At 39.1% G+C, this 1,126,465-nt stretch overlaps 19 protein-coding genes and 3 pseudogenes across 25 annotated transcripts; 15 read left to right on the top strand and 7 right to left on the bottom strand.

Moving 5' to 3' along the window:
• Positions 1-10,810: 10,810 nt before the first annotated feature.
• LOC127630857 (CCAAT/enhancer-binding protein beta-like) lies at positions 10,811-12,368 on the bottom strand (annotated as a pseudogene).
• Positions 12,369-14,475: 2,107 nt separating this feature from the next.
• On the top strand, positions 14,476-21,788 carry LOC127630759 (plasmanylethanolamine desaturase-like). Its single transcript, XM_052108512.1, has 6 exons — positions 14,476-14,622; positions 16,849-16,968; positions 17,237-17,328; positions 17,736-17,880; positions 17,996-18,208; positions 18,649-21,788. The coding sequence occupies exons 1-6, from the start codon at positions 14,487-14,489 to the stop codon at positions 18,768-18,770; spliced, it is 828 nt and encodes a 275-aa protein (XP_051964472.1). The 5' UTR covers positions 14,476-14,486; the 3' UTR covers positions 18,771-21,788.
• An 8,934-nt stretch (positions 21,789-30,722) lies between these two features.
• LOC127630558 (solute carrier family 52, riboflavin transporter, member 3-A-like) lies at positions 30,723-45,318 on the top strand (annotated as a pseudogene).
• Positions 45,319-68,792: 23,474 nt separating this feature from the next.
• Positions 68,793-74,395, top strand: LOC127630446 (transcriptional repressor scratch 1-like). The gene is made up of 2 exons (XM_052107970.1): positions 68,793-69,309; positions 73,234-74,395. Exons 1-2 carry the CDS (start codon positions 69,150-69,152, stop codon positions 74,022-74,024), a joined length of 951 nt encoding a protein of 316 aa, XP_051963930.1. The 5' UTR covers positions 68,793-69,149; the 3' UTR covers positions 74,025-74,395.
• A 21,505-nt stretch (positions 74,396-95,900) lies between these two features.
• Positions 95,901-97,581, top strand: LOC127630447 (transcription factor 15-like). The gene is made up of 2 exons (XM_052107972.1): positions 95,901-96,613; positions 97,216-97,581. The coding sequence occupies exons 1-2, from the start codon at positions 96,128-96,130 to the stop codon at positions 97,279-97,281; spliced, it is 552 nt and encodes a 183-aa protein (XP_051963932.1). The 5' UTR covers positions 95,901-96,127; the 3' UTR covers positions 97,282-97,581.
• A 10,113-nt stretch (positions 97,582-107,694) lies between these two features.
• LOC127631163 (uncharacterized) lies at positions 107,695-116,510 on the top strand. Its single transcript, XM_052109173.1, has 5 exons — positions 107,695-107,820; positions 113,400-113,566; positions 113,883-114,075; positions 115,069-115,211; positions 116,024-116,510. Exons 1-5 carry the CDS (start codon positions 107,799-107,801, stop codon positions 116,105-116,107), a joined length of 609 nt encoding a protein of 202 aa, XP_051965133.1. The 5' UTR covers positions 107,695-107,798; the 3' UTR covers positions 116,108-116,510.
• Positions 116,511-132,479: 15,969 nt separating this feature from the next.
• Positions 132,480-137,392, top strand: LOC127631206 (uncharacterized). Its single transcript, XM_052109251.1, has 5 exons — positions 132,480-132,731; positions 132,876-133,006; positions 135,637-135,844; positions 136,735-136,913; positions 137,046-137,392. Exons 1-5 carry the CDS (start codon positions 132,704-132,706, stop codon positions 137,100-137,102), a joined length of 603 nt encoding a protein of 200 aa, XP_051965211.1. The 5' UTR covers positions 132,480-132,703; the 3' UTR covers positions 137,103-137,392.
• A 9,207-nt stretch (positions 137,393-146,599) lies between these two features.
• Positions 146,600-147,601, bottom strand: LOC127630557 (melanocortin receptor 3-like). Its single transcript, XM_052108193.1, has one exon. The coding sequence runs from the start codon at positions 147,599-147,601 to the stop codon at positions 146,600-146,602; it is 1,002 nt and encodes a 333-aa protein (XP_051964153.1).
• A 12,065-nt stretch (positions 147,602-159,666) lies between these two features.
• On the top strand, positions 159,667-181,830 carry LOC127631348 (Na(+)/dicarboxylate cotransporter 3-like). Its single transcript, XM_052109463.1, has 13 exons — positions 159,667-159,905; positions 161,717-161,982; positions 162,765-162,928; positions 163,900-163,963; positions 164,277-164,456; positions 171,315-171,440; positions 171,540-171,632; positions 171,904-172,008; positions 173,967-174,064; positions 175,878-175,990; positions 177,935-178,096; positions 179,727-179,864; positions 180,401-181,830. Exons 1-13 carry the CDS (start codon positions 159,798-159,800, stop codon positions 180,575-180,577), a joined length of 1,794 nt encoding a protein of 597 aa, XP_051965423.1. The 5' UTR covers positions 159,667-159,797; the 3' UTR covers positions 180,578-181,830.
• Positions 181,831-185,397: 3,567 nt separating this feature from the next.
• On the top strand, positions 185,398-188,030 carry LOC127630555 (osteoclast stimulatory transmembrane protein-like). Its single transcript, XM_052108192.1, has 3 exons — positions 185,398-185,432; positions 185,651-186,650; positions 186,740-188,030. Exons 1-3 carry the CDS (start codon positions 185,398-185,400, stop codon positions 187,127-187,129), a joined length of 1,425 nt encoding a protein of 474 aa, XP_051964152.1. The 3' UTR covers positions 187,130-188,030.
• A 9,654-nt stretch (positions 188,031-197,684) lies between these two features.
• Positions 197,685-316,174, top strand: LOC127630441 (serine-rich coiled-coil domain-containing protein 1-like). Its single transcript, XM_052107960.1, has 10 exons — positions 197,685-197,829; positions 199,713-200,858; positions 205,921-206,105; positions 216,781-216,871; positions 217,553-217,667; positions 241,216-241,357; positions 248,476-248,553; positions 253,867-253,950; positions 258,792-258,869; positions 310,714-316,174. The coding sequence occupies exons 2-10, from the start codon at positions 199,739-199,741 to the stop codon at positions 311,224-311,226; spliced, it is 2,406 nt and encodes an 801-aa protein (XP_051963920.1). The 5' UTR covers positions 197,685-197,829; positions 199,713-199,738; the 3' UTR covers positions 311,227-316,174.
• Positions 316,175-329,012: 12,838 nt separating this feature from the next.
• On the top strand, positions 329,013-889,237 carry LOC127630454 (glutamate receptor ionotropic, delta-2-like). Of its 2 annotated transcripts, none has more exons than XM_052107985.1 (16): positions 329,013-329,749; positions 391,818-391,973; positions 621,578-621,862; positions 640,421-640,626; positions 679,561-679,614; positions 687,123-687,296; positions 691,627-691,788; positions 696,652-696,771; positions 749,415-749,516; positions 771,282-771,479; positions 781,886-782,198; positions 841,832-841,970; positions 847,465-847,660; positions 868,191-868,357; positions 880,983-881,223; positions 886,936-889,237. In XM_052107985.1, exons 1-16 carry the CDS (start codon positions 329,662-329,664, stop codon positions 887,362-887,364), a joined length of 3,030 nt encoding a protein of 1,009 aa, XP_051963945.1. In that variant the 5' UTR covers positions 329,013-329,661; the 3' UTR covers positions 887,365-889,237. The 2 variants fall into 2 exon arrangements, with proteins under 2 accessions (XP_051963945.1, XP_051963946.1); XM_052107986.1 differs by lacking the exon at positions 886,936-889,237 and adding an exon at positions 884,829-884,873.
• Positions 889,238-893,869: 4,632 nt separating this feature from the next.
• Positions 893,870-895,310, top strand: LOC127630554 (transcription factor ATOH1-like). The gene has a single exon (XM_052108191.1). It carries the CDS (start codon positions 893,870-893,872, stop codon positions 894,794-894,796), a length of 927 nt encoding a protein of 308 aa, XP_051964151.1. The 3' UTR covers positions 894,797-895,310.
• Positions 895,311-957,463: 62,153 nt separating this feature from the next.
• On the bottom strand, positions 957,464-960,442 carry LOC127630748 (macrophage-expressed gene 1 protein-like). The gene is made up of 2 exons (XM_052108492.1): positions 959,879-960,442; positions 957,464-959,459 (listed from the first exon to the last, which is right to left on the bottom strand). Exons 1-2 carry the CDS (start codon positions 960,326-960,328, stop codon positions 957,768-957,770), a joined length of 2,142 nt encoding a protein of 713 aa, XP_051964452.1. The 5' UTR covers positions 960,329-960,442; the 3' UTR covers positions 957,464-957,767.
• A 6,381-nt stretch (positions 960,443-966,823) lies between these two features.
• On the bottom strand, positions 966,824-970,979 carry LOC127630747 (macrophage-expressed gene 1 protein-like). The gene is made up of 2 exons (XM_052108490.1): positions 970,505-970,979; positions 966,824-970,066 (listed from the first exon to the last, which is right to left on the bottom strand). The coding sequence occupies exons 1-2, from the start codon at positions 970,952-970,954 to the stop codon at positions 968,357-968,359; spliced, it is 2,160 nt and encodes a 719-aa protein (XP_051964450.1). The 5' UTR covers positions 970,955-970,979; the 3' UTR covers positions 966,824-968,356.
• A 561-nt stretch (positions 970,980-971,540) lies between these two features.
• Positions 971,541-974,075, top strand: LOC127630754 (uncharacterized). The gene is made up of 2 exons (XM_052108504.1): positions 971,541-971,976; positions 972,507-974,075. Exon 2 carries the CDS (start codon positions 972,689-972,691, stop codon positions 973,535-973,537), a length of 849 nt encoding a protein of 282 aa, XP_051964464.1. The 5' UTR covers positions 971,541-971,976; positions 972,507-972,688; the 3' UTR covers positions 973,538-974,075.
• Positions 974,076-981,483: 7,408 nt separating this feature from the next.
• On the bottom strand, positions 981,484-982,126 carry LOC127630756 (histone H1.5-like). The gene has a single exon (XM_052108506.1). It carries the CDS (start codon positions 982,054-982,056, stop codon positions 981,559-981,561), a length of 498 nt encoding a protein of 165 aa, XP_051964466.1. The 5' UTR covers positions 982,057-982,126; the 3' UTR covers positions 981,484-981,558.
• A 3,670-nt stretch (positions 982,127-985,796) lies between these two features.
• On the top strand, positions 985,797-994,112 carry LOC127630755 (tetraspanin-36-like). The gene is made up of 7 exons (XM_052108505.1): positions 985,797-985,991; positions 987,883-988,074; positions 989,318-989,392; positions 989,494-989,589; positions 989,685-989,834; positions 991,729-991,812; positions 991,977-994,112. The coding sequence occupies exons 1-7, from the start codon at positions 985,932-985,934 to the stop codon at positions 992,049-992,051; spliced, it is 732 nt and encodes a 243-aa protein (XP_051964465.1). The 5' UTR covers positions 985,797-985,931; the 3' UTR covers positions 992,052-994,112.
• A 713-nt stretch (positions 994,113-994,825) lies between these two features.
• LOC127630749 (mitogen-activated protein kinase 4-like) lies at positions 994,826-1,014,985 on the top strand. Of its 3 annotated transcripts, none has more exons than XM_052108494.1 (7): positions 994,826-995,200; positions 998,297-998,369; positions 1,000,648-1,001,228; positions 1,008,125-1,008,269; positions 1,008,577-1,008,738; positions 1,010,699-1,010,900; positions 1,013,218-1,014,985. In XM_052108494.1, exons 3-7 carry the CDS (start codon positions 1,000,686-1,000,688, stop codon positions 1,014,197-1,014,199), a joined length of 2,034 nt encoding a protein of 677 aa, XP_051964454.1. In that variant the 5' UTR covers positions 994,826-995,200; positions 998,297-998,369; positions 1,000,648-1,000,685; the 3' UTR covers positions 1,014,200-1,014,985. The 3 variants fall into 3 exon arrangements, with proteins under 3 accessions (XP_051964454.1, XP_051964453.1, XP_051964455.1); XM_052108493.1 differs by lacking the exon at positions 994,826-995,200 and adding an exon at positions 995,778-995,915; XM_052108495.1 differs by lacking the exons at positions 994,826-995,200; positions 998,297-998,369 and adding an exon at positions 995,787-995,915.
• A 4,046-nt stretch (positions 1,014,986-1,019,031) lies between these two features.
• On the bottom strand, positions 1,019,032-1,072,042 carry LOC127630750 (sodium-dependent phosphate transporter 2-like). Of its 3 annotated transcripts, none has more exons than XM_052108497.1 (11): positions 1,071,553-1,072,042; positions 1,047,392-1,047,937; positions 1,046,201-1,046,341; positions 1,045,492-1,045,577; positions 1,043,694-1,043,790; positions 1,043,349-1,043,468; positions 1,039,208-1,039,417; positions 1,038,177-1,038,777; positions 1,033,479-1,033,664; positions 1,024,781-1,024,865; positions 1,019,032-1,019,250 (listed from the first exon to the last, which is right to left on the bottom strand). In XM_052108497.1, exons 2-11 carry the CDS (start codon positions 1,047,678-1,047,680, stop codon positions 1,019,086-1,019,088), a joined length of 1,980 nt encoding a protein of 659 aa, XP_051964457.1. In that variant the 5' UTR covers positions 1,047,681-1,047,937; positions 1,071,553-1,072,042; the 3' UTR covers positions 1,019,032-1,019,085. The 3 variants fall into 3 exon arrangements, with proteins under 3 accessions (XP_051964457.1, XP_051964456.1, XP_051964458.1); XM_052108496.1 differs by lacking the exon at positions 1,024,781-1,024,865 and adding an exon at positions 1,026,757-1,026,841 and having other exon boundaries at positions 1,071,553-1,072,039; XM_052108498.1 differs by lacking the exon at positions 1,024,781-1,024,865 and having other exon boundaries at positions 1,071,553-1,072,041.
• A 5,488-nt stretch (positions 1,072,043-1,077,530) lies between these two features.
• On the top strand, positions 1,077,531-1,088,447 carry LOC127630753 (17-beta-hydroxysteroid dehydrogenase type 3-like). 2 transcript variants are annotated; one of them, XM_052108502.1, is made up of 11 exons: positions 1,077,531-1,077,751; positions 1,082,959-1,083,005; positions 1,083,603-1,083,678; positions 1,083,760-1,083,867; positions 1,084,034-1,084,101; positions 1,084,405-1,084,449; positions 1,084,591-1,084,625; positions 1,084,745-1,084,826; positions 1,085,423-1,085,488; positions 1,085,799-1,085,948; positions 1,086,089-1,088,447. In XM_052108502.1, exons 1-11 carry the CDS (start codon positions 1,077,601-1,077,603, stop codon positions 1,086,182-1,086,184), a joined length of 924 nt encoding a protein of 307 aa, XP_051964462.1. In that variant the 5' UTR covers positions 1,077,531-1,077,600; the 3' UTR covers positions 1,086,185-1,088,447. The 2 variants fall into 2 exon arrangements, with proteins under 2 accessions (XP_051964462.1, XP_051964463.1); XM_052108503.1 differs by lacking the exon at positions 1,083,760-1,083,867.
• Positions 1,088,448-1,096,181: 7,734 nt separating this feature from the next.
• Positions 1,096,182-1,108,597, bottom strand: LOC127630553 (DNA excision repair protein ERCC-6-like 2; annotated as a pseudogene).
• Positions 1,108,598-1,126,465: the final 17,868 nt, after the last annotated feature.

Below are 1,126,465 nucleotides of genomic sequence, written 5' to 3'. Positions count from 1 at the left end.
TTTCTGAGCCACTAGCACCATCAAACTGAATTGCAAATATAAGCATTGTTTTCAATCGGCTTTCTGAATACACTCTTCATCTGCCATAGTTCTAAATAACAGATCGTACAGACACAGACACAAGCCAATGTTGTTGTGTCAGGCTGGACGGGTTGCTCAACACAAACAGATAAATGTTGAAAGTGCAGCAGTGTTTACAGTTTTAAGTGAAATAAAACTAAACATGGTTGACATACATGTTTTTGCATATTAACCTGGGATAGGGGAAATATTTGAACATCAAAAAAATAACAAATATCAGTATTTGGGTGAGAAACAGATACATTTGTAAGTCCTTTTCACTATCAATCTCAATTTTCACATTCTTCTTGTTTGCATTCTTCATGCATATTGCCACCTACTGGGCAGGGAGGAGAAGTCATATTAAAAAAGGACTTACATATTGATCTGTTTCTCACCGACACCTATATAATTATATTTATGAAGATATAGATTTAACCACTGGAGTCTTATGGATTATTTTATTCTGCTTTTATATGCTTTTTTGAGCTTCACATTTTTTGGCACCCATTCACTTGCATAGTGAGGACCTTCAGGGCTGAAATATTCTTCTAAAAATCTTTGTGTTCAGCAGAAGAAATAAAGTCATTCACATCTGGGATGGCAGTACAGTGAGTAAATAATGAGATCATTTTCATTTTTGGGTGAACAAAATACCTCTAAGTATTACACTTGGGCAGTAACACATCCTACACAGTTTTTGCTACAGACGATATATCAAATCGTGCAGCTTGTTTAGATGAAAAGGTTCTATTACTTTTCAAAGCACCATTCAGAATGTTTTTTTCTTTTTTACCTAGCATTGAAAACTAGTAAAAACAAACCCATAAACAAAGCAAACAACCTCATAGCAACATTCTAAAAAATCACTCAGAATGTTTATACTGTAGCAATGTACTTCCTCATGGCAATAGTTTGTTTGCATTGGGATGGCAAGTTTTGCATTGGCAAGCACTACTCACATTTTCTTCAGAAAATGTAAAACTCGAGTTTCATTTCCAATTGATTTCAATGCATTTTGTAATGCGATTCTCTGGATGAAGAAAACTATTACTTGTCATTATTTGTTCCAAAGCAACTAAAAGTACTCCTGGAGCAATCATCACATTGATAGGGTGATATGATTATCTCAGTGGCCCTACCTGGCAAAGCTTTAACCATAAACAATTACCACTTCCCAGGTGGTGGTAGCCTAGTGGTTAAGGGTAATTGTTTGGGTTGAGTTATTTTATAAATCATAATTTCAATATTAGTATTCAGCACTAGTATTATGACATGATGTTAATGGCTCATTAAAGGGGGGCAGTTCTAACACCTGAATGGGTGGCCAGTGATGGCCAAAGTGGCATTATCATTCTGACCAGTGTTCTGTTCGGTTGTGTTGCAAGAACAGGAAAGCTGTCAATTACTCAACCCTTTCCTGCATGATGCGAGCGGTTCGACCAAGCAACGTGGCGGTCGACATGAGGCACTGCGCAAGCGTGAGAAGGAGAATAGCAGAAGTGCAACAGATGTCGAAATATGGGCCAGTGTTCTACGGGGTCATGGCTCCACCCCTTACGGCCATTGTGGATGCCTGAGTTCCCGGCAGCTGTGTCGCAAGGAACCCGGATGTACACTACCAGCGTCATCTAATTGAGCCTAGGAGAAACAGAAGGAGACAAAAAGATAGAGAAACAGGGAAGTGGTGAATGAATGAATGGTTTTACATTTGGTACACTACGGCACTTTCAAATTGCTGACCTCATTCACACCCACCAAAACACTTCACCATTCCATGGAGTACCACAATGATTCTATCCTCACCTTTTCTTTATTTCTCCTCATAAACACTTTATAAACATGGTATAACTGGACTCTTGATATGCCTCATTCAGATCATTCAGATCCTTGTGTGTCTGGACACCATAGACTGTAGGCCTACCTGGGATATTCCAGAGCCTGTTTATGTATCCTCGGATTAAAGCGTCCCAAATGAAGCACTATACATTATGCACTTAAAATATACAGAACTCTATGCATGTAATGTATGCATTTTCAGTGTACTATCATCCCAAATGGAACACTTAACACATTTTTACTTACAAAAGAATTCAGTTTCACAGCCAATGAAAGGGACGTTTCAAACGCATTCGGTGTGTCGCTGCTAGCTGTAGCGCATTAGCCATCCTCAGGTCAACATTTGTACATACATATTCACACAATGTAGGATGATGGTGAAGCATATAATTTTTACATTTGTAAGGCAACATTCTCCATTATTTACAACTGTTTTGTCAGATCAGCAATACAGCTAGGTAACTCCACCCCTTATACTTCAAGTCGTGAGCACTGAGTGCATAAAGTATCCAACATTCCACACTTCGTCTTGATGTGAAGAAATGCATCATCCGGGTACTTGTAGTACACTTCTTTTTGTAGCATTTTCAGTGTGAACATACTACTCACACTTACACTTCAAAATAATGTAGAATGGTGCAGAAGATTACAGTTTGGGAGGTACCGGAACTCTCAAGAGGAGTCTTTTGGCCATTTCTCAATCGAAAATGTGTTCTTTTTTAGTTTCATACACGCCAGACCGACAAACATCATCTTGATGTTGACTTCTTGGAAAGGTGCCTGCAATTCGTTGCCTATAAATGTGTCTTGGAGGGATAGTTCACAATTGAAAGTCTGGCCTTGTTTTTTTTTTGTGAAAATGGTGGTGATAATATTTAACCATGTCATTTTGGTATGAGGACAGTATGAGTTGGACTCTTTCAAAATGTTGCAGCACATTCTTAGAGGCCCAAGTAGACTGTTTGAGCAATGCGCACCAGCCGAAAGACATTTTCTTTTAAAATGTGTTTTCAGTGAAAAGGTCATTTCAGGGAAGTGAGAGGATAACCACACAAAAAATATACAAGAGGAACACGAGGTCTGGTGTTTTTTTTTTTAATTGATTTAGACATTTCAGACAAGTTCTACGGTGATTGTTAAGAAACAGAAAATGACCAAATTTGACGTATGCAAAACAAATGAAACATAATGTTAGAGTGCGTGGGATGAGGGCATGAGAATCTAGTGTAGGCTGTATCTGGATATTAGTATCAGCAGGTCGGCCGGAGGCGTGACGCAACGAATCGTTTACTGACTTACGCAACACTATTTACGGGAAAAATCCTGCATGAAAGCGGGAGGGGCATTGCTCTCTAGTAAAAGGGGAAAAGAAACTTGTAATCCTGATGTTGGAAACTCCTGTGAGAGACCACTGGTCCTCAGGGTACCGGAACAAGATATAAGGTATATGAACCCAGCGACCGGAACCAAAGCTGCGGGAGTCTGTCATCAGATTAAACGCACCAAGTCTAAATGATGCTAAATAACAACTTTGAATAAATGCGCCGAGTAGCGCCTCCCAAAAAATATGTATTTGGGTTGGAGATCTTCTGAATCTGTTGAAAATCATGTTTTGAAAGATGTACTCGATGAAGAAATTAATAGTAAATTACAATTTAAAGGAACATTCCGGGTTCAATCAATCAACAGTATTTATGGCATAATGTTGTTTACCACAAAAAAATATTTAGACTCATCCCTCCTTTTTTTTTTTAAGAAAAAAAGTAAAAGTATGGGTTACAGTGAGGCACTCACAACGGAAGTGAAAGGAGCCAATCCATAAACATTAATATTTCAAAAGTAGAGCCACCAAATGTAAACAATATACATGTTAACATGATTTTATTGTGATAAAATCACTTAACATTTTCTGTGTGAAGTTATATCCAACTTTAAAACTTCATTGCCTTGACGATGTAAATCCGTAAAACCTAAAACAACCTTAAACACTGCAATTAAATAACTTTACATCTTAAATTATACACAAGTTTTAACAGAACAATTAATGTAAGTTCTTTTATAAAATTATAAGCTTCACATTTCTGCATTGATCTTGGATCTTGTTCTTCGCTCAGCGAGACATCTACCTGCTTCCCTCAGCATAAATATATATATATAGTAATATAAACTCATAAAAGAGCAGAACGTGTGTACACGTCTTTTTAAAGAAATCGTAACGCAAGTGTTCCTTTGAGTGACACATCACTCCGTCAGACCAAAATGAGAGCTGCGTTCGGTGTCTGGGCCACCCACGCTGAAGCAGCTCTCATGGGGGCAAACTGCCCTCACTGTGAGGACATGAGTCTCAAGACGCTCCGCTCAAGGGACGCCCTCGTTCTGAGGGACGATTCCGCCTCCCACGCCCTCCCGACCGCTTCCTCTGTGTTAAGTCTCGAAGGACCACATGAGGATGCACGGCGAGGCTGTGAGGTGGAACTGGAAGAACCCGAGGAGTATTTCACGCTGGTGCAAGCCCCATGAGCCCCTCAATCTTCCCACGCAGCATCTTCGCCAGTGCAGTACGCACGTGACGACCTCTGGCCCTCAATGAATGAGCACGCCAGCATCGGAGAATGTTCCATAGATGATGTTGCAGCCCCTCCCTCCAGCAAGGATGAGGAGCGTGCACTGGCCATTGATACGAGTTATTTCGTGTCATTACGCGGGCAGTCAAGGAGCCCGGCCTTGAGTGGTCAGTTCCTGTCGATCCAGAATTGTTGTCTGACTGAATGATTCCTGCATACGGTCCGCCGTCAAATGACAATGGTTTGGAAAGCAGTGTCGTTCTTCCCTGAGGTTCACACGGAGCTTACTGCTTATGGGATATTTCAGCATCTTTGTACTGTCGTGCAAATAGCGCTGTCAGACCCCAGAGGGAAGAATCCCCCTGGAAGTAGCATTTATAGGAATCTAGAGCTCATGCCTTTTTTATTATGTTTCGATTTGTCTGTCCCCGCTATTCTTGCTGAGAACAAGTCAGTTTTTGTTGCAATGCTTCCTATGCATTATTTAGAATAGTGTGCGTACCTCGTAGCGGTTGTTCGGCATGCAGTGAAAGCTGAAAAAGCGGTTTCTTTCTCTCCAACCAAACTCACTTGCCTTGATAACTGCGGGTGATTGGTGTCTATTGTTAGATCACTCTATCCTTTACGCCAGAGGTGCCCACACTTTTTTGTGTGATGATCTACTTTTAAATGACCAACTCAATAAGATCTACCAACTAAAAAAAACAGTTTAATTTAAAATAAGAAAATGCTTGTTGGGACTACTGCATGTATCCCTAAATGGAATTAATCTTCTAATTAATAAAAAAATATATAATAATGTTCAATGTTGATATCATTCAGTTTTAAAACTAAACCCAAAACACCTACAGCACAATAGATTACAATAGCCAGGGCAATTACCTTATTCTGATGACGAGTAAATATTGACCAAGCAAGGTTTTGTTTATTCAGTTGCCATGACAACTAGGTTTGCGCATACGCGCCTTCCAAGGACTTCTGAGAACAGAGTGCGAAATTGCGATGCTAGTGCCCGGATTAGGCCAAACTGTCTGATTCCATTCAGTTTTGCCTAATCCGGGCAGTAGTATCGCAATTTCGCGCTATGTTCTCAGAAGTCCTTGGAAGGCATGTATGCGCAAACCTAGTTGTCATGGCAACTGAATAAACAAAACCTCGCCTGGTCAATATTTACTCGTCAAGTGCAAGTCAGACAGAAACTAAAAGATGGAAAGACATAATATTTATTTTTATTAAAATTTAGCGAAAGTACATTTAAATTTTGTGCGATCTACCAGCATTGCCTTTGCGATCGACTGGTAGATCGCGATCAATGTATTGGGCACCCCTGCTTTACACTATTAGTGCTGTACACGGATGCGTGACACGATCTGCGTGCCCGTTATCCACGCAACTGATGTGTTATAAATGGCAGCTAACCTCAACATGTTGTGAAACTCGGTGCCCACCTGTATATTACGCAATCGCATGGCGACTATTACTGAGCATTTCTCAGTGTGTTAAAAAAAACGGTAGTGTGTGATTATACATTCCGGTTCACGACGCGGCTGCCTCGCTTGATCAGCGTTCTATCGTCCACGTTACAGTGCAGGACACGCCCATTCTGCGCTCCGAGGTAGTAAATCTCCTCGCAGTGGGGTTGTTTCTCTCTGTGTCAGAGATTATTTTCTCATTTTTTCAAAATGCAGAAAGACGGTGGCCTCCGGCCTATCTGCACCTGTGACATTTGAATTGAGTTCTGTTCATAATGGTCACATACAAACAATTCTTTCTCTTATATTTGTATGTTCATTAACCATACCTTAGTGTACTTGTTAACTTTGGCTCAGGCCATTCTTGAGAAATTGCCTTGCTTCCCCATTTCACACACTGTGCACAACCGCTTCGCAATGGTCAGCGGCACACTGTCACAATTAGTGTCAAATATAAAGCGCCCACTATCCCATTATATTAATGTGTGGCGGGCACTTACAGGCATGTCAGATTTGGTGCTAAAAATTATCGAACATGGGTATTCGATCCAATTAGCAAATTCACAATCTCCTCACAAAAGATGCGATAGAGGTTGTTCCGAGCTGCCACAAAAGGTTTTACAGATTTTATCCTTTCTTTCTGAAGAAAGACGGCAGGCTACGGCTGATCCTAGATCTGAGACGCTTGAAATGTGCGCTGGCAAAATGTCCATTCAAGATGTAAATTTTTTCATATCCAAATTATACCGTGCCACAGGCTGTTCTTGAGAATTGCATTTGAAGGGAAGACATATCAATTCAAAGTCCTTCCCACTGGATTGTCTGTGGCATCTTGCACCTTCACGAAATGTGTCAATGTGGCACTCGCTCCTTTGAAGATGAATGGCATGCGCATTCTAAATTACTTTGACAATTGTCTTTAATGTCAATCAGTGTCAACTGGCCGAAAAGCACACTTCCCCCCAGCCACCAAATCTCTTTTCTGGGGGCTCGACTCGACTCCATGAACATGCGTGTGCACCTCAATAGCAAGTGCCAGACCATTCACCAGTGTCTGTCTCAGTACAAACTGGGAAAAACATTTCCTCAGAAGTCTTTTCAGAAAATTCTGTTTTTTATTGTGGCAGCACCCGCAGTCATAACGTTGGGTCTTTTAAACTTAAGACCTCTACAGTGCTGGCTCAAACACCATGTACCGAGTCACTCCTGATGTCAGGGTCGCATGGGCGTCACCATGACTTTCCGTTGCCTGGCTTCTCTAGCAGCATGGACAGCTTCAAACCTTTATCAGCAAGGTGGGTAAGGTTTTCAGATTAAAAGTGGTGATTACGGATGCGATCAACACAGGTTGGGGTGCACTGTGTGGCACCTGGCTTTCGGCACTTGGATGGGTACGAAACGAGCGTGGTACATCAACTGCTTGGAAATGCTAGCTGTTTTCTTAGCGGTGTAAGCTTTCCAAAGTTTTCGACATAGTGAATCATTATGTTATAATTCGTTCAGACAATATGTCAGTGGTAGCGTACATAAATCGCCAGTGTGGCACTCGATCACTACCACCTCCTTGTGTGTTGTGCGCACAATCTCCTCTCCCTGCGCGTGACATAACCCGGGCCGTTTGAACTGGGGAGTGGACATGCTGTCATGCCAGGTGCCGATGGCAGGGGAATAGAGACTTCATCCTCAAATGGTTAAGAGCATTTGGGAACTATTCGGCAAAGTGGAAGTCAACCTATTTGCCTACGCAGAGACAGCCCACTGCCGTCTTTGGTACTCCATGTCCCAAGCCCTGCTGGGAGTGGATACCTTGGCCCACAAGTGGCCAACAATTAGCAAATATGCGTTTTCCACTATACATCTCCTCTACGCTGTCAGCAGCAAAGTCTGAGAGGACAAGGAAACGGTTCTGTTAGTTGTGCCAAAATGGCCCAACCAATCATAGTTTCATGAAATGATGGAGATATTAGGTGGCCCTCCATAGAAAATACTGCTGAGGAGGGATCTGCTCTCTCAAAAATATGTACAATTTAGCACCGCCAGCCAGAGCTGTGGAACCTACACGTATGGCCCCTGAACGGAGCACAGCGAACCAACCAGAATTGCCTCATTCTTTAATAAACAACATTTTGCAGGCTAGAACACCATCTAGGAGATGGCATGTGTTTGCGGGTTGGTGCTCTTTATGCAGCAAAGTCTCAGTGAATTGCCCCATAATGAAGATTCTTACATTCCTTCAAGAGCGGTTGGATGCAGGTCTTACTCCATCAATGCTTAAGGTTTATGTAGCAAACATCTCGGCATTTCACATCCCAGAGGCTGGCTCATCTATAGGCAGACAGGATCTAATCATAAATTTCCTTGCGGGAGTGAGGCGCTTGAACCCCCCTCACCCTGCTATGCTTCCGACATGGGATTTTAATCTGGTACTCACGAGCCCCCTGTTCACTGAACACTGCGCAATGTCAAAGGCATCTGTCTAGCTTATGTTTACATGTAAAAAACTATTAAAAAACAGTGCAGAAGGACGTAAAATGTGTTCGGTTTCAACAGCCACTAAATTGGTTGCACTAAAATTCATTGTTACATGCAGAATCAGTGTTTTACATGCATAATTATGGTTGTGATAAGCACAAGAGAGAGAGCACAGTAAGGCCTATTCCCAATATTTTACCTTTACAAAGGAATTAAAGAACTAATTGACTCATTGACTCTCAATTTGTTAATATTTTGAAATGTATAATGTAATTGTAATTTTTTTTTAATTCAGTGCATTTATATAGTGTATGAAATGTTGTTTGTTAGTTCTGTGTCTCATAAATATTCACAAAGCAGGTGAATTGTTAAGTCTGGTTGAGTTGGACTAAGTTGTATTTAACAAGAGACGATCTAACACAGAAGTCAGTTATAGCAAGCACACATGCATGCACAGATGGAGAAGGAAGTTGGAAGTATTGAGCAACACAAATCCTCCACCACTATATGATGGTGTAATGAAATACACTGTTCAAAACAACACCCTGTTCCTCCTTAACCAATCTCTTTCTCACCGTTATACAGGTTCCCCTTCAAACATCAAACAAAATGTCAATCTTGACATAGAAAACTGCGACTATGGTGCAATCATCATTTAGGCTCGTTCATTACTAAATTTGAGGGCATTTCATCAAGAAAGATAATTAGTTTAATCACAATCAATGTTTATACACTAAATACTGTGTGAATTTATGCAGATATGCACACTAATTAAATGGTGGAACCATTCCGGTAGATTCAAACAATCCAAATTTGAACAAGGAGAATCTAAGGTAGAGTATTAAGGTGCTTGTAATTACAAAAACACATTTGTATTTATATATTGTTTGTTTACTGAATATACTGTGTATGTCAGTAACTTTTTGGAGGCTTTCTTTGAAAAAGATGTTATTGATTTTCTGTCGTCTGCTGTCTCTGGCATGAGAACTCAAAGCAGACAGGCCTCAGTCCTGCAAGATTTATTCTAGAAGTTTCAGCAGCAGATCACAAATTTGAACTACCCACTGATACCTTAACTAAACTAACTCTCTCTCTTTTTGTCCCCTCTCTCTTTTCTTCTTGCTCTCCCACCTTCTATTATCATGGTGATGAGCTGTTCCTTGTCTACCTGTTGGTTACTCTCCTCCCTGACTGACAGGTCATTCAACCTGTCCATCAGGTTCCATTTCCTCCTTTAGGACTAAGGCAGGAATGGTCACACCTCAAGAGTTTACCTTTAACCTACATACTTAGATCCCAGCAATAAATCTCTTGTAAAAAAAAAAAAAAGTACATTAAACAGGTTTACCATCTCTTTGTTGTGAATGAGTTGGTGATGTGTTTATGTGCTTATAGTTCTGTGTGTGATGAGGTGATTTTTTATCAATTGTATCAGATCCATCTTAGAGGTATTTATAGACCATATAATAAGTCAGTTGGCATGTCTTTTAAGCAGGTTTTCAATTCTAAATAGGTGTTTCATTTCTCATAAGAAACATAAATTTATAATCATGTACTGTAGAAAGATAGACCTGTAGAGAGATAAAGGTTTGTGTGATGTGGGCGATTTCCCATTGTATTTGTTATATTCACTATATAGTGCTTACAACCTCCTATTAGACATTAATAACTCATTTAATTTACTGTAAAGAAGAGATGGTGAGTCTAGCCTTTAGGCCTCAGGTCAAATTAGCATTTTAAACAAGCATCGCAATTGAATTGAAGCCCACCATTTGTTGATTTAAAGGTCTCGATTAAACCTACCTCATTTTGATCTTTCATCATTTCCCTTATCTAAATCCTGATATTAACTCTAATGAAACAATTTCACTGCTTACACTCCTACAACCTGCATGCCAAGTCCATATTTTAATACTTAGTTTTCTCTGTGATGTCCTCACCATCACATGCTTTTTGTTCAGTGATAAGACACCAGTCTGTTAGGTGTGTTTATTTGTATGTGTTTGTTTGTTTTGTGGGGCTAGTAAGTTCAATGTTTATCTAGCCTTGAACCAGAGTCTATGACGGATCACTGAACTCTTTGGATTGTGGACCCTGCCTGTGTATTTTAGATAATTGTATCTCTGTACTGAGGTGACACATGAACACAGATCTCAAAAGATCTCCAATATATCAGTCAAGAAACCAGATTCAGATAAATAACTGTAAACAGTTTGTGTGCATTTAAATAATTTAGTATGGGCAGTTTGTATCTGTCCTGCGATTCATATTTGCTTAAAATAAACTAATAAAGCGAAACCAGGAGTAAACTGCAGAATGGAAACTAAATCTCAGCTGCTGTGGGTGGGCGTGTGTGTGTGTGTGTGTGTGTGTGTGTGTGAAAATGATGCAAGTAATCCTGCACTCAAAGGTGTGCTTATGATATGTTTACTATGACAGCAGTAATAAAATACACACAGGTTCCCATACAGTAAAAATCATTTAATTCAATAAAATAGTATATAGCAGTAGACCAGTTTTACCTTTGACATCTTTACAAAACCACTTCACTGCGTTACCAATACTGTTACAATGAGTTGCATCATATCTCTGCAGTAAAACTCTTCCCGTGACAACCACTGCCCTAGATATGGCGAAATGAATTTAAATAACAGAATATTAAACAGTAGATATCTCACTTAAGAATCCATACAAAAATACTTTACAGACGAAATACATTACAGGGTTTCCAAATTACCGAGCACACAGTGGGGATATTGCGCAATCCAGGCGCACAGCCCACTTTCATGTCTTTTCTTTCTCGGTTTCGCGTTTTCGAACAGAAAAAAAAAACAGCAATCCCCTTTTCTAAATTCTGCACTCTTTGAAGTCAATTGATAGTCCGTGAATCAATACATGTTCCGAGTACCATGGAGTCCCGTCAGCACTGGCCGGTGGCGGAGAGCAGGTTCCGTAGCGTCGCCAGCTCACGGGACAGCTGTTCTACGCGCTTCTGTAACCGGTCGTTCTCCGCCGCCAGTTCCAGCACTTTGTGTTGCGTCTCTTGGTTGCGCATTTTGGCTTTGTCTCTGCTTTTGCGCACTGCAAGATTGTTCCTCTCCCGCCGCTGTTTGTACTCGTCGCTATTTTTCTCCGGCCTCTTCTTCCCTTTGCCTCCGGAGGCCATTTTGCCGCCCGGCTGAGATGATCTTCCCTTACCTGGCGGCGCAGGTGTACCTGGTGGACTCGAGCAGGAGGAGGAAGCGGTGGAAATATTGCCTAGGCTCTCGCTCGGAGCGTTCTGGTACTGCAGATACGAGCGCATGTCAAACCCCCAGAACCATCCATTTGCTTGTCTTCGCTGAGATCGTGTCGCCAGTTACTTTTGGCAAAACTGCCCAGAAAGTCCGGGCTGAAGACTGCGTCGATTCGCGTCTCCTGTAGCTCAGAATAAGCCAGTTGGCTCGGGTCGCGTTCGGTCAGAGAAATGTAGTTCTTGTAGTTTTGCAACGCTGCCAGTCTCTTGCTCTTGTTTTCCACTGCGAGAAAGTCGCTGTAGATTCCCACAGCGCGTTGCCGGGTTTCGTCTTGGTTGGCCAGATGCTGGTACTGAGAGTCCAAATAGATACTGAAGTCTATTGCTTTCTCGTGCTCAGAGATGTCATTAAGCTTCGTCATGGAGCCGTTAGTGGGCTGCTTGCATACGCTGGCGCTGACCGGACTGTTGCTGGTGTTCGCACTGTGGAAGGCGAGGTAGTCCCCCTCGTAAAAACCGGCCACTTCCATGGATCTTAACACCCGCCGGATTGCGGCAGATCAGGGTTTCACCGCCCTGATAACTTGAGGTCGCGAGCGCAAATGGAAAAAACAGCAGCGCAGACTTCAGGCAAAAATGATCTGGATGACTTTTGTCTCGTATGTGGGTAAGAGGTTACCTTCCCAGCGATCGCTGGAGAGCTGAAGTCAGTTCCCATGTCTCGGATTGGGGTGTTTATAAGAGTGTGAGAGGGGGCGTTGACTCTGGTATGTGACGCGTTTTTCTGGTTTGACCGCAGACACTGGCAGGACTCAAAACTACGGCTATTGAACACATCGTTCAAGTGCGTAACAGAAGAAAATAAATACAGTATAAATAGACAAACATGTGCGGAGTTTAGGCTTCTTAAGAAACACCTTTTTGAAGGTGAGTTTAAGACACTTTCTCTTGAGGTTTAGATTAGATAAACGCGTTAAAAGGTAAAAATAGGGTCAGATTTTTAGAAGAACATCTCAGCTCTGTTGATCTATATACAATGCTAGTGAATGGTGACCAAAATTTTAAAGCTCCAAAAAGCACATAAAGAAAACATATATCCATTTAATCCACAAATTTCCAGTGGTTTAATCCATATCTTCTGATATGCTCCAATAGATTATAAGAACAGACCAAAGTTTGACTCCTATCTCACAATACATCTTGATATCTGCAGTCTCCTTGGCGCTCATGATCTGAAACTGATTACACTTCCTAGCGCTATTTAGCTCTCTGCACATGTGTCGAGTGCTAAGAAGTGATATCAAGCTTGAAATCATGATTGTGCCTAGAGACTGCAATAGTCTCTGTTCTCACCCAACAGCGATTGCACCTTTTCAGAAGACATAGAACACAGCAGGAGTATTATGGATTACTTTTATGCTGCCTTTGTGTTTTTTTGGAGCGTCAAAGTTTTGGTCACCATTCACTTGCATTGTATGAACATACAGAGCTGAGATTTTCTTTTTGTGTTCTTTAGAAGAAATAAAGTCATACACATCTGAGATGACTTGATGATGAATAAATGATGAGAGAATTTGTATTTTTCTGAACTATTCCTTTAACAGCACCATTGCCAAGGGCTTATCGTCAAGCTCACTGAAAGACGGTCCACAATATTTATTCGCACATCAAAGTTAGAACCAGGTTTATTCGCATATATTATGAGCATACTCTTCTTTGTCCTCCCCCACGAAAAAAATCAATTTAATAATCGTCGGGCTGCAGGCGATGGCTGTTGTATTAAACTCGCCTTGAGCATTCTCAATGTTGTGGATTGTCTGCCTTCTGGCGGCTATAAGATGACATTACAAGAGCTGCTTTACTGAGGAACTTTTCTAACGTTTGTCTTATTCTGTGCCTAAACATCTAGCTGAGCAAGAACGGACTCACTAAGCGGACATCCAATATCATTTTTTTCCTTCACATTTGTGCACTGACTATTTTATTGTGTAAATGCTATATCTGTTATTAGTGTGCAATGCCTCTTTTACGCTGCTACTAGTCTAAGCATGCAGCTTTATCTAATAAACGATAAAAGGAGACAATAACCCTTGACCATCCTGCGAAGTGCATTGATCAAGGACACATTCAATGATGATAATAGTTTTATGGTTTGCAGGTATCGAACCAGCAACCTTCCGATTATTATCTGGACCATGTTGCAAGTAAAATAAGAGAACCCAGTGACAATACCCTTACAATTATAACCACACACATTCCCGTTTAAACCTACTTTTACACTCATATATTTCTACTTCAATGTAACATTGCTCTACTACCATAACTTTGTATTTATTTACTGATGCTAAGCGTGACTTGTAGCCTATATACCTGCTCTTTGTACTGCACTGTGGTTTCTGTTGGCTTCTGTGTTTCACCTCCACTCTTTAGGCTTTTTAAGTAACTTTAAACATGACACGATGAAAATGTAGACACTATTTAGGCCATATATAGACCTATCATCAAAATGGTATTTGTGAGATATACAGAGAGAACTGTAAACAACAAACAACGATCAGGATCCACACGAACCTTCAATCGCAATTTTACAATAAATACATTCGAATTTACACCACCGTCAGTGTAGCCTGTTTTCTCATTGGTTGCATCAGGGTGGGGCCAACATACCTTCTTTATAATTGGTCTATCAACCTGTTACGAAAATACAATCTAATTGATGATTGGCTGAATGCTGAAGCGGAACGAGCGCGATTGGTGGAGGGAGCAGACGCTGAACAGGGCGGACCATGGAGTGGAGTTCAGATGCGGAATTAACGCATGCGCTGTACCGGAACCGGACTGAACATGGCGAGCACCGAGAGGAAAAACAGGGCTTCGGAAAACTTTCCAACACCAGAAGCAACTGTATCTGAGCAGCCGGGCGCGAGATGGGGTCCACAGCACGCCGGCGCTCGAGAACTCGCGGAATTGTACTCGCCAGGTGAGAATGAAAATCTGATTTGGTGTTTCTTGTCTCCGCCCGCCTCTGCCAACACCGAGGAATCCCCTGCCAGCAACGAGTCTCGCAGTACAGCCTCAGACAGCACGGTCACAGATATCTACCAACCGCCCCCAGGTCCAGAGTTGTCGGTTTATGAAGTGAACTCATCAGAGCGGCTGTAGCTCAAGTCTGTAGTCTGTGCGAGTGTAAAGACGTCGTGGTTATTTTTATTTTAGTGTATAGGGACAGACTAATGAACACTGCAAGTGATGTTACAGTGAGTTTAAATGAGTCATTAGATGAGTCAAACACAATTGTCTTCTCATAATGTGTTCAGAATAGATTTTATAAGACCATTTGTGAGCTCTCTTTGGGTCCGAAGAGTTTTCATTCTGGTACTGATGCATTCTTAATTTTGATACGATTTATGAGTTAAATAGTTGTAACCGCCAGACACTGACAATAGATCAACATTGATTTTATAATGCCTCCTACATAGATTAATTAACAAAACATTGAAGGACAATGTCAGATTGGCTCGATGGATGTGCCTTTACCTTAATAGGAATGGCGGAACACACAGTGTTAAAGCTGAACAACAACAACAACAACAACAACAACTTTTATTTCTCATTTGTTCTTAACCTTTCCAGACCCTGAAGGACATCACTTTTCTCTGGTTTTAAAGTGATCTAATGGATATTCATTGGATTTACTGCCTTTAACATGCTGTTTTTGTATTGACATTTAACTTGGTGTCTCTTTGGAAGCATGATTCTTATTTGAAGCTAATATCTGAGCTGTTCACTGAAAGATACATTTTTTTAAATAATCTTTCACCGTCGTTCTTTGTTGTAATCGTTTATTAAAACATTTCTCAATGTTACCTTGTTGTTACTACCTATCACATTCAAAACCTCTGTCCATTATAACTGAGATCAGAAATAGCTATTAATATATTTTTCAAAAAGTGAATTTTCTTATAAATTATCATTAATGTGTTTGTTATTGATGAAATAAAGCATGGTCGTATTTTATGTGTCCCTGCATAACTCGGGTCTGAAAGGGTTCAAAAAAATAAAATAAGTAAAGCCCAAGTTTGTTAAACTCTTAATTCGACTGTGTGCAGTAAATTAAGCAGATGTTCTGTAGGAGGAACTCCATCTGTTTAAGAAGGGAACAGCTTACATTTGTCATTGTGTGGAGGGCAAACGTATCATTGCATATATTGTATCAACACATGATCTGAGAATGGGGCGGAAACGTAAACAAAACAGCACAGAAAGTGGAGCAGTGTGAGGGTGTGGAATAAGTGTCTAAGATTTTATTTGTGTGGCTATGGGTGGGGTGCTTTGTTTTAGTGTTGAGTGGAGATCAACAGATGTGGGATTCTGGGTAGCAAGGGTTTCTGAAGTGCCATCGAAACTGACATCAATGTCCTCTGATACTCTGGTGCTGTTTACATTAACCATGGCAATAGAGGGAGTCTTAAGGCTCTCAGTATTTGATCAGATCATCTCTGATTGATTGGGTCTCCCTGGAACAAACACAGCATTATTTCTGGATTCAGACATGGCATTTTTCATTGTTGTGTCAACTGTGTTGTGAATCATGTCATTTGGTCACTTCTGATTCGTTCTATGAAGCTGTTCTGCTCTGAATTCAGGGCAAAGGTGACACACAATGGTCGCTGTGTAAGGAAACAATGTGACTGTGAGAGCGTTGCTTTGATACTGACCCACCACATGCTCCATTTACATTTTTCTAAGACTGTTTGACTTCTGAATCGCTCAACTGTTTCTACCCTAACATTCAACTGTTAGCAGTTAATGTGATAGTCGCAGTTATTTATGTTGCTGTTCTGTTGATTTAACTTTGCCAGTTGTTACCTTTTATATATAAATTTTAGTCAAGTTTTAATATGTTGTTCTGCTCTAGCTGCTTTAGAATTTGACTTCAAACTGACTTGCCTTTAGCCTAATGGTTAAGTCATGCTCACAGAAACGGTCATTCTGTAAAGTCCAGGAACTCTATTGTTCCTGAAATCAACATTGTACCTTGGATCAAGGCAATTTTTCTTAGGTTGCTCATGAGACACCGTGTCCCTCCAGTCAGTGTACTGTAAGTCACTTGGGATGAAAAGATGTTAGAAATTTTGCAACTCTTTGCAACTCATGAAATTTTACCAAAGACTGCTCTTAACATTTTTTACATTCTTTCTCGCAGGAAAAAGATGTCAGGAATGGATCAGTGTGTTACTTTGCTTTACCCTCATGGCCTTCAACTTCTGTTACCTGGTAACATACTTCCACCTGGGACACTCCTGGTACATCCTCTTTAGCATCGGTTGGTACCACAAACAAACCCACACAAACACATCAATGCTTAATTGAGTACAGGTAGACACAACAAACAAGTTAAAGTACATCTCCTGAATTCTCAGTATTTAAAAGTCCTGGATTCAAACTTGCTCGAAGATGTTTCTTTCTTTATGTCTTTTAAACTAGCATGTAGCAGAACATTTTGTTAAATAATATTTTTTTCTGGAACTGAAGTGGATTTTGTTTTTTGGTAGATTTGTGTAGCTTTTGCTGTGTGTTTTGTGTTTGTGCAGTGGCAGGAATCCTGACTGCTGACTTTGCCTCTGGTCTGGTCCACTGGGGTGCTGACACATGGGGATCAGTAGATCTGCCCATCTTTGGGAAGGTACAGGGGTGAAACTCCATTATTTTTCTATTCTAAATGTTACTTCAGAGTCTGCATAGCTGGATACATATGTGGTCTTCAGAGTTATTTACACTTGGTAAACAAACATACGTTTAAAATCTACAGAGTCCATTGGACTATGAGTTTAGTTTATTTTATTTTACAACATGGAAATTGGAGTGCATTGGTGAAAAAGCATGAAACAGACACGTCTACAAAAAATGTTCTAAAGAATAAAATATCACAATTCCAGTTTTGTTGCACATCTGTATATTGGCGTACAGATTACATCACACAATAGTAACTGGCTATTTGACAACTACACTATAATTTTCTCAACCACTCTGCAGTTGTATTAGCAGTCATGTTTCTTAAAAATCTATTTCTCCTCGTTTGTTCGTCATCAGGCCTTCATTCGGCCATTTCGAGAGCACCACATCGATCCAACAGCTATAACGCGCCATGATTTCATAGAGACAAATGGTGATAATTGTATGTTAACCATCATCCCTCTGGCTAACATGGCAGCAAACTTCATGATGCTCTCACCAGGTAAGACATCAGTCATGTTATCTGTTCCACAGAGAAACAAACAATGAATCAGGAATGCAATTTCTGACTCGGCATCTCACATCGCTCTCTGCACTCTTTCTCAATCTCTGTCCAGCGGAGATCTACAGGAACTACCCGTGGTACTGTTACGTCTTTTCTCTAGCCATTTTTGTTACATTGACCAATCAGATCCACAAATGGTCGCACACATATTTTGGGCTCCCAATCTGGGTGACGTTTCTTCAGGACTGTCACATCATATTACCACGGAAACACCACAGAGTTCACCACGTTTCACCTCATGAAACCTACTTCTGCATTACCACAGGTATTCGTGCATATAGAATCTCTGATAATGTCTGTTAACGTTAGTTCTCTCCATGTGTTTATTACTTTCTTGCGTTTAAGTCACCATCCAATCCTTCCTTGATTACGTAGAGGGAATAATGCAAGTTTTTTTTTGTCTGGCAACACTTCTGTCACATACTGTCAGCAAATATGTGTACATTTCATTTAAGCAAAACCCTTTCTTTTTAAACGATTTAAATACACAGACCAGACAAACCTGCACGCACAAATGAAAATGTATCTTTACACACTCCTATCTTTCAAATGCTCTGTCTGAGTTTCTCTAGTGTGTAGGCACATTTATTGAATTTTCACTATGTTACTACAGACCCTTGGATTTCAGCATATTCTGTCATGAAAACAACCAAGTTCATTGTGTATTTTGCATATATGTATATGGCTATATGTTTGTTTGTGCAGGCTGGTTGAACTATCCTCTAGAGAAATTGGGATTCTGGAGGAACCTAGAAGATCTCATCCAGAGCGTGACAGGAGAGAAACCCAGATCAGATGACCTTAGATGGGCCCAAAAAACCAAATAATCTTCCTCCGCCACTGACCCACTTCCCCTACCTCAGAGCTGATAATAGGAGAACAATCTTTTTTTTCTCCATCTATAGAGAATTATGGAAAGTGTAATGGAAAGATATCATAGCCCAAATTTGAAAGCCATCAGCTCTTAGAAACAGAATTGACAAAGCAATTGAAAGCAATATTTCACCCTGCTCATCCTTTCTGGGTGCAAAGCATCCAAATCCTTGTTGAAAACTTGAGACTTCTGTGGATTGTTTAAAACTCCTTAAAGTGCAAAAAAACAAAAACAAACGAAAATTCAAAAGGTCAATACTTGAACTATGTGGGCTCTTTTCTGGACATTTTCTTCTCATCTTTCACCTGCTCTCAAAGCTTTGCTGACTAGCTGGTCTCTGACTAGCTGGCCTCTGCACTCTTGGGTTTAGCCATTGGGACTGATCTTTTTTGCTCTCACCCTCCTCTTGTTTGGGGGTAAACGTAGTGAACTAATGGCATTTCAGCTCTTTGCCACAGGGGGCTGAAAACCTGTGTCTTTATCAGTTGCTTGTGTCCAACTGGACAGCAGCATCATATGCAGTCTTCAGAATGCCTTAAAAGATGATTCACAGGAAAGAAGCTTGCTTTGCCTCATTACACTTAAACAGATCTTTTCATTATTAATCATTTTCTTTTTAAGCACATTTGCAAATTCAGAGGTGCTGTAAGCAGTCAGCTCATTACCAAGATGCGTTGTTAGAAGTATTACCTGGTAGGTCAATTTTTAAGCCATTAGTGTTTGTGTGAGTGAGCCATGAGAGCAACGTTAATGTTCATGCTGCTTGATAGTTACATTTAAATAATGAAACCCAATGATATGCAGAAAAGGCCTCTGTGATATCACATGTATACATTTTGTATTAACTTCACCTTAGGAAAAGTAGATGCGAATGACAAGCTGATTGACACTAATTCACTCTACTGCTGGGTTTTAGGTTTGCATACATTGTTACATAACATATGCCCTGTGTAGTTGGCTTGAGGCAAGACATTTAACTTTCAGTTAAACGCTAGCATGTTAAAGGGGTAGTTCACCCAAAAATGAAAATTCTATATTGATCATAAAAAAATTAGAATTCTAGAATTAGTCACCATTCACTTTCATTTTATGCAAAATATTATGCAATGAAAGTGAGTGATTGCTGATGCCAACATTCTGCCTAACCTTTCCTTAAGTTAGTCATACAGGTTTAGAACAATATAAGGGTGAGTAAATGATGACAGATTTTGCAATTTTTAATAATAGTTTGAAATGCTAGAGGCAGTTATTGAAAAAGTCAGACCTTTCACCTACTAACTGCTTAAAATTAATTAACACATTTTTCATTATAAAGCTATAATGACAATGGACTAGCAAAAGGCTATTTTACTTGATTAATCATATTTTTCAGTTATAAGAATAAAGTATGTGGTTACCATTGTAACACAATTCTTTTATAAAGAGTGAGGAGGAAATGAGTGAGGCTCTGCACTTTGAGAACATGGTTGTGCCATTTAAATGTTTTTTTTTTTTTTTTTTACAGTTTTGAATTGGTTACTTTGTTTCTTACAGAATGTTATATGATTAAATGTTACACTGTGTGTACACCAAATTATTTTATCAGTGAAACATTTTCTGATCTTATCCCCCAAAGCTGTAAAAAACAAATAAAAAACCCTCCAAAAAAACAACTAAAGCTAGAGTTTATTAGGCTCTCTGCTTGTGTGCATTTTCATGCCAAAAATGGAAAACCCTGTTACTGTCCGCAGCAATGTGGTGATTTGTTTCAATAAGTCAATGATAGGTCAGTATGGTGATAGGGAATGTTTAGATACGTAGGTCAGCTCCTCAGAAGGTTAGAGAAAGTGTTTTAGAGAGCATATTCTTTTGTCAGAGTTGATTAACTGTTACAATGTAGTCAGCCAGAACTGTTAAAAAAAGAACACGAGAACATGAAGAGTTTTGAGTTAATTCATAATGTGTCATGTGTTGTTATTTTCTTTTCCTAATTCAGGAAGCTTTCTTCAGTGGAATATTGTAGTATTTTTGACAGTTGACTAACAGCTTATATATTTCTATGCTAATATGAGATGCCAAATATATTTTTGCTCAGCTAATAATAGATCTGTTGTGGTGTGTTTGGTGATAAGACTCTCCTGGAAATTTTCACTGTACAGCGAACTGGAGCTTAAACCGATTACTTTGATTTTGCAGACTGTTTAATTTTTTTCCAAAGGGTTCCATTTAATTCTGATTGTTACATTCGTTTTATTTTGACATCATTATTTTCTCCTACATTCTACACGTGTGGAGGATCATATGTTTCATATCTTTACATAAATGTGTTGAAAATGTGATACACTGATAATGGACTTCACCAGCTTTAACACATTTTTGAGCTTTCCTAATTGTTTAAAATGCTGTAAGGGGTGGGACAACCTTTGTGATGTGATAAAGCAGTGAACCATTGTGTTCTTCAGTTATGGACAAAAATGTTTGCCAAACTCTAGCCAATGGATATAAAGCCCATAAAAATTATGATTTTGCTTAAGAAATGTTAGATCTTTGTGCAATGTGTAAGGAAGACTGATTTTGTTGTTATTGGGCGATTGTATTATTGAATATGCAAGTTTAGAGTGCTAAAGTTAATTTCTCTGAGAATCCTTCCTTTCCATGCACAGTACAGCAACATATAACTGCCCATGTGGATGTGAGGATATTGAACTAATCACATTGTACTTGCTCAAAAATATTGTATTTTCCTTCAATAACAGACGAAGCCAATTCCTTTGAGTGAATGTGCTGCAGTTATTATTGGGTAATTTGATTGATGACCTTTGGCATTAACACTTGTTGCTGACTGTTTGTCCTTATAGATTTATTGGTAGAAGCTTTTTAAAAACACTGTCTCACATTGTGTAAACTCTGTTAAATTTTTATAGGATGGCTACTTGTGTGTGTGTGTGTGTGTGTGTATATATATATATATATATATATATATATATATATATATATATATACACACAAGTTTAAAATAATGCCTTAATGCCTTTTTTTGTTATCTCCAGTTTTTGGAAACTTTTATGTCATAATGGTCATATTTATTATGAAAGTAATAAAGAACTCACAAGATTGTGACCTGATTTGTGTTTATTATTTATTCTGCCTATTTTGGTTCAACTGACCACAAGATGACTGCAGTTTATGTATTGGTTAGTCTCTACTGAAGAGGAGGGCTAATCTGAAACGCCACCAAAAATATCAGATTGTGTACTTCGCATTCTTGTCATTGGGTCAAGTCAATTAAATTGTATTTGTATAGCGCCTTTCAGCACATCGTTTCAAAGCAGATTTACTGAAGATCAGGCATTAACAGAAGATAAAACTGTAATGTCTATGAGTCATCATTTTATAATTGGATAAAATAAGATTGTTAATCGTGTTTAAAAATAAGAAGTTAAATAATTTTATTTATAACCCCAGTGAGCAAGGCGACTGGCAAGGAACACAAGGAAAATAACCTTGGGAGAAACCAGACTCACTGTGGGGGCCAGTTCCCCTCTGGATAACATCATGAATATAATGTAAATATTACTTTTGTATAGTTAAAGTCATGGTTTAAAATCATTAAACTAAGTAAGTGTTAAGGGTCAGTGTTTAAACATAAATTTGGTATGAACAATAAGATTAATGACCAATGCCTTTGAAGTCCACATAGATGCAATTGTCCTTGTTAATTGGCTGATGAAGGCTTTTGTTGGCAATTGATAGTCTATGAATTCAATGAAATTGTTCAGCCATGACTTCCTGTTTCACAGAGGTATAAATATGAGGTAACACACAGGCCAAATTCCCTTAATCATCAATCACAGCGGATTACAATAAAGAAAATAGTCTTGATGTTGCTGAACTTCACAAAATGGGAAGTGGATATAAGAAAATAACCAAAGCATTGAAAATGCCCATTTCCACCATCAGAGCAATAATTGACAAGTTCCAATCAAATGGAGATCTTAAGAATCGGCCTGGAAAAGGACATGTGTCTATATTGTCTCCACGTACAATGAGGAGGAGGGTTTAAGTGGCCAAAGAATCTCCAAGAAACACAGCAGGAAAATTACAGAAATTAGTTGGGTCTTGGGGTCAGAAAGTCTAAAAAACAAATATCAGACATCATCTACATCACCACAAGTTGTTTGGGAGGGTTTCAAGAAAAAAAGCCACTGCTCTCATCCAACAACAAACTCAAGCATCTTCAGTTTGCCAGACACTACAGAAATTTAAAATGTGACTGTGTTCTATGGTCAGATGAAAAAAAAAAAAAGCTTTTTGACAGCAAACACCAGAGATGGCTTTGGCACACACAGAGATGAAGAAGTTCCCAACGCCCACGGTTAAATGTGGTGCTGGATCTTTAATGTTGTGGGGCTGTTTTTCTGCTTTTGAGTTCCTGGACATCTTGTTCAGATACATGGCATCACAAACTCTATCAAATACCAACAGATAAAAAAAATCTAAACCTGGCTGCCTCCACCAACATGGACCTCTGAATTTGAAGGATCTGGAGAGATTCTGTATGGAGGAATGGTCTCGGATCCCTTGCCAGATGTTCTCCAACCTCATTATAAGAGAAGACTCAGATCTGTTATCTTGGCAAAGGGAGGTTGCAAAAAGTATTGAATAATAGGGTGTCAATAATTATGGCCAATTCATTCTGGAGAAAAATATGTATTTAATAATGAGATATTTACCCCATTTCAGTTGTTTTACTTTAATTAAAGGTTCGATTTTTGTAAAAACTTTTAATGAAAGATCAAAAGGATAAACAATGCAGATTTTGTTTTTCACAGCCTTCTTTGCTCATATTTACCAAGGGTGCCAATATTTTTGGCCACAAATGTAACTGAATTTCAATGTAACTTAATGTTTCATGTTTCTTGGTTTTGAAATTATTTTGTTGGGTACCCACTACATGAAAAGGGAACACTAGGCCTACTCTATGATTTAATGATGTTTAGCTCATTTTTGCTCATATATATATAAATACATGATTCAATAAATCAATACATTTTTAAATTATAGAGCAGTCTTCAGGGTTCAGCTATCGCAATAACTGAATGACCTAGAAAAACATTTGTTTTGCCATAACCTGAAAACCAAACTGCTCTTTTTCCACTGTGCATATGAGCTGCATTTCATATGACCTACATTCTAATGTAAATCATTAGAAAGACAATTGCAGTTCAGTGTAGAATGTGATTTCATGTAACTAAGACAGATGCTTTAGGGCACTTGGAGTCTTAACGTCCCTGAACCTCATCAGCAGCTGATTGTTTTTTCCTCTCTATTGATGTCTGTCATTTAAACAAGATCTTATTCTTTCTCCTGACAATAAAATTGGTGTCATTTTTTAGAACTGTTATTGTGGTTGAACATCAAAGTTGCCTACAGAACAAAATCTGTGAAAAGTTGGTTAATCAAAAATTTGGTGTACAAGTTTGAACAATAAACTTATCGTTTGACCAAATTGTTTATTTAATTGAGTTGTTAATACTTGAAATAAATCTTCTTTATTTAGGTAAAAGTTCAAAACCCAGTATTATAATAGCTGTTAATCAGTAATGAGGGTTGCACTTTTAGGACACACCAAAGAAAGGCTCTATATATGTGAATGAGCTTTTAAGATCTTCACAAGCAATAGGTTGCGATTCTTTGTGATTTGTTAACTTGCTATTCTGAGTGAGTATAAAGATAAACAGGACCGCAAGTTTAATGTTTATAAAGATTTATAACTGTGTTCAAAGTGTTCTAATATAAATGCACTTATATAAAACATCCAGATCAATAATTTATGTTTATGTGGCTTTAAATGAAGACACAATTACTTTGGCTAAAACATTAATTGAAGTCTCTGTTAATAACATGTTATTCTTGAAGTCCGATATGAATGTTGAATAAGAAGAATGGTCCAAAAGAGTACAGGACATTCTGTCAGTAATTTCAATAATAAATAAAAAATGATACACATCATAGCGGAACAAACCGGCCTTTGAGTCAGAATCCTTTTTAAAACATTTTAGCATGCACTGAACTTTGCAGTGGCCCCCAAACGTATTCGGACACTTACGCAACACTACATTAATATCAAACCAAGTGGCATCTGCAAACAAATTGTGCTAGCTCTAACTTCCTTTTTTCACCATTTTTTGTAGTTACTCTTAAACAAGTGGCCTCAATGTTTTTTTAATGGCCATACAGATCTCCCTCTAGGTCCTAGCAGAGTAAACACATGTGTAGTTCATCATCGAATAAGTTCGTTCATCATTTGACAAACAGACAGTGTCCAAATCTTAAAATTATCTTAAAAGTGTCTACTGTTTTATCATTTAAAACCTTAAAAAAATACTTCTTATTAAATGTTTTGCTTGAAAGATTTATTTTCATTAAAATAAATGACACTTTTGTTATAGTTTGCAAAGACTTTCATTCTTTTTTAAATATGGCTTTTGGGCTGCTGTTTTAGTCTTAATGATCTATAATCGTATTAAACCAATGTCCTTAATATATAATCTTATTATATATTAAGGACATTGGTTTAATAGAGCAGGTGTTTTGAAAATATAATAATGGATCAGCTAAAAGGACTTTTTGTGTAACTTGGTCATATGACAGGAAAGTAACACACTTAATTAGAGAGGTTGAGCTTCAGAAGGGAAACAGACTATCCACTACACATGCTGAGGTTAAAACCATAAATCACTGTGGAAATTAAGCTGAGATTCAGAAGCTTATCAGCAACAACTGGATACTGGACCACTGAAATATTGTCTTTTCTATTGAGTACCTGTTCTACAGCACACTAATGTTGATACCAAGAGGAAAAGGGTGTTCTATCTGGTAACATACTATATTTGTTTAATACTCCACATTAACACATACAATTTCTATTTAAAAGCTCATACAATTATTTTGAGATGAACAGGAATTGGATATAGAGCTAAAATGTGAATATTACTGATTGAAAAACATGTGCCTGCAGCATTGTTATAATGCTGGAACAATTGTCAGTGTATATAAATCTTAATGGCTGCATATCTTGTCTTCTTTGACCAAAGTGTTCCTTAGACCTGCATGAGGAAGACAAATTCAGTTTCTTCACTTGCTTTAGCTTTTATACTTTGACTGAAGCCTATAAAGTGTGATCACCTGTGTCATAAATTTTTTTATGGAATTAGGAAGCCTGGTTATACAACAAAAACATGAACTATTGACTATAATTCACGTTTGTCATTGAAAACCCTGCTATATAAATAACTTTGATACAATTAGAAAGACCCCACAGCTGCAATACCCACACTGTAAAAAGTATGATGTGATAACTACTTTACTAATATTACGTGTATTTTTTTAAAGAACTTTTCAATCCTTGATTTTTAAAATTAAATCACATTAATTAAATCTATTTGTAATAAATGTTATTCCTCTAATGATATTAAGGTAATTTAGTGATTTTTATAAGCTTAAAAATGATAAACGTGCCATTTTATCACCTCTGTATAAAAACGTAACAGGAGTGCACACCAAGGTCGCCACACCTCTCTGTCCCAGGTGTCATTGCAACCCCCCCCCACTTCCGACGATATAAAAGTGCTGCTCGAAAATTTCTGTGTCACCATCGACTGATCGCTTGCCCCTAACTGGCCACCGCTTTGAAAACTCCTGGCTCTGCCCCTGGATGTAGTCCAAGTGTTATTATGACAAGCCTGCTCTAAAAGGAATAGTTTAGGTAGGTCTTTACAATGCAAGTTATAGGTGACCAACACTTTGAAGATTCTAAAAGCACAAAGACAGCCTAAAATTAATCCATTTGACTCCAGTAGTTCAATTAATATTTTAAGTAATCCAATCAGTTAGGGGTGAGAAAATACCAAAATATAACTCCTTTTTATATGAATCATGACATCAGCAGTCTCCTTGGCGATCATGAGCAAGTAGTTTTAGTCTGTTCTTACCCCAAACTGATTAGATAGCTTCAGAAGTATTTTTTAATGAATTTATCATATTTAAAAGGTATTAAAATACTGGATTAAATGGATTAAACCACTAGAGTTTTATGGATTACTTTTATGATGTTTTTATGCTTTTTTGAGCCTTGCATGATTTACTTGCTTTGTATGGACCTACAGAGGTGAGATCTGTGATTTGTTTGTGTTCTGCAGAAGAAAGAACATCTGGGAAGGCACATGTGTGAGTAAATTGTGAGAGAATATACATTTTTTGGGGAACTATTTCTTTAGTCTATAAAACATGTCCAAAAAGAACATTTAAAAAAGAACACATACACGATATAAAGCTGCTAGACATTAAAGACATGGTAACATCTCAAACCTTTAAATGTTTTCCAAAAACAAAAATGCCATACATGACTGCTAACTGGACTGGACTATACTCACACTAGCTGATAAACTAATAACATTCTCCAAGAACATGTATCTAAACAGATTTGTTTTTGTGGGGAAAAAAAAAATCTATTCTGGAATAAAACTTGGTAATAAACATACCAAGTTTTCTTGCTAAACAAATAACAGTTATGATTGCTCTAAGCTTGTATTTTTATTTTTTTACTTTAAGACATATCCCTCTATTCAGTGCATTCTGGACAAAAACCTGGTCCAGAAAAACAAAGAAAAGGCTTTGTTTGCAAAACACTTTTTTTTTTTTTTTTTTGTGATCAATATTTTATTTAAAGTTACCATATAACAAAAGCATATCAAGGCTCGCTGAACTATATACAGACAGATGCCATGAAAACAGTGAAAAATGCCATAAAAAAGGGGGGGGGATTACAGAGATAGGAAGATGTATGGTGTCAAAATCTCAGTTTATCTAACAGAATGTCCGCAATTTTTGTCCAGCTCTGAATAGTATTGTCCTTTGCACCGTTGACCTTGGCAGTGGTGCCTTCCAGCAATACAATGTCTCTGAAATAAGATAACCAAATTAAGGATGTTGGTATGGATGGCTCTATCCATAGCTTCAAAATAGTCTTTTGGCAGCCGTACTTGCTGACAGTAAGGTCCTTTTATGATGAGCATTCAACTGAAGAGCGGAGTTATCTAACAGTTGAAGTAGCAATGGGTAAAACTCTTAAAAATAAGTTTGTTTTTAAGTGCTTGCACTTTGGTGGATACACATCCATTTCTAATAATATCTTCTGAAAGGCCTCAAATGTATACATCAGTTGTTTGGGATTGCTGAGTTTTAGGGCATATGTGAATCCCAGAAGAATCGCACAGGCTTTAGCAACATTTTCAAACCCATGACTTGGACCCCCTCCAAGATGATGCTGAAGTCCTCCTGCTCACACTTTGTGCTGACAGCAATTTTCATTATGTGCTGCAGGAAATCTGGCTGAACATCTGCATTAGAGCACTAAAGAACACAAACACATAAGCATTTGATACTTCTCATGTTGCAAGTACTTCTAGCATGTCAGCATTTTAAAAAGTGATGCATGTATTTTTTTTATGCTAAAATACTCTTATACCTCATTTATTATTCCGAGACAACTATTAGCAAACCACATGTTGTCTGATTTCTCTGAAAAGTATAAACATTGTGACTCTTTGACTACATTCATAAAATCCATTCTGACTGGCTGTCTGTAATGCAACTCTTATGAGAAGGGGGTGCACAAAATTCAGTTCATCAGATAAGTTGTGTTAAAAGTCACCAGACTGTAACAATGAAAACCTAGTCAAAACAATTACTAGTGTATTGTGCCTATCACCTCCTTTTGTGTTTCACAGAGAGGCTGATTATTAAATGTTTAAATAGACAAAAGTACTAATGCATTTAATTTTTATTATTAGTTAGAAAATTATTAGTAGTACAGATTAACTTTCATAACAGTTTACAGTACAAATCAATTTATTAATACATGTATATATTTCCACATTTATACATTTCCAAATATCTTTCTGAATGCTAATGAGGGGGCTTGTTTTCTCCCTCAGACATTGCAATTGAGCTGAGTGCTCCAGAGTGAAGCTTGGAGGCCACACTGGCTTGTTGTTGACAAAAGAAAATGTGAGTCAACAGACTTGAAATATAGCCACAGATGGGTGTGGATGTAAATTGTAAAATAAATTAATGAGGAAATACATATTTGTGGAAATAAATTAATAAAATAATACATGATAAAAAATTTTTTTTACATTTATTTGGAAATGTTTTTATTTTTAATTTAGGCAGTTTTGCTCCTCCATAAAGCTTTTTCAGAGGTTGTGAAGCACGTCTTTTCATTCTCTAGTCTTGAACAACCACTTTCAACCAGGGGTTTTCAATTCTGCTCCTGGTGACCCACAGCTCTGCATAGTCCCCCTGATCTGACAGACCCAGATCAGGTCATGGAGCCTTTATTAACGAGCTGATGATTTAAAACATGTGCAGAGTTGTGTGTCCCCAAGAAGACCACTGGTTTACAGGCTACTTTTACCTTTTTTTTCATCATGGTATTTTATAGAAGACTAGATGTAATCTTTATCGGCACTGAAATGCACAGTCCAAAAAATTGGGGAAATACTGGGCTGACAGTAGCAGAAGTGGGAGTTAGCATTGAGGAGGAAAGATCAGCACCACTGATTATGAGACTGCAAGAATGAATGTTTCTCTCATTAGTTGTTGCAAGTTGCTCATGATAAAAAAGCACAGCAAATTAAGTTCTGTAACTCCATCGGAAGGCTACCCATAAAATCAAATTTTATTCTCGGGACGTCTGGTCACCCTAGTGTCACTTGAAAAAAATGTACAAAAACTGAGATAAAGCAAAAAGTGACCATTTGTTTAGTCTGATCATGTTGGTTTTCAAACTGTTTCTGAAACACATCTTGCTGTTTTTTTTTCCCATGTTACAATAACCATGGCATAACCATCCCCCATTTATATGCCATCTCCATGCGAATGGGTGAAGAAAAGGGGTAGCATTATAAAACAATCACCTTTTTTTCATCAGACCACCATATTTTCTCCACAAAACTGACATTTAGATGTCTCTCTTATTTTACACACATGATTCAACTAGCTCATCAGGACAGGCTTCCACATAAACTAAGAAAATAAAATAAGGGAACCATCCAAAATGTGCAATGTTAGTGGTGCACCAGATCTGGATTGAACACACCTGGTCAACCTTTAATGAGACAACTATGAAATAAAAAGAAATTATAAATTATTAAGGCTTACCTTTTAGCGTGTACACTTGTCGACCTGTCTATCAAAATGTAATCAAATCAGCAGCTGTTCACTTTCAAACGAATTGGTGTCCATAAATCAAAACAAAAACTGTACGACATTTTACCAAATAATAAGGCTGTATTCTCCCTATTTAATGAGTTGAATTGGTGCTTGAAAATTAAACCACAAAATTGCTAAAAATCTCCTAAAATAAAGTAGTTGTCTTCTCTCTTAAATGTTTCTTATAAGTTAAATGTCCCCAATATTCTTTATATAATGCAAAGCCATAATTTCAAATATGAAATATCCGTAATATTTATACATTTTATGTAAATTTTTTTAATAAAATTTACTTGACACATGAATCACTTTTTACAGCAGAATCTGCCCAAAGTTACTTTAATTATAGATTTAAAATCCTCTGGTAGTTAAAGAAATATTCCAGGTTCAATGCAAGTTAAGCTCAATCGACAGCATATGTGGCAAAATATTGATTACCAAAACAATTAAATTAAAAGTTTTTAATTTCAAGTTTTTGCCTTTAAACCCTCTAAACATTAGCCCCATTCACTTCCATAGTAAGTGTCTCATTGTAAAATGTATTTTTGTGGTAATCAACATTATGCCACAACTAATGTCAATTGAGCTTAACTTGTATTGAACCTGGAATATTCCCTCAACATCTCAGAAGATGACAATTTCGGGTGCGTACACTAAGGAAAGCTTATGACGCATGGGATTGCGAAAGGTCTTTTTGGAAGTGAAGTACCAAATGGAAGAGCCAGTTCAGTTTGAAAACATGCAGCAATCCAGTGGTTGAGATAGCAATGGCTACCTCTACAAAAATCTTTGTAGCTGGCAGAGCAACATTATGTTCACAATTATAGGTTGCATGGAGCAGCGTCACTATTGCAAACCCTTGCGTTTTCCCTCTCTGTCCTTCTGACGCACCAACCCTTTTGCAATGAAGTAGCTGCATTCTCTGACATATTGTAACTCTAGGCATCATTAGACATTTAATCTCAACGGATTTCACACTTGCCTGTCATTCAAATTTAAATTGCCAATACTTAGTTACTACTACTACTACAAAACTACCCTCTGCTTCTTTCAAAGGTGACTGGCTGTTGTCTCCAAGGGAAGAAGACTTCAAAACCAAGTCGAACTGGAGTGACGTCACACCAAAACTGATACTAAAGTGACAAAGAAAACATTTGGACATCTCTCAAACCAACACATTTGCTGTCTGTCATAGTCTTCAGTATGCCTCTGTACACCTATGCCTTGGCATGTGCTTTTGGTCTAGGCTCCCGGGTGGCCATTAATGGCTTGTGGGTGGAGCTTCCAATGATGCTGGAGGGCTGGGACTTACCCTCTTACCTCACAGTCATCATTCAGCTTGCCAACATCGGCGCTCTGCTGGTCACCCTGGCACACAAATTCTGTCCTGGGCGTCAATGTGAAAATCTGGTTATCTACACAGTCCTGTTAATCAGTGTTGTAGCCTGTGTTCTACTGGCTTTGTTTTGGAAGAACACCACAGTGTTCCTCGGTCAACGACGTAGCACAGCATTCTTTATCCTGACATTTTTTCTCGCATTAGTCGATTGCACCTCCTCTGTAACTTTCCTGCCATTTATGATGCAGCTTTCAGCCAAATACATCACCACATACTTCACATCGGAGAGGGGCTGAGTGGCCTGGTTCCAGGCCTAGTGGCACTGGTGCAGGGGGTCGGGATGACAAAATGTTTCAACATGTCACATACATCAGATAACCTTACAGATCCTGGATACACAATCTATGTAGTGCAGTATCTCCCTCCCAATTTCTCCACAGATATCTTTTTCTCCTTCCTGTAATGACAGCAATAAGTCTGGGTGCTTTCTTCATACTAAGTCATGTGCCTCGCACCTTTGAACTCTCCACTGAGAATCTTGCCCAGACTCAAATGCTGTGGCAACAGTCTGCAGAGGCTTGGAAGAACCAACAAGTCCAGAGAAAGAAGAAAAGAAGCAGACCAAAGTGTCAATCCTTGCATCACTGCACACTGGTTACCAGCTCACATTCATCTATTTCATGGTGGTGTGGGTGAACGGTGCAACAAATGGACTGTTGCCATCTGTGCAGACATTCTCCTGTATGCCCTATGGAAATATGGCCTATCATCTGTCAGCTGCCCTGCCGTCTGTGGCAATCCAGTAGCATGCATCATTGCCATGTTTTTCCCAAATCGGTAACCTCTCCTCTTTTCCTTGATTCCAGTTTAACCATCTTTCATTTATTTACCAGCTTTCACTGGTTTTTTAAGGATTGTTTATATAAGCTGCATTTTATGTAGTTTTAAGTAGAACAAGGCCTAGGGTGCCACTTGCTGGGAGAGGCCACCCCCCTCCCCTTCTTAAAGAATACCTTCAATTTGTATGATGAATTTACCAAAATTTAAGCCTTTTTCACTCGCAAATAATAAATTAAAATACTAAAAATCAACCAAAAAATTGTAAATCAAATATACTGACATGTCAATAACATAAAACGTCATTGGTTAGTGCTTCATGACATCATGATAAGTCAGCACTATTTTTTGTTGCAATCAACAGTAGTCCACAGATGCTGTCACTAGAGCTAAAGTTGTACTTAACACAGAATATTTATTTTCTCACATAAGGATGTTTGGAAGGTTCTGGCATGTGCTTCATAATAGCAGATTGACTAACAGGAAGTTTATGTGATTTTCTTCCAGCTCATTAGTATTTCTGGGTTCCATGTGTCTGCTGGGCTCTGGTTTTGTAGGCTACAATATGGCCATGGCTGCAATGAGTCCTTGCCCGTTACTCCAAGATACACCTGTAGGGGATGCTATTATAGTAAGTTACTGTACATAGTACTGTGTTCAGCCATTTTCTAGATAAATATTTTTTAAACGTTTGCCTGTTGTTGTTGCCATAAATATTAAAATCTAAATTCAATGGTACATTTACATAACATGTAAATAATACATGTAAGTGTTTAATTTATTATTGGGGTAAACCTAAAATCCAAACCCATTTGCAGAATAAATCTGGCTAATGAGATGAGAGATACCAGTGCTCTCAACACCTGTATATACTAATACCGTATACTAACGTATAATGTGGAATCATCACTTATTCAATATTGTGTATTAAATCCACACAAGATGCTGTTTGTCCTGTATTTCAGCATCTTACACCCAAACTGCTAAGAATGTTTAACAAACCGAGAGCATTGGACCTGAAATACAAACCTTTCGCTTGAGTTGTGTGAGATATCAGCTGTTCAGATGGCACACTTGACAAATGCGGCCAGGGGGAAGTTTAAAGACAATCGGCGCATATTTTCTGTTGTGTTTTCTGCCAGAAGCAGAAGATTTTTGTGAAACACACAGCATTCAAGTGCATGATAATTGTTTCTCACCATTGTGATGATAAAACACCCGGTAAATGCACATATTCATGACATTACATAAGTCAGTGTCTGTCAAGACTCCATTATAATGCATGGTTGCTTAAGACAGTACTAGGACTTGAACCAGGGCAATATCTAATGAAGTGAAACGTGGTAATGATTCTAGGGGCCCACATGTCCAACTGTATTTTTTTTATATGAAAGGGGCCAGGTCCAATATACCGGTGGGGGGCCCAGAATTCCATGCTTTGGCTCTTCTTGAACTAATATAGTTACCCAGGAAGGCCAAATAAGCGGTATATAGACCTACTATTTTTTTTTAACACATTAGTAATATATTTACAACCTGATGACCCTAATTTTAAACGGAAAGACGGTTTGTTGAACTTTAATTAACAGAAAAGACTTAAGCTTCATTTAAGTGAAGAAAAAAAATTCTTTCTATACTGATTGCAGCTTCATTATTTTGTCAAAAAGTAGTGTTTAATTAAAAATGAAAACTGATAGAAATGTGGTTCTTCCTAATCATATGAAAGCGGTTAACATTATGTGTTAGGGGCCATTCACACCGAATGCATTTTATGTCTTTCTGTTTTTTTGTTTTCCTATGTAAGTGTTAGGTGGACCCCTTTAACTGTTACACAGGGAAATAAAGTCCTCTATTTCGAGCTGGAATGTCACTATTTGGCTGGCAGAACGTTTGCAACCCTAAACATGACACGTCTAAACTTACCATCTAAAATATCATAAACTTACAAACATTTTACTTCAACAATGAATGAGAACCTAATTTGTCACAGAGAGCAATCCTCAAATCATTTTGTATTTATTACCTTGTTTCATGTTTTGTCGTGGGTGTTCTTCACTGATCTGTTGTCCTACGTAAAGGTGATGGTGGGTGTGATTCTGAGGGACCGGTATCACAGTGCACTCGTGTGGTGTGGAGCAGCAGTGCAAGCAGGCTCCTTGTTGGGCTCCGTCATTATGTTTTCTCTGATCAACATTTATCACCTCTTCCAGTCAGGGGATATCTGCAGGCATATTGTATTGTTATGATAGTTTCTACAGCATTCATTTGTGGTGTGAAGGACTCATATAGGAATAATCTACTCACACTGAGGCTGAGTGCAAAGAGTTAATGTAGACTCACTTTAGACTAGATTAATCTATTTAGTGTGCCAGGCCATCCTGAGAATAATGACGATATATGTGGCACTGATGTATGAAACATGCCTGTATTGTGTTTCGATTCTCATCCCTGTCATGCTATCATGAATTCACCATTTTTAAAACATTTCACTGTCACAAATATTTCTGGATAATTCTGGACCACATTTTCATCAAATCAGCAATAAAATCGGACAACATAGGTATCAGAAATTGTGCTTCTTTAATGCAAAAAAGTATTTTTCAGGCTGGTTCAGTTAATGCGCATGCACGTTCTCGAGTTATCTGACAGGCGAGGTCTCTTTAAAAAAGATGATCGGCTCTTTACCCTTAAGGCCTGACAGTTTATGTTTTCTACACCTGCCATATTGGGTGTTCCAATTTCTCCTTTTTATTTGAATCCATGTGGTCTGTCTTGGGGCTAAATAGACTCTGGTAATAATACCATACACATGAAAGTTACAGGGCTTTTAGGTTGGTCATGAAAGGAGTTGAAATATTGGATATAACTGTGTACACACAAAGTGTTTTATTTTTTTATTTTTATTTTTTTACCAAACTAGTATTTTGTAAACATGTATAATTATACTACTATATACTATATTAAGCCCATAGTACTTTTGGAACAGTGTGTATTTGAATGTAGACTGCCATTGTAATTGGAGTACTGTATGCACAATTGCTTTGCTTGTTTTTACTGGGGGGCAAGAAATTAATTTCTGTGGTAACTGGAAATTATGTCGCAGATGCTGTTGATTCGATCTTGAATTGAACCCGAAATGTTCTAAAAAAACAAAGAAAAAACAAAAACTGACACTGTCGTCAAACTTTATCACCACTAGATGACGCTCATTTGCTGTATATGTTTTGCTCACGGGACCGCAAAATTACAGCCTGAGGTTTTAAAAGTAAGCTGTATTGCTGACAGAAACATAAATATTATACTATGAAAGAAATAAATTCTAATGGTAATTACATTGTTTATAATGAGTGATATCAGCAAATTAAGTTTTATTTGTCATTTATTACTTGCCATTTAGTGAAAGATTTGATCGTTTTTCATCCAAAGCAATTTACAGTTCAGCGGTTGCAGAGACTACCTTGTAAACTCTCTTGTAGCAACCTGGGATTTAGTGTTCTGCTCGAGGGTACAAATTGTGATTAGGATCTCAGTAAATGCCCAAAGTAGAATAGCTGCAAGCAGGACCGTAGCTAGTGGGGTGAAAAGTGGCAATAACTTTCAGGGCCCACAGGTCCAGAAGGGCCCCACAACAAATTCTAAACAGTATGTTTTAATAGGAAAGGGGCCCAGAGCAATATACAGACAGGGGGCCCAGAATATCTTGCTACTTTCCTGGCTCTTATTGCTTTTATAAAACTTTTTATATATTAAGAATATTATGGACCTGTGTGAGAAATTATATTTTACATTAAGGGGGATATTTGCCCACTGGATTTGATTTACAGAGGAATTTTTTACTTTATGAATATGTTTTTAACCATTTACAACACAAGTAGTGGCTCATCCATTTTTGTTAATACTACTGTAAAATATGAATTTATTAAATTAATTAATACAAATTATTAAGCCTTAAAATCCTTACCTCTTCATAATGAAATCGACATTAATAGAATGTTTTGGGTTCAATACAAGTTAAGCTCAATCGATTTTATCACATTAAATCATGTATACACGCATATCCGTTATGTCTTGCAGCTATACTTTTGGAAAAATCTGTATTTTAACGTTCAAAGATTTCCCATCATTCACTTCCATTATAAGTGCCTCACTGTAAACCAGATTTATATTTATTTATTTTTTATAATTTGGAATGCCCAATTCCCACAACTTAGGAGGTCCTCGTGGTGGTATGGTTACTCTCCTCAATCCGGGTGACGGAGGACAAGTTTCTGTTGCCTCCGCTTCTGAGACAGTCTATCCGCACATATTATCATGCTCATTGTGCATGACAAAGCAGAGACTCTGCATGTGGAGGCTCATGCTACTCTCTGCGATCCACGCACAACTTACCACGCGCCCCATTGAGAACGTGAACCACTAATCGCGATCATGAGGAGGTTACCCAATGTGACTCTACCCTCCCTAGCAACTGGGCCAGTTTGGTTGCTTAGGAGACCTGGCTGGAGTCACTCAGCACACCCTGGATTCGAACTCGCGACTGGTGGTTGTCAGTGTTGATACTCGCTGAGCTATCCAGGCCCCAGATTTTAGCTTTTTTTTTAAAGGCAAGTCAAAATCAATTTTTATGGTAATCATTATTATGCCACAAATGCTGTCGATTGAGTTTAACTTGTGAAGTTTTCTTTAATTAATATGTTATGCCATAATACGTATAACTACGTCTACAATAAGAATAGATTTTACATTACAAGGCCATTTTTTTTCCCCCGGAAGTTTGAATTTTGGGAGCATTTTTGGCATAAATTTTGCCACAAGCCCCTTTTATTCGACCCTTTTTCGGACACAGTTTTTAATATATATTTATTTTATGAAGCAAATTTAACAAGTGCCATCATTCCTGTATCAAATATATTCCCTGTCATAAAAGAGTGTTGCTGTGGATAAAACAATCCATAATGGGTGCTGTAAAGTGATATGGTGAACAAGTGTTTCACATCATAGCCGTTACTATATTGTGGGCTATTACTTTATTGTTACTATAAGGGCCATAGCAAGGTCATCTGGCCCCCCTGACTGTATATTGCTCTGGGCCCCTTTCCTATTTTAAAATACAGTTTAGGATTTGTTGTGGGGCCCCATGGATCTTTGGGCCCCTAGAATCATTGCCATCGTTCACCCCACTAGCTACGGCCCTGGTTACTATATTGAATCACTACAGGTGAACATATTATCAGAAATACATTTACAGATGACTGAGGAGAGACAAAAAATGAGCAGTATTATTTCACTCAGCCCTTTCTCTCATGGGATTCAAGAGAAAGACAAAGAAGGGAGACACAGAGAGTAAAGGAGAGCGTGGTGTCAGCTGCTGACCCTGATTCTTGGGCACTCAGGAATGCTTGACTGATCCTAACAGGGTGTAAAATCCTAAAAGACCCCCATCCACCCACCCCACGCAAAGCCTGTAGGTCAGAGGTCAGGAGATCATGCAGATGCCCTCTTCTCACTGTAGTCAGCATCTCAGGGGAAACAAGGCATTTCCTGAAATCTTCACAATGAGACATCTGAGGATCATATAGGTCTGTCTGTGTGGCCTTTCAAATATTGACAATACAAAGTAATTAAATGTAAAGTAATATAAATTGGTCAGTAGTTTGGTTTCATCTTTGTGTGTGTTTTTTTTAAATATATATTTTTATAAGCATTTTCCTGTCTTTGCTGATCAGTTGTTGCAGATAATAGCTATTTTGATCAATTAATGCAGAAAGAGCCCCAATACACTGAGAACATGTTAACTAAAAATGTGCCTCATGTGGTAACATCTATATTAGCTATAAAAATATGATTTAACATAACTAAATCATCCTAAAAATCCATTATCGGTCTACTTCTGGACATTTGAACTAAGAATGTGTCTCCTTGAATTTCAGATTTTCACTTGTTTTTCATTTATATTCTTAAAACCCTCTGAACAACAGGCTGCTGCTGTTTCCAAAGATATTTTCAGATGCCCTTGTGTGTATCAAGGGAACCTTTACAAAACCACTGTCATCTGCTTCACTCCCCATTAGCTGTTCAAACACCCTTGTATGTGTCACTTTACAGTCTGAAGACACTCATGAACCACTGTCCTCTGTTAGTTTATCCATTTAAGGGCCCAATTGTTCTTGTGTGAAAAATGGGGTAGAAATAAGCAGAGTGCCTGGATAATTAGCTCAATTTCTTGGATCTCTCTTTTTTTGTCTGTCTCTGTCCCTTTGTGCTACCATGGTATTGACATGCAAAGTGTTTGGTGAGGAGAGTGTATGATTTTCTGGCTGAGTGTCAGATGGTCTTTCACTCTCCCAGCTGGTCCAAGAGCACGTAGCCACCTGGTTTCCTTATTTTCGGTCACGTGAGAGCTACAGAGTGTTGAGGGCTCTTTAAAAATCACTGCTGCGAGTTCCATCTGCTGTACTCTCCAAACTTCAACAACATCAACATGCCCTTAAGTCTCCCAAGCCATCAGCAGAGACTCCACTGAAACAGGCTTTGTGAATTGAAAAGTTACACACTGATGTCCTCCAACCAACTGAAAAATTAAATATTGACGATAAGTTAGAAACAATGTACAGTCAGTTTGTCAATATCACAAAATATGTCCTGACAGGGTGATTTTTATAATTAATATTTAGATAATTCTCAGTTCTTGTCAGAGGTGAAGTAATGATGTAAAACAAAAGTTTCCATTCCAGTGTTTTGAGGTAATATGTTACAAAATTCATCATTGTGAAACACTGGAGTCAGAGCATGATGAGTTTTTGGTGCTCTGAATAAACACGTCCTCTGGAGATGCATCAGCTGTTTTGTCTTCTACATTCAACTGTTTAAGCGTTATGGTAACACGATCATTGATGACGTTTTAATAAACTGCGCTCAGTCATTCACACTGTCTGACAGATGTAAAGGTTTCCTCCCCTTTATTGTACCAGAGAGGTTCAGCAAGGGTCAACTGAGTCCCCTTGGGATCCTTAAGTTGCTGATGGTGTGTGTTGGGACATATGGGGGCCATTTAGGATGTGAAACACTGTGAGGAAGTGAGAGCTTGTTAGTCTGTTTTATTGAGTTCATTATTTCCCACTGAATGTGTTTGAGTTTGTTGTGGACAGTACACGTTGGACGTCAGTAAATGTTTGTCTCCCTACCACTGTTCAAGATGCAGACATACTCCCTCAGTTTAAGTCTAGACTAAAGCTCATCTATTTAGCCAGGCATACACCTAATTTATCCTCCAACCCACAATTAGACTGCACTAGTTGGGTCTGCCGGAACCAGAAACCAGAAACATTGATCATGATTTATAACTCTGCAATAAATTGAATGGCATCTATGCTTATATTATTTTATTTGTTTCCCTGTCTCAACCTCGGGACTCCTATCCTGAGGTCACCAGAACCGGCTGGATCCAGCAGCATTCTTGCTTCGTGTTGGACTCCACTGCTACGTGTCGCTGAATGATGATGACTAAATGCAGCAGGTGCCAGCCAAACATCACTTCAGTCTATTATGATGGATTTCAGAGAATGAAATGATGCCAACTCCAACCATAAGACATGGGATACTTCATATGCCATTGTCTGAACCTTGGATTTAGGATGCACCACACTGAACCTCACCGAAATTACCGGCCAGGTTGAACTGCATTTCACATTCCTGATCTCTGCCTGCATCACCTCAGTCTATTGATGGACTACGATCTTGAAATGGAATGCATAGACTAACAATTGCCAAAAAAAGCCTTCATCAGCCAATTAACAAGGACAATTGCATCTATGTGGACTTCTGCAGTTAATCCAGGATGGACTTCAAAGACATTAGTCATTAATCTTACGGTTCAAACAAAATCGATGTTTAAAGACTGACCCTTAATACTTATTTAGATTAATACCATTTTAAACCATGACTTGCACTATACATAAGTAATATTGTCATTATATTCATAATGATAGCCAGAGGGGAACTGGCCCCCACAGTGAGTCTGGTTTCTCCCAAGGTTATTTTTCTCCATTAATCAACATCTTATGGAGTTTTGTGTTCCTTGAAACATTCGCCTTCAGCTTGCTCACTGGGGTTATTAATACAATTATTATTTAATTACTTATTTTTAAACATGATTAACAGTCTTATTTTATCTAATTACACAATGATGATTCATCAGCATTATAGACATTACAGTTTTATCGTCTGTTAATGCTGATCTCCTGTAAAGCTGCTTTGAAACGATGTGTGTTGTGAAAGGCGCTATACAAATAAAATTGACTTGACTTGACATTTCTGAGTAGCGAGGTTGTAGCTTCGCTAGTTTTTAAATCAAGTAGCTTTTCAGTAGCGAAGCTATATTTTTGATTTGGTAATGTCATAGCTTTGACAAAAGCTACACTGCTACATCATGCATGCACCTGGTGTTTACTATCCCCCTTTTTGAATTAGAACTGAAGATGTAAGACTCAAATGAATCGCTCTTCTGAGTTTTTTACATTAAATTGGCCAAATGTGATAGTAAAGCTGTCTGAATCGGTTTACAATTAAATCTGAATGACTCACAGCTGACGCTCATGCTGCTGAATCATTTGGTGCATGCTCTCACTTGGCAACATGCTCACGGAATATTTTAAAATATGGAAAATAAAGATAACTCTGGTTGCAGTGGATCTGCAATCAAATGATACCAAACCTGCAAATCCGTCCTGTCATTTGCCAGTGAAGGTCTTTATTAAGTTCAACACATGTACAGATTGTGAGTTACTACTGTACTACTATTTTATTTCTTTCATCACATTCCCAGTGGGTCAGAAGTTTACACACATTTTGTTAGTATTTGGTAGCATTGCCTTTAAATTGTTTAAATTGGGTCAGACTTTTTGGGAAGCCTTCCACAAGCTTCTCACAATAAGTTGCTGGAATTTTGGCCTCTTCCTCCAGACAGAACTAGTGTAACTGAGTCAGGGTTATAGGCCTCCTTGCTCGCACATGCTTTTTCAGTTCTGCCCACAAATTTTCTAACAGATTAAGGTCAGGGCTTTGAGATGACCACTCCAATACCTTGACTTTGTTGTCCTCAAGACATTTTGCCACAACTTTGGAGGTATACTTGGGGTCATTTCCATTTGAATGACCCATTTGCGACCTAGCTTCAACTGCCTGGCTGATGTCTTGAGATTTTGCTTCAATATATCCACATAAATGTACTTCCTCATGATGCCATCTATTTTGTGAAGTGCACCAGTCCCTCCTGCAGCAAAGCACCCCTACAACATGATGCTGCCATCTTCATGCTTCATGGCTGGGATGGTTTTCTTCAGCTCGCAAGCCTCTCCCTTTTCTTCCAAACATATCAATGGTCAATATGGCCAAACAGTTCAATTTTGTTTCATTAGACCAGAGGACATTTCTGCAAAAAGTAAAATCTTTGTTCCCATGTGCACTTGCAAACTGTAGTCTGGCGTTTTTTAAGGTGGGTTTGGAGCAGTGACTCCTTCCTTGCTGGGCAGCCTTTCAGGTTATGTTGATTTAGGACCTGTTTTACTGTGGATATAGATAATTGTCTACCTGTTTCCTCCAGCATCTTCACAAGGTCCTTTGCTGTTGTTCTGGGATTGATTTGCACTTTTCACAACAAACTACATGCATCTCTAGGAGAAAGAATGCATCTTGTCTCCTTCCTGAGCATTATGATGGCTGTGTGGTCCCATGGTGTTAATACTTGCATACAATTGTTTGTACAGATGAACGTGTTACTTTCAGGTGTTTGAATATTGCTCCCAAGGATACACTGGACTTGTGGAGTTCCACAATATTTTTCTGAGGTCTTGGCTGATTTCTTTTGATTTTCCCATGAGGTCAAGCAAAGAGGCACTGAGTTTGAATGTATGCCTTAAAATACATCCACAAGTGCATCAGAAGCTAATGGGCTAATTGTCTAAAGGCTTGAGATTATATTCTGGAATTTTTCAAGCTGCTTAAAGGTACAGTTAACTTAGTGTATGGAGACTTCTGACCCACTGGAATTGTGAAAAAGAACATTAAAAGTGAAACAATCTGTCTGTAAAAAATTGTTGGAAAAATTACGCAAAAAGTAGATGTTCTAAACGACTTGCCAAATCTATTGTTTGCTAAGTGGTTAAAAAATGAGTTTTAATGACTTTAATGACAACCTAAGCATTTATAAACTTCTGACTTCAACTATGTCTGTTTTTCTGTCTGTCTGTCTGTCTGCCTGCCTGCCTATCTCTCGTTCTACACTTTATTATGTATACATTTACACCTGCTTATTCATGCGATTATCTAATCAGCCAATCGTGTGGCAGCAGTGCAATGCATATGCAGATCAGGAGTTTCAGTTAATGTTCACACTAACCATCAGAATGGGGAAAATTTTATCTCAGTGATTTAGACCATGGCAGGAGTTTTGGTGCCAGATGGGCTTGCTTGAGTATTTCTGTAACTGCTGATCTCCTGTGATTTTCATGCACAACAGTATTTAGAAGTTACTCAGAATGTTGCCAAAAATAAAAAATGTCCAGTGAGCATAAATTCTGATGGGGTGACGTGGTGCGAGGAACGGCAACCAGTGGAGTTTTTGGTGCCCTTTAGCCGGTGGAGTTTTTGGTGCCCAACTAGGGTAAGATGGCTCTCCGTAGGGAGTAGTATATGTATAGGGTGCGACAGTACCGGTCAGTAGGCTAATACTACACTGAAGATGAATAATGCCAAGAAATGTACCCTTTATTCAGATGGTCCCTTACCACATCCTGTCTTTGCAGTTGACTACACAAGTCAGTGGGTGGAATCTTCAAGGTAATTAGAAGACTCTCTTCTCCCCTGCAGTGTTCTGGCGAACATCCCTCTGCCTCGACACTAGATGCTTTGCTGGTGAACGGGCCACTTCAGCATCCTGATTCCCCAAAGTGCTTCGGCAGGAGTTGTGTATCCTTATAAAGCAATTGTATATTACTGTGGCAGGGCGGAGGGCGGGGCCGAGTCGTGATCCTACACACCCGTTCCCGTATTTGGCTAATTATGCCTCTGTGAGGAATAAAGGTCGACTGCAGGGGATCGTGCGGGACAGAGAGATCGTTTACGGACATGTCCGTCATGTGTGTGTTTGTGTCTTCTTTTAAGTTTATCATTAAACCATTATTTATATTATCAAGCCGGTTCTCGCCTCCTCCTTTCCATTGATCACTTTACACTGGTGCCGAAAACCCGTGAAGGAGGAGGGATATGCCGTAGTAGAGTCCTCGCCACTACCGTCCACCCCAACGGAGCAGCCGGCCATCTGCCGGGGGACAAGGAGCCCAGCCTCCTGAAAGAGGATGATGGCCGCCGACCGCGAGGGGAGAAGGGGCTCCTAACCAACCGCCTGGAGCGTTCAGGGCCGCTGCCAGGGGCGGAGGAGTTACCTACCAGCCGCTGAAATGCAGCGGGGTTTAAGACCTCCGACCGCGAGCGGGGAGGGGCTCACTCCCGACCGCCTGGAGCAAGAGAACCGCTTCCAGGGGCGGGGGAGACCCCTTCTGTTCCCCGAGAACGCAGTGGGGTGTTCCGTCCACCAGGGGATGGAGGACTGCCTCTGATCTGCCCGGAGAGGCGCGGCTGTTGTCTGATAGAGGGTGGAGGAGTGGCCGAGGCACAAGCTGCGGCGTATCGGAGAACTGTTGAGTAAGTTTTTTTTTTTCATCTCTCTCTCCTCTCTCACTGTCGCTCTGCATTGGCCTTTTCCCTCTTTAAAATTTTACAGTTTTTTTGGGGGGTACTACACTGTTACAGGAAGTACCCTTGTCCCCTCCCTCGTCCAGGTAGATGGGGATGACCTGCCGGCAGACTATATGTAAAGCACGCCCTCCCCAGGAAAGGGGGGGGGGGTGTGTACGTCAGGCCGGGGGCTCCCCAGCCTGAGAGAACGAGGGAGGAATGTGGCAGGGCGGAAGGCGGGGCCCGGTCGTGATCCTTCACACTAGGGCTAATTATGCCTCAGTGAGGAATAAAGGTCGACTGCAGGGGATCGTGCGGGAGAGAGAGATTGTTAACGGACATGTCCGTCATGTGTGTGTTTGTGTCTTCTTTTAAGTTTATCATTAAACTATTATTTATATTGAAAAGCCGGTTCTCGCCTCCTCCTTTCCATTGATCCCTTTACAATTACATATTGTGTATATTTATATATATATATATATATATATATATATATATATATATATATATATATAATCTAAAAGAGTCGCTTACGTGCTTGTGTCTTCTTAAATATGTCATTCCATAAATGTCCATGTGCCAGAGGCACATCCCGCCATCAGATCAGCATAAGAGCTGCATTCTGTGTCTGGGCCTTGCCCACACACAGTCAACACTCAAGGAGACAGACTACTCTTACTACAAGGGCATGACTCAAGATGCTGCACTCGTGAATCACCCTTGTTCTGAAGGACGATTCAGCCTCCCGTGCCCTCCCACCCGCCTCTTCTGTGATACCCGTGGGATCACACGAGGAGGCATAGTGGGACCGTGACTTCGAGCAGGATGAATTTGAGGAGGACCTTGTGCCGGCACATGCCTCGCGAGCCCCTCAATCTTCATGCAACGCGTCTATGCCGATACATTATGTGCGTCTCTTTTAGTGGTTCTGATGCTGGGGATGATGAGGATGTCATGTCTCTTGCTGCACCAGGTGAGTGGCCAGTGGATGATGCTACCAGCCCTCCCCCAGCGAGGGTGAGGAGCGTGTATGCGCTATTGACAAGGAGATGCTTTGCGTCCTTTCAAGGGTGGTCAAAGAGCTCGATATTGAATGGTCTCCTCCAGAGAAACCTACACACTCGCACCTTGATGAATGGTTCCTGCAGTCTGGACACCTTTAAGCGACCGCGTCTCATAGATCTGCACCGTTCTTCCCTGAAGTTCATAATGAACTGTCACAATCCTGGTGCATGCCCAGGATTGCCCTGGTGCACGCCCATGCAGTGAATACATCCTCTCCAATGTGGATCAAGAAAACGGTTATGCCCAACAACCCCGCCTGATGAGGCAGTAGAGGCACACTAACGTCCGCACTGGCTGGAAGAGCATACCCTAGCAGCGGGCCAAACTGGTTCAGCACTCCATGTGATGACGGTGCTCCAAGTTTTTCAAGCTAAGCTCCTCAAACAAATGGACAAGCAAGACTATGATCCAAAGACATTCAAAGAGATCCGCACTATTACAGACTTAGCGCTGCAAGCCACGAAATTCACTGCACAGGCCATTGGCCAGTCAATGAGCAACCTGGTATTTTGGAATAGTCACATCTGGCTGACCCTCACGGAAATGTGTAAATCCGCTCTATTTGATGCTCCGGTGTCTTCAGCTGGCCTTTTCGGAGGCTCTGTGAATAGAATTGATGAGCGCTACATCACTACTCAACAACAATCACAGGCTATGAGACATCATATGCCAAAACGGAGCAGTACTTCATCACAACCGGCTTGCTCCCACTCTGTCTCAGTCCAGCACCTGGCTAAAAACCCCACACCAGCTGCCTCATCACCGGCAAATGTCGCCGCTGGTAAAGCCACGCAAGCTGTGGCCCAAACAACGGCAGCCGCCTCAGCGCAAGCCCTGCACCGATGGAATATGAAATAAATTAAATAAAGGGCTTTTGCACTTCAAAGCCTCACATTATGCACAACCACTTGTGAACTTATGTCATGAACATAAGAAATTGCCCTCTGTTCCGGTCCGTGGACATTTGGCAAGCTCTTACTGGCACTCTGACTGGGTGCTAAAAAACGATCAAACAAGATTATACAATCCAAATTGCATGTTGGCCACCCCATTTCAAGGGTGTTCTGTCTTCGAGCTGAACTACACAATCTTCTCACAAAGAACACGATAGAGGTTGCATCATATGAATGAATAACTCTGCTGTCCCGCTGTGCAAATGCATGGCAAATCCTTACGGGCATGTAAGAGCTGGTGTTTACAACTTTAGAGCACAATCTGCAGTCTGACCAAAACATATACCGGTGTTGCGTGCACAGACTGCGACACACACAGTGGATTTACAGCAATAAATTCCTCATTCTGGAGAAGGATGGCGGGCTTTGGCCCATTCTAGTTGAGACACTTAAATTGTGCGCTCTTGACGTTCAAAATGTTAACTTAGAAACAGATCTTATCGCACATCCGTCTGCGTCAATAGATCTGAAGGACACTTACTCCATGTACCAGTTGCACCCCATTACAGAGAGCTTTGTAGATTTGCATTCAAGGGAACTGCTTATCAATTTAAAGTCCTTCATTTCAGTCTGTCTCTCACTCCCAGCATGTTCATTTAATGTATTTATGCAGCGCTTGCCCCATTGAAAATGAACGTGTGAATGTGTGTGTTTTGAATTACCTCAATGATTGGTTATTACTAGTCAATCAGAGGCACTACTGAGCGAACAAAGAGACTTACTGCTTTGCCAAATGGAAAATCTGGTCTAATGTCAACTGGCGAAAAGCACAGTTCCCAGCCAGTAAATCGACTTTTGAGAATTTGTGCATGCACACCTCATGAACAAGCTTGTACAGACCATTCTTCGGTGTCTGTTTCAGTTCAAACTGAAAAAACATTGACGTAAATTTATTTTAATATGCATCGCGGTAACTTGCCACTGTCTGGCTACTCTAGCACCACTGACAGCGCCAGCCTTCTACCAACAGGTTGTTATGCTGGGTCAAGTTTTCAGAAAGAAATTGCTGACCACAAATGCATCCAACACAGTTTGGGGCATGGTGTGTAATGGATGCCCGACTTTTGACACCTGGAAACAGATGCGAAATGACCGTGACATGTGAACCGCCTAGGGCTATTGGCTTTCTAGATTTGAGTGCTTTTCATTCCAATATTGTAAATCACCACATTCTGGTTTGTTCAGACAACATAACAGTAGTGGCATAGATATGTCGCCATGACATGCTGGCTGACGTATGGCCGGTGAAATGCAAGTATGTGCTTCCCCTGGTGTGCCTCCTTCGTTTTGTTATCAGCAAAGTCTGAGTGAACATGGAAACAGTTTCATTATAAATAAACTCCCTTCTCAACTGGGTTCGTGAAGGGGTTAATTCATACTATATGACTATAGTTCATATATTCATTCTGAGTGCTCTCCTCTTGGGCCAACATGAGGGTCACTCCCTTGCGGCATACTCATGTCGGTCACCTATCCCACGGGACTGCAGCATCATGTATCCTTTCTGGAAGGTTATGTTGTGTAGTGTGTAGGGGCGGCTGTGTATGTGTGGTAGAGCAGGTCAGCTGCAAATCGCAGGGTTGGCTGTTCGATTCCCGGCCCACAATCTACATGCCGAAGTGTCCTTGGGCAAGACACTGAACCCAGGTTGCTCCCAAAGACAGGCTAGCGCCTTGCGTGGAAGCTCTGCTGCCATTGGTGTAACCTCTAAGGATAAAAAAAGAGCTATATAGGTGCAAACCATTTAGTGTGGCATGATGGGATGGGCACGCAATGTCAAGTGTACGTAAGGTAAAGTCTCGGTTACATACGTAACCTTGGTTCCCTGAGACGAAGGGAATGAGACATTGTGAACGCTGGCCTCACTACAAGACTCAGAGTTCCTCTAAGGTGTGAGCGATATACTCCTTGTCCCTCAGTCAGAAAATTCTGAGGAATGCTGCTTTTATAGCAGACAGCTTCGTGCTTAAAAAGGCGGGGCTCAAACACCATAGCCAATATTAGAATATAGCCGTTATTATAGAGCGGTTGTGTGGAAGGACAATGTCTCGTTCCCTTCGTCTCAGGGAACCAAGGTTACGTACATAACCGAGATGATTTTCTCAGCCTGCATCAGAGGAGGATTAGGACTAAGAAATTCCCCTTCAGGCTGCATGAATACTAATTAGTGCTGTGTTAGTAGGTGCGGATGACCTTGACGAAAAGCACATCTGGAGAATAGCGTATTAACTGTATTAGCATGAGCGTGGCACATTAATGCAACAGAACTTCAGTCAATCTGTGATTCCCACACAGCTACCTTCAGCAATCATCTATCATGTGAATTTGTTATAAAGACATTCTAAAGGTTAAAGAACACATTACTCCACAACAGATGGCTAACGTTGAGCTTTTTTTCTGAGCAGATTATTCAGAGTCCTCTCACAGTGTAGAGAATTCAGCTCAGGGTTGCTTTGTAGTCTTTTCCTGATTGTACTGATCAGGGGTTGTAAACAAACATGTTGTTGTGTGTAACACATATTTTGGCTCAAACCAGCATTTTAACTTAAAGGCATTTTCTGGGTTCAATACAAGTGTAGCCAAGTGGAGACATTTCATGAAATGTAACTGTTATCATAAATTGGACGTGGCCTCTTAAAGAACCAGAGATTTGGAACACCTGAGTTTTGCGAAAACTGCTTTTCTGCACTCTCTCATGTTAGAAAATGTGAGAGCATACGTTGGGCAAGAGAGCTCGCAGTTTTGTTCATCGTTTGATAATTCCTTGGGATGCATATGGATTGCATGTGTGGAGTTTGATCACATTTTCTACACATGTAAAGACTGGGTATGTTAACTTAGAATTAATTATATCTTATTAAATGATATAAAGCCCAGAGTGAATAAATGTAATACTTGTTATATGTTAAAATATGTGTAATGAGAATTTTATTGTTATAAATGTCCTTACAGTCTGGTTAGAAATGCATAAAATGCTTTGAGTGATTTAAGCATGGGTTAAAAGCATAGAATGCTGTGAATGATATGAGCATGTATTAAGGTGATGTATGCTGAAACATATGGGTAGGCTAATGCCCTGTTTGTATTTTTACATTAGCCTCTGCCCTATTTCATTGAACCATATTTATTTTTGTATTTCATTCCTGTTTTCCATTTGACATAAAATCCCCAAAATATATTTTTGTATCCTGTGTTGTTTCTTTACCAGCATTTGTTGCAAAATGTTGATAATCACAAAAAGTTATTTCGATTTGTCCTTCCTCCTCTTAAAAAAAAAAATATATATAAAAAGAAAATCTGGCTAACAGTGAGGCACTAACAATAAAAGTAAATGGGGTCAGTCCGTAAACAGAAAAAACTCACTGTTTCAAACGTATAGCCACAAGACTGAAGCAATATATTATACATGCTAACATGATTTTAGTATGCTCAAATTGCTTACTAACCTTTTTCTGAATAAAGATATATCCAAATGTAAAAATGTATTTCCATGACAACCTAATGCTGTAAACCCTAAACCTTAAAATGACTGTCAAAACGATGATTTAAAAAACTTAACAGCTCAAATAATACACAAGTTTTAACATAAGAATTCATGTAAGTGGTTTATAGAAAATTATAAGCCTCACATTTCTGCCTTTAAACCCTCCTAAAGTTGGCCCCAATCACTTCTGTTGTAAGTGCCTCACTGTAACCTCGTGTAACGTAATTCAATGGAAAGGAGGAGGCGAGAACCAGCTTGTCAATATAAATAATAAACTTAAACAAAAGACAACAACACACACGAAGGACATGTCCATAAACTATCAGTCTCGTCGCACCACCGTCTGCCATCGGCCTTGTCACGATTGAGCAGCAAGGCAGACGAGGAGATGCGGATCTAAACGCAGTTACACTTTATTAAATAAACAAGCAAGAAAAAAAACACAAAGGAAAACCCTCAATGGGGAAATAAACATAAAACTAGAAAACACAGGCAGGGAACACACACCAGGCTAACAACATTCAACGAACGACAAGGAGTGAACAAAAAGCAGGGCTTAAATACACAGTGAGTGATGACAGAATGAGACACAGGTGAAAACAATGAACAAAATGGCAGTGATGATGGCAGGTGGATTCTGGGAAGTGTAGTTCTAAACAATGACAAGTGAGACAGTGGAGCTAAACAAGGGACAAAAGTGAAAACTATGGAATGCAAAGGTGACAAAAATGGCAGACAGAGGGCAACAGTGAAACAAGACAAGGAATTCCTAACATAGCCCCCCCTCAAGGATCAGATTCCAGACGATCAAAGTAACATAAAACAAAACAAAAAATGTCCATGACTGGGGGGGAGCTTGAGGTGGGCAGACAGACCAAGGGGGCAACGAGGGGCAGACAGACAGTCCAGGGGGCAACGAGGGGCAGACAGACAGTCCAGGGGGCACAAAAAGCAGGCAGGAAGTCCAAGGGGCACAGATGGCAGGCAGGAAGTCCAAGGGGGCACAGATGGCAGGCAGGAAGTCCAAGGGGGCACAAAGGGCAAGGACAAGTTCAGGTGGTCAGGGAGCTGGCCACTGGGCAAGGACAGGTTTGGGGAACCTGGGAGGAGGCCACTGGACAGGGACTGGGTCAGGAGGCCTGGGCAGGAGGCCACAGGACAGGGACCGGGTCAGGAGGCCTGGGAGGAGGCCACAGGACAAGGACTGGGTCAGGAAGCCTGGGAGGAGGCCACTGGACAGGGACTGGGTCAGGAGGCCTGGGCAGGAGGCCACAGGACAAGGACTGGGTCAGGAAACCTGGGAGGAGGCCACTGGACAGGGACTGGGTCAGGAGGCCTGGGCAGGAGGCCACAGGACAGGGACCGGGTCAGGAGGCCTGGGAGGAGGCCACAGGACAGGGACCGGGTCAGGAGGCCTGGGAGGAGGCCACAGGACAGGGACAGGGTCAGGAGGTCTGGGAGGAGGCCACAGGTCAGGGACAGGGTCAGGACCCCTGGGAGGAGGCCCTAAAGGCGTGACCTGGAAGGCTCTGGCAGCGAGCCGAGGAGGCTCGGGAGGCGTGCAGGAGGCCTCAGCTGAGGAAGCTCAGGCAGGAGCTGAGGGAGGCTCTGGAGGATCAGGAGACCTCAGGGGCGGAGGCCGAGAGGAGGAACCATGGAAGGCTCAGGAGGCTCAGCGAGGAGGCTCTGGGAGGCAGGCCACAGGAGGCTAGGGAGACAGGGTCAGGTGGCCTCGGGAGGCAGAGCCAGCAGGAGGCTGAGACACAGGAGGCTCGGAGGTAGAGCCTGGGAGGCAGAACCAGGAGGCTCGGGAGGCAGAGCCAGGAGGCTGGGAGTCAGAGCAGGAGGCCTGGGAGGCAGAGCCACAGGAGGCTCGGGAGGCGAAGCCAGGAGGCTCGGAGGCGAGCAGGAGGCTCTGGGAGGCAGAGCCACGGAGGCTCAGGGAGGCAGGAGTGCAGAGACCCCTGGGAGGCAGAGCCCTAGGAGGCAGTGACCTGGAAGGCTCTGGAGGCAGAGCCGCAGGAGGCTCGGGAGGCAGAGCCAGGAGGCTCGGGAGGCAGAGCCGCAGGGAGGCTCAGCTGAGGGAGGCTCTGGAGGCGGAGCTGAGGGAGGCTCTGGAGGATCAGAGGCCTCAGGGGCGCGGGAGGCTCAGGAGGCAGAGGGAGGAGGAACCATGGAAGGCTCGGGAGGCTCAGCTGAGGGAGGCTCTGGAGGCGGAGCTGCAGGAGGCTCGGGAGGCGGAGCTGCAGGAGGCTCGGGAGGCTCAGCTGGAGGCGAGGAGGCTCTGGAGGCAGAGCTGAGGAGGCAGAGCTCTGGAGGCTGCAGGAGGCCTCAGGGAGGCGGAGCCGTGGGAGGCTCAGGAGGCAGAGCCGAGGAGGAGGAGGAGACCATGGAAAGCCTCGGAGCGGAGGCTCAGGAGGCAGAGCCGTGGGAGGCTCAGGGAGGCAGAGCCAGAGGGAGGCAGGCTCGAGGAGGCGGAGCCCTGGGAGGCTCGAGGCAGAGCCGCAGGAGCCCTGGGAGGCTCGGGAGAGGCGGAGCCGCTGGGAGGCTCGGGAGGCTCAGCTGAGAGAGGCTCTGGAGGCTCAGAGGCCTCAGGGCGGAGCCGGGAGGCTCAGGAGGCAGAGCTTGGGAGGAGGAACCATGGAAGGCTCGGGAGGCTCAGGGGGCAGAGCCGTGGGAGGCTCAGGAGGCAGAGCAGAGGGAGGCTCGAGAGGCGGAGCCCTGGGAGGCTCGAGAGGCGGAGCCCTGGGAGGCTCGAGAGACTTGAGAGATTGAGCCCTGGGAGGTGGAGCCCTAGGAGGCTTGGGAGGAGGATCCCTGGGTGGCTTGGGAGACTTGAGAGGCGGAGCCCTGGAAGGCTCAAGAGGAGCCCTGGAAGACTCGAGAGGCGGAGCTCTGGAAAGCTCGGGAGGCTCAGAAGGCGGAGCTCTGGAAAGCTCGGAAGGCGGAGCTCTGGGAAGCTTGGGAGGCTCGAGGGGCACAGGCTCTAGGACGGGCATGACCATAGGCGCTGGCTTTTGGTCAGTCCTGGCTATTGGCGTTGGCCCGGGAACGGTCGAGGCTACAGGCGCTGGCTCAGGGAGGGTCGAGTCTACAGGTGCTGGCTCAGGGACGGTCGAGTCTACAGGCGCTGGCTCAGGGACGGTCGAGGCGACAGGCGCTGGCTCAGGGACGGTCGAGGCGACAGGCGCTGGCTCAGGGACGGTCGAGGCGACAGGCGCTGGCTCAGGGACGGTCGAGGCGACAGGCGCTGGCTGGGTGACCGTGGTATGCGCTGGCTTGGGTTCGCTGACCGTGGCTGACGAGGGCTCTGGCTCTGGCTCGCTGACCGTAGCTGATGAGGGCTCTGGCTCGCAGACCGGGGCAGGCGAGGGCTCTGGCCCGCTGACCGTAGCTGACGAGGGCTCTGGCCCGCTGACCGGGGCAGGCGAGGGCTCTGACCTGCTGACCGGGGCAGGCGAGGGCTCTGGCTCGCAGACCGGGGCAGGCGAGGGCTCTGGCTCGCAGACCGTAGCTGACGAGGGTTCTGGCTCGCAGACCGTGGCAGGCGAGGGCTCTGGCTCGCTGGCCGTGGCAGGCGTGGGCTCTGGCTCGCTGGCCGTGGCAGGTGTGGGCTCTGGCTCGCTGGCCGTGGCAGGCGTGGGCTCTGGCTCGCTGGCCGTGGCAGGCACGGAAAGCCCAGTGGCGGAAACCGGGATCGAGAGAGGTGGTTCCCCGGCAGCGAGTACTCTCAAGACTAGATCCACATATTCCCTCCACGTGAGGTCTCCGGAGTTCAGCAATCCCCTCAGCTGGTACGTTGGTAGCCCGAGCTGGTAGATGGTTTTCAGGGATGTGTCGTCGAAGCCGGTGTGGATGGCAACAGCGGAAAAGAAGTGGGAGTACTCGCGGATGGTCAACTCCGCCTGGGTCAATTCCATCAGGTAAGCTGCTAGATCCATATTGGTTTGTTCGTTCTGTCACGATTGAGCAGCAAGGCAGACGAGGAGATGCGGATCTAAAGGCAGTTACACTTTATTAAATAAACAAGCAAGAAAAAAACACAAAGGAAAACCCTCAATGAGGAAATAAACATAAAACTAGAAAACACAGGCAGGGAACACACACCAGGCTAACAACATTCAACGAACGACAAGGAGTGAACAAAAAGCAGGGCTTAAATACACAGTGAGTGATGACAGAATGAGACACAGGTGAAAACAATGAACAAAATGGCAGTGATGATGGCAGGTGGATTCTGGGAAGTGTAGTTCTAAACAATGACAAGTGAGACAGTGGAGCTAAACAAGGGACAAAAGTGAAAACTATGGAATGCAAAGGTGACAAAAATGGCAGACAGAGGGCAACAGTGAAACAAGACAAGGAATTCCTAACAGGCCTTTATCCCTCTCGGAGGCTTAATTAGCCTAATAAGGGACCGGGTGTGTATAATCACAACCCGGCCTCGCCCTCCGCCCTGCCACACCTCGCTTTTTTTGTTCTTTTAATCATTTTTAAGGATTAAGTGATTCGGTCATTTTTGACTGGAATCACGTTTGCTGATTTAATAAAAAAGGGTTATTTGGGTAGGATTCAAAAAGACTAAGTGGTCATAAAAAAAGACATGTTTTATCTTTGCGGTCAAAATTGACCAACCATTGAAAATGAATGGGAAAGACCATAACACAGAGCAATTTATTTGATCTGTCAAATAGAATCAATAGATCAGCCATCAATGCTGAAAAAACATACACAGAAATGAAAGAGTGAGACTATAAAACATCCAGTGTGCAAAATATACTCTCTCTCTCTCTCTCTCTCTCCCTCTCACACACACACACACACACACACACAATTGGTTCGGCTATCCTTATGAGGACTCTCCATAGACATAATGATTTTTATACTGTACAAACTATAGATTCTATCCCCTAACCCTAACCCAACCCCTAAACATAACCTTAACAAAACACTTTCTGCATTTTTACATTGAAAAAACATTGCTTATTATGTTTTTTAAGTGATTTGATTTATGGGGACACTAGAAATGCCCTCATAAACCAAATTTATAGCATAATACCTTTGTAATTACCAGTTTGTAACCTAAAAAAAAGTCCTCGTAAACCACCCAAACCCACCCACACACACACACACAGGTTTGTTTGACTATATAAGTGAGGACATCTTATAGCAGGGGTAGGCAACCTTTTTCCCCAAGTAGTGCCATTTTTTATTTTCATGGTCAAATATTTTCCAACCCTCACACAAATTTGCTTATTTGATTACTGATCACGAAATTGTTTGGAATCTTAAATATTTCTTATATTATGTCATACATTTTTCAAAATCATGCAGAGGGGTAATCAGTAGCATGCATGCAGACTTCTTGAATCATATGAAGTTTTTCCTGTATTCCAATCTACATCTTGATGTAATCCTTCCTCATGATCATGCAGTGCGTTTTCATGAGCTGAATGGGAGGCTAAACACTATTAAAGTGTGACGAGACTAGCACTGCGCATGCAAGCCATTCGCGCATCACAAGCCAAACAATTATTTAGCCCTTTTCAGTGAATTGCCCCTGAAAAATCTTTATTTCCAGGTTTAATTTATATTTGAAATAGACTCAGATTTTTGAACCACACAATGTGGGTTTATGTTTTCTCGCTTCATATTTTCATGTAATTTTGAGTGTGACCATGGTTTAAGGAGGGTGTAACTGTATGTGAAATCTCAAGGAATAATTGTGGCGTTTTCCTTGTTGCATCACGTGTTGTTCTGAAAGAAAAAATAAACAAATGAAACATGGAATGTTGGCTGTCATCCGCACTGACTGACTGGAGCAAAGTTCGTGTTTACTTGTGTGATTAACCAAAAGTGAAGTGCTGCCGGTTCATGATGCCCAAATGGCTTGCATGCGCTGCATGTGTCTGTTGGGTATACTACAATCGTCACATTTTAACTTTTTGTTTAGCCTCCCATTCAGCTCATGAAATCACTGCGTGATCTTGAGGAAGGATTACATCAAGATGTAGATTGGAATATAGGTGAGGGATTTCATATGAATAAAACATTCTAATCCTCTCTCACCATTGCTGGCGTGCCAGTGATTACCCCTCCACGTGCCAATGCTGGCACGTTCCATAGGTTGTCAACCACTGTCTTATAGACAACCACTAATTTCATAGCAGGCTAATGATATTTTCTATCCCCTTACCCTACCCCTAAACCTAAAGGTAGATATAAATCAGTAGATATAAAGCTAAACATTATTTGGCTGATTTATTATTTATTTTTTACTTGTCAGGACCACCTAAAATGTTCTCACTAGTGGGGTTTCAACAATATGGTTACTGAGGACATTTAAAAAAAAAAATATTGCCACTCACAAATAGTGAAAACGGCATGCACGCACACAAACACACATGCTAAACACGTGGATACACTTTTAATTTTTTCCACCATGTTCTCCTTGTCCCCATGTGTCTCAAGAAACGTTTATAGTTCACTGCCTGATGTATTACTGTAATGAAGCTGATATATTATAAATGATCCAAAGCAAATAAACAGCACTTTGTTTTGTTAGAAAAACATTTGCCAAGAACAAAACTGTGAATTAAGGCCATTGACTTGACAATTGCCACCCACTGACCATCAAATACCTCAAGAGAGTGGTCATCTTCCACACTGGCTGTATGTTTCTGCCATTACAACTTTACACTACACACTCCTCATTTCAGGAAACTAAAGTTTTGCTCCATCTTTTACAGTAATGATCAATCTGTGTAGAATTAAATCCACTCTGAACGCCATGTCTTTATCTCTCCCTCTACCTCTTTCTCCAACTACCTCTCCTTCCATTCCCTCATCTATTCCTCTATCCATCTATCTACCCTGCAACCTTTCAATTCTCCCTCCATCCTTTATATTTCTCCTTCCATCTCCTCAAGCTGATTTATGATTTTTACCCAGGAAGGACACTGACTACTTTTACATAATGAAAGGATAGAGAGAGTGTCCATTTGGACTAGAGCCAGATGAACACTGTGAGCTCATCACTATGGTAACCTTCAGAGAGTTCCTCACCTTTCCAGAGTCACTTCTGCTGTCATAGAGTTTTATGACGTTCATCTTTCTCTTTCTTTCCTCTCTAAGTTTGCACTGTCAATTTGCAGGAAATTGAGAAGTTGCCATGAGAGCCCTGACCCCTGAACCACAGCAAGTGGCTGCAGAGTTGAATGTTGTGGAAGTATTTCATTTCCAATAATTACATTTGAAGTGTGTCATTTCTGCACCAATTATGTCCCCAAATGGAATATTGAACAAAAATTATGTTTTCAAACAGGTTCCCCAAACACTCCCCCAGTGTCTTTTATTATTAAGGGGTAAAATTAGCCTTTTTAGTTTAGATTTTAAGGGAAACATTTTTAACCATATGAGGGCAATTTGTTTAACCATATAAAATATAAACTCTGTCTCATTCGTTTATTTCAAATATTTAAATTAAATCAGTTCATTAGAACAAATTCTCCAGAGTGAGAATATATAAACTCTTACCCTTAAAATTAAATCAAATCATATTTAATAAGATAAAATGTACTATAATAGAATGTTCAGAACTACATCAAATGTTACAAATAAAAAACTAAATAATTTACAGGAGCATTTTCTGCCCCCCACACTTTGAATTTCTGGGACCCTTTTGTCACTTTTTGTGGCATGTTTGTCCTGAGCCCCCCGTAATTTCTTACCCTGCAAAACCAGGAAAGAATCACTATGGAATCCATCTAAAATACTTGAGATGTGACTCCACCCAATGTTTCTTATTTTTTTCTTATGTTACTTGTATTTTCTTTCTTATATAATATCTTCAAATTTTTTATTTTTTTATTTTCTGCATTGTAAGGGCAATAAATAAAGAACTACAAACAAAGAAAGAGAAGAAAAAAAGTAGAGGGATGCATTTCAGGACACTGACAATAGAGATAATTTTACATTCAGGCCAACATTTGCCTCCCGGCTTGATCTCTCTATGTCTCTGTTTCTCTCTTACTGAGCCGCTGCTGTTTATTCTACCTCACTGCTTTCTCTTTTCTCATGCCACAACACCCCTTTCTCCTCACCTGGAGCCACAAGTTGACAGCACATCAGACTCCCCCACAGGTTTTTCCAACTATGAGTCTTTCAATGAGTTTGAAGTTTTCAGTTGGACATGTTTTTATGCTGCGCTGGATGCTGCATTCACATGTTGCACAAGTCTAGGAGTGTTGTGTAACACAGACAGTTTTGACAACAGCTGTCATGTTCCACAAAGTCACCCTCAGCTGAAACATCTAAAATTTCAGTTTATGCAGTGGAATAAAAATCTTGTTAGAAGTGAACTCAACAGAAAGATGAATAAACATGATTAAGATGCTAAATACTGTTACTTTCAGTGCTGAAAGGCAATCAAGCTCATACATATTTATAAAAGTACATTTCGATTTTCATTTCAGAGAAAAAATAGAAGAGTGACCTTAACTGGATAAGGAGGAAAACTTGAGGGGAATGAACTAAACTTGTACTGAGAATATGCATGCATTTGAGTGTGTGTTTGAGATTGATCTGTGTGTAGAATGAAGTTATAGCAGAAGTTAATTGAAGGTTGAAGTCTGTGTTTTATAAAAAGAAAAAATAGGTTACACTGAAGAAAATATTTACCTATAAAAAGTGCTTTCTGTAGTAAAGTCTAAATAAACATATTTTATTCAAGACTAAAACATTATTTTACATCACTGAAGCAACCTGAATACATTAGGCTACACCAACCAAGATCAGGTAGAAATATCTTCTTAAGTTAACAATTGCATGTTGCATGTTTTATAGTATGCAGTACACTGAAAAAAAAAATGTTAACATAAAAATGTGATATCTAAATGAATTGGCAAAGTCAAAATATTATTTAATATCACTGAATCAACCTCACAGACAACATAAATGTAAGGGTTATTTATAACAAATTTATAAGGGTTAGATCATGTTAAATGGCTCCTAAGCAAGTGCAGGTTCCCACTTTTAACAGTGTAGTTACAGGTAGGTTTAGACTAGAGTGTGGGCTGGTTTATGGGTTGAAATTGAGATTAAGACATTTCCACACCCTTCAGACTGATTTTGAGTCACAAAAATATGTTTGTCATATTAACATTATGCCCAGTGACGTCTATGAATATAGAAGCTTTTTATGCAGAGTTCTGCACTGTGAAAAGTGTAACCGCTATTATGTAACAAGCTATTTCTACCTGATCTAAACCTTAAATAGTTTTGTTGGGGTAACCTAATGTATTCAGATTGATTCAGTGATTTTAATAAAAAACTTTCACTTGAATAAAACCATACATTTAGATGTTATCACGTATGAAGCATATTTTTTAGGTTTTAAACATTTTTTTCAGTATAGTTTTATTTTTTTAATTGAATGCCCAGGTAAATTAAAATGTCTGTTAAATGTTTTTCTGATTTAAAAATGAACATTACAATTTCTCTGATAAAATTTTGTGTGTGTGTGTGTGTGTGTGTGGGTTTGTGTGGTTTACGAGGAACTTTGTTTAGGTTATAAACTGGTAATTACAAGGGTATTATGCAATAAATGTGGTTTATGAGGACATTTCTAGTGTCCCCATAATTCAAATCGCTTAAAAAACATACTAAACTATGTTTTTTTTTAAATGTAAAAATGCAGAAGGTTTTTTGTGAGGTTTAGGTTTAGGGGTTGTGTTAGGTTTAGGGGATAGAATCTATAGTTTGTAAAGTATAAAAATCATTATGTCTATGGAAAGTCCTCATAATGATAGCCTCACCAACATATGCGTGTGTGTGTGTGTGTGTGTGTGTGTGTTTGTGTGTGTGCGTGTGCATTTGTGCATGTGTGTGTTCAGGGCTACACTGTACCTAGGCAGGGCTATTCATTTAGAAATGAGGCCATGGCCCAGCTGGTCTCAAGCGATTGGTCTTCTATTCACATACTGTTTCTGCAATACACTGCCCAAGGCCCCTGATATGCTCCCTTAGAAAGAAGTCACATATATGGACTCATAGACAAGGGCTGACCTTAATGTTTTAACAGAGGCAAATATAGAAAGAGGTTTTGAGATATTAGAATGGGCCAGACATGAGGGATTGACCTTCCCTTCACTCTGGAAAGCTTTTAAATACTTTTTTCTTTATGACAAAGTATAAATAATGGATTGTTGTTCTCCCTGTGTCAATTAATTCACAAACATGGAAATATGACTAATACAGCCTTCTAATGTGCTCCCGGATGGTGCAGTAATTAATCCCAGAGTCGGCCAAATCTGTGATGATTCCAGGGTCATAATCAGGTTCATAGGAGCTTGCACACATGTTCCAGTCCCTCAGTCACACATGTCAGTGCTGGGTGAAGAGAAGAGCACGCATACCTCTCAGAATACTGCCAAAAATGTGCTGTAAACATAAAAGCACCTAACCCATTAAATTACTAAGGAACATTCATAAAATCCCCACAAGCTAATGGATGCATTCATTTTCTGCACTGTGAGACACAGAATTTCAGGTCCAGTGGGAAGTATCCTTCAAAAGCAATATATTTTTGTCTTTCTTCCCCTTTCATGGGTGCTTAAAAGTAAAATATTTAAGTCAGACTGAAATACTGTCAATGATAAAGATCAGTTACAGTCATAAAAACAAGTATACAAACATACAGCAGTTTATTTTTATATATTTTAGCGTTTTTGAATTTTACATCCCCATCCGATGTATTTGCCCACCTATCTAGTGAGTTGCCCATCAATTTACCACTGGATTAAATTGTTTCAGCCACAGACCAGCACACCCACACGCAAACACATCAAGCGTTCAACATCAGGCAATCTGTGCAGTGTTTCTCATCCCCAAACCCCCCTCCCCATCTCCCTCTCTTTCCTCCTCTCTTACTACTCTTTGTTAGGTTCCAGCAGATGGATTTGGGAACAAAGCGTCCCCCCTTTTCCACCCTACCCCCATCACACACTCACTCAAACATAACCCACACTCATCACATATTCTGCAGGATGCTTCAATTCAGACCGATTTACTAGATAACAGCACCACTCTCGTTTGCCCTCTTACACCATCCTTCAATCTCTCTTCTCTCTGTCTGTCTGCCAAATTTCTATATAGCTCTGCACGTGTATGTGTTTGTGTGTGTGTGTTTGGAGTAGCAGGTGTATAGATTTCTGGGTTCAGTGGGTCAGTCTCCAATAAAATATAGAAGATTGAAGTCAATTTGCGCATTGACAAGCTGCAAAACAACATCACAAAACTGAGAGGATCAGAACCAACCCACCGGGTCTTTCACTCCAATTTCAATGTTTGTCATCCAGTTTGGAAATCAATACAGAAATTAAAACATACTGCCGCCATGTTTGCTGTGATTGTGAATGATTAATTACAAACTCTATAAATCTGGTGTAAATTTTGCACCTGGTTTAACATTCCATATGTCACTACTTGTATCCTGTGCATTATTATTGGCTGATATGTGATGCATAGAATCATCAGAGAACATACAAGAGTTTCACAAAACATGAATAATACAGTTAGTTAAAAGATTGTTTGGTGAAGTACAGAAAATGCATAATTCAAGCCATATAACTGCATGAGCAGAGAGCAAGAGAGAGCTAACGTAGATGAGAGATAAAAGGTTATATAGCATTTAGATATGTGATGCAATATGTATAACATGCATTAAAAATGTAATGAATATCTGTGTGATCAATATTAAAAATTGGGCATAGTGCGGTATCTAAATTGACTGGTATGAAACGGCATGTTACCACTTTTTACAGTGCATGATAAATTGCAGTAAAATGACTTTTGAAGTTAACATTGACAGATAAAAACAGGATGCTCTTCTAAAAAAAGGTACAAAATAGGACATTTGGCCTATGTGCGATATCAAGGATAGTTGAAGCTTCATTTGAATAATGTCTGCTATCTCTTGCTAGAGATGAAAATAACCTACTAAAATTAGCACTTAGTATTTTCAAGGTCAAAGCATAAGCATGTAATGTCACAGATTGATATATACAGACTGATGAATATGCCTTTGAATATGAATCATAATTTTGGATATACACATAGTATCCTATATTTATATTGCACATTCATCAAACTGAAATCAAATTTTCAGTACTTCCTAAGACCAAATCTGAATGCTTAATGTTAATTTGGCTTTCCATAGGATTCATTTGGTTATTATTAATAAATGTTTGATTTAACATTTGTAACTATGACTAATCTAAAAACCCTGTCCTCGCATAGAACCTTCCTCATCCTGAGGGAGTTCTGGAATGGGGAAAGTCATTCTGGATTATGGTGTGTGTCTGTAATCAAGGATGGATGCTCTCTTTGCAGACTGAAGGAGGGGATAAGAGCCCCCCAGACCTATCAGTTTTACAGTCAGTCCAGGTGAGGATTTGAGCTACTTCTGATAGTTACTTAGTCACTTGGAGGAATTTGTTATAAATTTAAATCATTAAGTTAACTCAATGAATAATAGTGAAAAAATAAATAATGTGCTATGAAAGAGTAAGGAAGTGTAATGAAATGGAGCATCTAGTAAGTGGGAAGTGGGAAGTGCAAGAGTGCCATCTAAACGAGCTATTTAGAGTTTGGGATTTGAATAGATCGTATTTAACTAAGAGGCCCATTAGTCATGCCATCAAGAGCTTCTGCCTGTTGCTTCTGACATGCATAAAGGCACCTGCATCCAACACCCCATGATTTAACTCCCCCACCCATCTCCAGAGTCCTGTTAAAATATTGAGCAGGTACTTAAGTGTAATTTGGCTGAGTGCAGGCATTGCTGAAGGGTCCTTCATTCTCTCAAGACGTTTTGAAGAGACGTAACTAACGGCATCAATTATATATGCTATTATTCGACATCTCAGACCAAACAGAGAAAAGAGCCGATTCAGCTTCATTTTTGTTTTTAATCAGGATGTCTGATTACAACGTTTTCACAACCGGGTGACAGGTCTCATGGCAAAAATAATTGTTCCATCATACTAGTTTACATTTTAAAGGAATAGTTCTCCCAAAAATGAAAATTCTATCATCATTTACTCACCCTCTTGTTGTTCCAAACTCACATGACTTCATTTCTTCCATAGAACACAAAAAATGATTTAAATAATATTTTACATCCAGTACAAGAATAATGGACTGACCAATACCGTGAAAGCAGTTCTTATTATTCAATGTTATTACACAAGTATAAACATATATTTTTGGCTCTTATAATCTTACATTTATATTTACTTTTATGCATTTGGCAGACGGTTTTATCCAAAGCAACTTACAGTGCACTTATTACAGGGACAATCCTCCCGGAGCAATCTGGAGTTAAGTGCCTTGCTCAAGGACACAATGGTGGTCGCTGTGGGGATCGAACCAGTGACCTTCTGATTAACAGTTATGTGCTTTAGCCCACTACGCCACCACCACTCATAAACCTGTAACTGCATGAAATATAATTTCTTATCACATATTACATTTAAGGAAATGCCATCAGATCCCAAATCCTCCAGTTCAGTTTTATCCTTTCTAATAGTTTTTCCCCCTGATTTCTCTCTTCATTATCTCAGCAGTCATAACACCTCAAATCTCCCCTGCAGAAAGTTTTATCGTAACAATTTTCCCCATTTTTTCTTTACAAACTATTTTTTAGATTAAACTAAAGTTCTAAAATACTAAAAACTTCAAAGTCTTTTTATACATAAAAATAACAAACACTATCATTTCAAAACACAAATCCCACCAACGTCAACACTCTAGAAAAATGGTGGAAAATTAAAATCTAAATTTTTTTTGGTCTCGAGATGCAGTCTAAGTTAATAAAGATCAACAACTCTATAACTCTAATAGCACTGACAGAGAATAATGATGGAGAGACAGAGAAAGGAGAGAGAGACAGAGAAAAAGTAATGGAGAGAAGGGAGAGAGAGAGAGAGAGAGAGAAAGAGGCAGAGAGAGGGAAGAGAAGGAGGGGTAATTATGTGGAAATGAACAGTTTCCCAGCATGCTTCTCTCCCTCAGCGATGCAGACAGGAGCCATTTGTCATCTTGCCCAAAATGGCATCTCTGGAGCCTGTTTTAGAGAGTGAGGGATTGCTGAAAAGTGGGACTCTGCCTTTCTTTAATATTCTCACAGCCCTGTACTTGCTTTCACTCCATACCTCCTCTATTTCTTCACCCCCAGCACTCTCTCACTCTCTCGCACACACTCTATTGGAACTGTAAGTTAAGTGATGCAAGACACTTGTTCAATCAATATGTCTACAAAATCTTTTAGAGGAACACTGTTTAGTACAAACAGTGCTCTCTACTGACCCTAGAGCTCTGACAGTGTTTGGTAAGTTACCCTAAAATTACAACTAATTACATCTTCTACAGTGTCATTAGATTACTGTACTAATAACTCTGTCTGAAAAGTAATTGCATTACTTATTACTAATTACATTCTAAAACCCTTATCAATCTCGACCAGATTAAAAATACAAGGATAGACATGAAATTGTTCATTAAATTCTTTCAAATAAATCATATAAAATCAAATAAATGATTCATGATCTGGCCAAAGAATTTAAGGGTGCTGCATTTAATTAGAAAACATAAATTTTATCATAAGACATTACATTTCGATTTTAAATTCACTATTGTTTTATCTAGAATTTTTCTATAGACTATACAGTATTTAACACAATTACATCAGAAGTAACTGTAATTAAATTACTGAAAAATGAAGAGTAATCCCATTCTTTACTTTTTCAATGAAAAAGTAATTTAATTACAGTTATGAATTACTTAGTAATGCATTACACCCAACACGGTCTATCAACAACAGCAGTGCCCAGAACACAGTGCGACAGAGATAATGTGATGTGATTAGAAGGTAAGGGCTTCCACAAGTGTAATTTATTTTTCAGTAGAGACCGTAATGGGTCTAAGGACAAAATACACTTCCTTTCAAATGCAAAGGCCTTCTGTAACCCACATTCAATTAAAACCACTCCTCCTGCACTTTCATGTTTTATTATTACCATTCACTGATTACTATATTAGAATATGTCAAAATCGTTGTTTTGCATCTATAAAGATTATTGTATCTTGTCACATCTGCAAGGAAAGTCTGTGGTAATCGATCAAACTTTCTCAGAAGGCAGTGGTAATAAACAAACAGCAGCATTAATCTCCGGTCTACATGTTACCAGAATCTCTGTGCTTTCAGAGTTCTATATTCAAGATGATGAAAGACAGAAGAAAGAGAAGAAAGGGTTTCTGAACACAGTGCTGAAATCCAGCTTTTACTGTGCATAAGGGAAAATTCATATGGGATACACTGATGGCAAAAAAACACAGGAAACCTTCAGCCTACAATATGAGCAAAAACAAATCTTGCCCCAGTTTATAATTGAGAAACATTAAAGAGAAGCGCAGCATTTGAGCAATTACAGGATCACTAGAGAATGACAGAAGTCAGGATATAAAGAATGAATATGATAGCGAGAGAGAAAGAGACCGCAATGAGAAGGAAAGAGTAGGAGAGAATATCCCAACATGGGTTTTGTGTTTCTGCTTTGAGCAGGGCATGAAGAAGCTTCCGGATAAATGAAACCACAGCGGAGGTAAAGAGAATCAGACACTTGGGATCTGAAACAGGAAGAATTCTAGAGAAAGTGATGGATGAGGAAGAGAAAGAGAGAGAGAGAGAGAGAGAGAGAGAGAGAAGAGAGAGAGAGGCAGAAAAAGTAGCCTCATCTGAGGATGAGATAGATGGAGAGACAGAGTAAATCCCCCCCAAACAATAATCACTGGATGAAACCCAAAGCCTTTCATATAGCACACAGCAGGCAGACCTGATCTGGCCCTCTGGCCCACAGGCTCTGGGGTGGGGGTGGTGAAGGGAACCGCCTGTCCTGGGGCAGTGACCAGATGCTCAAATGAAAGATTGGGATTTTTCCTCTTTGTTTGAGTGGGGTTAGGGGTTACACACACAACCTGTAACATTTCACTTGTTGATAATTACAGTGATTTTGGCCACTAGCTAAGCAGATTATAAAGACAGAAAAAAAAAACTAATTAATAAATGGACTAGTTATAAAATATAAAAATCTAAAATAGCTTTAAATTAAATAAAGAAATTACATATATATAAAGATTAATAATTTTAAATATTTATTGTTAATTTAATAATTTGACAATTATATATATATAAACTATGTAAATGTACAGTATTCATACATTTGTACAAATACTGTACACATACAGTTGAAGTCAGAAGTTTACATACACTTAGGTTGAAGTCATTACAACTCAATTTTAACCACACACAGATTTCATATTAGCAAACTATTGTTTAGCAAGTTGTTTAAGACATCTACTTTGTGCATGACATAAGTAATTTTTCCAACAATTGTTTACAGACAGACTGTTTCACTTTTAATTGACTATATCACAATTCCAGTCGGTTAACTGTGTTAACTGTGCCTTTAAGCAGCTTGGAAAATTCCAGAAAATGATGTCAAGCCTTAAAAAAATTTGCCAATTAGCTTCTGATAGGAGGTGTACTGAATAGGAGGTGTACCTGTGGATGTATTTTAAGACTTACTTTCAAACTAAGACCTCAGAAAAAAATTGTGTAGATCCCCACAAGTCTGGTTCATCCTTGGGAGAAATTTCCAAATGCCTGAAGGTACCATGTTCATCTGTATAAACAATAGTACACAAGTATAAACACCATGGGACCACACAGCCATCATACCGCTCAGGAAGGACAACAGCCAAGGAACTTGTGAAGAAGCTGGAGGAAACAGGTAGACAAGTATCTATATCCACAGTAAAACAGGTCCTATATCGACATATCTTGAAAAGCTGCTCAGCAAGGAAGAAGTCACTGCACCAGAAACGCCATAAAGAAGCCAGACTACAGTTTGCAAGTGCACATGGGGACAAAGATCTTACTTTTTGGAGAAATCTGGTTTGATGAAACAAATATTGAATTGTTTGGCCACAATGACCATCATTATGTTTGGAAGAAAAGGGTGAGGCTTGCAAGCTGAAGAACACCATCCCAACCCTGAAGCATGAAGATGGCAGCATCATGTTGTGGGGTGCTTTGCTGCAGGAGGGTCTGGTGCACTTCACAAAATAGATGGCATCATGAGGAAGTACATTTATGTGGATATATTGAAGCAACATCTCAAGACATCAGCCAGGAAGTTAAAGCTTGTAGCAAATGGGTCTTCCAAATGGATAATGACCCCAAGCATACCTCCAAAGATGTGGCAAAATGGCTTGAGGACAACAAAGTCAAGGTATTGGAGTGGCCATCCCAAAGCCCTGACCTCAATCTGATTGTGGGCAGAACTGAAAAATTGTGTGAGAGCAAGGAGGCCTACAAACCTGACTCGGTTACACCAGTTTTATCTGGAGGAAGGGGCCAAAATTGCAGCAACTTATTGTGAGAAGTTTGACCCAATTTAAACAATATAAAGGCAATGATACTAAATACTAACAAATTGTATGTAAACTTCTGACCCAATGGGAATGTGTTAAAAGGAATAAAAGCTGAAATATATAATTCTCTCTACTATTATTCTTACATCACATTCATAAAATAGTGTTCCTAACTGAACAAAGACAGGAAATGTTTTCTATTATGTGTCTGTTATGTGTCTATTAAATATCAAGAATTGTGAAAAATGTGATGTATTTAGCTAAGGTGTATGTACAATTCCGAATTCAACTGTATATACACATATAAAAATATATAAATGAAAATTCTATATATAAATATCATAAATATGCTTAAAGCATAAATTATAAAAAAAAACCATTGTAATTTTATATAAATATATATATATATATATTACATGAATTATTGAATTAATTAATGTAATAAAGTTGCAATAATGTACAAACGAACCCATATTTATGGACATAAACTTGCATTATATAGGCACAAAAAATATATATTAAAAAAAAATAAAATACTGAAAGAAAACACCAGTTGATATTTATGAGAATATGACTGAGCATGTGTGTGTTGTATTATAATCATTGTAGAGCACTGTCCAGAGAGAGAGAGAGAGAGAGAGAGAGAGAGAGAGAGAGAGAGAGAGAGAGAGAGAGAGAGAGAGAGAGAGAGAGAGAGAGAGAGAGAGAGAGAGAGAGAGAGAGAGAGAGAGAGAGAGAGAGAGAGTGTCGTGTGGTGTATTCAGACACTTCATTAAGTGAATTGAGGGCTGGATTTAGAGACTCCTTCTTGCTCTGCATGTGAACACAAAGACATAAAGAACATAAAGGATGCAGCAAGCAGGCAGATGCCAACATCATCCTGTCCAATGAAGTTCCATTCAGGAACACTGGCCTTCACCTTCCCTCATTGTACACACACTGCTTTGTGTGTGTGTGTGTGTGTGTGTGTGTGTGTGTGTGATGGCCTGTCTTTGGAATTTGCTGCAAAATTGTATGAACTCTTGTTCAAGGTTTATAACTGTTCAAGCAGGCACACTGTAAAACATTTTAAACCACTTAAGTTTAACTGCTGCCTTAAATGTAATTCAAAGTAAATTCAAAGTTAAAACCTTCTGTGATAAATGTATAATTTTTTTTGACAACTTGGAATTTAATTACTGATGAAAAGTCAAGCTAAAACTTGATTGAATAGAAATTACAGAAACTATCCATAAAGTTACGGTACAGTACATGGATGAAAACAAAGATGTAGTGATGAAAACAATTGTATGGTGCAAACAAAATGCACAGTAAGAGTAGGAATTATAATTGACTTTGCTGATATAGAAAGAGTGGGAAAGGAAGACAAAGAGACATATCGTTCATCATGCTGGTACAGCTTGCCAGTGTTTGATATGATTGTCAGTGAAACAGAAGGGACACAAGACGAAGCTGAACAGAGTGCACGCAGGTTGTTATATCAACTCAGTTTGAGATCTGTGTGTGACATTTCAGGCCTGTCCTTCTCTTTTTCTCTCTCACAGAATGGGGGGGAATGAGAAAAGGGGATAGTGTGTATCAGAGGGGGGTCTGTCTGTCTCTGTCTCTGTGTGTGTGAAGGCACAGACGGTTCAATGATAATGTGATGTGTGTCCCAAGGGATGTTTGATGGATTAATGCTGAGCAGTACCATTGCGATGTACCACCTGATCTCACTCCCACCGCCTCCCTCTATAAAACCTGCCTGACTGCTGATCTCAGCTAGTCTCACAGTCTCTCCTCTCTCTGTCTCTCTCTTTCTCTCTCTCCTCTCTCTCTCTTCCTCCTCTCAGCCGCCTCCACTGCAGGCAAGGAGCTATCCAGTGCTGAACAAGTGATTTTTTTTCTTTCTTTTTTCAGAGGCGTAAGCGTGTGTGTGTGTGTGTGTGTGTACAGTAGCAAGCACACACACAGTATTTTATCATCAGACATTTCTCTCTCCTCCTCTTCGTTTCCTTTTTCTACATTCACTCTTTTTCTTTCTGGGACGTAGAACATCTTTTTTTTAAATAATTTCGTTTGGGACAGCTAAAATATTTTCTCCAGGATTTTTTTTACCTCTTGGCTTTCTGTCTGCGGCCGATGTGAGGGATTTCTGGTGCGTCTGTGTGTGTGTGTGCGACCGTGTGAATCATGCCACGTTCATTTCTGGTGAAGAAAATCAAACTGGATGATTTTTCCTCATCTCCTGTGACAACATCTAATCATCATCACCATCATGATCTCGATGACTCCTTTACACGCTCTCGTTCCAATCCCGCGACGAACCTGGGTGTCCGGCTCTGCGAAAATGGTGAGTCTGAATGTCCAAGTGTGTCCCATATATTGTTTATATGAACCCAAACATACAGTATCTTTACTTGACGTCCTCAATGTCCAACCCTATTCCCAAAAGGTTACAACCCTCGTAAAAATACTTGCACTTTACCAAAACCATCATTTTGGTAATTGTAAGGTCAGAAGAATTCCGATTTGACGCTTTGTGTTTTGCACATTGAGTCCAACAGATGTTACATAAAGCTTGCCATTCTGTTGTCGCTTTAAGATTTACACTAATCCTTAAAAACCTCCATCCTTTCACCCCTAGCCCCCCTATCCTTGTATCCCACCATTGTGCCCCCCAGACTTTTGTTTGTTTTTGTTGTTTTTGATTCATGCGGACGAGTGGACGCAAATCAGGTCACGCAGAGAGATCAGCTTATGCGAATAAAGCTGTATGAAAGCACACGGGCAGAAGGTTGATACCAGTTTGTTTTCCAAGACAGCTAATGCTAACTCTAACACGCAGAGAGAGTCAGGCTAACCGCAAAGATGCTGGGGCTTTGTGGAGCTGATGTGTTTGTCCTTAGCAGCTACTGCCCTTGAGTTTCAGTACAACCCCCCCGCCCCACAGCATCGCTCCAACATACTCACTCTCTTTCTTTCACTCTCTTTCTCCTCCCCCCATCCTTATTTTTCTGCCTCATCTCACTATTTTTCTATTCCTCGCTCATGCTTCCAGGCACATGAATCTAAGTGGTGGTGGTGGGTTGTGGTGAGGTAGAATTTCAGCCATCATTAATGCCTCTGGAGACATCTGAGTACAGTACTGTACTGCTTCAAGGAGTAAGAGGGAGATGAAAAGAAAGAGGCCAATAAGGGGATGAAAATGCTTGAGGCAGCACTGACTTTGACACATGATGCAGCAGTGTGAAGGAAGCACACACAGGACAAATAGCATCAGCATCCCTAAATGGACTTGATGGGACAGGCTGAGCTAAAGTAAGCTAGTCTAGTAAATCTAAAGGGAATCCACAGAGCTCTGTGTCCTAACAGGCAGATTTCAGAAGCAGATGTGGGGCTCTCTCTACCCCACTACAGTACTTTTACACAAATAAGCGAGATAATGCAAGAGAGGTATCTTCACTCCTGTTACAAAAACACAGCAGGTGTTTGATATTTATCTGTTTTAGAGTCGTTGTAAGACTATATGAACTTTTAAGCTGTACTGTCCCTTTAAGAATTACATTTATGCTGATTTGGAATGCACTTGTTTTTTTCAGACTAAATAATAATAAAAGTAAGGCAATTTAACTTCGAAATGCATTCGATCTGAATATGATATGAAATGCATATGAATTAATTATATATATATTAACCGTGTCGTGTTGTTCCCTCGATTGATTTGAAGCCTATTTCCCAAACAGCTGCTGTAATTAGTGTGAAAGGCTGATAATATTGCTGCCTCGCGAAGGTCATGCGACAGGACCTCCGAAACAAAGGATGAACAACTCTGTCGTGTCAATGAGCTGAAGAGCTATTTCTACTGCTGAAAACACACACTTGCCATTTTATGGGCTTTTATTAGATTCATACCTAGACAGCATTACTGACAACACTAAAATACTGACTGACACTTGTTATACCCATTTTATTTTCCCTCATTAGGAAGCGCCGTTGAAATAATATAATAAGATCAAGATTTAACCCAGCATAAAAACATTTGTAAAATGTAAATTACCTTTCTCAGCAGTTTCAATGAATATAACATGAACTTCAAGTTACAATCACCTATTAAATGCAAAGAAATGTAGCCTATACTTATAAGAAATTACCACAGTAACCACAGTTTTAAAATACTATAGCAACTATATACTTTTAACTACAATTACTGTTACTACTGTGACATCATGCATTAAAGGCATTAACACATTAAACAGACTCATTTTGGATCTTCAGACAGTGTGTAAGGTACTTTTCTAAAATTATTTATTTATTTATTTATTTTCCAACTCCCACAGTTTTATTGTTGATTTTGACCGAAACAAAGGTTACCATGGTAATGGGATATTGTTGACATACAAATGACATATAGGTCTACTAATAGAGGCTACATACAGTATATGCATGTTAAGCCTTGCAGGTACTACTGCTCTCTGTGTTACATATTTTGCTGACAATTACATTATTTGCTCAGTCTTTTTCTCTCTCTCTTTCTTGCTCTGTTTTCTGTTCTGGCTTAAAAAGTACACTCCCATTAGTTTCTTCACCCTTACTGTTTTACCAGCCCTAACCTGAAGACATACTGCACTTTGTAATAAATGCCATGTGGCGTTCTCCTTTTAGCACACAGATTGAATTATTTTTTTTTTACAAAGACATAGCACCTTGGAAGGTATATGTCGGTGAAATTCAAATGGCGATAAATGGCACGTCTGGGCCCCACGGCTGCCAGAAATCCTTTTAGTGGTTCCTGAATGACCCTCAGGATGCATTAAGACTCGCTCTTCATGGTGAGAGGGCTCCATAATCAATTTAGAGAAGTTAGTAAGGAGTTTATTTGCTTCATTAGATAGAGAGGTAATAAGAGTTCCTGTTCTAGGGAATATGTCTTTATATTTGTAATATACTTTAGTGTTTGGAACTGGACTATTACATTTTTTTTTATTATTATTTTTAAATCTGGGAGCTTTTGTCTTCTAACAGAAGTGAAAGTGTTTTGTAAAGTTTAACGTAAAATAACGTTAAAAACTATTTATTTCTACTTTTAACAGATTGTGTTGCATAATGACTCCCACACACACACACACGAATGAAGTAAGGTATGGAAATAGGACTTCAAGCATACAGAACTGTACAAAATGAAATCTTTTTTATGCAGTATGACATGCTTGATAAAAGTGGAGGATCCAAAAACAAAGACTGTCGACTTCATGGATTCAGGGCTTTCACATTTGATGTGCTGAAAGCAGAAATGGTGTGATGCATTTTAGGAGGTTGTCATGGGAACAGGTGTACAGTCATTACACTTGTTGAGCTTCCTATTTTGTGTTTTTTTCAAATAACATATAGTAGTATCTGTAATCCTGACATTCTGTCTGTATAGTGTAGTCATTCTCTGTCTTTAATTGCTTTAATCCAGGTTATAAAGGTATACACTTGGACTTCAGTAATAAAGTAAAAGGTCAATGGCACAAGTTCAGACATGAATCTCTATGGCGTAAGTTAGGTTCTTTTAACTTGTTATCTGTTTGCTCGCTCACATGTGACATGTTAAGCCAATCAGTTTGCATGATGTAAACTGATTGGCCCTTTGACATGTAATCGGGTAGGCAAACAACTTGTGTCCTTTTCTTTGTCTAACATTTAAATAACTCTGTTTTGCTGATAAGCTGGTTTCACTGCAATGCCCTGTGAGAGTTTTTCTCTGAAATTCACCTCCACCCCAGCTTCAAATGTCTAGATCTGCTACATGGGGATTGTTTGTATGTCTAACTGTGCAGTAGCATGTCCTATATGCTTGATACTTGATGCTTGTCTTATGTTTGGTCTAATTGTTCAGCAACAGCATGTCCATGTAACGGGAGCCAGCTGGTACGTGATAGCTGTGCAGTCTGTGCAAACCTCACACCCCTGGCCTCAAGTGGCGCACTAGTGGCTGATGCTAGAGGATGTAGCCTTTATCCTCCTCATTAGCGAACCTGCCTCCCATGCCGGCTGACGCCGGTTCGAATCCCGCTCGGAGCGGGTCGAGCAGGGACGGTTACATGCACATGCTTAACTCAGTATAACTGTGTATATTCTAGCAGTAGCAAGTCTATCATATCTAGTCCACCAAGACCTATATCCTATCAATACTGTTTGTCACATCAACACAAGCGAAATCTTTCTAACTGTTGAGGCTAAAATGAGTTAAAACATGCACATGTGTAATTTTTCTGTTTCTATCCAACTGTAGGCTACATCAAGGATTACAACAGTTCCTCTGCATACAAGGGGGAGAATCAGGCTGACATGAAGCTGGGCTCTGGGTTGTCAGATCCGTTGTACTCCCCCGTCAGCAGTGGAGGAGGTGAGTACTGCCAACCTGACCTGGAGCATCCTGACAGCCCTCAGTCCGGTCTCATGGCCCGTGGATACTTCAGCAGTGAGAGCGAATCTCTGTCTGAGGGTTACACCATGGATGCATTCTTCATATCAGATGGCCGCTCGAGGAGGAAGGGAGAGGTTGCAGAAGCAAGGAAAGATACCACAGAAGAGAAGGCACCAGAAGGCCCCAACGAGGGCCCCAGACACACATGCAACGAGTGTGGAAAGACCTATGCCACATCCTCCAACCTGAGCAGACACAAGCAAACTCACCGCAGCATCGACAGCAAGATGGCACGCAAGTGTCCCACCTGCAACAAGGTTTATGTGTCCATGCCAGCTCTTGCCATGCATATCCTCACACATGACCTCAAGCACAAATGTCATGTGTGCAGTAAAGCTTTCAGTCGACCGTGGCTGCTGCAAGGGCACATGCGATCACATACGGGGGAAAAACCCTTCGCTTGTGCCCATTGCGGGAAAGCCTTCGCAGACCGATCCAACCTACGAGCGCACATGCAGACACATTCGGCCTTCAAGCACTACCGCTGCAAACGCTGCAATAAAACATTCGCGCTGAAGTCCTACCTGAACAAGCATTATGAGTCTGCCTGCTTCAAAGGCTCTGGAGATGAGGACGAGTCTGGTTCTGAGAATTAAGGACACCAGATGCAAAAAAAGATGAAGAGAAAGATGAAGAAGAGATCTTTGTTAACACTTAAAAATCCCTCAACCCCTTCACTAACCACTTCACAGTCAACCCACTCTCCCTTTTTAAGAAAGCAATATTTTCCACCAAGAAACAAACAAACCCAATCATATGAAGACAATAATGAATAGATGCTGGATTTTTTTCTTTGGTTAAAAAAGACACTCTTGTACAGACACTTAAAATTATGAGGCCTGGCATGCAATTTTTTATTAACATAATACTATTAATAATAATAATAATAATAATAATAATAATAATAATAATAATAATACTCATATTTAGATTCCTGATGTTTTATAGCAAATCATAAAAAATACATAAAAAGAACAGCAACAGGTTTGTGTTTTTTGAGAAATGAAAATCAATTTGTATTTTTATGCTGCTCTTTTATTTTCAATTATTTTGCAACTGCCAACATTAACTTTTTATGAAAACATGAAAAATGACAGTATTTGCAAAAAAAGAAAAAAAGAAAAAAGAAAATAACAAAAGAGAAAAAAAGATTGTTGACCTCTGAAAAAGTCAAACCTTTTGTTACAATTTGATATTTTATTTATAAGTATTATTTTTATATTTAAATCCCTGCAGTTTCTTGCTTCCATTTTTATTTATTTATTTATTGTGCCAATCATTTTCTGTAACTGCTGGTGTGTTAGCAGAGTAACCATCGGTCTGTTTACCATGGTAATCTTATGGAGGATACAGCACACAAGACTGAACATCTGAAAAACCTTTATTATGCTACGGACGACAGGGACTTTCAACAACATCATAGCAGATTTTTTAAACCTGCTCACTCTGCTGGTCTTCCTGCACAACTCACACTAAAACAGACTTCATGTGGTCCAACTGCCTGGAGCTTCACCCCTAGTCTTCCTGCTCCATGATTACCTCATCCAGAGGCAGGTATGGCATCTAACCTCTCCTCTGTTCAAGCTCTCCAAGCACCCATCACACGAACCTCATTTCTACCATTCCAGTATTATTGTTAAGTATTTATGTACTTATTTAAGCACTATTTTCATTTCTCTATTTATTAATGTGTATTTATTTATCTATTTATTTATTTATTTAGCTTGTTCTGGGTTATGGATTCTGAACTGCCATTGACCTTTTATGATGCTGCTCTTTAATAACTCTTTATATGCATGATTCAGCTGCAGAGTGATTTTAGTCTTTTTGGAGAGGAAAGGTATGCAGTGTTTGAAACAGAAGAATTCAGGTGATGATGATTTGTTTATTAGGCAATAATTCTTCATAGGTACAGCAGCTGTCCTATTAGCAGTCAATGTAGGGCAATAAACAAAAACACACTTAATATCTCCAAGGTCATTCTCTCCATTTCGTTGTTTCTAGAACTCCATTTCCTTCTGAGGCAAGCAGAGCATCTATATAATGTATGGTGTGTTTGACCCCACCCACATTTGTGTGATGTCACAAGTCATCTCATTATTTGAGAAATCTCCTTAATATCTACACACCAATAAAAACATGAATGACAAGTACAGCAAAATCAAATTATACTGATTCCTGTAAGATCAAATTGAACAGATAATATGAACTGTTCATAATTAAAATTTAAATGTCATTTAAATAATAGAATCAGCCGTAATAAGTCAACTTTGTGTACTAAAGACTTTAAGTAATTTATACAGCTTTTTTGTAACAGCAGAATGGATTGCACATCTACTTTTCATCAAAAACATAATAAAAAGCTATTATATCTCAGCAATAGCCAAGTTTTGAATGTAATTATAAAAGACAAACCCACTTCATGACATATTACATGCATTTGATTTTAGATTACTTTCCAAATAAATCCCATCATAAGCTGGAGCCGCCAGATGATGACATGAATATGACATATTCCCCCACACACACACACCACTGACCACTCAGAATGGATTATGCATGCCGACTGTGTTTGGGGTAAAAGGAGTGCTGAGTTTCAGGACAGAGATGAAACAAAATAGAGGCTTAAAAGCAGCATTGCTGGTAAAAACTGAGCATATGGCATCAGTGCGCTACTGCTTCATAATAAAGATATGAAAGGTGCTTGCAGATGAAAGGATGAGAAGCGCAATCCGATGATGTGATAGCGTAATCAGCTGTCTCTTTTCCTGTCTTTCCTATGAAGCAGAGACAAAGGCATTTACGAATAACAAAACTGTTAATTTAATATTATAGTTGTATAAAAGCAACATCACACTCACAATTGTGCTGTTGTACTGACTACAACAGTATAAATAGGTAAACAGTGGTTCACAGCCGTGCTGGTATTCATTACAACAGCACTCTTGCTTGTGTTACATTTCTGAAATCCAAATACTTTGATCACCATCATTAAGGAACGAGAACAGCTCATAATGCAAGAAAAAAGATTTTAAAGGCAAAGCCTCTTTACTCTCCATTTGGCATGATTCATACAAACACATTATATGAGCTTATACCACGGGTCTGTTGAATGCTTGATTCTGATTGGTTGACATACGTTCTAAGGTGTGCAATTATTTTTCAATTAAACACATGACTATTTCAGTTATTTCAAAGAGCCCTACAGGCTACCACAACAAAACAACCAATTAAAACAAAGACATCGGTTAAAGTAAATCAGCTTAGAACATCAAACAATGTCTAAAACATCCTACATATATATCAATTTCAGTTTAAATAATGTTGGTGCGGCTATCCTTATGAGGACTCTCCATAGACATAAAGATTTGTATACTGTCTATACCCTAACCCTACCCGTAAACCTAACCCACACAAAAAACTTTCTGCATTTTTAAATGAAAAAAAAACAACAGTTTAGTATGTTTTTAAGCGAAATTGTCCTCATAAACAACCCAAACACACACACACACACACACACACACACACACACACACACACACACACACACACACACACACATTGAGACTCAAGTCACGTCCAACAAATAGAGCTGCATCCCAGTAGTTTGATTAATACAGTTTCTATTATCCGAAATAAGTTTTAATGTTTCAATTTCGCCATAATCATCCTTACATAGCTATAGTGGAAAATAGCACCACGCTACCCTCCCCCTCTGTTTCGCTCTCACACAAACTCTCTTGGCAGCAAAGTCAGCACTCCCCCTCAACTCACTGCGATTGTAAACAGTTGTTTAGCAATAGAAAATATACATACAAGAATGGCGACACTCGCTGCTGCTGAGACTTAAAATTACACTTTGGCAATTTGAAGCAATGTTATTCCTGATGAGAGCCACTTTTAAATACGCAATTCAACTCGCAATCTTTCTCGGTTTCTCTCTTTTAATCTCTCGCTCACACACACATGCTCTCCCATGTTATTCCAATGCTGAGCTGCAGCTCATCCTCTGTTGCTAGTTCTAAAGTGATGTTTTTGAACTAGCAACGAAGGCTTGAGCTGTATCAAAGCTAGATACACTTGATAAATAAAACAGTTTCTATATTATCTGAAATATCTGTGGGAAACATCCCCCAGATACGCACACACTTACTCACGAGAGAAAAACAGAGCCGTCATGTCAGCCACACCTGCATTTCAGTAGGGTTGAAAAAAGTTGTTAAGGTTTACAACGAAAATGTCGACACTCGCTACTGCTGAGAAGTGCTTAAACTTACATTTTGCCTATTTTTAAGTGATGTTACTTCTGACGAGAGCTGTAACAAAAAGGTAATCCCATATGCAATCTCTCTCATTTTCTGAGTTTGTCTCTTTTGATCCCTCAAACCCAAACTCACACACAAACTCACAAACAAAACTCTCTCTCTCTCTCTCTCTCTCTCTCTCTCTCTCTCTCTCTCTCTCTCTCTCACACACACACACACACACACACAAACACAAGCACTACCTCATTATCCAGTAAGTCCTCGAGTAAAGAAGTGCAAGCCTCACTATCCTCACTATATTATGTTTAAAGGGACGTTTTCAAACTAGCAACAAAGGCTTGGACTGTATTAAAGCAAGACGCTGAATCTATGGCAAAAGAATGTAGTTCCTCTCATAAGAGCATTTTAGGGATGAAAACCAGAAAAAGTCTTGAGATAAAACTCTGAACAATGTCTTAAGATGTGGTAACCGTGGTATAAGCGGAGTAATTGACCCTGGGCCGTTTAATTGTTAAAAAAAAATTCCGCTGTGCATTGTGACCGCATTACCACCTCGGATGTGCATTATTTTTTAACAATTCAACGGTCTGTCGTCAATTAATCCTTACATATATTTCACATACTGTACATACTCACACACATGCACATGCAGCTCGTGTCAAAGTGAATGTTAGACTAGGTACAGCCAATAAAAAAGACTGGAAGTGTGCACTCTCTCTCTTCCCTAAGGGGTTAACAGGTGTTGGTGGACAGACAGTAGACAGAGAGCATAATTGAGTCTGTGTATGACCTTGTGAGGAAGCAGCAGCGGCCAAAGGCTCTTTCAGCGCTTTGCATGTTGTAAAAAGGACAGCACAATCTCTGTAATGGGCCAAAACCTGCTGGGAATAGATAATGAGTTTCTCCTCCCACTTTTCATCTGCTCTTCATCTCTTGTCCATGCATCCTGACCTCGTACATTGGTACGCGGTCTCTCATTCTGTGTCCGAGCCGAGTTCTGCATGCTATTTCGATCTCATCTTTTATGGACACCCATCCTCCTTTTCTTCCCAAATCATCTCCCACATTTCTGACATACCCCACACATAGAGAATCAAAAGACTGTTTGTTATGAACTGAATTTTTTTTCAAATTGGGATTTTTTCCATTGTAATTGTATCAAACATTTTGAAGGTTGTAAATTTAAGGAAATCTGAATTATGCAAAGCTTGCTGTAATGAAGATCAGCTCTATTAAAAGGCTATTCCAAAGGACTACCATCATCTCAATTTTCCACAAACGTGAGATAACTGAAGAGACAGAGAAAGTAAAAGCGTTGTTCCTAAAATAAGTGTAAATATGTGTGTGTATAGATTTAAGCAATAATGAGAAATCGCATGTGGGAAAAGCTTTGCTTATACTGTACCTTTTCTGAGCAGTTTAACCCTGGACAGGCTGAACAGGATCAGGGACTTCATTAGCTCATTACCTGCTGTAGCTACCAGCAATTTTAACAATGGTAATCATTCTCTCTGTTCACTAGGATCTATGATTCTTTGTCTCTCCCTCTTTCTCTCTCTGTTTTTTTCTTTTGTGGAAGTGCCCAGCCTGGCTGAACAATAACATGAAGTGCCAGAAAAATAAAGAGTTATTTCCATGACAAAAGCCTTCAGCATATGGTAGGCAACTCACAGCCCTCCATATGGTCCTTGAGAGATTTCAGATTGTCTCTCTTTTCCCCCCTTGCCTTGTCTTTCTATCTTCCTTTTTTGTCTAAAAACCTATAGATTTTTCCACTTCCGATGTTACTTTTTGCCTGTTATGAAGGTTAAAGCCAATAGTGATGATGTTTCTGAACAATAAAATCAATAGCACAAGCAGTCTGCTGCATCGATTCTTTTTTATTGGCTTAATTCATTTTATACATTAATTTATTTATCTTAAATATAGAGTAAGTATTTAAATGTACACATTGATATTATTTGAAAAGTCAACAACTTATAGATATAAAACCTGCAGACCCATATGTCATAAACACAAGCTATGTTCGAAATAGCATACTACTTTACTAATATGGCTGCAGAATATAAGCTATGTCCCAAATGACACACTATACACTATGCATTTACACTTTGCACCCAAATTCATGTATGAATTTTCAAAGTGTATAGTAGCTTCCAATTGTTTTTTTTTTTGTTTTTTTACTATATGGCAAGGGTGTCGCCAGGAATTAAAATAAATGTTGGCCCCAAATTTGTAGAATTTTCAGCCACAATTATTATTTTTTAAACTAAAATATCATTAACAACAGAAAGACGGCACATTCAAACAGTTCTTGCACACTTTCAGAAATCTGAATTTATTTCATCCTGGCCCACCCTTGGCTACGCCACTGCTATATGGATATTTACCATTTAATGGTTAAAGGAAGTGACATTATATGTTGCCGCTAGCTTTAGTGTGTAGCCAACCAAAGTTCAACACTTATGTTTCAAATAATGTACATATTCACAGATCATGGGTGATGGTAAAGCATTTTACTCACATTTTGACGGCGCTGCCTTCACAGAAGTTTGTTGCCACATTCACCAACATCACCACTTCTACTACGTATGGCAAGCGTGACTGTTAATGAAGTGTCCAACATTCCACACTCCATTATTTTGGTTAAAGAAGAACTGTACATCATCCGGGTACTTGCAGTACATTCCTTTTTTATTGCATTTTTAGCGTAAACATACTACTTGCCCTACTGACAATACAAAATGGTGCAGAATAGTGCTGAATAATGCAAATTGGGATGCAGCTATAGTATGTAGCAGTGTACAGTATTTCAATTTTTAGTATGCATAAAATACCTGAAAATACCTGCCAAAATGAGTAGAAACAGAGCTCACTGAATTGAATACTGCATCCAACAGCATAATACACGTGGCTTCCACTGCAAGTTTTGACATCCATTATTTCTGACAATTCTTTTTTTTTACTAAATTTGTAAGTTTCTAAATTTGGATTTGACTACTAATATATATGGCAGAAATAGTAGGAGTAGTTTGGTAGTATGCAATTCTGAATTTAGACATTATTGGATCAGGCTTCCAAGTGTTAAGGCATTTGACACAAAACGGAATTAAAAATGCTAAATTACTGTTTTTATAATATAATACAAACATACATAGGAAAACTTTCACATGTGTATTTAATGACAGTTTTACACCAGCCACTGAAACATTGTGAGGCCAAGTGTAGTGTACTCGCAAACTACTATTAAAAATGGTTATTGTCAAACGATGCCTATTGTTTCACTTATTTTAAAAACAATAGTGGGCAGTACACAGTGTATACTGCACAGTATTCAGTAAGTAGTAAGATAGTGTTCCATTCCACAGAGTCATGGATCAGAATAACTGAGGGACTCTTATTTGTGCCCCTCCCTGACAACACTCTCACATCTTAGCAATGGCAAAGGACCCTCTGTGAGATGCTGAACTCGGATCAGCTTTCCCCTGCATGCATCAAGATTATAACTATCACAAGGAGAACATAAAATCTGTTATCATGTCAGCAGCTAAAGTCTGAAACCTGATGCAGCATCTGTTCTGGTGCAGTTAAGCCAGTCTAAGTCATTAAATTTGAATGAAACATTGATTTTATGTTCCACTCGGGCCTTACCAGGATGCAGCACTCAAAGTTGAATGAGACTGATGCTGAAAGAGAGCAAGAGAAAAACTGTCATCACAACAGAAATGGGACTGGTTTCCAGGAAATAGGAAACCATAATGACCTTCAATGTCCTACAACTCTATTCAAAAAAGAAAAGGAGGAATTGGCTGTGATTTCTCTGATCAACTGATTTAACAAATGGCCATGCATGTGTTGTTATATTATTTTAGCAGTTACATAAAGTGATGCGTTTAAAAAATGTAATATGCGAGAAGTCTGACTGTCTTGATCCCAATAACTCTGTTCTTGGTTTAATACCTTGTTCAGGACCATAAAAACCTAGACATTGTGTATTCAGAATTGTGCTCGATCGATTTGGGCATTTCATTGACCGATTCTTAATTTCTTAATCATCCAACGACAAAATGCTAATAATTTTGTGGACAAATCCATACATTAAACTGAGGTAAAAAGTAATATACTTTATAATTTTTTTTACACAATATGGTGAATGTTTTATTTTAGCGAACATCCTACAGCCAGAGGCCTTGGTGGCACATCAAACAGACAGACACCAGAGCTCCATAGTGACTGAGCTTAGGAACAGATCAATAGATGCTTTATGGGTCAAGTTTTCACAGTCATATGGACATAAACTAGTCATGCAATTAAAAAAAATATATAAATATTTTTTTGTTGAATAAACTGTAAAATCTATCCAAAAAAGCAGGGTGTAAGTGGGGCTATGACATTAAGACTTAGAAACGTGGATTTAATGTCATTTGAAACAGTGCCACATATATATAATGCTCATATTTTCCTTCCTTTTCTCATGACAGATTATGATTCTGCGTCAGGTTAACTGGAATATCACTATGAATAAAGAGGTCAGTGTAACGTAAGTCTCAGTGTGTTGAAGCTCCATTCCCTTTATGGAACCATTCAATTTCATAAGAATCAATTATTAAACAACATCATCTGCAATATTGAACATGAAACTCTAAACCACTCAACTCTCATTGAAGAGCCCTGAAAACACGCTGTCCTACTAAGCTTTACCCTTTACTGGCACATGCCTCTCAGGTTTAACTTGTTAGCATTAATCCTACATGAGAATAATTAAAAGAACAAAAGGTGAAAAGAGAAGCACAAGGTTTCATTGCATTCTTGAGGTAACTGAGGTAACACAAACATTAATGTGATTGGACCCGTGTAGTCAACACACACTACTTGCTATATCATAGTGTGTGACTCTCTGTGTGTGTGTGTGTGTGTGTGTGTGTGTGCATATGCTCTGGAAATGCATAGTAGACTACAGTAGTTACTGATTACACTTGAAGAGATAAGAGCACCTAATCCTCCCTTGACTCTACCTCACTTGCAGATATGGAGGTGGGTGTGGAGGGCAGAAACTGACCAACACACAATGATCTAGGCTAGTTTAATGTTTCTTAATCCTACCCTAGAGACCCCTGAATGTTTCACAATTCAAAATTCTTTCTTATTTGAGACACCTAATACAACTCAAAACAACTCATTACATTGTTAGTTGGCTATTATCACCTGACATTGTGAGTGCGTAGCAGAGTTCAGAAAATTTCTGCTGTAGTGTATTATAAATAATGATTCATAGCTGGTCATGGATTATGATATTGTGTGCTGCACATATGGATGTGAGTTTGAACTTCACCTACTATATCCTTCACTTTTAAAACTCAACAGGTCTCTGACGTTTGCACGCCATCTGCTGGTACTTATAATTCACTGCATCTAGATCACACCTACTTCATCTCACTGTCTTTTGCAGAACACAATGATGATTTTTAGAAGAATATTTCAGCTCTTTAGGTCCATAAAATCCATATGACTCCAGTGGTTAACTACAAATCACCAGAAGCGATATTATATGTTTGGGTGAGAAACAGATCAATATTTAAGTCCTTTTTTCCCCCTCTTTTTTTTTTTTTTTACTATAAATCTCCACTTTCACTTCCACATTCTTTTTTGGGTCTACTGGGCAGGGAGAATTTCTAGAAAATGAGGACTTAAACAATGATCTGTTTCTCACCCATCCCTATCATATTTATTCTGAAGACATGGATTAAACCACTGGAGTCATATGGATTACTTTTATGCTGCCTTTATGTGCTTTTTTAGAGATTAAATGTTCTGTCCACCATTCACTTGCATGGTATGGACCAGCAGAGCTGAAATATTCTTCTAAAAATCTTCATTTACTGTATGTTCTACAGAAGAAAGAAAGTCATACTCATCTAGAATGGCTTGAGGGTAAATAAATTATGAAATAATTTTTGTGTGAGCTATCGCTTTAATTACATTGAATGTATATATGTATAGCAGTGGGGGATTATATAAAATTAATCTTAATGTAAATTGCATCTTGTAAAAAAAAATGGCAATGGGATTTAAGAAATGTATCCATAAAATATGTAAATATGTAAATATGCAACAATAAAAACATATGCAAATGTAAAGGAGAATGTGAATTTGTGTTATTAGTGAATATTAAAAAAAATGTGAATATAATTTTTAATTTAGAAATACTTGCTATATACATGGTATCAATGTAAATCCTGATTAGCGAGTTCACTACGTTTTTAGTGGTGTACTCATTATGGTGCAATGAGATAAAACGATTCAGATTATGGTATGTCCAATATATTATGCATTATTTTAGTGCACTCACCATATGGCTTTGAAAATATGGAGTTATATAAACTCAAAACAGACAGTACAGTTTGTCTTCTCTCAGAACAGAGAAAATGAACATCCCTTGCAAGCAGTGCCTCATTATCCAGACTCTGTCCTCTTCACTGAGTCTTCTCTATGTGCCAGCTTGACTGCTTGTGATGTTTTCTGTTGTTTGTGTGAAAACCCATCTGTCTGTTACAGCCTGCTTGGCAGTAGGTCCAAACGTCCCTTCTGCTCCTGTCAGAACAATCCGCGCACAGCATTTAGAGATCCAAATGTTCATTTTCCTTTCCATTAAAAATTCACAGAGCAAAATTTAAAACAAGGTGAGATTGGCTCCAATAAGTCTTACCTACAATAGATACATCATAAAGGAAGAGGGGTTTGATTGTGTTTGAGGAGGGATAGCTCAATAATGAAATTATCTCTAGCATTTGTATGCAGCAAATTGTTGTAAACTAGGCCTATAATTGAAAACAATTGTTCATTTTTGTTTCAATCTCATCTATTTTAGGGTGACCAGATGTCCCCGTTTTCTGCTGTGCACTGAAGAAGCACTACACGGATGCCTTTAACACTTCTGGACTGTCACCATGTCAACAACCATGTCTCCCACTGAAAACGTTTAAACACGCTCCTCCTGCTGGGCACCATGGGAGTTGTAGGCCCCTGGGCTTCAGCCCGTATAAGCCTGTGCGTTAATGTGCCCATGTCCATAGGAGATACATATGAGATAACTGATGGAAACAGTTAGGTGAAATAGTGTAATAATAATTATTATGCAATATAATAATATAATAAGTATTATACAATAATGAACAACTTTGTGTTATGACTACAAAGTTGAAAAATCCCTAACAATATGAGACATCTAAGGGGGGCAAAACCCCCTTCAGAAATTAATTTCAAGCCCTGATAAGAGTACATAGTGTAAGTGTTTCATATGATTTCAGTTGTAATGCTAAAGGAAATTCCTCTGCCAGTTTGTCAGCAAGCAAGTTAGTACAGCCCACCATCTCACTTTTTGGAAAGTACCAGGTAAACGTGAAGGAGAAGAGGTGAATAGAAGGAATTTTAGAAGAGAGTTAGAAGAGTGATGTAAAGAGTGTGACCAAGGGCAGGTGTCCCTGTGCTCTGGAGTCAGCTGCGATAGTTCCTATATTCAATCATTGTTTATATACATATGTTTGTTTAGTTCAATTTTATGCCAAAATGTAATCTACTGTATACAGTGTAGAAAAGAATGAACTCTAATGTAACAGAAGACAATTAAAAAAGATCAACTTTACCTCGATATCAGAATTTCATTGATATATTCAAAAGAGTTTGATATACCATAGTTCACATTACTACATTCATCAAAGGTCAAAATACATAACATCTGAATTGTCCTTCTTTTTTAATTCATAGAAAAGTAACATGAAAATTCAATGAAATATTTACGACTGAACTCGAAATATCCTGTTTTTCATTTCAGATATCTGGTCACTTTAATCTATCTTAACCCAGCAAACAGTATATAGCTATAGACTATTTATTTATTTGTCTCTAAATTGTTAATTAAGTAGTTCTGTTATAATTGTGTATGATAATTAGGGTATTTAATTTAATGTTTGACAGAGGTTAAAGGTGCACTCAGTAATTTTTGTGATGTCTAAGTGGCTTATATTAGCTTTCACTGACATCCAGTGGCTTGGATGCGGCAACATTCAAACTCAGTAATTTTCAGTTGCCAATGCCTTTGTTGAATTCACTATGCTTAGTAAAGCAGAATTAGTTAAAGGTGCTATATGTAATATTTGAATAGTACTAAATCATAAAATGACCATAATTTGTCATTATATAGTATGTTGTCACAAAGAATAAGAAAAATAGACCACGGATCATTCAAAACGTCAAACCTCCTGGGAATCACCAGTGGTAAAACAAAGAAACCCCAAACAGAGCAGAGTCTACAAGCAAAAAGGAAAGCAACAGAGTCCATAATAAAACCCAAATCAACATCAGCTTGGCTTTACAGAGGTGGTGACTTTTCTTACTCAACCCACTAATGGATTTGTTATCCTATGTAGGCTAACATGATCCAAGAATGATTTTACTTGGATACATTTCTGTAGAATGGAATTGTCATGTTGATGTTCCTGGAGAACGAGAATCATAGCTCTGACCAACTCCAAAAGACATAACCTGACATATTTGGTCCTACAGTGCAAAAATCGAATTAATTATGTGATGCTAGTCACAATGACTAAACAGATCTCCCTATGTCTGTCAGCTCTCAGCCTCGCCACAAGAAGGCAGTGTTATAACACTGATTATAGAGTCTCTATAATAGTCAGCTATTGGTCCTCTGTAAATATCCTTCAACTTTCAACACTGTGCCCTTGAGCAAGGCACTTAACCCTAGATTGCTCCATGAAGACTGTCTCTGTAAATTGAGTTGGTGCCATTGTATGGTTGAAAAATATGGATTTTATTATTATATTATAATTATATTATGTAATTATATTCTTTTAATACACATTGAAAAAAAAATATTGTTAGTTTTACTGAATCCTCCCTTGTTCATATAACTCAATATATGTAACCAGGTGAACTGAACTGTAAACTGTTAAATTAATTAAGTTGTTTCTATGCTTTCAAGCTTTACTTAATCTCTTTGTGTTGGGACAACATGCTTTTTTGTTTGTTTTGTTAACAGAAATTGGGCAGGGAATTTCTACAGAGCCCCTTAGTTTACAGGGCAGTTAAAAGTTTTTATAAGCACTTTACTATGATTTTACTTCAGTATCAATATTAACCTTGATATTCTTAGTAAAACCATAAGTATAATACAGAAAATGAAACTATATGGTAATACATTTTGTGGATATTATGGTTTTGCTACAACTACAACTACAACTAATTGTAATGGTAATATTTAAAAAGAGAATATAAAACTAGGTAAACATGGTATGCATAATAAGCTTTGGCTTCAGCCTATTCTGATTCAGACATTTGTAAAAATATAATGTTGTATGGATTGAACTATCAATCCAATAAATAAATAAATAGGAAAAAATGAAATACAAATTATACATTATACTGTATTAAAACCACAGTTTCTGCCAAATAAATAAATAATATATATATAAACATGTTTACTTACTTTTCATAGTAATACAATATTCCTAGTAAAACCATGGTTTCTGCCCCCACAAAAAAAGAAAAAAGACTACAATATTACTATAGAAAAATTATTTCCACCATAAACTATGGTTACTAAAGTTTACAATATTACACTAAAACCATAGTTAATGGTATTTGTATAGTAAAACCAATTTTATAACTATAGTAAACCATGGCAAATTTATTGTGAGGGAACGCAAAACTTCTTTCGAGGGAATGCACAAATATTGTGAGGAAACAAACTATTGAAAAAAAAAATCATGCCATATCCTCTAAGGGGCTTCACAGTGTTTTAATTCGTTTATGAGAGAAAATCTTAAAAAAGTGTTATGTGTCTTTGTTTAATGTTTTGTTGTGTTAAGATTTAGAAGAGTTTCTGTTATGTTGGACATTTAGGGTGTTACCACCATGGTGAAGAGTGGAGCATGAGGTTAGATTTGGGACCGGTACATGATGAGAATTCTTTAAATTGCTTGACTCATTGAGCAACTGGTATGCTAATCAAAGAATAATGTTTCCCATTTGCATACATTTAGTATGTTTTCATCTACTGTACTAGCGGGTTAATCACAGAAAGAGATTCATTTGAATTTGACATGTCTAATATAATTGGGTTTACTCAATTCAATTAGGTTTAACTAAAATTAGGTTCTACTTGAAGTATTTAAGTTGAGATTGCATGGTAGTTTTTGAATATTCAGTCTCATTCAGACTCTTTATGCCAGGGTTTCTTTTTAAACCTTTTGATGCCAAGTACCCCCAAATGTGATGCTCACTTTGTGAGGGACCCCATTCCTAAAATGTAAAGGCAGTATAAAGATAAACACTATGGCTGTTTTATATATATATATATATATATATATATATATATATATATATATATATATATATATATATATATATATATATATATATAAATAATTGTGGTTAATCTCATGATTAGCCTTTAGAAAGCTGGCCAATTTAAATATGTTAAGCAGCACTGATAGTGTCAGATTTGGTCAATGTTAAATTTGTAACTGTTAAAAATATATATTTTTTTTATATATTTCTCTGAAATTGTCTGCAAAGCCACTGGCACCCCCAGTTAGAAAATCCACGCTTTATGCCAAACCACAATATAAGCATCCATAAGATGACCACAGGCGTGTGCTGGTCTGGTGAATATTGAACTTGGCCATGCTACGTATGTGCTCTGAACCACAAGCCCTGAAAGTGGGTCACAAGAGAGGATTCTGATTTAAGATGGTAGTCTGGTAGCGTCTGATTCATACAAGTCTACCCCCCCCCCCATACTATGTCTAGTTCTGAGACACTTCTAATCCCCCACAATGATGCTTTTTCATCACTTGATCAGCACGTTTTAATTTAATAACAACAAACTGTTGATATGATATAATAAAGAGTTATTTAGTGTGAAAACAAAAATTATGCATGCTGAGCATTTAAAAAAATTTATTTGCAATTTTATATGCCAGTGGAAGGGCATGAGAATTGTCGAATGTTCTGAAGCTTATACATGAAGGCAGCAGGACACGTTGGGGGGTCATGTGTCATGAGAACTGGCCGGCGCTCTTCTCCTCTGCAGGCTAGAGAGAAGCTAAAATATGAATACACTCTCTCTGAGTTATTGCACTGCTATATATAGATAGATTTATGCTCACAGTCACACTATACTCTGATGTTGAGGAAATACAGTGAATCTGCTGATCTGAGAACAGTGTAGCAACCTGACTTGGAGAGTAGAGGATCAAACATAAAGTACTCAAACATTCATTTCTTCTCAGAGCTCTCAGCTGTTGTCTGGAGATCAGAGGACGACACTTCACATTTTGTTTCCTCCGTAACAGCACTTGACCTCCTTGTGACTCTTGACCTTAACGTAATATCCATATCCATAGGCCCCTCAGAGAGGTCTGCCTTCAACAACAAGCACTGCTTATTCTGAAACCCAGACTATTCTGCAGCATATATTGCTGGTGGCTGAGTGGATAATAGTAATACAATGGATGGGTGGATGGATGGACAGACAGATACATAGATAGGAGGAATTATGTCTTTACAGATGCATCCTTTGATCACAGAGGAAGGTACAGGCCTTTGATTGGTGATTACTACCTTGTAGATCACTGCTGGAAAATAACAAGGTCTCTCCATTGGCGATATATGAGTCCCTGGGGTGCTGGCCCTGATCTTGGCCTCGCTTTGGGGCCCCTCAGGAAGTAAAGAGGGGGGCCTTGGACCCTTAACGGAACAAACTTGCATGACTGTAAATTTCTGGCAAATGAATAGTCGCGTGTGAGAAGACTTCCTGTGGCTTCCTCACGGTGTGGAAAATATTTCTCCTCAGAAGTCTCCTGACACGCACAACCCTGACTGAGGAGACAGAAAGAAAGAGAGACAGTGACACACCCAATTTGGAAAGTGTGGGTTACTCTTGCTGTTTTTGGGAAATTAAGGAAGATGTAAGGTTGTCTCCTGTATCCCAAAGATTTTTCTTCTTAACTAAGTAGAGAGAGATGAGGAAAGACAGAGGGTGGGAGAAGAAACGGTTCCATGTACATTAGGGAACGTTTTACTTACTGATTAACAATATCTGGAAGTGTTTGAGTGTGTTCTTCAAAGGGTACGTTTTTGGGAGTATACATCCAAATGTTTTCGAGTGAATAGGACAGGCCACTGTGAGTGAATATCTTGGCTTAACAGGCACCTGTTAATGTCCACCGAATAAGTAATTCCATTACTTCATGCTTTTGAGAGATGTGAGAAATGATCTTTCACTCAGACGAATCCGCTCTGCCTTAGGATCAGGAAGACTCATAGACTTGGATCTAATCTAGACATTGAAGAAGAGTGCCCATTCTCTCATTAATGTGCATTAAATCCTGCCTGTGAGATTCAGAATGTGCAGTTATGGAGATTTTCATGGATCTTATTATGGTAGATAATAATAGCCATATATCAAATTCTATTGACTGATAATGCAATAATGTGTGTTCATCATGAGTTTATATTCACTAATTTGTCAAACAACTGTGTTTGCAGATGGGAAAGTCTTTGTTTTTTAAATTGCATTAGTGTATTTTCATTCAAATTGGAAAAACAGTTTCAGATATGTTTTCTAGTTCTGTACAAAAGTTAACTTTTGTGCTAGAAGAAGTGCCTTGGACTTTTCTTCTAATTTACATGATAGAAACCTACCCAAAAACACCTTCTGGGATTTTACTCCATGAGGTCCCTCCAGCAAATACCACTCCAAAATGTGTTACTCATATTTTCATTAGTTTGGTCTCATTGCTATGTCTTAGGAAATCATGCTAACACAGACACAGCATCAAGTAGGTACGATCCATGTGCAAAGTTTACTGAATCTGACGAATGAACATTGGCGACGATTTGCTCCATTCTCAGTTTTAATGTGTTAGTTAAGTGTGTGTGCGTTTGGTGCTCCCGCTGTATGGTCTTGTTTTGTATGTCAGAGTCAAAGACTTATGAAGCAATAGGACATGAATAGACTTCCTTTTCCTGTACAGCTTTTGGCAGGATCCTACCATTGACCCTTGCCTGCAGGGGTCAGTCAGCATTTTCCCGAATAGCGTCTGATTTCACACTGTGGCTCTGTGCGCTGTAAGAATCCCCTGATGACGGTGCAGTCCAGGGGGTTACATGATGACAAGAAAATGAGATATACTTGAACACACACACACATGAAATTTTAAACTATTAAATTGAAACTATTTCAGCATGCTTGTGTAGTGACACATACATGAATAATAGACTTCTCATCCCCACTGGATAGACACACAAAGGCCTGAAAACTCATTTGTCTTCTTCGCTTTCTCATGCATACACATCACCATCACATGTGGCCACAACATGCACAATATAAGTTATCAGTGAAAGACACACTGACCCAGGTCATGGCGTTGATGTATTTCAGCATATTAAATCCCCACAGCAATATAGGATACACTTTCCTTAGAAGTAAGTTTGAGTATAGTCTCTATTTGTGCAATGGCGTTGCCAATATTTATAGCTAATAACGTGAACAAATGCGTGTCTATATGACAGTAACTTATGAGCAGTAACTTATTGTTCAGTAACTTATGAACAATTAATGCACATGCTTTTATGGGCTGAAGCCCAGGGGTCTACAGCTTCCATATGTTTAAATGCTTTCAGAGGGAGATGTGGTTTTTGACATGGTCACAGATAGTCTGTAAGCATTGAAGTTGTCTGTGTAGTGTTTGTTCAATGCAAAGCAGTTGCACCACTAAGCCCCCCAACTTGAAGGGGGCCTCAGTCCATGGGCCCTGTTAATAAGCAGTGGAGTGTAGAATAAATCAAGTGGAGGGGGAGTTCCTATAAAGTTCTCATACAAAATAATATGGTCTTCCCCCTCTTCCCAAAACATATACACACCTGCTCCACTCACTCAAATACAAAAACCCTACAGCCTACCCAGTCCATCTCACTGTTTTCCCTTCTAAACAGGACTATTGGCTTGTCTCTTACATGATGTTATCAGTCCTGTAAATTTGTGTATTCAGCTGTACACTGACCTCAGTGACTCACTGCAACACACACACACACACACACACACGCGGCACACACACACACACACACACACACACACACACACACACACACACACACACACACACACACAAAATCATTGAATCTGTGCTTAATAAATTCTTAAGAATTTAACAGTATAATTTTGTTAAATCAGCACATGTATTAGCTGTCTCCCCTTGGATCTGATCAATATGAGCTTATCTGCTCTAATTGGTAATTGTTTGTAACACATATGCTAAGATTGCATTTAGCATTAGGGTCATTCTGTCTTTATTTATTATTGCCCCCTGGGCTTGTAAAAATGCCATGCAGGTGTCATAACAATGTCGTAGAGGTGTCATAGATGGTAGGAGGGGGGTTGTTGGTGCAGCTGAGGGAACAGAAAGTGCTGAGTTGAAGTGACATGTTTGCGAAAGCTGCTCGAAGTGAAATGTTGCGGGTAGTGGAATCACAGAGAAAATAAATTGGAAAGAGAAATAGGGTCTGGAAACCATTTGCCATTGTCTCACTTTCTTTTTTCTTAGATCATTCTAAACATCTGCCTCATGTTTATTTACTCAACACCCACTTCTGGCTATAAACAAACCATCTCTACATGAGTTCAGCCCCTGCAGAAGCTCATAGCCTCAAGCAGCACTTCTGTCCCAGGGCCAGGGCCGAAACCACAAAATATTTGTTGAGGGAGACAAGTACCCCCAATAATCAGATATGGCCAGATTAGTGATATCCTTGTTGCTGTTATGCTGCAATCCATTATGCACCACTGTCTAAGTGTCATTAATTGTTGCAGGAAAAACATAATGGTTTAAAAATGTATTTTTACCATGCTCAGTAATCTAACACCACCCGTCAATGTCATTTGAGATAACTAATCTAATCGATGAAGGCTAAGAAGCTAAGCGGGAACCTCTTGGATTATTCCAGCGCCATGCATCAGCAAGCAGTTCAGGTTAGTGTCATGTGAGACGTAACTAACTAAATTTGCAATATTTGCCAACTATTGTTTGATTGAAATGTTGTACCGACCGACAGTAAATTCCAAGTGTGCAAATCCATTTGGCGAAATTCTCCATTTTGAATTGAAAATATGTCCTGTACAGCACGTGATTCATGTGCCATTCATAATTGTGAATGTGAAAACATTAACTGAGTAGTTTTCAGCATATTAGGCTTAAGACAAAGAGTGAATGTGTGTATATAGCAAAGGAATTGAATGAATATGGTAATTTGGCAGGATTTTGAAAATTCAATTGACGTTGTCTAAAAAAAATGATCTAGAAAATGTTCTATCTTAAAGGACCAAAGAGGACCACTATATTTGTGACCCGCTAATGTTCAAGACATGGTTACAGCCTTGCCCATGGCCACAAACCAAACAGAGAAATGAACAAACACTGGCAGTGCAGTTGCAAGTAAGGCTAAAATCAAGTAAAGTAAGATGAGTCAAGTCAGTGAGTCTAGTACTGAGGTTAGGTAATGGAGCGCTAATAAAAGTACTTAACCATCCAAACAATTCTCTAAATTGTACTCGTACTTGTAATAGTTCACCCCAAAATTAAAAATTCTCTTATCATTTACTCACCCTCATGCCCTGATGTGTATGACTTTTTATCTACTTCTGAACACAAATTAAGATTTTTAGAAGAATATCTCAACTATGTAGGTCCAGACAATACAAGTCAAAAGGTTTCAAAACTTTGAAGCTCCAAAAGACACATAAAAGCAGCATAAAAGTAATCCAAATGACTCCAGTGGTTTCATTTTAGATTTATTATAGTTGTCTATGTCTCTGCATACAAAGTTACTTTAATTTCCTTTTATTATTATTACTTTTACTTGTTAGGTTGAGATATACACTTTGTGATGTAATAGTCTCTGAATCTGAGCTGGTGCTGTGCTTTTAGCTGTTGTTATGCATGTCCATATTTCCATAAAACATAATTGTTCCTATATATAGCACCATTTACAAGTTATGCATATGGCAACAAAGAGATATTAAGGAACAAATGAGGATGACCACATTGCTTAAGCACATAAATTGAGGTCAAAGATGAGAGGTCACAGGTTAGTGAGTTTGGTCACATCAGCCCATATGGTTGATTTAAGGTCTTGCATTCCTTTGCACTGAAACAGAAACTGAGTAAGAACATGGTCCTGTACTGGAAAGACACGATATTCTTACATGACAGGGCTAGTCATGAATTATGAGAGGAAGCAAAGCAAGAACATATTTACGAGTGTGACACAGAGAAATCAAATGCCGGAAATGTGTGAAACTATATGAAAGACAATAATTAAAATGAACATATCAAATTCTCTTTATTAAGAAAAGAAGGAGCTCCAACTAGTGTTCCATGACTCCATGTGTGTATGAGAGAAGAGAAGGCAAGAAAAACAAGGAGAAAGTGAGAAAAAGAAAGGGGACGATGGAGAGCGAGAGAGATAGAGAGAGAGGGAGAGAGAGGGAGATAGAGAGAGAGTGTGTGTGTGTGTGTGTGTGTGTGTGTGAGAGAGAGAGCGAGAGAGAGAGAGAGAGTGTGTGTGTGTGTGTATATATGAGAGAAGAGAAGGCAAGAAAAACAAGGAGAAAGTGAGTAAAAGAAAGGGGATGATGGAGAGAGAGAGAGAGAGAGAGAGAGAGAGAGAGAGAGAGAGAGTGTGTGTGTGTGTGTGTGTGTGAGAGAGAGAGAGAGACCCCCACTGTTGTTTATCGTGGCCCCTGTGCTCTTTGAGCCACTGAGAGAAAACAAACGCAGCAGGTCTAAAACTCGAATTGGCACTCCACTCTCTGTATTAATATGTCCTTCTGAACAATTAAAAATGTAATTATGTTTATAGGCTCGAATGACTTGAAGAGCAGATGAATATGGTCTTGTATTTATTTTTCAGAAATGCATTATGTTCAGAAAATCTTTGTGTAAATAAACTGTTAACAAGCCGATTTGTAGCATTAGGCTGTGTTTGCCAGTTTGTTTGTTTGAGTGTTAATTGTTGTGTCCAGTGTTGTTTTAAACGCCTCACTGTCAAATGGCCACGCAATGCAAGGCAATAAACTTTAGAGGATAATCTAAGTCATGAGCTAGGCTACTCGCAGGTGCATCTTCTCTCTTTCCAGACAGACACAGTAGCAAAATGAAGTGAAGTTTCATTTTACTCCATGTCCATGATCTCTTTTATAAGCAAGTGTTTTAATGACCTCCATTTTATGGACACATTTCATGTAATGAAATATTAAAGAAGCATGCTCAAAACTTTTTCGAGTTTTAGGATAATATTTATAAGTGTTGTTAAGTGTCATCAAATAGAATATAGCATATATATTACAGAGCCATATTTATGCACAGGCTTTCTGGGGCTTAACCCCGGGGCCTGCAACAGCAGAGGGCCCTGAACTCCTGTCGACGTTCTCGGGAGGGCGCGTATGTAAGCACTTTCTGCGGGAGATGCTGATGAAAACACAGAGAGTGTGCAATGGCTAAACCCATCCATGTAGATCTGAGTAACTGTAGACTTTGTTCGAACCAGTCTGGCCATTCTCTGATGACAGCAGTGCTGATGTATTGCCATATCGCACTCTTGCTCATGTGATATTGCTTTATATATATATATATATATATATATATATATATATATATATATATATATATATATATATATATATATATATATGCATATACTATACAAATATTGTCAACTGAAACAGCTATCTTTGATATTGGCACAAGGATTGTCAATGGGCTAAATAACAAATTGATGAATAAAATAATAAATTATGTTAAACAGCAACAGTAATACACAGGAGGAATAATAATAAACATTTATTGTAAATTAACGTGGCAATAGGAATTATGAATAGGTACAAAACACTACCATGTAGGCTATTAATTTGTTTGTTCATTTTGATTATATTTATAATGGGCACAATTTTCCTATTGCCTACTTTCCCTGGGTGTATTTTAATCTGTAAAATATTTTGTATATATATATTGTTTAAATATGATTTGTACGAATCTGAGAGACTTTGGTTGTTTGCATATGACTTACTGCTCCTCCCTGATCCTATAAGACTCTGCGCGCTCAACTCCTGGTTTAGCTGTTGGCGCATGACTGTATAAGGAGGCGTATCAAGAGGATCTTTACCATGATTTTGAATAACTGAGATGATCAACTCTTGAAACACACCAGATAACAGCACATCAAGGTTTTGCAATGCTGTCTTTGCGTGGCTAGTGCCTGACAACCAGTCATCATTTCATTTTGGATACTTTGGATACATTCTTCCCTGTCTCATTGAGCTCTTCTGATTTTAAATCAGAATCCAAGCAATTTCGGTGATGGCATTTGCGATGCTGCGTCCCCTTGCGACCCATCTAGTGTATCCGGATCTTGCCATGATGTCCGAGGATGAGGACAACCGCAGCGAGAGCGACGGCAGTTCGGAGCAAAGCTACGGCTGCTGCCCCAGTTCGGAGAAGCGGCGGAGGATGTCCCGCAAGTCCACGGTTAGCGGTGTGGTTATTGTAAAGCAACGGAACGCAGCAAACGCGCGGGAACGCGATAGGACGCAGAGCGTCAACACGGCTTTCACAGCGTTACGGACTCTTATTCCTACCGAGCCGGTGGACAGAAAGCTGTCAAAAATTGAGACTCTGCGCTTAGCGTCCAGTTACATCTCACATCTGGCCAATGTGCTCCTGATAGGGGACGGAGGAGAGGACGCACAGCCGTGTGTGAGCGCGGTGTACAGTGCGCCGGGGGAGAGCGGAGGAAAGCAGCCGCGCACTATCTGTACTTTCTGCCTCAGCAGCCAGAGGAAAGGGGTAAGCAATTCAGACTGATGCACACACAATATTGGTTAAATACCATACATGTGAGAAATAACCTAAGCCTACTCTTTAGAAGGAATTATAGGATGTTCAGATGATGGAATTAGAGGATGAGTTAAGCACATCAGAAAGTGTTTAAATTAAAATATAAAATATTATCAGTGTACTAGCCTTTTTGAAGAGATTATAGGACTATTTTATATTGAGGTTGAATTAAAATTTAGGAAGAAAAACTTAAAAGTAAAAAAGAAAATGTAAAAGCAGAGCTTGTTGATCAGTTTAGGGTTAAGTATGCCAAAGGATAGGAACATAATGTTAAACTAATCTAGCTATATTAGAAAATCTCCTCACAATATAGGTTTTTCCCTGACAAGTTTGCATTTAATGTCTTGATTGGGACCTAACCCCCTGCGGTCCATGAGTGCTCTAATTTATGTAAACTAAAATTGAATGTAATGTAGGTCTATGTGTATGGCCAGAAATGAATAGGCCTAGAGCATATACATTTTTTATTTTGCTGTTGTGTCTTTTGATCACTTTAAATCACACCTGCTGTTTTTGCCCATTGGCATGTGTGTGTGTGTGTGCCCTTGCAGATTAAGGACGGGAAGGACTGTCTCCGCATGCGGGGAATCACTTCACTGCGCGTGACACGCCGGTAGCCAGCAGCAACGCGTGATAAAACCGCAACTCAGGGAGCGCGAGAGGTGTGCGAGCCGCGCGAAGCTCCGGAGACTCCTCGCGAAACACGCGCGGGACGGAGATTTTCGGAAGCCTCGCCACTGAAACAGCTGTTGATTTTGACATGTTTCTTTCCCTATGTCTAATTTGTATATAGCTACGAACATTTAAAATGCTGTGCATACAATTTTCTTTTCTTCATTTTTTTTTATTTTTTTTTATAATAATAGAATTTATCGTTTTTTTTAATTTTTTTTTATTTTTACACAAATTGTGAGAACACGGCGAAATAAAATATATTTTTATCAGATCTCTCTCTTTCTCTCAGATTTGGGTGGATAACAGGTGACAAACTAATACAAATCAGCGATCACTCTTTAAGCATTATTTTTCCAATAAATCTCACAAATGGCTTCCAAATGTATAGGCTACAGAAAAACCAGACTATAAGTTGATCGGTGGCGAGTTTTCGTAATGGTCCTAAGAATGTAAAAAATGAATAAAACTACAGAATAGTCAATAAACAGGCTTAAAATTATTACATTTTAATAGCAATATAAAATAAGTGTTTGGTCGTAGTATATCAGCTACGGTTTGGCTAGTAATTCTTAGTGGATGATTTAATGTTTTTTTATATGATTCTAACCACACAGTAATCTTATGTTTCAAATTGCCCAAGTGGTGCAATTTGAAGTTTTAGGAGTACAGTGTAGCAGCTTCTGTTGGATGGTGATTCTCGTCAGGGCTTGTATCCTTTTCCCCACGGGTTAACAATCCAAACATGGTCAGGAAAATACACAGGCTAAAGGAACAGATCTGGGCTCATGGGATACAGGCAGGGCTTCTAAAATCTTGAATCAGAATAAAAAAAAATTATTGATCGTGTATTTGCATTAATATTTAACCTGTCTCTAAGGTTCATTTTGCACAGCACCTGTTTAGTAACTTCAGTGAAGGACAGAATTTAAAATCTCAAACTTTGCCTTGTTCATACACCTCTCTCTCTCTCTCTCTCTCTCTCTCTCTCTCTCTCTCTCTCTCTTTCACTATATGATTCTCCCTATGTGCTTCTGAGGTCTGGTATGTATTAGTCATGGTATATACCACCCTTTGGTCAGCATGGGGACCTGTCACAGCTGTGCATTTGTGAACAACATAAATTACCATTGCGGATGGGGGGGTTGGAGAGAAAAGAGGTCAAAGTTTAGGAGTCACAAACTCTAATGACGGTCATAGGTCACTGTACATAGATTTGTAGGTGTTATACAGACTTGTAGTCCAAAACATTTTTATTTATGCACTTGGAGGTGCTTTTATCCAAAGCTGTGCATACAAGGTAGAGGCCTTACATTTGATCAGAATGTGTTTTCCCACAAACTCCAAAAGCTTCAGAAATCCGAAATCACTCTAAATTAAATACATTTTTTTTTTTTTTTTTATTGTTTTCAATTCTAACATAGACAAAACACAAATTTAGGCCTATGTGTACATACATACATACATACATACATACATACATACATGTATAGCCTATATATATTTTTATTTGTTGAACATATTGATGAGTATGTCACACTGACCATTTCAGAAGTAAAAGGATTTGTTTAAGAATCCGTGATAAATTATGAGGAAAGTTATAGAAGAAGGAAACTTGAGATTAGGGTCATTTTATTTTAAAAGTTAATTTAAATTATAACAATAATTTACTTAGTATTTTTAACTGGTTCAGTACATTACAATGGTGCTTTGGCTTTGTCTTTATTCCCCTCGTCTAGTGTGTGTCTAGCAGTGTCATATGAGTGACTGATCTCGCACAGCCAAATGTACTGTAACATTGCAGTAATCGTTCACACACTGCTGTGAATTTAACATTTCACAGTAGATTCTGCAGTACTACCTTTGATATTGGACCATAAATTGGTTTTGATTAGATCTAATTTGGTTTTTCACCTGGCTGATTAGAAGCATTTCATAACAGAACCCAACAACCTCTGTCCTCTTTAGACTTAAATGTGACATTTGTTTACGAAACGGTTGCCTAGTGACACTTATCCCAAAAGGAAACTCCCTCCTCTAAGTTCTGGCAGGAAAATAGAATCTGCAGCCAGTATGGACACAGGCACGCACACACGAATGTATGCACACAAAGTTTGACAGACTTAGAGCAGACAGGTCAGTAGATGGTTGAGGAAGAGTTGAGGAAGACTCCCTGGTGCTTGTGTGTTCATGGAAACTGAGTTACAATTTAAGAATAGAGAAGAACTCTACCTCTCTTCCTTTTTCTCTCCATCTCTCACTCTCTTTCTGGTGTGTGTGGTTTTGGCTCATATGTCCGATGTGAGATGGCTCCCCTAGGCTTCTGTTCTGCAGGAAGTTGTCACGGACACACAGGAAAGCAAAACATGCATGTCCGACCCCACCTTGACTGTCTCAGCATGCCTCACACACACACACACACACACACACACACACACACACACACACACACACACACACACACACACACACACACACACACACACATGTTGTGTTTCCATGTTTTATGGGGACTTTCCATAGACATAATGGTTTTTATACTGTACAAACTTTATATTCTATCCCCTAAACCTAACCCTACCCCTAAACCTAACCCTCACAGAAAACTTTCTGCATTTTTACATTTTCAAAAAACATCATTTAGTATGATTTATAAGCTGTTTTCCTCATGGGGACCGACAAAATGTCCCCACAAGGTCAAAAATTTCGGGTTTTACTATCCTTATGGGGACATTTGGTCCCCACAAAGTGATAAATACACGCTCACACATACACACACACACACACACACACACACACACACACACACACACACACACACTTGTTGTGTTTCCATGTTTTATGGGGACTTTCCATAGACATAATGGTTTTTATACTGTACAAACTATATATTCTATCCCATGACCCTAACCCTATCCCTAAACCTAACCCTCACAGAAAACATTCGGCATTTTTACATTTTCAAAAAACATAATTTAGTATGATTTATAAGCTGTTTTCCTCATGGGGACAGACAAAATGTCCCCACAAGGTCAAACATTTCGGGTTTTACTATCCTTATGGGGACATTTGGTCCCCACAAAGTGATAAATACACGCTCACACACACACACACACACACACACACACACACACACACACACACACACACACACACACACACACACACACACACACACACACCACTGCTGCTGCTCCACCAGCCCAGCAGAATAATGTTTCCCAAACACCATATTTCACTCACATGGTTTTATCTGGGGAGGAAACAGAACACTGACCACCATGGTAATCACATTAATATTGTAATAAAAACAATTTGAGTATGTTTTTGAGCCCCTTTAACAGAAACAAGGATTTGTGCTTTATAAATAGGTTCACATGAGAAATAAAGTAGCACATACAGGTGCAGTGGTGTAGTGGTTTGAACATTTAGTGGTTGCTAAATGATTATATGTATAAATGTATAAATGTATAGTTATACTTAATAAGATAAAAAAAAAAAAAGTTATAGTCAGAAGTCCAGCACCATAAATAAATAATAATAATAATAAACAACTCAAATTTGTATGTAGTAATGAAACTGTATTCAGACATGCTTATTCAAACACATAAAATGCATGAATATTGTTCACGATCAATCAGTCAACCTGAATGCCATAAACACTAATGACGAAGCCAATGGTTTATTACAACTAAAAAAAAAAATAAACTTAGCTCAAGTTTTTCAACTTTCCAACCCCTAAAGTGATAGCTCGCCAATTAATGAAAATTCTGTCATCATTTACCCACCCTTATGCTTCGACTTTCTTCTGTGGAAATGTTAGGCTGAATGTTAGCCATCATTCATTTTTAATGCTTAATTTTTCAATACAATAAAAGTGAATGGTGACTGAGTCTAACGTTCTGCAAAACATCTACTTTTGCATTCCATAATAAAACTTTTTGGCTGTACTATCCCTTTAAGTTTTGTGGAGAAGGAAGGTGGAAGCATCACACATCTACAGTATAATGACTCACATTCTCAGTCTCCATCTCGCACACACACACACTTATTGTTTTTGTTCAATGCTCAGGAGTCTGGAAGCGGAATTCCCAGAGTTGGGAATTACGGGACAATGTAAACGCTCCACAGCTATCAGCGTGGAATGCTGTTGAGTAGAAGATGTGACCCTCCCAGACATTAACCATACAGAGGTGGTAAGCTAGGGGTGAGGGGTCAGTTTCCAAAAGAAAACAATCAAACAATAAGACACCTATACATCAGGAGGGGTGCAGAGAGTGAGATATTATCATCATCATTATGATCATCATCATCACCACCATCAAAGTATACTTAATAGGGACTATGTCAAAACTGGGTCACTGAAAGTAGCTCTCATCCAAAACACAGCAGACACAAACACAAAAAGTCCAGGGTCTGTGCCAGAATGCATTTCTTTAAAGAAGTCGTTCACTTGAGACTGAATTTTTTTCTGACTTATGACAATCAAACACATGTCTACCAAATCAATGAATGTAAATTGATTTAAAACAGAATCTAGATGCCATCTAATATCAGTGATACAATTCAAGTCAATCAAAAGAGAAATCCATCTCTGTTGAGTCTCGTATGACTTTCTTTCTTGTAAGGAACACAAAATGAGATGTTAGGTAGGATGTGAGCATCAGTCACCAGACTGACACCTCATTCGGTGTTCCACTAAAGAAACTATCCCTTTAAATCTCCTCAAATTATAACAAATGCATGCTAAGTGTCTATATATATTTTTTTTTAAATATATGAGCTGGGTGTTCCAGGTTTTATTTGTCTTTGCATATACATGAACTGTATTATACACAATATTAATTATGTTTATTACATCATTGACGTATGTGTTGTATGTGTATAAGTGCTTATTTGTTATTGTTTTCACATGGGAAAATCTCCCAGCTGTGGAGGCTTTGAGAGTCTGCTGTATATTGATGGAACATTTGGGGCGTTCCTCTGTGCGTGTGTGTATGTGTGTGTGTGTGTGTGTGTGCAGAGGTAACGATCATCTAGAGGAAATCCTCAATCAAATGCCAGAAAGAGTGTCTGAACAAGCTCACTGACAGAAACATGGGCCTTCACAAACACACACACAGCTGTGGCTGTTAACAACCTCAGGGACCTGCTGCCGTCTACACAAAACACAACCACACAGACACGCACGTCTACCATCAAATTTCTGTCATTTTGTTTTGCTTCATAAAGACGCCTCTCTGATACATGTTCCATCAGTTTTTATCAATGTATACATTTTTTAAATAATTATTTCCCCACTGATGTTAAGACGTTTAAAGGAATGTTCTGGATTCAATTTAAGTTAGCTCGATTGACAGTATTTGTGGTATAATGTTGACTAAATAATATTTCCAACTTGTCCATTGTTTATAAGAAATGTAATTAAATTGTGGTTACAGTAAGGCGCTTACAGCGTATGGGGCCAGTTCATAAATGTTTAAAATATGCACAAGATGTAAACTTTATGCATGTTAACATGATTTAACGGTGACAAAACTGCTTTGCCAGTGTGTGAAGTTATATCCCATGTTACAACTTTGTTGCCTCCTGTAAACCATGTAAGCATATTTATTTCAACACACTAAAATCACGTCAACATGCATACATTTTACATCAACAAACATGTCATTATGCATAATGTTTGTGGCCAGGGCCTAGCAAGGTATTCTGGGCCCCCTGACTGTACTGTATATTGCTGTGGGCCCCTTTCCTATTAAAAAAATACAGTTTAGAATTTGTTGTGGACCCAGTTGGACCTGTGGACCCCTAGAATCATTACTAGCTACGGCCCTGCTTGTGGCTATACATTTGAAGCAGTGTGCACTTTAATGTTTATGGACTGGGCCATTCACTTCCATTCTAAGTGGCTTGTGCGAACCATGATTTTTGAATTTTTATGAATGCTGTTAATTAAACTTAACTTGTATTGAACCCAGAACATTCCTTTAACCAAATTCAGTCAATTCAGTTCTTGTGCATCATTTTAAAATTTGCAGCAAGCCATATTGAAACATCTCATGTAAATCACCAACACCATTTTACCATAATTTCATTAAGATCAGCCAACTGCTGATGCTTCTTAATCAAACCTTGCATTGTTTAAATAGTATTTATGAGTATAAATAGTTTTCTGCATGCAGTGGAGTAGATATCTCAGATCATCAACATGAGCCAAATCTCTCCCTTCTTCACTCACTTCCCCCTGCTATAATCTCATTCATTGTGTCAGTTCATCCTGAGGTAGCCAAGGCATTGTTTAATCCAGATGGCATAATCACAACCCTCTCTCTCTCTCGCTTCCTCTTTCCATTCATGAGGTCTCCTATTAATATCCTGATGCCTAACTATCCTGTCAGCAAGAAAGACATAATCAAACAGTGTGAAAAATATGGAGGTCCAGAGAGGGAGAGAAGGAGAGGGGAAGAGGAGAGAAGTGGGGAATCCCCAACATGATGAACAACAGGATGGAAGAGAACATGTCTTACCGTACATTATGGGCAGGAGGAGCTTTGTCTCCAGAGTGAGAGAGAAGACGACAGAGTTCCTGAAGAAAAGCAAGTCTACCATCAACCACTTTCACAGACGCCTTATTTACTGCTGGGGTTTTACGGCACTGTGATTCAGCCATTTGTGACTGCAAATGGGATTCAAAGGAAAACAAAAACTTCAAAAGAGAGGGAGATGAGATCACAGAGTAAGAGAGTGAGAGAGAAAAAAAGGGGATGAAAAGAGTAGAGCTTTTTTGAAATATTTGTGAATACATTAGAACAGGTGTAGCTACTTTAAATCAGCCTTTAAGAACAAATAAGTATATGTAAAATGTGTTTAAAGAATACTTTCAATTACATTAAAGAGTTAATCTGTCTGACGATGACTATAACACTCTCCTGTTATTACTGTAACTTAACCACAACAGCAGCTCTTTTCCAGCAAAACAGAGAACAGACAGCACAAATCTACAACTTGCAAACCATTCATGCTTTCCATCTTACTCTGTGGTCTATAAGCACAGTTTCTAACCTGTCAGTAATTCCGTTACATCACATTGTGTTTACATCGGAAATTAGAATTGAAAACGTCAATTCATGCCTCCATGATGTCATCAGTTCAATACACACTACCAGAATAATTCTTATTATACTGTATTCTGCATGCTATTTCCCTTTTATTTAGAGCTTTTCATTTAGGTATTATGAGGATAATTTTGTCATTTTAAAACTTTCTAAATACATGCCCATTGTTGGGGATCAATGTCAATTTTCAGTCGCTGACTTAGCAGACCGCACATCATATCTGAAAGAGAATAGGTCAAACTTGCTAGTTTATAGCATTAAAACAAGTAAACAAAAGTCATAGTTATTTTGTGTATATTGTATATTATTTTTAATGTATACACTCATCTTATTTTGTATACTGTATATTGTATATTATTTTTAATGTATACAGTCTTCTTATTTTGTGTATACTGTATATTGTATATTATTTTTAATGTTTACAATCGTCTTATATTTTGTATACTGTATATTGTATATTATTTTTTATGTATACAATCGTCTTATTTTGTGTATACTGTATATTGTATATTATTTTTAATGTATACAATCGTCTTATATTTTGTATACTGTATATTGTATATAATTTTTTATGTATACAATCGTCTTATTTTGTGTATACTGTATATTGTATATTATTTTTAATGTATACAATCGTCTTATATTTTGTATACTGTATATTGTATATAATTTTTAATGTATACAGTCTTCTTATTTTGTGTATACTCTATATTACTTTTAATGTATACAGTCTTCTTATTTTGTGTATACTGTATATTGTATATAATTTTTAATGTATACAGTCTTCTTATTTTGTGTATACTCTATATTACTTTTAATGGATACAGTCTTCTTATTTTGCGTATACTCTATATTACTTTTAATGTATACAGTCTTCTTATTTTGCGTATACTGTATATTATTTTTAATGGATACAGTCTTCTTATTTTGTGTATACTGTATATTATTTTTAATGGATACAGTCTTCTTATTTTGCGTATACTGTATATTATTTTTAATGGATACAGTCTTCTTATTTTGCGTATACTCTATATTATTTTTAATGGATACAGTCTTCTTATTTTGCGTATACTCTATATTATTTTTAATGTATACAGTCTTCTTATTTTGTGTATACTGCATATTATTTTTAATGGATACAGTCTTCTTATTTTGCGTATACTGCATATTATTTTTAATGGATACAGTCTTCTTATTTTGCGTATACTGCATATTATTTTTAATGGATACAGTCTTCTTATTTTGCGTATACTGTATATTATTTTTAATGGATACAGTCTTCTTATTTTGCGTATACTCTATATTACTTTTAATGGATACAGTCTTCTTATTTTGCGTATACTCTATATTACTTTTAATGGATACAGTCTTCTTATTTTGCGTATACTCTATATTATTTTTAATGGATACAGTCTTCTTATTTTATGTATACTGTATATTATTTTTAATGGATACAGTCTTCTTATTTTATGTATACTGTATATTATTTTTAATGGATACAGTCTTCTTATTTTATGTATACTGTATATTATTTTTAATGGATACAGTCTTCTTATTTTATGTATACTCTATATTACTTTTAATGGATACAGTCTTCTTATTTTATGTATACTCTATATTACTTTTAATGGATACAGTCTTCTTATTTTATGTATACTCTATATTACTTTTAATGGATACAGTCTTCTTATTTTGCGTATACTGTATATTACTTTTAATGGATACAGTCTTCTTATTTTCATGTATACTGTATATTACTTTTAATGGATACAGTCTTCTTATTTTATGTATACTGTATATTATTTTTAATGGATACAGTCTTCTTATTTTATGTATACTGTATATTACTTTTAATGGATACAGTCTTCTTATTTTATGTATACTGTATATTATTTTTAATGGATACAGTCTTCTTATTTTATGTATACTGTATATTATTTTTAATGTATACAGTCTTCTTATTTTATGTATACTGCATATTATTTTTAATGTATACAGTCTTCTTATTTTATGTATACTGTATATTATTTTTAATGTATACAGTCTTCTTATTTTATGTATACTGCATATTATTTTTAATGTATACAGTCTTCTTATTTTGCGTATACTGTATATTATTTTTAATGTATACAGTCTTCTTATTTTGCGTATACTGCATATTATTTTTAATGTATACAGTCTTCTTATTTTGTGTATACTCTATATTATTTTTAATGTATACAGTCTTCTTATTTTGTGTATACTCTATATTATTTTTAATGTATACAGTCTTCTTATTTTGCGTATACTCTATATTACTTTTAATGAATGCAGTCTTCTTATTTTGTGTATACTGTATATTACTTTTAATGTATACAGTCTTCTTATTTTATGTATACTCTATATTACTTTTAATGAATGCAGTCTTCTTATTTTGTGTATACTGTATATTACTTTTAATGAATGCAGTCTTCTTATTTTGTGTATACTGTATATTACTTTTAATGTATACAGTCTTCTTATTTTGCGTATACTCTATATTACTTTTAATGAATGCAGTCTTCTTATTTTGTGTATACTGTATATTACTTTTAATGTATACAGTCTTCTTATTTTGCGTATACTCTATATTACTTTTAATGAATGCAGTCTTCTTATTTTGTGTATACTGTATATTACTTTTAATGTATACAGTCTTCTTATTTTATGTATACTCTATATTACTTTTAATGAATGCAGTCTTCTTATTTTGTGTATACTGTATATTACTTTTAATGTATACAGTCTTCTTATTTTGCGTATACTCTATATTACTTTTAATGAATGCAGTCTTCTTATTTTGTGTATACTGTATATTACTTTTAATGGATACAGTCTTCTTATTTTGTGTTTACTGTATATATACTGTATATTATTAGGTGTATATTGTGTATTGTGATGTGTAACAAGATGTGTAAATCTGTGTAATGTGTAAATCAGATGTTTATTGTAATTGTCAAGACTACGTTGCTTGGAACTTCACCGAAGACTTTCACCCACTTTTGCACTTGTGTATGGTTGAGTGACAATAAAGGGATTTGATTTAATTAGATTTTAGTCGTAAGGTCGTCACCGTACTCCCTTACATTTTGTACTGTAAAATAACTTTTCTTTATTCTGGGACACAATGTAACAGTCCCACTAGAGGTCAGAATAGAGACATGTTTAAGGAAGAGTCTCAGTTTTGTAAGTTTCAAATACTTGTCATACTTGTAGACTGATGAAATTTTTTTTATCAGTGAACTGTGTGTAGCTCAAGTGAGTGATATGAAACCACCTGTCTTAATAACTGATGCGGCCACATTTTTTACTTCTGTAAAGAACTGAGAATGAAAAATCATAGGACTTCAGGTAAGTGTATGAAACCTTAAACCTATATAAATGAAACCTAAAAGATACAAATCTTTAACTTTGTGAAGCCTGGTCAAGCTTATATTTATTTATTTAATTTCTTTATCTTAAAAACATAACTGATTATTTATTTATTTTTTTATGTAGAAAACATATCTGTGAGTTATCCAGGTGGGATCAGTTTATACATTCTTGTTTATAAAGGAGTTATCTGGTGTGTGCTGGTTTTGACTGCTTCCTGTGCATTTCATTTTAACTTTGTTGGTTCGTGTGGTAAAATAATGGCTGAGATAGAGCCAAATGAGTGGTAAAATACTTTAGTTAGTTCCCTTTTATGTTAAAAAGAGAATTGAGATTGATGCTGAAGTAGAGCTACTACTTTCTACTGTGAAAGTAACTAGATTACAAAATGACTGCTTATATTCAATCTTTTTTATTTTTTAGCAAGAAATGACAGTGAGTGAAGTTCAAGATGATTGGGAGACATTTTTCAGTTTTCTTTTAACATTTGTGTAACATAAAATATTTGTTTTATTGGGAAAAAATCACTCAAGCTTTACAAAGGTCTCAACTTATTGTAAAACTTATCATAGGCTATACATTTGTAAAAACATATACAGGTAGTGAATATATTGTGAAATTTGAGATTTATCTCTTTTACATTTCTTTTTCAAACTGTCAGTCTTTTGTACAAACTGTAGATTTGGGTCAGTGTATAATGTGTTAAATTATTTGATGTGTGATGTACATAAAATGCTCAAACTGGTTTCCCATTATTTTAACTTCAGGTAATACTTTTAAAGTCATACCTTTAAAAATGCTTTAAAATCCATAATTTATTTTATGAATATTAGTGACTAAACCACTATAACCAATATACTCTATATATTTTCATTTTCATTAAATAGCATGTTATATAGAAAATATATTAAGATTTCTAGAATACTGACATCTGATTCCAGACGTATACGCCTATATTGTCATCAGTGTTCAAATTGAGTCCAAACCCTTACATTGACTAACCATACCATCCCAATCTAGATACTCATGGCCACCACTTTAATCACATATTGATATTATTGTTATCACTGTATTACTTCCTTATAACAGGGCACCATAAGTTTACGTGACCACAAATACTCAAAGTTTACCTTATTCAGCTGAGCTTTTGTGCTGGAGATACCCAACATTTGAAACTGTTTCACTGTTGCACGGGCTGGACTGGCAATCTGGCATACCGGGAATTTTTTCGGTGGGCCGACGCAATTTGGGGCAGATCAGGGTCGAACTGGCCATTGGGAGAACCAAGCGGGCCGGTGGGTTGGCCACAAAATGGGCCGAATGGGGTGTGATAAGCTAAAATGAACCGCCGCATTATGCAGAAAAGGACAGCGTAACTTTTTTTTTTTTGCACCAAAACAGTCATGGTTTAATAATATATTTTAATTTTCCATCCTGTCTCTGGCCCTCTGTCTGAAACACCAAGTTTTAAGCTATCTGGTCCTTTAACTCTCCTGTTGTGTTTAAATCTGGGCAACAACTTTTATGTTTGGTGTTAAAATGATCCCAAATATTTTAAAATAAGACTAATTACTCAAATTCAAAAAGTTATTTGCTTTTATGTCATGCCTACTGACTGTGTCCCTTCTGACCAATCTTTTTATCCAAAGTATTAGGAGAAAACGTGGCATTTGATATTTATATGTTTATTTTATATTTATAATGACATGTCCGGTTTGCATAGGAAAATATTTTTTTATATCAGCAAAATCACAATTGTGTAAACAAACAATACTTTGTGCTGTTTGAAGGCTCAGTTTGTTGCATTAAGTAATCTATTTTTAGTCTTGTAAGAAAGGGCAAATTAATTCACTGTATGTTTAAATTATAACATTTATTATAGTTTAGGTCAATTTGACCCCGGTCAAAACAAACACAATTCCACAGATCCTCAACAACAAACACTCAAGAATAGACCACACAATAGATCAATGATCATCGATGTCAAATGTTCAGTCCTCTTCTGTGCTACTATGCACATAATGTACAGATTGTCTATATATGTCTGTGTATTGCATCTGAAAGCAACGCCTTTTGATTCATGGTTGTAAACACATTATTATTTTTTTCTTATAACCAGTTTTCTTCCTTCATACTATAAGAAAAAGCTTATTACTACTTATTTGCCATTTGTAAAATCATGTTTATTACATTTGAAAGCGATGCCTTTTTATTAATGGTTGTGAGAAAAACAGCCGTGATTATAAACACATTATTATGTTGTTTTTACAAATATTAGTTTTCTTCCTTTATTTTAGGAAAAGCAGTTGATATTAAACGTTCACAATTAGTCAAAAAGATCATTTTAAAGCTTAGAATCTGGACATTATAATGCATAAAGCTGATCCGAACAATTATTAAATAATGCTTTTAAAGACTATTCTGATTCAAACAAGCTAAAACTCAACACAATATGATAAGTAGATCTTGAAATATTCATCAAAGAGTGTACATGGAAAGACGATGCACAAAAGGGTTCTCAGCACACATTGTGTGTATAAACACACATCCACATATGTGCTCATCTAAAGGATTGGGATGCTCCTGAACACTATTTTTGTATTTTGTAATCTAATCCATTCATTTCCAATGGCCGGTCATTTTTGACCGGGAACACAAGTGTAACAAAGTGAAATAAAAACGAAATTTTTTTAAGAAAGTGGTCCATTGTGTGTGTGTGTGTTCAGATACCATATGTGAATGTCAAGGAATTTTATTCCACTTGGATTAAGTAAAAAAAAAAAAAGAAAAAGTATTCCGGGTCAAAATGACGGAACACAACATAAGGGTTAAGAGATGGCAAAGTTGCTATGGGGTCAATTTGATCCCAAACATAACAGGAGTGTGCAGCCCCTAAAATACAGTCATATTTGAAACTCAGTCAGAAGAAAATGAACAAGTTTCACATTACAATTTATAAAACTACATTTCAGGGTTAATACATAACATTCACCCAAAACATTTTATTTGAATGTGTCAAACTGTTTACTCAAGCACAGCAACTATCAAACAGTCATGACATTTGAAACATTCATGAATAAAACGGTTTTGCAGTCCAATAGTGTTTTAACTACCCCATCTTTCAATAACAGTTCCTTTGCAAAGCATGAATCATATTGTGAGTAGTTCACTAGCAATCCACGCTGATCTGAGCCGAAAACAAATACCATCCACACAGAAATGTTCTGAATGCGAAAATGTTATACAATCCATGGTGATGTTGGATGCTTCAACTGGCTTCAACAAGCCAAAGCAGAGATCTTCACATCTCACATCTTCCATGTTTGTTTACACACAGAATGGCATGTGTTTCTCCCAGTCAGTTGCAGCAGCAGAATGAGACGCGTTTTTAAAAGTTGTGCTTGTACCACTCTTAAAACTTGGCACACATCACCGGAAAGGCATCAGAATGATCAAAGATGCCCATCTAGTGCATGTTTACAAAAGATCAACAATTACAAATGGCATAGATAGCAAAAACAGTCCAGGACACCTTCAAAACAGCAAGAAATAGTACAGCTGTTCTAATTTGACATTGCATCTTTTAAAAGCAGCGCGAGACGCATGATAACGGTCAAAGCTGTTCATCTAATGCATGTTTAAGTAGAAAAACATTTAAATCCAGTTAGGCACATGAAGGTGTCCTGTGTAAGTCCCCTTAAAAAGTAGACAATTCTCCCATGACAGGCCCTCTCTCCTCTTCACCTGTGTGACTGAGCACCAGTGGGCAGGGTCAAGTATGCAATGATGAAAAATAGCAGTTAATTTCTTGCTGAAGAGGCAGTCATATGCAGATGTATTTGGTCTTTGTGATGTCACAAGTTCCACAAATTCCAAATGAGCCATTTTTTAAGCTTGGTTTTAATAAATGCTCCTTTTCTATTAAAGAGGATGTTTTGAGTTCTGAATCTTACAGTTTTTAATGACCTTTCATATGTCAAAAGATCATACGCGATAAAAGCGGCGATAAAAAAATGCTGGTAGCCATAAAAGCATGAGACCGTCTACCTCGTCTGAACTGAATAATTACTGACACTCTGACACATGCATCACTAGGGGAATCCCTACCAAAACTTCAAAGAATTATTTGATATATTAAAAGACAAGAGTAAGATTTTAAGCTCAATAACAGATGAATTTGTATAATTTAAATAGTCGTCACTGTGGCTGAGATACATGGTGTATGGTAAATAAATATGACAGCTCTAAGTGGTTCATTTCCATATGCCTTATTGAATTGCTTCTCTTATCACTATCGTTAATCAGCAAGGCTTGCTTAATAAAGGTATTGATGGAGGTCTGCTCGTCACAGGAGCAGCATAATAATTGGACATAGCATCCATGCAAGAACTTTACAACTGTTTTATTGCGCGCTAACGTGTAGTGTTGTATAAATATGGCCAGAACTACAGGCATACTGTATTAACTGCATGCATATTAAACATGCCTTGAACTAAAAACAACCTATAGTGACGGTTAAGTTTTAAAATAAAAGATTATTTAATGGTAGTAATTTAGAAGTACCAACAATATGCCAAAGAAGAATTATATTTTAGCATTGTTGTTAACATGGCTGGGTCTAGGGGGGATTTCCCCATTGCCCCCCTAGATTTTCCTTGTGCAATCCTGAAACTTCTGATGCCCCCTGGACTAACACTGAAACACTATCAAGGGGGACCATCCCAAGCAAAGTTATCAAGGAGGAGCACCTCACGATCCAACCTACAGATATACACTAAATGTTAAAATACATCCCCAAAGATCACATTCTAGTTTCTCCACTGATTGTGAGGTAAAAATTCAGATTCCCTCTGTATCACTCAGGCACCATCTGTAAGTTCCTTCAGAAAACAGAATGTAGAGCACTCGGGCATGTTTAGAAATTTCAGATGTAAACAATCTAATTTGGATTAATTAAGAAAACTGGGAAAGATAATGGACAATGTTGCGTTGTGTTAAGAAACAAATCTAGTTTTCTGTTTCTGGTATTCTAGTTTTGATAAAATACCACAGGGCCCAAAAGTTACATTATTTTGGCCTTATGGGAGGGTCCTTAAGTCATCAAGGGGGTCTGGAACCCACCAACTTCCCCTCAATATGAACACTCACCAGCGTTTCTGGTATGCTGATTTTAGGTGCCTCCTGAGAGCTTTATTTGTGCTAATTTTGGTTAGTGTAAAAATTAAAGATGAATAGGAATAACATGATTAGGTTGAAAAGTCATATTTTTCTGCATCAGAAAAGACTGTGAAAGCTTTAAATAGGCTTTTGAAAGGCTTTTGATTTAAAAGGCTGACATGTTCACACAAGGACCCTAATGTCCAAAAATTAGAGCATTTTATTATTGATGAGAACTTAGCAGATACACCATACTGACATATACAGTACATACAAAAGAATTTGGATGAAATGTTTTCTCATTTTGATAAACCTGATGTTTGTCGTTTAGAGGGACTTGGCAGAAAGTTATTTTAAGTTGTCATTTTTACTCAATATTTTGTGTTGCTTTCTGCTTTCAGCATTCCTGTTGTTTGTAACTGCAGCATTACACTGTGAGATAGTGGATAGCATTGATTCTGTTGAGGGAAAATGTAAAGATGAAATCATACTTCCCTGTAAAGCTACTAACCAAACAGACAATTACCGTTATGCCATTTGGAGGAAAAAGAACACACACGGAAGACAGGTATGTTGTTACTGACATGTTTTCGAAATAGATTTTGAAATAGACACAGAATTGTACTTCTAAAGATCAAATTTTTTTTACTCAAGGTTTAAAAAGTAATATGAAGGAAAGCATTCCTTCATAGCATATAAAGCATATAAAGTTATTAATTTAGAATTTCATGGTTAACCAGCAATGCATTTCCTTTGAAGAGTGAAAGCCCTGCACCTCAGTGGCAAGTCATTCAGGAAGTGTAACATTTGACCTGACTTCTGTCTGTCCACAGTAAACACAGCTACAAAATCCCCTTACACAACCATATCTTTCTTTTCTGTAGGACACTGCTATCATCAAGAAGAAAAATGGCATTATTACACACTATTACAACTCCACTTCTGTGTTTCTGAAATCGAAAGAGGCCCTGGAGTTACATAATGTGACGCCTTCAGATTCTGGATTGTATGAGTGCTTCCTGGCGGCAGATGTTGGGGGTCAAAATCAAGTATCTTTAATTAGGTTGAATATCTCAGGTAAATCAAGCGCCAACCAGCACTACAAACATCACTTTTATCCTGAACAACGAAAACGTCAAGCTTGTTACAATTTCGAATCTCACCTTCAGACATTGTCATGTATGTGTTTTAGAATATATATCTGAAAAGACTCCAATATGGCACCAGACTGATATGTCATTTAAATATGGACTTAGAGCGGCATTTTGTGGGTGCAGGGTAAAAGTAGCTATAGTTTCATTTCCTTTTGAGATTACGTTGGCAAAACAACTTCTACATCCCTTGTGCAGGGGCCACCAAGTTCACTAGAATTTCCTTATACACAGTAGTACCAGTACTTTTATTAAAGAAATGTCCCAAAGCAGTTGGAAAGCTAAACCCTTTTGAACAGCATTTATAATTTCAACCACCCTTTGTTAAAACATACTGTCCTCGAAAGACATGACAGCCAACCCAATGTCAGCACCAGCAATGGTTTCTGATTGGGTAGTTTTCTGATGGGCAAAAAACATTAAAGCTGCCCCTCACTCTTTTTTGCTGTTTACAGGACCCTGCATTTATGAAAAGTTTTATGAGTATTTTTGATGTTCAAATGTAGCTAATTTTAGACTTAGGGCCCTTGCATTAAAAAACTAGACACATTGCCACAAATAGAGCAGAATACAGATGTCACAAGATGCATCAAAGCGTCTAAAAATTCTGATGCTTCTACGTGAAGCACTGAAAAATCAGCAAGACGTGACTCAAAAGTTCTCCATATTCATCCAGATTCTGTTTACGGCCCCTTATGCTCAAGTCCACATACTGTAGTCTTACTTTGAAACAATCAGATATTTCTAGTATTATTATCATAATATTATCAAACTGTATTTCTTTCTAACTTCTTTCCGTGTATGTGTATGAATCTGTGTATCTTTACATGTTTGTGACAGAATGCCAAGCATGTTTTATGTGACCCCAGAAAACAAAGTACTAACAGGGTTAGTAATAATGTTTCTTTTACTTTTTTAGAATGTGTATATGTGAGAAGTGCGAGGACAGTTTATCCTACCACATCCTGTCCTGATGTAGTAGAATTTTCTGGTCAATGGGCTGTGCTCAGCCTGTCTCTCTTCAGCCTGGCCAAAATTATACTTTGCATTGTAGCTGTAGGGGTGAGTATAATGTTAATCAATCCAATCACTCATTCAAAAGACCTTTCCAAACTAAACAGACATGAAATAAAATTAGCATTGAGTACATTTTTAAAGGTCTGCACTTTTATAGTCCTATAAAAAAGCCTTCAGCCACAACCACAATCCTCCGTTATAGTTCTGATCCCAATTCAGAATATAATTGTGGTGGTCCTTTTACATCAACTGCATTAATGTTGATCTTACAAACCTAAATTATTTTTAAAAAGATTATTTTTTATTTGTACTTTTATTTTTTGTTGCATTTTATACCTCTAGAAACTATTGCACAACAGGAAACTTTGAGATAGCGAGAACCATAATAACACTCGTGAACAAGCTCTTCGCTTCAAATATATCCCCCATATGCTCACATTTCCTTTCACTTTTATGCCCACACACACCCACGCGTGCACTTCAACAATGGTTTTGCACGGCTCCTCTTATAACCGAAAATAATGCTTTTGTACTGCAAAAGTTTGCGATGGTTTTCTAGCAAACGTTGCAAAAACAAATAAAAAAGACTAACTGATACTACATTATATATGTCGTGATAAAGGAGCAAGTGTTGTGTGCACATCAGGTTAGTAATAAGGTTTCAGAATAAGCCCTGACTTTCAATTCCTTTATCACCTGACCATTAAGATGCTTTGACTAAACTGCAATTATGGAAAATCTTTTGAATTAATAAATTAATAAAAATTACAACCACAGTGTCTGATTGCTGAGAGGACAGTACATGGGAGAGTGTGTTTTGTATGGCTGAAGCCTGTCTAATAGCATTTCTTTTGCAGGTGTGTGATCAAGTCATATTTAGAAGAATAAGAAGAAAACAAGCTGTAGGGGAAGCAAGAGAGAAACAACGTCAAGTATTATAGACTGAACATCACACAAAGTTGATATAGAGACATTTTTAACATGCATAATTAGCCAAGCTAAAATAATGTATGACTTTGTTATTCTTAATTTCTATCAATATATATATAGCAATATATACATAGCAATATTAATTCATAAAATGTAAAGGGTTAAATAAAGATGGTTAACAATATAATCTATCTATCTATCTATTGTTTGCAATATACAGTATTTTCATTTAAAAATAAGTAAATCATCTTGGGGATGTATAAACTGAACAAAACTTTTTTTCCGTATTTTTATTTTTATTTAACAGGGACCGTGGACAGTTAAAGACTACCCCAGAATTAGCTACAGAGCTACATTTCATCTGTTGTCCCTGGGCAGAAAAAATAAATTACAAAGCATCATTAAAATAGTAGTCATTAAACAGCAGGCAAAAACATTACACCCAAAGTAAAAATACAGTACTAATCACAATAATAATTAACATTACATGATTAAATACATCAAATTTATTATTACAGATGACCAGATTACAAATTATTCAATGTTCGCAAATTTGGCTTGTCTTTAACCATATTTTCAGGTGTAATTGACTTGTGCTATAGTAGGACATTGTCTTATGTTAGTTGGTAACGTATTCCAAATATTGACTGCTCTTATTGCGAAAGCATAATGACCAAAGTCTGAGGCTCTGTATTGCACTTCACAATCTCATCTTAAGGAGGCTCTAGTTTGTCTTTTGTTTTCCAAGCACAATGACACAAATTCTTTCAAAGGTGGTGGAGCAAGTTTATTAATAACTGTGTACATAAGACAAAAAATATTAAATTTAACAAAGTTATACAAATGTAAAAAATTATACTTCTTAATTATATGACAATGATGATATGTATTTGTTTTTTTATCAAATATTTTTAGTGCTGTTTGTATAAACTGTGTAATGGTCTAAGAGTGTTTTTTCCTGCTTGTAACCAAGATGTGAAGAGAAATGAGAACAAAATTATCAAATGTAAAAATACTTTAGTAGCATCTATTGAAAGTTGATTCCGTATAAATTGAAAATGACTTATGTTAAATGTAACTACATTAATCATTTATTTTATATGCTTTTCAAATGTCAAATGTGCGTCTAAAATAATTCTAAAGTATTTAAAATCTGATACAATTTGTAATTTTTCACTATTAACTAAAATATCATGTTGCTAATGACTCGTCTGGGCTGCCACCTTCGGGTCTGCTCGGCCAGTCTGAGGCTGACGCGCGGATGTCCGCTATGCTTTCCCGGGCCGCCGTGAGCGCGAGGCTTGACTGGAAACTTCCGTCCCCCCTTCACAGCTACTCGATCGGCTCCTCGGGTAAGAGAGCCGCTCATAGTCATGCCCCAGTTTCTTTCTTCCCTGAAGTGCACGACGAGCTGATGTGGTCGTGGAGGGCCCCTTTTACTGCCCAGAACCGACCACTTCGCTTATCCGCTCTCACTACCCAGGATGGCGGGGCAGCCCATGGGTACACGGAGGTCCCCCAGGTGGACAGAGCGGTTGCGATCCACCTGTGTCACAAGAATGCCGGCGCCTGGCGAGACCGCACGGTACTCCCCACCAGAGCTTGTAGGATGACGTCATCACTGACCTCGAAAGCCTACAGCCTACTGCATGGCATGGCTCTCCTGAAGGTCCACCAAGCCAAGGCACTCAAAGATCTGCACCTGGGTAGTCCTGACCCCGACGTGCTGCAAGAACTGCGTTCTACCACCGACCTCCCTCTCAGAGCCACTAAGGTCACAGCATAGGCACTCAGGTGGACGATGGCAACCCTCGTGGTCCAGGAGGGACACCTCTGGATGAAAATGGTTGAGATGCGCGACATTGACAAAGCACGCTTTCTCAACGCCCCAGTCTCCCAGCTTGGACATCTGCAAAGCAACGGGCTGGGAAACACCCAATACCTTTGCCAAATTTTACAATCTCAGGGTTGAGTCAGTCTTGTCCCATGTTTTGTCAGGTCCGAGCCGGTAGAACTCGGTAATGCGGAACAACCGACCGGGTGTTCCGATTGCACACAGCGCACTTCACCAAGCTGATCCAGTGAGCCTTCTCTCCCAGGCTAGCCACTAAGCATCGCTTCCTGAATGTTCTCCTCCCTAGCCTTCTGGCCTGCGAATTTAGCAGAGCAATTCGCATCCAGACCCAATACGAGCCACAGGTGCTCTGTCCTGGGGTAGGGCTCCACGGGCTTAGTTCCCTCCTCAGACAACTCCCTGTGATGTATTTTCTGCTGTACGGTTCCCCTGTCGGTGGACCTGCGTCTCACTCGGGCAGTCCCACTGCCCCAAGTCACCGTTCTGTAGAGCTCCCCCCTCAGTATGCAGGACCTACCACCGCGCCGCTTCCACTTACGGCTTCACAACCATCATGGTGAAATTGCCACATGTTACCTCACCCTAGTCTGGGTAGGATGTCTGCGTGTGGCATGTGGCATGTGGCATTTTGAATGGGACAGTGTGTGGCATTTTGAATGTGACACCTTGTGTCACTTTATTCGACACAATGTTGAGTGAGCGACAGAAGGGGAACATCATGGTTACTGTCGAAACCTCCGTTCCTTGAGGGAGGGAACGAAACATTGTGTCCCTCCTGCCACAGCACTAGACCTACCACTGTAAACGGCTGTGCCTTATTCTCGGCTCCTCAGTGCAAAACCTGACTGACAGACGCACACAGGCATCCCTTCATACCCGTATGTCCGGGGGCGGGACATGCAAATTCTGTCTGCCAATTTCACATTGGCCTTTTCTCAAGTTCAGAGTTACGTGAGGCTCCCAAGGAAGACCTCTTGTGTCACTTCATTCGACACAACATCTCGTTCCCTTCCTCAGGGAACGGAGGTTACAAAAGTAACCATGACGTTCAGTGTGTCAAATGTCTTACGAAGATTAAGGAACACAGCACCTATATCTCCACCCTTATCTAATTTAACCTTACTTGCTCAATAAAATAAGAAACAGAAGAGTCCATTGAATGATGTTTACGAAACCCGAATTGCATGGGAAACAATTAATTTGTTTGTATATTAAGAAAATTTGTAAGTTGCTCTGTTACTGTCTTTTCTACTATCTTAGAAACTACTGATAGGATTGAAATAGGCCAATAGTTGAAAACATTGGTTGGTTCAACATCCTTGTAAACTGGGGTGATTACCCATGTTTTCCAGCAATTTGGAAATACACATTGTTTAATTGAGAGATTTACAAGATGGGTGATAGGATCTAAAAATATATCTTTATTATTTTTTAAGAAACTACAGTCTATGCCATCAGTGTATTTAGCATTAGAGTTTTTAAAGGATATTATGATGTTATAAATTGTATTCTCAGTAACTGTTGTTAAGTGAAATACAAGATGTGCCGGGTTGGGGAGAGTAATTTGTTTAATTCTCATTCCAAGTTATCAGACAGACTTTGAACTGAGTCAACAAAAGAGTTATAAAATATGTCTGCAATTTTATCTGATTTATCAGTTATTCTTACTTGAAAACGTAATTCTAGGCATCTATTACCTAATGTGAAATCTTTCTTAGTCAATTGATTTGTGGTTTGACATAATATTTTACTATTACCCTTGGCATCATTTAAAATATTAAGAAAAATGGTGCCTTGGTTTACCTTATTTCGTGGTTATTAAAAACAAGACTGTCCAGTCGTAAACCAGATTTAAAGCTGATTTTAAAGCAAAATCTCGCTTTTTCATAAGACTCCATATCTGGTCATTCATCCAAAGTAAATTGCTCTTTCTATGACTGTTTCCAACTTGTTTTACATATTTACTATTTATACTGTTAATTTTATCTATAAGAGTTTGATGTGCAGTTTCTAAATTATAAATAGATAAGAGTGGTGCCCAGTTAGTTTGTCTGTGCTCTTCTTCAAACACACTCATGTCTTTTTGTGGTATTCTATATGAGTATATAGACCTGCCAAAAGGTTAAAAGTGTATATAATTCTGTCTGATTTATTAGGTCTATTAAAGTTTGTGAAGTAGCAGTAATCCATGTTGGACCCTCAACAAATTGAGTGAAATCATATAATTTAGTTATTTTTTTCAGTGCCCTTCTTGTCTTTCTATCAGACCAATTAAGGTTAAAATCGCCAAGAACAATGCACTCTTTACTTGAGTCAACTTCTTTAAGCAAATTTCTAAAATGGTCATAAAATGAAATATCAGATGAGGGGGGTCTATAAACTCCCACAACAATGAAGGACATTTGCAAAGATAAGGTAATAGCTACAGCAATACATTCATTTTCGCTTGAGCATTCTAGATGAATTTACTTGCTTTTAAGATGATCTTTCATATAAATGAGAAGCCCACCACCCCTGCCATTTGTCCTGTCTTGCCTGAAATGATTGTACCCAGTCATTGCAAGTGCAGAGCTAGGAAATTACTTGGTCAACCATGTTTCAGATAAACAGAAAATACAGGTTTGAATCCACAAGTCGTTTTTCAAGTTGTTCATGTTTTGATGTCACACTTAGGATATTTAAATGTCCTCCCAATATGCCCTTTGGTTTAGCACCTCGATCCCAAATCACTTTGGAATGGTTTACTGTTTAAAAAAACAGTACTGTTTCTCCACAACCGATACATGGAGACAACAGTCACTCACCAACGGTATTCCAGGCAGCTCTCTAAGACACACAGGTAAATTTCCTCGATTGTAGTCTGTCTTGTCTTGATCACTGCTATCATCTGATGGTTGCAAAGCAACTCCAAGTGTAACACTTGGTCTCGATGAAGTATTGGATTGAGTTGGATATCCCCAGCAAGGAGGAACGTCGCCATCAGGTAAAGCAGGAACTTTCGCTGAGGCGTGACAATTTTTCACATGTTGAACTTCTTTGTGTAGTTGGCATTGTTGCTTTTCCGTTTTTTAAAACAACGGAATACGAGGTAAGCTATCTCAATGCATTGAGGTGACCTGGTGGTTGAAGCTCATTGCCACACACATCGCAGTGAGTAAACCAGCAGCGTTGTACCGACAGACAGAGAAGGGCAAACATATAGTCAAGTAGTAATGTTTTCTGCTTAAAGTTTATAAATACTAATCGATATTCCGACTTTCAAATGCCGATGAAGTTAGTAGAGACTGCAGCATATTTATTGATCGCATTAGACATGGAAAAAAACTCCTTAATTTAGTCCTGTCTGCAGCTCCTGCCAGACTGCCTCTCCATAAGAAATACAATATGTATCTTACCTAGCACTTTATTCTAACTAACTTGTTAACATACAAAACAAAAGGGTTAATAATGTGTTTATTTACATTAAAAAAGTATTTAATTATGTTTAAAAGGGTATTTAAATAACATTTTCAAAAAATCGTTCTTACGGTCTCACTGAAGAACAAATAAATGTAGTCCAAAACTGAAAAAGAGCATTATGTCTGTTTTTCCTTTTTACACGGTTTACTATCCTCCCATTAAATGAGGGTAATTTGAATGTGCTCACCCAAAAGTTACGTGTTCATTGTTTTGGAAAAGTGTGAAACTGAACTATGTTCAGAATTAAAAGATTAAACACGTTATACGTTATTCAAGGACCCGAAACTTTTTTTTTTTTTTTGCAGTTTAAAAAGTAATTGTAGGTTGTTTAAGGTTAGATGCATAGGGATTTTTGATTCTGATGGTATAAATTCACAAGCTTTGATGGTAGGTGTCAGACATCCGGTGCGCAGGGGCGTAGCACCAAATTTTGGGCCCTGGGTACAAACCATCTTGCTGGGCCCCCGTACCAAATATGTATGTATAGAAAACTGACTTCTAAGGGGCCCCCCCTGCCTCGGGCCCTGGGTACTCGGTACCCTTTACCCCCCCAGTCCGACGCCCCTGCCGGTGCGGCCAAATAATTGTCCACATTTACACGCAGTAATACTTGCAACCACGCAATTGCACAAATACTTAACCGCAATGCTCGAATTCTGCAGGCAACACCATACCTGCAATGATACGCAATTCCAGGAACAGAACCGAACGCTATCCTTGCATACCATGACGCGATGAGGGGGGAGTTCTCTTACGAGAGGTTCTCTCGTATTGCGTAAGCTAGCTTACGCTACGGGAAAGATTAATCTTTTCTGAGATATTGAAGCCAAAAAATTATCCTTAATTTCTGTATCCATTGTCAACGCAGTGCGGCAGCTGCAGACCTTGAGCGGGCTATCTATCTCGCCGAAGGCGGATGCGATCTCTGCGAGGAGCTGCCGATGTCGACCCTGCGGGCTCGACTCGAAACGCTCAGGACCGAAGCCGCCGCGCCGCCTTCCGTTCAGCCGCTCTCTAAGGCTGCCGGAAACAATGGTAGAAGCGATTGCCTCGCCGGAGCCCATCCCTCGAGCATCGCCTTCACCCTCCCCGCCCACCCGGGACGTGCAGTTGCCGCCGAGCGGCTGCTCTGCTGCCATCTCGGACGAAGAAGCGGAGGATAAGGGCTGTTCCATCATGGCTTCGGACAGCGAGGAGTGGTCAGGCTCACACGCCTCCTCCTCGGCCCAGGAATCCAGCAGGACCCGCGCCGGAGTCGAAGGGGAACTAACACGCCTCCTCACACAGGCCGCCGACCGCCTCGGGCTCGAGTGGTCACCGCCCCTTGAGCAGGCACCCAACAGACTTGACGGCTGCTTTCTACAGAGCCGCCGCCACGCAGCACCCGCTACCTGGGCCGCTCCCTTCCTGCCGGAACTCCACGCCGAGCTTTCCAAATTATGGAACACGCCTTTCTCGGCCAGGGTCCGATCCCACGTCTCCACCTCTCTTGCTCGGTGGACGGCGCCACTGAGAAGGGCTACGCTTCCATCCCTCCGGTCGAGGATGCGGTAGCAGCACACCTTTTGCCCGCCCTCCGCGAGATGGCGGTCTAAACCAGTGCTCCCGTCTAAGGCCTGCAGAACAACTTCCGCCTGTGTTGGCCGCGCCTATTCCGCCGCCGGCCAAGCTGCATCTGCTCTGCACTCTATGGCCGTCCTACAGATCCTCCAAGCGGACCTTCTGTGGGAGTGGGATGAGGAAAGTAGGCATCCAGAGGCGGTTGCAGACATACGGACTGCTACGGACCTCGCCCTCCGCGCAACCAAAGCTGCAGCCCAAGCTATAGGGAAGTGCATGGCCGCGCTGACTGTGACCGAGAGATGACAAATGCTTGCGCGCCCACAAATGCGTGCGCGCGCCCATTCTCTGGCCGCTCTGTCACACGACCAGCCCTATGTGTAGAAAATGTGCCCACAATCCAGTGTTCACTTCTGCACACAAGCACTGCATGTCTCGTGTCCCCACCAGAGCATGCTCACATAAAGCGGTTACGAACCGCTCGAGCGCTAGAGTCAATACATGCGCCCACGAATACGTGTGCTCGCCCATTCTCTGCCCGCTCTGTTACACGGCCAGCAAACATTCCTCTGTGTGTAAGTCCCGTGCCCATGACTATGCTTGCGCATCACGTAACAGATGTGACTCTTTCCCCATTCATTCCAATCGGAAGTCACTCACAAAACAGCCTGTTCATGCTGTCTGCGAGCAATCATGCATGAACACACTAAACGCAGCTCACACATTTTGTTCAGCTCTGTGTGCGGCAATCAGAGCGAATTGGCCATTCACCCTCTAGCGCTACGCTTCAAAGCGTGGGAAACTATTCCAGGGATATCCAAGTGGGTGTTAAGCACAATACAACAGGGCTATTTGCTACAGTTTGATTGCCGCCCTCCTCGCTTCAGAGCTGGCTCGAAACCACTGTGAACACGGAAGCAGCGTGCATGCTTCGCTCAGAAATAGCAAGCCTTCTGTGCAAAAGGGCCATAGAGAAAGTGCCACCCTCTCTGAGCGAGTCGGGGCTTTACAGCCGTTATTTTCTTGTTCCCAAGAAAGACGGCGGCCTCAGACCCATATTAGATCTCAGGGTTTTGAACAACTTGCTTGCAAAAAGACCGTTCAAAATGCTTACAATCAGGAAACTCCTCGCGCATGTGCGCCAGAGGGACTGGTTTATTTCTCTCGATCTGAAAGATGCATACTTTCAGATTCAGATAAATCCCCATCACAGGCCATTCTTGAGATTCGCCTTCGACGGCCAGGTTTATCAATACACCATCCTCCTGTTCGGCCTGTTCTTAGCACCCCGTACTTTCACGAAGTGCATGGATGCGGCGCTCGCACCCCTGTGGAGTCAGGGTTTGCAAATTTTGAACTATTTGGACGACTGGCTGATTATGGCACAGTCACATATGGAGCTTCTGTCTCACAGAGCAGTTCTCCTCAGCCATCTGAACAGTTTGGGTCTTGCAGTCAATTGGACCAAGAGCTCACTACAGCCCAGTCAGACAATTTCCTTCCTTGGAATAGAACTAGACTCCGTGGCAATGACGGCTCGCTTATCTACACAGCGTGCGCCGTGTTCAGCGACTAGCCGCATCTTTTCAGATGAACAGCCTCACGCCTCTGAAGAAATTCCAGAGAGTGCTAGGTTACATGGCCTCAGACGCAGCAGTACTTCAGCTGGGTTTACTGCACATGCGCCCGCTTCAGCATTGGCAAAAACACCCGCGCGTCTCGCCGGGCATGGGCCACAGGCCGCCAGCCCATCAAGGTGACTCAGACCTGTATATCAGCTCTGCAGCCCTGGACAGTGGCCGAATGGTATCAGCAGGGAGTGACAATGGGAGCTGTATCTCGCCGAAAAGTCATCTCAACAGACGCGTCCAACACGGGTTTGGGCGCGGTCTGCGAGGGCTCTCCGGTTTTCGGCCTATGGTCAGTTCAGGAAAAGCTCCTTCACATAAATTGTCTGGAAATGATAGGGGTCGAGTACGCGCTCGTGCGCTTTCTCCCGGTCATTCAGGGTCACCATGTCCTGGTCCATTCGACAACAGATCTGTGGTATCCTACCTAAACCGTCAGGGCGGGTCAGATCCAGGAACCTCTTCCATCTGACGCAAACGCATACTGAGTTGGTCCCAGTGCCACCTGCGCCGCTGAGGGCGACGCACGTGCCAGGCCACCTGAACGACGGCCCGACAGACTGTCCAGAGACAATATTCCCCAGGGAATGGTCCCTGCACGCTCAAACAGTCCAGACGCTATGGCACCTATTCGGCAGAGCAGAGATAGACCTCTTTGCGCCCAAAGAGAACTCTCACTGCCCAATATTTTTCTCGAAGCGAGGACGCCGCTGGCCCAGGACTGGCCCAGACGCCCGCTTTACGCCTTCCCTCCCGTCTCGCTATTGCCACAGGTAATGCAGAGGATCAGGGAAACGAGTCACTCGGTGCTCCTCATAGCCTCGCGTTGGGAGAATCAGACATGGTTCCCGGAGCTTACGCAGCTGTCACTGACAGCGCCGTGGCCCATCCCAGTGAGAGCAGATCTCCTCTCTCAAGCTCGCGGCACAATCTGGCATCCCCACCCAGAGCGCTGGGCACTGCATGCGTGGGTGATCAACGACTACCCGTCGCTCTGCCAGAAGGAGTAATAAACACCATCATACACGCTAGAGCCCCTTCCACGAGAAGACTCTATGCGTCAAAATGGTCTGTGTTCTCAAAATGGTGCACCGACAGAGACCTGGACCCGCGGACATGTGGGGTGTCGTCGCTGCTCGTATTCCTACAAGAGCTGCTGGATAAGGGCAGATCCCCATCCACGCTCAAAGTGTATGTGGCGGCCGTTGCGGCGTTCACTGAACCCCTGCACGGTCAGTCATGGGGTAAAAACGAGCTGGTCATCCGCTTCCTCAGGGGAGCTAGAAGGATGAACCCCCCGCGCCCCCCATCGGTTCCTATCTGGGATCTTTCTATAGTTCTCGAAGCTATGAAAGCCCCCCTTTCGAACCACTTCAGTCCGTGGATTTGAAATACCTTTCACTCAAAACCGTTTTTTAGACATCCCCCTCCACCTTTGTCAGATTTTACAATATGGAAGTGCCCGCTCTGCAGGCAAAACTACTAGCGGTTTAATACGCTACAGCTCCCCTGGTGAGCTGCACTGATGGGTCACATTCCACACAGACCGGCACCGGCGCTCTGTCGTTCCCTTCCCACTATGTGCTTATGTATTACACAATCAATGACCCGCATTCTTGCCGGCCAAATATTATTTCCCCACTCATAAGAGCTCCCCCGGGTCCCCCCTTAATTCCCTGGGGCTCATACAGTGGATGCTTGGCGCGCACGGCGTTGACAATGGGTTCCCGTAGCGTAAGCTAGCTTACGCAATTCGAGAGAACCTCTCGTAAGAGAACATATCGGTTACCTAACGTAACCTCGGTTCTCTCTAGATGAGGGAACGAATATTGCGTAGCCGGCCGTGCTCGCGCCACGAGCGACTTTTCGCTTCAGTCAATGAAAACCAGGGTTCCAGCCTACGAACTACGCTTATATGCACTCTAGTCACGCCCATTTTGGCGGGCTTTGATGCAGTGAGCGCGCGGACACCTCTCATTGGATGCGAGTTCACCCAAGCTCGTCTATAGGCTACAGCAGTTGCCGCAGAGCAACCTATGAGCTCGCTAGATAGCCCGCTCAAAGTCTGCAGCTGCCGCACTGCGTTGACAATGGATACAAAAATTAAGGATAATTTTTTGGCTTCAATATCTCAGAAAAGATGAATCTTTCCCGTAGCGTAAGCTAGCTTACGCAATACTCGTTCCCTCATCTAGAGAGAACCGAGGTTACGTTAGGTAACCGATATGTTTTCAAGTTATGCAGGCTATATCATATCTAGCATTTCCATCTCAATCGGTAAGCCATTTACATGTACTATATGATTAATATATCATGTACAAAACATTACATGCTATATAAGGGAGCGTTAATATACATAATTTCAAAATACATTGTGTGAATGTTATAGAGGGGGTAAGGATGTTGAATTTTTGTAGGGGTACACCACTGTAAAAAGTTTGGGAAGCACTGCTGTAGAGTAAATTATCGAATTATACTGTGTACCATTGCGTTTTAAAAAAATATTTAAAAATATTTTTACCTTTTTCGCATTTTACACCTCTAGAAACTATTGCACAACAGGAAACTGAGAGAACCATAATAACACTCGTGAACAAGCTCTTCGCTTCAAATATATACCCCGTTGCTCACATTTCCTCACACCTTTACGCCCACACACACCCACACGTGCTCCTCTTATAACCGAAAATAATGCTTTTGTACTGCAAAGGTTCGCGATGGTTTTGTAGCAAACGTTGCAAAAACAAATAAAAAAGACTAACTGATACTACATTATATATGTCGTGATAAAGGAGCAAGTGTTGTGTGCACATCAGGTTAGTAATAAGGTTTCAGAATAAGCCCTGACTTTCAATTCCTTTATCACCTGACCATTAAGATGCTTTGACTAAACTGCAATTACGGAAAATCTTTTGAATTAAGAAATTAATAAAAATTACAACCACAGTGTCTGATTGCTGAGAGGACAGTACATGGGAGAGTGTGTATTGTATGGCTGAAGCCTGTCTAATAGCATTTCTTTTGCAGGTGTGTGATCAAGTCATATTTAGAAGAATAAGAAGAAAACAATCCAACGCTCTAAACATTTAAAGGATCAATTGCACCATTAAGTTGGGCTGATGACATTTTTTATTTTCTGTATTTGTTATTCTTAATTTCTTTTTATAGATGGTTTATTCCTAGGGGAGAAGTAACTGTCCATAAAAGGGGTCTGTTTTACAGCTGTTGAGGGAAAGAGTTGCAGAAGGTTACTAATAAGTAGGTCTTTATTCTGGCTTTGCCAAAGCTGCACACTGTTACATTTGATATTTTTCCCTAAAGTTAACAATTTTACATCCTGTACATATTTTTGTTTTGGACTGTCATTTGAGTATTTTAGATAAAACAACAGACAGAACTGTTTTTAGACAACATGACAGACGATGGATTGCTCCTAAGGGGAAAATATAGCAATACTCCTACATATTTTATGTTTTAAACTCCTATCTATCTATCGATCTATCGATCGATCGATCGTATATATATTAAGATGGTTATTTATATATTTAGCTGTACTGTGTCAATAGGTAATATACATTTTAGACTCCCAAACATTACTTTTGCAAATGGAAAATATTAGAATAGAAGAACAGGGAGCCCTGCAACAGATTGCATGGCCCCACAGAGACCCCCACCAAACATTGTGTCAGTATGGGATTACATGATGAGACAGAAGCAACTAAGACAGCCTAAATATATAGAAGAACTGTGGAGAATTCTCCAAGAAGCTTTCAACATCATATCTGCCAACAACCAAGAAAAACTGTGTCCAGGTGTCCCTAGGAGAACTGGTGCTGTTTTGAAGGCAAAGTTGGTCACACCAAATATTTTTTTTTTTTTTTTTAATGTTTACTAGACTTTGGATGACGTTAATGGAAAAATGAAAATTATTATGGTATAAACTAATTATGGCATATTTTTTTTAAGGATTCCTCACTATGCAACCTTTTCCACAAGTGCCTAAATCTTTTGCACAGTACTGTGTGTGTGTATATATATATATAACATTAAAACCACCTATTGTGGACCTGTTGTGTAGACCCCCCTCCAAGCAGTTACAGAAATACTCAAACCAGCCCATCTGGCTCCAACAATCATGCCACAGTCCAAATCACTGAGATAACCCCCCCCATTCTGATGGCTGATTTGAACATTAAATGAATCTCCTGACCCGTATATGCTTGATTTTATGAACTCCACTGCTTCCACATGATTGGCTGATTAGATAATCGCATGGATGATTGTTGGTGCCAGATGGGCTGGTTTGAGTATTTCTGTAACTCTTGGGATTTTCACACACAACAGTCTAAAGTATTTACTCAGAATGGTGCCAAAAACATCCAGTGAGTGGCAGTTCTGTGGATGGAAATGAATTGTTGATGAGAGAGGTCAACAGAGAATGACCAGACAAATTCAAGCTGACAAAGTCTATGGTAGCTCAAATAACCGCTCTACAATTGTGGTGAGAAGAATAGTGTCTCAGAATGAAATTCTGAGATGCGAGTTGGCAATGTTTTGTCGGATATATACAGTCAGGTCCATAAATATTGGGACATTGACACAATTCTAATCTTTCTGGCTCCATACACCACCACAATGGATTTGAAATGAAATGAACAAGATGTGCTTTAACTGCAGACTTTCAGCTTTAATGTGAGGGTATTTACATCCAAATCAGGTGAACGGTGTAGGAATTACAACAGTTTGTATATGTGCCTCCCACTTTTTAAGGGACCAAAAGTAATGGGACAATTGGCTGCTCAGCTGTTCCATGGCCAGGTGTGTGTTATTCCCTCATTATCCCATTTACAAGGAGCAGATAAAAGGTCCAGAGTTCATTTCAAGTGTGCTATTTGCATTTGGAATCTGTTGCTGTCAACTCTCAATATGAGATCCAAAGAGCTGTCACTATCAGTGAAGCAAGCCATCATTAGGCTGAAAAATCAAAACAAACCCATCAGAGAGATAGCAAAAACATTAGGTGTGGCCAAATCAACTGTTTGGAACATCCTTAAAAAGAAAGAACGCACCGGTGAGCTCAGCAACACCAAAAGACCCACAACTGTGGTGGATGACCGAAGAATTATTTCCCTGGTGAAGAAAACACCCTTCACAACAGTTAACCAGATCAAGAACACTCTCCAGGAGGTAGGTGTATGTGTGTCAAAGTCAACAATCAAGAGAAGACTTCACCAGAGTGAATACAGAGGGTTCACCACAAGATGTAAACCATTGGTGAGCCTCAAAAACAGGAAGTTCAGATTAGAGTTTGCCAAACAACATCTAAAAAAGCCTTCACAGTTCTGGAACAACATCCTATGGACAGATGAGACAAAGATCAACTTGTACCAGAGTGATGGGAAGAGAAGAGTATGGAGAAGGAAATTACTGGTCATGATCCAAAGCATACCACCTCATCAGTGAAGCATGGTGATGGTAGTGTCATGGCGTGGGCATGTATGGCTGCCAATGGAACTGGTTCTCTTGTATTTATTGATGATGTGACCGCTGACAAAAGCAGCAGGATGAATTATTAAGTGTTTCGGGCAATATTATCTGATCATAGAAGTGGAATGTTATGCAATGGCCAAGTCAATCACCTGACCTGAATTCGATTGAGCATGCATTTCACTTGCTGAAGACAAAACTGAAGGGAAAATGCCCCAAGAACAAGCAGGAACTGAAGACAGTTGCAGTAGAGGCCTGGCAGAGCATCGCCAGGGATGAAACCCAGCGTCTGGTGATGTCTATGCGTTCCAGACTTCAGGATGTAATTGACTGCAAAGGATTTGCAACCAAGTATTAAAAAGTGAAAGTTTGATTTATGATTGTTAATCTGTCCCATTACTTATGGTCCCTTAAAAAGTGGGAGGCACATATACAAACTGTTGTAATTCCTACACCGTTCACCTGATTTGGATGTAAATACCCTCAAATTAAAGCTGAAAGTCTGTAGTTAAAGCACATCTTGTTCGTTTCATTTCAAATCCATTGTGGTGGTGTATAGAGCCAAAAAGATTAGAATTGTGTCGATGTCCCAATATTTATGGGCCTGAATGTATGTATGTATGTATATATATATATATATATGTGTGTGTGTGTTTATGCTAAAAAAATTTAAATTAAGCAATTTGCACAAATATTTTTGAGTGAATAAGACGCGATAAAATGTGCTCGCCCAAAAGTTGTGTGTTCATGTTTTGGAGAAGTTTGAAACTGAACTATGTTCAGAAAAGATTAAACAAGCGCTCCTCTGGAACTGGACCACTGATCGCTTGACGAGCGTCGATGCTGTTGCAGGTGTTGAATGTTGTTAAACTCACCGCTGAGTTTTACGCGGAGAGGGCCCAGTTGTTTACCGCCGAGATTTTATCCTACATAATTTGGAAGGTCAGATAAAATGATTGGCAGGCCGCATCAAATCACTGACTTACAATAAATAAAAACATTATATCGTACTGGGAGACTCTGAGAAGTGGTGGTACTCTGTAGAATAAATTATAGATGTGCAGGTACTGCTTACCAACCCACTTCAAGCACTGGATGTTTGCAGGCTGCGTTGTACAACTTTGTACATTGTTACTATGCAACTGTGTGAAAACGTAACTGAAAGAAGCAGGCGAATGTACGGAACAGATTTGATCCGACTGTCATTTAAATCGCTAACACCTTTTTGTGTTGGTTTTTTCCCCCCGCGAGAGTGGCCGTTTTTTTTTAACCTGTTTGTTTTGTTATGATTGTATGAAAACTATGACGAGATCGATCGCGTCATTGTTTCCTGGATTGCTGCAAAAGTGCAAGCAAATCGAAAAGTATACAAAACGAAGATCATGCTACAATTCTACATTATTATTTGTAAGTAGAAAATGCATTTAATCTTCCATGCACACTTTCATGTTTTGCATTAGGTTTTGCGAAAGGTCCCAGAAAGAAACAAACAACAACACGTAGATAGCCTACTAAACTGAAACTACAGAATGTAGGCTACTGTTAAGATCGTGATGCAACTGCATATTCGTCTCCAAAACAAAACAGCTGCTGTGCAGCATTTAGTAATTTCGCAATGCAGTCTCCAATAAATGCATCAAATTATATTATAATATCCTTCCTTCAGTCAATCTGATTCTCCTCTCATTATCATTAGAGGATCAGTATTATTCAGCAGGTGAGAATGGCTGTGCCTAAGCAATGGGTGGGGTTAAAATGACTCTACACACAGTACTGCTGTTTCTCTGGTGATACAATTTACATTTTGATATTGGTTGCAAAGAAATGCATAAAACAGAATTTCTAATCTTAAATGTTTAGTGAGAATTTTTTAGCATACAAAAAAACAACATGAAAATGTCTCAATTGTATCATGCATGTCAAGCATTTTTTTTTATTTCCACCAAACACTAAATCGTGTGTGTGTGTGTGTGTGTGTCAACTTGTACAAGCTGATGAAAACCTTTAGGAACATAGTTTGCTTGGATGTTCATAGGAAGTAGTTGAGTGTCTTTGATCTGAAATTTAAATAAGGTGCTATTTCGTTTGTTCACATACTATTAAAAAGGAAAAATATGAATTGCATTAAAATTATTAATCAAATGTATAATTTACAGCATTAACTTTGAATGATTTAAAATAAAATATTATTCAAATAAACAAAATAGTTAAGATTGTACTGTTAATTGCCTGGGTGTATGCAAGTGTAATCTTTTATTTGTTTATATTACTTGTTCATTGGTTAATCACATCCATGTATAGAAATGATGACAGTGTTGTTATTTAATACTTCCACTTTTTTTATTATTTACTAAATAAAGTATTTTAAAATTGACTGGTTTTTGAGTGCTGGAACAGGAAGGGAAAACTCAACCTTTTTGTTACTCCTCCCCAACCAACAATACTGAAAGTGTGTTTGTTCAATATGACTCAAATGAGAAGTTAGGGTTGACTGCAGTAATTCTCCAACCACTTATGCAACCCACACAAAGATTTTCCTCAGAAAATATGAATATAATGAGCAGTGGAAAAGAGCCAACTTTAGAGGAAGTGTGAGTGTCAGTTCATCATTTTCGAAGATGATGATGATACGTTTGAAAGTGTTGGGTAAGTAACCCTATTTTCTCTCTCTCTATTTTACATGCCACTTTTAGCTAATATACTTATTGTTTTGAAAATGCCATTTAAACTCTTAGACAAGATTATTCCTGTTTTTGAGCTATAATGTGTATATATATATTTTCTGTTTAGTGTTTACCCTTAGTGTAATAGTTGCTGAAGACAAGCCATTGTTAATCACAGCAGACTGCAGAGATCACATCATTTTGCCCTGTGCTGCCTTTAAAAACAGTCAAAGCTACACCTCTGTTACTTGGTACAAGGTGAGACATGACCCTCAAATCTCAGATGATCACTGCTGGAAAGCATGAGGTGCATGTCTATATATGAACATGCTGAATTTATGAAATATCTGTAGATGCTGATTTGTGGAACACCTCCTCAAATATTCATATATCCACATTGCTTGGCCAAAAGAGTTTTGTAGTTTGTGTCCTATTTCTGCTATATCAATCTGTTTTGCAGTGTCAAAGATGTCAAATATATCCTTATTAACGATGCACTCAGTAATATTTTCCTCATCAGTAAGGATTTACTCCAAAATAAACAAATTATTAATTATATGAATTATAAAAATATCATGAGCACTTGAATGAGATAAATGAGAATCTTGTCAGTAATCTTATAAAAGCGCATGGGGCCACCATGTTAGAATCACATGACCAGCCAAATACTACTGGCTTAATCTCAGTAACTGTCCTGTTATTGGACACTATCACACATTGATTTAATTAATGATGGCTGACTGTGAATAGTGAGTTTCTATAATGGCATCTGTAACTGAAAATATTTATTTTGATGATGTTGCATCTATGCCAGGTGTGAAAAAAAAAGGTTCTTTAGGCAAGAATTTAGTTTAGAATTTTAGAGTACCAAACAGCTTTTGCTTAATGCATCCTAAAGTCTTTAGTCTGTGTAGTCTCATGTGGTTCTGTGTTTATCCTATGTTGTTTTATGTAGCACTATGGTCCTTGAGGAACGTTTTCTCATTTCGCTATGTACTGTACTAACTGTATATGGTTGATTGACAATAAAAACCACTTGACTTGACTAAAAGTAATACATTTAAATAGTCCATGTGACAACAAAATAAGTACATTTCTTGGGTGGACATGGACATAGTGTTGTGTTGATCAGTTGATTTTAGCATAAGCATTGTGTGATTTTCAAATTGCGTATTAAGTTCCTGGATTTCAAAGAAAAAATGGGCAAGAAGTTTGATAACTTACTTCTAAAACACTGCATCAAGAATTTCAGGCTGATTCGAATATAAAACATGTTTTGCTGTTAAAGGGGTCCCGTCCCGTTGGATTGAGAGAGATTCTCATAATTTTGGTTTGATCCTCTTAACACATAAGGGTGTTTCTTCAACTTTGGGTAATTTCATGTCCTATGGGTTGATTTGTATTGAAACAAACAAATTTCAAGATTTTTCTTTTTGTTATATGAAGGCCATATTATAACATAATGGGACATTGGTTTTACTGTTTTTACTGGTTTTAGGTTTTTCCTGACCCAGACTTTCAACATTAAACTAAGAGAATGTATTGTAAAAATAAAAATGTTTACATGTCTGAACAAAAAGATTTAGTTTCAATATTTAGTGTGTGAATTATTGCGACCAATTTTTAATAAAATTACAGCTGTTCTACAGTTATGCCACCACACAAAATGATTTTAACCCTACTAAAGTATTTCTCTAAAAAGTTAGCGTACTTATTAAAGGGTAACTAAACCCTAAACCAACTTTTTTTAGTTAATGATCTGTAAGCATGGGGCTTTATTAGTAGGCCTACTGGTCATTGATTCAAGTAATTTTTTTGACATTTGTGTATAAAGTGTTTTAATTCTACAATATATGGTGTAAAAACATCAAAGTGCTGCCCTCTTCAGGTTGAACGGTGGCTACTGCAGTTGAATTTTCCTATTGGCTGTTGCGGTACTTCGTGACGTAAGCGGTGACAGCTGACGTAAGCAGGTTCCAGCTCACCATGCCAGATTCATGTACATGTGGTCTTGCAACCGTGTGAGGAATAATAATAACATAGAGTCTGACAGCAGCTGTCAATTAATCCGTCACTACGAGTCTCAGGTGCCCCCCCCAGCCCCGCACTCGGTTCGTTCCCTCTATCCCCGCCGGGGTCTGCCCACTTTTCCAGCATTTTCAAATATTTCTAGTGGGTGGAGTCAGACTCTGAGCAGGTGTTTAGTTACCCTTTAACTAAATCAAGAAAAGTGTCAGTGAAAAGTATGCTTAAGATGAAATATGAGACAAGAGATATTTGAAAAAGCAAAATCAAAGAAAGAAATCACTTGAGGGCAGAATCATTTTATGTGCCGTCATTTCCAACTAAACTGTAATTTTGTGAAAATATTATTTTGTTGTGCATATTTAGGATATGTCTAATGTTAACTATGAGATTATTCATAGCAAGACAAAGGAGTCTAATAAAAAAATTACAAAATAATACATTCCACCACAGAATTCCATTAAACACAAATACAGAATTTGAGATGTAGTGGAAATGACACTGTGGTGTGAATTTGCATGACTGAATTTGCATGAAAAAATAAAATTAAAAATAAAACAAATAAATGACATAAATCTCTTGAAATACATGTACATGCACTGTTGGACACTGTTAGTGAGCTTTAAAAAATAGTAAGTGTAGACATGTTTTACCAATACTTTCACAGTGCTTAAAGTCCCCAAATGTTTGTCCCCAGGCATGAATGTTAGAACTGGTTTTCGTAGTTTTAAGACCCTTTTTTTTCTATATATTTGAGTCGTGTTGCATGAGCAGAACTACTGTATTTACACATTTTTTTAATACATCATACAAACTTGTGCAGTGGCACATATTGACATGTATTTGTTTCTGTTTCTTTAAAGATCTACAATAAAACCTGTTCGTCAATCCTCATTCAGGAAAAATGTGTTGGCAAACAAACTAAGTACAACAATTCTGTGTCACTGGGTAAAAATGCATCTTTGATCTTAAGGAAAGTTTCACCTGCAAATGCTGGGACCTATAAGTGTTTCTTAAGAGCGAAGGTCGGAGGGATAAATAACCACTCTTTGCTCACCCTAAATATCTCAGGTATTATTTGTTTTGAGTAAGTAAAACAATTTACACTTGTTAATGATTTGCAACATTTAATTCAGCATGTTGTGATACTGCTATGAAATGGTAACACAATTGTGTTAAACTACACACCCATACACACAGAGGACAATACAAATGACCAACAACTGAATACTGTACATATGAAGTGATTCTTCACAATTTGCCCATTTCAGTTTGAAAAGGCTTTTCACTCAAAAAAAAATTGTCACCATTTATTTCATGTTGTTTTAAACCTGTTTGGCATTCTTTATGTGGAAAGAAGAATTTTGGGGACTGCTTTGGTTCGACTGCTTTGTCCTAATCCTGGTTTGTTTCCTCCCCCCCTTCCCCTTATCTGCATCAATAGCAGTTCACCACTGCAATGTCGGGCGATTGCGGTCATATCAGCAGCGAACTGTACTGGAGTTCACATGAACCCAGACCACCTTTTCAAATGTGATCAGTGTTTTCCGAACTTGGGTGCCCTTGTAAACCACACAAGCTTGGCAATCATTGTTCACAACATTCAAATGAACCTGGGTACATACCAAAAGGGCTAGTGTGAAAGCACACTGACAGCCTCAGTCCTCCTCATTCAATTATAGTGTGGGGGAAAAAAGCTGCAATGAAAGTAAATTGTGAATGAGGTCATTTCCTTTTGTGTTCCATAGAATAAAGAATGTACAGTCCCATAGGTTTGAAACAGCATGATGGTGACTAAATGATGACAGAATTTGCATTTACGGGTGAACTATCTCTTAAACAACATAAATATTTCAAACACAAACACAATATTCTTTAAGTTAAGTCGTCTGTGTACATTGTTTCCAAAACGGCATAGTTTTTTCTTTTTCTGCTCAGTAGCTCTGTGATTGTCTCCCTAGATTGTATGCCATCAGATTCACCGACCTTTGCCAGGGTTATAAACTTCACCAAGTTTATTAATGGGTCATCGAAGAACATTAGCATGACTCATGTGAATATGGATGCAGGGCTGTCAACCTTTTGGGCCTCTGTAGGACTGGCTTTGAGTAAAGTTCTCCTCAGTGCTGTGTGTATATGGGTATGTACCTCCTCTTGTGTAGCTGTCATATTCTAATGTGTGTGTGCGTGTGCACATGCGTGCGTGTGTGTATTTATTTCAATATTAAAATCTGTAGGAAGTCTATAGGTTTTGAAATGTTTCTTTCCACAGGTCTTTAAGGAGCTCAGAGAACTTAGGAAAAGGAGACAGACATCTTATTGTTTGTAATCACCATTGTTTGAAGTTGATTCATCACAACATTCATATGGACATTCCTTACAGGCAGAGGAAATTCTGCAAAACTTAGTATTAAAAACTATTGTTTGATTGAGTGATTTATTTTGTGAATATATTGATTTGTGAATTTGTGAATAATATGTTTTTTTTCTGTAATTCAGGAAACGTATCTTTACTTAATATCCTCTAAGAGTAAATGGATCCTAATACACTGTAAAATTATGCCATATTGACATTATTTGAGATGGCCAGGAAGATATTTTTTATTAATAAAAGTTTGATTGTGATTGTGTATGAGTGGATGTGAACGTGAGTTTTGATTTAGCTATTCATGGTGACAACATTTCTGAAGAAATCCTTATGATGACATCTAGATGAAAACAATGCCATAAAGAGGCCACATTATTAAGTAATAACATATCTAAGATATATACCAAGAGTTTATTTTTAATCAATAAATCTAGCCAGTAAAAGGGAAAGTAATATAATATAATAATTATGTCGTTCTAAACCTGTATGACTTTATTTCTTCATATCAACACAGTAGATGTAAGGCTCAGGTACACCACATTCCAAGTTCCGGGTCATCTCACACATGGTCGAGCGCTTAGCCTTACAGTAAACTCTTTTGACCCCTAGCAAATAAGAATGCATTCGAAGCCTGCCCACTATGACTACTTTGTGATACTCTTTTAGCACAAAGGCAGGCACATGCACCGTTGATGCGCGCAGACTGTATTGCTGATGAAATTTGCTTCATTCATATCGTGTGCATTCCTTACTACAATGCCGAAAGCTAATGTAGACTTTGGCCCTTTTAGCCTCAGTCACCATTCACGTAAAAAAGTGCAAAAGACAGGCGTTGGCCAGCAGATGGCAGTGAAATGAAGGGCATGTCGTTTATCCACTGGATGTTTTTATTTGATTTATTCGTATGACGTTAAACAATTTGTAAAAGCACAAGCCATCATTATTACATGGAAAGTTGTTATAAGTTAAAGTCCAAGTCAGCTAGATATTGCACTGTCTCAGGAGTTGCTTAATGTAGCGCTGGAAGACCACCAATAAAGCATGTTATTGGGCACTCATTTACTGTGTGATAAATTGTCTGGCAAGCTGCACCACAGTCACACGCTGGGGAATCTGCAGCTCCCCACATATACACGAGAGAGTCACAGCTTCCTTGGGTGGTTCGAAACTGGTTCAATATGACCCACTCATGCCACCTCAGTTCATAGCCTGGCACTCCAATTACTGGGTCAGGACAAAGGTGGCTATTTGCTTTATGACGTGCTTGTCCACACGATTCAATATCTCCCTCTTGTGTTCTTTAATTGTGGCGACAACATTGTTCAGAATTAAGATTTGCACTTTAGTATCTGCAACACTTGCCATGCAGCAATATGACAGGTTTGCAGAACTTCCTCAGAATCAGCAATTGAGTCAGTTCTATGGAGGTCAAACATGTGGAGGAACTTTGAGTTTCGTTTGATGTTTGCTTCTTCAGGTGAAACAACTTGTGGAAGCTTATTTTAGAGTGAAAAAAAAAGACAGAGACCTTGACTGCTGAAAGAGCTAGAGAGAAAGAGAGAGCAATACTATTAAAAAAATATCCTAAATCTTATTTAGTAATTTTATGGGTGGGGTCACACCACTGATGACGGCCCTGGTTCTATTGTAGTTGATGGGTTGATGCTCTTTAGGGACTATACAAGTGAGTGATCACATTCTGAGAGTGTCTCCCTAAAGTCCATATTCATTTAGCTGCATGGTGCCCCAAAGTGTACAGAAAAAAATTGTTCTTCTCAGATAATCTTTTCATTGCCCGTCGAGAAGCTCTCAGATCACTGTCATAGGATTTCTGTCATCTCTCATTAGTGGTGCTTGCAAAGCATCACTATTGTAATCTCACTTATTATTTGTATTTTTATTTTTATATCTCCGTACAAAACTTCGGCACCTAACTCGTCCCGCACCGTTTGGCGTAGACCCACGAATGAGGTGTCAAATCGAACGGCCTATTAAGGACACGTGTGCTATGACTTTTATAAGCGATCGGGGGTACGGTATTTGCCCCAGGGGCAAAAAAGCGGCCGAAAAATCCCATAGACTTAACATTGCGACAAAATTTGACGCATCACAGCTCCGAGCCAGGATTTCGCAGAAACGTGTCATTTGCTACATTTGAAGAGGCTGGCAGGCTCTGTAAGAGCATGCCTCAATATGGGGTAAAAGTTGCACCCCTGGGGGGGCAGGAGCTGCCCAAAGTTGCCCCCATTGACTTACAATGGTGTAGGACGGACCATGAAATAGGCATTTTGTATTGAACATAGCTCTGGATCACAGTGTCATAGAGACAAGGGGGCGGGCTCATTTTACTCAGATGACCAATCAGTCTCTCGGGATCATTGTGAAGCTATCAAGCCACGCCCTAACAACAATTTAAAGCACCTTAGCAACAAGTCCCATAGACTTCTAATGAAAGACATCAAAGGGATATCTCCGGATAGAAGTGTCATAGAAACACAAGGGTGGTCTCGTTTGACTCGGGGCAGCAAACAGCCAATCATGAATCACCTCAACACTTCCTAGCCCCTCCCTACCAACCATTGTCGAGCACCTTAGCAACCAAAATCCATAGAGGCATATCTTCCATTCTGAATGTCACAGAGGCATGGGAGTTGGTTTATATCATTCATACTGACAAGCAGCCTTTGAAGTTTCACGATTGGCAGCTGCCAAGCCACTCCCTAGCAACTAAACAGAGTACCCTAGCAACCGCTTAGCTATAACTATATCTCTGCACCAGAAAATCAGAGAGACTTCTGGGTTGATTTATTCCAATCAGGATGGCAAGGACACTTGATAAGTATCACTACGGTAACTGCCTAGCAACCACATGGGGTTACCCTAGCAACAGAGTAACAAATCACATATCTCTGCATCAGAAAAACGTACAGACTTCCGGGTTGACTTATTTCGCTCGGGATGGAAAGGAGCCATGTATTGTATTACCTTGGTAACTGCATAGCAACCACACGGTCTTACCCTAGCAACCGAGTAACAAATCACATATTTCTGCACCAGAAAATCGTACAGACTTCCGGGTTGATTTATTTACGACCGTGATTTTTGTTCTTTTCGAGTTACAGCATGCTGTTTGACGAGTTTTGCCACGGCAAGCACCACTCACATTTTCTTCAGGAAATGTACCCATCTAGTTTACTCTGTAATGCTGCTCATGTGTGCTCAAACCCCATGATGCTCCACCTGCTGTGCAATGGAGGTGGTATTTTGCGTGTTTCAGGTTTACCAAGATTATGGGGACAAAAATCTCCTCAAAATACACCAAAAATAGTTAAAAACAGCATTAAGGGAACATCCCAACCATCCCCATAATTTAAACAGCTAAGTAAACATAGCAAACTTTATTAAACGTTTTAATAAAACATTTTAAATACAGAAATCTTTGAGGGTTAGGTTGAGGGTAAGGGGAAGGGTTAGGGTTAGGATTAGGATATAGAAAATATCATTAACTCATTAAAGTATAAAAACAATCACGCCTATGGAGAGTCCTCGTGTGTGTGTGTGTGTGAGAGTTTTTGGAGGATTAAAGCCATTATAAATGCAAAACAACATAGTCATAATTCAGTTTTGTGCAATTATTGGCTCCTGTCATCTTTAGTCTTGCATTTGCTTTGGAGTTGTACCAAAACATAAAGGATGCATTTTACACAAGGTAGACTTCAACACATCATTAGCTGGGCTGTAACCTCAAAAGACACTTTGTGTGTGTGAATCAGATACAGTATGCACACACACATAAAATGATATTCGTTTTTCTGTTGTGATGTTGTCCAGTATCACAGTATGTTGTTACATGTTGTGATTACATAATGGTTGAAAGAAGTTTAATTTTTAGTGTACTAAGTGCTCTAACACTGCTTGTCAATGTCATTTGAAATGGCCAATCCAATCAAAGAAGGCATGGTGTGCATGGTGGTGGCATAGAGGGGCTAAAGCACATAACTGTTAATCAGAAGGTCGCTGGTTCGATCCCCACGGCCACCACAATTGTGACCTTGAGCAAGACACTTAACTCCAGATTGCAAGTCACTTTGGATAAAAGCGTCTGCCAAATGCATAAATGTAAATGTAAAGGCGGTACTGACCTTTCATAAAAGCTAAATGGGAATTGTTCAGCATGACACATCAGCAAGGTCAGCAGTTCAGGTTAAGAGTATCAGTGCCATGTCCCAGTGCAATTCTCTTGACATAGTTTAAGATAATGATTCATGAAAGTCAAAGTAGGAGAGATATCACACTCAGATTAGAACAAGAACATAGTAAGACTAGTGGCCTTGACTTGTGTTTTTAGGCTGTGGCAAAGACAGTGTCATATACTTTATATATATATTTTTAATGAAAATAATTGCAAATTGGCCTACTTTACAATACATTTGAGCTTTTCTATTGAGAGGATATTGGTCTTGGCAGACTAGATCTGCTACGCTGTTTCTGCAGAGCAAGTAGGGAGTCTTGCTACTGCTAGAAAATTCACAGTGTGGACATTGCCTTTTATTGATATAGTTATACTGTATGATTGTGAATATACCATGTGAACTTCAAAAGAACCATGTATCTTTTAAAACCAAAAAAAATGTAACTTTTTGAGTCTTCATCAAATTTAAAGCCTTTATTCCAAAAGATTTAGCATTCAGCACATTCATTATATTAAGGGCAAAATAGTACAATTACATTTGTGTGTACCTCAACACCTGTGACACCCCCAAGAGGTTCAAGACATGGTTACAGCATTGATCATCTGAATTATTGGATGCAGCCTGCTTTCCTTTCAAGACCCCAATAATTTAAGGGCCAGAGTGTTGGAAAGCGAGATCATTAATGATCTTTACACTGCATCATTTCATTTTCATACATTTCATGACAGTTCAGTCAACCCTGTTGTATCTTTTATTAATCGCCGAAAAGGAATAGGCTGAAGCAAAAGCTTATTATGCCTACCATTTTTAAGAGTCTATCTGGATGTATGATCAGTTATTTGAAGCACTACCCTCAGTGAACGGGCTCGGACCATACAAATAACCAGAGACAGAATGTTCTTGCTGTCACGATTCATTGTTGTCTGCCCTGTGTTTCTCCCTTGTCATCTGTCCCGGACTACACTTCCCATAATTCCCTGCCCTCATCAATGCCAACAGCACTTCATTGTTCTCGCCTGTGTGTCATTTTATCATTATCCTTTGTGTATTTAAGCCCTGTAGTTTGTTCATTCGTGGTCAGTTGTTAAATGTAATGTATGTTCTTGAATGTGTTCCTGACCGTGCCCTTCGTGGATGTTTTCACTTGTTTATATTTTGGTTTTCCCATCGTGGTTGTTTTATTTGTTCCCTGTGTCTTTTTGTTATTCACCGAGTTACCCTGTTCACCTTTTGTTTTTCCATTAAAGCTGCATTTAGATCCCACTCCTCATCTGCCTCGTTACACTTGCTCAGTTCTGATATTTGTTGTCTTATTTTTAATTCTGCCACTAAATGTTAACTCTTAGTATAGCTGCGTTAGCCCCTGATGGTAGATGTTGAAACCATACCATCTGGCTGCAAAAAGCATTCTTTCATTTCAGAAAAAGTAGTCATGTGTCCTGACAGAATAAAACTATTTTGCAAGCAAGATATAAGTTGAACATTTATGTTGTTATATTATAGTAGATGCTTTTCCTGTGTCCAGATGTTTGTGGGCTTTTAAAAGCACCACATTTACTTATAATAGATTGTGCATGCTCTTGTGGTGCCATCAGCCAATCTTTGTTGTCATGTGGTCATTTTCTTTGGTCCTTAAGTAATTATTCACATGGCATTTATGGATTAGGTGTATGTAAGTATGTATGTTTTCATACATACTGTACATACCTACCTAGCTGCTTAAATGAGTGCCCATAAGTATAATAATTCTGTGAGTCCTGTGCCAGCCAAGTCATTTCCATTGAGATGAATGATAAAGGATAGCTTTCTTCACAATACGCCTTCTTTGTTAAAAGTATCTTTTCTGTTTGTTTCTATATAAATTGTGAATTAAAGGGAAAGTCTCACATATTGTTTGTTGCTTGAGACATTTAAACAAATTGCATGTAGTTGAATAAATTGTCCTGTTGTAGCTGTTTTACTGCAGGTTGGCATCTTGAGTCAATTTATGTTATTAAACTTGAGGATCACTCATTCTCATCATAAGACTGTCCAGAAACTTTATGCAAAAATGATTGTGCCCTGTTCACCAGCAAAAGCTCACTTCTCTGAATATCTTTCTTGCCTTCAGCAACTGACATTTTGTATTCATGTGTTGGGACTCATTTTGCAAAAGATTTTTAAAGCCAGTTTATTCAAAATAGCCAGTTCAATCTATTCAGTCAGTATAATGAAATACTAGGCTTACCGTATATGGATCCACACTACATATGTACTATTCTGAAATTTCCCTTGATTTAGCAATGTTTCTTTCTAAAATGTGCTTGGGAAGCCCACAGCACAATGTGTAAACTCAGTGTTTACAATATTTCACAAGAATATCTGCTGCATGCAGAGAGGTAACCATTAACTGATCATTCATTGGGAGAAACTTTGACCACTTTTCTTACTTTATGATTCATCTTACTGTGTGTTAATTTAGGACTGTGCACACAGAACTCTGACTGACATGCAGTATTTAAAAACTTAAAGCAAACAAGTTTGTTTGTTTGGAGTCTGTGTGGTGAATTGTGAAAATGACTGAATATATTTATTGATAAAAACAGGCTTTGTATGCTGACTTAACACCAAAAAATAAATAAATAAATAAATAAAATAAAAATAATTATAATTTGCTACATGGCAAGAGTGGTTCAATTTTGAAAATTATCCATGCTTTAATGTTACACAGACCTTGACATCATTTTTTTTTTTTTTTTAATGAACCAGACAAGCTGAAAAACATAAGCATAGCTTGCTCATTATTCGTTATATGGCAGAACATCACAGCAATTAATTTTTTACATTTAAAGCCCTTTTTAACCAGAACAATACAAATAGGATAGTTACTGCAATTACTGAGTTTGAGGATAGCCTTTCCATTTGCTATTATTATCCTTGTTCATCCAAAGTTCACCTCATGTTTGCTACAGAGATAAAACATTTTAAGTCAGAATGTGAAAAACTATCACTAATCAAAGGATTTGTGGTCCTATTGCACACCTAATATCGCACATTCACACTCACAGACAAATATTTGTTTGTATTGTTTTTACTGTTACTGAGCTTATCATATTTTCTATGTCCACCACCCAACACAGACACATTCTCACAAATTTTGTGAGAATGTGAAAAAAAAGGAAATTAAGAATAGCTTTGATTGGTTAAATATTATATTTTACATTTCTGTTTTATTTTCCTTTTTATTTAATTAAATATAATATTTTACATTTATGTTTTCCTGAAGTGATAGATTACTTGTGCATGTAACAACCAATCAAGTGCTCAAACTACAGTTATAGCTCATGCGCTAAAAGTGCTAATACAGTTGTAAGCATAAAAGTTAACACCATTGTAGTGAGACTACAAAAAGTCAACTAAATAGACCACTTAGCGCACATAATGTGGTACTCTTTGGTTAATAGCATAGTTGGGAATGTCTTTTTTGTTGATTAAAATTGAAGTAGATGAATTTAGAAAAGATGTATCCAAAAGTTAACAGTGAGTCTGGAGTTAGTAACTGGGGGTACATTCCACCACTGAATATTTGAAATCTGAAACTTTTGACACTTTTCCACTGCATGTTACAGTTTGACTCGACTCGACTCGACTCTACTCACTTTACTTTTCTGAGCTTTCTTTTCCACTGCTGTTTATTGCCGCCTCAACGTGGGTGGGATTATAGGCTGATCGTCATAGTTGCGCCGCCTCTACTGTTGTGAAATTGTCTTAAACGTGACAAAAAACAATAACCAATAACACGACCGCTAGCTGTTAGCTAATAGCTCATTGTGCTGCATAATGCAGTTGTTACATGGTGATTTTACAAAAGTGTAACTAAATTGGCCTGGTTGTTTTAGAAGCAATCTTTCCAGTAGCTGGTCAACTAAATAAAGTGAAGCTTTCTAGCAGAGTATAGAGTTAACATACCATACAGATAACATACAGATTACCAGTCCAGCCCTGGCCGTTGCTGAGTCCAGGGCACTCTCCCTCCCATTGCTCGCCAGTCTAGATAGCATCCATTTTTTCTAACCACTTCCACTTCTCCTTTTTTATTTATTTATTTATTTATTTTTTACTTTTCCCTACACTGTTGGTAGGTCTGGTGGTAGCTGTGTGCAGCCAATAGCTGAGACACTTCCTGAAATACTTTTTGGTATCGTGTTGTTTCATTCATCGCTAAAGAGAGGAAAGTCTGCACCTTGTTTATTGACCACGGCGCGGTTTTGCGCACAGCCATTTCTTTTTACAATTCGAAAGTCGCGTGAACAAATGATACTGCTATCTCTGTAGCTAACTTTAAAACTAGAGGGTTGATGTCCCGTGTCGTAAATCCAGCGATGCTGGTAGTCACGATTCTCTCTGACCAATCAGTGATCTGCAGGATTTTAACATCACATTTAGTATGGTCTCGGTGCACTTGGAACCTCGAACGAGGTGGTACTAAAAAAAGTACCAGGTACCAGGTACTATCCACAATAGAAAACCCCCAAAAAGCGAGCAGAGTCGAGTCGAGTTGTACCGTGCAGTGGAAAAGCCCCATTTGACAGCAAACTGATCGACATAAGCTTACTTCAGCAGCTATGTGGAGTATGATGGCAGATTGTTACAAATGGATCTATGAATTTGATTCTGACTGGTCTGAGATAAGACAATGTTGACACCTGAGCGATGGATTGCCCTGCTAAAAAACAACGTAGACTAAAATGTATTTCAATGCTGATCCAGGCTTGTTTTTGCTGGTTGGTGTAGCTTTTGGACCAACATAGCCATTCTGTTCACGATGTAAACTTAGTTGGCAATGCAAGATGACCAGCATTGTTTTTCTGTTGAAACTGGTTTGCCAAGGAAGTCTTGCTGATAAGCTAGTCATGAAGACTTGTGGAACACCAGCATCCAGAGCTAGGGATCTGTTTTTACACACCATTATCAGACAGAATGGACAGAACACTGTTGTACCATAGATTCCTGAAATAAACTACTGACATCACTACACATAAATAACATTAAAAATACATAATTGATTTTCCATTTTCAGAAAGCACTGGGACACATTCCAACTGGCCTCCTGACTTTTTACACATAATAGCATCTGAGCTTTCAATTTCCTTAATAATGCTTTACAAGTTTCAAGTTTCTGCTTGTCATATTAGGTAAACTCTCCCTTACTGCGTCCAGATTTTTAAATCAGTCAGTCTTCCTTGTCTGCCTTTTTCTCTTTTTTTCCCTCAGTTTCCATTATCCTCAATTTTTGGTGAAGTGGAGTAGAGGCTGACAGCCAAAACAGCAGAGTATCTCCTTGAAGGTTTTCCTCATCTCCAGGCTGCGGCAGGCATAGATGAGAGGGTCGATCACAGAGTTGCACATAATGAGGACCAGGTATGTTGTGAAGTGGGACATGTAGCAGAGGCAGAGTGGGTGGTTTGGACAGGACACCAACAGGATAAGATGGAGGAAAAATGGTGCCCAACAGCACACAAACACCCCAAGCAGGATGGAGATAGTTACGGCTCCCTTCATGCAGCTTCTTTGACGTGGGGCAGGGTTGCCAGCAGCAGCTGCCGCTGGAGGCAAGGCGGCAATTCGCTGGACGTGAAGTCTGGCGAGTAAAAACATGTGTACGTAGAGAGTTGCCATGAGCACTAGCATTGCAAAGAACATTGTAATCAGACACACAATCACAGTCTTGCTCTCTGAGAAGACTATGAAGACAATCCCACAAACCACGCACACTAGCCAGATTGCAGCGATAGCTGCCAGTGCTCTTCGTACAGTTACTATGCTGTGGTAGCGTAAGGCGTAGAAAATTGTAACGTAGCGGTCAACGGCGATGGCCAGAAGGTTGCAGATGGATGCCACAAGTGAAATGCAGATCATCGAGTCAAAGACATTGTCCATCAAACGCACAAAATGATCACTGGCTACCAAAAGGCGACTGTTTAGTACTGCAATGACAATGGTCTCCAGAGAGTTTGAAACACTCACCAACATGTCGGCAGCAGCTAGACTGCACAGGAAAAAGTACATTGGAGAGTGAAGATTCTTATTTTTTACCACTGCTGAGATGACGAGGATGTTCTCCAATAGACTCACGATACCCAAGGTGAGAAAAACCTCCGCCTGGATCTGCACCTGCTCACACAGAGCCCCTGATGGATGATTTGCAGTACTGCCATTAGAAGACAGCAAAGACGTACTGTTTGCAGATTTCTGCCCTTGCAGGAATTGCAGGTATGAGTCGTTCATCAGAATTTGAAAAGATAAAGAGAGCAAAAAGAAATGAGGAGGAACAGAAAACAAGTGAGAAAAAGAGAGTGAAAATAGAGAGGAAACAAAAACAAAATAAATCAAGAATGAGAATTAAAAGACTAAGAAAACTGATTAAGATAATAATATATATATACTGATTAAGAATAATAATGGAAGGAGAGCTGCAGAGAGAGATGTAATTTAAGAATCAGATGAGGCAGTTTTGCAGATGTTTTCTTCCTGCTGCTGTAGAGATGCTCTGTGATTCAGGGGCTCAGAGCAAACGGTCTCTCTCACAGCCACTAACAGTACGTCAGTACATGCTGCCTCCCCCTGCTCTTTGCGTGCATTTGCTTAAGATTTGAAATGAATGCTGTGGGTTGATACACACACACACACACACACACACACACACACACACACACACACACACACACACACACACACACACACACACACTCAAAGGACATAGCAACTGGCCAGTCTGTCATTTTGTTGGTGTAAATTCAGAATTCATTCATTTTCAAAAGCTATCAATCAGCTTAAGCACTATCATATTTGTTTTACTTATGTTTATTCATGTTTATATGTTATTTTAATCATCAGATGAAAATGTCTACTTTGGTGGCCATATCTTTAAAGCCACTTTAACCACTAATGGGTGATTCCGTTGTTTGTTGTTCATGATTCTATATGACTGTCCTCTTTATATGTTATTGGGAATAGTATTTATGACTACATGAATCCAGTTTTTTATTTAAGCATGTGAAATGATGAAGAGAGCATGTTATGGCTTGTTGCCAAATAATTTTTAGCTGGGATTTAAAAAATAATTTAATATCACAACTTTGATATGCTACATCTATTTTTTATTCATTACTGCACAGTATATACAAGTCCCTAATCAGAGACAGCTCAAATGATGGTTCTAGCTCTGGCTTTGTGGTGAGTTTGAAATAGTCACTGACATACGTTGACATACGTGACATACACTGTGATAATGAAATGTCCTTGTTTGCAGAATTGATCTCTCTAAAGTATTCATAGTCATTTGCTACATGCAACCAATAAATATATTCCTTCTCTCGTATCACACATCTGTATCCAGGGCAACTTGTATGTTTTTCTTTATCACAAGCATTTAATTGTCGAACATTGAGCAAGGAATTATGTTGTGTTACAATTGCAATTACAATTGTGTACAACAGCCAAAAGTTATCCCCCATGAAAGTGTCTTTTAAAGATATGGCCCCAATAATGTGCATTTGCATGTAACACCAGAGAAGGATATGTTAATTTACAAAACCATGAATCTGCTTGTGTGACTGAATTGAGAGTGTGAATGAGTGTGTATTCTTTTGGGTGAGAGTGTGTGTATGGTTTTTGGGAGTCTACTTTGAAACTGTAGCTTTCCAATATACAACTGCTCATAATTTCAAGTAGTTAAAGCACAGGCTGATTTTGTACACTATCTTTTAAAAAGTAGTTAGCTACTCTGCATGCTAATAACTAAAAATTATTTAAAAAAAAATATTTTAATATAACTATCAGATTATATTACTTATTTCTGAAATCAGAACACTATTTTAATTGCTGAAAAAAATAACTCAACAAGGGTGACAACATTAAATTGAGCATGAATAGAAGTTATACTAAATATCCTACATCCTATACTAAATTGAACACTAAACATAAATAAATGTATACTAAATAAAGCTAATAAAACTAGAAAGCACCCAAATCAACCAAAAATAGCAACCAAACATTGTAGGAAACCGAAGAAAAGACGCAGGGACTTCTTTGCAGGGGCACAAGTGAATCAGTAAAACTGATTAATTAACATGAACAATTAGAACGAACCAATTCATGAAAATATATTGAAATTTACAACACTACAAATCAGTGAGTTGTCTATTTTAACCAGTTCATTTCCATGGACCACCTGAACGAATCAATACACTGAAATGTTTTGGTCTTCCCAATGCTCTATATGATACATAGAACAGAGTTTAGGTGAATGTGTTTGATTGCTGCCCTTGCTTGTGCAATGTCACAAAAAACACTTATAACCACCAAATAGATTTTGAATAACATATTTGACATATTTTCAAACTTGAATGTGGACTGCTTCCGGTATAAGCCACCTCCAGCTATTTCAGTGATAAAAAATATGAAATTAGGCTGCTTTATATTGTAGACCAGCAATGTCTAGACCGTAGGAACTATCAATAAATGACACTGACAGTCCTTGAAGGGTTGAAAACAGACTTACATCGGAGAAGCTATATACAAAAATTGTGACACTCTCTGATGCTGAGAAGTGCTTAAACTTAAATTTTGGCGATTTTGAAGTGATGATACTTCTGACGAGAACGGTAAACCAGAAAAGATAATCCCAGAAGCGATTCTCACTTTTGATCCCTCAAAAACAAACACACTCTGCACAAATGCACTACCTTATTACTCCAGTAAGTGCTCCAGTAAAGCAGTGCAAGCCTCTCTGTTGTTAGTTCTAAAGTGACATAGCAACGAAGGCTCGGACTGTATCAAAGCTAGATGAAGAATCAGTGGTGGAAGAGTGTAATTCCACTCACAAGAGAGTTTTAGGGACAAAAACCAAAAAATGGCTGGAGATAAAACCACGAACAATGTCTTAATGTATGGTAACTGTGGTATAAGCTGAATAATTGACTTCGGCCCATTAAATTATTGAAAAATAATGCACACCCGATGCAACATTTCCTTCTCAATTATTCTTCAATAACTCAACGGCCCGTTGTCAATTATTCCTTAATAGTAATTATATAATAAAGGTTAATGAAAGGTATAGATAGATTTCCAGTTGCTACATACACAGTACAATATGACTCACACAATTATCTGAAAGTAATTTCCATGACACAGAATTTACAAAGCTAACTCAGATGCAACAGGTGGGTGTTAATTTGACAGAATTTGAGGTCTATACAAAGTTTTCAGCGTACAGTATTTTTCTTGCATAAGAAGACTACCATTTTAACTTAAATTACATATAGACAGAGTTAACAGAGACAACTTGGCCATTTAGTTACTGTGTTTTCATGATCTGTCAATAACATAAAGATATGATGGTGGAAGAATGACCGGAGAGTATACAATCAAATATCACTGCCATTAGAAGCTCAGCAATCACAGCCACAGTCTGTTAAAAAGCATGGACACTTATGCATGAGTGATACATGCATCATCACCATGTATTTGTTTTCCTCAGACTCCTGAAAAGACTGTACAATGTAAATACCTATTCATCACTGCACATCTGTCAGAAAACATAGCAGTGGTGAGCAATGTAACCTTTAGTTGGCCATTCATGTCATAATCAAATCCCACTGACTTTCACTCTCTCTGACTCATGGATCACACAGTGTGTGATTTACCCCTCCTGGGGACATTTACACTTTAGAGTGGAATAGTTCATGCACAGTAGTCTTAAGGGACTTCTTCTATATTCACAGTGCCTTATAACAGTGCCATATAACAATCTATATTTTCTCTCAGCCAAAGACATGCTTGGCTTCATAACTTTTATATCAGTATTTTGGGATCATGGGTGCATTATGAATCTGCGTCCCTTGCTCGTAGGTGCTTATAAAATACACACCATTGAGTTTGTTTTTTTTTTTTACAGAGTATGGCAATTTGTTTTCTAAAATTACAAAGATTATTTTTCAGAATATTAGCTTTATTTTTTCCTTTGTTGCACTGCACAAGCTTTTTAAATTGCCACTGAGAAGTTGTCTGTCCTTGACTGTGGATTTTACACAGCCAAAGTGCACAATTTTTCCACAGAGGATGAGTTTAAATAAAATCACACACTGGAAGCAATAATGTAGAGATTTTGCTCTTATGGAAAGAAATGTGTACTTTCATTCACCAAAGTGGCATTCAACTGATCACAATGTATAATCAGGACATTAATAGAGTGAAAATTGACTATTAAAATGAGAAAAACTTTTTCAGAACTTATAAAATTACTTTGAAGTGTTCTCATCAAAAAATCCTCCATTTGCAGCTTTTTTTAAATGTCCTTTTTCTCCCCAATATGGAATACCCAATTCCCGATGGACTCTAAGTCCTCATGGTGGCGTAGTAACTCGTCCCAAACTGGGTGGCAGAGGACGAGTTGTGCATCTGAGACCGTCAACCCGTGCATCTTATCACGTGGCTTGTTGAGTGCGTTACCGTGGAGACATTCCACGCTATCCACGCACAACTCACCACACGCCCCACCGAGAGTGAACCACATTATAGCGACCACGAGAAGGTTACCCCATGTGACTCAACCCTCCCTTGCAACCGGGCCAATTTGATTGCTTAGGAGACCTGGCTGGAGTCACACAGCACGCCCTGGGTTTTGAACTTGTGAACTCCAGGGATGGTAGTCAGAATTTATTCCTCGATGTTTACAAGCAAAGTATGACAACTGTTTCACAAATCGCATGCTCGAAGCAGCGCGTGAGTCTGAGATCTACCCCATCAGGCCTTCAGAATTTCCACAGAATTCCTCAATACTGCAGTGAATAGGCATCAAAACTCAGATTGTCAGATTCATCAGCCAATAAGATTGAATTATTTGTTCTTGGGGGGTGTGGTCTTTAGGATACGTCCCAGTCCAGGCCTTCTTGCTGGCCTTGAGTGATGCAATCACGCTTTAAGTGATGTACGTAAATTGAAAGCAAAGCGCGTGAGATGCTGACGTCGGCTGTCATCACTGCTGTTATTGCCGTTGAGAAAGAGATCCTTATGGATTTAAAAACCTGAGATGTTCTGCATGGTAGTGAGATTGATTAATTAAACAGGAAAGGAGGATGGATTTTCACTTCAAGTAAATTGGTAAGTGCTTTTTGCATTGTTATAGCAACATCAGGAGTTTTCTAAGTGTAGATTAGGCTGCTTGTGCATTCAGTGTTGGATCAAGTATTGAAAAGTATCCGTGTACCCTGACATAACAAAATTTATTGCAACCAAAATTTTAATTGCAAATATTATTAGAGAGCTTTTTTTGGTATGAGACCTCCTTGGTTCTGGCTTTCAAAATGTAAATTAGTATTATAAGTGTAATGTATGATAGGAATACAGTGTCTTATTCATTGTGAAACTGTGTTTTCTTAATGGCATGAATCGAACTGAAGGCCTAGACTTAAAATGCACGGGCCACGAATGCTCAAACTAGACTCTGATATACTTATCCTCTTGTTTATTTGCACATATGGACTTCCACATCTCTTTCTGTCCTTGTTAGAACCAGTTGTCCTTTTGTCTTTGAAGACTGTAGTGTACACCTTTGTATGAAATCTTCAATTGTTTTGACAATTTCAAGCATTGTATAGCCTTCATTCATTAAAACAATGATTGAGTGATGAGTTTCTAGAGAAAGTTGTTTCTTTTTAGCCATTTCTGACCTAATATTGACCTTAAGACATGTCAGGTCTATTGCATACTATGGCAACTTAAAAACAAACACAAAGACAATGTTAAAGGAATAGTTCATCCAAAAATGAAAATTTGCAGTTACTTTACTCATCCTCAGGCCATCCAATATGTATCTTCATCAAAACAGAATTTAAGATTTTTAGAAGTATATAGAAAAGTATATAAGTATTGTTTTGTTTCTAAAAATAATCAATCATTTGGGTTTAGATTATTTATTTTTTTTGACTACTGGAGTCGTGTGGATTATTTTGATGCACCCTAAATATGCATTTTGCACCGTCAAAAATGGAGGACATTCACTTGAATTGTTTAAAGGAGAAGGTCTGAAATTCTAAAAACCTTAAATTCAGTTTTGATGAAGAAAGAAACTCAGATACATCTTGGATGGCCTGAGGGTGAGTAAATTATCAGCAAATTTTCATTTCCGGGTCAACTATTCCTTTAAGCTTTGTTTAGTGAACCAAATAGCTTTCAGCTGTGTTGGATATAATGGCAAGTGATTTTCTAGTACCCAATTAGCAGATTAGCATGATTACTCAAGGATAAAGTGTTGAAGTGATTGATGGCAGAAATGGGGCCTGTCAAAAGTGACTTTTTTCAAATAGTGATGGTGCTGTTTTTTACATCAGTAATGTCCTGACTATACTTTGTGATCAGTTGAATGCCACTTTGGTGAATTAAAATACCAATTTCTTTCCAAAACAGAAAAATCTGTACATTATTCCAAACTTTTGGACGCAAGTGTGTATGTATGTACTGTATATACAGTACAGTGCAAACGTTTTAAGCACTTGTGAAAAATGTTGCATAGTGAGGATGTCTTCAAAAATAATGGCATACATAGTTTTTATTTACCACTTAATGTCATACAAAGTCCAGTAAACTTAAAACATCTAAATCAATATTCTGTGTGAACACCTTTGCCTTTAAAAGAGCACCAACTCTCCTAGGTTCACCTGGACACAGTTTTTCTTGGTTGTTGGCAGATATGATGTTCAAAGCTTCTTGGAGAATTCCCCAGAGTTCTTCCATCTATTTAGGTCTCAATTGCTTCTGTCTCTTTATGTTATCTCAGACTGACAAGATGTTCGGTGGGGGGCTCTGTGGGGGACATGCAATCTGTTGCATAGCTCCCTGTTCTTCTATTCTAATCTTTTCTATTTGCAAAATTAATGTTTGGGAGTCCAATATATATATATAAGTGCTATATATATATATATATATATATATATATATATATATATATATATATACCTGCAATCATTCAGTGTTTTAATTAATTTTGGTCAGTGTGTATTTGAGGGGTGTTTTAACAACAATAGTGTTCAAAACAATGAATAAAGTGTTTGTTTTTTGTAATGGTAATGTTTTGAAACTTTTTTAAAGTTGTTAACTTCTTGAAATATGTGTGGGTGTGTGGGTCTCTCTCCATTATTAGTTAGTTCCATGACCCTGGCACACATGAACATTACAGAAATCAGCTCCAGAAAGACTGCAAATAGTCCTTTGAAAATAAAATCCTCTTGAGACATTGTTCTTACACTAATCGCCTTTCCTTTAACCCTTGCTATGGGTTCCCGGGTCAAAATGACCAACCAGTTTAAATGGTTTATGAATCTCACATAATCCATATATTTTCACAAAATATTGCATTAGATATTTTCTTTAACTTGACAGTTTTAGTAACTAGATCAGGTTTTGTACCTCTTTTTGGAATTCATTGACAATAGGCCTAAATTACCTGAGCTAATGCAACTAACATTAAAAACAAAAGATATATATATTTTATATATATATATATATATAAATATTTTATCCACATTAAGAACCATGCTAACAATTTTCTGTCCTGTTTATCACACTTCTTTGATGTAATGTTTAAGCAGAATCTTTTTTTAAAACTATTTTTTAAAACTAAAAATGGAAGAAAGTCACAGGTGTTCCTGGTGAGGTGTTCCTGGTCAAAATGACTGGACCATTTAATTGTATAATGTTTAAGATTTAATAATATAAATCTCTCATTATTAATATATTTTCACTAGATTTTACATTAGATCTTTTTGTTAACTTTGATTTCTAGAAATTAGAACAGGTTTTGCACTTCTTTTTGGAATACTATAATAGCATTATTTATTGATTATTTTGACTAAAATAAAATATTCACAACACACACATGCACACATACACACACGCATACCCCACATTGCCTTTGGATTGCCAGTTAACCTCTGCTGCATTGGCAAAAATCATAAAACAATTTCAGAGCTTTCCTAAAGGAAACCAAATGATGTGTGTGTTTGTGTATGTGTGTGGGTGTCTGTATAGTTTTGTGTATGAGTGTGTACACATGTCTTAGGACTTTATGTTGGCAAGTACACATACGCATATGTGCTCATCAGATGGTTGAACAGGCCCCTGAACAATCAGTTTTTTTTTCTTTTTTAACCTCATCCATTCATTCCTAATGGTGGGTCATTTCTGACCGGAAACACCACAAGTGTGTGTCTGCTCATGTCTGAACACACACACAAAATAAAAAAATAAATACAAATAGATCATCCTGGTCAAAATGACCAGATCACAACATAAGGGTTAAAGAAGTTTCAGAAGGCTAGCTGCAAATATGCTTGATTCAGTGCTTGATTTCACAGAGAAATCAATCGCTAAAGACGTAGTAACTGATTTCATAATGTTTTCAAAATATAACACTATGAACCATCCCATAATAAAATGTAAAATAACTTATTCACAAACTTTTTAGCATTTTAGCCATAACTGGGACAGCGGTCTGTAAAGGTGTCCGTTAATGCGCTACTGTATTAAGACCTAATACTGAAGGGAGGTACAGACAGTGTTGAAAATTTTGCCACTAGAGGGTGTAAGTGCAGTACATGGGGCAAAAAGTAATGTAATGTTTAAGGTTATTACATTTGAAAAACTTTCCATAAAAGATGCTGATACTTCACAGAGTCGAGATGACTCGTACAGTACCTCACCTAAGTATGTGACATGAAGCGATTGTCAGAGATGAGATAAGTTGACATCATTCATTATTCTGAGTTATGACAGCAACAATTGCACAAGTTCAGCCTTAACACTTAAATGGTTGTTGTTCTCCTCTGATCGCTTGTTTTGGCAGTTTTTACTTTTATAACAGGCAATTAGAACCATCATGGCACTGCCCAGTGGTTGCTCAGGAAAACTGTGGATAGAATTAAAAGAAAAGAAGTGCTTATTTAGACAAATTAGTCTTCTGAGCAATGGAGTTGGGTTTTTCTCAGAGTTTACAGGCAATTGGGCAAAAAAGTTCCAATAAAAGGATGCAACAGAGATCAGATTAATGGGGAGATATATGATAGATCCAGTTGATTAGTGACCACATGGAAGACTATAATATATAATGAAGAATCTCAAGAAAACTGAGAGAAATAGACAGTGGTACAATGAATGAGCTGCAAGCCACTAAACAAATGCACCATGGTTTAAAAACAATGGTGTTTGGAGATGATGGGTTACTTGTTACAGTATCAAACACTTTTATTTCCAGCCAGTGCTAAGAAGCCACACACAATAGCCAGAAAATAAGTAAATGATATAGAAAACCCTTCTTAATTGCTAATTAATTTATACATCAAATCTGTAATGTGAATTGCAGGCTTTGTACTCCATGATTGAATTGCCATCTAAGCTTTATGTGTGAAAATGTATCATCTAAGAATAAAAAACAACATCAATGAAACTACTGTTACAGAAAAGGCCACTTAAACAAAAAAACAAAACAAAAAACAAACAAAAAAAAAAAAACTTAAAACGTTAATCATGGTTGATTGTTTTAATCTATTGAATGCCTTAGTAAGAACTAGTAAAAAAAGACAAAATGTAGTTATACAAAAGCTAATGTGAGGAGTGAAACCAATATAGCTAATACATAAAGATGGTCAATAATCTATTCTGCAACTCAGAACATTGGTGATCAATTATTTATTTAGTTATAAAACCGAACTGAGTTGGAAGCACACATGATGCAAAAGCTAATTGTTAAAATAACTGCAGTGGACACTAAAGGGGCCAGAGAAAAGTATATAAACATATGGCTAATAAAGAAAGAAAACTTCTCGGCATCTCTCAGGGAATAACAGAATAGTTATAAAAAATCTATTTGTGTTTAAGAATATAACACTTATTCAGAAGCTTCTCTTTGCAATGCTAATGCTAAAAGTGACTATGGTTGTGGCGCGTGTGAAAGGATGCATACGTCATCGAGGCTGTCTCGTTTCAAAAAAGCGAGTAGGACACTTCGAATGCGACCTTCTTACATGGGAATTCGGAGGATGCATGAGGTGTATTCTTCTGGGGCACTCACAAAACACAATTCTTTGCTTCAATGGAAATGTCTAAAAAAATAAAATAACGCCAATTTGCCAGTAAATATGATGTTCAAACGCAAGGGATGTTAATTCCCAAGTTGAAGTGTGTCAGTAGACGGGTGTAGATAATATGTATAATTATATTAATATGTCATTAAAATAAAGTATTACACAAAAATTACACGTAGTACATCATTATAACTCTCCTAAAATTGACCTCATTTTTTCACTTGTCACTCAAAGCGCTCGTGCTTGTTAAAGAGTGCCGTGCTGCCATAGCAACCATGTTACGTTCCGTTTCCGTTTGTCATTTGTCCTACGAAGGCTGTCTTGTTTAAACGAGGCTTGTTTAAAAGAGGACACTTGGTATGCTGCAGCCTTCAAAGGACGCAACCTCCGGAAAACGCATCCTTCCAAACGAGACACAGATGTCAGCCTTGATGAACAATTATCTAGATTGCAAGGCAAGACAATGTAATCTTCTCTGTATTATTGAGGGAAGGATGCCACTGATTCACACTGCTACTTACTACGCAAAGACCAGAGACACATTAAAAGTATGAAAATGTGTCTATCAGGTAGGCCTACCTATGATCAGAATGATGTTCGAGACCCGGTTGCTTCAGCATAGATTGTAGGGAAGAAACGTAGTGAAAAGTGATTTTTGTTAACATACATTTTGCGTGTACAGTCAAGGCCGCAGACAGCTCGGCCAAGGACTGTCTGATGAACTGTACATTAGGGCCTATATGTTGCATGAAGATGGTGAGGTAAAAGCCCACTGGCTTGCCGCTTTGGAAATCCAGAATTGGTGTGCATAGATTTTTATCAAACAGTCCATAGGGAAACAAAGTTTTGTTAAGTATTTGCATTAATTTGATATCTTTGGCTATAGAACTGCAATAAGAGAGTTTTGGAAACCTGCAAGTGGCCTACCTCTGTCCTTTTTCTCCCCAAAAAACCTCGTGGTGGCGTAGTGACTTGCCTCAGTCTGGGTGGCGGAGGACGAATCTCAGTTGCCTCTGAGACCGTCAATGCATCCGTGTTGAGCGCGCTGGATTCAAACTCGTGACTCCATGTGTGGTAGTCAGCATCTTTACTCGCTGATCTACCCAGGCCCCAGTGGGTCTTTCGCACAAGTGTGAAATGGCAGAGTGGTGGTAGATACAATTTACAGCTAGGTGTAGTAGCAATGCAGAGGCAAAGTATGAAATGGCAGGGTTTTGAGTGGGGGAGACCAGGGCTAGTTGTAACATGGACAAGTTGTCACAAGGCATATATTTCAGCAACTACTGTACCTGTGAACATTTTGAGACAAACGTCCAATTATACAAATATTTTTTTTCTCTAGCAGGATTTGTAAGTTGGTTTGAAAGTGTTCTTAACCCTCTTAAATTATAATATTTTTTATGAATTCAATCCTGCAGAAATATCATCATATTTTTGCTATAGCTGTTGGGTAAACAATGAAACACCTTGCACCAAAAATAACTGGATCATTTTTGTGTTACATTAAACATTATTTCATGAATTTCACTTATAAAGAAAAAAAAAACATAGCTTATAATAAATAGGCTGTTTAATAACAGGTTCCATTGTGACAACAAGCGCTATTTGGGTATGTCATCAAAAATGGTCAATGTGTGTTCAATGAAGTGTATCTTATTTTGTACTTTTAATAATGATGGATATCAATTGCTTTTTGTACGTGAGACTATATCATATGTGCTTAACAGAAAATGACTTTCAAAAATAAAATTACCCTGTGAAATATTTACTGTGAGGATAATGTGTGTTTTGCCTACGATGCACTTTCTGATATAAGCAAGACACAAACTAAATAAAAAAAGGTTAAAACTATGCAGCCTACAAAATTATTTGAAATAAATAAATACATAAAATAAAACCCTCCACTACACAGTAACAGAGTAGCCTACTTCCTCAAAGTTAATACATTGTGTAATTTGGAAAACATTCTAATGAAACATCAGAGGTCATGGCATCATAACTCATCATCTCAAGATGAGTTGACCTGTGACACAATTCCAATATTATTGCTTTACAGACACTTCCCTAGTTAACGGAGTACACTTTTAATGCTTTCTCAAGTCTTCGTGAACCAGAAAACTTTGCTCTTCATCAAACTTGGCGATGAAGACCAACCCACGTTGTAGACTAAAGTCGAGGGGTCTGTAGAGTTACAGGGAGTTAACGAGTAAGCCAATAGTTAATCTTCTCCGCGGTGCTAAAATATAATAAAGCAAAAGTAACAAAGTTGGAGACAAAGCGCCGGTCTTCAGAGCCGCAGCGGTGTAAAGACAAGGAAGCCACAAGGAAACGCGTTTTGTGCCGCTATGGACTCTGCAAAGTTTTTCAGGAAACTCTGGTGCATGCGCCAACAGCTCATTCTGATCCTCGCGCCGCTGCTGTTGCTACCTGTGCTGTTCGTTGTGCCGCCAAAGGTAAAAAACAAAATATATACACACACTGCATGTTAAATTCACTCACGGACTATTATGGCTTTTTGAACTCCTTGAGCTTTCGAGGAAGCATATATGGGCAAATATTTGTTAAACCAACTTGGTTTTGCCCCGTGTAATGTTATCTGTCTGAGTCATCCTAAGAGAAATTCCAGATACGTTTTGTTTCATTAGTCTAGATATTTACACTCAAATATATTTTAGCCTATTTTTAAGATTTAGTACGCATTTAATTTTTTCCATATGTTCCATCAAATGTAGTTGTGTAATGCTTAGCAATTTTAAATTAATAAAACTTAAAATATTTAGTATTTATTTTTTCATTTTATTTAATTAAACATTACTCGATTCAATTTGTTGGAATTTTGTTATGAAATTGAAATGTTAATTATTGTATTGAGTGTACACTGACTATTTATACTGTATGATGCTAGGTTTAAATATGTAATTCCACTTTATGAATGCATGTCTTCTGTGATTTTTAATGGGGTCTGTAGTAAAATTAAAAAAAAAAAAATATATATATATATATATATATATATATATATATATATATATATATATATATATATATATATATATATATTAATTTTACTAATTTTTACTCCTTGCTCTCGTGAAAAGAATTTTCCTTCAGTAAGCAGGGCTGGACTGGTAATCTGGAATAGGCTACAAGCCATTTTCCCGGTGGGCCAACGCAATTTGGGGCCGATTATGGGCGGACTGGCCATCGGGAGAACCGAGCTGGCCGTTGGGTCGGCCGCGAAACTTGCTGAATGGGCCGTGATAAGCAAAACGGACCACAAAACGCTCCAATATTCAGAAAGTGACCCCCCCCCCCATATTCTACATTAGCTTAGCCCTTAAATGGATAGTAAATGATAGGGTGAGTAAACCCTATCATTTACTCACCCTCATGTTGTTCCAAACCTGTATGACTTACTGACTTTTGTGAAATGCAAAATAAGAGGTAGGCCTAATGAAGTATGTTAGCCTCAGTCAGCATTACATTTTCATTACTTCTTTTTTCCTCCAATGAGAATAGTGACTTATTCTTTTGTGTTGCACAATAAGGAAAGGTTTGGAACAACATGAGAGTGAGTACATTGTAATATAATTGTAATTTTTTTGGGTTAACTATCTCTTTAATATTTACATTTACATTTATTCATTTGGCAGACGCTTTTATCCAAAGCGACTTACAATAGAGGTAACCATAAGCGAATCATCTTAAGGAGACAGTGGTTGAAAAGGGCCATACTACAAAGTTTCATTATCATCAGAATAGTAAACAAAACAGATTTAAGTGCAACAAGAAATGTACATTTTGTTATTTTTCTTTTTGTGACCGGTTAAGTGCTTTTGGAAAAGATGTGTTTTTAGCCGTTTTTGAAGATAGAGAGCGAGTTAGCTTCCCGGATTGAGTTGGGAAGGTCATTCCACCACCGTGGTATGATTAAACTGAAAGTCTGGGAAAGTGTTTTGGTGCCTCTTTGTTTTGGTACGACAAGGCGACGTTCCTTAGCCGACCGCAGGCTTCTGGTGGGAACGTAGCTCTGCATAAATGTTTTTAGGTATGCCGGAGCAGACCCAGTGACTGTTTTGTATGCCAGCATCAGGGCCTTGAATTTAATACGTGCATGAACCGGCAGCCAGTGGAGAGAGACAAAGAGTGGTGTAACATGTGCTCTCTTAGGTTCATTAAAGACCAGACGTACACTTGTCATCCACTCAACCAAGCCTCTAGCCATTCATGCATTCACTTCTCTATCCTTCCTGTCTGTTTCTTTCAGGAGGGAAAATGTTTGTATGTAGTGTTGCTGATGGCATTGTACTGGTGCACTGAAGCGCTCCCACTGGCAGTGACTGCCATGCTTCCCGTGTGCCTCTTCCCCACTATGGGAATCCTACCTTCTAAGAAGGTATGTCCGCAGTATTTCCTTGAGACTAATTTCCTGTTCCTGAGCGGCTTAGTGATGGCATCTGCTATAGAGGAGTGGGGTCTCCATCGCCGCATTGCCCTGAAAGTGCTGAAGATTGTGGGAGTGAAACCGGCATGGTGAGAAGGTTCAAATTAAGAGGCTCTGTGTTTTAATTGTTCTTTTATAATAACAATTTTCATTTTATGATTCACAATAATCTTTATCTCCAAACTCAGGTGTTATCAATTGTAAGTAAGGGCATTGTGTGCATGCATTATCTATTTTAAACATTTTACAGCAGGTGTCTGGAGGTGCACATGTGCTGGTGGTAAAAAGATGCATGATGAAGTCGTCAATTCTGTCACTACAAAGTCAGCTTTCACATTTGAAAAATAAGTAACAAAACGGCTAATTTTTCTTTTATTCTGAAAAAAAAAAAAGGTTTTCTGCAGTGTATATTTAGAGCTTTGTTAGCCTAATTTTTATTTTTTTTATCATAAAATGAATCTGAGATTACCAACATATATTCCTAAACAAAAGGTTTATTTAGGGATAGTTCAGCAAAGAATGAAAATTGTCATTTTTTACTCACCCTCATGTTGTTTTAAACCTGTACGACTTTCTTTTCTCCATAGAACACAAAAGATGTTCAGCTGGATTTTAGCTTCACTTTTATTTTATGGAAAAAAGATACAATTAAATTTAATAGTGACTGAAGCTAACATTCTACCTAACATCTTACAACATAATCACTTAACAAAGTTACAGTAGGCTATGTCACTGATTTCTGTGTGTCAAAAATTACCATGTACATTTATTTTATATGGTCACATTATATTGGTATTTTAGCTTTATGAATGGTCAAATAGTTTCCTAGTTTTTGGTGGTTGTAACTGTCTTTTCGTTGTTTCCATTTCAGGCTGATTTTAGGGATGATGGTCACTTCCTCTTTTCTGTCAATGTGGTTGAGTAATACAGCCACAACAGCCATGATGCTTCCCATTGCTAATGCCATACTGGAAAGTCTGTTTGGGAATCTGGAGGGTTTAAAAGAGAACTGCAAGGTCAAGAGTGACCCAGAAGGTGGGTGCAATGAGAAAATGAAAGAGCTCTTAAAAGTGCACTCAGTTGGGGGCCTGGGTAGCTCAGCGAGTAAAGATGCTGACTACCACCACTGGAGTTCACAAGTTCAAATCCCAGTGCGTGCTGAGTGACTCCAGCCAGGTCTCCCAAGCAACCAAATTGTCCCGGTTGCAAGGAAGGGTAGAGTCACATGGGGTAACCTCCTCGTGATTGCTATAATGTGGTTCGCTCTCAGTGGGGCGCGTGGTGAGTTGTGCGTGGATCCCGCGGTGGATAGTGCATCCACACTCACTATGTCGCTGTGGTAACGCGCTCAACAAGCCACGTGATAAAATGCGTCGATTAACGGTCTCAGGCGTGGAAGCAACTTAGATTCGTCCTCCGCCACCTGGATTGAGTCGAGCCACTATGCCACCACGAGGACTTAGAGCGCATTTGGAATTCCAAATTGGGGAGAAAAGGGGAGAAATAAAAAAATTAAATAATAAATAAGTGCACTAAGTTATTTAGGGTTTGGCGATTAATTAATGAGTACAATTGTCCAATGTCAGGGTGGTTACGGAGTTTAAACGTAGTATTCGACATGTGATTCTAACATGGCAGCCCCCGTAAGGGGACCCTCTCCATGTTGAATGATTTTATACATATGTTGCAAAATAACTATTCATTTCTTTAGGAGTAAAAATGTATGAATGTGGAAGAAGTTACTGAGGGCGGCTTTAAGTTTCTCGTATTTGTTTTCAAAATCAACCTACACACATGAAAACATAATCTAATATACAAAATGAACTGAGAACTTTGAACTATTACTTTTTCCAAAGCAGCCAATGTTCAGTCAATATCAGTCAATATTCTTTTAATGTAAATATATTAAAATCTCAGACACACATCTATTAAAAGTAATGTTTATGTTTGATTCAGTAAAAAAATATTATTAAAAGAGGTATTTATAATATACATTTGCATTGCAGGTGATTCTCAGGTGAAGATGCACGTACTGCCTTCTGAAAAACAGATCTTGACAGCAGATGACAAGTGAGCATGCAGACTTCAACTGTGAATGATATAGTATAGTGTAATAATGTAATTATCTGAAGTACTTATTATAGTTTATTTTTATTGATGCACAATGACACTGTATACACATTTGATCAACATTATAATCTTATAGATTGTCATTGTAGATTAACTTGCAAAAGATGTCATTTTGAGACATCCAGGCATGCTGTCTAAACTCAAGTTCACTCTTAATTGTTAGAGCTCCATGTAAAAATATCATCCTTACAGCTTCTAAATGAAAACGTCCCATTCATTACTGAAAGTTTTTGCCCCTTCTGTAACCTCACAGGTCTGTCTGGACAGACAGATCAGAGAAAAATAATTTGGAAGTGATCAGAAAAGAGGCAGAACACCAGATAAAGGTTTGGAAAGGATTTCTGATCTGTATACCTTACGCTGCAAGCATTGGAGGAACTGCAACCCTCACCGGCACTGCCCCTAACCTGATCCTGGTGGGTCAGCTGAAGAGGTACTCACCCCAGACTATCCACAAACTCATTTACATGTCTAGATGATTTTAGTTCCTCTGTGAAAAGCAAAACCTCTATATAATATTTTAAAAATAATGTTGCACATTAAGTCAGTACACTTTAGAGACCTGCCAAGAACTTTGCTATGAAGAAAGGCAGTGTGAAAATTTCATAATCTCCTTGGCATCTCCCACTCTGCTGTTATGCTCCATCCTTACAAAAATGTACCATGTTTCTGCCAAATATACAGTATTAATTATTGTTGATTCTGTTAAACCATTACACATTAATATGGAATCATCTTCAAACAATGTAAGAAGATTTCTGTAATTTTGGTTTATTTATTACTTTCGTGACCATTCTTAAAATCTTCGTTAATGGGTATGACTCTTAAATGGCTCCTAAAAGTCCATGCTTTGTCATCAGTTACATCATTAGCAGCTTGATTACAGTCCCTGTGACAGGTGACACTGTTGTGCTGCATTTTCCCACATGCAGATGGCTTCTGTTATGAGTGTGTGGGAAGGAGGAGAAGGCAGACGGGAGGTGCGGATCCAATCGCGGCTTTTATTAACAAACAAATAATAACTATACAAACACAGGAAAAAAATAAAGGGGTCCAGAATGGGAAAATGAAACTAAAACACGGGAGAACATAGAGGGGCAAAAACATCCACTACGAAAAGGGAACCTCAAGCGAACATGAACAAAATATCAACATTCAACGATCGACAAAGGAAAGGGAAAACAGCGGGGTTTAAATAAACAGACACGATAATGACAAAATAACAAACCAATAACAAACCAAATAAAGGGCTCCACCTCTCGAGCCTCCTAGGGCTCCGCTCCTCAAGTCACTCAAGTCTTCTAGGGCTCCGCCCCTCAAGCCTCTCGAGCCTCCCAGGGCTCCGCCCCTCAAGCCTCTCGAGCCTTTCAGGGCTCCGCCTCTCGGGCCTTCCAGGGCTCCGCCTCTCAAGCCTCTCGAGCCTTCCAGGGCTCCGCCTCCAGAGCCTCTCGAGTCTTCCACGGCTCCGCCCCCCCGAGCCTCCTACGGCTCGGCCTCCCGAGCCTCCTGCTGCTCGGCCTCCAGAGCCTCCTGCTGCTTGGCCTCCAGAGCCTCCCTCTGCTCTGCCTCCTGAGCCTCCCACTGCTCCGCACCCTGAGCCTCCAGAGCCTTCCATAGTTCCGCCTCCCTTGGCTCCTCCTCCTGAGACTTCCTCGGCTCAGCCTCCTGAGCCTCGGGAGCCTTCCTCAGCTCCGCCTTCCTCGGCTCTGCCTCCTGAGCCTCGGGAGCCCCCCTCGGCTCCGCCTCCTGAGCCTCCCACGGCTCCGCCCCCTGAGCCTCCAGAGCCTTCCATAGTTCCGCCTCCCTCGGCTCCTCCTCCTGAGACTTCCTCGGCTCAGCCTCCTGAGCCTCCCGAGCCTTCCTCGGCTCTGCCTCCTGAGCCTCCCTCAGCTCCGCCTCCAGAACCTCCCTCGGCTCTGCCTCCTGAGCCTCCTTCAGCCCCACCTCCTGAGCCTCCCGAGCCTCTCCCGGCTCCGCCTCTTGAACCTCCCTCGGTTCTGCCTCCTGAGCCTCCTACGGCTCCGCCTCCAGAGCCTCCTTCAGTTCCACCTCCTGAGCCTCCTTCAGCCCCACCTCCTGAGCCTCCCGAGCCTCTCCCGGCTCCGCCTCTTGAACCTCCCTCGGTTCTGCCTCCTGAGCCTCCTACGGCTCCGCCTCCAGAGCCTCCTTCAGTTCCACCTCCTGAGCCTCCCCCGGCTCCACCTCCAGTGGCTCCCTCAGCTCAGCCTTCTGAGTCTTCTAAGCCATCGCCTCCCTCGGGTCCGCCTCCCGAGCCTCCCTCGGCGCCGGCTCCCCCAGTGGCCACTCCTCCTCCCAGGCCCCCTGAACCGGCCCGTGCCCTTTAGCCAGCTCCCGGGCCATCTAAACCGGCCTCTGTCCTGTGGCCACCTCCCAGGCTCCTGAACCGGCCCTTGCCTTGTGGCCAGCTCCTGGGCCACCCAAACCTGTCCCCATAGCGTGGCTGCCTCCTAGACCACCTACACCAGTCCCTACCCAGTGGATGCCCCCCAGGCCACCTCACCCTGGCCTCGTCTCACACCCCCATGGACTGCCTAATCGTCCCTTGTGCCTCCGTGGACTGCCTAATTGCCCCTTGTGCCTCCTTGGACTGTCTCTGTGTCCCTTGTGCCCCCTTTGGTCTGTCTGTTCTCCCCCAGTTCTAGCCCCTCTCTCCTTGAACATTTGGTTGTTTTTTTTATTCTTGTGTTTTTCAGGACCGTCTGGAATCCGGTCCTTTTGAGGGGGTTATGTTACGATCCTGTGTTTTCTGCCCCGTGTTCTCTGTTTCACTCGTCACTGCTCACGTTCCATGTCACGTTTTCCTTGTCCGCCCCGTGTTTCACTGTCTTTGTGTCAAAACTACATTTCCCATCTTTCCCGGCTCCCTCTGTCAGCACAGTGTTATTGTCCGCACCTGTTCGTGATTTTGTTATCACCGTGTCCTGTCTATTTTAACCCGCTTGTTTTCCCTTTCCTTTGTCGTTCGTTGAATTTTAATGTTATTGTTCATGTTCGCTGTTCCTGACTTCTTCTGATTCGTTCGCGGTTTCCTTGTCCTTTGTGGATGTTTTCCCAACCTGTGTTTGCCCTCAATGTTCTTCCGTGTTTAGTTTCTTTTCCCATCGTGGACCTTTCTTTTGTTCCTGTGTTTGTATCATTATTATTTGTCTGTTAATAAAGCTGCATTTGGATCCGCACCTCCCGTCTGCCTTCTCCTGCTTCCCGCACCCATTACAGGTTTAATCCATGTCTTTTGAAACGATTTGATAGGTGTGGGTGAGAAACAATCAATATTTTAGTTATTTTTTACTACACATTCTCCTCCCTGACCAGTGAATGGTGATATACACTAAGAATTTGAATTGCCAAAAACAAAAGTAGAATGTGAAATTCAAAGTGGTAAGATTTATAGTAAAAATCTGACTTAAATATTGATTTGTTTCTCACCCACACCTATCATATCACTTCTGAACACGTGGATTAAACCAATGGAGTTGTATGGTTTACTTTATGATTCCTTTGTGTGCTTTTTCAACCTTTTTTTGTTTTGTTCAGCATTCACTTGAATTGTTTGGACCTACAGAGTTGAGATATTCTTGAAATCTAAAAATAGTTCTTAGATGCACATTTATTATGGCATGAGGGTGAGTAAACAATGAGAACATTTCATTTTTGAGTGAACTATTCCTTTAATGGAAACAAATATCAAAGGCTAGAATATTTAGGGTTCGTTTCAAAGAACTGAAGCGATTTTAGCTTCAATTAATTGCTAATAAGAATAACATTTATTTTCTCAGTACCACTGGATGAAGTTTATTTGTCAGTCATCTAACTTTTTGCATTTTTAGATAATCTTTAAGACATTTATAAACTGTATTCTTCATGGCCACCATTGTTGACCAATGCGGACATTTGGTCACAATGTGGACAAAACATGACCCACGAACACATGCACACACAGAAAGAGAGAGTTCAAATTAGGTTCATTTTTAAGAGAGGGACCAACTGTTAAAATATTTGTTCTGCTTTTACTTGTTTGTGCATAGTCTGTGTAAACTCCAAAGCAGTCATTTCAAAGAAAAACTGGGGCATTTGAGGCAAAAGAAGTTGTTTAGTAAAGTAATTAGGTCACCATCAACAGGCCAAAAAGGAACATAATTTCCCTCATCCCAGGATTACCTCAGAGTTTAGCTGGCTGTATTACAACACTTTACCTAGCAAGCTGAGTAATTTTGGTTTCTGGAATAATTGTTTAAGTAGTTGTTAAATAAGAAGCAGACACATTTAATGAGAAGCTGCACCAAACCATAAACCTCTGAAATCATGGCACTTGGGAACACAAGATCTGCAATGCATCAATTGAATTTCACAAAATGATTTACATTTATATTTATGCTTTTGGCACACACTTGCTTAGCATAGTGATTTACAAAAATGTGCTAACAGTTATAACAAGTGACATCAGATAGAAAGAGAAGACCGTACTGCAGGGACGTTTTTAGAGTTTGAAGAGACTAGCGGCTTAGCCCAGACACAGACCCACCATACCCCAAGCGCAAAATACAGCTAAATGCATTACTGACAAATTGCATGTTTTAGAAGAATACTTTATTGCATTTCAATAACAACTCCTGTATCTACCTTTTTCTGTTACTGCACACCATACTCTTTGTCTTTCCTGGTGTCTCCATCATATTATACTAATTGTTGTCTGTCTCTGTGTCTTTCCTGGTGTCTCCATCTATTTTTTGTCTGCCTCTCTCTTTACTTGTGTTTCCATCATATTGTACTATTTGTTGTCTTTCTGTGTCTTTTCTAGTCTTAACCGTGTATTCAAGCCAATCAAAGAATTCAAACCACTTGTGTTGAAAGGGTCTCCAAAATCAGTAATGTTCTGACCAGTTGCCCCTGCCTGCTGCTCTAGTTCTTTAATTGGCCTGCTGTTCTCATCTGCCCTCTCTCTTGTCTCATCTGCAAAATAATGATGCAACATGTCAGTAGGTACTATACTGTATACTGATAGAATAATTTATTTTGCTGCTTCTTCTTTAAAGTTAAATGCAGAGCCTAATGAACAAAGTAAAATGTTTATGCTTTTGCATATTATGAAAACATTATTTTTAGTAATAACTTAATAAATACAATCACGCTGGTAACTGACTTTTCTAAAAGTGTCTGTATTTTCATTTATAATGTTCTTTATATAAATTACACAAAATACAAAGAAAATAATGATCAATAATACCTATAACTACCAGGCACGATCATTTTCTAATGTTGACTTCTAATGTTAATCTTTCCCATGGTTGATGGTTGCTTAGCAACCGTCATTATCTCTGTCAAAGAAACGTCGCTAACGGTCTCTAGTGCTATTGGTAATTTGCTCACAAATACAAATGGCTAGATTAAATTGGCTGATCAGTACAATGGTTGAATATAATAGAAGTGTCTGAACTGAATGAACTCTCTCAATTGGGTATTTTTTCAATTGAGACTGATTGCTGGACTGGTAATCTGGCATACCAGCATTTTCCCGGTGGGCCGACGCACTTTGGGGCCGTTCGGGGAGGACTGGCCATCGGGAGAACTGAGGGGTCCAGTGGGTCGGCCGCGAAATGGGCCTAATGCGCAGCGATAAGCTAAAATCAATCTTATTGAGTAATCTTAAAAGTAGCTGATGAGTCTAAATATGTTCATTAGCTACCATTCAGGTATAAAGCGAAAGAACTTCCTCAGTCTGAATTTAGAGCACCTACTGTGTGGAAAGATTGGATAGCTAGTAAAGCAGTGGATGCAGCTGATTGTCGTACTTGAACAAGACTACTGTACTGTATATGGTTTGATCACGACTTGCAAAGGATGAATTGTAAGCCACAAATATAGACAGCCAAAAAAGAAAGAAAAGATAAATACAAAAGCCATTAACTTAATTATGTTACTTAGTTTTTCCCATTAATTTATTTCTTAATTATTATTATTATTATTATTATTATTATTATTATTATTATCATTATTAGTTTGCTTTAATCCAGTGGTTGGATAAGTATGAACCCTGAGACCCCAGATTGAACTGAATTTATGCCTTTATGTTTGGGTTGCACACACAATTCTGTATGTCATAAAGAGGCCAAATATATCAGTGCTATGGTTCACTTGTGTAGCCACAACCTTTAGACATCGATCCTCTGTGAAAAAGCCATAAGTTTAGCCATACTACTCATTTTGAACCTTATTCAATGAGAGATTCCTGTTTGTGTGGAAAATGTGGCAATGATTTTCTTGTTTCTTAATTCAGCTGAGGTACAAATGTTTGTGATCCATAAATGCTTGGCATCATAATACACAACCAGTCAAAAGTTTTGACACAACTGACTGATTTATGTTTCTCATAATGTGAATATAATTGTCTTTACAAGAATAACATTTAAATAATAATAATACAAAAGTTTTCATTAATGAGTTGGATTAGTGAAGGAATAGCAGCAAGGCCTTCACCAATACTTTTGAAAAAGTACCCCACAATACCCCAAAGTTGTTTGAGTGATGTCATGAATGTTTCGAATGCCTTATTATTCCCACAATCTAGATAATTGTAATAATAAAGAATGAGTAGGTTTGTCTTAACTTTGGACTGGTAGTGTATCTGTGTTTTAGTCACAGAGGATACACAGCTCTCTATAGGTGCTGTCAGTTTGTGGAAACATTTTCTTCAGTAACTCATTTGGCTTTACGCTCAAATCATTTACCGAATCTCCTCACTAATGTCTAATTGGCAAAGACTTCTCGTCTCATAATGACTAGACAAAAATGACAAAAGTAGAGCTGAGGTCATAAAGGCTAGCTTTATGGTTTGTGTGATCACCAATACTTTTTCTGCTTTAAGACTTTTAAAGAAACCAGAATTAGATTGAATTAGAATGTAAAAATAATATGGCTCTGAATTAAAAGATTGCCCAAGTTACCCAGTCACCACGAAACAGCTGACACTGAATTATTACTCCTTTTGTTGCTTAGTAAAATCTTATTCAAAATATCAGTTTCAATGACTCAGAACTGCTTTATCTTAAAGCTGTGATAACACAGAAAAAAAGTGATGTACATTTTTTTTATGTAAATAATATGTATTTGTTGTAAGCAATAATACATCAGGTTCTACGCTTGAAACTTGTTACCTCAAAACTTGTTTTAAGGTAACTTTTATAATTTGATGAGAGATAAGAACTTAAAAAAGTAAGAAAAAATAAATGTATGTATGTTTTCAATGCAATGTCATGCATGTGTATGTCTGTAGCTACTTCCCTGAATGTGACCTCATCAATTTCGGCTCATGGTTTGTCTTCGCATTCCCGCTCATGCTACTCTTCCTTATCCTGGGCTGGATCTGGATTGCTTTCCTCTACGGGGGGCTCAATACACGGTACACACACACAATCTTAGCACACATTCTCATGCATTGGAAGATACTGTACATACATCCTCATGTATACATCTCATAAATGTGTTTGTTTGTACAAAGACTGTGTATAAGTAAACATGATGAACGTGCAGCTGCAGAAGCTAAAGCCAAAACTGTTATTGATGAAGACTACAAAAAACTGGGGCCAATAAAGTAAGCCATGGTACACTTTATCCTGTTTATCAACACACACACTTATTTTGTCAACTTCTTTCAATGTAAAAAGTGAAAATGTGCAGTTGTGAACTTAAAGATCTGTTTCTACTATATCTGATCTATCCCTAAAAAAAAAAAAAAAAGATCCTTTTTTTAAAGTAATTTTTTTAGGTTACCAGGCAAATCATTTTCTACAATGCTCTATTGTTCCTTTCCATCAGCAATTCTATTAAACTCATTTTTAATTCCTCTCCTTCAATCTTAATAGATTTGCAGAAGGATCCATCGCTTTCTTCTTCATTCTTTTTGCTATCCTTTTGTTCACCCGAGATCCAAAGTTTGTAAAAGGATGGTCCATTTTCTTCACCAAAGGGTAAGACATCTCAGTGACAGACAGGTAATGGGCAATGTTAAAGACATTGAGAACCCATTAATGTCCTGTCACATATCAAGTAAAAGTTCCTTGTTTTGGGTAATGCAATATGAGTCCAGTACCAAAACTGTCATACTGACAAACCATCAGATAATAAATCAATAAATAAATCTAAATAAACAGAATGTGAATATTTTGTTAAAGTCATATTTACATATTGTGAAACAAGCTCTTTTCAATCTTTGTTCTGTTATAAAGCTTCTTCATTTTGGCAACCTAATTTTCTTAAACAATTATCAGTATAATTTGTCTGTCTAACTTGAGTTGACTGCTTGTACAGTATTCTGCATTTGTATTTGAATGTTGGTTGCCATAATGTTTTTCATTATATAATATTAATGGTAAACATCATATTTCAAAAAGTATGCCTATATAATACAAAATGACAATTGCTTGTTAATTCACATTATTGCCAAAGGTCAAACGAGCAATACATTTTCAAAGAAATATCTGCTAATTTATACCTGTGGCATATGGAATTGTTATATACTTTGTGTTGAAAATGTATGCAATTAGCAGTGTTTAGATGAATTGTTTTTCATAGTGCCATTTCTATCAATGTCCCATTCCAAAATATATGGAAATTTTCATTTTTAAAAAATGTCAGTACATTATTACATTAAGATTTGAAGGATTTCACTTACAAGGAAGAAAATTAATTTGACATTTACATGTGTTAAAGAGAATCCAGCAATAGCCTCCGGTCCTCTCCACTCTTACTTTTCTTTTCTGTGGTCCATCACACTAATGCACAAAGACAGAGAGGTTCAAGAATATGGACCAGCTGACATGCTCTCCATAGAGCTGAACTTTCTGTATCTGCAGGATGTCAGATTACCTCAGGTCATGCCTGAGTTACCAAGATAAGCCCACAATTTAGAGAAAAGAAACGGAGAGAGCGAGAACATGATTCATTGGTAATCGACAAGATTTGAGGGTGATTCAGCTCCTGTAGATGAAAGGAACATGCTTAAAAGCATGCTGTCTTGGAACAGTATGAGATGATAAATTGGTTGCCAGGGTTGTGGCATTACATTGATTCAGTGCTACATATTAATGTACTTAATGTAAAACCAAGATTGCTTGTTGCATTGGTGTTAAAGATTTTTTAAATGCAAAATTTCATCAACTTTTTTCATTTTTCAAAGCACCTTTTATTTCACTGTAAATTATGTAAACAATGTATAAATAATTAAAGGTGACTTGTGTAATTTCAATGTTAAAACACTGTCCCCAATCCCAGCTTAAAAGGCATAGATTACCCAAAAGTAAATGTCATCATTCACTCAGTCTCATCCTGTTCCAAACCCCTATGAATTTTGTTCTTCCATGGAACACAAAAGGAGATGTTAATTAAAATGTTGGTCACCATTAACTTTCATTGAATGGAAAAAGATGTACTGAACCAACAGGGTGAGTGAAAGAGTCAGAATTCTCATTCTCGCTATCCTTTTAATATAAAAGGTAGTTGAGAAAACCTGCTTGTTAGCAATTTCCTTTGGCGATACTAGTGGTGCACTCTTTACTGTTAAATACACTATTTACTGTTAAATGATTTTTTCTAATTGTAAATTAAATGACAAATTGTTGATAACCAGTCAACTTGCTTATCAAATCTGGCACTTAGCTTTCAACCTTTCAACCAAATAGCTAGAGTGAATAATGCAACTTGATGTGTTCTCTGGGGCTTTACTCACTGCAAGAATTCCTAGCAAAACACTTTGTTTCAAAACAGAACAGCTAGTTCTATTTTTGTGTTAAGAGTTGAAGGTCACATGACATAGCATGTACTGTGGTCCACTTTGCTAATTAAAGCTTAAATTAGCAATGTGACTTGGTTTATACCTGTTTCTCTGTACATTGTGCGTTTATCGCTCTCTGCTTTGCTGTTTCTTCAGCTATGTATCTGATGCTGTTACTGGAGTCATTATCATCTCCACCCTCTTTTTCTTTCCGTCCCAGCGTCCATCTATCCACTGGTGGTTAGATTCGAGAGGTCAGTAAACAGTTCATTGATCTCTTGTTGTGTGTGGTCTTATGATAGTTGAGAATGAGCCATGGAGTATGAAATGAGCTAATAAACTTGAAATTGTGTGAAGACTGAAGAAATCAATATAATCTATGTGTTGGTGAGAAACGGGTCACATTCACATTCTTCTTCTTCTTTTGTTTTTGGTGATTCACATTCTACATGCATATCACCCCCTTCTGGGCAGGGAGAATGTGAATGAGACTTAAATATTGATCGGTTTCTCACCCACACCAACCATATCACTTCTGAAAATATGGATTAAAACACTGGAGTCGTATGGATTACTTTTATGATGCTTTTGTGTGCTTTATGTAGCGGCAAAACTTTGGCACCCATTCACTTGCATTGTTTGAACCTACATAGCTGAAATATTCTTCTAAATATCTTAATTTGTGTTCTGAAGAAAGAAAAAAGTCATGCACATGTGGGATGGCATGAGGGTGAGTAAATGATGAGAGAATTTTAAGTTTTAGGTGAACTATCCCTTTAAGTCTTAAAATAGGACATTTCATTAATGCATCCCCTGGCCTCTAATACATATATACTAATATTAGGCTAAAATATTGTAAAGTGGGAAGTTTTTTGTCATTTTATTTTGGCATACAAGAATGTTGTCAGTACACACTGTTACCTCAGTAACTTTCCAAATGTACAGTATATTATGGCAGCCGAATAGGTTTCTAGATCACGTGTGAATGTGGTTCATGTTGAATAAGATGAGGAATGTTAATGATTCAGATTAGTGTGTCTGAGAGCGATCCAGCAGAGAACACTAACTGTTGGGCTTCTGTGCAAAGACTATAATAATCTCACTACTATCGCACTACTAAAACTATTTTTAAATTCTACTTTCTTTGTTTGTAAGACCCTTTTATTTTGCTTCAAACTTGCACAAGCTACTCGTTTTACATCACATGTACCCCACAGAAACATTGTAATGGCAGTTTTCCATGTGTGTAAAGGGTAACATATGGTTTGAGTTATGTTGGTGTGTAGATCTCTTAATCTCTCTCGGTCACAAAAAACATCAGCTTTTCTGGAGTCCACATTTCCATTTTTGACATCAATCAAATGAATCAAAAGTCAGACTTTTTTCACCCCAAAAATTATGAATTTAAGAATAATTATTATTATTATTAAAAACAAAATGCTGAGCAAGCTGAGAATGGAATCAACTTCAACTGAGTGTATTGTTTTGTATTTATAAACATTTACATACAGATACTACGTGGTTCAAAAGTACACTTGTAAAAATGCTTCTATTTTTTTTATTTGATTCATTTAATAAATTGTTTTCATTACAAATAATATTTTCAGCATATACATCTAGTGCAGTCCATGAAGAGGAGATGTACTGCAGTACTTAATGCTGCTGGTGGACACACCAGAGTAAAATGTTTAAAAATTAACATGAATTTCTTAGTATTTGGTATATCCCAAGTTTAGTGTAATGATAGCACGCACTCAAGCTAGTATAGGCTCCACAAGTCAGGTGCAAAACCTGATGATTTGTGTTATCCATCATGATTTGAATGTGTTTCAAGGTAAATCTTGTATGATTTTTTAAAATGCAAAAAAAGATATTGAATATTAAAATGTTTTGATTTTCAATGTGAACAGATGTTTGAAATCACTGTTAACAACCTTGTATTTATTAACCTACTATCCAATCTTTCTCACACCTGAGATTTTTGCTTTATCAGCTGCAGAGACAGTCAGTCCTGTTAGAGGTGCTTGGGGTCATAATATATTTTAATTTCTATCTCTGCCTCTCCAGCTACAAATACTCCATATGTGCCCTTGTTGTCATGGAGAAAAGCTCAGGAGTGTGTGCCATGGAATATTATTTTGCTGCTGGGTGGTGGATTTGCAATGGCCAAAGGCTGTGAGGTACGTAATTATCTGCTGTTTCCCCTCTGGACTGAAATACAAGTTAAAACTGGTATGCATCAGAACCAAAGAGGTTGGCCTGGCTCTCACAGACCCAACACTCAACAGTACAGTATTTCATTATTATGTATAAATATACAGATATAGACAAAATTTCATATGTCAGCCATTTACCCTGGTGGCCAAAAGTTTGGAACAGATTTTGCTTTTATGAAATTGGTACTTTAATTCACCAAAGTGGCATTCAAATGATCCCAATGTATAGTCAGGACATTAATAACAAGAAAGATTACCATTACAATTGAAAATAAAATTGTAAACTACTTCAAAGAGTTCTCATTAAAAAATCCTCCACGTGCAGCAATGACAGCTTTGCATATCCTTGGCATTCTAGCTGTCAGTTTGTCCAGATACTTAGTTGACATTTCACCTCACGCTTCCTGTAGCACTTGCCATAGATGTGGCTGTCTTGTCGGGCACTTCTCACGCACCTTACAGTCTAGCTGATCCCACAAAAGCTCAATGTGGTTAAGATCCATAACATTCTTTCCAATTATCTGTTGTCCAATGTCTGTGTTTCTTTGCCCACTCTAACCTTTTCTTTCAGTTGTTCCTGCATCAAAAGTGGCTTTTTCTTTGCAATTCTTCCCATAAGGCCTGCACCCCTGAGTCTTCTCTTTGCTGTTGTACATGAAACTGGTGTTGAGCAGGTATAATTCAATGAGGCTGTCAGCTGAGGACATGTGAGGTGTCTATTTCTCAAACTAGAGACTCTGATGTACTTATCCTCTTGTTTAGTTGTACATCTGGTCTTCCAAATCTCTTTTGCCTTCCAAATCCTTCAGTATGATCATATTCCAGATCAAAACTTTTCGATTGAACAATATTATTTACTGCATTCAAAATGCTTGCACAAACAGTAGTCCACGTTCTGCGGTGGTGGAGATGGGATCTGTTCCTCCCATTTTATCATATATGGTGGTCTTGGTCATATAATTGTTAGATAATATTTGACCTCATATCTGTCACAGCAACAGCACTTTGGAAATTAAAAACCACGATTTGCGTAATTTCTTCGTAAAAATTCATACACACAAACAGCTGCTGGGGGTCAATTGTGTCTAATAGAGCAGATGTGATAATGGCGGTGACCAATGAAGTGTCATCATTTATGTAAAATTCTGTGTTTTTCCTGATGCAGCAATTTGGTGGAAATTTAAAGAAGCCCTAATCTCAAATAATCTGTGGAAAACAGGGTGTTTCAACCCCAAAAACAGCACTTTTTGGGCAGTTTCAGTGTAATTTGAGCAAAGTGCCCATAGACAGCAGTTCTTTTCTGGGCAACCAAAAGAACCAGGACAGGGCAGGGCAGAGTGTTTGTTTGTAAACAGTAACTTTATCTATATGAAAAGTGGAACCAGTGTTTTCTGAAATCATTACTTTTATGTAAATTTGGATAGTGCCTCATAAAATGCAGAGGGCGTATATCAGTGCTGCACAGAAAGTTTTCCTAGAACATTCTCGTGATGTGGTAGCAACTCTTCCACGGCCCAGTACTGGGTCGTGACACAGGGGTTGGGGACCTCTGGTCTAATCAATGAATCTGTTCATTTTAAGAAAGTTGCTTGTACTAAAAGGATTGTTTCGGTTCATGAAACTCAAATTTGATTGGCTGGATGGCTACTTAATCAGCCTAAAGTAACAAATCCTAGAGAATTCTGAAACATACTGTATTCCAAATCCCTTTGGAATCGTTATGGCTTTAGCTTGAACAAGTGCAGGGGACACATCCCCATGGCTGTTATGCACTTGTGTTTGTCTGACCAAAGCAAGACGGAAAGAGTATTCCACTAGGTGATGGGGTGCAGAAATTACACACTTAAGTGTTAAAACCCTGATGAGGATTCTTTGTAAAGTGATACATGTGTTTTTGTTTTGGAATAGGAGTCAGGGTTAGCAGTGTGGATAGGAAGCCACTTGGAGCCTCTCGCTCAGGTTCCTCCTGCTGTCGCAGTCATGCTTATCACAGCCTTCATTGCCTGCTTCACTGAGTTTGCCAGTAACACAGCCACCATCATTATCTTCCTTCCCGTCATTGCTGAACTGGTATGAACACATGCACAGCAGCATCACAGCTTGTGTTTTTAATGTTATATGTGAGCTCAGAGTAATAAATATGCCATGATATAAACTCACGTTCAACTGCTTTTAATTCCAGCAAACTTAATGTGTAAATGTTTGTATGACCATAAAAAGATTAAACAAGATTCAATATCAAAAGTATTGGTCAGTATCAGGTGTGGCCACCAGCTGCATTAAGTACTGCAGTACATCACCTCTTCATGGACTGCACCAGGTTTTCCAGTTCTTGCTGTGAGATGTTACTCAACACTTCCACCAAGGCATTTCCATGTTCCCGGACATTTCTGGGGGGAGTGGACCGAGCCCTCACCACAGGTGCATCAAAAGTAACAGTCAGTATCTGGTGTGTCCACCAGCAGCATTAAGTACTGCAGTACATCTCCTCTTCATGGACTGCACCAGGTTTTCCAGTTCTTGCTGTGAGATGTTACCCAACACTTCCACCAAGGCATTTCCATGTTCCCGGACATTTCTGAGGGAGTGGCCCTAGCCCTCACGCTACGATCCAACAGGTCTCAGATGTGCTCAAGTGATTGAGATCTGGGCTCTTTGCTGGCCATGGCAGAACACTGACATTCCTTTCTTGCAGAAAATCATGCACAGAACAAGCAGTTCTGTCATTTTCATACTGGAGGATCATATCAGAATGAGGCTGCAGGAAGGGTACCACATGAGGGAGGAGAATGTCTTTCCTTTAACGCACAGCGTTGAGATTGCCTGCAATAACATCAAGCTCAGTCTGAAGATGCTTTGACGCATCGCCCCAGACCATGACGGACCATCCGACTCTGAATCGATCCCACTCCAGAGTACAGACCTCTGTGTAACGTTCATTCCTTTGACAATAAACATGAGTCCGACCATCACCCCTGGTGAGACAAACCCTCAACTCATCAGTGAAGAGGACTTTTCGCAGTGCTGTCTGGTCCAGCGAAGATGGGTTTGTGCCCATAGGCGATGTTGTTGCCGGTGATGTCTGGTAAGGACCTGCCTTACAACAGGCCTACAAGCCCTCAGTCCAGCCTCTCTCAGCCAATTACTGGCAGTCTGAGCACCGATGGAGGGATTGTGCGTTCCTGATATAACTCGGGCATTTGTTGTTGCATCCTGTACCTGTCCCGCAGGTGTGATATTCGGATGTACTGATCCTGTGCAGGTGTCGTTACACTTGGTCTGCCACTGCAAGGACAATTTGCCGTCCTTCCTGTCTTAAGCGTCTCACAGTACGGACATTGCAATTTATTGCCCTGGCCACATCTGCAGTTATCAGTATCCTGAAAAATTTCTTTTTTTGCCGAGTTCGCTTTTATAATGTGAACAATTAAAACTAATTTAAACATGACACTGTAAAACGCTATAAGATGCAATTGATACCTTGTGATTCAATCTGAAATCTAAGCCTAAAAAATTACTTTTGTTGGTGTGACTGGCTAATATATTGATGTTGATTTTGTTGAATCATATTTTTGACTTAAATAAAACCAGCTGACACCAAACAGTAGTAAATGTTTCTCAAGAGGAAGCCATTACATTGAATTTAAAGCATTAAATCTAGTGCCTGTTTAAAGTCTTTGTTGATTTGTGTATATTTTAGGCCATCCGTGTGAAAGTCAATCCACTGTACTTCATGATCCCAGCAACAATGGGTTGCTCTTATGCTTTCATGCTTCCTGTGTCAACACCCCCCAACTCAATTGCCTTTGCTTCTGGACACTTGATGGTCAAAGATATGGTGAGAAGAGCAGCCAACCATAAAACATATGAAAAATCATTAATTCAGAGCTCACAGATGTTATTTCTTCCATTCCTTATAAATACAAGACACATAGTCAAGTGAGTGCACTCAGCAATATTTATGTTTGTGTTCGCTGACACCAATTGGCGTAGATGCAGCCATATGCGAAAACAGATGATGTAAGATGTCATTGTAAAAATTCACTATTCGTAGCCATCCATGATTAATTTATTCTGTGAGTGAATGTATCATTGGTATTATAGGGGGCTATTCAGATAAAGCAAGTTCAATTTGGCTGGACATGGCGGCACTCATGAATGTCCGCACACACTGTATATAGAATAAAACAACTTTTTCCCTAAAACTGATTTGACAAGTCTTTATCTCATGCAAGCATATTTTTAACATATTTGTTTAACAGAACTCTACTACAATTTCTTTGTTTAAACATTAAAAATAAATGCATAGTGTTGGGATTTCAAGGTAAAAAGACTGTTAATAAGATGCATGTTTGTCATGTTGGGGTTTCACAGGTGAAGACTGGGTTTGTGATGAACATCCTGGGAATTATGTGTGTGTGTCTGGCCATGAACACATGGGGTCTTCAAATGTTCGATCTACACATGTACCCTGATTGGGCAAGACCTTTAAATACTACCTCAGCAACTGTGCCTACAATTACCATACCAGCTATGAATATGACGCGCTAGAGAACACACACCTACGCACACACAAACCAGCATATGGCCATGTACACGGGGACTAAAAACGGTTTAAGGAACTAAAAAAAAAACTATTTTTTTTTTTTAGCAGAACGTAAGCGACAATGTGATTTTCAATTGTTCCAAATTGAAAACGTTATTTTTAAATGCTTGTAACCGGTTATAAATGGTCATGTAAAAATGTTCATGAAACCAAAGGCCAAAAGGTTTATCACAGTAATTTTTTGGAACTACACCACTTCATGTTGCCTGAATTTTTTTTAGATTTGAGCAACTATGTATAATTACCACATAAACTGTACATAAATGGCTATTTCAGATACAATGAAAACATTATTAGAGATAAAAAGTACATTTCTCAGTTGTTTCCAAGTCTTCACTGAATTATTGTTAAATATGATGAATTGATACAGTTTTGATGCTGCTGCATTTTGACTGTGAAGCAGATCTGTAATTAAAATGATTCATTACTGTTAATTAACTGTATGCTTGTTATAATTCTGTGCTGATTATTCCACCACACTGGGAAAAAATAACTTATTTTCACTTATTTTGGTGTGGCAAGTGGCTTATCCAGAACATGTTGTTGTTTCTCTTGCGAGATCTGCAACACTGTGATTGGTATTTCACCCACCCCTTAGGAGTACTGTCATTTTAAAAAGAACATTATTAACCATTCTTTTATTTTGTTCTAACCAGTTACCATTTGGAAATTAGGCTGCGGAATGTCTGAACCAGAACAAAAAAATACAGTTTTTTCTCAGAATAAACCGAAATGAAAAACGTTTTGTTTTTAGTCCCTTCATGTTCATGCATATGCACACACTATTCTTATGAAGTGAATAAAATCCATGTATATAAGACCAAGTGAAAGATACTTTCTGTCCAGATTCTGTACATACTGTAGATATAAGACTGAAACCAAATGGAAAATGAACTGACAAATTTACTGCTGTAGCTGGAGCAACATACTTTCATGACCTCACTTCCTGTTCAGCACTGCCCTCTTGTGCCTTGAAGGAAACTAAAGGGTGATGTTTAAGAAGTATATTAGGTTAATAAATGGAGTTTAAAGCTGGTCTTTAAATCTTAAAATCTTTTAAGGAATCCTAAGCATCTTTTTGTAGATTGTAAGATTTGTTAATCTCCAATATTTCCAAGTCAAATTTGTATCATCTTGTGTCTAATATCCATAAATCCTAATTAAAGGTTTGATCAACAAAACTACATTGAGTTATTGGCAAACTGCTAATTAGACCAAGTCATAGATTTAACATGCAGTTTTATAGTATATTACACTCGCACTCACACAAACACAGAACACAGACACACATTTCAAAGAACAACAAACACAAATCAAAAAGATCAGTCAGGTAAATAATCAATCCATACAAATGAGATATTATGTCATTGTTCCCAGTATAGAATAGTACAAATTCATTACAAAGGACTGTGGTAAAAATGAAAATGTACATACAGATAAAAAAAATTTAATAAAAAAAACAGCCAATATGCCTTTTTGTTTAGAATAAGAAGTGCATGTGTGTCCAAGTTCTATGAAAACCATTTGATTTGAAACCAGCAAGCACAGCACTGACATACGCTTTCATAACAGAGGCTAATGATGCCTGATGGTTTCACACTTCTGCACACTTCCCTTTTTCACATTTTTGGTATCTTTCTTTGAAGGTTTAATAAAGGAATTGGTGCTTTATCTGTCATGTCATGTGGTGTAAGTATGTTTGTAGATGTACAGTGTGACCTGTGTTTATGTCTCATGTGAATCTGAGCAACATTATGAGTCAGCGTGCATGTGTGTTCAGTGCCCAGCTCATAGTCATAGGATTGAGCATGTGTATATATATATATATGTGTGTGTGTGTGTGTGTGTGTGTGTTCAGTGCCCAGCTCAGTTTGGAGCTGACAATTTCTGCTGCGTTCAAGTTCAAAGGATTTTTTCAATATTTTAATTTTAAGATGAATCTAAGATCGTATTCAAGCCTCCGTTTAACCTACAGTAAGATGATGTACTTCAGAAAATCTCTCTCTCTGTTTTCTCCCAGGTATGCTCTGTCAATATTTTCTGGAATGAGAACGGACATATGATTCCAAGTAAATTGTTATGATTTAAATTTTGATTGTAACAGCACCATAGCTGAGAAGCAAATTATGAAGATTACGTAATAGAACACTTAATATTACAGTGTACATGTTTTTCCAAGTACTGAGTAATGGTAATGAACTACATGTATTTAGTGTGTCCTTTCACACATTTGTTGCAATTTATACATTACTATTGGTGTGTTCATTACTTTGACCTACAGTGTAATTATTTGGAATTACACATTGCTAGTATTGCTAAAGATATTGTGACATGTTATATTTGTAGCATAGACACTATAAAATATTTAACTGGTTTAGTTTTCAAATGCTTTGTATTTGAAATGAGCAATTTTGTTCATTAAGAAATGTAATTAGTTTACAACTTTTATCTTTTAAGTAGAGTTTTAAGATGCAGTTAACCATCAGAGTGACTTTCAAAAGTGCATTTGCTATTATACACTGTACACTGTAAGATTTGCACAGTTCAATTTCATAACATTTCATAGTAGGCTAAAATATATTTGAGTGTACTCACTCAGTTTTTACCATTGCACAGTAAAATTCCACATTTGAAATATAGTCATCTCAATGGGAATCTGGACAACTAGGAATTTCACCTGATTGACTTTCAGTGGTGAAAAAGTTACCTAGAGATACTCTTGAGGAGAGAACCTCTATTGCTCTACCACTGGAGAAAGTGTAACAGTCAACTGAGTTTTACGATAGTAAAACACAATAGAAATTAGGCAGCACAATTATTCGAATAAATGATTGACATCTGCTAGATCAACAATTACTGCTGCCACAATTATCTAATCATGGAAATTGTCAATTACAGCATTCCACTGAGGTCTAATCTCAATGCCTTTTTGTTTGTATGTTTTTGCATCAGCAGCAGAGGAGCATTAACAAATGACAGAGATGTCTGTAGCTCGATTTCTATGTATATATGTTTTTTAAATGTTAATAACAGTTTTGTTTTTAATTCTGCATAGAGGGGGTAATGGGAAGTTGACCATTTAGGCACCATCTTGATTTACTGAAGTTTTAAATAGCCATAAAGTATAAACCGTAAAACTGTTCTCGACTAGTTTTTTTTGGATGTGTGGTTTACATGAAAATTATGCCATGCAGATGCCCCAGACAAATTTTTTTTATTTAAATGTAAATTCTATTTTTCAAAATTGATCATTATCATTATCAAGGGAAGTAATCAACAATTATGATTTATCATAAATGTGCAACCCTAACACAAATGAATGGGTAGTTGTAAAATAAATCCTTCCTGTCTGTGACTTCTCTAATATTGTTTTTGTTTTTCAATTGTAAACTTCAAACATTTTGAAGATTAGCAGACAGGCAGACAATTCATTAAGTGATCAGCTGTTTCCTCACAAAAGCAGTTCATTCAGTGCACTTGCCGATATCCCATCACATTCAGCTTTTTTGTTTTTTGCCAACTTCGAGGCCTCCTCCAGGGGAGGGGCTCTGATTTACCAACACTGTTAACCCGAATAAGTATGTAGAACTCATTACATATTTTTTTTTAAATTAATACATTACAAGTTTAAGTACGCAGAACTGTCAGATTTTGATTTTGTTCTACTCGTGTTGATTTTTTTTTCTTATCTTGAAATATTGAGTAAGCCAACTCATGCATTTTAATGGTTCTTTAAATGAAATCTTTGGCTGAACTTAAAATTACCATGTAGGCTCAACTTAAATATGTCAAGTAGAGGGAAACTAGCTAGCTAATAATAGTTAGAACAAGCTAGTACAGTGAATGTTAGCATGCTTAATGCATGCTAATTGGATAAACCATGCTTTTATTTGCATAGTTTAACGCTTAAGACAGGTTCTGTGTGTTTACATGTGTCTGGGACAGGCTTGACAAACACAGACATTTAATGACACTTTTCAGTGTGTAAAGAAACAAAAACACGCACTGCTTTTCAGACAGCTGTGTCAAATCATAAAGACAGTCAAACACGTGGACAAGCTTTGTACATCTCTCTCCTGTCTGCTGCTGTCTCTTTTCCTTAAATACTTCTGCCTCCCCTCGCTGGAATAGCTCTGCCTAGACGCCACTAGGCTCCAAGTTGCTCACCACACATAGCAATTGCTCAACAAGTATATCAATATACTGTAGAACATTCTAATATTGTACCTGTCCTCAAGCTAAACTCAAGCTCCACTATTCACCATAATGCAAACTTTAACATGACAGAAACTATTCTAAACAACACAACAAAGCATTAAACCCTAACAAGTATAACCCTTTACATCCATCCTGCACAAAGACACAATATATAACACTTAATTTTAAAATGTTCTCTCCCTATTGAGTGCCATGTAAAGCATGTTGGGAAATAAAAATCCCCTTCCCAATTTCAGTTAAATTTAAGTTCCTGTTAATTTAAAGAGACAAATTCATTAAACTCAAAACGTTATACTATTCTGGTTTCATACGTTTTGTGAACTCAAAAGAAAAAGTTCAAAATATTCAAGGTTAATTTATTTGAACTAATTTGTGTGATTTAATTTTTCCCTACTCAAAATTAGGATTTACAGTGTACACGAATAGGGTTCAAGTTTGGTGAACATTCACACATAAATTGGCAGTGTTGACCAATAGGAAGTTGCTGGATTTGGCAGTGACCTCTGTGTGTGCAGTGCATTGTAGATAGCTACACTGAATATTCACAATGGACAAGGAAATCATTTTAATAGTGAGTTTAAAGTACAGCATATACAGTACAGTATATATGCTGCTTGACAAGTATTTTTTGCAGGTTTGGCATCTGCCAATGCCTTCTTCGCTTGTGAAATTTGGCTGTGCAGAGGCAATTGTTACTGAGCCCTTCAAAATTAGACATAGAGGATTTTCCTTCTAGTCTCTAAATCCTTTCCTGTACTCATTTACCACCTTTTCAATATTTATGTGTTTGTGTGTGATAGAGCGTCAGTAAGGAGCAGTATGGAGGTGCTCTGGTTGTGTTACTCCACTCCGACTCCTCAGAGTGCACATCAGCTACTCACTCTATTTACTCTCTGTTTCTTCATGGCTGTGATCACTGCCGCCCTACTTTTCCACTGGCTCACAGACTTTCTAAAATATGATATTCAGACAGCAAGTGTCGCAGCTGTTATCCATGCTACAGCTGTGTTCATCCTGTCATCTCTCATCCATCCATTCCGATGTGCCTTCACGTTGATCTTCCCAACATTGGGCACAAGACAGGGCCGTAAACTCCTCATGTCCACAGCTGTGATGATTGTTGTGCTTTATGTCCTTCCCAACATGGTTGCCAACATTTCAACTCTAACACATGTTGTGAAATGTGCATCAGAAAAGCTTACGCAAAGTCTCCTGAGCAGCTCAGAGCTCATCAACACCATAAAGGACAATATAGTCAAAACAGCCGAAGAGAGTGTGGAAGCGACTTTGGTGCACACACTGCGTGATTTTGATCACACTACAAATATTAATGTTTCAGAAGTGAAGGAACGGTTGAATTTCTTGAGTAAACAAGTGCAGGAGGATTTCTCTGAATTTAAAAGTCAAGTACAGGATTTAAAGCTGGTAACAAGCAGAATCTTTGCAGCCGTTTTTGTTCTGTATTTGTTCACAGAGTCTGTCATTTACCTCCGATCATATTTGACGTCTGTGAGATTTGACAACACATATATCACAGGTGGGCTGAGGAGCAAAGCGACCAGTAAAGGGATCACTGTTGAAGCAAAGGATGTGAAAAATGGGGTGAACTCCACCAGTTTCAGAATAACTAAAAGGGAAATTTGCAGATGTCTGGCTCCCTCGGTGGTGATAACTCTGTATCTACTGATGACAATTTTTCTGATAGTGCTGGACCACTTCTTGCACTCCTTAGTGAAATCAGGTGGCACTTGGATTTCCAACATACCATCAAGCAACGTCAGCATTAACATCCACTTCAAGGTAATCCATTCCACCAGTTTTCTGACATTTAGGAGACACATGATGACAAAGAATGACAATTATCTCTTCCATCTTCTGTTTTGTCACAGGTTGAAACTATGCTCCACATCTGTAAGCTTTTTAACTCAGACTGTCTGGTAGAACTGTTTAACTTCAACAAATCTTACACAGCCCTCATTCACTCAGATCCAAATGTGTGTGATGCCCAGCCCAGTAAGCTGAACCCAAGTGCAGTGACGGCGCTGGTTTTCCTGTATCTGCTCAGCTACACTATGCTGCTTCTGGAGGTGTATGCACGACGCCTTCGGAGGAAAGTTGCAGCTTCTTTCTTCCAGCAGCAGGAGGACAGAAGAATTGAATTCCTTATTCAAAAAATTCAAGCCAAGCAACAAACAAGACAAAATCAAGTTTTCTTTATAGAAACCAAACACCAGGATGAAGATACCAAGAAACAGATCTCCGGGATGGCAAGGGAATAAACTGATAAAATCATTGATGCAGAAATTCATCCTAAATATATCTGTGACATACAGTATCTGTACAGTCCGGGATCATGGGGTCTTTCAGGTTCCTGGGCACTGCAATCCCCAGAACCTGAAATTGAAGACCTTTTCAGACTCCATTGTGAAAAAGGCCCTTTGCCAGCTTAGAAAGTTCAACCAGCCACACGAGCTGCTGATTCAGTTCTTCTCAGCTTTTTTAAGGTCTGTCTTGTGCACTTCTAAAACTGTCCACCAAAATGGCTATAAAAAGACTGCACCAAACAGTCAGAACCGCTAAAAGGTTATTTGGTACACCCCTGCACTCCTCACATGATTAATACAACTCCTGACTGACATAATCACACAAGAAATCGACATGCTGTTTCCGAATGTTCAAATACCCTGAAATCAACCCCATTTTGCCTAATTACTGACAAGCGCCATTCCCCATTTCCCAAATTACTAGCAAGCACCATCTGCTATCAGACATTTATGCATCAGTTTATGATTGTGTTTACCTTTCCCTGTGGTGCTAGAGTGCATTTTGCAGGTAATATCTTAAACACACGTTCTAGTCTCATAAAAAACAGCAAGGAATCACGTTCATTTTGAGACACTGGTTCGGGTCTTGAGGAAACCAAGAAGTAATCATGTTCACATAAACAGTGATGAGCACAATGCAGAGGTTGCATTTTCCCTCTAAAATGACATTTTTACTCCATTGACGGATAGGTTTAGGGTTCTGGTCTAGGTTAGGGAGTATGGTTAATAAAATATGCATTCACGTGGACTGAACTACATCATTTATTACTAAAATTATTAGTTTTTTGTGCCACCCTACAGATATTTGACTTCAACAACCCTTTGAGCTTTGGCCACTGGGGGCAGTGGTTTCAAATTTCAGTAAACACAGACCAATTTCAGCAGCAGAACCTACAACCTCCTGTTGCTGAATTTACAGTGTGATCAGTCTGGAGAAAAAGGGCACGAAACATCTTCACAGACTCCACAGGCCACAACCTTTGTACTTCTGCCTTGTGGCGGGTGTTGCAAAGCACAGCAAACCAAAAAAATACATTTATGTATACAGCACAACCATTACAGTTTTATAATGATAATGATTTATTATAATTTAGCAATATTCTCTTATATTTCACAGCGATAAGGTCCCTAGTTTAAGTCCCGGGCCTTTCTGTGTGGAGTTTGCATGTTCTCCCGGTGTTCGTTTGGGTTTCCACCAGGTGCTCCGGTTTCCCCCCCAGTCAAATTGTTTTTATAATTTAGATATACATTTGTATATATATATATATATATATATATATATATATATATATATATATATATATATATATATGTACAGTATTGTATATGTAAACAGACAGTCCCCGTAAACAAAACAAATTCCTTGTGTTTAAGCACACACAAAACTCTTTCCGATTCTGAAAACTATACACATCTGTACTGCCATTACAAACATGATGTAAATATCAGACATAAATAATAAATGTGTCCTTTATATGTACATATCTGCACTAATACTTATTTTTATTAGGTAAGAGGGGTAGGTGGGGCTGGATTCATCATTATTGTTGGCTTCATCTGTGTGTTTGCCACAAAGCAACTGAACAGAAATTAACATCATACATAAAATGAAACCTTGTTTAAATGTGATTTGCATTTTATTTGGAAAGGTTTGTGAGATCTCCGAAGCAAAATAACAGACAGCAGAACCTGCTTTTGTCAGTTCAATTACTTTAGGGCTTTCTCCACTGGACAATGGAACATTCTTTCATTGGGGACTTAAGAAAAAAATATTGTCAGTGCCTTTAGAAAGTATTCAACCTCTTCTTCAATTAGCTTATTGGATCTTCAATACACACTGAAACATTTATTTGACTTGAATAAAAGCCTTCTAATTTTCCAAAATATTTAACCCTCAATGTATTTAAATTAATGCATTGAACATTTAGCATTTATATTTAACCATTGATGTTTGGTTATTGGACTCTTCATTTGAGATCAATTAAAATAAATTCACTAATTAACTTGCAATCCATCAGTAAATCAATAACCTATTACGCTTTAGATAAAATCTGAAGATCAGATTTGACCTTGTCAAACTAGGTTTCAATAATTTTTGGGACTTCTATGTCTACATCACAGTCTGTCCAATTCTAACATTATTTTGGTCTCTTGCATGTATAATTTCATATTTGCTTTATTCTTATTTATTTGCATAGCTATAAAATGACCATGCAATTTGAGTCATATGACGTATGACACGATAATGGATAAAAAGACCTCAGTGTTTGACAGGGTGAAAACAGCTTTCTGCTTTTAACTAAGAAGCAACAATCCATTAAGGAACCATGTTTGTGACATGTATCACAGTCCTTAGTCTAGTGGGAATGGCTGCTGGGAACACAACACTAATGGAAAGGAAATCAAAGGGTCTTACAGAACAGCAATCTTAAGACACAAACTCAAGCCTAAGTATGCAAGGAAGAGTAAAAGGTTTGGGTACAGCAATGTGGATTAAAGACTGTATATACATTTGAAGTCAGAAGTTTACATACACATTAGCCAAATACACTTAAACTCAAGTTTTTCCACAATTCCTGACATTTAATCGTAGAAAACATTCCCTGCTGTCAGTTAGGATCATTAGTCTTTTTACTTTTTATTATGGAATATTTTATAATGTAACCAAAATAAAATTACATCATAGGGTAACATCTAAATTTACTAGTTTTATTCAAGTAAAAAATTACAAAAATCAGCTCAGCAAATTAGATAACACCAACAAAAGTCATTTATATGGTTTAGATCAGGCTTGAAAGTAAATTTTATTCAGTGTTCACTGGCTGCCTTTTCAAACAACAAGAACTTTCAAGAACAAAACGTTTGATGTTTTTACAATTTTGCCAAACTGCCATTTGATGCCACTTCATAGCTTTGTATGGTACTGACCAGGCTCAACCCTGCTGAATTTCAGTGGGCAACAAGTCTAGAGCTACAGGGTGATATGGCTGCTGATATGGCTCTGCCACAGCAAACTTATAAACCTATTCTGCAAGCAACAGCACTATCACTGGTCTCATAGCAACTGCCTCTTTAAATTCACTGCATCACCATGCCTTTGTGATGCTAATAACCATTTTCAGGGATGAAAACCATTAGTCAGAGACCAAAAAAGAAAGAAAAAGAAAATCAAAAGGCAGTTATTGAAAAGCGTAACTATGAGCATTAAAATTTTTCGGAGAAAAGTCAGAGAGGTCAGATATCCTAAACATAATGGATGATAACTGAATATACATTGGAGACTAAAAACAGAGCAGAGAAGAAAAAAATATGGGCTACTTCATAAAAGATGGTGATTAAAATACATTTACCTGACCAAATTGACATCAATAATGGACTTTATTTTCTTTTAAATCTAATAGAGAATATGTGCTGATGGTTTCTCAGAATGTATTGCTCTGAGAGCTTTTACCAACCAGCTTTTCTGGCTTATGAATTACAGATCCATTTCCTCTATATTTCCAGGACACCATATTGTGGTGTACTGTATTGTTAGTGTTAAGAGACTCATACATATTTCAGAAATGCAATGCATTACATATATATACAAAAAAGAGGATTACTGAAACTGCATGAGAGTTTCACATTTATGATGACAAAGCATTGGACAACTCACTGTATAAAGAGAGGGGAAGCTTGTAAAGGAGCATATATTAAAGTGGAGTGGAATGATTCAGTCAGCCTCATACACACACAAGCTTTTCTCTCAATCTAAGCTTTTGAGTTTATCCAGTTTATATAATTAATGCTGCTGTGACATAGGTAGTGATGCAATCAGATTAAAAAGTACACAATTCATTCAGATCACTTTGAACCCCTAATAATTTTTTTTTTATTATTATTATATACCTTTCTAGATGTTCAGACACCATTCACATGAGCAGCATTTTGAACAATTTAATTATTATTCCTGAATTTACATTGTTTGTATTTCTTGTATATTAAACTTGTCTGCAAAATTTAGAAGTTTGATTCAAAATAGGCTAATTCCTTAGTGTCATTTAACTCAAAAGCAACTCTCTGGTCTGTGATATATGAGACATACAGTACATTTAAAAGTGTTCCACAAGGGTGCAGTAATATTTTATGTATGACACTTTCAGAACTAATTTTCACATGCTTAAAGGACTAGTTCATCCAAAAATGGGAATTCTCTCATCATTTACTCACCCTCTTGACATCCAAGATGTGCATAACTCTTTCATCTGCTGAACAAAAACAAAGATTTTTAGATAAATATTTCAGCTTTGTAAGTCCTCATAATGCAAGTGAATGGGTACCAAAGTTACCACATAAGTGCAGATCAATAATTAAATCCTGTTTTACTATCAATCTCCACTTTCACTTTCTTCTTCTTTTGTTTTTGGTGATTCACAATTATATATATATATATATAAAAAAACTATCATATTGCTTCTGAAGATAAAGACTTAATAAGTGGAGGCTCATAGATTGCTTTTATGCTGCCTTTATGTGCTTTTTTGAGCTTCAAATTCTTGGTACCCATTCATTTAAAGGGGTCATGAAATCGAAGATAACATTTTCCTTGATATTTAAATATAAGACGTTGTGGCAGGGCGGAAGGCGGGGCCGGGTCGTGATCCTACACACCCGGTCCCGTATTAGGCTAATTATGCCTCCGTGAGGGTTAAAGGTCGATTGCAGAGGATCGGGTGGGAGAGAGAGAGATCGTTAACGGACATGTCCGTCATGTGTGTGTTTGTGTCTTCTTTCACAAGAAGACACAAAGATCTGTCCCCCGGCAGATGGCCACGGCTGCTCCATTGGGGTGGATTGTAGTGGCGAGAACTCTACTACGGCGTATCCCTCCTCCTTCCCAGGTTTCGGCACCAGTGTCACGTGATCAATGGAAAGGAGGAGGCGAGAACTGGCTTGACGATATAAATGATGGTTTAATGATAAACTTAAAAGAAGACACAAACACACACATGACGGACATGTCCGTAAACGATCTCTCTCTCCCGCACGATCCTCTGCAGTCGACCTTTAACCCTCACGGAGGCATAATTAGCCTAATACGGGACCGGGTGTGTAGGATCATGTATTATGTCTAACTACTAAAAAGAACTCAAACCTTCCTCTGTAAAAAAAAAAAAAAAAAAAAAAGAGCATTTGTAGTTCTCACCTATTTAAAACATCTCATTTTGAAAACTGTATGTTCGTGACGTCACAAGACATTGTTATATTTACACGCCACACAAAATGTGTCAACATACCCTTGAACCTGCCCACTGGTCTTCAGTTCATAACGTAAACAGAGAGAGAGAGAGAGAGAGAGAGAGAGAGAGAGAGAGAGAGAGAGGCCTAGTGTGACCAACTATTTCTGAACACCAAAGGGGAACCATCTGGAATATTTAGATGTTTTTTTTTGTGAATATAACATGCATTACACAGACGTTTTTGACCATTGTCATGTTTTTCACAATGATTTTAAAGTGCACCAGTGTGTGTGCATCTTATTCATCTAGCAATGGACTGGGTATGTGGGAATATCAGCGTGGACTGCTTGTGAACCATTCATAATACAATACATGTGTTGCAAAAAAAACTGTTATTGAAGAAGAACGGGGCTGTTAAAAACACTTGGACATTACTGCAAAGTCACGAGTAAACAGTTTCATTCATGAATATTTCATATGTCTTGGCTGTTAGATAGTTATGGTGCTGGTGTGCTTGAGTGAACAGTGTAATATATACACATGCAATGTGTTGGAGGTGTGTTATGTGTAAACCCTGAAATTACATTTTACAATGTTGTGGAGAACTTGTTAATTCTCTTCCGATCGCGTTTCAAAATGGCTGAATTTGAGGGGCTGCACAATGTTAGCTATTCAGAACAGTGGATGTTTACATTGAAATTTAAAGCTATACTATGTAACTTTTTGTTAAAAAAATAACAAAATTTTATTAATGAGAAAGTGCAACAAAAAGCCATCTTCCAAACTATGTATTTACCCAATACACTTTGATAAACCTATAATAATGATTTATGTTTTAGAGCTGACAGGACAGATTTTTGCAGGAAATTGCATACATACACTGGTGGCCAAAAGATTGGAATGATGTACAGATTTTGCATTTGCCGTTTCGGAAGGAAATTGGTACTTTAATTCACCAAAGTGGCATTCAACTGATCACAAAGTACAGTCAGGACATTACTGATGTAAAAAACAGCACCATCACTATTTGAACAAAATCATTTTTGGTCAAATCTAGACAGGCCCCATTTCCAGCAGCCATCACCTTATCCTTGAGTAATCATGCTAAATTGCTAATTTGGTACTAAATAATCACTTGCCATTATATAAAACACAGTTGAAAGCTATTTGTTTCATTAAATTAAGCTTAACATTGTCTTTGTGTTTGTTTTTAAGTTGCCATAGTGTGCAATAGACTGGCATATCTTAAGGTCAATATTAGGTCACAAATGGCAAAAAAGAAACAACTTTCTCTAGAAACTCGTCAGTCAATCATTGTTTTAATGAATGAAGGCTATACAATGCCAAAGAAACTGAAGATTTCATACAAAGGTGTACACTACAGTCTTCAAAGACAAAGGACAACTGGTTCTAACAATGACAGAAAGAGATTTGGAAGGCCAGATGTACAACTAAACAAGAGGATAAGTACATCAGAGTCTCTAGTTTGAGAAATAGACACCTCACATGTCCTCAGCTGACAGCCTCATTGAATTATACCTGCTCAACACCAGTTTCATGTTCAACAGTAAAGAGAAGACTCAGGGGTACAGGCCTTATGGGAAGAATTGCAAAGAAAAGGCCACTTTTGATGCAGGAACAACTGAAAGAAAAGGTTAGAGTGGGCAAAGAAACACAGACATTGGACAACAGATAATTGGAAAGAATGTTATGGATCTTAACCACATTGAGCTTTTGTGGGATCAGCTAGACTGTAAGGTGCGTGAGAAGTGCCCGAAAAGACAGCCACATCTATGGCAAGTGCTACAGGAAGCGTGGGGTGAAATTTCACCCGAGTATCTGGACAAACTGACAGCTGGAATGCCAAGGGCAAAGCTGTCATTGCTGCACATGGAAGATTTTTTGATGAGAACTCTTTGAAGTTTTTTTTTCCCAATTGTAATAGTAATTTTTCATGTTATTAATGTCCTGACTATACATTATGATCAGTTGAATGTCACTTTGGTGAATAAAAGTACCAATTTATTTCCATAAGAGCAAAATCTGTACATCATTCCTAACTTCTGGCTGCCAGTATATGTTATTCGCCTGTGCGTGTTGACATCATATCCGTACACAGAGAAAATAAGTGTATGGTGTGGAAGTAGCATGAAGCTGAAGTAGCATGAAGCTGAAAGTTTGTTGTCACATCGAATGAGAAAAATTGACCATGGATCATTCAAAACGGCAAAATTTTCAAAAATTATATGACAAATTATAATTTCGTTATTTTACTAACCCAACTAATGACTCGTCGGCGCTTTATCAGTAGGTTGCACGACACGTGAAGCATTTTTTTTTAGCTTTCACTTAAGAAGAGTTGTGCACTTTTTATTTTAATATATCTCTTTACATAAATACTATTTTCCACTTAAAAACTATAAATTGCGTTATTTTACTATCCCAACTGACTCATCCGCGCTATCCAATAGGTTGCACGTAAGGGGCAAAAATATTTCTTCCACTTAAGAAGAGTTGTGCACTTTTAAGCACTTTTTATTTGAATATATCTCTTTACATAGATATTGTTTTTCTACTGAAAAACTATAATTTCGTTATTTTACTAGCCCAACTAATTAGTAGCCTACTCATCCGGGATTTTTAATATATTGCGCCTAAGGAAAAAAAAGTCGTCTTTGGGCAGCCTTCTTGCGAAGAGAGCAGCCACAGCCACGCTCACTGATGAGCAAAAGGTCGAGGCAGAAATGACCATGTACCTGCAGGAAATGGCCATTGATGGGGAAGAGGACCCGCTGACTTGGTGGAAAACGAACGACAAAAGGTTTCCGTTCATGGCAAGATTAGCACGGAAATATCTGTGCATATGTGCTACCAGTACTCCATCAGAGCGGGTCTTCAGCACAGCGGGTGGTGTAGTTACTCCAATCCGCAGCTTATTAAAACCAGATAAAGTGAATATGTTGGTATTTCTGGCCAGAAACATCGAAATTTAAACATGGTGAAAGATATTAGACTTCTTTACGCATTTTTCGCCATCCGTTGCGGAGCTATTCGATTTTGCATATTATTTTTTAAACGTTCATTTGTGTAGTTCATATGACCACTTTACAATATTTCAATAACATAATTTATTTTGTAGCCTGTGCTGAAGTTAATTGTGCTGCAAATTATAAGTGAAATGTTAATGCCGAGTTTCGGTCTGAGTGTTGTTCCGTTTTCTTGTTCTTCTATGTTTTAATAAATGTGTGTTATTCATATTCACCTTGTTTCTTTCATTTGATTTGACATTATGGATTTATGGCCAAGGAAATTTTTCTTTAAAAGTATTAACCAGACAATAGTTATTTGACGTTCGCTGGTCTGGGTTGATCTTAAACTGCCGCTTCAGTGTAAAGAGCATGTGACAATGAGCAAGATTTTCTGAGACACTACAACTACTAATAATTAATTAATAAAGGCTATTTTCTTGTAGCCTACAACATAAAATATTTTAATCTAAATGTACAGTGTAAGACATGTAAAAAAAAAAGACGAAGCTAACAATGTCAAGATCAATATTTGTGTAGCCTGCCTGACACGGTATATTCACAGACTAACACGTCACGTCTCTGGCATATACTACAGTATTTAAAATAGCATATATGCATTAGTTATATTCTCAATTTAATTTACAGAGCAATCCCTGCAAAGTTTTTAGGTTAACTATAGAAGAGACTAGGATTAGTGAGTCACACTAGCAAGACTCGCAAAAGGGGGCGTGGCATCACGATGGTGGCTCTACATCGTGATGTTGGTCAGCCATCACGATGGACGATGATATCGTCCATCGGCACAACCCTACTGCCTAACTTATGTATCATCATTTATTTCAAAACGTACATTTTTCCAATAAGTCAAAACAACAGCATAAGATATGGCACTTACCTACTCAGATTACATGTTTTTGGATATCCATCTTTTCCTTTCTTTTGTTATTTATTTGTCCATTTGCTCGAAGATGTCCTGTAACCATGTGTACACTTGAACCACATTCATCCACGCAGAGGAGAAGAGCCAAAGCACAACCAAAACAATAATGTTCTGCAAGATGCAGGCCGTTTTATTTTTTAACTGCTAGAGGGCCAAATGTTACATAGTGTAGCTTTGAAGGAGACACTGTTGCGGAAGAGGGCCAGAAATGATCATTTATTTCTAAATAAAAATAAATGATCATGACAGTTTTAGTGCAAAACACTTTACTGACATTGTCAGTGGACCTCAGGGAATAATACAATTATTTATTTATATATATATATATATATATATATATATATATATATATATATATATATATATATATAAAAGCATTTAATTATCCCTTTAAAAATCTTTGTGTTCAGCAGAAGTAAGAAAGTCACACACATCTGGGATGGCTTGAAGGTGGGTAATGGTGAGATTTTGGGTGAACTATTCCTTTAAAGCCTTTATGCTCATTACTCACAGACACTTCCACACATTAATGTGTAAAAGCCAGCCTACATCATTCTCTGAACAATGAGTAGTGCTTTTGATATGAGCAATGACTGAATAACCTTAACCTCCAGTGAAGCCTCAAATAGCACAAACATCAGCAGGTTCTGAAACTTGAGTTTTCCAAAAACACACACGCCACACTGCTAAATTTTATGAAAAGAGGGACATCGCGTGGAATTAAAAAGAATTACAGAATGATGGAAGGGACATTTTTAGTGCAATGAGTGAAGTTATGGATACGAGACGCTATGAGCGATGTTGTTTTTACACACCGTTAAACGTGACGTTTAAAAAGAAAAGTGTGAATTATAGAATTAACCTTTAAGTAATAGACTCGCTTAGTTAATAATTTAGATATTGTGCTCCAAAACGTACATTGAAAGTGGACCATTTTAATTGTATAAAAGTCCACTGACCTAGTTTTACCTCCTTGCTTACAGAGAAATCGTCTGACAACAAAATATTCCGGTTAAAACCACTTTTCACTGTATAGATTTGTTCATGGGGAGCATTTGATTTACTCCAGAGAATTAAGAAACAACTAATGAACAAAATCGCAAATTCCGGCTAGTAGAACATCATATCAACAATGACAAAAAAACAAAACAAAACATAAAAGCATCAGTAAACACCAGTCGTCTCACCTGTGTCAATCACAGAGCCACTGCACCTGTATGTGGTCACTGAGTGACGCTCAGGTGCCTTAGTTGCGTCACGCGCAGAGGCAGAAACACGGAAGAGAAGCGCGAGCACATTCCACGTCACTTGATGTGGATTTGCGCGAGCCATCCAGGAATCTGACATGACAATTTAACGCTTTGATGCGAATCTTGTCGGGTGTGATGCCACGATCATTTCACCTCCACGCTCAAGCTGACAGTGAACGGGATCGCAGCGGGTTGTGATAGGAGTATTCGGCTCTAGGTAATGTTTGTGCGTTTTTAGCTGTATTGCGGGCAGCGCGTGCTGCAGGCAGCGGTCTGTCACTGCTTTGACTGTCAATTCTGTGTTTATATACGCCGTCTGTCCTTCACAGTGGCAATACGAATGATATGAGTGCCACATATGATCAAATTCATGCGTTTCACAGTGGCTATGTCTCAAAACATGAAACTGTGTCTACCAACGTACCATTTTTTTTAAGCATCATAGGAGCGTTGCGAATTAGTTGATGCCCAATAATAATGTGCGCGCGCCAGTGATGCCCAAACATACTGTTTAGTGAGGCAGCTTACTTCGTTTTGATATACTGCCAGTGTGTGTTTTTTTTCTTTCTCGACAGCTTTGAGCTGTGGTTCGAGATAGATTAAACACGTAATAATGGGCTGCGTTTCGATTATTGGCCCTTTTCGCTTTGATTCCCTGATAATAACACTTGATAGTGCTTTGCTGTAGTGGTATTATTGCTTGCTTGGCATACTTCCCTCCCCACAGATTTAATGCCAGTTAAATTACTTGGATGTCAATTTGTGTAGATGTTTAACTAGCTTAAAACAGCTCTAAAATTCCCCACTTTCCAATTGTGGTACACCTGTCTTCCTCAAAGATCATTATAGGTTGCAAGACATTATTTATTTTAACATGCATAAAAGTTAAGCCTAAACAGTTGGTATGTTGTGTATTAGAATAAAATCATGATTATGATACATATGATTAAATATAAAATTATTATGTAATTAAAGTTCCATTAATTCAGAGTAATTTTTTGCCAAATAACCAAAACATGTTGTCTCAAGGAATGTAAATAAGGTGCTGTTAAGGGTGTATCTTCTGTCACATCAGGATTATGGGGTGTGTGTGTGTGTGTGTGTGTGTGTGTGTGTGTGTGTGTGTGTGTGTGTGTGTGTGTGTGTGTGTGTGTGTGTGTGTGTGTGTGTGCATTCTTTGTCTCTAAGTCAGTGAGAACAACTTCATTTTATTATTCTGGTAGGGCCTACAGTGTAATTTCATTTTGTAACAGTGTTGTCAGTAAGTCTGCACAGGGTGCTTAATATACTCTGTAATTAATTTAACTTTGAAACTGAAACAGAATTAATGTGTATTAGCCAAATAAATTGCACTTAAAAAGGAATTTGACTTGGTCTTGGTGACTTGGTTCACTCCAAGAACACAAAGTACCTAAATTATAGGCTACACACAAACAGAATATAAATGTACCAAATGCAATATATACCTTTGTTTGTCTTCGATATACACTGCATAATTTAATTTCAACCAACTGATCTCTGTTCAGGACACTCTGGGTTGTCAAAAAAGGGTTGAAATTTAGATGCACAGAGTCATGTGACAATTGTATTATTTTGTTGGGAGAAACGGCAACAAAACTGCATCTGGTAAGAAACCTCATTAAGTTTTCTATTGAAACCCGTTTGAGTCAAAAGACTAGAGTCTCTATTTTCATCCGAAATGCCATTTTAAACACAATGACCGCAGGCGAGGACTATAGGGCTATTTTCTCCTTAGAAATCCTTTATTTGCTGTGCCTTATTTCACAGAGAATCTATGGTTGCATTCAGAAGATGGAACATGTTGCTTTTAGATGCTTTATATGGAGTTAGGATGAAAATAAAGTGCATTTCAAACTTTTCTGAGACCAATGTACAATATATGATATACAAGCCAACATGCGCTGTATGCACTACAATACAATATACAACAGTCAGTGTACATACAGTACACATCTGTGGGGTGTGTAAAGGTGTAATGCTGCTCTCCTGGGTTTGTTTCCACTGTGAATCTAAATCACAAGGTCTGTTTATTCAGTTATTGTGTTGATACTGAACATGCCTTATTTGTTCCTGTTGCAGAGTGTCTGCTTTGTTGCTAAATTTTAATGGGCGAATCAGGGACACGTCGCTCCACCCTGGTCTCCAGGCTTCCCATCTTCAGACGGAGTGTGAGCAAGAGGCAGGACTCGCTCCCCTCCTCTCCCTCTTCTGGCTGTGTTGGCAATGGCGTCCACACTTCCTCTCCCTCCAGCACCAACTCCAGCTCCAGCAGCACAAGCAAACGGCGCAGCCTGTTCCGCACACCGTCCCTCAGCTTCCACAGCAAGCGGAACAGCGATCCCACCCAGCTCAACCTGGACAATCACAGTCAAGAGTCTGAGATGGTCTTCCGAGACAACAATTCGAAGACTCGACATTCATTCGGATTTGGAGGACACAAGAAGAAGATCATCCGGTCTCAAACGGAAGACCTTAAGAAGGCCTCCACTAATCACAGTGTGTTCATCAACTGCATCAGCTCTGGGACGAATGAAGGAGATGATTCAGGTTTCCTTGATGACGTGAGCAGCAAGAAGTCTTCTCGGCATAAGATGCAGCTGCTGCCCAAGTCCTTCTCAGCACATCAACGGTTTTCTAAGACATCAGCCAATGTCACTGAACAGGGTAAAGTTCAGGATTGTGCGAAAGAGCCTCCCAAAACTGGAACCCCAGGGTCCTGGCCTGGAGAGTTGGCTGAGAGTTCTCTACAGTCACCTATGATTTCTGAGGATCACACCACGGCAATCACACCATCTGATTTTGTTCCCGTCACCGAAGACTCCGTCTCAGAAGTGGATGCGTTGCCTGCACCCAGTCCAGCTGCTCCTCCAGAAAACTTCAGCCAAGCTGTTTCTACCTCACAGGTGTCCATCAACCCTGCCCAGTTCACCACAGAGAAACCTGTACTGCCAGATACCAGCCACACAGCCAACACAGAGTGCGAAACCACCACTGCCCATACAGTGCCAATAACGCTCCAGACAGTTCAAGAGCTGAACCCTAAACCTGATCAGTCAGAGGCCAGTGAGAATGAACAAGCTCCAGAACTTAATGAGAATAGCAGCTCCAATCCAGAGGCCCGTGAGAGGAGGTCAAGGAATGCTGTTCTTATTCAGCAGGCTGGAAAACTTTCTGGCTACAGCGAACTTGAGACGATGCCAAGTCACCTGAGAAAGCCACACACAGGTAATGTCAGTGTACCCAGTTACTGCGTTTTCTTTAGAGATTATTTACTGTTGTCAGAGGAACAAGTTTTGTAGGAAATAATTCACATGCAAGTTCTTTAGACAGAAACAATGACCAGGTTCTAATCTCTCATCTATAAACCAGTTCAACACTCACAAAATTACAATATCTCTTCTGAAGATTGCTAATACATGAAAAGCCATTTTGCATTATTAGACTACTTTGTCTTTATTCTGCACATATTAGGTGTCTTGCTTCTGACACACCTGATGTAATTCAATTTATAGTAGTACTTTATAAATGAGCTGATGAGTTGAACAAGGTGTGTTGGGTTAGGCTGACAACCAAAATGCATAGTGTTGAGTGACTGTTGTTTCTAGAAGGTATGCCTTGATCTGGTAGAGTCTGGCAAGAATTGCAGTTGCTGTTACTTTCTAAGGTGTGTCATAAAAGAGTTTAAACATTAACCGATCAGAATCAAGTATTCCAGAGAACTGAGTTAAGAAATTTTAAATAAACTGAGACTGGTGAAGAGATTTCAACCCAAAAATCAGATGCTTTTATTGCCAACATGGTCTTTTGACAGCCCGTAATAATTTGTATGAGATGTTGAAATTGTATGACTTTTAGACCCATAGAAACCAATCAATCAACATACTGAATTTTATATCGACATCATGCAGGCATCAAATTTTAGCCTGACTCCTATCCAATACTTTATTTTACGAGAGAAAACATATGCAAACAAATTTGATGTTTTTTCTTCTGTTGTACACAAGATATTTTAATTGTTAAGTCATGGTATAAGGTTTAGGGTTTGGGTATGTGTTCATACTTTTTGGTTAGGTTTGGGTTAGGGGTTAAACTAAGGAAAAGTCATTAGCACGTTTGTTCAGAACCTTGATGTTTCTCTTTCGACTATATTTTATGTGTTTAACAAATATATCACATTGTGGTATCTGTGATAAAAGCAACATTTTGGGCTTCCTGTATCCCAAACCTTAGTTTGATAATGGCTTAAACTGAGAATGAAACTGATTATCTTCACAGCTCTGGGGAATTAGTTTTCTTCGTTACCATTGTTATTTTTATAGATAAAAACAAACTACACAAAAAAAAAAGCTGTTTTTTTTTTTTTTACAATTTTGTAGAAGATTTTCCCACAACAGAAACAGTGTTCTCATGCGTCACTTTGACTGCATTTTGCTTATGACTTGTGTATTCCAATATTGCAAGAGCTTTCACTCCAGAATGCCTGTGGCTTAGAGGTTTATTGGAAACAAACCATGCTCCACTGTATTACATTTTCTCTCATGGTGACCCATGGATTCTCTTGCAGGAGAGAGTGAATTCTAGATATCTGTGGGTATTAATTTACAATTGTTGTTTTGCGTGATTTATTAAAGAAATTGTTCAGCCAAAAATTCTCTCATGCTAAATGCAGATGTGTATGACTTTAATTATTTTTCTGAACACAAAGATTTTTAAAAGAATATCTCAGCTCTGTTGGTCCATACAATGCAAGTGGATGGTGATCTGCACTTTAAAGCCCCATACACACATGCAGCGATTTTATCGCTTGATGTCGCTAGTCTCTGTACTGTAAAGGCACTTGTGGGTCTCTCTAACTTGTCCATGTCATTTGAAAATCAAATCACAAATGAGGCATTTTGCAAATAAAACTAAGATATCACTCTAATTTTACAATGACAATTTACAGTTTTCTTGTCCCCAAAAATGCACATTCTGCAGAGGAGAGTGTTGTTATATAACCTGCAGCAGTGCTAAATACATCATATCATTAGTAAGATGAATGATCTATCAATGTACAAATCAAACACTCTGACTGCCAACAGTTTATTTTCTATGTATTGTTTATATTATATCCATGCATGTGGTTCCAGATAAATCTAGCCTGCACTTGACTCTATTATCTCAAAGGAAATGGTTGCCATGAGCTCCACTGACACCATCGTCTCTCCTATTGGTTGTCCCTCCCAAAAGCCACTAATTATTTTAATAAAGTTAAACTTTTCTCAACCTTGTTGTGTCGCTTGCCATGCCCACATCTAGTCACCAGATATCGCTGCCACTTGTGTCACCGGAAGTCGCTGCATGTGTGTACGGGGCTTTAAGTTCCAAAAAACACAGATGTTCATAGTAAAAGTAATCCATATGACTCCAGTGGTTAAATTAATGTCTTCTAAAATGGTCTACTTGCTTTTGGGTAAGAAACAGATCAAGTCCTTCCAATGTGCATCTATGAGGGGACCCAGTTAACGCAGCCTCTTGCGTCAACGTAAGCGTGTTGGCATGTTCACACGAGAACTGACACAATGCAACTGAAAGTGCAGCTCAGTTTATTTACAGAATTACTTTTACTATGGCTGTCTGTGCTTTTTGGAACTTTTAAAGAGCTGATCACCATCCACTTGCATTGTATGGACCTACAGAGTTAAGATGTTCTTCTTGAGTCTTTGTTGGTGTTCTGCTGAAGAAGGAATATCATACACATCTGCTGAATGAGGGTGAGTAAATAATGAGAGCATTTTCATTTTTGGGTGAACTATCCCTTTAATATTTAAATAAACAAGTACACTTTGAGGTCTTTTATGTCAGAAATGGCCTGCTTATCTCCAAAAAGAGGATGAAGGTGTCTGAATGCTCCTCTAACTTTTAAGATGCAAGTCAAATTAATTGTTCTCATTATTCATGTTTGCAACATATTTATATTATTAACAATTTGGGCTTCACAAGCAGAGGCCATAGGCCAGATCATTTGGCCTAGTTCAAATTTGCTAGAATCTTTAGCTTGTGTGGGTTTTGCATATTGTTCTCTTTTGGCTATTTTTCTAGTGATCAGTACTTTGTATCATTCTAAGCATTATTTCTTGTGACTTTGAAGGTTTTGGGTTTTTATGGAAAATCAGTGTAATCTTTACACCTTTTTATAAAAAGTTATCTCAGTTGGGTCTTCGCTTCCAAGTATTTATGAGCAATACACTGGAACCAAAGTAGGCCTATGAGGCACCACTGAAGTTATTTAGCATTTGAGAATAGTTTAAGAGACAGGCAATGTTTTTCTTTTTTTTTTTTCTTTTTTAAATGTATGTAAATCTCATGCAGTGGATGATTTTTAGGTTGTGCCCAAGGTGTAACATTTCTAAGATACTGTCTTTGTGTACATAGCATCTTTGCCACATTTTATTTCCTTCAGCTTTTGACCTACAGCCTAATTTAAAGTCCGGCTGAGACTGGAAGTTACTGTAAACGATTGTTCATCAGCCAATAAAATAAAGCACTGAGTACACCCTGCAGCAAGGTGGTTTCCATATTTATTTTACCACTGTATTTGAATATTGTTTTCCATGAAACTACATTCCCAGTTCACATCTTGTGGGCCTTGTTGCCATTCAAAAGCATGCTCTTTTCTGTAACACTTTATAATAACTTTATCATTAAAGGGGTAGTTCATCCAAAGTGAAATTCTGTCATCATTAACTAATTATGTAGGCCATATTTGATGGCTCTAACTATGGATATTTTAAGCATTACATATATTTTTGACCTGTTAAGAATTATATACTGTGTATTTTAATCAAAAGTAATTATAATATCTCACTCTTTTCTGCGGCATTGTCCTTTCGTACTATGTAGAACTGCTTTATAATTCATTCATTGTCTTGGTGGGGGTAGGGTGTTATCTCCTTTATACAAATTTCTTCGTTTGGTCCTCCATTTTTTTTTGCAAAATTATATATTGTGGTGAGAGGTTTGGCCGACATAAAAAAAATGCATCTGCAGCATTAAAAAAAACTCCATGTCAACCGACCAGCAGTGATCTGAAGGAATCCGCAAGAGTTAATCAAGGCCAGTGTTTCCCAACCTTTTTTCAGTCAAGGCACTACTTTTGAGAATTTAAAAAATCTTGGTGCTCCCTAGTTGGGGAAAGGAGGGGACTAGTAATATAAAACATCTAAAAGTTTACAATAATCTTACCTAAATCTCACAAGGTACTACTTTCATCAATTCTTACCTCCTATAGTTTTATTCAGATGGAATGATTATTTTAGTGTACAACCTACTTTATAGCCCTTATCTTCAGTCAGTTGACATGCAATGAAGATGTTACTCCAAGACCATAGGAATTTCTCTCTTCTGTGAAACACGAAAGGAGATTTTAGGCTGATTGTTAGTCCCAGTCACTATTCAATTTCATGCATTCTGTTGTCCATACAATGAAGGTGAATGGTGACTGAGAGTTTTGCCTAACATCATCTTTTGAGTTCCACAGATGAAAGAAAATCATATGGGTCAGCTAAAACATAAAGTTGAGTAAGTGTTAACAGAATTTTCATTTTGGGTCAACTACCTTAAGTTGAATTTCAGTGGTATATAAAGTTGACAAAATGCACACAAAGAAATAACAGATCCTCAAAGAGGTGACGTCACTGCTACATTAATGATGATGTTGATTGGAAATAGATAATAATATGAACAATAAAGAGACAAGACAATGATATTTTGAATATTATGCATTTATTTTATTAATAATACAGTATGTATTTTATGTAAATCAGAAAATAGGTCTACTTATTATTAAAATGTCTGATTCACAAGTCAGAGAAATACCTATAGTCTATAAGTCAGATTGAGAAGAGACATGTATCAGGTGTATAACTGGATGAATAAGTCTGTTTTAAGAGTTTATTTTCACCCTGAAACAGTTCTGGTTGCATTATACACAAGTTTATGTGCAATGAACAAAAGGTAGTGAGGTTCCTCCATCATTTGATACACATTAAAGCTGACATAGGACACAATAAGCTATATATGTATAGCAGTAAATCACAACAACTGTAACTGTACATTTGAATTAATTGACTAAATAATTCAATGCATTTACATTACAGTTGATACCTAATTTAAATGTAATTATGTGATGCAATTAAATATGCATTTGAATGTGTAACATACATTAGATGTATAGTAATGTATAACATAGTTTCTGTTGATAAACTGTTGGCATGTCCATAATCAGTCTGTGGTGAATTCTTCCCAGTGTCCATGTGCAGCAGCGTAAGCCCGTACCATGAGGTGATGCGTATGGAGAGACGTCTACGGTCGGCCTCTGAAGGTGCAGGAGGACCCAGACTTCACCTCAGCCTCAGGGATCCTCACTGCATGGAGGGCAACAATTTATCCAAACAGAGAACCAGTTCCTCATCTTCCAAACTGTGTAGTCTGGTAAGAATATTGAACCTATAGACTATAAACCATAGTTCACCTCAAAATGAAAATGTTGTTATTTTTGCTTACTCTGATGCTAGACAGAACGCTAGGGACTAACAGCCTTAGTCGCCATTAAATTTGTTTTTTTCATTCAATAAAAGTGTATAGTGACTAAGGCTGTCAGTCTCTAACATCTCCTTTTGTGTCCTACAGAAAAAAGTCTGTAGAAAGGAACGATATAAGGGTGAGAAAATTAAACAATTAAAATTTTTGGGTGAAACAATCCTTTGAACTCATCTGATCAATAGACCAACCTGCTGTGTTTAAAGAGATAATTTTCATTTTTAGGTGAACTATCTCATTTTTTACTCACCCTCATGATGTCTCAGGTGTGTATGACTTTCTTTCAGCTCAGTAAGTCATTCAAATGCAAGTGAATGGAGATTTCTCTTTTAAAGCTTCAAAAATCACAGTCAGCATAAATGTCATCGGTATGACTCCAGCAGTTTAGCAGTCTTCTAAAGTGATAAGATCACTTTTAGTGTGAAGTACTTTTAAACTAAAAACCGTCACTCATATTGTATGTCAAGAGAGGGTGGAGTTCAAGCAGTTTCGTGTGACGTCTTCACATTGGAGACGTAATCTCATGTTCTCCACACGGTTGAGAGGATAAGCACACAAACACGCCATTGTGAGTAAAGAAACCAATAAATACAGATCTAAACCAACCAAGCTACTGTACTGTATTTCTCCTTCTCACTAGTAAACAGTACTGCTCTTACCGCTCTGGCGCCTGTGCATCAGTTCTCACGTATTTCAAATGCCAATGCAATTACATCACATGCGTACTGCTGCAGAACTAATGCATGATTTAGAGTTAAAAAAGTACATAAATATTTATATTTTTTGCACCAATAGCTATCGTGTCGCTTTAGAAGATATTCATTTAACAGCTAGAGTCGGATGGATGACGTTTATACTCGCTGTCTGATATTTGGAGCTTCAAAAGAGAAATCTCCATCTATTTTAAGAACCTACTGAGCTAAGATATTTTTCTTCAAATGTGTTCTGGTAAAGAAAGTCATATACACCTGGGATATCATGAGAGTGAGTATATAATGAGAGAATTTTCATTTTTGGGTGAACTATCACTTTAAGGTGGATCTGGTCAAAAATGAAATGCGAAGTCTTGCTGGGTTCCAGCATGTCTACAGAGGCAATGAGTGGTCACACTGAAATCAGCTTCTAACCTTGCATGACACTAGATTTTTTTCAACATTTAATCCGATATACATTTTATATGAGATGTTCATCAAATTCACATTTAAATAAATCTGACATGGTTGCGAAGGTTTTCATCCATGTAAGCGGCTGTCTTTGAAAACGTCTGGTGTAGACTTATTTTATTCTTTCACTGCATCCACTGATGGATTATATTGCCACCCAGCGATATAATCACAGTGCTTAATTAAAAAGACAAATCCTCTCACACCATTTTACCCAGCAGTTCAGCAGGGCTCAGTGGTCTCTTTCCATCTGCAGAAAGTTCCATTGCTTGAACTTAAGTATAGCTCTCTCTCACCCTATAGCTCTCTCTCATTCACACTTGGTAAATTCCAGAGGACATGAAGAAATATATGTACAGTAGGTCCTACATTTTTTTCATGTCCTATAGAGTTTATCAAGTTATTGTAGTTGCTGTAGAAGTTATTTTGTTACCACTTCAAATAAATACAGTATCAAAGATATTGTAGGGCTCATGAATGAATTAGAATGAATTAAGCTTGAATGAAATTTAAAGTACTGTGTGATCCCAACCCTTAAAGTCAGCAGGAAACCACATTCACAACCCATTTTACTGCCGTTATGTGGTGTATTTCCAAGTAAAAAATTTAATAAAAATGTTGGGTGGGAATTTATTTTATACTTTGGGAATTGACTGGATCAGCATTAGTGGGCATTACACACCAGAATGGAACCAGGTAGTTTGATGGGGCTGCAAAATAAGAAGGCTTTGTGATATTGGCTGAACAGGATAGTCGTGTTAAGTATAAACCTAAACCTAACCTAACCTAAAGTTATTAAAAAAAAAAAAAAAGTTTGTTGTATTTTAAAAAAAAATACAAAAATTCTAGAAACAATAGTGATTAAAGGGTCAGTTCACCCAAAAATTCTCTAATATTTTGCTCATACCATCCCAGATGTGTATGACTTTCTTTCTTCTGCTGAAAACAATCTCCATACAATATAAATTAATGTGTGCCAACATTTTGAAGCTCCAAAATCAAACGTGGGGTAGCGTATTTAGGGGTTTCAATGAAAGCTCGATAACTGGTTAGTTTAACGGTGTTGTGTTATGCTAATAGCTGTACTGTGTTTACAATATGGCGTTGGGAGGTTGCACATGCGCAGGACTTCCCGTGAACTTTCATCACCATAGCAACCAACACCAGTGATTTGTGATCTTGGTCAACACTAATGAAAACAGTTTCATTGATGCATATGAATGTTGCACAAATAAACAGTAATCAGTTAAAGTGCCCATATTCTCACGCTAATATATGTAGCGAATTTGGTATGATAAATGTACACTGCATGGGTTAAAGTGTTGTGTACATTACCATTATTTGTAAGGGAAACAGCATGTGTGAGCTAGGAATTAAACTGTCCTATTTCTACATTACTATGTAAGGAAATTTATAATGGAATCGGTCACGTTTGTCAACCGTTATAATTAATATAAATGACAAATAACTTAATTATTTGTGTGAATAAAATTCTCCACCATTAATATCTTAATACAACATCTCGTTGTATCAGCTCATAATTTCTACTGTAGGGAATTAGCTTTGATAAGAGAATTATGATTAATTCTCTTATTGGAGTAATATTATTTTCATGGCTTATTGACAATAAGACCAGCAGCAGAGGGAAGATATAGTCAGAGGAAAGAGAGTGAGTAAGAGGCGGGACATGTCTTTTAACTTCTTCTGGAGGTCCCTGCTCTCGAGTCTGGCTTAACCAATGAGAAAGGTGCAATTTCCAAGCGGGAAATGGTCCTTTGTTTGGAAGCTGACTCATTTGCATGATTGGGGTTAGTTTAAGCCCCTTTATGCTCTGATTAATATAGCAAGCATACAATGAATGCTGTCAGAATTATATATACCATTGCAGGGTGTCATTAATTTGGTAGGAAACATGATACTAAATAATTTTACATTAGCTTGTAGTCGTGTCATAAGTCATGCATAAAACAGTATACAGTACAAAAACACTTTATAAGACAGTAATGATCCTATACACAGTCTCCTGGGATATACATGTGAATTTATAGACAGTTTGTCTATAATTTATGAAGAAAAGTCTTTTGTTCTAGACTTTGATTCCATTTTTTATGGGGGAAAGATTGCTCTGGCATGCAGCTAACCTCCCCCACTTGGAATGTCACTGATGTCCACTAGTTGCTGGACCTTGTAAAGACAGTGTAAAGGCTTGATAATGATCAGTGGGAGAGCAGACATAACAGAGTCGGCTTGGGCCTACTTGGACCTTTGCTTGTTACAGTCTTGAGACATCTGTTGGCTTATTCTTTAAATAATGAATAATTGTGTTCTGATTGGTCCAAATCCTACAGTGGGCAAAATAAAAGTAATCCAGATGACTCTGGTGGTTAAATCCATATATTCTAAGGTGATTTGATAGGTGCGGGTGATAACAGATCAATATTTAAGTCCTTGAGTAAATTCTCCTCTATGCTCAATCAATTTCCACTTTCACTTTATCATTCTCCTTCTGTTTTTGGTGATTCACATCTATCTTGCATGTCACCCCCTAATGGGCAGGGAGAAGAATTTGTGACAAAAAATGACTTAAATATTCATCTGTTTCCCACCCACACCTATAATATTGTGTCTGAACAAATGGATTTAACCACTGCAGTCATATGGATTACTTTTATGCTCCCTTTTTATATAAATAAAATGCAGTGTGCAAGCTTATCTTTTGTTTTCTGGCTGCTTTGTGTTTTCTGGCACAAAAGCTGCTTTGTTTACCCGTTAAACTGTAATTAGTATAAGCAACATATAAACCTCAAAATTAAACATAGATATTATTATATGGTTACTATTACTAAAAGCAAGTTACCATATGGATACTACAGTAATGCTGCAGTATAACCATGGTTAATTGTATAAAAATGTGGTTACCATATGGTTACTACAGTTGTGGTTACTAGTTGTGGTTAATACAATATTACTACAGTAAATCCATGGAAAGTTTTCATAAGGATATCATTTATTAACGAGGATTAAAGATCATTATCATTGTTTTAACAACTCTGAATTTAAATAAACCTGTAAAAATTGTCACACAAGCCCATTATAATACATGTCACATCTAGGTTTGTCATTATTTGGTGTGAAGAACTCCAGATGCTGTTTTTCTGGAAAACTCAGGAAACCTCAGAAAAGCACTGCTCCCTATTTGAACGAGCGCTGTGACTGAAAGGGTGAGCGCTGTCTGACTGCTAGTGTATTTTAGCATTTTTGCGCATCAAGATGAGTAGAAGGAAAAAAAATTTCGGTGCCATGAAACTATTCGCATATAATATTTTTTTTCCACATCAAAGCTTATGAGATGCATTAATATTCATATCATCTAAATAATAATATCACTTTTTAAAACTTCAGAATCTATATTTTTATGTCAAAATTGATATTCTTGATTCCACATCAGTATCTGAAGTAGCGATACTTTAGTATCGATCTGCCCATCCCTACTTCACAGTTCTTCCTCAGTGTGTCTGGAACGTGCAGGGTGAGAAAATGACAAGTACACACATCTGAAGCTGAACTAACACAGGTACTCCACAGAAACAACTGATAATCTTGCTCGAAATGTTGTGTTTGTGCTTAGATTAAATCTCAACTGCATCTGGGAGAAACATTGTGCCAGTTTTTTTCCGTACTTTCTTTTTCTTTATGACTTTTTTGCAGTTTATTATCATTCAGTAACACACTGAGTGATTGATGTATGTCCTCCATGAAATCCTACAAGCTCTCCTAAAAATCCTAACAAGACAATGAAAGAATGAATGGACGAACACTGCAACAACAGCTGTGCTTACATGACAACGGAAGTAACGCCGTCATTTCACACCAAGCATCACGGGACGTAGGAAAAAGGTAGATGCATCAGCCCCCAGGAATGTGTATAAAGAAATTAAATAGGATTCATTTTGATTTCATGTTGACTAAAGGAATTTTGTTTTTGGTTCAATCCATAATGTGAAACAAAATGCACATATTTTGGCTAGCTTCCAACAAGATTTAAAGCATTTCTTTTGTTTCTGAATAATGTAGCCCGCAGCTTGAGGGCAAATTAATTGCACTTGTTTTCCACAAGCAAAGGAAACCTCCTCATCCTGTGTTATTGTTCTTTAATGCTTGCAAAGGTGCCACTGCTAATTTATCATCAGATCATGTGCCGTGCAAAATCTGTGAGTGAGGTTTGCCATAACTGTAGGCTGATTGGGGATTTCCACTTACATTATCCTGTTTGGCAGTTGTTCTCGGAAGAACCTATTTCCTAAAGGCAGCATGTCTTATCGAGGGCTTATCAACAGGAATCGGAAATCATAAGGAACTCGTGCTGCAGAATGTTTTGGGTGACACTTGGCCTGTTGTAGATTTGTCAAGATCCAGTTGTTGGTATGTTGTTGATCCAGTTTGATGCTGTGCCAGATACAGATGAGATATGTGAGCCCACATTCTAATTTCAGGATGAAACAGTTTTTTTAAGGAAAATCCTCTTCTCCTTGATCAAATTTGCTTAATATGCAGTGCAATCATGCTGTCGTCTATGGTTCAGAGAGAGGGCAGCTTTAGCATGGACAATCATTTGCAAGCACAATCCTGGATATGAGATCACACAAATAGCAACATTTGTCGAGCCATCGTCCATCTCTAAAAATTTGCAAACAATTAATTGTTGTCAAATTACGTTTGTGAACCAGCAGCCATATCACAAATTTGATGAAGTAACAGACAGATTTACTGAAGGCACTTATTTATCATTAATTTCCAAAGGTCGTGGCAAACATGTATTCCAGTCTTGTGATTTTTCCAGCATGGAAAAGTAATGGAAATTACTCTAAATCTAAAGTTTAGTATTAATATTATATAATAAGTTTAACTGCTAATATTAAATCTGTGGAGTGGTTAAATTTTTTTATTTTAATGACTTTTAGTGTGTGTAAATAAAAAATAAATGTCCTCTCACTTTCAACTGCTTTTATTTTCAGCAAACTTAACGTGTGTAAATATTTGAATGAACATAAAAAGATTAAACGACTAAGACATAAACAGAAGTTTCACCGACATGTGACTAACAGAAATGGAATGTTTCCCTTAAAAAAAAAAAAGTAACAGTCAGTATCTCCACCAAGGCACTTGCAAGTTCCTGGACATTTCTGGGGGGAATGGCCATAGCCCTCACTCTCCAATCCAACATGTCCCAGACATGCTCAATGGGATTGAGATCTGGGCTCTTCGCTGGACATGGCAGAACACTGACATTCCTGTCTTGCATGAAATCAACGCACAGTGTTGAGATTGCCTGTGATGAAAACAAGCTCTGTCCGATGATTCTTTGACACCGCCCCAGACCATGACGGACACTAAAATTTTTCTACGTGCGTTTTCATTTATTTCTCCACTGCTGTACGATCTTTTTAAACAGACCGCAGGAAAAGGGAAGTGTTCAATTGTCAAAGTTACAATTTGTAGTCGTGTTTTCTAAAGGAAAGTATGCCATTTGCTGGTTTGGGTATTCCTCAAAATTTGAGTATCTACATTAATTTCCCATTTCTGTAATCTTTGGCCAACATACTTGTGAGTCACCTAAGAATGTATTGAAAATTGGCTTTGCCTTCTGTAGCTCAATTTGCATCAATATGTTATTGGTTTGATAGAGCCTTAATTGTTTTTTGTTTGCAATCAACCTTCGTATTGTTTGAGCAGGAGGCTTTGGACTTGCTGTTGAATGAAACATTTGTCAGAAGCCAGTGTTGGTTAGCTTTATGTGCCTAAAGCCCTTGTGTTTCAATTATGAGGGAGCCTTCTTATTGAATCAAGTTATGCTTTGCTCAAAAGGTTGTGGTGGCCCAGCATTTCGTCTAGACTTCAAATGAGGCATTATTTGAAATGATTCGTTAATGTTATTTTGATTGTTTAATCGAAATTGTCTCTGCAGGTTCATTGCATGATTTAAAACCAGAACAATCCAGCAATACTGATAGAGACATAGGTTAGAATATGGTACTCGTCAAATCCATATCCCACTCTCCTATTTTCTTTCCACCATTTCCTTGTCATCTCAACACTTTTTCTAAAAAATAACCCAATTTTGCCATACAAAGCCCAAACTCAGTTTCTACATCAATGGTGGACCTAATTAAAATGGCTTCAAAGTTTTTTTGATTGTCCCACCAAATGTGGATTGCAAAATAATTTCTCACTTTTTTTCTTTTTTTTTTCTTTTCTCTTTCTCTGAATATCAGAATGTTTCATCTGTCACTGGACAGATCATAGTCTAAGAGATCTGATCTCAATTTAAATACCTGCATTTTGATTAAAATTTTGCCTTTTGTGATGTAGAATTGTGCAAATATGTTTTCTCAATCTTATTTGGCTTCTGTAAGCAGCGCAGATTGCTTCTAAATGTCTCATGTCTGAGGGTGGATCCTTACATATCCTACAAATGTGTTAACCTGTTATTTTTGTTCCTGAAATAGAGTGCTTCTATATGTTTATTTTCTCACATGGATGCGTTTCAAGCGATTACTGAAATACCAAAAGAGGAAAAGTTGTTTACATTGCGACTGAACAGTTTTAACCTTTTTGACAAGGGCCACAGGATACCTCATTTAATGAGTAAAGTATGTTTTCTCTCGATGTTGACATGAAAAGATCAGAAAAATTATTCGTAACGTCGAGAGGTAGAGAATGAGTCACACCAAATGTCAGCTCTCCGTCATCTCCTCAATCCCTTGGAAATAAGATCGAGAAAAAAGACCATCATCTCTTGCACTGACAGTTCATTTTTCTTTGAGGTCTAGTCATCTACAACTGTCTATAGTTTTGAAAATGTTATTGTTTTTTCATCTTTATTTAATTTTGTTTGCTGGTTTTAAATTACAATTCAGCTTTATTTTTTATTTTTGGAAAATATCTGTTTTTAGTGTTTAGTTTCAGTATAGTTCTAGTAGTCATGTCATTACTATTATTTGAATAGTGCTTTTTACAACGAACATTTTTTTCAATGCAGCTTGACTGAAAATCATGCCTTTTAATGTCTTAAAGCCCCTAGTGAACAGCTTTATAATTCTAGTTTTCTCTTGGCAGCACAAGTTGTTGCATCTGCCTGATGGCACACCCCACACTTGATCAGAAACGGCACTCTCAAAAAACAATACAATCAGAGTTTAAGTTCAAAGATTTATTTGTCAAATTCATAATGCAGTCCGCTGCAGTACATGCAGACAAAGAAATGCACTATTTGCCCTTGCTGCTACATTTAGCAGTAAATTGTATATACTATCTCCAGGGCTTTTATGATTCAGCAGCATGGACTGGATAAGTTTAGATATTCAGCACCAGAGATAAACTAGTTGCTGTACTTGGCAGCATTTAAGTTTGCTAAGTTCAAGGAATAGGATCTTTTGAATTATACTCAAAAGTTTTGTTTGAGGCCATTTGTATCCACTAAAGTAGACTTATATCCACAATGTTGTCTTTACAACATTTCATGAAGGCTGCAGCTCCTTTATTTGTTGTAAACACATTATTTGTTGCTACTGTACACCCTAGTTAAATATTGTGGTGCCAATGATTTCAGATTTTCCGGTCCCTAAATGTCACATGCAAAATGGGAACTGCTAATGATAATAACTTCGGTGACTATTAATTGTTAACGGATTGATTAAGAACATTAGCGTAATTATGCGCAAACACTACCTGTGTTTGGACCTTTATGTTTTACAAGGACGTTTATGAGTCATTACTTATTATACTGTTCCTCTTTTAATATATATAAATACGGTGTTTAAGCAGGTATCTTGCCCTTCATCAATACATGCTTAATAAGCTCATTACAATAGTGATACATTATATTCATTTTGTCATTTGGCATTGTAATATTTCACAGAGGAAAAGGCCACACCATTTCACATCCTGTAAGTCTTAATTTGGTGCCCAGTGACCCTTTAATTTCTTGCAAAGTCAAAGTCAAGGCACTTTTCTGTTCGGATGCACTATCCAGTTCTGTCTTGCTTAATTAGCCGCAGAGCTGGACTTTTCCATTTTAATGGGACATAAAAGCTGCACTTTTGCCGTTTTGTCCATTACATGCACTTTTAAATAAGATTATCCTTAAAAACTCATAGTAGAGCTCGTCTGAGTCTTTGTTAGCTTTTATTTTTTTGTCAAACCTGTGTGTGAGAATGGGCTAACTTGTTTTATTTATATTTCTCAAAAATGTATAAAGGGATATCTCTCCCAAAAATGAAAAGTCTGTCACTATCTGCTCACCCATACGGTGTTACAAACCCAAAAATTATTTATTTCTTCTGTAAAAAAAATACAAAATAAATTTTGTAGAATGTAAGCTTCAAGTCACCATTCACTTTCTTTTTATGAAAAGAAGATGCAATGAAACTGAATTGGCCTGCCATCTTTTTTTGTGTTCTATGGAAGAAAGAAAGTCATGATGGTTTGGAACAACAAAACGGTAAGTAAATGATATAATTTTAGCTTTTTGGTCAACTGTTCCTTTAAATCATAAAAGCTGTTTTTTCCATACTACACACAAGATGGCAGTACGACACTTTGAAGAGCATCAGCAAAAGGCTTGCAAAAGACATTTGGTTTGAGTGATATCCACATATCCTGCTCCTTGAACACACTGTGGAATTTTTAACACCTTATAGTTGGATGCGAAAAAAGGTTGCTGTGGAGGCGGTCTCTTTGAATCAAACTAAATCCTCTTTTGTCATCTCTGTTTAACAAGCTGACATTGAAACACAGCTGGAGGTTTGTGCTGAATTTAAGAAAGTCATTAGTCATCAGTACCTGGCAAATAAATGTTTTAAAGTGGTGCAGTATCTAACTAAATATTGTCACAAATTAGCAAAATAGCTATCTTTTAGAGTCTGACTACCTAGCAAATAATTCTGGGTGCAAAAGTTTGGGATCGCTTGTGAAAATGGAAAATGTGTCTAATTTTATTCACATTTTATTTTTCATTACAAATTATATTATCAGTATAACAATTTGATTGTAAATAACATTTTTCAGTTTTACATACATTTCAGAATTTCTTAGTATTTTGTTTGCCCTGCTTATCATTAATCATATGGTATGGACTTAACCTGATGATTCATGATCTAAAAATTTTCTTCTTCAATAGAAGCAAGGAATCCTAACCTCTCATATAAAGGAGTTATATGTCACAAATGTATTTATTTGATAAATAGTGAAGAATCTTAAATGGTTCATGTTTTTTGTTTTTCCTTTTTTTTTTAACATTATAGCACCTTTTGTTTTACTTATCAAGGTTTTCAGTGTGGACATTTGGCCCTTACTGTATGTGTTTGACCTTGATCCTTGCATGATAAAGGTTTTTTACTTTACAGGATGTTTTGAATCATTTTGGCTCTTCGGAGCTGGATGAAGATGACCTGATGCTGGATCTTGACCTCTTGGATGACCAGCGACCTCACCATGGTATGTTTTTACTAGATTCCAGCTACTCTCTCCTTTTACTTCAGACTCTCGAACACACGTCATGGCATTTGTCTCTAATTCATATTCATGTTGTTCAGTCTTGTTGTAGGAATTACACACTCTTTAAATGGCTGGATCGCTCGAAGAAATTATTTTTGCAGTAGATCATAAAAAGATGAGACCTACTTTCCTTTCCTGCTCTTTAGCCGGAAAGCTTTTAGATTTTAATACCTTGTAAAATGTTACCCCATAAATTTATGCACCCATACTATGTGTATTAGACATGCAGTCCTGTTAATTTTCCTAATATTCTGATCTATCAGGAGGATTTACATCAGCACATGCAATGCTACATGTTAACATGCACCAAAGACAACCCCTCTAGACACATAAACACTGCAGATGTCATTGCTGATATTCGCTAAAGCAGTTCTATTGCATGATAAATGTATAGCGTAGTGCCTTTGCTTGATAGTATTCAAAGACTTTGTTATGAACTTCCCCTGGAGATTGGATTTTAGACTCCAAGTTTTGTATGTATTGTAGTCATAGAACCTCATTAAATCATTTCATCACATATTAATGACATTCCCATTTCTTTGGTAGCATTGAAATCTCATTTGAAAGAAAATGAGAAAGCGGATAGTTTTGTGGTCACTTGGACTTTGTTTACTATTACAGCTTCACGGGAGGATTCCAGTCAGTCCCTTGCATCGTTTCTAAACCTGCTGCCCTCACCCATGGAGGCCCCCATGGAGCGGACCTCTGGAAGAGAGCCCAGGGAGCCCCCCCACAGGTATCGTTGCCTCTCCAGAGCTTCTCTATAAACCACTCGGTCACACTGCAACATGTTTTGACAGGGAGACTAATATAACATACACACTTCAATGACACAGTAAAGATGTTCACATTGTTGCAAACCACTCAATGGTTATCTAAGGCTAAATTCCCCATTCTGTTTGCAACCCATTTAACATTCGCAGTGTGACATATTTCTGTCTGAAAGTCTGCAGGATATTCTATGAGTAAATGTAGTGCAGAACTTGATTTTATACATTGGGAATTTATTTGATTGTAAAAAAATAGGCATTAAATACTAGAATGGAGTCTGATAACTGATGGAGAAGGGATGAAATGTGAGATTTGTGATGTCAATGGAAAATAAATAAATCTTCATAGGTGGAACAAGTATAGTGCACGATAAAGAATATACATTAAGTAAATGGGGTCAATTTTGTTTTCATATTGACTTTAACAATTAAAGATGAAGAGTGTCATTTCTCTGTAAGTTTAATTGTAAGAGTGTAATTTTTCAAAACAGCTTTGCTAAAATGTTGCCCTTTTTATTTAACAAACAAATGCAGTAGGTCTGCCCCCAACTGACGGCATTGGTTGCATCAGTGTTGTTGTGTCAGGCTGGACAGGTCGCTCAAAACAAACTTTTCAAGGAATTTTTGTAAAGCCACAGAGCCATCGTGTTTACAGTTTTCAAGAAAATTAACCTGAGAATGTCTTGCTTTTAGTTGTCCCTGCATATTCAGCTGGGATAAGAGAAACAATTTTTACACCAAAAAAGTTACACACTTCAGCTTTTAAAGGTTTTTAAACTTTTTTTTATTTTTTAAATGTATACACAAACTGCTGATAACTGTCATTAAATAATGAGAATGAAGTTGTCAGAACTGCTGGGTAGGGAAGTTATTCAATTCATATTTGTCCTAAATCATCTTAATTGTTAGTTAGGAAACATTTAGCACTTTAGCACTATGGTGAAATCTCTAATGTAATTACTTGTGTAATTTTCAATTAGTTCCTTGTAATGGGGGAAATCAGTATCACAGTTGGGTAAGTAAACCCATCAAAAGCCTTTCTAGAGAGGTTAAGTCTTTCACTGATAAGAAAAACATGAATGTTGTTTGCCTTCTAAATTTGCCAGTTAAGTTAAGTGTATTAGAATGGATTCAAAGTAATCTATGCGTTAGTTTGTGCAAGATGTTATACTGTATATAGACCAGTAATTCTCACTGGTTTTCCTTCCAAATTTTTGCTTTGGACATTGAGTGGAAAATCAACACAGTTGATAATAGAATAGTAAACAATAAGACCTTAAAGGGTGAGTCAGAGAAAATCACATAGTGTATGATTGGTACCAACACTGATTTCTTACCCTTCGAATGGGATTCCATCTAGTCGGAGGATATCAAACATGTTTGATATTTTTAAACCCGACTTTCCACGACTACTAGAGGAAATCTCGTAGTGTATGGTGCTGCGTGACTGAAATCTCAAGTCATACGGTGATCAGCCAAAAGGAATCGAGCATGCAGTGGCTACGAAGCTCATAAAATGGAAATTGCGCACAAACACTCAAGTGGAGTTTAACTTTTTGTAAGGTGCACTGGTTGTTTAGATCAGTTTTACTATCAGATATTAATATTTATTAATTATTAATTAAATTAAATAATAGAATTGAACTTTGACAAGAGAAAAATGATAGTAAGTGACTGATCAAGTCTCATAAAATTCTACCCTGAAGATTGAGAATCTTGATTAATAATCAAAAAGGGAAGAAGCTAATCAAATTATTGCCATACGAATCCAACAGTAATCTGGTTACAGTTGGCTTCTAACAACAACAATTTAACAATACTGAAGTAATACGGGAGTTCTTGACGTGGCAGAGGCTGGCTTACACAAATATTCAAACAAACAACTAGAAGTACTTCTTAACAAGATTTATTATAATCAAACAGCACTGAACTATACTATATGAATATAACACAAAAACATAACATGGAAATCCTAACTAAATTGTGGAGCTATATGCTTGTGTGTGTGGGTGTGGGGGTGGGGGTGGGTGTGACTAGATTCGGAAACAAAGACACAAAATAGCGGATTAAACTAAAAATGTAGGATCAGTTTCAACATTGAGAACTAGGTTCAAAATGGCGAACTGAATTCAAAATGGAAACCAGTTTCAAAATGGAGGATTAGATCATAAAGGGCGGAGCCAATGATTATTTGAATGTGTAGGGAAAGAAAGATGGCTGGATCAGATCCGGAGCAACGGAGCTAATGCCACGTGCGGGTGGTAATATGCAAATCGATGTATTTCTGTAATCGATGACGTCGATGAATCGTCCCTGCCCTACCGGCAAGTGTCTGATGCTTACTATTTTAAAATCTGTTTTTAAACCGATTTTAAAAGTTGTTGTTGTTGTGTAATCCAGCCTTTAGGTAGAATGTTAGGGATTCACATCCTCAGTTACAATTCACTGTCATTGTATGGAGTGAAAAAATGTAAATGGTGACTGAGGCCTAACAATCTCCTTACTTACTCATCATCATGTTGTTCCAAATGATGACACAAACTTCTTTTTGTGAGAACTATCCTTTTAAAATCAAACAATTACATTTTTGTGCAATTAATATTAATATGAAAAAAGTTAATTATCAATTTATCTTGGCAGCCAGTAACTCACATTGTGGTTTGTACACACCATGTTTGATGAACTTGTATTTATACCTCCTAATTATGGGCAATTAAGTAGTTGGTTGTATTTTATTATTTGCAGTTAGCAATGTTTTTTCACAGCTGTCATTGACCCTATCAACAAATATGTGACCCATTTTTAGGTTGTGACCTACCAATTGACAACCACTATATTGACATAAAAAAATGCTATTGAGGCTTCATAATTGTTTTAACAGAAGCACAACATTAGCCTTGCAACTCTGAGGGGAATAGACCAAATTAATGTATAGACTTGATTTGAGGCATTTTTGAAAAAATTAGTTCATGGACTAGCAAGTTACTTACAGCATTCAGATGCTAATGAACTTGCTAAGTTACTGATTTTGACTTCTGATTAATTGGATTTATATGGTTCTGTATACTTTTATTCAGTGGGTGCAAGTCCTATTTCCACCACTATATTGCATCTTGTTTCCTAAACAATCAAACTTTCACTGGATGGAGTGGCATAAGCATTCATCTCGCCAGTGGTTTGTACATTTAGATAATGTTCTCTTAAAAGCTGAAACTGAAAGTCTGCTCTGACGAGCGAGAGAGCGAGAGAGAGCGCAAATTATAGCATGGAAATTAGCCTAGAAAATGTAAAACATTTCCTGACCTTATAATTATTTGTACAGTTTTTAGAGCATGACCCCAAATTGACTGGGTTTATTTTGAAATTATTATAGGATGTACTCTAAACGTCTGCTTGTTAACTACATTGAATAAGTGATTAATAATTAATTATCCACACAAGTGGAAGGTTTGAAGTTTAAAATCAACAGTGTAATTATTACCTTGAATTTCAGCAAGGTTATGGAAATGACATAAACCTATATTGGAAAATAACATTTAATCATATATTTAGAGGATGCCCTAAAATAGACTGGGTTTATTTTAAAATTAATACAGAATATACTCTCAAACTGCTACATTTTAAAGGAATAGTTAACCCAAAAATATGATGACTTGCATTGTTTTTAGTGCTAAACAGCACAATTTCTTGTGTGAACACAAACGCTCATGAAGATGCAACGTCAATATTTGGACTGAAATTACTTATTGTTGGTTCTTTCTTGCCAAAATTCATCACAGGCCTTCAGAAGACTTGGAATATGAAGCTTGAGTCGCATTGATATCTTTCATGATACTTTTGGGTCTTAAAAGATTTGGGTCTTAAAAGTAAGCTGCTGTAAACAGCCATTGTATTTGAAAGATGGACCTGGATATCGCTCTTTTTTGTTCTTCATAAGAAAGAAAGTCCTATGGGTGTGAAATGACATGAGGGTGAGTAAATTATGATCGAATTTTCATTTTTGGGTGATCTATTCCTCTAACTGCATATAATGTGATTAATTGTTGATAATTAATTGTAAGGTTTTAAAGCAACACTGCAGTGCAAAACTAGAAATATTACCTTGAATTGCAGAAAGATAATGATAATTACATTTCCAAACATGTATTGAGATAATTAGAGCATTTCCCAAAATACACTGGGTTTATTTTGAAATCATTACTAATTTTAGGATACTCTAAAACTGCATGTTCACTACATGTTACAAGTAATTTAAATGTTTTTTTTTTTTTACACAAGTAGAGGCTTTAATATTTAAAACCAACACCTCAGTGCCAAAGAAAATATTACCTTGAATTGCAGAAAGGTTATGAGAATTACATTTCTAGACCTACACTGGGATATGACATTTTATTGTAAATTTGAGCTACCGAATGCCTCATAAAAGCCATGCTGCTTCCAGAACACGTATTTTCGCCTTGTCAGCAGGTGGTGATTGAATGACCTTGTCTTGATGTCTTTGACATAGTTTTGAATGAGATTTCTACTCCGTAGCCCCGCAAGTCAGTGTTATTTTGGTTTATGTTGCATCCGAAGAATCTCTTTATGCATTTTCTGAATTTATGGCACCCTGAGAATTTGTTCTGTTTTCATCAATGTTAATGATCTCACATCGTGTACTATGATACAAACTTGTGATCGACAAGGTTTATTCTTTTCATTGTCACCCTGGTTTACGCTATTTATTCAGCCATAACTGGTTTCATTATTAATTGTTTGTCACTTGGCATGGTGTAGTAGCAGTAGAGAGAACATTTAAAGTTCATCCAAAAGTGAAAATGTTTTTATTTTTTATTTACTCCCCCCCTCGTGTCATTTCAAACCTGTTTGCTGTTTTTTTTTCAGTGGAAGCAAGGCTAATTTCTCCATCTCTTTTAGTCTTTATCCATCTCTTTTCCATACAACAACAATTCATTGTTACCACAGCTGTCAAACTCCAAAAAGGAGTACAAATAAAGTATACCAAGTACGCTCTGTGTGAGAAGAAGACTGAAGTTGAAGTTGTTATCACTGCAGTTAATAGCAATTTTGCCTATTCGAACTGGAGCATCAACTTCGGTTACGACACATACAGTATGTGATAGCAAATGCTGTTTTTGCATCCATGACATTAAACCTGACGTCTGTGTTCCCTTTTTGAATCCGAATGTTGGTATGAAGTCAGTAAATAATGACTTAAATTTTAGGCTGTTCCACATACAAAACTATTGTATGTCTGAAGATTTGTGTCATCCCTGCTGAAAAAAGATACAGACAAACAAAAAAAATAATTATATTGCTGGTTACCAGCTTATGTTGTGTTTTGTTTACTGGTCGGCTTGTATGTGATGCTGGTTTTCCCACCAGGCTTTCAAACTATCTAAACCAGCTTCATCAGAAAGACCATGCCGGACCAAAAGGCTTCACCAGCTAGGTTTTGCTGGTAAAAAGCTTGGCTATGCTTTTCCACCAGCGAGACATGCAACAAATCCGTACTAACCATAATATATCAGCATGGGAATTGCATGTTGGATAAGCTGGTCTTTTATAGTAGGGATCTGAACTATTGTTATGGTGTGTTTTGTGCTTCATGGAGCTTGCTTGCTGTGGTCACAAAAAAAGAGCTACATAAAAGATTGTCCAAAAATTCTTATTTTGTGTTCCATATAAAACATAACCACAAACAGGTTTGCAATGACATGAGGGGTTCAATAATACGAGGGACTTTTCATTTTTGGGTGAACTGCTCCCCTAAATAAAACATGCTTTTCCTAGCAGGAGTAATAATCTACGTTACAAATTAATGAAAAAGTAAAGTAATTGGCTTTCTCTCATAATTGTGAAATTCATCACTCAGAAGGGCCGGGCAGAAGTGACGTGAAAGATACATGGGGTTGCGGTATAGTGTCATTATGGTGGGGAGGTGTCAGTTAGTATAGATGTCTTTAATGTACAGTGGCTGGGAGGCCTGTTTTCTGCTGTGAGTCAAGCTCAGCTAGAGTTGAGTATGCACTGTTTGACAGGATATAATCCTACACCCTGACTAAGTGACAAGGTATATTATCCCTAGGCAAAATCTGGGCTGTTGGTGTGGAAAATGCATCAACCATCAGCGAGACTGATGCACAGCAGCTCATGTTGTGTTTTTCTCACTTCGCCCATTTTACCGCTCTGAAGCAAGGCAGAAGGAAGTGTTTTGCTCTCTGAAGAGAGGCAGAATGATGAAGCTATAGGAGAGAGCTGAAGAAAGAGCCTCAGTCCAACTTAGCAGAGCTGCAAGACTGAAACAGCATAGAGGTTTATGATTGATTTTCTCTCATATGGCTTTCACACACAGAGAGAGAGAGAGAGAGAGTGCGTACTTTAAAATTGAAGGAAACTGAAATCCTGGACCATATCAATTGGGTATTTTTCCTTTTGCCATTTTGTGAGGAAAGTAATGGCTTTATTACAGTTGGATCTATTATAGAAAGGTCGTCTGAGGGTAAAAATCTAATTTTAAAACAATATCAAATTAAATTTCCTTGCTTTCCTGGATTTTCTTTAAATGTGCACACAGTCATTCTTTTTCATAGTTTTATTAAGAAATTAATAATACTTTTGAATAATATGAGTACAATGATGTACACAATTCAGTACATGAGATGAAGACTCCAGTCATATCAGTGGCCTAGAAAAAGCTGTTTTATTCTACAGGGACAAAATTAACTAATTATCATGTGACCTGCCATGTCTTTCAACAAAATCAAATTAATAATAGAAATAATAATAACAACAACAGTAATAAATGTATTTTATATATTGCTTTTCCAACATTCAAGGCACTTAAAAAAAAAAAAAAAAAAGTTATAATCTAAAAAATACAAGCAAACCAAACAATAAAGCAATAAACAACATGAAGTACATACATACAGTGTATGCATATGTGAATATGAATGAGATGAGGACTACAACAAGTGTGTGTGATTTGGAAAAAAAAGGTGTAATTATCTTAACCATAGACCTTATTGTACTCATAAATCCAAAACTGCCAATCTAAAAACCTATAGGAAATTCCAGAGGGACCCTTGGTAAATTCCGAGATGGCCTACAAATTGATGCCATAATTTTTAGGTGTCAAAATATTGTAAATTTGAAGATCACTAAGACAACTAGAGCAGTGTTTCCACACACTAGTGTGCCGTGGAAGATTGTCATGTGTGCCATGGAAAAAGATAAAATTCCACAAAATAAATTAAATGCATGAAAAAAGAAATAATAAAGGGATCCAAACTCCTCACCATTCAGAGAAATTTGCAATTTTGATAACATAATCGGTCACTTTTGTGATTGAGAAGAGCGATGATCATTGAAAAGGGTCTTTCACATGATTCACGTCAGCGCTGCAGAATACATTGATCTACACAAAACGCTTATTAATATAAAAATAAGAGTAACATGGAATGCCCAGTAGCCTACATAATTTTTATAGCAAACCTAAGCTTTTGGTCAAAATTGTAGACAAAAATGGCCAAAAGTCTCTGCTTCTATGCTCCAATTGCATCATTGATGGCTCAGATTCAGAGACTTCTGAGCATCATTCAGTTCAATTGAACAATTTAAGTTCATGTAATTTTAAAGATACAAGTTCATTACACTCAAAACAATAATACAGTTTAGGTTACTTCAAAGATTTCAGTTTTGTGAACTCAAAAGAAAGAGAAAGTTCTGAATGCTCTTCAAGGTTAATTTCTTTGAACTAATTTGTATTATTAATACTTCCCCTACTCAATACAATAAATTACTTTGAGCATTGGGTTTTAGGCATTAGGTTTACAGTGTTTGTTTTCCACCAAAGAAAGAAAGTCATATGAGTTTGGAGAGACATTGCATATATTAATGTCATAATGTTTGGGTGAACTCTATTCCTTTAACTCTTTCTGCAATGTACTCTGATGTAGGCATCTATTGACCAATAAGAATTTCAGAGAATCCAGTTGAGCTTTTGGAAATCCATCTTCCTGTATTCTGCTTGATTTCAAACAAACCTGGTTCTTTCCACTCCCTCAAAACAAATCTCATGCATTCCTACCTGTCAGATGTTCCATCAGAACCTTTTCTATCTGTAGGCTCCCTATGACTGTCACTTGCAACAAATGACTCTTCCAAACAAATACATATTTAATCAACCAGAAAGATTGCATTAATGTCAACGAACCGCCTGCAACCACTCCCATGTGCGCTCTGACATCATCTCTTATGCCCTACTACAAAAAATGAAGCTGCAAGGGATGACACGTGATGAACAAAATTAACACATTCAAACCTTTCAGATGTTTGGGGTTAAAGAGTTAGAAAGAAACAAGCAAACACAAATGATGTCACTGCTGAGGTTGCTGATCTTGGCCAGAAGCTAGTCATTGTAATAAAACGAGTCAAAATGTTTTGAGGAAGATGGTTAATGGCAGTGTGAAAACTGTTGACTTTTAAACACTACAATTGCTGCCAGAAATGCTTGCATTCATGAGTCTTTAGCAATTTGATGCAGTCTCTTAGGGTTTTGTCAAAATATATTGCTTCTATAAACAAGATGGCCAACATCAAGAAATATGAGCATAATGTCCAAGAGTCTTTACATTTTGAGTTCATGGTACTAGTTAGGAAATTAGTTTTTGACAAAGTCACTCAATATTACCTCAGAGCCAACAATATCAACAGTCAACCATATCTATCATACTGATGCTTTCCTTGATGAGGAATATTACATGGCAGCAGTAGCTTCTAGTAATGCTTATTAGTTTGAAGATGATGATAATTTGACCAGAGACAGTATAAGGGCGAGGAAATGGACCATTTCTAGGAAAATGAAAGGTAGAAATCACTGCGTAGACCATTTAAAGGATGTAAACGGTAACAAAGGAATAAGAAGGCTGGTCTGGGAGCACCTCCTGCATCATTACCGGATTCTTTAAAATAAGGCTCTCAGTTAACATACATTAAACATTTACATGATGTGACTTCTCTAGAGGTTGTGTTGTTACTGAGCATATACAAGAGAGAGGAGATTAAATGGTATTATACTGTAGATGCTCACTATTATTTCCACAGCTGAAAGAATATTGGATCGCACCAATTATAATCAATAAAGCTGTTCAATGAAGCTGTCTGTGTGACCCACGGACAAGGAAAGGATTTTTTTATTTTTTTTGTGTTCCTAATTTATAAATCGTTTTGGTTAAAGCGTCTGCTAAATTACTAAATGTAATAGTAAATGACTTGTGCAACTTCATTTATTATAATGTGAGCGATCTTCAGTCCCTTTTAGAGCTCTACCTATCAAACTTACATTTAATTGGCATAAATGACGTTCACTACTGCAGTACTGCAGGTATCCAGACACCTCACTTCACTGCTGTAGTTCATGCGTCCATTTGCAGTTGCTTTTTTTGAGATCTAAACACTTTAATTTCCATTTTTTCCAGACATCAAGGGAGCAACATGGTCCACATGGTCACGGAACAACATGGTCCATATTGCAATAATGATGTTTTATGATGATTGTTGTAATTAAGTATTTAAGGCACACAGTTAGGGATAGTACTGGCTGAAAAATGCAGGGCCCAGATGGCGTCACTCACATGTGAGTGGTAAGGAGGCGGTGGATGCGTCCGGGGGGGAAGGACATAAGTGGAATTTTTATCGACTAGGACACACTGGGATCTGTCGCCTGTGTACAATGTTTTGTCGCTGTGGATAATTAACCCATTATTGGACTACTGATGATGGCTTTTTTGGGGGGAGGGAGGGGATTGTCATATTATGATTGTTGATTTATTTTTCTCCCCAATTTGGGATGCCCAATTCCCAGTGTGCTTTTAAGTCCTTTGTTGTGACATAGTGACTCCATCTGGGTGGCAGAGGACGAATCTCAGTTGCCTCCGCGTCTGTGACTGGCAATCCACGCATTTTATCACGTGGCTTGTTGAGCGCGTTACCACAGAGACGTAGCGTGTGTGGAGGCCCACTCTATTCTTCACGACATTCGTGCACAACTCACCATGTGCCCCACGAGAGCAAGAACCACAAATTATAGCGACCACGATGAGGCTACCCCAAGTGACTCTACCCTCCTCCCTAGCAACCGGGCCAATTTGGTTGCTTAGGAGACCTGGTTGGAGTCACTCAGCACACCCAGGATTCAAACTCACAACTCCAGGGGTGGTAGTTATTGTCAATACTCGCTGAGCTACCCAGGCCCACCCAACATCACCACTATTTTAAAATTTAACTGAACTGTATCAATGCCAGGGCTGGACCATTAAACCCAATCTCTACGCTGCATGCCATCGGGCCAGAGCAATGCCAACAGGTGCACATACACACATCCATCCATACATTTTGTTAAGGTGTTGTATTGCATCACATAGGGACAGTTAAGTTTGCATGCTACCTGTGGAAGCCTGTTCAGAGTATTCCCAAGATAAACTTTTGTAGTGAGTTTGGTGGCAGGGTTCCATGTCGTAACATCATAAACGTTAGTAACGTAAATCATTACTATGAATGAAGTATGTATGAATGAATGGGGGTTACCGAGATAAAGCTTGTAGTATTCGACTGGTCACGTGATCTCTACGTGCCAGCCACTATGAGGTGACCTGCATCATGTAGAATAAAATGGCTATATGCTTCTAATATTATTGGAGTCCTCATCTCCATGTGAGTGTACATCATTTTAAACTTATTTTTAATAGTACTATTTGTTTCCTTTTCATGTAAACTTTAATGAGGTGAAAATGACTGAGTGCACCTTTTAAAACTTTGCCTCTCTCACACTTATCCGTGAATACTTTCTAACAGGATCCACTCTTTCTTTAAACTTGTTTTTGTTTAAAGCAGGCTCTCCACTCTCACGCGCAGTACACACGCCAACGGAGCCACGGTTACGGAATGCATACAGGTTAAATAGCTTAGAAATGACTCAACAGAAAAGGACAGAAGTCTTTAAAATCTCCATTACAATAATAAATGTACTAACAAGGACAGTGATTATTTCAATGTATTTATTATTTTATAATCTGAATATTTGCTCCTGGAAGCCAAGCAATCAAATCAATTGTTAAATTTAAAATACACAAGTGTTCAACTGTGATGGGGAACAGTGAAACATGGGAGGAGCTCTGCTCCTTTTGTGCCAAGTTAATATGTAATTAAAGAACAAAGGACCAGGGTTGCATAATGCTAAATATGAAGCTAACAGCTTGATGAGAACGGCGCTTAACTGTATTACAGAATGTCAATCTGTCATGTGCCAGTACGGAACGCCAGTATTCTGGCTCTCAGTGACCTTGAATAACACTGCCTCCAAATGAGAGCTCACGCAGGGGGGATGTCAACCCGCTAAGTAGGGGTCAAATGCAAAAAAGCCCTAAACTTGACGGCAGTGTTAGCAGTGCCATAATCGGATAATGGCCAGATGCAATGTGATAATGAATATTCTATAGTAGAATGATGCAGGGGACTTGATAATTAAAGTGGAATATGTACAGTAGGTGTGACTTTTGGTGTAAATAGTGAGACAAACCTGCAACAGCAGCAAAGTGAAAAGGCCCTGAGGTCAGCAGCTTTAAGGGGTATCTTGGGACAGGAGCATTTCCAAAGACATGATTAAAAACACCTTGCATCTACTATGGGTAAATAAACAGTGTGATGTTATAAATAATAGATAGGCTCTGTTCCAAAACCTAGTGAGGTTCTGACATAGGCAGGATTGTTGAAAGGCAACATAGGCATGCTCTCAACATGAAGGCTGTTCCTAAAGATAGGCATGTACAATATTTGTTTTCTTATTTTAGAGGATTGGGTCCTTAGCTTGGCAATATACTAACATCAATCTCTACTGAAATGAGTGTCATGGTTGACTAGTTATTCTCAGAAATGTCTTTGACTGTGTTAAGTATTATTATGGAGACCAATTGCAAAGTCTGTCAAAGATGCAGTGACACTGTCAAATTGTGATTGACGTTTGAATCTTAAAAATGACCAGATATATGGAGCCTCCAAGTAAATAACACCCCCAAACCCATACAGACACCACAATAATACTGATATATTTAGGAGATGGCATTTAACACCAGTGTCTGTGTTTCTAATGTGCCTAAGAATTGCCGGAGAGTGGCAAAATTGTGTTTCTGAATTGTTTTGAATGCCTCCGATAACTGACCTAAAGTAAATGCTTAGTCACTAGAGTTGTTAAGAAATGATAGATAATGACTGCTGTAATGCTCACTCTGATTTCCTTTTTAAATAATAAGTATTGTTTTTCATTAGGGCGGTCAACCACTTAAAGATTTTATCAAACAAATTTCAGGATATGCTGATTAATTGTATATCAATATTTGCCACCCATAAAGATAATTCCAAGACATTAGCCTACATTTTTGTGATAGACAATTGAAAATGTGGAGTTTAAAGTCAATATATTGATTGTTTTTTTTTTCCCTTATTGATTATAAGCCCATCATTGGCCTGCAATCCATTTTCAAATTGATTTTGTCTGTGGTACACTTAAGGACCATTCACACAGAACGCATTCTTGTATTCTGTTTGCAATATTTTAATTGTTTGTCTGTAAACGTCTTTGGTCATTGCTTAGAATCTCACACCAGAGCACCAGTATGCATCCTGTGTGTTCTTTACTGATACAGTGCTGATCTTGGTTGATGTGGTTTAGCGAGGCACATTGTCTGCAGACTCTCAAAAACTTTCCGTCTTCTTTAAGCTTAAATTGTTCTATAGGAAAATTCCTTATTACGGAATTTACATTCAGGTTAAAGGGGTATGATTAACTGCGTATTAATTTTTTCTCAATACATTGTTTCTCTAAGTAATTGCACTAGTCAACTTAAGCTGAAATACTTTAAGTTTTGTAATTCCTGTGTGCAGTGTTTTATTTTTTTTTTCATTTTGACAAACCTTACCTTGTCAGAAACCTGACCATGGACCTTGACATTACATTTTACATTAGAGAATATTGTTAAGTGCCATAGTCTTTTTTTGCAGGCAGAAACTAAAAATAAAATCTTTGCTGCTGGCTTTCTGTTCAGATATTGTGTTATACAGCTTCTATTACTTTAATGAGTATATTGAATGAGCACATCTTTCCCTATGCCTTGTCTCAGAGAACATCATGAATAAGTCAGAATCCGGTCTATGATTTCTAAGACATTTGGCAACATAAGCCATTTATGAAATCATTTGAAAAATTCCAAAGTAGAAACAATTGTATGTATCTGTGGAAGCAAGGGTGTGGTCGAGCGTTCGTCTGGGGAGAGAAGAAGCCGTAAGGGTTTTCACCTGAGATGAATTGCTGTTAATTGCTGTTTCTATGTTCGCAGTGAGCGACGGGGGAAATAAGGGGCCAGACCTCAGAGTGAGGGGAAGAGAGCCCAGCTGACAAGCTACTTGTCTGTTGGCCACTGCCGTTTCCATTAGAGAACCTTTTGAGTGATTTATCTGAAGCTACACCATTGCGCATTCAAGCGAACGTGTTTTTGTTAATAATTTACCTTTGAGTTGGATTTTCTGTCTTCCGCTTCCTCATTCCTTGAACTTGTTACACTGGTGCTGAAACCCAAGATTAGAAGAAGGATACATCGTCGCCACTGGAGTAAGTCTTCCAGTAACTTTCCAGCATCCAACAGGGCCAACACCAGGCCCTCGTGGATCTTCGAAGAGAGCAGCAACAGCGTTTTGAGGCACTCCTACGGGCCCAGGAGGAGAACCGGCTGGTGCAGCGGAGTTAGTAACCCAGGAGGGGGCAGCTGCCACGCCCCCAGAAGCAGCGCATTGTTTCTCTCCAAGATGGGGCCTCAAGATTATCCAGAGGCATATCTTTAGCTCTTTGAGCACACCACTGATGCACTTAAGTGACCACTGGAACAGTGGGTGGTCCATCTTCTGCCGCTGCTGATTGGGGATGCCACAGCTTACCGTCGCAGCTGGAGTTTATCTTGCAACTGGTAGGCCACAGCCCAGAACAACACCGCCAGCACTTCCACTCCTAGATGCTGAGCAAAGTTGGCCACCCATTTGCCTTTGCCCAGTAGCTCCGTGATGCCTGCTGGTGGTGGGTGCTGGCCAAGGAGGACATGCCGATGATGTTATCAACCTGGTGGTGCTGGAGCAGATGGTCTCCCGGTTGCTGAAGGGGATGGCCGAGTGGGTCCAGTGCCACTGACCGGCATTGCTGAACGAAGCAGTCCAGCTGGTGGAAGACCATATGGCAGCGTATCCGGGGGCCGGTGCACACACCCTTTCTCCCTCTAATGTCTTCTCCCCTGTTCTCATAATATTGTCCTCGTTTCACCCATCTGCTAATTTTGGGAACTAATTGGCTCGGTCCGGTTCTGTGTGGATTATAGGAAAGTTAACACTGTGTAAAATTTTATGCTTGTCCAATTCCTCATGTTGACGCTCCAATTACTCCACCTCATGAAGGATGACAACACCCGGATCACCTGTTGGTATCTGGCGCTCCAGCTGTTTAAGTTCGAGGGGGTGGGGTGGGGTGTTAGTGGTAGGCAGGCCGGACTGTTCCCCTGGCTTGAGTAGGGCAGTGGGGGTATTTGGAGGCAAGTGCGTGCTTGAGCGCTCGTCTGGGGAGAACGGAAGCGGTAAGGGTTCTCTTACGAGAGGTTCTGTCGTATTGCGTAAGCTAGCTACGCTACGGGAAAGATTAATCTTTTCTGAGATATTGAAGCCAAAAAATTATCCTTAATTTTTGTATCCATTGTCAACGCAGTGCGGCAACTGCAGACCTTGAGCGGGCTAGCTAGCGAGCTCATAGGTTGCTCTGCGGCAACTGCTACAGCCTATAGACGAGCTTGGGCGAACTCGCATCCAATGAGAGGCGTCCGCGCGCTCACTGCATCAAAGCCCGCCAAAATGGGCGTGACTTGAGTGCATATAAGCGTAGTTCGTAGGCTGGAACCCTGATTTTCATCTCTTCAGCGAAGCTCTTCGCATCGCTAACCTGGAAGCCGCATCGCCGTTCGAGGGGCATCAAGCAAGCGTGGACAGCGCTAGAAGAAGCCGGCCGTCTCGGCCACCTTCAGCCATCCTGCGAGCTGCGCCATCCGACGACGTATCCTTTTATTCAGCAAGCTAGTTCTCACGAACTATTCACAAAAGAGTACGAGCGTCTTTTTCAAGATGCCTCGCTCCACTTGCGCCTCATGTCGCGCCCTTCTCAGCACAGGAGACTGCCACATCATCTGCGCTCTCTGCCTGGGACTGGGGCACGCAGAGCTCGCCCTCACTGAGGGCGGATGCGATTTCTGCGAGGAGCTACCGATGTCGACCCTGCGGGCTCGACTCGAAAGCGCTCAAAGCAGAAACCGCCGCGCCCGCCTTACCTTCAGCCGCGCAGGAAGAAGCGCCGCTCACAAAGGCTGCCGGAAACTGTGGTTGAAGTGACTGCCTCGCCGGAGCTTCTCCCTCGAGCATCGCTTTCACCCTCCCCGCCCCCCCGGGACGCGCAGTTGCCACCGGGCGGCCGCACTGCTGCCATCTCGGATGACGAGGCGGAGGATAAGGGCCGCTGTTCCATCATGGCTTCGGACAGCGAGGAGTGGTCAGGCTCCCAAGCCGCCTCCTCAGCCTAGGAATCCAGCAGGACCCGCGCCGGAGTCGAAGGGGAGTTAACACGCCTCCTCACACAGGCCGTCGACCGCCTCGGGCTCGAGTGGTCACCGCCCCCTGAGCAGGCACCCAACAGACTCGACGGCTGCTTTCTTCAAAGCCATCGCCGCTCTACACCCGCGGCCCGGGCCGCTCCCTTCCTGCCGGAATTACACACGGAGCTTGCAAAGTCGTGGAACGCTCCTTTTTCAGCCAGGTCCCGTTCCCACGTCTCCACCTCTCTCGCGTCGGTGGACGGCGCCACTGAGAGAGGCTACTCCTCCATCCCCCCGGTCGAGGACTCGGTAGCAGCACACCTTTGTCCGCGCTCTGCGAGATGGCGTTCCAAGCCTGTGCTCCCGTCTAAGGCCTGCAGAGTGACTTCCGCCTATGTTGGCCGCGCCTATTCTGCCGCCGGCCAAGCCGCATCTGCTCTGCACTCAATGGCCGTTTTACAGATCCTACAAGCAGACCTTCTTCGGGAGTGGGATGAGAAAGGCAGGCACCCAGAGGCTGTTACTGATCTACGAAGCGCGACAGACCTCGCCCTTCGCGCTACCAAAGCTGCAGCCCAAGCTCTAGGGAAGTGCATGGCCTCGCTGAATGTGACCGAGAGACACTTATGGCTAACACTAGTCGACATGGGAGAAGCAGAGCGCTCCACGTTCCTCAACGCACCGCTCTCTCCGACCGGTCTCTTCGGCTCCGCGGTGAGTGGCATTGTTGACCGCTTCTCAGAAGTCCAGAAAGCCACCCAAGCCATGAACCTCTTCCTGCCACGTCGCGCTAGCTCCTCTGCAGGCCGCTCACGTGATCAGCCTCCTGCACGAGCCTCTTCACAGAGCCCAGTTCAACAAACTCAGACTTCTCAGCGTCGACAGGGCGGCCGCCCTCGATTGCGCTCAGACAGCCGCCGCAGACCGCCGCCCCCCCGCGGGCCTCGATCTAAGGTAACGCTGAAACCCGAGCAGCCGAAGTCTTCCTAACTGTGTTGAACAAACGACGGCTCAGACCCGCCGCGGCTGGACCACCGTCAAAGCTTCGCCCCCTGTCAGTCCCCTTCTCTCAGGCTACTGCAGTGGTGAATTTAGCAGCCAACAAGCCGGTGACACTGCCCGCTTGCCTGCACTCAAACGCCGTTTTCACGGCGACCCAAATAAATCTTGTAAAGAGCAAACATGTCTTATGTGTAGAAAATGTGCCCACAACCCAGTGTTCACCCCTACACACAAGCATAACACATCCCGTGCCCCTATCAGAGCATGCTCTCATAAAGCGGTTACGATCTGCTCGAGCGTCAGAGTCAATGAAGGCGCCCACAAATGTGTGCGCGCCCATTCTCTGGCTGCTCTGTCACACGACCAGCCCTATGTGTAGAAAATGTGCCCACAATCCAGTGTTCACCTCTACACACAAGCACTGCATGTCTCGTGTCCCCACCAGAGTACGCTCACATAAAGCGTTTACGAACCGCTCGAGCGCTAGAGTCAATAAATGCGCCCACGAATACGTGCGCGCGCCCATTCTCTGCCCGCTCTGTTACACGGCCAGCAAACATTCCTCTGTGTGTAAGTCCCGTGCCCATGACTATGCTTGCGCATCACGTAACAGATGTGACTCTTTCCCCATTCATTCCAATCGGGAAGTCACTCACAAAACAGCCTGTTCATGCTGTCTGCGAGCAATCATGCATAAACACACTAAACGCGCTCACACATTTTGTTCAGCGCTCTGTGTGCGGCAATCAGAGCGAATTGGCCATTCACCCTCTAGCGTTACGCTTCAAAGCATGGGAAGCTATTCCAGGGATATCCAAGTGGGTGTTAAGCACAATACAACAGGGCTATTTGCTACAGTTCGATCGCCGCCCTCCTCGCTTCAGAGCGCGGCTCGAAACCACTGTGAACACGGAAGCAGCGTGCATGCTTCGTTCAGAAATAGCAAGCCTTCTGTGCAAAAGGGCCATAGAGAAAGTGCCACCCTCTCTGAGCGAGTCGGGGCTTTACAGCCGTTATTTTCTTGTTCCCAAGAAAGACGGCGGCCTCAGACCCATATTAGATCTCAGGGTTTTGAACAAGGTGCTTGCAAAAAGACCGTTCAAAATGCTTACAATCAGGAAACTCCTCGCGCATGTGCGCCAGGGGACTGGTTTATTTCTCTCGATCTGAAAGATGCATACTTTCAGATTCAGATAAATCCCCGTCACAGGCCATTCTTGAGATTCGCCTTCGACGGCCAGGTTTATCAATACACCGTCCTTCCGTTCGGCCTGTCCTTAGCACCCCGTACTTTCACGAAGTGCATGGATGCGGCGCTCGCATCCCTGTGGAGTCAGGGTTTGCGAATTTTGAACTATTTGGACGACTGGCTGATTATGGCACAGTCACATATGGAGCTTCTGTCTCACAGAGCAGACCTCCTCAGCCATCTGAACAGTTTGGGTCTTGCAGTCAATTGGACCAAGAGCTCACTACAGCCCAGTCAGACAATTTCCTTCCTTGGAATAGAACTAGACTCCGTGGCAATGACGGCTCGCTTATCTACACAGCGCGCGCGCCGTGTTCAGCGACTAGCCGCATCTTTTCAGATGAACAGCCTCACGCCTCTGAAGAAATTCCAGAGAGTGCTAGGTTACATGGCCTCAGCCGCAGCAGTACTTCAGCTGGGTTTACTGCATATGCGCCCGCTTCAGCATTGGCTAAACACCCGCGCGTCTCGCTGGGCTTGGGCCACAGGTCGCCAGCCCATCAAGGTGACTCAGACCTGTATTTCAACTCTGCAGCCCTGGACAGTGGCCGAATGGTATCAGCGGGGAGTGACAATGGGAGCTGTATCTCGCCGAAAAGTCATCTCGACAGACGCGTCCAACACGGGTTGGGGCGCGGTCTGCGAGGGCTCTCCGGTTTTCGGCCTATGGTCAGTTCAGGAAAAGCTCCTTCACATAAATTGTCTGGAAATGATATCGGTCGAGTACGCGCTCGTGCGCTTTCTCCCGGTCATTCAGGGTCACCACGTCCTGGTCCGTTCGGACAACAGATCTGTGGTATCCTACCTAAACCGTCAGGGCGGTGTCAGATCCAGGAACCTATTCCATCTGACGAAACGCATACTGAGTTGGTTCCAGTGCCACCTGCGCTCGCTGAGGGCGACGCACGTGCCAGGTCATCTGAACGACGGCCCGGACAGAGTGTCCAGAGACAATATTCCCCCAGGGGAATGGTCCCTGCACGCTCAAACAGTCCAGACGTTATGGCACCTATTCGGCAGAGCAGAGATAGACCTCTTTGCGTCCAAAGAGAACTCTCACTGCCCAATATTTTTCTCGAAAAGCGAGGACGCGCTGGCCCAGGACTGGCCCAGACGCCCGCTTTACGCCTTCCCTCCCGTCTCGCTATTGCCACAGGTAATGCAGAGGATCAGGGAAACGCGTTACTCGGTGCTCCTCATAGCCCCGCGTTGGGAGAATCAGACATGGTTCCCGGAGCTTACGCAGCTGTCACTGACAGCGCCGTGGCCCATCCCAGTGAGAGCAGATCTCCTCTCTCAAGCTCGCGGCACAATCTGGCATCCCCACCCAGAGCGCTGGGCTGCATGCGTGGGTGATCAACGACTACCCGTCGCTCTGCCAGAAGGAGTAATAAACACCATCATACACGCTAGAGCCCCTTCCACGAGAAGACTCTATGCGTCTAAATGGTCTGTGTTCTCAAAATGGTGCACCGACAGAGACCTGGACCCGCGGACATGTGGGGTGTCGTCGCTGCTCGTATTTCTACAAGAGCTGCTGGATAAGGGCAGATCTCCATCCACACTCAAAGTGTATGTGGCGGCCGTTGCGGCGTTCGCTGAACCCCTGCACGGCCAGTCATGGGGTAAAAACGAGCTGGTCATCCGCTTCCTCAAGGGAGCTAGAAGGATGAACCCCCCGCGCCCCCCATCGGTTCCTATCTGGGATCTTTCTATAGTTCTCGAAACTATGAAAGCCCCCCCTTTCGAACCACTTCAATCTGTGGATTTGAAATACCTTTCACTCAAAACCGTTTTTCTGACTGCCCTGTCATCAGTCAAACGTGTGGGAGACCTTCACGCGCTGTCTGTCAGCGCTGCGTGTCTTGAGTTTGGACCAAGTGACTCCAAGGTCATTTTAAAGCCTAGACACGGCTATGTTCCCAAGGTGATCGGTACTCCTTTCAGAGGACAGGTAATTTCCCTATCGGCGCTGCCAGCACCCGATAGCGAACGCGACGCCAATCTCCTTTGCCCGGTCAGAGCACTGAGATTGTATGCTGCTCGCTCCGCCGCTTTCAGACGCTCTGAGCAGCTTTTCGTTTCGTTCGGAGGGCGCACCAAAGGTCTCGCCGCCTCGAAACAGACACTATCTAGATGGATAGTGGACGCTATTGCTGCTGCATACGCATCAAAAGACCTGCCATGCCTGTTGGGCATTAGGGCTCACTCCACTAGAGGCATGGCATCCTCGTGGGCATGGTCCAGCGGGATTTCCATTCACGACATATGTGTGGCAGCGGGATGGACTTACCCTCCACCTTTGTCAGATTTTACAATATGGAAGTGCCCGCTCTGCAGGCAAAACTACTAGCGATTTAATACGCTACAGCTCCCCTGGTGAGCTGCACTGATGGGACACATTCCACACAGACCGGCACCGCCGCTCTGTCGTTCCCTTCCCACTATGTGCTTATGTATTACACAATCAATGACCTGCATTCTTGCCGGCCAAATATTATTTCCCCACTCATAAGGGCTCCCCCGGGTCCCCCCTTAATTCCCTGGGGCTCATACAGTGGATGCTTGGCGCGCACGGCGTTGACAATGGGTTCCCATTGCGTAAGCTAGCTTACGCAATACGAGAGAACCTCTCGTAAGAGAACGTATCGGTTACCTAACGTAACCTCGGTTCTCTCTAGATGAGGGAACGAGTATTGCATAGCCGGCTGTGCTCGCGCCACGAGCGACTTTTCGCTTCAGTCAATGAAAACCAGGGTTCCAACCTACGAACTACGCTTATATGCACTCAAGTCACGCCCATTTTGGCGGGCTTTGATGCAGTGAGCGCGCAGACGCCTCTCATTGGATGCGAGTTCGCCCAAGCTCGTCTATAGGCTGCAGTAGTTGCCGCAGAGCAACCTATGAGCTCGCTAGCTAGCCCGCTCAAGGTCTGCAGTTGCCGCACTGCATTGACAATGGATACAAAAATTAAGGATAATTTTTTGGCTTCAATATCTCAGAAAAGATGAATCTTTCCCGTAGCGTAAGCTAGCTTACGCAATACTCGTTCCCTCATCTAGAGAGAACCGAGGTTACGTTAGGTAACCGATAAGTTTTCACCTGAGATGAATTGCTGGTAATTGCTGTTTCTATGTTCGCAGTGAGAGACGGGGGAAATAAAAAGGTGCCAGACCTCAGAGTGAGGGAGAGAAAGCCCCCATACAGCCGCTGCTGTTTCCATTAGCAAACCTTTTGAGTGATTTATCTAAAGCTACATAGTTGCTCATTCAAGTGAACATGTTTGTGTAAATAATAAATTTACCTTTGAGTTGGATTTGCCATCTCCCGCTTCCTCATTCCTTTAACGTTTTACAGTGTCCTTCAGGATAGATAGTACATTTATACTAGTCGATGGTGTGGATTGAGTTAGAAGAGAACATATCCCCATTTTTCTGAGAGATGTTACAGAAGGCGTATATATATGATATTAATTGACAAGTGTGAGATGGAAAGCTTGTAACCTGCCACAAAGCAGCAAAGGGAAATTTCACTTTCCTCTTGCAGCTCCAAGGACACTCCACAAAGGCCCTGAATAAACAGTGGTAATGAAAAACAACTGCACAATGTCAGACATTTGTTTGAAAGACAGAGACTGTGTTTATACTGGCTTGTCTTGACTCTGCAGATCTTCTAGAGGTTTCCAAGAATCAAATACCTAATTTTAATGGAAACTCAGAGGTTCCTTTTGATCTTCTTTTAATACTGCATTTCAAAAAGCATAAATACTTAATTATTGTTGAAGCACCTGAAATAAATGCGATCTGAAGCTCAGAAACGTAGAAAGACAAGTCTGGAGCAGAAATGTGCTCCTCCTTTTGAGCTGAATCAAAGTATCCAAATTAATGAGAAGTCTCCTTGTGTGTTTTGTGTGGGACTCTCAATAAGAGATTATTATCAGTACTCTCAATCAATAAGAGATTATTATCAGTACTCTCAATAAGAGATTATTATCAGTACTCTCAATAAGAGATTATTATAAATCCAAATACCCTGTGCTTCCTTTGAAGATTATCTTTGAAACGAGGTAGAGATGGTGGGGTTTTGAAGAACCAAAGAGAGAATAATTCTTGAAAAAGATATTGCCTTGGTTTTTGTGTTCGTCATCCGTGGAATGGATGGGGATGATTTTCTTCCTCACATACTGATATAGATCTCATAAATGAACATTATGAACCTCTTAACTGTTTAATTGTCTGAGTATATGTATAGTTAGTATCCACTTGCACCAAATGAAAGGCCTGATGAAGAGGTTATGTCTAGCCTTTCAATTGTCTCTCGAGTGTTTTCTTGTCAGTAAAACTTTGCCTTTCCATCTCTTTCAAGAAGCACTCCTAATCAAGTATAATTTTATCTCATTCTCTACATGATTTTATCTGTTAATTTACCCAGATATCTACATATAATGAATAGACTAAAATTTAATTGTGATTTAAGTTAATTCTAGTTTGAAACAAGATCATGATTTTAGGTAGAAGACATGATTTAATGAATTGCATTTTTTTTTCTTCATTTCGTTAAATGCAATTAAATTGCATTGTATGGTATTCAAATTCCTTCAATACACTATGTTGGCAATCAATTTTTCTGAGGAACTTCTTTAAACTCAAACTGGTTTTTGGAACTAATACAATTTCACGGTCTAATTATTCTACCTGTTTCATGCTCACTGTCTTAAGCTATAAGGTATGAGAGGCTGTGCTGTATTGTGAATAAGGTCACAGCTAAAGTGCTTTGTTAGGCACATTGCAGTCTAAATTTTGGACACCTATTCATTCTAAATTCTTATTAAGTCATCAAAACTATGTGATAGCACAAATGGAAGAATGGAAATTATGCAGTGACCAATTGTTTTAATTATTGTAGAGTTTTCTTTGATTATGAGCCCTGCACTCACTTGGCATTGTCTCAACCAACTTTATGAGGTGCCACTTTGGATGCATTTGAAACCATATTGAATGGTTTCCTATGTGTGCTGGGCTCTTGTTGGCTGCTTTTCCTTCAACATCCATTCAACTCATCCATTGAAATAAAAAATAAAAAATTACTAATGTTGTAAAGAAAGTATGTAGACACAGTTAATATTTGTCAACAAAATAAAATGCATTCATTTATGTTCATGCCTTGTTTTTTGTTTTGTTATTTTTATTATTATTATTATTATTATTATTAATAGTATATATTTACAAGGACTCTCCATGCCCTACCAGTTTCATGCTTCACCATGTACCCAGAAACAGATTTAAACATTCAAAAGGGCAATGCTTCGAGTGCTATATTGCTTTTATAAAATGGTTACTAAATACAAAAAATATAAATGACACAATTTTTTTTGCCAATTCATTAAGTGCCATCCTTCCACTTGTATATAGTCCCTGACATGTAAGCGAAGTTAATAATTGGCCTCTATGGTTGCTGTGCTACGATATACAGTACCATGTATTTTATCATGGCTGAAATGCTGTATTGACCAATCAGCATTCACCGAACAAGAATGGAGCTATGCTTTCAGAATGTTTTCTCATGTTTAATGTGATCTTTTGGTCCTTCCAGGGAGCAGCGGCCGATGTCCCTCTGCCTGTCTCGTGATGATGAGCCCTTGGCCGGGCTGGAAGCATTACCATTCAGGCTGATGCAGCAGGACTGCACAGCAGTAAAGACTCTTCTGCTGCGGTTACGCAGGACCCTGCAGGAGGTAATGTCCCTGACACTTCCTTCATGAAGCCACTATAGAACAGGTTTAAGAGCTGTACATGCCCTACCTTATCACGTACCCAGAAACACTGAGAGGATGTAAAAATTCAAAAGAACTAAATTCAAACTGTATAGACCTTTTGTTGGAGTAATCTGCATATTTAATAGGTCACAACAAGAAAGGCTTTGAGGAGTGGAAGTACTGTTGTGTACTGTACCTTGTGTCATTCAGCCTACAGTACTTTGAAAACTTTGAAAGTATTTTTAGTGTTTTTCTTTCAATTTCCAATGGATATAACTTCAGCTAACATGGGCTGTGAACATGTAAGGTACTGTAGACCTTAGACAGTATGACATATTGAAAGGTCTGCATTTCTGTCCATCATAGCCACATTTTTTGCTCTTAATCTAATAAAATAAAAGTGTAGAATACAATAATTATTTATTGCTGGTATGGTTGTCATGATACCAACATTTGAGTTGTTGTGAGTCATGAAAATGACATTTCCGAATTCTTTTTTGATACCACAGCAAAAACGACAGAACTTCTTAAACTACAAAGAGTTCTCATCCAAAAATCATCCATGTGCAGCAATGACAGCTTTGCCCTTGTCATACCAGCTGTCAGTTTGTCCATATACTCAGATGACATTTCACTCCACGCTTCCTGTAGCACATGCCATTGGTGTGGCTGTCTTGTCGGGCACTTCTCACGCACCTTACAATCGAGCTGATCCCACAAAAGCTCAATGAGTTTAAGATTCATAACACTCTTTTCAAAAAGTGTCTTTCTTTGCAATTCTTCCCGTAAGGCCTGAACCCCTGAGACTTCTCTTTACTGTTGTACATGAAACTGGTGTTGAGCAGGTAGAATTCAATGAAGCTGACAGCTGAGGACATGCGAGGGATCTATTTCTCAAACTAGAGACTCTGATGAACTTATTCTCTTGTTTAGTTGTACATATGGCATTTCAAATCTCTTTCTGTCCTTGTTAGAGCCAGTTGTCCTTTTGTATTTGAAGACTGTAGTGTACACCTTTGTATGACATATTCAAGTGTTTTGGCAATTTCAAGCATTGTATAGCCTTCATTCCTCAAAACAATGATTGAGTGATGAGTTTCTAGATGAAGCTGTTTCGTTTTTTGTTTTCTTTTTTGCCATTTTTGACCTAATATTGACCTTAAGACATCCCAGTCTGCTTCTAACTGTGGTAACTCAAAAACGAACACAAAGACAGTTTTCTAACCTTTTATCAAAGCCCTTTACACTGTGACTCATTCACACAACACACACACACACACACACACACACACCAATAACAGCAGAGCTGCCATGCTAGGTGCTAGCCTGCCAATGGGAGCAAATTGGGATTCAGTGTCTTGCCCAAGGATACTTCAGCATGTGGAGTCCTATGGGCCAGGAATCGAACCGCCAGCCTTGTGATTAGTAGCCAACACACCACCTGCGCCACAACTTCATTTAATGAACCAAATAGCTTTCAGCTGTGTTTGATATAATGGCAAGTGAATTTCTAGTTCCAAATTAGCAATTTAGCATGATTACTCAAGGATAAGGTGTTGAAGTGGTGGCTGCTGGAAATGGGGCCTGTCTAGATTTGATAATTTTTTTTTTTTGCTGTTTTCCTATATTAGTAATGTCCTGACCATATTTTGTGATCAGTTGAATGCCACTTTGGTGAATGAAAAGTACCAATTTCTTTCCGAAACAGCAAAATCTGTACATTATTCCAAACTTTTGGCCGCCTCTGTGTGTGTGTGTGTGTGTGTGTGTGTGTGTGTGTGTGTGTGTGTGTGTGTGTGTAATATATATATATTAGGGCTGTCAATTTAACGTGTTAATTCAGTGCGATTTAATTTTATTTTAAAATAACACGTTAAAAAATTAACGCAATTAACCGCAATGCCCCTGGATTGTAATAAGGAAGATTCCTGAGAAATGCAAGCTTGTAGTAACACCTATTTACTCCAGAGGGCAGTAATTGAAATTTCATCTGTGTGGCAACGCACAGTTTATACAGTGAAGAAAACAACCAGACTGCACAAAACAGACATTCGTTACGTTCTTGCGTTCAAAACATTTGATTGAGTGCAAATGCGAACAAAGGGATCTCAAGATGTGTTATAAGTATTAAATTATATTTAACTTGACACAGTGACCTAAAAAGTTATGTTTATGATGCAACGTACCCGAGACGCTACACAAGCATATCTGACGCTTGTTGAAATTGATGGGTCCTTAAACAAGCCCTCATAATAAATCTCCAACTGATTGATAAATTAATTTGTGAAATGGATTGCTGTGAACTGTATGCCAATTATTGACATAATTACAGATGTTTGAGTGGTTTGACTTCCTCAGCAGGGCTTTAACCTAAACCTTTTCAGAATTAAAATGGGTCTTAAGTTTTGAGGTCTCCACAGACCTCAAAACAGAGCGGAGCTCTTCACTTGCGTGAGCTTCTTCTGTGAAACTAATGAGGCACCAGGCAAAAAGCACCAGATGCCAGCTTTTGCGGCCCTATACTGCATTTGCAATTTGGCAGATGCTTTTATCCAAAGCGACTTAGTGCAATTATTACAGGGACAATCCCCCCCCGGAGCAACCTGGAGTTAAGTGCCTTGCTCAAGGACACAATGGTGGTGGCTGTGGGGATCGAACCAGCGACCTTCTGATTAACAGATATGTGCTTTAGCCCACTACACCACCACCACTCTAACAGATTTCACTTGAATCTGTCTTTAATAATCAATATAGATTCAAATAAGAAACGTGATGCATCGGAAAATCCATATTTTTACCCACCCACTATTAACCGTAATGACCGCACCTCTGTTCCACATTCCTACAAGTAGTTGCTAACAATATCTTTCCTTAGTAAAGGTCCAGAGAACAGTGCACATGCATGAATTTTAAAGAGGATGTTATTTGGCCTTTTTCAGACTCTTCTCATTAACATGCAAATTAGCAATCTTCCCGCTGAATTTGTAAAACACAATGAAACAAGAATCACAATGGCTTTATACATTTCTGCTGCACTTTTATTGTGCTTGACCAGTAATTAAGCATAGCCTGGTCCATCTTCATTTCTTTTTGTGTCCTTTTTTGGCCATGTGATACCCCATCTCTGACAAATACTTGGCAATGCATTTAGTGTAGCAGTTCAAAATAAATAAGGCTAACAATTCAACTAAATATAAAATGGTAAACATGTGATTTGCCCATGGATTTAAACTGGCTTTTTGTTGTCCTGCCTGGCTCATCTGCATAACTATACTGTTTTACGCCAGAAGTATTCTTTCAGAATTTGCCGTTTGTGTGCAAATAACCATTTTGTTACTTCATATTCAGAGCATTCATTTTAATATTGGACAGGGTAAGATGTTACAGAAATTACAGTGTCACATTTTTTAGAAAATAATTTAGGGTTTCAGTGTCTGTTTCTTGTGTTATTTTGTCATTTAACATTTTCCAATGCTTCCAACCATGAATGCACTGGGATTAATTGGCATTAGTAAAACATTTGTCTTTGTTTTGCTTTTATACCTTCTTGATTACCTCAATATGTTTGCACTTCATTATAGTTTCCATGTACTCTCCTTGTTGTAGAAACACAAACACACATTAATAAAACAAGCACATATTGTATCATATCTTGAGTCCTTTAATAACTAGAGTCTGAAAGACTGATTAACCTTCATTTGCTGTGGAAAAGTTACCAAAAATGTAATTTGAAATTGTTCAATTATATCAATGGTTGCATTCACCACTTGATTCATGTCCTTATTTACCTTTTTTTCCCCTCCACTTCCCACCAGTGGTATTACTGGGATCTTATGGGCACCAGTGCAAAAATACTTAACAAAAATAATTCACTGAAATTGTGAAAAAAAATGTATGTTATTAATAGCACAGAGAATTGGTAATTTAAAGTCTTTACTGTCTCTTCTTAAACACACTGTTGCAAAGGGAGCAGTTCAAAATAAATAGTAGTGTACAAAATAGTAGTGTTTATTCATTCAGAAAGGCTGGTTACATTTTTCTTAATAAAGCTAAATTAATGGGAATAATTACTGTAATTATGGAGAATTATTTCTCCAAACACGGTGACTTCTGTAACTACGGATGAATTTACAGTCTGTCCCTTTTATTACCCTATCATCTCAATCCAGATTTCTTTCTCTAACAAAACATTATGGTACCACCACATGCTATTTTGCCTGATTCAGCTGAACTTTCTTGCTAGGATTGCCCAAAGAAAGAAGATTGTTTTCAGTGTTGCTTCATCCTATTTCTCAGATAAACTTTAGCTTTTTTTTTTTTTTTTTTTTTTTTTTTACAAAATAGGTCTGATATCTGTATTATCGCTTGCTGTGTGTCTCTGCTCCACTTTACTTAAATTAAAATGTTTTGTTTCTGACCATGTCACTTTCTCTTCTCACATAAAAGGAAAATTTCACCCAAAAATGAAAATTACCTCATCGTTTACTCACCCTCATTCTTTCTTCTGTAGAACACGAACAAAGATTTTTAGAAGAATATCTAAGATCTGTAGGTCCGCACAATTCAAGTGAAGGGTGACCTCAATTTTGAATGTCCAAAGAGCACATAAAGGCAGCATAAAGTAATCCTTAAGGCCCCAGTAGTTTAATCCATGTCTTCTGAAGCATCCAATTGGTTGTGAGTGAGATTAGACCAAAATATAACTCCTTTTTTTACCAGAAATCTTGACATCAGCAGTATCCTTGAATATCATCATTTTGAGTTTGATTACCCTTCCTGTTGCCATCTAGTGCTCCGTGCTCGTGTCAAGCACTAGGACGTGTTAACGAGCTTGAGATCATGATCATGTCTAGAGACTGCAAGGGCAAAATGTACAGTGGAAAAAGGAGTTACATTTTGATCTGTTCTTACCCAAACCAGATTAGATAGTTTAAAAAGACATGGATTAAAACTCTGTAGTCGTATGGATTACTTTTAAGATGTCTTTTATTTGCTTTTTGGAACTTTTACATTTTGGTCACCATTCACTTGCATTGGATTTACCTACAGAGCTGAGATATTCTTCTAAAATACAGAAGACATACTGATCTGGGATGGCATGCACGTGAGTAAAGAATTTTAATTTTTTGGTGAACTATTCCTTAAATGGGTGTCAAGGTGACCGTGGCACAGTGAAGAAGAAAAGTGTTCTGGCTACTGCCCAGAATACAAAGAGCATCTATACCACTTGTGTGTGTGTGTGTGTGTGTGTGTGTGTGTGTGTGTGTGTGTTAGTAGGGCTAGGCAGTATGTCATAAGTTATATCTCAATATTTTTCAGCCTGTTGACGGTATTTGATATAGTTCTCGATAATTATGTATTTGCTCTTAAATGGTTTAAAAGGTTTAGTTTTTTTTTTATCAGAGGAACCATCATTTCATCCAAACAGCAATTGTAGCCAAGTAGATTAAATATTTTAAAGACATTAAGTAAAAATCTAATAATTAGTTAAATAAACACAGGGGAGAATGAAATTCAATAATTTTCATTGATCTGTACTTTATATTTATATTTCATACACAATGATGCATAGTAGCTTAATAAAAAGCATTAGTTACCATCAAATATTTTTACTAATAATTTTTTTTTGAATGAACAAGGTGTGTAAAGCTGATTCACTGACTTCTTTTTGAAACCCCAGTTGAACATTGCATAATACAAAATTATTACTGGGACACACCAGGTTTATTATTATAATATAATGCTGAATTATCATTATTATTGTCATTATTAGATTTGCTGTATACAAAAGTATTATTTCTGTCCTGTTTGTTTCACCTTCACCTGGGGCTTTTATTTTGACACAGAATGTGCTGTATTTACTTCAAATTCTCAAGGACCTTTTATCGTGACACAGAATGTGTATTTGACAGTTTACGATGTCCCGCATTTCCGGAAATGTTGTAAACTCCTCCTTTTCTGTTATTTAACGTGTAACTGTTACTGATGTTTAGAATTGCGTGAATGCTTGAATCTGCATCACTTTGATTTCACAATGCACGTGAATTGATCTGAGAGCACCGCCATGCGCTTACAAAGTGATACAGTTCAGCTCATCACCGGTCTGTTCTGAATCACACACAGACGATGTTTATCTGTCTTTCAATCACAGCCTTTTGTAGTTTAATGATCACATATGCCCAACTTGCCATTTTGATATTATTTTGTTTAATTGTGCAGCCCTTAAGGATCGTGAAATTAGTCTACTGATGCACTGTTTATGAAACTTAATAGCCAAATGAAAGCACATTAAAATCATAGCGATATTCATGATATTTATACATTTTACAATTACAGCAAAATTATTTTGATTATATCATTAATATTCAATATATTACCCAGTCCTAATGCATACATATATATATAGTACTGTTCAAAAGTCTTAAGCCCATTATATATATTTTTTTAATTGAATTGAATAGACGATTGACAAGGAACCCTACAACAGACGGTATGGCCCCCACAGAGCCCAGATCTCAACATCAGTCTGGGATTACATGAACAGACAAAGGCAATTGAGAAAGCCTAAATAGATAGAAGAACTGTGGCAAATCTCAAAGAAGCTTGGAACATCCTATCAAATGTGCATAAACGTTTTGCACATTACTGTACAGTATATATGGTTGAACCCTTGACCCCTGTCATTGTAGTAAAATATTTCCCCATTTATGAAAGTGATGCAGAACATTTGCCATCATATGTTCAAAGGGTAATTAAACATTCAAAACATTAATTATAGGCAGCACGACTAGAGTTTGGGAAACATGAAATTGGTAAAGCAGTGCAATCTGTTTCAAAACTGTGTTGTTGTCCAGTTTTTTTTTTTTTAAATGCATGAGTGCAATTGGTTTTCTGAAAGCTTTGGAAAACATGTTCTTGTTGCTTTTGGCTGTGTCTGGGTCAGATAGTTGAAATAGAGCATTTTAATGCTGTCAACCTAGAGAGACCTCAGAGTCAACCAGTTCAGAGTAAATTGAGCAGAATGTTATTTATTTTCTTTTTTATTACTTATTTTCCTTTCATTATATATTAAGATTAGCATAATCTTTGTCTTTCAGAGCACAGAGATCAGCCCTGCCAGCAGCCTTCATTCTCTCCCATTAAGCCCCTGCAGTGAGAAGTCACTTCCTTTTAAGGTAATTGTCAGCATTCAATGTTTTGTCAAAATGTACAGTATGACGCTAATATATTAACGACCTTGTGAAATGGCTTGACCAGCTGTTTTCTCTCGTTTGGACATATTTCCTATTAAAACTTGAAGTTTGGGCGAGTCATATTGAAGGACTCTTATTTTTCTTTAAATACACAATAAGCTTAAAATCACTGCCATGAAAGAAGCAAGGTGCAAGATGGGTCATCTATATTTTTAGTCAGTTTTCCTGTAAGAGAAAACTGTAAATATTAATTCATACATCTGCTAAAAGTGATTTTTGTGAGAAGCACACATGGCCTTAAAGCCATCAATCTCTAATTGTTATTTAATTAATAGCTTGAAATGGCACATACGTTGTGACTGATCTATCATTGTGGGGTCACACTTTGATTAAAACCACAGATTCACTTTTACTTCTCTGAAGATTTCAAAGCCCATGGATCAAAAGTAACAACTGCGCTATAAGACTGTATTGAGTTCTCTGCATTGATGTAACTCATTTTCCTACTCCATTGTGCCTCTCCAAAGCACACCCTGGTCTTCTCATGCTGGCTTCTTTCTCTGTCAGAACTTTAGTTACTCCACCATCAATACACTTTTCCCACTATCATGATGAGATTATTTTGGTATGTTACCTAATCTTTTGGAGATGGACCCGGACTGTCATCGGGAAAGCTTTATGAATTTGTATTTTTCTGTGAGGAACTGGTAGAAGAGGATTTTGTTTTTCAACAGAACATTTTTTTTTTGCATGGCTCAAAAATCCTGTCGAGTTGAGCGAAGTGGAAACGAGGTCTGCATCTTTCTCTATCCTCCTTACTGACCTATATGGAGAGCTAACAGAAGTGATGGTTACGGCAGCGAATCATGTGACTTTCAGGCGGGAGAGGGAGATGCTTGGAATAGGAGCCCATGCATTCTGACATTTTGTTCAGCTGACAGGAGAGGGGTGGGTCTTGTCCTGATTCATTCCAGGGGAAAAAAGGAAAAAATTCCAGATTTTAAAAATAAAGCCCTAGAATCCACCTGAGATGGAACCGTGTCACTTCTTGTCCTACTTTTAACAGAAAACTTCTCTCACTAAACATTTGTTATCCCCACCTTCGTAATAACTAGAGCCTGCGGAAAGCATTCTCCTGCAGTGAGAGCACAGCATCAGATTGGGGAATGGAGGAGCCAGTTGCATTGCAAGCCTGGGAGAATGTGAGTGGAGTGGGGGGTACCAGACTCATTTGTCCCAGTGTTCCTGTCACCTGCGTATTAATAACATCTTGTTAAGTGAGTGTGGCTGTGCCCTCCACTCCGAGGGTGTCCTGTTTAAAATTTTTACTATTACAATCCTCCCTATACAGGAATAACTAAGGACATCTATTGCAGTTACTCTTCCGATGCCCCCTTCAGAGTATATAATGGTAAAAACCCTTTGCAATACCTTGTCCATCTCTAATCGCTCCATACTTGGTAGTGAGAGAGCGAGATTATTGAATTGTTAAAGGAATTGTTCACCCAAAAAAGAACATTCAGTCATCATTTACTCGCCCTCATTTAATTCCAAACAGGATATCTTTTTTCTTCATATGTTAAACACCACAAGAGAAGTTTAACAGAATGTCCAAGCTGTTTTCTTCCATATAATGAAGGCGGAAGGGGACCAAGCATTGTCAAGCTTCAAAAAGGACCATACTATACATTTAGTTCATATGACTTGTGCTCATTATTCCTAGTCTTCTGAAGCCATATGGTGGCTTTGTGTAAGGAACAGAATGAAATTTAAGTTGTTATTTACTGGAAATCTTGTTTGACTGCAGTGGTCACCATTTACTTTCATTGTATGGAAAAGAGGAACTTGGACATTCTGCTTTGAATAACTCCTTTTGTGGTCCACAAACAAAAAAAAGAATGTCATACGGGTTTGTAACGACATGAAGATGATTTCATTAGGACATTCTCATTTATTAAGTCCTTCATCCTTTTCTTGCCTCAAGTGTTTAATCTAGGACAGACAGATGGAAAAGTCACTCATATGCAGCTTTACAGCTTGGGCTAAAGACCCAGCTCTCTTTCCTGTGTGTGTATGCAACTGTGACCAAAACCTCTCTAGAGGTCCTCCATGGCACTGCACAGATAAAGTGCCTCTTGTTAAACCGATATAATTAAATATTCCCCACAGGCAGGGATTTGGAGGAGGCTACATCCTGCCTTTTTACTGCATGCATTGCTCAGGACATGACCTTTTTATGGCATCAATTAGAATCAATTTGTGAGTTGGAAGTGAATGCAAAAGTAAATTCAAACTGGACGCACAAAAAAATGCTTTAAGATGTTGTAAGTAAGGGCTCGGTATGGCTCACAAACAATAAGATTGCAATAACATTTATGTTATATGTATTTTTTTGTTTAGTTGTTGCTCTTGCAGTGATCCTTCCTCATTGTCATAATATTAGTTTTATTTTGTTGTAAGCAATTTAGAAGTTAAACGGTCCAAATGAAACACAGCACTTGTCGCACAAGTAATCATGCACACATTTGTTATGCATCTAAAATGTTGTCTTTTGCTTTGAGAATTATTATTTTGTTTAAGTGAGATGTTACAGCGAATAACATTTTAAAATTAGGATCACATCAGAATAAGACAATGGCAACTTTGGACACATATTTAAAAATATATTAAGATTTTCAACTTCACATGATTCTTAAAAGAAAAGTTAACCCAAAAATGAACCCATTCAGTCATATACTCACCCTCATTTAGTTCCAAACAGGATATATATATATATATATATATATATATATATATATATATATATATATATATATATATATATATATATATATATATATATATAAAATTCTGTTAAACACCACAGGAGAAGTAAAAAAAAAAAAAAAGACTATACTATATATTTAGTCCACATGACTTGTGCACTTTATTCCAAGAATTCTGAAGCCATATGGTGGCTTTGTGTAAGGAACAGAATGAAATTTATGTAATTATTTACTGACAATTTTGTTTGATGGCAGTGATCACTATTTACTTTCATTGTATGGAAAAGAGTAACTTGAACATTCTGCTTTGAATAACTCCTTTTGTGTTCCACAAAAAAAAGAATGTCATGCGGGATTCTGGAGACTTATGGATTGCTTTTATGCTGCATTTATGTGATTTTTGAGTTTCAACATTATGGTCACCATTCACTTGCATTGTATTGACCTATATTCTTCTTAAAATATTTGTGTTTGTTCTGCAGAAGAAAGAATAAGGGTGAGTAATAGGGCTGCAATGAACGATTGTTTTGATAATCGATTAATCTAACGATTATTAGAACGATTATTCGACTATTCAGTTGATTTATTGCATCGATTAATCATTAGCTGTGTCCCGACTTAAAAGGTTGTATTAAACATGCTTACTAACACTAAAGAGGACAAACTCATCTTTATCAGCTTTAAATGACTTTCACTGTATTCCAAGGGAAAAAAAACTTTTTTTATTAAGTTTAATTCAGTAAAAATTCACTGCAAAAAAAAAAAAACTATTATAATCAAGAGTTTTTGTCTTGTTTTGCATTGTTTTCCACATATTCTCTAAAAGCAAGTCTAAATATCTTATATGTTGCTTCTCAGGTAAATATATCTTGTTTTAAGTAGACTGATTTTAGATATTTAAAAATATTTATATATTGTATTCAACATTCTCCAATAATAATTTTTTATTCTGCAGTATAGCAACTAATGTAAATGTACATTGTTTTAAAGGAGTTTTAGATTTATTTTTTGAAAACAAGCCAAAAAAAAAACTTGATCAAAGACTGATTAAAAACTTGCAGTGTATAATGGGCTAAGACTACACTCTCTCACCTTTATTTTGACTTTGATCCATCTTTAACTCACAAAAACAAACTCTATCTTATTAATATCGCCGATTTACTTCACAATAAGATACACACATGATTCATAGGCTACAGCATACATAGGCTCACATTATTAATCTAGAGCAAACGCGCACAAGGGACAGGTATCCCCATGCCAGAGGGTGCCTCAGTCGGGTGCACTTTCAATTTCTCCCCCTTCATTAGACTCATAGGCTTGTTCCTGACCACACAGTTTGTTTATGATGCACTTCTTTATTATTTGAACTTTAATAAAGGATGCATTAAATATATAATGCCAGGTTGTTTGCAGTGGAATGCCAGATCCGACTCTGCTTTATTTCATGATGACGGTGCTTCTGTATTTCCTTATTTTGCATTTTTCCATTATATTTTGTGATCTACATGACCTGAAGCTTTTTGAAAAGTGCATCTGGACATGTTTTCTTCCTCTCCTCAGTCAGGCGTGAGCTGCTGTTCTCCTCTATCACATCATCATCATTAGAGTTTCATATGATCTTATGTTACGTTAAATGAGATCAAATTTGTCAACGAAATTCTTTTTACAGCAATTTTTTGTTGTCGATAAAGTCAACTAATCGTTTCAGCTCTAGTGAGTAAATTATCATTTTTGGGTGAACTATTTATTTAACATTTCCCACACAAAACAATTGATTTACAAGAAAACAAATGGCAAATTCTGTGACTTTGGCAACATATATCTAAAACAAAATTATTATGTTCATTACGCATAACTGCAGTTTTGAGATGAAATGTCTTCTTACTTATACAAAGATAAAAATTCAAGCAAGCTTTTTATGCTTTCATTACCAGGCAGAAATAAGCTTTCTTTACACAGACACATCAGACATTGACAACAGCTCCCCTGAGATGTTTATGTAATATGAACAAAAGGAGTGCATTCAAACCAAAGCCACAGAGCTTTGAACAACAAGGTCTCAAAGTGTGTGACATTGAAGCTCATTATCCCCTCTACTAATCTCTCATGAAGGGTTCCAAACTCACGCACATTGTGTCCAGCTTCCTTTATGCCAGTGCTTTTTACTCTAGTATTTCTGTAGAGGAAAGCTCTAGTTTTTAGGGGATGGAGGTTCTTTTTGGTTGTTCGTTGAGGGCATATTCAGCTCCTGGGCCGTGCAGTCCTCCTCTGCTGCCCTTTAAGCTGTGGTCCCCCTCCCCCAGCCTCACATAATGGATGCTGACAGCACAAGGTCGTGGTAAAGTGCCTGCTAGTTCAGGTGAAGTTTATGGAGGAGAGTGAAACCACGGCACAAAAAGCACACCTCCACCTCTCAACGGCAGCAGTTTTACACCCACGCAGAAGGCTGCTGTTTCAAACTGGGGGCGATGGCTTGAATAACACAGACTGACTTTTTAAAGAGTATTTGTGTGTGCTTTTTATATAGGATCCTGGGAGAGAAGAGAACCAGTTCCTGCATCAGCAACTGAAGGAGAAAGATGAACTGATTCTTCGACTGCAGGCAGAGTTGGTGAGGAAACTAAAAAATTTCTAACGCTCAAGATAACACCTCCTCAAGTTTCATAACCAAAGCAGCGCCTGTCTTTTGAGAGAGTTGTAAGAGCCCTCAGGAGGCTTTACAATCAGATCAAGCTCCATTGTCATTGGGATATACAAATTTTATGCATTTTTTGTTGAACAAGGACAGTTTGCCTTGTACAACATTTAGTTCCAGTCTTCTAATCTAATTGAACAAGTGCCGTTCAAAGAGTGCTGATAGTTAGTATAACAGCACTGGGACACTTCACTGCTTTGAGTTTGTTCGATAGAAATATTTTTGAAAGCTGTGCAAAACTAGAAAAAATAACTATGCCATATTGTGTCTATAATGCTAAAATGTTACTCGATTTTAAAAGAATAGCTTACATTCTTATATTGATAGTAATAATTTACTCGCCTTCATGTCTTATAAATCTTTTATGACTTTCTGTCTTGTGCAGAACACAAATAGAGATGTTTTGAAGGGGACATGACATCCTCTCTCTCTCTCTCTCTCTCTCTCGCTCATATATATATATATATATAGAGTTTTAACTGCCGTATCTTTAATAATGCTCATTCAGTAACAGTTTCTTTGCAAAGCTTGAATCATATTTTCACTAGTTCACAAGCAATCCACACTGAACTGAGCCGAAAACACATACAGTAAAATCCACGTTGAAATGTTCTGAATATGTAAATGTAATACAATCCATTGTGATTTTGGGTGCTTCAACAGCCAAAGCAGAGATGCTGGTCTTCACATCTCACATCTTCCGTGTTTGTTTACACACAAAACGGCATTTTTTTTCTCCCAGTCAGTGGCAGCAGCAGTTGCACAACTTTAAGTTGCTTAAAACATGGTGCGCATCACTGGAATGCATCAGAACAATCGAAGATGTCCATCTAGTGCATTTTTTACAAAATTAAAAAAAAACACAGATGGGTGCAATAATGATCCAGGGCACCTCCAAAACAGCAAGAAAAAGCACAGCTTTTCTAATTTGACATCTTTTAAAAGCATGTGATATGAATGATAGTGGTCAAAGCCATTCATATAGTACATATTTATGTAGAAAATCATTTAAATCCAGATGAAGTCCTGTAAGTCCCCTTAAAGTGTAGATAAATCTCCCATGACAAGCCCTCTCTCCTCTTCACCTGTGTGATTGAGCACTAGTGGGTGGTGCAAAGTGTGCAATGACAAAAAAAAAGCTGTTGAAGTCTTGCCGAAAAGGCAGTCATATCCAGATGTATTTGGTCCTTGTGACATCACAAGTTCCACAAATTCCAAATGAGCTGTATTTGAAGCTTGGTTTTAATAAATGCTCCTTTTCTATTAAAGTTTTGAGTTCTGAAGCTTACATTATGTTTTATAGTACAATGACCTCTTATGTCGAAAGATCAAGGGAAATTTAATTCCTCATGTCATGACCCCTATAATGAATACCCTGGTCCAACTGTTCTGTACAATGGCAGATGATAGTGACTCAGTTTAAAGCTAAAAAAAGGACTCAATTTAGGTATAAAATAAAATTGCCTATGTGACATGTACATACTATTCCGAGTCTTCTGAAGTCACACAATAAGTTTGGCAAGACACAACCTTCTGGGATCTTCATTAAAACATCTCCTTTTGTGTTCCACATTAGAAATTAAATCATGAGGGTAGAGTAAATTGTGACCAGAATTATTTTTTTTTTTTTTCATGGGGTAATCTACATGTTTTTAAGAGCAATATTTCAATCACAGTTGTGTTGTTGTACTGAATATCAGCACTATTGCTTCGGTGATATTGCTTAATTAACATTGTTTAGTTTCATACCCCTCCCCTCTCCCAAGGCTCTTATCAGGAAGTTGTGCAACTCAGCAATTTCCTTTCAAACTGTTATGATATTTAATAGACTTAATGTGCAGTAAACAGATTGTCGCATGCTTTACATGCACTGTGAGACACATAATGTTCCCAGTCCTTGCAGCAATAGGAGACACAAGTGAAGGAGAAATATGACAGCTCCATCTCAGATTTATAGACTAGTGGTCTTGTAGAGAGGGATGGGATAGTGTGATAGGCATGGAAGATGGGATAGGATGAATAAAAATTACAGAGGGCACTAAAGAGGCTGTAAAAGCAAAAGGACAAACAAAGCTCATAGAAACCATGAATATTATTTATGATGTGTTTGTCTTCTAGCATTTAGTACTACTATTCCCTGGCTAGACGAGCAGAATGATTGCTCAAGACTAGGGTTGGGAATCGATAAATAATTCTTATTCTGAACTGGTGCTATTTTTAAAATGAATACCAGAACCGATTGATTTTCATGATGTTTGGTTCTGTTAACGGTTCTTGAGCATCTAGATTCACATAATTTTCTCATGCCTTTCAAAACTTGTATGACTTTATTTCTTATGCAGAACAGCAACACAAACAGAAATGTTTAATGAATATCACGATCCATCAATACAGTGCAAAGGCAGATGATCGTAAATTATTGCACCTATACGGACCGAACACCGTACTAAATTAATATGAAAGCATTTCCAGTACCATTACTGAATTACAGATAAGTTGTTTAGCTGAGTTGTGAGCTGGGAAATCATATAAAAAGACACATCTTTCCAATTGGTTGCAACAACATAAAACAGCATGACCAGTGTAGTCTAGTTTGCCAAATTATTATTATCTTTTTATAAATTGTTCTTTATAATCAATTGCTCACAAATCATTCTCCGTCTCATGAGATATCTGTTTGAATCAATCTGACAGCTCACTCATTGAATCAGTTAGAGTGGATCTTGGCTTATTCAATGAACAGCAAGACTTCAAATCAAATCACTTTATTGTCACATGACCATGTACACAAGTGCAACAGTAGGTGGAAGTCTTGTGTGCAGTTCTGAGCAACATAGCAGTCATGACAGTGACGAGACATAAACCAATTACAATAAACAGCATATTTACAAAACACAATTTACATATCAAATGTACACATACTTACACAACACAATATACAATATACAGTAAACAATAAAAACAATATAGAATACACATACAATAAAAAAAATAAAAATAAGAGTATATATATATATATATATGCAGTAGTTGTATTGAGGGGAATATATTTGACAGTCCAGTGTGAGATAATAAGATGAAGATTAAGAAGATTAATAAAGTGCAGTGCTGATCCTGATAGATCAAGTGTTCAAAAGTCTGATTGCCGATTGGAAGAAGCTGTCATATAGTCGGCTGTTGCGCTTCCTGATGCTGCGATACCGCCTGCCTGATGGTAGCAGTGAGAGCAGCCCATGACTCGGGTGGCTGGAGTCTCTTATGATCCTCCGAGCTTTTTTCACACACCGCCTGTTATAGATGTCCTGGAGGGAGGGAAGCTCACCTCTGATGATGTTTCTGGCAGTTCGCACCACCCTTTGCAGGGCTTTGCGGTTTTGGGCTGTGCTATTGCCGTACCAGGCAGTGAAGCAGCCAGTCAGGATGCTCTCTACAGTACTGGTGTAGAACCGTGTGAGGATGTGTTGGTTCATTCCAAACTTCCTCAGCCGACTCAGGAAGAAGAGGCGCTGGTGAGCTTTCTTCACAACGGCCTCAGTGTAGACAGACCATGTGAGTTCCTCAGTGATGTGGACACTGAGAAACTTGAAACTGCTGACTCTCTCCACCGGTGTTCCATTAATGGTGGTGGGGCTGTGTTCTCAGTCTTTCTTCCTGAAGTCCATCACAAGCTCCTTGGTTTGACTGGTGTTGAGGGAGAGGTTGTGCTCCTTGAGATGACTTGAGATGAACCTAGAACTGTTAATGTTTTTGTGTAAACTTAAATCAGTTTAGTTAAAGATTCACATTTAGAACAGTGCTTATTTGTAATAAATGGTTCTTCAATTAAAAAAAAAAAGACTTGTAGCCAAAAATTGTATTGTTTTATAGATTCATTAGAATTAACAATCATTAAGGAGCCAGGATCGTTAGATGGAATCGGAACCAGAATCATTACATTTCTTAAGATTCCCATCCCTACTCAACAATTATCATTTCAGCTGCAGCATTGCATATATTTACATGTTTTCGAGACTTATAGATTACTTTATAGATTTTCAGTGAAAAGATTGCAAGTTTGCATTGATGCTTTGTGATTTTCTTTTTTTTGTCTGTTTTATTTTCTGAATTCAGAAAATGTGCTCCCTGTAGTGTTCAGCACATATCTGAAGGTCACAGTTCTTTTTCTCAGAGAAAACTGTTTGTTGGTAACGCAGTGCTCCCTACACTTGCTCAAATCCAAAATAAACCAATGTTTCAAAGTTCATGTGTGATGTGGGTTTCAGCCAGAAGGGCTCCTATGGTGATTTTATATAATGGAAGACTGAACTCGTTAAGGAACATCTGTTTGAATGTGCGTAATGTGGCATCCAATTGACGACATTGTGATCAAAAGTATATTTGGTCATTGACATCATCACTTTACAGACTCTGCCACCCACAAACCTCTGCTTTATTTTTAGGAGTGTAAAAAATCTGTGGCCGCTCTAGCTTAATAAATCAATGCAATAAGTCATAAAATAATACTCAGTGGTGAAGCTGGCAGCCTGCTGGCTTGGCTCATCTTTGTCAATTTTTACTGTCTTTATTGAATGTCATGAAGTATGGCTGCCCTAAATTTTGCTGCAGTAGTCTGCCATTCTGCCACATCCGAGAGGGGGATTAAAGCTGTTTGATATTCAAAGTCGGGACTCAACATTTTCTGATGATAAACCTGATATGAATGTAATCCAACTTTTTTTATACTTTACTTTTATTTTATACATCCTTTTTCTTAACAGGACACCACCCGTGCTGCTCAGAAATCTCTTTGCCAAAAAGCTGACAAAACCACTCAGACAGATTTCTTATTCTCAGAGGTGAGTACCCATTAAAGAACAGTACAAGAGCTCCCAACGACATTGTTAATGTTCAGAGGTCACTGAGCTGTGTCTAGTTTTTCTAATTGAATACAGGTCCCCACATCTGTTTTTTTTTTATTTTTTATTTCACTGACTTTTAATGGCAAAGGGCACTGAAATTTGATTTTCAATTTTAAGATGAGCTTGTGGTTTTTGGAGAGTGTGGTTTCATTTGGTGTGGAGCAGTGGTTCCCCATGGTACTTCAACCAGTTCGAGGGGGGATTTTGATTTTGCTTTGTTAATAAACCTATTAAATGGAAATTTCAAGGTTAAAACTATCAGGGCTGGCAATATATTAAAATAATTAAACTATTAATGTCATGATTTTTTGGTAGTTAACACATTGTTCCTTTTTAAGGCAAGAAAGCAAAGCAAACTGTTTAAGTTGTCAATTTGTGTGTGTGACACTTGTAACTGTATATATGCCCATATAGCCTATAGTATATGGAGACTGGACAGAGGTACCTGGATTTTTTTTCCCCTACTCAGTATTTGTGTCTTATTTTTCAGTGAAAATTTTACTTACTAATGGGGTTAAAAAATATATTTTTTGTAATATAACAGACAATATATTGAGTTTAAGCCACTTTTTTTATTGTCTAATCAATGCTTTATTCATTTGCCACAATAATGCAATTTATTTCAAACTGAATTTCAATCCGTATTATATTTAGAGGGTGTGCCCTATGTGCATGCCCCACGTAAGCCCTATGTATTATATTTATAAATATTTGAATAATAATGCATTATTTATATGTATTATCTTTATTTAAGGACCTTTCTCAGCAAATAATGATGTATGTGATTGCAATTAATTTGGTTAATTAATCGGCATGTCATAATTCATTCTGTTAAATAATTTTTACCGAGTGACAGCTTTAGATGAAAGATAATGCTAAATGATATAAGAGGTAAAATAACCCCATTTCTGGTGTGGTGGCTTTAGCCCTTAAATACAAAGACGTTTAGGAAACACTGATTTTGACATATATTTTAACAACTCTTTTGCTTTATAAGTTTGTCTGCAGACCTGTTAGATAGTTTTGTCTCACTCTTTTTCCCATCTGATAATTCATATCCTCATCTTTACTTGTTTTATTTTTAATTTGGAATGAAAGGTAGGTGCTTGCTTGTTCCCACAGGCACCTCTTAATGGCGCACAAACAACAAATGATGATGCTATATTCCAGTGAGTCAGCAAGCTGTGTTCATTTAAGCACATCAAACTTTAAATGACTCATTAACAGAGATTAATGCAACTGAGAGATTAAAGCGTCAGAGACATTTACAAAACCCAGCCAGTAAACTTTTTTTAAACAATTTGGAATACTTATAAGAAAGCAAAATTGCGATTGATGGAAAGCTATTTGCACACACTTTATAGATGCCCCCCTCCCCGGTCATAAATCTCTTTTGGAAGTTCTTTAAGCATTTGTTGTATTTGTGATGAGCATATTAACATTTTAATAAATTGAATTTGTTAGTTCACTGATGGTTAAGAAGAACAATTTACTTTGAGATGTCTGTCATATTTTACATCCCAGGGGTAGTGTGGCTTAACAGTGGCCACATCAGTATGCATCTAGTCCCTTTTTTATTTTGAAATGGCTTTTAGTTGGACACGTGTGGAGACATGGTCCATTTTTTCCCCCTGGCATTTAACATCTCTCCAGACATTGTGCCTTGTATTACAGCTAATATGTGTATGTGATTTGAATCCAGATGGCTTTTTTCAAATTGCTTGACAATCCATTCTGAGTCTATAGCGCCACTACTAATGTGTTGCCGATCCATCAGACCTCAGCGTTGAATGCTGTTGATGAAAAGTGCTCTTAAAGCTGAAATATTAGAAAGAGTGCTCATTATATAGCTGTTTCATTAGATAAGCGTCATTTTCAAAGTAAGCCAGTGTCGTTTTTTGCTGTGATGCCAAAAACATCCAGCGTGGAAATGATCGTGTGGGAGGATGTAGGTGGATCTTCCTGTCTACCTCAGCTGTGGCGGCAACGGATGAGCGCAGAGAGAAACTGCACATGCACACACACAAGACCCTAAGGCTTTCTGAACGCAACACACACCATCATTCTTTCCCCCTGCTCAGCATGCGAGTTGAGTTTTGCATTTCCACCCTTCCCTATGTAGACTACACCGCTAAATGGGTTACCGCATTGAGGACACGCAAATATCTGAAAGTGTGTCTAAAAGTGGGTCAGCTATTTCGAAGGCTACTTCAACTGGAGGAGGTCATCTGTTTCCTTTTTTTCTCCTCCTCTTTTTTCTGGAGCACCCTGCTTCTGTCTACAGCTGAGCTAATTAGCTGAAAGGGAGAGAAAGAGAGGCATTGGTGCCCTCTGTTGAGTCACAGTGCACCAGAGGGCCAGTTTGACCTCTTTCGGACATGCTGGACACTGATCCTCAATGTTTTTTGCTGCCATTGTCTCTCACAAAAACTTTTCAAAAAGTCCTCTGTCTCTACCGGCCTGATGCATAGCAGGCAAGAGCAGGTTCATGAGGAGGGGTTCCTGTTAAGACAAAGAGACATGGCTAGATGGGCAAGGGTCAGCCTGCTCATCTGTCCAAGAGATTGATGAATGATAAATGATAAATAGTACGGCAGAATTATGTATAATGCTCTGAAGCGCACTGCTGAAATGTAACTCTTATTAGCTGAGTAATACATTCAAATAGAATGTGCCACTTTCCCACAGCACTATTTTAGTCCTGTTTTAATAAATACAGTTAATTCTCACACTGTTCGGTTATCTGTAAGCGTGACAACCACATTTTATAACAAACTGACATTTTAAAATGTTCAGGTTTAGTTCAGGTGATCTGTTCTGTGTTAACGAAACTGCACTGGACAACGAGTTGTTGGTCACGTCATACACTGGGATAGCCACTCTGCACTGCACACCTATTTGTTCCGATAACTCATTGAACTGCTTGTCATCTGAAGGGCTTAGATCCAGTTTCTGTCTTTATGGCTCTGATGAGCTGCTCCTATCAATTTTGTGGTCTGGGCACAACCCAAATCCTGCACTCTACACTCTGTTATAAATAAAAGTATCTGAAGCCACTTAAGGTTGTTTTGATGGATGAACTAGTGCAGGAGTTTTCAAATTGGGTGAAAGTGAGCCTCCCCTATAGAACTTGAAGAACCCCCCAGACACACACACATCCACAACCACTAATTAGGCTAATACTATTAGTAGTAGTAATACAATTATTATTAGTAGTAATACAGTTATTAGTATTGCTTTAGGCTATGTTCATCTCAAAATGTGTTTCATGAATATACATAATTTTTTTATTAAGAAACTTTTTTATTAAGCTATCAACATTCCATTTTAAATTCGGAATCATTTTGAAATAGGTTAAATATTTTCAAATTATTTCAAACACGTTTGTCTTTATTTTTAAAACATACTGTGTACACATACTTTGCAACACATTTTTACCAAATTCAAGCAATTGGGAAACTGTTAAAATTAGCCTTCTGAACAGAATCCTCCACAGTTCCATTTTCTGATAACTGAACAGATAACCCTCGATGATCAAATAACTAAACTGGAAACATTAACACAATGGTGGTGGTGTAGTGGCTAAAGCACAGGGCTGTTAATCAGAAGGTCACAGGTTCTAACCCCACGGCCACCACCATTGTGTCCTTGAGCAAGGCACTTAACTCCAGGTTGTTCCGGGGGGATTGTCCCTGTAATAAGTACACTGTAAGTCGCTTTGGATAAAAGCGTCTGCCAAATGCATAAATGTAAATTTAAATTAACAGCCACAGGCTACTAACGTACAACACCAGCAAGATGGACAGTGCTGTTTTGTCACAGAATCAAATGCGTAAAAATAATTTCCATATAGGCCTACGTTAAGCAAAAAATAAATAAATCTGATTGCCGATTTTGCCTCTTCATTTTCATCACCCCTACATCAGTGGGAACAATGAGTCCGACATTTTGATCCGCACAGGTGATCGATGCGGGGCTGCACGGTAGAAAGGAATAAACGTAAATCGCCCTCCACCTGCAGCCTTAATCTGTATTTGCTTTTAAGCAGGATCAAAGCGGAAAACCCGCACTCACATAAGTAAGTGGAGGTGAAGGTGATGAGGACTTTCAAGAGAGAGGTGGGGAAACTCAGTCCTATATGTAAAGCAATGCGATATGATGCTTCAGTCGCCTTAGTATTAACAGAGCTAAATGTCTGGATTAATCTCTTTTGTGTTAGCAATTCTTTCAGCTTTCTGTCAAAAAATTCCAGTGGCTTGGCCACCAGACTAGAGTACTTGGCCTCAATGTGACGCCGGAGCTTACAGGGTATACCATCATTTGCTAGCACCTCTTTGCAAATAACACACTGTGGCAGCGGCATCGGGACCGGTCCATGAAAATCCCAACTTTAAATATTCGTGATCATACTTCCTGCGTTTTTGCCTGTCCCAGAATCTGCCTCCTCTCCTGTAGACTTTTGTATTGTAGACACTACAAAGGGTTCCATTTTGCAACACGCATATACATAACACGCACTTTAACATGCAAGCTACCAGGACAGATGTGTACAGACGTGAACCATTATGTTCCGAATTCCGTTACCTCTGAACTAGTGCCTTGAGTGCACTTGTTTATTAAATAACGTAACTTCAATTGTATTGAGACATTCTGGTGTTCTGGAAGTCCCCTTCTTTTACACATACTTTAGTCTCCGTTACTATGGCTATAGGCATTGTTGCTATCGCAAGAAAAAAAGGAGCTTGACTTTGGCTATTTGTTTATACAGACAGTATTCAAACCATTCTTGTAAGCTGTTTTATGAGCAGGACAATTCGAGAACCACTCCTGTTAGTAAATATGGTTGTGATTCCATACACTGACTATGTGAATGTAGCCATAGATTTAATAAGCCAGTGTCATGGTCACCTCAAAATTTGATGAAATACCTTTTCTTTTGATTCCGTAAGAAGCCTGACTGCACTGTTATGTCTGTTTACTCTGCTTTATTATGCTGGTTTAAGCCAGTTAATATTAAGCTCTGCCCTGCTCACTGCCGCTCGCCTATTTAAATGAAGAAGCACTTAAGAGCTCATTTACTCTGGCATTCCTCCCATCCGTAGCAAAGATATGAAGGTTTATGGATTAGCTTCTGTTTTTGTGTGTGTGTGTGTGTGTGTGTGTGTGTGTGTGTGTGTGTGTTATTTCCCTTCCAGTCATAAATCTTTTTTATCAGTCATCATCAGTCTTTTTTATAGAATTGACAGGTCTTATTGAAATACTTGAATATTAAGCCAAATGGAAACCCCTTCCAGCCAGAATAAGTTGGGTTTGAAGCTCGATGCCCAAACGGTTGGATCTATACCAGTGAGCGAGATTGATCCGTGGTCAGTTCCATATAGCTAGAGGACACCTGTTACTGGAACACACTGGACATCTCCCACTGCTCTGTTTTTCAGCTCTCCTAGCCAGGTCTGCTGAGAGGCTTGTTTCCTACCTGTTTCATGTGGACCTAAATCATTTCAGGCGCCACTTTATTTTTCAATTCATTTTGGCTTGCTTATTTATTTATTTACATTAATTTCCACATGGGGGGGTCACCCTGTCTCACAGAGTCATGCTGCAGCCCATCTGATCACTCTTTGTGGGAGACCTGTTATGCTAAACTCGACTTCATTGCTCAAGCCGTGTGCTTTGCTCTCTGCATGGGTCAAAGTGTGAGCTCAGAGCTGCACAGAATGACATGCCTGCTGGGCGATAATCGCTTCCTGTTCTTTTGAACTTTGACAAAGAAGTTAGATGTATTGTTTTGGCTTTTGTTGCTGAATTTTCTGTTTTGTTTAACTTAAATCCTTATATTAGACATTTGATCTAGAAAGGGCAGCAAAAATTGTGAAATGGAACCCTGTGGCTGTCTAAGTTTAATAGTGTAATTTTTTGGGGATGTTAAAATATTTGCTCCTATCCCAGTTTGATGTGCATAGACAACTTTAAATTCTGTGGTACTATCAAAAAAATGCTAAAACAAATGCCCATCCCAACCAGCCCAATATGGAACATTGGCTCAAACAATGGTGTGGGTTAGTGGTGAGAATACCTTTTTTGACCAACCAATGACAGATGGAGAATTGTTTGGCAAACACGTCTGAAACCAATCATAATTTTTTCAGGTCCATTTGGTGGTACTAGTGGTCTGGAAATTTAAAAAACTTTAAAGCTGAAGTGTGTGACTTTTTCAATGTTGTAGTACTTTGTTATCTCTGCTTAAAATCAGAGACAACTTAAGTTTGTCATTCATAGGTTGTACATTAAAAACTGTAAACACAAGGTCTCTGTGGTGATAAAAATTTTTTTAGTGGCCTGTCCAGCCCAACAAAACAACATAGACTCGACCAATGGTGAGGTTGGGGTGAACAATATGTTTGTTTTATCAACAGCAGAAGGGGTGTTTTTGAATACTGTTAAAAGTGTTTATTTTTGTAATTCCTTTTGGTGGCGCTAGTGGTGGAGAAATTACACACTTCAGCTTTAAGGCAGAAAAAGTGTTTAGTTTCCAGTTCATCTTTTGATGCAATGCTCTTCTTATTTCTCATTGTCCTTTTTAGGGTGTTTTTTCCAGTTCAAAAGGCCATTTCAATCATATTGCACATCCATCCTCCAGCCCTTAACCATAACTCTACCTGAAGGAGTGGCACTGGAAAGGAACAGTACTGTAATGACTGAGGCCCTATACAGTGTTATCAGTGATTGAAATTAACTTTTTGGCCACCAGCCACTGTGGCTAGTAATTTCGAAGGTCACTAGCTACCCAGCATTTTCACTGGACCACAAAAAGTGATAAAGGACACTGGAGACTGTAACTTCATGCATTTGTTTGGACTTTTATTTAAACAAGAATGATACGAGTTCAGCAGGACACAGGCCTAATGGTTTAAGTAACCTTAAAAATATCTAGGTCTGCCCTCTAATAGTCGACCAAACCTTAGTCGATTAGAACAGTCTTGGTTGACCAAGTTTTGATTGGTCTGTTGGTTGCAGAAAAAAAAAAAACTCCATGAAACCAACTGGTTGGATACTAGGTGGTACTATGGGGTAATTTTCGTTAAGCAGGGTTAGGGTTAAGCCTACACAATAAAGCAAGACACCTTGATTTCAAACTTTGACCTTTATTTTTTATTTAACAAAAAATTCAAATGAAACTTGAAAAAAATTAAGTGCAAGTAAAATATGTGTTGTTAAACTTTTTGAAAGATGGCTGTCAACATCTCTCTGGCAAAAAACCTACTTCATCTGTGCATTCTGTAAAGGTCGGGTGTTTCATTGTCGGGGAAATTACTGTGTGAAGTATCTGTGTGAATACATTTGTTTTGTTCCCTCCTTCACGATATATATCGCAATATCCAATTACATCAGAAACCCCGGGGCTGAGGTATCGGTGAATATTCTTGCTTTTAGTGATTTTGCATTGAAAATGTATTTATTTAAAAATCTAAATTCCTTACTAATCTTCCATTTACTGTCAGGCATATATCCGTCTAATCATGCAGGTGGAAAATTACTTGCACAAATGAAGACATAAAAACTCTAAATGTAAACCTAATAATTATAATGATGATAATAATCACTGAAATATAAATCATGTTAAATGTAAACGCAAGTTTCGCTCTGTGCTGTTCCAGAGCTCTGGCGATCTTATCTCTGGTATGCACTGCGGCAGTGCACACGAAAGCACGCTTCATTTACCTCATACAGATGCGCATGTAAGTTATGAGAGGCATGAATACCATTTAATTTCCTTTGACAGAAGCTCTGAGTCGTCTGACGTTAACAGAAATTTCAATGCAGGAAAAACCCTGAAAAAACATCACCCACCAAAGTGGCAGGTAAGAGTGACAGAGTTACCAGCCACGGCCGATTTTTAACCATATTTTGCAGGTTGGAGGGTGTTAAATTTAAACACTGAGTGTTATGTAATTTAAGTTGTGGGACACTGCAGTCTGGGCCTGCCCTTGGTACTCTGCAAACTCCACGTACTTGGTCTTGAGCAGAAATGGCCCAGGGTGATTAGGCTTCTGAATAGGGAAATCATCCTTCATGATGGTTTTACCTTGACCCATCAACTTTTACTGCCTTATCTGTCTCTGAATTTGGCAGCATTGTAAAAATCTCCAATGGATTTAGTGACCTGGAGAGAGCTAGATAAACAGATAAACTTGGGCCAGCGCATTAATGAGACGCGGTAAATAGGTGAGGTGAATTAATGATGTGTATACGAGCCCAGATTGAAGTTCAAGACTTTCCTTGCCTGCCAAGTTGTCTGATGTTCCCGTGTATGTGTTTTGTGTGATTGTCGACAAACCGTGCTCTAAAGATATATGCTTTGCTTTCAGGGCCATGCTCTAGTCAGCGCGTCTTCCGTTTCCTAATATAGGAGGCCATGTGAGTTGTGTTCGCTCACTGTGTTGTGGTCACTCGTGGTGTTTCCACCTAAGCATGGGATGCTGTTGTGCCACCTAGGGTTGGGCAACTGGTCTACACACCCTCTTTCTGTATGGTCTAGGGCTGAAATGATTAGTCAACGTTATCGTTAATGTTGAAGATAAAACTTTTCGTTGTCGAATAGCCGTTCGATCTCATTTAACACAACTTGAGATCATTTGAAATGCTAATGATGACGCTGGAAAGTAGCACTTCAGCTCGCATTTGATTGAGGAGAGGAAGAAAACTGCTTCCCTTATTAATAAATAATTAATTCAAATAATAAAGAAGTGGTTTGTATAAATAAGCACCAACTCTGAAACTGACATTTTTCTATGCGGTCAGAGCCGCTTACTGTGTCTGTATGTGTGTGTATAAAATATGTATTTATTTTCCCCAGTTTTGGCATCTTTATTATCTTGTCTGTTGATCTTGGTTCCTTTCCTATCAAATATTCAGTGCAGGTTTACACAAGCATCATGACCATCCAAGTGCCTACTCAGATTTTGGAGCCAAACGGGTTTAGATGCAACTTCCAAAAACATATTTGTGTCTCTGAAAATTAAGTTACATGATTATCGAAGGTAGTGTTTGTCTAAAATAATGTGCCAGAAATCGCACATTCACGTCTAAATTTGGTCAGTCCAGTCGACTCACACCTTCCACAGATAATTTGCTTTAAACTGAACATTTTCTCGTCATCTATCTTCCCTGCCACTTGAAACTCTTTCTTGGTTTATTAAAAACAAATACATTTTAGGTCTAGATTTGAACCCAAGACTCCTTGCACTCTACACTAAAATTCCTTTGACACATCATATAATAAGTGCCTGACACACCAGCAGGTTTTCACTGTGCACTGCTGGATACTTGGATGTACACCAGCCATCCTGTTTGGATGGCCACACTTACAAATAGCACTTTAGGAATGCCTTGAAATGCCATCTGTATGACAGACACTTTCTTTTTTTTGTGTGCATATTTTCTCTTTGTGTTTTTAGTTGGAGCTTTCTAACTGTCCATCATGTATTACTCAGTTCCAGCTTCAGCCAGTGCCAGTACTTCAAAAACAACCTTGGTATGATGAGTAGTGTTTTGTCTATCTGTTCAGTTTCCATAACTTATTAAGAAAAAGATAACCCAATAATTAAAATTCTGTCATCATCTACTTTCAAATTGTTCCAACCCTTATGATGTTCTTTCTTCTGTGCAACATAAAAGATAACTGGTAAAGAACATCCTGGCATCTTTTTTTTCTATATAGCTGTAATAAAAGTGAATGGCGACTGGGGTTGTCAAGCTCCGCAATGACAAGCACCATAAAAATGGTCAATACAAAGGGATGTGTATTTTAATGTTCTTCTGAAACCTCTCATATTTATAAGATTGTTTACATTTCATGCACATTATGGATAAGAGATATTACAAACAGTTATCTTTTAAAGAGAAAATAAGGCTTTGACTTCATAATTGTATACTTTTGTATACTCCTATAAGGAACTTAATCAGCACTAATGTTGTCACGCTACCAAAAGTTCAGTAGTTGGTACAGAGACCAGTGAAATTTCACAGTTCTCGATACCAATTTCGATACCACCACAAAATATGATAATGTGCTTTTGAACACATAATTTTAGTTATTTTTTATAATTATTTAAAGAGTTATTATTATTTTCCAGAACGATTTAAAGTTTATTTTAATTTAGTCACAAAAATGGTGTCTAATAATTAATTATTAAAGCTTTTAATAAGTGAAATGTAATTTTTAACATGTCATTTGAATTTTTTTTTGCCAAACTTTTATTCAACAGCTGCCTTGCTTGAGATCATTTGATTAATTATTGTTATTATTATTATTATTACTACAGAGAATATTACATTTTACTATACAGTTGTAATATTTTTCATAATATGTTGTATTTAATTTCTTCAATTTCAAGCATCTAGCTTTTTATTTTGAATCGTGCTTTTATTATGACGTGCGTTTTTGCCAGAACCTTCAATTTTCCAGATTAAAATGTTTTTTGCCAGAATCTTCAATTTTCCAGATTAAAACCTCATCAGTTTACACTGGCCTTTTGTGTCAGTTTTTGGAGTGTTTGCATTTTAGATTACTAGTGTTTGTGTGTGGTTATTTTGAAATGTTATGTTTTAAATGTTATTACTGCAAAGCACTTTGGTCAACATTGGTTGTTATAAATGCTATATAAATAAAGCTTAGCTGAGATTAAAATGCAAATGCTGTGATTTTAATTATATATTTGACGTGCTGTGTGGTTGACAGTGCTCTGCTTTGTAATTTCAAACAACTTGAATGATTCTCAATGTTTGTGGAGTTTCTGGTGGATGCACGGTCAGATTTATACATTCATTAAAGAACGTAGCTCATCCATGCTAAGATTGTAGCTTTTAGCGGTTTTATAAATCACATTAGGACATGTCACTTGGATTAATTGTCCATTTCAGTGTAAGGAGTAACAGAGCACTCGTTCAAAATAAGCCTGTGAGCATTTTAAAGCTGTCGTGTGTCATTCAGCGTGCTGGTACCGGATATAGCCTGTGCTCAGTACTGCAGAAACACTTGTATCGTTACATATTTTATATTTTAGTATCGACTTGGTACCGAAGTACCGGTACTTTTGACAACACTATCAGCAATTATGCTTCCTGGTTTTTATGGTGCATTCTGGGAATGCCCTGACTACTGAACTAAGGAGCTGACTGTGATGCACCCTTACCTTACAAGCCGTATGGACCAATTTTATGGTGCTTAAATGTCATTTTGAAGCCCCAGTTCTCATTCACTTTCACAATATTGAAAAGAGCAGCCAGAATATTCCTGTGTTTTTTTTGTGTTCCACAAAAGACAGAAATTCAACAAGTTTGGAATGAAATGAGGGTGAGTAAATAATGACAGAATTTTCATTTTTGGGTGAAATATTCAAATCCTACAGACCTACCGTTTTAAAATAACATTTTGAGGGATCACATAGAACTATAATCGTACATAGACTGTGTGTGTAGCATTGTAATCCACACAGACAGTGGAGACAGTGGTTCTCAGCACTCTGTGTGCCTAGAGCGACCGGAATGGGAAGATGAAAGCCCCTTGTTTACTCAGGTGGAGGAGCTTTCTGCTGAGAAGTAGGGGCCTCCGACACTTTGATCCTCTTTGTCTGTTTATATTGATGTTTACAATTGTGTCTGCCATAATGCAAAGTGTAAAATAAATGCACGAAAAAAGAGTATCTGTTGGATGAGTTGTGTTGCATTCTTTTGTTCTGGCTGTTTATTCAGCAGAACACTGTCCCTTACCAGCTTTTTTCTTTAATGTTTTTGCCAGAACCCCTCTTGGTTTGTTCATTTCTTTTATTTATGAGTTTGGAATTCCAGACCCCAGTGGTCCTTTTTTTTGCTTGCATTAGCCATTAGAGCTGTGAATCTATTCACAGGCACCTCACAATTTGATAACATTTTGATTCAAGGAGTCACAATCAGATTCCAAAGTGATTCTTGTTGCATCTCAATTTCTTCAGCAATATCATTGGGGTGTACATTTGAGATGAAATTGTGAGTTAAGGTGGCTCGTCGACAAATTGTGCTCTAACCTGCAAACACAAAAAAGCTGATGCAATAAACAAATATCTGCTGCTTCTGTATGTTGCATAGTAAATGCTTTTCAATAATCAGAATTATTTATAATTAATTTAAAAGCTCAGATTTTTGGAATCAATCAGAATCATTTGAGAGAGTATGTAAATAGATTTTTACATACTCTACCCCCCAACCAGCAACAAGAGTGTATCATTGATAACCACCTCTGGGAGTTTGCTTGCTGTGATGGCAAGCACGCATTTCAAGTGTCTCACAGTTCATAATTAAGTGTCGCTCTGTGCCGTTATGCACACGATGAGATTGAGCTGGACAGGGGTCAGATTGTAGTCAGGTTGTCTGAGCTACCACATCTTTCTCTCTACTGGCTCTCATTTAGCCTAATAAGAAGGATGTACATCCTGAGCTGTTTTGTTTCTTTTTGCGTCCTGCCGCCATAGCCTTATGGCTATATCCAGGTTCAACTTGCCAGCAGGGAGAACAGTAGAGAGATTGAAAATCAGGTAGAAGACCAGTCACAGATGGATCGTGTGAAAAAGCAGAGTGATTGGGGAAGGGATGGTGGGCAGAGCAAGTGAGAGAGAATTTGTGAATGTCAAAAAAAAAGAAGATAGATTAGGTTTAACATGAGGGATATAGATTTAAGGTGCTTTTGTGGTTAATAGAGGGACTGCAACACTTGAGGCTAGTCATTACAGTGGCCTTCCATCTGGGATTTCTGTTGAAAAAAAACATCAGGCGAGTTTGTGTATTTGGTGCTGCAGTGACATGAGAACATTCACCAATAAGTAGTAGTTAATCGGCTTCCACATGACTCGCATTGGGTGTCAACGCTCCGCTGAATGCCCGCTTCAAGCACCGCATTGCCTTCCTCATTGCAAGCCTTTCGGAAAGAGCTATGGAGGGGAGATTTTACAAGTTGGCCAGACAGAAACTGGGAGGTGTGCACAGTAAACATTGAAAATACATGTTGGATTTGGAGACAAGAAATAAGTCTTGGCAATTGCTTTGATACATTGCATTACATTAATTGATGAAAGCAATAAGAGGACTCGCTTAAGCTAGGTTCTTCGAATATTCTGAGACCTGCGGTCTCTGGATGCTCAGAAACTAAGGAAAATATTTAAGAAAAAGAAATTAGAGACACAATATCCCTTCATAAAGTTTGACATTTTTGTATATATTTCTTGTTATGTGTTCTAAAATTCATCAGTAGTGAGGCAAAAATGTGAGACAATAATTTTAGTGATGAGTCAGACATGTAATTGCATAGACAGAATTTGTGCATATGCAAATTGCCAGGTAATCATTAGTTGACACTCGAAAGCTTAGCGGCAACTAGATAAAAGTTGAAATTATTTCAACTTTGAGTGCCGTGTCACAGCCCTTCTATCAAGGGGAGCCTACAAGGTTAGCAAAGCAATACATAACGTTGCAATCCCAGAGACATTCTATAAGCAATACACTGGCGAGGAGACAAGGGGCCATTTTTATTTTTAATGGATGTCTATAGAGGTGATGCTTCAGTGTGCTGAATAAACTTTTTGTGAGGAAACTGCTAATTGCTTAATGAATCTTCAACATGTTTTACACTAAAGAATCCTTTTGGAATTAACTATGTGTGGTATTTACAATGAAAAAAGGACTGTTTTGCAAGAGAAGTCACGGACAAATTTGCGACAGGTAGGCGTCAGTTTATGGCTGTCATGATTCATTTGTATGGTGTAATTAAACTGTAATTTACTGTCGCAATATGTTAGTTGACCGTTATGCTTTCTCCTATGGTTAAAAACGCAGAGGTTGTAATCTCAGTGTAGAAGATCTCTGGCTGCGTTACAACGTTTGACAGAAGCTGATGCTTCACTCCATAGTTCAATGTATGCTGACGCTGATCATTAACACGCAACAGTTGATCCTGCTTTGGCTTTTTTTGTTTAGATATATTTTTTTTTTCATCAACAGAGCAAAAATAAACAAATTTTCTGGCCATGTTGAATCTTAAAGGTGCAGTATGTAACCATGTTTATTTAATATTCACCTTTTTTTTCTTTTGCCAATGTGTGAACGGCTTGTAACATGTGACATGTCTGTAAACTATCTCTCTCTCATCGCACCACCATCCGCAATCGGCCTTTATCCCTCTCAGATGCTTAATTAGCCTGATAAGCCCTGTCACAACTAGGTAACATTTTCTTAGAGATGGAATCCAGCTAACGTGTGGCTCCCAGCACAACACCGACTACTGCACAAACTCAGAGTAAGCCAAAAATATAAAAAATAATTTATCTTCTGAATCCTGTCTGGCTAATTGGGAACGTGATCGTGATCGAGCGAAAACTACAGTGAACAGCGGCAGGACATTTTATTCCTGGAGGGAATTTCATTACATTTTGGAGATCAAAACAGGCTCTGAATTGGTGTTCTTATTGGACAGTTAAGCCTGCATAACTGCAAAGCATGTGAAATATAGTGCTATAGGACTGATCTCTGTCATTTTAGCTAACTTTATCTTGCCTGCTAACGCTGATGAATGACAAGCTACCTTGCTTCGTAACTTTCAAATAATTTCAACAATTTTCTCTTTATACTAAAAGTCAGGTATACAGGATAAATTTAAGCAGATATGCTTGTTTCTTATTCATAATGCAACATATGACATACAAAACATACAATAGTGCAACATAACAGTGCAGTGCAACAGTAAACTCTAGTATAGTTCGGTAGTATGAAGCTGTATGTATCAGTATGCTATGTTAGCTGATAAGTAGTTTTGGTTTAGTCACAAAGATTGTAGTAAAACAATCATAACCGTGTCAATTTAATTATACTTCCTCCTCTGTCTGCATGATGTTGATGAATCACATTCAGTCTCTTTGTACGTTACATCATTGTTTTGGCCAATGCTCGCTCGCTCGCTTCCCTATGGAGTGTGTGCACCAACGTGAGCACGAGCAACAGGTAGCTGGCTGCAGTTCACTTAACGCCCACAGGTATCATTATTAACGAAGGTTTCTGAATCTTACATACTGCACCTTTAACTGTAAGATTCTCTATATTAATAAATCTCATCTGTGCTAATATTTGAAACGGCAATCTTGCTTGCGTAATATTGTTTCAGTATCTGGAAGTAGGAATTCATCAAAACAAGTGCAAAGCAAATGTTTGCATAATATCCTGTCTATTAAGATGCCTCCATTGGCCAATTTGTAAAGTTAGGCTGCATAGGATACATATACACCACACACACACAATTCTGAAAGAATTGAATCAAAATGCCTTTTGTCGGAGCAGTTTTCATACAGTGCACAGTACAGTCTGAGGTGGTACACCAATTACTTTAACATTCAAAAATCATACTCATTCTCATATATGTTCTCATAAGCTTCTTGCACAATCTGGAAATGAGGCTACCTTTTCTTTCCTTTGGCATTTTCTAAATAGCAGGCCTCTTGTATTTTTTCATTTTTTTTTTAGGACCACTACCCTGTATAAACATGTCGATGATAACTTTGTCAAGGGAAAAACTGTGATCTTAAGCGCTGTCAGAGTCGCCATGGACAGGGCCGACTGGACACTCAGGGTGTTCACAACAATTAGCAGAAGGTGAGTTCTGGTCCAGCCTATTCAGCCCTCTCCTGGGCCACTATAATAGAAAGCACATGCAACACCTCACTGTGGACAGATGGCCAGGAGAGTCAGGAACATTGTGCCACAATAAAGTTAATAAATAATATGAACCGTGACATTCAGCAGTAATGAGGATCAGAAACGCACATTTATATTGATCAAAGTTGCTCTCTGTGCCGGTGATTTGTATGTGTAATTTCAGAGGAAGAAAAGTCACATTCCTCTGCTCATACTGGCTGGGAAACAAATTGGATTTTGCAAAACTCCCCTTCAGAATATTTATGTGTTCCTATGGCAATGTGAAATATGACAGAGCTGATTCGATCAATGATTCCTTCAATTGTTTCTTCTGCAGGCAAGTTGAGTTTAGCACTGTGTTATTGTTAACTTAAAGGGGACATATTATGCCCCTTTTTACACAATGTAATATAAGTCTCAGTTGTCCCCAGAATGTGTCTCACAGGTTGATTATTCTACCATGCCTTTGTACCCGTGTTTTGTAGCCCTGTTTCCAAATGGGCTGTTTTAGTGTCTGGAGCTTTAAATGCAAGGAGCTGCTGCTCCCCACATCGCTTTCTGGAAATGGAAAACAGATATAGTTGTCGAAAATACCACTATCGTTTCATAATCGTTTTTTTAAAATAATGACCAGTTTTATTACATGGAATATCTTCATTACATGACCGCTCAAATGGGACTGTTGAGGATGCAATCAGTTTATATCGTAACTGAAACATAGCCACAGCTTCATTGTTATGGAATTCACACAAGCTGCTCTAGCGAGGAGATAAATATGGCGGACTGTGCGCTGTTCGCTCAAGTTTTAATGAGGGTGGATCTATTCACCAGCCATGGGTGGTACCTGTCCCCTTTTGACATCATAAGGGGCTGCAAACCTGGATGGCTCATTTGGAGACACTGTTTTTTTTATTGATGGGGAAAGGAAAGAAACAAGGGGATGGTCTTTTACCATATTTTGTGGTTGTCTACACACGCTGGGGGGACACACTTTTGTCCTGTAGACAAAAAAGTGGATTTTCTCCCCTTTAAACTAAAAATAAATAATGAATTACAACTAACATAAATGTAAAAAACTGACACCAAACTTAAATATATTTTCATGACTCCAAAACTAACTAAAATAAAAGGTAACACTTTACATTGAGGTTGTATACATTAACATTGGTTTATGCAATTAATGTGAACTACTAACAATGAACATTACTTAAAGCATTAATTCATTTTATTTAAAGAATGTAAAATTCAGAAACCCTTGTTATTAATGACACTTGTGGTCATAAAGTGAACTGCAGCCAGCTACCTGTTGCTCGTGCTCTTGTTCGTGCACACACTCCATAGAGATGTGAGCGAGCAAACATCAGCCAGAGCAATGATGTAACCTACAACGAGACTGAACTTGACTCACCAGCATAATGCTGACAGATGAGGAAGTATAATTAAAATGACACAGTTATGATTGTTTTTCTACAAACTTTGAGACTAAACCAAAACTAATCATCTAACATAGCATACTGATACATACAGCTTCATACTACTGAACTACACCAGAGTTTACTGTTGCACTGCACTGTTATGTTGCACTATTGTATGTTTTGTATGTCATATGTTGCACTATGAATAAGCAACATGCATATTTGCTTAAATTTATCCTGTATACCTGACTTTTAGTATAAAGAGAAAATTGTTGAAATTATTTGAAAGTTACAAAGCAAGGTAGCTTGCCATTCATCAGCGTTAGCAGGCAAGATACAGTTATCTAAAATGACAGAGATAAATCCTTATGGCACTAAATTTCACATGCTTTGCAGGTATGTAAGCTTACTGTCCAATAAGAAGAATGTCAATTCAGGGTCTGTTTTGATCCCCAAAACCTAACGAAGGTCCCTCCAGGAATCAAATGCCCTGCCGATGTTCACTCTGATTTTCGCTCGACCACGATCACGTTCCAGCTTAGCCAGACAGGTATGTTGTTGCTGTTGAATAGCAGAAGAGAAGCTATTACTGTCTGAGGCAAGGCTCCCGAGAGCACACATAAACGTTACACCCTTTGGATTTTCCTTGCAAAACTGACCCGCTCCTTTTGCATGAAAATCAGCAAATTTTTTTAAGATGCGTTTCAAGCCGTTCACACGTTGGCAAAAAAAAAGGAGAATATTTCATAAAAATTATTACGTACTGCACCTTTAATGTCAATTTCTATTTTTTACATCTTACATTTTTATTATGAACAAACGTGATCAAAAAATGAATATTAGTAATAGTATATTTATATATTCATATTACTTTAACCAAGAGTAATAAATGCTGTAAAAAAAAAATGCATTAACTAATGTCATCATATAGAACCAAATTGTAAAACTAAACATACTTAAAAAAAAAAAAGTCATGGAATGAAAACTTCTGTAAATTGATATGACAGATGGAGGAAGGAGACTCAGTCTTTTGCTGTGATGTTGCAATACAGGCCTTACCGTTGCCTTCATGAACTTCACCAGAAATCAATGAATATATTAATTTACACAAGTTGCAGGGTTCATGCTGTCTTCATCTGGATTTCATGCCATGAAATGGCAAATTATTTATGGACCAGCCTTACGTCTGCATTCTTTTATTAAAGCTTGTGGCAGATTATTATTTTTGAGTTGGTAATCTTGAGTTTCTCTTTCTCTCCGTCCACACCACAATGTGACAGTCACCCACCCACAGCCTTCTCTTGCATCTCCTGCTTCACTTCCCAATCAATCCATCTCTCTGTCAGACTGCAGAACTGAAGCCTGTTCCTGCTCAAACACATTTTCAAACATGTTCTCCAACTTCTGTTTTGCTCATTACTTTTTTTATTAACCTGTAAAACTATTTAGATAATAGGATGAACAGTAGGAATTACAAATTTGATTTCTCTCTCTCTCTCTCTCTCTCTCTCTCTCTCTCTCTCTCTCTCTCTCACCCACTTGCTCATATATATTTATATATAATTTGCTTCCTGTGGCATGTAATTAGTTCTATGAAAATTGGTAAATTGCATTTTGCTTTGTTTAATGAAGATTAGTGCTGCTGGTTCCCCCTTTAAAATACCATTTGCCATTCCATATTATCTTAATTTAATTCTAAATCTCAATACCTTTTAGTTTTGAAGATATGTTATCACAAATTAGTGCTTGGTTGTTGAAAATTGCTTAAACCTATTTTTGTTGACCTCCTGTACCTGACATTTTGTTGAGCGTTTACATGAAATGTTTTGAGAAATACTGTGTATGCCTGGATTATATCCATTGCAGCCTCAATTCCCCCCCTGCTGCCCACCACCAGAGTCTAATTTATTACCATCTAATGTTTTCATGTTTGTACATACACAGGCTAATGCACCACCATATCTACAAACTGCCACAAGCCATTGTTTTTGTTTAGTATAAACCTTTTCTCTCCACTTCACTGAATTTCCTTTCTGTCATTTGTACACATCATGTTCATCTGTCTCCGTGTTGTTTTGTTCTCCCCTCTCCCCTTTTTCCTCCCATGGGTGCAGTAAGCAGCAGCAGCCCACATTGGCAGCACATTGCAGGTAGGGTGTCTCACTGTGTACAGCAGCTCTGTCTTTAATCAAAGGCAGACAGCTTTCCCCACCAATTCTCACCTTGGCTAATTGAGGGAAACCGCAGAGCTTTTAAATTGCATCAACAAATAATCACACGCAAATGTCTTAATTGCTGTGGAGCTGTATACGAAATTACCTTGATTGTTGCGTGGTAATTTTATCAGCGCTGTCCTAATCGTCTCTGTTGGCGACATGTTGATTGCTTGCTTTATTTTAATCCACACATGCAGATTCATAGCTGGCTGTGCTTTTCCGAAATCAGGTGGTATTTTTTTGGGCTAAATGCTTTGCAGTGTATTTTAGTAATTTTCCTGTAAGACTCTTGTTTCACAAAAAATGCAAATCAGACCATGCACTGTATGCGCGGCATTGCTGTAATGTAGGCAAAAAGGGGCTACTTTGAAGAAGCCAAAATATAAAAGTTTTGAGTTGTCATACTTTAATTTGTGTTTCTATTGGTTTGATAAATTAATGCCTTTCTTAAATGTGGAAAACAGTAAAAATAAAATCATTCATTATGTTAATGGTATTGAATATTTTTACATGATGTAATGGACATAATATAAAATATTCAAATTAATTGCAATTGCATATTTTCAATATTTGCTTTTTGACTCCATGTCAAGTTGAGTCTCAAGATGCCTGCATTTTGTTCCATTCTGTTGCTCTCTGTCAAGCTCTTGGGAAAGCAAGAACAACTCAAATTGGTATTTTTATGTACAAAATGCTTGGAATTGCATTTTGGAAATTTTTCGTGCAAGTAATTTGCCATGATGCTGCAGACGCTTTTGTTCAGATTGTCACAAACACTGTAAACATGACAGAAAAGCAAGATGTGTATATGCAACACAAGAGTAATTTAAAACACAGATTTGTGGGGATTTGTGATGTGTGTGTGAAACTGAGGAAGACTTAGATATACATATTTATAGAGCAAGCCTCCAACACTGTTATGAAAAAAATGTCAATAAGCTGCAAATCACACCTATATTTATTTCTGCCTGCTATATCTGCATCTTGTAGTGGGTGCACGGTGGGTGCAGGAAAAATTAGACCTACAGTAGCTGCTTTGCTTTTTGCATTATTGTGTGGTTTTAAGCTGAGAAAATATGAACATTCTGTCCCTGTAATAGTTACTGTGTTTATGGTGTAGTGTGCTGTATTGGGGTGGGAATCAGCAGGGATCTAGCATTATGATACTATATTAATATCTCTGTTGTGATACGATAATACTGTGATTCTTTATATTTAGTGTATTGTGATTTAAAACTGATATATTGCAGTATTTTTGACCTAGTCTCAGAATGAACATTAACAACATTTTTCCAAACTGTCTTTTACGTGCCAAATTCTCACAATTTCCTGGTAAAAATGAACACTAGAGACGCTGCAACAACTGTGTGCTTTATTCCCTTTCACACAAATCACAACTACAGCATCTGATTATGACTTTTATAAACACTCATTTTTCTCACTGTTCCTCACAAACTGCTATGTTATGATATCAAAACACTTTTACTATAAAGCATCTTTTATTGCTTGTATTACAGAATCGCCTACATTTACACACTTATTCCAATGTGTTTTGCTTACGCAGTAGCTCACCTAATAGAGTGTTGGACTTAAGACTCGGTTGAAGTGCGCGGTTTGAGACCTGTCAAGCACACAAGTTGACACATGAGAAAAGAGTGTGAAAGAAGCGACATGAGATGATGTGGTCTCATTTCTCATTTTCTTTTTGGATACTATCGGTTTTGGCGTTGGTACTGTATGTATGTTTTGTTCACCTTTCATTTGATTTTAGATCACTATTGGTTAGGATTTGGTTAAAGATTAAGGTATGTATTCCAGTACCATTTAACTCAGAGAAACTGCAGCTAAATGTGTAATAAGGCACCTAATTTTGTTTTGCAAAAATGTTGCCACAGTCACATAATGAGACCAGGCTGAATATTTTACTCACTTGTTTCTTATTCTTATTCTAAGTGCTTTGTATAACAAGTGCTGAACATCTTGCTTTATTTTATGGAATAGAGCCATTGAAGTAGCATAGACCGTAGGCTCATCAGTGTCAGTGAAAAAAAGTGACATGAGGGAATATTGTGCCTTGGTTTCAGAGCATTTAAGATTGCACAAACTTTTCCAATCTGGTGGATTTTGCTGTACGGAGGATGTGAACAGACATCTTTTAAAATGAAGTTTGCATTTTGGTTGAATATAAATAATTGAGTGTTTGTTGACCTAATACATTGGTACCCTTAGTACCCTTCAAAAACAATTTGACTTGACTTATACTTGGCCTTGAAAGACTTGAGACTTGACTTGAACTCTATGGCATGGCCTTGCGCACATGTGTGCTCAATGATCTTGACCAAAACAAGTGCACAAATCCTCTGTCAGTGATATTTCAGTGTCACTGGATGGAAGAATGTATTGAATTACTGTTGACTTTTAGAAGATTGTGTAGAGGTATAATACAGGGATACCTGTTCCATAAATGTAGAAAGTTGCTCATAAGTCCTGCTAGCTGTCTTTTATGGAGATATGTCAAGATTTGGTCTCTCTTGATCCATGGCATGTACCCCTCTCCACAGGTAAAACACCAAACCACAGAAATTAATGCTGCTAATAATTCTTTACGATCTTTATATTTTTACGATACTCCCACTGTCAAAGCTCAAGGGCACAAGTAATGGAATCGTGTTTATGATATCAGAAACTTGGCGTTTTGTATAAAACATGGGTAGAAAAGTTGTATTGTTTTGTACTGTTCTAAGAGACAAAAGAAAATAAGTAATGATCTTGTGGTATTGCACTAATGCTGTACATAGTTTTAGAAATTTTCCCCAGGTAGGATTACTGACAGAGTTTTTCATCCCTAGTGAAAGCATGACAAATATGGATGTGACATTGATATAATAGTTGACTTAAAGGGAGCAAAGTGACTTGCAGTCATGCATTTAAATGAATATCTAAAAGAGTTTGGACAGAAGTGATTGTGAGTGCCTGTTTGTCAAGTTAAATAGTATCAAATACTATTATATCAAATATCATGTGTCAGTCATCTTTGATGATAAAGTTTTCTCTGTGTGTGGTGGTATATTATGAAATATTGATGTCAAATTAGTGACATGTTGTATAGAAATGTTTTAAATCGGCAGTAATGATATAGAGTGTTCCTGAACAAATGCAATGTACAGTAATTTATGTGACTGTTGATTGAGTACCCTTCACTCATTTATTCAATACAGTTTAAAAAGCATCGCAGGTGGCACCACAGAAAGATGGTGGAGAGAATGCCAAGCGTTTGCAGAGCTGCAATTTAGTCAAATGTTTGCTACTTTTAAGAAGCTAAAATATTATATAATTTTGATTTGTTTAGCATTATTTTGGTTACTATTTAATGCCAATACTTTCCATTTGTGGTTTTGCTTACTTTTGATGACTTTATTATTATTCTAAAATGTATAAAATAATGATGATACAAAATGAGTAGGCATGCCAAACTTATGCCAGGTGGTTTTTATAATAAGTATTTAGTAGAGTACTATGGGCAAAATGTCCTAAGTGGGCTCACATTAACTGCTCCAATCACAATGGAGATCTATTTCTTTATAGAATAATGGAGATCTTTTTTAAATGAAAAAGTAATGGTGCAGCTGCACCCTTTTCTGAAGTAGTTATTTTGAAAAAGCATTATCTTAATTTGTTACTCAAAAACCCCTCTTGCTGTATCAAATGTGTTAGTAAATTATTTGTCAAATAAGGGCAATAGTTATAGTGCAAAATATACGTTAACACTATAACCCCCTGGGGATTCCTTACCCGACATGGGTTAAAAGGTCCCCTTGCCATCTTTTTCACCTTTTTTATGCATTTTAATTCAAATAACCTTCTTTTATTAATTATTTTCACACAATATATTATTGGACAAATGCTATTCAATATATTTACTATAAGAGGATTTAGTCATAATTAAATTAAAACTCAAGTGACAGATGGGTTTCCATACTGTCCGTACCACCATTGAGGACATTCTCTTTCCAGGGACTTTGCTTTTAATCACCCTCAATTGAACTGTAGTAAAACTCGATTTTTTTATTTATATACAAAGTGGTTCCTTTTAAGAGGAGAAATACTGTAAGACCCCACATAAATCATTCAAAAGATGGCTCTAGAAGTAATTGATTTTGTGTGAGTTGTTTTAGATGAAGCCCATATCAATCCAGTAAGATGAAAAATGTGCAGCGAGCCTTTTTGCCCAGGGTATTTTTTCTCATGTATGCATACAGTATATGTATATAATCGCCTTACCCATTTGGCTGAAGGGAAAACTGCTGAAAAGAAAGCTTAACTTTACATGACTTATCAAGTATGGCAGTTCCTCACTGATGATCCCTGAAATTGCTTGCACAATCACATGAGTATTAGGGTTGTGCCGATGGACGATATCATCGTCCATCGTGATGGCTGACCAACATCACGATGTAGAGCCACCATCGTGATGCCACGCCCCCTTTTGCGAGTCTTGCTAGTGTGACTCACTAATCCTAGTCTCTTCTATAGTTAACCTAAAAACTTTGCAGGGATTGCTCTGTAAATTAAATTGAGAATATAACTAATGCATATATGCTATTTTAAATACTGTAGTATATGCCAGAGGCGTGGCGTGTTAGTCTGTGAAAATACCGTGTCAGGCAGGCTACACAAATATTGATCTTGACATTGTTAGCTTCTTGTCTTTTTTTTACATGTCTTACACTGTACATTTTAGATTAAAATATTTTATGTTGTAGGCTATAAGAAAATAGCCTTTATTAATTAATTATTAGTAGTTGTAGTGTCTCAGAAAATCTTGCTCATTGTCACATAGGCCTGCTCTTGTATACACTGAAGCGGCAGTTTAAGATCAACCCAGACCAGCGAACGTCAAATAACTATTGTCTGGTTAATACTTTTAAAGAAAAATTTCCTTGGCCATAAATCCATAATGTCAAATCAAATGAAAAAAACAAATTGAATATGAATAACACACATTTATTAAAACATAGAAGAACAACAAATAAAACAAGAAAATGGGAACAACACTCAGACCGAAACTCGGCATTAACATTTCACTTATAATTTGCAGCACAATTAACTTCAGCACAGGCTACAAAATAAATTATGTTATTGAAATATTGTAAAGTGGTCATATGAACTACACAAATGAACGTTTAAAAAATAATATGCAAAATCGAATAGCTCCGCAACGGAGGGAGAAAAATGCGTAAAGAAGTCTAATATCTTTCACCATAGACCATGTTTAAATTTCGATGTTTCTGGACAGAAATACCAACATATTCACTTTATCTGGTTTTAATAAGCTGCGGATTGGAGTAACTACACTACCCGCTGTGCTGAAGACCCGCTCTGATGGAGTACTGGTAGCACATATGCACAGATATTTCCGTGCTAATCTTGCCATGAACGGAAACCTTTTGTCGTTCGTTTTCCACCAAGTCAGCGGGTCCTCAATGGCCATTTCCTGCAGGTACATGGTCATTTCTGCCTCGACCTTTTGCTCATCAGTGAGCGTGGCTGTGGCTGCTCTCTTCGCAAGAAGGCTGCCCAAAGACGACTTTTTTTCCTTAGGCGCAATATATTAAAAATCCCGGATGAGTAGGCTACTAATTAGTTGGGCTAGTAAAATAACGAAATTATAGTTTTTCAGTAGAAAAACAATATCTATGTAAAGAGATATATTCAAATAAAAAGTGCTTAAAAGTGCACAACTCTTCTTAAGTGGAAGAAATATTTTTCCCCCTTACGTGCAACCTATTGGAAAGCGCGGATGAGTCAGTTGGGATAGTAAAATAACGAAATTATAGTTTTTAAGTGGAAAATAGTATTTATGTAAAGAGATATATTAAAATAAAAAGTGCACAACTCTTCTTAAGTGAAAGCTAAAAAAAAATGCTTCCCGTGTCGTGCAACCTACTGATAAAGCGCCGACGAGTCATTAGTTGGGTTAGTAAAATAACGAAATTATAATTTGTCATATAATTTTTGAAAATTATATGAAATTATATAACCCCGCCCTGCCCCACCGACGATATCATCGTCCATCGCAATGTTTTACTGTCAACATCGTCAACTGCCAATTTAGGGGACATCGCACAACCCTAATGAGTATGCTTTAGGAACAAAATAGGCACATTGAGTTATTAGCCTCTGTCCTTATGCAAAACTTCCCAGTGCTGCTTATTTATGAATTCAGCATTTTTTGTGCTTTTTATTATTACTTTTTAAATTACCAAGATCACCTTGTAGATCCCTTGTGTATCTAATTTATTTCTTAGTGAGGTTAAGGTCTAAATTACACAGCCTTTTGTTGTTGTTGTTGTTGTTGTTAATGCATCTTTCTAACTTCCTGGACAATATCAAAGGGATAGTTCATCCAAAAAGAAGAAATCTGTCATCGTTTACTCAGCCTTGTATTGTTCCAAACCCATATGACTTTAATCTATGGAACAAAAGAGTTGGATTATTTGAGGAATGTTGATGCTGTAATGAATTATGTAATGACGATTGATGAAGTAAATGGTCTGCACTTATAAAGCGCTTTCTTTTTAAAAACTTAGTGGTTTTCAAAGCACTTTACACTGTGACTCATTCACCCATTCACACACACCAATGACATCAGAGATGCCATGCAAGGCGCTAGCCTGCCATTGGGAGCAACTGGGGGTTCAGTGTCTTGCCCACTGACACTTCGGCATGTGGAGTCGTGTGGGCCAGGAATCGACCACCTGAGCCACAGACGCCCATGCTCGATGAAGTAAATGTGGACTGAGGCATTCTGCTTAACATCTCCTTTTGTGTTCTGCTGAAGAAAGTAAGTCATACAGGTTTGGAAAAACATGAGGTTGAATACAGGATGACATATTTTTTGCTTGAACTATCCCTTTAACATTTACATTTACATTTATGCATTTGGCAGACGCTTTTATCCAAAGTGACTTACAGTGCACTTATTACAGGGACAATCCCCCCGGAGCAACCTGGAGTTGAGTGCCTTGCTCAAGGACACAATGGTGGTGGCTGTGGGGATCGTACCAGCAACCTTCTGGTTAACAGTTTAGTGCTTTAGCCCACTACACCACCACCACTCCGTTTAACACTGCCTCAAGAAAAACAAAAATCAAGCTTGTACACCAGCTCCAACTTCATCTCTTCTTCCTTCACTAGTCCTTCAAATCTACCCAAGTGTATTCTTGCCCAGAGATGTAGTGTGTGTTTTAAACAAATGGCTGTGCTGGATACCTGTCTCCATATGGATCCTATTAAAACCTCATGCAGCCATCTGTAGCCTAACCATGCTGTGATATCTCAAAACCACTTCCCTCAGCTCTGCTCTAGTTTGCCTTGTGAGTCTGCCACGATCCTCTTGCACATTAGATTGTATGCAGAGAGGTGCAGCCTGCATCTATCGGAATACTTCCATGTCTCTTATGAATTTTGATTAGGCTGGGAAGGTTAGCTTGAGGAACTGTACATTTACATGCTGGGTTTAAATAGGATTATGGTGAGTGCTTAGTTCCTGCCTTGACCCGTAATCTAGTTTTGCCATTTATAGAAAACGACCTGCTGCTCGCTCCATACTGCTCAGAATGCGTGCCAGTATCTTATGAGACCAGTCATGTATGATAAACTCCTGATATGGGCATGCATTTCAGTGCATCAATTTTTAAATTTTTCTTATAAACTCATACATAGGTGTAGTTAAGCTTCGCTGATTGCAGTTCAAGACAGGGTGCTCCCTGATGATGCATTCTGACAGTTATTTGTTCAAATTAAAGGGATCGTTCACCCAAAAATGAAAATTCTGTTATTATTAATGCATTGTCATGTCTATGTTCCAAATAGGTTTGACATTCTTCCATGGAACACAAAAGGAGAAAAGCAGAATCTTAGGGACTGACAGCCTCAATCACTATTCACTTTCATAGATCTTGTTTCCATAAAGAGAATGATAACTGAGGCTAACATTCTGCTTGTAGAGAGAGTTCACCCAAAAAAGGAAAATTCATTAATTATTTACTCTCCCTACTCTTGTTCTAAACCAATATGATTTTCAGTACACAGAGGGAGGAATTTTACTCATTTCTGCACGGTGATTTCATACAATGGCTGTGGATGGTGACCACCTCTGCAAACAAAAACAAAAAGATGCAGAAGTAAAATTCACAAGTCTAATAAATTGTTAAAAGAGGTGGTCACAATCCACTGCCATTGTATGCCATAACTGAGCAGAACATTTTGCCTTTATGTACCAAAAAAGAAACTCATATTGGTTTAGAGCAAGATGAGGGTGAGTAAATAATGAATGAATGAACATTTTTGGCTCAACTATCCATTTAACATCTCCTTTTGTGTTCCATGTCATAACTTCATAGTTGCTTGGACAAAAATTAATTGGTATTTATTGATATATAAAGCCATACTGTTTTATCTGCCCTATTATCTTTGTTTTATTCAACTGAATTTGGCTGTCAATTACTCATTATGTTCTCAATCAAGTTAAAATCTTTGCATGCCCCTTGTCAGAACTGAACTTGGTAAAACTTCCTTTAAATATGCCGCCACCTCGGATTGGAATCTTCTCCAGATGGAGATGAAGCTACAAAATTTGGTGTTTTACAGTAACTTAAAATTTTTAATACATAATCTAGAGAGTGAAATAATAGTGTGTAAATGTTTTTAACTGGTTGTATGTTTTATGTTGGATTTTGTATTGTATGTTGCAACTTTGTTGTATAATTTTATATGCAAACTCGGCTGCCTATCTTGGCCAGGACACTCCTGTAAAAGAGATTTTTAATCTCAGTGAGTCTTTTTTTCCTAGTTAAATAAAGGTAAAAATAAATAAAAGTCATACAAGTTTGGAATGACATCAAGGTGAGTAAATGATGACAGAATTTTCATTTTTGGATGATTTATTAATAATAATATTTATTGGAAGTTTATTGTTATGCCCAGATGTGGCTTTGGAAAATGAACTATGGTTTAATAGTGAGTTTTTATTTTAGATGGGCCTTTAAAAAAAATCTGTTATTGTTTCCATGGTGTTCTCAGACACTAATGTGTTGGCTTCCTTAGAAACATATTGTCTATCATAGATAATTTTTTCATTTATTTGCACTCTAATGCTGAAAATTGTTGTTTTCTATTAAATATTCAAGTAATGACTGCTATTTATAGCTCAAGAAATCAAGAACTCATTAGCTCAAATCAGAAATGTGGAACAAAGTTGTCGAACAGTACTTGTGACAATTAACTCATGACAGTACATTGATAGATTTTTCTTTTTAAGCATCGTAATTGAAAACCTCTGTAATCCATTCATCAAAACCAAGATTTTAGGTTTGTTCATCTCTTAGAATATGCACACGAGAGAAAATGAGACCGTCCAGGGCTTGAATCAGAGTGGAATTGTGGCCGAGTTGTGTCTCTTTGAGAGGAATCTGCTTTTACTGACCTGTCCAAGCTAATATGCTTTTTCTGTAGACCTATAGCCTTTAAAATGCTACGGGCTAGAGAAAAACATTTACAACTATGGATCGCACCTTGAGCATTTTCTGGTTTCGCTTTGCACTTGACCTAGTTACCTTTGAGTCTGGCTTCGATAATATGGCACAAACTGTGCATAGAAATTGACTGTATTTAGCTCTTTAATGTGTCCAGATGGTATGTCTCTGTTTGTTAAACATTATTAGTGGCATTTATGGAAATTGGCTGTTTTAATGTAACATCATTTGAAACATTTACTTCAAAGATATAGAACTGAACTTAACATGAATATTAAATGGAATATGCATTTTTTCAAAAGTTATGCTTTAATTGGAAATTAAATTCGATGTGTTTCATTAAGTCAACTTAGATTATAGTCCTGTCCAAAGCTTCATCTTTTTTATAGAACTTCTGAAAATGTAACTACATTGTTTGAAATCAGTTTGTATCCAGTTAAACACAATCTAACGTAATCTCAAAAGCGGTTAAATTGTTTTTGGGCTTAAATCAAAGTAAAGCATACATTATCTTGGGGACATCACAGACGTTGTTAGTTACTTGATTAGAACGTTGAAGAAAATGCCAAAGTAGATAGTAGATCAGATTCTTTATCTTCATTGAATGTTTTGTGTTCACAAAAGATTATGTCAGAGGTACGACATGCCAAATAGATTATATCTGTATCGTCCTAGAGCATGTTTAATCTCTTCAGACTAGAAGTAGATTTCTCAGTGCTCACTGAAACAATAATTTGTACATTTCCTCCCAGCACCATTCTCCAACTGGTCCGGGTCCATTTTAATTTGGACTATATTACATACATTCTAACTCTAATTATGTTTCAAGTAAAAAACAAACACCGAGATTTTGATTTATTTCATTATAGACTGTGTTGCTTATTAAGTTCACATTACAGGCACATGAAGAAGCTAAATGAACAAGTGTGAGGTTTTATTGCATCAGGAATTTATTCAGTGTCCTTGAGCACATCATTAGCACAATATATCAACTTAGAACACTGTGTTTGTTGAAGTGGATAGAGCTGCTGAGAAAGTTATTTACTTTCAGGATTCCTCTGTTTTGTACTGTATATGTGACAGAAGAAGGGGGTGGGGATGCAGTGAAATGGAAACAGTCATTGGAATTTGAAGCAATGTCTTCCTTTGATTCGACTTAATTGACTTAATACATTTTGTGAATTCCTTTTCTGGGAAATTAAGCTGTTAGCACAGTTTCAAGAATTGTTGTTTTGTGTTGTATAGGGCTTCCATGCGCAGCCATCCTATATGTTAGATGCTCACCCTATGCATAGTCATCCCCTACTCAGTATTGCTAATTGATATTGACATCTTTCTGACTGTTACCTATGTGTGTGCTGGAATAAATGTAAAGTAACCTGTACCAGAAAAGATGTAAATAATAAGCATTATATTCATTTGAATAAAGCAGTGACATTTTTCTGGTACTATAATATATTCAAACACATATATAATACAATTATATAATTACTTTTTCAGTAGTCACCATTGCAATTGATTGGGTTTGCAATTGTATCAATTGAGTATTGAACTTCAAAATGGATAATTCATAATTTTATGTCAAGATGGATAGTTGAATTGGCAGGATTTGTATTTGTTATTTTTAATGCGTTTAGAGCATTTATGAATCGTTACACTGCTGCTGAGAAGGCATGTTTAAAAATGGAGGTTAACATCTGGGTCCTGTAGAGCGCAACAGTGCCTGCTCACTTATATAGCCGTCTGAGTTTCGGAAGTATTTTTCCCATTCATTTCATCCATAGACTTTTCCTAAAATCCTCCGTAAAAGAGTTGGAAGTCATGAACCAAACCAACCAACTCCGAGGTAAATCACAACATCACAAACTTTGTTTTGAAGCAAAAAATTATTTGAAAATCAAACAAAAAGACAAAGGTACATGAGTGTACTTACCCTCTTTCACAAGGGCATGGATTATAATCCATGAAGCATTGCGAATGATGTCACTGAATAGAAAACAATGAGAATATATTAAACTATTGATTTTAGGTTGTTTATTATAAGTATAGAAACAATATATTTGATGTTTATTGCAAAATATTACGATATATACAAATATATCTAAATTGATTACATCACTCATGGAGTCATGGAGTGGGTGGTCGCTCAGAGGCATGTATTGTGGGCTTGGTTGTCCTCGGTTCTCTGATTTGTGAAGCTTTCTCTGCTGGACTATTGGTAATTTAGTTGTTTACCATGAATTCCTTTTATCAAACACGATTTTAAAATAAAGTTGAAATAATTCAGATGGATGACTTCAACGAAAGCATATACTATCGATGAACAACCTTGGATCTTGCAGTAGGTCTGTCTTTAAAGGTTTCTGAGTTATTGTTGAAAATCAATTCGTCAATGGGAACTATTAATGGGATTTTTACTTCCGGAACCAGACTGCTGTGCTCAATTTTTCATATTGTGGCCCAATTTTACATTTTTCTTTGAAATTACATGATTGCAAATTCCCGTTCCAGGAAAAGTAGCTGTTATGTTGTTGTATGTTTCTGGGAATGCTCTTCTTGTGTTGAAAAAAGTGTTAATTAAAGGTGTGCTGATATAATAATATATTGATATATCACAATACTTTTCATATTATATTGTATTGATACTTTAGATCCCTGTTATAATATTTTTATTCATCTATTTGTATAGTCATATAATGTAGACCTGCAAATTCAATATTTCTCTCATAGATGCGCTGGGTCTCTCACGCGCTCTCAACAGTTTTAGTCAGATTTAAGTTATGATAATGTGATCATGCATTGTGATATTTTCAATCTCTACATATGTATTGCAGTATAGTGGGGTTGTTGCCAATACCATGCCCTTGTGTGCATACACCTTTCTGTAGTTGTATAGCTTCTGTGGCTTCTGATGTTTGGTCATACGCCACTCAGCATTGCTAATTGATGCAGCATCCTGCTGACTCGTACCTGTGTGTGTACAGTCCTGGCTCTATGCCAAGGGATGAGGCTGCATATCATCACTACTCTTCATTGAGTGAGCAGGGACCAGCTGAGGGACCAGATGCAGGACACCTCAGGTTCAGTAGTCTTATCAATGTAGGGCAGGTGCGGTGTGAGCACCCTAGTCCCTCTCCTGTACTGTATCTTCTTTGCGAGGCTCAGGGTATGACAGGTGTGACTCAGACAACACAATGGCCATATTTGCATAGGCCAGGGTATTTACTGCTCTCTGCTAAATGGACCCGGTCACCATTTCAGTTGATGGGACCCCCGGCTGTTAAACATTTGGGGTTCCCTGCCATGTGCTGTGAATATTTTCTCTCTCAGATACTGAGGGCCGCAACCATTTGAATCTTATAACAATTTACAGCATCATTAATGAACAGAGCTAAAACATAAATATTAATGAAAAATTCATTTGCAATCTGAACATTTGGAAATGCCTTGAGGGGCAAATTGTTGGAATGTTTTGCCGACAAATATGGAAAATTAATATGCAGACTTAGTAAATCTGATAACAATGAACATTCTTTGCTTTTTTGTTTTATGTGGAGAGTTTTCAATGAGACAAGCCACCCACACATTTTCATTAAAGGAATATTCTGTGTTCAATACAAGTTAAGCTCAGTCGAAAGCATTTGTGGTATAATATTGATTACTGTTTTGTCATAGCAACAAAGGTGTAAAATTTTATATAAATTTACACAGAAATTATGTTAACATGCATATTGTGTATGTCTTGTGGCTATAAATTTGAAACAGTGAGCATTTTAATGTTTACTGATGGGCTCCATACACTTTCATTGTAAGTACCTTGCTGTAACACAGATTTCTGCTTTTATTAATGAAATATTTTTTGTGGCAATCAACATTATGCCAAAATTGCTGTTGATTGAGCTTAACTTGTATTGAACCCATAATCCTCCCTTTAAGTGCAAATTGGGCTCCATACACTGAATAGTAGGGTTTTAAATCTTTGGGTTGATGGCGAATTCGATTCACGGTTACCGTATATTCCAGAATATAAGTCACAGTTTTTGCAAGGTCTGCAAGGACTTATCCACCTTTTCCCCACATCCCATGATGCTTAGCGAGAAATATGGGCATTACTTCCGTTGTCAAGTAAACACTGCTGTTGTTGTAGCGTACACCATTCAGTCTTTTGTTGTGGTGTTGGCATTTTGAGGAGAGTGTGTATGATTGCATATGGACATACATCAATCATTATACCAGTGTGTTACCGAACGTTAATAAACTGCAAGAAAGTTATTAAGACAAAAAACGAAAACAAAATCATCATGCTGTTTCTCCCAGATGCAGTTGAGATTTAATCGAAGCACAAACACAACATTTCAAGCAAAATTATCGGTTGTTTTAGTGCAGTACCTGTGTTAGTTCAACTACAGATGTGTGTGCTTGTCATCTTGTCACCCTGAATGTTCAAATCAGACAGACACACTAAAGAAGAGCTGTGAAGTTGTAATACTTGTGTATATAATCGCTTTTTCAAGTTTTCCGATCGAACGGTTATTTCCTTTTAAATCAGCACGTAAGTTTAAACATTTGTTCGGCAGGTGATTGACTGTTAAGAGGTGGGGCTTTACTACTGTCCAGGACATATTAGGATGCTGTATTAAACCAAAAATGTGTTGTGGTATTTGACTACCTCTGTATGTGTTTTTTGAGATCCAATCACAAAACATTTGGCACCCCGTTTACAACTGTATTTAGTGCTGACCATTTGTGATTGGATCATTCGAATCTCATCTTATTACTATCTTTAAACAGGGTCAAAAATGACTGCAGCCAGTGCTAGTAAATGCTGTAGAACAACTTCTGACAGAAGTTCCACCCACATTTGTTTCCCCAGTAAGAGCCCGAGGAAAAGGTGGCTAGTCCGAAGCGACTTAAGCTGGGCATACACTGTGTGAGTTCTGACACTTGGGAGGTCGTTGAGCCCCTGCACACGTTATGAGTCAGTTTGTCTGAAAATCGTACAGGTGCAATCGTACACAACCTGACTTTACAGCCTGGTGAATTCCAAAGCAATCGCACCAATTTTTTTTTAGCTATTTATCATTATAAGACACAGAGGGGGACATTGCTTTATTTCCTTGTAGCATGGCCGGCATGGAGTCTGCATTAGCTGAAAACTCATCTGCAGAAATATATATATAAAAAAAATATATATATATATATATATATATATATATATATATATATATTAGGGCTGTCAATCGAATAAAATGTTTAATCAAATTAATTACACGGTGTCCAGATTAATGAATCACATTTACAAATATTCAGATGATCATAATCAAACAATCGATCCACAAACTCCAGTTCAACTCCATATGGAACAACAAATAATAACTGAAAATAATGATGGGAACAATAACAGATCAGGCAATAATGCCGTTCATAAACATCGTGCCCAAATCTAAATCTTCATTTAAACCCAAAGGAGACATAGTCTGTAAATTAAACATCCAAAACACCTCTCTTTGTAAAAGTTTTTTATCGATATCTCCCCCACGGCGAGAATTCATTACTTTCTCAATGCCTATACATTTAAGTTGTTCGATACTGTGATTAGACTCAATAAAGTGTCTAGCAATCAGAGAGGTAACATCATGTCGGCGAATGGCTGATTTGTGTTCACTCACTCTAATCTTCAAAGGTCTCAAAGTTTTTCCAACGTGTAGACATGGACATTGTCTATTGATGAAGTATAGGCTACCTGTATTATTCAGCTTTAGATGTAGGCTACGTCCTTTTCATCTGTATCACTGCTTGCATGTTGATAGCAGACATTCTAAAGAAGATCCGTGATGTCTTGTCCATGTAAATGCGCTTTAAAGCTGCATGTAGCAAAGCTTAAAAATCTTGTTTTAGTGCAGCTGTTGATTGACAAGTAGAACATTCAATCTAGTTTTCTAGGTAATGTAGAAAACCAGACTCGCGCTTGGAGAGTTAAACAAATTTATCACATATCCACTATCATGTATATACAATTATAACAGATGCTATCCACCTTACTCCTACACTCCGTAATGCTTTGCGCTAAATGTGGGAGGTACTTCTGCTAAGAAGTCAATGATTGTAGTTGCATCGTACATAAATTTTTTCGGTGCAGTGTTGATCATTCATTCATACTTCTAGATGTGTGAGCACAGCCTGACAGCTTAATAAGGACAATAAACGGATAGCCGTTCCATCTTTTAGAGGTTTGGGAGGACAATTTAAAGAAGTGGCCTCAGGATGTACAGTGTATAGAGCTACGAACCGCACATGTTATCCCTGAGATCTGTAAGGAAATCACAACGTGTTCTAGCTGAAACCACTTGAGCCAAACACAATACAGTACTCACTAAGACCTTGTTTATAGCTGGTATTTGTTTTGTTTAATGATTCAAAATAATATTACTCGCATCTCAACATGTCTCTGTTTATTGACTGATCACACATTACATGTTGGTCTTTGTACGTCTGTTTCTCAAACCATTTGTAATATTTGCTGCAACACAGTGCCATCTACTGGATTCTAGAAAACAACAGGTATTGTAATTAATGCACATCATCACAGTACTAAGATGCATCTTAGGTGATCCGATCACATGTGGTCAGGCCAGACACATTGCTGTTGGTTGCACAAATGCATCTCCTGTGAGCATTTGTGATCGGTTTTTGAGGGGAGGATTTCATGATGGCATATATTATCACTACATCATTAATTGATAAACCAGATAAATGTCACAAAAGACAAAGAAACTTTCATCTACTGTAAGTGCACACAAAGACACTGAAGAAGATCTGTAAAGATCTCGTACATGTATATGTAATCTATTTTTAAATTTGCAGTTATTTCCTTTTAAAGCCATGAGTCATGAACAGTTTAAATGCTTGATTTAATGCAGAGGTTTATTGACAGATAAGGAGTGGCACTTTGCTGCATCCCGGACAGTGTTTACAGCGTTTCAAACACGCTTTTGACTACCTCTGTATGTGTTTTTTGTTATTTGGCTACAAAAGATTTTGCACTCCATTTACACCTGGATATTGTGCTGATCACTTGTCATTGGATCATCCGAATCACATCCTATTACCAGCTGAAAACGGCGTCTAAATGACTGCTGCCTACATTAGCGAATGCTACAGAACTTTTCCGGCAGAAGTTCATCCCATATACGTTTCCCCAGTAAGACCCCAAAGAATAAGGTGGATACTCCCCTAAATAATGCAGTAGCACTGAAACGAATGCAAGTATGGTGAATAAAAACGGACCATAACGTCCATCAGAGTGATAAATGATTTGTTTGATGAACAGAGAACATCATGACATTTCTTTAGAATCCTTCCCAGTGATGTGAGCCGCGACCACACAAGCACCCATGTTTTCCACGTGATCTCTCTTGCTGTCCCTATTTATTAGTAACTGATGTCGGCTGGTCAAACATACTGCTCAGGAAGGAGGCACATTCTGTCTCCTAGAGATAAACATAGCTTGGTTTGAAAAGTGCAGATCAATCACAGAACAATGGCAAAGGACCTTGTAAAGATGCTGGAGGAACAGGTAGACCAGTATCTATATTCACATATATATCGACATAACCTGAAAGGCTGCTCAGCAAGTAAGCCACTGCTCCAGAACCGCCATAAAAAAGCCAGACTACAGTTTGCAAGTGCACATGGGGACAAAGATCTTACTTTTTGGAGAAATGTCCTCTGGTCTGATTAAACAAAATGGACATATTGACCATTGTTATGCTTGGAGGAAAAAGGGTGTGGCTTGCAAGCCGAAGATCCCATTGAATCCCCTTTTCTCCCAATTTGGAATGACCAATTCCCACAACTTAGTCGGTCCTAGTGGTGGCGCGGTTACTCACCTCAACCCCGGTGGTGGCGGACAAGTCTCAGTTGCCTCAGCTTCTGATAATGTCAATCCACGCATCTTATCATGTGGCTTGCAGTGCATGACACCATGGAGATTCACAGCACGTGGAGGCTCATGCTACACTCTGCGATCCACACGTAACTTATCATGCACCCCATCTTGACAATGAGGAGGTTACCCCAAGTGACTCTACCCTCCCTAGCAACCGGGCCAGTTTGGTTGCTTGGGAGACCTGGCTGGAGTCACTCGGCATGCCCTGCATTCGAACTTGCAACTAGCTAAGCTACACAGCCCTAAAGTAAAGATCCTAACTGACCTAAGACAGGCAATGTTTTCCACAATTAAATGTCAGGACTTGGGAAACATTTTGTTTAAATGTATTTGACAAAGGTGTATGTAAACTTCTGACTTCAACTGTATGCTTGCACTCAAACGGATGAAAACATCAGTCATAGAGACCGTAGTACAGCGTTTTAAGTTCCCTATTCAGAGTATTTTGCCTTTACAAAAACAATTTATGCAGCCAGTTTGAAAATTCTGTCCCATCATGACAATATTGTTCTAACAAAGACCGCTGTCAAACTCCACTCCTCACATGACCATCAAATGACATCACACTTGTAGTAAAAACATTTAGTCAGTGAACAGGATGATTACACAACAAACAGGGTTTCAAATGTCATAAATGTTCACAGATAGACAGTCGCTGAAGTTAATAAATGAATCATGAGAGAATACAACAGGCTTATTGTTTTACTCACAGACTTTTTATTTGTGCTCAGCATAATTACAACAGATGTGGCTTATTTGTTGCATATTTTTCATGAAACGCAAACATTATATGAAAAAAAAACGTTAGACATGACTCTCTCGATTAAAATAATTCTGAAAACACCATGATACGGTGCATAAATCCTGAGGGAGTATCCACAGAGTGTGTCTGACATGCTGCTGAATGGCTGAATGCCTGCCGGTTGCAACATTTGTCAAGAAACACTAAACTACATCTTCTGAGATGTTACCAGCGATATATGTGTTACACATGATAGAAGGCAAAGTATCCATTCATTAACCACAAAAGTGTTTAATTTAGGGATTTTTTTTGCACTTTTTTCATCTTCCAGTTCAAAATCAACATTGAGTCAACGTGACACGATGTGATGTCGCTTTTCTGTAGTACAGAAAATCACGTCATCAGTGTCTCATAAATATTCATGAGACAATGTGTGGCCTTATCCTATGAGAACGGGCTGTCTCGTGATTATTCATTAAGCTACATGACCAGCACTTCAAACTCTCAAGAGACTCGTGCCAGTTGACAGTTGATTGTACCAACGCAAGTCCAATCCCCCCCACCCGTGTGCTGATGACTGAGAGACAGGATAGTATTTCAATCATTGCCAAAAACTTTTTAATGTTCGTGTAGCATGCATTTATTAACATAAGTGTTTTGAGATATGCGGTGAGGTGGACTATTTCTGATTGGGGCTCATTTAAGATGCGGTTTACATTGATTGTCCCAGACACACAAACCCTGTCCATCCATCCATCCAGGTTAACCGATCTAAGCACTTATATTTGTGAATCAACGTCTTGGAATAGGTCTCAAAAGTTACGTTTAAAAAAATATTCACATATTTTTCATACGGAGTACATATGGCTTTTACTTTTGCATTAAATTACTGATATAAAATGGCCAGTGTGATTCTGTGTACTGTATAATGAGCTTACAAAAGAGTGTATACTTTATTTGTGCATCCTGTAATGCGCAATTGTGAGAATCTTTGATGCTGTTGACTGCATTAGTGAAATAATGCTTGGTGACTTGATCAGACAGTTGTGTTCCTTCTTCCCTCACTCAGATAGCTGTATCTTTTAAAAATGTTTTGAGAACTCAACTGTGCTGAAACAGGCATTTTTTTTTTTTTTTTTATCCTTAAAGGGAAAAAAGGGATGGTGTTCAACAAATTTTAGTTTTGTACATGCAGATTGATTACATTTGATTCTTTAAACTCAATAGCAAAATTACTTAAGACTGTGGAATATAATAAAAACAATACACTTCAACAGTAAAGAGTGTACTGTAAAAGTGTATTAATAATTACAAGTATTATACAATTACTACATTTATGAAAATAAGTTTTTATTGAAAGCCTATTTTTTTTACGAAGTATGTAGATAAAATACAATCACAAAATCAAAAACTAAATTCATGAAGTTACTTCTGGATAACCTCAAGGCCACATGTGCAATTAAAGAAAAAGAGAAAAGCTATATCAACTAGATAGCTTAAACAGAGCACAGCGACATTGTTGTAACCATTAGCAGTTGGTTTGGGATGGGACTCTCTGTCCAACCATTGGCGACAAAGAAGGGATTGTTTGGGAAATCGTCATTATTTTTCCACTTCACCTTTGAAGTATACATTTTTATTCTTTACACTGATCAAAGATGAGACCAAGTGCATGCATTTGTTGGCAGTCATCAGGGCACAGGTGTACAAGGATCACTGTCCAGATTATTCTCCCTTTGTCCCATCTTGCTGTCCTTTTTCTTTTCTCCCTCCTGCACCTCTTCATGGTCTGTCAGTAGGTACAATAGTGGTAATTAATAAGGGCTGTGTGTTGAGCAGGGCTGGCATGTGTGTGAGGAGCCGACAGCAGAGGCCCTGACTGTAGAGCCCTCGAGGTGAGTTGGATATGAGAAAAACGTCCACGGGGCCAAACTTCCCTTCACTCACACTATCCCGATGGCGAGTATCATTTGACAGTTCTACCCTGGATAGCCATGAAGGACAGAGTGTTCTCGTCTTTTCTATGCTTCACCGCAGACCCCCGGCACACTACCCTCCCTCTTCTCTACCAGCAGTGCATTAGAATTTTGCCCAATGCTTTGTGCCCTCTGAGTTCCTTGAGGCCAAAAATGTTGACTAATCTAGACAGCCTCTTATAATTTCAGTTGAAGCCTGTGCCATCTCTTTGTATTCCCAGTCATTTTTCTGTGAAAAATGTGTTTATTTGGCTGAAGAAATTTGAGCTCACAAAGTAACATAATAAAGCAATATCACCTGAGCAACGAGTGCTGTTACAGTCATACTGATATTCAGTATAAGAGCACAATTGTGATTGTGATATTGCTGTTTTATACAACAATTAGTTCTGGTCCTCGAATCTGATTGGATGAGACACTCCATGAATACTGATGTCTCACACCATCAGCAGTCAGACGCTTCACTGTTTGTATCACTCCGCTTGTTTTCATGGCATTCTAAACTAAAGTGTACGAGAGCACCGCAGATAAGAACAGCTAGATGTGTGTCTTTGCATTTATCCCTTTGATATTAGAGGTTTAGCTGTCAAAATAATTTTTTTAAGTGTTATGAACAAGTTAAGTTTGTCGTGCAATGAGTCAGCACTCGTCAGTCAGCTAGCATTTTCATTGAGGTCATCGGCATTGTCTCTCACTCCATAATCGCTCTGATTACTACTACTATTACTACATTACAGCTGGGAAATACAGTTGAACTAACAGCTTCAGAATTAAGGCATAACACAGCAGAGAGACACAACTGACTGAGTAACTGGATACCTGATACTATTGGATACAAGAGTGTACACATTGGGAAATGTAAACATTCATCATGACGCAGGAGAGTATGCACAAGCTACCACAAAATGCATGCGGTAGCCAGTTATTGGAGCTTGCGGTCCAATATATTATTAGAAACAGCCCAAGTCGTACTTACTAGTTCTAAAGTGATGTTTTCAAAATAGTAATTGAAGCTTGTACATATCTTTTGAACTAGTAATGGAAGATACTGATCCGTAGCATAAGAAAGTAGTTCCATGCACAAATGCTTTTTGTGACAGTCCTTAGTTTTTCGCATTTTTTTTATTTACATGTTCGTTTAACTGTTTTATAAAGGCAATATCATACTTGCATGGCTGTGATTTCCTGAGGATTTTTAAATAGTCCACTCAAGACCTATTATGCATCTCCCATTCCTCTTCAGTATGAGATGCACAAAAGTCATTCACTTGCAGCTGAATCACAGCCGTGATGATGTAGAGCCATACAGCACTCTCGCTCATGTGATATTGCAGTAATACAACAGTTCTGTAAACAAGATTTTAAAATTGAGTAACTTGCCTTTCAGACAAAATTTGGCCATTTCGTACTTTAAATGTTTTCTCCACTAATGAAAATTATTTCAAAAGAAGTCAAAGCATTAAGATTTGCATGTCGGCAGGCAACATTCACATGCAAATCTGACAGCCTGTTTGTGAGTAGAATGTAGCGACATTCGCTGGTGAGATTAATCCTGCTCCAGGCGATCATTTAGTGAGCTAAAATTCTGATGCTCCCACTTGCACTCCACACTGTACACATAACATACTTGGGTCTTGAATGTCGTGAACACAGACAAGTGTCCCAGGTTTGTTACACTAAATATAAGTACTTTTACACTTGGCCAATCCAATTAATGGCACCAGAACTAACTCCTGTATAATGATGAATAAGATTACAGAAAGACATTTTGAAACTTTTCTGAGATTTTTCCTGCAGCAAGTTCATGTTCCCCCTGTTTGCATCTTAGTAGGAAGGAAAACTTATTTCAAGAGTTCTCCAGGAAGAGTAAACAATATCAGAAAGTCTGAGTTTAGGCTGGATTTAAGATGCATTTTCCTCCAGTCAGTGTAGGCTTTGCAATGGCCCTAAGGCCCTTAGAGAGAGAGAAAGGGAATGAACGTGTGTGTCTGATGCGGATGTAGGATGTACTGGTGTGAGAAATGAGGTGCTGTGAAGTAGGCAAGCCCTCCAGCAGTCCGTGTACTGCTGATAAGAGATGAGGGCCTCGGGGAAATGTAGCGGGTCAGATAACAGTGGCATTTCTCACAGGTGTTTTAAGGCAAAAAGCATGCACCCACACTCCAGTAATGCTTGGCACGAAGAGCCTTTTATTGAATCCGATATGCAAATACAATACTCATACAAAAAGCATTGGTAAACAGAGATGGTGCAGCCTAATGAAACTGTGAAGATTTATCTTTGTTCATTAAATATTAAATAATTCAAACTGGAATTGCCTCATTAAAAAATAATCACAGGATCTGCTTTGGAAAACTTGCAAAACCTCCCACTTTGAGAAAGAAGTAGATTTGATTTGAGAATATTCCAAAGAACATCTTGTGTGCTTTAATGGATGCAAGGAAATCTGATCTTTTGTTCAAGGTCAATGTCACAAATTTGCTTTTTTTATTAGTGACCTAGAAAAGTGCAGAACCAAATAATAAATAAATATTTATTTTTCAAAGACATAAAATGTCTTTGTTTTAAATCTTTTAAAATCCTAAAATGCTTATAAACCTTTTTCATGTTTAAATTTGATTTGCTTCTACTCTGATTTTGAAACATCACTGTCAATTTTCAATTTGTTTTAATTATACATACTGTATATGTAAAGTTATACAGAACAAAAAAAAACAAAAAATAATCAGCAAAAACTATGGCCCAGATGTTGACATTCACATGGATTTTGGGCTGTTAGTCTGGTAGGACTTTCTCTTGTGTGTCTCATGTCAAGAGACTCATTTGGCTTGAGGATGTGTGTCCTGATGTGCTTTCACACCTGACGTTAAAGTCTGGGACTGGGCTCTGCAGTACAGGTCATCACATAGATTTTTGCTCGAGCCTTCAGCCAGGCTCAGCATTAACAGCAACATGAGAATGACAGTTCACATTTCTGCAGAGTGACACCAGAGCAAATGGATGGCAGCAGAGGAGATGCACTAAACAACACAGCCAGAGGGCTTTCAGACCTTTGGCTTCGTGAATCATGTTGTACCTCCACACCACCGCCATCGCCCTAGATGGACTGAAAATTATGCATCATGCCAGGTTGCTTATGGGATGCTCAGCTTGGATACAAAGGGTGTTATTTTTGTCTACAGTGCTCAAGGACTGCAAATCTCTGCCATTGTTCTGGCTGTTTTCTGCATGGAGAGTCCAGAAGAACGTATACGAGTGCAATGGAGCGACAATAGTTTCACCTCCTTAAAGCATTCTGCCATTAGTCCGCTCCAGTTTCACTCTGGGTTTTCCATTTCCTTCTCCCCTCTCATTGGTGAGAGAAGCACAAACTGATGCTGGAACAAGATAAAATACAGACGCTCTGGCTTTTGCAGAGGCAACTATAATTCAGCCATTCATAACCTCTAATGGGCAACACTGTGTTTCAGTGGCGCTATAAAAATATTGCTCAGTTTGTTTGAACATTCTGACTGAACATTAACTCAACCAATGGTGTGAGTTTGGGGTGGGACTATCTGTTTTTTTTTTTCAATCAACAGAAGACAGAGAATGTATTTGGGAAAGCTGTTTCCATTTGCTATTCCGTTTTTAAACACTTCAGATAAAAAAAATAAAAAAACACCTCAGTCTAGGCAAGTCCACACAGTTCCCCTTCCACTCCACACTGCTCACATTTCTAAGTCTGAAACAGCACAAACAATGAAAAGCAGAGTGCAGAGATGAGATTTTGTCTTCAGCACTTGAGGACTGCTAAACTCTGCCATTGTTTTGGCTGTTTTCTGCTTTGAGAATGTTGTTGAATAGATATCAGCTGGAGTGCAAGGAGCCAGCAGGTTTCTTCCATTGCTTTGTGTGTCAGCTTGTGACACTTAATGGTGTGCAGTAAGTTGTGTGACACATGTTGTTGCGTTAAGCTACTCAGTGTAACACACATGCATACTGCCCTGCAAAAGCAAAAGACCTTAACTCACTAGAGTGTGAAACTGAGAAAAATGACTTTAAAGTTTCTGTTTTGTCCAGACAAAAGTATTATAGGTAGGACTCCCAAAATTTCACAACTAGTTGCTATACAGAAGAAATGTTTGTATGCAAAAAATCTTGAGCTCAAAATTGACCTTTGACCCTTGTTTGGCAGTTAATGTACTCTGCCTTTGTATCATGTGCCAAAAATCAGGAGTCATGCAAAGGCAAAAGGCCGTAACTGACATATAATCAATATTTACTTGCTGTTCACCATACTTACATCCATTATAAGAACACCTAACCAAGGTCTAGTCATCATGGTATTTGTTTTAAATTATATAGAAGACCTTTGGTTGTTCCTATTTAGTGCTATAATGATCAGGATAGTGCGGCAACACTAACACCGTTAAACAGTATAACAGATAAGTTACTGTGCAGTACAGTATATACAGTATGGATAAATACAATAAATATTTTCACAATAAAGATAATTTAATTATAATTGAATACAAAGTTATATGTATTTAAATGCAAGATATAGAGTAATAATTAATTAAACATTGGACCAATACATTAGAGATTAGAGACTGCTCATTCCAAGTTTTTTACTGCGCCTAAATAAAATCTTACTGAAAGCTAATTTTTTGAGATATCAACCTAAAATTTGGAACACAACTTGTCCATAGGTATATATGACAAAGCATTCTTGAAATACAACCATTTAAGTTTGGATAGTGATTTTCATGTCTATGCGAAAAAAGGGGGAGGGGTGACAGTTAAAGGGTTAAACTTTGAAGTCCAAACTGCTCAAGATGCTCAGTCAACGAACTTGACTTGGATTACTACTTTTTAATTCTGAGATAATATAGACAGAGTATACCGAAAAAAAGTTGGAATTACTTTTACTATTTAGGTCAGCCTACTTTGTACGGACGTTAGCGATAACTAGCTGTAAAATCTGACGTGAAAACCTGCAAGAAGGAAATATGGCTCAAACACGTATGGATTGTTGTGGATACAGCAGATGACGTGCATTGCTATGGATTATATCTTCTATGGATTATATCGGATTGCATGGAAAGGTAGGATGACTCTGTATTTAATATTTGGTTTTCAGCATCTGATGTGAGGCGAGTGTCAGCGTCAACGTTAGCGCTAATTTACGTGACACAGATTAAATTTAGCAAGCTCCGGGCTGTCACTGACATCGACAGATCTGAACCATCCCCCTATCACATCGCTATCACAGAGTAATAATACAAACAAGCAGTCGGCAGTCTACACTTTATTTCAAAGATGTGTCGTGTGTATATTACGCGGTTTGGTGACAATAAAAGAGCGGTAATCTTTGACAGTATGACAAAGCCAGAGTACAGTAACATCACAGCGGCACCGTAACATCTCTCTTGATGCCAGGCGAAACAAAGTCAGAACACCTTAACTCAACTTAAGCGTGCCGGAACAAAGGCTAAGAGCCGTAACAACTGTTACGGCATTCTGCTGTGGTTTCTCGTATGGTTTTGGATGTTACGGTTGTCATAGCCCTTTAATTTCTCGTTAAAACAATCAAATTGACTCACGATATTTATTCACATGATAAAGGAGGTCTTGAATACCCCAAAAATGACATTAACTCATTTTTGACCAAACATGATGTTACGGCGTTTTGCCTTTGTAGGGCAGAATACATGTGCAGTTCCTTCATGAAGCTGACGGTCCTTAAACAGGCAGCTGAAGCTTTTCGATGACACTGGTGCAGCTGCAACAGTCTCATAAGCTTCAGAAGACAACTGCCACCTTATCTGATAGAAACTCAATTTATTAATGTTTTTTCTTTCAATCCTTCATCTCTTTCTGCTTGCTAGGATCCCCATTTTGATATATATTTTCTGTTATTGTTTAACCAGGTCCTGTGCTGTCAGAGAGAACAAGACAAGGACTGTAAAGAATCTTATCTTCCCTAAAACTGACAGCTGTTGGAGGGGCTCAATAGGGGGGAAAGCCTTTGAAGTATTCTCACTTCACATATCAAATCCAGCCTCCATCATTCCTCCTCATCTAGGAACAAGGCTCGCTTCTTTCACATGAAAACTCAGTGAACAGAGCGCCCCAACCCGCATGCTTTTTCACGTTATCTCTGTCTGAGTTTTTCTTTTTGCTTCCATCCATTTTGTCTTTGTATTTTAGGAGCCTCTTTTTCAGCCCTCAAATTTCGATCAATCTTTCCTCCATCAATCACTGTTTCAGCACGCATAAATGTGCAGACTTTTCTGTTGCTGACATTTCTTTCCTTTAATCCACCTGCAGTTGAGCTGGGCTCATATGACCAATTGTTGGGGAAGCTACTTGGAAACTTGGTGGCTATTTAAGAAAGCACTATCTTTCTTAACCCTCTGCAGTCGACGGACACGCCGGCGCTTCCTGCTGGATATTTTCGTCATTACAGCGGAAACAACTTAAAATACTCCATCATTAGAGACTATAATAGAGGTCTACTTTTATTTGTGTACACTCACAATAACAACAAAATCTTGTGCTTTTGTAAAATAAAGAAAATAAAAAGGGTGAGCTTTCAGCAGTCTCTGTGTTCACGAGCATATATCTGAAATGCACTGAAAAACTGAAACAACGTGAATACTTATCACACAAACATGAAACATATGTCTAAAGAAAGCTTAAAATGTTTACTTTTTAATAAAACAATTCAAATTTAAAACTAATATTCTCCTGCAATGCAATCTGTTTGAAACAAAGCGATGTACAGTTTTTACCGGTCTATCTAATTATCTGTAATGTGATCCCACCCACCAGCAGAGCGCGCCATTCATATGCTAATGTTCTGAGACGATCAATGCAAATGGTACTCACCCCCGACAGTGAGGTTGTAAACACATTTCATAAATGTTTCTGCGCGTTTGCAACGATATACAGGCGAGAAAGCTCCAGGAGTTAACATTTTCCTCAAATGAAGAGTGGGACTCCGATGAACATTTGTATTTTGAAGAGAGACTTGATCCAGCCGAGGATACAATTTCGGACGAGTAAGTCATTTAGTTTTCATTAGCTGACATGCTATTTTATATAAACATGTACATATTTTACTAGTGGGACTGTTTCCAGACTTGCCAGCCAGGATTCAGAGTATTGATATTTGAAATATGTCCTAATAAGCACGTTTTAGTTACATTTAAATGCTGTTTCAGCTAAAGCAGGTATTTAAATTGAATGCTATATAATAAAAATATGAGATGTAATATGATATAAAAATAATATGAATGTTTAGATTTATATTTTATCTAGTGTTTATAATGCCTCATTATCATCAACAAAGCTTGTGCTTGCAAATATGTGTTAGGGTTAAATTAGTAAAATGCACTTTAAATATGCCCATATTATAAAATCAGAATATTATAATGATTTCTGAAGGATCCTGTGACACTGAAGACTGCAGTAATGATGCTGAAAATTCAGCTTTGATCACAAATTGCATTTTACAATATATTTAAATAGAAAACTGTTCTTTTAAATTGTAAAAAGAGTTCAGAATATCAATGTTGTTTCTGTATTTTGGATCAAATAAATCCAGTCTTGGTGAGCAGAAGATAATTCTTTTAATGGTAGTGTAGGTCTAAAATTAAGTAAAGTCTTTATGTAAAGAAAATATATATTCCTCGATAGGCCCAGGGGAGGGGTATTTGTCTCTCATGTGAATTACTATCCATATTCATGATCATTCACGCCTCCTCGCATATTAACTTTCAACACTAAAATTGTCTTACAAAAGTTAAATTACTATATTGTTTTGTATGAATGAGTGATCAGGATGGTTTTCACATCGTTTTGTAGCAAAAACTATAGGCTACAAAATCCAGTTCTCAAAAGGCTTGTGGACAAATGTTTAGTATGTGTTATATTACCTTATTTCAGTGACTTAACATTTTAGTTTTTTCAAAAACCATGCATAAACGTTATTTTCTCAAAAATACAAACCTGTATATACATGTTGCTCACATATTATTGTAGCCCAGTTTGTGCTGAATACAGTGTTATCAGACTTTAGCCATTAATATGTTTTTAAGCAACTGAAAAAAGCACAAATGTCAAGGCATGTCAAAACTTCTCCAGGGCCCAAAATACCCTCAGACCCCAGAGGGTTATATATAACTATCAAATGTTGTATGTATGCATTTTTTTCCAATCTGAGCTGTATTTATCTAGCACGAAAACAATGATGATCTAAATAAAGTTGACTGCATTAACCAATTGATTTACACTAAACACGGTACCTCAAATAAAACTGAAAAACCTCATAATTACATAATGTCAAAAACATAGTATTGAACATCAGCATTTAACTAAATAATATAATGTTTTATAACATAATTCTAATTAATATTGTATTGTTTTGTATATCACTTAGATAAATAAAATGATGAATAAAATGTTGCACAGGGACTCATCGGTTAAATTAATGCCCAAACAAGCAGATTCATTAGATTAAATCTGACTTCACAATGCTTCACATGAGAGAGATATGTATAGATGGGCTATACAGTTGCATTTGCAAAATAAAGCAACACTATACTTGTTACTAGAAAAGAGACTTTGTTTTGAAAACAGCTTTAAGTACTGCATGCCACTGAAAAAAATTTAGTTATTGGAATAGTTCACCCCAAAAAGTCCTTCTTTCATCATTTACTCACCCTAATACAATCTCAAATGAGTATGACTTTCTTTCTTCTGCAGAACACAAACAAACATTTTTGAAGGGTTTTTAGGTGTATACCCCAGTTTAAGTTAGTGGGGTCCTAAACTTTCTGGCTCAGAAAAGCACAAAGGCAGCATTATAGTAATATAATGCGCCTTGCATGGCAGCTCTGCCGCTATTGGTGTATGAGTGTGTGTGTGAATGGGTGACTGGGACACAGTGTAAAGCGCTTTGGTAACCACTAAGGTTAAAAAAAGCGCTATATAAGTGCAGACCATTTACCATTTTACCATTTAATCCATGGTTTAATCAATTTCTTCTGAAGTGATATGTTAACTTTAGAATTGACATTTTTCTTAGTTTTTCACCCAATTCACCAATATGTTTTACTTCTGAACTTCCAGTTGTATTGCACATTCGTTAGGTCCTCACGTGAACATGCAAGTGTGCATGTGCCAAGAAGACATGGATTAAACCAAAATGGATTACTTTTAAGCTGCTTTTATGTCCCTGCAGAAGAATATCATATGAGTTTGAGATGGCATGAGGCTGAGTAAATGAAGAGAGAATTATAATTTTTATTTAACTATTCCTGTTAGTAGCGATGCTACATTTTATTAGTTACTGGTTTATTATTACTAAAATTTACACATCATGGCACAGGGTGCTGCGCATAGGGGCAGCCGTGGTATCCTATGAGCACATTAAAATCATTTAGAGGCAGTATGTAATCATCACTCTAATAAGCACTGGCGAGAAGGACATCCATTTGTCTTTAAGACCCCTCAAAATGTGTCACTTTATCCTCTGTCTTCCTCTCCTCCTCTCTTTCTCTCAATCTTAAGCATCTATTAATCTCAACCAAGACTCATGCGGATGCAGTTTCAGGAAGTATGTGCAGACAACATGCGCCTCTGCCCCTCATTTGCTGATTATGGAGCCTGGCATTTGGGAGACAGTGACAAAAGTTATTGGCTCGCTGTACGCCAACATACATTATATTTTTTACCCTCTTTCTGTTGTTGTCTGATCGAAAGATATTACAAAGGTGTATTTCTTATTTAATGTAAGCTTGTGTCTGAGAGATAAATTGAATAGCATGCTCTCTGTACTCAGCACAGTCGACTGTAAAACTGGTGTTGCCACACAGATTCAAAGAAGCTGTGGCACTCTATCATGGTGTTTATTCGAGAAAAGCTCCTGTGTGAGAGATTAATTTTGTCTATTTATTTAACAAGATCCCAGAAAAAAATAAAAAACGTCTTGTCTGTCAAGTCACTGACGAGAAGTGCCACTAAATTGTTTCCTTTCCCCAAATGTATTATTTTACTGAGAGTGTGAAAATGGGCTGTGTTTGCTTGAAAGTAATACATAAGAGATCTGTAGACTGGGCTAAGCCATCAGTCTAGGACTATACATAATACACAGGGAATACTATCCATTACCTACGGCTTAGACAGCATGGCTCTTTGCAACAGTTGCTTGTTGCATGTGCGTGAGCGTGTGTGTTTATAGGTGTGCTGAAGTGTGAAAAATGAGTAGGCTGTATCTTTCTACTTCCAGCCTACTGCATATAATCAGCCTGGGGCTTTTAACAGAAGTGTGCCATTAGCGCAGAACCTGCTTTTTCACAAGCTAATAAAGACCCAAATGCATTACCATTGTTAAACCTGTCTGATTTACTCCAGTCGCTGTTTTACACTGGATGACTCTAGGCGTGTGTGCATTTTCAAACTTCTCTCTCTGTCACCATCTGATGCATTTATGCCTTTTAGCATGTGAATCCAAAGGCTGAATGCTGGAAAGAGCGTACTTGAAAGGACATTGGCATTGTAAATCCAAACTTCAGTCCCAAAAGCATCACCACAAGACTCACAACGTTCTCTGTTTTTGATAGCGTGAGATGAATGCAAGATGAGCTTAAAAACTGTGTACCGCAATCTTGACCGGGAAACGGGAGTCAATTCTGTTTCAATAGAAGTCAGTGGAGGAGATGCCTCAATATGCCAAATGAATTGCTTTTCAGTTAATAGACTGACTGCTTGTGTGCTATTCTTCAACATGTTTGGTATGAATATTCATTTTGGATTGAGCGATTGTATATTTGAAGTAAAACCATATAAGAGAGAAGTCAGACAATTTTGTGACAGCACTTATATGTATATAACATACATTTATATGGTATACGCAAATGGTGACTTACTGTCGTAAAACTGAAAGCAGTTCAGCACTATTAGATCTATTAAATGACTGGCTTCGAAGACACATGTTTTGGCCATTATGCTTTCTCAACTGATGCAGAGCCGTTTCACCTGCATTAGTATGTACATCTATCCATGCCTCACACTGAGTCTGTTCTATAATGTAAGAATTTAATTACAGCCTCTTTTTTTTTTTTATTATTATTTAATTTCACATCACAGCTGAAGTACTTACATTAGCCACATCACATTTAATCAGCCAATTTCTTCACTTTGTGAAGTGTCGATTAACATCAAGTAACAGAGCATTACTTTATGGCTGCCAGCTCAGTCTGAGTTACAGTTTGAGTTATGAATCTAACAATCAGTCTCGAGTGTTCCGCTAATTTATTTTTTGTGTTCAATATTTGTACTGCACTCATTTCATATTGTGAGTATTAGAGAGTCTTATGTAAGGAGGAGGCAGTGTTGTGTGCAAAATGAACAGGTGGCTCAAGCTCCTCTGCGCAGGCTTTGTTTCTTGTGCCACCTCCCCACATTGTGTGCCTTTGGCCTCCTCTTCCCAAAAAAGGCAATATTCCAGTTGGTCTAGAAACAAGTAGAAAAGATTTTAAAAAGCCAAGCAAGCTTTTTCATTAAGTGGTTTAATTTAGGGGGTTTCAGACTGGAGACTGTGAAACCCCAGGGGCCGTAAGGGGGTGCTAGGGAGTCTGGAGAATTTGACCAGATTTGGCATAATTTTTATTTTATGACGTTTTCTTTCTCTATGCTCTAATAGTGGTTAGAACTTAAAATGAAGTAAATATTTTCTAAATATTTTTTTCTTCTTCTGGCTTGTAAAATAACTACATAGAAGTGAATTATTTAATTATGCTATCAACATGTTGTTTTTGTAATACCACTCTTGCCATTGTCCTTAAAGAATATAAATAGGTCTTTATACATATATGGCTGCCTTTTATATTTTAGGAATTGGTCCCTCGCAAGAGGACGATCATAATTGGGGGTCCTTGGCATTATAAAGTTTAAAACCCTTGACTTATTAGACATTAGTCAGGGTAGCCATAATGATTTTTACGTAGATGAAATAAAGCTGTGTGGGATAGACTTACAGTCTTAAATGTTTTTGGAAAGATAAATTTTTTGTGTTTCATCAGCTGTGAATGATCAACACCAATTTAAACAACAATATAACGCATTGAACAGACTGTGCATCTGTCCCTCACACAGCCTTGTTTTTATTCCCATCTCAAATTCAATATAGCACTACTCTGCCTAAGGTTCACTTCCCCTTCACTTTCCAATCTTTTGTTTCAACAGGCCAATCATCCAAGTCATCCCAATGGCCAAAACAGCAACATTCTCAGCAGCAACAGCAGCCTCACGAGGGAGCGAAGGCCAGTGCGACCTATGCCAGAGCGGCCAGCAGTATATGAGGAGCGAGCTTGCAGCAATCTGTCCATGGGCCATGGTGGCATAAGGCTGCGAGAGCCACTGCGAAGAGCTGCTGAAGGTGGGCCGCCGACATCTGAGATACCTGGACCTCGGAAGACAGAGCACCCGGGGCCATCTCAGATCCCTCGAGCGGTGGCTGGCAGTAGTACGAGCCTCCCAAGCAAGGCCAGTCCTTCACGCAGCCTGTCCTCAGACAGTGAGAGGGGATACCGCAGTGAGCGAGGGGCTCTTCCCAGACTTCAGTCCTCCTTCACTGGCCGCCTGGGCCAGCCGCCCCGTGGGCCTCTATCTTTACATATGTACAGCCGAAATAACGTCTTTCTACAACACTCTCTCCATACATCTGAACTACAGGCTCTCGCTCAGCAGGATGGCTGAGAAAATCCTCTTGAAACACACTTATACATACACACACACACACAGATACTGAACATTGACACATTTCTCAGATGCATATGAACTCAACATTAACTTAACCTTGGTGCAGTTTCTCAGTGACCATGAGTACCTTCAGACCCACTTGTGCTCCGTTATTTTCCCTGCACAGTAACAACTGTTTTTCCTTTTAACAACCGTTCACCCAAATATTGTAATTCTTTCATTTACTCATTCATACTGTTCCAAACCCATATTACTTACATTCTTCCATGGGGAAGTTAAGGAGACGATCTCAGTCACCATTCACTTTAATTGTATGGAAATAATATGCAATGAAAGTGAATGATAACTGAGTTTAACATGCTGCCTAACATCGCCTTTTATGTTCCACGGAAGAAAGAAAGTCAAATGGGTTTGGAACAATATGAGGGTGAGTAAAATATAACGAAATTAAAATGTTTGGGTTAAATATTCCTTGAAACCTCAACCAGACTTTAACCACTCACAAAGACTTTACTACTTTTCGAAGAGTTTCGAAAGTCTTCATCTATATTAAGTTTCTCAACCAATCCATCTTCTGCACTACTTACAGTTGAAGTCAGAAGTTTACGTACACTTAGGTTGAAGTCATTAAAAAAAAAAATGGAACCACTCCACAGATTTAATATTAGCAATCTATAGTTTTGGCAAGTCGTTTAGGACATCTACTTTGTGCTTAACACAAGTAACTTTTCCAACAATCATTTACAGACAGATTGTTTCACTTTTAATTTACTATTATCACAATTCCAGTGGGTTAGAAGTTTGCATAAACTAAGTTAACTGTGTCTTTAAGCAGCTTGGTAAATTCCAGAAAATGTTGTCAAGATGTATTTTACGGCCTACCTTTAACTATGTGCCTCTTTTCTTGACAAACAATAGTACGCAAGTATAAACACCATGGGACCACGCAGCAATCACACCGCTCAGGAAAGAGACACATTCTGTCTCCTAGAGATGAAGTTTGATGTGAAATGTGCAAATCAATCCCAGAACAACAGCAAAGGAGGTCCTTTGAAGATGCTGAAGGAAACAGGTAGACAAGTATCTATATCCACAGTAAAACTAGTCCTATATCATCATAACATGAAATACTAACCTGAGAAGCTACTGTTCCAGAACTGCCATAAATAAAGCCAGACTACAGATAGCAAGTGCACATGGGGACAAAGATCTTTTTGGAGAAATGTTCTCCGGTCTAATGTAACAAAAATGTAACTGTTGGGCATAATGACCATCGTTATGTTTGGAGGAAAAAGGGTGAGGCTTGAATGCCAAAGAACACATGAAGCATGTGGGTGGCAGCATCATGTTGTGGGGGAGTTTTGCTGCGGGTGGTACTGGTGCACTTCACAAAATGGATGGCATCATGAGCAAGGAAAATTAAGTGGATATATTGAAGCAACATCTCAAGAAATCAGCCAGGAAGTTAAACGAGTTTAAATGTATTTGGCTTAGGTGTATGTAAACTTCTGACTTCAACTGTAAGTCTTTTTCAAAGAAATAGTACGTGCTGCACTAATATGTACTTTAGATAAACGGTCTGTTCATGTGATAGTTTCACTCAAAAGACCTCCAAGGTATCAAAGAAGTTCAGAGGTATGTGAAAGCGAGGATGTCAACATTTGTCCTCCCTTGTCTCATTGTTTGAAAGCTCTCATTGGGTTTCATTTCAAAGTTTTGAAGACTTTTTTCTCTAGACTCACAATTATAGACTCAATTGTTAGAATAAGTCTAATTAGTATGGTAGTCATTTTTATAAAAGTATGTCACACAACTAGCCCCTCCACATTATTTTGCACCGGCAAATATGACACCGAAGACCCATGCATATATTGTCAAATCAATCCTCGGTTGGAGAGAGTGCTTTAAACTCTTGCTGCCAGTGAGAATAGCCCATGGTGTTCTCAGACCCCTTTTAGGGAGTTTAGCACTCATTAGCCTCTTCTAATTGCTTGCTGCTTTGTCTTTATTTTTTTCTGTTTCATTTAGCTGTAAACAACAATAGAAGCTTAGAAAAAAAAATTATACTGATTGTAAGTTAAAATAGATTTGTCAGCCCTTGTGGAGGATTCAGCGATAGAGCCTTAAGTCTTAACACTACTGTCTTTGCTGGAGACAGATCTTAAAGGGATAGTTCACCCAAAATGAAAAATTATGTCATTAACTCACCCTGATGTTGTTCCAAACCTGTATCAATGTTTTTCTTCTGTGGAACACGAAAAGAGATGTTTGGCAAAATTATGGTTACGTGGCTCATTGTACATATTGCGGCAATTTCCTGGTCAAATGCGGCACTAGAACAACAATTACATTTACATTTATGCGTTTGGCAGACGCTTTTATCCAAAGTGACTTACAGTGCACTTATTACAGGGAAAATCCCCCCACAGCAACCTGGAGTTAAGTGCCTTGCTCAAGGACACAATGGTGGTGGCTGTGTGATCGAACTAGCGACCTTCTGATTAACAGTAATTTGCTTTAGCCCACTTCACCACCACCACTCAATTACTTTATTCCCTTTCTCACAAATCACAAGTAAAATAAATACATCCATAAACACTTAATTTTCACACTTTTCCTCACACAAAGCTGTCTTATGACATCAAAACACTTTTGATACAGCGCATGACTTGTAAAGAGATCCATTTTAGTATTATGCATTTATGCATTACATAACCAACTACATTCACAAGCTTGTTCGAGTGCGATCAAATTGTGCGGGATCTTAACTGATAGTACCATCTAAAGGAATGGGGTACGAGTCCTGAAGAGCACGAGAGTCAACACTTGAGCCAGAAGTGTCATAGAAGCAACACAAAATGATGTGGTTGCTTCAGAAATTGTGCTGTTCATCTCTTATTTTCTTTTTATGACTCTATCGATTAGGTCTAAGGTAGGGAGGAGGTTTTGCTCATTTGAAACTTGATCGGGCATAAACCATAACCTCATCTGTTTGGGAGAAATTTGAATTCTCTTTTATTGCCATGAGGACATTTCACTTTGGAACTGCCATAATACTTGGCATAAAACCATTTTGCAAAAATTTTGCCAGTCACACAATTTTCATGCGATCAGACTGAATGGCTTAGTCACCATTCACTTCCATTAGATGGAAAAAAAAAAAGAGCAGCGTCAACATTCTTCAAAATTATTTTCCGTGGAAGAATAATAAAATCTAGTAATTTGTAACAACATGAGGGTGAGTAAATCATGACATGATTTTCATTTTTGGGTTAACTGTCACTTTTTAAAGGCAGCTAGATTTAAAGAAAGAAAGAAAACACTCCACGCAGTGAAGTAAACCACATTATGAGATTTACTCTTTAAAAAGCACACTTTTAAATAGGTGAGGCTTTAATTTGGGGCAAATAAAATTTTATAAAAAAATGTTGATAACATTAATAAATGTAAAACTACCATAGACAACCTCTTATGCACTCCGAGGAGAGAAGTTGAAAGGAGGAATGGCCTAATTTCCGCAGTGTTGGGACAACATTGGTGTAACATTGGGACAGTGTTGACCTGACTTTGCAGATCAGGAGGTCGAGCAAGGACGCACGGAGGAGAAGGAAACCCTGAAGAAACACAGTCCCATCCAGCAGGTCTGCTCCCTGAGGTCCACTGCTCCAGTTTCAGCAATCTGTTGGGAGCACCATCACTTTCAATCTCTCTCTCTATACGTCTCCCTCCCAGACCTACTTCCAGCTCTCTGTGATCAGGCCCAGGGAAAGAAAGCCTTTAGCGCAGTCTCACCATTACATGCTCTGTTATCGATACCAAATGGGAACGTGTTTGTCTTGCGTTATTTCAGAATGACCTCATTGGAGCGGACACTGCTGTTCAGACTTTGAGACAGTTCAACCCATGATCACTGTTGTCAGCAATACTGTTTAAATTCTGTATGGGTGCCAGTCTGTGACTGTTGAATGTTAAAGGGTCAGCTCACAGTCATCATTTACTCAGCCTCATGTCATTCCAAACTTGTATGACTTCTTTTTATTACGTGAAACACAAAAGAAGATGCAAGGCAGAATTTTAGGGACCGATAGTCTAAGTCACCGTTCACTATCATGTGGAAAGAGTGGAAGACAGACATACAGTCATGCTTGTTTGGGACAACATGAGGACGAGCAAATGATGACAGAATTTTACATTTGGGGCGAACTCCATTTTTTTATGAGATTGAAGAATTCTTATTATTATTTACTGCGCATTTGAGCCATGATACTTGAAGGATGTATGTTAAAATGGACTTGAATATGGGAGATCATGGGTACATGCAAGTACAGAACTCATGACATCTCTACAAATGTCAATAAGTGACTTGATCATAAACATGACTGTATGTGCTGTCACATTTCATCGTTGAAAAGGTATTTATTATGTGCTATTGTGAAATGACTATCACCTGAGACTTTTATTTTGTCTGTCTGGGCTCTTTGTATCAACACATAAAATTGTCATTACGATACTGGTGATGTCAAAATTGTTTCTTACTGTACATCACTTTGAAATTTTGAAATTCTTGTTTTTTTTTCAATATCTATAGGGTTTACATACAAATGGCACTTTTAAGAGATTTAAACCATAATACGATTTTTAATAACCTTTAACTGTATCTTTTCACTCACTCGTGGTTTTCTTGACAATGTTATTATTTTAACTGAATTTAATATATTCACTCTCAATAAAGAGATATTCTTTAAAGAAAAAGAAAATAAATTACCTGTAAAGAGACACATGTAAGCCTTGTTGTTAATTAAGTTTTTATTAATTTATTTTCAAGTGCCAGCTTTGCAAAATTAGGATACCTGTTCCTTGACGTTTGACAATTTTTAATGTACAGGGTATACTTTACATCTCTGGAAACTAGGCAGCATGCTGCCCTGCCTTTGCTTCTTGGTGAAGAGGGAAAATAAACATCTTCCTTCTCAAAACATCCTCTGGAAATTGCTTATTGTGTTGCCTGTAGTGTATTGCATCAGACTATATGGCTCAAAAGCTCCTGTCTAAATCACACTCTTTCACTGATTTCTTCTTCAAGCTTCACAGTCCACTTCAACTATCCAGGTTGCACAGCATATATTGTTCCTCTTATTCATCCATAACAAGTTTTTTTTCCAGCTAAAAGGAGGCTAGAGAGAGAGACCTTCAACTTCTGGGCAAAAGTAATTGCACTGCTCTGCAGGGAGGGAAGCCAGTACCGCACACATCGGGGAATGACAAGTGTTTGTTGTCTCGGTGTGGGTGTGTGCTGTGCTTTGATGCACGGGGTGTGTTTTTCTGTCACTGCTCATCTGTTTTTTCATGAAATTGATGTGGTTATGTATGACACCTTCTTGAAAATCTCAATAATCTTGTGTGTCCACTGTTGCCAGAAGTGATTTTCTACAGGGTTTTTGTTTGATTTTTTGAGTGCCTCTTTTTCATACTGTTTCTTGAAGGTGTCATTTTTAGTGGTCATAGACCTTATTCAGAGTAGCACCACATTTAATTTTTGATGCGAATGAAAATATAGCTCTGGGGGATAGACTTGGCCTCCTCAGGACTGGACTGTTTTTAGATCTGGTGTTCAACATTCTGTTGACAAACATAAAAAAAATAATCTCTTAAAAAACTGCAGAAAACACTAACTGTAAAAAATGTATTTGATCTTGGAGTTTTATAAGGCTTTTTATGTTGCATGCCATTGAAGATAGAGGTTGACCGATATTGGATTTTGCCAATACGATAACTAAGGTGGTGGAAAAAGCTGATAAATTATGAATCTGCCGATTTTCATGGGTCATGCATTGGTCCATAAATAGTCATATGTTTTTAAATCAAAATGGATGGCATTTTTGTATTTATATCCTACTGTATATATTCACCAGATGAAGAGATTTAATATACATTTATATCTTTAAAGGAGATGCAATGTATTGACGGGGCACATTTCTGCATAGCTTACTTGGATGTATACCTGCATTTCAGATAAAAACACTTGATGATTATCTATGCATTAATCCTTAAATGCACAGGAAAGTTGCTAAAAATTATTACATACCACGGGTATTTAGCAACCTGGCAAGTATATCTATCAAAAATGGATTTACAAAATTACCAGATGGTGTCAAATCTTCAAAGCATTTTCAAGACAATTAAACAATAATAGAATAGCATATATTCTGATATATTTTTATGTTCTATATTTCAGATATCAAAGAGATGATGCAAAAAATATAGAACAGGATTAATTTCCTCCACACTAATATTTCATGAGACACAACTGGCTGTCAAAAACATACTGAGCTACATACAGTATAACACATAAACTACACATATGTAATTTCGTTGGCACTTTTTGAGTCTAAATACTGTAGATGCAACACTTCATTATCATTTCAGTAGTACACAGTAGTGACAATAGCCATATGATATTGTTCATGTGTTACACTTGCTATAGTTTACTTCCATGTTGCTTTACATGAAATGGCTATGTCAAATGAAATTCAAGTCAATATTTGAAACATCAGTGCAACCTTCAGTAAGAAATAGCATATATAATATGTATGTGTACACGCATATTGAATACTGATAATTCACCATTGTCACACAGAAAATGTGATAAAGTAGTCATTTGTATTAATATAGTACTTACTTGTCTTGGAATAAACAAAGAAATAGATATCCTGTGATAGAAAACTTCTGACTGGAGACATTAATTCATTTGTGTGGAGTACCACATAAATCACACTAACAACAACAACAACAGAAATACTTAATTTGTGATTTTATAGGAGTTATTTTGTCTTGCCACAGCCAAGCCCTTTGGTAAACTGAACAATATAATAATGAGCTAACTGTAAATTTCTTAGTCATCCCTGCGGGACCGGATTATGCTGGTTCAGGCTAGTCTCAGCTTTGCTATGCCAGCCTAGCTGTTTAGCCAGCTGGTCTATCAGCCTGAAAAGTTCCCAAAAACCTGCCAACACACATTGCTGGGAGACCAGCAAACCATCTTAGAAAGGTTTAAGTTTTGTTTTTGTTTTGTTTTTCTACCCAATAAGGTAGAAATGTATATTGGGAATATATTGAAAGAATGATTAAGGGAAATTATAGCATAAATATTTGCAAATGTACCCATTAACCCATAATAAAACTTGCTACTCTTTATTACACAAACATTTTTGTTCAATAGACTTTGGGCTAATGGCTTGCCAGTGAGAGTAAACACACACTGTGTTGATGCCCCCCAAACTCGGAAGGTCTTAGTGGGCCAACAATTCTGCCTGCTGCACACTGCACCTACTGGGATGCCTGTCTCCCTATGGTGCCCAAAGCAATGCCCTCTACACTCACCCTACCCAGACACACTGACATGCTGAGCCATTCTTGGAACCAAGAAGAGACAGGCTCGCCAGCTTACTTTCCCCACAGGGCGATGCTTTCTGTCCGACAACTAAGGAATGAAACAAAGCACTAGGAGACGACATAGAACAGCCCGCACTGCTCCTGGTGGGAAAGGGAGTATTGTATCTTTATACGTTGCCAAGCTTGTCAAGCAGCTTCTCAATCATTATTGGCATCATCTGCTTTGACACATCAATGTTTGGCTTGTTGATCAAACAGCACCAGTGTTGAGTATCTACTCTGGATGAAACAAGGTTTAACACACCTCCACTAGTCTACAATCCTTTTCTCCCCACTTCATATTCAAACAGCTCTCTGCACCAGCTAAACAAATGGAGGGTGCCAGTAATGGCAGATAAATTTGATTATTATTCCTTTCCCGGAGATAAAGAATGTGATGGAAGATTCCTTTTAACTGTCAGCTTCTTCCTCTATAAAAGGAATTCAGTAATGCTCATGAAGGAATGGTATATAATATCGGCTCACTTTGATAGCATGCGTCTCAGATTGGAACTCACCCAGCGATATGAGGAATAATCAGAACTGATGTTCTGATGTTCTGAACATGTTTCATCATGGGAGGACAGCAGGGACTCTGGGCTCATTTGCTCTCAGCGATTATCAGCAGGCTTCTCATAGCGAGTAAGAGATTCAGATGACTCTCATTCTCTCTATCTGTCTTTCACTCTCTCTCCTCTCTCCCCTCCCCAAAGTGCCGTGGCAGTTTTTTCCCCACTTGCTGCCATACATTTTTCTTAATGTTTATCAATTTTGTGGTCTATAGGCCTTGTCTGACTGACATACTGAAGCATTTTCATATCTGATAACAGCATTACTAGACAATACTGAACAGTGTTTTTAAAAACTATGAAACTATGATCATATTTATGTGAGGAGATGCATGTTGGGATACATTCACGAGTTGTTGTTTTCCCTCCCATGGAGCCACATTCATTTGCATCTTCCATCAGAGAGTGTCTTTTCAGCTGTGAATAGCCTATGTCTTTCACAGTTTTGCTCACATTCAGGACTCACAAACCATTGTGGCCACAATGGACCGAAGCCTGGCCACCCCACTGGCCACCCCCCTCGCAATTGCTGTTTTTATTTGCACAATTTAGCTCTTTAGATGTGACATCATCTTTGTACAGATGTACAAACTTAACATGTGCACACACCAAGGTCACCAAACCTCTCAATCTGGGGTGTCATTTTACCCCCCCCCCCCCCAGTCTGACGATATAAAAATGCTGACCGAACACTTCTGTGCCACAACAGACTAAATGCTTGCCCCTGCCTGGCCACCCTTTGAAAAACTCCTGGCTCCGCCCCTGATTGCAGCAACACCACAGCAATGAGTGTGAAGCCTCTCTAACACCTGCAAAGCTGCATTACATATTACCCAAAATTGCAGACCTCAGGGCAGTTTGTTGTTGCTGCTATAGATTCAGGTCGATAAATGCCTCAGCCGGTTTAGCCCAGTATCTGGTCTCCCCTTTCTACATCAATCCAGACTAATACCTTCCTCTGTTCTCAAGGTCCCAAGTCTTTGATGGGGGTGTTTGACCTATTTTATCTTCAACAGCTCCTACTGAAACTACTCATAATATCTGACTGCTATGAAAGTAGTATATTTGTCAGTGTAACGGGAGCCAGCTGGTACGTGATAGCTGTGCAATGTGTAAATCTCACTACCCTGGCCTCAAGAGTCACACTAGCGACTTACGCCAGAGGCTATAGCCCAGGGCTAGTCAACTGGCGGCCCACGGGTCATACCTGGCCCGCCAATCATCTTTGTCAGGCCCTTCAATTGATTTTTGATCAAACTGCCTCGCAATCTGAAATACCAGAGCACTCTCTGTGCAAAACTCAGCGTCTGTAGGAGCGAGCCTCTGTAATCAGTAATAAGTTTAACAATGCTCAATGGCGAATGCAACAACATTCAGCCGTCATCAGTTGTCTGGAACGGAGTGTGTGTTTAAGCTTTTCTGGCAGTAGTTTAGTTACATTGCTTTGCTTAACATGGATTGCACCATTTAGGTGCACATTTGATAGCATCTATTTCAATGAAATGTTTTTAAATAAATTGCTTAGTTGTGTGGTGTGCGGTCAAATCATCACCACAGTTGATACAGAAATGTTGTCAGCACATATGCATATCTTAGGCAATTAAAGACAAATTGATTATGAGCACCGAACATTCAAAGAAAATGTGCTGAAATGTTTGCTTTATTTCACTATTCTTGAAGTGTCAAACTGGCGTCTCATCTGTTCAGCATCTGTAGGGCTCGTAAAAAAGTGAGAATGTGAAACTGAAACAGGTTTGAAAGAACATGAGGGTAATTTATGACTTTATTTATTTTTTGGTGAACTACTAGAATCTGCTAGCTTTACGTTTCTGAGCTTGCTTTTCCACTGCAGTTAGTGCCACCTCAACGTGGGTGGGATTATAGGCTGATCGTCATAGTTGTGCCGCCTCTACTGCCATGACATCATCTTAAAGGTGACACAAACATTTATGACCATAAACAATAACACGGCCGCTATCTGTTAGCTACTAGCTCATTGTGCTGCATAAAGCAGTTGTTGCATGGTGATTTTACACAAGTGTAACAGTTAAATTGGCCTGGTTGTTTTAAAAACAAGCAGTAGCTGGTCAACTAAATAAAGTAAAGCTTTCAAGCAGAATATAGAGTTAACATAACAAAACGTACCATCCTCCATCGTGGACTCCAATAACGCTGTGGCCGAATCCAGGGCACTCTCCCTATCATTGCCATAGATAGCGTCCATTTGGTCGAACCACTACCACTTTCTTCTGTTTGAACCACTTCGGCTATTGTGGTCCTTGATGGTTCTGTAGTCACTTTAAAAAATATATTTTTACTTTTCCCTACACTGTTGGTAGGTCTGGTGGTAGCCTTGTGCGGCCAACAGCTGAGACACTTCCTGAAAGACTTTTTCATTTGGTGTCATTTTGTTTGTCGCTAACAAGAGGAACATCTGCAGCTCGTTTATTGACCACGGTGTGGTTTTGTGCACAGCCATTTCTTTTTACAATTCAAAAGTCACGTGAACAAATGATACTGCTATCGCTGTTGCTAACTTTAAAACTAGCGAGTTGATGTCCCATGTCACAAATCCAGTGACGACGGTAGTGACGATTCTCTCACATTTAGTATCGGCTCGGCTCGCTTGGAACCTCGACCGAGGTGGTACAAAAAAGTACGTGGTACTATCCACAGAGTCGTTTTGAGCTGTACAGTGCAGTGGAAAAGCCCCATAAGAAAGCAGCATTTTGTCTGGAATGGGGACAAAAGTACTGTCTTTGAAAGATGATATTTGTGCAATGCAGTTTCTCTGAGAAGCCTGGCAGTTGTACTGGTTTCCTGTGAGGCATTGCCGTAGAGAGTACCTGTGCATATTGGCGATAGTGATGACCCATGGACTCTTGTGTTTTACTTTTAATCTGTGTCACTCTGACAGTGCAACAGATATGGCATCTTGCTGGTGCCCACTTGTTCCAACCTGCTTCAATTAAGTCCTTACCATTAATCATCTCCCAGAGTAGGCCCCTCAGCCTCTCCTTTAAACTTTTCTCTAGTAATCATTTTAACAGAAATAACCCTCTCTCTCCCTCTCTTTTCTCTCACCCTCTCCTCCTTCCCAAAGGGTCAAGGTTTAGCATGATTATGATGGTTTATGGTTAAGGATGTAACTAACTACACTATTTAGTTGGGTTTTCTTAATGTAAAATAATTATATCATTCAATAATATAATTCAAAAATGATTATATTACAGTAGATTTTGTTCAGTGGAAAAAGCATGACATTTCCTCAGTATACTGCATCTGATGCCACAGCTAAGGATACTTATTGAAGGTCTTGGGACTGTGGTGCCATCATCCAATCAGAATGTAAGTTTGTATCGTCATAGACACATGCAAAAGGTAGAGCATAGAAGATTAAAAAACCCTAGCCTTTCCACTCTCCCAGCCCCGGAAGTGGTGTGACAGACGGAATGGTAGAAGGCTTGCGTACACTGACTAGTTTGTATATTCTTTGATGTTAGAAAACATGACTGTAGCGCTGCATCTAAACAGTGCACTCCAACGGTAACAGCATTTTACTTTTATTTAGTGATAGTTTTAAAGTTTGAAACATAAAAATATTGTGATGCTGAAAAACTTGTGATGTTGAAAAACTGTTTGAACAAACAGCTGGTTCATTATGACTACCGCTTCAGACATTATGACAACCGATTTTGCTGGTAAACAGCAACGTGAATGCAGATCACACCAGTTTGATCGTACGTGTCTATGCCCAGCCTAGTGTAATCACACCGGTTTGATTGTACAAAATAACTGTATCTGAAACATGCCGAATTCAAATTGCGTATTTCTAGTGCCTTGCTGAGCAACTGCCTTTGTGATGAATGGATGGGAATGCTAATTTGAAAGCTTTTTCCCATTTCATCCCTTTCTCTCTCTCTTTTTTCTCAGCTGTCTCACTTCAAGTCTCCATGGACATTTTGTCCAAGCAAATGGTTCTTATCAACTCTCTGGTACTCAGCATTTCAATCCCCATCCACCTCTAGACAGTACACTTCATTTCAACTCACTATGTATGCCTATGTTTTCAGGGTCAGTCAGCCAGAAAAGCAATCATTCAGCCTCCCTTTATCACCTGAATGAAAGTGAGAGGTGTTAAAACCTGCAGTGATACTATAGACTCACACAAGTCTTACTACAGCAACCTTAAGAATCCTTTCTCTAAGTAACTGCATCAGAGTTCACCACCTCCAATTGGGCATTAAGAGGAACCATTGTGTTTCATCTGCTTGTTGAAGAGGCAAAATAAATTATCACTGCATTTGCCTCTTTATCCCCAAAAATGCTGCAATTTTGAAATACATGAATGTGTGACCCATTTTCTCCAAGTCCTCAGTCACCCTGCTGAAGGGGAGGGAGAAGCAGTTTGACACAATATACAAACACATTTGGAGAAAACAGCTCAGTGAAAATGCCTGACTCTGCATTGAGATCACGGTGGGAATTGATGGATTTTTACACTCAAGAGGCAAAATGGTCAATTATTCTCACAAGTGAAATGAAAATTGGACGTCAGATACATGTGACATCTCTTTCCTTTCAGCATGAAAGGAAATAATGGTATTAGCTTGTTGAAAGTTTGGTGTGTAGTACAGTTTCTTTAGGGTGTGAGGGTGTTGCCAGATATGCTGGGCTTCTGGAACACATGTGTAAAATTAGTTGTTTGGATGAAGTAGGTATGGGAATTGTAAGTCATTTGTTGTTTCCGGTTCTTCTAAATGATTCTGGTACCTTAACGAATCCATTAACGATTCTTTTAGGAGGTCAGCATCATCGGATGAAATTTTGGAAATATGAAATGTGATTCTTATTGAATTTACTGCCTTTAGCAGCTTGTTACCACCAATGGCAAGAACATATTCTTAAAAAATAGGTATCATAAACTAACAACCATTTTTTTTGTTTACAGCATTTATTACTTCGTTAATGTTAATTAAAAATGTCAGGCATATTTTAAAAAGTGGAACAGAACCAGATCTAGGGTCCCAACTGTAGGTCTGAGTTTTTCATACCTTTGAAGGCGTGACTCCAGGCAACATGCACAGAGAGTGCCAGAGTCAATCACATGCAAGGTGTCCCATTAATCATGCGAGGCAAACTCCACTAAAGGGCAGTGCCAAGGAGGTGGACTGCATCTTTTGGCCCCCTTTGGCCCTGTGGTTGGTGAACCCCAGGGGGAGACAAGTCTGTCACAAAGGGGCACATTCTGTTCTAGCTCAGCAATTAACCACACTTCTTGGTGCCCTTGAAAAATGCAAGCCAACTTTATGACAGGAGGAAATGATTTTAATATATGGAGGAATGGTATTCTTAGCAAATATCAGAGCTCAGATTGATGATGCGCTTCAGGAGACTAAACTGACAGTATTGGTTCCAGTGAAACAAACGTCTTTGCTCTTGTGTCAGAGGCCATAACTTATTGGAGGCTTGCCGCAGATCATTTATTTGACCTATGGGGGTGTGTGGGAAGAAGGGAGAGACACTGAAGGTGCCGTGGCATTGTGTGATTGGAGTCTCTCTTTCTCTCTCATCCTCTGAGGACAGATAGTGATTGATCTAAAGAGTGTCTGAGACCTAATGCGGCAACAGTAAATAACCTTAAACTCATCTTCATTCAGACTACTCCACCTACGTATTGACCGAAACACTTGGCACAAAACCACATGCTGCAACACCATCTCTTTATGGAGTCCCTATACAACTAGACCTGTCAATTTTTAATAAATGACAATATTATCAAAAATGTGACATCTCTTCCCATGGAGCAAGTTAATTACCATACATTCATATAAGTTTTGAAGCAAACCATTTATGTTTAAACCCAGTAGTGTTTGCAAAATACTTTGAATGTAATGTTTTTCCTTCTCCAATCAGAAAATCAAAGTGTTACATCCTGAAAGTCTCATTACTTTCTTTTCCCTCATCAAATCTTCAGTTACTTCAAAGCATTCCTTTATTGAAGTGAAATGTCAGGCAGCTCAAATAGAAGGGAGACCTCTGCTGTTTGTGAAGAGGTACTACTTTCATGTTGCAATGGCGCTGTTGCACAATAGACTATTAGTCAGTATTATTTTGTCATCATAGTGCATGTCGTCAATATTTAGCAATCTATCAGTCAATAGATGCAAATCTTGGACAAGCCATTCATTTTTCATGTGCTGAAATATCTAAACTGAATTGCTGAAGGTGAACAGCCATCCTTTGACAGAAAAGCAAAGCAGCACTCTTGCGAAACAACCAGACTCAGTTGTAGTTCCCCTCCTCCTCATGCAGTGGACAGCTCCTTTACCACTGTGAATGAACAAGCTCTTATTTATAGATCACAACTACTTTATGATGTCTTCTGAAACACTTGTCTTCTTAGTCTAGCAAAGACCAGGCTCTGGCATGCAGGTTTTGTCAATGGAATCACATTTTCTGGAGGGAGCAAATAGCTAAAAATTGATCCACCAACTTTTATGCCCAGGCAGCAAATTACACATAACAGCCACAAATCACAAAGCTATTTCATTCCATTTATGAGCAGTTAATGCTATTTAGTAATGGGGCTGATTTTCAGCCAAGAGTGCAGGAAAAAAAAGTTGCAATTGTGTGTTTTAGTTCTTGGCCTTTATTTGAGCCAGTGATCAGCTATTTAGTGGCCTGACAGCTCACTGGATATCGCTCACAGGTAGTGCTATCAATAATGCATATGCTGTAACATATAGAAGTTTAAGTGCTCTTTCTTCATTTTGACAGTGGCTTTAGAAGCTGATTCTTATGCAGTCTATCAGACTTGAAGGTCTCAACTCAATTAATAATCTGGATCTAAATAAATATGCATAGCAGGTGCTGGCCAGCACTGTCTAGGTTTCAGTTCAAATATTAAAGTCTATTTCACTAATTATGAAAAAATATTTTGGGAAAGTAGATCTACCAACTTTATATTTTACTTGATGTGAAAATATCAATAGCTATGCATAAGATATAACTAAAAGCAACCTGCTATTAACAGTATGTAGTTCCCACCTATACACTCACACTGTTGTTGTTGTTGTTCATGAGACTGGGTTGCGAATATCAGGACAGCTGCTGTTGTCTGAACAACTCCACAACATCTTCTAAAGTGCTCCTTATCCATTTATCAACACTAACTTTGCTCAGTCAGTCTAAAGGCATGACATTGTGTGGACATGACCCCGTAATCATTCTGTTTGCTTGCTGATAAATAATTTATTTTCAGAAATCACAGTGTTGGTGAGCTATGAATGAATGTGCTCGCTCTGTTAGTGTGGAATGTTCTACAGTGGGTGATAAATGAGCAGCCTGGTCTCATTAAATCCCATTATTATATTATTACAGTCAGTAGCAAAGCCAAGGTTGGGCCAAGGCCCACCCAAATTAGACACGGCCCACCCAGAATATTACAGATTATTCTTTGACTTCAAATTTATTTATAAAATAATTTAAATAATGCATAAATTCTGATTTCTGAAAGTGTGAAAGAACTGTTTGAATGCACCACCTCTGTTGTTAAGGAACATTTTGTAAAACAATATAAAATAAATGTGGACGAATATTTGGCCCATCCATTTTTATTGAGGCCCACCCTACATATTTGCAAAAATATTTTTACGTTAGTCATTGTAAGTTTCCTGGTAAAATAAATACTAGAGGCACTACAACAACAATAACTTTTTTCCACTTTCACACAAATTATGAATAAAATGTTGAATTATTAATTCAGAAACAATTACTCTCGGCCTGTTTCTCTCACAATACTAACTTATGACATCAAAACACTTTTACTATAGTGTATGACAGTGTAAGGAAATATCTGAATATTTGCATTACTTAACTCGCTACATTTACCAGACTGTTCGAGTGCAAAAACATTGCACGGTAGCTCGACAAATAGTGCGATACACTAGCAATGCAAAACGTCCTGAAGAGCACACGAGTCGACACATGAGCCAAAAGTGTCGTAGAACCACCACAAAATTACCTGGTTGTTTCAGAAAATGCTCTTTTGATGTCAAATTGTTTTTTATGACACTATAGTATAGGTCTAAGGTTAAGAGTAGGCAGGTAGGTTTTGTTAATTTAAGACTCAATTGAGCATTCACCTTAAAAACATTTAACATTTAATTCAGCTCGGAACTGCCGAGATATGTGTACAGAATCACATAATATAATTTTGCAGAAGTGTCTTCACAGTCACTTAATTTTCATGAGATCAGCCTGGAAATGTGCTTGGGTGGAAAGTCTAAGAGAATAGAAATTGGTTACTTAAGTTTTTTAGGAAAAGAAGATATTTCATGGAGTAGTACTAAGAGTTTGAAAGGGTTACCAAATGCTGCATTCATTTTGAGTTGCAAAAGTGTGACAGAAAGGACTGTTCTTCAACAAAACACTGAAGCTAATCTCGAGTGACAGTGCAGATTTCATGTGACAGCATGCATGACAACATTCTTACACCAGTTTCATTCCCATGTACTACGTTTACATGGCATCCACTAAGAGGCTTATCAATATTTATGCTTGCTAAAAGATGGGAGGATAAAGTCAGAGTCAAAGGTAAATAGAAACCCATCAAGAAGAATCCCACGTCTTTACATGCATCTAAAATGGACAGCTATTGTACTCTAGTAATGGCATCAACTGCCTGAATGCAATAGGTTAAATTTGATGTGCACTTTTAGAAGGAATAGTTGCTATTATTGACCTCTGTATTATTCTGCTGGGATGCATTGTAATTCTGTTCCTCCCCTTTTGTCTCACGTGTGATCCAATTCAAGTTTAATGAGCCATCGATTTGTCTATCTGTGGATTTGATATAGATGTTGAGACAATGACTCCATATTCCCATCTCCTATAATCCTTTGAGTTTGCTGGGTCACCTTAAAATCAACAATGTAATTGAATGGATAAAACGGTCATTGAAGTCAAGCCACACAAACTTAGAATTGATAGGTCATGAGTTGTGACATTTAAAAAACGGCTAGAATGTCACCTGATAAAACAATCTTCCAAGAGGTGTAATAACATTCTTGGCTTTATATTAGACAGTGTTCTTTGTCAACTCTGTGCGATTGACAGCTCATGGAAGTCTCTTTGAGGAAGAAAGAGCCAGCACATCTCATTAAGGTTGCAAATAAATAAAGATGAAAATGAAATCTGAAGAGTACAAGTACAAACAGAATCGTGAACTGCTTTGTTTTATCTGCCTCATCATAAATGAACTTCTGCCATAATGCAGACACAACCAATGCCATAAAGCAGACACAAATGATCCAAACAGAGCAGGGTGCATTTGATGGATATAGAGGGTAGGCTGCATATTTCTGTGCTCAATGAGCAGAGCAAATCCAGTTTGCGACTGTCATCAAAATTACTTTTGAAAAGCATAAAAAAAAAAAAAAAAAAAAAAAAAGTGATCCCATTGAACATGTTCTTTTGTTCTAAGATAAAAAAAAGAAATGCTTGGGAGCAGACAATACTTGTCATCTTTCAGACATAACTAGCACATAGTTTCGTCAACAAAAACTGTTTGTTTTAGAAAATTAATCTCAGTTGCCGACTTAAAAGATTGTCAGTTGCCGGACAAGGGAGGCGTCAAAGTCTTACAGATGAGCCCTCACCATTATCATGAAACTACCTGCTCCGCCCACTTTTTTGTGGATCATTCTCTGTCAACTCCCCGCCCCCATCTCTCTTCGTTTCTCTTTCCTCTGTGTTAATTCCGTTCTGGACAGCGCCGGGTACTGATGCTGCTGCTCGTATAGTCGCATCTATCCTGGGGGCCTCCTCCCACTCATCACAGCTCGAGATTCCGCATCACGAGCCTTTCATTTTTATCGTAGAAAAGTCCCGTCTCTCCGCAGCACTGCATCGGAATAAGGGCTCAATGAAAAAAATCTTCTTCAACTGAATTTTAACTCACATATCGGCGACATTCGTGACTGAGAGAGGGAAACCGGTGGGTTTTTTTTTTTTTTTTTTTAATTTTGCATCAGCGCAAAAGGAAGTTATGTTCATTCCAGTCGCGCGCGGGGATGCTGAGATGCGTCGTGTTTAGCGCACGGAACCCCGATTTATTCGGCCAGACGGGAGAAATAAAAGGACCAGTATGAGACACATTTTTAACTTTGTCTGATATCGATTTGGATTCGCTAAAGAGCATTTGATTGGAGCATCGGGATGTTTTGACGGGTTCGGGAAATCTCCAAACAGGTTACTGAAGATTTCGCCCTCAAGTGAACCACATCCAAGCCAAAACAATTAAATAAAAAATAAAGCACCGACAGAGAGCAGTTTGAAAGGAGGCCAACCAGCCACACTGCACAGGATTTAAAACTATCGTCGCTTTAACATCTTTTCGCACCTTCAAGGAGAATAGATTTTAACCGAGATGAAAGTTTTCCCGGCAGTATTGTTTCTTATCACATTTTGGAGTCTGGAGTGGGAGCCTGTGCTCCCCGATTCAATTATTCACATAGGTAAGTTCGGATCTCTGATACGATGGTTAGGGTTAGATAGATAGTGATTGCTCATTATAACTTCTCACGTTTGTATTATTTTCACATTGATAAAAGCAATGAATTGTCCATTCACTTTACTTTGAAAAATGTGGCATCAACAGACGATCAATGTAATGTCCATCAGAAACGAATTTAGCTTTACAGGAACTGCTTCGCACTGGATGCACGTCATATTTTACTGCATAAATCCATTTGACTTTGATGAATAAGGTTGTGGCAGTGATATCAAGTTAGGGAATGAGATGAATATCTCCATTTGTCCCCATCAATACGTCCATTATATAGCTACACTGACTGAGAACAGGTGGTTTGACTAGTAAAGATCTCTCGTGACGCCGCATTGTAGGCTGCGCATGCATGCTACCATATCGTTACGGTTTTGTTTGAAAAACAGATACTAGGACTTGCTAAGGTTAAGAGTGTTGGAAATTCTCTTTGTGAGGACTGAAAGGAAAGAGACAGCGCGAGAAGAAAAGACACACGCGCGTGCATGTTTCAGTGATGGTACGAGGATTGGCAATGCCGCGCGAGACCGGATAGGGTTTAAGAGGTCTTAGGCCTATATCAGAGGTGCTGTAAAATAAATAAATAAACAAACAAAATAATAATAAAAAAAAGTAGGTGGTGTGGAGGTGGAGGCCAGTGTGCTGGGGATATGGCAGAAGTGCATTTGGCGTGGGAGCATGCGCGTGCTTAATTTCATTAAAGCTTGACTGTTGCACATAACGAATAAATATGCGATGTGCCTGTGTGTTTTTCTGGCTAGATGAACTGGTGCATGCCTACAAGTTGGTGAAATGACAATTATGCGTTAAACCTAAAAAAAAAAAAACGTCAAAAAAGACCTTCCAAAATGATCCATTCTCATACGGCAATCGAGATGACCGAGGTGTATATTCGATTATGGGGATGAGTAGCCTATGCCTGGGCATAGCTGGCAGAAATGAAATCGTTGTGCACAGTATCTTACGTGTTCTGCACCACTTGATGGATGCACCATCAAGTGGATGCATAATGTAGCTATTTCATGAACAAAACGACAGGGGTGAAGGTAACTTTTTACATTGTCTGCCGCATGAATTTTTTTTCCAAAGCAAACAGGTGGGTTTCAATACATTAAGAATATGTGTTTGTGATATATATATATATATATATATATATATATATATATATATATATATATATATATATATATATATATATATATATATATATATATATAAAATAATGGTTAGCATTTTCACAGCAATTCTGTGGTAATCTGAGATAATACGTTTAAGACGCAAATCAGAACATTCTTTCTCGTACTGCAGTGCAAAAAATGACATTGCGTGTTTCAGAGAGACGCTAGACTTTCTCTGCATAATGACAGCTCAGATAATTTAAGCTGTTTTTAGTAATCCCCTCTTACTTAATCATTTCTTCTGCAAAAGCCCCATGAAAAACCGACGTCATTTGAAAGAGAAAACGACATCGTTTTCTGTTAGTTGAGGCGAGACATATGATGAAGGCATTTACCACACGCGCTTTACTTGATAGTATAGCAGCAGTCTAATGAGTTGCACACTAAGAGAAGTGTCTCGCGCGCAGTGCGCTGCATAGCAATGCAGCAGCTCCTTTAGGAACCTATTGAGAAACTCACAGTGATGTCTGTGGAAAGCACAGTTTCCAGCAGTATGTGTATGCTCGGTTAGCAGCCTCCGTGTGGTGCACCTACAAATGCACCCTTTCGTGGGAAAAAAGAAAAGAAAAGAAAAAGTGCCACGAGGCTGTATAGTTAAGCTTTGAAGTTGGTTCCAGCTTAAAGATTCATGATTAGGTAATTAGTGCTGACGCTCTCCTAAACTCTGTTCACAAAACAAGTGCAAACGTTTGATTTGGCTATGATTAATTTTTAAAAAGTAGCTCTACCGCCGCCTAGTGGCTTCCCTACAATCTCCAAACTGAAAACACTCCTATGGGTTTTTAACTAGTTATAAGGTCGATGTATGCTCCTCTAATCAAGTATTTTAGGGGATATTAGCATTCATTATGCATTTCAAAAGCGCAGCAGTGCCAAACATTTTAACTGCATTTCCTCAGTTAGATGCTCATTTCTAATGTGCTTGTCAAATTGGTTGGGAGCAATGCCATAATCTTTAATGACATACAGTACCTGTTTCAATTAGCCTAAATGAAGTCTAAATTCGACTCACCATATATGATAGATGTCGAGTGTGGACTAGATATTTAAAGGTGGATAAACCTCATACTTAGAAAGATTTGGCAGATTGAGAGCATGTCTGGAACTCTTAGGGGATATCACAACACACTGACAGCATGCATTTTTTGTTGGGCTAAAGCCTCCTTGTAATTTTGGTTGCATGCATAGCAAAAATTATTGCGCAAATGAAAGAAAATATGGAGAAACGCAATCAAAGCTGGTGTTGAATCAAATTATTCTCTCTGTCCTCAGCACATTCATGGGAAGTTACATGATTAACTCTAAAGCCAGATGAAATTGTAGAATATAATCCTGAGCACTGCATGGTAGGTGGGCCAGATGGGTTGTGCCATTTCGTCAGTCTATTTTTGGACAGAACTGCTATGGCCTCCATCCCAAGAACATGGCGGTAATGAGATGTGGTAGCCTGGAGATCCTTCATAGTGTTGCTTAATCTCTCTGTCTGTCCTTCTTTGTAGTCATACAATGTAAAGTGGAGTTAATGAGGAACTGTGCTTGTAAGGTCTTGAAATTACAAGCAGTGCATTGAGCAGTATTTGTTTTGATTGAATGGCTGTATTGTGCCAGATCAGGTGCTGTAACAGATAATGAAAAGTTTAAACACTAGAGATTGAAGGCTTTTCCAAAGATGATTAAGTGATTAGTTTTGAACTTTATATTATGGCATTAGAAGAAGCATTCTTTATTGCAGCATTTGGCACAAAATGTTCTCACTCACAGTAAAGGGTTATTTGACCCAAAAATGAAAATTCCCTCATTATTTACTTATTTACCCCACGATATCCCAGGTGTGTATGATTTTCTTCATTCACTAGAACGCATTCGAAGAAAAATATAAAAATATCTTAGCTAAGTAGGTCCTTAAAATGCAAGTGGATGGAGATTTCTCTTTTGAAGCTCAATCACAGACAGGTAGCATAAACATCAATATGACTCCAGCGGTTCAATTAATGTCAACACGATCGCTTTTGGTGCGAAAAAGTTAATATTTAAGTTATTTTCTTAACTCTAAATCATGCTTCCATTCTGCAGCAGTATGCCTGTGTGAAATAATTGCATTGGCATTGGAAACACGTGAGAACAAACGGATGTGCGTCAAAGCCGGAAGAGCAGTGCTGTTTACAAGTGAGAAGGAGGAATGCTGTACTTGGTTGGTTTTGGTTTAGATCTGTATTTATCTGTTTCTTTACTCACAATGGCGCTCTGTATCATGGCAACATGAGTACATCACACAAGAGACCACTTGAAATCCACCCTTTCGTGAAGCTTGCCGGAAAAGTTTGATTTTAGTTAAAAAGTACTTAAATATTGAACTTTTTTCACACCAAAAGTTATCGTATCACTTTAGAAGACATACATTTAACAGCTGTTGTCATATGGATGAAGTTTATGCTGACGTTGTGTGATTTTTGGAGCTTCAATTGGAGTGCCATTCTCTTACATTTAAAGGACCTACCTAACGACCTAAGGACCCCTTTAAGATATTTGTCTTCAAATGTGTTCTGGTGAAGAAAGAATGTCATACACACCTGAGATATCAATGAAACATTTAGAGTTTAGTCAAGACAAGCATATAGGGAATCTTCAAGAAATCAGAATGCCTGCTATTGTAAATCAGTTAGTCTATCTCTTTAACATTTAAATACTAATGCATGCATACATATGGGCAGGAATGCACCTTAAATGTTCATTTCTGTTTGTGCACATTACAAATGCAATTTGTGATTGTATGGTTATTCTCAACACAAGGAAATAATTTTTCAGAAGGGCATGAATAATTAAGGCCCAAATTACATGACTTCTTTGAGTTGATGAAAGTAGTGATTATATCGAAATGCCAGCAAAGGTGTGACAAATAAAGGTTATCCTCTTGGGGTGCTGCTTGCAACATTTGTATTTCTTAATCTGGAATTTGTCCCAGGCTCATTAGGGCACTCTTTATCTTTCATGCCTCAAAAACGAATCTGTGGTTTAGAGGAACACTACAAAAATAAACTGGACTTTGAATGTCTCTAAAAATTAATTCTGGCAAATGGTATTTTTTTTTCATGATGTGAGAGGGAAATGGTTTCCCTCTTACATTATATATTTAAAAAAAAAAATTTAAAAAGAAAAAAAAAGTGCATTATGTCAAAGATTGTCATGTGCATCATGGAAGAACCCCTAAAGGATACCCATGTGTGAGGTCCTAAAAGAAACATTTGAGTTGAACTTAATTATACCAAATGTTTAAATGCTTGCAAGGGCTGTCATTTCAGTTTCCATGTGTTTTTACCAATGACGTAAAAAAAAGCTGAAAATCCATCATGAGAGTCTCTTCATTTTAGAAAATTATGTAAGGTAGAAATTGAGTCAATAAACTGTGGCACATTTACTGTACCATCAAAGACTTGAAGAGGAATATTAGACCTGCTTGTTTAGTTGAATGCTACTGTTTGTTTCGGAGTGTTCTCATTTGTTAAAATCTTCCACATTTCTTTGAAGTTTTATTTTAGATAGAATCGACCCATTGTTGTGAGATTCTGAGAACATAAGGGACATTCTCTATTTTCTCTTTGTATTCATTTGATGCTGAGACTTTGAGTATTTCCTATGTGTTTAGTAAACAGACTCCCAGTCGACAGAAACGCAGCGCTACACTGAACATGCCAATCAAGCCTTGCTGCAGGCGTTATGGTTTGTTACTACATTGCAATTACAATATATCGCTTGAAAATAAAAGTGTTTTGCTTCACTAACCGCTACTCTATCATCCATAATATCCCCATGCAAATTCAAGACTTGTCTTGAAATATCTGCTGAACATAAAACACAAAAAGTCTGGGTTGTTCTGGACTGACAAATGCTGATACTCCAGGAAAGACGTTTAACTGATCTGAAAGGGGTAGTTCACCCAAAAATGAAAATCTGTTCACCATTTACTCACCCGCATGTTGTTTCAAACCCACATGACTTTCTTTCTTCCGTGGTTCATGAAAGGACCTGTTAGGGAGAAAGACAGCCTTACAGTATGGAGAAAAAAATTACATGAAATGGTGACTGAGGCTGTCAGTACCGAATATTTTACCTTACATCTCCTTTTGTGTTCCACTGAATGAAGTCATACGAGTTTGGAACAGAATGAGGGTGAGTAAATGACGATTTTGTTTTTCTTTGTTTTCAATGCACTAACACTTTAAGATATACAAATACCTAATCCATACAGATGAATGAGACATAAGTCTTTAAATAAACAAGTACTGATAGCAAGCATACTGTAGTACTTGAAGCACTGCTCTGAAAGAAACAAGGCCCTTTTGAGAAGTAGTGTCTCTGATCATTGCATGCTTTTGCACAGGGAGCCTTCTGTCTCTCTGTGTATCTTTTTCTTTCTTTCTTCCCACCTGCTCACTTGGTCCTCAAGGTAGGGGTGTTCTGCTTCAAAAGCAGATGAGTTTAATATGTGGGGTGCATACCAAGATTACGGTCACTCCCCTAGGAGGCAGTAGAGAGGCTGGATCTGTAAAATGCAGTGTTGTCACATCCTTGTTTAGTGTCATCGCATTATGAATCACATTTATTTGCAGGTAGCCCTTTTGCCGAAAGAAGAACTTTTTTTTATTAAGTTTGTTTTCATTGCTTTCTTGATATGTATTATTTACAGATAGTCACTCATTACAATTTCTTAGTATGTCTCTCTCAACATCTCTTCGTAAAGTGGTGCTTTTCTCCTTGTGTCTGTAAAAAAGCTGTCTTTACATTTGCATAGATGTTTTTTGTCTCTGCAAATCTGTGTTCAGATAATATCATGTGATAAATATACTGTAGATATTTTTATACACATTAAATTAAAAAAATTATGAATTGTGCAGCAATACTCATGCAAATGACTTATTCAATTATGCTGTTCTAAGCATAAGACTTAAAATAAAGATTTAAAGCCTTAAATCCTCTTTGGAAGAATCCTGCTCTAAATCGTGTGGATATTGTTGTTTGGTCTCACTTATGCCTCTGATTTTCTTTGACCCCGAAAAGAGGCATCTGCCTTTGTTCTTATTATTTTCGATACCTCCATTTTGTTCAATATGTGAGAAAAAGACACACACACACACGTGAAAGTCTAATGATTGGAAACAATAATAGCTAGGCAAAATGAAGCGCTTTTATATTAATCTTGCAAAAACCACTTGGTAATAGACTGTATATTCTGATAATCATGTGTGTGTGTGTGTGTGTGTATCTTTAATACAACATCAAACTGAGTATACTGGTGCTTTAGGGCCATTATTTTCTATTGGGCTTTTTAGAGGTTTATAGTAGAATCTTTCAATAAAGATATAGAGAGTTTAAAATCCTTCTCCTCTTCTTCCAGCCTAGGGGTTCTTAAAGGTGAAGAATGTAATTTCTGTCACAGCAGACCCGTGTCTAATTTTTTTAAAAACACGAAGAAAGGTATTAAATCAGTTGTGTTTCCTGTCTGAAGCACAAAGGAAATGAAAACTATGATGTAGAGCAACAACAACAGAGTTGTTTAAAAGTGTAGTTGTTTTTGCTATAAATGTCCTGTGTGCTTCTACAGTACTGAAAACAGTGAAACCGCTGTACTATCATGCTGGGAAAATGGAAGTCAGTGGGATGCTGCTTCTAGACACTGCTGCTGGTTAATAGAGCTTTGTTTCAATAGGAAAGACGGTATCAGTTTCAAGGCTCGGAACCCAGCCAGTGAAGTGCAGGACTAAAACACTGATCTCAGGCTTTTGCTAGAGATTCTGCACTTTCGTTGGTTTGTAATGTTGCTCTTGGGAAAACCAACATTTCGATTTAATGCACCATGAAAAGAGGATAAACCCTTTCTTTTAGGATAGGCGAGAGGAGAAAAAAGGCATAAGAGTGGTAGCATGATTCATAAGACTCAAAGTCAGTCCATAACTGCATCTTTTTGAATATCAGCATTGACAAGTTTAAGCTTCCTGCAACTTGTAAGTGTCAAAAAATGTTGCTCATCATCTGCTGGCTAAAGGCGCTTGTATGGTATGGCCATCTGGGAAATCTAAACTTTGGTTGGGATTGTGGGTTGTCACTTCAATATTTAACAGCAACCATTCAGATTACTGTACATCTGAATTTGAATTTGGTTATCTGATAAATTACTGTGAGACCAATAAATAACTTGAATAAAAAAATGTGCTTTGCCATTGTGACTGTGATAGAACTTATAGCAAAAATGTGAACACCAATCGCAAACATTTAATTTCTAAAGGGGTTTTAAGACTACAGAAACTTCCAGTTTGGTCTCAAAGAAGCACATTACTATACCTACATTTTTGCTAAATTAATTTTTATGTGGCTCAGCAGTTTTATCGCAGCAGTTTCCTGGAGAAATAAACTCTAAATACCTAAAACAATAACTTTTATCCCCTTTTAATCAAATCACGAGTAAAACAGCAGTGTATCAGTCCTTACACAATGCTATCTTATGACATCAAACACTTTTACTATAGCGCAAGACTTGGAAGACGATACATTTTGAAATTTGCTTTACATAACCAAATACATTTACAAGTTGTTCAAGAGCAGTACAGTTTTGCTCAACTGATAAGAGGTTTGCACTTGCGATGCAAAGGCCTGTGCTACTAGTCCTGAAGTGCACAAGAGTCAACCGACGAGCCGAAAGTGTTATAGTAGCACCACAAAATGACTCGATAGAGCATTTAACCTAGTAAATCTCATGTATTTGGATCATTTAACTTGCTTTTAGCACAACTCAGTGAACTGCGATACGTGCAAGGTGCCACGTAAAATTATTTTGCAAAAATGTTTTCACAGTCATGTCATTGTCTAGCCTGGTCTCATGAAATGTATGTGAACCTGACAACATTTTTGCAATTCAAAATGTATGTGCTGTATATCACATTTGGCTGCAGGTTTCCAGTGAAATATCCAGCTGGGACATTGCCTGAACCTAACCAATAATGTTTAAAAATATAAATGAGATGTTTAAATAAGACATCCCTACCAAATCAATGCCTAAATGTAACCATTAGTGTTTTAAAATGCAGAAGCGAAATGAAAAAGCATATCTTCTAAAGTAACAACATGTTAGATTGAGTTCATGGCTGGACTTGAACAACAGTCCTCCAAATGGGAGTCCAAAGGCATATCAGGATAGCTGCCACACAAGCTGTCTGTGTTTGAATAAGTATATACATTTAGGTGAGTCTGTAATAAAAGCATTACAATTTAGTTTTAATATCGTTTTTTTAAAAGATGCGTTAGAGTAAAAGTATGTCGATAACATAAAATTGCAGGGTCTGAGTAATAGAGAGAAAAAATAAGTATTTATAGTCATAATCAGCCATTTAAGTAAAGATCTGAGTAAAAGGGAATAAAACACACAGATGTTGTAGCTCCTCTAGTGTTCATTTCTCCTGGAAACTGCAGGAAATTGTACCTGGAGACACGTTTAACAAGTTTTGGGATATAGTCACTTTTTCACTGAGACCAGGTTGCAGCCTTCATGAGATCAGGATTAAAACTTAGATGTACCCTTTTATTTGTTTCGTCTCAACTTTTATAATATTATGCATTTTCTCTATTCCTGACTTCAAAACAACACCACACTTGTGATTGTATATTTCTTTTGATGATGAATATTTTGTGGGACAATAATGAAGCACCATTTCAGTGTTGAATTGCAGTAGATGATGCATTTTGAAAGCTTGGCAAAAGGCAGTGCATTTCAAATTAGTCTTTCAAAAACAGTTTCTATAGACCCAAAACAGCAACCTCTATGGACCCATTTGATGACAGACTGTAGAATATTGTGAGAATTATATAAGAATGTGTGTGTGTGTGCGCAAACTAGAGGTGTATGTAACGGTTACAATTTTTCATGGTTCGGTTTGTATCACTGTTTTAGGGTCACGATCGGTCCGGTATTTGCTATGTTTGGAAAAAAGTATATATACTTCCAATTTCAAAGTAAGAAATTATATTATTTGGTAACAAACACAACATGTTTGCCCTTACTAAAATCACTATGATTAACTATAGTATTTGTAGGAAAATCATAGTAACCACAAAAATTCAATAGTTTCTGTCACCATGGTTACAATACTATAGTATAATTATGGTTACTATATGGAAATTACAGTATTACTGTTGTAAAACCGTGATTTCTGCCAAGAAAATCATGGTGACAGCAGTCGATGGTAAAACCTTGATTTTTTACTAATATATATACTAAATAAACTTTTTAACTTAATAACTGCATTTATGCTACATATATCAACATAAATTGCATTTCAAACTCAACATATATTCAACATTCAGAAGCTGTACAACACATAGAAATAAAAACCTTGATGTTAAAATGGATATGAGAAGGGACTTGGTAATGCGACACAAGTGTTTTAACCATACAGATAAATCTTTATCATTGGTGTATGGCAACATAACTTTTGCAATGAACACTCCAAGCTATTTAGTTATTGTTTAGTTTGTGGCAAATTTTCCATGAACTCTTGATCTCGAGGGGTCCCTGTGTGATGTCAGCTTAAATAGCAAATCATATATTGATGTATTACCAGTAAACAGCACTCGTATTGAGCAGTGTCTGCAAACAGTGCCTGTTTTGTAAAAGTTTTTTGACAATTGCTGTTGTAATTGATTACCAAAAAGAAAATGTTCCCATAAAGTAGACTTGAATGACCTATTCAAGTCTACTTTATGGGAACATTAGCGGTTTTCTCCACTTTCCATTTTGAAATTAACACTAACGAGTGCAGAAAACTGATGTCATAAACTGATTTAATATATTATAGTTAATACGACAGCTTCTCTCTGTATAAATTTAACTCACATGAAACTCAGACGGTGTATCCATTCACAGAGTGATACGTTACCTTAACGGAGGTCGTAACTGTCTATCTATTTGACGCTATTTGTTTTCTTCATCAAACCTAGTGCTCCATATGCACCATTAAACTTGAGATGAACTGTGGTGCAAATGCTTACCGAGCCGTTGGTGGCGAACCAAGCGGTTCGTTTTTTACCAAAAACCAGTATACCCCTAGTGCGTAGCCTATGTGTATTTGTTTATGTTTTGTTTTGTTTTTGTACTAAAACAAAACTCATATAACTGGATCTGTATGCCTGTTCTTATTATTGGGGTTTATACAAGAACATTTCAAAAGAGATTCTTTAGAAAGTTCAGTAACCTCTGCATCTCTCAATGTAGCTAGATGTTCTTAAAGGGAAGTATGTAATTTTTGCGCCACTAGCATCTCCAAATGGTAGTGCTAATACAAATAATGTTTTGAATTTCCTGAACACTTCCTCTGTCTTCCATTGGTTATGCAAACAGAAAGCCTCACCCCAACGCTGGGATTGGAGAAAGAAAGAAAGAAAGAAAGAAAGAAAGAAAGAAAGAAAGAAAGAAAGAAAGAAAGAAAGAAAATGAACAACATTTTCTTGTTGATGTGATCAGTGACTGTCACATAAGCACTCTAGCTCCTCTCACTCTTCTCTTCTATATTTGGTCGAATTACCTCATAAGTCTCAGCCATTTCCAAATGCCCACCCCCCCCCCCCCCACACACACAAAAACACACCCCATCGTTTTCGTAGATCTCCTCTTTAACCCCTGCTCTTGCCCCACAGTTTCACAGCTACAAACAGCTTCTTTGACCTTCTCCATCATCCCCTTCTCATCCTCTTGAAGCCTTAAGTGTCACCCTCGTTCACTGTTCAATGCTGTGTGACATCCTGCAGGGCTTGGATCTTATCTTTATTTCCCATCGGTTTCCTTTATAACTTAAGCAATAGGTCAATGGATGCACCCTTATATCTGTGTATCTCAAACTCCTGTCATTCATCCAAGAACTTTGACTTGTGTGGAAATGCAGTGTCCTTAGATGTTTTCCTGGGCAGACAACCAACAAGCAGATGTGTTGTGACTGAGCACTGCTGTGTTTATGTAAATCACACATGCAAAGCATTGCTCGTGATTTGCTCGAATTATGTGGCATTGACTATGGCATATGGTCAATGATGCATAATGACCCAAATACACTTTCAGTATTAATCTGTGTCCATATTGAATACTGTAGCTGCTCAAACATTTTGCGATAAGATACTTCTTCTCCTTTGCTAAAAAATGATCCAAGTAAACTGTCGTGCTGGTACAAACTAAAGGAATTAATCTCTAAATAGTTCAGGTCTATAAACCTTTTTTTCCCACAGTGATACAGTCTGATTGGCTTGTGCCACCAAACTGGTACTATTTTAAGGTCGATTTGAGAGCTGGATTGACCAACCTAATTGAAGAGGAAGCGTGAGAAGACCTGAAATGTTTTTTCAGGGCCTGAAAATGAGCGAGTGGCAAAGGAAAGATGCAGTGCCTGTCTCTTGGAGCGAAATTAGCAATGTTTTGTGGATTCTTTGATCTTCTGGCAATGGCCTGTCAGTCTGTCTCACAGCCTGTACGCTGTGCAATTTGCCACCATCTACTCAGCTCTCATTTAGTGAGTTCCCCTATTCTGCTCATACTCATGTCATCTGACGGGGAAATTGCCTTTCTTGTTATCGGATATCGCTCTTCACACAAAACTTGGCATTGGCGCCTACGCTTTAAGAAATACAAATTTTGAAGGAAAAATGTGTATATCACAACAGGCTTGGAGATTAAACTGACTTTATTAGACCTGCATGAGCTTTTGTGTTATCAGTTTACTGCCGTGCAATGGCAAAATGCAGTAACTATGCTGCATCAAAATTTATTTATGACTGAAATTGGGTCTCTTGGAATATGATCTGTCATGTGACGGGCTGGTTTGTCTCAACTATTCTCAAATTGAGAGAACAGGGATTGTGAATATTGCACCATTACAGTAACTACACAATCCACAGTAAAACCAAAATATTTTGAACCCATTTCTCAGTTTCAGTGTTAGTGCAGTTAGTGTGTTTTGCTTTTGTAGTGCAGTATTTATTATTGTGGACATCTGTGATTATAGCATGTCTATGTGATTCTTTTTTGTGGCAGTTTCACATCACTGATATTATGGACATGCTATACAGATGATTATGTAAAAGCTGTTCCAGTAATATATTCCAAGCATTTCTGTTGATAGGACACTATTTATAAAAACAAGGGATTTTGACAACAGAAATATTAAATCTTGCCTTGAACAACTGTTGCATACTGATGCCCAGAGTGATGATGTGGGTGTAATGGAATTTCCATATTGAATCGCACAGTGAAACATTTTTATTGGAGAGTGTCGCTGTTAGAAATTGTTGCCCTTTGCAAACCTGTGGCATTTTTGTCTGTCAGTTTGTCCCTTGTTTCCTCTGGTCAGTTAAAATTGTGCTACTTGTGTTTTTTTGTCTTGCTGGGAGGACACTGATGTGGTCTGGACTCCCCAGAGATAGTCTGATCAGAGGCCTTAAAATAATTGCTTTTGGAGGAATCAAATAGGCCTTCTTCCTCATAGCAAAATGCACCACCAGCCATTCTTTTTATTGGATGGTCAAAGTTTGCGGTCTCACATCTTCCCACAAGGGCTTGTAGAGTCACTAGCTAATGGGAATTTGGATATAAGATAATATGTATTGATTGCTGAATGCAGTGATTTAGCCACTTTGTCGAACGCTTTGGATTAATCAGGGAAACCCATGGGCTGATGCAAAGCCTTGAAATATACTTTATTACTCTTCGTCTGACTCGCAGAAATGCTCCATCCCTCTTGCCATGCTCTCTGGCCACCCATCTTTCCACTGATAATTGGATCCTGGAAAAAGCTCAGAGAGAAACTGCTTTACATAACTTTCTACATCAGAACATGGGATTCCAGTGATCTTCAATATAAAATTTTGACCCCGTGTGAGTGGATGAAATATTCATTCCGAAAAATGACTTTAATATGGGGAAATTTCCAGTAGTGTGTGAGCTGAATCTAACCTATCTATTGCAATTAATTTCATATGTAATTATATTTCAGTGTATCAGTTCATCTTACTGACATGTGAGCTGAAGCTGACATGTACTATTTAGAAATTTAGATCTTAAGCTGTTGAACCTAATCCTATGATTTAATACAACTAGGGCAGTCACATAAAGGGAACAAAACTCGTAACTCATATAACTAATGTACAGTATGATAAATGTGGAGACACAATAATGTATTTGTGAGAATGACAAAAAGCACCATGAAAGTAGTCTATAAAATACATTCTAAGTGCTCCAAAGGCATTCAGTAGCTTTGTGTGAGAAATAGAGTGAAATGTAAGGTTTTAATTGCTGGAAATATTCCCCAGCGTGAAGGCAATCACATCTCATTCAAAAGGATACATCCACTTTAAGAATGTTGCAGTTGTTAACAATACACGCAAGAGCCAATGGCAATTGACATCACTGATGTCAAACCTGTCTTAAAGCTTTTTGAGGTGTCAACTTATGTTTAAATGAGTTGAGATTTGTGTGTTATGGTGGATGGGCTGAATATCAGTGAAAAAATACTTAAATATATATATTTCTTTTACATTTTTCAACAAAAAGTTCAAAGTACGTCTTAATAGATATGTACTATATTTTTATCTGTCTATAATTTACATAAAACATGAATGTTTTAAAAATAACAAGAAGTTGACACTAATAAGATTAAAAACTAGCTTTGTTGGGACTGTAGCAGTTGCATAGTTCATGCATCCTAATCCCTTAGTGGACAAAATGGAAACTTGGAATTTTCTAGTAGTTCTAAGATCAAAAGTTTGAGTTCTGGTTCTGCACTCTTATCCAAATTTTCCTAAATACTGAAACTGAAATCATTTCAGGCCACGCACACTAGAGATAGACTCTAGAGATACTAGAGTTTTTTTCAATGATTCTTTGGTTCAGCAAAGAACCTTCTTTAGAATGTATAATGTTACATTATAGGTTCTTAAAATATTGGTTTGTGGGGTCTGTAAAGCACCAGTACATAGATGCAGCTTTAAAGAACTAGAGAATATTTAGTTCTTTGTAGAACTTTGTCCCATGGAATCAAGCTGTAAAATCTTTTTTTATTCTATTTAGAACTTAAAATTTTAAGAGCTTGATGACAATTGCAGATCAAATTTAGGAATAATTAGTTTTGCCAGCTTGTACAGTGCTCCTCTCCTGGTCTCCACAGACTTCATGGGGTGAGAATTTCACTCAAATCAAAATGCAATTAAAATGATTGTCTAGGAGTGATTTTGATGCTGTCAAATTCAGATAGTTCCAAAGGAAATATGTCACATGAGATGCTTCGGTGGGTTGTCATCTCTCCTGCTGTGATGTGCTGCTGTGCATTTCGATGTTAATATAGAGCTTACTGTACACTGTTTGATTTTCATAGAGAGTGGGTTTGTTTGTGTTTATGTAATAAAATATGATAGAGGGAGAGCACAGTAGGTGGTAAATTTTTCACCAGAGCACCAGTAAAAAATATTGTTTGCAAGCACAGCTTGGCCCGCAGTGCCCAGCTTTATTTTACCTACTTCAAAATTGTTTCTGTTGACCAAGTAAATACAGTCATATAGGCCATCTTTTTCTAACTACAATCAAAGGTGATTGAGTGTCTGGTAGAATTGTCATTAATCTTTATAGTAGTTGCAACAAGTCTTAATTAGGGCCCAAGCACTGAAAGTGCAGAGGCCCTATTGTTCTTTGAAGTATTATTAGGGCCCTATTGTTCTTCTAAGGATTTTTCTTTATTCTTCTTCTTCTTTTCAAGGTTTTCGGTACTTTTGGGGTACTTAACATGCATGAAAAGTCTTTGCACACACATGAGAGTCGTCGGCCATTAGGGTTTGGCAAAGTTGCAGGCGGGGCTCTGTAGCGCCACCTAGAAGATGGGCATGTTCAGGTGCCTCTGTAGCATATCCATTTTGAGCTACAGTCACCGAATTCTGTACACATATAGATCTCATAAAGCTGGAGAACTTTCACGCTGACAGTCATAAGCTCTGCTCAGCAGGAAGTCGGCCATTTTGGATTGTTTGAAAAATGCATGCTCAAAATTCATGTTACAGGTACCAAATGTGGGCGACATCATGCCAAGACACTGACGATGCTAAATTGCAGAGCGATTAGGAGCAATTAGTCCAGTTAGTGCCCCTCACGCGGACTCTTGACATATGGCTTTCACTGTCCAACGCATCGCGTTGGTTGGCCAGGACCATCCGACTCGGCTACGCGATTCAATTTGCCCGGCTCCCGCCTCATTTCAGCGGTATTCGCTACACCTCCATACGCGTTGAAAAAGCCAGCACTTTATGGGCAGAGATCACAACTCTGCTACTCAAGGATGCGATAGAGCCTGTCCCTCCAGCCGAGATCAAGAAGGGTTTATACAGCCCTTACTTCATCGTACACAAAAAAGGCGGTGGTTTGCGGCCAATCTTGAATGTTGGATCTCGCTCTCTTCGAGCCCGGCACAGCGGTTCCTCTAAAACAATTCCAGAGGCTCCTGGGACATATGGCATCCTCGGCCATGGTCGCGCCGCTCGGGTTGATGCATATGAAACCGCTTCAGCACTGGCTTCAGTCTCAAGTCCCGAGATGGGCATGGTGCCGCGACCTCTGTTGAAACAGACCTCTGTTTTTTGTGGGCCAGAGTCCCCCAACAGCAGGTGTACAGACGTGTCGTGGTCACCACAGACGCCTCTCAACTGGGTTGGGGGGCCGTGTGCAATGGGCATGCAGCCGCTGGCTCCTGGATAGGGCCCCGGCTGCGTTGGCACATCCACTGTCTAGAGTTGCTGGCTGTATTCCTTTCCCTGAGGAGGTTTCTCCCGCTGGTTCAGGGCAAGCACGTCTTGATCCATTCAGACAGCACATAAATACATACATAAATCAGTACATAAAACGCCATGGCAGCCTACGCTCTCGTCATATGTCACGACTCGCCCACCAGCTCCTCCTTTAGAGTCAGCAGCGACTCGGGTCGCAACACGCCACTCATATCCCAGGCAACCGCAACACGATGGTGGACATGCTCTCACGACAGGTTTCAATCAGTGGCGAGTGGAGGCTCAACCACCAGGTGGTCCAGCTGATTTGGGGCCGATTCGGCATGGCACAGGTAGATCTCTTTGCCTCCCAGGACAACACTCACTGCCCGCTCTGGTACTCCCTGACAGAAGCCCCTCTCGGGACAGACGCATTGGCACCGCGTTTCCCCCAGTGAGCCTTCTTGCACTGGTGCTGTGCAAGATCAGGGAGGACAAGGAACACTCAGACTTGGTTCTCGGATCTCACGCTCCTCGCGACAGCACCTCCCTGGAACCTCCCTGGCCAAGCCTGTTCCCCTCCTGGGATCTCTCAGTGGTCCTTTCGGGCCTTCAGAGACCCCCATTCGACCCGCTTGACTCAGTTGAGCTCAAGGCCCTCTACTTGAAAACGGCCCTCCTGATAGCGCTAGATTCCATCTAGAGGGTTGGGGACCTGCAAGCATTTTCTGTCAGCGACACTTGCCTGGAGTTCGGTCTGGCAAATACTCACGTCATCCTGAGACCGCAACTGGCCTACAGTCCCAAGGTTCCTACGACCCCCTACAGGGATCAGGTCGTGAACCTGCAAGCACTGTCCCGGGAGGAGGTAGACCCAGCCTTTTCGTTGCTGTCTCCAGTACGTGCTTTGCGAATCTATTTGGACAGCATACAGAGCTTTAGATGTTCTGACCAGCACTTTGTCTGCTTTGGTGGATGGCGGAAAGGGAACGCCATCTCCAAACAGAGGTTAGCTCACTGGGTTGTTGACACCATCTCTCTGGCCTACCAGACCCAGGCTTTACCCACCCCCTTGCGGGTTTGAGCACACTGAACGAGAAGTGTGGCATCCTTGTGGGCACTGGCCAATGGCACCTCCCAAGCAGATGTCTGCAGTGCAGCGGGCTGGGCAACACCCAACACGTTTGCGAGGTTCTACAATATCCGGGTTGAGTCGGTCTTGCCCCGTGCTTTGTCAGGTCCGAGCCAATAGAACTCATTAATATGGAACCGCTGACCGGGTGTTCCGCTTGAACCTAGCACCCTTCACCAAGCTGATCCAGTGCGCTTTCTCTCCCAGGTTAGCCACTAAGCTTCGCTTCCTGGATGTTCTTCCTCCCTAGACTTCTGATCTGCGAATTCAGCGGAGCAATTTGCGACCAGACCCACTACGAGCCACAAGTGTTCTGTACTGAGGTAGGGCTCCACAGGCTTAATTCCCTCTTCAGGCAACTCCCTGTGATGTATTTTCCGTGGTATGGTCCCCCTGTCGGCGGACCTGCGTCTCACTTAGGCAGTCCCACTGCCCCTGGTATATAGAGAGAAAAGGCCACAGCTGCCGGGCTTGCTCCCATGCTGGTCATGTAGCAACTGTTCCCCCCTCAGTGGTGCTGGGAACCTAAGGTCTGTATATGACACTTTTTCTGGGGGCATTGGGGAGGGTTATGTGCGGCCGATACAGTTGCATCTAGCACGCAGCAGCCTGCTTGCACCTGTGTCAGCAGTTCACGTAATACGGTCTAGTGCATGACGCTTTTGAATGGGACTCCTTGTGTCACTTCATTCGACACAACGTCGAGTGAGTGACAGAAGGGGAACGTCATGGTTACTGTTGTAACCTCTGTTCCCTGAGGGAGGTAACGAGATGCTGTGTCCCTTCTGCCACGACACTAGACCTAGCACTGAAAACGGCTGTACCTTATTCTCGGCCAATTTCTCATTGGCCTTTTCTCAAGTTCAGAGGTATGCGAGGCTCCCAAGGAAGACCCCTTGTGTCACTTCATTCGACACAACGTCTCATTCCCTCCATCAGGGAACGGAGGTTACAACAATAACTGATGATGTTATTGTATTTCATCAGAAGACTTGGAATATAGTGCACAAATTATTTTTATGATAATTTTTTGGAGCATGACAGCCCCTTCTATTTGCTTCATATACTTGTACGTAAAGGCGCAGAAATGCTGTGACCCCTTCTTGACTGATACTAAATTAAAATCCTGGTTGGGATTTGGGTAAGGGATCCACTTTATGGTTAAGTTTAGATTTGGGTAAGGGGATAGACTTAAGAATTGATTGGTTTAAAATGTTGTTTGTTGTTCGGTTGAATTTTCTATACGAAAGTAAAGTTGTACTTGTACAGCGTGAGCCAATTCATACACTATCTTTAGGTTTTGCACAATCTGGATAAATCGCACAAATTATTATGAGTTCAACAAGAAATCTGGTTGGAAGTGTAGATACCATTACATGTGGATTATAAAAAATTTAAAACTGGGAAGAATATTAAAGAGATATACTGTAGCTTGGATTTGCACACTTCCCTGCTCTTTGGTTTAATACAGTGTCAATACACTGACAAAAATATAACAGCATCATGGAAATTGTTTTAAGGCCAGTGTTGCTAAATTACTCTGAAAAATAGTTGTCTGTGTTTACTTTCAAATTATGTAGTATTTAGAAATGCCCTTCCTTCAAAGAACAAGGTTAATCAGTAGAACAATGGCAGATTTTGATAAATGCCAAACGGGCAGATTTAGCAGGGCCAGCTTAGAGACACATTTAAAAAAAATCTGAAAACAATATGTTCTGATGGAGCACTGAGAAAAAGCAAACAGACTGATTTAATTATGACATTGCCTGTGGTATCTGAGGTATGACGAGCACTAATGGCTGAGCCCAGCCTAGCACGACGTGTAATCTGGGACTTGTTTGTTTATATTTTTTCCCCACTGAGGTGAATATCTACAGTAAGCAGTGCTCAGATTAATGAGATGTCATCTGATGAGATTTCAGCGAAAATCCACCAGAGATAACTACATCTACTGTAGTGTGTGTGTGGCTTTTCAGTATACTGTATGCTATGGCTGAGTTTCTGGGCCTGCTTCAATGTAGTCTATTCTTGATCGATTGCTTTCTGATTGGTACGCACACCTGGTCTCCTCAAAATGGATAAAAATCTGATCAAACATTACTGTACTGAATGCAAATTCACTTCCGTGAAGATGTTAATGCCAGGCAGCAATATATATTTACACTCTACTTATATTTACACTCTCTACTGCCCAAATAGCAGTTGTGTTTGAGCTTTGTGGTTACTCCATACATGTGGTTCATCCATGATTACTTGCTCTCGTGTGGATTGCTAGACTCCCAGACTTCGGAATGCTGACACAAGTTTACATGTGAGAACCCCCCCACCCCCCACCCCCACCCCCACCCCACACACTCACAATTATTAATATTATTGTTGCTGTTCTAATACAGTCCATTATGCTGTCTAGTTGTCATTAAGTTGTTGCAGGGATAGCATGATAGTTAAAAAGTGACATTTGTAGGGTGCTCAGTGGTATAACACCTCTCGCTGATGTTGATTGAGATGCCCAATCAAATCAAGGAAGCCGGGTTCACACTTAATAGAGGTGAAGCAGAATTTATTCACAGGCGTTATAAAACCTGCTGTAATACCACACAACTGTTTATTAAATTTATTGATATGCTTTTTGGGATTTTACCTTTCCTTTAGTGTGTAATATAGCTGTTTGTGCATGTAAAAGGTCTGCAAAGATACAAACACAAAGTTCATGCAAAAGGGAGTTATTCTCTCCCACAGACAACACTAATCAAGAACTACAAGAAACGGCTAGATTGTAGTCCAGCCATTTCTTCCGTAAGGTATATATGCCACTATGTAATACATTTGCATAATGCCCACTTAGTTAGCAGAGACCAGGATGGGTTGGGTTAGTGTTGTTGCTATGTCGAAAATAATCTGTTTTGTTCCCTGTGAAAGCAAAACTTATTTTTTTGGACTTCCAAAGGCAGACGAATTGAAGAATCAGTGGTTAAAATACATTTTTACCACTATTCCTCAGCAGTACTACCACAAACAATGCCGCCACAAACACCATAAAGATGGTGCAGTTCACTCTTTGTTGGGACAATCTGGTGCTTCAGAATCACAACCTGTGAATGCTTGATTATTTGTGGATTTATGTTCTTACGAGAGTTCAAATGCAGAGTTTTGTGTTGTAGCTATGGTGTGCACAGCTATAGGCTAATGTTATTGTGTTGAAATAGTTTGCTAATAAGCTGCAGGCTCACTTTTACCTACAATTGTGTAGAATTATGCAGATTGTTTGTCCTTCTTACTATCATGAATAGTGATCAAATGTGGAGATGGATTTATTTTTAAAAACAGTAATTTTACATCTGCTATCCACGGTAGTGCTCAGCAGATATAACTTGCTATGTAATGTTATTGTTTTGGGTTAAGGGTTTACTATTCAGCTGTGGGCCAGCTTTTATCTAAAACTGTGTAACAAAATGATTGATGTCAAGAGTCTTATAAAATTATATAATTACAAGCTGTAATGTTTTGGCCGTTATCACAGTAGTCCAAGGCTAATTTGCTCAATAAATGGGAGTAAGCCTCAGTTCTCCGTTCATAGCTCGGGCAAAAAAGTTAGGCTACACCTAAACTTACCACTGTGAAACGTGTTGCTCAAGTCGTGTGTGCGAAGGTGGTTGGGGTCGATCAGCTTGTTCTTCCAAACTTTCATTATCGGACTTGGGCTAGATCTGGTATGGCAAAAACTGACGCGACCATAGTTACAGTAGTGTTTACAGCTGATAAGGAAGTCTGAAACTCAGTTATGGTAAGGGACGTTACATTTCCGACACGTAGTTGACCAATCTCAACAGACTGGGCCAGCTGGCAAATCAGAGCTAACTGGGCTTTTCTGAAAGGGGGGCTTTAAAGAGACAGGACCTAAATCAGAGCATTTGAGCAGAGGATGAAAATATGTTTAGCAGAAATGTACAGTATGAGCATTAAACTTGAACATTAAATCATGTAATCCTATTCTAGTAGACCCCCAAAATGAAAATCATGAACCTGTAAATTAGCATAATATGGGTGCTTAAAGGTAAATTTAGTCCCTTTCTTTATTGTCACAAGAACAACTTATGTCACATTCAGTCAAGAGTGTCACTTTAGGGTAAGTTAATTATTTATGATCAGAAAACACAGAATCTAGGCTTTGAACAACTTGACATTCCATATAGTAGATATTGTCTTGCCAATTAAATTATCTATTTGTTTACAACTTTATGACATATAATGTGTAGGTGTATAAAATATAATTGAAACAACCTGTCAAAACCTTTAGAGCTTGATATGAAGTCAATAAAAGTTAGTAGTAAGTTTGTAAATCCCACTCCCTTTGCTGTAAATAAAAAGTTAAATGCATGACCATTTTCTCATCATTGTATGCCGATATTTATCTCACATTTGCAGTAAATAAGAACATTTTGATAAATGCATTGCAGATGAAAGCATAACAATCTCAGTGATAGATTTGTGACCATATTACAAGTAACTCTGTTGAGTTGGACATCTTTGCCATCAGAGTTTATTTTGTTACAATCAAACACAATCTTGACTCATATGCTTGATCTAGCAGGGATGGGACTGAATGCTTGAAAGACTAATGTTATTTGTAAACAAAGAGACCGTCTTTGATATTCATGAAGGGCAGGAATTTTTCATGAAGAAAAAGGAAACGGTCTCCACACTTTAAATAAACACTTTAAATAAAAAGGGTCTACAGCATAAAACATAGCACTACCAGTTAGGGCTGAAATGAATAGTCGACGTTATCGACCACATCAACAATAAAAAATTGTCGACAAACATTTTCATTGTCGAATAGTCGTTTGATCTCATTTAACATGATGACGCATGAGAGCAACACTGCAGCTCGTGCCTGATTGAGGAGAGGAAGAATTACACAGATCACAGTCCAGATGAACTCCAGATGAGCTTCAGCTTATGTAGATTGCAAAGATCAAGGGAATTATACAAAAATACCAAATAAGTAAATACAGAAGCACTCTCGTTGTGGAATAAGTGGAGTCAGAGTTCTTTAAAGGAAACAACCCGGTGTCACATCTTAAGTGCAGTTATATTTAATGCATTATAGATTTATTAAAGTTCAAATAATATGGAATAAGGTCATGTAATTAACTACAAACTCCGAAACTGCCATTTCTCTGTGCGGTCAGCGCATCTTCTAAGATACACCATGTCGTGGGGATGCTCATTCCTCGAGTGCACACGCTTAATGCAGCTAGATTATAATGTATTTGTAACCCGCACAAGAAGAGACAGTCACAATGTCGATGAGAACTGCTTTTATTAAGAGCAAAAGCAGGCAAAAGTACAAACAAGGCAAATCCAGAAGGAGAATGGTCAGGGTGAGCGTTAAGTCAAAGCCGAGGAATCAAGATAGGGCAAAGGGGCAAATCTACAAAAGAGTGGTCAACGAGAGCGGAAGGTCGAAGCCGGAAAACAGGTAACAACTAGACGGGACTAGCGAGGGCAAAAGACAGGGCAACTAGCTGGGATAACTAGTGCTGGCAAAGCGAAGGGGTAAACTAGAACAATAACCAACAGGAGTGAGACGAATGTGCTGTGATATATATAGAGGCGAGTGCAGGTGTATACAATGATGGGGTGATTGAGACGAGTGCAGGTGTATACAATAATCTGGCGATAGGGAGCGGGCATGTGAGCCCGAGGGAGCAGAACGAGCGTGTGAGCTCGAGGGAGCAGAACGAGCGTGTAAGCTCGAGGGGGCGGAGAGCGAGCGTGTAAGCTCGCGGAGTGAGTGTGCGTGTGTGCCCGACGAAGCGGGGAGAAGCAGAGGAGCGGGGTTCGTGACAGTTTTGGCTCGTGACTTATTGAATCATAATTTATTTGTCACTGTGTATTTCTTGCACAAGAATATTATTAATAAGCAGCTTTATTAATAAGAGAGAGTTGTTTTTTTGTGAGTTAAAGATGGATTGAAGTGAACAGAAAGGTGAGAGAGGAAGTCTTCGCCCCATTATACACTGAAACAAAATATGTATATTTTGACTTTACTGCACACACAGAAGTATAACCAAGTGAAAAAAATACACGTATATTCAAAACAAACTTATATTTATGATACATTCTCTTAATGCAAGTCTAAATATATTATATGTTGCTTCTCAAGTAAATGTATCTTGTTTTAAGGATTTTTAGACAATTTTAAATGGAAAACAAAACAAAAACACTTGATAACAATAGTTTTTTTTTTTTTTTTTTTTTTACTGTGAATTGCTTTACTGAATTAAACTAATTTTAAATATTTTTTTCCCCTTTAATTCAGTGAATTCAAGCAGTGCAGATACTGACTGGTTGTTCATATGGTAATGTATATGTGGCAGGGCTTGGTTGGGGGGGGGGCATGATTCCACACACCTGGCACCTAATTAGGCTGATGAAGCCAGTGAGGGTTAAAGGCGACTGGAGACGGCAGTGCGACAGAGAGAGAGTTACGGGCAGCTGCCCGACAACTGTGTGTGTGTGTGTGTGTGTGTGTGTGTGTGTCTTTTCATTTGGTTCAGTTTTTCATTAAAATATTATTTATATTATCAAGCCAAATCTCGCCTCCTCCTTTCCATTGAACTGTGTTACAATATAATTAAATATACACAAGTTTTGTTGTAATAAGTGGCATTTTATAAAAGAATATATGAATTATGCCATCACATTTCTTGTGTAGAGGTTTTATTTAAAATAGTGTTAGGATCAATAATTGGATTGCATATATGTCTCTGAAAAGTCTGCAAACACACCTTTTACAAGAATTGTATAACATTTATTTATGATTTGTTATATCTGCTCTGTAGAAATCTGAAATGATCTCATGATTTTTGCAGAGGGCAATAAATACAATAAGAATTGTATTTCTCATTTAATTATGAGAATATTAGTAATCTCATCAAATAATTCTTCCTCAGAAGTAGTACTGGAATCATTACTGGAACCATTAAGGAACCAAAATCATTAAGATGAATAGGAATTGTAACCGGAAGCCTTCATTTTTTACGATTCCCATCTCTATGTATTAAAGAGTCATGTTGTCTATGTGTGTTTCTTGTGTTATAATGCTGTAGTATTTAGTTGCTACTAGAAAAGGGCTGCAGTTTTTAACCATAGAGATTTAATGTATTATCCAATCATTTTATGTTTTTAATTACACACACATAACTAACTTGACACAAATAAAAACAAAAATACCTGACACATACAAAATCACTATAGTGAGAAATTGATCCTTAACTGACTGATGCTGGACAAATATATATAAGATTTGGCAGTTGCTGCATCATCAGAAGAGATTTCCACAATCAAACGTCATGGTGGAGTGTGTTTTTGTTGTATGTATTGTGCTGAGCTGAGAGAAACAAAACTGGATGATTATCTCGCAGCTGTTACCCAGGGCGCTCACCTCAGCCCCCCCTGACCCTATCATGGCGTGCATGCATGTGGCGGCGCCTGCATGATGGGTTCAGCTCTCTCAGCTTTGTGTACTTTGATTCGCATTAGACGCTGGAGAGATGTGACCTCTGATGTGCTCTGTCGCTCACTATTGCCCTATATCGAGACTACATCAGGACCGCAGATTTACACCAGCGATGTTCCAGTATAGCTCTGCTTTATTTGATTAAAGTCTTGGCATACGAACAAAGGGGAGCAGATTACACTATCAATCCAGGGAAGCTGAACTTCTTTGCAATTATGATGTGTAATGGATTTGCATTATGAGAAGAGTGATTTAAATATAAACATTTTTATATAAGATTTTATTTCACAGCTGCCTACACATGTATGAATATTGCTCGTTTAAACCCTACCACATTTCTCTCATTTTCTTTTTCCTTTTCTTGTGCATGTTGGATTTTATTCTGGTCAGAGGAATGCAAGGACATTGTTGCGGCATAATCAATGCTGCTGTGGATTGAGTGCTTGCGTGTAGGTGGCAGTGCATTGGCTGAGCACACAGTCACATCACCAGCCACAGGAAACCATTTTTTTATACTTTCACTCCTCAGAAAGAGGACAGCTCTCAGATTCTCTCCTTTTATAATGCAAATGCAGTTTTGTCTGAAAATATGCCACTTATAGTGTCCTTCATGGCAGCTCCCAAGCTATGGACAATCTTTTATAAAGGAATTGCTTTGGAGGATGACCTCGATATTAATGAAAATCACAACATCCTTTAGTGCCATCATCTACATTACTAATTTTGTAGCAACCTTTGTCCTTGTTTTATTGGATTTTGTGACCAGGTTTCTGCCAGAAATATTATCACAGTGTTGATGTCTAATTACAGTTTTTATTGTCTAAGACTGAGATTGTAGTTAATGACATTTGTGCTTGTATATTTTTGCATTTAGTTCTTTATTTAGTGTAGTCTTAAAATGGAATTTATTTGTGGTGGGTTGTAAATCTAATAACATGAATGGTTGGTTTTACAACTGTCCCTTATTGGTTTGTCACAGTGGAATTTTATTTTGCAGGGTGTATAGTCCTTTACTGTCCTCATGTTTCAGTGTTCTTGCATCACCAGCACATATAGTCCTCTTATTCAGATTTGTATTAAACTACTGTTGCATGAATAATGGAATTATCTTGGAGAGCTGGTAAAGGTCAAGTGATCATGCGTTTAACATGTTTTGAGGTTTAATTAGAATATTTATGTAGAAGATAAGTAGAGAAAAAACAGAATGAGTCATGAATAGTGGTCGACTGATATGGGTAATTTAATGGCCGATATCCAGAGAGATGGACGGCTGATAGGCTAAATATATCACACAATTTTATATAGTAAATAACATATACATAAAATTGCTAAAAGAATCTAACTATTATTTAGCCCTCTATTTGCTCAGTTTCACACAAAACATCACATTTTAGTAATCTATTTGCGCATGAAGAAATTGTTAATATATTAGGAAAAAGGAAATCATGGAGGGCAAGTCCACATTAACAATCGTATTAAAAAAAAAAAATAGATTGAATCAAACCAACTGTACATATACAGTACATAGTGAATAAAACATTTACTTATAGTAAATGCAGGGTGAGCTACAAACTCCTGACAGTTTCAATGGTCTGAATCGCCTGAAGGATTGTCACAGACTGACCATCATGATTTGTGAATCAGAGGATATTTTGATCCTGATCCTGAAGTTTTGAATTTGGTTGATATAATACATGCTTCAGAGAAATATATAAGAAGAGTGCTCGACAGGAAGAATTACATATGTTTAAATGAGATATCTGCATATTTGCAAACGGCAAATAAAAGAAAGTTAAAAGTGACAGGGAACTACTGATGAGAGGCTGATAGAATACGTGCTTTAGAAGTAAATAAATGATGGATGCTGGATCTGCTCAAGTTTTGTGAGGTTTGTTTATTTATTATCTTTTTAAATGATATATGTGCATATTTACAGATGGTATATGACTTTAGATTTATTGATATTTGCCTATTTTTCATTAGATAGCACAGTTAAAAGTTATAGGAAACTGTTGAGGAGAGAGGGAGAATTAAACAGGCGAGCACTTTAAAATAATGAGCTCAAACGTGTCTGCCGCAGCTCTGATTTGCTGACTATTTAAATTTCACTGATTCACAGCAGTCTATTATTGGAGTACCACAATGGCACGTTACAACAAAATGAAATGTGATTGGTGGTTTACATGTCTCAGTCGCTTCACATGCAAGCAGATTATTATCAGCACCCTCAAGAATCAAATCGGCCAAACGGGAAAATATATCGGCCGATGTAGATAATTAAAAAAAGGCAGAACATCGGCAGATTTATCTGCCTCGGTGGTATATCGGTCTACCAGTAGTCATGATGTGGAATATATTGTAAGTCACTTTTTTTTTTTATAGGTAATTGCACTTTCTTTAATACGCTATTACGAATAGGAAAGAATGATGCTTGTTGTCACTTTTCCAAGGACTGGGATGGGGATGGGGGGTGCTACTGTGAATATTGGGTGGGTCATGTCCTCCTCAATGTTTATGGTGGTTTTTACTCCAGTAAATAGTGAACATTTCCACCGTTATTGCCCAGGAAAAAAGATCAGTTAATTGAAAAAAATATAACCTTTTGTTAAATGCCCCACTAGTCACACATATGGGATGTTGTCAACAACAGAACCTGTAATTAAGCATTATAAATAATGAAACAGCAAAAATGGAAAAGGTGTTATACAAATACATTAAACCAGTGTTTTGGCCAACAAATACTGTAATTAATACATTTACAGGTTTGGGTCAGCCCAAACCTGACAAAAATACCATTGTCCTGAGAACACAGTTTTAAAACACACTTTTTTGTTAAATTGTACCTTCATTGACACTTGCCTGAATATAGAACAGTGTAGTTTTAATGTGTTCACTTGTTTATTCAACAGCTATACAAAAATGTTATGGTACTGGAATTATAGTATATAGAAAATAATTCACAAAAGTATGCTAATTTAGGAGGGATTTGAACTAGTTATTGATTCAACATTCAAAACCACTGCTAAAGAAAACACGTATGAATAAATTGACTTTTTACATACTTTATATTTACTGAGATATATCCCTTGTAACAATTTCCTCATGTTTAAAAAAATTATTAAAATAAAATAAAATAAAAAATCCTGGTCTTCCCTCTCTGCCCATTTCATTTCTTGTGGTAACACTTATTTAAAGTCACACAGTTGGTGAAATTAATATGCAATGTGCAGAATCAACCTGGTTGCAGATGAGTGGAGGTAGTGGGAGTCCCTTTGAAGAATCTCTACAGCAGCCCTGTTGTAAGTGACAGGTGTGAAATGACTGTGCTGTGGTTGAGGACATTCCCCACACTTGCTTTTAGACACAGTAGCACCATCCTACTGTCCTTCGACTTAATTTACATACTTTATAGGAAACATATAAAGAAGATTCACTGCCTGCCACAATGTCATACAAGGCAATTTCAGTGGAGTAGCTGCTCAACAGTGGATATTCTTGAATTCCTCCCAGGATGTCACTGAATATAGAGCAGTATGCCTTGGAAAGAAATAGACAATGTTTATGTAGATATTTTTTAGGGTGAGATAGGAGAGACATGTGAATATGCACATGTTTATTTTTAGGTATGCTACAGAGGAAGTGCATATTGATAAACAGTATGTTATATAATCCATGCATACAAATTAAATGTTTTCTAGATATTGTTTATTGAATAATCACAGAAAAGAGAAGTCAATTCTAATTTAATGCCATGAAAATGGTTGACTTTTGATATTGTGAGCGTCTGGCCCTTTACATGAATTGTTTCCATTGCATCTAATTCTTGTCCAAGTACTGTGAAAGGCAAGACTACACTGAAATTAATCCTTTTCTTAATTTTCCATTAGAAAACATCTTTACTAATCTCAACTTAAGGTATTGAGGTTCATGCTTAAAACAAGTGGAACTAATCTGCCATTGGAACAAGAAAAATACACTTATATTCCAGATAAATTATCTGAAAACCAGTCTTAAAGGGAAAGTTCACCCAAAATGTTTAATTCTGTCATCATTTACTCAAAAATATTGCTTGAAAGACATGATCACCATTCACATGGTGGGTAAATAATTACAGTCTTTTCATTTTTTGGTGTTTCATTTTTTCAACAGTGCTTTAAATGTGTATATAAATATTTGTTTTTAGAATGCTCAAAGATAAAAGCTAATGATTAAGATTAGTTTTTTGTTGTTGCAGTGTATCCCTCCCAGACTGATCTCACAGTGAAATCGGAAACAGTAGATTGAATTTACTTTAGCTGAATTTGGTCTGTGCTTATCCATTATGTGAAACAATACCCCCAGTGGCCAAAGCGGTAATTGTTGTTGGGTGTTTGGGTAGGCATGAGCTCTGTGTCTGTAGTGTCCACAGAGGGGCCCTAAAAGAGTGAGTTGTGAAGCAAGTTGTTTTGAGTTGTACATGCAGTGAAGATGAGTGCATATTTATAAACTGTACCCCTCAACCCAAACACCAACCCTAAACCTAATCATCAGTAAAGTAAAAATGTAATGTTAGAGGAAAAATGCAACCTCTTTATCACACTCATCACTGAATATGTGAAGGCGATTACTTCCCAGTTTCAATGTGTGATCTGAACCCAGATCTACCACACTGCTGCTGCAATGTTCTTCCGGTCATGCCACAGGGGAAGGTAAACATATTCGAGCTGAAGACAAAAATGTCTGATAGGTGATGCTGCTTGTCGGTGAGTCAGCAAAATGTGAAAAGAACATGCTCAAAAATGTTTGCCATTTGTGTATCAATGTGTGTTTAATATTTATGTGGTTTTCTTCTATTCTTGCAAGTAACGTGTATCATTATACGACAAGAGGCCGTAAGTCTTGGCTTATACTTTCTCGTCGCTGAGGAATGATTTGCTGTTGCCTGTTGTACTCCCCCATTCCCTCCTAATGTCTCATTGGCCTGGAGACTTTCATAAATGAAAAATGAGAAAACATGTAATACCTTCACATCAACAGTGGGGATTTCATATGACTTTATGTTTGGTGCTGGAGTTTAAAATTGTTCTAATTTAGCTGCTAGGCCATATGGAACCCTTTGACAGAGGTTACAACATGGGGGTTTGAACTGACAAACAAGAGGGGGCTGGGAGACACCTGGGTCACGCTCATGAGAGAACTTAAATTCAGCTTAGTTGAAAACATGTTCCCACCCTCAAGACAAGCTCGCTTAAATGGAAATTCATGCTTGAGCACTTCTGTAGGACCTCGCTGAATCTCATTTGTCTTTTCTCTCTTCCTCGGGAAAAGGATATTTATGTAAAAATGTTCTGCTTAATTATTTATCGTGTGTCTTGGCTTGTAACACCCGTGCTCCATGTGATCGCCTGCACTCCTCACGTTAAGACTTTGGTCTATGCTTCGTCTGTATGACCAATTCTTCTAAAGCTGCTTCAAAGATAAAAGCAGTCAGTTTTGGACAATTTCCCCAGAATTTGTCTGATCTTCCTCCTCAGAGTGAATGAGAGCTGTTGAAGGTTAATGTGGAGCGTTTGGGCGAAGAGTTTTCCAGCGGCTACAACCAGCGGTTTCCCAGCAGCAGATGCTCTCTTCTGTGGCTTGGTGACATGAGAGAGGGCTCCATGCATGGAAATCTCTCTGTCCTACATAATGCATGATGAGAGTTTTTCTTTTTCTTTTTTCCAAGTAAACGGATAGTGAATTTTTCATATCGCAGACAAATCTGATCAGCCTGTCATGCTGAAGGAACAAACGTTGGTCAAGTGGCAAAAACGTTTAAGGATTTGCTCCATGTATTGTGGATCCAGAGGTTGTTGCATAATTGAAAAGGGGCTTGCTCTCACTGGCTAACAGAAAAACTGTTTTGTATTGACACTCAATACAAAGGCAGTAGTTGTGTGGGAATATCAGATCTGTGAGAAATGCTGCTATTTTATTGAGCATCACTGGGTTTTTAGGAATATCTCTATTATACTCTGTTGCTGAAAAGCTATTTCTGGGGCTTTTTAAAATAATCGAAATATGCTTTTTTGTAGGTTATCACTCAAAAAGGATACACTGTAGGAAAACGTACAAACAAAGACTAAATCCCAGCTTATATTTGTATTACCCTGTAATAGCAATCCCTCAGATCAATAAAAAAAGTAATTTCTTTGCAAAATCTCTTCTCTATGATTCAAAGAATTCAGAAGATTGTAGGGGGCCTGAGTAGCTCAGCGAGTATTGACGCTAACTACCACCCCTGGAGTCACAAGTTTGAATCCAGGGTGTGCTGAGTGACTCCGACCATGTCTCCTAAGCAACCAAATTGTCCCGGTTGCTAGGGAGGGTAGAGTCACATGGGGTAACCTCATGTTCGCGATTAAGTGGTTCTCGCTCTCAATGGGGCGTGTGGTAAGTTGTGTGTGGATCGCAGAGTTTAGCACGAGCCTCCACATCTTGTGAGAATCAGAGGTGTCATGCACAGCGAGCCACGTGGTAAGATGCGTGGATTGACTGTCTCAGAAGCAGAGGCAACTGAGACTTGTCCTCTACCACCTTGATTGAGGTGAGTAACCGAACCACCATGTGGACCAACCAAAGTAGTGGGAATTGGGCATTCCAACATTGGGAGAAAAGAGGATAAAAAAAATTAAATAAAAAATGATTTCAGATCAGCAGAGCAGATCAGAACAGATATTACATAGTATGCATTAGAGCTGATCATGCAGGAATGTTGTTTACATGGAATCCTCAATATAAGTGATTTTGACATGTGATTTGTTATAGCATAAAGACATCCTTTATAGACATGGTTTCACACTACTTTGGTGGGGTCAAGGTTTGGCTGGTTACTATGGTCAAATAATCCTGTGCTGGTAGATCCTGTCATAACACCATTTCAGAATAGTCATAGATGAAAAATGTAGACTTTGTGCATTCTTGTGGTACCATAAGTGTATCACTGTTGTCAGCATGTCAGGAAATAATTTTCCTGTGGCTCCATGGCAACTTGTTACATGGCATTTACAGCTCAAGATTGGCTCTAATAAAAACTGCCTTTGGAAACGAATGTGCCTTCTGCACTTTAAATGAGTATATGAGTGATGTGAGTGTGATCCCTACTTAAGTACTTGTCCTTTGACACACTAATTCCCAATAGATTTATTTGCATGACTGAGCCTTATTTAAATTCATTTAATTTATGTGATGAACTTGTTTCTTAACTGATTTGTATTTTATTTTTTGCTTGAACTTGGATTGGCGGGCATTTTCTCTGTGATATTCCATATCAGCCTTAAATGAAATTCAACATTTTAAATTTCATTTACTTGACTGATTAACAGTAGAAAGGTTGAAATATTGAAGTATTGAAGGTGAAATATTCACAAATGAAAACACACGGAAGAAATCCAAAATAAATTGATTCATCTACACTTAAAGTGGGGTTGGAAATTTAATTACAAATAAAGTACACACCACTATTGATTGTAAAACACTTTTTTTTAATGTAATCAGATGTACATTTACAATATCAACCAATTATTCACAAACTGTTCTTTTGAACCCCCCCAATGGACACATATGTATCAATAGCAACAGTTGTAGCTAAAAAATAAAATAAAAAACAAAAATCAAACCATCCATCTAATAAATATATTAACTGCAGCTACGTTTACCCTGTTATAACATGTCTGAGGGGCATGAAGGTCTTTCCTTTAATGTTCTCCTGAAAATTAAATAAGGATTGATGATGATGATGATGACTAATATCTTATCTTTTATAAAATAAAAATAAAATAAAACCTTGATCTAAAAAAGCAAGCAAGTTTCTTATCATTAGCAGTTATCAGTGTTGGAAATGGGAAGGTAAAAATTGCTCAAAGAAACAGGCAGCTACACAAACACTACCGATCAAAAGTTTTTAAACACTTGGACTGAAATGTTTCTCATGATCTTATAAATCTTTTGATCTGAAGGCATATGCTTAAATGTTTGAAATTAGTTTTGGAAATAAAAAAATAGTTGTGCCACCATATTAATTTATTTACTTACAAGACTAAAATTTAATACAAAAAAAAGTTTTTAAAATTGATGACTTGGACCAAATAATAAAGAAAAGCAGCCAATAAGTGCCCAACATAGATGGGAACTACTTCAGTACTGTTTCAAAACCATCCCAGGTTGATAAATTATCAAGAGTACATTTCTGCAAATTCTAGGCAAAGGGTGAATACTTTGAAGATGCTAAAATGTAACACAGTTTTGATTTATTTTGGATTTTGTTTAGTCACAACATAATTCCCATGGTTCCATTTATGTTATTCCATAGTATTGATGACTTTACTATTATTCTAAAATGTGAAGATTTTTTTATTTTTAACAAAGAACGATTAAGTGTTTAAAAAATGTTGACCAGTAGTGTACATAACAGATTTGCACCAAATATAACTTCTCTCCAAAACAAGTACAAGCCACAGAATATATTACTGTACGATAGTTTTATCACTCATCGGTGCAATATTATGTCAATTGTTTTATCAAGTCTATTTTAATTCAGCTATCACAAGTGTCCATCGGATTGCAGAGCTACTTCCTGAATAATTTTGTGGGACTGACCAGCCTCCCCCCATAATGACAAAGCAAAAACCTGATTTGTGATAACTTTGCAAATGTATTAACAAATAAAAAAGGGGCCTTGGTACCTCAGCGAGTATTGACGATGAATACCACCCCCTGGAGTCGTGAGTTTGAATCCAGGTTGTGCTGAGTGACTCCAGCCAGGTCTCCAAAGAAACTACATTGGCCTGGTTGCTAGGAAGGGTAGAGTCACATGGGGTAACCTCCTTGTGGTCTCTATAATGTGGTTCTCGCTGTCAGTGGGGTGCGTGGTGAGTTGTGTGTGGATGCCGCAGAGAATAGCGTGAAGCCTCTACATGAGCTATGTCTACATGTGATTTCTCCACAAGTCGCGTGATAAGATGTGCGGATTGACGGTCTCAGATGCGGAGGCAACTGAGATTCGACCTCCGCCACCCAGATTGAGGTGAGTCACTATGCAACCATGAGGACTTAGATTAAATTGGGCATTCCAAATTGGGGAGAAAAAGTGGATAAAATAAAAAATAAAGTCCACTGTGCTCTTGGGAACCTTCAATGCAGCAGAATTTTTAGTAGCCTTCCCTAGATCTGTGCCTTAACACAATCTGGTCTCTGATGCACTTGAACTAAATTTCAAGTGGCCTGAATACTTATCTCAGTGTGATATTTCATTTTTTTCTCTTTAATATAGTTACTACAAATCTGTTTTTGTTAGTCATTATGTTTAGCATAAGGATGGAATATAACAAAATGTGGAAGAAATGATGGGGTCTGAATACGTTCTGAGTGCACTGTATGCTTGTATGTATATTTATGTGTATGTATGCATGAATGTTTCTATTTATAATTACATTTTTACTTTGTTTTTATGCAAAGCCCTTTGGACTACTTTTGAATGAGATGGTGCTATACAGATGAAAATGAATTGGAACTTGGTTTCATGAAATAAATTAGCTATAACAAATCCAATCTCTTTATTTCTTGCCTCTGTTTGCTTACCTGTCCCTGGGTTTAATTCTGTACCCCACCATCCTGTGATATCTTGTCACTCCTGGTTCTTCAGCCTTCTCATGATCTCACATGTGACGCACTGCTGTGGTCATTTGCTGTGTGAAGTACAGTTGGACACAGTGACAAATATTGTAAATTATTTCTCAGAGCTAATACCTTGGAATATTGGACATTAATTAATTCTTCCATTCTATTGAGACATCAGTAACTGCACACTACAACTTTAATATACATATATTTTTTTTCTGGTCCAATAAATAAAACGGTACACCTCAACAGTAGTTGTGTTGAAATCTGTTTATAAATTAAGTAACTGTCAACTTACCATACCACCAGTCATTGTACCTGTGGCAATGGTTGCTAACTATGTACATTTAATTTGTAACAGTACACACAATGTGAATGTGAATCTGGGAGGGACAATATAAATAATAGTTTAATGATAAACTGAACCAAAAAGACACAAACATAAACACACAGGATGGACAGCTGCCCATAAACATTCTCTGTTGCACCACTGTCCGCAGTCGGCCTTTATCCCTCTCGGAGGCTTGATTAGCCTGATAAGGTGCCAGGTGTGTAAAAATCACGACCCGGCCCCACCCTGTCACAAGGGCGAAACCTCAAAACCTGTATACCCAGGATTAAATCCCTAACCTAGAGTAAAGTGTGAACAATGTGAAACAATAAATAATATAACCTAGGATTTCCTTTATCCAGGGTTCTCACACACACACACACACACACACACACACACACACACACACACACACACACACACACACACACACACACACACAGTTGAATGTTGGGAAGAGGGATTAATGGCAGGGGGCCAATGAGTCTAAGAAACCACTGTCACAAATCTATGTCTAACCACCTTAGAAGAATGTCTGTTTTGTGAGAATATTAGAAATGGTCAAATTTTCAAAAGTACATTGGCTATTCATAAATTCCTTGTACTTGAAATAAAATATATTTTGGTTGCTAATTGTAACAAAGACTCAGGTAGGTTGGGATCCATAAGCAGTGTTTCTTTATTGAACTCACAGATATATGCAGGCAATGGGGAGTCAGGGCTATCGTAGGCAGTGCCAGAGCGTTGTGAGGAAAGCAGGATGTCAGGGCAGGCAGCAATGGGCAATCACGAAGGGACAGGCAAGGTTCAGGTAGGCAGGCAGTAATCAATCATTGTCAGCAGGAAAAGCAAGGCCGGTAGGCGGATAATCGGACAGGGCCGGTAGGCGGATAATCGGACAGGGCCGGTAGGCGGATAATCGGACAGGGCCGGTAGGCGGATAATCGGACAGGGCCGGTAGGCGGATAATCGGACAGGGCCGGTAGTGTAGCCGGAACAAACAAGACTTCACAGTGAGTGTGTCACTGCGTGAAGCTTAAATAGAGGGAGCTGGGATAGGAATCAGCTGTGAATTTAATCAAGCCCGGTATGTGGGTGCATGGGTGATTAGTACTCAGGTGAATCAGATCTCCGGTGGCCGATCGCGGAGGTGCTTTCGAAAGCGTTTGTGACACTAATATGGCTGGTAGATATAGGCAAAAACATTTTTTTAGTTATATCTCAATATTTGTCAGCTTCGGATGATATTCAAAATCTTGATATATTTATATTTTCTCTTACATGGGTGATGTTTATATTTTTCAAAGAAATAAGTCAATTATAGCCAATAAGTTTCAATTTAGTAAAGTTTCAAGTAAAATACAGTAAAAAAAAAAAAAAAAAAAAATTTTTTCTAAAAGGAAAATTGAATAAAAGAAAAATGACATTCATTTATTTCCATTCATATGCACCAAACAATAACATAGTAATAAACAGCAATATTTACCAGGATACACTGGCTTTATTTTCACTACAATATTTTAATTTAAACATTTACTATGTTGCAGAATTTTATTATGAATATATCATTAATATTAAATACATCACACAGCCCTAGTTGTTTATCCAAACAATAACAGTTCTGGATGTTTGTTGATTCGGCAGTGACCCTCTTTAAAGTCCTGACCGCTTTAGGTACATTTTCAGTGACACCTTAATGTGTGGGCCATATTTTTTAATGGTAGCTACCCAAGGATAGGTGATAAAACTCTCTGTCTCAAGGGCACCTAGACATGGGAAACAATATGTAATGGCGTGTAGGTGTAGTACTCTTTGTCGAGCAGTCTCGCGTTGCTTTACCATGTTATTATGCTGCCTATTTCACTCCCAAGAAGAAGTCATGGAGTTTGATCAAAGGCATTAACTCATATGCAGCTGGTGTGGCTGATACGAGAAGCTCTTTACCGTAAGTAATGACAACATAAAGGAAATTTACCACCCTGCCACTCAGCCCTGGAGTCGGGCTCTGATATACGGACAACACCCTTGTGCTTGCTCTTCCAAACACGAGAGTTAATATTTCGACCAAGAGCACAGAAACATGCCCGTGAATCATTGTGAAACCGTGGAGTTGGAGAAGGAGGGAGGTTTGATTTGAGGGCAAAATGGTGGGCTTGGGCTCATAGGTCAAGGGCTTGAGAGGAGACAGCATTTTGTTGGGTCATAATGTGGATTTTGTGTACATTCCCATGTGCTGCTTGGCATTTCTACAAGAAGGACATCCAGCATGTGGCTGAAGGTCAAGGTCAGAACTCTGCCCTGATTGCTCACTTCAGCACACACTGCCTTGGATGCCTTGGGCAAAGTCAGTGCTTTAAGTGTTTTGTGTACATTCAAGGTTTGACACCGGAAGCATTAACTGCAAACTGTGTGTTTTGTGGTTAGTGGGCTGTAATTTGTCTCTTCTGTGCCTTTTTATGTGCCTGATAGTTCAAAAAAGAGAAAGAGAAAGAAAACCAAACTAAAACAAAAAATCTTAAACATAGTGTACAAATTGCTATAAATAAAAAGAGTTGTTTGTGTGTCAGTATTTTCTAAGGATGGGCACACTGCACACTCTCTTTCATCCTCTGGATTTATGATGCTCTTTAAAGGGGTCATGATATGCCTTTTTTTAATTATTTAGATATGTTCCTTGAGGTTCACTTATAATATTAGGGAACGCTAATACAAATATTAGTAAAACACAATAATTTTCCACCCTCTGTCAGAAATGCTTTCCTTTAAGACTTTATAGTAAACGCCCACTGTTATGAGTGGCTCTCTCCTCTTGACTAACCTGCTACAAGAAGCACATCCAGCATGTGGCTGAAGGTCATTGATCTGGACATATGACATTTTTTAATGAATATTTACTGTATTTGTAATTTTTCTCCCAATTTTTGGAATGTCCAATTCCCAATGTACACATTAAGTCCACATGATGGCGCAGTGATTTGCCTCAGCCCGGGTGGCAGAGAACGGATCCCAGCTGCCTCCTTCACGCCACCCACTGTGGCAACCATGCCCAACTCACCACGTGCCCCACCGAGAGCGAACCACCTTACATCGATCACGAGGAGGTTACCCCATGCGACTCTACACTCTCTAGCATCTGGGCCAATTTGGTTGTCTAGGAGACCCGGCTGGAGTCACTCAGCACGCCCTGGGATTCGAACCAGCGAACTCCATGGGTGGTAGCCAGCATCTTTACCACTGAGCTTCGTACCATATCGTAAAGTATAAATTGGGCCATAGACAGCGTTAAACACACTTTTCAAACAAAAACATTTCACAAAAGTTTGTTGGGTTTAAAATGCTAAAGCAATAAATATACTCTTAAAATGAACAAAAAAGCTTGTATTTGGACACTTTCTGGTTGCCAAGTATTAGTGAAAAGTGGCAATAGTTCATGAGAACTACACCAGTGGTTACTTTGCAAGGACACGTGTGAATCTGAGTGGAACTGGCTTCATACATCCATTTAAAATTATAATTGGATCGATCTGATCGATCTGTCATTGATAAAATCCCTATGCTTTCCCCATTTGTTTGCAGATGCCACTTGGTTAGATATTTTGTTTTATAATGCAACTACATTTAGATTTGTTTAAGTGTGAACTAAATAACTTTTGGTGCCAATGTACAATATATCTCTGATACAGTATTACTGTAAAAATTAACCCTTGAGGCAGACAAAAATGATACATTTAGCCATGTCTTTCCTAGAATGAATCTTGAAAGTTTTATGATGGTCCACTAGGAGGCAAGCAAACGATTCTTAGTGAAAAACAATTGTAATGGACAGAATGTACTAACAGTAATTTGACGTTACATTTGTAGTTTATATAATTTGATAGTTTATGTAGTTTTTCTCATCAGAAACACGTTTGAAAGATATAAAAAAATTAAATAGTTAACTAGAAGTTTTTGTTTCGACTTCATATTAGTAAACAAACCAAAAAAGGGAAAAGTCTTTGTGTCTAATAAATATGTTTTTGGATTGACAGCCTTACTCTTCACCAAACACTCTTTTATTTTGCTTGAAAGCACTCTGACGGCCCGCAATAACATATCACCAAGTTCACTGTTTTTATAAAACAAATAATTCACCTTTTGTGAAGCTTTACACAGAGAGAAATGTTGAATCTCTGGTATTGTGTCAAACACAATTTTTAGCTTGTACTGTCAAATCATGCCATGATTCTCTCCACTCCTCCATGTAGTAATGTTTTTTTAAAGCTGCATTGCTGTTGGCTTTTCCAGATCGTCTGCAGCCAGAGGGACATTTTTATAAAATGTTCAATGGAACGCATTTCTGTGCTCACATTACCATTTTACAGCGTGCCGTCTATTTAGACTTTTGATTAAGACCTCATCTTTTGCATAGAAAGAGACATACAGAGGGTGGATTTAGCTCATACAAGAACACTGTGCAATATGTCAATAATTGAGAAGGCATCTGTTCCAATTTATATGCCCCTTCATATGAAATCCCCATTTAAATTCCAAAACTGGGTCACAGTCTCTATAGCATGATGAAATAAAATAAATAGCCTTCTTTATATCATTAAGTTTTAACAAGTGGGTTAGAACATGGTAGATTCTCCCTAATTTCTCCAAAGACTTCAGGAAGTCTCCGGGGTTTTCAACTGAATTTAAAGATGCTAATTGCATAGGTTTGTGTGGATATCACAATGCAACTCATTCCTCCACATGCTGACTTACTTTGAATGAGATGAGGCAGATCATTTCTAATGTCTTTGTGATACAGGAACCTCATTAACCTCATATTATGTTGATAGATGCCTTAGTAGATCTTTAGAGCTGTTTAGGATACGGGAGAAGTGGGATCGACTGTAAAATTCCTTTGTGGGTGTAATGTAGAGTGTATTTCTCATGTAGAATATTAAGTTGAGACACCAGTGAGATTTCTGCTCATTCTTTTCCAAATGGCTCTCCCTATCAATTGTCTCTCAAACACAGAACTCCTCCAGTCCTCCAGGGCCAAACCATGTGTGATTCCCTCCAGTGACGATGGATGTGTTAGCTGAAATATGCCCTCATTCTGAATGTGACATTATACATGCTACATATTACATGTGCCATTTCTCAGGCTTATGTAATGCACTGAACATATTTGCTCTTTACAATGCAATGTAAACACATCCAGTGCCAGGGAGAGATAGGAATCAACTCTGTGTTCATTACAGTAATGAGGATCATGTCTGGCGCTGATGCTCTACCGATGCTTTATAACAAGACTTAGTTGTCGCAGTGTTTCTCTATGTGCGCCATTTCATCTTTAGCTGGATATGATTAAAAGGAGAAGGGAGACCTCAAAGAGGAAGGCTGAGAGAGACCAAGGGCAGTGTGTCTCCATCTGTTTCATAGAGAATCTTAAAGGAGCACTGCTCTGTATTCGTAAATCTCACTGTGATAGCAGTGTCGGATTAAAGGTGCGAGCTGACACCATTTGGAGGGGAGAGACCCTCAGTAGTATTCTATCAGTGCTGTCAATGGCAGACAGAGCCTTTATTCATAGGTATGGCAATTCACTCCCACCTGAGCTGAACACAAACCTGCTCTGGTGGGTTCTGCTTTCTGAGGAACACAAAACTTGCTTTTATCTTCCCTCTACTCTCAGAACAACATGACATTTCCCATATATCACTGATGGGTTGTGCCACAGATATGCTCAATGTGTCTTACTGCAGAATATGTCAACTGGTTATTCAAAGTCATAAAAAGTTGTTTTAATGTGGGCGAGTGCCCAACGGTTTGACAATCACATTTTTATTTTTTATACTTTGGTATGCATCAAAAATAACCCCATCTACAAGCAGTTTGACTTACAACTGTGGAGACAAATATAGATAGTGGTAAAACATAAAACATGGTGCTACATTATTGAACTCTTCTGGCAAATGCCTTTCAGGCATTTCTGTGGAAAGATGAACTCTGCTCTGATTGCTCACTTCAGCACACACTGCCTTGGATGCCTTGGGCAAAGTCAGTGCTTTAAGTGTTTTGTGTACATTCAAGGTTTGACACCGGAAGCATTAACTGCAAACTGTGTGTTTTGTATTTAGTGGGCTGTGATTGTCTCTTCTGTGCCTTTTTATATGCCTGATGGTTAAAAAAAGAGAGAAAGAGATAGAAAACCAAACTAAAACAACACATCTTAAACCTCTCCTCTTGACTAACCTGTTTTCTCTCCTTGCCACCTCACTGCTCACCACTTCTGGGTGGGGCTAGGGAAGTGATAGCATAAAGTAAGCGTTGATATGTTGTTTTAGAGGTGGTCAGATGTAAATGCCTACCACAGTGTGACATCACAATAATAGAGGTTTTGATAGCTTGGTTTCAGCAAATGCTCTTTTTGCCATCATTTTAAGTTCTGAAACTTACTGTATGTTTTTATATAATGATCTCTTATATTTTAGAAGATTTAACATGAATTAAATCTTGACATGAATCTCATGATGACCCTTTAAAGTTCATATTTTTCTTCTATTGTGCTATTCTATTGATAAGTGGTTGTCAGCTGGTATTGCTTCAGGTCCCAGATTTTACATTGGACATCATGTGGCGGCCCAATACAGTACCAAAATTCAGAAACATAAATAAATAATCAAAAATGCCATTAAAATCAAATAATGAATGGTATTAATGTTAAAATCACCATCAAAGATATAGGGGCTGCGTCCAAAACCAGGAAACTGCTGCCTGCGGAGGCTGTGTGCAGAGGTAGGAAGGGACCAGGGCATGCCCGAATTCAATGTTTGTGTCACATCATGTCTACTGTATCTTCATCTGTTCGATTTCTGAGGGCAGCATTGATATCCTTCACTGCCTATGAAATCCCACAATCCTGTGTGCGTGGTTACACAACAATTGAGCTGAAAAAATAAATAAGGCAGTTATTTATACCAATTTGTGTATAATTGTAAATTTGTATTCACTTTTCCAACTCTTGATTCCATTTCTAGCAAGAAATTAGTATTGTAGTTATTAAATATACACTGGTTATCACCAAAACAATTATTTTTGGTTCAAAATTATTAGACAATTCAGTCCAACCGAACCACAATGAAGCCAGTCCAAAACCAGTTTCTGGAAGTACCTTCGTATGCAAATGCTCTCTGTTGAATCATTGACTTATAGGTCAGCGAGGCAACAAGACAGCTACCTTTGGTATCGGATACAGCCAGGGAGCCCCCTACCTAACCCTTTCCCTGACCCTAACTGGCGCAACCCCCTTTTGAAGTAGCCATGGCCACTTCTGGAGAAACCACTTACTATTTTGGAGATTCCACCCCCATTTGGAGATCGCAGCCTGCAGCTATACCTACTTACTGAAATCGGCCTATACTTACCGAAATTTTATCATTTGTGTTTTTTTCATGTTATTATTTATTTGATTGTATTATTTGCATTCAGCATTGTTTATTCCCTTCTGTCTTCAAACCTATCAGAACAGGCCTGGGCTACCCACCACCTGAGAAACACTACCTTTTATTAATTAAATAATTAATTTCTTGTAAGGTAATGTGGATTCCAAATAACAAACAAACAAACAATTGAAACAGATAGCACTTTTTATCCTGTAATAGCATCGTAAAACTGTGGGGCCTCACAGAGAAGCCCAGATTCAGGTTTCCTGACAGCTTGGGGAAAACATCTCGGTTACGTGACGTTGATGTGGGTTGATGTGGATGATCTCACTGTGGATTTAAGCTGAACTGAATGTCTTTGGACATGATGGTGACCCTCTTGGCATGGATGGCACACAAATTGGTGTCTTCAAACAGACCGACCAAATAAGCCTCGCTAGACTCCTGCAGGGCCATGACTTGCAGGCGCAGATCTGTCTTGAAATCCTGAGTGATTTCTCTCACCAGAGGCTGGAAAGGCAGTCTGCACCAAATCCGTCTCCAGATTTCATTCAGAATCTGAGGATGTTATGTCCACTCTCTGGGCATCGAGCACTGTCTGGACAGTAGATCCACCCCCAAATTCAACCGGCCTTGGACATGGATGGCTCGTGTCCTGTGCCCTTAGAAGAATGTGATGTGCCAGTCTCAGCATGGCATGAGAATGCACTCCTCCCTGGAGATTGCTGTAGGACACCACCATCCTGTTGTCTGATCAGATGAGGACATGGCTGCCCTGAATCTTCGGGAAGATAATGTTTAATGTTAACAACACAGTGAACATCTCCAGACAGTTTATGTGCCAATATTGCCGCTGGCCCCAAACCGCGGAGGAGGCGTCTGTCGTTATAACTTTGTGGTGACACACCTGTCCCAGCACAACTCTCGACATCAAAAGGCGGCTCCGTTTCCATGGTAACAGAGTTCGATATCAACCACGTGTCACTTTGAAGAGACTCGTTTCTCTGTGGAGAGAGGAGAACTTTCCAGAAGAACAACCATCACTGCAGCACTCCACCAATCAGGCCTGTATGGTAGAGTGGCCAGACGGAAGCCACTCCTCAGTAAAAGGCACATGACAGCCCACCTGGAGAGAACAAAATTCTCTGGTCTGATGAAACAAATATTGGACTCTTTGGCCTGAATGGCAAGCGTCATGTCTGGAGGAAACCAGGCACCACTCATCACCTGGCCAATGCCATACCTAAAGTGAAGCATGGTGGTGGCATCATGAACTGGAGACTAGTCAGGATTGAAGGAAAAACGAATGCAGCAATGTACAGACACATCCTTGATGAAAACCTGCTCCAGAGCGCTCTGGACCTCAGACTGGGGCAAAGGTTCCTCTTCCTACAGCACAACAACCATATGCACACAACCAAGCTAACAAAGGAGTGGCTACGGGACAACTCTGTGAATGTCCTTGAGTGGCCCAGCAAGAGCCCAGACTTTAACCCGATTGAACATCTCTGGAGAGATCTGAAAATGGCTGTGCACCGACGCTCCCCATCCTACCTGATGGAGCTTGAGAGGTCCTGCAAAGAAGAATATGAGAAACTGCCCAAAAATAGGTGTGCCATGCTTGTAGCATCATACACAAAAAGACTTGAGGCTGTAATTGGTGCCAACGGTGCTTCAACAAAGTATTGAGCAAAGGCTGTGAATACTTATGTGCATGTGATTTTTTATTTTTTATAATTTTTTTTAAATTTGCAAAGATTTCAAAAAACTTCTTTCATGTTGTCATTATGGGGTGATGTTTGTAGAATTTTGAGGAAAATAATGAATTTAATAAATTTTTGAATAAGGCTGTAACATAACAGAATGTGGAAAAAGTTAAGCGCTGTGAATACTTTCCGGATGTACTGTATTTAGCTAGACCATCTTCCCTAGCATAGAACAGGAAAGAATGTGCGAACATGGACAGTCCCAGCATTTGTGTGGTTCTTATGTTCACTGTGTATTGTGTACACTTGTGCTTGATGAACATCTAATTCTGTTATGCATGTCTCGAGACCATTGGTCATGGAGACAGAGGCTGAATTGGGGAAGGGTTTTTTTCTTTTTAATGTTCCCTCTCCAGCAAACTGAGGGGGAAAACAGCCATTTTCTGGTTGTCGGACATTCGAGGCGCATACAACGGCAAACTCCTCCCGATACTGATCGAACATTTATATGATCCAATTTCATTCACTGAATAGAGGCTCATCCATCATTACACAACTCCACCATTGACATATTCATGTGCATTCTCCCAGAACGACACAGAAAATGACAATAGGGACAAAGGGGCCAATTTGTTTCCTTACCTTCTTACGAATTCTCTCATACAGCATTTTTAATAGCGACTGCTCAAGAAGCACATGGTAACTCTTTCATGCACTTGTTCGTCAGAAAATGACCTCCGAGCTAGGCCTCAGAGTATGTCTGACAGAGTCACGCTTTCAATAAAGGAGAGGGCGACAAACATGAGGAAGAATCTGATGTCCATTCTCACTCCGGTCTTCTCAGACACAAAGCCGAAAAACTCAAATTGCCCCCACACATGGAGCTCCAAACAGAAGGCTGTGTAACTGGAACAAGTGGGGAAAATGCCTTGTGGTGAGAAATTGCGAGCCCCAGTGCCACTGTTCCCGTTGGACCCTTGAAATGTTTGGAAAAAACACATTAAAATTGCTCTGAAATTAAGCTGTGTAAAATGATGTGATTCATCATTTAGCTCCCTAGGGGTGTCACTTTAGCACCAACAGCCAATAAATTGGCATGATTGTACAAGGGCTTCAGACCATACGACATTCAGGGCGTGTCCCAAAGGAGATCAAGTTCCTAAGAAAGGGAACCATACTATAGTACAACACACTGTATGGATACATCAGTGCTCAAGCCTCTCCCCCCATTAACGTCTTTGTTATTGAAGCTCTCGACGGTATTTTAATCATTCAAGGATTACATATTCTTCTTCAAAGGGAAAACCAGCATGCATACGTTTGCACAAATTGTGCTCGGAGGGCAACAAATGCATACACAGGAGATTTTCTCAGCATTATCTGTTGTCATACGCCCCACCCAATCGTATAGTTAGTAGCAGGAGGGAAAACCTGTCGCTGGATTGAACAATGTACAATATGGACTCAAGACTCAAGTAGAGCTTGACACTCATTTGTTATTGTGGGTTATCTTTTTAGTTATGTTGTTAATGTGAAACATTTTCTGATGTGGCTGTTGAACTCTGATGAATGCCTTACACATTTCCACATTCCAATTTAAATGCTCATTTGTATTCATGTATTTAATTTTCCTCATCACAATTGCAATTTGAAAAGAGTTTTATGTACATTTTGTTTAAATGATTAAATAGAAGGTAAAATTTGGAAAGGCTAAATTTATTTTTTAAATGTTTGATAATGCTTTCTGCAACCAATAGACAGCAGAAACTGTATTTAAATCAATATATCCCGATTTTCCTCAAAAATCAATGAAAATGAAAAAGCACTATAAATGTATATAAATAATTCAGCAAATTTAGTTTTTGTCCTCTAATATGTTTGGACAAATTTCAGAGTGTTGATAGTTTCTATGACATCACTGTATCACTTTGCATACCCGTATTTGTTGCATTTCAGACAAGCCATCTCTAGTATGATAATGCTTTGGCTTCATTTGAAACTAAGTGGCACAAAATAGACAAAACAACTGGCCATACTGTGTATAAATCATTAGTTACTCAATTTCAACTTCTTGATTATACATGTAAGGCTTGTGGCCTTAAGCTTATGGCCAAATCACAGCCAGGCTGATATTCAGTACTGCAAAATGTTTGCATGTGTGATGTTGCTTAAGTAAGGCATACATACAAGTAACAAGCTTACAAAACCATACGTATTCACTTCACAATTCCCATTCTGCAATACTTTTCGCTTTACAGTATATACTAAGGTGTGACGGCATGCTTATGCAGAAGCAAATATTATCATGATCAAAAACTTTGGTGTTTTTTGCAAACTTTTGGACAACTCTTTGATCTCATCATATCAGCTTAAGAACTATACTTTCAGCATGGCTCTCTCAAAAATAAGGTTGCATCAGCAGGGATTCATCTTTTTTCTTCAAGCCGACAATGTCATCTCTCATCACAAAGAAGTTTTTGTTCCTTGTTTACACAGAAATAGTCCTGTACAGATACACTGCGTGCTTATGTAAATGCTTGACTTTTGTTATGCTAAGCACTTTCTCCCTTTCATAATTTTTTTCAGCTCTTGGCTGCCTGTAAAAGCAACCTCACCTGAATGTTGGGATTGTGAACGGGATGGTATATATTCAATAAGACTTGCATTTTGCTTCTGCGTTTGGAATTGTATTTTTGTCTGCAGTGTGGCGAGCTTCCAATCTCTCTTGGATAAAAGAAAAGTATGTAAATGGATCTTTAAACCGATGTGGTAAAGGACTTTTGAAGAGTGTGCAGACCAAAATGCTATAGGCTGAGCAAAAATACTGCATGTCTGTTTGATTGCTTAATTAAATGTTTGATTTTCACCATCACTATGTTTGACTCTTGCTAATAAGGTATGTAATTAATTTTTGTTAAAGTGTTTGTCTAAAAAAAATCTGTACCCCAAGGAAATACAAATTTCATGCTTTGCATGCTTTGTCAATGTTAGTATCAAAATGCCATTGGGCATTACATGTATCATTGGCAAATTGTTAACATATAGAGTTTAGAGAATTGACAACAATTGATTTTTGATTTTACCTAAATTCACTGGGTTAGGCCAAACAGCTGGAACAAAGTGCTTGTCAAGCATCTGTTGTGTATCTCTGAAGATGTTGATCCACCTGCCGCCTCCCAACCCCCTTTACATAATTTACGTTATAATTTAGCTGAGATGAGGATTGCTTGTGAAAAAATGCAATCTGAAATGGGGAGAAATATTTTACTATTTATTTATTAATTTTGCTTAGGTGTTTTGTTGATTCAAGCAGAGGTCTCTCATTTTGTAAACATCAAACAGAGAACCAAGATCATAACTTGTCGTTCTAGTGATTCTTTTTTTAGACAAAAAGGTTTATATGCCTGTCGCGATTATTAAATAACCATCTCATATTCCTGGTTCATACACGGGTGTTATTGACACGCAGTGACAAAGAGGATGAGACGGACACTTGCTCTGTGGAGTGATAAAATGATGAAACAAAATCTCAAAGGTTTTGCTTCATGACAAATATATGGAAGCCCAGAAGTGCCATTTACAAAAGAATGAAGAAATAAATAATCAAATATTAATTTTAAAATAAAAATGTTAATACATAAACAATAAAAAAATATACAAATAAATATAGTTCATGTTAAAAATGTACTTATATTTAGCAATAAAACAATTTCTTTTCTTCATCCATTTGCCAGCTAATTTTTTTTTTATTGTTTTCCTATTTCTTTTACCATTTGTCAAATCATACCAGCTGAGGCCCAGGAGTGCCAATTAAAAAAAGAATGAAAGAATAAATTATCAATCAATTAATTTGGAAATAAAAACTTGAATAAACAAATAAATGGATAAATGGACAAATAAAAAGACACATTTAAATGTGTTAATTTAATTCATGTATAAACATTTCATTATATTTAACAATAAAATTGTGCATTAATAAATCATATTTAGTTAATCTTTAAACTGTCATTAAATGTAATAATAAATTAGTACATTAATGATTCTTTTAAATGCACTTTTAAAGCACCCTTTATATTGCATTTTAAAAAGGTATTTTGCAATTGCTTTTCTTAAGTCATTTGCCATTTGCTTTTCCTCATCCATTTGTCAATGGCTTTTCTTTTTCGTTTTGCTTTTCATTTTCATTTTCTTTTCTTTTCTTTTTCTTTCATACATTTTTTATAATCCCCTTTTCTCCCAGTTTGTAATGCCCAATTCCCACTACTTAGTAGGTCCTCATGGCAGTGTGGTTACTCACAGCCCTACAACAGACAATTAATTATCTGTTTGATAATTAAGCCAAAGTTCTAAATCGTGACAGCATATGCCCTTGATTGCAAAATGAAAAATACATATTTTGTATTTTTTTCTTCTGAAAAGAAAGACCGTAGATTGTAGATGCATATATCTGCAAAAAGAAAAGTATTTGGTCTACTTTTAAGGCCGAAAAATACTCAACACAAATACGTAAGCACAGATTCTTCTTGCTACACAAGCTTGATTCTGTGCGTTCTTGCATTCCAAAATATGTCTGACCGCAATTCATAACACAACGCAAGTACGCATTGCATTCTCAACATTAAGATAAGGGCCGCTATAGCAGACATTAGTATGTACTGTCTGCCTTTACTGTGAGTTTTCTCTTATAAGCCAAAAACATAGCGGAGCAACAATTTGAAGAGAATCTTGTTGAACAAGTAAGTTAGAGACAATACATTTATAGCAACTTAACTTCATTGCACATCCAGTTTAATAGCACAGAATTTATCGAGGATTGTTACAAGCACACTAACACAAGAACGTGCGTTAAGCATCTTAAACTGGAACATGCATTGGCAATATGTTGGCCAAGCACTTACATCTTCAAACACGTCTTTGCATGAAGTAAATCTCTGGCCTTAGGAGTATGCTAGCACATAGATACAGTAGTATAAGCTCTAAAACCCCCATTATGATTTCTTGTAGACTATAAAGGCCTGTTCACACCAAATCCGTGACGATTTTGCAAGAAGAACCTCTGAGTGAATGTCTATTCACACCGAGTCCGTAAAAAATGAAACTAAGAACTATTTCACTCCTGTACAGTAGGCAGCGCTGTTGCGGTACTGTTGTTATACCAGTCTCCTGTCCGCACCTTCAACTGTTAAGAGATTAATATAGTGATCACCGTTAAAGCATTTAATTACCTAATTTGGTATAATTGTTTCATTATGTTATTTCCGTGGTGTTGATGCATTTTGAGGAGTATATAATCTGTGTTTTGTATGCGAGTTAGGTGAGTAAATTGTGCAGCTGGATATTTATTGTATTTTTCCACGAGTAAATTACAAAAAGACACCTGAAGCAAATTTCAATTTTTATAATGCCTGGATAAATGCCTAGATGATATAACACAAGGGACATTGATATAAATACATGTGGAATAATATACATCAAGAATAACAGGTAAATTATAAAATATGTTGCATAGCCTGATAATAAAAGAATATAAAATAATACCTTGGCTCTCTGCATTTATTAAAATCCTTGCAATACAAATAGCAGTATGGTTCTGCAATTCGTTTGTCTACAGTAAAGTAAAGCATGTAAAGAGTATTTATGAGGATTTTCTATGAGCTCAGTGCAAACAAATAGCTGAACCTCTCTGCTATTTTTAATGCCATGTGAATATAACAGCCATAATATTATAATACATATTAAATAATGTACATGTAAAGTATTCAATGTAAAGGAGGAGGCGAGAACCGCCTTGACAATATAAATAATAGTTTAATATAAAACTTAAACAGAAGACACACACTTGATGTACATGTCCGTAAACGATCTCTCTCTCCCGCACGATCCTCTGCAGTCGACCTTTATCCCTCTCTGAGGCTTAATTAGCCTAATACGGGACCGGGTGTGTAGGATCACGACCCGACCCGGCCCCGCCCTCCGCCCTGCCACAGTACATTAAGACAAAAAAAACATAAGCAGACTTTCAAAAACAGAGCGGGTTTATGTTTGTACAAAGGGTTGATGAACTGCAACTATTTATTTTTAATTATATAATTTTCATGGGTGTGTATCAGCTGCACGTATGCTGGTGTTTGCCAGTTGATTAGCGCCACCAACATGCTGGATTGAGCAGCTGCAGCGACTGACAAATGCTCTTATCTCAACAGTCAGTCAGTTTTCATCGCAGTAACACAAATTGGAACACTCTCCATAAAATTGTTTTTGAATTGTTGATGGATGATTTGTCGGTTACAAAAGCTTGTTCGGAACGAACATTCATACAGAAAAAAACCGACTTGTCGTGAACAGGCCTTAACACTCTACGTCTTGCAATCATTAGTCAAAGGCACACTGAGTCATTTTCATCTTTAAAATTTGTATTACACACATTCCACTTCTTTGTCCTCTATAAATATGACCTATATTCTAATGGATTTGGTGTTCAGAATATTGCATGCGTAGATGCAAAGCTGTTAGCCTGTAGGCAAATGGAAATGTTGGGGCTGCACACAGTCTGTTGGCTAGGAGCACTTGCTTTTTTCATCTCCTTTACTCCCCTATTTTCTTGTCCTCCAGGCCACCCACTTCTGCTGCAGTGATGAATAAAACAACAGACGCGGGTTTGTTATGTTTGTGCTGACTCCCTGTGTTTTAAATGAAGCAGCAGACAAGCACGAACACGTTTAGAAGAAGCACCTTGCTTTGTAACACACATAATCCAGGTCAACAGGAGAAGGTCAAACGGCTCCTGAAAAGTTTGCTTCATTGAAAAGCTTCCATGCCATAAATGAAACCTTTGGTACTAGATAAGGAAGGTAAACTGGCCCTTGAGCTGATGTACGAGGCCAGGGGAGAGAGAAGCTCTCTTGAGCGGCGGATGCTGTCAGTGGTTCTTTTTAAGTCTGATCCCATTTTTTGCCTCATTTCTGCTCATGGTTGATGTGCTCTGTGGTGATGGATTATGGGCCTGGGCACATTGTGTTAGATCTTGCATATCTTCAGCCAAGCTTGTCAGGAGCTGACCAACCTGCTTTTAAATTAATCCATCCCATCTTTCTCTGTCTCTCTCTTTTCCTCTTTCATTCCCTGACACCCCAGAGTGAGTAGGCCGAGGCTGTGACTTCTCATGCAGAATTTTTCACAAAATTACATCAGTGTCAAGCAGGCGAACACTTCCAGAACATTTACCTCTCAGACTAGATGGATTTGCATAATAAATAAGAGAATAGTGCCAGTCTGTAATGCTACCTTATTCACAACAGCCTTACGAACATTTAAAAGATGCCTAACTGAATACGGACACCTACTTAAATCTTTGTTTATCATCTGCCTAACTTTCAGAAAGTGTGGCTAGCTATTTGAAAATGTCACAACAAGCTACAGTAAATGCGATTCCTCAGTAATGGCTTGTACTTAGCAAATCCATTTGAAAATAACTGAGAGAAGTGTCTTGGTTTACAGAGAACAGAGTCAAGGCAGTCTACTAACCTGTGGTTCTTGTACATTTTCTCTCAGACTTTAATGTTGCGACCTCACTCTAGATGGGGTCATAACATAATTACTTGAAATACTTAAAGTAATTAAATACTTTATTAAATCCTGTCTAGGGGTAAGGATGCACCATTAATAGAAACATTCTATAATTTTTTTCCAACATGCACTTTATAGATTTTAGTGAATAAACAGCTAAAGTTAAAGGAATATTATAGGTTCAAGACAAGTTAAGCTCACTCAACAGCATTTGTGGAATCATTTTGATTATTAACGCAGTAGTTTTTTGTGTGTGTGGGGGGGACTGTATTTAGACTGTAAGATTTATAATTTTTACAGTTGTTTTAAGGAATTACTTTGTTTCATCGTCATGGTAACAAATTGTAAAATTGCATATAATTTTAGATTTTTATCACACTTCATCATCAACACACACACAAATCATGTCAACACACATATTGCTTATGTGTTGGCTATACTTTTGAAGCTTTGAGTATTTGAAAGACTACAGATTGGTCACATTCACTGTCATGGTAAGTGTCTCACTGTTACCCAGATTTTTGCTAAGTCAGGAATGTCTATCTCTGACTTTAAGACATCATTACTTGTCACCATAGTTTAAAAGCAAACCTACTTTCAAAGACCATCTTCGATTATAAGTGTAAATCTGACACTTACGGAGAGTAAGTTGCTGTTTTGAAAGGATCCTTCTGAGACCTGCTTCTCTCATTCCAACAAACACAGACAGTGGGGATGTTGCTGGAGCCTCTAGCTGTGTGGGTAGGTGAAAATAACTCTTCGCCTGCCCCACTTTCCCAGGCATCTCCTCTCATTGCTTCTATGTCTCTCCGTCTGCTGGACAGTGTAACTCATTGTTGGACTGTCACAATCTTAATGATGTCAAAGGGTATTTCTCTAACAGGAGTCACGCCTTCACGTGCCCATCTGTCTAAGGACTCAGCAGCCCCATTTAAGCCAGGTTTGATTAAATGTCAGAAGCAAAGATGTGTTCAAAAGGAAAAGGTGAAGGACAGCAATGCAGGATGGAAATTGCTTTTGAGGGGCAGGGGAGGATAGCAGCTTAATGCATTAATGATGAAGGGAAATTAATTTACATTGTAGTAATGAAAGTGCTTGGGAGCTGGATATATTGTGGAGGGAGGCATATGGCTGCTTTCGATGAAGAAATTGTCGTAAAATCATTCTCAAAGGGGATAATGCACAGCAGGTGTCTCATTGTACACACAGGTCATGTCACGCTGCCGATCGCCAAAGTCTTAATATGGCTGTTCTGCTCTCACCTGAACGAGAATGGGTCCTGACATGAAGCAGAATACATAACCGCTCTATTGTAACGAATACAAATGAACAATGACTAGTCCTGTTTGTAATAAGTTACAGTCAATTAACCCACAGTGACCTCTGTTGCACCAAAGGTAGTTAATGAATCTGCTCAAGAATGGGAGATTCTACTCCCTTATTTAGACATTGTTTTCATGTGTTAAAGGATGTCCCTGCAAAAAAGACTAGCTTAGATCAACATTTCCTTTTCTTTTCAGAGCTTCTTCATGCTGTTGTATACTGGTTAGTGCTGGTCTGGAGCTTGTTTTGTTGTTCACTAGCAAAACTTAGCTGGTGAAGCTTTCAGTTGCCAACTTCATTTAAATAGTCTTTCAAGAATAAAGAGTTTAGCTGCATCAGAATTTGCAAACTATGTAAGTATGTACTGCATTTGATGAAGAATATACTTATTGGCCATTAATAAAGGAAGTTTGTTTAGTATGCATGTGAGTAGTATGAATATATTGCTGAACATACATGGGCAAAGTTGGCATTGTTCCGTGACCCAGAAATATAACATAGTAGCAACAGCTTCGGAAATTATACTGTGGTTTTGTTAAACATCTTGTGGTTCTACACCATGTTTTAAAATTAAATATTTTAAATATGATGTCTTCTCAGCTCTGGTGGGATTATGGGACTGTGTACTGTCCAATAGATGCTCACTTCAGAATCTTGGCAAATGTAATATGTCATCCGGATATTTTTCGCCTACTGCTTTATGAATACTGAGAATTCTGACATACTAATCTGTTGACAATGCTTTTGTCATACTCTATGGTAGGAAAGTATGCATATTGGGACACAGGGCAGTTGTGCATCACCACGTCTCTCAGCATGTGGGAGTGAGCGTAATGTTACTCTACAAAATGCATTCTAATTTAGTCTATTATGGTTGTTATCTTATACAGTCTATTACAAATGTTATTGTGATACTTATGTTCTTATTTTGGCAAGCTTCACAGTTGATTTGCTGCCAGAATGAGGCATTGTAATATGTTAAAAGACAATGGGAGGGCAATGTCAGTGGGAGTTGTTTAGTCTGACACCCATCTTCCAATCAAGTGTGACAGACCTCTTACAGAAGGCCAGATTTCAAAAACAGTTGTTAAGTGTTTCATCCCCTACCAAACTTCAGTTGTTTTGAGACTGCTAGTGGGATGCCACCCAAAGATGGTCTCTCTTGCCCTGTTTACAGCTGGTACTCACTGGTACCTATCTTAAGTGATCCAATCAGAAGTGTGTCTCAAATGCATCCCCTGTGGCCACATTTGATCCAATTTTGATGGTATTTCTGACTTTGTGACTATATAAGCGATTTATTTTCAGCATGTTTATAAAGAAAAGTAGCACAAATCGACAGATCATTTCAATCAAATTACTTGAATTATATAACCACAAATTCAATGTTTTAAGAACAATTCTCTTTTATTTCACTCAAGAACCTGCACTGATGTGGAGGTATGCTTGTTTTACTGATGTGGAGGTATGCTTGTTTTACATGATCTGTGTCATTTCATGTTAATAACAGGCATTCTTATGAAATTCTATCAAGTCTTGTATGTGACTAATTTTTTATTGATCTGAAGTTTGTTGTCTTTTAAAGCCATTCAAAGCCAGAAAAGTTTAAACCTGTTTTTGCACAGCTGTTGATTGACAGGTAAGAGGGCATCCTTCTCTGTCTGAAATGCTTGAGGTTATGATAATACCCTGTGTAAACGGTGTCTTTGGTTAAGCTAGTTAAGCAGGCTGGATGTGACACTGGCATCCCATGTGTCGAAAACACAGCATATCTATGCTGTTTTTTTCAGCAGGGGTGCCATCGCTGTTTTAATATGGTTATGATGGGCTTTAAATTTCTGCATATAACCACAGCAGGTTGCCAGTCGTTCTTGACAGTTTAATTAAATTTCACCCATGGACCAATAAATGAAGGCACAGGCTTGAGGGGAGACCACCATACATCCTCCAACAATAGCCAGAACAGCACCATTTGTTTTGCATGCTGGCAGACAATGTGAGGGCTGCACGGCTGCTAGGCAAAAATTGAGAGTTATTAATGGCTGACAGTGCATTGCAGGTCTCTGCCAGTTTGATAAACAATGCTCCATGTTGCCTTTTTATATCACATATTATATCAGGCCATTACTGTTCTCAGTGGTCTGCAAAGCTCATTAATCCCCCTTGTCTCAGAGGTGTCACCACACACTGGCCGTCCTTTTTAGAGATGCGCCCCTGTGTCCGTAAATCTGTGCCTAAGACTCTGATGCCTTCTTACAATCGCAAACTAATACATCATCATCAGGCCACACCAACAACCATGTTGCCTTCATCATCACCAAGGGCCACATGGGTAGATCAGGGTTGGAGCCCTTATACACAGCAGTGCCATCTTTAATTTTTGACGACAGTGATGACGAGGATGTGAGGGATAGAAGTGCAGTATTTTCAATGCGTTGTACAGTAATTGAAATTGTTTATGGATTGTTCCACTGACAAAATATCTTTCCAGACATGAGTTGTGAAAAATCAGATGGGATATTTTTTTTATAAAGGAGATATATACAGCTTTGTTCTGTGTGTGCCATTGAAGAGATGAAAAGTCTAACCCTCACAGCCTTGTTTTCATTCAAGTCAAAGATGGCACTACTGTGAACAAGGTCTATGCTTTTTTACTTTATCTTCCTGACTGCTGTTCTGTACACTAAAAGCCCTCTTTTTGTCTGATTGTTCAGCTGGCCCATCTGACCTTTGGAACTGTGTGTGTGTTTGTTCAGTATTACCATTATGCCCTTAAGGGTGTTAAGTCATTTTGAATTGTGCAATAGAGGACCTATTTTACACATGTTGGTATATAAGACAGATATGCATCTGAAATGTGTCTCGTTACCACTTATGATCAGATTTCGAGGGAAGGGTCTCCGATATAATGATCACCTACATCACTTCGTCAGCGTATCGCTGCGTTGCTGATAAAGTCCAAAAAAGTTTTCAAAAAGTACATACAGTAAAATCGGCAAACTGTTGCTTTCAAATGAACTTCCAAATATTATTCTCATTGCAAATTTGACTTTTCGAGTGGAATGCTTATTGTTATTTTACATAAGCATGCAAAGTATTAACTTCAATTGGTAATGAGGCCAACCAGAGATCATAACAAATGTAGGTATTAAAACCAGGTGTAAACTTAAATTTTGGGTGTTAACCAAGACAACACAAGTGATCAGCCCTAACACTGACTACTTGTGTTGTCAAATTCAAACTCCCATATACACACATGTACATATACATACATTAATGATGTATTCTCCACTGCAATAGGTGCACTACAATTCACTAGAGAGTCTCCAAATAGCAATTTGCTTGCAAAGGCAATGTGTCTGAGTTTCATTACACTGCCAATACCACTTATTATGGTTGTATGACAGGATGAACTACAGAGACTTTTCACCCAGCTGTGGTCCTCTCAAACTGACTAATAGTGACAGGCCTGACAGTGTGTTCCAATATAGAGCCTCTAGCTGCTCTGACTGGCATGATGGAGGGAAAACGTTGTCTATTGTTTTATTTAGGCCGAGACCGTTCATTCAGTGAGAACACACTGTTTAACCCGCTTAAGGCCAATTATCCAAGCTCTTCCTCCAATGAATTTGACATTGTTTGAGAAGATCAATACGTTTTTGTCATCAGTGTGACATTGAATTATTGTGGCATTGTTCCATGTTCCTAATCCTTGTAAATGATATAACTGATTCTCATTGACAAAATGGAAGAATTCAGTTGCATTGCGATTGTGCTGGGCCCTTAGTTAGACATTAGTAATAAAAGAAAGATAAAGGTGAGTCAATAAATACCCACTTTTTCAATAAATAAGGGTATTAAGGGTGGCACAAGTGACAGTCACTGGTCAAATAAATCCATAAAAAAATTATTTTTAATACAGTATATATGAAAGATGTGTTAGTATAGCAGTACATTTTTTATTAGTGAGCAAAGGAACCTGAGTTCAAATCCTGACCTAATATATATAGGTTTTTTAATATATCATGCATAATTGCAATTGAAAATGACAGCCAGTGATCACCATTTTATGGAAAAGAATAACTTTGACATTTAAAATTTTTCGAACGTGCCCCCTCAGTTTTAATGGACATGACGCTTTTGCTGCTGCTCCTGATGATGATGAGAATAACAATAGCAACAACAACAGTCACAAATATTCCCCAGAAAGGGAGCAGTAACATTAACATTGTGTAATTGCCTAATAATAATCAATCATTAGCTACAATAAACGAAAATGTACAAATCATTGCATGATTGCACCAAGAGGACAGGGAAAAATTATTTGGATGCTATGTCAAAAAGTATACTTTGGGTGGCCAAAGTTCATTTGAGTTGAGCCCACTTTTTTTTTTCAATATTACTTGATGAGAAACCATTTCAGCAGTATGTAAGATATACATTTTTTTTCAGAATTTACTCATTTATTTTACCAGAAAACTTTAGATTTCATGTAGCCTACACTTTAAAATTGGTATTTTAATTAAGGATGTATTTCTGCTTCTATCTAAAAAAAAAAGAAAGAAAACTTTTGTTAGTAGGCTATAACTAAATGTATTCAGGTTGATTCAGACATATTAAATTATGTTTTTCTTTTTAATTTAAAAAAGCATATAATTTAGATGTTACCACATTACCTAACACAAGCTACCTGACAAACAATTTACATATGCAGTACATATCATAAACACAGTAACAACACATTTTGCCCAAACTGAGTCATTACACAAACTAGGTCTTTTTCTTTTCAGTCTTAGACTCTTTAGATTAAAAATGTCCTAACATCTAAATTACTGGTAATTGGTATGAAGTCAAAAATGTTACTTATCAAATTTTACCAAAAAAGACTATAATTTGGGGTTTAGATCAAGTAGAAAGAGCCACTTAAAGTAACTTGCAGGTTACCAATTTTTACAGTGATCCTGTGACAGACAGGAAGCCATTTTACTCAGTTTCATTTGTGGTATAGTTACTGCATTTTGACTTTGTGGGCCACAATTTGACAGCAAATAGCTAGAGAACAACACTCACTCTTTGGCTTGATAAATTCAGATTTTATATCTCAATCCAAGAAATTATACATTCAAATTATATGGCTAATTTTAAATTGACCGACTTTTCAGTCAAACTCTGATAGCAATGAATCAGTACTAATGTATTATAATCACGGTTTGAAATTAGACAGCCAACTCGCCAAATGCAAGTAAAAATCATCCATGGTGGGTAAATCTGTCACTCTTACTAGACACTTTGTCAGGTGATGTTTTTTCAGTGTTTTTCCAGCATTGAAAATTTTGTGAATGTCGGGCTACTCAGAGCTGCTGCCGAAGGAAATGTAATGTTTAATGGTTAACCTTGATGTTCATTGTAATTGTTGCCTAAAGCAGGTAAGGAACCATCTAAAAAGTCCACACATTGTGCTAAAACGTCCTAAAACTGTCGTGGGTGTGTTAAGTGGCTGTTTGATTCAAACAAGTGACAACTGCTATTGCATCAAACATCTATTAGACTTTATTTTTATTAGGCTTCAACTTTGAAAGATGTAGTTAAAGGTTTCTAAAGGTGTTTAGGCTATTCTCTTTTTTATAATAAACACTTTTTTAGAAAAGACTATCAACATTAACCTAACCACAGTAATGTGAAGCCACCTATGGTCTTATCTAATGGCCTTGTCATTACAAATGCCACTGTTAAACAATAGTAGGGCAATGGTAAACTTTCATAGTACAAATAGAAGGGATTGAAACTTCCACGAACTATGGAAAATTAATTGACAAATTTTCCTCCTGCTCTATCCTACTCCTGTTCTAAATGGCATTTGCCTATGGATATTTTATAGGTTACTTCAAATATTAGGCCTGTGTCCTGCTGAACTCATTACTCTTGTTTAAATAAAATGTCCAAACAAATGCATGCTGTTACAGGCTCCATTTACCTTTATCATTTTTTTCAAGTTGGGGGATTTTGGCTAATGAAAATTCTGAGTGGAATTTTACACATGCCCAAATCACTCAAAGCATTCCATGCATTCCCAACCAGGCCCAAAGACATGCACAACAGTCCAAAACACTAGAATTTTCATTACACTTATAACACGCACTACACCCATCCACCAAACCAGAAAACACTCTGGGCCATAAATCATCCTACACACCCAGTGTCCTCGCATGTGCACAAAACTTTGTCAAACTCCACACACGCATCCCCCCGAAATGATCCACAACAAGCACTCAACTTCAACACACATCTCCTCTGAAAAACACCCAATGTAAATTAACAAGCATCTTGTGCATGATTTGATATCCACTCAAGAACTGTCAACCGACGAACAAACAGGGAGCACCCCTGCACAACGCACGTTCCCACAACTCCAACACAAACTCCAAATTATGGTTCCCAAAGGGGCCACATCCAATACATGACGTCAATTTACACAAAATCTCTCCATTTGGCCACATAAGCTTTTTTCACTTTTAGATGTGAGCTATAATACCATAATAATATCATAGATCATCATCAAATACATAAACAGATGCCACTTAACAACTTACATGGCTTGATGTTTTAGTAAAATCCTGAGTGGAGAGGATTTTGCCATGTTGAGTTTGTGAACATATACCGTTGGCTGAGATCCAGCTTGGGTGAGCAATGTGGTCGCCATGGAAATGACGCTACATCTCATGAGTGGTTGAGCAGCTATCCTCTCTTAAAAGATTAACCACTGAATTTTAACATTTGTATTTACACATGTACACATTTGCTTTACATGTACACATTTGTTCTTGGGACATGTCCAATGCGTCCCCCTTGTATTCTAGGCACATGCATTTCTGACTTTTCCACTGTTTTCTGCTCTGATATAAACAAAGCAGGTTATATGAAATTTGATTGATGGCCCTGTCTCTGACTGTGAGGGCTAATCAAATTTTAAGGGTGACCTTTCTGGACACACCCTTGGTACTTGGCTATATTGGGTCCAGATGTTGTTGTATGAAATTATGTTATAATAACAGAACAATATGGCTGCATTAATCCAGTTGCCCTTGGTGTGTCTGCTTGAGTCAGATTCAGTGCTATTTCTTTCCTCTTTGATTTATTTGATGAAGTTGCCTTTTTTACTCACAACTCAATTGCCCAAGAGCTGTAGCCACTCAGCCTGTTCAGAGCTGCTGTACAGCAGCTTGTAAATCAGTACTCGCAACTGCCCTCTCATAGTCGCACACACGTGCTCACTTGCACTCTCTCACTCATCCAAAGAAGAGAAGCCCCCATGAGATAGTGAGTGGGACTGATTAAGACAGGGAAGAATTTGATTCGTGTTGCTTTTTTCCTCTTGAGAGTGGCTGAAGGATATTAATCTGGGCAGTGTTTCTCATGAGGACATGCCACAGGCTCTTGAGCATCTTATTATGGAATATGTTCTGTGCTGCATTTTGAACAAGCACAAAACATCTGTGTACCTTTTTTTACTTCCATCCCGAACCTCAGAGGAGCCATGATCATTCAAACTGATTGGGCATATGCCAAATGCATATTGAATGCATATTCTGTACACAATTATGTTGCATGATTATTGCAGGTACAAAAAAGTGTTTGTTGAAATAGCTGTGGCAGAAATTCACCTTTCCATTAGTCCAATCGAGTCACACCTTCTGCAGATCTTTTGCTTTATACTGATATTTCTGTCATCGTCTAACCACCTTCATTCTCGTATGACTTTTTCCTTGTGGATTATCAAAATCTTAAAGCTGATATTTCCAGTACAATGAAAATGTATAATGATCACTGGCTGTAAAGTGCAGTCGCAATTTTAACTGGTTAAAAGGGAACACATTTAGGCCACCTTGATTGCTAATAAAAAACTCTACCTCTAGACCAAATGTTGTTTCTTGTAGTAATGGCCACTGAATTACTACTAACTATTTAGCATTACTTTTTTCTTTGACATTGTGCTTGACAAAAATGGGTGCATGACTCCCATGACACTTCACGATTATTGGTTATTACCTGTCTTATTTCCCCCCAATTTATTATGAAGCAAGGTGGCAAGGTGCTCATTAATGACATGCAAGTTGAAAAGTTTGAACAGATTATTATTCTTCTTGAACTCTGAATTATGGATATTTTACTATTTTAAAGGTGGCAAAACAAACCAGAGGAGAGAGGCCATAGAGAATAATACACCCTCTGCTGCATTCCCCTCTGCTATGGATGAGATATGCAGCTTTACAGAAGTTTCTACCTTGAGTTTTGTTTCTATGGCAACTCAGATAACAGACCCATTATGATGTTTTGCAGATGATTGGAGACAAAGTGTGTGTATGTGTGTGTTTTCTGAGATTTTTCTTGTTAAAAGCCTGACAGTTTTCATACAGCCTTGCAGGTAGTGTCTTGACTTGTCCTGTTCACTACTGTCCACGATATTTAATATGATATACTGTCTCCTGTTGCCGCTAATGTATAGGATTCATCCATATGAAAGACACAAACTGTGAAAATACTTGGCTTCAGCCTACTTCTTAGGGACCACTAGGAGTTGACAATTTTGTGATGTTACTTTCATGCATACAGTTCTACAAGATTCAATTTCCTTTTACATAGATATACAAGATCCAATTCTAGGCTCTGAAATAGTGTCTGCAACAGCAAATCTGTAGTGTCCAACAAGTGTAAATTAAATTGGTCACGGAAACATTTGCACTCTGCCTGCACTTATAGAAACCTGACATGCACATATTGTATGTAGAGAATATTGTGTTTATGTGCATTTATATATCTAATAATTGTATATTAACTTTAAATAGTTGCCTGTCTACATGCAAAACCCTCTTTGCTTAAAAGCTGGTGTATTATGCATGGTGTAGATTTGATTTATTATATTCTAAGTAATGTGCTGATAAAGCCAGACAGAGTAATAAAAATAAAGCATTAGTGTTTGGCACAGTACTGCTGTCTGAATCTAATTTTATGTTGTATATAGTCATTTTGTTTGTGTTGGGGTAAAAAGTGTTTCCTAACTTTTATATTTGCATGTCCATAAATTTGTGTCTATTCTTTCTTCAAAGAAAATACATTGATTTCTAGAATGTGCTACCATATCAGTTATGTTGGCTAGATATTGCTTTCATGTATAGGAATATTTATGGATACATGGTTATTTTATTAACTATGGTAATATTATTACACAAAAATAGTATTGTTCTGAATTACTGTCTAAATTTATTTACTTTCATGCTGCAACCCTTTCAGTTTCACAGAAATCTGAATAAAGACGATGCATTCTCATACTTCCATTTGAGAAACATTGTAGTGCCTTCTGTGTTTTGAAGCTTGAGTACCACGGTAGTACTGTGCAGTACTATAGCACAATGACGAATCTTAATCATCTTTTTTAGGGGCCATTTTCGATGAGTCTGCCAAAAAGGACGATGAGGTTTTTCGTCTGGCGGTGGCAGATCTCAATCTTAACAACGAGATCCTGGAGACTGAGAAGATCACAGTATCCGTGGAGTTTATAGATGGGAACAACCCTTTCCAGGCAGTGCAGGAAGGTATGTCATCTGATTACTGAATATTTCAATGATCTGACTTCACAGTGGCCTGCACTTTTCCACACTCATGCCCTCTAAAAGTCTCATAAGAGAAGCAATCACAATGCAGTGAATTGTGACTTGTTCATTAGCTGTGATCGCTCTCATTTATTTTTTCTCTCAGTGCACTCTCAAAACATCTCAACAGACTGTTTGGTTTATAAATGTTGGATATGTGATAAGTGCCTCATCAAATCAGTTTACACTAATTAGAATAGAACAAGACAGACAAAACATTCTTTGTGTTTTTAAAGATTCAGACAGACACACAGACATACTTGCATAGCTGATATCACTGAGACTGGCTGGAAAGGAGTGTTTGCAGATGGCAAAGGGATTTTCTGAATAAATATTCTGACTAATTTAATGAAAAACAAAAGTTGGCAAATAATATCAGAAAACAGACTGTTGCAAAATCAAAACAAGCTGAACACCAGTTAAACAAGAGTTATTAGAATTGAAAATCAGTTCACCATAAGTAAATGACCTCATATGCGATCTGCATGTCGTATATGAGACATTTAATACACATTGAGTAGTATACTAAAGGTAGTATACTGACAGACAGACAGGCAGACAGACAGACAGACAGACAGACAGATAGATGACAGACAGACAGACAGACATACAGATAGATGACAGATAGATAGATAGATAGATCGATAGATAGATAGATAGACAGATAGACAGATAGATAGATAGATAGATAGATAGATAGATAGATAGATAGATAGATAGATAGATAGATAGATAGATAGATAGATAGATAGATAGATAGATAGATAGATCACATGAGGGAAATTGTACATTAAACAAAAAACACACATTTAAATACATGTGAACTGGAGTGTACTAAAGGTTGTAAACAGAGCAAAGTAAAGCATTTGTTGAGAAAAACCATTGAAGGCAGACGAGTCAAAACAAGTCAATGTTTCACTTCTCATGCACATAGCAGACAAATTGTAGAGTCTTATGTCAGTAGGCAGGAATGACCTTCAGTGGCACCCTCTGTTACACCGTGGATGGATCACCCTCTTACTGAACGCATACCTCATTTCAGCAAACAAGACTTGGAGTGGGTGGGAGACATTGTTCATGATGTTCAATAATTTAGAAACCATTCTCCTCTGAGCCACTACCTCCCCAGAGTCGAATAATGTTTGTATTAGACAAAAGACATGAATAGCCTGCATTTGTTTACTCGCTGTTAAAAATATTCATGGGATGTAAATAACTTTTTTGTGCCTATAAGGCCTTTATTTATATTACAATTTAGCTTGAAATTCCAGATTTTTTTTTAACTTGAAGGGTAAGTACAAACAATTTAGGTGCCTGTTTTATTCATTAGAATTAAATCTTGACTCGGAGTCCGCCGTTCACCTGCCATAACTGTCAACCCGCATTGGTTTTATTTTCAGAATTCAAAAATTGCCGCCTCAAGAAGCATTACAACACAGGTTTTATGTCTGTGATGGTTGGGGTTAGGTTTTTAGGGGTAGGGTGGGATTAGCAGCCGGTGATGACGGTTCGAGAGAGAGAGAGAGAATTACAGGCAGCTAAAAAATATGGTTATGTTTAGGAGCTGGATCTAAAATACTGTATCTTTAAAAGAGTAAAAATGTCCAAATATTTTTTAAGGAATTATTTATACTGTATATACTTCTAAATATATTTAGAATGGATTACAATTAAATATATTTAGAATGGATTACTGTATTAAAATATATTTGTGATAGATTCGTAAGTATTTTACGTTTCTAAAGCAGTAAATATGTAAAAATGTTGACGTTTTAGATGCTTTCAAAATGGATATATTTTATATTTTAGTCTATCCTGGCATTAAACAAATGTTTAATGTTACAAATATTAACATAAAAATAGCTATGTATAATAATGAGATCAGGCTGAGAGCCTTAATTTGTAAAAGTATCAAAGTATATCGTACGTGCCATCTCTCCGTCTTTGCAGTGCACATACTGTATGTTCATAAAAAGTTTGTATTTGTGTTGGATCTTTCCAGGGAGTTTTTCCTTGCCTCTCTCACCTTTAGCTTGCTGTTGTAAGACAATATTTTCTTGTAAAAAGTTTCTCATTGTTCCTCTTGGAAAAGCACAATAAAAATTATATTGAATTGAAAATGTTTCCCTTCAGGTTTTATATATCTATAATAATAACTCCAATAAAAAGATATTCTGTCAACTTAATAAAAAGTTAATATTTTCCAAATAAAATGTTAGCCATTTCTTTTGGCTTTAGTACAAAGACAATATTACAGACAATGATTTAATTTTGCAAACAACTTTTTGTCATTATAATATCATGTTTACTATTTATCTTGCACAGTATAAATAGGTGATAAGTGAAGGTGAATAAGATGCAGATTATTTTCACTGAAAAACGTAGCATATTCACCACTCAGAGAGGTGATGAGTAGCCCATGTTACCTACCATATTTTCTAGGGATAGTTCTGCCTTCTAATTTACTATTAGGCAAAGAAGGGTTAAGTATCCTAAGTGTTAAAAAAATATCATAGTTTTTATAAGCTTCAATATTTTAGGTTTGCATACAAATATATCTACACAGATGTAGCATCACATTACATGAGATGCATCTTGACTCAAACATATTAGGTAACATCCCCTGTAAACTCTGTTAAGATATGGTAATGTAAACATGGCTGACATTTTTCGGACTCCCATTTAATTTAATAGTCTCTGATACTGTTATGTCGGCCAGCTCAGCTTTTTGTTCTCCTTCGCATCTGAATGTGGTGAATTTCATTTTAGCTGCGTGCATGGAGTTTTAACGGTGAAGGGGAGTGTGAAGCATGTTTTGGTTGAACCCTGTTATCTAATGGAGATACACTCTCTGCTCTTGAGATGTCTTCTCTCACTTTATAAAACTCCTTGGCTGTGTTTGTTTGCTTTTCCCCTTCATCCTTTCTTCTGTTTGTTTGAAGATCCTCAGTGACAGAGCCTAATTACAGGTGCACATGTGTTGTGGTTCAGCATGAGCGCTAACGATTCTGCTTCTTATGGATGTATGATTCTGGACCTTGTTATGTCTACCTCATTTGTTTAAACATCTGTTTATCTCCTCAAAATCAGCTTGCTATGTGATTAGTGTATTTTTCCTCTATAAAAAGCATTCAAAGCTTGTCTCTCATGTAAAATCTGTTCTTCATAGAAACTTTTCAACAAGCTAGAATCTAATACTAACTTTTCTAACTCCAAGCTTGTTGGTTTTAGGGTTTTTTAGATGCTAGTTTAGCACTTGTGAGCCAGTCAGGCTTGCACTAAACCAACTGAAAACCAGTTGGCCAGACCAGTTTAAACCATTTAAGACTAGCAAACCTGGAGTTTTTTGTTTTGTTTTTTCAAAGGAGGGAAGAGTTGACAAATGTAGACTTGTTGTGTGGCTTAGCTCACAGTGCATCGGTGTCATATAGAGCTTCTGTTTATTAAATGTAAATGAGGAAGAATCCCCAGACTTTACATAAACAGAGATTAGCCTGCTATGGATTGTTGCAAGTTTTACATGGAACCCTGTGGAGTCTACTTGTTCTTGTTTAATGTTTTCTTTAAAGGCATGTGCATATTATTGACTTGTTTATGGTGAAAAACAATTTTAAAGCCAGTGATTTGAATATCAAAATGCATTCTTTTAGACACAGACAATTCCCATCAGCTCAATCCAATTACGTCTCATGTCTCTACATTTGTTTGTTACGAGGCTGTGCTGAGTGAATCATTTCTGTCTTCCAATTCTCAGGACTGGCCTTTCAGGTTTCATTCTGCCCTTAGTGGTAAAAGAGAGTCATGAAAGTGTGCCAGAAACATTTTTATTTTATTTTATTTATTTTTATCTAGAATCAGTGTTCATTTCTCACAGAATCTCTTCCTGGACAGATTGGTGTGTGCATGTGCCGTCCTTTGTTCTGCTAGCATTCTGGGTGCTGTGAGTTTCTTACCCATCATCGGCTTGTCTGATCTGCAAACCAGGACTGACAGACTCCCTTTGAACTCACATCATAGATGTATTTTTTCCATCCTTTTCAAGGAAGCATCATCGGGCTCACCGGGGAGAGTGTCTTCATGAAAGGTCAGATACACCGAAGGATGGCTGTTGAATTGACAAGCCCTTCACATACATTTAGATTCTGAGAAAACAGCCATGTGTCCGATGCAATATAGATTTGCTTTATTTATTTACTGATGGCCTAGCACCATAAACCCTAGTTCTACTACTGTATGTATTGTGGACATACTGTGTTGCTGTTCATTGAAGTAGAAACACCAAGGCCATAACTGCCATAACGTTGAGAGGGACACGTCCCCAGGATTGACGGGCCGGTTGCACCAGCTATACGTTACTTACAACTTAGCCTAGTTGTGGCGTAAATGAGCACTAAGTCACAATTATGCACCACTAAATATTAGAGCGTTGCACTATTAAACTTAGGTAGAACGGAACCCTATGTATAAACCTCTGACCAGGCGTAACGGTTAGAATAACAAAGCGGACTGATATTTTGTGACATTATTGAGCCCCTTTTTTTTTGCGTGACAGGCTTCAATCCTTTTGACATACAGTATGATGTTGACATTTACACTTGTTTACATTTAAGAAAGGAAAAAAAACTTTCTTTTAAGCAGCTCTTCAGCATGAAACTGATCTAACGGTGCAGTTTTCAGAGTGCGTCGCCATGTGTCAAGTTTCAACACAATCAAAATATATATATACAGGAAATGAAAATGTATAAATTAGTATTTATATGTCACCCCTTATTAATTTTAGATACATTTCCTGTATATTGTTGATTATACTGGGCAAATATACTATTGATCAAATCTACTTTTATTACTTATCGTATTTTAATGGGGATATTATGTATTACAGCTGGTTGTTACAAGAGCAAACAAGGTTTGAACATCAACCGTAACTAGATCAAATTGAAGTTCACTGCTTTTTAACACTTCTGTGTACAAATTTGAAGGCTGTTTATTGGATCAATACAGGTAAAGGTCATATTATGCGACTACACATTACTTTATTGAGAGCTTGCCACCTACTAGCTAAGTCTTGCCTTAAGAACAGTTGGTGCAACCAAATTAAGCACTGACTTAGTTACAAACTAACTAGTCGTTACTAAGCCCTTATGGTGAACTTTACTTCCAAACTTACATGAGACCTTATGCACAGCTGGTGCAGCCCTACCCAGATTAGTGTTCCATGAATCGTAGGGACTGTGGGAAGGCCTCACAAAGATAGCAAAACCCACTCAGACACCATTAGAAATGGTTTTGTGCTGTATGTGCTAGTGCTGAGTTGTGTTACTTAAAGAGATTCAAAGAATGATTCAAAAAACATTGTTTCTGAAAAATACCTTCCATAGAAACATTACAAAGTGTCAGAAGGTGCACATACCATATAAGGTTTTTTACATAAACGTTTATTGATGCTTCTAGGCATCATGACATTAAAGCTAAAATGCAGTCTGGTTCTTTGGTACTTTGTGATAAAACTCTGAATATTTCAGAGGTAGATAAAGTTGTTGTTAATGATTCAGGTTGCTCTGTTCATAATCATTGTTTTTGTTTGCTTTGGATTGTTAAATTTAGCTGCTTCACATTTTGAAGACCAGCTTTTCAATTATTTATTTCATGGATTTGACCACAAATATCTCTTGAATGGATCTATTCATTATTTATGATGGATTGCATGGTAAGCTCACTTTATGGCTTGTCATCCTCTGGCGATAGAAACCACTGTAAACTTGTTGGAATTTAGCAACAGTTTTTATTTTTTATTTGTTTTGCCTTTACCCACAAAATATCAAGTCAATAACATTTATGGGATTTATACTGTATCGCTTAAGCATTGCCTTAGGCTATTTCCAGTGACTTTTAAAAAAGTATATAGTGTTGCAAGACAACTAATATCTTAAACTACAAGGGATAATGTCAGGCTTTGGCAGGTTCCTCTAAACAGAGTAAACAGAAGTCCCTATTTACTTTTGCATACCAAACAACTGAAAATAAAATAAATGTAGCAGAGGCTTTTATCCAAAAATAATTTAATTAAATGTATCAAAGGGACAATCTCCCTAAACAATACAATGATTGTTTGTGACGTACAGCAGTGTATCGCTTGTGTTGGCAGAAACAATAAATATACTTTTACTATATCGCTGATTTATATGAAGGATGAAGGTGGCCACACCTTTTATTTACTGCTCTACTCATCCAGTTCTATATGCACATCCTCATACTTATATTGACTTGTATGTTCTTCACCCTCTGAATGCCCCCAACCACTCTTCCTGGGGCGGGGGGGTTCCAGCAATGGAAAGGCTGACATTTGTAATAAAGCGATGGGATGATGGCATTCTACAACTGACAGCTCGGTAAAACCCTGCCGCTGTGTTTTGGTGGCATGTTGGAGGAACTCGGCTTTCCAAATATGTCAGTTTGGCACTTCTTCAATGGGGAAACTGGCACTTTCAAAGTTTCTCATGAATGATGGATGGTTATTTCTTTGTGGTTTTTGAAAATGGGAAAAGAGCAGCTGGCAGAACGTCTCTATTGGACAATACAGGAGGGGCAAGCAGCTTCCTACTCCTGCAGAGAGCCGCCTGCTTGAGCTGTGAGTCTGAATTTGGCTCAAATGAGGGAACTGATTATGGTGAGAAGAGTCAAGCACTTGATGATCTCAAGCACCAATGTTACGAAAGATAATTGTTTTTTTAGGTATAATTGGAAAAATTATTATTGAAATTATATTTCAGAGAAGGAGATTCAAAATAATACATTATATCCTCATCTACTGGTGTAAAACCAGTGTTAAATGTCATTACCTTTCAAATGAAAAATACAGGCCTACATTCAAGCCATTCAAGGGACAGTTCACCCAAAAATGATGTGTTGTTGTTTCAAACCTGTATGAATTTCTGTCTTCTTGTTTTAAACATTACAGTAACTAATTCAATAAAACAAGATGACATGACCAAAAGTGCATTAGATATTTCTGTAAAACACTGTTTTGCAGCATATTGATGTTACTGTTATTGTTATTGTTGACATCATTCTGCATCTTTTTGTTGCTCTTGTGTGTGTGGTTTGGCTATCTCTCCCATGCTATTATTGTCCAAAGCATGGACAAAGCATCCAGTCATCTGAAAAGAGTGGTCTAGTCACCCTGGGGCTAAAGCGGTTGCCTCTTGCTCTCTCTAAGCATAACCCCCCCATCTTTCTCTCCTTCTCTCCATACACAGCAAGAGGAGAAATAATAACTCTAATTTATTTCACAGATATCCTCCTCAACCTCAATCACACTCTGTTCAAATCATTGCATTGGATCCTGTCACCGTAATGACACTTTTCATGCATGATCCCCCTGAGCCGTTGTGTGAGAGAGAATTAGGTTCTCCTGACCAGACCGCCTCTACTCTGCTGGGAACCTGATTGTGCAAACTGCAGACTGGCCTTCCTTTCCCCTCCAGCACAAAAACAGAATACAAATCAGCCTGCAGCTCCCTCCATAGTGATTTGAATCACTCAAAGGAATTATAATGACTTGGATCTTATGAAAGATAGTATTTATTCATTAGTGTCCGTCTACTGTCACTTCTCGTGTCCTGGCATGCAGGCACAATTTCTTATCTCTCAGACAAGACCAGATTTCATATTAAACTTTTTGTTGGTTTTTTGGGGAGTGGTTAAACACATTGTAGGGATAGTTCAAATTCTTTTTTTTTTATTTACTCACCCTCATGCTGTTCCAAACCCAAATAACTTTTTCGTGGAACACAAAAGGAGATGTTAGATAGAACGACAGCCACAGTCAACATTCACTTTCAACGTATGGAAAGAATATGCAATTAAAATGAATGGTTACTGGTACTAACATCTAACATCTGAACCTAACATCTCCTTTTGTTTTCTATTGAGAAAGTTAAGTCATATGGGTTTGGAACAACACAAGGTTTTTTTTTGTTTTTTTTATAATCTTTTTTGGCGATCACTGAAGAACAGGTGAAGAAGTTTTAAGAAACTATGGCTTCTTGTCACTGTGACAATGCAACATAATTCTTGTATTCCTTAAAGGTGATTTCATCAGTGTTATATTTTGCTATCCCTGGTTACTGTACTGAGACACTCAAGTAAACTATTCAAAGGTTTATTTCCCCCAAAAAGTGTACTGCAGCTTGGTGGCGCTTTCAAAACTGATCTGTTTGTTTGAGCATCCAGAGGCTGACCTTAATTCTGTTTCTTTGTTGTCCTTCCGTTTGCTCTCCACTGTCAAAAAGGCCTCAGACAAACTAGATGATTTCTACCGAGGCCTAGATCCTCTCACAATCTCTAGCAGCATGCACTATACTCAAGAATTTACAGCTCCCTTTCCCAAAAGGCCTGTATTTAAGCCTCATTTAAGCATTTGGATGTCGGTGGATGATCCTGGGATGATCTGGGTTTTGTGCTGATATGTGACACTGTGTGTTGTTACCAACAGCTATCCTTGTAGATCCTGGAGAAAGACATACCCCACACTATCCCTCATGTAATCTTATCGTCTCTCCTTCCCCACTTCTATTGGCAGATGTAAAGCCCTGTTTGCCAACACACTAGTGCCGTCCATCACTCTGCCAGTTATTAGTATCCCCGGCTGTTGGCATCTGGGATAAGCTGTTAGTCAGAGAATGAGTTTGGGATCTGATATCTTCCGACACTTGTGGTATAAATTAGGGCCTGAATAATTAATCTGAGGAAAATTTCACAATTCACTACTACTCTATTGGTCAAAAACCAAAATGTTATTCTTTAAAGTAGGGGATATACTTTACATATCACATAATATGGTTGAAATGAAATGTTCACATGAAAGATGATGTCATACTGCTGAACTTCATCGACAAGTGGGCCAGATAAAAAAAACTTTGGGACATGAGGGCTAAGCCTGAGTATTTTGTCAATGAAAAGTTTCAATCTACATATACCTGTATAGTGTTGTAGTGGATCTAAAAAAGTTGTTCAGCATATAAATAAAACATCTGTGTATAAAGATGTATTTTTTTTATTTATCATGAGAAATGTTTCAACCTAGCAGGAAAAAGAAAAAAAAGCAGCAACAACTGAATATATATTAAAGTGAAGTTTGTTATAGATGCAGTGGTTTAAACTTTTGACTTTCAAATCGAATATATTATTTACCTAATTAATGATTAGAACTTACGCTTGTCAGTCGTCGATGATTTTAGTTCTTTAATATTACCATTCTATCAAAGTGATGGATAATGGTAATTTTTTCCCAACTTCTGAAATCGTCTTAAAAACATTGTGCTCCTGCTAGAGACATGGCACAATGATCGCAGCCTGGTCTCATGAACAATACATTACAATGGCAACATTTTTGCAAAACCAAATTTCATACCTTATTACACATTTGTTTGCAGTTTCCCAGAGAAATGTCCAGAAGGGGGCGCCAAAAGTGAGTGAAATGATTTCTGAATCATACAGGTTTTACAGGTGAATGTTAGATAGATGTTTTAATGAATAAGTACTGTACTTCCCAAACCTAAAACTTTAACCTAAACCAATTGTGATCTAAAATCAAATAAGAGCTTGACACAAAACAGACATTCTTACCCTTAACCAACACCTAAATATTCGAAATGCAAAGCACATTTTCAAAATCAACCATGTCATCTCATTTCACTTTTATGACACTCTTCTCACATGTCAGCTTGCATGCTTAACTGGTCTCGAACCACATACTTATAAGTCCAAAGTCCAACTCTCAATGAGGTGAGCCACTGTGGAAGCTAATAACAGTGGAATACGTGTGTAAATGTAGGTGAGTCTGTAATACCAGCATTAAAATATATAGTTTTTCTAATGTTACATTATTATAAAAGTCATAACATAGCAGTGTGTAAGTAATAGTGTGAAAATTAAATGTTAATAAAGCAATAATCAGCCGTTGTAGTCATGATTTAATAAAAATTAATAACACGCACAGTTGTTTTACTGCCTTTAGTGGTAATTTCACCAGGAAACTGCAACGAAACTTTGAATTTGGCACATAGAGGTCAGTTTGCAAAAATGTAGTAATTCTAACGTTCATTCATGAGACTAGGTTGAATGTTCTTTTTCCTCGCAAGTTTACATGGGAAAACAAATAATAAAACATTTATATGCAAACAACAGACAAACAGTGTGACAAAGGACTGCAATTGGCTTGTGGGCCACCAGTTGATTAGGCCTATCAAAAAGGGTCTTGGTTCTTGGTTTCCTTTCAGAGAACATAAAGAATGTTTATACCACAGCAGTCTTTAAAAGGATGTTGAAGTTGTTGGACCTGAGATGGTGAACTTTCAGGTTCATCATTGCTTTATGGCAGTAATGACATTGGAAGACCTCTGATAAGCTTTTAGTACAGAGTGGAATGTCAAGAGAAATGAAACTGAGGTTACAAAAGGGACTGAACCAGAAAAATGGCAAGATAAGGACATTATTGTTATGTGCTTTTATATTATTGATATACAGTATTTTTTATTTGCCTTTTATGTGGTCATTCTACATCTTTTCTGTTATGACCTTATGTGCTTGTTTTGATTTTGATTATTAGGCTTTATGTGAATCCAATATGTGACGACACTAAAAAGAGAGCATATAGACTATATAGACTGTTTTTCATCTCAGTTCATTATATTATATATAATCCATCCCTCTACACTGAAAAACTATGTGCTTCGTATGCCTTAACATCTAATTAACTGGTTTTATTCCACTCAAAATACATTTTAACATCACTGAATCAACCTGAACACTTATTTTAAAGGTTAGGTCAACTAGAAATAGCTCCTTAAGGTAAAAATTGCACTTTTGACAGTGAAGTCAGTGGCAGACCCTGGTACTGGTGAAATAGGCATTCACCTATGTATTCTCTAGGGTAGGGTAGCACAGGACACAGCTCTTGCACACAGTGCTCAGACGTTTTTTCCACCCATCTACTGTATTGCTCATCCGCAGCCACACTCTGTTCCACTGAAATCCAAAAATAAAAAGCAACCAAATGTGCCTTGTTTATGATATACATCCACTGATAGTCTTTTGCCATTTTTATTTGTATATTAAAATATACTGAATTCAAGCAGGTATTGAAGCCAAGGCTTCTTGTTAAAGGCTAGAAACACAGATGAATACAGCTAACACTTTTGTGAAGGGCTCAGACCTTAGGCTCTGTAAACCTAAGTCATATATACAGTGTTCGCCAAGTCAAGACAGACCACTATGACACAAAGCCTATGACCATTTTTGTCTTTCCCCAACCTTTTAGCACAAATCATGTCAGTCACAGCCTAAACACCACTAAGCTGATACTTGTTCTTCTCATTCCTTGTTCCTAGTTCCTGCATAATTTCTCTGACTACTCAAAATTAACACAGTAATCTGGCACTCACACAACTGGAGCCTTGATATCTGAATAGAGAATGTCAGAGAACACAGGTGTGGTAACTGTAAAAAAAAATAAAAAAATAAATATATATATATATATATATATATATATATATATATATATATATATATATATTTTTTTTTTTTTTTAACTGACTACTTCTTTTCTTCCATCTTATGTCAACTGATTCCAAGCTGCGTTAAGTTTTTATACTCATGCTCTACCTCAGTACGGCCTCTTCCTGCTAAATTTAATGAGGTGACTTTTCAAAACAGAGCATATCAACCCAGTCTGAGTTTATCTTAATAAAAAATGCTAGAGCACTCCTCATGCCACAGCAGCAATGGAAGACTCTAAATGCCAGAGCCCATGTTGGTGGCTCTCTGCTTCTCAGGAGAGCATCTCTGGAGAGGGATGATTGCTTTGTTGAGTTTTAATATCAAGATGTTTATATTTATATATATATATATATATATTATAGGAGATGCAGTCCAGAAGCTTCCTTGGATTTTGTTAGATGTGATAAACAGCTCCCTGGGCTTGGACCATAAAAACCCTTTTCACATCTCTTAATTGAATTAACTTTTCTCATTCTGACAGCCTTGAGAGGGATATTGCCACAGGGACGTGACTTTGATGGAGCATGGCATGGGTGGCGGGAAAGAAATCGAATGAGACATGGCCTAGTGTCTTGTCAAGACTTGACATGGATTGAGTGTTGTCCTAAATACTGAGATCTTTATATGGGCCATCCTGCTGAAAAAAATAAGGCTTCATCAAAGCCTAGGCATGTTTGCTGGTCTTAGCTGGTTTAGACTGGTTTAAACTGGTCTCCCTGGTCTAAAACACTGTAATCCAGTTTAAAATGCTTAATTAATTTATGTATGTATTTTTTTATTGTCTACAGGGAATGTAATAGCATTTTGTTTGACTTTAAGATTTTGTAGAGTTATTTGTCAGCCCTCTGTTTGACTTGGCTGAGCTGTAAGTAGACTGTGTACTTTGTTTTTCGAAAGGTCTCCATCACTTGAACATACTGTCCAGGGCATTCAGTGCTCTCACTCTAGTGTGGCTAGAGACCTGAGGAGTAAGTTGCCATGGCGATGTCATCATCATTGCATCCCTGTCGCTAGGCACTGACTTTGGCGTGGTTTGCAGTGAGTATGCGGGCGAGACTTCCTGTGAGCTAATCGATTTCTGCATGTGGCGAATATTCTGTGTGTGGGTGAATATGCTTGTGTGAGACGCAGTTTGTGTGTTTCTGGAAAAGCTATTAAGCATGAAAACATCAGCATGTGTGTGTGTGTGTGTGTGTGTGTGTGTGCTGTTACACACACCACAGAGGTCAGTAATGAGATTGCGATCTGCCAGAATTCATTCTTGTTTGTCGGTATGAAGATACAGCGATGTAGACAGGGTCAAGTATCACACTGCACACTGAAGTTTTGCTGACAGCCACCGCCAAATATTTTATCCCCATTGCATCTCCTTTGCTGGGGAGATATTCTAATTTGTCTGGCCCTTGTGTCCGTGACAGGTATAAATATCTATCCACATCTATCCACAGTGTTGGAGAAAACACTCTTGGGAGACAAGTCATAAAACCTAAATTAAATAAGAGAAAGGAGTTTGATGAAATATTTGTGATATGGGGGTATAAAATAACTGTTTCTGATCATATTACATAGCAATGCCACACTCTCCTCAATCTCCCCATTTCTCCCTCTGTGTCTTTCTTCTCTCCCTACTCCTCCCTCCAAATGTTGTCGATGGAGTCCTGCTCGCCTCGACTCTGGAGTACTGCTGATCTACATTGTAATGAAAGAGACTCTCTCTCTTTCTCTCTAAGGCCTGGCACAAATGCAGCCATTAAAGTGCATTAAAGCACAAAAAGATCCTCTGTCGCTTTGAGAGAGAGGGAAAATGTCTGCCTACTTGCCAGTTTTGGCTAATACAAGGTTCCACCTGGTCCTCCTTAAAATGAAGTCCGTATATCTACCCCATTTATCTCAAATAGGAAGCTGACGTCTCTGTAAAACAATAGACTAAAAGCCCGGTAACAAAGCTGTAGAACATTACAGTCCTGCATTCATTTTTATAATTGGCTTAGTGAATGAGAATGTGCATCAGAGTCATCAAAGGAATGCCACTTCTGAAAGCGCCATGGGTCCTTTTTACTCAATGATCCTCTGTTGAGACATAACAACCTACACAGGTTCTTCGAAAAATTTGAAAAAACTTGCCTTGTTTTTTTCCCACTATCATTTACAACTCTATTTCTTTCATATTTCATGTGTGCCTCACACTAGAAACTTTCCTTAAGGCATCATGCCTTAGGTGTTGTTCAACATCATGCAGTTATGATCATATAGTAATGATTTCATACAGAATCAAGAGTAGAAAAAATTAGTTGTAAGATTGTGGTAGTAGCTTCAGCCTCTCTGGGCGAACATGATGGAGCAGCAGTCGGTCGATGTGAGCTACAGTAGGTGACATCCAGACTGGGAGGCAGAAATTTGACCTTCAGCTCCAAAGGGAGCACTCTAATACAGAGCAATAAACAATTCTCTAGGGATGCAATAGCTCTCAATTCTGTAATAATAAGAGTGACCTTTATTGGCATGTGTAATTAAAATCCAACTTTTTAGCTAAGCCAACAAGTTAAGCGTAGAAGGGAGTGTTAGCTGAAATGGATGCATGCAAAATGCAGCCCAAATTGTTAAATAAACAGTAAATATTATGGGTGGGAGTCCGGAGGGATCTGCCTATATGACATTGTGTCAATTTCTGGGTTGTATTATGAGAGCATTATGATGTTTAGTGTATTGTAATTCCACACTGTATTATATTTCAATCAGTTGCAATCTATTGCATGGTTGTTTCTCACTCATCTTCATTGAATTCGGTGCTTTATACCACAAGTGCACAACCTCCTGCTTTACTTAATTGTAAAGCCATAGAAGTAATGTAGAGCATAGACACTTCAAAAAGTGATGTCAAGAAAAATTATACCTTTGTTCCAGTGTAACATTACATGAAAATTAGGGCTGAATGATTGATTGAATCAGTATCGAAATCACAATATGACCTTGTGCAATTATACAGTTTAATCATCTGTGATTAAATAGTGTAAACTTGCTGCACGAAGTGCTGCACTTACAGTATGTCTTTACTAGGAAGTGTTTCCTTTAGTGCAAGTAAAAGAGGTCAGTGGATTACACATACACTAAACATGCACAAGACTCAAACTCATTTGTTTCAGAGAAGCTCTGTGCACGATACAAACAAATTCTGTCTTGTTCCCTGAGTGCCAGATGTGGTCTGAGTTTGTTTTGATATGCTAACATGCGCTGAGCACATCATATTTAAAGTGCTTCAGATACACTTTAATTGCACATTTGCATAATTCCAAATATGTTTGGTCACTACAAGTTACAATACAAATCTAAAATAACCCCATGACAGTTGTTTTTTTTGGACAAAATGCAAGATAAGAGCATTTTACTGCTTTTGTCAACTCAAAATGAAACAGAAACTCTTCCTTTGGTTTTCTGTTAAAATAAAAGGTTTAGGGTTTGACTAGACTACATTGCAAAACTATGTGCAAGTTAAGAAATGATTGAATATGGACATTACTGTTGTATACTAATAATGCTAATTTTATCATAAATTTGTCTTCTCGTTTTCTTAGTTTTATTATTAATATTATCATTATATATATTTTTTTGTATAATAAAAATAATAATACATTATTTAATAAATGTAACATGTTTAACAATGCATTATTATTATTATTATTATTATTATTATTATTGCAATCAGGTTGCATTTAATTATCGAATGGACAGGAAATTTGCAGTATGTGGGCAGTACACAAGAGTGCTATTTTTTAATCAGTTCAGGATGGATGTCTCCTGGGAGCTGATTGGGATAATTTCAGGACCCAATCTTCATAGTTCCTTATGACCCCAAAACATCAGGGATCACTTTAGCTTTCGTGTTCCACATCTGTGATACCGCAGTCTCCAGTATTTGTTGATCTTCTCTGCATCTTGCATATTATTATTATTATTGTTATTATTATTTTATTACTTTAATATAATATTATGGTTGACTGGATTAACAAAAAAATATTATGACAAGTAGGCTGAGACCCTATAACAAAAGTAGGCAAAACAATTACACAGTGGACAGATGCAATGTAAATACGAGGAAGATGTGCTTTTTTCTTCTTCTGAGTTTCACTGTTTTATTTTTTTAATTTGGTTATTTTTAAGAGGACTCAAATGTAAAAACCTTTTTCTGAAACTGTATTTACATCAGCTATAGAGCATTGAAAAAACCTAATTTTGAAAAAAAAAAAGAAAAATAAAAAGAATCACTTACAATGTTTACCATGTCACAGTTCAAATCACAATCACATTTTTTTAATAATCCCTATTACATCTTTTGTCCAAACCATTCAGCCCTAATGAAATCCCTAGCAGTCTGCTTGTACAGTGGAACTTTCCAGACATCCTTACAAATGAAATACTTTAGACTTTTATTCTTAGATCTTTAATGTTTGCATTTTGGTCTAATAAGGGTGCCTAGCCCCTTAATCCTCTCTGAGTACCAGTCTAGGGATCTTGACCTGAATTAGCATAAGCATCACATTTCTCACCTTTGCCCCACCCAAGGCGAAAACACCAGAATTGAGCTCATTATCAACTGCCCCTGAGTCATCAGGCATCCAACACATGCTGACAACATGAGCTCCCATCAGTAACTGCTAATGGCTGTTTAGTGTTAACCTCAAAGCAGAAAACAGAAGCAAAGGTTATCCTAGGAAATGCAATTTGTACAGCATAGCTTTTAAGAGGTTGAGATATTCTGCAAGAAATGTAAGCACAGCGTAGTTCTAGCGGGAAGACTAGCAGCTGTACATCATCGCACCATTAGCTAGCTAGGAAACTCCTAGCCAATGACATGTCAGCCATCACTTTATAAGTCCGTTCACATCACAAATCACATTGCCGTTTCAGTGTGCCAACATGGCAACCTCCACCACCCCATCGCTACTAGATGAGTCCCGTCCTGCACATGGGTAGGCTCCTCGCCCCTGCCTCCTATCTCTGGCAGTATCTGACGGTTCTGAGTACAACTTCTTCTGACTACAAGAAGGGGCCTACGCCAAAGAGAGACATTACATTCCTGTTTCATATTCATCAAATAAAGGCCATCTAAAACTTTACTCAAGTCTGCAAGTAGTTGCTACTAGTAGTTCCTCAACTGGTTTTGCTTCAGGACTCCACATTGGATTCTTCAGGGCAGCATTTTATATTGCAAGTGGTTACCCAAAATATGTACCAACATTTTTTATTGTACACCCCCCAATAGTTTCATGCACTCAGCACTGCACATAACACATAGTGGTCTGCAAAAGCCATGTTTATCCTTGTTGCAAGTGAACCAGTATTTAATGTAGTCTGGCTCATATTCATCAGGGCATGTCATGCAACCTGTTCATGTTGGTGGCTGCTTAATTTGGCTAGCTTCAACCAAATGACAGATCCAGCACTGCACCAAAATAACATTTTGACTGGACAAACAACCTTTTACCTGAACAACTAAAGGTATGGGAAAAAATTGTTTCCTCCATTCTGAAAGTTGATCAGCCTATTTGTTCTACTTCTTCTTCTTCTTTTCCACCCATGCTAAGGAACGTATTGAGCGACGAAAGTTCTCCAGTGGGTGTGATCAGTGGCAAGGTCTTCGACTTCATCCCTGGAGACATTGAGGACTTTAAGGTCGTAGATGAAAGTTTGGCTCCAGGTCAGTCGTGGTCGGCCTCCAGGTGGAACCCATAGAAACGCCTTCTTGGGGATGTGGCTTTTGTCTCTGCAGATAAAATGTCCTGCTAGTCGTAGGCGATGGCGTGCAATGATGTTCTACTATCCTTACTTTAAATAAGTAATTTCATACTGTTATTAAATTATATTTGCATTTAGCATTGTTTTCCCTGTTGACCCTATCAGAAAAGATGTGCAACCCTGATCCACCATTTAAGAACCACTGCTGTACAACTTTCATGGCTACTTGCAGCTATCATGGATGGCTTGTGAATCCTGGAAATGTTAAAATGACACTGTTATTCACTCATCAACAGGAGTTCAGCATTACTAATGGTCCCAAAAGTATTAGATTTTTAAAGGCCACATAAGATAAGTTGGCCTTATCTGATTTGAAACAAGCCTCTACTTGATCAGGGTCAAGTCATGCAGTAGTGGTCAATTAGTTTGACATCTGCGGACATCTTCCGTTTGGGTTTCTAATTATATTGTTTCACAAGAATAGCTGTATTTAACTTTATCAATTAGCCAGCCAAAGGGAGGAGAAAGTGCTACAGTCTCATTCTTGGCACCCCTGTAGTGAATGATGACACTGAAACTGTCAAGTCCAGTGGTTATTAGATTGTGTGTGTGTGTGTGTGTGTGTGTGTGTGTTTTGTAGTTGCTTGGCTCTTAGATCATTAGAATCCTCAATACCTGCTGAAAAGACAAGCTTAGACCAGCATGAATTTCCATCTTGGTCCAAGCTGGCTTATGCTTGTTTAGCTGGTGGACCAGTATAGACATGTTGTTCACCAGAAAACAAAATGCTGGTCAGCATCACTCTTACTCTATCAGGCAAAGCAATGCAGGTCACAACCCTTAGATTAGTGCAGCACAACATCTTCCACTGTATTATGTTGTGCCGGCCTCCAGGTGGAACCCATAGAAACGCCTTCTTGGGGTTTCAACAGTGGCTGTTGTCTCTGCAAATAAAATTTCCGGCTAGGCGTGCAATGATGTTCTACTATCCTTACTTTAAATAAGTAAATTCATACTGTTATTAAATTATATTTGCATTTAGCATTGTTTTCCCTGTTGACCCTATCAGAAAAGATGTGCAACCCTGACCCACCAGTTAAGAACCACTGCTGTACAACTTTCATGGCTACTTGCAGCAATCATGGATGACTTGTGAATCCAGGAAATGTTAAAATGACACTGTTATTCACTCATCAACAGGAGATCTGCATTACTAATGGTCCCAAAAGTATTAGATCTTTAAAGGCCACATAAGATAAGTTGGCCTTATATTTTAGAAGTCAGTATCCCCCCTCTGGGAAATAGTGCTGGTGTGTTCTCACAGCAAAAAAGGAAAATAGCTATGTGTGCAATGAGTTGTGGTGTTCATCTGGGAGATTCTGGCCCATGTTCTGTCCTTATGCCATTCCATCATCTCTCACCAACAATTTTGTGTCCTCCTTTCACCTGTCTCTATCAATAAAAAAATGCTCAAAGCATCGGGTTGGTGATTGGGTAGGGTTGGCCGCTGCTGCGGAAATAACAATAATATCCCTTAACAATTTTGTTGTTACTTTCATTAATGTGAATAACACAAAATATGATGGTTTGACAGCACTTAACAGGAAGTGCTGTAACTCCCACGGCTATGTAATTGGATCAGAATTTAAGAGATGCATGCTAAAGAATTTTGCTTAAATTGCTGAAATTGTTCTCCAGAGTTCGACAGCTTGGGAACACTCTTTGACGTATTGTTTCCAGGGCAACAAAAATGAGTAGGACCTGGCAAATGCACCTGGTTGGTACACATAGTTTGGAAACGTAAAATCAAAGGTATAGATGTCACCAGATGGAGCTCCAGCAGGATGTATTAATGACAAAATGGAATTCTGTATCTCAAAACCAGATGGTGGTCTTTTGTCTCAACCCCAGGGACAGTGGAGACACCTGAGCCTGGAAAGGTGAGACAAGAGATACAAATAATATTCATCCCAATATTCCATGTCCTATGAAAAAAGAAAAGGGTTAAGGGGATATTGTCACAGAGAAACTCACAGAGGCAGGGATAAGGACTCAATCGCAGATTTTATTGTACAGGTGAATGTTGCAGAGAAGAAAACAACAGGTGATGAACAGTCCTTTATATGCCAGAAACATAAATAACACAGGATAGTCCAATACACTGGGGAATAAATGGAGGATGAACCAATACTAGGGGGACAAGAACTAGGTAAGTATTTAGACTGTAAGGTCTCGACGAAACTAGGGAGTCTGTAGTCTCCGGGGAAACACTGACAAGAACAGACAATAAATGTTTGGGAGAGTGGTGTATAAATCTGTCCATGATTAGTCACTGATGATGTAGGTGCATGTTATCAACTCAAGGGAGAGTGAGAAGAGTGTGGAGTGAGAGAGGGAATCCGGTGGATCCATGACAGAATTTGCTTTAATACACTACCAGACTGCAATTGGATCTGATTTGAAACAAGCCTCTACTTGGTCAGGGTCAAGTCTGCAGTTTAGTTTGACATCTGCGGATATCTTCCGTTTGGGTTTCTAATTATATTGTTTCACAAGAATAGCTGTATTTATCAATTAGCCAGCCAAAGGGAGGAGAAAGTGCTTCAGTCTCATTCTTGGCACCCCTGTAGTGAATGATGACACTGAAACTGTCAAGTCCAGTGGTTATTAGATTGTGTGTGTGTGTGTGTGTGTGTGTGTGTGTGTGTGTGTGTTTGTTTTGTAGTTGCTTAGATCTTAGATCATTAGAATCCTTAAGGTGTATACCTGCTGAAAAGACAAGCTTAGATCACCATGAATTTCCTTCCTGGTCCAAGATGGTTTATGCTTGTTTAGCTGGTGGACCAGTATAGACATGTTGTTCACCAGAAAACAAAATGCTGGTCAGCATCACTCTCACTCTACCTGGCAAAGCAATGCAGGTCACAACCCTTAGATTAGTGCAGCACAACATCTTCCACTTTATTATGTCAAGAGGATCTCTCAGGCCACTAAAACGTAAAAATCATTCGATCCTCAGCTTGAATGTATTTGCACTATTTTTGCCAATGCACTCTTAGTATTTTTAATCAAGTCTCTGTTAGGATTTTACTTCTTTTGTGTCTGGGCCAAAAATAAAATATTTTTGCAATAGTAGTTCACGTTGCAGACTAAGTAAAATAAATCAAAAATTGAATGCAGTTAAAAGAAAAGTGACTGCTTTATTGTTAAAACCTTTGTTATGCATTCATCAAGCATGACTCTGTGTTCTGGTATTGTAAATGAGGCCCTGTTTATAAGAATTAATACATTAAAACTCAGTAAGTAAGTACTGTAGTCATTTAGCAGAGGCTTTTATCCCAAAAAATTGGAAATTCCATGCTCAAGGTCACAATGGTAATGGCCCATGGCTCTTTCTTGTAAGCGAGTAACTGCCTGATGAAGACCCAACTGGCTGAAATTTTGTTTTTGTCTTTTCTATTAAATTATAATGGAGCATTTGTAGACGTGTTCCGTTCTCTTCTTGTTTATTTAATTTTTTCCATTTTTGATCATGCATCTGCTTCAGTGTTTAGATGTGCACATCCACCCCACTATGATTTTCCAGTGAAATGACAACTGTAACAGTGCCAAAGATGACAGATATAGGACATAAGTGTAAGTTTAAAACGTGTTATATGGGAGAGTAATTTAATTGACTTTAGTTCTTAAAGGAATGTTTCTGGGTTCAATACAAGTTAAGCTCAAGCTCAATATTGATTACCACATAAATTAATTGTGACTTGCACCTCCTTTTCTTTAAAAAAGCTAAACAGTGAAGCACTTACAATGGAAGGCAATGGGGGCCAATTTTTTAGGTTTAGCCACATGATGTAAACAATATTCATGCTATCATGATTTTAGTGTGATACAATTACTTACTACACATTTCTGTGTAAAGTTGTATCCAATTTTATTTCAAATACTGTCGATTGAGCTTAAAAAGTATTGAACCCTGAATATTCCTTTAACAGGTGGGACAGAGGCCAAATAAAAGGCAGAATCATATGGATGATAGATAGATAGATAGATAGATAGATAGATAGATAGATAGATAGATAGATAGATAGATAGATAGATAGATAGACAGACAGACAGATAGATAGATAGATAGATAGATAGATAGATAGATAGATAGATAGATAGATAGATAGATAGATAGATAGATAGATAGATAGATAGATAGATAGAATGCTTCCCATTCAAACTCAAACACTTGAACATGGTTCTCTGCTAATTTCTCCAGCTTCAAAAAATTTACAAGTGAATAATATAGGTTTGTTAACTATGAGAGAGAGAGGGAAATAGCACATACAATTTCAGACTCACAGTCTGACTTTCTTGACATTTTTTGCATATTGTACACTTATTATAGATATTACTATAGAATTATCTGCCTGAAGGAATTTTTTAGATCCAAAATTTCATGCTGTGCCTTTTTTGTGTCATTTAGATGCAGAGATTATAGAATTTCATACAGTGCCTTTTCTGAGTCATTTCCAAGTCACAGGAAAGAGATGAGGTTTGACAAGTCAGCCCCCCCCCCCTTTTTAGGGAAAAAAAGAAGAAAACTGTTCAAAAATGCAACTTGTTTGTTTTCCATTATATCTTGTTCAAATGGATCACCCGCTTGTCTCTCACTCACAAAACTGGACAAGGAAGTGAACCAGGAATATAAAGTCAGTCTCCCCAGACCCAAATGTCCTCTTAAAACTCTCCCAGCTAAGACTGTTAACCTTTACCTCCAGTAAAGAGCAGATAAACAATGGGTATGGGGGAACAAACAGAAAAATAACAGAGCTTTCCTTACAATTTTGAGCTTGGGAATTCACCTCCTGCCCTCCTGGCCAGGTGGTTAGATCTGATGACGTATGACAATGTATTGCATTGCATTTTTGATCTAAAACTAAAACAGGGTGTTTAATATCTGTGCTAAAACACAATATGTTGTGCTTAGCTTTGTCAATTGTGGTGTATAATTGTAATAACTGTTGAAGAGCTTAAACGTCTCATCAATGATCATCAACAACAATAAATTCCCAGTTGTGGATTGCTTCGCAAGTGATCTTGCCCAAGGCTTGTTTGTGTCAAGGCTGGTGGTCTCTCTCTCTCTCTCTCTCTCTCTCTCTCTCTCTCACACACACCTTCCCCCATTCTCTCATCTATAGATAGTACATGCATACATTAAAGACAGTTTGATTTTAAATTACCCCCCCCCCCCCCTTTCATCTGTAATCTGCTTCTTATTATCTCAATTAGCTGCCTTTCTTTCGGTTGATAGATATTCATGTGTAATAGGTGCATGGTCTCCCAGACTAAATCTTGAATGCTTATGACAGCTATTAAGTAATCCCAGAATCAATGGCAACAAGACAATCCCAGAGTCACTGCCAGTGTTACCCCACTAGATTCAGTTTGTAAGGATTTGAGTAGAAAGTCTGAATATTGATTATCGTATTTCATGAAAAGTCTTACATCTGGAGTCCCTCTGGGTTGATTTGTCATTCCATCCCCACCATCATTTGCATATTTCCCCTGTGGCAGAGGCTTAATTAGCTGGAGTCACTGGAGCAGTCTTTGATTATGCCTTTTAAAGAAACGTAACATTTGATCTCATTTAGAGCAGTTAAAGAAAGCAGCTAGGCTCATTGACCATTAGCTACGCACCCAACCAGAGCTTCTTGTGCATTTGTAGAGAGCAATGCCCTGAGCTACACTCTGAGCACCTTAAAAATGCATGCATACTAGCTTAGTTTTATTTATTCAGCATCTAATTTTAAGATAATGTTTCAGGACCCCACCTTCAGGGTGTGTTTTTTACCTGGAGAAAGCTGCTCTTTAGCATTCTTTTTTATATCATTGGCAGTTGCTCGGCTGATGCATGCAGCCCTGGAGGTATACGACCTGCATGCTACCATCTTTGCTTATGGGCACTCCAGAAACATTTGTTTTGAGCCAGTCAATTTTACAATAAAGGCTTGTATGACCCATAACATAAATTACTGTACCAATATACTCACTTGTTTACTTAAAAAAGATGTCTTGATGCAAGTTAACAATGTAGTAACAGGCGTGCAAAACTTTCCACATGTAAACTAGATTTAATGATAGTTTATTGTTTAATAAAGTTCAGTTACCCACTCTCGGATTATTTATATCCATCAACCCAGAAAACAGTCGATGTAGTAATCCAGAATTCACTTTATTTTCTGTATAGTCACAGAGTACAGATGCGATGAAAATTCATATTGTGTCTCCTAATGAAGTCACACTGTATCTGTTATTTCTGTTTAGAATTAACACAATCCTTTACACAAATTAACACAATCCTCTTAGTAGCAGGCTAGCAGCTAGTTTGTTTACGATAGCGGCTGTGGAGCTCCTCCCCTTTGCTCAATGCAGCGAGAACCGGCTTGATAATATAAATAATATTTTTTTATATAAAACTTAAACAAACAAACACATGACGGACATGTCCGTAAACGATCTCTCTCTCCCGCATGATCCTCTGCAGTCGACCTTTATCCCTCTCGGAGGCTTGATTAGCCTAATACGGGACCGGGTGTGTAGGATCACGACCCGGCCCCGCCCTCCGCCCTGCCACATTCCTCCCTCGTTCTCTCAGGCTGGGGAGCCCCCAGCATGATGTACAGACCCCCCCCGCCTCTTTCCCTGGGGGAGGGCGTGCCCTAAGCCCTGTCTGCCGGCAGGTCATCCCCGTCTACCAGGACGAGGGAGGGGACAAGGCGAGGGAAACAGAAATAATTAAACTGGGGGGTACTTCCTGTAACAGTGTAGTATCCCCCCAAAAAAACACTGTAAAATTTAAAAGAGAGGGAAAAGACCAACGCAGAACGGCAGTGAGAGAGAGAGAGGAGAGAGAGATAAAAAAAAAAACTCTTACTCACCAGTTCTTCGATACGCCGCAGCTTGTTCCTCGGCCACTCCTCCACCCTCCATCGGACGACAGCCGCGCCTCTCCGGGAGGATCAGAGGCAGACCTCCAGCCCCTGGCGGACGGAACGCCCCGCTGCGTTCTCGGGGAACAGAAGGCGTCCCCCCTGCCCCTGGCAGTGGTTCTCCCGCTCCAGGCTGTCAGCAGCGAGCCCCTCCCCGCTCGCGGTCTTAAACCCTGCCGCGTTTCAGCGGCTGGTAGGCGGCGACTCCGCCCCTGGCAGCGGCCCTGACCGCTCCAGGTGGTCGGTTAGGAGCCCCTTCTCCCCTCGTGGTCAGCAGCCATCGTCCTCTTCCAGGCGGCTGGGCTCCTCGTCCCCCGGCAGATGGCCGTGGCTGCTTCGTTGGGGTGGACGGTAGTGGCGAGAACTCTACTACGGTGTATCCCTCCTCCTTCCCGGGTTTCGGCACCAGTGTAAAGTGATCAATGGAAAGGAGGAGGCGAGAACCTGCTTGATAATATAAATAATATTTTTAATATAAACTTAAACAAACACACACATGACAGACATGTCCGTAAATGATCTCTCTCTCCCGCACGATCCTCTGCAGTCCACCTTTATCCCTCTTGGAGGCTTGATTAGCCTAATACGGGACCGGGTGTATAGGATCACGACCCGGCCCTGCCCTCCGCCCTGCCACAGTGACTTAATGTAGTGACCCTCTTGGACACAGAGAAGAGTGTATTGTGGTGTTCGTCAACCCTCACTCCAGTCTATAATTGTGACATTCAGGTTTCCAAGGGAATGGGCACTATAGAGCAGCATCCAACAGAGACCGAGAAGCTCATTCAGGCCCAGCAGCCTCATACCAGTCTGTTACAGTCACTGTGGCCTGGCTTCCTCTCTCAGACTCAGCATTCAGTGGGCTTTTGTCACGATGACCCAGCTCCATACAATCAGACAGGAGGCAAGCAAAAGAATACAGAGAACAAATGCCATTCATCCTGTCTACTTTTCTCACTGCCTTTTCCCTTTCATGCAAAGATGAAAATAAAGAGACTGAGAAAATGAGTGGGTTTTGACAATTAATTTCAAATGCTTTAATTTTCCTTAATCGTGATTAAAGCATTTATTGACTTGACATTAGATTTAAATAAAAAAAAATATATTCAGCTCCCTATGAGCTCTAAACACGGGTTGGAGTTTGGTGGACACAGGTCAGTTATGAAGTGATGGAAAAAGGACCTCTTAATGCTATATGTTGTACAAAACAGGCCCAGGTTGGACTTGTGACAGAAATATCACGAAAATGCAGAATGAGACGTTGTCTGCAAGCACATTTCATGCAGTTAAAAACACAGCTTGATGCGTTGACACCCCTGACGCAAATTCTAAATGCGGCTTCACTACTGCTAAAGCAAAGCAGCCACAGTCTGCTGGCCGATTGGTATTGTGGGGAATGCGAGTTAAAGGATTGAATGCACACTGCAATGAATACGCAACCTATGGGGACTAGTTCCTTCAATTAGTCAACCTCCCACCTGTGTTTAATAGGAAAACATTTAATGTTACTGTAACAGATTCTTAGCTCTCTTGTAAAGGAAGGAAGCGGGAGGATAAACAATCCATGTGAGTCTTTATTTATACACGCATTTCAGTTTTTTTTATCACTGTTTGATTTTCAGTACAACACGCACACACAGATTTGTGCATCTCTCTCTCTCTCTCCCCTCCAGTGGAATGGACAGCTCTTTTATATCCCTCTCAGCTCTCACTGCAAACACAAACAGCTGTTAGAGATAATTTGCCACAGGTGTCAATCCTTAACATTCTTCCTCTCGCAGACTCTCCACAGATGTCGCTCGGCCACGCCCCATCACCACAGTTACTTAAACTGGTGCTATTTTAGTGCATTTCTATCTTTATACTTTGGAAGTTTTTGTTTGTAAAATGTTACTAAAGCATTATTGTTACATAGTGTTTTGTTTTCTTTGCTAAGGAGGAAATAAATGCAATAGGTATGTAGTAAGTAAATAATTACTGTGTATAGTCAAATTTTTGCACTTTCAAAATCTACAATTAATTACTATTAACTATGAAAACTGTTCCCCTTCTATCACTCCTTCGACGTTGTGTCGATTGTAGTGACACAAGTGGTCCTGTACCTCCGAACTTGAGAAAAGGCCAATATCAAGTTGGCAGACAGAATTTGTATATCCCGCCCCAGACATGCGGGTATAAAGGGAGCGGGTAAGCGAATGCCAGACAGATTTTTTCTTCGGAGCCAAACGGTTGTGTGTCTGCTTCACCCACCTCTGCAAGACAGCTTGCTGTTGGATCTGACGGCGCATTCCAGCGGCTTTCTCCTCTCCGCATACCGTGCAGACTCTGCCCCTGGGTGCTTCGACAGAGCTTCTCTTATAAAAGAGTTGACTTCTCTGAAAGAGATTATATTGTACAAGAGCAACATACACAAGTAAGCGTTGTACGTCCTTTTCAGGACACGTCTTTTTAAAGATGCCCTTTCGCCGCTGTGTAGTTCCTGGATGCGGTCGATTTCTCTCCACTTCTGGCGGTCATAAAAGCTGTCTCGTGTGCCTGGGCTGCGAACACACGTAGACAGTGTTTTATGAATGGTTTATGTTCTCAAGAAACCTTCGTCCCCCATCACGGCTACTCAATCGGTTCCGCTGGCCAGGGCGCCGCTCATAGCCACGCCCCCCCGGTACCTTTCTTCCATGCGCAGTTCTCGCCATTGAAGTAACAGACGGAGGCATCTCCCACATCATGCCGCGCCGTCGTAGCGCAGGCCGTCCCCCTTCTGCTCACCATGGGCGTCCCCCTGCGAAAAAGCCAACGGCAGCTCCACCTCAACCTTTCAGCCCCAGCGTCAAGCGCCCCGCAGGTGGCGTATGCCCCCCGTCTCCAGGACCACCTCTAGGGCCCCTAAAACACCGCTGATGGCGTCCGCCATCATGTTTTGGTCGCCAGGGATATGAGTGGTGAGCAGCGACCTGAGTCGCGGCTGACTCCAAAGGAGGAGATGGCTGGGCGAGTTGTGACATGTGACGGGAGCGTACGCCGCCATGGCGATTTATGGTCGCTACCGTGGCGGTGCTGTCTGAACGGATCAAGACATGCTTTCCCTGAATCAGCAGAAAACAGAGGTCTTTTCAAGGGTTCTGGGGATCTCTCAGTGGTCCTCTCGGGCCTTCAGAGACCCGAGAGGGGTCGGAAAGGGAACGCGGGTGGAAAGAGAACGCCGTCTCCAAACAGAGGTTAGCTCATTGGGTTGTTGACGCTATTTCCCTAGCCTATCACACCCTAGCCTATCACATCCAGGCTGTGCCCCCCCCCCCCCGCTGGTTCAAGCACACTGTACGAGAATTTTGGCATCCTCGTGAGCACTGGCCCACGACACCTCCTTAGCAGACATCTGCAGAGCGGCAGGCTGGGCAACACCCAACACCTTTGCTAGGTCAGTCTCGTCCCGTGTTTTGATAGGTCCGAGCCGGTAGAACTCGGTAATATGGAACAACCGACGGGGTGTAGGAACGGGAAAGGACACCTTCCACGATGCATCTATAGCGTTAAGATAACCCCAGCCATTTTTAAACTCTATGACGAGAAACATAGAGCGAGAAAAGGCACGGCTGGCCGGCTGGCTCCCATGCAAGTCATGGGGAACCTAAGAGTATATGACACCTTTTACTGGGGGCGTTGGGGAGGGTTACGTGCAGCCTTCTAGCACGCAACAGCCTGTAAGCTGCTTCTAGCATGCAACAGCCTGCTTGCACCTGGCTCGGCAGCCACGTAACACGGGGTAGTGCATGGCGTTTTTAAGTGTGACCTTGTGTCACTACAATCGACACATCGTCGAGTGAGTGACAGAAGGGGAACGTCATGGTTACTGTTGTAACCTCCGTTCCCCGATTGAAGGAATGAGACGTTGTGTTCCCCTTGCCACGTCACTATCCCTACCACTGTAATGTGCCGTAACCGTATTTTTGGCTCCTCAGTGAAAACCTGTTGCCCGCTCTCTTTATACCCGTATGTCCTGGTCGGAGCATGCTAATTCTGTCTGCCAACTTGACATTGGCCTTTTCTCAAGTTCAAGTTCAGAGGTACACGAGGCTCTCAGAAGAGACCCCTTATGTCACTACAATCGACACAACGTCTTATTCCTTCCATCGGGGAACGGAGGTTACAACAGTAGCCATAACGTTTCCTTTTACAGGGTTGCGTTCTCTAAATTTTAAATAGTTTTGACCTGTAATTACATTACCCAGCTGTATGCACAGATACATCCCTAAAACGTCAGGTATTTTTGAACGAATTAATGTTTTTTGGGTTTTATGTCTTTAACAATGCTTTGCAATAGCAAATTTTCCTTGATTGTTTTTTAGCTCTGTTGGAGAACTGTTTTTAAAACAATGTAACAAAGCTGCTAAATTGGCTGGATCCGCACTACCACAATTTTTTGACTATACAATTGAATACATATTAACACATGACCATCCATATTTACACGTCACAGATGCCGATTAGGTCTTGAGAAACGTATCCCCCCAATAATAAGGAAAAATCAGGATAGATTCCTAAACCCCAGAACTAACAAAAACTGTATAGTGTGGGAAAGTCCACCTATCTTTGTGCTGTTCTTGACTATGTGTAGCACCTGCAACTCCGCTTATCCTTCTAAACGATCCTGTAGGATTAGAAATAAGCAGATTAAATTTATTTATTTATTTATTTATTCACAAAGTTCCTGTTTATTTCAGTCTGACCAAAAGGTTTGTGTGGCATATTTCTCGGCAGATTGGTTTCTTTTTTTGCTTTTAAAGCATTCTCTCAAAATAAAACCTATTTATCTCGTGCAAATGATATGTCTGTTGTGATTTTGGATAAAGTTAATCTTCGGTCCTGCATAGCCATATCCTGAAGTTATAATGCAGTACATGATGGCCTCCTATAATGGGCAGTACTCACCATAAAGGAATGTGCTTAATAGATTAACTGAAGGGCTGCATCGATATATTAACCTTAAATGAATGATGGCTTGACTGTTACTTCTAAATTGATTTGGCATCATGCACACACTCCCACGCACTTTGATACATGCACAGACATATACTCCCTACACACACTAGCACTCATCACCCCCCATCCATGCTGTCCAAACATCTGACCAACTCAGATCCATTTGATTGTAAACTAAAGGCAGCATTGTGTTTATGAAGTGTCAGAATGACGAACAGGCCTACACTGTCAGACCTGCATCAGAGTAAACGTCCAGCAGACGTAGAGAAATCAGCGCTTATGTAGCCCATTAAGTCAGTCAGCCATGCATTTCATAGCAGAACACAGCCATGGCTTGGAGAGAGACAGTCAGCATTTGAGCTCAGTATATTGGCCTGCTGTCTGCCAAGGCGACAGCAAATGATTGTTTGGCAGCTTTAAAGTCCTCTCGCTCCGACTCAAATTCCTTTATTTGATTTCTTCTTTTGGTGTGGATGTGCTGCAGGGCTGGGTGGGAAAGATAGCATTTGTAATACTTAGCTCTTTCATTGGATTGGACTGTGCAGAAGACATGCTCTCTAGTTCCTCTGTCACTTAAGCTGGTATAGCAAAGAGAGGAATGCTCAGAGTATCATTTACCAAATTCGCTTTTGTCCCCCAAACGGTTAAGAATAATTTATGGTTATGTAAATGGTAAAATTTAAGCCTATTTGCATTCCCCAAATATTAATTATATTAAGTAAGTATATAAGTAAGTAAAATGTTTTTCTAAAGCACACTCAAACACAGCAAAGCTGACCGAAGTGCTGTACAGTTGAATATACAATACATTAAAATAAAACAAACATGCCAAGTACAGGTGAATATACAATACATTAATAAAACAACATTTAAAAAAAAAGAAAATAATAAATAAAAAAGAACAAAAAAGAATAAATATGTGTTTTAAGCCTACGTTTAAAAATAGACAGTGATGAAGATTAATGTTTTTTTAGATTAATGTGGATTTTATCTAGAAATACTAATGTACTAACTATACTCTAAAATACAAGACAATACAAAATAATTACCAAATACTGCTTGATAGTGACACATTCACAATGACACATAATAAGCTTTTTAATGTTCTACAGATATATCTTCATTGGAATTTTGACTTGTTGGCACACAGATGGAAAGAGTCCCCAGGGATCTACTATTCAGGGATTCACAATGGACTGGTCGTAGTTCCATCTAGATATATCATTGTGCTTTTGAGTGCTTAAACTGTAGGTCACTGTACTATTGCCCACATACCTTTTCCTGTGTCCATGTCATAGTGCATAGTGGGGGGTGTGGGGGGGGGTGTTTGTGCATTGCATATTCATGATGACCACAAAGTGTTTCCCCTTTTCACACAGGAGCCATTTTACCGAGCATACAGGATAAACAGAAAGTGGAAATTCTCTTATAATTTACTCGCCCAGGTGTGTTTGACTTTCTTTTTTCAGCAGAACACATTTGAAGAAAAACTGAAAAATATCTTCGCTCAGTAGGTCGTTAAAATGCAATTGGTGATCAGATTTTTGAAGCTCCAAAAATCACAGACAGTCAGCATAAACATCAGCGGTCAGTTAAATTAATGTCTTCTAAAGTAGGGCTGCTCAATTATGGCAAAAATCATAATCACGATTGTTTTGGTCAATACTGAGATCATGATTATTTAACACGATTATAGTAGTATGTAACACATTTAACAGCAGTACACGTTTTCTAGTTATCATGTTATGGTTGTTTGATTATTATAATGACACACTACACTAGATGGCAGCAGGTCTATTAGCTTACATTTATACGTATATATTAAGTCCGACATTTCAATACAAATCTTCTTTTTTTCTCTGCTGTTTACGTTCACTTTAGACATCACTTTCTGTGTTTACATGAATACCTCACCAAGATGGGCATTTTGGCAGAATTTTAAAATGTATTTGACTGTTCAGGCGTGCATTAGCATGGGCTTTTTTTGAACACACGTGCATGTTCAGCACACACACACACATGCCTCCTGTCAATCAAACAGGAGGCAGCTGTTACTCGATTGCTAGCGAATTATAAAAAACGTATTTTGTTCCAGTGTATAAAGGGCAATGACTACACTCTCTCAACTTTATGTTCACTTTGATCCATCTTTGACTCACAAAAAACAAACGTTCTCTTCTTAATAGAGCTGCGTATCGCCGATTTCATTTCAAGATATTATACACAAAATGAATGTGTCACGTATATTATTATATAAATATATTATCTTGCACGAGTGATGAATGTCCCCGTGCCAGAGTGTGCATCAGCCGGGAGAAAATGAAATCTCTTCACTTCAAGCGACTCATAGACACAGCGCTGACCGAACAGAGAAATGCCAGATTCTGAGTTTATTTTCATAACATGCTTGCTTATTATTTGAACTTTAATAAAGAATGCTTTAAAGATATAATGCTGATGTGTTTCATTGCAAAACGGAATGTAACCAATGATCATTTTTTCTAAAAAAAAATGTTCATAATCTTTGGAAGCCAAATCGTAATTGAAAATAAAATGTTATTAATCACCCAGCCCTATTCTAAAGCAGCACAATTGCTTTTGATGCAAACAAGATAAATATTGAAGTACTTTTTAATTATAATCCATTACTTCCAGTAAGCTTCACGAGAGGGTGGAGTTCACACGATCTCTCGTGTGACGTATTCACGTTACCATGTTACGGACATAATCTCACGTTCTCCTCTCGGTTGAGACATCCAGGTTAAGCACACAAATGCACCTACACGAATGCGTCACATGCATACTGCTGTTGACTGGAAGCAATGATTTAGAGTTAAAAAAAGTACTTAAATATTGATCTTTTTCACACCAAAATGTATCCTGTCCCTTTAGAAGACATTAATTGAATCGCTGGAGTTGTATTGATGATGTTTATGCTGACTATCTGTTCTTTTTGGAGCTTCAAAAGTTGGATCACCATCTACTTGCGTTTTAAGGACCTACTGAGATATTTTTCTATTTTCCTTCAAATGTGTTCTGCTGAAGAAAGAAAGTCATAAACACTTGATATCATGAGGGTGAGTATATGATGCGATAATTGTAATTCAAAACTCCTTTAATGCCTCTGCTATTACACTTACTGAAGCTTAAAGTACTGCAGTAATAAAGCTAAAGCACCATTACAGGGCTTGATTAAGGAAAACAAAAATCAATGAAGTAGTCTTTTGTTACATACTTATAATTTACACCTTGTTTGTGTGCTATTGGTTTGTAGTGACCTCGTCCACTGTGTAATGAAGAAGTATGAAGGTGTTTCTGACTGGCATGAGGTTTCTCTCTCTCTCTCTCTCTCTCTCTCTCTCTCTCTCTCTCTCTTTCTCACACTCATGCACTCTCTCTCACTCACAACCACCATTCTTTCTTCATTCTGAATTTGATCGTACCCAACTGTGAAATTATAGGATTGAAGATAATTTTTTCTGGCTTTCGGATCTGCAGGCGACTCGGCGCAGTTCAATGAACAAAGTACCATTTAGAGTTAGAGAGATTAGTACATTTTATTTAAAAAATAGCTGTGTAATTTTTATGAAGTTGTAAAAATCAGTGAAGCAGTGACATCTCAGTCAGATGAAATGAATGCTGTGAAATTAACATAGTGGATGTAAGTTTGATAATCATGTTTAGAATACTGCCCACGAGCTTGCCGAATGGTGAATTGCCTGAAACATGACATTTAACACATACCAAACATGAAAATCTATATAATATAATATAATATAATATAATATAATATAGTTAGTTCCTCTAATCTGTTTGGATGAGAGACGTTCCATGGGTACTGATGGTCTCACACCATCATCACTCAGATGCTTCACTGTGTGTATCACTCCGCTTGTGTTCATGCCGTTCTAAACTAAAGTGTAAAAGCAGTACATATGTGTTTAGCGTTATCTCTCTTTACATTTAATAATGTGACATTGCATATTTTAGCCAGCAGGTGGAGGCAAAAGACCATTTTTGTGTGTAATATGAGCCAGTTGGTGACGTGAAGTGAGTCAGCTTCACTCAGTGTTTATATTCGTCAGCACTCCGTGATCACTCATATTACTACTACACTACTAAAGCTGGGAAATAACTTTAAACTAACAACTTCAGCATTAAGGCTCATCACAGCTGAGAGACACAACAGACCAGGGCTGGACTGGTAATACCGGGTATTTTCCCGGTGGGCCGAAGCACATTGGGGCCGAACAGAACAGAGCGGGCCGGCAGGTTGGCCATGAAACATGCCGAATGGTCCGCGATAAGCTAAAATGTGCCGCCGCGTTAAACAGAACGGACCACAAAACGGCGCCGCGATATGCAGAAAAGACCAACAACTTTTGGTGGAGGACATTTCGTTTTTTATAGTGAAAGACTCTTGCGCACCAGCTACCGCGAAATAGGGAGGAATACTCCCACTTGGACGGCTATTTTTCCAATGAGAAAATAGGATGCATTTCACCAAAATTACAGAATCTTCAGAAAACTGACTAACAAACTACAAGCCTCATACCTGCGGTCGTATTACAGAGGTGCTGATGTAGGGCCATATCGCAATCTTGTTCTTGTAATATTGCTTAAATTTGACATTAATGCAATAATGTAATATAATATAATATTATAATATATTTCTTAATATGCACAGTATTTTTTTATATGATTAATGATATGGTAAATTTGCCCCTTCAAACAACTCCGGGGGCAAATTTTTAATTGAAAAAAAAAAAAAACATTCTGACACTAGTCTTGAGCTTCAATACAATGTAAGAAAACACAGCTGGCTTCACAGTATGGACATATCCTGTTTGCTGTAATTACTGTCTTCTCTACAACATCAAAACAGGGAAGCTGAGGGATAAATAGATCTGCAGTGTGAAAAGAATTTAACCATTCAATGCCCAGTCTAGCACACTGATGTAAACTCTTTCTTATACTGTAGTATTTTCACCCATGTTTTATCATCGTCTTTCATTTCACTTTCTCACAAATAATAGAGGCTAGACAACAGATTTTATTTTGGGGGGGGGGGATAAAGATGACTTATATTTAAATCTATTGGCAGATGGGAAACAGGGGCACAAATTTCTTTGGGAAATTTAACACTAGTAATTAAATAAAAATTGTGTGACGTTTTAATTATAATTAGTATTTAGTTGTTTATGGCTAATCAGTTGATCAATATATTTTTCATAGCATTAACACATTTAATTTCCAATTATTACAATGTATCCATTTAGACTATGGGGCCTTTTACACCTATGTTTTTTTTTTACATCCACCTGTGTTTTGTATCTGTTGTCTTCTTATGTAAATGTGCTAGACAGATGCCTTGTGCCATGTCCCGCTGTTGCACTGGAGCCCCATCTTTTTTGACGTGGCGTCAGGATAAAAAGAACATATTTAAAAATGTGTGTTGAGACACAGCAGCTTTTTTTATGCAAGGATTTGTTTTTTGTGAATGGACCCTTAGACTGCTTTAATCACACATTATCCCTGACAGCTATAAGAATTATTACCATTTTAAGGCGAAAACTATTCAGTAACCAAATACAGTAAAAGCATAAAAGGAATTATATTATTGCTTTAAGTGTAGGTGATTTTGAGATACATTATATGGTGCTTTTTGGCACATGTGTGTATTTAGACCAAAATATGAATGACAGATCTGTAGTAGTCTGTGAGATAAGATGTAAAATGTGTTACAATATTTCCCAGACTCCCCTACTCAGCAAACGTGTAAGTGTCTTTGTATTTAGATTTTCTTTTTACCATGTTTGTTTCTGCATTACCTTTTCAGTTTCATACATTTTCTGCATTCATTTTAAATTCTTCCAAGAACGTGTATGTTGTTCAGCTGTATTTTATCAGTATGTTATGTTGGCTGGACACTATGATTTGAGAACTCATTACAGGATTCTCAGGAGAGAGTGGACATTTCAACTTTTCTTCTAACAGACAGTTTAAATTTGTATTCCACAGAGCCCATAGTCCATCCAGGGAGCTCTGTGTCAGAAATGTCATGTTCTGTTTCAAAGCTTCTGACAAACTGACGTTGACATTGGGCTGAATTGATTCATTGGAGGAAGTCTAATTTTTTTTTTTTTTATAATTATTTTTGTAGAGAAGAACGTTTTTATGGGGGTTATTACATATCTACAGACACCACAACTTGCAGTCCTTGTCCAGTGCACTTTACTGTCCATCTCAGGTACACAACAATATAACTAGATTAAATGAAGTGATTTTTCATTCATCCTATTGACCTTTTTCCTGACTTCTCCATGGGCTCCATGCTCCGCACTTCTGCTTAGTTGTTGTTATTGTCAATGCCTGATACTTTGAGTCGCACCAGATGCAATAAGCAGAGGTTGCATTAACATAATTCTCTGTCATTTGCCTATTTTTTTAAAACACTGACAGATAATTACAAATGATACGTCCCTCAAATCTGCTGTTTTCTAAATGAAACCTCGGGATACCATGCATCCTCTTTTCATGTACATGTCCTCTTTTTTGGACCGTAAAAAGCAGCTGGTCGAATTCATATTCACAAATTTGTCAGTTTTTATATTGAAGTGCTTTCTATAATCATCATCATACATTGTGTGCAACAAGAAACCTGGTGAAATCTAGCGCTTCATAAATGTGAATTCTGTCTCTTCACACTGAATGTCTGTGTGTGTATCTCACACACACACACACACACACACACACACACACACACACATGTTGTGTTTCCATGTTTTATGTGGACTTTCCATAGACATAATGATTTTTATATTGTAAAAACTTTATATTCTATCCCCTAAACCTAACCCTCACAGAAAACTTTCTGCATTTTTACATTTTCAAAAAACATAATTTAGTATGATTTATAAGCTGTTTTCCTCATGGGGACCGACAAAATGTCTCCACAAGGTCAAAAATTTCGGGTTTTACTATCCTTATGGGGACATTTGGTCCCCACAAAGTGATAAATACATGCTCACACACACACACACACACATAAACACACACAGGAAAGCCCAGAGTAGTAACTTTACCATGTAAATTTGTGTGATTTTGTACTTATTTATTCTGCGATTGCCGTCGAAAGTGCCCATACACAGATATTAGTGAGAAAGCGATTTACTTTTTATCATTTTTGACTGTCATTAGTGATTATTTCAGTGCTTGGTAATGTGAACAAGTTGCGAACCAGAAGTCTGTAACATCCGCGTTGGGAGTACACGCTAAGCATAATTGGTTATTTTGCCACCCATGAAAATCGTGGATAGAGAACTGAGAGGGCTAACTAGTCAGGCACCTCGCCTGCAGCTGAGATTATACATGTTCCATATACAAATACTTTTCTGCATTCCAGCGGAGCTCTCTTGTGCATTAGATACAGAGGCATGCTGGAAAGGATTTTGATGGATTGGACTCTCCTGCTATGGAGGTGGCTGAGATTTGCTGGATCATACTCTGACATAGACTCATTGCATTATGCAGGCAAGTCAGCTATTAGAAATGGTTGGTTGATTAAAACATTATGCAAAAGACACAACTTCAAGTTCGCATCAGAACATCTTGGTCTGATGGAAACAGATAGGTGTAAACACATATTTTGTTCATGCAGAGAGAGTGAACAACTCACTATGATCAAATGAAGAAACTTGTTCAGACCAGGAGCAGGGCCAATGTTCACGGTTTAGTATATGAACTGTAAAGTATTTCTAACTACTTACATACATGCTCAGTCTATGATATATGGCCAGAACATTAATAAATTAAAACTAAAATAAAAAATTGTCTGGCTAAGCTTAGATGAAACATAGTTGAAATCCAATGAATTTGTAGTAGATTCATTTGTAGAAGATACACACTATATTCCAGCAGTCACCAATTAGCAGACAGTGGTCTGGGTCCAGACCCCAGATTGGTTCTATCCAGACCGTGAGACGTCATGACAACAGTTGCCCCATATCACCAATTCTGTAGGTTAGCAGCACGACAAAACAACGGACCTCAGCTGTGTACACAGTTATTTTAACATCAGTAGACCGTCGCAGAGAAATACAATAACAGCAATATAGACAGCCAAAACACACTGCAGAAAATGAAAATTAAGCTAAATGAAACAATCTTCATGTGACTGATATGACTCCCACATTTCAGCTAAGCAAGGTTTGTAACAGGAAAATGTACAATGGTTCCAGAGTGCCTTTAGACTAGAAACACTTTTTTCCCCCTGTTAAAGATCTAAAACATGTTTTGAGCCTATTGATAAAAACATTTTTTTTTTTGTTTAAATTTGTGAAAATAAATCAGAGTCAGAGATAGCATCATCTCAGGCATGGATGGCAAGAAAGGCAACCAAAACTTTGAAATGATGAGTTCTCTGCTTATGATGGAAAAACATTTCAATTATGTAACAGTCAGCCCATTTACTGTATTCGTAACTATAGCAAACAGTATTTAAAACTATTTTGATATAAATTGTTTGGTTGTTTTTGGTAGATTTGCAGAATAAGGAAAATATTAAAATGGTTATTTAAGACTTTTAAATTACCTACATTTTCTCTCATGCGGGTAACCTCTGAACTCCCATACAGTATCTTTCCTATGTATACATAGACATGGTAGAAGATCAACCATAGTGCACTTATTTGGTTGTCTTTGGCCCCCCCTAACTCTTGCCCAGTTATTATGAGACTGTTTGACTGTTTATGATTTATTTTTTTGTTTCATACTTTACAAAGAACTATAGCTGCCAAATTGGAAATTTATAATAAGTATTCCCAAAAAATTGCATTTCTTACACATTGTCATTTGTCAGAATGGATACAAAATGATACAAGTTATTATTGTCTTGACCTTTGGTGGGATGGAAATGTCAAGACCAGACAGACGTCTTGGAACTTCAATTGAAACACCCTGATATATATATACAGTGCAATTTAAATTTACAGTCTTTCTCTCTGGGAAAACATACCAAAAACATTGAGCAGTCATGTTGCACAACTTTTGTTTCCAATCAATTGCCCTTCCTTTAAAACCAACCCACTAGCAAGTAGCAATTGTAGCAATTGTGGTGAGAAGAATAGCATCTCAAAATGCTATTCTGAGATGCAGGTTGGTGCTATTTTGGTGATACGAGGAGGACCTACACAATCTTAGGCAGGTGGTTTTAATGTTGCGGCTGATCGGTGTATTATACAATTATAGATATGTATCTGTTTCTCACCCACATATTGCTTCTGAAAATGACTGGTATCATACAAATTCATTTTCTATGTGCTTTTTTGAGCTTCAAAGATCTGGTCACCATTCACTTGCATTGTATGGCCCTACAGAGCTGAGATATTCTAAAAAAAATATTCACCTGTGTTCTGCAGAAGAAAGAAAGTCATGCACATCTGGGATGGCATGAGGGTGAGAAAATTAGAGCATTTACATTTTTTGGTGAACCATCCCTTTAATTTAATACATGGAAGAAGAAGTCACATGGGTTTGGAATAACATGGTGATGACGATTTCCATTAATAGAAATAATGTAAATTATATTATTATTAATAATCATAATTTTGTAATATATGTTAAATGTGTACCATGTACTGGCATATAGGAGAGTAAACATCCATGTGAAAGTAACTAGTTACTTACTAGTTGAGTATTATTTTTAATAGATACTTTATTACTCATACTAGAGTAACTTTTAACATTCTTACTTTTAATTGCATTTGAGTAATTGTTTTTTTTTTTTTTAAAGTAATTGTATATTTACTTGAGTAAAGTTTTTGGCTACTCTACCAACTTCTGGTTAAGGTGCAGTAAAAACTATACTGTATGATGGAGGGCAAAGGATAGGGTCACTACTGTCTACAAGAACATCAATTTTACAGTATTTTTCCTTTATCTCCACCGACAGACAATAATAATATTCAATTTCCAGTCCAACCAGTACTGGGAAAGAATATATATATATATAAAAACACAAAGCCCCTTTATAGAGAATACAAGACATCTTACTCTGTGTCATCCCAATTGGTACAATTCCCCATGATTTTAACATTTATTTCTTGATATTGATCTCCAAGGGTGGCAATCATAGATGACAATTTTATGATCTATGAAACTAGACTGATAGTAATGATTTTGAAATGTATGTGGTCAACCTACCCACCTCTGCTTCCCAGAGGAAATCCCTACCTCAGCTGGTCTGGAAGATATATTGATTTGCTTCAAGTGTGCGATCCATTTAGAGTCCAACAGCTCATTAGGCCCGCAGAGCAACAATATCAACTAATCACTTTTTTAAAACATAATATGTTAGAGCCGGTTCCCCATCATGACTGGCATGGTTTTGTTGTGGGGTTTTGGACCTATAGGAAGGATTCCCTCCTGAATTGAGCCCTTCCTCTGTGTTGCTTTCTGATGAATGGAGCGAGTTGAGTTCACTCACTTTCACTGAATAAAAGATCCCAAGTAAGCCCTCAAGGGATGATACGCTGTCTTTCCCTCCCAGCACTTTCCTCTCCCTTTACACTGCAAATGCAGACTCACACTTTATGCGCTTGTGTTCTCTGGGCTTGGAGTTTTAATTAACTGGAACTGAAAGGAACTGCTGGTGTGCTCCTACAGCTGGCTCCAGAGAACTGCCAGAGAACTGTTTCAGGTGATGAAAGAGCAACGAAATTAGATGATATTATACTACCTGTGAATGAAAGGATTTCGAATGATTGCCTTGCTGAAAAATATTTATAAATACTTATGCAGTCTGGTTTACTCTGGTTAGTGGTGGTCTGGTGCCAGTCTAGTTGGTGCACCAGCATAGCGATTGTGTTCATCAGCAGAACTGATTGTTTACCAAGGTAACCTTGCTAGTTAAAGGGATAGTTCACCCCCCAAAAATGAAATTGTCATTACATACTAAACCTCATTTTGTTCCAAACCCATATGAATTTCTTCTTTTGAAGAGTTATTGAATGTTAACCTTATTGGATATTCAGACTGAACAAGTTCTTAGACCAGAAAACACCACAAAAAGAGCTTAATGCATGTCTCGCATTTTAAACATAAATTTTTTAGACTCTCCACTCCAGCATTCCATAATTGGACGAGCACCCAAACCACATCATATGCTGGTGACAAGCCATTCTTTTCTGCAGGGTACAAAAAAAGTGCTGGTTTGAGGACTGCTTGTTGGCAAGTTGTAGGCCCTGCTCTGCTGATAGTCATAGATGTATTTCTTGTCGTATAATTTATTGTTTCACAGTTGAGAGCAAAGACCATAGCAGTGGTGATGAGAAAGGTCAACAGACTATCATGTAGAGCATCTCCAAACTCCAGAAATGAACTGCAGAGCTTAAATGGACTTTGTCTTTCAAAAGAGTTATAAAGAAACCCCAACTGCCTATTAGTTGAAAATATATTCAAAGTCCCCATTAAGTCTGTGTATCTCTTTCTCCTCTCCCAAAATCTATGTCAGCGTTTTTCCTTTAGTTTCTACTTTTTTACTTATCTGATTTGTGGTTCTTGTTTTTTTTTTTTTTTCAAGCCTTATAGAAAGAGGAGATCCCAAGAGACAGGGTGACTTGCCTATAGCCAAATTCTGGCAGAGTCAACATCTCCCCATTGAACTTTGCACAGGAGTCAGCTCTAGCATTCGAACCAACAATTATAAAGCCAGCAAAAAAATTGTCTAGCCGTTTCTGTGCTCGGCTAATTCAGCTGACTGGTAAACATAAAGGATGGTAATACTGCAGATTTGTGGAAGGGATCTGTGGTTATTTAGGTAATTTGTGGAGCTGTTCTGTTAGGCTAGTTAAAGCCGAGCCACATTTCTGGGGGATTGTGGGACTAATACATTAATCTGAATAATTGCTGGGAAGGCAAATTGCACAATGCAAGAGAGCTGTATCTTTTACTGAGCAATTATTGGTGGTGCAGTCTGTTATTGTGCAGTGCTGACCAGAGTTCATCCCACTTATAATTTCTTCATTAAGAGGCTCCCTCTTGCTCTCCCTAGTTTTGTGACTGAAGACAAGGGTGTCAGACTCACTGTCTCCCAGCCTCACCACTTGCAGATAAATCAACTTAAATATATTTTTAAGAGTGATAAAGGCTTCCTGTGGGAATCCTCTAGTGCATGCCCATTTTCATTCCACTGCTTTCACAGAAACCATCTTATGATGCTAAACAATTTCCTGGATATAATTTGGTTGGTAGTCAAAGATGCACCAGAGATTGGAGCATATTCCTACAGGACCATGACTCTCCAGGAGGCTTTTTCCAAACTGTTGCATAGTTAGAAGAACAGTGTTAAAACACTGATATTTAAATGTTTTTTAGTCATGTTTTCGATCAAACTTCAAGCAATCTATTTACATTTTTGATCTAGTAAGGCGTAGAGTTGAAGTACTGAACAATTTGGAACATCTTTACCCCAGATGAGCTAAAGCTGAGCCCACTTGCTGATACAAAGCTGAGGGTTAAACACGTTCCTCGCTTGAGGAAATTCTAGATTAACAATATTTTCCTTTGCCAAGCTTTCCTCAGAGAGAATTAGGCAAGAGACAACTACTGTAAGCAACATTCTAGAAGATGGTAATTTGTATTTCCTGAAACACTGTGACTCTCCGATGCTTTCAAAACATTAATCTAGTACTCAGAAATGTTTAATTTCAAACCCCCTACTAAGAAAAGTGCAATGGAGCAATGGAGACTTTCAATTTGGAAAAATTTGAAGAAATCCACAGTTCCTATTTCTCTGAGATGTAGGTGCATGACATCACACAAACATGTTTTTATAGAATTGAAGATAAACATTCACTTTTATTAAATAATATGCCTCAATGAGTCCAAAAAGTTTCAACATTACATGATAATAAAACTTGTTAGGCACACGTTTGTAGAGATCGGTGATTTCAAGTTGGAAGATTGCATATCCAACTTTGAATGGAATGCAGCTAGAGATGTAATGGTATGAAAATTTCATCATGATTATTGTGACCAAAACTATCACGGTTATCAGTGTTGTCATGGTATTGTTAATATGTGCTGAAAATTTACAAAAAGTACTGATAAACACACTGAAATCATTTATACACGTTTTATATATGGAAATCAACAAACAACAAATAAAATCAGTAAACTAAGGGAATAGCAAATGCAGTATTATTATTATTATTATTATTAACTTACCTACACATTTTAAATGATCAAAATATGTTGGTTGTGTGACTTAACATGTTATTACATAGCTCTCTGAAATTCTTGATTCTGGTCGCAAATCACTATTTCGCGTCCTCGTAATTATTTGAAAAGCCATGTATTAGTGGTATGAATGTACATCACTTAAATGTTGCATGTATTTGTTATTTGTTACTGTCTTGTTTCTTGTTAGTTTGTCTTGGCTCAAAGCGATGCATTTGCTATTCGCTTTGAGCTTTTTCTGTGCGGAATCTTGGGATAAGTGAGATAAGAAATTATTTCAACCCAATTATATACTGTGTCCACCTATTTACTTTTCCTCATACTATTCCCCAACTCATGTACTGAGCTAAAAGTTAACTTACCTTGCATGCACTATAAAGTGATGGATGGTTGTCACGAAGATGACTCGCCAGATTGGACACGTTGCCCCGTTTCGCAACAACTTTCCTCTGGCAAGCTCCGCAGACAGGGTTACCACCTTCTAATAATTTTCCCTCAGCTTTCTTATAAAATCTAAAATATGACCACTCTTCTGATTTGGTCTCCTTGGTAGGTTTGAAATTCTCCAGAGTGCTGTCATTGACTTCTGACATGTTTTCATGCTAAATAAACAACAATGTTGCATGCTGCGCCCATGCGTCTGACTCATGGTGGGTGTGTGTGGACAGCATTTACCGGGAGTTTTACAAATCCCTATAATCGCACATGGTTTTAATGATAATTATATGTGACATGGTAATACTAACTGTCAGGGACTTTCATAGTGGTTTACCATGAAACCGGTAACCGTTTCATCCCTAAATGCATTATTGTTTGAGATTCTCGAACACCCCAACACAGCAACACTGGCTGAACCGGTGACATGAGTTTGGGGTGGGACTGCCTGCTTCTACAATGGAAGATATGTGGAATGTTGGGAAATTTGTTTGAAAATGGTCATTATTTTTCCAACTCTGTTTGGTGACACTAGTGGCGCAATAATAAATAAAAGCTGTAATAATCCTTATGGTCCAATTAATGTTTGATTGTCTTTCACTGAAGACTGAAGATCTCTAAAAAGAAAGTCAACCCAACTATAACTCCAGTTTTTGTGAATATTCATATTAATAGTTTATTCACATCAATGTGTCTATGTGAAATGTTGGGAAACCTGTTTCCCTGTTTTTCCAACTCTGTTTGGTAACACTAGTGGCACAATAATTAGACAATTCAGCTGTAATAATCCTTATGGTCCAAATAATGTTTGATTATCTTTCACTGAAGACAGTTCTCTAAAATGAAAGTCAACCCAACTATAACTCCAATTTATGTGAATCAATATAATAATGGTTTATTCACATCAATGTAACTAAGTAATATTAGATTTGGTGGCTCAGACTGAACCCGATGATCGCTTATCAATGATGAAATATAGAACCAGTATTTGGCTTCTCAGTTGTGTTGGAGCTCTGCAGGGGACATGCAGAGAGCAGGGCTATGACATCACTTTCCAGCTCCTTCTTCTCTTAAGAGTATGAATCTATATTTCAAAACATAGATGCATAAAGGCTCATGAAAATGGAAGCACTGTTTAATATTCATCTATATTTCTGAAGATTGTAAATTGAACATGTATTATTCAGAGCTAGCAGTTTTGGTGCACATTGTTGCAATGCAAATGAAAGATTAGCTACATTAAATATCATACACAAATCAAAGAAAGTGACAAAGGCTTGCTCAATCAGTTTGCCATGTCACAGTTTGTGAATGCTTCCCATCACTCAACATTAAAGTCTATAATAACATACAAGTCACTCAACAATATAAATGGTTCCCCCGTCTGTCGCTCACTTCGACGTTGTGTCGAAGAAGCGACACTAGGGGTCTCTCTTGAGCAACGAATATACCTCTGATCTATGAAAAAAGGCCAATGAGAAGTAGGCAGACAGTATTTGCTTACCCCGCCAATGGATAAATGCGGGGAAATATGTTGAGTTCATTCAGAATTTTTTTTCAGAGCCGATGGTCGTGTATGCAGCGAGCTGCGGGTCACACACTGTTCCTCCCACCTCTGAGTGCGATTGCTGTTGGATCTACGGCACATATCACCGGCGCTCCGACAGCACAGTTTTAAAAGAGTTATTTTCTCTAAAAGAGTTATTTTCTCTAAAAGAGCAAATACACAGCTGGCGTTGAACGTCCTTTTCAGAACGCGTCTTTTTAAAGACGTCTTTCCGTCTCTGTGTATTTTCTGGATGCGGTTGATTTCTCCCCACCTCTGACAGTCATAAAAAGCTGCCTCGCGTGCCTGGGCTGCGATCACACGCAGGCAGCGTTTTATGAATGGTTCATGTTCTCACAGCTTTCTTTTGTCATGAGAGAAAGCCACTTCAGCCGCCCCCCGTGCCTCGCCTCCTTCCTACGGGATTGGGGCAGGTGCCGCGGCAATGATGGCGATTTGGGGATAATCACGGGCTCCGTTTCGCCAGGTAAATCCCCTCGAACCACCCACCTCCCCAGCATGCTTGCTTGCTTCCTTCCGTACGAGCTCGGCCCGCTTCACGGCTGGCCGGCCGGTCGGTCCCTTGAGCGCCCGGAATTGGATGACGACATCGCCGCTGCATCGGTGAGCGTCGGAGGGACTTCAAAACTTGCACTTGGGTAGTCCTGTTCTTGATGTGCTGCAGGAACTGCACTCAACGACCGATCGCGCCCCCCAGGCTACGTAGGTCAGAAGCGCCAGCACTCGAACGGGCGATGGTCACCCTTGTGGTCCAGAAACATAATCTATGGACTGGATCTGGTCGAAATACAGGAGGTAGACAACGCACACTTTCTCGAATGCCCCCGTCTCCCAGCTCCGTCCATTCTGCGGCACCATTGACGACTCCGCCCAGCAGTCCTCAGCGGTGAAGAAGCAGACGGAGGCCATTTCACACATCCTGCCCAGCCGCAAACCTGCCACCATGGGCCATGCCCCGTCTGCTCGCCAAGGGTGTCCTCCTGCGGCTTCAAAAAAAAAAACACGTGCTGCTCCGCCTCAACCAAGAGTGGGCGAGCACCCTGTAGGAAGTGCACGCCCCCGTCTCACGGACCCCTTCGAGGACCCAGAAGGCTCCCAAGCGCCCCTGAGACGAACGACCCAGAGATCGAGACGTTTGCTCCGGAGTTGGTAAACAGACCACTACGTCCCCCGGTGGAGGGCCGGGACGAGAACCTTCAGTTAAAGGTATTTTTTTACACGTTTTTCAATAATAGAGCAATTTTCTTTTTCTGGGTCACCTGGCCCGCAAATGCCATTCTCACGGTTCTCTGCCGCCACACCTCAACAGTCCCGGCATGCTGGACGCGGACCCTCCACCCTCAGCCCCACGACGCCGTACTACCTGCTCCGCCCCACTGCAAAGCCCCGCCGGGTACGTCAAAAGTAATCATCCCCTTAGTGCCCCTAGCACGGAGCTTGGATGTGTGTCTTTCACTTCCCATTCCGTCACGCTGGCTGGCCAGGACCATCGGTTACGCAATTCAGTTTGCCAGGCCTCCGCCTCCCCTTCGCGGGCGTCCGCTTTACCGCAGTGCATGGCGAATACGCTAAATCCCTGGGTGTGGGAATTGTATCATACTCAAAGATGCAATAGAGCCTGTCCCTCCAACCGATATGAAGAAGGGTCCCTACAGCCCTTACTTCATCGTACCCAAGAAAGGCGGCAGCTTACGACCAATCTTGGACTTGCGAGTTTTCAACCGGGCTTTGCACAAACTCCCGTTCAAAATGCTCACGCAAAAACACATCTTAACTTGCGTAAGGCATCTAGATTGGTTAGCAGCAGTAGACCTGAAGGATGCATACTTCCACGTCTCAATTCTGCCTGGACACTGACCCTTCCTACGGTTCGCGTTCGACGGCCAGGCATACCCTTCGGCATGTCTCTGTCCCCTCGCATCTTCACGAAAAACGCAGAGGCAGCCCATGCCCCGCTCCGAGAAGCCGGCATTTGCATACTCAGTTACCTCAATGACTGGCCCCAGACTCGAGTCACGAGATGAGCATGGCGCCGCGGCACGCACCACGTGATCAACACTGCTGCCAAATGTCACAACCCTGGACAGACCTCTGCTTTCTGCAGACTGGAGTCCCCTTGCAGCAGGTGTCCCGACGCATCCTGGTCATGACCGAGGCCTCCAAATTGGGTCCGGGCACCGTGTGCAACAGGCACGTAGCCGCAGGCCGCTGGAAAGGGGCCTCGCTGCTCTGGCACATCGATTGCCTAGATTTGCTGACTGTATTCTTTGCCCAGCAGAAGTTTCTCCCATTAGTTTGAGACAAACATGTCCTGATCAGGTCAGACAGCACCACTGCGGTAGCGTACATAAATCACCAAGGCAGCGTACGCTCCCGCCACATGTCACGACTCGCCCGTCATCTACTCAAGTCGCTGCACGCCACTCACATCCCCGGCAAACTCAATGTGGTAGCGGATGCGCTTTCACAACAACGTTTGCCCGGTGGAGAGTGGAGCCTTCACCCCCAGTTGGTCCAGCTGATTTGGGAATGATTCGGTAAAGCCCAGGTAGACCTGTTTGCCTCCCGAGAGATCTCCCTCTGCCCGCTCTGGTATGCCCGAACAGAGGCACACAGTTGGCAGTCGGGGCTGCGCAAGTACGCATTTCCCCAGTGAGCCTTCTAGCACAGGTGCTCTGCAAGGTCAGGGAGGACGAGGAGCAAGTCACCCTAGTGGCTCCCTACTGGCCCACCTGGGCCTGGTTCTCAGACCTCGTACTCATCGCGACAGCCCCTCCCTGAGAAAGACCTTCTTTCTCAGGGACGGGCACGCTCTGGCATCCGCACACAGACCTCTGGAACCTCCACGTATTGGGCCTTGGACAGGATGCGGAAGATCTAGCTGGTCTACCACCTGCCATCCTAGACACGATCAACCAAGCCACAGACCCCTCTACCAAGCAACTTTACACCCTGAAGTGGCGCTTGTTCGCAAACTGGTGCTCTTCCCGGGCTGAAGACCCACAGAGATGTGCAGTTAGGTCAGTGCTCTTATTTCTGCAGGAGAGGCTGGAGGGGGGCTGTCCCCTCCCACCTTGAAGATGTATGTTGCTCTTACCATGGCCCACCACGACGCAGTAGACGGCAAGTCTTTGGGTAAGCACGACTTAATCATCAGGTTCCTAAGAGGTTAAATCCTTCCCGGCCAAGCCTGTTCCCCTCCTGGGCTCTCTCAGTGGTCCTCTCGGGCCTTCAGAGACCCCCCCACCCCCTTCGAGCCACTAGAATCAGTTGGACTCATGGCCTGATTGAGGGAACGAGACATTGTGTCCTCCTGGCCACATCGCTGAGCCGAGCCACTGTTGTGGCCGGACCATTGCCGGCTCCTCAGAAAAATCCTGAATGAACTTGATGTATTTTCCCACTTTAATACCCGTATATCTGGGGGCTGGGTATGCAAATACTGTCTGCCTACTTCTCATTGGCCTTTTTTCATAGATCAGAGGTATATTCGGTGCTCAAGAGAGACCCCTAGTGTCGCTTCTTCAACACAACGTCTCGTTCCCTCCATCAGGGAATGGAGGTTACATCCGTAACTTAGACGATTTATGTTATTCAGCATGCAGTTTCTCTGGGTATTTTTGCTATTCCTTTTTCTGATTAATGTATTTTTTAATCTCTTACTTACTTCAGATTTCATTTTAGTGTCTTTTATATGTATGTGTATTTGCTTGTGATATAGATGAATGAGGTTGATAAATCGCTGGTAGTCAGTCAGCTAGAGCTGTGCAAAGAGGAGCTGTCAATTTATACAGCAGCTTTTAGACATAAAAATCACTTTTTGATAAATGAAGATCAATTTGTACTTGTCTAGCAAGCTGACGTTTCATGCAATCATTCTAGAGGCTATAAATAAACATTTACCAAGCCCCCACTCATATTGACCCTGTTCAGAAAAGAATGCATAATCCATATGATTTTAAAGTATGTCAAATAATTGTCATCAGGATACTGTAGTTGCTTGTACCTTTGTCTCTTTGCACTTGTGTGAAGAATGATGGATCTATTAATATAAACTGGCGTACAATTAATATTAGTTATTCATTGTATTTGACTTTTTTATATGTACCTTTGTCTTATATATTTTTCAGACTGTGTTGGGGAGTAATGGGATATATGTAACGGGATTATGCATTTAAAGTACAAAACATACTACATTCCACTACAGTTACAATTTAAATAATTGTAATTAGAATACAGTTACGTTCAAAAATTATTTTGATTATTGAAGAGATTACATTGTTTTTTTTAAGTTAATTTGTTTAATTTAATATTTAGTCCTTTCAATACATATAAATTATGTTTTCCAAAGTGCATTTGAACAGCGATAAAACATGTGTTACATTCATACTAGCAGACAGAGAAGTAATTTTTAAGTAAGTTTGGAGCAGAAGAAATAGAAATAAACCTTTTGTGCTAAAATGCTATTTCTAGCCATTTTACATGCATGTTACCAGGCAGGATCATGTTTTTTATCAAGAAAATTCACGTTAGATCACAATTTCTTTTTTCTAGTCAGACCTTTGTTATAGGGCAAAAATCGTATTCTTGACAATAATTTTTACATTATTTTCTTGTAAAAATATCTAAATATCCTTAAAACAAGATAAATTTGATTTAACTTGTTTTAGAAACAACACTGCATAAGATATTTATGTTTTTCAGAGAATTATATATATTGTATTTTTAACATTATTTGTATTTTGTCTTACTGGAATTTTTATAGTCAAAACAAGTGAAAAAAATCTACCAGTTCTGAAGAAGTAATCCAAAGTATTTAGAATACATTACTAACCTAGAGTAATCTAACAGAATACATTATAAATTAAATTTTATAGCATATATTCTGTAATCTGTTGTCGAATACATTTCATAAGTAACTCTCCTGACCCTGTTTGCAGACACATGGAGACATCAATCAACTAAGTCATATTCATAAAACAGAATCTCATATTCTTGCTGTGAATACTATAGGGATTAGTATAATTCCCAAAATCGCTGTTTTATATTGTGTCCTGATTACCTATGGGATGTTGGGTCCAATTCAAAATTTTCCAGACATTTTAAACAGGCTGTTGAGCTGTCATTAAATACATTTAAAGCTGTGTTTGTGTTTTGTGAAAATAGATTCACCTCAGAAGTCCTACATCAGCCATGTTCAGCTGGTTTCCACAAATACTTGCATCTCATTGAGAGTGCAGCGAGCTCTTTATGGTCTCATATCCTATAGATTTATTGGCCTGGGGCCACATGGCAAGGCTGTATAACCCCTGTATATGACATTGTAAAGATGTCATTTCAGCTTTATTAGTTAATGCTCTTTGTTAAAACCCTAGGCTTTGGAGCTATGATTTCCCAGTTGAAACGTCAAGCTGTTCCCAACTGCGCTGTAGTCAAGGCCATTTTATATTTCCCTTCGTTTTGTTCTTGCAGGGTTCAAATTTAGTCCTTTAGGAATGACACATGGGAAGCTAAACAAGTGATTTACACAACTGTCTAATACTAATGAACAGTTTGACTACAAAGACAAAATCCACAGAATAAATGTCCCGTAGCAGCTAACATAACATAATTATGACTGTAACAATAGGTAAATGTATGGTGAGACTATAGTATTTCATGACTGTGTTGATGCCTCTAGCTCCCATGGAACGCTAATTGCCATCTTGTTTCTCAGCAGGCTGTATTAGCACAGGCTTTTTTACTGTAGCTGCGGCAGTTCTAGCTAACTATCTCGAGTAATGCTTACTATTCTCTCATCCGTACCTCAGTACATATGTTCAGTCAGAATATAGTAGAGTTTATTATCAGTTTAATACAGTGCTGGAAGTAATGAGGGAGTGCTGACTAATGACGGTTTGACAGAGGCAACGTTTAAAGTCCTGAAATGTGAGCGTAATCATCCCATTTTTACATTATATGATAATTAAAATCATCAATCATTTGCCAGGCCCTATCATATTCTTGAACATTTTCCAATTGGTGGGTTAGCTTGATGAGCCACAGTTGTCGTTCATCTGGCAGAGATAGATGGCACTGTCCGATGCACTGGCTGAATTGACATGCAAAAAGATTACCTGTAGGCTACTTAGGAAAATCTTTTAGAAAATATATGAGTGGAAAATTACATGAGTTCATGTTTATTTTGTAGTCATCTGATTTTTTTATAGTGTGTTGAGTAGGTGTCACTTACATTGTATAACCAAGTTTTGCTGTTTTAACAGGATTACTGTTCCTATGATATCAATGGAGAAACTCTTTTCTTAATTAGTTTTCTTCCCTTTTAATAAAGACTAAGCTGAACATTATCTCTGGGCTACCCATATTAATTTTGAGCCACCTGGCATAGATTATGCAAGTGGCACTCACATATCCAGAGGTGCGTTGCAAATGATCATTATCCACTAATTTATCATCATGCTCTATTTTTATCCATCAATGAAATATTGCAGTGATTGGTATTTTTAATGTGACATTGAGATCACAACAACTTCTGTGGCAAGAGCTAGTTTAGTCTTGTGGGTTATTGGCATATGTTTTTATTATTATTATTCTGCTCTTACACTGTGAATTAGACAACATACATCGCAGAATTTTGCGATCTGGTCACTTAAAAAACATTCCATTGAACTACACTTGGGGTCTCTCATTGCTCTCCCTAAATGCCCGAAACTTACATCTCTTTCTCTGTCTGTTTTTGCAGGAGCATTTTAAAACTTTATTTTGTGTGTTTGCACTCTTTTCCTAGTGAGGGCCGTTGGCTTGTCCCCACAATGTTTAATTATGTTTTTTTTTAATGTTTTAATATACTTGTTAAGACTGGCACAATGCAGGCAAAACTTGACCCACACAGTAAACTGTGGCTTAATGCACAAATCTGCAGCAGTGCATCAGCAAAAACTCTTTTGGGCCATTTCTTTAGTGTTTTTGGAATGATGCAGCAATATTCGACTTTGGGTCGCTGAAATATCCAAAATATAGGCTGCATACTTATGTTGGCGTGCGTCTCCTCTACAAGTCACTTAAGATTATGCTTGCTTTGAAATAACTAAGAATGTCTCTAAAATGTCACCAGTCTTATACGAACAGCTGAGTCACAGTGGCTTCTTCGGTTATGGAGATAAAGATGGGACATTCTCCCTGTAGCTACATTAACTAAATGCACAGTCAGAGGTGGTCACCGAGGAGGGTTGGAATTCACAGCACAAATGTTTTATGTCTGAGTCAGAAAGCATCATTTCTCTCCTGTCAGGTTCAATTCAGAAAGAGTGGCTTCAAATTTCAGAGCAGACAATTTCTTATTCCTGTTTCCTAAATGGATTCCTCATGCCAAGTATTAGATCAGTCTGAATGCTCAGCCTTCGAAGAGGCTTTTTTTTTGCTTAATTTTTTGAATGTTTCAACTTTGTCATGGGATAAGATGAGCCTAGTAGGTACTGATGACTGTAATATTCAGACTTTTGAATTGATATATATTTATATATATAGGGAGGTTGAAATGGGGTTGGAGAGCCACACAAAGCCTGTGTTTTCATTACATGCTTAATCAACAAATGGCTTATTATTTTAAAAGCTCAGTGTTTATCTACACCGTGTCTTTTAACACATTAACACAGCCCTTTAAGGAATTTTCAGAGTAAAAATTTGTCTTGTCCCTCAGTTTGTAAAACTTTAACAATAGAAAGCTATGGGGCCAATGCACTAGTGTTTTTAAAGCATACATTTAAAGCACGTATTTTTGTTAATACACTCACATGACTAAAATTCAGTGAAAAGTGTTTATTTTATCTGTAAAGTTGTCTAAATCTTTTCAAGGTGGAAGAACTTCTGATTATATTCGACTGATGTAATTTATGTGGGTGGAGCTTGCACCATTAAACATGTTTTACAGATTAAAATGGCTTTACCTAACATCCTTTTTGGTACCTCTGAGGCGATATCATGCACAGGTATGGTTGATAGATCTTAAATTGTATTTAAGCCAAACTGTATGTAGCAGAATTGAAGGAGGCATGTCACAGAAAAAACAGGTAAGTTTAGGTTTTGTTATCCCAAAGGGTTTCGCTTTATTAACGTGCAAAAGTGAAAATGGTGTTTTGTGAGCATGTGGGGAATCAGCGTGGCTCTGTGAAGGTGGAACTCTGTGGGGCTTGGCAGTGAGGTGGGAGTGGTTATGAATTCGGTGTGGGTAGCTCTTTTGTTGTAAGCGGTGCAGCGTGCATCCTGGGCATCAGTCAATCTGTCTCTGTAAGGGAGAAGGACAACACATTAGATTCTCTCAGGAGACAAAGCTCGTCTGAGCAAAGCCGGTATCATGCTCAAATAGTTGGTTAATCATTGTCCTGATGGGGTTCAGGTGGGCCCGGTTATGCCGCCGTGTCCGCCCCATTTGTGAGTGGATGCTGGTTGTTAGGGGTACCACTGGTGGTCTGACTTGCCACATGTAATAATCCTTTAAAGTAATATTAACAGACAATTTCCCAAGCACTTTATTGAAATATTAGACCTGGGAGGCACCACCTTGATGTTTTTGAGGCAGTGTCAATGATTTACAATTTTTAAATTCCATTCTATCTGTTTGTGCTGGACTATGAGATATTCCAAATCCACATTTCTGTTTTTAACATCTGGCCACTGGCTAGCCACAAGCTCGTAACATCAAAGTAAGTTATTTTTATAGTCACCAGAGGCTGTAGCTAGTTTATTGTAAACAGGACATGATTGATGCTAGTGCTCTGGTGTTGACTGATTAAACTCTGTTGGCTGGGACATGTGAGAGTCATGTGGAGAGCATCTCCTTTCTGAAAGCATTGAGTGGGAAGCAGAGTGAAAGGTGTCGTGAGATATGCACCTCAACTGTAATCTGTAGGTACACATTTTGCTGTTATTGCTATTTCCAAGTGTACCACGCAATAATATCACTGCTATTTGGCACCCACTTAAAGTAGTCTTTAATAGATGTGTTTAGTTGCAGTTCAAAGATTCCAAAGATCAGCCTGTCAGCTTTTTATCATATTTAGCATGTGTAGGTATATAACATGATTGAAGTGTGTTTAGAAACCTGGCTTAAGTAGTTTCAAGTCAAGTCATTTGTATTTGTATAGTGCCTTTCACAACACATATCTTTACAGAAGATGAGGCATTAACAGAAAATAAAACTGCAATATCTATAATGTCTTAGAGTCATCATTGTGTAGTTTGATAAAATATAAAAAAAATCAAAATCACTTTATTGTCACACGACCATATACACAAGTGCAACAGTAGGTGAAAGTCTTGTGTGCAGTTCCGAGCAACATAGCAGTCATGACAGAGACGAGAGACCAATATACATAGTAATATAAACAACGTATTTACACACCACAATTTACAAATCAAATGTATACATAATTACACAACACAATATAATATACAATGTACAGTAAACAATACACACAATATAGAATGCATAAACAATAAAAAAAAAAATATATATATATATATACAGTGAGGAAAATAAGTATTTGAACACCCTGCTATTTTGCAAGTTCTCCCACTTAGAAATCATGGAGGGGTCTGAAATTGTCATCGTAGGTGCATGACCACTATGAGAGACATAATCTAAAAAAAAAATCCAGAAATCACAATGTATGATTTTTAACTATTTATTTGTATGATACAGCTGCAAATAAGTATTTGAACACCTGAGAAAATCAATGTTAATATTTGGCACAGTAGCCTTTGTTTGCAATTACAGAGGTCAAACGTTTCCTGTAGTTTTTCCACCAGGTTTGCACACACTGCAGGAGGGATTTTGGCCCACTCCTCAACACAGATCTTCTCTAGATCAGTCAGGTTTCGGGGCTGTCGCTGAGAAACACGGAGTTTGAGCTCCCTCCAAAGATTCTCTATTGGGTTTAGGTCTGGAGACTGGCTAGGCCACGCCAGAACCTTGATATGCTTCTTACAGAGCCACTCCTTGGTTATCCTGGCTGTGTGCTTCGGGTCATTGTCATGTTGGAAGACCCAGCCTTGACCCATCTTCAATGCTCTAACTGAGGGAAGGAGGTTGTTCCCCAAAATCTGCTAATACATGGCCCCGGTCATCCTCTCCTTAATACAGTGCAGTCAGCCCTGTCCCATGTGCAGAAAAACACCCCCAAAGCATGATGCTACCACCCCCATGCTTCACAGTAGGGATGGTGTTCTTGGGATGGTACTCATCACTCTTCTTCCTCCAAACACGGTTAGTGGAATTATGACCAAAAAGTTCTATTTTGGTCTCATCTGACCACATGACTTTCTCTCATGACTCCTCTGGATCATCCAAATGGTCAATGGCAAACTTAAGACGGGCCTTGACATGTGCTGGTTTAAGCAGGGGAACCTTCCATGCCATGCATGATTTCAAACCATGGCGTCTTAGTGTATTACCAACAGTAACCTTGGAAACGGTGGTCCCAGCTCTTTTCAGGTCATTGACCAGCTCCTCCCGTGTAGTTCTGGGCTGATTTCTCACCTTTCTTAGGATCATTGAGACCCCACGAGGTGAGATCTTGCATGGAGCCCCAGTCCGAGGGAGATTGACAGTCATGTTTAGATCCTTCCATTTTCTAATGATTGCTCCAACAGTGGACCTTTTTTTCACCAAGCTGCTTGGCAATTTCCCGTAGCCCTTTCCAGCCTTGTGGAGGTGTACAATTTTGTCTCTAGTGTCTTTGGACAGCTCTTTGGTCTTGGCCATGTTAGTAGTTGGATTCTTACTGATTGTATGGGGTGGACAGGTGTCTTTATGCAGCTATCGACCTCAAACAGGTGCATCTAATTTAGGATAATAAATGGAGTGGAGGTGGACATTTTAAAGGCAGACTAACAGGTCTTTGAGGGTCAGAATTCTAGCTGATAGACAGGTGTTCAAATACTTATTTGCAGCTGTATCATACAAATAAATAGTTAAAAAATCATATATTGTGATTTCTGGATTTTTTTTTTTAGATTATGTCTCTCACAGTGGACATGCACCTACGATGACAATTTCAGACCCCTCCATGATTTCCAAGTGGGAGAACTTGCAAAATAGCAGGGTGTTCAAATACTTATTTTCCTCACTGTATATGCTGTAGTTCTATTGTGGAGAATTATGACAGTCCAGTGTGAGACAATAGATTAATAAAGTGCAGTGCTGGTGTATATTGATCATGAGAGATCAAGTGTTCAAAAGTCTGATTGCCTGGGGGAAAAATCTGTCATGTTGTCGGCTGGTGCGCGTCCTGATGCTGCGATACCACCTGCCTGATGGTAGCAGTGAGAGCAGCCCATGACTCGGGTGGCTGGAGTCTCTGATGATCCTCTGAGCTTTTTTCACACACCGCCTGTTCTAGATGTCCTGGAGGGAGGGAAGCTCACCTCCGATGAAGTTTCTGGCAGTTCGCACCACCCTTTGCAGGTCTTTGCGGTTGTGGGCAGTGCTATTGCCATACCAGGCATACGATTCATATTACCACGAAAATACGATTGTGAATTGTGTTTATAAATAAGTAATTAAATATTAATTGTATTTATAAACCCAGTGAGCAAGCCGAAGGTGACTGTGGCAAGGAACACAAAAATCCATAAGCTGTTGTTTAATGGGGTAAAATAATCTTGGGAGAAACCAGACTACTGTGGGGGTCAGTTCCCCTCTGGCTATCATTATGAATATAAAGACAATATTACTTATGTATAGTGCGAGTCATGGTTTAAAATGATTAAACTAAGTAAGTGTTAAGGGTCAGTGTTTAAACTAAGATTTTGTATGAACTGTAAGATTAATTACTAATGTCTTTGAAGTCCATCCTGGATTAACTGCAGAAGTTCACATAGATACATTTGTCCTTGTTAGTTGGCTGATGAAGGCTTTTGTTGGTAATTCATTGATAGTCTATGTATTCCATTTCAAGAGTTTGGTCCATCATTAGACCAAGGTGATGCAGGCAGAGATCAGTTAGGTGCATCGCAGTTCAACCTGGTTGGCAATTTCGGTGAGGTCTATCCTAAATCCAAGGTTCCGATGGCATATGATGTATCCCATGTCTTATGGGTGGAGTTGGCATCAGTTCATCCTCTGAAGTCCATTGTAATTGACTGAAGTGATGTTTGGCTGGCACCGGCTGCTATTAGTCATCATCACAATGCGGTACGTAGCAGTGGAGTCCAACACAAATTAGGAATGGAGCTGGATCCAGCTGGTTCTGGTGACCTCAGTATAGGAGTCTCGAGATTGAGACAGGGAAACAAATAAAATAATATTAGCTTTGATGCCATTAAATTTATTTCAGAGTTACAGATCATGATCACTGTTTCTGGTTCTAGACCTAACTAAAGCAGCATAATTGTGAGTTGAAGGATACATTAAGTGTATACCTGGCTAAACAGATGAGACTTTAGTCTAGATTTAAACTGAGTGAGTTAGTCTGCATCTCGAACAGTGTTAGGGAGACCATTCCATAGTTTAGGAGCCAAATATGAAAAGGATCTTCAGGCCAGAATTTTGCGATCGTAATGAACGTGATGGAATATAGCATTGTAAAAGGTTACTTAAGTACTGCAGAGTTTGACCATTCAAAGCTTTATACATATTTAACAGAATTTCAAAATGAATATGAAATTTAACAGGTAGCTAGTGTAACGATGTAATGAAATGGGGCTAATATGATCATATTCCTTGGTTCTCGACAGCACTCTGGCTGCTGCATTTTGAACCAATTGAAGTTGATTTATTGATCTTGCTGGACATCCTCCCAATAATTTAGTCAATAATCTAGTCTTGAGGTCATGAATGCATGAATTAGTTTTCCGCCATCAGCAACATGTGTCGTAATTTAGCAATATGTTTTAGGTGGATGAATGTAGAGTACCTCTGTTTTGTTGGAATTGAGTAGAAGGACATTTTTAATTGATAGACAGTTATTTGAAGAATTGTGAAATCTCATCAGGTTTTGAAGAAATATAACGTTGGGTATCCTTGGCATAACAGTGAAAATGTATTCCACGACTCCTGATAATATCTCCCAGGGGAAGCATATACAAGGAGAAAAGAAGAGACACTTAAACTGATCCCTGTGGCACACCATACTTTAATTCTGTTTGGTGTGACAGTTCCTCATTTACATAGACAAAGTGGTAGCGGTCTGCTATATAGGACCTAAAGCATGCTAATGCAACTCCACAAATGCCAACATAATTCTCTAGCCTATTCAAGAGGATGTTGTGATCTATGGTGTCGAATGCAGCACTAAGATCTAAAAGCACTAGAAGTGAAAGGCAACCGCGATAAAAAGTAATAGATACAAAAGTAATTTGTAACTCTGATAAGTGTAGTCTCTGAACTGTGATGAGGCCTAAATCCTGACTGAAATTGTTCATATATACCATTTCTCTGAAGAAATGAACATATTTGGGAGGATACTACATTTTCTAGGATTTTTGACATAAACGGGAGATATGAAATCGGTCTATAATTAGCCAGTTCTCCAGGATCATGTTGTGGCTCCTTAATAAGCGATTTGATAACTGCCATTTTAAAGTTTCTTGGGACATGTCCTAAGGATAGCGAGGAGTTAATAACATTAAGAAGAGGTTCTGAGATTTCAGGGAATACCTCTTTTAAGTGCTTGGTTGGTATTGGATCTAACAAACACTTTGTGACTTTTGATGTTTCGATAATTTTTTGTTAGATGTCCATGACCAATGACAGTGAAAGATTGAAGTTTAAAATTATGACACACTCTTTTCTGAGGTGTGCGATGACAGATGATTGAATAATTCCAATTTTATTTTGGATTATTTAAATTTTATCAGTAAAGAAATTCATGAAGTCATTACTCTTGTGCTGCAAAGGAATATTTGGTTCTGTTGAGGCTTTATTCTTAACCAATTTAGCCACAGTACTGAATAAACACCTAGGATTGTTGTGGTTATTTTCTATGAGTTTGCTCAAATATGCTGACCTGGCAGCTTTTAGTGCCTGTCTGTAGCTACAGACACTATCCTTCCATGCACCACAAAATACCTCTAATTCTGTATTCTTCCGCTTGCACTCCATTTGAATGTGATCATTGTACCATGGTGCAGGCCTTTTTTCTTAAATTTTCTTTAATCGAAGGGGGGTGACACTATCGAGAGTGCTAGAGATGACTGTTGTTTGTGTTGTGTCAGATTGTGTTTTAGATGCTGGTCGTCAGTTTGGGATAATCGGCAAGATTTGTTTAATTTCTTTAAAAAAAAATTTGTTAGAAGCATAAACCTCTCACAAATTTGTTATCAAAAAAGGAAAAACTATTTGACAATGAGGTAAGAAAAGTTATATTCTCTGAAATGCAATTTTACTTCTGAAGTAAATGCAGCTTTTTGAATTATTTTTAAAACTAGACCAAAACCAAATCAGCACTAACCATAAAACAGCCTGGCGCATACCGTTTATGCTGGTCTAAACTTGTTGTTTCAGGGAAAGGTGAGAAGAGGGTGCTAGAGGCTTTTTAATGTTGTACAATAAAATCATATGCTTGCACTTCTTATGGTATTTGTCTCACTTGCTCTGACCCGTTCTCCAACTCTCATGCTCTTTTTCTCTAAGTTTCACTCTTTCTCCATATTTTCCACACTCCCACATTTGCCATTAAACTACTTAAACCTTTCCCTTCCTTTTTTCTATGTATTTTCTTCTTGCTTGAGCCACAGTGAATCACACAGTATCACTCTGTAATTTACGGTTCCCCTTCTGTCGCTCTCTCCACGTTGTGTCAGAGAAGCGACACTAGGGGTATCTCTTGAGCGCCGATATTCACCTCTGAACTATGAAAAAAGGCCAATGAGAGTTGGCAACCAGTATTTGCATGTCCCGCCCCCGGACATACGGGTATTTAAGCGGCGCAAATACGGGAGTTCATTCAGAAAATTTCTTCGGAGCCGATGGTCGTGTCTGCAACTGCTGCGTATACACACCGCGTTCCTGCTATCCCTCTGCTGCAGGCTGTTGGATTCTACGGCGCACAACAGAGGCTTTCTCCTGTTGCACGGCTGTGCACTTCCTGCCCCTGGGTGCTTCGACAACTCTCACAAGTTTTTTTCCTAAAAGAGTGATTTTATTTAAAAGAGTAATTTCCTCTAAAAGAGCAAAACACAGTGGCGTTGAACGTCCTTTTAAGGATGCGTCTTTATAAAGATGCCTTTCTGCCCCTGTGTTGTTTCTGGATGCGGTAGAGTGCTCAACGACCCTCTTGCGATGGAAGCAGATGAGCTCGCCGTGGCATCGGAGGGCGTGGTATCTGATGCTGAGGACTCCCCTGGGCTGCCGCTTTCGGGCCTGCACGCCCAGGCTGAGGCCGACGCACAGATGACCGACATGCTTTCCCGGGCAGCCAACAGCGTGGGCTTGGATTGGAACCCTCCATCCTCCCCACAACCATCACGGCTGGACGACTGGTTCCTGGGGTCTGGGCGCCGCTCACAGCCTCGCCCCCCCGGTTCCGTTTTTCCCGGAAGTGCATGATGAGCTGACGTCTTCATGGAGAGCACCTCTCTCCACTCGTCACACCGCCACAGGCTCGTCCGCCCTCGCCACCCTCGACGGCGGAGCACGCCATGGGTACGAGGTGATTCCCCAGGTGGATAGGGCGGTTGCGATCCATCTATGCCCCGGAACCCCTACCACCTGGCGAGGTCGCCCCGTACTCCCTTCCCGGACCTGTAGAGCAACCTCCTCACTGAGAGCGAAGGCCTACAGTGCCACCGGACGTGCCACTTCCGCCCTGCATGCCATGGCTCTCCTGCCGGTCCACCAAGCCAAGGCACTATGCGACATGCATGGGGGTGGCCCTGATCCCGACACGCTGCAGGAACTGCACTCAGGTACCCTTGCAGCAGGTGTCCCGATGCATTCTGGTCACAACCGATTGGGTTGGGGCGCCGTGTGCAACGGGCGCGCAGCCGCAGGCCGATGGAACTGAGGCCCGCTGCGCTGGCACATCAACTGCCTAGAGCTGCTGGCTGTTTTTCTGTCCCTGCAGAAGTTTCTTCCGTTAATTCGGAACAAACACGTCCTAGTCAGGACAGACAGCACCACGGTCATAGCCTACATAAACCGCCAAGGCGGAGTACGCTCCCTCCACATGTCACAGCTCGCCCGTCGTCTCCTTTGGAGTCAGCAGCGACTCAAGTCACTGCGTGCCACTCACATCCCCGGCAACCTCAATGTGATAGCGGACGCGCTGTCAAGACAAAGCTTGCCTGGCGGAGAGTGGAGGCTCCACCCCCAGTCGGTCCAGCTGATTTGGGACAGCTCAGGTAGACCTGTTTGCCTCCCAAGAAACCTCCCACTGCCTGCTCTGGTATGCCCGGACAGAGGCTCCCCTCGGGGCAGATGCATTGGCACACAGCTGGCCGGCGGGGCTGCGCCAGTACGCATTCCCCCCAGTGAGCCTTCTTGCACAGGTGCTATGCAAGGTCAGGGAGGACGAGGAGCAAGTCATTCTGGTAGCCCCTTACTGGCCCACCCGGACTGATTTTCGGACCTCACGCTCCTCACGACAGCCCCTCCCTGGCAAATTCCTCTGAGGAAGGACCTTCTTTCTCAGGGACGGGGCACGCTCTGGCACCCGCACCCAGACCTCTGGAACCTCCACGTCTGGCCCTTGGACGGGATGCGGAAGATCTAGCCGGCCTACCATCGACTGTCATAGATACAATCAATCAAGCCAGAGCCCCCCTCTACCAGGCATCTTTACGCTCTAAAGTGGCGTCTGTTCGCGGACTGGTGTTCTTCCCGAGCCGAAGACCTGCAGAAGTGCGCAGTTAGGTCAGTGCTCGTGTTTCTTGAGGAGAGGCTGGAGAGGAGGCTGTCCCCCTCCACCCTCAAGGGGTATGTCGCCGCTATTGCGGCCCACCACGATACGGTAGATGGCAAGTCTCTTGGTAAGCACGACTTATTCGTCAGGTTCCTAAAAGGTGCCCGGAGGATAACTCCCTCCCAGCCTAACCTGTTCCCCTCCTGGGATCTCTCGGTCGTCCTTACGGGACTCCAGAGACCCCCCTTCGAGCCGCTTGACTCAGTTGGACTCAGGGCCCTCTCTCTCAAGACTGCCCTGCTGATCGCGCTCGCTGCCATCAAGAGGGTCGAGGACCTGCATGCGTTCTCTGTTAGCGACGCTTGCCTGGAGTTCGGTCCGGCAGATACTTTGGTGATCCTAAGACCGCGACCGGGCTATGTGCCCAAGGTTCCTACCACGCCCTTCAGGGATCAGGTGGTGAACCTGCAAGCGCTGCCCTGGGAGGAGGCAGACCCAGCCCTTTCACTGCTGTGTCCAGTATGTGCTTTACGTATTTATCTTGACCGCACACAGAGCACAAGATGCTCTGAGCAGCTCTTCGTCTGCTTTGGGGGACAGCAGAAAGGGAACGCTGTCTCCAAGCAGAGACTCGCCCACTGGGTTGTCGACGCCATTTCCCTGGCTTATCACACCCAGGCCGTGCCCCCCCCTTGCGGGTCCGAGCTCACTCCACCAGGAGTGTTGTGTCCTCATGGGCACTGGCTAGGGGCACTGCCCTAGCAGACATTTGTAGAGCAGCGGGCTGGGCAACACCTAACAATTTTGCGAGATTCTACAATCTCCGAGTTGAGTCAGTATCGTCCCGTGTTTTCTCAGGGACCGAGCCCGTAGAACTAGGTAGCACGCCCATGATCTGACCGGGTGAATCGCTTGCACCTAGCGCCCTTCCCCCTAACCAGGGGAAACAGTGCACCTTCATTCCCAGGAGATCTCAGGTTTGGGACACTGGTTGATTCCTCCCTAGCCCTCGTGGGTCGCAGTTCAGCGGAGGAACTCGCCGACCCAAGCCACTGCGGGTACCGCAAGCTACCCTGTACTGGTATAGGTGCTCCACAGGTAAGGCCTCCTCTGACTCCCCCTGTGTGTAACACCACGGTTCTGTCCCCTCTGGTGAGCGGACTCCCGTGTTTCCCTTAGGCAGTCACGGCTGCCTCGGTTGCCGTGCTGAATGTTCCCCCCTCTATGAGGCTGGATCCACCACCGCACCAACTTTTCCACATAGGCCCTAAGGCAGGCCTCTGATGGTTTTGCCACTTAAACTTGCCTCCCCTCTCGGGTAGGCGTGGCCTCCGCAGGGTCTTCTCCGCCCTGAATAAGGGCTAAGACCCCCTTCCCTCAATGCGTGTAAGGGCCCCGGCCTTAGTTGCTCTATGCGAGAAACATAGAGAGAAAAGAGGCCCTGCCAGGCTTGGCCCGTTCCCAGGTTGGCGGCCAGCACCTTGTTCCCCCCCAGGGTAACGATAAGGAATCCTGATGGCTTAAATGGGGCATTGGGGAAGGGTACGTGCAGCCTGATACAGTTGGTCATCCTGCACGTAAGAATACCTGCTCGACTCCTGTATCAGCAGTTCACGTACACGGCTCAGCGTATGGCACTTTTATAAGTGGACCCCTAGTGTCGCTTCTCAGACACAACGTGGAGAGAGTGACAGAAGGGGAACGTCTAGGTTATGTATGTAACCCCCGTTCCCCGATGGAGGGAACGAGACGTTGTGTCTCCCCTGCCACGTCGCTGAGCCGAGCCACTGTTGTGGCCGGACCATTTCCGGCTCCTCAGAAAAATCCTGAATTAACTCCTGTATTTGCGCCACTTAAATACCCGTATGTCCGGGGGCGGGACATGCAAATACTGGTTGCCAACTCTCATTGGCCTTTTTTCATAGTTCAGAGGTGAATATCGGCGCTCAAGAGAGACCCCTAGTGTCGCTTCTCTGACAGAACGTCTCGTTCCCTCCATCGGGGAATGGGGGTTACATACGTAACCTAGACGTTTCTATTAGCATTACAAAGGTGCAGTATGCTGTGGTTTCCTCAACTATCCTGACTCTCTTGCTTATCAAGCTTTTGTTATTGAGCTGGAGTGCATCATAACCCAGAGGTCTGCATGAAAACAGATCACACCACGAATTGACACTGTACAGTCTTACTCAACAGAAAAAGCTTCTTGTATAGATGAGAAACAGCTCGGCTTTAGCTTCCTGTGCATATGAGGACATTGAATTCTATGCAGATTACACATTAAACACATATGTAACAGGTAAAGTTGGGCAAGGAGGAGGTGGGAACCGACTGCACTGTCAACATAAAGGTTTAATGATATAAATTATATTAAAACTATATAAAACATAAACAAACACAGACACACATACAACGCAGCCGCGTGCGTCTCTCTCTCTCTCTCTCTCGCTCTCTCTCTCTCTCGCACCTCCAGCTCATCTTTGTCCCCCTCCAGGCTGATTAGCCCAATTCAGCCCACCTCCATCGCACAACTCAGGCCGGGGAAACCCCCGGCATAGCACAATCCCCTCTCTTCCTGGAGACCTGCCATCAGGTCTTCCCCAACTTTCTGGAGCCCTGGGAGAGACGAGGTGAGGGAAAGGGGAGAGGGAAAGAGCAAGGCTGGTCCCCAACCACTCCTCCGCCCTCTGGCGGATGACTGCTCATGTTATGTGAGGATTAGGTTTAGGCGTAGGTTTAGTGGATCAAAAATTTCACTGAAAAGTCCCCATCATGATAGAAAAACAAATGCATTTGAATGTGAGCTTGTATCTGAGCATGGCATGAAATATGTGCCTGTTGTGTCTGTGCAGGAATTGGAATAGATTTGCAGGTGATGTAGGTCACTGCGACAAGCTCTGAGCATGTGTGTTTGTGAGTGTCACCAGCACAGGTGTGTAGCGCAAGTGTGTCTGTGTGTTTGACAGGTTTTTTGGTACAGTTGGTCGTAATAAAGCCAGAGTAGAGCAGCTCAGCTCCTCTGAAATCCCTTCAACAGCAGCTGCTTAAGTCACTGATGGGGTCAGTGATGTAGAAAAAACACAAAACCATTTGATGCCCAAGCAAATCTTGGATGGAAATTGCTTAAAAAAGAAAAGTACCCTTGTTACTCTAAAAATCCCTGAGGAATTTAGCTCACAGCAGTTCAATATTAAATGGGTAATTGAAGCAAATAATGTTCATCGACACTTTTTTTTTCAAAATCAAGATTTTATGTTAAATTGTGTATAAATATATAAGAGAAGTGTATATCCTAGGTCTTGGAACTGGTCATAATTTTGAAATGGTCCTGCAGGTGAAATGTGTTACCACAGTAAAAATGCTTATTATGCTGTTGAACACACTCCTTTATTTAAAAAGTTAGATATTAATGTAAATGTAAATATAAAAATATTAAATAAAAACAATGGCTTGTTGCCTTAAACACTGCTTTGTCTATCGGCAAACATTGCAGAAGTACTGACCTTCATAATTGATCTAGCGGCTATGGAACTGTTGTCTCTGAGACAAGGAAACAGAACCATCAAGCAGTACACTGAGCAGTTCCATAATCTTGCCCATGTGCCAAATTGGGAAGACACTGAGCTGAAGGACATATACAGATTTGGGCTCAATGAACCAATAACAACCTATCTGCTGGGAGGTAGGGTCTGGCTATGTGAGGGCTTCCCTGACCACTAGGGTTCCTATGTATGTTTAATGTTCACTTGTCTAGATCATTTCCTTGTCTTTTTTTAAGTGTTTTTTTTTTAAGTCTTGTATTTATTAGATTCATGTGTTACTTGTTTTCTCATTAGTTCCTTGTGTATTTAATTCCTGTGTTCCCCTTCGTTCTTTGTCAGTCCTTGTGCTATTCTCGTGTTTCTTGTAAAGATCTCATCTTTGGGTTGATGTTCCCCTCCTGACCAGCAGGGGGTGCTTTCCTTGCGCCTTCTATGCCATACTCCCTCCAGGCCTGCAGATGGCACTTATACACTGAGCTCTGTTCTTTCCACTCCTGCAGATTGTGCCAACGTCCCTAACCTTGTTCAGTACTCTGCTCGTTAACTCTCATAACCTTCACCTGTGTCTAGACCTTTATAAGTCTGTTTGTTCCCTGCTTTTGTGTTCAGTCTTGAGCTCATGTACTATGTGCCTCCTGTGACCAGTTCTCAAGCTAAATTTGTTCTTCAGTAAACTGTTTGACCCTTATGTCTATTTTGTGGAAGCTCGGCTTTCCTTGTTTATTTGTACTTTGCATTTTTTCTTCAAGTAAACACCTTACACCTAGGCACTGCAGACCCAGGTTCGATCCCCGCCAAAGGCTGCCTTGTTATATTTCTAGTTTCTTGTTTATTTTTCTGAGTTTAAATTTAAAAGCCTGCAATTGGATCATCTCTCGTCTATTGCCAAACATTACACCCACGCTGCTGACCCAACATGCTACTGGTTGTGCCACAATTCATATATGTCTAATGAGAGATGGCACTTGTCAGTAAATAAGCAGAATGGGGCCAATATCAGATTACTGGACTTTACATGCGATCATGTTGAAATGTTTTCCCCCAAAGTCAAAATTAGTGTACTGGTGTTTAAATGAGAGGCTTCGTGTTTTAGCCACCACAGCTAGAAATGTATCTAATTTGATGTTGAAATTGAATGGTTACAGACAAAAGAAGTAAATGACCAAGGATGCTCATATTTATGTTTGAAGTTAGTTGTCTGTTTCAAGAATGATTTGTAGATGCAGTCATATTTAGAATAATACAGTTTGCTACTAATCCTTGACCTGAGAAATCTGTATAATCCTTTCAAATGCTGTAAAGCTGACTCATAATGCAGCAAAGCATTAAGCCTTTCTCCAAAAAATAATATAAAATTGTGTTCAAAGGAGTAGTTGGACTCAAAAAGTATTTTTGTGTATTAAAAGCCAAAACAATGTCCTAACCATTTGTTCACTGTTATTGGATCAAGTCTGAATACAGACTGAGAACACTTCAAATTTGTCGACAGGAGGTTGCTGCTAAAATCTTGCAAATTTTAGCCACTGCCCCCAGTGGCAAAGATGGAAGTGAGCTCCAAAAGAGGGTTTTAGTTTTAAATGATGTATTATATTTTATTAACTCTTCCCCAAATCCCTAACCTAACCATCATTGGGCTAAAAATTTTATTTTAAAGCAAAAATGCAACTTTTGAGTTGCGCTTACAATTGGTTATGAAAACTTAGTTAATTCCCATTTTCCATTGGACCCATACCCATGTCTCATAGTGAATATGATTACTTCCTGGTTTCAATGGGACCAGATCCTGTGTCTAGGAGTGAATGTAATTACTTTTTGTTTCCATGAGATCAGAAATCGTTTCTTCGATATTGCTTGTTCAACCTAAAATCAGTAGCTCCACAGGGAAATGTTTACATTTATGCAAAAAGTTCTGAGGAGGTACGGTGCTTGTCAGTCTTTTATCAGAATGGTGTTGATTTCAGGGTACATGAACAATCAGAAGCAGTATGCTGATTTGTGTTAGGTCCTGTGTAAGGACATGGCGAAAGAAGAGAACATTTCAGACCAGCACTTGGGGCTACATGTGTACTTGGGTTTCAGTGGTAAATTATATCTTCTATCTCCACCCCTCTTCCTTAATATCTCTCACAAATACATACACAGTTACCTTTAAATAGCTTGTCAGAAGTGGCTGTAATGTTTTCAGCGACAATAATTAATACACAGATTAATCATCATGGCTGTATGTGTGTGCGTGTGTGATAGTGGCCCTTCAGGTCTGTGTGAAAAGGAATGAGACCTCTGTAAGACAAATATGAAAATATGGAGGGCACCGCTGTAAGGACAAGAGCTGTGATTTACTCCTTGTCCTCATTAGTGTGGCCATGTGATGGGTTTTGCCCAGGCTGCCCTCTCCCACTGCAGGCTGGAACAATTAAAGTACATTAAAAGGAGCCAACAGCCCTGGGGTTCTAGTGCCACAGCTGCTGTTGGTTCTCTTTTCTAATGTATCTGATAATGTTCTTTAAAAAAAAGAAGTGTATGCTTACATTTAAAGAGAAAGATGACTCTAAAATACCAAAATGTATTCTGCTGCGCTTTGATGTGAACTCTAGTTAGGTAAACAAGTGTTTCATGTCATACAGCATTGTGTATTTTTAGCACAACTAGGATGCTGTTTTGACCAATCAGCATTCAGGACCAGAACTATTAATTTTTCATAACATGACTAAAGTATTTGGCTTTACCATGGTTACAAACATCAGAGCATTATAAACAATCCTTTGTGTGGAAAGACTGCAGTGCTCCTAATTCCCCATTCCCTCAACACACACAAACATGCCAACAGTCAAATTCTTTATCTGTGAGGGAGAAGAGTAATGATATAGTATCACAGCTGCAGATCTCAGCTGATCCCTTTAATCTGCCGGGCTGTAGTCTCACTCCTCACCTACAGTGAATGTCTTAGGGAACTATATTTCTTGCTGCAGTGATGGTAGCACCAGGTACCAGTGGGACAAGTCTGTAACAGTATAAGTATGGAGTATGGTAAGTTTGCAGCGGGAACTGGCTTAACAGTCAACATAAACTTTAATGATATATGCAGTGCGGCCACGTGTGTGTCTCTCTCTCTCTTGAACTGGCGCCTCCGGCTCCCCTTTATCTCGCTCTCCCAAGCCCTCCTCCTTGTCACAAAGTCCAACTCACTTTATCCCTCAGATAAGCATTCTGACATTGAGCATGGCCTTAGGTGAGGGCTTGACCAATATTTTGGCACCCTTGTACAGAGTAATTTGCCTTTGCTTGATGATATGTAAACAAGAACTGACTGTGCAAAGACTAACAATGTCAGCGCTTGCATTAAATGAGGGCTGCCTATTCTCTGCAGCAGTATTATGTTTGTTTTACTGAGTTTTTCAACCTTTACAGAATTTTAGCATTGTAAAATACCATAGTTACAGCAAAATACCATAGTTACTTGGGATGTAAAAGGACATTTCATCACGATAGGAGCTTATATAGATTATCTTGGGCTGCGGTCCAATATTTGCACTTCAAAGTCTGCCACGATATGATTTCGATTTGATTTGATTCAGGGTTTTATGTGTCTATTTTACACAATTAAAATTTTTTTGCCATCAAATGCAACAAATTATAATCTGAACATTTAAATGAGCTCTCTGAAAAGTGCAAATTTAGTATCCATATTGGGACATCCACAACAAAATAAGGTACTTCAGATGTTGAAAAACAGTTATTCTGATAATAATATAAATATTGGGCATCTAGCTGTATTACTGCCTAAAAACAACTTGGTTCAAAACTTGGTGTTGGCAGCCCTCCGTGGAGAAAACACCTGTAAAATGGAGCTCACATGTGCCATATGCACAAACCTCACTTACTGCACTGACCATTGGAGCAGTGTTTCGAATTTTGATAAACACAGACAGATTTTAAAGACAAGTCAACCTACTGTTTCCGATTTCACTATGAGATCAGTCAATAACAAAAACGACGGTATTTGGGCAGAAACAGTAGTTACCATTCTGAATTTTGAGTGGGTTTAAAAGAATTTCTTGGATCCCAGCTTAATATGCAAATACATCTTAGAAAGACATTAATTGGTTACTTTATCTGAAAAGTGTAAACACTGTGGCTCTGTATTACTATCAAATCATTGTGCTGTTTTATTCAGCATCGTAGCAACATTGTCTCAACCTATAGAGGTTTGGGCCGGGTCTATTTTGTCCGACCAAAGGAAGTTCAGGAAACCTGTTTGAAAGCAGTCATTATTGTGACTTTAGTTGAACTCAAAGTATACACTTCACTTTTAACCGGACACTATATAGCTCCCTATGTTTGTGTATGCCATAGATTTTCATTTCATGCCATTAACATTAATATCTCTATAAATTCTGCAAGGCTAAATATTTGTGATAAAATCATGTCAGCTTAGCAACATTTGCCACATTTGCCACCCTGCTGCAGTTAACACTGACATAACACCTTGTATCTGCTTAAAGGGTATTACATCATGTCATCTTGTTGAGAAACTACATCAGCTGATGGCCATGACTGAGTGTGGCATTCCGTATGCTCAACACAACACAAGAGTCCTAAAATGGATATATTCCTGCCTAATCTAACTTTTTAACCCCACTGCAAAACCTTGCGCACATTAAAGGAATGGTTTACCCAAAAATCTCTCATTATTCACTTACCCTGATGCCATCTCAGATGGGTATGACCAGGGTTGGGTAGTAACAAAATACATGTAACGGGATTATGTATTTAAAATACAAAATATAAGTAACTGTATTCCACTACAGTTACAATTTAAATAATTTGAAATTAAATGGTTTGAAATCAAAAAGTATGTTTGATTACTGAAGAGATTACATTGCATTTTATTGTCATTTGTTTCATTTAATTTTTAGTCCTTTCAGATGGAAAAAACATTTATACTCATAAATGATGCAATCTATGAACAGCAGTGTGCATTTGAACAGCGGTGAAACACTTTCTAAGGATGTGTTACATTCATATGAGCAGACAGTAAGTTTGGAGCAGAATAAATAGAAAAAAACCTTGTGTAAATTGTCAGTTTTACGCTAAGATAAAATGTTATTTCTATCCATTTTACATGCATATGTTACCAGACACGATCATATTTTTTTATCAAGAAAATTCACGTTACACCATAATTTCTTTTTTTCTAAAATTCGTTTACTTGAAAATATTTTTGTTATTATTTTCCTGTAGAAATATCTAAACATCCTTAAAACAAGATCAGTTTGATTTATCTTGTTTTAGAAGCAACACTGCATAAGATATTTAGGTTTTTGAAAGAATGTAGTTTTTTTTTTTATTTTTTATTTATTTTTTTTTTAACATTTTTAATGAGAACAACAATGGGAAGAGCACCTGTACAAAAACGTTTTTCTTTCACATAAAACTGTAACATTCATACAAAGTCCGATCTTATGGGCTTGACATACTCAGACCACTTTGTCCAGATTTTATAGAACATGTCTCTTTGAATCCTGAGAGTAAATGAAAGTTTTTCCATACTGTAGATTTCTTGGATTAGGTTGACCCACTCAAAGAATGTAGTTTTAACATGTATTTTGACTTACTGTTCTGGCAGAGTTTTTATAGTCAAAACAAGTGAAATAAATCTACCAGTGCTGAAGATGTAATCCAAAGTATTTAGAATGCATTTCTGACCTAGAGTAATTGTTAGAAATAAAAGTCTTCTAAACCACAGAAGTGCCTTTTTCTCTCCATCTTTTATTGAGTTGTGAATGAATCAATACAAAGCATTGAATCCAACGTTGGGGAGCGAACAAATATGCAGCTCAGCTCTTCTTATGTGTGGCATGCAAAGATATACTGCAATAGTGAAGGGGAGTTCACAGCTCTAACCAATAAGAGCATACATTACCTCATATAGATATCACAAATAACAATTCCATATGGCAAAAGTTCCTTGTGAGCCTTCGGACCTATATGACAAAGACTCCTTGGTCCATGAGAGCCTTTCGGACCTTTTGCCATACACAATAATACAATGTACACGCAGACAGAGTGAGGAGGGGGCCTCCACATCTCCATCCCAATATGAAACAGATGTTTGATAATGTACACAGAATGGAATGCACCAACGCAGCATTTCTCTCTTGGAAAGGGCTGAGATGTAGAAATAACATTTCTTACAGTAATCTAACAGAATATGTTACAAATTACATTTTGCAGCATGTATTCTGTAATCTGAAGTGGAATACATTTCAAAAGTAACCCTCCTAACCCTGGGTATGACTGTCTTTATTCAGCAGAATACAAATTATGATTTTTAAAAGAAGATAGAGCTCTGTCAGGTCCTTATAATGCAACTAAACGGGTGCCAGCACTTTGATGGTCCAAACGTCACAGCATAAAATTCACACAACTTCAGTCGATCAGTGAATGTCTTCTTAAGCGAATCGATAGATAGGTTTATGTAAGAAAGAAGTCGATCATTAAAACGTTTTTAACTTTAAATCTCCACTTCTGTCCAGGGCTCTGATGCTGTTTATTTTTAACAAAATGTAAGGATTTGCTTCTTCTAAAAATCTTTATTTGTGTTATAGATAGTCATACACATCTGGGATGGCATCAGGGTAAGTGAATAATTTTGGGGTGAACTATTTCTTTAAGCCTGCTAATGTGTTTATGTGAATGAATTGATTTATATATGGATAAATTGCACCTACAACAATGTTGGATGTTTGAATATCCCTGTTGAAAAGACATATGCTGTGTTTTGGATGCTGGTACCTACCAGGCTTCTTGACTAAAAAATCTCCCTTGGTCAATCAGCTTCATCAGAAAGACCATGCTGGTTGACCCCTCCTTTTTTCTTTTTTTTTGCTTGTGAACAACATGACTCTATTGGTTCACCAACAAGACCAGGATCAAACCAACGTAAAAAGATGGTCTTTTCAGCAGGGATGTCACCGCGCACCCACATATGTCTACAGCTGAGTGTGTGGGGCACGTTCAAGAATGGATCAATCACAAGGTATCATAGCTTGAGTTTCTCATGCCGCTGACATGCATTCAGAATCTAAATGCTAGCCCAAGGCAGAGCTTTAAAAATACACATTACTGCCAGCTGTCAACAAACGTAGACAGGCTCACTGTTGTATAGGTTGTCTTGGTTGTCATGTGATTTGTCCTCTTTTACTTTTCTCATCCTCAAATTTTATTTTAAAGAGAATAGATTTCAGATGTGACTTAATAGTCTCAATTGAAGGAGAGTTTGTTCCAAAAAAAGTCAGATTATTCTTGGATTTTATCCTGGACTGAGTGGCAGCCAACTGTCAGGAATGGAGTAAGCATGAGGACTAAATCGCTGAGAGAGTTTGACAGTCTTGACTGAATGAACACAGCAGGCAGGTGGAAAGTGGCAAAAAGTTCATAAAACCGGCACAGGCTGCAGATGGGAATGTCCAGGAAGGATATTGGAGTCACACATTGATAATCACTGTGATCTGAATTCAGAAGCTGAGTAATATAAATTGATAAATAATAAATGAATAAATAAACAGCATAAATGACAGTTTCCAGTAAACAGGTAATCCATAGGGTGAGGCAAAGCAAAACAAGAAAACAGACAGCAGACAGACAGATGTCTGGGACAGGGGTACTGGAACAATCTGGCGAGGAGACAGAGAAACGAAGGGGAATAAATAGCCAATGCTAAAGAGGAACAGGTGAGGGTGCTGCCACGTGAGCGGTGTAAATCAGCATTCTCATAGAAATGCTAATTACACCGGCCAAGTTGCAGAGGGTAACACTCGAGGGAAAAAAAATTATTCAGTGACAGACATATGACCACACCCCGCTCCACACAGTCTAACTGTGGATTATGTTTTAGGGTGTCCTAAAACCACAGGAACTGAGGGTGAGTGGATGATAAAGATTTGACTCTCTTCAACATGATTACCAGAAATAATCAGGGTGGGTAAGGCAGTAAGGCCTCACCTTAATGAGGGGGTATCGCAGAGAGTGCTGGCAGTTATGGGTTCCTTCAATCGCGTAATAAGGATGGACCACTGATTGACGATGTTAATGTCCATGAAATTACCTTCAGCACCAGAGTCAGCCAGAGCAGAGTTTGAATGCATGTTGTTGCCAAACTGCAGCCTGACCGGTAGGAGAGTCTGACCCCCACGGGATTTATCCAGCAGAGTAACGTTCACCATTAACCCCTCCTTTAATTGTGAGCAGTGCCTTTTACTGGACATGAAGCGACAGTGTGCCCCTTAACTGGCAACCAGTGAAGGGAAGACAAAACAGGAATAATGCTTTCCCTCTTATTGGTGCTTGTCAGTAGCCTGGCTGCGGCATTCTACACAAGCTACAGAATGTATACAGTAAATGCTGCTAACAGATTCCAGAATAAGGACTGTTGCAGTAATCTAGGGGGGGTGTAATAAAAGCATGAACATGAATTTTAAAGATTTGAAGTAAGCTGATAAAATCTGCCTCTTACAACTGATTTTAGCTATTTATTAAATTTAAAGGTTTAAGATTTAAGTGTGCTGTTAAGTTGACATTCTCTAAACGTAAAATTTAAGCAAGCGTAATCTTAAGCTATATTCATAATCTATCTATATTCATGTTGATGTCAGGCACACTTTCAGTATGATAAAGAGATGATTTTGCTGTTTGGATCACAGTAGTGGAGTGACAATGTACAGTCCTGATAGAGTGTGCCAGATCGCTGTGGTCTACTGCATTCTTTGCAATATAACACTCAGAACCAGCCCGCATGATCGGAATTGTGCCATTCAAATTGTGCTCAAATTCGTACACATTTTTATTTAGTGCAGGGTTAGTTAGTTGTTGCCTGATCTGCATATTCCTTTAGTGAATTGGTCACTGAACCACCACAGACAGTGCATGCAAATACGGTACACAGTGCTTTAACTTATTCTTAGTAAATTACCCCTTTGTGTTTAATCAGTTCTCATAAGACTAGGATAAATCATGAGATATAAACCCATCACTTCGATACTAAGTACATTTTCTGAGCTATTAAAATGCCCATGGAATATGACAGAACATGAGGGTTTTGTGAATAGAAAGCCTAATGCAAAGACATGTGGTAAAAACACAAGTGTTTGTAAAGAGAATTTCCATAATCCTCTGAGATACTGTATGTCAGGGTCCACGACTGTGGATCTTGGCAGCTTTAGCAATCATCTGTTCTGAGGGTCATAAAGGATGATGCGCTTGAGCTATAAGAACTAGGTCATGTGTCCATATGATTTCATTATAAATGTTTGAGATTAGAAATATCTATGAGTGGCAACAGCTGGATACTTGTGTGGAACCTTCTGTGTCATTAAAGCGTTGGGAAGAATTCTTAAAGAAACTTAAAATAAGCTAGAGGCTGAACATTAGCATCATTAACATGTTGAATATACTGCACACTAAGATTAAGATAGAATACTGTGTGGAAACTTTGACATGATGTATTGAATGTGATTCATTTTGATGTGATTATTGTCATTCTGAATCACTTGTTGAATCAATCTTTGTTTGGTCAAAAGAGCACACGTGGTTTGACTGTTAGGCTTAATGTGCCTTAAAGGCCATCTGTCTATTTTCATTTTACAAGTATGTGTGTGCATGCTTTAACTTTTCTCCTGTATGTTATCATGTGATTTGCAACACTTTTTATGGCATTGTGCTACTTATTGCAACTGAATAGGCATTATTTGCTTTGATAAAATAAATGCCCCATAGTCTGTTGTTCAAGTTCAGCATTTAATGCTGTTCTCAGGAGTAGCAAGACTGCTTTCTAAAAGAGTGTTGAGAGCACTCTATAAAATACGATAGTAATCTATAAATTTATTCTTTAGGTGAAAAAAGGAACTAATATTATCCCTCTATACCCAATAAAGCAGAGCTTTTAGCGCATGTTAGTTCACCATATTGGTATCACTCTGTTGCAGAGGTTGAAATGCCTGTGTTGTATGTGGGCAGATAAGCAGCAGGTTGATTGATGTGTAGGCCTCCATTGACTGCACGTGCAAAGCTTGCTCTAAATCCTCCTTTCAGTTGTAATTCATTCAGTTCCATGCTTTTACTGTACATGGCAATGAACTGTAATGAACTGAGTGACTGGCCAGAAAAGAAAAGAAACAAAAAGAAAAAACAAAGAAGATATTTTCGCTTTATAGCTTCAAAAGCTTTTAAACTTTTGGCAGATCAGCTACATGAAAACAAATTGTGTTTCATTTGTACATCAACAGCTCCCCAACAAAAAGAAGTCTCTTCTATTGATAGAATGAATAAATCATCATACACACTGACCATATAAGATTAAGCATCTTTAAAGCATGAGATGGTGCCTCAAACAAAAATGCGGACTTTTTAAAAGCCTTTCGTTCTCTTAACACACAGACACAATTCCTCTGAGTTGGCCCGCACTCAAATACGGGCAGCTGAAGCAACTGCAATTGTCCTTGGATTCTCTAGAAAATGCTTTGTGCACATGGATTCCTGTGATTTCTGGCTGCGCTTCAAACACAGCTCTCATCTTAATGCCATTGTGGAGTAGTGGTGGTGTAGTGGGCTAAAGCACATATCTGTTAATCAGGAGGTTGCTGGTTCGAGCCCCGCAGCTGCCACCATTGTGTCCTTGAGTAAGACACTTAACTCCAGGTTGCTCTGGGGGGATTGTCCCTGTAATAATTGCACTGTAAGTCTCTTTGGATAAAAGTGTCTGCCAAATGCATAAATGTAAATGTATTTGCGGTCGTGGTTGGGCTCAAGCGTCAGATGCTACATATAATGCATTTTAGGGTCCAGCAGCTAAAAGTAGCTCATTAAAAAACACCCACGGCCATCGTAAAAACACCTTAAATATAACCTGACTGTAACGCTTGGCAGTGAACAAAGGTTATCGGTCCATATCAGCAGTGGGAGCCCATATGCTGAGGGTCTTTCAGTTCTGTGTGCTAAAGGGACTCTGTGTACCCATTAGTTTGAGTTTTTGGTCATGCACTTCCTTATCAGAGCCCATAGGTGCCACTGTTTAATATCATGCTGATCTGGCAAAGGCAAGGCAGTGGTGATGAATGTGGCAAACATTCATGGCTCCGCACAGTTCAAACCATTATCATCCATGGCCTGACAGGGTCTAAATCCTAATTATCTGCCTGTGAAAGGGAGCTGTTCTAGTGCTGCGTTCACCCCTCCTCTTTTGTGTCAATCATTACCACCCTTCTTTAAGCCCAAATAAGGGTGCTACAGCATGTCAAGTAGCTGTGCTCTTTAAATTCCTCTGCTCTGCAGCCTCAATGCTGTGTCATTTCATTATCAGCTTTAATAATACAAAGGTAGATGGCTGCATAGCCTTCATTTTTCTTTGCTTTTTTTTTTTTCCAAGTGCAGTCTCAGGGGATTTTCAAAGGATGCATTGATCTCCTCTTTCCAAACCCGAAGAGCCAATCTGTCCCACATTAATGAATCAGTGTCTGTTGATGTACATCAGTTGGCATGTTGGCAAAAAGGAAGTATTTGCAAACATTTAAAGGGATATTTCACCCAAAAATGAAAATTCTGTCATCATTTACTCACCTTCATGTCATCCCAGATGTGTTTGACATTCTTCTGCTTATTACAAAGATTTTTTGAAAGAATATCTCAGTTCTTTTGGTCCATTTGATGCAAGTGAATGGTGTCCAGAAATTTGAAGGTCCAAAAAGCATATAAAGGAACCATAAAAGTTGACCATTCTACTCCAGTGTTTAAATCCATGTCTTCAGAAACGATATGATAGGTGTGGTTAAGAAACAGATCGATATTGAAGTAAATAAATCTCCACTTTCAAGCAGTCCTCCTAAGCACTCTTCTCATCTAAGAGTTCCTCTTCTTTTGTTTTGCCAATTTTAATTCTTCATGCATATTGCCACCTACTAGGCAGGTAGGATGGAAATTACATAAATATTTATCTGTTCACCCACACCTATCATATACCTTCTGAAGATATGGATTTAACTACTGGAGTCATCTGGATTACATTTTTTGCTGCCTTTATATGCTTTTTGGACCTTCAAATCTCTGGCCACCATTCACTTGCATTTTATGGACCTACAGAGCTGAAATGTTCTTCTAAAATTCTTTTTTTATATTCAGCAGAAGAAAGAAAGCTTAAGGTGCAAGCATGTAGCACATTACTGTTGAGAAAATATACTGGCAAGACTTAAACGTGACTGAACATTTGGCACACAGACTTACATCATGGTTAGAAGAACATTTGTGGAAAGGAATAATTTAAATCCAAACTACAGTAACATTTGAATTTTAAAATCAACAAATCAGATAGTTAGAATGGACAAGAATGTGTGACATTTACAAACACATTCAAATGAAAGTTTAAGGAGAAGCCAAAAGGATAATAGCAGTTATGAGATGCTGAATCAGCTGATCAACTGGAGAGTGAGATAAGGGGAAGCTGGAGACGCCAGTTCGAGAGAGAGATGTACACTGCTGCGTTGCATGTGTGTCTGTGTCCTTATGTTTTATGTTGTTTTAAGTTCATTTATATCTTTAAAGTTTATGTTTATTGTTCAGCTGGTTCCCGCCTCCTCCTTGCCCATCCTTTAACTGTAACAGTGGTGCTGAAAACTGTGAAGGAGGATGGATGCGCTGGACTGGGCGACAGCGCATCCGGGAGCCGGCAAGCAATCTCTCTCTCCTCTCTCTCTATCTCTGTGTCTCCAGCAACTCCTTATCTAACTCTCCCGCTGACCAGCTGATTCAGCGCCATGCTCCATCACTGCCCGGCCACACCCTCCTCCTCATCACAGTCAGTGTTTCCACCTCTTGCAGAAGGTTTTATGTGTTGTAAGGAACATTAAGGAGACATAGGATTATAAATTCCTTTAAAATATGTTGCTACAGAATTGGTCAAGACAGTTTTGTCAGTTGTGCTCTTGTGTTCAGTGATAAACACACATGATGTTTTTTCCAACAGATGCTTTTTTACAATGGTATTTTATCATAGACATCACATTTTAAGCTGTACATTTGAAAAAGTTCTTATGTTTTCAATATCTTTGTATACAGCATAATTAAAACGCATAAAAAAAGTATATTCGCAGTTGTTGCAGTGTGTAGGAAAAACCAGTCAGCCAGAAGGGGCCAGTCAGCCAGAAGGGGCTCCAAACATTTCTAAAACAGAACAAATTGATGTAGACTTTCAAATGAAAATGTAAACTTGCAGAGAGAAAGATGAAGTGTTTTGTTCTCCTGAAAGCTTATTGTATATAACCTTGTGACCCTCTGCAACATTTAAGGGTGAAAAGAGTTGAGCTATCAGAGGAGCCAGTGAAGAAGATCAGTGGGCCTGCACATCTGTGTGATGCGCACTGAGCACTAATGATGTTTTCTCAGTCCTGAGGCTGCTCTCATCTTGCCCGCTCTAATGGGCTACCCATGATTATCAGGGTACTGAAAATGAGATGAGTCATCCAATAATGTGGCAGCCTGTGCTAAAAGACAACTGAAACCAACAATCAGGCCCTGTTTTTCAGATTAATTCTATTTAAACATGTCATCATGGATTAAGCATGGACAAAGCTTTCTCAAAGTGACAGCTCCATGTCATGACATGTGCATCAGGTTTGTTTAAAGGGCTAGTTCATTCTAAAATGAAAATTCTATCATCATCTAAGTACCCACATTTTGTTCCCAACCAGTATGACTTTCTGATCTGGGACACAAAAGGATATGTTAGGCAGAATATTAGGTGCTGACAGCTTTAGTCAGTGGTCACTTTCAAGGTATGGAAAAAAGGTGCAATGAAAGTGAATGGTGACTGGTGTTTAATGTCTCCTGTTAAGGTTCATTGAAGGAAGAAGGTCAAAAGAAGAAGGCTATCTCTTTAAGAAGTATCGGGTAAAGGAAGGAATGGCAGGATGCAAGAAAATAGAGAGAGGAAAGATAGCAGGGGTATTGATCCTCGTTCTCTTTCATGGAGACACAGTATGCATACTTAATCCGATCACTAGTTGTCTCCAGCATGCAATGGAGCGTGCAGCTCACACACACACAAAGGGTGGTGACTATCGCATAGAGATGAATAGCCAATGTTAGCTGCGGGGGTAAAAATCGCATGGGAAATATGAATAATTTGAACATAGATTTGGTCAGACAATTCAAGTAGTGGCAAGGGACAAGGGATGTGTTGTCAGATACCCTCATTGCAAGGCAAAATGCATTTACACCATGTAAAATGAAGAACACTGGATCTGGAACAATGGTCTACAAACCTTTGGTTCAGATCAAAGGCTTTCTAGCAAGTCAGTCCACTGGCAGCCATTTTTGGAATGCTCCCGAGAGACTATTTCCAGTCATGCCAGTGCAGTTCCCATCTACTATAGGGGAACACCAAAATCTCAAAATGCTTGGTCAAGATTATGAGCTGACAACACTTGTATTAGAAATTGTGCTTCTTTACCTCGTACAAAAAAAAAATACAAATAAACACAATTTTCCCAGCTTGTAGAGCTAATGCACAAGCGAATTCTCGAGATGATTGACAGGTGATGTCTGTATCTAAAAGGTGATTGGCTCTTTTACCTGTAAGGTGGGGCTTCCTTTCTACATCTTTTGACCGTTAGGTGCAAGAGCCTCTTGGTTCGGCTTTCCAATGTCTCCCATCAATTTTAATAGACGTGCCCCATCTCTGCTCAATCGTCTCAGTTCAGATTCAATGTACCAAGTCCTGAGATCACTTGCCTGCTCATTTTAAAGTCTCTATAATGCTTATTTATATATTTTCACTCTATGTTTGTTCTGTGCTCAAGGACAAATATAGCAGTGTTGGTCTCTGCATAGTCTGCACCAAACCAGAGGTAACTGGCCATAAGAAGCTTGGACCAGCATGGGAATTCATACTGGTCTATGCTAGTCTTTTAAGTAGGGTGGGGACTCAAACTATTAGGGAAGATAAATAGTAACACATAGTGACTTGATGTTGCACTGTCATGGTTAGACGTTTACCTGTGCTTGTTTGGCTTGTTATTTGTGGTACTCATGTGACTTGTTTTGAGTGTTTGTCTGCTGTGTTTGCAGATACACTCTTTTTCCTCATTATTCATAGAGCACTTTTAAATCCTACTCCCAGAGAACACCATAGTTACCTGCTTCTGCACCCAAATAGCATCCAATTAGCTCCAATTATTTGTATCTTTTTCCATAGTGACTTGAAAGGCCTTTTCAAACCTGTGATTTAAATAAGTACTCCACCATACTTCTCCTAATGAGGCTGTAACACATGGAATGTATCATAGAGACTGGAAAGATCTGCAGATGTTTTACTGAACGTACATTTAAAACACTTGACAGGCAGGGTATTTGAATGACTAAGTAAGTTTTCTGCTAGCAAATGATCACATGGTCTGCATTTTAAGTGGCCAAGTCTAAATTGAGTGCATTTCACACCAGATATGAGCTGTCATTGACTGTGTTTACATGCACAGATCTTCGCTAATCTGAATTAAATGTCAAAAGTCAATGGCAGATTCAGAATAGTGTATTTACCCAAAACACTGCAGTCTGATTAATTGTGAATTGTGTTTTTGTATTTATATGTGAATTACATGCATTTCAAACTAAATTTATTTGTAAGAGAGCATGGGAATTTTACCATACAGCAAGAACTTTTGATGACAATCAGTGGTCTTGTCAGGGAAAGTAAAGGAGTCAGCTAAATAAATAAATTGACTAAAACAGCATGACACCCGAGTGCATAATTGCCATGTTTGCCTCTCAAACATATCTAAAAATATGTCAGAGAAACTTTGTTCTCAAGTTGTTAACTTTAACTTAAAAAACGTGACAAGAACTAGAAGCAGCATCCCAAAATTATTTCTTGTTTAAACATTTTAATCTTCTCTTCAAAAATTAGATTTCTCTGGATTAAAGTACATAGCAAAGATTGGATGAAAATAGTTGTCAAGCACTGCACTGAGCATGTAGGCCTACGTGAAGTATTTTTTAATCTGATTGAGATATTAGTCAGATTCTAGTGTCCACCACCTCTTTCTATTGGATGTTAATTTAAATTGGATTGGGCTTAGTTGTTTTTTTTTTTTGGGGGGATTGAGATGTTTACATTAAGGATTTTCATTTTGATTGATGTATCAGTCAGATTACTAATGTATTGTTAAAGTGCATAAAAACTTATCTTAAGACCTTTGCATACCCCACACATTTGTTATTCTACTGGGTTCCAAAGGGTCTTTTGAAAAGGTAAACCCTCTTCATACCTTTTGCTTATGTCACTTCTCACCGGTTGGGGAAGAGTTGAATGAGATTAAAGCATGGCCAAAGTAATAGGAAATTTGTACCTTGTCCCCCTGCTGGAGTGATCATGTCAGCCTCAGTTAGAAGGCTTTTCAGTGTGACTAATCCCATCGCTGATGGACACCTGCTGTCTGTGGTACAGCATGTAACTTCCCTCTGTGCATCCGCACCTCTGTGTAGTGTGAAATGTTCAGAATAATGGAATTAAAGAAATGGTTCACACAAAAGTGTCAAAAGCAGAAGTCTGAAGAAAACAAATTACACTTTGATAGCATTGTGTCAGAACAGACCAACATTTAAGTCATAATTCACTCTCATATTATTCATGCAAATAATTATGCCATCTTTTAATCAAATATGGCACCTATGGTGCAGGTTTGACGTCATAACTTTAGGTCTGTACGTCTCCAATAACTTTTGTTGCTATTGACGTCCAACCTGTGCAATGGGTGCCACATTTGTATGATAGAATTAAAATTTTAGGTGAACTATTCCTTTAATCTATCAAGGTACCTAATAGATAAGATAAATGGAAGGAAGGAAAATATTGAGGGTTTACTAGGATGTCCTTAAAGCTGCAGCCTTAACATGAGCTTGTTGTCTACTTGTTTTAGTGGTCTGTCATTTTGGTTTGACAGTTTTAATTTAGATTGAAAATGTATTTTATTAATTGTAATGTAATTACAATTGCTAGTTTGTTCTACTTTAATTACTGCTACTTAAATGTATTCAATTACATTGTCATTCATCATCAAATTCATATTTATGATATTAGATTTAATTTACAGTTATGAATTTAGCATAAACTTTTATCCAGACTGGCTTACAGTGCATTCAAGGTATACAATGTTTCTAGTTTGGTTCCTGGGTGTTGCCTGCGCCATCTTCAACCGCTTGAACTACAGGAACAGTAGATTCATGTTTATGGAGTCAGATGTTGTTCAGATTAAACAAGACATGTTTCGCTTACTTATTGGAATTTATTGTTGTTAATATTATTATGGGGTTGTTACGTTATTGCAGTTGCTTTTTAATTCACTTCTCTTGTTAATTAGTGGGACATATTTGAGACTAGAACACACTGGTGACCTGAGGAAGTTATGAGGATGATATTTCTTGTGAAGGCCAAACCTCCATCTGCCATTTTATTATGAACACTCAACATTTCTTTCTCTCTCACTGTTAATTAACCTTTATTGACGTCCTGTAAGGCAATAAATTCTAGCTTTATCTGCTGACATTTAAATATAAAGTCAATGGGAAGTGATGGGGCTAAAGCTACATACACACGACAGCTGCTGATGGCTTAGTCCTTCTATCCTATTGTCAACTCTCTAGAGGCTATTAGAGGTGGGGTTTTTAATGACTGATTTCAGTGATAAATCCTCTTAAGGTGTTGTTGGGTGTACAAAACATGGATGGATTGCAAATCCTTATAATTCAGTCAAATTCAAGTTTATTTCTATAGCACATTTAAAGGAAAAGTTCACCCAAAAATTAACCACAGCAAAAAGGATTACTTTTACTATGACTGTCTGTGATTTTTGGAGCTTTAAAGTACTGATCACCATACATTTGCGTTGTATGGTCCTACAGAGCTGAGATATTATTCTAAAAATCTTTGTTTGTGTTCTGCTGAAGAAAGACAGTCATAGACATCTGGGATGGCATGAGGGTGCGTAAACGAAAAGATCATTTTAATTTTGGGTGAACTATCCCTTTAAAAACATCAGAAATTGACAAGAGTGCTTAACACATAAAAAACAGATAAAACAACAAGAAACATAAAAGCATCATACATTCAATAAAACTTATTAACACCATTGTCTTCTGCATTAAAATCCAACCAAAATTGGTAGGTCTTCAGGAAAGATATAAAAGTCTCAACTGTAAGAAAATCTCTAATGTGTAGATGGAGATTATTGCAGAGTTTTCATTCTTTAGTGGAAGATAAAAGGAGATATAAGCAGTAAGTTAAACGCAGTCACTATTCACTTTCATAATATGGAAAATGTATTGAAGATTAATGGGGACTGCAGCTTTCCTTCTGCCTTCTGTAACATCTCTTTTTGTGAGACTAGAAATATGAAAGAAAATATGAAAGAAAACATATGGAGCAACACAAGGGACATGAAGGTTTGAAACATGAAAAGGGTAAATAAATGTTGATGAAATTTTCATTTTTGGCTGAACTATCCCTTTAATAGGATTTTTCACTTAAAAATGTATTGAAGGGTTATATAGTATGTGTGTTGGTCAGCAGTAAAGGGCCTGCCTTGTCTAAAGCCTATAAATTGTCTTTAGAGGGAAGAATTGCTTCTAAAGTAGAGAGCAGAGACACTGAAGCAGCCTGCTATGGAATGAATCACATTGCATGCCCTCTAAATGAAAGCAGGGAAGAAAGGGAGCAGGGGGAATATAATATTGGTTATGCAGATGAAGCAGGGGGTGTGCGCGAGTGAGTGCCGGAATCATAGCATGAGCCGAGGCATTGTGGAGAATAATTTGCAGGAGTTTCACAGGGATTGTTTTTGTTTAGCAGTAGGCGGTGGGAGGGGGTGGAAATCAGATGAGGACCCTAGGTAGGAAGGTCTGGTAGGCAGCCAGATATTATCTTGAGCCCCATGGTCCTGAGCCATGCTTTAATCTGCACTAGCACCGGGGGTACTCATGTGCGTTTAGGGGGCTTGTCTGGGTGACTGATTAGCTTGTGATTGCATACTTTTACCAGGTCACCAGCTCCCTTCTAGCCACTCTATGAACAGCTCATTGCTCCTAAGTCTATTAATTGATGAGCCAGTAAAGCATAAAATCAAAGGGCTATGTTTGATGATGTCACAATATGATGAAAAAAATAGTCACTGAGAAAAAAATCCAAGCACGGAATAAAAATATACTCTTGCATAACTAAAAAGTTAGAGCACAGTAAAAGCAGTGCCCTTCTGTGCTATTAGTTGTGTTGGCTGACATAAAAAAAAAATATAATGCAGGTCCAATGTAAGCCTGCATGGCACACATCATACAGAAATAGCTAAGTGCATGCTGTCTGTCTACTAAAGGCCTTTTATTTATTGTCAGTATCGATGCCATTTTCAAAGATGGTAAATAAACAAAACAATGAAAATTTAAAGTAAATTGCAGGAGCCAACTGGAGCACTTTTCTACAAGGAGTTTTGCTTTGTGGTTTTATATTTGAAGAGCAAAAATACTTTATTATTATGATTTTTAGTGGGTTCACAGGTATGAAATCCACTCACAAATTCAAGTATGTAGTAGTTATTTGAATCAAGTCGGCTTTACAAGCAGTACACACTAAAAAAATTATAAAATGCTTAAAGGAAATTAGGACAAATGCACCTATAAGGAACCTCTCATAACTATACAGAAGGTGAGAAGACGACAGCTGTGAAAAAGAAAGGGATGAATTTATTTGATAACTATAGGGGAAGATATGCACCCAGGATTTAAAGCCATGAATTTAAGGGGTAATGCATTTATTCATTTGGAAATGCTATATGATTTTTTATTTTTTTGGTCTCGCATGGTAGCAAATATTTATAGTGGTTTTGCTTTACTCATCCGGCACTTGTGGGGTGCTAAATGCACCAGTCTGAAATATGATTGCTAATATTCCAGAGGAAGACAGGACGCAAACCTCCTCGCTCTTCATTTCAATAGCAAATTAGACTTTTTCATTTCCTCTGTCTGTTTTCTGAGACGTATTTTTGTTCCATGGCTCCACAGAGATCCATTAATGCACAATACAGGTTCTCCATCAAATGCTTCACAATCCTGCCTGACAAGTCAATAGCCACTCATCGCTAGCTTATTTTCTTTATTCGACTTGCAATCCTCAAATCCTCATTTCTTCTGCCTGAATTTGTTTTATTCCTCCTCCCCCCCCCACGTTTGATTTATTGCCTACCATTTCATTTAGCTGATTACTTTTAACATTTTATCTGAATCTCTTAGATGTTGACCACAACAGTTTTCATCAGAATTTTCAGCTTTTCTTGACAGAACTTGTAGAGACTTCAGAATGATGCACACACATGGTCTAATAAGGGAGCATCTTTCTATTATTTTTCACATTTGTTATGCTTTTGTATGCTGGGAGCTGATCCATTGTCAAGTAGGCATAACAATAAGACAGCGTCATTTATTTATAGGGAAGACATTAAGAAATTATTCAAATGTGATGATAATTTTAGCATTCAAATTGAGCCCCAAAGTGCTGAGCAATTCATCACTGTTTCTTTAACTCAAGAATTGTTTATAGCCAGATAAAACGTAAACAATTTGTGTAAGGCTGCTTTTGCAAGGTTATCATATGAATGTTCAACTTAAGTATAAGGATCAGTATACACTATGGGGAAATCAAACTGCCCTTAATCATCTTTATAGATAAGGAAGTCTCATATGTTTTGATTATCATGGTGATATAGAAATTACACTACAAGGCCAAAAGTATGTGCACTACCTATTTCATTTAAAGACTTTGCTGTTTCAGCTACATTAATTTGCTCTTTCAGCTACATGACATACTAATACATGCATAAAATCAAGCTGTGGCAGGGCGGAGGGCGGGGCCGGGTCGTGATCCAACACACCCGGTCCCGTATTAGGTGTAGTAGAAACATGAGAAATAAAAAGTCGACCTTTATCCCTCACGGAGGCTTAATTAGCCTAATACGGGGCCGGGTGTGTAGGATCACGACCCGGCCCCGCCCTCCGCCCTGCCACACAAGCATATATGCATGCAGTCTCCTTAGATAAACATTTGTAGTGCCCTTTGCCCCTGTGCACAAATCGAGGTCCATATGAAAGATATTGTTTGGCCTGCACAAAGTCCAGACCTCCACTAAAACACCCTTGGGATGAATTGGAATGCAGATTGCAAGACAGGCTGCATTGCCCAATCTTAGTGTCTTACCTCACGGATGCTCTTGTGTCTGTTGCAGCCTGATGCAGCCATGATTAGTGAAAACCAGAGAGTGAAAGCTATAGATATAGTTTTAGTGACAATATGAGGACCAACCCCTTAAGGCCCATGGCTCTGAAATTAATCACACAATAAGCACAGGAAGACATGGTGTTCAGGTGTCCACATCATTTTTGCCAAGTAAAGTACAATGTGGACGGGTATAACACAAACATAGATTTGGAAAAGTGGGAAGCGTTTTATACATGCGAATTGGGTCTACATTCCAAGTCAAGTTAAGTCAATTCTTTTTGGATATTGCTTTGAAACATATTGTTTCAAAGCAGCTTTACAGAAACGCATGCCATAATGCCCTCAGTGAGGAAGCCAAAGTTGACTGTGCAAGGAAACAAACTCTTTTAGTTTCTAAGTTGCACTGGTACTTTTATTTTTTATTTTATTTTCCCAAATGACAAACTCTGTCCAGTCCAGTCTGGCTTTACCAGCTACAGTTACAAGCATACAGTCTCCTAGGGAGTTGAATCCCAAGAATAGGCATGCACCTCTAATGGATAGTAGTGTTTGACAGAGCACACTGGGCTTCAGGAAGGATGGCTGCTTAGAAAACAATAATGCAACCACTTTGCCCTGAGCCATTTTGTGAAGCTTCTAATGGTGATGGATTGCACTTACTCTGCATTGAACCTTTCATTGAAGAAACCACAAGCACTTCATATTGTTTCAGACTAACTAACTTCAAAGGGACCACCTACATGTAGCGATCGCCTACACAAAATGACTCAATTTACACGCACAAAGCAGCAGCATAGCAGATTGTCGGTGCTCTGTTGCTGCGGTGAAGAAATGGGTACTAATTCTTTCTGACTAAACCAGGATAATTAAACAGCAGTTATTTTGAGATTAGATTTGTGGAAGATTAGGATTTTATTATGAACCTTGCTTAATAATACTCTTGTCCTAATTTGAGATGTCTTGTAAAGTCATTAGCATCTAAATGCATTGAATTAACGCTGTCATATGTGGCATGTTATATTCATAAGTAGTGCTTTAATAGTGAAAAATGACTTGTGCTTTTTAATGTCAAGAATTTGTCCATGGTATCATGTATGGGCGTAAATGGCAAATAAATATCCATTCTATTCTATTTGGGAATGAAAAATAGTCAAGGAACTTTATAATATGCTTACCAGTGATGGCATACATTACAAATGGCTTTAATAACCTTTCTGAAAACTGTTTTTCATTGGTGGGCACCACAGCGACTGGAGCATCTCATATGTTGCCCAGACTTTTATGTGCAATTAATGGGCTTGCGCTCCTGTGCAGAAGGAGGTCAGCATTACTCATACTGCTTAATAGCTATAGTACATGATACTGTACATGAGTATGAACATTAATAAGACAAATTACACCATTACATAAACTATTCAAAATAAGTAAATGGTCCCAGACCACAAATCAACATCGTAAGAGAAACAGATTATGTATCTTCAACTATCCTAATGATGATCAATTCTTACTGTAGATATTATTTTGTCATAAAAGTGTTTGTCTTTGCATTATAAAAATGTACTGTAGTGGTACCATGGAAGAGTGAGGGTAGTAGATCGTCATGCCATGTTATTTTGATATATACTTCATGGTAATAAGTATGTGAACACCTGAACAGAACACCCATGTTAATTAATATGGAGTTATTCCTCCCCTTGCTGCATAACAGCTTCCAGTCTTCAGGAAAGACTTTCCACTAGATGTTGAAACATGGCGGTGGGGATTTATTGTCTGTTCCGATCCCATGCCTTGTAATCTACCTCCCAGTGGCCTCTTTCTTATCCTGTCTCATAGGACTTCTTCACTCTGCTGGTTTCTGCTTGGTTCCTCATAGAGGTTAATGTGTCAGGTTATGTGTGCTTTACCATGTAACTGTAATGCAGTGGAACAGGAAAAGCAAGCCCCTATCACACTCAGTCTCTCCCAGCTTGGTCTACTGAGGCCTGATTGGAAATTGGAGCTCTCTGTGGTGCTGAAATAGAAATGTCCTGTGTTCCATGCATCAGTTTAGAGCTAAGAATGGCTTATTTTTAGGTTTTAGCAGTGCTGACAATGCATCTGCCAGCTACCTCTCTTCTCCTTTCATGTATTTAGCAGTTTAGTTACTTTTTTTTTTTTTTGCTTGGTACCAGGGGTTATATTAAGATATAAATGAATAATTGTGTACATGGAAAATTAATAGCTAATTAAGTCAGTGTCAGCATGATGATCTCACACAGAGAATGGCTTACTGGTAGGGGGTGTTGCAGAGAATAGATGCTTCCGTTGAGTCAAGAGGAGGTGGGGGTGGGAGAAAGGCACCTGTACGTTACAGAGGGGGTGAAGAGAGGCAGGAATTAAAAGGGGGAAGACAGAGTGTTTAATGTATGGACCCTAGGTAGTGACATAAATAAATTAAATCATTAATAAGGAAACTGCATGCCTCAGACCGTGACATTTACTTGTTGTCTAGAGCTTGGTGTAATAATTGATCCTTTAAAAAGAAAAATCAATGATATATACAGCATGTACATAAACATTCAATAGAAAGGTGAGCAACTGACTGTGTGTGTGTGTGTGGGCATGTTTATGTGGTTAACAATTTTTTAGGTTACAAACTAGTAATTACAAGGGTATTATGCTATAAATGTGGTTTATGAGGACATTTTTAGTGTCCCCATAATTTAAATTGCTTAAAAACTTATTAAACAATGTTTTATTGAACGTTACAATATACAGAATTTTTTTTGTGATGGTTAGGTTTAGGGGATAGAATCTATAGTTTGTACAGTATAAAAATCATTATGTCTATGGAAAGTCCTCATAATGCTAGGTAGACCAACGTGTGTGTTGTGTGTGTGTGTGTGTGTGTGTGCAGGTTTCACTATTTGTGTTACATTTTAGGTGGTCCTCACTAGTAAAAAAAAAAGAAAAAGGCCAATAAATCAGCCAAATCTTGTTTAGGTTTAAATCTGATGTGCACAAGTCTCTGCGAGGGTTAAGTTTAGGGAGAGGGTTAGGGTTAGGGAATAGAACATATAATTTACCTTATGAAATCAAAAGTCCTCACTTATATTGTGAAACAAACCAGTGTGTGTGTCTATTTGTGCCTGTGTTTATGTAAATAGGTCTTTTCCAATACCTAGTGATCTGCCCCACTTTCTGCTGGCGACTTTCAGTGACAAAACGACTAGATCTTATTTATTTTCAATGAGAGCTGGCGACTTCCAGCGACACAAGAAGTAAACTGAATGTCAGTGGAGCTCACGTCACCCATCTCCTTTGAGATAATGAAGTCGAGTACAGGCTTGACAGAAAAGTTTCTGTTTGTGTTCAATACCACATACATGGATATGATAGAGTGATGCATAGAAAACTGATTCCTTGTCGAAGTAGAGTTATATCTTAGTTTTCTTGGCAAAATGCCTCATGATCAGATTTTCGAAGAGATATGGCCAGACGTGCCGTTCACCAATAACATTAGAGAGACAGCAGTAGCAATGTCATCTAGCGACTTCAAGTGTCCAATTTGGATTTGCTCCACAGATTCAACCTTCTTCAATATATTCCAATTGAGTTTGTTTTAAGCATGTTGCTAAGTTAACGATCAATCTGTCAGGCACAAACGGGGCAATTTTCTGGATTTGGTGCAATCCCCTAATTAGCATAAAATTGCATAGCACATACAAATATAAGATACAATTAAAACATTTTCATAACAAAACATAAGTCCATTACAGGGTTGATTATAGGTATTTATTTAATTGAAATTTATTTAGTTTTGTCTGCCATCTATTTTATTACTTAGCTTTTTACACTGTAAGCTGAGATTGGATTCTATGTGAAGGGTATATGCATATATGTACCACAGAATTTGGCCACAATATGGTTTCTGAGCCTTTGGAGCAGACTTCATGTCGGGAGCACTCCATTCATGCCTTAAAATGCTGCCTCCATAAAGAAAGTTTGTGGGAGTAGATGTATGGGTGATTATATATGTTGTCCCCTCATTATAACATTATAGAATTTAACCCTTCTGACCTTATAATCTTATGACTCACATGAGACTGATCTGTGTTGTTCCAAGCTTGTCAGCCTTTCTTACACATCTTCCTGTCTTACCAGCCAGTGAGTTGTAACCCTGGGCAACTCATGTTCCAGCCATAAACCTCAAACTCCCTCTACTGTCTGCTTCATTTTTCAGCTTTTATTTCTAAACTTGTTATTCACCACAGAGGCATCTGCCGAGATAGCGAGTCACTAGTTTGATAAAACCATGACAGAAAAATTGAAAGGGCTGTGGATGGGGGAATGGTAGTAAAAGGAATACATGCACATACTGTACATATGGCAACATTCATCCACACACATACTGTCCAGAGGAACACTGCGTTGGCCCTTAAGCTTTAAACTTATAACGGTGAAACTGTCTCATACCACATACAGCTCATGGTTTCTATTTTTAACGACCTTCTGGCATGGTTGAGAATTGAAGCCTTTGGATCTGTCACTTCAAATGAATGTTGTAACTATTGACCACACAATTTGCTTGCCACTATGTATCCATGAGCAGCAGTCATGGGCTGCTAAATTTGTCACTAGCAGAGATTTCAAAAGAGTTGACACAAAGAATGTTTCTTTTCATGGTTTGAGTCATCAGTTAGATGCCTTTAAAATCATTCTGTCATGACCATTTTCTCTATGGGAAACCTGTTTTAAATTACTTTTATCTGTTTTTATTCCTAGGCTGTTCGCTTTTCATTTATAGTAATGTCTCTCGAGATAGAGGTAAATGGGGTTTGAGAGAGAGGCGCAATTGGATTGGTACATGACTAGTGTTGGCATAATGTTACATAATCAGATTACTTATTGAAAGTAATATGTTACCTCTCAAATTTAAGCTATTGTATCAAGTAGTAACCATTACACATTTTATTTATTTACATAAATACTCTCCCTTTTTACATTACATAGTCACATATGCTTCTGCAGTGTTTGTGAGTGCAACGTGACAAACTAGATCACTCCAATTATAAACAATTAATTTGTCCTTTTAACCGGCATAATGCCTATACAGGGTATAGTTGTTGCTGGCAAACTAATCAGGGGACCAATACATCATGTAACAAATACAGCAAAAAATACTATAGTACTTTTGCATAAACTTTAAACTTTGAGCTTTTTGGGGTTAAACAAGTGTGACGTGAATGTAGACAAGACTTTTCTGTTTCAATTTGGGCTGAAAGAGTCTCCTCATCCTGTTTTAATAAAAGTGGCCTATTTGTTGTGTTTCTTATAATACATGTATTTAATCTTTTATCTCCCTCAGACGCACTCTCCCACTCATGCCTTTTCTTTTTGATAGCTGTATAAAAAAATAAATAGTGGTTATTTAGGCACAAAGACTGTTCATGCATTTGTTTACTAGCTCATGTAATCACCCTGAATCACACTGAAAGGTGTGCCCTCTCACAAATGAGGCTAGACATTACTCTCTCCAAGTGAGAAAGGGCATTTGGCAGCAGACTGATCACATTAGAAGCCATAGAATGTTTTTTAATAGCAGGGTTCAGGGTTTGTATTTGTTTGCAGGCTTGGAATGTACAAGTATATTTTGGTGACCGTAAAAAAATCATTTTACTTATGAGTTTATGCTAATAAATGAAAATAGTTCAAGGTGATTTTTATTTTTCAGTATTAAAATACTGTTCATTCTCCTATCCCAGCACTTACAGTTCCTATTCAAAGAAAACTATTTATAAGTACTCCATTGTTACAGTAGGTTGATTTCCCCCTAATATTTAAAAACTTTGGCTTTGTGGTGATTTTAAAACATTGCTCTTTTTTTCCTGACTGGCAAACACAACAACATTGGCAGGAGTTTGTGGCTGGACTATCTGTCTGTTTGACACTTTATCAGCGGATCAGTTAAAAAAACAGTTTTTACGTTTTTGTAAAACAAATCAATAGTACGGATTCATTGAACTTAAAAAAAAAAAAAAAAAAAAAGATTAATTAATTAATCAGATATCACAACTTCTTTTTTGAAAACTCATAAACACACCAAGGACAGCTAGGATGGATGTCAAGATTTTTAGTGAAAAACAACTAAAACAATCTTTTCGTGACACAAAGCCACCCTTCGTATGGCTTAGAAACACTTGATAGAGCTATGATATATTAATATATCAGGCAAATTATTATATAGACTACTTTTATGATAATTATATGATACTTTTATGGCGCTTTTGTTTTCTTATTAAAGCTTAAAAACTACTGGTCCAATTCATTGTAATTGCATGGAGAATAGCAACCAGTACATTATTCAAAATTTCTCTTTAAGTGTTCCACAAAAGAAAGAAATACATATGGGTTTGGAATTATACTAGGGTATGTAAATGATTACTGATATATGTATTTTTTTATTTAAAAAATACATTTAAATTTCATTTAAAGGGTGAACTAATCCTTTAATGTTTATAGTATAGAGGGTTGAAGGCAAAGCTTTTTTTACCATCCCTCCCCAGGCTCACTTTAATTCTCAATCTCTGTGGCACGCATCCTCAGACGCTGTTCATGTTTAAAACTGACCGCCATGCCTCTTTGTTAATTTTTTCGAGCCTCACTTATACAATATTCATATCAGTCTTAGCACATGAATAATGTATTATTTTTTTAGAATTCATCCTGTTAAATAGTAGACCTGCAATTGCCTCGCACAACCTTCTTTATCGTCTTCCTCACCAGAGACGGCTTGGGAGAGGGTTGGCCTGAGGATGCAAAAATGAAGAATGGAACACAGCCTCTTAAGACATTACTCCACAGATATATGCTCTTAAAGGAGCAACATAATTCAAGGCAGCTGACTTGAGTGTCCTGAAACATGCAATGGGTAGTGTATTTCATTGCCATGGGTGTAATGTACTTTGTAGCTAATAAATAAAAAACTGTCAGTCTGTAATTAAAAAGAAAGCTTAAAATTAGCTTTTTTCCCCATTCTCGTCTCACTTAGTGCCCACGCTAGTCTGTAATTTTTATGAGAGATCAAAGTTAAGAAGGGAAACTTGAGTGTATTCATACTCTTAATGTGAGCTTATGGATTTGGTGTTTGCTGTCTGCTAGGAGGTGAGGTCATCAGATGGCAATCTGAAGCAGTTGTTTAGAAATTGTATGTAAGATTTTGTAGGGACATAGCCATGAATTGCTAAAAGAAAATTACATTACATGTGATGGAGTGCCTATAATATGTCAAATTGAATTGAGAAACTACTTTCAATGCACTATGTGTGCTGTTCTTCACATGTAGGGTCTTGAATGTGTACTTTTTGTGTAAGCCCGTTTGCACTGGACATCTTTTTGAATATCTTATCTGAATTTGACGTAGAAAACAAATAGTCATAGTCAACAGACAGCCATATGCACCTCCAGACAAGATAAATAAAACACCAAGTGGAGTCGGTTGAAATCTCTGTGCAATGGGGATTTGTCTTTTCACAGAATTCTCTCCACTGTTGGAAACACAAAGCCAATGCAGTGCACTTCTGTCCTCAAGACACTAGGGCTAACACCTCAGCTGTGCATGTGCTTCCTTGTAACATGAACCAATTAAAATGCTGCTGATCTTTTATGACATGTTTTATATATTTAAAGGCGATAAGATACTTTCTCTTATCCCAGTTTAATATGTTAATAATTACTTGAAGTAATCCATTTGTACACTGAAAAAACGCATTTCTTGGTGTTATGTAATTCAATTGTGGACATCGGTTCCTCAAACTGAAATTTAGTTTCCTTAACATAAAATGTAAATGTAAATGTAGGCTTTACTCAGGTATTTTGTGTTGTATAAACCCAAAGGAATTCAGTTGACTTCACTTCAATTTGATTTGTCCAAATAACTCTTGCTTTAACAAATATGGTGCTGCTGAGATTTTACACTTATTCTCAATCAGCCTTTATGCTGATGATTTCTCTGCCTTTTCTTTATGACCAATGCAAAAGACATTATTATTTATAGCATATATAACCCATCCTCAATCTAACCATTAGCTCAACTCTTCTCCACAATGTTAACCTAAAAAAATACACTAACACAGAAAGTTCTCTAAATAACAACATAACAAAACTTTAAACACTAACAAGTCTCCTACTTGTTTCATTTTGTGTAGAAATACATTAAAATAACACTTAATTTATAAATGTACTCTTCCAATCCAGTCCAATGCAAACATGCTGGGTAATTCAAATTCCCTTCCCGGTTTCAGCAATTTGATGCAACAAATATTATTCACATTGTTCCAAACAACTGGATTAAGTAAACATAGATGGATTGTACACAAGACCAAATGCTAAAGAAATGTGTTGGATTAGCAAATTTTGCTTAAGTAAATTGAGCAATCAGTAAAAATGATGTTGAGTGAACACAATCCATTAGAAGTCTGAATCCATTGAATCATTTCATACCAATGTAATCAGATCACATTTTAAATACTGTGAAGATTTTTACTTGGACTTTATGCAATATGATTATTTTTTTCATCTCAAACATAAATGTATTAAGTTAATTTTAAGTTTATTGGTTTAGTATGGTCAGTAGAGTTGCTTACCATTTTTTTTCAATGTATGTTTGTCTTTCTTAAAGGAATAGTTCACCCAAAAAGTGTAATTATCTCATTCTTTACGCACCCTCATGATATACCTGGTGTGTATGACTTTCTTTCTTCACCAGAACACATTTGAAGAAAAACATATCTTAGCTCATTAGGTCCTTAAAATGCAAGTGAATGGAGATTTCTCTTTTGAAGCTCCAAAAATCACAGATGGACAACATAAACATCATCGATACGACTCCAGCGGTTAATGTCTTCTAAAGCGATATGATCACATTTGGTGCAATATTTAAGTACTTGTTAACTTTAATAAAACGCTTCAGGTAAGCTTCAGGAGAGGGTGGAGCCCAAGCCGTCTCTCATGTGACATATTCCCGTTGCCATGAGACAGAGGTAATTTCACTTTCTCCACTCGGTTGAGACATCCAGGATATGCAAACAAAAGCACCATTGTGAGTAAAGAAATAGATAAATACAGATCTACACCAAAACCAACCAAGCTACTGTACAGTGTTCCTCCTCCTCACTTGTAAACAGCGCTGCTCTTCTGGCTGTGACACACTAGCGTCAGTTCTTGTGTGTTTCAAATGCCAATGCAATTATGTCACATGCGCTTACCGCTGCTGACTGGGAGTATGTTTTAGAGTTTAAAAAAGTACCAAAATCAATCGTGTTACTTTAGAAGACATTAATTTAACAGCTGGTGTCTGTGTTTTAATAACATTGCTCTGTTTGTTCAAACATCACAACCAGACCAACACAGCAATATTGGCTCAATGCCGTGAGTTGGGGCAGGACCTTCTGTATGTTGACTAATGTCAGATGTGGGGAATTTTCTGGAAACATGTTTGAAAACAATCATAATTTTTGCTATTTTGTTTGGTTTCAATAAATTTATAGAAATGGTAGCACCTTTAAAGTTTATGGAAGAAAGAATTAAAAGCATAAGTTATAATTTTGCCGCAATGTACGAAATAGGTAGTACGCAAGACAATTGTAGGTTGATTCTCCAAAATTATAGCAACACATACTGTAGCATTGACAAAATTACATTGTTTTAACAAATGGTATGACTTTTTGGGGCGGCACTATCTGTTTGGCTGTCCAATGGGTAGAGTGTTCGAGACACCTGTTTGAAAACAGTAATTTTTTATGCTGTTGTGTTGTGTTTTGTGATGCTAGTAGCACAGCAATTACACACTTCACCTTTAACTGTATTTTACATGCTTTTAAAAACAGCTCAGTAAGTTTATCTCAGGGGAATATAATTGCTGGTTATAGGTTGAGCATATAGATTTTGAAAGATTAACTTCACTGCAAAGAAGGGACAGATAAGCATGAGGTGATAGGTAATACCCTCACCGAAAGCTATGTAAACCATTTGTGCCTTGGGACATCACAATGCTATAAAGCTTTCAGCTTTTTTAAAGGGTATTTTTGTTTTTCTTTTGCCATCTCACTGCTATCATTCCATCAGTTCCTCCCCTCAGAAATCCGCTAGACTAAGGAAGATGAAACATTGTTTGGACTTGCGATGGGAAAGAAGTCTGCTGCTTCTCTCCAGAGTGAGAGTAATTTGTGAGGCAACCAATTTCCCTGTCGCTTTCTCTCTCTACCTTTGTACATCATTCAGACTCTCACTCTATGCTGAGTTGTGGCCAAGCAAATTGACCTCACATCATGCTGGGAGCCAAAGTTAGAATATCTCACTGCAGCACGATCTGATCTATTTTGGTGTTCTTGTCTCTTAGGAAAACACTTGATTACTGCTCATTCCAAATGCCCTGTTGGCAGAGTTGGGGAGTAGTGGAATATATATAACAGGATTACGTATTCCACTACAGTTACAATTTAAATCATTTGTAATTAAAATAGGTAAATTCATTTAAACATTTATAACATTTATATATATAAATGATGTGATCCAAAGGGCATTTGAACAGCGGTGAAACACTTTCTTATGATGTGTTACATTCATACGAGCAAACAGAGAAGTACGTTTGAAGTAAGTTTGGAGAAGAAGAAGAAATAGAAATAAACCTTGTGTAAATTGTCAGCTTTGCTCTAAGTTAAATGCTATTTCTAGCCATTTTACATGCAAGTTTTTTTTCAAATCATGTTTTTTTTTATCAAGAAAATTCACGTTGGATCATAATTTCTTTTTTCTAGTAAGACCTTTGATATTAGGGCAAAAATCGTATACTTGATAATAATTTTTTTATTGTTTTCTTGTAAAAATATCTAAAAATCCTTAAAACAAGATCAATTTGATTGTATTGTATTTTTGTATAAACATGTATTTTTAACATGTATTTTGTCATACTCTACTGGCAGAGTTTTTATAGTCAAAACAAGTGAAAAAATATACCAGCGCTGAAGAAGTATTCCAAAGTATTTAGAATATGTTACTGACCTTGAGTAATCTAACAGAATACATTACAAATTACATTTTACAGAATGTATTCTGTAATCTGTAGTGGAATACATTTCAAAAGTAACCCTCCCAACCATGCCTGTTGGTGTACGTTAGTCACTACAATGTATATCAAAGAAACTTTATAATACCTGGGGAAAGCTATCTGTTAGCATTCCCATTCATCTCAATGATGAATTTCTTGAATTGCGTGGCTGGCGCAGGGCTCCCCAGAAATCCACAGTTGAATTTTGCCATCTGTGCACATGTGCCCTCAGTTCCAGAGACAGGGTTTTGAGCCAGTCACTTGAACTGTAAATGCCATGTGACAAACTACTCTGGAGCCTCCGGAAATGACAATATGACTTGGCACTTCATGAATACGCTCAGTCCCAAGCTCTTCACAGGTAACTATCCTGTGAAGTATAGTATAAAAGATGGCAAACAGGGAAAATATAAGCCCATTTCTTTTAAGATCATAAAAAAAGGGCACCGGTAAACAATCTTCTATAATGGAACTGAATTTTTGCAACTTATGTTGCTTTCAAAATGTTTTTGTTAGAATACAGTAACTTTTTAATTGCAGTCCATGAAGAAAGATGCTGTTGGGGTCCAGATGATATATTTACGGCATCTACCAGCAGGGACTGACTGGGCCATTTTAACCAGCCAAACCTTAGCCCCATGTGTATACTTATTAAGAACTTGTTTATAGGTGTCATCATGCACAAAACCAACAGAAGTGATTGTATGTGCCTGCAGAAAAACTATGTAACTAGTAACTACTGTAACTATGGATGTAAAGCATGAAGCAATGTCCATATACAGCATTACTCATTTACTTTAATACTCTCTGCATAGTACAAGAGTAGACTTCTCAGTCTTTGTTTTGTCAGGGGGCAGTTGCCTTGTAGATATTGCATGTATAGAAAACAGCACAAAGAAAGCTCACATAAAACACTGTGTCATCAGCTGGAGTGGAGACAGCCATCATGCATTCCATCATCTTTGCACAAAGCAGATCTGGAGCACACTAGCAATGAAAGTGAAATTCTTCCACTCACTTGCAGAAAAAGCTTCATTGACTGAACCAGCATCAATGCTCCTGGCCATGTCTCATCTCAGTGTTTGGATGATGTTTTTGCACTGCCACTTGCCATACCTCAGTGTGGTCTGTTTTTTAAGGAGTACATGTGATTTATTTCTTGCCAAACGAGCCTTATTCACAAACTGTTTGAACATTTCTTGGTCAGAAGGACTGAAACCACCACTGATGGTTTAATGCTATGTGGCTAACATTACAGATGAGCTGTCTGAATGGAAAGCTTCCTTGCCTGCAGATGTAGTGTTACCATGGGGATGAGACTGCCGAGCTTAGACTTGGCCAAAGCAGCTGTTTTTTTTTTGGTTTTTTTTGCCTTTTTAAATTGCAAAGGCACGTAGAGATTTGATGGTGTAGAACATTCATCAGAACCAACATAATCCTTAGAGAGCCGGTAAACATCTTCATCCAGCACTGTCCACTTCAGACCAAATTTTTTGTTACCTATTCCTACTATTGAGAAAATTATAAAAAATGTTTTTTACACTGCTGAATTTAGAATGAGATAAGAAGCTTCATAACTATTCAAACTGAAGGGGCATTTTTGAGCCAAGTAGATTTGAATGAAACTTTCAAAAAACTGTTTAAAAAACAGAATTGTCTGTCTAAAACGATGTGGCAGAAATCACTCATTCGCAAGTATAAACTTGGTCTGTTCAATCGAGTCTGACCTTGCACAGATTATTTGCTTTAAACTGAAAATTATACTGCCTACCTTCCCGCATGTCGCTCGAAACTTCAACTTTTTTTGCTTTATGAATTTTAAAACATAGCCTGTACAGTATGTATAATGTCAACATTTAAACCCAAGTCCCCACACATGCCAAACACTGAAACACATCTACACTTTCATACAATTATTAAGTTTATAAATAGTTTTTTCCCCCTACCTTCTTATATTGCATAGGGCACCAAATAAGTGTGCCCTAATAAAATAATACAAAAATAGGTGCATGACACATTGAGTGCTTTTGCAAATGTATCGACAGTCAAGACACGATCACACCAATTGATTCAGTAAAGAAATAGTGTCTTTTGTTTTAGACAAGAACTAACTGTTGCTAGGATCTGTACATGTCTGCAGGCAGGTATGACTACATTTATTGATTTTATAATTGGTTAAACCATTTTGTTTGAGTGATGAACGACGTACCACCAGCACATGATTTAACAAAAATATTTAGAGGTGAGAAAATGGCACATGAAAGATGACATTTACCTGCCAACTAAAGGACAGATATATTTGCACCTGCAATGCATTTTTTATAGAGAGAAATATGTTTTTGTGAAATAGGAATATTTATTTGATAGGTATATTTGACTATGAAATGCTTTTCAGGGTAATGAAAACATTTTAACTTACTGTAAGTGATTTTACTGCTGTGATTTACATGATATGGTCATTTTCAGCATCTCTGTTAGATATATATATATATATATATATATATATATATATATATATATATATATATATATATATATATATATATATATAGGCCCCTATATATTTAAAGATTTTTCTTTTTTAACATTTAAATAGTCCTTTACATATTTCAAGAAAAGGCTTTTTTTTCATCAAAATTGTGCGTATTGCTATTTAAAAATGACTTTAAGTATGAGACTCTCAATTAATAATAATGTGTTAATTTTGAAAATTAGAGGGTAAGTAGCTCAGAGATTTTAATTACAAATGATGTAAATTATAATATCATACCCAGTAAAACATACTTCAAACAGTGGACCAATTCTGACCCCTCTTATCAGCCATTTCAGAGGGATTGAGTCAGCATGAAGACAAAGGGGCAGCTGACGACCTCTGAACAGCCATTAACTCTGGGCAGCTTAGGTGGAGTAACACCTTCAGATAAACAGAAGCTGTCACCTCCATTTTTAGGAACAATCACATTTGTGTATTATGGAAAACACTGGCATTTCTTGTATTAGTGATAAAACAGTACAATGTTAACAGCCCCCATTCTGCCATTCCAAAGTTTTAAGTTTGGACTTCTTTTAAGGCGCCATGCACACAGGACGCATTTTAAGTTCAAGAAGAGCTGGCAGCGCAGTGGAATGAAAACACAGTCAAAGACTGTGTCCATCTATTGCATGTTAACATAGAAAAAACTATTTTAAATGAATGCAGACGGACACAAAAACTCATTCTGCGTGAACGGCCCTTAACACCTTTAATTAATTGACTAGCTTTATTCATTCTGCCTGCGGGTTCATTTAGATTCAGCTCTTTTGTAAGGAGCTCTGTTTGTCAATAATTCAACCCTTGTCCAACTCTTGAAATCATCCTGACTGTGTCTCTTCTGCACCTTTATCACTGTTGAGCTGGATAGGTGAAAGCAAGCAATTGTGGGTCTATTGTGGCAGTATCAAGGATAGCTAGGAAATAAAGTTGTCTAAGATCATTTTAAATATTGGGATGCAGAATCTTATATTTACCGGAGATAATATTTGGGTATATTTCTTTGTTTGTGTGTATAGGTGTCTTGGGTAGGCTGGGTGGAATCTGTGTTTAAAAATGTAAATATACTATATTTGTTTACTCAAGCTTGCTGGTTTCTGCTTTCCTGTTGGTTTTATGTGTGCACTGCTCTGGGTGTGCAGTGTTTACTTCCGATGAGATATTTTAGCAGATATTTTCTCTCATCAAAAATAAATATTGTTTAGCTACAATAATAACCCTTAGAATAGTTGAATTATATTTCCTAAAATAGGCTGTACTTTCTGCTCCCAGAGGCTCCATACACCCGTTATTCCTTTTTGTATGTAATATTTTTTAATTAATTAATTATCTTTAATTAAAGGATAGATATACAGTAGGTTACCCTGCTCTACTTAAAGGGTTAGTTCACCCAAAAATTACCACCCACAAGCCATCCCAGATATGTATGACTTACGGTCTTCTACTGAACACAAGCAAAGATTTTTAGAAGAATTCCTCAGCAGTTTAGGTCCATACAATGCAAGAAAATGGGTGCCAAATTTGACTCTGGTGGTTAAATCCATATATTCTGAAGAGATTTGATAAGGGTGAGAAACATCAATATTTAAGTCCTTTTTTACAATAACATTTCTTCCCTGCTCAGTCATTTTCCAATTAACTTTCACTTTCTCATTCTCCTTTTGTTTTTGGTGATTTACATCCTTTGTGCTTATCTCCCCTAATGGGCAGGGACGTGGCCGACGGTATACAATGCAAAACATTGGTATATAATGTTCAACCCTTTCTTGCTGATTCCTAAGACTATCAAAAGTAATTCTTGCAATTTGCAAAAACAATATTTGTTAGCCAGTTAGATGACATTACCTTGGTCACAAACAGTAAATTACCAGAATTTGCTACAACATTGTTCAATACATTGAAGAAAAGGATAAAATACATTAACAAATATAAGATTGGCCATATAAGCAAGTGACAGTTTTGCCAACAGTTTTCTAGCTGCATTTTCCATTCTATAATTCATGAAAGGCTTTGGATACTTTCCCTTTTTTCTGAATAAGTTGTAACTTATCAGTCATAACAAACAGGGCCTCACAATTTCAGGTAAGGTACTTTAGTCATTTTCATTTCACAGTTAATTTGTCATGGACAGAAGCTTGGCATTGAGCTACTTTGACCTGGTCATAGCTCTTTTTTTCTCCTCAAAGTCAACATTGTCAAAATTAAGTCAAGGCATAAGCGGGTGCATTTCTATTGGGATGGAAACCCTTCTGAATATTAAAATAAGGTGTTGTGGTAGTGTCCATAAATAGAGCTTGTACTGACTGTGCGAATCATTTGGACTGAGTTGTCAAATGTAATTTTTGCTGCATAGTGCTGCATCTGTCCAGTAGAAGACTAGAGATGTTAAGGGGATGTTGGCAGAATTTGGCTTAAAAACACTATGGGGGGCGAATTCCCTAAACAGTTACCCCATTTTTCTGCATGGTATTACAATGCAAAAACCTTATTCTTCCTATTCATTATCCACCCGCAATCTAGTTTAAGCAGTTGCAATCAGTTGAAATAGCTCTGCTTTTTGTGCCATTTTTTTATTCCATATAAACACACCTTTCTATGTAAATTAGGCTCATCATAAGATTGTGCTGTATTCACAAATGTCTGTGCTACAGTATTTACACAGCACAATAAACATTGTGCCATCACCGCCCGAGAAAAGCAGGTGGTAAAAAAAATTGTATTTAAAACAGATGGTTGTGAACAAGTTTTGTTGCAATTTGTCAAATAATAATCAAATGGTGGAAAAGAGCAGGTATACATTCAAATGTGTGGTGTAGTCAAGTGCACATTCAGCATGTTAAAGAGATGATTCAGGTGTCTGAATCACAGTAGTGGAGTGGTGCTGTACAGCCTGACAGAGTGTGCCATTATTGCGGTGGTTGGATTTCCACAAGATCCAAATTGCATCATTCAAATTGGGTTCAGCACAGATTTTGTGGGCGTGTTAGTGTCGTTGCCTGATCTGCATTATTCTTTAAGTGAATCGGTTGCTAAACCAACTCAGATATTGTCTGAAAATAAACAGCGCTTTTACTGGGTACAATTAATTCCTAGTGAATTTCCCCCTGGCTTATCTGTATATTTTAGTACGCTATGATACATAAGACTGCAAACAGCTAGCTTCTGCCCCAGGCCCTAAGATTTTAATTCAGAAAGTAATCTCTCCCATAGGTAAAATATCCAGTGCTGACAATAGAAATATGTGTGTGGTCCATGAAGTTTTCTATTTTTTTTCTTTAAGGCATCATTGAAACAGGTGCCTTCCACAGTTAACCTAATTATATAACTTTGCCCCCCTCCACATAATAACAGCGAAGTGTGTATAATTTTCTCTCAGAAATCATGCACTCTCACAGCCTACAGTGGTTTATAAACAGGCTATGCCTGATTAGAACCTTCTCAAGTGAATTTAATGGTGCTTCTTGTCTTAAGACATCAAATATGTTTAATGGGCTTTTCATATTGGGAATAAATTGATTGGACACAAACATAACATTTTCTCCCCATGATGGAATTTGTTCTCTTCCCAAGATAATTCCGTTGGGGGAAAGTTATTGTTTGGAATCTGGGGCAGAGTTCTCGCTTACCAGTGAAAGGATTATCTATCCCTCATCACATCTTAGTTCTCCTAATACCAACAGATCTCCTTTGACACATGGATAATATCACCACTGAAATAGGACCAAATTGCGAGTCTTTGCCCCCACCCAACCCCCAATCTCTGTCTGGACTCTAAGTCTTAGTCTAGTTTGGCAGCTTCTATCAGATGAGTTGCCAGAAGGCATTTTAGCATCCACTTCCACATTAAACATGCATTTAGCTCAGGTCAAAAGCATTTCATGAAAACCTGGCAGTACCATGGATCTTCACCAGACCGAATCGGTTCACTGAAAGCCCAGAGCAAAGCCAAAGCTCAAAACAATTTTCTTTATCTCCATCTGGGTTTCTTCCCTGACCATTTTGATCAGAGCAAGGCCACATATTTATTTTTATTTTTATCAGATATGGTTGTTTTTTGGAAATGAAAAACGCATCCAGCCTTGAAAATTGTTTTATGTGGTGTAACATAATTGTGGACAAAAACAATAATTTTCTTGGCTATTGAGGATGTACAAAATTCCCTGTGGGAGGATGGAATTATAACAAAGCCTCTTTATTCTGTATTTTTTGGTATATATGTGCTATCGTAAAGACTGTAGAGACAGTTAGGAGGAATTTGCGGGAGAGTGCTCTAACACTGACCCACTCAACTATGCATCTCCACACAAGAAAACATGCCATGAAAAACAGAAGGGAAAGACTGTCTGCAATCCATTCATATTTTAGCTGTGGCATGCAAGCCATTAGTTTTGTGGAATTGCCTCTTTTTTGGGCATGTTCCATACAGTGGAGTGAGGTGACACATTTTGTTCATGTTCTCCTTAGTGTCAATCACAACCCCTACCATCTGATCTAGGTACATTAATGAAACAATAAGGAAATCTAAATTGTTAAATTTTTAATTTGACATTTAACCGATGCTTCCCTGTTCAAAACTCACTTCCACAATGGTAGGGTGTCGTGGGAGGTTGCCAGTGCATTGCTAGTGTGCTCTGTTGCTAGGTGGATGCACACTGGCTTAATAGAGCCCACTCTTAAGTCTCACTGATCTCAATGGATCCCTCCCTCAAAGTAAGTTAATGTGATATAAAAATATATCAGCACAACACTCCTCAGCATGTCACACGATTTGTGGATTCATATATATTGATAGGACAAAATTTCATCTATGTACTCAAGTATGAACAATAGTAAAAGTGATGCTCACCTTAGCAAGCACCACAAATTAGCTTATTTTAAAAATAATAAAGAAGAAATCTTGTTTTGATTACTTTATTTAAATCATGACATGTTTATTTTATTTTGGAGGCAATTAAAATTAACATGAGTTTTGAAACATCCAATTAACAACTAATAAATCAGTGTGTATTAAATTGCTTTTAATGTGCTTAACACTAATGATGTTACTAATCACAATTAAGCTGACAGTTTCACACCTTCTCACAATGTTAAAAGGTATTTTTATGTGACACATGATGTTTATGATTCACACAACATGTTCAGTACATTATGTGATGCAGATATAAGCATGACTCTCCATGCCAATTTCCAGCACTACCTTTCTGATAAGCTGCAGTCACATCATTACTTTGTGCAACCAAAAATACAAATTGGCTGATAATTTACTCACCCTCAGGCCATCCAAGATGTATCGGAGTTTCTTTCTTCATCAAAACAGAATTTAAGATTTTTTGTCGACTTGATTCGTGTGGATTATTTTGATGCACCCTAAATATGCATTTTGGGTTGTCAAAAAAATACATTCACTTGCATTGCTTAAAGGAAGGCCTGAAACAAAATCCTAAAAATCTTAATTTCTGTTTTGACTATTACTTTAAGGCCATAACATACCAGCCCACACCTGAATTTAATGCTTCTGTCAATAGCAAATGCATTTTACCATTCAATTTTAACTATTCCTGGGACAGGATTCCAGTTCTCCACCACCATGCAGGAATTTCCTATTCGCACAGAGTCCATACTTCATAGCCTCCTGATGATTTTATGACAGATCTGTGTAAGAGAAAACATTATGAAAAGTTAGGTCATGAATGTGGACTAAAAATGGGTTCGCCAAAGTGTACCACCAGCCAGTAAATGTACCAGCAGAGAGTGATAGAGAGCATGGGTAATTTTCTTTGAAGTGCTCTCTATAAACTTATAGCTCATGCCTTAGACTTAAGGGCAGCAAAAGCATTAGGGTGGTGCTGGTACCATGGTATTAATGCAGTCATACATGCAACAACACAAACTGCTTTGAGGAAAGTAAGTGAAAGTGTCACTAAAACCGCATTTTTAGCACATTTCTTTGACACTTTTTATTCAAACCTAATCCATAATATGTTTGCACTGAAAATAAGAACCTGTTCCTTCCATTAAATACAAAAAAAATAAAAAAATAATCAGATTTGAAAAGAATAAATTATACTGTGTCATCAAAGCTGAAGTGTGTAATTTAAGCTCCACTAAGATCACCAATGGGAAATTAAAAAATTAGCAAAATGATTCCAGAATACTGCCCCGTGTACACCTAAACCTAAGTGATGGTGTCCTAAATGGAAATAAGATCAGTTTGCTTAATTTGCTGTTGCTTCAATGACACTCTTATCTCATGTATCAACTTGGTGGGGCTGGAGTCCTGTCTCCCTAGTTCCAACTCCAATGCTTTATGAGGTGAGGTACCGCACAAGATAATCATGCTGGAGTAATTGTAGGTCAGTCTATAATACAAGCTTTAACATGTATAGTTTTTCAAATGATATGTTAGAGTAAGTGTTTTGATATCATAACATAGCAGTATATTTATAAAGTGTATATAAGTGTTTATAAAGCCATAATAAGCCATTGTACTCTTGATTTGTATAAAAATGAATACAACGCATAGTTGTAGTGCTTCTAGTGTTCATTTCTCCACAAAATTGTGGTGAAATGTAGAACGTGACACATTAAACTCAGTTTGCAAAAATGTAGCTAATGTTCATTCTATGAGACTAGATTGGTTTTAATAGCGTCACTAAGCCAAAGTTTTCTGAAGCCACACATTCAACAACACAAGCTACAAGGAAAGTGTGTGAAAGTGCCACTAAAACAGCAATTTGCCAGATAGACATTGTTAATTAAAACAAATGCATAACATGAATGTAAATAATAAGCCTTCCTTTTTATTAAAACAAACTAGTTGAAATTTGAAGAGGAAAATGCTGTGGGGTGCATTTTGACCTACAACACAAATGAATGTTCTCTCAGAAGTCTTATTAACTGGAATTTTTGCTTGTCAGCAATTTGCGCTTAAACCTCAAAGATCAATGGTGTTTATTAACCTGCAAAAACGCCTCAAAAAGGCATGTTGCCCTTCTCATAATGAACCCTTAAGAGTGGCTGACAGTGAACAAAGTAATGGCTGTAGCTAGTACCCAGAACATGTTCATTTCATGCGCTGTTGTCCTTGTTAGCTAAAGGCTGCTTGGATTGTTAGTAATGAGTTTCAGGAAAGCTTGTAAGCTACTGGGATGATAGGAAACCTGTGAGGTCTAAAAGTGAGCCAACCTCATAAGTTTCAACAGCAGACATGCTCTTGAGGTTTGCTAATAGAGTGCTTCACTTTACCTTCAAACTCATTACCTTTCTCTGCAATAAAAAAAAAAAAAAAAAAATGATAATTACTTAATTAAATGGATAAACGAAGCAACAGCATAAATAAGCCCTAACTTGCATATAACCCTCATGTACTTTGTTCTGGTTGACATCTCCCTTAGCAAAGGCATAGAGAGATTGAATTTTGATTGAAGGAAGGTGTTGAATGCCTCTAGATGTAATTTGGGTTGCTTATGCATGCAGAATTAGAACTTGGCTGCTGTGTCGAGCTTGCACTGATTTTCATTTATCTCCAATTATGAAGATTTAGATACAAGAAAATGGTTGCCTGCTTGCTATCACAGTTTTGTATTGCAAATAAGATATTCCTTGTGTGGCTTTTTCCTCATATCTGATTGTCAGCAGAAAGGCATTAATTTACGACTTAAATGTGATTACATTTTTTCATTATTACAACTTATTCTTATTTTAGTTTAATGTTCAGAGACTACTATATGTAAGCCAATTGAAAGTTGACTTTCACAAGGAGTCTAAATACTATGTCTTCGTATTTGAGCAATCTGACAACTTTTTGCTCAACCAGTGGCGGAAGTTTGGGGTGGGACTGCCTGTTTGGCCATGCAATGGGAGACAACAACTGGGCAGTAGTTTTTGGAAATATAATTTTTGCAATTCCATTTATTGCTCACTTCACTTTTAAGGGCCGATCACACAGTATGTGTTCTTGCTTTCTGTCTGTGTTTTATTTATTTTATTGTTGGCTTATGTACACATGCGTCTAGACATTTTTGGGTTTTTTATTTTTTGTTCTTTCATCAAAAATTCTCATCATTTTCCATGCCAGATGAGTGTGCTTTTTTTTCCACAAACAAAATATTTTAGAAGTAAATTGTGACCAAAAATGTAAAGTTCAAAAGCACATAAAGGCAGTGTGTTGAGCAGGGAAGGGCCGAGTGGTGTCTGGACAGAGCGGGGCCGGGAAGATAACTGGTGAATGAGTTCCAACTGTGTTCCACAGCGGGCTCGCGTTCCAGAGAGGGGCAGTGGGAGACAACAGCAGACGGATAGAGAGAGAGACGCCTGAAGCTGGATGAGTGTGTACATGTTAGTGTGAAGCAGTGTTATTGTGTGCGACTGAAAATTACAACAATAACTGTCTGCATCTTTTGTCAAGCTGGTTCCCACCTCCTCCTTGCCCATCCTTACTCGTTACACTGGTGCCGAAAACCAGGAAGGAGGAGTCCTCGCCGCTGTTGTCCGCCAGGGGGCGGAGTTGTCCCTGTTGTCTGCCGGGAGCCGGAGGAACTGCTGCCATCTGCCAGGAAGTGGAGTGACCATTGCCGTCCGCCAGGGGATGGAGGACTCACTGCTGTCCACCACGGGAGGAGTGGCTGTCTTCCACCAGGGGACAGGAACCGGCTTGACAAAACACATAGACATTTATTGTTGCACTTTTCAGTCACACACAATAACGCTCCTGAGCTGTTGTGCAAATATGCTTAATTTATTATTTTCCTTCCTTTATCACTCCCTTTTTTCTTCCTCCTCTTTGCACAGTAGGTTGTACACAGAAAGACGAATCATCAAAAGTCCTCGGATGAACGAGTATAGGAGGGCTGGATGAAAGTGGAGATTAAAAAAAACCTATCATGTCGCTTCTGAAGACATGGATTTAATTACTTAACCACTTGAATCATATGGATTACTTTCATGCATTTTGCAGCTTCAAAGTTTTGATCACAATTTACTTTCATTCAGAGCTGAGATATTCTACAAATATTTGAGTTCAGCAGAAGAAAGAAAGTCACATATCACACATGGCATGATTTTAGGTGAACTATTCCTTTAAGACTGGCTGACCTTGCATTATGTTCCATTCTTTTGCCCTCCATCTCGCTATTTTTGAATGCAGGAACACATCCTGTTTGAATGACCCCTAACAATGTTTTACTATAATTTCCTAATAAGTTTTAAAGGTAAATATTAGGGTAAGACTAAGTAGTGGAATTGAGCCAAGCCCTGTCTATGCATGAAGTGAGTTTTTATCTAGTAAAACAGTAAATATGTTTTGCAAGGTTAAAATTTCAAATAGTTGTCCATGTAGTAACATTAGCAATTTCCCTTGGTAGAATATGGAATTGTGCACTTGGTTAACTTGACAGTGATCTAAACTTGACCTTAAAGGCCTTATTAAACATTTAACATTAAGTTGTTTCTTAGGAACACTTTTAGATTCTGTCAACTAGAATTTGTGAAATGTGAAAAACAGAAGAAAAAATAGAGCAAGAGTGAGTTAAAAGTTCAGCAACTTTATATACATATATATATATATATATATATATATATATATATATATATATATATATATATATATATAGAATCCTTTATTATTTTTTATTTTTTTTGGTCACACATTATACACACAGTTTTTTGCATATATACAGTGAAATTTATTAGTTTTCACATATCCCAGCTAAGCTGGGATCAGAGTGCAGGGTCAGCCATGATACGGCACCCCTGGAGCAGATAGGGTTAAGGGCCTTGCTCAAGGGCCCAACAGTGGCATCTTGGTGGTGCTGGGGCTTGAACCCTCAACCTTCTGGTCAGTAACCCTGAGCCTCAACCACTGAGAGACACACACACACACACACACACACACACACACACAGTAATATATTAATACTGTACTGTAAGTCTTGCGTCTGTGCGAGCCACCTACTGGCATCGGTCTCCCCCAATTTTTAAATAACTGCTACACCCCTGGGTTATCTAGCCAGAATGTCTAAGCTGCTCTGGTCCATGCTGTGGAAGTAATGTCTTTAATTGTATGGGAAAACAGCTTGACATTCTGCCATATATAACTCCTTTTGTGTTCATATGGTTTAAAACAACATGAAAGTGAGTAAATGATGACAGAATTTATACTATTAAACATGTCTTCAGTTTTCTGCAAGCCAAATGAGAGTTTAATTAAACACTTGCTTAAAAAAAAAAGTAAAAGTAAAAGCCAAAAATCTGCTCTACAGAGACCTCTCCTTTTTAAAACATTACATCAAAATGAATTTTTAAGTCCGTTTTAGCTCTCATCAGGCTTCCTTATTTAAACACTTGTTTTTGATAGAGTCAGCTGAAGGTTTTTCAATTTTCTCATTTCATGGTTGCAGGCAACATTTAGACAATCAATTAGATGTTTTTGCTTTGCTAGGAACAAAATACTTTTAACACAAATTTTACTGGCTGTTTGGCATGCCGCATTCCCTGTTGTCTAAAGTGGCAGTCCAGAGATTGTTTACAGCACAGCCACTTCTCATTGTTTGAATGGCACAGGTTAAGTTTACCTTTTTATTAATCTCTGTCATGTAAATGCATTCAGTTTACAGTGACTGCCGTCTTGCTGACATTTTTTTTCCCCCCAATACTGAAAGTGCAACAATGTGTCACTGTCTGACTGAAGTGAGAAAGCTTACGGTTTATTACACAAGCTCAATATATTCACAAACTAGCAGTAAAGGCATTATGAAAATCGTCAATTTCTATCTATTTCTTTTCTCTATATGCGTTTACAAGATAGCAAATTGGTTCTTTAGCACTGCTTGGTTCAACTTAGAAATCATTCACTCTCTTTCTATTCCCCCTTTTTTATTTCACAATCCTTTTTATGTGCATATGTTATAAGTGCATAATGTCAAAGTTCAATTTAAAGCTAGTTAACTTGGCAGCTACCTAGGTAACAGCCTTGCACAAATTTTTGCTATACAATTAATTGGCATACAAGTAAAGAAAGAGACAGACACAGTTGGTGTAGCATTATTTGGAAATAATAATAAACATAAAACATCCAAACAGGGAATTAAAGTGTCCATGGTGAAATAGTGTCTCAAAATAAAGGGGGAGTATGAATGGGGCTACGTATTGGCAGGGGCAGTGTCCATGGGATGGTCCATGATGTGGGCGGGGGTCAATGCCCACACACGTGCTCCCCTCCTTCTGGTATGCAATGGGTGGAGGCTTCCCGGCATCTTGGCCTACTGGCCGAAAAGTGTGCTCCAATCCAGGGAGTGGGTCCGGCGATGCAGCTAACTCACACCAGACCAACCCCCCGCTCCATTAATGGATGTGTGAGGATGCCAGTGTGCGCACATGAGGATATAGAAGCCGGCTTCCCGAGGAGAGGCCTGCTCTGCATTTTAATGGCAGTGGTGATGAGGCAATATTCATATAACTTGCTGCCCAAATGAGGCTCATGTTCCACCTCTCTTCTCTCCTGGCTACTCTCGTTGTGAGCCTGGCTAAAGGATGGCCCTAAGAGGTGGAGCAATGATGATCAGAGGGAGGGTGGGTATTCCGCCACAGAGTTTATAGATATTTTACAATAGCTTTGAACGCAGCTCATCCAATAATAATTTAGTGTCCGATCTATCAGTTTTATAATAAGCATTGTTTTTTTCTCCATGTATGGACCTTTAAATGGCCAGTCTCCTCTCCCATATTCTGTTTTTAATAACATGTAACTCATCTCACTGTCGATCACTTTCAGCATGTGTGTTTTACACCCCACCCCCCAAAATACACTCACACTACATAGGAGGGTAGAATCCTGTCTCTATCTTTGAGCTGAAACTGTCATTGCAAATGTTGTTTAACATAGTAAGATCTGGAGTCTCTGTAATTACCCTAAAGGATATTGATTCCCTCACGCTTATCTCACACTCAAAGATAGCTGGCCGAGTTGGCCATCTTTCTTAAATGGAGGTGAGAGACAGCATCTCAAATATGCAGAGATATGATTCTTTTGATACATTCTAAATGCTCCACTTATTGGCTTATAAGTTACTGCTGAAGAAAACCTGTGGTGGTTGTAAATGTGACTGTAGCTTAATGGCATTCATGCAGTAGAAAAGAAGATTAAAAGTGCAATTGCTTGTTTCTTTGAGACTAATGCACTTTTTACAACCTCTGAATATCCTATTCAGAAAGCAATACAATTAGTCTGACATGCCATTCTACGGTGAAGCTCAAGTTCCTTATTATCTTCACCTACCCAGAGCTTACACTTTGAAAGGCATCCACAATCTGAGCACCCAAACTGATTGGTTTGCATGTTTCACTTATTTGCATGAGATTCGGCCATGTTCAATTATCCAGTGTAATTAAATAAATGTCAATGAATGTGCGTAATATCACAAACATTTGCCAAGTAGCACTGCTGCAAAAACAAGAGATAGTTCTGTGATTCTTAATTCATTGAAGCAGTAGAAATTGTAAGCTATTCACTTAAAGCAAATGTAAAGTAAGACCTTTAAAAAATTTTGACACAGCCTTCTGCAGTTTTTGGACTCGACACAACCTGGTGCAGTTTTTTGACTCTATAGAATGAAGTATCGCATTAATCCACTCAACGGTATGACTTGCCATACAAATATTCAAGGTTTAGCCTTTTTATCTAGATTAAAGGATGTACCTTTAAGGTATAATAAAGAAAACAAAAGTTTGTATGCCCCTTTCCTCGCTTTGAGAGAAATCTACACTTACAAATTCATTTCATGCAGCTTTCCTTTGGGTATTTCAAATTCTGGAAATAATCTTCATTGTGTATTTTATTTGCTACTTCAAATAGGAAAATCACCAGACTGTGGCATTTTCCACAAAACAGTACTTAGATAATAGAAAATAAAACTCTGTAGTGTATAGTGCACAAACAAGGTACTTCTTGAGGGCTGTAGGGCCAAACTGATACAGCTAAACTAAGCAACTGGTCTGTAGAAGAGCAAGAATATGAATTTGACACCTTTTCACTGAAGGACTTTCAAGAACATGTAATTGTGTTAGAAAAAGTGCTGTCTTCCAGTAAAATCAGTCCTTATCGGATGCTTCCATATGATGTGGCTTGAAAAAGTGCCAGCTTCATAGAGGAGTACTTTAACCCACTAGGGTCGACGGACACACCGGCATGTCCTTCTGGAAATACTCCGTCATTTTGGGGCATACAGATAAGTGTAAGACATCATTAGAGACTATAAAGGGTCTACTTTTATTTGTGTACACTCACAAAAAACAATGTGCTTTTTTTAAATAAAGAAAATAAAAAGGGTGAGCTGTCAGCAGTCTCTGTGTTTGCGAGCATATATCTGATACATGTCACAAAAATTAACTGAAACTCTGTGAATACTTATCACACAAGCATGACACATATGTCTAAAGAAAGCTTAAAATGTCTACTTTTAAATAAAACAATTAAAATTTAAAACAAATATTTTCCTACAATGTCATCTGTATGAAACAAAGCGATGTACAGTTTCTCCTTGCCCAGCTAATTATCTCTAATATGATCACACCCACCAGTAGAGCGCGCCATTCATATGGTATTGTACTGAGGCGATCAATGCAAATGGTCCTGGATAGTGATGAAGAGTTAACATTTTCCTCAGAAGAAGAGCGGGACTCCGATGAACGTTTGTATTTTGAAGAGAGACTTGATCCAGCCGAGGATACAATTTTGGATGAGTAAGTCATTTAGCTTTACTTACATATTAGTTGACATGCTATTTTATATATGTACATATTTTATAGTGGAACTCTTTCCAGACTTACCAGCCAGGATTCAGAGAAAATATGAAATATGTCCTAATAGGCAAGTTTTAGTTACATGCAAATGTTGTTTCCGCTAAAGCAGGTATTTAAATTGTATGCTGTGTGATATAAATATGATATATAATATGATATAAAAAAAATAATATGAATGTTTAGATTATATTTTAACTAGTGTTTAGGCTGGCTCATTATCATCAACAAAGCTTGTGCTTGCAAATATGGTTCAGGTTACATGAGTAAAATGCACTTTAAATATGCCCATATTATAAAATCAGCATATTATAATGATTTCTGAAGAATCGTGTGACAATGAAGACTGCAGTAATGATGCTGAAAATTTAGCTTTGATCACAAATTGCATTTTACAATATATTAAAATAGAAAACTGTTCTTTTAAATTGTAAAAAGAGTTCAGAATATCAATGTTTTTACTTGGTTTTGGATCAAATAAATGCAGTCTTGGTGAGCAGAAGAGACTTCTTTTAAATGGTAGAGTAGGTCTAAAATTAAGTAAAGTCTTTATGTAAAGAAAATATATAGTCAGATTACTTCTTTTAACTTAAAACTTGATTTTGATCATTAAGTCTCCTCACATTCATTCTCTTTCTGTCACATTCCTCATTGATAGGCCCAGGGGAGGGTCTTTGTCAATATTCATGATAATTCACACCTCCTCGCATATGACATTTCTAACACTAAAAGTGTCTTACAAAAGTTAAATGACTACATTGTTTTGTATGAATGAGTGATGAGGATGGTTTTCACATCATTTTGTAGCAAAAAAGTCTTGTGGACAAATGTTTAGTATGTGTTACACAGCCTTATTTCAATTACTTAAAATGTTTGTTTTTTCAAAAACAATGCATAAACATTATTTTCTCAAAAATACAAACATGTACACACATGTTGCTCACATATTATTTTAGCCCAGTTTGTGGTGAATACAGTGTAATCAGACTTTAGCCATTCGTATGTTTTTAAGCAACTGAAAAAAGCACAAATGTCAAGGCATGTCAAAATTCTCCAGGGCCCAAAACACCTTCAGACCTCAGAGTGTTAAAACAGTTCAACTGACCTATTCAGACTACATCCAAGTGTGCTGTCATCAAGGGTAATTTGCATTAGTGATAGTTAATAGGAAAAATTATATTACTGAATAAGGTTTGTCTTATAAAGAGACACTGAAAAAGTCATAACGATCTGAGAACATGTCTTCCAGAAAGGCAAGGTATTACATCTTCATCTAAATGACAACTAAATAGGCACTCTTTTTATGCTTTGCAGACAAATTAGCCTACTGACTGTCGACTGACTGTCGATTACAATTTCAAAGATGTGTATTTTTAATCGTCTCTAGTCAGATGTATTTAATACTGTGATAGAGCATGAGATGCAAGTGCATTGGATAGGTGTTTGTGAGGAAGGGACTCGCTTGGGTTAGAGCTAATAAGGTCAACATCGGTTCAGAAGGGATATGCTACATTACCACCTTGAATCAATTCTTCTCCCCACAACTTCTTTGGTCTAGATTCCTTATTGTTCTTTGTTAGTTATACTTACTCGGCAAATATGCTGCTTTTGTTTGCCTAAAAATTATGACGAAATGCACAGACTTTTTTTTTCTGCCAAGGTGTTTCTTATTGCGATATTTTTTCCTGTTGGCGCACATCCCTGAAATGCTTGACCAAGGAGAACTCAGCCAGTCAAAGAGTGTTGAGAAGTTAAATGTTAAAAATGTATATCTTTGAAGCCTGACTCTCCAAGGATGTTCAAAAGTATCCTTTTTTTATAGGTTGCTGAGAGATGACAACCTTCTGTGACATAACAGTCAACAGATTAATTTTAAAACAATGAATAGTTTAAAACTTTAGAGTGTAGTTTAGTGTAGAGTAGTGGTGGCGTAGTGGGCTAAAGCACATAACTGTTAATCAGATGGTCACTGGTTCGATCCCCACAGCCACCACCATTGTGTCCTTGAGCAAGGCACTTAACTCCAGATTGCTCCGGGGGGATTGTCCCTGAAATAAGTGCACTGTAAGTCGCTTTGGATAAAAGCGTCTGCCAAATGCATAAATGTAAATATAAAAGCAGGCTTCGCTTGCCTACATTGCTTCAGTTTGTTCAGCAGAAAAAAGTTACTTTGTAAAATATTTTTTATTGATTCAACTTTTTGAATAGGCTTTTCTTAGTTTAAAAAAAGTTAGGTGTTCAGTGAATCTAACTTTGTCAAGTAAACTCTGCAACTTTTGCACTGCAGGAAGATCTCTTCTTCAGACACACAGGTTGCTTGCATAATGGTTTGATTAGGAGGCAAATTGATGTCAACAACAAACATCAAGTAAAAGATGAGCTCTCAAAATCACCACGCAACTATTAATCAACAGCAATGACAAAAACAACAGCAGCAGCACATATAAAGTCTGCAAATGACAAAACATAAGCCTTCAACGCTAACCTCATTATTTCTTCATGTTGCAATATTTATTTGTATCTTTTTCATGATTTAAAAAGTAAATATATATATATATATATATATATATATATATATATATATATATATATATATATATATATATATATAAATAGCAAAGATAACAATTTATATACAATGCAGGAGAGGCAAAAAAATCCCATAAGGGCTTATTTAATGCCTCCACCTAAATAATGTTAAAATTTCATAATGTTACTAGAGAACACAAAATTAACATACAGAAAATAATATAACTATATCATAATGATGAAAAATTACAGAAAATATGTATCATAACAACAACAATAAAAATACCTCTATAAACAAAAAATGAGTAAATAACATGTATATGTGGATTTGTCTGCGTGTATATGTGCATGTGTATGCGTGCATATGTGCATAGTGTGTGTATACCTGTGAGCGATCTTCAATAAAAATGTGTGTACGCATGTACAGTATGTGTATGAGTGTGTATGAGTGACTATAAAGGAGATATTGAATACACCAGTAATGACTCCTGAACAATAATTATAATACATGTCACTATGAATGAGTCATTAAAACATTAATACATGAACAACAATAAATGGGTAAAGCAGTTACAAGGCAGCAATTAAGTGATTATTTAAGCATCTTTTGTAGCATTTTATAGAAGAATATTTTTTTGCCTGTTGGGAAAAGCCATTCCATAATTTGGTGCCCCTGAATCTTATAAAAAATTGACCTCAACAAGTGAGAAATTTAGGAGGATGAAAATCTGAAGATTGACGAGTTAAGTGTGTACATGTGAATATGCTTTAAAATAAGTCTTGAAATGCTCAGTAATAATCCCTTCACTTGAATATACCTTGTAAATGAAATCACATATTTGAGAAACATTTATATCATACATAGTAAGAATCTGGAGTTTCTGAAATGGAGGAGCAGATGAAATATATGACTCTGATCAGTCAAAAAGTAATATGTTTCTGGAGGACCACAATTTTGTGGAGAGTAGTAGGCAAAGTACTCACCCAAACTATATTACAATATGAAAGATAGGGATACATTAGACTATTATAAAGGGTGAGATGACAGTTTGTGGTGAAAAGATGACTAACCCTCCTTATTATACCAAAATTATAGTCAATTTGTTCTCTCCAACTCAAACTCTTATCAACAAAATATTCCCTGGAATCTTGTAGTTGACACTTGATGCATCTCAACAGACTAAATTGTAATTTTAGATAAATACTTAAAGTACGATTTTAAACTCTTTTTTTAATATTCAAAGATTATTTATTTAATCTAAACCATGTGGCGTAAGCAGTTAAACCAATATTCACATTCTTAATCAGGGACTTAAAATTTAAATGATAGAGAACTAGGGTTGTCTGCAAAATATTGGAGTAAGGATATTTTGAGACATTGGACAAATCATTTGTATAGATAATAAATAATTATGGTCCAAGAATGGATCCCTGCGGAACCCCACAGAGTAGTCTGGCCTTGTTGGAATATTAACCCTTAACACAAACAAACCATCCATTTTTATACAGTATCATGAAAACCAGTATAATGTGATGATTAAATGTATCACAAGCTTTTGACAAGTTTATAACAATACTATAAGTAAATTCATTATTATCAAGTGCAGAGGTAACTTTGTCAATCAGGTGAAGCAAAGCCATATTCACAGATCAGCCAGAACATTAAAACCACCTGCCACCTGTGGACCTAGGAAGCTCAGAGATTATTGACGCTGACTACCACCCCTGGAGTCACAAGTTTGAATCCAGAGTGTGCCAAGTGACTCCAGCTAGGTCTCCTAAGAAACCAAATTGTCCTGTTGCTAGGGAAGGTAGAGTAACATGGAGTAACCTCCTCGTGCTCACGATTAGTGGCTTTCGCTCTCAATGGGGCGCATGGTAAGTTGTGTGTGGATTGCGGAGATTAGCATGAGCCTCCACGTGTGGAGTCTCCGCCATGTCATGTGATAAAATGCGCGGATTGACAGTCTCAGAAGCGGAGGCAACTGAGACTTGTCCTCCTCCACCCGGATTGAGGTGAGTAAACGCACCACCACGAGGACATACTAAGTAGTGGGAATTGGGCAGTCCAAATTGAGAGAAAAGGGGATACATTTAATTTTTTTCAAAACCCACCTGCCTAATATTGTGTAAGTCCCCTCATGCCACCAAAACAGCGCCAACAATAATCCATGCGATTATCTAATCAGACATTCCTGTAGCAGCATAAAGTCATGCAGATACGGGTCTGGAGCTTCAGTCAATGTTCACATCAACCATGAGAATGGGATAAAAAATTGGATCGCAGTGATAGTGGCATGATTGTTGGTGCCAGATGGGCTGGTTTGAGTATTTCTGTAACTCCTGGGATTTTCACACACAACACTCTCTCTAGAATTTACTCAGAATGGTGCCAAAAATAAAAAACATCAAGTGAGCGGCAGTTCTGTGGATGGAAACACCTTGTTGATGAGAGTTCAACAGAGAATGGCCTGTCTGCTTCGAACTGACAAAGTCTACGGTAACTCAGATAACCACTCTGTACAACTTTGGTGTGAAGAATAGCATCTCAGAATGGATGGTGGGAAGATTTTGCCAAAACAAAACACCATACTGGTGTTTGTAAACAATTCAATAAGAATCTTGATGAAAAAGAATAATTTTGTATAACATTTGTTCTAATGGTTTTGAAAAACATGGTAAAACAGATATGGGTCTATAGTTATTAAAACAACATGGATCATCTGCCTTAAGTAGAGGAATAAATTTGGGTATTTTTAAATACTCTGTCACAATGCCTGTTTTCAAAGACAGGGAAAAAATGTGAGCAAGTGTGTGTAATACTGACGGTTTCACCTGTTTGACAAGGAATGCTGAAATATTGTCATGACCAGATGAAGATGTTTTTAGTTCATCAATGATATCACTTATTTCTTTGGTATCAGAGGGCTCAAAAGATAGAGATAATAGGAACATTTCTTGGTATATAATCCAATGTATTACCATGACGAGCAGAACTTTTTTGCACTAATTCATAACAATATAAACAAAACATATTTTTTTTAGCTATATCAAATGGATTTAGAGAATTATCCCCATCCAAAAGGGGTAGTCTTTTCTCTTTGCAGCAACTGATTCATTACTTTCTACGTGGTTTTAATATAATTTGAACACCTCTTAAATATTCACTGAAATATAAATTTTTTGTAGATCTAATTGAATGAATATATTTATTTCTATAAGATTAGTAAACACCATGGGTGAGTAGGATTTGAAAAAATTTCTATACAGTTTATTCTTTTTTCCTCAACTTCATTAAATCAACTGTAAACCAAGGCTTCGTATAGTCTTGATTGTATTTCTTAACATAACTGCCAACTGGAAAACATTAAATAAAACTAGAACTAATAACTCTCATAAAATGTTGATATGAAATATCAGCATTATTTTCCTCTTATAAATCATTACATGAATTACTGGCAAGCATATCTTTAAATTTAGAAATATCTGACTTGCTCATAATTCTGTTGTGAATTATTTTGTGGTATGTTTGACTCTACAACCCTTAATTAAAGAAATAGTGGAATATGGGAAAACGTCTAGGTTTTGGATGTAACATCTGTTCCCTGATGGAGGGAATGAGACGTTGTGTCGAAGAAGCGACACTAGGGGTCTCTCTTGAGCGCTGAATATACCTCTGATCTATGAAGAAAGGCCAATGAGAAGTTGGCAGACATATTGGTATAAAGGCGGGGAAATGCGTCTGTTTCATTCAGGATTTTTCTGAGGAGCCAGAAATGGTCCGGCCACAACAGTGGCTTGGCTCGGCTCACCAACGTGGCTGGGAGGACACTACGTCTCGTTCCCTCTATCTATTCCCTAAATCATGCCATGCGCTGAACAGTGTACGTTTACTGCTGACACAGGAGCGGGCAGGTACATGACATGCCAAAGCGACCAGCTGTATCAGACTGCACGTACCCTTTCCCAATGCCCCATAAAGTCGTCGGAACCCTTATAGTTACCCTAGGCAATGCTTGCCAACCTGGGAATGGGCCGAGCCTAACCAGGCCTCTTTTCTCTCTATGTTTCTCGCATAGAGCAAAAACGGCTGGGGCCCTTACATGCATCGTGGGAAGGGTATCTTACCCAGTTTCCTATTCTTTCAGGGGGAAAAGACCCTGCAGAGACCACACCCGCTCAGAGAGGGGGAGGTAAAAGTGGCGAAATACACCACATGGGCTTTTAGGCCACATGTGGGAAGTGGTGCGGTGGAAGATACAGTCTCTTCGGAGGGAGGAGTTGCTACAGACACTGCGATCGTGGGGCAGCGGGAACTGCCCAAGGAAAACGCAGGTCCACCCGTAAGGAGACCACGGAAAATACGCACAGGCGGAATGTCTACGTAGGAGCCCTAACCTGTGGAGCACCTATTCCAGTACAGGGTAGATTTGAGTACCTGCAGTGGATTGGGTCGGCAAATTCCTCTGCCGAATTGCAGACCCACAGGGCTAGGGAGGAGTGAGTGGGCTCTCCTGGGAGAAAAAGCGCACAGTATTACCTCAGCTGAGGGAAAGGGCGCTAGGTGCAAGCGATTCACCCAGTCAATATGTCAGCGTGTTACAGTGTTCTACCGGCTCGGACCTGAGAAAACACCGGACGAGACTGACTCTACCCTGAGATTGTAGAATCTTGCAAAGGTGTTAGGTGTTGCCCAACCTGCTGCTCTGCATATGTCTGCCAGGGAAATGCCTCTGCCCAGTGCCCATGAGGACACATCACTCCTTGTTGAGTGTGCTCGGACCCGCAAGGGGGGGGGGGTACGGCCTAGGTGCATCCACCACCCAGTGGGAGAGCCTCTGTTTGGAGACAGCGTTCCCTTTCCGCTGCCCACCGAAGAAGACAAAGAGCTGCTCAGAGCGTCTAAAGCTCTGCGTGCGGTCCAAGTAGGTAAACAAAGCACGTACCGGACACAGCAATGAAGGGGCTGGGTCTGCCTCCTCCTGGGGCAGTGCTTGCAGGTTCACTAACTGGTCTCTGAAGGGCGTGGTAGGAACCTTGGGTACGTAGCCCAGCCGCGGTCTTAGGATCACATGTGTGTCTCAAACTCCAGGCAAGTGTCGCTGACAGACAAAGCTTGCAGGTCCCCGAACCATTTTTAAGGAGAGGGCCCTGAGTCCAACTGATTCTAGTGGCTCGAAAGGGGTCTTTGAAGGCCCGAGAGGACCACTGAGAGATCCCAGGAGGGCAACAGGCTTGGCAGGGAGGGATTTACCTCCGTGCACCTCTTAGGAACCTGATAAACAAGTCGTGCTTACCCAAAGACTTGCCGTCTACTGCATCGTGTTGGGCTGCGATAGCAGCTACAAACATCTTCAAGGTGGATGGGGACAACCTCCCATCCAACCTCTCCTGCAGAAATGAGTGTACTGACCTAACTGCGCACCTTTGTGGGTCTTGGCCCCAAGAAGAACTCCAATTCGCAAACAAGCGCCACTTTAGGGCATAAAGTTGCCTGGTAGAAGGGGCTCTGGCTTGGTTGATCGTGTCTATGACAGCAGGTGGTAGGTCAGCAAGATCTTCTGCATCCCGTCCAGAGGCCAGACGTGGAGGTTCCAGAGGTCTCGGTGCAGATGCCAGAGCGTCCCCCGTCCCTGAGAAAGAAGGTCATTCCTCAGGGGAATTTGCCAGGGAGGGGCTGTCGCGAGGAGTATGAGGACCGAGAACCAAGCCCAGGTGGGCCAATAGGGAGCCACTAGAGTGAATTTTTCCTTGTGCTCCATGACCTTGCACAGCACCTGTGCAAGAAGGCTCACTGGGAGAAATGCGTACTTGCGCAGCCCCATTGGCCAGCTGTGTGCAAGTGCGTCTGCCCCGAGGGGAGCCTCTGTTCGGGCATACTAGAGCAGGCAGTGGGAGGTCTCTCGGGAGGTGAACATGTCTACCTGAACCTTGCCAAAACGTTCCCAAATCAGCTGGACCGACTGGGGGTGAAGCCTCCACTCTCCATGGGAGTGGCCCAGGATGAGCCAGTCGTCAAGGTAGTTGAGTTTTCAAGCTCTGTGCTAGGGGCACTAAAGGGTCGATTATTTTTGACGTACCCGGCCAGGCAGAGAAGCGGGGCGGAGCAGGTACTACGGCGTTGGGAGGCGAAAGTGCGTCCCGAGGCTCTGGTGCTGAGAAAAGACTTGAAACATTTACCTTGCTCTGTACACCCGGCAGGGGGCGGGTTAGTGACTGTGTCTTCTAGACTCGTCAGAGCCGGACGACCGTGGCTTGGCTGGAGGAGGTGGGTCCGCGTCCAGGGGACTGTTGAGGTCTGGCAGCAGAGTGCCGTGAGAACAGCATTTGCTGGCCAGGTGACCCAGCGACAAAGGAAATTGCTCTTTTATTGAGAATGTGGGTACTGCAGCCCCGGAGGGGTGCAGCAAATGAAATAAATTCAAATAAAGATTCTCCGCCTGGCCCCCCACCAGGGAACAGAGTGGTCTGCTTACCAGCGCTTCCTGTGGGATGCTCGACGCTGGGGCTGAGAGCTGGGGAGCACGTTTTCTAGCCGCAGGAGGATGCCCTCGTGAGCAGACGGGGCTTGGCCCGTTGCGGCGGGCAGGATGTGCAAGATGGCCTCCGTCTGCCTTTTCACCGCGGAGAACTGCTGGACAAAGTCCTTGACGGTGTCGCCGAAAAGGCCAAACTGGGAGACAGGGGCGTCGAAGAAGCATGTCTTGTCTGTCTTGTGCATCTCGACCAAGTTCAGCCACAGATGACATTCCTGAACCACAAGTGTGGCCATCGCCTGCCCGAGTGACTGCGTTGTGGACTTTGTGGCCCTGAGGGTGAGGGCGGTCACAGAGCGCAGTTCCTGCAGCACATCTGGATCAGGACTATCCTCGTACAGATCTTTAAGTGCCTTGGCCTGTTGGACTTGCAGGAGGGCCATGGCATGCAGGACTGAAGCGGCCTGTCCGGTGGTGCTGTTGGCTTTGGCGTTCAATGATGACGTCATCCTACAGGCCTTGGAGGGGAGCACAGGGTGACCCCGCTAGGTGGCGGCATTCTCGGGGCATAGGTGGATCGCAACCGCCCTATCCACCTGGGGAATTGCTGTGTACCTGTGGGCCGCTCCGCCGTCGAGGGTAGTGAGAGCGGATGAGCGAGGGGGGTGCTTTCCATGCAGTCATCAGCTTATTATGCACCTCTGGGAAAAAAGGGACCGGCGGGGGTGGCTGTGAGCGGCGCGCAGACCCCAGGAACCAATAATCCAGCCGCAATGGCTGTGGGGAGGACAGAGGGTTTCAGTTGAGCCCCACTCTGGCAGCATCCCGGGCAAGTACATCGTACATCTGGGCATCAGCCTCAGCCTGGGCGTGCTGGCCCGAAGGCGGCAGCCCAGACGAGTCATCCGCGTCAGACGCCGGAGCGCTCTCCGATGCAGTGCGAGCTCATCCAGCTTGGGGGGGTCAAGAGGATAAGCAGGCTGGCTGTGATGCGAGCCGCTGTTGCCCTCGAGCCCGGACGGAAGTCACGAGCGTGCCTGGGGACGAGAGGTTCGCAGGGATGTACCTGGCTGTAAATTTCTGAATGAAACAGACGCATTTCCCCACCTTTATACCCGTATGTCCGGGGGCGGGACATGCAAATTCAGTCTGCCAACTTCTCATTGGCCTTTTTTCATAGATCAGAGGTATATTCAGCGCTCAAGAGAGACCCCTAGAGTCGCTTCGACACAACGTCGAAGTGAGCGACAGACGGGGAATGATAAGTCTAAATTCAAGACCCCAGATTAAGTTTAGAAGGAATATTATCAAAAGTTGCTGAATTCTCTTTAACTCATGTGGATTAATGAATAAGAGGGAAAAGGTAACTAGAATAAAGAATATTGAGATAATCCCCAGAAAGGGTATTTAATTTATTTATTTAAAAAGTTTTATTTTGAAATCTACTACAATGTAACAGAGTTTATCCTCATTGTTTATCAGGGCAAGAGACCTGGTCAAACTTTCATTCAAATATTTTAAGCTAGAGTCAATTGGTCGATAAATAACACCAACAATAACATTCTTTCCACCAGAGAGCTTTACAAAAACACATTTAATTTTAGCCCAATCTGATTTTAGAGAGAGATCATCCCTAATTTTAACTTCATAGTCACCATGAATAAACAGAGATACTCCACCTCCAGATCTACTCTCTCTTACATAGTGAGCTGAATTATATTTTGGTAGTTTGAAGATTTCTCTGTAAGCCATGCTTCTGATAAAGCAATAATGGAAAAATTGTGTTTGAGTGAGGATAAATATTGAATACATTTGTCATAATTACTGGAAAGGCTTCTTATATTCAGATTAAAAGTAGAGAATATATTTGGAGACATAGAAACACAAATCATTAAACTGAGTTTCATAATAAAAACTACAGAGGTTAGAGGCATGAAATGATGAAAACATTTTTAGGTCTGGATCAACATCAAAATTGTAAGGGAGATCAAAGGGTTTAAATGTCTGGCTTTCAAAATCAGATTTTTTGTATTCCATAGTGTGTGTAAATAACAATGTACTGTAAATGTGTGATTAGGTAATCAAACTACTGTAAATGGCTAATATGGAGACTAATGAGCCAAACTCTGAATGTTGGCCATCTTTTGTGTAAGTGAATGGAGAATATTTTTGTTGTATCTCAAAAATGCAATATCATGCAACAATTCATGCACTTGAGCAATGGAGACATTCCTCAGTGGTGTTGTTTGAAGCTTTGGGTGGCATGGTTTGGTCATCAAGGCCTACTAGGCCCAACGAATAGAACTGAATACAGCCAAAAACCTCTGCAGTATACAAATACTGTCCACAATTTTGCTGTAGAGTGTTGGTTAAACTATTCTTAATTCAATCTGCAACAGAAATTGTATTTTCAAGGTAGAATTCCTTAGGTTATTGTTGATAGAAAACCAGTCATTAGTTCAGAGAAACACAGCGGGAGCCATTTTGTCAATGCATGCTAGGAGCTGGCAAGTTTTTGTTTATTTAGACAACTTTGTTAAGTTAAATGACACTTTAATATGTTAATATGATCACAAATTATTAAGTTAAGCTGACTGGACATATTAGTTGTGTCAACTTAAAAAAATAAGCTTGATATAACTACTGTTACTGTCAGTAAATAAATACAGTGTAGGGTTCTTCCTTTGTAAACTCAAAAAAAAAGAAACATCCCTTTTTCAGGACACTGTATTTTAAAGATTATTTTGTAGAAGTCCAAATAACTTTACAGATCTTTATTGTAAAGGGTTTAACCCTCTGGGGTCTGAGGGTGTTTGAGCCCTGGAGAAGTTTTGATATGCATTGACATTTGTGCATTTTTCAGTTGCTTAAAAACACAATAATGGCTAAAGTCTGATAACACTGTATTCACCACAAACTGGGCTAAAATAATATGCGAGCAACATGTGTGTACATGTTTGCATGGTTTAAAAAAAAAAAAAGAAAAGTAATTGAAATAAGGCCATATAACCCATAGTAAACATTTGTGCACAATCCTTTTGAGAACTAAATCTTGTAGCCTAGAATTTTGCTACAAAATGATGTGAAAATCATCATGATCACTCATTCATACAAAACAATATAGTAATTGAACTTTTGTAAGACACTTTGAGTGTTATAAAGGTCATATGCGAGGAGGCGTGAACTATAATGAATATTGATTGTAATTCACACCTGAGAACCCCTCCCCTGGGCCTATCAATGAGGAATGTGACAGAAAGAGAATGAATGTGAGGAGACTTAATTATCAAAATCAAAGTTTTAAGTTAAAAGAAGTAATCTGACTATACATTTTCTTTACATAAAGACTTTTAGACCTACACTACCATTTAAAAGAAGTCTCTTCTGCTCACCAGGGCTGCATTTATTTGATCCAAAATACAGTAATATTACAGTGATATTTTGAAATATTTTTACAATTTAAAAGAACAGTTTTCTATTTGAATATATTGTAAAATGCATTTGTGATCAAAGCTGAATTTTCAGCATCATTACTGCAGTCTTCAGTGTCACACGATCCTTCAGAAATCATTATAAGATAGTGATTTTCTAATATGGACATATTTAAAATGCATTTTACTCATTTAACTAGAACACATATTTGCAAGCACAAGCTTTGTTGATGATAATGAGGCAGCATAAACACTAGTTAAAATCAAAAAATCTAAACATTCATATTATTTTTATATAATTTTACATATCAAATTTATATCATACAGCATACAATTTAAATACCTGCTTTAGCCGAAATAGTATTTAAATGTAACTAAAACTTGCTTATTAAAACATATTTCAAATTTCAATACTCTGAATCTTGGCTGGCAAGTCTGAATTACATGTAATATGTACATGTTTATATAAAATAGCATGTCAACTAATGAAAACTAAATGACTTACTCGTCCGAAATTGTATCCTCGGCTGGATCAAGTCTCTCTTCAAAATACAAATGTTCATCGGAGTCCCGCTCTTCTTCTTAGAAAAATTGTATGTCTTCGTCACTATCCAGGAGTTTTCTCACTTGTGTATCGTGCTGTCTTTCAAACGCACAGAAATTGAACGACTTTGTTTTTAAGACACAGTCGGGGGCATTTACCATTTAATTTGATTGTCTCAGCACATTAGCGTATGAATGGAGCACTCTGCTGGTGGGTGTGATCACATTAGAGGTAATTAGCTGAGCCAGTAAAAACTGTACATCGCTTTGTTCCATACAGATTACATTGCAGTAGAATATTTGTTTTAAATTTGAATTGTTTTATTTAAAAGTAGATATTTTAAGCTTTCTTTAGACATATGTTTCATGTTTGTGCGATAAGTATTTGCAGAGTTTCAGTTAATTTTTGTGACGTGTTATGCTCGTAAACCCAGAGATTGCTTACAGCTCACCCTTTTGTATTTTCTTTATTTAAATAAAGCACAAGGTTTTGTTGTTATTGTGAGTGTACACAAATAAAATAGACCCTATATAGTCTCTAATGATGTCTTACACTTATCTGTATGCCCCAGAATGACTGAGAATTTTATGTTGTTTCCACTGTAATGATGAAAAAATCCATCAGGATGCGCCGGCGCGTCGACCCCAGAGGGTTAAACAATGTTTTCTATGCTTGTTCAATGAACCATAAACAATTAATGAACATTCAACTGCGGAACGGTCGTTAAGGTACAAACAGTTTACAGACGGTAGGCAATTATGGTCAGAGTTATAAAAACTTAGGACACTAAAGAGACCTTTCTACTGACTCTGAAAAATACCAAAAGAAAGATGCCCAGGGTCCCTTCTCATCTGCGTGATTGTGCTTTAGGCATGCTGCATGGATGCTTGAAGACTGCAGATATGGCCAGGGCAATAAATTGCAATCTCCGTTCTGTGAGATGCCTAGGACAGCACTACAGGGAGACGGGAAGGACAGCTGATCATCCAGGATTGGTACATCCGAATATCACACCTGCGGGACAGGTATATGATGACAACAACAACTGCCTGAGTTACACCAGGAATGCACAATCTCTCAATCAGTGCTCAGACTGCCAGAAATAGGCTGAGAGAGGCTGGACTGAAGGGTTGTAGGCCTATTGCAAGGCAGTTCCTTACCAACATCACTGGCAACAACGCCGCCTATGGGCACAAACCCACCATTGCTGGACCAGACAGGTCTGGAAAAATTGCTCTTCACTAACGAGTCACGGTTTTGTCTCACCAGGGGTGATGGTCGGACTCGCATTTATTGATGAAAGAATGAGCATTACACCGAGGCCTGTACTCTGGAGCGGGATCTATTTGGAGGTGAAGAGTCCGTCACGGTCTGGGCGGTGTGTCACAGCATCATTTGACTGACCTTGTTGTCATTGCAGGCAATCATAATGATGTGCGTTACAGGGAAGACATACTCCTCCCTCATGTGGTACCCATCCTGCAGGCTAATCCTTACATGACTCTCCAGCATGACAATGCCACCAGCCATAATGCTTGTTCTGTGCGTTATTTCCTGCAAGACAGGAATGTCAGTGTTCTGCCATGGCCAGCGAAGTGTAAGGGCTAGGGCCATTCCCCCAGAAATGTCCAAGAACTTGCAAGTGCCTTGGTGGAAGTGTGGGGCAACATCCCAAATCAAGAACTGGCAAATCTGGTGCAGTCCCTGAGGAGGAGATGCACTGCAGTACTTAATGCAGCTGGTGGCCACATCAGATACTGATACCCCCCTTTGTTCAGGGACACATTATTCAATTTCTGTTAGTCACATGTCTGTGTAACTTGTTCAGTTTATGTCTTGGTTGTTGAAACTTTTTATGTCCATACAAATATTTACAAATGTTAAGTTTGCTGAAAATAAAAGCAGTTGAAAGGGAGAGGATGTTTCCTTTTTTGCTGAGTTTATGAAATAGGATTTAGAAGATATCTAATACATTGGTAATACACACCAACTGCTCATCCAAAAACAAGAGGATCTAACAGGCTTTTGATGATATCTTTTAAATTATCGTAGAAACTAGTGTATATGTTCAGAGGAGCATTTCTTATTTTCATTGTGGATTTTTGAAGTTTGTACCCTAACTCTTTCTCTTTCTCTCTCTTTTGCTCTCTTGATCTGATGTTGCTGTGCTGCCAAAATGAAAATGCAGGTAAGAAACCAATTTACTTGCTTGCTGTTCATCCCACACCCAGTTTAGATTAAATCTGTTCTATGGATCACAGAATAGCAACCTACTTAATGATGTTTAAGCAGTTTTCTTCTCTATACCAGAGGCCAAAAAGTAAAATAACCTGACAGTGTGTTCTGGGCTCCAGACTGCTGATTCATTCTGGGCACCCAAACTTGCCATGTCAGCTTGCTGAGATGTTCAACAGCAACAAGATTTGCACATTTCATTTATATCAGTAAAATGGTGGGGGAATTTTATTGGCTACTGTTCTTCTGGCCATTGGCACCACAGGAGTGCCCCTATAAAAACACTCACAAGGTTAACTTGCCATTGCTGCCACGCACTATATTTTCCAAAGAATGTAAGCGGATGTGAAAAACTCCTACCGTGTTCAGTGGAGAATTCTACTCTGCAATATTAGTCAGCGTCTGGTGGTATGCAGTCATAGAGCCAAGCAGATGGATAAGTACAGGATGGGGTGAGTCATCAACTGGGAGAGAGGAAGGGGGCCTCATCAACTGGGAGTGTGGAGAAAGGACTTGACATCTTTTTGGGCTTCACATCAGTCATTTCTTGTGGCCTTATCGCTCAGATCCCATTGTAGTTCAGAGAGCTCAGTATGCATCAGAGCTGTATTTATTCCTCTTTTTTGTTGGTGTTAAGGCTGTTGTTCAAAGTGCTTTCACTGGCCAAATGGAATTAATTTGGCTGGGGATCTGCTGGAAGCATCTTTCAGATCTCGATCTTGGCTGAAGATAACAACTCTACAATAGTCATGTCAGGGAATTCAAGGTTCCTGAAATTTTTGGCAGTTGTACAATTGACCCCTCGCTAAGCTCTGACCCTTTAGCTACCATTGCTTGCTCTACCCCGGACATGGGGATCAATTCCAGCAACTGGATCAATTGGAGTCAACTCCAGCAGGCTTGCCCAGGCATTACACCTGCATTGGTGGATACATCCACAAACAGTTTTAACTGGGGGACAAACTGGGGAACCGGCTTCGGTGGATGGATCCCACTCCTCCGGGGTACTGATATGGGCTGTGGTAAGAGAGCAGAGTGAGGTTGGGGGGGGGGGATTGAGGAAAACATAGGGGGAGAGAGAGTGGGAGGGCTCTTCCACCCTTTGGTACACTGTCAGATGTTCCTCCGGCAGTTAGACAGCCTCCTCCAGCGACGCCGGGCGGTAGAACTGTATCCACACCGCCTTTCTTTTGATAGCCGATGGATCAGCTGCTCCAGCATCATCTGGGGATAACTCCCTCGACGTCATGGTCCTCCACCAGCACCCACTTCTGGCAGGGGTCCCGGAGCCACTGGGTGAAGGAAAACAGTCAGCATTCCCCTCTATCTTCATCGAGCTGAAGAACTGTAGGTAATACTCTGGGCTGCAGCTGAACCATTGCACGATGGTCTTCCTCAGGTTGTCATAGACCAGGAGACTTGCCACTGGCAGTTGTTGTGCCATGAGTTGGGCTTCTCTGGACAACAAGGGAATGAGCCTGGCCACCCACTGAGCATGCAGCCAGCACCAGATCTCGGCTGTCTGCTCAAAAAGATCCAGGAAGGCTTCTGGATCATCCTCTGCCCCATCTTCATGAGAGCAGCCAGGGCATGAGGGCTGCTTTGTCTGGGGTCAAGGCCGGGGCTTTCCCCTGGCTGAGAGGGCTCCAGATTGCACACTTGAGCACAGCGGATCTCACGAAAGTGACAATCTTGGTCTTGGTGTAGCAGGGCCTGATAGTGGGTGTGTCTGGCTAGGGACTTGAGGTCTTCGGTCAATTGCGAGGACTCCATGAAGGCGTACTTCCTCCAATTTCCCAGGGAGGGAAAGGAGGACACATGGTATTGGGTTCTTCAACTCAAAGGTATGATTTTTAATAAACAACTCAAAGGGCTTTTCAGCAGTACACACTTTAACTTAAACAGAACAGACTCTTTCAGATGGGTATCTCTCACATTCTCTCGTTGCTGGCGTGGTACCTTTATACTGCTCTCCCCAATGCTTACTGCAATTAGAAACAGGTGTTAGACATTATAAGGCTCAGGTGTGTGCACCCTATACCGCTCTCCCCAATGCTTACTGCAATTAGAAACAGGTGTTAGACATTATAAGGATCAGGTGTTTGCACCCTTACCACTTTCCATTCTGGTGTCCTTGTAAGACTAGACAGCTTTGACACCACCAATCTTCCAATTTAATTAATTTGGGATTAATTTGATTAATCACATTTTATTTTCAATTGCGATTTTGGCTTCCAATGATTATGAAAAAAATTTAATCGAGATAAAATCATTATTGTGCCACATTCCATTTCACAATGAAACAACCCGGTGTTATATCTTTAAAGCATCCTTTATTAAAGTTCAAATAATAAGGAAGCTGGTTATGAAAATTAACTCAGATACTGGGAAGAGATTGAATCTTCTCCCGGCTGATGCACACTCTGGCGCGTGAATGCTTGTCACTCGCATGAGTTTGCCGCAGCTAGATTATAATGTGGTGGCTCACGACATCAGTGATATCAATATATATTTCACGTTCACTGTGTGCATCTTATTATGAAGAAAATCTGTGATATGCAGCTCTATTATGAAGGGAGAGGAAGGAAAATAAAAAATGGCACTCAATGTCAAAAAGGTTGCCGACCCCTGGTGTAGTTGGCCCATTATACACTGGAACAAATGTAGCGAATCAGCTCTATATTCTTCCACCATTAGGTAGCGAATCAGCTCTATGAAATATTAATAATCAATCATAACTTGTTATAATCAATTATGAATATTTGGATCAGTTAATCGGGTTAACTTGATGTAGCTACATTAACATTACAACCAAATACTCGGTTCATCCCGTGAACACTCAATTTTGGTTATTAATTAATTAATTAATAGAAATGTACATTTCCGGGGCAAGGGAAATGTCTTTCTTACTAAGTATTAAGAGCAAGTAGTCAAAATCTATGATTAGTGACTTTAGATATGAGCTTGAGACACAGACAACTTTACATGTGACATGAACAAGACTTTATTAACTAGACTAAACATTTAAACTACTCTAACATACATATACATACATTCATACAGTTTACCAAGGGAAAGAGGGCTGAAGCAGAATACAGGAAGGCAAGAAGTTATAGCATTGTTTGAAGTTCAGCAGATCAACAGCCTGAGCAAACCATCATATTAGTTCTGACACGCCCTTTTAGAAAGGGGTTAAGGATACTTAATGTATCAAATAATGAGACTAAGTTTGATACTTGCATGTCCCATTTGAATTAAACTGTCCTGATGCAATTTGTTGAGGCTCCAGTTGATCTTTGATGATGTTGTCTTGATGAGAGAGATCCAGTGAGAGTCAGAGGATCTTGGTGAATGGAAAGTCAAGGCCGTAGCCTGGCACACGCTTGGGAGTCCTTGGGGCCTTCTAGTTTGGCATCATTCAGCGAGAGAGTGAGAGAGCACAAGGCTCAGAGGGCAAGAGAGGCAAGAGAGAGCTAAGAGTGAGCGAGGAAGAGGGGGCGAGGAAGTGGGCGCAGCAATTTTATACCCTCAGGAAACAGGTCCCACCTCTCATTGGCTCGACCAATAAGAAGGGTTTGAGTTCTAGGTGGGAATTTGGTTTATTGCTCTTTGTTGTAAAATTGCCCATTGCATGTGCAAGAAAGAAAATAGGAAATATACTTGTAATACTAATATGTTGTTGTTCTCGACATATCATGTACACAGTCATTTCAATCTTCAAAATACCAAGTTATAGAGACCAAATATGCCACACATATGATTTTGGTTAACCATAGTATGCAAAGTCTGAAACATTAACCCATTAGTTTGCAAGAAAACATAGATCAAGCACATTTAAGGGAAAATGTGAGATGGCACATTAGATACATGTCAATATTTATCACATGGATGTATAGAATATATATATAGGATTAACAGGGTTCATTTCTCTTTCTCAGTAAGAGATTCTCCTTCCATTGGGACAGGAGAATGATTCCTTTGTCAAGGCTCATTTGCATGTTTATGACCGTAAGAGATTTTGGGCTGAATAACTCAAAAGATAGTAAAACATCGCGTAATATCATTCTACAGAGATCTTATATTCGAATTCAGCTCGGACAAATCGTAAGATTTAATTTGATACCAAGAAAGGTATATTTGGTACCTTTAAAAGTGGGTTTAACATTCTTACACTCAGGCTATTAAATATAAAGCCTCTTATTAGATATAATGAGTTCTCCTACACTACTAAACAATTCTACTAATTCTGATCTACACCAAAATACACAGCACACAGGGATTACAACATATTTCATTAAAACTAAGCCCTTTTAGGCTTTATAAGAAAGACACACATTTTTACGTTCAAAAGTTTCCCCTTCCTGTCCACACGATAAGCACGTGGCGAGCATTGCGGATGTCACATGCGATTCTCTGTCAATAGTTCATTGTCTCTTTGTCAATACATTTATTGTGCTTGTGGAGACTGGTTGGCGCTATTTCAGTAATTAGGGGACTTTTTAACAGTAAGTTCTTGTTTGTTCGTGAATCTGTTAAGGCCACTGATCCTCCGCCATACCTTACACAAAATATGTTTTTGATTAGTCTTTTGTGGCTTGTTTTCCAAAATAATAACTAAAACTCCTTTAAAACAATGTACACTTACTTTAGAAGAATGTTGAATACAATATTTAATCAGGGCTCGACATTAACGCTTGTCAACGAGTGAATTTTCTAAGGTGCAAGTGAAAGAGAATTTTATTTAAGCAGACTGATAAAAACTTTATTAATAAAATTTGTGATAGCCTAGGTCTCACTTGTTAGAAAGTTAATATTCTTATTATGCTGTTGAAAGTAATCCAAAGCACGTTGTAAAACAGTTAAAGGATGGGAAAGGAGGAGGCGAGAACCGGCTTGACGATATAAATCATAGTTTAATGGAAAACTTAAAAGACAACACAAACACACATGACGGACATGTCCGCTAACGATCTCTCTCTCCTGCACGGCCCTCTGCAGTCAGCCTTTAAACCTCACGGAGGCATAATTAGCCTAATACGGGACCGGGTGTGTAGGATCACGACCCGGCCCCGCCCTCCGCCCTCCGCCCTGCCACATTCCTCCCTCTTTCTCTCAGGCTGGGGAGCCCCCGGCCTGACGTACATCCCCTCTTTCCCTGGGGAGGCGCGCCTTCAGCTGACTGCCGGCAGGTCATCCCCATCTACCTGGACGAGGGAGGGACAAGGGGAGGGAAACAGAAATGATTAAAATGGGAGGGTACTCCTGTAACAGTGTAGTACCCCCCAAAAAAACTGTACAATTTAAAAGAGGATAAAGGCCAACGCAGAGCGACAGTGAGAGAGAGAGCGGAGAGAGAGATGAAAAAAAAAAAAAAAACTTACTCGCCAGTTCTCCGATACGCCGCAGCTTGTTCCTCGGCCACTCCTCCACCCTTTATCAGATGACAGCCGCGCCTCTCCGGGCGGATCTGAGGCAGTCCTCCAGCCCCTGGCGGACGGAACACCCCGTCGCGTTCTCGGGGACTAGAAGGGGTCTCCCCTGCCCCTGGCAGCGGTTTTCTCGCTCCAGGCGGTCGGCAGTGAGCCCCTCCACGCTCGCGGTCGGTGGTCTTAAACCCTGCCACGTTTCAGCGGCCGGTAGGCGACTCCTCCGCCCCTAGCAGCAGCCCTGACCGCTCCAGGCGGTCGGCTAGGAGCCCATCCTCCCCTCGCGGTCGGCGGCCATCGTCCTCGTTCAGGTGGCTGGGCTCCTTGTCCCCCGGCAGATGGCCGCAGCTGCTCCGTTGGGGTGGACGGTAGTGGCGAGAACTCTACTACGGCGTATCCCTCCTCCTTCCCGGGTTTTGGCACCAATGTAAAACAGTTAAAGGATGGGAAAGGAGGAGGCGAGAACCGGCTTGACGATATAAATCATAGTTTAATGGAAAACTTAAAAGACAACACAAACACTCATGACGGACATGTCCGCTAACGATCTCTCTCTCCCGCACGGCTCTCTGCAGTCAGCCTTTAAACCTCACGGAGGCATAATTAGCCTAATACGGGACCGGGTGTGTAGTATCACGACCCGGCCCCGCCCTCCGCCCTGCCACTCACGTCATTTTATAATTCAATAAGGATCTAGTAACAACTGTGACCTTTTTGATTGACAGATGGCGTATGTGTGTGCATGCTCCATGTGTTCCAAAAATGCTTGCGCTACTGCACACCTGAACAGTCAAAAACATTTCAAAATTCTGCCAAAATGCCCATCTTGTTGAGGTATTCATGTAAACACAGAGAGTGATGTCTAAAGTGAACATAAACAGCAGAGGAAAGCAAGTGGATTTGTTTTAAAATGTTTGAATTGTAAGTATAAATGTAAGCTAACAGAGCTGCTGCTGTCTAGTGTAATATATATATATACGAACAACCATATCATGAAAACTAGAAAACACTTACTGCTCTTGACTGGATAACTTTAGTAGCTTTAAAAAGTATAAAAGTATTAGACTCAAACAGTGGAGACCAGTAGTAGTTTTACGTTGCATTTCATTCTGAATTTTTACTTGAATACTGATCACAAAGTATAGTCAGGACATTACTGATGTAAAAAAACAGCTTCACTATTTGAAAATGTCCAGCAGCCATCACTCCAACACCTTATCTTTGAGAAATCATGCTAAATTGCTAATTTGGTACTAGATAATCACTTTATATCAAACACAGTTATTTGGTTTGTTAAATGAAGCACAAAGACATTGTCTTTGTGTTTGTCTTTGATTTGCCACAGTATGCATTAGACTGGTATATCTTAAGGTCAATATTAGGAAAAAATGGCAAAAAGAAACTGATTTCTTTAGTAACTCATCAGTCAATCATTGTTTTAAGGAATGAAGACTATACAATGCTTGAATTTGCCAAAAAACTGAAGATTTCATACAAAGGTGTACACTGCAGTCTTCAAAGACAAAGGACAACTGGCTCTAACAAGGACAGAAAGAGATGTGGAAGGCCAGATGTACAACTAAACAAGAGGATAAGTACATCAGAGTTTCTAGTTTGAGAAATAGACACCTCACATGTGCACAACACCAGATATATACCTCTGTTCTATGAAAAAAGGCCAATGAGAAGTTGGCAGACGGTATTTGCATATCCCGCCCCCGGACATACGGGTATTTAAGCAGGGCGAATACGGGAGTTCATTCAGAAAATTTCTTCGGAGCCGATGGTCGTGCATGCAGTCTGCTGCTAGTTACACACCAAGTTCTTGTTTAAATCTCCTGAAGCTCTGCATGCTGTTGGACTTTATGGCGCACAACAGCGGCTTTCTCCTTCGTGCACGGCTGTGCATTCTTGCCCCTGGGTGCTTCGACAGCGCAGACAACTCGAAAGAGTTATTCTAAAAGAGCAGAACACAGTGGCGTTAAACGTTCTTTTCAGGACGTGTCTTTTTAAAGACGATTTTTCCGCCCCTGTGTAGTTTCTGGATGCGTTGATTCTCCCCACCTCTTCAAGGCACTTCAAAATCTGCACTTGGGTAGTCCTGTTCTTGATGTGCTGCAGGAACTGCACTCAAACAGGCGATGGCCACCCCCCGTGGTCCAGAAACGCAACACATGGACAGGACCTGGTCGCAATACAGGAGGCAGACAAAGCACGCTTTCTCAAAACGCCCCCGTCTCCCAGCTCCGTCCATTCGGCGAAACCACTTGACGACTCCGCCCAGCAGTCCTCAGTGGTGAAGAAACAGACGGAGGCTATTTCACACATCTTGCCCTGCCACAAACCTACCGCCAGGGGCCATGCCCTATCTGCTCGCCGAGGGTGTCCTCCTGCGGCTTTCAAGAAAGAAAGAAAGTGATGCTCCACCTCAACTAACAAAGAGAGTGGGCCCAGCTCTCAGCCCCAGCGTCGAGCTCCCCGCAGAAGTTGGACGCCCCTCGTCTCACGGACCCCCTCGAGGACCCGGAAGGCTCCCAGGCGCTCCTGAGATGACCGACCCAGAGACCAAGACGGTAGCTCTGGAGCTGGTAAGACCGTTCCCCGGTGGAGGGCCGGGAGGAGAATCTTTTGTTAAATTCATTACATTCTATAGAGCTATTTCCTTTTTGTCTCTGGGTCACCTGGCCCGCAAATGACGTTCTCACGTCACTTGTTGGCCTCAACAGTCCCGACATGCTGGACGCGGCCACAGTCTGCCTTCAGCCCCACGACTGTTCCCCGGCCGGCCGGTTCAGACGAGTCCAGAGGACGCCAACATCAGACCTCCTCCTCAGTCACAAACCCGCCCCCTGCCGGGTGCGCGGAGCAAGGTAATTGCTTAGAGTCTGTTCTCAGCACCAGAGCCTCGGGACGCTTCACTGCCTCCCGATGCCGTATTACCTGTTCCGCCCCGCTGCGAAGCCCTGCCGGGTACGTCCAAAATACTCGTCCCCTTGGTGCCCCAGCACGGAGTTTAGAGGCGTGGCTTTCACTGCCAACCTGTCGTGCTTGCTGCACCGGACCATTCGATTCGGTTACGCAATTCAGTTTGCCAGGCCTCCGCCCCCCTTCGCGGGCGTCTATGTTTCCGCAGTATATGGCGAACATGCCAAGTCATGCGTGAATAAATCTCCTCTCTGCTAATCAAAGACGCGATAGAGCCTGTCCCTCCAACCGAAACGATGAAGGGTTTCTACAGCCCTTACTTCATTGTACCCAAGAAAGGCGGCGGCTTACGACCGATCTTGGACCTGCGAGTTTTCAACTGGGCTCTGTCCAAACTCCCGTTCAAAATGCTCACCCAGAAACAAATTCTATCTGGTGTCCGGCATCTAGATTGGTTCGCAGCGGTAGACCTGAAGGACGCGTACTTTCACATCTCAATCCGCCCTCGTCATCGACCCTTCTTAAGGTCCGTGTTCGACAGCCAGGCATATCAGTACAAAGTCCTCCCCTTCGGCCTGTCTCTGTCCCCTCGCGTCAGAGTAGACCTGTTTGCCTCCCAAGAAACCTCCCACTGCCCGCTCTGGTATGCCCAGACAGAGGCTCCCCTCGGGGCAGACGCTTTGGCACACAGCTGGCCCGTGGGGATGCACAAGTACGCATTTCCCCCAGTGAGCCTTCTTGCACAGATGCTGTGCAAGGTCAGGGAGGACGAAGAGCAAGTCATTCTGGTGGCCCCCCACTGGCCCACCCGGACCCTTGTGTCTCCCTTAGGCAGTTACAGCTGCCTCGGTCGCCGTGCTATAAGCTTCCCCCCTCTATGAGGCGGGATCTACTACCGCACCAACTTTCCCACATAGGTCCTAAGCAGGCCATGTGATGTATTCGCCACTCTTTGCCTCCCCTGCAGGGTAGGTGTGGCCTCCGCAGGGTATTCTCCCCCTGAAAGAAGGGGTAAGACCCCCTTCCCTTAATGCATGTAAGGGCCCTGGCCATAGTTGCTATATGAGATAAACATAGAGAGAAAAGAGGCCCAGCCAGGCTTGGCCCGTTCCCAGGTTGGCAAGCATCACCTTGTTCCCCCCTCCAGGGTAACCAGAAGGATTCTGATGGCTTTAATGGGGCATTGGGGAAGGGTACGTGCAGCCTGATACAGCTGGTCGCCTTTGCACGTAAGAAATACCTGCCCGCTCCTGTATCAGCAGTTCACGTACACGGCTCAGCGCATGGCACATTTAAAAGTGGACCCCTAGTGTCGCTTCTCTGACACAACGTGGAGAGAGCGACAGAAGGGGAACGTCTAGGTTACGTATGTAACCTTCGTTCCCAATGGAGGGAACGAGACGTTGTGTCCTCCCCGCCACGTCTCTGAGCCGAGCCACTGTTGTGGCCGGACCATTTCCGGCTCCTCAGAAAAATCCTGAATGAACACCCTTATTCACCCCGCTTAAATACCCGTATGTCTGGGGGCGGGATATGCAAATACCGTCTGCAAACTTCTCATTGGCCCTTTGTCATAGAACAGAGGTATATATCGGCGCTCAAGAGTGACCCCTAGTGTCGCTTCTCTGACACAACATCTCGTTCCCTCCATCGGGGAACGGAGGTTACATACGTAACCTAGACGTTATGGATCTTAACCCCATAGAGCTTTTGTGGGATTAGCTAGATTGTAAAGTGCGTGAGAAGTGCCTGACAAGACAGCCACATCTATGACAAGTGCTACAGGAAGTGTGGGGTGAAATGTCATCTGAGAATCTGGACAAACTGACAGCTAAAATGCCAAAGATCTGCAAAGCTGTCATTGCTGCACGTGGATGATTTTTTGATGAGAACTCTCTAAAGCAGTTTAAGTTTTTTTTTTCAAATTGTAATAGTAATTGTTCATGTTATTAATGTCCTGACTATACATTATACATTGTGATCAGTTAAATGCCACTTGGTGAATAAAAGTACCAATCTGCTTCCATAAGAGCAAAATCTGTACATTATTCCAAACTGTTGGCCGCCAGTGTGTGTGTGTGTGTGTGTATATGTGTATATATATATATATATATATATATATATACTGTATATATGTCATAAATGACTCACCTTCATTTTGTTCCATACCCCTATGACTGTTGGCCTCAGTCATCATGTTCTGTGGTTTCATTGCATCTTTTTTCCATACAGTTAAAGTTAATGGTGACTAAGGCTAACATTCTGCCTATCATCTCCTTTTGTGTTTCATTGTAGAAAGAAATTCATAGGTGTTTTGAGCAACTTGAGTGTGACTAATGATGAAAGACTTTTCATTTTTTGGAAAACTACCCCTTTAAAATCTGACAAGTAACTTGTCTACACCGGACACGAGTGAATTATCAAAAGGAAATAGATCCCATTATAATCAATGAAACTGTCTAAACCGAAAGCGTATGTTGTGTTGTGTCACATAGCGCTGAAAATAATAGGATGCCCCATTTTGTTGTGACACACTGCAGAGCTTCTCCAGCTACTTTATTATTTTGTCCTTTTCAAATGAATTACTTTACATACCAAATATTATACATTTGAATCTTTTAGAATTTTGTTTGTTACTTATTTAAATAACTTCTGACTACTACATTTAAGCCAGCATGTGATGTTTTGGTTTCTAGTCTACTTATTAATATATTTGTTTTTTCTAACCACATTTATTTGCAATATTAGCAACAATAAATTTACAATAATACTTACTGTATTAGTACATTATTATTCCAGTGGATTTATGTGGGAAAAAAAATTAGGATGGTGGTTATTTTACTATTTAAACTGTAGTTTATTTTGAACTGAACACATTATCTTTGATCCATGTTAAGTATGTGCAGACACATCTAGTGTTTCAAATATTTTAGGTTTTAATTTGTTTATTTGCACTGCACCCACCCCCGCCTTTTGTGTGTAAAACAAAACACACTACCTCACTATGGGACGCAGACTAGTCATCCCCTTCTCCTCCGCTGCCTGTCAGGTGCATCCAGATGTGTTGTAGCTATGTGTGCCCATTCTCCAGCTGGGTGCCATTCAGTCTAGAAGATGTGGTTTCCTAGCAACACACAATATACAAGAGTATTTTGCAGTCCGCAGCGAGAGGCAGTGAGAGTGAGGGGCCTTTACCACACTCTCATGTGTTGTTAATGGAGCAAGCCATCTAAGTTGAGGACAGGGCTCTCTGCCACACCACATTTAGCCTGGCTTAGCCTTCTGTGGTTTGAGCTCATCCCTGTCTGGCACTTTCCAGACAGACGTCCCTTGACTGGCTTCAGACTTGGTAGAAATTAGTGAAAATGTGTCCCTCCCTGTTCTGCAAATGAGAGAGGTGAAAGGCAGTGCGCTAACATGAACTGCCTGGAACAGAACATGAGAAGATATTTGTGTGTCCCGTAACACTGCGGCGGCACATGACTGCAGATTGCGTGGTGAACTGGCTAATGTGATAATTTTAAAGACAGACCAGAGATAAGTGCCCTGCAGCACACTGAATGGCGGCAGTCATGTGAACCAGCTTTGATATAAGAAAAGGCAATGAGAGGGAGGTTTGCTTTCCTGGTATGTTAGTTTGATAGAGCTCCAGTTGCAGTCAGTATGAAATTACTGTAAAATGTATTGCTTGGTGATGTTACTCCAATAACTTGACTTGTTGTCCTCATTTTGCCTCAACTTTGGAGGTATGCTTGGGGTCATTGTCCATTTGAAAGACCCATTTGCAACCCAGTTTTAACTTCCTGGGTGATGTCCTGAGATTTTGCTTCAATATATCCACATAATTTTGCTTCCTCATGATGCTATCTATTTTGTGAAGTGCACCAGTCCCTCCTGCAGCAAAGCACCCCACAACATGATGCTGACATACCCATGCTTCAGGGTTGGAATGATGTTCTTCAGCTTGCAAGCCTCACCCTATTTCCTCCAAACATAACGATGGTCATTATGACCAAACAGTAAAATTTTTGTTTCATCAAACCAGAGGACATTTCTCCCAAAAGTAAGATTTTTGTCCCCATGTGCACTTGAGAACTATAGTCTGGTATTTTATGGTGGTTTTGGAGCAATGGCTTCTTCCTTGCAGAGCAGCCTTCCAGGTTATGTCGATATAGGACTTGTTTTACTGTGGATATAGATACTTGTCTACATGTTTCCTCCAGCATCTTCACAAGGTCCTTTGCTGTTGTTCTGGGATTTTTTGCACCAAACTACTTTCATCTCTAAGAGACAGAATGCGTCTCCTTACTGAATGATATGGTGGCTGCTTGGTTCCATGGTGTTTATACTTGCGTACTATTGTTTGTACAGATGAACATTTTACCTTCAGGCATTTAGAAATTGCTCCCAAGGATGATCCAGAATTGTGGAGGTCCAAAAAAAATTTCTGACGTCTTGGCTATTTACTTTTGATTTTCCCATGATGTCAAACAAAGAGGCACTGAGTTTAAAGGTAGGTCTTAACATACAACCACAAGTACACCTCCAATTGATTCCAATTAGCCAATTAGCCTATCAGAAGCTAATTGACTAGTTGCCAAAAGGCTTGACATTATTTTCTGGAATGTTCCAAGATGCTTCAAGGCACTGTTAACTTAGTGTATGTAATGTTCTGAACCTCTAGAATTGTGATATAGTCAATTCAAAGTGAAACAATCTGTCTGTAAAAATTTGTTAGGAAAATTACTTGTGTCATGTACAAAGTAGATGTCCTAAAAGACTTGCCAAAACTATAGTTTGCTAATATGAAATCTGTGGAGTGGTTCAAAGATGAGTTTTAATGACTTCAACCGAAGTGTAAGTTTCGCAAGAGTGCTTTCCACATTTCAGATAATCTAGAAACTATTGTATTGATCAAGTCACAGGGGCACAAAGTGCGTTTATGTATCTTTGTGTGTGTGTGTGTGTGTGTGTGTGTGTGTGTGTGTGAGCGTGTATTTATCACTTTGTGGGGACCAAATGTCCCCATAAGGATAGTAAAACCCGAAATGTTTGACCTTGTGGGGACATTTTGTCGGTCCCCATGAGGAAAACAGCTTATAAATCATACTAAATTATGTTTTTTGAAAATGTAAAAATGCAGAAAGTTTTCTGTGAGGGTTAGGTTTAGGGGTAGGGTTAGGTTTAGGGGACAGAATATAAAGTTTGTACAGTATAAAAACCATTATGTCTATGGAAAGTCCCCATAAAACATGGAAACACAACATGTGTGTGTGTGTGTGTGTGTGTGTGTGTGTGTGTGTGTGTGTGTGTGTGTGTGTGTGTGTGACTGTATGTATGTCAGTGTCATCGTGTGTGAGTGTTGGTGTGAGCGAAATGATTGAAAAAGAGAGAGAGAGGAAGCGAAATTGAAATAGATTTAGGATATAGACATTGTTTGTCATTCTTATCTGATGTATTTAGCCAATGTCTTTGTATTAATTGGTTGCTTTGCTGTGGTAACCTGTACGGCTCTTTGAAATTACCATGTGTTTACTGGAAAAAAATAGCACATGTTAGAACATCTGACAACCAATCAGAATCAAGAATTCAACAGACCCATGGTATATACAAAGCCTTCTCTGCTGGTGTGACAAGCCAAATAAATAAATATTTTTCATCCTTTCATTCTCAATCACCTTTTTGCTTATGTATTTGTAAGTGCTTTCCACTCTTAATTAATCTACAAACAAATAGAAAAAAACTAAAAGTTTATCCAATCAGAATTTATTCCTTGATGTTTACAAGCACAGTATGACAACTGTTTCACAAATCACATGACCGAAGCAGCCCGTGAGTCTGAGCTCCACCCTGTCAGGCCTTCAGCATTTCTACAGAATCCCTCAACAGTGCAAATAAATGGGCAACTAAAGTCAGAATGTCAGATTCATCAGCCAATAAGATTGATTTATTTGTTCTTGGTGGGTGTGATCTTTAGGATATGTCCCAGTGAAGTCCTTCTAGCAGGCCTTGAGTGATGCAATCACGCTTTAAGTGATGTATGTAATTCGAGAGTGAAAAGCATAAGATCAAGCTGTCTGAGGAGTCGCTGTAATCACAATTGAGAAAGAGATTCTTATGGATTTAAAAGCACTGTTCTGAATGACCTTGTGATTGCTTAATTTATTAAACAGGAAAGGAGGACTGATTTTCACTTTAAGTAAATTGGCAAGTGCTTTTTGCATTGTTATAGCAACATCAGGAGTTTTCTAAGTGTAAATTAGACTGCTTGAGAATTCAGTGTCGGATCCAGTTTTGAAAAGTAGTGCTGCATTTCATTCATGCCAAATTCCTACTAGGAAAAGTGCAATGGAATGCATCTTTAAATCAGAATTACAACTTGTATGCTCATGCAGAAATTCTCAACTTCGCCGAGATGCAGGGGCATGATGTCACACAAACATGTTGACTCTCAGGGAGATACAAAGTAAGTGATAAACATTCAATTTATTAAGTAATATCGATAAATGAGTTTGTTTCCACATTACATGATATTAAAACTTGTTTAACAAAAGACTGCAGAAACAGGTATATAAAACATTACAATCTCTTTTGATAATCGTACACCTGAAGCACAAATGCAAGCGCTGCTGCATTGTTTATCAGTTGGGTTGCTAGGAGACATCTCGAATGAGAGTCAAACCCCTGCTAAACTAACGGGAGTGTTGCAATTCTGAATATCGGGGAATGGAATGCATTTATGGTAGAAGATATCAAGTAGGAACATCCCACATCCAACTTGAATGGAACACAGCATAACCATGTACCCTGACGAAACTTAATTTACTGCAAGCAACATTTAAATCGCAAATATTATTATATAGATTTCTCCAGGTATTATAGACCCCCTTAGTAGATTCATATGAACAAATTATGATTTCTGAATGTCCGTTTAGGAGATTCACAAATCAACCATGCTGTTGCTATACTGGCCAAAAGTTTGTAATAATGTGCAGATTTTGCTCTTATGGAATGAAATTGGTACTTTTATTCACCAAAGTGGCATTCAACTGATCACAATGTATAGTCAGGACATTAATAACATGAAAAATTACTAAAGAAAATATCTAAAACTTAAACTACTTCAGAGTTCTCATCAAAATATACTCAACATGCAACAATGACAGCGTTGCAGAACGTTTTTGTTTGCACTTGCCATAGATGTGGCTGTCTTGTCGGGCACTTCTCACGCACCTTACAGTCTAGCTGATCCCGCAAAAGCTCAATGGGGTTAAGATCCATAACACTCTTTTCCAATTATCTATTGTCCAATATCTGTGTTTCTTTGTCCAATCTAACCTTTTCTTTTTGTTTTTCTTTTTCAAAAGTGTTTTTTTTTCTTTGCAATTCTTCCCATTGGGCCTGCACCCCTGAGTGTGTAAATCAGTGAAGCTGTCAGCTGAGGACATGTGAGGCCTGTATTTCTCAAACTAGAGACTCTGATGTACTTATCCTCTTGTTTAGTTGTACATCTGGGCCTTTCAAATATATATATATATATATATATATATATATATATATATATATATATATATGTATATATATATATATATATATATATATAGTATATATGTATATTGTATAATTGATATTTTTTATTTGTTTATATCTATATTGTTTAATTTAAGTGGATATTATTTCATAATACTGTTTACTTTAAATGTTAAAAACATTTATTGATGTATTGTATCTGTAAAAGTAATGTTTATTGGTAGTTTATGTTAACTATTGTTTTAATTAATGTTGAAGGATACAACCTTGGGTTTTTGCCACAGATATGTAGGTACAGAGCTTTAAAGTGAGGGAACAGGAAATTATGTAGAGATGGTAGGGATTGGATCGAGAAATTATGCAAGCCAGACTCGAACCCACATTAGCTACATACACACCATGACAAAATGTGTCAAAGCATGTGAAGTAACTGCTTGACCATGCCTCCAATATCTTACAGTCTTAAGCATATAGTTTCACTGGTCCTAGATGCTCTTTCTACAAAAGACAGACACTACTCGTAGCTATGACTTTGCACACAGATATCTTTTTTTGGGGGGATAGGAGAGCCCTCTGTGACTCTAAGGACTTGACAGAAGGAACAAAGAGTGATCTGTCTGCTTACTGATTTTGCATGAGCAAAGCTGAAATGAGGGGTACCGTCCGGCTCTCCTGGGCATGCTTGATGTGCACATTCAAATTCAGATCTATTGTGCCTGCTGACATGAATAGAGAGAGCTCCAATTCCTGAGCTTTGACAAGATGAACAGAGGAATTGTATTTGCCCTTCAAGCAGCAGTGATGCAAGAATAAGAAGTGAGGACAAATATTCTGCACTTACAACCTGCACTTATGGGTAGGCCTGTCTGGAATTTGATACTGCAGAATTCCACAAACATCTCTATAGATTTCTCCATAATTCCAGTGTCATTCGCAAAGTTACATACACATCTTCTTCACTAAATATGCATTGATAGGTACAATAAGGTACAAATCATAAAAAAGGGACAAAAAAATTGAGGGGTAGATTAAGGTGAGAGACGTGAGCATAATATGAAAAAGTTGTGCAAATGTCAATTGCATATATTCTACATTTATGTAATTGTTTATCTGTTTGCATTATCTTTCAGACCAGTTTTTTTCATACCAACAAAATGAAACATCTAAGACCACATGGAAATGCTTAAGGTGAAGTTTGTAAGTTCTTTGCCACTAGCATCATCAAACATATTTTTGAAACTAAAGTTTTCTGAACACTCCCTATCTAACATTGACTAGACAAACAGATCTGTCTTTCCCCAAACTTACACAATTGGTTGAGCCAATGTTCCTTTTTCAGGCTGTCCTGATGCTTAAACAAGCAAATGTTTTGATTGAGCCAAAACGATCAACAGTAGGAAGGACAATAAGCTCTGATGTTGGCAGAGTCTAGTCACACCCCTGATGAGAGACTTAGAATGAGAGTTGGAGTAAGACACTTTCACACACCTGCCCAGGGACTTGGGGGGCAGTGGCTGGCAGAGTCCTCTGTTTCTGTCAGGTCCAATCAGAATTGGCTGAGAGCCTGCATTTGCCATTTAGCACTGAGAGGAGGGGCCCATGGGGCCAGCCCATAATAGCCCTCCATTTCCTTGAAGAATCACCATTGACAAAAGTCAGGAAGTTTGGTATGGAGCAAGAGAGGTAGAGAGAGGCCAAAAGTTATACGCAGATTGAAACACCTCCTTTTTGGACCGTGTTGTTCAAAGGTGGTGTCAAAAAGATTGTACATTTACATATTTGTACAAAATAAAGATTATAAGCCCCACAGTGAATGCAGAGTACAGCATCGTTCTGTTCTCAACACATGATTGTATCTGTGCTTGCTAAACTATCTATTGTCATTAGGGGTTGGCGATATACCAGTTGACATGATAAACTGGTTGAAATTTAGCGATACAAATTCAATGACATTATTTTTGTGTTCTAAATATGCTTCTCATCTCACACACGCAGCTGTGTTTCACGTGATTGATCCCTGAAGCATGAACATACGGGCATGTCCAGTAGGCTTCACGATTGTGCTCCACAGACACGGAATGCAGAACGTGATCACTAGCGCTAGTTAATCCGGTTTCTCTCTATCGAGGCACAAACTTCAAAACTTGCATGACCTATTTGTATACTAATGAGTTTTTAGTGTTTTTATCTTAAAGCACTATGGAGGAAGTCAAACATCTTAAACGATGAGAGAGCCTGGCATTCTAACAAACACTGAAGAGGAAAATAGCTAAAACAATGTGTCATGCAGCAACAATTATGCCTCATCTGTCATGCAGGTTTTTAAACTACACCTAATCACCCTTAATAATATTCAGTTCGAATGATGTTAAATATTAGAAAACAAACCTGCTTTGCTCTCAGATATTCAAATATTGTATACAGAGATGACTTAAAAGCTTCATGAAGTGTTTTTTTTTATCAAGGATAGGAAGGATATTTTTTGCTCATTAATTATTTTCTGTTACATTGCTTTCAAAAGATGACAAGTTTCTTGAGGAAATTTTTATAATAATAATAGTCAACAACATCAGACTGAAATGTAAAATTAATTTAGCATTGTGATAAGTGTAACATCCGAGGTTGTTACCCCTCCTACCAACCACAAGAGGGAACCCTCTCCCGAATACAAACTCTGTACTGTTTCTTCATTGTTTACTTACTGTTTGAACTATATAAATACCATGCTGTTTCCACTGTCACGTTGTGAATTATTGCCAGCTTACACTGCCTTATTAAGCGGTTTTCCATTTCCATTGCTGAGAGTTTATTTGTTATGACCATTGCCTGTTTTCCTTGATTTAATGCTTTTTGAATACCCCTTTGTTTTGTTTGCCTTGTTGGACTGTCTTTTTGGTTTATTGGACTATGCCGCATAACGACTACCTCTATTAGCCTGCCGATTTGGATTGTTTGCTTGTGTTCTAATAAACTTCCAGCACATGGATCCTAACACTGTCTCCACGGCCAGTTAAATACAGAATACTTCACCTAACATGGATCCAGTGGACGTTTCACAGCTCCAGGCCAAATTCATCCACCAGAGCGAGGAATTAAGGACCAAGACCAGCTGAACAACCTATGAGCTGCCAACGAATGTTTGACGCAATACATTCACTCACTGCCAGCTCCCCATGCTAAACCAGTAAGCTTTGCTCTCCCTGATATATTTGATGGTTCTACTGAAAGATTTCGGAGTTTTTTACGATTATGCAAGGTATTTTTTTTTAAATCAGCCTGAATCATTTGATCAAGATGCCAGGAAATGTTCTTTCTTGATGTCACTGCTTACTGGCAAAGCTTTTGATTGGGCAGCCACTGTTTGGGATAAAGCTACTCAAATCCAGGTTTCATTTCATTACTTCAACAAATCCACAAAGTCTTCGAGTATCCAGCAGGCGGTCAAAATGTTCAGCTACTTCATCAACGCCAGGGTCATCGATCAGCAGCGTATTATGCAGTTCTGTTCAGGCCCAGAGTGGGTGGAATAATGTCGCTCTGAAGACTTTAGACTGAAGTTTTCTGCGAGGGGCTTAACCTGAAACTCAGGACGGAACTAACCTGCAAGTATGAAGGTAAGAATCTTTCTGAATATATCACTATGGCCATCAAGATTGATAACCTGCTTCAGAATGCTTTACGGCCTCAGTTATGTTTCACCCTGGATTCTATAGTCTCATTACAGGCCCAGACATCCACTATATCACCCGAACCATGCATGTTGCTCACATGTTTCCATGGAGGAGCACCAACGTCGAGGCAACAAAAACCTTTGCTTTTACTGTGGTTCACCAGGTCATCTCACTGCTTTATGCCCACTCAAGAAATAAAGGTTCCTGAGTCAAGGCAGCACATGAGTACTATGAACATTAAATCACCCACTTCAAAAAAATTTCAAATCACCCACTTCAAAAAAAATCTCCTAAATCATCTAAAATGATTCCCAAGGAGTATGCAGAATTCAGTGAAGTGTTTAGCAAGATTAAAGCTACACAATTCCACCTCATTGTCCATGGGACTGTGCTGTTGAACTTCTGTCCAATGCAGCTCCACCGAGAAGCAAGGCATATGAATTGTTATGCCCAGAGAACCCTCACCATGTAGAATTACATTGAGGAAGCCCTTGCCTCTGGTTACATTCATCCCTCCACCTCCCTAGCTGCTGCAGGATTCTTTTTCGTAGAAAAACTGATGGAGATCTACGTCCCTGTATTGACTATCGAGGCCTGAACTCTTGTCACCATAAAATTCCGTTACCCATTGCCACTTATCCCCTCAGTGCTTGAAAAACTCTTTGAAGCTAAGATCTATACCAAACTGGATCATAGGAATGCTTCTAACTTTGTCAGGATCCAAGAAGTGGATGAGTGGAAGACTGCATTCATCACCACCAGGGGGCACTATGAATATTTGGTCATGCCGTATGGACTTGCTAATGCCCCCTTGGTTTTCCAGTCTTTCATCAATGAGATATTCAGAGACCTACTGAATCATTGTTTGGTGAATTACATTGCCAACATCCTAATCTACTCTCAAAACATGGAACAGCATATCCAGCAGGTCAAGACAGTCTTGTCATGTCTCCAGAATCATCAACTATTCATCAAGGCAGAGAAATGTTGAGTTCCATACCCCCTTCCTGGGTTACAACATCAGCCATCAAGGTGTAGAGATGGATGCCCCAAAGGTAACTACTGTCACAGAATGGCCTCGACCTAATAAACTCAAGGAACTACAGTGGTTCCTGGGCTTTGCCAACTTCTTTCGGTGTTTCATTAGAAACTAGAGTACCATTGCAGCACCACTCACGTCATTGCTCAAGGGATTGAATAAGGAGTTACTCTCCATGATAGCGGTACTTGAGGAATGGTGTCACTGGTTAGAGGGGGCATTTCACCCATTCCAAATTATCACCAATCACAAGAATCTTGAATATATCCACGCCAAGCCCGATGGTTATTGTTTTTCACCAGGTTCAATTTCACAGTTACTTACCATCTTGGTAGCAAGAACAGCAAGGCAGATGCTCTTTCACGCAGACATGATCCACCTCACGTCCAACCTCACCCTGGGTCCATCCTGCCACCATCTCTCATCATAGCACCGGTTAGCTTGGGCTTAATGGAGGAACTACAACAAGCACAACAAGCACAACGGCATTAACCATCACCACTTAACTGCCCCCCAACCGAGCGTCTGTACCCCAAGCTCTACGGCAGAGGACTATACAATGGGTCCACAATTCCTTGAGCACAGGACACCCTGGCATCCAAAGAACTGTCACCCTGGTATATAATTATTTATGGTGGCCATCTTTGATTCATGATGTGACTAATTATGAGAAGTCTTGCCAAGTGTGTGCCAAATCCAAGACCCCCAGAGAACTGCCCACTTGGATGCTTCAACCATTGCCCATACCTCAAAGACCATGGTCTCACCTGTCCATCGACTTCATCACGGACCTGCCAAACTCCCATGGATACACTACTATTCTGGTAATCGTGTTGACTTGTCCCTCTCAAGGGTTTACCCACTATCATGGAAACCGCTAATGCTTTGTTCCACCAAGTCTTTAGGGTCTATGGATTACCAGGGGTCATCATGTCCAATCGAGGTTCACATCACGAGTTTGGCAGGCATTCTGCAAACAGTTGGACATTAATGTAAGTTTCACCTCTGGTTATCACCCTCAGGCCAATGGGCAGGTGAAACTTCTGATTCAAGAGATTGGCAGATACCTACAAAGCTACTGTAGCTGTGAACAGGAGAAATGGAGAGACTTACTGCCATGGGCCGAATATGCATAGAACACCCTCATCCATACAAGGGTCTAACCCCCTTACAATGCATGCTGGGCTACCAACCCCCAATGTTCCCTTGGTCAGGAGAACCTTCTACGTTGCCAGCGGTGGATAATTGGATTAGGCGAAATGAGAGATTGTGGGACAGCGCACATGTCTGGTTACAGCAAGCTTTCCGACCGCAATGCTTCCAGTCTGACTGGCGGAGTCCTCTCCATCCCAACTATCAGGCAGGACAGAGGTGTTGTCCACAAGAGATCTCAAGTTGAGGCTACTCTGCAGGAAGCTCAGTCCAAGGTATGTGGGTCCTTTCAGAATTTTCCATCAAATAAACCCAGCTACTTACCATTTAGAGCTTCCTGCTAATTACTGTATCTCTCCCATGTGTCCTTGCTGAAAACCGTCCACCCCATATCTGGCTCTGGAACCACGGATTCTTAGCCTCCACCTCCATTGGAAGTAGATTGATCCCTAGCGTATATGGTCAGAGATCATGGACTCAAGATGACGAGGGAGCCAGATGCAATACTTTGTGGACTGGGAGGGTTACGGACCTGAGAGATCATGGGTACCTACCAAGGACATATTGGACCTGTCCCTGATCCAAGAATTAATCATGTCCGTCCTAATCATCCAGCACCACGACCAAGGGGACGCCCAAGCAGAAGAACACCAGGAGTTGTTAGTGGGGTGGGTGGTTCTGTAACATCTGAGGCTGTTACCCCTCCGAATACTAACTCTGTACCGTTTCTTCATTGGTTACTTCCTGTTTGAACTATATAAATCCCATGCTGTTTCCACTGTCACATTCAAAAGTATTGCCATCTTACCCTGATTTACAAAGCATTTTTCCATTTCTGATTTAGATTGTTTGCTTGTGTTCTAATAAACTTCCAGCACATGGATCCTAACACTGTCTTCACGGTCAGTTCATTACAAAAAGGTTGATTACCTTTTTTTGATTACCTCAATTGATTTTTATTTTAACTACTTTGTCAAGTTCTAAATAACGAGAAAATTATATAAGAGGAAGTGGTTTTTACTTTATAAAGTATTTAATTCAATTAATGGATTTTTCAAAAATATGTATTACAATATAGTTATTTAATATATAAAACAATTTATTTAATTTTTTGTGATTATTTTGGTCATATTGCCCATCCCCAATTGTCATTATTAATTATACCCCATGAAATCACTTGTCGAGCACAGTTTTCTTTCCTGTGTTTATGTATTTTCTATAAAAAAAGGAATTTAGTGCGGAACATATTTTTTGTTTATCATTGTGGCAGTATGTACTGTGTTTGATAAAAGATGCAATTCTCGTTGGTAAAACAATACATTCTTTAGGTATTCATGCGAGAAGTATGAATAGATTTTGAATATAATTGTCCTGTGACAAAAATATATGACTGATAACAACAACCACACAAATAAACCATTGCTGTTTTGTTGAATGAGTACAATTTAAACACCAAATAACTATCTTGGTATGTTCGGCACTTACAGTTGAGAAGAGCTCTCTGACTTGCAGTTTTCCGAATTTCTTTTAAATCCAGCATTTTGAATGTGATATCATCTGAGATTGTAAATGTCCAGTCAATCCACAATTCAGAATCTTGCCGGAAATATTAGGTCATCTGGGTATTTCTCGCTTATTGCTTCATCAATACTGAGGATTTGTATGTACTACTCCATTGGCATACTGTTTTTTGGCGTAATATATAGTAGGGAAGTATTGATAATCAAACGCATCTTATGTCACAGCCATGAACACTATTTGCTACTCGCTACAGCTAAATCATCTTTACACCACAAAAGCTGCATCTGAAATTACATATATATAAAGAAAAATGTATTTACACAGACTTTTTAATGCTGCTCTGAGGTGACATAAATGCATTTACACAGCAATTAAATGTAGAGAATGTTAAAGTGTGTTTAAGGAGGTTACCAAGATTACTAATGTTGATTTGCATTATTGAGACTTTTAAATGACTGTTCTAGATCTCACTGCTTTCCCTGCATTGGGTTCAACTGGGTGTGAAAGAGTGTGAAGGGAGCAGCCTCCTTCGGGTCTGCTAGCTCGCAGAAGGGCTCATATATTGGCATCAATCCTATTTGAGCCCTGGAATCAACCATCACTTTCTGCATATTTATTTATTTATTTATTTATTTAATGTACTCCCCACTGCACTTTTACTTGTTTTAATGTCAACAGCTGTTTCTGCAGTTCCTCCAGCTTTTAAAGAGCTTACATAAATAATTAATTGACCATGAAATAATTAATAAGACTATTTTTTTCTGCATTTGATTATGGCTGAGCTGGAAACTTGGAGGAGAGGAGCCAGTGGGGCAGATTGTCTACTCACACACCACATTTACACACACACACACACACACATATGCATATTTACACAAGCCAATCACTGTCAAATCAACATGCTCACATATTGAGCTCCTTATCCACAATGGCACAGGCATCTCTGCACATGGACAGTGCTCTTATCTGCACCTGCAATATATGGGTATCATTTTCTTTACACAATCCCACTCTCTCCACTTCTCCCAGGGATTTTCCACATGAACACGCCTGGCCTCACAACTTTCTTGCTGCAAAGCAGCTGTGTATTTGAAGACAGATTAGAGAGGTCTGCTTTGAGGGAGAGTGTGGTAAGACGTGTCAGTGGGTTAGCTGTGTTGCCCCCTTAACTAGGAAGCAGCAAAATTTTTGTCATGCCACCATATACAGTATTTAGAAAGGGCCCATTATATAAAAGCAGTCTCACTCCATTTGTTTGTTCTGAATCTGAGCATAGTTGAGCCAACCCAATCTGTCACAGGACAGATCATAGTCAAGACCGGAATTTTGATAAAACAATTTTTTTTTCAAAATGTGAAGTTACTGCATTTTGCCTTGGCAGGGCAGTCAAGATTAGCAATGAATCATTAAATTAAGAATTTTACCCGAAATGGTAGCTGTGCAGTAAAGTGTGCCAGATGCTTTGAGGTAAGCTGTGTCATTGGCTGTAACAGAGATGATAAGTTTTGTATTCAAATGCATGGCATTTTTAATTAAGATGGGGGTTCAAATGCAAATAAAATAATATGAAGAAGTGTAGGAAAAGAGAAACTCACTATTCACTATTCATATATAATGTTCAAGGAATTTTGTCTGAAGTTATGATTTAAAGAAACTACCTCAGTCTCAAAAAGTTGGGGAAACAGTGACACAGCTTACCCTACTCTATCCTACTAAAATTATACAGCGTAGATTCTTGACAAACACTGCATTGACCCTGGGCCGAAGCCATTGAATAGAGTCTGGACCAATGTACTGTAACAGTCACGTTTTGGAGTTCTACAGCCCTCTACTGGCATGCTGCCACTCATACACACATAATATGCATACGCAAATGCTCAAACTGGAATCTCCTAGCATGCTCTTGGACAAACATGCAGACACTGCAACTACTAAGTCTCCTTGGGGCAAATGTCAATCCATGCTGTGCGCTCTAGGTGGTCTGTGGGTTGACAGTGACTGATGCAGGAGTGGCAGTCTTCGTCATTGTCTGCATATGTGCACTGTTTCTTGGGAGTAGCATGGCCTTCATGAAGCCAAGTGCAAAGTACAAGATATAAGGTTGTCATCCTTTGATGTTATAAGTCTGCAATTAGTCTGCAACAAAAACTAGTCAAAGATTCTACAACAGATTTCAAACTGGTGAAATCTGACCAACAACTCATCAGATGTGTCCAGACAAATGAGGGGGCAACAATAACCAACAGAAAATAAAAAATATACAATGAAATAAAACATCAAACAGCTGCCCACATCTTGTCAACCATTTTTATCCATATTTACATTTACGCAATTGGCAGATGCTTTTATCCAAAGCAACTTACAGTGCATTTATTACAGCGTCAATCCCCCCGGAGCAACCTGGAGTTAAGTGCCTCGCTCAATGACCCAATGGTGGTGGCTGTGGGCATGGAATGAGGGACCTTCAAACAATAAGAATGAAATTCAATACATTCTTGATCTTAGAGAAAAATTCCACAACCTGGGGCAACGAACACAGGAGAATTTGCTCCAAGCTCAAGAATGACAGAGCCGGCTGTATAACAGGGGAACTCAGCTGCAGGAGATTAGGTACATGTGTTGCTCCCCAATTCGGGCTCCAAATTATTCGCCAAGTGGCAAGGACCCTTTGGGGTCACACGACGAGTGGGGGATCTCAATTATGAGGTAAAGTGAACTGATAGATGGGGCGCACATCAAAAATAGATCACCTCAAAATCCTGAAATTATGGTGATGTTGGCTATGGTAGTTTCGGAGAGTTCAGGTGTATACAAAACCCAATCATATCACCCATGTCACTCGTGGAGACCACCTCTCAACGTATCAAGTCGCAGAGGTTGCCAAGTTGCAACAGGAGTTTGCAGATGTGTTTTCCCCTCTGCCAGGTCATGCAAACCTCATCCAGCACCACATCGAGACTGAGCTGAGGGTGGTGGTATGTAGCTGTCCCTATCGAATGCCCGAGCACAAAAAGAAAATTGTTTCGGAACAATTGGATACAATGCTCGATATGGGGGTAATAGAGGAATCCCACAGCGATTGGTCCAGCCTGGTTGTTCTAGTTCCTAAGATTGATGGGTTTGTACAGGTTTGTGTGGATAATAGAAAAGTCAACACGGTGTCTAAATTTGATGCCTACACAATGCCTCACGTTGATGATTTGCTCGATCGGTTAGGCACTTCTCGATTTTATTTAACATTGGATTTGACAAAGGGTTATTGGAAGATCCCCTTGACACTCATGAAAAAACAGCCTTCTCCACACCGTTTGGATTACACCAATTTGTGATGCTTCCGTTCGATTTATTTGGGGCTCCGGCCACGTTTCAGTGCCTCAAGGACCGAATCCTCAGCCGCATTCGGCTTACACTGGTGCCTATTTAGATGACATTATCATTTATATCAATGATTGGCAGCGGCATCTGAGGGCGGTTCTGAGGTCGCTGCGATGGGCGGGGCTCACAGCAAACCCCAAGAATTACCCGATTGGGTGGGTGGAGGTACGGTATCTGGGGTTCCACTTGGGCCACGGCAGGTGCATCCCCAAATTGACAAGACTGTGGCGATTACGACCTGCCTGAGACCCAAGACCAAAAAGGGGGTGAGACAGTTCTTGGGGCTGGCTGGCTGGCTATTACTGGAGGATTGTGCATAATTATTCAGACGTCACCAGCCTGCTGACTAATCTCACTAAAAAGGGAGCTCCAGACCAGGTCCAGTAGATGGAGCAGTGTCAACAGGCATTTACGCAGGTCAAAGCCACACTTTCCCCCTTGTGTTGCAGACCGACGCTTCAGAGAGAGGGCTGGGGGCCGTGCTCTCGCAGGTGGTGGAGGGGGAGGAGCGCCCGGTGCTGTACATTAGCCGCAAGCTCTCGCTGAGGGAGACTAAGTACAGCACCATGGAAAAGGAGTGTCTCGCCATCAAGTGGGCAGTCCTCACTCTCCAGTACTACCTGCTGGGGCGCGCCCCACTCCAGTGGCTCCATTGCATGAAGGATACCAACGTGTAGATCATCCGGTGGTTTCTGGCTCTCCAGCCCTTTATATACAAGGTGGTCCACAGACCGGGTGCGCAGATGGCTGTTGCCGACTTCCTTTCCAGAAATGGAGGGGTATGTGGCAGTGGGGCCGTGGTCGAGCGTCTGTCTGGAGAGAGAGAAATTGGTAAGGGCTCTTACAAATGAGCTAGATTATGTCTAACACCTGTCTCTAATTTCATTGAGCATGGGGAGAGCAGCATATAAGCAGCCATGCCACCAGCAGAGAGGGAGAGAGAGTCTGGGTCCAGAAGTCTGTTGTGAAGATAATGAGTTATTATTGTAAAGCTGTTGAGTTATTGTGAGGCCGATTAATGGTCTGAAGCCATAAACCAGAAACGTTGCCAATTAAAAGAGCCTTACCTGTGACTGAAGAAACCCAGTTTCCTGTGTCCTCCTTCCCACTTATTCTGAAGTCTTACAGTGATGGAAACAGGGATGAAAGTACTTGTGTTTAGACAAACTGGAGTGGATATAGCTTGTCTTGCCAGCTGTTGAGTTCAATTTCTAGAAAGACTGTAACAGATGTTGGACACCAGAAATGTAATCTGGTGAACAACCTGAAGCATCCATTATATACACTATTTTATTGCTAAAATATTCTTAAATTATATATTTGCAAGCCAATCAATGGAATTCAATGCCTGGAACATGATGTATTATTGTCACTCTGTGCGGTCTGGCTATTTTAGGCATATGCTACCTGTGTCCATGAAGTTCAAATGGATACAGGTTGAGAAACAGCCCTGTGTGGTCTACAGTATATATAAGCAATGAAGAATCCACAAGGGGTTTAGCACAAGGGTTTTTTGTTTAAAAGCAATGGCATAGAGTTATTTCCAGGTGGAGCACTCAGCTCTAACACCATCCAACTATGTTCATGTTTGATTAAATTTGATTTAATGGCAGAACGTATAATAAAATATCCATAATATACATTGCAATTAGGTTAATTTATAATGCACTGTTAATGCAAGTACAAAAGATACTGGAGCTGGCAGAAAGTAGCTGAATTGAATCGATCATGGATACTTGTAGCTTTTGACTGTCTTGTCTAGGCCTTAGTAGGAGAGACATAAAAAGAGAATGTGTAAGATGATGAACATCCATCCAAATGAAACATGTTTTTAGTCCTTGGGCAGCTGTGTCTGTGTGTAAATGTGTGTGTGTGTGTGTGTGTGTGTGTGTGTGTGTGTGTGTGTGTGCACGTGTGTGAGTGCATGCTAAGGATGAGGCCAGAATAAATATGCAGTAGGCAGTGAGAGACTACTGCTGTACTGCTCACCCAACTGTGGCTTTTATCATATTTCATTATTCATATTATTTATATGATGCATTAGTTGGTCTCCTTCTGTATTATAGCTGCATTTACCAGCCGCCCCCATCCCTGTATCTCTCCAGTGGCTCTGGGTGCAGGGGTGTATAAGCCTGCAGCGTTTTCAAGTGTGATTTTAAACAATGCCCCAGGTCATGAAGATGGAGGAAAACAAAACATAAAGATAAAAATGTAAAGTGTTCACTGACGAACTGCTGAGTTGTTATGTTCCCCAGTGCTCCAATTCTGTTTGGTGTTTGACTTTGGTTTATTTCCTTTTTCTTTCTATTGGCAGCATGTGCCAAAACTGTGTTAGCGATTCTGCTTTGGGTTATTAAAGTTCTGAGATTTTGACTTCTGTTATGTTGTGTGTGAAAATCCCAGGAGATCAGCAGTTACAGAAATACTCAAACCAGCCCATCTGGCACAAACATCATGGCACAGTCCAAATCACTGAAATAAAATTTTTCCCCCATTCTGATGGTTGATGTGAACATTAACTGAAGCTCCTGACCCCTATTTGCCTGACTTCATGCACTGTACTGCTGCCACACAATTGACTGATTCGATAATCGCATGGATGATTGTTGGTGCCAGATGGGCTGGTTTGAGTATTTCTGTAACTGCTGATCTCCTTGGATTTTCACACACAACAGTCTCTAGGATTTACTCAGAATGGTGCCAAAAACAAAAAACATCCGGTGAGTGGCAGTTCTGTGAACAGAAATGCCTTGTTGATGAGCGAGGTCAACAGAGAATGGCCAGACTAGTTTTAACTGACAAAGACTACGATATTACAGATAGCTGCTCTGTACAATTGTGGTGAGAAGAATAGCATCTCAGAATTCTATTCTGGGATGCGGTTTGGTGCTGTTTTGGCAGCGTGAGGGGGACCTACACAATATTAGACATGTGGTTGTAATGTTGTGGCTGATTGGTATATGTATAGGGGATTATTTGAAACTGAGGAAGCTATGGTGGATAGAGGCCAATTGGCTAATTTGGCCAGGTCACTGGATTCCACCTCAACTCTTTGTAACCTGGGATTTTTAATAACAACAGTGTGTCAGCACCCCAGTTTAACATCTCAACTGAAAGACACTGCCTTCTTTACAGTATTGCATCCTCATAACAATACTGGGCCATTAGGACCCACACTGACCACAGGGTGAGCGTCCCCTGCTGGCCTCCCTAATACCTCTTCCAGCAGCAACTTAAGTTTCACCCAGGAGGTCTCAAATTCAGGTTCTAGCCAGGCTCAAACCTGCTTAGCTTCAGTGGGTGACCAAGTGAGAGCTGCAGGGTGATATGCTGCTGGTTATTAATATTTACTTGAGAACAATACGTTATGTTTAGATTTAAACATATTTAGCTAAATTGGTTAAGAGATATTCATGCCACCAAAATTGCCCACGCTGTAACTTTAAAGCAATAGTTCATCCAAAAATAAAAATTTTACAACGAGGTTCAATTTGTTAACATTAGTTAACAACATTAGTTAACATGAACTAACAAAGAACAATACATATTAAGAAATTACTAATCTTAGTTAAAGTTATTTTCAACATTTACAACATTTTTACAATTAAAAGTTGTATTTGTTAACATTACTTTATGCACCATGAACTAACATGAACTAACAATGAACAATTGTATTTTTATCAACTAACATAAACAAAGATTAATACATTTTGCAACACATATATTGTTAATTGTTAGTTCATGATGCCTAATGCATTAACTTATTTTTACAAATGGAACCTTATTGTAAAGTGTTACCTAAAATTATCTCAGAATTTATCTCATGCCATCCCAGATCTGTATGAATTTCTTTCTACTGCAGAACACAAATTATGATTTTTAGAAGAATATTTCAGCTCTATAGGCCCATACAATGCAAGTGAATGGGTGCCAAAATGTTGATGCTCCAAAAAGCACATAAAGGCATCATAAAGATAATCCATACAAATCCAGTGTTTTAATTCATATTTTCAGAAGCCATATGATAGGTGTGGGTGAGAAACAGATCAATATTTAAGAATTTTTTTTGCTTGAAATTCTTCTCCTTGCCCTGTAGTGGGCAGTATGCATGAAAAATGTGAATCACCAAAAATACATTCATTTGATTTCAGCAGTAGAAAGAAAGTCATACACATCAGGGAAGGCATGAGAATGAGTAAATGATGAGAGAATTTTCATTTTTGGGTGAACAATTCCTTTAACGTCACATCCCAGATCCTACATTTGAAAAGAAGCCTGTGAAAGAATGCTGTTTTGGTTTCTTTTTTGGTTACTTTTATTGTTAGGGTAATGTTTAGGGTTGGGTTAGTATATTAATGTTATAAATACTCAAATGTTTCTGTAAACCAGACATGCTGTGCCTTTCACAGCACATCCAAAGAAGTAAGTTCTTGCAATTGCTTATTGCATCGCAAATTCAGTTCCAGCTTCAGAAAGCATACATCAATTTTAGGAAACTATACATTCGACCTCATGCCACTGATTTTACATGGGATTAGTCTGATACATAGTTAACTAGGGCATGTAGTTGAAAGTTTGATGCTTAAATTTCCAAAGTACACTTCTTTAAAATTTTGCCTGCTGGAATTATTGTTTTGAGAATTGAAAATCTTGTTCAAATCAGCGTACAAAATTACAGTAATTTACTTTGACATCATATCATAGTAACAGTGGGATATTGTAAGACTTGTTTTGTATATGGAGCTAAATTTAATTTAATTTTCAAACTCTAGTGGCTGAATGTGCTCAAGCAAGCCTTCGACTCTTGTAAATGTATTTGTTTGGTTGATCATTAGTGACTGTTATAGGTCTGGCATAGATCAGCTATAAATAGTGGAGTGAGAAAATATGAAGGTTTGTTTTTCACAGTCAAAATTAGCTAAAAAATGTCATATTCTTTTCTGTAGTTTTTTAAATCCTGCTTTGCATGTGTTATGGCCAGGGGCTGACTAATGGTGGTGTGATGAGGCAGAGAGTGAGGTGCTCGTTAAGAAGCCCGCAGGGGGGTCTGTGTGCGTCTGCATATGTGTGCGTGTCTGTGTGGGCTAAGACCCCCTGGGCGATGTATAATCATTCCCATTATTAATGACATGGACTGCTAGGCCAGAGGGTGGAGACTAGGGCGAGAGTGAGATGTATCTTTATTCTGCTTGTGTACCTTCTCTGTGAAGCCGGAGTTACATTCCACAAAGGTGGCATCTGACAAACTCATCAAAAACGTAAGGATAAACGGAACTGGGTCTGAAAAAGATGGAACCTTAAAGAAAAAGTTCACCTAAAAAATGTAATTCTGTCATAATATTTTCTCAACCTCATTTTCTTATAAACCAGCTTGATATTGTTATTTCCTTGGAACACAAAGGAAAATGTTAGGCTTTCCCTTTAAAGAAATAGTCACCCAGAAATTAACATTATTTCATCACCTACCCCAACCCCTTTTTATTTTCTTTCTTCTATAAAATGCAGAATGAGATGTTGATGTCTAAGCTGCGGTTTTCCATTCAGTGAAAGTGTATGGTAATTTATATTTGCCAAACATTGTTGTTTCTTATACAGTATTTCAAGTTCCCTGTCTGTCGCTCACTTCGACGTTGTGTTGAGTGAAGCGACACTAGGGGACTTTCTTGAAGGCCTCGGTTACCTCTGAACTTGAGAAAAGGCGAATGAGAATTTGGCAGACAGAATTTGCATGTCCCTCCCTCGGACATACGGGTATAAAGGGAGGGAATCATATGTTCATTCAGATTTCTTCTTCAGAGCCGAGCGGTTTTGCGATCAGCGAGTTGAGATCACTTACTTTTCCACTCACCTCTGCAGAGCGTATGCTGTTGGATCTACGGTGCATATCAGCGGCTTTCTCCTTCTCTGCACGGCAGTGCAGCTTTGCTCCCGGGTGCTTCGACAGCGCTGCTAAAAGAGTTTTCATAAAAGAGTTTATTTTCTCAAAAAGAGCAATACACAGCTGGCGTTGAACGTCTTTTTCAGGTCGCGTCTTTGTAAAGATGCCCTTCTGCCCCTGTGTAGTTCCTGGATGCATTTGATTTCTCTCCACTCCTGATGGTCATAGACACTGTCTTGTATGTCTGGGCCGCGATCACACTGAGGCGGCATTTGTGGATGGTTCATGTTCTCATTGCTACAACTTAACCATAGCAATGTTGCGGTCACGGCTTTCCTTCTTAAAGAGGAACGCCACTCCAGCCACCCCCCACATCGCTCCTTCTTCCCACGGGATTGAGGATGACCCGGCTGGAGATGGAGGCGATTTGGGGATGGCAGCGGGCTCTGTTTTGCCAGGTAGATCCCCACGAACCACCCGCCCCCGGCATGCTCGTTGACTTCAGTTCGAGGTGAGAGCGGCTCACCTCATCCTCTGAATTCACCACTCAATCGGAGAGCGTTCCAGCGTTTCATGCGGAAAACTCGACTGGACTGTCGCTTTCAGGCCAGTATACTTGCCTGGGCCGCCGTCAGCGTGGGGGTGGACTGGAACCCTCCATCCTCCCCGCAACCTTCATGGCTAGATGATTGGTTCCTCGGGTCCGGGCAACACTCACAGCCACGACCCCCGACCCCCCACCAGTCCCTTTCTTCCCAGAGTTGCATGATGAGCTGACAAGGTCGTGTAAGGCACCTTTCACTGCCCGCAACCGACCTCATCGCTCATCCACTCACTACCCTCGACAGCTTGGCGGCCCATGGGTACTCGGAGGTTCCCCAGAGCAGTTGCAATCCACCTGTGTCCCGAGAATGACACCACCTGGCGGGATCGCCTGGTGCTCCCCTCCAAGGCCTGTAGGATGATGTCGTCACTGACCGCCAAAGCCTCCACCCTGCATTTCATGGCCCTCCTGCAGGTTCACCAGGCCAAGGCACTCAAATATCTGCACTTGGGTAGTCCTGACCCTGACATGTTGCAGGAACTGCACTCTGCCACCGACCTCGCACTCAGGGCCACGAAGGTCACAAGGTAAGTGCTTCGAGGCATCTCTCAGTACCAAAGCCTCGGGATGCGCTTTTGCCTCCCGATGCCACACTACCTGCTACACCCCGCTGAGATGACTCGCCAGGTATGTCAAAAACGATGGTCCCCTTAGTGACCCTCATACGGAGCGTGGACGTGTTGCTCTCACTTCCCAACCCATTGCGCTGGCTGGCCAGGACCATCTGACTCGGCTACGCGATTCAGTTCGCCAGGCCCCTGCCCAATTTCGGTGGCGGCCACTTAACCTCGGTGCACGGAGATGATGCAACACCCTACATCGTGACCCTTTAACTCAAAGACGCTATAGAGCCTGTCCCTCCAGCCGAGATGAAGAAGGATTTCTACAGCCCTTTCTTCATCATACCCAAGAAAGGCGGCTGCTTTCGACCGATCTTGGACTTGCGAGTTTTCTTGCACAAACTCCCGTTCAAAATGCTCATGCAAAGACACATTCTAACTTGCTTCCGTCATCAAGATTGGTTTGCAGTGGTAGACCTGAAGGACATGTACTTCCACGTCTCTATCGTCCATGTCAGAGGCTTTCCCACTGGGTCGTTGATGCCATCGCCTTGGCCTATCACACCCAGTCCGTGCCCGCCCCTTGCGGGTTCGAGCACACTCAATGAGAAGTGTGGCATCCTCATGGGCACTGGCCAATGGCACCTCCCTAGCAGACATTTGCAGAGAAGTGGGCTGGGCAACACCCAATACCTGTACGAGATTTTACTATTGCAGTCCCGTGTTCTCTCAGGTTCGAGCACTTAGAACTTGGGAGTGCAGAACTTCTGACCAGGTGTTCTGCTTGCACATAGCGCCTTTCCCCTTCCCTGAGGTGATCACGTGCGCTCTTTTCCCCCATGAGAGTCCACTAGATTCACGCACCCTGGATGTTCTTCCTCCCTAGCCCTTTGGTCCACGAATTCAGCAGAGGAATTCCCAGCCCAGACCCACTACGAGTACTAAAATTACTCTGTGCTGGAATATGTTTTGCACATGATGGGCCGTTGTGGATTAATCCCCTTGTGTGTATTTTCCGTGGTACGGTCCCCCTACTGGTGGACCTTCATCTTACTTGGGCAGTGTCTGCTACCCCCGGTCGCCTTGTTTTTAACAACTCCTCCCTCGTAGCAGATAGGATCTACCACCACGCCATTTCCACGAGTGGCCTAAAAACCCATGAGATGTATTTCGCCACTCTTTACCTCCCCCCAGCCTGGGCAGATGGTGGTCTCCGCTGGGTCTTTTCCCCCTGAAAGAATAGGAGTTGGATAAGAACACCTTCCCCGATGCGTGTAATAGCGTTAAGATGGTCCCAGCCACTTTTACTCTATGCGAGAAACAAAGAGAGAGAAAAGGTGCTGCTGGCATGGCCTGCTCCCATGCTTGGCATGTAATTTTGTCCACCCCCCCGGGATGCCTCTAACCTAAAAAGTTTATGATAATTTTTATGGGGCTTTGGGGAAGGGTACTTGCAGTCTGACACAGCCTGTTGCTTTGGCACTCAACTGACTGCCCGCACCTGCGTCAGCAGTGCACGTACACGGTTCAGCACATGGCGTGATTGAATAGGGACCCCTAGTATCACTCGACACAAGGTCGAAGTGAGCAACAGATGGGGAACATCTAGGTTACTGTTGTAACCTCCGTTCCCTGATGGAGGGAACGAGACATTGTGTCCCCCCGGCCAAAAAGGAACATGCTAATTCTGTCTGCCAAATTCTCATTCGCCTTTTCTCAAGTTCAGAGGTAACCGAGGCCTTCAAGAAAGTCCCCTAGTGTTGCTTTACTCGACAAAACATCTCGTTCCCTCCATCAGGGAATGGAGGTTACAACAGTAACCTAGATATTTTTGAAGCCATAATTCTTATGACAACTTGAACAGACCAAAATGCAAGCTGTTATTTATTTATATTTGTCTTCTCTTTTAGAACTCACAGACAGAGAAAAAGATTATCAATGAACAACAATTTAAATTTGGTCTGTTTCACACACAAAGCAATTGTACGGACTGTTTTTATGAAACGTTCATGGCACTTTTTTTAAGCTTGGCATTAGAAAACACAATCCACTTCCCTTTGACCTGAAAATGTCAGGTCAGACAATCTGACTAAATATCACTATTTGTGTTTCACACATGAAATGGAGGTTGGAAATGCAGGGGTGAGTAAAAAATGACAAGCTTTTTCATTTTTGGGTGAACTATTCCTTTAACAGGATGAAAAAAACACCAACAACAACAAAAAGTGTTTTTATACACTCTCGATTCTATTTGATTTGTTTCCTAAATAATTATTTAGCCTGGTTCACGTTATGTGTATATACTGTTTGAGAAATTACGCTGTTTTCTTTGTAGTTTCAAAATGCCATCTTGTGCTTAATCCTTCATATCATATTTTGACATTGTTCTGCGCTGTTGCCACCACAGGTAGACATCAAAGACCACTCAGCAGAGTCACTTAAAATCCCCTGTATTATGCACAGACTAATTACTGTATATTATGTTTATTATTGAGTGGCAGAGTACAAAGTCCACCAATTGTATTGTTTAACTTAATCAGAATCTGAATGAATTAAACATTCCTTCTATAGCGTAATTCTATCAATATGTAAACATTCACATCAGAAGGCAGTTGTCATTAAGTATGTATTCTCTTTGTGTCTATGATGTCTGAGTAAAGCTTAGATCCTTTTTCTGGCAAGACTACAAATGGGGATTAGTCACAGTTAGAGTAAATTGAACCCAAAGCAAAATGACTGCTTCACAAAGATGTGCAATAATAAATGAATTCAACAATTTTGTGCACAAATTATTTCTCGCCTCACTTTTGTTTTGGCACATCCAGGATCGTTCAGAGTGCAAAGCATCTTTCTGATGAATGCGTTTCTTTTTTGTCTTTCTAATGATCAGAGTGGTCCACAGAGATTAGCTACAGTAGCAGGAGATGTCTTCTGCCGGTGCTGAGATGACACTCTGTTTTGAAGCTCTTTCACTTCTCGCCAACTCATTAGTTTAATTAAGTAATTAACGAGTGTGGTGGCATGCTAGCTGGCGAATTCTCAAAGGGACGATTGTTGTGTTATTCCATCTCTAGGGCCTGGTGTGAGTGCTATGAAACCAGTAGCCAGATCTGGCAAATGAAAAGAGGCATGGCACTGAAACAGAAATTATTCAAACTTAAAGCAGAACTTCCTCAACCTAGCTTCTTCTGTGGATGAAAAGCCCTCTGAAAACATCAAAGATGCTTTAAAGCTTTTGTGCTGCTATTAGTTGAGTAATTATGCATTAGAGTAGAAACTCAGATGTTGTTTTTTTATCATAGACTGTTATTAAAGTCTGTTATTTCCTTGTCTACTGCAGCTGTATATGAAAGCATATGTTTGTGTGGTGCTGAAATATTTGGCTAAGAAGACTTTAATTACAGTTACTCAGACATGTTTACAAGTCCAAGTCAAGTCTCAAGTCTTTGTCACGAGTACAAGTGTAGTCTCAAGTTTTTTGTCTGGGGTCCAAGTCTAGTCTCAAGACTTTTGTCACGAGTACAAGTTTAGTCTCAAGTTTTTTGTCTGGGGTCGAAGTTTATTCTCAAGTCTTTTGTCACAAGTACAAGTATAGTCTCAAGTTTTTTGTCTGGGGTCCAAGTCTAGTCTCAAGACTTTTGTCACGAGTACAAGTCTAGTCTCAAGTTTTTTGTCTGGGGTCCAAGTTTAGTCTCAAGTCTTTTGTTATGAGTACAAGTCTAGTCTCATGTTTTTTGTCTTTGGTCCAAGTTTAGTCTCAAGTCTTTTGTCACGAGTACAAGTCTAGTCTCAAGGCTTTTGTCACGAATACAAGTTTAGTCTCAAGTCTTTTGTCACAAGTACAAGTCTAGTCTCAAGACTTTTGTCACGAATACGAGTATAGTCTCAAGTTTTTTGTCTGGGGACCAGGTCTAGTCCCAAGTCTTTTGTCACAAGTAAAGTCTAGTCTAAAGTTTTTTGTCTGGGGTCCAAGTTTATTCTCAAGTCTTTTGTCACAAGTACAAGTATAGTGTCAAGTTTTTTGTCTGGGGTCCAAGTCTAGTCTCAAGACTTTTGTCACGAGTACAAGTCTAGTCTCAAGTTTTTTGTCTGGGGTCCAAGTTTAGTCTCAAGTCTTTTGTCACATGTACAAGTTTAGTCTCAAGTTTTTTGTCACGAATACAAGTCTAGTCTCAAGTTTTTTGTCTGGGGTCCAAGTTTAGTCTCAAGTCTTTTGTCACGAGTACAAGTCTAGTCTCATGTTTTTTGTCTGGGGTCCAAGTTTAGTCTCAAGTCTTTTGTCACGAGTGCAAGTCTTGTCTCAAGACTTTTGTAACCAATACAAGTTTAGTCTCAAGTCTTTTGTCACGAGTACAAGTCTAGTCTCAAGTTTTTGTCTGGGGTCCAAGTTTAGTCTCAAGTATTTGTCTGGGGTCCAAGTTTAGTCTCAAGTCTTTTGTCACGAGTAAAAGTCTAGTCTCAAGACTTTTGTAACCAATACAAGTTTAGTCTCAAGTCTTTTGTCACGAGTACAAGTCTAGTCTCAAGTTTTTGTCTGGGGTCCAAGTTTAGTCTGAAGTATTTGTCTGGGGTCCAAGTTTAGTCTCAAGTCTTTTGTCACGAGTACAAGTCTAGTCTCAATTTTTTGTCTGGGGTACAATTTTATTCTCAAGTCTTTTGTCACGAGTACAAGTATAGTCTCAAGTTTTTTGTTACAAGCCCAAGTCAAGTCTCAAGTCTTTTGTTACGAGTCCAAGTGTCAAGTCTCAAGTCTTTTGTGATGAGTAAAAGTCTATTCTCAAGTCTTTTTTGATTAGTACAAGTCAAGTCTCAAGTCTTTTGTGATGAGTACAAGTCAAGTCTCAAGTCTTTTGTCACAAGTCTAAGTCTAGTCTCAAGTCTTTTGTCATGAGTCCAATTCTAGTCTCAAGTCTTTTGACACGAGTACAAGTCTCAATTCTTTTGTCATGAGTTGAAGTCAAGTTAAGTCTAGAGTCCTTTGACATGAAGCCAATTCAAGTCTCAAGAGTGTCTACAATTATCAAGTTTTTTGTTACGAGTCCAAGTCAAGTCTCAATTCTTTTGTTACGAGTCCAAGTGTCAAGTCTCAAGTCTTTTGTGATGAGTAAAAGTCTATTCTCAAGTCTTTTTTGATTAGTACAAGTCAGGTCTCAAGTCTTTTGTCACAAGTCCTAGTCAATTCTCAATTTTTTTGACACAAGTCCAATTCAAGCTGTCCCAAACACGTGACTTTCTTTCTTCCATTAAACACAACAGCAAATGTTAGGCAGAATGTTTTCATACAAAACGAAAGTCATATGGGTTTGAAAAAACATTATGCTGAATTAATGATAGCAGAATTTAAATTTTTGGGGGAACGATCCCTTTACATCTTAAATGCATGGGTATTTCACCAAACATTCATCTTTAGAGACCCAGCATGTATGCAGCATCTATCACAAATGGATCTACAAAATTCCCAGATAGTGTAAAATTCTCAAAGCATTTTCAAGACAATTAGAAAATAAAATTATAAAATATATTCAGATTTTTTATGGGTATTTTTTTTTTCATATAGAGATGATGCAACAAATTAGGACTAATCTAGAGCAGGATTCATTACTTTTACACTGAAATTTCATTAGACACAACTTATAACACCTAAGCTTAACAAACTTAAATAGATATGAAGTAATCATACAAATGTGATTTATAGAAGTACAAAAAAATAAAGAGACACACAAATAACAACAACCGCCATTCGAAACTGGTGGTGATGTCACCACGATGCTTGTGCCAGGCTATGTGCACGTTTTGGCCACGTGAAGTGTCGAATGCCCACTGGTAGGAGGTCACAGGACCGATCCGACAGGTGACACGGGTCGACTGACTGAGATGACTGGCTGATGCACCACCTGTGCCCCCTAATGTGCCAACTTGCTGTGCTTTAGCCACCTGGCGCTCTGCTCGTTGTTGTGACCGTCGCTCCTCTGCACTCAGTTGTTGTTGGAAGGTGACTGCCTCCAACTGGCCAGTAGTGTCCTTCACAATCCTCCTCCAAAGAGGCCGATCTTGACACCGCTGGTACCAGTCATTGGCAAGTCGACTCAGCTCCACATCCTCCTGTACCACATCACTCCATCTCTTCTCCAGCCCATGCCGTGCCCGCTTAGCCCCCTCTATTCGGCCGAACAAAAGCTGTTTAGGTATGCGGTGGCTGGGTATGCGGGCTACATGACCCAGTCAACGCAATCTTGCCTGCCAGAGGAGCTCACCGATGGGACTTTGTCCACATTTTTCAAAGATTTGTGAGCTCCTCACCCAATCCAGCCTGGTTAAACCCAGGATGGATCTTAGGCAGGCCAGCCTAAATCTTTCTAACCGGCAAAGGTGTTCCATTAGGGGGTCCAGGTTTCGCAAGCATAGAGAAGGGAAGGAATGACCATGGCCGAGAATACCTGAAGCTTCGTGCAGATCGACAAACTGGGTAGCTTCCACACAGCGTTACGCAACCCATGAAAAGATAATGCCGCTCGACTGATTCGGAGTGAGACCTCTGCTGTCAAACCGGAGCTGGTCATAAGCACACTGCCCATGTATGGAAAACACTCCACTCTTTCCACAACTGCCCCATATATATGGTACTGTATTTTGTGTGTGTGTGTGTGTGTGTGTGTGTGTGTTACACAATTCTTAAGAGAAAGGTTGAGGAATACTAAACAAGTGTGGGCACAATTGTATGAAGGATATATAGGGGGTCAGATGAGGTCCCGGTTCAGTGAAGACCGGAGGTATGCGTTTTAAGGTTTAGTGCTATTAATTTCTCAGTCTCAGACTCCCTTTTCCCTTTCTGCCATTACTTTTATAGTTTTATAAGGTGCTCCTTCAAAGTCAATGTGGATCACAAAGTGGAAAATATAAACTGGGTGCTTAAAGTTATATTTAATGCGACTAACACCGTTAATGCTTTTCATAGACAAATTCTAAATATGACATACCTTCCTGTAGAGCAAAAGAAGGGAGGAGATGGAGAGAGACAGAAAGCAATAAAGAGAAAAGAAGATGGGTGATAAACGATGTAGGAGTGGAAGCTCTGTGCCTTAGCTTAGAATGGTAATGATGACGGCCACAAGAGGAAGAAGAAGAAAAGTGCAGTTTCATGTCACTGCACTGATTTATGAATCATACAGCAGAGGAGGAAGCAGAAAAAGAGTCTGCATGTTTCATAGATATACACACATATATGCACATGCACACACGCACATTTAAATTTATTGCTTTCGGGCAGTCAGGCCCTAGTGGTTCTTCCAATAAACATTTACAAGAATTAGAATATTAAACTCAACCTGTCATAAGTAAGTTATTATCATAATGCCAGATCTTTGTTTTATGAGAATATATACACGTTGTCCTATGGACCGTGCAGAAGGCCCATGATGAACAATCTCACTGTAGCAATGATAACTGCAGCGATTCACTCTTTTTACTGCCAGACAGGGCTCTGTCTTCTGCAGTTATTGGACACAACCCTTTTGATTCAAGCCTTTTTGAATACACTTTCTTTTCGAGTCAGTTTTAACCCTCATATTCTGTTTGGGTGTAGAGAGAGTATCTTTCGGTATTTCAAAAAAATATGTAATTTAAAATGTAATATTGAATAATATTGAGTATCAAGCTGATACTATTTTCTGAGATATGATTTTAAACAAACATGATAGCATAGCACCAAACTTCCTCAAATTAAAATGTTACATTACTAATGTTTGGGAACTCAGAGACCCTAGATATATGTCAAATGTGAATAAATGCAACAAATTTTTTTTTACATGCTAAGATTATCTGGTTTATATTCTGTAGCAGCTCATGCCAGTTGTCTATTTTAATTTATTTATATATTTTTTTATTTTATTTTTTTTTTCCCTCCTTTTCTTCCCACTTTGGCTTGCCCAATTCCCAATGCACTGTAAGTCCTCATGATGGCTTAGTGACTCAATCCGGGTGGCTAAGGATGAATCTCAGTTGCTTCTGCGTCTGAGACGTCAATCCACACATCTTATCACATGGCTTGTTGAGAGCATTACCACAGAGACGTAGCATGTGTGGAGGCTCACGCTATTCTCCGCAGCATCCTTGCACAACTCACCACATGCCCCACCGAGAGCGAGAACCACATTAAAGCAACCAAGAGGAGGTTAACCCTAGCCACCCTAGCAACCAGGCCAATTGGTTGCTTAGGAAGCATTACTGGAGTCACTCAGCAAGCCCTGGATTCAAACATGTGACTCCATGTGTGTTAGTCAGCGTCTTTACCACTGAGATACAAAGGCCACCTATTTGGATTTGTTTTATTTTTTCTGCACAATATTTTTGTGCAAAACAAAACAAATTGTATAGTACACAGAAACAACATAATTGTACTGGGTAATAACCACAATTCTGAAAAGTGCATGCCAACTTTGTGATATAACAGAGGGTTAAAGCTTCAATAGTATCTGTGAACTGGGTTTCTGTCAGAGGAACATTTGAAGAATCTGGAGGAAAAATAAGAGGCTTTAGCCACAAATTAGGATACACACATAAAGTAAATCTCAAAGGAATACATAAATGAAAATTCTGAAAGAATCAGGTTATACAGGTTTGGAACAGCATGAAGATGAAATATCCCTTTAACAGAACATGAGGCTTTAAATTGATCTATGTATACCAATTAAAAGGTGAGTTATCTACCTTAGACAGATAAAATCTTCAAAATAATTTTTGTTATAGGAGTTCACTTCAGAATGTTGAAGACAGTTGTGTGACAATTGTGATTTTTATTTGTTTTCCTCCTTAGTAGATGCGTAGTCAAGTGGTACTGCTAATATCTGAGTGTAGCGCACATTTGTTTAGATGTCAAGACAACACAATACATAAGTAATATTTACATTATATTCATGATGTTAGCCAGAGGGTAACTGGCCCCCACAGTGAGTCTGGTTTCTCCCAAGGTTATTTTTCTCCATTAATCAACATCTTATGGAGTTTTGTGTTTCTTGCCACAGTCACTTTCAGCTTGCTCACTGGGGTTATTAATACAACTATTATTGAATTATTTTTAAACACGATTAAGAATCATATTTTATCTAAATTACACAATGATGATTCATCGACTTTATAGACATTACAGTTTTATCGTCTGTTAATGCTGATCTTCTGTAAAGCTGCTTTGAAACGATGTGTGTTGTGAAAGGCGCTATACAAATAAAATTGACTTGACTTGACTTGACTTGACAACAGAATATTCCCTGTAGTATTCTTTTTCCTGCATTTTACCTCCAGCACCTCTGCTAAATATGAATCGACGTCGAATTATTGACAGGAAACCCATACCATCAAATCAAATTAAGGAGTCCTTGCTTTTTTCCAAGAATCCACAAGGTATCACTGACCTCTCCTTCAGCTGGTGCTGTATTAGCAGAAAGGAAACAATTCTACCACTCAGTATACATCCTTTGTTCTCTTGTAACAATACTTCTTCCCACATGGCCATTTTCTCACCAGCTGGGGAAGAGTAGCTGTAATATATGGGTTCTGCAGAGCACCAACATTGAGAAAGCACAGGATAATTATAATGATGAACATAATTATGACTTATTGATAAATGCAAAAATTCCCTTACAGATAATTTTACCTCATTTTCTGATGAATAAAGACCATTTTATTCTATTTAGAATACATTGTTTTATTTAATATATTTTAGATAGTAAAAGTCTACATCTATAGGTCTATAGGTTGGCCAGTTAGCAGGGGCTAGTATACCCCTGCTGGTAGATGCCGTAACTACACCATCTGGGCCCCCAAAAAGCATCTCTCTCCATTGACATTGACAGCCAGTCAAAAATATCGCAGTGTATTCTGACAAAAGAAAATCTTCTGCACGCTATATATAGATTAAAATTCTTTTTTTATTGCCAGTTTTTTTTTTTTGCAGGGCTCTAAAATCCATAATATAAATATATTTTTCTTTCATGTCATAGTAGTTTGTGAAGGAGTGTGTGCGTTGTCGTGCCATCAGCCAGTCAGCATTGTCATGATGTCTTTTTCCAGCTCCAGAGTTATTAGTCACATGGCATTTATAGCTCTGGTATCTTTTATCCTGGAGTGCCCATGAGCAAAGATGGCAGATTTGAAATTGTGTATTTCCTGTGCTAGCCGAGCAACTACCATTTGGCATCCAGGTAAACCACCTTGGTCTATTTATTAGAAAATGTAATGTTTATGTTTGTAAAAGAAAGGAGTTTAATACATTTGTACTGTACAATAATTATCAATAAGGAAACAGGAAAAAGAATAACAATTGCATGTTTAGAACAACCCCTAAATAGACTATCAACTGACCCACCTTTGATATTATCTCAAAGCAAACCATTAACACCCCAGGCACACTAAAATAATGAATACACTTAGCCTCTTAATTATCATTTAGCAAAGGTCAGGGTAAATTAATTGCAATCAGAAGGTGATCTTGACCATCTTATATGGATCAAACAGCTGTAAATATAAAGATAATTATAAATCAATAATACTGATATGCATCTGACTGTAGAGGCACTGAAATCCCTACACTCGGGGCGTAGATTCCATGGGGATTATACCACGATCAATGGAAACATGTAAATGCTTCACGCTGCAACCCCCCTCAATGTTCATGGCAAATCTACACTCTTGCCTGCACTTGAGAAGAACAAAGAGGTAATATTGTGCCTTGTCCTTTTCCATCCTGTCCAACACATTTGTTTGTAAGGGAATGTCTATAGAGTCTGTCTGATATTGTTTATATACAAAGATTTATTTGGCTCAGTCTGATCGTGTGAGTATTACCTCCAATTTCTTTCATACTTTGGATGTGCTGGCCCTGTCTACACTGCTGGCTATGTATTTAATTAGTCACATGCAGGTAGCAAGCCTCTTGGCCATGATAGTTTGTCTGAGCAAATTTGAACTCGCTGAAAGCACCTGATCCGGCAGCATTGCCAGCTGTTGGAAAAATCCTCCATTTTCCCATCACGGCATGACTGAACATATTATTTTTTATGTGCTTGGCATTGTGTGTATGAACTGGCAATGGTGTTCGCTACTGTGTGCAGACACCTTGGGTTTGATTTTCAGTTGGCATCTATTAAATGTTTGTAAATGTAAGAACATGATTCCAAACAACAGGATTTTGCACACTGTAATGCAGAGCACCCTGCCGAACTTCCTGCCTTCGCCATCTGTTTTTAGTTAGTTTTGTGTTGTTTGATCTGTGAAAATCTCTCTAATCTATACAATGTATTTTCAGAGAGATGCTTTTACACAGTCTGTGCTAAAATTGTGTTGTGGCTATTATCCCATTTATTGTTTTTTTGTTTGTTTGTTTGTTTGTTTTGTTTAGTTTTTTCCCAATGGATTGTATGCAATGCGTAGTGTTTTATTGAATGAAGCTAATTTAACTGTATGTTTAACGGTTACTGCCCTTTCTAATGTGTGTAATTAGCCAGAACATGCAGTAACTGTTTTCTGTCTGTGACTTTTGTTAAATCCCAAACACAATTTCTACTTAAGCCAACCATACACTACAAGACTGAAGCTTGTTTGCCTTTGATGTTTTAAATCTGTGACTAGTCTACAGCTAAAAGCCCCTGATAGTAGCTAAACCGCTGCACATACCCATCTCTGACACTTTTCTACCGTGCACAATTCAAATATGTTCGAAATATGGCCTACCAATCATAAGGTGTGCGCACAAACGAGACAGCAGTGATGAACATCAGCCAATGAAATTGCAGGAGAGCATGTGCTAGAGCAGGGTGTGCCAACTTTTTTTTATTATAAATAATTCTTCAAACTGCACCCCATGTCTCTCCAATCACAGCCTTGTCTACATTTGTCAGATCTTGTTCTTGTTTTTTTTTTCTCCAGTTCAGTTCAAATCAATGCAAAAATGACCTTAAGTCCTTCCTCAATGTCATTTTTTGACATTAATTTTGAATCATAGAATCGGAGGTGCAGTCGTGAATTTCTTTCTTCCATTGAACACAAAATTATGTGTTGGCAGAATGTTCTGCCTCGGTCACCATTCAGTTTCATTGTATGCAATGTATTCAATATGTGTTCAATGGAAGGAAGTAAATTGGTTTCGAACAACATTATTGTAAGTAAATGGATCAGTTCTTGAGCTTTGTTCCGCACTGAAACCCTTTTGAGGAACAGGATTTGGACTGCTCAGAGTCCACAATTAACAACATGCTTTTTGCTGTCAAGGTGTTTGAAAGCTCACCTCAATTTCAAGCCCTTCCTTAAATGTGACTGTGTTCATTACCCTATCTACCGCAACAGACTGCTGTCTGCTTTATCTCTCTAAAGCAGTGTCTATGGACACCCTCCAAGGAATCTTCTCCCACACTGTGATACTGTTCCCTTTACATTTTCTTTAAAGTCTTAGCAGGTTTTCATACCAAGTATGTTTTAATAAAAAAAAATTATGGTGACTATTTATGTTTTAATATAATGGCTCTTCCAGGCATAAACACAAGCAGGATCCATCAGAGCTTGAGGAGCTGCATGATCCGTCATCCGACAGAGGCATTCTGATAATCTCCGGACTTAGCGTCCATGCTGTCACCATTCATTCGACCATGAGAAGATCTTATCAGTGCTTTTTATCTCACAAACCCTGATAACTACAACATTGATGAAGCAGCGACCCCCCCTCCTCCCCAAGTGTGAGAGGAAAAGGCAAGCTGGGTTCAGTCAAACATGGATGTCATTTAGCCATCGATTTTCTACTGCTCTGCTCTCTGGCTTTCTCTGGATGAACTGAAACGGGCCCCGTGACCAGGTCTTGACTGAAGCTTTGGCTCTCTGCTCATTTCCATGCCTCTCTTGATCTGAAAGCCTAATGCATCAGCGGTGATGATTGAAGACCACAATGCAGAAAAACAATATGTTTTTTCAACATACACATAAGTTGCTTGTAAGGCTTAAATTAATTGTTCACACAAAAATGAAAATTCAGTAATAATTTATTTTCACCTTCATGTTGTTGCTGTTCATATATACCTTCATATATATGCATTTTTTTTTTTTTTTTTTTTTATGGGACCGGATATGCAGAACAGGCAGAACGGATTGTGGATTTTAAGAGCTCCAGCAGAGGGGAATGTTAATATGTTTGTATAAATTATGATCTATTTCTCACACAAAGTTATGGTATGGCCTCAGACTTACACCATAACATATGTGTCGACTAGTTTTTAGTGGGGTTTTTTTGTGTTTGGAGAAAAGAGCTGTGTGCAGATTCTTGTGGAAAAAAGTGACTGGCATATTTCAGCAAAATTATAGGCCTATTACGTGGCTCCTTATATGTATTGTGGCAGTTCTGAGTTTTAATTCAACAAAACTTAAACCTTAGCTGCATGGCGCCATGCGAGGGTCAGACGTGTGAAGAGCGAGCTCTGAGCACTTTGCTAGTTTTTAATACTTTTTGTGTCATAAACCAGTGAGATTTGATACACCCTGTTCCATAACTGTTCTTCAAATACAATATGTAAAATTATTCGAAATCCTCAGGATCTGGAGACATTAAAAGACACTTACATGCTCAAGCTGATACCACTGACAGGGCCGCAGACCAGGGACTCGGTGGGAGAGATTCAGGGTCAACTGTCGAGTATGTCGGCAATGCTGTTGAAGTTCATTGCTGACTTGGAGGATCTTGCTGTAATACACTGATCGATAACTGCCATGGAGATTAAGTTCTCTGTGTTGGTTACTAGGTGGGGGACGTTAAAAAAATGAATAGATTATCTTGAGTCATTGGAGAGGGAATTAGCTGCTAACCCGCTAGCGACCAAGACAGACTTGGAACACGTTTGGGAAAAGCTGGAAGACTTTGACATTCGTAACTGGCGAAACAACATCCGAGTTGTTGGAATTCCTGAGAATGAAGGAATGGTGAAATTCCTAGACGAGCTCTTCCCGAGTCTGCTCGACATAACTGGCCATAAGCTGGAAATCGAGTAAGTCTCACAGACTTCCAGCTCGGAGATCCACGGAGGGAGACTGGTAATACAGAACAGCTGGCTGTGTGTATCACTTGCGTATAGCGCCTTTCCCCACCCCTGAGGTGAAAACGTGCACTTTTACCCCCTGTCGAGTTCACAAAGCCATGGACCCTGGATGCCCTTCCTCCCTAGTCCTAAAGTTTGCGAACTCAGCGGAAGAGTTCGCTGCCAGCCCCACTAATATGGTCTAACATGCCCTGTACTAGGATAGGTGCTGTACAGGTGCCGATTACTACGGTAACCCCTGTGATGTATATTCCGCGGAACGGTCTCCCTGTCGGCGGACCCGTGTCTCCCTTGGGCAGAGCTCTCTCTGCCCTCGGTCGCTGTGTTTGTAGACCCCCCCCCCATCGTGGTGGGACCTACCACCGTGCTTCTTCCATGTGCGGCTGCTGAGCCCATGTGTTGTATTGCCACACGTTGACCTTCCCTTTTGGGCAGGATGTGCTCTCCGCTGGGTCTTTTCCCCCTGAAAGATTAGGAAAGGGAAAGATTACCTTTCCCGATGCACATGATAGCGTTAGATGGCCCCAGCCGAATCGAATACTCTGTGGAGAGAAAATATATAGAGAAAAGGCCACGGCTGCTCCCATGCTAGTTACGTTGCTTCCCCCCCTCAGGGATGTGGGGAACTACTTGACGACTTTACATAACTATCCCTTTAAAATTAACATGCAAATCATACCTTCCTGGAGAGACCTTTTGGAGCTGTGCACTTGCTCTCTGTGCTAGTGAAAATGCTACATTTTGCTTGTTGAATACCCAGCCTCAAAACCCTGCATGACACTTGCACAATAGCAGGCTAATGAAAGCTTTGGTACTCTTCCTCAAGGTTAATGATCCTCCATATGCCCTGGTGACCATTTTTGACCCTGCAGCTTCACAATTACAGCGCTATTTGTGGAATTTCAATTATTTCATACCATTGAATAGCAGTACTTGTTACTTGGCAAAAAAAAGGAAGATTTTTGTAAATATGAGTTATATGTTTGTGATGTTTGTGATAAACGTTTTGTTAATGAGACTTCCAAATTCATAGATTGCCATTCTGCACAGAGGCATAATATGACTTGACGTAAATTCAAGGATATCATGGACTAATTTATGAAAATTACTGTTCACAGAAAAATTTGATTGGTACCATGTAATTACCCTCAGGCAGGTGATCAGTATTTGCCAACAGATGATCTAATAAAAAATAAATCAATGTTTAGATACATTGGTAGCTGAAGCTATAATCTGGGTCCAAAATAAAATAAAATTTTGGCACTTGTCAAATAATGGCAGGATAGTTCAAAACTGTATTTTGTAGCAGTTTTATATGTGCAAAAATCACCTACAACACTAACATCAGCAAGGGTCAGAGTATCATTCTTTAAACAATATATTATTTCACAATAACTGGACAACTGGTAATTACCTCAGTTTTATAAAGTCGCCAAAGCCAATTTTCATTCACATTTGGCACATGACGAGGGTTCAAGGAGTAATTCACCCAAATAATTAAACTATTACTACATCTAATGACTTTCTTCTGGGAAACACAAAATATATTTTGAAGAACGTACTAGTCACTCGTCTCCATGCAATTACAATTAATAATTTATTTGTTTAATCCTATAATTCTGAGCATCTGACTGAACAACATTCCTCTCTACATTGACACATTGTAGGAGACAGAAAAATGAGAATCTGTCTTGGTAGCTCCCAATCCAGTCATAAAGCTTATTGTTTATGTAATAATCACCACAGCACTTTAGCACCTGCAATTTCCAGAAAGCACAGTGCGAGGCCCTGACATTTGTGACTGAGTACAAATAGATCCCACTTGATTTGGCTTGACTGATCGAGCACATTATGGGAATAAATCTCTGAGAGGGTGTCTCAAAGCCCACTGTGGGAGGCCCCTGGGAGCCGGGATGAGAGTCGTGCTGTCAGGTTCTCTGAATGATGTAGCCAGAAACAGATAGATTTATTTGGCTGGAGAATATTAAGCCTGCTTAGAGAGCACTGCAAACACTTTACCAGAACACTTGTCTGTATTCAACAACAGCCGAATGATCAATTACGTCCCGAGACATTTCACATGAGAATGGATTTTTATATTGCAGAGAAAGCAGTTAAAGGGACAGTTCACCCAAGAATAAAAATCTGTCATCATTTACACAACCTCATGTTCTTCCATAATATGTGGGACAGAATGTTAGCCTCAGTCACCATTCACTTTCATTGTATGTCAAAGAAGCACCATAAAAATTACATAAAAGTTGTCCATATGACTGGTACTCTTATGAAGCCATACGATAACTTTGACTATGATAACCAAAAACTGAAATTTAATTAACTGTATAACTTCCCCCTAGCGCTCGAATTTCATTCTTACCAGCATGTTTTCGAACTTGGACCATCAAGACATTAGTTACACATTGTGTAAAAGTTATACATACTTCACATTTGAATTCTACACCACCACCTCTACATTTGTGATCAACCGTTTTACACTATCACAAGCCCTGTTTACATATGGCATTCAATCACCATGATCGAGTCAAGCAGATCGAATCATCACCTTCACTATCAAAACACTGTGCATTTATATTTGTTCACATCAAGTAGCTTCTGTAACTGATCAAAAAGCCCCCGCCACCATGCTGACTTTAAACACGTAAACAAAGCATTACTCATTTCTCTCGAAATTATAGAAATTTGAAACATTGTGACATAAAAAAAAAAAAAAAAGGAATATGTGTATATAGAAAATTTGGATGATATTTCATGAAGTGTAATGACAAGAAAAGTATGAAGATAAACTTAATTGATGGGTTGGATCCTTACAACTTAAGAAAAAGCTTCTGGGTCTGATATTGCCCATGTAATGTGACTTCATGGATGCAAACTGTTAATGCTTTTACAAGCCAAGAACAAAGGATATTTCATTCATATCATTATTTTGTCTTCAGTCAAACAGTTAATAATTTGGATATTACATAAATAAGAGCCTACGCTATCAACCTTCACACAAGATATGAGTGCAAATTAAGCTTACCTACTGATGCTACTGTTGCGAGTCCTGACTGCTTTATGTAAACAAAGAGCAGAATGCTAGTGTTGTGAGTTCAAGATTGAATTTATTTTCATTCAGCATTTACACAAGTGTACAAGAGATCAAATATTTCACTAAAGGGCCAAGATGGCAACAGAAGAACATTTAAAAATGGAAGAAGCTAGGTAAACATTAGCCTGCAATTAGCCCTTAAAGAGAGGAGTGGGCGTAATGATAGTGGTCAGGGTTTGTGAACATTGAAATGTGAATGTAGAGATGATGGCTGAATTGTGTTTAGTTTACACTGATATCCGATCACAATGTTTCCCCAACTACCTCAGGATGAGGAAAAGCAGATCAGAACACATTCCAATCACAAATGCCATCACACTTGTCTTATCAATGCATATGTGCACAACATCCAGGTCATATTTTAATGGCAACTGTAAAGGGAGCCATACTCATTCTGTGATTTGAAATTATCAACACAAGACAAACAAGAACAAAGAACATTTCACATGCTGTAATGTATTACAGTCCATCAGCATTCAGTTTGTTGAAAGGTTTCATTTATCTTGTTTTAAAGTGTTTGATGCAATTAAGGAGCATCCTGTTTCTGTCTCTCAGAATTGTGGTGTAAAAGGCAAGAAAGGGACACTTAGAAATATCAGAGTGCAATCTGCCATCAATTGAAATTTCTTACATGGCAGTAAAACAAACAAACAAACAAACAAAAAAAAAGTGGCAGGCTACTAGACTAGCAAATTGCAGGTTCAGGTTGTGATGTTCAATTTTGTGGTGTTTTCATGCTAAGACTTGGCAAAGCTGAAACAATGGCACCAGTAAAATATTACCAGCTCCCTTGCGAGACCATGAAATGTGATGTGATATCAGGGATTGATATCAGATGTAGCCTATTAATATGAACACATACAAAAGTAATTTTAAAGGGTTAGATCAATTAGAAATAGATCTTTAAGCTAGCAATTGTAAATTTCTTTACAGAGTAGTAGGGACATTTTCTACATATTCCATAAAAAAAAAAATTGCTTGTAAATTAGATTTTACAGATATTTTCCCTTTGTTCTTGTACTACAGGAACTGCACATCCAGTCAAGATTACTGATGGAGAATTACAATGTAGGAGAAATAAATATAATTGTAGGGTAGCAATTCCACTTGCGTCAGTATTATTGACTTAGTGATGGTTCTTTAAATGCACAACAAATTATTATAATTTCCCTGCCAATGTGTTCTCATCTCTGTTAATATTTTTTCAGGTTGTGCAAATATGATAACTTATACCACAACCACAAAGATATAAAAATCTGCTATTCTGGGTAAAAAAAAACAAAAAACAAAAACAAAACAGCATGACACCAACAGATCAGCCAAGCCAGGGAGATCAAAAACTGTAGGCAATAATCATTCCATAATGTATTCAAATGAATACTGTTTTGTGTCAGTGGAAGCCTGGACTGATTCTCCCCCTTCTGACCTTTTGCTTTCCTAATTTCTCATTCTTTATTTTTATCCTTCAAAGTTTTTACATCTCTCCCCATCCTCATCTTCCTGATCTTATGATTCAGGGTACTGACTGGTACTCGTTTATTTAATGGTTCAGGAAATCGGATTCCAGAGGCCTTGGCCCTTTTAATCTTTCACCCCTGGCCCCATAAAAATGCAGACAAACCCAGCATCTTTCTACTGCACGCTCTCTCTCCTCAATCTCCCCATAAAACAGACTGAGCCTGCTAGGTTATGACACAATTAAACCATTCAATTGATTTTGTAGAATAATAAATAAAAAATGGTAAGGGAGCCCTTGCATACAAGGGAAATGACACAAAAGTTTGTTGGAAACATGCAGGGTTTTGTGCACTTCAGAATTAAATTGCTTTTAAATGTAATTCCTGAATTTTAATTTAATTTAAATTGGTGGAACAGGATGCAGAATTTTAATTTTAGAAAGATGATTAAAATTAAATTAAATAAAAAAACATGTAACTGCTAAAAGTATAGTCTTTAATAATACTTTTGCCATTAATAATATGTACGTATATGCGCGCGCGTGTGTGTGTGTGTGTGTGTGTGTGTATGTATGTATTAATAGGAATTATTCATAACAATTTTATCTTACATACAACATGTTGCATATTTCTCAAAAATAGAAGAGAATATTAATAGTAATCAATGTTTGAAATGCCACCTATAAAATGTGTGTAATTTATGTATTATAATCTATGTAATAAATACATTTTCTAGGTTGTTCACTTTATTTCTTAGTCTTTAAATTGGAGCGAAGTTACATAAAATAGGCTTACAAGAGGGCAGCCTTAATCAGAACAGAATAATAATATCTGTTTTTGTCCATTTTGTTGAACAAACAAAATGTAATTAAGTTCTTTGAATTACATTTTAATGAATTAATCTCTTTCATTCCAAATGAAAATTCTAATTCAAGTATTGATGAATGAGTGGGTTATTGCGAGTGAGTCTAGCCATTTGGAAAGAACAAGAATAGTTCTCTATTTTATATTCATATCAAGTATGTGTTGTTTGATTTTACTCAAACATCATTCATTTTAGTGACCAATGATTCAGGGTATTGGCCATGCATGTTCTATTAATTATCCCATTAGTCTTGTGTATGTGAAAATGATAATCATTTAATTCTCTCTCTCTCTCTCTCTCTCTGCTCTCTCTCTCTCTCTCTCTCTGACCACCTTCCACCTTAAAACTCCTCTATGTACAATTTCAATACACAAAAGAGAAAAAAGCAGAGTGAGACAAAGATAAATTGTATTTCTGTGTGTGTCAACAAAGTGTACTCCAGATTGCTTTGCAGATAGCTTAGAAAAACACCCGTTTTGTTAAGAGAGAGTTGTGGAGAGGCACAACAGACATTATTGAGCAGTGTAAAATGTAGCTCTTCAAAACCCACTCTGTAGTGCATCCAGATTGCAGGGTGAATATGTCACATGTGCGTGCAGGGCAACTTGTAACGACTGTAATAATCAAGCAGCACTAAACTGCACCAGCCTATGTATATGGCCCTACCCCTTGCATGCTGTTTATTAATTTTGCCGTGGCAAGCAGTGGTCACATTTGCATGAAATTGACTTGTTTAAATACCCATAAAGGATTTGTGCAAAAAACAGCAACACTTCTGTTGTCTCTGTAGCACTCTTCCATTCATCTTGGAAGTCCATTAAAAATATAACATTATTCCTACTGTGGGTGCGTTCACTGTGGCGGCAGTTGCAGATTATCTGAGGGATGAATATAAATCACTGAGGAATGGAGACAGACAGAGATGATGAGTTTAGAGAATTCATTTCACTCTCCGCTTGCTGTATTATGTATATTTTATATGTGTGTATATATATATATATATATATATATATATATATATATATATATTGTCATGTTTCTGTTGCCTTGTCAGGTTGGGTTTCTGTCTGACGGGACCGTGGCATTATCGTCCCCTTTCTTTGTCGTGATTCGTGTACGTTCTTTGTGTATCCATGGTCCAATTGTTAGTGACCGCCGTGCACGAGTTACCACCGTGAGCTCTCCGGTTATGTCACGGTCCTGTCACCTTGTCAGGTTGGGTTTTGTCTGATGAGGACCGTGGCATCATCATTCCCTGTTAGTTTTGTTCCAAGCGTGTTGACATTTTTGCCCTCAAACCAGCCCGTCTGGCACCAACAATCATCCATTGTTGGTGCCAGAGGAAATATATCCTCCCGAAAAGTTTCAGCTTCTTGACAATATTCAATACATATCTGAACATTTATGTATTTTCCCTGAAATGGCTTAAATTAAACAGCCATTGTTGTCAAGTAGATTATCAGTGGTTTAAAATAAGAAATAAAAACAAAAATCATTGAATCGGTTTTAATCTATTTTTTGAAGACAGTTTGAACTGAATCACAGAAATTTATCAAACTTACCAACTGTAGCAATGGTGCTATTTAAATTTAAATCGGAGATGCCATTAAAGCATCTCTCTCTTAATCCTTAAAGATTGCAAAATGTATCTAATGACACACTTGTCAAATGACACGCTCTTCAGGAAACCTAATGGCCCAATAAAAAGTGCATTAAAATCATCATGATGTTTACAATGTTGATTAACTTTATAGCGGCAACAAAATCATTACAAATATATCATACATATTCAATATATTACACTGTACTACATTAGATATCTTGCTAGTGACATTTGACCTATTCTGTTCTCTCTACCCCACAACAGACATTTTCATACACAGAGATCATTTTGTGTGAGGTAGGCTGTGGAAAGGAGGAACTGCCTTAAAAAAGATTTAACTTCAGTTTAAATTGGTATGGATGGAGAATATATCAAACAAGGAACTGACCCCTGTCTTGTTGAATTGGTTAATACATTTACAGTGAATAGGCCCAGGATGGGAGGGTCTATTTCTTAATTTTTGTGAGTGTACGTCAAGCCTGCAGTTATTAGAAGAGCAGCCAGGTATTACCATCAGCAGCTGTGCTTTAATCAATGAGAAATAGAAGCTTAGGCTACTTGAAGTGGACAATGGTCCCTGTGGAGCAAAAGGATTGGCTGCGGATCTCAAAACAAGCTTGCAGTAAAGCAAAGAAAACATTTAGGAAATTGAAAGTTTGTATTTCAGAGACATGTTGTAATGGATAGAGCCTTATCACCTAGGTGTCCTCTTTATAGCAAAAAACAAAACAAAACAAAAACACCTCCGTCGTGAAAAATCCGCCCACAGAATTCTTGGAACCCAAAATGTTTCCATTTGAGAAGCCTGTTCAAAAACATATCATGTTATCACAGTATTTTGTTCTAGCTAAGCCAAATTGTTACCTTTTCTGTTATCCGTTTGTAGCAGTAATTTGTTTTTGCAGTACTCTGCCTGTAGCTGGCTTGTCAGTTCGTAGTCTGGCTTCTAAACTATAAGGCTAACTGACTAGCAGTATGCTGAGCCAGTAGGCTAACAATTGGTTTTAAAAAAAATACTAGAAATAGAACAAAAAAAAAAAAGAAAAAAAGAGAAAGGGAAGTGTTTAATTTGTCTATATGTTATAGCTTTAGTTATATCAAGCTAAGTAATTTCATACATACATCATGAAATAATATTGTAGATTTTCTAATTAGGTACCAAATAGATAAACCATTAATAGTTTATTCCACCAATAAAATCACTGTGGGGTCCAAGGTGGATAGGACTCTTCAGAGGGATAGAACCTAGCACAACATTGTCTCCAACAAGACAATGATGAAAGCCCTGGAAAATTGCAACACTCCGATTAAATATCACACCCTACTTTTGTCTGACAGAAAGAGGGCAAAATTTGCTCTGTCTGGAAGAGAAAAAAAAATATCTATCTAAAGGAGAGAGAAGCAAGAGTCAAGGTCTTTAAATCTGATCTGAGTGTGACATTGAAGTCAACAAACGCTAGTTTGTGAGAGGGTGCAGAAATGTGTCAGGCCCTGGCTGCTGGACACCAGGATGTCTTTGAGGTCTAATTCACCTTCCTGGATCAGAGAGATGTGAGAAAAGATGGGCAACGCTTACATATTTCACAAATATGATATGTCTTTCTGTACATACTCTGGCGGCCTAAAGTTTAGAATAATAAACAGATTTTGCTGTTTCGGAAGGAAATTTGTACTTTAATTCACCAAAGTGGCATTCAACTGATCACAAATTATAGTCAGGACCTTTCTGATGTAAAAAAAAAACAGCACCATCGCTATTTGAAAAAAAGGCCTTTTTGATCAAATCTAGACAGGCCCCATTTCCAGCAGTCATCACTCCAACACCTTATCCTTGAGTAATCATGCTAAATTACTAATTTGGTACTAGATGATAACTTGCCATTATGTCAAACACAGTTGAAAGCTATTTGGTTTGTTAAATTAAGCTTAACATTGTCTTTGAGTTGCCATAGTGTGCAATAGACTGGCATGTCTTATGGTCAATATTACGTCAAAAATGGCAAAAAAGAAACCGCTTTCTCTAGAAACTCATCACTCAATAATTTTTTTAAGGAATGAAGACTATACAAAGCTTGAAACTGCCAAAAAACTGAAGATTTCATACAAAGGTGTACACTACAGTCTTCAAAGACAAAGTACAACTGGCTCTAACAAGGACAGAAAGAGATGTACAAGGCTAGATGTGCAACGAAACAACAGGAGAAGTTCATCAGAGTGTCTAGTTTAAGAAATAGATGCCTCACATGTCCTCAGCTGTCAGATTCATTGAATTATACCTGCACAACACCCAGTTTCATGAACTACAGTAAAGAGAAGACTCAGGGGTACAGGCCTTATGGGAAGAATTGCAAAGAAAAGGCCACTTTTGAAACAGAAAACAAAAAGAAAATGTTAGAGTGGGCAAAGAAACACAGACATTAGACAACTGATTATTGGAAAAGAGTTTTATGGATCTTAACCCCATTGAGCTTTTGTGGGATCAGCTAGACAGACAGTCACATCTATAGAAAGTGCTACAGGAAGTGTGGGGTTAAATGTCACCTGAGTATCTGGACAAACTGACAGCTGGAATGCCAAGGATCTGCAAAGCTATCATTGTTGCACGTGGAGGATTTTTTGATGAGAACTCTTTGAAGTAGTTTAAGAAGTTTTGCTAGTCATTTTTCACGTTATTAATGTCCTGACTCTACATTTTGACCAGTTGAATGTCACTATGGTGAATAAAAGTACCAATTTCTTTCCATAAGAGCAAAATCTGCACTCTGTTCCAAACTTTTGGCCACCACTGTATCACAGAATAGCATCTCTGAATGCACAACATGTCAAACCTTGAGGCGGATGGGCTACAACAGTAGAAGACCACATCGGCTTCTGTCAGCCAAGAACGGTAAGCTATAGTGGGCAGAGGTTTACCAAATCTGGACAGTTAAAGACTGAAAAAACATAACCTGGCCAGATAGAACTCGATTTCTGCTGAGGTACACAGATGGTAGGCCCACTGTAGTCTTTCTGTTCTTGGAATTCCCCCGGAGCAGGGACAACAGGGACAATTCCCCCAGAGAAACCTGGAGTTATGTGCATTGCTCAAGGACACAATGGTGGTGGCAGTGAGGATCGAACCAGCAACCTTCTGATTAACAATTATGTGCTTTAGCCCACTATGCCACCATCACTCCAAGTATTTACACTGATTTGTTGAACATGTGCTAAAATCTCTTTAACAAAAACCAGCATTTCTGTAAAGAGTGTCTGTAAAAGAGTGTGTTAACGAGAGAGGACTCGAATGGCTTTTCGTCATCTCTGCTATGCATGATTAAAATATTTTTTTTTATGGTAACACTTTATGATAACTACACGGTATGAAGTATGTGTAAAGCATTAGTTTTTTTTACTGTACATGTTACTTTTCTCAGCATTGGGCCAGATGGAACACTATTATGTAATATTTTTCCAGAGATTGCATGGGCAGATTTGCATCTCAGGTACCAATCCTTGTAGTAAAAAGATACACGCACAGTATTTAATGTACAAATGTCTGCAGTATGACAAAAACGTCCTGAGATTTGAATGCTGATCAGCGAAGAATTCAGGCTTCAGGAGGGAGGTTCCCTCTTCATTTGTCTCTCATAGAAAACCAGCCAAATCACCACTTTAATGACAAGTTTCAATGAGCAAAATTACATATTCAATACATCAACAACTTTGTTACTTCAAAGAAAATGCACATGTTTAAGTTTGCAAGGCATAAAAAAGGACCCAATTAAATATTTGTTTCCCTGAATCTAAAACAGTTATATTTTGTCAATTAACGTGAGCACAACAGAGAATCACTGTAGAAATTAAAAGCTAACAGCACACTTGCTTGTGAAATTTGCTTAAATATAATTGTTCTTGATATAATAGAAATACTAATATTTATAACAATAATAATTATTAATATTATTAAAATGTATATTACATTTTTACTATTTGTAGTAATACATATTTTGTCATAATTTCTTCAATTTCGTTTCTTTTATTTTGATGGATCACTGTGTCAGTTTCTGTGTCTGTTTGATGTAAGTTTCACACTTCTCGATAAGCAGCTCTACATGGTCGTTTGATTGTTATACTGAAAGAGGCTGCACTTTCATTAAATAAATTGTCTGGAATGTGCTGCATGCGTCACATTAAATGAGTGTTTCAATTTCTGTAATCTAATGCACAGATTACAGAAGTCATAATGTGATGTTTTTAGCGGGTCAACACCTTCACACATCATTTTGAAGCGTGCAACACAAGAGAACTGGATATGTCTTAAATAAAATTGCAGGCTGCTGTGGTTAAATGATCAGACTAGGACACATGTACAACACATTTACAAGATCAACAGAAGATTTTGTGACAGTGCAGTACTGACACGAAAGGGTGAAAATTTCACACTAGCCTCGGGCCAGCTGGATATACTTACTGTTGATCCATGTTAATAAATGTTTAATTAGGCATATATAGTTCTCATTTTAGGTCACGCAAAATGCTTAGCTAGCCATTAGTAAGTGCTTTATTACAACCTCTATTAAGCACTAATTGATTTAATAGTAAGTGTTCCTAAAACATTAATAAACACATCAATTAAGCAAAAGTGTGTATCCAATTCATTACATATTTAATATATTTATTAACTATGAATTTAAGCTTGCTTAATGTTCTCATAAACACTTATTTACCACTTATTTAAACTAAAATACATCAGTTAGGTATGATTAACAAGTTGTTTAATAAGGATAAATAAACTCATCAAACTGCCTATACATGAACTTATTAAACAATAATAACTAATTTGCTAAAATGAATAGAAACAAAAAACATACTGTTTATATGTAGCTTATTAATGAATTAATAATATATGAACATTAATTTATAAATTATCAATTAACTATAAACTAACGCTTTACAAAAACTTTATACCATAGTTATTATAAAGTGTTACTATTTTATTTTATGTTTTTATTTAATTTTTTTATTATTTTCTTAACAAAAACTGACTGTAAAACAAAAACAACAAAAAAATATAAAGGGTATCAATAGAGATATAATTCAATGAGAAATGGTTGCATGGTCTCAACTATGGGGACACATTTCATGGAATAACTTACTCTCAGCACTCTGTGAAAGGATCTCTGAATACTTCACCACTAAATTACACAATTACTGGTTTGTGAAATGTAAACATTTACTAGCCAGTTGCCAAATATATACATTTTAGTCACATAGGGCAAAATTTTGTTACAAATGCAAGTGATTTCCTCTCATTGTAGTGTAGTGTGTAGATTGTGCATAGAGTAAATATTGATCTTGGGATTTAAGAATCGATATCGGGATTGTTCAAATGAAGATTTTTACCCACACAAAATAATAATGATAATGTTATTATTAATCATATATAGCAATTGATAGGTAATAATAATAATAATAGGTAGGTAATAATAATATAATAAATAACATAATACCTAATACTAGTATGCTAGTATTTATATGTACCTACTACAATGAGAAGAAATAATTCACATTTACAAACAAATATCGCCCTATGCGACTAACGTTTTATTGTATATATACTGTATATATATAGTGCTGCCGAAATTAAATAGATAACGCGTGATTTATTATATATAAATATAATTTATATATTTTAGAATGGCTATGTGACTAATTCTTTATTTCACTTATCTTAATTATCAGCGAATAAGACCCATTGTGTTTGAAATCCAGAATTTTGAAAAAGTAGAATAAGATTTCGGCTTGTGCCACATACCCAGTTCTAAACCTTTGTTAGTACATAATGTTGGAGTAATAATGGAGTATGATGAAACAGCTGTCAAAGGCCTTAATTATAGTGTTGTCTAAATGGCTAGAGGCAGCTATATATAAAAAGGATAAACATAGAACGAGTGTACATCATCAAATCTCATTAGCCTCTGATACACTCAGTCCATCACTCCTTTGTGACTAAAGCAAATTCCTGTGCACCTGCCATCTGAATTTCATATTTTGTCCTCTGAATGTTGATTTTCATAGAAGTTTTATCAAGACTCAAGGACAAACCTAATTATAGACTTATAAAAGTCACATTAGCAAAATTTGCAGTGTAGTCACAATTCCTTTGTTCTTTGTTACAAATCAAGCATTTGTTTTAACAAAAACTTTCAAACTTTCTGAATTGGAAGAATTGCTGTTGTCACAGTGCAACTCATGCTTAAAAGGGAGGTTTATTTTTTTGATGATAAAATACTTTGTGCTATTCAAGCATATTATGTAGATACAACTATACATTAAGTAATCTATTTGAAGGCTGGTTGCCCTGAAAGGTGCAAAGACATTGTTCTGTTTGTTTGAGAATCCCCACCAGCCCGACAATGACTCAACTGTTTTATCTGACCAACATACAGTAAATTGAAATTAGTGTTGGAAAGTTGTTTGGTGATTATTTTTGCAAGTATGTTTGATGCCGCAAGTAGCACAGAATTTACACATCTTCAATCTCACTATGAAATAGATTGGACTTGTGCTAGATTTTCATCTTTTGGTCACGATGCAGAAATAGGCCCTAATTATGCTCAGTAGATATTTGTGTTTAACATTTCAGTAGAGTTGATGCATTTTCCGAGTTCAAATTATCTGTTCTTCCCTGCTATGACTAAACAGTACTTTGTCAAAAGATTATGTCTGAATGCTCAGTATTTATAATACAGTAGGCATAAAATACTAGGATAACATGCTGAATTTGCTGAAATTCTTAAGTGTCCAACCAGTGGATAATTTGCTGTGCCATAGAGCAGTCAGATTTGAAAATGTGTAGAGAAAAAAATTGTAAGTGCTATAGGTTGGCCCTAGTGATTAAATGTACTTGTTTAACAACACCTAAGGAAACTGTTTTCAAAGTTGTCGTTAGTACGTCATAGGTCAAAGAACATACGGGTCCAAGGACAGTGAAAACATGGCGTAATATTTCTAGGAATGTGTAAAATGTCTGCAAATTTACTTATACACACCTGCATACCTACAGAACGTACTTTATGAACAGATGAGAAGTTCTTCATTGAAGTCAGTACATAGTACTAAAACACGGGATTTCACACTCTGCCACTTTATATAGGGCAACCTGTTGAATTACTGAGCAGGTCTCACCATGATGTACTGCTTTAACACTGCACCACTGCTTGCACCTGACAGGCGAAAAAATTATTGTGAGAAAGAAACAAAATATCACACATAGTATAAAACTGGTGTAAAAGAATGTGAGGGCCAAGAAGGGTCACTTGTGAAAGTGGAAAAAAACCTCACAGTTCTTAATCCTTCAGTTTTTATTCACTCTGTGTGACGTTTTGATTGTTGGAGGGAAAGCACAGTATGGAAGTGTCATGAAGAGTTGAAGCAGATGAAATCGTGCTGTAGGAGACCAGTTTTTCCGCATACAGGCAGCGTTCAGCTTTGGAGTTTTCCACGTTGCGTCCTCTCAGCCGAAATGAAGGATAGGTGCACAGTCAGATGCTGGCGGATGTGGGGGAGACGAAAGGATTTATCAGCTTGATTGTGGAGGGTGATGGAGAGTTTGTGCTGTGGCAATCCTTAACTGCACAATTACTCAAGCAGATTTGCCATCACTAGCCTTATCTTCAAACAAGCAGCTTTGATCGATCATCTTGCAGATAGAAATGCGAAAAAATAAATATTTCCCCCAGCGGGCGGAGAAAACACCATTTGTAAATCGCTCTGCCACAGGTTAGGTGAGGTGATGGGATACACAGCTGCAGTGTGAGATATCAGCACTCATACACACATAAACATGCAGAATGATTGTGTATATTAAAACCTGCTCATATATCCATCTATATAAAAATGTAACCATCATATAGTCCTTTTTTTGTCAACTTCTCGTTCAAAAAGGCAAGTGTCAGACATAGTTTGAAAATGTACATGAATCACACAAATTGGACATGATATGGAAATGAAGAAAAGTTAAACAAGCAGAGGAGATTTTTGGTAACAGAGCTAGTTTTGTAAGTAGGCTGATAAAACCGTTGGATTTAATTTGACAAATTGGCTCTTTCCCGCAAAGGAAAACATTTACCATCACCCTCTTCCCTCACGTACCCACTATTGATCTGAACCCTTTTAGGACCGTAATTAGTCCTGGATTAAAACCCGCCATAACGCAATTTGGGGCAACGTGTCTTTTCGCAGCACCTGTCTTCCAATAACCCATCATCGGTTGCATTACCTGCCGCACAGCTTTCCCAAGATAAGAAATTTGCAATCATTACCTATTTGCTTTCATTAGCACTTTAGTGTTCAGAGAACCGCTTAACGAAACTCGAAATAAATGAATACATGGACAGTAAGTGCTAATAGAAAGCTGCTGCCCTTTCTCGAGCTCTTTCCTAATCCAGTACATTTGCATACACCCCTTTTCTCTTCTTCAGCTGCTGAGAGAAGACTTTGATTTTCATCCAGTTGAATAAAAGGATCAAGGTCAATGTTTCGTTGTAATAGAGAATTTCCACACACCTCGCAAAACAGCCAAGAGGTTATCCGTTGATGGCAGCATGTGTTTTTCTGGGAAAAGTAATTTTGCTGGGCTAATTTATGTTCTCTGCTTTTAGAAATGACCAGTATGAGGTAGAATCGTTATGCTCTTGAGATTAGTGATTAGACAGGGAAATTATATTTTCTGCTCATTGACTCCCGAGCACAGAACACAGACAATTAGTGATTGCATTTTATTGCCATTATTGGAGAGCTATTTTTGCATTACATATAGGATGCATTTTTCGAAGGTGAAGTGTTTAGTGTACTTATGTTTCATTAGAGTGGGTGCTAGGAATGTGAAAAAAACAGCATGTTGAATTGGCATTTTCGAAATCAAGTAGTCAGTGTGTTGCCTAAACATCTAGTTGACCAGGGACACAAGGGGGTGGGTATAGTGGCTGAAGCCACTGCCCCTTTGCTCTCTTGGGCTGAGGTGCCCCTTTGGAGAAAGTAATTTAATTTGCATATATTCATTTTGCAGACACTTTCCATCCACAGCATCAAAGCGATTTATATATGATGAATAGTACAACACTGTCTGTGTGATTTTTTTATTGTTGTTTTTATGTAAACTTGTGCCAAACTGTGGTCTTCGGCTGTCGCGTCACTTCTGTTTTGCAGGGCAGCGGATCGGTAGTGGGAGGGAGAGGGGTCGAGGGGTTCAATGCTTGACATTTCAGTGGGTCCAGTTGCATGTGAAAAATGTGAATTAATTAGTATTGGCATTGTTTGAGCTGGCCCAAATGTGTTAAAAATTGCACTAGTTAATGAGGTGGACGATCAGACACAGAGCTAACGTAAGTTATTAATGAATACTTTTCTTTCATTTTGTTGTTATTCCAACTTAAATGTAGGCTGTCAAATTTCCACAATTGCTGCACAGCTAAATCATAAATCATAAAATAAATTATAAAGAATGATTTAGCCCTTGAACTGTTGCTGAATAAAATATATGAAGCAAGCTGTCTGCTACAATTTACTATGTTAAATTATATACAGTACATAAATAAAGTCTTTATGAGGTCCTATAAATATACTGTAAATAACAATGAAGACAGAGATTATATCAATTTCATAACCATGGATTTTAACTGCATAATGTTAAATAATACCAGGTCTGAATATCAGGTATCCCATTATGCTGTGCATTTTTGTATATATTTAAATTATGTTTATTGAGTTGTTTCAAGTGACGTCACTGTATGACAGCACCGCCATGTTTGTGACCAATATTCCATATACTTTCTGTCACGATTCCCTTGTTGTCTACCCTGGGTTTCACTTGTCTCTGTCCAAAACTACACTTCCCATGATCCCCGGCCCTCATCACTGCCAGCCCTGTGTCATTGTGCTCACCTGATTGTAGTTTGTCATCATCATGTCTCCAGTGTATATAAACCCTGTTTGTTCTCCATTCCCTTGTCTATCGTTGATGTTTGTGGACGCCTGTTTCCGTGGTCTTTGTATGTTTATCCTTCTTGTTAAACTCCTCGTATGTTTTCCGTGTTTTTGGTTTATTTCCCCATTGCGGGTGTTTCCTTTGTTTTGGTTTTGTCTGTTTAAGTTTTCACCGTGTCTAATAAAGTTACACTGCTTTTAGATCCTGTCTCCACGTCTGCCTTCATCTGCAAGTGTAACACTTTCATTGTGCACAGATGGATTTTAGTACTGTGACTAAATCAGTCCAGAAGACAACACAAAAACATTTGTAATATGTATATGACGGTGGGCATGTGCACTCGCCAGATCAGACTCTCCTGCATCCGTGGATGAATCGTGGATAAAATATATTTATATGTCCACAAAAAATCTATTTGGTAATATTTGTGCAGTCTTCAGACCTGTTTGAACTTTTCCTGGGACTTGGCATGGCATCGGGTTTTTTTCCATTCACCGCCATTGTTTCCTCCCACTGATGGTCACAAATATGGCAGCTGCGGGGAAAAGTGACATCTCTGAAACAGGTTAAGAAAACTATGCGTTCATAAAAAATAAGTTTAAGACAGAATGAGCAGAGGGAGGCTGCTGTAGGGAGTATTCCTTTACAGAGCTGAATTGAAAGCACCAGCAAACAAGCAGGTGAATAATGATGAAAATATATAGCAAAAGAAAAAACAGATTAAAAAAAAAAGCACATTTTAAGTAAAACGAATTAATATTAGAATAGAAATAGAAATAAAAATTGTTTTTAGTGTTTGTCACTTTATTGTCCATCGCCCTAGTCGACTAATCATCCTTAAGAGAATGATCAGGTTCAATACAAATTAAACTCAGATTATAAAATTTGTGGCATAATGTTGATTAGCACACACACACAAAAATGTTTTACTTGTTTATATATGTTTACTGTTATGAATGCGGACGGAGGCAGACGAGGGATGAGGATCCAAATGCAGGTTTATTGACACGAATGAAAACCAACAGACATGAACAAACAAAACTACCACGATGGGCAAAATGAAAACAAAACACGAAAACACAGGAACTGGGAACACGGGAACACAGGCATGGGAGCGAACATCAACAACATTCAACGAACGACAAGGTAATGGAGGAACGGGCAGGGTTTATATACACACAAGGGCAGGGTGATTACCAACGATAAACAGGTGCGAACAATGACACAATGGAACATGGTGACGGTGACACGGAACACGTGGAACAGACAACCAGGGATCGTGACATAACCCCCCCTCAGAGGATCGGATTCCAGACGATCCAAAACAAAACATACAAAAAAACAAAACAGCATCGTCCAAGGAATGGGGGGACTGGCAGACCACGGAGAGCACACGGGGACACCAGACAATCCAAGGGGGACAAGGGGGCAGATAGGCAGACCAAGGGGGCACAGAGGGCAGACGGGCAGTCCAAGGGGGCACAAGGGGCAGACAGACAGTCCAAGGGGGCACAGAGGGCAGGCAAGCAGTCCACGGGGGCACAAGGGGCAGACAGACAGTCCAAGGGGAGCACAAGACGGGGACTGGGTCAGGAGGCCTGGGAGCTGGCCACAGGACAGGGACAGGTTCAGGGGGCCTGGGAGGCGGCCAAAGGACAGGGACAGGCTCAGGAGGCCTGGGAGCTGGCCACAGGACAGGGACAGGTTCAGGGGGCCTGGGAGGCGGCCCAAGGACAGGGACAGGTTCAGGAGGCCTGGGAGCTGGCCACAGGGCAAGGACAGGTTCAGGAGGCCTGGAAGGCGGCCACAGGGCAAGGACAGGTTCAGGAGGCCGAACCGTGGGAGGCGGAGCCGTTGCAGGTGGAGCCGTGAGAGGAGGCGCCGTAGGAGGCTCTAGAGGTGGAGCCCTGGGAGGCTTGAGAGGAGGAGCCCTGGAAGGCTCGAGAGGAGGAGCCCTGGAAGGCTCGAGATGAGGAGCCCTGGAAGGCTCGGGAGGCGCTGGCTCCTGGACGATAATGGCTACTGGCGCTGGCTCACTGACGTCTGAGGCTGCAGGCGCTGGCTCAGGGACGGTCGAGGCTACAGGCGCTGGCTCAGGGACGTCTGAGGCTACAGGCACTGGCTCAGGGACGTCTGAGGCTACAGGCGCTGGCTCAGGGACGTCTGAGGCTGCAGGCGCTGGCTCAGGGACGGTCGAGGCTACAGGCGCTGGCTCAGGGACGTCTGAGGCTACAGGCGCTGGCTCAGGGATGTCTGAGGATACAGGCGCTGGCTCAGGGACGTCTGAGGCTACAGGCGCTGGCTCAGGGACGTCTGAGGCTACAGGCGCTGGCTCAGGGACGTCTGAGGCTACAGGCGCTGGCTCACTGACGGTCGGGGCAGGCGTAGGCACTGGCTCGCTGACGGTTGGGGCAGGCATAGGCGCTGGCTCACTGACCGGGGCAGGTGTGAACTGGGGAGCGGAAGCCTTTCTCCTCCTCCTCCTCCGGGCAGACGAAGCTGGCAGCATTGGCTCCTTAACCAAGGCAGGCATGAAGGTTGGCTCGCTGGCAGACGTGAAGGGACAAACCACGGGCGAATGGAGGGTTACCACTGTGGGAGGAGCTACGGGGTCCTCCTCGACGACGCCCACAGTGAACGAGGAACCGCAGGCCAGCAGAGTCTCCTCCACGAACGCGCGGAGCGTCCAGCCGCGCGTTGCCGGTGGCAACTGCTCCTTGAGCGCACTGTTCAGGTTCGCCCGGAAAAACACGCGGATGTGGTCTTCCACCGGACGGTTTCCCTGCATTTGGCTGAGCAGCTGACAGCTCGCTTTTAGAACCGCTGGATCCATGTTTGGTTGTTCGTTCTGTTATGAATGCGGACGGAGGCAGACGAGGGATGAGGATCCAAATGCAGGTTTATTGACACGAATGAAAACCAACAGACATGAACAAACAAAACTACCACGATGGGCAAAATGAAAACAAAACACGGAAACACAGGAACTGGGAACACGGGAACACAGGCATGGGAGTGAACATCAACAACATTCAACGAACGACAAGGTAATGGAGGAACGGGCAGGGTTTATATACACACAAGGGCAGGGTTATTACCAACGATAAACAGGTGCGAACAATGACACAATGCAACATGGTGACGGTGACACGGAACACGCGGAACAGACAACCAGGGATCGAGACATTTACAATAAGGCACTTACTGATTTGAGTGTGATAAAATCAAGGATTTATTGTCATTATGGCATTTACCAGATTTCAGGGTTTACCTGTGTAATGTCGTCATTACAACAGTTGTAATATTGCATATAAATTTACACAGGTAAGGATAGTAAGCAACTTGATTCTATACTTTTGAAACAGTGTGTATTTTAACATTTATGGATGGCACAATTTCTCAAGTCTATTTTTTATTTTTTTTTTGGTAATCAACATTACAACACACACGTTGTCTACTGAGCCCAGAACATTCCTTTAAAGTGGAAGTGTGCAATTTCAAACACTCCACTCATCTTCCATTGGTTAAAAAACAGATAGTCCTGCCCTAAACTCAAGCTATAGGTTGAGTCAATGTTGCAATGTTTGGCTGGTTGGGAAGCTGAGAAATGTTTTGATAGCAGCGCATGGCCACAGTGTGTACTAGTGTGTACTTTCCCCTTTTGGGGACAATCTAACAATGGCTTAATTATAGTATACGTATATTCTGTACATTAAAGTGGGATTAAAGAACATATTTTAAGATTGAAAAAAATGCCATGCTTCACCTTAAGGAAGCTATGTATAATTAGACTGATTTCGTGTTTACCTGACCCCTACTGTGTAAGTTTCTTAGATGGCAGTTGCATAAGACCTTTCCTATGTGTTCAAAAACAGTTGGACAGAGAGTAACGGAATGGAATGTCTGTCAGCATACTAACTGAAACCCCACTGCTAAAAATACCAAAACAATTCAAATAAATAAATACATTATTTAAATAAATAAAAAAAAAATTTATAATGTGTGCATGTCTGTAAACATTAGATAAACAAAAGTGTTTTGGGTTTTTCAGATGAAAAGATTTGTATCCATTGGCTTGATACAAAGATCTATCAGAGGAAAATAGTGAGAGTAAAACTGAGGATGAAAAAGATAGTAAACAAATAAAACAAATAAGTCTTTCTGAGTTCGGCATGGTTATGGCAGAAGTAGTGTCCATAATATTTTGGAATGTTACATAGAGGAAACCAGGGCTAGTTTTCACAATTTTTACTCCAGTGAATATTTCTCAGGGTTGTGTATTTTTACAGGCCTACTGCCACAGTGGACCTGCCTATTATACAGCCTGTTTCAAGATTATGAACTTAACATTATGAAACACAAAACAATTAATAAAAATGTAAAAAATTTAAAAGGCAATATACAAAAACATTAAACCATTGTTTGACCAACAAATTAATAAATTATATAAATGTATAACATTTAAAACATTTTATAACACCTTTAATAATCTTTTTCCACAGAGAAATGGCTAGTAAATTTAACACACCATAGTTTCAACTTAAGGCTACACACAATTATTGGTGGCTGTAACTAGAAATTCTCAAATTAAATTTACTTTTCAATACCCTGTTTAATGTGAACTAGCACTAAATGGACAAACATTTCAATGCTTTTATAACATACTTAGTTATGTACCACATGACACATGGAAAACTTCCACAGGGAAGCTTAATGCATGCTATGTAATATATTATGTAACATCAATTTGCATTACAGATTCAGAGTTGTGCACGCAGACCTGAACACTTGGTACACAAAACACAATGACAGTTAAAATCAGTAGAATGTGTTTTTGTTTTGTTTTTTGATCATGAACTGGTAATTTTGAGATTTATAAATGAACTTCAGACTTTACAAAACAAGAAGTTACCAAATATAACAGCAAAATCAACAATAAAAACGGCAACTTGCAAACAATTAAACCATGCAAGCTGAAAAATATAAATTTACTTGTTTTATTTACCCATGAAATGTACTCAATAAAGTGAATTTAAGGGTTAGTTCGCCCAAAAATGAAAATGCTCTCATTATTGACACACCCAGATTTTTTTGGGTGAACTGTCCATTTAATATAGATTTATCATGCGCACTGAAATTAGATATGATGCAGCACCCGGTCCTAGCACACGGTCAAAGTACATAGCACTGCAGTGTGTCCCACCCCAAAACAATAATGTTAAGAATTAGACTGTAATTGTCATTTTGGTTATCCTCTCATTTTTTCAGCCTATGCATAGTGAGGACTCCAATTTGCATGCTCTTTTATGAGCAAATATTACAAATTATGTTTAAAGCACAAAAAAGGGAGGTAACATAAGAGGTAATAACATTTACAAAAGATGGCCATCAGCACAGCAGCATCATCCCACTTGTTTTGTGCCTTTGAGAAAGAGAGATAGTGATAAGGATTTGTCTTATTTCCCAACCTCTAGCCTTGGAGTTGAATTAACATTTCCATGGCAACCACAGTCTCTCTCTTTCCCTCCCATCCTTACTGTGTTCTTTTCTCTCTCCAGTGTAAATTCCTTGCATTCCCCACTCTTGTTTTACCTCCTATTTATTTAGACCATCTTTATGTTTTTACAGAAACTGATTTTGAGTTTTGTCCTGATGCTCTAGCATGCTAACAACCAGGCAGGGTGAGGGAGGGGCGTTGTTAAGATAGGCTAGTGTTGTGGGACATCCTTTCTAAGGAAATGAGTTGAAGGGCATGAGTGCTGCTCTCACACTGACAGAATCAGGCTGCCATTTGTCACCACAGAGAGCAAAGGGTGACATTCTTCATGATGTGGAAAAAGACATATACATTCCCTCTGACCACTATATAGTGGTGAGTCCAGCATGATATGTTTTCTGTGCTGCCCTGAGGCCTTGTCATATACTGTAGTTCTTACGGTTTTATAATTGAAAAAAAAAAAAACAGCCAAAGGAAAAATGTTTTCCAAGTCCTGAAAATGCTCAGTGGGTTCTGATTATTCATTACACCACGTTGTCATAAATGTGCATGCACATGCTGTTGCTAGTATAGTATCATTTCTAGCAACCGCACACTAGTTAAATGTACATTGCAATGTACTTTGATGTCTATTCTCTTGCACAAGACCTTTTTAGTGTTGCAGTTCGATTAAATAATTTTTAGAATAAAAAAAAGGTCTCAATCCCTCTCTTTCATCTCTCTTCCTTTGATAAGCAGGTAAATAAGCCTTAGCTATGAGTTTCATCAGAATATCATGCTGTTCATTTCAGCAATAATTAAGCGCCTCTCAGAGCTGCCCAAACTAGTGCAGTTGATATAGAGAAGATGGGATAGACAGGGACAGATTTTACTGGCTGAAATTCTGCCTGACAGTGCCAAAAATGAGCAACAATGACACTTTTTCCCTTCTTGATTACCACCCATTACTGAGGCTACTGAGTCTTTTCAGGAAAATTATTATGAGTCAGTTTAGTATAATGGACGAGGCAGCTCACATAAATCCATAGAAATGTGTCCAGGCTTTTTTTTCTGCCTGCTCTGATTGCGTTGTTGTTCTCCAGTTTGTCATTGTAGAGATTCCATTTTGGTAACAGTGGGACATCCATTTTCCCATAAATAATTCAGTCTTTTCCCATTAAATTGACGTTGTCTCTTGTTTCAGCAGTCAAACTGCTTTCTTTTGTGCATGGGACACATACTCAGTTTGACACCAGAAAGCTGGTTTGGCTTGGATGCTTGCATTTCAGAGCTACAAAAAAAAAGAAACCTTGCTTTCATTGTATGAATATATTCCATAGACTCCATGAAACTTTGACGAGTTCTGTTTTATTTTCCTGTGCTGATATATTTTCTGTTGAAACAGGAAGTTTGGGATGAACCAGGTGTTGTATTAACCCTCTAAATCCTCAGTCATTTACAGCAATATTTACTGACCATTTTGACAGATACGTACAAAAAAGAAGAAAACAATACACCACATGTGATCAGATTTAGAGGAGAGGGTCTCTGATTTCATGATGACATACATCAACAGTGGTGGAAAGAGTACACTTTTTTTTTTTTACTTAAAAGTGCTGCTAGTGAAGAAATAATTCACTTGAGAACAAGTAGAAGTACTGAGAAATATTATGACTCGAGTAGTTTTTTGGCAAACTACTTATTTACTCTTAAGTATTTACTTTACAAGTTCCATCCATCCATCCATCGTCAACCGCTTATCCTGTGTACAGGGTCGCGGGGTACTTTACAAGTTACTTTATGAAATTAATTATATATTATATATACACTTCCATTTTTAGAACACAAAGATATTTTTGTTCTTGAAAGAAACTGATGCTTCCTTTCACCAAGGATACATTCATCCATCCATCCATCCATCTTCAACCGCTTCAATTGATCAAAAATAATTTCAAATTATTATTAGTTTGAAATCATTGTATTAAGTGGTATTTATTGAATCTAGGATCTAGGTGCAGCAAGAAAAAGTACAATGTAATGGAGTAAACAAAGGAACAAATAACACATCCATGATGGGAACAGGTAAATAAACAGGGGTTTAAAACACATAACAACTGACAAAGACTAAGCAAACAATAGGGCATTAAATACACAATAGGTAATGAGTTAATGAAAGACAGGTGATTACATTAGTGAACATCTGGGAGTGATCAGGGCAGGTAATTATGTGAAGTGTAGTCTGGGGGAACAGATGACAGGGGCAAAACACAAGGAAGACAACAGTGAATCATGACAGAACCCCCACTCTAATGGGTGGCTCCTGAAGCCCATGGAAGACTGGTCAGGGAGGCAGGGCCAGGAAGGAGCCGAAGACCAAGTACACCAGAGCAGAACAGGCGGAAGGGACACCAGGGAGACCAGAGCAGATCGCGTGGATGGCCGAGGGACCAGGGAGAGAAGTGCAGATCAGGCGGACAGCCATGAGACCCAGAACACAAGAGCAGATCAGGCAGATGGCCAGAAGACCCAGGAGACCATAGCAGATCAGGCCGTAGGATGCTCAAGTGACGGAGCCATGGAAGGCATAGCCATGGTAGGCTCGCGGTGCAAGGCCGTGGAAGACAAGGCCATAGGAGGCTCAAGGGATGGAACTGTGGAAGGCGGAGCCATAGAAGGCAGAGCTGTGGCAGGCTTGAGGAGCAAAGCCGTAGAAGACAGAGCCATGGGAGGCTTGAGACTAAGAGTCCTGGATGACTGGGAAATTACCTAAGTGGTCTTGAGCATGGACTGAGACTTGGGAATGACCTCTGTGGTCATGGGCATAGACAGAGACTCGGGAATGACCTCTGTGGTCGTGTACATGGGCACAGATTTGGAAGCGTCCTCTGTGGTCGTGAACATGGGCTTAGAATTGGAAATGATCTCCGTGGTCATGAACATGGGCTAAGACTTGGAAACGACCTCCGTGGTCGTGAACATGGGCTGAGACTTGGAAACAACCTCTGTGGTCGTGTACATGGGCAGAGACTTGGAAACGACCTCTGTGGTCGTGTACATCGGCAGAGACTAGGAGATGACCTCTGTTGTCATGAACATGGGCTGAGACTCGGAGAAGTCATCCGTGGTCGTGAACATGGGTTGAGACTTGGAAACGGAAGCCTTTCTCATCCTTCTCCTCTGAGAGGTCGAAGTTGGCAATGTAGGCTCTGGGACGGACGAGGCAGGCAACGCTGGCTCTGGGACAAACAAAGATTCCAGCTCATTGGTCGTGGCAGGTGTTGGAGTTGGCTCATTGCCCGTTGCAGGTGTGGGTGATGGCTCGATGGCCTTGGCAGGTGTGGGCATTGGCTTGTTGGCCGTGGCAGGCATGGACGTCGGCTTGATGGCCATGTCAGGCATGGATGTCGGCCATTGATATGACGATAAAACCGAGCCTTTTTTTTATTATTTTTATATGTCAAATAAAATCAGTAAATTAGCAACAATGCAGAACACACACAGAAATGAAAGGGTGAGACCATAACACATCCAGAACGGAGAACACACACACACACACACACACACACACACACACTCACACACACATGTGTGATGTGATCTAATTTTACATTAAATGAGATCAAACAACTGTTCGGCAACGAAAATTTTTTCAACAATTTTTTATTGTCGACATTGTCGATAACATCGACTAATTGTTTCATCCCTATATAAAACACACACACACACACACACACACACTCACACAAATATATATATATATTAATAATATGTTAATACTCTATACTGTAAATATGACTTATTCTAGAGCCTTACTCTTCTTCTCTGAATGTAAATAAGAACACTGTAGTCTCTTTTTCATCCTAATTTCTACTTAATTAAATACTTGCACTAGTGTTCCTGGGAGCTCTTAGCGGATGGCTTGCTTGTACAAACGGCTCTCAATACACAGGCACTGGGAAGCTGCCAGTCCCCAAATTGGATCACAGACTCTTTTTAAATTGGAATTTGTGTTGAAGTATCAAAGAGATTGAATTGCTGACAGCGAGCAGAATTAAGGCTTGCATCGGTCCAATTTCAGGAAGGGACACAACAGAGAGTAGGAGTGCTGTGCCTTAAGTAGGGTGGTTTAAGGGGCAGGTTTTGTCAGGGTTCAAGCTCTCTTTGTTGTATTCACATGCGTCCTCCTAAACAAGCTCAGAGCATATTTAGTTACTACAAAGACAACCATTGAATTTCTAAGTAAATACATAATTAAGTTAAGAATTAATAGTCCAAGGGCCTCATTCATGAAGCACAAGCAGAATGGAATTCTGTGTAAATCGTTAAAATAGTAATAGTAATAGTAATAATAATAATAATAATAATAGTTCAATTCAGCATGAAACATAATGTTAGAGTGTTTGGAAAAAAAAATCTATTAAAGCAGTATGTGTCTGCTGTTTGAAATGTAGCCTACATATCATAACAAATTTAATTACAACAAGGTTGTACGTTACATTTTTGCAATGGATTATATAAACTAACAATTAACAATACTTTTACAGCATTTATTACAGTAATTGTTTAATGTTCATGACTACATACTATATACTAATATTTTTCTTACATTTAAAGTTGTATTAGTTATCATTATGATCTAATATTAACTAACAATTAAATATACAGTAGTATATTATTAAATTAACATCATAATCAATCAAGATTAATAGATGCTGTGAAAGATTATTGTTCATTGTAAGTTAATAATACTGGATGCATTAATTGTTAATGTATTATAAATGTATTTATTGTAAAGTGTAATCAAACATAGATATATTGTATATTGTATATAAGAACACTAATCAGCTTGACATCTAGTCATCATTATTATTTCATATTTAAAAAAATATCAGTATTTTATCGTATATGATTACCAAGTCTTACATTTCTTTATTCTGTTCATAGAAATTATATTAGATTAATAGCATGCCCTTAGATAATAATGTAATCAAGCACATAATAACCCCTTCTGCTGCAAAGCAGGAAACCACTGGAATCCACAAAAATGGAGGGTCTCGTCTAGGGTAACAAAATTGGTAGAAACGGCACTGCTGAAATGTGTAATAAAATGCTGAACTGACATTTTAAGTAATTTTTATTGACAATTCTGTTTGTAACGATCCAGCTGCATGGCCATTGTTATTGTATTAAATTCGAAGTGCACTGTGAATCCATTAATCATGCTGTTCGGAGCACAGTATGTTTTCTCGTCGCAAAAACCTGACGTATAACAACTTTCGTGCACACGCATTAAGAAAAATCAGATTTTATTCAGATTCCAAACCACCTACAAAAGTGATTTGGATGAGGCTTGTAAAAATCTGATCGAATATGTTTTTTGTCCTGTTCAGACTACAAAAACCTAAATGGATTTGAGTGACAGCGTCTAAAACATTTGATTATTTCTGCCTGTGTGAATGAAGCCATGGAGTCTAAAGCTGGGCAAACACATCCCACTCTCACTAAAATTATTATTTCCATCTTACAGAATTATTAAGAACATGTTTCATGTGCACATAATGGTGTTAAGATGTGTTGTGGCATAAAGTGTTGTCCCTGATCAGCACCTATGAGAGATTAGAGGAGCTTTAGGGCATGATATGGTGGTTTTGAGGGGTAATATGGGCTTGAGATTAAACAATGTGGACCTTTATCTTCTATTAAACCATGTAGGACTTTTATAGTGCCTGGGAGGCCCTCCATGGCCTATTCTGAAGGCAGTAGAACCTTATTAGGCTTCTAATATCTACTCTGACTGAATATTATCCAGTAAGGTCCTATAGGAATGAGGTTAAAATTGGATAGCATAGAGTTATCAATGAAATTTAAGCCTGCTTTAGTGAAAATAATAAATGAATATTTTTGCACCATTGATCTTATTTTGTCTGTTATTGTTAACGTCAACATGAAACAAAAAGTACACGTCTACTTCTGAATGGCTGTCAATGGAGAAAAAAAGTTTTTTGACATTATGGTGTTTAGTTCCTGCATCTGCCAGCAGGGGCTGACAGGGACCTAACAACCAGCTAATTCCTAAAACCCTGTCATAACCTGGGGTTAAATTGGAGTAGAGTGGTCCGGAATTTAGTTTCACTCTATTTCCATCAGGTAGGCAATATTTGTTCTATACATTCAGTCTCTATTTAGTGAGTGTGCTGGCTTAAAACCACCTTTACCACCATGGTCCTGGAGGAACGTTGTCTCGTTTCACTGTTTACTGTACTAACTGTATATGGTTGGACGACAATAAAAACCACTTGACTTGACTTTAAAAGGAGAGTTCACCCAAAAATGAAAATTCTCTTATTATTTACCCTCACCCTCATGCCATTACAGATGTGTATGACTTTCTTGTTTCAGAAGAATATATGTTCAGCTCTATAGGTCCATAAAATGCAAGTGAATGGTGATCAGACCTTTTGTAGCTCCAAAAATCACATAAAGGAAACACAGAAGTAATCCATATGACTCTTAAATCCATATCTTCAGAAGCAATATAATTAAAAAATCCTCTAAATCTTTACAGTCACTTTCATTTTTAAATCTGAAAGTCACATGTGGTGCCTGTTTAGTTTCTCTTTCACATCTGAAAGTAAAAGTTAAAGTGGAGATTTAGAGTAAAGATTTACTTTACACCTATTATATCGCTTCTGAAGACATGAATTGAACCACTGGATTCATATGGATTACTTCTATGTATCCTTTATGTGCTATTTGGAGCTACAAAAGTTTTGGTCACCATTCACTTGCATTTTATGGACCTATAAAGCTGAGATATTCTTCTAAACATCTTTGTGTTCTGCTGAAGAAAGAAAGTCATACAGATCTGGGATGGCATGAGGGTGAATAAATAATAAGAGAATTTTCATTTTTGAGTGAACTTTCCCTTTAAAGTTCTTTAAAGATAATTACATTTATAAAGCATGCATTAGGCTATGCATTATGCAATCCGTTGCCCAATTCTGTTAGATCACAAATTAATATGCAACCAGTGCTCCAAGTGGGATGAAATCCATGCTGATACTCCCCCTTGCCATCCGACCATCCCTCTAAGGGTTTCAGAGGAGCACAACACTGCACCAGCACTTTGTAAGAGCTAGATGATAGCTGCTGGTACTGTGCCATTTTGCCTCGAGCACCTTATGCAACCAAATGCGCATCTTTTTTTATATCCAATGATATGCAGTTGCAGTTTTGCCTTTTTCATTAAAGATATATATGCGAGCAGCTTTTAAACCAGGACTGTATGTGGCAGAATCATAAATCATGGGGGACTGGGTAGTTTATCCCTGGAGTCGTGAGTCAGGGAGTGACTCCAGCCAGGTCTCCTAAGCAACCAAATTGGCCCGGTTGCTAGGGAGGGTAGAGTCACATGGGGTAACCTCCTCGTGGTCACTATAATGTGGATCGCTCTCGTTGTGGAGCATGGTGAGTTGTGCGTGGATGCCACGGAGAACAGCATGAAGCCTCCACACATGCAATGACTCCGCCATAATGCGCTCAACAAGCCATGTGATAAAATACACAGACTGACGGTCTCAAACGTGGAGGCCACTTGAGATTTGTCCTCCACTACCCGGATTGAGTACTACGTCACCCTGGGTGGTTAGGTTCTCCGATCTCCAAAATTCCAATTGAACCCCTGGGTGTAATGTGTGGTGAATTGTTCATAATAGACCACACTGTTAAAAAATAAATAAATAAAATACAAATTGAACAGGGTTACTGTATGTAGGGAGGCTGCTTGTGCAAATATTCAGTTGTTTGAGAGAGCTACTATCAATGCACAACAACATGTTCCATTGTCATTGAGGAGCTGAAATCCAAGTTTTCAAATAGAAGATACCTGTTTGTCATTCTGACAAAGCGTTACTTACACACTGAATCTCATGTACTCTCACATGTATTTAGTGTGTGTTATGGTTACAGTTTACTAGAGGGTTTTAGAGCCATTTTCTGAGACTGTGTTAGTGTTGAGCTAGATAACCCTTCTCATTCTACACTGGTAGTAAACCCTGTCTGCTTGTCCCTAGTCACTCTGTGATCACAAACCGTGACCGAATTGCTCACGGGAGAAACAGAAAAGATTGTTGAAACTAGGGATGAAAGAGAGTGTGAACATGCCAAATGGAAAGAGAGAGAGAAGACTGTAGAAAAAAGACATTTGTGGGAAAAGCGAGAAAAGAAATTGAGGGCAAAGAATGCAGGGCCGAGTCTCGTTCATAATAGAAGGAATTGTCTTAGATGCAGTGTTGTGTTCTGTGGTTAATTACCTATGGCTTAGACAATTACTGAAAAGCAGTCAATGCCAATAGGAAGCAGTCTCTGCACACTGTACCTGAATCACTGCCCCTGAACACTCTTCTGTTTGAAAAAAAAAGACAAAGCAATCTAACGCATCGATCCGACTACAGAAGAATGCCACCTTTAAAGTGGTGGAATGGAAGGAAAAATACTGTGCAATTGTAGACAGCTGTTTTCTACACTCATGTGTTTCTCTGAATTAAATGCTAAATTGAGACATGAAGGGCAATCTATTGATACATCTTGGTAGTATGAAAGGTTTAGCTAACAGATCTGTATGGTGCAAATTGATGCTAGGCTCAAGCTAAACAGCAACGCCCTACTGTAGGTGCAGGCAGTGCATGTATTATCAAAGCAGGAAAATACATAATGATTTTGTTTTTGAATGCTTCTGCAAATACGGTTCTCTTTAAACTCAGGTCATTAATAAATGGGAGTATATCCAAAGTCACTATTTTCAGGAATTCAGAATTTTGATGGTTATTTCAGTTAGCCTGTGCGGTTTGAACGGAACCTCAGTGGACAACTTCTGTATTTGTCTATCACGTAATACAATGCTGAAGCACACAAATCCAACAGTTTTAAGTTGCTGGCTGCTATCTGAGCTGTTGAACCCACTAACTGTGTTCCAGACTCTGATAAAAATAAAACATAAAAGATTCTGAAGTTGGTTCAAATATAACTTTCCAGTGTTATGGAAGTCGCCATCTTTGACATTAAATTGAGGTACTTTCACTACAGTTGCAGGTGTTAGTTACAGGTTTTATTCATGGCTATTAGTGACAATAGAAAAGGGACTTGACGTTATTCATATTGACATTCCTGCTAACTGTTGTATGAGCAGGAATTTTCGAGAGTCACACCTGTGAACATAGCCAGAAACTGTCATACTTTTCCTCTTTCCATTGTCCTTTCTTTTGCTTCTGTGTACTTTCAACCCCAGTGGCTAGTGATGCCATTGTGTGCCCAAGGACGATTTTTGTGTGCATGCGTGAGCATGTGCATGTGTGTGAGAGACGATTTGTGTATCACTTTGCTCGACACATGGCCTTATATGAGAACTACTTATACTGTGGCAATGTGTCCCAGTAGCATTCGGTAGGACAGAGTCAATAAGGCCATCTTATTCTCCTCCTCTATTCTGTTGCTGAAAATATATAGGGGAGATTGAGCCTAGTTTGCACACTTTATACTTAAATTATTATTTATCACATTTCCATCTTTATTGCCCAAGAATAACCATTGTGGGACAACTAGCCAAAGACTTCTCAATTTTTGTTTTAAGCCAATGCCCCTACGACCAGCCACTTTAATAGAGCCTAAATAAAAGAGAAAGCTGAAAAAATACTGAAGCTGTTCAATGTTTGTAAGAGAGGAGAATAATGGAAGATTAAGTTTATAATGAGAAAGAAACGAATGGCAGGTGTAGATATGAGAAAGGAAAGCTAATGACAGCAGAGAGCTGCTGGGTCAAAGTCCCACTCATGGATGGTATCAGCTGTGTTTTGGTGGGATGTTTGAGGTTTCATTCTAGAAGGAAAAATATGTAACCTTGTTGACTTGCAATGAATTTCTCTGAATTTTTCTGAGCCACACACTCAACACATACACTGAGACAACACATCTGCACACATGCACCCTGAGTGACTCAGGAATGCTCAGTTGTTTTGGAGGAGTGGGCTGAATGTTCACTGGCATTGAGATGCACAATAAGCTACAGTTCATTCACCTCCAGAGAACATTGCATTCTGAGAAAAAGAGAGAAGCAGCCAAAGCAGAAAAATAAGAGCAATGCTTTCCTCGCAAGTAACAACTCAAGCAAGAGATATAGTCTCACAGTTAACCTGATCTAGTTATCATAGTAATAGAAACATGATTTGATGGCACATGATCACAGTATTGCGGTATTTATTAGAGAGTAAACACAACAACAGATGCTTTCTTCGGAAGATGAAACAGAGTTTTGATCGTAGCTTTCAGCATGAAATGGTGAGAGGGAGACATGAGTCCCAAGCAGTTATTTTTCATTCATTCCTCAGTGTCCAACCATTTGTCATGGACATGCCATGGTGCAGTCTGTCTCTCTCTCGTTGTTTTTTACACTCTTTCTCAAATATCTATCAAGGGCTATAATCATCGTAAATTTGGTTTGGCATGATTTCACATTTCAATACCATGCATACCTGTCAACACTTCCTTTTTTTCCAGGAGTCTCCCGTATTTTACACCGATCTCCCACCCCCTCCCATTTTGTTATTTCTCCCGGGAATCTCCTGTAATTTGTGTGGTCCAAACCTCGTTATATGAATAATCACATCAATATATTATTCCAAGGTTGTCCAGTTGCCAGATCTTGTATGAAACGCATCTTACTCACACAATCGACACATCCTACGAAAACAAAATATAGGCTACATGTAAATTTAACAACAGCTGAACGGAAGAATTTAATTTAATTTCTCGAAGCCATATCAACAATGACCACGTCTTTTGCAAAGTGTTGCTGATTTTAATATCAGACACGGCGTTACTCAGCACATTAAATCACAGCGGCACAGTTTGTATGTATTTAGCCTTTATTAATATACATTTTTATTAATTAAATTTCTTTGCTTACCTGCTCGTGAATTTCCTATCAGTACAGAGTCACTATACCAATAGTATACCAATACTGATAATAACACACAGGAATAGCAGTGCTACGTTGCAGTCATCACATAGACTGTATGTAAAAGAAATATAAATGTTTAGAAGTCATTGTTTTGTCCAACAATTTTAATGAACTGATGTTCTCAACAATAATGTAAGTAGGTCATTAATAAAGATCTATATACAGGCTACTGAAAGTATTTTGTATGTTTGTTGAAACGCTGTTTTCTAGCTATAGTAAGTCAGGTGATGTCACTTATAGTCAGTTGAGAATCTGCAGGGGGCCCATCAAAATAAAGTGTTACCTATTTTCTTAATTAAGTAAAAATGGTTTCAAGTTCTTAACCAAGTATGCAACGTTTCAAGCTCTATCAACATTTTGATTTCTTTCATCTCCTTTATCCTTCCCTTCTGTTATTCCTGACATTTTCTCACTATCTTTTAATTGTTTTCTATTGTCTTTTATTTCATGTTCATCCTTCTTTCAAGTGTTCGTTATTCTCTATTAGTTCTCTCAGCCCTTTGGTACATCACATATGAGTGATTCTCATGTGAAAAACATGGTCATTATGATGTATTTATGCTTTATGGTAGTGCTCACTTGGTAGCCTACTGCCTTTTATTTTTGCTGATCGTAATTTATATTTGACAGTTATACAGTAAAATAAATTACTGTGTTTACAGCAATGAGAATCACTGAAAACAATGGGAATAGTAAAGGTAAAATATCTGGACACATTTTTTATTTATTGACATTTTCTTGAGAGGTTTCCATGAACTTATTCTTTGACCCATGAGCCAAAAAAACAAAACAAAAAAATAACTAAAATATGTATCAGAATGCCCTGCGATGGACTGGCGACCTGTCCAGGGTGTCCCCCGCCTTTCGCCCAATGTTAGCTGGGATAGGCTCCAGCCCCCCGCGACCCTGTACACAGGATAAGCGGTTGACGATGGATGGATGGATGGATGGATGGATGGATGTATCAGAATGCAACAGTAGCATTTTGGAAGTAAAGATTTCATACTGATATGCATATTTTCCGTGCTGTATAATATGTGTGTGTACCACATAAACGTAAATGTGAGGCTGTATGTAAGGAAATACACATGGGGGGCAGAGACGGGACAGACAAGGGTTTTGATAGAGGAAAGCAACAAGGGGAGTGGGAAGAAAGGGGCCGGAGTGACAAGAGAATAAATCAGTTCATCAAAGTTGATCTGATCACTCTTTACTTGTACACATCTACACGTGCATAATTTGATTTTTAAAGCAAGGCTACCATGACCTACCATGAGCTTTAAGAATGTTAAACAATAATTTACACATCACAATTCTTACAGAATGTTCATAGCCGAATTAGCAGTAACAAACTCCACTACACTTGATCCTGAACAGCAGTCCACTAATCCAGACATCCCAAGTCTCCCGGAAGTTCCGGGAGTCTCCCGCGTATTGATAGCGGCTCCCTGATGCCCGCAAATTAGTTAAAATCTCCCGGAATCAAGAGCGAGCGAGCAAGAGCGGTTAGACTGTGCTAGACTGTGCTTCAAACCGTGTAGCGCGCACGGCAAAGAGGGAGAGAGCGAGAGACCTTGCGTGTGTGTGCGTGTGTGCATCAAGAAGTGCATGTAAGACAGAGAGCATCCTGATTGGCCTGTTTCGGTAAGTCAACCAATCAATTGTCAGTGTGGGCGGGCTTTTATCTCTTCTCCCGAACCTAATTAATCAGTTCAGTGTATCTAGACACAGGAGCGCCATGGCAGAGGGAGAGTGCCCCAAAAAGCGAAAATATAAGACACATTTTACGCCAGACTACACAAAAGTGTACCCCTGTCTAATAAGAGTGAAACATAATGACAGTCTTGCACGCTGTACAGTTTGTAACAGTGACTTCAGCATTGCCCATGGCGGGTTAAATGATTGTAAAAGACATGTTGAGGTGAGTTAAACAAGTTTCATTTCATGTGCATATTATTCAGGCCGGCTAGTTACCTAGGCTACACGAAAACAATAAACTCCTTAGACCTGTTTAAAGTTGCAATGGAATATAAATAAAAGCAGTTTACATAAATAGTATAAGCAGTTTATATTAAAAGTAATCTACATAATTAACAAATAATTGCATAGGCCTTATGCTTTTATATCTTATATCTTTATATCTTACCTCCCTGAAATGACTTTTTGCAGGTTGGGATGCCTGCTAATCTAAAAAATTCACTGTATACTGTTGGTTAGTTTTTTTTACTAAAAATACAAGTTTGAATGTTGTGATTCATCTTGGAGCTGGATAGTTTGGTTCATGACTGAGAAATCTTAAAATAGTATCACTGAATGAAACAGACAATTATGTTATTTTAACCCTCTCTTTATTTTGCTCTTTATTCTGTGCTGAAATTTTTGATGTGCGCATCTCACACACATGTAAATCAATGGTCATCATTCGAAAGTGTGATCTGTGTGTGTATCCTGCGATTGGGATTCCTGTAAATGTAGGCCACCTCTGTGTGACATTTAAAAGTAAACACATGGCACATTTTCCTCTTTGATGTGGCCTTTATGTGGAGGAAAATCACTCTACATGAGTAAATGTTTTAATATAATATAAAATGCTAATAACACTATAAGCACTGCTAGGGCTGCTGGGGTTTCCTGTATGCCAGCAGAGTTATGCTGCAAACCTGCACTCTCAGCTCACATGCATTATCAGCCCATTGTGACTTTATGTGCACTCTGTGTCCAAGAACCAGAAATATACAATTGTGTCTGACTGCAGACCTAGGCTATCATCCAAGATGGCGGCGCGGTAGCACGCGGCCACTCCTGATCCACAATGGTGCTATTTTTGTTAAAAAAGCCCGACTTTTGCAACACATGGACATCGGAGCAACCAGTGTTCGTGTCTACCATCGCCAGACACTACTCAAATATAAGACTCATGTAAAAACCAAGCTGCATGATGACCTGCAGGAGGCGCTACGCGTACTCGGCTTGCTGCGGAGACCAGGCCTCCAGCCCTCGGCATCGCCTGATGCCGGTGGCCGGGAGAGGACGTCGTAGCGGTGTGCGAGAAAGCGAAGCGCGAAAGAGGGCGGGGTCCATGCTAGGCTAAAACAAACCCTAGCCGGCCAGCTCTCCCGTCTATCCTGCTCTCAAATGTTTGCTCCCTGGACAATAAACTGGACTATATCCGACTCCAGCAGGCTACGCAGCGTGAGTTTAGAGACTGCTGCGTCTTTGTTTTCACGGAGACGTGGCTCAGCGACAGAGTTCGGATGCCGCCATTCAGCTAGACGGGCTCGCCTCGTTTCGTGCCGACAGAAATACAGCTCTCTCGCGGTAAGACTCGCGGTGATGGCTTGTGTGTTTACATCAACACGGAATGGTGCAAGAACTCTATGCTAATCTCTAGTTACTGTTCATCGCTGTTGGAGCTTGTGACTGTTAGATGCAGACCTTTGTATCTACCACGGAATTCACCACTGTTTGCATAACCGAGTTTACATTCCCCAGCTTAACGCTACGGAAGCGCTCTGTGAACTGTATGGGGCTATGAGCTGAACTGCAGAACGCTCACCCCGACGGACTGTTTATTGTCGCCGGAGATTTCAACCATGCAAATCTCAAGACAGTGCTCCCTAAATTCCATCAGTATGTGGACTTTGCAACGAGAGGGCTGAACGTGCTTGATCTTGTTTACACAAACATCCCAGGCGCTGCATCGGGCGGAGCCCCGCCCCACCTCGGCTACTCAGACCACATCTCTGTTATGTTAATTCCAGCATACAGACTGCTCGTCAGACGCACAAAACCGCTTCAGAAGCAGGTGAAAACCTGGCCAGCAGGAGCCATCTCTGCTCTTCAGGACTGTTTTGAGTGTACTGACTGGCACATGTTCAGGGAGGCTGCAACATATGGCGTATTCTACCAACTTGGAGGAATACACAGCATCAGTGACCAGCTACATCAGCAAGTGCATTGATGATGTCACTTTCTCCAAGACCATCACCACACGCCCAACCAGAAGCCGTGGATGACTGCGGAGGTGCGACGCTGCTGAGGTCCCGAGACTCGCCTTCAGAGCAGGCGATAAGGCAGCCCTAAGAACAGCTAGGGCCAAACTGTCACGGGCAATCAGAGAGGCAAAGCGCCGACACGCCCAGAGAATCCACAGTCACTTCCAGGACAGCGGTGACACGCGCGCATGTGGCAGGGCATCCAGGCCATCACCAACTACAGGACAACATCAGTTGCCTGTGACAAAGATGCCTCCCTTCCAGATGCGCTGAACGACTTCTACGCCGGTTTGAAGTGCAGAACGACGTGATGGCGAGGAAGTCCACCCTCCTCCCAACGACCAGGTGCTCTGTCTTACCACGGCAGATGTGAGGAAAACTCTACGTAGAGTCAACCCACGGAAGGCTGCTGGACCAGACAACATTCCTGGCAGAGTGCTCAGAGGATGTGCAGACCAGCTAGCAGATGTTCTTACCAACATCTTCAACATCTCTCTGAGCAGCCACGTTGTTCCAACGTGCTTCAAGGCCACCACCATCATCCCCATGCCAAAGAAGTCTTCAGTGTCCTGCCTCAACGACTACCGTCCCGTCGCGATTTACACCCATCATCATGAAGTGCTTCGAGAGGCTCGCCATGAGGCAGATTAAGACCCAGCTGCCCCCTCACTAGACCCACTGCAGTTTGCGTGATCGCTCAAACCGCTCAACGGACGATGCCATCACCACAACCCTCCATCTGGCCCTCACCCACCTAGACAATAAGGACTCATACGTTCGAATGCTGTTCATAGATTTCAGCTCAGCATTCAACACAATCATTCCCCAGCACCTGTCTCTACTTTCTTCGAAGGCTGAGGAAAGCACATCTCCCAACCCCCATCCTCACTACATTCAATAGAGGGACTATTGAGAGCATCCTGAGCAGCTGCATCACTGCCTGGTTTGGGACTTGCACCGTTTCGGACCGCAAAGCCCTGCAGATGATAGTGAGGACAGCTGAGAAGATCATTGGGGTCTCTCTTCCTCCATCAAAGACATTTACAAAAACACTGTATCCACAAAGCAACCAGCATTGTGGACGACCCCACACACCCCTCACACAAACTCTTTACCCTCCTCCCGTCTGGCAAGAGGTACCGAAGCATTCGGGCCCTCACGGCCAGACTGTGTAACAGCTTCTTCCCCAAGCCATCAGACTTCTCAATACTCAGAGACTGGTTTGACACACACGTGTCCTGAGTTGCACTTTAATAACTGTCACTTTATAACTGTCTGCTACCTCAATAACTGCTATGTGCATAGAACACTATCTCATAGTATGTTATTTTACATTTTTAGAAACTGTCATCTTTTTGCACTACTGAGTACTGGTCGGCGCTGCACTGTCTATTGTCCTGTTCATTGTCAGTAATTTGTTGTACTGTCCTGTACTTTTTGCACATGTTTGCACGTGCACTTTATATAGGTATATATAGGTAGTTTATATAGGTATTTTATTTCGTTGTGTAGTCTCATGTGGTCCTATGTTGGTCCTTTGTTGTTTTTATGTAGCACCATGGTCCTGGAGGAACGTTGTCTCGTTTTGCTGTGTACTGTACTAACTGTATATGGTTGAAACGACAATAAAAACCACTTGACTTGACTTGACTTGAAACTGTGTTCTTGATTTAATTTGGTATGATATATAAAACACTCTTTCAGAGGTAGAGTGATAGAGTTTTGAAGCTACCTGCTGCGAGTAGCTCTCACCTTGTGGGGTTGCGAGCCGTGATTGAGAGTAATGGACTCATAGACTTGGATCAGATGGTGCTTTGATGAGTGATGTGGTGGACAGAGTGGGGATGTCATCTCCTGTTTCATGATGGCGATGGACACGCTGTAGAGGTTTCTGATTAATCAGCACTGAGCTCCAGGGATGGCAAGCTGCCAAGAGAGAAGATTCAACTCCACATTTTCAAAACACATTTTCAAAACAGTCTGCAAAGTGAAAATACTTGGCAAGAAAGCTGCTATTGAAACCTACTGGCAACAAGTTTAATTATGTACAGTTTTTTTGACCAGCAGAGGGGGCTGCTCGCTATAGCAGCTTTAAGTCATTCTTCTTCCTTTACTGATTACTTGTTCGTGCCAGTTTTGCCATTAAGAACTGGACCAGGGAGCAAGCGCAATTGAAAAGTATCATTCAAAAGAATTAAAAAAGAATCATATCAGCTTCGAAGTGAGGCACATACTAGCTATGTTATATAGAAGTTATATTGAAGTCAAAGTCTTTGGCACAATAAATGATCCTCCCACACTGAGATTCCATATCACCTGTTTGAACTGAATACCTAAGCAAGGTATAATGAAATGTACCAATCACCTCCATGAATTGTCTCAGAACTAATGAAAAGTAAAGAGAGGCATTAATGCTCTCCCATCTTGTTGACCCATCTTGAGCAACAATATTTTTCACTTATGTTTTTTTCTGATTAGGTTTTCCAGCTGTTCATAACAATTAAATAATAAATGAAAGAAACGTTTTTTCCTCAAATTTCACTGACCACAAAACAAATATCACCATCTACTTTTTGTCAAAGACAATGCTGTTTTGAATAAAAATACTGATCATATTTGTATTTATTAATTTATTTCATCTCATTTCTTGTGGCTTATCTATTGCTAACAACTTAAAACACATATTATATATATTATATTTTATTGTTTTATGTTTGTACACAAAATGTATGATTTAAAGCAAAAATATGGCTTTTTTTCATATATTACCGTAAAATTTCATCATGTCATCTTCCCATTTGACAAATCTCAAAGGAGCAGAGATTTGCATATTTTAATTACATAAAAACATTAGGTACAAAGAAACGTAATCCCACGTTTCTTTGCTTTCTTTGTTTTATATAACACTTTCAATCACCACAGAGGGGCTTTGTTCAGACGCTAGCCCTTAGAGGAGATAAGAGCAGGTAAGGAAAGGATAGAGAGAGAGCTGAAGAAGATGAATGAAGGAGTTAGATAAAAGAGGAGGAGGGGGCGGCGGAGGAGGAGAGGGAGGATGGATGCCGAGGAGATTTCTAATGAGTCACAGGTTGATTCCATCCACATTAGAATGTGGAGATTCACTTGTGATGAATGACTCAATTCTAGCTGCTTCAATTAGGGAGGAAACTTTGCAGATAAGGCTGGTGATACTGGAGAACACACACAGGTGCATGCAGAGCAGACAAATAAACATTCACAAGTTTGAATACAAGTGCATCCTTGCAGTATGATGCAAAAAGCAGCATGGCCTCTGTTAGTGTTTGGGAAGCTACAGTACTTTGAAACATCAAGCTACAAGCTACTCATAATTTTAAGTAGTTAAACTACAGTTTAGCTCTCCATTTAATATACATAACATTTAATAACATTTTTAAGGGTTGTGGTAAAATACCCACCCCACTCTCTCGTCATTGTAACCCCACCTCTGAGGGTCACTCTTTAGCCAAGCTCACAAAGGGAGTGAGCAGGAAAGAAGAGTCACAATTTAATAAGCCTAATTTGGGTAGCAGATCCACTCTCCCAGAACCCAGGCATGTCGCAGCAGGTGCTGCGGCCAACTGGCTAGGAAGCTGGGCCACAATTCCCTTCAAACTCCACTGCTTCTGGGTAGACAGGCTGCAACAGAAGCCACCGCCCCTCGCGCCTAGGCCCTAGGACTAAGTGGCCTACTCCCCGACCTACACAAAGCTCCTGTCTCACCACGAGACTGGCAGATATCCCCATTATTTTGGACACTTTCCCCCTTGAACATTTTATTCCCTCTTTTGGACATTTCATGTTGATAATTATTTTAAATAAATGCTTCTCTGAGGCCTAATGACACACCCACTGTGTCTGTCTCTTGCTCACCCCACCACAGAGAGAAATTCCATTAGAATGAATTGCACCCTATATAAGCGGCAGTTATTTAGCTCCCATTTTTTTTAAAGGAACTATGCCGATCAGACAATGGTGCTGTGCTGAGCGCAATATGCTTTTGCAATTCTAATCTCGCAAACTGATTCTGAGAGCAGTATATCTGTTAATATGCCAAAAGTGCTCTTGACTACACAGAGCATCTGAATACATATCCCAGAATATAACGCTCTTGATTTGATGAATTACTGCTGATATGATAAATCAAAAATGCACACAAACATCATTCATTTTAGCTCCTGGTTTTATCTGGCAATTTTTTTTTAATGAAGCGCAATCTATAATAAGCCTAATTTACATACAAATGAGGCATGTTTGCATGGAGAGGAACAACAACTAAATACTCTAAACGCAGCTTCATATAAGCGCTGGTTGCACCTGCTTAAACTAAACTGTGGTGGTTAGTAAATGAGGCACAGATTGTTTTCTGAAATACCATGCACAAATGTGCTGCAACTGTTTAGTGAATTCGCCCCCCAATATTTAATTTACCCACACTACAAGCTACTTATGAAAATAAGCTAACTACATTAAAGATACTTAAGGGGGGTGTATCTTTATATACTCTATTCCAGTGGTTCTCAACCACAGAAAACTTTTAAGGTGGCCATGAGATAATCTAAAACTATATAAAAAATAGGTTATTAAAATAATCAAACTTGTTTAAGATGCCCAAGAGAGCTAAAAATGAAGATGTAGGCCTACAACATATACAGTAATAGTTCCTAAAACTGTTATTGTCATAAAAAGAATCGTGATTAAGTACTATGTTTTTTTGGAAATGGGGGCTTTCAAATAATTTCTGGGACAATAGGGGTCCTGACAAATAGTCAAAAAGTTTGATGATTTAATTCTGTTCAATTAAAATGTACAGTTTAATCAGAGCTATATTTTCTGGCACAATAAAATTGTGCAGGGGCTTGAATCAGTGAATCATTGTTTTGAATCAGTTCTTTTACATCCATCTGATCGAAGTGTGCTTGATTTGTGTCTAAGCTTTCTGGCTATAAGGCTGTTTCTGCAAGGAATGCCACTTTTAAATGGCAATGTTATATTTGGTCATACTTAAGCATTACAATAAATTGCTTGTTCTTGTAACTACACGTTTTGTCAACTTTGCATTATAACAGAAATCGGGTCTCTGGTGTCTCTTCTAACAGATGGGTTTAGCTCACCTATGCCTAGTTTAAGAGAAAACATAGTGAGACTATTTTGTAATGCACATTTGGCTGAAGAATAGTTGCTGTAGCTACCATGTTTTTGCCTTGTTGATCGCTGTTGATTTGTTTAGTTGGTTACTCCCCTACACTGCACTCTGTTTATCCACAGGTATTTTGGGAGTTCAGAGTTGTTTTCTCCAGCTCTGTTCTCACTCTCTATGTCTCCCTCATTCACTCTTTCTTTGGCTGTGGCCTCTTTTCTCATGCATCTCTCTTTTAAGTGTGCAGCACCAGGTGTCCCTGCAGCTCTGCATTGGTTATTATCCTCTTGTATTCAGCCAGTTGGCGTGCTAGCCCACAGATGCATCTTCATTTCTCAGACATGCATACTGAAACAGATCCCTCCAATGCCGCAAGACCGTCCTTTTATCAAACACTTACAACATGACATTTGGAGACTCTCCCATCTGGGACTGTTTGACTCATTTTCCCTCATTGCATGGCACATTTTACCACAGCTCCCGCGGAGCATGCTGGCAAACATCTGCTGTGTAGGAAGGGTACTTAGGTGGTAGTAAAGACATGATTGGCATTTTTTTCTGTTTTCTTTGAGTGGAGAAATATGGTTGAACACATGTAACTCAACTCCGAGTTAAAAATAAATTGACCTTAATTTACCTATTAAATCTACTGATAGAGTTGAGCAGACTCTGCTTAGACTATGAAAATATGTGGAGCGTTGTGGAGGTGTATATACAATGTACTATGTATGAATTTAACATACACTGTACAATTTAGGCTACGAATATTACAAAAATTGTTATTCACATAAATTACAATATAACTATTAACATACAAAGTTCAGGTGTGTAGTGAAAAAAAACATGGTTAGCTATTAGGACTGCTATTTAGTATGTAAACTACACTCTGGTAGAAGCAGTTTTTCAGTCTGTTATTCTCTGCCATTATGGAGCAAAATCTAATTTCTGAATGCATGGGGCAGAACAATTTATGGCCAGAGTGATTAGGATCCTGAATGATCAATTGGGCTTTGTTTTGAAAGCAGATAATGAGAATATCTACAAGTTGCAGCAGATCACATTCTATGACTCTCTGAGCTGAAGAAATAACACATTGTTAATATTTTTATACTGTATGGTGTGATGGTGCTGTACCACATAGTGATGCCGCCAGTGTGAAAACTTTCTATGAAGCTGCAGCAGCCTCAAGTTTTTTGAGGAGATGCTTCTTCGTGCTCCATTTTTTAGGCACCACAGAAAGTGTAGCTGTTGTTTTCAGATTGTTACAGCATTGCAGAACTAGGACAGAGGAGATCTCATAACGAGATACCAACATAAATTGTATATGTGCAAAATAGAGTACAAAAACTTTAATGAACAACACATTTTAAATAAACATTTTGTTACTTAAATTAGATGTGTTTCATTGTTGCCTCAGATTGATTGCTGTTAGGGGCCATTCACACCAAATTCGTTCTTGCACTAAAAAAAGGTAAACGTAGTGCCACTGACGCAGGTGTCTGGAGATACGTTTTTAACAGTTGCAGTTCTTTTTAACTTGTTTTGAAAAATTAAGGACTTCTAGATGTGGCACAGTGGTCTGTTATATCCATCTAGCATGTTTTGACGAGGAGGGAGGGCATTTCCTTGCCGTGATTGTGCACTGCCGGCACTGAATCAGCTGATCAGCGGGAGAGCGATATAAAGGGGAGCCGGAGATGCCCATCCTTTAACTGTTAAACGCGTTTACATAAGAAAACAAATGAAAAAAAAAAATCTATTTTCACATTACAAACAGCGATACACCTCAGATTGTTGGTAAAAGTAGCTTTTTAATGTAATACATAACTATTTTGAAAACAGCTGAACAACTGTCATGCTAATGAAAAATTGAGTGTAGCATGTCATATTACATTACAAAGGTTTTACCTTTCTTGAATCACCACAAAGGATGTTAAGTGTAAATTATTGTGTAGTAAATTCTTCTAAAGTGTGCTGGAATCTTTTAGATGTGCAACATAATTGATTCCACTACAAAGGAGATATCACTAACAATTGCTTAGTTCTTTCCAGAATGGTTTCACACTCTCTGGGTAATTAGAGAATAATGTCTGGCACTTCTACCTCTAATTAAACAACTGATAAGAATCTAATTTCCAAAAGAAGCAATTGAAAACATTACAATAAAGGCTAAAGACAAATCTGCAGATATCTAATATCTGTTTGCCCTGGGCTAGCTGTGTGCTGAAATCGAAAATTCCTTTCGCCGATAAGAGTGAAACAACTTGCAATGGTAAAGCCAGGTTTGAGAGAGGTGGATGAGTTGTGTATCTTCATCATAAAAATGACAACAGCAAAAGCCTCCACTATGAAAAGAAAAAAGCTCAGTGCACTCCTGGGACAAATTTATCTGGAGTGCTCAACAGTGTTTGGTTTTCAAGGGAGAGTGGGTTCTTTGCAGTTGTGAGTGGTGATATGGAATACTAAGGACTCCTGAAATAGATGGCTGTGTGAGAGGCAGAGCAGTGACACTCACTCCTGCTCCTGGAGAGCCTCTGTCCTTCAGAGTTTACCTCCAACTCTAATCAAACACACCTGAATCAATTAATCAAGGCCTTTTGGCTTTCTTTGAGAGTAGGGTTGGAGCTACACTCTGCAAGAAAGTGGTTTTCCAGGAGCAGGAGTGAGTGACACTAAAAGACACACTTCTCAACATTTGACAGATTATTATTATTATTATAATTAATCTTTAGCTTTATCTCTCTTCATTTTGCAGGTGTTTAAATATGAAAAAGTATTTTTTTTTTTTAAATAGAAGTGAACAAATACATCCACAGTTTTGGGCAAGAGAGGAGTTGAGCATTTTGGAAGGAAGAAAAAGTGTGAACATGACAGCAGCACTTGTAAATCACAGTAGGTTTTGCTCATGTTGATCTATCAGGAGCCATTGGCGATTTCTGCAGAAACACTCTGTATTCAGATGGGATTTGTGTGTTGCACTCTGGACTTGCTTTGGGTTGGGGGCTCAGGACAAACAAATTATTATATTGGTCACATTTTTGTTCTGAATTGGTTGAACTGATTTTATTTGCAGTTTGAATCAAACTTGTGAGTTATCAATCTGATTTAAAGGGATGGTTCACCCGAAAATGTAAATTTGGTTATAATTTGCTGTTTGACATTCTTATGTGGAACACAACAGGAAAATATTTCTGAATACTCCAATTTTTATTTAAATACATTGGCAGTTGATAGTGAGTCACTTTAAAGCTTAAAGGTGCTGTAAGCGATATTTGATGTACTAACTTCCTCGAAAATGAGCATTTTGATTAGCCACACCTCCTTTTTCCAAAACCCCACACACCAAAGATACCAAATGAGCTTTGAGACAGACAATGAGGAGAAGCTGTTGTCATAAAGAACAGCAGCAAAATATCACCCTCAACTGACAACTGTTATGAACAACATGGCATAAAAATGGCATAACGCCTCAATAATTAGCTGCAAATACTGTACTAATAGAACATGCTAAATGATTTACAAGCATCAGAGAAGGTGGCCCACAGACACATTTTGTTTGCTGTTTAAAGAGTCTAGGGCTGTCCAAGAAACTGATGAGAAATCTTACAACACTCGTTTTAAAAAAAAATTCCATACCTCTCCATGAATAAATTGCTTTCAGCACCTTTAAAAAGGACCCAAATGTAACAAAGTAGTTTATGCGACTCGTGTCATATTGCAAGTCTTCTGAAGGCATATGATAGGTTTTGGTGAGAAACAACCTCAAATTTAAGTAATGATAGAAACTTGTTAAAAAAACATGCCAAAATAATTTTATATCCAAAAGAACATGAAAATTAGAATTGTATAGAGACACAAAGTTTAGATATTTTAAGTGGTTTTGCAAGGCAATTTTTTATGTTTGTCCATCAGCTGTTTGATGGGTACTTTTGGAGCAAACTGTAGTGTGGGTGTCAACTGAAAGATCTGAACTCTATTAGTCACAGGTGTATGTAGAAAAGTGTTACAAGAAACAATGTGCCACTGATTTAGCACAAACACAATTAGTGTTGGAGTAACACAATTAACTGGAACAATTTATACCAATTTACACTAATTATAACAAATACCCTAGTTTAATAACCTTAATCAAAAACAAAGCAGCACTATTTAAGTACATTATTTTTTAACTAAGAGAGAGATTGGTGTCTCCGTTTTTCTCCATCGCCGGAGAAAACTTGAAGCATGTATTTAGAGCTTGAAGTGCTTGCCAAAGTGGAGTACAGCAATCAGAAAGGGATCTGCTCAGATCTACATCTGCTCAGATTCTTATCAGATTATTTGCAAAATAGCTTTCCGGGGAGGAGCGTCCAAAGCGAGCTGTAAAGGGAGTTGTTTTCAGCTGTACAGCTTGTAATACTGTAAAGAGGTATGCATCTTTTATAAAATGAACCCCCCCAACCCAAACACCAAATCAAAACTTAACCATGAATGGAGTAAAATCGTAAAATGCAACCTCCAAATTACTCTCGTCACTGATTATGTGAACACAGTTAGTCTGATAGGAGCTGTTGTCTGTGAGTTGATATAATGTAGCCTATCCTAGGATCTCGGAAACATTATGCCGACTTCCCATGTGATCATGTTGCATTACAAATGTGAATATTTTTTTAAATGTAGATGAGGCCATGGAATCATATCAAATTAAATACATGTCTACATTATAAGACTTTCCCTAACATAATATAGCAAGACCTAAGACAAATGTGGATCACAGACAGGATCATAGCACTAATTCACAGAAGTGCTTTTAATAAGTAAGGATTATCCAGCCTTTCCATTTTCAGTCAGTCCAATCAGTAAAGGTGTCTGCAAACGTTCTACCTCATTATATAAGATCTTGTTAACTCAAGCTCAGCTTATTCAGCTTAAAAAAACTTGTGCATTTAATCTATTAAGTTACATGCTTTGAGGTAAACTTCATAATTCGATATTACTTGGGATCAGATGTCAAGGTTTTGTTATGGGTTATTGTTAGGCTGATTGGTAGTTCATTTATTGTTACTGAATTTAAATTAGCTGTATTTAAAGAGTTTTGAATTAGGTGAAAAGAAAAAGATTAGCTGTTAATTATGCCAAACCTGAGAGGGTTTGGGTTGAACCACTGATTGCTAGCATGCTTCTGACATTTAGCATAAAAGCCAATAACTGTCACTCAAAGGTTGCTAGCATTTGTGTCAATGATTGCAGAAAAATTAAGGAGCTTTTTGCAGAGCAAAAGTGCTCAAACATAAAAAAAAATATAACACAAGGATCTCTTTGAAACCAATTTTGCTCATCGTCAAATCTTCAAAACAAATGCTGAATGTTTGATCCAAAAACAATATCCTGTGCACGTTTACAATGTTCACTCAAATCAGTAGAGTTACTTCCATATAAAGCAGCATAAAAAGGCCTAGTTTGCTCATCCACATTGTAAGGTATGGCGGAGGATCAGTGGCCTTAACAGATTCACGAACAAACAAGAACTTACTGTTAAAAACTCCCCTAATTACTGAAATAGCGCCAACCAGTCTCCACAAGCACAATAAATGTATTGACAAAGAGACAATGAACTATTGACAGAGAACCGCATGTGACATCCGCATGCTCACCACGTGCTTATCGTGTGGACAGGAAGGGGGAAACTTTGAACGTAACAATGTGTGTGTGTGTGTTTTTCAGTTAAACACAGAACTGCATATTGCTAATGAAATACGTGTAATCCCTGTATGTTGTGTATTTCTGAGGTATATCAAACTCGTTAGAACTGTTTCGTTGTGTGTTTTAAACTCTGAGGCCTCATATTTAATAGCCTCAGTGTATATTCCCTTTTAAGTGTACTAAACACACGTTTCTTGGTATCAAATTAAACCTTACGATTTGTCCTAGTTGAATATAAATATAAGATTACCTTAGAATGGTGTTCTGCTAGGTATTACCATCTTTTGAGTTATTCAAACCAAAGCCAGACCCGGTCATAAGAAACATGCAAATGAGCCGTGACGGAACAAAGGAATCATTCTCCTGCCCAAAGAAAGGGGACTTTTACGACCCCCAAAGGAATGCTCAGACTGCTGAAGCTCACTGCTTTCTTACTGAGAAGGAGAAATGACACCTTTTAATCCTATATATGCTATATATATATAATCCATGTGATAAAAATATTGACATGTATCTAATGTGCCATCTCACAATTTCCCTTAAATGTTGCTTGATCTATGTTTCTTGCAAACTCTAATGGGTTAATGTTACAGACTTTGCATACTATGGTTAACCAAAATCATATGTGTGGCATATTTGGTCTCTATAACTTGGTATTTTGAAGATTGAAATGACTGTGTACATGATATGTCGATAACAACAACATATTAGTATTACAAGTATATTTCCTATTTTCTTTCTTGCACATGCAATGAGAAATGTGAGAACAAAGAGCAATAAACCAAATTCCCGCCTGGAACCCAAACCCTTCTCATTGGTCGAGCCAATGAGAGGTGGGACATGTTTTCTAAGGGTATAAAACTACTGCGCCCACTTCCTTCCTCTTCTCTTATCTCTTCGCTCTCTTAGCCCTCTCTTAGCTCTCTTGCTCTTGCTTCCTGCCTCTCCTGTTTTCTGGTCCTCTGAGCCTTGTGCTCTCTCAATCTTTGCTGAATGATGCTGAACTAGAGGCCCCAAGGACTCCCAAGCGTGCGCCAGGCTACGGCCTTGTCTCTGACTCCCACTGGTTCTCTCTCTCATCAAGACAACATCATCAAAGATCAACTCAAGCCATCAACAAATTGCATCAGGACAGTTTAATTCAAATGGGACATGCAAGTATCAAACTTAGTCTCATTATTTGATACATTAAGTATCCTTAACCCCTTTCTAAAAAGGGCGTGTCAGAACTAATATGATGGTTTGCTCAGGCTGTTGATCTGCTGAACTTCAAACAATGCTATAACTTCTTGCCTTCCTGTATTCTGCTTCAGCCCTCTTTCCCTTGGTAAACTGTATGCATGTATGTATCTGTATGTTGGAGTAGTTTAAATGTTTAGTCTAGTTAATAAAGTCTTGTTCATGTCACATGTAAAGTTGTCTGTGTCTCAAGCTCATATCTAAAGTCACTAATCATAGATTTTGACTACTTGCTCTTAATACGTAGTAAGAAAGACATTTCCCTGCCCCGGAAATGTACATTTCTATTAATTAATTAATTAATTAATTAATAACCAATATTGAGTGTTCACGGGATGAACCGAGTATTTGGTTGTAATGTTAATGTAGCTACATCAAGTTAACCCGACTAACTGATCCAAATATTCATGATTGATTATAACAAGTTATGATTGATTATTAATATTTCATAGAGCTGATTCGCTACAACATGCCTGCATTTCATCTCACAGTTTGCTTTTCAGCACTACTGTTTGAGTCTTCCATTCCTCTCGTTCTGCCCCTACTTGACACTACCTTGTCTGGGGTTTAGCAAAGATGAGGACCCAAACGCAGAGTTAAAAACCAAAAATATTTTATTTACAAACTCAATCTCCCACAATGGGGAAAACAACAAAAACTACCTGTAAAGGGATTTAGGAGAAAGGAGGAGGCGAGAACCGGCTTGACAATATAAATAATAGTTTTAATGATAAACTTAAACAAAAGACACAAACACACACATGACGGACATGTTCGTAAACGATCTCTCTCTCCCGCACGCACCATCCTCCGCAGTCGGCCTTTATCCCTCTCGGAGGCTTGATTAGCCTAATAAGGGACCGGGTGTGTAGAGTCACCACACGGCCTCGCCCTCTGCCCTGCCACACTACCCCATAGGGGAAAAAGGAATCCAGGCTGGGGCAGAGGTGAAACAGGGAACAGGACCAACTGGACCGAACTGGAACCAGGATGGTGATCAGTACCGACAAGAACACTGGGAGACGCAAACAGGACCGACAAGATAACAAGACGAACTGGCACTGGACAGCACACATAAGGAATCTAAAATCAAGAGGGTTAATAGTGCAGGTGTTACTAATGACATAATAATAAGCAAACATGTAGGCGGTGTGTGACGTAAGACAGAGAAGCATGCTGCGATATAGAAAAAATAAAAGCTGCGTGTTGTCACAAGAAGGCAAAACATCTGAATGGCATGAGCACACACTGCCAATACAATTAGGTGATATACACTCATGCCAATCGACAAACAAGATGAGACAAGACACATGTGTGAGAGTTCGGCCACATACACACATCTGTCACCTTTCCGAAGTGACCGAATCGCAGCACAACAAGACAGCTTGCGGCGCGAGGCACAAAGCAAGCACAACACACATCCGCGGTCGCGAGAGACAGACACAAAGACCGACATAAATTATTGGCGCGAATGCATCCCAAGATGACACAAGTGCGATGCACCCACGTCAATAACAGACAAAGAGTATGAATGTCTGGGTCCCAAAACAGACCGAAATCAAACTAGACAGGAAGTAAGGACCCAGACACCACACTCCAGACATGAAACACTGACAGGGAATATAACAGGAACCGTGCGCTCACACAAAGACAGACATGGGCAAATAATGCCATGATCCTGTCAGACCAAAACACAGACTGACAGAGTGACAGGAATGTGACAAACCTGCTGTGGTGATTTATAAATCCTTGCTGCAAATCTATCAAATCAGTCAAGCACTAAAGCTTTTATCCTGTGAAAAATGGAGAAGCCTATCAGAGCTTTAAAAAAAAAGCATCAATGCCCTCTAATGATGAGCAGGCACTGTTTATGAAAGCAGTATGTATGAATTGATTTTTTATACACTTAAAAGCAAAAACTGTACATTTATACTGTAGAACTATGATCTCCTATGTTTTTCCATAAACACTGCATGTAGGTCTTTTCTGATGTAACTAAAATGCAACTAATATATATACATAGATACAAATAGCTTTCTATGACTTTTTTATTTCAAAGGTTGTACGTCTAGTCAAACTCTGCAATCAATTTTTGTTACAAATTCATCTCACTTAGTAGAAGCTAGTAAAAAAAACATTTTTCACAAGGACTGGAAATTTTAACAATGCCATTAAAGTTCATTCTAAAAGTACTTCTAGTTAACCAATTTACAATTTTTACTGTAGTATTTTTGCATTGTTTTCCATTTGAAATTTCTGACATTTATGAAGACCACGGTGTTTACATATAATAATAAATAATGCATAATACATTTCAGTTATTAATTAAAGAATATTTTTTTGTACTTTAATACAACACAATTTTGGTACTATAATGGGTCACCACTGCATCCTGAAGCAAGCTCAATTCACAACCACTGCTGTCGACTATATAGTTTGAATTTGTAAGGCTATTCAATGCCTTTAAGAGACAGTATTCAAATGGGATAGTCTCTAAAGGTTCTGAATTGTTAATGAACCTTGAAGTGAAGAAGAAATAACCATATTTGCACTGTTCCACATTTGTAATTAAGGCCATGGAGAAGACATATTGATCACCACCAGCTTTGGCTACCAGCCTCTGTTTACACTCATGGATTTGGTGATACAGGCTGAAGTTTAAGTTGGCAATCAACATGGTTACTTTGAACAAAAGGGAACTTAATTTATTCTCAGGTTGTCATTGAAATCATCATCTATCACCAGAACTAAAGAACATTTCTTGTTTTATTGTCAAACTGTTGTTTTGTCAAATACACACACACACACACACACACACACACACAACATCCTGGCATATGATTGTGGTATTAATGTGATAGTTCACCTAGAAATTAAGAGTCTGTCATTAATTAGTCACCTTCTTGTCAATCCAAGTTTTCTGATTTTCCTTCTTTCATGAAACACAACGTTTTGAAAAGATTTCACATTGCTCTTTAATACAATTAAGGTGAATGTGCACCAAGGTCTGTCAAGCAAAAAAACAAAAAAAAAAACACCACAAAAGCATGATAAACGTTGACACTATTCCAAGTTTTCTGTAGACATACGATAGCTTTACATGAGGAACAGGCTGATGTTATTCCCTGATAGCCTAATCCTATTTGACAGCCATGGTCAACATTCAATTTCATCGTATGGAAAAGAGCAGCTTGGACATTCTTCCATAAATAGCTAATATTGTGCTCAATGGAATAAATCATATAGGTTTCAAAGACATGAGTGAGAGTAAATAATGACAGAATTTTCATTTTTGAGTGAACAGTTCCTTTAAGAGTGCTACTTATTCTGTTTGCAAGAGATCTTAAAAACTGTAGCTATAGTTATTGAATGGAAGATTAAGTCAGTCAATCTCATTATAACCACTCCCCATCCCCCTTCTCTTTCTCACCTACAGCTTGTGAGTTGATGAACAGAGGAATCCTAGCCCTGGTCAGCTCCACTGGCTGTATGTCCGCAGGCTCGCTGCAGTCTTTGGCTGATGCCATGCACATCCCTCACCTCTTCATCCAGAGGGCACCTGGGGGCACTCCTCGCTGTAGCTGCCCACCCACCAGTCACTCTCAGCCAGATGACTACACACTTTTTGTGCGACCACCCGTCTACCTAAATGATGTCATTTTCCATGTGGTGATGGAGTACACATGGCAGAAGTTCATTATCTTCTATGACACAGCCTATGGTGAGTATTTCGATTTACAGATGACATTATGTGGTGCTACACTTTCAGAGTGTATCCAATCAGTGACCACGCATTAATAGCCCCTCATTACCACCACAGGGGGTGGGGGGAATTATACAGCATTATTACCTCCATTGCTCATTATGTGTTTAAGGCAATTTTTCTGTGTGTGTTAAGAGAAAGAGAGTGGCCTGTGAGTAAGGGAAATAGGGAGGGAGGGATTATGGTGCTCTGTTTTATAAAGTGAGTTGTCTACAGAGGCAGCATTTTAAGGCATCAAAGGCAGGGCAAGGGCTGTTCCAAATGTTTGGAACTTGAAGGGATAGTTCACCTAAAAATTTAAATCCTGTAGATATTCACAACTCATGCTTTTCCAACCAAACACAAAATAATATTTTAGCCACAGTTCACTTTCATTTTATGGGAAAAATATGCAATGAAAGTGGATCATAACTAAGGCTAACATTCTTTGAATCATGTCCTTTTATTTTCCACGGAAGGGAGAATGTCAAATGGGTTTGACACAATGTGAGGGTGAGTAAATGTTGACGGGAGTGAACAATACCTTTAAGTTGCAAAAATTTTGGAAAAGCCCTTGCCCTGCTGCCTCCTAAGATCTTGTTTTCACCAAATAATAAAAAATACAAAAATCTAAGATGGCAGATAAGGTGAGAGATGCTGATAAAAATATATTGATATTTCATGCAATGCTTGTAGAATTGTTCAATGTAGTTGTTTTAACCAATATTTGTCTGTAATATGCACCGTTAGCTTTGTCACCTTTTAGAGTATCATGAAACCCCCTAGTTCAGCACCAATTAATCACACCTTACACCCTGTCTACACCAGACGGGAATGCTGCGTCGTGTCAAAAGGGATAAAACCCCATTATAATTAATGATGCTGTCTACACTGGAAGCACTCATTGTGGCGCGTCCATCCCGGCAACAATAAACAGGTGTCACGTTCCATTTTGCGCTTCATCCGCTGGCTGTACTACACAAATTAGAACGTCCATGTCAATGTGTCCAGTTTTTCTAAAATAAAGGCACATAGCTTAATGCATGTTAACTTGACTCTAGTGTGATAAAATTGTCTGTGTAAAGTTTTTGAAGTATTTCAACTCCATTGGCAGAACAACATAAACCGATTAACCATGTAGAAGTAAATCCTATAAACTTTTGCACAATGTAAAGGATGTAAAAAGAGAGCTGACATGACTTGAGTGTTTAGTTTTAATTATTGTCTTCTGTTTTTGAACAAGCCTTCTTGTTATCCTGTCTATGATCAGACACATGTAGAACAAGCAATGCAATCAGTTCTGTGTCTAACAGCCTCCCCTCATAAACAAAATGTTTTGAGTGCAGTTAGCAGAAATGCAGCCAAGAATCACTTGTGGCTCTCCGGTTATGGACATTGGTCCATTCTGATGAGTAATTTCGATCTCATCAAGGTGTTAGTGTAAAAGTTTGCTCGCAGGTCTGTTCTTTGAGTACTGTTGAAGTCTCGTGCCTGCCCCAAACAGCTGTTATGTCCATGAGTTTCAGTTCTCTCCTGTAATGTGAGCTCAAGCATGAGGCAGCGCAATGATTGGATGGAAGCGTTCCTTCTTATGAATATTGTTACACTTACCATAACGGTTAGGATGCTGCCTCAGAAGGCAGCTACCTATGTAGGGAGTGAGGAAGCTCACTAGGTTTTGTAGCTGAGCTTAGGTATGAAAGTGATAGAAAAGATAAATAAATACTATGACAGGAAAAACTCCTTTGTGCTTGTGTGAAAAGAGCTTAATGGATATAACCAAAATGATAAAAAAAAAAAAAAAAAGAATCTGTATTTGTGAGTAGGTCAAAGAGAAAGGTGAGGTGAGAGACAGAGAGAGAAACAAAGAAAGAGAGAACAAGTGAGATGGAGAAATCGAGTGTAGTTGTGTGTGAAAAGAACATAGTTGTCATAGTTGATGGTCCCACTTGAGGGCATGCTCTGCTGTTGCAGGTTAACGTCCATATGAATAAGTACCTGTCCCCAAAGAAAAACGGATGTGGTGTCGACCATGTCCTAGATGCCACTGCAGCTATATAATAATGAAGCCTTAGAGATCCTTACCAAATCTCTTGCCTTAAGCTTGGAGAGGGCTTGACCACTGACTCAGAAGATAGATTTCTTGGACACTTGATGAGCTGCCCTCTGAGCAAGAGGTCTTTCAGAGAGAGAGAAAAAAAGTATTCCTAAATTGAATTGGCTTTTTAAGGTGGCTTACTGGATAATAGAGAGTTCATTTTTTAAATGATTTTGGTTTTCTCGGTGTTCCCATTTGTGAGGTCTTGTGGTACTGGCAGAGGCCTCAAAACAAGCTCCTAACAGTCCGAGGGTTCCCCCCCTCTGTGTTTAATATCTTCTGCCATAGCGGATTATTCTACAATCTGGTCCTTGATATGGATTGGTCAATACAGAATTCCAGCCGTGCTAAAATACACAGTATAGTAAACTATATACAAAATATCCTGTTCACTAACATAGCTGCTGCCTAAATCACTATGATGCACCCATAAAGGTCAACTATTAATCTATTAGCCAAACTAACAATCAAAAAGGGACTATATCTTCTAGCACAGTGGTTCTCTACTGATTGGTCACAGGTTTTTTCCTTGCTTTCTGAAAATTCAAGTCAAATTAGGTAGATGCCAACATGGACAGGTTACATGACATGTATAGGATTAAAATCCTGCCAAATGTATTGCGGTCATGGATCCAAATATAATATGTGTGAATCAAAATGATAAGTGTTAATCAAAAAATAAGCGCAGATAAAAAATAATAAGCACAAAATTAAATAAAAAGTGCAGATAAAAATAATCACCACAGATGAAAAAATAACAAACATGAATATGCTGCAAAAAAACCGACAAAAAAATTAAAGCAGTCATCAGAATTGCAAACAAAATCGTGTTTTCCTTGTTTATATTACTGTTTTTGTGCTCTCCGACTCTTTTGCTAATATTACAATTTTCTTGTATGCTTATGCTGTATTTGTTTTTTTTCCTTTTATTTCCAAGTTCTGTGCTTGATTTTCCAAAACTAGTGAGTAGAGTTTCATGTAAATCAGGGGGCGTTTTGCATCCCTATTGGTCCACTAGGCGGCTGTGTGTCAGATGGTAGAGCGGGTCGGCTACCAATCGCAGGGTTGGTGTTTCGAATCCTGGCCCACACGGCTCCACATGCCGAAGTGTCCTTGGGCAAGACACTGAACCCCGAGTTGCTCCCAATGGCAGGCTAGCGCCTTGCATGGTGTGTGAATGTGAGTGTGGATGGGTGATTGGGACACAGTGTAAAGCGCTTTGGTAACCTCTAAGGTTAATAAAAAAGCGCTATATAAGTGCAGACCATTTACCACTAGTTCAACAACTCTAGCCAATCATTCGAAGAGGTGAGGTGACATCACTCCAATGCAATTCAGACGGCTTATGCTCAATATTATATTATTTGTGGTTGATAGATACACTGCTTGTGCATATTCTTTGCCAGCTCTAGGAAACAATGTGTTGTCCGAGTAGTCCATTATCATAGTTCGTTAACACACGTATCTAGTCAGCTGAATTTAATTAGCAGAGTTTTAGTTGAGGCATTATTTAAGACTTCCTTGTTTGTAGTGTATTGGCTGCATGTCTAAAAAAAAAAAAACAAGACTGGGTTGGTGTGGATGTTTGATGCTTGTTTTTACTAGCTGTACCAATGTAGTCGTGAGTTCAGAACCCAACTTGATCCACTTTTCCATTAAATAAACTCCAGATCCCAACACCAAGGCCTATTACAATACTGATGAATATAGAAATGCTAACATATAACTGGAATTTAATTTTAAATTTTTTTATATTTCAAAAATGTAAAAGGTGAGCATTATTTCTGACTACATGCGCACTTTGGAGTTAGTTGTATGCCTGTAAATAATTTGCTTCAAATGTTACTGAAGTTGTATACGCTATGTTATGGGAATGTTTGTAAATGTTTTGGATCTGTCTGCTCCAATGTAGCTATATCTTTAGAGATGGTCCCTAAATTTGCAACTATTTGTGATTAAAGAGCATTCAACGTCAAGCAAACTTTATTGCAATAGTCAAGTCAAGTCAAGTCAAGTGGTTTTTATTGTCGTTTCAACCATATACAGTTAGTACAGTACACAGCAAAACGAGACAACGTTCCTCCAGGACCATGGTGCTACATAAAAACAACAAAGGACCAACATAGGACCACATGAGACTACACAACGAAATAAAATACCTATATAAACTACCTATATATACCTATATAAAGTGCACGTGCAAACATGTGCAAAAAGTACAGGACAGTACAACAAATTACTGACAATGAACAGGACAATAGACAGTGCAGCGCCGACCAGTACTCAGTAGTGCAAAAAGATGACAGTTTCTAAAATGTAAAATAACATACTATGAGATAGTGTTCTATGCACATAGCAGTTATTGAGGTAGCAGACAGTTATAAAGTGACAGTTATTAAAGTGCAACTCAGGACACGTGTGTGTCAAACCAGTCTCTGAGTATTGAGAAGTCTGATGGCTTGGGGAAGAAGTTGTTACACAGTCTGGCCGTGAGGGCCCGAATGCTTCGGTACCTCTTGCCAGACGGGAGGAGGGTAAAGAGTTTGTGTGAGGGGTGTGTGGGGTCGCCCACAATGCTGGTTGCTTTATGGATACAGTGTTTTTTGTAAATGTCTTTGATGGAGGGAAGAGAGACCCCAATGATCTTCTCAGCTGTCCTCACTATCCTCTGCAGGGCTTTGCGGTCCGAAACGGTGCAAGTCCCAAACCAGGCAGTGATGCAGCTGCTCAGGATGCTCTCAATAGTCCCTCTATAGAATGTAGTGAGGATGGGGGTTGGGAGATGTGCTTTCCTCAGCCTTCGAAGAAAGTAGAGACGCTGCTGGGCTTTCTTGGTGATAGAGCTGGTGTTGAGGGACCAGGTGAGGTTCTCCGCCAGGTGAACACCAAGAAAGTAAATATTTATTGTGGTGGGGGTGCTTGGTCACTTGTTTCTGATTTTGCTGCAGTATCATGAAAAACTAAACTACATGTAGCCATGCCAACGATGTCAATGTAGAATCAGTACATAACGGCCCATTCAGCAACATGGAAAAGTGGATCAAGTTGGGTTCTGAACTCATGACTACATTGGTACAGCTAGTAAAATCATGCATCAAACATCCACACCAACCCAGACTTGTTGTTTTTTTTTTAGACATGCAGCCAATACCCTACAAACAAGGAAGTCATACTAGACTCTGCTAACTAAATTCAGCCGACTCGATACATGTGTTAACGGAGTGTGTTAACACATTGTTCTCTTACGAGAGGTTCTCTCGTATTGCATAAGCTAGCTTACGCTACGGGAAAGATTCATCTTTTCTGAGATATTGAAGCCAAAAAATTATCCTTAATTTTGTATCCATTGTCAACGCAGTGCAGCAGCTGCATACCTTGAGCGGGCTAGCTAGCGAGCTCATTGGTTGCTCTGCGGCAACTGCTGCAGCCTATAGACGAAATTGAGTGAACTCGCGTCCAATGACAGGCGCCCGTGCCGTCACTGTATCAAAGCCCGCCGTCACTGTATCAAAGCCCTCTGCGCTCTCTGCCTGGGACTGGAACATGCAGAGCTCGCCCTCGCTGACGGCGGATGCGACCTCTGCGAGGAGCTTCCGATGTCGACCCTGCGGGCTCGACTCGAAGCACTCAAAACCGAGCCGCCACGCCGCTTTACGCTTCGCCACGCAGACAGAAGCGCCGCCCCAAAGGCTGCCGGAACCGGTGTTAGAAGCGACTACCTCGCCGGAGCCTCTCCTCGAGCCTCGCTCACCCTCCCCCCCCTGGACACGCAGTTGCCGCCGAGCGACCGCGATTGTTGCCATCTCGGATGACGAGGCGGAGGATAAGGGCTGCTGTTCCATCATGGCTTCGACAGCGAGGAGTGGTCAGGCTCCCAAGCCTCCTCCTTGGCCCAGGAATCCAGCAGGACCCGCGCCGAGTCGAGGAAGAACTAACGCCTCCTCACACAGGCCGCCGACTCGGGCTCGAGTGGTCACCGCCCTCTGAGCAGGCTCCCAACAGACTCGACGGCTGCTTTCTTCAGAGCCGCCGACGGCGCCGCGAGTCCGGCCGCCCCTTCCTGCCGGAACTCCACGCCGAGCTCTCTAAATCGTGGAACGCCACTCTCGGCCAGGAACCGATCCCATGTCTCCACCTCTCTCGCTCGTGGACGGCGCCACCGAGAGGGGCTACTCTTCCATCCCCCGGTCCAGGATTCGGTAGCAGCACACCTTTGCCCGCCCGCCGAGATGGCGGTCTAAGCCAGTGCTCCCGCCTAAGGCCTGCAGAACTACTTCCGCCTGTGTTGGCCGCGCCTATGCCGCTGCCGCCAAGCCGCATCTGCTCTGCATTCCATGGCCGCTTTACAGATCCTCCAAGCGGACCTTCTTCAAGAGTGGGATGAGAAAGGCAGGCACACAGAGGCTGTTTCAGATCTAAGGAGCCGATGGATCTCGCCTTCAAGGCCACCAAAGCTGCAGCTCAAGCCCTAGGGAAGTGCATGGCCACGCTGACTGTGACCGAGAGACACCTATGGCTAACGCTAGCCGACATGGGAGAAGCTGAACGCCTCCACGCTCCTCAACGCCGCTCTCTCCGTCCGGTCTCTTCGGTTCACGTGTGAGTGGCATTGTTGACCATTTCTCAGAAGTCCAGAAAGCCACCCAAGCCATGAATCTCTTCCTGCCTCGTCGCGCTAGCTCCTCTGCAGGCCGCCCACGTGACCAGCCTCCTGCATGAGCCTCTTCACAGCGCCCAGCTCAGCAAAGCCAGACTTCTCAGCGTCGACAGGGCGGCCGCCCTAGAACGCGTTCAGACAGCCGCCCCAGACCGCCGCCCCCCCGCGGGCCTCGGCCTAAGATTGCGCTGAAACCTGAGCAACCAAAGTCCTCCTAGCTTTGTTGAGGAAACGACGGCTCAGTCCCGCCGCGGCCGGACCACCGTCAAAGCTTCGCCCCCTGTCAGTCCCCTTCTCTCAGGCTACTGCAGTGGTGGATTCAGCAGCCAACAAGCCGGTGATACTACCCGCTTGCCTGCACTCAAATGCGGTTTTCACGGCGACCCAAAGAAATCTTGTAAAAAGCAAACATGCCTTATGTGTAGAAAATGTGCCCACAATCCAGTGTTCACCCCTACACACAAGCATTACACTTCCCGTGTCCTTATCAGAGCCCACTCACATAAAGCGGGCACAGCCAGCTCGAGTGTAGAGTCAATAAACGCCTCACCTAATCCGCACGCGCTCCATTCTCTGCCCGCTCTGTCACACGGCCAGCAAACACCTCTCTGTATGTAAGTCCCATGCCCGTGACTATGCTCACGCATCACTTCACAGATGTGACTCTTTCCCCATTCACCTCAATCGGAAGTCACTCACAGAACAGCCTGTCCCTGCTGTCTGCGAGCAGTCATGCATAAGCACAGTAAGCACGCCACACATTCTGTTCAGCTCGCTGTGTAGCGGCAATCAGGGCTGACTTGGCCATTCACCCTCTAGCGCTACGCTTCAAAGCGTGGAAAGCTATCCCAGGGATATCCAAATGGGTGTTAAGCACAATAAAACAGGGCTATTTGCTACAGTTCGATCGCCGCCTCCCCGCTTCAGAGCTGCTCGAACTACTGTGAACACGGAAGCAGCCTGCATGCTTCGCTCAGAAATAGCAAACCTTCTGTGCAAAAGGGCCATAGAGAGAGTGCCACCTTCTCTGAGCGAAGTCGGGTTTTACAGCCGCTATTTTCTTGTCCCCAAGAAAGACGGCGGCCTCAGACCAATATTAGATCTCAGGGTTTTGAACAAGGTGCTCGCAAAAAGACCGCTCAAAATGCTTACAATCAGGAAACTCCTCGCAAGATGTGCGCCAGGGGACTGGTTTATTTCTCTTGATCTGAAAGATGCCTACTTTCAGATTCAGATAAATCCCCGTCACAGGCCATTCTTGAGATTCGCCTCACGACGGCCAGGTTTATCAATACACCGTCCTTCCGCTCGGCCTGTCTTTAGCACCCTGTACTTTCATGAAGTGTATGGATGCGGCGCCAGCACTCCTCGCGGAGTCAGGGCTTGCGAATTCTGAACTATTTGGACTATTGGCTGATTTTGGCACAGTCACATACGGAGCTTCTGTCTCACAGGACAGTTCTCCTCAGTCATCTGAACAGTTTGGGTCTTGCAGTCAATTGGACCAAGAGCTCACTACAGCCCAGTCAGGCAATTTCCTTCCTTGGAATAGAACTAGACTCCATGGCGATGACGGCTCGCTTATCTACACAGTGCTGCCGTGTTCAGCTGACTAGCCGGCCCTTTCAGATGAACAGCCTCACGCCTCTGAAAAAATTTCAGAGAATGCTAGGTTACATGGCCTCAGCCGCAGCAGTACTTCAGCTGGGTTTACTGTGCATGCGCCGCTTCAGCATTGGCCACGGGCCCGCCAGCCGATCAGAGTGATTCAGACCTGTATCTCAGCTCTGCAGCCCTGGGCAGTGGCCGAATGGTATCAGCGGGAGTGACGATGGGAGCTGTATCTCGCCGAAAGTCATCTCGACAGACGCCGCCCAACACGGGTGGGGCGCGGTCTCGCGAGGGCTCTCCGGTTTTTGGCCTATGGTCAGTTCAGGAAAAGCTCCTTCACATAAATTGTCTGGAAATGATAGCGGTCGAGTACGCCGCAGGCGCTTCCTCCCGGTCATTCAGGGTCACCACTTCCTGGTCCGCTCGACAACAGATCTGTGGTATCCTATCTAAACCGCCAGGGTGGTGTCAGATCCAGGAACCTCTTCCATCTGACAAAACGCATACTGAGTTGGTCCCTGTGCCACCTGCGCCTCTGAGGGTGACGCGACGTGCCAGGCCACCTGAACGATGGCCCAGACAGACTGTCCAGAGACAATATTTCCCCAGGGGAATGGTCCCTGCACGCTCAAACAGTCCAGAAGTTATGGAGCATATTCGGCAGAGCAGAGATAGACCTCTTTAGCGCCAGAAGAGAACTCTCACTGCCCAGTATTTTTCTCGAAGCGTAGGACGTGCTGGCCCAGGACTGGCCCAACCGCCCGCTTTCGCCTTCCCTCCCATCTCGCTATTGCCACAGGTAATGCAGAGGATCAGGGAAGCGGCCACCGGTGCTCCTCATAGCCCCGCTGGGAGAATCAGACATGGTTCCCGGAGCTTACACAGCTGTCACTGACAGCCCCGCGGGCCGATTCCAGTGAGAGCAGATCTCCTCTCTCAAGCTCACGGCACGATCTGGCATCCCCACCCAGAGCGCTGGGCGCTGCACGCGGTGATCAACGACTACCCGTCGCTTTGCCAGAAGGAGTAATAAACACTATCATACACGCTAGAGCCCCTTCCACGAGAAGACTCTATGCGTCCAAATGGTCTGTGTTTTCAAAATGGTGCACCGACAGAGACCTGGACCCACGGACATGTGGGGTGTCGCCGCTGCTCGTGTTTTTACAAGAGCTGCTGGATAAGGGCAGATCCCCATCCACGCCAAAGTGTACGTGGCGGCCGTCGCGGCATTCGCTGAACCCCTGCACGCCAGTCACTGGGAAAAACGAGCTGGTCATCCGCTTCCTCAGGGAGCTAGAAGGATGAACCCCCGAGCCCCCATAGGTTCCTATCTGGGATCTTTCCGTAGTTCTCGAAGCTATGAAAGCCCCCTTTCGAACCGCTTCAATCCGTGGATTTGAAATACCTTTCACTCAAAACCGTTTTCTAACTGCCCTGTCATCAGTTAAACGTGTGGGAGACCTTCACGCTCTGTCTGTCAGGGCTGCGTGGTCTTGAGTTTGGACCAAGTGACTCCAAGGTCATTTTAAAGCCTAGACACGGCTATGTCCCCAAGGTGATCGGTACTCCTTTCAGAGCACAAATCATTTCCCTATCGGCGCTGCCAGCATCCGATAGCTGAACGCGACGCCAATCTCCTTCACCCAGTCAGAGCACTGAGATTGTATACTGCGCGCTCCGCCTCTTTCAGACGCTCTGAGCAGCTTTTCGCTTCGCTCGAGGGCGCACCAAAGGTTTCGCGCTCGAAACAGACACTGTCTAGATGGATAGTGGACGCTATTGCTGCCGCAGCACGCCACAAAGACCTGCCATGCCCGTTAGGCATTAGGGCTCACTCCACTAGAGGCATGGCCTCCTCGTGGGCATGGTCCAGCGGGATTTCCATTCACGACATATGTGTGGCAGCGGGCTGGACTTCCCCCTCCACCTTTGTCAGATTTTACAATCTGGAAGTGCCCGCCCTGCAGGCAAAACTACTAGTGGTTTAATACGCTACAGCTCCCCTGGTGAGCTGCACTGACGGGACACATTCCACACAGACCGGCACCGCCGCTCTGTCTTTCCCTTCCCACTATGTGCTTATGTATTACACACGCACTGGCCCACACTCTTGCCGGCCAAATATTATTCCCCCACTCACAAGGGCTCCCCGGTCCCCCCACCCCGGGCTCATGCAGTGGATGCTTGGCGCGCACGACGCTGACAATGGGTTCCCGTGAGCGTAGTTAGCTTACGCAATACGAGAGAACCTCTCGTGAAGAGAACGAATCGGTTACCTAACGTAACCCTCGGTTCTCTCTAGATGAGGGAACGAGTATTGCGTAGCCGGCCGTGTTCAGCGAACCAGCGCATTTTCGCTTCAATCAATGAAAACCAGGGTTCCAGCCTCACGAACTTACGCTTATATGCACTCTAGCCACGCCCATTCTGGCGGGCTTTGATACAGTGACGGCGCTGGCGCTCGTCATTGGACGCGAGTTCACTCAAGTTCGTCTATAGGCTGCAGCAGTTGCCGCAGAGCAACCAATGAGCTCGCTAGCTAGCCCGCTCAAGGTATGCAGCTGCTGCACTGCGTTGACAATGGATACAAAATTAAGGATAATTTTTTGGCTTCAATATCTCAGAAAAGATGAATCTTTCCCGTAGCGTAAGCTAGCTTACGCAATACTCGTTCCCTCACCTAGAGAGAACCGAGGTTACGTTAGGTAACCGATTCGTTTCCTAGAGCTGGCAGAAAATATGCAAATCAGACACGAGCAGCTTATCTATCAACCACAAATAATATAATATTGAGCAGTAGCCTTCGGAGTTGCATTGGAGTGATGTCACCTCCCTTCTTAGAATGATTGGCTAGAGGAGGAGCTGTCGATCAAGAACTAGTGGACCAATGGGGATGCAAAACGATCCCTGATTTACATGAAACTCTACTCACATGTTTTGGAAAATCACAGAACTTGGAAACAAAAGGAATGAAAAATACAGCCCAAGCGTAAATTCAAATTTAGATTTGAGCAAAAAACAGTATTATAACCAAGGAAAACATTATTTTGTTTGTAATTCTGATGACTGCTTTCATTTTTTATTTTTTGCAGCATTTGTTAATTGTGTTATGTATTTTTGATTCATGCTTGTCATTTTTTCTTCTGTGCTTATTTTTGAATCTGCGCTTAATATTTTTTGATTCATGCTTATTATTTTGATTCATGCTTATTATATTTGGATCCATGACCGCAGTACATTTGGCGGGATTTTGATCCCATAGACATGCCCTCATCTCTGAAAACCATGAACAAAACTATGAAAGATAATGCAGATTACCCAGACTACATCAGATACAGATAAACATGGTTTTGCTGACCATATAGTCTTATCAGCTGCCGAGTTCACAATATAGCACAGGCTTTTTCTACAGAGTGATGTAATGTACCTAATTAGCTCTGCCATTGCCATATTTATTTAAGATCCAAAGTATTGACAAAATTTCACCAAGGAGGTGCTAGCAAGTCTCCAAAGTCGTATATTTTTGATCAAGCATGGAGAAAATTGTATGAACTCATATTAAATATGATGTAAAAATGATTTAAAGTTCTACTAGCTGTCCTCATTTGACATCCTGTTTTAAATGTAGCTAATGGATAACAAACACATGTGTTAAACATAATGTGTGTCTCACTGCTTAAGGTGAAGTCATTGACCTCTAATACGATTACCACCTTCTATAAATTCAGTTTGAATAGCCATTGCGTAGCACTTTAATATTAGAGTGACCTATCCAGACATTTGGCAAACCAGGATAAGGTTAATTTAATGTGCAGCAAGTCCAGTTGTGATGATTTCATGGTTAACAGAAAAGTGGATGAGAACGATAAGGAAATTGAATCCTCCTTTTGTGGAGATAATTAATAACAATCTAGGCCAATTACCCTATTATCCTCTCTTGATAACCAGTCGTCCTCTGTATCGTGGGGTGGGTCAAGAGTGAGAATATATTTAATTGTACATTGTCTCTTTCTTGTACATTGTACAAGGAGTTCCATAACTTCACTTCAGAACTTTATCATCTTGGATATAGCTATCAAAGTTTTCACATAGAAACTGGTCACAAGCATACATTTTGTTTTGGATACTGGACCCCATTATGGCATGCTCATGTGCTGGTATCCCCATCAGGCATCTAAAAGGAATAGTCCATCCAAAACATTTTATTTTGTCATAAATTACTCAATCTCAGTGTCATTCCAAACCTACATGACTTTCTTATGCAGAACACAAATGGAAATTTTGGAATGCATGTCCCATTCTGTCTTTTTAATGCAGCAGCAGTTGATAGTGCCTCACTTTAAAGCTTAAAACGCAAAGAAACCTGAAGTAACATAAAAGTATTCCATTTTACTCATGCTTCAAGACTTCTGAATTAATATGATAGGTTTTGATGAGAAAAAAATCTAAATGTAAGTAATTTTTCACTGAAAATGGCATTAAGGTGAGTAAATTATGACAGAATTAAAAATGTGGGGTATACTATTACTTTAAAAGAGATTACGGGATTACTCTGGCTGACCAGTGCCTTATACCTTAATCAGCAAGACTACATTGGTTGACAACATTTATACTGGTCCACCAGTTAAACCAGAATCAAATCAGCCTAAACCAGCTTGAACCATCATAGAAATTCATATTGGAACCCCCCCCCCCCCCCCTCTCTCTCTGTCTTTCTGTTCCTCATGTGACATGAAGATTGTTTTTTGTTGTTGTATTTTTTGCCCCCATTGTTGCTTGCTGGTGTCATAAAGCCTATTGAAAACATTAAACATAGTAGAGAGGAGACAGCTAGTGGGAAATTCACAGCATGAGAGCTCACTCAATCAGCACTCAGCTGCTGGCCCCACATCCAGCCCTTTAGTTTCAGCTCACAGTTCACACAAAGCCTCATATCACTGTGTCACTAAGAGCATCTTTCTAGCTCTGAAATTTGATTTAGAGAATTCACGAAAGCTGAAAATAGTGACTGCTCCCTCTAATCAGTAATCAGTAGACAGAACAGGAAACTGGCATGTATTGACTCATGTATAGCTTTTGAGTGACTTAAGGCCCAAGCAGGGGGTGGACGAACACTAATCAGGCCCAGCACCATTGATTTCTCACTTTGATAGGGCGAAAGATGCAGAAGGAAAGTGAACAAGATTTCAGAGCAGTTTGGATTATATTTTATTTTTGTATTTATTTATTTACCAGAATCTTGGTTCCCCATCTGTTGCTCACTGCGACGTTGTGTGGAGTGAAACGACACTAGGGGGACTTCTTTGAAGGCCTCAGTTACCTTTGCACTTGAGAAAAGGCCAATGAGGATTTGGCAGACAGAATGTGCATGTCCCTCCCCCGGACATACGGGTATAAAAGGAGAGAATCATGCATCTGTCCATTCAGATTTCTTCTTCGGGCCGAGCGGTTGTGCGATCAACGAGCTGAGATCACTTACTGTTCCACTCACCTCTACGGATCAACGGTGCATATCCGTAGGCGAACAGCGGAATGGTAGCACTGTCTCCAAACAGAGGGGTTGTTGATGCTATCGCATTGGCCTATCACACCCAGGCCATGCCCGCCCCCTTGCAGGTTCGAGCACACTCAACGACAAGTGTGGCATCCTCGTGGGCACTGGCCAACGGCACCTCCCTAGCAGACATATGCAGAGCAGTGGGCTGGGCAACACCCAATACCTTTACAAGATTTTACAATCTCAGGGTTGAGTTGGTCTCATCCTGTGTTCTCTCAGGTCCAAGCACGTAGAACTCGGGAATGCGGAATGTCTGACAGGGTGTTCCGCTTGCACATAGCGCCTTTCCCCTCCACTGAGGTGATCACGTGCACTCTTTTTCCCAGGAGATTCTACTAGATTCGTACTCCCTGGATGTTCTTCCTCCCTAGCCCTCTGGTCCGTGCATTCAACGGAGGAATTCCCAGACCAGACCAGACCAGACCAGGCTCTAAAGTTACTCTGTACTAGAATAGGTTCTCCACAGGATAGGCCCTTCTGGATTAATACCCCTGTGTGTATTTTCCGCCGGCTGGACAAGCGTCTCCCTTGGGCAGTCCCCGCTGCCCCTGGTCATCGTATTTGTAGCAACCTCGCAGCAGGTAGGATCTACCACTGTACCATTCCCACATGTTTCCTGAAAACCCATGTGATGTATTTCGCCACCCTTTACCTCCCCCCAGCCTGGCAGGTTGTGGTCTCCGCGGGGTCTTTTCCCCCTGAAAGAATAGCAGTTGGAAAATAACTCCTTCCCCGATGCGTGTGATAGTGTTAAGATAGCCTCAGCCGCTTTAACTCAAAGCGAGAAACATAGAGAAAGAAAAGGCACGGCTGACGCGGCCTGCTACCATGCTTGGCATGTCACATTGTTCCCTCCTTCGGCGTGCCGGGAACCTAAAACAATTTTATGGGGCATTGGGGAAGGGTACATGCAGTTTGAAGCAGCCTGTCCCTTTGGCACACAACTGCCAGCCCGCACCTGCATCAACAGCACACGTACACGGTTCAGCGCATGGCGTGATTGAATAGGGACCCCTAGTGTCGCTTCACTCTACACAACGTCCAAGTGAGCGACAGACGGGTAATGTCTAGGTTACTGTTGTAACCTCTGTTACCTGATGGAGGGAACGAGACGTTGTGTCCCCCTGGCCACGACGCTGAACCGAGCCACTGCTATGGCCGAACCTTATTCTCGGCTCCTCAGTGCAAAACCTGAATGGACAGACGCATGATTCCCTCCTTTTATACCCATCCGTCCGAGGGCGGGACATGCAAATTCTGTCTGCCAATTTCTCATTGGCCTTTTTTCAAGTTCAGAGCGTAACCGAGGCCTTCATAGAAATCCCCTAGTGTCGCTTCACTCGACACGATGTCTCGTTCCCTCCATCAGGGAACGGAGGTTACAACAGTAACCTAGACTTTGCTCATGATTTTGGATGTAGGATATCGAAAAAGAATATATACTTATATTAATATACAAATATTGATACTCTTAAATATTTTTAAATCTAATATATTTTAATTCTAGAGGCCACACACACACACACACACACACACACACACACACACAGTATACACACAGTATACACACACACATACATTTATGTGACATACAGTCAGACAGACTATCTTAAAAACTAAACTAAAATCTGCTTCTTTCATTTAAATTTTGTGTGAAATGTTTTACAAATGTGTTAGTCCTATCAAATTAACAGTGAGAAAAAAAGAGATTACAAAATCATGGCTGTAATTTATTTTGGTTCATTCATCACACAGTACAATATACTGTAATATACTAGTAAGAATAGTATGGTTGTACTGCATGCACTAACACATATTATTTAATGACATCTGCATTTTCCAAGCAAGAGTTATTTATCAGTGCGTTTTCTGAAAAGTTTGCTTCAAAGTTTGTTCACAGCTGGGAATCTCTGACAGGAGAAGTGAAGAGACAGTCTCTAATGATAATGGAGACACTAATGCTGATTATAATTACATGTGTATTTTCAGATGAAAAGAGCCTCATTTGTATTAGTGCTGTGTTTTGTTTTCTATCTGTTTGTATGAATCTGCCTTTCCTTTAACCTTTTTTTTGGTCACTTTACTTATACTCATGTTTCATTTACTGCGAAACAACACAAGTTCTCATGTAAAGACACAGGCCACTGTGAACAAGCTTCTTTCATGCACTCAGATTTACACTGAAAATTACTAACATTTTGTTTCTCACTAAATCATATTGTATGCTTTCAAAAGACTTGGGATATAATGCACATGGAGCCACATGGGCTACTTTTATACTATAATACTGTTGAGTGCTTTTTAACGTTTAATGCCTGTCACTATCAGCTGCCATTGTATTGAACAAACATACTGGGACATTCATAAAAAAAGTTATAATGGAATGCTGTATAATGTTCCACATTATAAAGTCATCCAGGTTTGGAATGACATGAGAGTTTGGCAGAATTGTCTTTTTTGAGTGGACTATTCCTTTATGCAGACTCCAATGGGAGGTCAGCAATATTATGACTTCATTAAGTATTGAATGTGAAATAACAAGCATTGTACATTGACAGACCATTGCCTCCCTCACTGTTTGTTTACTCCATACTGCAATAACATTGCCTTCAAAACATCTCTGTAAATAGTGGCAACACGGATACCACTCCAGCACAGGGACTGTATCAGGTCCCTCTATGTGTCCTCTGTTAAAAACACAAGCTGCTGTCTGCTGGAGCCATGCCCTCTGAGCTAGCACAGGATCCTGATTAGAGATTTCCGCCAGGACTACATTTGCTTTAAATTGTATCCAGCACACAGATGGAGCTGCCGGTGGTTTTGACACTCCTCCATCATGGGGTAAAACTTGTCCTCATCTTTCCTTTCTAGCTGCATCAAGTGACAGCATTTCTGTGGAGATGCAGGGGCCAATGACCCCACTAATTAACCCAAGAGCCAAATTGTTTGATTAAAGCAGTCTATATTTCAATTAAGTAAATGTCAATTTCGGCAGCCTGACATTAATAAGGAATTCATGAATTGCAAATAAGAATTAATTGCACCCGCTGATAGCACCATTTATTTGCACACACTGTCTGCGTTGTTTTAGCACCCGATTTACTTGAAAAAAATGGCCACAAAATTATTGCTGAACACAATTTGCACTGCTCAATTCCCAATCTAGCAGAATTTTTTAGAGCTAGGTTGTGAAGGATGATGAAGCACATGTCCTGGCATGCATACAGTATCACTCTGACTCCATTGTGATTCAGGTATAAAAATCTGCCCTTTAAACTGCTAAAAGTGTGCTGATCGGTGCGAATGGTATGTCTGAATATACAGTATGGATGTTTATAATGCTTGTCTCCATCATTTGCTGAATCACTAGATGATCAATAGATAATTGACATTTACAAATCACTCATTTTAGTTTTATTAGCATTTTTCATACTATCCAAACTTTTTTGGAATTGGGGTTGCACATATAAAGGACATAATTATCAAATATATATAGTGCAGCACTATTTCACATTATTATGGGTAATTAGTGAATAAGATGCAGATTTTAGCACTGAGATACCCTGGGTAAGTGACATTCACAGTTCAGCGAATTCAACCTTAATGCTGCTCTATCAACGTGTACGTAATGTTGTTTTTACTGACATATTATGTGACACGGCAGTCTATCGCGAGGCATTTCAAGGTATATTTATTTTTGTAGCGCGTCTAAAACGCAAGCATATAAAGTCATCTTTAGCGACTCATGACTGAATGGCTACCTTAAAGAAACTTTCATCTGATGCTTTTCATAAATGACTCTTTTTCCTCACATCTCTGTTACTAAAAGTCTCACTTTTAACACCCCCCACTATCACCACCTTAATTCCACCCAGTTGCCTCATCCCAGTCCCATCTTTCAGAGATGCTTTGATCTTGCGTTCTGAACGACTCACCGCTCTGGTTGAAACGGTTTGATGTGGGGAAAGGACGCCTGCACAGAGAAGAGTGTGCAGCAACTTCTGTGTGAAATACATCTTTTATTTTGTCACCCTCAGATAGCACTTCTGCCTCACAACACTGCGGTGAAATATTTTCTACACAGGTTTCTGTTGCTGCCCACTCCATTTGCTGTTAGCACACATGCTAATGCATTCCTGCACTACACACTGTAATCAAAGTAATTTAGCAGGTGAAAATAAAATGGTTAGAATTGCATATCACGTATGTTCATCTGCTGACTGAATATGATGCTGGTAAAATGCACTTTGTCCTGCCACACATTCATTTAAATTCATAGATTTAAAGGTCCACTCAGTATTTTTTCTTCATTAAAACATTTTCACGCAGAAATGAATAGTACTTTTGAAAAATGTGTTCAAAATGGTGCATACTTACATGAGAGAATGCTGTTTATTTGATATGTAAGTCCTCCTGTTATTGGATAAATTTGCTAACAGAATACATTAATAATGGCTGACACACAAACATAAATAAATAAATAATACATTGTGTGTACCTTTAAGGAAATACATATTTGTTTGAATGCAGACAGGCGCTGTTGAGACAGATTGTGAAAGGGTCACATATACAATGAATGCAATTTGGCTGATATTGTCTCTTGTTTTACAGATATCCGGGGGATACAGAACTTCCTGGACCAGACGTCTCAGCAGGGCATGGATGTGTCTCTCCAGAAGGTGGAATCCAATATTAACATGATGATCACCGGAATGTTCCGCACCATGAGGGTGGAGGAGCTACACCGCTACAGGGACACACTGAGGCGTGCTGTACTGTTCATGAGCCCTGCCACTGCCAAGGCCTTCATTACAGAGGTACATTCAAACACTCATAATCATAAACTCTCTCATATCTCTGGGAGCACAAGTATAATTGTATAGCTTTTTGCTTATTTATTCAAAACATATTCTGCCTAGAACTTTGAAACTTTGCCTCAGACATCTTTTCCACGTCTGCTGTCATTACCCATGTGTATTAAATTATTAACTTAATTACATAAAATACTAAGAAGTACAAGTATATGAAGGGTGATGTTAGCATTCACAACACTTATGCTGTACAATTAAAACAGAGGTATGTATGTGATAATTGTAACAGTATAAGGAAAAGCTTTAAAATGTGGTGACTGTATATTAAATATGTGCATACTGTAATTAATGAATACATAACACATCCTTGAACTCTAGACACAACCTCAAATTATGAAGCACAGGCTTTATTCACAACATCAGACAATATGTAAACACAAACAATTTCATATGGCAACCACATATTTGTATTTGTATGTTATATTTCAAATGTATAACATTAGTGCAATACAATCCACCCTTCAGCCACACTTTATAATCAATGCTTATGAATTTTTCACATGTTTATCACAGCAGAAGATTCATGCACTAGACCTGCATTGGCACAGGCTTAGAGGCAGATGTTACTTTCATGCTGACCAATGCAGGCAGGAATATTGCATATATTTTGTTATACTACTATCAAACCAGGTCAGAGAGGAACACCAAACCATATGGGAATTTGGAAGGTGAGATAAGAGCTATTTTGTATATAAAAGTATGGCCCAAAAACCATAAAGTACTTTAATGGATAGTTCACCCAAAAAATATAATTCTTTCATAATTTACTCGCCCTCATCCTAGACATGGATGACTTTCTTTCTTCTGCCGAACTCAGATTAAGATTTTAGAAGAATATTTCAACTTTGTAGATTCATACAGTGCAAGTGAATGGTGATCAGACCTTTGTAGCTCCAAAAATGACATAATGGAAACATACAATAGAAGTAATGCATTAGACTGTTTAAATCCATATCTTCAGAAGCAATATAATAGGTGTAGGTGAGAAACTAAGTGCTTTTTATACTTTAAATCTCAACTTCTAAATCTCTAGCCATATGTGGTGCCTGTTTAGATTCATTTTCATATCTGAAAGTTAAAGTGGAGATTTAGAGTAAAAAAGGACTTAAATATTGTACTGTTCCACACCACAACCACACCCATTATATTGCTTCTGGAGATATGGATTTAACCACTGGAGTCATATGGATTACTTTTATGTTTCCTGTATGTGATGTTTTTCAGTTACAAAAGTCCCCATTCACTTGCATTGTATGGACTTACAGAGCTGAGATATTTTTCAAAAAATCTTAATTTGTGTTCTGCTGAAGAAAGAAAGTCATACACATCTGGGTGAGTAAATGTTAACAGAATCATGTGGGTGAGTAAATTATAAGAGAATTTCCAATTTTTGGTTAACTATTGCTTTAAGGATGACATTTTTATTAGCTCAAAACAGTTTTTTTTTTTGTTTAAACGTCAGTGGCATTTACTGAAGCTTTTTGACATTTTTGAAAGAGATAAAAGTTTGCATTGTCCATCAACAGACAAGCACAGCATGTCAATTTTAAATTTATTTTAAATTTTATTTAAATTTATAAGCCATTGCATGTGTCCTTGCTCTCCTATACACAAATGTCTATGAACACGTTTGCATACATACAGTATTGCACACTCAAGCACACACAAACGCACTAGCATCAAAAGTACATGTCCTGACTCACATTCATTGTTGCATTGCAAAGATGCAAATAGGGGCCCTTGAATTCAGCCAGCAGGCATTTCGTTGCAAGGCCTTCAATATGTCAATATAAATTAAATTGAAAAAAGTGTTTTTATGGCAGTTTAAATGCATAGCTTGTCAATATTTTTACTCTAGTGCCTTTATATTATAATGTGAAGCTTTAGCATTTTCCATTTTGGCCTGACTTCCAGTCCCTTTTTTTCTTTTGGTAGTTGTAATTCATTTTTATTGAAAAATGTCACTTGTTTTAATTGCCAATATTTGTAAGGAAGTCATTAAATGGCTTTGCTCTCTCTGATAACTCTCTCTGGGAATTAAACCATGAAGTATTGCTTAATCTCACATGCTATTCTCATTTGCCTTTAATTAAAAATATCCTGTGAAAAGCAATCAAAATCCAATTTTGGTGGAACGTGGAATAGGACAGGAACCATCAGTAGTGGTTGAGACTGCAGGCTGCTGTAATGACCCTTGGGCCCGGGGATGATAAGTTGATCAGGGTGAGCTCAGCGTCTTAAAGATACTCACTTCAGCCGGGGATTCATCACAGGAAATTTAAAAAGTAGCTCATTGTTTTTGTTATTGGATTTGACTAGGAAATCGTTATTCTCTCTGAGTATGCCAAGCACCATTAGCAACAAAGCATTTTCTAGTCATACTACAACTGCAGAATTGTGATGAAAGATCCAATGCCCATCATTCACAAAGTTCAACACATCCCTTGCTCCTTGCATGTTCATTTGTTAAAATGATTGTTCAGAGAAAAATGACAATTCTGTCATCGTTTACTCATTCTTTATTTTGTGGAACACCAAATTAGATCCCCATTCACTTTCAATGGATCTTTTTTTTTACATACTATGACACTGAATGGTGATTGAGACCAACATTCTGTCTAACATTTAACAGTCATATAAGTTTGGAACAATGTTTTAGTGAGTAAATGATGAAAGAATAAACATTTTTGGTGAACCATCCCTTGTTTAGGGGTTTCAGCCATCAGTCAGACAGCAGTTTTATTGGCTTTTTTTTAACAATTTTCTCCATATTAAAATTAATTGTAATGAATTCAAATTCCACCAATCAGTGCAGAAAATGAGGGGGGGGGGGTTCGTCTGGGCCTGCTTATGACCGTTACGTATTGAGAGCATAAAAACTATGCGCTATGCATTTGATAAATGAGAGTTAGACCTTCTTATTTCTGGCATTTGACTGTGTGCAGTAAGAGTGCTCAGGTCTCCCAGTACCACTGCAGCGAAAGCTATTAAACATCTGTTGTGAGCATTCATTACCGGGTCTTGAAACTGTGGCTGCAGCATTCTGGTTTGCTCAGGAACTGTCACATAAAGCCAGCATATCTAGCTTATCTAAGCCTTTTGTTTGCACTATAAAGCAGATTTAAAGGCCAGTTCATTGGACAAGAGACATTCTGTGTATAGATTGAGACAAACTGTTCCTATTAGAAGTCATGTTTCAGCATACAGCTGGTAAACTGCCTCTCAGGTATTTTATGGTCAATTATGAACACATTCTACCTATGCTGGTATTTGACAAAATTGACAAAAATGCTTCAGTTGCATGACTTTTCTCCACAGCATTTTGAGGCAGCGTTCTGATTTTATTAGAACTTTAATTATACAAAAAATAAATAATAATAATAATAATAATAATTAAAAAAAATACAATCTTAATTTGCAATACTGGAGCAAGATGATTAACATATATTTAAATAACTGATGTTCTCCTGTTGTTGTTTTTTATTATTATTATTATTATTTATTTTTTTGTAGAAGTCTAAACTAGTATTTTGTAAGTTGCATGCATCAAATGAGCCTTAGTCAAATTCTGAATTCAAGGAAATGTTACTTCAGTCTGATCTCAGCTCATATGAGAAGTCTGGATTTTGGAAGAGTTTAAAGCACACTGCTAAAATCTTAATGTGTCCTTCCATAACCAGCCCACTAAAGAGAATAAATCCATTCTGTTGGTATTCAAAGCATGCATTTATTAATGAGTTTACCTTTGCATGTTTTCTAAAAAAATATATTTACTTAAAGGGATAGTTCACCCAAATGAAAATTCTCTCATTATTTACTCACCCTCCTGGCATCACAGATGTGTATGACTTACTTTCTTAAGCTGAACACAAATTATGATTTTTAGAATATCTCAGATCTGTAGGTCCTCACAATGGAAATGAATGGGTGCCAAAACTTTGAAGCTCCAAAATAATATGCATTAAGACTGTGAATAACCAAAAACAGAAGAAGAATAATGATAAAGTGAAACTGAAGTGTGATTGACTGTGCAGGGAGGAGACTTTATAGTAGGGCTGGGCAAAAGGACGACGTTATCAGATATCGATAATGTCTTACTAAGATCCCGATGCTGAATGTGACAATCAATTGACCGACAATGATCGCCAATATCGGCAAAAGTCAAAACCATGGATCTGGATATTTGCAGAATATATTAAACAGTGGCCAGCTAACACCCGCCACAACAAAATGCGACGAGGCAGAATCCAGTTTTCAAGCTCCTCATCCAAATGTATTTCATGTGCTGGTAATTTTGCTCATCTAACCGCAACAGTTGGGTGACCTTTAAGACATCTTGGAGTGACACATGACAAGAAATGCTGTTAGTCACAAAGACAGAGATTTCATAATTTGATATTTTTATTTTTTTTATTCTCAATTAAAATTTGGTGTGCAAATAAAGAAACTGTGACCAAGAACAAATTTAAAATGTTTTTATATGATCCAACCATATATACCAACTGGGGCAGCTAAGTTAAAGTACACAAGTGTGAAATGATTTTATGACATGTATCTTATTCAACTATCAGGCACATTACATCTTTAAATAAAATATTATTCCAACTAATTGATCAGAAATCAGTAATATTACTGCAACTAATGGATCAGATACATTTTTAAAAAACATTGTTTCATTTATTAAACTGATTTTTAATCATGTGCAAATTGTCTCGCTAACTAAACAAAATAGAAATGAAATCACTACCAGGGTTGCAACAGGTTACAACTGCAGAGCAGCAATACACATACCAAAAGACTTAATAACACAATATTTAAAAAAAAAAAAAAAGTTTTAAGTTTTATAGTTTTTAATAAAAGTGTAAAAAATGTGTTTAAAATCAAATTTGTGAACACTGGTTGCTTATTGTTTGTATTCTTTTTTCCTTTGTTTTAACTCCTAAACAGGTACAGAGGATACAAATTATCTAATAGCCATAAGCCTATAGACAAATTACATTGTTTTCAAAACATTTTTGTAATTGTGTTAGATTTAAAATATTAGATGATTAAACAAAAGTATGAAACAAATCCATCATAACTACAGACATATTCTTAGCTATACAATTATTATTACGATATGAGTTAATAATATACCTTTAATAATGTTTGCAATAAATGTTGAAATTATCTCCTCAGTCCAGTCAGCACTGTTGATGGCTTGAAGCCACAGCTGTCTGTGATAGCCCTTGAAATAATTATTCAACAATGGAATCTGAAAAAAGTTTACTGTTTGCGCAAATGTTTTGCCACCACTTCTGTGTGTGATGTATGCAGTGACGTTGCCAAAGGATTGGTCTATACAGAGTTAGCTCAACCAGTAGTGTCATTTTGGGACGGGACTAAATGTCTGTGAAACCAATGGCAGATGTGAGGAGTGTTCAGGAAAACTGTTCACAATTCCATTTGGTAAGACTAGTGAGGCAGAAATCACACATCACTTTCAAAAGATTCACCTTCAAAGCTGTAATAAAATCTATTTTGTTTTTGCCTAAAATTTCTACACTTGCTTTTTCTTCTGCATTGAATCTATTCAGCATGTCAGCTGTGATTCTTTAGCAAATGTAACAATTTATTTAATTAACCCGGTCCAACACTAACAAAGTCAAAGCTAAAATGTACTCAATAGCGTGTCAGTGCAGTCTGTCGGAGCATGGCAGTGGGAGTGAAGTGATGAAGTGAGACTTTGAATGGTGTTCTATGGGTGAAGGGTCTCGAGCATTTAACAGGAGGTCAGCCTCATAGTGGACAGACAGAAGACATGATGGGGTATGTCACTGAGGTGAGAGTATGGACAGGGAAAAGACTCTACGAGGTGCCTGTCTGTGTGATATGTTTATGGTGGAGTGTCAGAGACAGATATCCATCACAATTGTGCTGATTGACTATCAAAATATGGAGTAAAACCGTCCAGCCGAATGGACAATTAAAGTAAATTGTTTGAAGAAAACATGATTGATTTGTGTGGCCTTGTCTGTCAATGTCACTGCCAAGTGCTAGTTCTTCATTGCACACCAATATTATATCATATTTAGAGGAAGTCGAAATCAGAACCTGCCGATAAACAGTACAGTATAAAATGGATGTCTGAGTTGTGATACAATAATATTTATAGTGGGATGTGTATAGGCAACCACCTCATGATACAACATGTATCGCAATACATATGTCATGGTTCAATATATCACGATACATTATGATAACATGCAATGAGAAACAGTGGACTGTGTGTGTGCGTCTCAATCAGCCCTCTAGCTCCCTATGTCGGGAATCAGTATGTCATGAACACCAATTTGGAGTAGAATAGAGTTCTTTGAAAGTAAGAACATATGCATTCAGAGTAACAATGTCTCGGCTTGCCATACCCTTCGCCGCAAGGATTGCAAAACAAAGCTTACCATAATAGTTTGGTTTGTGAACTACTGAGACAGGCAGAAGCTTAAGGGGACAGGGGTGTACTTGAAAGAGCATCTTACAAAAAATAACACAGACATTGCCAGATATGCACATATTCTAACAAAACAAAACAAGATACAAGCTACATTGACAAGAAATTGCAAAGTAATGATACAGTTAATTAGAGCACCTGAAGAAGCCAAAATAGTTACGATAAGGGAACTCAAAGTCTTAGACCAATACAGATAAGGAACTTTAAACTCTTGCTTGCTTGTGCTGAAATCATGTAAATTTTAAGTTTGGAGATGTGGATTTGTAGTTATTGGTTTGGATTGTGTGGGGAGCATCTGCATGGATTTTGAAGAGGACTATTCGTTCCTGTTCAGAGACATTGTTGATGAGGAGTTGGATATCATTTATATAGACTAAATAGTAAGTATGAAAATTTTAACTTTAAAACTTTTGACCACACAGCCCACAAAATGTATTATATTGAAAATTATATTGACCCAGAAAACCACTTTTATGGTTAAAAAACATCAACAATTGTGAGTACTACACAGATGCACAATTCAACAGGAATGTGGAAATGGAAGGGGCTTTATCAATATTACACTTCATCAGTAGAAGCCTCTATAGAAACTTCTCTAAAATCAATGATTATTTGCGTCAATTAAATAAGTTTAATGTAATCGCTGCAAGTGAAACTTGGCTTGATGAAGTATTAGCTGTGTATATAGAACACCAGGGACCTGCCTTGATACATTTTCAAATAAATTATCTGGTATGTTTGACAAAATTAATGAATTAAAGTTGCAAATTATATGTGGTGATTTTAATATTGACTTGTTAAACCTAAATTGACACAAAATGATTTTATTAATAAAATGTACAGCAACAGCCTATTCCCTGCTATTATAAAACTAAGTAGAATAACAACAGGCAGAATAGTATGTGGATAACTTATAACTGACATACATGACCACCTTCCAGTTTTTGTAATTCTTCAGAATTTCTTTAAGATAAAAAATGAAAACAGAACACCTGAAGCTATCACTGCCCTGAAGGTGGACCTAATAAAACAAAACTGGAATGAGGTTTATGCTAATGATGATCCTAACATAGCCTATGAGGCTTTTTTGTCCACATTAACTGTGCAATATGAAAAAATAAAACAACTGTCCTTTAAAAAACTTATATTGAAGCACAATTATGTGGACAAGCCATGGATTACCAAGGGGATATAGAATGCATGTAAAAAAGACAAATGTATTATATAGGAGATTTTTAAACATATATATAAACAAATACACAAAAATCAGAAATTAAATATAAGATAAATAAAAATTAATTAATATGTATTATGAGATCTAATAAGAAAGAGTATTATCAAAAGCTATTGGAGCAGTATGAGTAATACTCAAGGAACATGGAAAGTGATTAACAACATAATTAAAAAGGGTATTGGAAAAGCAGACAATCCAATTTACTTTGTAAAAGATAACAATACAATTTTAAATAAAACAAAATACATTGCCAATGAACTGAACGAGTACTTTGTAAATGCTGGATATAATTTAGCAAATGAGATTGTGAAGCCAAGAAATAATGAGGGTGCAGAAGAAGATATTGTTTATAGAAACTCCAAAGAAAATGTTTCAACTGCTTTTATTTTCAGCAAACTTAACATGTGTAAATATTTGTATGAACATTAAAAAGATTCAACAACTAAGACATAAACTGAACAAGTTTCACAGACATTTGACTAACAGAAATGGAATAATGTGTCCCTGAACAAAGTGGAGGTCAAAATCAAAAGTAACTGTCAGTATCTGGTGTGTGCATTAAGTACTGCAGTGAATCTCCTCCTCATGGACTGCACCAGATTTGCCAGTTCTTGCTGTGAGATGTTACCCCACTCTTCAACCAAGGCACTTGCAAGTTCCCGGACATTTCTGGGGGAGTGGCCCTAGCCCTCAGCCTCTGATCCAACAGATCCCAGACATGCTCAATGGGATTGAGATCCAGACTCTTCGCTGGCCATGGCAGAACACTGACATTCCGGACTTGCAGAAAATCATGCACAGAACGAGCAGTATGGCTGGTGGCATTGTCATACTGGAGGGTCATGCTAGAATGAGGCTGCGGGAAGGGTACCACATGAGGGATGTCTTCCCTGTAAAGCACAGCAATGATATTGCCTGCAATGACAAACTGTTTGTGCAAAGCTTTGATAATTTCATAGAAAAACACAATTTGTTGAGTGAACATCAGTATGGCTTCAGAGCATATAGGTCCACTTCAGTGGCAGTGATGGAACTGGTACACTGTCAGAAAAAGTGCAAAATGTGTACCACTAGGGGTTCAATTGCTTGTCACTCGGGTAGTACCCTCAAAATTACATTTTCATACCCTTACAGCTTGTACCTTTTAAGAGGCAAATATGTACCCTTGGTGACTAACTTGGACCTCAGAGATATGGTACTATAATGTACCCTCGGAAATGCTGCAAATTTGGCCTTTTAAAGGTTCTACCCCAATGAAAAGCACTTTGTACCTTATGAATTTCACTTTTTTTGTACTCAAAGCATATTTAAACATCAAGTTGGCAGTTTTTATCACGTTTATTTAATAACATTCAATAATTTCACATTTTTGTTCACAATGTCACAGAATTAACACTTTAAACATCTCAGAATCACAATTTCGTCATCAAACATATATTTTTTTGCCATTTTGCTTTAAATGGCAAAAAAACACTGTATTTTGGGTTGAGTATTAAAGGGTTCTTTGCTTTAAATTTTTGCCAATATTGCTTCACATTTAATTTAAACCAAAGAACCCTTTAATACGCAACCCAAAATACATTTTAGGAGCATAAAAGGAGAGGTTTTAATAAACATCACAGGCTATCTTTTCAGCACAATGACATTTGACAGTACCTCACTTTAAAGCTTAAAAAAGAACAAAATGAACACGTGAACACACAAACCACTTCGTAGGAGCTTCTCGCATTTCAGATTGTTTCTCACAAAAAATTAATTTTCGTATGCCTTCAGACAACTTGAAATTAGAAGCACAAATCACATTTTTATGTGACTACTTTTATTACATCATTTGGGTCTTCTAAGCTTTAAATTGAGCCTATATCCACTGCCATTGCATTGAAATTGTGGGCTGTGATATTCATTAAATATATCTCCTTTTCTGTTCCCTCATAAGAAAAGAAAGTCATACAGGTTTAAAACATCATGAGGGTGAGTTTAATGTGACAATTTGTATTTTTCAGTGTTAATAGTCTCTTCTGGAACAAAGGACATTTTTAATTGATTCTTGACTCATATCTTGGCAATAGCACATTGCAGGAAGTGAGCATAATTTTCATATAGGGCGAAAAAATTCAGGCTGAAATTTCTACCTCTTTGATCATTTTTCCCTGCACACTATCCATTTTATCAGGACTTGAACCATCCTGGTTAAAATAATTTTCATATGGTGTATCAGCATCACACTGTAACACCGTGTCCTAACTGCACGCGACGCGATAAAATTCCAGCGACAGCAAGTGTGTCTGTCTACACTAAACGCGACGCGACTGTGAGACGCCACACGTCAATCAAAAATCACAGCCATTCAGAACAGCGTGTGGGCGGAGTCTCTCTGTGAAAGCGCACTGCTGGCCCGCACTCGCATTGGAAATGGGTAAGGACATAATCAAATCAAGAAATAACATTATTAAAAATCAAAACATTAACAAAATATACTCATTGACTAATTTTGTTATGAAGTACAGTTATATTATATGCTTTCAAAATCTGAGGTAAATTATCCATTATCGCTTGTGGCACAGTGACCTATTTTTAACTAAAAATAAATAATGTGTACTCATAACCAGTGTAATTTCTTCATATGACAATCAGTTTATTCGATCTTGTTCATAGGGAAATTCATATCCATCCCGTCGCTTTATTATGGATGGAAGGAAAATTATATTCAAACTCAAATGAAACAATTTTAATACTATACAAAAAACTAATGAACACCTGAGATTATTAATGACCAAAAAAGATTCAAAGTATTTCAGTAGATTGTCTGGAATGACACCCCTGGATACAGGGACACAAATCGTCATGCCTATTCACTCTACTTTACATTGAAAATTAAGCGGAATTTGTTTTACACAGGTTGATGCTCATTAGTACCCTACTATAGCTAAATGCTACATTCATTCATTCATTCATTCATTCATTCATTCATTCATTCATTCGCTGTAGATGAAAGTCTAAACTTAACTTACCATGTGTATTCAATGCTTCAGCTATACTTCTCCAGACGGAATCCTTATTCCTGATGTCTTTGTGGAATTTGTGGGATTTATCGTAGAGAATTGAATGCCTTTGAACTTCGACAATCAGTTCCTCGCCGTTCATGTTTGATGATTAAATATTCATGACACGCAGAACTTCCATCCAATGAGATCTCTGTGTGGGCGGATCTGTCAGCCGCGACGTCGCAGAAATAGGAACCGTTTCTAAATTAGAAACTTCGCGTGTTGCCGTCGCGTCTGGTTAGGACAAAAACTCTGATTAACATGGAAAAGATACCTTTTATCGCGTGTCGCGGCATCGCGTCGCGTGTAGTTAGGACACGGTGTAAGAGGAAAACATAATGTTAGAACAGTATTGAAACCATGCAACATCTGCAAAAACAACTTTCAAAGCTTTATTTAATTTGCAATGACAAATCTTACAGTATTACATCATTCTGATGAAACAAAAACATTTCTTTGACAATATGGCAGTAATGCCACAGAAAAAACCTGGAAGATCTTCTGCAAGCCTCTCCTATCTTGCTTCAATGTATATTTTGGCCAAAATAATTTTTCTTGGTTGCATGCACAATACTTGTGAAGCCCTCCTTGAAGCACTGGGCAGTTGATGAATGGATTCAGTCAATTTCATCACACAACACTGATAGTAATGGAATGTTAATCATTAAAATTAACTTGATATTAAAGTGGTGACACTATATTCAGACAGACTTATAGAAATAGTTCACCCAAAAATGAAAATTATGTCCCAACTTACCCTTATGTCACTCCAAACCTGCATATCTTTTCTCTGTGGAAAACAAAAGGTGAATGTTTGAAATCTTCATAGTGTTTATTGGTCATAATGGAAGTGGATGGTCCAAAAAGAGGGGAAAATACAATAAAACCACAGTAAAACTAATCAATGCTACTTAACTATATTACAGGTTTGTTCACAGGATACAATAAGAACCAGTGAGATTTTCAGAGCTTTAATGCTTCAATTTGATAGTAATTAACAACTTAAATTATGTTCTGTTCATCAAAGTGATCATATCATTACAGAAAACTCGGAATGCATCATTCCATTTATTTCAAATACTTGTACTAAGGTTTATGTCCTGCCACCAGAAATTCACCTTTTGTGTTACAAAGAAGAAAATAGTCATGTTGGTTTGAAATTACATTAGGGTGAGTAAAAGACGGAATTTTCCTTTTTGGGTAAACTATTCAACACATTTTCAGCAATATTAAAATATTAAAATGCCCAAGTGACCGAAAAAATTCAGTGCCCCTCTCATTTTCATGTTCTCGTGGTATTTAAAATGTAGTTCTAACCTTTTGTTCCACGTGCAACACTAAAATCAAACATGTATTTTAAGCTGATAATTGACATAACATTTTCTGTGATATTACTTACACTTTAAAGTTTTTATCCACCATTCATTCCATCTTCTATCTCCCTTCTCCACCATTAAAACGTTTGCTGCATCCAGTCTTTAACAATCAAGGCATCTTACCATACTGTTCATGTAAAATATTTGTATCTTTTGAGGAAAATATGTGTTCAATCTCAAATGTACAAAGAAAATTTCCCATCTGAACTTAAATTTTGCAACCTTTCAAAGATACTCTGTTACTCTTTCGTTATAAGAGTATTAATGCTATCAATGATTATTAGCTATATGTATTGTGAAAAGCACTATACAAATAAAAATGAAGACTTAAAATATATGTCACTGTGCACTTGGCTAGCTAATATGCTTTTCACAATACATACAGTACAGCAATCCACTCAAACCTGACACAGAACTGTGACAGCCTCTTTACAGTTTCTTCAGACTGTATGACTGTGTCCAAATTTCTCCTTACTCCTCGACAATTAGAGGTACACACTCCAAGAGATTGGTGCCAAGTATTGTAACAAAAACAGGGAAACATAAGCATGATCAAGTATTACAGGCAATAAATGTCGTAATACTTGGATTTATTGTGACAATACTGTGGCTGGGGAAGCAAAAGTGTAATAAATCAACAATGTTTTTTAATACTTTGGGCATTCAGAATTAACACTAGCATCTTTCCAACTGTAATCACGCATGTTAAAAATAATATTATTGCTTGTGGATGGAATACAATCATAGCCGTCAGCCGATACACACTTGCTAAACACCGGTCCAAAGCACCAACTCTGATGAGGTGAGCGGATTTCTTCTGCACCAGTAGACACGTACCATTACATGCTCAATATGTGGTGCAAGAATCAGTTCGACAGACTGTTTAAATGAAGAAAGCATGATAAAAAAGTCTTGAGGTGCAGTAGCTTTGGTATAAGCATTGTTTCGAATGTCGAATTATTGAAAATTAATATAAACCTGAGGAGTAATGGCTGCAATGCGTTTACCAATTCGGGTGTGCAATGATTGTCAATAATTTGACAGTCCCTTGTCAATTATTCAATTATTCCATACTAAACTGAAGTAGGAAAACAATATGTTGGCTTTCTCAAGCCTGTATAGTTAAAGTATTTTGGCGGGAGAGCAAATCTGGTCAATTGCCCTGTCAACGAAAATTACTATCTACAAACACATAACATTTGGACAAATACACAAACTATCAATTATAACAACACATACATTTAAATGTACTCTGAATTTCTGTGATTCATCAGTGACTTCCAGGTTCTTTTAACTTGAGAAGATCCTCCGTCAATCTGTCATGTTGCGAGCGTCAGTCCACGCACAACGTCTAGGTTACTATTGTAAACTCCGTTCCCTGTAGAGGACATTGCTCTTTTATTGAGAATGTGGGTACCGCAGCCCGAAGGAGATTGCGTCAAAGAAAACAAACTGAACTGAAGATTGTCCTCCCGGTCCTCCACCGGGAAATGGAGTGGTCTGCTTACCAGCTCTGGAGCAAACGTCCATTTCAGGAACGCTTGGGATCCTTCCGGGTTCTCAAGGACGTTCAGGAGAGGAGAGGGGGCGTGCACTTCCTGCGGGGTGCTCGACGCTGGGGCTAAGAGCTGGGCCCAGGTTGGGGTGGAGCTGCACGTTTTCTGGAAGCCGCAGGAGGAAACCCTCGGCGAGCAGACGGAGCACGGCCCACACTGGTGGCGCGGCAGTGCATGATGTGAGAAATGTACTCCGTCTGATTCTTCACCACTGAGAACTGCTGGTTGAAGTCCTACACGGTGTCGCCGGAGAGACCGAACTGGGAGACAGGGGCATTGAGGAAGCGTGCCTTGTCCACGTCCCGCATCTCGACCAGGTTCAGCCAAAGGTGTCGTTCCTGGACCACGAGGGTGGCCATCTCCTGCCCGAGTGTCCGCGCTGTGACCTTCGTGGCCCTGAGGGCGAGGTCGGATGCTGAGCGCAGTTCCTGCACCACGTCGGGGTCAGAACTACCCAAGCACAGATCTTTGAGTGCCTTGGCCTGGTGAACTTGCAGGAGGTTCATGGCATGCAGGGCGAAGACGGCCTGTCCAGCAGCACTGTAAGCTTTGGAGGTCAGTGATGATGATCATTGCGGGCATTGGTGCACCGCAACCGCCTTGTCCACCTGGGGAATCCCTGTGTACCCCCTGGCTATCCCACCGTCGAGGGTAGTGAGAGCGGACAAGCTCAGATGTTGTGTCCGGGCAGTAAGTGTCTGCCATGACTTTGTGAGCTGCTCGTGCACCTCCAGGATGAATGGAACAGTGGCGGGGAGTGGCAATGAGAGGCGCTCTGAGCCCTGGAACAAATCATCAAGCCGTGAGGGCTCTGTGCAGGGTGTAGGGTTCCACTCAAGCCCAATGCCCATGGCAGCCCGGGCATACTCTCTCTTTTTAGTTGTTGAAGCGCCCTGGGGCGTTCTCTGCACTTTATCCATGCACAAGGGGGAAAAACCACTGAAATGTGCCGTAAATACAACTGAATACACACTCGAGGTGAATGGAACGGCAGTGGAATTCAGTGAATCGACACCGCTCGTCTCTGTAGAAAAAATCTGAATGAGTGGTTGTGAGCGAGCTCCTTTTATACCCGTATGCCCAGGGTAGTGGCATGCAAATTCCACTTGCCAATTCCAATTGGCCTTTTTCTCAAAGATCAGAGGGGTTTGGGGCTCCCAAGAGCGACCCCTAGTGTCACTACATTGACACAACATTGAGTGAGTGACATAGGGAACTATATTTTACACTTTTATCCCCATATTAAAAAATATATTTAAATAAACTGATAAACATTGTACATAATTATACACACTTTGTTTACTCATTTTAACCACTAATAGTTCTAAACATAACTAATATTAATTAATATTAATATTAACTAATATTATATTCATTAATTTTCTGTTATACCATAATGTAATGTACAGCTATTTTGAAACAATGGCTGTTGTGAAGCACTTTATAAATACATTTTACTTGACTTGACTCATAATATTGAAGTAATGGAGGTAGTATACTACCTCTATTAATAAGAAATAGAATAAAGAAATATGCTTTAAGATAAATTAGAATTACAGCCTTAAAGCAAATTACAAAGACAAATTAGCATCCCCACGAATGCAAGGATGGAGTGGAGAGAAATAATATCAGAAGGAAAATAAGGATGTAGTGAAAGGAAATATATTATAATAACATATAATATAAAAATAACATATAAATTAAGATCCTAAAATTTGACAGATGGGAACTGCTTAAAGTAATTATATAATATTAGTTGATGGCAGTTCTTTCTGACAGAAATGTAATAAGCAATGATACTGCCCTACAAAGGCAAAATGTAAAATTGAGTTCTGACTGCAACAGGTCTCTTATGATTTGTCCGGTGACAAACAAGTTTATCTCATATGCTGAAATTCAGAGAAACCATTGTGTGAAAATGCAGTAACAACAAAATCCACACCAAAATAATTCAATGTTAGTTAAATAGTATGGCCTTTGTAGGGTAGCAAAGGGTATTGGTATTTTTACCAGTGAAACTATAGGCGTATGTGTTAAGTAATTTAGGGAACACAGGAATTTGGATGGATGGATGGATGGATGGATGGATGGATGGATGGAAAGTAATGTCATGTAAGTACCAAAGGTTATTTTCATGGCATAAATAGAGTATATTAAAAAGCAATGACAAACAATAATATATATATATATATATATATATAATCACAGCACTGTTAAAATATGTATAAGAGATGTAAGACGCATGGAGGCAGACAGGATATCTCATCGACATCGAATTAACAACAGAAGCAAGCGTCCAGATTTGATTGAGTGCATGTGCGGGCGGGATGATGTATGCGCGGGAATGCGAGAAAGAAATGACCCGTGTGACTTCCGCAAAATATAAATATAAATCTATATAAAACATTAAATTGATTTATTTCATGTATTTAAGGTACAAAGTGTTATTCGTGTTATCCATATATTGCGCAACAAAATACATAAATAATGATTTAAATTACAGGCTCTGGATTGATTCATTCAAATTCTTGCTTGTGCTGCATGCAGCAGAAAGTCCCTTAGTTATGGATGTTAACACTTTGTAAAGAAAGTTACAAACAAAACTTTGAAAGCAACCAAAGGCCAATCAAATATTTAGTAAGGTGTTAACAAAGCTAGTTTTTTTCTCTCTACTCGTTTTTTTTTTTTTCCATATGGGAATTGTAATAAAAATAGCCTATGATAGAAGGGACAGAATCTTACGGGAGTGGGACTGAAAAATTCGCGCAGACCACCACCTCCTGGCTGTTGCGGCTGGGTGCGGGACAAAATAAAAAAAAAAATAATTTGCGGGAATCTCTCGTGAGCGGGTCTGAAGAATACATTCCACAAAGACCTCGACTTTATAATTCAGATCCAGTACGTCACGAACACCCGTAGCGCGATTTTGGGTAGCTGATGTGGAGGGAGAGGGAAATATTTGATCAGAGGGAGCCTGTGATACATTAACAGCACCCGTTTGAGCCGCAAGAGTCAGTCGAACTAAAGGACTTCTAATAAGCTAAAGCTGCAGCCTACACCTTTTCGGTCAATATTATTTGCACAGCCCTAATTTAGAAATGGGAATTAGCAGAGATCTGATGACATGATATTATAGCGATATCTGGATCATAATAAAATAATATTGTGATTGCTTATGTTTAATGTATTGTGATTCAAAACTGTTTTACACACTTTTTCTAATTCATCTTGATTGGACATGGGCAATTTGCACAACAACTGCTTAACTTTCTGCTTCATTGTATAGCCATAGAGTTAGCATAGAGAATAGGCCTGTCAGTTTCAATCAAATAAAAATGATGTGAGGGAATAGTTTACCTTGGTTCTAGTGTGTTAAGCATTACACAAAACCTCTTGCAGTTGCACTGTACAGAGGTTCTTCACAGACATTCTTACAAATGAAACAAGTTCTAGACTTGTATTGATACAGTATTGTGAGGTAAAATGTTATGATTTTAAATACTAAGTTGTTGTGTGTGTGATCAATGTCACTACCAAGTACTACTACAAAGTACTTTCATTGCATACAAATATTATATCATAATCAGTCATCAGGAAATGGAGTGGTGGTGGTGTAGTGGGCTAAAGCGCATAACTGTTTATCAGAAGGATGCTGGTTCGATCCCCACAGCCACCACAATTGTGTCCTTGAGCAATGCACTTAACACTGGGTAGCTCCGGGGGGATTGTCCCAGTAATAAGTGCACTGTAAGTCGCTTTGGATAAAAGCGTCTGCCAAATGCATAAATGTAAATGTTTATGGGTTTGCACTAAGTTGCACTGTTTGTCTGACGTGTGCAAGATTTTAGCATAATCAGCTTTGTGAGATCATTTTCCATTTTCACCAAATCAGCACATTAGTTCCAGAATGCTTCCACTTGCTACCACACACACACACACACACATATATATATATATATATATATATATATATATATATATATATATATATATATATATATATATATAATTTATGTATTTTTCATTTTTTTTCATTCCGAACTGTCGAGGCAAGGCAGCTGCTATTTCCAGCTCATGGTATGTGTGTGATTCTCAGGCCTCACTAACTTGTCAATGTCTGTGGTCACTTTGGCTCAAGGTAACAGCGCTGACTGATTGCCCTGTCTGCTCATACACAAGTAGACACACACACACAAGCACACACAGGTGTGTTTAAACAGGCCTCTCTAACCACCACCCAAGGTCATGCTCATAGTAGCAGACAAACACTGCGGATAACCTCTGTTGGCACTCGTTGCGACCTCAAGAGCTCTGATTGGATAACAGGCAAACAATGGCAAATGGATGCTGGACGACGGAAAAATACAATTCTAAAGGATGAAGAAAGACATTACAGAACTGCGGAAAGAATACTCTTAACTCAAAGTGGGGAGGTTTAGATCTTTAAAGGTTAAACAGGGAAAAGGTGATGATTGCATTCTCTAAAGCAGTGTCATGGGGGCGTGGTCATGTGTCGGTCTGTGGGAGAGCAGGTAAGGTTCGTCACCTGGCTCATAATTATATCTAACACCTGTCTTTCATTATAATGATGGCAGAGGGAAATGTAAAAGGCCCGCCAGAGCATCAGAGAGAGAGAGAGTGTCCAGAAAGCACACCAACTGAACACAGAGAGAGAGAGTAGAGGGGGAGCTTTTTCATTTATTTATAAACTGTTTGTTTTGATGGTTACCATAAATTTTGTGCAGCTGACAAATAAAAAGACTGACCTTGAACCTGCTCCGTTGTCTCCTGACTCCTCCATTGCACACATAACCTTTCTGTCGTCCATGATTAAGTTAAGATAAGCAGAATTTGCACGGTAGTTATGTCATTAAAATGTCTTCAGATAAAGGAAGAAGGCTTTTTTTCTTTTACATGAGAGTTCATATATGAAATGTTAATTCAAGGTGACAATTTGGAAGTCGGGACTCTGCTGAGCACTTATGCTGATTGACAGACGAGAAACTTTTCTGCTGCTCAGACAAATCCTTTTCCACAGCAGCAGGAAACAGAGAGGCCTTTTGAAATACATTATTTAAAATGGAGCACAGGAGATAATGACTTCTCAATTCATTGTATGTTTTTTATGCCAGCCTGACATCATTGGGGCCTGTGCCTATGGTGACAGAGTAGGGGGTCCTTACCAGGTACAAAGAGCTTTTGTGATGAATTGTAATGGGCAGGGCAGCCCTTTTGCCATAGAAATTAAGAAATGGTTTAATGGATGAGACAGCATGGTTTTCTAAATTCATAAATCCCTATGCAACAATGTAATTATGAAAATTACCAGAGGAAAGTAAAATATCTTCTCCCAGAGCACAGTGAGATTGAGCAGAGAACAAATGGAGACTTTTCATCTCCTGCTTCTCATATGTTCTCAAAAACACTACACTGTGTAAATCTTAAAATAATTTTTTTGAGTGTAGTAATCTCACATGTGTCTCCTCTTGAGTTTCAGAAGAGAATATCACAAACTATGCTCAGATTTGCCAAAATACTAAAGAATGCAATCGCAAGTAAAAAAAAATATCAAAAGGATCGCAAAATGTATAATAAATTCAATTCAATAGCGTTAGTATTCACATTTAAAGGCTCATTTGTTGTATGCAAATGATTGCCCTATTTTATTTCTAAGGAACTTTAGGATTCTTAAAATAAATATATTTGAGATTTCCATTAAGTAGGCTTATTTTGAGCTTTGAAAGAACAGCCTCTGTGCAATATAATCTTCCTCTGGGTTGTCATCATCGCTGTGTCATAATCTCATAGTTCTGACTCTTAACTCTGATTGGATTAGCTGTGTTCAAAAACATGCGGCATGCAACTGTAAAGAGCCCACAGCTAGACTAAAATATTTTGTTATTATTAATAATATTTTAATCAATCTTTTTATCAAATTGCTATTGCCATTGCATTTTATAAAAGCATACTAGCCACTAGAGTTCATGCCTTACAGTTATTTTACCATGAATAATTGGTTTTCTCAGGCACAACGTGAAGCAGAGTGCCTAAAACCCTCTTTAACTGAGATAAAATCACTGCAGTGTACAACCTCTTGCGGCTTTTTGCTTTAATAATGCAAGTAATTTGTTGTTATCGCATTAAAGCAAGTTTTAACAGAATGAACTCCTTTTGTGATATTTCTACAAAAAAAACCCTTCCTCTTCCATAATGCAAAACCTCCAGTAAATCATGCAAATATGAACCAGCGATCACTGTGTGGGCAAAGACTTGGCAGCCTCATCCTAGCGCCTCTGAGCAGTTGCTGATTGGAATGTTCTTAGCTGCGATGATTCTTTAGAGATGAGGTGGAGGCACTGATTGACGTGTCAGCTTTTTAACTGGGGTGGATGGCCACGGCTGTCAGATGGCAAGCATTTCAGCCCACATGATGGATTATTTACAACTCTTATGCTGCCAGCACTCTCCACTTCCTTTGAGCCAGTTCCGTACATTACATGGCCAATTACACCCTGCTGGCCATTTTCTCATCACAATCAAATTATCTCTACATTGTGTTTAATTTCAGTCGCAAAGAGCACAGTCATTTTTTACATGGGTCTGTGGCGACAATATATCACCCTGAGAGCCCTGTTGAATGGGCAAACAGGCAAGCATAAAGCAGTCTTTGGAAAATAGATAACACAGCTAGAGCTGGCTTTTTTGATTAAAGTGGAATGAAGGATGAAGAATAAAATTACTCATCCTAGTATTTCCTGAAAATGTTTTTGCTTCCTCTTTAATTCATGCACTTTACTTAAAATGGCAAAATTACTTCCATAGGGGAGAGGGAAAGTGTACTGTAAAATCATACATTTTCTGTTGGTTTGCACAGAAACTGGTACAAAACTTTTTTTTGTAACACTTTACAGTAAGTTTGTGCACGTTAACAATCCATTTGTCTAGTTTAGTGTTGTTGTGACCAGTGGCTATGCTGCTTCATCAGCTAGACTAGCACCAAATAAGCACTAATTAGCATAAACCAACTTTGAAGAGCATTTCATCCATTCAGAAGGGAAGACACTTTAGTGGATGTATGAAGTCAGCTCCCCTCAAGTTTGCACCTGTGTCCTGGAAGAATAACAACAGGTGTAGTTCAACAATAGAGCTGAAAAGATTAGTCAGCGCTATCGACAACAAAAAATTGTCGACAAAATTATTTGTTGTTGATTTAATGTAACATGAGATCAGGTATGAAACTAGTTATACTGTGAGAGAGGAGCACTGCATACTTGGTAAACAACTTGTTGTTTACTAAGTACCTCTTCCTGTTGCTGCAGCACGCTGCACAATTGTTTGTAGCCTGCTTATCATAGCTTATTCTTATTCTCATACATTATCCTTTATAATTTTACCATGTGATTTGGGTTTTTCTTTTTTCTACTGTTTCATTTGTGAGTATTTTACCTGTTTCTGCTGGCGCCTAGCTCGAGTCTGTGTTTGTAGCCTGCTAGCTTTTTTAGCATTGCTTATCTATCTGTTTTCAACTTTTAATCCTTAACATCTGCCATTTTTCAGTGCGCATCGGTTTTCCCCTGCATTATTCTCCTATCGCTGGTTTTTCAACTGCATGCATTTTCCGCTTGCATCCGCTTTCTATTTTTATCGTGATTAAACTGTGTGCATTTTACACCGCGCAACCTTTTTTCTCCTCTGTGTTACACGAATTATTGCATTGATCTCAAAGCACCCCTTATCAAGAACAACCATAACAACAAGCAATTTTGTGTGGGATTCACATTGATCTCAAACCCTCACCGCTCATCAACAACAAACAACAATCAATTGCGATAAGTCATGGCTTTTGCTCATGTTATTTTCTCCTGAATTGCATGTGACATTTTTAAAATAGCTTCTTCCATCAGCAGTGAGCATGTGATAAATGTAAGGAATTAGTCAGGCCGACGGAGAAGGTTAATGAGTTAGAGACACGCATCCGAATGCTAGTGGAGGTCAGTGAGAAATAGAAGCTGGTAGACACTGTTTCAGATGCGGGCAGTACAGAGCACTTTGGTTCAGTCTGTAGAGCCCCCGCATTAGGGCATTTGAGTGATGTCTCTGTGGCATACTCACTCAGCAAAGCGACACCACTCTCCTGTTTCTGTTAGGGTTTCCAATCGATTCTCCCCACTCAGTGATGCACCCACTGAGAATCATGTTGAAAGAGCCGTTATTTGTTATTCTATTGTAAGGAACGTGGAAATAAAGATTCCAGACACAATTTTGCAAATGCATTTTGGTTGCCAGAGCATCTGACATCAGATCAAATTACTAGTGCTGGCTAATGCTAAACGTAGATTTTCTAAAATTGTTATACACGTCGGCACTAATGATGTCTGGCTTCGCCAGTCGGAAATCAATACAGATAATGTTAAAGAGGAGTGTGAATATGCAAAAAGGATATCAGACACTGTAATAAGCTCTGGCCCCCTCCCCCCTCATCGTGGTGACGAGGTTTATAGTAGATTAGTGTCACTGAATGGCTGGATGTCTTAGTGGTGTTTGGAGAATAGAATAGGATTTATAGACAATTAGAAGAGTTTTTGGGATAGATCTGACCTCCTAAAGAGAGACAGACTCCATCCCTCCAGGGAAGGTGCCGCTCTCTTCTCTAGTAATTTGGCTCATAGTCGTATAATGATAGTGTTTGTCTAACTGGGGCCCAGGTCAGGAAGCAGACAAACTGGTTAATCTGAATGTTTGCTAGCTCCTTGAGATGTCAAACAGGTCACATAAACTTCAACGCAGAGACTGTATCACCTAGATATCACATAGAGACTGTGTCTGTTTCCCAAACTACCAAACACAAAACTCTCACTAAATAATTTAGAAAAAATGTGATTAAGGTCAAACTTGAACAAAACAAAAAAAATAAAGATAAACATCATATGAAGGTAGGGCTACTAAACAACAGATCTCTTTCTACCAAAGCACTAATTGTAAATTAAATTATTACAGATTATAGTTTGGATGTGCTCTGTTTGACTGAAACCTGGCTTAAACCGGATGAATATATTAGTTAAATGTATCTACTCCCCCAGGTTATTGTAATAAACATGAGCATCGTCTGAAGGGTCGAGGAGGAGGTGTTGCTACAATTTACAGTGAAGTTTTTGGTGTTACTCAGAAGACAGGATATAAATTTAAGTCTCTTGAACTAATAATGCTTAATGTAACACAGTCAGATTTTTAAAAAAATATATTTTACCCTTGCTACATTATATAGATCACCCAGGCATATTCAGATTTCCTTGGTGATTTTGCTAATTTTTTATCAGATCTTGTAGTTAATAGATAGAGTAGATTGCGCTTTAATTGTTGGTGACCTCAACATTCACATAGATAATGAAAATGACACATTGGGATTAGCATTTATCGATATTCTCAACTCTTTTGGAGTCAGACAATATGTAACAGGACCAACTCATCACCATAATCATACGCTAGATTTAATTCTGTCATATGGAATTGATGCTGATACTACATAAATTCTGACACAGAGCAATGACATCTCTTTAGCTCATTTATTGTATGCTGCGTTCAGCTAATGTTACTCAATCTACACCATGGTATCGTTCAGGTAGAACTATTTTTCGACCACTAAAGATAGCTTAACTAACACTCAGTAAATCCCAAAGCCTAGAAGAACTTGGTGAAATAACAGAAAATATAAATACAGTCATCTCTAGCAGTCTTGATAGTGTCGCCCCCTTTCGATTAAAGAAAAATAAAGAAAAAAGCCCTGCACCATGGTACAATGATCACACTTGTGCTCTCAAGAGAGCAGCATGGAAAATGGAGCGCAAGTGGAAGAATACAAAATCAGAGGTATTTTTCTGTGCATGGAATGATAGTGTCTGTTGCTACAGACATACTCTAAAAGCTGCCAGGTCAGCATATTTTATCAAACACATAGAAAATAACCACAACAATCCTAGGTGTTTATTCAGTACTGCAGCTAAATTGGTTAAGAATAAAGCTTCATCAGAACCAGATATTCCATCACAGCACAGGAGTAATGACTTAATGAATTTATTTTCTTTACTGATAAAATTGAAATAATCAGAATTAAAATTGGAATTATGAAATCATAATTTTCCTCAAGTGCAACTTGAATATTTTGCTGTCATAAGTCACGAAGAGCTGACAAAATTTATCAAAACATTGAAAAAAGCTGCAACATATATGTTAGATCCAATGCCAACCAAGCTCTTAAAATAGGTATTCCCTGTAATCTCAGCCTGGTTGAACTGCAATGCACCTAACTGATCTCTGCCTACATCACCTCGGACTACTGATGGACTAAACTCTTGAAATGGAATACATAGACTATCAATTAATTGTCAACAAAATCCTTCATCACCCAACTAACAAAGACAAATGTATCTAAGTGAACTTCTGCAGTTAATCCAAGATAGTCCAAGATTCTAAGATATTAGTCATTAATCTTACACTTCATACAAAATCTTTGTTTAAACACTGACCCTTATCACCTACTTAGATTAATAATTTTAAACCATGACTTGCACTATACATAAGTAATATTGGCATTGTATTCATAATGATAGCCAGAGGGGAACTGGCCCCCACAGTGAGTCTGGTTTCTCTTTAATATAAAGATACCTGTATATATTGCTAAACCTGCAGAGTCACATTCACAATGTGTAACAGCGAACTGCTCTGTACCTCACGAGATGATCGGAGATCATTTGCAGCATTCTCATAGACTACATTATTCTTGCAAACAGTTTTCAGTTGAATGAAACCGAGAAAAATGAGTGATGACACTCCGAGACGTCTTACATGTCATCCACCTGTTGTGGGCAGATGAGCAAAATGACTCACACATGAAATACATTTATAAATAGGAGCTTGCAAACTGGATTGAGCCTCGTCGCATATTCCACGTTACAGGTGCTATATCACACCCTGGGTGCACATAAGAAATAACGAACGTTTATGAAATCGCTTGTAGAAAATGCTCTTAACGGCTAAGATCAATAGATATTGGGAAATGAGTCCCAGAAATCTATGCATGTACGTGTCTAGAAGAAGTGCTTTCATTGCACTCTGAGCTCAATGCACACACAAATCAAATCAGATGCGCATCGGCAGCTTTTCTTTCATCTGTGCTTCAAAATATAATCATGTTTCATCAAATGCACGTCTTTGTGTCTAATTTCTTGTCATATATCACTCCAAGAAGTCTTACAGTTCATCTTCCACAGTGGCTGGTAAAAATCTGTGTTTGGTGGGTGTTCATTTCAAACCTTGTTCACCAGGAGTAGGCTGTACAAAGAAAATCATAACAGTGTCATTGACTTCAAGCTTTCCAATCGCACCCACACTTTCTGCAGGATAATTATCTCTAGAAAGTTTTTAACGATCATGTGTTGGTGAATGGTGAGACACCTTGTGAGCCACTTGATTTTTAATGAATAGCCACTTGTGGCTCGCGAACCATAGGTTCCCGACACCTGATCTAGGATGACCATCCGTCCACTTTTTTTGGACCTGTACAAAGTGAACAAATATGTGTAGAGCAACCTCTGTATGTGACCTGTAAAGCTGCCACTTGCATGTCCACCGAGGTGAGGGGAGAAACAAGCCCTGAGTCTCTATTCACATATTATCCACACTAAACATTATGTGACAAGAACAAAAAATGCCAGTCCAAGGAGAGTTTGTTATAAAAAATTGACCTTTAGGAAAGTAGGCTACACCTGGGCACAGCAGAACTGAAAAGTGTGAAGTATATCTAAAAATATTTTTTTAATGGCGTCTGATCTTTTTTGTTTTTATTTTTTACTGTTGTATTTTATTTAAGGCCATAATTAACTGTATTAATGTTACTATTCATTAAATGTATTTAATATGTTTAATATATTTGTGGCAGGGTGGAGGGCGGGGCCGGGTCGTGATCCTACACACCCGGTCCCGTATTAGGCTAATTATGCCTCCGTGAGGGTTAAAGGCTGACTGCAGGGGATCGTGCGGGAGAGCGAGATCGTTAACGGACATGTCCGTCATGTGTGTGTTTGTGTCTTCTTTTAATCATTAAACTATTATTTATAGTGAAAAGCCGGTTCTCGCCTCCTCCTTTCCATTGATCCCTTTACACTGGTACCAAAGACACAAACACACATGACGGACATGTCCGTTAACGATCTCTCTCTCCCGCACGATCCCCTGCCACAATATTTATTTAAACAAATTAAATGTATTGAATTAATACATTAAGTAATAAATGTCATTAGTGTACCTTTGGTTATTAATATTATTGGTTTGATAGTAACATTAAAAAAGATTTCCTCATTAAGTAGCTTCAATATAACTAGCTACTTTTTGATAGTAACTTGTAGCGTAGCTAACTACTTTTTTAAAAGAGTTTCTATGAGTCACGTGAAGTGACCCGATCTTAGGGGAAAGTTTGAAACTGCACTCGGCTGATGTATACTCTGGCGCGGGCACGCTCATCCCTCATGGGGCCCCACGTTTGCTCCAGTTAGATTATAATATAATGGCTTGCCATGAAGTGACTCATAATACATGTGTTGCGGTGTGTATCTTATCGTGAAGAAAATTGCCAATATGCAGCTCTATGAAGAAGAGATAGTTTGAGTGTTTTTTGAGAGTTAAAATGGATTCAAAGTTGTTGTTTTGGCTTGTTTTCCCATATGAATATCTAAAACTCCTTGAAAATAAAGTAAATTTACTTCATATATTTCATTTACTTAATTACTTCATAGAGGAAAAAGCGAATGTAGAATATATTTAATATTTTTAAATATCTAAAAATCCTTTAAACAAGATACATTTACCTGAAGCAACATATATGATATTTAGACTTGCTTTCTGTGAAAGTATCTTAAATATACTTGTATTTTACTGCACTGGCAGAAGAATAAAAAGTGAAAAAAATACACTTCTATACAAAATTCACTTATATTCAAGATAAATTCTCTGAAAGCAAGCCTAAATATATTATATGTTGTTATTATATGTTGTTTATCAGGTATATGTATCTTGTTGTTATCTTGATTTTTAGATATTTTAAAATAGAAAACAAGATAAAACTCTAGATTACAATAGGATTTTTAGCAGTGATTTTATTTTTTTTTACTGAATTAAACTTAATAAAAGTATATTTTTTCCCCTTTCATTCAATTAATGTCATTTAGAGGTATTTTTAAAAGATGATTTTTCCCTCTTTATTATTAGTAAGTACATTTATTACAACCTTTTAAGTGAAGTTACAAGTTGAATAGTTGGTTAAGAGCTAATGATTTATCATTGCAATAATCACCGAATAGTCGAATAATCGTTAGTTGCAGCCCTATTCAACACATAACTTTGAACATATTCCACAACCATTTGACCACCAGAAAGTGTCCACATTATCTTTGTCTTCATTTGGATTATATTCTCATTTAAAATCTTTATTGTCACAGTAAGTGTGACAAGGTGCTGAAAGGTCTGCTTTTGCTACCATTCAGTAAAACTACCATTCGATTCCACTTAGTTTGATATTTTGTTGTTGTGTATTTTATAAAAAATATTCTTATATATATAAAAAAAAATATATATATATATATATATATATATATATATATATATATATATATATATATATAAGCCAAGCTTTATACACTTGTAATCCCATCATGATCATATTTACACTTACAGTATTATGTATATATATATATATATATATATATATATATATATATATATATATATATATATATATATATTTTTTTTTTTTTAACCTTTATTTATCCAGGTAAACTGTTTGAGAACCACTTCTCATTTACAAACATGACCTGGCCAAGAGGCTACAGGAATAAATAAGAACATACTGTACAGCTGTACATAGTCAAACACATAACACATAAAACAAGCAACTAAATTAAAAGAAGATAGACAACAAAGGGGAAAGAAAAGGAATAGAGTGCTTAAATATGTGTGTGTAAATATGGTTCATGATTGTCAGCAGGAACAAGAGTCAACTATGTAATTTTTGAGATTTTGTTTAAAGGTGGAGATTGGGATCAGAGATGTAAGTTTCAGGGTATTTTGTAGTATATTCCAGTCATGTACTGATGCAAAGCGGAAGGCATTACGTCCAAAGGTAGTAGAAGTAGGGGGGGTACTAAATGTAATCAAATTACTTGATCTTGTGTGATAGGTGTTATGAGCGGCATGAAGTAGGGATGACAAATATAGAGGTGCCTTGCCCAGAATTGTCTTGTATATGAAGAGAAACCAATGATGGAGTATTAAAGGTGAAATGTGCAATTTCTGAGCCATTAGTCACACAAAAGAAGAAGAAGAAGCTCACAGGCCATAAAAGAAGTTGTGATCTCAAGAAAACAAGAAACAAAAAAAATAAAAAATTAATAGCCGCTGTGAGCTTCCTTTTGTTAGAAACGATCATTCTTTTTGCAATTCCACTTGGTGACACACGTGGTGCATAAATTACACACTTCTCAGCTTTAAAGATCTTAAATGGTCTTTTCACCACAAAACAAATTACACCATTTACAATGTACTTTAACACAGTATGTTCTGAATGAGAGACAGAATAGAAGTCTTGCACAATGGCTTTACCCTGCTTGCATCCCTCTTTCATCTTAATTACCCTGAACTGCCCATTTAATTCAGCTCTGATCTCACCATAATGCACTTCTGATTTACTGTGGCAATAAACAGGGCTCCGGCCTCAAGGGCAAACTAGAGCAAACACATGACATGCTTCAGGGTACACACAGAGCAAGGAACCGATCAGAGGCATTGATCACCTGTGTTCTGATAGATTAATACAGTTAAATCAAGGTTCTACACTCCCGACAGACCTGCTGAAACTGCAAACCTGTCTTTGCTGATTCTTGCTTAGTTGAAGTGACAAGATTTCTGGTGTTTTCTCCCAAGTAGTCATTTCTACATGTTTAACTTCAAACATCAAATAATTATAATGTAGTCAAATAATTGCCTTGCAGGCTCATGAGTTGACAGCAGATGCAAGAAGCTGTAACGGGCAACATGGATATTATTTCTCTCCATTACAATGTTTGATCCACACTGAGCAGAGAGTGGAACAACTGTGACAGCAGAAGATAAATACAATTTTCCTTTTTTTTTTTTCTGGAACACCCACATGGAATATATTAAAGCTCAGAGTTGGAGATTTACCTGGGTTTGTCACCACAAAAGACTGCTGCTGACTTATGAACCCTAATGGAGATACTATAATTCTAATTTTACATTGTGATTTAATGACCCATGGGTGAAGTTTCATGAAATTGCTGAACACTGCCCTTTCTGATCTCTATTAATGCCTTTTTCAGTGTTGTTGTAGTCTCATAGTCCGTTTGCTGACTGTCTGATGCATATTCCATGTAAAATTGGAAAGTGCTTTCTTGTCTGGTAAGCTCATATTGTATTGGCTGGCTTTTTGCAACTTCCAGAAATAAAGGCACAAAGGTTATTTATGAGTCAACAAGGAAACAAGGTTGTAATAACAATGTGCCGAGTTTATATTATGAGCACTTCAGAGAAAGAACTATTCACTGGATTTGACCACATTTTCAGGAAAGTGGTATTAAATATTTGAACAATACTTGTATATTCTGCTTTGTTTTTAAAGTTGTCTGTGAAATAATCAGTACTTATTACTTTGATCCTTTTTATGCACATTTTTGCAATTTTTTCAATATATATGCATCCTTTAAACTTAAGCTTTTATAAATATTGGCCAGGCTTTCTCAACCAACATAATGTTTGTCTTGACAAAAAAAATTTATATAGTTTTTTTCTTTCTTTTTACATTTTTAATATTATTTTATTGTCCTCTATAACATATTTTGTAACTGTAGATGTTATCACAACAGGCGCAGGTCCGAGACTCTGCATCGAACTATGGATATCAGCTCTGTTGTATGTTGTAAATTTTTACAACATTAGCTTTCTGCTTGTTTTAGAAAATTAGGTCACAAATCTATATCCAGTTCATGTGTTATATTTTTCATGAGCTAGAATACAAGATTTTTTTTTCTCTCGTGAAGCATTGTATGGCGAAATGGTGTAAAAATTCTTGCAATTCTCACATGAAGCAGTAGAAAAGTTGCAAGGATTTGCAAACAGCCGAACATTCAGCATCAGTTGGAAGCTTTTTGGTCAGCATTGGTCTGGCAACAAGAATTTCACAATGCAGCTCACTTTTTGCAACCCCTGCAAGACTACAGAAAGTCTCAAGCAGCTGAATGTCAAGAAATGTGTTGGATTTTGGCATCAAACATGACAGGGTTTGCATCAGCTCTAAATTTTTTGTGGAAAACCTGTTTTCCATCTCTGATACAGCTTTATCAACAATGTTTAACATGTCACCTTCAGTGGAGCTTCAGCTTCAGTGAATCATTCATAGCCTGACTGCCCTTCTTGCCCTATAGGTGATAAAATGACAGAGTCAGCATAGAAGAGATTAATAGTCCTTAGAAGTTTTGGTGGGGGCTCATCAGTAGACATACCAGTGCAGTTCTGCTGCAATTGACTGTCATTTTCTCTGAGATTTCTCAGTGCACTAAGAAATACCTGCAGTACTTCAACTGCTCTGCACAAATCAACATTGTAAGATTGTAGGATGGCACTGGCTGGTTTCAAAATGGCAAGAAGATGAATCAGAAATTTTCCAACTTAAAAAGAAATGGCATCGCTTCAGTTGAGAGAGAAGCCCAGAAGACCGTCTTTTGCAAGGTCAACTGTCATCATTGGAAACCTTGGAAAGAATGTCAAGAAAGACTTCCTCGTTCACCACAACACATTTGGTAATTACTTGTCCAGTGGATTTCTAACAACCTCTTGAGATACGGGCAACTGTACCTCTGACAGACAAAATTATGCCTGAAAATAGAGTACAGGGAGCCTGACAAGTCAAATAATCTTTTGGCACAAGGTTCAATTTGAATTGCATGTATGATGGAGAGGTGAAGCTGGTGGTTATTGCAGTGGATGTAGGGGATATGAATGCCCAACTTTTCTTCAATAAAGCCTGAAAACCATATTGCACCCCACTCATCACTGATGCTCCATCATAACACTTGCTCAGTATATTGTCAGAACTGAATCCTGTATAGGACAAGTGTCTTAATATTTCAGTGGTGATGTAATCTGCATCATGCTGCAGTTCATCAAGCTAATGAGATGTTCCTCTGGCACTCCATTACACACAAAGCAGATTACAACAGACATATTTTCTATGTTGCACCGATCCCTTGTACCATCACTTTTTAAATAAAATGTAGCTGAATCAGCAGTGTCATATTTTGGTATTTTTTTTCAGAACCATGGATGACAAATTTCAATCACTTTATTCTGGATGGTTTTGGAAGTGTACTTTGCATTTTCTTTTTCCAACATGTATTTAAACAGCTTGCCAAAAAGCCCCACAGCTATGCAGTCCTCCTCATTGTCAAATGTTTCCTTATCTCCATGTAGTGGAAGCTCATTGACTGCTAAAAATTTCACAACACCTACCACGCTTTTTATGTTATATCGATTCTTTCTTTCTTTTGGGGTGGAGTAAACATGCTACGGTCTCCCCTGACACCTGTCGGCGGCAACATTCTGCCAAAGCGGTTGAGGCTTGTAAATTAGCTTGGCTACAAGCATGATTTTGAAGGCTGCAGTCACGTTCTAATGCTGCTTTCCAGTTTGTAAAACCCGTCAAAATGAAAGTATCCTTCTCAGAGAAATCGACACCAAATACTCGACATGGAAAACAAAAGCATGCGTCACGCTCTACAGAATATTCAAGCCACAGTCGTGATTGATACCAAGCAGCTGAAAAACATCTCTCCCTCCCTCCAAGAAGAGTTCGAGGGTATGATTTCATTGCCGGCTAATGAAGATTTGCCTTGTTTAAATTTGGGACAGAATTGCTGCATTCTGTGTTTTTGACACCCGAAGATGCCGTTGAACTTGACCCAACTATTTCTCCGACCTCGTTGCCGCAAATGGAAGAGGTGGTAGCTGCGTCCTGGTGAGCAAAATTGCTTTCTTTGGTCCTTTCGTAATAAGAAATCTGTGCATGTTGTGCTTTGTTTAATGTACAAGTGTTTAGTAATATGTTCACTGACTGTTAAAATGACAGTATCGTTATTAATATTGCTTTCATTCAGCACATTTGTTGATGGCAAAGGTAGCGAGGTGAATGAGTCCAAGGCTATTGCTTACACTAGAAAAAACTAGGAATAGAAAATCTGGAGCTGAATTGAACATCGCACCAATTTTGTGATTTGTTGTTATGGGGTGTGGGGCCAGGGTGGGCCAAGCTCCTTATTGGGTGGCCAGACCCCCGTTGAGCCGGGCCTGCTTCAGATGCTTTGGTTCCTTTTCATTATTCCCTATGTGTTTAGCAAGTGCACTTGCACAAGAGCTCCTTTTTTAAGTGTAGTAGTTCTGTCCAGAAGCTTCTCAAACCCAAGCACTCTATGCATCCCTCGACATCCGACAGAGTTGCATTAAAACAACGTCATCTAATCCTCCACAAGAGGGAGGTCACTAGATATTTTAGAAGTGTATGTCTAGGATACTAGACATACACTTCTATGGAGTGCTGTTTGCTACTGGCTTGTGGTGGAAGAAGGAAAGTCTAACGGGTGGTGACAACGTAAGATGACCTGATGTGTGACCCTTGCATGAGTCTTTGTGCAATGGGTAAATGGACCGTGTGGCGGAAGAGGATTATAGGAGTAATCCACCCAGTGTAGGTTTATCAGCACATACCATGTTTGTGTCACTATTCATCAACCACTTATTTGGGGGACTTGCTGCATTAATAGTAAATAAATCAATTAAAATGCATGCTTTTGAAATAAGATGGTTCCCAAGGCAAGAAAATCCATACAAATTTAACATGATGCAGGAATTTCTAGATTTTGAGGAATGCTAGCTTTCCATCTCTGAATTGGAAAGTTGCTGATGTTAATTTTTCAAGGTTCTCACTCTTTTTGACTGATTTTTATTATTTTTTATTTACATGACTTGTCAAGTTGTTTTTGTACGTATAAGGCAATGTGTTCATTTACGGATGAGCGAGATTAAAAGCATGTTGTTTTTACTTGTAAAGGATGTAATCCAGTGAAGAGGAATGCATTTTGTATTAACACCTACCCCCAAACCCCAACCCTAAACCTAACTGTCAGTGGAATAGAAATATAATTGGGAAAATAAAACCTTCGAATCATGGTCGCCACTCAGTATGCAAACACAGTCACTTCCTGGTTTCAATGCAGGACGAGAAACCAAGTCTCCCACTCTGCTGACAACTCGCTCTAGTCGTGCCACAGGAAAAAGTAAATACATTTAAACCTATGCAAAAATATCTGATGGGAGATGGAGCTTGTCGGTAACTCAACATAATGGGGCCAAAGCCCGGGTACTGGAAATATCACAGACTTCCCGTGTGATCATGTTGCAAAAAACATATATATTTTTAGCTGATTTTTATATTGATAACTGATAGACGTTTTTTAAACCTTTAAAGGTTTTATTGATTTCCATGATTTTCTAGGCCTGGAAATTAGCATTTTCAAAATGTCAAAATCCCATGACATTTCCAGGTTATTTAAAGCCATGGGAACTCTGTTATAGTCATTAGAATTAATTCATCCATTACTATGGATCAATACCAATTAATAATATTCTGGTTGCAGTTACCCATGCAGTACACACTGATATAAAAAAAATTATAAATAAATAAAAAAATACAACTTTTAATAATTCTGTTGACAAATGGCCAACACTTTATAATACAGATCTATATCTATATTTTTTTCCAGCATTTATTCATCTTAATTAATGTTTATTTACAAAGTTGGGACAGTATGAAAAATGCTAATAAAAACAAAATGGAGCTTGAATGCATTACAACTACATATTATATGATGTTTTTCCTTGCAAATGTAATTGTTTTTTTGAAAATGTACAGTAATTTCAAAATTACTGTACATTAGTAATTAGTGCAACACACTCCAAAAAAGTTGAGACAGGGCAATTTAAGACTAATAACAATTTGTCAAGTTGAAATAACTAGAAAACAATCCCTCAGACATCACTGTCTTAAAAGCATTCATCTGTAATGATATCATGAACATGGGCTTAGTATTACTTAATAAATCATTGTTAGTCAACACCATTTGCCGCCACACAGATGCAAGTTAATATTTTACTATGTAGAGCAGAAGCCCTACATCAACACTGTCCAAAAGTGCTGCCGACTTCTCTGGGCTCGGTCTCATCTTAGATGTAGAACAGTGAAACTGTTCACAGAAGAGTCCACATTTCAAAATGTTTTTGAAAAACAAAGCCCTCATGTTATCCGGGCCAAAGAGGAAAAGGGCCATCCGAGCTGTTATTAGCATCAGCCAGTGTCTGAATGGGCCAGGGGTTTGTAAGTCCCCATGGCATTGGTAGCTCGCACATCTGTGAGAACACCATGAATGCAGACAGATATGTACAAATTTTGGAGCAACGTATACTGCAGTCCAGCATAGTCATTTCCACGGACGTCCATGCATTTTCCAGTAGGACAACTTCAAAACACATGCGGCCCAGAATTCAAGTGCATGGCTATGTAAGCAGAGCGTGTGGGTGCTAGATTGGCCTGCCCGCAGTCCTGACCTGCCTCCAGTTGAGAATGTGCGGCACATTATGAAGCACACCGTATGGCAATGAAGACTACGTACAATTGTGCAGCTAAAGAATGTTTACATACATACATAATTAATGTTTGTGGGAAAATTCCATTCTCTAAACTTAACAAACTTCAGTGCCCAAATGCTTAATAGTGTTTTTAGAAGTACTGGTGATGTTTCACAGTGGTAAACACTCTTTTAAACACTTGGTAAACAATCCCAACTTTTTTAGAGCTTGTTGCAATCATTTGATTTAAAATTACTAAACATTTTCAAAAAACAAGGAAATTCACAAGGAAAAATGTTTAGTTGTAGTGCTTTCAATATAGCAAATCAATTTACAAATCACTCCTTTTTGTTTTCATTAGCATTTTTCATACTGTCCCAACTTTTTCGGAATTGGGGTTGTACTGTATACGATGTAAATATTCGATTGTTTGTTCTTAGTTCATGCAATGCATTAACAAATTTTAAAATATACTGTTAACTTTTGGTGTTAAAATGGATTTGTATATGTAGCAATTAACATTAACCAATATAAAAAAAAAATAATGCATTGTTCGTTGTTATTTCATGTTAACTACTGAGTTAAATAATGTTCTCTCTCCGGCTGGAGAAGGAAGTCTTACCTGGTCTTTAGCAGGGGTATCTAGCCTTGCATAACATTAATGATGACTTCTATTCAGTAACAGTTCTCACAATTTCATCTCCACTTGACAATTTCCCCTGCAAATGCATTTACAATATGTATGGGCTTTGTAGGAGTTTACATATTAAACAATTCATGGCTTTGTTAAAAGTGCAGTATGTAAGATTCAGAAACCCTTTTTCTTAATGACACCTGTGGCCATTAAGTGAACTGCAGCCAGCTACCTGTTGCTCGTGCTTGCTCTCGTGCACACACTCCATAGGGACGCAAGCAATCGGCCAAAACAATGATGTAACGTACAAAGAGACTGAAAATGATTCACTTTCATCATGCTGACAGATGAGGTAGCATAATTAAAATTACACAGTTATGATTGTTTTACTACAAACTTTGAGACTAAACTAAAATTACTTATCAGCTAACATAGCATACTGATACATACAGCTACACACTACCGAACTATACTAGAGTTTACTGTTGCACTGCACTGTTATGTTGCACTATTGTATGTTTTGTATGTCATATGTTGTACTACGATCAAGAAACCAGCGTATTTGCTTAAATTTATAATATATACCTGACTTTTAGTATCAATAGAAGATAGTTGAAGGTATTTGAAAGTTACGAAGCAAGGTAGCTTGCCATTCATCAGCGTTAGCAGGCAAGATCAAATTCTAGTTCACTCTAGTTATTGCTCAACCACAATCACGTTCCTATTTAGCCAGATGGGATTTAGTAGATAAATGTTTTTTTTTTTTTTGCTTACTCTGAGTTTGTGTAGGAGTCAGTGTTGTGCTGGGAGCCGGAGGTTTGCTGGATTCCATCTCTAAGATAACGTTACCTAGTATTGCAGACTGTCTGTTGTCTCTGTTGAATAGCGGAAGAGAAGCTATTACTGAGGCAAGGCTCTCGGGAGCGTGCATAAACGTCACATCCTTTGGATTTGCGCAGCAAAAACAACCTGCTCCCTTCACATGAAAATCAGTCAACAGGCTTTAATAGGCAACCTAGGAAAGCTTTTTAAGCTGCATTAAAAGCTGTTCACACAATGAGAAAAAAAAGGTGAATATAACATGAAAAGTGTTACATATTGGACCTTTAAGTATAAAACAGTAAGTTATGATACAAACTGAAATTTCTAACAAAAGATCTTGATGGAATGTTTTAAGCTCTCTTCTGGATCAGATGGGTCAGTTATGCAGTAAGATGTGGTGGTGCAGAGGCATCTTATTGTGCTTGGCAAATGTCATAGTTCATGTCTAATTCTGGTCCATCTCTACGTCTGGCTCTCTTTAATGAATACATGTCATCTCATCTACAACTTCCAAGGCTCAGACAGGTGGAAAATATGAGATAATAACAATAATCATCATTCTACGAACGCACCTGGTTGAAGGTCATTGCTTTCACCATATAATTAAACAAATGGTTGTATTTGAAAGTGGTTTAAGCTTGAATGTCTCTCCTTGAGGGTACTTTTTTTTTCTAATTTGTGAATTGTAAAAGGCAGGTTGCGAACACTCTGGCTCATCACAAAAGAAGGAAAAGGAATAATAGGACGAAAGTGTAAGTGATGGATGATTGGTGTAAGCCATACCTACTTATTCTTCAATGAGTTTTCACATTAAAGCAATTTAAGACCTTGCAGCACTGAGGTGACAGCTCCCTGAACCCAACAACCTCAACCTGGATTCCCATGCCCTCTCCCTAATTCTCAGACAAGGGTAGATTTATAGGTGACAGCAATGTCAATGAGTGAGAGTCTCTGTCTGATTACAAGCTTTGATCTTGCTTGCATAAGATTTTACGTCAACCCGCTGTCATTTAGTGTTGTATGCTCTCTGCATAGCATAGCGGATTCCCAGACATTCGTAACTGCACTGCCATTTTGATACTTTAGTTTGGTTCATTGATACTGTATGTGATGACATTACCCATGGAGGTTTGTAATACTCAAAGAAAGCTATCGATTGGCATTCCTGTTAATCTCAATTGCAGTTGTGTGACTGGGACAGGACCCCCTAGAACTATGTGATTTGCATGCTGGTTTATGCTGGTCTAGCATAAGATCTTTGTCTGGTTAAGCTAGTAAGTAAGGCTGCTTTTTTGTTTTGGTTTTTTTCAGCAAGGCCGTCAATAGCGAAAGATGTTTTGAAACCTAATGATGTAGTAATGGCATCTACCAACAGGGGCTAACAGGACCATTGCTAACCATCTAAACCTTGAACCTTTGACTTCCCACTGAGATTGTCCTACTATGTGATTCTTAAGGAAAATCAGAGATGCATTTGCTCTTTTTCTGAGCTTGATTTTGCTCAGGGGATTTTTTTTTTTTTACTTGGTCAGATCTGTTGCAACAGGATTTTCATAAATCAATCATTCTGTTAGGCCTGAGCATCTTCTCTGTGTTTAAGCCTGCTGCCAGAATCAATGCCTTTCTAATTGGCAATGGACAACACACCTCTCAACATAATCTTTATTTGCATTTGTTTTATATATGTCTCATATTTATCCATTTAAATATTTTACCTTTTATGATTTCTAGAGATATATTTGATCCAGTCAAACACACTGTGGTTGACTGGACAGTCTGACAGACTGGTTCAGAAAAAGAACCACAATCTTGGTTCTTTTTCTTGGCACTATGATAATCCTTAGAGGTTCATTTTATTCTAGTAGAAGTTTAGCCAATGCTTTAATTAAGCAGAACCATCTGCCTCTAAATCAGATGGTAAGAAAGACCCAGAACCAAAGCTTTAGGCTATATTCAGACAACTGATCCATGTACTGCTCTGATGATCCACACACAGTTTTTATGTTTCCATCCACAACATTAGGCTGAAGAGCCACTCTCGTAATGTCACCAAGCATCAGACACCAAAAGTACTGGGCCATATAATTAATAATAAACATTTTATGTCTACTCTTATTTGTGTGTCAAGAAGCGCATTATGCTAAATGAAGAATGTCATACAAACATACAAGATTTATCAAAGCAGTTTCTAAGTAATTACAAATAGACATTATATATCTAAAAATCATTCTTAAAGCCAGGGGCCTTTAATGTTAACAAAGTCGATGGGATCGATAACAGTCGATGGGATATTATATGTCTCTTGTCACCTTTGTAATTATAAAGTTTTATTAGATGTTTGTGTGAGATTGAACACTATTAGTGCTGCTCCAGCCATCAGATTCTCCAGCTGTTCCTTTTGTTTATGATCAAAATGTTTTATGACACCCACATATATTCACCTATGAAATTATGGTTAATGAAATTCTGTGCTGGTACACTGGGTAGGAGACGTACTGATGAAGTTTAGGTTTAGAGAGAGAACCAGAGATGATACCTGTTGCACAGCTGTGAAATTTCTTTTTTTACACTGTTTTCACATATTTTGCTCTTTATGCTCTCAAATACACATGCATATAAAATTATGTCCCAACAACACATGGCACCACAAGAATGGCACCACAGTCACAAGCCCTTCATTAACAACTATACTGAGCTGTGTCCGTCAATGGAGAAACTGGCTTTTTACCTACAGAATGGTTACAGTATCTTAGCAGCAGCTAACTGCCCATGTTTAACCAGTCAAACTTTGACTGCCATGCAAAGATTTATGTCCACAAAAAATTGAAGCTATTCAGAATGTTTGGTTGTTTGGGGCTTTTCTTCCATGTATTCCAAGTGAGCACACAAATTAAAATGCAGGAAACTTAATTTGGCTTTAAAAATGTTTACAATATTTAATTCAGTTTCTAATTTTCTGAATCTATCTCTCTCTTTCTTTATCTCCAGGTGGTGGAAACTAATCTTGTGGCTTTTGACTGCCACTGGATCATCATAAATGAGGTAGGTTCTTCCATGTAATTTTGTTGGAAATACAGTTTATTCTTCTAACAAAATTCGTTATTTTTGCAGCAATTTAGCTGGCCTAGGTAAATGGGACATGTTGTAAGCTGTTTTAGACTACATTTTTAAAGGGATGATCCTGGACAAAATAAATGTACATCTGTATTTGTGTAAGTGAGAGGTGCCATAGGCTTAATCTTAATAGCTTGATCCTTGCGGCCAGATAAGGAAACATTACAGTTCTGTGATTTAAATTAGACCTGGCAAGTGTGGGAAAAGCGCTCCAAAATAATTCAGTAGTCCATAAAGAATAAAGCATTTTGCAAAATGTTCCACTGACAAGGAGGGAGGAGAGTAAAGATATAAACCTTGAGGGCAAGATCTGTTGGCTGAATTATAGCTGTTATAACAACAAAAAATTCACTTTTTATGGCAATCGCTATTAATCACGCTATTAAACATACTGTAACTTTTAGAACTTAAAACTTTCTCCCCAGTCCCAAAAGATCATCTATTGAAACAAAGCAGCAAGACTTTTTGGTTTTCAGCAACTTGGCCCATGTATCCTAATACCAGAATTACTATAAGAGTAAAATGCAGGAAAGTCCACCAAACCTTTGCTGTTTTTAGCTGTGTGCCGCATGAGCTCCTTTGCATATCCTTCTATAGGATTCCAATGTTAGGAAAGAGTGCTGAAGTTTACTTTTAATAAAGTCTCCAATGTAAAGGGGCTGTTAATTAAGGTTGGGTACTGCAAACTATATTGGACCTGACAGCACAACTGCAGCCTGTGCGAAAATGCAGCAAAGTGCTGCATTTCATTTCACATGCGAAGAGGGTATTGACAACTGCCACTTAAAGCTGAAGTGTGTAACATTGCCGATGTTAAAATGCTCATGTCCCAGCTTAATATGCAGATACATCTACAAGCCATTCGTTAGTTGATTTCCTAAAACAGTGACAACATTGTGTCTCTGTGGCACTATACAAATTGCTCTATTTGTTTGGGCCTCTTGACTGCCCAGCACAGCAGCATTTACTGGACTATCTGTTTCTGCGGTCAACAGCAGATGGGGTATTGTTGGGGTAATCTGTTTGGAAAACAATGTTTATTTTTGCAATTTCATTTGGTGACACCAGTGGCACAGAAATTACATACTTCAGCTTTAAAGTTAGTTCAAGTCTTAAAGGCACATCAGCAAAAAAACAGCCTATTTTATTTTAAAGGTGAGGGTTAAACATGGTCATGTAAACTAAATCTTGACTCAATTCAACTGAAAATACACAGCCTTGATTTTTCAGCTGCTCAAAAATGGCCTTGAGTACTTTTCAAAGTGTCTTCAGAAGCATTTTTCGATCATATAAATTTGAATGAATATTGCAGACTTCCAGTATTTCTGCTAACTTTCTAATCTCATCAGTTTACTAGGGCTTACCAGTGTAGGCAGGTGTAGCACTGAGTGCATCAGAGGAAAGCACAAAGGCATTTGACATTACCCTTTATGGACACACATTGCTCATAGTTGGCCTTGCTTGACTGTACTCTAAGGGGAAAAACCGAGCCACTGCCAAAACCTGAACCCTAAAATTGGGCCATAACCCTGTAGGCTTATATTTGTGTCATTCTAATTTAGTGCTGTTCCTAATTAAGCATCAAGGGCCTTTTGCATTTGTCATCTGGGGGTGTAAGCCACTCAGTGTTGGTATTTTCAGGTCTGTGAAAGAGTGATGTCCTCTGTGACCTTGATTGTTGGGCTACACAATATTAAGGCCTCATGTGCCCTCTCTTGATTTGTTATTTAATAATTTATCCTAATTTGTCCTCCATTATTCCTACAATATTAATTAGCAGCTGCCCGAACACTGTTTGACAGACTTTGATGCCTTAAAATTACCTTTCAGGGAGCAGGTTGCATAGTAGACAACATTAATTTTAATCCTATTGGTGACAAACAGCTTCGACATTCCAAGTAAATTCCCCAGCATGCCGATAGTGCCACAAGTTCAAATTTAATGACGTACTTCATGAGAGCCAGTCACCGGCAATCACAGTTTTGCAGGTGAGAATGAAACTCAAAAGTGAAGGCTGTCAAAGGAAACAGCTTGACCGCTCTGAAGTCTACCTTCACTAGGGGACATTCCCTGTCCATTCTCATCACATCTTTCCCGGCTCGCTCGCTTCACTCTGCCCGCCTGTGGAAAAGATGGCTTCAGGCCAAAATTAGCAATCATAACTCCCAAGGCTGCACAAGGACACGCAAGCTCACATGGTCATGTCTTTCTGCCTTTTGGCAGCACTCTGAATACCCATTCATGAGGATAGCATAACACTGAAGATCATTTTAAATAGTTCTGTTTATGGGATTCAAATTGGAGCCACTTTTAGAGAATTTGAGCTCTAGAGAATTTGACCTTGATTTGATGATAGAAGGCATCTTAATGTGTACAGAAAGTTTACTTTATTTTGTGCCAGTAGCATTGTCAGAAATTAACTTGAATTATTATTATAATTATTTATATTTATAATTGGATTTTTATGGCATTTTTCATAGTATTTTGAACTATATAAAAACACAGTGTATTGTTCATTTACAGTATAACAAATGCTTCAATTTAATCAAATAATTTAATAAATTCTCAATATGAACAATAAGCATTCTGTTAGAATGTATATTAATGTCCGGTCCGATTATACTACTCTGTACTGAATAATTATTGTACAAAAAATCATAACAAGATAAGCCCATCGCAGAATATCATGAAAAACTACTTCATTATATATACACATTTTAGATATTTGGGCCTTTTTGTGACTTTTGGTGGTAATTTTTGAAAAGATTTAGCCAGATATTTTGAGATAGGCCTACAATGTAGTGAAGTTAATTTATTTTCCCTGTCTGTCGCTCACTTCGATGTTGTGTCGAAGAAGCGACACTAGGGGTCTCTCTTGAGAGCCTTTTGCATCTCTGAACTTTGAGAAAAGGCCAATGAGAAATTGGCAGACAGAATTTGCATGTTCCGCCCCCGGACATACAGGTACAAAGAGAGGGAAATGCATGAATGTTTCATTCAGAAATGTTCTGGTTGTGTGAGCAGCGAGCTGCGAGTCCCAATTGGTTTTCCTCTCATCTCTGATCAGCGTATGCTGTTGGATCTACGGCGCATATCAGCGGCTTTCTCCTTCTCTGTACAGCCCCTGGGAAAAGGGACAAGAGACATTTTCACTAAAAGAATATTTTCTCTAAAAGAGCTATACACAGCGGCGTTGAACGTCTTTTTCAGGATGCATCTTTATAAAGATGCCTTTCCGCCCCTGTGTAGTTCCTGGATGGGGTCGAGTGCTCTCTGCTTCTGACGGTCACAGGTGCTGCCTCATGTGTCTGGGCCACGATCACACCGAGGCAGCGTTTGTGGATGGTTTGTGTTCTCACTGCGAGAATCTTACCATGGCAACATTGCGGTCGCGGCTTTTCTTCCTAAGAAGCGTCCTGGTTACCACAGATGCCTCCAAATTGGGTCACAGGCCATTGGAAACGGGCCCCGTTACGCTGGCACATCAACTGCTTAGATTTGTTGGCTATGCTTTTTTCCCTGCGGAGGTTTCTCCCACTAATTCATGGCAAACACGTCTTGATCCGATCAGACAGCACCACCACGGTAGCGTACATAAATCGCCAAAGTGGCGGACGCTCCCGTCACGTGTCACAACTCGCCCGTCGTCTCCTCCTTTGGAGCCAGCAGCAACCCAAGCTGCTGCCACTCACATCCCGGGCAACCTCAACGTGGTAGCAGACGTGCAGGGCAGATGTGCTGGCACACAGCTGGCCCATGGGATTGCGCAAGTACGCATTTCCCCCAGTGAGCCTGCCTGCACAGGTGCTGTGTCATTCTATAAGGGGAATAAGTCATTCTAGTAGCTCCCTATTGGCCCACTCAGACTTGGTTCTCGGATCTTGTACTCCTCGCGACAGCCCCTCCCTGGCAAATTCCCCTGAGGAAGGACCTTCTTTCTCAGGGACAGAGCATGCTCTGGCATCTGCACCCAGACCTCTGGAACCTCCACCTCTGTCCCCTGGATGGGATGTGGAAGATCTAGCTGATCTACCACCTGCAGTTGTAGACACGATCAACAAAGCCAGAGCTCCCTCTACCAAGCAACTTTACGCCCTGAAGTGGTGCTTGTTCGCAAATTGGTGTTCTTCCCGGGCTGAAGACCCACAGAGGTGCGCAGTTAGGTCAGTGCTTTCATTCCTGCAGGGGAGTCTGTCCCCCTCCACCTTAAAGATGTATGTAGCTGCTATCGTGGCCCACCACGACACAGTAGACGGCAAGTCTTTGGGTAAGCACGACTTCATTATCAGGTTCCTAAGAGGTGCCCGGAGGTTAAATCCCTCCCGGCCAAGCCTGTTCACTTCCTGAGATCTCTCAGTGGTCCTCTCGGGCCTTCAGAGACCCCCTTCGAGATGCTAGAATCAGTCGGACTCGCGTCGGATCGCGCTCGCCTCCATCAAAAGGGTCGGGGACATGCAAGCGTTCCCTGTCAGCAACACCCGCCTGGAGTTCGGTCCGGCAGACACTCATGTGATCCTAAGACTGCGACCTGGTACGGCCCAAGGTTCCTATCACTCCCTTCAGGGACCAGGTTGTGAACCTGCGAGCGCTGCCCCGGGAAGAGGCCGGTACCTGCTTTGCGTATCTACTTGGACCACACGCAGAGCTTTAGACGTTCTGAGCAGCTCTTTGTCTGCTTTGGTGGACAGCGGAAAGGGAACGCTGTCTCCAAACAGAGGCTTTCCCACTGGTTAGTGGACGCCATTAAGTTGGCCTATCACACCCAGGCCGTGCCCCCCCCCCCCCCTTGCGAGTCCAAGCACACTCAACAAGAAGTGCTGCGTCCTCATATGCACTGGCCAATGGCACCTCCCTAGCAGACATATACAGAGCAGCGTTGGGAAACACCCAATACATTTGCAAGATTTTACAATCTCAGGGTTGAGTCGGTTTCGTTCCGTGTTTTCTCAGGTCCGAGCCGGTAGAACTCGGTACACGCTGACAAACTAACTGGGTGGAATTCTTGCACCTAGCGCCCTTTCCCTCCGCTGAGATAATACCGTGCTGTTTTACCCCAGGAGATCCCACGAACTTGGCTCTCTGGATGACTCCTCCCTAGCCCTCTGGTCCGCAAATGCAGCGGAGGAATTCGCCGACCAAGACCAATGGGGGTACTCAATTTACCCTGTACTGGAATAGGTGCTCCACAGGACGGCTTCTACGTGGACTTTTCCCCCTGAGTGTATTTTCCACGGTACGGTGCCCTTATAAGCGGACCCGTGTCTCCCTTGGGCAGTCCTCACGGACCCGCCATTGCCGTGTTTGTAGCAAATCCTCCATCCCAATGAGGTAGGATCTACCACTGCGCCATTCTCCTCATGTGACCTAACAGCCCATGTGATGTATTTCACCACTCTTTACATACCCCAGTCTCCGAACGGTCTTTCCCCTCTGAAAGAATAGGAAAACTGGGAAAGAATGCCTTCACCAATGCGTGTGAAAGCATTAAGATGGCCCCAGCCGCTTTTACTCTTTGCGAGAAACATAGAGAGAGAAAAGGCGCGGCTTGCTCCCATACTTGGCACGTCGCCTTGTTCCCCCTATCGGGGTGTAAAGAACCAGAAGGTTTTGACGATTTTATGAGGCGTTGGGGAAGGGTACGTGGAGCCTGGCACATCCTGTCGTTTTGGCACGCAAGCTACCTGCCCGCACCTGTGTCAGTGGCGCACGTACTTGGTTCAGTGCATGCCGTGATTTAAATTGGACCCCTAGTGTTGCTTCTTCGACACAACGTCGAAGTGAGCGACAGACGGGGAACGTCTAGGTTACTGTTGTAACCTCCGTTCCCTGATGGAGGAAACGAGACATTGTGTCCTCCCGGCCACGTCTCTGAACCAAACCACTGTTGCAGCCGAACCGCATCGGCTACTCAGGCAAATCCTGAATGAAACAGACGCAGTTCCCTCCCTTTGTACCCGTATGTCTGGGGGTGGGACATGCAAATTCTATCTGCCAATTTCTCATTGGCCTTTTCTCAAAGTTCTCAGAGATGCAAAAGGCTCTCAAGTGAGTTCCCTAGTGTCACTTCTTCGACACAACGTCTCGTTCCCTCCATCAGGGAACGGAGGTTACAACAGTAACCTAGCCGATTTCTTTAGTTAACAGTTTTCATTATTATTATATCATTATTCTTTGCTTTTTAATGTATGGCAATACAAATTTCAGTAACATTTAATGCTAATTTTTAACCTGGAGAAGAACGGTGTCCGAATCAAAGATGTCATTTCCGGGTTCAATACAAGTTAAACTCAACTGAGTAAAATGTGGTTAAACTTTAAAAGTTTAACCACAAGACATAAACTATATGCATGTTAACATAATTTTAGTCTGATCAAATTGCTTACTAACCTTTTTTTCTGTGTAAAGTTATAGCCAATTTTTATTTTGGTAATAAACATTATGCCACAAATGCTGTTAAATGAGCTTAACTTGTACTGAACCCGTAATATACCTTTAAATCATACACTGCAATCACGTGCTTATTCATGGCAGGGATTACCTGCACGATTGACCGGAGTGCCGCGATGGTGATTCGAGGTGCTTTTTACCTCACAACAAATTATATAAATAACTTTTGAAAAGGTATGAAAATAACAAGTGTAACTATAAAATGAGTTGTAACATAGCCTAATAACATTCAATTGAAAGTTACCAACAGTAAGGTCGGAGAGTTTATAGAGCTAATACTGTTTGTGGTTCTACACGAATCAAGTAGATAGCTATTTTGGTTTCAAGACAATGAAACGAAACATATAGAAAGCATTTTGTTTTATATTTAACATTGAACAAATTTTCTTTCTCTCAACATAAAGTTTGTTATTTACTTTTAAGTGAAAAATAAATCATAATTGTTGTCAGTGTTTCTTTGACCTTCTCCTGCTTAGCCTTTCAGGTGTAAAACGAGGTAAGTTCTCCTCAGCAAGGTGCCCTTTATTTTTGTAGCCAAATTTCCTGCATTGTAAGGTTATTTTATTTTACATTTTAATAAATAAACAATTAATTATTCCGGCACTTTTGGCTAATTCTTTCTCTCTTTCTTTCTTTCTTTCTTTCTTTCTTTCTTTCTTTCTTTCTTTCTTTCTTTCTTTCTTTCTTTCTTTCTTTCTTTCTTTCTTTCTTTCTTTCTTTCTTTCTTTCTTTCTTTCTCTCTCTCTTTCTTTCTTTCTTTCTTTCTTTCTTTCTTTCTTTCTTTCTTTCTCATCAATCAATCAATCAAACGATCGATAAATTTACTTGGCAACATGACCCCAGAACACCTGTGATGGCCTAACCCTTTTCAGCTTATCAAAGTTTTGCTTGTTTTCTCTACATTTTAATCATTAAACAATGGGTTTTTTTACACTCCGTTTTACACTCTGTTCTCAATTTCCCCTATCTGTCGCTTTCACATGCTGCAGGAGATTTCAGACCAGGATGTGCAGGAGTTAGTAATGAAGTCTATAGGTCGACTGACCCTGGTGAGACAGACCTTCCTTCTCCCACAGAACACCAGCCAGCGTTGCATCAAGAGCAACCACCGCATCAACGCCTCCCTCTGCGACCCCAAAGACCCAAAGGCACACATGTTAGAGGTGGGATCCTCCCATTTGTTGCATACCTCTTCAACTTAATCATCTCCCTTCATTTGCTTTTTTTGATTGTGTCCATTAACAGTTGCCGTTAGCCAATCATTACCTTAACCTTACATTATTAGAAAACATGAAAATGCCAATGCTGAAATTAGCAACCTTGTTTTACTGATTTTCTATTTCTTTACAATACGCCCATGGGTGCCATTCCTGTTTTCTAATATTCATTTAACGGTCTATACTTCTCACACACTTAATTTATACAAAAAACAACAGACATTGACAGATGTGAAATTTTATAATATTAAACTTTACACAGTATGTCACTTTTTCAAAACCTTTTCTCAAAATTAATTTATAGCTAAATGTTTAACTATTTTATTCAATTCGGTATTACTAACTATTACACAAAAAGTCATTATGAGAAATGCCACATTAGGATATGTTGTTATTTAGCGTGAATTTACCAGTTTCTCTGATTTTCTATCATTACCTCTACAAGGCACTGATCCCTCTAGTTTGAATGAGCATTGTGACAGTGCAAGCGCTTGTCTGCTTGTGTTTTTCAGCATGCATGTTAAGATGAGCCGGAGATGAAATAGTTCCCATCCTGCACAACTATTTGCTAATTTAGCCTAATCCTTTTTATTTCACTATGAAGCTTATGATTCATGTTCATGGTAACCATATAAAAACATCCCTAGTTTCAGTTTTTTTTTAGAATCTATATTTTTTGTGTGAGGATCGACATTTTTTATAAAACATCAGTATCGGAAGTACCGATATTTTAGGATCGATCCGCCTATACCTAAAATACAATACATGGCCAAGAGAATATGGACACCCGAACACTTCACTACAATACTGTATGTGCTTGTGCATTTACATTAATTTCAAAACCAATGGCACCTGGAAAGGCTTTCCACTAGATGGAAAATGACTGCTGTGAATTGCTCCCATTCAGACCCCCATAAGAGCATCAGTGAGTTCAGGCACTGATGTTGGGCTATGCAGTCTGGATCGTAGTGAGCATTCTAATTCATCCCAAAGGTGTTCAGTGGGATTCAGGTCTGGGCTCTTTTTGCACACAGGGTGGGGTTGTGACAATATAGTTATCTCATGTTTTGGTTTGATGTACGATATTAGGTTCACAATTCAATATAATCTCGATTCACTATAAAACAACACTTACTGTAAATGACAAAGGATGACAGACAATTGTGTTTAATTTTTTTGAAACATTTTATAATTCCTTATAACAATAAAGTTATATAATACTCAATATAAATGCTCAAAGTTCAAATAATTAGTGTTTTTCATATATATTTCTCTATAAGAAAAGATCATGAAAAAATAAACCCTAACAAAATAACTGCCTACATTTAGGCTAATTAGGTGAAGGACAAGCGATATAAAAGAACAAAACCTGTCCTGAAATATGAAGGGTTGCAATCAAATCTCCTCTATAATATGCAAGGGGCAGCTGTAGTTGTTTTCTGTCACTGTTTTAAAATAATGGGTACAAGTTACATGTAGACACAACAGTGGCGTGCAATGCATTTACCAGGTACCCCTTCAATCAATCTACCCCCAAAACCCCAAGCTCTAAAACACATATTACTCAATTAACGTGCGTGAATCTCATTTTTGTGCATGGACCTCATCTTTGATGGTCACACATTACATGAAAGAAATTTTCTATTTTAATTTCAAGCACTTTTATGCAATTTTCATCAAAACAAGGTGATTTTCCAGTTATTGTGAACCCTGTAAATGGTGTAGAAAAAAGGTGACAGAGAGATTTTGACATTTGATTAATCATTTCATTTATGATCATATGGATCGAAATTTTACATTTACATTTACATTTATGCATTTGGCAGACGCTTTTATCCAAAGCGACTTACAGAGCCCTTATTACAGGGACAATCCCCCCGGAGCAACCTGGAGTTAAGTCCTTGCTCAAGGACCCAATGGTGGTGGCTGTGGGGATCGAACCAGCGACCTTCTGATTAACAGTTTACCAGTTATGTGGTTTAGACCACTACACCACCACCACTCCAATGGTTCCTTTTTGTCCTCAAATGGTTCCTCATTTATTTGGTTGCCGTTATTTCAAAATTCAATATATTGTCCCATCCTTAGCATAGGAACATTGTCTTGGTGGAACAGGAAAGTTGCACTCCATACTACTAAAATGTTTGTCTAAGGAGATTTATTGGCTGTATACTTTATTTTATGCACCTTCTAGTTATGGGTATTGCTTAAATAACCTAAACCTAATTAAAAAGGGGTGTCCACAAAATTTTGGCCATGTAGTGTATAAATTTTTGGTTTGTGTAAGAGAGAGATATGGGAGGGTTCTTTTCTGTGTAGCGGTGAATAATGCATATAGGCAGGTCATGTTTGACAGCAAGGATTCAGCACTGCTCAGTGGTCAGCAGCCCAAGCCAGCAGAGCCCAATTTTACACTGCACTGAAGCGTATCACATCTGTCTCTCTTTCCCCCTCCCTTCCTTTTTCTCTCTGACTTTCACTGTCGATGTACTTGTATATACCACCCTCCCTCTGGAATACCCCTCTCCCCTTCCTGTTCCCTGTAGAACACTGATAACTCATTTTCCTTGGAGAGAATGACTTAACTCCTGCACTTCAAACAGACTTCATGGACTTCCTTTGCCAGCAGTTCTTCTCTGCTCTGAATTTAACCAAGCCTTTGTCTATTAACTTCTTTGGCATTGGGTTCTGCTTTGTTGCTTCAGTTGTTTCAACTCCTGCTGCAAATATCGTATCATGAAATGTGCGAATGATGCTGTAATAGATCTCAGCTTACGCTCTCTGCTGTGTTCAAAGTGCGAGGTACATTAGCTGAGAACATCAGTCCAATCGACACTGTCATTTTATTCCACAGTCTGCTTTGAAGCTGATGTATATATGCTGTAATTGGCAGTTAGTCTAACTGTCCTCAAAGCCATTACAGCCCCAGATCAGGGCATACCTGTTCATAGCTGTTCATTGAGCCAACCGAGCATGACTCCCAACATAATTGGAATGTTTTTTTTCTTTGTGCTTCTCTATTTGCTTGTGAAAGTTTTCAAGGCTGAGGCCATATGTGAATAGCTTACCTCACAAATTGCATTCATGACAATTATGGGAACCAAAGATGATGGTTAGAGGTTTTTCCCAGCCATTTGTCAGCATAATATGACGTTTCATTGTACGGGCACGCAATACAGTGTCAAGTGTGCAGATTAATGAACAACATGGGAAACCCTGATGACCACTACACTCTATTTATTACCTTCTCATTAAAATGTAGACAACACTTGGGCTAAACCAGAGGCCTGCAGTTGATCAGAGCAGAATTAACTCTTTCTGCTGACACCACACAGTATGGTATTATATTGTGTAGGAGCACTGCTGATCCCAGCATGTTTTTTCTTATGAAACTGGTTGCCCAAGGGAGGCTTGCTGAATAAGTTAGTTAAAGGGATACGCCAAACAAAAGTTAAAATTCTGCCATTGTTTAATCACCCTTACATTGAATAAAAATGTATGCCTTTCTCTCTTCCATGTAACAAAACTATGATGTTAGGCAGAATGTTTGCCTCAGACGCTTTTCACTTTCATTGCACTTTTTTTCTCCATACAATGAAAGTGAATGGTGTCTGATGCTAACATTCTTCCTAACATCTCTTGTTGTGTTCAGTGGAAGAAAGAAAGTCATACAGGTTTTAATCAACATGACGGTGAGTAAATTATGACAGTATTTACATTTTTGGATTTACTATCCCTGGTTGAGGGGAAGCTAGCTTACTGGGGGAATAGCATCAAAAACTCAGCGTGCTGGTTACCAGCAATGCTGATCTTTTCAACAGGGTTTTCAGGCCAGATAGAGGGAGGAGAGGAGAAAATGTGCAAGAGTGAACAACAACACAGAGGGCAACATTCACTACTCAGTCTTAGACATACCTAAGTATCTTAGTAATCTTAGTTTTATGCCTGGCAGGGACCTGAAGCCTCATGAGCAGGCATTGTTTTGATTGTACAGACAGAAATCACAGTACAAATGGCAGGTATTAAATGTGACTTTTTTATTGTTTATTAAATTACACTACCTTCCATTGCCACATCTAGTTCAGAATAAGCACTTGTGACCACCTGCTGTCCTTTCCATGGTAGAGACAAAAAGATGCTCTCTTCTCAGCTATGTCCACCTTTTCTTGTATAAGAGAATTTTAAACTGGTGTCTCTGGCTTTCTATGCTCCTGTCATATTCCTTCTCTCTCTCTCTTTTAACTTTGTCCCCTGTTATTTTTTTTGTTTTTTTCAGATCACCAACCGCTACATCTATGATACGGTGCTGCTTCTGGCCAACACCTTCCACAGGAAGCTGGAGGACAGAAAATGGCACAGCATGGCGAGTCTTTCGTGTATCCGCAAGGGCTCCAAACCGTGGCAGGGTGGCAAATCCATGCTGGAAACTGTGAAGAAGGTAGGACTTTGAGCATAAAGATGTGTGCACATGAGAGTTTGACCTTGTATGCATTTACATGTGGACAGGACCATTTCTGAGCATATGGGGGCCCTAGGCAAAATTCTACTTGGAGGCTCACCAGGAAGTGATTACATACAAAATGACTATTTACAAGGAGTTTGTGTACCTGAATCCCCAGCTGCCTTTGCCCCTAAATATTTCAGTATGGCACTTGAAAATAATGCAGACAAATAAAAGACAATTTGGTTGACTGAATCATCTCCAGCGCTGCAACTACCATCATTAGCTAGCTAACAAACAGAAATGAAGATAGCATTGAGTCTGTGAGCAAATCTTGGCTAGCTACACTATGTATATTGTCAACACCTTAGTAATCTAGCTAGCAGAAATGTCTGAAAACATGTACCTTTGAAAAACAGGACACAACTGCAAAACGTTAACTAACTAATTGTTGCAATTCAATGCATGACAACGAACAAGCATCATCTAGCCAGGTAGCATGCTTGCATTCATTTATTACCAGTGGTCTGGCTGCGTTTCTCCTCCTCTTCCTTCCTTTGTTCTTTTTTGTACTTTTTCTAACTTGTATGTGTGCTTTATGAAGATGAAAAACCCTTTAGAGATTGCATGTCTTTCACAACTAGTTACAGCTCTCTCTTTGCAGTACATTGCTGCTTTTATTATATATAATATTGAAAAGATTTAGTGACTTGTTGAAAAAAATTTCGATTATTTGATTATTTGCTTTAAAAAGTATAATTCTTCTTTATAAAATGCCATGTAAACCCTAACGCTAATTCGGACAAACAGGCCTATACAATGTGATTGTACTGTAGCTCGGCTTCGTCCAGCTTACAGATTAAGGGGACCACAACTGGCTTCGGTTTTGTGCCCATATACTTAGATGGAAAAAGGTGATGTGCAACATGTATATCCCATATTTGACGTTCTTCCTTCCCTATTTGATTACGCATTGTGTCATGTATACTTGGACAGACAGGTGAAGACTGTAGCTAGAAAATAACTGTGCACGTTTACATACGGAGTGTCTCTACTTCTCCCTGTTTCTGGGTCCCACTGAGGGAGGGGTATGTTGTGATAGAGTCAGATTCTCCTCCCTCTCTCCTGTCAGGTGTACAGCAGGCCTGCAGAAATAGCACACTGCCTGGGGTGAGATGACAGTCTATGTTGCAGGGCTAGTGTCTGAGTTCTGGGTTAACACTGTGCTTGTTGGGGAACGGCTTTACCCCCTGAGGGATGTACCGTTCCTCCTGTATGTACATGTATCTGATCCTGCCTGTCATCCCATGGTAGAGATAAAATCTCTCACCCAGCTCTCACTTCCACACAGTTGCGTATGTGACAGTCATATTAAAACAGATACAGTGATATATACAGACATGGGGAGATTGTGACTTTTTAATGACCTCTTTTCTGTGGGATGTTTGGAATAACTGAATGTGAGCATTATATATTGAAATAGTATGGGTGCTGCACACTTATTTTACTCCACATCAGCTGCATAATGGTCTTGTATTCAATTCCGAGGGGACTGTTTGCACTGGAACACTGCTTTACAGCTTAATTAGGGGAAGTTTGTGTGCATTGGCTTTATAAAGCAGCAGTTGGTGAACTCATTTGGAAAGTGTTCATCAGCTTTTATAATTGTCTGTCTAATTCATTCTGTCAGCACCGGTATTGGCAGAGAGAATTCATAACAGTTATATGTCTGTCCATGAAGATTGTTGCTGGGTGGGACATGTTTTGGATGTAATATGGAAATATGTGTGTTTTTTTTATAGACTGGAATGATGCAGTGTAGTTTTGAGGGCTTTATCTTGGATGCCACATGATGAATGCAGATAAATAGATGAGTTAACCTGGGAAGACGAGAGAGTCTCTAGGGCCATCTTTATTCATAGAGGTAGTAGAGAAAGGACAGGAAATGTTTTGCCCCTGATTATATAAAATTTGCTTATGGTATACAGCAGGGGTGACCAACCCTGCTCCTGGAGAGCTACCTTCCTGCAGAGTTTAGCTCCAACACACCTGCCTATCATTTTCAAGTAATCCTAAAGACCTTGATAAGCTGGTTCAGGTGTGTTTGATTAGGGTTAGATTTAAACTCTGCAGGAAGGTAGCTCTCCAGGAGCAGGGTTGGTCACCCCTGGTATACAGTATGTTGATTAATACCATAAATATAAAGACTTAAAGGAATATTCCAGGTTCGATACAAGTTGAGCTCAATCTACAGCATTTGTGGCATAATATTGATTACCACAAAAATGTATTTTGACCTGTCACGACTTTTTATTTAATAAAGCAAATAATGAGGTTAAATTGAGGCACTTACAATGGAAGTTTTTCTAAAGTATAGCCTCAAGACACAAACAATATGTGTGATTTTAGTGTGATAAAATCGCTTACTTTTTCTATGTAAAGTTATAGCCAATTAACAACTTTGTTGCCATGAAGATGTACTGTCATCAAACCCTAAAATGACTGTAAAAATAACAATTTAGACAACTTTACAGCTCAAATAATACATACATTTTAAAAGAAGAATTTGTTTTAGTAAAGTTTCACATTTCTGCCTTTTAAAAGCTCAAAAAAATCAGCCCATTCACTTCCATTGTAAGTGCCTCACTGTAACCTTGATTTTGTATTTTTTAAATAAAGAGGGCTGAATTTTTTTATTTTTTTTTGTAATCAACATTGCCACAAATGCGGTTGATTTGAGCTTAACTTGTATTGAACCCAGAGTTTTCCTTTAACCATCTGGGGTCTGAAGGTGTTTGGGCCCTAGAGAAGTTTTGACATGCCTTGAGATTTGTGTTTTTTTTTTCAGTTGCTTAAAAACATATTAATGGCTAAAGTCTGGACTACAATAATATGTGAGCAACATGTGTGGACATGTTTGTATTTTTGAGAAAATAATGTTTATGCATGGTTTTGAAAAAACAAAAATTTTAAGTAATTGAAATAAGGCCATATAACACATACTAAACATTTGTCTGACATTTGTATCTTGTAGCCTAGAGTGTTTTCTACAAAATTATGTGAAAATCATCCTCATCACTCATTCATACAAAACAATTTAGTCATTTAACTTTTGTAAGACACTTTTAGTGTTACAAAGTTCATATGCAAGGAGGCGTGGATGATCATGAATATTGATATGATTCACACCTGAGGAGACAAAGACCCTCCCCTGGGCCTATCAATAAGGAATGAGACAGAGAGAGTATGAATGTGAGGAGACTTAATTATCAAAATCAAGTTTTAAGTTAAAAGTAGTAATCTGACTATATATTTTCTTTACATAGAGACTTTACTTAATTTTAGACCTATACTACCATTTAAAAGAAGTCTCTTCTGCTCAATAAGACTGCATTTATTTGATCCAAAATACAGTAAAAACAGTGATATTGTGAACTCTTTTTACAATTTAAAAGAACAGATTTTTATTTGAATATATTGTAAAATGCAATTTATGATTAAAGCAGAATTTTCGGCATCATTACTGCAGTCTTCAGTGTCACGTGAAACTTCAGAAATCATTATAATATGCTGATTTTCTAATATGGGCATATTTGCATTGCATTTGACACATTTACACCCGAACACATATTTGCAAGCACAAGCTTTGTTGATGATGAGGCAGCATGAACACTAGTTAAAATATAATCTTAACATTCATATTATTTTTATATCATATTACATATCATATTTATATTATACAGCATACATTTTAAATACCTGCTTTAGCAAAAACAGCATTTAAATGTAACTAAAACTTGCCTATTAGGACATATTTCAATACTCTGAATCCTGACTGGCAAGTTTGGAAACAGTCCCACTTGTAAAATATGTTTGTATAAAATAGCATGTCAACTAATGTAAGAAAAACTAAATTACTTACTCGTCCAAACTTTTATACTCGGCTGGATCAAGTCTCTCTTCAAAATGCAAACGTTCATCGGAGTCCCGCTCTTCTTCTGAGGAAAATGTTAACTCTTCCTCACTATCCAGGAGCTTTCTCACTTGTGTATCATGCCATCTTCCAAACGCGCAGAAAGGTGAATTAATTTGATGTTTTTTAAGACAAGGTCGGGGGCGTTTACCATTTGCATTGATTGCCTCAGCACATTTCCGTATGAATAGCACCCTCTGCCCGTGGGTGTGATCATATTAGAGATAATTAGCTGAGCCAGGTAAAATTGTACATCGCTTTGTTCCATACAGATTACATTGCAGGAGAATAGTTGTTTTTTAATTGTTTTAATTAAAGGTAGACATTATAAGCTTTCTTTAGACATATGTTTCATGTTTGTGTGATAAGTATTCACAGAGTTTCAGAAATATGCTCGCGGAGATAAAGAAGTCTGAAAGCGCACCTTTTTTATTTTCTTTATTTTACAAAAGCACAAGTTTTTGTTATTGTGAGTATACACAAATAAAAGTAGACCCTTTATAGTCTCTAATGATGTCTTACACTTATCTGTATGTCCCAAAATGACAGAGTATTTTATGTTGTTTCCGCTGTAATGACGCCGACCCCTGAGGGTTAAAAGTGAAGTGTGTGATTTTTGCACCTTTAGTGGCAGCAAATATAATTGCAGTCAAAATAACAACATTGACTCAAACAATGGTGTGAGTTTAGGGCAGTTTGTTAAACAGTGGGCGTTGAGGGAAGTATTTAAAATGTGTTCAATCTATACACAATTTAGAAATTTTGAGGCAAAATTGTATCCATTGAGTTTAGTATTATCATTGTATGTTGAATAAGACATTAGAAGTTGATTGTTGTCAAACATGACAAAATGAATCCATTGAAATATTACTGTATGTTTTCTTCAGGGAGGAGTAAGTGGTCTCACCAGCTTGCTGGAGTTTAATGACAATGGCACCAACCCCAACATCTACTTTGAGATCCTGGGCACCAACTACGGAGAGGAACGTGGCCGCGGAGTCAGCAGGGTGAGAGACAGTCCATACCAGCCTTCAATATCTGTTTCAAATTCAGCTCCCTCTCTCTGTGTCATTTTTTCCTAAACCTCACTTTCAAAGCTTCACGAGACAAATGTCACAGAAGCCTAATGAATTCCATCAGCCTCCCTAAGAGAGGCTTAGTGCATCAGTACACATTGTTTATCAGTTTGTCTGTTCAACTTGTCTTTGGTGGAGTGAGGTTGTATTTATGCAGCAGTAGCTTAAGAATCGTCCCTCAGTGATCCGCAACATAATGAATCTGTTCTATCCATTCGTTTGTCATTAATTACTTTAGTCATATCTGTGTGTATTTGCTCATTCAATATTAGTCCTAATCTGTCTCTGTCTTCCCCACGGAATTGTGGATCAATTGCTCATGACAGAAATGCTGCTTTGAAACCGAATGATGCACAGAGCAAGAATTACTCGAAATCAAGCTATGCTTTTGGATAGGAATACCCCATTCTCCACCCGTCTAGAGAAAAAATCTGGGCCTGCTCAATTAGTTGGAATAAATCAAATAGTTCATTTGCGCCAGTTGCTAATCAGAAAGGCATTCAAAAAATATGTTTATTCATTCCTCATAGTTACAAAAAAGCAATCTGTTTTGCAAACTAAAACTTACACTTCAAACAGTGGTGATTGGATTTGGCCGAAGTACACAACCAGTCAAAAGTTTGGACACACTTGACTGAATTTATGCTGTTTTCATGTTTATAATTATTTGTATTTTTTTTTTTATTACTTTAGATTGAAAAGTCTTAAATGCTTGAATTTAGATTTGTACATAATATAAGTCTACATGTATTGTAATGCATGTGTTGGACCAGATAGTGAAGGAAAATCTTCCATCAAGTACAAAGCATACAGTATACGAGAACTCGTTTGTAAGCTGGGTACTTGACTTTACTATTTTTGGAGGTGTGTCTAAATGTTGGACTGGTAGTGCATTTGACTCACTGTCATCAGTCAAGCTATAGAAATAACAAGTACAAAGTTTCTAACATGCACTATATGATTTGATCTGACCTCACTGCAACCATGCACAAATTACATCTTCAGATCTGATTTAAGATAATGGTCTATGACGCAAACAAGATCTTTGCACTTCCAAAAGATGAAATGGCTCATTTAAATTAAAGTAATTTAATGAAATGTGTACTCCGTAAGTTTTTGTTTGTGTTTCACTGGATCTTGTTTATCTCTCTGCCTTGAGTACTGGAAAAGAGCTGTATAACAGACTTGTCCTGACCACCCAGGACATAAAAATTTGGGTTCCCTATCAAAATTAGATCTGCTGCTGCTCCACATCGGAGTTCTTTATCTTTTTGTTTATTTTTTCCTGACTGTTTATCTCTGACTGATAATACACTAATATCAATCAAATTTGCATTCTTGAATTCAAGCCCAAAACATTTTTGCAAGTTGTTGCTGGTTCTTACTAGAGGTCGACCTAAAGAGGATTTTGCCGATACCGATACCGAACTATGGTGGTGGAAAATGCAGATAACCGATTAATCGGCCGATAGTTTTAAAAATCAATTAAGCAAATTTTAAATATATACATATTATTATTTCCTTACTATGACGGGTACAGACATAGATGCTACAAGAGTCCAAAATGAATAAAATCTGCAGCTTATTGTTCAACCAAAATCCCAGTAATAACCAGAAATAAATTAAGATTTGGTGCATAGTGAGTGACTCTTATTTTGAAATGATGGAGACTTGGCTCCGTTACAGTGCTCTATATTAAAGCAATAAAGCCTATATATTCATCAGATGAAGGGTTTGTTTATATATATTTCACCAGATGAGGTTAAATGAGGAATAAGGATAATTATTATTCACAAGATATCGGCATAGATTTCTGCAGATAATCGATAGTTCCAAAAAGAAATCAAATATCGGCACAGATTATATAGTTAAAACCGATATATCAGTCTACCTCTAATTTTTACTAGTTTGTGTGCAGTGCAGTTGTCTTCTGTATTCCAGTGCTCTACCATGAGCTTTCTAACTGCTTGTGGCATGCGTGCTGAGGATGATGCAGCTGTGTTTTGCAGGAAGGCAGTTTCTTGGAATGGAGTTGTTGCCATCATGTCTTACCATTTTTCTTTATCATGGCTCTGCTTGTTTCATTGCTCCAGCAGGCACAACTTGTTTGGAAATTTTTATTCTTTTGGACTGGTACCCTCACTCTGGACTGTGCTGTTGGCTCAGGCTCCGTTGTGATGTTTTGTCTTTAATATATTCTGTAATCTATATTGTGTTTGTTGTTGGATTGTTTTTTTTTTTTTTTTAAGTGTTTGTAAAGTGCATTGAGGACTGGAAAAGTGCTATAAAACAAACTTGTCCTGGCCACCCATGACATCAAAAATAAGGTTCCCTATTGAGGTCACTCGAGCTGCGTAATCGCTATGGGGACACATCCCATGTCACGTGGTCGGAAGCCCTTATACAATCATGCCAGTTTATTGCCTGATGGCACTTAAGTGCTACGTCACTAGCTCCATAAAGGCATTCACTTTGCGCCATCACATCAGATTTTCTGTTCCTTAGTGCACGATTTTGTCTAAGTCTATGTTTGTACCAATGATTCTCTCTTTTGACTGGAAAACACATAACGATGTTATACATTATGTACACTACCGGTCAAATATTTTGGAACACTTGACTGAAATGTTTCTCATGATATTAAAAATCTATTGATCTGTAGGCATATGAGAATGACTTATGAGATATGAGAGTGCTATTATCGGCTCAGTTTGGAATTTCCAAACTCGTGTTCCCCCTGTGATTTGCGCTGGGGAACGAGTAGGTTGAGGCGATGCTTTTGTTCTGCACGATCCGGGTATTACACGTTGTTCCCCTATTAAATGCTGGGACCGGTTTAGTGTCTAACCCGTATCTTTAGTACACTAATTTAGCTCAGTTTCCCCCATAAATTATGCTGGCGAATTAAGGGTTTTGCCTTTGCCTCCATGACTCAAGACAGTCACACACCGGATGAGAAACGCCACGCTGCATAGCGGCTAGGACACGGTACAGGTATCAAACACATGGCACGTCAATTTGGTTCACGTGGCAGACAGTACACTCAAGTTAGCAAAGTTTTCCCCTTTTTAAAGAATGAACAAGGCTAGAGTAAATAATATATGTCCATTGATAATTCTTTGGGTCGAATTTAATGGAAAATATTTGAGTTGCTCTCTGTGGCACTTTGCAGAAATGTTAACAGCTTCCGTAGTTGTCGGTGGGCGCCACTGACAGACTGCGAGTGCCGGTGTGCGTATCTTCATTGAAAACAATTGTTTCGAATTTTAGAATGCGCCATGTCGCCTGTCAGACACGTCCAGTGTGTGACCCCCTTAAGAGTCTTGGAGCATGCATAATATAACTCAATGTACGATAAAATAGGTCTACACACGAGCCTATGGGCTTGCTATGTAGCAAAGGAAATGAGCCATTCAGTGAGTGAAATTGAACTGTATTAATGTATCTGTTTCTCTCTGGATGAGTTCGCTGTTGAATGTCCCACAGCAAGAATATGGTTCAGTTTTCCCCCAAAGCTTGCTGGGGAGCGAACATAAAAATTACAATTAAAAACTTCTTCCTGAATACAGCCTCTGTCTCCATGACACAAGGGATTCGAGACATGCTTAACAGAATTCGATGTTCATCAAAGCACAAGTGTACACAAGGCACACAGTCGGCATAAGCACCGCATAAGAATGTGCCATTGTGCAAGCCTGCTTGTTTGGTCAATCCCCATCTCATGTACATTTATTCCACGTTTCTATGCTAGGGACGAGGATTTATCTGGCGTCCTCTGCTACATATACATTCAGAGTGTCCGGCCCTTTTATATTTGCCTGATTTAATTCGGCCTCTTTCTCCATGACCAAAGGTTTTGAGACATGCGTAACCGAATTCGATGTGAACAAAACACACAAAAAATACAATTAAAAACTTCTTCCCGAATACAGCCTCTGTCTCCATGACACAAGGGATTCGAGACATGTTTAACAGAATTCGATGTTCATCAAAGCACAAGTGTACACAAGGCACACAGTCAGCATAAGCACCACATAAGAATATGCCATTGTGCAAGCCTGCTTGTTTGGTCAATCCCCCTCTCATGTACATTTATTCCACGTTTCTATGCTAGGGAAGATGATTTATCTGGCATCCTCTGCTGCATATACATTTAGTGTGTCCGGCCCTTTTATATTTGCCTGATTTAATTTGGCCTCTTTCTCCATGACCAAAGGTTTTGAGACATGCGTAACCGAATTCGATGTGAACAAAACACACAATGTGCATAAGCAGCACACGCTGTCCCTGCATACACAATGCTGGGGCCATTGTGACAAACCAGCTCTTCCAAATAAACGTCTCCCCTAATGTCCATACAATTTTCCCCGTTCAAGATACCAGGGAAAGAGTTTATACTATCAGCGTCTCTGATGCGAATGGATCTCAGGGTGCCCATATTTCATGCCTGAATACAATAAAGTCAAAAACATTAAAGCCTCCTCAGCCAGCCTCAGTGTTAAAGGAGTGATCTTTCCCCTCCACTGTGCCACTGGTCCAGAGGCAGCTGCTAAAAATAAGCATAGTGTGCCATCTAGTGGTCACAGGTCGTACTGCAAGCCAAGGCAATGTAGTAATACCTCTGTCTGCCCATTTGTGGACTTGGCAGCAGTTGAAGGGCATCTCGAAGTGGGTGCTTCGAATGATAAAGCAGGCTTATTTCATTAAGTTCAGCTAAAACTTGCCTGTGTTCAACGGGTTTCTTCCGACAGAGTTTTCTGTTTGCGAAGCAGGGTCTCAGAAAAGAGCAATTGATGAAATTCACCCTTTTCAGACAGAGTGCGATTTTTACAGCCGTTATTTCCTAGTCCCAAAAAGGACGGCAGCATGCGTCCCATTCTGTATCTGAGGCACTGGAGTTCCAAGCTGAAGAAATGTCACTTCTGAATGCTAACACAAAAACTAAAAATGTCACAAGTGCACCCGAGGGACTGGTTTGTGACAATAGATTTGAAGGACACTTCCATATTCAGATTGCACCAAGGCATAGGTGCTTTCTCAGATTCGCTTTCGGGAGCAAAATGTATCAGTTTTGCATCATTCCATTCAGACTTGCATTGGCACCAGGTACTTTCACCAAATGCATGGATGCGGCTTTGACGCCCTTGAGGCTTGAGGTGCTAGACCACTTGGAGACTTTGGCTGCTTAACATCGAGATGTCATTCTCAGCCATGCTAATAATCTAGGGCTGTGTGTAAGAGTGTTCGACTCTATTTCTAGGGATGGAGCTACAGTCAGGTCCATAAATATTGGGACATTGACACAATTCTAATCTTTTTGGCTCTATACACCACCACAATGGATTTGAAATGAAACAAACAAGATGTGCTTTAACTGCAGATTTCAGCTTTAATTTGAGGGTATTTACATCCAAATCAGGTGAACGGTGTAGGAATTACAACAGTTTGTATATGTGCCTCCCACTTTTTAAGGGACCAAAAGTAATGGACAGATTAACAATCATAAATCAAACTTTCACTTTTTAATACTTGGTTGCAAATCCTTTGCAGTCAATTACAGCCTGAAGTCTGGAATGCATAGACATCACCAGACGCTGGGTTTCATCCCTGGTGATGCTCTGCCAGGCCTCTACTGCAACTGTCTTCAGTTCCTGCTTGTTCTTGGGGCATTTTCCCTTCAGTTTTGTCTTCAGCAAGTGAAATGCATGCTCAATCGAATTCAGGTCAGGTGATTGACTTGGCCATTGCATAACATTCCACTTCTTTCCCTTAAAAAAACTCTTTGGTTGCTTTCGCAGTATGCTTCGGGTCATTGTCCATCTGTACTGTGAAGCGCCGTCCAATGAGTTCTGAAGCATTTGGCTAAATATGAGCAGATAATATTGCCCGAAACACTTAATAATTCATCCTGCTGATTTTGTCAGCAGTCACATCATCAATAAATACAAGAGAACCAGTTCCATTGGCAGCCATACATGCCCACGCCATGGCACTACCACCACCATGCTTCACTGATGAGGTGGTATGCTTTGGATCATGAGCAGTTCCTTTCATTCTCCATACTCTTCTCTTCCCATCACTCTGGTACAAGTTGATCTTTGTCTCATCTGTCCATTGGATGTTGTTCCAGAACTGTGAAGGCTTTTTTAGATGTTGTTTGGCAAACTCTAATCTGGCCTTCCTGTTTTTGAGGCTCACCAATGGTTTACATCTTGTGGTGAACCCTCTGTATTCACTCTGGTGAAGTCTTCTCTTGATTGTTGACTTTGACACACATACACCTACCTCCTGGAGAGTTTTCTGGATCTGGCCAACTGTTGTGAAGGGTGTTTTCTTCACCAGGGAAATAATTCTTCGGTCATCCACCACAGTTGTGGGTCTTTTGGTGTTGCTGAGCTCACCGGTGCGTTCTTTCATTTTAAGAAAGTTCCAAACAGTTGATTTGGCCACACCTAATGTTTTTGCTATCTCTCTGATGGGTTTGTTTTGATTTTTCAGCCTAATGATGGCTTGCTTCACTGATAGTGACAGCTCTTTGGATCTCATATTGAGAGTTGACAGAAACAGATTCCAAATGCAAATAGCACACTTGAAATTAACTCTGGACCTTTTATCTGCTCCTTGTAAATGGGATAATGATTGAATAACACACACCTGGCCATGGAACAGCTGAGCAGCCAATTGTCCCATTACATTTGGTCCCTTAAAAAGTGGGAGGCACATATACAAACTGTTGTAATTCCTACACCGTTCACCTGATTTGGATGTAAATACCCTCAAATTAAAGCTGAAAATCTGCAGCTAAAGCACATCTTGTTAGTTTCATTTCAAATCCATTGTGGTGGTGTAAAGAGCCAAAAAGATTAGAATTGTGTCGATGTCTCAATATTTATGGACCTGACTGTAGATGCAGGCGTGCATGTCTTTACCTTGCATTCCTTCATTCTGCCAGTGTCTAGCAATGTTCAAAGTGGGACGTGTTCTCCCTGCGACGAAATTTCACAGGTTTTTGGGGCTCATTATTCGCGGCTTCCGCCATCAATCCCATGGGCATGTTATATGCAAGACATTTTCAGTGGTGGATGAACTCCATAAGGGACTTCAACCACTGATGCATGCATTTCGTCCCTTCAAAGTGTTGCGTGGATGCAATCAAACATCGTTACCATGGAAACGGATGCACCTTCTGATGTTGGGCATTCTGTTGGGACAGGTGTGCCACCACAGAGTTATAATCACAGACGCCTCCTCCATGGGTTGGGGTGCTCTGTACGAGGGCCGTCCAGCCTGCAGGTTTTGGATGGGCCAGTGGCGATATTGGCACATAAACTGCCTGTTGGAGTTGCTGCTGTTGGAGTTAAAATATTTCCATCTAGAGTTTCAGGACAGCCATGTCCTTATCCGGTCGGACAACAGGACAGTGTTGTCCTACATCAATCACCAGGGAGGTGTGCGCTCTCATGCCATGCTGAGGCTGGAGTGGCACATTCTTCTGTGGGCACAAGACAGTGTGCTATATCTATGAACCATACATGTCCCGGGCCAATTGAATTTGGGGGCGGATCTTTTGTTCAGACATCGTTTGATGCCCGGAGAATGGACATTACATCCTCCGATTGTGAAATCAATCTGGAGAAGGTTTGGCAGAGCGGAAGTGGACTTGAGTGAGACTTAAAATTGTCCCTTCTGGTTTTCCCTCTCACCCCCGGCAACGCTGTGCATCGATGCGTTTGCGCATCAGTGGATGTCAAAACATCTTTGTGCCTTTCCTCCGATCAGTCTACTGCACGCAGTGCTGCAGAGAGTTCAGGAGGATCGGGTTTGGCTTCTGTTAGTGGCACTGTTTTGGCCATCTCAGGTATGGTTTTCAACACTGCTCTCTCTCTCTCTCCTGGAGGAAGCGCCTTGGAAGATTCCTGTTAGAACAGACCTGTTGTCTCTGGCTCAAGGCAGCGTTTGGCACCGTCGACCGGATTTAGGGAATTTATGGGTATGTCCCCTCAACGGGGCACTCTATTGAATGATGGTTTATAACCGACGGTGGTTGATACCATTCTGAATGCTATAGCTCCATCAACCAGGAAGCTTTATACGTTTAAGCGGCTGAGTGCACACTTTATTGGAGTCTCTATTGGTAGACATTCTCTTGTCTCGTGATTTATCTGTTGTTTTAGAAGCACTCTCGGGGGCTCTGCTTGAGCCCTTCGCAGCAGTTACTGATACATTTCTGAGCCCTGCTGGTGGCATTGGCATCGTTTAAAAGGGTTGGAGATTTGCATGCCCTGTTGATCAATCCACTATGTATGGATTTTGCACCAGAATATTCAAGGGTGGTGTTAAGACCTCACTTGGGATATTTATCCATGTTTGTGTCTACATCCTTTTGCTCGCAGACCATCAATTTTCAGTCTTTCTGTCCTCCCCCTTTTGAGTCGGAGGAGCATGAAAGATTACATATGCTTGGACCAGTTAGGGCGCTGCCAGTTTATGTTGACCGCACAAGCCAGTGGCGTTAGGCAGAGCAGTTGTTTGTGTGCTTTGGTGGCTGCAACAGAGGTGCTTCTGTGTCCATTCATTGGCTCATTGATGCAATTTAAAGTGCTTATGAAGCGCGTGGTTTACCTTCACCTTCAGGTATTTGAGCCCATTCTATGAGGAGCATTGCATCCTCATGGGCTTTGGCTAGAGGTGCGTCATTGAAAGAAATTTGTAAGGCGGCAAGTGATCCCCTCCATATACATTTGTGAGATTTTATAATCTGGATGAGGGTTTGACTCCTGCTTCTCATGTTCTTTCTGTTGGAACAAGAGTAAACTCATAATTATCTTTGTTTATTCAGATACTACACAGCTCGCTTGTGTGCCGCTATATGGTTGCCACTTGAGCATAGATAGTTGGCAGCTTCTGTTCGCATGACGTGAATGTATATCGTTCCCCCGATTAAGCAGCTTGAGTGACCTTGATAGGAAATGTAACCCTTGTTCACTGAGAGGGAACGGGATGTTGCGTAAGCTTGCCATACTCTCTAGTAGCTGCAGAAGCTTATGCCTTCCTGCAGAAAATCTGACTTGATGGCACGAAGCGAGCGCCTTTATGGAGCTCGTGGCTTAGCTCCCTGGGGGCATAGCTTAAGTGCCATCAGCCAATAAATTGGTGTGATTGTATAAGGGCTTCACACCACGTGACACAGGACATGTCCCCATAGCGATTACGCAGTGTCCCATTCCCTCTCAGGGAACCAGGACATTTTAATCCAGCAATATTTTAGTGTACTCCTAAATGTTGACAAAATTAACTTTTAGCAGATATACGCATTTAAAATGTATAGTCTTTCACTTCTGGAAAAATTTAACAAAAATTTTTATTTTGTCCACTGAAAATGTGCCTTCCCCTGCAACCAAAGAGAAAGTAGCAAAACTTCAAGGGTGTGATGCAATTAAAGTAAAAATAAAAAAGACAAATACTTCAATATGCACCATTCAAACTTTCTGTTTCAATAGGAAATACGCCAACAGAAGAGAAATCTCATCTAGCAATTGAATAGGGCCTTTAATCTCATGTGAGTGTATATCATTTTAAACATATTTGTAAGAAATGCTATTCATTTATTCTGCCTAAAATTTTTAATAAGGTAAATATTTTTGAGAGCACCTTTTAAGCAAGTTTCTTTAGCCAGAGAGGATAATTTTTTATGAAGAATTCAAATTTGTGTTCGAACGGGTACTGCTCACATTTCCTGTGGAAGCATATAAAGCAATGGTTGGTTTTGAGATGGTAAAAACTAGAGGTCGACTGATTAATCGGCTGATTTTTTTGCATTTTTTAACATAATCGGCATCGGCCAATATCCAAGTATATCAAGCCGATTATTAGGCAGGCGCATCTGTGGGCAGACTAGTGTTGTTGTGGAACACGTGTTCGACGCAAGCTGCCCCTAGAGTCATTTTCCAGCAGAGTGAGCAGACCTCATCCAGTGCCTAAGGAAGGAGCTAAGTTCCTTGGAGAAAACAGTAAGTATTACATTTGTATAACTTCTTTATATTTAATTAAAAACTTTTGATATGTTACTGCCAACTTCAAGAAAAAACGTGACAAACGCGATAGGCGACATGACGTTCGGCTACTTTGGATATTGATAGCGTAGTTGAAGTTTCATTCTCACAGCAGAAGGGTTGCTATCATGTCACATTAAGTAAGCAAGAATTTTTCAATTACAGACAGTGAATCTGAGACTTTTATTTGTTCTGTTTGTGTGTCTTATATTTGAGAGGGTTGTCACTCAATGCAGAGAAATAAGTAATAAAAAAGATACCAACGCACTATAGGCTATTGAAGGACTAGCTTTGGTAAGCTCGGACGTTACCGGTTCTGCTGTCGGTACTGGAGAAATTAAGAAAATACATTTATTATTGCTAAACAAAGTTATTTTATCTCGCCAGCCATTTCTATGTATAATAAAATGAAACCATTTGTCTGTGATGCAATTTAGCTATTCGCACTCAGAGAGAGAGAGAGATCTCGCTGACACGGTGCCACAGCGAGCACAACATGAGCCCTGCTAAATGAGTGACGACGGAGGACAGAACTAAACATTCAAACATAGCCTGGTTTAGATCTGTGATATTAGTCTGATTTTATTTTAGATTTCGCCTTCCAAAGATTATAAAAATAATATTTTATACATAAGCCGCATTCTGTCTAGCACAACTTCCTTCCCTTCACAGCGGTGCACTGACATTTCTCCCTAAAACTCAAACTTAACGTCAGAACCAGCACGATCGGTGATTGTTGTAAAATGCAGTCTAGCTACTGTTGCTAAATTGCGGGATGTGTTTAATAATAAAAAGAGCGCAAGAGATACCTTCCCAAGGCGGCGCGCACTCCGAAACGGACCGCAACGAGACAAGCAAAGTATAGGCTACTTTGGGTTTCATGTGCGCATCTAAACTATCAACTATACACAAAAATATGTCAAAACGACCGGCTTGGAGATTCACTTAAACACAGTTTATGTCTTAAATGGACGTAGTTATGGAAATAGTTGGGAGAAAATATGCTGCATCAGGAGCCTATTAGATCTGAACCCTTTCTTAAAGGGAAAGCTGTCTAATAAAAATGCTGACGATTGAGCCATTACTGCGAATCAAACAACAAAAGGCAAAGAGAAAATCACTTACAGCTCTTGAATGAATAACTTCTGCATTAATGAGAATGAATCTATCTAAGATAAACTATGCAGTGTTATTTTACAATTGATTACTTTATTAGATTTCTTTTCATTACCTGAACAGTAATGTTAGTAGACCTTCCTGAAATTAAATCACTGTGCCTATATAATGTTTATCTTTGTGTAATTGTTTATCTTTTGTTTATCTATTGTTTATCTTTGTTTAATATATGTATATAACAAAAAGAACCGTTAAGAATACCGTTTAAGTACCAGATCGATAAGCAGTATCGGTAAGAGTAATACCATTAAAACCTTAACGATACCCATCCGTAGTTATGCCTGTGCTTCTCTTGGATGCTCTGAATATTGGATTACATGTCTGGATTGCCCCTTAATTAAAGCTGCATTTGGATCTCAACCTTCGTGTCTCGGAGCAGTTCGTAACACCTGCTTTGTTTATTTAATATATTTGTTATACATTATTTACACAATATGTTTTTACATTATACATTTTTAATTTAAGTCTAAAAGTGCATATTGGTCAAGTGTTCAATAAATGTATTTGTTGAGAAATTTTGTCTATCTTAAGTAATTATTTGTGTTACATTTTATCTTTCAAATAAAAGGCTCAAATAAGAGGTTAAAAACAAGCACATATCGGCCAAAATAAATCGGCAGCATTAATCGGCCATCGGCCGACCCGGATTTCAAAAGATCGGCATCGGCCTGAAAAAAACAATATCGGTCGACCTCTAGTAAAAACAAGATTCCACCTGTGCTCACAGATGTCACGTGTGGCTTTTTGTTACCATGTTTTTGTTGAGCAAGCTATGTTTAGAATAAAAAGAACCCAGTACCCTCCCCATCCCTATTATTAATGTATTCTCCAAAGTTTTACTTCTTTTCAATGCCTTTCATGAAGTCTCTCATGCATTTCTTTTGTAGGAAACAACCTGTATTTACACAGGCTTGATAATATGCAAACAAAACGGTTTACACAGAAGGACAGTTCTTCACATAACAAGTATTGTATACATGGTGAAGCTCCAGTTGAATCCACTTTAAAACAGCTTTTCAATAATCTGCTGTGTTTCCCAACATGCATAGTATGTTTTTCTGAAATTGTTGAAGTTGACCAGAGAAGAAAACCTGTCTAATGTGACCCCCCTGCTAACACATTAGCAGTAGTTATCTCCGCAACCTCCTGTGAAGGTGATGTTCTTCCAGGCTGCTCAAAAGCTCAGCAAACAAACTAGAGTGTCTTTTCTGAGAAATTACGATAATGCGATCTGCATTTTTACTGTTTCACTGGGATAGCATAATTGCTGCTCTCTTGTCATGTGGTCAGTTGTCCTGAACCATTTCTCAGTCCCTTCAGGACTGGCTATCTAATGTATTTTATTCTTAACATTGACTTGTTGCTGGGGTGTGTGCTGCCAATACTTGAACATCCTGCTTTAAATTATTTCACTGTCCAACCAGCACCCCTATTTTTGAGAATTTTCTAAAAATGACATACCCAAATACAAATGTCTGTAGCTCCTAAACCATATGGTCCACATTCATAACTCTGATATTTTTTTAAACTAGACACTTGAAACTTTGTTACCCAAGAGTCATATTAATTCAAAAGTAGCATAGGAACAGAGTAAAACAAGGTCAAATTTACATGAAAGTGACTCACGATTTCTATGAATGAACTTCATTTAGGGAAAAATGTATCAGACTTTTATGTTAAAGGCCTGAAAACACCATAAAGATAAAACTGAATGTCTGACCATGTTCTGATTCAAATTTGAAGATGATACTCCCAAAAATGTAGTTTCTGTAAGCTTTTATTCAGGGAAAGTCTAGGCGTCCTTTCCAAAAGGCCATTTGGAGACTCCAAATGGACATCTGGTAACCAAATGACATAAGGAGTAAACACTACATACTACATACATGTATATCAATTCAGAACTGTTCTGCTCATCAAACCACACAAAAAAAAATGAGTTCAGCACAACATTTTAACAAAATACTCTTTATTTTGAACAATTCTGATAGCAAAAACAGTGAAACAAAAAAAAACTCACTTCATGTATGCATTTCAAAAGTGATCGTTTTACAACTAATTAATAAATTATATAAAAAGAAAACAACATTTGTAATTGCAACAGTGTTTTTTACACAAATAAATTACAATAAACTGATAATTATAATAAATATCCAATTACTAAAGAAAAAAAAAGCAATTACAGTATTTACAGTATTTATGTTGATCCAAGGCAGTCACTAACAAGGTTTGTTACCAACTGGAAACCAAAGCCACTGAAAGACAGGAAAGATAAAGATAAAGATTTTTTTGTTATATTATATGCATCATAAATATAATGTGTGTGTGTGATATAAATATTATGTCTTCATGTATAATATACAGCTATCACCTAGCTACTCGTTTAGCCTCGTGTCTTTGCTAGTCATTTTATAATCAAAAACATGATATGAACAGAAAAACTGCCAATACTTCATAAACATAAAAACTCAAGACGATGTGTTTCAACTTACCGATCTAATACGGGATCGAGTCCATGGAGAAACATCTCCTCTTCAGCCGAATCGACACTCGACACCGTGCTCTCTCTGTCTAAGATGTCTGTTTCTGCGTCTTTCTGCTGTTCTTCGTCGCTACTCCTCATTACCTCCTCCAAAACACTCTCAACACCACAAAAACTCCTCTTCAGTCGACGATCCATGATGTAGATTGTTAGATATAATGTTAGAATAAATCCGCGCGTTGAAACGAGCTCCGTGTAGCAAAACAATGGTAAAAACTGTGCGCGCTGTGCATAAAATGACGAAGAACGCACGAGTGGACACACTTGTATTAGACCTATGTATTAGACAGATGTTCTGAGGTAAACTAAGCAAACTGTCAATCACTGCAATCGTGTTTTAGTTGGTTAATACTCCCATCCATCAAAATTTTGCTGACCAGACATTGGGTGGCTTTTATCCAGTCAAAAACCGAGGTGCGAGAGTGACAGGTCCCGCAGCCTGTTGTTGCGCTCCCTTCATATTTTGGTCATTACAGAGCCTGTGATTGAAGGAGAGAAACAGGGAATGGCTCATTTTATCGGAAACAGTCCAAACTACAGGGTAGAGATGGTTTTTGAACATTGGAATACAAATTAGAATCGATATTTCATTGAAAGTGAACATGATGGATTACTCTAACTGGAAGCGCTCATGAAAACTGAGGAGGATATTTCGTTTTTTTTCCCTATTTTTTTGTTGTTTTGGATTAAAAAGTGGGATGCATTTTGAAGAGTAGACCCTTACATTGAAATGTATGCTGATGTTTCTTGGATTCGTCCGAACTGATCTGAACCATAGGAGATGAAAGATAAGTATTGCCGTTCATTTTGTTCATATTTACAGGGTCGGTCTGTCAGCATTTAATTTAACCCTTTCCTCTCTGGTGTATTGATTGCAAAAACAAGTTCAGAACGTGATTCTTGAGTGTTTTAGCTTTCAAATGATGCATAGTTTATGATAGTTGATTGAATATTTGTTATAAAACAAAGGTAATAAAATTATAAACACGCCCCCATGGCCCGCCCACGCCCCCCTGCTGGTATAAGGCGTTAAATGTAAAGTGTATTATTTAGGCACCCTTAGTGCCACTAAACACAACCAAAAAAAAAAAAAAAGATTTCATGAACATTCCCGATAGCCCTGCCCTAATTGGTTTGCACCGTTGGTTTAGCCTGAGTTGCTATGCCAGGCTGGTCAAAATGCTCAAACAAACAGAGCAATAGACCTTATTCACAGTAGCACCATGTTTTATTTTTTTAAGAAAATGAAAATGGCATGTGGAGCCAGCTTGTATGTGATAGCTGTGCGGTATGTGTAAACATCACTCCCCTGGCCTCAAGAGGCCCACTAGCGACTGCTGCTAGAGGATGTAGCCTCCTTATAAGCACGCCCGCCTCCCATGCCGGCTGACGCCAGTTTAAATCCCGCTCGGAGAGGGTTGGGCAGGACCAGTTACACATGCACAGTTTAAAGACGTTTACACCTCATAGATCACATCTAATTTTCCACAAATTTTGTTTTCTGGAGTTTTTTGTCCAATTATATTTTTTGGGAAATCTGTTCTTCCTATGTTTCATCAGCAGAATGATCCAAAACACAACTGCACAACCCAGTGAAGAGACTGTAAATCAATCCCTCACAGTCCTAATTGCAATTCCTGTCAAAATTTAAAGATGGCGCTTCTGTGAATAAGGTCACAAAGCTTACACTTACTGTAAAATCAGCCTATAGTTGCATGCTTATTGTTGTTAATTATGTGGGAATAGGAGTATTTTAACATAGAAAAATTACACACATCACATTCATTGATTCAAATGACCACTCTCCATCCCTATCATATAGATCCGATTCTCATTCACCTGCCCACTTGCTAAGGTACACACTTATATATGCCAAGACTTACACTCTCTCCATATTGATTATAATGGTTCAAAGCAATTTGTCATAATTACTTTTACCACCATGCAAGAATTCATTTTCCAAATCATTAAATCCATTGGCTACATTCTGCTCACCTCTCTATATGTGAACACATCTAAAAGCTTTACTTTGCTGTACAGAGTGCTGGGCTTTGCGGAGTAATTGCTCGATTAGACATTCTGGCTAATCATCCCTGCTGGGGTACAACATATTCTATTGTTTTGGCCTCCATTGAAAATGTATTAGAGAGTAGGTCAGGCAGTCAGGAGGAAGATGTGATGGCGTTCACAGTAATAGAAGATCCCACTGAGCCAGAAGAGGTGGGAAAATGTGTGGAGAAGAATGAAAGAGCACGTAATTTACAACAGAAGCAGACATCACTGGGAATAGAGGGAGAGATAGGAAAGGCTGTTACAAGTCACATTGGAAGTTAACATTCAGCCGTTCTGCTTCATCTGTTATGTAATGCCATCATCGAGTACAAAAAACCTTATGCACACAGTTTATATACAGTAAATAGGTCACATGTAGCTGATGCAACTTACTGTGGGAAATGATCTGTTATATGGCTAGGGAATGTTGCCTGAGCCCTCAGCCTGAGTTGGTTTGTTGGTCTTAACTGATCTTCCAGCCTGGTCTGGCTGGTCTGTTTGCTGGATTTAGAGGGAGTTTGGGCACTTGTTTTAGCCCATCAACAAAACTTTCTCCAGCTCGGCCAGGATGGGAAACCTGCTAAACCAGGTAAAGGCTAGCTTGGCCAAACTAGATGACCAGTTTATCATCTTAGGCTGGTTTAAGCAGCTTTTTTTCAGCTGAGAGGTTACAGCCACAGTTGTACAGCCAAATTTTAAGTGTGTTATATGAGTACTTGCAAATGACCCTGGCACATTTTTAAATGGGCGAAATGCATTTATGTGTTCGCTGGTGCGAATGATGTTTGTGGAAGAGCTTGTATTAAATATGTGAAAACTATACAGTGGGGAAGATATCCCCTCGGGTCCGACTCCCCATTTCCCCCAATTTTCCATTCCATTAGGTAGATTCAGATGTTCTTCGAGAGGAGCTGTCTCGGCCTGTGGGGTTGAGAGAGAGAGAGTGCGAGAGAGTGTGAGAGAGAGCGAGCGAGAGAGAGAGAGCGAGCGAGCGAGAGCAAGACTATCATTGATTTGTCCCCTCTTTAGAGCCACAATTTTGCACATTTTGTCCGAACAACTCCCAATAGATTGCCAATGTGTTAAATGTCCTGGGTTTCTCGTCTCAACTGCAGCCCCTCTTCAATTTTCTATGACTAAAAAAATATATTTTCCTTCGTATGTATGACACAGATTGCATTATCATACTGTTAAAGAAGGAATTGATTGAATAGATATGGGAGAATAACCAGGCATATCTGAGCTTTTGTTCGCCGTAGTCCTATATTTGCTTCTTTGTTCCACACCTGTCCTCACTTTCACTTTTTAAACCCAAACTGAGTACTTTCACTTTTTTCCACTGCCAAACATGCATTCGTTCTATTGGGCTCAGTTTCCTCTTGTCCGGCTCCTAAATAACATTAATAACATTATATCAATTTTAGATCACAATCTCATTCATATTTACAAATGCAGGTTAAAAAACGTTAATGATTTAAAGTTACTCTTTTGCTTTACACAGTTTGAACCACCAGCATATTATTTCTGCATGGGCAGTAGGGCCCATGAAGCTCTTGATTATTGCACATTGTACTGGGTGAACGAACAGTGTACTTGGATCAGAGCAGTGAAAAATACCTGTGTAAGTGCTATCAGTGCGGTGTTTGTCTGTTATTCATGTTCAATTCTTTTCTGGCATTAAAGGCCTTATAGTTTGTTTTTTTGATAATCACTACAAAACAACAGTGTCCGTTCATAGATGTTTTAACAGCATATGCATTTACAGTATGCCCGCATTTACTCCAATATAATGTTGCAAATGTACACAGTCAATACACTCAACATGGGTGTCTTGCTGATTGCTCTATTGTTTTCAAACTGACATTTCAATATTCTTTCTTTAACAAAATTTTTTTAAACTTTTTTTTTTGCAGTTCTCTTTTGAAATTAATACTAGAGGCGCTACAACAACTGTTTTTCAAATGCATGATTATCTTGTGGAGTGGTGGTGGCATAGTGGACTAAAGCACATAACTGGTAATCAGAAGGTCGCTGGTTCGATCCCCACAGCCACCACCATTGTGTCCTTGAGCAAGACACTTAATCCAAGTTGCTCCGGGGGTGTTGTCCCTGTAATAAGTGCACTGTAAGTCGCTTTGGATAAATGCGTCTGCCAAATGCATAAATGTAAATGTAAATGCAATGCATAAATGTAAATCTTGTGCTGTAGCTCACCTCACAAATTGTTGGACTTGGAACTCGGAAGACCGCGATTAGAGCGGTTAGGCTTATGTGTTGGTTAAGGATGTTTTATGTCTACCTCTTATTTTTACATCACTATTGGTTAGGTTTAGGTTATGTTTTTAGGTTAGGGAGGTGTGACTTATTAAAACCTCCATCTAATATTCACCTTAAAAACCTCATCGGATTATGACATCATTTCACTCACTTTTGGTACCCTCATTGTACATTTCACTGGGAAACTGCAGCCAAGGCACGTAATTTAGTTTTACAAAACTGTTGCCACAGTCAGGACAGGCTGGACTATGATATGCTGTGCTGGTGCCCAAATTTTATTATTTTAAATTGACAAAGCTTGATTTAGAATCTCTTGGAGATAGTTTTAAATCACTCATGGTGCAAGGTATAGCGTTACATGTTGGACAAAACAGTGCAAGTGCATAAACACAAATGTTGTGTGACAAAAAAACTGTGTTAGCACCATGACACAGTTTGCACGTAAAATGTAAACCTGCAGAACTTGCAAATACCAAACTCGAGCACAAAAAATATGATTGTGCACACAAATTAACCAATCGCGAGCAGAAATAACAAAACCGCGAGTAATGACAAGTCCCACACACGCGTGCAGATCTGTACACACGCGCAAGTTATTTTCTGCACACACGCGCAGCTGAAATCTGTGCAGATCATTACTCGCGGTTTTGTTATTTCTGCTCGCAAGTTGTTAATTTGGGTGCACAATCATATTTTTTGTGCTCGAGTTTGGTGTTTGCAAGTTCTGCAGGTTTACATATTACGTGCGATCTGTGTCATGGTGCTCACACTGTTGTAATTCACTTGTGCGCTGTGTTTATGCGCTTGTGCTGTTTTGTCCAACATTTAACGCCATACAAGGCACTAAAACAAGGGTGGTGCACAGCAAAATGACATCTGTTTGGCTCTTCTGTATATAGACCAGTAATTTTAAAAAGCAATTACTTCAGCAATTAATTTTAAAAAGTTCTTCCCGAGCCGAAGACCCACAGAAGTGCGCAGTTTGGTCAGTGCTCGTGTTTCTTCAGGAGAGGCTGGAGAGGAGGCTGTCCCCCTCCACCCTCAAGGTGTATGTCGCCGCTATCGCGGCCCACCACGACACGGTAGACGGCAAGTCTCTTGGTAAGCATGACTTAATCATCAGGTTCCTAAAAGGTGCCCGGAGGATAACTCCCTCCCGGCCTAACCTGTTCCCCTCCTGGGATCTCTCAGTCGTCCTTACGGGACTCTAGAGACCCCCCTTCGAGCCGCTTGACTCAGCTGGACTCAGGGCCCTCTCTCTGATCGCGCTCGCTTCCATCAAGAGGGTCGGGGACTTGCATGCGTTCTCTGTTAGCGACGCTTGCCTGGAGTTCAGTCCGGCAGACACTTTCGTGATCCTAAGACTGCGACCGGGCTATGTGCCCAAGGTTCCTACCACACCCTTCAGGGATCAGGTGGTGAACCTGCAAGCGCTGCCCTGGGAGGAGGCAGACCCAGCCCTTTCACTGCTGTGTCCAGTACGTGCTTTATGTATTTATCTGGACTGCACACAGAGCACCAGACGCTCTGAGCAGCTCTTCGTCTGCTTTGGGGGACAGCAGAAAGGGAACGCTGTCTCCAAGCAGAGACTCGCCCACTGAGTTGTCGACGCCATTTCCCTGGCTTATCACACCCAGGCCATGCCCCCCCCTTGCGGGTCCGAGCCCACTCCACCAGGAGTGTTGCATCCTCATGGGCACTGGCTAGGGGCACTGCCCTAGCAGACATTTGTAGAGCAGCGGGCTGGGCAACACCTAACACTTTTGCGAGATGCTACAATCTCCGAGTTGAGTCAGTATCGTCCCGTGTTTTCTCAGGTACCGAGCCCGTAGAACTCGGTAGCATGCCCACGAGCTGACCGGGTGAATCGCTTGCACCTAGCGCCCTTCCCCCTAACCAGGGGAAACAGTGCACCTTCATTCCCAGGAGATCCCAGGTTTGGGACACTGGTTGATTCCTCCCTAGCCCTCGTGGGTCGCAGTTCAGCGGAGGAACTCGCCGACCCAAGCCACTGCGGGTACCGCAAGCTACCCTGTACTGGTATAGGTGCTCCACAGGTAAGGCCTCCTTCGGACTCCCCTGTGTGTAACACCACGGTTCTGTCCCCTCTGGCGGCGGACTCCGTGTTTCCCTTAGGCAGTCACGGCTGCCTCGGTTGCCATGCTGTATGTTCCCCCCTCTATGAGGCTGGATCCACCACTGCACCAACTTTTCCACATAGGCCCTAAGTCAGGCCTCTGATGGTTTTGCCACTTAAACTTGCCTCCCCTCTCGGGTAGGCGTGGCCTCCGCAGGGTCTTCTCCGCCCTGAATAAGGGTTAAGACCCCCTTCCCTCAATGCGTGTAAGGGCCCCGGCCTTAGTTGCTCTATGCGAGAAACATAGAGAGAAAAGAGGCCCGGCCAGGCTTGGCCCGTTCCCAGGTTGGCTGCCAGCACCTTGTTCCCCCCTCCAGGGTAACGATAAGGAATCCTGATGGCTTAAATGGGGCATTGGGGAAGGGTATGTGCAGCCTGATACAGTTGGTCGTCCTGCACGTAAGAATACCTGCTCGCTCCTGTATCAGCAGTTCACGTACATGGCTCAGCGCATGGCACTTTTATAAGTGGACCCCTAGTGTCGCTTCTCTGACACAACGTGGAGAGAGCAACAGAAGGGGAATGTCTAGGTTACGTATGTAACCTCCGTTCCCCGATGGAGGAACGAGACGTTGTGTCTCCCCTGCCACGTCGCTGAGCCGAGCCACTGTTGTGGCCAGACCATTTCGGCTCCTCAGAAAAATCCTGAATGAACTCCCGTATTTGTGCCGCTTAAATACCCGTATGTCCGGGGCCGGGACATGCAAATACTGGGTGCCAACTCTCATTGGCCTTTTTTCATAGTTCAGAGGTGAATATCGGCGCTCAAGAGAGACCCCTAGTGTCGCTTCTCTGACACAACGTCTCGTTCCCTCCATCGGGTAACGGAGGTTACATACCTACTAGACGTTGTATTTGGAGGTGGAATTACAAAGTGCCAAACACCTGTGATCATTTTTTATTTATGATGTTGTTTAACCAAGAAGAAGAGAGACTTTTAGAGAGATTACAAAGTTTAACGTTGCTTTTTGTGTGCAGAATAGGGCTGCAACTAACGATTATTTTGAAAATCGATTAATCTAACGATTATTACAGTGATTATTCGACTATTCTGCGATTATTACAATGGTTAATCATTAGCTCTTAACCGATTATTCAGCTTTTGCCCCGACTTAAAAGGTTGTATTTAATGTGCTTACAATAAAGAGGACAAAATTATCTTTTAAAAATACCTCTAAATGACATTCACTGAATTAAAGGAAAAAAATACTTTTTATTAAGTTTAATTCAGTAAAGAAATTCAATGCAAAAAAAGAAACTATTGTTATCAAGTGTTTTTGTCTTGTTTTCCATTTTAAATTCTCTAAAAATCCTTAAAACAAGATACATTTACTTTGAGAAGCAACATATAAGATATTTAGACTTGCTTTAACAGAATCTTAAATATAAGTGTATTTTGTATATACGTCTATTTTTTTCACTTGGTTATACTTCTGTGAGTGTAGTAAAGACAGAATATACTTATATTCAAGATCTATTCTCTAAAAGCAAGTCTAAATATCTTATATGCTGCTTCTTGGGTGAATGCATCTTTTTAAATGATTTTTAGATATTTTAAAATGTTTGTATTTTTTTATATTATATTCCACATTCTCAGATAACATTTTTTTCTTCTGCAGTATAGTTCCTAAAGTAAATGTATATTGTTTTAAATAAGTTTTAGATATTTATATTGGAAAACAGCCAAACCAAATCATAAACATATGTTGTTGCAGTGTATAATGGGGAGAAGACTTCCCTCTCACCTTTCTGTTCACTTCAATCCATCTTTAACTCACAATAAAACAACTCTCGTATTAATAAAGCTGCTTATTGCCAATTTTCTTCACAATAAGAAATACACAGTGACACATATATTATGATTTAATAAGACACAAGCCATCACATTATAATCTAGCTTGTGTGGGCTTGAGGGACGAATGTCCCCACGCCAGAGTGAGCCTCAGCCCGGGTGCAGTTTCAATCTCTCCCCCTTAGATCAGAACATTTCCGCAACTCATAGAAAATGCGCTGACCGCACAGAGAAATGGCAGTTTCGGAGTTTGTAGTTAATTACATCACCTGATTCTATATTATTTGAACTTTAATAAAGATATAACGCATTAAATATAACTGAATTTAAGATGTGACAATGGGGAGTTTCCTTTAAAGAGCTCCGACTCCACTTATTTTGTACAATTCCCTTGTACTTTGCGATCTTCATAACCGGAAGCTGTTTGGAGAGTTTAGAGTGCATCTGGACTATGAGCTGTGTAATTCTTCCTTTCTTCAGTCAGGTGTGAACTGCATTGCTACTCTTGTGCGTCATCATTAGTTTAATGTGATCTCATGTTACGTAAAATGAGCTCAAACGATTATTCGACTAAGAAAAGTTTTGTCAACAATTTTTTATTGTTGACGTTGTCGATAACGTCGACTAATCGTTTCAGCCCTACTGCAGAGGGATATTACAAACTCACACACAATCACTCTGTTGATGCACTTCTAATGAATGCATCTCACTCCACACAACACAGTACTGTCACTTCCAATCTGTTGTAACGTTTTACTTAAAACCTCCTGGATACTTAATCAATGTATTTGTGCCTCTGGGATTTGAGCATGTGATTTTCAACTGATCAGGTGCCACTTTTACGAGCAGAAACACACAGACTGCAAACCCTCTTAGGACTTAGGCTCGAAACATACTCCATGCAAATACATGAACGCAAACACTTCTGGGGACACAAGTTTATGTGTCTTAGTATTCCAAAATATATTCAGTGTTATAAAGCTATACAGTCACTTCACTAGGTCTGCAGTGCAATTAAAAGAGAACAGACAAGAACACAACAGGAATTAACGTAAATTTGCTTCTTTTTTCATCATTGTTCTCTTTTATGTCATCTACTGTCATGGTACAGCAACAGTTTGAAGAGAATCATGTTGAGCGAATTCGATTTTCTTTAAACATTTTATTGCTAGCTACCTGAATAACAGCATTTTACACAGGTTTAATTACACAGACAATTTAAGGTAAATCTATATATTTTATACTATATGTAACCAGTCCTGCTCGACCCGCTCCGAGCGTGATTCGAATCGGCGTCAGCCATCATGGGAGGCAGGCGCACTAACGAGGAGGCTAAAGGCTATATCCTTTAGCGTTACTTACTTGTGTGCCTCTTGAGGCCAGGGGAATGAAGTTTACACAACGCACATCTAACACACTCACAAGAACTCAGTGGGACACTTCATCAATAGGAATGATCTGTGCACATCCATTTCTCCCCATACACAACACACAATATCAGCAGGGGAGAGAAAATTTGCGTCTTGCCTCCTCAGCATACACCAGTGAACTGAGGCTGACGTAACTCCTGCACCACTATGACTCTAGTGTGTACCGCCGAATAGTGCCCCACCTAAAATGAATACCCATTGTTGTGTTCCCAACATAAATACAATAAAAAAAATGTATCTCAACAAACACCAACAAAAAATATATTTAATATTTAATCCAGTTACATATGCACAGCCTTAATTTTAAATTTGTTGATGGTAACATCACATAAGATTGTCAACTCTTGTGTGGACAAATCAGTAGGTAGCTTAGCTAAGCATTAACACTCTTCAACTAGCAAAGTTCTTCAAGATGAAGAATTTCATTGATGTGCTCGAACAGGAGAAACATCACTGAATGAACACCATTGCAGAACAAAATCATCAGTGCATTTAGTCATTATTTTTTGGGTGAATTAAGAGACGCCTATTCACCCAGTCAGTTAGCCTGATCGCTTCCTTGGTTACAAAGCTTTGGAACCAAGAATGCATGTTAATTATGCACGGGACCATGCGTTAGCCATGCTGCTGCCTGTGCGTTTGCATCCTTTTGCAGAGCATGTTGCTGGCTCTAGTTTAACTGTCTACATTTGATGTGTAAATTGTATGTATGAATGAAATGCCCTGAATTCACTCTAGCAACATGGATTTTTATAGAAATATGGCATCTGTAGCATAATGCTATTGATATTTAACATGACATTCATTTATAGGGATGGTTCACACCAAAATGAAAATTGTCTCATCATTTAATCAGCAAAACACAAACAAATATTTTTATAAGAATATCTCAGCTCTGTTGGTCATTAATTGCAATTGAATGATAATCAGACATTTGAAGCTACAAAAATCACATAAAGGAAGCATAAAAGTAATCCATAAGACTCCAGTGGCATATTTGGGATGGCATGAGGGTGAATAAATATTAAGATAATTGTTATTTTTGAGGGAACTATCCCTTTAAGTTTAGCTCTAGTCATACAGTAGGTGAGTGTTTCAGGTCAAACCCCCAGTGTTCCCTACTGCAGTCCTACAGTAGAATTACTGCATGTAAACCAGAGGATTATGGCAGACAGTGCTATTTAGGCTCTCTATGCTTCTCTGGATCAGTACAGCACATTCCCATGTTCCCGCTCCAGTCGGATTAACACAACCTCAGCGATTCTATAGTTTCTTCTTCTCTCAATACCTCAGTTCCTGGACTTGCCAGTTGTTTCTCTCTCTCTCTCTCTCTCTCTCTCTCTCTCGCTCTCTCTTTCTCATTTTGCTCTCTTCAGTATCTGAGGCTTTGATCACTGCAGGCTCCTCTGCTGCCTGCTGGTAATTGCCAGGTGCTGATGAAGCCATCAGAAAAAGCCAATGTGTTCAACAAGTGTAGTATCTAGTTTTCTAAAGGTCAAACAAAGGTGTGAAAGTGACAAGTGATTTCATCAGACATCAGCTAAGGAAACGCTCAAGAACCATACTGTTGATTCAGTGGCAAATCTGAGACATGGATGTGAAAGGTGTCATACGTCACAGAGGCTAATAAACAAGAGGCATGTGCTGTTTTCTTCCCCGTTCTTCAATTTAATTCCCAGGGCTATTTACTGTACAGGACAAAAACGCAGGAATCGTATGTACTTCACTTCTTTCCCCTCCAGCCCTGACTCGTTAATCCACACATGCCTTTAATCATTACATTCTAATACTCCTCATGCTTTTAATCTTTTATTCATGAGTAGGAAAAAAGAGAGAAAGGCATCCACAATAACCCAAAATCCAATAATGGGCCTCTCTCTACTACTGTCCCTCTAGTAGTATGGCTAATTAAAGTGCTTCTTGGTATCAGGGTCAGTGCTCTTCCTAGGTGCTCCCTGAAGGTAGAGACAGAGAATCAAGGCACCGTTAAATGGCAAAAGCACATGATGGCCTTCACCTGTGAAAAAGCAATTAACATTCTACGGCAATTAAATATTCAAAAGGACTGCATCATTATCTGCTGGCAGGAAATAAGGACTGCCTCTCCCCCTCCTCTTTGTTCTCTACATCATACAGGCTTTATGATGAGGGCTAATACCACATACAGAACGTTTTCTCATGACTACATTAGTATGACCTCATGGCCCACTGCCATTGGTCTCACACAGTGGATAAAGGGTAAGGATCCCGTCAGTCTTTTGAACTCCCCTGTCCAGCCACCTTATAATGCTGGAACTTAAGAGCTGCAATTTTAAAGCTACTTTATATATAAAGGAGAGATGCATTTGCAGTCTTCCCTCTCCTCTTCATGTTTGTCGGTCTCTGGCTCGCTCCCTCTTTTTTGCTGGAAGGCATGTTGTTGGTGAAGGCTGAGTCACTCTGCCAGTGTCTTCATAGGATGAGGAGGAAGTTTTTCACAATTGCCCTAGTTAGTGCTGGAGGGGGTAATATTCTTTACACAGCTCTAATTTTTAACATAGTCGTAAGGAGGAAAGTACACTCCATTAAAATTCCTCGCATTTGTCAAGATTCAATTCCGATTTTGTTTGTTGTGCACATAATTGTTCATGCAAACAGCTACAGTACATTCATGTGCATGTGCAGATTCACATGCTGTGTCCACAAAGAATGTCTATATCCTTAATGTAGCTTCAACAACCATTTGATGTCCTTTTTTATATCAATCTAAATTTTAGCTCATATGCTTCCATTTCACTTTAGTTCAGATTTCATGTTGCATGGTTCTGTTCATAATCGTTTCACTTCAGGAATTCTGCTTGAAAACCATTCTTTCTTCATCTTCTAATTTATAAAATAATGTTTTGTTTTTGATGTACACATTTCTTTTAGGATTAAAATATCTTTTTGTTTTCTACATGTACATTGCCTTACTTCAAGCAGAAACTTACACATTTATTTAAAACTCCTATTTAACACTGAGGCTTACAGAAAATAACACATAATATATACCTCTTTGGAACATTGCCCTCTGTATACTTATTTTACAATTTGCAATATTTTGTGTTTTGGTAAGAAATAATATAAAGATTTGGATCTGAAATGACAAGACAGTCAATATAAACTGGACTTTATTAGGGAGTAGTTGGCTCTTGTGTAGTTATACAACTGACAAACATTTAGGTCTTCATGTGCTCATAATTTTCCTATCTAAATGTATAATTATTTTTAATATTTTTCATTATGAACTAATTGACTTTTTTACAATTAGTTCATAATGAATTGAGCTTTATTACAATGGTATTTGCTTTTTTGCTGTGCTGGAAGATGAAATATTATAAAATAAAGTTATATTCAAATTCATTATTGTTTATCCAATCATTAATTCAAATGAATATTTAATTTTAACTGATAATTGTGTTTACAAAACAGTTTTAAACCGAAACACTTTGTAATTATTAAAAAAAACATGTGTTTTTAGTATCTATAATTGTCAATCTAAATTTACTTAAAATACTTTTATTGTTCAAAGTTTAATTATATTTTATCTTAGGTAAAGCACAATAACCTCTGACATAATTGTTTCCTACTTCAATTAAAAATAGAGAATTAGTCTGTTCGCTGGAATGAGGAAAACAGATGAAAACAACATTTCCACTTACTGAAATTCATTACAAATAATATATGCATCTGTTCCATTGTACTTTATCAAATTGTGCATTTACACACACACACAGAAATACATGAAGTCATCATATATACTTTTGACGTCCTCAAGATCTCTTATTGATTCATGCCAATTGACCATTGTTCTTAAATTAAGCTAGTTATAGTTACTAAACCCTACCATAACCCATTATAGACAACATTTTGCCATTTTTTTTATTTTAATTAAGGCATAATCTTACGTGATTTGTTTTAAAAAGTGCACACGTACAGTTGCATCTATACCCCTAGTAGAGGTCTACATTCTCGTGGGGCATGGCTAGATTTGTTGCAGTGCGGGACTACATTTCTGGAGCTGTAAGCAGGATTGGATGATATTTAAAAAAATTGTAGATGGGAAGGGGTGGTCTGACAGATGTTATTTTATACATTTTGAAACAGCATTTACATATTTACCAGCGAACAACTTACTGTTTAGGGATGGTTGTTTATATACTGAAATATTCTATCAATACAGATTTCATTTAACTGTGCAACATTTAGATTTACCTTTGAGCAAAAAGAAAGACAAAATTGTTTTTTTAATATAAACATGAGAAGCAGTCATATTTGCTTCGAGATTTAATTTATTTAAAAATACAGACTACATAAAATTGTATTTTTTATTACATATTTGAGAATAATAAGGACTGCAACACCAGGGGAAAAAATTAAAATGTGGGAAGGGGAGGGAACAAAATTATCATAAGATAAATGCAGGTGGACACACAGGTCAAATTCTGTGGGAGCAGGTGGGAAGCAGGTTGAAACTAGTGGGGGTGAGGGATCAAGTTGGGAGAACTATGTCCCGTACAGATCTCTTGTAGAGTTCTGCTAAGATTCTCTACCTGAGGTGTGTTAATCAGATTCTGCTATGCTGATATGTAAGTGCTATAGCTCTGGAACACTCTGGAGGAGGAGGTTGGGGCCGGGCCGTGACTATGCACACCCGGCCTCCAATCGGACTAATCAGCCGAGGACAGGGATAAGTGCAGCTGGATGTGGCAGTTCGAGAGAGCGAGAGAGCCACATGCAGCTGCCGTATGTGTTTAGGTTTGTCTTTTTAAGTTTTCATTAAACATTATTTTGATTCTTCGTCCGGTTCCCACCTCCTTCTTGCCCATTTTAAACCGTGTTACACTGTCCGTTTAATGTGTAACTGTATTCCATTCACACAGGAGCTGCCCAGCTAAAAATGCAGACTGAACTTTGATATACAGCCTCAAGCTCAGGACTCCTTTCAGCACTCCCTTGTGTACTGTCACAACCTTGCAGCCTCCCAGCCATAATTCTGCTTTAGTTTAGAACAGGGAGAGAGAAAAATGCTGCTGTATTGAACATATGTACATGTCTTGTATCTCATTTCCATGGGGGTTATTGTGGTACACCTCAGTGTGGTTTATTTTGAACAAAGCAGAATATATTGGGCACCTGAAGTGAGTTTTCCTTATCAGAATTTTTTTTTTCACATTAGACAACCTTATTTTCAGTCATTGGGGGGTGTGTGTTTGCGTGTGTGTTTGCATGAGTGGGTATGCAAAATTAGTTTGTACTATTAAAAGAGTGAGATGTCAGAGTGAAAGCAACTATTTACTTCATCATATTAATGTACTCAAATAATTGTACTTAAATAATCAGTTACCATTGGTAAACTTAGCTGGATTTCTCAACTTTTTTGACTTTGTTAAATGTTATTCAATGTCTGTCTTTGAGGGAATTTTCCAGAGAGCCTGCTATGTGATTCTTGGTGACTTTAACATTCACATTGATGATGTTTCTGATAAATTTGCATTAATAGCCTGAGTATTTTAATCTTACTCAACATGTAACTGGTCCAACACACATCAGAGCTCTGGACCTAGTTTTTACTCTTGGTTTAAATATTGATTCTGCTTTTCTGAGGATCTTTTTATTTGTAATCATAACTGTGTTATATTTGACCTTTTGTCTTAAATTGGATATTTTACCTTGTTGTTGTGAAATAAATTCTTGCATTTCTGCGGCAAAGTTTTCTGCAGCCTCTTATAATATTCCTGTTATTAAGTCAAATAGTGTTGTTGATTATTAAGTACTATCTTGTAAGAGCACTGCCTTTCAGTCCTGGATAAATTTGCTTCTAAAAAGACAAGATTGGCTCCTCTGATTAATTTCCCCCCTTTTAATTAATTTTTATAATATGGTTAAGGATGCCAGACAGAGGCGGCACTAGGGAGGGGCTAGCATGTGCTTAAGCCTCCCCAAGAAAGTCCATAGCACCCCTGTAGCACCCTCAGCAAATGTTTGTAACAGCCAGCAGATTATCCTCTGTATGAAGATTGTATGAAGAAACATTTTCCCTGACAATGTTTTAGCAATCATGTCCTGTATTTCTGTTTAGAATTAGAACGTCTAGGTTACTAGTGTAACCCACATTCCCTGATGGAGGGAACGAGATGGTGTGTCGATTGTAGTGACACAAGGGGCTTCTTTCGGGAGCCTCAGATACCTCTGGATATGAAAAAGACCAATGCCAAATTTGCGAACAGAATTTACATGTCCGGCCCCCGGACATATGGGTAAAAAAGGCAGGATGTGCCTCTGTTCAGTCATGTTCTGCACTGAGAAGCCAAGAACAAGGTTCGGCCATTACAGTGGCTTGGTACAGTGTTGTGGCAATGGGGACACAACATCTCGTTCCCTCCATCAGGGAACAGGGGTTACACTAGTAACCTAGATGTTCCCCTTCTGTCACTCACTCGACATTGTGTTGATTGTAGTGACACAAGGGGTCCCTATTCAATAGCGCCACCTACACTGACCGTGTTACGTGATCTGCTGATGCTGTTGCAGCAGGCTGTGGCGTGCCAAAGGCGCATGAGAATCAGACAGCACGTTACCCTACCAAACGCCACACTAAGACATCATATTGTTTTTATTAGGTTCCCGGCATCCGACCATGGATTCCCTTGATGGGTGTGAACAAGCAACGTGGCGAGCATGAGAGCAGGCTGCGCCAGCCGTGGCCTTTTCTACTCTGTTTCTCCTCACAGAGTGTTAGATGTGGCTGGGGCCATCTAGCTATAATACGCATCGGGGAAGGTGTTCTTTTCCAGTCTTATGGGGGGTGGGGGACTTTTCCAGTCTTATGGTAAAATGCACACAGGGGGATTAATCCATGATGGCCAAACCCTGTGGAGCACCTGTTCTAGTACAGAGTAGTTAGTACCTGTAGTGGGTCTGGTTGGGAATTCCTGCGGTGAATTTGCAGACCAGAGGGCAAGGGAGGAAAATCATCCAGGGAGCGCAAGCTTTTGTGAACTCACCTGGGGTAAAAGCGCATGTGTTTACCTCAATGGAGGGGAAAGGCGCTAGCGCAAGTGGTACACCCGGTCAGTCGTCCCGTGTTACCGAGTTCTACATGCTCGGACCTGACAAAACACAAGACAAAACCGACTCAATTCGGAGATTGTAGAACACAGCAACGATAAGGCTGGGTCTGCCTCCTCCCGGGGCAGCTTTTGCAGGTTCACTACCTGATCACTAAAAGGGGTCGTAGGAACTTTGGTCACATAGCCCGGCCGAGATCTTAGGATGACATGAGAATCTGCTCGACCGAACAAATGGGAAGTGTCGCTGACAGAGAACACTTGCAGGTCTCCAACCCTCTTGACGGAAGCAAGTGCAATCAGGAGGGGCCATCTTCTGGGAGAGGGCACTTAGCTTGACTCATTCTAGAGGCTCAGAGGGGGCTCTCTGAAGCCCCGAAAGGACCACAGAGAGATCCCACGAGGGGAACAGGCATGGCTTGGGAGTGATCAGACTCCGGGCACCTCTTAGAAACCTGATAATCAGGTTGTGCTTTCCTAGTGACTTACTGTCCACTGCCTCGTGGTGGGCCGCTATAGCGGATGGAGGGGGACCGCCACCCCTCCAGCTTTCTCTGTAGGAATGAGAGCACTGACCTGACTGCGCACCTCTGCGGGTCTTCAGATTGGCAAGAACACCAATTCGTGAACAGGCACCACTTCAGGGCGTAAAGCTGCCTGGTGGAGGGAGCTCTAGCTTGGTTGATGGTGTCTACGATAGCTGGTGGTAGACCACTCAGATCTTCTGCATCCCGTTCAGTGGCCAGACATGGAGGTTCTAGAGGTCTGGGCGTGGATGCCAGAGGGTGCCCCTTCCCTGAAAAAGAAGGTCTTTCCTCAGGGGAATTTGCCAGGGAGGTGCTATCGCATAGAGATAGGTGTCTCTATGGTCTTGACCAGAATGTAAAATTGTTTTTAAGTCATCTAGAAGGTCTCATGTAACACCATTTATGATTTCTTTACACTGGCTTCCTATCAAATGTATAATCCAGTTCAATATTCTTGTGATTACATTTAGAGCCTTGCATGGTCAGGCACCTGCCTAATGTAAAAGAGCTACTTCAGCCATGTTATACCAGTAGGAATCTGAGGTTCTCTGATCAGGGTTTATTGGTTGTTCCTTGCTCCAGGCTCAATTCAAAAGGAGACTGTCCCTTTGAGGTTGTAGCTCCTAAACATTAGAACTCTCTCCCATTGGGTTTAAGATCTGTGGACACTTTTAAAAAGCAGCTTAAGTCCCACTTGTTTAGACTTGCTTTTGTTTAAATTTGTTTGTGTTTTTGTCTTGCCTCATGTTTTTTACTGGATGTCTGCATTTATGTTTGTTACTCTGTTTCTTATTTGCTTTTTAGTCTTTTATTGTGAAGCACTTTGTGACATTTGTTCTTGAAAGGTGCTATATAAATAAATGTACTTACTAAATCAATGTTACATAACTATTTAAATTAAATATTAATGTTTAAAACACTAGTAAATTAATGAGATTGGAGGCATTTCAATGAACATTTACTTATAGTATGTTTATAGGAACTCCATCCTCCATTCTTTTGTTGAGTAACATTTGTCTCAGTCTCAGTTGTTCATTATTCCCTCTTTCTTTATAACCTATATAAACATTTGGATTTCATTTGTATTGTCACTTAATTTGAAAGTGTCTCTTCATCTGCTGAATAAACCACATGCAGGATTAACCACAAATTGAAGTGATACTGAAAGCTGATTGGTTTTCTCTAATAATTATTGGTTACTTATGCACAAGGAAGCAAATTTCATTTAGATTTTTTTCAGCCACATTCAGGACAGTGGCAAAATACATTGGGTCAATTAAAATCTATTCTCTTTGAGTTTCCTAGAGGACCCTTTATTCTGTCAACTTTCTCTAGCATTACTGCAGTGATTAAAACTCGTATGTCTACCAAGTATGAAAGCAGAATAATAAAAATGTTCTTTTTATGCACATTAGAAATTACAATGAATAAAAACAGCTGTTAATTCACTAGTTGTTATGTTCATTTTGAATAAAATGTACAGGAGGCTCAGCCTCACTTGCGTCTGGTGAACTGCCACTGATATCCACCAAGGCTTGACTGTTCTGCATCATTTGTAGAGGAGGGCATTTCATAAGCGTGTACTATACAATTACCTCACTTGACTCTTTGTGGACTTTGGGCCTAATTGTAATTTGCTACAAATTTAAAAGCTTTCTCATCTATATTTGATCACAAAGCCACACGTCAGCCAGCGCATTCAGAGGCTTTTGAAATATGCATGCAAAGATGCTCCGGATGACTTGGATTTAAGGAGACTGTCATGGTGTTGCTGTTTCTGTGGTTAAACATGTCTGTATGCCTTACAAAGACCGTTTGCTTAACAGGTGCTTCTTTTCAACCATAAGCTACTAGGTATTGTTTACACATTGCCTGAGGCAGGGTTCTATTGATATGACCCTGCTTGCAATATGTTTGATAGACACAGATTGCTAATGTTAAGTGCTTTTATTGTGTGTCTTAAAGTGCAAACAGTAATGTTTTCATAAGGGAAGTAGTAGATTGTTGAAAAGGGAAATGGATACAGACATGGATATTATAGGTTTAGAAAATTTGTCTGAGTGTGGTGATTGTTTCAAAAACAAGGCACCTCCCAGCTTTCAGGTTGAACTCAGATTTCTTTAAAATCTCAGTTGTTTCCTATAGACAGCAGTGAGATTTAATGGGCAAATTTTTCTTTGATCATTATAAGCTGCTAAGAATGTCGGTAGAGGTGTTCATATGCAACGCAAAATCGGGAAAATGAGCAAAAATCGATGTGAGCCCAGTTTGATACGTGCTCCGAAGTTTTGATACGTAAAGGTTTCAATTTTCGTTTTGTTTTTTAAATATTGATCTATTACTTACGCACGCATAGCATTTCAGTTCAGACGACATTATTCAATCCACTGGAGTCATATGGATTACTTTTATGACGGTTATACAGTATGTGTGTTTTAGAACTTCAAAAATATGGCATCCATTCACTTGCATTTTTTGGACCAACAGAGCTGAAATATTCTTCTAAAAATATTTGTTTGTGTTCTGCTAAAGAAAGAAAGACATACACATCTGGGATGGCATGAGGGCAAGTAAATGATGAGAGCATTTTCCTTTTTGGGTAAACTATTCCTTTAAACATAATGGCTGCATGATCTCATTTGTCTCTATTTTTATTTCTCTGAACTACAAAATGTTCCTGTAGTTAATCATGTAGAGTTGAGAGTAGAGCGATTTTATCAAGACACTCTGTTGCTGGTGGTCTTTGCGTTGACCTTCCTTGTCTCAACTCTGCATTACAACGAAGTGTCATATCAACAGCCTAAGAGGTTATTGAAATGCTGCCATTACCAGTGGTGGAGTCGCTCATATTACGCATCACCTTTGAAACTGTCTGAACACTCCTGCTCTGCAGAGTGGCAGCAAATACATCAGATAAGGTGAACTGATCCATTGCATGAAATGCAGAAATGTTAAGTGCAGTTGGTGAAACGCCCGCACACCAAATGGGAATGTGCAGAATACGGCAAGGCATTATGGGATGCTAATGGTGTCATTCTCTTGCCAGAGAACCAGAGAGATCGCTTGTTTCGATTCTACAGTAGGAAATGAGCTCTTATCTGTCCCTCAGAAGATAAAAGTCATGCCTCTCTGTCTTTTTCTCTCTCTCCCTCTCTCTCTCTCTCTCTCTCTCTCTCCTTTCTCTCTGTCTACCCCCCTTTTGCAGTCTTGAAATTTACTGTACTGTCTCCCAAGATGATACAGTTCACCCCAACTGTTAGGAGATGACAAACATTATGCAGCTTTTTTGAGATTCAGCATGCAAAAACAAATTTCAGATCACAGAGGCACTTCCTGTCACACCATGGTCTCAAAACTCCCCTGCTGAAACTTGAAAATACACACTGCTCTAGAATGCCAGTTCTGCTCCAGTGATTGTGAAGAGGATACTGCATAGAGTTCTTGGGTTTGAGTGTCAGCACGTAGGTCTGTTGTGTTGCTCAGTGTTCCCAGAAGTTAACATGACGAGTGACGTTTCCAGGGGTCGGTGGATGTGTCGACGTATGCAGATGCAGACCGTGGCAGCATTTCAGCCATCCTGCTACTTGAATTCCCACAATAAAATTGTATCGATTAGATGAGGCTTGAAATTCCTCACCAGCACTTAGCATTCCCTGCTTGCTGTAAATATAGCTTTTATGAGTTCATGGTGGTCTGAGTTCTCAAGAAGATTTGTATTGGATATTGCTGATTCAGCCCCTATGGACAGTTCCAAAGTTTTATATTACATTTATATTACATTGTCCCACAATCAAACCATAATTTCAGATTTTCTGAACTGGATGTGACTCATATTTGCTTTGAATCTGCTTTCCAGGGCTGCTACTCAAACCCAGTCTAGACCTAGAGATCAATATGGAGACACTTAAAAGCACAGCAGTGTCCTTAACCAAAAAAGTTTAATTAATCAAGCTTTGAGAATCAGTCAATCAAACATCATAAAAGCATTCCACCTGCTCCCGCAAAATAGGAAATAGACTGATAATACATGTTTAATGGCTAGAAATAAAGGTTGATTGACTATTGATTTCTGCCATTTTAAAAATGCATTGGAATAACAGAGACAGGGACAACATTCGTTCTTATTTCTGTGCAAAAAAAAGCCAATCTATATGGAACCGCCATCCTATCAGAGCAACTCTAGCAGCAATTATACCAGGAGTTTAGTTTTATAGCTGCATCGAAACACCGTCCAGTTCAAACAAATCAATATTTCTGGTTTCAACTTGAATTTATGATCATTATTCAGGCTCATGCTTTCTCACCTTCAGTTGCATGCACATATCTCTTTGCAATGTGTGGATTGAAAGATCACATTCTATACTTCACACCTGTTGAAAGTGAAGTGACTGTCTGGGGAGATAGAAAGGTAAAATAAACATTAGTACTGTGGGTATATTAAATTGTCAAGTTTTTATTCTGGATAAACAGCTCCATGAATACTGACTGATTACATAATAAACCACTAAGGGCAAAGCACGCAACTTCAAATGTGACGCAAGCAATTTCTGTACCACAAGCATCACCAAATGGAATTGCATAAATTATGCAATTTTTTTAGATACACTCTAAAAATGCTGGGTTAAAAACTTTATTTTTTAATAAAGTTGGTGCAACTTAATATTGCACCAACCGTGCATTGGGTTAAATTAACCCAGCTGTTTGGGTTACATGGACCAACCCAGCACGCTGCTCCAAACCCTGCAAGCTGGGTTGCACCAACTCAGCACTATGTTAAACCAACCCAACAACTTAGGTTACAGAAAACAACCCAGTGTCTAAACTAGCACTGGGTCATTCTGTCAACCCAAATGTTGGGTTAATACAAACCAATTTTGGGTTACACTAACCTAGCAAATTGGTTCTTTATTCAACCATACAGGAATGCTGGGTTAATTTGATCTCATAAGTGAGTTAATATTTTCAGGTTGTTTTATCCTTTAGTGTTTTTAAATGAACCATACAAAAAATGTGTTAATTTTATCCCTCCTTTATTTTGGATTTATATTAATACATGTATTGAAACTCCTTTGACAAAAGTTGTAATAGGGAGCTTGTAGAACAATAACTTACAATGTATAATTAATGTTACTGCATTAGGCATTAACAACTCAAATTTCATTGCAACATAAAATTTACTTCCATTGTCTATTACAGACAACAATTAATGTATAAGAATCCAAATGGTAGGCTGCTACCTTTGCTTAAAAAATATATCCAAAATGAATCCTATAAGGTGAGGTGCTCATTGCCAATTGGGGCTGCAATCATCATCAAATTAAAGTTGAAAACAAACAAAAGGTATTAGGTAACAAAACATTTAAAAGCCAACACATACTGGCAGACTAGCTGCCTTCATCAGGGTATGAGAACAAACACACACCAGTATCTTATTTAAGTGATACTCAGTTGACAGCAGCCTATGAGCTTCAATAATTAATCAGTCATTCAATTAATCAATCAAGCACAAAGGGGGTTATATTCACATCAGCATAATATACAGACGAAAGACCACCTGGAAAGGTCAACGACAATATATATGCTAAACACTCCAAAAGTTAATGGATATGCACTATTCACAAAATTGGTACACATTAAACAAATTAGTAAAAAAAAAACACAGGGTGTATCTGGAATAAACAATGACCATTGAAAGCAGAGACAATGGAGTGTTTTGCATATTAACACAGCAAAATAAAAGAGACATCCTCTCACTTTCAACAGAAGTGGAAAAATGTGTCCCTGAACAAAGGAGGGAGGGTCAAAAGTAACAGTAACAGTCAGTATCTGGTGTGGCCACCAGCTGCATTAAGTACTGCAGTGCATCTCCTCCTCATGGACTGCACATGGATTTGCCAGTTCTTACTGTGAGATGTTACCCCACTTTTCCACCAAGGCACTTGTAATTTCCCGGACATTTCTGGGCCACAGACCTCACCCTCCGCTCCAAATCAATCCCACTCCAGAGTACAGGCCTCGGTGTAACACTCATTCCTTCGATGATAAATGTGAGTCCGACCATCACCCCTGGTGAGACAAAACTGCGACTCGTCAGTGAAGAGCACTTTTTGCCAGTCCTGTCTGGTCCAGCGAAGGTGGGTTTGTGCCCATAGGCGATGTTGTTGTCGGTTATGTCTGGTAAGGATCTGCCTTACAACAGGCCTACAAGCCCTCATTCCAGCCTCTCTCAGCCTATTGCAGACAGTCTGAGCACTGATCGAGTGATTGCAAGTCCTGGTGTAACTCGGGCAGTTTTTGCCATCATGTACCTTTCCCGCAGGTGTGATATTCAAATGTACCAATCATATGCAGTTGTTGTTACATGTGGTCTGCCATTTTATTGCCCTGGCCACATATGCAGTCCACATGTCTCCATGCAGCATGCCTAATGCATGATGAGCATTGATGAACGGGAACCTTGGGCATGTTTTTTTGTTGTTTTTTGTCAGTGGAAAGGTCTCTTTAGTGTCCTTAGTTTCCATAACTATGACCATAATTGCCTACCTACAGTAAAAAACTGTTAGTGTCTTAACGACCGTTCCACAGTTGCATGTTCATTAATTGTTTATGGTTCATTGAACTTGCATGGAAAACATTGTTTAAACCTTTTACAATAAAGTTATTTGTTTATCTTTAAAATACAGTGTCCTGAAAAAAGGGACGTTTCTTTTTTGCTGAGTTTACATGATGTTGTTGTTGACTTTTTCAGTTGGTGTTTTTTCTTACTTTATATTTTGTGGAAGAGAATATACTCCGGTTTGTGATTAATTGAATGACTGATTAATGATTGAAGCTCATAGGCCGCTGTCAATTGAATATCACTTAAATAAGATACTGGTGTGTGTGTGTGTGTGTGTTCTCATGCCCTGAAGCTAGTCTGCTAAAAGCAGTGGCTTTTAAATTCTTTGTTGCCTAATAAAATAATTTTGTGTTGGAGATTGAGTGCCTTGCTCGTTTTCAACTTTAATTTGATGTTGATAGCAATTCATGCATGAAATTAATAAAATAAAATAAAAAAATCTATGTGCTGGCCTACAGTCAGGTCCATAAATATTGGGACATCGACACAATTCTAATCTTTTTGGCTCTATACACCACCACAATGGATTTGAAATGAAGAGTCCCTTAAAAAGTGGGAGGCACATATACAAACTGTTGTAATTCCTACACCGTTCACCTGATTTGGATGTAAATACCCTCAAATTAAAGCTGAAAGTCTGCAGTTAAAGCACATCTTGTTCGTTTCATTTCAAATCCACTGTGGTGGTGTATAGAGCCAAAAGGATTAGAATTGTGTCGATGGACCTGACTGTATATTGCATTGTGAGGATGTAAGGAATAAGGGCTTGACATCTTAGCCTGCTTGAGATACCTCACAATATTTATTTCCAACCTTTGAAAGAAATATATATAAGCCCAAAATGCTAGCAATTTCACAGAATACAGGAATCAAGGTTAATACATATCTATGCAATAGCAGGTTGAACTTTGCTCCAGTTTGTAATATTTTTAAGCATTTGCCGCACTGATGATCTTTTTTAAAGTACAAAGCAACAAGAAATATTCAAAAATGATATCAAATGTCTCATAATTTCTTTTTGTCCATTAATTGTTACATGTATGTTTTAGAGCATCCTAAAATACCTCAGTTCTTTAAGTTAAACTCACCTCAAGCATATTCATGTGTTGATCAAAGCTCCGCATGACACTTGCGTTGAGTGGTGTGTTGAAGCCCTGAAGCCTGTGATGCGAGTGATGTAAAACGGCTTTCGTGTAGGCTTGCGTCCGGTGTAGACTAGGTGCTCTAGACTTTGAATGAAGCCTAACTAAATCATGTAAGTGATATATTTTAGATTTAGAATGCAGAATTTTTATGAAAGGAGACGTTTGCATCACTCAAAAAGCAGAGAAAAGTTAATAACAAATGTATTAAAGACCTGGTGGGTATAGCAAAAGAGTTATTTAAGCTCCACATCCATTCACCAAATAAATCCTCCAATTTGCCAGTGCTTAGAACTGCTCACTCCTAAAGATAATCCAAAATGCCAGCATCAGGTAACTCAGCTGCTGGGCTGTCCACCACTGGGTATGTCACACTGGGGTGGGGGAGTGGTGTATAGTTTCAACTTTCAGTGAGATAACCCAGCCACTAACCCAGTGGCTGGGTTACACAAAATAAAATAACCCAATACATTTACCTAACAGGCTCAACCCAGCATTTAGGTTGAAGAAATAACCCAGCATTTCTCAGAGTATAGATTTCCCAAAATCTCCCCCCTTGTCTTCAATTTTGTTGACAAATACTGTAGATAGTTGTAAAAGGATCAATGGAAAGGAGGAGGCGAGAACAGGCTTTTCAATATAAATAATAGTTTAATGATAAACTTAAAAGAGAACATAAACACACACATGACGGACATGTCCGTAAACAATCTCTCTCTGGACCACTGAGAGATCCCAGGAGGGGAACAGGCTTGGCCGGGGAGGGTTCAGTCTCCAGGCGCCTATATGGAACCTGATAATCAAGTCGTGCTTACCCAAGGACTTGCCATATACTGCGTCATGGTGGACCGCGAAAGCGGCTACATACACCTTCAAGGTGGAGGGGGACATCCTCCCCTCTAGCCTCTCTTGCAGGAATGAATGCTCTGACCGAACTGCGCATCTCTGTGGGTCTTCAGCTCGGGAAGAACACCAATTCACGAACAAGTGCCACTTCAGGGCGTAAAGTTGCCTGGTGGAGGGAGCTCTGGCTTAGTTGATTGTGTCTACGACTGCAGGTTGTAGATTACTCAGATCTTCCGTGTCCCGAGAAAAGACTCAAAGCACTTAACTTGCTCCATACACCTGGCAGGTGGCGGGTTAGAGACTGAGGAAGAGGTTCTGGAAAGGTGTCTTCAGAACTTGTCAGCGCTTGCCAGTCGCGGGTCCGGAAGCGAGGTGACTGCGTCTGGGGAGCTGGTGCCGCTGAAGAGGCCAAGCTGGGAGACTGGGGCGTTGAGAAAGTGTTCCTTGTCAACGTTGTGCATCTCGACCATGTTCAGCCAGAGGTGGTGCTCCTGGACCACGAGGGTTGCCATCACCCGCCCGAGTGCATGCGCTGTGACCTTCAAGGCTCTGAGAGCGAGTTTGGTAGCAGGACTACCCAGGTGCAGATCTTTAAGTGCCTTGGCTTGGTGGACCTGCAGGGGAGCCATGGCATGCAGGGCAGAGGCGGCCTGTCCAGTGGCACTGTAGGCTTTCGAGGTCAGTGATGACGTCATCCTACAGGCTTTGTAGGGGAGTACCAGGTGGTCCCGCCAGTTGGCGGCGTTCTCGGGACACAGGTGGATCGTAACCGCTCTGCCCACCTGGCGGACCTCCATTTACCCTTGGGCCGCCCCGCCGTCCAGGGTAGTGAGAGCGTACGAGCGGAGGGGTCGGTTCCGGGCAGCAAAAGGTGCTCTCCAAGACCACGTTAGCTCGTCGTGCACTTCCGGGTCCAAGCCACGCTCACGGCAGCCCAGTCGAGTCCTCTGCGTCAGACGCCTGAACGCTCTCCGATGCACCGGCAATGTCATCCAATTCCGGGGGCTCAATGGAGAATGCCGGCTGGTCGTGAGGCGAGCTGCACCCATCCCAAGCTCGGACATGGCAAGCGAGCATGCCAGGGGTTTGTGGGGATTTACCCGGCGAAACCAAGCCCGTCGTCATCCCCAAATCGCCTTCATCGCCAGCCTGGTCGTCCTCAATCCCGTGGGAAGGAGTGACGCGTGGGGGCGGCTGAAGTGGCATTCACCTTCTGGAAGAAGAGCCGCCACCACAATGCTGCCATGGTCATGTTCTCGCAGTGAGTGCATGAACCATCCACAAAGGCCGCCTCAGTGTGATCGCTGCCCAGGCACACAAGGCAGCGTCTTTGGCCATACATCCTTCTTGAATGTCAAATATGCATTTATAACATGCTCTTTACACACATTAATAAGGTGATGCTCATTCTGACTAAATGCATATAGGATTTGATAGTAGTAGTGTTGTCACGATGCCAAAAAATTTTAAGAGTCCAGTACAGATACCAGTACAATTTCCTGATTCTCAATACCTAGGTAATGTGCTAATGAACACACCCCTTTAGCCTATTAAAATGTAATATTTGAATGTAAACAATAAATAAGGCAAGACAAGTTTATTTATATAGCACTTTTGATTCACAATAGTAATTCAAAGTGCTTTACGTATACATTTTAAAGAAAACACAAGATGCATTAAAAAAAACTATTAAGAACATGAAATAAGAATTACATTGATTCAACAAGGTGCTGAAAGCATTCTTTAGAAATGTTGGCCCATATTGATAGGATAGCATCTTGCAGTTGATGGAGATTTGTGGGATGCACATCCAGGGCATGAAGCTCCCGTTCCACCACATCCCAAAGATGCTCTATTGGCTTGAGATCTGGTGACTGTAGGGGCCATTTTAGTACAGTGAACTCATTGCCATGTTCAAGAAACCAATTTCAAGCTTTGTGACATGGTGCATTATCCTGCTGGAATTAGCCATCAGAGGATGGGTACATGGTGGCCATAAAGGGATGGACATGGTCAGAAACAATGCTCAGGTAGGCCGTGGCATTTAAACGATGCCCAATTGGCACTAAGGGGCCTAAAGTGTGCCACGAAAACATCCCCCACACCATTACACCACCACCACCAGCCTGCACAGTGGTAACAAGGCATGATGGATCCATGTTCTCGTTCTGTTTACGCCAAATTCTGACTCTACCATCTGAATGTCTCGACAGAAATCGAGACTCATCAGACCAGGCAACATTTTTGTAGTCTTCAACTGTCCAATTTTGGTGAGCTCTTGCAAATTGTAGCCTCTTTTTCCTATTTGTAGTGGAGATGAGTGGTACCCGGTGGGGTCTTCTGCTGTTGTAGCCCATCCGCCTCAAGGTTGTGCGTGTTGTGGCTTCACAAATGCTTTGCTGCATACCTCGGTTGTAACGAGTGGTTATTTCAGGCAAAGTTGCTCTTTTATCAGCTTGAATCAGTCGGCCCATTCTCCTCTGACCTCTAGCATCAGCAAGGCATTTTCACCCACAGGACTGCCGCATATTGGATGTTTTTCCCTTTTCACACCATTCTTTGTAAACCCTAGAAATGGTTGTGCGTGAAAATCCCAGTAACTGAGCAGATTGTGAAATACTCAGACCGGCCCGTCTGGCACCAACAACCATGCCATGCTCAAAATTGCTTAAATAACCTTTCTTTCCCATTCTGACATTCAGTTTGGAGTTCAGGAGATTGTCTTGACCAGGACCACACCCCTAAATGCACTGAAGCAACTGCCATGTGATTGGTTGATTAGATAATTGCATTAATGAGAAATTGAACAGGTGTTCCTAATAATCCTTTAGGTGAGTGTATAAACGAGTAATAGTACTTTAATAGATCAATTCTAAATGTAACGAAGCCAGTGTAAAGACCTGAGGACTGGAGTAATATGCTCTATTTATTTGTTCGAATGAGAATCCTGACAGTGGCATTCTGAATGAACTGCAAGTGTCTAATGGTCTTTTTGGGAAGGACGGTTAGGAGTCCATTGCATCAGTCTACCCTACTGGGGATGCAAGTTTCAAGTCTTGACTGGATACAAAACATCTAATTCTGGCTATATTTTTTAGATGATAGTGGGCTGATTTATAATTAAATAAAAGTTTTCTCAATTAGGTAAACCTTGCATCACATATTTTTTTTTAAGTAGGACCCTGTGCAATTCTATTTGAATTTTTCCCTAATTCTGTTTTTTATCTCTGGTTATGTGTTTTTGATGGTAGTTTCACATTTCTGGATAAGACATGGGTTAAAAAACCCAGAGTGATAACTGAAGCACAAAATGCTGCGATTTAATAATATAAATACATTTATTGTCAGCAGGTATTGCGCATGCAGGGAATAAGTGCTTTTTTCTGTTATTTACTTCAATAAGCTTGTAATACAAGTACTTTCATGGGAAACTTCAAAAGCATCAAATAAAAGAAATATTCTCTCAAAATGTTTTTTCTGTCTCCAAGAAAAGATTTTATTCTCAACAAAATATTTTTTCTCTCTCTCCAAAAAATTTCATTTTTTTCTCTTCAAATCTCTCTCTCTCTCTCTCTCTCTCTCTCTCTCTCTCTCTCTCTCTCTCTCTCTCTCTCTCTCTCTCTCCAAATCTCTCTATCTGAAAAAAATGAAATAAAAAGTTTCTTTCAAAAAATAATTTTATTTTTGTTTATTCAAATGTTTTTGCATTCTCGCTAACAATTATCATGCGGTACCAGCCTCTGCCACCAGATCCTACTATCAGTAATCATGAAATCTTATGCTTAAGGTGAAAGATGACAGCTGTGGTACTTGGTCTGTTTATTTTTATTGTTGTATAATAATACATCAGGAAGGTTTTGCATGTCTTAATCAAGGAAAGAAACATATATAATGTTTGAGAATCTATTAATATGTGAGATCCCCTAAATAAATGAAGATCCCTCTGGTTTCCGTTTCATATGGCATTTGTTGTGAGTGTGACAACGGGAGCTCTTTCTGGTTGGTTGTTTACCACCAGGAATATCAATGCTGCTATTGATATTGTGCTTTTATTTAATTCGTTGGCCTCATAAACATGCACTTGACCATTGCGACACCTCTCGCTCTGTTTTCAGTGTTGTGTTTAATGGGATGACTTGTGTTAAGAGTTTGTCCACTTTAAGAGTAAATCAATGAGCTCTTTGGAGCGATGTGTCGAGTTAAAGGAAGATGCAGGGCTGCTTGAGGAAATTATGCACATTTTGTGTTCAAACATCGTCTGGCTGTCTGGTTGTCCTTGGTCTGTTAAATGAGGGGAAACACTGAGAACTTTGCGTCTTTTAAATATTGCAAGGTAGGCAATACCTGTCCTTTTGTTGTGATATGTGTACAACAATTAAAATAATGCATACATTGACAGAACATTTAGACTTATTTACGTTGGAACATTGGACTTCATCATTTAGAGCAGTGGTTTTAGTGGTTCAACTGTTTTCTTTTGGGACCCAGATTTCACACTGGACATCAAGTGGCAAACATAGTAAAGTACAAAACCTGAATTTAATTGATCCTGAATGGGTCACATTGTTCAGGCATTGTATGAGCCCACTATATTTATCATCCAGTTTATTTCCTAATATTAAACATCATTCTAACAGAACATAGGCTATAACACATGAAGAAAACTTTATTCATAATTTGTCAACCAGTATTGGAGATCCTAAAGCCTTACTTGTCCTTAGATATACAGTGCAATGACATATGAGCACAGGTGACTGTTACTACTGTATAATTGTGAAACATTATTGTAATGGTGATGAGTAATTTTAAAAGAAAAACAACAGCTTTATTTTGATGCATAACACAGTGTTGCTCTGTCCCACCTCACTGCTGTTTATAATGTCGGGCTGCCTGTTTGAGAGGTTTGAATTGAGTGAGCGATTTAAACTAGAAAATTCTTACTAGAATCTATTCCAGAGATACAAAACATTAGAGCAGAACATTGGAGTTGTTCGTATTCTTGCGTGAAAAACAAGCTTTAATCACACCACGAAAATATAGCGGTTATTAGATTATAATTAAATTGGCCTCTGCAGTCCTAAATTTCATGTGGGTGGCCGCTGAAATGTTTCAATTGGGGAACCATAGTATGTTCTCTCCCTGCTGTCCGCAACACAGTCGAATAATGTGGCGAATTGGTAATTTTGTTCTTTTGTTATATAGTGCAGAAGCACACCAACCTGCGTCAATCGCTCTTCTCATTTCATCTCAGCCAGTTCTGGGAAAAGAAGGTGAAGGCAAGCATAAGAGAAAGAGAGAATAGACATGAGAAACAATTTGCCAGTTTCACTGTTTGTCAACAAAGCATGTTGTTAATAATAAAAATAACAATAATAATTGTTAGCAAATGCCATATTTTGTGTTTAATACATTAACACTACTGCCCTTTTCAAACAAAGAAAACAATGTATTGGTATAAGTAATAGCTTTGGCTAAATTTGGATTATTATTATTGCCTTATTGCACTTAATGAGGTATTTCTGTTCAAATGTAATTCACTCTTAATTGGGATGTAAGGCTATTGTCAACCGCTTAATTCCTTGTTCAGTTCCAGCCCCATTCTCTGTGTTGTGCACTCTTAAGTCTTAAATAAAGTTTCCCTATTTTCTAATTTGAATGTTTTGTATGGTATTCTAAATTCTCTGTCTCCTGTAGACACTGACCTTGGAAACAAAAAGAAAAAGAAAAAGAAATCTGTAAAAATCTCTAAATTCTTTCTCTCTTTTTACCCTTTTTGTGCTGTGAACTAACATTGGCTGGGTTTCCCGGTAACGTTGCAACTTAAGACTGGACGATCATCTTAACTGACTTTGTCATTTTATGATGGAGTAAGACCTGTTTCCCAAACCAGCATGTATATCGCTTGTTACAAAGTAGAACTTAACTGCTTCGTTACGGGAGCTGTCCAGTCCAAAGGTGCTGATCACTTTGGCCAGAATGTCCAGGAGTTTGTCTTCTCAACATTAAAATAATGTGGAAATATGAACAAACATGGAAGTTGTTTGTAACCTTGTAGAGAAGCTGAAACTTATTTTAACTATTAACTATTACATAATTTAATTAAAGAAATAATGATAATGAGATGGAGTTTTAGATGTGATGATGTTCAATTATAGTGACGCAATAAAAGCTTGTAACGTGTATGCACACATTGCGAATCATATGGGTCTCTCACGTAGCCTGTTACTTTGGCTGGAAACTGATCAAATGCACACAAAACAGGATTAAAATGACGGGCAACAATATTGAACTACTCATAGATGTTAATATTAATATTATTAGACCATCTGGTTAGAGTTCATGGCGCTGTGTACTTTTAGCCTTTAAACTGCAAATACGCAACATGCAATTTGATACTGCCTTGTAAAAAGACTATAGGCGATAACGTTATACTTTTTTATGTGTCATATCAATTTCTATCATGTCACATGCACAGACTACGGAGACTGCCTATTGATTTCATAGTGTCATGTTCACTGTTATCTTTTGTTTTGTGCTTTTATGTGGAAGCTTAGTTTAGTTCCTGTTTCCTGTTTTGGTTTTTGTAGTCCTTTGTAGTTTCTTCTGTTACCTTGTCTTGTTTCACTGTTGCCCTTTGTTTGTCATTTTTGTCACTTTTGTAATTCCTTAGTTTTTCACTTTTGTCACCCTTGTGCTTCCATAGTTTTCTTGTTAGCGTTCGTGTTCTCCGTTCATTGTTTTCACCTGCCCTCGTTAATTTGCCATTGGTTTCTGTTCATCACCTTGTTACCTTGTTTGAGTTCTGTTTGTTCATTGGCCCCTTTTTCCCTTGTTCATATATTTAACCCTGTCTGTTTGTTCAGTCTCTGTCGGTCGTTGTTTGTTAATGGATGTATTTGTTAGCTCCCTGTTTCCAGCCCGAGTTCCCTGTGACTACTCTCTTGTTCGTGGTTCCTGTTCCCCTTATTGATGTCTCCGGGTCCTTCCAAGGTTCTGTCTCTGTTTTCCCATTGTGGACCTTTCTTTTGTTCCCGTGTTTTGTTTATTTATTGTTTCAATAAAGCCGCGTTTGGATCCTACCTTCTGTCTGCCTTCTCCTGATTTCCCACATCGTGACAGAGAGCGAGTTCCCTGTGACTACTCTCTCGTTCGTGGTTCCTGTTCCCCTTGTTGATGTCTCTGTGTCCTTCCAAGATTCTGTCTCTGTTTTCCCATTGTGGACCTTTCTTTTGTTCCCGTGTTTTGTTTATTTATTGTTTCAATAAAGCCGTGTTTGGATCCTACCTTCTGTCTGCCTTCTCCTGATTTCCTACATCGTGACAGAACGACCGACCATTACAATGGATCCAGCGGTCCAACAGGCCAACTACCAGCTGCTCTGCTTGAATCAAGGGGACCAACCGATTGAGGACCACGTCCAGGAATTCCTCGAGCTGGCGTTTGTCTCCGACTTCCCGGATTTAATCCTGGCATCTTTCGGGGAAATCTGAATGCCTCACTAAGGGAGCAGTTGCCACCGGCGACGCTCGGCTGGACTTTGGAGGAGATGGTGGAAGAGGCTCTGCTGGTCAGCGGCTCATCACTCACGGTGTACGTGGCAGAGGAGAACCCTGCCTCACCTCCCGTGGTGGCGACCTTGAGCTCGCCCTTGGCTCTTCCCGTCACGCCAGTTCCACCTGTCAGCGAGCCCATCCCTACGCCAGTCGCCCCCCACGAGTCAGCGCGTTCATCTTTGTCTGCCCAGAGGAGGAGGAGAAGACGGGCTTCCGCCTCCCGGCCAGCGCTTACGCCTGTCCCGGTCTGCGAGCCAGAGCCCACGCATGTCACGGTGAGCGAGCCAGAGCCCACACATGTCACTGTGAGCGAGCCTGAGTCCTCGTCAGTCACGGTGAGCGAGCCTGAGCCCTCGACCCTCCCCGAGCCAGCGCCTGTGGCCTCAGACGTCAGTGAGCCAGTGCCGGTAGCCTCAAACGTCAATGAGCCAGTGCCTGTAGCCTCAGATATCCGTGAGCCAGCGCCTGTAGCCTCGACCGTCCCTGAGCCAGCGCCTGTAGCCTCGACCGTCCCTGAGCCAGCGCCTGTAGCCTCAACCGTCCCTGAGCCAGCGCCTGGAGCCATGACCGTCCAAGCGCCAACGCTTCCCAAGCTTTCCAGAGCTCCGCCTCCCGAGCTTTCCAGAGCTCCGCCTCCCGAGTCTTCCAGGGCTCCTCTCGAGCTTCCCAGAGCTCCGCCTTCCGAGCTTTCCAGAGCTTCGCCTACCGAGTCTTCCAGGGCTCCTCTCGAGCCTCCCAGAGCTCCGCCTCCTGAGTCTTCCAGGACTCCGCCTCTCAAGTCTCTCGAACCTCCCAGGGCTCCGCCTCTCGAGCTTCCCAGAGCTCCGCCTTTCGAGCTTCCCAGATCTCCGCCTCTCGAGCTTCCCAGAGCTCTGCCTCTCAAGCCTCTCGAGCCTTCCAGGGCTCTGCCTCTCAAGTTTCTCGAGCCTTCCAGGGCTCTGTCTCTCGAGCCTTCCAGGGCTCCGCCTCTCGAGCTTCCCAGAGCTCCGCCTCTCGAGCTCCCCAGAGCGCTGCCTCTCGAGCCTCCCAGGTCTCCGCCTCTCAAGCCTCTCGAGCCTCCCAGGGCTCCGCCTCTCAAGCCTCTCGAGCCTCCCAGGGCTGTGCCTCTCAAGCTTCTCAAGCCTTTCAGAACTCCGTCTTTCGAGCCTTCCAGGGCTCCGTCTCTCGAGCCTTCCAGGGCTCCGCCTCTCAAGCTTCTCGAGCCTTCCAGGGCTCCACCCCTCAAGCCTCTTGAGCCTCCCAGGGCTCCGCCTCTCAAGCCTCTTGAGCCTCCCAGGGCTCCGCCTCTCAAGCCTCTCGAGCCTTCCAGGGCTCCGCCTCCAGAGCCTCTCGAGTCTTCTACGGCCCTTCTCCCCGAGCCTCCTATGGCTCCACCTCCAGAGCCTCCTATGGCTCCGCCTCCCGAGCCTCCTACTGCTCTGCTCCCAGAGACTCCAGAGCTTTATAGGGCTCCACCTCTCGAGCCTCCTACGGCTCCACCTCCCGAGCCTCCTATGGCTCCGCCTCCAGAGCCTCTTACGGCTCTGCGCCCAGAGACTCCAGAGCCTTCTAGGGCTCTGCCTCTAGAGCGTCTTACGGCTCTGCCTCCTGAGCCTCCCAAGCCTCCTACGGCTCCGCCTCCTGAGCCTTCCTCAGTTCCGCCACAAGAGCCTCCCTCGGCTCCGCCACCAGAGCCTCCCAAGCCTCCTACGGCTCCGCCTCCAGCGCCTCCCGAGCCTCCCTCTTCTTTGCCTCTAGAGCCTCCTGCGGTGCCACCTCCCTCTGCCCTGTCTCCTGGGCCTCCCACGGCTCTGCCTCCTGAGCCTCCCACGGCTCTGCCTCCTGAGCCTCCCTCTGCTCGGCCTCTTGAGCCTCCCACGGCTCCGCCCCCTGATCCTCCCGAGCTTTCCATGGTTCCGTCTTCCTTGGCTCCGCCTCCTGAGTCTCCAGAGCCTCCCACAGCTTTGTCTCCAGAGCCCCTCTCAGCTCCGCCTCCGGGACCTGTCCCTGTCCTGAGGCTGCCTCCTAGGCCTCCTGGACCTGTCCCTGTCCGCTGGCCACCTCCCAGGCCTCCTAGACCTGTCCCTGTCTTGTGGCCACCTCCCAGGTTCCCTGAACCGGCCCTTGCCAAGTGGCCAGCTCCCGGGCCATCTAAACCGGCCTCCGTCCTGTGGCCACCTCCCAGGCACTGTTGCCCTTTGTTTGTCATTTTTGTCACTTTTGTAATTCCTTAGTTTTTCACTTTTGTCACCCTTGTGCTTCCATAGTTTTCTTGTTAGCGTTCGTGTTCTCCGTTCATTGTTTTCACCTGCCCTCGTTAATTTGCCATTGGTTTCTGTTCATCACCTTGTTACCTTGTTTGAGTTCTGTTTGTTCATTGGCCCCTTTTTCCCTTGTTCATGTATTTAACCCTGTCTGTTTGTTCAGTCTCTGTCGGTCGTTGTTTGTTAATGGATGTATTTGTTAGCTCCCTGTTTCCAGCCCGAGTTCCCTGTGACTACTCTCTTGTTCGTGGTTCCTGTTCCCCTTGTTGATGTCTCTGTGTCCTTCCAAGTTTCTGTCTCTGTTTTCCCATTGTGGACCTTTCTTTTGTTCCCGTGTTTTGTTTATTTATTGTTTCAATAAAGCCACGTTTGGATCCTACCTTCTGTCTGCCTTCTCCTGATTTCCCACATCGTGACTCATAGCAATTTTTTCTAACACTCATTTTGATCCTCTGAAATAGTTTACAGTGGCTTTCCAATAATCAAAATATATTATATATATAATTTATCAAAAGTACCATTGTCTTTGATAAACTGTTAAAAATGAGAGAAAGATATGTTAAAGTTGCTCTTAATGGACTTAAGATAGGTTTAAAGCTCTCGTTTTTATGAACTACTAAGTTAACGATGCTTTTGGGAAATGTGCCTTAGAGATTTAGTCCTACTTAAGTGCTGCTAACGTTCTACTTCGTACTTTGGGAAACTCAGCCTATAACAGTTCCCTTTTAAACAATCTAGGTATAGTAGCCTAAGTGTTGGATTCGGCTATTTGTGTAGATTATTATTATTGCACTATTGCTGTGCTTCTTGAAATCGGTCCTGAGATGTACTCTAGGTCTATATATGGAACTAACAAACCCATTTTCTTAACTAGCACATGATGCATACAGAATGGTACTAATAAAGGACTTTCAATAAAACAAATCTAATACACACAAAAGCTTCTCTGCAACACGTGCGATTAAATCTTGTTTTTCACAATATAGTATGAACAACTCACACCAATGTTCTGCTCTAATGTTTTGTATCTCTGGAATAGATTCTAGTAAGAATTTTCTAGTTTAAATTGCTCACTCAATTCAAACCTCTCAACCAGGCAGCCCCGACATTATAAACAGCAGTGAGGTGGGACAGAGCAACACTGTGTTATGCACCAATATAAAGTTGTTGTTTTTCTCATCATCACCATTACAATAATGTTTCACAATTATACAGTAGTAACAGTCACCTGTGTCATTGCACTGTATATCTAAGGACAAGTAAGGGCTTTAGGATCTCAAATATTGGTGGACAAATTATGAATAAAGTTTTCTTCCTGTGTTATAGCCTATGTTCTGTTGAAATAAACTGGATAATAAATATAATGAGCTCATATAAATACATATGCTCATCAACTTTTAAAATGGGTAGAGAACATTTGTTTTGGTCCCAAAGAAAAAAAAGAGTTGAACCACTAGAACTACTGCTCTAAATAACTTATCATGTCTCTGAGCTACAGCACGTCATTCTGATAAAGTTCCAACATTCCAAGGTAATGCACGACATAAACATTCCATCAATGTATGCATTATTTTATTTGTCCAGAATTTATAACATTACTTACAAGATTAACATTATGCATACAGAATATGTTGTGTACACACATCACAACAAAAGGACAGGTATTGCCTACGTTGCAATATTTAAGAGACACAAAGTTCTCAGTGTTTCCCCTCATTATCTAGTGCATGTTTACATGGGCCAATGAATTAAAAAAGCACAATATCAATAGCAGCATCGATATTCCTGGTGGTAAATGTCATCAAAAACCAGAAAGTACTCAGTTGTCAAAATTAACAATGAATGAAACCTGAAGTATCTTCTTTTAATTGAGGGATCTCACATATTAGTAGACTCTCAAATATTAGACGTTTCTTTCCTTGATTAATATTTCAAAAACATTCCTTATGTATTATAAAACAAACATATAAACAGCTCACAAACAGTAGTGGTGGTGGTGTAGTGGGCTAAAAAAATTGGAGAGAAAATAAATTGTAGGGCACAAAGACACCCAAATCTTTTCACCTAGTGATTTTTTTTTTGTCACTGTGTAGTTCAGGGCTTCCATAGTTATCTGACTCAAAAGGAAGAAAAATTAACACAGTAGGGCAACCAATTAGTTTGTTTATGCAGCGCACATATTAGCTAAGTCTAATTAGAAGTTGGTGAATAGATTTGTGTGGTTATTAGAGCATAGCCATAAATTACTTTTCTAAATCGTGATTGTTTGCTCATTGCTGGGTTGTCCATGTTAAAAGTTGTTTTTGTAGCATGTTTTGTTTTGCATTACTATTGCATTGTATTAGTACTTGCTTTTCACATTGTTTTCTTCAGTGAGGCTAGTTTCTTTTTACTTCACATCAAAATATGAGCCATTCATCAAGTATGGCCTGTATCTTATTGCTGCTTTCTGCAGTTTAATCGCGAGCAGAACCACTGGTCCTGAGACAGCTGGGTATGATTTATTGTATAAGACTGCACAAGCTGCTTTCCAAAAGCCATGCATTGTTAAGCCATAATGTGTAGTGGCTTTTCAGAATAAACATTAACAATAGCGGCACATTGAAAGGCCAATGGATAAATCTATTCTGACTCATTGACCATATTTCATTTGGTGAGCTTGTCTCGTTAAATTCAAATGCAGTTGGATTGGGAAATTGTTGCATCTTTGCAATGAAACTGGAGGAAAATTGAGATCTGAGGGAACAATCTATGGGCCACAATCTTAACCAGCTGCCAGGGGACACCAACCAAACTCATCAGAGATCTTTGAAATTTTGTATCTTTTAAAAGATACAAAAAACTGCAATTTTTTCACAGAGATTAGGTTGGATGGATTTTAATGCAGGGTGTCGGACCCATTCATTTGATATTCCAAAGATCAATTCAGAAATAAATCAGGAAAAGGAAAAGAAAAAAGAAAACTCCCTATGTTTATGTCCTGAAAAGCAGTCATTTCTGTAACTGCATTTAATGTAAACAAATCTACAGGCTGTTAGTATTATAAATACTTTCTAATATGTATGCCATGAACTTACCGTGAACATTCTTCTTTTGTTTAGCTCGCGACGTGGGACCCAGTCCATGGACTGAATGGAACTTTGACTGATCGGAAGTTGGAGAACAACATGCGTGGGGTTGTCCTACGGGTGGTCACTGTTCTGGTATGTACCTCCTTTTAAATTGTACCATAGCTTCAGGGCTATACAAGTAATTTCAGTGCTACAGTATTTCTTATAACTACAAAGTTTTATAGGATGTAAGTTCTAAAATCCACTGTTGTCTTGTGATTTCACTCTTCCTTTACCACTAATACAAACGACACCAAACTGACTTAATGAGGACTCCTACTGTCTCGCAGTTCCTCTGTTTGACTGGACATCATAAGGTTAAAGTATCCCATGAGTAATCAACATTCATTCTAATGAGCTCTATTCACATGAAGTTACTGGTCTCTAAGTTCATTACGAGTGAATTTTGGGGTGCCATGAACGCCGACCAGGGGAGCTGGATTATATTGAGATTTTAGTTTTGCTATCTCGCCTCCAGCCCTGATTTGAGTAAGTCCCCGGAGTTCTTTAATGATTCAGAGGTATAAATTCTTCATATCCCTGCTTTGAAGTCATCCAGAGAAAAAAGAGGTGATGCTGCTACTTCTCTTTTTTTTCTCTCGGTCTCCCCATCTTTTTCCTTTATTCTGTCATTTCTCGGCCTGACAGAATGCTCTGTGAATACCTTAAGTTCACAATCACTAACTAAATCGATAATTAAATCGATCATGACGGCAGATACTGCCACGTTAACGCACTCCCCCTAGTGGAAGGAGGAGGTAGGGGACTAGAGCTAAATAAATGCACAAGCATATGTAGGCAAACTACGGATACTGTATTTGATAGGACAGGAAGAATTTGTGCAAGAAGGGTACATTTTAGCAGTTTAGCTTGTGCCTCAAGTTAAAAGGTTGTATTAAACATACTTACTAATAATAAAAATGACAAAATCATTAGTTAAAAATACCTCAAAATGACCTTCACTGAATTACAGGGAAAAAACTTAAACTTAGTTTAATTCAGTAAAACATTCACTGTAAAAAAACCTATTGGTATCAAGTGTTTTTGTCTTGTTTCCATTTAAAATAGCTTAACATCTTTTATACATGATATATATATATATGTATAAGATATTTAGTCTTGCTTTCTAATAAATGTATCTTGATTATACATGTATGTTTATTTTGTATTAGTGCTTTTTTTTCACTTGGTTATAGTTCTGCCAGTGCAGTGAAGACAAAATAAACTTATATTCAAGATATATTATCTGAAAGCAAGTCTAAATACAGTATCTTATTTGTTGCTTCTCAGGTAAATGTAGCTTTTTTTAAGGATTTTTAGATATTTCAATATAAATTATTATATTCAACGGTGGCAGGTCTCTAGCATTTTTCTTAAGGAGGAAGCGAGGGCTGGGTAAATGTTCAACACAAGTCTTTACATTGCATACTTTTCAGTCTACACAAACAGGTTGTTTTTCAGCTCAACATAAGCATACTCAGTCAGCTTCGTGTGTTTCTCTCTCCCTCTCCTCCGGTGGTTTGGACTGCCCTTTTAACCCCCTCTAGCTATCACTGCTACACAAAACAGTTGTTAGTTCACGTATTTCTTTCGTAATCCCCAATCAGGAGATTATTCTGAAATGTTGCGCAGAAGCACTGCTTCCGGATATCACATTGCGTAATCCACCAGAACCAACAAAAAGCAATGCCTGTGTGCCGTCCGCTCTAATGGGCCAACGAGTTCTATACCATTTCTTTTGAAGGGGACCTCAATTAACGGAAGGGGCGCAATGGCGCTCTTGATGTGGCCAGCTGATTCACCAGCTGACATTCACAAAATGCTGCACACCACCTGTGAACATCCCATTAGACAGTTTAGTATCTTTTCCTGCCCTAAGTAACCCACCCTCGGATTATAATGAGCCATCTGGTATAACATTCCCCGATGGCTGTTCTGTACCAACAATTGGATTGTTTCCTCCTTTGTATATCACAGTGTCCTGCGTCACTCGATACAACCAATCCTTGATAACTGAAAAATACTGATATGTTAGTGCAATGTCTGTCACTTCTTTTCACTTGGTCTTTTCACTTGGTCAAAGGCGTGCCTAAGGGTCTCATCTCACCTACCTGCAGGGAATCATCTAAGGGCTGGGGAAGTAGAGACTTCCCCTTCCTTATGTCCTCCAGGCGTGGAGCTGACGTAGACAGCCCTGGCACCACCTCCCCAGCCAGTGAATCTCACTCCACACACCTATACGATTTGTTGCAGGACCCATCCACACACATTACCCTTAATAAAGTAGTAAATGCTGGCCAATTCGTACCAAATATTAATGAATGGGAGAGCCAGGGACAAACCGCAGCCTCGATACAATAAATTTGTCCTCGATATTGAATAATGTCCTTCACTAAAGGATAATTCTGTATATCCCCATGCACACACCTTAACCCGCCGGCTTGTATCCAAAGCCTCGGATTAAACCAAGCTTTGGTGTATGGAGGTTTGATTACTACCTGAATTCACCAAGGCTTGGTATGTACCCCCCTTAATGCTCACAGGTATACGGTATGCTTCTGTTCGATCGGGTGCCGCCTGTGGTGCATCGGGGATCCGGACCAATGTCTCCATCTCCATTACGGGGCATCGTTCCTGGAAATGCCCAGGTTCCCTGCAGCTCCATTAGACCGGCCCAAATATCTCGCCCACATCCGAGGCAGAGGAATCACCTGCCTGTGGGGGAGAGCAGAGTGGGTTAGGGAAAATTGGCTGGTTTAATTTTCCACGGGACCGGGGAACTGGTTTCAGGGTTGGAATTCCCCATTTCTGGGGAATAGGAACAGGATGAGGGGAAGGACAGAGAGAGGTAGAGAGAGAGAGAAGAAAAGGGCTCGCCGGCCCTTGAATACACCGCCACATGGTCCTCAGTCAGCTGCATGGCCTCATCCAGTGACACCTGTCGGTGGCACTCGACACATTCCGCCATCCCTTTTGGCAGTCGGTTGATCAGATGCACCAGTACCACCAGGTCAACTATTGCCATGGCATTGCGTTCTGCTGCCAGCAGCCACTGCCGAGGTCGCATCGGTGGAAATTTTCTGGGGTATCAAGCTCTGTAGCACCTGCAAGTCCTCTGCTTGAGCTTGAAGGATGGCCTGGAATCGCTGCTCCTGTTCCTGGCACAGCTCAAGCAGAGCCTGATGTTGCATTTGGTGGATGATGGTGAGGGTCTTGATCAGATCGGCGAAGGACAAGGACTCCTCGTATCTTCCTCCAAAATCCCGGATTTTGCCACCTCTGTAACAGGTCTCTAGCTTTCTTTTTAAGAAGTAATCAAGGTCTGGGTAAATGTTCAACACAAGTCTTTATTTTGCACACTTTTCAGTCTACACAAATAGGTTGTTTTCAGCTAACATAAGCACATGCAATCAGCTTCATGTGTCTCTCTCCCTCTCCTCCAGCAGTTTGGACTGCCCTTTTTTCCCCCTCCAGCTCTCAATGCAACACAAAAAAGCTGTTACAGGTGATTTCTCTGAGGTGTCAATCCTTACCCCTCTTCACTCGGCCATCACCACATCAACATTCTCTGAAAAAAAAAACAAATATTGTAGTGTATGGTTCCTTAACTAAATGTATATTGTTTTAGAAATTTGGATTGGAAAACAAGCCCCATAAAAATCTAATAATTTTTATTTATTTTTTTCTGAAGTGTATAATGGGCTAAGACCCATTAAAAAAAGGCTCTTTCACCTTTTTGTTCACTTGATTTCGATCCATCTATAACTTACTATTCTCGTCACTTCTCTTCCGTAATGATGATGTCTAGTGCAGTATTTTAGTGGACTATGCAACCTGTGTTATTCAGCTTCAGATATAGGCTTCTTCCTTATCATCTGTTTCACTGCTTGCATGTTGATATCAGACATACTGAAGATCTGTGAGGTCTTTCCATGTGAATGCACTTTAAAGCCGCACGGTTGATTGACAGGTAGAACTTTTACACGAGAATTCACTTCGCACACTCGGGGAGTTAAAAAAAATTCTGTCACATATCCACGATTGTGTGTATATACAATTATAACAGATGCTACATAAGATATAATGCCTGCGTTTTTCTTTTAAAGACGTTCTGATATGAACGTTTTGCTTCAGTGGAACCACTCCACTTTATTCCACAACAATTTTGCTTCTGTACCGAAATGTGTTATATTTCTATATAATTACCTCATACATTGCGATCTACATCACCTTAGGCTTTTTGGAAAGTTTAGTATGCGTCTGGACTGTGAGCTGTGTTTTCTCAATCAGCCACGAGCTGAAGTGCTCCTCTCGTGCATCATCGTTCATCATTTCACATTACCTAATTTTACGTTAAATGATATCAAACGACTTTTCGACAACAACATTTTTGTTGAATTTTTCTATCTGAAGTCGTAAGTTAAGATCTTACAAGTTCAATGTTCTATATGACATCCTAATTGAAATCTGCTTGGAAAGATAAGATATAATTTTATTGTTAGGATGTTTCTGTAATTCAGCCCTGTGTTTGCATGTAGGTACCAGTATTCAAAACGCAACATATGTTACTGAAAAGCTGGGCTATGCTCAAAGACTCCTGTATAATATCATGACTATTATTTGCAGCTCACGGTGGTTACAGACGGTTATTGATTTACTGCTTTTCCACAGTGACTCATTGGGGCTTTAATGTGTTTGAGTTCGAAATTGTAATTTCTAGTTCAAACAACATAAAAAATTAGGATAAATCTTGAAATCTAAAACTGAGTGAAAAGAGTCAAGAAAGTGTTTCATCTTTCTTGTGCCAATGAAGTTCCATGGGGAAAGGCGTATGCTCCCTGCCAGTGGCTGATGGAGAGCTCCGTTAGGTGTTACTGCGGGCTTTATGCTGCTCTCCGGCTCCCTGCAACTTAAGGTGGTCATACACCGGACGAGAAGTGCCACATCGTGTCGCGGCTAGGTATCAAACATAGGGCACGTTGATGCGGTTCACGTGGCAGAGAGTGCATGCAAAAGTTAGCAAAGTTTTCCCCTTTTAAAGATTGAATAAGTATAGAGTAAATAATATATGTCCATTGATAATGATGTGGGTCAAATTTAATGGAAAATATTTGAGTTACGCTTTTTTTTAATGTGGCAGATATTTGAGCAGCCTCCGGTGTTGTAGGTGGGCACCACCAAAGGACTGCAAGTGCCAGCAGTGGTGTGTACCTTCATTGAAACCAAATGTTTCAAATTTTAGAACACACCGTGTCGTACACCAGACGCGTCCAGTGTGTGACCCCTTTAGACTCCCTGCTGCTCCCAGCTTCCCCAGTGGCAGGAGTGTCGGTATACATGGCGTGCCAGCTCTGACAGTTCTTCACCAGTCTGAGAAAACCTGGTGCTGTTCCAAACACAAGCACTGACTGAGAGAACACACATCAGCCAGGAAACCATGCAGTCTCAGTCCATCATGACACCTGTTCTTGATTTACACACCAACAGATCATGGCTGCATGCTTGAGAGTGATTCATGTATTAACAGAGCTCTACAAATATCTACCCTGCTGAGAACTTTCTAGACTAGAGTGTATTTGTATGCTGGTTTATGCTTGATTGGTGCTAGATTTGCTGGTTGATCGCCATAGCCATGTTGTTCACCTACTAAAATAAAATGCTGTTCACCCAGCATGGTCTTTCTGATGAAGTTGGTGGATCGTGGGAGACTTGTTAGTTAAGCCTGGTAGAGACACCAGCATACCAGCATCTGAAACTACATATGCTGGCATCATCATAGTGACTTTTTGCCTGCACCATGGCAATGTCACAGTCTTTCTGTTCTCATCTCGGTTCGGGTGATTCAATCATTGGATCTGCAATCTTTGGATATTATCCCGTTTTTACCGCAATATGTTTCATTATACTTTGAAATATGTGAGTTTAGGTATATTTTACTATCATTTCGATATTTTAGATCCCTAAACCTATACATAACCACTTTTCAACAATATAAAACATGTAACAGGCAGATACATTTACAGTCACAATAATGTATTCCGTTTATTAAAACTTGTGGAAACTCTTTTAAGTTTCAGAACTCAAAACTTCCTCCTTAATAGAAAAAGAGCATTTATTTAAACCAAGCTCCAGAAATAGGCCGTTTGGAATTTGTGGAACTTGTGACATCACAAAAAAACGTACACAGGACACCTTCATGTGCCTATCTGGATGTAATTGTTTTTCTACATAAACATGCACTACCTGTAGACAAATGGCTTTGATCGTTATCATGTATATCGCGCCACTTTTAAATCAGCTGTGCTGTTTCTTGTTGTTTTGAAGTTGTCCTGGCCATTTTTGCACCCATATGTAATATTTTTAAATGGTAGTCTTTTATAAACATGCACTAGATGGATGTCTTTGATTGTTTCGTTGCGTTTCCGGCAATGTGCACAACATTTTAAGAGCAGTACAAGCACAATTTTAAAAATGCATCTTGTTCTGCTGCTGCCACTGAATGGGAGAAACAAATGCCGTTTTGTGTGTAAACAAACACAGAAGATGTGAGATGTGAAGACCAGCATCTCTGCTTTGGCCGGTTGAAGTTGAAAATTAATTTTATAATGTTGTAGAGTTTGCTGTTCATTTTTTTTCTGATTGAGTTTCAAATATGGCTGAATTGGAGGGGCTGTACGATGTTAGCCATTCATAACAGTGGGCATTTACATTGAAGTTTTAAGGGCCAGAGAGCTTTAAACCGAGCGTTTCAGACAGAGGGCCAGAGACAGGGTGGAAAATTGTCATATATTATTAAATTATGACTGTTTTGGTTAAAAAACACTTGATTAACATTATAAGTGGACATCAGGGAAGATAATTAAATTTAAAAAATATATATAAAAAAAGAAAATTTGTCATGACCCCTTTATGTGTTTTATAGAGTTATAATACATGCTGTATGGAGTTATTATAGAATTGTTTATATTATTATTTTATGTATATTACATGACGTTGATGAGTGTTTATAGATGTTGCGTGGTGAATCATTATGTATATAATGTATATGTATATAATTGTGGTATGTGCTGAGTGCAGAGACTCAGCTTTAAAAGGCATCCCACTGTCTTTTGTAGTAAGTCATTGTTCTGAACCCTGTTGTGGAAGAACCTCAATCAATTGCTATTACTCCCATCTCTATTTTTTGTAAATACTGTAATTTTGTGACAAAATGTGATAAGTTTTACTCTGTTTTTGCACTTTTGGGATTACCTTGCACTTTTCAATAAACACCTTTGAACTGATGTGCTATTACGGCTGAGCCATCTTTTTGAATTTTAAGAATTTTAAAAGTGCCTTTGCCACACACCACTGATGTCAAAGTTGTTTAAATGTTTGATGTAATTTGATAAAAACTAATTTGAGTGTCACGGCGTATGTGAGGAATGATCATTCACTCACATCACACATCCTTGGATGATCCGGAATACAGTGCATGAATAGAGTATTACTTTCTTTGAAAAATTAATGGTGCTTCAGACATTTTATAGATATATATATATATATATATATATATATATATATATATATATATATATATATATATATATACAGTATCTCACAAAAGTGAGTACACTCCTCGCATTTTTGTAAATATTTGTATTGTGTAAAAAATGTGTACAGCTTGTATAACAGTGTAAATTTGCTGTCCCCTCAAAATAACTCAACACACCATTAATGTCTAAACCACTGGCAACAAAAGTGAGTACACTCCTAAGTGAAAATCTCCAAATTGGGCCCAATTAGCCATTTTCCCTCCACGATGTCATGTGACTCGTTAGTGTTACAAGGTCTCAGGTGTGAATGGGGAGCAGGTGTGTTAAATTTGGTGTCATCGCTCTCACACTCCCTCAAACTGGTCACTGGAAGTTCAACATGGCAGGTCATGGTAAAGAACTCTCTGAGGATCTGAAAAAAGAATTGTTGCCCTACATAAAGATGCCCTAGGCTATAAGAAGATTACCAAGACCCTGACACTGAGCTGCAGCATGGTGGCCAAGACCATACAGCAGTTTAACAGGACAGGTTCCACTCAGAACAGGCCTCGCCATGGTCGACCAAAGAAGTTGAGTGCATGTCCTCAGCGTCATATCCAGAGGTTGTCTTTGGGAAATAGACGTATGAGTGCTGCCAGCATTGCTGCAGCGGTTGAAGGGGTGGGGGTCAACCTGTCAGTTCTCAGAACATATGCTGCACACTGCACCTCTTCTAAAGATGATGCACAAGAAAGCCCGCAAACAGTTTGCTGAAGACAAGCAGACTAAGGACATGGATTACTGGAACCATGTCCTGTGGTCTGATGAGACCAAGATAAACTAATTTGGTTCAGATGGTGTCAAGCGTGTGTGGCAAAAACCAGGTGAGGAGTACAAAGACAAAGTGTGTCTTGCCTACAGTCAAGCATGGTGGTGGGAGTGTCATGGTCTGGGGCTGCATGAGTGCTGCTGGCACTGCGGAGCTACAGTTCATTGAGGGAACAATGAATACCAACATGTACTGTGACATACTGAAGCAGAGCATGATCCCCTCTCTTCGGAGACTGGGCCGCAGGGCAGTATTCCAATATGATAACAACCCCAAACACACCTCCAAGACAAACACTGCCTTGCTAAAGAAGCTGTGGGTGAAGGTGATGGACTGGGCAAGCATATCTCCAGACCTAAACCCTATTGAGCAACTGTGGGGCATCCTCAAACGGAAGGTGGATGAGCACAAGGTCTCTAACATCCACCAGCTCCGTGATGTCGTCATGGAGGAATAGAAGAGGACTCCAGTGGCAACCTGTGAAGCTCTGGTAATCTCCATGCCCAAGAGGGTTAAAGCAGTGCTGGAAAATAATGGTGGCCACACAAAATATTGACATTTTGGGCCCACTTTGGACATTTTCACTTAGGGGTGTACTCACTTTTGTTGCCAGTGGTTTAGACATTAATGGCTGTGTGTTGAGTTAATTTGAGGGGACAGCAAATGTACACTGTTATACAAGCTGTACACTCACTACTTTAAATTGTAGCAAAGTGTAATTTCTTCAGTGTTGTCACATGAAAAGATAAAATCAAATATTTACAAAAATGTGAGGGGTATACTCACTTTAGTGAGATACTGTGTATATATATATATATATATATATATATATATATATATATATATATATATATATATATATATATATATATAAACTCTCTGTTTAACAAAATTTAAACAGTTGGCTAAAGCAATAAGTAAATGATGAAATAATTGTCAATTATTTTTATATTTAGCCATTGGTAATGCAATGCTTTAAAATGAGTTGAATTTTGCAGCAGAGTGATATTTAAAATACAGGTCAAAAGTTACGTTTTGCTGGTCCTAGCAACTGTTGTTAGGCACATGCATCACTGGGGCACTCAGCTTGTGTTGTTTCATGCTTACTATTGATTTACGTAGTAGCAGTACAAGAGGTTGTTCACAAGATCTGTGTGAATTTTAATCGCTGAATGTATATTTGGGTGGAAGGGATGGCCATGTAATGATAGGGGAATCAATACAACATTGGTAGAAAAGGGGTGTGTACCCCTTCTGGGCCAGCTCAATAAGAACAAGGCTACATCTCAACATAGATTAAAAAAAAGATATATATATATATATATATATATATATATATATTAGGTGGACCGTGTTGATGGCCAATTAGGCTGGGAGATTCTGGTTGGGGTCTCATATTGGCCCTTCAGAGGGAGGTCTGATAGATGGCACCTTTTGGCTATAGAACAAGTTGGCATGCATATCCTCACTTCCTCTAATAGCTTATTGAGTGAGGGGGGTCTGTTGAGGATTAGAAAGCGGTGGCTTAATGTGCAGGCTGCATGCAGTCAATAATGCCCCTTCCGTGATAAATCTGCCTGACATATTCCCAGATACACTTCAGTCATCAATAGGGATTTGTTTAAGAGAATATGAAAAATAAACGAGGGGCTATTATTTTCAGTAGGCTGCCGGCGCCACGCAAAGGTAGTATTGGATAAAGGTGGTATGCAAGCGGAACTGTCCGAGGCTCTGGAGAGAGATGTAAGTGGGCCGGTTACATGATGGTCAGGCCTGTGAAAGCTTTTTGCTGAGTTCAGTTCCTCCAACTGTTCAAGAATTTGTTTTACACCTGTGCCCTTTGTGAGCCGAGTTTAGAAATCTTATAGTACAGATAAACATGGATCTAAGAAGTTCAAGAAATGTCAGCTATAATTGAATGTTTTATCAAAACTCTTGCTGACTTCATATAAAGAAGCCAGGCATGTTCACTCTGTGGAGCTAATTCTGAAGAGAAATTAATTTACATTACAAAAATGAAACAGAACAAATATTATGAAATATGAGATCAAATACTTTATACATAATTTATGAAGTGGAATAATTCCCATATCTTGTCCACAAATAGACATGAATGGGTCAAACAGGGGAAAATAAACAGACTTATTACGAAGTAAAAAAACTTGGGACATCACCACTTTTGGCACGTCCGTATCAAAATGACTTTAATAATCAGTGAGCAAACCATTTTTAGTAACCACTCAGCTTGTTTGGCTTATCCCCCCCTAAATTCCTTAGACTTTTTGTCAATATGATAAACAAATTCATTACAAAACTCTTCAAAATATCCTGTGAAGGGGAATGCAGTAACCTAGAGGTACAGTGCGATAATGAGCAGATTTGATTGGTTGTCGTGGATTGCTTACACATCGCTTATGTCAAACATCAGAAACAATGCAAAGATATTTAAGGTAATCTACAGTAATAATAAGTCGTTTTTTTAAGTTTATAATAACTTTTCTGTTACAATTTACAGTATGTCACCCCTTTGAAGGGGCTGACTGCACACTACTGTTTTGGGGTGAATGGTTATTTAATACAAATACAGTTAACTGCATTGTAGATATATAAGCCTCTGGAGATCTATCCATTATTGGGAACTTGCTTGCTCTCCCAAGGACATTGCCACAGCTTACATCAGGAGTATCAAACTCCGTTCCTGGAGGGCCACAGCCCTGCAGAGTTTAGTTCCAGCCCTGCTCCAAAATGCCTCCTTGTAATCTTCAAGCACTCCTGAAGACCTTGATTAGCTGCTTCAGGTGTGTTTAATTAGGGTTGAAGCTAAACTCTGCTGGACTGTGGCCCTCCAGGAACTGAGTTTGACACCCCTGGCTTACATAGAGTCCTTCTCTAAACTTCCTCCACATACCAAAAATGAATTGTGTCTATGTGACCTTCAGAAATTATCCAGAGCCAGTTTGGCAGTGTTTGACAATGTTTGTAGAACTTTTAAGGGACACTGGTGAGCCCAAGGCTCAAACTAAATCCAATCATATCACATCATATCCACCTCCACAGTAGTCTGCGGAGCAGGTTTTCTGGAACCATGTAGACAGTGCTCATCTTTATCCGTGAAGAAAGACTAACCGATACGAATGTTCAAATGTTGACCGGTCTTATTGCTGTAGAACTTCACTTAAATTTCTTCAGCCATAGGTATAGCTGATGCTTGGAAGATCAGCTTAAAACAAGTTATGCATTTTTCATTTAAAAGCACAGAAAATCCTTCACTTAAAGACAATTTCTTTGATGTGAGCAGTAAAACCTTAAATCCCTAACTGAGCTTTAGGGATCGTAAGAGTCAGTCAGAACTCTCTATGAATACTGTATGACTGACGAGTACCATCAAGTTAAGTAATGTTTTGATAAATGTGAATCTTAATATAGAACTGAGAGAAAATTGTTGGTGCAGTCTATTCTCTTCTTTTCTATTAAATCTGAAGTTTTTACTTCAGAATATCTTGCCTTAAAACTTAACATTTCTAAAAACTTAGAACCGATCTGAAACCTTTGAAATCAACTGTGCACATCTCTGGAGAATCTATTCTATCACCACTCTTACTCAGCATTTGCAGTTACAGTGAGAATGTTAGTCGTGAATACTGTTAATAGCTTACAGTTACTACTATGTTAAAATAACAGTTTCTAAAAAAAAAAAAAAAGATCATTCTTGCATCATTTATTCACCCGAATGCCATCTCAAACTCGTATGACCAACTTTCTTCTGCGGAACACAAATTAATATATTTTTAAGGATGTATGATGTGTCTTTGTCTATATTATCTAAGTCAATGGGGTCCAAAATCTTCAAGCACCATAAAGGTCATAAATACAGCATCAAGTTTATCCATAGGACTCGAGTAGTTTAATCAATGTCTTCAAAAGCAATATCACTGGTTTTGGGTGAGAAACAAACCAAAATGTAATCCCTTATTCATTATATATGTTATTTTAGGAAATTGTGCCCTTATTTGCTTTTTTACTACCAAGATACAGTATATTGTTACAAACCACCTGGCTCAAGGCAGAGTAACATGAAGGGAGGCCACATGTGGATAACATATATATATATATATATATATATATATATATATATATATATATATACATATATATATATATATATATATATATATATATACACTCACCTAAAGGATTATTAGGAACACCTTACTGATACTGTGTTTGACCCCCTTTCGCCTTCAGAACTGCCTTAATTTTACATGTCATAGATTCAACAAGGTGCTGAACGCATTCTTTAGAAATGTTGGCCCATATTGATAGGATAGCATCTTGCAGTTGATGGAGATTTGTGGGATGCACATCCAGGGCACGAAGCTCCCGTTCCACCACATCCCAAAGATGCTCTATTGGGTTGAGATCTGGTGACTGTGGGGGCCATTTTAGTACAGTGAACTCATTGTCATGTTCAAGAAACCAATTTGAAATGATTCGAGCTTTGTGACATGGTGCATTATCCTGCTGGAAGTAGCCATCGGAGGATGGGTACATGGTGGCCATAAAGGGATGGACATGGTCAGAAACAATGCTCAGGTAGGCCGTGGCAGTTAAACGATGCCCAATTGGCACTAAGGGGCCTAAAGTGTGCCAAGAAAACATCCCCCACACCATTACACCACCACCACGCATGATGGATCCATGTTCTCATTCTGTTTACGCCAAATTCTGACTCTACCATCTGAATGTCTCAACAGAAATCGAGACTCATCAGACCAGGCAACATTTTTCCAGTCTTCAACTGTCCAATTTTGGTGAGCTCTTGCAAATTGTAGCCTCTTTTTCCTATTTGTAGTGGAGATGAGTGGTACCCGGTGGGGTCTTCTGCTGTTGTAGCCCATCCGCCTCAAGGTTGTGCGTGTTGTGGCTTCACAAATGCTTTGCTGCATACCTCGGTTGTAACGAGTGGTTATTTCAGGCAAAGTTGCTCTTCTATCAGCTTGAGTCAGTCGGTCCATTCTCCTCTGACCTCTAGCATCAACAAGGCATTTTCGCCCACAGGACTGCCGCATACTGGATGTTTTCCCTTTTCACACCATTCTTTGTAAACCCTAGAAATGGTTGTGCGTGAAAATCACAGTAACTGAGCAGATTGTGAAATACTCAGACCGGCCCGTCTGGCACCAACAACCATGCCATGCTCAAAATTGCTTAAATAACCTTTCTTTCCCATTCTGACATTCAGTTTGGAGTTCAGGAGATTGTCTTGACCAGGACCACACCCCTAAATGCAATGAAGCAACTGCCATGTGATTGGTTGATTAGATAATTGCATTAATGAGAAATTGAACAGGTGTTCCTAATAATCCTTTAGGTGAGTGTATATGTAATATATATATATATATATATATATATATATTATATATATATATATATTTATTAATCATAAAAACAAAAATACAATAAATCCAAAAAGAACACAAAAAGCAGATCCACGTGCTGGTGAAAGGAGAGGCAACCACACTGGGGAAAATGTTATTTTTATAAGCCTCTCAAACCAGGACTCATCAGGAAACTCATTGCGCCAGTTCTTAGAGTCCACCCTGGAAAAGAGACAATGCCATCTGGTGGACAAAACAGTACTAACACCCCGGGCCATAACAACATCAACTCTCATTATACAAATTGTATGGGATTTGCAGACCATTTCCCTCATTTTAAATAGGTCCTAGAGTATTTGTAGCATGAAACACTAGACAAATAAAATGGCTTTTGCATTTAATACATTTATGACTGTCAGGGGTCCTCTCAGTTTCTCTCCAGTTCATGTTTCACTCCTGCCTCAGTTCAAACATTTAGCCTTTCACACCGTTTACACCTGGTATTAAGATGCGTCTCAAGTGATCCGATCACATGTGCTCAGGTAAGACATATCACTGTTTACATGTTAAATGCATCTCTTGTGTCCACTTGTGATTAGATTTGGAGAGGAGGATCTCTATTTCATGACTACATACATCAGTCACTATGTCTGTGTATTACTGCATGTTACTAAACCCCAACAAAGACAGAAAAGACAAAAAAGGGTGAAAAACGGTGCGCTATTTCTTCCAGATGCAGCTGAAATTTAATCTAAGTATAAAAGCAACATTTTGAGCAGAATTATCTGTTATTTTAGTGGATTACTTGTATTGAAGGAGCTTCAGATGTTCGTGCTTCTCGTAAGTGTCCGTGCATGTTGATTTCAGACACACTGAAGAAGATTTATGATCTTCTTATGTTTGTGTTTGTATCCGCTTTTTAATTTTTTTTATTCAGATCGGATGGTTATTTCCTTTTGAAGCTGCTAATAACCGGCAAAGTTTAAACTCTTGTTTTAGCGCAGTGGCTGATTGACAGGTGAGGGGTGGTGCTTCACTGCTGTCCGGGACACAATCAGGATGGACCAGAGGCGGGTAAATTAGCCAAAAACTGTATGCAAGTAAAAGTACTATTACTTTTAAAATTAATTGCTCAAGTAGAAGTAAAAGTAATGATGTTATTAATTACTTGAGTATGATTAAAAAGTATTAAATTAAAAGAATATTCAAGTAGCGAGTAACTAGTTACGTTCATATGTAACAATGGACGTTTACTCCCCTATGTTCCATGACATAATTCACATTTAACATGTATTACATAATAATAATAATAATAATAATTTAATATTAGAAGTTCTTTCATCATTCACCCTAATGTTGTTCCAAACATGTATGACGTTCTTTCTAAAATGCAATGCAATCCAGTTAAAGGAATATTCTAGATTCAGTACAAGTTAAGCTCAATCGACAGCATTTGTGGCATAATGTTGATTACCACAAACATTTATTTTGAATTGCCCCTCCTTTTCTTTAAAAAAAGCACAAATCTTGGTTCCAGTGAGGTTCCAATTTTAAAACTTCGTTGCCGTGACGATGTAATGTCATAAAACCCATGGACTACTGAGAACAAGCTCTGAACTTAAATAAGCCTAACATGCTTCCAAATACAGAGATAAGCGTTTATCTTTAATGTACAGAACTAATGATCTAATTAACAACACCTAATTAAGAATCCATGCAGGACTTTAAAAAAAGCATCTTTCAAACACAAAAGTTGCTGTGAAGAGATGCGCTTTAGAAGTTATGCACTCACAATCGCAGAGCAAAAGGCATTTACACCTAACGTGGATGTTAACGTTTGGTTACGTATGTAACCTCCGTTCCCCGACGTTGTGTCGGAGAAGCGACACTAGGGGTCTCTCTTGAGCGCCGATATTCACCTCTGACCTATTGAAAAGGGCCATTGAGAGTTGGCAGTCAGTATTTGCATACCCCGTCTCCGCATATGGGTATTTAAGCGGGGAAAATACGGAAGTTTAGTCAGGATTTTTCTGAGGAGCCGGAAATGGTCCGGCCACTACAGTGGCTCGGTTCAGCGACATGGCGGAGGAAAGACACAACGTGTCGTTCCCTCCCTCGGGGAATGGAGGTTACATACGTAACCAAACGTTCCCCTTCTGTCGCTCTCTCCACGTTGTGTCGGAGAAGCGACACAACCATTCCAATCTTGCCATGTGCTGAACTGTGTACGTTAACTGCCGATACAGAGGCGGGAAGGGATTCATCCAGTGCCGCGCATCGTCTGTACCTGGCTGCACGTACCCTTCCCCAATGCCCCATAAGAACATCGGGATCCTTCTAGTTACCCTGAGAGGGGAACAAGGCGATGTTTGCCAACATGGGAACGGGCTAGCCTGGCTGGGCCTCTTTTCTCTCTATGTTTCTCGCATAGAGCAATCACGGCCAGGGCCCTTACACGCATATAGGGAAGGGGATCTTACCCAGACCCTGCGGAGACCACACCTGCCCTTTTTCTTGGGGAGGAAAAGTGGTAGACACGTCACACGGCCGTCTTAGGGCTAGTGTGGAAAGAATGGTGCGGTGGTAGATCCAGCATCGAAAGGGGGGAGTTGCTACAGCACGGCGACAGAACCGTGGAATTACACACAGGGGGAGTCCGAGCAGGAGGCCTTACCTGTGGAGCACCTATACCAGTACAGGGTAGCCATCAGGGTACCCGCAGTGGCTTGGGTCGGCGAGTTCCTCCGCTGAACCACGGACCCGGAGGGCTGGGGAGGAATCGACCAGGGTCCCGACTCGGAGTGGGGCGCCCTGGGAAAAAAGGCGCACTACTTAACCTTGACGTCAGGAAAAGGGTGCTGGGCGCAAGCGATCCACCCGGCCGGTCAGTCTACATGTTACCAAGCTCTACGGGCTTGGACCTGACAAAACACGAGACGCAACCGACTCAACGCGGAGGTTGTAAAACCTTGCGAATGTGTCGGGTGTTGCCCAACCCGCGGCTCTACAGATGTCTGCTAGGGAGGTGCCCTTGGCCAGTGCCCACGAGGACCCAACACCCCTTGTTGAGTGAGCTCGGACCCGCAAGGGTAGGGGCACGGCCTGGGTGTGATAAGCCAGTGTGATGGCGTCAACAACCCAGTGGGCGAGCCTCTGTTTGGAGATGGCGTTCCCTTTCTGCCGTCCCCCAAAGCAGACAAAGAGCTGCTCAGAGCGTCTGGTGCTCTGTGTGCGGTCCAGGTAAATGCGCAGGGCACGCACTGGACATAGCAATGAAAGGGCTGGGTCTGCCTCCTCCCGGGGCAGCGCTTGCAGGTTCACTACCTGATCTCGGAATGGTGTGCTAGGAACCTTGGGCACATAGCCCGGTCACGGTCTTAGGATCATGGACGTATCCGCCGGACCGAACTTCAGGCAAGTGTCGCTGACAGAGAACGCTTGCAGGTCCCCGACCCTCTTGATAGAGGCGAGTGCGATCAGCAGGGCCGTCTTAAGAGAGAGGGCCCTGAGTCCAATTGATTCAAGCGGCTCGAAGGGGGGTCTCTGTAGTCCTGCCAAGACTACCGAGAGATCCCAGGAGGGAACTAGGCCTGGCCGGGAGGGATTCAACCTCTGGGGGCCTCTCAGGAACCTGAGGATCAGGACGTGCTTACCCAAAGACTTGCCATCTACAGGATCGTGGTGGGCGGCAATGGCGGCAACATACACCTTGAGGGTGGACGGGGACAGCCTCCTGTATAGGCCTCTCCTGTAGGAACAGGAGCACTGACTTGATCGCGCATCTCTGTGGGTCTTCAGTTCGGGAAGAACACCAATCTGCGAACAAGCGCCACTTTAGGGCGTAAAGGTGCCTGGTAGAGGGGGCTCTGGCTTGGTTGATTGTATTCACAACGGTCGCCGGTAAGCCAGCTAGCTCTTCCGCATCCCGCCCAGGGACCAGACGTGGAGGTTCCAGAGGTCTGGGCACGGGTGCCAGAGCGTGCCCCGTCCCTGAGAGAGGAGGTCCTTTCTCAGGGGAATTTGCCAGGGAGGAGCTGTCGCGAGAAGTCTGAGTTCCGAGAACCAAGTCCGAGTGGGCCAGTAGGGGGCCACTAACATGACTCGCTCCTCGTCCTCCCTGACCTTGCACAGCACTGGTGCAAGAAGGCTCACTGGGGGAAATGCGTACTTGCGCAGCCCCGAGGGCCAGCTGTGTGCCAGCGTGTCTGTCCCGAGGGGAGCCTCTGTTAGGGTGTACCAGAGCGGGCAGTGGGAGGTTTCCTGGGAGGCAAACAGGTCTACCTGGGCCTTGCCAAACCGTTCCCAAATCAGCTGGACCGACTGGGGGTGAAGCCTCCACTCCCCGCCGGGCAGGCGTTGTCTTGATAGCGCGTCCGCTATGACGTTGAGCTTGCCGGGGATGTGAGTGGCACGCAGCGACTTGAGTCCATAGGAGGAGACGACGGGCGAGTTGTGACATGTGGCGGGAGCGTACGCCGCCTTGGCGATTTATGTACGCCACCACCGTGGTGCTGTCCGATCACATGAGGACGTGTTTGTCCCGAACTAACCGGAGGAACTTCCTGAGGGCGAGAAGGACGGTCAGCAACTCCAGGCAGTTGATGTGCCAACGCAGCGGGGCCCCTTTCCAACGGCCCGCTGCTGCGTGCCTGCTGCACACGGCACCCCACCCGGACCGGGAGGCGTCGGTTGTCACCAGAACGCGTCGGGACACCTGCTGCAGGGGCACTCCTGCCCGTAAAAAGCAGAGGTCTGTCCAGGGTCGGAGTGTTTTGAGGCAGGCGGGGGTGATCCTTACCCGATGCGTGCCGCAGTCCCATGCTTGTCTCGGGACTCGAGTCTGGAGCCAGTGCTGGAGTGGTCTCATATGCATCAACCCCAGCGGCGCGACCGCCGCGGAGGATGCCATATGCTCCAGGAGCCTCTGGAAAAGTTTTAGAGGGACCACCGTGCCTGGCTTGAAGGAAGCGAGGCAGTCCAGCACCGACTGAGCACGCTCGCTCGTGAGACGTGCTGTCATTGTGACTGAGTCTAACTCCAACCCGAGAAAAGAGATGCTCTGAACCGGAGTGAGCTTGCTCTTTTCCCAGTTGACCTGAAGCCCCAAGCGGCTGAGGTGCCGGAGCACCTGGTCTCTGTGTGTGCATAGTAACTCTCGAGAGTGTGCTAGGATGAGCCAGTCGTCGAGGTAGTTGAGAATGCAGATGCCGGCTACTCGTAGCGGGGCAAGGGCCGCCTCTGCGAACTTCGTGTAGGCGCGAGGGGACAGAGACAGGCCGAAGAAGAGGACTTTATACTGAAACGCCTGGCCGTCGAACGCGAACCGTAAGAACGGTCGGTGTCGTGGCAGAATTGAGACGTGGAAGTACGCGTCCTTCAGGTCTACCGCTGCCAACCAATCTAGATGCTGAACGCCAGCCAGAATATTTCTCTGCGTGAGCATTTTGAACGGGAGTTTTAACAAGGCCCGATTGAAAACTTGCAGGTCCAGGATTGGTCGTAAGCCGCTGCCTTTCTTGGGTACAATGAAGTAAGGGCTGTAGAAACCCTTCCTCATTTCGGTTGGAGGGACGGGCTCTACCGCGCCCTTGGCTAAGAGGGTCACGATTTCCGTGCGCAGGGAACTGGCATGCTTGCCGTGTACTGCGGAAAAGTGGATGCCCCTGAAGGGGGGCGGGAGCCGGGCAAACTGAATTGCGTAACCGAGTCGAATGGTCCGGTGTAGCCAGCGTGATGCGTTGGGAAGCGAAAGCCACGCTTCCCAGCTCTGCGCTAGGGGCACCAAAGGGACGAGTATTTTGGACGTACCTGGCGGGGCCTCGCAGCGGGGCGGAACAGGTAATGCAGCGTCGGGCGGCTTCGTCACGGCCTGAGGCTGAGGTGCTGAGAATAGACTCAAAGCACTTACCTTGCTCTGCGCACCCGGCAGGGGGCGGGTTCGTGACTGAGGAGGAGGTCTGATGCTGGCGTCCTCTGGACTCGTCTGAACCGGCCGGCCGGGGGACAGTCATGGGCAGGCGGAAGGCGGGATCGCCACGTCCGGTGTACCAGGACTGTCGTAATCTGAAAGCAGATTGCCGTGAGAACGACAAATAGGCTACATTTTCTATTTGCAAAAAATCTTTAAATTAAAAATGTGTTTCTTTTGATTTTAAAGTACAATCGGACCAGAACATTTCCTTGACAGGTTTGTGAGAATCAACCATTCAAAATGAGTCTCTGCTTTAATGTCTGTTGAAAGCAAGCCGCGACCGCAACGTGGTCATGGTCATGTTCTCGCAGTGAGAACATGAACCATCCACAAACGCCTTCTCGGTGTGATCGCGGCCCAAACACACGAGACAGCGCCTGTGGCCGTCTGAAGCGGAGAGCACTCTACCGCATCCAGGAACAACACAGGGGCGGAAGGGCATCTTGAAAAAGACGCTTTCTGAAAAGAACGTTCAACGCCGCTGTGTTTTGCTCTTTTAGAGAAATTACTCTTTTAATAGGAATGTACTCTTTTAATACACAGTGTGTGTGTGTGTGTGTGTGTGTGTGTGTGTGTGTGTGTGTGTGTGTGTGTGTGTGTGCGTGCTGTCGAAGCGCTCAGGGGCAACAATGCACGCCGTGCAATGTAAAGGAGAAAGTCGCTGTTGTGCGCCGTCAAGATCCAACTGCATGCAGATCGTCAGAGGAAACAGGAACGTTTTAATGTGGTGTGTAACTCGCAGCAAACTGCAGACAGACCATCGGCTCCGAAGAAATTTTCTGACTAAACTTCCGTATTTGGCCCGCTTAAATACCCGTATGCGGGGGCGGGGTATGCAAATACTGACTGCCAACTCTCATTGGCCCTTTTCAATAGGTCAGAGGTGAATATCGGCGCTCAAGAGAGACCCCTAGTGTCCCTTCTCCGACACAACGTGGAGAGAGCGACAGAAGGGGAACACAGATTTCTACAGTAGGCTCTGATATATTTCAATACTGGTATAATAATGTATACTTAGAAACGGAGGTCATTGGAGCTCATAGTTACAGCATCATCCTGAAAATGACCATCACCATGACACAATGTTATCACAATCGCCAAATCTCACCGCAACAAGTCTAATCTTGAAATATCCACTTGTCTTGGTGTAAAATGAAGGTATTGCATGACGAAGGAAAGTGTTTTTGAGTGCTTGCTGCTTCTGTGATGAACTCAACTCCAGTGACAAAGCACAGCTTTTTTCCGCTGTTGAAAAAACATTACCAATATACTATGCATTTATTAACACTTTTATTTAATACCAGTAAAGTAACGACAAGAATGTAACCCATTGTAAAAAAGTAAAAGAACATTTACAACAAGAGTGAAAAGTGCCCACGATTAAGCCTACTCTTAAAAGTAAATGTAACGGAGTAAATGTAGCACTTTACTACCCACCTCTGTGACGGACTGCCGTTTAAAAAGAAAATGTGATATGTTCACATTTTTATGTGGCTTTTATGATCCGAATACAAAACATTTTAGACCCAGTTTAGACCTTTATTTAGCGCTGACCACATGTGGTCGGATCATCAAAAAATGCATCTTTTTACTAGGTATTTTTACTAGGTGGAAACGGAGTCTTTGTGAGGCCTTCCAGGGCCCTTAAGCACCCTTATATCATATATTCTTTGTAAAATTTCACTCAGCTGCCCTAAAAACAAAACTATGCATATTTACTTTCCTCATATTACTCTTGATTGGATATGGCGTGGTGCTAATTCCCTCCCGCTTTTCTCAGAATTATGCCACAAATCATAAGGGCAGGTTAAAGTGAAATGACATTAAGCCTCAGCCCATATACAACAGCTTTGCCTCCTGCTGAAAATAAAATAAAATGATAAGCATTAACTAAGGCACTATAGTAGCTTATACTTCTGTTTCAGGTAGACTCTCGTCTTAGATCCAGGAATGGATCCGCCACCCTCAGAATCATGAGCATCAAGCTGTGTTTTTAGTAGAGTATTTAGAATACCCTGCTGAATTTTAAACCTGTGCCCTCTCCTACCTTAATGTCCATAGGATATCCCGTGGGACTGTTTATTATTAATGTCTTAATCCTCTGCAACTGTGTTTGTTGGAGCTAGAAGCTTTAGTAATACATTTTTGTGCTGCTGCTTTTTCCAGGAAGAACCTTTTGTGATGGTCTCTGAAAATGTACTTGGGAAGCCCAAGAAGTACCAGGGCTTCTCAATTGATGTGCTGGATGCTCTGGCAAACTACCTTGGCTTCAAGTATGAGATCTACGTGGCTCCTGATCACAAATATGGCAGCCAGCAGGCAGATGGGACTTGGAATGGTCTAATTGGAGAGCTGGTTTTCAAGGTAAGATTGACTTTTTATACATTTATATAAAAATGGTTTGGACACTTTAGTGTGTGAGTGTATGAATGCATGAAATCTTTCCATTACATAACACAATATCGAAACAAGTGGCATTAATATTAAATAAGGAAACTTCTCCAGCTAAACATTTCACAAAAAGATGTTTTTTTAGGTTTCAAATGATAAAAAAATAGATATACTTTCTGAATTTTAACAACTGTTAGGACACTTTCTGGTTTGTCAAACATAGTGGAAAATGTTTGCAGATGACGATTGTTTTGATTTTTTTGTATCTAATCCAGAGAAATTAATATAAAGTGGGATACAAATATTTTTGGGCAATTGTATACTGTATACTGTATATACAGTATTTGTTAAAAAATATGTTAAGTTATAATACACCCAATTCAAAGCTGAATGCATTTCAAACAATTTGATGATGCAGAAGTATTTTTAGTGCAGTCAGCACTGTCTTTGCTATGAGTAACATAATACATTACTCCTGAATGCTAGAAAGCTTTTCATTACTTCCCTTAAACTATCTTGGGCTTTTCACTGGTATCCCCAAACAGTCTGCACTACTTTGATAAAGAGGAGCACAGATTTCTTACATGTAAATGAGAAAAACCTCATACCAAAATGCTGTCAGCTGGCAGATAAACAAAACGCAAATCTCACAGCAGTGACACATTTTCAGGGCCATTACTCACAACCTCCTGCTGCTTTCCATTCCACAGCTCTTTACAGTTCCATGACATGCCACCATACCTGTACTGCTCTCTGTCCTGTGAATATTCCTCACCACTGTTCGTCAGGGGAATAGAAATTATTCACAGTACACTGCTGCTTATCTTCATTTCCAGAGAGATAGACCAAAATGTAAGGAAAAAATAAAGGAGCTCTAATCCCATTGTTGCGGCCTCTGTTGGCACATTATTTTCCAGAAACTTCAAATCTGTACACTTTCATGATACACCAGACCTTTGATGTTTTATTGAAATTCGGTATTTCAGTAAAAATGTATTCGATTTTTCTCTGGTTTTGGATTGTGTTCAGTCTTATAAAGTAGTTGAAAACAGGCTTTATGGTAGGATATAACAGGCAAGGGCATTAGAGCGGAAGTGACTAATGTGTTAACAGCAACTGTCACAAGTACATGCACAAGTGCATTATTTACACCTAAACACACATGCACACTAACACACAACATAGTATTCCCTTGTTACAGGCCTTTGAACTAGGAAGACTTTACATTACAAATATATATGCCTATGTAGTACTTGTGCAACATAAATGACCATTTATGCTAATTTAAGCATTTTGTTTCCTTAGCAGACCATGAAATTAGCAGATTTAGTTAGCTGTGAATTATATATGTGTGGGGTGGCTGAGATGACATCAGGACATATTGCTTACATTATGTCCATGTCTTCTTTCCTCTTACAAGAACTTGAGATATGTAATTTGTTAATGCACCAATTTACAAAGTCATTAATATATTTTTGCAACCAAGACCAGTTTCCTAGAGCAAGCTAAACTTAGGAAAAAGACTTCCATAAGTACTCTTTTCAACTCTCTTGTTTCTAAGACAATGTTTCTTTGGTGTACCACTAGCATAGCAAGACTACATCTTTTCTGTGCTCTCTAAATCAGTGTATTCTTTTTCTCAGTTTAGATTCTCTCTATTTTGTAAGTTAAGTTTTTCAGGCTCTTACAATGAAGCAAATAGTGTGGTACAGCAAAGTTTCTATGGCAGGACAATCGGAGGATCACTTGTGTGGATTGGCAATTTGTGAAGTGACTGGGGAGCCGGATGCTCTTCTAACCCTTCTCAAACACTGAGGTCGTGTTGGGGTCCCTGATCTCTGAAGGTGGTCAAACATGTTAATGGAATTCAGACAGGTGACTGTGTCTCTCGCCCTCTGATAATGATCTGCTTTTGTTCTGCAGATGATAATGTCTCTTGACAGGAACTCTCTCAGGCTGCATAGGTCTCATCTAATCTCTCTGCAACTGTGTGCACCTTGTCTCAGTGATTTGCAGAACTGCCAAAGAAAGAATAACAGTTAGATGTTGTTTAGCATTTAAAAGCCTTATATGCAAATTTGGCAGCAGAAATTATCCACAGTTTTCCTGAGCAACTACTGGGCAGTGCCATGAATATTCTAATTCCATGTTTTCTGTTTCTGGTCTCAAGATGCTACAACTTGTGCTGTTGTTGGCTGTCATAACAACTCAAAGTAGACTACGGGCCCAAACATGCTCACACAAATACACAAAAAAAAAGTACACGAGTGCTTCTTCAACGCATGGCCAAAGTGTGGTCCCATTGTACATACATTATGTGCACTCTTGCGTTGGCGGTTACAAACCTCCAACAACAAGGGGGCGAGAGAGTTTTTAGGTGCCACGAAACCGGATGTTGTGGAGTAAACATGTAGACAGTTGAGGAGTGAGTTATTTTGTATTTGCTGAAAAGATGACAGAAAATATTTCATTACAAAACTAAAATGTAATAAAAATAAAATGTTTTTGAAATTGATAACTTGGACCAAATCATAAAGAAAAGCAGGCAATAAGTGCTCAACATAGATGGGACCTCCTTCAATACTATTACAAAAGCATCTCAGGGTGATACCTCAAGAAGTTGGTGGAGACATTGTCAAGAGTACAAGAGTAAATTCTACTTTGTGACTACTTTGAAGATGCTAAAATATAAAACAGTTTTGATTTATTTTAGATTTAATTTAGTCACAACATAATTCCCATAGTTCCATTTATGTTATTCCATAGTTGACTTTACAATTATTAAAAAATGTGAAGAAATTGTTTTTTTTATAAAGAGTTATAATAAAGAGTTAGTGTTTCAAAACTTTTGACCGGTTGTGTGTGTGTGTGTGTGTATGTATATATATGTATATATATATATATATATATATATATATATATGTATATGTGTATATATATATGTGTGTATATATATACAGGTGAAACTCGAAAAATTAGAATATCGTGCAAAAGTTCATTAATTTCAGTAATTCAAATTAAAAGGTGAAACTAATATATTATATAGACTCATTACAAGCAAAGATATTTCAAGCCTTTATTTGATATAATTTTGATGATTATGGCTTACAGCTTATGAAAACCTCAAATTCAGAATCTCAGAAAATTAGAATATTACATGAAATCAATAAAAAAAAGGATTTTAAATACAGAAATGTCGGCCCTCTGAAAAGTATAATCATGCATATGTACTCAGTACTTGGTTTGGGCCCCTTTTGCATTAATTACTTCCTCAGTGCGGCGTGGCATGGATGCTATCAGCCTGTGGCACTGCTGAGGTGTTATGGAAGACCAAGATGCTTCAATAGCGGCCTTCAGCTCTTCTGCATTGTTTGGTCTCATGTCTCTCATCTTTCTCTTAGCAATGCCCCATAGATTCTCTATGGGGTTCAGGTCAAGCGAGTTTGCTGGCCAATCAAGCACAGTAATACCATGGTCATTGAACCAGGTTTTGGTACTTTTGGCAGTGTGGGCAGGTGCCAAGTCCTGCTGGAAAATGAAGTCAGCATCTCCATAATGCTTGTCTGCTGAAGGAAGCATGAAGTGCTCTAAAATGTCCCGGTAGACGGCTGCGTTGACTCTGGACTTAATAAAGCACAGTGGACCAACACCAGCCGATGACATGGTTCCCCAAACCAACACAGACTGTGGAAACTTCACACTGGACTTCAAGCATCTTGGATTGTGTGCCTCTCCATTCTTCCTCCAGACTCTGGGACCTTGGTTTCCAAATGAGATGCAAAATTTGCTCTCATCAGAAAAGAGGACTTTGGACCACTGAGCAACAGACCAGTTCTTTTTCTTTAGCCCAGGTAAGACGTTTGACATTTGAAGCCCATGTCCAGGACCCGTCTGTGTGTGGTGGCTCTTGATGCAGTAACTCCAGCCTCAGTCCACTCCTTGTGAAGCTCCCCACACATTTGAATGGCCTTTTCCTGACAATTCTCTCCAGGCTACGGTCATCCCTGCTGCTTGTGCACCTTTTTCTTCCACACTTTTCCCTTCCACTTAACTTTCTATTAATGTGCTTTGATACAGCACTTTGAGAACATCCAACTTCTTTTGCAATTACCTTTTGAGGCTTTCCCTCCTTGTGGAGGGTGTCAATGATGGTTTTCTGCACAACTGTCAGGTCAGCAGTCTTCCCCATGATTGTGAATTCAACTGAACCAGACTGAGAGACCATTTAAAGGCTCAGGAACCCTTTGCAGGTGTTTAGCTGATTAGAGTGTGACACTTTGAGCCTACAATACTGAACCTTTTCACAATATTCTAATTTTCTGAGATTCTGAATTTGGGGTTTTCATAAGCTGTAAGCCATAATCATCAAAATTATATTGCCGCATTGAGGCAGTAATTAATGCAAAAGGGGCCCAAACCAAGTACTGAGTACATATGCATGATTATACTTTTCAGAGGGCCGACATTTCTGTATTTAAAATCCTTTTTTTTTATTGATTTCATGTAATATTCAAATTTTCTGAGATACTGAATTTGGGGTTTTCATAAGCTGTAAGCCATAATCATCAAAATTATATCAAATAAAGGCTTGAAATATCTTACTTTGCTTGTAATGAGTCTATATAATATATTAGTTTCACCTTTTAAGTTGAATTACTGAAATTAATGAACTTTTGCACGATATTCAAATTTTTCGAGTTTCACCTGTATGTATATATATATATATATATATATATATATATATATATATATATATATACACACATATACACTGTCATTCTAAGAGAGGGTGGGAAATGGTCATGAAAAAACTAAATTCTGGCTGTTTAAAAAAAAATTAACAAAATAAATGATAAAAATAAATATTGAAAAACCAAACAAGGTGGATGAAAAGGGATCAATGGAAAGGAGGAGGCGAGAACCGGCTTTTCAATATAATAGTTTAATGATAAACTTAAAAGACAACATAAACACACATGACGGACATGTCCGCTAACGATCTCTCTCTCCCGCACGGCCCTCTGCAGTCAGCCTTTAAACCTCACGGATGCATAATTAGCCTAATACGGGACCAGGTGTGTAGTATCACGACCCGGCCCGCCCTCCACCCTGCCACATTCCTCCCTCGTTCTCTCAGGCTGGGGAACCCCCGGTGCGCCTTCCGCACTGTCTGCCTGCAGGTCATCCCCATCTACCTGGACGAGGGAGGGGACAAGGGGAGGGAAACAGAAATAATTAAAATGGGGGGGTACTTCCTGTAACAGTGTAGTACCCCCCAAAAAACTGTAAAATTTAAAAGAGGATAAAGGCCAACGCAGAGCGACAGTGAGAGAGAGAGAGGAGAGAGAGATGAAAAAAAAAAAAAAAAACTCTTACTCGCCAGTTCTCCGATACGCCGCAGCTTGTTCCTCGGCCACTCCTCCACCCTTTATCGGATGACAGCCGCGCCTCTCCGGGCGGATCCGAGGCAGTCCTCCAGCCCCTGGCGGACGGAATGCCCCGCCGTGTTCTCGGGGAACAGAAGGGGTCTCCCCCGCCCCTGGCAGCGGTCCTCTCACTCCAGGCGGTCACCAGTGAGCCCCTCCCCGCTCGCGGTCGGCGGTCTTAAACCCCGCCTCGTTTCAGCGGCCGGTAGGCGACTCCTGCGCCCCTGGCAGCGGCCCTGACTGCTCCAGGCGGTCGGCTAGGAGCCCTTTCTCCCCTCGCGGTCGGCAGCCATCGTCCTCGTTCAGGCGGCTGGGCTCCTCGTCCCCTGGCAGGTGGCCGCGGCTGCTCCGTTGGGGTGGACGGTAGTGGCGAGAACTCTACTACGGCGTATCCCTCCTCCTTCCCGGGCTTCGGCACCACTGTAAAGGGATCAATGGAAAGGAGGAGGCGAGAACCGGCTTTTCAATATAAATAATAGTTTAATGATAAACTTAAAAGACAACATAAACACACATGACGGACATGTCCGCTAACGATCTCTCTCTCCCGCACGGCCCTCTGCAGTCAGCCTTTAAACCTCACGGAGGCATAATTAGCCTAATACGGGACCAGGTGTGTAGTATCACGACCCAGCCCCACCCTCCACCCTGCCACAGTGGATAAAATAAATAATGCAAATATATATTATGACTCATTTAAGCTAAATCTGTTTTAATCCTCTCATGCTTGCACGTTACATGAAAGGGAGGGATTACTAATCAAATGACACTCTCTTTAGAAAATGTAATGGCCCAATAAACATTATATTAACATAATTGTGATGTTTATGATGTTGCTTGTTTTTATATTAGCAGCAAAATCATTGTGACTATATTCAGAATATTCAATATATCATCGAGACCTAGGGCTCTATTTTATGAGTGCTGCTTAAAAACACAAGTTATAAGTGCACAGTCAAGTGGCATGGCCATGAAGTTTTGGTATTTTCATGCAAGTATGCACCAAGTCTAGGCGCAAGTGTGTGCAAAGCGCTAATATGCATTTCCTCTCAAGCACCAGCAATATAAACAAAAGGGGCACATTTTTTGAAATTGGTAGTGTAAATTGACTGTTTCCAGTGAATTATAAGACATATGTACTTCGGTTATTTTGTGGATAAACTGTGTCAGGCACATTTCTAGTGACATGCTGATTTTATATGCTTGGAAAATATGGTTCTTGTCAGGATTTGGATTTATGCCCCATTCAATTATAGGGATTATTCATCTGACAGACAAATCATGAGTAGTATTAACAGTGATTTTATAGGAACGCACATTACTTCTACCGGTTGATTTTGATTTAAAAAAATTAAACCAAAATATTTCTAAATTCAAATTACATTTCAAACTAAATGAAAATATAATCAAAATAAGAAGTGGTCAAAAAAATCATACCAAATTTTACCCTCTCCATCTTCAACTTGGTTGCTGCCAAAAGAGGTATCCCTGCCAGTATAGTGACAGGGATACTTTACTGTAAAAAAGCACCGTCTTTCAGATGAGACATCAAAATGAGGTCATAACTCTCAGTGGTCATAAAAAATTCCAGGACACTTCATGTTAAAGAGTTGAGGTGGTAACCATGGTGTCCTGGCCAAATTCCCCTATTGGTCCTTATCAATCACGACCTCCCATTAATCCCCATTGGCTGTATCCCTTTACTTTCTTCTAACAGCTGGTGCATGTTGAGTGTACTGGCACACTATGGCTGCAGTCACATCATCCAGTAGGATCCCCTGTTCACTATGTAAAGCGCTTTGAGTGTAGTGTCAGAAAGCCCTATATGCAGTAGTGGTACAGTAAAAATATTGGCACTCATGGTAAATACAATCAAAGAAGGGTGTGAAAAAAATCTGCACTGTTTATCCTTTTGATCTTTCATTTAAAAAATGGACAAAAATCGAACCTTTAATTGAAGTAGAACAATAGAAAGAGGGGAAATATCTCATTATTAAATAAATATCTTTTCTCCAAAACATGTTGGTCACAAGTATTGGCACCCCTAGAAATTCTTATGAGTAAAATATATCTGAAGTATATTTCCCTTCATATTTTAAATTTTTTAGTGCACCTGGGTGACTAGGAACATGACTTTCTGTTTCCCAGAGGTATAAATATGAGGTAACACACAAGCCAAATTCCCTTAATCATCAATCACAGCGGATTACAATAAAGAAAATAGTTTTGTTGTGTGGCAAAAGGTTGTTGAGCTTTACAAAATTGGAAGTGGCTATAAGAAAATATCCAAAGCATTGAAAATGCCCATTTCCACCATCAGTGTAATAATTAACAACTTCCAATCAAATGGAGATCTTAAGAATCGGCCTGGAAAAGGATGTGTCTATATTGTCTCCACGTACAGTGAGGAGGAGGGTTCAAAGAATCTCCCAAGGAACACAGCTGGAGAATTGCTGAAATTAGTTGGGTCTTGGGGTCAGAAAGTCTAAAAAAATAAAAGTATCAGACATCACCTACATCACCACAGTTGTTTGGGAGGGTTTCAAGAAAAAAAGCCTCTGCTCTCATCCAACAACAAACTCAAGTGTCTTCAGTTTGCCAGACACTACAAGAATTTTAAATGTGACCGTGTTCTATGGTTAGATGAAACAAAAAATAGCTTTTTGACAGCAAACACCAGAGATGGGTGTGGCAGGGCCTCGACCTGTTCGAGAAGACACAAACACACACATGACGGACATGTCCTTAAACGATCTCTCTCTCCCACACGAACCCCTGCAGTCAGCCTTTAACCCTCATGGATGCATAATTAGCCTAATACGGACCGGGTCACGACCCTGCCCCGCCCTCCGCCCTGCCACAATGGGTTTGGCTCACACAGAGATGAAGAAGTACCCAATGCCCATGGTTAAATGTGGTGCTAGATCTTTAATGTTGAGGGGCTTTTTTGTAAGAGGTCCTGGATATTTAGTTTGGACACATGGCATCACAGTCTCCATCAAATACCAACAGATAAAAAAATCACACATTGCATGCTCATGAAAATAGAGCCCCTAGTCTCAAACCTTCCACCTTGTATTGGCTAAGTTTGGTAAATGGTCTGCACTTATATAGCGCTTTTTTAACCTTAGAGGTTACCAAAGTGCTTTACACTGTTTCCCAATCACCCATTCACACACACACACACACACACACTCATACACCAATGGTGGCAGAGCTGCCAAGCAAGGCGCTAGCCTGCCATTGGGAGCAACTTGGGGTTCAATGTCTTGCCCAAGAACACTTGTGGAGCATGTGAAGTTGTGTGGGCCAGGAATCGAATCACCAACCTTGCGATTGGCAGCTGATCCACTCTACCAACTGAGCCACAGCCGCCCCAGTTTGGATTGCATTTATCTTGCCTTATACTACCAAATATCTCAATAGTGTTAAAGAGTGTTAAAGGAATAGTTCACCCAGAAATTATAATTCTGTCATCATTTACTCAACTTTATGCCATCTCAAACTCGTATGATTTTCTTTCTTCTGTGGAACACAAATTAAGATATTTTGATGGATATAGGGAGAATATTTGTCCATACAATGCAAGTCAGTGGGGTCCACAATTTAAAGCTCCAAAAAGGACAACATTTATTGTGAGAATAGACTCACAATTTGTCTGTTCTCAGGGGTTAAATTGGAGCGGAACATCCAGAATGATGTTCCGGCAACTCGCCATGGTATTCCGGCACCTCCAACCCCAAAAAAAAAAAAAAATAGTCTAGCTTGTGGCTCTCGGATCTCATGCTCCTTGTGACAGCCCCTCCCTGGTGAATTCCCCTGAGGAAGGACCTTCTTTCTCAGGAACGGGGTACCTTCTGGCATCTGCACCCAGACTTCTGGAACATCCACGTCTGGCCACTGGACGGGATGCGGAAGATCTGAGTTGCCTACCACCTGCTGTCATAGACACGATCAACAAAGCCAGAGCTCCCTCTACCAGGGCACTTTATACCCTGAAGTGGCGCTTGTTCGCAAATTGCCATTCTTCCAGATCCGAAGACCCGCAGAGATGTGCAGTCGGGTCAGTGCTCTCATTCCTGCAGGAAAGGCTGGAGGGGACACTGTCCCCCTCCATTTTGAAGGTTTAAGTAGCACCATATTGGCTCACTATGACGCAGTGGAAAGTAAGGCCCTAGGGAAGCATCATCAGATCTGATCATCAGGTTCCTTAGAGGCTCCCGGAGGCCGAACCCTCCCAGGCCATGCCTGTTCCCCTCATGGGATCTCTCTGTGTTCCTTTCAGGCATTCAGAGACCCCCTTCGAGCCGCTAGAATCAGTCAAGTTCAGAGCCCTCTACTTGAAGACGGCCCTCCTAATCACGCTCGCTCCCATCAAGAGGATTGGGGACCTGCAAGCTGTCTCTGTCAGCGACACTCACAAAAAAGAAATAAAAGATGACTGAAACAGACAAATTGCATGCGATGCAGACTCGTTGTTTGTCTTGTCCTTAAAATAAATTAAACTTAAAAAAGTTCAAGACATGGTTACGGCCTTGCTTCAAGCAGTTCAGACCCCTGTCTGTTCTCAACCAAAACTGGTTGTATTGCTTCAGAAGACATGGATTGTACTATTCGAGCTGTATGGATTACCTTTATGTTGCATTTATGTCTCTTTTTGAGCTTGAAAGGGTTGTACCCCATTGACTTGAATTGTATGGATAGAAACATCAGATCTCCATCAAAAAAATCTTTATTTGATTTCTGCAGAAGAAAGTCATACAAGTTCCTTTAATGTTCATTGAAATGCTGCTCTTGTTTGCTCTTTTTTAATTTGTTTGCACAGTTTGAATTGCTCTGTCATGTCCACTGTGTTTCTTGTCTTAGGCTTTAGCCATGATGTGCATATGAATCTGTTCTTCACATGCTCTGGGTTTAATTTGTGTGTTCTCTGTGTGTCTGTTTGTTTGGCAGAGAGCAGATGTGGGTCTCTCAGCCCTGACCATCACTCCTGAGCGAGAGAGTGTGGTAGACTTCACCACTCGCTACATGGACTACTCCGTGGGTGTGTTGCAGAAGAAGGCAGAGAGGACGATGGATATGTTTGCATGCCTAGCCCCCTTCGACCTCTCTCTGTGGGCTTGTATAGCTGGCACAGTGCTGCTAGTGGGGACTCTGGTGTATCTCCTCAACTGGCTAAACCCGCCCAGACTGCCAATGGGATCTGTCTCCTCCACCACCCTTTACAACTCCATGTGGTTCGTCTATGGCTCCTTCGTTCAGCAGGGTAAGTGTGAGTGTTCATGTGCAAATTGTACTCAGAGAAGAAAGAACAATTCAAGAGGAATAAAACAAGGAATACAAAGAGAACAGCGGTGCAGAAATACAATTTGATGTGCTCACATGCTGTTTAAAGTGTCTGTATGTTATAGGAGAAGAGTGTGATCGTACACAGGTACGTTGTGTGGACAAAAGATTATACATAACAAAAAGAGGAAAAAGACAAAGAAAAAATTAATTATTCTCAGATCAAATCTGCACTTTCTGGTTTTGGTAAAACTTTATAATAACTTTTAATAAATCATTTACAAACATTTTATAAAACAGATCATTAGTTAATGTATTTAGATAAATATGAGATAATGTGCTTGTTAATGTTTACTAATAAATTTAACTCAAATTAACTTATGATCTGTTGAGCATTTTGTAATGTAAATTCAAATACTTACACATTTTATTTAACTTTCATTTCTATGTGTCTTTTCACTTTTTTAACACCTATAAAGATTTTAACAATTGTTACATAATGATTAACAGATCCAGAGGTGTCATGCCCATTCAAAATGAGGGATATGTTAATTATATACATTTTTAGAAAAAAAAAAAACATTTATAGATGTTAAGAAGTGTAAAGCCATATATGAATGAAAGCTTAAAAAACATTTTAATTATTTTAATTTACTCTGACTAATGGACAATGGATGACGGAAATGTTGTTAGGGAAGTGTAAACTTACAAAAAAAAAGAAAAGAAAAATGAGAGAAGAATACAAGACAAGGGAAATAGGAAAGATGTTGTGCGTAATTAACTACATAGTTGAACTTGTTAATTCCTATTAATATTTTTACATGTTTAGTGACAGACTGATTAAAGATTTAAGGCCATTTCCAGCGTTAGAGATGTGACATTTGTAGTCAAACGTGAAATGAAACTTCTCAGAGAAAGTACTAATAACTATCAGTAAATCAAACCATTTGTATGTATCTACTTAAACCTGTGCAGAAAAGAAAAATCACAGTCTAGACAGGTTTTTTTCAATTTCAGGGAAATTAACTTCCAATATGGATGTGACAAAGTCACATTACTCGTTTGGAGGCAACAACACACTTTAAAAAACACAATCTAGAAACAACAATACAGGGGCAACGGAGAAGGGTTGGCTCTCCATACAATATAATGTGGAAAAAAACAGTTACAGATGTTTGATCTTGCAAGTCACAACTGTTGCAAAAACATCTAAGGGTGCTTTTACACTTGGTTCAATTGCTTGGACCACACCCAGGTTTGTTTCCTTCTCCCTGCCCCTGCTGGTCTCTGTTCACCATATTTTCTATGGCCTGATTACATCATCAACGTGAATAAAAGCGGCAACTGTTTACCACTGTTAATAGTCAAAAACCTCAAAAAGACATCAGCTTCACTATGTTACTAAAGTATTCATCTCTTTGGGTTTACCAAATTTTGTTTGTGTACACTGTACTTAAAGAAATAGTTCACCCAAAAATGAAAATTCTCTCATCATTTACACACCGTCATGCCATCCCAGATGTGAATGACTTTCTTTCATCTGCTGAACACAAATTAAGATTTTTAGAAGCATATGTCAGCTCTGAATGTCCATGCAATGCAAGTGAATGGGTGCCAAAATTTTGAAGCTCCAAAATCCACATAAGGGCATCATAAATGTAACCAGACAACTCCAGTAGTTAAATCAATGTCTTCTGAAGCTATATGATAGGTTTGGGTGAGAAACAGATCAATATTTAAGTCCTTTTTTTTTTTTACTATATATTCTCCTCACTGTTCAGTCAATATCCACTTCAGGTTCACTTTCCCATTCTTCTTCTTATGTTTTTGGTGATTCACAGTCTTAAAGCTTATCGCCCCCTACTGGGCAGAGAGGAGAATTTATGATAAAAATTACTTAGAAATGTTTTTCACCCACACCTATCATATTATGTCTGAACACATGGATTTAACCACTGGGGTCATATGGATTACTTTTATGCTCCCTTTATGTGGATTTTGGAGCTTCAATATTTTGGCACCCATTCATTTCCATAGTGAGGACCTTCAGAGCTGAAATTTCTTTTAAAAATCTTAATTTGTGTTCTTTAGAAGAAAGAAAATCATACACATCTGGGATGCCGGGAGGGTGTTTTCATTTTGGGGTGAACTATCCCTGGGAGGCAAAGAGATCTATCTGTACCATGCCGAATTGGTCCCAGATCAGCTGGACCACCTGGGGGTGGAGCCTCCACTCTCCGCTGGGCGAAACCTGCCGCAACCGCGTGTCCGTCATCGTGTTACGGTTGCCAAGGATGTGAGTGGCACGCAGCTACCTGAGTCATGGCTGACTCCAAAGGAGGAGATGCGGGCGAGTTGTGACATATGACGAGAGCACATGCCACCTTGGTGATTTATGTACGCTACTGTCGTGGTGCTGTCTGAACGGATCAAGACGTGCTTGCCCCGGATTAGTGGGAGAGACCTCCGTAAGGCAAGAGATACAGCCAGCAACTCTAGGCAGTTGATGTGCCAACGCAGCCGGGGTACTGTGCTGGCCCAGTGGCAGTGTGCCCATTGCACATGGCACCCTAACCCTGTTGAGAGGCATCTGTAGTGACCACGACACGTCTGGACACCTGCTGCAAGGGGATTCCGGTCCGCAGGAAGCAGAGGTCTGTCCAAGGGTTGAAAGTCTGACGGCAAGAAGGGGTGATTGTCACACGGTATGTGCCGTGGTGCCATGCCAATCTCGGAACTCGAGTCTGTAGCCAGTGCTGAAGCGGTCTCATATGCATCAACCCGAGCAGCGCGGCTGAGGATGCCATATGCCCCAGGAGCCTCTGGAATTGTTTTAGAGGAACCGCTGTGCCGGGCTCGAAGAGAGCGAGGCACCTGAGCACTAACAGAACACGCTCGTTGGTGTCTAATTCCATGCAAAGAAAAGAGATGCTCTGAACCGGGGCAAGCTTTTCCCAGTTGACCTGAAGCCCTAGACGGCTGAGGTGCCTGAGCACCTGGTCCCTGTGAGCGCATAGTAACTCTCGAGAGTGAGCCAGGATGAGCCAGTCATCAAGGTAGTTGAGTATGTGGATGCCCACTTCCCTTAGCAGGGCAAGAGCTGCCTCTGCAACCTTCGTGAAGATGCGAGGGGGCAGGGACAGGCCGAAGGGGAGGACCTTGTACAGATACGTCTGGCCATCATACGCGAACCGCAGGGAGGGTTTGTGTCGAGGCAAGATGGAGGCGTGGAAGTACGCGTCCTTCAGGTCTACTGCCGTGAACCAATCTAGCTGTCGAATACAGTAAGCATGTGTTTCTGCGTGAGCATTTTGAACAGGAGTCTGTGCAAAGCCCAGTTGAGAACTTGCAGGTCTAAAATTGGTCACAACCCACCACCTTTTTGGGTACGATGAAGTACGATGACCAGAGGAACCGATCGAGTAGCCATGAGGGGGGGGACGGAGGTTTCCAGTCCAGCCTCACACTCACGGTGGCTCGGGAAAGCATAGCAGACATCTGCGTGTCAGCCTCAGACTGGGTGAGCAGACCCGAAGGTGGCAGCCCAAATGAGTCATCAGCATCAGATGCCGCTCTGACACTCTCTGATGCAGCGGCGATGTCGTCCTCCAATTCTGGGGGCTCAAGGGCCATGAGGTGAGCCGCACTCATCCCGAGCTCGGACGGAAGCAAGCAAGCGTGCTGGTTCGTGGGGATTTACCTGGCGAAACCGACCCTGTCGTCATCCCCAAATTGCCTTCATCGCCAGCCGGGTCGTCCTCAATCCCGTGGGAAGAATGAACGATGCGGGTGGCGGCTGAAGTGGCTTTCTCTCCTGAGAAAAGAAAGCCACGACGGCAATGTTGCCATGGCTATGTTCACGCACTGAGAACATGAGCCATTCATAAATGGCTTATGTGCGTGTGATCAATGGCTGCCTGCATGTGATCGCAGCCCAGGCACGTGAGGCAGCTTTTATGACTGTCAGAAGTGGAGAGAAATCAACCGCATCCAGGAACTACACAGAGGCGGAAAGATATCTTTAAAAAGACACGTCCTGAAAAGGACGTTCAACACCTGCTGTGAACTGCTCTTTTATGAGTGGGAACTCAAACTCTTTTAGAGGAAATAAACTCTTTTTAGGAGGAGAAACACTCTTTCAGGCAATGAAAGCGCTATCGAAGCACCCAAGGGCGTGGGAGAACGCCAGCTGGAAACACGTCGTAGATCCAACAGGAGTGCTTATCACCAGTAGAGGTAAGTGGAACAGTGGTGAACTCAGCTTGCTGTTGCACAACCGTTCGACACTCGCTGCCCCGCTTCCCTTTATACCCATATAAAGGGAAGGGGCATGCAAATTTGGTCGGCGGGGCATGCAAATTTGGTCTGCCAACTTGGCAAAAAAATCTAAATACATGCAAAACCCAAAACATTGGCTTTTTCTCAAGTTCAGAGGTACGTTTGGCATCCCAGGAAGACCCCTTGTGTCACTTCATTCGACTTGGGGCGGGGCATGCAAATTCTGTCTGCCAACTTGACATTGGCCTTTTCTCAAGTTCAGAGGTACGTTTGGTGTCCCAGGAAGACCCCTTGTGTCACTTAATTCGACACAACGTCGAGTGAGTGACAGAAGGGGAACTCTGTTTTTTTATTGGTGCACAGCAGTGTGGGGGATAAACAATGCACTTACAAATCTATTTCAAAGCATTCATGTTGTAAAATGTATTGGGTTTTGTTCCTTTGGTACACACAATTTTGTGGAAATGGAATGGAATGTAAAACGTTGACATTAACATGGAATTGCCCCCAACCACAAATCAGTAAATCTACATGAACTGGTTATAATGATCATGATTATAATAAGACAACCTAATTGCTCCCCTGCATCTGGGTTCATTGCTGTTCTAATTGCAATCTATGCTTCTTTGAAATGCAGTCATTATAGTGAGAAATTAGTTTATTAATGCGGTTTCATCAGACCAATGAATGAAGTACTTGTGTCTTTTAGTATGAAATTTTGTAAATTGAGCTGATTGCATGCTGTTGAATAGGCTACCATACAAGAACCAAACAGAGACAGAAAGATCTATGCACAAATGCACTGTAACATTCCCCCAACACTATCACTATCATCCTTTTGTCTCAGTTTTTGTTTGATGTTTTGTGGAGAGTTGGTTGTACAAATACACCCATTCTCTAAAACAGGAGAGTGGGGAGAGAAGGTACGTAGCTGGAATGGCATAGCTGGAGTCTTTCTCTCTCTCTCTGATGAGTCACTTTCATCTGCCTCACAAAAACCTTTTCCACTCTCTTCACATCCATCTTGAGTTTTTGTTTAATATAGACCTTTAAACAAATACCTTTCTTTCACATTCATTCATATTGAGTGTCTTTCTGTAAAAGAGTTCCATACAGAAAGAATGAAATACTATATCTACCTTTTTCCAGGTGGTCTTACTGGGGAAATGGATGTGGGTGCAACTTACATAGGAAGTTGTTCTATAGCATTCGTTGCCTCAAGTTGCAGTAATTTTAGACCCTGATTACAGCTGGTATTATGCATAGGCCAATGTCAAGTGGTCAGAGCTAAATACAGGTGTAAATATGGTGCAAAATCTTTTGTAATCAGATCACAAAAGCACATACAGAGGTAAGTTATAAATGCACGTGTGTGCAGAGAGACATTTCTATTTGCAATTTCTATGCCTTTTCTGACTATTTTGCGCTGTAATATCATGCAGTAACACATGAGACATAGGGATTGATGTATGTCATCTTCAAATCAGAGACCCTCCCCTCATATCCAAACTTAAGTGGTCACAGAAGACGCATTTAAACGACCAGGTGTAAACAGCGATGTGTCTCGTCTGACCACATGTGATCAGTTCACCCGAGATGCATCTTAATACCAAGTGTAAAGAAGGTCTTAATGAGTATTGTATTATACTGTATTTAAATCGTTTAGGCTGGAACGCATTATGGTGTCCTTACAGAGCTCATGGACAGCATGTGCAGTTCGTGGCTGTACATACAAGCATGTGCAGTTCGTGGCTGTACATACAACCCAAGGCTACTTCTTTAAATTATCCTCCCAACTCTCTAATAAAGAAAGAAGGGATATCCATACATTGTCCTTATTAAGCCTGTGCTCCCACATCTGGATGTATGAATGAATGCCCAACACCACAAAAAAAGAATGAATGAACGTATGACGCACTGACAACTGTGTTATTTACCTCCTAACGGAAGTAACGCCCATATATCGTGAAAAGCATTATGGGGAGTAGGAAAAAGATGGATAGTCTGTGTTTTTGTGCACAATAATGTTTTTTATAATAATCATTATTTTGGTAATATTCTGTATAATGTATGTATGTATCATGTAAACACATTAATGTGATTAGTGTAACTTTCTAAACCTGATTTAATATTCCAGTTTCTAGACATCCAAATAAAACAACTTATGCCTGTTTTAATCAGAATTCTTTGTCATGTAAACACCTTATTCAGAATATCCACTGTAATGGAATTTTCATTTATATTAGCACAAGCAAATGAAAAATTAATAGCATGCTACATATACAACAAGCCATTGTAAAAAGTAAACCATTTAGAGACACAGTTTGGAGCTAAGAGGAGACAGATTGTTGTCATAACATAAAATAAATCAACATTCAAATCAATATGTAGATAGATGAAAGCACCGTAACAGAATTATGGCCTAAATTTTGCTATTTATTTCAGTCTTGTGTGCTGTTGTCAATTAAATTAATTATGAGAATTAAAGATTTTATTGCATGATTGAGCAGAAGTAGTGTAATAAAAGGCCAGAGTGACCATCTTCTTCAATACTTCCAGTAGAGAATCATTGTAAAGGAATACTCATGTGTTAGTTAATTCAGAATATACTGATTTCATGTAACAATGGATATCTAATTATCTGTGAAGCTTGCAAACACTATCAGAAATGTGCATGTAAACGTGGCCATGGACTGCAGCTCAATTACATTTTCGTGGGGGCGCAAGACCGTGAGGGTTTTATCCTCTTAGAAATGACTGCCCTGAGGTCTTGCTTTGGGGGCTGCTGAGGGCGACGAGCCGGTCCCCAATCTCTATGAGGGGGAGCACGACTTGCCACGCTTTATTTCTGAGCCTCCCTTTGTTTCTGAGCCTCCCTTCTAGAAGGGGCCCCTCCCCCTGAGTGCAGCGAGGAAGGAATTGCCCGAAGGCTTCCTGTTTACTATTTGCCTTGTGGAAACTGGTGATAACTACATTCATAGCGTCACCAAATAAGCCATAAGGCGAAACCGGCGCTTCGAGAAGGAAAACTTTGTCCTTGTCTCTGATGAGACAGGTTGATCCATAAGTGTCTCTCCATGCTGTCCAAAGCAGACATAGACCGGCCAATGGCGAGGGCCGTCTGCTTGATTGCACAGAGAGACAGATCCGTGGCTCGACGAAGCTTGGAGAAAGCCCCTTCGTCGAACCTGGTGCCCGCACTCAGGTCCTTCAACAGATCAGCCTGGTATGCATGTAACACTGTCATAGTGTGCATGGCAGCACCAGCCTGACCTACTGCCTAATAAGCCTTCCCCACAAGCGTGGAGGTGGTCCTGCATGGCTTAGTGGGGAGAGTGGGTCTCTTTAGTGATGATGCCAAGCCAGGTAAGAGATAACCCGCAAGTGTCTCTTCTACCGTTGGCATCACTGAATACCCCTGTGCCTCCGTACCCACAATAGTCAAATATGTCGACATCGAGGGCACAAAGACACGGGAAGTATAAGATTTCCTCCATGAACGAGAGAGCTCATCATGGAGGTCATCAAAGAAAGGAAGGGATTGATATAGCGTTCCCTTCCCCTTTTTTTTAGACCACCAGACAGAAATATGTCTTCAAGTTTGGAGTGTTTGGGGGTCTCTTGTTCGTGTGGCCAGTCTAACTGTAGTCTGGCCACAGCCCGAGTAACCATCTCGAGTAATTCCTCAGCTGTTTTTTTTATTGTGCGTGGAATGTTCAGAGGTTCAGCGTCCCCCTCGTGAACTGAAGAGGCGCCGAAGTGCGCTTCAGGCTTCCGAGAAGGATCAGCTGGATCTGGGGAGAGAGCGAGCTATAGGGACGGACCTGTCTCTTGCTCCTCAGCCAGATCTATTCAAGAGGCCAACAATGAAAGAGTGGGCGCTGGCTCTTGGAAGTAAGCGAGACGAGTGTGAAGCATTTTGACTGTAAACAGATTGCAATGTTCGCACCCGCCCTGCCCCAATGCAAGAGCAGCATGCTCTTCCCCCAAACACACAAAACAAAACTGGTGTCTGTCCGTTTCATCCATAGAGTGTAAACATGGGAACACACACCGCTTGCTTTATTTATCAGTCATTCTTTTTCTTCTTTTTTTTATTTTTATTTCTGATAGTCAAGAAGCACAACACACAGCATGATCTGAAGACAAAAGATCTGACAATGCACCTGTGATGCATCTATTTATAGCCCTGCTACAGGTGCAACCAATGATGTCAACAGCAGAGGCTATAAATTCTGGTCAATTTCATTGACGTGTTGCACACATATTCACAGCTGGTCACATAAAGTTGTTCCCAAAGCGCTAAATCAGCGCAGCATCAAAGTGTAGCTTTTTGACAGGGAACAGCCCTGCATTGTGCGGTTTCCCGCAAATTAACTAGAAAATCATGTCCGTGATGACATGTCCCTAATATTATCAGTGGGCTTTTCCAGTGTGTTTGGATATAGCATTTGCAGTCAAATCATGAGATGTAACTTCTCAGTGAGTGCTAATTACTACTGTTGACTCATTTGTATTTACTGTATTTTCCCAAATCATTCAGCAGATAGAGAAAAAAGATTCAGAATAAAATCTCAGTATAGACTATTATTTATTTAGATAGGGATCATTTTAAATAAAACTAAATTAAATTTAAATGACATTGAAAATTATCTAGAAATAAAAAAAAATTTTTTATTTGAAACATAACCTTGGTTGTAATGACTAACACAGCTTTCACTTTATGTTTGAGTGGAGGGGAAATGTTTGAGTGGAGGGGAAAAAGCAACAAATAACTGAAATGTCAACTGAACACAATAAGAAGTGTGTTGAAGGACAGTTTTGTCTTCATACGCCTAAAGCATATGCTTTCATTCTGAAACCACTTTGAAGTCTGTTCAGCAGGATACTAATCATAAAATATATATATAAAATGCAACAGATGTGTTTGTTACATTTATATTGACAAACTGTTTTTCTTAGTTGTGAAGTTTAAAATACGGTTACAATTTTAATTCAGATTCATGAACAGATTAATTTGGACTCGGACTCGACTTGGACTGCTATGGACACGGTCTTGAGTCCGACTCGGCCCCTTTAAGACTCGGACTTGACTAAGGACTCGAACCTAACACTATCAGAGCTAAAGTACATTTTCCAGAAATGTTTCTTTTATCTGTGTGCATTTGTAGTAAAATGTGTAATTAATACCAAGCTCCCTGATGTCTTAAGCTTACTAAAGGAACTGCTTTAATTAGGTGAAATGATCGCTCAGTAACCTTTCTTCATGAATTGTAGCTTTGTAAAGCACTGAAATTCACTATTTTCTCTCCATAATACCCTATGATCCTGATAAGCTTCTTCACTGACAGCACTTCAGTACTGGAATGTAACACTGTAGGCATTGCAACACAATACAAAAGATTGTGTTGAAAAATAAAATATTAGAGGTAAAGTTGGTGTTTGTGCCTGATGGTATAACAGCTACAATGTGCAAATTTGACAGTGCACCCAGTATATTGTAATGTAATTTGTAGCTTTGCTTTGTGAACAGGCTTTGTTAAAGTTGTATAGTGCATTTTCTATCTGCCTCCATATTTAGCTTTGTACAGACAAAAGTTTAAGTTAGGTAGAACTAAATAGTGGTGCTTGATGCAAGCATCACTACTACTGTTGCTTAAACTTGAACAATCCACCCTCAAACATACCCTCAAACTCTCAAACTTTGCTATGTAACTCCTCCCATACTGTTTGTGATTTAGTCATAATTGATACCTTCAATTCTTTGGCTCGTTGAGGAGAGATGTGTTTTTACTATTCCAGGCGATCAGGCATTTGGATTTTCAGATTTTCACCTGCAAGCAAAAAAAAAAAATATATAGTTTGCATTGTCTTACATTGAAGGAGAGTCTTGAGCCATATCTTGGGACCAGAACGTCAAAGAAACGTGGGTGTGGGCTCTTTTGACTTGAACTAGCACGCAACCACCTAGAACCCTTTAACATCCACCTAAAAATGCAAAAGCATCCACCCAGAACATCTTGGAAACCATGGACAGTACCAATGCCCTGGCAGCCATCCAATTCTTCCGAAAATATACAATTTTAGTTTTTAAAGAATTCCCTGGTATTTTTTCAACATAAAGTTTTTCATAGGGTGTGTCCACCAGGAATGTCATGATTATGGAATTATCAAGGATAACTCGAGGTTTACAAGTTACAGTTTATCGTGATGCCACTGTAAATTTGGATAATTTGTGGCAACAGATGACAATGGGGTGAAACAAACTATGGGGAGATGTAAAAAATAGAAAGTGAGAAATAGGTGACAGGTTGTATCATTTTGCCATCTAAGTGTCTTACAATTAGACCACTTTCTATGGCACACAGAACAGGTGCCACAGAACAGGTGCAACACACATGTTCTGTTACCGCAATTATATTTGTACGTTGCAACATACAGTACTGTGGACTTGCACACGCACATACGAACACACAGACATCCAGTTAATGTTGTGCTGACCCCCCCCCAATGCCAAGAAGTTCCGTTCACCACCCCCCAAACAGCCCTTATACAGTACATACACACGCAAACGAGTGGTATCACAATGAATGTTAGTGCCACGGGCCTCAATCAACGCTTTCATCTCGGCTCTCCTCTCTTATTCCTTTCATCATCATTCTGACTGAGCTCCCTCTCGCTTCTCTCACTCCTCCATCAAGTCTGTAATATTAAAAGCGCAATACTCCAACATTGTAGATTTGCGTCATGTGTCAGTCTGAAGAGAGACATTATAATGCCTTTGAAGAGCCCTTTTTTGTCTGACACTTAGGGTGATATAGATAGGAGAACAGAACAAGCCATTTTTTTCTGTTTCTTTTTCTTTCTTTTTTTTTAACCACATGCCCGTTGCCTTATCGCTGGCACACAGAGACCCAGCGCTGGGGTTCTTCAGCAAGACATAGGATTGACTCTGACTACCGTTAGCTTTAATCTTTACAGCCAGGGGCAAGACAAACCAGCACACACACGCACGCCCTCAGTGGCTTGCGGGTCTTCACCTTCCCAACATTTAATCTTACAGACAGCTGCAAAAGGAAACAGAAATAGACAGGCAAATTCAAGCCCCAAGATGACCCTCCAGTCCAAAATTTACAAACCAAGAAGATTTGTGTTGGAGGAACTGCAAAAAAATCCTGTTGCAAATGTTGGAATTGGTATCTCTGGAGGGGCGCTTTGACCTCTGTAATTTGGATGGGTGGAAGTTTTTTTTTTTTTCAGATTGACACTTTTTATTGATTACAACTCATGAAACAGAAAAGTTAAACATTAATGCAAAATATTAATGCACAGAATCAACTTTTAACCCCCATTATTCCCCTCCCAATACCCAACCCCACCCTAACCCATAAACATCCCTGTGGTCAAAGCCAAATCTATATATAAATCCTCATATATATATATATATATATATATATATATATATATATATATGAGGATGTCTTAAAAATAATGACATCCTCATATATATATATATATATATATATATATATATATATATATATATATATATATATATATATATATATGTATGAGAATGTCTTAAAAATAATGACATAGATAGTTTTCATTTATCACTTAATGTCATATAAAGTCCAGTAAACATAAAAAAGCTAAATCACTATTCGGTGAGACAACCTTTGCTTTTAAAACATCACCAATTCTCCTAGGTACACCTGTACACAGTTTGTCTTGGTTGTTGGCAGATAGGATGTTCTAAGCTTCTTGGAGAATTTGCTAATCTATTTAGGCTGTCCTTTGTGGGGGCCATAACATCTGTTGCCAGGCTCCCTGTTCTTCTGTTCTAATCTTTTCTATTTGCAAAAGTAATGTAATATAAACTAACATTTATATTTCCTATTGACACACTAAAGCTGAAGATATAAATAACCATCTTAAGGCACATGCTTTTGTGAAACATCGTATGTGCTTATGATTTATGCACAGTACTGTATCTGTGTGTTTGTGTGTATATATATATATATATATATATATATATATATATATATATATATATATATATAATATAAAAAAAAATTATAGTAATCACACACATTCAAATGATAAATCCCTCTCCACTGCCCACACTGAGAGCCCTCCAAAAAGGTTGGATAGCTGTCCAACTTCATATCAAACACCCCCAGGTTGCCCAGCCTTCTATCTGACATCTCTTCAGGTGCTGCCACCCTGCCCATCTCCGTACACTACTCCCGATATGAGGGGTGCACCAGCCAACCTCCATCCCCTCAGAATGATCTGTCTCCCTATCATGACACTGAATAGGTCACAATTTCTTATGTATTTATCCCCTATACTAATGATCGCCCCATCGCCTAAAATACAGAGTCTGGGGCAAAATGAAATTTGAGTGCCCAATACATCACATACAATTCTGAACCCTCAACCAGAATTCTTGGATCTTGTAGGATATTTGGTACACAAAATTTAGGAGGGAATTTAACATGCCCTCATTCTCACACCATTATATGTAAGATATTTGGTATGCTAAATTTAGAAGGGAATTTAGGGTCTTGAAATATGTGAGCTATGAACTAAATTAAACTGTCCTTATTTTACCTTATTAGGTAATGAAATGTATTAGGAATTAGCTTTAATAAGTGAATTATGATTAAAAAGCCTCTCCGGGAACCAGCACCTTATCGTGGTGGAGAGGTTTGTGTGCCTTTATGATCCTGAGGGTTGTGTTGTCTGGAGCCATGTGCTCCTGGTAGGGTCTCCCAAGGCAAAGTGGTCTCAGGTGAGGGGCCAGACTAAGAATGGTTCACAATGACTCATGGATAAAACAGCAAAAGGAGGAGTTACCTGCCCAGAGGAAGCCCGGGGCCCCCGTCTGGAGCCAGGCCCAGATGGAGGGCTCGTCGGCGAGCGCCTGGTGGCCAGGGTTGTCACGGAGCCCGGCCGGGCACAGCCCGAAGAAGCGACGTGGAACCCCCCTCAACATCCCTTGGGCCCACCACCCATTGGAGGAACCGCAGGAGTCGGGTGCGCTGCCATATGGGCGGCAGTGAAGGCCGTGGGCCTCGACGGACCAGACCCGGGCAGCAAAGGCTTGCTCTGGGGACGTGGAATGTCACCTCACTGGGGGGGAAGGAGCTGGAACTAGTGAGGGAGGTGGAGTGTTACCAGTTGGATCTGGTGGGGCTTACATCGACGCACAGTTTTGGCTCTGGATCCGTACTCCTGGATAGGGGATGGACTCTATTCTTCTCTGGAGTTTCCCAGGGTATGAGGCGACAGGCGGGTGTGGGGATACTCATGAGTCCTTGGCTGAGCGCCACTACGTTGGAGTTACCCCGGTGGACGAGAGGGTCGCCTCCCTACGCCTACGGGTTGTGGGGGGGAAAACTCTGACTGTTGTCTGTGCATATGCACTGAACAGCAGTTCAGAGTATTCGGCCTTCTTGGAGACCCTGAATGGAGTCCTGAATAGGGCCCCAGTAGGGGACTCCATAGTGATGCTGGGTGACTTCAACGCACACGTGGGAAATGACAGGGACACCTGGAAAGGCGTGATTGGGAGGAACGGCCTCCCTGATCTGAACTCAAGTGGATGTTTGTTATTAGACTTCTGTGCTAGTCATGGATTATCTATAACAAACACCATGTTCGAACATAAGGATGCTCATAAGTGTACGTGGTACCAGAGCACCCTAGGCCGAAGGTCGATGATCGATTTTGAAATCGTGTCGTCGGATCTGAGGCCATATGTTTTGGACACTCGGGTAAAGAGAGGGGCAGAGCTGTCAACCGATCACCATCTGGTGGTGAGTTGGGTCAGGGGGTGGGGAAAGACTCTGGACAGACCTGGGAAGCCCAAGTGAGTAGTGCGGGTGAACTGGGAACGTTTGGAGGAGGTCCCTGTCTGCGAGATCTTCAACTCACACCTCCGGCGGAGCTTTTCAGGCATCCCTGCGGAGGTTGGGGACATTGAACTGGAGTGGGCAATGTTCAAAGCTTCCATTGCCGAAGCCGCAGTGGAGAGCTGCGGCCTCAAGGTTTTAGGTGCCGCAAGGGGTGGTAACCCTCGAACACCGTGGTGGACACTGGTTGTCAGGGAAGCCGTCCGACTGAAGAAAGAGGCCTTCCGGGATTTGTTGTCCCGGAGGTCTCCGGAGGCAGTTGCAAGGTACCGACAGGCCCGAAGGGCTGCGGCCTCGGCCGTGAGGGAGGCAAAGCAGTGGGTGTGGGAAAAGTTCGGAGAAGCCATGGAGAAGGACTTTCGGTCTGCACCAAAGTGCTTCTGGAAAACCGTCCGCCACCTTAGGAGGGGGAAATGGGGAACCATTCAAGCTGTATACAGCAAAGATGGGATGCTGTTGACCTCAACCGAGGAGGTTATTGGGCGGTGGAAGGAACACTTTGAAGGACTCCTAAATCCCAACATGCCCTCTATGGTAGAGGCAGAGCCGGAGGATAATGGGGGATCAGATTCTATTTCCCTGGGGAGGTCACTGAGGTAGTCAAACAACTCCGCAGTGGCAAAGCCCCGGGGATTGATGAGATCCGACCAGAAATGCTGAAAGCTTTGGATGTGGAGGGGGTGTCATAGATGACACGCCTCTTCAACATTGCGTGGAAATCTGGGACAGTGCCTAAGGAGTGGCAGAACGGGGTGGTGGTTCCCCTCTTCAAAAAGGGGGATCAGAGAGTGTGTGCCAACTACAGGGGTATCACACTTCTCAGCCTCTCTGGTAAAGTTTACTCCAAGGTGCTGGAGAGGAGGGTTCGGCCGATTGTTGAACCTCGGATTGAAGAGGAACAATTTCGTCCTGGCCGTGGAACGACGGACCAGATCTTTACTCTCACAAGGATCCTGGAGGGGGCCTGGGAGTATGCCCATCCTGTCTACATGTGTTTTGTGGATCTGGAGAAGGCGTATGACCGGGTCCCCCGGGAGAGACTGTGGGAGGTGCTGCAGGAGTACGGGGTGGGGGGGTCCCTTCTTAGGGCAATCCAATCCCTGTACGTCCAAAGCGAGAGCTGTGTCCGGGTCCTCGGCACGAAGTCGAGTTCATTCCATGTGGGGGTTGGTCTCCGCCAAGGCTGCGCTTTGTCACCAATCCTGTTTGTGATATTCATGGACAGGATATAGAGGCGTAGTCGGGGTGGGGAAGGTGTGCAGTTTGGTGGGCTGGGGATCTCATCGCTGCTTTTTTCAGATGATGTTGTCTTCATGTCATCATCGGTCCGTGACCTTCAGCTCTCACTGGATCGCTTGGCAGTCGAGTGTGAAGCAGCTGGGATGAGGATTAGCACCTCTAAATCTGAGGCCATGGTTCTCAGCAGGAAACCGATGGAGTGCATACTCCAGGTAGGGAATGAGGTTTTGCCCCAAGTGAAGGAGTTCAAGTACCTCGGGGTCTTGTTCACGAGTGAGGGGACAATGGAGCGGGAGGTTGGCCGGAGAATCGGGCAGCGGGGCGGTATTGCACTCGCTCTATCGCACCGTTGTCACAAAAGAGAGCTGAGCCGAAAGGCAAAGCTCTCGATCTACCGGTCAATTTTTGTTCCTACCCTCACCTATGGTCATGAAGGTTGGGTCATGACCGAAAGAACTAGGTCGCGAGTACAAGCGGCCGAAATGGGCTTCCTCAGAAGGGTGGCGGGCTTCTCCCTTAGAGATAGGGTGAGGAGCTCAGTCATCCGTGAGGAGCTCGGAGTAGAGCCGCTGCTCCTTTGCGTTGAAAGGAGTCAGTTGAGGTGGTTTGGGCATCTGGTAAGGATGCCCCCTGGCCGCCTCCCTAGGGAGGTGTTTCAGGCACGTCCAGCTGGGAGGAGGCCTCGGGGAAGACCCAGGACTAGGTGGCGAGATTACATCTCCACACTGGCCTGGGAACGCCTCGGGGTCCCCCAGTCAGAGTTGGTTAATGTGGCTCGGGATAGGGAAGTTTGGGGCCCCCTGCTGGAGCAGCTGCCCCCGCGATCCAACTTCGGATAAGCGGTTGAAGATGGATGGATGAATGATTAATTCACTTATTGGAGTGATATTATTCTCATGGCTTATTGAAAATAATATCACATATTTAGGTACAGCTTTGAAGCTAAATCTTTTAGAAACAGGGATGGGATTATTTATCAAAATATACCACAGTCAATCATCTTTGTATACAGACAAACTTTAATACTATTCTAAACATAAATCTAATCTAACACATATATACATGAGACAGGTTGGTGAAAAGAGTGACAGAATGTGAAATAAATTATCAGTACAGTGAAAATTAACTTTATGGAGTCTGTTGACAATACCATAAGGAACCATTTATCCTTCTTTGAGTCTATCTTCTTCATCGATTTGCTATCAGATTACACTAATTATTTAATTAATACACCAGCACTTTGAGCACAATATTGGAGATGTACTTGCATGTCTATGTGGTGTTTTCTTGTGTTCTTGTTCTACCTGTTTGGAAATATTTGAACTGAAATTAGCCACATCCCCAAAGGTGTCCGGCGCCAATCAAAAGTGACTTTTCAGAGTCACATGGTCAACTGGGATGTCTTTTCCAACAGTTGATTTATGGTCCTTTGTTCAAGAGTCTTACAAATCTCCCGCTGAAAAATGTAATCATGAACCTTGATATTTTGAGAATGTTGATGTTTATTTATCAGTGTAATAACTCCCCTGCTCTTACTTGAGCCAGCACTAAAGAAAACATGTCTACCCCATATCTTCCCAAATTTTTCAGCTTCCTGTGGGGAAAGATGCATGTCCTGAAGAAACACTATCATATTTCTTACGCTTAAGAAAAGAAATAACCTTCTTTATTTTATGTGGTGCCCCAACCCATTCACATTCCACATTGAGAGAGACAATCCATTCATATTAACTTTTGACATTTTGACATATAAGAAAAAATAGATTGTGTGTCAAAAACAAAATTATAAAGACCACATTCCAACATTAGTGCAACAATCAAACCCCAAACTTCCCCTAGAAACAAACAGAAAAAAGAAAAACGTGCACATTAACCCCGCACACAACAGCGCCAACTGTTATCCATCCCTCTAAACTCAAACAGTCCATAGCCAAAAAAAGCATTGCCATCGGATTGCTCAAGTCTGGTGTTTCTATTCTAAATTTTGTGAGACAGAATTAAACAACAACAGATAATCTATTAAAAAAACTCCAGCCACTGGGGGAACCAGCACAAAAAGAAAAAAAGGTGCTCCATGTCCTCTGAGAATAACGAATATCCAGTGAGCCAGCCCACTCAGCTGCTACATGAGTGCAGCAAATGACCTAATCATTCCAATGTCTTGCAAGAAATACTCCACAAAACAAACTCCAGCCATTAGGAGGCATAAGCATAGAGAGCGTGCAGATTCATCCACAAAACTATCTCGAAGGAGTGTTACTCCACGAAACAAACTCCAGCCGCTAGGCAGAACCAGCACAAAAAGAAAAAAGTCGCTCAGTATCCTCAAACATAGAAGTGAATGTTCAGTGGGTCGGTCCACTCGGCTGCAGCATGAGTTCCACAAGATAACTTACTCCATTGACTTTTTGAAGGACATCACTTTCTGTGGGCATGTGAATGTTTTACGGCCATCCTTAGCATCTATTCTAAATTTGGCTGGGAATATCAGTGCAAAAGCGACTTCCATTGATGTAAAAGTTTCTTGCATTCCTTGAATCGATCACGTTTCTCTCTTGTTGAATTTGCAAAATCTAGGAACAAGAAAATGCTGTGGTTTTTTCAAGAAAGCCTTCCTTTACTCCTCGCGTAACACAAGATCTTTGTCGGATGATCTCAGAAATTTGGCCAGAATTGATCGTGGCCTGCCTCCCTCCACAACTTGCCGAGAAGGAACCCTGGGAGCTTGCTCGATTTCCAGTTTATGGCCTGTAATGTCAAGCAGATTCTGAAAGAGCCCATTCAGGAATTTCACCATATCCTGACCCTCTTTTTATTTACGACAATTATGACAATATGGATATTATTCCAATGGCTATGTTTCTCTGTGTCCTCGACTCTAGATAATCGATCCATTTCTCAACATCCCCCACTCTTATAACCACCTCAGAGAATTTAGTCGCCATGGCAGTGATTGATCGACATATCACTGCAAGATCTTCCAAGTCAGCAACGACCTTTGTCAGCATTGCCAACATGTTCAACATCTCTCGCTGCATTTTTAATCTGGGAGGGACAGTAAAACATTTATCTGAACTTTAGCTTCTTCATTTCAGATTTGGTTTAGTTGGCTCGACATTAGCATTGTCATGTGCTTGTCCTTCAGACACGTAAATTGATCATTCACACTCTAAAAATTCAGAGTAAAAAAGTTTCTTGTCCGGAGAAAAAACAAAAGAAAGGATGTAAGTAAGAAAAAAAAGTAAAGCCTCCATCGTCATAATTTACACCTAATAGGGAATAAGAACAGAGTGCAGAAAGACTGTAAATCATGACTCACCCTCAAGCCTGTATTAATTTCTCTCTTCTGAGGGATATAAAATTAGTTCCCCGTCTGTCACTCACTTCGACGTTGTGTCACCTACAGAGGCGAGTGGAACAGTAAGTGATCTCAGCTCGCAGATCGCACAACCGCTCGGCTCAGAAGAAGAAATCTGAATGAACAGATGCACGATTCCCTTCTTTTATACACGTATGTCCGGGGGAGGGACATGTAAATTCTGTCTGCCAAATTCTCATTAGCCTTTTCTCAAGTTCAGAGGTAACTTAGGCCTTCAAGAAAGTCTCCTAGTGTCACTTCATTCGACACAACGTCTCATTCCCTCCATAAGGGAATGGAGGTTACAACAGTAACCTAGACGATTTTTGGCAGAATGTAAGTCACAGTCACAATTCACTGCATCCTTTTTTATTTTGTTTCATAAAATAAGTGGATTGAGACTGATGTCCAATTAACAGGTTTATACCCGTTTATATATATCAGTTCTAAAGTTTCAGCAGATATGCGCTTCCACACAGCTCGTACTCACAAGCTGCTGAATGCTGAAATGCAATAGAGGGAATTCCCCGCATTTCGGAAGTGAAACATGCAGGAATGATTACAGTTGTGCTCAATCCCCGCAATCCCGCACTATTGAGCTAACATTCGTTATTGAGATTTTATTCAGCCTGCTTGTCCGGTCGGGCAAGTAAAATTCTCTTTAACTTGCCTGTTCAAAATTTCCACTTGTCCCGGACAAGCGGACAAGTATTAATGTCGAGCCCTGAGTTGTGATTTTCATTAAGCACATATTTTCATTATTTCACAAAAATTTGTTTGCGATCAAACAATAATTGGCAGACCCCCTGCAGTACCACCGATACTCTGTTCAAGACCCCTGTCCTAGAGCAAAAGATTGCCTTTACTGATCGCTCTTCTTTCCTGCTCCTGGAATGTTCTAATGATTTCAACTACTGTGCATAGAGAGGAAATGTAATGCATTCATTATTGGTGCATAACTCAGCACTATATGATTCTTAAGACATAGCATGAGTGTGTAAGCGAGATTAATGATTAATTTCAGACCTTGCTCATAATCGCCACTGGGATCCAGCTGAGCAAATCAAAGTGGAGATGTAAGCAGCCACATCACAGCAGTGTTTCCACAGTACACAGCCCGATGTGTTATGGTTTCATGTAAACAGATACTGTGCACAGACATAAAATCAGACTGCACCATATAGAGCACACATGAGACACATAATAACAAAGCATATAAATAAGCATGCTGTTTACTGAAACATGCCGACTGCCTCTAGCTGCTGGTATTACAAGCATGAGGACACAAACTCAGCGAATATACACCAACATCACACACAAACCCACAGTTCTCTTCCCTCCCTGTAGAGTATCTTGTCAGGAGTATGTTTCTTATATAATTGGGGCAGATCTGTTTCAAGTGGATACAGTTACACATCAATAAGAGAATACAGTGGAGAGAACAAAGACAAAAGTGGAGAACATTTGAGTGAAGCTGTTTTAGGGGGTTGGCTAGTGTCATCCTGACACTTTCTCTCCTCTCACAGGGAGTCTCATGCAGCCCATGCGAAAAATTACTCATTTCCAGCATCACCTCACTTTTCTCCTTTTATTAGTCTGGCCTGTTTAGACAGCCAGAGAGGTGCTGAGCCCTTGGCTGCCTAGAGTCGTAATTATTACTGACATGCTCAGACTGCCCAACCTCCCTTCTGACCTAATCCGGAAGAATGTGGTGGTGGTGGTGGTGGTGGTGGAATCTCCTCTGCCAGTTACACCATATGACCCTAAGCCAATCTCAGTCCTGACATCTTATTTGTTTCACCTAATCAGAGAGTAGGCGGTGGATCACGAAAGATGGCATAGAGAAAAAAGGGGGCATAATTAGTTATTGTGTCTTCTCTTCCCAATAAAGGAGACTTTCATCATGTTGGAGAGTAATTTGTATGTCTGTGTATTAGTTTCAAAACTCGTTCACCCAAAAATTGGAAATATTATTTACTCACCTTCATGTCATTCCAAAAATGTTCTTTATGCACCTCTTTTTCATACAGTGATGGTTCATAGTGACCACAGGTGTCAAGCTCCAAAAAGACGGTAGTCACCATAAAAGTAGCATTGATCACACAATAGATTGAATAAAATAACTTCTATTGGGAAGGCACGCAGGCTTGAGTGAAGTTTAAGATACCATTTATTTGATAAATGTAAAATGGAAGTAATGTCTCTCTCTTTGGCGTAGGCCCCGTCCGGCTCTCTGAGGGAGTTGTACCCGGAACCGTCATGTCCTGCCGGAGATAGGAGGCAGGGGCGAGGAGCCTACCCCCGTGCAGGACAGGGCTCCACTTGTGGTGGTGGGGTGGTGGAGGTTGCCGTGTTACCACACTGAAACAGCAATGTGATAGATTGTGAGCAGACTTGTAAAGCAATGGCTTACATGCGATTGGCTAGGAATTACCCATCTAATGATGTGATGATGAACAGCTGCTAGTCTTCCCGCTAGAACTACGCTGCGCTTCCATTTCTATCGGGAAGACACGCAGGCTTTAGTGAAGTTTAAGATGCCATTTATTTGATAAATGTAAAACAGGAACAAATGTCTCTCTCTTTGGCATAGGCCCTGTTCGGCAGACCGAGGGAGTTGTACCCGAAACCGTCATGCCCTGCCGGAGATAGGAGGCAGGGGCGAGGAGCCTACCCCTGTGGGGACAGGGCTCAACTAGTGGTGGTGGGGTGGTGGAGGTTGCCGTGTTAGCACACTGAAACAGCAATGTGATAGATTGTGAGCAGACTTCTAAAGCAATGGCTTACATCCGATTGACTAGGAATTACCCAGCTAATGATTTGATGATGTACAGCTGCTAGTCTTCCCGCTAGAACTACGCTGCGCTCCATAGATTGAAATTTAAAGGAATAGTCTGAGTTCAAAACATGTTCAGCTAAATCGACAGCATTTGTGGCATAATGTTAATTACCACAAAAAATGTAATTTGACTCGTCACTCCTTTTCATTAAAAACAAAATATAAAATCGAGGTTACATTGAGGCACTTACAATGTAAGTGAATGTGGGCATTTAGGATTTAAAAGCAGAAATGTGAAGCTTATAATTTTATAAAAGCACTTACATTAATTCTTCTGTTACAAATTAATTTTATTTGAGCTGTAACATTATTTAAATAGTAATTTATACAGTCATTTTAGGGTTTTAGAGTTTGTTGACATTACATCATCATGAAAACAAAGTTGTAAAATTGGCTATAACTTTACACAGAAAAAGTTAGTAAGATATTTTATCACAGTAAATCATGTTTGCATGCACATTGTTTGTCTTGTAACTTTTGAAAAAGTTTGTATTTTAATGTTCAAACATTGGCCCCCATTCGCTTTCATTTTAAATCCCTCAATTTAACCCAGATTTTTGCTTCCTTTTTTTTTTAAGTAAAGGAGAGACAAGTCTAAATAATTTTTTTGGTAATCAGTTTTATGACACAAATGCTGTCGATTCAGCTTAACTTGTATTTAACCCAGAATATTCCTGTAAGTCATTATTTACTGATGACCTTCCTTTCCAGTGAAGTTCTGAAGTCACATTCTCAGATTCCAGATTTTTTATTTAAAATCGTTCCATTCGTTTATTCTATATTTTATTTAAGACCTGTTTCTATGCTTCTAAAAGGTCTGCCCACTCTTAATTAAATGTTCCATATATACAGAAAAATGTTATATTTGAAACTCACTCACTGCTAAGTAATTCTGAACCTCTTTTGAATATAATTACATTTTCTTAAATTCTGGTGAGATATATTGCTATTTATGCATTTCTTTAAACTGCTGTTGTAAATATCAGTTTTACTTTAAATATCAAGCCATGCTATGCAGTTTGGCAGCAAGCCACATAGACTAGGACCTAGACACATTGCTGTGGTCTGGGCAGTCATTTTAAATTACTTTACATTATGCTAGTTGGATGACACCCACCTACTTAATTTACCTGACGCACTTGACATCCATCTTGTATTGAAACTAACTCGACTGCAAAATGTCTTCAAGGAACAGGCAAGTCATGCCCTCTCTACATCCAAGTGTGAGGCAGCATGTGCAAAGTGCAGCACTTGTTCAGTTGTCAGTGCCGTGACATTAGAAAAGGGCTGTTGGGGTTAAATGATGTTTGAAGTGTCAGAATGAGTCATAGCCGAAGTGCAATCATTAAGATATGCACATGTGTGAATACTCAATGACAGTACAGTTTGTCAAAAGAAGAGAGAGATAATGCTTACTGATGGACAGAGGTGCTATTTTTTCTGTCTGATGCTGACCTGAAATATTCTTTCACATCTCTTATGAAAACATGAAATGTGCAAATTATATTTGTGCCCTTCACGTACACTACCAGTCAGAAGTGTAGACACATCTGACTGTATTTTACAAGAGTTAGACTGACAAGTGTAGAGAAAAATAACCAAATAAGTTTCCAGCATACATGGGAACTCCTTCAGGACTGTTTGAAAAGCATTGCAGATTGCTACCTTGAAGTTTGATGAGAGAATACCAAGAGTGTACAAAGCTTTATTTAAGGCAAAGGGTGACTATTTGTTAGAAACTAATTGTAAGCTAATATAATTTTTATTTGTTCCCTTTTTTCTTTCCTTTTTGGTATTTTTTTTTATGTAGCTCAAAGTTTTAAAAATTTTTAAAACTAATATATAGAAGAAGAATAAAGAATGATTTGGTTTGTCCAAAATTATGGACCGGGCCAGTGCCCTGAGGCCATAGACTGTCAACGGCATGCAAAGCCTCAGACTGCCCATCCAAAGACTGCCAAAATCCAGCTAAACCAGGGTCTTCAATGCATACACCGCATGCTGACCACTATGGTCCCTATTTAAATATTAATTGTCTAATGTTAGCCTACCAAAACACGTTTCCTCGTGTTTTTAGCCAAAGGGGAAGTGGGGCCCAAGACGTGAATTCTTGGGCATCATAGTACCATGATTCCAGCCCTGTGTTCACCTGGAAAGAGTCCAGCTGGCCACTGCTGTTCATAGTATTAATACATAATATTACATGTTTTGTCAGCATGACCATTTGAAAGTTCAAACCTCAAATTTAAGTGTGCAAGTGTTACTTTTACAAGCCATGAATTATTGACTGTACTTGAAAGTAAATGCCATTGGCATAAACTTGCTCTTGATGAATTCTGTCACATCAGCACTGTGTGACTAAGTGAATTAGATCGAAACACAATCCAGAAAGATTGAAAATGGTCAGTGACAGCTGGCCTTTCTAGATAGATAATTCATCTGTCAATCATCTATACAATTATAACAGCACACACAACATCAGATGTGGGAGTATAAAAAAAGTCAGGCTTACTGGAGCCAACTTGACACTATATCCGCAAAGCTTGACATTTTAGCTAGTGGGGCGCACACACACACACACACACACACACAGTTGGTTCTCATATCATTATGAGGACTCTCCATGGACATAATGATTTTTATACTATACAAACTATATATTCTATCCCCTGAACCTAACCCTCACAGAAAACCTTTGGCATTTTTACATTCTCAAAAAAACAAAAAAACATTGTTTAGTATGTTTTGAAAACTGTTTGAATTACAGGGACACTAGGGGTGTCCTCATAAACTACATTTATTGCGTAAAACCCTTGTACAGTAATTACTAGTGTGTAACCAATAAAAAAATCCTTTAAACCACAAAAAAACAACTCACATACACACACCTACAGTACTTTTTGTGATAAATGCAACAATTATGTCACAACCAACAAAATATGTATCATGGACCACCAACATTATAATGCTACCTCAGAAGCCTTTTTACAAAAGTGTTTTAATCTGTAGGAAACACATGCACACAGACATGGCCAGAGAAAAAGAGAGATTACTAAACAACATCTGTTAATCTGTGTAAATCCAAATTCCTTTCTTTGCGAAAGTTTTTGTGAATTTGTATCGTAACTGGTTGATTTGGTTCAAGGCTCTTTACTAAAGAAAATGTGTTGGAAAATACTCTCAAATCCATCCAGGCCACTGTTGCACTCCATTCCAAGAGCTGAAAACTCTGATTGGCTCATGGTTGTGTAATCAGTTGGGGAAACTCCATTTTAAAATATTATTACATGGGTCTTTGCAGTACTCAATTCTGACTGGTCAAAAGTGCCACACAGCGGTCTGATATTCCTGAATAATGACAACACATCCGTTAACCATATTTCACCGGTCATCCGGGTATTGCGAGTCATCTTTTTATACTGTATTTCTTGTATCACTCTGCGATTTGTACAGGTAAGCTATTAATAGTTTAAACACAAATCAATATTTCATGTCCATTTATTTCTACAGTCAGGTCCATAAATATTGGGACATCGACACAATTCTAATCTTTTTGGCTCTATACACCACCACAATGGATTTGAAATGAAACGAAAAAGATGTAATAAACAAAATGATTTAGTTGCTTTAAAAAAAATGCTTTTCATTTCAAATCGGCATTTTAAAACTATCGGTTATGGTTAGTGAAGTGTCACGTTTGCAGATCGGCTCTATATGCGTAAACATCAATCCATAATCACGTACAATAAATTGTCATGATTAACACAGGCTAACGATTGGGGCAAATGTGACACTACATTTTTGCTTTAATGGCAATTTTATTGACAAAAGGTATTTTTTCGTGACATTTGATGTATCGACACAGTTTATGCGCTTGAATTTAATGGATAATTTTTACCGATATTGATAATTTGATAATTTACTGATCATTTGAGTTTCCATCAGCTTTATTTTGATGCGCTAAAATTTTTCCTACAAAAAATCCTTGTATGGAACGTAGTTACTGATGCGGAAGCTGGGCGGAATAATGCTGAAAAGTTCAAACTGACAGATGACGAACTAAAAGCATTTGTTGGTCTCGTTTATTTGAGAGGTGTTACGGGAGGAAAAGCATTAGATTGGGTGACTTTTGGTCTAATGAATTTGGACACTCTTTTTTCAAAGAGACAATGTCGCAACAGAAATTCCGAGATATCATGCGCTATCTGCACTTTGATGACAAGAACACGAGAGCTGCCCGCCTTGTGACAGATAGATTTGCCATGATATCTGAGATATTTGACAAATTTGTGAAAAACAGCATTGCTTCATACATGCCCGTTGAGAACATAACGGTTGATGAACAACTGTTCCCTACCAAGGCGTGCTGTCATTTCACACAGTGCATGGCCAATAAACCGGACAAATTTGGCATAACATTCTGGGTGGCCACTGATGTTGAAACAAAATACATGCTGAACGCACCTCCCTATCTATGGAAAGATGACAGTAGGCCAACTGGTCAGCGGTTATCGGACAATGTTGTCATGCATCTGATCGAGCCTTTCCTGGGAATTGGAAGAAATGTAACGACAGACAATTTCTTCACCTCGTTGCAACTGGCAAACAATCTTTTGGCGCACAAAACCACCATTGTTGGAACAAGTATCAGAATCAGAATAAGTATGCTTACACATACAAGGAATTTTGTCTTTGTGAAATGAGTTTCCAGTGCACAATAATACAAAAAATCTATACAAAAACAGCAGCAAGACATAGAAAGAAATAATAATAATAATTATACATATACGTTCATCCACATGCAGTCACACACCTACATACATACACAAACATACCCAGTGCAAATCTAGTACAAATCTGTTATATAATTACAACTAATAAAAAGTACAGTCTGCAGTTGCAGCAGATCAAGGCCATTAGCCAAAACAACGGCTTTGGACTACCCACATTAACATTACATTGTGTGTGTGTCGGAGAGAGGGTTGGGATCTTGGAAATGTACAGTATATGGTGGAGTTACAATCATCTCAACATTCACAGGTCATATTACTGATTCAGTAGCTTAGTTGTCAGTAAAATATTTTACATTTAAAAAATCACTACTTTATCCAATAAAACAAACGTGGGTAAAATGCGTCCGTGCGCTGTCAAAAGAATATGTTGAGAGCATATCATAAATCTGGACGTAAAGAATTACATTTATTCAATGAAAATATTTTTTTAAATACTGAAAATACATGAATGGTATTTTATTATAAATTTATTATTAATTACAGATTACACGCACATGTAGATGTAAACACATGCACAGAAAAGAAAGCTTTTATTTCAGCTTATTTTCATGGAAATACATGTTGAGATAATTACGAATAACAGCACAAAGATTATTATTATTATTTATACTATATAAACTACAATTATTATTGATTATAATAATATTTTTTATTGCAAGAAAAAGCACGCCTTTGCTACAAACAAATATAGATGATAATTCAAACAGATAACAGATTAAGTTCTATTGCATGAAACAGATCGAAGTTAACGCAAATAAATTAGCAGAAATCATGAAAGAACTCGCAGTGACATATCAATTTTAAGACCAATCCATTGGCTACGCGCAAGAGGTGCCATTTAGCGATCATTATGTGTCAGTAACAGTGTCCCTGTCTGAAGACTAGGTGGTCTTCTGGACCCTTAAGTCGCGCTAAGCGTAGGTTACAGTGGCTCCGTGCTGAACAGATTGTAAGCCCTCCTGCACTGAAGAAGGACAGGGGCCTTTGTTTCATTCAAGCTTCACTGCATATTTCTTCTCTTGGGCCCATCAATTGCATGAGGAGCTGGGTGTGTTTGCTGTAACCTTGGCCTTTTGAGTTCATAATTAATTCTGCCCAGCCAGAACATGAATGACACAAATGACTCATCATGATGAAATAATCAGACACTTTAAATTAAAACCCTTTTGGAATTAATTCATGAGGCCCTGCATCCCCTGCCCTCTGGTTTCTGATTAAATATAATGAGAAAAATTGACAGTGATGACGAGGGGATTAAATATTAACCACACACCGACTGACAGCTTGAGCTTCAGTGAGGATGTTGATTTACGTCGGCCTCCTAGCAAGAAAATCCCAAATGAGTATGTTTCTGGAGTTTTATAACCACAAACTCAACAATTCTCTTAACCAGATCACTTAAGGGTTCTAAGACTTTAATGATGGACTCTCAGACAGTTAGTTGCCTGGAATGTAGGTGATGCATCCAATAGGCTAGTAGATTGTAGATTCAGCCTCAGTATGTTTTGCAGGTTAACTAATGAATGTAGATATTATGGCAGAGTTTTATGCATGTTTTGTGCCACTAATGGGACCAAATAGAACTGCAAAAGCAAGGGGCATGGCAGCCATGGGGGACACGTCCCCTGCACTCTTTAAAAAGGTGATTTGGTCCCCCACACTTTTCAAGCTAAACTCATATCGAGACCAAATGGTTGATTTGTATACAATATTCTTTGCTTTTTTTTTTTTTTACTTTCGGCTGATTGAGCTACCATCCAGCCAAACACAGATGAATTTCATGAGCCAAAACAACCTTTACACAATAGGCCGTCAGTCAGACAGTCTAATCAACAAGGCTGTATTCAGTGCTACAAAGTTGCTTTCAACAATGCACATTTATTCATGTATTTTTTTTCGACATTGATGTTGATCTAAATGAATGTAGAGATGAGGAACACATAAACAAGAGTTATTTATCTTGCATATCATTCTTGATTGGCAGCATTATGTGAAATGCACTGCAGAAAAAAAAACACATTTTAAGTTTATATCAGTACCTGACTCTTCTTTAAATTATGCTTTTTACATTGTGTAAATTCTGTATGTCCACTACCTTGCAAACAAAACGAACAAAATGCTTCAGTGGAGCATGCTTTACATCAACGAAAGTTAGTTTACAGATGTAACAGTATTGAAGAAGATGTGCTGTCCTAATATAGATGCGCTCTTCATCAACTTTAAGCCTTTCTACTCACCTAGTTTTCCTCGTTCATTCTGGTGAGTGTTTATATCCTGCCACAAGCATGCATGAACGCAGCATTCATGCACGCTTGTGCAGCTGGCTGATCACGTCACAGACATGAAGCAACAAGTCCCCAACTCACTTATAATTATTGTGGAAGATTTTAATAAAGCTAACCTCACACATGAACTATCAAAATACAAACAACATATCACATACCCCACCATAGACAGACATAGACTGGATCACTGTTACACTACTGTAAAGGATGCTCTGTCCCACGTGCAGCTTTATGACTCTCTGATCACTGTCTGGTTCACTGTCCTACAATCAGAAACTAAAATCAGCTAAGCCTATAGTAAGGACTGTAAAGAGATGGACTAACGATCAGAGCTGGAACTAACTAACTGCTTAAAACCTCAACTAAAGTCATAGGCGGAAATTGCGGGGGGTCAGGACCCCCCTATTTGAGGGTTGTCCCCCCCTAAAATATCATTTAAATATGTGTATTGTAAATAATATAATGATATATTCTTAAAATAATTGTTTAAGAAATAAAATAATACAAATGCAAATGGGGCAACAACAAAAAAAACCTTCAAAAATTGCTCTTGAGAATTGTTAAGTTTATTGTCCCCCCCAACATTTTGATGAAATTTTCACCCCCGACTAAAGTCTCTTTGTTGGTCTGTTGACATAAATATTTTAAAGGATTAAAATTTTATTTTGATTGTTGATTCAGTAACTAACTCATTTCACACAAGACACTCATTTGTCACCACCTTGATATTTAGCCTGTGTTCTACATTTAGACATGCGTGTTGCTAAAAACGCTAGCTCTTTTGCTTTCTTATCGTATATTTCCACTGGCACGTAGTGAGCGAATGTGAGCGAGCGCTTTCAATACCTTGCTATGGAAGCCAAATGTCAAGCTTGCAAGGTGGATAGTAAAATTGACAGCAGCACGGGGCAAGCGGTTCCCTAGCGTTGGGAGTGGCTTTTTGCGGAAAGCACAAAACACAGCCTCAGACTGTATGAAGCTGCTATTGCCCCCGCTACGCAGGTCACCGCGTTCCGGATCTGGACCCCAGATTGATTCCATCTAGACTGCAAGACATCATGACGACGGTTAAGCCCTCTTATCGTCTCTAGTGAGCAGCGTGACAACAGTGCCGGTTACATCATATCGGATCTTTCTGCGGTGTATTCTTGAATATCTTTCTCTAGCACTGAAACACGCTTCACTGATGCCCTGTCCCGGTCCGCACCCTCTTCCACTTTCCCCGCATGTGAGTAAACATGAGGTGCTTGTTTCCAGAGCACCTTTAGACCATAAAGTTTTTTCTTTCTAAATGTAGTTGTATTAATCAGCATGTTCCAAGCCTTTAATAATAAACAACTAGATTTCTATTCTAATGTTGTGAAATTATTCAGATTGTATCATCTCTGACAAGGATGAAAGACAAAACAATTATTAGTTTGAAGCCTAGTCTTTTTCACTTTAATGAAAATAGAAAAATGGTCCATTCAGACTTTTACATTTTCAAAATTTTCTCTCTGGAGTTACCCCGGAACCCCCGTACAGTATCATTCCTCAGTCACAAGGGGAATTATATGCCCCCATACTTGGATATCTGTATGTAAAGAAATATGAAAATAATTTTTATGTAAAAAACAATATATATATATATATATATATATATATATATATATATATATATATATATATATATACCTTCATTATGATTCAAAATGTACAGATCATCTTATAACATTCATATACAACTGCACTCAATTGATAAAAACTATAAAATATTGTAATATTTTCATATAAGATCCCTCAGACACCACTGCATTGGCTGTGTCTGGGCCCCCAACGCAGTTTTGTAAAGACTATTTAGACTTTTTAAATAGAATTAATAGACTATTTTAGGGACCCTATCTGTCACTCACTCGAAGTTGTGTCGATGAGTTGACACTAGGGGTTGCTCATGCGGAGCCCAGACATCTCTGATCTTGAGAAAAGGCCAATGGAAATTGCCGTGTGGAATTTGCATGCCACTCCCCCGGACATACTGGTATAAAAGGAGTGATGCTGCAAACACACATCCACCTCCATTCTCTGCTGCCTCCATTCATCTCTCTACGCTGTTGGATCTACAGCGCATTCTAGAGGTCCTCCCCCTCGCACACCACGGTTGTGCTGACCAAATACCCCTGGGCACTTCACCTGCAGAAAACTATGGAGTGAACAACTTTGTTTATATATATATATATATATATATATATATATATATATATATATATATATATATATATATATTTATACCTACGTATACATCGTTACCTCTCCGCTTCCCACGGCCACTATCACTGCCTCTCGTGTTGGGCACTGCCCACGCAGGACAGCGCTTGTTGATGGATCATGCTCTCACTGCGTAAGAGGGAAAGCCACTCCACCGGCACCCCGACTCGGTCCTTCTACCCATGGGTATGAGGCGGGGTCGGTTAGCACTGGTTGGTGATTTGGGGATTTCAATGGGAGCTTATCGGCTGGGAAAACCCCCACGGATCTCCCATACCCAGCACGCTCGTTTACCCCAGCGAGTTCGCGATGTGACCGCCGGCTCGTCTCAGGTCGAGTTTGCGGTCGTATTCGCGGCTCGCGATGTGGATGAGCTTTCGATTACTGCATCGGAGTGTGGGTTGGTTCAGTCTGTTGCCGTGCGCGACTCCCCAGGTTGGTAAGGCCGCTTGGGTTGATGCACATGAGACCACTTCAGCACTGGCTACATACCCGAGTCAAGAGACAAGCATGGCGCCACGGCACACACCGCGTCCTAGTCACGCAGGCTTGCTGCCGTTTTCTCAGCCCCTGGTTAGACCTAGCCTTCCTATGGACAGGAGTTCCCCTAGGCCAGGGCAACAGGCACGTCGTGGTTACGACAGATGCCTCCCAACGGGGCTGGGGCGCCGTATGCAACGGGCACTCAGTTGTCAGCCCTTAGACCGGCCCGTGACTGTGTTGGCACGTCAACTGCCTCAAGTTGCTGGCAGTACTACTTGCCCTGAGGAGGCTATTGCCGTTGATCCGAGGCAAGCATGTGTTGATCCGGATGGACAACTCAGCGATGATTGTGTACATCAGCTGCCAAGGCAACTTACACTCTCATCAAATGTCACAACTCGCCCGTTGTCTCCTCCTTTGGAGTCCGCAGTGACTTGAGCCACCCATATCCCGGGCCACCTCAACAGCACCATGGACGTGTTGTCGCGACAGGTTATGCTCAGGAAAGAATGGAGACTCCACCCTCAGGCGGTCCAGCTGATCTGGAGTCGATTTGGCAAGCTCAGGTAGACCTGTTCGACCTGTTCGCAAAATGGTTTCCCTGCAGGTAAACTGCGTATTCCTTGGGCAGAGGGCCCTCTGTCCTTGGTCGCCGTGTTTGTAGTAACTCCTCTCCCCTTGGGTAGGATCTACCATGACGCTGCTCGGCACAATGTGCTTCCGCTCCTAACCGGTAAAGACTGTGTTTTGTATTCCACCATTGCCATCGTAACAGATACATTTCAGCAGATTTGCTGAAGACTAGAATTAACGTATTGTCCAATTAACGTGTAGCACAACAAAAATACTTCTCTTCTCTGCAAACTATACCAGAGACAAAAGCGAGAAAGTCAATGAGGAGATTTTATTTAAGAAGAACAAAATTTGTGACCCTACCTGCTGAAACCAGGACATACTTAAATTTTTTAAGAGACTTGTTGGGACACCAGGACATACAAATGGGACTGTTCTGGGTATACCGGGATGTCTGGTCACCCAATCTATAATTAAATTATTAAAAAAAACATATCGCTGCCCAAAATAACTTAATTCATTCTGCATTTTACTTTGGGATAAACTGTAAAAGAACATGTTTTGAGCAGCTCATCAATGCTTTTAAAACAGAAAATCATTTATAAATAGGTGCTGTTTATCTGTTTAGAAATGTTGTCTGCTTGAATGCGTTCTACATATTCTGAGGTACATCAGTAGAAACAACTATGTTCATTATCATTGCTATATATTATGGTCTACTAAATCAGAAAAAAATTATAATCTGACAGAGCATACAACAGCCTGAAATGCTCTGAGGTGATAGTCTGGTATTGTAACTGAGCTAGATGAGTACTGTATATCACTCTTGACAGCCTGAGTGAGCAGGTCAGCCATGTCTTTTGTAAAGAGAAATGTGTAGATGAAAATGCTGTAGCCTAAACTGTCATGAAGTGTATCTTTTGTGAACTAGGTCAGATTGGGACTTCTCATTAAAATGAAAATACTAATGAAAAGACTAATTACAATAGTAAAAAAAAGTCTATAACAACACACACATTCACAAACGTTTGACTCAATAATTATGCAAAAAAACAAATTATTTTGAATCACTTATAAGATGGTTTGTAAGGACACATGTATTTGCATTTGAAAAAAAAAAATCTCAAGAGGGCAGATCAGGCAAACAAACCACAAGTTTCCTGCTTCTGCTGGGGAAGTACGTCATGATATATCCTACATTCAATAAAATTAAATCACACGGCATGCTCACAGATAACATATACTGCATATAGGATTACATGTGGATTATTCAAGAATATGTGAATTGAATTCAAATCATCAATTTATAGACAGACGTCTCTTTGGGAAGTTGAATTAGCATAGATCCAGGTTATGGAAGTGTCATGCTGGAGAATCTATTTTAAAGCTTTATATGCCAATTTACCTCATATCTTTCATTAGACATGAGAAAGACTGTGGACGGGATGATTTTACATTCTCTCTGTCTGGCCAATTCCAATATATTGAAAAATCATGGCTAAAAGCATTTATTGGGGAGTATAAATTTAAATCTAATGGACTCTGACTGTAATATTCAACTAATCTTTGACCTACTCTACTAGAGAAACAATGATTTAAGTCTTACCTCTGAAAAGGCAGAGCTAATAAATTTCCTATGACTTGTTGCTTATACTTTGCACAGTCTGAGAGTAAATGCTGTACTAAATTATGCACATCCAATGCGATGGATGTGCTGGACTGAAAAACACGTAGACACCATTTTATCCTGCATACCATTAATACTAACCAAAGTCACAGCAAAATTTGCTGAAAACAATGAAAAAAACAGGCCAGTAGAATCTCTAGACTGATTTGTTTGGTTTATTGGCACAGTACGCAACTGCATTCTACATTCCATAAAGCACCATGTTAATAACTGTTTGCAACTCATCCAAAATTACTGCATTTGTAGACGTGCATACATATTAAGCAATCATGTGAATACGGATTTGGCCAAGGCCGTAACCACACCTTTTGTTTTTTGTTTTTTTGCCGTCTCAAAGAAAATACACAAAATGATTTATTTAATTATTTGCCCACAAGTTGTTCACCCTCTTTGTGTGTGTGTGTGTGTGTGTGTGTGTGTGTGTGTGTGTGTGTGTGTGTGTGTGTGTGTGTGTGTGTTACTGGAATCTTAACAAATCTTTTCTTTAAGAATCCTAACGCTGCTCTTTTTCATACAAAAACAGCTAATTGTGACCACTCCTTTCAAGGTCCAAAGAGAACTTTTTTAATTAAAACACCACAAATTAATCCATACTACGCAAAGCTGCTTTATGGCACAAGTCACATTGACTACTTTTCTTAATACTGAACCTTTACTAGTGCTTTACAGTTCTGTTTTATTTTTACAAGTATTACAATAAATTTCTTCTATTAATCACAGATGCAGACTAGCTACTTCTATGTTGTCTTCTGATAATTTCCTGCTGTTGCAATTATGTGAAATTAAACAGTAAGCTGGCCAGTTGCAATAAATTGTCTCTATTCTCTACATTTTACACAAATGTTAGCTACAATTTGCAATATACACAAAATACTGTATGGAAATAGCTCAAGGGCAGATTTATTTTGCACTAAAGCAAAACTTATGTGAGTGATGTCATGACACATACCATTTGATCGGTAAAAGGTCATTTAAATGGAAATGAGCAGAAGGCAGCAATTTTCACAAATAGTTTTTTTTTTACGCATTTTCAATTTGTCGATAACAGAAAAGTGGATGGAAACTTGGTTAATGACATCATTTTTCAATTGTATGAGAACTACTCCTTGACGCATTTTTTGAGCTCAGACCAAAGAAGGACATACGCAAAATTAAATGGTTGCAGTTCATTAACACTGGTCTGTTATGAAAGAAGACACTACACTGTGTGCACAATTAATGTATTCCTCAGGATTAATTTTATTGTTGAACAAACACAATGCTCTCAGTCAATCCAAAATGTTATTGAACCTCAAACCTGAATGTTTAACAAAGGAAAAGTGAGTTTTGTCTTTCTCAGGGGAATATATAAGTGTGCACAATTATTAGGCAACTATTAGTGTGCACAATTATTAGGCAACTAAATAAAAAAAGAAATTATATTGTTTATTCTCAATTAGAGTAAGTGTAACAAAAAATTAACACAATTAAAATTTTGGGCCTTTCAAATATATTCAGTGTCCAATATAGCCACCCTCCTTTTCAATAACTGCCATGAGCCTTCCATCCATGGAGTCAGTTTCTTGATCTGTTCATGATCAACTTTCACTGAATCAAGAACTACAGCCTCTCAAATGCTGTTCAAAGAGGTGTATTGTCTGTAAATCTTAGCCCACAAGTTCTCAATAGGATTTAAGTAAGACGAGGAAGGGGCCAAGTCATTAATTGGGCTTCTTTGAGGCCCTTGCTGGCTAGCCAACCAGTGGAGTACTTGGATGCATGTGATGGAGCATTGTCCTGCATAAAAATCATGGCCTTCTTAAATGCTGAGGACTTCTTCCTGTACCAATGCTTGAAGAAAGTACTTTCCAGAAATTGGCAGTATGTTTGGGAGTTGAGTTTCAGTCCATCTTCAACTAAAAAAGGTCTAACTACCTCATCCTTAATGATAGCAGCCCATACCAGTACCCATCCTCCACCTTGCTGGTGCCATACTCAAAGTGGTGCCCTATGTCCATTAAAATCTGTTTTCAGGTATTTCTTTGCCCAATCTTGATGCTTTAACTTGTGAATCTTAATTCAGTGATGGTTGCGTTTCAGCCTTTTTGACCTTGGCCAGGTCTCTGAGCACTTGACACCTTGTACTTTTGAACACTCCAGGTAGGTTGCAGTTATGGAATATGGTGGCACTGGAGGATAATGGGTTCCTGGTAGCTTCACATTTAATTCTTCTCAAGTCTTTTGCCTTTTCTTCTCCATGCGTTTTTTGTACCCCAGTTGAATATTCGCCAAAACATTTTTGGATTGTCCAGTGGTCACGCATCAATAGCTTAGCTATTTCAGAAGTGATGCATCCGTCTGAAAGGCATTTTAAAATGTTTGACTTTTCAGTGCCAGTTAAATCCCTTTTTTGGACCATTTTAGGTAATGAAGCTGCCTAATAAGTATGCACACCTTAATATAAGGTTTTAGACCACAAAACCTGAATAAAATTGATAATACTCTTCTTTGAAGCTCTATGGAGAATGTCAAACATCTCATAAGGACAAACAGACCTGGAATTCTAAACAGCACTGACGAGGAAAATACGAGAAAACATAATGCCATTACTGTAGTAACATCGACTGCAGTAACAGGTATGATCTGACAGAAATTTTATAGATTCAGAATCAGAATGAGCTTTATTTGTTTAAATATACTTACACATATAAGGAATTTTTCTTAGTGACAGAAGCTTCCAATGCACAAACAATAGAGCAACAAGACAGAGATAATAATAATAAAAATAAATATTTAAAAAAAGGCAATAGAAAATATAAATATATATAGAAATACATAATAGCACAATATATATATATATATATATATATATATATATATATATATATATATATATATATATAGTACAAACTCTGCTGGGCCTTTTTCACAGTGGAGTCAATGTGGGTCTCTCACTTCAGGTCCTGTGAGATGGTAGAGCCCAGGAACCTTAATGACTCCACTGCTGCCACAGTGCAGTTTAGAATGGTGAGTGGGATCAATGTTGGGGTGTTCCTCCTAAAGTCCACAATCATTTCCACTCTTTTGAGTTTTTGAGCTCCAGGTTGTTATGACTGCACCAGTGAGCCAGCCGTTCAACCTCCCTTCTGTATGCAGTCTCATCATCATCTTGGATGAGGCCAATGAGAGTACTGTCATCTGCAAAGTTCAAGAGCTTGACAGAGGAGTCCTTGGTGGTGCAGTCATTGGAATACAGGGGGAAGAGAAGAGGGCACTCATCCCTGAGCGGCACCAGTGCTGATCGTACATGTGCTGGAAGGGAATTTCCTGCTGCCTGTCCATCAGAAAGCTGGTGATCAACTGACAGATAGACATGGGAAAAGAGAGCTGGGTTAATTTATTCCATATGAACTTCACACTGCTCCGGTGATCTGTTGAAGATATGAGCGAAGATGGGGGCCAGTTGGTCAGCACAGGATTTTAGATAAGTGGGTGAAACACTGTCTAGGCCCTGTGCTTTCCTGGCACACATCCTCTACAGTGTTGGGGGATGGAGTCTTGAAGTTAGTTATGTATTCAGGCCTCTCCACACTGATGCAGGGTCGTTAGCTGAAAACTTGTTTTTCAGCTTGTCAGAATATATACTTGTAGCCACTTTAATTTCCTTAGTCAGTGTGTTTTTACCTGATTATACAAGACTTTTTCCCCACTTCTCTAAGCATCCACTTTGGCAAGACGAAGCTGTCTGAGTTTTGCTTTAAACCATGGTTTGTCCTTGTTGAACGTTAAAAAAGTCCTAATAGGGATACACATATCCTCACAGAAACTGATATATGATGTTACATTATCTGTGAGCTCATCCAGATTGGTGTCTGCAGCTTCGAAAACACTACAATCAGTGCAGTCAAAGCAGGCTTGTAGTTCCAGCTCTGCTTCATTGGTACAACTTTTTACAGTCTTTACTACAGGTTTAGCTAATTTTAGTTTTTGCCTGTAGGTTGGAAGAAGATTAACCAGATAGTCCCAAATCTGCTCTAGGGACAGAGTGGTATGCATCCTTTAATGTTGTGTAGCAGTGATCCAGTATATTTCTGTCTCTGGTGGAGAATGTAATGTGCTGTCTGCATTTTGTGTGGTTGGCTTTGTTAAAATCACAGAGAATAATAATAAGTGAGTCCGAGTATTGTTGTTCCTTTTCTGTGATCTGATCAGCCAGCTGATGCAGCGCTGCATTCATGCACGCTTGTGGCGGGATGTACACGCTCACCAAAATAAACAAGGAAATCTCCCGCAGCGAGTAGAAAGGCTTACAGTTGATACAGAGCGCTTCCAAATTAGAACAGCACATCTTATTTCACGTCTGTACACAAACTTTCATTGATGTAAAAGCATGTTCCACCACCTCTCGTTTTCCCTGTTAACTCCACAATGTTATCCGCACTAAACAGCTGGAGGCCCGTCAGATGTAATGCGCTGTCCGGAATGGATTCACTCAGCCTGGTTTCTGTGAAGCACAAGGCAGCAGAGTTCGAAAAGTCCTTGTTTGTGCGTGTGAGGAGATGTAGTTCATCAATAGTTTTAGGGAGACAGCGGAGATTGGCTAGATGAATACTCGGCAGTGCTGTTCAAAAGCCACGCTGTCGGAGCTTGAACAGCGCTCTGGTTTGTTTCCCTCAATTGCATCTCATAGCATGCTTTAACAACACAGCTGTAGAGTATGAACGAAAAATCATGAACTCATTAATGCTGAATGCAATGCACACATTCTTGCAAGGGTCCTAAAACCCCCACACACTATTACTCTCCCCACACCCCCCTCCTTAGATGAGAAAGGAATGTGAGATTTTCTTAGACACACACGTTCCTTTCATTTAAAACCCAGAAATAGCTTATTTTTAAGGAAATATGTTTTATTCCCGTATGCTTGGGTATTTCTGCTGTTATATCAAACTAGTTAAGATTGTTTAGTTGTGTAGTTAAACTCTGAGGGCTTATATAAAGAATCTAAGAGTATATATTCACATTTAAGTGTACCAAATACAAGTTTCTTGGTATTAAATTAAACCTTACGACTCACCCTAGCTGAATATATATATATATGGTTACATTAAAATGTATTCTGCTATGTTTTACCGTCTTTTGAGTGATTCAAACCACATCCAGGACCCTGTTGTAAATTATTCAAATGACCAGCCTTGAGAAGACAAAGGGAACCTTCTCGCGCCAAAACTGAGGAGCCTCATTGGGTCATTCCTCCCAAAGGAGGCGTGACCTCCCTACCTTAAAAGTCAGGATCTGGTGTGGAATTTCTCTCTTCCTCTTCTCTTAACTCTCTTGTCTCTTTTATCCGTTTTTGCTCTCTTGCTTTCTTACTCTGGTACTCTTCTGAACCTCTTCAAGTGTTCTTCAACTTCTCTTCAAGCTCTCTCGTTTTTCTTTCTTTGTCTTTTATTTTATTTGGCGTTTATCTCAGTCTTTTCCTTGTCTTCGGACAAAACTCAGCTCCCTCAGTCAACAAACACTCTTTAAGACGTTTTGAACTTCCCGCGAGCGATCCACGCTCGAGAAGTACCAAAAGAAATCCTCCATCTCACGGACGCAACGAGGACATTCACGCACACACGCAGTCTTGTTCAGCGACACAAAGGTCCATTTTGCAAGTATTATTCCATCTAAATTCAAATGCGTTAGAGTGTGTAATTCCCTTGCTGGCTCTTAAGGTTTAACTGTTGTGACAAGTTTGCTAATCCCTGTAGTCTCTTTTTTTTCCTTCCTGTTTTACTTTGTTTGTTCTATGTTAAATGTTTGTTGTTAAATGTGTTCTATGTTTGTTTAAGTGTAGTGATATATCCTAGTTCCTTGTATTAAACCCAATTATACGCTTGATTGTCTGTGTTTGTTGGTCATAAAACAAAGCCTCTTTAATGTGCGATCTAAAGCTACGAGCTGATATTATCAAAGTAAGTTAATGTGCTTTGATTAAGTAAGCTTATACTAAGAATAAACCTTCTGGAGAATTGATCAAGAGTATCGAGCAAAGTGGTTCGGTGGACGATTGGTTGCGGTACGAGTTAATTCCATTAAGGTGTTCTGAAAATTAATACAGCCTGTCTGCATGATGTATATTCCTAATTAATTATAATTCGTTGTGTTTAATTATCTATATATATCTGAAGCAGATTTTTGGGCTATATAACCTCTGTTTTGGGGCAATTTAGAATGTATTGTTATCTGGTTCAAACCGTATGATTAATCATTGATTACAATCATTAATATTAATTGTACATTCCCCAAACCTGAACCAAGAAACCCTACACATCTCTGCTTCAGACTAAAATGTCCAGCAAAAATGTCCGATTAGTCCAAAACGGTGAAAAGATTGTCTGGTATGTGCTGCCGGATTTGAAATGTTTAGGCCACTGTTTTTTCCAAAACAAAATGCTGTAGTTACTTTTACATTTACTGTACGTTTATTCATTTGGCAGACTCTTTTATCCAAATAGAAACCATATTAACATTGACCTATTCAATAATGCACCATTCATGGTCAAACCTGTAGTAATTCTTACACATGAAAAAAGTCAAATCAAGGGCTTTAAAGCATGGAAAACTTTATTTTTTATTTTTTTTATTTTTACCTGTATAAAATCAGTTCTATTCTAATGGGGAAAAATATTGTTTTGTTTGCCTTCAGACATTCTAAGATATGACTTATCCCTCGAACGCATATGTAACTTAATCCCCTTAAATATATATGTGGGTCAATAAGAGGTAAAGTCTAGATGCTTATTCTTTATAAAACCTACTTTTTTGTTTTTTCAAGTTCTTAACATTTTTACATTTAAATTAAGTTTAGGCTATGTATCTTTTTTTCAGATCTGAAGATTGAAGACTTTCAGACACATTAATAAAACGAAGTAGGACTCTTGGATGTGACTGTAAAAAAGCCTGTTTAACAGAAATATGGGCAATTCCATGTTTGGTGGTAAAATGTGAAATGTCTCAAAAACTCTACCCACACAAATGCATACATATACCTAAGTACAATGGAGTAGAATAAAATGTTTTTTACAACAGAAAAGTATATTTCTATATAAAGTATTTGTTCTAGTTGTTATTTTATTCTAGTAAAACAGTTTTTATTTTTATATATATATATATTGGATCAATATAACTCAAAGGTGATTGAATTACAGTGAATTAGATGAATATGATTCAGAATTAATATGTAACACTTTATCAACAAATTGATAAATTGAGATTAGATTATTTTTACCAATTCTGGACAGAATTTTATCCCCGTGGCCACTGGTAATAATATCATAAAGTTATGATCACTGATTATGAGCAAGGTAACATAATTGATAGTTTAAGGCAGTAACTTGTAAGCACACAGCACAAGACAAGTATGTAAAACTAAACAAGACTTTATTAAACTACTCTAATACACAAACTAATCTAAAGAAAACACACACATTCATTCATACAGTGGCAGGGAAATGGTGATATTTACAGAGGATGAATGGAGTCCCAAATGTGTAGCATTAGACACTATTTCTTAGACCGCAACCTGTGAGAATCATAATACTAGCAATTCAAACTTAGTTAATTAAGTTAATAAGATTTGCCCCAGTTCAGCAAGAGTTAGGAGACTGTTGCACTTGCGTTTGGTTGCTCGTTCCCTTCGTGATGGAGTTTGATAGAGGGAATCTCGGTGGCGCTGATTGGCTGGCGGTCGAGCGATGTTGAGATCTCAGAGAAACCACTCTGCGGTGAATGCATGTTGGCTTTGGGTGGAGCCTCATGTGCCGGTTGCCAGGTTACGCCTGATTGTCATTAGGTTTTAAACATGTCGATCTGGTCCATCTCCACGAGTGTTTCTCTCAATCAGATATTGTCTTGGGTGGGTTCTACGCACTGTTCTCCTGTTCTTGCATGTAATTAGCATAATATATACATGATCGCGTCCATCCAAACTTTTGAGAGTTTTAGTAAATGCTTTAAGAAACAACTTACATAGTGTACATCTGGTGCATCCTACACAAATCTACATTGTATCAAAATACTACAAATTATTCATACATCAAAGAGATACCAAATAACATATACTTCCTATAATTGAGGTAGAAGTTCTTAAGCTAATATATATAGCTGTAATAAAGGTTTAACACACAGGAAGAACTCCACAAGTTATATAAAACATGCATGATACATAAGATATATCTAAGGCAACGAATGGTTATTAATACAGCTTATTGGTAGAAATTTTGAGACTGTTGTCTATTAAAATCATGAGAGTGGAATCCATGTAGTCTCTACTGAGCTAAGAGAGAATGTCTCTGGAATGCGCAGCTGGGGAGAGGAGGTGTCCCGGGGGAGCAAAGTAATGTCACTGTTTCAGGTCTATGTTGGTTTCAGGCTGTGGGACTATCTTCACGAGTCTCCGTTTCCTGATATGGCCTAGGATTTATGCATTATGGTCAAGAGGTGTTACTTGGCCATTTGGTCTTACAGAGGGTTTAAGTTTGTGGAACAAAGATTGGTCTTCTTTATTGGTTAGCTCTGTCATTACAAACCCTAGTTTGAGATTATGCAGGCATGGAAGAGATGTCTCTGTCAGCAATTTAGGTGGCATGGATTTGTTTTTATGACTCTCTAATGGCTTTCAGATCTCTCTGATCTGCGGAATGTGGTGTTCTGTTCATTTGATGTGCTTTGTTCATGGATAATCCTACTCTATATATATATTCCAAACTTTTGGACATCTATATATACAGACGTCCAAAAGTTTGGAAAAATTTACAGATTTTGCTCTTATGGAAAGAAATTGGTACTTTTATTCACCAAAGTGGCATTCAACTGAGCACAATGTATAGTCAGATCATTAATAACATGAAAAATGGCAATTACAATTTAAAGAAAAAGTTCAGATCCTTGACAATTTATCAGCAGTTTGTCCAGATACTCAGCTGACATTTCACCACACACTTCCTGTAGCACTTGCTATAGATGTGGCTGTCTTGTCAGGCACTTCTCATGCACCGTACAGTCTAGCAGATCCCACAAGCTCAATGGGGTTAAGATCCATAACACTCTTTTCATTTATCTGTTGTCCAATGTCTGTGTTTCTTTGCCCACTCTAACCTTTTTTTCTGTAATAGTGTCTTTTTTTTGTGCAAACCATTGAGAGGCGTCTGTGGTGACCACAACACGTCTGGATACCTGCTGTAGGGGGACTCCAGTCCGCAGAAAACAGAGGTTTGTCCAAGGTTTGAAAGACTGACAGCAGGAAGGGGTGATTAACACACGGGATGAGCCATGGCGCCATGTCCATCTCGGGACTTGAGTCTGAAGCCAGTGTTAAAGTGGTCTCATATGCATCAACCCGAGCGGTGCGACCGCGGCCAAGGATGCCATATGCCCCAGGAGCCTCTGGAACTGTTTTAGAGGAACCGCTGTGCCGAGCACAAAGAGACCGAGGCACTTGAGCACCGACTGAGCACTCGTTCGTGAGGCATGCTGTCATTGAGACTGAGTCTAACTCCATGCCGAGAAAAGAGATGCTCTGACCCGGGGCAAGCTTGCTCTTTTCCCAGTTGACCTGAAGCCCTAGACGGCTGAGGTGCCCGAGCACCTGGTCCCTGTGAACGCATAGTAATTTTCGAGAGTGAGCTAGAACGAGCCAGTCATCAAGGTAGTTGAGTATGGGGATGCCCACTTCCCGTTGCGGGGCAAGGGCTGCCTCTGCGACTTTTGTGAAGACGCGAGGGGACAGGGACAGGCCGAAATGGAGTACCTTTTCCTGATATGGCTGGCCGTCGAACGCGAACAGTAGGAAGGGTCGGTGTCAAGGCAAGATGGAGACATGGAAGTACACATCTTTCAGGTCTACCGCCGCAAACCAATCTTGATGCTGAACGCATCTGTTTCTGCGTGAGCATTTTGAACGGGAGTTTGTGTAAAGCCCCGTTAAGAACTCGCAAGTCCAAGATTGGCCACAACCACCGCCTTTTTTGGGTGCGATGAAGGGCTGTAGAAACCCTTCTTCATCTCGGCTGGAGGGATGGGCTCTATCGCTGAAACGAGCCAACATGACGGGTTGGATAGCAAAAGCCATGCATCCAAGCTCCGTTCTAGGGGCACTAGAGGGACGATAGTTTTTAACGTACCGCGTGGGGCTTCTCAGAGGGGGGGAGCAGGTAATAACGCGTAGGGAGGCAAAGGCACGTCCCGAGGCTTGGGTTCTGAGAAAAGACTTAAAGCACATACCTTGCAAGAGTCCTCTGCGTCAGACACATGAACGCTCTCCGATACAGCGGCGACGTCATCATCCAATTCCGGGGGCTCAAGGGTGAATGCGGGCTGGCCATGAGGCGAGCTGCACTCACCTCGAGCCCGGACGGAAGCAAGCAAGTGTGCTGGGGGGGCGGGTGGTTCGTGGGGATTTACCCGGCGAAACCGAGCCACTGCCATCCACAAATCGCCTCCATCACCAGCCGGGTCATCCTCAATCCTATGGGATGTAGGAGCGACGCGGGGGGCAGCTGAAGTGGCATTCACTTTGAGAAATGAAAGCCTCGACCGCAACACTGCCATGGTCATGTTCTCGCAGTGAGTACATGAAGCATCCACAAACGCTGCCTCAGCGTGATCGCTACCCAGGCACACGAGGCAGCGGCTTTGACCATCGGTCTTGGAAAGATATCGACCACATTCAGTAACTACACAGAGGCGGAAAAGCATCTTTAAAAAGACCCGTCCTGAAAAGGACGTTCAACGCCTGCTGTGTATTGCTCTTTTGTGAGTGAAAATAAACTCTTTTAGAGGAAAAAAAACTCTTTTAGGAGAGAACACGCTTTCAGACCAGTGCAGAGAGGGAGAAAGCCGCTGGTATTGCACTGTAGATCCAACAGCTGTGCTTTGCCAACAGAGGTGAGTGGAACAGTAGTGAACTTCAGCTTGCTGCTGCACAACCGCTCGGCTCCGAAGAATTAATTTGACTGACAGACGCACGCCCACTTTCCTTTATGTATGTCTATATATGGTTATGTCCAGGGGCGGAACATGCAAACTCTTTCTGCCAATTTCTCATTGTCCTTTGCTCAAGTTCAGAGGTACATGAGGCTCTCAAGAAAGACCCCTTATGTCACTACATTCGACATAACGTCAAGTGATTGACAGAACGGGAACTGCTGTTGAGCGGGTAGAATTCAATGAAGCTGTCAGCGGAGGATATGTTAGGTGTCTATTTCTCAAACTAGAGACTCTAATGTACTTATCCTATTGTTTAGTTGTACATCTGGCCTTCTGCATCTCTTTCTGTCCTTGTTAGTGCCAGATGTCCTTTGTCTTTGAATACTGTAGTGTACACCTTTGTATGAAATCTTCAGTTTTTGGTCAATTTCAAGCATTGTATAGCCTTGACTGATGAGTTTCTAGCGAAAGCTGTTTCTTTTTTTTGCCATTTTTGACCAAATATGGACCTTAAGACATGCCAGTCTGTTGTATACTGTGGCAACTCAAAAACAATGTTAAGCTTCATTTCACGAACCAAGTAGCTTTCAGTTGTGTTTGATATAATGGCAAGTGATTTTTTTTCAATTTAGCTTGATTACTCAAGGATAAGGTGTTGGAGTGATGGCTGCTGGAAATGGGACCTGTCTGGATTTAATAAAAAAATTCTTTTTTAAAATAGTTTTGGTGCTGTTTTTTACATCGGTAATGTCCTAATGACCATACTTTGTGATCAGTTGAATGCAACTTTGGTGAATTAAAGTACCAATTTCCAGCAGCAAAATCTGTACATTATTCCAAACTTTTGGCCGCCAGTTTGTGTGTGTGTATATATATATATATATATATATATATATATATATATATATATATATATATGTATATATATATATATATATATATATATATATATATATATATATATATATATATATAAACTTAACTTAAAATTACAACCTTATGTACTCTGTATTGACACATGACACTATATTGCTATATTACTCTACAATCAATGAATGCATTACAAAAATAATACCAGTGTTAAATACATAGAATACCATAGGAAATGCATAGGTTATATAGGACCATCATATGCATTCTAGTGTTTGTTATGGAAATCCTCTTATAATTTAAAAATATATATTAAACAAAACATTAGTTTGCAAGATAGAAGACACTTTAATTGAGTAATACCTGTATTTCTAGAATGTATGCTTGGCATCCAAGGATGACCCTCCAGTGGTTTTACTCCTTTTTAAAAGAAAGGACGTTCTCTGTGAATTTAGGTAATTTTTCTTCTACCTTGGCTCAATTACAGTGTGGTGCCCCTAAAGGGTCAATCTTAGGACCCTTGTTATTTTCACTGTATATGCTTCCTCTGAGCTCTATTTTTAATAATACAGCATATCTTATCACTGTTATGCTGACGATTTCCAATTTTATTTCCCAGTGAGTGTAGACAAGAATTGTTCATCAATTCTTAGAATGTCCTAAATTGCCCTAAATTGAATACCCTAAATTGCTTCAAAGATATTAAACATTGGCTTGGAAGCAATTACTTTCAATTAACTGAAAGCAAAACCAAAGTTCTGATTTTAGGTTCCACCATGTTCTCCTAACCTGGCCTGGTTGCCCAGTTAGGTCCTCTGTCGTCAAATGTACGAGATCATGTGAGGAGTCTTGGAGTGATCTTGGACTCATCATTACTTTTCAATAAGCAGATCAGTGCTGTTGTCGAGGGTAGCTTTTTCCACCTTAGATCCATCTCTAAAATAAAACATTTTCATTCCCATAAAGACTTGGAAATTGTGATCCACTCACTTATTTCATCAAGGTTAGACTATTGCAACTCATTGTACATTGGTCTGCCCCAAACTGCATTATCCCACCTTCAGCTTTTTCAAAAAGCAGCAGCTAGGCTTTTAACAGGGTCAAGAAAGAGGGATCACATTTCCCCGTTTTTAGCATCTCTACACTGGCTTCCAATGAAATTCAGGATTGATATTAAAATTCAGATCTTTGTCTACAACGCACTCTCTGGCCTTTCGCCCCAGTATATCAGTGAACTTCTACACCCCTACTCCCCCACCAGAGAGCTCAGGTCTTCTGATCAACTTCTATTGAATGTTCCTCATTGCCGCTATAGATCTAAGGGTGACCGTGCCTATTCTGTGATAGGTACTAATCTATGGAATAGTCTCCCTTTCCATGTGAGGTCAGCTTCATCACTAGCCATTTTTAAATCTTCTTTAAAAACATATTTTTATTCTGCGGCTTTTGAATAGATAATTAAATAGGTTGAAGTGGATTAATACATGATGTTGTATTTAAATTAGGGCTGTCAATCGATTAAAATTTTTAAGCAAATTAATTACATGGTGTCCCGATTAATTAATCGCGATTAATCGCATACACAAATATTTGCTGAGAAAGCCCCTCCTATAACAATAAATAATATATAAAGATTATACATATTTATATCAATATATAATTATACATAGTTATCTTTAAATATTTAAAAATTATATATATACAGAGCTGAAATTTCACTTACTGCCCTCTGGAGTAAACAGGTGGTACTACAAGCTCAGGAATCTTCCTTATTATGGTGCGATTAATTGTGTACATTTTTTTAACGCATTATTTTTTTTTTCAAATTAATCGCACTGAATTAACGCGTTAAATCGACAGCCCTAATTTAAATGTTTTTATTTATTTGATTATGTTTTATATATAACTTTAAATCAGTCTGTTTTTATATATTTTGTTTGTTTGATCTGTAAAGCACTTTGGGTCAACTTCTGTTGTTTTTAAATGTGCTCTATAAATAAAGGTTGACTTGACTTGTCTATTTTTAGGATTTCATTTCAGGCCTCCTCCTTTAATGCAACAATGTACGGCATTTTTTGATGGTCCAAAATGTATATTTAGGGTGCATCAAAATAATCCACACTACTCCAGTCAACATATAAAGTTCTTCTGAACCCAAATGATTGATTGTTTTTTTTTAGAAAGAAAACAATACTTATATACCTTTTAATTACAAATATTGACTTCCGTACATCTCTGTGACACGCGCTCATGAGAGGGATGACGTAAGCTCGTTGGTAAGGTTACGCATCACGTAGAGGAGGAGGGAGCGCATCATTGTTTACAAGAGAAGGACTGCTGTTAAAAAAAAAATTTGTACATCCACTTGCATTGTTTAAAGGAAATCCTAAAAATCGTAAATTCTGTTTTGATGTTGCTTGGCTCTTCTGACTCATTTGTCAGGTAGTAGCACATTCTCTGACATGCATTCTGAGCATTTTCATCCCTTCACTGTTCCCTGTGCTTTGCTTAGCACAAAGCCATACATTAATTTCAAAGAGTTGAAGCATCATATGTTATCACACAGTGAACTAGAGTAAACGCATGTATTTTGAATAGGAAAACATGTTTGCTTTCATGTTGTGTTTGCATCACTGAAAGTGGTGTGGTCTTTATTTGTATGGCACATAGCATGCCAAAGCTGTGTTTACTCATTGAAAAAAACTGAATGCTACATGACTAGGGAGTACAATCTTAGACAAGATGGCGTTAAGAGATGCCTACTCTACGTCAAAGCTCTCACCTAACTCTAAGCTCTCCTTTTCATCGTCTACCCATGTGAGTACATGTTTCTTGCTTTGCCATCTTGCAAGCTGTGACTAAAAAAAATATGTGTTTGAAGGTGCACTCCTCTGTTTATGTACTTTTTTTTTGTTGATATACAGCGTTGAATGTTCCAGAGTGGCTGTGTGGTGCGATAGCAGTTCAGGAGTGGGGGTCCTGCTTCAGAGCGTTAAACTGTATGCAAATTGATAGCAATATTTGCCAGCGAGCCTCATAATGGGATACTTTATGGCTAAAATAAATGCCAGTCATATACACACAAATGCACACATATTTACACACCCAATTTTGGAAGGCCTGGTGTGGTGAAAGGGAAGTAAAGGTGACATGCTGCAGGGAACATCGCTCCAGCGAAACGAGTAACATGTTTTTCCTTAAGTTATTTATTGCCAAAGTGCTTGTGGAAAGAAATTAAATAAATAAATAAAACTAACAGCACTCATCAGAAGCTACAATCTCTAGCTCTCAAGGTGCTGCAGAGATTTAAGGCTTTACAAGTAAGCAATGAATAAACCTTTGAATGTTCAGCTCCAGTAGTTTCAAAGGACTTATTTGAAGTTGCTTTAACTGCTGAGAGACTGTGAATTTGAGAGGTAAATGTTTAGTAGATTTTTTTGGGGGGGGGATGTATGGGTGTCCTAAGTACAGATGGTTTTTGAGGAAGATTTCAGACAAAAAAATTGTTTTGATATATTTATTATTGGGCTGTCGATTTAACGCGTTAATTCAGTACGATTAATTTTACCAAAAAATTGAATTGCAAATAATCGCACTTCCACCCGGCCCTTAATAAGGAAGAGTCCTAAGAAATGCAAGCTTGTAGTACCACCTGTTCACTCCAGAGGGCAGTAAGTGACAGTTCAGCTGTATGAGCAACGCACAGTTTATACAGTGAAGAAAACAACCCACAACACAGACATGCGTTACGTTCTTGCGTTCAAAACACTTGAAGGAATGCAAATGCAAACTAAGGGATCTCAAGATGTGTTTAAAGATTGACTATTAAACTATATTTAACTTGAAACAGTGACCTAAACATTTTATGTTTATGATGCAACGCATCTGAGACACTACACAAGCATGTCTGACGCAGGGTGTGACTGGATTGAGATGATGCAAAATTTGGAAGTTACCCATAAATATTTAATCACAAATAAAATCAAATAAATTTCCTTCAAACTTATTTGTAAGTACTACCCCACTATTATTATTTTCTTGTAGAAAGATTTAATTGTAATATCACTGTCACGAACCCCGCTCCTCTGCTTCTCCTCGCTCACATGCTCGTAGGCAATCTCCCTTCCTCGAGTTTGTCACGCGCTTCCAATCCCCCAGAACATTATGACCACCTGCACTCGCGTCATCTGCACTCCTGCACATTAGATTCACCTGCACTCGTCTCATCACCTGTTCATTGTTTACACCTGCACTCGTCACTATAAATACCACAGCACTTCCGTTTCACGGGTGTTGGTTATTGTATTTAGATTCCCGTGTCTTTGCCCCCCGCTAGTCTCGTCTAGTTTTGACCCCCCTTTGATTCGTTACCCCTTAGCTTGCCAGCTCTCTTGTTCCCCTAGCTCCCCTGTTTAGGCCTTCCCGCTACTCTATTCTGATTACCCCGGCTTTGACCCTCGCTTCCCTCGACCATTCTCATTGGATTTGCCCCTTGTTTATACTTTGATTCCCCGGCTTTTGACCCTACGCTTCCCTCGACGATTCTCCCTCTGGATTTACCCTGTTATGTACTTTTGCCTGCTTTATTTTTATTAAAGCAGTTTTTCCTCCGACATTGTGACTGTCTCGTCTTGTGTGTGTGTGTGTGTGTGTGTGTGTGTGCGGGTTACAGTCGATATATTCTGTACATTTTGTGGTCTGCAGGCGGAAACATTTTTTCATTTATTTTGGAGTTGTCCCTACTCGACTTGTAGTCTGATTTCTGCAAGATTGTTAGAGATCATATAATTCCCAGCTTTCAACTTTGTTTTGAAAATGTTTTATTCGGTTTTTTAGCTATGACATGTCTCTTCATAAGGAATATTATTTGATTAATGTTCTGCTTTTGTTGGCAAAGTTTAGTATTCATAAATGTATGGTGGTTATAAACCATTAGTTTTCATTTTTAATTCAGAGGTTCAGCAATACCTAAGAACAATTTCCAATTTGAGTAACAAGAAAGCTGTAAAGTGTATTGAAATATGTAAACAATTTGATATTTTTATTAAACTGTTTATTTATTTATTTTCTTTGTTGTTGTTGTTTGTTTTAATATTCCTCTTGGCTCTAGATGTAAGAGTTTTGTAAGCATAACATTTTTTTTAAATGTCTGTCGTAGGCGTAAATTGGCGGGTCCTTAAACAAGCCCTCATAATAAATCTCGAACTGATTGACAAATTCACTTGTGAAATGGATGGCTGTGAACTGTGTGCCAATGATTGACATATGATCAATAATATGGTAGTAAACAATACATTGTATTCTAAAGCTGCTTTTTGTATTGTCTTATCAATGATTAACTCTTCTGCTACAGGAATGTAAAGCATTTTAATTATCTGAATATTTTTTATTTATTTATATATATTTATATAAGTGCAACATCAACATGAGAATGAGTAAACAATGACAGAACTTACATTTTTGGGTGAATATTCCCTTTGACCCTGTTAAGACTTGGTATCAAGATGGTGTTAGAATCACATGTGGTTAGTGCTTAATACAGGTCTAAATGGGTCTAAAACCTTTATGATTAGATCACAAATCCCACATATGAATGTGGTCAAAGACACATATAACCATGTCACATTTGAGGTGTAAACGCTAATCCACCCTGTATGCGTCCCGGTAAGCAGCGAAGTGCCTCCCCTCACCTGTCAGTCAACCCCTGCTCTAAAATAAGAGTTGGGGGTTACAAGCGGTTTAAAAGGAAAAAAAGTTTAAAAAGTGGATACAAACACAAACTAAAAAACTTCACGGATCACGGATCTACTGATATCAACATGCAGGGACTTATGAGAAGCACGCATATCTGCAGCTTAGTTTAAAACAGGTAATTGTGATGGAGAGCCTGTGAATCTGTGTTCATAATAGGATTTAAAAGTGTCTAAAGGACTTGTTTCTTGTTTTACTCCCGCATTTTCAATATTTTTAGGGATTTTATTTTGCAAATGTTTTTATCAAACCAATTTATCGTATTTATTGGTGTTGTTTTAACTCTCGTTGATCTCTTGTTCTTATGTATTTATTCCAAGGTATAGTTTTTAAGAGAGGTGAGCAGCAACAATAATTAGCAAAGGTGGGAAAATTATGGATTTAAACCAGCCACCACTAGGGGAGATGAAGGAAGATGGATGACAAGTGTTTTTTATTTATGTAACCTTTTATTTGTTACATTAATAACAAATTTAACATATGTTTTAACAAAATGATTTATTTGTTATTTGTTTTTATGTTAGCTTTTCATTTTTATTTATTTATGTTTTGCACATTTCGCACCGCCAACAAAATCTTTTTGGCACAAAAAGTGACTGCTCTGGTCCCTATCACAGTAATCCACTAAAATAATGGACAATTCTGCTCTTTCCTGGTCTTTTCTGACTTTGTTGCGATTTATTATCATACAGTAACACACTGACATAGTGATTATTAATGTCATGTTGCCATGAAACTCCAGATCCCTCCCCTCCAAATTCAATCACAAATGGTCACAGGAGACGCATTTAAGCAACCAGGTGTAAACAGAGATATGTCTCACCTGACCACATGTGATCGGATCACCTGAGACGCATCTTAATACCAGGTGTAAATGGGATTTTACTCAGTCGTGCAGTTGCTTTACATGTACAGCCTTCAAATGATTCTTAATTCATGTTATATTCAATTAATTATATTTAGCTCATTGTCATGATGTCTTGGTACCACGATTTGTTCATAGTACTGTAAAAAAAAGTGAAAGTCAGCATAATATGGAAGCAAGTGCTTCAGATCCCAAAAGTCATGATGTTTGGACAGAATCCTCCAGACCTTGCTTTAGTTGTGGATGCAGTCAACCTCAGCTTTATTTGAATGACTTTTAACAGCCATGAAGGGCTCTTTATTGCATTTCATGGTTGCTTGTGCCACTTGAAAATTCACTTAATCCACACTATCTTGGCTGCTCAGATTAAGGGAGATAAGAATCCCAGAACACAAAAAAACTTTTGACACCTTAAACATCTACCTGTGTTAGTGCACAAGGGCTGGTAATGCTATTTTAACATTTAACAATTACTATATGTCTTGAATTTAACAAACTAAGAAATGTGAGATGCTGAATAAATAGCTCAGTAGTAGGCTACAAAAATATGATATTGAAAGGTGCATAAATTGTTTCAGCTAATACAAAAGGATTTCCTTCATTTTTTCTTTCCCTTTCTTTTAATTCTATCTTTCCTTTCTATCTTTACTTTCATACATTTGTACTTTCCCATTCTTTTAGTTATTTAAGTTATTTATTTTCTTTGTCCATCTTTCCATTCATTTGTTCTTTTTCATCTTATCTTATCTTCCTTTCTTTTTTCTTTATTTTCATTTTTAGTTGGTTCTTTTCAATCTCTTTCAAGCACAAATATCTTATGCACTGGTGAGAAACATGTTTGTCCTTTATAAGCTTTTATCTTATACACATTCTCTCTCTCTCTCTCTCTCTCTCTCTCTCTCTCTCTCTCTCTCTCTCTCTCTCTCTCTCTCTCTCTCTCTCTCTCTCTCTCTCTCTCTCTCTCAGTGGGTGCTAGCTCACAGTTAGGGGTTGAGAGAAGTGTGTAGCCCCTAGCCTGCTGAATAAAAAGCAAGCAGTTAGAAACCTGCTGGAAATAGTGCTTGCTGATTTGATGTGCATGGCAGGGCGCTTTCAACCCCAGTTGCTGGGTTTGCAGATAAAAGCTACTTTACCGTCCTGCTCATTTTCTAAAGATCAACATCCTGCAGCCATAGAGAATGGCATGCAATCAGCCTCTGCTAAAGCCCTGACATGCGATGATTCTATACTCATTGCAAATCATATCTCATAATAGGACCTTATTCAATGGCAGCCATGACTCCTATCAATACTCTACTTACATTTCACACCAGAACCCTTCTCATTACCAGTTTAGGACTGAGCAAGGATGAGAGGGCAACAATTTCCGTCAACATGGCCTATAGGACCTAGATAAGCAGATGCAATCACACCCCTGGTGCACATGAAATAAGCCAAGTTATTTGGACTCCCCCACTATACAGGATCTATTATTTTTGTCTGATAAATGTGGATGTTTGGGTGTCCTAAGTACAGATGGTCAATAACCATCTTTCAAAAAACATGTTTTTTTGGAAATATGCAAATAAACCTCTTTCCCTATGCCTGAAATCAGGACTGTAACCAAGGTTTGAAAATGTGTGAGGTCTGGGGTGGGGTGCCAAGAATTGTACCAAAATTACAATTACAAATTTACCAATGACATTGTGAAAAATCAGCTACTAAAATGAATGAAATAGCGTAGCCTTCGTAATGGCCATTGTTCGTATATTTGACATATTTCATTCTGTAGTCTGTTCTACAGATGGTGTAGTGTAGTATGTTACTGTTTTTGAATGTTTCAGATATTGTCATGATGATCATCAGGGCCGGATTAAGACCCCTAAATGCCACTGGGCATGAAGATACAGTTTTCTTATAGAAGATATACGTTTTTTTTTTTTTCAGTGAGTCATGTGCTATTATACATGTTTTCAAAGTCATTCAATAACTGTGTGTGAGGAACCAAAATGCAAAACTGTTACCTTTGAGACTCAAAATTATTTTCCTTCAGGTGGTGCTTGACGGCTCCGGAAAACTGTATCCTCCATTGATCCGCACTCAAATCTCAGGACATTTTATATCTAATTGGACACATTTTTGCATTGGATAGTAATTTTTTATTAAATACTAGAATTGTAATGATTATTACCATCTCGGTTACTGTCGTAACCTCCATTCCCTGATGGAGGGAATGAGAAGTTGTGTCAATGTAGTGACACTAGGGGTTGCTCTTGGGAGCCCCAAACACCTCTGATCTTTGAGAAAAGGCCACTCAGAATTGGCGAGTGGAATTCTGCAGGAGCTGGCTTGCAACAACTCATTCAGGTTTTGTGCTGAGGAGCCGAGACAGGTTCCTGGACATTTCAGCAGCTAGTACAGCTTGTGGCAAGAGGTACAAGGGAGAAGGGACTTTTTGACCATCCTCGTAGCTCGTCACAACCGCCTGGCCGTGAGTGTAGTGCAGTCGGGCGCGTGAAGGCGGGGGGCCCACATTTGCGGCGTCCAAGTCGCAGGTGCTCGGTGTTTGATCGCCATGATAATCGCCATGATAAGTCAGCATAATATGGAAGCAAGTGCTTCAGATCCCAAAAGTCGTGATGTTTGGACAGAATCCTCCAGACCTTGCTTTAGTTGTGGATGCAGTCAACCTCAGCTTTATTTGAATGACTTTTAACAGCCATGAAGGGCTCATTATTGCGTTTCATGGTTGCTTGTGCCACTTGAAAATTCACTTAATCCACACTATCTTGGCTGCTCAGATTAAGGGAGATAAGAATCCCAGAACACAAAAAAACTTTTGACACCTTAAACATCTACCTGTGTTAGTGCACAAGGGCTGGTAATGCTATTTTAACATTTAACAATTACTATATGTCTTGAATTTTTGACCATCCTCGTAGCTCGTCACAACCGCCTGGCCGTGAGTGTAGTGCAGTCGGGCGCGTGAAGGCGGGGGGCCCACATTTGCGGCGTCCAAGTCGCAGGTGCTCGGTGTTTGATCGCCATGATAACGGCGGTCGTAAACACCTGCTGTGTGACCCAAGGAGTGAGGAAACCGCTTTTTTGGAAAATGTGGGTACCGCAGCCCGTTCGGGGTGCAGAGAACATGAAACAAATTGGAACACAAGATTTACCTCCCTGGTCCAGATACCAACTCTAGTTTTCCCTCTCTGGGTCATCCATCTCAGGGGTGCTTAGGAGCCTTACTCGGGGTCCTAGTGCCATACCGTGAGGCGGGGGGTATCCGCTTCTTGTGGGAGGGATCTACGCTGGGTCCGAGGACTGGGCTCGTGCTGTAGCGGTGCCAACTGGGACTTCGCCACCGCAGGGGAACGCCTTCGGCGAGCAGATGGGGTACGGGATCTTGAGCCACGTCGGGGAGATGGGGGCATTGAAAAAGCAAACTTTGTCAGCGTCCCTCATCTCTACCACTTTCAGCCATAGGTGGCGCTCGTGGACCCCGCTCGTGAGCTCCGAAGGAGATGTTAAGCTAGTCTCATTTTAGAACTCAACTGGGGCAAACAAGGAGCGTGCTGAGGAATGGGAGTTCCGCGTGGATTTACCTGGTGGGGCCACGCCCATTGGAGTCCCTAAATCACCTCTAGCACCAGCCAGGGCAGCCTCGTACCTGTAGGTAGAAGGCCCGGCACGGGGGCGACTGGAGTGGCTTTCCCCCAGAAGAAAGAAAGCCGCAACCACAACGTTGCCATGGTCATGTTCTCGCAATGAACGCTGCTTCAGTGTGATCATGGCCCAGACTCGTGAGGCAGCGCCCTTGGCCACTGGAGGTGGAGAGATAATGACCACATCCAGGAATTACACAAAGACAGAAAGGCATCTTTAAAAAGATGTTCACATCAATGTTTTTTGCTCTAATAGAGGAAATATACTCTTTAGCCCAGAAGCGTACTTTGCACTGATCGTGCCAAAGGAGAGAATGCCGCTTGAATGCGCCGTATATCCAACAGCATACGCTTCTTATTTAGAGGTGAATGGACTGGAAATGGAATTCAGCTCGCTGACACACAATCGCTCGGCTCTGAATGAGTGGTTGCGAGCCAGCTCCTTTTATAACTGTATATCCTGGGAGTATCATGCAAATTCTACTCGCCAGTTCTCATTGGCCTTTTCTCAAAGATCAGAGGTGTTTGGGCTCCCAAGAGCGACCCCTAGTGTCTCTACATCAATGCAACATCGAGTGAGTGACAGAAGGGGAACTGTGTACCCATCTAAACAATATTTTCTCATCCAGTGAAAATAAACGACTATTATTAGTATTAGAATATTAGAATTAGAATTAAACATTTACCGAGGTCCGGACTTCGGTGACCTCAAACTTGGTTTCAGCCATGCATGTAATCACGGCGATGCCTACAGATTTGATTTTTTCCAAATTTCCTCGGTCTTATGAATACCACAACTGGATTCTACTGTGAACAAATCTTTGCTCAGGGTACAAAAAAAAGATAATCTTTTGGTTATATAAATGGTTATACTCTATATGCCTCAGTGTGTTAGTGTGCACATTTTGGGGGTTGAATCTCTCTCACACCAGCAGTACATAATTTTCAATGCACACACTTGTGACACAGTATTTCAAGTACCCCTGTATATAGACTTAATATAGCATTTTTTATGATTAAATTATGATTTCAAATAACCAACCAACCAAAGGAACAGTGCTGAATTTTGACATATTTGTGTTTCCCTTTTTGTAGCTTTCATAAACCATTAATGGGATGCTAAGGTTGTTTTAACATTGCTCACAATTCCATGAAAGTGTGAGTTTGGACTGTTTTCTGTCATTGCAGTAATATTTAGCTAAAAGGTGACTTTAAAACTCCAATTTAGCTGGCCTCTCGTAGCTGTGTTGTTTTGTGTAATTTATATTGAGACAACTCATTATTTCTACTTTGTGATTTTGTTGTGCAAGTTTGAGTCCAGAGTTGCCAGAGGTACCATTCTTAGCATTTGATTACATTCTGTGTGATCATACACTGTAGTTAAAATCTTAAACATGTGTTCTTCCACAACAGAGCTAATTACTACAGTAACATGAATTTAATGCAGTTAGATTAACATTACATTTTAGCAATGTCATAATTTACTCTCCTTTTTCTCATAGAGTCTTTGCTTTAAAACATCCAAAGATTACTAACCATAATCAATCATACCTCCTATGTTTTTCCACGCTATCAGTTTTATCACATTGCATTGCCATGCTTAATTGCCCGTCATAGTTAAAGTGTTTGTGTTTTTATAGAAAACAATATTCCTGTATTTAAGGGATTGGTGGGTATGGAAATGTTGATTAATTTTAAACAAATGGACTTTTACAGATGTTATTTTTGTTTGCATTATTATTTAGTCAAATGAAAATTAATCAAACTATCAGCCTTGTTGTATTGTTATTCATCAGAAAGAAATTCAGAAATTGTACTGCTTCCGGGCATTTACATTTATTTATGCAAAAAGAACGGCAAACATACGGTGGACTTTTAACTCATTCATAAAAAGGAAATCTGAAGGCTACTACCATGATTTGAGAGATGCTGTATGACCCCAGAAAAACATCCTGCTGAAGAAGGAGCTTCTTGGGGATCCTCTGACATTTGATCAAATTGAAGTCCAAAATCTCTGGTTTAAATAGCAGATGAAGGGAGAATTGCCCTTTAAAGAAGACACCCCTTAGCTTAAAGTCTGTGGGGTTCTTTTACTAAGAAAACCCAAGAAAGATGATTAGAAGAAATGTGTGGGCTAACACGCTGTCATGGATTTGTTTGCTGAAATTAAAACCGCACCAAGTTTGTGTGGAGCAGAGAGTACACAGCCTGCGGGACGTATGCGTGTGAGTCATCTAAAAACTTTCTTTAATAAGACAGCTCCTCTCTGTGGACCCCTGCAGATATAGAGTTGTCAGATACCTTATTGAGTGCTGAAATTCTTGGCATTTACCATGCAAGGCTTCAGTGATACGGGATGCCACGAGGATAGATAGGACTAATTGTTAACAGTTCTTAGTGTAGCTGCAAGCCTTGATTTGTGCATATCCATCATTATTGTGGTGTGCGGTACTTCTAAGAGGAGCCGTTGTCATGTGGCTGTGGAATTAGTGGGATCTAAAATGCAGAATAAACAGACACGTTTTTTTCTTTGACAGTGGTGATGGTGGAAATGTAGATTTGACATTACAACTGTCTTGGTTTTTTTTTGCTGAATAAAAAGCAAGCAGTTAGAAACCTGCTGGAAATAGTGCTTGCTGATTTGATGTCCCTAAAGTCACTGTGGTTTGTGTCTTGCACACCTCGACTCCCCCAACCTCTTGTGTACTGCATGCTTCCATTCTTTGTCAGTCCTTTAAAACATTACACTACACATCTAAAGATAAGCCCTTCTTATACTGCATTTTTTATATGCTGTAATTTTCTTATTATTTTCAGTAGCTTATCTGCTGTAGTGTATTACTCCTGCATGGTAGAGCAAAGGACTACCAATGGCAAGGTTGTAGGTTCAATTCCCAGGGAACACATGTCCTGATTTAAGCTCCTGCCAAATAACTACATTTAAAATGAAAAATAAATAAATAAATAAAATATTTTTTTGATTAATCACAATCTTCATTTGAGCCATTCTGATATTTGTTCTTAAGATCCCAATATCAATATTTTACTCGCTGCCTATTTTCAGCTGCAAAGTGAAAATGTATAAGAATTCTTCCTGTCCTACAGATGTCACTGTGTTCTTCTGAATTAGCACACAACTTACCAAACATTTATTCATTGAAACACAACACATGAATGAATTTCCTCCATATGTTAGTAAAATGGACATTATAACTCAAATATAGATAAATGAATCAGAATTTAATCAAATTGAATTGAATCCAAATTAGTTTGAATCAAAAATCTTTATTAATGTTAAACAGGAATGCACTGTAACAAAACATTCTACATTAAAAAGGGCATGACAAGTATAGCATTAGGGGAAGGTCGTACAATTTTCACAGTTAATAAAACTTTACTTGATCAATTGAGAATATTACTTGTGTCCCATCCCAGATTTAATTCTGGACATTCTGTCATTGTTCAGTTAGGCAATAATGAATTTCTTATGTTTGATAACAATCTAATCTAGAAGGTTTCTAGTTTGGAAATGACCACGGTTGGCCAGAGAGTAGGGGGCCTCTTACAATTTATTTTCAGGGGCCCAATCAGGGGAGTTTGGGCAGGCCTGCTTATATGCAATGGATGGTTTTGTAATATCAATTGATAAACTTACTAGAATCTGAATGCCATACTTGAATTGGATCAAATTTCTGGTTGGAACATTATAGCCTTGCACATCTGATATAATTTCTGAGACAGCACAGTCCTCAGTGTTAAACCCCATCCAATTAAGACAATGAAAAATGAAGCAACTTTTTGGTTTACTCTTTTCTCCTGTTCCATCTATAGGTGGCGAGGTGCCCTATACAACTCTGGCCACAAGGATGATGATGGGGGTTTGGTGGCTGTTTGCACTGATAGTCATCTCCTCTTACACAGCAAATCTGGCTGCCTTCCTTACCATCTCCCGCATCGAGAACTCCATTCAGTGAGTGCACAAATTTATTCAGAATGTAATTTTTTTGCATCAAATTTCAGTAATCATCCTTACAAAAACAAAACAACATTCAAGATTTAGCTTCGTTTGGGTTAAATATGTTGTTGTGGTTGCATGTTTTAGTGTTGTTTAAACATTACTAAAAAAAAAAAGCTATGATTTTCAGGCATCATTGATAAGCATTAGAGAGGATGGGTATTCACTGAGTACCATTCAACAAACAAAATGAAACCTCTCTCCTTCTAGCAAGCTTCAAAGAAATCAAGTTGACAAGAAAGAATCAAATAATTAAATCAATTATACTCTTGACACAAAAACTCAGACATGGTTTTTCTCCTCACATGCAGTAAAGATGCGCTCAATTCCACTCACAGACTTTGTGTCATTGAATACGCTTGAGACCCTAACACAAGTTTGTTCATGTGGCGCTCAAAATGCTGCTTTACTATTAAGTTAACAGTGTGTGTGTGTGTATCTGGGTGTGTTTATAGGGCTTCTTTTGGGGGCATGCAAAATCCCTGTTTTAATTTACTGCAGCACAAATTTCATCTATCATTCCAGTGAGAGTGACATCAGATATCTACCGTAATTTCCGGACTATTGAGCGCACCTGAATATAAGCCGCACCCACTGATTTTTAAATCAAATATTATTTTGAACATAAATAAGCCGCACCTGTCTATAAGCCGCAGGTGCCTACCGGTACATTGAAACAAATGAACTTTACTCAGGCTTTAACGAAACACGGTGTGGCAGCGGGGGCGTAGTCAAGCGCCCGTCCGGGAGAGAAAAGCGGTAAGGGCGCTTACACCTGCACTAAATTATGTCTAACACCGGTGTCTAATTTCAGTAAGCATGGGGAGAGCGGCATAAAAAGGCAGCAGCCACAGAGCTGAGAAAGTGACACACGTCAGTCTAGTGTTGGCGCATAGAAGAATTGAGAAACTTTATAAAATTGATTGTAAACATTGCTGTGGCCATTAAAAGCCTTACCTGGAACGTCAAGTGCCCTGCTGAAAACTGTCACACTGGTGCCCGTGTGACAGTTTTCCCAAGAAGGACACGTGAAGCAGGGCACTTGAAATTAGACACCGGTGTTAGACATAATTTAGCGCAGGTGTAAGCGCCCTTACAGCTTTTCTCTCCCGGACAGGCGCTTGACCACGCCCCCGCTGCCACACACTTGTAATAAAACATTTGCAGTAAACAGTAGCCTACAAAGAAAGTCATTGGTCACTATCTTCCTCGTCTTGTGCACATGAAACCACTGAAGTCATCTCCTTCGGTGTCGGAGTTGGATAGCCTTAGATTTAGTTGTCTTTTTGCACTGAGTCAATTCATCACGCTGCTGTTTCCAACGTCTTATCATCGACTCATTAAGACCAAGCTCCCGTGCAGCAGCTCTATTTCCTATTCCAACAGCCAGATCAATCGCCTTCAACTTGAAAGCAGCATCATATGCGTTTCTCCATGTCTTTGCCATGGTGAGGGTGACAAAATTACTACCGTAATCAGAATGATGGGAAGTTTGAGCGCGCTCGATTTAATCTAAACAGTAAACAAAAAAAGTTGTTTTGACCTTAACCCGTTCGGCAATTTCATTGGTCTAATGAAAGCTTCACGCCACCAAAAAACTGAGCAGGTCACAGAATGTTTTTTTTTTTAATTTTTTTTATAAAATTTGAAAGCGGGAAAAATCCATATATTAGCCGCGTCATTGTATAAGCCGCGAGGTTCAAAGCGTGGGAAAAAAGTTGCGGCTTATAGTCCGGAAATTACGGTATGCACCGGCGATTCTTTTAATATGCCTGGATGAGTGTGCAGAGTCAAGAGGAGCCCAACATACACACACCCAAATACAAACCCTGATTTTTCACAGTGGAATGTGTCACTGCCTTCTTTCTGCCCACTGTGAGACCTCACCAATCCAGTGCATTTATTGAGCTACTAAGATTCAGCAATGCCTAGCAGTCATAGATTTAAAGGTGAAATGTGTCATTTCTGTGCTACTAGTGTAACTTAATGGAATCACAAAAATAATTATTGTTTTCAAAAAGTTTTCCCAACCAGTCCCCCTACCTTCCATTGGTTGGCCAAACAGATAGTTCTGCCTCAAACTCATGCCACTGGTTGAGCTAATATTGCTATTTCAAGCGGGTAAAGATACTCAAACAAGCCACTAATGACTTACAAATAATCCACAAAAATGTACAGTAATATGTACTTCAGTTGTTCCAGCAGTATAGGCTAATCATATTCAGTGATGGCTAGCAGCGATAGAGTTAATTGTGCTTGTATGATCCCCGTCTCCTTCATTATGTAACCATGTAGGTGATGGGCGTGGGGGTGTTACTTGTGAAATGAGAGTATTTCATTTCTGAGATTTAGATTATCTTTGAATTAGATTATCATTAATGAGCTTGTGCTTAGATCGCTTGATTCTACTTCTATGTAACTAATTAGGATTTCCATAAATTTAAATGTATTATCTTTTAATGTGTAGATGACGGCAGGGTCATTACAGAAATAATTACAGCCTAAACTGTGCACCCAGTGGTCTGTTGTGTTAAAAAGCAGACAATGTAGCTGTTCAGTCAGGAAGAGCTGAAAGATTTATAAGATGAGCTGTGCGGTGGCAGTAGGGGGTTTGAAACACATTGAGTTTACAATTACATAGTTTTGTCTTGGGATAGAAGTTTCTTTACATAATAGATTATAAAAGTATAGCTGACGGTGCAGTCTGCTTAATATCATATTATTTATTTGCAGTGCAAATTTTAAGAAAGACAGATTCAAGACAATACAGTGGAGTATTTTAATGTTTATCTGTCTCTTTACCGATTTACTGATCTTAACCCAGTGTTAATTAAATAAAGCAACATCAGCTTATTGACAACTCTCACTTACCCCATATAGCTCTTAACTGGTAAACACAAAATCTATGCATTCACTCGTTTCATTCATTAGGATTTTTTTTCAGTAGTTTAAACAGCTTTTCCTTTTTTGGTGTCAAATGCATTTCCTAGAAAACATTTCCAGCGCGGCTAAATTCAGAGGTTGGTAAAAGATTTGAAAGTAATCAAAAACTCAAGTCAAATCGAGGATCAATCCATGCAGAGTAAAAGCTGTAGATGTGTTCAACTAGAATTTATCTTCTTGTGAGTAAGCAAAACACTTCAGATATGTCTAGTTTATGCTGATTGCCATTGTGTTGAATGATTTGCAACACCGTGCCACTGATTTGCTGGCTTTAATACAACTGCCAACAAGAAACACATCACTGATGTTCACTTTCTTCCTGACATATGCAAAATGAAAACAAGAAAATTGCATCCAATTTGCTTTTTATAAACAAAGAAAAATAAAATACTGTTCTACAGCCTTAATGTTTTAATCTGCATTGCAATGTGTCCTTGTGAGGCAGCATGTTTGAATATTCACGTATATTGTTAAATGGTTAATTTGAAACAAGCAGGTTTAGAAATATAAAAATGGTTTAGAAAACAGACTGTACAATTCTGCTCCAGACGTATCAGCTTTCATCATGGCTGTGAGACATGTCCATCTGGTGAAGGTGAAGGAGGGCCAGGCTACAGGCTTCTCGAGATTGGTTTTTCTTCACATACATGCCATTTTGCCTGCAGTCTGGCTAGTCGCAGTCGCTCCATGCCAAAAATTACACTTTTTCTGGGCAAGTAAATAGATCAGCTAAGCGGCTATAGCATTTCAATGGCAACAGATGGTCACCTATAAAGGGTATGAAAAGTGTATACACGGATAGATTGCTATTCTTGTAGCTAATTGAATTTAGCTGGAACAGAAAACAAATTGCTGGCTTGAAAATGTACCACTAGTATATAACAAATACAGAGATGGATTAACCTGCAGTCATTACTATGATATAGACGTGGCATATTTACATTTCCACCAAATCACACAATCTGTGCAGGTCTGCTATAAAGAGGCAATTACGTTCAATATTAACCCTATTTAAGTGCTTTCGTGTGCACAATGAGCCACAGAGTAGATTACAAAGATGAAGAACTTGCATTAGCATTGAAAATGTAATGTCACAGACTGGCCCTGCATTGCTCAGTAGCTCTGCAGTGGTGTTTTATAGTACTGCAGGGTTATCAAAGGCCATTTTTTATGCAACTCTCTATGCAAATTACCCTACACATGACCACAATTTTTAGGGAGGGGCGGGGATTAAGTGCCGCGATTAATTGGGAGCAATAAAAGATTAACATTTGTGGCCGAGTTCATTAAATCTTCAAAGGGTGCTAGCTGAGTTTAGTACTAGAGGAGCCTGGTATGAAGACGACAGCTGTCTGATGTTATAAAATTTTATGAATTAGAGGTCAGACCAAATATCTACAGGAATCTCAATGGCACCAAGCAGCACACCCACTGTCCGTGACTGCTCAAACCAATCAGCCACAACATTAAAACCACCTGCCTAATATTGTGTAGGTTCCCCTTGTGCCGCCATAAGAGTGCCAACCTGCATCTCAGAATAGCATTCTGAGATTTTATTCCTCTCACCACAATTGTACAGAGAGGTTATCTGAGTTACCGAATTGTCAGTTCGAACCAGTCTGGCCATTCTCTGTTGACCTCTCTCATCAACAAGGCATTTCCATCTGCAGAACTGCTGCTCACTGGATGTTTTTTTGTTTTTGGCAATATACTGAATAACTTTTAGAGACTGTTGTGTGTGCAAATCCCAGGAGATCAGCAGTTACAGAAATTCTCAAACCAGCCCATCTGGCACCAACAATCATCCATGCGATTATCTAATCAGGCAGCAGTGCAGTGCATATCATGCAGATATGGGTCAGGAGCTTCAGTTAAAGTTCACATCAACCATCAGAATGGGGAAAAATGTGATCTCAATGATTTGGACCGTGGCCTGATGAGGGGGGCCAATACAATATTAGGCAGGTGGTTTTAATGTTGTGGCTGATCTGTGTATATTTAGAAGTTCACATAGTTACTCTAATATGCTCTTGTGTGCACAGTCAATCACATATGGTATCACTAGGTTGTTTTAGCACAGTGGAAAAGCACTCATTTGTATCATTATCAGTTTTCTAAATGAAGTGAGACTTTGTTGAAACTGAGAGGGCTTCACCCTTATTGTGTATCTTGATTATTTAGTTAATGCAAATATTACTGCTGTGAATTATTGACCCTTGCTTGATTAACTTTTAATTAGGTGTAAGATATTAACACAAATTGCTGAATAAACAGTATTTGACATAACATGAGTGGGAGAGTGTCTGCGTGATGGAGCTTTTGAATGGATTCACACACTGTTATGCCTACACAATTAAGCTCAATCAAGTGTGGGCATTCATGCATTAACATTGTAGATTTTGTGTATAATGCTTACATTTTTTAATTATTACACCTCCAGGCATCAATCCAAGAGTCCCATTTCTCAGTATTTTCAATGATAAAATGCTTCGTTGTCCCCCTTCAGGTCTCTACAGGACTTGGCAAAGCAGACAGACCTGCCGTATGGCACGGTTCTAGACTCTGCCGTTTATGACCAGGTTCGCAGCAAAAGCATGAACCCTTTCGAGAGAGACCCTATGTACTCGCAGATGTGGAGGATGATTAATCGAACAGGAGGAGCTGAAAACAATGTAGAAGAATCAAAAGAAGGCATTCGCAAGGTAGGATGCATTCTTATCCATGACTACAAAGCCAGGAATATGCCAAAGTTTGTCCAATTACAATGTTTAGCTAAGCAACAGTTTCTAAAGATAGCGCTAATCATCTTTAAATAGAGATATAACAGTTAAAGTACGCTAATGTGGTTTAATAGTGTGTGAGTTATGAGTGATTTAGGTCTGAAAATTCCCTCTCTGAATTCCCATACTAATTTGGGTTAATGCCTTGTTTGTTAGCGCACCATTTTTTTTTTTTCCTTCCTTCCAAGTTTGTTTTCATTTTGCTGCAATTATAAAGTCTGGCAAGCAAGAGAAGTATGAAGGCAAGAGTCTTCGCCTTCATCAGATCTTGTGAGAATACTTAAAGAGTAAATGACTAACAGTGTCTTGTTAATGCGATGTCATTTCACAGGTGTTTGGATAAATATTGTATAACACTTGCCAAAGTCTTGCCTGAGGCATCACCCTCTTTCAACCTCTTCTTCCTTTGCTTTCCCTCTATTTAACCTGCCCTTTTCCTTCAGTTGAATGTAGGTTTTAGAGTGCCCCCTAGTGAACGCTTCCTAAGGAACTGAGAAATGTAGTTCTCTTAAAATGTATGGGCACAGCAGGATTTGCATTTGAGGCATTTAGCTCATATCCAAAGTGGCTTACAAAGAGTGCTTTAGATTTACTTATGAGACTGTAGTGATCAACAGATGGTAAGCATGCCATTTATAAGTTATATGTAAACAAATACAAATATGCAAGTACTATATAATAAAAATACACCTTATAAGTGTTCTACCACTTTTTGATGCTTTGGCTGATGTAGCCATAATCAGCATAAGGGAAACATTGACTAGTCGAATACTTGTCTGAAAATATATTCAATAAGTACACATTTGTGTTCATGAAAGCCATAATACTATCAGGACAACACTATATCACTATTTTTAATTAATTCAAGTATTGGTGAAAAAGCCAAGTCTTGAGTCTGCACTTGAACATTGTGAGGTATTCTGCTGTTCTCACATGTAGGGGAAGTTGATTCCACCATTTTGGTGTGAGGATTGTCTTACAAAAGCTCACACATGAAGTGCTTTTTAAGGAATCCAAGAAATCTGAAGTAAATTTGTGACAGCAGGATTTCTTGGATCATGTGAAATCATCCATAAATATAGGAGTGGCTGGTACAATGGACAAGTAGCTCCTTTGATTTCCCCAGCAAATATTTAAGATGTGTATTCTCTATTGTATTTCACTTTTTCTTTGAGTTAGCCATGTGCTAATGCTGAGTGCTCCTGTTTGTGAACTCATTTTTCAATAATAGGAGCAGACTGGGAGTTTTATTTCAGTGCTAAGGAAAATGTGCTTTCATAATTCATGAGCAGAGCATTTTATGGCACATTTTCATACACATTGCAAAATAATTCTTTCCCTCAAGATGAATGTGTTTCATGAATTGTCTTAGATCTTATACCCTAGCTTTTCTGAATATTTTCCAGACATCACATCCTTTTTCTTAAATGGATTAATCGTAAGCTACATCATGCTACAAGAATGGTCTGGCTTTTTTTGTCCACTAGACTAGTAATTCACCTAAAGCAAATGTACTGTAGATACAAGGAGCAGGCTTTCTTATGGAAAGCTTAGCAATCCCAGAAGGACATGAGAAGGTCTGCATCTTGGGAATACATTTTTTCAGGTCATAAGCTCAGATATACCTATTATGCCTAGCTCAGAATGCACCAGAGGAGAATTTTGTACATATACCATTAGTTAACATTAAAACATGATGGGCAGAGGAAGAAGAGGAGGGGGGTTTGTGAAGGAGATAGAGAGGTGCCTTTGAATGCTAACAAGAGAGTCGATATAAGCCAGCACTAAAAGGATTTCAATCCTTTTTCAGCATACACAGACTTCATCATCTAAGGCTTACATGGCCTGCATGTCCCTCATCTGAGAGAGAGAGAGATATGTATAAAGAAAGATGGGAGACTGGAAGAAGTGACTGAGGGCCAGGCATATTCAAAGACACAGCCATCTCCTATGAGGAGAGATCTGTAGGTCCATAAAATACAAGTTAATGGGTGTCAAATTTTTGAAGCTCCAAAAATCATTAATAGCCATCATGAAAGTAATCCAGTGGATTAATTAATGCCTTCTGTAGCGAAACACTAGGTGTAAGAAATATATCAATATTAAAAACTTTGTTTTTTTTTTTAACTCATGTTGTAACCCAACATGAGTTAAAAAAAACAAAGTTTTTAATTGTATGGATAGAATGCATAGAAAAGCATGTTGGCAATTTCATGTGAAAACTAAAAAATTTGAAGAAAAAACGAGCATAGATATACAAACATAGATGCCTCATTCGGCTGTTTTGGATACTTCAAATGTGGTGCTATCTTAGAACAATCAAAAAGGAGAGCTGTTTGAATCGTTTTGAATTTTGAATTGCTGTGTTGTTTGGCTCCTTGCTCAGACCTCTGCATTTGTGTCAAAATAGTATTGTGGTCCATAGAATCAGCTGATAGAAGGGATCTACATATGAATATCTACAGTATAGAGATAGGCAGTTTGAACTTGAGGACAACAAGCTTTCCGGGAGTGAACATTTTTAGTAAAAAAAAGTTTCAAATATTGATACATTTCTTACAAAAACCTAGTGTTTTGCTTCAGAAGACATGAATTAGACCACTGGAGTCGTATGGATTATTTTTATGATAGTTATATGTACTTTATGGAGTTGAAAAAATTTGGCACCCATTCACTTGCATTTTATGGGCACGATTGAAAATATTCCTTGGGCATTGTCAGTATGGCGGACACACCAGAGCTTAAAGAGTGACAAAAACATGGATAGCTCAGAAGGAGGTGGGAAGGAAGACAGGGAGATTGGAAGATAGACAGATGAAGAGAATTCTCATCATAGAGGGGAACTAATGATCCTTTACTCATTCTTTCTTCATTCTCTAGATTCACACAAACACAATACACAAAGAGCTACACTCCTCTCATTATACAAACACTTATTTATCATTTCCTTCTCAGCTTGCTCATTAGTTTGTTGTCACACCGAACAGCGAACCGCATGTGGGAAGTCGGACCGTGATTTAAAAAGCGTAATGACGAGAATTGAGTCATCACCAGCTGGGGCAAAGCGAATGCTTGAGGAGGAGGCTTGCTCTATGGGAAAGATTATAACTCTTTAATTCCTAAATTCCTTGCTTGAGAAATTTCTGTGAAGATCAGAGAGTTGCAGTGTGTGTGTGTGTAACTGTGTTTAGACTGTGTCACCACTTGTTGTATGCACCTGTTCACCACTAATCAGGAAACATTGCTGATGTTGATTCTTAGATATTTAGAGCTTTCATGTAAGCAATATGTGTTAGTGTTAATCTCTATTCTTTATAAGATACAGGCAGTTTTTTTATTACCTACATTATAGACTGAATTAGATCCAAGAAACAATACTGTGGAAGAGGGGTAGGAGAATGTTAAAGGTTATTTGTTCAAATTCAGGAGTTATTCATTGGTTAAACAGGTTGAATGGGTTGTACTGATCTATAGAACACCAAGATATTTTGATGACGATATGATGTGAATATACAGTAACCATACAATGCAAGTCAATGTGGTCCAATACTTCCAAGCTCCAAAAAAGGCAGCATAAATCCATATGACTCATGTGGTTTAATCCATGTCTTCTAAAGTGATACAATCGGTTTTAGTTAAGAAAAGACCTCAGATCACGCAAAAAAATAAATAAACAACACTTTTTCAGGCTGGATCAGCTAATGTGCTTGCACTTTCTCAAACTGACAGTCGATGTCCATATCTAAAATACAGTGACTGGCTCTTTTACCTGTAAGGCGGGACTTCCTTTTCTACATCAACCATATTGTGTGTTCCAATTTCTCCCATTTATTTTACTACAAGTGCTGTGTCTCTGGCTAGATAGTCTCTGGTGAACCTCACTCTACTTATTCAGACACATTAAAGAGAGAGAAATACAAAAGAGTGCCGAGTACAGAACAACAGACAATAAAAGTGTTTTGGACAACCAAAGGAGAGAGAAATAAAAAAGATATATAGTGTAGAATATGTGGCAGAGAGGATAATTGAAACTGGACATTATAGGTAAGACACAAAGAGGAGAGGAAGAATGGAAGTGCTGCTTTAACGGAAAATTAGCAGAGACTTATCTTTTCCCTGCTGATTTATTTAGCTGGAGATTGTTGCTAGGCATCTGATAGAATAAGCAGGTGTTACAGCTTCAAGAGAAGGGGCGAACTGCCGAGAGACACAAAGAACCAAAAGAGAGAGGATTAGTGTTGTTCAGAAAAGATAAGAGGACTGGGGGGGAAGAGTGGTGACACTGTAAATCTGTATTTAAAGGGTCTGAAGTATGCATTTCTTCTCTGTGCACACTTACATACAGTACATACAACTATTTGTTGAGCAAAATTCAAATAAATTGATAAATAAATTGAGAAGGGTTGGTCCAAGGATAAATAAAATACCTGGAGAAATTTGCAGGAAGAATTATCATTCCAAATATTCATTTCAGTGGCAATTGGCCAACTGATGCATACACCCCTGGAAATATGCAATTTTAATAGTCATTTTCTATCATGGGTATTGAGCCTTAGTTATTCAGGGGCCACATGAAATCTAATGACACCACAAGAACTAACAAATTCCCCAGCCCTTGACTAGTGACTTGTTACGACCAAAGTTTGGGACCAACATAAGCTGTCAAAAGTTAAACAAAAAAGGTTGCAATGGCCATGGTAAAAAAAGAAAGTGATGTTTATTTACAAAAATAAAGAAACCAAAAGTAAATATAAACATGCTAAATCAAACAATGACAGGGGAGTGGAGTAAATTAAACTGTTAAATATCTAAGAGTAAATAAATCTTTGAAAAAGATTCAACTCCCATTGAAAAAGAAACAAACACAGAAAATTAATCTTCCAGATCCACTTTCTTACCTACACTACCTATTTTGATCTGTTTTAACCTAACAAGAGACAAACTCACCATCCATCTAAAAGAAAAGAAATCAAAACAACAGCAAAAAACACTAAACACAGAAGTGGGAGTCAAGGGGCAGCAGCCATGAAGTGAAGCCAGCAACTCTTAAAAAACTTCAGGTGTAGCTTGTTAAGAGTTTGTGCCACCATCTAATTGTCAGACTCACACAGGCAACACAAAAGCAAAAGAGCAGAGGCTCGTAACATGACTATCCTGAGCTATGATGTCAAAGACAGCAGACTGGACAAACTATCGGTTTATACTTGTGAATGGCCATCGATGGAGACAAATACTCTTTGATTCCATAAAGTGTATTTTTGGCATCTATAGTACCAGCTGGGGCTAACTGGACCATGCTAACAGCCAAACCTTGATACCTTGCATTGATTTAATATAACATGGAATTAGGTTCCATATTGTTTGCTTGAATGTGTGGAAGGGAATTGAGCTTTGGACTTGTGAAATGGAAAGTCTGTTAGCAGTAACAAAACAGACTAAAATTGAAGGAATCTTTGGTGAGGGACCTCATTAGCATCCAGAGGTGATTCCATGCAGTTAAAGGAATATTTCTGGTTCAATAAAAGTTAAGCTCAATTGCCAACATTTGTGGCATAATATTGATTAACACAAATTTTTATTTTGACTCATCCCTCTTTTTAAAAAAAAAAAAAAAATGCAAAAATCAAGGTGACAGTGAGGCCCTTATAATGGAAGTGAATGGGAGACATTGTTTTACATTAAAATACTCACTTTTTCAAATGTATAGCCACAAGACATAAACAATATGCATGTAAACATGATTTTAGTGTGATCAAATCTCTTACTAACCTTTTCTGTGTAAAGTTATAACCAATTTTACAACTTCGTTGCCATAACGATGTAAAGTCAACAAACCCTAAAACCTTAAAATGACTGTAAAATGACTATTTAAACAACTTAACAGTTTTAACAAAATAATCAATGTAAGTTCTTTTATAAAATTATAAGCTTCATATTTCTGCCTTCCAAAAAATGCCCACATTCACTTCCATTGTATGTGCCTCACTGTAACCTTGATGGGCTGTGACTAAATAAATGTTTGTGGTAATCAACAGTATGCCACAAATGCTGTCGATTGAGCTTAATTGTATTAACCCAGAATATTGCTTTTGGACTTTTCTAAGATCTCCTTACATATTCTTATTCATATACGCAAACGAATAACTGAACCGGTCTGTCAATGTGTACTTCTTGAAAACAATGATAATTTTAAGGTTAGAGTTGTTTTGCAATAAACTGAATAAAAAACCCCTCCAAAAAACAAAATTCTGAAAGAAACACTTTAAACTTTTTGCAACATTTTGTTGTCTTTAGTAACGTCAAAGAGCTTTCTTATTGGGAAGTGAAAAAGAGAAGTCCTCAACGTGTCAATTTTATCCCAACTAAACTTAAGTGCAGAGCAACTTTTAAGAACTTGAAGGCGGCATTAAATCTGAGATCTCTTATACTTGCTGTGACACTCCAGAGAGCTATGACAGAGTTGAATTGTTGTGAGGGCTGAAATTATCTTTTAAACTGAAGGAAATGACTGACTTATAAGTAAATCCAGACCTCACATTGCTGCTTCTCTGAGTGATGATTCTCCTTCATGCAGACAAACATTCTTAATCAAACTCTAGAGTCACTCTGGTGAACTTTAATGACAAATGGAAATGGAAAGCTAGATAGAAAGACACACAAACCAGAAAAAATAAAAAAAATGGTGAAACAATGCTAATGCAGAGGGTATAAATTTGCAGGGAGAAACATCAATGTGAGAAAATGTAAAAGACAAACAGCCTCTAAAGGATGAGTTTAATCTCAAGCTCAGCAGCCCTCCAGTCTACCAGCAAGATTGGATCAAAGACCCAAATTGGATCATTAAATTTCACTTCTGTATTCCCTTAGAGAGCAGAGGAGAATGAACCCCCACACCTTTCTTTTCGGGTTGTGTTTTGGAGACAAAGTTCAATTATTGAATTGTAAATTAATTAAAGGAAGGAGTGGATGTATCTAAGAGTCAGCTGTGGCATAAATTTTGCAGCAGGTATGTGTGTTTGCAGAGCAGGGTGTGTGTGTGTGTGTGTGTGTGTGTGTGTGTGTGTGTGTGTGTGCGCGCCCGCGTGTGTGTGTGAGAGAGAGTGTGTATTTCTCTAGGTAAACTGCAGCGATGCCCCACTCATTCTCATTCTGTTTGTCCCTGCACCCCTCCACCACATCTTTATCCCTGTCTGCGGGAGACAAGATGGCCCACCGCCAAGCCTTAATGGACTTTTGGAAAGCATAGAAAATAATACATCATAGGTCGAGATAGGAGAGGTAGTAAAGGGGTGGTGGTCCTAAATATTTTTCTCTTGCCAGCACACATCTGAGAAAATAGCCTTGTCTATTCAGATCTCATGTGAGAGAGAGAAAAGCTAACTGGGCCTCACCCAGACTCACATGGGCATACTTGTGTGTGAACATTTCTATATGGTCCCATTCTGAAAAACTTCATGGCTTGAATCTGAAATGACACTTTAAACCCTTTTTTCTCAGTGTCATATTGTGGATGCTGGTTTGTTACACATATTATTGCTTTCCTGTCAATGTAAGTGCCAGATCACATTTTCCCCTATCCAGTATCTATTGGACTTGACTTACCTGCACAACATGCTCATGCACCTCATGATTTTTTCAAATTCAGACTTCATAATTCAGATTTTATGAGATCACAGGAGGTTAGATGCCTCAAACAGGAGAAGTTCCTTTGCAAATCTCAAGAGTGGTGACTTGAAAAAAGCTTGAAAAAAGCGTGCTGTCAGTCAAGAGAACAGGCTTGCTGGTGCTCTATATCTTTGTCATCTTAGCGTGAGTAAAAAGCATAAAATGTCAACATCACATCCGCACATGATGCAGAGGACAGGTGCTTAATTTAGTGTGTATGTTGCCCTAACATACAACTCTGAGGAACAGAGAGGGGGTGCTGCGGATGACAGCTGCATGAGCGATGAGGAGCTCTCTGATTATTCAGCAGGGTGTGTGGGCATGCATGCGTGCCGGTATCGAATTGTATATGAGAGTAAAGTGTACACCGCTTATCCAGTACATTTAAACAGGAACCCAGCTTTCTCACAGTAAGCCACATTCCTACAATAACCCACTTTTCTGGTGTCCATCTGAATGTACTGACAGAACTGTTTGCTTAACAAATGTGATCAACTTGTGTCCACACTCAACAGCGCCACCCAGTGCATTCTCTTATAACTGCCAGTTTTAGTTTGTGTGTTCATGATTTAACATGCATCTAACTGTATATATGGCCAGCAAAGCAAAACCATATCAATTTCGAATAGTATTTTTACTATTCGAATAATTATTGCACAATGAATATTCTAATATTTGACTACTCGTGCACATCCCTATTTATGGTTAGGGTAGGTAGGGTAGTGTAGGTTAGGGTAGGCAGAGTAGGGAAGGGTTAGGCTTAGGTTTGTGCATGGGGGAACGCATTCTGACAGTGGAGAACATTACCTTCAGATACTGTTCCCCCATACAGATCTGCTGGGGGGAAACGGATCCCAACGGGGAAATAGAATTCGACACAACACCGGGATTTGCATGTGTGCACTCATAAGAGTGAGCACTAAGAACGTCTTTTGCTTTTTCATGGAAAGATTCATCCTCTGATTCATCCATTCATCCGTAAATAGACGGCAAGAAGAGACAAAAGGAGAATACTTGATTTCTGGACTAGAAAAGTCCCCTTCAACATCAAAGAAACAATTATCAGATCAAAAATTACCAGAGATGTGACTTGGTATTACCAAAGTTGCTTTAATGCAGTGGTTCTCATACATTTTTTGGTCACTCCTTCTTTTAGACAAGAAACATGTCTGGGGGCCCCACCCCATAATCTGATAAAAAAATTATAATAAAAAAAAAACATGTTTCAGATATTTTAAGTTTTAGTTTTTTCACCTTTATTTCACAACAAATGTTTTATAAAAAAAAATTAATGAATACTGAAGGCTTTCAGTTTCAACTTTTCTGCTGAATAATGAAAATAACTTTGTTACTAGGCTAACATTGTGCTGTATTATTTCTGTGTTTTAATCATGCCTATATACAGTACTTTTAAAACATCCAAAAATATCATAAATTAAAAGTGACTGTTGCAGGAGCTGTCTTAATATATAAGAGCTCACACAAAAATAAACATTTCTGCCATCATTTACTCACCCTCGTCAATCAAAACCAGTATGACTTTTTTCATCAGTGAAACACAAGATTGAGGGATGAGAGGATTGTGGTTGTGACTATCAACCTCCAAAGCACATAAAAGCACCATAAAACTTGTTCATATCACTTTTGCGCTATATTTAAATTGTTCTGTGTTTTGTGAGGAACAGACAGAAAATTAAGTGATAATTCTCTTCTTCACTCATTGAGTCTAGCACGAACACGAGAACGTCTTTGTTTACTTAAGCACAGCACAGTGAGCGAACCTGACGGCACATAAACGCCTCAGGATGTCGAGAGCTACATGCGCAGAACACGCTGCGCTGCCAGAGGAAACTATAAACAAAGCTTAAGGAGAAAAGGCAGAGGAAAATAAATTGTGCATATTGGTTCCATCATGTATTGTCAAAATGTTTATTTTTTTATCGTATTTTTTAAGTTTTGGAGATTTGAGAATGGCCCAGTCTTCTGCACCCCTTACAATAGTGGGGCTCTCCCCACACTTTGAGAACCACTGCTTTAAAGCAAGTGAGTTCACTTGGCAACCATCTTGTTAATTACCCTGGAAAGCTATTTTTATGTAAGCAAAGAACTGAATTCTCTAAAACTTCTTGTCAAGATTATGTTTCGATAACATACAGATAACATATACGTGGCTCTGAATGCACTGAGAAACAACGGCTTCAGAATTTACACAAAAATGTACATTTATTATTAAACTGTTGTATAGAATATGAAGTAGGTGAATATACAAAAATAGATTAATAAAAATCTTGTACACAATTTCTAAAGTATCGATACAATATCATGTGAAAAAGTTTTAGGATATAGAAATCCGATTGTATCGCCTCAGCCTTGATTTCAAATAAGCAATCAAATCTGAAAACAATGTTATCTTAAATCTTTCTTCTTTAGCGCACATAACACTTAAAATAAGCTGAATTTATTATTATTATTTTTATTTAGGCTGGTCCAGCAAATATTTGTGCACATTCTAGTGTAAACAAATCTATTAAAAATGCATTGTTTCTTGTACCGTACAGTATGGGTCCTATCCTTTAAAGGCAAATGTCCATAAGTTTAAAAATAGTCTTTTTTTCTTTTTTTTTTGCCCTCCTAAACTGTTGTCATTAAATTGCTAAAATGTATTCATATATCTATGAAAAATAGCATCTACGAAAAGAGATGGTTTAATGAATAAATAATGATGAAAAATAACAATTTGAAGTGCAATAAATAGTGTTTTAGTATGGGACGCCAGTTTAAAAGTAAAGTAATAGCTCACAGTGTCACAAAGTTGTGCAAAGTACAATCCTCAAAAACGAAATGCTAACTAATATAATCTGTTAAATATTTTTTTCATAAGCAGAAGAGAAATGCTCTTGTGGGGAGGATAGACAACTTTTTTTTGCTATCAATCTCTACATTCTCTGAGGCTAAACTTGCAGTCTCATGGCTGTCTTAGCTACTTTATCTTTCACCCTTTGTGTGGGAAGCTAAAAAGGATATGAACAAGCCCTCTTCTCTTTTCCTTTGAAGGCTATGTCTACCCCCGAGTGTGTATAGTAAATGATCAAAAGACCAGTTCGGTTTATGTGTAGCTCCCTCCAATTCAATGTTTAATTAACCATCCTGTATTTGCAATCATACAGAGCATTTTAAAAGGTAAAAACCAGCTGTAGGATAGTCAATCAGAGAGAGAGAGCAGAATGTAGCATGTTAAATAGATGAAGAATTAGGTGACATTGATGAGATTTTGGCAAAGGACACTGGTTTGATCCAGTCTGGGTGACCTGACCTGTCAAGAATGTGCGCTCCTACCAACCTAGGTCTTCTTACATCATTTTTTGTATAAAGGGGAGCAATTCTCTATGGCATTGAATGCTTTTCTTTTAAGAAATGAAAAGCAAAAATGAGAATTACACTTCTTTCTGTGGCTCACCACTCAATCTAAATGTCAGAGGCATAATTCATCTGTTATAGCAATCAATAGCCTACACTTCACATTTCTCCCTCGAAGGTTCTTTCTCTTCCTGCTGAGCGCGCTGCTGTTAGCCGTTTTCATGCTGATGTGTCATGGAAAAATGACAAGTATATGAATCCAATATGTTACAATGGGGATTTTGCCATTTTGAGGGATGTTATTATATTTTCAGTTCAGAAAAAAAAACTGTGTGACTTCTTATATTGCCACCTATTTAATTGAGAGTTTTTTATTTTTTCCTGTTTGTCATTGTTTTAGAAAATAATAGGTGATACATAAGACATGCAGGTGTTTTTTTGAAAGATTAAAAATTGTGTTTTTGTAGTTTTACATAGCAAGATCTATTCAAGGTCTCTTGGTTGAGACTGCATTGTAAATTGTATTTGAAGGCAGAACATTTTGAAAGAGCTTGTTCAGTATTTGTAAAGCTTACCTCAGATTTTTTTTTTCTTCCATTATTTTTTTTGTTTTTTTTTTTACATTGGAACAGTCACTAATCAGTTAAGGACCATATTTGTGATGTTTCAAAACAACAGATTGAAAAACTAGATTTTAAAAAAAAATCATGGTTTATGCCATATCCCATTAGTAACAGTATCTCAGTTCTAGCTCAGTGAGCTGTCCTGGACTGTTTCTCCAACATCTGTCCCTAATTATTCCTCTCTCACTTATAAATCCTGTCTTTGAGAAAAGGTACGTCCTTTTGCATATGGTCTGTGGTAGACTATTAATTGCTTTTTCTTCATTTTCTTTAGAATTGAGAGTACTAATGACAGCTCAAAGCCAATTAGAGTGTAGAAGGAACACAGGAGTGGAAGTTGTCATATTGGTATCTCTGTGTGTTGTCTCTATTGAGTGCACATTCAAGCTCAGGCCACCTGGGTGTGTGGTTTCAGTACCTTGCGTGAGAGTCGGCGAAGACCGTTACTCAGCTATCTATCTCTAAAAACAGCTAATTAATGATACTCCTCACTGCTCTCTGTAGCATTCTCTTACTCTTTCTGCATTAATTGTAAAACGGATATACCACTGGTCACAGCCCATAAAAAAAATCGTATTAATGTCTCAATTGTTTCTCCTGGACCGCAATGAAATTAAATGGGAATCAAATGGGGACTCTCCTGCCTCAGTTATTTCTCCTGAGAAAAAGACCCCAGTAATCTTACATGTATTGTATGTCTGTTAGACAGTGTCTCAAAGCGTGCTCATGTTTGGCAAGAAACCATAGTTTGGAAACAAATCTAAGCTGTTCTATTCAAATTTGAACATTTGTCTCAATTGTATCTATTTTTATTTCTCCAAATTAAATGAATTCTCCAAATTCTCTCAAATTAAAATGAAACATAACAGAGAACTTAATTAAGTCTCATAAAATATGAAAGAGCAATTTCTGAGCAATACATTTTTTTCTGGGAGCTACCAATAATTGCTTTCACATATGCAGCCTTTTACAGAAAATTAACTGCAATTTTCTGTTTTTTTTTCTTTTTTATTGTGTGAACATGCACCATTTTGAAACTACCGATAAATCAGCTCTAGCAATTTCCCTGAGTGAGAAGCAGAAACATTAACTGAAATGATCCGTTTTGATGCTATGTGTGAACAAAGCCATAACAGTATAGGTTTAAGCATATAAGCAAATCACAAAGTTCTTAAAGTGATGATTCAGTTACTCTGGAGTCAAAACAATGTCATCAAATTGTACAGATAGTGAAATGATTCCAACTAGATGGTGGATATCCAACATGTTTGATATTTTAAAGTGGACCATAGAGGAAATGTGTATGTTGCTCCACAACTCAAACCTGAAGACATATGGTGAGCAGCCAATGGAAATTGTTTGTGCCAGGCCATGAAACTGGACCTAGAGATGGTGAAAAAGCGCTCAAATTGGAGCTTAACTTTTAATGCCACTTACCTCTGACTAGGGCTTGGCGGTTTTTCAGATTTTTTCAATTAATTCAAATTTACCTTTTGACATGTTGAAATATCATATATATATATTTTTTCTTTTTTTTTTACTTAGATATGTCGTAAATCCACCAAAGTCTGAATAAGGAAGAGAAAAATAATTCACTGCATTTATCTTAATGTCGCTCCCTATCTGATCTGCTGCACATGTGTGGCACACCCAAATGAACATGACAGGTTTACAACACAGAGACTGATATAAAAGACAACAGTAATATTCCCAGTATGATTGTAAACAGTGTGATATTAGCTCAACTTCGTCCATCATGCATGTATACACTTTCTTAAGACCATAACAGGCCTCGGCATGTGAATGTTGATGAATGGTCTTTTTTCTTTTCTTTTTACCCATAAAAAAGGCTACGTGACAGTTACGGGCACTTCATTTAAAATCATATGCATTTTTTTTCTTTTAACTGTATCCCCAATCCAAATCCCAGACCTAAACCTAACCATCAGTGGAGTAAAAATATAATGTTAGAGGTAAAAATGAAACCTCCAAATCGCTGATTATGTTTACGTGATTACTTCCTGGTTTCAACATGGGATCCGAACCTGCTGCTCATGCAGTGCGCTTCCTGTCATGTCATAGGGGATTCGGGGAAGGTTAACTTCCTGGAACCAATGTAAAAATGTCCAAATATAGGAGATGCCGCTTGTCGGAGATTCAGCATAATGTGGCCGATCCTAGGATACCTTAACTCTCTGAAACAAAATGCCGACTTCCGATGTGAACATGTTAATGTGTTACATTTACCAGTAAAGGCAATCCAACAATTTTGCTGCAGTTTATCAGGTTTCATATGTGAAAGTGGATTTTGACTAGTAACCACAAATATCTAAAAGAAAAGACTCTAAAATACAGTAGAATTTCATTTTTTATCTTGACAGAGGGTTCAGCTCATTTAAAAAAAAAATTTTCTATGCTTTTTGATATGTGCAATATCAGTAGAGACAAGTAACAATTATACTAACAGTCAGCATTTGTATTTTACTTTGAATTAGCTTGAAAATCCATTTCAGCAAAGCATAATCATGGGTTTAAAGATAAACTGAAAAAGTATGATGGTTTTAAACCTAAATGTATCTAATGAAAGAGTGCTTTAAATAGAGAGGAAAAAAGAGCCCACTTTGTCACTTGAGACCAATCCCTGAAACTGGATGAAACCGTCCTTAATGGAGGTAAGCCTGTTCTTGCAGCTGGCACTATGGCCTCAGGGACCTTGAGCCTAGGCCTTTTGAAGAAGTCTCAGTAGGAAATCGGAGAACAAAGCTGATTGGCTCTCAGCAGTGTCGTCCTGGGAGATGATCACTCAGCAGTAATGTCCTCCATCAAATGAAGCGGACCTTTCTCCACACCTACATGAGTACTCTGGAACTCGGTTTTTGAAGCATCTTATGCTCTTGACCTTTTAGAGTTTAAACCTGATAAAGGTTTTTCAAACTAAGATGTCATCCTGTCAGGGAAATAAAATGGGAAATCAAGTAATTTTTTTTAATTCATGTAAAAATAGCTAAAAGAAAGACAAATAGTGTAATTTCATCTAGAAGACAAGTAGGCTAAATGTAGACTACTTATATTCAGCATATTTGGTCTTGCAACTCAAAACCAGTGGCATGAATACTACAAAGCAAAACTGTTATCCAATCTATCCCCAATGATTGTCTAAGATGACAAGCAGACAATAAACTTCTGGGTGAAAAGTTCCAAATACCTGAAATTACGCCTACTACACTTCAATCCTAACAAACATGGGGAAACACACTAAAACTATGCTGTATTTTAAGAAATGTGTATCTTGCCTTAGACATAGATGGGGAAGATTGATCACACTTTGAATTCAGCTTGAAGAATGCTTACCAAAATTCAAACCACTGCCATCAGTGGCCAAAGCTGGAAGTAATGTTGAAAGTAGAGGCAAGTGTGAGCTCCAGTTTTAAGGTGAAATGTGCCAAAAGCAAGTTGTATTTTTAGTTGTAAATTATGTAATACAGTCTACAGGAATTAATTTAATTTTATCAACACACCCAAACCCCAACCCTAAGCTTAAACTCAGTGATGTAAACATTTTTTTTAGAGTGAAAATGCAACCTTGAATCGCACTCATCATTGTTTATGTCAGTAGTCCTCAAAGTGTGGTGCTACAGAGGTATTGTAAGAGAGGCACAAAAGACTGGCAAAAAAAATTTTTTATAATTTGTTTCAAAAGGAGGCGTGACAAAAAATAAATTAGAACCATTGTTTTATGTGAGCGCAATTACTTTTGAATTTGTGACTCTAAAGTTGCTTTCCCATGAGTAGCACCAGTGGGAAAGACACTCACATTTGAATTGATGCAAAAATGACTGATGTGGGATGGCGATTTTCAGTAATTTTGCAGTATGTGGTCAATTTCAGGGAACATTAACATTCGGAAGAAAAATGTCAAACAGCCCCTTTACTGCTGTTCTAATGACATTGTTGACATGTAGTACTTTTGTTATTTGCTGTGTGTGTGTGTGTGTGTGTGGGGGGGTGGGGGGCTGGCAGGTTTAAGTGGTTTAGAAGGACTTTTTTTTAAGTTACAAACTGGTAATTACAAGGGTATTATGCTATAAATGTGGTTTATAAGAACATTTCTAGTGTCCTGTGTGTGTGTGTTTTTTTTTTCATGAAAGATGTGTTTACATTAAAAGGCATAGCATAAAAATGCATATATAGCATATATAATATATAAATATATGTGTGTTCATAATTAATTCAAATAAATTTGAGTGAACTGTGTTATTAAAAAAATAATAAGTTCAGTGCCTTGTCAAATAATGCAGCTGTTTCCTTCTGAAAGTTATTGATTTCATAAAAGCTTTGATTCATTCCATACTACCGGGCTCGCTTCTCACCAAATATCAGAGGATTCCTGCTGTTTATAGAGCATTGTCATTTTCCTTTGGCAATAAAACCATGAGAGCACCGCAGACACTGCATTGAAACATGCTTGAATTTGGTGTTTGCATTTAACTGGATGCCCTGTATTATTCACAGCTTCGATGTTGTTAATATGAATTTCATGAGGGCGTGTGCTTGATACCTCTCTAGACACAATGTACTGATTAGGATGCACTGAACATTATTTGTTATATAGAAAATGGCTTGAAGTAATTACCTTGGCACAATTAAACTCACAACCCCTTAGATTGCAATAACCGGGGGGCTCCAACACTCTGAGACATGCTTTACTTTTCATTCTGTAATATGCCTTGGGTCAAGAAGTCTCTCTCTCTCTCTCTCTCTCTCTCTCTCTCTCTCTCTCTCTCTCATACTTTGTGAAGCATCCACTTTTTTGCGGTATTTCTTCCCCGTATGAAGGCCTCATCATCTGTCACATTCCCATTATAATGCAGTTATGGCAATTGTACCACCTTAATTTTTCTGTCTGCTCTGCTCTGAATTAGAATCAATAAAAAAAAATGGCTCTAGCGTGGCAGAACATGCTCTTTTCTGACTTTCCTGCTCAATTTAGTGTTATTGTGCTATGGCAAGATCTATTGTGTTCCCCGTCTGTCGCTCACTTCGACGTTGTGTCGAGTGAAGCGACACTAGGGGACTTTCTTTACCTCGGGCCTCGGTTACTCTGAACTTGAGAAAAGGCCAAAGACAGAATTTGCATGTCCAACCCCCGGACATACGTGTATAAAGGGAGGGAATCATGCATCTGTTCATTCAGATTTCTTCTTCGGAGAAGAGTGGTTGTGCGATCAGCGAGCTGAGATCACTTACTGTTCCACTCCACTCTGCAGAGTGTATGCTGTTGTATCTATGGTGCATATCAGCGGATTTCTCCTTCTCTGCATGGCAGTCCAGGTTTGCCCCTGGTTGTTAAGAGTATTCATAAGAGAGTTTATTTTCTCTAAAAGAACAATACACAGCTGGCGTTGAACGTCCTTTTCAGGACGCGTCTTTGTAAAGATGAACCTCCGCCCCTGTGTAGTTCCTGAATGTGGTCACTTTCTCTCCGCTCCTGATGGTCATAGATGCTGCCTTGTTTGTCTGGGCCGCGTTCACACTGTTTGTGAATGGTTCGTGTTCTCACTGTGAGAACTTAACCATGGCAACATTGCGGTCTCATCTTTCCTTCTTAAAGAGGAATGGCACTCCAGCCACCCCCCGCATCGTTCCTTATTCCCATGGGATTGAGGACAACCCGACTGGCGATGTAGGCGATATGGGGATGGCAGCAGGCTCGATTTTGCCGGGTAGATCCCCATGAACCACCCGCCCCCGGCATGCTTGTTGACTTCCGTCCGAGCTTGAGGTGAGAGCCTTTTTAATGCCTCGAGCCCCCCCCCGAGCTGGATGATATATTCGCATCAGAGAGCGTTCCGGCATCTGACGCGGAAGACTCAACTGGGTGGCCGTCAGCATGGGGTTTGACTGGAACCCTCCATCCATCACTCAGCCTTCACGGCTAGACGATTGGTTCCTTGGGTTTGGCACCGCTCACAGCCACCGACCCTTTCTTCCCGGAGGTGCACGATGAGCCATGGAGGGCACCTTTCACTGCCCACAAACGACCTCCTCATTCATCCGCTCTCACTACCCTTGACGGCAGGGTGGCCCATGGGTACTCTGAGGTCCCCCAGGTGGACAGAGCGGTTGCGGTCCACCTGTGTCACGAGATCGCCGCCACCTGGTCCTGTAGGATGATGTTGTCACTGACCGCCAAAGTCTACAGCACCACAGGACAGGCCGCCTCCATGCTGCATGCCATGGCCTTCCTGCAAGTTCACCAGGCCAAGCCACTCAAATATCTGCACTTGGGTAGTCCTGACCCCGATGTGTTGTGGGAACTAGCGCTCTGCAACTGACCTCGCCCTCCAGACCACAAAGGTCACAGCGTGGACACTCGGGCAGGCAATGGCCACCCTCGTGGTCCAGGAACTTCACCTATGTCTGAACCTGGTCGAGATGCGTGAGGTAGACAATGCTTGCTTTCTCAACGCCCCCGTCTCACAGCTCGGTCTATTCGGTGACACCATCGACGACTTCGCCCACCAGCGCTGGCCGTGCGCCGTCTGCTCGCCAAGAGCATCCTCCTGCAGCTTCCAAATGCCAGACAGCTCCGCCTCAACCTGGGCCCAGCTGTAAGCCCCAGCATCGAGCACCCTGCAGAAAGCACACGACCCCATCTCCCGAACATCCTTGAGAACCCGGAAGGCTCCCAAACGTTCATGAGACAGATGACCCAAGGAACGAGACGTTTGCTCCAGAGCTGGTAAGTGGGAGGAGAATCCTTATTTGAAATTATTGCCTTTGCCTTTACCCCCTTCGGGCTGTGGTACACACATTCTCAATAAAAGAGTGATTTCCTCATTCCCTGGGTCATCTGGCCTGCAAATGCCATTCTCACGGCAGCCCGGTGCCACACTCCAGCAGTCCCGGCACCCCGTACGCAGACCCCTCGCATCAGGATCCACGACTGCTGCCCCCGGCTGGGCGGTTCTGACGAGTCTAGAGGATGCCTACACGGGACCTCCTCCTCATTCACTAACCCTCCCCCTGCCAGGTGTGCGGAGCAAGGTTAGTGCTTCGAGTCTTCTCTCAGCACCAAAGCCTCGGAATGTGCTTTTGCCTCCCAACACCACACTACCTGCTCCACCACGCGTCCAAGCCTTGTTAGGTATGTCAAAAACGATCGTCCCCTTAGTGCCCCTCGCACAGAGCTTGGACGCGTGGCTCTCACTTCCCAACCCGTTGCTGGCCAGGACCATCTGACTCGGTTACGTGATTCAGTTCACCAGGCCCCCGCCCCTTTTCAGCGGTGTCCGGTTTACCTTGGTGTGCGGCGAAGATGCCAACACCCTAGATGCGGAGATCGCGACCCTTTTACTAAAAGATGCGATAGAGCCTATCCTTCCAGCAAAGATGAAGAAGGGTTTCTACAGCCCTTACTTCAACGTACCCAAGACAGGCGGTGGCTTACGACCGATCTTGGCCTTGCACAAACTCCTGTTCAAAATGCTCACGCAAAGACACATTCTAACTTGCATCATGATTGGTTCGTAGCGGTAGACCTTAAAGACGCATACTTCCACATCTCTATCTTGCCTCGATGCTGACCCTTCCTACGGTTTGCGTTCGATAGCCAGGTGAATCAGTACCTTGGTCAGGTACCTCAGCCGTCTATGGTTTCAGGTCAACTGGGAAAAGAGCACGCTCGCCCCGGTTCAGAGCATCTCTTTTCTCGGCATGGAGTTAGACTCAGTCTCAATTTCTCTTCCCAGTCCGCCCCTGCTCGCTACACATCTTTGTGCATTATCAGACTGACCATTAGTTAAACACTAAATCTGGTAAGCTGTTTGTAGTAAATAATCTGTTTACGAATTGAAAGCAATTTCTCCGAAGGCATTCTCTCTGATCTGGCTCTCTACCATTGCATACTGTTTTAAAATGGCTGAAAATGTTGTGAGCCAACTATTAAAACATATCAGACATGTGGAATACCAAATAAGCATGTTTGTGCATATATTTACCACAACAAATAGCCATATCTTAGTATAAGGTCATTATAATTTGTGTTCTAGGATGGTGAACCGCATTGTGACTTGACTTTAGTGAAGCTCAATTTAAAAAGAGAGCTCTGTGGATTAAATTAAAATCCCATTGATTTTTACATAATACTTTTTTTGGCCTTGAAATGTTCGAGTATAGGCCATCTTTCACTTGATTTGCTCAAGGACAGCATCCTGGATACTAGAAATGAATGCCCCTTTTTTGTCTGTATGTGTACACTCAGTGTAATTAAACTTGGGCCCTTCATAGAATTTAATTTTTTTGTGGATCTAAGGATAAAGGTCAGAGACATTGGAAAGTTTTGTTTCACTAAAATAGGAGCGATTGTATTTAGAGGCTTGTGTGTTGAATTCAACAGGCTCTGTTCTGCCAATTTCCCCAGTAGTAAAATTGAGATACTGTACAATGAAACTGCAAACTAAGTTGGGAGAAGATGCAAACATTGTTTATGCATACTGTAGCTTCTCAGCCATATTGAGCAGTTAATGGTTAAAGGGTTTAGGGCCCTGCTTCAGTATTATTTAATTCAGGCATGATTGTTTTTTAACAGCAGAGCTAGACTATGTCTATTATGTAGACTTGCCATTTTTACCAATGTGCTCAGCACATTGTCATATTATTTATGGCAGTTGGTACTCTCCTGATTTGGTTTTGAATTAATATTCCTGGAAGGTCTCTGCCAGTTTGTTTTTCTTTGAACATTCTCTCTTTTAAAATACTCCTGTTCTTTTGTGTACATTCATGTGTGTGTTTTCTCAACCACTTAGGTGAAGTACGGGCATTTTGCATTTGTGTGGGATGCAGCTGTGCTGGAGTATGTGGCCATTAACGATGAGGACTGCTTGCTTTACACTGTGAGCAACAATTTGGCTGACAGGGGCTACGGCATCGCGATGCAGCATGGCAGTCCCTACAGGGACATCTTCTCACAAAGGTACTGTATGATAAACAATCGTATTATCCATATATAGCTGTCCATCTCAGGGGTCCTGCTGTTCCACCTGTAGTGATTACCCAGAGGAATTTTAAAATGGTTTCCTTGGAGCAATTTACTGTGACACAAGTAGAAGCTACAGGTTTTCTGTCAAACCAATACAGCTTTTTGTTAATTTACAGGAATATGATTCACAGAATTTTCATTAGAGCTTTGGGTTTCCAAAAGTCTGGAACTAGATACAAAATCTCATTTTCAAAATCAGATTTAAACCATTTTTAGATTTAGTATACAGTATTCTAAAGTGAAAATACAGGGAACCCCATTAATGAATGATTATCTGGTAATTCTGTATTAAATAATCATGGGTCCCTATATTTTCACTTTAGAATACTGTTCCAGGTTGTAAGTAATTCCCTCATAATTATGTGGTAATTCTTTATTAATTACTCAGGGGTTCCCTGTATGTTACCTTCCCCTCAGTCATTGCCTTACATACAGGAATCATTTACCCAAATGTAATGTGATATGTGCTGAGGAAAACAAGAGACACACACACTATACTGTATATAAATCATAAACCTGCCTGAGGTAAGTTGGCTAGTCACTAATAGTGGGGATGGGGTTCCATTCCATTGTTGATTTCTGGTTACAGACCACACTCACAAAGCAATTGACCATACAGACCAAAACTACTAAATTCGCTGTAATGACTCATTTTGAGAGTGTAGTCATCCCACGAAATGCGTATTGCATTTCCATAGTAATGATAACATTAGAAGTAAGGAAGAAGAAAGGGCCACAACCTGAATCTTGTAATGGCTAATTATGATATTATTGTAATTGTAATTAATCAACTGTTCATTAGTAGTTACTCAATAGTTATTTCTCCTGAAGCTGAATTAGTAGATAATTAAAAGTAGTTCATCAGGAGGCATGATTGAATTCAATAGTTATTGATTAGCTAATTGTTACTTAACAGAACTATAAAATGCTATTACATACTGATTAGTTAACACATCTTCCTTAGTAGTTAATAGTAGTGACTTAAGTGTTAATGAAGAATTACCTATTAGTTCTGCAGTAATTCCTTATTAGTTATGCATTAAGTAACAGTATTCTAAAGTGTTACCAAATAATTTTATTAAAGAGGGTGTTTTTTCCCCCCACTGCAAGACCTGACTTCTGTAGGAAACACTGCAATACACCATATAAAAAGTAATAGCTCTGACATAAAACACTTTACTAGTTGAAACACTTTGAACAACCAGAACAGCTTTCTGTTATTTGCATGAGAGGTACTATTTTAATTTCATAACATTTCTGAATTTAGTGAATTTACTTGCACTTACAATAGGGATTACAATTACAATGTGTAATTAAAAGCAGCTCCATAAATATTTACACAGTAAGTAGGGTTCTTAAGGAATAGTAGTAATAAGAACAAGTAAGTACATAGTAACATGAACGCTGTAAAATAAAGTGTGACCTTTGATTACATTGTTACTGTTTTGTAAAAGCAATACTGTAAATAACTCACAATGTATCATGCAGGTAGCAAGTAACATGCACAGATAAATTCCTCATCTGATGGACTCTAATTACTTGACCCATCTCACCTAGAACCTTTAACACACTGTCCAAAGTTAAAGGTAAAAAAGCAGAAACTACACCATATCAGGCTCATGTTTTAACTTGGATTATCCCATCACTTAAATGCATCTTCCATTTTAAAAGAGACATTTCTATTTCTGTTGCTCACTTATTTTTTTATTTGAGTTATTTGTATTTATTTGTCTATGTGCTAAACAGTATGTTGCCTGAAACACACTGGTGGTGTGTGGTCCTTATTAAGTAAATGGGCTATTAATTGACAGGCACATTTAATCCCTCTCCTTTATTTTTGTGACATTGTTGGTGTCTTGGGCAGCCACCAACACAAATTTTAATAGAGCTATTTAGAAAGTGTTCCCTGTGGTTCCTGAAACAATGGCAAAAAAAATTGCACAGCAAAATTGGATGAGTATGTTTTCAAAAAGGCTATCGGATTTAGCCTGTCAATGGAGCTCAATTCATGATGTGAAAAGAAAAACTCTCTTGCATTCCCTATAAGCAGCATTTCAGCACCGGAGAATGGATTCAGCACCAATGGAGATCAAATGTATCAACATAGAGTTGTTAATAGTAAGAACATGTTTTTTCTGCTCTGCTGCTAAAATGTGGGGAGCTGAATAGAGATCCATGCTGTGTTAAATAGCTCGCTCTTAGTGAAATTGTTATATTGAAAAATCAGTATAGTGTCTGATTGAGACAAATATTATAGCATGGAGTGGTAGTCCCATTTTAAGTGGAGAAGTCAATACATGCTCAACTTTAAGTCATTGCCAGGAGTCTAACATGGGAATAATTTTATCATTGTGGCAGCCAGGGAACATGCTAGCACCCAGCTGCCATAGTGCATGAGTAAAGAAGCGTGTGGTAAGCAAAGAAAGAGAAGAAAACATATTCTAATGCAAAAGTGACAAGTTAGGTTTAATTTAGTGATTCTTTTGAAAATATTGTGGATGTTAAGGAGCTTTTACCAATCTAAGCATGGTTCACCATCTTCCATCAGCTATTTCTATTGAACAAAACAGATGCTTTTGTTTGTGTAAAGGACTTTTCACACCAAATCACTCACAAATCCTAAACGAATCACTGAAGAAACATATTCACACCAAAAACGTAATGACTCTCTAAGCTTTATAAAATCAAATTCACTCCTGTACAATAAGTAGTGCTGATTTACAATCACAAACAGGACAAGCAAACCACTTCAAGACTTTGGGTGCATTCCTTTCAGAAATGATCATCTCTATGCGCTATTCCCTACTTTCCACTGTGAGAGCTGTGGAAGGTTTAAAGGTGTGGGGCTCAAAAAAACATTTTGTCATTCATAACTCACTTTGTTCTCCCTTCAAAATGTATCATGAAAGCATCATTTAAACTTTTTCGAACAAAGATTCTAATGTCAATAAAATGTATAACTATTTTGATATTCATTATTCGATATTGTGTAGGTTTGGTTTGATAGTTTGTAGGGACTCATTCAAGGAGGACATCATTCAAAATGTTGATAATAAGAATATAAAAAAGTATAGTGTCTATAGGCACAATATTTCCTCATATAACAAGTCCCATTTTCTATTCCTCTGCCTCACTATATTAAATATTAGCCTGTTTTTTACTAGAACTATTTTGAGCATTATATTTCCTGCATTTTAGTGACTAAACATGCTTTTCCTCTTTACCCCAATGTTCTTCTCCAATATGAAAAATATAACATGTATAGGATAAATGTATGCTATTCATTGTGTGCATACAATTATCAAATATTAGTTAAAAATGCAAACATCCTTGTGCTGACATTGACTGACCATGCACATCACACACGCCTTTGTCGTCATAAAAACACATACACCAGAGGCGTGCCTAATATTATCTGCTCACTGTATCTTTATATACTTTCAGGATGAATGCATTAAAATCATGCCGCAGGTTAATTTGTATACCTCGAAAATTCAAGATATCGTGCAGCTCCACTGGCCACCACTAAATTCTTCATTTGGGATAGCAATCTGTTGTCTGTGCAGTTACACTAGCATCTTAAAATCCTGCACATTTAAATCACCCTCTTACCTAGCACATTTGCTCAAATTCAAAAAAATGTATAGGAAACATTTGAACATGAAAAGCATGCTTGTTTAAATCTATTAGTTTAAAGGATTGGACCTAAGATACAAATGGAAATCCACCCAAGTCATTTCCAGAGAATTATTTAAAAAGCCCTTATTCAGTTATCACAAATTTCTGTGCTGAGAACAGCGCTGAGAAAACAGGTGCCACATGACATTGCCATGTATGTGCTGCTTCACAAGACTTTGGACAATAAATAATTATTCTGAGAATTTATAATAGTCATTAAAATTAATATAAAAACATACAAAAACATGTAAAGAGTAAGTGGTTAAATTGACCACATGTTGGTTTGGATATTTTAGATTTTCTGATAAGTGGTAGGTTCATATCCCTAGCGTCCCTACCTAAATCTACACCTAAAGTGAGATTAAATATTTAACACATTTACTTACTTTTTTGGTTACTGTTCATTCTGTGATTTCTGAAGATTGAAATATCCAGAATTATTAAGAACGGTGACAGAGGTGTGCAAGTGTTTTTGGATCTTTCTATATGCAAATGTATAGATTGATGTTATCTGAAATATTTGAGATTTATTGTTTTTTGAGTGCATGTAGTTTGTAATCTAGCATGTATGAGCAATTATAAAATCATTATTTCTTTATTTTAGGTTGAGATTTAAATTACACAATATTGATTGGGGCGCTAGAACACAGTTGGTGTGTCAGAGAGAACGAAATATAGATAAAAACTGTAAAATAAGGAGCAAAAGATGAATTTTGATCAAATGCATAGCACCAGGAGTCAGAAGAGTTCTCTCATTTGTATGTGATATATAAAGCGATGCACTTTTAGAGAGTGAAACAAACAGCTGTTGTGTTTAACTGTAAACCTGCACCTGCTAAACACTGCTGGGATTTTGAATTGGATAGTAGATTAGTTTTCCTGATTCATTGGTGCCCAAGCAATTTTAGTGGTGCTTCCAAGGACGGACCTGAGCCATATTGAGAAACACAATTTTATAGGGACTTGAGAAAGGGATGCTCTTTTGATTTAGCTGGGAAAAAACATAAACCCGACTAAGGAGGTTTGCAGGTCTTAGTGGTTTTAAGATGACTTAACTGGTCTCCCAGTCTGGCCAAACTGGTGTTTGGCTGGTCCTCCAGTTGGTCTCCGAGCTGAACAACAGAAAAGTTCCCAAACAGCTGACCAAATTATGCACATTATGCACCTTATGCTGTGTTCACATCCTGTTGGAATTATTGTAATTACAGGATGGTATTTGTAACAAAGTCTCTTCTTAATGAAAAGGAGGAAGCGGGAGTTGGCGAATTCAACACAAACTGTATTTATTTTTATAAACAACACAAACTCACTTTTCAGCGCAATCTTAAAGGGACTCATAGGCGTAGCACAGACTCCTGGGGCGTGCGTAGCTCTCTCTCTTCACTGGCATCTGAATTGCTCTCAAAATCCGTCTCCACTCTCACTGCAATGACAAACAGCTGTTAGATCCTTACCTTTCTCATCTCCTGATCTCGCTCTGCATTTACAAGCCATGCTCAACCACGCTCCCACCACCACAGTATTCTACAGGGAGCTGTTCATGTTTTGGGACCTTGTAAGTTATTTGCAACACTCGTAACGCCAAATCGGTTTTGTTCATTCATTAATTTACCTCTATATGTATTTGCAAAATATATAAGAACAAACAAAGCCCTCCAGGTTACAATTGCATAATAAAATGACATCTAAATATATTCTTCTTTTTCCCTTTTTTGTTAAATGTGACATCACGAATCTCAAGTCGATGCTTTCCTAGAATTCTGGGTTTTACGAGTTCTACAAAGACGTGAACATGAACATTTCAAGTCAGAATCTTGTACATACTGTACAAGTACTGAATTTTGACATTACTTTTTTTCATTTAGCCAAAGAGAAAGCATTCACCAAGACCTCATTATTAGCCAACTAGCAAAGCCCTAGCAACCACACAGACCACCCTAGCAGCCACATTAGCAATGTGCAACAAAACACTCCAAAACCCTTAGCAAACACATAACAACACTGTTTCATCTTGGCAATTACGAATGGCAACCACCATTTTCTTCTGAAAATGTCAGAATCTAGTTGCATCTTCAACCCTCTACGGACATGTTTGAGAAAGAATGTCATTAGCCAGTAAATATTTGTTTTTACCCACCAGACTTTTTATGACATGTAAACATTATGCAATTGAAAATTTAAAAAAGATATTAAGCAAACCATGTAGGTTGCATCTTCACATATAATATTGTATACTATATGTGGCTTCACACAATATAGTACGCAAGATTGTACATTTTATTTTAATATTTCACTTTTGATCATTTAAATCACATTTCAGCTTGTGTATTTCACATTCTATCAATTTATTTTATGTCATGAAATTGCATTTTTAATAATGATAGAAGCTGTTGTCACTGTTTGAAATTTAATTCATTATAAGATGGAACCTAATAATGCTAAAAATAGAATTACACATATAACAATTATTTAATAATTATATTATAAAAACAATAATGTAGGTGCTACTATATCAAATTATATTAATAATTACCAAAATGCATAGATGCAGCATGAGCCTATTTGTTAAACAACAAATGTTTACATTAGAATGAGTGCAGTGCACAATAACAGAGATTATTTTATTTACCTAGACAATCATAGGAGAGAGCATAACGGTAAGTTACCGTTTGCAGAGACCATACAACTGAATGGGAAGAGCTGTAAACTGACACCTACCTGTCACAAAATTGTCCATGTCTTCTCTTATAAAACAGCAATTTTATCATTGTAAACTCCATAGATAGTTCATTCCAAAAGTATTGTTTAGTGTAAAACATGTTGAAGATTATCGAACAGGTCATCTCATTAAATGATGAGCTGTTTCCTCACAAAAGCAGTTTATTCAGCACACTCAAGCATCTCCTCCAGAGACAGCCATTAAAAAAACAACAGCCTCTTGTCTCCTCGCCAGTGTACCGCAATAGAATGTCTATGGGATTTTATGCTAAGCTTGTAAGTTCCCGTTGATAGAAGGATTAACGAGAGAGAAGTTGTAGTGTTTTTTCCTTCATCCGTGCAATGTATGATTAGAATTAATGTTTATGTTTTACTTTTCATCACCAACTGACTGTAAATAACAGAAAAGGATACTAAAAGAGACATGAAATTAAAATGGAGTGTGTGGCTGTCGTGTTTTGGACACAATACACTGAACAAAGCAAAAAAACCTGTACTTGCATAATGTGTATTGATTTACATCTACAAATATTTATTGTACAAGTTCTGAAATTCAAATTTGTTTTGCAAAACATTTACCTTCTAACAAACGTCCAACATGGGCGTTAATAGTCTCTAGCCATGTTGTAAATCAGAGAATGTTGTGAAAACAGTCTGTGGAAAAGTTTAATCAAAGTCAGAGTTGACTTTGTTAAATAGAATGCCAACGACATATCATGGCTCATCTAAAGCGATGAAGACAGTGCAGCTAAATACGGTAAATTTCCTTCAGAGTGCGTGCTCACAAGACACAACACGCAGTTGAAGACGAGGCTGAATCTAGCTTCTTAATCACCATCTTATTTAGTAAAAGGATTGCGGTGCTTAAGTTCTTCTACGCCACTACACAACACAATCTCTGGCGAGTAAAACCTGAATATTTACTAGCCAGTGGCTAATAACAGACATATTTTGGTCACCTAGTGCAATATTTAGTCGCATATGCGAGTGATTTACTCGCAATGTCGAGGGCTAATCTTGTTTTCTTTAATCAGGAGGGTTATTACAGGAGTGAAGACCAAGAGTGAAGACCAATTACCCTATTAAAAATGGCACACACCAGAGCGAGTCACTTAAACCTGACATTTAGCAGCCCATATTGCCGGTCAATTTCCATGACAGATGTGAGGTTGCTTATACTCCTCAGGGCAGATACAGATGTCAGGCTGCTTATGGCCACATGTCGCCTGTTTTCACAAAGGCAGTCCCTTAGCAAATGGTGCAGGGAACACATGACATTTTGGACCCATTGTCCAGCTGATTGAAATTGTTAGAATAGAGCCACTGAAAACGCTGAGCTTGGTAAATAAATACTGTGTTAACACTGCAGATTTCCTTTGCATGAGAGCCTTGGTAGTCAGTTCAACCTGCACAGAAGAATTAAAAATATCCCATACTCTTAAAATTTGAATTATATATGATGACTAATTTAAGTGAATATTACCTAGGCAAAAGGTTGGCCAGTGACAGAGATAGAGAGACTGATATACTGTATATTATGACTCAAAATATCTGGAATACTTGATTTTGATTGGTGAGTTGTGGCACTAAGTGGTGAAATATTTCTGAATAAGACTGTTGACCTTGACAACACTGTTAAACTGACCGCTTATCAGTAAAACTTGTTTACTGCATATTTCAACATTGTTTCCATATATTTATGTATTGCATAATAGCTGTGTAATCAGCTGGACAATGTCAGTCAGTCTATCACAAAATAAACCCCTACAGGGTGAAACAAGACCTTTTATTTTGTAATAATCATCGTCTGACTACAGTATCACTAACTGTTTATATCAGAGACTTAAAATGTTCTGAGTTTAAAATGTTCTGAGTTCCGCAGCCTCCTTTCCAAATAGTAAGCAGTTAGAACAAAATAAAAGAACCACAAATAACATCATTTTTTAAATGCCAGTACTCTGTGCTAGGAGTGGGTGATCTACCAGTTGAAGAGTTAACACATCTCACAAGAATAAAAAAGAAACCTGGTCTAGGAAAAAATAGCACAAAAATAAAGGGACTTGCCTCAACCAAAATAAGCAAAAGTGAGTAATTCAATTTGAAAATCATAAGCATAGTTTACAGTAGATATTTCCCATTTTAATTTGGCCACCTAAAATCAATTAACAGCCTAAATATCTCTCTCCTGCGAGCACTTTTGGACTAAACATAATCTTACATGAGCCAATATTTTTTTTAACATGTCCTTCAGAATCAAAGTGCATGCCTATTTTCTACTAAAAAGAGAAAAGCCTAATTTCTTCAGGAAACAGGAAGTAATGTAATTACGAAAGTGTATTGCGATAAACTCTTTGGTCTTAGGTTTCATGACAAAATTATCACAATAAAAAATGAACTGGTTATTAACTGGTTACCAGCATTCAAAAATAATATTTTCCCTCTGGAACAATTGAAAGGGACTTAGTTCCTGTTTTCAGTTACATTATTACATTTTTTTTGTTTGTAATTTTTTTTCTATCCATGGACCATTTTTAGTCCCTGTTGTACAGTATATATTAATGGAGTCTGTGGAGAGGGAGAAGGAGAAAGATTTTGAAATATAAAGAGTGGCTATTACATGGAGATACAAATGTCTTTCATTATAATGTAAACTGTGAAGAAAATCCCTCTGTATTTCTGGGGCACAAACATTGTTTGCCTTTGTCTCTTCTTTCCTTTTCACTTCATGTTTTCCTAGCTCTTATCAAGTAGTTTGTCTGCCCACAGTTAGAGACATCTAATAACGTGATCATTTCTGCTGCAGCTGGTTGCCATAGCAACAGCTCCAGCAGTCCACACTCAAATCAGCGCACAGGGCCCAAGAGGCAAGCAGGGAGACTACATGACAGACAGACCTGAGGAGAGAACCGCAAAGTCCTCATGTATCTGCATTATCCCCAAAGAATAGAAAAATGAGTTTGAAGCACAACCACAACCCAGCACACTGAGAGACTCAGAATCACAGTCAGTGTCATACAGGGTCTTGAATGAAAAAATGTTGCAGTTAAACTGGAACACCCAGTTGTCATGGAGAATCATATTGGTCTGGACTTCTGCATTTAACAGGGCCAAGTGTTTGTGTTTAGCCCCTGATATAATGAACATGCACTACGGCCAGCTGAACTCCCTTCACTGGGCTTGGTCTATGGTCAGTGGTTGCACAGTATAGAGAAATAAAGCAGAGCAGGTGAATTTATCGCTTGCTTTTTGCCCTAGCAAGTCAGACAAGCACAACTCTTTCAGCATGTGTGCCACTAAACGTACCTTTCTCAGCATCCGTCACCTTTCTCTTAATTTTCCACTCAGTTTAGGAGGGGAATAAAGAGCAAATACAAACGTCTGATGTTGTGAAGCTGCCGTTTCTCTGCGAGAGCTTGAGGAGAAAGCAATAGGATGGATTCAGTTATTAAGAGAAAAATTGGTAATACTTAACAATAAGATGGTTTATGTTAACATTACTCAACGCAAGAGTTACCATGAACATCTTGGTTAATGGTAATTTCTACATATTAATTTTTAACATTAAAATGTGTGTACACTAACATTATAATTTTATAACTCTATAGAGGGGTAATGCATTATGAACTAACATGAACTAGCATTGAACACTTGGATGAACATAAATGAACAGGTAACACTTAAAAAGTGTGTAATCATTCATTACATTAGTTAACGTGAACTGACATTGAACAATATATTTACATTAAAAGTTGCAGTAGACAATCCATTAACATTAGTGAATGAAATGTGAACTACATTACATTACATTTACATTTATGCATTTGACAGATGCTTTTATCCAAAGCCTTATTACAGCGACAATCCCCCCGGAGCAACCTGGAGCAAGTGCCTTGCTCAAGGATACAGTGGTGGTGGTGGCTGTGGGTAACGAACTGACAACCTTATGCTTAACAGTTTTGTGATTTAGCCCACTTTGCCGCCACCACACCACTAACATAAGCAAACAATTAATTTTAGTATTCTGATATCTTAACTTTAACCAATATTATTAAATGCTGTGAACAATCACTGTTCGTTGTTAGTTCATAATACCTAATGCATTAACTTCAACTAACAGAACCATATTGTAAACTGTTACCAATTATCATTAACCATGATTAATAATGCAGTAAAGAATTATTGTTCATTGTTAGTGAATTAACTACTGTTAACATCTACAACTTTAATGGAAAGTGTTACTGAAACTTTACTGAAAATTTAGCAGAAGTGTACACCAAAAACCTTTTCAATTTCACTAAATCTACAGCTGTTTTCTTTTAGCATATGGCCATCAATGGGCTTATCCTAACAAACAAGGTAAAATCCGATCCCCTCTGAGATACCTACTGTCATCACTTTCTCTAGAGTCTCTCAAAGACAACATGGTAAATCCTCAAGGGCAAAACAGGACAGTTGATTTTTGGAGAAAAAAAATTGCCTGGTGGTAATGCCTGTGGATCACACAGCTCTAATTTGTTAAAAACACCAGGGTGTAAATTCATTAAGCACCAAGGCTGTTAATTTGCCCAGTACCAGCTGCTGGAAAATCACAAGGTCATAAACAAGCTTTCAAATGTATGTCCTTGAAGGTTGACATGGGCAAGGTTAAAATGTGGCACAGAACAGAACAAAGTAGAGTAGAATAGAGTTTTCCCTTGGAATGGTAATACACAGATTTTATAACCATTATAGGCTATATGCATATATTAAGATGTTCGCTTTCTATAAAGTTGTGTAAATATGTGCCAGCCCGAGGAGATGTGTATCCTCAGTTGAGTCTTATTTTCCCCTAAGGTTTCTTTCTGATCTACCTAAAAAGATTTGAGATGTTTCTAGCTTGCGATTTTATCTGGGAGGTTTGTAAAGCACTTTTCTTTTTAAAGCACCTTTGAAGAAAAATGTATTTTACAAAAAGAAAAAGGAAAAAAATCAACATTGGTCCACCTTGTTGTGAGTCCTGTGAGCTGTGTCAATAGCAGTGTGTGGGTGAGTCATTCTCCATCTGTTGATTGTAAAGTAGAAAATTCAAAAATATGTTTTTCTTTACTTCTGCATTATATAATTCTAAGAAATAAAAAAATGGTGAGTTGCAAACATTTACATGTGCATGTCTTATAATATGATGCTTGTACATGCTTGAGTAAGTGTTTAGAGCAGCTGCGGTCTGGGTTTCTGTTTGGAAGCTTGTTAGACTCCATCTCAAGCTGGTGGCTTTGCTAACTGCAGACAGTCAGGCTAAATACACCATGTAATACAGATCAGTCAATCAGTGAGGCAAATTCAACTAAAACTTAGTGCCCTGTATTCATTATCATTAATTTGTAAGCGCTGGACTGGCATTAGTACTCCCATCTCTACATCAGAACACGCTTATTTCTGTGGTTTCAAGTGGATGGGAAGATTTTGTTGACTGCGTGTAATACTGAGGAGATACTGCCCCCTGGTGTTGGGAATAAAAAATAACCACCGGAACAACAATGCCACTGAACAGACTGGGACCATTCACAGTTAGGGTGTTACACAGATCTCAGTGGCAGTTAATCACAGTTAATGTGTAAAAACAGAGCAATCCGTTATTAAATTACATCCATAACAAAGTACATTTTTGTAATGGGACACACAATAAAATGCATAATTATGTGTATATTTACACTGATAAATGTCCAGCCATGGAGTGCAACAATAATTTTTTGAGGGTTTAAAGACAGAAATGTGAAACTTATAATTTTATAAAGCACATAGAAATTCTTCTGTTAAAACTTGTGGTTTATTTGAGCAGTACATAGTTGTTTTTACAGTCATTTCAGGGCTTTAGGGTTTATGCCATTATGTCGCCATGGCAACGAAGTTGTAAAATTGGCAATAACTTTACACAGAAAGGGTTTGTAAGTGATTTTATCACACTAAAATCATGTTAGCACACAGCTAGAGTCTGGCATATCAAATAATAGGAAAAATCTTAAATTCATGGCAGTTTTTCAGTTTAACTTTTAGCTCATTGTTATGCTGATATTATAATTTGTTAAAGGATAACAAAACATATTAAATTAGAAAAGAAGCCTTTTCTCTGTATTCATACTTTTAAACCCCACTGTTTGTGTGTCTACTATCTTTCTTTGTCTAGGATCTTGGAGCTTCAGCAAAATGGGGACATGGACATCCTAAAACTGAAGTGGTGGCCACGGGAAAGTCCGTGTGACCTGTACTCTCCTGTGGGCACTCGGAAGACTGCCACCGCTTTGGACATCCACAGCTTTGCAGGCGTCTTCTTTGTACTTGCGGCCGGTGTGGTGCTCTCCTGTCTGATTGCTACTGTGGAGACCTGGTGGACACGGAGGAAGGGCTCCAGAGTGCCCTCCAAGGAGGTGAGAGTCCTTGAAGTGGTGGGTGTGAAAGTTTGGGAAGTTTAGTCTTCCATGGGATTCAGAGGTTTATCATAAATCTATAGCATAAACATAAGAGCACAATTTTAAAATGATTGAGGTATTCCAGCCTTTCTAATCTAATGTGATTCAGTTCTTATTGATTATCAAAAAGTTATCTGTGACAGCAACATCCTTCTTAAATTTCCTCTTAAGGTAGAAGAGCAAAATAGATAATAAAACATACATACATACAGTTAAGGGTGGGGGCGGTATGACCAAAACATTGACCAAATCAAAGTAAATTAATCTCACGATAAAGGTTAATATCACATTATAGTTGTATATAAACTCAATGGAAAAATGGTTTGTATATTAAATAGTCACATGGTATGCAAATAGATTATCCAGTGAATTAAATACTTTATACATTTATATATTAATAAATGGTACTTCACCTAATTTGATTATTTTTTCTTTGTATTTGGAACTTGATGGAAACAAACCTTTTGGTGATTATTCATAACAAATGATCTCAAAAGTAAAAAAGTAATAAGTTCTATATTCTCATTATTCTTACCATCATACTACCCAGCCCTAGAAGGATGTAAGTAATATTACCAAAAAATAGCATAAAATGAGAAAGAGGCAACATTATGCAGCATAACAAACAGCAGACGAAGCACTTTTTCCTCACTCTAATTTTTCTGATAGAAACATAAATAAACTCACCTCTCCAAACAGTGCACCAGGCTTTTATATTGCCTTCCAAGCACATTAGCTATAATAGAGCTCTGTTAAGAAAATATGCATAAGCAGGTAGGCCTACTTGAGAATATATGTGCTGAAACAAGCTGCATATATCTGGATAAATACTGAAAGGCAAGCCTCAAAGCAGTTGGGCTAAATACAGAGCCATAATACCAGACTCATAAATGTGCTTTTTAATATCCCATCCTTCATTTCTTGAAGGAGAATTTAACTTAATGTCTTTGCATGTGTTGCTTTTCTTTGCTTTTCCTGTTTTTGCTCCGTTCACTTTACAACAGGTTCTTTGGCATCCAATTAAAGCTTAGTTAACAAATGATCGCACACGCAGTTGAATGATTGCATTTCACTTTAATAACACTGCAGTGACTTCAATGCAACTCAGATGTAGCAGTGAAAGCACATTCATATTGCTGTGAATGCCTTTGACTCATTTCTTTGATTTTAAGAGTTGGTTATTCCTTATGGCTCTCTGTAATCTTCTGCAGCCATCGCATTGTGTGTTTTCATTTCCTGATATTACATTACTATACCCAATGTGCAACAATCTCCCTCATTACTCCAATAGAGTGCCATCCCCCAACACCCGTCCATCAAGCTCTCCACAGGCAAAAAAAAAAATTCATCTCCAGCGTTCAACCTAAAAAAACAATGCAAAAACAACTCTGTAGTGCTTTTGATCAATGGTCAGGGTTCTCTTCTCTTGCCTCCTCCCAAGCAAACCCCACCATGAAGCAGCTTTTATCTGTCAGGAACAGCAGCAGTCTATTTGACCCCCACAAACAGAGTGGCTCTTTTTCATCCATGTTCCTGTGAAGGCCATCGTCCAGTGTCTGAACAATATGAGGGCAGCCAGCTGGTCACCGAAATATTCAGAGGTTGTGATTTGTGTCTAGAAATTAGTGTAATGCATCTGTTTGGAACTCTCTTGAAATGACATGTTATAAATATAATTTTTACTAAGGCATGCCATAAATAGCAGGCTTATTTCTAAGATTCAGATTCACTCATTTTTTCTTCACATATAAGCATGTTAGCTAATTAATTGTGGTTATGACAGTGTAACTGAAAACAAGTGCCCCAAAACGTGTTTGAACACTTTAAAATGTTTGAATGTACTTCCATTAGATAAGAAAATATCAAACAATGTAGCATTTGTTTAAAGAATGATAGCGCAAGCATAATTTTTAACAAACATTTTACAAAAATAGGTTTTATAGATTTAAAATTTTAGAACAATAGATGTATTGTTCAAAATTAAATGTTAACAAAAGTATTTGGACACTTGGTGGAACACGTTCATAATTATTGTGATGAATTGCACCTGTTGGCACTTTGCAACCTTCAACCTTGGGACCATTTAGTTACAAGTAATTGCAAACATTTATCTGAAAATGAAATTAGTTCTAAAAAAAAGGTCTAGCTTAATTTGTTTGCAGATGGCACTTGCTTTGATATATTATTATCTAATGCAATGACATTATTATATTTTTAAGTGTGGTTTAATGTCCAAACCCTTTTTGGGGCTGCTATAATGACTGCAGAGATGATTCAAGCTGTTTGAAGTGGGGTGGAGTGCTTTGGCAGTCACACTTGAACCCCACTCATTTCTGGCCCAGTGGTCGGATCATGCAGAGTTGGGCTCATTCCTCGGAGCACTCTTCCAGACGGTTCCATCAGACTAGGAGCTTGGCAGAGCTTTGCACAGATATTCACGCAGACATGCTCATAAGCACATACTTTTACACACATGGTTGAAAGAGCGATGCATTTTAATGCCGAAAGCAACCTGACCTGACAAAAACAAAACAAAAAATAGCACATCACACTCATGTCACAAATGTTTTCGGTTCTACAATTAAAACTCTTCCGTTTGTTTTCTTCTGTCCTAATTTTCATTTTGGCACATCCTAAAAAGACGTTCTTCCATCTTTCAGCATGATGCAACCCATTGTCTTGATGCATTTGTAATTCTTCCTGACTGCTTCCTTTTTTCTTTGTGATATCTCTTGACACCTGCCTAACACTGAGTTCATTGCGCATCACAACAATAGCATGACTTTGTGTTTGTGTCTCTGTCTGACACACACACACACACACATACACACGCCAACGCACACGTTGTATATGTCATGGTGTTAGTTTGCCCCTGTTTCCTATCTCTGCTTCTCTGTGATCTCGCCGTCACGGCTCCTTTTGTAGTGATGCAATTTGGTCTGAAATTATTTGATATGACAAGTTGTCAAAATGAGTTCCACCTCACATTGATTAATTACTTTTGCCACTGAAGTAGAACTTTTTTGTACCGCACGACCTGCCAATCCAGAGAGGATGAGCAGGAGAATCTGCGGTCCAGAGAACCGGAGGTTTACTGTGTGAATAAGCCATTCCACATGCCAAGCTTTGTGTCCTGATCATTTTTGAGAAAAAAAAAAATATTATTATGAAATTTCTTCATGTCAGATGTCTGCTGTGTCATTGATATTGTGGTTGTCTGGCCTCCCATGGTTTCTCTACATTTCTTGGCCACAGTATGGGGTCCATGTTCAAACACCCAACTGTTCAGTTTAGAATCTCCAAAATAAGAAAAAAGGAATATTTAGAATTAAATGTACTGATTTTATATTCATAGTGACTTTATTGCTGCTGTAGTGGGTATTTGAAAGTTGGACCTCACTGTGTGGCAAAATTAACAGAGACCGTCGAACGCCAAACAGTGCATTCTGTCAGTCATTATTCTTGACTTCAGAAAATGTTTGATTTCTCTCAGCAAAGAAAAACATGTTATTCTGCTGTCAAAGCCTGAAACAACTTTTATTTTGTTTCATTTTGTTTTATAGATAAGTACTCTGTGTTGAGGGGTTAAGCGGGCGTGGGAGAGAAATGCAAAATACCATTTTTACCATCTCACACTTTCAGGTATCTGGCTCCTTGGACATAAAAAAAGAAAAAGAAAAACGTCTGTGTGCTGACTGTTTGTTTGTTGTCTTTTTCTACTCATTCCCCCACCTCTCTGAAAATAACCTCTTCCCCATCCTCTCATTTGCCTGCCTCATCTGTTCGCTCATACCTCTGTCCTTCTTTGTATGCTTCCATACGCGTTCGCACATATACACAGACCCAAGCTGACAGACCATCTGTGAGGCAAGATGAGCCATGTCATGAGCCACAGACTGACATCATGCTCACGCTCAGGCCTTCCTCCAATCACCTGTCACCTGCATGCTGCGCCACGCCCCTCGACTCCAAGCTGAGACACACGTTTGCGATTCCGTCGCGAACGGTCTTCTGCCAACACTGAGCTACACTCTTTCCACACTCTGCAAGCCTCAAGCCCACGTAGGTTAAGAAATCCTCCCAGTGCCAAATGCAGCGCAATACATTTTGTACAGAGTTAACTGACTCATGTGCCGTAGGCGTATACACACGTCTTAAGTAATTACTCATTGGCTGCTGAGAGAGATTCCACAGAGAACAATTAATTAGCGCCAAGCTGCATAGACTAAAACTGCCGATTAACCATGAGAGGAATTTATTTGAATGCATAGCTCGCATTTGCGAAATTGCTTAATATTTAAACTGCCTCTAAATTCCAGTTGTCCCTAAAACTGGTAGAATGTCGCCCTGGTGCGAAATCCATATCTATAAATCCTAAAATAAAAGTGATTTGATTCATATCGCATATGGAGCTTTGAGCAATCTCAACCTGCCCCATGAAGGAAAAAGAAACCGGTGTTTTGTAATTACAAAACACCTAACTTTTATTATAAGTATTTGTGATGTCTGTACCTATTTTGTTTTGCCTGCTGTCCTGCACACTGACCATTTTTACAAGGTCCCTTGCTAAAGAAAACACAACAAATGTCTTCTTTCATGTAATGGCCTTCCCACAATCACTCTTCCCTTCACTCTTACTTCCCTCGTCTACCGCCTTCCTCTACTGTGTTGGTAGGACGGGTACCTATAAACAGAACCCCCAAATCCCTGTCCCACCTGGGCCCAGCCAGGGTTCCCCCCTGCACCTCTTTACTCAGGGTCGTGCTTGCCTGTTGGTGGTGGCTGGAATCCACAAAGTGATTTATGCTTCCAACAAACAAGAGGCTATTTTATTCTATGAGCTCAATTCATCTGCAATGCCAACCCCCCATGACCCTGTGAGTGTTTTTAAATAAAAATTTAATAGTATTATAATACAACATATTATAGTATATATGTTAGTAACACATTTATAAAGTATTTTTGTTACAGTTTTATCATAATTCAAAGAGCAAACCCATTTCAAACACTATTGATTTATTTTCAGATGTGTTAAAAGTGGAATGGTTTTGTAGACTGTGTCTACATAACATTCATTATTACAGTTCCTTCCAAAGATATGCAAATCCAAAACGTTTATGTGTTGATGTAAACAAATCACATAGTTGTCTATAGGATAAATCCAAGGACAGCAATGGCTAAGATTTATGTGTTTCCATTACCATAGCTCAGTCTGTTTCCTTTTTTATACCTTTCCCTCCCTTCCCAACTGTTTGTGCATTATGCATTCACTACAAAAATCTGGCCTGCACCTTATCCATTACTACCTGTCTCCACCTCATCTCAACCTTATAAACATCCTCCAAATTGTCTGTGTCTTTTCCTCCATTACAATTACATCCAAACATTCTTGCACCTTGCGGACTTTTCCTGCTTTCCAATCTCAATGTTTCACCCTGTTTCCCTGTTAACCACCACACTGCTGTCTTGCTTCACTAACCCATCCTGCTATGTATCTTCTTTTATGACTGCACACCCCCTTCTCCTCACTTTACACCTCTTTACCTCTTTTCTCCTCTGATCCTGTAACAACCTTCGCTCCTTCTCCTTTTCTTTCCCTCCTTATTTTCTTCCTCTTGACTTCCCCTTCCTTCCCCACTCCACTTCCCTCCTTGTCTTCCCTTTTTTTAGGATGATAAGGAGATCGATCTGGAGCACCTTCATCACCGGGTTAACAGCTTGTGCACGGAGGATGAGAGCCCCCACAAACAGTTCTCCACCTCCTCCATCGACCTGACACCCCTGGATATGGACTCTCTTCCGGCTGCCCGGCAGGCCCTGGAGCAGATCAGCGACTTTCGTAACACGCACATCACCACCACCACCTTCATCCCAGAGCAGATCCAGACTCTCAGTCGCAGCTTCTCCACCAAGGCGGCTGCCGGATTCGCCTTCGGGGCCGTGCAGGATCACCGGACAGGGGGGCCTTTCCGACAGAGAGCCCCCAATGGCGGCTTCTTTCGCAGCCCTGTCAGGACAATGTCCAGCATCCCATATCAGCCCACCCCAGCTCCCAACTTCAGCTATGGCAATGACCCAGACAGGGGCACCTCCATATAAACTAGAATGGGCTTGGGTCTGTGATTTGGAAACAAACACACGAAAGAAATATATGTAAATACAAATGTTCAATTTTGGTTGTCATTTACTCTTGACTTTGGATCTTGGTGATGGAGTGCAGATTACTTGTCCTGACTGAACTCGTCAATGAGATTAGGATGGAATAAAATGATCATTATCGTCTTTGTGGTTGTCTGGAGATTTCCTCTGTGAACAAAATACCTTTTTTGACACATACAATTTTTGATGATCTCATTTGTGGGGAGAGCAAAGAGACTGCATCAGATGTTGCAATGATGGTGTGTTCACCTTTTTGTTTTGTTTGAAAAAAACAAACTCTGCCAAGTTTTCCACAGATCTGCAATAACTCTAATTCAAAGAATCTTGTCAACTTGTTGACTGAATCTTGCTTCTTGCTCTTCTCAGTGTTCAGTTAATATTCAGTACTCCCTCTAGTGGAGCAATTAAACATGGCAGCCGAGACTGCACCGCTAACATCAGAGAAAGCACCAGGCAACCTTTGAAGTGTAGGACTGTGGCTTTTATCTGCTGCCTTGGAACTGCACCAGTGTGTTTCTGAGGACTTCTCTTCCTCTCTGCCATCTCCCTGAAGATGAGATCTACATTAAGTCTTTAAAGGACTCTGTAGGAAAGATTGACTGAACTTTATTAAAAAAAAAAAAATTAGTATACAGGAGAAAGGATGAAACAAATGCTACTAAATGTCTCCTACTGACTTTAAGTATAACAAATCTTAAATGTGTGGAATGTGTCTTAGTTCTCTCTTTTATTTTATTATTATTATTAGTTTTGAAATTGCTTCAGTGCCATCATCTTACTTTGGTTTGCACCAAGAAACCAACAAAGGTTTGTATTCACGTCTGTAGCTGTAATCCAGGATTCAACAAAAACACTGCATTGTGTAGAATAGCTTCATTGTATATGCCACATGCTTGCAGCTCTACATCATACATTTTGGAGATCACTGAGTGAGAGTTTTTAAATGAATTCTTAACACAAGCCTTAGAAGAAGGGGCTGTTTTTTACTTATCAAATGTCAGTCCTCAACTGAATACAACGCCATCTGAAAAAGCTGACACGGTGGCCACTTTTGAGGGCGTTATCTGAAATATCTTTCGATTTCATTTCATAAATGTTAAGGGGAAATATTTATCTAACTTTTTTTTAAGTGCTAATTGTTTAAACAAGGCCATCAAAGTGTGGTAAGAGTAAAAAAAAAAAATTAAACATTTTGAGAACAAAAAACAAACATCCTTTTCACTAACAAACTGTATTAATATTTACTAATGTTAGTCATTTAGATTGAGCTTTCAGTTTGTTATCCTCTGACTAATTCGCAAATGTTTTGTGAGAACAGCAACAGTGTTTTGAGGCAAGCCTATAGGTGTACTTTTCAAGATATGATTACTGAAAGACTATAGAAGCTATTTTTATTAAGTATCAGTTTAAAGATTATTTAGAATAAATGAAGAGACATTCAAATGTATATTTTACATGCAGATAATTTTTGTTGGGTTAAAGAAGATATAGAGTATACTGTAATATCTGAGCTTGTAAAGCTCAGTTAGCCACTATCACTTTACATTAATTTCTCCAGTCTCTCTGCAGTAAGGCATTGTCATTTGACTTCATTTCATTTTGATTTCTTAATTTATCAAAAAGGAGGCAAGGGTTTTTTTTCTGTAAAAGAAGCATGCAAAACCTGCTATACATTTCTTTTATTTCATACATAGAATTGTACAGGATTACTTCATTTTCAACTGATTATAATGTACAGTATTTAATATAGGCCTATTTTGTTGTATGTGTTGCATATTATTCAAATGGAACAAACTGAGGCCTCTGTTACAAGTTGCAAAGCTTTCTGTGTATAATTTGTCTAATAAACATGTTTTCTACAGTGGCTTTTGTTGTCTTTTCTGTATCTTATGCTAGTAATTTTCTTATTCTTGATTATAATAGCAATTCCACCAACAGATATTCAGCATCCTGAAATGCTATGCATGCGTGGAAACATCAGAACTAGTTTGTCTTTTAACATTTAACGGGATTACGTATTTAAAATACTAAATATAAGTAACTGCATTCCACTACAGTTACAATTTAAATTGAGTTGTAATCTGAAAACAGTTACATTCAAAAAGTATTTTGATTACTTCACTTTTTTTGTCATTTGTTTAATTTAATATTTAGTCTATGCAGTTGTAAAACATTTATTTCACCAGTCTGTCAAACTGCTAAATCAGAGTTTGGTTTCTAAGTAGGCCTCATTGTACCTATGTGGACTAAGCACCGAAGGACGTGATTAAATGGATACACCACAGCAAGTTTTTTGTAATGTCTGGCGTAATATATGTTGTAGTATTTGTTTCTGTTGTTTGGTTAAATGTTGATAATGTTATTGATCTGAAACAGTGTACGTCTTGGGATGCAAGACAAATTTCAGAAGAAATTCTGATAATAAAGTGAAATCAAATCGATCACATCAAATTAATCCATATAGGAGGAGCTTTTGAACAGCAGTGAATCACTGTCTTGTGATTTGTTTAATTTATACGAGCTTAATAGCGTAGAGTTTCTACAGCTTATCAAAATACAGTTAGAAACGCTGTGACAGATGAAACATAAATCCAATAAATACATGATTTAATTCCTTCCCATGTTTTATGCGGTTAGGGTATTTTTACAAGAAATAATAACCAATGTAGCCTTTATTTAAGCAATATCACATGAGCAAGAGTGTGATATGGCCCTACATCAGCACTGCGGTGATTGGGCCGCATGCCAAGTGCCATTGGTAATCACAGCAGTGCTGATTTAGGTCCATATAGCAAGATTGTGAGTGTGATATTGCTTATATACAACAGTTCAATGAACAAACACATTTTAAAAAATTACAACTGAGTAAAACGCATTTGTGCATGAAACTACATTCTTACATGACGGATCCGAATCTGCCGTTGTTGGTTCAAACCAAAAACCAAATGATCCATTAGTAATTCAAAAATGTCACTTCAGAAATAGTATCACGGCTTGTGCTGTTTCTACCAAGTTATTGGATAAACAAGGATGGGCTATATTTTTCAGAGAATGTATTTTTACAGTGAAGTGTATTTTCATACTTTTAATTGTCAAAAGTAGTGAAAAAAATCAGCCAGTGCTGAAGAAGTAGTCCAGCATATTTAGATTATGTTACTGACCTTGAATAATCTAATGGAATATGTTACAAATGACATTTTACAGCATGTATTCTGTAACTAGCGGAATACTTTTTAAAAGAAACCCTCCCAACCCTGTGCACAACATAGTAATCATTGTTGTCAAAGATTACCCACTATTTACATTTATGCATTTGGCAGACGCTTTTATCCAAAGCGACTTACAGCGACTTACTTTTTACAGGGACAATCCCCCCGGAGCAACCTGGAGTTAAGTGCCTTGCTCAAGGGCCCAACAGTGGCATCTTGGTGGTGCTGGGGCTTGAACCCCTGACCTTCTGGTCAGTAACCCTGAGCCTCAACCACTGAGCCACCACTGCCCCCACTATTGGCTTTTGGCTGGCCATTGACTTTATTAGCCAGACTTCATGCACTGCAGGTCAAAATGAATGGCACAGCATAAGTCATGCTCTAGTGCATGGAGAGTTTGTCTGCCAAAGTCGCCACAGTCGACACAGACCCTGAACATGTCATGTTACAAATGTATGTAGCCAACTTCTTGTATTTGAATTTATGATACACATGACATTTATTAAGTGTATGTAATATTTGTGTAATGAAAACAAAGAAAAAGTATTTTGTTGAAGTGTGATGAATCATACTAGAACGACGTTGGATAGGGCACAACTAACTGAAACTTTCACTAAAATAAAATGTGGCATGTTTTATGGGGAACTGATGTAAACGCTGTTTTTATTTTGTTAAGGTGAAAAACTCATTTTTTAAATTACCACTTGATCAACAGTTAATGCACAAAATATCCACTAGATGTCACTTTAGTGGCCTTTCGGTTTACTGTTCCGGAATGGTACAGAGATGCATTATAAACAGAGCACCTGTTTTGATGTTTAGGGATTCAAAGGCCTCATTTGTTTCAGGTTTTCATACATATTCAGAAACATTAGGCCTACATAAAATTGATGGATGCCCACAGTACCACTTCAAATTTATTTGCAGGCTAAATATAGCCAAAGGCTCTAAATGTAGACTGTAAATAACCCCATTGTAATGACTAACTTGTTACATTTTGTCTATGTAATTTACTAAATTTGTGGATATTTATTTACATATTGGATACATATTTGTAATGTCCTTTTTTAATATTCTATATAGCATTGGCCTATAAATGTATATATATTTTTTTTAAATACAGCATTAATATTGTTATTAGCCTAATATTATAAGCCTATTATTAGTATTATAATTATGATTATTACTATTGCACATGTTAGAGAAACCCTATGTCTTTTATCAACATCGCGAGATCTCTTGGTCTCCTAGGAGACAGGAATGAAGAAAACAGCATGCAGACTTGATCGCGGTAGAAGCCCCCATCGAGACACATTTTGTGCCATTATCCAAAGAGTTCTTCAGGCGTGTCAAATGGAACATAGAGTATCTATTGTCCCTGAGACACTTTAATAATCGACGGCAGCAATGCCAACCTGTTGTTTGCTTTAGGACCAATTCCAAGACACTCAAGCCGCCTGGATGAGGCTCCGGTTGGGGTGGACTCAGGCGCCAGACCGCAAGCCTTCGCACTCTATGCATTCATGAATAAATGTAAAAAGATTAATGTGGAGTTTTAATGCCAGGGAACTGTAATTAAGGTCCCGTGCACCACAGTGTTGCCTTAAATACTTTGTTTCAGTGTAACTATTGGGCATATAACTGTAACCATTCACAAAGTATGCGGAATTGTAATGTTTCTTAATGATAAAGCACAATTTTCTGTCTACACACAATTTATGAAAACCCGATTTTCTCTCGACTTTCCTTGTTTTCACAGTATTTACAAATGTCACGCGATGACAATACGCAAATTATTATTATTATTATTTTAAGTACGATTATTTAACGTGTCTATCATAAACAATGATGATAATAATAATATTAATAATAATAAGGATATAATATTAACTGCTACGTTGTTATAAATAGCTTGAAATAATCAATAAATACAGATAAATAATCGAAAAATATAACATAATATAAAAATATATAAAGTTATTATTCATATTATTATGCTTGTTATTATTCATATTAATATTCATATTGTTATTATTATTAAGCTATTAATATTATTATATATACTGATTCTTTTGCACTTGCTCTTTTTCCAAAGCTCGTGACAGTAGAGGACTGTCGCGCCTCCAGATCAAGTTTCCAATCTTTGGAAAGATCTTTTAGTAAAAGGGCGTTTCTTAAAACGGATCAAAAGGTTTTGAACTTGTTCAAAAAGAAAAAGAAACTCAATCTGGTATTAACCTTCATTGTTTAGGAATATGTTTAACTGTGCATCAAGAAGAAAGAATGATTGCATTTTGTTATATGTCATGTGCGCTCAATATAGCCTACACGTACTATATACGATTAGGCAAATAATATCACATCAAATAAAACATTGTTGACATACATAAAGAAAAAGTTCAACTTTGACAGATTTGAAATGTATCGAAAACCCTTCTTCGTTTTTTGATTTTGAAGAACCCTATAATCATATAGGCTACTATGCGGGTTTCTTTCAATTTACGCGTCAGTGTGCGTCAAGACAGAGCCAATGCATATAAAAATCAATCCTTTTTTGTTCTGCTCGAAAGCTAAAAGACCTTTTAGTTGGCATAGACCTAAAATTAAACTTAGGAAAAAGCCTATAATGTTATTAAACCCGAGTGTGTTTTTCGTTAGTTCTTGGACATTATAAATAGGAATATTCATATGTCAGTATTAAGATTTTCAATAACCCCTTTCAGTCTATTTCCAGAACCCATTTCAGAATGTCGAGACGACAAGTATTTTATTCTGCGCTTTTGTGGCCTAGGCTATCTAATTTCCTAGACATATCGTGTTAGGAGGGTCGCCACATAACTTTTTTCACTCCTAAGTTTCTGTGTGCGTCCTGTGGGACGACCTATTGTGATAATAACTCTCTAAACAGGTTTAGAACGCGACTTTATCAAAAAACAAATACAAAACAAAACAAAAAAAAACAGTCTGGGTATGCTAACCTCTCTCGCGTTTACTGCGACTTCTCATTGGTTGCCTACACGCGCCTGCCCCGCGTACTCTTATTGGTCAAAGCGCCACGCGACCAGCTTGAGAAGGGGGGCTCCCTGGCGCGTGCCGCTTTTAAGCCGACGAGTCGCCCAGAGACATCAGCAACGAAATCCTCTTCGCCACTGCACGAGAGTAACAGGTGAACGGAGAAAACCCCTCCACGGCTAAATCCGTTCTATAATCCATAGCCACAAACTTTTCCCAAACAAATGGATGGAACGAACGTGGACGGCGTAAGCAATGATACAAGGGAGGTGGTTGAGCTCGATGTCCAACATCCGAGCTTTGGGCGGGGGGAACAGAGCGAGTACCCACCAGCTTTGGCACTCATGGCCAGCAGTGACCCACGCGCCTGGCTGGCTCCCGTGCAGGCTGGCACCTGCGCGGCACACGCCGAATACCTGTTGCACTCGCCCGGCTCGAGCGCGGAAGGCGTGTCCTCTTCCTCGAGCCACAGCTCAAACTTCAGGAAGAGCAGCAAGAGTCCTGTCAAAGTACGCGAGCTGTGCCGGCTAAAGGGAGCTGTGGGAGCAGATGATGGCAGGCAGCGGGCCCCGTCCAGCAAAGCGACTAACGGTGTGCAGAAGCAGAGGCGAATGGCTGCCAATGCTCGCGAGAGACGGAGGATGCACGGATTGAACCACGCTTTCGACGAGCTGCGCAGTGTCATCCCAGCCTTAGACAATGACAAGAAGCTCTCCAAGTATGAAACCTTACAGATGGCTCAGATCTACATCAACGCCCTGTCCGACTTGCTTCAGGGTCCTGGTGTTAAAGCTGACCCGCCAAACTGCGACATGCTGTCTGCCAATGTGTTCGAGGAGGAGCGCTCTCCTAGAGGATCACCAAACGTGTGTCGGAGAGGCGCAGGAGCAGGTCTCCCTGTTCAGCTGTCCGCGCTACACTATCAGTACGAGGACGGGACATTCGCCTCTTTCGTGGAGCAGGACATTCAGTCTCCCTCTGGAACGAGCAAGTCCGGTTCGGGGGGGAACAAAGATTCGCCGCGGTCGAACCGAAGCGATGGAGAGTTCTCTCCTCACTCGCACTTCAGTGACTCGGATGAAACGCACTTGGAGATGCAGAGCGAAGACGAGCTCTCTGAACTGAAACTGCCTAACCATCGCGCTTTTTAGAAACGCATCACCATCAATCGTGTCAATCGTATTTTTGCATTTGCCCAAAATGTCCATTCTAATGTGTTGCTTTATTTATCCAATTGATTGGTTTCAGAACATTGTTTGTTTATCTTAATACGTTATTGTGTCCGACAAATGTCCGCCAATAGAATTAGTTGCCTATTTGTGACATTGACCAGACCCCTATGCCATGTCAACTGCCGCGTGCAGCAGTGCCATGGGCTCAAATGTCATGCATAAAACTGTCTTCTGTGAACTATTTTGACACCGTTGATTCATACATGATTGTCATGGGCCTGTTTCATAGATACGATTGATGATGGTGTTAATTTGAACCCTGTAAGAATTTGCAACTTCTAAAGTTTACGTGCACTTTAAAACGGGCCATAGGCTTGAAACACATTCTTTTGTCATTTGGAACAAGAAATTGTGTGTTTTATGTAGAAGTAATGCCAATTTGATGAATATATTTAATATAGCCATTAGATTTTGTACATTCGTTGATTTTTAATATTTGGTCTCATTGCAAAGAATTTGTTTGTTGCCTCTGCTATTTATTTCCATTTGCCTTGCCTTTTCTTTTATTTGTCTTTTTTTTTTTTTTTTTTTTTTTGCATTAAATTGGAAATGAGCAGTTATGTTTTGTTTTTATTGTAGAAATAAAAAATTGAAAACATTTGACAAGATGGTGTCTCATTTCTTTGAGGAACCTCTAATATTTATTGTGACGTCTTAGCTGTGCAACACCCAGCAGGTTCACATTTTCATAATCTATTTTAATTAACCTTTACATTTATTCATTTAGCAGACGCTTTTATTCAGAGCGGCATTAAATTATTATTTTTTTTGATTATTATTTTTTTTTCATTTAAATAACTTTGGATTTCATTCTGTAGATCAACCCTATTAAATTTATTTAAGAATGGAAATTTCATTGGTACGTTACCACAAAAGTTCAAGTGTCTGATTATTTGATCATTTAAAGTGAAATGGGTTCAAATCTAAAAATAAATAAATAAACACTCTCACGTTAGAAATCGCACGTTGCTAATAATGTGCAACAGTATCTTGATCAAAAAGTTATAAATGAAATTGAAATGTTACATTATATTTTATTAAAATAGCATGAGCTTCATCGGAGCCATACTGTTCACATAAACACATTATACATTAATTTAACCTATAACATATTCCCCAAGTTGTTATTTATAGAACAAATGTAAATTAACTGACAATTCACCTGGATAAGTTATGCCAGTTAGACCTACATCTTGTAATTTATTGAGGCTTATTTAAAATGATTCAGGTTTATGACTGAAACGAGTAAAGGTTTCAAAAATCGATAGGCCTTTGATGTTTTGTTTATTTGTTAAATATAAACGCCCTCTTCGTGTTAATGATAGTTTATTATTTTGCAGTTGTTTGTTCACTAAAACATAGTGTAAGTGTTGTCACAATACAGCTATTGAAAATGCTTTTAACTGAACTTTTCTTTATTCTGGAGACATTTTGGAAACACTTCTGCGATTACATTTCATTTTGCTCGTATGCTAAGGTTTTCTTCATTCCACGCGCAGTCTATATGCTGGTATGTTGCGCTACATTCAACCTCCGTGCCAACTGTCAGCTTCTCTACCCTCGAGCCTTGGCAAACATCATGCATTAGGCCCTATCTTGATCTTGCCTGAATGGGATTTAATCGAAACCTTATCTATGTGTAAACCTGTGTTTATTGAAGACTGTGTTTTTCACAGTAGGCTAACTTTATTTCAAGCATTCTTTCATTTTTACAAAATGGTTGGTCGACCCGTGGCCAGGAGTGTTGGGTGTCCTTCTGGAAGCACACGCTGTCAGCTGGTGAGCGCAGCAGTGAGTGGAGTCCCGCAGGAGTCAAGAAACTATACGCTCGCGCGGTGAGTCTGCCACACACACGCTCACGCGCACGCCAGCACGCACCAAGGTACACGTGCTGACATACACACACAAACACGCTCACTCTATCTCTCTCTCACACACACACACACACACACACACACACACACACACACACACACACACACACACACACACATCTTTACTGTCTAGAAACGGACTTCGACTTCTATTGTTTCTAAATGCTTCTTGAAACACTTGCTACAGAAGAACCATGGCTACCTCTAATATATAACATTTTGCATTTTAGTTTTTCCCTATGTTTACGTCCCCAAAGTTTTTGGCAAATTTCGAACATGTATTAGACAATTTCCTCCCTCTGTATAGTTAATTTAGAACATTTACATCGTCTTCGCTCTGTGCAAACTTCGTTTATTTCAAACGGGGAAAATTCCTCAAGAGACTAATTCTGTTCGAATACATTATTCACAGTTGTTTATTATTTTATTATTACACCAGAAACCCGTCGCAGTGATATACTGAATGATTTTATGATGGGGATTTTAGAACAGGACATTTTCCATAAACCTTTTTGTCCGCTCCCACTTTCGAATACTTCACTGGAATTGCTCAGGAATTATTCATGATCGCGCGCTGTATACCTGCTTTTTGTGTCTCCACCCCTGGTTTTAACCAATCACTTTAGCCGTGTGTCTGCGATACCTCCAGATTAACATCAAGAATAATAGGCAATATCATGCACACGCTCAGCGCGCTAAATTATTTACAACCTTATCCATATAATACCTTTATCTTCCAGTGAACTGCGCGACCATCTGTGCTGTGACATGTCCTGTTACATGCGACCCGTAAACGACAAACGAGTTCAACTTTTTCAACTGCAATTAGTTGGTGCATTTAATGTGATTATTGTTAAGCCTACATAGCCTACATACTTAAAAAGGTTCATTTCAATAATTTCCAACGATATTTGTCCACTCCTCCGGTTGTTTACAAAGAACACTGCTTATTAGGCTACGCCTATTTCTACACTAAATATTTCTGTCAAACAAAAAGACTGTTAAATAAGATGGCTTTTTTTGTTTGTTTGTTTTACAAATTCTAATTACACTAATTACATATTTTGTGTCAGTTTAAAAGGAAAATATGGTTATTATGCTTTATGCTGGCGAGTCTAAAAGCGTTTATTATTTTTCATGCCGAAAAAAAATGAAAGTAGGTTATGTTACAGCGACATCAAGAATAATGGCAATTGCAGATCATTTTTGGCACATATTTGCATTGCATCTCTGAAATAATAAGAAACATCTGCGTATTTGTTTAGGTGTTAGATATATATTCAATAAGATTTATTATGATCATTATCATTATTGTATTATTATTTTGTATTTGTATTTATTTATTTATTTATGTATCTATTTATTTATTTATTTATTTTATTTAATTTTTTGCGTAGGCTTACACCTGGAAATGTCAGTTGACCTTTTCATCCCCGCATCGGACTGAAACCAACCGGTGGCATCAACATCTTTTTTTTTCTCTCGTTTTACTAGTGAAGTATTCCTGATAACAGCTGGGAGACTGCCTGTGTTGAGGTTTCACATCTCATTAAATATTGACGTAGGGCGTTAAGGAAAAACATAAACAAATACCCCCTCCCGTTTTTACACAATGCGCGAGCGCAGCATCTGAAAGCTCGTGCGCAATAGTGGTATCATGTTGCTTTTCAGGTACATTCTAACAGATTTAATTAACAATTTTCAGAGAACCAACAAAATTAGCATATATAGTATTTTATATAGAAATTGAAAATAATTATATTTATTGTCGTTTAATGGCATGTAATACAAATAGAAAAGTCTGGAGCTTTTCTAACATGGCTCTAACTGGCATGCATGCACTGTTTTTGATTGACAATGACCAAATGACCAATGATCGCTTTCTGCAATGCTTGAAATAAAGATTGTGTTATTTTTTATCTGAGTCCCCTGTGTGTTTGTGTAGGGGGTGGGGTGTTGGTTAATTGTTTGCTTTAATATCTTCAGTTCCTCAACCATTTAAAAAATGATTGACATTTTATCAAGAAACTCCATCATGAAGATCAACCTCCACCATGAGGATCAGTGTAAGGTGTAGACATATTTCTAGATGTCATCTATGCTCTGAAAAAGGTAAAGTGTTAGAAACTGAATACAACAATGTAAAACTGTGACCAGAACACATGCTCATTCCTATGCTTACTTCAAAAGGGAGGTCCCTAAACTTCATTGGAGATAAGGAGAGTGGGAGGGGCCAAGAAAAGGGCTTGGACTCTCTGGGGACATTGGAACAAAAGCCAAAACTGTGCCATAGTTTCCATCTGCTTCCAGACTGAAGCAACAACCATAGAGCAAAACAGAAGAAGAGAGAATGTGTGTGTATGTGGGGGTGAGGTGTAGCCTACAAGGCAATTGAAAGAACGAAAAAAGAAACCTTTTGATGCATGCACTGAAAATGAATTGGAAAAGAAGAAAATCTCTATAACGTTTTGGCCTAGATGATTTCCATCAACATCTCATCTTGCGGAGAAAAAAAATCTCCACAATGTAAGCACTGATCTGAGAGACTGTGCCAGGTAACTCTTACTCATTTGGCTATTGTCAGATGTAACATTTGGATGCTATAAAATATTAACCTGAGGTAAAGACATTTGTTGACAGATATGCATACACCTGCATGTAGCACAACTAAACGGTTAAAAAAAAAAGCTTTGTGGCCTTTTAAAAAAGATTGTTATCTAAGCAAGGAAAGAAAATAATAGAAAACGTCACATGAGCCGCTGAATAAGAGCTATGAATAATGCATTGGCTTCCTGTGAACACTAGTCTGCAGTCTCTGATGATGCATATCAATGTAACCCAGATAGACAGGATTATTCATAGTCATAGATAATGTTCTTCATTATCTTACGCTCTTAACTGGCAAAAGACCAATTTGGATTTAATAGTTCCGTTAAAATGATGTTCAAAGAGTTTGGAAAAAGTTTTTAGGAACATTTGTGAAGGTCAGTTGACTTGATCATCTGAACATAATGATTTGACATGCATCACATTTAAAACATACACAAATACATATTACACACTATGATAATCTCTCTCATGCAGATAATTACATTGACATTTTTAAAAACTGACATGAGTTTTTATGAAACAATCTTGTGATTTTAGCTTAAACACTTAACATCTGCAAAAAATGGTTTATGAGCCATTTGTTTAGCCCATCTTGTCCATCTCATCTCATCCATATCATGTCCTTCAGCACACTGTGAAAAGAAAACTGAAAGAGCAGTGGTGAATCTTCACATCTTTGTTCCTCCTCTGGCTGCCCTTTTGTGTCTGCACAATGTTCAAAGTGAACGCACCTACACCAACATGAGGCTTCTTGGGTAACCATCCCATTCAAATATACACAATGGTGAGGCCAATTATATTGACGTTTAATGCCCTTTGAGCGTCAGTTACATTCATTGTGAGGATATGGATGTGTGTGCATATGTATAGGAAACACCTAAACTGTATGGGCATTTATTCTTTTTGTCAACTTCCTCTTGGGTTGGGTTACGTACAGCATGCCATTCCCCTTGCGACGAGCGAGTGGCAGTGGTAGTGAAGGGTAGAGATAAAAAATTTGGCACTCGTAGTGCTGGAGGCACATTTTGAGTCACACCTCAGAACATGAAGGCGGATCTTTATTTAAGGCAAGAGGTGAATGCTTTGGCTTGTATGGATTACAAGGGAAGATACAGAGATTTATTGGATTTGGGGTATAAACGCAAAGAACAGTTGGCTCACCCACATCATCCATATCCACAACCCCAATAAACTCTTCTGAATATCTTGTAAGAAATGGTTGCAAATTATGCAATTATGAACTTCAGAACGCAACTCAATAGACAAAGACAAAAAATTTTAAAGTTTGATGGATATACAGTACAGACAGAGACAAACAGCCAGCTAACTAGATGTCAGAAAGATTGTCACATAAAAAGTCAGACAAGCAGTCAGATAGAGAGAGCAACTTAAAGCAGATTAATCACTATTTTGGGGTTTGTTTACATTTACATTTTTGACAGTTGGAGTTTGAATTAACGAGCATTTCGTTGGCCCATTTAAACATTCCGCCAATTAAGTCTCTGAGATTTGTGTGATAAATATATCGTCCATTGTGCGAAAATCATTAGTCTGATCCAGTTAGATAAGAAATTTCACACTATTCCAGAACAATCTGAAGGTCTGTGCATAGTTTGGAGGATGTTGCTTAAAAGCTCAAGGAGGAGTTATTGTTAGATATTTTCCTCGGTTTAGGGATTTAAAAAACCTATACAAAGTTTGTGGAATAAAAGTATATTGGCTTCATCTAGCCAACATAATATAAAGATCATGTTGTTGCATGCCTATAAAATAATTTTGTTACATTGAAAGACCAAATGTCCATAATAATGTAAGCTTTATTGTTTACTCTCATTTCAAGTCTCCAATACTTGATGATGTCAGGTGTTGGATTCAGTTTCATACTGAATGGCATAATGATATCTTTAAATGTCCATTGCACCTTGAATATTTTCCTCTCTCCTAAAAGAAATTATATTCAGGACATCTCTTGCCCCTCATATCTCTCTCAATGCCTTGAACTCATTTAACTCTGCCAGGTTTGGAGAGCACTGGCTGTCCTACCCATTCACCTGTGAAGGCCACACATCTATTAAGGGACTCTTGCCCCCACTGTACAGTGGCTGCACAGATAATGTTTCAGCTGTGAGCCATGCTCTAGGGAGGGATACTGTATATTGTCAGGAGTTTTCTTGTGTTTTATTCCACTCTCCTTTCATGGCCACTGAAAGCCTCCCCTGGTCCAGTTCCCCAGAGACCCTCACTCTCAGGTATCCTGTGGGTGGAGCAGAGGGGAATGGGGCAAGCTAAGGGAGACAAGGATATCACTTTCAGCTGTACACATAGACAACCGTGCCCCCGCCCATCTTTTTTCCCTCCCACTCCCAATTAGGGATACGTGTCCGACCCCTTTTCTCTTTTTTTCCACCCCATTTCCATTCATCTATTCAGCACTTGGAGAGAAGCCTCCAACAATGGAGAGTTGTGGAAAGCAACCTTGCAAATCGAACAGTGTCAGGCAGGGCAGGGAGAAGGAAAAGGTTGACTGGTTATATTTTGGAGTGCAGTGGGATCCGTTTTGAAGTTATACCTGCAATAGGTACCACTTGGTACCCAGATAGATCTACATACTAAACTAGAATACAGTGTATACTGATTTCAGTATTTCATCAATTGCCATCACTATACTATGTTTTATGAGAGTGTAAAGAAGTGAGCATCCCTGCAATATTAGTCTAAGACATGAATGGACGGGAGGGAGTCCCAGAGAGTGTTCTTAGACTACGTGACCCCTTTCAAAATAGAGTGTTCAAAACACTTACACAGAGTGACTTCCTTCTTGCATTTACTGTATATGGCCTAGATTCACTCAGGATACAAAAGGAGCCGAGTAATTAGTTAACCAGCCAGCAGGCTTCTCAGCAACTAATACCTCTAAATCCCCCACACCCAAAACCTTACTCAACAAGCCTAAGTTTTATTTTCAAATACTGTGCAGCAAAGCTTGACAAACTGAGGAGCAGTGGTTCACAAACATTTTTTACGGATTCACGGTGTTCCACCGTGAATCTTGGAGAATCTTAATTTCTTCAATTATTTTCCATACAATGACAACAGCCACCACACCATAAAGAACCAAACAGGTAGTCCATTTGACTCGAGTGCTATATTCCATGGGATGATTGCACAAGCTATATGTAATGTAAGTTACAACTTAGCCTAGTCGTGGCATAAATGAGCACTAAGCCACAATTTATGCACTATTAAATATTTGAGCATTGCACCATTAAACTCAGGTAGAACATAACCCTAAGTATAAACTAAATATTTATGTAAGCCTCCGACCAGGAGTAATGGATGGAATAAAAAAGCAGACTGATATTTTATGACATTAATGAGCTCATGTTTTGCGTAACAGGCAATGTTGACATTTCCACTCATTTACATTTACGAGAGAAAACATTTAGTTTTAGCGGCTCTTCAGCATGAAATGTATCTAATGTTGCACTCTCCAGTGTCAAGCTTTAACATGTAAAATACATAGGGTAATAAATGTCATTAATAAATTAATAAATGTCTATTTTTGCAGCCTGTTGTGTTAGTATTTATTTATAACCACTTATTATTCTTAGATAGAGTTCCGGAATATTGTTATTTACTGTATATAGGCTTAATATTTTATATTAATTTTACTTCGAATTTCAATGAGGATTTAATCTATTACAGCTGACAGTTACGTAAGCAAAGCTAACAAGGTTTGAACATCAACAGTTACAAGATCAAACTGAAATTCACTGCTTTTTAACACTTCTGTCAACTCACTTGAAGGTTTCATTTTGGATCCATCAAGGTAAACGTCATATTATGAGACTACGCAACACTTCATGGAGAGCTTACGACCTACTAGCTAAGTCTTGCCTTAGCAGGTGGTGCAACCAAATTAAACACTGATTTAGTTACAAACTAACTGTTAGTTTCCAACCCTTTAGTGTGAACTTTAACCTGTTCCCATTTCCCCATTTTCTGAGCTCAGACCTGAACTGGAAAGACTCAATATTACAGTTACATTTATTTATGCATTTGGCAGATACTTTTATCCAAAGCGACTTACAGTGAACTTATTACAGGCACAATCCCCCCCCCGGAGCAACCTGGAGTTAAGTGCCTTGCACAAGGACACAATTGGTGGTGGCCATGGGGATCGAACCAGCAAACTTCTGATTAACAGTAATGTGTTTTAATAGTAATGTATATAGTTCATTACCTCTTTGTATTACAGTCATAATTGTGGTCTGCTTTGGCAGAAGATACTTGTAAGTTTGTTGCACAGTTATCAGAATTTATTAAACTCATAAAGAGAGGAGAGGGAGAGATGCTGTGCTGCTGCTTTCCCCTTGATTGGTCTGAATAACTTGCTGCTGCACAGTGCTGCCTGCTCTGTCATGTCTGTCTGTGCACTGTCAGTGTCCTCTTTGCTCCACAATGTTATAACTGCATGAGAAAAGGGAAGTGTAGTGTGAGAGCATGAGAACAGTGTCAATTGCGTTAATCTCACAGAAAATGCAATAGAGTTGGCAGCCCTGATTAAACCTTATTTGTGCCTACTATGGTGAAGATTATCATACTAGCATTAGCTTAGTTCCATGACACCAGCATGTAAACAATACAAATTAAACATAGCATACTGCATATATCTTAGATTCAATTATCATTGAGTTGATACAACAGCTTCTTTTACTGATCGCATGTTGATTGAATTCATAGAATGAAGCGGAAATCAAAATATTTATAGAATATGCAGCTGATAGCAAACAGAAGCTTCAGTGACAGATGCAGAATTCTTCAAGTATGCAGACATATACAAACCTATAAAAATGCCAGCAATTGATTGGAAAATCTAGACAAATGTATGGCATTTTCATAATCCTCTAGTCATGACTTATTTCATAAATCTAAACATAAGTATTCCGATATACACAGAGTTTTTAATGCTACTATGGTAAGGGATGAGGAACACCTGTCATGTGATCTCTGACATAATAAATTATCTTCTTCAAAACTCCATATATGGATCACAACTTGCTGCGGTCTCCTTCTATCTTCCTGGTTCAATAGAATGCAGCTATACAAGAGTATCAGGGTGCTGTACTGCTTCAGATTGCATAATCGGAATGAGACATTGTGTCGATGTAGTGACACTAGGGGTTCGCTCTTGGGGAAACACAGGGATCACCTGAGGGGAAACCGAACAGTGGAACGCATCATATAGGATTACCGATGCGGAATCACTAAGTATTAAGCACTGAGCCCAAGTACCCCGGCCATCCTGATAATGGGCATTACACGAGTACTGGGCCTGGAGATGTTACTCCTCCGTAGAGTTCATCACCAAATATTGCTAAAGAAATTAAAGAGGCATCCAGTATTTACCAGTTGCGGGGAACTGTTGTGGATAAGATAGTGCACATTATCACCTAGAAAGGGAAATGGCACAAATGCAAGCGATACACCTGATCAGCTGCACGGCCTACCTGTTGTTACCCCCTAAAGCTCGGGTCAAAACCGGTTCTATGCGGAGGTTGTAGAACCTCGCAAAAGTATTTGGTGTAGCCCAACCCACTGCTCTAAATATGTCTGTTAAAGAGGCGCCCCCTCGCCAGTGCCCAGGAGGATGCAACATCTCTAGAGGAGTGCGCCTGGACTTCCAAGGGGCATGGCAGGTCTTGTGATTTGTAAGCCAAGGAAATAGAATCCACAATTCAATGGGCCAGCTTCTGTTTGGAGAAAGCTTTCCCCTTCTGCTGTCCTCCAAAACAGACAAAGAGCTGCTCCGAGCATCTAAAACTCTGCATGTGGTCCAGATAGATGCGCATGGCACGAACTGGACAGAGCAACGACAAGCCAGGGTCTTCCTCCTCTGAAGGGAGCACTTGCAAGTTCACCACCTGATCCTGAAATGGAGTGGTGCCAACTTTGGGCACGTAACCAGGCCGGGGTCTCAAGATCACATGAGAGTGTGACGGCTCAAACTACAGGCATTCGTTGTTGAAAGAGAGTGCCTGCTTGTCCCCAACCCTCTTGATAGAAGTGAGCACCACCAGGAGGGCCATCTTTAGAGAAAAGGTGATGAGATCGGCCTGCTCCAGGGGCTCAAAGGGGACTTTCTGTAAGGCAGGTAGGACCACAGAGAGATCCCAAGAGAGAATCATGTGCAGCCTAGGAGGATTCAATCTCCTCGCACCCTTGAGAAACCTGGTGATCAGGTTGTGCTGCCGTGAGTGTCTCCCATCTAGTGTATCATGATGCGCTGTTATAGCAGCCACGTACACCTTCAGGGTTGAGGCTCTCCAGCCCCTCCTGTAGGAAGGACAACACAGACCCGACCACGCATCTCTGTGGATCTTCCCTATGGGAAGAACACCAATTTGTAAAGAGACACCACTTCAGAGCATACAGCCGCCTCATAGAGGGCTACTGCCAGGAGCATCAGGTCTGAAAACCAAGTCTGATTGGGCCAGTACGGCGCAACCATCAGGACTTGCTGCCCATCCTACCTGACTTTGCACAATGTCTGTGCAACGAGGCTCACTGGGGAAACGCATACTTGCGCAACCACCAAGACCAGCTGTGCACCCAGACATCCACGCCAAGGGGAACCTCAGACAGGGAGTACCAAAGTGAGCAATGAGAGGACTCTCGGGAGGTCTCCCCGAATCTCTCCCAAATCAGCCGTACTGCGTGGGGGTAGAGTTTCCTCTCTCCGCGGAGCATTACCTGTCATGAGAGTGCATCTACTGCACGGCTGAGGACGCCTGGGAGGTGAGTGGCTCGCAGAGACTTCAACAACTGCTGACTCCAAAGGAGAAGGCGACAGGTGAGTTGTGACATGCAACGTGAGCGTACACCACCCTGGTGTTTTATGTATGCCACGGTCGCTGTGTTGTCCATCCGGACCAACACGTGCTTGCCCTGAATTAAAGGCCAAAGCCTCCGTACGGCTAATGATATTGCCAGCAACTCTAGGCAGTTGATGTGCCATTGCAGGCGGGGCCCTGTCCAGAACCCTGATACACCTGTTGCACACGGTTCCCCAGCCTGAATTCGAGGAATCTGTCATGACCACAATGTGCATCATCAAGACCTGCTCTCAGGGAACCCCTGCCCGTAGAAATGCCAGCTCTGACCAAGGGCTGAAGGTTTGGCAGCACCATGGCGTGATAGTCATACACTGGGTGGCGAAGCACCATGCCCACCTTGGGACTTAAGTCTGTAGCCAGTGATGGATCAGTCTCATATGCATCAACCCAAGAGGGAGTACCGCCGCCGAGGATGCCATATGCCCCAGGAGCCTCTGAAATTTTTTCAATGGCACCAGTACCTTCTGCCTGAAGGTTTTCAGGCAGGCCAGCACTGACTGTGCACGCTCGTTCATAAGGTGTGCCATCATGGTGACTGTGTCCAACTCCATACCGAGAAAAGTGATGCTCTGAGCAGGGCAGAGCCTGCTCTTTTCCCAGTTGACCTGAAGCCAAAGGTCGATGGCCACGAACCAATCCAGATGTCATACTGACATCGTCGTTGTGCCACTCCGCCGTCGAGGGTAGTTAGGGTGGACGAGCGGTTGAAGCATGTACGGGCAGAGAAAGGTGCCTTCCACAACTTCGCAAGCTCCTCGTGCACTTCCAGGAAGAAGGGCACTGGGGCGAGGCTCAGCCCTGAGTCACGCTCCGAGCCCAGAAACCAATCATCTAGCCGCGAATGCTCAGGGCAGGGCAGAGGGTTCCACTCAAGCCCGATGTTCGCAGCTTTCCGGGCAAGCACGGCTGTCAACTCAGCATCCGCCTCATCCTGAGCTCTGCCGCCGAAGCGGGATCTCAGAAGATTCGGCCAATTTCGAAAGCAGAAGCCCACCCACCGATGCTGTGACCGATAACTCATCCTCGTCACGAGCCCCAAACGAGACATTAAATCTGTCCTGAAGCGGACCACCTGCATTGCTCGTAAATTCTACCAGGCAGAACAACCATGCTGAAGGGTGGGAGGACCGCAGGGATTGAGCTGGCAGAAACGCTCCCATATCCACATCCAGATCGGCCATGGTTTTCATTGGTTTCAACCCAGGACAGACCGGGTCTAGAAGCAGCCGCAGTGGCTCTCTGCTTCACAAAGAAGGAAGAGAGCTGCGACTGCAACATTCTCATTGGCAGTGAGAACATGACCCCTCCACAAAAGCTGCTTCGGTGTGCTGGCGACCCAAGCACTCGAGACTTCGTGGGCATCCAGTGGGGAAAGATAACGGCCACACCCAGTAGCATAAAGGTGAAAGGATGTCTTTAAAAAGATGCCAAGCATTTGTGAGACCTCTTTTAGAGGAAATATACTCTTTTAGAATATACTCTTTTACATCTGTGGACTCTCGACCGTACAAGGGTGACCGCTGATATGCGGCATGATTCCAGCAGACAGCAAGGTGATGGGACGAACACACACATGTTCGGCTCCAAAGAACTAGTCTGAATGAGTGGTGAACACCATCTCCTTTTAAGCCTGTATGTCTGGGGCAGAGATATGATTAATATGCAATTTACATACCCAGTTCTTGCACATGTGCACCAAACGTGGTCAAACTCCAAACATGCAATCCATGTACATCCTTCAAAAATTATTGATAAGAAACACTAAATTTGAACACAATTCTTCTGAACACATATTTAATGCAATTTATGAGCATTTTGTGTAAGATTGTATATTTACCCAAAGAATTATCAACCAATGAAGAAAACAGGGAGCTCTCTTGCACAACATCTTTTCTCACATCTCTAACACAAGAGAGTGTGGAATGCAGGTGTTGCAAAATCTTCTCACCCTTATCTCCCCCCCATGCAGATTAGCCATGCATCCCTTGTTTTCACATCATCAGACTCAATCCATGTCCTTGTGCTCTTCTCATGAGGGGTCCTTCCCCCCTCTGCAGATCAGTGCTGCCTCACTGCACCTGTCAATCTGACTTTCTTTTCTATCCATCTCTTACCCCTTCCACCCCATTTCATTTTTCTACATAAATATTTGATATTCTGGAGTTGGTGCAGACGAAAGTTTAATTTGTAACAAACTTTCAAATGTTCAGTTACTAAGCAGTGAAAGACATTGTTAAACAGCTTTGACATACAGTCAAATGATTGGGAAAAAAAACACATCAGCTGACAGAATATGACATACGTTCCTTTATACATGAAGGAAAATGTTTAAAATGATGTAGAAGTGCATTCGGAAAGTATTCACAGCACTTCACTTTTTCCACATTTTGTTATGTTACAGCCTTATTCCAAACTGGATTAAATTCATTATTTTCCAAATTATAAGTTGTAGCCAAATTAAAGCTGTTTTATTTTAGATGGAGCAGGTCACCTTAATGACCAATACTTAGTTGGGGCTCCTTTTGCCTGAATAACTGCAGCAATGCGGCGTGGCATGGAGTCGATCAGTCTGTGGCACTGCTTGGGTGTTATGAGAGCCCAGGTTGCTCTGATAGTGGCCTTCAGCTCTTCTGCATTGTTGGGTCTGGCGTATCGCATCTTCCTCTTCACAATACCCCATAGATTTTCTATAGGGTTAAGGTCAGGCGAGTTTGCTAGCCAATTAAGAACAGGGATACCATGGTCCTTAAACCAGGTACTGGTAGCTTTGGCACTGTGTGCAGGTGCCAAGTCCTGTTGGAAAATGAAATCTGCATCTCCATAAAGTTGGTCAGCAGCAGGAAGCATGAAGTGCTCTAAAACTTCCTGGTAGACGGCTGCGTTGACCTTGGACCTCAGAAAACACAGCGGACCAACACCAGCAGATGACATAGCACCCCAAACCATCACTGACTGTGGAAACTTTACACTGGACTTCAAGCAACGTTGATTCTGTGCCTCTCCTCTCTTCCTCCAGACTCTGGGACCTTGATTTCCAAAGGAAATGCAAAATTTACTTTCATCAGAGAACATAACTTTGGACCACTCAGCAGCAGTCCAGTCGAGACGCTTCTGACGCTGTGTCTTGTTCAAGAGTGGCTTGACACAAGGAATGCGACAGCTGAAACCCATGTCTTGCATACGTCTGTGCGTGGTGGTTCTTGAAGCACTGACTCCAGCTGCAGTCCACTCTTTGTGAATCTCCCCCACATTTTTTAATGGGTTTAGTTTCACAATCCTCCCAGGGTGCGGTTATCCCTATTGCTTGTACACTTTTTTCTACCACATCTTTTCCTTCCCTTCGCCTCTCTATTTATGTGCTTGGACACAGAGCTCTGTGAACAGCCAGCTGCTTTAGCAATGACCTTTTGTGTCTTGCCCTCCTTGTGCAAGGTGTCAATGGTCGTCTTTTGGACAGCTGTCAAGTCAGCAGTCTTCCCCATGATTGTGTAGCCTACAGAACTAGACTGAGAGACCATTTAAAGGCCTTTGCAGGTGTTTTTAGTTAATTAGCTGATTAGAGTGTGGCACCCGGTGTCTTCAATATTGAACCTTTTCACAATATTCTACGTTTCTGAGATACTGATTTTGGGGTTTTTCATTAGTTGTCAGTTATAATCATCAATTAAAAGGAATGAACACTAGAAATATATCAGTCTGTGTGGAATGAACGTACACATTCAACTTTTTGATGATATTCTAATTATATGACCAGCACCTGTATTCCACCATTTAGATTATTTTTGAAAAACCTACTTTTTCGAACTCCTCCTAGACTGTTAGTCCGATCGATAAATTAGGTATACATCATCTAAAGATCCCCCTAACAAAAAGTTATCAAAATAATTTTTATACATCAGTCGTTCTGAAGATATTAACAAAACAATTCCTTAGGTTTAATGTGATTTGAGTATTTTACCATTTTCAACTTCAAGAAAACTCATTTTCTAATTTTAAATAATTATTATAAATGTAATAATTACCAGAGCTTCAGTCATTTTAATTCCTCGTCAAGTCAGTATGTAACAAGGTTAAAATGTCAAGGAGACGTAACCGGCTGAAACAAAAAGACACAAAACACAAACACGGCAGCTGCGTGTGGCTCTCTCTGTCTCGAACCGCTGAATTCCGCTACACTTACCCCTCTCATCGATTGAGGGCCAGGTGTGCGTAGTCATGGCCCGGCCCCGCCCTCCTCCTCGTCACACTCCTTCCTCCTTTGCCTCAGGCCGGGGAACCTCAGGCTTTTCCCTGCCTCTCTAGAACAGGGGAGGGAGAACAAGAGGAGGGAAAACAAAACAAAAAGAGGAGAGGGAGGGAAAGGGCAAGGTGGAGCGGCAATGAGAGAGACAGAGAGCGATAGATAGAGAGAGAGAGAGAGAGAGAAAGAGCGAGAGAGAGAGAGATAAAATTGCTTGCCGGTTCCCAGACATGCAGTCGCCTAGTCCTCGATCACTCCTCCACCCTCTGGCGGAAGACAGCCGCTCCTCCCCAGGCAGACCAGAGCAAGTCCTCTGACCCCCCGGTGGATGGAAAGCCCCTCTGTATTCTGGCGGCCGGTAGGGAGCCCCTCCATCCCTGGCAGCGGGTCCTCTGCTCCAGGCAGCCGGCAGTGACTCCTCTGTCCCCCGGCGGACGACTGCAGCTGCAGCTGCGGCTGCTCCGTTAGGGGGGATGGCAGTGATTTCCTCGGCTGATTAGCCTGACTGGGGGCCGGGTGTTCGTAGTCATGGCCCCGCTCCGCCCTCATCCTCGTCACACTATAATTTTATTTAGATTTATTACAGTGTGCACATTCCAACACTGGTAATTTTTTTTATAAAAATGTAAAATGTGCTATATGCTGCTGAGTTCACTCAACAAACCTACGTAAGATTCCGAGTTGGGCTCTCTGCATCATTATTCAAAACATTTTGGATCCATATGGCCAAAGTAAGTTAAAAAATGCAATAGATGCAATAAAAGTATAATGAACTTTATTGCATTTTATCATGAAAAGTATTGATTATACTAACATCCCATGTATAACCGCCTTTACATGCTACTAGATTGTTTTTTGTTCTATGACCCTGCTTAATTTAAACATGGATCTTATTTGCCTGGATGTGACATTTCATCTAATTATTGGTGTAATAAATTTAAACTTTATATGATTTGCAAATCTATTAACCTTATTTATTTGAGCACTTGGATTTTTCATCAAGCACGACTATTTATAAAAACAGAAAATGTAAAATATGTTTTACTATGCTGCTTGCCTGCTGAAAGGCAAGCACAGAAATTATGCACTGTTTTTATTCTATGCTTTCATTTTTTATTGTACTGACTTTGATTGCACTTTAAGCATTGCATTAATCCTACAGTAACACAGTGATGTAATGATTGATGTATTGCAGCTCGTAACCACAGATATAGGTGGGGCAGATCTTGTTCTGAGCTCTAGTTTTTTCTTCCTTTTTTTTTCCATATTATTAAACTCGTTAAACTCATTCTTCAAACACAAACATGACACAATATATGTCCTTGCATTATTCCACCACAGGGCGGCACTCTTAAGAACAAAATTATTTTATTATTTTAAATAAGAACACTTTATCATGGAATGTTGATTTGTTAAAGATCAAATACAAAATCAAATATAGATATATGTCAAATGTTATTAAACAACCCCAGGGAAACGAGTAAGAGAAAGCTATGAATATAAATATCTATCTACATACAAAAACAGAACTATACGCCATTTACACGTTTTCACAGAGCTAACAATAAAAAAACATGCTTTTAATAATAATAATAACAAATAACAATCACAGTAAGTTTTAAGTTGTAAATAGGTTTTTAGTAGAAATGTTAGTGATATAACTCGTCAATGTCATTTGAGATGACCAGTCAAATCAAAGTAGGAGGGACTCGTGCTCGGCTTGCTGCAAATCAAGTTAGTTCAGCAGTCAGTGCCATGCATGATGTGAGTAGTGAAACTATATGGCTTTGTTCACACTGCAGAAAAATCAGATTTTTCCACAAATACGATTTGTTTTGAGTAACTGTTCAAACTGCAAGTTATATGTGACCAGATCAGATTTTGTCTGTTCAGACTACAGTCGCTTATGCTATCATGTCTACATTAGCTGTTATAGTAATGCAACAAACTTGCGTATATTCACCATGCATGAGATTTTAGCAATGGATATTTTACCATTGATTATGCTTTTCATTTGGGCAGTTTCCAAATATGAACATTCTTCACAGACAACGGCTTAAAAATGGGAGAGGTGGCATATGCAATGTTTGTTGCTGCTGCCCATTTTAGGGATGCTTTTTATCTTGGGGTCCTGTATTTTAACAGAGAGCGAAACATCCCATGCTGAAGGCTTTGTGTCCCATATTAAATCATAAAAAGTTTGGACGGTGAGATGAGGACTCGCATTCTGTGATGAAACGCTTCTCAAGCATCCCATATTCGTGTGACATTCAATACTTTATCACGTTGTGGTTTCTCGAATACAGTATGGTTTACTGCACTTTAGTGCATCTCTTTGGGTTAAGTTAAGCCAATGGCTGTGTTATTAGAAGAGGTTTGCAGTGCTTTGCATGCTCTGTAACATATAAATGATATATAGGTTTTTCATTCAGAAGTGATGATCTCTAAAAAAACCATAATAATTTTAACACTTAAGGGCTATTGTGATTTTTAAAACTGAGGAGAAACATTCTTACCAGCTAAAGCCCTTTCACAATATCATCCCACATATGAAAACAATGGTCATACAAAAAATGTCATGAATACTTAATGCATAAATGACATTTTATTTTTGGGAAAAAAGAGATCAAATGTACATTCTTCCATTTTCTCTATAAAATATCATCCTATTCAGTGAGGAAAAAAATTGCCCTGCAATTACTGTGAATTTGCACACATTAGCCAGTGCAGGAGCCATATTTTTGTGCAAATAAACATTGGGGGAAAAGAACAAACTGAGTTGATGCTGTTCGTGATTGAGATAACTAACTCACAGCTGTATAGAACCAAATATATTCAGGATATATGCAGGTTCAGTTTCACATTCTCAGTTTTTTCCTACAGACCCTGAACAGATGAGACGCCAGTTTTACACTTCAAGAATAGAGAAAAAAGCAAACTTTTCAGAGCATTTTCTTTGAACGTTCAGTTTCCATAATCGATTTCTCTTTCGTTGCCTAATGTGCATATGTGCTAACAACATTTCTGTCAACTGCGGTGATATTTGACAGCACTAAGCAACTTTATATAAATTATTTGATTGAAAAAGACGCTATCAAATTCTCACCTAAACGGTGTGATCCATTTTTAGCAAAGCAGTGTAACTAACCTATCGCCAGAAACGCTTAAACAATCGCTCCAGTCTGGACAACTGATGACGGCGGACTGCTATTGTATGTCTATTGAGCGTTGTTTAACTCACCGCTGAGTGCTGAGGCTCGCGTCTACGAACACTGAGTTTTTTTTATTATTATTATTTATTCATGCCAAACGTCTTACATGAAATTGTGTATAAAAAAAAATACAGAACAACAAGAACAGTAAAAAAAAAAAACAAATACAACAATTATCAAATAAAAAACGAACAGTTTTTTGCACAGAGAGCGCTTTGGTATTTCAGACGGCAAGACAGTTTGGTCAAAAATCAGTCGGAGGGCCAGACAAAGATGATTGGCGAGCCGGATTTGGCCCACCGGGCCGCCAGTTGTCTAGCTCTGTTGTAAGTTGTTCATCAAACCCTAACTTTTCAGTGGAGATTCAAGATTGTTGAATCTCTACACATTGCATTTGAGAATATACATGACAATTGTAAGACCTAATAGTCTACTTGAGCCATTGGTGCATCAATCCCGACCATTGTAGTTTGCTGCTATATATTTTACATTTTTATTTTATTTATTTGCGAATGAAAACAATGCTGTGAGAGATAGATGAACAGTCAATTTCAGTGCGTTGTACCATCTGATTCGACGATAAAATCCAATTATCATAACCCATGTTTTTGTATACCTAAAGTTTTTTTTTGTTTGTTTGTGTGTTTTTTTGAATGATTTATGTTCAGTGTTTATTCTGCTGAATGACACCAAAATATTAAACAGTACCACCCATTGAACAGACTTTAATCCTCACAGACTTGTTTTCATTTGTGAATAATAAAATATGTCATACAATGACTGCAGTCTATACTGGCCAGTGCAAAATTAAAAATGACTGGGCAAATATTTTAATGATATCGATATCAAGATAAATCAAAATGCAGTAACTATGCAGGCAGTTTCTAAGATCTACATTATTTTTTGATTTTGGTTCAACTGACCGTTGATAGCTCCTTGATGGGGTGATGAGCAGTGCATCAAAACTCCTTTTCTTGATGCATAGACAACCAATCTAGCTCTCCCCACCCAGCCTCCCCCAGTCTAAAGTGTGTACTTTGGAGAAGAGCATGAGATGTGGAGGCTCTGCCCTGCTAGTGAGACGGGGCGAAAACAAAATGGCATGGCTAACAAAAGGGCCTGTATCCAGGCCGAGGCCAGCCATTGTCCTATGCAGAGCCTGCCGTCGAACGTGAGACGAGTGGGTCCCCCCTCCACTGCAGGAACCTAATAGGAAATCAAAGTTCTCAGGGAGAATGGGCCGGGCTCATAGTTACCCTCCCTTGGGTCCTGCTGAAAGAAGAGTGCAGAAAGAGTCTGGCAGGACCAGGGAAGGTTAATGCAGTGGATAGTCTTTCTGTTGCTTGCTTCCATGGTGCACACTAAAGTGTCTGTCTGTCTTTCTATCTGTGTGTTTGTCTGGAAAGATTATTTTGCTGCCCAGATTATAATATCTAATTGGAAACCTTCTGAGCTCATTCAACATACCAAACCTTTATTATGTTACCAAAAACAGCCCTGATCATCCAGACCTTTCCATTGATAAATGTGTTATGATGCCTTAAAGAGATTGTTCACTCAAAAAGTAGCTCATTATTCAGTCATCCTCATGTTATTCCAAATATTGAAATACAAAAGGAGATGTTAGGCAGAATATTAGTGACAGAATATTTGTCAAGGGTTGTCAGGTGTTATTCACTTTCATTGTGTGGGGAATTAGCAGCTTCTGTGTTCCACAGAAAAAAAGAAAGTTAAACAGGTTTGTAACAATAAGAGGGTGAGTAAATTATGACAACATTTTCATTGTTGGATGAACTATCCCTTTAAGACTCATGACTTACAACCCGCTTTATACAATCTCATTTGGTGTGTCAGCATGTGTTGGCCCATTTATGTGGGTGACTTTGTCTGCAAGGAGTCTTCAGATATGTCTGAGGTCAAGAAGCACCCTTTAGTGGGACACGTGAAACACCAAATAAACTACTTTTCAAATTGGAGGAAGGTGTTCAAATCAGATGGTGGTGCATGTTTGGCTGTATTAAGCTGTTTAAATGTCTCAGAACCCCTTGAGGCATCAACAGGGGAAGATCACCTGGGGGAACCTTTTTAATGTGGCACAGCCCAGCACAGGGTCTGTTTCTGGGTTAGCCGCCAGAGAACAAGAGCTTTTTGCGGTTCAGATTCTAGGAAGGAGTTAGATGTCTGCAGTGTCACAACTAACAAAACCATTTGAAAACAAAGTGGCCCACTGAATGTAGCACTGCAATGTGATCCCGGTCCCTTTGTGCCACAGAAGAATGTCCCCTCAGAAGCAAGGGGGAGACACTGCATTTATTCCTCTGATTTTCTCCTTTTAAGTGTATTCTTCAAAGGTGAACATGTTAACTATAAAAGAGCTATGTTGCCTCTTGGGCAGAAGCAAACCCTCCCTTAGTTTTTAGCTGTAAAGATGATAGACACATCAGACTGCAAGTAATCAATAGATTAGATTTGACATATTCAGTAACTACAATGATCTTACCATTAAAATAATGTTTTTTTTATTGATTTTCTTATCTTGTTAAGGCATCTGTTTAAACATTAACCAAGACTATAGAGAAGAACATTTTATAATGATTTTCCATGTTTGGTGGGACCAAAAGTAACATTTTAAGAATTAGTCATTCCAAACCCATCCTGATTAACCACTAATCTGAATACTGTCTATGGTTGTGTGTAATCTGGTTATGGCATTGCTTTTAAAACAGTACATAAAAGCCACTTCAATTTCAATTTAACTCTGATAAAGAAGCTTTATCCATTTTCTTCAGATAAAGAGGGAAGGAATTCTTAACCCTTCTGTTTTGGGAGAAAATTCCAAACAACCATTTTGTTCAGGTCAAAAAAGACCCTTTAGAGCTCAGTAGATACAGTATACATTACCCTCCTTTGGATTCTAAACATGCACATTGAAATAATGTATATTTGTTTTTTTCAGATTAACAATTTTTATTGATTCTCATAAATGAACACAGAAAACCAAACACATAAACACAGATTCAATCTTAACCCCCACTCTTAACCCACCCTGGCCCCAACAACATCCCAGTGGTCGTACTTTATAGAGACTCACAGAAGAAAAAAAATAAAAATAATAATAAATAAATAAAAATCTTATAAAAATAATCACCCATACATAAATTATATATACCCTCCCCATTTCTCCATGACCCTATTGTATTTCCCCATTCTTCTAAATGACCCCTCCTCAAAGGCCGCCACCCTTCCCATCTCCAAGCACCACTCCTGAAAGGTGCTCCAGCCAACCTCCAGCCCATTAGAATGATCTATCTGGCGATCATGACACTGGATAAGACCCAACTCTTTATGTGTCTATTTTGAATGTCAATGACCACCCCATCACACAAAATTCAGAGAATGGGGCATAATCATACGCAAGTCCCTAATATATTTCACACCAAACTCTGAACCTTTAGCCAAAACTCCTGAATCTCAGCACACCCCCAAAAGACATGGGTTATGTATCCATCCTCTGATTGGCATCACCAGCAGGTGGGTGTGACTTTAAGACCAAGCCTGTACAATCTAGAGGGGGATTTAAGATCTTGAATTGCATAAGGTACACCCTTGCATCTCTAGATTCCAAGTTTAAATCTTTCTCCCATAATCTCTTGTGAGTGGTCAAGGTTCCATCCCCCAGACTCTGAATTAACAGAGAGAAATACACTGATGCCTCATAACCTTTTCCAAAAGCAGTAATCTCCACTTTCATAGTATCTGCCACTTTAGTGGGGTGAGTGCTATTCCCAAAAATAGTACAGAGCAAGTGACGCAGCTGTAGATATCTAAAAAACTGAGATCTTGTTATCACAAAATGTTGAATACAATTTTCAAAGGATCTCAACACACTACTCCCATAAAGGTCACCGAGTGTAGTAAGCCCCCTCACAATCCACTCTGGCCAGCAAAAAGAGGACTTATTGATACGTAGTTCAGGCAAACTCGAGGCAACATTTAGATAAATATCCAAATTAAACACTCTGGACACTTTTGTCCATCGAATTTGAGTGCAATTTCGAGTTTAACTTCTCCAGTTAGATTGATAGAAAGGCTTTGCAATGGCAAAATAGGTGCAAGAAATTCCTGTTCAGTACAAAGCCAGGGAGGGCTCTTTCAGGTGGAAGCGACCAATTAGCCAAATGTCTGAGAACAAACGCATAATATTTTTATTTTTTTTATTAACATTAACCTTCCTCAGAATGGAGACCACCTGCCCATATCGCTCGAAAAACATTTTAATAATGGGTCAAACTTAACTCTAACTAAATCAGACAAATTTGCTGGGAATAAAATACCCAACTGACGTTGTATCCTGAGAACTTAGAAAAGGAATTAATAATTCTGTGGAGGCAAGGCCAAATCTAGTGGGGTCAAAGACGAATAATAAACTATCATCTGCGTAAAGCAGTAGCTTATGCGCCATACCTCCCGCCAGCAACCCTGGAAAATCGTCCTTCCTTATCGTGACTGCTAATGGTTCCAGGGCAAGACAGAACAATAATAGGGAAAGAGAGCAACCCTTCTGGGTGCCCCGATGCAGAGAAAAATAATCTGAGATTAATCAATTTGTTTGTACCGCCACTACAGGGTGTCTGTAAAGTAACTTAATCCATCCATTAAAATTATTCCAGAACCCGTATATTTCAAAAGATAATCCCATTCTACCACATCAAATGCCTTTTCGGCAGCGACGAAAAGAGATGGCAGCGACCGGAGTCTGATCATTCGCCACTGACCACATGATATTGATGAAACGCCTAATGTTATCAGAAGAGCTGTGGTCACGAATAAACCACACCTGATCTATATGTATAAGAGATGTCATAACTGTACTTAATCGGTTAGCCAGAATCTTTGACCAAATTGTAATGTCTAGCTAGATCAGAGAAATTGGGTGGTAACTCTTACATTTGCTTGGATCTTTCTCAATTTTTAGAATCAGACTGATCTAGGCTTGTGTCATGGTTGGTGGAAGCTTTCCATCCTGTAATAATTCCATTTAAACTTCTAGAAAAAGTGGAGCAAGGCCTGTAGCATAAGATCTAAAAAATTCAGTGGCAAAGCCATCTGGCCCAGGAGCCTTGCTTGTAGGCAGGGCCTTAATTATCTCGTCAAGCTCCAACAAGTTTATCTCAGAATCAAGATAATCTTTTTGCTCAGATGTCAGTTTAGGGAGTTCTAGAGGTTCCACAAAATTTCTAATATCTTAATCAATAGATGAAGATGTGGAACTATAAAGACCAATATTGATCTTTAAAAGTATAATTGATATCAACTGCTGAGGTAAATATTTCACCAGCAGCAGATTTCTCTGAGGGAATAGTAGAATATATAGTATATATATCTAGCCAAAAGTTTTCCTGCTTTGTCCCCCGACTCTGAATTACCAAAAGTCCACTTTCCGTGAGCACATATTTTCCATGTTATTATTTCTGTATTTCAATCGGGTCAATTCTCTGAGGCCATCAGATGACATTCGGCGCTTCAGCTCTGCTTCTGCACTTTTAATATTCTCGCTCGATTTCCATCTTATGGCCTTTTATGTCGAGCAAACTCGGGAACAACTCATCTAGGAATTTCACAATATCTCTGCCTTCTTCATGCTCAGGAATTCCAACAATTCAGATGTTATTTCACCGGCTACAGTTCTCAAGGTCTTCCAGTTTTTCAAAAGCATGTTCCAAATCTGCCTTGGTCGCTAGTAGATTTCCAGATAATTCTCTCCGATGACTCCAGATAATTGTTTCCATTACCGTCATCGATCGACATATTACAGCGAGATCCTCTAAGTCAGCAACAATTTTTGTCAGCATCACAGACATGCTCGCTAGTTGACGCTGGATTTCTCCAGCCGCACCATCCAAACCGTGTCCCTAGTATGCGGGCCAGTCTGTGGTTTCAGGTTGAGATTGTAAGTGCCTTTAAATATATCCAGAGCCTGAGGATTTTGAATTCATTCCATGTTGACTTCAAATAACAAATAAGTTGCAGGGTGTATCGAATCTCACCAGATAATAACACAAAAATAATTAAAAACTAGTAAAATGCGCAGAGCTCGTCATTTACACATCCGCTCCTTGCATGGAATCGCGTGACTCTCGTATATTTATTTTTTACATTAAACACAAGCTTTTTAAAAATAGTATTTTATCTGGAAAGAGCACTCCCTATATATCAACGATGGTACTACTCCTTTAAGTCAAGTCATTTTAGTTTATGTGTAGCATTTCTCATTACATCCTTTCAAAGCAGCTTTACAGAAAATAATGCTGTAACAGAAAATTATACTCTGATGTCTTAAAGTCCTCCTTGTGCAGTATAAATAAATAACACAATTTAAAATTACATGCCTTAAAAATTATTTGACTTTAGGTGAGCAATGAGCTAGCCAAAGGCGATTGTGGCAAGAAATACAAAACTCCATAAGATGTTGCTACACAGAAAAAAATAACCTTGGGGGAAACCAGGCTCACCATGGTATCCAGATCCCCTCTTGCTAAACATCATGAATAAATGGCAATATTAGTTATCTATGTGTAATACAAGTCATGGTTTAAATTAGTATACTGAGTAGTAGGGGTCTGTGATATATATTGTTTACGATAATATCGCAATTGTTGTTTTAACGATATGCGAAATCACATTATCGAGTATGTCACTTATTTTCAAAAAACATTCAAAAAGCTGTGTTAAGTGTCCACGAATTCACTGAGTGCTGCACCAAAGTATATAGTACTGCACATCCGCATTCAGATTGTGATGTTGCACATAAGGTTGCGGTGTGTATGACAGAAGTTAAAAATGAGTGAAGAAACGGCAAGAGGAGAAGATCATCAAACATCAACAACCTTGCAACCCATGCTTATTAAATTGCTAGACATTGTTCGTCATCAATAGCATGTAGGTGGTTTGGTTTTGAAAGGTTAGATTCTAGTCAAAAGACAGCAATCTGCAAACTGTGCCAAAAATCGGTTACAGCAGCTCGACGACCAACCTGTTTCTCCATCTTCGAACTACCCACTGCACTGAATATGAGGAATATGAAAAGCTTTGCAAGTCAACTGAACACAACACGCCTACAGCTGACAGGGTTATAGCAAAAAAACACTCAACAAACTTTGGCCGAATCGTTTAACAAAAAAGTTCCTTACGACAAAAAAAGTGACAGATGGCAAGATATAACAAACGCTGTCACCAATTACATCGCAAAAGACATGGTGCCAATTCAAGCGGTTGAGAGAGATGGTTTTACACAACTTTTGAAGACACAAAAAAAGACACTGTGTTATTTCCCCATGAACGAAGATGGCGCCGTTGTGTGTGGCTTGCCGTCAAATTCGTGGTCTAGTCCCTCTTGTTTTTGTTTTACTTTGTTTACTTTGCACTTCACCCATATTGTCTATGACAAATCAACTCTTTTAAGCTGTGTCAAAAACTGTGTGTGAGGAGCTTCTTAGATTTTTTGTTAACAAGATAAATTATATCAGATTGGAGATATCTCCCCCTGTTTTTGATCCTTCCATTCCCTCTGTTTGTACTGCTGAGTTCAGTCAGTTTGAACCTATCACTTTTATACATCTTCAAGAAATAATGGGTATAGCTAAAGCTATCAGGCTCCACCATTGATGTTATTCTCCATTTTTCCTGAAACAAGTTTTTGATACAGTGGGTCCCTACTTTTTGAATATGATAAATCAAAGTTTTGAAACTAGTACTGTACCTGATGTTTTAAAACATGCTACAGTTTATCCTTTGCTGAAGAGAACAAACTTAGACCCTACTGTTTTAGCAAATTTTAGACCTATTTCTAATCTGTCTTTTATTACAGAGATCTTAGAAAAATTGTTTTACAACAACTGCAGAGTTTTCTTGATGAAAATAAGATATTTGAGGTTTTTCAATCAGGTTTTAGAAAACACCACTCGACAGAGACTGCACATTTGAAGGTTTTAAATTATATTTAACTAACTGGTGACACTGGGGATTTTGCTGTGCTTGTGCTTCTAGACTTGAGTGCTGCTTTTGATACAGTGGACCAGGCTGTCCTTCTTGCTCGCTTGGAGCACTGTGCTGGAATAAAAGGAAGTGCATTTAAATGGTTTTAATCATATCTTTCAAATAGAAGTTTTAATTTAACGTTGGTGAACATTTATCTGAGTCAGCTCCACTTTCGTGTGGTGTGCCCCAGGGTTTTATCTTAGCTCCCATTCTTTTTCATTATATATGCTTCCATTGGGTACTATCTTTAGGAAGCATGGGCTGACGTTCCATTGCTATGCTGATGACACTCAAATCTATCTGCCCTTAAAAAAAGAGTTCTGATGGCTTGGAAGCACTTATGATATGTTTAACTGATGTGAAGGCTTGGTTGTCTTTCAATTTTTGTAATTTTAATGAGAGTAAAACTGAAATAATTGTTTTTGGCTCGTCAGATTCTTTCAGTACTCCCAAAATAAATATTGGTGATTTATCATTTTCTGTGAAACCTTGTGTTAAAAATCTGGTCGTGGTTTCCGATGATGGTCTGAAATTTGACAAACAGATAAACACAGTGGTCATGTTTCTTTCAGCTTTGACTACTAGCAAAAGTGAAATCTATCCTGTCTAGTAAAAAGTAATTCATGCCTTTATTACATCAAGGCTTGATTACTGTAACTCACTGTATTTCGGGATTAGCAAATCAGCTTTATCCCGCTTGCAGATAGTTCAAAATGCACTTTTAATTAGTTAATGTTACGGTCCTTTTATTGGTTGCCTGTGCGATACAGAGTAAATAAAAAATTCTTCTTTTAGTTTTTAAAGCTTTAAATGCTTTGGCTCCTCTTTATCTTTTGGATTTACTGACTGAATATCATCCCGCTTTGTCTCTCCGGTCATCCAAACAGAGATTGTTGTGCATCTCGAAGTCGAAGCTGAAATGTAGGGGTGACTGCGCTTTTTCGGTAGCTGCACCCAGATTGTGTAATGCTCTGCCCCTCTGCACCATCACTATCTGTTTTTAAATCTAAGCTAAAACCTATCTCTTTGATTTGGCATATAACCAATGAGGAAGTTTTATTGCACTGTATTTTAGTGATGTTCTTTATTGGGCAGCATATTGGTCAACCCTGGTTGTGTTTAATGGTGCTATATAAATAAACTGACATTGACATTGACAAAGCTTAACAGTCAGCCAATGTCGCATTGATAAAATGGCGCTGATATGATCATATTTCTTGGTTCTAGTAAGCACTCTAGCTGCTGCATTTTGAACCAACTTAAGCTTATTTAACCTGCAGGACTTCCTTCCAATAATGCATTATAATATTCTAGTCTTCAGGTCATGAAAGCATGAAATAGTTTTCAGCATCAGAAGCAGAGAGCCTCAGTAACAGTACATCCACTGTGAGACATATTATATTCAAGCATCTTATTTTGAGAGGTTTTTGGTCTAATAATTAAAACCTCTGTTTTGTCAGAATTGAGTTGAAGGAAATTTCTTGCCATCCAAACTTTGAAATAATTGATACACTCTGCTACTTTGAAGAATTGGTATATTTTGTCGGGAAACATCAGAGACTTTGAAGAAAAGACATGGAGAGATAAGTATGTGAATTTGACTTCCTCAGCCTAAGATCTCATGTAGTGACTTTAATTAGACAGCTGATTAGTTGCATGGGCAACCTGGGTTCAAGTTCACCAATTTCACTATTCTCCCCTTATCAATCCATATAAGGAAAGACAGACGGTGGCTCTGCACACTACTGAAAAGTAATTTATTTGAAATAAAAATGAACACAAAAGGTATAAATAAAGCGTCTACGGAGTGTGTGATATCGCTGAAAGTAGATGCAGTGTTATCATCGTGATCTAGGGGCTCACTAAGGGTTAAGCAGTGCAGAGGGGGTGGACAGGCGCACACATGCCTTTTTCGAGTCTGGAATGCATGGTTGGCGACGTTTTCCAGCGGCTTGGCATCAGCATCTCACAGGTTGTTGGAATGCGAGGGTTATTGTGGCGACTTGGTTACCAGTTTGCTGGACCTGAAGAGACCACTCTCTCTAAATATGCACTCAGCATTTAAAGCTATCATAACGTGACACATCAGGTGCATCCCATTGCCAGTGATGTAGTCAAGTTCCATCACAATACTTATATTACATACACTGAAGTTGTTAGATTATATAGCCTACTGTTTTATTATACCTTAGGGTGCTCAGACAACGTATTCATAAGCATCCAGTGATTTATATGCTCATAATTTCTCTCAGGTGTACACGCTCGGTTTCTCAAATAAATACGTATATATATCTGGCCTCTGTATATTTGGCCATCTGCTAACGTCTTCTATCCACTCCACTATAGTACACGGATCTGGTAGCCGGATACCATTTGATAAAGTCAACTTTTGAAATAACTTTCTCTGTCTGTGTTGCTTAATCCGCTCGCGTAGCTTGACACGCTGCTGATTCTCGCCATACTTCCATTGCCAATATTCGCGTGCATATGTTGCCACCTCATCATTGTGTACAAACAGTAAAAGGGTCTATAGCATATGCCACTATTTACAGCATGTAAATATCATCTACTGTAGCCCTCCTTACCTTAATTTGGTAATTTAATTCCTTTTTATTCATTTGCATAGAATTTCATTAAATGTATTTATTAATTTGTGCATGTGATGTATGTTTGTTTAAAAAACTTTTTTTTTTGTTGTACTTCTGAAGTAGTTATACCTGTGCTGATAAACTACTGTTGATAGATTTGTACTTTTAAGCTGTATGCTTTTGAACAATTAGACTTGTTTATTTGTACAATTTAAACTTGCTTAATTTGGATAGGTGTACTTTTAGGTAGGAGGGCCCAGGGCCAGGCCTGGGAAATATAAAGTTGGGTATCGTTAGCATAACTGTGAAATTAATTCCATGTTTCCTGACAATGTCTCCCGGGAGAAGCATTTATAAGGAGACAAGCAGAGACCCTTAAACTGATCCCCGTGGCACTCCATACTTAATCTTAACTTGATCTAATTTTAGAGTTTTTTTACCTTTACAGTAGATACAGTAAACCCTTAATTTTGAGGATAAAAGTTATGGCAGAATCATGGCTTTTATTAAAAAAAAAGATTATTTCAGAATGTAAATGTCCACATACATATCCAGGGTGGATGTCAGGGATGGTCTCATTTGACTTGGGCCAGTAAGCAACTATCTTGCAACCATTTAGCAATGCACTAGTAAACACCCAACACACCCTGATATTGCATAAATACAAAATATCATAAAAATGTGAAAATATGAATCTTGAACAAATACAAGATTAATATTAGTTTTTAACTATTTTTAAATCTTAAATAGGTCAAAAATGACCCAAACACAACAGGAGGGTTAAATGTAACAGTAAGGCTTAGGATTTTATTTTCCATTTTATTCTAGAGAATGACAGAGTGACAGAGTTGTGTTGCATCTTAATTTCAAGGCATATCATCAAGGGACATATCATCCTATTAAACATGACTGTACTTCTTAATTTTAAAACAAAGAGTGAAAGAAAGAGAGAGAGAGAGGAGCAACACAATAAAAGTACAAGCACTAAACTGAACTGATTAAACTGTGCTGATTAATTTAAATACATATAGATTCATCACAGATCAAAATCCAGAGTCACTCTTGTCTGCACTGAAATGCAAAAACACCTTGCTGACAGTCTGTCCTGTTGAGTTTGGCAGAGGTGCGATAGCTTATTTTCTTTCCTTGTTGCAGTCATACTCCTGTCAATCAGTGAGTTAATTACTGCCTTTGCCCACTGTGTGAAAACTTGTGTCAGGAACTTTGACCCCATAGGTTGAAGCCCCCTCCATTCCTGTCTAGAGCCATGGATGGAGAGGTGCTGCCAGAGAGCAAACACTCATTGACCACCTGACAGTACACCCTGTCCTCCATCTCTACCCCAATCTATGTTGGACTTAGTGGAATAGTTCTGCCAAAATTGAAAAAGGAGATGTAGGCTGAATGACAGTCTCAATTACCTTTAACTTTCAATGTATGGAAAAAAGATGAAAGTGAATGGTCACTGAGGCTAACATTCTGCCTAAAATTGTCTTTTGTGTTCCATGGAAGAAAGTCATACTGTGGTTTGAGCTATACCTTTAATGGGGAAACCACCTACATGTGTTTATGAGAATATCTTATGCAAGCACAGAGCCAATACATGTCACCAAGTTCAAGAGATAAATGTATGATTGTGTGTGTTTGTATAATTAAACCCTTTCGGTGTTGACAGTGACAGATGGAGATGAAGAGGAGCAGGACTCCTGGGACTTAAAGCTAATACAGCATCCTAACAATGGGCTTTCCTGGCAGGAGGGCTTTGACTTGCTGTGACCAAGGCAGGAGGCGCAAAATAACACACTGACATGTTTCATTAAGCTTGTTAATGCCGTCTCTGCCCCTGTCTCTCCTCCCAGATCCCACAGGCTATAAGCCAGACATCCATGTTTGAGAATGCGGTTTGAAGGAAGGTTTGATCAATCACTGTTTACGTAAACTGAGTTAGTAGTCTGACTGGCATTGTAAAAAATTACTTAACTGGTGCTCTGGTAGAAATGTTTCTTGTTATCTAAGCAAAACGTTAACTTAGGAACACCTTTTAAACTAAACGTGCATTAAAAAGCATGCAAAAGGCTCTTTAAAAGAAATTGTTTTTATTGATAAACCTGCAAGAATATAGCACTCTTTAGAATTCCCAATAGTACAGTATATGTGAGCCTTTTGATTTTGTATGGATTTCTTTCTTCAGAAATGCCATCTGCATAAGTCATGGAGATCAACCCAAAAAGCACAGTTAAGTTTTCTCTTAAATCATGCTTATATCATATACTACTTAAAGTTAATGTGCCATTTTCCTTGTAGCTCCATTGTTTAAAAATATCGTTGTATTATACAAAGAAAATTGACAGTCCCCGATTAAACAAGCAGTATCAACTGTCTTCCCATCAAATAAAAAACTAAAGTAATTTTCAAACAACAGTATGAAGTCATCTGCGCACAAAAAAAAGGTTAACCTAACATGTGCGTCATGTGGTAACTTGGTCTGTTTCAAATCAAAGATATCATTTAACATGTCTGAATACACAAATCTAATTTCAAGGGGTAAATCAGGTAAAACATAGTTAAGGTTACAGTGGCAGGTTATCCATTTTCACGGTGGATCTATGGGTACATCATCTTGTGTACACATTTTTATATCCAGTAAAGAAAAAACAACTGGTCTGCACACAGAAAACATAAAAAACAAATTCAACTTCTCCTTTTTAAAATTATTGCACATCACAACCACTCATGAAATAACATTGCACAAAGTCAATACCACATATTGAAGTATTTTCACATCCATAAACAGTTATTACCAGCTTGTCTTTTCTTCGCCACAGCCCAGATTAACCACAGACATGTCCGCCTTAAAAGAATCTAAAAGAAAAACATACCCTACACAATTCCTTTGAGAAAAATAATGTTATTTCCAGTGATCAATACCAACCTGTATCTGTGTGGAAAGCGAGAAAAAAGCAGCCAGCTAAATAAATAAAGTGTAATACGAGAATGAAAATTAAAATGCCATCGCTTTGTGGCAAGATGAAAGGGAGAGTGTAAAAGAAAAGCTTTGGAAGTAGATTGGATTAGGATGCCAGAAATCACATCACTAAAGACTTGCCCCCTCTCTACAAATTCGATCGCGAGCAATAACCGTCGATTAAGAGCGCACTCCGTGGGTTTAAAGAGAAAATTCAAAAGTCCACTGTGACTATGGGGAACTGGCAGGATTGGATTAAGGGTTAGAGTAGGAAAGTGACCACAGGGGAGGCATACTGATAAGAGAGGAGGTGAGATGGAGAGGCATAAAGGAGCAATCCAAATCAACTCCTGAAGACATACGAGCTCAGCAAGCTTTATACAGAACATTTAACCTGTAAAGAAAACATTTCACTAAATCTTTCTAACAGAAAGTACATTGTTTACTCATTAGCTTTGAAAACATGCAGAGGTAGTTCACCCAAAAAATGAAAACTGTCATAATTTATTCACATGGAAGTTTATAAACAAGGTTCAGGAGGAGCAAGGTAATTTAATCTAACCAATCAAATCGCCTGAGTGAGCGTATACAAACTGTTGCTTACCTCTACATGGCATCAAGTCTTCTGGCAAATCACCCCACCCATATTTGAAGATGTCTCAAGAACTTGGCCTGTTCCCTTCCGATCACAAATTCATCCATAGCTCACAACAGCTCATCGAAGCCAGGGACATCTGCTTCCCCCAGCACCGTTCCTCAACCACCAGTAGCGAATCAAGGCCGCCAAACCTCATGCTCGGAGACCTCTTCTCCTAGGTGCCGCCACAGGATTATCACTTCTCCCCCTCCCTCAAGAGCTTGCCTTTTCCACGGCAGATCGCCATTCCATCCCTGGTAGAGCAAAATGGACCATCAATGGATTACGACACGTTCTAGCCACCGCAGATATCACGTACCCTAGGCACGTAAACAAAGCCCAGCTCTTCGAGCTACTCATTGCCTCTAAACCCGCCGATTCAACCATTTTTCCTACCCCATCAAAATTTCCATATGATTTATACCATTTCCCAATTTTTCTCTCTTCTCTGTATCCTCCTTTCACCTCGCACCTCAACAAAACCAAAAACCTCTATCCCGGTACTATCAAATGGTAACTAAGCGGCATTACGTTTTTCCATAAATTAATTTTAGGAAAGAATTATCCCACAATAAACCATCCCTGGATCTCACGCTTCATCAAGGGCATGACTGATACCAGACAGCCACTTACCATCGATTTAATAACTTGTTGCCTAAATACTCTTCATCAATGTTCATCCTTGTGTTCTTCGTTTTCCTCCATTGCTTCAAATTCACCACTACGTCAAAATTCTACCCAAAGCTCCATCCAGCTATTTCGGACCTCCAGATCCTAGACGATGACACAATCAGATACTTCATCAAACAAAGCAAAACAGATCAAACCCAAAAAGGTCATTACATTTTCATTTTCAACCTCCCTACTCCCATCCAGCCCTTCCAACCACTAGCACACTACATACACGATAGAGGATCCCAAACAAGAAACGCTCTCATTCCCCTCTTCGTTGATGACAAAAATCAAACAGTATCCTTACTCTAGTTTCAAAAACACCTCAAATCTGTCCTGGTCAAATCTGGTATCCCAGATAAACCATACTTAAGCCATTCTTTTTTAATCGGCCCCACAACCACAGCAGCACACAAAGGCCTGCCCAATCCCGTAATAAGACTACTGGGCCGCTGATCATCGAATTCACAATGCATTCCTTGGTCGCATCTGTACCAACCGCCTTCATATCAGGAAGGCCCCATCAAGCCCTGATTAACTAGCCACAAGCTCTCATCCGGGGTCAGGGGGGTGCTTGCTTTCTCCTCGAAATTCCAACAGACCAACCCCACCATTCTGATGTAGCGAGGGTCCACCCCAGCCAGTCCAAAAGCCCCCCGTCCCGCAACACAGGACGGGCTCCCCTAAAACACTCAATGGCTCTCCCATTCGAACCGCTGTGGGTGTTCTCACACTCAAATGCCGTGAAAGCTAACTCACATTTATTTGTATCATGGGCTCCCCAGTTCAAAGCACATCGAGGACTCCCCCGTTCGAATGCTGTGAGGGCCCCCCATTGAGACGAGGAGAGTCTGAGGTCGTCCTGAGCGCTTAGGATCTACTCCTATACTCTGCCTGACCTGCCCTAGTGGCTAGGATTCACGCAATCCACAAGGGCTCTCCCATTCAAACTGCAATGAGGGTTCTCCCGTTCCGAATGCTGAGTGAGGTATTGTGTACTATCCCATTCGAAGCTCGGAGGACTCTCCCAGCCGAATGCAGTGAGAGCCCCCGTTCGATCGCAGGTTGGGCTTGTCTGCTTGAGCAGTTGCCGGGCCCCTTCCCCCAGGGTTCACCCGTTCGGCTACATGGGCCCATCCATCGAACTCATCAAGCCTGGAGTGAGACTTAAGTTTGGGACGGGCAGCTAGGATTCTCATAAAATCATAAAATACTTTTGTCTCATCTCAGATACAATACTCCATAGACAACCGCTCGCTGTCACGTTTTCTGGGATATTTTGGGGGGTATTTGTGCTCAGGTCAAGCCTCGAGCCTCAAGCCCTTTGCCCAGGATAGCAAGCCACAAACATTTACACTATCCTCTAAGCAGGATTACATTAACTTGGGAACTACTGAAATTGAGTTCTATAAACAAAGTTCAGGAGGTGCAAGGTAATGTAATCTGACCAATCACATCGCCTGAGTGAGCGTATATAAACAGTCGCTTACCTCTACATAGTTTCAAGCGTGAAACTTAATAATATTATTAACAACTATTCTTAATAACAACTCCAAGTCGGTTTATCCAACTGTTTATCCAAGCCTCAAGCCCTTCGCCAAGGACAGCGAGCCACAAATGTTTACATTATCCTCTAAGCAGGATTAGAGTAACTTCCGAACTACTGAACCAAATGTTGTGCTAAACCTGTATGACTTTCTTTGTTTATCTATACACAAAAGCAGTTACACAGTACGTTACTAACTAAACATCTAACCACTAACTGAACATAACAGACATTATTATATGATTTTCTGTAAAGCTGCTTTGAAAGATGTGGATTGTAAAAAGAGCTATACAAATAAAAATGACTAGACTTTAAATTTTCAGTCACCATTGACTTTCATTGCATCTTTTTGTTCCATAAAATGGTGTGAATGGTGACCGAGGCCATAATACTGAGGTCATTTTGTTTAAGAAAGAAACACATGCAGGTTTGGAACAACATGATAAGTTAATTGCATTTTTTCAACCATTTTGAATTTAACTGCTGATGATGAAAATTGAAACTCTGGCAACTCATAAAATCAATTTGTCACAATAATTAGAGATTAATATGATAAGTGAAATGGATGGAAACAATGATTTTGTTATTGCATAATGATGTAAACATTTACAGTGTACGAAAGATGGCATAAGATATTTGAAAAACTTTTTGTTAAAAAGTAAAAATAAAAATAAATGCACTCTCATCATTTCAAAATAAATCAGTAAAATCAGAGGGAAATCAAGCTATTATGTTTTAGCAGCCAAAAGAACACGTGAACTCCATGACCCAAAGTACTCAAAATGCAAAACTGAAAAGAAAACCACTCAATGAATGAGAATGAGTGAGCGAGAAATTCGAGGTGTGGTACCTCATCTCTTCGTGGTCTCCTTCATCTCACAGTGAACTTTAATGGCCAAAGCCCCCTTCTCTGATTACTTTCTGACAAATTGTCTTATCAGTCCTGAGGCCGATTGGGCGAATGAAAACATGACCCTGGCCTGAATCTCACCAAAATTCACGCAGACATCTCAGGTACAACCGATGGGTTAGATAAGCCGGATCAGTGCAGCCACTGGAGTGGCTAACAAGCGGCCATTAGACTTTCTTTTCATGCATGTTGCTGAAAGGGGCCAGCAACCGGAGGGGAGGTGGGGTGAGGATGATGGTGGGGGAGATCGGAGCAAAGTAACCTTTTAGATCAGCATTATTGTGCACTGTTAAGAGGCACAGCCTTTGTGCCCAAGAGGCAGGGGGAACGGGAGGTGGGGCAGAGGGGGGCAGGTTGGAGATAAGTGGCTCCTCCTTTCTGATTCACGCTCTGCTACTCCCACAGTAGCTGATGGGGACACAGGGAGAGAGGCTGCCGGACACAGTGAAGGCTTTGTGGGAGCAGCCCAGACGGCCCCTTGCTTTAGAAAGGGTGTGTGAGATCGAGTGGGAAAAAGAGAGGTAGAGAGAGACTGAAAGGTATGGAGAGAGAGAGAATGGAAAAAATCACTTAGAAAGAACAAGACGAAGATGGAGAGAAAGAGAGAATAAGAACATTAAGGAATCTGAAAGCAATAGGTGAACCTGCTTGTTGAGAATCATATCACACCTTGAGATTGGTGCCATTAACTAACCTTATCACTAACAGTGTGGATGGTTAATGGGAAGAAGGTACAGGAGGTGGGGTTAAAGCTTAGGTTACACAAGAGTACGGCTGTCATGTCCATCAAATTTTTTTTCCAACTCAGTGTCAATAAGATAAAAGACAGCATGTGTCTGGACTACTTCCTCTCCCAGGTTTGTGGTTAGGACAGAATATCACACCTCAAAACAAGGGAAACATCACAGAGTTATCAAAAAATATACAGACCATCAAGACCTATGTGGCATGGGGGAGGGGGGGGGATTGGTCATGTGTCTGTCTGCAGCAGAGGGAAAGCGGTAAGGCTCTTCACAACCATCAAGATTGTAGATTTGCACATTTCTGTTCATTGAATCAATTTCTTATTAAAAGTGTGTGTAATGTTTTCGGTGTTCAAATATTTTTAACAACATGCAGAGACAGCGAAGTAATTTGTATGTATAGGTTGAATCTGCTAAAAAGTATTAACACTATGACTCTGTGGTGCTATCAATACATTGCTCTGGAGCATCCCAAACAACCCCTATACAGCAACATTAGCTCAACCGGTAACACTTTATAAGAAGTTTCTATTTGTTAACATTAGTTACCTACATTCAGGGGTCAAATTGGGCCGGCTATTTAGCTAGTGTAGGCCTAGCTATTAAAATGTTTTTCAAGTTCATTATGCTTCATTCTTGTCAGTTGTGGATGCTGGTAGAGGCAACATATTCGAGATGCGCTGAACGACTTCTACGCTCGGTTTGAAGTGAAGAACGACGTGGTGGTGAGGAAGACCACCCCTCCTCCCAACGACCAGGTGCTCTGTCTTACCACGGCTGATGGGAGGAAAACTCTACGTGGAGTCAACCCACGGAAGGCTGCTGGATCAGACAACATTCCAGGCAGAGTGCTTAGAGGATGTGCAGACCAGCTGGCAGATGTTCTTGCCGACATCTTCAACATCTCTCTGAGCAGCGCCGTCGTTCCAACGTGCTTCAAGGCCACCACCATCGTCCCCGTGCCAAAGAAGTCTTCAGTGTCCTGTCTCAACGACTATCATCCCATCGCACTCACACCCATTATCATGAAGTGCTTCGAGAGGCTCGTCTTGAGGCACATTAAAACCCAGCTGACCACCTCACTAGAACCACTGCAGTTTGCATTTTGTCCAAACCGTTCAACAGATGATGCCATCGCCACCACCCTCCATCTGGCCCTCACCCACCTAGATAAAAAGGACACATACGTTCGAATGCTATTCATAGACTTCAGCTCAGCATTCAACACAATCATTCCCCAGCACCTGATTGGAAAGCTGAACCTGCTGGGCCTGGACACCTCCCTCTGCAACTGGATCCTGGACTTCCTGACTGGGAGACCTCAGTCAGTCCAGATCGGGAACAGCATCTCCACCACCACCACACTGAGCACTGGGGCCCCACAGGGCTGTGTTCTCAGTCCACTGCTGTTCACTCTGCTGACTCACGACTGTGCAGCAATGCACAGCTCGAATCACATCATCAAGTTTGCCGATGACACAACCGTGGTGGGTCTCATCAGCAAGAACGACGAGTCAGCATACAGAGAGGAGGTGCAGTGGCTAACGGACTGGTGTAGAGCCAACAACCTGTCCCTGAATGTCGACAAAACAAAAGAGATGGTTGTTGACTTTAGGAGAGCACAAAGTGAACACTCTCCGCTGAACATCGACGGCTCCTCTGTTGAGATCGTCAAGAGCACCAAATTCCTTGGTGTTCACCTGGCGGAGAACCTCACCTGGTCCCTCAACACCAGCTCTATTACCAAGAAAGCCCAGCAGCGTCTCTACTTTCTTCGAAGGCTGAGGAAAGCACATCTCCCACCCCCCATCCTCACTACATTCTATAGAGGGACTATTGAGATCCTGAGCAGCTGCATCACTGCCTGGTTTGGGACTTGCACCTTTTCGGACCGCAAAGCCCTGCAGAGGATAGTGAGGACAGCTGAGAAGATCATCGGGGTCTCTCTTCCCTCCATCAAAGACATTTTCAAAAAACACTGCATCCGCAAATCAACCAGCATTGTGGATGACACCACACACCCCTCACACAAACTCTTTACCCTCCTGCCGTCTGGCAAGAGGTACCGAAGCGTTGGGGCCCTCACGGCCAGACGGTGTATCAGCTTCTTCCCCCAAGCCATCAGACTCCTCAATACTCAGAGACTGGTTTGACACACACACACACACACCCATGTCCTCAGTTGCACTTTAATTTTGTCACTTTATAACTGCTGCTACCTCAATAAATGCTATGTCCATAGAACACTATCTCATAGTATGTTATGTTTACATTTGGCATTTTTAGAAACTGTCATCTTTTGCACTAATGTGTACTGGTCGGCGCTGCACTGTCTCTTACTGTGTCTATTGTCCTGTTCTTTGTTAGTAATATATTGTACTGTCCCGTACTTCTTGCACAAGTTTGCACGTGCACTTTATATAGGTATGCTATTTAGTCTGTGTAGTCTCATGTTGTTTTGGGTTTGTCCTATGTTGTTTTATGTAGACATTGATCCTGGAGGAACGTTGTCTCATTTGACTGTGTACTGTCCCGTACTTCTTGCACAAGTTTGCACGTGCACTTTATATAGGTATGCTATTTAGTCTGTGTAGTCTCATGTTGTTTTGGGTTTGTCCTGTGTTGTTTTATGTAGACATTGATCCTGGAGGAACGTTCTCATTTGACTGTGTACTGTACTAACTGTATATGGTTGAAACGACAATAAAAACCACTTGACTTGACTTGACTTGAGAGCAGATTGCATCACCAGTTTTGGGTTAACCCACCTCCGAAATCCCAATTTAACATCTGCCTACATTTGTTAACATGAACTAACAATGAACAAGAGTTTTAGAGCATTTATTAATCTTTATTAATTAATTTTTTAAATAAAAAGTTGTATATGTTACAATTATAGTTAAAGCACTATCAGTGAACAATTGGATTTTTGTTAACAAACATGAACAAAGATTATGTTGTTATACAATGAATTGTTCATTGTTAGTTCATGATACCTGATGCATTAACTAATGTTAATGAATGGAACCTTATAGTAAAGTGGTATTGCTCAACACATGGCATGTGTTAAGGACAAGACTAACTGTTTGAAACCTGTTTGAAAACAGAAATGTTTTTGCTATTCTGTTTGGTGTATCTAGTAGCAAAGAAATGATATGAACCTTTACAGAAATAGTTCACCTTTAACCTCACATTGTTCCGAACCTGTATTGTTCTCTTTCTTCTGTGGAAAACAAAATAAGATATTTTGAAGAAACAAAGGCATACAGTGACCAGGAGCTTTTAAATTTAAAAAAGGATGCAAAAAAACTCCAACTTTTTTAAAGCCATTCAATAGCTTTGTGTGAAGCACAGACTGAAATTTAAGTTGTTATTAATCGAAAATCAAATCTCATTTGAAATTATATACATGTATTTCATGTTCAAACTTGCATGTGCTTGAAGACACATTGCATCTTGTTGGACAGTAATGATGCCTTACACTATTGGTTCTCGTGTGTCTCATAATTGAGCTTAACGTGTTGAGAAAATCATCAAGGTTTGAAAAAGCAGTAGGGTAAATTATGAGTTTATGAGAGTAAATTATGACAGAATTATAATTTAATTTTTATAATTTTTTAGTGAACTGTCCCTCTTTGAAATCATAGTCATATTTAAAAATTTCAGCATCTGAGGTGTTACATAATCACTAAGTGGAATGGTGTTTGATGCATGGACTGGATACTGCTGAAATGGACGTTGTGTCTGTTAAATTCAAAACCACATCAGAAATGTTGTAGCTTTGAGTTTGAATGAGGTCCACTAGCAAAGTCGATGAACAATGAGAGAACTCATGGCAAAGGAATTGAGAATGATGACAACTGGTCCAGTTACAGAGCCTGATGATGGCCTCCTGAGACCCTGCAGGGGCCACGCTGGGACAGGTCATGTCAGACATCGACTCCCATGGAGGGGCCCTTCTTCCTTACTCCTCCTCCACTGTGACTGTCACCACTTCCCCACTGGGACTGTCCCAACTTAGACTGACCCTACCAGTCCTAACCAGCAGGGGTGTGTCCCCTGATTCACAGTCCCAGGCGAGCCATCACAGACTCTCTTTAGAGAGAAATATTAAGAGCAAGAGCCTTGATGCTATATGTGATCATTATTTGCTCCAGAAATCTGTTTGGGCAGTTTTAAATTTATGGTTGATATCTGAGGATTTTGAGATGAAATGTGTTGTTATTTTATTGATCATTAAAACTTTTTTCTGCTTCTTCTCACTGCAGTATATGTTGTATGTCCAAGCCATACTTTTATGCATGTTGGATATAAATACAGTGAGGTTGCAGAAGCAGACAATTATTTTCATTATTCAAATGCAGTATTATTTGTATTTATTTATTTATATTTTCATTAAATATTAAATAATAAAACTATTACATTTATTTAAAAATAATTAACATTATAATAAACATTTTAGGATAATTATTTTAAGTATTGATTCAAATATCAATTGAAAAACACAATTTAATATTGAAAATACAATATGTTTATTCATGGGGATTCAAATTTATAAGGAATTTTAACATGCTGCATCACTGGCCACAGTGATAAGCATTCTACTGTACAGTACAATATATGTCATTTGCACAGTTATTATTAACAATAATAGTAATATAATAATAATAATAATAATAATAATAATTCCTTCACATTTAGTAGGGTAATCTCCACAAGTCATTCCTCTGTAAAGCAAGCATGTAAGAAGATTATACATACAAATTATGTTTATGTTGTGAGTGGTCACCTCCTCTGCACATGCAGCTAATCAAAAGTTCTTAGCTGTTAATTACTACTATGATAATATCAGTCATATCTAAAGACATCAAAAGTTTGATTAAAATCAAGAGTCTCTCACACCTCTCATTCCTTGGGAATTCCCACAGTAAGAAGTGGTGGGACACAAAGGGAAGACACAGCAAGGAGGTGCACATTCTCTTCCCACACTGCCTTTACCCTGGAGATGGTCAGACCCCCCTTCACTTCCATCTTCCTCACTGTAGAGTGATTTAATTAAAAAAGTACCCAGCAGCACCACCCTGGGCCTCGCCCGCCAGGGTGGGACCTCTAGCTGTGGCACAGGGAGACATTGTAATTTTCTGCTTGCACACACACACTCACACACTAATGCACACACACTTGCACATTCATAGCCAAACTTTTGCCATAGTAGAAGGTAATCCATACACATTGACCTGGCAGAATGACATTTCAATCTCAATTTCACACTATTTGGAGTCTATACATTTTCCAATGTTGTAATTCAACATTTTATCTTTAGAGAGCCCACTCATATGTAAAGTAGGGTGGTCAATTATACTCAATAAAAGACGTTATAAGTGCCATTTTTCTTACAGAGCTATTTGAAAATCTTGAAATAAAATGTAGTCTTTACTTTCTTACTTGATCAACGCAATATGAAGGAATTTGATTTGCTAATATTTAATTGCCTGCCCATTGATTGTGGTGGCAACCTGTATTTTATCTAATGCTACCATCATCATGTCAACTGTATGTTCATTTTGAGTTATCAACATCATTTAATCTGCAAGTGTCCTCCAACCTAGAATCTCCAGCCTAGTGTGACAGCTCTTAGATAATGTCTAATGATGAGGAATGAGACAATAGCAATTAATTTTGTGATGATCTTGCCATTTGGAAAGGGAGGGTATTTTGTTTTAGGGGGTAGGACGGAGCCAAATCGCAGACATGTTGCCACGGTGATAAGGTACTCCCTGCCGCCGTCGGGTCTCGGACAAACGGGGAGCCATGGTGACTGGATAGTGACAGACAGAGTGACAAGTCCACAAGGATAGTGGGACAACCTTGAGCTGAATCCCTAAAGCAACCATAAGAGTACAGTACACTTTATGTAAATATACATCTATACAATAAATGGATGAGAAGGAGTAATCTGTCTGGTAATAATGAATTGCCTGCATATATAACTTCCATTCTAAAGCATTCTGTGGAATAATATCCAAGTTTGCATAACCAGGACTGGGGCACACACTATATCACAATCCTAAAATCACAGTGACATTGATACATTTACAATGTTCAATGCTGAAGCTATCAGAATATTGCTTACCTGCCATATTCAAGTTGCATTTATTTACATACACAGTTATAAACACAGCAATGAAGTGTATGCATAGTGATACTGCAGTAAAACTAAGTGGGGTCCGTGACACAGTTCCCTGCTGTTTAGGGTCAGGAGTCCGATCAAACTCAATGTCAGTGTGCCCATTGTGTACATGGCACTAGTGTAAGTTATAGGAATCTCCATAGTGACAAAGAGAGGGAGACAGAGTGGCGGCATGGTATACTCAGCACAATTCAGGACCACATACTGCGTGCATGTACATTTGACATAGACTCTACAGTGGTGTGTGGATGATTGCCAAGATGATCATTACTACTATTACAACACTTATAATAATCCTCCCTGTGTGTTTACCATCAAGCTATTTATAAGCATGAATCTTAAAAGTGCAATGTATTGTGCTTGATCAGATAGTCTGTACATGTAGTGCTGTTTACAACTTTGAAACTTTTTTGCTTGTTTCATTTAAAAAAATGACAACAACCAGTGTATGCAACCCAAGAAATGTTCCTATATTGTTAAAATGTTTGCATAATGAAAGATGATCTTGATATGATATGCCATTTAGTTTTTAATAAGGTTTGGATACAACATGCATTAATAACATAATTACCATAGTTAACAGTGATTTAGAATCATATGTGTTCATAATCTGTATAATAGTGAGGTAAGAGGATCATCCTTAAATCCAATTAAACAAAGTTTACAGCCCAATTAAAATACTTTACTAACACTTATTTACAATCAAATTTACAATTTTAATGAAATTTCTAGAAAGAGGGATATTTTGAAGCCATATAAACACAAACCTCACTAAATTAATCTTACAAAAAGCTTTGTGTGGCATGGTGTGTTTATTAAATCTGACAGGGAGGACCTGCTACCAGTCTCTGCACAGGGATCATAATGCTCATTCTGTCAGAAAGAGACTCATGGTCGCCCCCATAGGGACAGGCAGGACATGCAACTGCAGCTTTGTATTCAAAGTGTGGCACCTATTGGATGGAAGAAGGAATTCGATGTAAAATGAATTGCATGGAATTTTTTACATTTAAAATGTTTTATGATAGCGTCTGGTAGGAAAATTTTAAACATGAAACACGTCGAATGTGAATATGACTGTGGGTAAAATGAAAAATATGATGCGAATGCGATTAATAATCTTACATGGAAAGATGGGAAAATACTGACAATTGTTACTAAATAAAAATTATCACAAAAAAGTAATTTTATATCATTTTTTTTATCTCCAATACTTTCGCCAGATAAGCACCAGATAAACAAAGAAACGGAAGATAGAGTGACCAAACTAATGAATATGTCTGTCTTTGGTGTAAAAGCAATACTTATTAAACCAGGTGAACAGTGGATTTCTACGGAAGCTCAAAGAGGCCATGCGTTATTATTATTTTTCTGTCTCGTTTTCTCGTGATCTCGACATAACTAAGGTTGTTTATCTCGTGATCATGACTTAATTTTCGAGATCTCGACGTCTCTCTGTCACTGACAACTTCCAGATTAGTGTCAGACACTTTAGAAGAAGACTATCACGTCTACAACTTTTTCGTAGAAAATGCAGTGAACGTTTGGAACGTTTGGTCAATTTCATTGCCAGCCAACTTGAGGGACCGGGACGTCTGCATGACTGCGGTCAAGCCAGCCGCGATTTAGATCGGAGTGCGCGCATATTACAGTATTAACGGTACTTTGCGGAAAGCACATAAAGACGTGCTTCTTGACTCCTGTTGAGTGCAGAAGACAGCGAGTCTTTCTATATTGATGAAAAGCGTTTATTGTTTGTGACGTGCTGCCTGGTGTTTATTAATATGTTTGATTTAGCCTATGTGAAAGGTGACTGGTTAGAATACTCTTGGATAGGGCAGGTGAATATTTTATAACAAAGTGTAATGAATTAACATAACTTTACATTTACATATAATAAATTGTACTTTTCTGCCAAAGATCTCTCATTGTCCTTCATACCTTCTAATAAACTTTTAATTGTAAATCCTGTAGCTCAATTAAAAACTGTATAGAAAATTAAAGGCAAAAACAACTTTTTGTTATGTCGAAATCACGAGAAAACAACTTTTGTTATGTCGAGATCACGAGAAAATTAAGTCATGATCACGACAAAACAACCGTAGTTATGTCGAGATCACGATAAAACAACCTTAGTTATGTCGAGATCACTTTTCTACCAAAGATCTCTCATTGTCCTTCATACCTTCTAATAAACTTTTAATTGTAAATCCTGTAGCTCAATTAAAAACTGTATAGAAAATTAAAGGCAAAAACAACTTTTTGTTATGTCGAGATCACGAGAAAACAACTTTTGTTATGTCGAGATCACGAGAAAATTAAGTCATGATCACGACAAAACAACCGTAGTTATGTCGAGATCACGAGAAAACAACCTTAGTTATGTCGAGATCACGAGAAAACAACCTTAGTAATGTCGAGATCACGAGAAAACAACCTTAGTTATGTCGAGATCACGAGAAAACAACCTTAGTAATGTCGAGATCACGAGAAAACGACACAGAAAAATAATAATAACGCATGGCCTCTTTGAGCTTACGTAGATTTCTACTTCTTTGTAATTTCTTTTTATGTTGTGACAGGTGGTTGAGAGCACCAGCACACTGGAGGGAGCTGTAGCACAATGCTTATTAGTATATGGGACACTTTTTTATTTAAAAATGCATATCTGACTTGTAGATGTAAAACATTCAACCCTTTTTTTAAGTTTAGTATTTGTCTAGTGCTTAAAAGCAGTACTTCTTAATAAACTGCATTATTAAACTGCTTTCTGGAAATGGTCAATCGCAGCATTCTGCAGCCCAATTTTTTTGTGGCCGCTGAACTTTAGTTTAGTATTGGCCATTATACCTGGCAACCAATTTCCTAACTTGCGTTGCCAGTTTTTTGTGTCTAATATCGTATCGGTTACCTAACGTAACCTCGGTTCTCTCTAGATGAGGGAACGAGTATTGCGTAAGCTAGCTTACGCTACGGGAAAAGATTCATCTTTTCTGAGATATTGAAGCCAAAAAATTATCCTTAATTTTTGTATCCATTGTCAACGCAGTGCGGCAGCTGCAGACCTTGAGCGGGCTATCTAGCGAGCTCATAGGTTGCTCTGCGGCAACTGCTGCAGCCTATAGACGAGCTTGGGCTGAACTCGCATCCAATGAGAGGCGTCCGCGCTCACTGCATCAAAGCCCGCCAAAATGGGCGTGACTAGAGTGCATATAAGCGTAGTTCGTAGACTGGAACCCTGGTTTTCATTGACTGAAGCGAAAAGTCGCGCGTGGCGCGAAAGCACGGCCGGCTACGCAATACTCGTTTCCTCATCTAGAGAGAACCGAGGATACGTTAGGTAACCGATACGTTCTCTTCACGAGAGGTTCTCTCGTATGCGTAAGCTAGCTTACGCTCACGGGAACCCATTGTCAACGCCGTGCGCGCCAAGCATCCACTGTATGAGCCCCAGGGAATTAAGGGGGACCCGGGGAGCCCTTATGAGTGGGGAAATAATATTTGGCCGGCAAGAATGCGGGTCATTGATTGTGTAATACATAAGCACATAGTGGGAAGGGAACGACAGAGCGGCGGTGCCGGTCTGTGTGGAACACTGGAGCACTGGTTTAGACCGCCATCTCGCGGAGGGCGGGCAAAAGGTGTGCTGCTACCACATCCTCGACCGGAGGGATGGAAGCATAGCCCTTCTCAGTGGCGCCGTCCACCGAAGCAAGAGAGGTGGAGACGTGGGATCGGACCCTGGCCGAGAAAGGCGCGTTCCATGATTTGGAAAGCTCGGCGTGGAGTTCCGGCAGGAAGGGAGCGGCCCGGGTAGCGGGTGCTGCGCAGCGGCGGCTCTGTAGAAAGCAGCCGTCAAGTCTGTTGGGTGCCTGCTCAAGGGGCGGTGACCACTCGAGCCCGAGGCGGTCGACGGCCTGTGTGAGGAGGCGTGTTAGTTCCCCTTCGACTCCGGCGCGGGTCCTGCTGGATTCCTGGGCCGAGGAGGAGGCGTGTGAGCCTGACCACTCCTGTCCGAAGCCATGATGGAACAGCCCTTATCCTCCGCTTCTTCGTCCGAGATGGCAGCAGAGCAGCCGCTCGGCGGCAACTACGCAGGTGGGCGGGGAGGGTGAAGGCGATGCTCGAGGGATGGGCTCCGGCGAGGCAATCGCTTCTACCATTGTTTCCGGCAGCCTTTGAGAGCGGCGCTTTTTTCTGCGCGGCTGAACGGAAGGCGGCGCGGCGGCTTCAGTCCTGAGCGCTCGAGTCGAGCCCGCAGGGTCGACATCGGCAGCTCCTCGCAGAGATCGCATCCGCCTGGCGAGGCGAGCTCTGCATGCCCCAGTCCCAGGCAGAGAGCGCAGATGATGTGGCGGTCTCCGGTGCTGAGAGGAGCGCGGCATGAGGCGCAAGTGGAGCGAGGCATCTTAAAAAGACGCTCAGTACTCTTTTGTGAAGTTCTTAAGAACTAGCTTGCTTTTAAAAGGATACGTCGCCGGATGGCGTAGCTCGCAGGACGGCTGAAGGTGGCGAAGACGGCAGGCTTCTTCGAGCGCTGTCCACGCTTGCTTGATGCCCCTCGAACGGCGACGCGGCTTCCAGTTCAGTGATGCGAAGAGCTTCGCTGAAGAGATGAAAATCAGGGTTCCAGCCTACGAACTACGCTTATATGCACTCTAGTCACGCCCATTTTGGCAGGCTTTGATGCAGTGAGCGCGCGGACGCCTCTCATTGGATGCGAGTTCGCCCAAGCTCGTCTATAGGCTGCAGCAGTTGCCGCAGAGCAACCTATGAGCTCGCTAGATAGCCCGCTCAAGGTCTGCAGCTGCCGCACTGCGTTGACAATGGATACAAAAATTAAGGATAATTTTTTGGCTTCAATATCTCAGAAAAGATGAATCTTTTCCCGTAGCGTAAGCTAGCTTACGCAATACGAGAGAACCTCTCGTAAGAGAACACTCCTCAGTCTTCTCACAGAATTAATTTAAATTCAATAGTGTTTATTTCTAATGTTTAATGTCCTTTGCGTCAAGGTCCTGATAAATGTTCATTACGCCATTTAAAACAGGTTTTCATATCAAAGCTTCCACTTGTGTGTTTTATAGAGGATGACTCAGGCAGATGGAAAGGGAAGGTGGGTCATAGTGAAGATGATGATACTCAACAAATGAAGAGGAGAAAAATTGTGGTGAGATATATTTAAATCTTCTGTTTTAAATACAAATTTGCCTTATTTATTTTGCAAATTTGTAGACATTCTTTTTTAGTAACCATTTTAACGTAAACTGTCACAATTACAATGACAATTTGCATACAGTTGAAGTCATTACATACACTTAGGTTGAAGTCATTAAAACTCATTTTTTAATCACTCCACAGATTTTATATTTGCAATATGCGTACGTATGTGTTACGTACGTAACCTCGGTTCATTGAGACACTGCGTAGTAATGCGTATGGGGAGTGCCTTCATACACAACCTATTTAAAACCTCTCTATAATAACACCAATATTCTAATATTGGCTATGGTCTTTGAGCAACAACTGTTTTGGCGTGAAAATGACCACTATAAAAACAGGTGCACGGACACCATTTCCTCAGAATTTCTGACTGAGAACAAGGAGTGCAACGCTCGTGCCTCAAGAACTCAGAGTCTTGTAGGCTAGCATTCACAATGTCTCGTTCCCTTCTTCTCAGATTATTTACGTAACCGAGACATTCCCTTACGACTCCAATTGACATGCGTAGTAACAAATCTGGGGAACCGAATCCCATTACACCTCATTATACGACAGAACTTCCCCGAGAGGAAACATGACGGCGCAGTCTTATGGGACGACGACCGACATGAGCATGCCGCAGTGAGTGATCCTCGTGATGGCCAGGAGGAGAGCACACGTAACGAATATATGAACTATAGTCATATAGTATATTTACCTCATTATGAATCCAGTAGGGAAGGTAGTTTATTTATAATGAAAGTGCTTGTGATGTTATGGTAATTATAATGGCCTGAATGCAGGCGGGTGTGTAATGATGGGGAGCCCATACTTAAAGGGAAGGGCATAAGAATATATATGGCCAATGAATAGCAAGTGCTCTAAATAGAGAGGACTTGTGAAGAAAAAGACGTTACGTCTAGGTTGTGAAACCTTGCGAATGTCTTTTGAGAGGACCATCCTGCTGCAAAACATATGTCTTGTTAGGACACACAATTCATCCATGCCCATGAGGAGGCCATGCCTCTAGTTGAGTGTGCTTTAACACCAATTGGGCAAGTCTGACTCTGCGACTTATAAGCCAGGGTAATTGCATCGACAAGTATTTGCTTGGAGACGGACATTCCTTTTGTGCGTCCTCCATAGCATATAAAGACAGACCTGCCAACCTGTACGCATTTTGCATTGCGGGTACTCATTTTGACCTCGAAGTACGCTGGTACGATTTGTCACTCTAAACTACGCAAAAACCTGGTGACGCCTTTGTGCACGTACAGTACTCAAATCAAGCAACAGCAAAAGAAGAGTTCGACCAATCATAGCGCTGGGTTCATTCTCCAAATAGCAATCGGGTATGATTGACAAATGCGCCTATCATTAATAGGAGACTGCAAATCGACAGCAACACAAAATCCTGCTCGATCCTCCTTCCACTCCTGCCATCTTACTGATTTCTTAAGCGAGGACAGTACCTTAGTCACTGTACTTCTAACTCCTTAAGGTAAATGGGTTGTGGTGGATGTGGAAAGTTGAAATATTGAATTGAGTTAACTTAATCCTCTGGAGTCAATGTGATCTCATGGATTCATTTAAAATACTCCGTCATTCATGGTCACTCAGATAAGAGGAAGACAAAATTCAGCCATGCAAATTATAAAATGCTCAAATAATGCAGGCGCGTGTTCTGTGCTCACACACGCAGTGTTTTTCCGTCTCAGAGCTTCTCATTTCACTGCTGCTCCTCACAAACTGTGTGAGTTTGTGCCACTTAAAACGTTAACTTGTCCGCAAGATGTGCAAACATTTCCCCTGATTTGTAATGAGAATCGTTTATAAATCAGCGCTTACGAAAATGTACCACGGTTTTACTGTAGGCCTACTGTAGTAAGTGTTTTTTTTTTTTTTGGACAGAATGAAGAAATTAAAGACAGACATACAGTAAATATGAGTATTGTCCTAGTTTTTGTTAGATTATGACCAGTGTTTCCTCTAAAATACTGCCTTAACAGTGATAGAACAAAGGTGTGTGTGACTGAGTGCAGACCTGCTAAACTTTGGAAAATATTTTACATTAATAACGTTATGCTAATGCTACGTAATTTGCAAGCTAGCTTGCTTGTTCACCTAGGGCCGGTTGCACCAGCTTTGCGCAAGTTACAACGTAGCCTAGTTGTGGCGTAAATGGGCACTAAGTCACAATTTACGCACGACTAAATATTTGAGCGTTGCACCATTAAACTTAGGTAGGACCCTACATATAAACTAAATATTTACGGAGGCCTCCGACCAGGAGTAACTGATGGAATAAAAAAGCAGACTCATTTAATAACATCAGTGAACTCATGTTTTGACATTAGCCATCAAGGAGCTTCAGGTAATAATTTAGCTATCTTCGCCTACATTTCTAGATATTTTTTAATTGAATAGGCTACATTTTTCATTTTGCCTATTTCAGGATGTGTGACTATATAGCTGATTTAATTTTTAAACAAAATGTAAATCCTGAACTCAAACTTGGGTTTTACTCATATCTCATTGACAGTGTTTTACATCACAACACAATTGTTTTTAATTATTATTATAATTTTTTCTTACATTCGTAAATTAGGGATGTGTGAGACTAGTCGACCAAATGGTACAGCTGCTGCTAGTTGGCATTGGAAATAATAGTCGACTAGTCTGTTATTATTTAATTCACATAAAAATGTTATTTACACATTGCGTTATATTTTTTTTATCATTACTTAAAAAATAATTATTAACACAATTATTTAATGAGCGTTTATCTGGAGGATGATTTCATGCTTCTCTCTTTCACTCACACTGTGCACAGAACAATGTCCTGATGAGCAAAACATGGTATGTTATCAAGGTTGGCAGGTCTGTAAAGAGCTGATCAGACAGTCTGAACTGGCAGGAGCGCTCAACGTATGCATGTAGTGCCCGCACAGGGTATAACTAATGCAATGATTGTTCCTCTTCTGAATTAAATGGAGGAGGGAAGAAGGTCAGAAGGTGAACCACCTGCGTTTTGAAGGGTGTGGTCAGGACCTTGGCTACATAGCCTTTCCTGGGTTTGACAGTGGCTCCTGAAAGACAGGGGCCAAACTCGACATGAATTGTTGACTGATAATGCATGCATGTCACCTACCCGTTTTACTGAGGCCAGAGCCAGCAATAGTGCGGTCTTAATGGGGACCATGCACAAATCACACAGATATAGTTGCCACATACACTTTGAGCATTGACGGGGTGAGTCCTGCGTCTAATCGCTCTTGAAGAAATATTAGAATTTTATGTATGAGGCAGTTTACTGGGTCCTTGCTATGTGAGAGACACCAATCAGCGAACACCTTACATTTTAGTGCGTAGAGGCGTCTTGTGGATGGTGCTCTGGCTTGTAAAATGGTGTTCATGACTGAACGCATCAGTTCTGGTGCATTTTCAGGGGCCGCACATGTGGGTTCCACAGCTGGAGCTAGGGATGCCAGATTGTGCCTTGTTCCTGAGAGAGGGGATCCCTCCTCTGTGGTATTTCCCATGGTGAGCTGTACAGCATCTCCATCATTTCCAGAAACCATGGCTGGCTGGCCATTTCGGTGCAACTAATAGAACAGTTCCCTTGTCCTCTCTGACTTTGCATATGACAGAGTGGATCAGGCATACCGGAGGAAACGCATATTTGTGTTTCGCCGGCCAGTTGTGTGCCATTGCGTCCCTTCCCAGCAGTGGGCATTCTCCACTGAGGCAAATAGATAGATTGATTCCAGCCAAATATATTTTGAGGATGAAGTCTCCATTTGGCCGGTATCACCCCATAGGGTGGCAGTATGCCTGCTCCATAATTCAGGCAGCCTGGGACATATGTCACTCTCAGGGATAGATGATGCCATTCTTGACAGTGGTGGTGAATGAATTCCACCTTCGCTGTTTATATATGCCACAGCTGTCATGTTGACTGAACAAACCAGGACATGACAGCTCACAATTTCTGACTGAAAGCCTTTGAGGCTAGAATTACAGCCGATAGCTCTAAGCGGTTGATGAGCCACGCTCTCCTCGCACCTGTCCAGGTGCCAAAAGTTGGGCATCCATCGCACACCATGCCCCAACATGTGTTGGAAGCATCCATGGTCACCACATTCTGCCTGACATCTTGGGACTTCGAGTACCAGAGGGGACAGTGGGTATTCTCCACTGAGGTAAATAGATTGATTTCTGCTTTGCCAGATATTTCCCAAATCCTCAATACCGTTTGAGGGTGAAGTCTCCTGAATTCTATTTATCTATATCATATCTATTTATATATGCCACAACTGTCATGTTGTCTGAGCGAACCAGGAGATGACAGTTTTATTTTTCTGTCAGAAAAGCCTTTAAGGCTAGAAATACAGCCGATGGCTTTAGGCGCTGTGTGACAACCTTCCCCAGCACGACACCTCACTGGTAAAATGCAGGAGCTGCTTGTGGTGCTAAGCAGCTATACAGCAGCGGGATATAGTGATGCGCATGCGTCCTTTGCGCTAAGCAAGTCGTCTTAAATGTCTCAGATCCAGGATTGGCAGAAGCCCGCCATCTTTCTTTGGAACAAGAAAATAACTACTCTAAAACCATTTTTGTGGTTGACAATTTGGCACAATATCGCGCTTTTCACGATGAGACCGTATAACGCCATATCCATTTTGCTTGCTTCTTTCAAAACAATAGTGCATGGATAGACTTTGTCTTTCAGGTTTCTTTTTGGCCATTTTTAAAACCAAATGTTGCCTTAATTGTAAAGTCACTTGTAAGAAATGCAAGTTTACTCAATACCTCAGCAACTGAAAAAAGAAAAAAAACTATTGCGATTTTCCACACTTCATTATGTGTTCATTATGTCAACTGTTCCAATTTTTTTTTTACTTGAGTTCAAAATTAGAACATTAGGTGACAGTATTTAATGATTGTTGAAAATGAGGCTTTGCCTCATATACAAATATGTACATTTCAAATGGTAATAATAATTTCAAATAATTGTAATATTTTTTGGCAGTATTTATATGAATTTAATGCATACAAAAAAAATTCTAAAACTATTGTAGTACTGTAATTTTCATAGAGGCTTGCATGCTCATGAAATATTTTAAATTGCAATGAGGCCGCACAGTGTTGTGACTAGGATCTTATGGGCACCACTGTAAAAACACTTAATGGATGCCCACCCTCACAGCCTACAAGAATGAACTCAAATATATGCAACTATATTGTAATTTTTTGTTTACTCAGTATTGCTGCATATGTCTTATCCAAGTTGGTACTCTCAAAACACTTTTTTTTGTGAATTATGAGAAAATAATAGGGTAAACCACATATTGGCATATATTCATTAGCTAGCTTTGGACTGAAACAGCACTGCCTAAAAAAACAATTCCCAAGAATTATAATGGGATAATTTAAATAATTAGAAATTAGTCAATACTATTAGAGTAAGATGTTAATAGACTAATTTAGATGTAATTTATGAGTTCTTAGAATTTAAAGAGCTGGCCGCTGTGGATGAGACAGCCAGCATAGTGTAGGAGACAGTTATAAATAGGGTTGCGGGCATGTTCAAAGATTGAGAGAACCTGGTCTCATTCTGCAGGCCCCTGTAGGACTGTAACTTTGCAATGCCAATAGTTACACCATTACCAGATTCATAGACTTTCATAGGAAAGTTATCTGGACTTACCTGTTATATGTGAAGGCAAGCTGATCTCATGTGAAGCGAATGTTGCCTTACCCATTATATTCTGAGATTGTGCAAATTTAGTTAACTAAATATCTGAACAGCTCCCTCCCAAAATCGCCTTGCAAAATCATACAGGCTAAGGTCCATACCCCAGTTGTTATTGATGAGTGAAGTCAAGCTCTTAATCAAGGAGTGAACGGAATGACGAAGAAAAGCTGTTTGCAGATAAAAGGACTCCAGTCCAGCACGGCTGAGGGAAGTTTTTGCATCTTCCCTTCCTGAAAGCGGTTCTTGCAGATTGTATAAGTGCTGCAGTTGTGCAAGTGTGACTTGATATTGATCAAGAATTCACATTTATACTGCATTCTAACAACAGCAAAGCCTTCACCTGCCAGATTGTAGACAGGCACATAGGGAGCTTTCGCACATTCTACAGTAGAGCGTCTGTGGCAAGATGAACTGATGTCCCAATGTGTCAACATCAGAGAAATACAGGGAAACAGGTAGAGAACACTGCAGTTATTCATACCATGATGTCTACAGAGAAATTACAGAGGGTTCAATTTAATTGTTCATTTCCACTGTCATGGAAAATCCTTATGAATGAAGCAATATGAACGTAGAATTAAAATTTTCATAATTTTGCAGCCAGAAAGATATTTTATTCACACGAATTCAGAATAAGTGAAATAGTTTTATTAATTTTATATTTATTATTACTTTGAAAACCAGCTGTACAGTGGGGGAGGGTTCTGATTAGACTTTCCCTGCATGAGGGAGTGAGGATGAAATGCAAGACAGACATTGGCGATAACCATTAGGCCTTAAGCAAATCAGAAAATGTAATGAAAGTAAAAGTCATAAGCATAAAACTATTTTTTTAGCCTTATTTGAAACAGCATGGCTGATTTTCAAAAGGTCATGCATAGTTTAGGTTGGTGTGTATGGTGATTACAGGGAGGCAAAAAAGTAAATATGCATAATTTCTTGCATGTTAGCAGCTTGTTGGCTTAACTGTATCACTTTAATGTCATGCAAACAATAGGTGGAAGGAGAATAAAAGTTTGTGAATGAGGCAGACCTTGTATTTCTTGTCCTCTTCAGGTATAGTTCACCCAAAAATGAACATTCTGTCATGTATTCTCCCTCATGTCATTCCAAACCTGTATAACTTTGTTCCTTGCATGGAAAACAAAAGGAGTCAAACAATGTCTCAAAATAATATCCAGACAGAGCTGTGCAGATGTGACTTAATCCCATGTTTTTTTTTCCCAACAGTTGAAAAGTTACGCTGCCACAAATTAAATTAGTTCCATGTAAAACAGGAAGTGAGACTGTTTCTCAAGAATGCTTTGTCCTATCAAAATGAAACTTGGTATGCCTCATGAGGACAACAATCTGAGGGTACATACAAAGTTTGGTGACAGCACCCCCTATGGGTCAAGAAATAAAAAAAATTGCTATTTTGTGCTGTAACATTTGAACTGTTTGTCCTAAAATTATGAATCTGGTGTCTATGGATTCTGGGTCATACAGAATCAGACGAGAACACGTTTTCTGATATCACGCATATTGCCTCTCCGCCATTTAGAATGTTCATATAAAGTGATATATTGTTTAAATCCCTTGTTGAATTTAAATGAAAATGTGCATGTTTCACATCATGTTCTGAGGGTACCTGATCAGTTTTGAGATAGTATCACCTGTTGTTCAAAAGAAAATATTCTATTTGGTATGGCTGTTTCTCCACATGCTATGATAGCTTAGCATTATAATTGGTTAGCATGCTAACTCGAGGGTATTCTATCTTTTAAGGCTATTTGATCACAGTGCTATCTGTATGCAGCATGCTAATCAGTTATGCTCACTCTAAACTTGTCATGTCTCTTTGTCATTGTTCAGCTGTGTCAACTATGGCTTAAAAGATTGTGAGTTTGTGTCTAGTAAAGAACGGTTTCATATAGTCTTTTCAGTTGTGTTGTGCAGTGGTATCTGCTCAGGGCCCAAATTCACAAATCAAATTAATGCTAAAAGTAGCTTCTAATGTGGAAATTTAGTGGCAAATATGAAAAATGAAACATCTGTTTTATGTCTAGCGCTATCTATTACACCACATATTTGGAAGTGATTACTTCCAATTGTTTGTGCCAAATTTTCAGAAGACAGTGTTAAATCAATGGCAGAACAACAACCCCTTGAAACATCAATTCTTGTTGCTCTGCCATCATTCAAGCACACTAATCCCTTAATATCCATTACTTCCTCCACTGTGCTTCCATTATGATCAGTGCTTGTGCTTCCCCATAACGTGCTATGTACATTAAAATCCCCACCACATCATTTTATAATTACTGTAAATTGTTAAATTGTATAAATCCCCAAATTGTTTCAAGTGCTTCCCTATTTAGCCTATTACATGGATTATAAAAATTAACCATTCTTAACATTAGTGCCTCAGCCCATACTTTAATATCTATTGACTTGTGCTCTTTATTCAATTGTATAACCCTATATCCCACACCCCACTTAATAAGGCCACTCCATCCCATTACCAGTCTTTCTGTCCCTACGAACAACTGTATACCCTTGTGGAATGAAATCCAGGTTTGGTTTTAAGTCTCTTGCATGCATATTAGGTGTGGCTCCTGTTCTTGTATACATTTCTTAAATTCTAATCCATGTGCTATAATACTCCCAGAATTTCATTGTATAATTATTAACACCATTTTGTCCCACCATCTTACCCCTGCGAGATTGTTACCTGCTCCTTAAGGTTCTCACTTAGTTGTTCCACTATTCTTGTTCTCTTTGTTCTGATTCTGGCTTACAACGATCTGATCTGGTGTGATCACCTTTTCAGCACCCTGCATCGGCTTCTTCACTTTCCTGAGAGGCGCTGCATTCTTATGCACTTGACACCCCCCATAGCCAGCACTGTGTTCAACCCTGCAGTTGCAGCATTTTGGCTTTACTCCTTGCACACACCTTCAATACTCATGCTCACCCCCACACCTTGCACAAAGTTGCCTTCATGTGCAAACAGCAACCACGTGCCCATATGTCTGGCATTTAAAGCACCTCAACGGACGGGGAACATTTGACCTTGCTGCAATACTGATGTATCACAGGTACATCTGGAAATGTATCTTAGTCAAAATGAATCATTGCTGACAAACTATCCACTCTCTCATTATTTCTGATACATTTCAATCATTTGACATTAAGCACTTTCCCTCCTTTAATACAGTTTTTAACTTTATCCACATCTATACTCGTAGGCAGGGATCGAGTTGAGGCGGGATGTGAGGATATGCCAGCCAACTTGGTTGCAAGAAATACCAAAAAGCAACCCCTTGTAAAACCATGTATTACTTAGAACTAATCATGCAAGTCACATATTTTATATTTAATTTTAATATGTTTGATAAGTAACAGATTTTAAGGGCGATTAGCTGGTCAGAATTGGATTTCGTCATGTGCGAGGTTGCCAGATTTCTATAGGCTAAATCCCCCAATAAGATCTGGACACTTTTACAATTTGGAAATATGCTTCCAGGGTGACACTTTAGTCATGCAATCTGGCAACCTTGAGCGCGCAAACTCTCTCTCCACTGCGAAACAAGATGCTGATTATCTGAAAACACTGACAGGTATGTCGGAGTTTGCAATGGGTTGACTTGTCCTTCCTAGTGTTCACATGTAACTTACGCCACAAATTTTCAAAAGTTTCACGCACTTTCAAACCTTGTCAATTAGTAGATTGGAGTAGAAAACGTGTGTCTGCTGTGGGCGAGCGATCTAGAAAAAAGGTGGATTCTTTTCACAAACTTAATCATAAAATACAATTACAGACGGTAACAGGGGCATATTATGGCCATGTGCCCTAAGGGTAAATGAAGTGCTCATTTTTGTCCTGATCTATTACATTAAAAATACATAAAATTAAAAAAAATGCAATTCACACAAGCCATTTACTTGAATGCACCTCTTATATGATTGTGACCAGGCCAATACTAGCCTGCAATTGGACTACATACCCATAGGGTTCACCCTTGTGAATGTGTGGTGAAGTATCCAAACGAGAGCGCGCGTGTGTGTGTGTTGGAGTGGAGAGAAGTGTTATTTTTTTTAGGAATAGAGCCATTGTTGCCAACTTAGCGACTTTGTCGCTATTTTTAGCGACTTTTCAGACCCCTTTAGCGACATATTTTCAAAAAAGCGACTATAGCGACAAATCTAGCGACTTTTTGGACAAACCTTAGCAACTTTCCAAATATCGCCAGTACTGCAAGCATGAGATCTTACTTCCCCGCTGCGTCTGCTCTGTTCAGTGAGCGGCTGAGAGGAGCAGCACATTCCGTTGACTGCAAGCCAGCGGACATAGACATGAATGAGCTGCGCATGTGCACGCTGTGTTAGCAGGAACCAATCAGTGATCACATAGCAGCTGCCTTCTCCTTTGTTTTAATTCAAAACATTTAATTTGACCGTTTTTTCTTGGCATGCGCTTATATTCACTACTAATCAGAGTTTTAGTTCATTCCGGTTCGGTTTCTGAACTCTCCGACTTCAGATCGTATATTTACAGACTCTATACATTTTACTTATCCAAACACAACAATAAACCTTCTTCAAACTCATAAACATGTAACGTTAGCTAAGTTCCGTTCCGTTCCGTTGTCTAACAGAAAATATGTAATTGAGAACCGTTTTACTGGACATTCGGCTATACTTATATAAAAACAGTATGAGCACGGTTTAGGGGAGATAACCGTTATTATAAACTGAAGTAGGCTACAGTACCGACAAATTAGGCAGAATGCAAATACGACGCGATGACGTCATTAATATGCTAATGACGCATGACGTCATCTGGCGACATTTAGCTACATTTCGAGCAGGCTTTAGCTACTTTCCATTGAAAATAGTTGGCAACACTGAATAGAGCTCACTCGGGTTGTTTGAGTGCGTTCGCTGGGCTGTAGATATATTCAACTGTTGCACCGAACTTATGTTTCTCCGTGTGCTAGAGATCTTCATGGCGGAGATTGAGCGTGAGTGTTCATTTAATATGTTTGTTAAGAGTTATTTGTGCTATTTGTTACATTTAATGTTGTGATTTTTCTGAGGGGGAAGTAAATTATTCTTCTTTCTCCTGTGACAAATGATGTTAGAGGTAGGGATGGGCGTATCGATCCTGTGGTATCGATAGATCGATATACTCATACTCATTTGGCATCGATTTCCTTAAAAAAATATCGATATAAACTAAAAAATTATAATTGGGGGTGTATGTATCACTTTCAGCTGTTTTAGATTACTTCCTTAAATTACTATGTGCGGGACACCCCTGGCTGTACCTGGCGGCGTATTGAGCTGGCCCATGTCACGTGACAGGAGACGAGCGAATGAGCGACACAGCCGACGATTACACACACACAGACACACAGTCCAGCACGAAAGCGGGAGGCGGAGGGAAAGAAGAGTATGATATGGCAGACAAAAAACGAAGCGTGGTGTGGTGTTATTTTTCACCAGTCGATAAACTCACGGCAAGGTGCCAAGTGTGTGATAAAAATGTTTCCCACAGCAGCAACACAAGTAATTTATTCAAACATCTAAAGACGACGCACCCCGAGTGCCACAGTGAGCTTGAAAAAAAGACAGGCTGCTGTGAAAGTCCAGTGTCCTGCACCAACCGCAGTCCGGCAGAAGACCCTGCACGAGAGTCTGCAAAATATTCAAGTGTATCCAGGTACAGACTTGACAGTGGAGTGATTAAGTGTATAAATACCGGTATTACGATCACAATCTAATTTTAACAGACACTTCAGGTCGGTGAAGGGGATATAGCCTACTTCCTCTATATCCAGTAACGTTACTGTCCAGTTGTTGATTAGCCTAGTTAAAACAGGCCTTGGTTTTTCTCTAAGGCCGGAGAAATAATCAGCCAGAGGCGTAATCGTCTTAAAGCAAAAAATGTGAATATGCTACTTTTTCTGAACACCAATCTGAAGCTTCAGTAAAGTGTGACGACATATCTCGAGTGCACTAAAGGCGTGACAGTTTTCTAGTTCATTTTTCCAAGTTCATTTTCTCAGGGAACAACTGTCTTTGTTATGCAGGTTTATAGGATAAGTAAATCCTGGTTTATTATGATCTTTATGACGTCTTGTTTTTGCTTCAGTGAAGTGTTACATGTTTACTTCTACAAAAGAGGCTCGAAACATAAAATTGTTATGATGTATTATTATTTTTTTTTTTTTTTTTTCCTTTTAGCTTTTTCTACCAAGATTGGTCTTTTTTCTTTTTGAGAAATAAGAAAAGTGGAAATGTGTATTATTCATATTTAATTTAATGTATTTCTTTCATATTTATGTTATTTAAATTTTTTTTTTATTATGTATTGACCATAATACATTTTGTTTAAATGGTCTGTATTTGTCTTGTGATTTGTCTTAAATTTAATAATATTTTTACTGACAAAAATTGCCAATAAGAAATGAATGGTATCGATATCAATGAAAATGCAAGAAAAAGTATCAGTATCGTATCGAATCCCTAGTTAGAGGGGAGAAGCGAGACACACGAGCGTACACGTGAGTTATTAGTCACGTGACGGTTCCTGTGTGGTGCAGCGCATCATAAAGTGAGTGTGTCATTTATTCTGTTCTCTATGACAAATGCTTTTATTGAATTAAGGGAAGATCTGATGAGTTGTGAAGTTTTAATGTTCATCTGAGCCAATTTCTAATTTGTCTTAAGAGAAGGAATGTAATGTGGAAGTGTTAAATGTACTGATTCATTCTGATTTGTAAGTATGAGTGGCTTATGTGTATGCATCTTTATTCATCTTTCTATGTTTTATTTTTCTAGAAAACAGTAAAAGCCACTACCGTTGTTTATTAGGGGTTCAATTACTTCCATAAGTAGTTTTGTGTAATTTGTTTCACTTTGGGATATCTGTAACTCCTTTTGGGAAGTTGTGAAGTGACGCTGATGTGAATCAATACTCTACAGAGTCATCTAAAAGGTGAAATAACCATAAGGGAAAAATATACATAATTTGACTTTTATTCTTGTTTGTTTTCTTTGTTATTTTGGAACATTTGTATTTCAGATATACAAGTGTTGTGAATATTGGCATCCTATTATAACTTTGTTTTTGTTTTTTGTTCTTTTGCTGCTGTTGTGAGTTTTGGTGAAAAACGCCACACACAAACGGGAACCACAGACATTAATGCCGTGTCTTTCTCAAGCAAGGTCGGAAATAAAGAATCCATATTAGATGACTTGCTGTATCCGTGTCTCTTTAAAAGGAAGCACGTTCACACAGCCACATGATGAACATTTTTCAATTGCTGAGTTTAAAATCATATTGATATTTTTTTCTGGGGCTTAAAGTAAAAAATGTGATGTGGTGTCCAGAGATATACATAAAAATAAATGTTGGCATAACTAGTGCAGAATAATCTTTTATTGTTATTTCTTAAAATAAAATAAAAAATAAAAGCAGTGAAACAATTGTTTTAAAATAAGACTGAGCATGAAGTTTTAAAAAACATCTGATATTCATTTTGACATTTTTATGAAAAGGCACATTTTGTTCATGTGGTGTAACCCTGAGAAAACCTCTTGATATTTTTGACAAAAAAATCAAATGAAAAAATGTATCTTGAAAAATTTGTTTGAAAACTTTTTGGAAATCAATGATTAAGTTGTTTATAATCTCATGTATTCAGGGTTCAAAGTATTATAATACGTTTTACTTGGTTACACCACATTTGTTTAGGAGAAAAAGCTATAAAGGTTTTTCAAAAATGTATGAAACCAAATGGACACAAAGATTACATTTCTGAGAATATGACAAGTGTTTTAAACTAGATTTTTAAAAGATCTCACATAACACCTTGTACAACCTTATTTGTGAATGACTAATAAGTATTTGATGACCCTGATGTTTTTTATATTTTCATAAAATTATGCTGTAAATTTATAACATTAAGCTTAGAGTTATATTACCCTCAAATTAATAATATAAAAAAACTATCACAGCTGCAATGGGATTTCTATAGCTGCTGAGGGAGAGTGTCATTAAATTGGGCATCTTTCTTTCTTCTGTCATAATCCACCACTCTATTTTTATTTCCTTGTGGAAAGCCAGAGACATAATAGTGGATTTTTTTATTTTGCTGTTGGAGCAAACATGTAAGCAAAAATAATATTTCCTATGGTCTCTCATTTACTGTAATAGAAGTTTTCCCTGCAATAATCTACTTCCATGTTCCAAAACCCGGAAATGTGAAAAAGGTACATTGTCAAATAATATTGACGATTTGATATTTACCCAAAGTTGGTGGGTGCATGTACCCCTGTTCTCCTGTATATGCCTCAAAACAAATGCAAACTTCATAAATGTAGGTTTTAACTGACATTGTTATTAGCAGTTACTCATCTCTTCTTCAAGAACTCTTTACTTCAGAATCAGAATGAGATTTATTGTCAAGTGTAGTTACACATACAATGGATATGTTTTGGTGACAAGCTTCCACGGTACAAGCAATACAACAACAAGACAGAGATAATAATAAAAACAAATGATTAAAATAAAAAGTGAATAGAAAATATAAGTATATATAGAAATACACAACAGTAGGCCTATTTATATTATAGATTTATTTGGATGCTTTATTGTTATGTGTAAAACATGTGATAATTTATCTTTAGAGAATGTTTACTGGATGAGGTCACTACTGCTGCTGCTATAACACGTGTATCTGCCACTACTGCTATTACTACTAATTGTGATATAATGCATTTATGCAATGCAATATTAACTGTAAATCACTAAATAGTCATCAGGTATCATTATTCTGTTCATTTGCATTCTCATTCTGTTGGTTTCTCTTCATTTCTACACCACACTCACTTTGGCCTTCACTCTGAAACTGTTCATAAACACTGCCAGCAGATTTACTTCGTCTTTTAACTACCAACACTGTTCCTGCCACCACAAGAGCAATCAAAACCATTACACCAACAGTTACACCAGCCTTCTCTTCTACAGACATCTGATAAGATGAGCTGTCAAACGTTAATGCCATTTGCCTAATCTCACCAGTCTTTGCCAGACGCCACATCTTAGCTTCTCCAACTCTCACCCATGAGCGATCGTCTTCAGTCATTACAGCTACAGTGTTTGTCGCAATCATGCTGACCAGTGGTGGTTTTGTGAATGGTGGGAGGCGAACAGGTGTTAACTGTCCACTAGTGAACACACCTGACTGGACACAGTACAATATCTGACAGCCATCACTAATGGCAGCAAGATGTTGGCTGAACTGAGGTGGACAGTGAGATTTACCCATTGCAAGAGGGTTACCAGATTGGCAGCTAAAGAAACCTCCAAAAGGCACAGAGAATCTTGTTCCTGTCTCATAATCATTGCTCAGACAAACCATCATGCCATTAGACAAAAAATTTTGAGCAAAGAAATTTGGAGGACAGCCATTCGATTTGGTCAATGGGTTTTTCAAAGATGATCCAAATAAACCTCCAAAAAGATATCCAGAATACTCAGGAGATTTCTCAGTTGTGGAACACCAGAAAGTGTCAATTTTTTCACGACGGACACGGTAAACATCACCACATGTTTGGTCACAACAAGTAGACAGCCATAGAAAACCACAACGATGACAGTGACTTTGGCACTCATAATGATTGTAACCTCTTTCTACTGTCTCAGAGCGTAACAGAGTTGCAATGTACGGATGACGGCATGAATAATTCCCAGTGGCTGGATTTTGCTGTGCTAGCTCATCACACGTGGCATTTCCATCTGATGTTAATGGATCACATTTTTGGTAAATGCCACCAAAGCTAAAATTGGTGACCGGACCCTCGCAGGATACATCATCCACATTTGCCTGAAAGTTGAAATTTTTGGAATCCGGATTTACACACCCAGGAATGATATTTACCTTGTAGTAGCGCTCTGCTGCCTGACGGACTGATAAAGCCATTTTATTAACTGTTGGTACTGGGAGGTCTGGAAATGTTGATGGATTTAGAAAATGGTCTAGAGGCAGCCCAGAGCGGTCAATGGCAACCAGATTATTAAGCGTGCTCTCTTGCCACTTCTGCAGTGTGATGCCTGGGTAGAATAAAGCCCCTCCATGGCTCTGAACTATAGAATATGTGATGTTACCCTGATAACTGCTGGTTTCAGATGTCACTTTGGATGTACTAGCACCAATAGCAAATTTTTTAAAAAAGTTAATACCTGCTAAGGCAGACACCGAAGACATGTCTGAGTGACTGTTAGAGACAAAAGACATTTTTAAATAGTCCTCCTGCACCAAAGTGGCACCAGCATCAACACTTGTGATGACATGAGTACCATAATCAAGTATGATTTTCTCTGACAGATAAGTTGCTTGACGAGTTTGATTGTTCTCAATAGCATCTGCGATTTCCTCTGCCTGGCGAGCAAAGCGCGAGTCCAAAATGAAATCAGGAAACGCTTTTACTGTGTAGAGATGGTTACGTACCTGTAGAAAAACAATATGAGACACTGAACAAGGATTGAAATAATCAGAATATGCAATGCACAATGTTTCTTTATGTAGATAGCATAGTTCTTGAGGGAGAGAAATCAGATAATGTCATTTTTATTCCATTTTAGATAAATGTGTTTTATATTTTGATTTAGGAATAATTGCATTAGAACATGTATTTGTTGTATCACTAGTATATTAATGTTTGATAAACAATAAAGGTTGTAGTAACAGTAATATTTTTGAATGGCCTGCAATTTCTTTTACTTAAAAAATGACATGAAATTAAAATTTATTTTCATACTATTTATATATACATTGTGCGTATTCCGTTCAACACTTGCTGTGTCTTATTAGACTAATTGAACATCAGCTGACATTTAGCTGTCTGAAATCAACGTTTTTTTACTTACTTGAACTCGTGCTGTTACAGAATTATCTTTCACTTGGTGGGTTTTCATACGTTGGTTTTCTGTAGAGAATTTTGCATTGATCATCGGAAAGAAGGAAGCATCAGCGTTAATGGAGCTTGAAGTGGAGCTTTTCTGTTCCAGCCATGATGTGATGATCTCAGAGTTTCTTTCTATTCCACTCATTTTCTGTGGAATGACAAAGACTTCATCTGGAATTAGATAAACACCATCCTCTGTGGTCTGGCACTGGGCATAGCTCAGGTTCATCACCCGTCCCATGTCTAAGTTACGCAGGTTATCCCAGCCTCCACCTGGTAGCACCTCCAGTGCTGTTAAAGTTGAGTTTTTGCGACACTCACGAAGTCCATTACTGGGACGGAAGAGTGGATGTAGATTGCCGACATTCATAAACCAGCAGATCATCAACAGAAAGAATGCTCTAGACTCCATGACTGCCAACACTATGTGCTCTTCCTTCTTCAGTCACAGAATGTATGACCTTTTGTAAATTATATCTGGAAACGTTTAGAATATAGTGAGATCCTCAAAGAGAGCACTTCACAGACAATCCACCAGACAAGAAATAAAGTCCTGAGATCATTAACTACTTCCTATTCATGCTTTGTTAAATAATTTTTTTTGGTCAAAAATAACACTCAGCAGACGGGTTAAACTTGTTTCCATGTTTCTTGTTTCCATGCGAGTTGCTGAAGCCTTGCTTTGTATTGCCTTGCTTGCACTAAATGTACTGTAGACAATGAAATTCCGTATGTATGGCATAAAAGGAACTTTTTACGCCATACATACTAACTTTTTTATTTCACATATTCACATTTTGTGAATACTGAAGTACTAAAGACCCTGCAACATTTTTGACATGCAGAATACACCTCATACCTGTCAGATATCATTGAAATGGGTTCCATGACCATAAATGCTTGTATACTGTAAATGCCGGTATGGTGTCCTGCTCCTGTGAAATGCTCAGGGTGACCCTCCATCTGTTTTAATAAAATGGTCTCTTGTGTCTATGTGCATGTCTTTGGGGAGTGCTTTTTTTTTATAAAGAGTTGGTGTGGCTAATTCAACGGCTAGTCTGGTGGAAGTTCCAGAATGGCTAAAATCGCTTACAGCACCTTAAACAAAATGATTAACACAAACTTGAATGCTGGTCCTTTACAAAAGTTATTTATAAAGTATAATGGATTCAGAAGTACTTCTGCTTGCTTAAAGCCTACTGTGATCACACCTAACCCACTTCGAGCATTTTGCTGAACTGCCTAAAAACAAACTGATTAATGTTAAGTTTATATATTTATAAGAGGGATGTGATGCTGTCACAATTTATTAAAATTTTTTCACCACTTTTAATAACCATTTTGGTTTCACTTAGTCTTTTCAATGGTTCTACAGTGTGTTTAATTATTTTTAATTATAAGTACCAATATTCTAGTCTCTCGATTAATTTGTGGTTATGAAACTAGGCTACATGCATAATAATTGTAATACAATTTAAAAATGCTTTTTAAAGTAGGTCTAGATGTAGTTTAGGGTGTCACATCGGAAACAACTGTCATTATCAACAAAATAGTGGACACCACAGGAAAATAAAAATGTTACCTTTAATGATCAAGATAAACTGACTAAATAATATGGGAGGCAAAAAACATACCATCTTATAGAGTTGTTCAAGATTGTCCTTGGCTTAAAGTGCAGTCACACTAGACTGTCTGCACCTTTCCCTTCCATTCATACACATGTGAATGCGAGAGAATGAGAATACAACCATGTGCGAAGTGATCTTTTGCTATGTACCAAAATTCAAGATGGGTTAACTCGTGTAGTGGAAATAACTACATACATAAAGTATATATCAGGTTTTTTCTAATTCTCCTCTGATTCCGATGAGAAACACTCAAAGACTATGTGAGGAATGTAGACCATGAAACTGCCTAAAAGGTTCCTTGTAAGTCGTCTTCACTTTTTGTTCCACAATGCACACAGTTTCGCATTTTATGAGTGTTAGATAATTTTGTCATCCAATGTATTTAATTTATTTGTTGATCTGCAATCCCCGTCTCGATACGGCTCAGCCGAGGAAAGAAAGAACTGACAGACACGAATGGTATCAAATCCTTTCTTCAGCGTTTATTGCTTCAGCATTCTGCTATATGGTCCAGAAAACCACATTCCACTGTACCCCCACCAATGAAATAGTTCTTTACCTTATATGGGGGTGACATACATTCCAGGTAGTGTGAAACGTGAGAACAGAGACAAAAACACATTCCTTAGAACATCTTTGGAACAGGAAACAGTTGTAGCCACCCCCAACAAAAGAAGTGTAAAAGAGGCCTTCATTATTCCACATTACATCACTAGAGAAGTTGTTGAGAAGCATTAATTATTCCACAATGAGGCTAGGTGATGTCGACCCTGCATCAAATAATGTCGTTTTAGGGCTCCTGGTTAAATCTGGTATATGTTTTATTTGTTTTTGGCACCATTCAGAGTAAATTCTAGAGACTGTTGTGCGTAAAAATCCCAAGAGATCAGCAATTACAGAAATACTCAAACCAGCCCATCTGGCACCAACAATCATGCCATGGTCCAAATCACTTAGATCATTTATTCCCCATTCTGATGGTTGATATGAACATTAACTGAAGCTTCTGACCCATATCTGCATGATTTTATGATATCTGCACTGCTGCCACATGATCGGCTTATTAGATAATCTTATGGATTCTGTAACTGCTGATCTCCTGGGATTTTTATGCACAACAGTCTCTAGAATTTACTCTGAATGGTGCCCAAAACAAATAATGTCTAAGGTAACTCAGATAACAAAGATTTTGGCAGCATGAGGTGGACCTACACAATAGGTGGTTTAAATGTTGTGGCTGATCAGTGTATATACTCTATGCATATATATATATATATATATATATATATATATATATATATATATATATATATATATATATATATATATATATACTGAATATATGGGCATGCTGAGTGATTCCAGCCAGGTCTCCTAAGCAACCAAATTGGCCCGGTTGCTAGGGAGGTTAGAGTCACATTGGATAACCTCCTCGTGATCGATATAATGTGGTTTGTTCCCGGTGGGGAGCGTGGTGGATGGTGTGAAGCCTCCAAACACACTATGTCTCGCGAGCAACGCGCTCAACAAGCCACGTGATAAGATGCGCAGGTTGACGGTCTCCGACACGGAGGCAGCTAGGATTTGTTTTCCGCCACCCAGATTGAGGTGAATCACTACGTGACCATGAGGACTTAAAAAGCACATTGGGAATTGGGTATTCCAAATTGGGAGAAAAAGGGGAGAAAATCCCCCCAAAAAAGATGATTATTTATATCTTCAGCTTTAGTGTTTCAATAGAAAATATACATTTTGGACTCCCAAACATTACTTTTGCAAATAGAAAAGATTAGAATAGAAGAACAGGGAGCCCTGCAACAGATGTCATGGACCCCACAGATTGCCCCACTGAACATCGTGTCTCTCTGAGATTATATAAAGAGACAGAAGCAATTAATTGAGAATAGATAGAAGAACTGTGGTGAATTTTGCAAGAAGCTTGGTACATCCTATCTGCCAACAACCAAGAAAAATTGCTTTAAAGGCAAAGGTGGCCACACCAAATATTGATTTAGCTTTTTTATGTTTACTGGAATTTGTATGATGTTCATTGATAAATGAAAACTATTTATGGCATTATTTTTGAAGACATCCTCACGCAACATTTTTCACAAGTACACAGTATACACTCACCTAAAGGATTATTAGGAACACCTGTTCAATTTCTCATTAATGCAATTATCTAATCAACCAATCACATGGCAGTTGCTTCAATGCATTTAGGGGTGTGGTCCTGGTCAAGATAATCTCCTGAACTCCAAACTGAATGTCAGAATGGGAAAGAAAGGTGATTTAAGCAATTTTGAGTGTGGCATGGTTGTTGGTGCCAGACGGGCCGGTCTGAGTATTTCACAATCTGCTCAGTTACTGGGATTTTCACGCACAACCATTTCTAGGGTTTACAAAGAATGGTGTGAAAAGGAAAAACATCCAGTATGCGGCAGTCCTGTGGGCGAAAATGCCTTGTTGATGCTAGAGGTCAGAGGAGAATGGGCCGACTGATTCAAGCTGATAGAAGAGCAACTTTGCCTGAAATAACCACTCGTTACAACCGAGGTATGCAGCAAAGCATTTGTGAAGCCACAACACGCACAACCTTGAGGCGGATGGGCTACAACAGCAGAAGACCCCACCAGGTACCACTCATCTCCACTACAAATAGGAAAAAGAGGCTACAATTTGCAAGAGCTCACCAAAATTGGACAGTTGAAGACTGGAAAAATGTTGCCTGGTCTGATGAGTCTCGATTTCTGTTGAGACATTCAGATGCTAGAGTCAGAATTTGGCGTAAACAGAATGAGAACATGGATCCATCATGCCTTGTTACCACTATGCAGGCTGGTGGTGGTGGTGTAATGGTGTGGGGGATGTTTTCTTGGCACACTTTAGGCCCCTTAGTGCCAATTGGGCATCGTTTAAATGCCACGGCCTACCTGAGCATTGTTTCTGAACATGTCCATCCCTTTATGGCCACCATGTACCCATCCTCAGATGGCTACTTCCAGCAGGATAATGCACCATGTCACAAAGCTCGAATCATTTCAAATTGGTTTCTTGAACATGACAATGAGTTCATTGTACTAAAATGGCCCCCACAGTCACCAGATCTCAACCCAATAGAGCATCTTTGGGATGTGGTGGAACGGGAGCTTCGTGCCCTGGATGTGCATCCCACAAATCTCCATCAACTGCAAGATGTTATCCTATCAATATGGGCCAACATTTCTAAAGAATGCTTTCAGCACCTTGTTGAATCAATGCCACGTAGAATTAAGGCAGTTCTGAAGGCGAAAGGGGGTCAAACACAGTATTAGTATGGTGTTCCTAATAATCCTTTAGGTGAGTGTATATATGGCAAATTATAATTACATGTACATTATATAAACAGAACATAAATTGCACAATTAAATTATAGAGTCAATAAATAAAGGAAATGGCAGAATACTTACAGAATTACACATAATTCCTCATTTCATATTTAGCCCTCCCCTCCCAGCTTTCATTGATGCAAAAGCATCAAATCTGTCCACAAATCACATGGTTGATACTTATTTTCTCAAGACCACTGAGTCGATCCTAGCCATCTTACATTTGTTTGGAATGTATTATACTGTAAGCTTTATTATGCTCTAAACTTTATTTGCAAACCTTAGTTTCATGAATTCCCTTACCAAAGTTGATTGTAGTATATGGCGAAAATAACAATACATTTCTAAGATTGTAATGAGAACAGTTTAACATTTTTGAGACTTTGTATTTTCACCTGGGTTGTGTGCTTCTGAGAAACGTTAATTAAAGATCCACATTTTTTATGCATGTTGTCTTGGACTTACTGACACCTAGTGGCATGGATGCAGCATCATTCAAACAGAAAAGACTTTAGTTACAAGTCTCCAATAAAAGGCTGGTTACTGAGATTAAGCGAGTAGCATTCAGTTGGTTATATGATCATAACATTGCAGCCTTGAGCTATACCTTGAGTGCCCTGCGCTAAAGAAAACAAGAATCGACAACCCTGACAGTGTCCAATTCTGTAACTTTTGACAGATATTGAAAGACGAATTATTATTAACAAATAATAATAATAAAACAATCAGAATGCACTTTCCTGCAACACTGCAAGCATTCAGCTTTGAATCTTGTATTCCATATATTGAGCCATGATCAATATGTGATGTTTAGATCATCTATTAAAATAATATGAATTTTGCAGCCCAGATTTCACCAAACTTGAACTTAGACTTTGGAACTTGGTGGAAGTAATTTCTGAGGGGTCTGAAGTAATTTCAAAGCTTAAAGCGTAGTGTGACCACACCTTAATACTTTGAGCAATGGACTTTCTGAACTGACTTTGGAACAAATTATTCTAAAATGTAATACATTTTGTTTCAATCTTTTGTCAGTACAATGACCCAGTGAAATTTTCAGTTCAGTCTAATACAAAACAATTTGAGTAGTTAACAAATGCACATGGAAAAAACTTTTTGTCCAACATAAAGATTTTAGGTTTAAATATATATATATATATATATATATATATATATATATACTGTATAGAAAGTGTATGTTTCTAGATGCTATAACTGTTCACCTTTTTTAAGTTGTATACATTCTTCTCCAGCTTTACAAGCAGAGACTAAATAAACAATTCGTAGGGGATTTCCCTGAAAAGTGCAAACATTGTGGCTCTGTGGCACTGTCAAACAATGATCATTCTAAAGTTTGACAAATTTTAACTGAGCATGCATTTTATAGCCATAAAGCCATTATAAACATGTAGATTTATTGATTTAACAGACACTTGCCATAAAGCTATTCCAATACTTAGCATTTGACCAAGTTCATTGATGCAATATGTATCATCTATTCTACAAAAACTAAAACATGAATGGAAACAACTATTAGAATCAACAAAATAATGTCATACCTCATGACAGTAAAAGTTATACCTTCAAAGTTACACTACAGAACTTTGGGCTCTTTACTGACATCTGTGTTGGAAACCAAAATTTGCAAATAACTTGCAGAGGAATATTTTATTTCAACTGTTTTGGCACAGCTCTTCTGTGTGGATAAATCTCATGGTTCGAGGTTACCTGCTTTGTCTGTGATCACAAGGAGAAATTTACCTGCAGAGTTGGAAATATAACACGCTATTTTCACATTGATATTAGATATTACGTGAATGAAACAGATGAAATATACTTTATTAAACATGAAATTAATATGCAGAAATATGCAATAAAGCAATTACAACAATAAAAAGCTTCATTTTTCATTTCTTTGGCAGTAAAATTGTAATAAAGTGATAGTGACATACTATCTAAACAAAATATAAATATATTACTATATATATTTTATAATGCTATAAACATAAAATAGAAACAAATTAGAAACAACTTGAGATGAATATGCATTTTATGGGCAAATACCTTGCAGCACATTGTACTTATGTATAATGGATTTTAAACAGACTATCTGCGAATAGGTCAATGAAAAGTGAAAACAACTTGTCCATTTTTGTGACTGGGGTAGGAAAAAATTAGAAGTCCTGAATATTAGTAAACATTTTACAGCAACTCGACCAGAAAACATTGGCTAACACAGCGCAATCATTAAACACAATATTCCTTGAGTAATGATCGATTCATTCAAGCATGGCAACATTAAGCTTCAACAACCCTACCAGAAAACATATCCAAACATTACAGCAAGAAAACAACTTCGCCAGAACATCACATAAACTTACAAGGACGAATGACATGTCTGCAATTTTGTGTCAAATCTGACCCGACAGACCAAATAAAGTAAGTTAACCGTAGCAAATTGGGAAGTCAATGGCAGGATTTTTGTTAATTATTTAGCAAAAAATCTTAAGTAGTGCAGCTTTAATGATCAAGTTAAAACTGTGATTTAAAAAAAATACATTTATTTACGTATTTATTTTTAAATAGAGGCAGAAGCAGACCATCTTTCAGATAGTTGTTCTCAATGTTGTCCTGGACTGGGCTTAAGGTACAGTCACAATACACTTTGTGTTCCTTTCACTTTGTTCCTATCATACATATGTGAATTTGGGAGAGAGAAAATTTAAGCACATGCAAAGACATTTTCACTTCCTCTTTAGCATAGTGGAATAGTATCGTTAGTATTGTGAAACTTACATTTAAAAAGACTAGTTAGGTAGGTACAAGTATATTTTAAAATATTTAACTGATTATTATGTGTTTTTAATAATTAGTTCTGTTTTAAAAACAACCCCTGGATGATGACACCCTATGTTGCTCATATTCGTTGCCGTAACTGAAGCAATTTTGCATGCTCAAATGAGAGCACGTGCGAAGAACACATGCAAAGAAGTTTAGCTTTTCCTGGAACCAAAGTTCAAGAAGTTTGGAGACCTCAGAGATTAGTCAAAGATGGCACAGAGTTTACAGCTTTCGACAAAAAAATCTCTGTATAAAAATTAAACACTTTCTTGAATCATTCACACTAAACAACAGAAACCAATGCATACTGGACAATCTCAACCTAGATTTTGCTATGATATCTAACATAAAACACTCATAAGTAACACTAAACCCCCCCCCCCCCCCCAATTTCTTACATTGCAAATAACTTATTTGTTTTCATTGCAACAAAATTCTTCAGATGCTTTGATTGTTGTAAAACAAATGTGATTGTTTTCTTTAGAGAATATTTACTGGAAAAGTTCACTACTATTGTAACTTTTATTGCTACTACTATTAATCATATTCATTGTACTGTTATAATCCATTTTAACTGTAAATCCCTGAACAGTAAAGAGAATATTATCCTAACAGAGTTTGAGTAAGGTTTTCATTTGCATTCTCGTTCTGTCCTTTCTGAATCTCTACAACACTTTGGCCCTCACCCTGAAGCTCTTCATAGCCCCTGTTTACCCTGATGCCAGAAAATCTCCTTCTTCTTTTCACTACCAACACAGTTCCTGCCACCACAAGAGCAATCAAAACCATTACACCAACAGTTACACCAGCCTTCTCTCCTCCGGACATCTGAGGAGATGATCTGTCAAACGTTAATGCCATTTGCCTAATCTCTCCAGGCTTTGCAAGACGCCACATCTTAGTTTCTCCAACTCTCACCCATGAGCGATCGTCTTCAGTCATTACAGCTACAGTGTTTGTCGCAATCATGCTGACCAATGGTGGTTTTGTGAATGGTGGGAGGCGAACAGGTGTTAACTGTCCACTAGTGAACACACCTGACTGGACACAGTACAATATCTGACAGCCATCACTAATGGCAGCAAGATGTTGGCTGAACTGAGGTGGACAGCGAGATTCACCCTTTGCAAGCGGGTTACCAGATTGGCAGCTAAAGAAACCTCCAAAAGGCACAGAGAATCTTGTTCCTGTCTCATAATCATTGCTCAGACAAACCATCATGCCATTAGACAAAATATGTTGAGCAAAGAAATTTGGAGGACAGCCATTCGATTTGGTCAATGGGTTTTGCAAAGATGATCCAAATAAACCTCCAAAAAGATATCCAGAATACTCAGGAGATTTCTCAGTTGTGGAACACCAGAAAGTGTCAATTTTTGCACGACGGACACGGTAAACATCACCACATGTTTGGTCACAACAAGTAGACAGCCATAGGAAACCACAACGATGACAGTGACTTTGGCACTCATAATGATTGTAACCTCTTTCTACTGTCTCAGAGCGTAACAGAGTTGCAAAGTAAGGATGACGGCATGAATAATTCCCAGTGGCTGGATTTTGCTGTGCTAGCTCATCACACATGGCATTTCCATCTGATGTTAATGGATCACATTTTTGGTAAATGCCACCAAAGCTAAGATTGGTGACCGGACCCTCGCAGGATGCATCATCCACATTTGCCTGAAAGTTGAAATTTTTGGAATCCGGATTTACACACCCAGGAATGATATTTACCTTGTAGTAGCGCTCTGCTGCCTGACGGACTGATAAAGCCATTTTATGAACTGTTGGTACTGGGAGGTCTGGAAATGTTGATGGATTTATAAAATGGTCTAGAGGCAGCCCAGAGCGGTCAATGGCAACCAGATTATTAAGCGTGCTCTCTTGCCACTTCTGCAGTGTGATGCCTGGGTAGAATAAAGCCCCTCCGTGGCTCTGAACTATAGAATATGTGATGTTACCCTGATAACTGCTGGTTTCAGATGTCACTTTGGATGTTTTAGCACCAATATCAAATTTAACTTTGTCAAAAAAGTTGAAACCTGCTGAGGCAGACACAGAAGACATGTCTGAGTGACTGTTAGAGACAAAAGACATTTTTAAATAGTCCTCCTGCACCAAAGTGGCACCAGCATCAACACTTGTGATGACATGAGTACCATAATCAAGTATGATTTTCTCTGACAGATAAGTTGCTTGACGAGTTTGATTGTTCTCAATAGCATCTGCGATTTCCTCTGCCTGGCGAGCAAAGCGCGAGTCCAAAATGAAATCAGGAAACGCTTTTACTGTGTAGAGATGGTTACGTACCTGTAGAAAAACAATATGAGACACTGAACAAGGATTGAAATAATCAGAATATGCAATGCACAATGCTCCTTGAATTAGAAAATATGATTTAAATATGGTAATGCTTATTTCTTTTCTTTTTTTTAAAGATAAATATTGAAAAGAGTGGGGCATTTTTATGTTTTGATTTAGGAAATATTGTATTAATTGTACTGACTTTGTATTACTAGATTGATGCCTTAAATGTACTCAAAGTCTGACAAACAATAAAGGTTGTAGCAACAGTATTTTGTAATGGCCTACTTTTTATTATTTAAATGATCCTTGTTTACTTAAAATGTCTTTAATGATATTGCTTTTACATGGTATTTCTACATACAGACCATACAAACATATACTCAAATAATTTCAAAATCAAGAGTTTTTTTTTTAAATGTATTTATTAATTTTTTTACTTACTTGAACTCGTGCTGTTACAGAATTATCTTTCACTTGGTGGGTTTTCATACGTTGGTTTTCTGTAGAGAATTTTGCATTGACCATCGAAAAGAAGGAAGCATCAGCGTTAATGGAGCTTGAAGTGGAGCTTTTCTGTTCCAGCCATGATGTGATGATCTCAGAGTTTGTTTCTATTCCACTCACTTTCTGTGGAATGACAAAGACTTCATCTGGAATTAGATAAACACCATCCTCTGTGGTCTGGCACTGGGCATAGCTCAGGTTCATCACCCGTCCCATGTCTAAGTTACGCAGGTTATCCCAGCCTCCACCTGGTAGCACCTCCAGTGCTGTTAAAGTTGAGATTTTGCGACACTCACGAAGTCCATTACTGGGACGGAAGAGTGGATGTAGATTGCCGACATTCATAAACCAGCAAATCATCAACAGAAAGAATGCTCCTGACTCCATGACTGCCAGCTTTCACACTATGTGCTCTTCCTTCTTCAGTCACATTAAATGTGAGTGACCTTCAATAAATTATACATCTGCAATTTAGCGAGTTCCTCAATATGAGACAATTTCTCGGTTTCACATACATCTGGCAACAACAACCTTGAACTAGTTCCTTTTTATGGTGAGGCTACCTTAGAGATAAAGACAGTCCCCAAATAATTTGACCGGTGTTTAAAAAGTGAAATAGAAGGGTGATTTTGAGGACTGGATGAAAACAAATCTGATATTGATATTTATTGTGGGTTGTGGCCTATTTCTTTGTAATATTTTGTATGCGATTCCTCTACACTTTTGTGATTCATTGTTAGTTTCTATACTTTTTAGATGATGTAGATGTGTCTATTTTTTCCGTTCATTTCTGGGTAAGAGGAACTGAAATTATTGGATACTTTTTGCAGGAGCTAGGGGGTGGGTTTGTTTAATTTATTTTTATATTTTAAATCAAAAGTGAAAAAGAATTAGCAGGTGTTGTGTACCAGTAGGCACTGGGCTGAAGTTCCAAAGAACCAACACATAAAACAACTTTATATATATATATATTCACCTTATTCTGCTCTAACCAATGCGCGCTGCCATTACGACGACACCGGTTGTCAACTTCCGGTTCGTAGCGATCGACCAGTAAGTTACTAGCAGCGAGAGAATGAGTTCAGGTTCCACATGTGCTGTTGTTGGTTGTTTTAACAATTCAAAGAAGATAAAAAACTTTTTAGAAACTGAGTGCTTCGATCACATGATTAGAAGGAGAGAATGCCCGTGTCCGGTTCCGTATCAGCTACATTCAATGCCAGAGAGTAGACGTTTAGGGTGGTTAGCTGCGCTAAAACTGAAACATCCACCGAAAAAGGTGTATGTCTGCTCGCACCATTTTGTTGACAAACGCCCCACGGATGACCATCCCAATCCGGAATTATACCTTGGATATGACAGACCAGTGGTGAAGAAGAGACGTGCAATTGTTCGTGTCGAAGCGACAGGTAAGCCACTTTTAATGTTGAATTCTGTAGGTGGTTAGCGATAGCACCACTTCACAGCTAACCTAGTTAACGTTAGCTACCTCCGGTTGTTTACATTTTACGAGCTCTACCAGCCTGCTACAAAAATATTTATGTTATCTGTGGGCAGCCTAACCTATATTTTTATGAATAATATGCCCATTATGAGTAAATGTGTTTACATTTTTACGAGCTCCACCGGCCTGAAATATTCGTGTTATCTGTGGGCAGTCTAACCTACAGTTTTTTTTTTTAGACAATATGCCATTTATGAGTAAATATGTTAAAAACATGGCCATTAATGGTTGATGCCTTTGTCCACTAAATGTCAATGTAGATTTAATGCTATGAGGGCTATCGTAATGTGGGCCAGGTAGTTATTAGCCTGAGAGAGGAAGAGCTTTCATCACCATTTATCATAAGATTTGCCTGTAATGTTGTCAGTGTGAGAAACATGGACAGAGGTTTAACATGTAGTCTATGTGCTCTTTTTTTTTATTTATTTTTTACAGCAACTGCAGAAGTGACAGACTAGGAGGATGAGGGCATACCTGAGGTGCCACAACCGTCATACAGCACTATTTCCACCCAGTGGGAAGATCCATCGCTTTTGGACCACAACTATGGTGAACAGCAGGGTGTTGACGAGACAGCCAAAGCTGCCACAACACAAACTGAAGATTTCAGCTACTCCATGCTTCAGAGTGATGCCGATTCGTTCCTCTACACTGGTGTCTCACTGGAAACCTTCAACTCTCTTGTTTCCACCTTAGATGTATTTGCTGAAAGGGCTTTTGTTTTGTCAGTGCGAGATCAGATACTAATGACACTGATAAAATTGAAATTAAATCGTGTGCTGGGTGACCTTGGTAGGCAGTTTCATGTGTCTCAGAGTGTTGCCAGTAAGGTTATCTCATTCTGGATTGATAAAATGGAGGAGGTCTTGCGCCCTCTTATTATCTGGCTCCCAAAAGAAACCATTAAGGCCACTATGCCAGCTGCATTCAAGAAGTTTTTTCCCAACACTACCTGTGTCATTGACTGCAGCGAAAGTTTGTTACAGAAGGCGAAAAATCTTGACTCTAGAGGGGAGTCCTACAGCCATTACTACTCGCACAACACAATCAAATACCTTGTTGCTGTTGCCCCATGTGGTTTAATCATGTTTATTTCAACTGGATATGGAGGACGTGCCAGTGACAAATATATCACAATGAACTCTGGTATCTTGGACTATTTAAAGCCTGGAGATGAAGTCATGGCAGATCGTGGGTTCTTGGTTCGTGATTTGCTGTTTGAAAAAAGGGTCAAATTGGTTCTGCCTGCTTTCACTAGAGGGGGTGCTCAGCTAACTGAGGAACAAGTCACAGCATCTCGCAGGATTGCAAATGTTCGGATTCATGTTGAGAGGGCAATCAGGCGACTTAAAGTATACAAGATCTTGTCTCAAGTAATACCAATTAACATGACCCCCAAAATTGAAAAAATCCTCCGAATCTGTGCGGCCCTCGCCAACCTAAGGGGTGATCTCATCCGTGAGTGATAAGTGACAACAGTGGTGTTCTGAGGTTGTAGTTTCATCTGCGCAGGCACACACACACACACTTTACACATCTACATAAATTGCTCCTGTATATTTCATATTGATATCATATCGCTGCCTTTTTTATTTTTTGACTGTTTATATTTACTCTTTGTATGAAATTTGGCCTGAAATGGTTTTGGATAGCCATATGTTAAAGGTTGTATCAGGTTTTGCGCTCGTGCACGCGAAGTCGGAGCTAAACCTCACAACACCCACCCCCTGTCGGTGATTTGTTGGAACACTTTGTTTTGGTGGTTGGTGAAACCAATTGTTTTTGTGTGCAGATTTTGGACGGCATGCTTATGGGGCGGGCAGATAGCGGATCGTTAGGAAAGATTAGATGAATGTGATCATTTCTTTTTGAGCCTGAAATCGCTGATACAACCTTTTAATTAAAAAAATCTTGTATAATATGACTTAATGTTTTTGGTTTTTTTTGTATTTATATGATATTTGTATTTTTGTAATTTATTTTTTGCCATGAAAATAGCTTTGAATGCTGATATGTCATTAAATAAAAAAATCTGAATCTGTATGAAATTTGTTGTTATTATTTGAGTTTGTGTACAATAGATTTTATTAGATTTGCACACAATTTTACATGAACAACATTATGTATTTATAAATATTCACTTATGTACAAAAATACTTTTTAAAATAATGAGTTTTCATACTGTTAACCGCAGCTGCACCTAACAGTTGTTTTGTGATTTGAACAAAATGTTTCTGAGGGATATTTTCTATGAATTCATTATGCTCATGTATCTATTCTGCAGTTTCAGTCGCTGACCAACAAATTCATCCACAAGCTGGGGCAACATTGTTGAGAAATAAAATCTCTTCAGATGTCCTACCCTCTCCAGAACATAGGGCTCATCAAATGGTACAGTGAACATAACTGTGTCATTTGGGCTCCAGATAAACAATTTGGCCATCTTCAGACCGGCACAAAACATGCCTAATTGTACCTGCATGTAATATCCTCGGCTACTTGTTTTCTGAAGTTGTGGTACTCCATCTACTAGCTTGATATCACTGCAGTTATGATCAAGTTGATCCAGGAGGGTAGAATGGAGTTTACTTGGGACGGGACATTTTATTTCGAGTAGGACAGAAGAGTCAATTACCCCATCTGGGCTGGCTGATAACCATGGCTCTGTGACACTAACAACGATGCCCCTATGTGTAATACTCATGCCTTGCTCTCGAAGTGCACTACCAGCAACCGCCTCATTCTCCTTACCATAATTTGTGGCATAGTTGCCACGAAAGGATGGATACAGGTGCTCTGCCATAAACTTATCAGGATTGGTGGATGCTCTAGAAGGAACCTTTTTAGCTGAACTTGCAGTTATTCTCAATTTTCTTGCATTGTGCCACAAATCGGAAGAACTCTGCTCCCTTGTTTCAGATTCTAAAGTAGAAGCCTGTGCACTGCTCACTTGAACATACAACTCATAGAAACTTTTACATGTCTCACATGTGAGATCAGAACCGGCATGAGTTTGATGGGGTCTCAAAAATCTTGCATCTACTGCAGTATTTGCAAGACTACAGGGTTGCACTACTGGTTTTACACTGTAACACTTGCCCAATAGACTGTTTTTTAACAGGAAAAGTGGCTTTGTTGGGTCTTTGTCTACATTATTTATAAATTCTGCATGTGACATATATTGTGGGGTGTTTGGTAGTGGCTGAGCATCTGACACACTAATGCTAAATTCATCTCCTGCTCTGTGGTGGCTGAAGTTTATGTCCATCAGTCGTTTTGGCTCAAGGTTCCTGACTGTCCCTGCATTCCACCTGCGCTGCTCATCTGTACATGCAAGCCCTGTCTTTCCGGAAGTAACTGCATTCTCAACCTGTCATGAGCACATTCACCTAATACGTTACCAGAATCTGATCTATATGCTTTTGCCATGTGTTTCAGATTGTGTCATCCCCACATCGCTAAACTAACGTTAAATCGAAAAAAAAAAACATTCATCAAATGTGATCTGATCACGTAATTTTTTATTAAATCACAGTTAAAAACAAAATTAACTTTTTTTTTTCTTTTCTTCATACCTTCCAAAGGATAGCTGCTGCATGACTGCACGATCTCCCTAATCCAGCAATACATGAACATCCGACAGTCTCTATCACCCCCGACTGCTGCAGCATAACCCAAGCAATAAGCTTTAGGCTGGTTAGCACTTTGACTCCTGTCTACCTCTGCTTTCAAAAATACATAGTCTCCGTGCTTCAGCAAAGAAATGCGCCCGACTTTATTACTAAAGAAGTAATTGAAGGCCTCGGTGCTTTTGTAATTTCGCATTTCTTCACGATCTACACCCTCCGAAAAAATAAAATAATTAATAATGTCAATATGACTAACTCCTGGCCATAGATGTCATCAACCCAACCTGTCAATTTTGAGGGATGTGGCACGCTGATACGGTCGCCTTCACGATCTTTTGTGATATCATCAGCGGTGTGTAGCCACCTACTACTACCCATATTGACAGAAAAATTTTCGTATACTTTAATAACTACAATCTATCACCGTAGCCTTTACGCGAGTGCTAGCATTCTATGTAAACGAACACTTCAACCGGAAGTAGAAAACCGTTTAGTCAGTTGGACCCGCTATGAATCATGGGAAATAGAACGGGCGAAGAATAAGGTGAATATATATCCTCTTTTGAGACAAAAAACACATTTTTACTCTGCAGGCATGTCTCTTAGAGTCCTGGCTACAAAAAAGATACAGAACATTTCCACCGTTATTGCCCAGGAAAAAATGCTACAGGTCCTTGAACAACAACAACAACAAAAGAAGCTAAAACCAGCCTGATTTGGTTGGTGGGTTTCAGCTGGCCTCCTGCTGCCTCAGGCTGGTCTTTTGGCTGATTTTATTTATTTATTTGCTGGTCAGGCTGTGAGACCATCTAAAAGCAGATGTTTTTTGTTTGTTTGATTATTTATTTGTTTGTTTGTTTTTAAAAGCAACCCTTTGATCTTTTGTGATCAGCACTTGGTTGTTTTGACCCAGTTGGTTGGGTTAAATGTTTGACCCAGCATGGTGGGTTAATTTGTTTAACCCATCTATTGGTTAAAAATTACTACACTACTGGGTTAAAATTAACCCAATTGGGTTGGGAACAGATATCTTGGTCATTAAAACAACTTTAACACAAAAAATGACAAAAGTAATACATGCTACAGTAATAATAAAATGGTAAACATTTATTGAAACCCTGAAATATATACAATATGCACAACTAGACAACAGTTTTCAGTGTGTTTGCATTAGTTTGTGCAAATTAAGTGCAATTTCAAAGGATACTAAATTTACTTTTTGCATTCAACCAAACTTTCTAATATAACACTACAAGCTGAGCAACAAGCACAGGAAAACAGTCAAAATATATTTTTTGTAGTCATATTAAAAACATTTAATTCTTAAAACAATTCATAACAGTTTTATGCCCTTGATCCTGGCTCTGCACTGACAAAACTCAATCAACATACAAAAAAATAAATTAAATGCTTAAGATGCAAACACGGTTTTGATGTGTAGAATGCATTAAATGCAAACATCTACAGCAATATAAGAAGTTTAGACAGATCAATAGTGGGAGATTCAGTTCCAGGAAGTCCATACACCACAATCTGTAAAAGTACCCACACTGGGGAACACGGTTTGGGGAAATTGACATCCAAGGTGTAGAATGCCTTAAAGCAAACATCTACTGATGCCAGCAATGTGTTTTGTCAAATAATTCTCCATTTATAACAACAAAGGCTTGAAAGCACTGGTTGTTGTCTCCAAGCATCAGGACATATGGAAATTTGGTGTTTTTTGCACGTCGCAGGTACTCAGCCATATTGGTACCAATCTGGAAAGAAAAAAATAAAATTAAACATAATATACTGTAACTCTGCATCAATGTAAGAAGAATACAACTCTTGAATGTTTGGTCACTATGCTTAAAGCACTAGTTTCATTGAAGTAGTTAATGTGACTCACTGACTCACAGCCAGTATACAATGCTGAAATCCAACATGGTGGCTACATCAATAAAATCCTCACTGGTTCTTATGTCATGACATTTGGTCTCAGGAGAGACAAGAACCAATGTTTGAACTATTGGTATTTCCCCATATTTGATTAGGGCTTGAATTTTAATCTAATCATCATATAAAGTGATAGGATCACTTCAGAACACTTCTGATATATTTACATTTACATTTATGCATTTGGCAGACGCTTTTATCCAAAGCGACTTACAGAGCCCTTATTACAGGGCAACCTGGAGTTAAGTGTCTTGCTCAAGGACACAATGGTGGTGGCTGTGGGGCTCGAACCAACAACCTTCTGGTTAACAGTTTAGTGCTTTAGCCCACTACACCACCACCACTCCATATGACAACTTTTATGATGCCTTTATGTCCTTTTTAAGCTTGAAAATACAAATCATCATTGTCTGTCATTATATGGCCATGAACGGCTGAGAACATTCTTCAAATGTCTTCATTAATGTTCCAAAATTGAACGAAAGCCGGTTTGGAATGACAAGAGGGAGAATAGAATAATGAATTCTAATTTCTTGCAGAATTGTTCCTTTAAGTGAATACTAAGAAATTGTTGGGTGCTTTTAAGCTTTTGGAGTCATTAACTGAAAATCAGAGCATTGTATATGTTGAGTGCAATGTTTTTAGAAATAACTGTTAACTTACAGGCTGAATGTCTATGAAGGCCTTCCTGGTTTCTATGAAACTTGGTCTAAACATTTTCTTTGTAGACAAACGTTGGAAGCACCATATGAAGGACCAATAAAGCGATGTCACTCTGTTTGTCTTTAGAATGAAAACAAACAAAATGTTAACAAATCACTTAAAATGTTAACAAAAAGTCTTGTTAAAGGTGCACTCAGTAATTCTAATCCAACACACTTTGTCAAATTCTGCAAATATCTCCTCACAGTCTGCTAGCTGTAAATGGGACAAAAACAAAGTGGATTGGACCAATCTACACAACACTACTCAAGCCAATCAGCAACAGGGGGTGGTTCTTGCATGTGCACAGGACGATGGGTGGGGACAGAGTGAGAGTGGGAAATTCATTAGAAGAGCGATGGCAAATCTGGCTGATGTAAACTTTCTAAACTCCAAGGAGGACAAATGGCTGAGAAAAAGACAAAGAGAAAAAGGTCAGATGAATATAAACTAAAAAAAGAAGGATTATGATAAGTCGAGTGCTAAGAACTTCATCAACATTGGGGAGGCTTTTCAGTGGTGGATAGACTCCGAGAAGATTTGGGGGGCAGAGCTTCCAAAATAGCACTAAAGGGAGGGGTGTGTTTGTTTTGGCAGTTGAGTTTGAATATCCACAGTTTTTCTCAGGAATCGCCGAGTGCACCTTTAATAAAACCTGACCACAATGAATCTGTAAGTATGAAATGGTGTTATAAAGGAATAATTGACCCAAAAGGAAAAATGCCTGCTGGCATGGTGTCTACACCATAAAGCAAATGAAGAGCCTGCTTCTTTCTTCTGGCAACCTGCAGGATCTTGTCCTTAAATACAGGAACCTAGTTCTCTGTGAGATTTGAATCACAGCCTGAATTCAAAACAGAGAAGACTTAGGATATCTAAAGGGATATCTATATATCTCTATATCTATTGAGCCAATGTTTGTTTCAAATTATGTCAAGCACCTTCTTGAAGTACTTCTGGAATTTTAGATGAAGTCCAATAACAGGGATAAGAGAGGTTAGAGTGACGTCATCTAGAAGGACGAGAGTTTCTTGATCAATCTTCTCGGCTGCAAGAGAATGCAGAACAAAAGATATTTTGATGAAGATATAATGAATCAAAGCAAGTTGTAGTTACTTTTAAATTAACTTTATATATATATATATATACTAAGATATGTAGTGAAAAAAGGGTTACATTTCGAACCCCACAAACTTGCACTGACACATGACACAATGTTCGTCACAAGTAGCATCCACGGACATCTGGGTGCAGTGCAAATTTTCTGTCCACGTGGACAACCACACGTGAGCAAGAGAATAAAATCAATGAAGTCTGTTTGAGCATGCATCTCTTCAGGAAACCAGTCTCTTTCCCATGCGTGCACACTGGTATCCTCACAGGTCTCAGGTGGGAGTGGTGTGGGACTCCAGTGTAGAGTCACCGGACATGTTCCCGAGAATGGAGCATGCGTTATAAAAGATCCGACCGGAAATGTTTCTTTAGTTAAAAAAATCGTTTTTATGACGTTTATGACCAAACATAATTATGGATTTGTTTCTTACAAAAACGCAAGGATTTGCTTCAGAAGACCTTCATTGAGCAACTGGATCCATGTGGATTACCTGCATGCTGCCTAAATGTGACTTTTGGACATTCACATTGTTTGGATCCATTGACTTGCACCGTGGAGGTGCAAAAAATGACCAGCCTGCCTGATATTCAGATTTTAAAAATATGAATTTGTGTTCATCTGACGAACGAAAGGCTTATGATGAGAGAATTTTCAATTTTGGGTGTATTGTCCCTTTAAGAAATCAGTAGACTACAAGCCTAGTGCTCCTGTCTTTTAAATGTAAGTTTCAAGATTAATTAATTCAATGTTTTAAGTATCTTTAGTTTCTGATCTTGCGGATAAAGAAAACATTTGTATATAATTATATAAAATATATAGTATAATATACTCGATTTAGATTTGGAATGTTTGAAGGTTAGTAAATGACAGAAAAGTTTGGGGTGAACTGTTACTTTAAATGTCATGTTTCTGCCCTTTACTTTTTGGCAGTGGTGTGTTACATGTAAAACAGTTCATTATGAACCTATTTGAAATTGCCTATTTGCAATGACTACAGGAACCCTGTAAAATATTATAAATTAATACATTGAGACACATCAAGATCAAAACAAACCTTTGGTACCCATTTATGTGCATGTTAATCTTAAAAAAAAAAAAATAATTATTTCTATTTTGATCATTTAAAAAGGATACCTATTTTCATTAGGCGAACGGTTTCATGCTTAATAGAAACATTATTTCTACAAACAAACAAACAGTTGTGCCCATGTTCCAAGAAAAATTGTTTGTTTGTTTTGTTTTTTCGAAAATGTTCTCTTAAGATTAAACCGAGCAGAAAATTCAACATGTTGAAATATTAATTATTATATTGTTAATCCACAAGGTGGTGTTATCTGCCTGTAGAAAACTGCGCGTGCGTGAGTGTTCCTTATTTCAACGCCTGTTAGTAGCCTAAACGTTCCCAGTAGCCTGATATATGTAATGCATAACAGTGACGTTAGACATAGGGGACAACTGGGCTAAAGGCTCCGCGGGGTAAAAGGCTCCTTTTATTTTCTCCGAAAACACTAAAAGTCAACCAAAACTACCACAGGTCATAAACACGGTTCGTCACTATGCACAACAAAAAGGTCCTGTTCCATGAAATCTTTCCCTGTGGTGTTGCAAATGTATGTAGCAAATGAAAATCCCTGAAATTAACACATTTCTTTTGAGACAAAATTCTAATTGATCATTTTCAGTTTGTTTAGGTCAGATTCAATATATATATATATATATATATATATATATATATATATATATATATATATATATATATATATATATATATATATAGGCCCTATTTGTTTTGTTTTATATATATATTAAATCCCAGTTGGATGTGAGTTACAGTAGTATAAGCCTACTTTTGTTTTTTAATTAAATGTTTAAAGCAAGAGTTAAAGAGAAATATTGAAACACATTACCATAAAATCATTAGGCACGCAGGTTCCAGAGGGACTCTGGTCAAAGACAAATAAATGTAAATGTAAATAATAATAATATATTAACTGACACAATCAAAACATTACTTCAGATTAATGCAACAATAGACCATACATTTTATTTTATTTTACAAAGCATCAAATAGAGAGTCCAAAAGGTCATATCTGTCATTATCTTTTTATTTCTTCGCAGTTTTCGCTTTGGTTATTTTGGCAGCTCTTCGTTTGGCTCTCTTTGGTCTTTTGGTCTTCTTGACCGCAGTCTCGCTGGCTTGTTCAGGACTCTTTACATTTCTCCTTCTCTTCTTTGGAGTTTTCTTGGTTCCAGCATTCTTTCTCTTTGTCTTTTTCGCCTTTGGCTTCTTTGGTTTCGTAACAGCTTTCGTGCTGATCTTAAAGGATCCAGATGCGCCAGTGCCTTTGGTCTGAGTCAGGCCACCTTTGGCCAACAGCCTCTTCACTGTCAGTTTGATGCGAAAGTTGTTTCTTGCAACATCATAACCACTGGCAGCAAGTGCTTTCTTCAAAGCAACCAGAGAGACACCACCGCGCTGCTTTGAGGCTGACAAAAACTTGAGGATCAATTCAGAGACGGTGGGTCCTGACTTCTTAGCCTTGGACCTTCTCTTTGGCGATTTAGTTGCAGAAGATGGTACTGAGGTGATGCCAGTGGACATGACTGACAAGTCAGGATTTGCTCTGGAAGTTCAGCTGAAAGACGGTGTCTGAAAAGAGTGAGTGAATCGGGCGGACACATGCAATTCAAATAGTTATCATGAGAGCCGTGTAGACTCTAGCAGTCACGATTTCAACGCCTTTATACGAGACAGAATATTTTGTGCTTTTTCATCGATAGAAAGAGTAGGATTTTTGTTTTTGGAAAACCATATAACGAAAAGGATCATGGATCATAAAAGTTAGAAAGTCCCACAGGGACATTTAATCCGGACGCAGCACCTTAATTACAAACTTACCATTTGTTTTCCATTTGCAAATGTGCAGAATTGTTGAGCCGTGATGTTTCAAGCTTGAGTAATTTCTGGACTTTGTATAATAAAATGCTTTTAAATCAATTATTGACTTTTTATTTGCCACTGCTCAGTGGGACTGGATCATATGTAATATTATTATGAACAAAAAAAATAGAACATCTCACAGACTTTTAAACAAATACTGACATTTTCAGTTGACTGAAACACATTTACTTATCTCTAAATGTTATCAAAGTATTGCCCCGCAAACAGTACTGACACGGTGCATATGTGATTTGCAATTACTCTGATACTTTATTTGTATCAGAGTATTTATTTTTATGTAGTCGCTAGCTTGAATTTGTTTAAAATGGGTTTGCTGGAGATGCTGGGCTAGTCATCCATTAGGCTTACATCCACTGCGATTATATGGTTGACAATGAAAAAATTGAATCGTCCTAAAAAAAAAATCACATTTGTTTAATTCATAAATTAATACTCACTAACACAACACTCATTGACACTAAAAGCCTCTTAGTCGCTTACAGAGTGCTAGAGCCTTATCTTTGATGCCACACCAGTTTGCTGACAAATGGCCATTTTGGTTCTTCCAAAAAAAAAAAAAAGTAAGGTTTGGTTAAGAAAGACGTTATTGTACTTCTGGATCAACCACGTTTAATTTGCTTGTTGTGGAATTAATCTTATTCACAGTAGCAGCATATTTCAGTTTTCACTGGAATGAAAACAAGGCTGTGAGGGATATAGACTTACTGTCTCCTCAGTGGGCTGACAAAACAATGAAAAAAGTCTTTGGAAATAAAATTATATATATATATATATATATATATATATATATATATATATATATACAGGTGAAACTCGAAAAATTAGAATATCGTGCAAAAGTTAATTAATTTCAGTAATTCAACTTAAAAGGTGAAACTAATAGACTCATTACAAGCAAAGTAAGATATTTCAAGCCTTTATTTGATATAATTTTGATGATTATGGCTTACAGCTTATGAAAACCCCAAATTCAGAATCTCAGAAAATTAGAATATTACATGAAATTAATAATAAAAAAAAGGATTTTAAATACAGAAATGTCGGCCCTCTGAAAAGTATAATCATGCATATGTACTCAGTACTTGGTTTGGGCCCCTTTTGTATTAATTACTGCCTCAATGCGGCGTGGCATGGATGCTATCAGCCTGTGGCACTGCTGAGGTGTTATGGAAGACCAAGATGCTTCAATAGCGGCCTTCAGCTCTTCTGCATTGTTTGGTCTCATGTCTCTCATCTTTCTCTTAGCAATGCCCCATAGATTCTCTATGGGGTTCAGGTCAGGCGAGTTTGCTGGCCAATCAAGCACAGTAATACCATGGTCATTGAACCAGGTTTTGGTACTTTTGGCAGTGTGGGCAGGTGCCAAGTCCTGCTGGAAAATGAAGTCAGCATCTCCATAAAGCTTGTCTGCTGAAGGAAGCATGAAGTGCTCTAAAATGTCCCGGTAGACGGCTGCGTTGACTCTGGACTTAATAAAGCACAGTGGACCAACACCAGCCGATGACATGGCTCCCCAAACCAACACAGACTGTGGAAACTTCACACTGGACTTCAAGCATCTTGGATTGTGTGCCTCTCCATTCTTCCTCCAGACTCTGGGACCTTGGTTTCCAAATGAGATGCAAAATTTGCTCTCATCAGAAAAGAGGTCTTTGGACCACTGAGCAACAGACCAGTTCTTTTTTTCTTTAGCCCAGGTAAGACGTTTGACATTTGAAGCCCATGTCAAGGACCCGTCTGTGTGTGGTGGCTCTTGATGCAGTAACTCCAGCCTCAGTCCACTCCTTGTGAAGCTCCCCACACATTTGAATGGCCTTTTCCTGACAATCCTCTCCAGGCTACGGTCATCCCTGCTGCTTGTGCACCTTTTTCTTCCACACTTTTCCCTTCCACTTAACTTTCTATTAATGTGCTTTGATACAGCACTTTGAGAACATCCAACTTCTTTTGCAATTACCTTTTGAGGCTTTCCCTCCTTGTGGAGGGTGTCAGTGATGGTTTTCTGCACAACTGTCAGGTCAGCAGTCTTCCCCATGATTGTGAATTCAACTGAACCAGACTGAGAGACCATTTAAAGGCTCAGGAACCCTTTGCAGGTGTTTAGCTGATTAGAGTGTGACACTTTGAGCCTACAATACTGAACCTTTTCACAATATTCTAATTTTCTGAGATTCTGAATTTGGGGTTTTCATAAGCTGTAAGCCATAATCATCAAAATTATATCAAATAAAGTCTTGAAATATCTTACTTTGCTTGTAATGAGTCTATATAATATATTAGTTTCACCTTTTAAGTTGAATTACTGAAATTAATGAACTTTTGCACGATATTCTAATTTTTCGAGTTTCACCTGTATATATATATATATATATATATATATATAATTTTATTTCCAAAGACTTTTTTCATTGTTTTGTATATATCTCATCTATATATATATATGAGAGAGAGATATGCAGTAGGGCAGTGGTGGCTCTGGGTTACTGACCGAAAGGTCGGGGGTCTAGCCCCACCTTACTCTTGACTCACCTCACAAGGCTCTTGACCCTATCTGCTCCAGGGGCGCTGTTTCATGGCTGACACTGCATTCTGAACCCAGCTTAGTTGGGATATGCAAAAACGAGTGCATTTCATTGGATCTGTACCTGTACTCTGAACAATAAAGTTGAATCTTATATCTTATATATATTCACATGTAGTATGCTCAGGGCCAGCCTGTGAGTTTGTGGGGCCCTAGGCGATATTATGAAATTTTCACCATCATTTTGATTTGTGTTAAATGATCAGGTCCACCCATGTTGCACGTTATCCAAGAGATAAGCACTTTGGAAACCATTGGGCAGCAGAGAGGTTCACGTTATAAGTCATCAATGTCTGAAATTCTATGACTTGTTCATATGCTTTGCACGTGTTTGCTGTGTCCCTATAGGCGCTCGTCTGTATTGCCTGTAGGACTGGCTGGCCCTATGCTATCTCAAAGATAGCCAACAACTTTATCCAGAGAGGGTGTCAATTAAAATAAATTAAAATACTATTTTGATTACTTGCAAAATCGTGATAAATTACGCAAATTGTTTCATTGCCAAGATTATATTACAAAAGCAATCAAATACAAAATAGGTAAAATCCATAATTATATAACTCAATCCACATATGGACACAACCAAAATGTTTACGTTTTATGTCGTCCACGGTCCAAGTGTCACACACGGAGCAGAAATGCTTGACAGATTTGAGAAACAATCCCATTCTATAAAACATGTTCATCGTGTGTCACGTCTCCTCAGTAAATAAATGACACATTTCCGCAATGAACCAATGACACCTGCGCGGAAACTTTAAATTCGGACGGCGTTAGGACCTGTGGTTTCAGCTATTGAAGTTCACGAGCATGTGATGTGTAGTCAGCTGTCTGACTGACTGAACTCACCGCATTGAAGAACACGAGGAAAGAAAACGTCACAGATTGCTGGAAACATTCAAAGGCTCAACTCTCAGCTCTCTACGCCGCAGACATGGATTGTGGAATCATAACATCGAAAACCGTCCTTTTGCTTCTCAGTCTAATATTTTGGGTGAGTTTGTGCTTTATTTTTTATGTTATTTTTTTGTAAAATCAACTCTAAATGTAGTCTGTTGTTTTTATTGTTGCATAAGTGTAGCCTACTCTTAGCTGGATAGTCGTGTAATTGAACGTTAATATTTTTAATTAATGAACATTATTATTTTTCTATTAATTTCACACGCATATCTTTCCTGTCTTTAAGTGTTGATTTTGTATGGCATTATTTGCATTTATCCTGCGCTCCTTTCTCTCTCCTACAGCTCCAAATAAATGTCTAGGCTGAGTTAGTAGCTTTTGACAGCACATGTCCTCCAGAATGTAATTTAGTTTGGGATGAGTCATTGGTTTGCTCTGTGTTTAAACACATAAGAGAACCATATGAAAGGCCTTCAGTGTATTTTGCCATGCAGCCTTAAAATCCATCCCAAGAACTTCATAGCAATGTACACTAACATTTCAGTAACACAGTGGGGCTTGATGTAATTGTCAGTCCTCATACATGTAATGGAAACAAAGACTGTTGATGCCCACACTGTCTGTGCCTTCATTTAAGCTTAGTCATCATCTGACTTGGCTCACTGCCTCTCGCTCATTTCTGGGTTCAGTGGGCATAATGGGGAGGTCTGTAGAAAACAAAACTTCTTCCTGCATATGGTGCACCTACAGTATGGTGTCGTAAGAGGATGATTAAATATATAAACTTTTTGTCTAAAAGTTTAACACTAATTAAATAGAAGTTTGAAGCTGATAAATAGATGGATGGATGGATTGATAGAATATGAGAGAGAGAGATATGTTACAGCATATTAAAGGGCTTGTTTAAGTTGGAGTTTGAATAGATTTATGGGATTTTTTGGGGATTTTTTTCTTGCCCACTGTGTGACAATTGTATGTCTGATCAGTTACAAAAACCATAGCTACCCATGTCAGAACAGCCTGAAGGTCTGTGTCAAGTTTGGTGGCTGTAGCTTGAAAGCTCTAGAAGTTACGATCCAAAATTTTGGTCTTTGTTCAAGGCTTCAAAACAAAAATAAATAAATAAACCAAGTCTATAGATTAACAGATTGATGGGTTTGTTAAGCAAAAATAATAAAATTTAGAAAATTTAAAAATAATCAAACAATTGTGAACATTGCCTGTCATAAAGCTTATTTATTACCATTATAACGTGCACTTTCATACTTCAAGGGTTTATCTTGCTGTGTTGCCTCTCCTCAAGCTGAGGCACAAGACCAAAGTTCCAGGAAGGATTAGGAAGCAGGGGAAGGTTCTCATGGTCTCGTGATAATACATTGTGACTGATGACTGAAGAAGCAGATCATGTGCTACAGAGCTCAGACTGGACTCGCGAGTTAGACTGAACTCAGAAATCCAAAGCACTGTTGTTATGAAATGCCACCTTATGTCATCATGTGAGCGAGAGAAAAAAAAACACATATTTCTTTATATTATGGATCAGAACTGCGTAAATACAGGGGAGTTTAGTATCGCATTATCTTAGTTCAGTAGTTAAATTCCATTTAAATATAGTGTGATATGTCTGATTTTGTGGCCAATGGAGGTGTCTGGAAACAATGAAGCAGTTCAAGTATGACTTTTTTTTTTGTCTCTTTCACACTGCACCCTCTCTGGTCTCTTGGACTATTCACTCAAACAGGTTCATATTAAAAACACTTTTCAACAGTTTTTGAACACGTCGCGTTGCTCTTTCTCCCCCTCTGGGGCTCTAGCGTGCCTTATCAGTTCTCTCTTCGCCATCACTATAATGAGAGACGGGTGTTAGAGTAATCACAACCCAGGTGATGAGCCTCACCGCTCTCACTCTACCGCAGACTGACACATGACCACACCCCCCATGCCACATATAGTTTAACCTAATGTTTTGTGTTCTTCTTTTCTAGGCTGCTGGAGTGGCCCTTGCCTATGTTGGTTCTTATGTGATCAAAAGCTACAATAACTTTGAAGACTTTGTGGCCGATAGGTACACCCTCATCCCTGCAGCCATTATAATTGGAGTGGCTGTGGTTATGTTTGTCATCGGGACTGTTGGCTGCTGTGCAACTCTAAAGGAGTCCAAAGTTGGGTTAGGCTTTGTAAGTATGGGCCTAACTAACTATGTATGAATGTTGTGTAACCAATCATCATATTTAAGTAAAAGTAAAGATAACTTTATGGAAATTAACTCAAGTAATGCCTCCTACACACTACACGACTTTCAAAGACATCAGATCGTGGTACCGTTCATATTACACATCTGTCTGTCTTGTCATGGAAGTCGTAGTGTTTTCAATTTACACGACAAATCGGCGACAGAGATAAACACATTTCAAAACACAAAAACAATTTCTCTCCAACTCTTATATTTCTCCACCAGTTATGGTACAGTTCAGATGAAACATCAAATAGGCACTGGTGCACCTGCCAACGTTCCACTCATTTGTCCTCCATTTCTTCGGTCCAATTAGACTTTCTTGATACCGCAGCCATGCTAGTTGATGCTCTGTTGCAAGTACATCAGGACTCCTCCTACTTCCTGTGCCATGTTTCTTGCTCTCTCATTGGCTGTAGATCAACGCATTTCTCATTGCGCAATTTGGAATCGCAGACAGGTCCAGATATTTAACATTCTAGGTATCTCGCTGACATCCGTGACGGGTCAGCGCTTCTCCCAAATCGCATCTTTGATAGTTCATACATTCCGATCGTCGCTCACTGGAGCGAGTTCTGATTTGCCTACAGTTCTTTTCTGCGAGCGAAAAAACAGGCTTAAAATCATGTTGTGTAAACTCAGCATAAAATTTAATGTTAAAGTATTAAAGCAACTGATATTAAATGTGCTGTAGCTACTTTTGCATTAGACGGATTTAAAACTATCAAATCTGTCAAAAGATTTGACTCGAGCAATTTGTTTGTGAATCTATAGTTTATATCTGTTGCTGTTATTTTCTGTGGTGTTCAGTGACAAAAGTGAGGCCTGGAGGAATGTATCGGAGTAAATCATACATTTCTAAAAAAATCTTCATAAAAAGATTTCTTCAAAACATAGGGAAGTAAAAGCGAGTAAATAGAAATATTTATTCTTGAGTAAAGTAAAAATATTCAAAAACTTTGCTACAGTAATAAAGGATTAGAATTGTGTTACTATACATGTCTGCTATGCCTCTACAGACATTTTATAGCAAAAGCATTTTTTAAATTGAAAGTAGGGCTCATGTGATTTCAATTTCTTCTTTGGGGTTTTACAGGTTTCTGCATTCTGTACATTTGCAAATGTTTTCCATTTTTGATGTTTTAAAGGCTTCCCATGTTCAGCATTTTCTCTGAATTTGCATTTAGTTCCTTTTCATCATCATGGTAATCTTCGCTGCTGAGGTGACTGCCTTCGTGTTTAGTTTCATCTACAGGGGCAGAGTGAGTTCTTTTTTTACATCTGTTATGTTTATAAATGACCTTCATTAAAATATTGTATGTTGGAAGAAATCCCTTATCAATGTTCTTCTCTATGTGTACAGATAAAGGGTGACTTGGAAAAGTCAATGAGTGAGGTCTTCCAGAAGTATGATGGTGTCAACACTGAATCCCATGCAGTGGATTACTTGCAATCTCAGGTAAGGTTAGAAATGTTTCTTCAAATGGCTTCTCATTCTCTTTATTCTTCCACTTTTGTGTCTTTTTACATTGCTTCCCACTTTTGAATTTCCAGCTGCAGTGCTGTGGGGTGCAGAACTTAACAGACTGGACAGCCTCAACATGGTATGGCACACATAACAACTCTGTTCCACACTCCTGCTGTAAAGCCAACACAACACAATGCAGTGGGCTACTCAACCAACCGGAACTTCTAAACACACAGGTATGAGCGGCAGTACTCTCTTAACACCTTCTGCATTACTGCATTCAGATTAGCATTGCCCAGGCAATTATCTTTAAAAGTGTTACTCACTATTTATTGAACTAAACATGTTTAAAAAAAAATAATTTTTTATTTGTTAATACTAAATTAATTTGTAGATATCTCAGCTAACAAAGTATGCATGTCAGACACACTAAAAGCTTGCCATTTTAATTTGATCCATCCAAAAAGAGTGAAAGTCGTCCATCATCTTTTCTGTTTTTACACTGTTCTGAAATTCTGATGGAGTTGACAAAATTGAATATTTTTCAATAACTTAACCATTTGTTGCACACTGAAGCCATTTTGTTTTGTTTTTTTGGTTGAAGCTGCCTCTTAAGTAAAATTGCATAATTTATCGCACCATTCTAACAGAAATGATCATAATGGGAATGACGGAGTTGACATGTTGAAGCTGTGGCCGGGGAGACTTAAACATTGCTTGTTTAAAATATAAACATTTTCCAGATCATGTGTCCTAATTTTGCATCCAACATGAGCAGGAAATGGTAAAGGGGTACTCTAGAGTTATATATGACCATGACATTCCCTGCATCCCTATCCACCCTAAACAGTACCTGAGATAAGAATAAGGGTATCCCAAAACATAGTATGTAGAAAGTGTTCCAAAGTTGCCCAGATGGTCTAATATTTCCAGTAGATTTCCAAAGCGTGGATCCGTTAACACTTTTTGGCTAATATTGCCCACAATTCCTTGCTTGACAGAATTGTCTTCTGTGAACAACTGCAAACATGGCGATGAGACCGATGGCGCATCTCCACTTCATGTTTTTACAACATAAATCAACATTATGTGTCACGTAAATTTGTTTGAACACTGTGTCCGAAAGCAAGAACAAAAGTAGTTTTTCTTCAAAGACGATGATCGGCTCATTAAACTGCGAATGATCAAGCGGCTCCATAAACAGTAATCGGTGGGTGCTCTTATGTTCTTAAAACTTCTTTCTAGGAAATTATCTTTACAAACAAAATTTGTCAGCACCTATCGATTAAAAATGTGGTTATAACATACGGAAAACTGTCTGTTTTCATTTTATTTTTGTAATTTATTGTCTCACTGAAGTATAGTGGAGATCAGATTCTTTAAGGGACTGTTGTAATAATGTAAACGGTATGTGATGCTACCAAAGTAAAAATTAAACCAATAAAGTGATCCAGAACAGCACAATTTCATTCATGTGTTCTGTATTTCTGACTTTGTATAACATTTAAGTTATGTAAGCCTATATAATACAAGGTCTTTAATTTAGTTGGTGATGAATCATAATATCAAATTTTTTACTTTAAATATAACTGTTATCCTTCTTATATTTCATCTGCAACACATTGTGAACATCACACGTTGAATAGAGATAACAATAAGAAAAGAGATGAGTTTAGTTTGCGAAACACCCCTCGACAGATATTCAACGATGCACTGTTTCTTCTCCAATACGGTAGGAAGCATATTAAATGTAATTAGGAATAATGAATGAATGAATGAATGATAGTAAAAATTAAATGAGGAATGTTGATCATTGGAAAACTGTAACATGTGATTTTATATGTCGATGTACGGTGAAAGAATCAAGTATAATAGTACTTATACTATGACTTATACAAAGTCATAGTATAATTAGGTGAATTGGGATTTAATTCGATATTTATGAATTTCTTACATTTTAAAACGCTTTGGCAGTTTATCATTGTGACCTCTTGTTGAGGACAGGTTTAGTTACATGTGCTTCCAAGATTAGAGCATGCATTAAAATAATCTAATTGTGTAATAAAATGTAGCTTACTGTGAATAGCACATTTTCATTGTGGATAAACAATTACTATACTCTTCCTACAGGGATGTGAATCTAAACTAGAGCAGATGCTGCAGGATGTGCTTAGTTATGCAATGTTGGTCATCTTGGGATTTGCCATCATCAAGGTATATCAACTTTTAATATATAGTATTATATTTAGTATATACATTTTTAACCTCATCTTCTGTGTTTTGCATGTTCATTCCAATATGGTTATTAACAAGGTTTGCATTTTTGTAAGACAATGAATTTGAAACTAATAGTTTGTGTTTCCCTCTCTCTTTCTCAGTTGTTTGGGATGATCAGTATCTGTGTCATCACCTGCAGAAGCAAAAGGCATGATTACCAGCCTCTGTATGCATGATTGGAAAATTAAGTCTCGTGAATCCCCTTGTGAAACTGTCTCCTACACTCTGTGCAGCTAAAGGCAGCCTCATTGGCACCATGAAGAATAGAGGTTTCAGAACTCCTATTTTGGAAGTGTCCAGTATTCCAAGTTTTTTTTTAATGCCTTTGGTTTGAATGCAAAGTTGTAATTTATCTTGTTTTCATCATGAAATACTGACAGGAAGCAGCTGAGGCATGTTGTCAGGGGGGAAAAAAAACTCTAAACATTTTCAAATTTAGGGGCTCTAAAAAATAAAAAATAAAAAACATGTTGCATTCTTAAGTGCATCACATATTTCCTCCATAATTTTGACGGTTAATGTTTTCCTGCCAAACAGGTTGATGATAGACCTCAACAAATACTATATACTCCCTATCTCCCCAACCTCACAAAGTTTTAGGAAAGATTACTACAACTGAGCTTTGCCAAGTGTGTTATAGAACCTTCTTTAGGTCAGAATTTAGAGTTAATAAATGCACCTCAGTTTTAAGGATTCTATGTTATTTCTGTGTGCTTTAGAATGTACACCATGTTATGTTCAGTGTTTTCTTTTTCTTTTTTCTTCTGTCCAAATGATGTCTCTTTTAATTTACTGTGAATATTAAACTGTCATCTGTGATGCAATCTTGTATGTTATACCCATTCAAATTTTGTTCAACAGAGGAATATTAAATTATATAAATAAATTAAATTGTCTAATGCATTTCTGATAACATTTTCGACCATTACAAAAATATATGTTTGAATTTATCCTCAAGTGACTTGTTTATCAACACCATTTCAGAATATCACTTTCTGAGGAAATGCACATGTGCATTTAGATAAATTGTAGGCGTTGACTTGTTATTATCTGTCTCTTGCTGACACATTTGTAAAGATATCGCTGATGAAAGTGTGGTGTGAATTGTCATTATCAGAAATCCCTTATTGCCTCACATTTGAATGCATTGAACATTGAAATATTCTGACATTTGTTTCAAGAGAACCCAAATCATTGTATAAATTACCTGCCCCTTACTGGCTAATGTACTGTATAGCTGTGTTTTAAAATCACCATCATGACTTTGTTGATTGTAGTAAACAAACACTTAAATCTTTTACTTTACAAACCAATGAAAACACACTGTGCACTTTATTAGAAAGACCTGTACTCCTTATTTGTGCAATTATCTAATCTGGCAATCATTTAGCGGCAGCGCAATGCATAAAATCAGGCATAGGTCAGGAGCTTCAGTTAATGTTCACATCAACCATCAGAATGGGCAATAAATGTGATCTCAGTGATTTGGACAGTGGCATGATTGTTGTTAGTGCCAGTCGGGCTGGTTTGAGGATTTCCGTAACCGCTGATCTCCTGGGATTTTCATGCACAACATGTCTCTAGAGTGTATATCATCCAATGAGCAGCAGTTCTATGGATGGATGGAAGCAACTTTTTGATGAGAGAGGTCAACGGAGAATGGCCAGACTTGTTTGAGCTGACAAAGGCAGAGATCAGAATAGCATCTCAGAAATGTAATGCACATCACATTGAACCTTGAGGCAGATCAGATGCAACAGCAGAAGACCATGTCGGGTTCCTCTTCTGTCAGCCAAGGATAAAAAGCTGAGCCTGCAGTTGGGATAGGTTCACTTAAACTGGACAGTTAAAACCAGCTTGGTCTGATGAATCTCGATTTCTGCACACAGATGACAAGGTCAGAAATTGGTGCCAACAGCATGAAGCAATGGACCCAACCTACGGTGGTATGATGGTGTGGGGAATAATTTCTTGAGACACTTTGGGCCCGTTAATACCAATGAATCTTTGCTTGACTGCCACAGACTATTTGATAATTGTTGAAAACAATGTGTAGAAATTGTGTGATGCAATCATGTCAACATGGACCAGAATCGAAATGGATCACATTTTTAATGATTAATTGCTGCTGTTCCTAAAAAAATCTTAAAGCATTGTTGACTGTTCACTATTTTATTATTTGCTCTTGAATTTACTCTATACATTTTAAGCAATGTTTAGGAGAAACACCTGACAGCAAATTTTTTAAATTTAATTAGCTAATATTAAACTTTTTAAATAAAGGAGTGTTTTCAATCAAGCAAGATTTCATATTTAAATGAGTTAAGGCCAATCAAGTTTTGTACTTTCAATTAAAAACTGTATTTGATTAAAGAAATCAAAGCTATATACATGTCCCATTATGAGTGCTAATTATAACTATTAAAGTAAGATTTGACTTCTGCCACAATCACTATGGGAATTCTATTTTCAAGGCAATGCTTTATGTAAATAATTTGACATTCATCTTTTGTCATTACTCGGTTTGACTAAACGCCATCTGCCGTTGTATCCACTAGAGGTCGCTATAAGCCAAAAAGTTCCCTTTTAAGCGGCCAGAAAAAAAAGTTCATGTCTCTTTACTTCACCTGGCAAAGGAGCATCAATCTGGGATCAATAAATCCTACATTATGAATTATAAAATTATTACTTTTTAAATGATCTGAACATTTTCTGTCTTGGGGAGTCTTGCAGTGACAAAAGACACTTCTACACTTCTTAATGTACACCACTCTGGGAAATGTTTAGGCCAATCTAAATATACAAGAGGGAAAGATGGTCATCAATTTCAGCCACCTACATCACACATATATAGGCCAATCTAAATAAATGTGTATGAAAGAGAGACAGAGAGAGAGAGAGAGAGAGAGAGAGAGAGAGAGAGAGAGAGAGAGAGAGAGAGAACAATAATATAGTTTCTGTTCATTCTTCCAGCTTTTTCTGCAGTCTTAACATTAAAACTCTTTACAGATCACTCCTACTAAGAGCTGACTTCGGTGTTTGAACAGAAATTTAGATCAGCTCTGCATTTATCTAATTTCCTCATTTTGCCACTCACTCCTTCGAGCAGTAACCTGACCCCAGTCAGGATGAAGCGTTTGGAGGACAGCCAAGCACACTGTCTCCCCTGCTGAGGAATCCAGAGATATACTGCATCTCTGTAGCACAGCACTGCCGGAACCAAGGTGCTGATTTTATTTCCAGGAACTGCTGTACTTTTTGTTTGTGGTGGTTAGGTCTTTCGACATTTATCAACTTGGAGATGAAGCACATTAATGGAATGAGGGTGAGAGATAATTGACAACTGACCTTAACCTGCATGGAACGCAGAATATTCTTTTAAAAATGTTTAATCTTTCTTACACAATATTTAAGGGATTGACAGATTGACACATGGTTCAAAAAGAAATAAGTTACTTTTTCAGTCTGCTACCGAGTAAGTTTTTTTCCCTAGCACAACATATAACTCATTAACAGTGATTAATGTGGTGTGGTGCCACGATATTTCATAGTTAAGGGAAATATCATTAGTTATTCTGGCACTGACAATCAACCCCGTATTCAACCCACAAACATTTTGAATATAACAGGGTTGAGTGGTCATTGTAGCCTACAAAACAAGTTTAAAAAAATAATATATATATATATATATATATATATATATATATATATATATATATATATATATATATATATATATATATATATATATTTTATCCAAAAAAATTTTTATAGAGATTTTAAGTTATAAACTGTGCTCACGACCACCATCAAACACGATGCCTAGATCCAGGATACGCATCCTGCACGAGCGCGCAGGTGTCAGGATCACTGTTTGATTGACGGGCTCGTGTGTGACGTCATAGAGGGGGCACCAACGAGTTTTACCAAAGAAAAGCTTGTAGATCCACTGTGCTCAAGAGGTACAACATGCATTCTGTTGAACGCTGAACATCAGGTGAAGGTTCTCTCCGCGGTGTTTTCCAGTGACTGTATCGGGGGTAAGATCTTATTAAAATGATTCTATTATAGGCTAAGCTATCCGGGTAATTATTCACGGCAGCAGCAAACTGATACAGTATTACCTCCGTGTTCCGGTCTGCATCAGTCAAGGATTTAAAACAAACTCTGAACTGAGAAAACATCAGTTTAACATAGGAAAACTGCGCTCATCTCTCTTTTGTACCTCCGAACAGAACCCGTGAAGCAGCTGACAATGGCAGGCTAGAGCTCTTTTGTAGTTTTCTCTGCGGATGGGCCGGAAGATAAGACAATGTTGGCGAAATCAGAGTTTCTACTCCATTTCATTCCTTTTCCAAACTCTTGTGTCACTTCTGAATATACTTGCGAGCAGAACTGTTCTTATTGTTTATATAGGCTACTGCTCGCGGGTTTCTATCTGTATCCGTTCAGTGTCAGGATCAGGCGTTCCTGTGTCGCCACACAAAGGCGAATGAATGCAGCGCTGCCTATTGTGTGTGTGCGCAACTGGACCGACAGCCTTATTTGTGATTTCTTGCCTTCATTCGCATGCTTAACAAGTTCTCTATTTTTACCATATTTCATTATTTTACGTTACCAAACAGGTTACTCTCTTCTGCCTAAACATGAGCTTCTAAAATCATCAGCCAAACGGATCTGTATTAACCACTTAGTCTATATTTTGCTGTAACGTTCAACAATACATCGCATCAGCTTGCATGGTCAGCGCTATTGTCATATGCATTATTTATAAAGTTTGGCTCACCCACTTGTGTGGTCCATGGGCTTCTGTATTCTCGTGCTTGATAGAAAACCATTGTTATTTTGAAAGCTAGAGGAATTGTAATGCTCAAACTTGAGTTTGAAAAGATGAAAAGTTTTAGATGATGAAAAGACAATGGCTTGATGGACAAGTAAGAAGAATGGATTACAATTGGGCCAGTGCCCAGGGCTGCGATTTCCCCACTCAAAAACCCATCAACAATGAAAACAAATTTTGGCCATGAAAACAAAAACAACGAAAAGTAAGCAGGGATGGATTACAGACCGGGCCATGGGGCCACTACCCAGGGCCCAAATGCTCAGGGGGGCCCTGAGCTTTAAGGTTGCACAATCCCCCTGCTCTAAAACCCCATCAACAATGAACACTTTTGTGTGTGTGGGGGTGGGGGGGCTTGTAGATAATTGCAAGTCATGATCCGTCCCTGCAAGTAAACACTCAAACTGAAGTGGATACCTTGAAACGACACTTTAGTTTGAGATTTTATGTACATCAGACTGTATTACATCTTGAAATGACACTAAATGCTCTCTTGCTAAATTTACATTCAAAGCTGAAGTGTGTAATTTCTGCCCCACCAAACAGTTTTGCCAAAATAAACATTGTTTTCAAACAGCTTTCCAAATGAAAACGGATAGCACCGCCCCCAACTCACGCCATTGGTTGAGTTAGTGTTGTTGTTTCACACTGGACAGACAGCTAAAAAAAAAAAAAAAAGGAATTTTAAATCACCACAGAGACACAATGTTTACAGTTTTCAAAGAAAATTAACCTACAAATGCTTTGTTTGCAGTGCATATTAAGCTGGGACAGGAGAAAGTATTTTAACACTGAAAATCACATGAGCAAGAGTGCTGTTGTTTCGTATATCAGCAAGGCTGTGATTTGGTCATAAGTGCAAGGTTGCAGGCTTTTATACAACAGTCAAATTGAATTAACTTGCATTTAGATAAAAACTGGACAGTAAGTTTGTACATTTATTCTCCACCAGCAAAAATAGTTCCAAAACAACCTAAAGCATCAAGTGCAACTCCTCTCTCTGCACTGTTCATGGTGTTTTGTTTGTAAACAAATCAGCTTTTTTGAATGAATCTTTCATGTGAACGAATTCGCATATATTGTTTGGGTGGAGAAATGACTCCGTGTTGTTTAATGAATCAGTTGAGTCATTGATTGAATGACTCACTCATGACATGAAATCTACTCATTTGTCGCCACCTGCTGGAGTGAATATGCAATCTCCAGAAATGGTGACAACGAATTAGTGAATGAAATCAAAATGAATGAAGAATCAACATCCACACCACTATTTGGACATCAGGAACACAGAGATGCAGAGTAATACAAATATTGAAGCATCCCAGTGCAACACCGCTTGTCCAATCAGATTCGAGGACTGGAACTAACTGCTGTATAAAATAATATAGAAAACCACCAACTAGAAAGCATTCTGAAAACTAATTTGAGTTTGTGAAAATCTCAGTTTTGCAGTATTTTTTAATAGGATATACTGTCTTGTTTTCATCCATTGCCTTTCAAATATACATTTTATTGTGGCTGTGCTTAGTATCTAATAATATTATTATTATTATTTTTTTTTTTCATTTTCTCCACTGGAAGGAATGCGTGAGGAGCATGACAGATAACTGTGTCAGGAACATGGAGGGTACAGAACAGCCTGGAGCTGGAGACGGCAAGTGAAGGCTCTTAGATTATAGAAGGAACACACCCACATTTGCAGTACCTGGCACTAATGTAAAAGTCAAACATCACAGAACATCTGCAAGTCCAGTCTGGCCGTTTGGAGTGTAATTCAGTTTGAGTATAATGTGCAGTGTTTTTGGGGCAGAGATAGATGACTGCGTTTCAGTTTATCTACTGTGTCTGTGAAGCAGGCACTGGCTGACTGTCGGATGTTGCTATGGAAACACTTGCCCTGCACTAGGGTGTTGAGTTGTATTTCACCCAGCGCTGTGACCCCGTTGCTTTAATACGCTCTATATGAAACTGTAATTTAAGATCCCTCTCCAAGAAAAATTTTGAAATTTAGATTTTTTTTTTAAACCCCCAAAAAATGTTAGAAAATTATTTACTCAGCCTCATGTTCCAAAACCCTTATGACTAAGAACACAAAAGCAGATGTTAGGCAGGATGTTAGCCTCAGTCACTCTACTCACTCAAATTCACTCTACTTGTTTGGTGCGATGACAGTGAACGGTAACTGAGGCTACAGGCTTCTTTTGTGTTCCACGGAAGAAAAGTAATTCATGTTTTTAATAACGTGAGGGTGATTAAATGATGAGAGAATTTTCATATTTAGGTGAACTGACCCTTTTATTTTTGCTTCATGCTGTTCTAGTTTGTTTATTTTTACTTTACTTTTTATTTTAGTTCACCCAAAAATGAAAATTCTGTCATCATTCTGGCATTTTTTCTTCTATACAATAAAAGTGAATGGTGACTGAGGCTAACATTCTGTATAACATTTCCTTTTGTGTTTTACAGAAAGAGAAAGTCATAAGGGGTTTGGAACAACATGAGGCTGCATAAATTATGACATTTCCCTCTTGTTTTTTGGTTGACAGAATGTTCATTTTTGGGTGAACTATCCCTTTAAGAGGTCTCTGTCTGGTATTTTAAATGATGTTAATAGGGAAGCATCTAGTAATTTTTCTAAAATTGACAACCCCAATTCTGAAAAAGTTGGGACAGTATGAAAAACAAAAAAGTGATTTGTAAATTATATTCACTCTTTGCTATAATGAAAGCACTACAACTACACATGATATGATGTTTTTCCTTGTGCATTTCATAGTAATTTCAAATCAGATGATTGCAACACACTCCAAAAAAGTTGGGACAGTCAAGTGTTTACCACTGTGAAACATCACAATTCCTTCTAATAACACTTATTAAGCATTTGGGCACTGAAGACACAAGTTTGTAAGGTTTAAAAAATGGATTTTTCCCCCAATCATCCATTATGTAGGACTTTAGCTGCACAATTGTACGCAATTCTTTACTGGAGGCAGGTCAGGACTGCGGGCAGGCCACTCTAGCACCCACACTCTCTGCTTACTCAGCCATGCACTTGTAATCCGGGCAGTATGTGGTTTGAAGTTGTCCTGCTGGAAAGACAGGTCATCCTTGGAAAAGATGGTGCTGGATGGCAGTATATGTTGCTCCAAAATTTGTACAAGTGTGTCTGTATTCATGGTGTTCTCACAGATGTGCCAGTTATCCATGCCATGGGCACTGACACACCCCTGGCCCATACAGACACTGGCTTTTGGACCTGATGCTAATAACAATTTGCATGGCCCTTTTCCTCTTTAGCCCAGACAACACGATGGCTGTGTTTTTCAAAACCTTTTTGAATGTTGACTCTTCGGACCAAAAAAAAACACAGTTACACTGTTCAACTGTCCATCTAAGATGAGTCTGAGCCCAGAGAAGTGACCATGTCTTTGCCATGGTGAGGGTGACAAAATTACTACCGTAATCAGAATGATGGGAAGTTTGAGCGCGCTCGATTTAATCTAAACAGTAAACAAAAAAAGTTGTTTTGACCTTAACCCGTTCGGCAATTTCATTGGTCTAATGAAAGCTTCACGCCACCAAAAAACTGAGCACGTCACAGAATGTTTTTTTTTTTATATATATATATATATATAACATTTGAAAGTGGGAAAAATCCATATATTAGCTGCGTCATTGTATAAGCCGCGAGGTTCAAAGCGTGGGAAAAAAGTTGCGGCTTATAGTCCGGAAATTACGGTAGCTAAGGGTGAATATAATTTCAATATATAAAAAAATAAATAAATTGCTCCTTTTTGTTTTTATTAGCATTTTTCATACTGTCCCAACTTTTTGGAATTGGGGTTGTAGTTTATTTGTAGCTCTTCAACAGAAAATTACATTACATTTCTGATCATTACATTCTGAAGTTTCACTCTTCCCACTCTCTGCAGCCTCTCACAGGCAATGCCCAACCGCTCCTCTCTAAGCAATGGCCTGGCAGAACACATCCCCGTTCAGATATGGCTTTGACCTTGGGAGACATTACCAGGATCTGCATCCGCTGGGCACGGGAGCATCCGGCCTTGTCCTCTCTGCGGTGGACAGGCGCAGTGGCCTGCGTGTGGCGGTGAAGAAGCTGGTAATGCGAGATGCTGTGAGTGTAAAACATGCTCTGAGAGAGGTGAAGATCACCCGCCACCTTCAGCATGAGAATGTGGTCAGGGTGTATGATGTGTTGGGGCCGTCAGGTCTCCCCTTACCTCGTGACCTCACCCATGTGCCAGCAATATACATTGTGCAAGAGTGTATGGAAACAGATTTGGCACGGTTACTAGAGCAAGGGCCGCTGCCAGGTGAACATGCCACCCTGCTCTTTTATCAGCTTCTTCGTGGGCTCAAGTTCATCCACTCGGCCAACGTGCTGCACCGTGATCTGAAGCCAGCGAACATCTTCCTCAACACAGAGCAACTGCTGCTGAAGATCGGAGACTTTGGCCTAGCTCGCATTGTCGACCCACATTACTCACACAAGGTAGGAAGTCTTTGCAGCATGGAAGAACTTGCTACTTCACATGATGTTTCACTCATTAGAAAGAATAGCAGACATTAGATCAGTGTTTTCCAATCCTGGTTGTGGAGTATCCCAACACTGCACATTTTGGATGTTTATTTCCCTTATTTATAATATGTTGAATCAGGTGTGTTCGATAAGGGAGATCTCTAATTTGTGTAGTAGTGTTGGGACCAGGATTGGAAAACGCTGATCTAGATGTAGGTCTTTGTTAGTAGATATAATACACTGGTTCCTAACAAAGCCCATCAAGTTGAACTATTGTGAAGACTCCATTAGATTACACTGCATGTTTAGTTTTTCAGGGTTCTCATGGTCATGGAAAACCTGGAAATATCAGGGAATTTTAAAATAGTGTTTTCAGAGTTGGGAAATTCATAGAAATTGCTATAATGAAATATTATTCTAGTTATGTTCTGCTCAATATTGACAATCAGCTATATATTGCTCGTGTGTAGACTAAAACTTGCTAGCAAGCAGTAATGTTTGATTTGTGAGCGATCATCAATCATTTGAATCTGCTCTTTTCAATAAATTGATCAAACCGGTTCATATAATGTTCTGAATGATTCATATATGAATTATACTCTAATGACTGGAAATGTCATGGCAATTTATCATATATACTTTCACCGGTCAGCCACAACATTTAAAACCACTTGCCTAATATTGTGTAGGTCCCCCTCATGCGGCAGAAACAGCACCAACCCAAATCTCATAATACAGAGATTATATTCTTCTCACCACAATTGTACAGAGTGGTTATCTGAGTTACCGTAGATTTTGTCAGTTCGAACAACCTATAGGCTATTGGTATTTTTCCACCTGTTGTTGTTGTTGTTGACGGATGCTTGCGTGATGGCAAATGGAGCCGTTAGATATAAATGTTTGGAATTGAGGAGGTGGTTAAGAGTTTTTGATCACTTCATTATTTTATTGCTTTTTTCATTTAGTTTAAACTGCCATTTGAATTTAGAAATGCCTTTGTTTCATTAAATGAATTAAATTTTTAAAGCAAAATCAATAAAGCAAAAAAAAAAAAAATCACTGACCCTCAGCAGGGGTGTTGACAATATAATAGGATATTGCAATATTTGTTAAGGCAATTATCACAAAAATATTTTTTACATATCACCCTAATGTAAGTATTACTGCCTATTAGATCTAGGTGACCCTACCGTAACCCTACTAATGAAACAACTATGATCTGTGTAATCTGTGCCATATACATTTTTTCATGGATTGCATGCAGAAGTCCTATATCTTGGACATCATTCCCTACAGAGTTACACAATAATTAGGAACAATTATCTTAATGTTATGGGATCTAAAATATTAATGTGGCACTTTACTGTCTCATTGTGCTTGTGTATTATTTAGTAGAGCACACTGTGTAATACTAGCACACTGGGAGGACAACATTAATGGAAAGCATTGTGTGAGACAGGACAAGGTGGAGTGAATGATCAGAGAAGGGGAGATGACACAGTTTGGTGATGGAGGGAACATCTTAACAAAAAATAAACTTACACAAAATTATATAAGGGGCAGTCTGGCAAGAGCCTTGTTTAAAATGCCTTGCGCAGAAATTAAAACTGAGAATGAGCACTCGCATACAGTGGGGTCCAAAAGTCAGAGACCACTGAAAATGCTTCCGTTTTGCTTCTTTCAAATTTAATACAAATGTCTTCAATACAAATGTCTGTTTTTAGCATACTAAAATGAGTAAAGCGTTGAATTGCAAAATTAAAATTAAATCTCAGAATTTCTTAATATTTGGTATGTCTCCCTTTTCCTTTAATGAAAACATGAACTGGAATGGACAAATCTCGATGATGCATGTTATGCCAGCATTATTTGAAAATATTCCAAAAAGCATCTTGTTTGCTGCTTTTTATTATTATTTATTATTGTTTTTCTGGTTCTACAAAGGTCAATATCACACATTTGCTTTCATTTGATTAGAACCTAGAAATAGTGCATATCTTTATCTATTTTCTAAATCTTAAAATTTCCAAGTTTAAATAATAATTTTAAAAAAAATCCTAGATATTCAATATGATCTCTGATTTCATTGTATTTTCTGTCTGTAATTTTGTATGGAGTAGTCAGTGCATTTGCTTCTGTCAGTTAAAAGCTGTAGTTCCTTTGACATAATTACTAAGTAAGTGCCTGCAACTCTGCTCCTCGGTGCTGGGAGCATCTGTTTCCCTATCAGCATGGAGGGAACATTTAGTTCCCAAATCTAGAGGAACACTGATACAATAAGTGGACTATGGATTCGCAGCAGCATCTGAATCCACATGTGATAGTTACACAGGCAGGAGGCCAAGGAGGCCTCAGATGGTAATATACCTTCAGTCTGATATAAAGAATTAGGACACTGTGCTAAATATGTTGAGGACACTGAACTTCATCTATAATTTAAAAAGGAAGCTATGTGCTCATTCATCTTTTCTATAGTCTGTTAAAGGGATAGTTCACCCAAAAATGAAAATTATTTTATTATTTACTCACCCTGATGATATCCCAGATGTGTATGACTTTCTTTCTTCACCAGAACACATTTGAAGAAAAACAGAAAATATCTTAGAGATTTCTCTATTAAAGCTCCAAAAATCACAGACAGGCAGCATAAACATCATCGATATGACTCCAGCGGTCTTCTAAAGAGACACGATCACTTTTGGTGTGAAAAATATAAATAATAAAGTACTTTTTAAACTCTAAATCATTCTTCAGGTCAGCAGGAGTATTCGCGTCTGACGTAATCACATTAGCATTTGAAACATTGTGAGAAATTACACACGTGCCTCACAGTGCTTTTTACTAGTGAGGAGGAGAAACACTGTACAGTAGCCTGGTTGATTTTGGTTTAGATCTGTATTTATCTGTATCTTTACTCACAATGGTGCGTTTGTGTGCTTCTGCTGGATGTCTCAATGTAGTGGAGAACGTGAGATTACGTCTGTATCATGGCAACGTGAATACGTCACACGAGAGACCACTTGGACTCCACCCTTTCCTAAAGCATTGGACTATAGTAAAAAGTACTTAAATATTTATATTTTTTTGCACCAAAAAAATGTCACTTTAGAAGACCGCTGGAGTCGTATCAATGACGTTTATGCTGACTGTCTTTGATTTTTGGAACTTTAAAAGACAAATCTCCTTCACTTGCATTTTAAGGACCTACTGAGCGAAGATATTTTTCTTCAAATGTGTTCTGGTGAAGAAAGAAAGTCATACATGCCTAGGATATCATGAGGGTGATTAAAAAAAAAAAAAAAAAATCATTTTTGGGGGAACTATCCCTTTAATGATAACTGAACAGCACTTTAAAAAAGATACACAATAGAGCAATGTTTCCCAAAATGTATGTGTCTGAAGAATCCTCACAGGCCCATCAGTAAGGTTCAAGTACACTTTCATCAACACCAAGCCAGCAATGTGTTCCTGTATCCTGATATCATTTTATATTATCATAGACATTATTAAAATCACTTTAGTTTCACAAACAATACTGTAGGTGAAAAACAGACACAACAAGTAGCATATTGGTGACCTGCTCCATCATTTTGAGTCACTTTGTCCCAGAGTAAAAAGCAATTAAATGGTTATTGCTTGATAATGGTTTGGATTAAAAACACAAGTATATAATTAGAAGCTTAGACTTAAACCCAATGTGTTTGTTTGTCAAAGATACTCAACTTTTGTTGTTGTAACGTCTGTTTTATATGTATAACCAATCAGAATTAAAATCTTTCCAAGTACCCACTGGGGTACGGGTACCTCTGGTTAGGAATCACTGCTCTAGATATGAAGGTACTCTAAGCTCTATTAAATCCCTTGATCATATCTCTTATGGTTCGATTTGTCTTAGCATGTATGTTGCACTGATAGTCTATGACAGTGCAAAACCAGAATCACAGACACTGATGGGTCACGATGCCTGATTCATGCCATCATTGTTTGTCATGTTGGATGTACTCAGTCTTTGTGGGTCATGACTCCCACCAGTCAGTTTCAAAGGCCTGAGTGAATCAGCTCCAGTCTGAATACAAAGGCACAGTGTAAGCTGGAGATGTAAATAGCATTTGTGTTTGTGTCACCATCACCCTTCAGATCCACCCTACTGAGCAGCCTGCTAAAAGCACACAAATAATTCATCACCTGGGCTCAGGGGCAGAGTGGGAGGTGAGAAAGAAGTGGAGAGGATGAAAGAAGGCAGGAAGGATGAATTTAAGAAAGCAGAAAGTTTTGTCACCTGTTTCTCATCAGCCACTACACTGATGATACCGGGTCACTTGTTCTTGGAAAAACACATGAATGGGGCTACTACACACAAACTTCAAAATATAACATACCATCTAACATACTCCTATCCACCAATAAAATGGGAGCATTTAAATGAAGACTGAAGACGACGGATGCGGCCACGTCTCTACATATTAGGGGCATGTGGGACTAAGCCCCGACAGAGGTGGCGCTGTTGTGGAAATTTTATGGCATCATCATAAATATATTCTAAGAAATATTATTATTTCCGCTACTTAAACATGTTTTATGTCCATTGTACAAGAAAAAAAGTTGTAAATATTTTTGTAGAAATTCTATTATTATTAAGGTATGTTGCCATTTAATCGTTCTCATTTGCTATGCATGGAGCTAGCCCTTCATCCTCAATGTTAATCAACGGAGATCTGGAGAATGTCATGCACATGTGCAACGAGTAGTTTGCCCTGAGCCAATCAAAAGCTTTTATCATATTTTGTCAGCTGTTGACATGATCATCGGAAGTTACCGAGTAAAGTAGACCTGTGTTGTAAAAATGAGTACTTACAAAAATGAGTACTTACATCAGCTGTTGACATGATCATCGTAAGTTACCGAGTAAAGTAGACCTGTGTTGTAAAAATGAGTACTTACATTTATATAGCCCTTTTCTAGGGGCTCAAGCGCTTTACAAAGTATGGGGGGAACCCTAACCATAACCCAAACCCAAACAGACCACAGGGTAAGCACCCCCTGCTGGCCTACCTAATATCTATTCCAGCAGCAACCTTCGTTTCTCCCAGGAGGTCTCCCATCCAAGTTCTGACCAAACTAAGCACTTGAACCCTGCTTAGTTTTAAAGGCCAACCAGGCAAGAGCTGTAGGGTGGCTGCTGGCCATATCACCAACTTCATTGGTAAGTTTTAAGAGCAATTTTTTTTTGTAATGTGCTGCTGGTTGGATTTGTTAAAAGTGCACTGTTCATCATTTCAATGAATTGTATGCTAGTGTGTTGAGGTGTTGTGCTATTGGTGTATATACACAAAATAATACGCCACTGGACATATGTAAATTATCCAGACAGAAGTCATAGAAAGAAACGGATCCTACAAATTGGTCAGGATAGTCGTCCAACAACAAACTAATACGTTTAATATTTGTTATCTGTGGTGATTTTCTGTACAAATTAATCACGTTCAACAATATATGTACATTTTAGTCATTATCGGACTTTAAATTGCCTGGTGTGAGCAATGGTCCAATTATTATGCATAGTCCACATGTTTATTTGTAAGGTGTTGTGGACGGTAATTTCTTGCCAATTCTTTATGTCTGACAGACAACGGATTTCTTTAAGAAACTGTTACAGAAAATCTTGCATTTATGCACTTTTGAGGCACGTCAGTTGCAGTGGAGCACATCACTGAGGTCGGAATGCGCAAAAGCGGTTGTGTCCTAGATTGGAGTGTCTCGTAGTCGAATACCTCCAATTAGTTTTTGTGTATTTATCAGTTTTCTTATTGAAGGGGTGCCCTTAGCGTCCACTAATCCCCCAGAAAGAGTTGTGATATTAAATGCATTTTTTTTTTTTTTTGCATTAGCTGATGTATATTGAAAATTGCAAATAAACGTTAAACCGGTTAACGTTTTCTCAGACGGTAATCTCACCGTCAAAAACTCACACCACGGTATCCCTAAAACAAATACCGCTGGTATTTGGACGGAGCGTAATTCTAAATGCAGCATCAAAAGACTTGCGTTTCTAAGCTTCAATCTATGTTTAACTTGGCACAACAACCAAAAATCGCTGCGATTATGACGCATCACGACCAAAGCGCTCTAAAAGCGTCTGTCTGACGCATGTGTACATTGAAAAGCCCTTATATTAAGTATATCTCTTAACAGATTGAAAAATTTTTATCATTATATTGAATTATTGTTATTTGAGCAGCTTTCTCAGCAAATATTTATACATGTTATTAATACAATTAAAAATGTAATTATTTGAAAGCCCTAATTTAAACTGAATTAATTTAAAGTGGTCATGATAATACCACTTTATTGTCATTTTTGGTATTTTAATATGTTCCTTGAGGTTCACTTATAATATTAATAAAGTGTTTTAGCACAAAAAACAGTCATGTACTGTATTTGTAAAACATGTTCTGACCCTCAGTCAGAAACACTCCATTTACAGTAAACGCCACTGTTATGATTGGCTCTCTGCTTTGACTGACCTGCTGTTTACTTGCCATCTCACTGCTACTGGGCGGGCTACGGAGTTAATGTAAATTATGCTTTAACGTGATGTTGTGGAGGCGGTCAGATGCAATTGTCTACTAGTGTGACATCACAATATTTAGGAAGTTGAGAACAAGTCATTTTGCCAGCTTGGTTTCAACAAATGCTCTTTTGCTGTGAGGGAATATTTTGAGCTCTGAAACTTACAGTATGTTTTTGTAGTACATTGAACTCTTACACGTGAAATTTAATTTCTCATGGCATGATCCCTTTAATTGTTGCATGTATGAGTTTTGCATTGTCTATATGGAATGTTTGAGCTTTTATCTTTTTCTACACAGGGATACCTATCAGAGGGAATGGTAACGAAATGGTATCGTTCTCCACGACTGCTGCTCTCACCTAATAACTACACAAAAGCAATTGACATGTGGGCTGCAGGCTGTATTCTGGCTGAGATGCTCACAGGACGCATGCTGTTTGCAGGTAACTTTAGAAAAATACTGTCTATTATGCCAGTGACTGTCAATGGCTTATGGTTTCATAAAGATCTTGTGCTTCACTTGAGGAACAAGATGTCAGTCTTCATTATCAAGCCATAGTCTTAGAGTGTCCTCTTGTGGCTATGCTGTGCAATGCAAAAATAGACTTTAAAATCTCACATACCACACTCTTGTATTATTCACTCAGTTATGCTTTATTTTTCATTTATTTTATTGTCAGGCAAAAAGCTTTTCCTAAGAGCATGCCTTTTTTTATCATAACACTTCTCTCTTTGTTTCTCTTCTGAAAGGTGCTCATGAGCTGGAGCAGATGCAGCTGATTTTGGACACTGTGCCTGTGATTAGGGAGGAAGACAGGCAAGAACTGCTACGGGTCATGCCTTCTTTTGTCATCCAAGGCTGGGAGGTCAGAAGGTCACTCAGAGACCTGCTGCCAGAGGTGGAGGAGAAAGGTGAGATGACAGAGAGGTGGACAAAAGTTTATACTTTAAACTAGTCTAGACAGCATTTACCAGTGTGGTTTGGTGCAGACTGTGAGATGCTGGAATGACAAGACATTATTGGTTAACCTCTTCAACTCTGCAGAGGTAAGGAGGAAACCATGAGGCAGCGCTATATGGCAAGCTGTTATAACACTTAAAGTGAAGTCAAGTGTTTTTTTTTTTGTCGTTTCAACCATATGCAGTTACTACAGTACACAGCGAAATGAGACAATGTTCCTCCAGCATCATGGTGCTACATAAAACAACATAGGACAAACACAGAACCACATGAGACTACACAGACTAAATAACATACCTATATAAAGTGCACATGCAAATGTGTGCAAAAAGTACGGGACAGTACAATAAATTACTAACAATGAACAGTACAATAGACACAGTAAGGGACAGTGCAGCGCCAACCTGAAAACACTGAAGTCCCAGGATGCATAAGTTAGGCATTTGTGGTATCATTTGAAAGTTTAGAATCTGAACATTTCAGAGAATCACTTTTGAATTTAGTTATATAAAATAACAAAATAAGGCCTGAAAACATTTTTGTGGTAAATTGGCACCACCTAGAGGTTATGTTGTATACATTTTACAATGAATATAAAGGACCTTCACATAGTGCTTAAATAGACAAGTCACACAGTATCTCACAAAAGTGAGTACACCCCTCACATTTTTGTAAATATTTGATTATATCTTTACATGTGACAACACTGAAGAAATGACACTTTGCTACAATTTAAAGTAGTGAGTGTACAGTAGTGAGTGTACAATAACAGTGTAAATTTGCTGTCCCCTCAAAATAACTCAACACACAGCCATTAATGTCTAAACCACTGGCAACAAAAGGGAGTACACCCCTATGTGACAATGTCCAAATTGGGCCCAAAGTGTCAATATTTTGTGTGGCCACCATTATTTTCCAGCACTGCTTTAATCCTCTTGGGCATGGAGTTCACCAGAGCTACACAGGTTGCCACTGGAGTCCTCTTCCACTCCTCCATGACGACATCACAGAACTGGTGGATGTTAGAGACCTTGTGCTCATCCACCTTCCGTTTGAGGATGCCTCACAGATGCTCAATAGGGTTTAGGTCTGGAGACATGCTTGGCCAGTCCATCACCTTCACCCACAGCTTCTTTAGCAAGGCAGTGGTCATCTTGGAGATGTGTTTGAGGTCGATATCATGCTGGAATACTGCCCTGCGGCCCAGTCTCCGAAGGGAGGGGATCATGCTCTCCTTCAGTATTTCACAGTACATGTTGGCATTCATGGTTCACTCAATGAACTGTAGCTCCGCAGTGCCGGCAGCACTCATTCAGCCCCAGACCATGACACTCCCACCACCATGCTTGGCTGTAGGGAAGACACAATTTGTCTTTGTACTCCTCACCTGGTTTTTGCCACACACGCTTGACACCATCTGAACCAAATAAGTTTATCTTGGTCTCATCAAACCACAGGACATGGTTCCCGTAATCCAGTCCTTAGTCTGCTTGTCGTCAGCAAACTGTTTGCAGGCTTTCTTGTGCATCTTTTTTAGAAGAGGCTTCCTTCTGGGACGATAGCCATGCAGACCAATTTGAAAACAGAGGACACGGAAATGAAATGGCATGCTTTTAAACTTTTCCCTCCAAAAATGGTTTATTATAAAATTGTAAACATTTACAATGTTGTTTCTTAAAATATAGGGAATTATCCATAAAATTAGAAAATTGTTGTGAAATTAGTCCACTGTATGAGTGAACAGGGAGCTTTTAAATTTAAATGTGAAACATTTCTGGCAGCAGCCCAAAAATCGTGTAGAGTATAAGAGGTTTTCAAAATTGGTAGTTTATGTGCTGAAACATCAATATGACACTTTTACATCTATGACACTGGAATGTCTTTGTGTCATTTGTTAAATCTACATTTCAGGCATTGATGTCCTGGAGTGTATCCTCACATTTAATCCTATGGACCGGCTGACGGCAGAAGCAGCTCTGTCTCATCCATACCTGCAGAGATACTCGTGTCCTCAGGACGAGCCAGTCTCTCTGCAGCCGTTCCGCATAGAGGACGAGCTAGAGGACAGTTTGGCCACGGAGCACGCTCATGCACTCAGCTCCCACTGGGACAGGTACAACACTCATATGCCATACACCAAGTACTCAAAGTTGGAATCTTTTCTTAATGGATGATGGAACATGTTACCATTTGCCTGGCAGTCGTATTTCCACTTCTGCTGACACAAAGCAACAACTGCAACAGTATTAAAACAATTCTTGTTTTGTAAGGAATGTTGTTCCATCTACATGCATGTGGCTAAGAAGATTGTTTTAAGTTAATTAATTAAATGTCATGTTTCAGATACCACATTTGGAATTTATTATCCACTAACCACATTTTCTCTAACTTTAATGAAAGTCTCAGAAAGGAAGTGTTTTAACTGAAATTATGCAGCAAACAAAGGGGGATTTAGCTTTTATTTGGTTTTGATTTTCTAAGTGGGATCATTAGCAATAAAATTGTGATCATTAAAAGTTTGCAGAAATATGCACACTGGGAAATGAAACGCACAAACAGAAACTGAAATGCCTGAGTGTCTACTGATGATGTAGAATGCTGCTTAAATATAGAAACTCATTAAATCCCTGCATAATTAACTATCATAGCTGAATCTTTGGCAACTTAATAAGAGTGTAATTGTTGTCCTCTGCGCGGCCATATGGTAGATCTGACAGCTCTTTCTTTACTGATCAGAGCAAGCAGCGGGAGGTGAATTGGCCTTTTAGCTCAGTGCACAAAGATCAAGACCACAGAAACTGATAAATTACCTTTAAAGGTTAACAATATTTCTTGACACCACACAAAAATGCTTGTTTGACAATAATTTTGACTGATCCATTAAGTTATTCTCTTACACTTGAAGTGAATGGGGCATTCTGCACGGTTTAAAAGCAGAAATGTGAAGCTCTTTTTTTGTTTTGTTATTTAAAGCACTTAAACTAAGCCTATATTTATTCTTCCATCAAAAAATATATATTATTTGAGCTTTAAAGTTGTTTAAACAATTGTTTTAGCAATTGGACTGATATTCTAGGTAGATGAGCTTCTGCGTTACAAATGTGTCTCCTTTGGGTGAATTGTTCTTCATTTATACAGTCCCTTTCTGGTGTCCTTGTGCATGTGAATAAGTCTACACAGGACCAGAGCAGCATGACGTGTCACGTCAAAGCAAGTTGCTCTCATTATAATTATAGATGCTGTCAACAGTGGATGTGACCTTTGCGGCATTCATGTTGCACCAACAGTTTACGGATAGCCTGTTCTATTTCTGATGTGGTGTTGCTGAAGTCTTTTGAGCTCAAAGCTGATTGTCAGTACACATTTTCTTATTAGAATGGTCACTTCTACTCTTCGGCACCCGAAGAGCTCTTTAAAATAATTTATTTATGTTGGGGCGGCCACCACCGTTACAAGTACCTTAAACTACTATTTGTAATCATCTGAAAATTTTGAAATAAGATTGAGTGTAGGGGGACCAACTCAATTGTGTCATGGGAGTGAATGTTTGTTGCTGTGTTTGTTTGGCACGCTTTATTCAATGTGATTATCTAATTAGTACTAGTAGAGTTTCTCTTCAGGATCATGGGTGGTAATTTTTTCACCAGAAATTCCACTATTATACACATTTCTAATACTGTAGATGGCATCAGAAGAGGCATATAACACCAATTAAAGGCTAACTATACTTACTGGGTGAACAGGCTTCGCTTAGTTTGCCTACAAATGATGACGAAATGATTGAACTAATTGTAGGTGTGGTTTGGACGTTTTTATTTTTACTTTCAATTGCGCATGCCAGCTGAGGAGTTGTTAACTAGGTTACTATTGTTAAAATGGATAACTTTGAAGCCTGTCTCAGAAATTGTGCAAAAAATATACGTTCTTTTTCTATTTTTTTTACATTATTTGCAACACAAACACTACAAAGACAATGTGGCCACGACATAAGAGTAGAGAGATATTGGAGTTTTTAAAAGTGCAAGAGGCCGTGACAAGTTTAATAATGCAAAGAATTGACATGGCGCTAAATGCGGTGGTCCATGGAGAGAAAAGCCTGTATTATTGGCTTTACTTGTGGCTGGAACAATATGTTAAACACCATGACATCACCCTAATTGAACTAATTTCTCGGCTTTGTTCGCCCAAGAGAAAAATTTTGACTTCTTCCAAAGTATAAACCAGGCTTAACAACCTCAGAGCTCACAGTAGATCTGACTTTAAATGTTTTTACTTATGGAACCCGACTGCTGTGCTCTCAGAACTTGTGTTGAACCTGGGACATTCCTATAATATAAAGCAGTGGCCAATTGCTAATATGGTCTGTTTGATACTTTTGGATGTAGCCGTGTTCATGTGTATGTTAAAACTTTTCTATATACTTATTGCAGGTTTAATGGGAGTCTATCATCAGATGTGTATTGGCAGCAGCAGGAGCAGTGTGGGTGCATGCAGAGCGTCTCGGAGCTTGGAGAGGTTGAAGAGGATGAAGTTCAAAGAGATCCACGAGCAAGTGGCTCTGTGTCCCTCATCGAGGAGGCCCAGGTAGATCCTCGCAAATACTCCCACAGCAGCTCTGCCGAGCGTTTCCTGGAGCAGTCCTCTCTGGACCGGGTCTGTGGTCACTTAACGGAGCTAGACTGCTGTCGTTCCTGCGATTACAAGGTGGGCTCTCCCTCCTACTTGGATAAGATTGCATGGCGGGAGGGGAAGCCACAGCACTACTCTGAACCAAAGCTAATACTGGACCTTTCTCACTGGAGACATAACAGCAGGTCGGCTCCAAGAAGGGGCAGTATGGAAAAGCTTGTTCCCGAGCCTGGAGATTTATTCAAGGAGATCTCCCGTTGGGTGGAGAGCACACAGTCAGGGCTCCACTCTCCTGGTTCTCCTCATGAACCTCTCACCTCACCATGTTCTCCTCCTCATCCCCTCTCCCCTACAATGCTGCCTCATCCTCACATGCAAATCCAAGCACCTTTACTAATGTCCACTCCTGTCCATCTACATGAAGACATTAGAAGAAGTCCTACCCCTTTCTTGTCCTCTCCTCCTTCTCTTTTGCCCTCATCCCCTTCGTCTCCTCATCACAGTTTATCTGAATATCCATCTTCCTCTGTTTGTTGTGAAATTGACGTGGAGCCTTCACAGATGAGCCCCTCAAGAGAGGAACATTTTGACCTGGATGTGTTCATCGCTCAAGCTCTTACATTTTGTAGTCAGAGTGAGGTACTAGGGGAGAACTCTAATGCTCCCAAACAGAGCAATAAAAGCTGTGTTCATAATGTCTCGGACAACAGTGCTTCCAAAACACAAACTCCAACCCCTGAGATGGTTAAAGCTCAAGGGTGTATTAAAGAGCACTGGTTTTGAATGATTCTGCATCTTTGAGCACTTTTCCACCATCGAGCCAAACAGTTCTGCACACGGTGAGTAACAGTCCCCTTAGCATTTCCACTTAAACACTGTTCGGAACGGTACGATTGTAAACTGTTCCCAAGTCGAATTTATAAACATGGTTGGCCAAGTGGATTCAAGAGAGAACCGTACTGGTGCAACGGGTTCAGTGACATGGCAACTCACAACTGGTCACTTTCTCTATTCTAATCCTGATTTTGCAGCACCATAATTTAAAAAGAAACCGCAAACGAGCCGGGATTGGTATGGAATGACATGTTTCCCCATTGGCCTGATGGTGGAATAGCACCACGATTAGTGCAACTTATTTAAATTGCCATGAATGAATGTGTCTACTTTTGGGGACCAGAGAGTTTTGATAATGTTGTTCTATTACACAAATCTGAGATTCTGTAATTCATCAGAATACGATATAAAGTCTGCATTTACCTCCGAGGTGTATTACCTGGGGAAAATATCTGAAATTTCAAATTTTCAAGCAAATAATGTAATTAAGTGGCTGTTTTATTGAATGTGACTAAAAGCATTTTATGAAAATGTATTCCTTGTGCAACACCAGGGAATGCTTTGTCTGTTTGGTGATAATAAAGCGCAACAGTTTAGTTCCAGAAGTGAAAATCCCATTCATTTTTTCTATAGAATAGTTAATTTTTATAGATAACTTACAAATCTTTAAAGACAGACCAACCATGAGCTCAAAGGTTGTTCATCGATATTATATGCTTGTGTTGAAGCCATCAGTCTGTGCTATTTCAACTACATTGTTATAAAAATTATTTAATAGCAGTACCCGTGTCTTTTTGTCCAATTTTCAAATACTTGTTTTTGCTTCAAAACAAAGTTTTGACCCACCTCAGAGCTGATTAGTTTGGTTATTGGATTAGACTTTTCATAAAATCCTTCAAAAAGAGTTCTATGGAAATAATGAAAAGGAAAACTAGTTTGAGAACCCAGGCAGCTGAGGAAGTGGGCAGGCACTGTTACGCTCTATTTCAGATGTTTTAATGAAATATATTGTAATACATTAATTCTATTTAACACAAACTTCAGTCAGCACTATTTTATCATTAAGAATTCATTAAATAAGTGAAAGAGGTGTTTAAAGCAGTTTTACACCTAAAGAAATAAGGACTTTGGAAATTATGAAAATGTTTCAAATTATGTACTCTCACATGAAATTGTTTAGACTGCAGTCATTACGACAGCGTTTAAGTGCCACGTTAAATCCAGAAGATTTTGAGAATAAAGTACTATTGGAAAAAGTACAAAAGAAACAATGCATTAATGCTGACAGGTGCAAATATAAAGCTCAAAAGGAACTTTAACAAATTCAACAGAAAAAAAAAAATAAAAATTATATATAAACATCGATTAAAAATTGCAACAGGGATGGGCAGTTTGTTATTCTTTGTAATTTTAATTCACATAATTTAATGAGTTAAAATGCAGACAATTTTCACAAAGTTCCAAACAGAAAGAAAACAGTAATACAGCACATATGCAGATAGGGGAGGGGGGAGGGGGGTTAAGTCTGAAGCCCTGTCTTTAAAGATGTACCAGACAGTTAACAGCATAGCATTCACATCATTGCAATATAAACACACAGCAGGCAATCAGCAGGCCAGCAGAGGATTGGGCTACACTCTATTTTCAAGTGCAGATAAGAACTTGGAAACTAAGAAATGATATTAATACACTATGGGGGAGTCTAACTAAGCTGACAAAACGGTTATCCTCTTATCAACACAAGCTATAATTGATGCTTTCAGGTTTCCAAATCTTACATCGCTACTACAGCCCAATGTTATACTGCCTATGTGAAGTATTTTGCTATGTTCACATAGTGATGCACTGTTATAAAACAAAACATGTCATTGCAGGAAGGCTTGATGCAAAATATTAGATGCCGGTTAGTAAAAACCTTTACTGTATCTTGCTGTGCCCCTGTCAGTCTAAACATTGGTATAGCCATTGCTGGTGCAGGTCTGATTGAGCACAGCTCAATATTGTGTTTCAGGGAAAACAAAGTTATTCAGCTTTACTTTTCAAAAAGAATCATGAAAAATCGTTGAAATTTAACAACTCAACCACAATCTTTCTTACACAAAGGAGAGACTTCCCTGGGCAAGAAACAACAATGGATATATGGAGCCAATCCACATGAATTGGCAAACCTCTGCATGAACTGTTCTTACATTGTCTTTTTTTATTTATTTTTTTTAATGATAAAATCATCTTCAAGAAAATGTTTGGTGGTATTTAGCACTGAACATTCTCGTAATATTTACTTTTCAGCTTAATCGTTGCTCAGGTCTGTTTTCAGCCCAGTTCACTCTCCATGTGAGAAGTCACCACTCAAGTAGAACTCATGTAGAAAAATATAGTTTAATGAAATTTATATATCTATTCATTTCGTTTTATTTTAATCATATTCACCATGTAAAGTTATGTACTACATGCAGCAGTGTAAGGTAACACAGGATCATAATGATTTACACTGCTGTAACACAAAATGACATGAAACACCTTGAACTATGCCTGGTTATTTCACATTTAATTTGTGATTAATCATTAGTTTTTGATTGGCATTTTTAGGCAACTTCAATTAGTTATTCTACAATATGATTACAATGTAAACGCCACAGTACTGAAGTTACTGTATCCAACAAACAGTAAAGCACAACATTACAAGGCAAATGGCCATTTAAGCATAGATTTGTTTTTCATTAAAAATAAAAACAAGTAATAATACACAGAAACAGCAACACTTTGCACTGGTTCAAAGCCATACATTTGTACAGTTTCCAAATCTGGTTACTTAAGGTATCGGTCAAATCTCTTTAATTCTAAGCCTAGTAATATCATTTTATGTGAGTCTGGCCATATTTTGGACTAAAGTCATTTTACTTTGTTGGTTTCGGGCACACAAATATAAACCTACGTCTTTATACGTTGACATATAAAGTTGAAGCTCTCTCCATATGACATATTTGTGCCACTGAATCATACATCAACCTGATATTCTGATATTCAAACATGTCTCAGTGCAATATTACATGTATTAGAGGCTTTACAGTGAGACTGAATCAAGTATCTGAATTCTGATATGAGATTGACCAATAGCCAAGTCCATCACAGGGCTTCCAACACAGCCTCTCAAAAGTTCATGTATGTATGTGAATGTGGGCATAGTGGGTAAGTCCATGTTTGTGTGTTTTTATGTGTGCTCATTAGGGGGTTTTGGCTGATCTGGCACATACAGGAATTATATTGTATTATATTTATATTGCCATTATCCATTGGGCTCTACTGACGTATATGACACGACTGAAAAGACTGCCATAGTCTGTTACATAACGTCCTTTATATAGCTTCCACAATACAGAGTTTTGCTTGAAAATTCTTTAGATTGTAATTAGTGAACACTGTCAAAGAATATGGCAATTAAACTTGAAGATCATCAGAATAGTTGGCTATCAATTTGACAAAAAGAGAATACAATTAACCGATCCAAATAACCGATGGATATATATATGGGGAAAATAATCCATTACTAAAAAAGGGCTCAAAATTCAATACCTCAGATATTACTCATTTGGATGCAGTGCCATTTAGGATACAAAACTGCTCCCATTGTCCCTCATGTAAAGTTGTCAGAATGGAATAATCATTTATCTACTGATTTGCAGATTGTTCTGGGTAAAAAAAAAATGGGAGCATGAAAATAATTACCAAATAATATTTGAATCTTTGATAATTTTTATATGCTTGGTAGATCATATATTTCTTGCAACTACCAAAACTGGCCTAAAATCTCCTTGTAAAAACATATCTCCTCATTGTAACAATATATGACCAAAAAAGAAACAAACAAAAAATCATTTAAACTTCAAAGCTGAATATATATATATATACGATAGAAATTGTAGTATACATAATTCAAAACATGATTTTGACTTTCTTCACACCTGTGTTTTAAAAAACTTTGAATGGTAACATTTCTAAAAAATAATCATGATAGTAAAAGAATAGGGAATTCTAACAAATTACCCGAATGATTTATCTTATAATATTTACTGTATCATGAGATAGAAAAGTTCTGTTTTGTGTTATTTAGCTTGTCCTTTTGTAGCATAGAAGGTTGGATGAGGTATGTTACCAGCTGTGCTGATTTTAGTGATGCAGTGCTAATGTACGTAACAGCAGGATGCCTTTCAGTGTCATTGCAAACAAAAGTTTATTTTCCTTTTGACCTTTACAGTTTAATCTTTTTACCAATGCAAGTAAAGGCACAACTATTGCACACAACACATGGCATATTTTAAAACAAATTATGGTTTAAACATTTAGAGATCTAAAAGTAGTTGGATAACTAATTTGAGCCAGTAAAAATGTAGCCTTTAAACAGATTCTCAAATCCCATTCTCTCTTTGAGATTAGCAAGAATGCATTGATATATTTGATGTGTGTATTTGTATGTGCACATCCGTCCAGTTCTCCATCTGTTTACTCCCTTGAACATGTGCAAACTGTAATTGTAGGACCATAGATATGTGAACCATTTTTGAGACTCTTAAATGTACCACTTCATATCACTGGGCGCAAAAGATCTTAGCGTTTATAGTAACATTTCAACAAAACAATGGAAAATGGAACGGAAATAAATACTTCAACAAGATTAAGGATATTTAAGTCAAAGGATTCTGGATGCTTTTCCAGGCAGCATTTGAAGACAATCCCCTCCCTCTGGCTGTCCCCTTTTATCTTGATTTTTTTTTTCCTGTCTTTCTCTCTTTTTTCTTCATTACCTTCCTATACCTCCGTCTTCCCCATTCTTCATCTCAAACGTAAGGCAGTATGCCGTAGACAAACAGCGCCATAACAGCGGCGCTGAAGAGGCCTGCTACAGGGACAGTGACGAACCAGGCCAAGAAGATGTTCCGGAAAAGCCGCCAGTCCACACCCTTTCTAGAGCGGATCCAGCCCACCGCCACGACCGAGCCCACCTGCACCCATGCAAAAGGGCAAATCAGCAGCAGCAAAACTATACATAAATATTTTACAGTGGGCCCAATAAAGTATTTGGACTCTTTTGGACAATTCATTCACATGTACAAATATCGAATCAAGTGGCATCTGCAAATAAATTTTCTCAGAATTTTTTTAAATTACTTCTCAAGGTGATTAAGTTTCTTTGCACTTTATCTCTTCATTAGGAATGATGTGTTATATATACATATATACACTCACCTAAAGGATTATTAGGAACACCTGTTCAATTTCTCATTAATACAATTATCTAATCAACCAATCACATGGCAGTTGCTTCAATGCATTTAGGGGTGTGGTCCTGGTCAAGACAATCTCCTGAACTCCAAACTGAATGTCAGAATGGGAAAGAAAGGTGATTTAAGCAATTTTGAGGGTGGCATGGTTGTTGGTGCCAGATGGGCCGGTCTGAGTATTTCACAATCTGCTCAGTTACTGGGATTTTCACACACAACCATTTCTACGGTTTACAAAGAATTGTGTGAAAAGGGAAAAACATCCAGTATGCGGCAGTCCTGTGGGCGAAAATGCCTTGTTGATGCTAGAGGTCAGAGGAGAATGGGCCGACTGATTCAAGCTGATAGAAGTGCAACTTTGCCTGAAATAACCACTCATTACAACCGAGGTATGCAGCAAAGCATTTGTGAAGCCACAACACGCACAACCTTGAGGCGGATGGGCTACAACAGCAGAAGACCCCACCGGGTACCACTCATCTCCACTACAAATAGGAAAAAGAGGCTACAATTTGCAAGAGCTCACCAAAATTGGACAGTTGAAGACTGGAAAAATGTTGCCTGGTCTGATGAGTCTCGATTTCTGTTGAGACATTCAGATGGTACAGTCAGAATTTGGCGTAAACAGAATGAGAACATGGATCCATCATGCCTTGTTACCACTGTGCAGGCTGGTGGTGGTGGTGTTGTAATGGTGTGGGGGATGTTTTCTTGGCACACTTTAGACCCCTTAGTGCCAATTGGGCATTGTTTAAATGCCACGGCCTACCTGAGCATTGTTTCTGACCATGTCCATCCCTTTATGGCCACCATGTACCCATCCTCTGATGGCTACTTCCAGCAGGATAATGCACCATGTCACAAAGCTCGAATCATTTCAAATTGGTTTCTTGAACATGACAATGAGTTCACTGTACTAAAATGGCCCCCACAGTCACCAGATCTCAACCCAATAGAGCATCTTTGGGATGTGGTGGAACGGAGCTTCGTGCCCTGGATGTGCATCCCACAAATCTCCATCAACTGCAAGATGCTATCCTATCAATATGGGCCAACATTTCTAAAGAATGCTTTCAACACCTTGTTGAATCAATGCCACGTAGAATTAAGGCAGTTCTGAAGGCGAAAGGGGGTCAAACACAGTATTAGTATGGTGTTTCTAATAATCCTTTAGGTGAGTGTATATATATATATATATATATATATATGAAACATTATTAAAATAATATATTTATTAAAGTGAAATATTTTGAGTGAATAGTGTTTGTGCAAAATTTCTTTAAATAAATGCAACTTGGTTTGATATTTCTCAAATACAGTATAATGCATTCAGATCATTCTAAGGATCCAAATAATTTTTGGAGCTACTGTTTTTTAAAACAACATGGATTATTATGCTGTTCACATTTAAATATCCTGTGGTGCTCTTGGGCAAAGAGGTTTTGAGGACTATTTTGCCATTTCATATATTAAATTGCTGATGTGTTAATAAAGATCTTTTAAAAAGTATGCTATGTTCAGAATAGTTTTCTACCACTACTCATTACTAGTACCCCTTCTATTATATCACACAATGCAGAGTGCTCAATTGATCTTCCTTTTCAAGTGTGATGAATAAACAAAAATATTTTCATACTCAATGTTTAAAATCTTGATACATTATTTGATTAGGCTGTCAAAAGTTCAGACATTTTTAATCAAATCATGCATTTGAACATGCAAATTAAAAGAACAAAAATTGTAGGCAAAATAAAGTGTATACTGTGCATATTCTGAACATTGCCATAATATCTGTTCTATGCCTTGGAATTACAAAATACATAATTTCATTAATTGTGCAAATTCCTTCCTCAATAAAAAGAAATAGGACACAAAAGCACCACAAGGTCTAAAATTAGTAAAAAATAAAAAAGCCTACTTTGTTGGGTTTGTCATCCTTTTCTGCTGAGTTACATTAAGTTTACATACTGAGGAGAATTAAGACCTTTGACTCTATTACCATGAGTGCACAAAGCGCAGTGCTATGCGCTACAACCTTACAAAACGTCTCATCCAATTATCATGAGCGCTAATTCTAAGTGCAATTTCGTGCTAGTGCAAAGCGCAAGAGGGCATGGTTGGGAGTGTTTGCGCTATCTGTGGGTGTATTGTATGTTAATGAGGTGACGCAGAGCGCAATTTGCAATTTTTCTGAGAAATAGGTTGTTGCGCTAAGACGTTTCAGACCCACGTCTGTTTTCAGCACATAGTCTAAAATCAGCTCCATTTGCAGTTTGGCAATTCCACAAGCATAAAGTTAAAGTTCAAATTCTGAAAATATAGTGGAACATCAAATAATTTCCCTAACAATCACAGTTGAAGCCAACAACATTTTATGAGATGTGTGTTAAACTCTATTTATGATCTAATATTTATGATCTAATCTGTATTGGTGTGTGATTTGTGAGTGATTTTTAAGTCACTGCAAAAGTGGATAGGGTAAAATAATTGGATTTAGAATAATTTTTCTGACCACTTAATTTTGATTATATTTTTGCTTCATCTTAAGTGCAATTTGAAATTAGAATTTTTTTTTATTTAATTTTTTCATGTTTCAATAAAATTAGAATCAAAATCAAAAAACATTTAAACTTTATATAAAAGAGATGTGCATTCTGATACAATCACTGTTAATACTAGCCTTGAGTTGTGTGTCAGTAGAAATGATTAATAATACTTACATTCTCTATAATTTAATACATAAACTATAATAAAGTCCTTATATTGCATTATGTCTTATTGTTTAATTTTATCACAAATCCTGATGAGAATCACATTTTCCAAGTGTATTAAAGGAGCGTCTCATATAAATATGCCTGACATTCAACAAGGATGCAGATCATTCACAAAATAATTTAATACTCTATTTCTATTCGTCTATTGACTCTACCAACTTCTGATGAATGTGCTGTCTTTGTTTATATTGCTAATGCTTGAAAAGGAATGGACTACATAATTAGCGCTTTGTGCACGCAATTTCACCACATCCACTAGTGCCTAAACTTACGGCATGCTTGCACGAAAATACCAAACTTTATGGTCATGCCCATCGACTTGGCGTTAGCGCTCTTAAAATAGGGCCCCTAGTGTCCAGTGCTTTTAACAAAGCCATTATATTGCAATGCATTAGTCATTTTCTCCTTGTGCCTGAAAGTCAAGTCCTGCGTAACACAGAGCAGCAGGAGGAGTAACATTTCCCTACATGCTGTGTGACTCGGGTTCTGGTGACAGGTGTTGTACTAGATACAAGAGCAATCTGGCTCTTCTTATATGGTCAGTGAAACCGAAGACTTTGTCAGAGGGGGGCTAAATTTGGAACAAAAGTCAACCCAAAGTCAACAACAGAAAAGAGAATTGCTCTCTAAATGACGTTGGACCTTTCAATTCTCCCATACATTTCTTCCAAATCTATGCAGATTTTTTTTTATACGATCTATGCCGACTTTATGTAATATGGTTGATCTCTGGGCCACAAGCCCAATGTATGTTCAGTATTCCAGGCAAGCATCATGACCTTTCTGTGAATTTAGTAGTATCATTTTCTAAGCACACAAGATAGAGCTACTGAGAATGTGATCAATATCAACATGATAGAAATGTGAGTCCACTGCTGCAATGTATTTGTTGCAGTTTCATAATATGTACTGTGGCCCAAAAGTATTAGGACACCTAAGCCACATTTATAACTAGATGAATGCTTCGATCTTTCAATATATAACAAAATATCAAACCAAGTGGCATTTATTTTTGATATAGCACAAAAACACTAAGCAAAACTATATATATATATATATATATATATATATATATATATATATATATATATATATATATATATATATATATATAAAGATATAATGTTTAAAATTAATTTAATAAGATGGACACTTGGTGTGAACTGACTTCACACATCCACTAAAAATACACCAGTTACCTCCAATTGGTTCAGATTGAAAATGGAAAAGAAAATTCAAGTTAACTCTGCAAAAAGGTGTAGTATCATTTGTTTGCTGATTCCATTTGGTTTGATATTTTGTATTTAACGATGCAAAATTCAGACATTTTAAAGTGTGACTTAAGTATACAAAAATGTCCAAGATTCTTTTTGGGGCCACTGTAGGTGGCATACTGTATCTGATGACGCTGATCTGGATAAATCACATATTTTGAATTCATATTTTGGATGCTTCAGGCACAAAAGCATGACACATGCAAGTGTTAGCAATTCTAATATACAGACTGAACCTCATTCTCTCCACTTTCAGCCTCAATCCAGGCTATAAAGCATCAGAAAGATATATAGATGAGATTCTGTAAATATGTAATAAAAGCACTTATAAATCAGAATATGGGTCAGGGAGTGGAATGAGATATCAGACATGCTTAAATGCCCTTGATTTGCCTTGTTCCCCAAGAGCATCCTGAAACCAACAAAGCACTAGCAGGAAAATAGAGAATAAATTGAGGTTAGCTCCTTTCCACTACAGGGATTTGAGGCAACAAAAAATAAATAGGCTTTTATATTGATTTTGTGACTTCTGGAGAAATGGACTGAATTCTTCTCATTTTACATTTGCACATGATTTTCTTTGGATGGACTGTCATATGTTAATGCAAACCATTCTACAAAAAGCTGTTGGCCTATAGTAATGTGAACAAATTAGCTACTTTTAAATGGCATTACTGCAAGTTACATCGTGTGGTTTACACATAAACCACTACTGACTACAATCAGGGTTCCCACACTTTTTGACCAATGACTTTCCAGAACATTTCAAGCAATTTGTGTTTATTAAATAAGGATTTTTTTTAATTATTTTTTTACAGAGATTGCACACCCAAAGAGCAATCTCTAGCAAATGTAATATTTGGAACCTTAGAATAAGCAGAAATAAATACATATTCACTTTAGAAATGTTGTCTTTTCCAGGCCTTGAAATCCCCATTTTAAAATGAATCACTATGGGAACCCTGTACAATGTACTATGCAGCAACTTCCAAATATATACAGACTTGCATTTTCTTTAGCCTTTTAGGTAAATCAACTAATCACTTGAGAAAAGTAATTAATCATATTAAAATGAATCAAAGCTGCAATCAAGGAGTTACACTTTTGCAGAGGTGAGCACTGATTGGTTGTTCTGTGATTATTCCAATGAAGCCATGGGGGTGGAGCTTAGCACTAATAAAAGCTTCATAACAATACCAATACCTTGCAGTGGGTGGAGCTTATAGGAATGCCCACATTTGAGGCAATTAGCACAGTTAGAGCACTCATTACTTCAATGCAAAATCCACTGTGAAAAGACGACAAATGACAAGACACATCAGATAAACATGACACACAAGGCATGGAGCAAGACACGGTGACCCGAGCCAACATGGACAAATACACTGCAACATGCCATGAGAGAGATGAGGAGGGGGTCAAAGAGATGATGCACCACATGAAACACATATCTGTGAAAAGAAGACTGCATTATTTTAAGTCTTAGGGAGGAGAGGGGAACTCTTGTCTTCATTTTTACAGGGTTTGAGAGAGCTATATTGACCATAAAGAGAGGTTTCCTTGTCATTGCATTGACATCGGCGTGCAATAAAGTGGATTTATATTGGTCGGAAACAGAATCCAAGCCAAAGACATCAGTAACTGTATGGCTGAGATCAGAGAATCTAGAGTGCTTACCCGAGTAATCTTGATTAAAAATAAATGCAATTAAACAACATTAAATTCAAAGCACATCCATTTAAGTGGCATTTCTCATGAACAGGGTACAAAATAGACCTGAAACATTAAAAATGTCAACAAAAATGCCAGTGAAAAGAAGTGCTTAACCTTCGGGAAAATGCTGGTTGTCCACCTTAGGAAGTTAAACTAAATTTTATATGAGCCATTTTATTTTCCATTTATTTTATAACAATTTGGGACAAGTCAGTTAAAAACCCTAATATGTGATTTTTTTAAATTAAATTAAATAAAACTTTAAAATATAAACATGATATTATAAAATATTTTTCAGTAGGGGCTTGCTAGTTAGCAAATCAAATGTTTGTTTCTTGTTATTGATAATATTTCCATACATTAAAGATATAAAATAAAAATATTTGATTATTTTGTTACAATCAATCATAAGAGGGTCAAAGGGTCAAGCTGGATGAACACAGTTAACACTACAATCAGACACATATATATTTATTAAGTACTTATGACATTACTTTTTGTAATCTAAATAAATAAATATATATATATATATATATATATATATATATATATATATATACAATTAAATATAAATTCAACATGTGGCAAGTACTGACGTTGTTGTATGATTTTAACTGTTGGATATGGTCAATAAGGTCAAGGCCACAAAATAAGCATTTTAAAGAGGATACAGACATTTAATGCATTTAATACCAGCTACTTTCATGCTATGTTAATTTAAAGTTAGATAATACTTTGTCTAATATGTTAAATAGTTCTCTCTCTGAAGAGCATAGTTTTTTTAATCTATTTATTTATGTAATAGAACAACAAATTGTACCCCATTTGTGGAAAGAGCTAAGTGTTGATCTACATTGCATTCAGAAATATTCAGACCCCTTCATTTTTGTGTGTGTGATGTTGCAGCCTTATGCTAAAATGCTTTAAAATTATAAAACATTTTTACATCAATCTAAACTCCAAACCTCATAATGAGAGAGCAAAAACCAGATTATTTTATACATTTTCAAATTTATTTAAAAGACTGAAAAACTGAAATTCAGCTCAGGTGCATCCCACTCCTCTGGATCATCTTTGAGATGTTTCTACATTTTGATTGGAGTCCACCTGTGGCAAATTCAGTTGATTGGACATGATTTGGAAAGGCACACACCTGTCAATATAAGGTCTCACAGCTAAAAATGAGGTCAAAATAACTGCCTGCAGAGCTTAGAGACAGGATTGTGTTGAGGCACAGATCTGGAGAAGGCTCCAAAAGAATTTAAAAGCATTTTAGCATAAGGCTGCAAAATAACACATATACATACTGTATATCCACGTTATTGTGTCAATAGCGCTTCCATCATAATAAAGCTAAAATGGATGGCACCTCTCAGTCCCTATAAAAACAGACAGCTCCCTCCTCTCTCCAGTGGCGAGCACACAACAACCTGAGAGGGTCAGCTGGTGTCAGACCCGATCTTTACCTTGCAGTGTGTGGTACTGATTGGAAGTCCGATATTGGACGCCAAAACAACAGTGAGTGCTGAGGCCAGCTCTATAGTGAATCCACTGCGAGGGAGGGCAACAAAACACAACTTTATGTAATTGCAGTTAAACCAGTAATGACAATGCATGCCGTCGAGAGAGGCCGGTACACACATACAGCATGCAGATCTGGAGGAGGCAATGTTTGAACATGCAAAAACTCCATGAGGAGACCCTGAAGATGATGCAGTAACAGGAAAACAGGGTTGAGAGGTGTTTTTTGAATATATTTGTTGCCTATATTACATGTGTGTGTCTGTACTTGTGAGAAAGTGAAAAATAATTTGAAAAAGAATGCAGGTGGAAACAGTGCCAGACTATGACGGTGCTGAAATTTGAATACTGATAAACTCTCTGAAAAAGGGATGTTTCTTTTTTGCTGAGTTTATATTTCTCTGGAACTTTTGTGAATACTTTTTTCTTTAAAAAAAACCCACTACAATTAGAGTTTCTGCACAATGCTAGGGTTGCTAAGGTGTTCTGAGTGGTTGTTAGCATGTTGCTATGCAGTTGCTAGGGTATTAAGGGTGGTTGCTAGATCATTACTTACTGGCCCAAGTGAAAAGAGCCAGCCCCCATGTTTCTATGATATTCTGGTAAGTAGATATGGCTTGGTCACTCCCTAAATGTTAGTCTATGGAATCTGATGATTTTAGCTATCATTCATGTCCATAGCATAAACGTTAGGGGATGAATTACGCAGCAAAGTTGAATAGTTAGCATGAGCAATAGTAACAGTGAAGCATGCCACCTCTAATAAATACTCTAAATGATACTATATTGTGCCTAAAATCATGTATTTTTGCCACCTCAGTCTATTAATAGTGCAAATGAAAAGCTACTGTTCGGACAATCAACTCATCCTCATTTGTTTTTGACGGTTTGTCTAGTTACTAAGAGAACTTAAGGTTGTAAAGCCCTCATGCACAAGTGTTTTGCTAAATTTATTATCCATTCTGGGTGGAGGGTGCAAAATAGTAGCTGGTCTCTAGAAATTGCCTTTATTCTAGAGTGTCTTAAAAGTTTAAATTTGAATTATTCAGCTGTGATTTTTAACCTAATTTGTAGTGCCAAAAAATACAAATAAAAAAAACTGAGGGCAAGCATCCAAACAAGAGAGGAGAAAAGCAGATTCAACACAGAACTAATCTAGGCAAGATTTCAATAGCATACAAACTTTTGTGACCCTGTCTGCAAAAACACATCCTCCATTTTTACTATTCTACTATTACACCTTCAGGACAGCCTAGTCTAGAATTTTTTCAAAGCACAGTAAATGACCAAAATCTGATCCATCACCTATGCAATTTTTCCACCTGCTAAAGAAAAGAAGAAAGGCTTTTGTGTTCATAAAAGACATAAAACATGGAGAAGTAGTATGTTTTTGGACATGGGTTTACCATAGGTCAGTGGTTCCCAAACTTTTTACAGTGGCGTACACCTTCAAACATTCAACATCCTTTCGCGTACCCCCTCTCTAACGCATAGATAAAATTCATACAAAGTCATTTGAAAATATGTCTGTTTAACACAATTATCTTTGTAAAACAACTCACTTATATTAAACATGTTATATTTGTACATGTTTTGTACATGTTATATTAATCATACACATACTGAATAAATGTCTTCCTGATTGAGATGGGAATACTAGGTATGATATAACTGCATAACTTTAACTCCCCCCTCATCGCGTCGTGGTACGTAATAACAGCGTTCGGTTCTGTGCCTGGAATCACTGCAGGTATGGCATTGCCGGCCGAATTCGAGCATTGTGGGAAAGTATCTGTGCAATTGCGTGGCCAGCCCAAGGTGCTTTTTTATGTCACATTTGACACTGTTAACAAGGTTGAGCACATTTACTGAAAAAACATCATGCAACAATGTAAAAAAAGGTCTCTACTATGCGAGCAAATGTGATTGAAACATATTGCGTGTGAATATGGAAAATTATTTGGTGCTGCTGAATGTCTGACACCTGTCATCAAAGCTTTTGAACTTATACCATCAGTATCAAAACTCCCTAAGCATCTAACCTAGAGAAAGTGGTCTATTCACAGTTATATTCATATCTGAATACTTATAATATTTTAGATATATTCCAGTCAGGCTTTAGGACCTGTCATAGTACAGAATCGGCACTGCTCAAGGTCACTAATGATGTATTATTATCGTTGGATTCTGGATCACATGTTGTTCTGGTTTTATTGGATCTGAGCGCTGCCTTCGATACAATAGATCATGAAATTCTTCTCAGTCGTCTGGAGTGTTGGGTTGGTGTGCAGGGTATAGCTCTTCAGTGGTTTGCTATTTAAAAGGCAGGACAGTTGCTGTGAATCTGGGAGACTTCTCTTCCACATTGGCCCCTTTAGTTTGTGGTGTCCCTCAGGGGTCGATTTTGGGACCGTTGCTGTTTTCGCTCTACATGCTTCCTTTAAGCAGTGTTTTTCGAAAGTATAGCATTTCATATCATTGCTATGCAGACGATCTCCAATTTTATTTTCCTGTGAGGCTAGATAACACCTGTTCGTTGGACAAAGTACAGGAATGTTACAGTGACATTAAACTGGCTATCCAGCAGCTTTCTCCAATTGAATGAGAGTAAAACTGAGGTTTTGATTGTAGGCTCTCCCGTCTTATCTTGCTTTCCTGATCATTTGGGATCTTTATTCCTAAAGACTGAGAATCATGTAAAGAGTTTAGGGGTGATCATGGACTCATCACTTAACTTTAAGAAACAGATTGGTGCTGTTGTCAAAGGAAGCTTTTTTAACCTGAGATCAATTGCTAAAGTAAAGCATTTTTTATCTAGTGAGGATTTAGAAATTGTAGTTCATTCTTTTATTACATCTAAGCTTGACTACTGCAATTCTTTATATATCGGTCTCCCCCAGACTCTGCTTGTCCGCCTACAGTTAGTGCAGAATGCAGCGGCAAGGCTTTTATCGGAGGTGCTGAAGAGAGAACATATTACTCGGTACTGCAATCCCTACATTGGCTTCCGGTCAAATTTAGGATTGATTTTAAAATTCTCTTGTTTGTTTACAAGGCATTGTCAGGCCTTGCCCGCAGTACATCAGAGATCTTATAGTTCCTTACTCTCCTTTTAGAGTTCTCAGGTCCTCCGATCAACGACTTTTAAAGGTACCTCGTTGTAATTTAAAATCAAAAGGAGATCGTGCTTTTTCTGTGGTAGGTCCCAAACTTTGGAATAGTCTCCCATTCCATGTGAGATCAGCTCCATCGATTACAACTTTTAAGTCTTATTTAAAAACTTATTTATTTTCTTTAGCTTCTGAATAATGTATGTCTGTTTTTTGTTGTATGACTTTCATGTTATTATTCTGTAAAGCACTTTGGGGCAACATCTGTTGTTTAAAAATGTGCTATATAAATAAAGTTGCTTGCTTGCTTGCTAACCTTAAATACAAATTGCGTTTTAAACTGTGAAACAAAAAACTAAACTAAAATCGTGGACGACTGACATGTGCGGGTCTGGTAAAACAGTGAAGTATTGTACTTGCTATCACTAAGCTACGTCACCTAGCAATGTGCTGGGCTGGCGACAAAAGATACTTGTGTGAGGCACGACGCAAGAGTAGATGCAATTTTTTAACTGCAAAAGATTTCATTGCTTATTTTTCTGACATTTATGACACCCATTTTGGTGTTTCTACACTAGATGGCACACAAAATATTTTTTGCCTGTGAGAAATACATGAACTGCAGGTTTGAATGTTATATTAGACTGTGATGAAATTGAAAGAACTGTAAATCTCAGAATTTCATTTGCATACCCCCAGTTTGGGAAACACTGCCATAGGTCATTCATTTATAAAGAAAAGTTATTTAAAAAAAAAGTTATTTCAAAACTATTTAAATTCATTTATTTCACAATATTCACTGAGCAATTCTTCTGCAATAGGTGCATGCTTAGCATATTGTGTCACATCTGTAAAAATGTTTTGTGTAAGTTTACTCGTCTATACTGTTTATTATTTTAATTTGGTCTATTTATTGTAATTTATATTAGTGATAGACCAATATATTGGCTGATATTTGGTCATTTTGAGATTATCGACATACTGATGGCAAATTGCTCCTGGCAATTGGAAAATTAACAAATTTGGTAGTTTACTCTATAATTGAAGTCAGAAGCTACATACACTTAGGTTGAAGTCATTAATACTCATATTTTTAACCACTCCACAGATTTCATATTAGCAAACTATAGTTTAGCAAGTTGTTTAAGACATCTACTTTGTGCATGACAAGTAATTTTTCCAACAATTGTTTACAGACAGACTGTTTCACTTTTAATTGACTATATCACAATTCCAATGGGTCAGAAATTTACATACACCAAGTTAACTGTGCCTTTAAGCAGCTTGGAAATTCCAGAAAATGATGTCAATCCTTTTGGCAATTAGCTTCTGACAGGCTAACTGGCTAATTGGAGTCAATTGGAGGTGTACCTGTGGAATCATTTTAAGGCCTACCTTCAAACTCCGTGCCTCTTTGCTTGACATCATGGGAAATTCAAAAGAAATCAGCCAAAATCATAAAAATATTGTGGACCTCCACAAGTCTGGTTCATCCTTGGGAGCAATTTCCAAATGCCTGAAGGTACCACGCTCAACTGTATAAACAATAGTACGCAAGATAAAACACCAACACACCACGCAGCCATCATACCGCTCGGGAAGGAGACACATTCTGTCTCCTAGAGATGAATGTAGTTTGGTGTGAAAAGTGCAAATCAATCCCAGAACAACAGCAAAGAACCTTGTGAAGATGCTGGAGGAAACAGGTAGACAAGTATCTATATCCACAGTAAAACGAGTCCTATATCGTCATAACATGAAAGGCTGCTCAGCAAAGAAGAAGCCACTTCTCCAAAACCACCATAAAAACTCCTGACTACTCACAAGTTCAAATGGGGACAAAGATCTTGTCCTCTGGTCTGATGAAACAAGAATTGAACTGTATGACCATCGTTATGTTTGGGGGTAAAATGGTGAGGCTTGCAAGCCAAAGAACACCATCCCAACCATGAAGCATGGGGATGGCAGCATCATGTTGTGGGTGTGCTTTGCAGCAGCAGGGACTGGTGCACTTCACAAATTAGATGGTATCATGAGGGAGGAATATTATGTAGATATATTGAAGCAACATATCAAGAATCAGTCAACACATCAGTCAAGAATTTAAAGCAAATGGGTTGCAAATGGGTCTTCCAAATGGACAATGACCTCAAACATCCCTCCAAAGTTCTGGCAAAATGGCTTGAGGACAACAAAGTCAAGGTATTGGAGTGGTCATCACAAAGCCCCGACATCAGACCGATAGAAAATTGGCAGAACTGAAAAAGTGTGTGCAAGCAAGTAGGCCTGCAAAATTGACTAAATTACACCAGTTCTGTCTGGAGGAATGGGACAAAATTCCAGCAACTTATTGTGAGAAGCTTGTGGAAGGCTTCCCAAAACATTTGACTGAAGTTAAACAATTTAAAAGGTAATGCTACCAAATACTAACAAACTGTATGTAAACGTTTAACCCACTGGGAATGTGATGAAAGAAATAAAAGCTGAAATAAATAATCCTCTCTACTATTATTCTGACATTTCTCATTAAATGAGTAGTTAAAATAAAGTAGTGATCCTAACTGACCTAAGACAGGGAATGTTTTCTACAATTAAATGTCAGGAATTGTAAAAAACTGAAGTGTATGTAAACTTCTGACTTCAACTTCACAAAAATATAAATACATAGATTATTGATCAGCACATTTTCTCGAAACGTTTTTGAAGCATCAATAAACAGTATTAACAATAGCTGACATTTAAATTAGAAACCTAATTCACTGTCAGTTGTCCTTCTGTTTAATGTGTATGATTACACATTACACAATGTGTATGAACTGGTGTAACTGCGCAAACTTATTAGAATTAGAAATGGTGACGTTTATTATGCAATTTCTCTGTATGTTGCCTTAAATAGGTCTCATATAAGTGGTCAAGCAGCTGCTGTGGCGTGCATGCATTCATAGAAAATAATTGTTTCTAATTATAGAATGCGCCATGTTGTTTGTCAGACGTGTCCGGTGTGCAAACCCCTTTAAGTTCACACTTTACCAAAGCTGTGTTGAGAAATATGTACGATAATAATTGGGAACATTTTGTGATTATAGATGTGTGAATTTGATTAAATATTATGTAAAATATTAATTAAATGTGTTATTTTAATTTCCCAGATTTTTTTGTATGCCTGTCATAGTATTTTGTTTATATTAGCATTATATCAGCCATACCATTCTCTAAATATTGGAACCAGTATTGACAATGAAAAAACATTTCGACCACTAATATGTACATTATGATGTATATTGTCTAAAACGTGTATACACATTTATTTTGTTTACAATGCAAACTTTTGTTTTTGTATTACAAAAAATTTGGAACAATTTGTGTACTGTATAGTGTTAATTGTCTGGCTGTAAATGCACCCCAATTTCCCCACACACAAGTTCCATAAAGTACATTTGTATCAATTTATCTTGTAACACTATTGGATTAATCAGCACATCTGCATGCAACAGTAGCACACGTCACATTCCCCATGCCCAGATGAGTCATGCATTCTGCCCACATGCTGATCTCACCTGGAAGGCGTGATGGGAGTGAGGTCTTTGCCCAACGTCTGAATGACACGTCGACCCCAAACCCATAATCCAGCACAGATTCCCATTCCACCATAGAACAGCAGCCAGATCGGTGTGACTGCATCCTGCATCACCCCACCCTGATCGTAGATCATCCACAGGGCCACCAAAGGACCAATGGCATTACTGTAGAAAAGACAAATCAAGCAAATCTTTCTCAGGGGAAGTGTTTATTGAGATGCTTAATGTCAGGAGTGAAAATCCAGCCCACCAAGGTTAGGATACAAACTTGAGTTTAGTCCATGTGATCTTTTAAACAACATTTGACTTTTTAATTCATCCCAATCATGTTTATGGATTTATAACTGTTTTTAACCTTTAATCTGACCTAATCATATTTACGGATTTATAAAAAAAAATGTTGTATCTTTAAGTAAATCAGAGTTTCAACTTTCGGATATTGGCAATTTTCTTTTGAGCAAAATTATTATACAAAAAAATTAATAAAAATAAAATAAAAAATAAATAATACATTTTTAATTTATTTCAATGTATTGTATACTGTCTTAAATATTTTGAGGCAGTAGAGGTGGTCAACATTTTTGGTACATGGTAATAAATTTACTGCAACAAATTATTTGTTTTTTCTCCCCAATTTGGAATGTTGGCCCCCTGTAACACAAACTTTAAAATACTTTTAAAATCAGCATTGTCCCATGAAATTTACGTGAGCATTGCAACGTTTTTGCAGAACTGAAATTATGTGATTCATTACACCTTTTGCTTGCAGTTTCCAAGTGAAATGTCCAGTGTGGGGCACAGAAACAGAGCAAAATGAGGTTGTAATCAGACAAGGTATTTAAGGTGAATTTTAGATGCTGGTTTTAATGAGTGAAACGTACCTACTACCTCCCTAACATTAAACTTTACCCTAAACCTAACCAATAATATCAAAAAAGATAAATGAGAGTTTAACAAAACAGACATCTTTACCCTTAACCAACACCTACCACTAACCTATAGTGTATTAAAATGCAAATTCGAAATAAAAAACCTGAACAACCATGTCACTTTTCTTTGCCACATTCATTTTTGTGCATCTTTGACCGAACTCGAACAGTGGTCGTCGAGTCCTAAGTCCAACACTCTATCAGGTGAGCTACAAAGCAAGTTTACAAAAGGAATAAGGGTACTGTGTATATGTAGGTGGGTCTGTAATACAAGTGTTAAAATGTATTGCTTTTCAAATCATGCGTTTAAATGTTTTAATTTCATAACACAGCGGGTGATTAATAGAGTGAAAAATACGTTTTTATAAAGTCAAAATCAGCAAATGCACTCATCATTTGTTCGACTATATATACAGGTGAAACTCGAAAAATTAGAATATCGTGCAAAAGTTCATTAATTTCAGTAATTCAACTTAAATGTGAAACTAATATATTATATAGACTCATTACAAGCAAAGTAAGATATTTCAAGCCTTTATTTGATATAATTTTGATGATTATGGCTTACAGCTTATGAAAACCCCAAATTCAGAATCTCAGAAAATTAGAATATTACATGAAATCAATAAAAAAAGGATTTTAAATACAGAAATGTCGGCCCTCTGAAAAGTCTAATCATGCATATGTACTCAGTACTTGGTTTGGGCCCCTTTTGCATTAATTACTGCCTCGATGCGGCGTGGCATGGATGCTATCAGCCTGTGGCACTGCTGAGGTGTTATGGAAGACCAAGATGCTTCAATAGCGGCCTTCAGCTCTTCTGCATTGTTTGGTCTCATGTCTCTCATCTTTCTCTTAGCAATGCCCCATAGATTCTCTATGGGGTTCAGGTCAGGCGAGTTTGCTGGCCAATCAAGCACAGTAATACCATGGTCATTGAACCAGGTTTTGGTACTTTTGGCAGTGTGGGCAGGTGCCAATTCCTGCTGGAAAATGAAGTCAGCATCTCCATAAAGCTTGTCTGCTGAAGGAAGCATGAAGTGCTCTAAAATGTCCCGGTAGACGGCTGCGTTGACTCTGGACTTAATAAAGCACAGTGGACCAACACCAGCCGATGACATGGCTCCCCAAACCAACACAGACTGTGGAAACTTCACACTGGACTTCAAGTATCTTGGATTGTGTGCCTCTCCATTCTTCCTCCAGACTCTGGGACCTTGGTTTCCAAATGAGATGCAAAATTTGCTCTCATCAGAAAAGAGGACTTTGGACCACTGAGCAACAGACCAGTTCTTTTTTCTTTAGCCCAGGTAAGACGTTTGACATTTGAAGCCCATGTCCAGGACCCGTCTGTGTGTGGTGGCTCTTGATGCAGTAACTCCAGCCTCAGTCCACTCCTTGTGAAGCTCCCCACACATTTGAATGGCCTTTTCCTGACAATCCTCTCCAGGCTACGGTCATCCCTGCTGCTTGTGCACCTTTTTCTTCCACACTTTTCCCTTCCACTTAACTTTCTATTAATGTGCTTTGATACAGCACTTTGAGAACATCCAACTTCTTTTGCAATTACCTTTTGAGGCTTTCTCTCCTTGTGGAGGGTGTCAATGATGGTTTTCTGCACAACTGTCAGGTCAGCAGTCTTCCCCATGATTGTGAATTCAACTGAACCAGACTGAGAGACCATTTAAAGGCTCAGGAACCCTTTGCAGGTGTTTAGCTGATTAGAGTGTGACACTTTGAGCCTACAATACTGAACCTTTTCACAATATTCTAATTTTCTGAGATTCTGAATTTGGGGTTTTCATAAGCTGTAAGCCATAATCATCAAAATTATATCAAATAAAGGCTTGAAATATCTTACTTTGCTTGTAATGAGTCTATATAATATATTAGTTTCACATTTTAAGTTGAATTACTGAAATTAATGAACTTTTGCACGATATTCTAATTTTTCGAATTTCACCTGTAAAATGCACTGTTGCTACATTGCCTCTAGTGTTCATTTAAACAAGAAACTGCAGTGAAACGCAGAAAGCGACACGGAAATGTCCGTTTGCACAAAAGCATATAGAGCAACGTTCATTCTATGAGAACATGTTTTCAATTATTGTGTCCCCAAAAGACTAGTCCTAAATAATAATAAAAAAATTATTTAAATGAAACACTAAGTAAAAATATCTCAAGCAAATTGTCACCAAAAAAAAAGAAACTTTCAGAAGACATTACACAGTTGCAATAAGAATACAGAGCTGCATTAGCCTAAACTTATGGCCATGTCTGACTTGTTCTTATCAGTCTGGATATGTGCCAAATCAGTCGTAAACCAGATCTATGGCACAGAAACTTGGACAAACTAATGCCAAGGAAGGCTGAGAAAATATTAAGTTCTTTGCTCCTACACAAAGGTCTGATTCTGAACTTACTAATAAAAAAAAAAGCATTCTGCAAGACCGACAGGTTTTACAGGAAAGCAAAAGACATGAAAATTAATCAGTAAAAAAATCTCCTGAAGATACAGAATGCAATCTACCCTTAAACAATATGGTACAAGAGACAAATAATAGGAAATGTTACACTCTGTCTACACCGGGCACATCCGTTGATGTGACGCAACTGCTTGAGGCTGTCTAAACTGGGCACATAGACACTAACATTCTAAACCATTTGTGTGTAGTTGGCAGCAGCAGTTCCAGTGTGTGATGTGCCAAATGGAACAGGATACACATTTTCTTTCAGAGCGGCAAGCTGCAACAGATGCTTCTAGTGTAGACAGAATCATTATATTGATTATAATGGGTTCTATTGCTTTTGACACGACGCTCGAGTGAGTTAGCCTCAGACACTAATTACTTTCACTGAATTATAAAAAGATGCAATGAAAGTGAATGGTGACTTTCTGACTAACTTCTTCTGTGTTCCACAGAAAAAAGTATATTATGAATGAATGAACGTTACATTTATATAGAGCTTTTCTGACACTATACACAAAGCACTTCACACAGTGAACAGCGGACTCTCCTCAACCACCGGCAGTGTGCAGCATCCACCTGGATGATACGCCGGCAGCCATAGTGGGCTAGTACGCTCACCACACACCAGCTATTGGTGGAGAGGAGAGAGTAGAGTTATAGAGCCAATTAATGGATGGGGATTTTTAGGAGGCCATGACTGAGCAAGGCCAATGGGGGGAATTTGGACAGGACACCGGGGTTACACCCCTACGCTTTAAGAGAAGTACCCTGGACCAAAGAGAGTCAGGCCCTTGGTTTAATGTCTCATCCAAAGTACGGTGCCTTTTACAATATAGTGTCCTCGTCACTACACTGGGGTGTTAGGACCCACACAGACTGCAGGGTGGTCTTTCTAACGCCTCTTCTCGCCGCAACCTTAGTTTTCCCCAGGAGGTCTCCCATCCAGGTGCTGACAAGGCTGACAGTATTTCCGGGGTGAGTTCTCGGTAACCATTTTCTGAGAAGTATGATGATTCTACTGATAAATGCTTAGGATTTCTCATGTAATGCAGATTATTTATTGTGCAACAATCGCATCTATATTCTTCTGAAGAAGCTAAAGTCGCTGTAGCCTGCTCAGCTTCAGCGGGCAACACAAGTCATACAGGGTTTGAACAACATGAGGGCAAGTAAATGATGAGACAACGATTTGCTATCGCGAACAGGAGTTTTGTGTCTAAGCATGCAAGACCAGAACTATCTGTTAATATTTATGAATAATATGTTGAGTGGCGTACCTGACATCATTCCCACCATGTGCGAAAGATCCGAAACATGCAGTGAGGATCTGCAGAAAATGGAAGAGCTGGAAGACTTGAGGCTTGTCCTTCTCTTCATCAGGGCAGTCCTCCAGCATGCCCTCTGCAGTGGCCCGGGGCTCCCTTTTATCTGCCGCCAAGTTCACATCCACATCCCCTTCCTCTGCCTCGATCTCCGCCTCTGCCACTGCGTTACAGTAGCTGGAGTAGCTGTCGTAGCGCAGTCGCTTCTTTGAATAGAACACGCTGTCGCCCACTAGCTTCTCGCTGTCCTCTGGCGGAGGGGCGCTGGACTCTGATCGCAACATGGGCTGGACTGGCATGCCGCAGATGGCTGCTGTGTAGCACGTGTAGCTGTTGTTGCGACGGAGGTGTCTGTAGTTGTTGTCGTGACGTGAGCAGCTACGCTCGTCCTCCAGTTGGCCCAAGTGGATCTTGTGTAGAAGGTCCTTGTAGAGACCAGAGTCTTTGTGAACGGTGTGGTAGACCTGACCATTACTGCGCATGTGCCCATCAAAGCTGAAGCTCCCATTAGACACAGGAGACTTGAGGCAGCCATTGGTCATAGAGTTGGTGCGACCTGACAGAAAAATCGGTCCACAACAGTCCACTTGTAAAATGCTTCTATTTTGCATTTTTCAAATTGAATACAGTTTTTTTTCCCTATTATAAATTATATTAGCAGCATAAGAATTTGATTGAAAAGCTTTATTTAAAACATGTACTTCAGAGATTCTTAGTATTTGGTATGTCCCCCTTTTGCTTAAATGACAGCATGCACTTGAGATGGCATGGACTCCACAGGTTTGAGCAAAACCTGATGATCTATGTTATCTTAGCATGATATCAGAATATTGGAAAGAGCATCTTCGGAGTCACCTCTGTACATAAGGTCAAAGCAGAATAAAGTTGACAATTTTTGTCACTCAGGGCCAAGGTCTCTGAGGCATCAGTTGCTGATACTGCAAGATGGTAACCATTAAACTTGATAATCACGTCTTTTAACTCACCATACACCCTGCCGTTGGGCAGGACAGTGCCTCCATTAGCCAGACTGTTGAGCTCCCCTGTAGACTCCTCTGTCAGATGCAGCACTGCATCATTACTGCTTTTTGCACCTGGAAGCTCTTTAAACACAGGGGCTTCCTCTTCCTCCTCAGGGATTTTATCTAAACTCTCATCGGAGATGCGGGACAGAGCATGCTCTTTCTTCAGCTGACCTGTTTGAGGAAAACAAAGGCAGAGAATCATTGACAAAAACACTGGACAAAATATTTTGGTTATCAAAAAATGGGATGTTATTTGTGGAGCAGATAAGAGAAAGGACACAAGCTTTGTGAAAGTGGTGAAAAGCTACAAAATAATAAGCAAGAGTTGCTTTACATTTATAGTAAGAATATCAAGCCACCATATCCATATGGATAATCCATGCATTCATGATTACATAATTTAGGATTTGCTCACATACAGCAAATTCTAGCTGAAGAAATATTTTAGAACTAAGCTTAACTAGAAAAATGCATATTCCCTATAGACATTTCCATTTCTATGACTTCACGATTTTAAAATTCCTTAAATCTTCCAGGGTTTCCACGACTTATCCTTAAGATTGCAACAAGGGATGTAGTACCGATACATAATTTTTGGTACTAACATTTTATCAACAGTTTATTTAAATTGTGTGTGTATATATATATATATATATATATATATATATATATATATATATATATATATATATATAGATATATATATAATTGCTGTATTGTTTGTGCACTGGAAGCTTCTGTCACCAAGAAATAAAATCCTTGTATGTGTAAGCATACTTGGCAATAAAGCTCATTCTGATTCTTCTAATTCTGAATATTACATAACTTTACAGTAGTAATACAATTCTGTCATACTTCTTTCCTATAAATGTAGCTTTTGTGTTTCTGTGTTGTTTTGACCAAGGAGCTCTGAAGTTATGACAGCTGCTTTCAACTCTGGAAAAGCCGGTCGCTACGTGACTCAGTCATTATTATTATTATTACACACAAAAGGCTGCTATTTAATTAAATAAGTACAGTATGTACTCTGTATGTGCCTCACACTACAATGTGAATTTGCACTGTTTACTGTCATCTTCTAGTGTGTGATGCTCATGATGGTGTTTTCCCAGTATGAGCCAAGGAGGGGTTTTAAAGTCGCCATGAAATCAAAATAAAATGTTTGTGCTTTTAGTCTATATTTATTCCCTTTAAGGTCATCAATATGCTAATGTACTTCCAAATGCTGACCAAATGTGTTTTTAGAAGATATAAGCATTTAAAATTGGAAGTCACTCTCTTCCAGCTTGACAGACCGAGGCACATTCATGGCAACACAGATGGCATGAGAAACTGTCCAATCAAATGCTTTCTAAAACGAGAACACTCCCTCCCCTAGAGTGTCTGACGGAGTTCTAACTGGCGTGGATCATGCCTTCGCAGGCTAAAGGAGCACAATCCATGTTTCAGTGTCAATTCCAAACAGATTTTACAGTAAAAATCACTTCAAAATTTGTTTTGACTTACCATTATCACCTTTTAGACTTCCTAAGCTCTCACACTTGAGGGTTATTGTCTTTGTATGGGATAAGAATGATGACTTCTAAATAAGACATGCTGACACCAAAGCTGAATGAAAGGAAACTCACTGGAGTTTATTTATGCAGACTGAGTTTTCTTTGATGTACTACTTGAGTAAGTGTTCTTTATGCTTAGTGTATTGTGATTCAAAATGAGGACATATTAGCTACTACTCTCTTGTTTCACATTCATCTGTATTTGCACAATGGTTCCAGCCTTGTGCTAACGTAAACAAAGTCCCCGCCCAAAATGTTTTCTCTCATTCGAAAAGCGGTTTCACTAGGAAATACATCACAATACAATAATAAAGTCGGTTATAACTTCCGTTTCAAGGAAACTTTAAGAGGTATGAGCAGCTAGCATCAGCAAAACACTGTCTCCACACATTCACAACACACACACATTTTAATTACATGATAACTACAGTATATATTTATCTCATTAAATCACAGATTTTCCCATTAAATATTCTCATTAGGACATAACGAGATTTCGATTTTTAGGCTGAATCTTAACGCAGACATTCGTACGTCAATATTTTGTATTGGAACATTTTTACGACTACCAGTACATGAGCACGGTATCGGACCAGATACTGATAGGACATCCCTAATTACAATTTATATCAAATCAAACAGTGACAATAACACACAAGAAAACACTTAGTTAGTTTGAACTTCACTCATAGTGAAGTACAACTGATGCCAATAAAAATCCAAGGAGCAAAAATGACTGATTTCACATATATTTAATGTCTCACAGGTAGCTAAACCATACTAAGCAATCAGCCCTCAATATGAAGACATAATAAAGCATGCAGTGGTATTGTGCATGTATCTATAAAGGAAGTGATGATCCATGAGTGAAAACAGTGTTTTAACTTTTCATTACATTAGAGATTTTCACTTTTTTAAAAAACAAAACACTTTGTGCATTGAGTAAAAAGTACAGAGTCTGTATGAGGTCATTGTGACTTTTTAAAACAGTGCTGTTCTCAAATAAACAGCTTCAGTTTATTTGCTTTTCATTTATCTCAGCGTCAGTCAACTCAACATGGACCCTCAAGCCAGAGCCAATAAAAGGTTGTCCCCAGCAGAGTAGCAGATGTTAGACAAATCCTTCCCTCCTAAACTGGTGCAGATACCTCATGCAGTCACATCATTTACTTTTTCCAAAGCTAGATTAGAAATAACATCTAAATTAATGGCCAGCTGTCACTAAAAGCAAAAACATTAGGATCACACAATCTCTACACATGAAGTCACTATTTACAATTAGCGCTCTCACACCTTTGATCAATGAATCCCTGTGACTTTTCCAGGCATTTGGGAATTTATAGAGCTTGCACTCACAAAGAGCAGTTTCCACTGTGATGAAATATTTCGCATATATCTAGAAAACTGTAAAATGAAAACTGTAAAAAAAACTAAGCAAAAACAAAAAAACTAATATACTTGAGGCCAAAGTTTGGAATAATGTACAGATTTTGCTCTTATGGAAAGAAATTGGTACTTTTATTCACCAAAGTGGCATTAAACTGATCATAATGTATAGTCAGGACATTAATAACTTGAAAAAAATACTATTATTTTCCTCTGGTCTGATGAAACAAAAATGTAACTTTTTGGCCATGCTAACCATTGTTATGTTTGGAGGAAAAAGGGTGAGGCTTGCAAGTCGAAGAACACCATGCCAACCGTGAAGCATGGGGGTGGCAACATCATGTTGTGGGGGTGCTTTGCTGCAGGAGGGACTGGTGCACTTCACAAAATAGATGGCATCATGAGGAAGGAAAATTATATTTTGAAGCAACATATAAAGACATCAGCCATGAAGCTAAAGCTCTGCTGCAAATGTCTTCCAAATGGACAATGACTCCAAACATACCTCCAAAGTTGTGGCAAAATGGCTTGAGGACAACAAAGTCAATGTATTGGATTGGCCATCACAAAGCCCCGACATCAATCCGATTGAAAATTTGTGGGCAGAACTGAAAAAGTGTGTGCAAGCAAGGATGCCTACAATCATGACTAAGTTTCACTCGTTTGGAGAAATTGGTCAAGATTGCAGCAACTTATTGTGAGAAGATTGTGGAAGGCTACCCAAAATGTTTGACCCAAGTTAAACAATTTAAAGGCAATGCTACCAAATACTAATAAAGTGTATGTAAACTTCTGACTCACTGGGAATGTGATGAAAGAAATAAAAGCTGAAATAAATAATTCTCTCTACTATTTTTGTGACATTTCACATTCTTAAAATAAAGTAGTGATCCTAACTGACCTAAGACAGGGAACTGTGCAGAACTGAAAAGGTGTGTGCGAGCAAGGGGGCCTACAAATCTGACATAGTTACACCAGTTCTGTCTGGAGGAACAAGCCAAAATTCCAGCAACTTATTGTGAGAATCTTTTGAAAAGCTACCCGAAATGTTTGACCCAAGGAAAAGAAAAGACATTTAGGACAATAGTGAAGATATCTAACACAGACATCAACAACACCTTAAACTATGAGACTGCGGGAGGGAAGAGGATAGTACGTACTTGCTATTTTCCTTCTCATCCAGGGGCAAACAAAAATCCAGACCAGACCGGCACATATCAGTGCACCAGCCAAGGTAATGAGGGCAATGGCCCAGATAGGGAGCATCTCCAAGCCCAGTACTACACAATAAAGAAAGAGCATGTGAGATGGTCACAGCCATTAATACACTCTGTTGTGACATTTACAATCAATCAATTTTTCACATTTTTTTTTACTTAACATGAAAATCTTTATCAAAAACAAAGTTCTAGATGTGGCATACATGTGAGGTTCAATGGCACTTATTCAATGACAACAAACAAACTCTTGTTAGATGCCATCACTTTAAGAGTGAAATGGCTTACAGGGAGCTCCAGTGTACATGATGGAGAAGGTGTTGATTCCAATGGTTGAGGCATAGAAGAGGGGCAAAGTGCGGAGACCATTAGGAACAGGGTCATCCTGTAATAGACAGCACAGAGAGAGCTTCAGCTCTAAACAAACCATAAAGATTTAACATTTCCAATTTTTCATTTACTTCTCTTCTTTGTCCATTAAAGAAATAGTTCACCCAAAAATAAGAATCCTGTTATCATTTACTCACCCCCATGCCATTCCAAACCAGTGTGCAATTACAATAAATGAGTCGTTTGGACTGGAGTTTTCAAGCTTCTAAAAGGATCAATAAAAAGGATCAATAAAATTAATCCGTCTATGGAAAAACTGAATGGGATTTTTACTTCTGGAACCAGACTGTTGAGCTCTATTGCAAGACTTCAGAAGATTTGAAATGTAGTATAATATGGACAAAATAGGTCATCTGTTGTTCGTCAATGGTAAAAGCTTCCGTTGAAGCCATTAGTCTGAATTATTTCAACCTCATTTTATAAATAGCGTGTTTGATAGCAGAATTCCTGGTAAACAATTACATTACCCATGGTGCAGTAGAGAACAGTTCAACAATCAGAGAATCTGCCTCGGAACGATCGCCCACTCCCTTGATGCACTGTGAGTGATGTAAACGAGTCCCTTGAACTACTTATCCAATTGTACATATCGGAATTTTTGGCAATAAACATAAAATATCTATACTTATAATCAACAACCTAAAATCAATAGTTTGATATATTCCCATATTTTTTTTTTTTTATTACATAATTCACAATCCTTCATGGGATTGTAGTTTGTTCCCTCATGAAAGACGGTAAGTACACAGCCTTGCAACTTTGTCTTTTTGTCTGATTTTAAAGTATTTTTTGCCTCAAAACCTGGTTGGTTTGGTTCATGGCTTAGAACTCTTATTTTATTAAGTGCCTATAAAAAAAATTTATGGGAAAAATACTTCCAAAACCCAGACGCTGAATAAGAGTGTGGGGCACTGTTGCGCTCCATAGTTTTGGTTGAGAAACAGGCCGTTCACGAATCAGACATCGCTACTTCTCTCATGAAATCTCAAGAATGTGCTAAGGAGAGAGCAAGGGCAGATTTATAGTAAATAACAACTTTTATGATACTTTTGTGGTGCTTTTGCATCCTTTTTGAAACATGAAAGCTGTGGACTGGAGATTCATTTTATAACAGTAAATGTTTGTTTTCAAAGAACAAAAGAAAGTCATACAGTTGTGGAATGACATAATGAAAGAGTTTTCATTTTAGGGTGAACTGTTCCTTGAAAGTTAATTTTAGGGTCACATAATTTTGTAGTTACAAGAACAGCTCAGTGGTTTGCAACCATTTTTGTGTGATGCACATTTAAATGTTAAACACAGTGCTTCTGTGGCCACAGGCAAGAATTCATTTCCAGGCTCCTAACTCTAAAAGGCTTAAACATTTAAGTGTTTACAGAACTAAAGTCACACCAAGTAGACATTTGAAAGATGTGAACTGCTGCCGACTGTGACTCCTTCACTGTGCCATCACAGATGCTGTTGTAGAGCTTTTGTCATAGTAAACTAAACAGCCACAGTTATTTGGAAAAAGCTAAATGCGTTGTTAAACACAGTTTTATATACTTTGGTGTTTGACCGTTCTATAACCAGTAAAAATGTTTAAGTGTATAAACCACAGGAGCAAAATGCTTAAGGCCTGTCTGAGCACTTCGGCAATTTATTCCCCCATCTTGATGTCAAACAGGTGTAATAGCATCGATGACTTTGAACTCACCTTGTTAAGAATGAAATATCTAATGAAGAAGAAGAGCAGGCCAGACATGAGACCAGACAGCAGAGGGGAGATGAACCATGAGGCAACTACATCATATAAATAGCAATTACTAAATCAATAGTGTGCCAATATAGAAGACACATTATGCAGATGGAGGCCATCAGAAAACATTAAATAAATTACACATCTCAGTTACAAGGGAATTTACAACAAAAATGTGATAATGCCACTCCAGAGAAATGATATATAAACACATTGCATTAAAGAGATATTTGAAAATATTCTGTTGTCATTAACTCATCATGTTGTTCTAAACTCATATAAATGTTAAGCAGAATGTTAGCCTCACTGTTCACTGTCATTATATGGAAAAAAGATGCACTGAAATTGAATGGTGACTGAGACCAACATTCTGCCAAACATCTCCTTTTATGCTCCATGGAAGAAAGTCAAATGAATTTGTAATAACATGATGTTATACAATGAATAATAACATAATTGTAATTTAGGGTGACCTATCTATTTAAGAATATAACTTGACATTAAACAATAAAAAGAGAAATGAAACCATCCACAGAAACAAACAATGCAAGGGTTATATATCGGGCACTCAACTGCATCAAAACTAGGCTGTTTAGTTTTCATGTTCTTAGCATGCAAATAAATACCACATTATAATTTGTAATGCATTCATTAATGGAACTTTTACCAATTTTGACCAACTGCATCCACTGCACTCCCTTAGTGCCAATAGCAACCATGGAAAATCCAATCGTAGATCCCACAATGCAATGAGTTCCAGAAATGGGCAACCTCAGAAAAGAGGCAATGAGCTGCCAAACCGCAGACCCTAAAAGAGAAGGCAATATGAGTGGGAAGTTTGAATTTCAACCATATGTTCTCTTCTGTCTTCATTATATTCTTTGGACTGGATAATATTCAAAAAGAATTCCAATGTAGCCATTCTCTTCAAATTAACATTTAAAAATAAACTCCCAATGACACAGTGGCCACAAAATAGTATTTAGGCTCTTTAAGGGAGAATTTATAGAAAAATGCAAATTCAGTATACATTAAATCACCCTCATATTGTTCCAAAACCTGTATGACTTATTTTTCTTTTGTGAAACACAAAAGGTGTAAAGATAGTATGCTAATCTCAGTCACCTTTCACTTTCATTGCATCTATTTGTCACAGAATGAAAGTGAATGATGACTGAAATTTGGAACAACATAAGGTTGAGTAAATTATTACATAATTTGTAATAAGCCATATGTACCTATGAATTTCAATGCATTAAATACCAAAACATAACAAATCAAGTAGCATCTACAATTATTTTAGACTTCCCAGAACTAAATTCACTTTTGGTGATTGGTGATCACGTTTTAACAGACTTTTTAACTGATCCCAAAGCAATTTTTAATGGATGCATGAACCCTCAAGTTCACAGGTGCAGTTCAGCACATTAACGATGTTCCACTAAGTTTGACATCCAGAAAGCATCCAAATACTTCATCTTTATTTTAAGCAGTATTTCACTTTAACCTAACAAACATTTTTCTTGTGAAATGTTTAGTTAAAAAGTGTGCTTGTTTTTGTGCAAATACTTTTTTTGGGCCACAGTTGGTTAGGTTTAGTCTGATCATATAACTTCTTTCAATCGTCCATTCAATGTAATAACTTGAAATCTTCATCCTAAAAGTAACTAAAGTATAAATAAAACAAATCAGGCATCAACTAAAATTATCTTACTGTTCTCTCCACAACAGTCATGTGATCAAGACTCCCAGAATCTGGCCGCCTACAGCGAATAAACAAATGCCTCGCGAAGCTCCTCCATCATTTATCTTCACAATGACAGGTTGAGGTTTCAACTTTAAATGATCCATTACTTACCGAACATTGCGCTGACCTCTCCTGCCATCAGCACCGGCACAGTGTCATTGTACAAACTGACATCTATAATTCCCTTTCGTATGGTTTCCCCGACCTTTGCACCAAGAAGCATGGAGCCCAGGGTCTCAAATATGGACGCCAAGATACAGGCCTGGCGCAGTGTCACCACTCCTGACCCGACCGCTGTGCCAAACGAGTTTGCCACATCATTGGCTCCCACCGAAAATGCCAGGATGAAAGCTATAATGAAGCCGATCACGACCATCCATAGGTAAGGTTCCAAATCCATCTTGCCGTTTCTTTGTGCGAAGCTTCCAAATGATTCCCAAACAAACAACTACAAATAATCGAAGTAAGGTGCTGTACTATGAAAGAAATTCTCCTTTTTTTCTCAGAACTTCTCCAGGCTAAAAGAATTCTTGGGGGAGAGGCACACTGCTAACTAAGCCGTTTAACCTCAGTCTGTGGAGTGCTGAGCAGTGTAGGCAGGAGAGAGCATTCCATTGTTTGGCCCTCTTAGTGTCCTGTCCACAAAGTAGCCTTCAGCTGTCAAAACAAAAGAGACAAGGAAATAATTACACAGTATTCATACATTCTCTTATAGATTCCATAATATAGCTGAAAAAGACCATGGGAAATGGAGAGATGGATAGGCAGGTGGTGGAGAAATCAAGGATTTAAGAGATAAGACAAGGACATTTATTTTTATTTTTTTAAAGATATTACAGAGTAGGGATATTTTAACCAATATTTAAAAAAAATATTAACACTTTTCCATTTAAACGACTATTGGTTATTTAATATTGGGTTGTACCGATAAAGTTAAACATAGCCAAAAACTCACATTGTGGAAGAAACTTGTGCGATGTCATGTAGAAAAACAAACAAACAAACAAACACTTACATTTCACCATCCACTTGCATTGTATGGACCTACAGAGCTGAAATCTAAAAATCAAAATTTGTGTTCGGCAGATGAAAAAGTCATACACATCTGTGGTGGCATGAGGATAAGTAAATGATGAGAGAATTTTATTTTTTGGGTGAACTATTCCTTTAAGGGCTCTTGTCAGATCTGCGTAGCTGTGAACTTCTGCTGTCATAAAAGTCCCATTAAATAATCTCTTAATAAATGACAAAGTAACTAAAATTAAACCTAGAATTGTAAAAACAGGAATGCCGCCCATTGTAGTGAAGTAAAAAAATTTCATTCAAAATTGACTTGAGAGTAAAAATTAACCACTTTTAAATCTACTCTAAAAGTACAAATGTTTCAAAAAAAGTTACTAAAGTAAATTTAACGGAGTAAATGTAGTGCATTGCTATCAACCTCATATAACCAACAACGAATGCAATCAAATTGTGCTAGTGCTAGCTCAACTGATAGAGCATTACACTTGTAATGTAAAGGACCAGAGTTCAGAAAAGCACACATGTTGACATGTCAGCCGAAAGTGTCATAGTAGCACCACAAAATTATTTGATTTCGTCAGCAACTGGATTTTTCATGCATATTTGTTTACAACACTATCGATTAGGTTAGGTTTAGATTTTAGGTTTAGGGTAGGGAGGTAAGCTTTGTTGATTTAAAACTTGATTCAGCATTCACCTTAGAAACCACATCTGTTTGGTAGAACATTCGACTTGCTTTTAGTGTCACAGTGGACATTTTTCCTCTAAACTGCATACGTGTAATAAGCCATGTAATATAATTTTGTAAAAATGTTGCCACAGTCACATACTTTCACGAGAGCAGGCTGTAAAAAGAAAACTTTTTAAGTAGTTCAATCTTCTTTTTCCAATTAAAATAATATAATGACTGATTATCTGCAGAAGGTGTGATTCGATTAAACCAACCAAATTAAACCATCTGAACATGTGATTTCTGCCACTGCATTTTAAACAAAAACTTTAACCCACAATAACAGTGCAACTTAACTATGAATGATACCAATTTTGTATTTTTTTTATTAGGTTTATATAGGCTTGGCATGATGTTTCTGGTTAAAGGCATCACCTGTAAGATGACTAAATCATCCTCACCACAGGACATTACCGAAATATAATGCACTATATAAAAAGATCACTGCTCAAGCCTGATACTTAAGTCAACTCAAAGTGGGAAAAATTGCAAATGTTTCCACATCACTAAACCTTTTGTATAGTGGGAATTATATGTAAACAGTTGGAAAGCCAGACTAATACATTCTCAAGGTATTTACTGATTGTGTTCAAGAGTCTCGTGAACAGTAACACCTCACGTAGCAACATCACATGACTGTTGACTTTTTGACATAAAGAATGGTCTGTTTATTAGGCATCGTCAACACAAAAGTTAAATAAAAAGAACACAAGATATACGCGAATTTCAGGAGCCTCAGAATAGCTCATCCATGTGCAGCAACACAGACTGCACGCTCAAATATTGAGAAATGCACTGATACACAAAAATAACAGCTTACTTAAGGTGCTTTTTCAGGTTTTCAGTACATTCAAAATTGTGAGTGTGATATTGCTTATATACAACAGTCCAATGTACAAGTACATTTTCAAAAATTAGGAAAAACTGAGTACAGTCATATAAACTCATTTGTGCATGGAACTAATTTCTTACACGACAGATCCGAATCTGCCGTTGCTGGTTCAAACCAAATGATCCGTCCAAGCCTCCATTAGTAATTCAAAAATGCCTTCAGAAAAGCATCACAGCTTGTGCTGTTTCGAACAAGTTATTGTATAAACAAGGATGGATGTGTGTTTCTGTGTGTGTTTGTGAGAGAAAGAGAGAGAGACGGAGCGTGTTCGATCACCTGTTGCCCCACCAAAGCAGAGATATTGTCACCTTTCTGAAGATCAGCTTTCTCAGTGTTAAAATAGCGTCCAACATGTCAATCAACAAATCAACACGTTGAGTTCTGTAATCAATTGGTCTGTTGTGTCTCTCAGCTATGAATAGCCTTAATGCTGAAGTTGTTAGTTTAAAGCCATTTCAAGCTATTTCCTGTCTTTAGTAGTGTAGTAGTAATACGAACGATCACAGAGCGCTGTTCTATGAAAACAATGACTAATGGATTCACTTCACATCACCAACTGGCTCATATTACACACAAAAATTATCTTTTGCCACCACTTGCTGTCAAACATATGTAATGTTAAAAATAAAATAAAAAAAAAATAAAAAAAAACAGATGTAAAAAGAGACACATATCCTACAGTAGCTCTTAACACATATGCACCGCTATTACACTTTAGGTAACGACGAACACAAGTGGAGTGATACACACCGTGTCAGACATACTGTAGTCTGATATTACCAATTTTTCTTAAAACTAATGCAAATACAAAACACTGGTACAGCCATGTGACATCAGGACAGGGTGATAAGCCGACACAATTTGTATGAAATAGGATGCTTCATGCCTTCTCGGAAATATGAGATCTATTGGTTTTTGGCACTTTAGCTCTCTTGCAATCTGTGTAACCGCTTTGGTGATTCATCTACTGACAGCTCCTGACAAAGCAGACAAAATGGTTCATATTATGAGAAAACATCAAAATATTCAAAAGAGCTTTTACGTACTTATATATTTATAATCAAATATTATTTACAGATTTGTTTGTATACTGTATGTTTGAACTTGTATATAATGTAAGAAATGCAATCATTGTGATTCACAATCAAATTATTATTTTCATCTCATGACTTACCTATAGGGTTAATTCACCAAGAAATGAAAGTTCTGTCATCATTTACTCACCCTCATTTTGTTCCAAACCAGTATAAATTTCCTCTGCCCAAGACTAACATTATGCCAAACATCTCCTTTTGTGTTCCACAAAAAAAACAATAAAAATGCATATAGGTTTGGTACAACATGAGGGTGAGTAAAAGATGACCATTTTCATTTCTTTATGAAATATTTAGCAAAAAATGAACTAGCAAAAATTATTTTCAATTTGGTTTGTTACAATACATACTAGTCACACATATGCAGACTAGTGTTGTTATGGTACCAACATTTCAGTAGTCTGTACAGATACCAGTAAAATTACATGATTCTCAATAAAATTTCCATACCACAGAAAAATATGTAATATGTTATTCAACACACTCCATAAACCTATTCAAATTTTACCGTAAATTTCAATACAAGTAATAAATAAAAAAAATAGCATGATTCCTTCGAATGTTTCTCAACTAGGTAAACATTGTTACCTACTAGGATCCAATGCAGTCAGTTTAATTTTTTCTAAATTATATTTTTTCCCCCAAATTCCACATTTTCCTATTTTTCTGAATTCCACATTTAAAGTTAAATTTAATTTTATCATCAAAATTGTGTATTCCAGAGGAGTCACAGAACATGCGCTAAAATGTGCGTGTGAGCATTTAAAGGTAGCCGTCTGTCATTCAGACAGAGCGTGATGTCGGTATTGAGTCGGTGCTCTGTACCAGTAGAAACACTGGTATTGTTACAGCTCTTTTATTTTAGCATCTACTTGGTACCAAAGTACTGGTAATTTTGACAACACTAATGCAGGCAGACACACACACACACACACACACACACACACACTCCTAAATTGACACATACATTTTCCACACATGGGGCACGCACTCTTCGAACACTCTTAGACTCAACAGTTCATTCTGTAGCTTTAGCAAATAAAAATAAAAAATACCATCAAATTCAATGTACAAAATTGTGGCATATGGAGATACTGTATGGTGGAAAAAACATGCTATGAGAGAAAATTATCACATTAGTAAATATAACTTAAGAGGACAAGCATTAACTCAGCTAGCAAGTACAAACACGATGTATTAAAATAGACAGCCCAGGCTAGTTTTTACAATGCATTCCCCTTGACACTGACATGCTCTGTCTAATGTATGACGTACATACAGAACCTGTTGCATTAAAGACCACAACCCACAAAGAGAAAGAGAGAGAGAGAGAGAGAGAGAGAGAGAGAGAGAGAGAGAGAGAGAGAGAGAGAGAGAGAGAGCAAATGCAACAGTAATGACTGCAGCACTCTAAACTCTATTGAAGAGTACTCACCTTCTGGCTATGCAGTAGTAAGATTTATTCCCTTTTTTCTTTTTTGGAAAATGGGATTGGAAAATGGTTTGAAAAATGAGAGATGGACAGATCAAACATAAGGGATAATGAATGAAAGGATAGGAAAATGCATTGATTTACTGACTTATGACTGACACAGAGACAATGAATTCAATGTTCAATGAATTTAAAGGGGGGGGGGGGAGATCGTTGTGCAAAAGATAATCTAAAAGTATAAAGAATTGTTAGATGGAGAGTCAGGCGCATTGCAGGACACAAGCCACTTGATTCTCATTGAAAAACCTGTCACCACAGTCTAGACTGCTTCTTAAAGAGAGGCAGCAGCATCACAGGCTGAGCCAGCCAATCATACATGCTCTGAACAGGAGTGGTAGCTCTGATTGGCTAATGCTACATGGGGAAGGAGGAGTGACAAGCCAATCAGAGCAAGGAGCAAGGTAGGAGGGTGAGTTATTCCACTCTAACAGTCAGGAAAAGGCATGCAGTCACACCAAGGACATTCAATGGTGTATGCACTGACTGCTGGCACCATTATATCTGCATTATGACTATCTAAAGGAATTTAGCATGAAAGAAAAACAAATAACCGTAAGCAATATGAAAATTAATTGACAAAATAAAAGCACCTCAGAACATGAGAATAATTTCTCTTGCAATTGCAAAAGGCAAATACAATAACTCAAAAAACACAAATAGTATTTGTTGTGCAAACTTCCATGCAGAAAACAGGATATAAATGGTGTATACATGTATTTCTATGGGTATATAAAAAAAACAGGTACTTAGTCGAGATTGTCTTGCAATTGTTGCCACAACACGAGGAAACACGACCAATTTGTTTGATCATTTACAGTGCATCCGGAAAGTATTCATAGCGCTTCACTTTAACCACATTTTGTTATGTTACAGCCTTATTCCAAAATGGATTAAATGTCACTCTTCATGTTTGAACGTGTTGTTTTTTTTGTCTGGAGAGGTGGACTGTGAATGAGAGGGCACATGATAGTGTGAATCATGCTGAAAGCACCGATTGTTTCGACCACTGAAAAAGAGAAAAAAGAAAAGAAAGAAAGGGAGGCACAGCGAATAGAGAAAATGTTTATTACTATAATGAGATTATGAAGTCAGATGCAATTTTATTGTTCTCTGTAGAAGAGATTAGTGTCAGCAGGATTCATTCTTCAATGCTATAAATATGATTCATTATTATTATTATTTAGTTTTCAAATTTTTTGTTTGGTGATATCTTTTGAATATATTTTTTTAAATATTTGTAAAATAATAAGTGATAGACCAATAAGATTATCAGATGATTACCATGTGGCTGATTAACAGAAATTCGTTTTTGCTTTGAGTCAAATTCTAATGAGTTTTGTCAATACTGCATATTCTCTGTATTTTTTCTAGAGATTTTAAGGAAATATTGTGTTGTTAAATAAGATTTTTCATTTCATCTAATAAATTGTGTTAATAAATCATATTTAGAGGTCGAGCGATAATGGATTTGCAGATGCCGATAACTTAAGTGGTGGGAAAGGCCAATAACGATTAATCAGCTGATAGTTTTTTTAGATAGAATGTCAAGAAAATGTCTTATAATTTCCTTACTATGACGGGCACAGACAAAGAGTCCTAAATTTGTGAATTCCCTGATGCGGTTTATTGTTCAACCAAAATCCCCAAAATAACCAGAACATTTTAAGATTTGGTGCATAATGCGGGACATTTAAGTATAAACAAGCAGATACACATAAAACAATTGTCATAGATTTTCACTGATAACAATAGTTCCAAAAAGCAACTATTGGCACCAATGAATCAGTAAAACTCATATATCTGTTTACCTTTAATATTATTTGCTATTATATACAGGTGCATCCTGTTTCCACTGATCATCCTTGAGATGTTTCTACAACTTGATTGGAGTCCACCTGTGGTAAATTCAGTTGATTGGACATTATTTGGAAAGGCACACACCTGTCTATAAAAGATCCCACAGTTAACAGTGCATGTCAGAGCACAAACCGAGCCATGAAGTCCAAGGAATTGTCTGTAGACCTCCGAGACAGGATTGTATCGAGTCACAGACCTGGGGAAGGGTACAGAAAAATGTCGGCAGCATTGAAGGTGAATGAGCACAGTGGCCTCTATCATCCATAAATGGAAGTTTGGAACCACCAGTACTCTTCCTAGATCTGGCCGCCCGGCCAAACTGAGCGATCGGGGAAGAAGGGCCTTAGACAGGGAGGTGACCAAGAACCTATGGTCACTTTGATAGGGCTCCAGCATTTCTCTGTGGAGAGAGGAGAACCTTCCAGAAGAACAACCATCTCTGCAGCACTCCACCAATCAGGCCTGTATGGTAGAGTGGCCAGACGGAAGCCACTCCTCAGTAAAAGGCACAAGACAGCCCACCTGGTGTTTGCCAAAAGGCACCCGAAGGACCCTCAGACCACGAGAAATAAAAGCACCGCTCATTACCTGGCCAATACCATCACTACAGTGAAGCATGGTGGAGGCAGCATCATGCTGTGGGGATGTATTTCAGCGGCAGGAACTGGGAGACTAGTCAGGATCGAGGGAAAGATGAATGCAGCACTCTACAGAGACATCCTTGATGAAAACCTGCCCCAGAGCACTCTGGACCTCAGACTGGGGCGAAGGTTCATCTTCCAACAGGACAACGACCCCAAGCACACAGCCAAGATAACAAAGGAGTGGCTATGGGGACAACTCTGTGAATGTCCTTGAGTGGCCCAGCCAGAGCCCAGACTTGAACATCTCTGCAGAGATCTGAAAATGGCTGTGCACCGACGCTCCTCATCCAATCTGATGGAGCTTGAGAGGTCCTGCAAAGAAGAATGGGAGAAACTGCCCAAAAATAGGTGTGCCAAGCGTGTAGCATCATACACAAAAAGACTTGAGGCTGTAATTGGTGCCAAAGGTGCTTCAACAAAGTATTGAGCAAAGGCTGTGAATACTTACATACATGTGATTTTTTTTTTTTTTTTTTGTCGTTTTTTTATTTTAAGAAATTTGCAAAGGTTTCAAACAAACTTCTTCAACGTTGTCATTCTGGGGTATTGTTTGTAGAATTTTGAGGAAAATAATGAATTTAATCTATTTTGGAATAAGGTTGTTACAAATTTTTTTTGGGAAAAAGTGAAGCGCTGTGAATACTTTCTGGATGCACTGTAAATCAGCACCACAAATCATTGTGCAAAGCCAGATCTAAATGCCGTCCAAAGCAAAACACTAGTTCAGATGCCTTTGCCAGTGTTACACCATACGAGAAAGGTTCCAAACGGCAGAGAAAAAAAAAAGAAAAGAAAAAATAAAAAGAAAAAAAAAGAAAAAAAAATAAATAAAAACATTTTTTAAAAAAAAAATCACAGATTCAGTAACATTTCACCTTGCGAAAGACATGGTACCAATTAACACGTTTACCAAAGAGGATTTAAAAACATGATCCGATCGCTTGACAAGCGGTATATAATACAATCACGCAACTATTTTTTTTAGCAAAATATAAAAAAATATATCTTTTATAAACATTTTATTTTATGGGTTGGTGTATAGCTGCACTTTTTTCCCCAAAGGGTTTAAATTAAAATATATTTATTGTTTAGATTTCTTTAAAAAAGTGGTTTGTAATCTAATTTGTAATATAATGAAATGTTAAATTACTTATTTTATCATTCACATTAATGCACTATTGTGATAATGAAACTTCCTTACTGTAATGCTCTGTTTTAACCAGGTTGGAGTACAGAGATAAAGCCTCCTGTAATCTCCTGGACCCCTTAGACACCACACTTCATTCACAAATGAGCCCCTTTATTTTAGGGTAAGCAACATGCATTATTAATATCATAACATGTTAGATCATTGACTTTAGGGTGAATTGATAGAGGAGTGAATGAATACATGAATACAATGGAACCATGGTGAATTAAACAGTGTATTCATTATTATAATAAAATAAACTACCCAAAATAAGTCAAAAAGTCATTTTCAGTTTCTTTTTTTAATTAAAAGTTTCCATTAAGATGCAGTTCCCAACAAAATCACCCCAATCATTCTAGAATAATTAATTCTTCTCAAATAGAGCTATTCAAGTCATCTGGCGAAGTCATCCTGTATTTTTTCATATCGCAGAAAAACTAAATATCGCAATGTCAGTTTTTTCCAATATCGTGCAGCCCTAATTATAATACAAATATATAATAGCAAATAATATTAAAGGTAAACAGATATATGAGTTTTACTGATTCATTGGTGCCAATAGTTGCTTTTTGGAACTATTGTTATCAGTGAAAATCTATGACAATTGTTTTTTGTGTATCGGCTTGTTTATACTTAAATGTCCCGCATTATGCACCAAATCTTAAAATGTTCTGGTTATTTTGGGGATTTTGGTTGAACAATAAACCGCATCAGGGAATTCACAAATTTAGGACTCTTTGTCTGTGCCCGTCATAGTAAGGAAATTATAAGACATTTTCTTGACATTCTATCTAAAAAACTATCAGCTGATTAATCGGTTATTGGCCTTTCCCACCACTTAAGTTATCGGCATCTGCAAATCCATTATCGGTCGACCTCTAAATATGATTTATTAACACAATTTATTAGATGAAATTAAAAATCTTATTTAACTACACAATATTTCCTTAAAATCTCTAGAAAAAATACAGAGAATATGCAGTATTGACAAAACTCATTAGAATTTGACTCAAAGCAAAAACGAATTTCTGTTAATCAGCCACATGGTAATCATCTGATAATCTTATTGGTCTATCACTTATTATTTTACAAATATTTAAAAAAATATATTCAAAAGATATCACCAAACAAAAAATTTGAAAACTAAATAATAATAATAACAATGAATCATATTTATAGCAATGAAGAATGAATCCTGCTGACACTAATCTCTTCTACAGAGAACAATAAAATTGCATCTGACTTCATAATCTCATTATAGTAATAAACATTTTCTCTATTCGCTGTGCCTCCCTTTCTTTCTTTTCTTTTTTCTCTTTTTCAGTGTTCGAAACAATCGGTGCTTTCAGCATGATTCACACTATCATGTGCCCTCTCATTCACAGTCCACCTCTCCAGACAAAAAAAACAACACGTTCAAACATGAAGAGTGACTAACCCTCTCCAGTACATCATAGACTGCCCAACACCTCTGACAATTGAGGGACCTCTGTGGTCCCCGAGCTGACCAAACAACCCTCAGGTCACACATCTCTCCAGCCTAAAATAGCAAAGCCTCAAGAAGCAATCATTCATCCACTGCAGAGGCTCTAGCTAAAGGTGGCGGTTGCGGTTATTGAAACACTCTCCCCAACAAAAGCCATCAGAAGCGGATGACAGCCTGTCAGACAATATCATAAGCAATTCTGGGACTCACCTCTCTCACATCTACACATCTACCTGTCTCACAGACCAAACGCACAACCAGCAGCACGTCATGCTCTGTTTTGTTCAGTGCATGACGGTTTTATCAACTAGTCCTGTGGCACTAAGATACTGAAAACAAGTATGTGCAGACTCAGGCATCATGTGAGATAATATATGGGTGGTTTGTGAATATTACATTTACATTACATTACATTTATGCATTTGGCAGACACTTTTATCCAAAGCGACTTACAGAGCACTTATTACAGGGACTATCCCCCCAGGGTTAACCTGGAGTTAAGTGACTTGCTCAAGGACACAATGGTGGTGACTGTGGGGATCGAACCAGCGACCTTCTGATTAACAGTTATGTGCTTCAGCCCAGTTATGTGCTTCAGCCCACTACACCACCACCAATCCACAAACAAAAAACAAAGAGTACAAAGGATGCCTTTTAACTTTTATGAAGCAGTGAAGAAAGAGACTGAAAACCACACAATAAATTACATTGTAGGCACTGTTTACAAGTTTTACAGTCTCCACTGTCTGTCTCTTTAGAACTTTTTAAGATGAGATTACAAATGTGTAGCCTGTGACTTTTTTTAGGGGGTGGGTGGTATGACCAAATTCACAGTCAGTTCTTATTCTCTATATACTGTATCACATTAACAGTGTATTTCACAATATTGTTATTTTAGTATGTAATCCATGAGATCATTGTGTGTACTGTCTAACGGTTCATTTTGATGTAATTTAATCTAATATTTATTAATTTAAAATCTTGTAAATATATGAAGCTAATGAAGATCCTGGAAATTAACACATTCATTTTGAGACAAAATAGGAGAGGAACGTGGAAATTAGGACCACGTTCCCTTAAAAGTTGAAAAAACGTAGTTATTTTAATATTTTTTAACAATCACATATCTGTAGGTCAATTCTCTTCATTTTAATTTACATTTTGTTATTGTTTTATTTTGTAATCAATGCAAAATGTTGTTCAAATCATTAACATTAAGTGAATGCATTCCTATATATTTACTGTGCATTTTCACATTGAGAATACACCCCGTTATAAAATGATTCTCAGTGTCTTGACTTGTTTGTGACACATCCCACTCTGCCCTTTCACATTACTCAATTTTTCTTTGCCATTCTCACATGTACAGTTGAAGTCAGAAGTTTACATACACCTCAGCTTTTCACAATTCCTGACATGTAATTGTAGAAAACATTCCTTGTCTTAGGTCAGTTGATGCCACGGAGAATAGCATGGGTCTCCACATGCACTACGTCTCCGTGGCAACGCGCTCAACAAGCCACATGATAAGATGTGTGGATTGATGTTCTCAGAGGCAGAGGCAACTGAGATTCGTCCTACACCACCCAGATTGAGGCAAGTCACCAAGCCACCACAAGGACTTGGAGAGCATTGGGAATTCCAAACTGGGGAGGAAAAAAAAAAAAAAAAAGCATTTGAATGACTTCGACTGTAAATAACGTATCAAAGTTGGGATGGGCATTTTCGAGTAACTTTGTAGTTGAGTACTCAAACCCACAAAAAATGAGTAATCAATTACTCAAATTAAAATCAGCATTAAAAACAAGATATGAACGTGACATTTATATTTAGTTTTATTACCAAGAACGGTTTCAAAATTATATATTCAACAAACTGCTTTTGTTTTGGGGGAAAAGAAATTTATGAACAAAATGTATCAATTAAAGTGGAATTAATAAGAAAAAAACAGTAAAAAATCATTTGCACAAACCCACAGCTTACATAGAAACCAATACTGACGGCATTAGGATAATACACATATAAATACTTTGCATCTACTGTCAACAACATGCTATCGCATTTTTATAATTTCACATTTATTATTCAGAAAAACAGGTGAAAGTTGGCTTTTTATAAAATGTGCTCTATGTTCAGAGACTTAACATACACTGTTCTGATATGTTTCACTTAACACTGTATTTTTTCCACCATAAAAGCAGATCCTCGTCCACTGGTCTGCATGACTCCAAAAGAACCGAATACCAATAGAAACATTGAAAGCGTTGTATTACCACACTTGCTTGAAAAAAAATATGCCATCATATCTTCTTCTCTTATCCAACATGATAACTGTGAGATGTGGTGACAGATACAGGGGGAACAGTGTAATTCAACATTGCTCAAGGCAGGCAAGCACGAAAATGAAAATTAATTTGCAATATTCGAGTAGCATTTTTAATATTCGACAAGCTGGTGCAGAATGATTAATTGACTAGTCGATTACTCGTGCACATCCCTATAACACATTCCTTCCCATTGAAAATCCTGCAAATATTTCTACCACATTATAAATGATACAACAAAATCTCTATAATGTTTGTCAATAATCCATAATTCAAATATTGTTTTAATTTTATATATAAATTGTATTATATTATGAAATATATTTTTGGATTAGGTTAATGATTACATTTTTACTAAGTCTGAAGACAGGAAGACACGTCACTTAATCCCCACCTGGCAGGACACAGAGGACCTTGAGTCTATCAATGCTGCCCTACACCCTCTCCAGGACTTTACAGATGCACTTTCTGGTGAATCATATGTCAGCGTATCCTACCTGAAGCCAGTCCTGCATCTCCTGAAAACAGCAACCCTGGCTGAAAAGGATGATGACACAGACCTAATGAAGGCCATAAAGTCAAGGCCCCTATATGGAGGACAAATATAGTGACTACATAAGACAAGAGAGTATTCCAGATATTAGAGCAAGAGTCAAGTTCGAAATGGAACAGGAGGCACAAAAGGTAACTTGTTTTGTTTTTATGTGCGTCGATATGCAACAGCAATAGAATGTGATAAAAATTAATGCTATAAGAGAAAATAACATAAAATAGCAGCAGATGACAACATTTAAGTAGCTCTAAATTACACTACATACAATATGTTATAATAGTTTGTTATTAAAATACATGCAATCCAAGCCATTTAGTTTTTTACACTGACAGGCAATTTTTAAATGCTTACATAAAAATGCCCAATTGCTCAAAATGACATTGAATTGAAAAGACAGTTCTCTGTTTTTCAGGAGAAAAGGGCTTGTCTCAGCACCACAGGTGGCGTGCATTAAAGTGCATCAACATCCACAGTGAAGAAGGGCAAGCGGTCACTGGGCAGCTTCTTTAAGAGCACTCCTGTGCCCCCTGCTTCCTCTGTGCAGTTGGAGGACACAATGGAAGCTGAGCCAAACAGCTACCTCATGACTCCTGCTATTGATGGAGAGCAAGATCCCTTGGCTTGGTGGAAGGTACATAGGGTTAACGTTCCAAGGCTGAGCAAACTGGCTCGCAAAGACCTATGTATACCAGCCACAAGTTCCCCATCGGAGAGACTCTTTAGTGCTGGCGGAAACGTTGTGACATGTGAATGCTCATGTTTGAAACTGGCAAAGGTAGACATGTTAGTATTTTTGGCCAAAAATGTTTATGTTGTAAATATTGTACTCAATCAAGTGTTGACTTGGGGAGAAGAAGACATTTCAGCAACTGATTGTAAGGTTTCGGTTGGAGTCAAGATTTGTGCTGCACTTTATTTTGTAATGCCACTTACTGGCAGCCTTTACTGTGTGAAGAAAATGTTAAGTTTAAAGTATTTGTACTTGAATGTGTGCTGTGCAATATTTTAAATACTGGTTATCAGTCCTGACTGTTTTAGTTGATTTTGAATATTTTATGTAGCATTTGTGATCATTGTTTTGTGTTTAGTTAATATAAGCCAGACCTACCTAATTCAGAAAAGCTTGTTTACAGAAAGGTAAGGTCATTTTATTTGTTCTTACTAGAAATTGTTTGCACTGGATATTTAAAAAGAAATTGTAATAAATGTTGAAATCAGTTAATATCTTTTCAGTTCTTTTTCTTGAATTAGAATGCATTCTGTAGGCAGTACTGACTGCATTTTAGCAGCAAGAAGCTAACCATCTAATTGGATAGAAAGGCACACTGCATCTGCTAGACTACAAGGTAGTGGAGGGGTCTACAGTTAAAGGCACGAATTTTGCCAAATCGCACAGCCCTAGTGTCCATGTACATATTCTCTCATCAACTGTAATACTTACAAAACACTCTCACAAGAATGCGAACAAGAACAAATGCACACAGACACCCTCGTGTTTAAGTGTGACTCCTGCTCTAGTGCCAAGCAGTAATTGGATATTTTTAGATGGGCACTTTGCTGTTTGTGTTGTGTTAGCACAAGTAATGAGCGCTTTGGCGAATGGTTTATGGAAAATATTATTTAAGAGGCTCCCATTCACGTTTCCTTTTCCCAGCTTGAATGCTTTGGAAAGCAGAAATAGTTAGGAAATGCCAACGAAGAGGTCTTGTGCTAGTAATAAACCAACTTATTTGTCTCTCATCCCAGAGCTTTTTCATTAGAACCCTAATTTATATCAGAGGTATATGTTTGTCACAATGCCACTGATTACAGCAATAACAGTTTAACCTCCAATAATGGCACAGTCTTTATGCAGTTGCTGATATTCTTCTTAAAAATGTTGTGTTATACATAAAAGTCATACATATCTGGGATGGCAATCAACATTCTACCACAAATGCCGTTTATTGAGATTAACATGTATTGATCCTGGAATATTCCTTTAAATCAGGTGCCACCTCTGCATTGTGGGTTCACAAAAGCCGACAAAGAGCAGAAAAATACATTTTCAAACTGTGTCACATGACAATAATCGCTTGTATTTCAAGAAATTAGTTTCAACTCCTCAAAATGAAGCATGCAAAATAATTTTATGAAAACATATGCTCTGCATTACTTTGGCCATATTTGTTTTGCAAGAAGTGTTTATATATATTTTACTATCCAACAAAAAGTATTACAATATGGTTATTTAATATATTAACTAATTTTTAATGTTTTTCTCTCTTTTTTTTTTTAAGTACTACAATATATTGTGATATACATTGGTGGCCAAAAGTTTGGAATAATGTACAGATTTTGCTGTTTCGGAAATAAATTGGTACTTTATTTCACCAAAGTGGCATTCAACTGATCACAATGTATAGTCAAGGACATTACTGATGTAAAAAAACAGCACCATCACAATTTGAAAAGTCATTTTTTATCAAATCTAAACACGCCTCATTTCCAGCAGTCATCACTCCAACACCTTATCCTTGAGTAATCATGCTAAATTTGTTAATTTGGTACTAGAAAATCACTTGGCATCATATTAAACAAAGTTGAAAACTATTTGGTTTGTAAAATGAAGCTTAACATTGTCTTTGTGTTTGTTTTTGAGTTGCCATAGTGTGTAGTTTGTCCAGCAAAGTGCGCTCCAGCTCCATTGTTTACAGAGCTGAGCTGACTGTGGTTCTGCAGACAGTATGGAGTTAAGCGTTGCAGTGTAAAGTGATGCAGTGTTAAACACTGCAGAGTTAAGCTAACTAGTTTGTGAAATACATACTGGAAAGTTAATAAACAAGGACCCAATCATTTTACCTTTTCAATATAACCTAATTTCCCCTAATTGACAGGCAGTATTAAAATAGTCAGCATTTGACTGATACTAAACAGTATTACTGATGCTTATTTAGCTATTTATTGTATTTTTATTTATTCTTAATTTTTTCAGTGTTCATTTCTAGAATTTGTTGACAATGTATAATAATGTCAAATACTCTTGGATTAAAATATTTGGTTAAGAAAGCAGCCTTCTGAGTAACTTTGCATAGTCATATCGGTGCAAAATCAGTACACAATTCACATAGAAAAGGTCTGTTCTCATTCCAGCTCAAAAAATTTGCAATATAGGCCACCATATCTGTAATCTGTGAATTTTCCGGCTCTAAAATTGGTATCGATCTCAAAAATCCCATATCAGTCTGGCTCTTCTTGAAATGGCCAAAAGTTTCATAAAAAGTGTACACTACAATCTTCAAAGACAAAGGACAACTGGCTCTAACAAGGATAGAAAGACATGTGGAAGGCCCAGATGTTCAACTATATAAGAGAAGTACTCTAGTTTGAGAAATAGACATGTCACATGTCCTCAGCTGACAGCTTCATTGAATTCTACCTGCTCAACACCAGTTTCATGTACAACAGTAAAGAGAAAACTCAGGGGTGCAGGCCTTACGGGAAGAACTGCAAAGAAAAGGCCACTTTTGAAACAGAAAATACAAAAAGAAAAAAGTTAGAGTGGGCAAAGAAACACAGACATTGAACAACAGATAATTGGAAAGAATGTTATGAATCTTAACCACATTGAACTTTTGTGGGATCAGCTAGACTGTAAGGTGCGTGAGTATCAGGACAAACTGACAGCTAGAATAACAAGGACCTGCAAAGCTGTCATTGCTGCATGTGGAGGATTTTTTGATGAGAACTCTTTAGTAATTTTTCAAATTGTAATAGTAATTAGTCATGTTATTAATATCCTGTCTATACAATGTGATCAGTTGAATGTGTATTCTTTTGATTATCAAAGTGGCATTCAACGGATGACATTGTAGAGACAGGATATTAATAACGTGACTAATTACTATTACAATTTGAAAAAAATGAAAAACTACTTCAAAAGAGTTCTCCATATACACATATATTTCATCTGGCAGCCAAAAGTTTTGAATAATGTACAGATTTAGCTTTTTTATGGAAATAAATATATTTCATCTGGTGTGTGAGCAGTGTTACAATGTCATCTAGGACTGGTGCCAGTTGCTGAGGAGTAACAACCAGACAACCACCACACGCAGCCATGTATTTCCAAGTGACACAAGCAAAAACAAACCATCTTTAGTTCTTTATACACACTGAGGTGAATACTGGCAAAGCAAAACCTTGTTTGATGTCAAGGGGCATGTAAAGGGTGTTTACCGCAAGGTTCTGGTCTTCCTCCAGTTTCCTTGTGTAAACAACAGTTCAAGGAAAGGTCCTGTGGATTCCACTACCTAATTTATTCAGGTGCATACTTAGAATTAAAATCCAAACAAGTGCACATGGAAAACAAGTGCATTTAAGGCATTTAATTTTACTCTGTTGTAAAAACAAAAGCTTAACGTCACTTAACCTGGTTATAAATTGTGTCACAGCATTTCATTTGAAAACCCATTAATCTTAATAACAGCAAAATGGAGACAGAGTCTTTACTTTAAGAAAAACGTTAGCTCAGCCTGTTCTAGCACAAAAAAAACACAACATCTACTTTCTTGTATGGAAAGCTTTTACAGGGTTCCCACTCTTTTCAACTAATGAATTTCCATGTCTTTTCCATGACTTGAAAGCTAATTTCCATGCCCAAACACTTAGCTTTCCATTCTGAAAATGGCACTGAAATCACATAATTAATAATAATGAAAAGAAAACACACTATTGTTTGATAAAAGTTCAACTAAAAACATTTAATTTTAAACTGAATCCATACAAACACATTGTCTGAATCCTAAAATGGGCGGGGATTAGCAGCACATCGTTGTCTCTAAGGGTGCTTTCACACTTGGTTCAGTCGCTTGGACAGCACCTGGGTTCTTTTCCTCCCTCCACCCCCGCTGGTCTCTGTTCACATCATATTTGTGGCAGGGCGGACGGCGGGGCCGGGTCGTGATCATACATACCGGGTCCCGTATTAGGCTAATCAAGCCTCTGAGGTTTAAAGGTCGACTGCAGGGGATCGTGCGGGGGAGAGAGATCGTTAATGGACATGTCCGTCATGTGTGTTTTTGTGTCTTCTTTTAAGTTCATCATTAAAACTATTATTTATATTGAAAAGCCGGTTCTCGCCTCCTCCTTTCCATTGATCCCTTTACAATATTATTTCAGTCTTAACAGTGTTCCGATAGCGTCATCAACGTAAGTACATGTAACTAGGCAACAACTCAAGAAGACATCAGCTTTGCTGTGTTATTAAAGTACTTATCTCTCTGGATTTACCACCAAAACTTTACATGCACAGAACGACACTTCTGTTTGTCTGCCAAAGATTAATTGAATGTGCAATGATGTGATGAATATTAGAGTTTGTCTGCCTCGAGCCTGTGGATGCGTTGCAAGAGATGTGAAGAATGTGAGCTGCTCTCTGAAGGAGATTTATATGGACACAAGCAGGTGTGAGAAATGCATTAAGGTATAATATTTGCGATCAGGAACCAGCAAAAATGTGAATTTTTCGTCATTACAAGCGGTTCAATTCGGCGATTTGATAAGATTGCATTCATATCTGCAGCGAACGGTACTGGAGTTCACATGGACCGTACCCCAGACCACCTTTTCAAGAAGACTTGGGTGTGGTTCACAGGTGTGCACCAGAATTAGGAAAACAGCATCCACATTATCCAAACGAACCAAACTTTGACGTTATTCTAAACCAGGTGCGCACCAAAAGTGCTAGTGTTAAAGCACCCTAATTGGTCAGGTTTTCTTCATAACATGATATATTTTAAAATCTTCACCATGGGTTTTTAATCCAGTGTAATGTAACACCCTGGTTAAATATTTTAGGCCAGAGCATAATAAATAAAAATATATTAACTATAAAAAAAAAAACATGATTTTCCCATGACTTAAGATTTTATTAATTTACATGACTTTTCCAGGCCTGGATATCACAATTTTAAAATTCCCTGATATTTCCAGGTTTTCCATGACCGTGAGAACCCTGTTTTTAGAACTTGCTTTGTATAAAGTACTAATATGGTCACCTACTCTCCTCTTGGTTATGTCATTCCCTAAGAGTAAATGTTTTTGAGTGGGCCACAAGGGATGCTGTTTGTTTTAAATCCTCATTGGGTGGAATACAGCCACAACATTCTTCATAACACCATCATATCCCTTTAAAAAGAAGAATTACCCATTGTGTTTAAAAGACCACCTCCCTGCAGTTCCTCAGACATATCAATGACTTATTGTTCCTTTTGTGCTTCAATGGGCATGGCAAATGGGAAACTTGCTCTCTTTTGAGAATGCCAACCGGAGAGCCAAATGTTGTTGGGAATGGGGATACACACAAAGTTGTGTTGTGAGTACTGGCATTCAAAGCTCAGAGGGAGCATATGGAAAGTATTGCGAGAGCACCAACAGGGAGCATGGAAGATGGGTAATTCACTCCTGCCTCATCCTTATTTAAAAGTACAACTCACTAATTTACTATCCCAAACTTGGAGCTTCCTTACTGCCCTTAGATGAATAAAATCGAATAAATACATAAATTAAATAAATAAATAAAAAAAACAGAATGGCAGAAAGCAAAACCCAAGGAGTGATTCTCACGAAACTTGTCATGAAAATGTCCTGGTTATATAATTTTTACATAAAGAAATTAAATATTTTCTATATGCAAAATATATTTTTAATTTGTTTCTTTTGATTGGAGTAAAACAACCATCTCCACTCACCATTAAAATATTTTAATTGCTTTCAGAAGTTTTATATTGCTTAGCATTAGATCAGGTTAACGGTGCAGTTCACCAAAGATTTTAAATTCTGACATTATGTACCCAGTCACCACCATTATGTTGTTCCAAACTTATATGACTTTCTTTCTAACATGGAAAACAAAAGAGACAGAATGTTATGGAATGACCCTTGTTACAATTTACTTCATATTCACCTTATGCGCCAGAGAAACTAGCACACAGCCATCTTGAAGATTTTGTCTCTGAACTTCCATTCAAGCAGTTCTATTTTGATGTCTATGGTGATGATGTCAAAGTGAAATTAGCCAGCTGAATTGATTTACAGAATATAGAGTTGTCAAAAGCTATCATGAGTATTTTAGTGTTCAGGGTATGTCATAACAACTGGAAGCAGACCGGGGAGATTTTAAAACAAGAGTACATCATTAATAAATACGCAAGATCTTACCTTCAAGCTGTGGATGTACTAATGTACCTTTGTGCTCATGAAACTCCAAGGAGACAACAAAATATCTCTGTAAGACACCTCTGGCCATCTTCTCATGTCATTCACCCATGGCGTTATAGTTAAGGTAAGCAGATTTTTTTGAGCGTTAAACCGGGATGGGGGGAGGGGGTGACACTATTTATATACACACACACACACACACACACATACATACATACATACATACATACATGTGAAAGTGTACATTTTATTTCATATTCTGCTTACAACCATTTTAATCACCTCTAAAACAGGTACGGTGACAAAATAATTTTAAAAAGTACAATTGTAATTTTCTGTAATGTTGAACTTGCATGTGTAATAATATGAGCCGTCACTGTTAGACATTTCATATCAACTACACATTTTAACACAAATTATTAACAAGCTGAAATCTAAAAACTAAGCAGAATTACACGTATAACAATTAGACGATTATGTTGTGAAAAAGTGCAGGGCGTCAAAGCTGTCCGAATGTGATCTGCCAGGTACAATTTACCTCCGTGAGTGTAGGAAAAAACAAATATTTAGAGTGACCGAAAAAAAACCTCACTAGCATTTTCATGTAGTAAAGGGGTGCTATACACTCACACCATCAACTCATGGTGAAAAATACTTTCTGTGCTCCCACATGTAATCCATTTTGATCAACTCTTCTCAGTAGATTCAATACAAACAGGAAGTTAGGTAACAAAATTCAGAAGAGCGGAGTGCGGCAAAGGGGCGGGCTGAAAAAGGTGAATACGGAGGGGGAAAAAGCAGCATTGACATGTTTCAATGCTCATGACAGAATCTTCCTTTTTGGGTGAGCTAGCTCTGTATCTTAAGAGTTTGTGAATAAATGGAATACATTTTGAATAAATTGCTGACCAACCTGTACATTTCTTTTTTTAGCAAGTGCAACAACTCAGCAAACACTTATCTGATGTAGGCCCTGCTACATAAACAATTGCTTGTCTGATTCTATCACAATATGCACACACAACATGTGACGCAGCACATGTTGCTCTGTTAAACTACTGGATTTTATGTCAAATATTCTGTCTTATCTTCATGCAAGTAAATGAAGAGAATCATTCTCATGCAAAGAAGGTAACTGAACTGTTCAGAGATATAGGCCTATATTTCAGTGATAACATTCTGCCCATTCAAGTCTGGGGAAATATGTAAACTCAACAGAAGGTGAAGTTTGTTTGTGCATTGCCTTTTTAGGCCCATAAAAGGGTGATTCTTAATAAACCCGTCAAGAACACACCCTTGTCCTATTTTACTTCAAAATCACATGAAACAAGTAAAATATTTAGCATATGGAAAATGAAGCCTATTTTTAGGTCCATTCAAAAAAAAAATAATTGTAAAATGTTTTAAACTTTATTTCAAATACAGCTATGCACAATTCTCTCATGAATTCTCATTACCTCAACTTGTGAAAACAATTTTTTTTATTAAAATGTAAAGTATTTATACATCATAGTATTTCCTTGGTACTGCCTTCATTTTCAATTATTTTATAAACAAAATCTTTGCATTACAATAATAAGAATTGGAGAGTAAAATGTGCTTAAAGTGTCCAGAAAATAAAGTTCCAATGCAAAAAAATATTGATGCTCATATATGAATGCTTCATTTCATTTATGCAAAATGATATATATTTATATGATTTGGATTTAAATATGACCTGGACCATTTGAATTCAATTTGAATAAAAAAAAAAAAATACATCTGTGCCACAGTGTTGTTTTGATTCATATAGCTTACAGTCTGCTCTTGAAAAACTGGATGTAAGTGCAGTGGTGTATAGTAACAAAGTACAAATACTTTGTTACTATACTTAAGTACAGTTTTCAATATTTGTAAATATTTGATATTGTAAATATTGTCATTACTTTTGGGAACAAACAAAGCAAAAAATAATAAGCTGCACGTGCAAAATGCATGCAGATCAGCGATAATGATGTCTGATTCGTGAACAAATCCTTTCAGCCTAATCTTTTACATTTGACTCCTTTGAACCGATCAAAAAATGTGCTTTAATAAGTTTAGGCTTAAACATTATGAAAGCTGTGAAATAATGATGAAGTTATGTGTGATCTGTCTCCCGCCTTTCCAGGAATCCTGACCATATAAAAGACAATCAAACACATTTAACTTTTACATTTAACTAAGTTGTGATGTGTATGACTATGAATAATAACCAGCACTCATGAAAATGTCCAACAATATTATTTTTATATACTAGGGTGTTCTGGATGGTTGCTGGGGCATGCTATGCAGTTGTCAAGGTGATCTGCTGTGTGTTTTAGTGCACTGCCACAGTATGTTGTTGCCAGGTTGTTATGCTGTTGCTATATTGTTCTGGGTGGTTGCTTATTGGCCCAAACTAAAAGACCCCACTCCACAAGTCTTTGATCTGGTCACTAAAAATGCCTCAGGTCCCTCCTTCAATTTGTTATGAACTGTTTTTTTCCCCAATCATATTTGGTCTAATCCACATATGTTTAATCCACATAGCTAATATAAACAGTATTTCAGTAATGTTGTGGTTTAAACTGCATTCAAGTCCTCCTGGGAAGTTTATACTTACAAGTTCAGAAGTCGTAATTTTGATGTAATGAGCGTTCAAGTGATTTTAGTTGGACAGAAGAAAGTGTAATCGAGCTTGAAATCATGATCGTGCCTGAAGACCGCAATAGCAGTGTGTACATGCATGTACAATGAAAAAGGAATTATATTGTTGTCTTTTCTCACGCTAAACCTGCTGGATCTCTTTAGAAGACACTGCTTAAACTACTAGAGTCATATGGATTACTTTAATGCTGACTTTTTCTCCTTTTCGGAGCTTCAAAGTTCTGGTCACCATTCACTTGCATTGTACGGACCTAAAGAGCTGAGATATTCTTCTTAATATCTTAGTTTGTGTTCAGCAGATGAAAGAAAGTTACACACATCTGGGATGGCATGAGGGTTACTGACGAACTGTCAGAGTTAATGATGAACACCGCCAATCAAGTAAGTTGCCATGGGTTCAATTAACTGTTCTGTAATTTAAGCTATTTAGTCTTACTTTTGATACTTAAGAACATTTAAAATCAGTTACGTTAAAACTTTTACTTGAGTATTTTTTTCATGAGCTACTTTCAATTTTATTTGAGTCAGTTTTATATGAAGGTCTCTTCACTTTTCCTTAAGTATGACGAATGGATACTTTATACAACACTGTGTAAGTGCAGCATTTTGTTGTGGATCGTGTAAAAAGTGTTCAGAGTAAAAGATGTTTTACTTACAAGACGTTGAGTGTATAACGCCCCCCAAATCACAAAAGCCTAGTAGTATTCGTTACAGTCTGCCTCGGTTACCGTCTTAAAGGATTGTACCTGACTCGTGTGACCTCATCCAAATAAATAAAACAATATAAATAAAGACCACATCGACAAAAGCGCTGTCATAATCACTAAACAAGCCCTCCCGCTAATTGCAAAGCGATTATAAACATTAAAGACATTCATATTAGATCAATCTTGTACTGCCCCTTAATATACAACCACTTTAGACAATATCCTCCTGATATCCCAATGCCACATGTAGACGATGCAAGCTCGAGTAAAAAAGTAACACTAAAGAATGGGCCTTATTTTTCATTCATGATCACATGGTGCACTGCTTACAGACAATATTCCCAATCGCGTGGATCTAATCCATTGACGAATTATAGACGGTTTGACAGCAGTCAGTGGACAGCTCTTACTCACCGGGACGAGAATCCTGTCCGCCTGGGACGTTTTACGTGCTTCTGGTGATGAGTCTAAAAGACCTCGCTTATTAAAGCGAATATTCAGCGCTGAGATTCCTAAACGCTCATTCAGCTCCAGCGACCATGTTTGTCCAGACTGACTGACTGACTGACTGACTGACTGTTTCGGTGACTGTTGCTTGTGTTCATCCGGGCGCTTGAGGGATCAGGGGGGCACGAGTTTTCCGTGTGCGGGCGAAAAAGGGAACCCGTCGGTTCGATGTAATGTTCTTTTCCGAATTCACCTCACGTGTCAGCCAAATGTCTGTAGATTTGAGCAAACGGGTCTTTTATCAGGCTTCGTTTTGGACTAATTTACATGTGACCGTTCTGGAATTATTTTAAATTCTGAGAGCGCGAGGTCATTGCTTTTCTGAGGAGGTTTGATGATGTACATCATATGACAGATTGTCTTTTCATCCATAATTGAGCCCGATTCGGATAGGAATGCGTTAGATAACAGTAAATTGTTTGGATTATTGATATTTTGTAAGTGGGCAGCATTTGCGCGCTCTCACCACATGCGCGCGACACGAGACACGTTCAGGAGAGAAACACGTTGAGGGCAACGAGTTCATTGCTTCATTCTCGAAATTATTTCAGATTAAATTATCATACTGCATCGGAATTTGTAGAAGGGGGATCAAGTAATATTTTGGCTTGAACGGTGTATCAGTCGAAATGACGAATTTTGTAGGTTAAATTCAGCGATGCAATAAAGGCTACCTGTGAGATTATTTATGATAACGCATGAATTGGATATAAGTATCTGAATAACATTTAAAAAAGGCAATCATTTTGGAGCCGTGTGCAAGATAGTTATTAAATAATACCTAGGGTTGAGTTTCTGTCAAGAAAAGGCAAAGCACCCCAAATGCCAAAATTGGTTAACAGTGCCATCTGCTGTAGTATCGTGATCATGCAAAGATTGATTTAGTAAAACTAGAAGTCCTTGAGAATGTTTGGCCTAAGCAACGAAAAAAACCAACAACAACTTTGTGAAGCTCGCAAACCTCTCCAACAGCATCTCGCATGTGAACAAATCAGTTGCCAAGTATTGGGTAATGAGGCAGAAAACATTTAACACGTATTCAGTTCAGGACATTTCTTAGTGGGCAGAGGCTGGCAGAGCAAAACAAGGTCTTGCTCTGTGACTACAATAACTGCAGCACTGTTTCAGTGAATACAGCAACAAGAAATTTAACTTTTGTGCTTAATTGTATCAATTAGCACTGTGTTTCTTGGCAATACAGGGTTCCTGCGAATCCTTAAAAAGTCTTTAAATGTCTTAAATTTAGTTTTCCAAAATGTAAGGTCTTAAATATTTTGAATGCCGGGGGGAATTAGCACTAGGCAAAGGTAGGCAACCGCCTAGGGCCCACCGAAGCAATATGGCCCCCTAAAACTACAAATAATATACTTTTTTATTATCATTAATGCTATATAATGTGTGCTGAAAATTTAAATATCACTGTTACAATGCCGAAATGATTGATATTGCTGTTATTGTCAGCACCATCAATGCAAGCAACACCTCCCCCTTAGATCAGGCTGTAATGTATAGGTTTTATGCACAAGTGCATAAAAAGGTGAAAGTGAGCCAAACCACTCGGACAGTTTCGTGTGATTTCACTGTATACTCTGTTGCACACTAAGCACAACAATGTAGCTTACAATTGTTACAAACTGAACTGTTGCAAGTTCAGTTTGAATTGAATTTGTGGAGTCAAAAGAAATTAACGGAATCAAGACTTCCTAAGATAACACTGGCTTTCCAAACGGATCAGATTCCTGCACTGCCATCCGCCTCTGCTTCCACAAGCACAGCACTCACTATAGTCACCAATACACAGTTGATGATGATTGTGATCTGGGCATAGAAACTCATAAATAAAAAAACTTTCTCAGACCGTTGACTCATTTTCGCCTTATTTAACAGCATAAATCTAAAAAAAAGTTTATCAAAGCCTTCTGGAAACATGCAGTCAACTTTTAGTCTAATAATTTGGATATAGTTAATTCAAGGTCAAGTTGATGGAGGATAAGTGCATTAAGAAATAGGTAGGCTGAGAAAGAAAAAAGGTATTGTAGTGGTATATACAGTATTGTAGTTCATATTAGCCATATATTTTTATGTAACGTGTTGTCAGACATTATTTATTCACACCTTTTTAGGAATTTGGCACAACCAGGGAGAAAGACACAACCACGGGCACATTTTTGTTTGCAGTTTGCACAGTCTAGTGCTTGTCACATAGCCCAATGAGGTATCTCGGGATTTCAGGGATATCTTTCAGGATGAAGGAATATTTTCTCCACACCGTTCCATGAATATATATGTACAGTGTGTGTGTGTGTATATATATATATATATATATATATATATATATATATATATATATATATATATATATATATATATTGCAGTACCTTTAAGCTGAAAACTGACGTAAATGTGTGTAATTGATGAGGGCCCCATCCCTGTTCTTTGCCCAGGGCCCCAAATCACTAAATCCGCACCTGCTTAAATGATACAAAATCATAATTTGTATTTAAAGAGGTCTTAAATTTGGGGATGGAAAGACACAAATCGTGATATGAAATAATGTGATTATCAAACTTCAAAAGGATATGATTTAATTAAATAAATGCATGTACTATGTCCTTCAAAATGAAAACACAGCACTGTTGTATTTACTCCAAGCACACGGGGGCTTGAGTGTTTTCAGCTGTTGCAGAGCAGTTCGCAATCATTAGGCCATATTGGAAATATATGAGGAGCGATTACTAATGATCAACTGTTAATGATTATGATGATGATGTAGTGTTGATGAAATATGACAGTGTTTACTTTTAGTTGTTTATATTTAATTGTGTATATAACTTTTTTATTGTCCAATATCAGTGGACCACTAATTTCTATTTATATAATGGTGCATAAACCATTTTGAATGTGATATAGGCTATATGTGGAAAACATGTCTTGAGTATTTTAATCTTGCATATATCCTACCCTGTTTTACTGATAAGCAATGTTAATGTAATGTTTAATGTGTGCCCCTGCCTGTTTAAGTAAGAGTCTTTGATACATGATTTATTTTGAGATTATTTTGGTTTGTTTTGGTATGGGGATACAGTATTTATATTATTTGTCCAGGGGCTGGTTGCATAAACATAGCCATTAACTTAAGACTTTGTCTAACAATTAGTCTGACTATCTATAGATGCCATGGAAAGCCTGTTGCAAGCTCACAGTTGTCTTTAGTAAAACAGTCTAATTTGCATTGCATTGTGGAAAAATAAGACACTTAACTGCTTAAATAAAATGGCAGACAGTGGGCGCTCACCACAGTTATCCTTTGCTGGAAAATATTTGTCTATTAGAAGAATGCAGTGCTTCAAAATCAATTGTAATGAACACATTTTGTGATTTTAACCCAAATAATAAATAAACTGAACTGCTTTTATCTCTCAACTGAAGCCCACACTGGCTCAGCTGACATGACAACATGGAATGTAAACAAAAGTTAGCCTAGGGGTGTGCAGTCTTACATTTTGGCCTTAAATTAGAATGATCAAATTTTTTATGCAACTGAGCGAAAAAGGGAAGACTAACATTTTAGACAACTAAATTGTAAGACTAGTCTTAAACAGTTTTATGCAACTGGCCACAGGTCTTGAAAAGGAGTAGATAATAGGCACATGCTATACACATTTCAATGAATAACCTAGTAAGTTAAGAAAGTTGGGACTTTGGGCATGGTTTTTTGTTTTTCATAAAATGCTGCAGGGCTTGTCAAATGTGCTAGAAGAGGCTCAGGCCGGAAATCTCGCATGACGCACTCTCCAAGAGAGTCATGTCCACCATTTTGTACGTGTCACTCCTTACACACACACACACACTCACACACGCCTTCCTTATAGGCTTATTTTGGTTACCTAATCATGTCACTGTTTAGTTTGTAGGTCGGAAGTTTATTGACTGTATTGTATTGATTAAAAATTGTTATCACTGCATCAATAAACTTTGTTATATTTCAAAGAGAAGTGTTTTGGTTTGTTTTGCATACACCTGTGTCAAAGGCTGGCAGGGGATGCCAGTGCTCAGATTCAAGCCTTCATTGTTTCCTTTTGAATATTGATGCTCTCCAGATGTCTATTTACCCTAAGAGAACAATCTTATATTGATACTGTTATACTGTCTGGTTATTAGTCCCTGAATCCAGGGTGGTGCCCCGGCAATATTAATCCTTATTAATGTTCTATTGTTTTTGATAATACTGAATTTGAAGGATCAATAAGATTCTAATCAATGTTCCATTAATTTTAATAATTAATTATTATTTTTGATAATAGTTAATATTCTATTGAATTTGATAATTGATAATTATCTATGATAATTATGAATTATTGCTAATAACCAAACCCGCTCCTAAACGTAGAGCCCTACAATGTCAGACAATGTCAGATGACATTGCACATTTATGGCAAATCAATTTACAAATGCTGACAGTAAAACAGGATTCAGTCTTCCTGCTCAGGCACCTCAGCCGTTGATGAGGGCGCCCCTCCCCCATGTAGAATGAAAAAGCTTTTATAATGTTACTGATATGACTAGTCCTCATCTCATGTTAGTGGTGATGATCAATGTTTCAAAATTACAATTCATTTCTTTAGGACTAAAACTTTTTTAATGGGGAAAAATTTACTGAGTGCACCTTAAGTAAAGTAAACCAGTCACAAACACATGGTTGACAGATTGTTCAGTTTAAAATGGACTTCTCTTTCTTAGTACAGAACACTTGGCTTCCAGATAGATCCTTTACTTCCTCACCTGATTAATGTTAACTAAAATGTCTAATTTGTGATTTATTTTAAACAATATGTATTTTAATTGGACATTTAATATACTTAACATATACAATTTGTATATATACAATTATATAAAATTACATTTTATATGGAATTGCATCTGTTCAGGTCTTTAAACCCCAATTGAAAACACTTTTTGCAGTAGACACCTGTAATGATATATTTCTTTTTCATATTTAATAAATATGTTTGTCTTGATCATACTGTCTGTATGTTTGGATTCATTTTTATGTTTATTGCTTTTCATTGCCTTTGTTCTGTTAATGGTCTTTTCCCTAACTTTTTAGTGATTATTTCTTTTGCCTTTTCTATGTGACGCGCCATTGGGTATAAATAAAAGTATTATTATTATTAATTGTGTTTACAAATTACAGTACATTGCAGAGGGGACACTGTATGTAAGGCAAATGTAAGGTGAAAATAAATAAATAACTGAGGAAAATCTGTAATAATCAAGTGTTCTTTGCAATTATTTTTTATGTGAGTCAACTGCTCGAAGGTTCTGAGATAGAGTTCCACAGCTTGTGTCTATAGTGACTAAAGGCTGAATCTCCACTTTTCAGCCATATATTTGCTACAGCCTACAGTGCAAGGTGCAGTTGGATGATCCGAGTGATATCTGTGGTATATTTAGTAATCATAAAGCAGGTATGTAGGGCAACAACATGGTGGCATTTAAAAATAAATCAGAGGATCTTGAAATCATTTCTGTATTACACAAATAGCCAGGTATGGATTTAAGTGCAGAATAATTTGACCAGTTCAGAGTCCAGTAAACATCAACATTCTTACGGCCATATTCTGAACTCTTTGTATGTCTCTTCTAATGAGACTAAGGTACAATGTAAATCACTTAAATTTACTTCAAACGGAGATTTAGATGACAATAGGTGACCTTATCCATTCCAAATCCCAAAATTTACAAATAAAATAAAACAAATCTGGAATGCAAATTATAGCCTAGTCATAATGGGCAGAGAACATTCTGATTGGCTGAGGGGGCTGTCAGCATTAGGTTTTAAAGCTTGTGGACAGATTAGATGAGAGAACAAGAGAACCGTGGCAGTGAATAGAGGGACTAAGCTAGCAAAGAAGGAGTAACTTTAAGCCTTGAGAACAGCCCTCCAACTCTGCCATGACTCTCACTGAGATTATCTTCATCTTGACAGGGACTTGCGTCGTCCTGTTTTTTGGAGGGAAACTAGTATTCCTTGTTATGATGCTCGCACCGAAGCTCTGCTATCCTCTTCCTGACTCTTTTTTCACCTCTCTGGGGAAATGGGCAGGTGAGATAAAAAAACACTTTTTTATAATTGTCAATTGCCATGATATTACAGATAAAATATTTGGAATTTGGAACTTATTTCCTCTATTTTGTCATGCAAATTTGATAAACTAGCTGTCAAGTTGAGGTTTGATTCTTATAATAAAACCTGTAATGGTAAGTTGCAGATTTACAATAATGTACACAACAAAGAAAGAAAGAAAGAAAGACAGAAAGATAGAAAGAAAAAGAAAAGGTTCAATTGCAGATGCATTCTGCTCATCTGAAAATTACAAAGCAATTCTTAACCATTATTACTGTTTGTGGACTCTTTCACTCAGCAAAATGTAATTTCAATTGATATATAAATTATTTCCCATATAGTCCCATGTTCCATAATTATTTCATAGATTTACCTGCCACATTTTCTACCAGCCATGCTATGTGCAATACAGATTATATTTCATTCTTTTCTGTTAAGACCTACATTACAAAGCAGCTCATGTCACTGTTCCACCAGTAAGCAGATTGTTGGTGCCGTTCCACTGTTTGGCTCCCAATCTACACATAGCAACACACCTCGGACTACGGCCCAGGAACAGGTTTTCATCTCCTTTGTAATGTTAGTCACACAAAGTGTATTGCTTCCCTGAATAGCTTTTAATATTTGCAAAAGAGACCCTTCTCCTATGTCTCTCTTGATATCAAACTGTGGTGTACAACTAAAGCAACAAGAAAAAACAATTCCAGACATTTTTTCCCAAGCTTTCTGTCCATTCCTTTTCGGCACTGAAAGTGGCAAAGAACAAAAGGCAATTAGAACAGTATGTTCCAGGACATGTTATTACTCTTTTCATTTCTTTCGAATTTGAAAAGTGGTTCCTGTTCATTTGAAATCAAAATAACTTTTTTTTTTTATTATTCTGCAAGTGTTCTTTCACTTTAAGGCTTTGAAAAGCCCGTCCTGGTGTGTGTGTGTGTGTGTGTGTGTGTGTGTGTGCGTGCGTGCGTGCATATTTATACTATATCGTGGGGACCAAATGTCCCCACAAGGATAGTAAAACCTGAGATCACCTACCCTGAGGGGCCCAGCCAGCGGTCTCCACGAGGGAAATGGCTTCTTAAACATACTAAACAATGTTTTTTTTTAAATGTAAAAATGCAAAAAGTTATATGTGAGGGTTAGGTTTAGGGGATAGAAATTATTGTTAGATCTAAATAAAATCCATAATATGCATGGAAGTCTATGGAGAGTCCCCACAATGATATTAAAACAAGTTTGTGTGTGTGTGTGTATGTGTGTGTGTGTGTGAGCATGTATTTATCAATTTGTGGGGACCAAATGTCCCCAAAAGGATAGTAAAACCTGAAAACCTTATGTCTATATATGTGTGTGTGTGCGCGCGCATATGTTTATACTGCATCGTGGGGTACATGTCCCCAAAAGGATAGTAAAACCTGAAAACCTTATGTCTATATATGTGTGTGTGTGCGCGCGCATATATTTATACTGCACCGTGGGGTACATGTCCCCATAAGGATAGTAAAACCTGAAAACCTTATGTCTATATATGTGTGTGTGCGCGCATATATTTATACTGCATCGTGGGGTACATGTCCCCAAAAGGATAGTAAAACCTAAGATCACCTACCCTGTGGGGCCCAGCTAGCGGTCTCCACGAGAAAAATGGCTTATTATTAATCATACTACACAATGTTTTTTTTAATAAATGTACAAATGCAAAAAGTTTTCTGTGTGGGATAGGATTAGGGGATAGAAATTATTGTTAGATCTGTATAAAATCCATAAAATGCAGGAGCTTATGGAGTCTATGGAGAGTCCCCACAATGATATAAAAACTAGTTTGTGTGTGTGTGTGCACATAGTTCCTTTCCAAGGGGTGTTTTCTAGCATGTTTAGACATAGTACATCTGCTTTTCCTTCCTTAGAATAAATAAAATTGTGAGAGCTTTATAAGATGCTTTGCACGTTCTGAAAAATCATGATTTGTTCAGATCCAATTGAATGTTTAAAGGGACAGATCACCCGAAAATGAAAATTCTATCATCATTTACTCACCCTCATGTTGTTCCATACCTGTATGGCTTTCTTTCTTCCATGGAGCCCAAAAGGAGTTATTAGGTCGAAAGACAGCCATAGTCACTATTCACTTATTGAATGGAAAGAAGATGCAATGGAAGTAAATGGTAACTGAGGCTAACATTCTGCTAAACATCTCATAATGTGTTACACAGAAGAAAGAGTCGTATGGGTTTGGAACAACATGAGGGTGAGTAATTATGTCACATTTGCCAAATTTCTGTCATTACAATAAAATTCTTCATGAAGCCAACGGAAAATGGACTTCCAGACACGTTCCAAATATGTAGCTCATCTTGAGATTTCTAGAGCTTTAGATTGTTAAGCAGGGTACTACTTGTACTTCTTGTTCATCAAGAACACTGGCGTGAATAAAGAACGAAAGCATGGGAAACGAGAAAGAAAGACACAGAAAAGGCCAATTTCACACACAGGAGACAGCACAGACATTAGCTCAAACCTTTTGCTTTTGTAGACTGTGAAAGCAATGAAAGCAGTGATTACATATTACATAATTTCCTCCATATTATTCTTACATTGGTCAACCCAGTGCCTTTTCCTCCCACTCCCTTGTACCACCTACACGCTATGCACACACTGCAACTAAATTCGGTTGTCAGTTCTCCTTTTAGTGCTTAATCCTATTCTGCACAAACACAGTATAGTACAGGAGTGACAACTGCATTCTACAACCGAATTAACTCCCAAAATATTCAGGTACTGACAACCGCATTTTCAAAAATTCTGCGCAGTGTGTATGGAACCGAAGTGAACAACAACTTGTTAATGGCACGTGTGAGATGTGTCCATTTTCTCCTGGTGTAAATCCAGGGCCGTAACCACAATATACATTGAGGGAGACAAGTCTCCCCAATAATCAGATATGACCAGACTGCCCCCCATAATTGATATCGTTGTTGCTGTTCTGCTGCAGTCCGTTATGCACCGCTGTCTAATTGTCATTAAGCTGTTGCAGAAATAAAATAAAAAGTAACATTTTTAGCATGTTCAGTATTCTAACACCACTTGTCAATGTTATTTAAGATAGCCAATCAAATCGATGAAGGTTAATTCAGCTGGTACCTTGTGGATTATTCCAGCATAATCCATTATAAAGTAGTTCATTTTAATAGCTTTAGTGTCATGTGTCATGTATCTAACAAAACAAGCAATATTTGACCACTGTTTTTATGATTGTAATGTTGCACTGACCGACAGTAATTTCCAAGGATGCAAATATCCTCCGTTTGGTGAAACTCACCATTTTGAATTTAAAATATGTCATGTACAGGGCTGGACTGGTAATCTGTCATAAAATGAGCCGGTGCAGAAAAGGACAGAGAACAGTGTATCAGGCATAAGATAAAGAGTGAATGTTTGTATATTATAAAGGAATTGAATGAATGTTGTCTGGGAGGCTTTTGAAGTAGCTTTTAAGAAATTTCCTTGATGTTGTCTAAGAAAATTATCCATAAAAGACAAAGTAGAGTGTTATCACCATCAGTTTAGAACAGGAACATGGTGAGACCTGTGACTTGTGGCTTCTATTGTGCTTTTAGGTTTTGGTCTAAGGACAATGTCATATATTTTTAAATGCAATTATTATTAGGTAATAATTTACAATAAATGTAAGATTTTCTAAATAATTTCTTCATGTCTTTAATTAATTCTGAATTTTGTACAGCATATGCTAAGAGTCTTATTTGAAAAGAGACCATTTTTTTTTCTTTCTGTGTATGTCCTTGTCAGGTTTGTGCTAAAAACAAATAGCCACCAGTTAAAGGAGTAGTTCACCTAAAAAGGGAAAATGTACTTTTACTCACTCATTTGCTCACACTTATGTTGTTGGAACATGAAAATATATATTTTAAGCAGCTCTATTCCATATAATAACAGTATATAGTGAGCAGGAGCTTTATATCAAGCTTTATAAAGGACAAATACTATAAAGCACTATTAAAGGTTCAGTATAAAGACATCATAACAGTAGTCCATGTGACACATGCACTATATTACAAACTTTCTGGGGCTATACAACAGCTTTGTGTTATGTGGACTACTTTTATGGTATATTAATATAATTTTCTTTTCTTTGGATCTTGACAGGAGTGGTCAATATTAACTGTTTTTATCTGGAAAAGAGCAGCGTCAGGATTCTTGAAGAAAAGATTCTACTGGGGGAAAAAACACAATGAGGGACAACTTGAGGGCAGTAAATAATTTTGTGTACTTTATTTATTGATGAAAATAAATTCAATTTATATTAGTCTTTTTTGGGGGACAGCACAAACAAGAAATAAAAGATGACTGAAACAGGGAAATTGCTAGAAATACAGACACAATGTATCTATTAAAACCAAAAATGATCAAATTTAGGGCTTTTATCTCCTTTAAAGCCTTTAATAAGAAAATTATTGCATTCAGCACCTTAAATATTTTAAGGGAATTAAGAGGCCCATTACATCCATGACCCCCCACCCCCAAAATGGTTCGATAATTTGGGGGATTCACTCCTGCATTTAAATGCGGTTGTCACTCCCGAAACTTTGTAGTGTGTACGTGTCCATAATGTGAAATTCTCAGATGGAGTAATAGTTCTCAGTAGTGGAGAAAAGATACAGGCCCAGGCGCCCAGCTCCCTGTTTGTTTACTGAATTGCTGGGTACACGCAGTCTTTTCAAGTAAATCCTGTTAAAACAAAACAAACAAGTGTGTGAGATTATCAGAGAGAGTGATGATAGGAGACTATCATGTTCTGGATACAGATGAATTGAGAGTTTATTTTCTGTGAAAGAACGAGTCAATTATTTACAGTTAATAGTTATTTAGATGGAATACTTTGTATATTATCATGTTAGATTGTGTTCAGATATTATCTGATTTATCTGGAAGAGCACTGTGTCAAATTAGGGTTTTCTCAGATTTGGCACAATTAAAAAATCTACACAAGACATACATTGGCAAGGCATGTGTCTTTGTTAGTCTTAAGTTGTTGTTGTTGTTTTGGCTTTTTTGGGGTTTTTTCCGCTCTGTATTTGTTCAAATTTACCTGCTGAATAAGTCAGCATTATTCAAACCATCCCATGTATGATGTAAAGTTTAATCATTAAATATTTCCTCTTTTTCAGTGGTCACTGGAGGTTCAGATGGAATAGGCAGAGCTTATGCACAAGAGGTATGAAACACCATTTAAAGGAAATTATAAAGAAGGACGCTAATACCAATTGAAAAATGGCCACATTCACTTCCATTATGACAGATTTTTACCCCAGATTTTTGCTTTTTTAAAGAAAAGGAGGGACGAGTCGAAATAAAGTTTTGTGGCAATCAACATTATGCCACAAATGCTGTTGATTGAGCTTAACCTGTACTGAACCCAGAATAGTCCTTTAAGTGAAAACTGTGGGTGGTTCATGGATAATGACAATACTTGTATCAGAGAAATGTAGCTTAAAAAAAAATGGCAAATGACTAAATACATTTTGCGTCAACTTTATTGGTCAGTTCATTATACCACTGTTTTGAGGAGTCCTCTGTTGTTATCTTATGAAAATCAGCATATTCATTAGATACTCTAAATACTATGTCTTGTTGCCTGTAATAGGAGAACATCTTTTTTTTACTCTGACTTGTTGGTTAAATCGAAGTGTGCTCAGTGTTTTCATTGCATTAGTGCCATCTTAAACTTTGTAATTTTGTCCCAGGCCCCATGAATTCAGGCGATGGCCCTGTGTTGAATGGATATCTTTGTATGTCATGTCTTTGTTTGCAGCTATCCAAACATGGTATGAATGTGGTTATAATCAGCAGAAATCAAGAGAAGCTTGACAGAGCAGCCAGGAAGATTGGTAAAGCATATACTGTTGTAATATAAATTTCTCTATATGGCTGTAGACTTTGGGCTCAGGTTATCTTTTTTGGTCTAACAGAGCTTACTACAGGAGGGGAGGTCAAAACAATAGCTGCTGACTTCAGCAAGGATGATATATATGGACACATTAAGGAAAACATTGAGGGTTTGGATATTGGTATTTTAGGTCAGTGGGAATCAGATTTTTGAATGTATCAAATTATGAACGCAGTTATGTTATCTATTTTCTATGAACAAACTGAACAAGATAAACAAATTACAGCTGTTTATCGTGACTTTAGGTTCTAACATGTTTGGCAGTGCTGCTTAATGTTACTTACTTTTAAACACAGTCAACAATGTTGGGATTCTGCCCAATCAAATACCCTGCAAGCTGCTTGAAACAGCCGATTTGGAAGAGGTGAGATTTCCTGGTGTCAATGATGAATGTTCATGTCATTGTCAATATATGTATTATTGTATATCCTACTGTATGTGTCTACCAGATACCATTATATGAGTACAGTATACAATGTAGTAATCTTTTAATGTCTTAGAAATGCAATACATCCAGATGGTTGGGTAAAGCTCTTACAATGCTCATTTGCAGTAATAGAATAACCCTATACTAACATGAAACTAAACAGAGAGACATTGTAATGTAAATATCAGCAAGTGTTTATCTGATGTTGTCATTTATGTTTCATGCGGTGGACCCTCATAGAGAATACATGCTGTTATCAACTGCAATGTGAAAGCCATGGTTAAGGTGAGTAAAAACATTTGGTTATTTAAATGGAAACAATCACAGAAATGGACATTTAAATCTAAATTATTACATCTAATAGTTTTCCATTCAAGTCGTTCTGCTCATGGAAGTAACTTGCACAGTGTTTTCTTTCTTATTTAGATGTGCAGAATTGTGCTACCAGGAATGCAGGAAAAGTTTGGCTCTTTCTTTTGTATTATTTGCTCTAAACTTTCTGTTAATAGTTTTCTGCAATTTCAAGATCACATCAATTTGAGCATATTCTAGATATGACTGATTATATGTATTTCCGTAGAGGAAGGGGAGTCATTCTGAATGTGTCCTCTGGGATAGCCAAAATACCCTGCCCCATATATACCTTGTATGCAGCATCTAAGGTAAGTTTAGTCAGGAACAAACAATTTTGTTGAAAGTCAATTAGTTCTATCAGTCTATTCTACTAGACTGCATTTCTATATTAGTGCGACTTAATTGTCTTAGTCTAGTCTTATGTCTGCTCAATGCTGCTGGTATTCATATCTGCTTTTCTTAAGAAAATTGTATCATAAGGAAGATATTCATAAAAAGTGAACAGCTTCCACAATTTCTGTATGTTTGCAAGAACTCAGGGAATAATCTAAATAAACATTTTATCTAATTAAATGTATGTTGTATTGAGACTAAAAATAGTTATTTCAGAGCCATAATGTCCCCAATCACTTTGTCTTTTGGGTAATCAGCTACCCAATAATGTACAATAGTATTTTTTGACAAATATAGCATTAAAGGTAATGTTAGATGATTTTTTTCTATATAATTCATTAAAATGTAATGGTTAATATATTTATATATATACACACACACACACTACACAGTTAAATATATCAAATATGTTCAGTATCCTGTTGATAATAACAGTAAATCATGAGGGCACAAATGAAGCACAAACATATGACTGAATAAAAACAGATGGTTTTTATCTTTTCACAAACAGGTTTTTGGCGAAAGATTTTCACAGGGTCTTCAAGCTGAATATAAATCCAAGGGGATAATCATTCAGGTACAATGCAATGCTGTAATGTGAACAAATGCTTTTTATTTTGTTCTTCAAAAACATGAACTATGACATGACAAGTTTTTTAATGTAGTACTTGATACCCCAATATATTGGGGTATATTGTGGATTATTGATTGAACATTATTATACAACTTGATATTGTACACTGTACACTGTACACAATACACTGTAATTTTGAAGCTGTAAGTTAACTTAATTTGTTTATCTTTGTTTGTAATCTCCCTATAAGTACTAGTTAAATTTTCACTGAATGCATATTACTGTCCTCAGTCAAGACTGCTTTTCTTCTCAGACAGTAGCTCCATTCGGAGTTTCGACATCAATGACAGGATACCAGAATCCAGACATGGTCACATTCACAGCTGAGGAGTTTGTGAGAAGCTCACTGAAGTATCTGAAAGCTGGTGACCAAACATGTGGTAGCGTCACTCATACTATACTGGTATTGACCTCAAATGTTATACATTGTAACGATCAATTCTTTAATAATCGTATTCAATCAGAAATATTTTGATGACACAGTAATGCGTGTATTGTGGTACAGCAGTGTGGTTGAATGACTATGACCTCATTCACCTCTAGAGTTGGATTGTGCAGGCCATTCCCATCTGGGTCCTACAGAGTGAAGCATTTCAGCATCACTTTAAGGAATATGTGAAGGAGAGGATCAAAGGCTGACAGTTTTCAATCTCTCGTGTATATAGCTGCTGATTTTCAAGTATTGAATATACCTGAATTGTGTATTAATGATCATGTTGGTTAACACTAATTATGACAGCCAGGGAGAGAAAGAAAAATGTAGACAGACCTCTGTTTGTTTGTGGTCCTTCAAAATATGCTGTATCAGATTTGATAATGGAATGTTTGATAACTGTCTCCCAAATGTCAAATGATAGAGATGAAGAGAGATGTGTGACCTTGTTTTTTCTATTTTTGGTCAAAATGTTCAGATTGTAAAATGTTTGCTCTTATTTAAAAACATTTTAATATCATGTTTTTTTTATCAGCAAGCAACATATCTACAGAACACTTCCACAGATATTAAGCACCACACAGTGGTTAAATTAACTTTCACATGAGGCACTTTAAATGGAAGAGTTCAGCCAAAAATTAAAATTCTCTCATCATTTACTCTCTCTCTCATACCATCCTAGATGTTACTTTATTTTTATTCTGCAGAACACAAATTAATATTTTTTTTACAATATCTCAGCTCTTTAGGTCCTTACATACTGTACAATTCAGCAATGCAAGTGAATGGCGACGAAAACTTTGAAGCTCCAAAAAGCACATAAAGGCAGAATTAAATTAATCCAAGACACCAGTAGTTTAATCCATGTCTACTAAAGCGATCTAATCTGTTTTGGGTAAAATAGACTAAAATATACCTCTTTTTTCACTGTACATCTTGCCTTTGTAGACTCTAGGCACGATCATGATTTCAAGCTCGACTATACATCCTAGTGCTTGATGCATGCGCAGAACGCTAGAAAGTGTAATCAAGCTTAAAATCATGATCACCAAGGATGCTGCTTATGTCAAGATTTATAGTGAAAAAGGAGTTATATTTTGGTCTGTTCTCTTAAATCAATTGGATTGCTTCAGAAGTCACATGGGTAATTTTATGCTGATTTGTGTGCTTTTTATAGCTTCAAAGTTTTGATCAATATTCACGTGCATTGTATAGACCTTCAGAGCTGAAAGGTTCTTCTAAAAATATTTGTGTTCTGCTGAAGAAAGAAAGTCATGCGCAACTGAGATGGCATGAGGGTAGGTGATGAAAGAATTTACATTTTTTTGGTTAACTATTCCTTTAAAATAATTGGTGTCAGCCAGTTGTAAATGACTTATGCATTGTTTTTGCACAATTTCCATTTTAAAAATGTATTTAATAGGCTAAGCTTTGCTCTGTTATTTGTGTTTACTGCAAATTACGAACATGTCTACATCTTTGTGTAAAATCGCTGTACCAGTGTCATTGTACTAATAACTTTTAATCTCATTTACCTTCAAATAGATCTGTTGTACATGGACAGAATCTGCAGAATTGTTTAAATCTTGACTTCTACTTGTTTAGTTCCTGATTGTGACATTCTTCCACCAGAGGGCAGAATTTCGATACAGTAACATTAAAGAACCAGAACTCTAAAGACACACTTCCCCTGTACTGAATCTTTGTGTAGAGTTTGATATCAAAGATCTCTGAAAGATACTGAAAATGTATAGGTCACAAATAAGTGTAATATGATATGGGGATTTTTATTGAAATTGTAATTTTTAATGAAGCAGTTCAACATTGGGTGAGATTCTTTGATTGAAATACAGCTGACAAGATAACTATCACTTTCAAATTATATTCAAGGGCTTTGTATTTTTACTACAGGGAATTCCCTCTGTTAATTTATAATGATACTGCTAGCAACTTTGCAGAAAAGAGTTATGAGGTATAAGATAAGGCAGTGATTAAAACGTAAACACAGGGGAATTTTACATTTTCATAACATGTTTTATAATCTCAGTATCCAGTTAGGTTTGCTATGCTTGCTTTTTACTAAAGTTATATGTTTAGATCTGTGATCTCTGAAAATCAAATGTTTACATGTAACGAAATTGTAGAATTGTATATAACTTTACACAGAAAAGGTTTGTTAGTGATTTTATCACACTAAAATCATATAAACATGCTTTTTGTTTATGTCTTTACATTTGGAAAAAATGCTTTTTATTAATGTTTTTTTTTTTTTAATTTTTTTTTTAATGTAACAAGCTTAACTTGTATTGACCCTGGAATATTCCTTTAAGAAAATATATTGACTACATTCAAGTAGGCACATTTTATATCTTAATTTTGAACTCAGCATTGTGGCCTTTTGAATAATTTTCAGCCAGTCATGTACCGGTAATCTTAACATGCATTAGGGGACCATCTGCATATAGAATAAAACAGCTTTTTATAAGGTTACTGATAAGTAAGTCGTCATGATTTTATACATCTGTTTCAAAATTACTATTAATTTCTTTAGGAGTAAAACTTTATTTAATGAGGAAAAAAGTATGAATTCACCTTTAAAGCCTCTGTTTATTGGCTTGGCTCCGTAGGGTCTGTCGGAAACAAGCTGAACTTACTGTACATAAAACACTATGCCCACTCAAAATACGAGGCAGGTACCTCTGGGAATTTAAGAGAAACCACTATTTTGCAATGTTCAAATTTGTTCTAAATTTTTGTTACTATTTTTTAACTTTGAACAGCTGCATTTAACCAGAAGCAAACAATTCCCCATTGTTTTCACATTTATCTTATAAAAAGATTAAAGAGCCCATATTATGCTAATTTACAGGTTTTTAATTTTATTTTGGGAGTCTACTAGAATAGGTTTACATGCTTTAATGTTCAAAAAACACATTATTTTTCTAATACTGTACATTGATGCAGCACCTCATTTTACCTACTGTCTGAAACACTCTGTTGTAGCTCCTGTCTCTTTAAAGCCCCCTTTCCGAAAAGCCCAGCCTGCTCTGATTGGTCAGCTGGCCTAGTTTGTTGTGATTGGTCACGTAGAGCGTGTGTTGGAAATGTAACGCTTCTTACCATAACAGAGTTTCAGGCTTCCTTAACATCTGTAAACATTATTGCACAGTGGTAAGTTTTAATTTTGTAGCTTTAAGTCAACTTTTGCTGGAATGGTGTTGCCGAACTTTTGTTGCCAGAGCTATTAACGGAGAACAGATGCTTACTCCTGGTCTTGCTTTCCCAGTGAAAACAGTGTCTTCTCGACATGGCGACAACACTAACCCAACTCATCCTGGCCTCTGCTATAACTACCTTTGTTTGAGGGCAGGCCAAAATAGCCCTTAGTCGAGCATTTTGCAAATGTGTTACATAGTGACAGATAATTTATGGAAGAAATGGCTGGACTACAATCCAGCAGTTTCTTGTAGTTCTTGAGCAGTGTTGTTTTTGGGAGAGATTAAATCCCTTTTGCTTGAAATGTGCTTTGTAACTCAAGATTGTGCAGCAGAGATGAAAGGCATGGCTCTATTCACAGGCTTTTAATGAAGATAACATGGAGAACACAAAGAACAAACATACAAAATAACTGAGACATTAAGGAACCGATAGACATGTATCCAAGAACTGACAAAGCATGATAGAAACGAAAGGGTATTTATACAAATTAGGGTGATGACCAAACACAGAACACCTGGGAACAAAGATGGGGAACACATGGCTGTGATGAGGGCAGTGAATCATGGGAAACATAGTTTGGGGAACACTAAAGACAAAAAACATTTCAAAATAATCCATAAACTGTGACATAACACCCCCCCAAGGGATGACTTCTGGCACCCCAAAGACAGATGTGGAGGGTAGGATGATATAGAAGCGAGGAAGAATCCAGGAAGATGATCAGGTGGCCAGGGGAGTGACCACAGGCAGGGTCTGGGATAGGAGGCCTGGGAGGCAGCCACAGGGCTGGGACAGGAGGAGATCTGGTTGCAGGAGGTGGTGGCATAGGGGGTAGAGCCATAGAATGTGGAGCCATGAGAGACTCGAAGATCTGAGACACAGGTGGTGGAATGGCAGAGCCATAGGAGGTGGAGATCCAGCAATTGAGGGCAGAGCAGTAGGAGACAGAGGCGAAGCCAAGGAAGGGTCGACAGAGGCAGGCAAAGCCTGGAGATGTTCGAATGAGGCAGGCGGAGTCATGGAAGACTTAGGGGGTGGAGCTGTGGGAGGCAGAGCTGAGGTAAGCTCGAGGCTAAGAGTCCTGGATGACTGAGAAATAACCTCAGTGGTCACGAGTACAGGCAGAGACTTGGGAGCGACCTCCGTGGTCGTGCGAGTACAGGCAGAGACTTGGGAGCGACCTCAGTGGTCACGAGTACAGGCAGAGACTGGGGGAAAAAAAAAAAAGTGTTCTTTTCCAGACAGCTCGGAGCGTGGTTATGGGGACAGTTGAGGCTACAGGCACGGTCAAGGCTACAGGCACAGACGCTGGTTGTGGCCTGGGGTTCCTGCCATAATTCACAGAGTACAGGGGAAATGCCACCTCCGTGGTCGCTACCGCTGACTGCATTGTGGAAATCGACCACTGGAGCTTGGAGAGGATGGAGCCCCTGGAGAGAGGGGCCATGGAAGGCTCTGAAGCTAGAGTTTCAAGCGTTAACCTCACGTACTCCCTGCATATGTAGTCTCCCATCTCAGGCAATTCCATCCACAGATGAGCTGTTAATCCAATCCAGTATATTGACTTGAGATGTGAGTATACAAAACCTGTGAGGCAGGCAATGATTCAGAAACGAAGGGAGTATTCCCTTATGGGTAAATCCTCCCCGTTCAACTGAACGAATCTGCTAGATCCATCTTGTATGGTCAGTTCTTCTGTCAAGATTGTACAGTAGAGATGAGAGACAAGGGTCTATTCACAGGCTTTTAATGAAGGTGAAGATAACAATGAGGAGAACACAAAGAACCAAATAAATTCTAGACTACACACTAACATACAAAATAACTGTGAGACATTCAGGAATCAATAGACATACATTAAAGAACTAACAAAGCATGATAGAAACTAAAGGGTATTTATACACACTAGGGTGATGACCAAACACAGAACACCTGGGAACAAAGATGGAGAACACATGGCTGTGATGAGGGCAGTGAATCATGGGAAACGTAGTTCACGGAACACTAAAGACAGAAGACAAAAATCATTTCAAAATAAGAGTCCTTGAAAACATAACGTGATTAACTGTGACAGTATCTTTGCAGACCTTTTACATGCACAAAGAGCTATGTCACAAACTAAAGGAAAGGTAAAATCCCAAAAAGCATTATAGGGCCTCTTTAATGCTTATAACAGGCATGAGAACATGAAAGTAAAAGAAAGCAGCTTTGTTACCACACTGCATCTGACTGCTTGCAGTCTCAATAAGCTTTGCTTGTGTGGCCCAGCTTCAAGGGGTTTGAGTCCTTACACACATAAACAGCAGGCAGATGTAGGGGACAGATTGTTTACCAAGCTCTCAATCCTCTAAACAATGGATCAAATGACACTGAACTTTGGAAATCAAACAAAGAATCTGCTTTGCTCCCCCATGAGTTAATATTTACCCTTATATCAAAAAGTCCCACTCATGATTGCCTGGGACAAATACATAGTATGCACAATTTGGAATCAAATAGAGCCTCTTAGTGACTGTTTGTTTAATTTAAGGCTCAAATTTGAGCCTTTTGTGAGTTTACCATGCAAAACTGAAAATTGCACATTGAGAGAGATGAAAACATCCATCAATAAAGAGATTCTGGGAAGTGGGATTAGCCATCTTTAATCACTTACATCAGTACATGTTAAACACTTCAAATTAGGCCATGGAAAGGAGGAGATACATCTGAATGTGTGGGAACTCTTTTGGATTCAAAACCTCAGTTTTGACTCCACATAGACTGTCAGGTTTAAGTGAGAGTTTATTGTTATACTGCATTTTCCAATGGTTTTGTGAGGTGTGATATTAAATGTCTTACTCATGTTACAATTATATGGAGAAAAATCAGTGTAGCTGAAGCCTCCGGGCTCACCTTAATGATGGCGGACTAGTCTCCTTAGTAATCACAGCTAACATTTCCTAATAAAAATTAAGTGGGGGATTTCTGTGGAACAGCTGAAAATGTTAAAGGGACAGCTCACTCAAAAATATCTTAATTTACACACCCTCATGTTTTTCCAAGCCCAAATTTCTTTCTTTCCTCCACAGAACACAAAAGGGGTTGTTAGGCTGAATATTATCCTCAGTCGCCATTCACTTTTATTGCATCTTTTTTCCCTATACAATTAAAGTGCATAGTGACTGAAGCTAACCTTCTGCCTAAATCTTCTTTTTGAGTTCCACATAAAAAACGGGGTCAAAAGCATTTAGAACAATGAAAGTGAGAAAGGATGGTGGATGAACTATCCCCTTAAATGGGAACATAAAATCAGTTCTCAGCTCACATGCACATAAGCCAAATACATGACTCATAGCAACTTCTGAGGACTTTCTGAATTAAAAAGGACTGTAGTTCAATCAAAACTTTTCAGCTAAATTTCATCAGTAGGATAATGTGAAAATGAAGGCTGCCGTTTTCTTCAATGCTACAGACATGAGGGCACCAGAAGTCTCAGCAATGATAATTTGCCCTCTCAGAAATCAAACCAAACACCCTGCCACAGTGACATCGAAAACTAAGCAAAACAAATTTGAGTTAGCAAGTCGTTCTTTGTATGTGACTACAGTCTTGATTATTGTAAGAGGTCAAATTTGTTCTACTTGCCTCAGACTGAACTGCGGTGCTGATGGAGGTGTTACAAAAATAAGCAAATCTGTAGTAGTGAATATCTCCTTGTACAACATGAACATATAGCAGGGCAAAGGCTGCTACATGGGAAGCAGATGCCATATACCTTCATTTCAGGATGATTTCATTTTCAACAGGGACTAAAACCCAATGTTTTTCATATTGTTTTTTTCTTAAAAAATTGATGTAAAGAACAAACCAATATGAAAAACATTGGGTTTTAGTCCCTGTTGAAAATGAAATCATTTTCAAGGAGGCAAATTTGCCTCCTTTCCAACTGGCAACTGGTTTGAATGAAATGTCGGTAAATAGCATTCTTTTTTAAATGACAGTACTCTGTGCTAAGGGCGGTTGATATACCAGTTGCAGTGTTAACCAATCCCTCAAGAAAAAGAAAAAATAACCTGGTCTGGGAAACTCAACATAATTTTTTTCCCTCAACCAAAACATATCAGCATAGAAATCATAGCAAGCAAAGTATACAGCAGTCTATATGAAATAAAGTTTTTTCAATAAATGTTTTCTTAAAATAAAATATATCCCCACAAATATTACTTCTAGCCACCCCAAAATGTGTTTGGAATAAAAGTCATCTTATGCAGGCCAAGTTATTTTTATTTTAAACATTTAATAATAATTTAATAATTATAATCATTTTAATTATTTATTTAATTAATCTGCTTCTCAGTCAGAACACAGCAGCATAAAATCTGAATTAATACATCAAACAATAATTCAGACTTGGACTTAATACAAGTGAGAAATGAACTTTTTTACCTCTATATTTTTCCTTGTATCTGGATCCACCGTGCATGTTTATGTAGTAATTGTATATCATTGTCTAAAAGGTCTTCAGCATGTCTAGAAGGCTACATCCACTACATGCATTAAAGCAAAGAAATGTGTGATGCAGCAGTTTCCTTCAGAATCAAAGCACATGAAAAGAGAAGCTTAATGTTTTGGGCAGCAAAAAGTTCCATGAAAAATAAAAATATCAGAATGAAATTAACCAGTTATTAACTGGTTCCCAATATTTTCACACTGGAAAATTGAAAGGAACTTGCAAAAATATTAAAATGAATTTAAAATGTTGTTCTTTGGAACTTTTCCAGTCCCTGATTTTCAATAGATCAATTAAATGTATCTTTCACATAAATAATTTTTGTGAAGCAAACAGAGAAAGGCCCAGCCATAGAAAAAGTATCTACAGCTCTGAGAAAGGTCTTTCCATTCTTTGTCACCCATTCTCTGAACAATAGCAGCAAATGTGTGTACAAGACACACTGGCCGTCTTCTACCTCCCAGAAGTTTAAAGAGCTCTAACATGCTGTGGGATTCAGAGGCAGTCTAAAGTGTCCTGTTCTAGTACCAACTTCCAGTGGATTGGCACCTATCAGCACTTTCTAATTTCAGCATTTTAGATGTGGTAAGGATGAAAATCCTCCCCATCCTCCCTTGAGACCCTCAGTTTACCACAGCATAACAGCTGAGCAACGTCAAGCAACAGCTGCATGTCACACGTTTTATTGCTTTAATAGTGCCACTGCTAAAGCTTTGAAGAATGAAAATGCAGCAGTGCCAAGAAGGACAGCCACAGGGTCACAGGTGTTGAGATGAAATGAGCAGCAGTGGCCTTTAAGTTTCCATGAGAAGAGGCAGCGGCAAGAGAGAGAGAGATTCATGCCACTTCGTCAAAGCAATTTCACCACTGCAAAACTATTTATGCCACTTTTTTGGCCTCGAGACCATCAACTATTTAAGTCATTTAGCTTGCCTGAAACCAAATGAGAAGCACTGATACAGTCTGACGGGAATATATGATTGTCTTTTTTCGAGTAAAAACAAAAAGTGAATAAAGTGCTGTTTCCAATTTGGATTTATCCTAGTAAATATTGCCAAATCATGTTCAGTGTTCAGCTACACAACATATCCTTATAGAAAATTATATTTCATTATCTCATACAGTATTAAATACACATTACAATTACATAAAACTCAGTAAGTTTTTCCAAGGATAGCACTTCATCCAAAATCTGTACCGCTGAATGAACCTACGAACACATATCTTTGTCGATGTTGATTTATTGTAATATACACTAATTTGAAGTGTTTTTAATTGTATTTGAAGATGATTTAGAAGATGATTGAGGTTATTTTTTCTTTTAAGGACAATATATATTGTACACTTGTACCCTCATCAAAACATGAACTCCAAATCATATAAATAAAATAAGACACTGTGATACATGTATTATATTGCCAGTCAAATATACTGTACAAATATACTTAATCCTGAGGAATCAACTGAAAATTTCAGAACTTTTGAGTATTTCAATGAAAGAATATGCATTAAAATAAAACACGTCTACACTTGCCATAAAATTTTACATTTTAAAACATTGCTTATTTTCCAATTTTTTTTTTTATAAAATATTAAAATGAAAAAGGAAAACGTTTGGGTCTGGGTGTTTTAAGTTTGTCTAATTCTCTAGAGTTTCCATAAAAATTTCAAATTTTTCTTCCAAAGTTGAGAGCTTTCAGTTTTCTCATTACTCCTAGACTTGATAGAGACACTAACATGCTTACAGATCTTCTCTACCTCAAACAGATCTGTAAGTTTATTAATACTCTCTTCATTTCCTTCGTTAATATCTCAAAAGTCCTTTCCTCTACTCATTTCTCTTTTTGCATGTGAATGTTGTTGATTCTCTTGGCTGCTCTACACTTTTCTTCTTTGATTTGAACAAGTCATTCAGAATGGTTGTATCATTTATAAGGTCACTGATGAGGGAGCAGGAGTTCTTTTTTGAGCTTGAGGTTGCGCAATCACTTTTGGGGACAGGAGATGACCATGAAGGTTATTCCTGGTCCTTGAGGGAATCTGGCTGGTGAGGAACTGCCATTGTTGATATCACTTTCTCCTGTTGGAGCACAGCTCCTCTGAAGAAGAAGTCCAGAGCTTGTTGACAGGAATGAAAAGACTCTGTTTACACTTTAGTCTGAGTCATTTGCAGTGGACAAGGTCTTAATTTTCTTGTTTGTGTGGTCTGTACTGAAATTGTGGGGAACCTCAGGGGGTCCTCTACCACATATTCTCATTTTCTTTGATGTTCCTTTCTGATCCTCAAATTTAGGGTTTGGGATTCCAACTTGCTGAGCCGAGCTTGTTGGGTGGGCTCTTTTTGAGTTATGTTTTTGTCTGTCTGGACTGGACATAGCGGGTGCCTGTGATGTGGGTGGCTTTGGCTCAGCATTGGGTTAAGAAAAGGTCTTTTTGATAATGTACTTGATTTCAGGGTTCTTCTGGCCATAGAGGTGCCATAATTGGCTTAGTCTCTAATCAGAATTGCTTTTCAGAATCTCTTCTGCAAAGTCCTGCACTGCGTCAACTCCAAAGGACTGAGCCATCTTTCCAGCTGCTGCATGCAAGATCTTACAGATCACAGTGGTACAAATAACTATAGAACATTGTTCAGGTTTATTAATGTTTGTTTGTTTCAAACAGTGTTATTGTCCAGAATTATGAATTATGAATAATGTGAATATCAAGGGGCAAAAATAACTCATCTGTGGTTTTGAACGGTCAGATACCACCACAACAGTAGGTGGAGGTGTTCTGAGCAATGCCTAAGCTGAGTCTGCAAAATGCGCTAGCTGATGTACTAGTTTCATGGGTACATTGATGTAATGGCGGTTGGCAGAAATCAAAGGAGGGCTGCGCAATTATAGGCATTCCTTGACTATGGCAAAGACAGCAGAAACAAGCTATTGATGAGCAACATTAAACAAACTAAACAAAAGACTTTATCATCATGTCTTGAAAGGTCACATGCCTGGGCCAGTAGTTAAAATTAGTATAAATAGATGCATGGTGCTCAGAGTTGGGAGGGTTACTTTTGAAATGTATTCCACTACAGATTACAGAATACATTCTGTAAAATGTAATTTGTAATGTATTTCGTTAGATCACTCAAGGTCAGTAACATATTCTAAATTCTTTGGATTACTTCAGCACTGATTTTTTTACAACATTTTTACACTAAAGCAATACAAAATTTAGTTCTATAAATTCTAAAATTTAGAATACGATATTTTCCTAATATCAAATTTCTTACTAGAAAAAAGAAATTATGATCTAACATGAATTTTCTTGATAAATAATATATGATCGTGCCTGGTAACGTGTGCATGTAAAATGGCTAGGAATAGCAGTTTAGTTTAGTGTAAAGCTGACAATTTACACAAGGTTTATTTCTATTTCTTCTGCTTCAACTTACTTCAAACTTGCTTCTCTGTCTGCTCGTATGAATGTAACACATCACAAGAAAGTGTTTCACAGCTGTTCAAATACACTTTGGATTGCATCATTTATATGTATAAATGTTTTCCATATGAAAGAACTAAATATTAAATTAAACAAATGACAATAAAATGCAAAGTAATTTCTTCTGTAATCAAAATACTTTTTGAATGTAACTGTATTCTAAATACCAATGATTTAAATGGTAACTGTAGTGGAATACAGTTAATTATATTTTGTATTTTAAATACGTAATCCCGTTACATGTATTCCGTTACTCCCCAACCCTGGTGGTGTGAATGTGCGAGCGTGAGGCGATCGTCTGTTTTGCGACTGCTTCGGGTCCTTGAAGTCCCTGGAGTTTGTGGTGCCACTCTAGTGTATGCTTGTACCTTTTGCGGACTGCGTAATATGCGTATAGGGGGCGATGGTGCTGTCAATCGACAGATTGCTCCTGTGGCATAACATCTGATTTGTTCACCTGCCTCACAAGCATTCATTTAATGTTTAACTCATTTAATGCATATTCTCTGAACGCGGACAGCTGACAGAACAACCACATATTTGGAACATAGAGTACACTTGATGGTCAACAAAAGAAATTTAGCAATTTAAAATATTTCAAACATATGTATACAATAACAGTACAGTTCAAATATAATGAATATCTATTTTATAATTTGTGTGTATGTACGTTAACATACACATTATGAAATAGATGTACTCATATTTCTGTTCTTTCATGTTCATGTTGACATTTTTGAGGATCTTGAAGTTGTCAGTTAAAAACAAGCAGAAGGCTTCTGACACGCAATCCCTCTCCCTATTCTTCACATTGTTGCTCACACTTTCACTACCTAACTTGCATACATAGACCTTCAGTGTTGTACTTTAAATCATATGTATTTTACATTTTCTGTTCATGTTACCAAATGCTATAAAGATACTGGATTTTAGTTTTAACTGTAACACGTTTAAAAATTACAAGTGGACATATCGTATTTTTTATTATATGTTTTAATTACCATGTTATTTTTGTTCCTTAATTGGCAGTGATTAGAAATACATTTATCACAGTAGTGATGTCAGCATGTTGCATTGTTTCTGTATACAACAAATAATATGTTGTTTAAATCTGTATATTTGTTGTATAATTATATAATTATTATCTCGGTCAATAATTTTGCCTGTTTGTAAATTTAACAGCACCACAGAACTTAAGTGTGCCATAAATCTAATCTTCATTCATTTCACATAAACTAAAATTACTAAAATTAAAAAAAAAAAAAAATTATTAAATAGTAATGTTTTTAACCAATATTGTTTTTGCAACCAAGTATTTTTTTAAGAAAAATACTCAAACTTATATTCAACTTAAAATTGAAAATAATATAAAAATAAAAATGAATAATCAATCAATACTATAATAACACTGGTTTCAATATGATCACAAGGCAAGTTGGCAAGATTTTTATAAGAGTTCCGGTATGATAGGATCGGCCACATTATTTAGACTAACAGACAAGTGGCATTTCCTATTAGACATTTCATAATCAGTGACGAGTGTGATTCTGAGGTTGCATTTTTACCTCTAACATTACACCTTTATGCCACTGTTGGTTAGGTTTAGGTTGGAGGGGGGTTCATTTAATAAAATGAATCTTCATTGTAATCAAGCCTGTATAGGTGAAAACAACTTGCTTCACAACTCCCTTTTGGCACCCCACTGTGGCCAGTTCACCTGGAAAATGGAGCTCACATGTGCCCATTTTAGTAAGCACAGACCAATTTTATCCAAAGAAAAAACAACCAACTTTTTGCAATTTTACTGTGAGATCCATCTGTTTGTTTGTAATGTAACTTCATTCAAGCTTCCATATATATTTCAATGGCGGAAACCATGTTAAAATGTAATAAATTTTATACTGTATAAGGTTTATAACATTTATTTTTTATTCCTAAAACTGAATCAGGTCTGACCAAGTCAAGTTTATAAATTCAGTGATTTGACTAAATTATGAACTTCTGTGGTTAATAATCTGTGGTTCATAACTTATAAGGCTAATATATAAACTATATACAGGTGCTCACTGAGGGCATTGTACAGGGCACCATTTTATACTCCTTGCATTGCAAAATAGAGGCAAGGAGTTTATGGCAGTCTGTATATAATCTCATAAGACCACAGCCAATAAGTTACAACATAATGAGAACCAGAAGCTTCACTTAATATTAAAAGCTACAAAACATGTGACATGAAACAACCATATGCACTCTTAAGCTGAATTAAATAGCGAAGTCCACGTAGTTGAAACCCCGTTTGAAAACATAAAATAACAACACAGAAAATTCAGCGGCTGGGGTGTTCAAGGAAAACCATTTAGTAATTTGAAACTGAAATATCTCAGAAGCTGCTTGTGGTGAAACTTCTAATGGAGGTTACCACCCTTAGTGGTTTCAAAGGGAAAAACTATGTATGAAGCAAGAGCCTCAAGTAAGTGTCTGTGTGGAGTTGAATCATGTTCCTGCAAGTGTATGTGTGTGTTTTTACCATTACATGAGCAAACAGTACAATTTGGGATATTGTGCTGAGGAGAAAAGTAAAGAGGGGGTTTTGCTCTTGACTTTGGCCAGGCTTGGGAAATGGGTGGGTGAGAATGCTCAGGGGTGGTCTCCCCTCTTCCCTCGCTCTTGCAGCCCCAGGGGCCAGGCAGGAACAGCACACTATAGCTGTGGGGAGAACTGGCACATGGCCCCTTGCTACCAGGAATTTCCTCTCACTGACTTGCTGTTCTTCTGTTTGTGTATTCAGCCTAATTGACACGATTATTTGCTTTGCTGTAAAGATGATGGTGATTCAGATTCTCGTGAGGGGAGAAAAGTAGAGCGACTTAGTGAATAGAATAAAAAAACATATTTTTTTGTGAGCGGCGGGCAGACCCGTGGAACCAATCATCCATCCGCGAAGGCTGTGGGGAGGATGGAGGGTTCCAGTCCAGCCCTGCGCTGACGGTAGCCCGGGCAAGCATGGCTCTCACTTCCCAATCCATCACACTGGCTGGTCAGGAACATTCGACTCGGTTAGGCAATTCAATTTGCCCCCCACCCCCCACCCAATCTCAGGGTTGAGTCGGTTTCGTCCCGTGTTTCTCAGGTCCGAGCCGTTAGAACTCGGTAACATGCTGACAAACTGACAAGGTGGATCGCTTGCACCTAGCGCCCTTTCCTTCTGCTGAGGTAAAATCGTGCGCTCTTATCCCAGGAGATCCCACTAATCCCCTGTATGTATTTTCTACGGTACGATCCCCTTGCGAGTGGACCGCGTCTCCCTTGGGCAGTTCCCACTGGCCCCTGGTCGCCGTGTCTGTAGCAAATCCTCCCTCCCAATGAGGTAGGATCTACCACCGCGCCATTATCCACATGTGACCTAAAAGCCCATGTGATGCATTTTACCTCTCTATACTTCCCCCAGTCTGGGCAGGTGTCGTCTCCGCAGGGTCTTTCCCCCCTGAAAGAATAGGAAAACTGGGAAAGATTGCCTTTCCCGATGCATATAATAGCGTTAAGATGGCCCCAGCCGCATAAACTCTGAGAGAAACATAGACAGAGAAAAGGCGTAGCTGGCGCGGCCTGTTCCCATGCTTGGCACGTCGCCTTGTTTCCCCCTATCGGTGGTAAAGAACCAGAAGGCTTTGACGATTTTATGGAATATTGGGGAAGGGTACGTGCAGCCTGACACAGCCGTTCCCCTATCACACATCCTGCGGATGTAACCTCCGTTCCCTGATGGAGGGAACGAGACGTTGTGTCCTCCCGGCCACGTCGCTGAACCGAGCCACTGTTACGGCCGAACCTCATTGTCGGCTCCTCAGAAAAATCCTGAATGAAACAGAGGCATTTCCCTCCCTTTATACCCGTACGTCCAGGGCGGGACATGCAAATTCTGTCTGCCAATTTCTCATTGGCCTTTTCTCATAGATCAGATGTGCAAAAGGCGCTCAAGAGAGACCCCTAGTGTCGCTTCTTCGACACAACGTCTCGTTCCCTCCATCAGGGAACGGAGGTTACATCCATAACCTAGACGTTGTGCTTACTTGCACAAAAATTGCCACCACAACGCAAGGGTGGTTTCCAGGGTGGCATCCTTACTACGCTGTTGCTGGGTGGATATTCTGGTCCCTCGATATGGCTCAGATTTCTCCTTCAATACAAGTCAATGGGATTTTTTATCTCACTCGTTTCAGTGTACTCACTTTATTATGTGAAAATCATAAATCTACTGATTTAGAAACATAACAGAGCAACAGTCAGGTTTCAGGAGTGAAAATCCCAATAATTTTCTACTTAGGCAACATGATTTCTAAAGATAACTAACAAACATTTAAAGACAGACGTACCATGAGCATAGAGGTTGTTAATAGATGGTATATGCATCTGTTGATGCTATCAGTCTGCATAATTTCAACATATTTTTTTAATTGTGCACATCGAACCCCAAGCCCAAAAAGACAAAAACTGCTGATGCAGGAACAATATTGAGGAGATTACGAGAAGCATGGCTGATATGAATGCTGATATACATAATACAAATTAACAATAGCAAATCAGATGTAATTACATTTTCTGAAGCAAAATGTGTACACTTATTTTATATAATATTTGCTCAAATTTGCAAATAATAATAAAAAAATGCTCTTTCCCAGGGCACTTCATCTTCAAAAAATGAAAAACGTTCAATACCATCTTCAGACATTTTTTCTGCAAACTTTTACCCGTTTGTGAAAATTATTCTTGCCACCAACCTCAAGGTCTGCAGACTCTTCCATATGCATTTAACTAAACAAGCTGTGGGCTCTGATTTTGTCTGCATTCGAGATCCATGATTTTTCCTAGCAGAGACTCCCTCAGTCTCCTCTGATTCTCTGGACAGATCGCAGCCTGTGCTAGATCTTTCTCCCTTAGCCTTGGTGGGCTTTTCCCAGTTCTCATCGTCCTGACTCTGGTTGCTTGACTCTTCTTCACTGCTGTCTGTTCCCAGCTGTATTCTCTGAGATATATGTTTCTGGAGCAGACAGTAAAGACCTGAATTTCCAATACAGGTAGCACCAGGTACCATTTCCTCTGTTGTGTGTGATTCTGAGGTTCTCTGCCTGGAGCAGCAGGGATCTTCATCCTCACTAGCACTGCTGAAGTCCAACACTCCAGTGGGCTTGAATCCAGTAACTGCTGACCCACCTGCTCGCTCAGAAGAAATATCTGCTGACAGTGGATTCTATAGATAACCAATATGGATTAGTTGTACAGTGTAGAGTCTCCATTTAATGAGCTCAACACTGTGTAGCATATTCATATTAGAAAAAACGATGGTATAAAAATACAGAAGTTTCCATTTGTTTAAAGAAATAATTGAACCATTAATACAAATGGTTTTGTTATGTTCCAAACCTGTGTGTGTGTTCTATCTTTCTTTAATGGGACACAAAAAGTGAATGCTTTGAAGTATATCCATACTGCTCTTTTCCATATAATGAAAGTCAATGGTGACAAGTGCCGTAAATATAGTTAATTCTATATTTATTAGTGAATAACAACTTACATTTCAGTCTGTTCATCACAAAGCTATTAGGAATATAGAGTACAAATCAAATGGACCATCTTAATCGTAATTATGGAGTGTTTTTTTTTGGTAATTTTGGATCTTGACCGCACCAGTCTCCATTCGCACAAAAGTGTGGCTAGGCTATTCTTCAAAATATTCTCTTTTTGTCTTTTACAGGAGAAATTATGGCACCAATGACACCAGAATTCTTCTTTTGGTTGAACTACTGCTGTTAACGCATTCCTGTTAAAGAACTGCAGTACCTATGAATCTTGAAAAAAGCTTCACCAATAAAGAGTCGCGGCAAACAAACCACAGCAAATAACATGGGAAACAAATGCTCTGCAGAGACCACTAGCATGACATACTGTGAATAATGCATCAGTCTCCCTATATTCTCAATATATTGGTATATATATATATATATATGTCTGCTATTTACATTTGTATTGATTCTTAAGTGAAATATGGAATAAACAGAACATATACACACAGAATCAACTTAACTCACATTATATATATGTCTTTAAGCCAAGCCTAAACAATCTAGAGGGAGTCCAACAGAAACGCTTCAAAATCTTAAACTGATTAAGGCGTACTCTTGCATCGCTAGACATAGTTTTAATATTTTTTAAACCGTTTCCCATTCCCCATCCTCCAATACCAAGTTCAAATCTCTTTCTTCATAATCTCTTAAGGCCATGTCACCAAGACATTGAATCAACGAGGAATAACACACTGACACTTCATGTCCCTTTCCAAAGGCTGTGAGCATCATAAGAGAGTGTCTACAGCTTTAAGGGGCTATGTACTACCACCAAACATAGTACAAAGTAGATGGCGCAACTGTAAATACCTGAAAAATTGTGACATATTTAGGGTTATATTTCAAATGATCTCAAAGCTCAGTTTTCATAAAGGTCAACAAATGTAGCAACACCCCTCTCAATCCATCTTTTCAGCAAAAGGGGGACTTGTTAAAACAAGCGGTTCAGCCATATGCTTGAGGAAACATTTAGGTAAGTATCAGGACTGAAAATGTGAGAAACCTTTGTCAATACTGCATGTAAGTGTGAAATAATGGGGTGCATTTTTACTTCTCTAGGCAATTTGATAGAAAGACTTTGCAATAGTGAGATTGGGGTAAGGACTGCCCATTCAAGGTTGTACCAGGGAAGGGCTCTCTCAGGTGGAAGAGATCAGTGGGCCAGGTGTCTGTGATTAAAAGCATAGAAAGAAAACAACATTAAAAGTATAGAAATAAAACAACATTTTGGGGAGGCTTGTCAATTGCTTTGTCAATTGATCTATGTACAGTAACTTACTGAAATGCAACAAAGGTTGTTTACCATTTCAAAAAAAAGAACTTCTAGATGGAGAGACTGTAGTAGATAATTGAATTTGTGGATACAAATCATTTTTATAATATTGACCTTCCCTGCCATTGACAGATGTAGTGAATCACACGAGAAGTCAGTGGCATATGGAATAAGTGACTTAGATATATATATAAAAAAATCTATTCTAGAGTAAATTTTGTGAACTGATCAAAAGGTGTAGTCCCTCCCAGATGGATTCAGAAGTCTCCAAATGTCTGTAAGACACATCCTCTGTAGTTCCAATGTTACTCTACAGGGTCTACGCACCTTTGCATCACTATAATTAAGGACCGGATCCATTAAAAGATTGATGTCTCCACCCAAAACCATATCATGAAGGATCCCAGCTGCATGTAACTTTACCTCAATCATGTAACTTTACCAAAAGTTCTGATCATCAGCGTTGGGTGCTGTAATGCAGACTCAGGTTGAGAGGGATCCATATGCGGTTTATTCAATACAAAAAGTTCAGTGAATGTTCACCGGCGTTCGTGACAGATGCATATTAGCCAAAATCAGATTTTGCCCCTGTATTTCAGTCAAAACAATAATAATTCTTCCTAAATTATCTTTAATCTTTTTGAGACATTTAAATTGTAAACGCTTACTTTTCAATGTGATGACTCCCCTGCTCTTACTTGAACCAGCACTACAAATCACATGCCCACCCCATGCATTGCCAAGTTTTTCAGCTTCCTGTAAAGAAAGGTACGTTTCTTGAAGGAATACTATATAAAAAGTTTTGCGCTTAAGAAAAGATACAACCTAACATCTTTTTATAGGGTGCCCCAGCCCATTAACATTCAACGTGGAGAGAAACATTTTACCTATATTAAAGTGTGACATATTGACATGGCGAAAATTGTGAACCAAAAATTGTGTACCAAAGGCTAAATTATATAGACCACAAATTAACATTATTGTAGTCATAAAATCCTTAATAACCCACAGAACAGAAAAAAAATGCACTTCATCCTCAAACATAACAGTTCCAACTGGTGTCCATCGCTCAGAAATCCAATGGCCCATGGACGCTCATGAGACATTCCGGCCACTATTGCGACCAGATTGTGTCACAGTTCCGGCTTATTTGCTGGTTCCTTTTGTGTGTCTGTGTGTTTTAATTCGCATTGTGTGTTTTGACGTGAGTGCGGAGTAATTAGCGTTTCCTTGGAGACGATCATTTGCACCGCTCACGAGGTAATCGGATTCACCTGTGTGTCATTACAATTGTGTATTTATTTCACTCTCAAGCCTCATCTAGTCGCCAGATTGTTGTTTATCGTGTGCAGTTTTGCCTTCCTGTCGTTCTGTTTTCACCTTTGTTTCTCTTAGTATTTATCAGTGTGGATTCGGTGGTTACCGCTACTGGTATGAATGTTGGATTTATCATATGGACATTTTCTCTGAACTGTTACTGCTCTGTGGATCACTCACCTTGTCAGATTGTCATCCTCTCCGCCATTTCTTGCCCGAGTCTCATCTCTTCACAGTCATTACTACTCTGTGGACAACTTACCTCATCGCCGTTATCATCCTCACTGCCTTTCCACACATGTCCGGGTGTCCCAGTTCATCACTGTCATCATCGTTATTCACCTTTCTGCAACCAGGACCAGGTTTTCAGTCATCAGTTCATTATTACATTAATTTGTGTTTCAATAAAAACTGTTTTAAGTTTCGTTCCCTCTGCATTTGGGTCCTTACATAAACCCCACTTGATAGAACAATCTGGACAAACATGGACCCAGCAGAGGGAACATCTCTGGTTAAAACTATTTCACCACAGGGGGCACTCCTCGGTCGTCAACAGGAGCAACTCACATCCACCAGTCAAGCCATTGAGGATGTGGCGAGACGGATAGCCCACCTGATGCCAAGGATTGAACAGCTTCACCTCTCCTCCAACGCTGGTCCCCCCACCGAAGTCACACCTCCACCCACAGCGGTCTCAACTGCATCAAGATCCTCTGAGCCCCAGTTAAATCCTCCTGCAACATACTCCGTGAGCCTAAGATCTGTCAATCTTTTCTGTTCCAGTGCTTTCTGATTTTTGTATTACAGACATCATCATTTCCCTCTGAACAAGACAATGTTGCCTACGTCATCCCCTTTTTGACCAGTAGAGCTCATGAGTAGGTGACCACTGTGTGGGAGAATGAGCATCCTTGCTGCTCTTCCTTCCACATATTTTCTGATGAACTTCACAAGGTCTTTGACCAATCTATGTCTGGGAAAGAGGCAAGGAGATCATTCAGTTTCTGACTTCTCCATTGAATTTCATATCCTCGCTGCATCGTTCGGTTGGAATCAGCAGGCGTTGTGGAACCGGTTTCTGCATGGGCTATCCGAACGCATTAAAGACATGATCTATGCCTTGGACTTGCCAACCATGACGATTTGGTGGACCTAGCGTTTAGGGTTGACAACAGGCTGGCCCTGCGTCATCGTCACCATAGACTTCCTTCATCCGGTGCTTCTGTGTCTGCTGCTACTCAACCTCCTTTGTCTTCAAGTCCGGTCTCGAGGAAGAGCTCATGCAGATTGGGAGAGCTCAACTATCTGCCACAGAATGACACCAACACCTCATCAATGGCCTCTGTCTGTTCTGCAGATGACCATGACACACTGCAGCATCCAGTCCGGTAAAAGACACGGCTCAAATCCCCTATATATATATATATATATATATATATATATATATATATTATTTTACCTTTTTCTTAACATAAATCATGCTATTAAATCGAATATAATTATGTTCAATAAAATTAAATAAAAAAAAGTCCCCATTAAACAATAACATCAAACCCACAACATGAGCAAATGTGCTCTACAGCAAGTTAACAAAGGGAGAGAAAAAAAAGAAAGGAAAAAAGAAAGTCTGGCAGGAGTCAGTGGGCAGATAACAGAACAAAACTTGTGTTGATCGAGTGCACACCATTGATTTAATGAAGGCCATAGCTTGTGCAAAGTCGGGAAAAACCATGATACTGTGGTCCTATCAGCACAACTTGCTTTTATTCCTCGCCACTTGAAGAACAATGTCTCTGTCAGCCGACCGCAAGAATCTTACTAGGAGAGATCAGGGTCTGTCACCCACTCTGGAAAGCTGACTGAAAACTCTGTGGGCACACTCAATTTCGAGCTGGCAGTCGGCTGTGTCGATCAAATCGAAACTTCACCATGTCTTGACCTTCCTTTCCCTTGGGGATTTCAAAGAAACAAACGTTATTACACCTGCTCCAATTTTCCATATCCTCTAGTTTTTCCCACACTCCTTCCACATCAACCTTGGAAGCAGGTGGGTTCATAAGTGCTGGGGGATGTTAAGTGTTTACCAGAGCCATTTAAATATTTAAATAGAGCATAATTAGCTTGTAATGTAAAGCCTGGAGCTATAATATCAAGCACCGATTTACACTGTGTACTAAGGATAGTTATGACCAAAAATAACTTTCATAATTTATAGTTTTTGCATTTTCTTCTTCAAATACAATACCAAAATCAATTTTACTGCAAATCAACTGAGAGAGGCATACAGCTTTTAGCACAATTTTGATTTTAACAGACTGCTACGCTGCAGTTTTTACCCTTCCTTTTCAGAAAACCGTACTGGACATGTAAGGTTCGTTCCAGAGAAACAATTAGATAAGTCCTCTGCTGAGCAAATAAATGTGGTATAGATAGTAAGTTTCTGTGTGGTCTTCACCATTGAGCTTGAGAGGGGGTTGATTATGACCATGTGTTTGCTGTCATATCGTGGGAACAGTGGGATTATGGGAAAAAAGATGGGTGGGAAAGAGAACCATTTCAGACACGGGTCTATGAAAGGGTGGATACTCACTGGCTCTTGCATCCTCTCATCCACGTCTTGTGTTTTGGCCATCATGATCCCCACCTCCACTCAGCCCTCCCTCTGTCGGCTAAGCATGCGATTCCCATAATATAAATGAGAGGGAATTCATTTAATATAAACAGCCCATTTAAAGCATGTGATTAGAGACATGTACAATCTGCTAGGACCTTGCAGACAGAGGACCCCTTTAGGTGTTATCAGTATACTCGTCAGACTCCTCCAAATTACAATTACATTCTCACAATTTAGATAAATAATCAGCTCAGAGTGAAACTGTTTTCTACTTGATTAGTGTTGATAGTTAGTCAGCAATGTGTGCCAAAAATCTGTGCTGATATCAAAAGAAAAGCTATAGCAACTGATGCGACACATTAATTGTTTATACCAGGATATGGAAGACTGTAATGCTGAGTTTGAAAGTTCAAGGTTAACAAGTGCCAACTGCAACTGCCATGTTTTTGCCATTCTGACCTGCAGTATGCTGTGGGTTGGGCAGGTTCCATCAGTTTGCAGGCGTAATAGGTTGCGGATGCCAAACAACTCTCCAGCCTGGCCGTCAGTACCCCGAACAGCCTCAAAATACCATTATGCATTCTCCCTGCCTATTACTGACATCCCTACAGATGAAACCACCATGAAGATCAAAGTCAGTCACTTCACTATAACAGATCAGACTTTTATGCTCTCATGGTAGATCAGAACTATAATTAAACAACTTTTTTGAGCTCTCCTTACAGGGTAGATACCAGACACAGGTTTATGTCCCGAGAGCTGTTGACTGTTAATACATATAATTTTTATATATAAAAATTGTATATATATATATATATATATATATATATATATATATATATATATAAAATAGACTAAGACTAGATCTTAAAAACAATTATGATTTTACAAATTAACATGGATGTTTCAGTCATTACATTACCACCTAACCTTGGTGGAGAGAAAGAAGAGTAGAACTTTGTCTCTCTTCATGATAAAGTGATTAAGGAACAAAAACAGGATGAAGCTAAAAGCAGAAACAATCTTTCTATCACAGCATGTGGAAAGCTAAAGGTGTTCATTTGAATCTGAAAGAGAAAATGTGAAATAACATGTCAGACAGAAACAAAGTAATGGCATCTCCGATTTCAACTTCGGTACTAAAAATGGCATTAGAATATGAAAGTTAGAGTAGGAATTTTCATGGAATTGTCCATGCTAACTGTCCGTTTGAGTGAATTGATTCAGAAATCTGATTCAACATTTTGTCTGCGGCACTCAAAGATGTGCACATGTGCCATTTTTCATTCAAATGTTTAACAATACATGTATTATCATATTGGTGTGCAAAAATTATTAAATATAATTATTTTTATTACTGTATTTTACTTTAAATATTTTGAATATAATTGGCTAAAATGGCTCTTTAGTTTAAACAAAAGTTCCTAAAATGTTAGTAAAAAAAAAAATCATCCTTTAAAGCCATTTCTGAGCAAATATATAAATTACTGAAATAAATTGCATTATGTTAAAAGGCTGAAAATATGGATATAAAAATGTATTTTAGCTATATTGCCCAGCCCAAGTAGGCACTGGGGTGAGATTAACAGAGCGGGCTGTGTCTTTTCATTCTATTGCTGATGTTTCAGAAACCAGCGTCCATTCTTGTGAGAGCGCCAGTAACTCAGCATCTGCCAATAACAGCACCCTCAAGATGCTCCAGCAAAAGGGAGGGGGTGAAAACCTTAAAAGGAAGGCCTGAAGAAATGTTTAAAACTGTTTTTGTTATTTCCCAAGAAAGTGTATCCACAGTTTTAATGGTGAGACAGCTCAGGACCAGTGCTGGCCACAGGAGGGTTTATTCATCTCCGCCAGGGAAAAGTACAAAGTGAACAAAAACTAAGATATCCTAGAGAAGCAACAATACTATGCTGTATGTTTGTTAATGATATGGACTTCCTTATTTCAATAACTTTGACATACCTCAACTTACTCTCACTGAGCACTTTATTAGGAACATCTGCACACCTACTTATTCATGCAATTCTCTAATCAGCCAATTGTGTGGCAGTGCAATGCATAAACTCAAGCCAATACGGGTCAGGAGCTTCAGTTAATATTCACATCAACCATCAGAATGGGGAAAATGTGACAGTGATTTCGACTCTTGTCCTGAGTATTTCTGTAACTGCTCTGCCCTACAAAACAAAAAGGCAGTAACTGCATTTTTGGTCAAAAATGAGTTATTATCATTTTCATGACATTCAAGGCATCCTTTGTTATGTGACAAAACATCTTATCTCAAATGTGTGTCGTTTTGGAGAAAAATGGTAGTCGTTTGTACAGTACAAAGTAGTATCTAACTGTACAAAATATCTTGGGCATATCATTACTGACAAGATGGAAGATGATGCTGACATGTATAGGCAAAGACGAATGTTGTATGTACAAGCGAACATGTTAGTCAGGAAATTTCATTACTGCTCTGATGATGTGAAAGTGCACTTGTTTCGTGCTTACTGTACCCCTATGTATGCCGCCCCATTATGGGTCAACTACAGAAAGGAGACCATGCGTAAACTGCAGGTAGCATATAATGATTGTCTGAGGATACTGCTGAAGAAGCCCAGGAGCAGCAGTGCAAGTAAGCTTTTTTGTGACTTGAGGCTAAGCTGTTTACAGGCCCTCTTGAGGAACCTAATGTTTAAGTTTATGGGTCGACTTGATGAGTCAAGAAACTATATTATAGTAAGGCTCACAAGTCCCAGGTGTAGCTCGGTCCGATATCAGTCACACCTATGGAAGCAGTGGTATGAGTGTCTTTTAAGATTTTTGTGAAAAAGGGTGTATTGTATATGTTTATGTAATTGTTTTTTTTTTTCTTTTTTTTTTTTCTTTCTCTCTCTTTTTTTTTTGTGATGTATGTCCTGTTGTTGGGCCTAGAGCCTGTAATAAAGTTTAAAGTAAGTAACTGCAAAAAGCCCTAGTGAAACAAAGCATGAGTACAGTAACATCCATTATTGTATTCTTGTTATGTTTTACCTAACAAAAAATAACCGTGTTGCTGCGCAGTGAAGGTACTGTTTACATGGTGAACACACACAGCTGACTTCGTCCTCACGGGACGGTTTTAACATTTGCGATTTCACCCTTCTAACTTCACACAAATTTTGTTTGAGATGGCACAAAGCTGGGGAAAGAAGATGGTCGAACTGGCATTGAAAAGAAAATACCCGGAGAATGGTAAGTAACAGTGACAAATTAAACATTTAGAGGCTAGGCTATCACAATATAAACACCTGTCAGCCACCAGGGCGGGACTTCCTCTCAGAGGTCCATTCAGATAGCATTATGCTAATTGACAGGCAATGTTTTAAATAGCTTTGCTTACCTGCCCCTGATTCTCCCTGCTCCTAGCTGTAACTTTATCCTCTGTAACTTCACATCATCGCCGATGCCATGTCATCATTTTGTTGTTCATGTCACAAAGTTATAATCCAACCAGCGGTGCAAAAATATTCAATAACTAGAAAAGCATGTGGTCCTATTCAAAATAAATTGTCCCAATTTGGGCCTTGATACAGCTTAGCAATGTGAGACTTTAAGGAGCTGTTTCAGCATCAGAACAGCTTCTGGTTGGAAAATATTGACCTAAAATGGTCAAATTAGTTTGGGTTTGGTATATCCATGTTCAGGAAAACAAATGGTTCCAATTATTTCAAATACAGTGTATCTAACACACCCAGAGCCCAAGTTGTGGCAAAATAGTTTTTGGAGAATCTGTAGTTACTGCCTTTTTCCTTGGTATGGTGCCACGTTTTTGGTAAGTAATACAAAGCAAGAATACAGTAACTGCAAAATAGTGGTAAAATATCAAATTAAATATGAGGATTGATATGTACAAAGAATAAGCTAATATAAAGTAACAAAACAGCCACATGTCCAATAATCTACCTACAACTACTTAGGCTGGATGACAGGATAACTTTAAAGTAATTTTTCTCAGTTCTGCACTCTGCGTAGTTATTGCCTTTTTGCTTTGTAGGGCAGTGCTGATCTCCTGGAATTTTCACACACAACAGTCTCAAGAGTTTACTTAGAATGGTGCTTAAAACAAATAAAATTCCAGTGTTTAATCCGTTCTGCAGACGGAAACGCCATGTTGATGAGATGGGTTTATGGAGAATGGCCAAACTGGTTCAAGCTGACAGCAAGGCTACGGTAACTCGGATAACCCCTCTAGACAATTGTAGTGAGTAGAATAGCATCTCAGAATGCACAACATGTTGAACCTTGAGGCGGATCGGCTGCAACAGCAGAAGAACACGTTGGGCACTTAATTAGGATGATAGTGTTCCTAATAAATTGCTCAGTTAGAGTCTTTTAACACCATCGTGAACAATTTTTACATTGTCTAGTGCAGTTTGCCCATGCAAAACAAGAGTGTTGTGGTTAGTTGCTAGGGCATTATTATGCAGTTGCAAGGGTGTTCTTGGTTATTACTAGGTGGTTGCTTACAGACTGTTACTTTAGTAAAAATAGCCCACTCCATGTCTCAAGTTTCTGGTGCCTAGATATTGCTCGGGTCCATCCTTCAAAGTTTATGAAACATTTGTGAGTGCAGTTTTGTCCTATTCTATTGTTCACCAGGGGAAAATTGTCACTTGAAATGATAACTCAATATCTCTTCTACAAGCTGCAAAGTTTGCCCAGACGATACGGTATGAGTTACACAAGTTTAATACTTGGGCTTAAGGGTTTGTTGTAATCCCTTACCCAAAGTGCGAGCAATAGTGACAGTGATGCTTGCCTTAGAAAGCACCACTAATAGTCTGAATTCTTACACTTGCATTCCACAAAATTTGGTTTCAAACATTATAAGGGTGAGTTTATGATAACAGAATTTTCATTTTTAGGTGAACTACTGTAACTACTGGTTCCTCATCTGTCGCTCACTTCGACGTTGTGTCGAAGAAGCGACACTAGGGGTCTCTCTATGGCGCCTTTTGCATCTCTGATCTATGAGAAAAGGCCAATGAGAAATTGGCAGACAGAATTTGCATGTCCCGCCCCGGACATACACTTTAAAAGGAGGGAAATGTATCTGTTTCATTCAGAAATTTTCTTCGGAGCCGACTGGTTGTGTATGCAGCGAGCTGCGAGTCACACACTGTTCCTCCCATCTCTGAGTGCGATTGCTTTTGGATCTACTGCGGCGCATATGCAGCTTTGCCCCTGGGCGCTTCGACATCGCAGTTAAAACAGTTTATTTCTCTAAAAGAGTTATTTCCTCTAAAAGAGCAAATACACAGCTGGTGTTGAACGTCCTTTTCAGGACGCGTCTTTATAAAGATGCCCTTCTGCCCCTGTGTAGTTCCTGGATGTGGTAGAGTGCTCTCCGTTCCTGACGGCCACAGGCGCTTGTGTTGTTTGTGATGTAAAGATCAGACTTGGTCATTTTCACAATGAGCTTGTGCTCAAACTTTAATGTATATGAACCAACATTATCAACACAAAACTAAACTATAGCTCTTCTTGCTTGTCTCTGCTCTACCCCTGGTCATCTCACTAGACCGTTCCCTCTGCTGGTCACATTAGGTATTACAGTTGATTCATTGCATATCAACACATCCCCCTTTCTTTGAAGCTGTAAACAAAAACATGCTTTAACATATGTAAATGACACTGAGATCGTGAACAACCAGATTCATATCTTTTTCCTTGCAACTTATATATGTATATATATATTTATTTTTTTTTACAATACTTTCTAATACCACAAGCTCTTTTTAAACTAAGAAACTTCAAAGATCACCAATTACACATCTCACTTTCCATTTTTTTTTAAACAAACATATGAGAACAAATGTTCAGTCCATCGATTCACAGATCGAGTCTGACTGGTCTTTTGACTTGACACTCAGATCTCCTCAAGACAGGTGATGTTGAGTAACCATCACTTGTGTCCACATGCAAACTTCCATCTGTTTTCAGGTCTGGCACTGTTTCTGCATGTGACACAGAAGCAATTCCATCTTCATCTTCACATTCTGTTCCTCTGAAAGTCTCTTTGGTTCTGAGAAGGTTGGGCCGGTTCCTTCTGAACACGTGATCCTCCTCAGTCTTTACTTCATACGATCTCGGTCCGATCTCCTGGAGAACAGTCGCTTTTCGGTTCCACGCATCCTGGTCTTGGATACGCACCACATCATCTTTGGCCAGTGGTCTAAGGGTTTTGGTTGACTTGTCATAACGCTGTTTTTGTTTCCATTTCATATTCTCCAGTTTTGTCTGTGTCTCTGCATTCTCCTTGATGTCTGTATAACAAGGTAGGGTCGTGCGTAGCTTGTGATTCATCAACAGTTCTGCTGGGGATAAACCACATTCAAGTGGGGCCGTTCTGTAGCTTAGTAGAGCTAAATAAGGATCAGACTTGCTGTCTGTGGCCTTTTTGAGAAGCTTTTTGATGATATACACTCCCTTTTCTGCTTTGCCATTTGCCTGTGCATGCTATGGACTTGAAGTGACATGGTGAAACCTATATTGTCTTGCAAACTGTTGCCATTCCTTGCTGTTGTAGCAAGGGCCATTGCCACTCACTACAGTATTTGGTATCCCATGCCGGGCAAAAATGGACTTGACCTGAGTAATGACACTGTTGGAAGTTGCACTTGTGAGCAAAGCAATTTCAGGAAAGTTTGAATAGTAATCTATCTCTAGCAGATAGTCTTTGCCATAACAGTGAAACAAGTCTGTTCCAACTTTCTCCCAAGGCGCTGTGGGAAGATCTTGGACCAACATAGACTCCCTTGCCTGTTTGCTCTGGTACTTGTTACATGTTTCACATTTTCCTATCATGTTTTCAATTTCCTTGTTTATTCCGGGCCAATAAACGGCGTTCCTGGCTCTTCTTTTGCATTTCTCAATGCCAAGGTGGGACACCTTGTAGGCTACACGAGGGACTCGTGTAGCCTACGAAGTATCTCTGGTCTCAGGCTGTGTGGAATGACAATTCTACAGTCTCTCAATAACAGTCCATTTGCCACACTCAGATATGATCTATTGTGATAATTCTTCGGACAGGACCCCTTGGGCCAGCCACTGTGAATGTTTTTCATCACTGTTTGTAGCTCCTTGTCTTTGACTGTTTCTTCACTAATCTCTTTTGCTTTAATGTGAGATACAGGTAGAGACCCTGCGATCATGTTGACATGATTCTCTATCTCTTTTTCAGTGAAGCATGCAGTACTCATCTCTGGCGCTGGTGATAGCACAAGTGCTTGTCTGGTGTGTACATAAGCTCAAAATCATACCTTTGCAGTTTCATGATGAGCTGCTGAATCCTTGGTGACATGTCATTGAGACTTTTCTTGATAATTGACACAAGAGGACAATGATCTGTCTCAACTATGAATGTAGGAAGCCCATAGATATAGCAATGAAAGATATGTAGTCCATAAGCTAATCCAAAACATTCTTTCTCAATTTGAGCGTATCTTGTTTCAGTTTTAGTCATGGACCTAGAAGCGTAGGCAACTGGCTTCCAGCTATCTCCTTCTGCCTGTAACAAGACAGCTCCAAGTCCGTCCTTCGACGCATCTGTTGAAATCTTCAGTCTCTTGTTTGGATCATAATATGCAAGCACGGGTGCATTTGTTAGTGTGAACTTTAGAGCATTCCATTCTCGCTCATTTCTCGATGTCCACTTGAACTCATTAGAATCATGGAGAAGTTCTCTCAGTGCTGATGTTTTCACTGATAGGTTGGATATGAATTTTCCAATAAAATTGATAATTCCCATTATTCTGAGCACATCTTTCTTGTCTGTGGGGCACGGTATGCCTAAAATGGCTTTTATCTTTCTTTCATCTGGTTCTATCCCTTAAGAAGGAAACTTGTCTCCAAGGAATGTTATTTCTTGCACACCGAATTGGCATTTGGCGCAGTTTAACTTTAGTCCATTCTCACGCACATTTGGAGCACCTTTGTTAGCCTTTCATTGTGCTCTACTAGAGTGGAGCAACCGATTACCACATCATCCACATAGCAACGGACCCCTTCTAGGCCCTCTATCATATTGTCCATTGCTCGATGATATATTTCAGATGCTGAGATTATGCCAAAAGGCATTCTCAGGTATCTATACCTCCCAAAAGGTGTATTGAATGTGCAGTATCTTGAGCTCTCATCATCCAACTTGATTTGCCAGAATCCCTGTGCCACATCTACCTTTGAGAAGTACTTGGCTCCTGCCATCTCACTTGCGATTTCTTCCCGTTTTGGTATCTGGTAGTGCTCACGTTTTATGTTTTGGTTTAAATCTCCTGGGTCCATGCATATTCTTAGTTCTTTGCTTGCAGTCTTTTTGTCGACGCACACCATTGAATTTACCCACTCTGTCAGTTCTTCCACTTTTGTGATGACTTTTAACTGACACATTCTTTGCAGTTCCTTTTTGAGGCACTCCCGAAGTGGAGCTGGAACTCTCCTTGGTGCGTGGATTACTGGAGTCGCATCCTCTTTGAGTTTTATTTTGTATGTGCATGGAAGGCATCCTAGTCCTATAAAAAACATCTTGGTATTATGCACAATGGACTCAACTGTGCCTGTGTGTACACTTACTGCTTCTGAGCAGTTTATGTGGTAGACTCTCCTCACCAGGTTCAGTTTCTTTGAGGAGACACCACCGAGCAGTGACTCCCGTCCCTCAGGTACAACAGAGAACATTACATTGTGATTTCTGTCCTTTACTGTCACTTTTAGTCTGCACTGCCCTTTGATTTCTATATATTTTCCATTGTAGTCTTTCAGCACTATTTTCTTGAATATTTTAGGCTTTTCTTTCATGGCCATAATTTCGGTAATGCTTATCAAGTTTGTTTGTGCACCTGTGTCAATCAGCAATGACACAATCCATGTATCTTCGTTTTCTAAATGACTAGCATTTTCCTCTATGGCATAATATTTTACTTTGTTACATTTATGCATTTGGCAGACGCTTTTATCCAAAGCGACTTACAGTGCAATTATTACAGGGACAATCCTCCTGGAACAACCTGGAGTTAAGTGCCTTGCTCAAGGACACAATGGTGGTGGCCGTGGGGTTCGAACCAGCAACCTTCTGATTATTAGCCCTGTGCTTTAGCCACTACGCCACCACCACTCCATGTGTGTTACGTGACACCATGCCGACAAAGAAAGTGTCACTTAGGTCAGTTTCATCGACTAACCTCACTGACTTGGCCTTGTCCTTTGATAAGCACTGTCTTGCAAAATGATTTTTTCCATTGCAATTCGAACATCTTTTGCCATAGGCAGGGCACTGCCGGGGCTCATGTCTGCTACCACAATGTTTGCAGGAGTATGCTATTGCATCTTCTCTGTTTTTCTTTTGTGGTGTATACTTTTTTTCTTATTTTTGACTACAGCTACCTTGGCACTGTCATGTTCTGCTGTGGCATTCGCTTCATTAAACGTCTTTGCGTCCTGATGGGCTAATTCACTTGCATGACACAGTCTCTCTGCTTCTTCCAGAGTTAGTTTAGCATCTCTTAAAAGCCTCTCCCTTATCCTCTTATTTTGGATTCCATAGACTATTTGATCGCGGATCATAGAATCTTCCAGATCTCCAAAATCACATGACTGCGCTTTAAGCTTCAAATTGGTCACAAAGTAGTCAAACGTTTCGTCAGGCTCTTGCAACCGTGATCGAAACACATACATTTCATACACAATGTTTTTCTGTGGGGAGCAATATGCACTGAATTTTTCCAGTATATTGTCGTTCTTCTCTTTGTCTTATCCTTCGCCGAACTCGAATGTGTTGAATACTTCAATGGCTTGGGGACCCGCTACCGTAAGTAGCAACGCAATCTTCCTGCTGTCAGGTTTATTGTCCAGCCCTATTGCAGGCATATACAATTTGAATTGTTGTTTAAAAGACCGCCAATTGCTGTCCACGTTACCCACCAGTTTCAGTCACTCCGCTGGCTTTAAAACATCCATTTTACGATGTAAACCGAAGCTCGACAATAATGGTTTACTCCTGGTACCATGTGTTGTTTGTGATGTAAATATCAGACTTGGTCTTTTTCACAATGAGCTTGTGCTCAAACTTTAATGTATGAACCAGCATTATCAACACAAAACTAAACTCTAGCTCTTCTTGCTCGTCTCTGCTCTACCCCTGGTCATCTCACTAGACCGTTCCCTCTGCTGGTCACATTAGGTATTACATTTGATTCATTGCATATCAACAGAGTGCTGTCTCGTGTGTCTGGGTCGCGATCACACCGAGGCAGCGTTTGTGGATGGCACATATTCTCACTGCGAGAACATGACCATGGCAATGTTGCGGTCACGGCTTTCCTTCCTCAGAAGGAACGACACTCCAGCCGTACGCTGGCAAATGGATGGCATACCCTGGCAAATTCCCCTGAGGAAGGACCTTCTTTCTCAGGGACGGGGCTCGCTCTGGCATCCGCACCCAGACCTCTTTAACCTCCACGTCTGGCCCCTGGACGGGATGTGGAAGATATAGCTGATCTAACACCTGCCGGCCTAGACATGATCAACCAAGCCAAAGCCCCCTCTACCAGGCAACTTTACGCGCTGAAGAGGCGCTTGTTTGCGAATTGGTGTTCTTCCTGGGCTGAAGACCCACAGAGGTGCACAGTTAGGTCAGTGCACTCATTCCTGCAGTAGAGGTTGGAGTGGAGGCTGTCCCCCTCAACCTTGAAGGTGTATGTAGCCACTATCACGATCCACCACAACACAGTAGAAGGCAAGTCTTTGGGTAAGCACGACTTAAGTATCAGGTCCCTAAGAGGCGCCTTCTCCCCGAAGACGGCCCTCCTGATCGTGCTCGCCTCCATCAAGAGGGTCGGGGACCTGCAAGCGTTTCTCTGTCAGTGACACTTGCCTGGAGTTCGGTCCGGCAGACATTCATGTGATCCTAAGACCGCAACCGGGCTACATGCCCAAGGTTCTCCCTTCAGGGACCAGGTAGTGAACATGCAAGCGCTGCCCCTTTGTTGCTGTGTCCAGTACGTGCTTTGCATATCTACTTGGAACACATGCAGAGCTTTAGATGATCTGAGCAGCTCTTTGTCTGCTTTAGAGGACAGTGGAAAAGGAATGCTGTCTCCAATCAGAGGCTTTCACACTGGGTAGTGGATGCCATTAAATTGGCCATGTCCCCCCTTGCGGGTGCACACTCAACAAGAAGTGTTGCATCCTCATGGGCACTGGCCAGGGGCACCTCCCTAGCAGACATATGCAGAGCAGCGGTTTGGGCTACACCCAATACCTTTGCGAGATTTTACAATCTCAGGGTTGAGTCGGTTTCGTCCCGTGTTTTCTCAGGTCCGAGCTGGTAGAACTCAGTAACACGCTGACAAACTGACTGGGTGGATCGCTTGCACCTAGCACCCTTTCCCTCTGCTGAGGTAAAATTGTGCGCTCTTGTCCCAGGATATCCCACTAAATCGGCTCCCTGGATGACTCCTCCCAAGCCCTCTGGTCCACGAATTCAGCGGAGGAAATTGCCGACCACCAATGCAGGTACTCAATCTACCCTGTACTGGAATAGGCACTCCACAGGTCGGGCTCCTACGTGGACTTCCCCCCTGTATGTATTTTCCGCGGTACGGTCCCCTTGCGAGCGGACCTGCATCTCCCTTGAGCAGTTCCCACTGGTCCCTGGTCGCCGTGTCTGTAGCAACTCCTCCCTCCCAATGAGGTAGGATCTACAACCGTACCATTCTCCACATGTGACCTAAAAGCCCATGTGATGTATTTCACCACTCTATACCTCCCCCAGTCTGGGCAGGTGTGGTCTCCACAGGTACTTTCCCCTGAACGAATAGGAAAACTGCGTTTTGATGGCCCCATCTGCTTTAACTCTATGCCAGAAACATAGAGAGAGAAAAGGCACGGTTGGCATGACCTGCTCCCATGCTTGGCACGTCGCCTTGTTACCCCCTTTCGGGGGTAAAGAACCAGAAGGCTTTCACGATTTTATGGGGCGTTGGGGAATGGTACTTGCAGCCTGACACAGCTGGTTGCTTTGGCACGTAAAATACCTGCCCGCTCCTGTATCAGCAGTACACGTACACGGCTCAGTGCATGGCGTGATTTAAATTGGACCCCTAGTGTCGCTTCTTTGACACAACGTCGAAGTGAGCGACAGACGGGGAACGTCTAGGTTATGGATGTAACCTCCGTTCCCTGATAGAGGGAATGAGACGTTGTGTCCTTCCAGCCACGTCGCTGAGCCACTGTTGCGGCTGAACCTCATTGTTGAATGCTGCTGAATGAAACAGACGCAGTTCCCTCCCTTTATACCCGTATGTCCGGGGGTGGGCATGCAAATTCTGTCTGCCAATTTCTCATTGGCCTTTTCTCATAGATCAGAGATGCAAAAGGCACTCAAGAGAGACTCCTAGTGTCGCTTCTTCGACACAACGTCTCAATCCCTCCATCAGGGAACAGAGGTTACATCCATAACCAAGACGTTTCAATGAACAGAACTCAACGAAACCAGCAAAGACTCACTCTTTCATCTTTCATAGGAGCTGGTCACTGATGAGGGCATTTGTTCTTCTGAGGAACCAGCATGAACATCTTTTGGCTAAATCCTGAACTGCCTTCCTTTATGCAAGAGTGACCCAATCACCATTCACAAACACATTCACACTCATACACCAATAATATAATACTTTTATAAGACTTTGATATTTAAGAATATGTTTAGTTTAATACTATAACAATATAATTACAAATAATGAATCATTTAAAGACAAAAAGTGAATCAGTGAATTATAAAATAAAATGGTCTAATAATAGTAGCCTACATTAATAGTATAATAATATAAAATGTATAATAATTAAAATGATTAATTAATTATAATTTTTTTAACAAAAAGTGAATTAGTGACTATAACTGTGATTTGATCAGATTATTATGTGTGCAGTTTGTGTTGATTACTTAAATTATTTATTATTTATCTGCTTGAAAAGGTGCTCGTATTTATTAAACCTACCATGAACATTGGCTTGCATAGCAGAATAAAAACACTTAAATTAGCCTATATGTTTAGTTATGAAAAAAGCTGAATGAAAATTTGGGAACTGAGACTGCATTGTTCAATACATATTCTGCCTAAGCACCTGATCAATCATATGGTGACAGCCAAATCACCAAATCAAAATATATTTAAACGCAATTAAACCTAGCAAGTTGTGTCTGGTGGCAAGACCAGGGCTACATTTTTCAAAAAAATCTGACGCCTAAGAAGTTTCATAGAAACATTTGGCACCTATAGTCTCTACGATCAACTTAAGCTAAAGATGCTTTTGGGAAACGAAGCCCAGTCCCATGCAAATTGGAACTTCATCCACAGCAAAAACATGACCTGCATTGGGAGCTATATGGGCTTTCACTGGAAAAGTTGCAGTCATTTGTTTGACATGCTCCTAAAGTACTGTAAATCTACAACTTACTAGATCATGAGCCTCTTTTCTGAGAAGCCACCTGCTAATTATGGTCAAAGAAAGAGGTTAATGGTTGTTGAGTGCATGGGTGGTCCATATCTCTGTAACAAATTCATAATGACTGACCTCATCATTACCACCCATCTTGGGCAGCTCTTTTTTAATAGAGGCAAAATGGACCCATGTGGTTCTCGAGGGGACAAGTTTTGTGTGTATGTGTGACCCAGTGGTATGCTCAGTGCTGTGTAAACCATCTGTCATGAGTGTGTGGGCTTCTTTATATGAACATATGCAGCAGCTGCTCTATAAATTCTCAGTGTTGAGAGAGCAAGAACAGAAAGCTCCATTTTTGTCTTGCAGTCTACCTTAGCGTTGCGGACAGCACAAGCCATCTCCTGCTACATCCTGGGAAGGAGACTTTAAAACTCCTACAGTTACTACAATATAGCTCATCCTTAGCTTGCAAAACAATAATGACATGCTGTTTCCTAACGTTTTTCAAGCACATACTGTAGATCCTCTTAATGGGATAGTTCACCCAACAATGAAAATTCTCTCATGATTTACTCACTCTGCTGGCATCCCAGATATGTATGACTTTCTCTCTTCTTCGGAACACAAATCAAGATTTTTAAAGGAATATCGCAGCTCTGTAGGTCCGCACAATGCAAGTGAATGGGTGCCAAAATGATGAAGCTCCAAAATTGACATAAAGGGAGCATGGAAGTAATCCATATGACTCTTGTGGTTAAATCCGTATGGTCAGAAGTTGTATGATAGGTTTAGGTGATAAACAGATCAAGTAAATTTTTGTCATAATTATCCTCCTATCCAATAGGGGTAATATGTACAAAGAATTTAAATCACCAAAAACAGAGAAGGTGAAAATGTGAAAGTGAAAGTGAAAATCTGTTTGTCACCCACACCTATCATATTTCTTCAGAAGATATTGATTTAACCATGTCTGGAGTACCTTTATGTCCCCTTGGATTTTGGGGCTTCAAAATTTTGGCACCCATTCACTTGCATTGTATGGAACTGCAGAGGTGAGATATTCTTCTAAACATTTTTGCTTGTGTTTAGTAGATGAAAGAAACATCAGGGATGGCATGAGGGTTAGTAATTTATTAGAGAATGATAATTTTTGGGTTAACTATTCCTTTTATTCTCTAAAAAATATCAGTATGCATTTCAATTGTATAACAAAATTCCATGAAACTGAACTGTTAAATGTTTAACAAAATTAAATAAAAAAAACTTAAAATATTTAGTTTTTTTATTTAATTAAATATTCTAACTCATTTAAATGTTATGGAATTTATGAAGTCTTAGCTACAAAAAAAAAAAAAGAAAAGAAAAGAAAGAAAACTATTGTAAATGTTCACCATTATTGCCATTATAGAGATAGTTCCTTAAGCACTTTTACATTCTATGACAACACACCAATAACAGGGTATGTTATCACACTATATGTGGTATGTTGTCACAATTAAACCTGCCAATAAAACAGCCTATTAGTCTTTTGAGCAAAATTAAACATTAAACAATTTTGAAACTCAAAACAATTTATGAAATAATAAAGATGTAAATATATCTTACAAATGTATGCTGTATATTAAAACCATTGTTTTGGCTATAGTACTGTAAATGTGGGCCAACGGATATTACAAAACTATTTACATATGGTTGAAATTTTATCATGAAGGATAGAATTAATAAAATGTTAGATAGAATTTTAGGGATTGACAACCTCAGTCACCATCCACTTTCATTGTTTAGAAAAAAGCTGCAATGAAAGTGAATGGTGACTTAGGTTGAAATTCTGCATAACATCTCCTTTTGTATTGCACAGAACAAAGAAAGTCATATGGGTTTGAATCAACATGAAGGTGAGTAAATGATGACAGAATTTTCATATTTGTTGCCTGATAAACTGATGTTGAAAGGCCCGAAACACCCTACGACCCCAGGTTACATCACTGATGATTTGTCCAATTGCATCGTATGATGTGTGAATGAATAGTCTCTTTTAGAGGTTTTGTACTAGATGTTCGAAACCAACATACAAAACCAATGGTATAGAGAAAAGACTTATTTGTAACTGGACCTTTGACTAAATATTCAGCATGTAGTTATTGAGATATAGCCCTTGTAACAACTTCCCCATTTGACAACTATGCCCGGTCTCTCCCATTTCAAATATCTTCATCTCCATTAAGAGTTTATAAGGTAAAACCTTTACTGAGATATAGTGTTCAAATGGAGACACATCAGGCTCATTCTAAGAGACAATTAACGCCCTTGGATGACTTTCTTACAATAGGTTACAGTGTAGCAATTCTGAGCTCCAGACACATTATGTTGTCCTATTGCATAGTGTAAAATTTATTTTTCATTAGGAGTGTGAGATCGCAGTCAGCAGAGGCTGACGCAGTTCCCCATCACTGCAGATGCTGAATGGGAGATTTGTCCTCTTCTCCCTGAGCTTAGGAAATGCTCCATCTGTGTTTCACAGTCTTTCTCCCATGAGTCACTCAGGCTACGAAAGCCAAAACCAATTACAGCCAAGCCAAAAATGACAGTTTCAACTTCATAAGCATTGATTACGGACATGACAATATTTTGATGAGTTTTCCTAATGTTATTGTTTTCTTTTCCCTCTGTATTAGCTTGCAATCATTCCTGTTGGAAGAATGTGTACAATCTCTGCAATCATGCAGACACCGGATGTGTCTTCCTCTAGCCATCATAACTAAATCAACACCTCATTATAATGCTTGCTACTTCAGAAAGTTTAAAGAGAATTTATATAACACTTTTAAAACTTCTGTGTTTGCAATTACCCTTATTTCTGAAGCAATTAATAAATAATGTATTTTAATAGAAATTCACAAATTTGATGAGACTTTGAAGTTAATACAAACATTTATAGTGTTAATAGTATGTTAATAGAAACAAAAAAAAAAAAATAGTACAGAATTAGTTGCTTGTAAACCGGGACCAAAAATTGTTCAAGTATCAAAAACAAAAAACAAAAAGCAAAAACAAATAATTTTTTGCTTAGTGTAAACAAAAATGGGAACGAAATCCCTTTTAATTGTTTCGGAGTGAAAACATTCATTTAAACGCTTGTAAATGGTTAATAACTGGTTAATTTTGTTCCGAATTTGTTCCGAATTCATGATACCAAAGACCAATCCCATGGTAATCAATATTATGCCACAAATGTCGTCAATTGAACACAGAACATTATTTTAACCTGGAAACTGTGTAAATAACAAATGGAAATGAGACATACATTTTTATTTGACTAACAAAAAAACAAAGTGTAATTAAACTGCCTCAAAATGTATGTTTGTCTGTGTGACTCAGCTGTGGAGTCATGACAAAAACCCCTTAGCTCTTATGCCACCATGTTCCCTACCAATGCATTTGCTCATATCAAAAGTGAAGATTTACAAAATATCCTTTCTTTCGGGCTGGAGATCGCAGCTGTGTGTGAGGTCTGTCTCTTGCGAATTCCAGAAGTTTTGCGTCATTTCCCCACATGTCTGTGTTTGTGTGGTCAACATCACAGACACACTACTGAATCTTTCAAACAGTCTGAATGAAGTGTCAGATAGAAGTGTAATCAGTCTTTTTGTCAGGATCTGTGGCAGTCAAAGGCGTCTTCCTATTAAAACGTAGAGGATGCACACAATTAACATTTTTATGTAAACTTCATGCATGTCTCAGTTCTACTTAAACTGCTGATTTGTGGTGAAATTTACCAGCCCCTCGTGCTTGAAAATATAATTCTAGATTGTTGGAAGGAGAACATAAAACTTTTGTGATTTCTTTGGACCCCGCTTTGGCAAAGTATGCTGCATTCTGTCAGCTATTTACTCTCACTGTTAATGTAAAATGTCACATTGCCTAGAATATTAATGCCTTTGGGGTGGAAATGGCTTCAATTTTCTTTCTTTCTCCTCCTGTTACCTGTTTTTTCCTAATTTGTACCTAAAATTAACAGAAAATGTTGACATGTCAACATTGCACATATTTTTGAAAATGTGCTATAAAAAATATAGCCCCTATCCAAGACAGGGATAAATAGGGTGCTGCCATGCTTTTCAATGTAGTTGTACAATACTTGAACGATCTCCAAGCTACTTGAGCTAAATCCAGCCCATTTATCTCTCTTACTTTGTCTCTTTCTCAGGCAATTATACAACCACAAGCACACACTTGAAAAGCACTCAGTGATCGTCTTGAAGTGGGGTCCATTATGGAAAGACACATGAACCCGAAGTTGTATACAGAAACAGTGCAAATATCTTTACAAAATTAATAAATATGTATTACTATTTCCTTCATAGATTGGCATCCTCTTGAGACAGCAACAGCTACACAAATAATTTAGCTCAGTGAGCTACTTGCCAAATTCATGGGTGACCTGAATTGGATGAGTTGGTCTCTTTTGTCCTGCATTGAGATGGAAAGACTGGACGGAGAGAAAAAAAACATATTTACAACTGAACCATTGCTCATTATGTCGGGACCCCATAGAGGGGCCTTTTGTTTGGATTTGGGCTACAATAAACACATCAAGCATCCAATATATCTCTCCCTGTTCTTTATCCGTTATCATCAAAAGCCATGATGGGCCTCTTTCTGGCCTGAGCCTTACTTGATAAGCAAACAAAAACTCAAGACCTCAGTGCAAAACCTTTTTTGTCCTCATGGAGTACTCTGATAAAGTTGATTGGAACTGCCTATTCATCCTTGCAGTTAGATATTTTCTCTCCACCATTGGGCACTGGCACAGTTTTAGTGTGCCACCACGGACCGACAGCGATGCATAACTGAACACAACAACAAAGGCTCTCTGAAAAGCACCAGCTCAGCAGAACCCAATGTTCACTTCCCTGGCACGAAGTGGTCACTGGTTACACAAATCTCTCTACTTCAGTGGAGGGTAATTATTCTCTGTTGAATTTGAGATCATTTAAGTGTTTT

The sequence above is a fragment of the Xyrauchen texanus genome, chromosome 37 (assembly GCF_025860055.1).
Source record: "Xyrauchen texanus isolate HMW12.3.18 chromosome 37, RBS_HiC_50CHRs, whole genome shotgun sequence".
Classification (NCBI taxonomy): Eukaryota; Metazoa; Chordata; class Actinopteri; order Cypriniformes; family Catostomidae; genus Xyrauchen; species Xyrauchen texanus.
This window is presented reverse-complemented; position numbering and strand designations above follow the sequence as displayed.

Coding starts and splice junctions, on each gene's coding strand:
- LOC127630555 (XM_052108192.1), top strand. CDS start 185,398: ATGGACAAGGAAATCATTTTAATAGTGAGTTTAAA. Junction 185,433..185,650: donor ATTTTAATAGTGAGTTTAAA/GTACAGCATATA, acceptor TGTGTGTGATAG/AGCGTCAGTAAGGAGCAGTA. Junction 186,651..186,739: donor GCATTAACATCCACTTCAAG/GTAATCCATTCC, acceptor GTTTTGTCACAG/GTTGAAACTATGCTCCACAT.
- LOC127630756 (XM_052108506.1), bottom strand. CDS start 982,056: ATGTCCACTGGCATCACCTCAGTACCATCTTCTGCAACTAAATCGCCA.
- LOC127630747 (XM_052108490.1), bottom strand. CDS start 970,954: ATGGAGTCAGGAGCATTCTTTCTGTTGATGATTTGCTGGTTTATGAAT. Junction 970,067..970,504: donor CTGTAACAGCACGAGTTCAA/GTAAGTAAAAAA, acceptor GTTTTTCTACAG/GTACGTAACCATCTCTACAC.
- LOC127631163 (XM_052109173.1), top strand. CDS start 107,799: ATGAAAAATCATAGGACTTCAG. Junction 107,821..113,399: donor GAAAAATCATAGGACTTCAG/GTAAGTGTATGA, acceptor TTCTGCTTTCAG/CATTCCTGTTGTTTGTAACT. Junction 113,567..113,882: donor AGAACACACACGGAAGACAG/GTATGTTGTTAC, acceptor TCTTTTCTGTAG/GACACTGCTATCATCAAGAA.
- LOC127630441 (XM_052107960.1), top strand. CDS start 199,739: ATGGGCGAATCAGGGACACGTCGCTCCACCCTGGTCTCCAGGCTTCCC. Junction 216,872..217,552: donor TGACCAGCGACCTCACCATG/GTATGTTTTTAC, acceptor TTACTATTACAG/CTTCACGGGAGGATTCCAGT. Junction 241,358..248,475: donor TACGCAGGACCCTGCAGGAG/GTAATGTCCCTG, acceptor TTTGTCTTTCAG/AGCACAGAGATCAGCCCTGC.
- LOC127630759 (XM_052108512.1), top strand. CDS start 14,487: ATGGCGAGCACCGAGAGGAAAAACAGGGCTTCGGAAAACTTTCCAACA. Junction 17,329..17,735: donor ATCTGCCCATCTTTGGGAAG/GTACAGGGGTGA, acceptor GTTCGTCATCAG/GCCTTCATTCGGCCATTTCG. Junction 17,881..17,995: donor CTTCATGATGCTCTCACCAG/GTAAGACATCAG, acceptor ATCTCTGTCCAG/CGGAGATCTACAGGAACTAC.
- LOC127631206 (XM_052109251.1), top strand. CDS start 132,704: ATGATGATGATACGTTTGAAAGTGTTGG. Junction 132,732..132,875: donor GATACGTTTGAAAGTGTTGG/GTAAGTAACCCT, acceptor TTTTCTGTTTAG/TGTTTACCCTTAGTGTAATA. Junction 135,845..136,734: donor GCTCACCCTAAATATCTCAG/GTATTATTTGTT, acceptor TTGTCTCCCTAG/ATTGTATGCCATCAGATTCA.
- LOC127630454 (XM_052107985.1), top strand. CDS start 329,662: ATGAAAGTTTTCCCGGCAGTATTGTTTCTTATCACATTTTGGAGTCTG. Junction 391,974..621,577: donor TTTCCAGGCAGTGCAGGAAG/GTATGTCATCTG, acceptor TCTCACCTACAG/CTTGTGAGTTGATGAACAGA. Junction 881,224..886,935: donor CCAGAGTGCCCTCCAAGGAG/GTGAGAGTCCTT, acceptor CCCTTTTTTTAG/GATGATAAGGAGATCGATCT.
- LOC127630554 (XM_052108191.1), top strand. CDS start 893,870: ATGGATGGAACGAACGTGGACGGCGTAAGCAATGATACAAGGGAGGTG.
- LOC127630754 (XM_052108504.1), top strand. CDS start 972,689: ATGCTTCAGAGTGATGCCGATTCGTTCCTCTACACTGGTGTCTCACTG.
- LOC127630557 (XM_052108193.1), bottom strand. CDS start 147,601: ATGAACGACTCATACCTGCAATTCCTGCAAGGGCAGAAATCTGCAAAC.
- LOC127630750 (XM_052108497.1), bottom strand. CDS start 1,047,680: ATGGATTTGGAACCTTACCTATGGATGGTCGTGATCGGCTTCATTATA. Junction 1,039,418..1,043,348: donor GATGAGAAGGAAAATAGCAA/GTACGTACTATC, acceptor TTCCTCAAACAG/GTCAGCTGAAGAAAGAGCAT. Junction 1,038,778..1,039,207: donor GCCCAACGGCAGGGTGTATG/GTGAGTTAAAAG, acceptor TTTTTCTGTCAG/GTCGCACCAACTCTATGACC.
- LOC127630447 (XM_052107972.1), top strand. CDS start 96,128: ATGGCATTTGCGATGCTGCGTCCCCTTGCGACCCATCTAGTGTATCCG. Junction 96,614..97,215: donor TCAGCAGCCAGAGGAAAGGG/GTAAGCAATTCA, acceptor GTGCCCTTGCAG/ATTAAGGACGGGAAGGACTG.
- LOC127630753 (XM_052108502.1), top strand. CDS start 1,077,601: ATGACTCTCACTGAGATTATCTTCATCTTGACAGGGACTTGCGTCGTC. Junction 1,084,626..1,084,744: donor CTACCAGGAATGCAGGAAAA/GTTTGGCTCTTT, acceptor GTATTTCCGTAG/AGGAAGGGGAGTCATTCTGA. Junction 1,084,827..1,085,422: donor CCTTGTATGCAGCATCTAAG/GTAAGTTTAGTC, acceptor TTTCACAAACAG/GTTTTTGGCGAAAGATTTTC.
- LOC127630748 (XM_052108492.1), bottom strand. CDS start 960,328: ATGGAGTCTAGAGCATTCTTTCTGTTGATGATCTGCTGGTTTATGAAT. Junction 959,460..959,878: donor CTGTAACAGCACGAGTTCAA/GTAAGTAAAAAA, acceptor GTTTTTCTACAG/GTACGTAACCATCTCTACAC.
- LOC127630755 (XM_052108505.1), top strand. CDS start 985,932: ATGGATTGTGGAATCATAACATCGAAAACCGTCCTTTTGCTTCTCAGT. Junction 989,393..989,493: donor GTTTCATCTACAGGGGCAGA/GTGAGTTCTTTT, acceptor CTATGTGTACAG/ATAAAGGGTGACTTGGAAAA. Junction 991,813..991,976: donor TGGGATTTGCCATCATCAAG/GTATATCAACTT, acceptor TCTCTTTCTCAG/TTGTTTGGGATGATCAGTAT.
- LOC127630446 (XM_052107970.1), top strand. CDS start 69,150: ATGCCACGTTCATTTCTGGTGAAGAAAATCAAACTGGATGATTTTTCC. Junction 69,310..73,233: donor TGTCCGGCTCTGCGAAAATG/GTGAGTCTGAAT, acceptor ATCCAACTGTAG/GCTACATCAAGGATTACAAC.
- LOC127631348 (XM_052109463.1), top strand. CDS start 159,798: ATGGACTCTGCAAAGTTTTTCAGGAAACTCTGGTGCATGCGCCAACAG. Junction 159,906..161,716: donor TGTTCGTTGTGCCGCCAAAG/GTAAAAAACAAA, acceptor TGTTTCTTTCAG/GAGGGAAAATGTTTGTATGT. Junction 162,929..163,899: donor GGTCAAGAGTGACCCAGAAG/GTGGGTGCAATG, acceptor TTTGCATTGCAG/GTGATTCTCAGGTGAAGATG.
- LOC127630749 (XM_052108494.1), top strand. CDS start 1,000,686: ATGGCCTGGCAGAACACATCCCCGTTCAGATATGGCTTTGACCTTGGG. Junction 1,008,739..1,010,698: donor GCCAGAGGTGGAGGAGAAAG/GTGAGATGACAG, acceptor TCTACATTTCAG/GCATTGATGTCCTGGAGTGT. Junction 1,010,901..1,013,217: donor CTCAGCTCCCACTGGGACAG/GTACAACACTCA, acceptor TACTTATTGCAG/GTTTAATGGGAGTCTATCAT.